Below are 1026955 nucleotides of genomic sequence, written 5' to 3' on the forward strand. Positions count from 1 at the left end.
GGGATGTGGACTCGATCAAAGTCTTATACAATTGCTTCACCACCGTTATTTCCTTCTCCGGAATTCTTTGTCGAGCATAACTATATTCCAAAAGGAAGTATTTTAAATGGTAAAGGTCGTGTGGAATATGATGTACATCAATCGGGGGGTTGACGTCCGCCGGTGATATTTCGTTGAGCAGGTGAGCAGTGAGACAATGTGGAGATTTTGTCCACACCTTATACATACTGCTTAGATAGAGCGCCTGTGTCTTCTTATAAACGTCAGTGAGGTTTAATCCGCCCTTCCGAGTAGGGAGCGTCAACGTAACAAATTTAACTTTGAAGATATTGCCTCTGGTCACGAAATGGCCAAGAGCGGACAGCATTCTATGCGCAATGCCACTGGGAAGAGGCAACGCTTTGGCTACATAGTTGATCTTCGAGACGATATAGGTGTTGACCAGTTCAACTTTTTGGAGACCATTCAGTTGCCTCATATTATGCTGTTGTACACATGCCCTAACCTTGTGAAGTAAATCTCTATAATTTACAGCAATGGTATTCTGTATCTTCCGGCGAAACTCAAGTCCTAAGCACTTTATGCTGGTAAGTTCCCGTAATCGGGCATGGTTGGGGAAATGTATTCCCCGTCCGACATTCATGATTCCAGATTTTTGCCAGTTCACCTTCGCCCCTGATGCCGCCGCATATCGTTGAAGTATTTCAAGTGAGGACCTCACTTCTTGCGCGTTCACGACAAGAAAGCCGACATCATCTGCGTACGCACGGCACACAATCTTCTGTCTATTGATTTCCAATCCCTGCAAACGTTCAGTTAGCGTAGCAAGCAGAGGTTCTATGGCGATGGCAAAGAGAGCCATCGACATCGGACAGCCTTGCCTCACCGAACACGCGATATCAATCGCACCACTGAGGCGACCATTAATTTGGATTCGCGAAGTACTATTACGGATCATATTGTCGATTACTTGCGTGAACTGGTGCGGAAATCCCAGTTCTCGCATGACGTGGAGAAGGAATCGGTGGCTCACTCTGTCGAATGCTTTTTCAAAGCCTATCATTAAGAGGGCGCATTTTAATTTGCAGGCCTCCGCTACGGCTATCACGTCTCTGTAATCCGTGAGCGTGTGGTAAATAGATCTATTTCTACACACACTCGTGTGATACTGTCCTGTGATTGTGGACTTGACATTTTTGAGCCGTTGGCTGAGGACACGGGCGAATAGTTTATAATCACTTTTTAACAACGTGAGAGGTCTCAAGTTTGTTGGGTTGTCACTGCACGGGGTCTTGGGCAGTAAAACCACAATTCCCTGTCGAAATTCCTGCGGAATAACGTTACATGGGTTCATGAGTTCGTTACATATTGCAAGTAGTTTCGATTTCATCTGCGGCCAGAAGGTTTGATATACTTCTGCAGGTAAGCCGTCCGAACCTGGAGATTTATTTTTCGGACTCCGTAGGATAATGTCTGTTAATTCATCTTCTGCCACCTCTGTAATAAGCTGATTTGCCTCTGTGGGGCCGAGTCTCCGTGATAAATTTGTCGTAAAATCCGCAAACACGGTATCATCTGTTATTTTATTGGACATCAGGTCTCGATAGTACTCTTCAATCGCACTCAAGATTGCACTTTGTTTAGTAACTATGGCACCGGTGCTGGTTCGGATCTGTGTAAGGATTTTCCGACGGCCTCGTCGACTTTCACGTAACATGTGATACATGGCAGCCTCTTCTTCTTGCACCGTCGTAGTAACTCGCGCCCGAACTTGGAAACCTTCCAACTGTTTCCGTTGCAGCGTTAAAATTTTTGCCTGAATTCTTTTGATCTGTGCAAAATTGCCGATATCGGTCGTGTCAAATTTATATAACACCCGAAGACACTGTAAGTAAAATTCCATCGTCCGTTTGTGCCACTGATTTTTCTGACGGGAGTAAAACATTAAAGTTTTCCTAATTTGAGGTTTGGCGCATTGGAGCCACCACTCGATCGCGGAGTTGTAGGAATTGAATTTACGTTCACAGACCGTCCAAGTGGACAGGAAGGCTTCTCGACATGCAGTATCTTGCAAATGTGCAATGTTGAACTTCCATAACCCTCGACTCAGGTAGGTTTCCTGTTGTTTCATGTTGACGGTACAGATATAGGCAGCATGGTCGGAAAATACAGTAGGCCATACTTCGGTGTGTAGCAGGTGTTGCTTTAAATTACACGATATGTAAATTCTATCTAACCTACTTGCCGAATGACTGGTAAAATGTGTAAAACCCACTGCCATTCCGTGCGTGGACGTCCAGGTGTCAGTTAAGCGGAGTTCTTGACTGATCTGTTCTAATTCAACACACCGATTGAAGTGCGGAGTTTGATCTATTTGACTAAGCACACAATTGAAATCTCCGCCAAAAATGACATCAGTGTGGTTGGTCCCGAAGAGGGGAAGGATCTCGTGAAGGAAAAATTCTGCACGGCGTTGCCTATTACTGGACCCAGAAGGTGCGTAAATATTAATCAGTCTGATGTTATTGAAAGTTACTGCTATCCCTCTGCCGGTCACAAGTTTTGCCTCACAATTGGCAATGATCCCTTCTTTTAAGAGTAATGCTGTTCCAAGATCGAAACCGTTGCCAGGGTTTATGAACGCGTTATACCCGGCTATGTGGTCTAACTCGATATCACTCACTTCCTGAAGCATTGCTATATCTATGTCAGCTGCGTATAACAAGTCTTGTAAGTTTTTCAGATTCAAATCGCTACGTATCTTATTGATATTGAGAGTCAGGATCTCGTAGGGCTGCAAGGTGGCCATTGATGTTCCGTACGAAAGGAGTAGACGTTAGGATACGTCAGCTAGCTGTGAATTGGAGGCGCTGACAGTTTCGGTCGTTTGAGTAGCCATGGCCACGTGGACTTTGCTTCCATCAAGTGCTGAGAGAGGGGGCAAGGAGCCAGTCGAGGGTGTTGGATCTTCCTGCATCTCTACATCATCTTCATTCGTTTCACACTCGTCTGCCCAATCAGGAGAGGAAAGGGTGCCTACTGGTTCAGTATCTGGTGGATTCGTATCCGGTGGCTCAGTGTGCTGAATCGGCATCTCATCTTGTCTGCTGTCGGACGTCGCGGGCGGTCCGACACGGTGTTGTCAGATCGTGGTGTGTTACGTGAACGCGAAGTCGAGGCGACAGCGTCAGCTGGTCCTTCTTTTAAATTCTGGCCGATTAATTTTGCCTTTCCCCGCAAGCTCGGTGCTGTATCTTCCGCACCTTGATGAGCCATCCTCCGTTTTTTATTTTTCTTCGGAGATCTATTACCGCGTATTACTGCGTCAGAGTTCGGCATCGTTTCAGTCACTTGTTCGGACATGGTAGCAGGAGCCAGGGACACCTCCGTTAACTCACCACCCTGTATGGGTTGTTCTACCACCATATCACTGGTCCTGTTAGTGTCATGGGTTTCAGCAACAACCATCCCGGCCGTGACTGGAGTGTCCGGTGATGCTACATTAACTGCGAGACTGGGGGTCCGGCAGGTGGATCACGAATCGGTTGTATTGCCGGCTCACCGCGAGCAACCGACACGTACGATGCCGGTAATGTTGACATTGCGGGAGGGCGAACACTCTCTCCGGTTTGAAGTTGAACTACACGACGTTGTAAACATTCCGCACGCACATGTCCCGTCGAGTTACATCTAGCACATGTCCTAGGTTGGCCATCATACATTTCGACTGCACGGTACCCACAAACCGTGACGTACGATGGAATATGTCGTTGCAAGTCTACTTTAAGCTGCCTGACGCCATTCAACACCGGATATTTATAAGCCGGAGACCAACGTTCAGCAAAGTTACTCAAAACTTTGCCATATGGCGATATCGCAACATTTATCTGATCGGCTGGTACCTCAAAGGGTAGTTCAAAAATGCGAATTGTTCGAAGTCCAAGCCCTGCGTGGGAAACAGTAACTACACCCACATTGCCATCACTATGCTTAAACTTCAAACCGGAACTGAAGGAGTCAACTATTTTGTCACAAAAATCGGCATCTCTCATCTTGATATAAACTATGCTAGACAAAATCGACAAATGTATACCAATAATCTGATCGATTCCAATTTTCATCACGTCTTCGAGGAAATCCTCGGTTTCGAAAGAGGTTGGTCGAGCAAATGAATTATCGAAAGTTAACTTCAAAGTATCTATCCTCATAGCTTGTGTCATCACTGATTCATCAACATCATTCCTCACACGCAAGAATACCCGCTGCTAGCGAGCGACTTACGCCGCAGAAGTAAACAAGCCAGCCACAGCGCTGAGCACAGACAACCGCACGCCACGGCCGCTGCAGGCAGACTGTCCATTAGGCCACACGGTCTCTGACGACGAAGTATAACTTGTATACGACTCATCTCGAAACGCTCACACCCCTGAGGATTTGTGTTTTCGTTCTACACAGCCGCTGTCCCTTGCTCTTTCCCACCCATTCGTTACATTCAACCTCTTACGAGACCGACCAAATATTGACTGGGAAACAAGACCACACACTTTGTGCATTCGGAATCGAAGGCAGGGCGTCCCTCACCGCATTTCCTACGATGGCCATTTGCTACTTCTGCAGAAGCTGCGGCGGCGGCGACGACGACGACAGCGACGACGACGACGACCGCGAGAGGCTCTGACATATTTGAGAAATACATTTATAAAATGTAATTCGGACTGCCTCGTCCCACCTTATGCTGTACTGCTTTGGCAAATGCTTTATCTGCGCCATTCACCTTAATAACATCTGAGAGAAATTCTAAATAAAACGCCTGTCGCTAATTGTACGTCATCACAGATACTGTTTGCTATACGGCCACGACGCGCAACTGATTTCCAAAATTCGTCTTCCTCCTGTGAGGATGGAACTCACGACCACTGGAATACTGAACAAGTGCTCTACCACTTTTTTTTTTCAAATCTAGCGTCCCGATGCGTCCAGAGTCAGCTGCTATGAAATAAAAGTATGCCCCAGGTGAGGCTCGAACTCACAACCCCGGCATTGCTCACGGCTATTGCCTTATAAGTACCGTGCGCTAACCAATTGCGCCACTTTTTTTTTTGTGAGAGCCAGGTATCCTAGCCACTTTTTTTTTTTCTTCATGCTCTACCTACTTTTTTTTTTGCCTTAACCACTAGGCCTCCTTTTTTTTACGCCTTAACCACTTTTTTCACATTTCTTTTTTTGGGCGCCTTAGACCGCTGTTTTTTCGTTTATGTTTATTATGTCCTTTTTAGGTTTTTCTTTATTCATATTTTTTTAACACTTTTTTTCGTTTTTCCTTTGTAATGACCCAGGGCAGGTAGGTGGAGGCGCGTTGGGCAGGGGTCGTATCCCGAGGCCTGGCCATGACGTCTCCTCCTCCCTGTACCGAAGCACAGTGTCACCAATACGTTGTAATTGTCTTTGGTTCGGAGTCTTATGATACTTATATGTGAACACGGGACTTATGAAGCGTTGTCTATCCAAACAGTTATTTTGCCTTCCTGCCAAGATTGTACCTAAGAACTAGCGAGAATGTCTTCCCTGTCATGAAGTTAGCTCAGTATGCCCCTATACCGGTTCCATTAATGATTCAGGCGCAGGAGCGATCAATAGAAATTGAAACTTAACCAACTCCCTGCTTTTCGAAAACAATAGTAAGCATATTCGCAAAGTCCAACTTAAGGTGTGGGAAATACTTTTGCGTCCAGTACTCATGAAGCATGTAACCAGTAAACGAAATAAAATCGGTAATACCATGATCATCAACCACTGCAAAAATGTAACGGCCAAGAAGCCACATAACGGTGTTGTTCTTGGACCGGGGATAAAAAACCGTGTCCGGCCAGCAGAGAATATCAGTCTTAAATGCCGATTCGGAGCTCCTGGTGAGTAAAGCCAACTGTCGGCGCAGCCAGTGCCACATGCGATGACGGTCAGCGCAGGTAAATCGGTGTTGGAGTGTATCAACACAACCACACGTTTGACAAAGCGGAGAGACACATAAACCTATACGATGAAGGCGTTCGTTCGTAGGAATCAGCTGATTAACTACCTTATACCATAGGGAGGCAACAGTTGCTGAATGAACGGGTAAGCTAATATTCGTCCATATGTTACGCCAATTAAAACTGGGATAATGCAAAACAATCGGGTTGGAAGAAGAAGACCGATGCCATTTGTCAAGCAGGGTTAGTGTAGTAATAACAGGACGACGTTGTAAGTGGAGATCTAGGTAACTAATCTCAATGTAGAAGTCCCGAACATGCCGTAGCTTCGCATTTAGAGGCCCAACGTTAATGGGCGGTGACAAGCTCGCAGGACGAACGCCATGGAATAATCGCGAAGTAACAGTCGGGGACTCAGAAAATAAAAGATGGAGGTTTCGCTTAACATAAAGGGCAGCAGCCTTGACACGGACATCGGTGAACGACAAGCCGACCTCAAGACGCGGCTTCGTAAGAACATCACAACGTAATTTAAAAATATGCCCCCGCCAAATATATCTGTTAATAAGCTGGACCATTTTTGCACCCTGCATTCGGGGAAGCGGAAACAGCTGAGCAACGTAATATACTTTACATAAAACATAAGTGTCTAATACACGCTTTTTTTGCAGTAGCGGTATCGAACGCCATGAGTGTTCTAATAAAACACCTTGCAGCTTGGAAATGGCCACTTGCCAATTTTTTGCAGCCATCCGAAGAGGACAACGTTCAAGATAGATACCTAAATGTGTATGGTGTTCAACAGCTGTAACCCACGGAACAACCACACGTTCAAAGCCCCGCAAATTCAGGAGCTTGCTTTTACGGGGATTGATACGAGAACCTGAGGCCGCAGAAAATTTATCGAGTTCATTTTCAACTGCGGCGCTTCTGTGGTGGAACGAAGCAAAACAACCAAATCATCAGCATAAGCTTTTGCCGTCTGGGTAACCCCAGAGATCGTAAGACCACGAAGTGTCGAGTTGAGACGTGTGAGGAGTGGTTGAAGGGAGAGAGCATAAAGGGTCATGGATAAAGGACTACCTTGCGGGAAGCCACGTTGAATATCAATGACCTTTGTTAGCTGACCATTAATGTCAATCTTAGCAGAAATGCCAGTCGTCATATTCTTAAGTACCAGCAGCGCCTGTTCATTAAAACCGAGCCGGCGCAGCAGAAGCTCTAAAAACGAATGGGACACACGATCAAAGGCCTTACTAAAATCAACAAATAAAAGCGCACAGGAAATATTGGTGACAGCGACAATCGACACGACATCACGATACCCCGCCAGAGACGTCAATATGGAGCGCCCTGGAAAGCAGCTTTGACAAGGAGGTATCACAGGTGTAAGCAAGAGGGATAGACGTGCATTAACAGCCCTAGCGGCCGCCTTATAGTCAAAATTTAAAAGGGTTAAAGGACGAAAGTCACTAGCTGTCTTCAAACCAGCAGATTTTGGTTTCAGGACAACCGTACGTCTCTTGAAATCGGCTGGAATTGTGCCACCATTCAAGATTTCATTCACAATATCCGTAAAAACAGGCCCTATAATAGGCCAAAAGCGAACAAAAAACTCCTTAGGTAGGCCATCAGGACCAGGAGATTTGTGAGATGCTGAACAAGCAATGAAAGCTGAAATTTCGTCTGCAGTAAAAGGAGCTAAAAATTTCGCATTATGGTCCTCTGTTAAAACTGATGGGATAGCAGTTAAAATCTCGTCAACATCAATCGGATCAGAATCAGCCGCAGTATATAACGTCTCATAGTAGCAGGTAAGTTCATGGGTTATTTGATTCTGTAAGGTAAGCCGGCGACCATCAGCTGCCATAAGGCCGTCAATCAATACACGTCGACGGTTCTTGTGGTGACGAAACAGATGGTACATAGAAGTCATTTCATGTGCTAACGTGGGCGGTGGTTTAGATTTAATCTTCAATCCTTCCATCTGAAGCCGCTTAATACTAAGAAGCTTGGCCTTAATTTTCCGAATCTCAGAAAGGTGGGCACATGTCATTGTAGAATTATCATAAAGTTCGCGAAGCACCGAATAGTAATACTCAAAAGTCAGTTTCAGATCTCGCGCTCTATTATAACTGTAGGACATTAAAGTGCGACGTAGTTTTGGCTTCACACAGTAGATCCACCAGTGAAGCTTAGACGTATAGTATCGCAGAGAACGTAAACAAATGTCCCACGCCGTCTGTATTAGAGGTTTAATGTCAGGGTCATCGAGCAAGGAGACATTTAATTTCCACAGCGGCCTATAAAGTTTAAGAGGTTGACGCTCCAAATTAATTATAACAGCAAGGGCACAATGATCCGTAAAACTGGCTGGAATAACATCTACATCTAAAACAGAATAAGGGGATCAGAAATATACAATCGGTCAAGTCGACTACTTGAGGTGGCAGTAAAAAATGTAAATTTTACTAAAGTGGGGTGTTTAACCTCCCACGCATCGCGTAGTCGTAATTGACGTACAAGAGAATGTAGCTCGAAACAATAATTAAAATGAGGGGATTGGTCTTTAGCTTGTAACACACTATTAAAATCGCCCCCCAATATCAAGGTCGCAGGATTTTTTCGTAAAAGGTAAATCAGATCCTCTTTATAAAAACGAGACCTTTCCTGCCGCTTGGTAGAACCAGAGCGGGCGTAAATGTTAACCAAGGACGTGTCAAATAACCGACAACCAATGCCTCGTCCCGAGTCTAAAAGCTCAATTTCGGTAACGGGGATACCGTCACGAATTAGGAAAGCGTACCTGCAGAAAACTCGGGTGCAAAATTTATAATAGTGCGAAAACCAGGAACAAACAGGTGTGCAACGGAGACTTCCTGCAGGAAAACAATATCAGCTGCAGAGTCATAAATAAACTGCTGCAGAGACGCTAACTTCAGAGCAGATTGAATGCCATTTATATTTAAGGTAATAAACGTGTACGCCTGCAACATCAACCAAAAAATGGGAAATGAACCCAAATTACACCACACTAGAAGCAACTACATCCATATCATCAACATCAGACATGGCAGAGGGTGATTGTCCAGAATCAACGGAATCAGAGTCGTCCTTCGCATGCTTATGTTTCTTCCGCACCGCGTGGAGATTGGGGGGCACTTTCACCCGACGACGTATCTGATGCACACCAGATTCAAGAGCAGGCGGAGTGGGGGGTTCGAGATCAGGCACGTCAACCAAAGCGTCCGAAGGATTAGCAGGGCGAGAGGAGTCAGAAGGAGGAGCCATCAAGGGGAAAACTGCATCAGGAACATCGGCACCGGTTTCAGAATGTGTAGGTATTGGAAGTGTAGGAGGTGGTAAGATAGGTTTGGAGTCTGCTGATGCGGAGCGCGCAGTTCTAGGAGCGGTTTTCCGACAAACAGCCGTCTCCACCGAAGTGTCGTCAACATGCTGTGATGCCTGTGGCGGGGGGGATGTCAACAACACCTCGACCGAATGTTGTGGCTCTTGCGCAGACGGCATGGCAGCAAGTTTGACGTCATCAGGCAAAGCAGGAGACACAGCGGGAACAGAATCCGAAACAGGCATGGGAGATTCTGGAATTCTCTCATCAGATTCGCAAACCGGCTGCGAAACAGCAGCTTCGTCATCAGTGCTACCGGTATCACTAGCACGACGGCGTTTGCTGTTGTAAACAGACGGAATCGGTATAGGAGCAGCCGATACGTCTGGGCGAGTGCGTAGCGGAGGAAAACCTGCATCAGGGGAGGGTGACACCTGTTGTGAAGAAGCTACTGCAGGAGGCAGATAGGAAACAGTGTAGGAAGCTGCTGGCACAAGATCGGCAACCATTAATTTGCGGCGCTGTGCTAGGCCATTTTTAAGCACAAATACCCGCTTAGGGCAATTAGCTCGAACATGACCATGTTCATTACATAGGAAACATGTACCAAGCTGCCCCAAATAAGTAAGATGTTCACGATAACCACATACAACCAGATGGGACGGTATATTAGACTTAATATGCATTTCAACTGATCTAACACCATTATAACATTGTAGCTTATGTTGTGCAGACCAACGTTCATTTCGAATTGACCGAACAGTACCATAAACAAGCAAAGATTCCTTAAGATAGCTGTTGTCAACATCAGGGGGTAAATTATAAACCCGAACTGTGGTATACGTAATTTCAGCATTTGAGACAGTAACACTGCTAACAGAACCATCCCTATGACGGAACGACACTTGCTCACCATGTTTAAGTAATATCTTATACAGCAAAACCGGGTTCAACAATTTCACAAAAAAGCAGTATAATTCTGTATCAAAATACGCCGTATGTACCTGGTCCGATGTAATGCCAATCGTGTCCACAATCCATTCGTGAATTTCCAACGATGTCGGTTGGACATTCCTGGTAGCCTTGTTAAACTGAAAACTGAGAGTACACTTCTGCGGAAACAACCGGGAAGCCATAACACTTAATTAATGCGGCAAAAGCCGCAATACAACGCAAGACACAAAACAAACACTAAGGCAAAGAAACAACGAAAAACAGAAGACAAAGAAACGTCACACACAGAAGGTAAATATTCACAACCCGAGGGTAGCGGCGGATCGAATACACAGCACGTCCGATCGCTGTCGCGTCTCAAGCGGAACTACCGACTGAGCTAGAAGGCTACTTCGGTGAATACCTGAGTGTAGCACGTCACACAGTACCACTGAGCTAAGAAGGCGGCAGCTTTGCATTTGCGAGATATCCCCGAATTCTCACTTCATCATACTGAATCTTGCAGCCCTCGACCAGATAATTGATTTGGCGCACTGCTGCTGCTGGGAGTTGATGTATGTCCTCACCTCGGTGACGGTTGAAACGATTTCGCCCCCGGGTGGGCTCGAACCACCAACCTCTCGGTTAACAGCCGAACGCGCTAGCCGGTTGCGCCACGGAGGCGTCGACTTTGGCTCACTTGTGCTCTCTATATCAACGCAATTCGTACACATTCTGCAGGAATCTCGCAGAATGGTAGCATCTGCTTATGCCTCTTCACATGGATAACGTGCATGCACACTGTAGCGACGCTCATAAACGAATGACATTATACTACAAAATGCATACAAACCACTGTTCTGCCTATGCATTCAGAAAACCTCCTAGGCCAGTAGAATACTTGTCATAGGTTGTAGAACATCCCTTTCATTCAGTGTACTGCCATGTGATAGATATTGCTCGAGGTAGCTCCGCACGTTGCAGGAAAGTTAAAAAAATGGATGCCTTCTGTGAGGTTCGAACTCACGACTCCTGGTTTACGAGACCAGTGCTCTACCACTGAGCTAAAAATGCGGCAGCTTTGAATTTGCGAGCCTTCCCCGAATTCTCGCTTCATCACACTGAATCTTGCAGCCCTCGACCAGATAATTGATTTGGCGCACTGCTGCTGCTGGGAGTGTCCACATTGGCGTTCTCCAAATCTCTCGACTGTTTCGCCCTTACGATCGGCGACAACCGTCAGGCCACCAAAAGTTTGCGGTCTGCAATTTCTTGTCCTAGTGCACAGCTTGTGGGATAACGTGGCTCGACTGCGAAATGCGCCTTTCGGCTCCTCTCTCTGGCTACAGTTTGCTGTTGTTCACAGTGGCACTGGCGTTGCCCATGGGGCTTCATGTAAGGCGACTGCACGTCGCTCGGCCAACAGCGGCCTACTGCAGACCGACACTTAAGAGACACAAAATACAAATCGACATCGAGAGACAGGCCCTGTCATATGGCACTCGCGACGTATACGCTGAAATTGAATGTAAATAAAACGTCTTTTGTAGTGGGCGTCGCTCCACTGCAGTGTCACACATGGCGAATAAATAGGAAAACAGTAGAACGTCTGTGTAGAGCCATGTTTTTACCTACAGTGCCACCTGCCTGAATGTGTATAAGCATCTGTGGCATCACTCCTTCGCAGCCAAATTGCCACACTAGCTGTGTATCTCTAACAAAGTTGATGTATGTCCTCACCTCGGTGACCGTTAAAACGATTTCGCCCCCGGGTGGGCTCGAACCACCAACCTTTCGTTTAAGAGCCGAACGCGCTAGCTGATTGCGCCACGGAGGCGTCGACTTTGCCTCACTTGTGCTTTCTATATCAACGCAATTCGTACACATTCTGCAGGAATCTTGCAGAATGGTAGCATCTGCTTATGCCTCTCCACATGGATAACGTGCATGCACACTGTAGCGACGCTCATAAACGAATGACATTATACTACAAAATGCATACAAACCACTGTTCTGCCTATGCATTCAGAAAACCTCCTAGGCCAGTAGAATACTTGTCATAGGTTGCAGAACATCCCTTTCATTCAGTGTACTGCCATGTGATAGATATTGCTCGAGGTAGCTCCGCACGTTGCAGGAAAGTTAAAAAAATGGATGCTTTCTGTGAGGTTCGAACTAACGACTCCTGGTTAACGAGACCAGTGCTCTGCCACTGAGCTAAAGAAGCGCGACCTACCGATGCGCTTGCGTACTTCGGCCTTAAGGTCGTCTGCATCATCAGACTTCAGCTGACAACACTTCATATTACCGGCTAATATTTGCAGCTATGGCGTCCCATTACTGCTTGGCTACACATCTGACACGTAATCGATGTGCTCTCCAAACAACAACACTTGCATTTCAGAACATGTCTTTCATACATGTCTACAAAATAACGTTTGTCCTTCAAATACAGTTTCCTTGCGACTGACAGAGACGTAGGCAAAGTTTACAGTTGCTATTTCCACTACATCACGTTAATCAGAAATACGGTAATTTACATCTGCAGCGGAACAAAATTCTGTTCCGCCCAGCGTGGGACTCGAACCCACGAACCTGGGATTAAGGGTCTCACGCTCTACCGACTTTTTTTTTTTTTATTCCTAAAGGTCCACGTAAACTTCAGTCCAGGTGTAGAGATAATTTTACATAAAGGCGGCAAAACCAGCTACAGTATAAAAGAAATCGGCTCACACAGGCGACCTTAGCCAACACCCTCCCTTTCAAATGTCAGGCTAAGCATATTTGCAAAATCTTTACGGAGTCCTGGCAAGCGCAATCGGTTCCAGTAAGCAGTAAGGATGTACTGCCGAAACGTTAGGTGTTCATCCTCTTCATGACAACTATTGACAAAATGTACGAAGTGTCCAAGCAACCACATAACGGTATTGAGCTTCGTTTGCGGATAAAAGGAAGAATCGGGCCGTACGATGATGTCAATGGTACAAGCGGTTTCGGCAGTCCTAGTGACAAAAGCCAGTTGTTTCCTGAGCCAAAGCCAATTAGCAGGGTGCCCACTGCAGGTGAATCGATGCTCAAGTGTGTCCAGGAGACCACACCGAGTGCAGTTGTCCGTGTCAGAAAGACCAATACGGTGCAGTCGTACGTTGGTGGGGACCAAACCATTAACTACACTACACCACGTGGACGCCACAGCCATTGAGTGGATCGGCAGACTAATATTCTTCCAGATGTTCCTCCAGGACACTGATGGAGACGCCAGTTCGATTGGATTGGGACCAGCCAGCCCCTCACAACGGGCAATCAAGCTCTTGGTCGTTGGCACCGGTCGTCGCAAGAAGACGTCACCGAGGTAACTAACCGCAATATAAAATTCCCGGACGTGTTTCAACTTAAAATTGAGGCGACCGACGTCGACAGGTGGAGCAGGGCTCTTCGGACGCAGAACAGTAAAAAGTCTGGATGTAATTGAAGTCACTTCTTGAGTATGAATTAGAGTCGTACGGCGGACGTACAAGGCAGATGCCTTGCGAGTAATGTCAGTGAGGCCCAAGCCTCCGGAGATACGCGGTTTCGTCATAACCACGTAACGCAACTTGAATAGATGACCCTTCCATATAAACCTGCTAGACAATTGGCGCAACCTTTTCGCCACCATAATGGGGAGTGGGAACAACTGAGCAACATAATAGGCTTTACATAACACGTACGTGTCTAAAATTCTGACTTTTTGCAAAATGGTAGCAGAGCGCTGCTCATGGACCATCAGAGCCCCCTGTATCTTCTCGGTGACAGATTTCCAATTAAGAGCCGCCATTTTTATGGGACACCGATCAATGCTAATCCCCAATGACGTATGGCGATCGACAAAAGTGGCCCAAGGGACATCAGCATCGCGAAACCCTCGAATATCAAGGAACTTACATTTACCCTGATTGAGACGCGCTCCAGAGACACAACAGTATGCATCAACTACCCCTTTCAACAATGTGATATCATCACGTTGACGGAGGAGAACAACGACATCGTCCGCGTACGCCTTAACAGTGAGCTTCCCACCAGAGAGGGTCATACCCTGAAGCTTGAAAGCAAGAGTCCGAAGCAGCGGTTCCAGGGACAATATGAATAGAGACATAGAGAGCGGACTACCCTGAGGTACCCCTCGGCGGATAGCAATGGGCGGCGTCAGCTGCCCATTGACTGACACTCGAGCAGTTATTCCCCTATACAAATTACCAAGACACCACGTGATGAAGCGTTAAAACCTATTGTATCTAAAACACGATTTAAAAACACATGACTGACGTGATCAAAAGCCTTGTAAAAATCGAGGAAAGCAAAGGCACAATGAACGTTTGTAACCGCCGCAACCGAGACAACATCCCGATATTCGGCTACTGGGGTCAGAATAGATCTACCAGGAAAACAACATTGATGTGCACCAATCACACCCCGAAGCAGTGAAGACAATCGACTATTGAGTGCTCTAGCAGCTGTCTTGTAATCAAAGTTCAGCAATGTGAGCGGACGAAGATTGGCAGTAGATAAACGACCAGTGGACTTCGGAATTAAAAGAATTTTCCCTACTTTAAAATCGGCTGGCACATCCATCCCCCTGACAATCTCATTTAAAATCTGCGTAAAAGTGCCACCCAAAAGAGGCCAAAAACGGAGATAAAATTCTTTAGGCAGGCCGTCTGGACCCGGCGATTTACCGGACGGAGAGCGAGCAATAAAATCGAAAACATCATCTACCTGGAACTCCCGGAGAAAGTCGCCGTTCGCGTCAGGCGTGATCGTCGCAGGAAGATCCTCAAGGACATCATCAGAAAGTGACGCACCAGAATCATCGGCAGAATAGAGACTAGCGTAATACTGATGAAGAGCACGCGTCATATCCTCCTGTGCAATAAGCTGTCGTCCATCATCCACCATAAGAGAAGAGATGAAGGTGCGACGACGTCGAGTCTGATGCCGCAGCAGGTGGTACAAAGAAGTCAGTTCACCTTCAACAAGAGAGTGAGGTTTCGACTTCACTCGCAGACCATCCAACTGTCGTCGTTTGAGGGTCAAGAGCTTTGCTTTAATACGACGAACATCATGGATCCGCAGAGGAGAAGGACCCGCCGCGTCATACAGTTCACGCAGGACAGAGTAGTAAAATTCATACGTGTTCTTAAAATCACGCGCCCTTGCGGCACAGTAAAAAATCAAAGACTGACGAATCTTGGGCTTGGCAAACGCAGTCCACCAAACGAGCAAGGAGGGGTAACGCGGGACAGAGCGAAGACATCGCTCCCACACGGCACTTACAACTTCATCAATGGCACTGTCGGCAAGGTGGGAAACATTTAACATCCACTGGGAACGATAAAGTTTTGCTGGTTGGTGACTAAGATTTACAGTTGCAGTAAAAGCGCAATGGTCAGAAAAACTAGTAGGAATAACATCGACAGAAAGAATGTTATCACATAAAAAATCAGAGAAGTAGAATCTGTCGAGTCTACTGCATGAGGACGCGGTAAAATACGTAAATTTCACCAGGGTTGGATATTTGTGTTCCCAAACATCACGCAGGTGCATCGTACGAACCAAGTCATGTAAATCTCGGCAATAATTAAAATTGGGGGACTGGTCTTCAGGGCGTAAAACACAATTAAAATCGCCTCCGAGCAGGAGACTCCGAGGACTCTTGCGCAAAAGATAAATAAGCTCTTCCTTATAAAAGCGCGATCGAGCCACAGTGCGACCCGAACCAGAGGGGGCATACAAAACAACTAGGCAGATATCAAAAAGACGACAACCAATCCCACGGCCAGAGTCAAGGAATTCAATGTCAGTAATAGGAATACCTTCTCGAAAGAAAAGAGCAGTTCCTGTTGAATTCTCCGGTGCGACATTAAAAACAGTTTGAAATCCAGGTAGAGAGAGATCAGAAAACAATACTTCCTGCAAAAATACTACGTCCGCACAGGAGTCGTAGAGAAACCGCCGCAAAGAGGCAATGCGAACGTCGGACTCAATACGGTTAACATTTAAGGTAAGAAAGGTGTATGCTTGAACCATGGAGAGAAAATCGAGTAAAGAAATCACCTACACCGACGCATCAACATCACAGTCCATAGCAGGGGAGACGGAGGCATCCGAGGGAAGGGGACTGCTACCCCCTTCCGCGGATCCCTTACGTTTCGGTTTTTTACGAACAGCATTGACGTTCGGCTGAACGCGCAACTTGCGTCGGCTGACGGGCAAGGAAGCGGCAGCCGCCGGTGACGTAGGAGGGTCAGGTTCTGTATCCGACACCACCCGCGCCGGTCCACAGTCAGGGTCCGGGGTCGCGGGGGAAACATCCGACGAAACGGACTGGTCTACACCAATACTAGCTTCCGGCAAACATGGACTACACGGAGGCGAAACGTGAGCAGGAAGCTCCGAAGCTGCTAAGTTGGAAGGAAGCGGAGCAGCTCCGCTGGCAGAGGTGTGGGGCAGCGAAGCAGGAAGTTGTTGCGGCTCAACTTGTTGTGACAACGAAGTCGGTCCGGAAGGCGGCGCAACAGGCCCGACCGACGAGCCGACTCGAGAGAAGCCGTGTCGGAAGCCGGAGGGGCGTCAGCAGCCGCTACCGGAACAGCTACTTCAGGGGAACAGGGAGCATCTACACTACTCTGTGGCTCGGAGGATGTCGGTCTCTCGGATTGGGGCATCTCGGGGAGATCCTCATCCGTACTATTTCCATCTTGTGCGCGACGCCGTTTATTATTCAAAAGCGGCACACCCACCTGAGGAACAGACGGAACAACATCAGATTTGGCACGCAAAGGAGGAAATTCTGTGTGAGGGGCGTGCAAAACCTGCGGCGGGGCGCTACTACCACTGGACTGTTCGACACCAAAAGCAGAACCACCGGCAACGAGGTCAGCGACCGTTAACTTGCGACGCTGTTCGAGAGAATTTTTTAACACAAAAACCCTCCGCGGACAGTTGGTACGCACGTGGCCACTCTCATTACACAAAAAAGAGGTGCCAACCTGACCACTATATGTTACATGGACACGATATCCACCGATCTGCAGGTGCGAGGGAATATTCTGCTTCACGTGCATTTCGACGGAACGAATACCACTGTAACACTGCAGACGATGTTGGCTGGACCAGCGTTCAAGGCGAATACTCTTAACATCACCATACTTGAGTAAACCCTCCTTAAGATACACATTATCCACCTCCGGCGGAAGGTTGTAAACACGAACACTGGTGTACGTAATGCAAGCATTTGAAAGCAGTACGGTACTGACAGAATCATCCCGATGCCGAAAGAGAACCTGATGACCAAATTTGGAAATAATTTTAACAACCTGAAGGGGGTCCATGAATTTAACAAAGAAAACATAGAGTTCTGTATCAAAATATGCAGTGTGCACCTGATCCGAATTAATGCCAAAGGTATCTACTAACCAATCATGAATCTCAAGGGAACTAGGTTGCACATGGCGGGTGGAATTGTCGAAAGCAAAACTAACTGTAGCCTGACGAGGAATAACCTGAGACGACATTTTCAACAACTACGCGGTCTAAACCGCTAAACAAAAACACTGAAATACACACAGAAAGTAACACAAGGAACGAAACAACGACGGAGAAAAACTTACAGAATGTACAACACTCCACGTAAACAAACGATATCCCACTATACGTAACGCTACGGCGGAGCGGAAGACTAGGCACGTCCACACTGCACGGCGTCTGAAGCGGAACAACCACTGAGCTAAAAAGGCGGCAGCTTTGAATTTGCGAGCCTTCCTCGAATTCTCACTTCATCACACTGAATCTTACAGCCCTCGACCAGATAATTGATTTGGCGCACTGCTGCTGCTGGGAGTGTCCACATTGCCGTTCTCCAAATCTCTCGACTGTTTCGCCCTTACGATCGGCGACGACCGTCAGGCCACCAAAAGTTTGCGGTCTGCAAGATCTTGACCTAGTGCACAGCTTGTGGGATAACGTGGCTCGACTGCGAAATGCGCCTTTCGGCTCCACTCTCTGGCTACAGTTTGCTGTTGTTCACAGTGGCACTGGCGTTGCCCATGGGGCTTCATGTAAGGCGACTGCACGTCGCTCGGCCAACAGCGGCCTACTGCAGACCGACATTTAAGAGACACAAAATACAAATCGACATCGAGAGACAGGCCCTGTCATATGGCACTCGCGACGTATACCCTGAAATTGAATGTAAATAAAACGTCTTTTGTAGTGGGCGTCGCTCCACTGCAGTGTCACCACATGGTGAATAAATATGAAAACAGTAGAATGTCTGTGTAGGGCCATGTTTTTACCTACTGTGCCACCTGCCTGAATGTGTAGAAGCATCTGTGGCATCACTCCTTCGCAGCCAAATTGCCACACTAGCTGTGTATCTCTAACAAAGTTGATGCATGTCCTCACGTCGGTGACGGTTAAAACGATTTCGCCCCCAGGGGGGTTCGAACCACCAATGTTCCGTTTAACAGCCGAACGCGCTAGCCGATTGCGCCACGGAGGCGTCGACTTTGGCTCACTTGTGCTCTCTATATCAACGCAATTCGTACACATTCTGCAGGAATCTCGCAGAATCGTAGCATCTGCTTATGCCTCTTCACATGGATAACGTGCATGCACACTGTAGCGACGCTCATAAACGAATGACATTGTACTACAAAATGCATACAAACCACTGTTCTGCCTATGCATTCAGAAAACCTCCTAGGCCAGTAGAATACTTGTCATAGGTTGTAGAACATCCCTTTCATTCAGTGTACTGCCATGTGATAGATATTGCTCGAGGTAGCTCCGCACGTTGCAGGAAAGTTAAAAAAATGGATGCCTTCTGTGAGGTTCGAACTCACGACTCCTGGTTTACGAAACCAGTGCTCTACCACTGAGCTAAGAAGGCGGCAGCTTTGAATTTGCGAGCTATCCCCGAATTCTCACTTCATCACACTGAATCTTGCAGCCCTCGACCAGATAATTGATTTGGCGCACTGCTGCTGCTGGGAGTGTCCACATTGGCGTTCTCCAAATCTCTCGACTGTTTCGCCCTTACGATCGGCGACGACCGTCAGGCCACCAAAAGTTTGCGGTCTGCAATTTCTTGTCCTAGTGCACAGCTTGTGGGATAACGTGGCACGACTGCGAAATGCGCCTTTCGGCTCCACTCTCTGGCTACAGTTTGCTGTTGTTCACAGTGGCACTGGCGTTGCCCATGGGGCTTCATGTAAGGCGACTGCACATCGCTCGGCCAACAGCGGCCTACTGCAGACCGACACTTAAGAGACACAAAATACAAATCGACATCGAGAGACAGGCCCTGTCATATGGCACTCGCGACGTATACGCTGAAATTGAACGTAAATAAAACGTCTTTTGTAGTGGGCGTCGCTCCACTGCAGTGTCACCACATGGTGAATAAATAGGAAAACAGTAGAACGACTGTGTAGGGCCATGTTTTTACCTACTGTGCCACCTGCCTGAATGTGTATAAGCATCTGTGGCATCACTCCCTCGCAGCCAAATTGCCACACTAGCTGTGCATCTCTAACAAAGTTGATGTATGTCCTCACCTCGGTGACGGTTAAAGCGATTTCGCCCCCCCCCCCCCCCCCCCGGGGGTTTCGAACCACCAACCTTCCGTTTAACAGCCCAACGCTCTAGCCGATTGCGCCACGGAGGCGTCGACTTTGGCTCACTTGTGCTCTCTAAATCAACGCAATTCGTACACATTCTGCAGGAATCTCGCAGAATCGTAGCATCTGCTTATGCCTCTTCACATGGATAACGTGCATGCACACTGTAGCGACGCTCATAAACGAATGACATTATACTACAAAATGCATACAAACCACTGTTCTGCCTATGCATTCAGAAAACCTCCTAGGCCAGTAGAATACTTGTCATAGGTTGAAGAACATCCCTTTTATTCAGTGTACTGCCGTGTGATAGATATTGCTCGAGGTAGCTCCGCACGTTGCAGGAAAGTTAAAAAAATGGATGCCTTCTGTGAGGTTCGAACTCATGACTCCTGGTTTACGAGACCAGTGCTCTACCACTTTTTTTTTTTATTAAGGCTTCTTGGGAATTAATAAATTGTCACTCTTGCTTCATACTGAAAAAAATTAAACAAAAATAGAAAGATTGTAACTGAGGAACACGTGCAAGAAGCTTCCACTGCATTGTGTGCAACAAAACCACCTTCCGATATTACCGAGATCCTGGAAAATCATCATAGATGAAAGTAGTTGCTGGAGATATAGGGTTCATCCAGCAGTAAGTGTGAAGCCGCAGTGCCGTTTCGGGGTTCTGTCCGAGGCCTTCACGGCTACCGTAGCGGCCCTGGGGCACACGAAGTCCCCACCGTACTTCACCCTCAACAGCGATCCCCTACTTTGGCCTGTGACTACATTTTTCGTAGACGAGGGCTATTAAGATGTTTATCCAATCCCTTGTCTCTGAAACAGAATGTGTAACATGTTACCAAAAGTTTTTTTGTGGTCCCTGCGCGTACATATCTGATAATATTTTGCTCGTTCGTATAATTCGTATTCTAAAACACGCTCATTGCCGTGTTCAGATATAACGTAATGTACATAATTGCCAAACAACCACAACACAGCATTGGTTTCCTGGACAGGGAAGAAAACACCATCGGGGAAGAGTAATTTTTCAACATTGATCTCAGTACTAACAGTTCTGGTTATAAAGGCTACCCGCCGTTGGAGTCCCCTCCATATTTCGGCGTATCCGCCACAGAGAAAGCGGTGGATCAATGTGTCAACTGCGTCACATCGGGTGCACACAATCGTGTCACTAAGACCAATGGAGTGCAACTTTTCGTTAGTGGAAACTACGTTATTAACAACTCGGTACCAGGTTGCCTGAATGTCGGAAGACAGTTCACGATTACTAATATTTTTCCAAATTCTTTTCCAGTCTTTGTCGGGATATCTGCACTCCATTTTGTTGACATGTTCTTTCGTTGTTAAGAGTTCCATTAATTTCCTGCAATTCCTTGATTGTGGATTCGTGACAATACTGTCCATGTAGCTAATCTCTAAAAAGAACTGGCGAATATATTTCAATTTATAATTAATTCCGCCTATATTTATGGGTGGACGTAAATTTTCTGGCTGTAGGAGTCGATACAGCCTGGCTGTAATACTATGTGGATGTTTTTCTATAATTTGTAGGGTCCTCTTTATATATAACGCCGTAGTCTTCCGCCATATATCTGTTAAACCTAGGCCACCTTCAGCGGAAGGTAACGTAACTGTACCGACTGCTACTCTAAAAATATTCCCTGTCCATATAAATCGGCAAATGATACTCATTATACGTTTGGCAATGGGTTTCGAAACTGGCAATATTTGACCTATATATATAGCTTTTGATAAAATGGACCAATTAATTATTCTGATTCGTTGTTTAATGTTCAGATGTCTGGTCTGATTGAGTATTGTGGCTCCTCTGATTGTATCCAGTACTTTCTTCCAATTGTAGGTCATGGTCTGAAGCGGACATCGGTAAAAGGTGACACCCAGAGCGGTGTGACGATCGACGGAGCGTGCCCATTCCAAACGGACATCTTGAAGACCTTTAAGATTTAAAAACGAACTCTTCACCTCGTTAACCCTAGCGCCTGTAGCTTCACAAAAGATCTGAATATTCGTAGTTAATTTCTCTAAATCTTCGTTACTACGAATAACCACTCCAACGTCATCAGCATATGCATTGGTGACGTTGTTAACGCCAGATATCGTGATGCCCTCAAGATCGACATCGAGTCTCCTTAGTAAAGGCTCCAGTGCAACAACATACAGGAGCATTGACAAAGGACTTCCCTGCGGGACGCCGTTGCGAATTTCAATGGGTGGAGTGAAATGCCCATTTACAGACACTTGTGTTTGGATGCCTTCAACAATGTTAATTAAAACTTGCACAAAATGTTGACTAAAACCCACATAGGTCAACGTTCTGAACAAAAATAAGTGGTTGACCCTGTCAAAAGCCTTTGAGAAGTCGATAAAGGCAAGGCCTCCTGGTGAGGATGACGTTGCAAAAATTGCAGAGACATCCCTATATTCACAAACAGTTTTAAAAATATTCCGCCCCGAGAGACAGGTTTGGTGGTCACCTATGATCTTCTCCATTAGAGGTCTCAGTCTTTCCTTCAGTACACGTGCAATTATTTTATAATCCGAGTTCATCAAACATATTGGTCTCAACTGATTGAGATCTTTAACTGTCGCGTTCCTTCCCTTTGGTATTAGCACAGTTACGCTGTCTTTGAACTCGCGTGGAACAGTAACACCTTGCAACACTTCATTTATCACTTCTGTGAATTGATTACCGATGAGAGGCCAAAATTTACAATAAAACTCTACAGGCAAGCCATCAGGCCCTGGGGACTTACGGGTAGGCGAATATTTAAGTATATCAAACACCTCCTCACATGTGATCGCAGTGGTAAGGGACACATTGTCCTCGTCATTGATAACGTTGTCGATACCTGTAGTTCGTAGCAAATCGTTCGCACAGTCTAGATTATACCGGGTATCAGTATATAACGTACGATAAAATCCATAAACTGCATTTAAAATGTCAGAGTGTTCCGTCAGCACCCGGTTATCGCCCACTCTAAGACAAGCAATAAACGCTCGTCTTCTATTTCTTTCATGTTCGAGTAAGTGGTACAGCGATGCGTTTTCGTCCTCCACCGTTGTCGGGACACGAGATTTAATTTTTAAACCCTCCAGCTGTTGTCGCTTGAGACTTATGAGGTGAGCCTTGATCTTCTTTATTTCAATGAAAACCTCATCAGTCATCTGCTGAGCTGATAGTTCCCTTAAGCATGTATAGTAAAATTCAACGGTATTGCGAGACCACATCGCTCGCTCCCTCCCATAAGCTATTAGGGATGATCTCAATTTCTTTTTAGCACATGAGGTCCACCACGCAAGGCGAGAGCTGTATTTATGGCGCATACGTAGAGCAGCCTGCCATACCTCCGCTACTGTTCTTGATAGGGCACCCTCGAACAACATATGGGTATTCAGCTTCCATAAGGGGCGACCCCAATACGTTCCTTGCTTCTGAAACCGAATGCTGCATTTCACTGCGAGATGGTCCGAAAAGGTAGTGGGAATTACTTCGATACTACTGATTTTATTTTCCAGGTTTGCTGTGACGTATATTCTGTCTATTCTGCTTTGCGAGCGACTACTGATGTACGTAAATTTGACTAACGTGGGGTATTTGCTTTCCCACACGTCTGTCCACTTCATGTTTGTCACCAAAGCCGCCAGTTCCCTGGAGAAGTTAAAATTTGGTCGCTGATCCTTTTTGTGAAGTACACAATTAAAGTCACCACCGATTAAAGCTTCCGCCGGATTCCCCTTAAGTAAATAGACCATATCGTTCTTAAAAAAATTAGCCCTATCATCTCTAGCGTTGTTACCAGAGGGGACATATACATTTAAAACAGTAGTAGTAAAAATTTTACAACTGATGCCCCTCCCATTTTCTAACAGACAGATATCCTTCACATCAATACCATCTTTGACAAGGATCGCAGTCCCACATGTGGCTTCCGGTGCAATATTTAAAATCTCTTGAAAACCTGGGACATAAAAGTTGTGGACATTAAATTCCTGTAGGAGGGCTATATCAGTATCCGACTGGTAAAGGAAATCTTTTAAAGAAGCGACTTTCGTTTCACTGCGAATCCGATTTATATTGATCGTGGTCACATTATATGTCAGTTCCGTTGGCATAGGTGCAGGTAAAAGAAATTGGCTAATGAAGTATACCCCATGCAGAGTCACGTCTGTACCATTCCATTCTGTCTGTCAGAAAGAAAAATAGACATTAAAAAAAAAATTAAATGCCACTAGCATGTGTCAGGTCCATCTCCATTCCGTGGTCGGTGCGATCTTCTTGGGCATCGGCCCAATCAAGTCCTTTTCCTGAGACAGTTCGGTCTAAATCCATAGTAGTGCCGGTCTGCAAACCTGCGACGCCAAGCGGTGCGCGAGGTTGTTGTTGAAGATCATCTGCATCGGCACGACTCATCTCCGCTTCAGTACACTCGTTAACTCGTGCTACTGGGCATTGTTCTCGTAGTCGTTCATTATCCCTTAAATGTTTTAACTTTTCCCGCAATGCAGGAGCTAAACTCTCTGCTGCTTTGTGTGCCAATCTCCTCTTCTTGCCTTTCTTCGAAGATCTCTTCGGCGATCTAGCAGGAGATGAAGTTTGCGACCTGTCAGGAGAAGTACCGGATGATACGTCTGACGTCGCCTGTTCCTTTTTTCGGACAAAAGTCTGCGTATCGCATTCCACAACGGCAGAAGGAGGCGCATCGTTTTCCAAGGCTCCCACTGGTAGCAACCCAGTCTCCAATTCTACACTATCGCTCGTTGTGGTTTCCTTGACGCAAGTGTCTTCTGTGGGCGCCAACGTGAAACCAGTGTCCAGATTGCTATCTTCGTTCATAGTTCCCGCAGAGTGGATGCCTGGAGCGTCCACTCCTCGGAAGCTAGTGGCAATATCCTCACGTTGGTGGGAATCCTGACGACGCAAGGAAACCTCCGTTGCGGGTATTTGGGGATCTTCGGCCGAGTCCGCGGAAGAACGAGCAACCACAGTGGGAGAGTTGGAAAAAGTTGGCGTCGGCATAGATTCGAGGGGCGCGGAGCTGATCGGCAGACCATCCGCAAATCTAGAGCTTGAAGCCGGAGTATCATCGACAACCGCCCGCGAGGCAGCAGGCTCCCCGCGCACAGGCGGCACCGACTCGCCTCGGCTGCGGAAGTCAGCAGCGGCAGCGTATGACAACTTCATACCAACAACAGGGCCGGAACTCGGCATCTCGTCACGCGGTAACTGCGGGACACGCCTCCGTGAACATTCTGCACGAATGTGTTCCGTGGAATTGCATAAAGCGCAAGTCCGCGGTTGCTCATCATAGATAATCAAAGCACGATACCCACAAATATTAAGATAAGAGGGGACATGCTTCTGTAATTCAATCTTAATTTGCCTTACGCCGTTCAAGACAGGAAACATATGAGCTTCAGACCACCTTTCTGCCACATTGGAAATAATTCTGCCATAAGGCCGAAGGGCAACATTAAGTTCTTCGGGCGGAATTTCAAAAGGGAGCTCAAACACTCTGATCGTACGAATCCCGTACCCAGCATGACTAACAGCAACGTCACTCACATTCCCATCAGAATGATTAAACTTCACGCTACCTCCGCAACGATCCACAATGGAACTACATAATTCTGGACTTTTCATCTTCAGATACACAGCATTTGTCACAAACGAGAGATAAACTCCGACAACATCATCACCGTTAATCAATACTTTTTCGATAAACCATGCTTTAATTTCAAATGCTTTAGGCCGAACGAAATTTCGATCGAAAGTAAACTTGATTGTGTCTTTCCTCAAATAATTCGACCTATTCATTCTAGAACTTCATGAATACAAGCGCAACACGAATAGCGGCTTAGCAGCACCACTAACCTCAAACGCAGCGACTCAGCCTGTGTTTACTACAGCCAGACGTCCAGCTCCGCCACACGTCCGTCCCGCTCGGAGGCTGACTCGCAACTGCCACTGAGCTAAGAAGGCGGCCGCTTTGAATTTGCGAGCTATCCCCGAATTCTCACTTCATCACAGTGAATCTTGCAGCCCTCGACCAGATAATTGATTTGGCGCACTGCTGCTGCTGGGAGTGTCCACATTGCCGTTCTCCAAATCTCTCGACTGTTTCGCCCTTACGATCGGAGACGACCGTCAGGCCACTAAAACTTTGCGGTCTGCAATTTCTTGTCCTAGTGCACAGCTTGTGGGATAACGTGGCTCGACTGCGAAATGCGCCTTTCGGCTCCACTCTCTGGCTACAGTTTGCTGTTGTTCACAGTGGCACTGGCGTTGCCCATGGGGCTTCATGTAAGGCGACTGCACATCGCTCGGCCAACAGCGGCCTACTGCAGACCGACACTTAAGAGACACAAAATACAAATCGACATCGAGAGACAGGCCCTGTCATATGGCACTCGCGACGTCTACGCTGAAATTGAATGTCAATAAAACGTCTTTTGTGGTGGGCGTCGCTCCACTGCAGTGTCACACATGGTGAATAAATAGGAAAACAGTAGAACGTCTGTGTAGGGCCATGTTTTTACCTACAGTGCCACCTGCCTGAATGTGTATAAGCATCTGTGGCATCACTCCTTCGCAGCCAAATTGCCACATTAGCTGTGTATCTCTAACAAAGTTGATATATGTCCTCACGTCGGTGACGGTTAAAATGATTTCGCCCCCGGGTGGGCTCGAACCACCAACCTTTCGGTTAACAGCCGAACGCGCTTGCCGATTGCGCCACGGAGGCGTCAACTTTGGCTCACTAGTGCTCTCTATATCAACGAAATTCCTACACATTCTGCAGGAATCTCGCAGAATCGTAGCATCTGCTTATGCCTCTTCACATGGATAACGTGCATGCACACTGTAGCGACGCTCATAAACGAATTGTACTACAAAATGCATACAAACCACTGTTCTGCCTATGCATTCAGAAAACCTCCTAGGCCAGTAGAATACTTGTCATAGGTTGTAGAACATCCCTTTCATTCAGTGTACTGCCATGTGATAGATATTGCTCGAGGTAGCTCCGCACGTTGCAGGAAAGTTAAAAAAATGGATGCCTTCTGTGAGGTTCGAACTCACGACTCCTGGATTACGAGACCAGCGCTCTACCACTGAGCTAAGAGGGCGGCAGCTTTGAATTTGCGAGCTATCCCCGAATTCTCACTTCATCACAGTGAATCTTGCAGCCCTCGACCAGATAATTGATTTGGCGCACTGCTGCTGCTGGGAGTGTCCACATTGCCGTTCTCCAAATCTCTCGACTGTTTCGCCCTTACGATCGGCGACGACCGTCAGGCCACCAAAAGTTTGCGGTCTGCAATTTCTTGTCCTAGTGCACAGCTTGTGGGATAACGTGGCACGACTGCGAAATGCGCCTTTCGGCTCCACTCTCTGGCTACAGTTTGCTGTTGTTCACAGTGGCACTGGCGTTGCCCATGGGGCTTCATGTAAGGCGACTGCACATCGCTCGGCCAACAGAGGCCTACTGCAGACCGACACTTAAGAGACACAAAATACAAATCGACATCGAGAGACAGGCCCTGTCATATGGCACTCGCGACGTCTACGCTGAAATTGAATGTAAATAAAACGTCTTTTGTAGTGGGCGTCGCTCCACTGCAGTGTCACACATGGTGAATAAATAGGAAAACAGTTGAACGTCTGTGTAGGGCCATGTTTTTACCTACAGTGCCACCTGCCTGAATGTGTATAAGCATCTGTGGCATCACTCCTTCGCAGCCAAATTGCCACACTAGCTGTGTATCTCTAACAAAATTGATATATGTCCTCACCTCGGTGACGGTTAAAACGATTTCGCCCCCGGGTGGGCTCCAACCACCAACCTTTCGGTTAACAGCCGAACGCGCTTGCCGATTGCGCCACGGAGGCGTCTACTTTGGCTCACTAGTGCTCTCTATATCAACGAAATTCCTACACATTCTGCAGGAATCTCGCAGAATGGTAGCATCTGCTTATGCCTCTTCACATGGATAACGTGCATGCACACTGTAGCGACGCTCATAAACGAATGACATTATACTACTAAATGCATACAAACCGCTGTTCTGCCTATGCATTCAGAAAACCTCCTAGGCCAGTAGAATACTTGTCATAGGTTGTAGAACATCCCTTTCATTCAGTGTACTGCCATGTGATAGATATTGCTCGAGGTAGCTCCGCACGTTGCAGGAAAGTTAAAAAAATGGATTCCTTCTGTGAGGTTCGAACTCACGACTCCTGGTTTACGAGACCAGTGCTCTACCACTGAGCTAAAAAGGCGGCAGCTTTGAATTTGCGAGCTATCCCCGAATTCTCACTTCATCACACTGAATCTTGCAGCCCTCGACCAGATAATTAATTTGGCGCACTGCTGCTGCTGCTGGGAGTGTCCACATTGCCGTTCTCCAAATCTCTCGACTGTTTCGCCCTTACGATCGGCGCCGACCGTCAGGCCACCAAAAGTTTGCGGTCTGCAATTTCTTGTCCTGGTGCACAGCTTGTGGGATAACGTGGCTCGACTGCGAAATGCGCCTTTCGGCTCCTCTCTCTGGCTACAGTTTGCTGTTGTTCACAGTGGCACTGGCGTTGCCCATGGGGCTTCATGTAGGGCGACTGCACGTCGCATGGCCAACAGCGGCCTACTGCAGACCGACACTTAAGAGACACAAAATACAAATCGACATCGAGAGACAGGCCCTGTCATATGGCACTCGCGACGTATACGCTGAAATTGAATGTAAATAAAACGTCTTTTGTAGTGGGCGTCGCTCCACTGCAGTGTCACACATGGTGAATAAATAGGAAAACAGTAGAACGTCTGTGTAGGGCCATGTTTTTACCTACAGTGCCACCTGCCTGAATGTGTATAAGCATCTGTGGCATCACTCCTTCGCAGCCAAATTGCCACACTAGCTGTGTATCTCTAACAAAGTTGACGTATGTCCTCACATCGGTGACGGTTAAAATGATTTCGCACCCAGGTGGGCTCGAACCACCAAACTTTCGGTTAACAGCCGAACGCGCTAGCCGATTGCGCCACGGAGGCGTTGACTTTGGCTCACTTTTGCTCTCTACATCAACGCAATTCGTACACATTCTGCAGGAATCTCGCAGAATGGTAGCATCTGCTTATGCCTCTTCACATGTATAACGTGCATGCACACTGTAGCGACGCTCATAAACGAATGACATTATACTACTAAATGCATACAAACCGCTGTTCTGCCTATGCATTCAGAAAACCTCCTAGGCCAGTAGAATACTTGTCATTAGTTGTAGAACATCCCTTTCATTCAGTGTACTGCCATGTGATAGATATTGATCGATGTAGCTCCGCACGTTGCAGGAAAGTTAAAAAAATGGATTCCTTCTGTGAGGTTCGAACTCACGACTCCTGGTTTACGAGACCAGTGCTCTACCACTGAGCTAAAAAGGCCGCAGCTTTGAATTTGCGAGCTATCCCCGAATTCTCACTTCATCACACTGAATCTTGCAGCCCTCGACCAGATAATTAATTTGGCGCACTGCTGCTGCTGGGAGTGTCCACATTGCCGTTCTCCAAATCTCTCGACTGTTTCGCCCTTACGATCGGCGACGACCGTCAGGCCACCAAAAGTTTGCGGTCTGCAATTTCTTGTCCTGGTGCACAGCTTGTGGGATAACGTGGCTCGACTGCGAAATGCGCCTTTCGGGTCCTCTCTCTGGCTACAGTTTGCTGTTGTTCACAGTGGCACTGGCGTTGCCCATGGGGCTTCATGTAGGGCGACTGCACGTCGCATGGCCAACAGCGGCCTACTGCAGACCGACACTTAAGAGACACAAAATACAAATCGACATCGAGAGACAGGCCCTGTCATATGGCACTCGCGACGTATACGCTGAAATTGAATGTAAATAAAACGTCTTTTGTAGTGGGCGTCGCTCCACTGCAGTGTCACACATGGTGAATAAATAGGAAAACAGTAGAACGTCTGTGTAGGGCCATGTTTTTACCTACAGTGCCACCTGCCTGAATGTGTATAAGCATCTGTGGCATCACTCCTTCGCAGCCAAATTGCCACACTAGCTGTGTATCTCTAAGAAAGTTGACGTATGTGCTCACCTCGGTGACGGTTAAAACGATTTCACCCTCGGGTGGGCTCGAACCACCAACCTTTCGGTTAACAGCCGAAAGCGCTAGCCGATTGCGCCACGGAGGCGTAGAATTTGGCTCACTATTGCTCTCAATATCAACGCAATTCGTACACATTCTGCAGGAATCTCGCAGAATGGTAGCATCTGCTTATGCCTCTTCACATGGATAACGTGCATGCACACTGTAGCGACGCTCATAAACGAATGACATTATACTACTAAATGCATACAAACCGCTGTTCTGCCTATGCATTCAGAAAACCTCCTAGGCCAGTAGAATACTTGTCATAGGTTGTAGAACATCCCTTTCATTCAGTGTACTGCCATGTGATAGATATTGCTCGAGGTAGCTCCGCACGTTGCAGGAAAGTTAAAAAAATGGATTCCTTCTGTGAGGTTCGAACTCACGACTCCTGGTTTACGAGACCAGTGCTCTACCACTGAGCTAAAAAGGCGGCAGCTTTGAATTTGCGAGCTATCCCCGAATTCTCACTTCATCACACTGAATCTTGCAGCCCTCGACCAGATAATTAATTTGGCGCACTGCTGCTGCTGCTGGGAGTGTCCACATTGCCGTTCTCCAAATCTCTCGACTGTTTCGCCCTTACGATCGGCGCCGACCGTCAGGCCACCAAAAGTTTGCGGTCTGCAATTTCTTGTCCTGGTGCACAGCTTGTGGGATAACGTGGCTCGACTGCGAAATGCGCCTTTCGGCTCCTCTCTCTGGCTACAGTTTGCTGTTGTTCACAGTGGCACTGGCGTTGCCCATGGGGCTTCATGTAGGGCGACTGCACGTCGCATGGCCAACAGCGGCCTACTGCAGACCGACACTTAAGAGACACAAAATACAAATCGACATCGAGAGACAGGCCCTGTCATATGGCACTCGCGACGTATACGCTGAAATTGAATGTAAATAAAACGTCTTTTGTAGTGGGCGTCGCTCCACTGCAGTGTCACACATGGTGAATAAATAGGAAAACAGTAGAACGTCTGTGTAGGGCCATGTTTTTACCTACAGTGCCACCTGCCTGAATGTGTATAAGCATCTGTGGCATCACTCCTTCGCAGCCAAATTGCCACACTAGCTGTGTATCTCTAACAAAGTTGACGTATGTCCTCACATCGGTGACGGTTAAAATGATTTCGCACCCAGGTGGGCTCGAACCACCAAACTTTCGGTTAACAGCCGAACGCGCTAGCCGATTGCGCCACGGAGGCGTTGACTTTGGCTCACTTTTGCTCTCTACATCAACGCAATTCGTACACATTCTGCAGGAATCTCGCAGAATGGTAGCATCTGCTTATGCCTCTTCACATGTATAACGTGCATGCACACTGTAGCGACGCTCATAAACGAATGACATTATACTACTAAATGCATACAAACCGCTGTTCTGCCTATGCATTCAGAAAACCTCCTAGGCCAGTAGAATACTTGTCATTAGTTGTAGAACATCCCTTTCATTCAGTGTACTGCCATGTGATAGATATTGATCGATGTAGCTCCGCACGTTGCAGGAAAGTTAAAAAAATGGATTCCTTCTGTGAGGTTCGAACTCACGACTCCTGGTTTACGAGACCAGTGCTCTACCACTGAGCTAAAAAGGCCGCAGCTTTGAATTTGCGAGCTATCCCCGAATTCTCACTTCATCACACTGAATCTTGCAGCCCTCGACCAGATAATTAATTTGGCGCACTGCTGCTGCTGGGAGTGTCCACATTGCCGTTCTCCAAATCTCTCGACTGTTTCGCCCTTACGATCGGCGACGACCGTCAGGCCACCAAAAGTTTGCGGTCTGCAATTTCTTGTCCTGGTGCACAGCTTGTGGGATAACGTGGCTCGACTGCGAAATGCGCCTTTCGGGTCCTCTCTCTGGCTACAGTTTGCTGTTGTTCACAGTGGCACTGGCGTTGCCCATGGGGCTTCATGTAGGGCGACTGCACGTCGCATGGCCAACAGCGGCCTACTGCAGACCGACACTTAAGAGACACAAAATACAAATCGACATCGAGAGACAGGCCCTGTCATATGGCACTCGCGACGTATACGCTGAAATTGAATGTAAATAAAACGTCTTTTGTAGTGGGCGTCGCTCCACTGCAGTGTCACACATGGTGAATAAATAGGAAAACAGTAGAACGTCTGTGTAGGGCCATGTTTTTACCTACAGTGCCACCTGCCTGAATGTGTATAAGCATCTGTGGCATCACTCCTTCGCAGCCAAATTGCCACACTAGCTGTGTATCTCTAACAAAGTTGACGTATGTCCTCACATCGGTGACGGTTAAAACGATTTCGCCCCCGGGTGGGCTCGAACCACCAACCTTTCGGTTAACAGCCGAACGCGCTAGCCGATTGCGCCACGAAGGCGTCGACTTTAGCTTACTTTTGCTCTCTATATCAACGCAATTCGTACACATTCTGCAGGAATCTCGCAGAATGGTCGCATCTGCTTATGCCTCTTCACATGTATAACGTGCATGCACACTGTAGCGACGCTCATAAACGAATGACATTATACTACTAAATGCATACAAACCACTGTTCTGCCTATGCATTCAGAAAACCTCCTAGGCCAGTAGAATACTTGTCATAGGTTGTAGAACATCCCTTTCATTCAGTGTACTGCCATGTGATAGATATTGCTCGAGGTAGCTCCGCACGTTGCAGGAAAGTTTAAAAAATGGATTCCTTCTGTGAGGCTGGAACTCACGACTTCTGGTTTACGAGACCAGTGCTCTACCACTGAGTCAGAAAGGCGGCAGCTTTGTATTTGCGAAATATCGCCGAATTCTCACTTCATCACACTGAATCTTGCAGCCCTCGACCAGATAATTGATTTGGCGCACTGCTGCTGCTGGGAGTGTCCACATTGCCGTTCTCCAAATCTCTCGACTGTTTCGCCCTTACGATCGGCGACGACCGTCAGGCCACCAAAAGTTTGCGGTCTGCAATTTCTTGTCCTGGTGCACAGCTTGTGGGATAACGTGGCTCGACTGCGAAATGCGCCTTTCGGCTCCACTCTCTGGCTACAGTTTGCGATTGTTCACAGTGGCACTGGCGTTGCCCATGGGGCTTCATGTAAGGCGACTGCACGTCACTCGGCCAACAGCCGCCTACTGCAGACCGACACTTAAGAGACATAAAATACAAATCGACATCGAGAGACAGGCCCTGTCATATGGCACTCGCGACGTATACGCTCAAATTGAATGTAAATAAAACGTCTTTTGTAGTGGGCGTCGCTCCACTGCAGTGTCACACATGGTGAATAAATAGGAAAACAGTAGAACGTCTATGTAGGGCCATGTTTTTACCTACAGTGCCACCTGCCTGAATGTGTATAAGCATCTGTGGCATCACTCCTTCGCAGCCAAATTGCCACACTAGCTGTGTATCTCTAACAAAGTTGACGTATGTCCTCACCTCGGTGACGGTTAAAACGATTTCGCCCCCAGGAGGGCTCGAACCACCAACCTTTCGGTTAACAGCCGAACGCGCTAGCCGATTACGCCACGGAGGCGTTGACTTTGGCTCACTTGTGCTCTCTATATCAACGCAATTCGTACACATTCTGCAGGAATCTCGCAGAATGGTAGCATCTGCTTATGCCTCTTCACATGTATAACGTGCATGCACACTGTAGCGACGCTCATAAACGAATGACATTATACTACTAAATGCATACAAACCGCTGTTCTGCCTATGCATTCAGAAAACCTCCTAGGCCAGTAGAATACTTGTCATAGGTTGTAGAACATCCCTTTCATTCAGTGTACTGCCATGTGATAGATATTGCTCGAGGTAGCTCCGCACGTTGCAGGAAAGTTAAAAAAATGGATTCTTTCTGTGGGGTTCGAACTCACGACTCCTGGTTTACGAGACCAGTGCTCTACCACTGAGCTAAAAAGGCGGCAGCTTTGAATTTACGAGCTATCCCCGAATTCTCACTTCATCACACTGAATCTTGCAGCCCTCGACCAGATAATTAATTTGGCGCACTGCTGCTGCTGGGAGTGTCCACATTGCCGTTCTCCAAATCTCTCGACTGTTTCGCCCTTACGATCGGCGCCGACCGTCAGGCCACCAAAAGTTTGCGGTCTGCAATTTCTTGTCCTGGTGCACAGCTTGTGGGATAACGTGGCTCGACTGCGAAATGCGCCTTTCGGCTCCTCTCTCTGGCTACAGTTTGCTGTTGTTCACAGTGGCACTGGCGTTACCCATGGGACTTCATGTAGGGCGACTGCACGTCGCACAGCCAACAGCGGCCTACTGCAGACCGACACTTAAGAGACACAAAATACAAATCGACATCGAGAGACAGGCCCTGTCATATGATACTCGCAACGTAAACGCTGAAATTGAATGTAAATAAAACGTCTTTTGTAGTATGGGTCGCTTCACTGCAGTGTCACACATGGTGAATAAATAGGAAAACAGTAGAACGTCTGTGTAGGGCCATGTTTTTACCTACAGTGCCACCTGCCTGAATGTGTATAAGCATCTGTGGCATCACTCCTTCGCAGCCAAATTGCCACACTAGCTGTGTATCTCTAACAAAGTTGACGTATGTCCTCACATCGGTGACGGTTAAAACGATTTCGCCCCCGGGTGGGCTCGAAACACCAACCTTTCGGTTAACAGCCGAACGCGCTAGCCGATTGCGCCACGGAGGCGTTGACTTTGGCTCACTTTTGCTCTCTATATCAACGCAATTCGTACACATTCTGCAGGAATCTCGCAGAATGGTAGCATCTGCTTATGCCTCTTCACATGTATAACGTGCATGCACACTGTAGCGACGCTCATAAACGAATGACATTATACTACTAAATGCATACAAACCGCTGTTCTGCCTATGCATTCAGAAAACCTCCTAGGCCAGTAGAATACTTGTCATTAGTTGTAGAACATCCCTTTCATTCAGTGTACTGCCATGTGATAGATATTGCTCGATGTAGCTCCGCATGTTGCAGGAAAGTTTAAAAAATGGATTCCTTCTGTGAGGCTGGAACTCACGACTTCTGGTTTACGAGACCAGTGCTCTACCACTGAGTCAGAAAGGCGGCAGCTTTGTATTTGCGAAATATCGCCGAATTCTCACTTCATCACACTGAATCTTGCAGCCCTCGACCAGATAATTGATTTGGCGCACTGCTGCTGCTGGGAGTGTCCACATTGCCGTTCTCCAAATCTCTCGACTGTTTCGCCCTTACGATCGGCGACGACCGTCAGGCCACCAAAAGTTTGCGGTCTGCAATTTCTTGTCCTGGTGCACAGCTTGTGGGATAACGTGGCTCGACTGCGAAATGCGCCTTTCGGCTCCACTCTCTGGCTACAGTTTGCGATTGTTCACAGTGGCACTGGCGTTGCCCATGGGGCTTCATGTAAGGCGACTGCACGTCACTCGGCCAACAGCCGCCTACTGCAGACCGACACTTAAGAGACATAAAATACAAATCGACATCGAGAGACAGGCCCTGTCATATGGCACTCGCGACGTATACGCTGAAATTGAATGTAAATAAAACGTCTTTTGTAGTGGGCGTCGCTCCACTGCAGTGTCACACATGGTGAATAAATAGGAAAACAGTAGAACGTCTATGTAGGGCCATGTTTTTACCTACAGTGCCACCTGCCTGAATGTGTATAAGCATCTGTGGCATCACTCCTTCGCAGCCAAATTGCCACACTAGCTGTGTATCTCTAACAAAGTTGACGTATGTCCTCACCTCGGTGACGGTTAAAACGATTTCGCCCCCAGGTGGGCTCGAACCACCAACCTTTCGGTTAACAGCCGAACGCGCTAGCCGATTGCGCCACGGAGGCGTTGACTTTGGCTCACTTGTGCTCTCTATATCAACGCAATTCGTACACATTCTGCAGGAATCTCGCAGAATGGTAGCATCTGCTTATGCCTCTTCACATGTATAACGTGCATGCACACTGTAGCGACGCTCATAAACGAATGACATTATACTACTAAATGCATACAAACCGCTGTTCTGCCTATGCATTCAGAAAACCTCCTAGGCCAGTAGAATACTTGTCATAGGTTGTAGAACATCCCTTTCATTCAGTGTACTGCCATGTGATAGATATTGCTCGAGGTAGCTCCGCACGTTGCAGGAAAGTTAAAAAAATGGATTCTTTCTGTGGGGTTCGAACTCACGACTCCTGGTTTACGAGACCAGTGCTCTACCACTGAGCTAAAAAGACGGCAGCTTTGAATTTACGAGCTATCCCCGAATTCTCACTTCATCACACTGAATCTTGCAGCCCTCGACCAGATAATTAATTTGGCGCACTGCTGCTGCTGGGAGTGTCCACATTGCCGTTCTCCAAATCTCTCGACTGTTTCGCCCTTACGATCGGCGCCGACCGTCAGGCCACCAAAAGTTTGCGGTCTGCAATTTCTTGTCCTGGTGCACAGCTTGTGGGATAACGTGGCTCGACTGCGAAATGCGCCTTTCGGCTCCTCTCTCTGGCTACAGTTTGCTGTTGTTCACAGTGGCACTGGCGTTGCCCATGGGACTTCATGTAGGGCGACTGCATGTCGCACAGCCAACAGCGGCCTACTGCAGACCGACACTTAAGAGACACAAAATACAAATCGACATCGAGAGACAGGCCCTGTCATATGATACTCGCGACGTAAACGCTGAAATTGAATGTAAATAAAACGTCTTTTGTAGTATGGGTCGCTTCACTGCAGTGTCACACATGGTGAATAAATAGGAAAACAGTAGAACGTCTGTGTAGGGCCATGTTTTTACCTACAGTGCCACCTGCCTGAATGTGTATAAGCATCTGTGGCATCACTCCTTCGCAGCCAAATTGCCACACTAGCTGTGTATCTCTAACAAAGTTGACGTATGTCCTCACATCGGTGACGGTTAAAACGATTTCGCCCCCGGGTGGGCTCGAAACACCAACCTTTCGGTTAACAGCCGAACGCGCTAGCCGATTGCGCCACGGAGGCGTTGACTTTGGCTCACTTTTGCTCTCTATATCAACGCAATTCGTACACATTCTGCAGGAATCTCGCAGAATGGTAGCATCTGCTTATGCCTCTTCACATGTATAACGTGCATGCACACTGTAGCGACGCTCATAAACGAATGACATTATACTACTAAATGCATACAAACCACTGTTCTGCCTATGCATTCAGAAAACCTCCTAGGCCAGTAGAATACTTGTCATAGGTTGTAGAACATCCCTTTCATTCAGTGTACTGCCATGTGATAGATATTGCTCGAGGTAGCTCCGCACGTTGCAGGAAAGTTAAAAAAATGGATTCCTTCTGTGAGGTTCGAACTCACGACTCCTGGTTTACGAGACCAGTGCTCTACCACTGAGCTAAAAAGGCGGCAGCTTTGAATTTGCGAGCTATTCCCGAATTCTCACTTCATCACACTGAATCTTGCAGCCCTCGACCAGATAATTAATTTGGCGCACTGCTGCTGCTGGGAGTGTCCACATTGCCGTTCTCCAAATCTCTCGACTGTTTCGCCCTTACGATCGGCGACGACCGTCAGGCCACCAAAAGTTTGCGGTCTGCAATTTCTTGTCCTGGTGCACAGCTTGTGGGATAACGTGGCTCGACTGCGAAATGCGCCTTTCGGCTCCACTCTCTGGCTACAGTTTGCTGTTGTTCACAGTGGCACTGGCGTTGCCCATGGGGCTTCATGTAAGGCGACTGCACGTCGCTCGGCCAACAGCGGCCTACTGCAGACTGACACTTAAGAGACATAAAATACAAATCGACATCGAGAGACAGGCCCTGTCATATGGCACTCGCGACGTATACGCTGAAATTGAATGTAAATAAAACGTCTTTTGTAGTGGGCGTCGCTCCACTGCAGTGTCACACATGGTGAATAAATAGGAAAACAGTAGAACGTCTGTGTAGGGCCATGTTTTTACCTACAGTGCCACCTGCCTGAATGTGTATAAGCATCTGTGGCATCACTCCTTCGCAGCCAAATTGCCACACTAGCTGTGTATCTCTAACAAAGTTGACGTATGTCCTCACATCGGTGACGGTTAAAACGATTTCGCCCCCGGGTGGGCTCGAACCACCAACCTTTCGGTTAACAGCCGAACGCGCTAGCCGATTGCGCCACGGAGGCGTTTACTTTGGCTTACTTTTGCTCTCTATATCAACGCAATTCGTACACATTCTGCAGGAATCTCGCAGAATGGTAGCATCTGCTTATGCCTCTTCACATGTATAACGTGCATGCACACTGTAGCGACGCTCATAAACGAATGACATTATACTACTAAATGCATACAAACCGCTGTTCTGCCTATGCATTCAGAAAACCTCCTAGGCCAGTAGAATACTTGTCATAGGTTGTAGAACATCCCTTTCATTCAGTGTACTGCCATGTGATAGATATTGCTCGAGGTAGCTCCGCACGTTGCAGGAAAGTTAAAAAAATGGATTCCTTCTGTGAGGTTCGAACTCACGACTCCTAGTTTACGAGACCAGTGCTCTACCACTGAGTCAGAAAGGCGGCAGCTTTGTATTTGCGAAATATCGCCGAATTCTCACTTCATCACACTGAATCTTGCAGCCCTCGACCAGATAATTGATTTGGCGCACTGCTGCTGCTGGGAGTGTCCACATTGCCGTTCTCCAAATCTCTCGACTGTTTCGCCCTTACGATCGGCGACGACCGTCAGGCCACCAAAAGTTTGTGGTCTGCAATTTCTTGTCCTGGTGCACAGCTTGTGGGATAACGTGGCTCGACTGCGAAATGCGCCTTTTGGCTCCACTCTCTGGCTACAGTTTGCTGTTGTTCACAGTGGCACTGGCGTTGCCCATGGGGCTTCATGTAAGGCGACTGCACGTCGCTCGGCCAACAGCGGCCGACTGCAGACCGACACTTAAGAGACCCAAAATACAAATCGACATCGAGAGACAGGCCCTTTCATATGGCACTCGCGACGTATACGCTCAAATTGAATGTAAATAAAACGTCTTTTGTAGTGGTCGTCGCTCCACTGCAGTGTCACACATGGTGAATAAATAGGAAAACAGTAGAACGTCTGTGTAGGGCCATGTTTTTACCTACAGTGCCACCTGCCTGAATGTGTATAAGCATCTGTGGCATCACTCCTTCGCAGCCAAATTGCCACACTAGCTGTGTATCTCTAACAAAGTTGACGTATGTCCTCACATCGGTGACGGTTAAAACGATTTTGCCCCCAGGTGGGCTCGAACCACCAACCTTTCGGTTAACAGCCGAACGCGCTAGCCGATTGCGCCACAGAGGCGTCGACTTTGGCTCACTTTTGCTCTCTATATCAACGCAATTCGTACACATTCTGCAGGAATCTCGCAGAATGGTAGCATCTGCTTATGCCTCTTCACATGTATAACGTGCATGCACACTGTAGCGACGCTCATAAACGAATGACATTATACTACTAAATGCATACAAACCACTGTTCTGCCTATGCATTCAGAAAACCTCCTAGGCCAGTAGAATACTTGTCATAGGTTGTAGAACATCCCTTTCATTCAGTGTACTGCCATGTGATAGATATTGCTCGAGGTAGCTCCGCACGTTGCAGGAAAGTTAAAAAAATGGATTCCTTCTGTGAGGTTCGAACTCACGACTCCTGGTTTACGAGACCCGTGCTCTACCACTGAGCTAAAAAGGCGGCAGCTGTGAATTTGCGTGCTATCCCCGAATTCTCACTTCATCACACTGAATCTTGCAGCCCTCGACCAGATAATTAATTTGGCGCACTGCTGCTGCTGGGAGTGTCCACATTGCCGTTCTCCAAATCTCTCGACTGTTTCGCCCTTACGATCGGCGACGACCGTCAGGCCACCAAAAGTTTGCGGTCTGCAATTTCTTGTCCTGGTGCACAGCTTGTGGGATAACGTGGCTCGACTGCGAAATGCGCCTTTCGGCTCCACTCTCTGGCTACAGTTTGCGATTGTTCACAGTGGCACTGGCGTTGCCCAAGGGGCGTCATGTAAGGCGACTGCACGTCGCTCGGCCAACAGCGGCCTACTGCAGACCGACACTTAAGAGACACAAAATACAAATCGACATCGAGAGACAGGCCCTGTCATATGGCACTCGCGACGTATACGCTGAAATTGAATGTCAATAAAACGTCTTTTGTAGTGGGCGTCGCTCCACTGCAGTGTCACACATGGTGAATAAATAGGAAAACAGTAGAACGTCTGTGTAGGGCCATGTTTTTACCTACAGTGCCACCTGCCTGAATGTGTATAAGCATCTGTGGCATCACTCCTTCGCAGCCAAATTGCCACACTAGCTGTGTATCTCTAACAAAGTTGACGTATGTCCTCACCTCGGTGACGGTTAAAACGATTGCGCCACCGGGTGCGCTCGAACCACCAACCTTTCGGTTAACAGCCGAAAGCGCTAGCCGATTGCGCCACAGAGGCGTCGACTTTGGCTCACTTTTGCTCTCTATATCAACGCAATTCGTACACATTCTGCAGGAATCTCGCAGAATGGTAGCATCTGCTTATGCCTCTTCACATGTATAACGTGCATGCACACTGTAGCGACGCTCATAAACGAATGACATTATACTACAAAATGCATACAAACCACTGTTCTGCCTATGCATTCAGAAAACCTCCTAGGCCAGTAGAATACTTGTCATAGGTTGTAGAACATCCCTTTCATTCAGTGTACTGCCATGTGATAGATATTGCTCGAGGTAGCTCCGCACGTTGCAGGAAAGTTAAAAAAATGGATTCCTTCTGTCAGGATCGAACTCACGACTCCTGGTTTACGAGACCAGTGCTCTACCACTGAGCTAAAAAGGCGGCAGCTTTGAATTTGCGAGCTATCCCCGAATTCTCACTTCATCACACTGAATCTTGCAGCCCTCGACCAGATAATTAATTTGGCGCACTGCTGCTGCTGGGAGTGTCCACATTGCCGTTCTCCAAATCTCTCGACTGTTTCGCCCTTACGATCGGCGACGACCGTCAGGCCACCAAAAGTTTGCTGTCTGCAATTTCTTGTCCTGGTGCACAGCTTGTGAGATAACGTGGCTCGACTGCGAAATGCGCCTTTCGGCTCCACTCTCTGGCTACAGTTTGCGATTGTTCACAGTGGCACTGGCGTTGCCCATGGGGCTTCATGTAAGGCGACTGCACGTCGCTCGGCCAACAGCGGCCTACTGCAGACCGACACTTAAGAGACACAAAATACAAATCAACATCGAGAGACAGGCCCTGTCATATGGCACTCGCGACGTATACGCTGAAATTGAATGTCAATAAAACGTCTTTTGTAGTGGGCGTCGCTCCACTGCAGTGTCACACATGGTGAATAAATAGGAAAACAGTAGAACGTCTGTGTAGGGCCATGTTTTTACCTACAGTGCCACCTGCCTGAATGTGTATAAGCATCTGTGGCATCACTCCTTCGCAGCCAAATTGCCACACTAGCTGTGTATCTCTAACAAAGTTGACGTATGTCCTCACCTCGGTGACGGTTAAAACGATTTCGCCACCGAGTGCGCTCGAACCACCAACCTTTCGGTTAACAGCCGAAAGCGCTAGCCGATTGCGCCACAGAGGCGTCGACTTTGGCTCACTTTTGCTCTTTATATCAAGGCAATTCGTACACATTCTGCAGGAATCTCGCAGAATGGTAGCATCTGCTTATGCCTCTTCACATGGATAACGTGCATGCACACTGTAGCGACGCTCATAAACGAATGACATTATACTACTAAATGCATACAAACCACTGTTCTGCCTATGCATTCAGAAAACCTCCTAGGCCAGTAGAATACTTGTCATAGGTTGTAGAACATCCCTTTCATTCAGTGTACTGCCATGTGATAGATATTGCTCGAGGTAGCTCCGCACGTTGCAGGAAAGTTAAAAAAATGGATTCCTTCTGTGAGGTTCGAACTCACGACTCCTGGTTTACGAGACCAGTGCTCTACCACTGAGCTAAAAAGGCGGCAGCTTTTAATTTGCGAGCTATCCCCGAATTCTCACTTCATCACACTGAATCTTGCAGCCCTCGACCAGATAATTAATTTGGCGCACTGCTGCTGCTGGGAGTGTCCACATTGTCGTTCTCCAAATCTCTCGACTGTTTCGCCCTTACGATCGGCGACGACCGTCAGGCCACGAAAAGTTTGCGGTCTGCAATTTCTTGTCCTGGTGCACAGGTTGTGGGATAACGTGGCTCGACTGCGAAATGCGCCTTTCGGCTCCACTCTCTGGCTACAGTTTGCGATTGTTCACAGTGGCACTGGCGTTGCCCATGGGGCGTCATGTAAGGCGACTGCACGTCGCTCGGCCAACAGCGGCCTACTGCAGACCGACACTTAAGAGACACAAAATACAAATCGACATCGAGAGACAGGCCCTGTCATATGGCACTCGCGACGTATAAGCTGAAATTGAATGTCAATAAAACGTCTTTTGTAGTGGGCGTCGCTCCACTGCAGTGTCACACATGGTGAATAAATAGGAAAACAGTAGAACGTCTGTGTAGGGCCATGTTTTTACCTACAGTGCCACCTGCCTGAATGTGTATAAGCATCTGTGGCATCACTCCTTCGCAGCCAAATTGCCACACTAGCTGTGTATCTCTAACAAAGTTGACGTATGTCCTCACCTCGGTGACGGTTAAAACGATTGCGCCACCGGGTGCGCTCGAACCACCAACCTTTCGGTTAACAGACGAAAGCGCTAGCCGATTGCGCCACAGAGGCGTTGACTTTGGCTCACTTTTGCTCTCTATGTCAACGCAATTCGTACACATTCTGCAGGAATCTCGCAGAATGGTAGCATCTGCTTATGCCTCTTCACATGTATAACGTGCATGCACACTGTAGATACGCTCATAAACGAATGACATTATACTACTAAATGCATACAAACCACTGTTCTGCCTATGCATTCAGAAAACCTCCTAGGCCAGTAGAATACTTGTCATAGGTTGTAGAACATCCCTTTCATTCAGTGTACTGCCATGTGATAGATATTGCTCGATGTAGCTCCGCACGTTGCAGGAAAGTTAAAAAAATGGATTCCTTCTGTGAGGTTCGAACTCACGACTCCTGGTTTACGAGACCAGTGCTCTACCACTGAGCTAAAAAAGCGGCAGCTTTGAATTTGCGAGCTATCCCCGAATTCTCACTTCATCACACTGAATCTTGCAGCCCTCGACCAGATAATTAATTTGGCGCACTGCTGCTGCTGGGAGTGTCCACATTGCCGTTCTCCAAATCTCTCGACTGTTTCGCCCTTACGATCGGCGACGACCGTCAGGCCACCAAAAGTTTGCGGTCTGCAATTTCTTGTCCTGGTGCACAGCTTGTGGGATAACGTGGCTCGACTGCGAAATGCGCCTTTCGGCTCCACTCTCTGGCTACAGTTTGCGATTGTTCACAGTGGCACTGGCGTTGCCCAAGGGGCGTCATGTAAGGCGACTGCACGTCGCTCGGCCAACAGCGGCCTACTGCAGACCGACACTTAAGAGACACAAAATACAAATCAACATCGAGAGACAGGCCCTGTCATATGGCACTCGCGACGTATACGCTGAAATTGAATGTCAATAAAACGTCTTTTGTAGTGGGCGTCGCTCCACTGCAGTGTCACACATGGTGAATAAATAGGAAAACAGTAGAACGTCTGTGTAGGGCCATGTTTTTACCTACAGTGCCACCTGCCTGAATGTGTATAAGCATCTGTGGCATCACTCCTTCGCAGCCAAATTGCCACACTAGCTGTGTATCTCTAACAAAGTTGACGTATGTCCTCACCTCGGTGACGGTTAAAACGATTGCGCCACCGGGTGCGCTCGAACCACCAACCTTTCGGTTAACAGCCGAAAGCGCTAGCCGATTGCGCCACAGAGGCGTCGACTTTGTTCACTTTTGCTCTCTATATCAACGCAATTCGTACACATTCTGCAGGAATCTCGCAGAATGGTAGCATATGCTTATGCCTCTTCACATGTATAACGTGCATGCACACTGTAGCGACGCTCATAAACGAATGACATTATACTACTAAATGCATACAAACCACTGTTCTGCCTATGCATTCAGAAAACCTCCTAGGCCAGTAGAATACTTGTCATAGGTTGTAGAACATCCCTTTCATTCAGTGTACTGCCATGTGATAGATATTGCTCGAGGTAGCTCCGCACGTTGCAGGAAAGTTAAAAAAATGGATTCCTTCTGTGAGGTTCGAACTCACGACTCCTGGTTTACGAGACCAGTGCTCTACCACTGAGCTAAAAAGGCGGCAGCTTTGAATTTGCGAGCTATCCCCGAATTCTCACTTCATCACACTGCATCTTGCAGCCCTCGACCAGATAATTAATTTGGCGCACTGCTGCTGCTGGGAGCGTCCACATTGCCGTTCTCCAAATCTCTCGACTGTTTCGCCCTTACGATCGGCGACGACCGTCGGGCCACCAAAAGTTTGCGGTCTGCAATTTCTTGTCCTGGTGCACAGCTTGTGGGATAACGTGGCTCGACTGGGAAATGCGCCTTTCGGCTCCACTCTCTGGCTACAGTTTGCTGTTGTTCACAGTGGCACTGGCGTTGCCCATGGGGCTGCATGTCGCTCGGCCAACAGCGGCCTACTGCAGACCGACACTTAAGAGACACAAAATACAAATCGACATCGAGAGACAGGCCCTTTCATATGGCACTCGCGACGTATACGCTGAAATTGAATGTAAATAAAACGTCTTTTGTAGTGGGCGTCGCTCCACTGCAGTGTCACACATGGTGAATAAATGGGAAAACAGTAGAACGTCTGTGTAGGGCCATGTTTTTACCTACAGTGCCACCTGCCTGAATGTCTATAAGCATCTGTGGCATCACTCCTTCGCAGCCAAATTGCCACACTAGCTGTGTATCTCTAACAAAGTTGACGTATGTCCTCACATCGGTGACGGTTAAAACGATTTCGCTCCCGGGTGAGCTCGAACCACCAACCCTCCGGTTAACAGCCGAACGCGCTAGCCGATTGCACCACGAAGGCGTCGACTTTAGCTCACTTTTGCTCTCTTTATCAACGCAATTCGTACACATTCTGCAGGAATCTCGCAGAATGGTAGCATCTGCTTATGCCTCTTCACATGGATAACGTGCATGCACACTGTAGCGACGCTCATAAACGAATGACATTATACTACTAAATGCATACAAACCACTGTTCTGCCTATGCATTCAGAAAACCTCCTAGGCCAGTAGAATACTTGTCATAGGTTGTAGAACATCCCTTTCATTCAGTGTACTGCCATGTGATAGATATTGCTCGAGGTAGCTCCGCACGTTGCAGGAAAGTTAAAAAAATTGATGCCTTCTGTGAGGTTCGAACTCACGACTCCTGGTTTACGAGACCAGTGCTCTACCATTGAGTCAGAAAGGCGGCAGCTTTGTATTTGCGAAATATCCCCGAATTGTCACTTCATCACACTGAATCTTGCAGCCCTCGACCAGATAATTGATTTGGCGCACTGCTGCTGCTGGGAGTGTCCACATTGCCGTTCTCCAAATCTCTCGACTGTTTCGCCCTTACGATCGGCGACGACCGTCAGGCCACCAAAAGTTTGCGGTCTGCAATTTCTTGTCCTAGTGCACAGCTTGTGGGATAACGTGGCTCGACTGCGAAATGCGCCTTTCGGCTCCACTCTCTGGCTACAGTTTGCTGTTGTTCACAGTGGCACTGCGGTTCCATGGGGCTGCACGTCGCTCGGCCAACAGCGGCCTACTGCAGACCGACACTTAAGAGACATAAAATACAAATCGACATCGAGAGACAGGCCCTGTCATATGGCACTCGCGACGTATACGCTGAAATTGAATGTCAATAAAACGTCTTTTGTAGTGGGCGTCGCTCCACTGCAGTGACACACATGGTGAATAAATAGGAAAACAGTAGAACGTCTGTGTAGGGCCATGTTTTTACCTACAGTGCCACCTGCCTGAATGTGTATAAGCATCTGTGGCATCACTCCTTCGCAGCCAAATTGCCACACTAGCTGTGTATCTCTAACAAAGTTGACGTATGTCCTCACCTCGGTGACGGTTAAAACGATTTCGCCCCCGGGTGGGCTCGAACCACCAAGCTTTCTGTTAACAGCCGAAAGCGCTAGCCGATTGCGCCACGGAGGCGTCGACTTTGGTTCACTTTTGCTCTCTATATCAACGCAATTCGTACACATTCTGCAGGAATCTCGCAGAATGGTAGCATCTGCTTATGCCTCTTCACATGTATAACGTGCATGCACACTGTAGCGACGCTCATAAACGAATGACATTATACTACTAAATGCATACAAACCACTGTTCTGCCTATGCATTCAGAAAACCTCCTAGGCCAGTAGAATACTTGTCATAGGTTGTAGAACATCCCTTTCATTCAGTGTACTGCCATGTGATAGATATAGCTCGAGGTAGCTCGCACGTTGCAGGAAAGTTAAAAAAATGGATTCCTTCTGTGAGGTTCGAACTCACGACTCCTGGTTTACGAGACCAGTGCTCTACCACTGAGCTAAAAAGGCGGCAGCTTTGAATTTGCGAGCTATCCTCGAAATCTTACTTCATCACACTGAATCTTGCAGCCCTCGACCAGATAATTAATTTGGCGCACTGCTGCTGCTGGGAGTGTCCACATTGCCGTTCTCCAAATCTCTCGACTGTTTCGCCCTTACAATCGGCGACGACCGTCAGGCCACCAAAAGTTTGCGGTCTGCAATTTCTTGTCCTGGTGCACAGCTTGTGGGATAACGTGGCTCGACTGCGAAATGCGCCTTTCGGCTCCACTCTCTGGCTACAGTTTGCGATTGTTCACAGTGGCACTGGCGTTGCCCATGGGGCTTTATGTATGGCGACTGCACGTCGCTTTTTTTTTTCTTTTTTTTCTTTCTTTTTTAGTGCTCTACCATCTTTTTTTTTTTTTTAGTCCGACGCCTTATCCATTTTTTTTTTTTTGTTTTTTTTATCTTTTTTTTTTGCACTAATTCCATAGCCTCCTTTCCTTCTTGAGATTAATAATAATAATAAAAAAATATGTTCCCTTCCATGGAAACAAATGAGACTTCCTTCTCAGTCATAAAATGAATGTATAAGAAAACAATTTATCTTTAACCCTGCGATACTGGCTTTCGGCTTCGGCTTCTTCTGTGCAATAAACAAAATAGCCTTCTTTGCCAGCAGAGGATAAGTGATTGTAATATGAAACTGTAAAATTGTACTTCTCCCCAAATGTTTTTGTTTAAGCGTCGTTTCGCTTAAATAAACGATTTTTGTTTATCTCGTTGGCTTGTCAACCAATGCCCAGTCGCTCGAATACAATTTTAAGCATATTGCCGTAGTTTTTCTTGTGGTCTTTATATTTCAGGGCGTTATAAAAAGCACACTTCAAGTACATGTAAAAATCAGTGGAATTGTCATTTCCCAGGTGATTAATTACGTAATTCACATAGTGTCCCATTAACCAATGGACCGAGTTGTTTTTTGCTGCTGGAAAATAGCAAGTCTGAGGCCTGAGGAATGTAACAGGGGGAAAATTTTCCACCGAAGATCTCGTAAGAAAAGCCAGTTGTTCCCTAATCCAATTACAGAGTTGTAGATTGCCACCGCACGTGAATCTGTGCACTAACGTGTCGATCAATTTACATTTGAGACATAGGTTCGTGTCGCTAACGCCGATTGCATGTAACCTTTCATTGGTGCTTACGGTCTCATTCACTGTTTTATACCACGCTGACTTGACGTCCGATGGTAGACCACGCATATTAATATTTTTCCATATGGCGTCCCAATCAGTGTGTGGGTATTTACTTTCCAATTTGTTTCTCCCCTCCATTTTCTTTCGATGGGACAGAATATCGCGGGCCGTGATCCGTCGTGAGTTGATGATGACACCGCCGAGATAGCTGAATTCCACAAAATATACACGAACGTACTGGAGCCGGTTATTTATTTTTTGCACATTCACCGGCGCCTGTAAACTGGCAGGCCTGACAACTTCAAATAATTTAGTTGTAATGCTATCAGCGTGGTCGCTAAGGATAGTGGCGGTCCTTTTTATAAAAAGCGCAGACGCCTTATTTCTGATGTCAACTAACCCCAAACCTCCATTCCTGGGATCTAAGGTCGCAGTTTTTGCGTCGACTCTGAATATATCCCCTCTCCAAAGATAGCTGGCAATGGTAGACATTATCTTTTTTCCAATCATTTTCGGTAGTGGGAAGATCTGTGCTATAAAGTAACTCCTGGAGAGAATGCAGTGGTTAATGAAAATCACCCTCTGAACTTGGTTCATGTTACGGTGGAGGTTTTCTCTTGTTGTTCCAAGAAGTTGTCCCGACGTATTTCTCCAATTGATAGCTGCCATTTTTAACGGACAAGGTGTCAGTGTTATTCCTAGTGCTTTGCATTGGGTGACCATTGTGGCCCAGGCTAAGGTGGTATGTTGAAAACCCCGCAGGTTTAGGAGTTTGCTTTTGTTTGCGTTGACACCTGCTCCGGAGACTCTACAGTACTTTTTAATTAGCGTTTCCAATTTCAAAATGTCGTCGGGATTTCGCAGGACGACTCCGACATCATCGGCATAGGCGTTTATGACTGTTCGGTGACCAGATAATGTGATGCCAGTTAGAGTGGCATGAACACTGCGGAGGAAAGGTTCTAATGAAAGCACGAATAGGAACATGGAGAGGGGGCTTCCTTGAGGAACGCCGCGCCTGATCTGAATCTGCTTTGTCCTCTGGCAGTTAACTGATATACAAGCGCTGATGCCTGTTGCAACATTTCTGATCACACTTACGACTCGCTCATTAAAACCTATTTTGTTCAGTGTGGCACTAAGGAATCTATGATCCACACGATCAAATGCTTTCTGGAAGTCAATAAACATGATAGCACATTTTATGGTGGTCACAGCAGTGATTGCAATTATATCTCTATATTCAGCTATGCTTTTGAAAATGCTCTTGGTAGGCACACAGGACTGGTATGGACTTACTATCTTTTTGGCCAACTGTGAGAGTCTGTTGTTTAAAATTCTGCCGATGATTTTATAATCGGAGTTTAACAGGGAGATAGGACGAAGGTTGTTGAGGTTTCTTTTTGCAGCATTTTTTGGGATTAGTACTATTGTGCTCTCTTTAAAAACAGTAGGTAAATGCTTTCCCTGAAGCACCTCGTTCGTCATTCGGGTAAACATGTCACCAATCAGTGGCCAGTATCGTTTATAAAATTCAACAGGCAAACCATCCGGTCCCGGCGATTTCCTCAGAGGAGATTTGCAAATGATTCTGTGGATATCTTCGTTAGTACACTCAACGAGAAGGTCTTCGTTTTCCTCGTCCGAGACCTGTGGAGCTATGGAACTAAGGAACTCATCGAAGGACTCTTCACATACCGGGTTGGCAGTGTATAGGTCTTCGTAATATTTGTGCACTGCATGGACGATGTCTCTCTGAGTCGTGAGTGTCTCGCCAGTTTCAGACTGAAGTCCATCAATGAAGGTGCGTCTCCTGTTTCTTTCGTGCTTCAGTAGATGGTACAAGGAAGCATGTTCATCCTCCACGACTGTCTTAGCCTTGGATTTTAATTTCAGACCCTCCATCTGCTGTCTTTTAAGACTGAGCAATTTGGCCTTAGTTTGCTTGATATCTGCCAGACGGACGTTTGAAGTGTTTGCCTGCTCATATAAATTTCGCAGCAATTCTATGGAATTTTTCAAGTCTTTCGATCGTTGTACACTATACTGGATGAGAACTTTTCTCAGTTTAGGCTTTGCCCTGTTGCACCACCAGTCTAGTACTGAGACGTGTCTATCTGCAGAGCGGAGGCACAATGCCCACGCTTCTGTCAAACTTTCTTCTAATCCGTCGTCCTGCATCAGTGACGTATTAAGGTGCCATGAACTTCTAAAACGGCGAGTGGGTTGCGCAGTAAGGTTGATGGAAGCTAGCACGGAGCTATGATCAGAAAAGTAAACTGGAATCGTCTCTGCTTTAATGAAGGAGCTAACTAGACTTTGCGATATGTAGAGTCTGTCGATCCTGCTACGTGAGTGAGGACCTAGGAATGTAAATGCCACAAATGTGGGATACATTATTTCCCAAGCATCTTTAAGCTGTGACGAAACGCTTCAGTTCATTGCAGTTATTAAAATTCGGAACCTGGTCTTTCTTATTCATCACACAATTAAAATCACCGCCTATTATAAGATCTTTTGGGTTTTTCCGTAATAAATAAATGATTTCTTCTTTATAGAACTGTGCTCTTTCCATTCTATTGGATGTGCCAGAAGGGGCATACAGATTGATAAGGGTAGAACCAAAGACTTTTATACCTATCGCTCTGCCGGAGTCCAACCTCTCGATATCCGAGACAGGAATCCCCTCCCTGACTAAAATTGCTGTACCGACGTTGGTGTCAAGTGAGACATTTAAAATCGCCAAATATCCAGGCACTGTAAGATTAGTCAGCACTACTTCCTGTAGGAAAGCAATGTCCGTCCCTGACTCATATAAATAATCCTTGAGCGCTGTAACTTTAGTCACGGATGTAATCCTGTTAATATTGATAGTCGTAATTGTATATGCCTGGGACATTTAGTTTGCATAAAAAGTAAATAAGTGATTAAAAAGATAACAAAATATTAATAAAAAAAAAGAAAAGAGATGTGCAGCTTCTAGAAGGGAGAAACGACTCCGCTTAAACAAACATCTAAAAGAATAGTCAGTATTTGAAGCTCGGTAAACACTTCATCTGGTTCCTCTGAAATATGACTAAGACAGTAGTACAATTAGAAATGAAACTGGTTCAACAAAATCCTTTTTTTTTTTCATCTTACAGCCTCATTTTGGTGCAGGATTCCGAACATCTCGGGTTTTAGTTTTACCGAGGGGCTTTGCATCACTAATGTCACTTGAAGGTACCTCCTTAGGTCTTTCCGTGATGATTTCATACAAGACGTTCTTGGCCGTCGCTTCCTCTTGTGCTGGTTGTTGTTTGCTTTGGTTACGGGAAGCTTTGAGAGTAGGTTGCGGTTTGAGTCGGCGTCTTCGGACATCTTGGTTCAACGCGCCGTCATTCGGATTGTCTATCTTTACCACCGTTGTGACCGAAGCTGCCTCAACAGCGTCCTTTTTACGAGTGCCATTTCCTTGGTCTTCCGTCACTAGCTCCAGAGCACTGACTGAGTCGGCGGTTTGTGGGTCTGTAAGTTCTTGAGTTGGGTTCCGCTCCGTCACCTCTTGTGCTTCGGAGTGCGCCTCTTCCGTCTCCGCGACAATCGTTACTGCGTCCCCTCCGTGGACCGTTTGTACCTGTTCAGCCGCCGACAGCGGCCGGGTTGCCTCAGCGGCTGTCGTCACGTCAATACATGTACTGTTTGTTTCCTCGAGCACATCCGCATTACACTGCTTCTGCTTGCGGGTGGAAGGCGAATTACGGGCGGACTCGCCGTCCGAGCCGTCATCGGTCGTTTCCAACGGTCGCTTCTTATTCTGGAGATCGCAATCGGGAACAGAAGGGTGTGATGTAATGACGCTCAGGGGAGGGAACTCCGTAGTAGTTATGGCGGGCACTGCAGAAGTACATGCACCACTGTCGTTAACCGAAAGAAGGGAAGTGCTATTTGGTAAGACATCGCTGAGGGTCAGTTTTTGACGCTGTGTTAGATTGTTCCGAAGAACAAAAACACGGCGCGGACAATCTTGTCGGAAATGACCTGTCTCATTGCAAATATTGCACGTGCGCTCCTGACCAGAATACACAACATGTGCTTTATGGCCTGCAACGGATATATGGGACGGAATGTTGGCTTTCACCTCCATTTCAACGGATCTAATGCCATTAAAACACTGTATCTTGTATAGCTTCGACCATCTTTCGTTATAGATAGATTTAACTTCGCCATATTTAGATAGAGCGTCCTTGATCAACTGATTATCAATTTCAATTGGAACATTCAAAATCCTGACATTGGTGTACATGATATCAGCTTTTCGTACAGAGACATTACTTTTTGAACCGTCTCGATGAACAAATTCGACGGAATTACCCCATTTTGCAAGCAACTTATCGACTGTCACTGAGTTCAGAAATTTAACAAAAACACAGTATTTTTCAGCATCTAATTGCGTGGTATGAACAGAGTCAGAATTTATACCGATTACCTCAGTCAGCCAATCGTGGATTTCCAGCGCAGTGGGTTGGACCGGCCGTGTTTCTTTCTCGAACGAGAAGACTAAAGTATTCTTCCTGACGGTGTCAGACATGGTCGTCGGTTCCGACGAAATTCCGGCAACAACCGAAGTTGCGGCGAAGCACGAAACGTGGAACGGACGAAAGCACTATAAAAACACTTATCAGAGACACCACTCAAAAAATAACAGCGAAAATGTACAGCTAACTTCACGTAAACACCAAACACCGGCGATAGCGCTAACGTACGCGGAGTAAACAACAAGCACGTCCGACCGCGGCGACGGCTAAAGCCAGAATATACGCTCGGCCAACAGCGGCCTACTGCAGACAGACACTTAAGAGACACAAAATACAAATCGACATCGAGAGACAGGCCCTGTCATATGGCACTCGCGACGTATACGCTGAAATTGAATGTAAATAAAACGTCTTTTGTAGTGGGCGTCGCTCCACTGCAGTGTCACACATGGTGAATAAATAGGAAAACAGTAGAACGTCTGTGTAGGGCCATGTTTTTACCTACAGTGCCACCTGCCTGAATGTGTATAAGCATCTGTGGCATCACTCCTTCGCAGCCAAATTGCCACACTAGCTGTGTATCTCTAACAAAGTTGACGTATGTCCTCACCTCGGTGACTGTTAAAACGATTTCGCCCCTGGGTGGGCTCGAACCACCAACCTTTCGGTTAACAGCCGCAAGCGCTAGCCGATTGCGCCACGGAGGCGTCGACTTTGGCTCACTTTTGCTCTCTATATCAACGCAATTCGTACACATTCTGCAGGAATCTCGCAGAATGGTAGCATCTGCTTATGCCTCTTCACATGTATAACGTGCATGCACACTGTAGCGACGCTCATAAACGAATGACATTATACTACTAAATGCATACAAACCACTGTTCTGCCTATGCATTCAGAAAACCTCCTAGGCCAGTAGAATACTTGTCATAGGTTGTAGAACATCCCTTTCATTCAGTGTACTGCCATGTGATAGATATTGCTCGAGGTAGCTCCGCACGTTGCAGGAAAGTTAAAAAAATGGATTCCTTCTGTGAGGTTCGAACTCACGACTCCTGGTTTACGAGACCAGTGCTCTACCACTGAGCTAAAAAGGCGGCAGCTTTGAATTTGGAGGCTATCCCCGAAATCTTACTTCATCACACTGAATCTTGCAGCCCTCGACCAGATAATTAATTTGGCGCACTGCTGCTGCTGGGAGTGTCCACATTGCCGTTCTCCAAATCTCTCGACTGTTTCGCCCTTACGATCGGCGACGACCGTCAGGCCACCAAAAGTTTGCGGTCTGCAATTTCTTGTCCTGGTGCACAGCTTGTGGGATAACGTGGCTCGACTGCGAAATGCGCCTTTCGGCTCCACTCTCTGGCTACAGTTCGCGATTGTTCACAGTGGCACTGGCGTTGCCCATGGGGCTTTATGTATGGCGACTGCACGTCGCTCGGCCAACAGCGGCCTACTGCAGACCGACACTTAAGAGACACAAAATACAAATCGACATCGAGAGACAGGCCCTGTCATATGGCACTCGTGACGTATACGCTGAAATTGAATGTAAATAAAACGTCTTTTGTAGTGGGCGTCGCTCCACTGCAGTGTCACACATGGTGAATAAATAGGAAAACAGTAGAACGTCTGTGTAGGGCCATGTTTTTACCTACAGTGCCACCTGCCTGAATGTGTATAAGCATCTGTGGCATCACTCCTTCGCAGACAAATTGCCACACTAGCTGTGTATCTCTAACGAAGTTGACGTATGTCCTCACCTCGGTGACTGTTAAAACGATTTCGCCCCCGGGTGGGCTCGAACCACCAACCTTTCGGTTAACAGTCGCAAGCGCTAGCCGATTGCGCCACGGAGGCGTCGACTTTGGCTCACTTTTGCTCTCTATATCAACGAAATTCGTACACATTCTGCAGGAATCTCGCAGAATGGTAGCATCTGCTTATGCCTCTTCACATGTATAACGTGCATGCACACTGTAGCGACGCTCATAAACGAATGACATTATACTACTAAATGCATACAAACCACTGTTCTGCCTATGCATTCAGAAAACCTCCTAGGCCAGTAGAATACTTGTCATAGGTTGTAGAACATCCCTTTCATTCAGTGTACTGCCATGTGATAGATATTGGTCGAGGTAGCTCCGCACGTTGCAGGAAAGTTAAAAACATGAATTCCTTCTGTGAGGTTCGAACTCACGGCTCCTGGTTTACGAGACCAGTGCTCTACCACTGAGTCAGAAAGGCGGCAGCTTTGTATTTGCGAAATATCCCCGAATTCTCACTTCATCACACTGAATCTTGCAGCCCTCGACCAGATAATTGATTTGGCGCACTGCTGCTGCTGGGAGTGTCCACATTGCCGTACTCCAAATCTCTCGACTGTTTCGCCCTTACGATCGGCGACGACCGTCAGGCCACCAAAAGTTTGCGGTCTGCAATTTCTTGTCCTAGTGCACAGCTTGTGGGATAACGTGGCTCGACTGCGAAATGCGCCTTTCGGCTCCACTCTCTGGCTACAGTTTGCTGTTGTTCACAGTGGCACTGGCGTTGCCATGGGGCTGCACGTCGCTCGGCCAACAGCGGCCTACTGCAGACCGACACTTACGAGACACAAAATACAAATCGACATCGAGAGACAGGCCCTGTCATATGGCACTCGCGACGTATACGCTGAAATTGAATGTAAATAAAACGTCTTTTGTAGTGGGCGTCGCTCCACTGCAGTGTCACACATGGTGAATAAATAGGAAAACAGTAGAACGTCTGTGTAGGGCCATGTTTTTACCTACAGTGCCACCTGCCTGAATGTGTATAAGCATCTGTGGCATCACTCCTTCGCAGCCAAATTGCCACACTAGCTGTGTATCTCTAACAAAGTTGACGTATGTCCTCACCTCGGTGACGGTTAAAACGATTTCGCCCCCGGGTGGGTTCGAACCACCAACCTTTCGGTTAACAGCCGAAAGCGCCAGCCGATTGCGCCACAGAGGCGTTATTTTCGCTCACTTTTGCTCTCTGTATCAACGCAATTCGTACACATTCTGCAGGAATCTCGCAGAATGGTAGCATCTGCTTATGCCTCTTCACATGTATAACGTGCATGCACACTGTAGCGACGCTCATAAACGAATGACATTATACTACTAAATGCATACAAACCACTGTTCTGCCTATGCATTCAGAAAACCTCCTAGGCCAGTAGAATACTTGTCATAGGTTGTAGAACATCCCTTTCATTCAGTGTACTGCCATGTGATAGATATTGCTCGAGGTAGCTCCGCACGTTGCAGGAAAGTTAAAAAAATTGATTCCTTCTGTGAGGTTCGAACTCACGACTCCTGGTTTACGAGACCAGTGCTCTACCACTGAGCTAAAAAGGCGGCAGCTTCGAATTTGCGAGCCTTCCCCGAATTCTCACTTCATCACACTGAATCTTGCAGCCCTCGACCAGATAATTAATTTGGCGCACTGCTGCTGCTGGGAGTGTCCACATTGCCGTTCTCCAAATCTCTCGACTGTTTCGCCCTTACGATCGGCGACGACCGTCAGGCCACGAAAAGTTTGCGGTCTGCAATTTCTTGTCCTGGTGCACAGCTTGTGGGATAACGTGGCTCGACTGCGAAATGCGCCTTTCGGCTCCACTCTCTGGCTACAGTTTGCGATTGTTCACAGTGGCACTGGCGTTACCCATGGGGCTTCATGTAAGGCGACTGCACGTCGCTCGGCCAACAGCGGCCTACTGCAGACCGACACTTAAGAGACACAAAATACAAATCGACATCGAGAGACAGGCCCTGTCATATGGCCTACTGCATCCTACTGCAGACCGACACTTAAGAGGCACAAAATACAAATCGACATCGAGAGACAGGCCCTGTCATATGGCACTCGCGACGTATACGCTGAAATTGAATGTAAATAAAACGTCTTTTGTAGTGGGCGTCGCTCCACTGCAGTGTCACACATGGTGAATAAATGGGAAAACAGTGTGTAGGTCCATGTTTTTACCTACAGTGCCACCTGCCTGAATGTGTATAAGCATCTGTGGCATCACTCCTTCGCAGCCAAATTGCCACACTAGCTGTGTATCTCTAACAAAGTTGACGTATGTCCTCACCTCGGTGACTGTTAAAACGATTTCGCCCCCGGGTGGGCTCGAACCACCAACCTTTCGGTTAACAGCCGAAAGCGCTAGCCGATTGCGCCACGGAGGCGTCGACTTTGGCTCACTTTTGCTCTCTATATCAACGAAATCCCCCCCCATGAACCATGGACCTTGCCGTTGGTGGGGAGGCTTGCGTGCCTCAGCGATACAGATGGCCGTACCGTAGGTGCAACCACAACGGAGGGGTATCTATTGAGAGGCCAGACAAACGTGTGGTTCCTGAAGAGGGGCAGCAGCCTTTTCAGTAGTTGCAGGGGCAACAGTCTGGATGATTGACTGATCTGGCCTTGCAACATTAACCAAAACGGCGTTGCTGTGCTGGTACTGCGAACGGCTGAAAGCAAGGGGAAACTACAGCCGTAATTTTTCCCGAGGACATGCAGCTTTACTGTATGATTAAATGATGATGGCATCCTCTTGGGTAAAATATTCCGGAGGTAAAATAGTCCCCCATTCGGATCTCCGGGCGGGGACTACTCAGGAGGATGTCGTTATCAGGAGAAAGAAAACTGGCGTTCTACGGATCGGAGCGTGGAATGTCAGATCCCTTAATCGGGCAGGTAGGTTAGAAAATTTAAAAAGGGAAATGGATAGGTTAAAGTTAGATATAGTGGGAATTAGTGAAGTTCGGTGGCAGGAGGAACAAGACTTCTGGTCAGGTGATTACAGGGTTATAAACACAAAATCAAATAGGGGTAATGCAGGAGTAGGTTTAATAATGAATAGGAAAATAGGAATGCGGGTAAGCTACTACAAACAGCATAGTGAACGCATTATTGTGGCCAAGATAGATACGAAGCCCACACCTACTACAGTAGTACAAGTTTATATGCCAACTAGCTCTGCAGATGACGAAGAAATTGAAGAAATGTACGATGAAATAAAAGAAATTATTCAGATAGTGAAGGGAGACGAAAATTTAATAGTAATGGGTGACTGGAATTCGAGTGTAGGGAAAGGGAGAGAAGGAAACATAGTAGGTGAATATGGATTGGGGCTAAGAAATGAAAGAGGAAGCCGCCTAGTAGAATTTTGTACAGAGCACAACTTAGTCATAGGTAACACTTGGTTTAAGAATCATGAAAGAAGGTTGTATACGTGGAAGAACCCTGGAGATACTAAAAGGTATCAGATAGATTATATAATGGTAAGACAGAGATTTAGGAACCAGGTTTTAAGTTGTAAGACATTTCCAGGGGCAGATGTGGACTCTGACCACAATCTATTGGTTATGACCTGTAGATTAAAACTGAAGAAACTGCAAAAATGTGGGAAATTAAGGAGATGGGACCTGGATAAACTGAAAGAACCAGAGGTTGTACAGAGTTTCAGGGAGAGCATAAGGGAACAATTGACAGGAATAGGGGAAAGAAATACAGTAGAAGAAGAATGGGTAGCTCTGAGGGATGAAGTAGTGAAGGCAGCAGAGGATAAAGTAGGTAAAAAGACGAGGGCTGCTAGAAATCCTTGGGTAACAGAAGAAATATTGAATTTAATTGATGAAAGGAGAAAATATAAAAATGCAGTAAATGAAGCAGGCAAAAAGGAATACAAACGTCTCAAAAATGAGATCGACAGGAAGTGCAAAATGGCTAAACAGGGATGGCTAGAGGATAAATGTAAGGATGTAGAGGCTTATCTCACTAGGGGTAAGATAGATACTGCCTACAGGAAAATTAAAGAGACCTTTGGAGAGAAGAGAACCACGTGTATGAATATCAAGAGCTCAGATGGCAACCCAGTTCTAAGCAAAGAAGGGAAGGCAGAAAGGTGGAAGGAGTATATAGAAGGTTTATACAAGGGTGATGTACTTGAGGACAGTATTATGGAAATGGAAGAGGATGTAGATGAAGACGAAATGGGTGATACGATATTGCGTGAAGAGTTTGACAGAGCACTGAAAGACCTGAGTCGAAACAAGGCCCCCGGAGTAGACAACATTCCATTAGAACTACTGACGGCCTTGGGAGAGCCAGTCATGACAAAACTCTACCAGCTGGTGAGCAAGATGTATGAGACAGGCCAAATACCCTCAGACTTCAAGAAGAATATAATAATTCCAATCCCAAAGAAAGCAGGTGCTGACAGATGTGAAAATTACCGAACTATCAGTTTAATAAGTCACAGCTGCAAAATACTAACGCGAATTCTTTACAGACGAATGGAAAAACTGGTAGATGCGGACCTCGGGGAGGATCAGTTTGGATTCCGTCGAAATGTTGGAACACGTGAGGCAATACTGACCTTACGACTTATCTTAGAAGGAAGATTAAGAAAAGGCAAACCTACGTTTCTAGCATTTGTAGACTTAGAGAAAGCTTTTGACAATGTTGACTGGAATACTCTTTTTCAAATTCTAAAGGTGGCAGGGGTAAAATGCAGGGAGCGAAAGGCTATTTACAATTTGTACAGAAACCAGATAGCAGTAATAAGAGTCGAGGGGCATGAAAGGGAAGCAGTGGTTGGGAAAGGAGTGAGACAGGGTTGTAGCCTCTCACCGATGTTATTCAATCTGTATATTGAGCAAGCAGTAAAGGAAACAAAAGAAAAATTTGGAGTAGGTATTAAAATTCATGGAGACGAAGTAAAAACTTTGAGGTTCGCCGATGACATTGTAATTCTGTCAGAGACGGCAAAGGACTTGGAAGAGCAGTTGAACGGAATGGACAGTGTCTTGAAAGGAGGATATAAGATGAACATCAACAAAAGCAAAACGAGGATAATGGAATGTAGTCAAATTAAATCGGGTGATGCTGAGGGAATTAGATTAGGAAATGAGACACTTAAAGTAGTAAAGGAGTTTTGCTATTTAGGAAGTAAAATAACTGATGATGGTCGAAGTAGAGAGGATATAAAATGTAGACTGGCAATGGCAAGGAAAGCGTTTCTGAAGAAGAGAAATTTGTTAACATCGAATATAGATTTAAGTGTCAGGAAGTCATTTCTGAAAATATTTGTTTGGAGTGTAGCCATGTATGGAAGTGAAACACGGACGATAACTAGTTTGGACAAGAAGAGAATAGAAGCTTTCGAAATGTGGTGCTACAGAAGAATACTGAAGATAAGGTGGATAGATCACGTAACTAATGAGGAGGTATTGAATAGGATTGGGGAGAAGAGAAGTTTGTGGCACAACTTGACTAGAAGAAGGGATCGGTTGGTAGGACATGTTTTGAGGCATCAAGGGATCACAAATTTAGCATTGGAGGGCAGTGTGGAGGGTAAAAATCGTAGAGGGAGACCGAGAGATGAGTACACTAAGCAGATTCAGAAGGATGTAGGTTGTAGTAGGTACTGGGAGATGAAGAAGCTTGCACAGGATAGAGTAGCATGGAGAGCTGCATCAAACCAGTCTCAGGACTGAAGACCACAACAACAACAACATCAACGAAATTCGTACACATTCTGCAGGAATCTCGCAGAATGGTAGCATCTGCTTATGCCTCTTCACATGTATAACGTGCATGCACACTGTAGCGACGCTCATAAACGAATGACATTATACTACTAAATGCATACAAACCACTGTTCTGCCTATGCATTCAGAAAACCTCCTAGGCCAGTAGAATACTTGTCATAGGTTGTAGAACATCCCTTTCATTCAGTGTACTGCCATGTGATAGATATTGCTCGAGGTAGCTCCGCACGTTGCAGGAAAGTTAAAAAAATGGATTCCTTCTGTGAGGTTCGAACTCACGACTCCTGGTTTACGAGACCAGTGCTCTACCACTGAGCTAAAAAGGCGGCGGCTTTGAACTTGCGAGCCTTCCCCGAATTCTCACTTCATCACACTGAATCTTGCAGCCCTCGACCAGATAATTAATTTGGCGCACTGCTGCTGCTGGGAGTGTCCACATTGCCGTTCTCCAAATCTCTCGACTGTTTCGCCCTTACGATCGGCGACGACCGTCAGGCCACGAAAAGTTTGCGGTCTGCAATTTCTTGTCCTGGTGCACAGCTTGTGGGATAACGTGGCTCGACTGCGAAATGCGCCTTTCGGCTCCACTCTCTGGCTACAGTTTGCGATTGTTCACAGTGGCACTGGCGTTACCCATGGGGCTTCATCTAAGGCGACTGCACGTCGCTCGGCCAACAGCGGCCTACTGCAGACCGACACTTAAGAGACACAAAATACAAATCGACATCGAGAGACAGGCCCTGTCATATGGCCTACTGCATCCTACTGCAGACCGACACTTAAGAGGCACAAAATACAAATCGACATCGAGAGACAGGCCCTGTCATATGGCACTCGCGACGTATACGCTGAAATTGAATGTAAATAAAACGTCTTTTGTAGTGGGCGTCGCTCCACTGCAGTGTCACACATGGTGAATAAATGGGAAAACAGTGTGTAGGTCCATGTTTTTACCTACAGTGCCACCTGCCTGAATGTGTATAAGCATCTGTGGCATCACTCCTTCGCAGCCAAATTGCCACACTAGCTGTGTATCTCTAACAAAGTTGACGTATGTCCTCACCTCGGTGACTGTTAAAACGATTTCGCCCCCGGGTGGGCTCGAACCACCAACCTTTCGGTTAACAGCCGAAAGCGCTAGCCGATTGCGCCACGGAGGCGTCGACTTTGGCTCACTTTTGCTCTCTATATCAACGAAATCCCCCCCCATGAACCATGGACCTTGCCGTTGGTGGGGAGGCTTGCGTGCCTCAGCGATACAGATGGCCGTACCGTAGGTGCAACCACAACGGAGGGGTATCTATTGAGAGGCCAGACAAACGTGTGGTTCCTGAAGAGGGGCAGCAGCCTTTTCAGTAGTTGCAGGGGCAACAGTCTGGATGATTGACTGATCTGGCCTTGCAACATTAACCAAAACGGCGTTGCTGTGCTGGTACTGCGAACGGCTGAAAGCAAGGGGAAACTACAGCCGTAATTTTTCCCGAGGACATGCAGCTTTACTGTATGATTAAATGATGATGGCATCCTCTTGGGTAAAATATTCCGGAGGTAAAATAGTCCCCCATTCGGATCTCCGGGCGGGGACTACTCAGGAGGATGTCGTTATCAGGAGAAAGAAAACTGGCGTTCTACGGATCGGAGCGTGGAATGTCAGATCCCTTAATCGGGCAGGTAGGTTAGAAAATTTAAAAAGGGAAATGGATAGGTTAAAGTTAGATATAGTGGGAATTAGTGAAGTTCGGTGGCAGGAGGAACAAGACTTCTGGTCAGGTGATTACAGGGTTATAAACACAAAATCAAATAGGGGTAATGCAGGAGTAGGTTTAATAATGAATAGGAAAATAGGAATGCGGGTAAGCTACTACAAACAGCATAGTGAACGCATTATTGTGGCCAAGATAGATACGAAGCCCACACCTACTACAGTAGTACAAGTTTATATGCCAACTAGCTCTGCAGATGACGAAGAAATTGAAGAAATGTACGATGAAATAAAAGAAATTATTCAGATAGTGAAGGGAGACGAAAATTTAATAGTAATGGGTGACTGGAATTCGAGTGTAGGGAAAGGGAGAGAAGGAAACATAGTAGGTGAATATGGATTGGGGCTAAGAAATGAAAGAGGAAGCCGCCTAGTAGAATTTTGTACAGAGCACAACTTAGTCATAGGTAACACTTGGTTTAAGAATCATGAAAGAAGGTTGTATACGTGGAAGAACCCTGGAGATACTAAAAGGTATCAGATAGATTATATAATGGTAAGACAGAGATTTAGGAACCAGGTTTTAAGTTGTAAGACATTTCCAGGGGCAGATGTGGACTCTGACCACAATCTATTGGTTATGACCTGCAGATTAAAACTGAAGAAACTGCAAAAATGTGGGAAATTAAGGAGATGGGACCTGGATAAACTGAAAGAACCAGAGGTTGTACAGAGTTTCAGGGAGAGCATAAGGGAACAATTGACAGGAATAGGGGAAAGAAATACAGTAGAAGAAGAATGGGTAGCTCTGAGGGATGAAGTAGTGAAGGCAGCAGAGGATAAAGTAGGTAAAAAGACGAGGGCTGCTAGAAATCCTTGGGTAACAGAAGAAATATTGAATTTAATTGATGAAAGGAGAAAATATAAAAATGCAGTAAATGAAGCAGGCAAAAAGGAATACAAACGTCTCAAAAATGAGATCGACAGGAAGTGCAAAATGGCTAAACAGGGATGGCTAGAGGATAAATGTAAGGATGTAGAGGCTTATCTCACTAGGGGTAAGATAGATACTGCCTACAGGAAAATTAAAGAGACCTTTGGAGAGAAGAGAACCACGTGTATGAATATCAAGAGCTCAGATGGCAACCCAGTTCTAAGCAAAGAAGGGAAGGCAGAAAGGTGGAAGGAGTATATAGAAGGTTTATACAAGGGTGATGTACTTGAGGACAGTATTATGGAAATGGAAGAGGATGTAGATGAAGACGAAATGGGTGATACGATATTGCGTGAAGAGTTTGACAGAGCACTGAAAGACCTGAGTCGAAACAAGGCCCCCGGAGTAGACAACATTCCATTAGAACTACTGACGGCCTTGGGAGAGCCAGTCATGACAAAACTCTACCAGCTGGTGAGCAAGATGTATGAGACAGGCCAAATACCCTCAGACTTCAAGAAGAATATAATAATTCCAATCCCAAAGAAAGCAGGTGCTGACAGATGTGAAAATTACCGAACTATCAGTTTAATAAGTCACAGCTGCAAAATACTAACGCGAATTCTTTACAGACGAATGGAAAAACTGGTAGATGCGGACCTCGGGGAGGATCAGTTTGGATTCCGTCGAAATGTTGGAACACGTGAGGCAATACTGACCTTACGACTTATCTTAGAAGGAAGATTAAGAAAAGGCAAACCTACGTTTCTAGCATTTGTAGACTTAGAGAAAGCTTTTGACAATGTTGACTGGAATACTCTTTTTCAAATTCTAAAGGTGGCAGGGGTAAAATACAGGGAGCGAAAGGCTATTTACAATTTGTACAGAAACCAGATAGCAGTAATAAGAGTCGAGGGGCATGAAAGGGAAGCAGTGGTTGGGAAAGGAGTGAGACAGGGTTGTAGCCTCTCACCGATGTTATTCAATCTGTATATTGAGCAAGCAGTAAAGGAAACAAAAGAAAAATTTGGAGTAGGTATTAAAATTCATGGAGACGAAGTAAAAACTTTGAGGTTCGCCGATGACATTGTAATTCTGTCAGAGACGGCAAAGGACTTGGAAGAGCAGTTGAACGGAATGGACAGTGTCTTGAAAGGAGGATATAAGATGAACATCAACAAAAGCAAAACGAGGATAATGGAATGTAGTCAAATTAAATCGGGTGATGCTGAGGGAATTAGATTAGGAAATGAGACACTTAAAGTAGTAAAGGAGTTTTGCTATTTAGGAAGTAAAATAACTGATGATGGTCGAAGTAGAGAGGATATAAAATGTAGACTGGCAATGGCAAGGAAAGCGTTTCTGAAGAAGAGAAATTTGTTAACATCGAATATAGATTTAAGTGTCAGGAAGTCATTTCTGAAAATATTTGTTTGGAGTGTAGCCATGTATGGAAGTGAAACACGGACGATAACTAGTTTGGACAAGAAGAGAATAGAAGCTTTCGAAATGTGGTGCTACAGAAGAATACTGAAGATAAGGTGGATAGATCACGTAACTAATGAGGAGGTATTGAATAGGATTGGGGAGAAGAGAAGTTTGTGGCACAACTTGACTAGAAGAAGGGATCGGTTGGTAGGACATGTTTTGAGGCATCAAGGGATCACAAATTTAGCATTGGAGGGCAGTGTGGAGGGTAAAAATCGTAGAGGGAGACCGAGAGATGAGTACACTAAGCAGATTCAGAAGGATGTAGGTTGTAGTAGGTACTGGGAGATGAAGAAGCTTGCACAGGATAGAGTAGCATGGAGAGCTGCATCAAACCAGTCTCAGGACTGAAGACCACAACAACAACAACATCAACGAAATTCGTACACATTCTGCAGGAATCTCGCAGAATGGTAGCATCTGCTTATGCCTCTTCACATGTATAACGTGCATGCACACTGTAGCGACGCTCATAAGCGAATGACATTATACTACTAAATGCATACAAACCACTGTTCTGCCTATGCATTCAGAAAACCTCCTAGGCCAGTAGAATACTTGTCATAGGTTGTAGAACATCCCTTTCATTCAGTGTACTGCCATGTGATAGATATTGCTCGAGGTAGCTCCGCACGTTGCAGGAAAGTTAAAAGAACGGATTCCTTCTGTGAGGTTCGAACTCACGACTCCTGGTTTACGAGACCAGTGCTCTACCACTGAGCTAAAAGGGCGGCAGCTTTGAATTTGCGAGCCTTCACCGAATTCTCACTTCATCACACTGAATCTTGCAGCCCTCGACCAGATAATTAATTTGGCGCACTGCTACTGCTGGGAGTGTCCACATTGCCGTTCTCCAAATCTCTCGACTGTTTCGCCCTTACGATCGGCGACGACCGTCAGGCCACGAAAAGTTTGCGGTCTGCAATTTCTTGTCCTGGTGCACAGCTTGTGGGATAACGTGGCTCGACTGCGAAATGCGCCTTTCGGCTCCACTCTCTGGCTACAGTTTGCGATTGTTCACAGTGGCACTGGCGTTACCCATGGGGCTTCATGTAAGGCGACTGCACGTCGCTCGGCCAACAGCGGCCTACTGCAGACCGACACTTAAGAGACACAAAATACAAATCGACATCGAGAGACAGGCCCTGTCATATGGCCTACTGCATCCTACTGCAGACCGACACTTAAGAGGCACAAAATACAAATCGACATCGAGAGACAGGCCCTGTCATATGGCACTCGCGACGTATACGCTGAAATTGAATGTAAATAAAACGTCTTTTGTAGTGGGCGTCGCTCCACTGCAGTGTCACACATGGTGAATAAATGGGAAAACAGTAGAACGTCTGTGTAGGTCCATGTTTTTACCTACAGTGCCACCTGCCTGAATGTGTATAAGCATCTGTGGCATCACTCCTTCGCAGCCAAATTGCCACACTAGCTGTGTATCTCTAACAAAGTTGACGTATGTCCTCACCTCGGTGACTGTTAAAACGATTTCGCCCCCGGGTGGGCTCGAACCACCAACCTTTCGATTAACAGCCGAAAGCGCTAGCCGATTGCGCTACGGAAGCGTCGACTTTGGCTCACTTTTGCTCTCTATATCAACGAAATCCCCCCCCATGAACCATGGACCTTGCCGTTGGTGGGGAGGCTTGCGTGCCTCAGCGATACAGATGGCCGTACCGTAGGTGCAACCACAACGGAGGGGTATCTATTGAGAGGCCAGACAAACGTGTGGTTCCTGAAGAGGGGCAGCAGCCTTTTCAGTAGTTGCAGGGGCAACAGTCTGGATGATTGACTGATCTGGCCTTGCAACATTAACCAAAACGGCGTTGCTGTGCTGGTACTGCGAACGGCTGAAAGCAAGGGGAAACTACAGCCGTAATTTTTCCCGAGGACATGCAGCTTTACTGTATGATTAAATGATGATGGCATCCTCTTGGGTAAAATATTCCGGAGGTAAAATAGTCTCCCATTCGGATCTCCGGGCAGGGACTACTCAGGAGGATGTCGTTATCAGGAGAAAGAAAACTGGCGTTCTACGGATCGGAGCGTGGAATGTCAGATCCCTTAATCGGGCAGGTAGGTTAGAAAATTTAAAAAGGGAAATGGATAGGTTAAAGTTAGATATAGTGGGAATTAGTGAAGTTCGGTGGCAGGAGGAACAAGACTTCTGGTCAGGTGATTACAGGGTTATAAACACAAAATCAAATAGGGGTAATGCAGGAGTAGGTTTAATAATGAATAGGAAAATAGGAATGCGGGTAAGCTACTACAAACAGCATAGTGAACGCATTATTGTGGCCAAGATAGATACGAAGCCCACACCTACTACAGTAGTACAAGTTTATATGCCAACTAGCTCTGCAGATGACGAAGAAATTGAAGAAATGTACGATGAAATAAAAGAAATTATTCAGATAGTGAAGGGAGACGAAAATTTAATAGTAATGGGTGACTGGAATTCGAGTGTAGGGAAAGGGAGAGAAGGAAACATAGTAGGTGAATATGGATTGGGGCTAAGAAATGAAAGAGGAAGCCGCCTAGTAGAATTTTGTACAGAGCACAACTTAGTCATAGGTAACACTTGGTTTAAGAATCATGAAAGAAGGTTGTATACGTGGAAGAACCCTGGAGATACTAAAAGGTATCAGATAGATTATATAATGGTAAGACAGAGATTTAGGAACCAGGTTTTAAGTTGTAAGACATTTCCAGGGGCAGATGTGGACTCTGACCACAATCTATTGGTTATGACCTGCAGATTAAAACTGAAGAAACTGCAAAAATGTGGGAAATTAAGGAGATGGGACCTGGATAAACTGAAAGAACCAGAGGTTGTACAGAGTTTCAGGGAGAGCATAAGGGAACAATTGACAGGAATAGGGGAAAGAAATACAGTAGAAGAAGAATGGGTAGCTCTGAGGGATGAAGTAGTGAAGGCAGCAGAGGATAAAGTAGGTAAAAAGACGAGGGCTGCTAGAAATCCTTGGGTAACAGAAGAAATATTGAATTTAATTGATGAAAGGAGAAAATATAAAAATGCAGTAAATGAAGCAGGCAAAAAGGAATACAAACGTCTCAAAAATGAGATCGACAGGAAGTGCAAAATGGCTAAACAGGGATGGCTAGAGGATAAATGTAAGGATGTAGAGGCTTATCTCACTAGGGGTAAGATAGATACTGCCTACAGGAAAATTAAAGAGACCTTTGGAGAGAAGAGAACCACGTGTATGAATATCAAGAGCTCAGATGGCAACCCAGTTCTAAGCAAAGAAGGGAAGGCAGAAAGGTGGAAGGAGTATATAGAAGGTTTATACAAGGGTGATGTACTTGAGGACAGTATTATGGAAATGGAAGAGGATGTAGATGAAGACGAAATGGGTGATACGATATTGCGTGAAGAGTTTGACAGAGCACTGAAAGACCTGAGTCGAAACAAGGCCCCCGGAGTAGACAACATTCCATTAGAACTACTGACGGCCTTGGGAGAGCCAGTCATGACAAAACTCTACCAGCTGGTGAGCAAGATGTATGAGACAGGCCAAATACCCTCAGACTTCAAGAAGAATATAATAATTCCAATCCCAAAGAAAGCAGGTGCTGACAGATGTGAAAATTACCGAACTATCAGTTTAATAAGTCACAGCTGCAAAATACTAACGCGAATTCTTTACAGACGAATGGAAAAACTGGTAGATGCGGACCTCGGGGAGGATCAGTTTGGATTCCGTCGAAATGTTGGAACACGTGAGGCAATACTGACCTTACGACTTATCTTAGAAGGAAGATTAAGAAAAGGCAAACCTACGTTTCTAGCATTTGTAGACTTAGAGAAAGCTTTTGACAATGTTGACTGGAATACTCTTTTTCAAATTCTAAAGGTGGCAGGGGTAAAATACAGGGAACGAAAGGCTATTTACAATTTGTACAGAAACCAGATAGCAGTAATAAGAGTCGAGGGGCATGAAAGGGAAGCAGTGGTTGGGAAAGGAGTGAGACAGGGTTGTAGCCTCTCACCGATGTTATTCAATCTGTATATTGAGCAAGCAGTAAAGGAAACAAAAGAAAAATTTGGAGTAGGTATTAAAATTCATGGAGACGAAGTAAAAACTTTGAGGTTCGCCGATGACATTGTAATTCTGTCAGAGACGGCAAAGGACTTGGAAGAGCAGTTGAACGGAATGGACAGTGTCTTGAAAGGAGGATATAAGATGAACATCAACAAAAGCAAAACGAGGATAATGGAATGTAGTCAAATTAAATCGGGTGATGCTGAGGGAATTAGATTAGGAAATGAGACACTTAAAGTAGTAAAGGAGTTTTGCTATTTAGGAAGTAAAATAACTGATGATGGTCGAAGTAGAGAGGATATAAAATGTAGACTGGCAATGGCAAGGAAAGCGTTTCTGAAGAAGAGAAATTTGTTAACATCGAATATAGATTTAAGTGTCAGGAAGTCATTTCTGAAAATATTTGTTTGGAGTGCAGCCATGTATGGAAGTGAAACATGGACGATAACTAGTTTGGACAAGAAGAGAATAGAAGCTTTCGAAATGTGGTGCTACAGAAGAATACTGAAGATAAGGTGGATAGATCACGTAACTAATGAGGAGGTATTGAATAGGATTGGGGAGAAGAGAAGTTTGTGGCACAACTTGACTAGAAGAAGGGATCGGTTGGTAGGACATGTTTTGAGGCATCAAGGGATCACAAATTTAGCATTGGAGGGCAGTGTGGAGGGTAAAAATCGTAGAGGGAGACCGAGAGATGAGTACACTAAGCAGATTCAGAAGGATGTAGGTTGTAGTAGGTACTGGGAGATGAAGAAGCTTGCACAGGATAGAGTAGCATGGAGAGCTGCATCAAACCAGTCTCAGGACTGAAGACCACAACAACAACAACATCAACGAAATTCGTACACATTCTGCAGGAATCTCGCAGAATGGTAGCATCTGCTTATGCCTCTTCACATGTATAACGTGCATGCACACTGTAGCGACGCTCATAAGCGAATGACATTATACTACTAAATGCATACAAACCACTGTTCTGCCTATGCATTCAGAAAACCTCCTAGGCCAGTAGAATACTTGTCATAGGTTGTAGAACATCCCTTTCATTCAGTGTACTGCCATGTGATAGATATTGCTCGAGGTAGCTCCGCACGTTGCAGGAAAGTTAAAAAAATGGATTCCTTCTGTGAGGTTCGAACTCACGACTCCTGGTTTACGAGACCAGTGCTCTACCACTGAGCTAAAAAGGCGGCAGCTTTGAATTTGCGAGCTATCCCCGAATTCTCACTTCATCACACTGAATCTTGCAGCCCTCGACCAGATAATTAATTTGGCGCACTGCTGCTGCTGGGAGTGTCCACATTGCCGTTCTCCAAATCTCTCGACTGTTTCGCCCTTACGATCGGCGACGACCGTCAGGCCACCAAAAGTTTGCGGTCTGCAATTTCTTGTCCTGGTGCACAGCTTGTGGGATAACGTGGCTCGACTGCGAAATGCGCCTTTCGGCTCCACTCTCTGGCTACAGTTTGCAATTGTTCACAGTGGCACTGGCGTTGCCCATGGGGCTTCATGTCATCTTCATCACACTGAATCTTGCAGCCCTCGACCAGATAATTAATTTGGCGCACTGCTGCTGCTGGGAGTGTCCACATTGCCGTTCTCCAAATCTCTCGACTGTTTCGCCCTTACGATCGGCGACGACCGTCAGGCTACCAAAAGTTTGCGGTCTGCAATTTCTTGTCCTGGTGCACAACTTGTGGGATAACGTGGCTCGACTGCGAAATGCGCCTTTCGGCTCCACTCTCTGGCTACAGTTTGCAATTGTTCACAGTGGCACTGGCGTTGCCCATGGGGCTTCATGTAATGCGACTGCACGTCGCTCGGCCAACAGCGGCCTACTGCAGACCGACACTTAAAAGACACAAAATACAAATCGACATCGAGAGACAGGCCCTGTCATATGGCCTACTGCATCCTACTGCAGACCGACACTTAAGAGGCACAAAATACAAATCGACATTGAGAGACAGGCCCTGTCATATGGCACTCGCGACGTATACGCTGAAATTGAATGTAAATAAAACGTCTTTTGTAGTGGGCGTCGCTCCACTGCAGTGTCACACATGGTGAATAAATGGGAAAACAGTAGAACGTCTGTGTAGGGCCATGTTTTTACCTACAGTGCCACCTGCCTGAATGTGTATAAGCATCTGTGGCATCACTCCTTCGCAGCCAAATTGCCACACTAGCTGTGTATCTCTAACAAAGTTGACGTATGTCCTCACATCGGTGACGGTTAAAACGATTTCGCCCCCGGGTGGACTCGAACCACCAACCTTTCGGTTAACAGCCGAACGCGCTAGCCGATTGCGCCACGGAGGCGTTGCTTTTGGCTCACTTTTGCTCTCTATATCAACGCAATTCGTACACATTCTGCAGGAATCTCGCAGAATGGTAGCATCTGCTTATGCCTCTTCACATGTATAACGTGCATGCACACTGTAGCGACGCTCATAAACGAATGACATTATACTACTAAATGCATACAAACCACTGTTCTGCCTATGCATTCAGAAAACCTCCTAGGCCAGTAGAATACTTGTCATAGGTTGTAGAACATCCCTTTCATTCAGTGTACTGCCATGTGATAGATATTGCTCGAGGTAGCTCCGCACGTTGCAGGAAAGTTAAAAAAATGGATTCCTTCTGTGAGGTTCGAACTCACGACTCCTGGTTTACGAGACCAGTGCTCCACCACTGAGCTAAAAAGGCGGCAGCTTTGAATTTGCGAGCTATCCCCGAAATCTCACTTCATCACACTGAATCTTGCAGCCCTCGACCAGATAAATAATTTGGCGCACTGCTGCTGCTGGGAGTGTCCACATTGCCGTTCTCCAAATCTCTCGACTGTTTCGCCCTTACGATCGGCGACGACCGTCAGGCCACCAAAAGTTTGCGGTCTGCAATTTCTTGTCCTGGTGCACAGCTTGTGGGATAACGTGGCTCGACTGCGAAATGCGCCTTTCGGCTCCACTCTCTGGCTACAGTTTGCGATTGTTCACAGTGGCACTGGCGTTGTCCATGGGGCTTCATGTAAGGCGACTGCACGTCGCTCGGCCAACAGCGGCCTACTGCAGACCGACACTTAAGAGACACAAAATACAAATCGACATTGAGAGACAGGCCCTGTCATATGGCACTCGCGACGTATACGCTGAAAATGAATGTAAATAAGACGTCTTTTGTAGTGGGCGTCGCTCCACTGCAGTGTCACACATGGTGAATAAATAGGAAAAAAGTAGAACGTTTGTGTAGGGCCATGTTTTTACCTACAGTGCCACCTGCCTGAATGTGTATAAGCATCTGTGGCATCACTCCTTCGCAGCCAAATTGCCACACTAGCTGTGTATCTCTAACAAAGTTGACGTATGTCCTCACCTCGGTGACGGTTAAAACGATTTCGCCCCCAAGTGGGCTCGAACCACCAACCTTTCGGTTAACAGCCGAACGCGCAAGCCGATTGCGCCACGGAGGTGTCGACTTTGGCTCACTTTTGCTCTCTATATCAACGCAATTCGTACACATTCTGCAGGAATCTCGCAGAATGGTAGCATCTGCTTATGCCTCTACACATGGATAACGTGCATGCACACTGTAGCGACGCTCATAAACGAATGACATTATACTACAAAATGCATACAAACCACTGTTCTGCCTATGCATTCAGAAAACCTCCTAGGCCAGTAGAATACTTGTCATAGGTTGTAGAACACCCCTTTCATTCAGTTTACTGCCATGTGATAGATATTGCTCGAGGTAGCTCCGCACGTTGCAGGAAAGTTAAAAAAATTGATGCCTTCTGTGAGGTTCGAACTCACGACTCCTGGTTTACGAGACCAGTGCTCTACCACTGAGCTAAAAAGGCGGCGGCTTTGAACTTGCGAGCCTTCCCCGAATTCTCACTTCATCACACTGAATCTTGCAGCCCTCGACCAGATAACTGATTTGGCGCACTGCTACTGCTGGGAGTGTCCACATTGCCGTTCTCCAAATCTCTCGACTGTTTCGCCCTTACGATCGGCGACGACCGTCAGGCCACCAAAAGTTTGCGGTCTGCAATTTCTTGTCCTGGTGCACAGCTTGTGGGATAACGTGGCTCGACTGCGCAATGCGCCTTTCGGCTCCACTCTCTGGCTACAGTTTGCTGTTTTTCACAGTGGCACTGGCGTTGCCCATGGGGCTTCATGTAAGGCGACTGCACGTCGCTCGGCCAACAGCGGCCTACTGCAGACCGACACTTAAGAGACACAAAATACAAATCGACATCGAGAGACAGGCCCTGTCATATGGCACTCGCGACGTATACGCTGAAATTGAATGTAAATAAAACGTCTTTTGTAGTGGGCGTCGCTCCACTGCAGTGTCACACATGGTGAATAAATACGAAAACAGTAGAACGTCTGTGTAGGGCCATGTTTTTACCTACAGTGCCACCTGCCTGAATGTGTATAAGCATCTGTGGCATCACTCCTTCGCAGCCAAATTGCCACACTAGCTGTGTATCTCTAACAAAGTTGACGTATGTCCTCACATCGGTGACGGTTAAAACGATTTCGCCCCTGGGTGGGCTCGAACCACCAACCTTTCGGTTAACAGCCGAACGCGCTAGCCGATTGCGCCACGGAGGTGTCGACTTCAGCTGACTTTTGCTCTCTATATCAACGCAATTCGTACACATTGTGCAGGAATCTCGCAGGATGGTAGCATCTGCTTATGCCTCTACACATGTATAACGTGCATGCACACTGTAGCGACGCTCATAAACGAATGACATTATACTACAAAATGCATACAAACCACTGTTCTGCCTATGCATTCAGAAAACCTCCTAGGCCAGTAGAATACTTGTCATAGGTTGTAGAACATCCCTTTCATTCAGTGTACTGCCATGTGATAGATATTGCTCGAGGTAGCTCCGCACGTTGCAGGAAAGTTAAAAAAATGGATTCCTTCTGTGAGGTTCGAACTCACGACTCCTGGTTTACGAGACCAGTGCTCTACCACTGAGCTAAAAAGGCGGCAGCTTTGAATTTGCGAGCTATCCCCGAATTCTCACTTCATCACACTGAATCTTGCAGCCCTCGACCAGATAATTAATTTGGCGCACTGCTGCTGCTGGGAGTGTCCACATTGCCGTTCTCCAAATCTCTCGACTGTTTCGCCCTTACGATCGGCGACGACCGTCAGGCCACCAAAAGTTTGCGGTCTGCAATTTCTTGTCCTGGTGCACAGCTTGTGGGATAACGTGGCTCGAATGCGAAATGCGCCTTTCGGCTCCACTCTCTGGCTACAGTTTGCTGTTGTTCACAGTGGCACTGGCGTTGCCCATGGGGCTTCATGTAAGGCGACTGCACGTCGCTCGGCCAACAGCGGCCTACTGCAGACCGACACTTAAGAGACACAAAATACAAATCAACATCGAGAGACAGGCCCTGTCATATGACACTCGCGACGTATACGCTGAAATTGAATGTAAATAAAACGTCTTTTGTAGTGGGCGTCGCTCCACTGCAGTGTCACACATGGTGAATAAACAGGAAAACAGTAGAACGCCTGTGTAGGGCCATGTTTTTACCTACAGTGCCACCTGCCTGAATGTCTATAAGCATCTGTGGCATCACTCCTTCGCAGCCAAATTGCCACACTAGCTGTGTATCTCTAACAAAGTTGACGTATGTCCTCACCTCGGTGACGGTTAAAACGATTTCGCCCCAGGGGGGGGGGCTCGAACCACCAACTTTTCGATTAACAGCCGAAAGCGCTAGCCGATTGCGCCACGGAGGCGTTGACTTTGGCTCACTTTTGCTCTCTATATCAACGCAATTCGTACACATTCTGCAGGAATCTCGCAGAATGGTAGCATCTGCTTATGCCTCTTCACATGTATAACGTGCATGCACACTGTAGCGACGCTCATAAACGAATGACATTGTACTACAAAATGCATACAAACCACTGTTCTGCCTATGCATTCAGAAAACCTCCTAGGCCAGTAGAATACTTGTCATAGGTTGTAGAACATCCCTTTCATTCAGTGTACTGCCATGTGATAGATATTGCTCGAGGTAGCTCCGCACGTTGCAGGAAAGTTAAAAAAAAGGATTCCTTCTGTGAGGTTCGAACTCACGACTCCTGGTTTACGAGACCAGTGCTCTACCACTGAGCTAAAAAGGCGGCAGCTTTGAATTTGCGAGCTATCCCCGAAATCTCACTTCATCACACTGAATCTTGCAGCCCTCGACCAGATAATTAATTTGGCGCACTGCTGCTGCTGGGAGTATCCACATTGCCGTTCTCCAAATCTCTCGACTGTTTCGCCCTTACGATCGGCGCCGACCGTCAGGCCACCAAAAGTTTGCGGTCTGCAATTTCTTGTCCTGGCGCACAGCTTGTGGGATAACGTGGCTCGACTGCGAAATGCGCCTTTCGGCTCCACTCTCTGGCTACAGTTTGCGATTGTTCACAGTGGCACTGGCGTTGCCCATGGGGCTTCATGTAACGCGACTGCACGTCGCTCGGCCAACAGCGGCCTACTGCAGACCGACACTTAAGAGACACAAAATACAAATCGACATCGAGAGACAGGCCCTGTCATATGGCACTCGCGACGTATACGCTCAAATTGAATGTAAATAAAACGTCTTTTGTAGTGGGCGTCGCTCCACTGCAGTGTCACACATGGTGAATAAATAGGAAAACAGTAGAACGTCTGTGTAGGACCATGTTTTTACCTACAGTGCCACCTGCCTGAATGTGTATAAGCATCTGTGGCATCACTCCTTCGCAGCCAAATTGCCACACTAGCTGTGTATCTCTAACAAAGTTGATGTATGTCCTCACCTCGGTGACGGTTAAAACGATTGCGCCACTGGGTGGGCTCGAATCACCAACCTTTCGGTTAACATCAGAAAGCGCTAGCCGATTCCGCCACGGAGGCGTCGACTTTGGCTCACTTTTGCTCTCAATATCAACGCAATTCGTACACATTGTGCAGGAATCTCGCAGAATGGTAGCATATGCTTATGCCTCTTCACATCGATAACGTGCATGCACACTGTAGCGACGCTCATAAACGAATGACATTATACTACAAAATGCATACAAACCACTGTTCTGCCTATGCATTCAGAAAACCTCCTAGGCCAGTAGAATACTTGTCATAGGTTGTAGAACATCCCTTTCATTCAGTGTACTGCCATGTGATAGATATTGCTCGAGGTAGCTCCGCACGTTGCAGGAAAGTTAAAAAAATGGATTCCTTCTGTGAGGTTCGAACTCAGGACTCCTGGTTTACGAGACCAGTGCTCTACCACTGAGCTAAAAAGGCGGCAGCTTTGAATTTGCGAGCTATCCCCGAATTCTCACTTCATCACACTGAATCTTGCAGCCCTCGACCAGATAATTAATTTGGCGCACTGCTGCTGCTGGGAGTGTCCACATTGCCGTTCTCCAAATCTCTCGACTGTTTCGCCCTTACGATCGGCGACGACCGTCAGGCCACCAAAAGTTTGCGGTCTGCAATTTCTTGTCCTGGCGCACAGCTTGTGGGATAAAGTGGCTCGACTGCGAAATGCGCCTTTCGGCTCCACTCTCTGGCTACAGTTTGCTGTTGTTCACAGTGGCACTGGCGTTGCCCATGGGGCTTCATGTAAGGCGACAGCATGTCGCTCGGCCAACAGCGGCCTACTGCAGACCGACACTTACGAGACACAAAATACAAATCGACATCGAGAGACAGGCCCTGTCATATGGCACTCGCGACGTATACGCCCAAATTGAATGTATATAAAACGTTTTTTATAGTGGGCGTCGCTCCACTGCAGTGTCACACATGGTGAATAAATAGGAAAACAGTAGAACGTCTGTGTAGGGCCATGTTTTTACCTACAGTGCCACCTGCCTGAATGTGTATAAGCATCTGTGGCATCACTCCTTCGCAGCCAAATTGCCACACTAGCTGCGTATCTCTAACATAGTTGACGTATGTCCTCACCTCGGTGACGGTTAAAACGATTTCGCCCCGGGGGGCGCTCGAACCACCAACCTTTCGGTTAACAGCCGAAAGCGCTAGCCGATTGCGCCACGGAGGCGTTGACTTTGGCTCACTTTTGCTCTCTATATCAACGCAATTCGTACACATTCTGCAGGAATCTCGCAGAATGGTAGCATCTGCTTATGCCTCTTCACATGTATAACGTGCATGCACACTGTAGCGACGCTCATAAACGAATGACATTATACTACAAAATGCATACAAACCACTGTTCTGCCTATGCATTCAGAAAACCTCCTAGGCCAGTAGAATACTTGTCATAGGTTGTAGAACATCCCTTACATTCAGTGTACTGCCATGTGATAGATATTGCTCGAGGTAGCTCCGCACGTTGCAGGAAAGTTAAAAAAATGGATTCCTTCTGTGAGGTTCGAACTCACGACTCCTGGTTTACGAGACCAGTGCTCTACCACTGAGCTAAAAAGGCGGCAGCTTTGAATTTGCGAGCTATCCCCGAAATCTCACTTCATCACACTGAATCTTGCAGCCCTCGACCAGATAATTAATTTGGCGCACTGCTGCTGCTGGGAGTGTCCACATTGCCGTTCTCCAAATCTCTCGACTGTTTCGCCCTTACGATCGGCGCCGACCGTCAGGCCACCAAAAGGTTGCGGTCTGCAATTTCTTGTCCTGGTGCACAGCTTGTGGGATAACGTGGCTCGACTGCGAAATGCGCCTTTCGGCTCCACTCTCTGGCTACAGTTTGCGATTGTTCACAGTGGCACTGGCGTTGCCCATGGGGCTTTATGTAAGGCGACTGCACGTCGCTCGGCCAACAGCGGCCTACTGCAGACCGACACTTAAGAGACACAAAATACAAATCGACATCGAGAGACAGGCCCTGTCATATGGCACTCGCGACGTATACGCTGAAATTGAATGTAAATAAAACGTCTTTTGTAGTGGGCGTCGCTCCACTGCAGTGTCACACATGGTGAATAAATACGAAAACAGTAGAACGTCTGTGTAGGACCATGTTTTTACCTACAGTGCCACCTGCCTGAATGTGTATAAGCATCTGTGGCATCACTCCTTCGCAGCCAAATTGCCACACTAGCTGTGTATCTCTAACAAAGTTGACGTATGTCCTCACCTCGGTGACTGTTAAAACGATTTCGCCCCCGGGTGGGCTCGAACCACCAAGCTTTCGGTTAACAGCCGAACGCGCTAGCCGATTGCGCCACGGAGGCGTCGACTTTGGCTCACTTTTGCTCTCTATATCAACGCAATTCGTACACATTCTGCAGGAATCTCGCAGAATGGTAGCATCTGCTTATGCCTCTTCACATGTATAACGTGCATGCACACTGTAGCGACGCTCATAAACGAATGACATTATACTACTAAATGCATACAAACCACTGTTCTGCCTATGCATTCAGAAAACCTCCTAGGCCAGTAGAATACTTGTCATAGGTTGTAGAACATCCCTTTCATTCAGTGTACTGCCATGTGATAGATATTGCTCGAGGTAGCTCCGCACGTTGCAGGAAAGTTAAAAAAATGGATTCCTTCTGTGAGGTTCGAACTCACGACTCCTGGTTTACGAGACCAGTGCTCTACCACTTTTTTTTTTTTTTTTTTTTTTTTTTTTTTTTTTTTTTTTTTTTTTTTTTTTGCGCTCTGCTTGACTCAGCTATCCTGTCCCTCTGCCAAGCATGGTGGTACAGCTGCAATGTGTGCGAGTGATTTGCGTGTCGTAATTACTGGCTTGGGGCTCCAATGGCGACTTCACCGACTCCCCACTGACGCACCGCTGACGCTAGTTTTCTGTCGTCTTAAACGATGGACATACTTCCAAGCAGCTGCGAGATCTTACGAGAAGACACGCTGCACCACTGCTTTTGCCGCACTCAAATGACTCAATTGCGATACTTAAAAAGAAATGAATGCTCGCTCTGTCCAACACTTTCAAGTACATGTGCGTACTCACGAACACGGCGACTGCGCGAGGAAATGACGGCGGTGCGCTCGTGGGCCTGCGACGGATTTCTGCATTACTAGCTTCCGTGCGAGATGAACCGATAGCCATAGGAAGCAGAGCCCGCCGCGAAATTCAGTATCTTTAAACATAAATTTTCGTCTTGCTGAGAGAGGTGGCACTGGTTTGCATTGGCATTCACCCATGCATGTCACATGTGCGCGAAACCTCCTGCTCGTTTGTACGCAAAATCGCACGCAGCCGGTAGGATCCGAACCTACGCTCCCAGAGGGAATCTGATTTCGAGTCAGACGCCTTAACCACTTTTTTTTTTTTTTTTTTTTTGACCAGTGCTCTACCACTGAGCTAGATTTTTTTTTTTTGCTTTTTTTCTGTTGGGCAATCATTGCATGGAGCTGTTACTAATTAAACGTCCTCTGAATGCTCTCTACGAACTCATCACGCTGGGCTCGTAACTGTCTATCGAAGAAAGCTGACACACGATGAAAATCAAATTGCAGCAGCTTTTACGTCTCATACGTTGAAGCAGAGGAGCTTCGTGTTTTGTCGACACTCACTTGCCAATTGGAATATTCACAAGCGTCTCGAATGCAATGTTTCCCACGTGTTTGCCCATTTCACGGTTCCGTTGGAGACGCTCATCGCGTGTTGACACAAAAACGAAACGCAGTCGGTAGGACTCGAACCTACGCTCCCAGAGGGAATCTGATTTCTAGTCAGACGCCTTAACCACTTTTTTTTTACCGGCTTTTTTTTTTAACCACTTTTGTTTCTCATTTTTTTAAAGCCAGGTATCCTAGCCACTTTTCCTTTAGTCTGGCGCCTTGGACCGCTTTTTATTGTTTTTTATAAGGATGCCTATCAGGAGGCGCATGACGGGGACAAAGAGGGCAGGGGTCAAAGAACTCGAGGCCTGGCCACGATGCCCCCACCATCACTCCCACCGAATTGCTCCTTCAGTGCATTTTAATTGTTATAGAAAAGCGGGTATAGTCGTGTATATTTTTCGCCTGCTCTCTTTATTGTGGTAAGGAGCACTGATTGTACGACATCTGGGGGTGAGATCCCATTGCAAAGCCGTCATTCGAGTTTTCAGTCAACAGACAGTCGAGTAAGAAACATGTGATTATACTGCAATATACAGCGAGCATTTATGAGACACTTATTGGGGGCAGACGTAACATGAATGGATAAAAGAAGAGGCATTTCCTTCATCTTGAACGTAGATTCATACTTCACTTCTTCATTACCCCTAAAATAGTACATTTAGTGTTAGACTGTGCGCTTTAACCAACACCTATTCGTTCGAATAAAATGATCAACATGTTTCCATACATTTTCCTGTGGTCTGCATATTGCTGAATGTTGCTGTACTCCATTTGCATAAAAAGCTTGAATTCCGTTTCGTCGTCACCACCTATTTTATTGATAATGTAATGGACAAACTGTCCCATTAACCAGTGTATTGCATTGTTTTTGGTTTTCGGGTAATATTTAGTTTCAGGTCTGAAAAGCACCATAGGAGTAATGGAATTGGGTGACGTTCGTTGCAGTAGTGCAAGACTTTTCCTGAGCCAATGCCAATTGTTGAGATTTCCAGCACACGTAAATCTATGAATCACAGTGTCAACTAGGATACATTTCTGACATAAGGGGGTTTCAGCTTTCCCAATTTTATAAAGCCGCTCGTTGGTGCTGACAATATTATTGACGGCTTTGTACCATGCCGTTACCACATCTGAATTGAGCCCGTTAAAACTAATATTCTCCCAAATTGCATCCCAGTTGTGACTCATATATTTCGTGGCAATTTTATTTTGTCCTTCATATTGTTGTCTTTGTCTCATGATATCTCTGGCTGTAATGTGCAGTGAAGTTCTGAGTTTCTCGTTAACATAGCTCAATTCTGTGTATAAGATCCTAACGTATCGCAGTCGGGGGTTAATTTTTTGTACGTCTGCCGGTGGTTGAAGGCTTTCTGGTTGGACACATTTAAACAATTGTGTAGTAATACTGCCGGGGTTGGCGTGAAATATGTTTAAAGACCTTTTTATGAAAAGCGCAGAAGCTTTATTGCGTATGTCCACCAGTCCGAGGCCTCCATTTCTAGGATGTAAAGTTGCAGTTCTTAGGTTAACCCTGAAGATTTCCCCCTTCCATAAGAAATTTGCAACCCTCGACATTATTTTCTGAGCTATCAACTTCGGCAAGGGAAAAACTTGTGCCATATAGAATGCCTTTGAGAGAATGCATAAGTTAATGAACCTGACCCTCTGAACCTGGTTCATAAGTCGTTGCGAGTTCTCAATAAGTCCCCCTTGAATCTTTGTTAAAACCTCTTTCCAATTGAGGGCTGTCATCCTCATTGGACATGCCGTCAGGATTGTCCCCAGGGTTTTATGTGTGGTAACTGACTTCGCCCAATCGATTTGTATCCGTTCAAGACCCCGCATTCCCAGGATTGTACTTTTATTTTCGTTTGTTGTCGCACCCGATGCGTGGCAGTAGTTTTGAAGAATGGCCCCTAGTCGAATTACATCATCTTGCCCTCTTATGACGACACCAACATCGTCAGCATAGGCTCTCACTACAGTTTTCCTACCAGTTATAGTTATGCCCTTTAACCTTTCATGAACACTTCTTAAAAAGGGCTCTAACGACACAACAACCAAAAACACAGATAGTGGACTTCCCTGTGGGATGCCGCGGTTTATTTGAATTTGCCGCGTCAGCTGACAGTTGACAGCTAATTTAGCGTTCAGACCAGTAGCAACGTTTTTTATAACATTAACTGTTTTGTGGACGAGTCCCATTTTTGTCAGTACCTCAAATAGGAAGCGGTGATTCACCGAGTCGAAAGCCTTAGTAAAATCTATAAAAAGTAAAGCACATTTGATATTAGAAACCGATGCTAAGGCGATGATGTCTCTATATTCAGAAATCGTATTAAAAATACTTCTATTTGCTGCACATGACTGATGTTGACTAATTAATTTGTCGGTAAGAGGGGAAAGTCTCTTTTTTAAAATCCTGCATACTATTTTGTAGTCAGAGTTTAAAAGTGAAATAGGGCGGTAATTGTTTAAACTTTTCGTCCCTTTGTTTTTCGGTAGAAGTACAATTTTGCTGTCTTTAAAATCTGCAGGTATCGTCTGCTCGTTAAAAATCTCATTGACAATGCATGTAAACGTGTCACCAATTAAAAACCAGAACTTTCTGTAAAATTCTACAGGGAGTCCGTCGGGTCCAGCAGATTTATTCATCGGGGACTTGGTTATTGTCTCACGAACCTCTTCGTTACTGACTTCAGAAAGGATTTCGTCGTTTTCAGAACTTGTCAACTGTGGGGATAAAACACTGAGAAACTCTTGCAGAGACCCCTCGTGAGGTGGGCTGGAGGAATATAATGCATAGTAGTACTGGTATACTGCATTTAGAATCTCCTTCTGTGACGTCAGTGTTGTCCCATTGGGGGTTTTAAGTTCACTAATAACAGTGCGTCGCCTATTCTTTGCATGCCGAAGCAGATGATATAAGGATGTTGTTTCATCATCTACCACCGACTTCGCCTTTGACTTCAGTTTTAAACCTTCCATCTGTTGTCGTTTAATGGCGAGTAATTTCGCTTTGGTGTGTCTGATGTCTTGTAATCTAATGGTTGACACGTTTGCCTGTTCATAGAGGTCTCGCAACAAACTGTAATAAAATTCCATACTGTTTTTTAACTCCCACGCTCTTTCTCTGCTGTATCTGATACACACTTTTCTCAGTCTCGGCTTTGCAACCTTAAGCCACCAGTCTAATACTGTGGGGTGCCTCTCGATCGATCGCAGACATAAGGTCCACGCATCCGATACCGCGTCTGCCAAATCTTGCTCTTTTAAGAGAGAGACATTTAGCTGCCACTGGTTCCTAAAAATCTGAATCGGCTGTGGAGCTAAATTAATGCACGCCTTCATACTGCAGTGGTCACTAAAATATACAGGTACGATTTCTGAATTTAGTAGACATCTTTCCAAGTTTTGGGAAACATAGATTCTGTCTATTCTACTGCGCGAAGTCTGTGTTATATACGTATATTCAACCTTCGTTGGATATTTTAGTTCCCATGCGTCCTTTAGTTTTAGGTCGATTACTAGGCGTTTAAGTTCTAAAGAACCGTTAAAATGTGGTAGTTGATCTTTACGATTTAACACGCAGTTAAAATCACCGCCCATTATAAAACTGTTTGGGTTTCGACGTAATAAATATATAAGTTCCTCTTTATAAAATGCTGCCCTGTCCTGTCTATTACTATTTCCTGAGGGCGCGTATAAGTTAATCAATGTGGTACCTAAAACGTTAATACTAATTGCCCTTCCAGATTCCAACCGCTCCACTTGAGATACGGGAATCCCTTCCCTGAGCAGAACCGCTGTTCCTGTATGTGTGTCACAAGATACGTTAACAATTGCGGTGTATCCTGGTATTACAAATTCCGTCGTTACAACCTCCTGTAGCAAAGCGATATCGGTTCCAGAGTCATACAAAAATTCCTTGAGAGCAGCTAGCTTTAATGAGGTTCGAATTTTATTTATATTGATCGTTGTGATAGAGTATGCTTGCATCCCTAACTTGCTATTGGCCACGGACAAAGTTGGTCAAAAAAAAAAAAAAAAAAAAAAAAAAAGTCTGTCCTACTTTTGGTATGCTGAAATCCGGTTTAGAACTACAGTCATTCAGAACTTGGTAGCAGTCCTAGTAACACGGTCGCTAAACGTTAGTTTGTCTGCCATTGTCATCCCGCGCCTTAGTACTTAGGGGCTGTTCTACATTGAGTGTGTCAGGAGGCTCATCTGGAGCACCTTCTCTGACAATTTCATATCGTATATTTTTCTGTGATTTTACGTCCGACTTGTCCGCTTTTTGTTTGGCTTGGGTGCGAGAAACAGTAAGATTCGGTTGTGGTTTTAGCGTACGGCGGTGGACGCCCTGAAAACCCTGACCTGATTTTGTTGTGGCAACACTCGACGCGGCCGCTTCAGCAGCAGTGTCTAGAGAGACCTGGTTTGTAAACACTGCCTGCTGTTTACATGCTACCTTCGGTTGATGTGACGCTTGCGACGGTGTTTGCTTATTTTCCGGTTCAGGAGTAAACACTTTCACTTGTTTACACTCTGGTGCCGGTTGCTGTGCTGTTGCGGTGTCGCGGTGTTGTTGTTCTACCGCTTCCGCGAACTTACCGTCGGTAAACAGCTGATTATCACTGTTTACAGCTGGGCAAGTTGACACTGCTTGGGGGACTTCTACTTTCTCGCTGTCGGCAGCTGCCGTTGCATTTTCTGGCAGTGAGCGAGATGTATCAGAAACTGCAATTAAATCTACTTGCATTTCGTCTTGGGGCACATGCAGATTTTCATCGCCAGCTTTCTGTTTACGTACAGCAGGAGATTGTCGGGAGGTGTCATCATCAGAATGATCATCTGTATGTTCAAGTGGTCGTTTCTTGGTTAGTACGTCTAACTCACGGGCAGAGGAATCACAATTGAAGCGTGGTACCAGGGGTGGAAAATCACTGCCTTCAACAGCAATAGTTCCAGTACTAAGTACAGGATCCGAACCCTCACCCTGTTTGGCCGTGTTATCGGTTGCCAAAACTTCGCTCAAGGTCATCTTGCGGCGTTGGACTAAATTTGTTTTTAGTACAAAGACACGACGGGGACAGTCCTGCCTTAAATGACCCGATTCATTGCATATATGGCACGTAGGGGTTTGACCAGTATAAATCACGTGTGCTTTATGCCCGTCAACAGTTATATGAGACGGGATATTCGTCTTTACTTCCATCTCTACCGAACGAATACCATTGAAGCTCTGAATTTTAAATTGCTTCGACCAACGTTCGTTAACTATATCCTTTACCTCACCATATTGAGACAGGGCAACCTTGATTTTCTCATTATCTATCTCGATAGGTAAATTTAACACCCGCACAGATCTATAAAGAGCATCAGCTCTCCTGATAGCCACTTTACTTGTAGAGCCGTCTCTGTGCAAAAATTCGACATGATACCCGAATTTTCCAATAATTTTATCGACCGAAACGGAATCCAAAAACTTTACGAAAACACAGTAGTTGTCAGTATCTAGCTGAGTGGTATGCACCATATCAGAATTTATGCCAAGTACCTGATCAAGCCAATCATGAATTTCCAGAGCAGTCGGCTGAACACGTCGTGTTTCCTTAGCGAAGGCAAAAACCAGCGTATTCTTCCTCACAGTTGTAGCCATGGTATGCAGTAATCAAGGGGAGATTCCGGTAATTACCGAAAACTCCACAAACAACAAATAATCGTCGGTAGAAAACACAAAAACAGAACAAAGGAGGCAGAAAAAACACGAGTTACACACGAAGAAAATCACAAAACTCAAAAACACCGAAACGCAAAGGTAAACACTGGCGAAACACTGACTACACGCAGCAACGGTGACACGTCCGTACGCGTCGGCAGCTAGAGCCAGAAACCTCTGAGCTAAGAAGGCGGCAGCTTTGAATTTGCGAGCTATCCCCGAATTCTCACTTCATCACACTGAATCTTGCAGCCCTCGACCAGATAATTGATTTGGCGCACTGCTGCTGCTGGGAGTGTCCACATTGCCGTTCTCCAAATCTCTCGACAGTTTCGCCCTTACGATCGGCGACGACCGTCAGGCCACCAAAAGTTTGCGGTCTGCAATTTCTTGTCCTAGTGCACAGCTTGTGGGATAACGTGGCTCGACTGCGAAATGCGCCTTTCGGCTCCACTCTCTGGCTACAGTTTGCTGTTGTTCGCAGTGGCACTGGCGTTGCCCATGGGGCTTCATGTAAGGCGACTGCACGTCGCTCGGCCAACAGCGGCCTACTGCAGACCCACACTTAAGAGACACAAAATACAAATCGACATCGAGAGACAGGCCCTGTCATATGGCACTCGCGACGTATACGCTAGAATTGAATGTAAACAAAACGTCTTTTGTAGTGGGCGTCGCTCCACTGCAGTGTCACACATGGTGAATAAATAGGAAAACAGTAGAACGTCTGTGTAGGGCCATGTTTCTACCTACAGTACCACCTGCCTGAATGTGTATAAGCATCTGTGGCATCACTCCTTCGCAGCCAAATTGCCAAACTAGCTGTGTATCTCTAACAAAGTTGATGTATGTCCTCACCTCGGTGACGGTTAAAACGATTTCGCCCCCGGGTGAGCTCGAACCACCAACCTTTCGGTTAACAGCCGAACGCGCTAGCCGATTGCGCCACGGAGGCGTTGACTTTGGCTCACTTTTGCTCTCTATATCAATGCAATTCGTACACATTCTGCAGGAATCTCGCAGAATGGTAGCATCTGCTTATGCCTCTTCACATGGATAACGTGCATGCACACTGTAGCGACGCTCATAAACGAATGACATTATACTACAAAATGCATACAAACCACTGTTCTGCCTATGCATTCAGAAAACCTCCTAGGCCAGTACAATACTTGACATAGGTTGTAGAACATCCCTTTCATTCAGTGTACTGCCATGTGATAGATATTGCTCGAGGTAGCTCCGCACGTTGCAGGAAAGTTAAAAAAATTGATGCCTTCTGTGAGGTTCGAACTCACGACTCCTGGTTTACGAGACCAGTGCTCTACCACTGAGCTAAGAAGGCGGCAGCTTTGAGTTTGCGAGCTATCCCCGAATTCTCACTTCATCACACTGAATCTTGCAGCCCTCGACCAGATAATTGATTTGGCGCACTGCTGCTGCTGGGAGTGTCTACATTGCCGTTCTCCAAATCTCTCGACTGTTTCGCCCTTACGATCGGCGACGACCGTCAGGCCACCAAAAGTTTGCGGTCTGCAATTTCTTGTCCTAGTGCACAGCTTGTGGGATAACGTGGCTCGACTGCGAAATGCGCCTTTCGGCTCCACTCTCTGGCTACAGTTTGCTGTTGTTCACAGTGGCACTGGCGTTGCCCATGGGGCTTCATGTAAGGCGACTGCACGTCGCTCGGCCAACAGCGGCCTACTGCAGACCGACACTTAAGAGACACAAAATACAAATCGACATCGAGAGACAGGCCCTGTCATATGGCACTCGCGACGTATACGCTCAAATTGAATGTAAATAAAACGTCTTTTGTAGTGGGCGTCGCTCCACTGCAGTGTCACACATGGTGAATAAATAGGAAAACAGTAGAACGTCTGTGTAGGGCCATGTTTTTACCTACAGTGCCACCTGCCTGAATGTGTATAAGCATCTGTGGCATCACTCCTTCGCAGCCAAATTGCCACACTAGCTGTGTATCTCTAACAAAGCTGATGTATGTCATCACCTCGGTGACGGTTAAAACGATTTCGCCTCCGGGTGGGCTCGAACCACCAACCTTTCGGTTAACAGCCGAACGCGCTAGCCGATTGCGCCACGGAGGCGTCGATTTTGGCTCACTTTTGCTCTCTATATCAACGCAATTCGTACACATTCTGCAGGAATCTCGCAGAATGGTAGCATCTGCTTATGCCTCTTCACATGGATAACGAGCATGCACACTGTAGCGACGCTCATAAACGAATTAAATTATACTACAAAATGCATACAAACCACTGTTCTGCCTATGCATTCAGAAAACCTCCTAGGCCAGTAGAATACTTGTCATAGGTTGAAGAACATCCCTTTCATTCAGTGTACTGCCATGTGATAGATATTTCTCGAGGTAGCTCCGCACGTTGCAGGAAAGTTATAAAAATGGGTGCCTTCTGTGAGGTTCGAACTCACGACTCCTGGTTTACGAGACCAGTGCTCTACCTCTGAGCTAAGAAGGCGGCAGCTTTGAATTTGCGAGCTATCCCCGAATTCTCACTTCATCACACTGAATCTTGCAGCCCTCGACCAGATAATTGATTTGGCGCACTGCTGCTGCTGGGAGTGTCCACATTGCCGTTCTCCAAATCTCTCGACTGTTTCGCCCTTACGATCGGCGACGACCGTCAGGCCACCAAAAGTTTGCGGTCTGCAATTTCTTGTCCTAGTGCACAGCTTGTGGGATAACGTGGCTCGACTGCGAAATGCGCCTTTCGGCTCCACTCTCTGGCTACAGTTTGCTGTTGTTCACAGTGGCACTGGCGTTGCCCATGGGGCTTCATGTAAGGCGACTGCACGTCGCTCGGCCAACAGCGGCCTACTGCAGACCGACACTTAAGAGACACAAAATACAAATCGACATCGAGAGACAGGCCCTGTCATATGGCACTCGCGACGTATACGCTAGAATTGAATGTAAACAAAACGTCTTTTGTAGTGGGCGTCGCTCCACTGCAGTGTCACACATGGTGAATAAATAGGAAAACAGTAGAACGTCTGTGTAGGGCCATGTTTCTACCTACAGTGCCACCTGCCTGAATGTGTATAAGCATCTGTGGCATCACTCCTTCGCAGCCAAATTGCCACTGCACGTCGCTCGGCCAACAGCGGCCTACTGCAGACCGACACTTAAGAGACACAAAATACAAATCGACATCGAGAGACAGGCCCTGTCATATGGCACTCGCGACGTATACGCTCAAATTGAATGTAAATAAAACGTCTTTTGTAGTGGGCGTCGCTCCACTGCAGTGTCACACATGGTGAATAAATAGGAAAACAGTAGAACGTCTGTATAGGGCCATGTTTTTACCTACAGTGCCACCTGCCTGAATGTGTATAAGCATCTGTGGCATCACTCCTTCGCAGCCAAATTGCCACAGTAGCTGTGTATCTCTAACAAAGTTGATGTATGTCCTTCGCTCGGCCAACAGCGGCCTACTGCAGACTGACACTTAAGAGACACAAAATACAAATCGACATCGAGAGACAGGCCCTGTCATATGGCACTCGCGACGTATACGCTCAAATTGAATGTAACTAAAACGTCTTCTGTAGTGGGCGTCGCTCCACTGCAGTGTCACATATGGTGAATAAATAGGAAAACAGTAGAACGTCTGTGTAGGGCCATGTTTTTACCTACAGTGCCACCTGCCTGAATGTGTATAAGCATCTGTGGCATCACTCCTTCGCAGCCAAATTGCCACACTAGCTGTGTATCTCTAACAAAGTTGACGTATGTCCTCACCTCGGTGACGGTTAAAACGATTTCGCCTCCGGGTGGGCTCGAACCACCAACCTTTCGGTTAACAGCCGAACGCGCTAGCCGATTGCGCCACGGAGGCGTCGATTTTGGCTCACTTTTGCTCTCTATATCAACGCAATTCGTACACATTCTGCAGGAATGTCGCAGAATGGTAGCATCTGCTTATGCCTCTTCACATGGATAACGTGCATGCACACTGTAGCGACGCTCATAAACGAATTAAATTATACTACGAAATGCATACAAACCACTGTTCTGCCTATGCATTCAGAAAACCTCCTAGGCCAGTAGAATACTTGTCATAGGTTGAAGAACATCCCTTTCATTCAGTGTACTGCCATGTGATAGATATTGCTCGAGGTAGCTCCGCACGTTGCAGGAAAGTTATAAAAATGGATGCCTTCTGTGAGGTTCGAACTCACGACTCCTGGTTTACGAGACCAGTGCTCTACCACTGAGCTAAGAAGGCGGCAGCTTTGAATTTGCGAGCTATCCCCGAATTCTCACTTCATCACACTGAATCTTGCAGCCCTCGACCAGATAATTGATTTGGCGCACTGCTGCTGCTGGGAGTGTCCACATTGCCGTCTCCAAATCTCTCGACTGTTTCGCCCTTACGATCGGCGACGACCGTCAGGCCACCAAAAGTTTGCGGTCTGCAATTTCTTGTCCTAGTGCACAGCTTGTGGGATAACGTGGCTCGACTGCGAAATGCGCCTTTCGGCTCCACTCTCTGGCTACAGTTTGCTGTTGTTCACAGTGGCACTGGCGTTGCCCATGGGGCTTCATGTAAGGCGACTGCACGTCGCTCGGCCAACAGCGGCCTACTGCAGACCGACACTTAAGAGACACAAAATACAAATCGACATCGAGAGACAGGCCCTGTCATATGGCACTCGCGACGTATACGCTCAAATTGAATGTAAATAAAACGTCTTTTGTAGTGGGCGTCGCTCCACTGCAGTGTCACACATGGTGAATAAACAGGAAAACATTAGAACGTCTGTATAGGGCCATGTTTTTACCTACAGTGCCACCTGCCTGAATGTGTATAAGCATCTGTGGCATCACTCCTTCGCAGCCAAATTACCACACTAGCTGTGTATCTCTAACAAAGTTGATGTATGTCCTTCGCTCGGCCAACAGCGGCCTACTGCAGACTGACACTTAAGAGACACAAAATACAAATCGACATCGAGAGACAGGCCCTGTCATATGGCACTCGCGACGTATACGCTCAAATTGAATGTAAATAAAACGTCTTTTGTAGTGGGCGTCGCTCCACTGCAGTGTCACACATGGTGAATAAATAGGAAAACAGTAGAACGTCTGTGTAGGGCCATGTTTTTACCTACAGTGCCACCTGCCTGAATGTGTATAAGCATCTGTGGCATCACTCCTTCGCAGCCAAATTGCCACACTAGCTGTGTATCTCTAACAAAGTTGATGTATGTCCTCACCTCGGTGACGGTTAAAACGATTTCGCCCCCGGGTGGGCTCGAACCACCATCCTTTCGGTTAACAGCCGAACGCGCTAGCCGATTGCGCCCCGGAGGCGTCGAATTTGGCTCACTTGTGCTCTCTATATCAACGCAATTCGTACACATTCTGCAGGAATCTCGCAGAATGGTAGCATCTGCTTATGCCTCTTCACATGGATAACGTGCATGCACACTGTAGCGACGCTCATAAACGAATGACATTATACTACAATATGCATACAAACCACTGTTCTGCCTATGCATTCAGAAAACCTCCTAGGCCAGTAGAATACTTGTCATAGGTTGAAGAACATCCCTTTCATTCAGTGTACTGCCATGTGATAGATATTGCTCGAGGTAGCTCCGCACGTTGCAGGAAAGTTAAAAAAATGGATGCCTTCTGTGAGGTTCGAACTCACGACTCCTGGTTTACGAGACCAGTGCTCTACCACTGAGCTAAGAAGGTGGCAGCTACGAATTTGCGAGCTATCCCCGAATTCTCACTTCATCACACTGAATCTTGCAGCCCTCGACCAGATAATTGATTTGGCGCACTGCTGCTGCTGGGAGTGTCCACATTGCCGTTCTCCAAATCTCTCGACTGTTTCGCCCTTACGATCGGCGACGACCGTCAGGCCACCAAAAGTTTGCGGTCTGCAATTTCTTGTCCTAGTGCACAGCTTGTGGGATAACGTGGCTCGACTGCGAAATGCGCCTTTCGGCTCCACTCTCTGGCTACAGTTTGCTGTTGTTCACAGTGGCACTGGCGTTGCCCATGGGGCTTCATGTAAGGCGACTGCACGTCGCTCGGCCAACAGCGGCCTACTGCAGACCGACACTTAAGAGACACAAAATACAAATCGACATCGAGAGACAGGCCCTGTCATATGGCACTCGCGACGTATACGCTCAAATTGAATGTAAATAAAACGTCTTTTGTAGTGGGCGTCGCTCCACTGCAGTGTCACACATGGTGAATAAATAGGAAAACAGTAGAACGTCTGTATAGGGCCATGTTTTTACCTACAGTGCCACCTGCCTGAATGTGTATAAGCATCTGTGGCATCACTCCTTCGCAGCCAAATTGCCACACTAGCTGTGTATCTCTAACAAAGTTGATGTATGTCCTTCGCTCGGCCAACAGCGGCCTACTGCAGACTGACACTTAAGAGACACAAAATACAAATCGACATCGAGAGACAGGCCCTGTCATATGGCACTCGCGACGTATACGCTCAAATTGAATGTAAATAAAACGTCTTTTGTAGTGGGCGTCGCTCCACTGCAGTGTCACACATGGTGAATAAATAGGAAAACAGTAGAACGTCTGTGTAGGGCCATGTTTTTACCTACAGTGCCACCTGCCTGAATGTGTATAAGCATCTGTGGCATCACTCCTTCGCAGCCAAATTGCCACACTAGCTGTGTATCTCTAACAAAGTTGATGTATGTCCTCACCTCGGTGACGGTTAAAACGATTTCGCCCCCGGGTGGGCTCGAACCACCAACCTTTCGGTTAACAGCCGAACGCGCTAGCCGATTGCGCCCCGGAGGCGTCGACTTTGGCTCACTTGTGCTCTCTATATCAACGCAATTCGTACACATTCTGCAGGAATCTCGCAGAATGGTAGCATCTGCTTATGCCTCTTCACATGGATAACGTGCATGCACACTGTAGCGACGCTCATAAACGAATGACATTATACTACAAAATGCATTCAAATCACTGTTCTGCCTATGCATTCAGAAAACCTCCTAGGCCAGTAGAATACTTGTCATAGGTTGAAGAACATCCCTTTCATTCAGTGTACTGCCATGTGATAGATATTGCTCGAGGTAGCTCCGCACGTTGCAGGAAAGTTATAAAAATGGATGCCTTCTGTGAGGTTCAAACTCACGACGACTGGTTTACGAGACCAGTGTTCTACCACTGAGCTAAGAAGGCGGCAGCTTTGAATTTGCGAGCTATCCCCGAATTCTCACTTCATCACACTGAATCTTGCAGCCCTCGACCAGATAATTGATTTGGCGCACTGCTGCTGCTGGGAGTGTCCACATTGCCGTTCTCCAAATCTCTCGACTGTTTCGCCCTTACGATCGGCGACGACCGTCAGGCCACCAAAAGTTTGCGGTCATCAATTCCTTGTCCTAGTGCACAGCTTGTGGGATAACGTGGCTCGACTGCGAAATGCGCATTTCGGCTCCACTCTCTAGCTACAGTTTGCTGTTGTTCACAGTGGCACTGGCGTTGCCCATGGGGCTTCATGTAAGGCGACTGCACGTCGCTCGGCCAACAGCGGCCTACTGCAGACCGACACTTAAGAGACACAAAATACAAATCGACATCGAGAGACAGGCCCTGTCATATGGCACTCGCGACGTATACACTCAAATTGAATGTAAATAAAACGTCTTTTGTAGTGGGCGTCGCTCCACTGCAGTGTCACACATGGTGAATAAATAGGAAAACAGTAGAACGTCTGTATAGGGCCATGTTTTTACCTACAGTGCCACCTGCCTGATTGTGTATAAGCATCTGTGGCATCACTCCTTCGCAGCCAAATTGCCACACTACCTGTGTATTTCTAACAAATTTGATGTATGTCCTTCGCTCGGCCAACAGCGGCCTACTGCAGACTGACACTTAAGAGACACAAAATACAAATCGACATCGAGAGACAGGCCCTGTCATATGGCACTCGCGACGTATACACTCAAATTGAATGTAAATAAAACGTCTTTTGTAGTGGGCGTCGCTCCACTGCAGTGTCACACATGGTGAATAAATAGGAAAACAGTAGAACGTCTGTATAGGGCCATGTTTTTACCTACAGTGCCACCTGCCTGATTGTGTATAAGCATCTGTGGCATCACTCCTTCGCAGCCAAATTGCCACACTACCTGTGTATTTCTAACAAATTTGATGTATGTCCTTCGCTCGGCCAACAGCGGCCTACTGCAGACTGACACTTAAGAGACACAAAATACAAATCGACATCGAGAGACAGGCCCTGTCATATGGCACTCGCGACGTATACGCTCAAATTGAATGTAAATAAAACGTCTTTTGTAGTGGGCGTCGCTCCACTGCAGTGTCACACATGGTGAATAAATAGGAAAACAGTAGAACGTCTGTGTAGGGCCATGTTTTTACCTACAGTGCCACCTGCCTGAATGTGTATAAGCATCTGTGGCATCACTCCTTCGCAGCCAAATTGCCACACTAGCTGTGTATCTCTAACAAAGTTGATGTATGTCCTCACCTCGGTGACGGTTAAAACGATTTCGCCCCCGGGTGGGCTCGAACCACCAAGCTTTCGGTTAACAGCCGAACGCGCTAGCCGATTGCGCCACGGAGGCGTTGATTTTGGCTCACTTATGCTCTCTATATCAACGCAATTCGTACCCATTCTGCAGGAATCTCGCAGAATGGTAGCATCTGCTTATGCCTCTTCACATGGATAACGTGCATGCACACTGTAGCGACGCTCATAAACGAATGACATTATACTACAAAATGCATACAAACTACTGTTCTGCCTATGCATTCAGAAAACCTCCTAGGCCAGTAGAATACTTGACATAGGTTGTAGAACATCCCTTTCATTCAGTGTACTGCCATGTGAAAGATATTGCTCGAGGTAGCTCCGCACGTTGCAGGAAAGTTAAAAAAATGGATGCCTTCTGTGAGGTTCGAACTCACGACTCCTGGTTTACGAGACCAGTGCTCTACCACTGAGCTAAGAAAGCGGCAGCTATGAACTTGCGAGCTATCCCCGAATTCTCATCACACTGAATCTTGCAGCCCTCGACCAGATAATTGATTTGGCGCACTGCTGCTGCTGGGAGTGTCCACATTGCCGTTCTCCAAATCTCTCGACTGTTTCGCCCTTACGATCGGCGACGACCGTGAGGCCACCAAAAGTTTGCGGTCTGCAATTTCTTGTCCTAGTGCACAGCTTGTGGGATAACGTGGCTCGACTGCGAAATGCGCCTTTCGGCTCCACTCTCTGGCTATAGTTTGCTGTTGTTCACAGTGGCACTGGCGTTGCCCATGGGGCTTCATGTAAGGCGACTGCACGTCGCTCGGCCAACAGCGGCCTACTGCAGACCGACACTTAAGAGACACAAAATACAAATCGACATCGAGAGACAGGCCCTGTCATATGGCACTCGCGACGTATACGCTCAAATTGAATGTAAATAAAACGTCTTTTGTAGTGGGCGTCGCTCCACTGCAGTGTCACACATGGTGAATAAATAGGAAAACAGTAGAACGTCTGTGTAGGGCCATGTTTTTACCTACAGTGCCACCTGCCTGAATGTGTATAAGCATCTGTGGCATCACTCCTTCGCAGCCAAATTGCCACACTAGCTGTGTATCTCTAACAAAGTTGACGTATGTCCTCACCTCGGTGACGGTTAAAACGATTTCGCCCCCGGGTAGGCTCGAACGACCAACCTTTCGGTTAACAGCCGAACGCGCTAGCTGATTGCGCCACGGAGGCGTCAATTTTGGCTCACTTTTGCTCTCTATATCAACGCAATTCGTACACATTCTGCAGGAATCTCGCAGAATGGTAGCATCTGCTTATGCCTCTTCACATGGATAACGTGCATGCACACTGTAGCGACGCTCATAAACGAATGACATTATACAACAAAATGCATACAAACCACTGTTCTGCCTATGCATTCAGAAAACCTCCTAGGCCAGTAGAATACTTGACATAGGTTGTAGAACATCCCTTTCATTCAGTGTACTGCCATGTGATAGATATTGCTCGAGGTAGCTCCGCACGTTGTAGGAAAGTTAAAAAAATGGATGCCTTCTGTGAGGTTCGAACTCACGACTCCTGGTTTACGAGACCAGTGCTCTACCACTGAGCTAAGAAGGCGGCAGCTATGAATTTGCGAGCTATCCCCGAATTCTCACTTCATCACACTGAATCTTGCAGCCCTCGACCAGATAATTGATTTGGCGCACTGCTGCTGCTGGGAGTGTCCACATTGCCGTTCTCCAAATCTCTCGACTGTTTCGCCCTTACGATCGGCGACGACCGTCAGGCCACCAAAAGTTTGCGGTCTGCAATTTCTTGTCCTAGTGCACAGCTTGTGGGATAACGTGGCTCGACTGCGAAATGCGCCTTTCGGCTCCACTCTCTGGCTACAGTTTGCTGTTGTTCACAGTGGCACTGGCGTTGCCCATAGGGCTTCATGTAAGGCGACTGCACGTCGCTCGGCCAACAGCGGCCTACTGCAGACCGACACTTAAGAGACACAAAATACAAATCGACATCGAGAGACAGGCCCTGTCATATGGCACTCGCGACGTATACGCTCAAATTGAATGTAAATAAAACGTCTTTTGTAGTGGGCGTCGCTCCACTGCAGTGTCACACATGGTGAATAAATAGGAAAACAGTAGAACGTCTGTGTAGGGCCATGTTTTTACCTACAGTGCCACCTGCCTGAATGTGTATAGGCATCTGTGGCATCACTCCTTCGCAGCCAAATTGCCACACTAGCTGTGTATCTCTAACAAAGTTGACGTATGTCCTCACCTCGGTGACGGTTAAAAAGATTTCGCCCCCGGGTAGGCTCGAACGACCAACCTTTCGGTTAACAGCCGAACGCGCTAGCCGATTGCGCCACGGAGGCGTCGATTTTGGCTTACTTTTGCTCTCTATATCAACGCAATTCGTACACATTCTGCAGGAATCTCGCAGAATGGTAGCATCTGCTTATGCCTCTTCACATGGATAACGTGCATGCACACTGTAGCGACGCTCATAAACGAATGACATTATACTACAAAATGCATACAAACCACTGTTCTGCCTATGCATTCAGAAAACCTCCTAGGCCAGTAGAATACTTGTCATAGGTTGAAGAACATCCCTTTCATTCAGTGTACTGCCATGTGATAGATATTGGTCGAGGTAGCTCCGCACGTTGCAGGAAAGTTAAAAAAATGGATGCCTTCTGTGAGGTTCGAACTCACGACTCCTGGTTTACGAGACCAGTGCTCTACCACTGAGCTAAGAAGGCGGCAGCTTTGAATTTGCGAGCTATCCCCGAATTCTCACTTCATCACACTGAATCTTGCAGCCCTCGACCAGATAATTGATTTGGCGCACTGCTGCTGCTGGGAGTGTCCACATTGCCGTTCTCCAAATCTCTCGACTGTTTCGCCCTTACGATCGGCGACGACCGTCAGGCCACCAAAAGTTTGCGGTCTGCAATTTCTTGTCCTAGTGCACAGCTTGTGGGATAACGTGGCTCGACTGCGAAATGCGCCTTTCGGCTCCACTCTCTGGCTACAGTTTGCTGTTGTTCACAGTGGCACTGGCGTTGCCCATGGGGCTTCATGTAAGGCGACTGCACGTCGCTCGGCCAACAGCGGCCTACTGCAGACCGACACTTAAGAGACACAAAATACAAATCGACATCGAGAGACAGGCCCTGTCATATGGCACTCGCGACGTATACGCTCAAATTGAATGTAAATAAAACGTCTTTTGTAGTGGGCGTCGCTCCACTGCAGTGTCACACATGGCGAATAAATAGGAAAACAGTAGAACGTCTGTGTAGGGCCATGTTTTTACCTACAGTGCCACCTGCCTGAATGTGTATAAGCATCTGTGGCATCACTCCTTCGCAGCCAAATTGCCACACTAGCTGTGTATCTCTAACAAAGTTGATGTATGTCCTCACCCCGGTGACGGTTAAAACGATTTCGCCCCCGGGTGGGCTCGAACCACCAACCTTTCAGTTAACAGCCGAACGCGCTAGCCGATTGCGCCACGGAGGCGTTGATTTTGGCTCACTTTTGCTCTCTATATCAACGCAATTCGTACCCATTCTGCAGGAATCTCGCAGAATGGTAGCATCTGCTTATGCCTCTTCACATGGATAACGTGCATGCACACTGTAGCGACGCTCATAAACGAATGACATTATACAACAAAATGCATACAAACCACTGTTCTGCCTATGCATTCAGAAAACCTCCTAGGCCAGTAGAATACTTGACATAGGTTGTAGAACATCCCTTTCATTCAGTGTACTGCCATGTGATAGATATTGCTCGAGGTAGCTCCGCACGTTGCAGGAAAGTTAAAAAAATGGATGCCTTCTGTGAGGTTCGAACTCACGACTCCTGGTTTACGAGACCAGTGCTCTACCACTGAGCTAAGAAGGCGGCAGCTATGAATTTGCGAGCTATCCCCGAATTCTCACTTCATCACACTGAATCTTGCAGCCCTCGACCAGATAATTGATTTGGCGCACTGCTGCTGCTGGGAGTGTCCACATTGCCGTTCTCCAAATCTCTCGACTGTTTCGCCCTTACGATCGGCGACGACCGTCAGGCCACCAAAAGTTTGCGGTCTGCAATTTCTTGTCCTAGTGCACAGCTTGTGGGATAACGTGGCTCGACTGCGAAATGCGCCTTTCGGCTCCACTCTCTGGCTACAGTTTGCTGTTGTTCACAGTGGCACTGGCGTTGCCCATAGGGCTTCATGTAAGGCGACTGCACGTCGCTCGGCCAACAGCGGCCTACTGCAGACCGACACTTAAGAGACACAAAATACAAATCGACATCGAGAGACAGGCCCTGTCATATGGCACTCGCGACGTATACGCTCAAATTGAATGTAAATAAAACGTCTTTTGTAGTGGGCGTCGCTCCACTGCAGTGTCACACATGGTGAATAAATAGGAAAACAGTAGAACGTCTGTGTATGGCCATGTTTTTACCTACAGTGCCACCTGCCTGAATGTGTATAAGCATCTGTGGCATCACTCCTTCGCAGCCAAATTGCCACACTAGCTGTGTATCTCTAACAAAGTTGACGTATGTCCTCACCTCGGTGACGGTTAAAACGATTTCGCCCCCGGGTAGGCTCGAACGACCAACCTTTCGGTTAACAGCCGAACGCGCTAGCCGATTGCGCCACGGAGGCGTCGATTTTGGCTCACTTTTGCTCTCTATATCAACGCAATTCGTACACATTCTGCAGGAATCTCGCAGAATGGTAGCATCTGCTTATGCCTCTTCACATGGATAACGTGCATGCACACTGTAGCGACGCTCATAAACGAATGACATTATACTACAAAATGCATACAAACCACTGTTCTGCCTATGCATTCAGAAAACCTCCTAGGCCAGTAGAATACTTGTCATAGGTTGAAGAACATCCCTTTCATTCAGTGTACTGCCATGTGATAGATATTGGTCGAGGTAGCTCCGCACGTTGCAGGAAAGTTAAAAAAATGGATGCCTTCTGTGAGGTTCGAACTCACGACTCCTGGTTTACGAGACCAGTGCTCTACCACTGAGCTAAGAAGGCGGCAGCTTTGAATTTGCGAGCTATCTCCGAATTCTCACTTCATCACACTGAATCTTGCAGCCCTCGACCAGATAATTGATTTGGCGCACTGCTGCTGCTGGGAGTGTCCACATTGCCGTTCTCCAAATCTCTCGACTGTTTCGCCCTTACGATCGGCGACGACCGTCAGGCCACCAAAAGTTTGCGGTCTGCAATTTCTTGTCCTAGTGCACAGCTTGTGGGATAACGTGGCTCGACTGCGAAATGCGCCTTTCGGCTCCACTCTCTGGCTACAGTTTGCTGTTGTTCACAGTGGCACTGGCGTTGCCCATGGGGCTTCATGTAAGGCGACTGCACGTCGCTCGGCCAACAGCGGCCTACTGCAGACCGACACTTAAGAGACACAAAATACAAATCGACATCGAGAGACAGGCCCTGTCATATGGCACTCGCGACGTATACGCTCAAATTGAATGTAAATAAAACGTCTTTTGTAGTGGGCGTCGCTCCACTGCAGTGTCACACATGGCGAATAAATAGGAAAACAGTAGAACGTCTGTGTAGGGCCATGTTTTTACCTACAGTGCCACCTGCCTGAATGTGTATAAGCATTTGTGGCATCACTCCTTCGCAGCCAAATTGCCACACTAGCTGTGTATCTCTAACAAAGTTGATGTATGTCCTCACCCCGGTGACGGTTAAAACGATTTCGCCCCCGGGTGGGCTCGAACCACCAACCTTTCAGTTAACAGCCGAACGCGCTAGCCGATTGCGCCACGGAGGCGTTGATTTTGGCTCACTTTTGCTCTCTATATCAACGCAATTCGTACACATTCTGCAGGAATCTCGCAGAATGGTAGCATCTGCTTATGCCTCTTCACATGGATAACGTGCATGCACACTGTAGCGACGCTCATAAACGAATGACATTATACTACAAAATGCATACAAACCACTGTTCTGCCTATGCATTCAGAAAACCTCCTAGGCCAGTAGAATACTTGACATAGGTTGTAGAACATCCCTTTCATTCAGTGTACTGCCATGTGATAGATATTGCTCGAGGTAGCTCCGCACGTTGCAGGAAAGTTAAAAAAATGGATGCCTTCTGTGAGGTTCGAACTCACGACTCCTGGTTTACGAGACCAGTGCTCTACCACTGAGCTAAGAAGGCGGCAGCTTTGAATTTGCGAGCTATCCCCCAATTCTCACTTCATCACACTGAATCTTGCAGCCCTCGACCAGATAATTGATTTGGCGCACTGCTGCTGCTGGGAGTGTCCACATTGCCGTTCTCCAAATCTCTCTACTGTTTCGCCCTTACGATCGGCGACGACCGTCAGGCCACCAAAAGTTTGCGGTGTGCAATTTCTTGTCCTAGTGCACAGCTTGTGGGATAACGTGGCTCGACTGCGAAATGCGCCTTTCGGCTCCACTCTCTGGCTACAGTTTGCTGTTGTTCACAGTGGCACTGGCGTTGCCCATGGGGCTTCATGTAAGGCGACTGCACGTCGCTCGGCCAACAGCGGCCTACTGCAGACCGACACTTAAGAGACACAAAATACAAATCGACATCGAGAGACAGGCCCTGTCATATGGCACTCGCGACGTATACGCTCAAATTGAATGTAAATAAAACGTCTTTTGTAGTGGGCGTCGCTCCACTGCAGTGTCACACATGGTGAATAAATAGGAAAACAGTAGAACGTCTGTGTATGGCCATGTTTTTACCTACAGTGCCACCTGCCTGAATGTGTATAAGCATCTGTGGCATCACTCCTTCGCAGCCAAATTGCCACACTAGCTGTGTATCTCTAACAAAGTTGACGTATGTCCTCACCTCGGTGACGGTTAAAACGATTTCGCCCCCGGGTGGGCTCGAACCACCAACCTTTCGGTTAACAGCCGAACGCGCTAGCCGATTGCGCCACGGAGGCGTTGACTATGGCTCACTTGTGCTCTCTATATCAACGCAATTCGTACACATTCTGCAGGAATCTCGCAGAATGGTAGCATCTGCTTATGCCTCTTCACATGGATAACGTGCATGCACACTGTAGCGACGCTCATAAACGAATGACATTATACAACAAAATGCATACAAACCACTGTTCTGCCTATGCATTCAGAAAACCTCCTAGGCCAGTAGAATACTTGTCATAGGTTGTAGAACATCCCTTTCATTCAGTGTACTGCCATGTGATAGATATTGCTCGAGGTAGCTCCGGACGTTGCAGGAAAGTTAAAAAAATGGATGCCTTCTGTGAGGTTCGAACTCACGACTCCTGGTTTACGAGACCAGTGCTCTACCACTGAGCTAAGAAGGCGGCAGCTTTGAATTTGCGAGCTATCCCCGAATTCTCACTTCATCACACTGAATCTTGCAGCCCTCGACCAGATAATTGATTTGGCGCACTGCTGCTGCTGGGAGTGTCCACATTGCCGTTCTCCAAATCTCTCGACTGTTTCGCCCTTACGATCGGCGACGACCGTCAGGCCACCAAAAGTTTGCGGTCTGCAATTTCTTGTCCTAGTGCACAGCTTGTGGGATAACGTGGCTCGACTGCGAAATGCGCCTTTCGGCTCCACTCTCTGGCTACAGTTTGCTGTTGTTCACAGTGGCACTGGCGTTGCCCATGGGGCTTCATGTAAGGCGACTGCACGTCGCTCGGCCAACAGCGGCCTACTGCAGACCGACACTTAAGAGACACAAAATACAAATCGACATCGAGAGACAGGCCCTGTCATATGGCACTCGCGACGTATACGCTCAAATTGAATGTAAATAAAACGTCTTTTGTAGCGGGCGTCGCTCCACTGCAGTGTCACACATGGTGAATAAATAGGAAAACAGTAGAACGTCTGTGTAGGGCCATGTTTTTACCTACAGTGCCACCTGCCTGAATGTGTATAAGCATCTGTGGCATCACTCCTTCGCAGCCAAATTGCCACACTAGCTGTGTATCTCTAACAAAGTTGACGTATGTCCTCACCTCGGTGACGGTTAAAACGATTTCGCCCCCGGGTAGGCTCGAACGACCAACCTTTCGGTTAACAGCCGAACGCGCTAGCTGATTGCGCCACGGAGGCGTCGATTTTGGCTCACTTTTGCTCTCTATATCAACGCAATTCGTACACATTCTGCAGGAATCTCGCAGAATGGTAGCATCTGCTTATGCCTCTTCACATGGATAACGTGCATGCACACTGTAGCGACGCTCATAAACGAATGACATTATACTACAAAATGCATACAAACCACTGTTCTGCCTATGCATTCAGAAAACCTCCTAGGCCAGTAGAATACTTGTCATAGGTTGAAGAACATCCCTTTCATTCAGTGTACTGCCATGTGATAGATATTGCTCGAGGTAGCTCCGCACGTTGCAGGGAAGTTAAAAAAATGGATGCCTTCTGTGAGGTTCGAACTCACGACTCCTGGTTTGTGAGACCAGTGCTCTACCACTGAGCTAAGAAGGCGGCAGCTTTGAATTTGCGAGCTATCCCCGAATTCTCACTTCATCACACTGAATCTTGCAGCCCTCGACCAGATAATTGATTTGGCGCACTGCTGCTGCTGGGAGTGTCCACATTGCCGTTCTCCAAATCTCTCGACTGTTTCGCCCTTACGATCGGCGACGACCGTCAGGCCACCAAAAGTTTGCGGTCTGCAATTTCTTGTCCTAGTGCACAGCTTGTGGGATAACGTGGCTCGACTGCGAAATGCGCCTTTCGGCTCCACTCTCTGGCTACAGTTTGCTGTTGTTCACAGTGGCACTGGCGTTGCCCATGGGGCTTCATGTAAGGCGACTGCACGTCGCTCGGCCAACAGCGGCCTACTGCAGACCGACACTTAAGAGACACAAAATACAAATCGACATCGAGAGACAGGCCCTGTCATATGGCACTCGCGACGTATACGCTAGAATTGAATGTAAATAAAACGTCTTTTGTAGTGGGCGTCGCTCCACTGCAGTGTCACACATGGTGAATAAATAGGAAAACAGTAGAACGTCTGTGTAGGGCCATGTTTTTACCTACAGTGCCACCTGCCTGAATGTGTATAAGCATCTGTGGCATCACTCCTTCGCAGCCAAATTGCCACACTAGCTGTGTATCTCTAACAAAGTTGATGTATGTCCTCACCTCGGTGACGGTTAAAACGATTTCGCCCCCGGGTGGGCTCGAACCACCAACCTTTCAGTTAACAGCCGAACGCGCTTGCCGATTGCGCCACGGAGGCGTTGATTTTGGCTCACTTGTGCTCTCTATATCAACGCAATTCGTACACATTCTGCAGGAATCTCGCAGAATGGTAGCATCTGCTTATGCCTCTTCACATGGATAACGTGCATGCACACTGTAGCGACGCTCATAAACGAATGACATTATACTACAAAATGCATACAAACCACTGTTCTGCCTATGCATTCAGAAAACCTCCTAGGCCAGTAGAATACTTGACATAGGTTGTAGAACATCCCTTTCATTCAGTGTACTGCCATGTGATAGATATTGCTCGAGGTAGCTCCGCACGTTGCAGGAAAGTTAAAAAAATGGATGCCTTCTGTGAGGTTCGAACTCACGACTCCTGGTTTACGAGACCAGTGCTCTACCACTTTTTTTTTTTTTTTTTTTTTTTACTATCCAAATATTGTATTTGAAGCATTTAACCGTTAATTATGATTTTCAGCATATTTCCAAATATCCTCCTGTAGTCACAATGTTGGCTTATTTTAAAGTGTTCAATTTCTATGTAAGAATAATAGTCTAGAAAAGTAGCATGCCTATTCTGCATAATAAAAGATGCTGTGTGGCCCATGATCCACGTTGTAGCGTTGTTTTTTGCTCGTGGATACCTCAGTTTTTGTGGCTGAGTGATCTCTAAAAGTTCTACACCACTGGGCGTCGTACGGTCTATCACTGACAATCGTTGACGAAGGAATGTTGTAATTTCTTCTGCATGTCCGCAAGTGAACCTATGAAGGAGCGTATCGACTCTTCCGCATGCGTCACAGTTGGGCGTTGGTTGAAGGCCTATTTTATGTAGCTTTTCATTCGTTGCTACTTTATCGTTGACTGTGAGATACCAGTCTGCTATGACGCGTGACGGTAACATGTCGTTGTGCACATTCCGCCATATTATACTCCAATGTATATGTGGATATTTTTCTTAGAGACGATTCCTGTGGTTTGTTGTCATGAGAAGGTCATAAAGCTTCCTGTTCGTCAGGCTTCCGGTATCGACGATGTTGTGTCGAATGTAGCTCATTTCCATGTAGTATAGTCGCACATGTCGGTAAGAAAGTGGAATGCCGGCGATATTAACGGGTGGGTCCAAGCTATGAGGTTTCCACCGCTGAATGAGGTTTCTGATGAGACTGGTCCTCCGGGTACGAAACTCCTTCCTGATGCGATTTAGGAGCAGGGTGACACATTTTTTGTGTACTTTAATGAGGTTAAGGCCACCTTTGGACGAAGGTAAGGTTAAGGTATCGAACTGAACTTTGAAAATATGCCCCCTAAAAATAAACCAACATAACGCTTGTTGTATACTCTTGGCTAGGTGGTTGGAGATGGGAAGAATTTGCGCCAAATAATTCATCTTGCTCGTAATGGCGATCTCGATGGTCTTAACTTTCTGTAGTATGTTCAAGTCACGGTCGGAGTGAAGCATCAAAGCAGCACGTAATTTATGAAGCATGTGTGACCAGTTCTTCGTCAGGAATTTGTCTGGTTTGGCTTCAAAAGTAACACCGAGGGTTGTGTGAGAATCCTTTACCTTGCACCAGGTAACATGGGATATGTCTCCGATACCGCCACCGATTTGCAAAACTGTGGTTTTAGTTCTATTGAGTATTGCTCCTGAAAGAAACGTGAATGTTTGTAGAAGAGTTGCTGCTGACAGAAGTTGTTGCGATGATGACACAGTTACGCATATATCGTCAGCATACGCAATGCATGGGATAGTGACAGACTCGACGCTAAGCCCGATCCCGCTATGCACTAAGTTGTTCAGGAGCGGCTCTACTGCAATGGCGTACAAAATCATTGAGAGAGGACATCCTTGGCGGATGGACTGCTCGATGGAAACTTCTTTTGTAAAATGGCCATTAATGAGAATCCGTGAAGAGGCGTTTGTAGTAAGTTTGCGAATTAATTCTATGAGATGAGGTCCAAATCCTAGTTTCTTCATGCTTTGAAAGAGGAAATCATGACGTACACGGTCATAAGCCTTCTCAAAATCTAGAAAGATCAGAGCGCCCTGTCCTTTAGTTTCAGCATATGAACAGATGATGTCCCTCAAATCGCAGGCAGCTGAGATTGCACTTCGACCTTGCACTGCACTGTACTGGTAACTGCCTAAAACCTTGTACATAACGGTTTGCATCCTTAGCTTAATCGATCTGGTGATGATTTTGAAGTCGGCATTCAGGAGTGTGATGGGTCGCATGTTTTCAACCTTCCTGCTGTTCCCTTTTTTCGGTAAGGGCAGGATGATACCTTCCGTAAATGCCTTGGGTATGACTTCCAGGTGCCAGAGTTCATTCGCTATCTCGAGGAGTGTCGGACCGAGGACGTTCCAGTATCGCTGGTAAAACTCAGCGCTGAGACCATCAGGTCCTGGTGATTTCCCTTTCTTTGCACTGTGAACCGCCAGTCGGATTTCGTCCTGTGTGAAAACAGATTCCAACTTTGCATTATCCTGTTGTGACAAGCGACAGCTCAAGGTCCTAAGAAAATCCTCACACGAGTGTTCATCAACGAGTTGCGTCTTGTAAAGTTGACTATAATAGTCGTAGACGTGCGAGATGATGTCACGTTGCTTCGTGATGGCATTCTCAGCGTCATCAACGACGGCTTCAATCAACATGGCTTTACACCGTTTCGTCGTTCTCAGGATGTGATACAGAGAGGCCCGTTCTTCGGCGGCAACGTCCTTAGGGTGGGCTCGCACGATGATGCCATGCATGCGTTGGCGTTGTATCGCTGTGATTTTCGCTTTATATCGTTTGATCTTTACGTCGATGTCTCGAGAAGGATTGTTAGTGCGACTGTACAGTTCTCTCAAACAGCGATAATAAAATTCAATAGTCTGTTTCTGCCAAAAGCTTTTTTGTCGGGCGTAGCTCATGACGGTCAGGCGTAATTTAGGCTTAGCACACTGAATCCACCACTGTAGAACGCTAGCGTAACGACGTCGGTGCCGCTGGAGCTGTTGCCACGTTAAGGTCACCTCCTCTTCAAGTTGGGCATCCTGCAGAAGGCTGACATTCAATTTCCAGTAGCCCTTCCCGCGGTAAATTGGCTGGCGGTGTAGGTTGAGGTAACACTGATATGCACAATGGTCGGAGATATTGACAGGAGCTATGTCACAGTTCACAGTGTGTCGCTGGAGGGCATCGGACACATAGATCCTATCAAGCCGACTGGCAGAATGACTGGTTACGAAGGTGTACGCTACCCGTTCACCGTGCAGTTGTTCCCATGTATCGTGAAGACGCATGCCATGAATTAAATGTTCAAGTTCGATACATCTGTTCGTGTTAGGAGTTTGGTCTCTGTCATTGAGCACACAATTGAAGTCACCACCAAGGATGAGATGTTCACGATAACCGCTAAGAAGAATGGGAACCTCGGTTTTATAAAATTCTGAACGATCTCTCTTATGAGTGCTACCTGAGGGGGCGTACACGTTAACAAACTGCACACCATTCACTCGAAGAGAAATGCCACGACCACTGGGCAGCCGCTGCACATCCGTAAAGGATATACCGTCGCGCAGAAGGATGGCAGTGCCTACAGCATCCTGAAGATTGATGTTATCTATAAGAACGTAACCGGGCACTTCTAAGGCTGTGACTACCTCCTGTAGGAGGGCAATGTCAACGCTGGTACCATACAAGAAATCATTTAGCGAACGGAGTTTCACCGCACTTTGAATTCTATTGACGTTAAGTGTGGTAATGTTGTAGGTTTGGCTGTCACCCATGATAGTTCAGAGGACAATGAGCTGTGATTTTCGCATCGTCCTTCTCTCCGGCTTTGAACCAAACTCGTTAGTAACGTTTGGAGTACGAAACGGAATGTCAAAACCAATAACGGACCAGGGAGGGGAAGGTCGCAGCGCGATGGTCATGCGCGAGAGCAGCTACTGCTGCATCTCTTCATTCTGCTGCCACCACGGCTCATTGCTGTCGGGGTGCTGCGCGGTGCGCGCGCCGCCCTGCCCGCCACCGCCGGCTGAGTCTGTCAACGTGGTCGCATCCGCCTGGCCACCACGCGGGGCTGCGACTGACGTCAGCGAGTTCCTGCGAGATCGCTGCTGCAGCTGCTCGCTGCTCTGCTCGCTCTTCCTCTTGGCCGTTACGGTGCTCTGATCCCTTTCAGCGCTCAGTAGTGCCTTCAGGTGTTTGGTTCGTTCACGAATGCGTTCTTGCCTCGCGGTGTCCTCGCAGCGCACGGGGCAAGAAGATTGAGGTTCAGTCTCGCTGCCACTTTCTGACATGTGCACGGGTCCTAAATCATTCGACTTTTCCTCTTTGCTACTATTCCCTTTGCTTCTCCTTCGGCGGCCTTTCTTCGTGTCTGCTACAGTCTCTACCGATAGGAGTGGTTCAGGCAAACTGATCTGCACCCGCTCCTGTATCTCACACGGCTTAGTTTCAGAGGTGGCTGGCGCATCGTTGGTATCCAGCGGTAACTGCCCCGGTGAAGATGACGGTGCTGAATCGACGTCCGTCCTACCGCGAATGTCTTTGGCACTGCATTCCACCTGAACTGGCACCTCCACCTCGCTGACATGTTCCGGCTGCCGGGGTGGTGGTACAGTCCCCGCGACCACCTCACTCAATAGTGGTACTAGCTTTTCACTACCGTCTGCAGGTCGTTCCCGTGGAAGTTGAAATGGACGTCTACGTGTACAGTTCATCCGCAGATGTTCAGTTGAATGGCAGATCGAACAGGTAGGAGGTTGACCAATGTAAGTTACCTGTGCACGACAGCCGCCAATGGCAACATACGAAGGTATATGCTTTTTCAAATCTACACGTACACTGCGCACCCCGCTGTTAACTTGGTAGCGATAGGCACTCGACCATTTTTCATTTGTAACTGACAAAACAGCGCCGTACAGTGACAGAGAACGTGCAATCAGATCATTAGGGCACTCAGGTGGCACATTAAATACCCTGACGGTTCTTACTCCGTATCCCGAAGGCACGATTTGGACATTACTAATACTGCCATCATTATGACGGAATGGTCTCACACCAACATGCTCCTCAGCGAATTTCTCGTAAGTGTCTCTCGAAATAAATTTGATAAATAACGAGTACTGCACAAAGTCCAACTGGAATGTGTCGACTATATCTTCAGGCAATTTCAAATCCTCAAAGATCCACTCATGAATTTCAAACGCCGTCGGTCGCAAGGCAGCGCGATCGAAAACACACTGAACGCTGTTCGCTCTGTTAATTGTCGACATCTTACTTACAACAGTTATACAGAAACAAACGTTAACAGCGCTCGCACACGCTGCTCAGCTCTCCACCTCAGCACTGCTCGCGACGTAAACACTGGCCCGCGCTACCGCCCGTCACCGCGCGATGTGCACTGGCCGAGTGCCGGAACACGACTGACCACTGAGCTAAGAAGGCGGCAGCTTTGAATTTGCGAGCCTTCCCCGAATTCTCACTTCATCACACTGAATCTTGCAGCCCTCGACCAGATAATTGATTTGGCGCACTGCTGCTGCTGGGAGTGTCCACATTGCCGTTCTCCAAATCTCTCGACTGTTTCGCCCTTACGATCGGCGACGACCGTCAGGCCACCAAAAGTTTGCGGTCTGCAATTTCTTGTCCTAGTGCACAGCTTGTGGGATAACGTGGCTCGACTGCGAAATGCGCCTTTCGGCTCCACTCTCTGGCTACAGTTTGCTGTTGTTCACAGTGGCACTGGCGTTGCCCATGGGGCTTCATGTAAGGCGACTGCACGTCGCTCGGCCAACAGCGGCCTACTGCAGACCGACACTTAAGAGACACAAAATACAAATCGACATCGAGAGACAGGCCCTGTCATATGGCACTCGCGACGTATACGCTCAAATTGAATGTAAATAAAACGTCTTTTGTAGTGGGCGTCGCTCCACTGCAGTGTCACACATGGTGAATAAATAGGAAAACAGTAGAACGTCTGTGTAGGGCCATGTTTTTACCTACAGTGCCACCTGCCTGAATGTGTATAAGCATCTGTGGCATCACTCCTTCGCAGCAAAATTGCCACACTAGCTGTGTATCTCTAACAAAGTTGACGTATGTCCTCACCTCGGTGACGGTTAAAACGATTTCGCCCCCGGGTGGGCTCGAAGCACCAACCTCTCGGTTAACAGCCGAACGCGCTAGCCGATTGCGCCACGGAGGCGTTGACTATGGCTCACTTGTGCTCTCTATATCAACGCAATTCGTACACATTCTGCAGGAATCTCGCAGAATGGTAGCATCTGCTTATGCCTCTTCACATGGATAACGTGCATGCACACTGTAGCGACGCTCATAAACGAATGACATTATACAACAAAATGCATACAAACCACTGTTCTGCCTATGCATTCAGAAAACCTCCTAGGCCAGTAGAATACTTGACATAGGTTGTAGAACATCCCTTTCATTCAGTGTACTGCCATGTGATAGATATTGGTCGAGGTAGCTCCGCACGTTGCAGGAAGGTTAAAAAAGTGGATGCTTTCTGTGAGGTTCGAACTCACGACTCCTGGTTTACGAGACCAGTGCTCTACCACTGAGCTAAGAAGGCGGCAGCTTTGAATTTGCGAGCTATCCCCGAATTCTCACTTCATCACACTGAATCTTGCAGCCCTCGACCAGATAATTGATTTGGCGCACTGCTGCTGCTGGGAGTGTCCACATTGCCGTTCTCCAAATCTCTCGACTGTTTCGCCCTTACGATCGGCGACGACCGTCAGGCCACCAAACGTTTGCGGTGTGCAATTTCTTGTCCTAGTGCACAGCTTGTGGGATAACGTGGCTCGACTGCGAAATGCGCCTTTCGGCTCCACTCTCTGGCTACAGTTTGCTGTTGTTCACAGTGGCACTGGCGTTGCCCATGGGGCTTCATGTAAGGCGACTGCACGTCGCTCGGCGAACAGCGGCCTACTGCAGACCGACACTTAAGAGACACAAAATACAAATCGACATCGAGAGACAGGCCCTGTCATATGGCACTCGCGACGTATACGCTCAAATTGAATGTAAATAAAACGTCTTTTGTAGTGGGCGTCGCTCCACTGCAGTGTCACACATGGTGAATAAATAGGAAAACAGTAGAACGTCTGTGTAGGGCCATGTTTTTACCTACAGTGCCACCTGCCTGAATGTGTATAAGCATCTGTGGCATCACTCCTTCGCAGCCAAATTGCCACACTAGCTGTGTATCTCTAACAAAGTTGACGTATGTCCTCACCTCGGTGACGGTTAAAACGATTTCGCCCCCGGGTGGGCTCGAACCACCAACCTCTCGGTTAACAGCCGAACGCGCTAGCCGATTGCGCCACGGAGGCGTTGACTATGGCTCACTTGTGCTCTCAATATCAATGCAATTCGTACACATTCTGCAGGAATCTCGCAGAATGGTAGCATCTGCTTATGCCTCTTCACATGGATAACGTGCATGCACACTGTAGCGACGCTCATAAACGAATGACATTATACAACAAAATGCATACAAACCACTGTTCTGCCTATGCATTCAGAAAACCTCCTAGGCCAGTAGAATACTTGACATAGGTTGTAGAACATCCCTTTCATTCAGTGTACTGCCATGTGATAGATATTGGTCGAGGTAGCTCCGCACGTTGCAGGAAAGTTAAAAAAAATGGATGCTTTCTGTGAGGTTCGAACTCACGACTCCTGGTTTACGAAACCAGTGCTCTACCACTGAGCTAAGAAGGCGGCAGCTTTGAATTTGCGAGCTATCCCCGAATTCTCACTTCATCACACTGAATCTTGCAGCCCTCGACCAGATAATTGATTTGGCGCACTGCTGCTGCTGGGAGTGTCCACATTGCCGTTCTCCAAATCTCTCGACTGTTTCGCCCTTACGATCGGCGACGACCGTCAGGCCACCAAACGTTTGCGGTGTGCAATTTCTTGTCCTAGTGCACAGCTTGTGGGATAACGTGACTCGCTGCGAAATGCGCCTTTCGGCTTCACTCTCTGGCTACAGTTTGCTGTTGTTCACAGTGGCACTGGCGTTGCCCATGGGGCTTCATGTAAGGCGACTGCACGTCGCTCGGCCAACAGCGGCCTACTGCAGACCGACACTTAAGAGACACAAAATACAAATCGACATCGAGAGACAGGCCCTGTCATATGGCACTCGCGACGTATACGCTCAAATTGAATGTAAATAAAACGTCTTTTGTAGTGGGCGTCGCTCCACTGCAGTGTCACACATGGGGAATAAATAGGAAAACAGTAGGACGTCTGTGTAGGGCCATGTTTTTACCTACAGTGCCACCTGCCTGAATGTGTATAAGCATCTGTGGCATCACTCCTTCGCAGCCAAATTGCCACACTAGCTGTGTATCTCTAACAAAGTTGACGTATGTCCTCACCTCGGTGACGGTTAAAACGATTTCGCCCCCGGGTGGGCTCGAACCACCAACCTTTCGGTAAACAGCCGAACGCGCTAGCCGATTGCGCCACGGAGGCGTCGATTTTGGCTCACTTTTGGTCTATATATCAACGCAATTCGTACACATTCTGCAGGAATCTCGCAGAATGGTAGCATCTGCTTATGCCTCTTCACATGGATAACGTGCATGCACACTGTAGCGACGCTCATAAACGAATGACATTATACTACAAAATGCATACAAACCACTGTTCTGCCTATGCATTCAGAAAACCTCCTAGGCCAGTAGAATACTTGTCATAGGTGGAAGAACATCCCTTTCATTCAGTGTACTGCCATGTGATAGATATTGCACGAGGTAGCTCCGCACGTTGCAGGAAAGTTAAAAAAATGGATACCTTCTGTGAGGTTCGAACTCACGACTCCTGGTTTACGAGACCAGTGCTCTACCGCTGAGCTAAGAAGGCGGCAGCTTTGAATTTGCGAGCTATCCCCGAATTCTCACTTCATCACACTGAATCTTGCAGCCCTCGACCAGATAATTGATTTGGCGCACTGCTGCTGCTGGGAGTGTCCACATTGCCGTTCTCCAAATCTCTCGACTGTTTCGCCCTTACGATCGGCGACGACCGTCAGGCCACCAAAAGTTTGCGGTCTGCAATTTCTTGTCCTAGTGCACAGCTTGTGGGATAACGTGGCTCGACTGCGAAATGCGCCTTTCGGCTCCACTCTCTGGCTACAGTTTGCTGTTGTTCACAGTGGCACTGGCGTTGCCCATGGGGCTTCATGTAAGGCGACTGCACGTCGCTCGGCCAACAGCGGCCTACTGCAGACCGACACTTAAGAGACACAAAATACAAATCGACATCGAGAGACAGGCCCTGTCATATGGCACTCGCGACGTATACGCTCAAATTGAATGTAAATAAAACGTCTTTTGTAGTGGGCGTCGCTCCACTGCAGTGTCACACATGGTGAATAAATAGGAAAACAGTAGAACGTCTGTGTAGGGCCATGTTTTTACCTACAGTGCCACCTGCCTGAATGTGTATAAGCATCTGTGGCATCACTCCTTCGCAGCCAAATTGCCACACTAGCTGTGTATCTCTAACAAAGTTGACGTATGTCCTCACCTCGGTGACGGTTAAAACGATTTCGCCCACGGGTGGGCTCGAACCACCAACCTTTCGGTTAACAGCCGAACGCGCTAGCCGATTGCGCCACGGAGGCGTTGACTTTGGCTTACTTTTGCTCTCTATATCAACGCAATTCGTACACATTCTGCAGGAATCTCGCAGAATGGTAGCATCTGCTTATGCCTCTTCACATGGATAACGTGCATGCACACTGTAGCGACGCTCATAAACGAATGACATTATACTACAAAATGCATACAAACCAATGTTCTGCCTATGCATTCAGAAAACCTCCTAGGCCAGTAGAATACTTGTCATAGGTTGAAGAACATCCCTTTCATTCAGTGTACTGCCATGTGATAGATATTGCTCGAGGTAGCTCCGCACGTTGCAGGAAAGTTAAAAAAATGGATGCCTTCTGTGAGGTTCGAACTCAGGACTCCTGGTTTACGAGACCAGTGCTCTACCACTGAGCTAAGAAGGCTGCAGCTTTGAATTTGCGAGCTATCCCCGAATTCTCACTTCATCACACTGAATCTTGCAGCCCTCGACCAGATAATTGATTTGGCGCACTGCTGCTGCTGGGAGTGTCCACATTGCCGTTCTCCAAATCTCTCGACTGTTTCGCCCATACGATCGGCGACGACCGTCAGGCCACCAAAAGTTTGCAGTCTGCAATTTCTTGTCCTAGTGCACAGCTTGTGGGATAACGTGGCTCCACTGCGAAATGCGCCTTTCGGCTCCACTCTCTGGCTACAGTTTGCTGTTGTTCACAGTGGCACTGGCGTTGCCCATGGGGCTTCATGTAAGGCGACTGCACGTCGCTCGGCCAACAGCGGCCTACTGCAGACCGACACTTAAGAGACACAAAATACAAATCTACATCGAGAGACAGGCCCTGTCATATGGCACTCGCGACGTATACGCTCAAATTGAATGTAAATAAAACGTCTTTTGTAGTGGGCGTCGCTCCACTGCAGTGTCACACATGGTGAATAAATAGGAAAACAGTAGAACGTCTGTGTAGGGCCATGTTTTTACCTACAGTGCCACCTGCCTGAATGTGTATAAGCATCTGTGGCATCACTCCTTCGCAGCCAAATTGCCACACTAGCTGTGTATCTCTAACAAAGTTGACGTATGTCCTCACCTCGGTGACGGTTAAAACGATTTCGCCCCCGGGTGGGCTCGAACCACCAACCTTTCGGTAAACAGCCGAACGCGCTAGCCGATTGCGCCACGGAGGCGTCGATTTCGGCGCACTTTTGCTCTCTATATCAACGCAATTCGTACACATTCTGCAGGAATCTCGCAGAATGGTAGCATCTGCTTATGCCTCTTCACATGGATAACGTGCATGCACACTGTAGCGACGCTCATAAACGAATGACATTATACTACAAAATGCATACAAACCACTGTTCTGCCTATGCATTCAGAAAACCCCCTAGGCCAGTAGAATACTTGTCATAGGTTGAAGAACATCCCTTTCATTCAGTGTACTGCCATGTGATAGATATTGCTCGAGGTAGCTCCGCACGTTGCAGGAAAGTTAAAAAAATGGATGCCTTCTGTGAGGTTCGAACTCACGACTCCTGGTTTACGAGACCAGTGCTCTACCGCTGAGCTATGAAGGCGGCAGCTTTGAATTTGCGAGCTATCCCCGAATTCTCACATCATCACACTGAATCTTGCAGCCCTCGACCAGATAATTGATTTGGCGCACTGCTGCTGCTGGGAGTGTCCACATTGCCGTTCTCCAAATCTCTCGACTGTTTCGCCCTTACGATCGGCGACGACCGTCAGGCCACCAAAAGTTTGCGGTCTGCAATTTCTTATCCTAGTGCACAGCTTGTGGGATAACGTGGCTCGACTGCGAAATGCGCCTTTCGGCTCCACTCTCTGGCTACAGTTTGCTGTTGTTCACAGTGGCACTGGCGTTGCCCATGGGGCTTCATGTAAGGCGACTGCACGTCGCTCGGCCAACAGCGGCCTACTGCAGACCGACACTTAAGAGACACAAAATACAAATCGACATCGAGAGACAGGCCCTGTCATATGGCACTCGCGACGTATACGCTGAACTTGAATGTAAATAACACGTCTTTTGTAGTGGGCGTCGCTCCACTGCAGTGTCACACATGGTGAATAAATAGGAAAACAGTAGAACGTCTGTGTAGGGCCATGTTTTTACCTACAGTGCCACCTGCCTGAATGTGTATAAGCATCTGTGGCATCACTCCTTCGCAGCCAAATTGCCACACTAGCTGTGTATCTCTCACAAAGTTGATGTATGTCCTCACCTCGGTGACGGTTAAAACGATTTCGCCCCCGGGTGGGCTCGAACCACCAACATTTCGGTTAACAGCCGAACGCGCTAGCCGATTGCGCCACGGAGGCGCTGACTTTGGCTCACTTGTGCTCTGTATATCAACACAATTCGTACACATTCTGCAGGAATCTCGCAGAATGGTAGCATCTGCTTATGCCTCTTCACATGGATAACGTGCATGCACACTGTAGCGACGCTCATAAATGAATGACATTATACTACAAAATGCATACAAACCACTGTTCTGCCTATGCATTCAGGAAACCTCCTAGGCCAGTAGAATACTTGACATAGGTTGTAGAACATCCCTTTCATTCAGTGTACTGCCATGTGATAGATATTGCTCGAGGTAGCTCCGCACGTTGCAGGAAAGTTAAAAAAATGGATGCCTTCTGTGAGGTTCGAACTCACGACTCCTGGTTTACGAGACCAGTGCTCTACCACTCTTTTTTTTTTTTTTTTTTTTTTTTTTTTTTTTTTTTTTTTTTTTTTTTTTTTTGGCCTCCCATCATCCCTTGTAGCCCATTCTTGCGCTCTCCATAATTCGCCTTCATCGGCGTCGGCTTCTCACGCCATGTACATAACCATAAACTGATGAGACAAGGTTAATCCCTTTATCGTGGAGAAACTAATGTAACCCTTCTTTGGCCTATTGATAATGTGAAAAAAGAATGAAGCCTTCAGTAGGTAGAAACAGAAGTAATGTTCAGTTTGTTTCCTTCTTCATCGCTGTTTTTTGTTGTCACACTTAAAGCAAATAGGCTTCCTTGACAAAGAAACGTCAGAGGGCATACCGAAACTGCCTCTTCTCTCTGAAAATGCTTAAAAAAAACAAACCATATTCGGTGAGAAGCAACTATTTATAATGGCTTCTTGAAAAATAAATTAATAAACGTTGAACTCAAAGAACGGCAATTCCGGTAAAAACTAAAATATTTTTTTTTTTCCACGATTGTAAAGTAAGTTAGTAGTGGTGAACACTCTCTTACGTTTGTCTTCTGTGTCCGCAGATATTTCTTGTTAATTCTATTACATCAAGGTCTTGATTAAAAAATTTGCGTATGTTTCTTTATATTTACTAGTCTTCAGTAACATGTGATGCTCAGTTAGCAGATAGATCCAAAAATCCTCTTGGCTTTTCTCTTCCTTCGTGAAGAGGTAATGTACCGTTGCCGCTTTCAGCCAATTGACTGCGTTGCGTTTCGTGTTAGGAAAGGGTACATCATCCGGTGTCAAAAATTCCGCAGGCGTTATAGCGTTAGGTGACGTTCGAAGGATGAGTGCCAGCTTTCGTCGGACATTCAGCCAGATATCTTTCACCTTGTCACACACGAAACGATGTTCTTCGTTATCAATTAAACTACACGTTGCACACAAAGGCGAATCCGCTAAGTGGATCGTATGAAGTTTCGAGTTTGTTGCAACTTTCCTATTTACAACAAAGTACCATGTTGCTTTCAGATGAGTAGCTAAGTTACGGTTATGAATATTTGCCCATATCACTTTCCAGTTAGAACATGGATAGTTTTGTTCTATTTTGTTGTTCTTCTTTTCTCCCATCAATTTGCCATATATTTCTTTTACGTTTGTCATGTCTTTTTCCGGAATTCTTGAATGTAGGTAGCTATATTCTATTAAAAACCATCGTAAATTGTAAAGTCCGCCCGGTATGTGCTGCACATGAATGGGTGGAGAGAGGTCATCTGGAGCTATTTCAGATAGCAAGTGCGCGGCGATACAGCTGCCGGATTGTCTCCATTGTTGAAACGTATTGGAGATGTACAGAGCCTGCGACTTTTTAGTAACATTCGTTAAGTTTAAGCCGCCATTATTAGTGGCGAGCGTCAGAGTGTCATACTGGATTTTAAATATGTGGCCACGGCTCACAAAATAGCCTATTGCTGACATAATTTGTCTGGCGATGCCGGCGGGTATTGGCAGTATCTGGGCGACATAATTGACTTTGGAAGTAATAGAGACGTTCGCTAAAGACACTCTCTGAATTTCATTTAACTGTCGAATACTATGTGTCCGTACACTAGCTCGTATGGTAGTTAGTACTTGTCTATAGTTGGCCGCAATAGTTTGACGTATATTTTTTCGGAAATCAATGCCGAGACACTTCAAGGCTGTTAGCTCACGTAACTGACCGTGTGTGCGCATGCCAATGCCACGTCCGATATTGAATATGCCGGACTTGGTGTTGTTTAACCTCGCGGCTGACGCTCGTTCGTATTTTTCTATTATGTGCATTGCCGTCTCGACTTCCGCTACATTCATAACGAGAAACCCAACATCGTCCGCATAAGCTTTACATATTATTTTGTTTCCTCGTATTTGCAATCCTTGTAACCGCTGAGTCAAGGTAGCGAGCAAAGGTTCGATGGCCATGGCAAAAAGTGCCATGGACAACGGACAACCTTGCCTGACGGAACATGCGATCTCGACTGGCCGACTAGGCTGTCCATTTATGATGATTCTGGAGGAGTTATTCGTTACCAAACGTCGTATGAGGTCAACGAATCTCGGCGGAAAACCCATTGCGCCTATCGTTTTCAGGAGGTATGAGTGGCTGATCCTGTCGAAGGCTTTATCGAAATCTAACGACACGATGGCACATTTTAGTCGACATACTTCTGCTATTGAAATTATGTCGCGGTAGTCGGACAGCGTCTGCTGAATTTTCCTACCCTTGCCCACGCTAGACTGATATGGGCCGGTGACGCTGGCCATTACATTTTTAAGTCTGTGGGCTAAGAGCCGCGAAAAAATTTTATAGTCACTGTTCAGCATAGTGATTGGTCTCAAATTTCCAATTTTCTTGCCAGCCGATTTTTTTGCGATTAACACTATCATACCTTCGCGAAAATCTTTCGGTATCTCCTTATTGAGGTTCAGAAGTTCATTACAGATGCATGTAATTCTATGTTTTATGTGTTCCCAGAAGACTTGATAAAATTCTGCTGGTATGCCGTCAGCTCCAGGGGATTTATTTTTTGCACTTTGATAGACAGCATAGTGTACATCGTCTTCGGTCGCCTCCGCTATTAGAGCTTCCACGTACGCGTTACCAACGCGTCCTTGCAGGTGGGTCAGTAAATCGTCCTGTGCTTTTTCGTCTACCTCTTTATGTGAAAACAAGTTGTCGAAATGGGTTAGTATTTCTGCTTTTATGTCGTTGTGCATTGTCAAGGTGGTTCCATTATCAGTTTTAAGCTCCGTCAGTATTTTGCGGAATCCTCGTTTAGTTTCACGAATCACATGATATACCGAAGTGGCTTCTTTTTGCGCCACAGTCTCTGCTCTTGACCTTATTTGGTATCCTTCAAGCTGTTGTCGCCTTAATGTCAGTATTTTTGCCTGGATTTTTTTAATTCTCCCATGGTTCCCAATAGCTGTAGCACCTTGCAGGTAGAGTTCTCGTAGACAATGAAAGTAAAATTCTATCGTTCTTTTCCGCCAAAAGCTCTTCTCCCGGGAGTAGTTGATGAAACATCTCCGGATCTGAAGTTTGGCGCATTTGAGCCACCAATCCAAAGTCGAGTGGTAAGAGATGAGTTTGGTCTCGCAGGCTCTCCAAGTGGTGAGAAAGGCTTCTCGACAGGCAGGATCTTTTAAGTGTGAAACATTAAGTATCCACGGCCCTTTATATCGACAGGTTCCTTGTCGTTCCAAATTTAATGTGCATATATATGCAGCGTGGTCTGAAAAAACGGTTGGCCAAACTTCAGACTGCAGGATGCGGTGTTTCAGATTGGGTGAGACATATATTCGATCCAACCGGCTCGCTGAATGATTAGTGAGGTGGGTAAAGCCGGGTGCCGCGCCGTGCTTTTGCTCCCACGAATCAGTTAAACGGAGATCGGTGACGATACGTTCCAGGTCCGGCGATTTGTTGTAGTTCGGAGTTTGGTCTTTGGCATGTATGACACTGTTAAAGTCGCCTCCAAGGATGGTATGGGTGCAGTGTACACCAAACAAAGGAACAATTCCCTCCTTAAAAAACTGTGCTCGTTGGCACCGATTGGTAGAACCAGATGGGGCATAGACATTAATAATCCTGGTGTTATAAAGCGTGCCGGCAATGCCTCTGCCGTTAGGCAGTTTTGTTACGTCTGTAATGACGACGCCCTCTTTGAAAAGAAATGCGGTACCCAAATCACATTCAATTCCAGGATTGACTATAGCATTATACCCCTGTATGAAGTCAAGTTCGATGTTTGTTACTTCTTGTAAAAACAAAATGTCCACATCAGCTGCATACAGAAAATCTTTTAAATTTTGTAAATTAAATGGGCTACAAATTTTATTGATGTTCAGCGTAGCGATCTTATATGCCTGCAACGGAACTACGTTAGCCAAGACGGGAGTGTAATTAGGAAAAACTCTGGCAACATATCATTTCGAAAAAACATTAAGAAATCTGACCCGAGAGACATGTGGACACAAGTCAGTAAAACCGTTCAGACTAGAAATATTCATGACTTGGGAAGGGATCAGTCGGCTTCTCCGTGTCTGGGACAGTATCCGTCGCGGCGATGACATTCAAGACGACGTCATCTCGTGGTGTGGCCATCGTGGTGACTGTAACGGTTCCTGTGGTGTCCATAATTGCGTCCTCCTTTGTAGTGTCGTCGACATCGTCTGCCCACGGATTCGACAGCCCTGTCATCGGTTCGTCATTAAGTGGTGCACTATATTCAGGTGTTTGCTGGTGATTTTTATCTTCGGTTCGGGTAACTGCTACGTCATCGGAGGGCAAACTGGCAGAACCTGAGGTACTATCCAAGGACACAGGGTCTTCGTTAGATGACTGCTGATTGCACTGCAAGTTCTCAGATACAGATTGACGTATTTTGCCCCCTATTTGCTTCGCCTGTTCACGCAGTTGTGGTGCAGTCTGCTCTGCACCTTGACGCGCGATCCTCCGTTTTTTAGATTTCTTCGGAGATGCGTCTCGTGGTGAACTTTGGACGGTACCTGAAGAAGCCTCAGGTTGCAAAGTAGCACTACTCGAAGTGACTGACGCCAGGTCTGATTTCATTGCACTTGACGGGCTGTGGTCAGTGCCTAAGGCAGCTGCAGGATTCGGAGGAGCACCACTAGAAACGGCTGGTTGCGAGTCCGTTTTCTGTGCACCTGATACGCTTTTGATACCTCCTAAAGAAGCTCCAGGATGCAGAGGAGCACTACCCGAAACGACTGAGGTCGCGTCCGTATCCATTGCCTCATTGGGCGATTCCACGGCGACAAGGGCAGGAGCAGATAAGTCTTCGCAGGAGGGTTGAGTGTCTACAGATGCTACACCTGAGTCGGTCGGTTGGTCGGTCGCTTGTGGGTCGGTATTCGTAGTAACTTCGGGGGGCGCAGTGGCACTTGCAAAACCGCGCGCTACGGCGACATATGTCACGGGCAGCGTTGACATAGCAGGGGGCCTGACGGCATCGCCGGCAGGCAGTTGCGCCACTCGCCTTTGAACACATTCTGCACGAACGTGGCCTGGTAAATTGCAGACAGCACACGTTTTCGGTTGGTCATCATACATCACAACAGCTCTATATCCGCAGACGTTTATAAACGACGGAATGTGCTTCTGCAATTCGACTTTTAATTGGCGCACACCATTCAAAACAGGGAATTTGTGTGCATCAGACCACCGTTCGGCAATATTACTCAAAACTTTCCCGTATGGAGCAATAACAGCATTTATCTGGTCACTTGTAATTTCAAAGGGAAGTTCAAAGACTCGCACGGTCCGAATACCTAGACCAGCATGGGCAATGGTAACCTCCCCAACATTTCTGTCAGCATGTTTAAATTTCAGAATGCCACCACAAGATCGAACTATCCTTTCACACAATTCCGGACTGGCAAGTTTCACGAAAACCACACTGTTCATAATCGAGCAATGTACGCCGATAATATCATCAAGTCCTATTTTAACATCATCCTCTAACCACTGTTCAACATCAAATGACCTCGGTCGGACAAAGTTGCGATCAAACGTGAATTTCAAAGTATCTTTTCGTTGCGGTTGCGACATCTCTTAATTCTTTTTCATGTCTACACAAATACTATAGACAGCGACGCGTTGCAGCAAGAGCAGAGACTTACCACGCGGAGCTAACGCCGCACAGCACACAGCACGGCACGTCCGACCTCCAGCGCAGCCGCTGGCTGAATTGCCACTGAGCTAAGAAGGCGGCAGCTTTGAATTTGCGAGCTATCCCCGAATTCTCACTTCATCACACTGAATCTTGCAGCCCTCGACCAGATAATTGATTTGGCGCACTGCTGATGCGGGGAGTGTCCACATTGCCGTTCTCCAAATCTCTCGACTGTTTCGCCCTTACGATCGGCGACGACCGTCAGGCCACCAAAAGTTTGCGGTCTGCAATTTCTTGTCCTAGTGCACAGCTTGTGGGATAACGTGGCTCGACTGCGAAATGCACCTTTCGGCTCCACTCTCTGGCTACAGTTTGCTGTTGTTCACAGTGGCACTGGCGTTGCCCATGGGGCTTCATGTAAGGTGACTGCACGTCGCTCGGCGAACAGCGGCCTACTGCAGACCGACACTTAAGAGACACAAAATACAAATCGACATCGAGAGACAGACCCTGTCATATGGCACTCGCGACGTATACGCTCAAATTGAATGTAAATAAAACGTATTTTGTAGTGGGCGTCGCTCCACTGCAGTGTCACACATGGGGAAAAAATAGGAAAACAGTAGAACGTCTGTGTAGGGCTTTGTTTTTACCTACAGTGCCACCTGCCTGAATGTGTATAAGCATCTGTGGCATCACTCTTTCGCAGCCAAATTGCCACACCAGCTGTGTATCTCTAACAAAGTTGATGTATGTCCTCACCTCGGTGACGGTTAAATCGATTTCGCCCCCGGGTGGGCTTGAACCACCAACCTTCCAGTTAACAGCCGAACGCGCTAGCCGATTGCGCCACGTAGGCGTTGACTTTGGCTGACTTGTGCTCTCTATATCAACGCAATTCGTACACATTCTGCAGGAATCTCGCAGAATGGTAGCATCTGCTTATGCCTCTTCACATGGATATCGTGCATGCACACTGTAGCGACGCTCATAAACGAATGACATTATACTACAAAATGCATACAAACCACTGTTCTGCCTATGCATTCAGAAAACCTCCTAGGCCAGTAGAATACTTGTCATAGGTTGTAGAACATCCCTTTCATTCAGTGTACTGCCATGTGATAGACACTGCTCGAGGTAGCTCCGCACGTTGCAGGAAAGTTAAAAAAATGGATGCCTTCTGTGAGTTTCGAACTCATGACCCGTGGTTTGCGAGACCAGTGCTCTACCACTGAGCTAAGAAGGCGGCAGCTTTGAATTTGCGAGCTATCCCCGAATTCTCACTTCATCACACTGAATCTTGCAGCCCTCGACCAGATAATTGATTTGGCGCACTGCTGATGCGGGGAGTGTCCACATTGCCGTTCTCCAAATCTCTCGACTGTTTCGCCCTTACGATCGGCGACGACCGTCAGGCCACCAAAAGTTTGCGGTCTGCAATTTCTTGTCCTAGGGCACAGCTTGTGGGATAACGTGGCTCGACTGCGAAATGCGCCTTTCGGGTCCTCTCTCTGGCTACAGTTTGCTGTTGTTCACAGTGGCACTGGCGTTGCCCATGGGGCTTCATGTAAGGCGACTGCACGTCGCTCGGCCAACAGCGGCCTACTGCAGACCGACACTTAAGAGACACAAAATACAAATCGACATCGAGAGACAGGCCCTGTCATATGGCACTCGCGACGTATACGCTCAAATTGAATGTAAATAAAACGTCTTTTGTAGTGGGCGTCGCTCCACTGCATTGTCACACATGGTGAATAAATAGGAAAACAGTAGAACATCTGTGTAGGGCCATGTTTTTACCTACAGTGCCACCTGCCTGAATGTGTATAAGCATCTGTGGCATCACTCCTTCGCAGCCAAATTGCCACTGCACGTCGATCGGCCAACAGCGGCCTACTGCAGACCGACACTTAAGAGACACAAAATACAAATCGACATCGAGAGACAGGCCCTGTCATATGGCACTCGCGACGTATACGCTCAAATTGAATGTAAATAAAACGTCTTTTGTAGTGGGCGTCGCTCCACTGCAGTGTCACACATGGTGAATAAATAGGAAAACAGTAGAACATCTGTGTAGGGCCATGTTTTTACCTACAGTGCCACCTGCCTGAATGTGTATAAGCATCTGTGGCATCACTCCTTCGCAGCCAAATTGCCACTGCACGTCGCTCGGCCAACAGCGGCCTACTGCAGACCGACACTTAAGAGACACAAAATACAAATCGACATCGAGAGACAGGCCCTGTCATATGGCACTCGCGACGTATACGCTGAAATTGAATGTAAATAAAACGTCTTTTGTAGTGGGCGTCGCTCCACTGCAGTGTCACACATGGTGAATAAATAGGAAAACAGTGGAACATCTGTGTAGGGCCATGTTTTTACCTACAGTGCCACCTGCCTGAATGTGTATAAGCATCTGTGGCATCACTCCTTCGCAGCCAAATTGCCACACCAGCTGTGTATCTCTAACAAAGTCAATGTATGTCCTCACCTCGGTGACGGTTAAAACGATTTCGCCCCCGGGTGGGCTTGAACCACCAACCTTCCGGTTAACAGCCAAACGCGTTAGCCGATTGCGCCACGGAGGCGTTGACTTTGTCTCACTTGTGCTCTCTATATCAACGCAATTCGTACACATTCTGCAGGAATCTCGCAGAAAGGTAGCATCTGCTTATGCCTCTTCACATGGATAACGTGCATGCACACTGTAGCGACGCTCATAAACGAAAGACATTATACTACAAAATGCATACAAACCACTGTTCTGCCTATGCATTCAGATAACCTCCTAGGCCAGTAGAATACTTGTCATAGGTTGTAGAACATCCCTTTCATTTAGTGTACTGCCATGTGATAGACATTGCTCGAGCTAGCTCCGCACGTTGCAGGAAAGTTAAAAAAATCGATGCCTTCTGTGAGGTTCGAACTCACGACTCCTGGTTTACGAGACCAGTGATGTACCACTGAGCTAAGAAGGCGGCAGCTCTGAATTTGCGAGCTATCCCCGAATTCTTACTTCATCACACTGAATCTTGCAGCCCTCGACCAGATAATTGATTTGGCGCACTGCTGCTGCTGGGAGTGTCCACATTGCCGTTCACCAAATCTCTCGACTGTTTCGCCCTTACGATCGGCGACGACCGTCAGGCCACCAAAAGTTTGCAGTCTGCAATTTCTTGTCCTAGTGCACAGCTTTTGGGATAACGTGGCTCGACTGCGAAATGCGCCTTTCGGCTCCACTCTCTGGCTACAGTTTGCTGTTGTTCACAGTGGCACTGACGTTGCCCATGGGGCTTCATGTAAGGCGACTTACTTCATCACACTGAATCTTGCAGCCCTCGACCAGATAATTGATTTGGCGCACTGCTGCTGCTGGGAGTGTCCACATTGCCGTTCACCAAATCTCTCGACTGTTTCGCCCTTACGATCGGCGACGACCGTCAGGCCACCAAAAGTTTGCAGTCTGCAATTTCTTGTCCTAGTGCACAGCTTTTGGGATAACGTGGCTCGACTGCGAAATGCGCCTTTCGGCTCCACTCTCTGGCTACAGTTTGCTGTTGTTCACAGTGGCACTGGCGTTGCCCATGGGGCTTCATGTAAGGCGACTGCACGTCGCTCGGCCAACAGCGGCCTACTGCAGACCGACACTTAAGAGACACAAAATACAAATCGACATCGAGAGACAGGCCCTGTCATATGGCACTCGCGACGTATACGCTCAAATTGAATGTAAATAAAACGTCTTTTGTAGTGGGCGTCGCTCCACTGCATTGTCACACATGGTGAATAAATAGGAAAACAGTAGAACATCTGTGTAGGGCCATGTTTTTACCTACAGTGCCACCTGCCTGAATGTGTATAAGCATCTGTGGCATCACTCCTTCGCAGCCAAATTGCCACTGCACGTCGATCGGCCAACAGCGGCCTACTGCAGACCGACACTTAAGAGACACAAAATACAAATCGACATCGAGAGACAGGCCCTGTCATATGGCACTCGCGGCGTATACGCTCAAATTGAATGTAAATAAAACGTCTTTTGTAGTGGGCGTCGCTCCACTGCAGTGTCACACATGGTGAATAAATAGGAAAACAGTAGAACATCTGTGTAGGGCCATGTTTTTACCTACAGTGCCACCTGCCTGAATGTGTATAAGCATCTGTGGCATCACTCCTTCGCAGCCAAATTGCCACTGCACGTCGCTCGGCCAACAGCGGCCTACTGCAGACCGACACTTAAGAGACACAAAATACAAATCGACATCGAGAGACAGGCCCTGTCATATGGCACTCGCGACGTATACGCTGAAATTGAATGTAAATGAAACGTCCTTTGTAGTGGGCGTCGCTCCACTGCAGTGTCACACATGGTGAATAAATAGGAAAACAGTAGAACATCTGTGTAGGGCCATGTTTTTACCTACAGTGCCACCTGCCTGAATGTGTATAAGCATCTGTGGCATCACTCCTTCGCAGCCAAATTGCCACACCAGCTGTGTATCTCTAACAAAGTCAATGTATGTCCTCACCTCGGTGACGGTTAAAACGATTTCGCCCCCGGGTGGGCTTGAACCACCAACCTTCCGGTTAACAGCCAAACGCGTTAGCCGATTGCGCCACGGAGGCGTTGACTTTGTCTCACTTGTGCTCTCTATATCAACGCAATTCGTACACATTCTGCAGGAATCTCGCAGAAAGGTAGCATCTGCTTATGCCTCTTCACATGGATAACGTGCATGCACACTGTAGCGACGCTCATAAACGAAAGACATTATACTACAAAATGCATACAAACCACTGTTCTGCCTATGCATTCAGATAACCTCCTAGGCCAGTAGAATACTTGTCATAGGTTGTAGAACATCCCTTTCATTTAGTGTACTGCCATGTGATAGACATTGCTCGAGCTAGCTCCGCACGTTGCAGGAAAGTTAAAAAAATCGATGCCTTCTGTGAGGTTCGAACTCACGACTCCTGGTTTACGAGACCAGTGATGTACCACTGAGCTAAGAAGGCGGCAGCTCTGAATTTGCGAGCTATCCCCGAATTCTTACTTCATCACACTGAATCTTGCAGCCCTCGACCAGATAATTGATTTGGCGCACTGCTGCTGCTGGGAGTGTCCACATTGCCGTTCACCAAATCTCTCGACTGTTTCGCCCTTACGATCGGCGACGACCGTCAGGCCACCAAAAGTTTGCAGTCTGCAATTTCTTGTCCTAGTGCACAGCTTTTGGGATAACGTGGCTCGACTGCGAAATGCGCCTTTCGGCTCCACTCTCTGGCTACAGTTTGCTGTTGTTCACAGTGGCACTGACGTTGCCCATGGGGCTTCATGTAAGGCGACTTACTTCATCACACTGAATCTTGCAGCCCTCGACCAGATAATTGATTTGGCGCACTGCTGCTGCTGGGAGTGTCCACATTGCCGTTCACCAAATCTCTCGACTGTTTCGCCCTTACGATCGGCGACGACCGTCAGGCCACCAAAAGTTTGCAGTCTGCAATTTCTTGTCCTAGTGCACAGCTTTTGGGATAACGTGGCTCGACTGCGAAATGCGCCTTTCGGCTCCACTCTCTGGCTACAGTTTGCTGTTGTTCACAGTGGCACTGGCGTTGCCCATGGGGCTTCATGTAAGGCGACTGCACGTCGCTCGGCCAACAGCGGCCTACTGCAGACCGACACTTAAGAGACACAAAATACAAATCGACATCGAGAGACAGGCCCTGTCATATGGCACTCGCGACGTATACGCTCAAATTGAATGTAAATAAAACGTCTTTTGTAGTGGGCGTCGCTCCACTGCATTGTCACACATGGTGAATAAATAGGAAAACAGTAGAACATCTGTGTAGGGCCATGTTTTTACCTACAGTGCCACCTGCCTGAATGTGTATAAGCATCTGTGGCATCACTCCTTCGCAGCCAAATTGCCACTGCACGTCGATCGGCCAACAGCGGCCTACTGCAGACCGACACTTAAGAGACACAAAATACAAATCGACATCGAGAGACAGGCCCTGTCATATGGCACTCGCGGCGTATACGCTCAAATTGAATGTAAATAAAACGTCTTTTGTAGTGGGCGTCGCTCCACTGCAGTGTCACACATGGTGAATAAATAGGAAAACAGTAGAACATCTGTGTAGGGCCATGTTTTTACCTACAGTGCCACCTGCCTGAATGTGTATAAGCATCTGTGGCATCACTCCTTCGCAGCCAAATTGCCACTGCACGTCGCTCGGCCAACAGCGGCCTACTGCAGACCGACACTTAAGAGACACAAAATACAAATCGACATCGAGAGACAGGCCCTGTCATATGGCACTCGCGACGTATACGCTGAAATTGAATGTAAATGAAACGTCCTTTGTAGTGGGCGTCGCTCCACTGCAGTGTCACACATGGTGAATAAATAGGAAAACAGTAGAACATCTGTGTAGGGCCATGTTTTTACCTACAGTGCCACCTGCCTGAATGTGTATAAGCATCTGTGGCATCACTCCTTCGCAGCCAAATTGCCACACCAGCTGTGTATCTCTAACAAAGTCAATGTATGTCCTCACCTCGGTGACGGTTAAAACGATTTCGCCCCCGGGTGGGCTTGAACCACCAACCTTCCGGTTAACAGCCAAACGCGTTAGCCGATTGCGCCACGGAGGCGTTGACTTTGTCTCACTTGTGCTCTCTATATCAACGCAATTCGTACACATTCTGCAGGAATCTCGCAGAAAGGTAGCATCTGCTTATGCCTCTTCACATGGATAACGTGCATGCACACTGTAGCGACGCTCATAAACGAAAGACATTATACTACAAAATGCATACAAACCACTGTTCTGCCTATGCATTCAGATAACCTCCTAGGCCAGTAGAATACTTGTCATAGGTTGTAGAACATCCCTTTCATTTAGTGTACTGCCATGTGATAGACATTGCTCGAGCTAGCTCCGCACGTTGCAGGAAAGTTAAAAAAATTGATGCCTTCTGTGAGGTTCGAACTCACGACTCGTGGTTTACGAGACCAGTGCTCTACCACTGAGTTAAGAAGGCGGCAGCTTTGTAATTGCGAGCTATCCCCGAATTCTCACTTCATCACACTGAATCTTGCAGCCCTCGACCAGATAATTGATTTGGCGCACTGCTGCTGCTGGGAGTGTCCACATTGCCGTTCTCCAAATCTCTCGACTGTTTCGCCCTTACGATCGGCGACGACCGTCAGGCCACCAAAAGTTTGCGGTCTGCAATTTCTTGTCCTAGTGCACAGCTTGTGGGACAACGTGGCTCGACTGCGAAATGCGCCTTTCGGCTCCACTCTCTGGCTACAATTTGCTGTTGTTCACAGTGGCACTGGCGTTGCCCATGGGGCTTCATGTAAGGCGACTGCACGTCGCTCGGCCAACAGCAGCCTACTGCAGACCGACACTTAAGAGACACAAAATACAAATCGACATCGAGAGACAGGCCCTGTCATATGGCACTCGCGACTTATACGCTCAAATTGAATGTAAATAAAACGTCTTTTGTAGTGGGCGTCGCTCCACTGCAGTGTCACACATGGGGAATAAATAGGAAAACAGTAGAACGTCTGTGTAGGGCCATGTTTTTACCTACAGTGCCACCTGCCTGAATGTGTATAAGCATCTGTGGCATCACTCCTTCGCAGCCAAATTGCCACACCAGCTGTGTATCTCTAACAAAGTTAATGTATGTCCTCACCTCGGTGACGGTTAAAACGATTTCGCCCCCGGGTGGGCTTGAACCACCAACCTTCTGGTTAACAGCCGAACGCGCTAGCCGATTGCGCCACGTAGGCGTTGACTTTGGCTGACTTGTGCTCTCTATATCAACGCAATTCGTACACATTCTGCAGGAATCTCGCAGAATGGTAGCATCTGCTTATGCCTCTTCACATGGATAACGTGCATGCACACTGTAGCGACGCTCATAAACGAATGACATTATACTACAAAATGCATACAAACCACTGTTCTGCCTATGCATTCAGAAAACCTCCTAGCCCAGTAGAATACTTGTCATAGGTTGTAGAACATCCCTTTCATTTAGTGTACTGCCATGTGATAGATATTGCTCGAGGTAGCTCCGCACGTTGCAGGAAAGTTAAAAAAATGGATGCCTTCTGTGAGTTTCGAACTCACGACCCGTGGTTTACGAGACCAGTGCTCTACCACTGAGCTAAGAAGGCGGCAGCTTTGAATTTGCGAGCTATCCCCGAATTCTCACTTCATCACACTGAATCTTGCAGCCCTCGACCAGATAATTGATTTGGCGCACTGCTGATGCGGGGAGTGTCCACATTGCCGTTCTCCAAATCTCTCGACTGTTTCGCCCTTACGATCGGCGACGACCGTCAGGCCACCAAAAGTTTGCGGTCTGCAATTTCTTGTCCTAGTGCACAGCTTGTGGGATAACGTGGCTCGACTGCGAAATGCGCCTTTCGGCTCCTCTCTCTGGCTACAGTTTGCTGTTGTTCACAGTGGCACTGGCGTTGCCCATGGGGCTTCATGTAAGGCGACTGCACGTCGCTCGGCCAACAGCGGCCTACTGCAGACCGACACTTAAGAGACACAAAATACAAATCGATATCGAGAGACAGGCCCTGTCATATGGCACTCGCGACGTATACACTCAAATTGAATGTAAATAAAACGTCTTTTGTAGTGGGCGTCGCTCCACTGCAGTGTCACACATGGTGAATAAATAGAAAAACAGTAGAACACCTGTGTAGGGCCATGTTTTTACCTACAGTGCCACCTGCCTGAATGTGTATAAGCATCTGTGGCATCACTCCTTCGCAGCCAAATTGCCACTGCACGTCGCTCGGCCAACAGCGGCCTACTAGAGACCGACACTTAAGAGACACAAAATACAAATCGACATCGAGAGACAGGCCCTGTCATATGGCACTCGCGACGTATACCCTCAAATTGAATGTAAATAAAACGTCTTTTGTAGTGGGCGTCGCTCCACTGCAGTGTCACACATGGGGAATAAATAGGAAAACAGTAGAACGTCTGTGTAGGGCCATGTTTTTACCTACAGTGCCACCTGCCTGAATGTGTATAAGCATCTGTGGCATCACTCCTTCGCAGCCAAATTGCCACACCAGCTGTGTATCTCTAACAAAGTTGATGTTTGTCCTCACCTCGGTGACGGTTAAAACGATTTCGCCCCCGAGTGGGCTTGAACCACCAACCTTCCGGTTAACAGCCGAACGCGTTAGACGATTGCGCCACGGAGGCATTGACTTTGGCTCACTTGTGCTCTCTATATCAACGCAATTCGTACACATTCTGAAGGAATCTCGCAGAAAGGTAGAATCTGCTTATGCCTCTTCACATGGATAACGTGCATGCACACTGTAGCGACGCTCATAAACGAAAGACATTATACTACAAAATGCATACAAACCACTGTTCTGCCTATGCATTCAGATAACCTCCTAGGCCAGTAGAATACTTGTCATAGGTTGTAGAACATCCCTTTCATTTAGTGTACTGCCATGTGATAGACATTGCTCGAGGTAGCTCCGCACGTTGCAGGAAAGTTAAAAAAATGGATGCCTTCTGTGAGGTTCGAACTCACGACTCGTGGTTTACGAGACCAGTGCTCTACCACTGAGTTAAGAAGGCGGCAGCTTTGTATTTGCGAGCTATCCCCGAATTCTCACTTCATCACACTGAATCTTGCAGCCCTCGACCAGATAATTGATTTGGCGCACTGCTGCTGCTGGGAGTGTCCACATTGCCGTTCTCCAAATCTCTCGACTGTTTCGCCCATACGATCGGCGACGACCGTCAGGCCACCAAAAGTTTGCGGTCTGCAATTTCTTGTCCTAGTGCACAGCTTGTGGGACAACGTGGCTCGACTGCGAAATGCGCCTTTCGGCTCCACTCTCTGGCTACAGTTTGCTGTTGTTCACAGTGGCACTGGCGTTGCCCATGGGGCTTCATGTAAGGCGACTGCACGTCGCTCGGCCAACAGCGGCCTACTGCAGACCGACACTTAAGAGACACAAAATACAAATCGACATCGAGAGACAGGCCCTGTCATATGGCACTCGCGACTTATACGCTCAAATTGAATGTAAATAAAACGTCTTTTGTTGTGGGCGTCGCTCCACTGCAGTGTCACACATGGGGAATAAATAGGAAAACAGTAGAACGTCTGTGTAGGGCCATGTTTTTACCTACAGTGCCACCTGCCTGAATGTGTATAAGCATCTGTGGCATCACTCCTTCGCAGCCAAATTGCCACACCAGCTGTGTATCTCTAACAAAGTTGATGTATGTCCTCACCTCGGTGACGGTTAAAACGATTTCGCCCCCGTGTGAGCTTGAACCACCAACCTTCCGGTTAACAGCCGAACGCGCTAGCCGATTGCGCCACGGAGGCGTTGACTTTGGCTGATTTGTGCTCTCTATATCAACGCAATTCGTACACATTCTGCAGGAATCTCGCAGAATGGTAGCATCTGCTTATGCCTCTTCACATGGATAACGTGCATGCACACTGTAGCGACGCTCATAAACGAATGACATTATACTACAAAATGCATACAAACCACTGTTCTGCCTATGCATTCAGAAAACCTCCTAGGCCAGTACAATACTTGTCATAGGTTGTAGAACATCCCTTTCATTCAGTGTACTGCCATGTGATAGACACTGCTCGAGGTAGCTCCGCACGTTGCAGGAAAGTTAAAAAAATTGATGCCTTCTGTGAGGTTCGAACTCACGACTCGTGGTTTACGAGACCAGTGCTCTACCACTGAGTTAAGAAGGCGGCAGCTTTGTATTTGCGAGCTATCCCCGAATTCTCACTTCATCACACTGAATCTTGCAGCCCTCGACCAGATAATTGATTTGGCGCACTGCTGCTGCTGGGAGTGTCCACATTGCCGTTCTCCAAATCTCTCGACTGTTTCGCCCATACGATCGGCGACGACCGTCAGGCCACCTAAAGTTTGCGGTCTGCAATTTCTTGTCCTAGTGCACAGCTTGTGGGACAACGTGGCTCGACTGCGAAATGCGCCTTTCGGCTCCACTCTCTGGCTACAGTTTGCTGTTGTTCACAGTGGCACTGGCGTTGCCCATGGGGCTTCATGTAAGGCGACTGCACGTCGCTCGGCCAACAGCGGCCTACTGCAGACCGACACTTAAGAGACACAAAATACAAATCGACATCGAGAGACAGGCCCTGTCATATGGCACTCGCGACGTATACGCTGAAATTGAATGTAAATAAAACGTCTTTTGTAGTGGGCGTCGCTCCACTGCAGTGTCACACATGGTGAATAAATAGAAAAACAGTAGAACACCTGTGTAGGGCCATGTTTTTACCTACAGTGCCACCTGCCTGAATGTGTATAAGCATCTGTGGCATCACTCCTTCGCAGCCAAATTGCCACTGCACGTCGCTCGGCCAACAGCGGCCTACTGCAGACCGACACTTAAGAGACACAAAATACAAATCGACATCGAGAGACAGGCCCTGTCATATGGCACTCGCGACTTATACGCTCAAATTGAATGTAAATAAAACGTCTTTTGTTGTGGGCGTCGCTCCACTGCAGTGTCACACATGGGGAATAAATAGGAAAACAGTAGAACGTCTGTGTAGGGCCATGTTTTTACCTACAGTGCCACCTGCCTGAATGTGTATAAGCATCTGTGGCATCACTCCTTCGCAGCCAAATTGCCACACCAGCTGTGTATCTCTAACAAAGTTGATGTATGTCCTCACCTCGGTGACGGTTAAAACGATTTCGCCCCCGTGTGAGCTTGAACCACCAACATTCCGGTTAACAGCCGAACGCGCTAGCCGATTGCGCCACGGAGGCGTTGACTTTGGCTGACTTGTGCTCTCTATATCAACGCAATTCGTACACATTCTGCAGGAATCTCGCAGAATGGTAGCATCTGCTTATGCCTCTTCACATGGATAACGTGCATGCACACTGTAGCGACGCTCATAAACGAATGACATTATACTACAAAATGCATACAAACCACTGTTCTGCCTATGCATTCAGAAAACCTCCTAGGCCAGTAGAATACTTGTCATAGGTTGTAGAACATCCCTTTCATTCAGTGTACTGCCATGTGATAGACACTGCTCGAGGTAGCTCCGCACGTTGCAGGAAAGTTAAAAAAATTGATGCCTTCTGTGAGGTTCGAACTCACGACTCGTGGTTTACGAGACCAGTGCTCTACCACTGAGTTAAAAAGGCGGCAGCTTTGTATTTGCGAGCTATCCCCGAATTCTCACTTCATCACACTGAATCTTGCAGCCCTCGACCAGATAATTGATTTGGCGCACTGCTGCTGCTGGGAGTGTCCACATTGCCGTTCTCCAAATCTCTCGACTGTTTCGCCCTTACGATCGGCGACGACCGGCAGGCCACCAAAAGTTTGCAGTCTGCAATTTCTTGTCCTAGTGCACAGCTTGTGGGATAACGTGGCTCGACTGCGAAATGCGCCTTTCGGCTCCACTCTCTGGCTACAGTTTGCTGTTGTTCACAGTGGCACTGGCGTTGCCCATGGGGCTCCATGTAAGGCGACTGCACGTCGCTCGGCCAACAGCGGCCTACTGCAGACCGACACTTAAGAGACACAAAATACAAGTCGACATCGAGAGACAGGCCCTGTCATATGGCACTCGCGACGTATACGCTCAAATTGAATGTAAATAAAACGTCTTTTGTAGTGGGCGTCGCTCCACTGCAGTGTCACACATGGTGAATAAATAGGAAAACAGTAGAACGTCTGTTTAGGGTCATGTTTTTACCTACAGTGCCACCTGCCTGAATGTGTATAAGCATCTGTGGCATCACTCCTTCGCAGCCAATTTGCCACACTAGCTGTGTATCTCTAACAAAGTTGACGTATGTCCTCACCTCGGTGATGGTTAAAACGATTTCCCCCCCCGGGTGGGCTTGAACCACCAACCTTTCGGTTAACAGCCGAACGCGCTAGCCGATTGCGCCACGGAGGCGTTGACTTTGGATGACTTGTGCTCTCTAAGTCAACGCAATTCGTACACATTCTGCAGGAAACTCGCAGAATGGTAGCATCTGCTTATGCCTCTTCACATGGATAACGTGCATGCACACTGTAGCGACGCTCATAAACGAATGACATTATACTACGAAATGCATACAAACCACTGTTCTGCCTATGCATTCAGAAAACCTCCTAGGCCAGTAGAATACTTGTCATAGATTGTAGAACATCCCTTTCATTCAGTGTACTGCCATGTGATAGACATTGCTCGAGGTAGCTCCGCACGTTGCAGGAAAGTTAAAAAAATGGATGCCTTCTGTGAGGTTCGAACTCACGACTCCTGGTTTACGAGGGCAGTGCTCTACCACTGAGCTAAGAAGGCGGCAGCTTTGAATTTGCGAGCTATCCCCGAATTCTCACTTCATCACACTGAATCTTGCAGCCCTCGACCAGATAATTGATTTGGCGCACTGCTGCTGCTAGGAGTGTCCACATTGCCGTTCTCCAAATCTCTCGACTGTTTCGCCCTTACGATCGGCGACGACCGTCAGGCCACCAAAAGTTTGCGGTCTGCAATTTCTTGTCCTAGTGCACAGCTTGTGGGATAACGTGGCTCGACTGCGAAATGCGCCTTTCGGCTCCTCTCTCTGGCTACAGTTTGCTGTTGTTCACAGTGGCACTGGCGTTGCCCATGGGGCTTCATGTAAGGCGACTGCACGTCGCTCGGCCAACAGCGGCCTACTGCAGACCGACACTTAAGAGACACAAAATACAAATCGACATCGAGAGACAGGCCCTGTCATATGGCACTCGCGACGTATACGCTGAAATTGAATGTAAATAAAACGTCTTTTGTAGTGGGCGTCGCTCCACTGCAGTGTCACACATGGTGAATAAATAGAAAAACAGTAGAACACCTGTGTAGGGCCATGTTTTTACCTACAGTGCCACCTGCCTGAATGTGTATAAGCATCTGTGGCATCACTCCTTCGCAGCCAAATTGCCACTGCACGTCGCTCGGCCAACAGCGGCCTACTGCAGACCGACACTTAAGAGACACAAAATACAAATCGACATCGAGAGACAGGCCCTGTCATATGGCACTCGCGACTTATACGCTCAAATTGAATGTAAATAAAACGTCTTTTGTTGTGGGCGTCGCTCCACTGCAGTGTCACACATGGGGAATAAATAGGAAAACAGTAGAACGTCTGTGTAGGGCCATGTTTTTACCTACAGTGCCACCTGCCTGAATGTGTATAAGCATCTGTGGCATCACTCCTTCGCAGCCAAATTGCCACACCAGCTGTGTATCTCTAACAAAGTTGATGTATGTCCTCACCTCGGTGACGGTTAAAACGATTTCGCCCCCGTGTGAGCTTGAACCACCAACCTTCCGGTTAACAGCCGAACGCGCTAGCCGATTGCGCCACGGAGGCGTTGACTTTGGCTGACTTGTGCTCTCTATATCAACGCAATTCGTACACATTCTGCAGGAATCTCGCAGAATGGTAGCATCTGCTTATGCCTCTTCACATGGATAACGTGCATGCACACTGTAGCGACGCTCATAAACGAATGACATTATACTACAAAATGCATACAAACCACTGTTCTGCCTATGCATTCAGAAAACCTCCTAGGCCAGTAGAATACTTGTCATAGGTTGTAGAACATCCCTTTCATTCAGTGTACTGCCATGTGATAGACACTGCTCGAGGTAGCTCCGCACGTTGCAGGAAAGTTAAAAAAATTGATGCCTTCTGTGAGGTTCGAACTCACGACTCGTGGTTTACGAGACCAGTGCTCTACCACTGAGTTAAAAAGGCGGCAGCTTTGTATTTGCGAGCTATCCCCGAATTCTCACTTCATCACACTGAATCTTGCAGCCCTCGACCAGATAATTGATTTGGCGCACTGCTGCTGCTGGGAGTGTCCACATTGCCGTTCTCCAAATCTCTCGACTGTTTCGCCCTTACGATCGGCGACGACCGGCAGGCCACCAAAAGTTTGCAGTCTGCAATTTCTTGTCCTAGTGCACAGCTTGTGGGATAACGTGGCTCGACTGCGAAATGCGCCTTTCGGCTCCACTCTCTGGCTACAGTTTGCTGTTGTTCACAGTGGCACTGGCGTTGCCCATGGGGCTCCATGTAAGGCGACTGCACGTCGCTCGGCCAACAGCGGCCTACTGCAGACCGACACTTAAGAGACACAAAATACAAGTCGACATCGAGAGACAGGCCCTGTCATATGGCACTCGCGACGTATACGCTCAAATTGAATGTAAATAAAACGTCTTTTGTAGTGGGCGTCGCTCCACTGCAGTGTCACACATGGTGAATAAATAGGAAAACAGTAGAACGTCTGTTTAGGGTCATGTTTTTACCTACAGTGCCACCTGCCTGAATGTGTATAAGCATCTGTGGCATCACTCCTTCGCAGCCAATTTGCCACACTAGCTGTGTATCTCTAACAAAGTTGACGTATGTCCTCACCTCGGTGATGGTTAAAACGATTTCCCCCCCCGGGTGGGCTTGAACCACCAACCTTTCGGTTAACAGCCGAACGCGCTAGCCGATTGCGCCACGGAGGCGTTGACTTTGGATGACTTGTGCTCTCTAAGTCAACGCAATTCGTACACATTCTGCAGGAAACTCGCAGAATGGTAGCATCTGCTTATGCCTCTTCACATGGATAACGTGCATGCACACTGTAGCGACGCTCATAAACGAATGACATTATACTACGAAATGCATACAAACCACTGTTCTGCCTATGCATTCAGAAAACCTCCTAGGCCAGTAGAATACTTGTCATAGATTGTAGAACATCCCTTTCATTCAGTGTACTGCCATGTGATAGACATTGCTCGAGGTAGCTCCGCACGTTGCAGGAAAGTTAAAAAAATGGATGCCTTCTGTGAGGTTCGAACTCACGACTCCTGGTTTACGAGGGCAGTGCTCTACCACTGAGCTAAGAAGGCGGCAGCTTTGAATTTGCGAGCTATCCCCGAATTCTCACTTCATCACACTGAATCTTGCAGCCCTCGACCAGATAATTGATTTGGCGCACTGCTGCTGCTAGGAGTGTCCACATTGCCGTTCTCCAAATCTCTCGACTGTTTCGCCCTTACGATCGGCGACGACCGTCAGGCCACCAAAAGTTTGCGGTCTGCAATTTCTTGTCCTAGTGCCCAGCTTGTGGGATAACGTGGCTCGACTGCGAAATGCGCCTTTCGGCTCCTCTCTCTGGCTACAGTTTGCTGTTGTTCACAGTGGCACTGGCGTTGCCCATGGGGCTTCATGTAAGGCGACTGCACGTCGCTCGGCCAACAGCGGCCTACTGCAGACCGACACTTAAGAGACACAAAATACAAATCGACATCGAGAGACAGGCCCTGTCATATGGCACTCGCGACGTATACGCTGAAATTGAATGTAAATAAAACGTCTTTTGTAGTGGGCGTCGCTCCACTGCAGTGTCACACATGGTGAATAAATAGAAAAACAGTAGAACACCTGTGTAGGGCCATGTTTTTACCTACAGTGCCACCTGCCTGAATGTGTATAAGCATCTGTGGCATCACTCCTTCGCAGCCAAATTGCCACTGCACGTCGCTCGGCCAACAGCGGCCTACTGCAGACCGACACTTAAGAGACACAAAATACAAATCGACATCGAGAGACAGGCCCTGTCATATGGCACTCGCGACTTATACGCTCAAATTGAATGTAAATAAAACGTATTTTGTAGTGGGCGTCGCTCCACTGCAGTGTCACACATGGTGAATAAATAGGAAAACAGTAGAACGTCTGTGTAGGGCCATGTTTTTACCTACAGTGCCACCTGCCTGAATGTGTATAAGCATCTGTGGCATCACTCCTTCGCAGCCAAATTGCCACACCAGCTGTGTATCTCTAACAAAGTTGATGTATGTCCTCACCTCGGTGACGGTTAAAACGATTTCGCCCCCGTGTGAGCTTGAACCACCAACCTTCCGGTTAACAGCCGAACGCGCTAGCCGATTGCGCCACGGAGGCGTTGACTTTGGCTGACTTGTGCTCTCTATATCAACGCAATTCGTACACATTCTGCAGGAATCTCGCAGAATGGTAGCATCTGCTTATGCCTCTTCACATGGATAACGTGCATGCACACTGTAGCGACGCTCATAAACGAATGACATTATACTACAAAATGCATACAAACCACTGTTCTGCCTATGCATTCAGAAAACCTCCTAGGCCAGTAGAATACTTGTCATAGGTTGTAGAACATCCCTTTCATTCAGTGTACTGCCATGTGATAGACACTGCTCGAGGTAGCTCCGCACGTTGCAGGAAAGTTAAAAAAATTGATGCCTTCTGTGAGGTTCGAACTCACGACTCGTGGTTTACGAGACCAGTGCTCTACCACTGAGTTAAAAAGGCGGCAGCTTTGTATTTGCGAGCTATCCCCGAATTCTCACTTCATCACACTGAATCTTGCAGCCCTCGACCAGATAATTGATTTGGCGCACTGCTGCTGCTGGGAGTGTCCACATTGCCGTTCTCCAAATCTCTCGACTGTTTCGCCCTTACGATCGGCGACGACCGGCAGGCCACCAAAAGTTTGCAGTCTGCAATTTCTTGTCCTAGTGCACAGCTTGTGGGATAACGTGGCTCGACTGCGAAATGCGCCTTTCGGCTCCACTCTCTGGCTACAGTTTGCTGTTGTTCACAGTGGCACTGGCGTTGCCCATGGGGCTCCATGTAAGGCGACTGCACGTCGCTCGGCCAACAGCGGCCTACTGCAGACCGACACTTAAGAGACACAAAATACAAGTCGACATCGAGAGACAGGCCCTGTCATATGGCACTCGCGACGTATACGCTCAAATTGAATGTAAATAAAACGTCTTTTGTAGTGGGCGTCGCTCCACTGCAGTGTCACACATGGTGAATAAATAGGAAAACAGTAGAACGTCTGTTTAGGGTCATGTTTTTACCTACAGTGCCACCTGCCTGAATGTGTATAAGCATCTGTGGCATCACTCCTTCGCAGCCAATTTGCCACACTAGCTGTGTATCTCTAACAAAGTTGACGTATGTCCTCACCTCGGTGATGGTTAAAACGATTTCCCCCCCCGGGTGGGCTTGAACCACCAACCTTTCGGTTAACAGCCGAACGCGCTAGCCGATTGCGCCACGGAGGCGTTGACTTTGGATGACTTGTGCTCTCTAAGTCAACGCAATTCGTACACATTCTGCAGGAAACTCGCAGAATGGTAGCATCTGCTTATGCCTCTTCACATGGATAACGTGCATGCACACTGTAGCGACGCTCATAAACGAATGACATTATACTACGAAATGCATACAAACCACTGTTCTGCCTATGCATTCAGAAAACCTCCTAGGCCAGTAGAATACTTGTCATAGATTGTAGAACATCCCTTTCATTCAGTGTACTGCCATGTGATAGACATTGCTCGAGGTAGCTCCGCACGTTGCAGGAAAGTTAAAAAAATGGATGCCTTCTGTGAGGTTCGAACTCACGACTCCTGGTTTACGAGGGCAGTGCTCTACCACTGAGCTAAGAAGGCGGCAGCTTTGAATTTGCGAGCTATCCCCGAATTCTCACTTCATCACACTGAATCTTGCAGCCCTCGACCAGATAATTGATTTGGCGCACTGCTGCTGCTAGGAGTGTCCACATTGCCGTTCTCCAAATCTCTCGACTGTTTCGCCCTTACGATCGGCGACGACCGTCAGGCCACCAAAAGTTTGCGGTCTGCAATTTCTTGTCCTAGTGCCCAGCTTGTGGGATAACGTGGCTCGACTGCGAAATGCGCCTTTCGGCTCCTCTCTCTGGCTACAGTTTGCTGTTGTTCACAGTGGCACTGGCGTTGCCCATGGGGCTTCATGTAAGGCGACTGCACGTCGCTCGGCCAACAGCGGCCTACTGCAGACCGACACTTAAGAGACACAAAATACAAATCGACATCGAGAGACAGGCCCTGTCATATGGCACTCGCGACGTATACGCTGAAATTGAATGTAAATAAAACGTCTTTTGTAGTGGGCGTCGCTCCACTGCAGTGTCACACATGGTGAATAAATAGAAAAACAGTAGAACACCTGTGTAGGGCCATGTTTTTACCTACAGTGCCACCTGCCTGAATGTGTATAAGCATCTGTGGCATCACTCCTTCGCAGCCAAATTGCCACTGCACGTCGCTCGGCCAACAGCGGCCTACTGCAGACCGACACTTAAGAGACACAAAATACAAATCGACATCGAGAGACAGGCCCTGTCATATGGCACTCGCGACTTATACGCTCAAATTGAATGTAAATAAAACGTATTTTGTAGTGGGCGTCGCTCCACTGCAGTGTCACACATGGTGAATAAATAGGAAAACAGTAGAACGTCTGTGTAGGGTCATGTTTTTACCTACAGTGCCACCTGCCTGAATGTGTATAAGCATCTGTGGCATCACTCCTTCGCAGCCAAATTGCCACACTAGCTGTGTATCTCTAACAAAGTTGATGTATGTCCTCACCTCGGTGACGGTTAAAACGATTTCGCCCCCGGGTGGGCTTGAACCACCAACCTTTCGGTTAACAGCCGAACGCGCTAGCCGACTGCGCCACGGAGGCGTTGACTTTGGCTGACTTGTGCTCTCTATATCAACGCAATTCGTACACATTCTGCAGGAATCTCGCAGAATGGTAGCATCTGCTTATGCCTCTTCACATGGATAACGTGCATGCACACTGTAGCGACGCTCATAAACGAATGACATTATACTACAAAATGCATACAAACCACTGTTCTGCCTATGCATTCAGAAAACCTCCTAGGCCAGTAGAATACTTGTCATAGATTGTAGAACATCCCTTTCATTCAGTCTACTGCCATGTGATAGACATTGCTCGAGGTAGCTCCGCACGTTGCAGGAAAGTTAAAAAAATGGATGCCTTCTGTGACGTTCGAACTCACGACTCCCGGTTTACGAGACCAGTGCTCTACCACTTTTTTTATTTTTTTTTTTTTTTTCATCTTTCTCCTGTGAGGATGGAACTTACGACCCCTGGTTTATTACACCAGTGCTCTACCACTCTTTTTTTTTCTTTTTTTTTTCTTTTTTGTTTGGGCCTCCCTTCTCCCCACACAGCCCATCCATTCGCTCTCCTTTTATGCCTTCTTCGGCGAGCTTCTATGCTATATCGACTGATTTTTTTTTTCAAATTTACTGTGACAGTTAGGGAAATGAAATGATGTTTGGCTTCTTCGCCATGTGAGGCTTCTCCTCCGTAGAACTGAAAATTGAAAAATTAAGGCTTCTTGGGATTTAATAAATTGTCACTCTTGCTTCATACTGAAAAAAATTAAACAAAAATAGAAAGATTGTAACTGAGGAACACGTGCAAGAAGCTTCCACTGCATTGTGTGCAACGAAATCACCTTCCGATATTACCGAGATCCTGGAAAATCATCATAGATGAAAGTAGTTGCTGGAGATATGGGGTTCATCCAGCAGTAAGTGTGAAGCCGCAGTGCCGTTTCGGGGTTCTGTCCGAGGCCTTCACGGCTACCGTAGCGGCCCTGGGGCACACGAAGTCCCCACCGTACTTCACCCTCAACAGCGATCCCCTACTTTGGCCTGTGACTACATTTTTCGTAGACGAGGGCTATTAAGATGTTTATCCAATCCCTTGTCTCTGAAACAGAATGTGTAACATGTTACCAAAAGTTTTTTTGTGGTCCCTGCGCGTACATATCTGATAATATTTTGCTCGTTCGTATAATTCGTATTCTAAAACACGGTCATTGCCGTGTTCAGATATAACGTAATGTACATAATTGCCAAACAACCACAACACAGCATTGGTTTTCTGGACAGGGAAGAAAACACCATCGGGGAAGAGTAATTTTTCAACATTGATCTCAGTACTAACAGTTCTGGTTATAAAGGCTACCCGCCGTTGGAGTCCCCTCCATATTTCGGCGTATCCGCCACAGAGAAAGCGGTGGATCAATGTGTCAACTGCGTCACATCGGGTGCACACAATCGTGTCACTAAGACCAATGGAGTGCAACTTTTCGTTAGTGGAAACTACGTTATTAACAACTCGGTACCAGGTTGCCTGAATGTCGGAAGACAGTTCACGATTACTAATATTTTTCCAAATTCTTTTCCAGTCTTTGTCGGGATGTCTGCACTCCATTTTGTTGACATGTTCTTTCGTTGTTAAGAGTTCCATTAATTTCCTGCAATTCCTTGATTGTGGATTCGTGACAATACTGTCCATGTAGCTAATCTCTAAAAAGAACTGGCGAATATATTTCAATTTATAATTAATTCCGCCTATATTTATGGGTGGACGTAAATTTTCTGGCTGTAGGAGTCGATACAGCCTGGCTGTAATACTATGTGGATGTTTTTCTATAATTTGTAGGGTCCTCTTTATATATAACGCCGTAGTCTTCCGCCATATATCTGTTAAACCTAGGCCACCTTCAGCGGAAGGTAACGTAACTGTACCGACTGCTACTCTAAAAATATTCCCTGTCCATATAAATCGGCAAATGATACTCATTATACGTTTGGCAATGGGTTTCGAAACTGGCAATATTTGACCTATATATATAGCTTTTGATAAAATGGACCAATTAATTATTCTGATTCGTTGTTTAATGTTCAGATGTCTGGTCTGATTGAGTATTGTGGCTCCTCTGATTGTATCCAGTACTTTCTTCCAATTGTAGGTCATGGTCTGAAGCGGACATCGGTAAAAGGTGACACCCAGAGCGGTGTGACGATCGACGGAGCGTGCCCATTCCAAACGGACATCTTGAAGACCTTTAAGATTTAAAAACGAACTCTTCACCTCGTTAACCCTAGCGCCTGTAGCTTCACAAAAGATCTGAATATTCGTAGTTAATTTCTCTAAATCTTCGTTACTACGAATAACCACTCCAACGTCATCAGCATATGCATTGGTGACGTTGTTAACGCCAGATATCGTGATGCCCTCAAGATCGACATCGAGTCTCCTTAGTAAAGGCTCCAGTGCAACAACATACAGGAGCATTGACAAAGGACTTCCCTGCGGGACGCCGTTGCGAATTTCAATGGGTGGAGTGAAATGCCCATTTACAGACACTTGTGTTTGGATGCCTTCAACAATGTTAATTAAAACTTGCACAAAATGTTGACTAAAACCCACATAGGTCAACGTTCTGAACAAAAATAAGTGGTTGACCCTGTCAAAAGCCTTTGTGAAGTCGATAAAGGCAAGGCCTCCTGGTGAGGATGACGTTGCAAAAATTGCAGAGACATCCCTATATTCACAAACAGTTTTAAAAAATATTCCGCCCCGAGAGACAGGTTTGGTGGTCACCTATGATCTTCTCCATTAGAGGTCTCAGTCTTTCCTTCAGTACACGTGCAATTATTTTATAATCCGAGTTCATCAAACATATTGGTCTCAATTGATTGAGATCTTTAACTGTCGCGTTCCTTCCCTTTGGTATTAGCACAGTTACGCTTTCTTTGAACTCGCGTGGAACAGTAACACCTTGCAACACTTCATTTATCACTTCTGTGAATTGATTACCGATGAGAGGCCAAAATTTACAATAAAACTCTACAGGCAAGCCATCAGGCCCTGGGGACTTACGGGTAGGCGAATATTTAAGTATATCAAACACCTCCTCACATGTGATCGCAGTGGTAAGGGACACATTGTCCTCGTCATTGATAACGTTGTCGATACCTGTAGTTCGTAGCAAATCGTTCGCACAGTCTAGATTATACCGGGTATCAGTATATAACGTACGATAAAATCCATAAACTGCATTTAAAATGTCAGAGTGTTCCGTCAGCACCCGGTTATCGCCCACTCTAAGACAAGCAATAAACGCTCGTCTTCTATTTCTTTCATGTTCGAGTAAGTGGTACAGCGATGCGTTTTCGTCCTCCACCGTTGTCGGGACACGAGATTTAATTTTTAAACCCTCCAGCTGTTGTCGCTTGAAACTTATGAGGTGAGCCTTGATCTTCTTTATTTCAATGAAAACCTCATCAGTCATCTGCAGAGCTGATAGTTCCCTTAAGCATGTATAGTAAAATTCAACGGTATTGCGAGACCACACCGCTCGCTCCCTCCCGTAAGCTATTAGGGATGATCTCAATTTCTTTTTAGCACATGAGGTCCACCACGCAAGGCGAGAGCTGTATTTATGGCGCATACGTAGAGCAGCCTGCCATACCTCCGCTACTGTTCTTGATAGGGCACCCTCGAACAACATATGGGTATTCAGCTTCCATAAGGGGCGACCCCAATACGTTCCTTGCTTCTGAAACCGAATGCTGCATTTCACTGCGAGATGGTCCGAAAAGGTAGTGGGAATTACTTCGATACTACTGATTTTATTTTCCAGGTTTGCTGTGACGTATATTCTGTCTATTCTGCTTTGCGAGCGACTACTGATGTACGTAAATTTGACTAACGTGGGGTATTTGCTTTCCCACACGTCTGTCCACTTCATGTTTGTCACCAAAGCCGCCAGTTCCCTGGAGAAGTTAAAATTTGGTCGCTGATCCTTTTTGTGAAGTACACAATTAAAGTCACCACCGATTAAAGCTTCCGCCGGATTCCCCTTAAGTAAATAGACCATATCGTTCTTAAAAAAATTAGCCCTATCATCTCTAGCGTTGTTACCAGAGGGGACATATACATTTAAAACAGTAGTAGTAAAAATTTTACAACTGATGCCCCTCCCATTTTCTAACAGACAGATATCCTTCACATCAATACCATCTTTGACAAGGATCGCAGTCCCACATGTGGCTTCCGGTGCAATATTTAAAATCTCTTGAAAACCTGGGACATAAAAGTTGTGGACATTAAATTCCTGTAGGAGGGCTATATCAGTATCCGACTGGTAAAGGAAATCTTTTAAAGAAGCGACTTTCGTTTCACTGCGAATCCGATTTATATTGATCGTGGTCACATTATATGTCAGTTCCGTTGGCATAGGTGCAGGTAAAAGAAATTGGCTAATGAAGTATGCCCCATGCAGAGTCACGTCTGTACCATTCCATTCTGTCTGTCAGAAAGAAAAATAGACATTAAAAAAAAAATTTAAATGCCACTAGCATGTGTCAGGTCCATCTCCATTCCGTGGTCGGTGCGATCTTCTTGGGCATCGGCCCAATCAAGTCCTTTTCCTGAGACAGTTCGGTCTAAATCCATAGTAGTGCCGGTCTGCAAACCTGCGACGCCAAGCGGTGCGCGAGGTTGTTGTTGAAGATCATCTGCATCGGCACGACTCATCTCCGCTTCAGTACACTCGTTAACTCGTGCTACTGGGCATTGTTCTCGTAGTCGTTCATTATCCCTTAAATGTTTTAACTTTTCCCGCAATGCAGGAGCTAAACTCTCTGCTGCTTTGTGTGCCAATCTCCTCTTCTTGCCTTTCTTCGAAGATCTCTTCGGCGATCTAGCAGGAGATGAAGTTTGCGACCTGTCAGGAGAAGTACCGGATGATACGTCTGACGTCGCCTGTTCCTTTTTTCGGACAAAAGTCCGCGTATCGCATTCCACAACGGCAGAAGGAGGCGCATCTTTTTCCATGGCTCCCACTGGTAGCAACCCAGTCTCCAATTCTACACTATCGCTCGTTGTGGTTTCCTTGACGCAAGTGTCTTCTGTGGGCGCCAACGTGAAACCAATGTCCAGATTGCTATCTTCGTTCATAGTTCCCGCAGAGTGGATGCCTGGAGCGTCCACTCCTCGGAAGCTAGTGGCAATATCCTCACGTTGGTGGGAATCCTGACGACGCAAGGAAACCTCCGTTGCGGGTATTTGGGGATCTTCGGCCGAGTCCGCGGAAGAACGAGCAACCACAGTGGGAGAGTTGGAAAAAGTTGGCGTCGGCATAGATTCGAGGGGCGCGGAGCTGATCGGCAGACCATCCGCAAATCTAGAGCTTGAAGCCGGAGTATCATCGACAACCGCCCGCGAGGCAGCAGGCTCCCCGCGCACAGGCGGCACCGACTCGCCTCGGCTGCGGAAGTCAGCAGCGGCAGCGTATGACAACTTCATACCAACAACAGGGCCGGAACTCGGCATCTCGTCACGCGGTAACTGCGGGACACGCCTCCGTGAACATTCTGCACGAATGTGTTCCGTGGAATTGCATAAAGCGTAAGTCCGCGGTTGCCCATCATAGATAATCAAAGCACGATACCCACAAATATTAAGATAAGAGGGGACATGCTTCTGTAATTCAATCTTAATTTGCCTTACGCCGTTCAAGACAGGAAACATATGAGCTTCAGACCACCTTTCTGCCACATTGGAAATAATTCTGCCATAAGGCCGAAGGGCAACATTAAGTTCTTCGGGCGGAATTTCAAAAGGGAGCTCAAACACTCTGATCGTACGAATCCCGTACCCAGCATGACTAACAGCAACGTCACTCACATTCCCATCAGAATGATTAAACTTCACGCTACCTCCGCAACGATCCACAATGGAACTACATAATTCTGGACTTTTCATCTTCAGATACACAGCATTTGTCACAAACGAGAGATAAACTCCGACAACATCATCACCGTTAATCAATACTTTTTCGATAAACCATGCTTTAATTTCAAATGCTTTAGGTCGAACGAAATTTCAATCGAAAGTAAACTTGATTGTGTATTTTTCAAATAATTCGACCTATTCATTCTAGAACTTCATGAATACAAGTGCAACACGAATAGCGGCTTATCAGCACCACTAACCTCAAACGCAGCGACTCAGCCTGTGTTTACTACAGCCAGACGTCCAGCTCCGCCACACGTCCGTCCCGCTCGGCGGCTGACTCGCAACTAACCACTGAGCTGCCACTGAGCTAAGAAGGCGGCAGCTTTGAATTTGCGAGCTATCCCCGAATTCTCACTTCATCACACTGAATCTTGCAGCCCTCGACCAGATAATTCATTTGGCGCACTGCTGCTGCTGGGAGTGTCCACATTGCCGTTCTCCAAATCTCTCGACTGTTTCGCCCTTACGATCGGCGACGACCGTCAGGCCACCAAAAGTTTGCGGTCTGCAATTTCTTGTCCTAGTGCACAGCTTGTGGGATAACGTGGCTCGACTGCGAAATGCGCCTTTCGGCTCCACTCTCTGGCTACAGTTTGCTGTTGTTCACAGTGGCACTGGCGTTGCCCATGCGGCTTCATGTAAGGCGACTGCACGTCGCTCGGCCAACAGCGGCCTACTGCAGACCGACACTTAAGAGACACAAAATACAAATCGACATCGAGAGACAGGCCCTGTCATATGGCACTCGCGACGTATACGCTCAAATTGAATGTAAATAAAACGTCTTTTGTAGTGGGCGTCGCTCCACTGCAGTGTCACACATGGTGAATAAATAGGAAAACAGTAGAACGTCTGTGTAGGGCCATGTTTTTACCTACAGTGCCACCTTCCTGAATGTGTATAAGCATCTGTGGCATCACTCCTTCGCAGCCAAAATGCCACACTAGCTGTGTATCTCTAACAAAGTTAATGTATGTCCTCACCTCGGTGACGGTTAAAACGATTTCGCCCCCGGGTGGGCTCGAACCACCAACCATTCGGTTAACAGCCGAACGCGCTAGCCGATTGCGCCACGGAGGCGTTGACTTTGGCTTACTTGTGCTCTCTATATCAACGCAATTCGTACACATTCTGCAGGAATCTCGCAGAATGGTAGCATCTGCTTATGCCTCTTCACATGGATAACGTGCATGCACACTGTAGCGACGCTCATAAACGAATGACATTATACTACAAAATGCATACAAACCACTGTTCTGCCTATGCATTCAGAAAACCTCCTAGGCCAGTAGAATACTTGTCATAGGTTGTAGAACATCCCTTTCATTCAGTGTACTGCCATGTGATAGATATTGCTCGAGGTAGCTCCGCACGTTGCAGGAAAGTTAAAAAAATGGATGCCTTCTGTGAGGTTCGAACTCACGACTCCTGGTTTACGACACCAAAGCTCTACCACTGAGCTAAGAAGGCGGCAGCTTTGAATTTGCGAGCTATCCCCGAATTCTCACTTCATCACACTGAATCTTGCAGCCCTCGACCAGATAATTGATTTGGCGCACTGCTGCTGCTGGGAGTGTCCACATTGCCGTTCTCCAAATCTCTCGACTGTTTCGCCCTTACGATCGGCGACGACCGTCAGGCCACCAAACGTTTGCGGTCTGCAATTTCTTGTCCTAGTGCACAGCTTGTGGGATAACGTGGCTCGACTGCGAAATGCGCCTTTCGGCTCCACTCTCTGGCTACAGTTTGCTGTTGTTCACAGTGGCACTGGCGTTGCCCATGGGGCTTCATGTAAGGCGACTGCACGTCGCTCGGCCAACAGCGGCCTACTGCAGACCGACACTTAAGAGACACAAAATACAAATCGACATCGAGAGACAGGCCCTGTCATATGGCACTCGCGACGTATACGCTGAAATTGAATGTAAATAAAACGTCTTCTGTAGTGGGCGTCGCTCCACTGCAGTGTCACACATGGTGAATAAATAGGAAAACAGTAGAACGTCTGTGTAGGGCCATGTTTTTACCTACAGTGCCACCTTCCTGAATGTGTATAAGCATCTGTGGCATCACTCCTTCGCAGCCAAATTGCCACACTAGTTGTGTATCTCTAACAAAGTTGATGTATGTCCTCACCTCGGTGACGGTTAAAACGATTGCGCCCCCGGGTGGGCTCGAACCACCAACCTTTCAGTTAACAGCCGAACGCGCTAGCCGATTGCGCCACGGAGGTGTGGACTTTGGCTTACTTATGCACTATATATCAACGCAAATCGTACACATTCTGCAGGAATCACGCAGAATGGTAGCATCTGCTTATGCCTCTTCACATGGATAACGTGCATGCACACTGTAGCGACGCTCATAAACGAATGACATTATACTACAAAATGCATACAAACCACTGTTCTGCCTATGCATTCAGAAAACCTCCTAGGCCAGTAGAATACTTGTCATAGGTTGTAGAACATCCCTTTCATTCAGTGTACTGCCATGTGATAGATATTGCTCGAGGTAGCTCCTCACGTTGCAGGAAAGTTAAAAAAATGGATGCCTTCTGTGAGGTTCGAACTCACGACTCCCGGTTTACGAGACCAGTGCTCTACCACTGAGCTAAGAAGGCGGCAGCTTTGAATTTGCGAGCTATCCCCGAATTCTCACTTCATCACACTAAATCTTGCAGCCTTCGACCAGATAATTGATTTGGCGCACTGCTGCTGCTGGGAGTGTCCACATTGCCGTTCTCCAAATCTCTTGACTGTTTCGCCCTTACGATCGGCGACGACCGTCAGGCCACCAAAAGTTTGCGGTCTGCAATTTCTTGTCCTAGTGCACAGCTTGTGGGATAACGTGGCTCGACTGCGAAATGCGCCTTTCGGCTCCACTCTCTGGCTACAGTTTGCTGTTGTTCACAGTGGCACTGGCGTTGCCCATGCGGCTTCATGTAAGGCGACTGCACGTCGCTCGGCCAACAGCGGCCTACTGCAGACCGACACTTAAGAGACACAAAATACAAATCGACATCGAGAGACAGGCCCTGTCATATGGCACTCGCGACGTATACGCTCAAATTGAATGTAAATAAAACGTCTTTTGTAGTGGGCGTCGCTCCACTGCAGTGTCACACATGGTGAATAAATAGGAAAACAGTAGAACGTCTGTGTAGGGCCATGTTTTTACCTACAGTGCCACCTTCCTGAATGTGTATAAGCATCTGTGGCATCACTCCTTCGCAGCCAAAATGCCACACTAGCTGTGTATCTCTAACAAAGTTAATGTATGTCCTCACCTCGGTGACGGTTAAAACGATTTCGCCCCCGGGTGGGCTCGAACCACCAACCATTCGGTTAACAGCCGAACGCGCTAGCCGATTGCGCCACGGAGGCGTTGACTTTGGCTTACTTGTGCTCTCTATATCAACGCAATTCGTACACATTCTGCAGGAATCTCGCAGAATGGTAGCATCTGCTTATGCCTCTTCACATGGATAACGTGCATGCACACTGTAGCGACGCTCATAAACGAATGACATTATACTACAAAATGCATACAAACCACTGTTCTGCCTATGCATTCAGAAAACCTCCTAGGCCAGTAGAATACTTGTCATAGGTTGTAGAACATCCCTTTCATTCAGTGTACTGCCATGTGATAGATATTGCTCGAGGTAGCTCCGCACGTTGCAGGAAAGTTAAAAAAATGGATGCCTTCTGTGAGGTTCGAACTCACGACTCCTGGTTTACGACACCAAAGCTCTACCACTGAGCTAAGAAGGCGGCAGCTTTGAATTTGCGAGCTATCCCCGAATTCTCACTTCATCACACTGAATCTTGCAGCCTTCGACCAGATAATTGATTTGGCGCACTGCTGCTGCTGGGAGTGTCCACATTGCCGTTCTCCAAATCTCTTGACTGTTTCGCCCTTACGATCGGCGACGACCGTCAGGCCACCAAAAGTTTGCGGTCTGCAATTTCTTGTCCTAGTGCACAGCTTGTGGGATAACGTGGCTCGACTGCGAAATGCGCCTTTCGGCTCCACTCTCTGGCTACAGTTTGCTGTTGTTCACAGTGGCACTGGCGTTGCCCATGCGGCTTCATGTAAGGCGACTGCACGTCGCTCGGCCAACAGCGGCCTACTGCAGACCGACACTTAAGAGACACAAAATACAAATCGACATCGAGAGACAGGCCCTGTCATATGGCACTCGCGACGTATACGCTCAAATTGAATGTAAATAAAACGTCTTTTGTAGTGGGCGTCGCTCCACTGCAGTGTCACACATGGTGAATAAATAGGAAAACAGTAGAACGTCTGTGTAGGGCCATGTTTTTACGTAGAGTGCCACCTTCCTGAATGTGTATAAGCATCTGTGGCATCACTCCTTCGCAGCCAAATTGCCACACTAGCTGTGTATCTCTAACAACGTTGATGTATGTCCTCACCTCGGTGACTGTTAAAACGTTTTCGCCCCCGGGTGGGCTCGAACCACCAACCTTTCGGTTGACAGCCGAACGCGCTAGCCGATTGCGCCACGGAGGTGTTGACTTTGGCTCCCTTGTGCTCTATATATCAACGCAATTCGTACACATTCTGCAGGAATCACGCAGAATGGTAGCATCTGCTTATGCCTCTTCACATGGATAACGTGCATGCACACTGTAGCGACGCTCAAAAACGAATGACATTATACTACAAAATGCATACAAACCACTGTTCTGCCTATGCATTCAGAAAACCTCCTAGGCCAGTAGAATACTTGTCATAGGTTGTAGAACATCTCTTTCATTCAGTGTACTGCCATGTGATAGATATTGCTCGAGGTAGCTCCGCACGTTGCAGGAAAGTTAAAAAAATGGATGCCTTCTGTGAGGTTCGAACTCACGACTCCCGGTTTACGAGACCAGTGCTCTACCACTGAGCTAAGAAGGCGGCAGCTTTGAATTTGCGAGCTATCCCCGAATTCTCACTTCATCACACTGAATCTTGCAGCCCTCGACCAGATAATTGATTTGGCGCACTGCTGCTGCTGGGAGTGTCCACATTGCCGTTCTCCAAATCTCTCGACTGTTTCGCCCTTACGATCGGCGACGACCTTCAGGCCACCAAAAGTTTGCGGTCTGCAATTTCTTGTCCTAGTGCACAGCTTGTGGGATAACGTGGCTCGACTGCGAAATGAGCCTTTCGGCTCCACTCTCTGGCTACAGTTTGCTGTTGTTCACAGTGGCACTGGCGTTGCCCATGGGGCTTCATGTAAGGCGACTGCACGTCGCTCGGCCAACAGCGGCCTACTGCAGACCGACACTTAAGAGACACAAAATACAAATCGACATCGAGAGACAGGCCCTGTCATATGGCACTCGCGACGTATACGCTGAAATTGAATGTAAATAAAACGTCTTTTGTAGTGGGCGTCGCTCCACTGCAGTGTCACACATAGTGAATAAATAGGAAAACAGTAGAACGTCTGTGTAGGGCCATGTTTTTACGTAGAGTGCAACCTTCCTGAATGTGTATAAGCATCTGTGGCATCAATCCTTCGCAGCCAAATTGCCACACTAGCTGTGTATCTCTAACAAAGTTGATGTATGTCCTCACCTCGGTGACGGTTAAAACGATTTCGCCCCCGGGTGGGCTCGAACCACCAACCTTTCGGTTGACAGCCGAAACGCGCTAGCCGATTGCGCCACGGAGGCGTTGACTTTGGCTCACTTGTGCTCTCTATATCAACGCAATTCGTACACATTCTGCAGGAATCACGCAGAATGGTAGCATCTGCTTATGCCTCTTCACATGGATAACGTGCATGCACACTGTAGCGACGCTCATAAACGAATGACATTATACTACAAAATGCATACAAACCACTGTTCTGCCTATGCATTCAGAAAACCTCCTAGGCCAGTAGAATACTTGTCATAGGTTGTAGAACATCCCTTTCATTCAGTGTACTGCCATGTGATAGATATTGCTCGAGGTAGCTCCGCACGTTGCAGGAAAGTTAAAAAAATGGATGCCTTCTGTGAGGTTCGAACTCACGACTCCTGGTTTACGACACCAAAGCTCTACCACTGAGCTAAGAAGGCGGCAGCTTTGAATTTGCGAGCTATCCCCAAATTCTCACTTCATCACACTGAATCTTGGAGCCCTCGACCAGATAATTGATTTGGCGCACTGCTGCTGCTGGGAGTGTCCACATTGCCGTTCTCCAAATCTCTTGACTGTTTCGCCCTTACGATCGGCGACGACCGTCAGGCCACCAAAAGTTTGCGGTCTGCAATTTCTTGTCCTAGTGCACAGCTTGTGGGATAACGTGGCTCGACTGCGAAATGCGCCTTTCGGCTCCACTCTCTGGCTACAGTTTGCTGTTGTTCACAGTGGCACTGGCGTTGCCCATGGGGCTTCATGTAAGGCGACTGCACGTCGCTCGGCCAACAGCGGCCTACTGCAGACCGACACTTAAGAGACACAAAATACAAATCGACATCGAGAGACAGGCCCTGTCATATGGCACTCGCGACGTATACGCTCAAATTGAATGTAAATAAAACGTCTTTTGTAGTGGGCGTCGCTCCACTGCAGTGTCACACATGGTGAATAAATAGGAAAACAGTAGAACGTCTGTGTAGGGCCATGTTTTTACGTAGAGTGCCACCTTCCTGAATGTGTATAAGCATCTGTGGCATCACTCCTTCGCAGCCAAATTGCCACACCAGCTGTGTATCTCTAACAAAGTTGATGTATGTCCTCACCTCGGTGACGGTTAAAACGATTTCGCCCCCGGGTGGGCTCGAACCACCAACCTTTCGGTTAACAGCCGAAACGCGCTAGCCGATTGCGCCACGGAGGCGTTGACTTTGGCTCACTTGTGCTCTCTATATCAACGCAATTCGTACACATTCTGCAGGAATCACGCAGAATGGTAGCATCTGCTTATGCCTCTTCACATGGATAACGTGCATGCACACTGTAGCGACGCTCATAAACGAATGACATTATACTACAAAATGCATACAAACCACTGTTCTGCCTATGCATTCAGAAAACCTCCTAGGCCAGTAGTATACTTGTCATAGGTTGTAGAACATCCCTTTCATTCAGTGTACTGCCATGTGATAGATATTGCTCGAGGTAGCTCCGCACGTTGCAGGAAAGTTAAAAAAATGGATGCCTTCTGTGAGGTTCGAACTCACGACTCCTGGTTTACGAGACCAGTGCTCTACCACTGAGCTACGAAGGCGGCAGCTTTGCATTTGCGAGCTATCCCCGAATTCTCACTTCATCACACTGAATCTTGCAGCCCTCGACCAGATAATTGAATTGGCGCACTGCTGCTGCTGGGAGTGTCCACATTGCCGTTCTCCAAATCTCTCGACTGTTTCGCCCTTACGATCGGCGACGACCGTCAGGCCACCAAAAGTTTGCGGTCTGCAATTTCTTGTCCTAGTGCACAGCTTGTGGGATAACGTGGCTCGACTGCGAAATGAGCCTTTCGGCTCCACTCTCTGGCTACAGTTTGCTGTTGTTCACAGTGGCACTGGCGTTGCCCATGGGGCTTCATGTAAGGCGACTGCACGTCGCTCGGCCAACAGCGGCCTACTGCAGACCGACACTTAAGAGACACAAAATACAAATCGACATCGAGAGACAGGCCCTGTCATATGGCACTCGCGACGTATACGCTCAAATTGAATGTAAATAAAACGTCTTTTGTAGTGGGCGTCGCTCCACTGCAGTGTCACACATGGTGAATAAATAGGAAAACAGTAGAACGTCTGTGTAGGGCCATGTTTTTACGTAGAGTGCCACCTTCCTGAATGTGTATAAGCATCTGTGGCATCAATCCTTCGCAGCCAAATTGCCACACCAGCTGTGTATCTCTAACAAAGTTGATGTATGTCCTCACCTCGGTGACGGTTAAAACGATTTGGCCCCCGGGTGGGCTCGAACCACCAACCTTTCGGTTAACAGCCGAAACGCGCTAGCCGATTGCGCCACGGAGGCGTTGACTTTGGCTCACTTGTGCTCTCTATATCAACGCAATTCGTACACATTCTGCAGGAATCACGCAGAATGGTAGCATCTGCTTATGCCTCTTCACATGGATAACGTGCATGCACACTGTAGCGACGCTCATAAACGAATACAAAATGCATACAAACCACTGTTCTGCCTATGCATTCAGAAAACCTCCTAGGCCAGTAGAATACTTGTCATAGGTTGTAGAACATCCCTTTAATTCAGTGTACTGCCATGTGATAGATATTGCTCGAGGTAGCTCCGCACGTTGCAGGAAAGTTAAAAAAATGGATGCCTTCTGTGAGGTTCGAACTCACGACTCCTGGTTTACGACACCAGTGCTCTACCACTTTTTTTTTTTTTTTTTTTTTTTTTTTTTTTTTTTTTTTTTTTTTTTTGGGCCTCCCATCACCCCTTTTAGCCCATCTTTGCGCTCTCCATAATTCGCCTTCATCGGCGTCGGCTTCTCACGCCATGTACATTACCATAAACTGATGAGACGAAGTTAATCCCTTTATTGTGGAGAAACTAATGTACCCCTTCTTTGGGCTTATTGATAATGTGAAAAAAGAATGAAGTCTTCAGTAGGTAGAAACAGAAGTTATGTTCAGTTTGTTTCCTTCTTCATCGCTGTTTTTTGTTGTCACACTTAAAGCAAATAGTCTTCCTTGACAAAGAAACGTCAGAGGGCATTTCGAAACTGCCTCTTCTCTCTGAAAATGCTTAAAAAACAAACCATATTCGGTGAGAAGCAACTATTTATAATGGCTTCTTGAAAAATAAATTAATAAACGTTGAACTCAAAGAACGGCAATTCCCGTAAAAACTAAAATAATTTTTTTTTTCACGATTGTTAAGTAAGTTAGTAGTGGTGAACACTCTCTTACGTTTGTCTTCTGTGTCCGCAGATATTTCTTGTTAATTCTTTTACATCAAGGTCTTGATTAAAAAATTTGCGTATGTTTCTTTATATTTACTAGTCTTCAGTAACATGTGATGCTCAGTTAGCAGAGAGATCCAAAAATCCTCTTGGCTTTTCTCTTCCTTCGTGAAGAGGTAATGGACCGTTGCCGCTTTCAGCCAATTGACTGCGTTGCGTTTCGTGTTAGGAAAGGGTACATCATCGGTGTCAAAAAGTCCGCAGGCGTTATAGCGTTAGGTGACGTTCGAAGGATGAGTGCCAGCTTTCGTCGGACATTCAGCCAGATATCTTTAACCTTGTCGCACACGAAACGATGTTCTTCGTTATCAATTAAACTACACGTTGCACACAAAGGCGAATCCGCTAAGTGGATCGAATGAAGTTTCGAGTTTGTTGCAACTTTCCTATTTACAACAAAGTACCATGTTGCTTTCAGATGAGTAGCTAAGTTACGGTTATGAATATTTGCCCATATCACTTTCCAGTTAGAACATGGATAGTTTTGTTCTATTTTGTTGTTGTTCTTTTCTCCCATCAATTTGCCATATATTTCTTTTACGTTTGTCATGTCTTTTTCCGGAATTCTTGAATGTAGGTAGCTATATTCTATTAAAAACCATCGTAAATGGTAAAGTCCGCTCGGTATGTGCTGCACATTAATGGGTGGAGAGAGGTCATCTGGAGCTATTTCAGATAGCAAGTGCGCGGCGATACAGCTGCCGGATTGTCTCCATTGTTGAAACGTATTGGAGATGTACAGAGCCTGCGACTTTTTAGTAACATTCGTTAAGTTTAAGCCGCCATTATTAGTGGCGAGCGTCAGAGTGTCATACTGGATTTTAAATATGTGGCCACGGCTCACAAAATAGCCTATTGCTGACATAATTTGTTTGGCGATGCCGGCGGGTATTGGCAGTATCTGGGCGACATAATTGACTTTGGAAGTAATAGAGACGTTCGCTAAAGACACTCTCTGAATTTCATTTAACTGTCGAATACTATGTGTCCGTACACTAGCTCGTATGGTAGTTAGTACTTGTCTATAGTTGGCCGCAATAGTTTGACGTATATTTTTTCGGAAATCAATGCCGAGACACTTCAAGGCTGTTAGCTCACGTAACTGACCGTGTGTGCGCATGCCAATGCCACATCCGATATTGAATATGCCGGACTTGGTTTTGTTTAACCTCGCGGCTGACGCTCGTTCGTATTTTTCTATTATGTGCATTGCCGTCTCGACTTCCGCTACATTCATAACGAGAAACCCAACATCGTCCGCATAAGCTTTACATATTATTCTGTTTCCTCGTATTTGCAATCCTTGTAACCGCTGAGTCAAGGTAGCGAGCAAAGGTTCGATGGCCATGGCAAAAAGTGCCATGGACAACGGACAACCTTGCCTGACGGAACATGCGATCTCGACTGGCCGGCTAGGCTGTCCATTTATGATGATTCTGGAGGAGTTATTCGTTACCAAACGTCGTATGAGGTCGACGAATCTCGGCGGAAAACCCATTGCGCCCATCGTTTTCAGGAGGTATGAGTGGCTGATCCTGTCGAAGGCTTTATCGAAATCTAACGACACGATGGCACATTTTAGTCGACATACTTCTGCTATTGAAATTATGTCGCGGTAGTCGGACAGCGTCTGCTGAATTTTCCTATCTTTGCCCACGCTAGACTGATATGGGCCGGTGACGCTGGCCATTACATTTTTAAGTCTGTGGGCTAAGAGCCGCGAAAAAATTTTATAGTCACTGTTCAGCAGAGTGATTGGTCTCAAATTTCCAATTTTCTTGCCAGCCGATTTTTTTGCGATTAACACTATCATACCTTCACGAAAGTCTTTCGGTATCTCCTTATTGAGGTTCAGAAGTTCATTACAGATGCATGTAATTCTATGTTTTATATGTTCCCAGAAGACTTGATAAAATTCTGCTGGTATGCCGTCAGCTCCAGGGGATTTATTTTTTGCACTTTGATAGACAGCATAGTGTACATCGTCTTCGGTCGCCTCCGCTATTAGAGCTTCCGCGTACGCGTTACCAACGCGTCCTTGCAGGTGGGTCAGTAAATCGTCCTGTGCTTTTTCGTCTACCTCTTTATGTGAAAACAAGTTGTCGAAATGGGTTAGTATTTCTGCTTTTATGTCGTTGTGCATTGTCAAGGTGGTTCCATTATCAGTTTTAAGCTCCGTCAGTATTTTGCGGAATCCTCGTTTAGTTTCACGAATCACATGATATATCGAAGTGGCTTCTTTTTGCGCCACAGTCTCTGCTCTTGACCTTATTTGGTATCCTTCAAGCTGTTGTCGCCTTAATGTCAGTATTTTTGCCTGGAATTTTTTAATTATCCCATGGTTCCCAATAGCTGTAGCACCTTGCAGGTAGAGTTCTCGGAGACAATGAAAGTAAAATTCTATCGTTCTTTTCCGCCAAAAACTCTTCTCCCGGGAGTAATTGATGAAACATCTCCGGATCTGAGGTTTGGCGCATTTGAGCCACCAATCCAAGGTCGAGTGGTAAGAGCTGAGTTTGGTCTCGCAGGCTCTCCAAGTGGTGAGAAAGGCTTCTCGACAGGCAGGATCTTTTAAGTGTGAAACATTAAGTTTCCATGGCCCTTTATATCGACAGGTTCCTTGTCGTTCCAAATTTAATGTGCATATATATGCAGCGTGGTCCGAAAAAACGGTTGGCCGAACTTCAGACTGCAGGATGCGGTGTTTCAGATTGGGCGAGACATATATTCGATCCAACCGGCTCGCTGAATGATTAGTGAGGTGGGTAAAGCCGGGTGCCGCGCCGTGCTTTTGCTCCCACGAATCAGTTAAACGGAGGTCGGTGACGATACGTTCCAGGTCCGGCGATTTGTTGTAGTTCGGAGTTTGGTCTTTGGCAAGTATGACACTGTTAAAGTCGCCTCCAAGGGTGGTATGGGTGCAGTGTACACCAAACAAAGGAACAATTCCCTCCTTAAAAAACTGTGCTCGTTGGCACCGATTGGTAGAACCAGATGGGGCATAGACATTAATAATCCTGGTGTTATAAAGCGTGCCGGCAATGCCTCTGCCGTTAGGCAGTTTTGTTACGTCTGTAATGACGACGCCCTCTTTGAAAAGAAATGCGGTACCCAAATCACATCCAATTCCAGGATTGACTATAGCATTATACCCCTGTATGAAGTCAAGTTCGATGTTTGTTACTTCTTGTAAAAACAAAATGTCCACATCAGCTGCATACAGGAAATCTTTTAAATTTTGTAAATTAAATGGGCTACAAATTTTATTGATGTTCAGCGTAGCGATCTTATAGGCCTGCAACGGAACTACGTTAGCCAAGACGGGAGTGTAATTAGGAAAAACTCTGGCAACATATCATTTCGAAAAAACATTAAGAAATCTGACCCGAGAGACATGTGGACACAAGTCAGTAAAACCGTTCAGACTAGAAATATTCATGACTTGGGAAGGGATCAGTCGGCTTCTCCGTGTCTGGGACAGTATCCGTCGCGGCGATGACATTCAAGACGACGTCATCGCGTGGTGTGGCCATCGTGGTGACTGTAACGGTTCCTGTGGTGTCCATAATTTCGTTCTCCTTTGTAGTGTCGTCGACATCGTCTGCCCACGGATTCGACAGCCCTGTCATCGGTTCGTCATTAAGTGGTGCACTATATTCAGGTGTTTGCTGGTGATTTTTATCTTCGGTTCGGGTAATTGCTACGTCATCGGAGGGCAAACTGGCAGAACCGGAGGTACTATCCAAGGACACAGGGTCTTCGTTAGATGACTGCTGATTGCACTGCAAGTTCTCAGATGCAGATTGACGTATTTTGCCCCCTATTTGCTTCGCCTGTTCACGCAGTTGTGGTGCAGTCTGCTCTGCACCTTGACGCGCGATCCTCCGTTTTTTAGATTTCTTGGTAGATGCGTCTCGTGGTGGACTTTGGACGGTACCTGAAGAAGCCTCAGGTTGCAAAGTAGCACTACTCGAAGTGACTGACGCCAGGTCTGATTTCATTGCACTTGACGGGCTGTGGTCAGTGCCTAAGGTAGCTGCAGGATTCGGAAGAGCACCACTAGAAACGGCTGGTTGCGAGTCCGTTTTCTGTGCACCTGATACGCTTTTGATACCTCCTAAAGAAGCTCCAGGATGCAGAGGAGCACTACCCGAAGCGACTGAGGTCGCGTCCGTATCCATTGCCTCATTGGGCGATTCCACGGCGACAAGGGCAGGAGCAGATATGTCTTCGCAGGAGGGTTGAGTGTCTACAGATGCTACACCTGAGTCGGTCGGTTGGTCGGTCGCTTGTGGGTCGGTATTCGTAGTAACTTCGGGGGGCGCAGTGGCACTTGCAAAACCGCGCGTTACGGCGACATATGTCACGGGCAGCGTTGACATAGCAGGGGGCCTGACGGCATCGCCGGCAGGCAGTTGCGCCACTCGCCTTTGAACACAGTCTGCACGAACGTGGCCTGGTAAATTGCAGACAGCACACGTTTTCGGTTGGTCATCATACATCACAACAGCTCTATATCCGCAGACGTTTATAAACGACGGAATGTGCTTCTGCAATTCGACTTTTAATTGGCGCACACCATTCAAAACAGGGAATTTGTGTGCAGCAGACCACCGTTCGGCAATATTACTCAAAACTTTCCCGTATGGAGCAATAACAGCATTTATTTGGTCACTTGTAATTTCAAAGGGAAGTTCAAAGACTCGCACGGTCCGAATACCTAGACCAGCATGGGCAACGGTAACCTCCCCAACATTTCCGTCAGCATGTTTAAATTTCAGAATGCCACCACAAGATCGAACTATCCTTTCACACAATTCTGGACTGGCAAGTTTCACGAAAACCACACTGTTCATAATCGAGAAATGTATGCCGATAATATCATCAAGTCCTATTTTAACATCATCCTCTAACCACTATTCAACATCAAATGACCTCGGTCGGACAAAGTTGCGATCAAACGTGAATTTCAAAGTATCTTTTCGTTGCGGTTGCGACATCTCTTAATTCTTTTTCATGTCTACACAAATACTATAGACAGCGACGCGTTGCAGCAAGAGCAGAGACTTACCACGCGGAGCTAACGCAGCACAGCACACAGCACGGCACGTCCGACCTCCAGCGCAGCCGCTGGCTGACGGCCACTGAGCTAAGAAGGCGGCAGCTTTGAATTTGCTAGCTATCCCCAAATTCTCACTTCATCACACTGAATCTTGCAGCCCTCGACCAGATAATTGATTTGGCGCACTGCTGCTGCTGGGAGTGTCCACATTGCCGCTCTCCAAATCTCTCGACTGTTTCGCCCTTACGATCGGCGACGACCGTCAGGCCACCAAAAGTTTGCGGTCTGCAATTTCTTGTCCTAGTGCACAGCTTGTGGGATAACGTGGCTCGACTGCGAAATGCGCCTTTCGGCTCCACTCTCTGGCTACAGTTTGCTGTTGTTCACAGTGGCACTGGCGTTGCCCATGGGGCTTCATGTAAGGCGACTGCACGTCGCTCGGCCAACAGCGGCCTACTGCAGACCGACACTTAAGAGACACAAAATACAAATCGACATCGAGAGACAGGCCCTGTCATATGGCACTCGCGACGTATACGCTCAAATTGAATGTAAATAAAACGTCTTTTGTAGTGGGCGTCGCTCCACTGCAGTGTCACACATGGTGAATAAATAGGAAAACAGTAGAACGTCTGTGTAGGGCCATGTTTTTACGTAGAGTGCCACCTTCCTGAATGTGTATAAGCATCTGTGGCATCAATCCTTCGCAGCCAAATTGCCACACTAGCTGTGTATCTCTAACAAAGTTGATGTATGTCCTCACCTCGGTGACGGTTAAAACGATTTCGCCCCCGGGTGGGCTCGAACCACCAACCTTTCGGTTAACAGCCGAAACGCGCTAGCCGATTGCGCCACGGAGGCGTTGACTTTGGCTCACTTGTGCTCTCTATATCAACGCAATTCGTACACATTCTGCAGGAATCACGCAGAATGGTAGCATCTGCTTATGCCTCTTCACATGGATAACGTGCATGCACACTGTAGCGACGCTCATAAACGAATGACATTATACTACAAAATGCATACAAACCACTGTTCTGCCTATGCATTCAGAAAACCTCCTAGGCCAGTAGAATACTTGTCATAGGTTGTAGAACATCCCTTTCATTCAGTGTACTGCCATGTGATAGATATTGCTCGAGGTAGCTCCGCACGTTGCAGGAAAGTTAAAAAAATGGATGCCTTCTGTGACGTTCGAACTCACGACTCCCGGTTTACGAGACCAGTGCTCTACCACTTTTTTTTTTTTCATCTTTCTCCTGTGAGGATGGAACTTACGACCCCTGGTTTATTACACCAGTGCTCTACCACTCTTTTTTTTTCTTTTTTTTTTCTTTTTTGTTTGGGCCTCCCTTCTCCCCACACAGCCCATCCATTCGCTCTCCTTTTATGCCTTCTTCGGCGAGCTTCTATGCTATATCGACTGATTTTTTTTTTCAAATTTACTGTGACAGTTAGGGAAATGAAATGATGTTTGGCTTCTTCGCCATGTGAGGCTTCTCCTCCGTAGAACTGAAAATTGAAAAATTAAGGCTTCTTGGGATTTAATAAATTGTCACTCTTGCTTCATACTGAAAAAAATTAAACAAAAATAGAAAGATTGTAACTGAGGAACACGTGCAAGAAGCTTCCACTGCATTGTGTGCAACGAAATCACCTTCCGATATTACCGAGATCCTGGAAAATCATCATAGATGAAAGTAGTTGCTGGAGATATGGGGTTCATCCAGCAGTAAGTGTGAAGCCGCAGTGCCGTTTCGGGGTTCTGTCCGAGGCCTTCACGGCTACCGTAGCGGCCCTGGGGCACACGAAGTCCCCACCGTACTTCACCCTCAACAGCGATCCCCTACTTTGGCCTGTGACTACATTTTTCGTAGACGAGGGCTATTAAGATGTTTATCCAATCCCTTGTCTCTGAAACAGAATGTGTAACATGTTACCAAAAGTTTTTTTGTGGTCCCTGCGCGTACATATCTGATAATATTTTGCTCGTTCGTATAATTCGTATTCTAAAACACGGTCATTGCCGTGTTCAGATATAACGTAATGTACATAATTGCCAAACAACCACAACACAGCATTGGTTTTCTGGACAGGGAAGAAAACACCATCGGGGAAGAGTAATTTTTCAACATTGATCTCAGTACTAACAGTTCTGGTTATAAAGGCTACCCGCCGTTGGAGTCCCCTCCATATTTCGGCGTATCCGCCACAGAGAAAGCGGTGGATCAATGTGTCAACTGCGTCACATCGGGTGCACACAATCGTGTCACTAAGACCAATAGAGTGCAACTTTTCGTTAGTGGAAACTACGTTATTAACAACTCGGTACCAGGTTGCCTGAATGTCGGAAGACAGTTCTCGATTACTAATATTTTTCCAAATTCTTTTCCAGTCTTTGTCGGGATATCTGCACTCCATTTTGTTGACATGTTCTTTCGTTGTTAAGAGTTCCATTAATTTCCTGCAATTCCTTGATTGTGGATTCGTGACAATACTGTCCATGTAGCTAATCTCTAAAAAGAACTGGCGAATATATTTCAATTTATAATTAATTCCGCCTATATTTATGGGTGGACGTAAATTTTCTGGCTGTAGGAGTCGATACAGCCTGGCTGTAATACTATGTGGATGTTTTTCTATAATTTGTAGGGTCCTCTTTATATATAACGCCGTAGTCTTCCGCCATATATCTGTTAAACCTAGGCCACCTTCAGCGGAAGGTAACGTAACTGTACCGACTGCTACTCTAAAAATATTCCCTGTCCATATAAATCGGCAAATGATACTCATTATACGTTTGGCAATGGGTTTCGAAACTGGCAATATTTGACCTATATATATAGCTTTTGATAAAATGGACCAATTAATTATTCTGATTCGTTGTTTAATGTTCAGATGTCTGGTCTGATTGAGTATTGTGGCTCCTCTGATTGTATCCAGTACTTTCTTCCAATTGTAGGTCATGGTCTGAAGCGGACATCGGTAAAAGGTGACACCCAGAGCGGTGTGACGATCGACGGAGCGTGCCCATTCCAAACGGACATCTTGAAGACCTTTAAGATTTAAAAACGAACTCTTCACCTCGTTAACCCTAGCGCCTGTAGCTTCACAAAAGATCTGAATATTCGTAGTTAATTTCTCTAAATCTTCGTTACTACGAATAACCACTCCAACGTCATCAGCATATGCATTGGTGACGTTGTTAACGCCAGATATCGTGATGCCCTCAAGATCGACATCGAGTCTCCTTAGTAAAGGCTCCAGTGCAACAACATACAGGAGCATTGACAAAGGACTTCCCTGCGGGACGCCGTTGCGAATTTCAATGGGTGGAGTGAAATGCCCATTTACAGACACTTGTGTTTGGATGCCTTCAACAATGTTAATTAAAACTTGCACAAAATGTTGACTAAAACCCACATAGGTCAACGTTCTGAACAAAAATAAGTGGTTGACCCTGTCAAAAGCCTTTGAGAAGTCGATAAAGGCAAGGCCTCCTGGTGAGGATGACGTTGCAAAAATTGCAGAGACATCCCTATATTCACAAACAGTTTTAAAAAATATTCCGCCCCGAGAGACAGGTTTGGTGGTCACCTATGATCTTCTCCATTAGAGGTCTCAGTCTTTCCTTCAGTACACGTGCAATTATTTTATAATCCGAGTTCATCAAACATATTGGTCTCAATTGATTGAGATCTTTAACTGTCGCGTTCCTTCCCTTTGGTATTAGCACAGTTACGCTTTCTTTGAACTCGCGTGGAACAGTAACACCTTGCAACACTTCATTTATCACTTCTGTGAATTGATTACCGATGAGAGGCCAAAATTTACAATAAAACTCTACAGGCAAGCCATCAGGCCCTGGGGACTTACGGGTAGGCGAATATTTAAGTATATCAAACACCTCCTCACATGTGATCGCAGTGGTAAGGGACACATTGTCCTCGTCATTGATAACGTTGTCGATACCTGTAGTTCGTAGCAAATCGTTCGCACAGTCTAGATTATACCGGGTATCAGTATATAACGTACGATAAAATCCATAAACTGCATTTAAAATGTCAGAGTGTTCCGTCAGCACCCGGTTATCGCCCACTCTAAGACAAGCAATAAACGCTCGTCTTCTATTTCTTTCATGTTCGAGTAAGTGGTACAGCGATGCGTTTTCGTCCTCCACCGTTGTCGGGACACGAGATTTAATTTTTAAACCCTCCAGCTGTTGTCGCTTGAGACTTATGAGGTGAGCCTTGATCTTCTTTATTTCAATGAAAACCTCATCAGTCATCTGCTGAGCTGATAGTTCCCTTAAGCATGTATAGTAAAATTCAACGGTATTGCGAGACCACATCGCTCGCTCCCTCCCGTAAGCTATTAGGGATGATCTCAATTTCTTTTTAGCACATGAAGTCCACCACGCAAGGCGAGAGCTGTATTTATGGCGCATACGTAGAGCAGCCTGCCATACCTCCGCTACTGTTCTTGATAGGGCACCCTCGAACAACATATGGGTATTCAGCTTCCATAAGGGGCGACCCCAATACGTTCCTTGCTTCTGAAACCGAATGCTGCATTTCACTGCGAGATGGTCCGAAAAGGTAGTGGGAATTACTTCGATACTACTGATTTTATTTTCCAGGTTTGCTGTGACGTATATTCTGTCTATTCTGCTTTGCGAGCGACTACTGATGTACGTAAATTTGACTAACGTGGGGTATTTGCTTTCCCACACGTCTGTCCACTTCATGTTTGTCACCAAAGCCGCCAGTTCCCTGGAGAAGTTAAAATTTGGTCGCTGATCCTTTTTGTGAAGTACACAATTAAAGTCACCACCGATTAAAGCTTCCGCCGGATTCCCCTTAAGTAAATAGACCATATCGTTCTTAAAAAAATTAGCCCTATCATCTCTAGCGTTGTTACCAGAGGGGACATATACATTTAAAACAGTAGTAGTAAAAATTTTACAACTGATGCCCCTCCCATTTTCTAACAGACAGATATCCTTCACATCAATACCATCTTTGACAAGGATCGCAGTCCCACATGTGGCTTCCGGTGCAATATTTAAAATCTCTTGAAAACCTGGGACATAAAAGTTGTGGACATTAAATTCCTGTAGGAGGGCTATATCAGTATCCGACTGGTAAAGGAAATCTTTTAAAGAAGCGACTTTTGTTTCACTGCGAATCCGATTTATATTGATCGTGGTCACATTATATGTCAGTTCCGTTGGCATAGGTGCAGGTAAAAGAAATTGGCTAATGAAGTATACCCCATGCAGAGTCACGTCTGTACCATTCCATTCTGTCTGTCGGAAAGAAAACAGACATTAAAAAAAAAAAAATTAAATGCCACTAGCATGTGTCAGGTCCATCTCCATTCCGTGGTCGGTGCGATCTTCTTGGGCATCGGCCCAATCAAGTCCTTTTCCTGAGACAGTTCGGTCTAAATCCATAGTAGTGCCGGTCTGCAAACCTGCGACGCCAAGCGGTGCGCGAGGTTGTTGTTGAAGATCATCTGCATCGGCACGACTCATCTCCGCTTCAGTACACTCGTTAACTCGTGCTACTGGGCATTGTTCTCGTAGTCGTTCATTATCCCTTAAATGTTTTAACTTTTCCCGCAATGCAGGAGCTAAACTCTCTGCTGCTTTGTGTGCCAATCTCCTCTTCTTGCCTTTCTTCGAAGATCTCTTCGGCGATCTAGCAGGAGATGAAGTTTGCGACCTGTCAGGAGAAGTACCGGATGATACGTCTGACGTCGCCTGTTCCTTTTTTCGGACAAAAGTCCGCGTATCGCATTCCACAACGGCAGAAGGAGGCACATCTTTTTCCATGGCTCCCACTGGTAGCAACCCAGTCTCCAATTCTACACTATCGCTCGTTGTGGTTTCCTTGACGCAAGTGTCTTCTGTGGGCGCCAACGTGAAACCAATGTCCACATTGCTATCTTCGTTCATAGTTCCCGCAGAGTGGATGCCTGGAGCGTCCACTCCTCGGAAGCTAGTGGCAATATCCTCACGTTGGTGGGAATCCTGACGACGCAAGGAAACCTCCGTTGCGGGTATTTGGGGATCTTCGGCCGAGTCCGCGGAAGAACGAGCAACCACAGTGGGAGAGTTGGAAAAAGTTGGCGTCGGCATAGATTCGAGGGGCGCGGAGCTGATCGGCAGACCATCCGCAAATCTAGAGCTTGAAGCCGGAGTATCATCGACAACCGCCCGCGAGGCAGCAGGCTCCCCGCGCACAGGCGGCACCGACTCGCCTCGGCTGCGGAAGTCAGCAGCGGCAGCGTATGACAACTTCATACCAACAACAGGACCGGAACTCGGCATCTCGTCACGCGGTAACTGCGGGACACGCCTCCGTGAACATTCTGCACGAATGTGTTCCGTGGAATTGCATAAAACGCAAGTCCGCGGTTGCCCATCATAGATAATCAAAGCACGATACCCACAAATATTAAGATAAGAGGGGACATGCTTCTGTAATTCAATCTTAATTTGCCTTACGCCGTTCAAGACAGGAAACATATGAGCTTCAGACCACCTTTCTGCCACATTGGAAATAATTCTGCCATAAGGCCGAAGGGCAACATTAAGTTCTTCGGGCGGAATTTCAAAAGGGAGCTCAAACACTCTGATCGTACGAATCCCGTACCCAGCATGACTAACAGCAACGTCACTCACATTCCCATCAGAATGATTAAACTTCACGCTACCTCCGCAACGATCCACAATGGAACTACATAATTCTGGACTTTTCATCGTCAGATACACAGCATTTGTCACAAACGAGAGATAAACTCCGACAACATCATCACCGTTAATCAATACTTTTTCGATAAACCATGCTTTAATTTCAAATGCTTTAGGTCGAACGAAATTTCGATCGAAAGTAAACTTGATTGTGTCTTTCCTCAAATAATTCGACCTATTCATTCTAGAACTTCATGAATACAAGTGCAACACGAATAGCGGCTTATCAGCACCACTAACCTCAAACGCAGCGACTCAGCCTGTGTTTACTACAGCCAGACGTCCAGCTCCGCCACACGTCCGTCCCGCTCGGCGGCTGACTCGCAACTAACCACTGAGCTGCCACTGAGCTAAGAAGGCGGCAGCTTTGAATTTGCGAGCTATCCCCGAATTCTCACTTCATCACACTGAATCTTGCAGCCCTCGACCAGATAATTCATTTGGCGCACTGCTGCTGCTGGGAGTGTCCACATTGCCGTTCTCCAAATCTCTCGACTGTTTCGCCCTTACGATCGGCGACGACCGTCAGGCCACCAAATGTTTGCGGTCTGCAATTTCTTGTCCTAGTGCACAGCTTGTGGGATAACGTGGCTCGACTGCGAAATGCGCCTTTCGGCTCCACTCTCTGGCTACAGTTTGCTGTTGTTCACAGTGGCACTGGCGTTGCCCATGGGGCTTCATGTAAGGCGACTGCACGTCGCTCGGCCAACAGCGGCCTACTGCAGACCGACACTTAAGAGACACAAAATACAAATCGACATCGAGAGACAGGCCCTGTCATATGGCACTCGCGACGTATACGCTCAAATTGAATGTAAATAAAACGTCTTTTGTAGTGGGCGTCGCTCCACTGCAGTGTCACACATGGTGAATAAATAGGAAAACAGTAGAACGTCTGTGTAGGGCCATGTTTTTACCTACAGTGCCACCTGCCTGAATGTGTATAAGCATCTGTGGCATCACTCCTTCGCAGCCAAATTGACACACTAGCTGTGTATCTCTAACAAAGTTGATGTATGTCCTCACCTCGGTGACGGTTAAAACGATTTCGCCCCCGGGTGGGCTCGAACCACCAACCTTTCGGTTAACAGCCGAACGCGCTAGCCGATTGCGCCACGGACGCGTTGACTTTGGCTCACTTGTGCTCCCTATATCAACGCAATTCGTACACATTCTGCATGAATCTCGCAGAATGGTAGCATCTGCTTATGCCTCTTCACATGGATAAAGTGCATGCACAGTGTAGCGACGCTCATAAACGAATGACATTACACTACAAAATGCATACAAACCACTGTTCTGCCTATGCATTCAGAAAACCTCCTAGGCCAGTAGAATACTTGTCATAGGTTGTAGAACATCCCTTTCATTCAGTGTACTGCCATGTGATAGATATTGCTCGAGGTAGCTCCGCACGTTGCAGGAAAGTTGAAAAAATGGATGCCTTCTGTGAGGTTCGAACTCACGACTCCTGGTTTACGAGACCAGTGCTCTACCACTGAGCTAAAAAGGCGGCAGCTTCGAATTTGCGAGCTATCCCCGAATTCTCACTTCATCACACTGAATCTTGCAGCCCTCGACAAGATAATTCATTTGGCGCACTGCTGCTGCTGGGAGTGTCCACATTGCCGTTCTCCAAATCTCTCGACTGTTTCGCCCTTACGATCGGCGACGACCGTCAGGCCACCAAAAGTTTGCGGTCTGCAATTTTTTGTCCTAGTGCACAGCTTGTGGGATAACGTGGCTCGACTGCGAAATGCGCCTTTCGGCTCCACTCTCTGGCTACAGTTTGCTGTTGTTCACAGTGGCACTGGCGTTGCCCATGGGGCTTCATGTAAGGCGACTGCACGTCGCTCGGCCAACAGCGGCCTACTGCAGACCGACACTTAAGAGACACAAAATACAAATCGACATCGTGAGACAGGCCCTGTCATATGGCACTCGCGACGTATACGCTCAAATTGAATGTAAATAAAACGTCTTTTGTAGTGGGCGTCGCTCCACTGCAGTGTCACACATGGTGAATAAATAGGAAAACAGTAGAACGTCTGTGTAGGGCCATGTTTTTACCTACAGTGCCACCTGCCTGAATGTGTATAAGCATCTGTGGCATCACTCCTTCGCAGCCAAATTGACACACTAGCTGTGTATCTCTAACAAAGTTGATGTATGTCCTCACCTCGGTGACGGTTAAAACGATTTCGCCCCCGGGTGGGCTCGAACCACCAACCTTTCGGTTAACAGCCGAACGCGCTAGCCGATTGCGCCACGGACGCGTTGACTTTGGCTTACTTGTGCTCCCTATATCAACGCAATTCGTACACATTCTGCATGAATCTCGCAGAATGGTAGCATCTGCTTATGCCTCTTCACATGGATAAAGTGCATGCACAGTGTAGCGACGCTCATAAACGAATGACATTACACTACAAAATGCATACAAACCACTGTTCTGCCTATGCATTCAGAAAACCTCCTAGGCCAGTAGAATACTTGTCATAGGTTGTAGAACATCCCTTTCATTCAGTGTACTGCCATGTGATAGATATTGCTCGAGGTAGCTCCGCACGTTGCAGGAAAGTTGAAAAAATGGATGCCTTCTGTGAGGTTCGAACTCACGACTCCTGGTTTACGAGACCAGTGCTCTACCACTGAGCTAAAAAGGCGGCAGCTTCGAATTTGCGAGCTATCCCCGAATTCTCACTTCATCACACTGAATCTTGCAGCCCTCGACAAGATAATTCATTTGGCGCACTGCTGCTGCTGGGAGTGTCCACATTGCCGTTCTCCAAATCTCTCGACTGTTTCGCCCTTACGATCGGCGACGACCGTCAGGCCACCAAAAGTTTGCGGTCTGCAATTTTTTGTCCTAGTGCACAGCTTGTGGGATAACGTGGCTCGACTGCGAAATGCGCCTTTCGGCTCCACTCTCTGGCTACAGTTTGCTGTTGTTCACAGTGGCACTGGCGTTGCCCATGGGGCTTCATGTAAGGCGACTGCACGTCGCTCGGCCAACAGCGGCCTACTGCAGACCGACACTTAAGAGACACAAAATACAAATCGACATCGTGAGACAGGCCCTGTCATATGGCACTCGCGACGTATACGCTCAAATTGAATGTAAATAAAACGTCTTTTGTAGTGGGCGTCGCTCCACTGCAGTGTCACACATGGTGAATAAATAGGAAAACAGTAGAACGTCTGTGTAGGGCCATGTTTTTACCTACAGTGCCACCTGCCTGAATGTGTATAAGCATCTGTGGCATCACTCCTTCGCAGCCAAATTGCCACATTAGCTGTGTATCTCTAACAAAGTTGATGTATGTCCTCACCTCGGTGACGGTTAAAACGATTTCGCCCCCGGGTGGGCTCGAACCACCAACCTTTCGGTTAACAGCCGAACGCGCTGGCCGATTGCGATACGGAGGCGTCGACTTTGGCTCACTTGTGCTCTCTATATCAACGCAATTCGTACACATTCTGCAGGAATCTCGCAGAATGGTAGCATCTGCTTATGCCTCTTCACATGGATAACGTGCATGCACACTGTAGCGACGCTCATAAACGAATGACATTATACTACAAAATGCATACAAACCACTGTTCTGCCTATGCATTCAGAAAACCTCCTAGGCCAGTAGAATACTTGTCATACGTTGTAGAACATCCCTTTCATTCAGTGTACTGCCATGTGATAGATATTGCTCGAGGTAGCTCCGCACGTTGCAGGAAAGTTAAAAAAATGGATGCCTTCTGTGAGGTTCGAACTCACGACTCCTGGTTTACGAGACCAGTGCTCTACCACTGAGCTAAGTATGCGGCAGCTTTGAATTTGCGAGCTATCCCCGAATTCTCACTTCATCACACTGAATCTTGCAGCCCTCGACCAGATAATTCATTTGGCGCACTGCTGCTGCTGGGAGTGTCCACATTGCCGTTCTCCAAATCTCTCGACTGTTTCGCCCTTACGATCGGCGACGACCGTCAGGCCACCAAAAGTTTGCGGTCTGCAATTTCTTGTCCTAGTGCACAGCTTGTGGGATAACGTGGCTCGACTGCGAAATGCGCCTTTCGGCTCCACTCTCTGGCTACAGTTTGCTGTTGTTCACAGTGGCACTGGCGTTGCCCATGGGGCTTCATGTAAGGCGACTGCACGTCGCTCGGCCAACAGCGGCCTACTGCAGACCGACACTTAAGAGACACAAAATACAAATCGACATCGAGAGACAGGCCCTGTCATATGGCACTCGCGACGTATACGCTCAAATTGAATGTAAATAAAACGTCTTTTGTAGTGGGCGTCGCTCCACTGCAGTGTCACACATGGTGAATAAATAGGAAAACAGTAGAACGTCTGTGTAGGGCCATGTTTTTACCTACAGTGCCACCTGCCTGAATGTGTATAAGCATCTGTGGCATCACTCCTTCGCAGCCAAATTGCCACACTAGCTGTGTATCTCTAACAAAGTTGATGTATGTCCTCACCTCGGTGACGGTTAAAACGATTTCGCCCCCGGGTGGGCTCGAACCACCAACCTTTCGGTTAACAGCCGAACGCGCTAGCCGATTGCGCCACGGACGCGTTGACTTTGGCTCACTTGTGCTCTCTATATCAACGCAATTCGTACACATTCTGCAGGAATCTCGCAGAATGGTAGCATCTGCTTATGCCTCTTCACATGGATAACGTGCATGCACACTGTAGCGACGCTCATAAACGAATGACATTACACTACAAAATGCATACAAACCACTGTTCTGCCTATGCATTCAGAAAACCTCCTAGGCCAGTAGAATACTTGTCATAGGTTGTAGAACATCCCTTTCATTCAGTGTACTGCCATGTGATAGATATTGCTCGAGGTAGCTCCGCACGTTGCAGGAAAGTTAAGAAAATAGATGCTTTCTGTGAGGTTCGAACTCACGACTCCTGGTTTACGAGACCAGTGCTCTACTACTTTTTTTTTTTTTTTTTTTTTTTTCCAAGACCCTGGGATTAAGAGTCTGACGCTCTACCGACTGAGCTAGCTTTTTTTTTTTTTTTTTTTTTTATCCTAGCCACTTTTCCTTTAGTCTGGCGCCTTGGACCGCTTTTTATTGTTTTTTATAAGGATGCATATCAGGAGGCGCATGACGGGGACAACGAGGGCAGGGGTCAAAGAACTCGAGGCCTGGCCACGATGCCCCCACCATCACTCCCACCGAATTGCTCCTTCAGTGCATTTTAATTGTTATAGAAAAGCGGGTATAGTCGTGTATATTTTTCGCCTGCTCTCTTTATTGTGGTAAGGAGCACTGATTGTACGACATCTGGGGGTGAGATCCCATTGCAAAGCCGTCATTCGAGTTTTCAGTCAACAGACATTCGATTAAGAAACATGTGATTATACTGCAATATACAGCGAGCATTTATGAGACACTTATTGGGGAGCAGACGTAACATGAATGGATAAAAGAAGAGGCATTTCCTTCATCTTGAACGTAGAGTCATACTTCACTTCTTCATTACCCCTAAAATAGTACATTTAGTGTTAGACTGTGCGCTTTAACCAACACCTATTCGTTCGAATAAAATGATCAACATGTTTCCATACATTTTCCTGTGGTCTGCATATTGCTGAATGTTGCTGTACTCCATTTGCATAAAAAGCTTGAATTCCGTTTCGTCGTCACCACCTATTTTATTGATAATGTAATGGACAAACTGTCCCATTAACCAGTGTATTGCATTATTTTTGGTTTTCGGGTAATATTTAGTTTCAGGTCTGAAAAGCACCATAGGAGTAATGGAATTGGGTGACGTTCGTTGCAGTAGTGCAAGACTTTTCCTGAGCCAATGCCAATTGTTGAGATTTCCAGCACACGTAAATCTATGAATCACAGTGTCAACTAGGTTACATTTCTGACATAAGGGGGTTTCAGCTTTCCCAATTTTATAAAGCCGCTCGTTGGTGCTGACAATATTATTGACGGCTTTGTACCATGCCGTTACCACATCTGAATTGAGCCCGTTAAAACTAATATTCTCCCAAATTGCATCCCAGTTGTGACTCATATATTTCGTGGCAATTTTATTTTGTCCTTCATATTGTTGTCTTTGTCTCATGATATCTCTGGCTGTAATGTGCAGTGAAGTTCTGAGTTTCTCGTTAACATAGCTCAATTCTGTGTATAAGATCCTAATGTATCGCAGTCGGGGGTTAATTTTTTGTACGTCTGCCGGTGGTTGAAGGCTTTCTGGTTGGACACATTTAAACAATTGTGTAGTAATACTGCCTGGGTTGGCGTGAAATATGTTTAAAGACCTTTTTATGAAAAGCGCAGAAGCTTTATTGCGTATGTCCACCAGTCCGAGGCCTCCATTTCTAGGATGTAAAGTCGCAGTTCTTAGGTTAACCCTGAAGATTTCCCCCTTCCATAAGAAATTTGCAACCCTCGACATTATTTTCTGAGCTATCAACTTCGGCAAGGGAAAAACTTGTGCCATATAGAATGCCTTTGAGAGAATGCATAAGTTAATGAACCTGACCCTCTGAACCTGGTTCATAAGTCGTTGTGAGTTCTCAATAAGTCCCCCTTGAATCTTTGTTAAAACCTCTTTCCAATTGAGGGCTGTCATCCTCATTGGACATGCCGTCAGGATTGTCCCCAGGGTTTTATGTGTGGTAACTGACTTCGCCCAATCGATTTGTATCCGTTCAAGACCCCGCATTCCCAGGATTGTACTTTTATTTTCGTTCGTTGTCGCACCCGATGCGCGGCGGTAGTTTTGAAGAATGGCCCCTAGTCGAATTACATCATCTTGCCCTCTTATGACGACACCAACATCGTCAGCATAGGCTCACACTACAGTTTTCCTGCCAGTTATAGTTATGCCCTTTAACCTTTCATGAACACTTCTTAAAAAGGGCTCTAACGACACAACAAACAAAAACATAGATAATGGACTTCCCTGTGGGATGCCACGGTTTATTTGAATTTGCCGCGTCAGCTGACAGTTGACAGCGAATTTAGCGTTCAGACCAGTAGCAACGTTTTTTATAACATTAACTGTTTTGTGGACGAGTCCCATTTTTGTCAGTACCTCAAATAGGAAGCGGTGATTCACCGAGTCGAAAGCCTTAGTAAAATCTATAAAAAGTAAAGCACATTTGATATTAGAAACCGATGCTAAGGCGATGATGTCTCTATATTCAGAAATCGTATTAAAAATACTTTTATTTGCTGCACATGACTGATGTTGACTAATTAATTTGTCGGTCAGAGGGGAAAGTCTCTTTTTTAAAATCCTGCATACTATTTTGTAGTCAGAGTTTAAAAGTGAAATAGGGCGGTAATTGTTTAAACTTTTCGTCCCTTTGTTTTTCGGTAGAAGTACAATTTTGCTATCTTTAAAATCTGCAGGTATCGTCTGCTCGTTAAAAATGTCATTGACAATGCATGTAAACGTGTCACCAATTAAAAACCAGAACTTTCTGTAAAATTCTACAGGGAGTCCGTCGGGTCCAGCAGATTTATTCATCGGGGACTTGGTTATTGTCTCACGAACCTCTTCGTTACTGACTTCAGAAAGGATTTCGTCGTTTTCAGAACTTGTCAACTGTGGGGATAAAACACTGAGAAACTCTTGCAGAGACCCCTCGTGAGGTGGGCTGGAGGAATATAATGCATAGTAGTACTGGTATACTGCATTTAGAATCTCCTTCTGAGACGTCAGTGTTGTCCCATTGGGGGTTTAAGTTCACTAATAACAGTGCGTCGCCTATTCTTTGCATGCCGAAGCAGATGATATAAGGATGTTGTTTCATCATCTACCACCGACTTCGCCTTTGACTTCAGTTATAAACCTTCCATCTGTTGTCGTTTAATGGCGAGTAATTTCGCTTTGGTGTGTCTGATGTCTTGTAATCTAATGGTTGACACGTTTGCCTGTTCATAGAGGTCTCGCAACAAACTGTAATAAAATTCCATACAGTTTTTTAACTCCCACGCTCTTTCTCTGCTGTATCTGATACACACTTTTCTCAGTCTCGGCTTTGCAACCTTAAGCCACCAGTCTAATACTGTGGGGTGCCTCTCGATCGATCGCAGACATAAGGTCCACGCATCCGATACCGCGTCTGCCAAATCTTGCTCTTTTAAGAGAGAGACATTTAGCTGCCACTGGTTCCTAAAAATCTGAATCGGCTGTGGAGCTAAATTAATGCACGCCTTCATACTGCAGTGGTCACTAAAATATACAGGTACGATTTCTGAATTTAGTAGACATCTTTCCAAGTTTTGGGAAACATAGATTCTGTCTATTCTACTGCGCGAAGTCTGTGTTATATACGTATATTCAACCTTCGTTGGATATTTTAGTTCCCATGCGTCCTTTAGTTTTAGGTCGATTACTAGGCGTTTAAGTTCTAAAGAACCGTTAAAATGTGGTAGTTGATCTTTACGATTTAACACGCAGTTAAAATCACCGCCCATTATAAAACTGTTTGGGTTTCGACGTAATAAATATATAAGTTCCTCTTTATAAAATGCTGCCCTGTCCTGTCTATTACTATTTCCTGAGGGCGCGTATAAGTTAATCAATGTGGTACCTAAAACGTTAATACTAATTGCCCTTCCAGATTCCAACCGCTCCACTTGAGATACGGGAATCCCTTCCCTGAGCAGAACCGCTGTTCCTGTATGTGTGTCACAAGATACGTTAACAATTGCGGTGTATCCTGGTATTACAAATTCCGTCGTTACAACCTCCTGTAGCAAAGCGATATCGGTTCCAGAGTCATACAAAAATTCCTTGAGAGCAGCTAGCTTTAATGAGGTTCGAATTTTATTTATATTGATCGTTGTGATAGAGTATGCTTGCATCCCTAACTTGCTATTGGCCACGGACAAAGTTGGTCAAAAAAAAAAAAAAAAAAAAAAAAAAAAAAAAAAAAAAAAAAAAGTCTGTCCTACTTTTGGTATGCTGAAATCCGGTTTAGAACTACAGTCATTCAGAACTTGGTAGCAGTCCTAGTAACACGGTCGCTAAACGTTAGTTTGTCTGCCATTGTCATCCCGCGCCTTAGTACTTAGGGGCTGTTCTACATTGAGTGTGTCAGGAGGCTCATCTGGAGCACCTTCTCTGACAATTTCATATCGTATATTTTTCTGTGATTTTACGTCCGACTTGTCCGCTTTTTGTTTGGCTTGGGTGCGAGAAACAGTAAGATTCGGTTGTGGTTTTAGCGTACGGCGGTGGACGCCCTGAAAACCCTGACCTGATTTTGTTGTGGCAACACTCGACGCGGCCGCTTCAGCAGCAGTGTCTAGAGAGACCTGGTTTGTAAACACTGCCTGCTGTTTACATGCTACCTTCGGTTGATGTGACGCTTGCGACGGTGTTTGCTTATTTTCCGGTTCAGGAGTAAACACTTTCACTTGTTTACACTCTGGTGCCGGTTGCTGTGCTGTTGCGGTGTCGCGGTGTTGTTGTTCTACCGCTTCCGCGAACTTACCGTCGGTAAACAGCTGATTATCACTGTTTACAGCTGGGCAAGTTGACACTGCTTGGGGGACTTCTACTTTCTCGCTGTCGGCAGCTGCCGTTGCATTTTCTGGCAGTGAGCGAGATGTATCAGAAACTGCAATTAAATCTACTTGCATTTCGTCTTGGGGCACATGCAGATTTTCATCGCCAGCTTTCTGTTTACGTACAGCAGGAGATTGTCGGGAGGTGTCATCATCAGAATGATCATCTGTATGTTCAAGTGGTCGTTTCTTGGTTAGTACGTCTAACTCACGGGCAGAGGAATCACAATTGAAGCGTGGTACCAGGGGTGGAAAATCACTGCCTTCAACAGCAATAGTTCCAGTACTAAGTACAGGATCCGAACCCTCACCCTGTTTGGCCGTGTTATCGGTTGCCAAAACTTCGCTCAAGGTCATCTTGCGGCGTTGGACTAAATTTGTTTTTAGTACAAAGACACGACGGGGACAGTCCTGCCTTAAATGACCCGATTCATTGCATATATGGCACGTAGGGGTTTGACCAGTATAAATCACGTGTGCTTTATGCCCGTCAACAGTTATATGAGACGGGATATTCGTCTTTACTTCCATCTCTACCGAACGAATACCATTGAAGCTCTGAATTTTAAATTGCTTCGACCAACGTTCGTTAACTATATCCTTTACCTCACCATATTGAGACAGGGCAACCTTGATTTTCTCATTATCTATCTCGATAGGTAAATTTAACACCCGCACAGATCTATAAAGAGCATCAGCTCTCCTGATAGCCACTTTACTTGTAGAGCCGTCTCTATGCAAAAATTCGACATGATACCCGAATTTTCCAATAATTTTATCGACCGAAACGGGATCCAAAAACTTTACGAAAACACAGTAGTTGTCAGTATCTAGCTGAGTGGTATGCACCATATCAGAATTTATGCCAAGTACCTGATCAAGCCAATCATGAATTTCCAGAGCAGTCGGCTGAACACGTCGTGTTTCCTTAGCGAAGGCAAAAACCAGCGTATTCTTCCTCACAGTTGTAGCCATGGTATGCAGTAATCAAGGGGAGATTCCGGTAATTACCGAAAACTCCACAAACAACAAATAATCGTCGGTAGAAAACACAAAAACAGAACAAAGGAGGCAGAAAAAACACGAGTTACACACGAAGAAAATCACAAAACTCAAAAACACCGAAACGCAAAGGTAAACACTGGCGAAACACTGACTACACGCAGCAACGGTGACACGTCCGTACGCGTCGGCAGCTAGAGCCAGAATGTGCTACTGAGCTAAGAAGGCGGCAGCTTTGAATTTGCGAGCTATCCCCGAATTCTCACATCATCACACTGAATCTTGCAGCCCTCGACCAGATAATTGATTTGGCGCACTGCTGCTGCTGGGAGTGTCCACATTGCCGTTCTCCAAATCTCTCGACTGTTTCGCCCTTACGATCGGCGACGACCGTCAGGCCACCAAAAGTTTGCGGTCTGCAATTTCTTGTCCTAGTGCACAGCTTGAGGGATAACGTGGCTCGACTGCGAAATGCGCCTTTCGGCTCCACTCTCTGGCTACAGTTTGCTGTTGTTCACAGTGGCACTGGCGTTGCCCATGGGGCTTCATGTAAGGCGACTGCACGTCGCTCGGCCAACAGCGGCCTACTGCAGACCGACACTTAAGAGACACAAAATACAAATCGACATCGAGAGACAGGCCCTGTCATATGGCACTCGCGACGTATACGCTCAAATTGAATGTAAATAAAACGTCTTTTGTAGTGGGCGTCGCTCCACTGCAGTGTCACACATGGTGAATAAATAGGAAAACAGTAGAACGTCTGTGTAGGGCCATGTTTTTACCTACAGTGCCACCTGCCTGAATGTGTATAAGCATCTGTGGCATCACTCCTTCGCAGCCAAATTGCCATACTAGCTGTGTATCTCTAACAAAGTTGATGTATGTCCTCACCTCGGTGACGGTTAAAACGATTTCGCCCCCGAGTTAGCGCGAACCACCAACCTTTCGGTTAACAGCCGAACGCGCTAGCCGATTGCGCCACGGAGGCTTTGAATTTGGCTCACTTGTGCTCTCTATATCAACGCAATTCGTACACATTCTGCAGGAATCTCGCAGAATGGTAGCATCTGCTTATGCCTCTTCACATGGATAACGTGCATGCACACTGAAGCGACGCTCATAAACGAATGACATTATACTACAAAATGCATACAAACCACTGTTCTGCCTATGCATTCAGAAAACCTCCTAGGCCAGTAGAATACTTGTCATAGGTTGTAGAACATCCCTTTCATTCAGTGTACTGCCATGTGATAGATATTGCTCGAGGTAGCTCCGCACGTTGCAGGAAAGTTAAGAAAATGGATGCTTTCTGTGAGGTTCGAACTCACGACTCCTGGTTTACGAGACCAGTGCTCTACCACTGAGCTAAGAAGGCGGCAGCTTTGAATTTGCGAGCTATCCCCGAATTCTCACATCATCACACTGAATCTTGCAGCCCTCGACCAGATAATTGATTTGGCGCACTGCTGCTTCTGGGAGTGTCCACATTGCCGTTCTCCAAATCTCTCGACTGTTTCGCCCTTACGATCGGCGACGACCGTCAGGCCACCAAAAGTTTGCGGTCTGCAATTTCTTGTCCTAGTGTACAGCTTGTGGGATAACGTGGCTCGACTGCGAAATGCGCCTTTCGGCTCCACTCTCTGGCTACAGTTTGCTGTTGTTCACAGTGGCACTGGCGTTGCCCATGCGGCTTCATGTAAGGCGACTGCACGTCGCTCGGCCAACAGCGGCCTACTGCAGACCGACACTTAAGAGACACAAAATACAAATCGACATCGAGAGACAGGCCCTGTCATATGGCACTCGCGACGTATACGCTCAAATTGAATGTAAATAAAACGTCTTTTGTAGTGGGCGTCGCTCCACTGCAGTGTCACACATGGTGAATAAATAGGAAAACAGTAGAACGTCTGTGTAGGGCCATGTTTTTACCTACAGTGCCACCTGCCTGAATGTGTATAAGCATCTGTGGCATCACTCCTTCGCAGCCAAATTGCCACACTAGCTGTGTATCTCTAACAAAGTTTATGTATGTCCTCACCTCGGTGACGGTTAAAACGATTTCGCACCCGGGTGGGCTCGAACCACCAACCTTTCGGTTAACAGCCGAACGCGCTAGCCGATTGCGCCACGGAGGCGTTGACTTTGGCTCACTTGTGCTCTCTATATCAACGCAATTCGTACACATTCTGCAGGAATCTCGCAGAATGGTAGCATCTGCTTATGCCTCTTCACATGGATAACGTGCATGCACACTGTAGCGACGCTCATAAGCGAATGACATTATACTACAAAATGCATACAAACCACTGTTCTGCCTATGCATTCAGAAAACCTCCTAGGCCAGTAGAATACTTGACATAGGTTGTAGAACATCCCTTTCATTCAGTGTACTGCCATGTGATAGATATTGCTCGAGGTAGCTCCGCACGATGCAGGAAAGTTAAAAAAATGGATGCCTTCTGTGAGGTTCGAACTCGCGACTGCTGGTTCACGAGACCAGTGCTCTACCACTGAGCTAAGAAGGCGGCAGCTTTGAATTTGCGAGCTATCCCCGAATTCTCACATCATCACACTGAATCATGCAGCCCTCGACCAGATAATTGATTTGGCGCACTGCTGCTGCTGGGAGTGTCCACATTGCCGTTCTCCAAATCTCTCGACTGTTTCGCCCTTACGATCGGCGACGACCGTCAGGCCACCAAAAGTTTGCGGTCTGCAATTTCTTGTCCTAGTGCACAGCTTGTGGGATAACGTGGCTCGACTGCGAAATGCGCCTTTCGGCTCCACTCTCTGGCTACAGTTTGCTGTTGTTCACAGTGGCACTGGCGTTGCCCATGGGGCTTCATGTAAGGCGACTGCACGTCGCTCGGCCAACAGCGGCCTACTGCAGACCGACACTTAAGAGACACAAAATACAAATCGACATCGAGAGACAGGCCCTGTCATATGGCACTCGCGACGTATACGCTCAAATTGAATGTAAATAAAACGTCTTTTGTAGTGGGCGTCGCTCCACTGCAGTGTCACACATGGTGAATAAATAGGAAAACAGTAGAACGTCTGTGTAGGGCCATGTTTTTACCTACAGTGCCACCTGCCTGAATGTGTATAAGCATCTGTGGCATCACTCCTTCGCAGCCAAATTGCCACACTAGCTGTGTATCTCTAACAAAGTTGATGTATGTCCTCACCTCGGTGACGGTTAAAACGATTTCGCTCCCGGGTGGGCTCAAACCACCAACCTTTCGGTTAAGAGCCGAACGTGCTAGCCGATTGTGCCACGGAGGCGTTGACTTTGGCTCACTTGTGCTCTCTATATCAATGCAATTCGTACACACTCGCAGAATGGTAGCATCTGCTTATGCCTCTTCACATGGATAACGTGCATGCACACTGTAGCGACGCTCATAAACGAATGACATTATACTACAAAATGCATACAAACCACTGTTCTGCCTATGCATTCAGAAAACCTCCTAGGCCAGTAGAATACTTGTCATAGGTTGTAGAACATCACTTTCATTCAGTGTACTGTCATGTGATAGATATTGCTCGAGGTAGCTTCGCACGTTGCAGGAAAGTTAAAAAAATGGATAACTTCTGTGAGGTTCGAACTCGCGACTCCTGGTTTACGAAACAAGTGCTCTACCACTGAGCTAAGAAGGCGGCAGCTTTGAATTTGCGAGCTATCCCCGAATTCTCACTTCATCACACTGAATCTTGCAGCCCTCGACCAGATAATTGATTTGGCGCACTGCTGCTGCTGGGAGTGTCCACATTGCCGTTCTCCAAATCTCTCGACTGTTTCGCCCTTACGATCGGCGACGACCGTCAGGCCACCAAAAGTTTGCGGTCTGCAATTTCTTGTCCTAGTGCACAGCTTGTGGGATAACGTGGCTCGACTGCGAAATGCGCCTTTCGGCTCCACTCTCTGGCTACAGTTTGCTGTTGTTCACAGTGGCACTGGCGTTGCCCATGGGGCTTCATGTAAGGCGACTGCACGTCGCTCGGCCAACAGCGGCCTACTGCAGACCGACACTTAAGAGACACAAAATACAAATCGACATCGAGAGACAGGCCCTGTCATATGGCACTCGCGACGTATACGCTCAAATTGAATGTAAATAAAACGTCTTTTGTAGTGGGCGTCTCTCCACTGCAGTGTCACACATGGTGAATAAATAGGAAAACAGTAGAACGTCTGTGTAGGGCCATGCTTTTACCTACAGTGCCACCTGCCTGAATGTGTATAAGCATCTGTGGCATCACTCCTTCGCAGCCAAATTGCCACACTAGCTGTGTATCTCTAACAAAGTTGATGTATGTCCTCACCTCGGTGACGGTTAAAACGATTTCGCCCCCGGGTGGGCTCGAACCAACAAACCTTTCGGTTAACATCCGAACGCGCTAGCCGATTGCGCCACGGAGGCGTTGACTTTGGCTCACTTGTGCTCTCTATATCAACGCAATTCGTACACATTCTGCAAGAATCTCGCAGAATGGTAGCATCTGCTTATGCCTCTTCACATGGATAACGTGCATGCACACTGTAGCGACGCTCATAAACGAATGACATTATACTACAAAATGCATACAAACCACTGTTCTGCCTATGCATTCAGAAAACCTCCTAGGCCAGTACAATACTTGTCATAGGTTGTAGAACATCCCTTTCATTCAGTGTACTGCCATGTGATAGATATTGCTCGAGGTAGCTCCGCACGTTGCAGGAAAGTTAAGAAAATAGATGCTTTCTGTGAGGTTCGAACTCACGACTCCTGGTTTACGAGACCAGTGCTCTACTACTGAGCTAAGAAGGCGGCAGCTTTGAATTTGCGAGCTATCCCCGAATTCTCACATCATCACACTGAATCTTGCAGCCCTCGACCAGATAATTGATTTGGCGCACTGCTGCTTCTGGGAGTGTCCACATTGCCGTTCTCCAAATCTCTCGACTGTTTCGCCCTTACGATCGGCGACGACCGTCAGGCCACCAAAAGTTTGCGGTCTGCAATTTCTTGTCCTAGTGCACAGCTTGTGGGATAACATGGCTCGACTGCGAAATGCGCCTTTCGGCTCCACTCTCTGGCTACAGTTTGCTGTTGTTCACAGTGGCACTGGCGTTGCCCATGGGGCTTCATGTAAGGCGACTGCACGTCGCTCGGCCAACAGCGGCCTACTGCAGACCGACACTTAAGAGACACAAAATACAAATCGACATCGAGAGACAGGCCCTGTCATATGGCACTCGCGACGTATACGCTCAAATTGAATGTAAATAAAACGTCTTTTGTAGTGGGCGTCGCTCCACTGCAGTGTCACACATGGTGAATAAATAGGAAAACAGTAGAACGTCTGTGTAGGGCCATGTTTTTACCTACAGTGCCACCTGCCTGAATGTGTATAAGCATCTGTGGCATAACTCCTTCGCAGCCAAATTGACACACTAGCTGTGTATCTCTAACAAAGTTGATGTATGTCCTCACCTCGGTGACGGTTAAAACGCTTTCGCCCCCGGGTGGGCTCGAACCAACAAACCTTTCGGTTAACATCCGAACGCGCTAGCCGATTGCGCCACGGAGGCGTTGACTTTGGCTCACTTGTGCTCTCTATATCAACGCAATTCGTACACATTCTGCAAGAATCTCGCAGAATGGTAGCATCTGCTTACGCCTCTTCACATGGATAACGTGCATGCACACTGTAGCGACGCTCATAAACGAATGACATTATACTACAAAATGCATACAAACCACTGTTCTGCCTATGCATTCAGAAATCCTCCTAGGCCAGTAGAATACTTGTCATAGGTTGTAGAACATCCCTTTCATTCAGTGTACTGCCATGTGATAGATATTGCTCGAGGTAGCTCCACACGTTGCAGGAAAGTTAAGAAAATAGATGCTTTCTGTGAGGTTCGAACTCACGACTCCTGGTTTACGAGACCAGTGCTCTACTACTGAGCTAAGAAGGCGGCAGCTTTTAATTTGCGAGCTATCCCCGAATTCTCACATCATCACACTGAATCTTGCAGCCCTCGACCAGATAATTGATTTGGCGCACTGCTGCTTCTGGGAGTGTCCACATTGCCGTTCTCCAAATCTCTCGACTGTTTCGCCCTTACGATCGGCGACGACCGTCAGGCCACCAAAAGTTTGCGGTCTGCAATTTCTTGTCCTAGTGCACAGCTTGTGGGATAACGTGGCTCGACTGCGAAATGCGCCTTTCGGCTCCACTCTCTGGCTACAGATTGCTGTTGTTCACAGTGGCACTGGCGTTGCCCATGGGGCTTCATGTAAGGCGACTGCACGTCGCTCGGCCAACAGCGGCCTACTGCAGACCGACACTTAAGAGACACAAAATACAAATCGACATCGAGAGACAGGCCCTGTCATATGGCACTCGCGACGTATACGCTCAAATTGAATGTAAATAAAACGTCTTTTGTAGTGGGCGTCGCTCCACTGCAGTGTCACACATGGTGAATAAATAGGAAAACAGTAGAACGTCTGTGTAGGGCCATGTTTTTACCTACAGTGCCACCTGCCTGAATGTGTATAAGCATCTGTGGCATCACTCCTTCGCAGCCAAATTGCCACACTAGCTGTGTATCTCTAACAAAGTTGATGTATGTCCTCACCTCGGTGACGGTTACAACGATTTCGCCCCCGGGTGGGCTCGAACCACCAACCTTTCGGTTAACAGCCGAACGCGCTAGCCGATTGCGCCACGGAGGCGTTGACTTTGGCTCACTTGTGCTCTCTATATCAACGCAATTCGTACACATTCTGCAGGAATCTCGCAGAATGGTAGCATCTGCTTATGCCTCTTCACATGGATAACGTGCATGCACACTGTAGCGACGCTCATAAACGAATGACATTATACTACAAAATGCATACAAACCACTGTTCTGCCTATGCATTCAGAAAACCTCCTAGGCCAGTAGAATACTTGACATAGGTTGTAGAACATCCCTTTCATTCAGTGTACTGCCATGTGATAGATATTGCTCGAGGTAGCTCCGCACGTTGCAGGAAAGTTAAAAAAAATGGATGCCTTCGGTGAGGTTCGAACTCACGACTCCTGGTTTACGAGACCAGTGCTCTACCACTGAGCTAAGAAGGCGGCAGCTTTGAATTTGCGAGCCTTCCCCGAATTCTCACTTCATCACACTGAATCTTGCAGCCCTCGACCAGATAATTGATTTGGCGCACTGCTGCTGCTGGGAGTGTCCACATTGCCGTTCTCCAAATCTCTCGACTGTTTCGCCCTTACGATCGGCGACGACCGTCAGGCCACCAAAAGTTTGCGGTCTGCAATTTCTTGTCCTAGTGCACAGCTTGTGGGATAACATGGCTCGACTGCGAAATGCGCCTTTCGGCTCCACTCTCTGGCTACAGTTTGCTGTTGTTCACAGTGGCACTGGCGTTGCCCATGGGGCTTCATGTAAGGCGACTGCACGTCGCTCGGCCAACAGCGGCCTACTGCAGACCGACACTTAAGAGAGACAAAATACAAATCGACATCGAGATACAGGCCCTGTCATATGGCACTCGCGACGTATACGCTCAAATTGAATGTAAATAAAACGTCTTTTGTAGTGGGCGTCGCTCCACTGCAGTGTCACACATGGTGAATAAATAGGAAAACAGTAGAACGTCTGTGTAGGGCCATGTTTTTACCTACAGTGCCACCTGCCTGAATGTGTATAAGCATCTGTGGCATCACTCCTTCGCAGCCAAATTGCCACACTAGCTGTGTATCTCTAACAAAGTTGATGTATGTCCTCACCTCGGTGACGGTTAAAACGATTTCGCCCCCGGGTGGGCTCGAACCACCAACCTTTCGGTTAACAGCCGAACGCGCTAGCCGATTGCGCCACGGAGGCGTTGACTTTGGCTCACTTGTGCTCTCTATATCAACGCAATTCGTACACATTCTGCAGGAATCTCGCAGAATGGTAGCATCTGCTTATGCCTCTTCACATGGATAACGTGCATGCACACTGTAGCGACGCTCATAAACGAATGACATTATACTACAAAATGCATACAAACCACTGTTCTGCCTATGCATTCAGAAAACCTCCTAGGCCAGTACAATACTTGTCATAGGTTGTAGAACATCCCTTTCATTCAGTGTACTGCCATGTGATAGATACTGCTCGAGGTAGCTCCGCACGTTGCAGGAAAGTTAAGAAAATGGATGCCTTCGGTGAGGTTCGAACTCACGACTCCTGGTTTACGAGACCAGTGCTCTACTACTGAGCTAAGAAGGCGGCAGCTTTGAATTTGCGAGCTATCCCCGAATTCTCACATCATCACACTGAATCTTGCAGCCCTCGACCAGATAATTGATTTGGCGCACTGCTGCTGCTGGGAGTGTCCACATTGCCGTTCTCTAAATCTCTCGACTGTTTCGCCCTTACGATCGGCGACGACCGTCAGGCCACCAAAAGTTTGCGGTCTGCAATTTCTTGTCCTAGTGCACAGCTTGTGGGATAACGTGGCTCGACTGCGAAATGCGCCTTTCGGCTCCACTCTCTGGCTACAGTTTGCTGTTGTTCACAGTGGCACTGGCGTTGCCCATGGGGCTTCATGTAAGGCGACTGCACGTCGCTCGGCCAACAGCGGCCTACTGCAGACCGACACTTAAGAGACACAAAATACAAATCGACATCGAGATACAGGCCCTGTCATATGGCACTCGCGACGTATACGCTCAAATTGAATGTAAATAAAATGTCTTTTGTAGTGGGCGTCGCTCCACTGCAGTGTCACACATGGTGAATAAATAGGAAAACAGTAGAACGTCTGTGTAGGGCCATGTTTTTACCTACAGTGCCACCTGCCTGAATGTGTATAAGCATCTGTGGCATCACTCCTTCGCAGCCAAATTGCCACACTAGCTGTGTATCTCTAACAAAGTTGATGTATGTCCTCACCTCGGTGACGGTTAAAACGATTTCGCCCCCGGGTGGGCTCGAACCACCAACCTTTCGGTTAACAGCCGAACGCGCTAGCCGATTGCGCCACGGAGGCGTTGACTTTGGCTCACTTGTGCTCTCTATATCAACGCAATTCGTACACATTCTGCAGGAATCTCGCAGAATGGTAGCATCTGCTTATGCCTCTTCACATGGATAACGTGCATGCACACTGTAGCGACGCTCATAAACGAATGACATTATACTACAAAATGCATACAAACCACTGTTCTGCCTATGCATTCAGAAAACCTCCTAGGCCAGTAGAATACTTGTCATAGGTTGTAGAACATCCCTTTCATTCAGTGTACTGCCATGTGATAGATATTGCTCGAGGTAGCTCCGCACGTTGCAGGAAAGTTAAAAAAATGGATTCCTTCTGTGATGTTCGAACTCACGACTCCTGGTTTACGATACCAGTGCTCTACTACTGAGCTAAGAAGGCGGCAGCTTTGAATTTGCGAGCCTTCCCCGAATTCTCACTTCATCACACTGAATCTTGCAGCCCTCGACCAGATAATTGATTTGGTGCACTGCTGCTGCTGGGAGTGTCCACATTGCCGTTCTCCAAATCTCTCGACTGTTTCGCCCTTACGATCGGCGACGACCGTCAGGCCACCAAAAGTTTGCGGTCTGCAATTTCTTTTCCTAGTGCACAGCTTGTGGGATAACGTGGCTCGACTGCGAAATGCGCCTTTCGGCTCCACTCTCTGGCTACAGTTTGCTGTTGTTCACAGTGGCACTGGCGTTGCCCATGGGGCTTCATGTAAGGCGACTACACGTCGCTCGGCCAACAGCGGCCTACTGCAGACCGACACTTAAGAGACACAAAATACAAATCGACATCGAGAGACAGGCCCTGTCATATGGCACTCGCGACGTATACGCTCAAATTGAATGTAAATAAAACGTCTTTTGTAGTGGGCGTCGCTCCACTGCAGTGTCACACATGGTGAATAAATAGGAAAACAGTAGAACGTCTGTGTAGGGCCATGTTTTTACCTACAGTGCCACCTGCCTGAATGTGTATAAGCATCTGTGGCATCACTCCTTCGCAGCCAAATTGCCACACTAGCTGTGTATCTCTAACAAAGTTGATGTATGTCCTCACCTCGGTGACGGTTAAAACGATTTCGCCCCCGGGTGGGCTCGAACCACCAACCTTTCGGTTAACACCCGAACGCGCTAGCCGATTGCGCCACGGAGGCGTTGACTTTGGCTCACTTGTGCTCTCTATATCAACGCAATTCGTACACATTCTGCAGGAATCTCGCAGAATGGTAGCATCTGCTTATGCCTCTTCACATGGATAACGTGCATGCACACTGTAGCGACGCTCATAAACGAATGACATTATACTACAAAATGCATACAAACCACTGTTCTGCCTATGCATTCAGAAAACCTCCTAGGCCAGTAGAATACTTGTCATACGTTGTAGAACATCCCTTTCATTCAGTGTACTGCCATGTGATAGATATTGCTCGAGGTAGCTCCGCACGTTGCAGGAAAGTTAAGAAAATGGATGCTTTCTGTGAGGTTCGAACTCACGACTCCTGGTTTACGAGACCAGTGCTCTACCACTGAGCTAAGAAGGCGGCAGCTTTGAATTTGCGAGCTATCCCCGAATTCTCACATCATCACACTGAATCTTGCAGCCCTCGACCAGATAATTGATTTGGCGCACTGCTGCTGCTGGGAGTGTCCACATTGCCGTTCTCCAAATCTCTCGACTGTTTCGCCCTTACGATCGGCGACGACCGTCAGGCCACCAAAAGTTTGCGGTCTGCAATTTCTTGTCCTAGTGCACAGCTTGTGGGATAACATGGCTCGACTGCGAAATGCGCCTTTCGGCTCCACTCTCTGGCTACAGTTTGCTGTTGTTCACAGTGGCACTGGCGTTGCCCATGGGGCTTCATGTAAGGCGACTGCACGTCGCTCGGCCAACAGCGGCCTACTGCAGACTGACACTTAAGAGACACAAAATACAAATCGACATCGAGAGACAGGCCCTGTCATATGGCACTCGTGACGTATACGCTCAAATTGAATGTAAATAAAACGTCTTTTGTAGTGGGCGTCGCTCCACTGCAGTGTCACACATGGTGAATAAATAGGAAAACAGTAGAACGTCTGTGTAGGGCCATGTTTTTACCTACAGTGCCACCTGCCTGAATGTGTATAAGCATCTGTGGCATCACTCCTTCGCAGCCAAATTGCCACACTAGCTGTGTATCTCTAACAAAGTTGATGTATGTCCTCACCTCGGTGACGGTTAAAACGATTTCTCCCCCGGGTGGGCTCGAACCACCAACCTTTCGGTTAACAGCCGAACGCGCTAGCCGATTGCGCCACGGAGGCGTTGACTTTGGCTCACTTTTGCTCTCTATATCAACGCAATTCGTACACATTCTGCAGGAATCTCGCAGAATGGTAGCATCTGCTTATGCCTCTTCACATGGATAACGTGCATGCACACTGTAGCGACGCTCATAAACGAATGACATTATACTACAAAATGCATACAAACCACTGTTCTGCCTATGCAGTCAGAAAACCTCCTAGGCCAGTAGAATACTTGACATAGGTTGTAGAACATCCCTTTCATTCAGTGTACTGCCATGTGATAGATATTGCTCGAGGTAGCTCCGCACGTTGCAGGAAAGTTAAAAAATGGATGCCTTCTGTGAGGTTCGAACTCACGACTCCTGGTTTACGAGACCAGTGCTCTACCACTGAGCTAAGAAGGCGGCAGCTTCAAATATGCGAGCCTTCCCCGAATTCTCACTTCATCATACTGAATCTTGCAGCCCTCGACCAGATAATTGATTTGGCGCACTGCTGCTGCTGGGAGTGTCCACATTGCCGTTCTCCAAATCTCTCGACTGTTTCGCCCTTACGATCGGCGACGACCGTCAGGCCACCAAAAGTTTGCGGTCTGCAATTTCTTGTCCTAGTGCACAGCTTGTGGGATAACGTGGCTCGACTGCGAAATGCGCCTTTCGGCTCCACTCTCTGGCTACAGTTTGCTGTTGTTCACAGTGGCACTGGCGTTGCCCATGGGGCTTCATGTAAGGCGACTGCACGTCGCTCGGCCAACAGCGGCCTACTGCAGACCGACACTTAAGAGACACAAAATACAAATCGACATCGAGAGACAGGCCCTGTCATATGGCACTCGCGACGTATACGCTCAAATTGAATGTAAATAAAACGTCTTTTGTAGTGGGCGTCGCTCCACTGCAGTGTCACACATGGTGAATAAATAGGAAAACAGTAGAACGTCTGTGTAGGGCCATGTTTTTACCTACAGTGCCACCTGCCTGAATGTGTATAAGCATCTGTGGCATCACTCCTTCGCATCCAAATTGCCACACTAGCTGTGTATCTATAACAAAGTTGATGTATGTCCTCACCTCGGTGACGGTTAAAACGATTTCGCCCCGGGTGGGCTCGAACCACCAACCTTTCGGTTAACAGCCGAACGCGCTAGCCGATTGCGCCACGAAGGCGTCGATTTTGGCTCACTTTTGCTCTCTATATCAACGCAATTCGTACACATTCTGCAGGAATCTCGCAGAATGGTAGCATCTGCTTATGCCTCTTCACATGGATAACGTGCATGCACACTGTAGCGACGCTCATAAACGAATGACATTATACTACAAAATGCATACAAACCACTGTTCTGCCTATGCATTCAGAAAACCTCCTAGGCCAGTAGAATACTTGACATAGGTTGTAGAACATCCCTTTCATTCAGTGTACTGCCATGTGATAGATATTGCTCGAGGTAGCTCCGCACGTTGCAGGAAAGTTAAAAAAATGGATGCCTTCTGTGAGGCTCGAACTCACGACTCCTGGTTTACGAGACCAGTGCTCTACCACTGATCTAAGAAGGCAGCAGCTTTGAATTTGCGCGCTATCCCCGAATTCTCACTTCATCACACTGAATCTTGCAGCCCTCGACCAGATAATTGATTTGGCGCACTGCTGCTGCTGGGAGTGTCCACATTGCCGTTCTCCAAATCTCTCGACTGTTTCGCCCTTACGATCGGCGACGACCGTCAGGCCACCAAAAGTTTGCGGTCTGCAATTTCTTGTCCTAGTGCACAGCTTGTGGGATAACGTGGCTCGACTGCGAAATGCGCCTTTCGGCTCCACTCTCTGGCTACAGTTTGCTGTTGTTCACAGTGGCACTGGCGTTGCCCATGGGGCTTCATGTAAGGCGACTGCACGTCGCTCGGCCAACAGCGGCCTACTGCAGACCAACACTTAAGAGACACAAAATACAAATCGACATCGAGAGACAGGCCCTGTCATATGGCACTCGCGACGTACACGCTGAAATTGAATGTAAATAAAACGTCTTTTGTAGTGGGCGTCGCTCCACTGCAGTGTCACACATGGTGAATAAATAGGAAAACAGTAGAACGTCTGTGTACGGCAATGTTTTTACCTACAGTGCCATATGCCTGAATGTGTATAAGCATCTGTGGCATCACTCCTTCGCAGCCAAATTGCCACACTAGCTGTGAATCTCTAACAAAGTTGACGTATGTCCTCACCTCGTTGTCGGTTAAAACGATTTAGCCCCTGGGTGGGCTCGAACCACCAACCTTTCGGTTAACAGCCGAACGCGCTAGCCGATTGCGCCACGGAGGCGTTGACTTTGGCTCACTTGTGCTCTCTATATCAACGCAATTCGTACACATTCTGCAGGAATCTCGCAGAATGGTAGCATCTGCTTATGCCTCTTCACATGGATAACGTGCATGCACACTGTAGCGACGCTCATAAACGAATGACATTATACTACAAAATGCATACAAACCACTGTTCTGCCTATGCATTCAGAAAACCTCCTAGGCCAGTAGAATACTTGACATAGGTTGTAGAACATCCCTTTCATTCAGTGTACTGCCATGTGATAGATATTGCTCGAGGTAGCTCCGCACGTTGCAGGAAAGTTGAAAAAATGGATGCCTTCTGTGAGGTTCGAACTCACGACTCCTGGTTTACGAGACCAGTGCTCTACCACTGATCTAAGAAGGCGGCAGCTTTGAATTTGCGAACTATCCCCGAATTCTCACTTCATCACACTGAATCTTGCAGCCCTCGACCAGATAACTGATTTGGCGCACTGCTGCTGCTGGGAGTGTCCACATTGCCGTTCTCCAAATCTCTCGACTGTTTCGCCCTTACGATCGGCGACGACCGTCAGGCCACCAAAAGTTTGCGGTCTGCAATTTCTTGTCCTAGTGCACAGCTTGTGGGATAAAGTGGCTCGACTGCGAAATGCGCCTTTCGGCTCCACTCTCTGGCTACAGTTTGCTGTTGTTCACAGTGGCACTGGCGTTGCCCATGGGGCTTCATGTAAGGCGACTGCACGTCGCTCGGCCAACAGCGGCCTACTGCAGACCGACACTTAAGAGACACAATATACAAATCGACATCGAGAGACAGGCCCTGTCATATGGCACTCGCGACGTATACGCTCAAATTGAATGTAAATAAAACGTCTTTTGTAGTGGGCGTCGCTCCACTGCAGTGTCACACATGGTGAATAAATAGGAAAACAGTAGAACGTCTGTGTAGGGCCATGTTTTTACCTACAGTGCCACCTGCCTGAATGTGTATAAGCATCTGTGGCATCACTCCTTCGCAGCCAAATTGCCACACTAGCTGTGAATCTCTAACAAAGTTGACGTATGTCCTCACCTCGTTGTCGGTTAAAACGATTTAGCCCCCGGGTGGGCTCGAACCACCAACCTTTCGGTTAACAGCCGAACGCGCTAGCCGATTGCGCCACGGAGGCGTTGACTTTGGCTCACTTGTGCTCTCTATATCAACGCAATTCGTACACATTCTGCAGGAATCTCGCAGAATGGTAGCATCTGCTTATGCCTCTTCACATGGATAACGTGCATGCACACTGTAGCGACGCTCATAAACGAATGACATTATACTACAAAATGCATACAAACCACTGTTCTGCCTATGCATTCAGAAAACCTCCTAGGCCAGTAGAATACTTGTCATAGGTTGAAGAACATCCCTTTCATTCAGTGTACTGCCATGTGATAGATATTTGTTGAGGTAGCTCCGCACGTTGCAGGAAAGTTAAAAAAATTGATGCCTTCTGTGAGGTTCGAACTCACGACTCCTGGTTTACGAGACCAGTGCTCTACCACTGAGCTAAGAAGGCGGCAGATTTGAATTTGCGAGCTATCCCCGAATTCTCACTTCATCACACTGAATCTTGCAGCCCTCGACCAGATAACTGATTTGGCGCACTGCTGCTGCTGGGAGTGTCCACATTGCCGTTCTCCAAATCTCTCGACTGTTTCGCCCTTACGATCGGCGACGACCGTCAGGCCACCAAAAGTTTGCGGTCTGCAATTTCTTGTCCTAGTGCACAGCTTGTGGGATAACGTGGCTCGACTGCGAAATGCGCCTTTCGGCTCCACTCTCTGGCTACAGTTTGCTGTTGTTCACAGTGGCACTGGCGTTGCCCATGGGGCTTCATGTAAGGCGACTGCACGTCGCTCGGCCAACAGCGGCCTACTGCAGACCGACACTTAAGAGACACAAAATACAAATCGACATCGAGAGACAGGCCCTGTCATATGGCACTCGCGACGTATACGCTCAAATTGAATGTAAATAAAACGTCTTTTGTAGTGGGCGTCGCTCCACTGCAGTGTCACACATGTTGAATAAATAGGAAAACAGTAGAACGTCTGTGTAGGGCCATGTTTTTACCTACAGTGCCACCTGCCTGAATGTGTATAAGCATCTGTGGCATCACTCCTTCGCAGCCAAATTGCCACACTAGCTGTGAATCTCTAACAAAGTTGACGTATGTCCTCACCTCGTTGTCGGTTAAAACGATTTCGCCCCCGGGTGTGCTCGAACCACCAACCTTTCGGTTAACAGCCAAACGCGCTAGCCGATTGCGCCACGGAGGCGTTGACTTTGGCTCACTTGTGCTCTCTATATCAACGCAATTCGTACACATTCTGCAGGAATCTCGCAGAATGGTAGCATCTGCTTATGCCTCTTCACATGGATAACGTGCATGCACACTGTAGCGACGCTCATAAACGAATGACATTATACTACAAAATGCATACAAACCACTGTTCTGCCTATGCATTCAGAAAACCTCCTAGGCCAGTAGAATACTTGACATAGGTTGTAGAACATCCCTTTCATTCAGTGTACTGCCATGTGATAGATATTGCTCGAGGTAGCTCCGCACGTTGCAGGAAAGTTGAAAAAATGGATGCCTCCTGTGAGGTTCGAACTCACGACTCCTGGTTTACGAGACCAGTGCTCTACCACTGATCTAAGAAGGCGGCAGCTTTGAATTTGCGAACTATCCCCGAATTCTCACTTCATCACACTGAATCTTGCAGCCCTCGACCAGATAACTGATTTGGCGCACTGCTGCTGCTGGGAGTGTCCACATTGCCGTTCTCCAAATCTCTCGACTGTTTCGCCCTTACGATCGGCGACGACCGTCAGGCCACCAAAAGTTTGCGGTCTGCAATTTCTTGTCCTAGTGCACAGCTTGTGGGATAACGTGGCTCGACTGCGAAATGCGCCTTTCGGCTCCACTCTCTGGCTACAGTTTGCTGTTGTTCACAGTGGCACTGGCGTTGCCCATGGGGCTTCATGTAAGGCGACTGCACGTCGCTCGGCCAACAGCGGCCTACTGCAGACCGACACTTAAGAGACACAAAATACAAATCGACATCGAGAGACAGGCCCTGTCATATGGCACTCGCGACGTATACGCTCAAATTGAATGTAAATAAAACGTCTTTTGTAGTGGGCGTCGCTCCACTGCAGTGTCACACATGGTGAATAAATAGGAAAACAGTAGAACGTCTGTGTAGGGCCATGTTTTTACCTACAGTGCCACCTGCCTGAATGTGTATAAGCATCTGTGGCATCACTCCTTCGCAGCCAAATTGCCACACTAGCTGTGTATCTCTAACAAAGTTGACGTATGTCCTCACCTCGGTGACGGTTAAAACGATTTGGCCCCCGGGTGGGCTCGAACCACCAACCTTTCGGTTAACAGCCGAACGCGCTAGCCGATTGCGCCACGGAGGAGTCGATTTTGGCTCACTTTTGCTCTCTATATCTACGCAATTCGTACACATTCTGCAGGAATCTCGCAGCATGGTAGCATCTGCTTATGCCTCTTCACATGGATAACGTGCATGCACACTGTAGCGACGCTCATAGACGAACGACATTATACTACAAAATGCATACAAACCACTGTTCTGCCTATGCATTCAGAAAACCTCCTAGGCCAGTAGAATACTTGTCATAGGTTGAAGAACATCCCTTTAATTCAGTGTACTGCCATGTGATAGATATTGCTCGAGGTAGCTCCGCACGTTGCAGGAAAGTTAAAAAAATGGATGCCTTCTCTGAGGTTCGAACTCACGACTCCTGGTTTACGAGACCAGTGCTCTACCACGGAGCTAAGAAGGCGGCAGCTTTGAATTTGCGAGCTATCCCCGAATTCTCACTTCATCACACTGAATCTTGCAGCCCTCGACCAGATAACTGATTTGGCGCACTGCTGCTGCTGGGAGTGTCCACATTGCCGTTCTCCAAATCTCTCGACTGTTTCGCCCTTACGATCGGCGACGACCGTCAGGCCACCAAAAGTTTGCGGTCTGCAATTTCTTGTCCTAGTGCACAGCTTGTGGGATAACGTGGCTCGACTGCGAAATGCGCCTTTCGGCTCCACTCTCTGGCTACAGTTTGCTGTTGTTCACAGTGGCACTGGCGTTGCCCATGGGGCTTCATGTAAGGCGACTGCACGTCGCTCGGCCAACAGCGGCCTACTGCAGACCGACACTTAAGAGACACAAAATACAAATCGACATCGAGAGACAGGCCCTGTCATATGGCACTCGCGACGTATACGCTCAAATTGAATGTAAATAAAACGTCTTTTGTAGTGGGCGTCGCTCCACTGCAGTGTCACACATGGTGAATAAATAGGAAAACAGTAGAACGTCTGTGTAGGGCCATGTTTTTACCTACAGTGCCACCTGCCTGAATGTGTATAAGCATCTGTGGCATCACTCCTTCGCAGCCAAATTGCCACACTAGCTGTGTATCTCTAACAAAGTTGACGTATGTCCTCACCTCGGTGACGGTTAAAACGATTTGGCCCCCGGGTGGGCTCGAACCACCAACCTTTCGGTTAACAGCCGAACGCGCTAGCCGATTGCGCCACGGAGGAGTCGATTTTGGCTCACTTTTGCTCTCTATATCTACGCAATTCGTACACATTCTGCAGGAATCTCGCAGCATGGTAGCATCTGCTTATGCCTCTTCACATGGATAACGTGCATGCACACTGTAGCGACGCTCATAGACGAACGACATTATACTACAAAATGCATACAAACCACTGTTCTGCCTATGCATTCAGAAAACCTCCTAGGCCAGTAGAATACTTGTCATAGGTTGAAGAACATCCCTTTAATTCAGTGTACTGCCATGTGATAGATATTGCTCGAGGTAGCTCCGCACGTTGCAGGAAAGTTAAAAAAATGGATGCCTTCTCTGAGGTTCGAACTCACGACTCCTGGTTTACGAGATCAGTGCTCTACCACGGAGCTAAGAAGGCGGCAGCTTTGAATTTGCGAGCTATCCCCGAATTCTCACTTCATCACACTGAATCTTGCAGCCCTCGACCAGATAATTGATTTGGCGCACTGCTGCTGCTGGGAGTGTCCACATTGCCGTTCTCCAAATCTCTCGACTGTTTCGCCTTACGATCGGCGACGACCGTCAGGCCACCAAAAGTTTGCGGTCTGCAATTTCTTGTCCTAGTGCACAGCTTGTGGGATAACGTGGCTCGACTGCGAAATGCGCCTTTCGGCTCCACTCTCTGGCTACAGTTTGCTGTTGTTCACAGTGGCACTGGCGTTGCCCATGGGGCTTCATGTAAGGCGACTGCACGTCGCTCGGCCAACAGCGGCCTACTGCAGACCGACACTTAAGAGACACAAAATACAAATCGACATCGAGAGACAGGCCCTGTCATATGGCACTCGCGACGTATACGCTCAAATTGAATGTAAATAAAACGTCTTTTGTAGTGGGCGTCGCTCCACTGCAGTGTCACACATGGTGAATAAATAGGAAAACAGTAGAACGTCTGTGTAGGGCCATGTTTTTACCTAAAGTGCCACCTGCCTGGATGTGTATAAGCAACTGTGGCATTACTCCTTCGCAGCCAAATTGTCACACTAGCTGTGTATCTCTAACAAAGTTGACGTATGTCCTCACCTCGGTGACGGTTAAAACATTTTCGCCCCCGGGTGGACTCGAACCACCAACCTTTCGGTTAACAGCCGAACGCGCTAGCCGATTGCGCCACGGAGGCGTTGACTTTGGCTCACTTGTGCTCTCTATATCAACGCAATTCGTACACATTCTGCAGGAATCTCGCAGAATGGTAGCATCTGCTTATGCCTCTTCACATGGATAACGTGCATTCACACTGTAGCGACGCTCATAAACGAATGACATTATACTACAAAATGCATACAAACCACTGTTCTGCCTATGCATTCAGAAAACCTCCTAGGCCAGTAGAATACTTGACATAGGTTGTAGAACATCCCTTTCATTCAGTGTACTGCCATGTGATAGATATTGCTCGAGGTAGCTCCGCACGTTGCAGGAAAGTTAAAAAAATGGATGCCTTCTGTGAGGTTCGAACTCACGACTCCTGGTTTACGAGACCAGTGCTCTACCACGGAGCTAAGAAGGCGGCAGCTTTGAATTTGCGAGCTATCCCCGAATTCTCACTTCATCACACTGAATCTTGCAGCCCTCGACCAGATAATTGATTTGGCACACTGCTGCTGCTGGGAGTGTCCACATTGCCGTTCTCCAAATCTCTCGACTGTTTCGCCCTTACGATCGGCGACGACCGCCAGGCCACCAAAAGTTTGCCGTCTGCAATTTCTTGTCCTAGTGCACAGCTTGTGGGATAACGTGGCTCGACTGCGAAATGCGCCTTTCGGCTCCACTCTCTGGCTACAGTTTGCTGTTGTTCACAGTGGCACTGGCGTTGCCCATGGGGCTTCATGTAAGGCGACTGCACGTCGCTCGGCCAAAAGCGGCCTACTGCAGACCGACACTTAAGAGACACAAAATACAAATCGACTTCGAGAGACAGGCCCTGTCATATGGCACTCGCGACGTATACGCTCAAATTGAATGTAAATAAAACGTCTTTTGTAGTGGGCGTCGCTCCACTGCAGTGTCACACATGGTGAATAAATAGGAAAACAGTAGAACGTCTGTGTAGGGCCATGTTTTTACCTACAGTGCCACCTGCCTGAATGTGTATAAGCATCTGTGGCATCACTCCTTCGCAGCCAAATTGCCACACTAGCTGTGTATCTCTAACAAAGTTGATGTATGTCCTCACCTCGGTGACGGTTAAAACGATTTCCCCCCCGGGTGGACTCGAACCACCAACCTTTCGGTTAACAGCCGAACGCGCTAGCCGATTGCGCCACGGAGGCGTTGACTTTGGATCACTTGTGCTCTCTATATCAACGCAATTCGTACACATTCTGCAGGAATCTCGCAGAATGGTAGCATCTGCTTATGCCTCTTCACATGGATAACGTGCATTCACACTGTAGCGACGCTCATAAACGAATGACATTATACTACAAAATGCATACAAACCACTGTTCTGCCTATGCATTCAGAAAACCTCCTAGGCCAGTAGAATACTTGACATAGGTTGTAGAACATCCCTTTCATTCAGTGTACTGCCATGTGATAGATATTGCTCGAGGTAGCTCCGCACGTTGCAGGAAAGTTAAAAAAATGGATGCCTTCTGTGAGGTTCGAACTCACGACTCCTGGTTCACGAGACCAGTGCTCTACCACGGAGCTAAGAAGGCGGCAGCTTTGAATTTGCGAGCTATCCCCGAATTCTCACTTCATCACACTGAATCTTGCAGCCCTCGACCAGATAATTGATTTGGCACACTGCTGCTGCTGGGAGTGTCCACATTGCCGTTCTCCAAATCTCTCGACTGTTTCGCCCTTACGATCGGCGACGACCGCCAGGCCACCAAAAGTTTGCCGTCTGCAATTTCTTGTCCTAGTGCACAGCTTGTGGGATAACGTGGCTCGACTGCGAAATGCGCCTTTCGGCTCCACTCTCTGGCTACAGTTTGCTGTTGTTCACAGTGGCACTGGCGTTGCCCATGGGGCTTCATGTAAGGCGACTGCACGTCGCTCGGCCAAAAGCGGCCTACTGCAGACCGACACTTAAGAGACACAAAATACAAATCGACTTCGAGAGACAGGCCCTGTCATATGGCACACGCGACGTATACGCTCAAATTGAATGTAAATAAAACGTCTTTTGTAGTGGGCGTCGCTCCACTGCAGTGTCACACATGGTGAATAAATAGGAAAACAGTAGAACGTCTGTGTAGGGCCATGTTTTTACCTACAGTGCCACCTGCCTGAATGTGTATAAGCATCTGTGGCATCACTCCTTCGCAGCCAAATTGCCACACTAGCTGTGTATCTCTAACAAAGTTGATGTATGTCCTCACCTCGGTGACGGTTAAAACGATTTCGCCCCCGGGTGGACTCGAACCACCAACCTTTCGGTTAACAGCCGAACGCGCTAGCCGATTGCGCCACGGAGGCGTCGATTTTGGCTCACTTTTGCTCTCTATATCAACGCAATTCGTACACATTCTGCAGGAATCTCGCAGAATGGTAGCATCTGCTTATGCCTCTTCACATTGATCACGTGCATGCACACTGTAGCGACGCTCATAAACGAATGACATTATACTACAAAATGCATACAAACCACTGTTCTGCCTATGCATTCAGAAAACCTCCTAGGCCAGTAGAATACTTGTCATAGGTTGAAGAACATCCCTTTCATTCAGTGTACTGCCATGTGATAGATATTGCTCGAGGTAGCTCCGCACGTTGCAGGAAAGTTAAAAAAATGGATGCCTTCTGTGAGGTTCGAACTCACGACTCCTGGTTTACGAGACCAGTGCTCTACCACTGAGCTAAGAAGGCGGCAGCTTTGAATTTGCGAGCTATCCCCGAATTCTCACTTCATCACACTGAATCTTGCAGCCCTCGACCAGATAATTGATTTGGCGCACTGCTGCTGCTGGGAGTGTCCACATTGCCGTTCTCCAAATCTCTCGACTGTTTCGCCCTTACGATCAGCGACGAACGTCAGGCCACCAAACGTTTGCGGTCTGCAATTTCTTGTCCTAGTGCACAGCTTGTGGAATAACGTGGCTCGACTGCGAAATGCGCCTTTCGGCTCCACTCTCTGGCTACAGTTTGCTGTTGTTCACAGTGGCACTGGCGTTGCCCATGGGGCTTCATGTAAGGCGACTGCACGTCGCTCGGCCAACAGCGGCCTACTGCAGACCGACACTTAAAAGACAGAAAATACAAATCGACATCGTGAGACAGGCCCTGTCATATGGCACTCGCGACGTATACGCTCAAATTGAATGTAAATAAAACGTCTTTTGTAGTGGGCGTCGCTCCACTGCAGTGTCACACATGGTGAATAAATAGGAAAACAGTAGAACGTCTGTGTAGGGCCATGTTTTTACCTACAGTGCCACCTGCCTGAATGTGTATAAGCATCTGTGGCATCACTCCTTCGCGGCCAAATTGCCACACTAGCTGTGTATCTCTAACAAAGTTGACGTATGTCCTCACCTCGGTGACGGTTAAAACATTTTCGCCCCCGGGTGGACTCGAACAACCAACCTTTCGGTTAACAGCCGAACGCGCTAGCCGATTGCGCCACGGAGGCGTCGACTTTGGCTCACTTTTGCTCTCTATATCAACGCAATTCGTACACATTCTGCAGTAATCTCGCAGCATGGTAGCATCTGCTTATGCCTCTTCACATGGATAACGTGCATGCACACTGTAGCGACGCTCATAGACGAACGACATTATACTACAAAACGCATACAAACCACTGTTCTGCCTATGCATTCAGAAAACCTCCTAGGCCAGTAGAATACTTGTCATAGGTTGAAGAACATCCCTTTCATTCAGTGTACTGCCATGTGATAGATATTGCTCGAGGTAGCTCCGCACGTTGCTGGAAAGTTAAAAAAATGGATGCCTTCTGTGAGGTTCGAACTCACAACTCCTGGTTTACGAGACCAGTGCTCTACCACGGAGCTAAGAAGGCGCAGCTTTGAATTTGCGAGCTATCCCCGAATTCTCACTTCATCACACTGAATCTTGCAGCCCTCGACCAGATAATTGATTTGGCGCACTGCTGCTGCTGGGAGTGTCCACATTGCCGTTCTCCAAATCTCTCGACTGTTTCGCCCTTACGATCGGCGACGACCGTCAGGCCACCAAAAGTTTGCGGTCTGCAATTTCTTGTCCTAGTGCACAGCTTGTGGGATAACGTGGCTCGACTGCGAAATGCGCCTTTCGGCTCCACTCTCTGGCTACAGTTTGCTGTTGTTCACAGTGGCACTGGCGTTGCCCATGGGGCTTCATGTAAGGCGACTGCACGTCGCTCAGCCAACAGCGGCCTACTGCAGACCGACACTTAAGAGACACAATATACAAATCGACATCGAGAGACAGGCCCTGTCATATGGCACTCGCGACGTATACGCTCAAATTGAATGTAAATAAAACGTCTTTTGTAGTGGGCGTCGCTCCACTGCAGTGTCACACATGGTGAATAAATAGGAAAACAGTAGAACGTCTGTGTAGGGCCATGTTTTTACCTAAAGTGCCACCTGCCTGGATGTGTATAAGCAACTGTGGCATCACTCCTTCGCAGCCAAATTGTCACACTAGCTGTGTATCTCTAACAAAGTTGACGTATGTCCTCACCTCGGTGACGGTTAAAACATTTTCGCCCCCGGGTGGACTCGAACCACCAACCTTTCGGTTAACAGCCGAACGCGCTAGCCGATTGCGCCACGGAGGCGTTGACTTTGGCTCACTTGTGCTCTCTATATCAACGCAATTCGTACACATTCTGCAGGAATCTCGCAGAATGGTAGCATCTGCTTATGCCTCTTCACATGGATAACGTGCATGCACACTGTAGCGACGCTCATAAACGAATGACATTATACTACAAAATGCATACAAACCACTGTTCTGCCTATGCATTCAGAAAACCTCCTAGGCCAGTAGAATACTTGACATAGGTTGTAGAACATCCCTTTCATTCAGTGTACTGCCATGTGATAGATATTGCTCGAGGTAGCTCCGCACGTTGCAGGAAAGTTAAAAAAATGGATGCCTTCTGTGAGGTTCGAACTCACGACTCCTGGTTTACGAGACCAGTGCTCTACCACGGAGCTAAGAAGGCGGCAGCTTTGAATTTGCGAGCTATCCCCGAATTCTCACTTCATCACACTGAATCTTGCAGCCCTCGACCAGATAATTGATTTGGCACACTGCTGCTGCTGGGAGTGTCCACATTGCCGTTCTCCAAATCTCTCGACTGTTTCGCCCTTACGATCGGCGACGACCGCCAGGCCACCAAAAGTTTGCGGCCTGCAATTTCTTGTCCTAGTGCACAGCTTGTGGGATAACGTGGCTCGACTGCGAAATGCGCCTTTCGGCTCCACTCTCTGGCTACAGTTTGCTGTTGTTCACAGTGGCACTGGCGTTGCCCATGGGGCTTCATGTAAGGCGACTGCACGTCGCTCGGCCAAAAGCGGCCTACTGCAGACCGACACTTAAGAGACACAAAATACAAATCGACTTCGAGAGACAGGCCCTGTCATATGGCACTCGCGACGTATACGCTCAAATTGAATGTAAATAAAACGTCTTTTGTAGTGGGCGTCGCTCCACTGCAGTGTCACACATGGTGAATAAATAGGAAAACAGTAGAACGTCTGTGTAGGGCCATGTTTTTACCTACAGTGCCACCTGCCTGAATGTGTATAAGCATCTGTGGCATCACTCCTTCGCAGCCAAATTGCCACACTAGCTGTGTATCTCTAACAAAGTTGATGTATGTCCTCACCTCGGTGACGGTTAAAACGATTTCGCCCCCGGGTGGACTCGAACCACCAACCTTTCGGTTAACAGCCGAACGCGCTAGCCGATTGCGCCACGGAGGCGTCGATTTTGGCTCACTTTTGCTCTCTATATCAACGCAATTCGTACACATTCTGCAGGAATCTCGCAGAATGGTAGCATCTGCTTATGCCTCTTCACATTGATCACGTGCATGCACACTGTAGCGACGCTCATAAACGAATGACATTATACTACAAAATGCATACAAACCACTGTTCTGCCTATGCATTCAGAAAACCTCCTAGGCCAGTAGAATACTTGTCATAGGTTGAAGAACATCCCTTTCATTCAGTGTACTGCCATGTGATAGATATTGCTCGAGGTAGCTCCGCACGTTGCAGGAAAGTTAAAAAAATGGATGCCTTCTGTGAGGTTCGAACTCACGACTCCTGGTTTACGAGACCAGTGCTCTACCACTGAGCTAAGAAGGCGGTAGCTTTGAATTTGCGAGCTATCCCCGAATTCTCACTTCATCACACTGAATCTTGCAGCCCTCGACCAGATAATTGATTTGGCGCACTGCTGCTGCTGGGAGTGTCCACATTGCCGTTCTCCAAATCTCTCGACTGTTTCGCCCTTACGATCAGCGACGAACGTCAGGCCACCAAACGTTTGCGGTCTGCAATTTCTTGTCCTAGTGCACAGCTTGTGGAATAACGTGGCTCGACTGCGAAATGCGCCTTTCGGCTCCACTCTCTGGCTACAGTTTGCTGTTGTTCACAGTGGCACTGGCGTTGCCCATGGGGCTTCATGTAAGGCGACTGCACGTCGCTCGGCCAACAGCGGCCTACTGCAGACCGACACTTAAAAGACAGAAAATACAAATCGACATCGTGAGACAGGCCCTGTCATATGGCACTCGCGACGTATACGCTCAAATTGAATGTAAATAAAACGTCTTTTGTAGTGGGCGTCGCTCCACTGCAGTGTCACACATGGTGAATAAATAGGAAAACAGTAGAACGTCTGTGTAGGGCCATGTTTTTACCTACAGTGCCACCTGCCTGAATGTGTATAAGCATCTGTGGCATCACTCCTTCGCGGCCAAATTGCCACACTAGCTGTGTATCTCTAACAAAGTTGACGTATGTCCTCACCTCGGTGACGGTTAAAACATTTTCGCCCCCGGGTGGACTCGAACCACCAACCTTTCGGTTAACAGCCGAACGCGCTAGCCGATTGCGCCACGGAGGCGTCGACTTTGGCTCACTTTTGCTCTCTATATCAACGCAATTCGTACACATTCTGCAGTAATCTCGCAGCATGGTAGCATCTGCTTATGCCTCTTCACATGGATAACGTGCATGCACACTGTAGCGACGCTCATAGACGAACGACATTATACTACAAAATGCATACAAACCACTGTTCTGCCTATGCATTCAGAAAACCTCCTAGGCCAGTAGAATACTTGTCATAGGTTGAAGAACATCCCTTTCATTCAGTGTACTGCCATGTGATAGATATTGCTCGAGGTAGCTCCGCACGTTGCTGGAAAGTTAAAAAAATGGATGCCTTCTGTGAGGTTCGAACTCACAACTCCTGGTTTACGAGACCAGTGCTCTACCACGGAGCTAAGAAGGCGCAGCTTTGAATTTGCGAGCTATCCCCGAATTCTCACTTCATCACACTGAATCTTGCAGCCCTCGACCAGATAATTGATTTGGCGCACTGCTGCTGCTGGGAGTGTCCACATTGCCGTTCTCCAAATCTCTCGACTGTTTCGCCCTTACGATCGGCGACGACCGTCAGGCCACCAAAAGTTTGCGGTCTGCAATTTCTTGTCCTAGTGCACAGCTTGTGGGATAACGTGGCTCGACTGCGAAATGCGCCTTTCGGCTCCACTCTCTGGCTACAGTTTGCTGTTGTTCACAGTGGCACTGGCGTTGCCCATGGGGCTTCATGTAAGGCGACTGCACGTCGCTCAGCCAACAGCGGCCTACTGCAGACCGACACTTAAGAGACACAATATACAAATCGACATCGAGAGACAGGCCCTGTCATATGGCACTCGCGACGTATACGCTCAAATTGAATGTAAATAAAACGTCTTTTGTAGTGGGCGTCGCTCCACTGCAGTGTCACACATGGTGAATAAATAGGAAAACAGTAGAACGTCTGTGTAGGGCCATGTTTTTACCTAAAGTGCCACCTGCCTGGATGTGTATAAGCAACTGTGGCATCACTCCTTCGCAGCCAAATTGTCACACTAGCTGTGTATCTCTAACAAAGTTGACGTATGTCCTCACCTCGGTGACGGTTAAAACATTTTCGCCCCCGGGTGGACTCGAACCACCAACCTTTCGGTTAACAGCCGAACGCGCTAGCCGATTGCGCCACGGAGGCGTTGACTTTGGCTCACTTGTGCTCTCTATATCAACGCAATTCGTACACATTCTGCAGGAATCTCGCAGAATGGTAGCATCTGCTTATGCCTCTTCACATGGATAACGTGCATGCACACTGTAGCGACGCTCATAAACGAATGACATTATACTACAAAATGCATACAAACCACTGTTCTGCCTATGCATTCAGAAAACCTCCTAGGCCAGTAGAATACTTGACATAGGTTGTAGAACATCCCTTTCATTCAGTGTACTGCCATGTGATAGATATTGCTCGAGGTAGCTCCGCACGTTGCAGGAAAGTTAAAAAAATGGATGCCTTCTGTGAGGTTCGAACTCACGACTCCTGGTTTACGAGACCAGTGCTCTACCACGGAGCTAAGAAGGCGGCAGCTTTGAATTTGCGAGCTATCCCCGAATTCTCACTTCATCACACTGAATCTTGCAGCCCTCGACCAGATAATTGATTTGGCACACTGCTGCTGCTGGGAGTGTCCACATTGCCGTTCTCCAAATCTCTCGACTGTTTCGCCCTTACGATCGGCGACGACCGCCAGGCCACCAAAAGTTTGCCGTCTGCAATTTCTTGTCCTAGTGCACAGCTTGTGGGATAACGTGGCTCGACTGCGAAATGCGCCTTTCGGCTCCACTCTCTGGCTACAGTTTGCTGTTGTTCACAGTGGCACTGGCGTTGCCCATGGGGCTTCATGTAAGGCGACTGCACGTCGCTCGGCCAAAAGCGGCCTACTGCAGACCGACACTTAAGAGACACAAAATACAAATCGACTTCGAGAGACAGGCCCTGTCATATGGCACTCGCGACGTATACGCTCAAATTGAATGTAAATAAAACGTCTTTTGTAGTGGGCGTCGCTCCACTGCAGTGTCACACATGGTGAATAAATAGGAAAACAGTAGAACGTCTGTGTAGGGCCATGTTTTTACCTACAGTGCCACCTGCCTGAATGTGTATAAGCATCTGTGGCATCACTCCTTCGCAGCCAAATTGCCACACTAGCTGTGTATCTCTAACAAAGTTGATGTATGTCCTCACCTCGGTGACGGTTAAAACGATTTCGCCCCCGGGTGGACTCGAACCACCAACCTTTCGGTTAACAGCCGAACGCGCTAGCCGATTGCGCCACGGAGGCGTCGATTTTGGCTCACTTTTGCTCTCTATATCAACGCAATTCGTACACATTCTGCAGGAATCTCGCAGAATGGTAGCATCTGCTTATGCCTGTTCACATGGATAACGTGCATGCACACTGTAGCGACGCTCATAAACGAATGACATTATACTACAAAATGCATACAAACCACTGTTCTGCCTATGCATTCAGAAAACCTCCTAGGCCAGTAGAATACTTGACATAGGTTGTAGAACATCCCTTTCATTCAGTGTACTGCCATGTGATAGATATTGCTCGAGGTAGCTCCGCACGTTGCAGGAAAGTTAAAAAAATGGATGCCTTCTGTGAGGTTCGAACTCACGACTCCTGGTTTACGAGACCAGTGCTCTACCACGGAGCTAAGAAGGCGGCAGCTTTGATTTTGCGAGCTATCCCCGAATTCTCACTTCATCACACTGAATCTTGCAGCCCTCGACCAGATAATTGATTTGGCGCACTGCTGCTGCTGGGAGTGTCCACATTGCCGTTCTCCAAATCTCTCGACTGTTTCGCCCTTACGATCGGCGACGACCGTCAGGCCACCAAAAGTTTGCGGTCTGCAATTTCTTGTCCTAGTGCACAGCTTGTGGGATAACGTGGCTCGACTGCGAAATGCGCCTTTCGGCTCCACTCTCTGGCTACAGTTTGCTGTTGTTCACAGTGGCACTGGCGTTGCCCATGGGGCTTCATGTAAGGCGACTGCACGTCGCTCGGCCAACAGCGGCCACTGCAGACCGACACTTAAGAGACACAAAATACAAATCGACATCGAGAGACAGGCCCTGTCATATGGCACTCGCGACGTATACGCTCAAATTGAATGTAAATAAAACGTCTTTCGTAGTGGGCGTCGCTCCACTGCAGTGTCACACATGGTGAATACATAGGAAAACAGTAGAACGTCTGTGTAGGGCCATGATTTTACCTACAGTGCCACCTGCCTGAATGTGTATAAGCATCTGTGGCATCACTCCTTCGCAGCCAAATTGCCACACTAGCTGTGTATCTCTAACAAAGTTGATGTATGTCCTCACCTCGGTGACGGTTAAAACGATTTCGCTCCCAGGTGGGCTCGAACCACCAACCTTCCGGTTAACAGCCGAACGCGCTAGCCGATTGCGCCACGGAGGCGTTGACTTTGGCTCACTTGTGCTCTCTATATCAACGCAATTCGTACACATTCTGCAGGAATCTCGCAGAATGGTAGCATCTGCTTATGCCTCTTCACATGGATAACGTGCATGCACACTGTAGCGACGCTCATAAACGAATGACATTATACTACAAAATGCATACAAACCACTGTTCTGCCTATGCATTCAGAAAACCTCCTAGGCCAGTAGAATACTTGACATAGGTTGTAGAACATCCCTTTCATTCAGTGTACTGCCATGTGATAGATATTGCTCGAGGTAGCTCCGCACGTTGCAGGAAAGTTAAAAAAATGGATGCCTTCTGTGAGGTTCGAACTCACGACTCCTGGTTTACGAGACCAGTGCTCTACCACAGAGCTAAGAAGGCGGCAGCTTTGAACTTGCGAGCTATCCCCGAATTCTCACTTCATCACACTGAATCTTGCAGCCCTCGACCAGATAATTGATTTGGCGCACTGCTGCTGCTGGGAGTGTCCACATTGCCGTTCTCCAAATCTCTCGACTGTTTCGCCCTTACGATCGGCGACGACCGTCAGGCCACCAAAAGTTTGCGGTCTGCAATTTCTTGTCCTAGTGCACAGCTTGTGGGATAACGTGGCTCGACTGCGAAATGCGCCTTTCGGCTCCACTCTCTGGCTACAGTTTGCTGTTGTTCACAGTGGCACTGGCGTTGCCCATGGGGCTTCATGTAAGGCGTCGCTCGGCCAACAGCGGCCTACTGCAGACCGACACTTAAGAGACACAAAATACAAATCGACATCGAGAGACAGGCCCTGTCATATGGCACTCGCGACGTATACGCTCAAATTGAATGTAAATAAAACGTCTTTTGTAGTGGGCGTCGCTCCACTTGTGGGGCGGCGAAGAAGTTGTCGAATGAGTTGTTTGAATGTTCATTTCACGTAACAGACTATTGCCGATGCAACATATGTGGGACGGCGAAGAAGTCGTTGTTTAATGTTGAATGAAAGTTGAACATTGCCACCTTAAATCACGCGAGCCTGGCAACTAATTTGGTGGCCAGTCAGAAAGCGAAGGGAAACTTACTGACCTTAGTTCCCAGTCTGCACGGCCACATTCCTGTACAGCCCAGCTAAACGAAAAATATCCATAGTTCTTCACGGGATTAGGGCTGCTTCAATAAAATTTAAAGTTCCAAACAAGATTTTATTATCTTAAAGGCTCACACAAATTACTCGAAACTTCTGAAAATGCTAAAGACATTAAATATTGTTAATTCAGCCAATCGTTTAATAGTTCAGAGGCGACTTCTACAGCAAGTTCCTCCCGAATAGTTCATTACTCTAACTAACGGTGCTCTATTAATAGTTCGCAATAATGTTAAAAAAAAAGATTAATTCTCGCCTTAAAAGTGGAGTTAGTCACCACTTTTTTTTTAAAAAAAAAACAAAAAAAAACCATCTTTATTATTAATAATACGACACAACATTAATTTAATTATACAACATCTTAATATATAAATAAGTATGATACAAAAGTCAAATACAAGAAACTATTCCCATACTATTAACCCACCACCTCAAATAATTAGTGGGTCCTTAATACAAACTACTAATTGGCAGTGTATTACTTGTACGGCACTAACTACGGGCATGATTAATAAGCTACTTGTTAGACTACCTTACATGACTAGCTAGTGTGATCTGCAGTGTTACAGTATGTGCCAGAAGTTATACATACAAACCTACTGTTGTTTAGCCTGCCCACCGAGCTAACCCCAGTGGGCGTGCCCCTGGCACTGGGCTGGCTACGACTTTTACTTCACTGCAGTCCCTACCTTGTTTGTATGTTAGTATTTCTAGTTCTTACTTAAGCTACTTTCTACTCAAAAAATAGTTGTGCGATAATTCCAATTCCGGGTAGTGCACCTGCCATCCTTGTCCGAAGACGCGGCGGATTCCAGCCATGAAATGGCTGGCCAGATCCGCGCCTGGCGGTAGTGCAGGTGCAGCTTGGTCAAGTTCGGTTTGGTACTTGATTAGTTCCTTGCCCTAATAAAGTCCCTCATGACTTTCATCGAGATCTCATTTGCCAGACTGTTGAGGACTTTGAATGTGTCGGCACGCCGCAGCAAGGTATATGTATCTTGGCTAGGAAGTTGCGCTCTAAGTTCACTTGCCACTCCATCATACAACGTGCAGTTGTAGATGACGTGTTCGGGAGTTCCTTCCGGAGCACCACAGTCACACGCTGGTGTCGCCTGTTTACCAAATCGGCAAAGGTATGCCGGATATGGCCCATGTCCTGTCATGAAGTGCAGCAGACCCCTACTTGGCTGAAAGTATCCCATTTTTAATCTTTCTGCAACATCTGGAAGTAACTCAAAAACTCGTCTCCCTGTTCCTTCCCCTTCCCACTGACTTTGCCATAGTTCCTCCCCCCTTCTCTTGATTGCGTATTTGTCCCCTACTTGCACACCCATGATTTCCCTAGTCTTTTCAATTTTCCCCTTTGTTACCCAATACCACGCTGCCTGCTCCCTAATTTTTATATCAAGGGGACATAATCCCATAATAACTAGCAACGCCCCCCCAGGAGTAGTTCTGTAAGCCCCAGCAGACCTTAGAAGCATACTTCGCTGCACCCTCCTCACGGCCATGGCAGGCGCCACCCTCGTGAGCCTGTGTGCCCAGACCCCGCTGGCATACCCTACTAAGGAAGTCAGAATACTATTATGATATAATTTTATAAGGTGGGGGGGTAAGTGAAATCTTTTGTGTCCTATGTTTATTAAGTTATTAAGGATTTCTATCGCGCGCTGTGCAATCATTTCTATGTGCGTCGCGTAATTCCATTTTTCGTCTATTACTACTCCAAGATACCTAGCTTCGCGTCGCCGGAGAACTGGGGCTCCCGCAATCCTGACAGTTGGATTTCTTATCAGACTGCCTTTTAGTAGAAGATATGTTGATTTGTGTGGTGCAATTTTCATTTTTGCCTCTCGGCACCATTCCTGGAGAATTTGCATTGACCTTTCCACTTTTGGCTCTAAGTCTTCTCGGCTACGGCCACCTACCAGCAGGAGGAGGTCGTCAGCGTAGGCTATCACGTCTAGCACATCTCTACATTGTTGTAACCTGACTAACAGGGGCTCTATGTTTACATCCCAAAAGAGTGGCCCCAGGACCGATCCCTGGGGGCACCCCTTCGTACAGGTCTTACTTACTCTCTCGCTAGGCGATGATAGCCAGACCTCCCTGTCCATGCAATAGCTCCTCAGACAGCCATACAGGGGCCCTGGACACTCCATCTCACGCAAACGCGAGAAGAGCGAGGGCCACCAGAGGTTGTCAAAGGCGCCACTGATGTCCACCATGATGCCTACGACATACTTGTGCGTGGATGAGCCACAGACCTCAGCCGCCAGGGCGATTGCGTCAGACGCTGATCGCCCCGGCCTAAAGCCGAACTGCCTGTCACTCATTCCACGCAGCATCCTATGTGCTGTCAGTCTGTCCGCCAGCAGCCTCTCCAGCAGCTTCCCCATGATGTCTAACAGGCATATAGGTCTATAGGATTTGGGATCCATGGGGTCCTTGTCCTTTCCTTTTTGTATGATCACTACATTTGCAGTCTTCCATACTCTCGGAAATTTCCCAGCTGTGAGACACTCATTGAAGAGCCGCGTTAGAGGAGCCACCAGCTGTGGGGCGAGGAACTGTACCACCTCCGCTACAATGCCGTCCGGTCCTGGCGCCTTCCCCTTCTTTAATGATTTGATATGTGCTGCGACTTCTGCTTCAGAGAAAGGGTACACTCTAGTATCATTGGTATATTCTAGAGAATCCTCCCTGCGGATTTGCCTTTGAGAGTCATCATCATCATGTTCATCATCGTCCGGTAGCAGAGTGCGCAGAAGAACTTCAGCAGTTTCCTTCCACGACTCTGTCAGTCACCACTTGCCACGCGGAATTATACTTCACACGGACGGCACAATAACAGTTTGTTACCGAAGTCTAAACGATCCAGGACGGTGTACAGTCCTCGCGATTTTCAATGTCCGTTTACATTGCTAAGTACGCGCATGTCACAGCCCGCTATGACGTCACCCGAGGCGAGGCGCGATCGGACGTTAAGCTCGCGTGGACTAGGTGTTGGTCTAATGCGGAGTGAGCTCACTACTGCCTCTGCCGCTCTTTTTATATAGCTCCGGCGCGTACCGCCAAGAGAGCATCTGTTCTTACCGTTCCTATGCAGATGCCTGCAGCCTCCAAATGATCGCTATCTCAGGCACATAATCTTAAATATCACATTTAATAATAGCTTTACAAACTTCTCAATTTTTGTATACATACATCTGAGCAGTACAGAAGCACGTAGAAAATCTCAGCCCGCTAAAATTAAAACTTTACTCTCTAGAATTTTTACAATGGAACTAACGGTAGATTGTTACCTCTGAACCATAGCTTTATCAAGACTTGTATCAGCTGTTAATTATGCTACAAGACTAAAACTTGGTGTAGCTTTGTTAATTGTCCTATCTGATCATTGGTCTTAAAGAATTTGTTTTATCATTAAAATTTAAAGTACTTAATCTATAATGCTTATGTACATTTTACTCACAAAAGTAGTTTTTACTAAATTACTAAAAAAACTAGAAGAGGTAACTGATTGTGGTATTTCCATTATTATTATTAGGGTGAACTGAAGCATCCTACCAATTTTCAATATTGTAGCTCTATTATTTCGCGCCTCTGATTTTTCCGAAAAACGCGGATTCTGGAGTCAATTTTAGTTTTATGGTTTTGGAAACCAGCACCACTAATTAATGACTTCTTACTGCACCTTCTCACCAAATTTTGGCTTCCTAGCGTCATTATTTAGCGCCTCCTATTTTTCTTTCAAAACGTGAATTTTACGTAAACTACTAATTTTATAACATTAAGATTTGTTACCTGAAACATTATTACATAGAACTATACTTTAACAAAGTTTTACACACAAATCTTAATTTTTACTTTTATGTTAAATGTAGTGCAATACTATATGCAGGCGCGTTACGATGACGTGACGCTACTAGCAGTGAACTAGGGTAAGTCCCGTGCACTCGCTCGCCTCTGTATCTTATACATGACACAGCGCTTGCTTTGCTTCATCACCCCCTTTTTAATTTTCGTGAAAATCTATTTTTTGAACAAAATTAAATTTCTAAAAGAACAAACAAGCGATGGATTACTTTAGTATACCTCTTTCAACTTAAGTTGCTTCTTCTTAGGAAATTCCTTATTACTACATACACAAAATAACCATACTCATATACACATAGAAAACCTAGTACAGAAGACATTCACAAATTATTTACATACATTTACATGGAAATATAAATTTTTCAATGGTTACAAAATAGTTATTTTTTTTTTTTAAATCAGTCTCTTCCTGAAAAAGAAAATACACACGACTTTTATCACTGCAACGCACTCACATTTTTCTTTTACTATAATACTCGGCACTGTGGTGGGTGTCCTATTGTAACACTCATTTAATTTCACTGATTGACAAAATTGTGGGAGGAAATTGTATTCACTGTGGTTTGCGTCTCTACTTCCAATCTCCCTACCAAATTGTTGTCAGTCATTCATGCAGCCTGCATGTCCCTGAGAAACAGACAACACAGTCTAAGTTTCTGTTTTCAACTTATATCTAAGGTAGGACAAAGTACATTTTATAGTTTACATTCTGGCACTATTTTACTAATTGTGAAGTTGTCAGAAAGACATTTAGCACTAAGTCGTATCTGATACAATAGCTCCTACTTTCTTCTTTCATAAATAATCTTTTAGGTTCCTAAATAGTGAAAATTCTTTTAGCAAATTAATATATTAAGATCTTGCTTCAACTTAGAAAATTGAGTAACCTTTTAGTTTTAATGTACTCTGGCTTAATTATCGTATGGATTAGTTCATCAAAGAAGTCATTTGCTGACCAGCACTTTGCTTTATTGTATGAATTACTAAAGAAATTAGTTATTTTCAGTATACCGATTCCAAATTTCTGCATTTTCCAATATTTGTGTGTTTCTGTTGTCTGTTTAACTATTTATTTGCCTCAAGCAAGATTTAGCGTTTTTCACCATTTCACGAGACGTGAGGGAATTATTCTTTAATCCTACATCATTTACTTCAATTTACTTACTTCACTTCTTCACCTTATTCATTTTCTCCCTTTTCTTCCAGATTCAAAATACTTCATTTCTCCACTTCTTTCTCCCTTTTCCTTTTGTCAGCCTATTGACGTCCTGTTTCTATATATTTGGTGCGATCCTCACACCACTTCCACACATCTCCATTTATTTAATTCTAAAACGCCATTGCTTGCCTCTATGAGCATTACCTTCTTACGCTGTTTTCCTTCAGACAACCTTATTTCTAGCAACATACTACCTTCTGCATAATCTCATGGATTATTCATATTCATACTGTACTTCGTATACTGCAAAGTGTCTCTCTTAGTTGTAGTTTCTAACCCTTTACAATTACATGAAATATTTTAATTTATTTATTTTAGCCATGTTTGCCTCTTATTGGTACTCAGACTTTTGTTTTGCCATTCACTAGGTAGATCCTTACTAAGAATACTTAAAACCTAATAGCATATATACAACATGAAGACATATGTGATTCTTACCTGTTATGATAGACCAGAAGAAGGGAATGAAACTTGAAAAGGAAATAAAGTTTCACCCAGCTGGGACTGCACGGTACGCCAAACCGTGTATCCGCCAAAGAGTGGCAGACTCCCTACAGTAATTAATTACTGTTAATTTTAAATTCCTTTAGATCCACAATATTTCTTAGACCTAGTTCTCTCTTACTCTTTGGATATTCCAAACGATAGGCATTTGCATGAGGTTTACTTACTATTCTAAATGGTCCATGATATACATGCATAAACTTTTTAGTTTCTGCAGAAATTTTCTTTGATTTTTCTTTTGTTTTGACCAGCACTAGCTCACCTCTGTATCTTTGTTCGTCAGCAATTTGCTTTGTTGATTGTACCTTTTCCTCTATTTCCTTTAGGATGTGTCTCTCTTCAACCTTAGCACTTTCCTCATTCTCACTGAAAACCAAATTTTCCTGCAAGTATCCTTTATTCTTTATTACTCTAATAGGCAGTTCCCAAGTTTCATTACTACCGCCTATATGACTTCCTATAAAAGACTCTCTTATCACTTTAGAGTCAGGTAAAGTTAAAATTAAGTTGTTCTGATCAAAATTGATCCTTCCCTGGTACTTTGATAAGAAATCAGTACCAATCAACATATCAACACTTAAGCCTAGCACAATCAAACAAGGATGATCTATTACTACGTCATTTATACCAATGGGTATCAAAGCTTCGTGTTGAACTGGTCTAGAGACTTTTCCAGTAGCACCTATAATCTTTAAGCCACTTACTTTCATAACTGTTAACTTCTCTTTATTGGGTATGGTGTCAAAAAATGTTTGTGATAAAGCTCTTGCTTCACTGCCACTGTCAAGCAGACAACGCACAGTGACTCCTGATATGTTTACTTTGATAACAGGGTGAGTTATTTTACATTGAACAGGTTGCTCACACACCTCGTCTAATAAATCTCGTTCTATGTTCTTCCAGCTAAAGTAATTCTGATCAGTTGCAATTACATTTACATTTACATCCTGGGGCTCATCATGCTCTATAATCTTAGCTGCTTTCTCTAACCTGTCCACTAACTTTAAATCGAAGCATCTGACGACTTTTTCTACTTTTGTTTGCTGCACATCAGCCAAACTATCCTCTACCTCTGAGCAACTGCGTCCCTGCGCAATATTGCTGTTCATAAGAATGTCGTCACCTTCAACCATTTGTGGCACGTTTACACAGCTACTAGATTCTTTCACCTTGTTACTATTTCTACCCCCTTCATTCATCATTTCCTCCTCTCTAAAATTTTGCAGTACTGATTCTACTTCTGCTACTTCTACTTCAGCTTTTAGATTGCCATTTTCATCGAAGATGTAAGCTTTTACTTCATCATTATTCCCATCAGACTCAAACCCATTATCTATTTCTTCCCCATTATCTACCTTGAGTTCCTGTTCTTCCTTGACCCATTTTTCTAGTGTATCCAAAATACTATCCACTATTTTGTGAGAGTGGCTTAACACATCACTGGTATTATCTGTATTTATTTCGTCATCCATGTTGTCTGTCTGTGTATGTTGGCTGATTGTCTGTGTTTCCGTTACTGGCTGTGTTACTGTTACCGCCTGGTGAGCGCCAGTTTCCTCATAGACGGGATTTAGTTTCCCACACGCGGCCTGTTGTGTTCATCTGTGACACCACTAGATATAGTAGCATCATGACTCCCTTCTTGTCTTAATGGCATAGTATTTACTTCTCCACTTTCGTCATAGTAGTTGTTACGACCCCCCATGAACCATGGACCTTGCCGTTGGTGGGGAGGCTTGCGTGCCTCAGCGATACAGATGGCCGTACGGTAGGTGCAACCACAACGGAGGGGTATCTGTTGAGAGGCCAGACAAACGTGTGGTTCTTGAAGAGGGGCAGCAGCCTTTTCAGTAGTTGCAGGGGCAACAGTCTGGATGATTGACTGATCTGGCCTTGCAATATTAACCAAAACGGCCTTGCTGTAATGGTACTGCGAACGGCTGAAAGCAAGGGGAAACTACAGCCGTAATTTTTCCCGAGGACATGCAGCTTTACTGTATGATTAAATGATGATGGCATCCTCTTGGGTAAAATATTCCGGAGGTAAAATAGTCCCCCATTCGGATCTCCGGGCGGGGACTACTCAGGAGGATGTCGTTATCAGGAGAAAGAAAACTGGCGTTCTACGGATCGGAGCGTGGAATGTCAGATCCCTTAATCGGGCAGGTAGGTTAGAAAATTTAAAAAGGGAAATGGATAGGTTAAAGTTAGATATAGTGGGAATTAGTGAAGTTCGGTGGCAGGAGGAACAAGACTTCTGGTCAGGTGACTACAGGGTTATAAACACAAAATCAAATAGGGGTAATGCAGGAGTAGGTTTAATAATGAATAGGAAAATAGGAATGCGGGTAAGCTACTACAAACAGCATAGTGAACGCATTATTGTGGCCAAGATAGATACGAAGCCCACACCTACTACAGTAGTACAAGTTTATATGCCAACTAGCTCTGCAGATGATGAAGAAATTGAAGAAATGTACGATGAAATAAAAGAAATTATTCAGATAGTGAAGGGAGACGAAAATTTAATAGTAATGGGTGACTGGAATTCGAGTGTAGGAAAAGGGAGAGAAGGAAACATAGTAGGTGAATATGGATTGGGGCTAAGAAATGAAAGAGGAAGCCGCCTAGTAGAATTTTGCACGGAGCACAACTTAATCATAGCTAACACTTGGTTTAAGAATCATGAAAGAAGGTTGTATACGTGGAAGAACCCTGGAGATACTAAAAGGTATCAGATAGATTATATAATGGTAAGACAGAGATTTAGGAACCAGGTTTTAAGTTGTAAGACATTTCCAGGGGCAGATGTGGACTCTGACCACAATCTATTGGTTATGACCTGTAGATTAAAACTGAAGAAACTGCAAAAATGTGGGAAATTAAGGAGATGGGACCTGGATAAACTGAAAGAACCAGAGGTTGTACAGAGTTTCAGAGAGAGCATAAGGGAACAATTGACAGGAATAGGGGAAAGAAGTACAGTAGAAGAAGAATGGGTAGCTCTGAGGGATGTAGTAGTGAAGGCAGCAGAGGATAAAGTAGGTACAAAGACGAGGGCTGCTAAAAATCCTTGGGTAACAGAAGAAATATTGAATTTAATTGATGAAAGGAGAAAATATAAAAATGCAGTAAATGAAGCAGGCAAAAAGGAATACAAACGTCTGAAAAATGAGATCGACAGGAAGTGCAAAATGGCTAAACAGGGATGGCTAGAGGACAAATGTAAGGATGTAGAAGCTTATCTCACTAGGGGTAAGATAGATACTGCCTACAGGAAAATTAAAGAGACCTTTGGAGAGAAGAGAACCACGTGTATGAATATCAAGAGCTCAGATGGCAGCCCAGTTCTAAGCAAAGAAGGGAAGGCAGAAAGGTGGAAGGAGTATATAGAAGGTTTATACAAGGGCGATGTACTTGAGGACAATATTATGGAAATAGAAGAGGATGTAGATGAAGACGAAATGGGAGATACGATACTGCGTGAAGAGTTTGACAGAGCACTGAAAGACCTGAGTCGAAACAAGGCCCCCGGAGTAGACAACATTCCATTAGAACTACTGACGGCCTTGGGAGAGCCAGTCATGACAAAACTCTACCAGCTGGTGAGCAAGATGTATCAGACAGGCGAAATACCCTCAGACTTCAAGAAGAATATAATAATTCCAATCCCAAAGAACGCAGGTGCTGACAGATGTGAAAATTACCGAACTATCAGTTTAATAAGCCACGGCTGCAAAATACTAACGCGAATTCTTTACAGACGAATGGAAAAACTGGTAGATGCAGACCTCGGGGAGGATCAGTTTGGATTCCGTCGAAATGTTGGAACACGTGAGGCAATACTGACCTTACGACTTATCTTAGAAGAAAGATTAAGAAAAGGCAAACCTACGTTTCTAGCATTTGTAGACTTAGAGAAAGCTTTTGACAATGTTGACTGGAATACTCTTTTTCAAATTCTAAAGGTGGCAGGGGTAAAATACAGGGAGCGAAAGGCTATTTATAATTTGTACAGAAACCAGATGGCAGTAATAAGAGTCGAGGGGCATGAAAGGGAAGCAGTGGTTGGGAAAGGAGTGAGACAGGGTTATAGCCTCTCCCCGATGTTATTCAATCTGTATACTGAGCAAGCAGTAAAGGAAACAAAAGAAAAATTTGGAGTAGGTATTAAAATTCATGGAGACGAAGTAAAAACTTTGAGGTTCGCCGATGACATTGTAATTCTGTCAGAGACGGCAAAGGACTTGGAAGAGCAGTTGAACGGAATGGACAGTGTCTTGAAAGGAGGATATAAGATGAACATTAACAAAAGCAAAACGAGGATAATGGAATGTAGTCAAATTAAATCGGGTGATGCTGAGGAAATTAGATTAGGAAATGAGACACTTAAAGTAGTAAAGGAGTTTTGCTATTTAGGAAGTAAAATAACTGATGATGGTCGAAGTAGAGAGGATATAAAATGTAGACTGGCAATGGCAAGGAAAGCGTTTCTGAAGAAGAGAAATTTGTTAACATCGAATATAGATTTATGTATCAGGAAGTCGTTTCTGAAAGTATTTGTTTGGAGTGTAGCCATGTATGGAAGTGAAACATGGACGATAACTAGTTTGGACAAGAAGAGAATAGAAGCTTTCGAAATGTGGTGCTACAGAAGAATACTGAAGATAAGGTGGATAGATCACGTATCTAATGAGGAGGTATTGAATAGGATTGGGGAGAAGAGAAGTTTGTGGCACAACTTGACTAGAAGAAGGGATCGGTTGGTAGGACATGTTTTGAGGCATCAAGGGATCACAAATTTAGCATTGGAGGGCAGCGTGGAGGGTAAAAATCGTAGAGGGAGACCGAGAGATGAGTACACTAAGCAGATTCAGAAGGATGTAGGTTGCAGTAGGTACTGGGAGATGAAGCAGCTTGCGCAGGATAGAGTAGCATGGAGAGCTGCATCAAACCAGTCTCAGGACTGAAGACAACAACAACAACAGTTGTTACGAAAGCGTGGTGAGTATCTACCCCCTCTTCCTCTGCCACGGCTTTGGTTTCGATAGTTTGTTTTGGTGTGCCTAACTTCCATATTTCTAACGTTCACGTTTCCATTATTTTGTACGTGATTGTTAGAAGATTTGTTATTCTGCTGCACCTGCTCCTCAGCAGCAGCTACTCTTTCCACTCTTTCCAGATATTCAATAAATTTGTCTATATTATCTCTAGGGGCGGAAATGATCCTCTTCTGCCAGTACCATGGCAGCTTACCTTCTAAACCCATAATGATCATATCTGGCTTCATCTTTTCTGTCAAATGTGACAGTCTTGAAACCCACTTCCTAGCGAAATCCTTTACTGATTCACGCCCTGGGAAAAACTTCTTACCACTCCAGAATTCCCTTAACACATCATTCTGTTTGTTATGTGACCAGTATTCGTTGAGAAATGCAGACTTAAATTCAGATAAAGTTTTACATTTGATCATTACATCCGCTGACCATCGCAAAGCATCACCTGACAAATGACTTCTTATAAATGAAATTTTTTCTCTTTCTGACCAAGTGTTGGGGAGAACATCCTCAAAGTCATTCCAAAATTCAAGAGGGTGAATGTACTTATCAGGATCAAAGCGCAAAAACTGTCGACACCCTATAAAAGCGGCGTCAACTGAAGTCACATGCTGTACAGTAGAATGACTAGAATTAACAGAGGTTACTCTATTTTCTAGGTTAGCAATGTTAGTATTTAATTCCTCTACTTGTGACTCTACTGCTTCTATCCTGGCAGAACATCTTTGTTCCACTGCACCACGAATTTCGGTACAGGTTTCTTTTACTTTCTCAATGTTTTTCTGACAAGTATCTACTTTAATTTGTACCTCTTTAACTTTGTCAGAGCAAAGTTTGGACTCGTTGCTCAATCTTTCGGACAACCTCACTTCCAAAAGTTCATCTGCCTCTTGATAATTTTTTTGAATTTGATCTATTTCACATTTGAAAGTACTATGCATTTTAGTTAACTGTTGCCCTACTTTTACTTGAATGTCATGATGAATAGCATCTATCTTATAATTCAAACTATTCCATTTTGATTGCAGTTCTTCTTTGAGTTCTTTATTACTATCCTCAATTTTAGCCTCAATTTTATTTTCCAACCCTTTATTACTATTTTCAATTTTAGCCTCAGTTTTATTTTGGTTTGATTCGAGTTTGGCAAACAGTATTTGCATCCAATCCGGAGCTTCTACCTTGATTCTTTGTATCTCTTGACTTGACTGAGCTGGAGATATATTGAGCTCAGTTTCACTACCTGACAAAGTTAGCAACTCTACTGGCTTCCTTTTGACTTCTATTTCACTTATTGATTGCATCCCTGCACTCTCATTTAAATTAAAGTCATAATTTACTGGTGACAAATTACGTTCTAGTTCAATATTTGAGGGATTAATGGAACCATCCTCATTAAACTCAATTCCTGATCCTGAGGATTCTTGGTCAGAGACCGGTTCCCTTCTGAAATGTACACTACTTTCCATATCTTTTAGTTTGTTAGCAGCAGTTAATAAATATTTTAAAAGTCTTTGACTTAACTTAAATGCTTGATTTCGACGAATGATGTCGTCGCGGTGTACCAGCAATCGTGATGCGACGCGTCGCGACGTATTGAAGGCAGCAGCAGCAGCTGTAGCGTCGAGTACCGCCGCAGGAATCGCCTACTGCAATAGCTCCAGGGGGGGGGGGGGGGGGGGCAGCAAGGCACCGTTGACCGCTCGGCGCAGCCGGCAGCTGTCTCGCAGATCAGCGCAGCTCCGCGATGACGCACCGTCTTCCTTTAGTCTCAGCGCCGTCGGCAGCCGGGATCCAGCATCGTCGCCTTCCTCACCATCGTCACTAACCAACGTACAGCGGTAGACACTTATTGTTTATACACTACACCCGCCTTTACTGGTAACACTGTTCCCACACTAGTTCAATTCAGTGTCCTGTTATTGCCTACCGAGTTCGTTAATTTATACCAATCGCTTTCACACATCGAGCACTTTTATTTGCTTTTAATTCAGTTTTCCCGGCCGATAAGCACCATATGTGGGGCGGCGAAGAAGTCGTCGAATGAGTTGTTTGAATGTTCATTTCACGTAACAGACTATTGCCGATGCAACATATGTGGGACGGCGAAGAAGTCGTTGTTTAATGTTGAATGAAAGTTGAACATTGCCACCTTAAATCACGCGAGCCTGGCAACTAATTTGGTGGCCAGTCAGAAAGCGAAGGGAAACTTACTGACCTTAGTTCCCAGTCTGCACGGCCACATTCCTGTACAGCCCAGCTAAACGAAAAATATCCATAGTTCTTCACGGGATTAGGGCTGCTTCAATAAAATTTAAAGTTCCAAACAAGATTTTATTATCTTAAAGGCTCACACAAATTACTCGAAACTTCTGAAAATGCTAAAGACATTAAATATTGTTAATTCAGCCAATCGTTTAATAGTTCAGAGGCGACTTCTACAGCAAGTTCCTCCCGAATAGTTCATTACTCTAACTAACGGTGCTCTATTAATAGTTCGCAATAATGTTAAAAAAAAAGATTAATGCTCGCCTTAAAAGTGGAGTTAGTCACCACTTGCCACGCGGAATTATACTTCACACGGACGGCACAATAACAGTTTGTTACCGAAGTCTAAACGATCCAGGACGGTGTACAGTCCTCGCGATTTTCAATGTCCGTTTACATTGCTAAGTACGCGCATGTCACAGCCCGCTATGACGTCACCCGAGGCGAGGCGCGATCGGACGTTAAGCTCGCGTGGACTAGGCGTTGGTCTAATGCGGAGTGAGCTCACTACTGCCTCTGCCGCTCTTTTTATATAGCTCCGGCGCGTACCGCCAAGAGAGCATCTGTTCTTACCGTTCCTATGCAGATGCCTGCAGCCTCCAAATGATCGCTATCTCAGGCACATAATCTTAAATATCACATTTAATAATAGCTTTACAAACTTCTCAATTTTTGTATACATACATCTGAGCAGTACAGAAGCACGTAGAAAATCTCAGCCCGCTAAAATTAAAACTTTACTCTCTAGAATTTTTAAAATGGAACTAACGGTAGATTGTTACCTCTGAACCATAGCTTTATCAAGACTTGTATCAGCTGTTAATTATGCTACAAGACTAAAACTTGGTGTAGCTTTGTTAATTGTCCTATCTGATCATTGGTCTTAAAGAATTTGTTTTATCATTAAAATTTAAAGTACTTAATCTATAATGCTTATGTACATTTTACTCACAAAAGTAGTTTTTACTAAATTACTAAAAAAACTAGAAGAGGTAACTGATTGTGGTATTTCCATTATTATTATTAGGGTGAACTGAAGCATCCTACCAATTTTCAATATTGTAGCTCTATTATTTCGCGCCTCTGATTTTTCCGAAAAACGCGGATTCTGGAGTCAATTTTAGTTTTATGGTTTTGGAAACCAGCACCACTAATTAATGACTTCTTACTGCACCTTCTCACCAAATTTTGGCTTCCTAGCGTCATTATTTAGCGCCTCCTATTTTTCTTTCAAAACGTGAATTTTACGTAAACTACTAATTTTATAACATTAAGATTTGTTACCTGAAACATTATTACATAGAACTATACTTTAACAAAGTTTTACACACAAATCTTAATTTTTACTTTTATGTTAAATGTAGTGCAATACTATATGCAGGCGCGTTACGATGACGTGACGCTACTAGCAGTGAACTAGGGTAAGTCCCGTGCACTCGCTCGCCTCTGTATCTTATACATGATACAGCGCTTGCTTTGCTTCACACTGCAGTGTCACACATGGTGAATAAATAGGAAAACAGTAGAACGTCTGTGTAGGGCCATGTTTTTACCTACAGTGCCACCTGCCTGAATGTGTATAAGCATCTGTGGCATCACTCCTTCGCAGCCAAATTGCCACACTAGCTGTGTATCTCTAACAAAGTTGACGTATGTCCTCACCTCGGTGACGGTTAAAACGATTTCGCCCCCGGGTGGGCTCGAACCACCAACCTTTCGGTTAACAGCCGAACGCGCTAGCCGATTGCGCCACAGAGGCGTCGATTTTTGCTCACTTTTGCTCTCTATATCAACGCAATTCGTACACATTCTGCAGGAATCTCGCAGAATGGTAGCATCTGCTTATGCCTCTTCACATGGATAACGTGCATGCACACTGTAGCGACGCTCATAAACGAATGACTTTATACTACAAAATGCATACAAACCACTGTTCTGCCTATGCATTCAGAAAACCTCCTAGGCCAGTAGAATACTTGACATAGGTTGTAGAACATCCCTTTCATTCAGTGTACTGCCATGTGATAGATATTGCTCGAGGTAGCTCCGCACGTAGCAGGAAAGTTAAAAAAATGGATGCCTTCTGTGAGGTTCGAACTCACGACTCCTGGTTTACGAGACCTTGCTCTACCACTGAGCTAAGAAGGCGGCAGCTTTGAATTTGCGAGCTATCCCCGAATTCTCACTTCATCACACTGAATCTTGCAGCCCTCGACCAGATAATTGATTTGGCGCACTGCTGCTGCTGGGAGTGTCCACATTGCCGTTCTCCAAATCTCTCGACTGTTTCGCCCTTACGATCGGCGACGACCGTCAGGCCACCAAAAGTTTGCGGTCTGCAATTTCTTGTCCTAGTGCACAGCTTGTGGGATAACGTGGCTCGACTGCGAAATGCGCCTTTCGGCTCCACTCTCTGGCTACAGTTTGCTGTTGTTCACAGTGGCACTGGCGTTGCCCATGGGGCTTCATGTAAGGCGACTGCACGTCGCTCGGCCAACAGCGGCCTACTGCAGACCGACACTTAAGAGACACAAAATACAAATCGACATCGAGAGACAGGCCCTGTCATATGGCACTCGCGACGTATACGCTCAAATTGAATGTAAATAAACCGTCTTTCGTAGTGGGCGTCGCTCCACTGCAGTGTCACACATGGTGAATACATAGGAAAACAGTAGAACGTCTGTGTAGGGCCATGTTTTTACCTACAGTGCCACCTGCCTGAATGTGTATAAGCATCTGTGGCATCACTCCTTCGCAGCCAAATTGCCACACTAGCTGTGTATCTCTAACAAAGTTGATGTATGTCCTCACCTCGGTGACGGTTAAAACGATTTCGCCCCCGGGTGGGCTAGAACCACCAACCTTCCGGTTAACAGCCGAACGCGCTAGCCAATTGCGCCACGGAGGCGTTGACTTTGGCTCACTTGTGCTCTCTATATCAACGCAATTCGTACACATTCTGCAGGAATCTCGCAGAATGGAAGCATCTGCTTATGCCTCTTCACATGGATAACGTGCATGCACACTATAGCGACACTCATAAACGAATGACATTATACTACAAAATGCATACAAACCACTGTTCTGCCTATGCATTCAGAAAACCTCCTAGGCCAGTAGAATACTTGACATAGGTTGTAGAACATCCCTTTCATTCAGTGTACTGCCATGTGATAGATATTGCTCGAGGTAGCTCCGCACGTTGCAGGAAAGTTAAAAAAATGGATGCCTTCTGTGAGGTTCGAACTCACGACTCCTGGTTTACGAGACCAGTGCTCTACCACGGAGCTAAGAAGGCGGCAGCTTTGAATTTGCGAGCTATCCCCGAATTCTCACTTCATCACACTGAATCTTGCAGCCCTCGACCAGATAATTGATTTGGCGCACTGCTGCTGCTGGGAGTGTCCACATTGCCGTTCTCCAAATCTCTCGACTGTTTCGCCCTTACGATCGGCGACGACCGTCAGGCCACCAAAAGTTTACGGTCTGCAATTTCTTGTCCTAGTGCACAGCTTATGGGATAACGTGGCTCGACTGCGAAATGCGCCTTTCGGCTCCACTCTCTGGCTACAGTTTGCTGTTGTTCACAGTGGCACTGGCGTTGCCCATGGGGCTTCATGTAAGGCGACTGCACGTCGCTCGGCCAACAGCGGCCTACTGCAGACCGACACTTAAGAGACACAAAATACAAATCGACATCGAGAGACAGGCCCTGTCATATGGCACTCGCGACGTATACGCTCAAATTGAATGTAAATAAAACGTCTTTCGTAGTGGGCGTCGCTCCACTGCAGTGTCACACATGGTGAATACATAGGAAAACAGTAGAACGTCTGTGTAGGGCCATGTTTTTACCTACAGTGCCACCTGCCTGAATGTGTATAAGCATCTGTGGCATCACTCCTTCGCAGCCAAATTGCCACACTAGCTGTGTATCTCTAACAAAGTTGACGTATGTCCTCACCTCGGTGACGGTTAAAACGATTGCGCCCCCGGGTGGGCTCGAACCACCAACCTTTCGGTTAACAGCCGAACGCGCTAGCCGATTGCGCCACGGAGGCGTCGATTTTGGCTCACTTTTGCTCTCTATATCAACGCAATTCGTACACATTCTGCAGGAATCTCGCAGAATGGTAGCATCTGCTTATGCCTCTTCACATGGATAACGTGCATGCACACTGTAGCGACGCTCATAAACGAATGACATTATACTACAAAATGCATACAAACCACTGTTCTGCCTATGCATTCAGAAAACCTCCTAGGCCAGTAGAATACTTGACATAGGTTGAAGAACATCCCTTTCATTCAGTGTACTGCCATGTGATAGATATTGCTCGAGGTAGCTCCGCACGTTGCAGGAAAGTTAAAAAAATGGATGCCTTCTGTGAGGTTCGAACTCACGACTCCTGGTTTACGAGACCAGTGTTCTACCACTGAGCTAATAAGGCGGCAGCTTTGAATTTGCGAGCTATCCCCGAATTCTCACTTCATCACACTGAATCTCTCAGCCCTCGACCAGATAATTGATTTGGCGCACTGCTGCTGCTGGGAGTGTCCACATTGCCGTTCTCCAAATCTCTCGACTGTTTCGCCCTTACGATCGGCGACGACCGTCAGGCCACCAAACGTTTGCGGTCTGCAATTCCTTGTCCTAGTGCACAGCTTGTGGGATAACGTTGCTCGACTGCGAAATGCGCCTTTCGGCTCCACTCTCTGGCTACAGTTTGCTGTTGTTCACAGTGGCACTGGCGTTGCCCATGGGGCTTCATGTAAGGCGACTGCACGTCGCTCGGCCAACAGCGGCCTACTGCAGACCGACACTTAAGAGACACAAAATACAAATCGACATCGAGAGACAGGCCCTGTCATATGGCACTCGCGACGTATACGCTCAAATTGAATGTAAATAAAACGTCTTTTGTAGTGGGCGTCGCTCCACTGCAGTGTCACACATGGTGAATACATAGGAAAACAGTAGAACGTCTGTGTAGGGCCATGTTTTAACCTACAGTGCCACCTGCCTGAATGTGTATAAGCATCTGTGGCATCACTCCTTCGCAGCCAAATTGCCACACTAGCTGTGTATCTCTAACAAAGTTGATGTATGTCCTCACCTCGGTGACGGTTAAAACGATTTCGCCCCCGGGTGGGCTCGAACCACCAACCTTCCGGTTAACAGCCGAACGCGCTAGCCAATTGCGCCACGGAGGCGTCGATTTTGGCTCACTTTTGCTCTCTATATCAACGCAATTCGTACACATTCTGCAGGAATCTCGCAGAATGGTAGCATCTGCTTATGCCTCTTCACATGGATAACGTGCATGCACACTGTAGCGACGCTCATAAACGAATGACATTATACTACAAAATGCATACAAACCACTGTTCTGCCTATGCATTCAGAAAACCTCCTAGGCCAGTAGAATACTTGTCATAGGTTGAAGAACATCCCTTTCATTCAGTGTACTGCCATGTGATAGATATTGCTCGAGGTAGCTCCGCACGTTGCAGGAAAGTTAAAAAAATGGATGTCTTCTGTGAGGTTCGAACTCACGACTCCTGGTTTACGAGACCAGTGTTCTACCACTGAGCTAATAAGGCGGCAGCTTTGAATTTGCGAGCTATCCCCGAATTCTCACTTCATCACACTGAATCTTGCAGCCCTCGACCAGATAATTGATTTGGCGCACTGCTGCTGCTGGGAGTGTCCACATTGCCGTTCTCCAAATCTCTCGACTGTTTCGCCCTTACGATCGGCGACGACCGTCAGGCCACCAAACGTTTGCGGTCTGCAATTTCTTGACCGAGTGCACAGCTTGTGGGATAACGTGGCTCGACTGCGAAATGCGCCTTTCGGCTCCACTCTCTGGCTACAGTTTGCTGTTGTTCACAGTGGCACTGGCGTTGCCCATGGGGCTTCATGTAAGGCGACTGCACGTCGCTCGGCCAACAGCGGCCTACTGCAGACCGACACTTAAGAGACACAAAATACAAATCGACATCGAGAGACAGGCCCTGTCATATGGCACTCGCGACGTATACGCTCAAATTGAATGTAAATAAAACGTCTTTTGTAGTGGGCGTCGCTCCACTGCAGTGTCACACATGGTGAATACATAGGAAAACAGTAGAACGTCTGTGTAGGGCCATGTTTTAACCTACAGTGCCACCTGCCTGAATGTGTATAAGCATCTGTGGCATCACTCCTTCGCAGCCAAATTGCCACACTAGCTGTGTATCTCTAACAAAGTTGATGTATGTCCTCACCTCGATGACGGTTAAAACGATTTCGCCCCCGGGTGGGCTCGAACCACCAACCTTCCGGTTAACAGCCGAACGCGCTAGCCAATTGCGCCACGGAGGCGTTGACTTTGGCTCACTTGTGCTCTCTATATCAACGCAATTCGTACACATTCTGCAGGAATCTCGCAGAATGGTAGCATCTGCTTATGCCTCTTCACATGGATAACGTGCATGCACACTGTAGCGACGCTCATAAACGAATGACATTATACTACAAAATGCATACAAACCACTGTTCTGCCTATGCATTCAGAAAACCTCCTAGGCCAGTAGAATACTTGACATAGGTTGTAGAACATCCCTTTCTTTCAGTGTACTGCCATGTGATAGATATTGCTCGAGGTAGCTCCGCACGTTGCAGGAAAGTTAAAAAAATGGTTGCCTTCTGTGAGGTTCGAACTCACGACTCCTGGTTTACGAGACCACTGCTCTACCACTGAGCTAAGAAGGCGGCAGCTTTGAACTTGCGAGCTATCCCCGAATTCTCACTTCATCACACTGAATCTTGCAGCCCTCGACCAGATAATTGATTTGGCGCACTGCTGCTGCTGGGAGTGTCCACATTGCCGTTCTCCAAATCTCTCGACTGTTTCGCCCTTACGATCGGCGACGACCGTCAGGCCACCAAAAGTTTGCGGTCTGCAATTTCTTGTCCTAGTGCACAGCTTGTGGGATAACGTGGCTCGACTGCGAAATGCGCCTTTCGGCTCCACTCTCTGGCTACAGTTTGCTGTTGTTCACAGTGGCACTGGCGTTGCCCATGGGGCTTCATGTAAGGCGACTGCACGTCGCTCGGCCAACAGCGGCCTACTGCAGACCGACACTTAAAAGACACAAAATACAAATCGACATCGAGAGACAGGCCCTGTCATATGGCACTCGCGACGTATACGCTCAAATTGAATGTAAATAAAACGTCTTTCGTAGTGGGCGTCGCTCCACTGCAGTGTCACACATGGTGAATACATAGGAAAACAGTAGAACGTCTGTGTAGGGCCATGTTTTTACCTACAGTGCCACCTGCCTGAATGTGTATAAGCATCTGTGGCATCACTCCTTCGCAGCCAAATTGCCACACTAGCTGTGTATCTCTAACAAAGTTGACGTATGTCCTCACCTCGGTGACGGTTAAAACGATTTCGCCCCCGGGTGGGCTCGAACCACCAACCTTTCGGTTAACAGCCGAACACGCTAGCCGATTGCGCCACGGAGGCGTGGATTTTGGCTCACTTTTGCTCTCTATATCAACGCAATTCGTACACATTCTGCAGGAATCTCGCAGAATGGTAGCATCTGCTTATGCCTCTTCACATGGATAACGTGCATGCACACTGTAGCGACGCTCATAAACGAATGACATTATACTACAAAATGCATACAAACCACTGTTCTGCCTATGCATTCAGAAAACCTCCTAGGCCAGTAGAATACTTGTCATAGGTTGAAGAACATCCCTTTCATTCAGTGTACTGCCATGTGATAGATATTGGTCGAGGTAGCTCCGCACGTTGCAGGAAAGTTAAAAAAATGGATGCCTTCTGTGAGGTTCGAACTCACGACTCCTGGTTTACGAGACCACTGCTCTACCACTGAGCTAAGAAGGCGGCAGCTTTGAACTTGCGAGCTATCCCCGAATTCTCACTTCATCACACTGAATCTTGCAGCCCTCGACCAGATAATTGATTTGGCGCACTGCTGCTGCTGGGAGTGTCCACATTGCCGTTCTCCAAATCTCTCGACTGTTTCGCCCTTACGATCGGCGACGACCGTCAGGCCACCAAAAGTTTGCGGTCTGCAATTTCTTGTCCTAGTGCACAGCTTGTGGGATAACGTGGCTCGACTGCGAAATGCGCCTTTCGGCTCCACTCTCTGGCTACAGTTTGCTGTTGTTCACAGTGGCACTGGCGTTGCCCATGGGGCTTCATGTAAGGCGACTGCACGTCGCTCGGCCAACAGCGGCCTACTGCAGACCGACACTTAAGAGACACAAAATACAAATCGACATCGAGAGACAGGCCCTGTCATATGGCACTCGCGACGTATACGCTCAAATTGAATGTAAATAAAACGTCTTTTGTAGTGGGAGTCGCTCCACTGCAGTGTCACACATGGTGAATAAATAGGAAAACAGTAGAACGTCTGTGTAGGGCCATGTTTTTACCTACAGTGCCACCTGCCTGAATGTGTATAAGCATCTGTGGCATCACTCCTTCGCAGCCAAATTGCCACACTAGCTGTGTATCTCTAACAAAGTTGACGTATGTCCTCACCTCGGTGACGGTTAAAACGATTTGGCCCCCGGGTGGGCTCGAACCACCAACCTTTCGGTTAACAGCCGAACGCGTTAGCCGATTGCGCCACGGAGGCGTCGATTTTGGCTAACTTTTGCTCTCTATATCAACGCAATTCGTACACATTCTGCAGGAATCTCGCAGAATGGTAGCATCTGCTTATGCCTCTTCACATGGATAACGTGCATGCACACTGTAGCGACGCTCATAAACGAATGACATTATACTACAAAATGCATACAAACCACTGTTCTGCCTATGCATTCAGAAAACCTCCTAGGCCAGTAGAATACTTGTCATAGGTTGAAGAACATCCCTTTCATTCAGTGTACTGCCATGTGATAGATATTGCTCGAGGTAGCTCCGCAAGTTGCAGGAAAGTTAAAAAAATGGATGCCTTCTGTGAGGTTCGAACTCACGACTCCTGGTTTACGAGACCAGTGTTCTACCACTGAGCTAAGAAGGCGGCAGCTTTGAATTTGCGAGCTATCCCCGAATTCTCACTTCATCACACTGAATCTTGCAGCCCTCGACCAGATAATTGATTTGGCGCACTGCTGCTGCTGGGAGTGTCCACATTGCCGTTCTCCAAATCTCTCGACTGTTTCGCCCTTACGATCGACGACGACCGTCAGGCCACCAAAAGTTTGCGGTCTGCAATTTCTTGTCCTAGTGCACAGCTTGTGGGATAACGTGGCTCGACTGCGAAATGCGCCTTTCGGCTCCACTCTCTGGCTACAGTTTGCTGTTGTTCACAGTGGCACTGGCGTTGCCCATGGGGCTTCATGTAAGGCGACTGCACGTCGCTCGGCCAACAGCGGCCTACTGCAGACCGACACTTAAGAGACACAAAATACAAATCGACATCGAGAGACAGGCCCTGTCATATGGCACTCGCGACGTATACGCTCAAATTGAATGTAAATAAAACGTCTTTCGTAGTGGGCGTCGCTCCACTGCAGTGTCACACATGGTGAATACATAGGAAAACAGTAGAACGTCTGTGTAGGGCCATGTTTTTACCTACAGTGCCACCTGCCTGAATGTGTATAAGCATCTGTGGCATCACTCCTTCGCAGCCAAATTGCCACACTAGCTGTGTATCTCTAACAAAGTTGACGTATGTCCTCACCTCGGTGACGGTTAAAACGATTTCGCCCCCGGGTGGGCTCGAACCACCAACCTTTCGGTTAACAGCCGAACGCGCTAGCCGATTGCGCCACGGATGCGTCGATTTTGGCTCACTTTTGCTCTCTATATCAACGCAATTCGTACACATTCTGCAGGAATCTCGCAGAATGGTAGCATCTGCTTATGCCTCTTCACATGGATAACGTGCATGCACACTGTAGCGACGCTCATAAACGAATGACATTATACTACAAAATGCATACAAACCACTGTTCTGCCTATGCATTCAGAAAACCTCCTAGGCCAGTAGAATACTTGTCATAGGTTGAAGAACATCCCTTTCATTCAGTGTACTGCCATGTGATAGATATTGCTCGAGGTAGCTCCGCACGTTGCAGTAAAGTTAAAAAAATGGATGCCTTCTGTGAGGTTCGAACTCACGACTCCTGGTTTACGAGACCAGTGCTCTACCACAGAGCTAAGAAGGCGGCAGCTTTGAATTTGCGAGCTATCCCCGAATTCTCACTTCATCACACTGAATCTTGCAGCCCTCGACCAGATAATTGATTTGGCGCACTGCTGCTGCTGGGAGTGTCCACACTGCCGTTCTCCAAATCTCTCGACTGTTTCGCCCTTACGATCGGCGACGACCGTCAGGCCACCAAAAGTTTGCGGTCTGCAATTTCTTGTCCTAGTGCACAGCTTGTGGGATAACGTGGCTCGACTGCGAAATGCGCCTTTCGGCTCCACTCTCTAGCTACAGTTTGCTGTTGTTCACAGTGGCACTGGCGTTGCCCATGGGGCTTCATGTAAGGCGACTGCACGTCGCTCGGCCAACAGCGGCCTACTGCAGACCGACACTTAAGAGACACAAAATACAAATCGACATCGAGAGACAGGCCCTGTCATATGGCACTCGCGACGTATACGCTGAAATTGAATGTAAATAAAACGTCTTTTGTAGTGGGCGTCGCTCCACTGCAGTGTCACACATGGTGAATAAATAGGAAAACAGTAGAACGTCTGTGTAGGGCCATGTTTTTACCTACAGTGCCACCTGCCTGAATGTGTATAAGCATCTGTGGCATCACTCCTTCGCAGCCAAATTGCCACACTAGCTGTGTATCTCTAACAAAGTTGACGTATGTCCTCACCTCGGTGACGGTTAAAACGATTTCGCCCCCGGGTGGGCTCGAACCACCAACCTTTCGGTTAACAGCCGAACGCGCTAGCCGATTGCGCCACGGAGGCGTCGATTTTGGCTCACTTGTGCTCTCCATATCAACGCAATTCGTACACATTCTGCAGGAAACTCGCAGAATGGTAGCATCTTCTTATGCCTCTTCACATGGATAACGTGCATGCACACTGTAGCGACGCTCATAAACGAATGACATTATACTACAAAATGCATACAAACCACTGTTCTGCCTATGCATTCAGAAAACCTCCTAGGCCAGTAGAATACTTGACATAGGTTGTAGAACATCCCTTTCATTCAGTGTACTGCCATGTGATAGATATTGCTCGAGGTAGCTCCGCACGTTGCAGGAAAGTTAAAAAAATGGATGCCTTCTGTGAGGTTCGAACTCACGACTCCTGGTTTACGAGACCAGTGCTCTACCACAGAGCTAAGAAGGCGGCAGCTTTGAATTTGCGAGCTATCCCCGAATTCTCACTTCATCACACTGAATCTTGCAGCCCTCGACCAGATAATTGATTTGGCGCGCTGCTGCTGCTGGGAGTGTCCACATTGCCGTTCTCCAAATCTCTCGACTGTTTCGCCCTTACGATCGGCGACGACCGTCAGGCCACCAAAAGTTTGCGGTCTGCAATTTCTTGTCCTAGTGCACAGCTTGTGGGATAACGTGGCTCGACTGCGAAATGCGCCTTTCGGCTCCACTCTCTGGCTACAGTTTGCTGTTGTTCACAGTGGCACTGGCGTTGCCCATGGGGCTTCATGTAAGGCGACTGCACGTCGCTCGGCCAACAGCGGCCTACTGCAGACCGACACTTAAGAGACACAAAATACAAATCGACATCGAGAGACAGGCCCTGTCATATGGCACTCGCGACGTATACGCTCAAATTGAATGTAAATAAAACGTCTTTCGTAGTGGGCGTCGCTCCACTGCAGTGTCACACATGGTGAATACATAGGAAAACAGTAGAACGTCTGTGTAGGGCCATGTTTTTACCTACAGTGCCACCTGCCTGAATGTGTATAAGCATCTGTGGCATCACTCCTTCGCAGCCAAATTGCCACACTAGCTGTGTATCTCTAACAAAGTTGAAGTATGTCCTCACCTCGGTTACGGTTAAAACGATTTCGCCCCCGGGTGGGCTCGAACCACCAACCTTTCGGTTAACAGCCGAACGCGCTAGCCGATTGCGCCACGGAGGCGTCGATTTTGGCTCACTTTTGCTCTCTATATCAACGCAATTCGTACACATTCTGCAGGAATCTCGCAGAATGGTAGCATCTGCTTATGCCTCTTCACATGGATAACGTGCATGCACACTGTAGCGACGCTCATAAACGAATGACATTATACTACAAAATGCATACAAACCACTGTTCTGCCTATGCATTCAGAAAACCTCCTAGGCCAGTAGAATACTTGTCATAGGTTGAAGAACATCCCTTTCATTCAGTGTACTGCCATGTGATAGATATTGGTCGAGGTAGCTCCGCACGTTGCAGGAAAGTTAAAAAAATGGATGCCTTCTGTGAGGTTCGAACTCACGACTCCTGGTTTACGAGACCAGCGCTCTACCACTGAGCTAAGAAGGCGGCAGCTTTGTATTTGCGAGCTATCCCCGAATTCTCACTTCATCACACTGAATCTTGCAGCCCTCGACCAGATAATTGATTTGGCGCACTGCTGCTGCTGGGAGTGTCCACACTGCCGTTCTCCAAATCTCTCGACTGTTTCGCCCTTACGATCGGCGACGACCGTCAGGCCACCAAAAGTTTGCGGTCTGCAATTTCTTGTCCTAGTGCACAGCTTGTGGGATAACGTGGCTCGACTGCGAAATGCGCCTTTCGGCTCCACTCTTTGGCTACAGTTTGCTGTTGTTCACAGTGGCACTGGCGTTGCCCATGGGGCTTCATGTAAGGCGACTGCACGTCGCTCGGCCAACAGCAGCCTACTGCAGACCGACACTTAAGAGACACAAAATACAAATCGACATCGAGAGACAGGCCCTGTCATATGGCACTCGCGACGTATACGCTGAAATTGAATGTAAATAAAACGTCTTTTGTAGTGGGCGTCGCTCCACTGCAGTGTCACACATGGTGAATAAATAGGAAAACAGTAGAACGTCTGTGTAGGGCCATGTTTTTACCTACAGTGCCACCTGCCTGAATGTGTATAAGCATCTGTGGCATCACTCCTTCGCAGCCAAATTGCCACACTAGCTGTGTATCTCTAACAAAGTTGACGTATGTCCTCACCTCGGTTACGGTTAAAACGATTTCGCCCCCGGGTGGGCTCGAACCACCAACCTTTCGGTTAACAGCCGAACGCGCTAGCCGATTGCGCCACGGAGGCGTCGATTTTGGCTCACTTTTGCTCTCTATATCAACGCAATTCGTACACATTCTGCAGGAATCTCGCAGAATGGTAGCATCTGCTTATGCCTCTTCACATGGATAACGTGCATGCACACTGTAGCGACGCTCATAAACGAATGACATTATACTACAAAATGCATACAAACCACTGTTCTGCCTATGCATTCAGAAAACCTCCTAGGCCAGTAGAATACTTGTCATAGGTTGAAGAACATCCCTTTCATTCAGTGTACTGCCATGTGATAGATATTGGTCGAGGTAGCTCCGCACGTTGCAGGAAAGTTAAAAAAATGGATGCCTTCTGTGAGGTTCGAACTCACGACTCCTGGTTTACGAGACCAGCGCTCTACCACTGAGCTAAGAAGGCGGCAGCTTTGTATTTGCGAGCTATCCCCGAATTCTCACTTCATCACACTGAATCTTGCAGCCCTCGACCAGATAATTGATTTGGCGCACTGCTGCTGCTGGGAGTGTCCACACTGCCGTTCTCCAAATCTCTCGACTGTTTCGCCCTTACGATCGGCGACGACCGTCAGGCCACCAAAAGTTTGCGGTCTGCAATTTCTTGTCCTAGTGCACAGCTTGTGGGATAACGTGGCTCGACTGCGAAATGCGCCTTTCGGCTCCACTCTTTGGCTACAGTTTGCTGTTGTTCACAGTGGCACTGGCGTTGCCCATGGGGCTTCATGTAAGGCGACTGCACGTCGCTCGGCCAACAGCAGCCTACTGCAGACCGACACTTAAGAGACACAAAATACAAATCGACATCGAGAGACAGGCCCTGTCATATGGCACTCGCGACGTATACGCTGAAATTGAATGTAAATAAAACGTCTTTTGTAGTGGGCGTCGCTCCACTGCAGTGTCACACATGGTGAATAAATAGGAAAACAGTAGAACGTCTGTGTAGGGCCATGTTTTTACCTACAGTGCCACCTGCCTGAATGTGTATAAGCATCTGTGGCATCACTCCTTCGCAGCCAAATTGCCACACTAGCTGTGTATCTCTAACAAAGTTGACGTATGTCCTCACCTCGGTGACGGTTAAAACGATTTCGCTCCCAGGTGGGCTCGAACCACCAACCTTCCGGTTAACAGCCGAACGCGCTAGCCGATTGCGCCACGTAGGCGTTGATTTTGGCTCACTTGTGCTCTCTATATCAACGCAATTCGTACACATTCTGCAGGAATCTCGCAGAATGGTAGCATCTGCTTATGCCTCTTCACATGGATAACGTGCATGCACACTGTAGCGACGCTCATAAACGAATGACATTATACTACAAAATGCATACAAACCACTGTTCTGCCTATGCATTCAGAAAACCTCCTAGGCCAGTAGAATACTTGACATAGATTGTAGAACATCCCTTTCATTCAGTGTACTGCCATGTGATAGATATTGCTCGAGGTAGCTCCGCACGTTGCAGGAAAGTTAAAAAAATGGATGCCTTCTGTGAGGTTCGAACTCACGACTCCTGGTTTACGAGACCAGTGCTCTACCACTGAGCTAAGAAGGCGGCAGCTTTGAACTTGCGAGCTATCCCCGAATTCTCACTTCATCACACTGAATCTTGCAGCCCTCGACCAGATAATTGATTTGGCGCACTGCTGCTGCTGGGAGTGTCCACATTGCCGTTCTCCAAATCTCTCGACCGTTTCGCCCTTACGATCGGCGACGACCGTCAGGCCACCAAAAGTTTGCGGTCTGCAATTTCTTGTCCTAGTGCACAGCTTGTGGGATAACGTGGCTCGACTGCGAAATGCGCCTTTCGGCTCCACTCTCTGGCTACAGTTTGCTGTTGTTCACAGTGGCACTGGCGTTGCCCATGGGGCTTCATGTAAGGCGACTGCACGTCGCTCGGCCAACAACGGCCTACTGCAGACCGACACTTAAAAGACACAAAATACAAATCGACATCGAGAGACAGGCCCTGTCATATGGCACTCGCGACGTATACGCTCAAATTGAACGTAAATAAAACGTCTTTTGTAGTGGGCGTCGCTCCACTGCAGTGTCACACATGGTGAATAAATAGGAAAGCAGTAGAACGTCTGTGTAGGGCCATGTTTTTACCTACAGTGCCACCTGCCTGAATGTGTATAAGCATCTGTGGCATCACTCCTTCGCAGCCAAATTGCCACACTAGCTGTGTATCTCTAACAAAGTTGACGTATGTCCTCACCTCGGTGACGGTTAAAACGATTTCGCCCCCGGGTGGGCTCGAACCACCAACCTTTCGGTTAACAGCCGAACGCGCTAGCCGATTGCGCCACGGAGGCGTCGATTTTGGCTCACTTTTGCTCTCTATATCAACGCAATTCGTACACATTCTGCAGGAATCTCGCAGAATGGTAGCATCTGCTTATGCCTCTTCACATGGATAACGTGCATGCACACTGTAGCGACGCTCATAAACGAATGACATTATACTACAAAATGCATACAAACCACTGTTCTGCCTATGCATTCGGAAAACCTCCTAGGCCAGTAGAATACTTGACATAGGTTGTAGAACATCCCTTTCTTTCAGTGTACTGCCATGTGATAGATATTGCTCGAGGTAGCTCCGCACGTTGCAGGAAAGTTAAAAAAATGGATGCCTTCTGTGAGGTTCGAACTCACGACTCCTGGTTTACGAGACCAGTGCTCTACCACTGAGCTAAGAAGGCGGCAGCTTTGAACTTGCGAGCTATCCCCGAATTCTCACTTCATCACACTGAATCTTGCAGCCCTCGACCAGATAATTGATTTGGCGCACTGCTGCTGCTGGGAGTGTCCACATTGCCGTTCTCCAAATCTCTCGACTGTTTCGCCCTTACGATCGGCGACGACCGTCAGGCCACCAAAAGTTTGCGGTCTGCAATTTCTTGTCCTAGTGCACAGCTTGTGGGATAACGTGGCTCGACTGCGAAATGCGCCTTTCGGCTCCACTCTCTGGCTACAGTTTGCTGTTGTTCACAGTGGCACTGGCGTTGCCCATGGGGCTTCATGTAAGGCGACTGCACGTCGCTCGGCCAACAGCGGCCTACTGCAGACCGACACTTAAGAGACACAAAATACAAATCGACATCGAGAGACAGGCCCTGTCATATGGCACTCGCGACGTATACGCTCAAATTGAATGTAAATAAAACGTCTTTTGTAGTGGGCGTCGCTCCACTGCAGTGTCACACATGGTGAATAAATAGGAAAACAGTAGAACGTCTGTGTAGGGCCATGTTTTTACCTACAGTGCCACCTGCCTGAATGTGTATAAGCATCTGTGGCATCACTCCTTCGCAGCCAAATTGCCACACTAGCTGTGTATCTCTAACAAAGTTGACGTATGTCCTCACCTCGGTGACGGTTAAAACGATTTCGCCCCCGGGTGGGCTCGAACCACCAACCTTTCGGTTAACAGCCGAACGCGCTAGCCGATTGCGCCACGGAGGCGTCGATTTTGGCTAACTTTTGCTCTCTATATCAACGCAATTCGTACACATTCTGCAGGAATCTCGCAGAATGGTAGCATCTGCTTATGCCTCTTCACATGGATAACGTGCATGCACACTGTAGCGACGCTCATAAACGAATGACATTATACTACAAAATGCATACAAACCACTGTTCTGCCTATGCATTCAGAAAACCTCCTAGGCCAGTAGAATACTTGTCATAGGTTGAAGAACATCCCTTTCATTCAGTGTACTGCCATGTGATAGATATTGCTCGAGGTAGCTCCGCACGTTGCAGGAAAGTTAAAAAAAATGGATGCCTTCTGTGAGGTTCGAACTCACGACTCCTGGTTTACGAGACCACTGCTCTACCACTGAGCTAAGAAGGCGGCAGCTTTGAACTTGCGAGCTATCCCCGAATTCTCACTTCATCACACTGAATCTTGCAGCCCTCGACCAGATAATTGATTTGGCGCACTGCTGCTGCTGGGAGTGTCCACATTGCCGTTCTCCAAATCTCTCGACTGTTTCGCCCTTACGATCGGCGACGACCGTCAGGCCACCAGAAGTTTGCGGTCTGCAATTTCTTGTCCTAGTGCACAGCTTGTGGGATAACGTGGCTCGACTGCGAAATGCGCCTTTCGGCTCCACTCTCTGGCTACAGTTTGCTGTTGTTCACAGTGGCACTGGCGTTGCCCATGGGGCTTCATGTAAGGCGACTGCACGTCGCTCGGCCAACAGCGGCCTACTGCAGACCGACACTTAAGAGACACAAAATACAAATCAACATCGAGAGACAGGCCCTGTCATATGGCACTCGCGACGTATACGCTCAAATTGAATGTAAATAAAACGTCTTTTGTAGTGGGAGTCGCTCCACTGCAGTGTCACACATGGTGAATAAATAGGAAAACAGTAGAACGTCTGTGTAGGGCCATGTTTTTACCTACAGTGCCACCTGCCTGAATGTGTATAAGCATCTGTGGCATCACTCCTTCGCAGCCAAATTGCCACACTAGCTGTGTATCTCTAACAAAGTTGACGTATGTCCTCACCTCGGTGACGGTTAAAACGATTTCGCCCCCGGGTGGGCTCGAACCACCAACCTTTCGGTTAACAGCCGAACGCGCTAGCCGATTGCGCCACGGAGGCGTCGATTTTGGCTAACTTTTGCTCTCTATATCAACGCAATTCGTACACATTCTGCAGGAATCTCGCAGAATGGTAGCATCTGCTTATGCCTCTTCACATGGATAACGTGCATGCACACTGTAGCGACGCTCATAAACGAATGACATTATACTACAAAATGCATACAAACCACTGTTCTGCCTATGCATTCAGAAAACCTCCTAGGCCAGTAGAATACTTGTCATAGGTTGAAGAACATCCCTTTCATTCAGTGTACTGCCATGTGATAGATATTGCTCGAGGTAGCTCCGCAAGTTGCAGGAAAGTTAAAAAAATGGATGCCTTCTGTGAGGTTCGAACTCACGACTCCTGGTTTACGAGACCAGTGTTCTACCACTGAGCTAAGAAGGCGGCAGCTTTGAATTTGCGAGCTATCCCCGAATTCTCACTTCATCACACTGAATCTTGCAGCCCTCGACCAGATAATTGATTTGGCGCACTGCTGCTGCTGGGAGTGTCCACATTGCCGTTCTCCAAATCTCTCGACTGTTTCGCCCTTACGATCGACGACGACCGTCAGGCCACCAAAAGTTTGCGGTCTGCAATTTCTTGTCCTAGTGCACAGCTTGTGGGATAACGTGGCTCGACTGCGAAATGCGCCTTTCGGCTCCACTCTCTGGCTACAGTTTGCTGTTGTTCACAGTGGCACTGGCGTTGCCCATGGGGCTTCATGTAAGGCGACTGCACGTCGCTCGGCCAACAGCGGCCTACTGCAGACCGACACTTAAGAGACACAAAATACAAATCGACATCGAGAGACAGGCCCTGTCATATGGCACTCGCGACGTATACGCTCAAATTGAATGTAAATAAAACGTCTTTCGTAGTGGGCGTCGCTCCACTGCAGTGTCACACATGGTGAATACATAGGAAAACAGTAGAACGTCTGTGTAGGGCCATGTTTTTACCTACAGTGCCACCTGCCTGAATGTGTATAAGCATCTGTGGCATCACTCCTTCGCAGCCAAATTGCCACACTAGCTGTGTATCTCTAACAAAGTTGACGTATGTCCTCACCTCGGTGACGGTTAAAACGATTTCGCCCCCGGGTGGGCTCGAACCACCAACCTTTCGGTTAACAGCCGAACGCGCTAGCCGATTGCGCCACGGATGCGTCGATTTTGGCTCACTTTTGCTCTCTATATAAACGCAATTCGTACACATTCTGCAGGAATCTCGCAGAATGGTAGCATCTGCTTATGCCTCTTCACATGGATAACGTGCATGCACACTGTAGCGACGCTCATAAACGAATGACATTATACTACAAAATGCATACAAACCACTGTTCTGCCTATGCATTCAGAAAACCTCCTAGGCCAGTAGAATACTTGTCATAGGTTGAAGAACATCCCTTTCATTCAGTGTACTGCCATGTGATAGATATTGGTCGAGGTAGCTCCGCACGTTGCAGGAAAGTTAAAAAAATGGATGCCTTCTGTGAGGTTCGAACTCACGACTCCTGGTTTACGAGACCAGCGCTCTACCACTGAGCTAAGAAGGCGGCAGCTTTGTATTTCCGAGCTATCCTCGAATTCTCACTTCATCACACTGAATCTTGCAGCCCTCGACCAGATAATTGATTTGGCGCACTGCTGCTGCTGGGAGTGTCCACATTGCCGTTCTCCAAATCTCTCGACTGTTTCGCCCTTACGATCGGCGACGACCGTCAGGCCACCAAAAGTTTGCGGTCTGCAATTTCTTGTCCTAGTGCACAGCTTGTGGGATAACGTGGCTCGACTGCGAAATGCGCCTTTCGGCTCCACTCTCTGGCTACAGTTTGCTGTTGTTCACAGTGGCACTGGCGTTGCCCATGGGGCTTCATGTAAGGCGACTGCACGTCGCTCGGCCAACAGCGGCCTACTGCAGACCGACACTTAAGAGACACAAAATACAAATCGACATCGAGAGACAGGCCCTGTCATATGGCACTCGCGACGTATACGCTCAAATTGAATGTAAATAAAACGTCTTTTGTAGTGGGCGTCGCTCCACTGCAGTGTCACACATGGTGAATAAATAGGAAAACAGTAGAACGTCTGTGTAGGGCCATGTTTTTACCTACAGTGCCACCTGCCTGAATGTGTATAAGCATCTGTGGCATCACTCCTTCGCAGCCAAATTGCCACACTAGCTGTGTATCTCTAACAAAGTTGACGTATGTCCTCACCTCGGTGACGGTTAAAACGATTTCGCCCCCGGGTGGGCTCGAACCACCAACCTTTCGGTTAACAGCCGAACGCGCTAGCCGATTGCGCCACGGAGGCGTCGATTTTGGCTAACTTTTGCTCTCTATATCAACGCAATTCGTACACATTCTGCAGGAATCTCGCAGAATGGTAGCATCTGCTTATGCCTCTTCACATGGATAACGTGCATGCACACTGTAGCGACGCTCATAAACGAATGACATTATACTACAAAATGCATACAAACCACTGTTCTGCCTATGCATTCAGAAAACCTCCTAGGCCAGTAGAATACTTGACATAGGTTGTAGAACATCCCTTTCTTTCAGTGTACTGCCATGTGATAGATATTGCTCGAGGTAGCTCCGAACGTTGCAGGAAAGTTAAAAAAATGGATGCCTTCTGTGAGGTTCGAACTCACGACTCCTGGTTTACGAGACCAGTGCTCTACCACTGAGCTAAGAAGGCGGCAGCTTTGAACTTGCGAGCTATCCCCGAATTCTCACTTCATCACACTGAATCTTGCAGCCCTCGACCAGATAATTGATTTGGCGCACTGCTGCTGCTGGGAGTGTCCACATTGCCGTTCTCCAAATCTCTCGACTGTTTCGCCCTTACGATCGGCGACGACCGTCAGGCCACCAAAAGTTTGCGGTCTGCAATTTCTTGTCCTAGTGCACAGCTTGTGGGATAACGTGGCTCGACTGCGAAATGCGCCTTTCGGCTCCACTCTCTGGCTACAGTTTGCTGTTGTTCACAGTGGCACTGGCGTTGCCCATGGGGCTTCATGTAAGGCGACTGCACGTCGCTCGGCCAACAGCGGCCTACTGCAGACCGACACTTAAGAGACACAAAATACAAATCGACATCGAGAGACAGGCCCTGTCATATGGCACTCGCGACGTATACGCTCAAATTGAATGTAAATAAAACGTCTTTTGTAGTGGGAGTCGCTCCACTGCAGTGTCACACATGGTGAATAAATAGGAAAACAGTAGAACGTCTGTGTAGGGCCATGTTTTTACCTACAGTGCCACCTGCCTGAATGTGTATAAGCATCTGTGGCATCACTCCTTCGCAGCCAAATTGCCACACTAGCTGTGTATCTCTAACAAAGTTGACGTATGTCCTCACCTCGGTGACGGTTAAAACGATTTCGCCCCCGGGTGGGCTCGAACCACCAACCTTTCGGTTAACAGCCGAACGCGCTAGCCGATTGCGCCACGGAGGCGTCGATTTTGGCTAACTTTTGCTCTCTATATCAACGCAATTCGTACACATTCTGCAGGAATCTCGCAGAATGGTAGCATCTGCTTATGCCTCTTCACATGGATAACGTGCATGCACACTGTAGCGACGCTCATAAACGAATGACATTATACTACAAAATGCATACAAACCACTGTTCTGCCTATGCATTCAGAAAACCTCCTAGGCCAGTAGAATACTTGTCATAGGTTGAAGAACATCCCTTTCATTCAGTGTACTGCCATGTGATAGATATTGCTCGAGGTAGCTCCGCAAGTTGCAGGAAAGTTAAAAAAATGGATGCCTTCTGTGAGGTTCGAACTCACGACTCCTGGTTTACGAGACCAGTGTTCTACCACTGAGCTAAGAAGGCGGCAGCTTTGAATTTGCGAGCTATCCCCGAATTCTCACTTCATCACACTGAATCTTGCAGCCCTCGACCAGATAATTGATTTGGCGCACTGCTGCTGCTGGGAGTGTCCACATTGCCGTTCTCCAAATCTCTCGACTGTTTCGCCCTTACGATCGACGACGACCGTCAGGCCACCAAAAGTTTGCGGTCTGCAATTTCTTGTCCTAGTGCACAGCTTGTGGGATAACGTGGCTCGACTGCGAAATGCGCCTTTCGGCTCCACTCTCTGGCTACAGTTTGCTGTTGTTCACAGTGGCACTGGCGTTGCCCATGGGGCTTCATGTAAGGCGACTGCACGTCGCTCGGCCAACAGCGGCCTACTGCAGACCGACACTTAAGAGACACAAAATACAAATCGACATCGAGAGACAGGCCCTGTCATATGGCACTCGCGACGTATACGCTCAAATTGAATGTAAATAAAACGTCTTTCGTAGTGGGCGTCGCTCCACTGCAGTGTCACACATGGTGAATACATAGGAAAACAGTAGAACGTCTGTGTAGGGCCATGTTTTTACCTACAGTGCCACCTGCCTGAATGTGTATAAGCATCTGTGGCATCACTCCTTCGCAGCCAAATTGCCACACTAGCTGTGTATCTCTAACAAAGTTGACGTATGTCCTCACCTCGGTGACGGTTAAAACGATTTCGCCCCCGGGTGGGCTCGAACCACCAACCTTTCGGTTAACAGCCGAACGCGCTAGCCGATTGCGCCACGGATGCGTCGATTTTGGCTCACTTTTGCTCTCTATATCAACGCAATTCGTACACATTCTGCAGGAATCTCGCAGAATGGTAGCATCTGCTTATGCCTCTTCACATGGATAACGTGCATGCACACTGTAGCGACGCTCATAAACGAATGACATTATACTACAAAATGCATACAAACCACTGTTCTGCCTATGCATTCAGAAAACCTCCTAGGCCAGTAGAATACTTGTCATAGGTTGAAGAACATCCCTTTCATTCAGTGTACTGCCATGTGATAGATATTGGTCGAGGTAGCTCCGCACGTTGCAGGAAAGTTAAAAAAATGGATGCCTTCTGTGAGGTTCGAACTCACGACTCCTGGTTTACGAGACCAGCGCTCTACCACTGAGCTAAGAAGGCGGCAGCTTTGTATTTCCGAGCTATCCTCGAATTCTCACTTCATCACACTGAATCTTGCAGCCCTCGACCAGATAATTGATTTGGCGCACTGCTGCTGCTGGGAGTGTCCACATTGCCGTTCTCCAAATCTCTCGACTGTTTCGCCCTTACGATCGGCGACGACCGTCAGGCCACCAAAAGTTTGCGGTCTGCAATTTCTTGTCCTAGTGCACAGCTTGTGGGATAACGTGGCTCGACTGCGAAATGCGCCTTTCGGCTCCACTCTCTGGCTACAGTTTGCTGTTGTTCACAGTGGCACTGGCGTTGCCCATGGGGCTTCATGTAAGGCGACTGCACGTCGCTCGGCCAACAGCGGCCTACTGCAGACCGACACTTAAGAGACACAAAATACAAATCGACATCGAGAGACAGGCCCTGTCATATGGCACTCGCGACGTATACGCTCAAATTGAATGTAAATAAAACGTCTTTTGTAGTGGGCGTCGCTCCACTGCAGTGTCACACATGGTGAATAAATAGGAAAACAGTAGAACGTCTGTGTAGGGCCATGTTTTTACCTACAGTGCCACCTGCCTGAATGTGTATAAGCATCTGTGGCATCACTCCTTCGCAGCCAAATTGCCACACTAGCTGTGTATCTCTAACAAAGTTGACGTATGTCCTCACCTCGGTGACGGTTAAAACGATTTCGCCCCCGGGTGGGCTCGAACCACCAACCTTTCGGTTAACAGCCGAACGCGTTAGCCGATTGCGCCACGGAGGCGTCGATTTTGGCTAACTTTTGCTCTCTATATCAACGCAATTCGTACACATTCTGCAGGAATCTCGCAGAATGGTAGCATCTGCTTATGCCTCTTCACATGGATAACGTGCATGCACACTGTAGCGACGCTCATAAACGAATGACATTATACTACAAAATGCATACAAACCACTGTTCTGCCTATGCATTCAGAAAACCTCCTAGGCCAGTAGAATACTTGACATAGGTTGTAGAACATCCCTTTCTTTCAGTGTACTGCCATGTGATAGATATTGCTCGAGGTAGCTCCGAACGTTGCAGGAAAGTTAAAAAAATGGATGCCTTCTGTGAGGTTCGAACTCACGACTCCTGGTTTACGAGACCAGTGCTCTACCACTGAGCTAAGAAGGCGGCAGCTTTGAACTTGCGAGCTATCCCCGAATTCTCACTTCATCACACTGAATCTTGCAGCCCTCGACCAGATAATTGATTTGGCGCACTGCTGCTGCTGGGAGTGTCCACATTGCCGTTCTCCAAATCTCTCGACTGTTTCGCCCTTACGATCGGCGACGACCGTCAGGCCACCAAAAGTTTGCGGTCTGCAATTTCTTGTCCTAGTGCACAGCTTGTGGGATAACGTGGCTCGACTGCGAAATGCGCCTTTCGGCTCCACTCTCTGGCTACAGTTTGCTGTTGTTCACAGTGGCACTGGCGTTGCCCATGCGGCTTCATGTAAGGCGACTGCACGTCGCTCGGCCAACAGCGGCCTACTGCAGACCGACACTTAAGAGACACAAAATACAAATCGACATCGAGAGACAGGCCCTGTCATATGGCACTCGCGACGTATACGCTCAAATTGAATGTAAATAAAACGTCTTTTGTAGTGGGCGTCGCTCCACTGCAGTGTCACACATGGTGAATAAATAGGAAAACAGTAGAACGTCTGTGTAGGGCCATGTTTTTACCTACAGTGCCACCTGCCTGAATGTGTATAAGCATCTGTGGCATCACTCCTTCGCAGCCAAATTGCCACACTAGCTGTGTATCTCTAACAAAGTTGACGTATGTCCTCACCTCGGTGACGGTTAAAACGATGTCGCCCCCGGGTGGGCTCGAACCACCAACCTTTCGGTTAACAGCCGAACGCGCTAGCCGATTGCGCCACGGAGGCGTCGATTTTGGCTAACTTTTGCTCTCTATATCAACGCAATTCGTACACATTCTGCAGGAATCTCGCAGAATGGTAGCATCTGCTTATGCCTCTTCACATGGATAACGTGCATGCACACTGTTGCGACGCTCATAAACGAATGACATTATACTACAAAATGCATACAAACCACTGTTCTGCCTATGCATTCAGAAAACCTCCTAGGCCAGTAGAATACTTGACATAGGTTGTAGAACATCCCTTTCTTTCAGTGTACTGCCATGTGATAGATATTGCTCGAGGTAGCTCCGAACGTTGCAGGAAAGTTAAAAAAATGGATGCCTTCTGTGAGGTTCGAACTCACGACTCCTGGTTTACGAGACCAGTGCTCTACCACTGAGCTAAGAAGGCGGCAGCTTTGAACTTGCGAGCTATCCCCGAATTCTCACTTCATCACACTGAATCTTGCAGCCCTCGACCAGATAATTGATTTGGCGCACTGCTGCTGCTGGGAGTGTCCACATTGCCGTTCTCCAAATCTCTCGACTGTTTCGCCCTTACGATCGGCGACGACCGTCAGGCCACCAAAAGTTTGCGGTCTGCAATTTCTTGTCCTAGTGCACAGCTTGTGGGATAACGTGGCTCGACTGCGAAATGCGCCTTTCGGCTCCACTCTCTGGCTACAGTTTGCTGTTGTTCACAGTGGCACTGGCGTTGCCCATGGGGCTTCATGTAAGGCGACTGCACGTCGCTCGGCCAACAGCGGCCTACTGCAGACCGACACTTAAGAGACACAAAATACAAATCGACATCGAGAGACAGGCCCTGTCATATGGCACTCGCGACGTATACGCTCAAATTGAATGTAAATAAAACGTCTTTCGTAGTGGGCGTCGCTCCACTGCAGTGTCACACATGGTGAATAAATAGGAAAACAGTAGAACGTCTGTGTAGGGCCATGTTTTTACCTACAGTGCCACCTGCCTGAATGTGTATAAGCATCTGTGGCATCACTCCTTCGCAGCCAAATTGCCACACTAGCTGTGTATCTCTAACAAAGTTGACGTATGTCCTCACCTCGGTGACGGTTAAAACGATTTCGCCCCCGGGTGGGCTCGAACCACCAACCTTTCGGTTAACAGCCGAACGCGCTAGCCGATTGCGCCACGGAGGCGTCGATTTTGTTTCACTTTTGCTCTCTATATCAATGCAATTCGTACACATTCTGCAGGAATCTCGCAGAATGGTAGCATCTGCTTATGCCTCTTCACATGGATAACGTGCATGCACACTGTAGCGATGCTCATAAACGAATGACATTATACTACAAAATGCATACAAACCACTGTTCTGCCTATGCATTCAGAAAACCTCCTAGGCCAGTAGAATACTTGTCATAGGTTGAAGAACATCCCTTTCATTCAGTGTACTGCCATGTGATAGATATTGGTCGAGGTAGCTCCGCACGTTGCAGGAAAGTTAAAAAAATGGATGCCTTCTGTTAGGTTCGAACTCACGACTCCTGGTTTACGAGACCAGCGCTCTACCACTGAGCTAAGAAGGCGGCAGCTTTGTATTTGCGAGTTATCCCCGAATTCTCACTTCATCACACTGAATCTTGCAGCCCTCTACCAGATAATTGATTTGGCGCACTGCTGCTGCTGGGAGTGTTCACACTGCCGTTCTCCAAATCTCACGACTGTTTCGCCCTTACGATCGGCGACGACCGTCAGGCCACCAAAAGTTTGCGGTCTGCAATTTCTTGTCCTAGTGCACAGCTTGTGGGATAACGTGGCTCGACTGCGAAATGCGCCTTTCGGCTCCACTCTCTGGCTACAGTTTGCTGTTGTTCACAGTGGCACTGGCGTTGCCCATGGGGCTTCATGTAAGGCGACTGCACGTCGCTCGGCCAACAGCGGCCTACTGCAGACCGACACTTAAGAGACACAAAATACAAATCGACATCGAGAGACAGGCCCTGTCATATGGCACTCGCGACGTATACGCTCAAATTGAATGTAAATAAAACGTCTTTTGTAGTGGGCGTCGCTCCACTGCAGTGTCACACATGGTGAATAAATAGGAAAACAGTAGAACGTCTGTGTAGGGCCATGTTTTTACCTACAGTGCCACCTGCCTGAATGTGTATAAGCATCTGTGGCATCACTCCTTCGCAGCCAAATTGCCACACTAGCTGTGTATCTCTAACAAAGTTGACGTATGTCCTCACCTCGGTGACGGTTAAAACGATTTCGCCCCCAGGTGGGCTCGAACCACCAACCTTTCGGTTAACAGCCGAACGCGCTAGCCGATTGCGCCACGGAGGCGTCGATTTTGGCTCACTTTTGCTCTCTATATCAACGCAATTCGTACACATTCTGCAGGAATCTCGCAGAATGGTAGCATCTGCTTATGCCTCTTCACATGGATAACGTGCATGCACACTGTAGCGACGCTCATAAACGAATGACATTATACTACAAAATGCATACAAACCACTGTTCTGCCTATGCATTCAGAAAACCTCCTAGGCCAGTAGAATACTTGTCATAGGTTGAAGAACATCCCTTTCATTCAGTGTACTGCCATGTGATAGATATTGGTCGAGGTAGCTCCGCACGTTGCAGGAAAGTTAAAAAAATGGATGCCTTCTGTGAGGTTCGAACTCACGACTCCTGGTTTACGAGACCAGCGTTCTACCACTGAGCTAAGAAGGCGGCAGCTTTGTATTTGCGAGCTATCCTCGAATTCTCACTTCATCACACTGAATCTTGCAGCCCTCGACCAGATAATTGATTTGGCGCACTGCTGCTGCTGGGAGTGTTCACACTGCCATTCGCCAAATCTCTCGACTGTTTCGCCCTTACGATCGGCGACGACCGTCAGGCCACCAAAAGTTTGCGGTCTGCAATTTCTTGTCCTAGTGCACAGCTTGTGGGATAACGTGGCTCGACTGCGAAATGCGCCTTTCGGCTCCACTCTCTGGCTACAGTTTGCTGTTGTTCACAGTGGCACTGGCGTTGCCCATGGGGCTTCATGTAAGGCGACTGCACGTCGCTCGGCCAACAGCGGCCTACTGCAGACCGACACTTAAGAGACACAAAATACAAATCGACATCGAGAGACAGGCCCTGTCATATGGCACTCGCGACGTATACGCTCAAATTGAATGTAAATAAAACGTCTTTCGTAGTGGGCGTCGCTCCACTGCAGTGTCACACATGGTGAATACATAGGAAAACAGTAGAACGTCTGTGTAGGGCCATGTTTTTACCTACAGTGCCACCTGCCTGAATGTGTATAAGCATCTGTGGCATCACTCCTTCGCAGCCAAATTGCCACACTAGCTGTGTATCTCTAACAAAGTTGACGTATGTCCTCACCTCGGTGACGGTTAAAACGATTTCGCCCCCAGGTGGGCTCGAACCACCAACCTTTCGGTTAACAGCCGAACGCGCTAGCCGATTGCGCCACGGAGGCGTCGATTTTGGCCCACTTTTGCTCTCTATATCAACGCAATTCGTACACATTCTGCAGGAATCTCGCAGAATGGTAGAATCTGCTTATGCCTCTTCACATGGATAACGTGCATGCACACTGTAGCGACGCTCATAAACGAATGACATTATACTACAAAATGCATACAAACCACTGTTCTGCCTATGCATTCAGAAAACCTCCTAGGCCAGTAGAATACTTGTCATAGGTTGAAGAACATCCCTTTCATTCAGTGTACTGCCATGTGATAGATATTGGTCGAGGTAGCTCCGCACGTTGCAGGAAAGTTAAAAAAATGGATGCCTTCTGTGAGGTTCGAACTCACGACTCCTGGTTTACAAGACCAGCGCTCTACCACTGAGCTAAGAAGGCGGCAGCTTTGTATTTGCGAGCTATCCTCGAATTCTCACTTCATCACACTGAATCTTGCAGCCCTCGACCAGATAATTGATTTGGCGCACTGCTGCTGCTGGGAGTGTTCACACTGCCGTTCTCCAAATCTCTCGACTGTTTCGCCCTTACGATCGGCGACGACCGTCAGGCCACCAAAAGTTTGCGGTCTGCAATTTCTTGTCCTAGTGCACAGCTTGTGGGATAACGTGGCTCGACTGCGAAATGCGCCTTTCGGCTCCACTCTCTGGCTACAGTTTGCTGTTGTTCACAGTGGCACTGGCGTTGCCCATGGGGCCTCATGTAAGGCGACTGCACGTCGCTCGGCCAACAGCGGCCTACTGGAGACCGACACTTAAGAGACACAAAATACAAATCGACATCGAGAGACAGGCCCTGTCATATGGCACTCGCGACGTATACGCTCAAATTGAACGTAAATAAAACGTCTTTTGTAGTGGGCGTCGCTCCACTGCAGTGTCACACATGGTGAATAAATAGGAAAACAGTAGAACGTCTGTGTAGGGCCATGTTTTTACCTACAGTGCAACCTGCCTGAATGTGTATAAGCATCTGTGGCATCACACCTTCGCAGCCAAATTGCCACACTAGCTGTGTATCTCTAACAAAGTTGACGTATGTCCTCACCTCGGTGACGGTTACAACGATTTCGCCCCCGGGTGGGCTCGAACCACCAACCTTTCGGTTAACAGCCGAACGCGCTAGCCGATTGCGCCACGGAGGCGTCGATTTTAGCTCACTTGTGCTCTCTATATCAACGCAATTCGTACACATTCTGCAGGAATCTCGCAGAATGGTAGCATCTGCTTATGCCTCTTCACATGGATAACGTGCATGCACACTGTAGCGACGCTCATAAACGAATGACATTATACTACAAAATGCATACAAACCACTGTTCTGCCTATGCATTCAGAAAACCTCCTAGGCCAGTAGAATACTTGACATAGGTTGTAGAACATCCCTTTCTTTCAGTGTACTGCCATGTGATAGATATTGCTCGAGGTAGCTCCGCACGTTGCAGGAAAGTTAAAAAAATGGATGCCTTCTGTGAGGTTCGAACTCACGACTCCTGGTTTACGAGACCAGTGCTCTACCACTGAGCTAAGAAGGCGGCAGCTTTGAACTTGCGAGCTATCCCCGAATTCTCACTTCATCACACTGAATCTTGCAGCCCTCGACCAGATAATTGATTTGGCGCACTGCTGCTGCTGGGAGTGTCCACATTGCCGTTCTCCAAATCTCTCGACTGTTTCGCCCTTACGATCGGCGACGACCGTCAGGCCACCAAAAGTTTGCGGTCTGCAATTTCTTGTCCTAGTGCACAGCTTGTGGGATAACGTGGCTCGACTGCGAAATGCGCCTTTCGGCTCCACTCTCTGGCTACAGTTTGCTGTTGTTCACAGTGGCACTGGCGTTGCCCATGGGGCTTCATGTAAGGCGACTGCACGTCGCTCGGCCAACAGCGGCCTACTGCAGACCGACACTTAAGAGACACAAAATACAAATCAACATCGAGAGACAGGCCCTGTCATATGGCACTCGCGACGTATACGCTCAAATTGAATGTAAATAAAACGTCTTTCGTAGTGGGCGTCGCTCCACTGCAGTGTCACACATGGTGAATAAATAGGAAAACAGTAGAACGTCTGTGTAGGGCCATGTTTTTACCTACAGTGCCACCTGCCTGAATGTGTATAAGCATCTGTGGCATCACTCCTTCGCAGCCAAATTGCCACACTAGCTGTGTATCTCTAACAAAGTTGACGTATGTCCTCACCTCGGTGACGGTTAAAACGATTTCGCCCCCGGGTGGGCTCGAACCGCCAACCATTCGGTTAACAGCCGAACGCGCTAGCCGATTGCGCCACAGAGGCGTCGATTTTTGCTCACTTTTGCTCTCTATATCAACGCAATTCGTACACATTCTGCAGGAATCTCGCAGAATGGTAGCATCTGCTTATGGGTCTTCACATGGATAACGTGCATGCACACTGTAGCGACGCTCATAAACGAATGACATTATACTACAAAATGCATATAAACCACTGTTCTGCCTATGCATTCAGAAAACCTCCTAGGATAGTAGAATACTTGTCATATGTTGAAGAACATCCCTTTCATTCAGTGTACTGCCATGTGATAGATATTGGTCGAGGTAGCTCCGCACGTTGCAGGAAAGTTAAAAAAATGGATGCCTTCTGTGAGGTTCGAACTCACGACTCCTGGTTTACGAGACCAGTGCTCTACCACTGAGCTAAGAAGGCGGCAGCTTTGAACTTGCGAGCTATCCCCGAATTCTCACTTCATCACACTGAATCTTGCAGCCCTCGACCAGATAATTGATTTGGCGCACTGCTGCTGCTGGGAGTGTCCACATTGCCGTTCTCCAAATCTCTCGACTGTTTCGCCCTTACGATCGGCGACGACCGTCAGGCCACCAAAAGTTTGCGGTCTGCAATTTCTTGTCCTAGTGCACAGCTTGTGGGATAACGTGGCTCGACTGCGAAATGCGCCTTTCGGCTCCACTCTCTGGCTACAGTTTGCTGTTGTTCACAGTGGCACTGGCGTTGCCCATGGGGCTTCATGTAAGGCGACTGCACGTCGCTCGGCCAACAGCGGCCTACTGCAGACCGACACTTAAGAGACACAAAATACAAATCGACATCGAGAGACAGGCCCTGTCATATGGCACTCGCGACGTATACGCTCAAATTGAATGTAAATAAAACGTCTTTTGTAGTGGGCGTCGCTCCACTGCAGTGTCACACATGGTGAATAAATAGGAAAACAGTAGAACGTCTGTGTAGGGCCATGTTTTTACCTACAGTGCCACCTGCCTGAATGTGTATAAGCATCTGTGGCATCACTCCTTCGCAGCCAAATTGCCACACTAGCTGTGTATCTCTAACAAAGTTGATGTATGTCCTCACCTCGGTACGGGTAAAACGATTTCGCCCCCGGGTGGGCTCGAACCACCAACCTTTCGGTTAACAGCCGAACGCGCTAGCCGATTGCGCCACGGAGGCGTCGATTTTGCTCTCTATATCAACGCAATTCGTACACATTCTGCAGGAATCTCGCAGAATGGTAGCATCTGCTTATGCCTCTTCACATGGATAACGTGCATGCACACTGTAGCGACGCTCATAAACGAATGACATTATACTACAAAATGCATACAAACCACTGTTCCGCCTATGCATTCAGAAAACCTCCTAGGCCAGTAGAATACTTGTCATAGGTTGAAGAACATCCCTTTCATTCAGTGTACTGCCATGTGATAGATATTGCTCGAGGTAGCTCCGCACGTTGCAGGAAAGTTAAAAAAATGGATGTCTTCTGTGAGGTTCGAACTCACGACTCCTGGTTTACGAGACCAGTGCTCTACCACTGAGCTAAGAAGGCGGCAGCTTTGAATTTGCGAGCTATCCCCGAATTCTCACTTCATCACACTGAATCTTGCAACCCTCAACCAGATAATTGATTTGGCGCACTGCTGCTGCTGGGAGTGTCCACATTGCCGTTCTCCAAATCTCTCGACTGTTTCGCCCTTACGATCGGCGACGACCGTCAGGACACCAAACGTTTGCGGTCTGCAATTTCTTGTCCTAGTGCACAGCTTGTGGGATAACGTGGCTCGACTGCGAAATGCGCCTTTCGGCTCCACTCTCTGGCTACAGTTTGCTGTTGTTCACAGTGGCACTGGCGTTGCCCATGGGGCTTCATGTAAGGCGACTGCACGTCGCTCGGCCAACAGCGGCCTACTGCAGACCGACACTTAAGAGACACAAAATACAAATCGACATCGAGAGACAGGCCCTGTCATATGGCACTCGCGACGTATACGCTCAAATTGAATGTAAATAAAACGTCTTTTGTAGTGGGCGTCGCTCCACTGCAGTGTCACACATGGTGAATAAATAGGAAAACAGTAGAACGTCTGTGTAGGGCCATGTTTTTACCTATAGTGCCACCTGCCTGAATGTGTATAAGCATCTGTGGCATCACTCCTTCGCAGCCAAATTGCCACACTAGCTGTGTATCTCTAACAAAGTTGACGTATGTCCTCACCTCGGTGACGGTTAAAACGACTTCGCCCCCGGGTGGGCTCGAACCACCAACCTTTCGGTTAACAGCCGAACGCGCTAGCCGATTGCGCCACGGAGGCGTCGATTTTGCTCTCTATATCAACGCAATTCGTACACATTCTGCAGGAATCTCGCAGAATGGTAGCATCTGCTTATGCCTCTTCACATGGATAACGTGCATGCACACTGTAGCGACGCTCATAAACGAATGACATTATACTACAAAATGCATACAAACCACTGTTCTGCCTATGCATTCAGAAAACCTCCTAGGCCAGTAGAATACTTGTCATAGGTTGAAGAACATCCCTTTCATTCAGTGTACTGCCATGTGATAGATAATGGTCGAGGTAGCTCCGCACGTTGCAGGAAAGTTAAAAAAATGGATGCCTTCTGTGAGGTTCGAACTCACGACTCCTGGTTTACGAGACCAGCGCTCTACCACTGAGCTAAGAAGGCGGCAGCTTTGTATTTGCGAGCTATCCCCGAATTCTCACTTCATCACACTGAATCTTGCAGCCCTCGACCAGATAATTGATTTGGCGCACTGCTGCTGCTGGGAGTGTCCACATTGCCGTTCTCCAAATCTCTCGACTGTTTCGCCCTTACGATCGGCGACGACCGTCAGGCCACCAAAAGTTTGCGGTCTGCAATTTCTTGTCCTAGTGCACAGCTTGTGGGATAACGTGGCTCGACTGCGAAATGCGCCTTTCGGCTCCACTCTCTGGCTACAGTTTGCTGTTGTTCACAGTGGCACTGGCGTTGCCCATGGGGCTTCATGTAAGGCGACTGCACGTCGCTCGGCCAACAGCGGCCTACTGCAGACCGACACTTAAGAGACACAAAATACAAATCGACATCGAGAGACAGGCCCTGTCATATGGCACTCGCGACGTATACGCTCAAATTGAATGTAAATAAAACGTCTTTTGTAGTGGGCGTCGCTCCACTGCAGTGTCACACATGGTGAATAAATAGGAAAACAGTAGAACGTCTGTGTAGGGCCATGTTTTTACCTACAGTGCCACCTGCCTGAATGTGTATAAGCATCTGTGGCATCACTCCTTCGCAGCCAAATTGCCACACTAGCTGTGTATCTCTAACAAAGTTGATGTATGTCCTCACCTCGGTACGGGTAAAACGACTTCGCCCCCGGGTGGGCTCGAACCACCAACCTTTCGGTTAACAGCCGAACGCGCTAGCCGATTGCGCCACGGAGGCGTCGATTTTGCTCTCTATATCAACGCAATTCGTACACATTCTGCAGGAATCTCGCAGAATGGTAGCATCTGCTTATGCCTCTTCACATGGATAACGTGCATGCACACTGTAGCGACGCTCATAAACGAATGACATTATACTACAAAATGCATACAAACCACTGTTCCGCCTATGCATTCAGAAAACCTCCTAGGCCAGTAGAATACTTGTCATAGGTTGAAGAACATCCCTTTCATTCAGTGTACTGCCATGTGATAGATATTGCTCGAGGTAGCTCCGCACGTTGCAGGAAAGTTAAAAAAATGGATGCCTTCTGTGAGGTTCGAACTCACGACTCCTGGTTTACGAGACCAGTGTTCTACCACTGAGCTAAGAAGGCGGCAGCTTTGTATTTGCGAGCTATAACCGAATTCTCACTTCATCACACTGAATCTTGCAGCCCTCGACCAGATAATTGATTTGGCGCACTGCTGCTGCTGGGAGTGTCCACATTGCCGTTCTCCAAATCTCTCGACTGTTTCGCCCTTACGATCGGCGACGACCGTCAGGCCACCAAACGTTTGCGGTCTGCAATTTCTTGTCCTAGTGCACAGCTTGTGGGATAACGTGGCTCGACTGCGAAATGCGCCTTTCGGCTCCACTCTCTGGCTACAGTTTGCTGTTGTTCACAGTGGCACTGGCGTTGCCCATGGGGCTTCATGTAAGGCGACTGCACGTCGCTCGGCCAACAGCGGCCTACTGCAGACCGACACTTAAGAGACACAAAATACAAATCGACATCGAGAGACAGGCCCTGTCATATGGCACTCGCGACGTATACGCTCAAATTGAATGTAAATAAAACGTCTTTTGTAGTGGGCGTCGCTCCACTGCAGTGTCACACATGGTGAATAAATAGGAAAACAGTAGAACGTCTGTGTAGGGCCATGTTTTTACCTATAGTGCCACCTGCCTGAATGTGTATAAGCGTCTGTGGCATCACTCCTTCGCAGCCAAATTGCCACACTAGCTGTGTATCTCTAACGAAGTTGACGTATGTCCTCACCTCGGTGACGGTTAAAACGACTTCGCCCCCGGGTGGGCTCGAACCACCAACCTTTCCGTTAACAGCCGAACGCGCTAGCCGATTGCGCCACGGAGGCGTCGATTTTGCTCTCTATATCAACGCAATTCGTACACATTCTGCAGGAATCTCGCAGAATGGTAGCATCTGCTTATGCCTCTTCACATGGATAACGTGCATGCACACTGTAGCGACGCTCATAAACGAATGACATTATACTACAAAATGCATACAAACCACTGTTCTGCCTATGCATTCAGAAAACCTCCTAGGCCAGTAGAATACTTGTCATAGGTTGAAGAACATCCCTTTCATTCAGTGTACTGCCATGTGATAGATAATGGTCGAGGTAGCTCCGCACGTTGCAGGAAAGTTAAAAAAATGGATGCCTTCTGTGAGGTTCGAACTCACGACTCCTGGTTTACGAGACCAGCGCTCTACCACTGAGCTAAGAAGGCGGCAGCTTTGTATTTGCGAGCTATCCCCGAATTCTCACTTCATCACACTGAATCTTGCAGCCCTCGACCAGATAATTGATTTGGCGCACTGCTGCTGCTGGGAGTGTCCACATTGCCGTTCTCCAAATCTCTCGACTGTTTCGCCCTTACGATCGGCGACGACCGTCAGGCCACCAAAAGTTTGCGGTCTGCAATTTCTTGTCCTAGTGCACAGCTTGTGGGATAACGTGGCTCGACTGCGAAATGCGCCTTTCGGCTCCACTCTCTGGCTACAGTTTGCTGTTGTTCACAGTGGCACTGGCGTTGCCCATGGGGCTTCATGTAAGGCGACTGCACGTCGCTCGGCCAACAGCGGCCTACTGCAGACCGACACTTAAGAGGCACAAAATACAAATCGACATCGAGAGACAGGCCCTGTCATATGGCACTCGCGACGTATACGCTCAAATTGAATGTAAATAAAACGTCTTTTGTAGTGGGCGTCGCTCCACTGCAGTGTCACACATGGTGAATAAATAGGAAAACAGTAGAACGTCTGTGTAGGGCCATGTTTTTACCTACAGTGCCACCTGCCTGAATGTGTATAAGCATCTGTGGCATCACTCCTTCGCAGCCAAATTGCCACACTAGCTGTGTATCTCTAACAAAGTTGATGTATGTCCTCACCTCGGTACGGGTAAAACGATTTCGCCCCCGGGTGGGCTCGAACCACCAACCTTTCGGTTAACAGCCGAACGCGCTAGCCGATTGCGCCACGGAGGCGTCGATTATGCTCTCTATATCAACGCAATTCGTACACATTCTGCAGGAATCTCGCAGAATGGTAGCATCTGCTTATGCCTCTTCACATGGATAACGTGCATGCACACTGTAGCGACGCTCATAAACGAATGACATTATACTACAAAATGCATACAAACCACTGTTCTGCCTATGCATTCAGAAAACCTCCTAGGCCAGTAGAATACTTGTCATAGGTTGAAGAACATCCCTTTCATTCAGTGTACTGCCATGTGATAGATATTGCTCGAGGTAGCTCCGCACGTTGCAGGAAAGTTAGAAAAATGGATGCCTTCTGTGAGGTTCGAACTCACGACTCCTGGTTTACGAGACCAGTGCTCTACCACTGAGCTAAGAAGGCGGCAGCTTTGAACTTGCGAGCTATCCCCGAATTCTCACTTCATCACACTGAATCTTGCAGCCCTCGACCAGATAATTGATTTGGCGCACTGCTGCTGCTGGGAGTGTCCACATTGCCGTTCTCCAAATCTCTCGACTGTTTCGCCCTTACGATCGGCGACGACCGTCAGGCCACCAAAAGTTTGCGGTCTGCAATTTCTTGTCCTAGTGCACAGCTTGTGGGATAACGTGGCTCGACTGCGAAATGCGCCTTTCGGCTCCACTCTCTGGCTACAGTTTGCTGTTGTTCACAGTGGCACTGGCGTTGCCCATGGGGCTTCATGTAAGGCGACTGCACGTCGCTCGGCCAACAGCGGCCTACTGCAGACCGACGCTTAAGAGACACAAAATACAAATCGACATCGAGAGACAGGCCCTGTCATATGGCACTCGCGACGTATACGCTCAAATTGAATGTAAATAAAACGTCTTTTGTAGTGGGCGTCGCTCCACTGCAGTGTCACACATGGTGAATAAATAGGAAAACAGTAGAACGTCTGTGTAGGGCCATGTTTTTACCTATAGTGCCACCTGCCTGAATGTGTATAAGCGTCTGTGGCATCACTCCTTCGCAGCCAAATTGCCACACTAGCTGTGTATCTCTAACGAAGTTGACGTATGTCCTCACCTCGGTGACGGTTAAAACGACTTCGCCCCCGGGTGGGCTCGAACCACCAACCTTTCCGTTAACAGCCGAACGCGCTAGCCGATTGCGCCACGGAGGCGTCGATTTTGCTCTCTATATCAACGCAATTCGTACACATTCTGCAGGAATCTCGCAGAATGGTAGCATCTGCTTATGCCTCTTCACATGGATAACGTGCATGCACACTGTAGCGACGCTCATAAACGAATGACATTATACTACAAAATGCATACAAACCACTGTTCTGCCTATGCATTCAGAAAACCTCCTAGGCCAGTAGAATACTTGTCATAGGTTGAAGAACATCCCTTTCATTCAGTGTACTGCCATGTGATAGATAATGGTCGAGGTAGCTCCGCACGTTGCAGGAAAGTTAAAAAAATGGATGCCTTCTGTGAGGTTCGAACTCACGACTCCTGGTTTACGAGACCAGCGCTCTACCACTGAGCTAAGAAGGCGGCAGCTTTGTATTTGCGAGCTATCCCCGAATTCTCACTTCATCACACTGAATCTTGCAGCCCTCGACCAGATAATTGATTTGGCGCACTGCTGCTGCTGGGAGTGTCCACATTGCCGTTCTCCAAATCTCTCGACTGTTTCGCCCTTACGATCGGCGACGACCGTCAGGCCACCAAAAGTTTGCGGTCTGCAATTTCTTGTCCTAGTGCACAGCTTGTGGGATAACGTGGCTCGACTGCGAAATGCGCCTTTCGGCTCCACTCTCTGGCTACAGTTTGCTGTTGTTCACAGTGGCACTGGCGTTGCCCATGGGGCTTCATGTAAGGCGACTGCACGTCGCTCGGCCAACAGCGGCCTACTGCAGACCGACACTTAAGAGGCACAAAATACAAATCGACATCGAGAGACAGGCCCTGTCATATGGCACTCGCGACGTATACGCTCAAATTGAATGTAAATAAAACGTCTTTTGTAGTGGGCGTCGCTCCACTGCAGTGTCACACATGGTGAATAAATAGGAAAACAGTAGAACGTCTGTGTAGGGCCATGTTTTTACCTACAGTGCCACCTGCCTGAATGTGTATAAGCATCTGTGGCATCACTCCTTCGCAGCCAAATTGCCACACTAGCTGTGTATCTCTAACAAAGTTGATGTATGTCCTCACCTCGGTACGGGTAAAACGATTTCGCCCCCGGGTGGGCTCGAACCACCAACCTTTCGGTTAACAGCCGAACGCGCTAGCCGATTGCGCCACGGAGGCGTCGATTATGCTCTCTATATCAACGCAATTCGTACACATTCTGCAGGAATCTCGCAGAATGGTAGCATCTGCTTATGCCTCTTCACATGGATAACGTGCATGCACACTGTAGCGACGCTCATAAACGAATGACATTATACTACAAAATGCATACAAACCACTGTTCTGCCTATGCATTCAGAAAACCTCCTAGGCCAGTAGAATACTTGTCATAGGTTGAAGAACATCCCTTTCATTCAGTGTACTGCCATGTGATAGATATTGCTCGAGGTAGCTCCGCACGTTGCAGGAAAGTTAGAAAAATGGATGCCTTCTGTGAGGTTCGAACTCACGACTCCTGGTTTACGAGACCAGTGCTCTACCACTGAGCTAAGAAGGCGGCAGCTTTGAACTTGCGAGCTATCCCCGAATTCTCACTTCATCACACTGAATCTTGCAGCCCTCGACCAGATAATTGATTTGGCGCACTGCTGCTGCTGGGAGTGTCCACATTGCCGTTCTCCAAATCTCTCGACTGTTTCGCCCTTACGATCGGCGACGACCGTCAGGCCACCAAAAGTTTGCGGTCTGCAATTTCTTGTCCTAGTGCACAGCTTGTGGGATAACGTGGCTCGACTGCGAAATGCGCCTTTCGGCTCCACTCTCTGGCTACAGTTTGCTGTTGTTCACAGTGGCACTGGCGTTGCCCATGGGGCTTCATGTAAGGCGACTGCACGTCGCTCGGCCAACAGCGGCCTACTGCAGACCGACGCTTAAGAGACACAAAATACAAATCGACATCGAGAGACAGGCCCTGTCATATGGCACTCGCGACGTATACGCTCAAATTGAATGTAAATAAAACGTCTTTTGTAGTGGGCGTCGCTCCACTGCAGTGTCACACATGGTGAATAAATAGGAAAACAGTAGAACGTCTGTGTAGGGCCATGTTTTTACCTATAGTGCCACCTGCCTGAATGTGTATAAGCGTCTGTGGCATCACTCCTTCGCAGCCAAATTGCCACACTAGCTGTGTATCTCTAACGAAGTTGACGTATGTCCTCACCTCGGTGACGGTTAAAACGACTTCGCCCCCGGGTGGGCTCGAACCACCAACCTTTCCGTTAACAGCCGAACGCGCTAGCCGATTGCGCCACGGAGGCGTCGATTTTGCTCTCTATATCAACGCAATTCGTACACATTCTGCAGGAATCTCGCAGAATGGTAGCATCTGCTTATGCCTCTTCACATGGATAACGTGCATGCACACTGTAGCGACGCTCATAAACGAATGACATTATACTACAAAATGCATACAAACCACTGTTCTGCCTATGCATTCAGAAAACCTCCTAGGCCAGTAGAATACTTGTCATAGGTTGAAGAACATCCCTTTCATTCAGTGTACTGCCATGTGATAGATAATGGTCGAGGTAGCTCCGCACGTTGCAGGAAAGTTAAAAAAATGGATGCCTTCTGTGAGGTTCGAACTCACGACTCCTGGTTTACGAGACCAGCGCTCTACCACTGAGCTAAGAAGGCGGCAGCTTTGTATTTGCGAGCTATCCCCGAATTCTCACTTCATCACACTGAATCTTGCAGCCCTCGACCAGATAATTGATTTGGCGCACTGCTGCTGCTGGGAGTGTCCACATTGCCGTTCTCCAAATATCTCGACTGTTTCGCCCTTACGATCGGCGACGACCGTCAGGCCACCAAAAGTTTGCGGTCTGCAATTTCTTGTCCTAGTGCACAGCTTGTGGGATAACGTGGCTCGACTGCGAAATGCGCCTTTCGGCTCCACTCTCTGGCTACAGTTTGCTGTTGTTCACAGTGGCACTGGCGTTGCCCATGGGGCTTCATGTAAGGCGACTGCACGTCGCTCGGCCAACAGCGGCCTACTGCAGACCGACACTTAAGAGGCACAAAATACAAATCGACATCGAGAGACAGGCCCTGTCATATGGCACTCGCGACGTATACGCTCAAATTGAATGTAAATAAAACGTCTTTTGTAGTGGGCGTCGCTCCACTGCAGTGTCACACATGGTGAATAAATAGGAAAACAGTAGAACGTCTGTGTAGGGCCATGTTTTTACCTACAGTGCCACCTGCCTGAATGTGTATAAGCATCTGTGGCATCACTCCTTCGCAGCCAAATTGCCACACTAGCTGTGTATCTCTAACAAAGTTGATGTATGTCCTCACCTCGGTACGGGTAAAACGATTTCGCCCCCGGGTGGGCTCGAACCACCAACCTTTCGGTTAACAGCCGAACGCGCTAGCCGATTGCGCCACGGAGGCGTCGATTATGCTCTCTATATCAACGCAATTCGTACACATTCTGCAGGAATCTCGCAGAATGGTAGCATCTGCTTATGCCTCTTCACATGGATAACGTGCATGCACACTGTAGCGACGCTCATAAACGAATGACATTATACTACAAAATGCATACAAACCACTGTTCTGCCTATGCATTCAGAAAACCTCCTAGGCCAGTAGAATACTTGTCATAGGTTGAAGAACATCCCTTTCATTCAGTGTACTGCCATGTGATAGATATTGCTCGAGGTAGCTCCGCACGTTGCAGGAAAGTTAGAAAAATGGATGCCTTCTGTGAGGTTCGAACTCACGACTCCTGGTTTACGAGACCAGTGCTCTACCACTGAGCTAAGAAGGCGGCAGCTTTGAACTTGCGAGCTATCCCCGAATTCTCACTTCATCACACTGAATCTTGCAGCCCTCGACCAGATAATTGATTTGGCGCACTGCTGCTGCTGGGAGTGTCCACATTGCCGTTCTCCAAATCTCTCGACTGTTTCGCCCTTACGATCGGCGACGACCGTCAGGCCACCAAAAGTTTGCGGTCTGCAATTTCTTGTCCTAGTGCACAGCTTGTGGGATAACGTGGCTCGACTGCGAAATGCGCCTTTCGGCTCCACTCTCTGGCTACAGTTTGCTGTTGTTCACAGTGGCACTGGCGTTGCCCATGGGGCTTCATGTAAGGCGACTGCACGTCGCTCGGCCAACAGCGGCCTACTGCAGACCGACACTTAAGAGACACAAAATACAAATCGACATCGAGAGACAGGCCCTGTCATATGGCACTCGCGACGTATACGCTCAAATTGAATGAAAATAAAACGTCTTTTGTAGTGGGCGTCGCTCCACTGCAGTGTCACACATAGTGATTAAATAGGAAAACAGTAGAACGTTTGTGTAGGGCCATGTTATTACCTACAGTGCCACCTGCCTGAATGTGTATAGGCATCTGTGGCATCACTCCTTCGCAGCCAAATTGCCACACTAGCTGTTTATCTCTAACAAAGTTGATGTATGTCCTCACCTCGGTGACGGTTAAAACGATTTCGCCCCCGGGTGGGCTCGAACCACCAACCTTCCGGTTAACAGCCGAACGCGCTAGCCGATTGCGCCACGGAGGCGTCGATTTTGTTCTCTATATCAACGCAATTCGTACACATTCTGCAGGAATCTCGCAGAATGGTAGCATCTGCTTATGCCTCTTCACATGGATAACGTGCATGCACACTGAAGCGACGCTCATAAACGAATGACATTATACTACAAAATGCATACAAACAACTGTTCTGCCTATGCATTCAGAAAACCTCCTAGGCCAGTAGAATACTTGTCATAGGTTGAAGAACATGCCTTTCATTCAGTGTACTGCCATGTGATAGATATTGCTCGAGGTAGCTCCGCACGTTGCAGGAAAGTTAGAAAAATGGATGCCTTCTGTGAGGTTCGAACTCACGACTCCTGGTTTACGAGACCAGTGCTCTACCACTGAGCTAAGAAGGCGGCAGCTTTGAACTTGCGAGCTATCCCCGAATTCTCACTTCATCACACTGAATCTTGCAGCCCTCGACCAGATAATTGATTTGGCGCACTGCTGCTGCTGGGAGTGTCCACATTGCCGTTCTCCAAATCTCTCGACTGTTTCGCCCTTACGATCGGCGACGACCGTCAGGCCACCAAAAGTTTGCGGTCTGCAATTTCTTGTCCTAGTGCACAGCTTGTGGGATAACGTGGCTCGACTGCGAAATGCGCCTTTCGGCTCCACTCTCTGGCTACAGTTTGCTGTTGTTCACAGTGGCACTGGCGTTGCCCATGGGGCTTCATGTAAGGCGACTGCACGTCGCTCGGCCAACAGCGGCCTACTGCAGACCGACACTTAAGAGACACAAAATACAAATCGACATCGAGAGACAGGCCCTGTCATATGGCACTCGCGACGTATACGCTCAAATTGAATGTAAATAAAACGTCTTTTGTAGTGGGCGTCGCTCCACTGCAGTGTCACACATGGTGAATAAATAGGAAAACAGTAGAACGTCTGTGTAGGGCCATGTTATTACCTACAGTGCCACCTGCCTGAATGTGTATAGGCATCTGTGGCATCACTCCTTCGCAGCCAAATTGCCACACTAGCTGTTTATCTCTAACAAAGTTGATGTATGTCCTCACCTCGGTGACGGTTAAAACGATTTCGCCCCCGGGTGGGCTCGAACCACCAACCTTCCGGTTAACAGCCGAACGCGCTAGCCGATTGCGCCACGGAGGCGTCGATTTTGTTCTCTATATCAACGCAATTCGTACACATTCTGCAGGAATCTCGCAGAATGGTAGCATCTGCTTATGCCTCTTCACATGGATAACGTGCATGCACACTGTAGCGACGCTCATAAACGAATGACATTATACTACAAAATGCATACAAACCACTGTTCTGCCTATGCATTCAGAAAACCTCCTAGGCCAGTAGAATACTTGTCATAGGTTGAAGAACATCCCTTTCATTCAGTGTACTGCCATGTGATAGATATTGCTCGAGGTAGCTCCGCACGTTGCAGGAAAGTTAGAAAAATGGATGCCTTCTGTGAGGTTCGAACTCACGACTCCTGGTTTACGAGACCAGTGCTCTACCACTGAGCTAAGAAGGCGGCAGCTTTGAACTTGCGAGCTATCCCCGAATTCTCACTTCATCACACTGAATCTTGTAGCCCTCGACCAGATAATTGATTTGGCGCACTGCTGCTGCTGGGAGTGTCCACATTGCCGTTCTCCAAATCTCTCGACTGTTTCGCCCTTACGATCGGCGACGACCGTCAGGCCACCAAAAGTTTGCGGTCTGCAATTTCTTGTCCTAGTGCACAGCTTGTGGGATAACGTGGCTCGACTGCGAAATGCGCCTTTCGGCTCCACTCTCTGGCTACAGTTTGCTGTTGTTCACAGTGGCACTGGCGTTGCCCATGGGGCTTCATGTAAGGCGACTGCACGTCGCTCGGCCAACAGCGGCGTACTGCAGACCGACACTTAAGAGACACAAAATACAAATCGACATCGAGAGACAGGCCCTGTCATGTGGCAGTCGCGACGTATACGCTCAAATTGAATGTAAATAAAACGTCTTTTGTAGTGGGCGTCGCTCCACTGCAGTGTCACACATAGTGATTAAATAGGAAAACAGTAGAACGTCTGTGTAGGGCCATGTTATTACCTTCAGTGCCACCTGCCTGAATGTGTATAGACATCTGTGGCATCACTCCTTCGCAGCCAAATTGCCACACTAGCTGTGTATCTCTAACAAAGTTGATGTATGTCCTCACCTCGGTGACGGTTAAAACGATTTCGCCCCCGGGTGGGCTCGAACCACCAACCTTTCGGTTAACAGCCTAACGCGCTAGCCGATTGCGCCACGGAGACGTCGATTTTGGCTAATTTTTGCTCTCTATATCAACGCAATTCGTACACATTCTGCAGGAATCTCGCAGAATGGTAGCATCTGCTTATGCCTCTTCACATGGATAACGTGCATGCACACTGTAGCGACGCTCATAAACGAATGACATTATATTACAAAATGCATACAAACCACTGTTCTGCCTATGCATTCAGAAAACCTCCTAGGCCAGTAGAATACTTGTCATAGGTTGAAGAACATCCCTTTCATTCAGTGTACTGCCATGTGATAGATATTGCTCGAGGTAGCTCCGCACGTTGCAGGAAAGTTAAAAAAATGGATGCCTTCTGTGAGGTTCGAACTCACGACTCCTGGTTTACGAGACCAGTGTTCTACCACTGAGCTAAGACGGCGGCAGCTTTGTGTTTGCGAGCTATCCCCGAATTCTCACTTCATCACACTGAATCTTGCAGCCCTCGACCAGATAATTGATTTGGCGCACTGCTGCTGCTGGGAGTGTCCACATTGCCGTTCTCCAAATCTCTCGACTGTTTCGCCCTTACGATCGGCGACGACCGTCAGGCCACCAAACGTTTGCGGTCTGCAATTTCTTGTCCTAGTGCACAGCTTGTGGGATAACGTGGCTCGACTGCGAAATGCGCCTTTCGGCTCCACTCTCTGGCTACAGTTTGCTGTTGTTCACAGTGGCACTGGCGTTGCCCATGGGGCTTCATGTAAGGCGACTGCACGTCGCTCGGCCAACAGCGGCCTACTGCAGACCGACACTTAAGAGACACAAAATACAAATCGACATCGAGAGACAGGCCCTGTCAAATGGCACTCGCGACGTATACGCTTAAATTGAATGTAAATAAAACGTCTTTTGTAGTGGGCGTCGCTCCACTGCAGTGTCACACATGGTGAATAAATAGGAAAACAGTAGAACGTCTGTGTAGGGACATGTTTTTACCTACAGTGCCACCTGCCTGAATGTGTATAAGCATCTGTGGCATCACTCCTTCGCAGCCAAATTGCCACACTAGCTGTGTATCTCTAACAAAGTTGACGTATGTCCTCACCTCGGTGACGGTTAAAACGATTTCGCCCCCGGGGTGGCTCGAACCACCAACCTCCCGGTTAACTGCCGAACGCGCTAGCCGATTGCGCCACGGAGGCGTCGACTTTGGCTCACGTGTGCAATCTATATCAACGCAATTCGTACACATTCTACAGGAATCTCGCAGAATGGTAGCATCTGCTTATGCCTCTTCACATGGACAACGTGCATGCACACTGAAGCGACGCTCATAAACGAATGACATTATACTACAAAATGCATACAAACAACTGTTCTGCCTATGCATTCAGAAAACCTCCTAGGCCAGTAGAATACTTGTCATAGGTTGTAGAACATCCCTTTCATTCAGTGTACTGCCATATGATAGATATTGCTCGAGGTAGCTCCGCACGTTGCAGGAAAGTTAAAAAAATGTATGCCTTCTGTGAGGTTCGAAATCACGACTCCTGGTTTACGAGACCAGTGCTCTACCACTGAGCTAAGAAGGCGGCAGATTTGAATTTGCGAGCTCTCCCCGAATTCTCACTTCATCACACTGAATCTTGCGGCCCTCGACCAGATAATTGATTTGGCGCACTGCTGCTGCTGGGAGTGTCCACATTGCCGTTCTCCAAATCTCTCGACTGTTTCGCCCTTACGATCGGCGACGACCGTCAGGCCACCAAAAGTTTGCGGTCTGCAATTTCTTGTCCTAGTGCACAGCTTGTGGGATAACGTGGCTCGACTGCGAAATGCGCCTTTCGGCTCCACTCTCTGGCTACAGTTTGCTGTTGTTCACAGTGGCACTGGCGTTGCCCATGGGGCTTCATGTAAGGCGACTGCACGTCGCTCGGCCAACAGCGGCCTACTGCAGACCGACACTTAAGAGACACAAAATACAAATCGACATCGAGAGACAGGCCCTCTCATATGGCAGTCGCGACGTATACGCTCAAATTGAATGTAAATAAAACGTCTTTTGTAGTGGGCGTCGCTCCACTGCAGTGTCACACATAGTGATTAAATAGGAAAACAGTAGAACGTCTGTGTAGGGCCATGTTATTACCTTCAGTGCCACCTGCCTGAATGTGTATAGACATCTGTGGCATCACTCCTTCGCAGCCAAATTGCCACACTAGCTGTTTATCTCTAACAAAGTTGATGTATGTCCTCACCTCGGTGACGGTTAAAACGATTTCGCCCCCGGGTGGGCTCGAACCACCAACCTTCCGGTTAACAGCCGAACGCGCTAGCCGATTGCGCCACGGAGGCGTCGATTTTGCTCTCTATATCAACGCAATTCGTACACATTCTGCAGGAATCTCGCAGAATGGTAGCATCTGCTTATGCCTCTTCACATGGATAACGTGCATGCACACTGTAGCGACGCTCATAAACGAATGACATTATACTACAAAATGCATACAAACCACTGTTCTGCCTATGCATTCAGAAAACCTCCTAGGCCAGTAGAATACTTGTCATAGGTTGAAGAACATCCCTTTCATTCAGTGTACTGCCATGTGATAGATATTGCTCGAGGTAGCTCCGCACGTTGCAGGAAAGTTAGAAAAATGGATGCCTTCTGTGAGGTTCGAACTCACGACTCCTGGTTTACGAGACCAGTGCTCTACCACTGAGCTAAGAAGGCGGCAGCTTTGAACTTGCGAGCTATCCCCGAATTCTCACTTCATCACACTGAATCTTGCAGCCCTCGACCAGATAATTGATTTGGCGCACTGCTGCTGCTGGGAGTGTCCACATTGCCGTTCTCCAAATCTCTCGACTGTTTCGCCCTTACGATCGGCGGCGACCGTCAGGCCACCAAACGTTTGCGGTCTGCAATTTCTTGTCCTAGTGCACAGCTTGTGGGATAACGTGGCTCGACTGCGAAATGCGCCTTTCGGCTCCACTCTCTGGCTACAGTTTGCTGTTGTTCACAGTGGCACTGGCGTTGCCCATGGGGCTTCATGTAAGGCGACTGCACGTCGCTCGGCCAACAGCGGCCTACTGCAGACCGACACTTAAGAGACACAAAATACAAATCGACATCGAGAGACAGGCCCTGTCATATGGCACTCGCGACGTATACGCTCAAATTGAATGTAAATAAAACGTCTTTTGTAGTGGGCGTCGCTCCACTGCAGTGTCACACATGGTGAATAAATAGGAAAACAGTAGAACGTCTGTGTAGGGCCATGTTTTTACCTACAGTGCCACCTGCCTGAATGTGTATAAGCATCTGTGGCATCACTCCTTCGCAGCCAAATTGCCACACTAGCTGTGTATCTCTAACAAAGTTGATGTATGTCCTCACCTCGGTGACGGTTAAAACGATTTCGCCCCCGGGTGGGCTCGAACCACCAACCTTTCGGTTAACAGCCGAACGCGCTAGCCGATTGCGCCACGGAGACGTCGATTTTGGCTAATTTTTGCTCTCTATATCAACGCAATTCGTACACATTCTGCAGGAATCTCGCAGAATGGTAGCATCTGCTTATGCCTCTTCACATGGATAACGTGCATGCACACTGTAGCGACGCTCATAAACGAATGACATTATACTACAAAATGCATACAAACCACTGTTCTGCCTATGCATTCAGAAAACCTCCTAGGCCAGTAGAATACTTGTCATAGGTTGAAGAACATCCCTTTCATTCAGTGTACTGCCATGTGATAGATATTGCTCGAGGTAGCTCCGCACGTTGCAGGAAAGTTAAAAAAATGGATGCCTTCTGTGAGGTTCGAACTCACGACTCCTGGTTTACCAGACCAGCGCTCTACCACTGAGCTAAGAAGGCGGCAGCTTTGAATTTGCGAGCTATCCCCGAATTCTCACTTCATCACACTGAATCTTGCAGCCCTCGACCAGATAATTGATTTGGCGCACTGCTGCTGCTGGGAGTGTCCACATTGCCGTTCTCCAAATCTCTCGACTGTTTCGCCCTTACGATCGGCGGCGACCGTCAGGCCACCAAACGTTTGCGGTCTGCAATTTCTTGTCCTAGTGCACAGCTTGTGGGATAACGTGGCTCGACTGCGAAATGCGCCTTTCGGCTCCACTCTCTGGCTACAGTTTGCTGTTGTTCACAGTGGCACTGGCGTTGCCCATGGGGCTTCATGTAAGGCGACTGCACGTCGCTCGGCCAACAGCGGCCTACTGCAGACCGACACTTAAGAGACACAAAATACAAATCGACATCGAGAGACAGGCCCTGTCATATGGCACTCGCGACGTATACGCTCAAATTGAATGTAAATAAAACGTCTTTTGTAGTGGGCGTCGCTCCACTGCAGTGTCACACATGGTGAATAAATAGGAAAACACTAGAACGTCTATGTAGGGCCATGTTTTTACCTACAGTGCCACCTGCCTGAATGTGTATAAGCATCTGTGGCATCACTCCTTCGCAGCCAAATTGCCACACTAGCTGTGTATCTCTAACAAAGTTGACGTATGTCCTCACCTCGGTGACGGTTAAAACGATTTCGCCCCCGGGTGGGCTCGACCCACCAACCTTTCGGTTAACAGCCGAACGCGCTACCCGATTGCGCCACGGAGGCGTCGATTTTGGCTCACTTGTGCTCTCCATATCAACGCAATTCGTACACATTCTGCAGGAATCTCGCAGAATGGTAGCATCTGCTTATGCCTCTTCACATGGATAACGTGCATGCACACTGTAGCGACGCTCATAAACGAATGACATTATACTACAAAATGCATACAAACCACTGTTCTGCCTATGCATTCAGAAAACCTCCTAGGCCAGTAGAATACTTGACATAGGTTGTAGAACATCCCTTTCATTCAGTGTACTGCCATGTGATAGATATTGCTCGAGGTAGCTCCGCACGTTGCAGGAAAGTTAAAAAAATGGATGCCTTCTGTGAGGTTCGAGCTCACGACTCCTGGTTTACGAGACCAGTGTTCTACCACTGAGCTAAGAAGGCGGCAGCTTTGTATTTGCGAGCTATCCCCGAATTCTCACTTCATCACACTGAATCTTGCAGCCCTCGACCAGATAATTGATTTGGCGCACTGCTGCTGCTGGGAGTGTCCACATTGCCGTTCTCCAAATCTCTCGACTGTTTCGCCCTTACGATCGGCGGCGACCGTCAGGCCACCAAACGTTTGCGGTCTGCAATTTCTTGTCCTAGTGCACAGCTTGTGGGATAACGTGGCTCGACTGCGAAATGCGCCTTTCGGCTCCACTCTCTGGCTACAGTTTGCTGTTGTTCACAGTGGCACTGGCGTTGCCCATGGGGCTTCATGTAAGGCGACTGCACGTCGCTCGGCCAACAGCGGCCTACTGCAGACCGACACTTAAGAGACACAAAATACAAATCGACATCGAGAGACAGGCCCTGTCAAATGGCACTCGCGACGTATACGCTCAAATTGAATGTAAATAAAACGTCTTTTGTAGTGGGCGTCGCTCCACTGCAGTGTCACACATGGTGAATAAATAGGAAAACAGTAGAACGTCTGTGTAGGGACATGTTTTTACCTACAGTGCCACCTGCCTGAATGTGTATAAGCATCTGTGGCATCACTCCTTCGCAGCCAAATTGCCACACTAGCTGTGTATCTCTAACAAAGTTGACGTATGTCCTCACCTCGGTGACGGTTAAAACGATTTCGCCCCCGGGTGGGCTCGAACCACCAACCTTTCGGTTAACAGCCGAACGCGCTAGCCGATTGCGCCACGGAGGCGTCGATTTTGGCTCACTTGTGCTCTCTATATCAACGCAATTCGTACACATTCTGCAGGAATCTCGCAGAATGGTAGCATCTGCTTATGCCTCTTCACATGGATAACGTGCATGCACACTGTAGCGACGCTCATAAACGAATGACATTATACTACAAAATGCATACAAACCACTGTTCTGCCTATGCATTCAGAAAACCTCCTAGGCCAGTAGAATACTTGACATAGGTTGTAGAACATCCCTTTCATTCAGTGTACTGCCATGTGATAGATATTGCTCGAGGTAGCTCCGCACGTTGCAGGAAAGTTAAAAAAATGGATGCCTTCTGTGAGGTTCGAACTCACGACTCCTGGTTTACCAGACCAGCGCTCTACCACTGAGCTAAGAAGGCGGCAGCTTTGAATTTGCGAGCTATCCCCGAATTCTCACTTCATCACACTGAATCTTGCAGCGCTCGACCAGATAATTGATTTGGCGCACTGCTGCTGCTGGGAGTGTCCACATTGCCGTTCTCCATATCTCTCGACTGTTTCGCCCTTACGATCGGCGACGACCGTCAGGCCACCAAAAGTTTGCGGTCTGCAATTTCTTGTCCTAGTGCACAGCTTGTGGGATAACGTGGCTCGACTGCGAAATGCGCCTTTCGGCTCCGCTCTCTGGCTACAGTTTGCTGTTGTTCACAGTGGCACTGGCGTTGCCCATGGGGCTTCATGTAAGGCGACTGCACGTCGCTCGGCCAACAGCGGCCTACTGCAGACCGATACTTAAGAGACACAAAATACAAATCGACATCGAGATACAGGCCCTGTCATATGGCACTCGCGACGTATACGCTCAAATTGAATGTAAATAAAACGTCTTTTGTAGTGGGCGTCGCTCCACTGCAGTGTCACTCATGGTGAATAAATAGGAAAACAGTAGAACGTCTGTGTAGGGCCATGTTTTTACCTACAGTGCCACCTGCCTGAATGTGTATAAGCATCTGTGGCATCACTCCTTCGCAGCCAAATTGCCACACTAGCTGTGTATCTCTAACAAAGTTGACGTATGTCCTCACCTCGGTGACGGTTAAAACGATTTCGCCCCCGGGTGGGCTCGAACCACCAACCTTTCGGTTTACAGCCGAACGAGCTAGCTGATTGCGCCACGGAGGCGTCGATTTTGGCTCACTTGTGCTCTCTATATCAACGCAATTCGTACACATTCTGCAGGAATCTCGCAGAATGGTAGCATCTGCTTAGGCCTCTTCACATGGATAACGTGCATGCACACTGTAGCGACGCTCATAAACGTATGACATTATACTACAAAATGCATACAAACCACTGTTCTGCCTATGCATTCAGAAAACCTCCTAGGCCAGTAGAATACTTGTCATAGGTTGAAGAACATCCCTTTCATTCAGTGTACTGCCATGTGATAGATATTGCTCGAGGTAGCTCCGCACGTTGCAGGAAAGTTGAAAAAATGGATGCCTTCTGTGAGGTTCGAACTCACGACTCCTGGTTTACGAGACCAGTGCTCTACCCCTGAGCTAAGAAGGCGGCAGCTTTGAATTTGCGAGCTATCCCCGAATTCTCACTTCATCACACTGAATCTTGCAGCCCTCGACCAGATAATTGATTTGGCGCACTGCTGCTGCTGGGAGTGTCCACATTGCCGTTCTCCAAATCTCTCGACTGTTTCGCCCTTACGATCGGCGGCGACCGTCAGGCCACCAAACGTTTGCGGTCTGCAATTTCTTGTCCTAGTGCACAGCTTGTGGGATAACGTGGCTCGACTGCGAAATGCGCCTTTCGGCTCCACTCTCTGGCTACAGTTTGCTGTTGTTCACAGTGGCACTGGCGTTGCCCATGGGGCTTCATGTAAGGCGACTGCACGTCGCTCGGCCAACAGCGGCCTACTGCAGACCGACACTTAAGAGACACAAAATACAAATCGACATCGAGAGACAGGCCCTGTCATATGGCACTCGCGACGTATACGCTCAAATTGAATGTAAATAAAACGTCTTTTGTAGTGGGCGTCGCTCCACTGCAGTGTCACACATAGTGATTAAATAGGAAAACAGTAGAACGTCTGTGTAGGGCCATGTTATTACCTACAGTGCCACCTGCCTGAATGTGTATAGGCATCTGTGGCATCACTCCTTCGCAGCCAAATTGCCACACTAGCTGTGTATCTCTAACAAAGTTGACGTATGTCCTCACCTCGGTGACGGTTAAAACGATTTCGCCCCCGGGTGGGCTCGAACCACCAACCTTTCGGTTAACAGCCGAACGCGCTACCCGATTGCGCCACGGAGGCGTCGATTTTGGCTCACTTGTGCTCTCCATATCAACGCAATTCGTACACATTCTGCAGGAATCTCGCAGAATGGTAGCATCTGCTTATGCCTCTTCACATGGATAACGTGCATGCACACTGTAGCGACGCTCATAAACGAATGACATTATACTACAAAATGCATACAAACCACTGTTCTGCCTATGCATTCAGAAAACCTCCTAGGCCAGTAGAATACTTGACATAGGTTGTAGAACATCCCTTTCATTCAGTGTACTGCCATGTGATAGATATTGCTCGAGGTAGCTCCGCACGTTGCAGGAAAGTTAAAAAAATGGATGCCTTCTGTGAGGTTCGAGCTCACGACTCCTGGTTTACGAGACCAGTGTTCTACCACTGAGCTAAGAAGGCGGCAGCTTTGTATTTGCGAGCTATCCCCGAATTCTCACTTCATCACACTGAATCTTGCAGCCCTCGACCAGATAATTGATTTGGCGCACTGCTGCTGCTGGGAGTGTCCACATTGCCGTTCTCCAAATCTCTCGACTGTTTCGCCCTTACGATCGGCGGCGACCGTCAGGCCACCAAACGTTTGCGGTCTGCAATTTCTTGTCCTAGTGCACAGCTTGTGGGATAACGTGGCTCGACTGCGAAATGCGCCTTTCGGCTCCACTCTCTGGCTACAGTTTGCTGTTGTTCACAGTGGCACTGGCGTTGCCCATGGGGCTTCATGTAAGGCGACTGCACGTCGCTCGGCCAACAGCGGCCTACTGCAGACCGACACTTAAGAGACACAAAGTACAAATCGACATCGAGAGACAGGCCCTGTCATATGGCACTCGCGACGTATACGCTCAAATTGAATGTAAATAAAACGTCTTTTGTAGTGGGCGTCGCTCCACTGCAGTGTCACACATGGTGAATAAATAGGAAAACAGTAGAACGTCTGTGTAGGGACATGTTTTTACCTACAGTGCCACCTGCCTGAATGTGTATAAGCATCTGTGGCATCACTCCTTCGCAGCCAAATTGCCACACTAGCTGTGTATCTCTAACAAAGTTGACGTATGTCCTCACCTCGGTGACGGTTAAAACGATTTCGCCCCCGGGTGGGCTCGAACCACCAACCTTTCGGTTAACAGCCGAACGCGCTAGCCGATTGCGCCACGGAGGCGTCGATTTTGCTCTCTATATCAACGCAATTCGTACACATTCTTCAGGAATTTCGCAGAATGGTAGCATCTGCTTATGCCTCTTCACATGGATAACGTGCATGCACAGTGTAGCGACGCTCATAAACGAATGACATTATACTACAAAATGCATACAAACCACTGTTCTGCCTATGCATTCAGAAAACCTCCTAGGCCAGTAGAATACTTGTCATAGGTTGAAGAACATCCCTTTCATTCAGTGTACTGCCATGTGACAGATATTGCTCGAGGTAGCTCCGCACGTTGCAGGAAAGTTAGAAAAATGGATGCCTTCTGTGAGGTTCGAACTCACGACTCCTGGTTTACGAGACCAGTGCTCTACCACTGAGCTAAGAAGGCGGCAGCTTTGAACTTGCGAGCTATCCCCGAACTCTCACTTCATCACACTGAATCTTGCAGCCCTCGACCAGATAATTGATTTGGCGCACTGCTGCTGCTGGGAGTGTCCACATTGCCGTTCTCCAAATCTCTCGACTTTTTCGCCCTTACGATCGGCGACGACCGTCAGGCCACCAAACGTTTGCGGTCTGCAATTTCTTGTCCTAGTGCACAGCTTGTGGGATAACGTGGCTCGACTGCGAAATGCGCCTTTCGGCTCCACTCTCTGGCTACAGTTTGCTGTTGTTCACAGTGGCATTGGCGTTGCCCATGGGGCTTCATGTAAGGCGACTGCACGTCGCTCGGCCAACAGCGGCCTACTGCAGACCGACACTTAAGAGACACAAAATACAAATCGACATCGAGAGACAGGCCCTGTCATATGGCACTCGCGACGTATACGCTCAAATTGAATGTAAATAAAACGTCTTTTGTAGTGGGCGTCGCTCCACTGCAGTGTCACACATGGTGAATAAATAGGAAAACAGTAGAACGTCTGTGTAGGGCCATGTTTTTACCTACAGTGCGACCTGCCTGAATGTGTATAAGCATCTGTGGCATCACTCCTTCGCAGCCAAATTGCCACACTAGCTGTGTATCTCTAACTAAGTTGATGTATGTCCTCACCTCGGTGACGGTTAAAACGATTTCGCCCCCGGGTGGGCTCGAACCACCAACCTTTCGGTTAACAGCCGAAGGCTCTAGCCAATTGCGCCGCGGAGGCGTTGACTTTGGCTCACTTGTGCTCTCTATATCAAAGCAATTCGTACACATTCTGCAGGAATCTCGCAGAATGGTAGCATCTGCTTATGCCTCTTCACATGGATAACGTGCATGCACACTGTAGCGACGCTCATAAACGAATGACATTATACTACAAAATGCATACAAACCACTGTTCTGCCAATGCATTCAGAAAACCTCCTAGGCCAGTAGAATACTTGACATAGGTTGTAGAACATCCCTTTCATTCAGTGTACTGCCATGTGATAGATATTGCTCGAGGTAGCTCCGCACGTTGCAGGAAAGTTAAAAAAATGGATGCCTTCTGTGAGGTTCGAACTTACGACACCTGGTTTACGAGACCAGCGCTCTACCACTGAGCTAAGAAGGCGGCAGCTTTGAATTTGCGAGCTATCCCCGAATTCTCACTTCATCACACTGAATCTTGCAGCGCTCGACCAGATAATTGATTTGGCGCACTGCTGCTGCTGGGAGTGTCCACATTTCCGTTCTCCAAATCTCTCGACTGTTTCGCCCTTACGATCGGCGACGACCGTCAGGCCACCAAACGTTTGCGGTCTGCAATTTCTTGTCCTAGTGCACAGCTAGTGGGATAACGTGGCACGACTGCGAAATGCGCCTTTCGGCTCCACTCTCTGGCTACAGTTTGCTGTTGTTCACAGTGGCACTGGCGTTGCCCATGGGGCTTCATGTAAGGCGACTGCACGTCGCTCGGCCAACAGCGGCCTACTGCAGACCGACACTTAAGAGACACAAAATACAAATCGACATCGAGAGACAGGCCCAGTCAAATGGCACTCGCGACGTATACGCTTAAATTGAATGTAAATAAAACGTCTTTTGTAGTGGGCGTCGCACTGAATCTTGCAGCGCTCGACCAGATATATGATTTGGCGCACTGCTGCTGCTGGGAGTGTCCACATTTCCGTTCTCCATATCTCTCGACTGTTTCGCCCTTACGATCGGCGACGACCGTCAGGCCACCAAAAGTTTGCGGTCTGCAATTTCTTGTCCTAGTGCACAGCTTGTGGGATAACGTGGCTCGACTGCGAAATGCGCCTTTCGGCTCCACTCTCTGGCTACAGTTTGCTGTTGTTCACAGTGGCACTGGCGTTGCCCATGGGGCTTCATGTAAGGCGACTGCACGTCGCTCGGCCAACAGCGGCCTACTGCAGACCGACGCTTAAGAGACACAAAATACAAATCGACATCGAGAGACAGGCCCTGTCATATGGCACTCGCGACGTATACGCTGAAATTGAATGTAAATAAAACGTCTTTTGTAGTGGGCGTCGCTCCACTGCAGTGTCACACATGGTGAATAAATAGGAAAACAGTAGAACGTCTGTGTAGGGCCATGTTTTTACCTACAGTGCCACCTGCCTGAATGTGTATAAGCATCTGTGGCATCACTCCTTCGCAGCCAAATTGCCACACTAGCTGTGTATCTCTAACAAAGTTGACGTAAGTCCTCACCTCGGTGACGGTTAAAACGATTTCGCCCCCGGGTGGGCTCGAACCACCAACCTTTCGGTTAACAGCCGAACGCGTTAGCCGATTGCGCCACGGAGGCGTCGATTTTGGCTCACTTGTGCTCTCCATATCAACGCAATTCGTACACATTCTGCAGGAATCTCGCAGAATGGTAGCATCTGCTTATGCCTCTTCACATGGATAACGTGCATGCACACTGTAGCGACGCTCATAAACGAATGACATTATACTACAAAATGCATACAAACCACTGTTCTGCCTATGCATTCAGAAAACCTCCTAGGCCAGTAGAATACTTGACATAGGTTGTAGAACATCCCTTTCATTCAGTGTACTGCCATGTGATAGATATTGCTCGAGGTAGCTCCGCACATTGCAGGAAAGTTAAAAAAATGGATGCCTTCTCTGAGGTTCGAACTCTTGATTCCTGGTTTACGAGACCAGTGCTCTACCACTGAGCTAAGAAGGCGGCAGCTTTGAACTTGCGAGCTATCCCCGAACTCTCACTTCATCACACTGAATCTTGCAGCCCTCGACCAGATAATTGATTTGGCGCACTGCTGCTGCTGGGAGTGTCCACATTGCCGTTCTCCAAATCTCTCGACTGTTTCGCTCTTACGATCGGCGACGACCGTCAGGCCACCAAACGTTTGCGGTCTGCAATTTCTTGTCCTAGTGCACAGCTAGTGGGATAACGTGGCACGACTGCGAAATGCGCCTTTCGGCTCCACTCTCTGGCTACAGTTTGCTGTTGTTCACAGTGGCACTGGCGTTGCCCATGGGGCTTCATGTAAGGCGACTGCACGTCGCTCGGCCAACAGCGGCCTACTGCAGACCGACACTTAAGAGACACAAAATACAAATCGACATCGAGAGACAGGCCCTGTCAAATGGCACTCGCGACGTATAGGCTTAAATTGAATGTAAATAAAACGTCTTTTGTAGTGGGCGTCGCACTGAATCTTGCAGCGCTCAACCAGATATATGATTTGGCGCACTGCTGCTGCTGGGAGTGTCCACATTTCCGTTCTCCATATCTCTCGACTGTTTCGCCCTTACGATCGGCGACGACCGTCAGGATACCAAAAGTTTGCGGTCTGCAATTTCTTGTCCTAGTGCACAGCTTGTGGGATAACGTGGCTCGACTGCGAAATGCGCCTTTCGGCTCCACTCTCTGGCTACAGTTTGCTGTTGTTCACAGTGGCACTGGCGTTGCCCATGGGGCTTCATGTAAGGCGACTGCACGTCGCTCGGCCAACAGCGGCCTACGGCAGACCGACGCTTAAGAGACACAAAATACAAATCGACATCGAGAGACAGGCCCTGTCATATGGCACTCGCGACGTATACGCTCACATTGAATGTAAATAAATCGTCTTTTGTAGTGGGCGTCGCTCCACTGCAGTGTCACACATGGTGAATAAATAGGAAAACAGTAGAACGTCTGTGTAGGGACATGTTTTTACCTACAGTGCCACCTGCCTGAATGTGTATAAGCATCTGTGGCATCACTCCTTCGCAGCCAAATTGCCACACTAGCTGTGTATCTCTAATTAAGTTGATGTATGTCCTCACCTCGGTGACGGTTAAAACGATTTCGCCCCCGGGTGGGCTCGAACCACCAACCTTTCGGTTAACAGCCGAAGGCTCTAGCCAAATGCGCCGCGGAGGCGTTGACTTTGGCTCACTTGTGCTCTCTATATCAAAGCAATTCGTACACATTCTGCAGGAATCTCGCAGAATGGTAGCATCTGCTTATGCCTCTTCACATGGATAACGTGCATGCACACTGTAGCGACGCTCATAAACGAATGACATTATACTACAAAATGCATACAAACCACTGTTCTGCCTATGCATTCAGAAAACCTCCTAGGCCAGTAGAATACTTGACATAGGTTGTAGAACATCCCTTTCATTCAGTGTACTGCCATGTGACAGATATTGCTCGAGGTAGCTCCGCACGTTGCAGGAAAGTTAAAAAAATGGATGCCTTCTGTGAGGTTCGAACTTACGACACCTGGTTTACGAGACCAGCGCTCTACCACTGAGCTAAGAAGGCGGCAGCTTTGGATTTGCGAGCTATCCCCGAATTGTCACTTCATCACATAGAATCTTGCAGCGCTCGACCAGATAATTGATTTGGCGCACTGCTGCTGCTGGGAGTGTCCACATTGCCGTTCTCCATATCTCTCGACTGTTTCGCCCTTACGATCGGCGACGACCGTCAGGCCACCAAAAGTTTGCGGTCTGCAATTTCTTGTCCTAGTGCACAGCTTGTGGGATAACGTGGCTCGACTGCGAAATGCGCCTTTCGGCTCCACTCTCTGGCTACAGTTTGCTGTTGTTCACAGTGGCACTGGCGTTGCCCATGGGGCTTCATGTAAGGCGACTGCACGTCGCTCGGCCAACAGCGGCCTACTGCAGACCGACGCTTAAGAGACACAAAATACAAATCGACATCGAGAGACAGGCCCTGTCATATGGCACTCGCGACGTATACGCTGAAATTGAATGTAAATAAAACGTCTTTTGTAGTGGGCGTCGCTCCACTGCAGTGTCACACATGGTGAATAAATAGGAAAACACTAGAACGTCTGTGTAGGGACATGTTTTTACCTACAGTGCCACCTGCCTGAATGTGTATAAGCATCTGTGGCATCACTCCTTCGCAGCCAAATTGCCACACTAGCTGTGTATCTCTAACTAAGTTGATGTATGTCCTCACCTCGGTGACGGTTAAAACGATTTCGCCCCCGGGTGGGCTCGAACCACCAACCTTTCGGTTAACAGCCGAAGGCTCTAGCCAAACGCGCCGCGGAGGCGTTGACTTTGGCTCACTTGTGCTCTCTATATCAAAGCAATTCGTACACATTCTGCAGGAATCTCGCAGAATGGTAGCATCTGCTTATGCCTCTTCACATGGATAACGTGCATGCACACTGTAGCGACGCTCATAAACGAATGACATTATACTACAAAATGCATACAAACCACTGTTCTGCCTATGCATTCAGAAAACCTCCTAGGCCAGTAGAATACTTGACATAGGTTGTAGAACATCCCTTTCATTCAGTGTACTGCCATGTGACAGATATTGCTCGAGGTAGCTCCGCACGTTGCAGGAAAGTTAAAAAAATGGATGCCTTCTGTGAGGTTCGAACTTACGACACCTGGTTTACGAGACCAGCGCTCTACCACTGAGCTAAGAAGGCGGCAGCTTTGAATTTGCGAGCTATCCCCGAATTGTCACTTCATCACACTGAATCTTGCAGCGCTCGACCAGATAATTGATTTGGCGCACTGCTGCTGCTGGGAGTGTCCACATTGCCGTTCTCCATATCCCTCGACTGTTTCGCCCTTACGATCGGCGACGACCGTCAGGCCACCAAAAGTTTGCGGTCTGCAATTTCTTGTCCTAGTGCACAGCTTGTGGGATAACGTGGCTCGACTGCGAAATGCGCCTTTCGGCTCCACTCTCTGGCTACAGTTTGCTGTTGTTCACAGTGGCACTGGCGTTGCCCATGGGGCTTCATGTAAGGCGACTGCACGTCGCTCGGCCAACAGCGGCCTACTGCAGACCGACACTTAAGAGACACAAAATACAAATCGACATCGAGAGACAGGCCCAGTCAAATGGCACTCGCGACGTATACGCTTAAATTGAATGTAAATAAAACGTCTTTTGTAGTGGGCGTCGCACTGAATCTTGCAGCGCTCGACCAGATAATTGATTTGGCGCACTGCTGCTGCTGGGAGTGTCCACATTTCCGTTCTCCATATCTCTCGACTGTTTCGCCCTTACGATCGGCGACGACCGTCAGGCCACCAATAGTTTGCGGTCTGCAATTTCTTGTCCTAGTGCACAGCTTGTGGGATAACGTGGCTCGACTGCGAAATGCGCCTTTCGGCTCCACTCTCTGGCTACAGTTTGCTGTTGTTCACAGTGGCACTGGCGTTGCCCATGGGGCTTCATGTAAGGCGACTGCACGTCGCTCGGCCAACAGCGGCCTACTGCAGACCGACGCTTAAGAGACACAAAATACAAATCGACATCGAGAGACAGGCCCTGTCATATGGCACTCGCGACGTATACGCTCAAATTGAATGTAAATAAAACGTCTTTTGTAGTGGGCATCGCTCCACTGCAGTGTCACACATGGTGAATAAATAGGAAAACACTAGAACGTCTGTGTAGGGCCATGTTTTTACCTACAGTGCCACCTGCCTGAATGTGTATAAGCATCTGTGGCATCACTCCTTCGCAGCCAAATTGCCACACTAGCTGTGTATCTCTAACAAAGTTGACGTATGTCCTCACCTCGGTGACGGTTAAAACGATTTCGCCCCCGAGTGGGCTCGAACCACCAACCTTTCGGTTAACAGCCGAACGCGCTAGCCGATTGCGCCACGGAGGCGTCGATTTTGGCTCACTTTTGCTCTCTATATCAACGCAATTCGTACACATTCTGCAGGAATCTCGCAGAATGGTAGCATCTGCTTATGCCTCTTCACATGGATAACGTGCATGCACACTGTAGCGACGCTCATAAACGAGTGACATTATACTACAAAATGCATTCAAACCACTGTTCTGCCTATGCATTCAGATAACCTCCTAGGTCAGTAGAATACTTGTCATAGGTTGAAGAACATCACTTTCATTCAGTGTACTGCCATGTGATAGATATTGCTCGATGTAGCTCCGCACGTTGCAGGAAAGTTAAAAAAATGGATGCCTTCTGTGAGGTTCGAACTCACGACGCCTGGTTTACGAGACCAGTGTTCTACCACTGAGCTAAGAAGGCGGCAGCTTTGAATTTGCGAGCTATCCCTGAATTCTCGCTTCATCACACTGAATCTTGCAGCCCTCGACCAGATAATTGATTTGGCGCACTGCTGCTGCTGGGAGTGTCCACATTGCCGTTCTCCATATCTCTCGACTGTTTCGCCCTTACGATCGGCGACGACCGTCAGGCCACCAAAAGTTTGCGGTCTGCAATTTCTTGTCCTAGTGCACAGCTTGTGGGATAACGTGGCTCGACTGCGAAATGCGCCTTTCGGCTCCACTCTCTGGCTACAGTTTGCTGTTGTTCACAGTGGCACTGGCGTTGCCCATGGGGCTTCATGTAAGGCGACTGCACGTCTCTCGGCCAACAGCGGCCTACTGCAGACCGACACTTAAGAGACACAAAATACAAATCGACATCGAGAGACAGGCCCTGTCATATGGCACTCGCGACGTATACGCTCAAATTGAATGTAAATAAAACGTCTTTTGTAGTGGGCGTCGCTCCACTGCAGTGTCACACATGGTGAATAAATAGGAAAACAGTAGAACGTCTGTGTAGGGCCATGTTTTTACCTACAGTGCCACCTGCCTGAATGTGTATAAGCATCTGTGGCATCACTCCTTCGCAGCCAAATTGCCACACTAGCTGTGTATCTCTAACAAAGTTGATGTATGTCCTCACCTCGGTGACGGTTAAAACGATTTCGCCCCCGGGTGGGCTCGAACCACCAACCTTTCGGTTAACTGCCGAACGCGCTAGCCGATTGCGCCACGGAGGCGTTGACTTTGGCTCACTTGTGCTCTCTATATCAACGCAATTCGTACACATTCTGCAGGAATCTCGCAGAATGGTAGCATCTGCTTATGCCTCTTCACATGGATAACGTGCATGCACACTGTAGCGACGCTCATAAGCGAATGACATTATACTACAAAATGCATACAAACCACTGTTCTGCCTATGCATTCAGAAAACCTCCTAGGCCAGTAGAATACTTGACATAGGTTGTAGAACATCCCTTTCATTCAGTGTACTGCCATGTGATAGGTATTGCTCGAGGTAGCTCCGCACGTTGCAGGAAAGTTAAAAAAACGGATGCCTTCTGTGAGGTTCGAACTCACGACTCCTGGTTTATAAGACCAGTGCTCTACCACTGAGCTAATAAGGCGGCAGCTTTGAACTTGCGTGCTATCCCCGAATTCTCACTTCATCACACTGAATCTTGCAGCGCTCGACCAGATAATTGATTTGGCGCACAGCTGCTGCTGTGAGTGTACACATTTCCGTTCTCCAAATCTCTCGACTGTTTCGCCCTTACGATCGGCGACGACCGTCAGGCCACCAAAAGTTTGCGGTCTGCAATTTCTTGTCCTAGTGCACAGCTTGTGGGATAACGTGGCTCGACTGCGAAATGCGCCTTTCGGCTCCACTCTCTGGCTACAGTTTGCTGTTGTTCACAGTGGCACTGGCGTTGCCCATGGGGCTTCATGTAAGGCGACTGCACGTCGCTCGGCCAACAGCGGCCTACTGCAGACCGACACTTAAGAGACACAAAATACAAATCGACATCGAGAGACAGGCCCTGTCATATGGCACTCGCGACGTATACGCTCAAATTGAATGTAAATAAAACGTCTTTTGTAGTGGGCGTCGCTCCACTGCAGTGTCACACATGGTGAATAAATAGGAAAACAGTAGAACGTCTGTGTAGGGCCATGTTTTTACCTACAGTGCCACCTGCCTGAATGTGTATAAGCATCTGTGGCATCACTCCTTCGCAGCCAAATTGCCACACTAGCTGTGTATCTCTAACAAAGTTGATGTATGTCCTCACCTCAGTGACGGTTAAAAGGATTTCGCCCCCGGGTGGGCTCGAACCACCAACCTTTCGGTTAACAGCCGAACACGCTAGCCGATTGCGCCGCGGCGGCGTCGATTTTGGCTCACTTTTGCTCTGTATATCAACGCAATTCGTACACATTCTGCAGGAATCTCGCAGAATGGTAGCATCTGCTTATGCCTCTTCACATGGATAACGTGCATGCACACTGTAGCGACGCTCATAAACGAATGACATTATACTACAAAATGCATACAAACCACTGTTCTGCCTATGCATTCAGAAAACCTCCTAGGCCAGTAGAATACTTGACATAGGTTGTAGAACATCCCTTTCATTCAGTGTACTGCCATGTGATAGATATTGCTCGAGGTAGCTCCGCACGTTGCAGGAAAGTTAAAAAAATGGATGCCTTCTGTGAGGTTCGAACTCATGACTCCTGGTTTACGAGACCAGTGCTCTACCACTGAGCTAAGAAGGCGACAGCTTTGAATTTGCGCGCTATCCCCGAATTCTCACTTCATCACACTGAATCTTGCAGCGCTCGACCAGATAATTGATTTGGCGCACTGCTGCTGCTGGGAGTGTCCACATTTCCGTTCTCCAAATCTCTCGACTGTTTCGCCCTTACGATCGGCGACGACCGTCAGGCCACCAAAAGTTTGCGGTCTGCAATTTCTTGTCCTAGTGCACAGCTTGTGGGATAACGTGGCTCGACTGCGAAATGCGCCTTTCGGCTCCACTCTCTGGCTACAGTTTGCTGTTGTTCACAGTGGCACTGGCGTTGCCCATGGGGCTTCATGTAAGGCGACTGCACGTCTCTCGGCCAACAGCGGCCTACTGCAGACCGACACTTAAGAGACACAAAATACAAATCGACATCGAGAGACAGGCCCTGTCATATGGCACTCGCGACGTATACGCTCAAATTGAATGTAAATAAAACGTCTTTTGTAGTGGGCGTCGCTCCACTGCAGTGTCACACATGGTGAATAAATAGGAAAACAGTAGAACGTCTGTGTAGGGCCATGTTTTTACCTACAGTGCCAACTGCCTGAATGTGTATAAGCATCTGTGGCATCACTCCTTCGCAGCCAAATTGCCACACTAGCTGTGTATCTCTGACAAGGTTGATGTATGTCCTCACCTCGGTGACGGTTAAAACGATTTCGCCCCCGGGTGGGCTCGAACCATCAACCTTTCGGTTAACAGCCGAACGCGCTAGCCGATTGCGCCACGGAGGCGTTGACTTTGGCTTACTTGTGCTCTCTATATCAACGCAATTCGTACACATTCTGCAGGAATCTCGCAGAATGGTAGCATCTGCTTATGCCTCTTCACATGGATAACGTGCATGCACACTGTAGCGACGCTCATAAACGAATGACATTATACTACAAAATGCATACAAACCACTGTTCTGCCTATGCATTCAGAAAACCTCCTAGGCCAGTAGAATACTTGACATAGGTTGTAGAACATCCCTTTCATTCAGTGTACTGCCATGTGATAGATATTGCTCGAGGTAGCTCCGCACGTTGCAGGAAAGTTAAAAAAATGGATGCCTTCTGTGAGGTTCGAACTCACGACTCCTGGTTTACGAGACCAGTGCTCTACCACTGAGCTAAGAAGGCGGCAGCTTTGAATTTGCGAGCTATCCCCGAATTCTCACTTCATCACACTGAATCTTGCAGCCCTCGACCAGATAATTGAATTGGCGCACTGCTGCTGCTGGGAGTGTCCACATTGCCGTTCTCCAAATCTCTCGACTGTTTCGCCCTTACGATCGGCGACGACCGTCAGGCCACCAAAAGTTTGCGGTCTGCAATTTCTTGTCCTAGTGCACAGCTTGTGGGATAACGTGGCTCGACTGCGAAATGCGCCTTTCGGCTCCACTCTCTGGCTACAGTTTGCTGTTGTTCACAGTGGCACTGGCGTTGCCCATGGGGCTTCATGTTAGGCGACTGCACGTCGCTCGGCCAACAGCGGCCTACTGCAGACCGACACTTAAGAGACACAAAATACAAATCGACATCGAGAGACAGGCCCTGTCATATGGCACTCGCGACGTATACGCTCAAATTGAATGTAAATAAAACGTCTTTTGTAGTGGGCGTCGCTCCACTGCAGTGTCACACATGGTGAATAAATAGGAAAACAGTAGAACGTCTGTGTAGGGCCATGTTTTTACCTACAGTGCCACCTGCCTGAATGTGTATAAGCATCTGTGGCATCACTCCTTTTTTTAATTTTGGGCCTCCCTTCTCCCCACACAGCCCATCCATTCGCTCTCCTTTTATGCCTTCTTCGGCGAGCTTCTATGCTATATCGACTGATTTTTTTTTTTTCAAATTTACTGTGACAGTAAGGAAATGAAATGATGTTTGGCTTCTTCGCCATGTGAGGCTTCTCCTCCGTAGAACTGAAAATTGAAAAATTAAGGCTTCTTGGGAATTAATAAATTGTCACTCTTGCTTCATACTGAAAAAAATTAAACAAATATAGAAAGATTGTAACTGAGGAACACGTGCAAGAAGCTTCCACTGCATTGTGTGCAACGAAACCACCTTCCGATATTACCGAGATCCTGGTAAATCATCATAGATGAAAGTAGTTGCTGGAGATATGGGGTTCATCCAGCAGTAAGTGTGAAGCCGCAGTGCCGTTTCGGGGTTCTGTCCGAGGCCTTCACGGCTACCGTAGCGGCCCTGGGGCACACGAAGTCCCCACCGTACTTCACCCTCAACAGCGATCCCCTACTTTGGCCTGTGACTACATTTTTCGTAGACGAGGGCTATTAAGATGTTTATCCAATCCCTTGTCTCTGAAACAGAATGTGTAACATGTTGCCAAAAGTTTTTTTGTGGTCCCTGCGCGTACATATCTGATAATATTTTGCTCGTTCGTATAATTCGTATTCTAAAACACGGTCATTGCCGTGTTCAGATATAACGTAATGTACATAATTGCCAAACAACCACAACACAGCATTGGTTTTCTGGACAGGGAAGAAAACACCATCGGGGAAGAGTAATTTTTCAACATTGATCTCAGTACTAACAGTTCTGGTTATAAAGGCTACCCGCCGTTGGAGTCCCCTCCATATTTCGGCGTATCCACCACAGAGAAAGCGGTGGATCAATGTGTCAACTGCGTCACATCGGGTGCACACAATCGTGTCACTAAGACCAATGGAGTGCAACTTTTCGTTAGTGGAAACTACGTTATTAACAACTCGGTACCAGGTTGCCTGAATGTCGGAAGACAGTTCTCGATTACTAATATTTTTCCAAATTCTTTTCCAGTCTTTGTCGGGATATCTGCACTCCATTTTGTTGACATGTTCTTTCGTTGTTAAGAGTTCCATTAATTTCCTGCAATTCCTTGATTGTGGATTCGTGACAATACTGTCCATGTAGCTAATCTCTAAAAAGAACTGGCGAATATATTTCAATTTATAATTAATTCCGCCTATATTTATGGGTGGACGTAAATTTTCTGGCTGTAGGAGTCGATACAGCCTGGCTGTAATACTATGTGGATGTTTTTCTATAATTTGTAGGGTCCTCTTTATATATAACGCCGTAGTCTTCCGCCATATATCTGTTAAACCTAGGCCACCTTCAGCGGAAGGTAACGTAACTGTACCGACTGCTACTCTAAAAATATTCCCTGTCCATATAAATCGGCAAATGATACTCATTATACGTTTGGCAATGGGTTTCGAAACTGGCAATATTTGACCTATATATATAGCTTTTGATAAAATGGACCAATTAATTATTCTGATTCGTTGTTTAATGTTCAGATGTCTGGTCTGATTGAGTATTGTGGCTCCTCTGATTGTATCCAGTACTTTCTTCCAATTGTAGGTCATGGTCTGAAGCGGACATCGGTAAAAGGTGACACCCAGAGCGGTGTGACGATCGACGGAGCGTGCCCATTCCAAACGGACATCTTGAAGACCTTTAAGATTTAAAAACGAACTCTTCACCTCGTTAACCCTAGCGCCTGTAGCTTCACAAAAGATCTGAATATTCGTAGTTAATTTCTCTAAATCTTCGTTACTACGAATAACCACTCCAACGTCATCAGCATATGCATTGGTGACGTTGTTAACGCCAGATATCGTGATGCCCTCAAGATCGACATCGAGTCTCCTTAGTAAAGGCTCCAGTGCAACAACATACAGGAGCATTGACAAAGGGCTTCCCTGCGGGACGCCGTTGCGAATTTCAATGGGTGGAGTGAAATGCCCATTTACAGACACTTGTGTTTGGATGCCTTCAACAATGTTAATTAAAACTTGCACAAAATGTTGACTAAAACCCACATAGGTCAACGTTCTGAACAAAAATAAGTGGTTGACCCTGTCAAAAGCCTTTGAGAAGTCGATAAAGGCAAGGCCTCCTGGTGAGGATGACGTTGCAAAAATTGCAGAGACATCCCTATATTCACAAACAGTTTTAAAAATATTCCGCCCCGAGAGACAGGTTTGGTGGTCACCTATGATCTTCTCCATTAGAGGTCTCAGTCTTTCCTTCAGTACACGTGCAATTATTTTATAATCCGAGTTCATCAAACATATTGGTCTCAATTGATTGAGATCTTTAACTGTCGCGTTCCTTCCCTTTGGTATTAGCACAGTTACGCTTTCTTTGAACTCGCGTGGAACAGTAACACCTTGCAACACTTCATTTATCACTTCTGTGAATTGATTACCGATGAGAGGCCAAAATTTACAATAAAACTCTACAGGCAAGCCATCAGGCCCTGGGGACTTACGGGTAGGCGAGTATTTAAGTATATCAAACACCTCCTCACATGTGATCGCAGTGGTAAGGGACACATTGTCCTCGTCATTGATAACGTTGTCGATACCTGTAGTTCGTAGCAAATCGTTCGCACAGTCTAGATTATACCGGGTATCAGTATATAACGTACGATAAAATCCATAAACTGCATTTAAAATGTCAGAGTGATCCGTCAGCACCCGGTTATCGCCCACTCTAAGACAAGCAATAAACGCTCGTCTTCTATTTCTTTCATGTTCGAGTAAGTGGTACAGCGATGCGTTTTCGTCCTCCACCGTTGTCGGGACACGAGATTTAATTTTTAAACCCTCCAGCTGTTGTCGCTTGAGACTTATGAGGTGAGCCTTGATCTTCTTTATTTCAATGAAAACCTCATCAGTCATCTGCTGAGCTGATAGTCCCTTAAGCATGTATAGTAAAATTCAACGGTATTGCGAGACCACATCGCTCGCTCCCTCCCGTAAGCTATTAGGGATGATCTCAATTTCTTTTTAGCACATGAGGTCCACCACGCAAGGCGAGAGCTGTATTTATGGCGCATACGTAGAGCAGCCTGCCATACCTCCGCTACTGTTCTTGATAGGGCACCCTCGAACAACATATGGGTATTCAGCTTCCATAAGGGGCGACCCCAATACGTTCCTTGCTTCTGAAAACGAATGCTGCATTTCACTGCGAGATGGTCCGAAAAGGTAGTGGGAATTACTTCGATACTACTGATTTTATTTTCCAGGTTTGCTGTGACGTATATTCTGTCTATTCTGCTTTGCGAGCGACTACTGATGTACGTAAATTTGACTAACGTGGGGTATTTGCTTTCCCACACGTCTGTCCACTTCATGTTTGTCACCAAAGCCGCCAGTTCCCTGGAGAAGTTAAAATTTGGTCGCTGATCCTTTTTGTGAAGTACACAATTAAAGTCACCACCGATTAAAGCTTCCGCCGGATTCCCCTTAAGTAAATAGACCATATCGTTCTTAAAAAAATTAGCCCTATCATCTCTAGCGTTGTTACCAGAGGGGACATATACATTTAAAACAGTAGTAGTAAAAATTTTACAACTGATGCCCCTCTCATTTTCTAACAGACAGATATCCTTCACATCAATACCATCTTTGACAAGGATCGCAGTCCCACATGTGGCTTCCGGTGCAATATTTAAAATCTCTTGAAAACCTGGGACATAAAAGTTGTGGACATTAAATTCCTGTAGGAGGGCTATATCAGTATCCGACTGGTAAAGGAAATCTTTTAAAGAAGCGACTTTCGTTTCACTGCGAATCCGATTTATATTGATCGTGGTCACATTATATGTCAGTTCCGTTGGCATAGGTGCAGGTAAAAGAAATTGGCTAATGAAGTATGCCCCATGCAGAGTCACGTCTGTACCATTCCATTCTGTCTGTCAGAAAGAAAAATAGACATTAAAAAAAAAAAATTTAAATGCCACTAGCATGTGTCAGGTCCATCTCCATTCCGTGGTCGGTGCGATCTTCTTGGGCATCGGCCCAATCAAGTCCTTTTCCTGAGACAGTTCGGTCTAAATCCATAGTAGTGCCGGTCTGCAAACCTGCGACGCCAAGCGGTGCGCGAGGTTGTTGGTGAAGATCATCTGCATCGGCACGACTCATCTCCGCTTCAGTACACTCGTTAACTCGTGCTACTGGGCATTGTTCTCGTAGTCGTTCATTATCCCTTAAATGTTTTAACTTTTCCCGCAATGCAGGAGCTAAACTCTCTGCTGCTTTGTGTGCCAATCTCCTCTTCTTGCCTTTCTTCGAAGATCTCTTCGGCGATCTAGCAGGAGATGAAGTTTGCGACCTGTCAGGAGAAGTACCGGATGATACGTCTGACGTCGCCTGTTCCTTTTTTCGGACAAAAGTCCGCGTATCGCATTCCACAACGGCAGAAGGAGGCGCATCTTTTTCCATGGCTCCCACTGGTAGCAACCCAGTCTCCAATTCTACACTATCGCTCGTTGTGGTTTCCTTGACGCAAGTGTCTTCTGTGGGCGCCAACGTGAAACCAATGTCCAGATTGCTATCTTCGTTCATAGTTCCCGCAGAGTGGATGCCTGGAGCGTCCACTCCTCGGAAGCTAGTGGCAATATCCTCACGTTGGTGGGAATCCTGACGACGCAAGGAAACCTCCGTTGCGGGTATTTGGGGATCTTCGGCCGAGTCCGCGGAAGAACGAGCAACCACAGTGGGAGAGTTGGAAAAAGTTGGCGTCGGCATAGATTCGAGGGGCGCGGAGCTGATCGGCAGACCATCCGCAAATCTAGAGCTTGAAGCCGGAGTATCATCGACAACCGCCCGCGAGGCAGCAGGCTCCCCGCGCACAGGCGGCACCGACTCGCCTCGGCTGCGGAAGTCAGCAGCGGCAGCGTATGACAACTTCATACCAACAACAGGGCCGGAACTCGGCATCTCGTCACGCGGTAACTGCGGGACACGCCTCCGTGAACATTCTGCACGAATGTGTTCCGTGGAATTGCATAAAGCGCAAGTCCGCGGTTGCCCATCATAGATAATCAAAGCACGATACCCACAAATATTAAGATAAGAGGGGACATGCTTCTGTAATTCAATCTTAATTTGCCTTACGCCGTTCAAGACAGGAAACATATGAGCTTCAGACCACCTTTCTGCCACATTGGAAATAATTCTGCCATAAGGCCGAAGGGCAACATTAAGTTCTTCGGGCGGAATTTCAAAAGGGAGCTCAAACACTCTGATCGTACGAATCCCGTACCCAGCATGACTAACAGCAACGTCACTCACATTCCCATCAGAATGATTAAACTTCACGCTACCTCCGCAACGATCCACAATGGAACTACATAATTCTGGACTTTTCATCTTCATATACACAGCATTTGTCACAAACGAGAGATAAACTCCGACAACATCATCACCGTTAATCAATACTTTTTCGATAAACCATGCTTTAATTTCAAATGCTTTAGGTCGAACGAAATTTCAATCGAAAGTAAACTTGATTGTGTCTTTCCTCAAATAATTCGACCTATTCATTCTAGAACTTCATGAATACAAGTGCAACACGAATAGCGGCTTAGCAGCACCACTAACCTCAAACGCAGCGACTCAGCCTGTGTTTACTACAGCCAGACGTCCAGCTCCGCCACACGTCCGTCCCGCTCGGCGGCTGACTCGCAACTACGAACTGAGCTAAGAAGGCGGCATCTTTGAATTTGCGAGCTATCCCCGAATTCTCACTTCATCACACTGAATCTTGCAGCCCTCGACCAGATAATTGATTTGGCGCACTGCTGCTGCTGGGAGTGTCCACATTGCCGTTCTCCAAATCTCTCGACTGTTTCGCCCTTACGATCGGCGACGACCGTCAGGCCACCAAAAGTTTGCGGTCTGCAATTTCTTGTCCTAGTGCACAGCTTGTGGGATAACGTGGCTCGACTGCGAAATGCGCCTTTCGGCTCCACTCTCTGGCTACAGTTTGCTGTTGTTCACAGTGGCACTGGCGTTGCCCATGGGGCTTCATGTAAGGCGACTGCACGTCGCTCGGCCAACAGCGGCCTACTGCAGACCGACACTTAAGAGACACAAAATACAAATCGACATCGAGAGACAGGCCCTGTCATATGGCACTCGCGACGTATACGCTCAAATTGAATGTAAATAAAACGTCTTTTGTAGTGGGCGTCGCTCCACTGCAGTGTCACACATGGTGAATAAATAGGAAATCAGTATAACGTCTGTGTAGGGCCATGTTTTTACCTACAGTGCCACCTGCCTGAATGAGTATAAGCATCTGTGGCATCACTCCTTCGCAGCCAAATTGCCACACTAGCTGTGTATCTCTAACAAAGTTGATGTATGTCCTCACCTCGGTGACGGTTAAAACGATTTCGCCCCCGGGTGGGCTCGAACCACCAACCTTTCGGTTAACAGCCGAACGCGCTAGCCGATTGCGCCACGGAGGCGTTGACTTTGGCTCACTTTTGCTCTCTATATCAACGCAATTCGTACACATTCTGCAGGAATCTCGCAGAATGGTAGCATCTGCTTATGCCTCTTCACATGGATAACGTGCATGCACACTGTGGCGACGCTCATAAACGAATGACATTATACTACAAAATGCATACAAACCACTGTTCTGCCTATGCATTCAGAAAACCTCCTAGGCCAGTAGACTACTTGACATAGGTTGTAGAACATCCCTTTCATTCAGTGTACTGCCATGTGATAGATATTGCTCGAGGTAGCTCCGCACGTTGCAGGAAAGTGAAAAAAATGGATGCCTTCTGTGTGGTTCGAACTCACGACTCCTGGTTTACCAGACCAGCGCTCTACCACTGAGCTAAGAAGGCGGCAGCTTTGAATTTGCGGGCTATCCCCGAATTCTCACTTCATCACACTGAATGTTGCAGCGCTCGACCAGATAATTGATTGGGCGCACTGCTGCTGCTGGGAGTGTCCACATTGCCGTTCTCCATATCTCTCGACTGTTTCGCCCTTACGATCGGCGACGACCGTCAGGCCACCAAACGTTTGCGGTCTGCAATTTCTTGTCCTAGTGCACAGCTTGTGGGATAACGTGGCTCGACTGCGAAATGCGCCTTTCGGCTCCACTCTCTGGCTACAGTTTGCTGTTGTTCACAGTGGCACTGGCGTTGCCCATGGGGCTTCATGTAAGGCGACTGCACGTCGCTCGGCCAACAGCGGCCTACTGCAGACCGACACTTAAGAGACACAAAATACAAATCGACATCGAGGGACAGGCCCTGTCATATGGCACTCGCGACGTATACGCTCAAATGGAATGTAAATGAAACGCCTTTTGTAGTGGGCGTCGCTCCACTGCAGTGTCACACATGGTGAATAAATAGGAAAACAGTAGAACGTCTGTGTAGGGCCATGTTTTTACCTACAGTGCCACCTGCCTGAATGTGTATAAGCATCTGTGGCATCACTCCTTCGCAGCCAAATTGCCACACTAGCTGTGTATCTCTAACAAAGTTGATGTATGTCCTCACCTCGGTGACGGTTAAAACGATTTCGCCCCCAGGTGGGCTCGAACCACCAACCTTTCGGTTAACAGCCGAACGCGCTAGCCGATTGCGCCACGGAGGCGTCGATTTTGCTCTCTATATCAACGCAATTCGTACACATTCTTCAGGAATTTCGCAGAATGGTAGCATCTGCTTATGCCTCTTCACATGGATAACGTGCATGCACAGTGTAGCGACGCTCATAAACGAATGACATTATACTACAAAATGCATACAAACCACTGTTCTGCCTATGCATTCAGAAAACCTCCTAGGCCAGTAGAATACTTGTCATAGGTTGAAGAACATCCCTTTCATTCAGTGTACTGCCATGTGACAGATATTGCTCGAGGTAGCTCCGCACGTTGCAGGAAAGTTAGAAAAATGGATGCCTTCTGTGAGGTTCGAACTCACGACTCCTGGTTTACGAGACCAGTGCTCTACCACTGAGCTAAGAAGGCGGCAGCTTTGAACTTGCGAGCTATCCCCGAACTCTCACTTCATCACACTGAATCTTGCAGCCCTCGACCAGATAATTGATTTGGCGCACTGCTGCTGCTGGGAGTGTCCACATTGCCGTTCTCCAAATCTCTCGACTTTTTCGCCCTTACGATCGGCGACGACCGTCAGGCCACCAAACGTTTGCGGTCTGCAATTTCTTGTCCTAGTGCACAGCTTGTGGGATAACGTGGCTCGACTGCGAAATGCGCCTTTCGGCTCCACTCTCTGGCTACAGTTTGCTGTTGTTCACAGTGGCATTGGCGTTGCCCATGGGGCTTCATGTAAGGCGACTGCACGTCGCTCGGCCAACAGCGGCCTACTGCAGACCGACACTTAAGAGACACAAAATACAAATCGACATCGAGAGACAGGCCCTGTCATATGGCACTCGCGACGTATACGCTCAAATTGAATGTAAATAAAACGTCTTTTGTAGTGGGCGTCGCTCCACTGCAGTGTCACACATGGTGAATAAATAGGAAAACAGTAGAACGTCTGTGTAGGGCCATGTTTTTACCTACAGTGCGACCTGCCTGAATGTGTATAAGCATCTGTGGCATCACTCCTTCGCAGCCAAATTGCCACACTAGCTGTGTATCTCTAACTAAGTTGATGTATGTCCTCACCTCGGTGACGGTTAAAACGATTTCGCCCCCGGGTGGGCTCGAACCACCAACCTTTCGGTTAACAGCCGAAGGCTCTAGCCAATTGCGCCGCGGAGGCGTTGACTTTGGCTCACTTGTGCTCTCTATATCAAAGCAATTCGTACACATTCTGCAGGAATCTCGCAGAATGGTAGCATCTGCTTATGCCTCTTCACATGGATAACGTGCATGCACACTGTAGCGACGCTCATAAACGAATGACATTATACTACAAAATGCATACAAACCACTGTTCTGCCAATGCATTCAGAAAACCTCCTAGGCCAGTAGAATACTTGACATAGGTTGTAGAACATCCCTTTCATTCAGTGTACTGCCATGTGATAGATATTGCTCGAGGTAGCTCCGCACGTTGCAGGAAAGTTAAAAAAATGGATGCCTTCTGTGAGGTTCGAACTTACGACACCTGGTTTACGAGACCAGCGCTCTACCACTGAGCTAAGAAGGCGGCAGCTTTGAATTTGCGAGCTATCCCCGAATTCTCACTTCATCACACTGAATCTTGCAGCGCTCGACCAGATAATTGATTTGGCGCACTGCTGCTGCTGGGAGTGTCCACATTTCCGTTCTCCAAATCTCTCGACTGTTTCGCCCTTACGATCGGCGACGACCGTCAGGCCACCAAACGTTTGCGGTCTGCAATTTCTTGTCCTAGTGCACAGCTAGTGGGATAACGTGGCACGACTGCGAAATGCGCCTTTCGGCTCCACTCTCTGGCTACAGTTTGCTGTTGTTCACAGTGGCACTGGCGTTGCCCATGGGGCTTCATGTAAGGCGACTGCACGTCGCTCGGCCAACAGCGGCCTACTGCAGACCGACACTTAAGAGACACAAAATACAAATCGACATCGAGAGACAGGCCCAGTCAAATGGCACTCGCGACGTATACGCTTAAATTGAATGTAAATAAAACGTCTTTTGTAGTGGGCGTCGCACTGAATCTTGCAGCGCTCGACCAGATATATGATTTGGCGCACTGCTGCTGCTGGGAGTGTCCACATTTCCGTTCTCCATATCTCTCGACTGTTTCGCCCTTACGATCGGCGACGACCGTCAGGCCACCAAAAGTTTGCGGTCTGCAATTTCTTGTCCTAGTGCACAGCTTGTGGGATAACGTGGCTCGACTGCGAAATGCGCCTTTCGGCTCCACTCTCTGGCTACAGTTTGCTGTTGTTCACAGTAGCACTGGCGTTGCCCATGGGGCTTCATGTAAGGCGACTGCACGTCGCTCGGCCAACAGCGGCCTACTGCAGACCGACGCTTAAGAGACACAAAATACAAATCGACATCGAGAGACAGGCCCTGTCATATGGCACTCGCGACGTATACGCTGAAATTGAATGTAAATAAAACGTCTTTTGTAGTGGGCGTCGCTCCACTGCAGTGTCACACATGGTGAATAAATAGGAAAACAGTAGAACGTCTGTGTAGGGCCATGTTTTTACCTACAGTGCCACCTGCCTGAATGTGTATAAGCATCTGTGGCATCACTCCTTCGCAGCCAAATTGCCACACTAGCTGTGTATCTCTAACAAAGTTGACGTAAGTCCTCACCTCGGTGACGGTTAAAACGATTTCGCCCCCGGGTGGGCTCGAACCACCAACCTTTCGGTTAACAGCCGAACGCGTTAGCCGATTGCGCCACGGAGGCGTCGATTTTGGCTCACTTGTGCTCTCCATATCAACGCAATTCGTACACATTCTGCAGGAATCTCGCAGAATGGTAGCATCTGCTTATGCCTCTTCACATGGATAACGTGCATGCACACTGTAGCGACGCTCATAAACGAATGACATTATACTACAAAATGCATACAAACCACTGTTCTGCCTATGCATTCAGAAAACCTCCTAGGCCAGTAGAATACTTGACATAGGTTGTAGAACATCCCTTTCATTCAGTGTACTGCCATGTGATAGATATTGCTCGAGGTAGCTCCGCACATTGCAGGAAAGTTAAAAAAATGGATGCCTTCTCTGAGGTTCGAACTCTTGATTCCTGGTTTACGAGACCAGTGCTCTACCACTGAGCTAAGAAGGCGGCAGCTTTGAACTTGCGAGCTATCCCCGAACTCTCACTTCATCACACTGAATCTTGCAGCCCTCGACCAGATAATTGATTTGGCGCACTGCTGCTGCTGGGAGTGTCCACATTGCCGTTCTCCAAATCTCTCGACTGTTTCGCTCTTACGATCGGCGACGACCGTCAGGCCACCAAACGTTTGCGGTCTGCAATTTCTTGTCCTAGTGCACAGCTAGTGGGATAACGTGGCACGACTGCGAAATGCGCCTTTCGGCTCCACTCTCTGGCTACAGTTTGCTGTTGTTCACAGTGGCACTGGCGTTGCCCATGGGGCTTCATGTAAGGCGACTGCACGTCGCTCGGCCAACAGCGGCCTACTGCAGACCGACACTTAAGAGACACAAAATACAAATCGACATCGAGAGACAGGCCCTGTCAAATGGCACTCGCGACGTATAGGCTTAAATTGAATGTAAATAAAACGTCTTTTGTAGTGGGCGTCGCACTGAATCTTGCAGCGCTCAACCAGATATATGATTTGGCGCACTGCTGCTGCTGGGAGTGTCCACATTTCCGTTCTCCATATCTCTCGACTGTTTCGCCCTTACGATCGGCGACGACCGTCAGGATACCAAAAGTTTGCGGTCTGCAATTTCTTGTCCTAGTGCACAGCTTGTGGGATAACGTGGCTCGACTGCGAAATGCGCCTTTCGGCTCCACTCTCTGGCTACAGTTTGCTGTTGTTCACAGTGGCACTGGCGTTGCCCATGGGGCTTCATGTAAGGCGACTGCACGTCGCTCGGCCAACAGCGGCCTACGGCAGACCGACGCTTAAGAGACACAAAATACAAATCGACATCGAGAGACAGGCCCTGTCATATGGCACTCGCGACGTATACGCTCACATTGAATGTAAATAAATCGTCTTTTGTAGTGGGCGTCGCTCCACTGCAGTGTCACACATGGTGAATAAATAGGAAAACAGTAGAACGTCTGTGTAGGGACATGTTTTTACCTACAGTGCCACCTGCCTGAATGTGTATAAGCATCTGTGGCATCACTCCTTCGCAGCCAAATTGCCACACTAGCTGTGTATCTCTAATTAAGTTGATGTATGTCCTCACCTCGGTGACGGTTAAAACGATTTCGCCCCCGGGTGGGCTCGAACCACCAACCTTTCGGTTAACAGCCGAAGGCTCTAGCCAAATGCGCCGCGGAGGCGTTGACTTTGGCTCACTTGTGCTCTCTATATCAAAGCAATTCGTACACATTCTGCAGGAATCTCGCAGAATGGTAGCATCTGCTTATGCCTCTTCACATGGATAACGTGCATGCACACTGTAGCGACGCTCATAAACGAATGACATTATACTACAAAATGCATACAAACCACTGTTCTGCCTATGCATTCAGAAAACCTCCTAGGCCAGTAGAATACTTGACATAGGTTGTAGAACATCCCTTTCATTCAGTGTACTGCCATGTGACAGATATTGCTCGAGGTAGCTCCGCACGTTGCAGGAAAGTTAAAAAAATGGATGCCTTCTGTGAGGTTCGAACTTACGACACCTGGTTTACGAGACCAGCGCTCTACCACTGAGCTAAGAAGGCGGCAGCTTTGGATTTGCGAGCTATCCCCGAATTGTCACTTCATCACATAGAATCTTGCAGCGCTCGACCAGATAATTGATTTGGCGCACTGCTGCTGCTGGGAGTGTCCACATTGCCGTTCTCCATATCTCTCGACTGTTTCGCCCTTACGATCGGCGACGACCGTCAGGCCACCAAAAGTTTGCGGTCTGCAATTTCTTGTCCTAGTGCACAGCTTGTGGGATAACGTGGCTCGACTGCGAAATGCGCCTTTCGGCTCCACTCTCTGGCTACAGTTTGCTGTTGTTCACAGTGGCACTGGCGTTGCCCATGGGGCTTCATGTAAGGCGACTGCACGTCGCTCGGCCAACAGCGGCCTACTGCAGACCGACGCTTAAGAGACACAAAATACAAATCGACATCGAGAGACAGGCCCTGTCATATGGCACTCGCGACGTATACGCTGAAATTGAATGTAAATAAAACGTCTTTTGTAGTGGGCGTCGCTCCACTGCAGTGTCACACATGGTGAATAAATAGGAAAACACTAGAACGTCTGTGTAGGGACATGTTTTTACCTACAGTGCCACCTGCCTGAATGTGTATAAGCATCTGTGGCATCACTCCTTCGCAGCCAAATTGCCACACTAGCTGTGTATCTCTAACTAAGTTGATGTATGTCCTCACCTCGGTGACGGTTAAAACGATTTCGCCCCCGGGTGGGCTCGAACCACCAACCTTTCGGTTAACAGCCGAAGGCTCTAGCCAAATGCGCCGCGGAGGCGTTGACTTTGGCTCACTTGTGCTCTCTATATCAAAGCAATTCGTACACATTCTGCAGGAATCTCGCAGAATGGTAGCATCTGCTTATGCCTCTTCACATGGATAACGTGCATGCACACTGTAGCGACGCTCATAAACGAATGACATTATACTACAAAATGCATACAAACCACTGTTCTGCCTATGCATTCAGAAAACCTCCTAGGCCAGTAGAATACTTGACATAGGTTGTAGAACATCCCTTTCATTCAGTGTACTGCCATGTGACAGATATTGCTCGAGGTAGCTCCGCACGTTGCAGGAAAGTTAAAAAAATGGATGCCTTCTGTGAGGTTCGAACTTACGACACCTGGTTTACGAGACCAGCGCTCTACCACTGAGCTAAGAAGGCGGCAGCTTTGAATTTGCGAGCTATCCCCGAATTCTCACTTCATCACACTGAATCTTGCAGCGCTCGACCAGATAATTGATTTGGCGCACTGCTGCTGCTGGGAGTGTCCACATTGCCGTTCTCCATATCCCTCGACTGTTTCGCCCTTACGATCGGCGACGACCGTCAGGCCACCAAAAGTTTGCGGTCTGCAATTTCTTGTCCTAGTGCACAGCTTGTGGGATAACGTGGCTCGACTGCGAAATGCGCCTTTCGGCTCCACTCTCTGGCTACAGTTTGCTGTTGTTCACAGTGGCACTGGCGTTGCCCATGGGGCTTCATGTAAGGCGACTGCACGTCGCTCGGCCAACAGCGGCCTACTGCAGACCGACACTTAAGAGACACAAAATACAAATCGACATCGAGAGACAGGCCCAGTCAAATGGCACTCGCGACGTATACGCTTAAATTGAATGTAAATAAAACGTCTTTTGTAGTGGGCGTCGCACTGAATCTTGCAGCGCTCGACCAGATAATTGATTTGGCGCACTGCTGCTGCTGGGAGTGTCCACATTTCCGTTCTCCATATCTCTCGACTGTTTCGCCCTTACGATCGGCGACGACCGTCAGGCCACCAATAGTTTGCGGTCTGCAATTTCTTGTCCTAGTGCACAGCTTGTGGGATAACGTGGCTCGACTGCGAAATGCGCCTTTCGGCTCCACTCTCTGGCTACAGTTTGCTGTTGTTCACAGTGGCACTGGCGTTGCCCATGGGGCTTCATGTAAGGCGACTGCACGTCGCTCGGCCAACAGCGGCCTACTGCAGACCGACGCTTAAGAGACACAAAATACAAATCGACATCGAGAGACAGGCCCTGTCATATGGCACTCGCGACGTATACGCTCAAATTGAATGTAAATAAAACGTCTTTTGTAGTGGGCATCGCTCCACTGCAGTGTCACACATGGTGAATAAATAGGAAAACACTAGAACGTCTGTGTAGGGCCATGTTTTTACCTACAGTGCCACCTGCCTGAATGTGTATAAGCATCTGTGGCATCACTCCTTCGCAGCCAAATTGCCACACTAGCTGTGTATCTCTAACAAAGTTGACGTATGTCCTCACCTCGGTGACGGTTAAAACGATTTCGCCCCCGAGTGGGCTCGAACCACCAACCTTTCGGTTAACAGCCGAACGCGCTAGCCGATTGCGCCACGGAGGCGTCGATTTTGGCTCACTTTTGCTCTCTATATCAACGCAATTCGTACACATTCTGCAGGAATCTCGCAGAATGGTAGCATCTGCTTATGCCTCTTCACATGGATAACGTGCATGCACACTGTAGCGACGCTCATAAACGAGTGACATTATACTACAAAATGCATTCAAACCACTGTTCTGCCTATGCATTCAGATAACCTCCTAGGTCAGTAGAATACTTGTCATAGGTTGAAGAACATCACTTTCATTCAGTGTACTGCCATGTGATAGATATTGCTCGATGTAGCTCCGCACGTTGCAGGAAAGTTAAAAAAATGGATGCCTTCTGTGAGGTTCGAACTCACGACGCCTGGTTTACGAGACCAGTGTTCTACCACTGAGCTAAGAAGGCGGCAGCTTTGAATTTGCGAGCTATCCCTGAATTCTCACTTCATCACACTGAATCTTGCAGCCCTCGACCAGATAATTGATTTGGCGCACTGCTGCTGCTGGGAGTGTCCACATTGCCGTTCTCCATATCTCTCGACTGTTTCGCCCTTACGATCGGCGACGACCGTCAGGCCACCAAAAGTTTGCGGTCTGCAATTTCTTGTCCTAGTGCACAGCTTGGGGGATAACGTGGCTCGACTGCGAAATGCGCCTTTCGGCTCCACTCTCTGGCTACAGTTTGCTGTTGTTCACAGTGGCACTGGCGTTGCCCATGGGGCTTCATGTAAGGCGACTGCACGTCGCTCGGCCAACAGCGGCCTACGGCAGACCGACGCTTAAGAGACACAAAATACAAATCGACATCGAGAGACAGGCCCTGTCATATGGCACTCGCGACGTATACGCTGAAATTGAATGTAAATAAAACGTCTTTTGTAGTGGGCGTCGCTCCACTGCAGTGTCACACATGGTGAATAAATAGGAAAACAGTAGAACGTCTGTGTAGGGCCATGTTTTTACCTACAGTGCCACCTGCCTGAATGTGTATAAGCATCTGTGGCATCACTCCTTCGCAGCCAAATTGCCACACTAGCTGTGTATCTCTAACAAAGTTGATGTATGTCCTCACCTCGGTGACGGTTAAAACGATTTCGCCCCCGGGTGGGCTCGAACCACCAACCTTTCGGTTAACTGCCGAACGCGCTAGCCGATTGCGCCACGGAGGCGTTGACTTTGGCTCACTTGTGCTCTCTATATCAACGCAATTCGTACACATTCTGCAGGAATCTCGCAGAATGGTAGCATCTGCTTATGCCTCTTCACATGGATAACGTGCATGCACACTGTAGCGACGCTCATAAGCGAATGACATTATACTACAAAATGCATACAAACCACTGTTCTGCCTATGCATTCAGAAAACCTCCTAGGCCAGTAGAATACTTGACATAGGTTGTAGAACATCCCTTTCATTCAGTGTACTGCCATGTGATAGGTATTGCTCGAGGTAGCTCCGCACGTTGCAGGAAAGTTAAAAAAACGGATGCCTTCTGTGAGGTTCGAACTCACGACTCCTGGTTTATAAGACCAGTGCTCTACCACTGAGCTAATAAGGCGGCAGCTTTGAACTTGCGTGCTATCCCCGAATTCTCACTTCATCACACTGAATCTTGCAGCGCTCGACCAGATAATTGATTTGGCGCACAGCTGCTGCTGTGAGTGTACACATTTCCGTTCTCCAAATCTCTCGACTGTTTCGCCCTTACGATCGGCGACGACCGTCAGGCCACCAAAAGTTTGCGGTCTGCAATTTCTTGTCCTAGTGCACAGCTTGTGGGATAACGTGGCTCGACTGCGAAATGCGCCTTTCGGCTCCACTCTCTGGCTACAGTTTGCTGTTGTTCACAGTGGCACTGGCGTTGCCCATGGGGCTTCATGTAAGGCGACTGCACGTCGCTCGGCCAACAGCGGCCTACTGCAGACCGACACTTAAGAGACACAAAATACAAATCGACATCGAGAGACAGGCCCTGTCATATGGCACTCGCGACGTATACGCTCAAATTGAATGTAAATAAAACGTCTTTTGTAGTGGGCGTCGCTCCACTGCAGTGTCACACATGGTGAATAAATAGGAAAACAGTAGAACGTCTGTGTAGGGCCATGTTTTTACCTACAGTGCCACCTGCCTGAATGTGTATAAGCATCTGTGGCATCACTCCTTCGCAGCCAAATTGCCACACTAGCTGTGTATCTCTAACAAAGTTGATGTATGTCCTCACCTCAGTGACGGTTAAAAGGATTTCGCCCCCGGGTGGGCTCGAACCACCAACCTTTCGGTTAACAGCCGAACACGCTAGCCGATTGCGCCGTGGCGGCGTCGATTTTGGCTCACTTTTGCTCTGTATATCAACGCAATTCGTACACATTCTGCAGGAATCTCGCAGAATGGTAGCATCTGCTTATGCCTCTTCACATGGATAACGTGCATGCACACTGTAGCGACGCTCATAAACGAATGACATTATACTACAAAATGCATACAAACCACTGTTCTGCCTATGCATTCAGAAAACCTCCTAGGCCAGTAGAATACTTGACATAGGTTGTAGAACATCCCTTTCATTCAGTGTACTGCCATGTGATAGATATTGCTCGAGGTAGCTCCGCACGTTGCAGGAAAGTTAAAAAAATGGATGCCTTCTGTGAGGTTCGAACTCATGACTCCTGGTTTACGAGACCAGTGCTCTACCACTGAGCTAAGAAGGCGACAGCTTTGAATTTGCGCGCTATCCCCGAATTCTCACTTCATCACACTGAATCTTGCAGCGCTCGACCAGATAATTGATTTGGCGCACTGCTGCTGCTGGGAGTGTCCACATTTCCGTTCTCCAAATCTCTCGACTGTTTCGCCCTTACGATCGGCGACGACCGTCAGGCCACCAAAAGTTTGCGGTCTGCAATTTCTTGTCCTAGTGCACAGCTTGTGGGATAACGTGGCTCGACTGCGAAATGCGCCTTTCGGCTCCACTCTCTGGGTACAGTTTGCTGTTGTTCACAGTGGCACTGGCGTTGCCCATGGGGCTTCATGTAAGGCGACTGCACGTCTCTCGGCCAACAGCGGCCTACTGCAGACCGACACTTAAGAGACACAAAATACAAATCGACATCGAGAGACAGGCCCTGTCATATGGCACTCGCGACGTATACGCTCAAATTGAATGTAAATAAAACGTCTTTTGTAGTGGGCGTCGCTCCACTGCAGTGTCACACATGGTGAATAAATAGGAAAACAGTAGAACGTCTGTGTAGGGCCATGTTTTTACCTACAGTGCCAACTGCCTGAATGTGTATAAGCATCTGTGGCATCACTCCTTCGCAGCCAAATTGCCACACTAGCTGTGTATCTCTGACAAGGTTGATGTATGTCCTCACCTCGGTGACGGTTAAAACGATTTCGCCCCCGGGTGGGCTCGAACCATCAACCTTTCGGTTAACAGCCGAACGCGCTAGCCGATTGCGCCACGGAGGCGTTGACTTTGGCTTACTTGTGCTCTCTATATCAACGCAATTCGTACACATTCTGCAGGAATCTCGCAGAATGGTAGCATCTGCTTATGCCTCTTCACATGGATAACGTGCATGCACACTGTAGCGACGCTCATAAACGAATGACATTATACTACAAAATGCATACAAACCACTGTTCTGCCTATGCATTCAGAAAACCTCCTAGGCCAGTAGAATACTTGACATAGGTTGTAGAACATCCCTTTCATTCAGTGTACTGCCATGTGATAGATATTGCTCGAGGTAGCTCCGCACGTTGCAGGAAAGTTAAAAAAATGGATGCCTTCTGTGAGGTTCGAACTCACGACTCCTGGTTTACGAGACCAGTGCTCTACCACTGAGCTAAGAAGGCGGCAGCTTTGAATTTGCGAGCTATCCCCGAATTCTCACTTCATCACACTGAATCTTGCAGCCCTCGACCAGATAATTGAATTGGCGCACTGCTGCTGCTGGGAGTGTCCACATTGCCGTTCTCCAAATCTCTCGACTGTTTCGCCCTTACGATCGGCGACGACCGTCAGGCCACCAAAAGTTTGCGGTCTGCAATTTCTTGTCCTAGTGCACAGCTTGTGGGATAACGTGGCTCGACTGCGAAATGCGCCTTTCGGCTCCACTCTCTGGCTACAGTTTGCTGTTGTTCACAGTGGCACTGGCGTTGCCCATGGGGCTTCATGTTAGGCGACTGCACGTCGCTCGGCCAACAGCGGCCTACTGCAGACCGACACTTAAGAGACACAAAATACAAATCGACATCGAGAGACAGGCCCTGTCATATGGCACTCGCGACGTATACGCTCAAATTGAATGTAAATAAAACGTCTTTTGTAGTGGGCGTCGCTCCACTGCAGTGTCACACATGGTGAATAAATAGGAAAACAGTAGAACGTCTGTGTAGGGCCATGTTTTTACCTACAGTGCCACCTGCCTGAATGTGTATAAGCATCTGTGGCATCACTCCTTTTTTTAATTTTGGGCCTCCCTTCTCCCCACACAGCCCATCCATTCGCTCTCCTTTTATGCCTTCTTCGGCGAGCTTCTATGCTATATCGACTGATTTTTTTTTTTTCAAATTTACTGTGACAGTAAGGAAATGAAATGATGTTTGGCTTCTTCGCCATGTGAGGCTTCTCCTCCGTAGAACTGAAAATTGAAAAATTAAGGCTTCTTGGGAATTAATAAATTGTCACTCTTGCTTCATACTGAAAAAAATTAAACAAATATAGAAAGATTGTAACTGAGGAACACGTGCAAGAAGCTTCCACTGCATTGTGTGCAACGAAACCACCTTCCGATATTACCGAGATCCTGGTAAATCATCATAGATGAAAGTAGTTGCTGGAGATATGGGGTTCATCCAGCAGTAAGTGTGAAGCCGCAGTGCCGTTTCGGGGTTCTGTCCGAGGCCTTCACGGCTACCGTAGCGGCCCTGGGGCACACGAAGTCCCCACCGTACTTCACCCTCAACAGCGATCCCCTACTTTGGCCTGTGACTACATTTTTCGTAGACGAGGGCTATTAAGATGTTTATCCAATCCCTTGTCTCTGAAACAGAATGTGTAACATGTTGCCAAAAGTTTTTTTGTGGTCCCTGCGCGTACATATCTGATAATATTTTGCTCGTTCGTATAATTCGTATTCTAAAACACGGTCATTGCCGTGTTCAGATATAACGTAATGTACATAATTGCCAAACAACCACAACACAGCATTGGTTTTCTGGACAGGGAAGAAAACACCATCGGGGAAGAGTAATTTTTCAACATTGATCTCAGTACTAACAGTTCTGGTTATAAAGGCTACCCGCCGTTGGAGTCCCCTCCATATTTCGGCGTATCCACCACAGAGAAAGCGGTGGATCAATGTGTCAACTGCGTCACATCGGGTGCACACAATCGTGTCACTAAGACCAATGGAGTGCAACTTTTCGTTAGTGGAAACTACGTTATTAACAACTCGGTACCAGGTTGCCTGAATGTCGGAAGACAGTTCTCGATTACTAATATTTTTCCAAATTCTTTTCCAGTCTTTGTCGGGATATCTGCACTCCATTTTGTTGACATGTTCTTTCGTTGTTAAGAGTTCCATTAATTTCCTGCAATTCCTTGATTGTGGATTCGTGACAATACTGTCCATGTAGCTAATCTCTAAAAAGAACTGGCGAATATATTTCAATTTATAATTAATTCCGCCTATATTTATGGGTGGACGTAAATTTTCTGGCTGTAGGAGTCGATACAGCCTGGCTGTAATACTATGTGGATGTTTTTCTATAATTTGTAGGGTCCTCTTTATATATAACGCCGTAGTCTTCCGCCATATATCTGTTAAACCTAGGCCACCTTCAGCGGAAGGTAACGTAACTGTACCGACTGCTACTCTAAAAATATTCCCTGTCCATATAAATCGGCAAATGATACTCATTATACGTTTGGCAATGGGTTTCGAAACTGGCAATATTTGACCTATATATATAGCTTTTGATAAAATGGACCAATTAATTATTCTGATTCGTTGTTTAATGTTCAGATGTCTGGTCTGATTGAGTATTGTGGCTCCTCTGATTGTATCCAGTACTTTCTTCCAATTGTAGGTCATGGTCTGAAGCGGACATCGGTAAAAGGTGACACCCAGAGCGGTGTGACGATCGACGGAGCGTGCCCATTCCAAACGGACATCTTGAAGACCTTTAAGATTTAAAAACGAACTCTTCACCTCGTTAACCCTAGCGCCTGTAGCTTCACAAAAGATCTGAATATTCGTAGTTAATTTCTCTAAATCTTCGTTACTACGAATAACCACTCCAACGTCATCAGCATATGCATTGGTGACGTTGTTAACGCCAGATATCGTGATGCCCTCAAGATCGACATCGAGTCTCCTTAGTAAAGGCTCCAGTGCAACAACATACAGGAGCATTGACAAAGGGCTTCCCTGCGGGACGCCGTTGCGAATTTCAATGGGTGGAGTGAAATGCCCATTTACAGACACTTGTGTTTGGATGCCTTCAACAATGTTAATTAAAACTTGCACAAAATGTTGACTAAAACCCACATAGGTCAACGTTCTGAACAAAAATAAGTGGTTGACCCTGTCAAAAGCCTTTGAGAAGTCGATAAAGGAAAGGCCTCCTGGTGAGGATGACGTTGCAAAAATTGCAGAGACATCCCTATATTCACAAACAGTTTTAAAAATATTCCGCCCCGAGAGACAGGTTTGGTGGTCACCTATGATCTTCTCCATTAGAGGTCTCAGTCTTTCCTTCAGTACACGTGCAATTATTTTATAATCCGAGTTCATCAAACATATTGGTCTCAATTGATTGAGATCTTTAACTGTCGCGTTCCTTCCCTTTGGTATTAGCACAGTTACGCTTTCTTTGAACTCGCGTGGAACAGTAACACCTTGCAACACTTCATTTATCACTTCTGTGAATTGATTACCGATGAGAGGCCAAAATTTACAATAAAACTCTACAGGCAAGCCATCAGGCCCTGGGGACTTACGGGTAGGCGAGTATTTAAGTATATCAAACACCTCCTCACATGTGATCGCAGTGGTAAGGGACACATTGTCCTCGTCATTGATAACGTTGTCGATACCTGTAGTTCGTAGCAAATCGTTCGCACAGTCTAGATTATACCGGGTATCAGTATATAACGTACGATAAAATCCATAAACTGCATTTAAAATGTCAGAGTGATCCGTCAGCACCCGGTTATCGCCCACTCTAAGACAAGCAATAAACGCTCGTCTTCTATTTCTTTCATGTTCGAGTAAGTGGTACAGCGATGCGTTTTCGTCCTCCACCGTTGTCGGGACACGAGATTTAATTTTTAAACCCTCCAGCTGTTGTCGCTTGAGACTTATGAGGTGAGCCTTGATCTTCTTTATTTCAATGAAAACCTCATCAGTCATCTGCTGAGCTGATAGTCCCTTAAGCATGTATAGTAAAATTCAACGGTATTGCGAGACCACATCGCTCGCTCCCTCCCGTAAGCTATTAGGGATGATCTCAATTTCTTTTTAGCACATGAGGTCCACCACGCAAGGCGAGAGCTGTATTTATGGCGCATACGTAGAGCAGCCTGCCATACCTCCGCTACTGTTCTTGATAGGGCACCCTCGAACAACATATGGGTATTCAGCTTCCATAAGGGGCGACCCCAATACGTTCCTTGCTTCTGAAAACGAATGCTGCATTTCACTGCGAGATGGTCCGAAAAGGTAGTGGGAATTACTTCGATACTACTGATTTTATTTTCCAGGTTTGCTGTGACGTATATTCTGTCTATTCTGCTTTGCGAGCGACTACTGATGTACGTAAATTTGACTAACGTGGGGTATTTGCTTTCCCACACGTCTGTCCACTTCATGTTTGTCACCAAAGCCGCCAGTTCCCTGGAGAAGTTAAAATTTGGTCGCTGATCCTTTTTGTGAAGTACACAATTAAAGTCACCACCGATTAAAGCTTCCGCCGGATTCCCCTTAAGTAAATAGACCATATCGTTCTTAAAAAAATTAGCCCTATCATCTCTAGCGTTGTTACCAGAGGGGACATATACATTTAAAACAGTAGTAGTAAAAATTTTACAACTGATGCCCCTCTCATTTTCTAACAGACAGATATCCTTCACATCAATACCATCTTTGACAAGGATCGCAGTCCCACATGTGGCTTCCGGTGCAATATTTAAAATCTCTTGAAAACCTGGGACATAAAAGTTGTGGACATTAAATTCCTGTAGGAGGGCTATATCAGTATCCGACTGGTAAAGGAAATCTTTTAAAGAAGCGACTTTCGTTTCACTGCGAATCCGATTTATATTGATCGTGGTCACATTATATGTCAGTTCCGTTGGCATAGGTGCAGGTAAAAGAAATTGGCTAATGAAGTATGCCCCATGCAGAGTCACGTCTGTACCATTCCATTCTGTCTGTCAGAAAGAAAAATAGACATTAAAAAAAAAAAATTTAAATGCCACTAGCATGTGTCAGGTCCATCTCCATTCCGTGGTCGGTGCGATCTTCTTGGGCATCGGCCCAATCAAGTCCTTTTCCTGAGACAGTTCGGTCTAAATCCATAGTAGTGCCGGTCTGCAAACCTGCGACGCCAAGCGGTGCGCGAGGTTGTTGGTGAAGATCATCTGCATCGGCACGACTCATCTCCGCTTCAGTACACTCGTTAACTCGTGCTACTGGGCATTGTTCTCGTAGTCGTTCATTATCCCTTAAATGTTTTAACTTTTCCCGCAATGCAGGAGCTAAACTCTCTGCTGCTTTGTGTGCCAATCTCCTCTTCTTGCCTTTCTTCGAAGATCTCTTCGGCGATCTAGCAGGAGATGAAGTTTGCGACCTGTCAGGAGAAGTACCGGATGATACGTCTGACGTCGCCTGTTCCTTTTTTCGGACAAAAGTCCGCGTATCGCATTCCACAACGGCAGAAGGAGGCGCATCTTTTTCCATGGCTCCCACTGGTAGCAACCCAGTCTCCAATTCTACACTATCGCTCGTTGTGGTTTCCTTGACGCAAGTGTCTTCTGTGGGCGCCAACGTGAAACCAATGTCCAGATTGCTATCTTCGTTCATAGTTCCCGCAGAGTGGATGCCTGGAGCGTCCACTCCTCGGAAGCTAGTGGCAATATCCTCACGTTGGTGGGAATCCTGACGACGCAAGGAAACCTCCGTTGCGGGTATTTGGGGATCTTCGGCCGAGTCCGCGGAAGAACGAGCAACCACAGTGGGAGAGTTGGAAAAAGTTGGCGTCGGCATAGATTCGAGGGGCGCGGAGCTGATCGGCAGACCATCCGCAAATCTAGAGCTTGAAGCCGGAGTATCATCGACAACCGCCCGCGAGGCAGCAGGCTCCCCGCGCACAGGCGGCACCGACTCGCCTCGGCTGCGGAAGTCAGCAGCGGCAGCGTATGACAACTTCATACCAACAACAGGGCCGGAACTCGGCATCTCGTCACGCGGTAACTGCGGGACACGCCTCCGTGAACATTCTGCACGAATGTGTTCCGTGGAATTGCATAAAGCGCAAGTCCGCGGTTGCCCATCATAGATAATCAAAGCACGATACCCACAAATATTAAGATAAGAGGGGACATGCTTCTGTAATTCAATCTTAATTTGCCTTACGCCGTTCAAGACAGGAAACATATGAGCTTCAGACCACCTTTCTGCCACATTGGAAATAATTCTGCCATAAGGCCGAAGGGCAACATTAAGTTCTTCGGGCGGAATTTCAAAAGGGAGCTCAAACACTCTGATCGTACGAATCCCGTACCCAGCATGACTAACAGCAACGTCACTCACATTCCCATCAGAATGATTAAACTTCACGCTACCTCCGCAACGATCCACAATGGAACTACATAATTCTGGACTTTTCATCTTCATATACACAGCATTTGTCACAAACGAGAGATAAACTCCGACAACATCATCACCGTTAATCAATACTTTTTCGATAAACCATGCTTTAATTTCAAATGCTTTAGGTCGAACGAAATTTCAATCGAAAGTAAACTTGATTGTGTCTTTCCTCAAATAATTCGACCTATTCATTCTAGAACTTCATGAATACAAGTGCAACACGAATAGCGGCTTAGCAGCACCACTAACCTCAAACGCAGCGACTCAGCCTGTGTTTACTACAGCCAGACGTCCAGCTCCGCCACACGTCCGTCCCGCTCGGCGGCTGACTCGCAACTACGAACTGAGCTAAGAAGGCGGCATCTTTGAATTTGCGAGCTATCCCCGAATTCTCACTTCATCACACTGAATCTTGCAGCCCTCGACCAGATAATTGATTTGGCGCACTGCTGCTGCTGGGAGTGTCCACATTGCCGTTCTCCAAATCTCTCGACTGTTTCGCCCTTACGATCGGCGACGACCGTCAGGCCACCAAAAGTTTGCGGTCTGCAATTTCTTGTCCTAGTGCACAGCTTGTGGGATAACGTGGCTCGACTGCGAAATGCGCCTTTCGGCTCCACTCTCTGGCTACAGTTTGCTGTTGTTCACAGTGGCACTGGCGTTGCCCATGGGGCTTCATGTAAGGCGACTGCACGTCGCTCGGCCAACAGCGGCCTACTGCAGACCGACACTTAAGAGACACAAAATACAAATCGACATCGAGAGACAGGCCCTGTCATATGGCACTCGCGACGTATACGCTCAAATTGAATGTAAATAAAACGTCTTTTGTAGTGGGCGTCGCTCCACTGCAGTGTCACACATGGTGAATAAATAGGAAATCAGTATAACGTCTGTGTAGGGCCATGTTTTTACCTACAGTGCCACCTGCCTGAATGAGTATAAGCATCTGTGGCATCACTCCTTCGCAGCCAAATTGCCACACTAGCTGTGTATCTCTAACAAAGTTGATGTATGTCCTCACCTCGGTGACGGTTAAAACGATTTCGCCCCCGGGTGGGCTCGAACCACCAACCTTTCGGTTAACAGCCGAACGCGCTAGCCGATTGCGCCACGGAGGCGTTGACTTTGGCTCACTTTTGCTCTCTATATCAACGCAATTCGTACACATTCTGCAGGAATCTCGCAGAATGGTAGCATCTGCTTATGCCTCTTCACATGGATAACGTGCATGCACACTGTGGCGACGCTCATAAACGAATGACATTATACTACAAAATGCATACAAACCACTGTTCTGCCTATGCATTCAGAAAACCTCCTAGGCCAGTAGACTACTTGACATAGGTTGTAGAACATCCCTTTCATTCAGTGTACTGCCATGTGATAGATATTGCTCGAGGTAGCTCCGCACGTTGCAGGAAAGTTAAAAAAATGGATGCCTTCTGTGAGGTTCGAACTCACGACTCCTGCCTTACGAGACCAGTGCTCTACCACTGAGCTAAGAAGGCGGCAGCTTTGAATTTGCGTGCTATCCCCGAATTCTCACTTCATCACACTAGCGACTGCACGTCGCTCGGCCAACAGCGGCCTACTGCAGACCGACACTTAAGAGACACAAAATACAAATCGACATCGAGAGACAGGCCCTGTCATATGGCACTCGCGACGTATACGCTCAAATTGAATGTAAATAAAACGTCTTTTGTAGTGGGCGTCGCTCCACTGCAGTGTCACACATGGTGAATAAATAGGAAATCAGTATAACGTCTGTGTAGGGCCATGTTTTTACCTACAGTGCCACCTGCCTGAATGAGTATAAGCATCTGTGGCATCACTCCTTCGCAGCCAAATTGCCACACTAGCTGTGTATCTCTAACAAAGTTGATGTATGTCCTCACCTCGGTGACGGTTAAAACGATTTCGCCCCCGGGTGGGCTCGAACCACCAACCTTTCGGTTAACAGCCGAACGCGCTAGCCGATTGCGCCACGGAGGCGTTGACTTTGGCTCACTTTTGCTCTCTATATCAACGCAATTCGTACACATTCTGCAGGAATCTCGCAGAATGGTAGCATCTGCTTATGCCTCTTCACATGGATAACGTGCATGCACACTGTAGCGACGCTCATAAACGAATGACATTATACTACAAAATGCATACAAACCACTGTTCTGCCTATGCATTCAGAAAACCTCCTAGGCCAGTAGACTACTTGACATAGGTTGTAGAACATCCCTTTCATTCAGTGTACTGCCATGTGATAGATATTGCTCGAGGTAGCTCCGCACGTTGCAGGAAAGTTAAAAAAATGGATGCCTTCTGTGAGGTTCGAACTCACGACTCCTGCTTTACGAGACCAGTGCTCTACCACTGAGCTAAGAAGGCGGCAGCTTTGAATTTGCGTGCTATCCCCGAATTCTCACTTCATCACACTGAATCTTGCAGCCCTCGACCAGATAATTGATTTGGCGCACTGCTGCTGCTGGGAGTGTCCACATTGCCGTTCTCCAAATCTCTCGACTGTTTCGCCCTTACGATCGGCGACGACCGTCAGGCCACCAAAAGTTTGCGGTCTGCAATTTCTTGTACTAGTGCACAGCTTGTGGGATAACGTGGCTCGACTGCGAAATGCGCCTTTCGGCTCCACTCTCTGGCTACAGTTTGCTGTTGTTCACAGTGGCACTGGCGTTGCCCATGGGGCTTCATGTAAGGCGACTGCACGTCGCTCGGCCAACAGCGGCCTACTGCAGACCGACACTTAAGAGACACAAAATACAAATCGACATCGAGAGACAGGCCCTGTCATATGGCACTCGCGACGTATACGCTCAAATTGAATGTAAATAAAACGTCTTTTGTAGTGGGCGTCGCTCCACTGCAGTGTCACACATGGTGAATAAATAGGAAAACAGTAGAACGTCTGTGTAGGGCCATGTTTTTACCTACAGTGCCACCTGCCTGAATGTGTATAAGCATCTGTGGCATCACTCCTTCGCAGCCAAATTGCCACACTAGCTGTGTATCCCTAACAAAGTTGATGTATGTCCTCACCTCGGTGACGGTTAAAACGATTTCGCCCCCAGGTGGGCTCGAACCACCAACCTTTCGGTTAACATCCGAACGCGCTAGCCGATTGCGCCACGGAGGCGTTGACTTTGGCTTACTTGTGCTCTCTATATCAACGCAATTCGTACACATTCTGCAGGAATCTCGCAGAATGGTAGCATCTGCTTATGCCTCTTCACATGGATAACGTGCATGCACACTGTAGCGACGCTCATAAACGAATGACATTATACTACAAAATGCATACAAACCACTGTTCTGCCTATGCATTCAGAAAACCTCCTAGGCCAGTAGAATACTTGACATAGGTTGTAGAACATCCCTTTCATTCAGTGTACTGGCATGTGATAGATATTGCTCGAGGTAGCTCCGCACGTTGCAGGAAAGTTAAAAAAATGGATGCCTTCGGTGAGGTTCGAACTCACGACTCCTGGTTTACGAGACCAGTGCTCTACCACTAAGCTAAGAAGGCGGCACCTTTGAATTTGCGAGCTATCCCCGAATTCTCACTTCATCACACTGAATCTTGCAGCCCTCGACCAGATAATTGATTTGGCGCACTGCTGCTGCTGGGAGTGTCCACATTGCCGTTCTCCAAATCTCTCGACTGTTTCGCCCTTACGATCGGCGACGACCGTCAGGCCACCAAAAGTTTGCGGTCTGCAATTTCTTGTCCTAGTGCACAGCTTGTGGGATAACGTGGCTCGACTGCGAAATGCGCCTTTCGGCTCCACTCTCTGGCTACAGTTTGCTGTTGTTCACAGTGGCACTGGCGTTGCCCATGGGGCTTCATGTAAGGCGACTGCACGTCGCTCGGCCAACAGCGGCCTACTGCAGACCGACACTTAAGAGACACAAAATACAAATCGACATCGAGAGACAGGCCCTGTCATATGGCACTCGCGACGTATACGCTCAAATTGAATGTAAATAAAACGTCTTTTGTAGTGGGCGTCGCTCCACTGCAGTGTCACACATGGTGAATAAATAGGAAAACAGTAGAACGTCTGTGTAGGGCCATGTTTTTACCTACAGTGCCACCTGCCTGAATGTGTATAAGCATCTGTGGCATCACTCCTTCGCAGCCAAATTGCCACACTAGCTGTGTATCTCTAACAAAGTTGACGTATGTCCTCACCTCGGTGACGGTTAAAACGATTTCGCCCCCGGGTGGGCTCGAACCACCAACCTTTCGGTTAACAGCCGAACGCGCTAGCCGATTGCGCCACGGAGGCGTTGACTTTGGCTCACTTTTGCTCTCTATATCAACGCAATTCGTACACATTCTGCAGGAATCTCGCAGAATGGTAGCATCTGCTTATGCCTCTTCACATGGATAACGTGCATGCACACTGTAGCGACGCTCATAAACGAATGACATTATACTACAAAATGCATACAAACCACTGTTCTGCCTATGCATTCAGAAAACCTCCTAGGCCAGTAGAATACTTGACATAGGTTGTAGAACATCCCTTTCATTCAGTGTACTGCCATGTGATAGATATTGCTCGAGGTAGCTCCGCACGTTGCAGGAAAGTTAAAAAAATGGATGCCTTCTGTGAGGTTCGAACTCACGACTCCTGGTTTACGAGACCAGTGCTCTACCACTGAGATAAGAAGGCGGCAGCTTTGAATTTGCGAGCTATCCCCGAATTCTCACTTCATCACACTGAATCTTGCAGCCCTCGACCAGATAATTGATTTGGCGCACTGCTGCTGCTGGGAGTGTCCACATTGCCGTTCTCCAAATCTCTCGACTGTTTCGCCCTTACGATCGGCGACGACCGTCAGGCCACCAAAAGTTTGCGGTCTGCAATTTCTTGTCCTAGTGCACAGCTTGTGGGATAACGTGGCTCGACTGCGAAATGCGCCTTTCGGCTCCACTCTCTGGCTACAGTTTGCTGTTGTTCACAGTGGCACTAGCGTTGCCCATGGGGCTTCATGTAAGGCGACTGCACGTCTCTCGGCCAACAGCGGCCTACTGCAGACCGACACTTAAGAGACACAAAATACAAATCGACATCGAGAGACAGGCCCTGTCATATGGCACTCGCGACGTATACGCTCAAATTGAATGTAAATAAAACGTCTTTTGTAGTGGGCGTCGCTCCACTGCAGTGTCACACATGGTGAATAAATAGGAAAACAGTAGAACGTCTGTGTAGGGCCATGTTTTTACCTACAGTGCCACCTGCCTGAATGTGTATAAGCATCTGTGGCATCACTCCTTCGCAGCCAAATTGCCACACTAGCTGTGTATCTCTAACAAAGTTGATGTATGTCCTCACCTCGGTGACGGTTAAAACGATTTCGCCCCCGGGTGGGCTCGAACCAACAACCTTTCGGTTAACAGCCGAACGCGCTAGCCGATTGCGCCACGGAGGCGTTGTCTTTGGCTCACTTGTGCTCTCTATATCAACGCAATTCGTACACATTCTGCAGGAATCTCGCAGAATGGTAGCATCTGCTTATGCCTCTTCACATGGATAACGTGCATGCACACTGTAGCGACGCTCATAAACGAATGACATTATACTACAAAATGCATACAAACCACTGTTCTGCCTATGCATTCAGAAAACCTCATAGGCCAGTAGAATACTTGACATAGGTTGTAGAACATCCCTTTCATTCAGTGTACTGGCATGTGATAGATATTGCTCGAGGTAGCTCCGCACGTTGCAGGAAAGTTAAAAAAATGGATGCCTTCTGTGAGGTTCGAACTCACGACTCCTGGTTTACGAGACCAGTGCTCTACCACTGAGCTAAGAAGGCGGCAGCTTTGAATTTGCGAGCTATCCCCGAATTCTCACTTCATCACACTGAATCTTGCAGCCCTCGACCAGATAATTGATTTGGCGCACTGCTGCTGCTGGGAGTGTCCACATTGCCGTTCTCCAAATCTCTCGACTGTTTCGCCCTTACGATCGGCGACGACCGTCAGGCCACCAAAAGTTTGCGGTCTGCAGTTTCTTGTCCTAGTGCACAGCTTGTGGGATAACGTGGCTCGACTGCGAAATGCGCCTTTCGGCTCCACTCTCTGGCTACAGTTTGCTGTTGTTCACAGTGGCACTGGCGTTGCCCATGGGGCTTCATGTAAGGCGACTGCACGTCGCTCGGCCAACAGCGGCCTACTGCAGACCGACACTTAAGAGACACAAAATACAAATCGACATCGACAGACAGGCCCTGTCATATGGCACTCGCGACGTATACGCTCAAATTGAATGTGCCACCTGCCTGAATGTGTATAAGCATCTGTGGCATCACTCCTTCGCAGCCAAATTGCCACACTAGCTGTGTATCTCTAACAAAGTTGATGTATGTCCTCACCTCGGTGACGGTTAAAACGATTTCGTGCCCGGGTGGGCTCGAACCACCAACCTTTCGGTTAACAGCCGAACGCGCTAGCCGATTGCGCCACGGAGGCGTCGATTTTGGCTCACTTTTGCTCTCTATATCAACGCAATTCGTACACATTGTGCAGGAATCTCGCCGAATTGTAGCATCTGCTTATGCCTCTTCACATGGATAACGTGCATGCACACTGTAGCGACGCTCATAAACGAATGACATTATATTACAAAATGCATACAAACCACTGTTCTGCCTATGCATTCAGAAAACCTCCTAGGCCAGTAGAATACTTGACATAGGTTGTAGAACATCCCTTTCATTCAGTGTACTGCATTTGTGATAGATATTGCTCGAGGTAGCTCCGCACGTCGCAGGAAAATTAAAAAAATGGATGCCTTCTGTGAGGTTCGAACTCACGACTTCTGGTTTACGAGACCAGTGCTCTACCACTGAGCTAAGAAGGCAGCAGCTTTGAATTTGCGATCTATCCCCGAATTCTCACTTAATCACACTGAATCTTGCAGCCCTCGACCAGATAATTGATTTGGCGCACTGCTGCTGCTGGGAGTGTCCACATTGCCGTTCTCCAATTCTCTCGACTGTTTCGCCCTTACGATCGGCGACGACCGTCAGGCCACCAAAAGTTTGCGGTCTGCAATTTCTTGTCCTAGTGCACAGCTTGTGGGATAACGTGGCTCGACTGCGAAATGCGCCTTTCGGCTCCACTCTCTGGCTACAGTTTGCTGTTGTTCACAGTGGCACTGGCGTTGCCCATGGGGCTTCATGTAAGGCGACTGCACGTCGCTCGGCCAACAGCGGCCTACTGCAGACCGACACTTAAGAGACACAAAATACAAATCGACATCGAGAGACAGGCCCTGTCATATGGCACTCGCGACGTATACGCTCAAATTGAATGTAAATAAAACGTCTTTTGTAGTGGGCGTCGCTCCACTGCAGTGTCACACATGGTGAATAAATAGGAAAACAGTAGAACGTCTGTGTAGGGCCATGTTTTTACCTACAGTACCACCTGCCTGAATGTGTATAAGCATCTGTGGCATCACTCCTTCGCAGCCAAATTGCCACACTAGCTGTGTATCTCTAACAAAGTTGATGTATGTCCTCACCTCGGTGACGGTTAAAACGATTTCGCCCCCGGGTGGGCTCGAACCACCAACCTTTCGGTTAACAGCCGAACGCGCTAGCCGATTGCGCCACGGAGGCGTTGACTTTGGCTCACTTTTGCTCTCTATATCAACGCAATTCGTACACATTCTGCAGGAATCTCGCAGAATGGTACCATCTGCTTATGCCTCTTCACATGGATATCGTGCATGCACACTGTAGCGACGCTCATAAACGAATGACATTATACTACAAAATGCATACAAACCACTGTTCTGCCTATGCATTCAGAAAACCTCCTAGGCCAGTAGAATACTTGACATAGGTTGTAGAACATCCCTTTCATTCAGTGTACTGGCATGTGATAGATATTGCTCGAGGTAGCTCCGCACGTTGCAGGAAAGTTAAAAAAATGGATGCCTTCTGTGAGGTTCGAACTCACGACTCCTGGTTTACGAGACCAGTGCTCTACCACTGAGCTAAGAAGGCGGCACCTTTGAATTTGCGAGCTATCCCCGAATTCTCACTTCATCACACTGAATCTTGCAGCCCTCGACCAGATAATTGATTTGGCGCACTGCTGCTGCTGGGAGTGTCCACATTGCCGTTCTCCAAATCTCTCGACTGTTTCGCCCTTACGATCGGCGACGACCGTCAGGCCACCAAAAGTTTGCGGTCTGCAATTTCTTGTCCTAGTGCACAGCTTGTGGGATAACGTGGCTCGACTGCGAAATGCGCCTTTCGGCTCCACTCTCTGGCTACAGTTTGCTGTTGTTCACAGTGGCACTGGCGTTGCCCATGGGGCTTCATGTAAGGCGACTGCACGTCGCTCGGCCAACAGCGGCCTACTGCAGACCGACACTTAAGAGACACAAAATACAAATCGACATCGAGAGACAGGCCCTGTCATATGGCACTCGCGACGTATACGCTCAAATTGAATGTGCCACCTGCCTGAATGTGTATAAGCATCTGTGGCATCACTCCTTCGCAGCCAAATTGCCACACTAGCTGTGTATCTCTAACAAAGTTGATGTATGTCCTCACCTCGGTGACGGTTAAAACGATTTCGCCCCCGGGTGGGCTCGAACCACCAACCTTTCGGTTAACAGCCGAACGCGCTAGCCGATTGCGCCACGGAGGCGTCGATTTTGGCTCACTTTTGCTCTCTATATCAACGCAATTCGTACACATTCTGCAGGAATCTCGCAGAATGGTAGCATCTGCTTATGCCTCTTCACATGGATAACGTGCATGCACACTGTAGCGACGCTCATAAACGAATGACATTATATTACAAAATGCATACAAACCACTGTTCTGCCTATGCATTCAGAAAACCTCCTAGGCCAGTAGAATACTTGACATAGGTTGTAGAACATCCCTTTCATTCAGTGTACTGCCATGTGATAGATATTGCTCGAGGTAGCTCCGCACGTTGCAGGAAAGTTAAAAAAATGGATGCCTTCTGTGAGGTTCGAACTCACGACTTCTGGTTTACGAGACCAGTGCTCTACCACTGAGCTAAGAAGGCAGCAGCTTTGAATTTGCGATCTATCCCCGAATTCTCACTTCATCACACTGAATCTTGCAGCCCTCGACCAGATAATTGATTTGGCGCACTGCTGCTGCTGGGAGTGTCCACATTGCCGTTCTCCAAATCTCTCGACTGTTTCGCCCTTACGATCGGCGACGACCGTCAGGCAACCAAAAGTTTGCGGTCTGCAATTTCTTGTCCTAGTGCACAGCTTGTGGGATAACGTGGCTCGACTGCGAAATGCGCCTTTCGGCTCCACTCTCTGGCTACAGTTTGCTGTTGTTCACAGTGGCACTGGCGTTGCCCATGGGGCTTCATGTAAGGGACTGCACGTCGCTCGGCCAACAGCGGCCTACTGCAGACCGACACTTAAGAGACACAAAATACAAATCGACATCAAGAGACAGGCCCTGTCATATGGCACTCGCGACGTATACGCTCAAATTGAATGTAAATAAAACGTCTTTTGTAGTGGGCGTCGCTCCACTGCAGTGTCACACATGGTGAATAAATAGGAAAACAGTAGAACGTCTGTGTAGGGCCATGTTTTTACCTACAGTGCCACCTGCCTGAATGTGTATAAGCATCTGTGGCATCACTCCTTCGCAGCCAAATTGCCACACTAGCTGTGTATCTCTAACAAAGTTGATGTATGTCCTCACCTCGGTGACGGTTAAAACGATTTCGCCCCCGTGTGGGCTCGAACCACCAACCTTTCGGTTAACAGCCGAACGCGCTAGCCGATTGCGCCACGGAGGCGTTGACTTTGGCTCACTTGTGCTCTCTATATCAACGCAATTCGTACACATTCTGCAGGAATCTCGCAGAATGGTAGCATCTGCTTATGCCTCTTCACATGGATAACGTGCATGCACACTGTAGCGACGCTCATAAACGAATGACATTATACTACAAAATGCATACAAACCACTGTTCTGCCTATGCATTCAGAAAACCTCCTAGGCCAGTAGAATACTTGACATAGGTTGTAGAACATCCCTTTCATTCAGTGTACTGCCATGTGATAGATATTGCTCGAGGTAGCTCCGCACGTTGCAGGAAAGTTAAAAAAATGGATGCCTTCTGTGAGGTTCGAACTCACGACTCCTGGTTTACGAGACCAGTGCTCTACCACTGAGCTAAGAAGGCGGCAGCTTTGAATTTGCGAGCTATCCCCGAATTCTCACTTCATCACACTGAATCTTGCAGCCCTCGACCAGATAATTGATTTGGCGCACTGCTGCTGCTGGGAGTGTCCACATTGCCGTTCTCCAAATCTCTCGACTGTTTCGCCCTTACGATCGGCGACGACCGTCAGGCCACCAAAAGTTTGCGGTCTGCAATTTCTTGTCCTAGTGCACAGCTTGTGGGATAACGTGGCTCGACTGCGAAATGCGCCTTTCGGCTCCACTCTCTGGCTACAGTTTGCTGTTGTTCACAGTGGCACTGGCGTTGCCCATGGGGCTTCATGTAAGGCGACTGCACGTCTCTCGGCCAACAGCGGCCTACTGCAGACCGACACTTAAGAGACACAAAATACAAATCGACATCGAGAGACAGGCCCTGTCATATGGCACTCGCGACGTATACGCTCAAATTGAATGTGCCACCTGCCTGAATGTGTATAAGCATCTGTGGCATCACTCCTTCGCAGCCAAATTGCCACACTAGCTGTGTATAACAAAGTTGATGTATGTCCTCACCTCGGTGACGGTTAAAACGATTTCGCCCCCAGGTGGGCTCGAACCACCAACCTTTCGGTTAACAGCCGAACGCGCTAGCCGATTGCGCCACGGAGGCGTCGATTTTGGCTCACTTTTGCTCTCTATATCAACGCAATTCGTACACATTCTGCAGGAATCTCGCAGAATGGTAGCATCTGCTTATGCCTCTTCACATGGATAACGTGCATGCACACTGTAGCGACGCTCATAAACGAATGACATTATATTACAAAATGCATACAAACCACTGTTCTGCCTATGCATTCAGAAAACCTCCTAGGCCAGTAGAATACTTGACATAGGTTGTAGAACATCCCTTTCATTCAGTGTACTGCCATGTGATAGATATTGCACGAGGTAGCTCCGCACGTCGCAGGAAAGTTAAAAAAATGGATGCCTTCTGTGAGGTTCGAACTCACGACTTCTGGTTTACGAGACCAGTGCTCTACCACTGAGCTAAGAAGGCAGCAGCTTTGAATTTGCGATCTATCCCCGAATTCTCACTTCATCACACTGAATCTTGCAGCCCTCGACCAGATAATTGATTTGGCGCACTGCTGCTGCTGGGAGTGTCCACATTGCCGTTCTCCAATTCTCTCGACTGTTTCGCCCTTACGATCGGCGACGACCGTCAGGCCACCAAAAGTTAGCGGTCTGCAATTTCTTGTCCTAGTGCACAGCTTGTGGGATAACGTGGCTCGACTGCGAAATGCGCCTTTCGGATCCACTCTCTGGCTACAGTTTGCTGTTGTTCACAGTGGCACTGGCGTTGCCCATGGGGCTTCATGTAAGGCGACTGCACGTCGCTCGGCCAACAGCGGCCTACTGCAGACCGACACTTAAGAGACACAAAATACAAATCGACATCGAGAGACAGGCCCTGTCATATGGCACTCGCGACGTATACGCTCAAATTGAATGTAAATAAAACGTCTTTTGTAGTGGGCGTCGCTCCACTGCAGTGTCACACATGGTGAATAAATAGGAAAACAGTAGAACGTCTGTGTAGGGCCATGTTTTTACCTACAGTGCCACCTGCCTGAATGTGTATAAGCATCTGTGGCATCACTCCTTCGCAGCCAAATTGCCACACTAGCTGTGTATCTCTAACAAAGTTGACGTATGTCCTCACCTCGGTGACGGTTAAAACGATTTCGCCCCCGTGTGGGCTCGAACCACCAACCTTTCGGTTAACAGCCGAACGCGCTAGCCGATTGCGCCACGGAGGCGTTGACTTTGGCTCACTTTTGCTCTCTATATCAACGCAATTCGTACACATTCTGCAGGAATCTCGCAGAATGGTAGCATCTGCTTATGCCTCTTCACATGGATAACGTGCATGCACACTGTAGCGACGCTCATAAACGAATGACATTATACTACAAAATGCATACAAACCACTGTTCTGCCTATGCATTCAGAAAACCTCCGAGGCCAGTAGAATACTTGACATAGGTTGTAGAACATCCCTTTCATTCAGTGTACTGGCATGTGATAGATATTGCTCGAGGTAGCTCCGCACGTTGCAGGAAAGTTAAAAAAATGGATGCATTCTGTGAGGTTCGAACTCACGACTCCTAGTTTACGAGACCAGTGCTCTACCACTGAGCTAAGAAGGCGGCACCTTTGACTTTGCGAGCTACCCCCGAATTCTCACTTCATCACACTGAATCTTGCAGCCCTCGACCAGATAATTGATTTGGCGCACTGCTGCTGCTGGGAGTGTCCACATTGCCGTTCTCCAAATCTCTCGACTGTTTCGCCCTTACGATCGGCGACGACCGTCAGGCCACCAAAAGTTTGCGGTCTGCAATTTCTTGTCCTAGTGCACAGCTTGTGGGATAACGTGGCTCGACTGCGAAATGCGCCTTTCGGCTCCACTCTCTGGCTACAGTTTGCTGTTGTTCACAGTGGAACTGGCGTTGCCCATGGGGCTTCATGTAAGGCGACTGCACGTCGCTCGGCCAACAGCGGCCTACTGCAGACCGACACTTAAGAGACACAAAATACAAATCGACATCGAGAGACAGGCCCTGTCATATGGCACTCGCGACGTATACGCTCAAATTGAATGTGCCACCTGCCTGAATGTGTATAAGCATCTGTGGCATCACTGCTTCGCAGCCAAATTGCCACACTAGCTGTGTATCTCTAACAAAGTTGATGTATGTCCTCATCTCGGTGACGGTTAAAACGATTTCGCCCCCAGGTGGGCTCGAACCACCAACCTTTCGGTTAACAGCCGAACGCGCTAGCCGATTGCGCCACGGAGGCGTCGTTTTTGGCTCACTTTTGCTCTCTATATCAACGCAATTCGTACACATTCTGCAGGAATCTCGCAGAATGGTAGCATCTGCTTATGCCTCTTCACATGGATAACGTGCATGCACACTGTAGCGACGCTCATAAACGAATGACATTATATTACAAAATGCATACAAACCACTGTTCTGCCTATGCATTCAGAAAACCTCCTAGGCCAGTAGAATACTTGACATAGGTTGTAGAACATCCCTTTCATTCAGTGTACTGCCATGTGATAGATATTGCTCGAGGTAGCTCCGCACGTTGCAGGAAAGTTAAAAAAATGGATGCCTTCTGTGAGGTTCGAACTCACGACATCTGGTTTACGAGACCAGTGCTCTACCACTGAGCTAAGAAGGCGGCAGCTTTGAATTTGCGATCTATCCCCGAATTCTCACTTCATCACACTGAATCTTGCAGCCCTCGACCAGATAATTGATTTGGCGCACTGCTGCTGCTGGGAGTGTCCACATTGCCGTTCTCCAATTCTCTCGACTGTTTCGCCCTTACGATCGGCGACGACCGTCAGGCCACCAAAAGTTTGCGGTCTGCAATTTCTTGTCCTAGTGCACAGCTTGTGGGATAACGTGGCTCGACTGCGAAATGCGCCTTTCGGCTCCACTCTCTGGCTACAGTTTGCTGTTGTTCACAGTGGCACTGGCGTTGCCCATGGGGCTTCATGTAAGGCGACTGCACGTCGCTCGGCCAACAGCGGCCTACTGCAGACCGACACTTAAGAGACACAAAATACAAATCGACATCGAGAGACAGGCCCTGTCATATGGCACTCGCGACGTATACGCTCAAATTGAATGTAAATAAAACGTCTTTTGTAGTGGGCGTCGCTCCACTGCAGTGTCACACATGGTGAATAAATAGGAAAACAGTAGAACGTCTGTGTAGGGCCATGTTTTTACCTACAGTGCCACCTGCCTGAATGTGTATAAGCATCTGTGGCATCACTCCTTCGCAGCCAAATTGCCACACTAGCTGTGTATCTCTAACAAAGTTGATGTATGTCCTCACCTCGGTGACGGTTAAAACGATTTCGCCCCCGGGTGGGCTCGAACCACCAACCTTTCGGTTAACAGCCGAACGCGCTAGCCGATTGCGCCACGGAGGCGTCGTTTTTGGCTCACTTTTGCTCTCTATATCAACGCAATTCGTACACATTCTGCAGGAATCTCGCAGAATGGTAGCATCTGCTTATGCCTCTTCACATGGATAACGTGCATGCACACTGTAGCGACGCTCATAAACGAATGACATTATATTATAAAATGCATACAAACCACTGTTCTGCCTATGCATTCAGAAAACCTCCTAGGCCAGTAGAATACTTGACATAGGTTGTAGAACTTCCCTTTCATTCAGTGTACTGCCATGTGATAGATATTGCTCGAGGTAGCTCCGCACATTGCAGGAAAGTTAAAAAAATGGATGCCTTCTGTGAGGTTCGAACTCACGACTTCTGGTTTACGAGACCAGTGCTCTACCACTGAGCTAAGAAGGCGGCAGCTTTGAATTAGCGAGCTATCCCCGAATTCTCACTTCATCACACTGAATCTTGCAGCCCTCGACCAGATAATTGATTTGGCGCACTGCTGCTGCTGGGAGTGTCCACATTGCCGTTCTCCAATTCTCTCGACTGTTTCGCCCTTACGATCGGCGACGACCGTCAGGCCACCAAAAGTTTGCGGTCTGCAATTTCTTGTCCTAGTGCACAGCTTGTGGGATAACGTGGCTCGACTGCGAAATGCGCCTTTCGGCTCCACTCTCTGGCTACAGTTTGCTGTTGTTCACAGTGGCACTGGCGTTGCCCATGGGGCTTCATGTAAGGCGACTGCACGTCGCTCGGCCAACAGCGGCCTACTGCAGACCGACACTTAAGAGACACAAAATACAAATCGACATCGAGAGACAGGCCCTGTCATATGGCACTCGCGACGTATACGCTCAAATTGAATGTGCCACCTGCCTGAATGTGTATAAGCATCTGTGGCATCACTCCTTCGCAGCCAAATTGCCACACTAGCTGTGTATCTCTAACAAAGTTGATGTATGTCCTCACCTCGGTGACGGTTAAAACGATTTCGCCCCCGGGTGGGCTCGAACCACCAACCTTTCGGTTAACAGCCGAACGCGCTAGCCGATTGCGCCACGGAGGCGTCGTTTTTGGCTCACTTTTGCTCTCTATATCAACGCAATTCGTACACATTCTGCAGGAATCTCGCAGAATGGTAGCATCTGCTTATGCCTCTTCACATGGATAACGTGCATGCACACTGTAGCGACGCTCATAAACGAATGACATTATATTACAAAATGCATACAAACCACTGTTCTGCCTATGCATTCAGAAAACCTCCTAGGCCAGTAGAATACTTGACATAGGTTGTAGAACTTCCCTTTCATTCAGTGTACTGCCATGTGATAGATATTGCTCGAGGTAGCTCCGCACGTTGCAGGAAAGTTAAAAAAATGGATGCCTTCTGTGAGGTTCGAACTCACGACTTCTGGTTTACGAGACCAGTGCTCTACCACTGAGCTAAGAAGGCGGCAGCTTTGAATTAGCGAGCTATCCCCGAATTCTCACTTCATCACACTGAATCTTGCAGCCCTCGACCAGATAATTGATTTGGCGCACTGCTGCTGCTGGGAGTGTCCACATTGCCGTTCTCCAATTCTCTCGACTGTTTCGCCCTTACGATCGGCGACGACCGTCAGGCCACCAAAAGTTTGCGGTCTGCAATTTCTTGTCCTAGTGCACAGCTTGTGGGATAACGTGGCTCGACTGCGAAATGCGCCTTTCGGCTCCACTCTCTGGCTACAGTTTGCTGTTGTTCACAGTGGCACTGGCGTTGCCCATGGGGCTTCATGTAAGGCGACTGCACGTCGCTCGGCCAACAGCGGCCTACTGCAGACCGACACTTAAGAGACACAAAATACAAATCGACATCGAGAGACAGGCCCTGTCATATGGCACTCGCGACGTATACGCTCAAATTGAATGTGCCACCTGCCTGAATGTGTATAAGCATCTGTGGCATCACTCCTTCGCAGCCAAATTGCCACACTAGCTGTGTATCTCTAACAAAGTTGATGTATGTCCTCACCTCGGTGACGGTTAAAACGATTTCGCCCCCGGGTGGGCTCGAACCACCAACCTTTCGGTTAACAGCCGAACGCGCTAGCCGATTGCGCCACGGAGGCGGTGACTTTGGCTCACTTGTGCTCTCTATATCAACGCAATTCGTACACATTCTGCAGGAATCTCGCAGAATGGTAGCATCTGCTTATGCCTCTTCACATGGATAACGTGCATGCACACTGTAGCGACGCTCATAAACGAATGACATTATACTACAAAATGCATACAAACCACTGTTCTGCCTATGCATTCAGAAAACCTCCTAGGCCAGTAGAATACTTGACATAGGTTGTAGAACATCCCTTTCATTCAGTGTACTGCCATGTGATAGATATTGCTCGAGGTAGCTCCGCACGTTGCAGAAAAGTTAAAAAAATGGATGCCTTCTGCGAGGTTCGAACTCACGATTCCTGGTTTACGAGACCAGTGCTCTACCACTGAGCTAAGAAGGCGGCACCTTTGAATTTGCGAGCTATCCCCGAATTCTCACTTCATCACACTGAATCTTGCAGCCCTCGACCAGATAATTGATTTGGCGCACTGCTGCTGCTGGGAGTGTCCACATTGCCGTTCTCCAAATCTCTCGACTGTTTCGCCCTTACGATCGGCGACGACCGTCAGGCCACCAAAAGTTTGCGGTCTGCAATTCCTTGTCCTAGTGCACAGCTTGTGGGATAACGTGGCTCGACTGCGAAATGCGCCTTTCGGCTCCACTCTCTGGCTACAGTTTGCTGTTGTTCACAGTGGCACTGGCGTTGCCCATGGGGCTTCATGTAAGGCGACTGAACGTCGCTCGGCCAACAGCGGCCTACTGCAGACCGACACTTAGGAGACACAAAACACAAATCGACATCGAGAGACAGGCCCTGTCATATGGCACTCGCGACGTATACGCTCAAATTGAATGTAAATAAAACGTCTTTTGTAGTGGGCGTCGCTCCACTGCAGTGTCACACATGGTGAATAAATAGGAAAACAGTAGAACGTCTGTGTAGGGCCATGTTTTTACCTACAGTGCCACCTGCCTGAATGTGTATAAGCATCTGTGGCATCACTCCTTCGCAGCCAAATTGCCACACTAGCTGTGTATCTCTAACAAAGTTGATGTATGTCCTCACCTCGGTGACGGTTAAAACGATTTCGCCCCCGTGTGGGCTCGAACCACCAACCTTTCGGTTAACAGCCGAACGCGCTAGCCGATTGCGCCACGGAGGCGTTGACTTTGGCTCACTTGTGCTCTCTATATCAACGCAATTCGTACACATTCTGCAGGAATCTCGCAGAATGGTAGCATCTGCTTATGCCTCTTCACATGGATAACGTGCATGCACACTGTAGCGACGCTCATAAACGAATGACATTATACTACAAAATGCATACAAACCACTGTTCTGCCTATGCATTCAGAAAACCTCCTAGGCCAGTAGAATACTTGACATAGGTTGTAGAACATCCCTTTCATTCAGTGTACTGCCATGTGATAGATATTGCTCGAGGTAGCTCCGCACGTTGCAGGAAAGTTAAAAAAATGGATGCCTTCTGTGAGGTTCGAACTCACGACTCCTGGTTTACGAGACCAGTGCTCTACCACTGAGCTAAGAAGGCGGCAGCTTTGAATTTGCGAGCTATCCCCGAATTCTCACTTCATCACACTGAATCTTGCAGCCCTCGACCAGATAATTGATTTGGCGCACTGCTGCTGCTGGGAGTGTCCACATTGCCGTTCTCCAAATCTCTCGACTGTTTCGCCCTTACGATCGGCGACGACCGTCAGGCCACCAAAAGTTTGCGGTCTGCAATTTCTTGTCCTAGTGCACAGCTTGTGGGATAACGTGGCTCGACTGCGAAATGCGCCTTTGGGCTCCACTCTCTGGCTACAGTTTGCTGTTGTTCACAGTGGCACTGGCGTTGCCCATGGGGCTTCATGTAAGGCGACTGAACGTCGCTCGGCCAACAGCGGCCTACTGCAGACCGACACTTAGGAGACACAAAATACAAATCGACATCGAGAGACAGGCCCTGTCATATGGCACTCGCGACGTATACGCTCAAATTGAATGTGCCACCTGCCTGAATGTGTATAAGCATCTGTGGCATCACTCCTTCGCAGCCAAATTGCCACACTAGCTGTGTATCTCTAACAAAGTTGATGTATGTCCTCACCTCGGTGACGGTTAAAACGATTTCGCCCCCGGGTGGGCTCGAACCACCAACCTTTCGGTTAACAGCCGAACGCGCTAGCCGATTGCGCCACGGAGGCGGTGACTTTGGCTCACTTGTGCTCTCTATATCAACGCAATTCGTACACATTCTGCAGGAATCTCGCAGAATGGTAGCATCTGCTTATGCCTCTTCACATGGATAACGTGCATGCACACTGTAGCGACGCTCATAAACGAATGACATTATACTACAAAATGCATACAAACCACTGTTCTGCCTATGCATTCAGAAAACCTCCTAGGCCAGTAGAATACTTGACATAGGTTGTAGAACATCCCTTTCATTCAGTGTACTGCCATGTGATAGATATTGCTCGAGGTAGCTCCGCACGTTGCAGAAAAGTTAAAAAAATGGATGCCTTCTGCGAGGTTCGAACTCACGACTCCTGGTTTACGAGACCAGTGCTCTACCACTGAGCTAAGAAGGCGGCAGCTTTGAATTTGCGAGCTATCCCCGAATTCTCACTTCATCACACTGAATCTTGCAGCCCTCGACCAGATAATTGATTTGGCGCACTGCTGCTGCTGGGAGTGTCCACATTGCCGTTCTCCAAATCTCTCGACTGTTTCGCCCTTACGATCGGCGACGACCGTCAGGCCACCAAAAGTTTGCGGTCTGCAATTCCTTGTCCTAGTGCACAGCTTGTGGGATAACGTGGCTCGACTGCGAAATGCGCCTTTCGGCTCCACTCTCTGGCTACAGTTTGCTGTTGTTCACAGTGGCACTGGCGTTGCCCATGGGGCTTCATGTAAGGCGACTGAACGTCGCTCGGCCAACAGCGGCCTACTGCAGACCGACACTTAGGAGACACAAAATACAAATCGACATCGAGAGACAGGCCCTGTCATATGGCACTCGCGACGTATACGCTCAAATTGAATGTAAATAAAACGTCTTTTGTAGTGGGCGTCGCTCCACTGCAGTGTCACACATGGTGAATAAATAGGAAAACAGTAGAACGTCTGTGTAGGGCCATGTTTTTACCTACAGTGCCACCTGCCTGAATGTGTATAAGCATCTGTGGCATCACTCCTTCGCAGCCAAATTGCCACACTAGCTGTGTATCTCTAACAAAGTTGATGTATGTCCTCACCTCGGTGACGGTTAAAACGATTTCGCCCCCGTGTGGGCTCGAACCACCAACCTTTCGGTTAACAGCCGAACACGCTAGCCGATTGCGCCACGGAGGCGTTGACTTTGGCTCACTTGTGCTCTCTATATCAACGCAATTCGTACACATTCTGCAGGAATCTCGCAGAATGGTAGCATCTGCTTATGCCTCTTCACATGGATAACGTGCATGCACACTGTAGCGACGCTCATAAACGAATGACATTATACTACAAAATGCATACAAACCACTGTTCTGCCTATGCATTCAGAAAACCTCCTAGGCCAGTAGAATACTTGACATAGGTTGTAGAACATCCCTTTCATTCAGTGTACTGCCATGTGATAGATATTGCTCGAGGTAGCTCCGCACGTTGCAGGAAAGTTAAAAAAATGGATGCCTTCTGTGAGGTTCGAACTCACGACTCCTGGTTTACGAGACCAGTGCTCTACCACTGAGCTAAGAAGGCGGCAGCTTTGAATTTGCGAGCTATCCCCGAATTCTCACTTCATCACACTGAATCTTGCAGCCCTCGACCAGATAATTGATTTGGCGCACTGCTGCTGCTGGGAGTGTCCACATTGCCGTTCTCCAAATCTCTCGACTGTTTCGCCCTTACGATCGGCGACGACCGTCAGGCCACCAAAAGTTTGCGGTCTGCAATTTCTTGTCCTAGTGCACAGCTTGTGGGATAACGTGGCTCGACTGCGAAATGCGCCTTTCGGCTCCACTCTCTGGCTACAGTTTGCTGTTGTTCACAGTGGCACTGGCGTTGCCCATGGGGCTTCATGTAAGGCGATTGCACGTCGCTCGGCCAACAGCGGCCTACTGCAGACCGACACTTAAGAGACACAAAATACAAATCGACATCGAGAGACAGGCCCTGTCATATGGCACTCGCGACGTATACGCTCAAATTGAATGTAAATAAAACGTCTTTTGTAGTGGGCGTCGCTCCACTGCAGTGTCACACATGGTGAATAAATAGGAAAACAGTAGAACGTCTGTGTAGGGCCATGTTTTTACCTACAGTGCCACCTGCCTGAATGTGTATAAGCATCTGTGGCATCACTCCTTCGCAGCCAAATTGCCACACTAGCTGTGTATCTCTAACAAAGTTGATGTATGTCCTCACCTCGGTGACGGTTAAAACGATTTCGCCCCCGTGTGGGCTCGAACCACCAACCTTTCGGTTAACAGCCGAACGCGCTAGCCGATTGCGCCACGGAGGCGTTGACTTTGGCTCACTTGTGCTCTCTATATCAACGCAATTCGTACACATTCTGCAGGAATCTCGCAGAATGGTAGCATCTGCTTATGCCTCTTCACATGGATAACGTGCATGCACACTGTAGCGACGCTCATAAACGAATGACATTATACTACAAAATGCATACAAACCACTGTTCTGCCTATGCATTCAGAAAACCTCCTAGGCCAGTAGAATACTTGACATAGGTTGTAGAACATCCCTTTCATTCAGTGTACTGCCATGTGATAGATATTGCTCGAGGTAGCTCCGCACGTTGCAGGAAAGTTAAAAAAATGGATGCCTTCTGTGAGGTTCGAACTCACGACTCCTGGTTTACGAGACCAGTGCTCTACCACTGAGCTAAGAAGGCGGCAGCTTTGAATTTGCGAGCTATCCCCGAATTCTAACTTCATCACACTGAATCTTGCAGCCCTCGACCAGATAATTGATTTGGCGCACTGCTGCTGCTGGGAGTGTCCACATTGCCGTTCTCCAAATCTCTCGACTGTTTCGCCCTTACGATCGGCGACGACCGTCAGGCCACCAAAAGTTTGCGGTCTGCAATTTCTTGTCCTAGTGCACAGCTTGTGGGATAAAGTGGCTCGACTGCGAAATGCGCCTTTCGGCTCCACTCTCTGGCTACAGTTTGCTGTTGTTCACAGTGGCACTGGCGTTGCCCATGGGGCTTCATGTAAGGCGACTGCACGTCGCTCGGCCAACAGCGGCCTACTGCAGACCGACACTTAAGAGACACAAAATACAAATCGACATCGAGAGACAGGCCCTGTCATATGGCACTCGCGACGTATACGCTCAAATTGAATGTGCCACCTGCCTGAATGTGTATAAGCATCTGTGGCATCACTCCTTCGCAGCCAAATTGCCACACTAGCTGTGTATCTCTAACAAAGTTGATGTATGTCCTCACCTCGGTGACGGTTAAAACGATTTCGCCCCCGGGTGGGCTCGAACCACCAACCTTTCGGTTAACAGCCGAACGCGCTAGCCGATTGCGCCACGGAGGCGTCGTTTTTGGCTCACTTTTGCTCTCTATATCAACGCAATTCGTACACATTCTGCAGGAATCTCGCAGAATGGTAGCATCTGCTTATGCCTCTTCACATGGATAACGTGCATGCACACTGTAGCGACGCTCATAAACGAATGACATTATATTATAAAATGCATACAAACCACTGTTCTGCCTATGCATTCAGAAAACCTCCTAGGCCAGTAGAATACTTGACATAGGTTGTAGAACTTCCCTTTCATTCAGTGTACTGCCATGTGATAGATATTGCTCGAGGTAGCTCCGCACATTGCAGGAAAGTTAAAAAAATGGATGCCTTCTGTGAGGTTCGAACTCACGACTTCTGGTTTACGAGACCAGTGCTCTACCACTGAGCTAAGAAGGCGGCAGCTTTGAATTAGCGAGCTATCCCCGAATTCTCACTTCATCACACTGAATCTTGCAGCCCTCGACCAGATAATTGATTTGGCGCACTGCTGCTGCTGGGAGTGTCCACATTGCCGTTCTCCAATTCTCTCGACTGTTTCGCCCTTACGATCGGCGACGACCGTCAGGCCACCAAAAGTTTGCGGTCTGCAATTTCTTGTCCTAGTGCACAGCTTGTGGGATAACGTGGCTCGACTGCGAAATGCGCCTTTCGGCTCCACTCTCTGGCTACAGTTTGCTGTTGTTCACAGTGGCACTGGCGTTGCCCATGGGGCTTCATGTAAGGCGACTGCACGTCGCTCGGCCAACAGCGGCCTACTGCAGACCGACACTTAAGAGACACAAAATACAAATCGACATCGAGAGACAGGCCCTGTCATATGGCACCCGCGACGTATACGCTCAAATTGAATGTGCCACCTGCCTGAATGTGTATAAGCATCTGTGGCATCACTCCTTCGCAGCCAAATTGCCACACTAGCTGTGTATCTCTAACAAAGTTGATGTATGTCCTCACCTCGGTGACGGTTAAAACGATTTCGCCCCGGGTCGGCTCGAACCACCAACCTTTCGGTTAACAGCCGAACGCGCTAGCCGATTGCGCCACGGAGGCGGTGACTTTGGCTCACTTGTGCTCTCTATATCAACGCAATTCGTACACATTCTGCAGGAATCTCGCAGAATGGTAGCATCTGCTTATGCCTCTTCACATGGATAACGTGCATGCACACTGTAGCGACGCTCATAAACGAATGACATTATACTACAAAATGCATACAAACCACTGTTCTGCCTATGCATTCAGAAAACCTCCTAGGCCAGTAGAATACTTGACATAGGTTGTAGAACATCCCTTTCATTCAGTGTACTGCCATGTGATAGATATTGCTCGAGGTAGCTCCGCACGTTGCAGAAAAGTTAAAAAAATGGATGCCTTCTGCGAGGTTCGAACTCACGACTCCTGGTTTACGAGACCAGTGCTCTACCACTGAGCTAAGAAGGCGGCAGCTTTGAATTTGCGAGCTATCCCCGAATTCTCACTTCATCACACTGAATCTTGCAGCCCTCGACCAGATAATTGATTTGGCGCACTGCTGCTGCTGGGAGTGTCCACATTGCCGTTCTCCAAATCTCTCGACTGTTTCGCCCTTACGATCGGCGACGACCGTCAGGCCACCAAAAGTTTGCGGTCTGCAATTCCTTGTCCTAGTGCACAGCTTGTGGGATAACGTGGCTCGACTGCGAAATGCGCCTTTCGGCTCCACTCTCTGGCTACAGTTTGCTGTTGTTCACAGTGGCACTGGCGTTGCCCATGGGGCTTCATGTAAGGAGACTGAACGTCGCTCGGCCAACAGCGGCCTACTGCAGACCGACACTTAGGAGACACAAAATACAAATCGACATCGAGAGACAGGCCCTGTCATATGGCACTCGCGACGTATACGCTCAAATTGAATGTAAATAAAACGTCTTTTGTAGTGGGCGTCGCTCCACTGCAGTGTCACACATGGTGAATAAATAGGAAAACAGTAGAACGTCTGTGTAGGGCCATGTTTTTACCTACAGTGCCACCTGCCTGAATGTGTATAAGCATCTGTGGCATCACTCCTTCGCAGCCAAATTGCCACACTACCTGTGTATCTCTAACAAAGTTGATGTATGTCCTCACCTCGGTGACGGTTAAAACGATTTCGCCCCCGTGTGGGCTCGAACCACCAACCTTTCGGTTAACAGCCGAACGCGCTAGCCGATTGCGCCACGGAGGCGTTGACTTTGGCTCACTTGTGCTCTCTATATCAACGCAATTCGTACACATTCTGCAGGAATCTCGCAGAATGGTAGCATCTGCTTATGCCTCTTCACATGGATAACGTGCATGCACACTGTAGCGACGCTCATAAACGAATGACATTATACTACAAAATGCATACAAACCACTGTTCTGCCTATGCATTCAGAAAACCTCCTAGGCCAGTAGAATACTTGACATAGGTTGTAGAACATCCCTTTCATTCAGTGTACTGCCATGTGATAGATATTGCTCGAGGTAGCTCCGCACGTTGCAGGAAAGTTAAAAAAATGGATGCCTTCTGTGAGGTTCGAACTCACGACTCCTGCTTTACGAGACCAGTGCTCTACCACTGAGCTAAGAAGGCGGCAGCTTTGAATTTGCGAGCTATCCCCGAATTCTCACTTCATCACACTGAATCTTGCAGCCCTCGACCAGATAATTGATTTGGCGCACTGCTGCTGCTGGGAGTGTCCACATTGCCGTTCTCCAAATCTCTCGACTGTTTCGCCCTTACGATCGGCGACGACCGTCAGGCCACCAAAAGTTTGCGGTCTGCAATTTCTTGTCCTAGTGCACAGCTTGTGGGATAACGTGGCTCGACTGCGAAATGCGCCTTTCGGCTCCACTCTCTGGCTACAGTTTGCTGTCGTTCACAGTGGCACTGGCGTTGCCCATGGGGCTTCATGTAAGGCGACTGCACGTCGCTCGGCCAACAGCGGCCTACTGCAGACCGACACTTAAGAGACACAAAATACAAATCGACATCGAGAGACAGGCCCTGTCATATGGCACTCGCGACGTATACGCTCAAATTGAATGTGCCACCTGCCTGAATGTGTATAAGCATCTGTGGCATCACTCCTTCGCAGCCAAATTGCCACACTAGCTGTGTATCTCTAACAAAGTTGATGTATGTCCTCACCTCGGTGACCGTTAAAACGATTTCGCCCCCAGGTGGGCTCGAACCACCAACCTTTCGGTTAACAGCCGAACGCGCTAGCCGATTGCGCTCACTTTTGCTCTCTATATCAACGCAATTCGTACACATTCTGCAGGAATCTCGCAGAATGGTAGCATCTGCTTATGCCTCTTCACATGGATAACGTGCATGCACACTGTAGCGACGCTCATAAACGAATGACATTATACTACAAAATGCATACAAACCACTGTTCTGCCTATGCATTCAGAAAACCTCCTAGGCCAGTAGAATACTTGACATAGGTTGTAGAACATCCCTTTCATTCAGTGTACTGCCATGTGATAGATATTGCTCGAGGTAGCTCCGCACGTTGCAGAAAAGTTAAAAAAATGGATGCCTTCTGCGAGGTTCGAACTCACGACTCCTGGTTTACGAGACCAGTGCTCTACCACTGAGCTAAGAAGGCGGCAGCTTTGAATTTGCGAGCTATCCCCGAATTCTCACTTCATCACACTGAATCTTGCAGCCCTCGACCAGATAATTGATTTGGCGCACTGCTGCTGCTGGGAGTGTCCACATTGCCGTTCTCCAAATCTCTCGACTGTTTCGCCCTTACGATCGGCGACGACCGTCAGGCCACCAAAAGTTTGCGGTCTGCAATTCCTTGTCCTAGTGCACAGCTTGTGGGATAACGTGGCTCGACTGCGAAATGCGCCTTTCGGCTCCACTCTCTGGCTACAGTTTGCTGTTGTTCACAGTGGCACTGGCGTTGCCCATGGGGCTTCATGTAAGGCGACTGAACGTCGCTCGGCCAACAGCGGCCTACTGCAGACCGACACTTAGGAGACACAAAATACAAATCGACATCGAGAGACAGGCCCTGTCATATGGCACTCGCGACGTATACGCTCAAATTGAATGTGCCACCTGCCTGAATGTGTATAAGCATCTGTGGCATCACTCCTTCGCAGCCAAATTGCCACACTAGCTGTGTATCTCTAACAAAGTTGATGTATGTCCTCACCTCGGTGACGGTTAAAACGATTTCGCCCCCGGGTGGGCTCGAACCACCAACCTTTCGGTTAACAGCCGAACGCGCTAGCCGATTGCGCCACGGAGGCGTCGTTTTTGGCTCACTTTTGCTCTCTATATCAACGCAATTCGTACACATTCTGCAGGAATCTCGCAGAATGGTAGCATCTGCTTATGCCTCTTCACATGGATAACGTGCATGCACACTGTAGCGACGCTCATAAACGAATGACATTATATTATAAAATGCATACAAACCACTGTTCTGCCTATGCATTCAGAAAACCTCCTAGGCCAGTAGAATACTTGACATAGGTTGTAGAACTTCCCTTTCATTCAGTGTACTGCCATGTGATAGATATTGCTCGAGGTAGCTCCGCACATTGCAGGAAAGTTAAAAAAATGGATGCCTTCTGTGAGGTTCGAACTCACGACTTCTGGTTTACGAGACCAGTGCTCTACCACTGAGCTAAGAAGGCGGCAGCTTTGAATTAGCGAGCTATCCCCGAATTCTCACTTCATCACACTGAATCTTGCAGCCCTCGACCAGATAATTGATTTGGCGCACTGCTGCTGCTGGGAGTGTCCACATTGCCGTTCTCCAATTCTCTCGACTGTTTCGCCCTTACGATCGGCGACGACCGTCAGGCCACCAAAAGTTTGCGGTCTGCAATTTCTTGTCCTAGTGCACAGCTTGTGGGATAACGTGGCTCGACTGCGAAATGCGCCTTTCGGCTCCACTCTCTGGCTACAGTTTGCTGTTGTTCACAGTGGCACTGGCGTTGCCCATGGGGCTTCATGTAAGGCGACTGCACGTCGCTCGGCCAACAGCGGCCTACTGCAGACCGACACTTAAGAGACACAAAATACAAATCGACATCGAGAGACAGGCCCTGTCATATGGCACTCGCGACGTATACGCTCAAATTGAATGTGCCACCTGCCTGAATGTGTATAAGCATCTGTGGCATCACTCCTTCGCAGCCAAATTGCCACACTAGCTGTGTATCTCTAACAAAGTTGATGTATGTCCTCACCTCGGTGACGGTTAAAACGATTTCGCCCCCGGGTCGGCTCGAACCACCAACCTTTCGGTTAACAGCCGAACGCGCTAGCCGATTGCGCCACGGAGGCGGTGACTTTGGCTCACTTGTGCTCTCTATATCAACGCAATTCGTACACATTCTGCAGGAATCTCGCAGAATGGTAGCATCTGCTTATGCCTCTTCACATGGATAACGTGCATGCACACTGTAGCGACGCTCATAAACGAATGACATTATACTACAAAATGCATACAAACCACTGTTCTGCCTATGCATTCAGAAAACCTCCTAGGCCAGTAGAATACTTGACATAGGTTGTAGAACATCCCTTTCATTCAGTGTACTGCCATGTGATAGATATTGCTCGAGGTAGCTCCGCACGTTGCAGAAAAGTTAAAAAAATGGATGCCTTCTGCGAGGTTCGAACTCACGACTCCTGGTTTACGAGACCAGTGCTCTACCACTGAGCTAAGAAGGCGGCAGCTTTGAATTTGCGAGCTATCCCCGAATTCTCACTTCATCACACTGAATCTTGCAGCCCTCGACCAGATAATTGATTTGGCGCACTGCTGCTGCTGGGAGTGTCCACATTGCCGTTCTCCAAATCTCTCGACTGTTTCGCCCTTACGATCGGCGACGACCGTCAGGCCACCAAAAGTTTGCGGTCTGCAATTCCTTGTCCTAGTGCACAGCTTGTGGGATAACGTGGCTCGACTGCGAAATGCGCCTTTCGGCTCCACTCTCTGGCTACAGTTTGCTGTTGTTCACAGTGGCACTGGCGTTGCCCATGGGGCTTCATGTAAGGAGACTGAACGTCGCTCGGCCAACAGCGGCCTACTGCAGACCGACACTTAGGAGACACAAAATACAAATCGACATCGAGAGACAGGCCCTGTCATATGGCACTCGCGACGTATACGCTCAAATTGAATGTAAATAAAACGTCTTTTGTAGTGGGCGTCGCTCCACTGCAGTGTCACACATGGTGAATAAATAGGAAAACAGTAGAACGTCTGTGTAGGGCCATGTTTTTACCTACAGTGCCACCTGCCTGAATGTGTATAAGCATCTGTGGCATCACTCCTTCGCAGCCAAATTGCCACACTACCTGTGTATCTCTAACAAAGTTGATGTATGTCCTCACCTCGGTGACGGTTAAAACGATTTCGCCCCCGTGTGGGCTCGAACCACCAACCTTTCGGTTAACAGCCGAACGCGCTAGCCGATTGCGCCACGGAGGCGTTGACTTTGGCTCACTTGTGCTCTCTATATCAACGCAATTCGTACACATTCTGCAGGAATCTCGCAGAATGGTAGCATCTGCTTATGCCTCTTCACATGGATAACGTGCATGCACACTGTAGCGACGCTCATAAACGAATGACATTATACTACAAAATGCATACAAACCACTGTTCTGCCTATGCATTCAGAAAACCTCCTAGGCCAGTAGAATACTTGACATAGGTTGTAGAACATCCCTTTCATTCAGTGTACTGCCATGTGATAGATATTGCTCGAGGTAGCTCCGCACGTTGCAGGAAAGTTAAAAAAATGGATGCCTTCTGTGAGGTTCGAACTCACGACTCCTGCTTTACGAGACCAGTGCTCTACCACTGAGCTAAGAAGGCGGCAGCTTTGAATTTGCGAGCTATCCCCGAATTCTCACTTCATCACACTGAATCTTGCAGCCCTCGACCAGATAATTGATTTGGCGCACTGCTGCTGCTGGGAGTGTCCACATTGCCGTTCTCCAAATCTCTCGACTGTTTCGCCCTTACGATCGGCGACGACCGTCAGGCCACCAAAAGTTTGCGGTCTGCAATTTCTTGTCCTAGTGCACAGCTTGTGGGATAACGTGGCTCGACTGCGAAATGCGCCTTTCGGCTCCACTCTCTGGCTACAGTTTGCTGTTGTTCACAGTGGCACTGGCGTTGCCCATGGGGCTTCATGTAAGGCGACTGCACGTCGCTCGGCCAACAGCGGCCTACTGCAGACCGACACTTAAGAGACACAAAATACAAATCGACATCGAGAGACAGGCCCTGTCATATGGCACTCGCGACGTATACGCTCAAATTGAATGTGCCACCTGCCTGAATGTGTATAAGCATCTGTGGCATCACTCCTTCGCAGCCAAATTGCCACACTAGCTGTGTATCTCTAACAAAGTTGATGTATGTCCTCACCTCGGTGACCGTTAAAACGATTTCGCCCCCGGGTGGGCTCGAACCACCAACCTTTCGGTTAACAGCCGAACGCGCTAGCCGATTGCGCTCACTTTTGCTCTCTATATCAACGCAATTCGTACACATTCTGCAGGAATCTCGCAGAATGGTAGCATCTGCTTATGCCTCTTCACATGGATAACGTGCATGCACACTGTAGCGACGCTCATAAACGAATGACATTATACTACAAAATGCATACAAACCACTGTTCTGCCTATGCATTCAGAAAACCTCCTAGGCCAGTAGAATACTTGACATAGGTTGTAGAACATCCCTTTCATTCAGTGTACTGCCATGTGATAGATATTGCTCGAGGTAGCTCCGCACGTTGCAGAAAAGTTAAAAAAATGGATGCCTTCTGCGAGGTTCGAACTCACGACTCCTGGTTTACGAGACCAGTGCTCTACCACTGAGCTAAGAAGGCGGCAGCTTTGAATTTGCGAGCTATCCCCGAATTCTCACTTCATCACACTGAATCTTGCAGCCCTCGACCAGATAATTGATTTGGCGCACTGCTGCTGCTGGGAGTGTCCACATTGCCGTTCTCCAAATCTCTCGACTGTTTCGCCCTTACGATCGGCGACGACCGTCAGGCCACCAAAAGTTTGCGGTCTGCAATTCCTTGTCCTAGTGCACAGCTTGTGGGATAACGTGGCTCGACTGCGAAATGCGCCTTTCGGCTCCACTCTCTGGCTACAGTTTGCTGTTGTTCACAGTGGCACTGGCGTTGCCCATGGGGCTTCATGTAAGGCGACTGAACGTCGCTCGGCCAACAGCGGCCTACTGCAGACCGACACTTAGGAGACACAAAATACAAATCGACATCGAGAGACAGGCCCTGTCATATGGCACTCGCGACGTATACGCTCAAATTGAATGTAAATAAAACGTCTTTTGTAGTGGGCGTCGCTCCACTGCAGTGTCACACATGGTGAATAAATAGGAAAACAGTAGAACGTCTGTGTAGGGCCATGTTTTTACCTACAGTGCCACCTGCCTGAATGTGTATAAGCATCTGTGGCATCACTCCTTCGCAGCCAAATTGCCACACTAGCTGTGTATCTCTAACAAAGTTGATGTATGTCCTCACCTCGGTGACGGTTAAAACGATTTCGCCCCCGGGTGGGCTCGAACCACCAACCTTTCGGTTAACAGCCGAACGCGCTAGCCGATTGCGTCACTCTTTTTTTTTTTTTTTTTTTTTTTTTTTTTTTTTTTTTTTTTTTCTCGAGGCCTGGCCGCGATGTCTCCACCCAGTCCTGTTGCTGAGGCGTGTCTTTATCATAGTTTTCAATAAGAAATTTTACATCTTGTGTACACGTAGATATATGCTGGTTTGCCTTCGAAATCCTGAACCAAAAGATGCTTCACTTGAAACAAAAAATTTATGTCATGCCGAGGCAATAGAGATTGAAGGTTATAGCTTTAGTGCTTTTTTTTTTTTTTTTTTTTTTTTTTTTTTTTCTCATCCACTGCTTCTCGGCAACCTAGCATACTTCTTTGTAATATATAATAAAGTTGTAGGAAGTAGTGGACCCTGAACCTGTATATTATTTTTTTAATTTCTGTTTAGTTTTTTTATTGTTATTATTATTATTTTTGTTTGTTTGTTATTTTTTTTATTGTAAAAGAAAAATCTTCATGGAATGTGAAGAAGGAATTTTATGTTAAGGCACTAATTCCATAGCCTCCATTCCTTCTTGAGATTAATAATAATAATAAAAAAGTATGTTCCCTTCCATGGAAACAAATGAGACTTCCTTCTCAGTCATAAAATGAATGTATAAGAAAACAATTTATCTTTAACCCTGCGATACTGGCTTTCGGCTTCGGCTTCTTCTGTGCAATAAACAAAATAGCCTTCTTTGCCAGCAGAGGATAAGTGATTGTAATATGAAACTGTAAAATTGTACTTCTCCCCAATTGTTTTTGTTTAAGCGTCGTTTCGCTTAAATAAACGATTTTTGTTTATCTCGTTGGCTTGTCAACCAATGCCCAGTCGCTCGAATACAATTTTAAGCATATTGCCGTAGTTTTTCTTGTGGTCTTTATATTTCAGGGCGTTATAAAAAGCACACTTCAAGTACATGTAAAAATCAGTGGAATTGTCATTTCCCAGGTGATTAATTACGTAATTCACATAGTGTCCCATTAACCAATGGACCGAGTTGTTTTTTGCTGCTGGAAAATAGCAAGTCTGAGGCCTGAGGAATGTAACAGGGGGAAAATTTTCCACCGAAGATCTCGTAAGAAAAGCCAGTTGTTCCCTAATCCAATTACAGAGTTGTAGATTGCCACCGCACGTGAATCTGTGCACTAACGTGTCGATCAATTTACATTTGAGACATAGGTTCGTGTCGCTAACGCCGATTGCATGTAACCTTTCATTGGTGCTTACGGTCTCATTCACTGTTTTATACCACGCTGACTTGACGTCCGATGGTAGACCACGCATATTAATATTTTTCCATATGGCGTCCCAATCAGTGTGTGGGTATTTACTTTCCAATTTGTTTCTCCCCTCCATTTTCTTTCGATGGCACAGAATATCGCGGGCCGTGATCCGTCGTGAGTTGATGATGACACCGCCGAGATAGCTGAATTCCACAAAATATACACGAACGTACTGGAGCCGGTTATTTATTTTTTGCACATTCACCGGCGCCTGTAAACTGGCAGGCCTGACAACTTCAAATAATTTAGTTGTAATGCTATCAGCGTGGTCGCTAAGGATAGTGGCGGTCCTTTTTATAAAAAGCGCCGACGCCTTATTTCTGATGTCAACTAACCCCAAACCTCCATTCCTGGGATCTAAGGTCGCAGTTTTTGCGTCGACTCTGAATATATCCCCTCTCCAAAGATAGCTGGCAACGGTAGACATTATCTTTTTTCCAATCATTTTCGGTAGTGGGAAGATCTGTGCTATAAAGTAACTCCTGGAGAGAATGCAGTGGTTAATGAAAATCACCCTCTGAACTTGGTTCATGTTACGGTGGAGGTTTTCTCTTGTGGTTCCAAGAAGTTGTCCCGACGTATTTCTCCAATTGATAGCTGCCATTTTTAACGGACAAGGTGTCAGTGTTATTCCTAGTGCTTTGCATTGGGTGACCATTGTGGCCCAGGCTAAGGTGGTATGTTGAAAACCCCGCAGGTTTAGGAGTTTGCTTTTGTTTGCGTTGACACCTGCTCCGGAGACTCTACAGTACTTTTTAATTAGCGTGTCCAATTTCAAAATGTCGTCGGGATTTCGCAGGACGACTCCGACATCATCGGCATAGGCGTTTATGACTGTTCGGTGACCAGATAATGTGATGCCAGTTAGAGTGGCATGAACACTGCGGAGGAAAGGTTCTAATGAAAGCACGAATAGGAACATGGAGAGGGGGCTTCCTTGAGGAACGCCGCGCCTGATCTGAATCTGCTTTGTCCTCTGGCAGTTAACTGATATACAAGCGCTGATGCCTGTTGCAACATTTCTGATCACACTTACGACTCGCTCATTAAAACCTATTTTGTTCAGTGTGGCACTAAGGAATCTATGATCCACACGATCAAATGCTTTCTGGAAGTCAATAAACATGATAGCACATTTTATGGTGGTCACAGCAGTGATTGCAATTATATCTCTATATTCAGCTATGCTTTTGAAAATGCTCTTGGTAGGCACACAGGACTGGTATGGACTTACTATCTTTTTGGCCAACTGTGAGAGTCTGTTGTTTAAAATTCTGCCGATGATTTTATAATCGGAGTTTAACAGGGAGATAGGACGAAAGTTGTTGAGGTTTCTTTTTGCAGCATTTTTTGGGATTAGTACTATTGTGCTCTCTTTAAAAACAGCAGGTAAATGCTTTCCCTGAAGCACCTCGTTCGTCATTCGGGTAAACATGTCACCAATCAGTGGCCAGTATCGTTTATAAAATTCAACAGGCAAACCATCCGGTCCCGGCGATTTCCTCAGAGGAGATTTGCAGATGATTCTGTGGATATCTTCGTTAGTACACTCAACGAGAAGGTCTTCGTTTTCCTCGTCCGAGACCTGTGGAGCTATGAAATTAAGGAACTCATCGAAGGACTCTTCACATACCGGGTTGGCAGTGTATAGGTCTTCGTAATATTTGTGCACTGCATTGACGATGTCTCTCTGAGTCGTGAGTGTCTCGCCAGTTTCAGACTGAAGTCCATCAATGAAGGTGCGTCTCCTGTTTCTTTCGTGCTTCAGTAGATGGTACAAGGAAGCATGTTCATCCTCCACGACTGTCTTAGCCTTGGATTTTAATTTCAGACCCTCCATCTGCTGTCTTTTAAGACTGAGCAATTTGGCCTTAGTTTGCTTGATATCTGCCAGACGGACGTTGGAAGTGTTTGCCTGCTCATATAAATTTCGCAGCATGGTATAATAAAATTCTATGGAATTTTTCAAGTCTTTCGATCGTTGTACACTATACTGGATGAGAACTTTTCTCAGTTTAGGCTTTGCCCTGTTGCACCACCAGTCTAGTACTGAGACGTGTCTATCTGCAGAGCGGAGGCACAATGCCCACGCTGCTGTCAAACTTTCTTCTAATCCGTCGTCCTGCATCAGTGACGTATTAAGGTGCCATGAACTTCTAAAACGGCGAGTGGGTTGCGCAGTAAGGTTGATGGAAGCTAGCACGGAACTATGATCAGAAAAGTAAACTGGAATCGTCTCTGCTTTAATGAAGGAGCTAACTAGACTTTGCGATATGTAGAGTCTGTCGATCCTGCTACGTGAGTGAGGACCTAGGAATGTAAATGCCACAAATGTGGGATACATTAGTTCCCAAGCATCTTTAAGCTGTAAAACAGTGACGAAACGCTTCAGTTCATTGCAGTTATTAAAATTCGGAAACTGGTCTTTCTTATTTATCACACAATTAAAATCACCGCCTATTATAAGATCTTTTGGGTTTTTCCGTAATAAATAAATGATTTCTTCTTTATAGAACTGTGCTCTTTCCATTCTATTGGATGTGCCAGAAGGGGCATACAGATTGATAAGGGTAGAACCAAAGACTTTTATACCTATCGCTCTGCCGGAGTCCAACCTCTCGATATCCGAGACAGGAATCCCCTCCCTGACTAAAATTGCTGTACCGACGTTGGTGTCAAGTGAGACATTTAAAATCGCCAAATATCCAGGCACTGTAAGATTAGTCAGCACTACTTCCTGTAGGAAAGCAATGTCCGTCCCTGACTCATATAAATAATCCTTGAGCGCTGTAACTTTAGTCACGGATGTAATCCTGTTAATATTGATAGTCGTAATTGTATATGCCTGGGACATTTAGTTTGCAAAAAAAGTAAATAAGTGGTTAAAAAGATAACAAAATATTAATAAAAAAAAAAAAGAAAAGAGATGTGCAGCTTCTAGAAGGGAGAAACGACTCCGCTTAAACAAACATCTAAAAGAATAGTCAGTATTTGAAGCTCGGTAAACACTTCATCTGGTTCCTCTGAAATATGACTAAGACAGTAGTAGAATTAGAAATGAAACTGGTTCAACAAAATCCTTTTTTTTTTTTTCATCTTACAGCCTCATTTTGGTGCAGGATTCCGAACATCTCGGGTTTTAGTTTTACCGAGGGGCTTTGCATCACTAATGTCACTTGAAGGTACCTCCTTAGGTCTTTCCGTGATGATTTCATACAAGACGTTCTTGGCCGTCGCTTCCTCTTGTGCTGGTTGTTGTTTGCTTTGGTTACGGGAAGCTTTGAGAGTAGGTTGCGGTTTGAGTCGGCGTCTTCGGACATCTTGGTTCAACGCGCCGTCATTCGGATTGTCTATCTTTACCACCGTTGTGACCGAAGCTGCCTCAACAGCGTCCTTTTTACGAGTGCCATTTCCTTGTTCTTCCGTCACTTGCTCCAGAGCACTGACTGAGTCGGCGGTTTGTGGGTCTGTAAGTTCTTGAGTTGGGTTCCGCTCCGTCACCTCTTGTGCTTCGGAGTGCGCTTCTTCCGTCTCCGCGACAATCGTTACTGCGTCCCCTCCGTGGACCGTTTGTACCTGTTCAGCCGCCGACAGCGGCCGGGTTGCCTCAGCGGCTGTCGTCACGTCAATACATGTACTGTTTGTTTCCTCGAGCACATCCGCATTACACTGCTTCTGCTTGCGGGTGGAAGGCGAATTACGGGCGGACTCGCCGTCCGAGCCGTCATCGGTCGTTTCCAACGGTCGCTTCTTAGTCTGGAGATCGCAATCGGGAACAGAAGGGTGTGATGTAATGACGCTCAGGGGAGGGAACTCCGTAGTAGTTATGGCGGGCACTGCAGAAGTACATGCACCACTGTCGTTAACCGAAAGAAGGGAAGTGCTATTTGGTAAGACATCGCTGAGGGTCAGTTTTTGACGCTGTGTTAGATTGTTCCGAAGAACAAAAACACGGCGCGGACAATCTTGTCGGAAATGACCTGTCTCATTGCAAATATTGCACGTGCGCTCCTGACCAGAATACACAACATGTGCTTTATGGCCTGCAACGGATATATGGGACGGAATGTTGGCTTTCACCTCCATTTCAACGGATCTAATGCCATTAAAACACTGTATCTTGTATAGCTTCGACCATCTTTCGTTATAGATAGATTTAACTTCGCCATATTTAGATAGAGCGTCCTTGATCAACTGATTATCAATTTCAATTGGAACATTCAAAATCCTGACATTGGTGTACATGATATCAGCTTTTCGTACAGAGACATTACTTTTTGAACCGTCTCGATGAACAAATTCGACGGAATTACCCCATTTTGCAAGCAACTTATCGACTGTCACTGAGTTCAGAAATTTAACAAAAACACAGTATTTTTCAGCATCTAATTGCGTGGTATGAACAGAGTCAGAATTTATACCGATTACCTCAGTCAGCCAATCGTGGATTTCCAGCGCAGTGGGTTGGACCGGCCGTGTTTCTTTCTCGAACGAGAAGACTAAAGTATTCTTCCTGACGGTGTCAGACATGGTCGTCGGTTCCGACGAAATTCCGGCAACAACCGAAATTGCGGCGAAGCACGAAACGTGGAACGGACGAAAGCACTATAAAAACACTTATCAGAGACACCACTCAAAAAATAACAGCGAAAATGTACAGCTAACTTCACGTAAACACCAAACACCGGCGATAGCGCTAACGTACGCGGAGTAAACAACAAGCACGTCCGACCGCGGCGACGGCTAAAGCCAGAATGCCACGGAGGCGTTGACTTTGGCTCACTTGTGCTCTCTATATCAACGCAATTCGTACACATTCTGCAGGAATCTCGCAGAATGGTAGCATCTGCTTATGCCTCTTCACATGGATAACGTGCATGCACACTGTAGCGACGCTCATAAACGAATGACATTATACTACAAAATGCATACAAACCACTGTTCTGCCTATGCATTCAGAAAACCTCCTAGGCCAGTAGAATACTTGACATAGGTTGTAGAACTTCCCTTTCATTCAGTGTACTGCCATGTGATAGATATTGCTCGAGGTAGCTCCGCACGTTGCAGGAAAGTTAAAAAAATGGATGCCTTCTGTGAGGTTCGAACTCACGACTTCTGGTTTACGAGACCAGTGCTCTACCACTGAGCTAAGAAGGCGGCAGCTTTGAATTTGCGAGCTATCCCCGAATTCTCACTTCATCACACTGAATCTTGCAGCCCTCGACCAGATAATTGATTTGGCGCACTGCTGCTGCTGGGAGTGTCCACATTGCCGTTCTCCAATTCTCTCGACTGTTTCGCCCTTACGATCGGCGACGACCGTCAGGCCACCAAAAGTTTGCGGTCTGCAATTTCTTGTCCTAGTGCACAGCTTGTGGGATAACGTGGCTCGACTGCGAAATGCGCCTTTCGGCTCCACTCTCTGGCTACAGTTTGCTGTTGTTCACAGTGGCACTGGCGTTGCCCATGGGGCTTCATGTAAGGCGACTGCACGTCGCTCGGCCAACAGCGGCCTACTGCAGACCGACACTTAAGAGACACAAAATACAAATCGACATTGAGAGACAGGCCCTGTCATATGGCACTCGCGACGTATACGCTCAAATTGAATGTGCCACCTGCCTGAATGTGTATAAGCATCTGTGGCATCACTCCTTCGCAGCCAAATTGCCACACTAGCTGTGTATCTCTAACAAAGTTGATGTATGTCCTCACCTCGGTGACGGTTAAAACGATATCGCCCCCGGGTGGGGTCGAACCACCAACTTTTCGGTTAACAGCCGAACGCGCTAGCCGATTGCGCCACGGAGGCGGTGACTTTGGCTCACTTGTGCTCTCTATATCAACGCAATTCGTACACATTCTGCAGGAATCTCGCAGAATGGTAGCATCTGCTTATGCCTCTTCACATGGATAACGTGCATGCACACTGTAGCGACGCTCATAAACGAATGACATTATACTACAAAATGCATACAAACCACTGTTCTGCCTATGCATTCAGAAAACCTCCTAGGCCAGTAGAATACTTGACATAGGTTGTAGAACATCCCTTTCATTCAGTGTACTGCCATGTGATAGATATTGCTCGAGGTAGCTCCGCACGTTGCAGAAAAGTTAAAAAAATGGATGCCTTCTGCGAGGTTCGAACTCACGCCTCCTGGTTTACGAGACCAGTGCTCTACCACTGAGCTAAGAAGGCGGCAGCTTTGAATTTGCGAGCTATCCCCGAATTCTCACTTCATCACACTGAATCTTGCAGCCCTCGACCAGATAATTGATTTGGCGCACTGCTGCTGCTGGGAGTGTCCACATTGCCGTTCTCCAAATCTCTCGACTGTTTCGCCCTTACGATCGGCGACGACCGTCAGGCCACCAAAAGTTTGCGGTCTGCAATTCCTTGTCCTAGTGCACAGCTTGTGGGATAACGTGGCTCGACTGCGAAATGCGCCTTTCGGCTCCACTCTCTGGCTACAGTTTGCTGTTGTTCACAGTGGCACTGGCGTTGCCCATGGGGCTTCATGTAAGGCGACTGCACGTCGCTCGGCCAACAGCGGCCTACTGCAGACCGACACTTAAGAGACACAAAATACAAATCGACATCGAGAGACAGGCCTTGTCATATGGCACTCGCGACGTATACGCTCAAATTGAATGTAAATAAAACGTCTTTTGTAGTGGGCGTCGCTCCACTGCAGTGTCACACATGGTGAATAAATAGGAAAACAGTAGAACGTCTGTGTAGGGCCATGTTTTTACCTACAGTGCCACCTGCCTGAATGTGTATAAGCATCTGTGGCATCACTCCTTCGCAGCCAAATTACCACACTAGCTGTGTATCTCTAACAAAGTTGATGTATGTCCTCACCTCGGTGACGATTAAAACGATTTCGCCCCCGGGTGGGCTCGAACCACCAACCTTTCTTTTAACAGCCGAACGCGCTAGCCGATTGCGCCACGGAGGCGTCGATTTTGGCACACTTTTGCTCTCTATATCAACGCAATTCGTACACATTCTGCAGGAATCTCGCAGAATGGTAGCATCTGCTTATGCCTCTTCACATGGATAACGTGCATGCACATTGTAGCGACGCTCATAAACGAATGACATTATACTACAAAATGCATACAAACCACTGTTCTGCCTATGCATTCAGAAAACCTCCTAGGCCAGTAGAATACTTGACATAGGTTGTAGAACATCCCTTTCATTCAGTGTACTGCCATGTGATAGATATTGCTCGAGGTAGCTCCGCACGTTGCAGGAAAGTTAAAAAAATGGATGCCTTCTGCGAGGTTCGAACTCACGACTCCTGGTTTACGAGACCAGTGCTCTACCACTGAGCTAAGAAGGCGGCAGCTTTGAATTTGCGAGCTATCCCCGAATTCTCACTTCATCACACTGAATCTTGCAGCCCTCGACCAGATAATTGATTTGGCGCACTGCTGCTGCTGGGAGTGTCCACATTGCCGTTCTCCAAATCTCTCGACTGTTTCGCCCTTACGATCGGCGACGACCGTCAGGCCACCAAAAGTTTGCGGTCTGCAATTCCTTGTCCTAGTGCACAGCTTGTGGGATAACGTGGCTCGACTGCGAAATGCGCCTTTCGGCTCCACTCTCTAGCTACAGTTTGCTGTTGTTCACAGTGGCACTGGCGTTGCCCATGGGGCTTCATGTAAGGCGACTGCACGTCGCTCGGCCAACAGCGGCCTACTGCAGACCGACACTTAAGAGACACAAAATACAAATCGACATCGAGAGACAGGCCCTGTTATATGGCACTCGCGACGTATACGCTCAAATTGAATGTAAATAAAACGTCTTTTGTAGTGGGCGTCGCTCCACTGCAGTGTCACACATGGTGAATAAATAGGAAAACAGTAGAACGTCTGTGTAGGGCCATGTTTTTACCTACAGTGCCACCTGCCTGAATGTGTATAAGCATCTGTGGCATCACTCCTTCGCAGCCAAATTGCCACACTAGCTGTGTATCTCTAACAAAGTTGATGTATGTCCTCACCTCGGTGACGATTAAAACGATTTCGCCCCCGGGTGGGCTCGAACCACCAACCTTTCTTTTAACAGCCGAACGCGCTAGCCGATTGCGCCACGGAGGCGTCGATTTTGGCACACTTTTGCTCTCTATATCAACGCAATTCGTACACATTCTGCAGGAATCTCGCAGAATGGTAGCATCTGCTTATGCCTCTTCACATGGATAACGTGCATGCACATTGTAGCGACGCTCATAAACGAATGACATTATACTACAAAATGCATACAAACCACTGTTCTGCCTATGCATTCAGAAAACCTCCTAGGCCAGTAGAATACTTGACATAGGTTGTAGAACATCCCTTTCATTCAGTGTACTGCCATGTGATAGATATTGCTCGAGGTAGCTCCGCACGTTGCAGGAAAGTTAAAAAAATGGATGCCTTCTGCGAGGTTCGAACTCACGACTCCTGGTTTACGAGACCAGTGCTCTACCACTGAGCTAAGAAGGCGGCAGCTTTGAATTTGCGAGCTATCCCCGAATTCTCACTTCATCACACTGAATCTTGCAGCCCTCGACCAGATAATTGATTTGGCGCACTGCTGCTGCTGGGAGTGTCCACATTGCCGTTCTCCAAATCTCTCGACTGTTTCGCCCTTACGATCGGCGACGACCGTCAGGCCACCAAAAGTTTGCGGTCTGCAATTCCTTGTCCTAGTGCACAGCTTGTGGGATAACGTGGCTCGACTGCGAAATGCGCCTTTCGGCTCCACTCTCTAGCTACAGTTTGCTGTTGTTCACAGTGGCACTGGCGTTGCCCATGGGGCTTCATGTAAGGCGACTGCACGTCGCTCGGCCAACAGCGGCCTACTGCAGACCGACACTTAAGAGACACAAAATACAAATCGACATCGAGAGACAGGCCCTGTCATATGGCACTCGCGACGTATACGCTCAAATTGAATGTGCCACCTGCCTGAATGTGTATAAGCATCTGTGGCATCACTCCTTCGCAGCCAAATTGCCACACTAGCTGTGTATCTCTAACAAAGTTGATGTATGTCCTCACCTCGGTGACGGTTAAAACGATATCGCCCCCGGGTGGGGTCGAACCACCAACTTTTCGGTTAACAGCCGAACGCGCTAGCCGATTGCGCCACGGAGGCGGTGACTTTGGCTCACTTGTGCTCTCTATATCAACGCAATTCGTACACATTCTGCAGGAATCTCGCAGAATGGTAGCATCTGCTTATGCCTCTTCACATGGATAACGTGCATGCACACTGTAGCGACGCTCATAAACGAATGACATTATACTACAAAATGCATACAAACCACTGTTCTGCCTATGCATTCAGAAAACCTCCTAGGCCAGTAGAATACTTGACATAGGTTGTAGAACATCCCTTTCATTCAGTGTACTGCCATGTGATAGATATTGCTCGAGGTAGCTCCGCACGTTGCAGGAAAGTTAAAAAAATGGATGCCTTCTGCGAGGTTCGAACTCACGACTCCTGGTTTACGAGACCAGTGCTCTACCACTGAGCTAAGAAGGCGGCAGCTTTGAATTTGCGAGCTATCCCCGAATTCTCACTTCATCACACTGAATCTTGCAGCCCTCGACCAGATAATTGATTTGGCGCACTGCTGCTGCTGGGAGTGTCCACATTGCCGTTCTCCAAATCTCTCGACTGTTTCGCCCTTACGATCGGCGACGACCGTCAGGCCACCAAAAGTTTGCGGTCTGCAATTCCTTGTCCTAGTGCACAGCTTGTGGGATAACGTGGCTCGACTGCGAAATGCGCCTTTCGGCTCCACTCTCTGGCTACAGTTTGCTGTTGTTCACAGTGGCACTGGCGTTGCCCATGGGGCTTCATGTAAGGCGACTGCACGTCGCTCGGCCAACAGCGGCCTACTGCAGACCGACACTTAAGAGACACAAAATACAAATCGACATCGAGAGACAGGCCTTGTCATATGGCACTCGCGACGTATACGCTCAAATTGAATGTAAATAAAACGTCTTTTGTAGTGGGCGTCGCTCCACTGCAGTGTCACACATGGTGAATAAATAGGAAAACAGTAGAACGTCTGTGTAGGGCCATGTTTTTACCTACAGTGCCACCTGCCTGAATGTGTATAAGCATCTGTGGCATCACTCCTTCGCAGCCAAATTGCCACACTAGCTGTGTATCTCTAACAAAGTTGATGTATGTCCTCACCTCGGTGACGATTAAAACGATTTCGCCCCCGGGTGGGCTCGAACCACCAACCTTTCTTTTAACAGCCGAACGCGCTAGCCGATTGCGCCACGGAGGCGTCGATTTTGGCACACTTTTGCTCTCTATATCAACGCAATTCGTACACATTCTGCAGGAATCTCGCAGAATGGTAGCATCTGCTTATGCCTCTTCACATGGATAACGTGCATGCACATTGTAGCGACGCTCATAAACGAATGACATTATACTACAAAATGCATACAAACCACTGTTCTGCCTATGCATTCAGAAAACCTCCTAGGCCAGTAGAATACTTGACATAGGTTGTAGAACATCCCTTTCATTCAGTGTACTGCCATGTGATAGATATTGCTCGAGGTAGCTCCGCACGTTGCAGGAAAGTTAAAAAAATGGATGCCTTCTGCGAGGTTCGAACTCACGACTCCTGGTTTACGAGACCAGTGCTCTACCACTGAGCTAAGAAGGCGGCAGCTTTGAATTTGCGAGCTATCCCCGAATTCTCACTTCATCACACTGAATCTTGCAGCCCTCGACCAGATAATTGATTTGGCGCACTGCTGCTGCTGGGAGTGTCCACATTGCCGTTCTCCAAATCTCTCGACTGTTTCGCCCTTACGATCGGCGACGACCGTCAGGCCACCAAAAGTTTGCGGTCTGCAATTCCTTGTCCTAGTGCACAGCTTGTGGGATAACGTGGCTCGACTGCGAAATGCGCCTTTCGGCTCCACTCTCTAGCTACAGTTTGCTGTTGTTCACAGTGGCACTGGCGTTGCCCATGGGGCTTCATGTAAGGCGACTGCACGTCGCTCGGCCAACAGCGGCCTACTGCAGACCGACACTTAAGAGACACAAAATACAAATCGACATCGAGAGACAGGCCCTGTTATATGGCACTCGCGACGTATACGCTCAAATTGAATGTAAATAAAACGTCTTTTGTAGTGGGCGTCGCTCCACTGCAGTGTCACACATGGTGAATAAATAGGAAAACAGTAGAACGTCTGTGTAGGGCCATGTTTTTACCTACAGTGCCACCTGCCTGAATGTGTATAAGCATCTGTGGCATCACTCCTTCGCAGCCAAATTGCCACACTAGCTGTGTATCTCTAACAAAGTTGATGTATGTCCTCACCTCGGTGACGATTAAAACGATTTCGCCCCCGGGTGGGCTCGAACCACCAACCTTTCTTTTAACAGCCGAACGCGCTAGCCGATTGCGCCACGGAGGCGTCGATTTTGGCACACTTTTGCTCTCTATATCAACGCAATTCGTACACATTCTGCAGGAATCTCGCAGAATGGTAGCATCTGCTTATGCCTCTTCACATGGATAACGTGCATGCACATTGTAGCGACGCTCATAAACGAATGACATTATACTACAAAATGCATACAAACCACTGTTCTGCCTATGCATTCAGAAAACCTCCTAGGCCAGTAGAATACTTGACATAGGTTGTAGAACATCCCTTTCATTCAGTGTACTGCCATGTGATAGATATTGCTCGAGGTAGCTCCGCACGTTGCAGGAAAGTTAAAAAAAATGGATGCCTTCTGCGAGGTTCGAACTCACGACTCCTGGTTTACGAGACCAGTGCTCTACCACTGAGCTAAGAAGGCGGCAGCTTTGAATTTGCGAGCTATCCCCGAATTCTCACTTCATCACACTGAATCTTGCAGCCCTCGACCAGATAATTGATTTGGCGCACTGCTGCTGCTGGGAGTGTCCACATTGCCGTTCTCCAAATCTCTCGACTGTTTCGCCCTTACGATCGGCGACGACCGTCAGGCCACCAAAAGTTTGCGGTCTGCAATTCCTTGTCCTAGTGCACAGCTTGTGGGATAACGTGGCTCGACTGCGAAATGCGCCTTTCGGCTCCACTCTCTAGCTACAGTTTGCTGTTGTTCACAGTGGCACTGGCGTTGCCCATGGGGCTTCATGTAAGGCGACTGCACGTCGCTCGGCCAACAGCGGCCTACTGCAGACCGACACTTAAGAGACACAAAATACAAATCGACATCGAGAGACAGGCCCTGTTATATGGCACTCGCGACGTATACGCTCAAATTGAATGTAAATAAAACGTCTTTTGTAGTGGGCGTCGCTCCACTGCAGTGTCACACATGGTGAATAAATAGGAAAACAGTAGAACGTCTGTGTAGGGCCATGTTTTTACCTACAGTGCCACCTGCCTGAATGTGTATAAGCATCTGTGGCATCACTCCTTCGCAGCCAAATTGCCACACTAGCTGTGTATCTCTAACAAAGTTGACGTATGTCCTCACCTCGGTGACGGTTAAAACGATTGCGCCCCCGGGTGGGCTCGACCCACCAACCTTTCGGTTAACAGCCGAACGCGCTAGCCAATTGCGCCACGGAGGCGTCGATTTTGGCTCACTTTTGCTCTCTATATCAACGCAATTCGTACACATTCTGCAGGAATCTCGCAGAATGGTAGCATCTGCTTATGCCTCTTCACATGGATAACGTGCATGCACATTGTAGCGACGCTCATAAACGAATGACATTATACTACAAAATGCATACAAACCACTGTTCTGCCTATGCATTCAGAAAACCTCCTAGGCCAGTAGAATACTTGACATAGGTTGTAGAACATCCCTTTCATTCAGTGTACTGCCATGTGATAGATATTGCTCGAGGTAGCTCCGCACGTTGCAGGAAAGTTAAAAAAATGGATGCCTTCTGCGAGGTTCGAACTCACGACTCCTGGTTTACGAGACCAGTGCTCTACCACTGAGCTAAGAAGGCGGCAGCTTTGAATTTGCGAGCTATCCCCGAATTCTCACTTCATCACACTGAATCTTGCAGCCCTCGACCAGATAATTGATTTGGCGCACTGCTGCTGCTGGGAGTGTCCACATTGCCGTTCTCCAAATCTCTCGACTGTTTCGCCCTTACGATCGGCGACGACCGTCAGGCCACCAAAAGTTTGCGGTCTGCAATTCCTTGTCCTAGTGCACAGCTTGTGGGATAACGTGGCTCGACTGCGAAATGCGCCTTTCGGCTCCACTCTCTAGCTACAGTTTGCTGTTGTTCACAGTGGCACTGGCGTTGCCCATGGGGCTTCATGTAAGGCGACTGCACGTCGCTCGGCCAACAGCGGCCTACTGCAGACCGACACTTAAGAGACACAAAATACAAATCGACATCGAGAGACAGGCCCTGTTATATGGCACTCGCGACGTATACGCTCAAATTGAATGTAAATAAAACGTCTTTTGTAGTGGGCGTCGCTCCACTGCAGTGTCACACATGGTGAATAAATAGGAAAACAGTAGAACGTCTGTGTAGGGCCATGTTTTTACCTACAGTGCCACCTGCCTGAATGTGTATAAGCATCTGTGGCATCACTCCTTCGCAGCCAAATTGCCACACTAGCTGTGTATCTCTAACAAAGTTGATGTATGTCCTCACCTCGGTGACGATTAAAACGATTTCGCCCCCGGGTGGGCTCGAACCACCAACCTTTCTTTTAACAGCCGAACGCGCTAGCCGATTGCGCCACGGAGGCGTCGATTTTGGCACACTTTTGCTCTCTATATCAACGCAATTCGTACACATTCTGCAGGAATCTCGCAGAATGGTAGCATCTGCTTATGCCTCTTCACATGGATAACGTGCATGCACATTGTAGCGACGCTCATAAACGAATGACATTATACTACAAAATGCATACAAACCACTGTTCTGCCTATGCATTCAGAAAACCTCCTAGGCCAGTAGAATACTTGACATAGGTTGTAGAACATCCCTTTCATTCAGTGTACTGCCATGTGATAGATATTGCTCGAGGTAGCTCCGCACGTTGCAGGAAAGTTAAAAAAATGGATGCCTTCTGCGAGGTTCGAACTCACGACTCCTGGTTTACGAGACCAGTGCTCTACCACTGAGCTAAGAAGGCGGCAGCTTTGAATTTGCGAGCTATCCCCGAATTCTCACTTCATCACACTGAATCTTGCAGCCCTCGACCAGATAATTGATTTGGCGCACTGCTGCTGCTGGGAGTGTCCACATTGCCGTTCTCCAAATCTCTCGACTGTTTCGCCCTTACGATCGGCGACGACCGTCAGGCCACCAAAAGTTTGCGGTCTGCAATTCCTTGTCCTAGTGCACAGCTTGTGGGATAACGTGGCTCGACTGCGAAATGCGCCTTTCGGCTCCACTCTCTAGCTACAGTTTGCTGTTGTTCACAGTGGCACTGGCGTTGCCCATGGGGCTTCATGTAAGGCGACTGCACGTCGCTCGGCCAACAGCGGCCTACTGCAGACCGACACTTAAGAGACACAAAATACAAATCGACATCGAGAGACAGGCCCTGTTATATGGCACTCGCGACGTATACGCTCAAATTGAATGTAAATAAAACGTCTTTTGTAGTGGGCGTCGCTCCACTGCAGTGTCACACATGGTGAATAAATAGGAAAACAGTAGAACGTCTGTGTAGGGCCATGTTTTTACCTACAGTGCCACCTGCCTGAATGTGTATAAGCATCTGTGGCATCACTCCTTCGCAGCCAAATTGCCACACTAGCTGTGTATCTCTAACAAAGTTGACGTATGTCCTCACCTCGGTGACGGTTAAAACGATTGCGCCCCCGGGTGGGCTCGACCCACCAACCTTTCGGTTAACAGCCGAACGCGCTAGCCAATTGCGCCACGGAGGCGTCGATTTTGGCTCACTTTTGCTCTCTATATCAACGCAATTCGTACACATTCTGCAGGAATCTCGCAGAATGGTAGCATCTGCTTATGCCTCTTCACATGGATAACGTGCATGCACACTGTAGCGACGCTCATAAACGAATGACATTATACTACAAAATGCATACAAACCACTGTTCTGCCTATGCATTCAGAAAACCTCCTAGGCCAGTAGAATACTTGACATAGGTTGTAGAACATCCCTTTCATTCAGTGTACTGCCATGTGATAGATATTGCTCGAGGTAGCTCCGCACGTTGCAGGAAAGTTAAAAAAATGGATGCCTTCTGCGAGGTTCGAACTCACGACTCCTGGTTTACGAGACCAGTGCTCTACCACTGAGCTAAGAAGGCGGCAGCTTTGAATTTGCGAGCTATCCCCGAATTCTCACTTCATCACACTGAATCTTGCAGCCCTCGACCAGATAATTGATTTGGCGCACTGCTGCTGCTGGGAGTGTCCACATTGCCGTTCTCCAAATCTCTCGACTGTTTCGCCCTTACGATCGGCGACGACCGTCAGGCCACCAAAAGTTTGCGGTCTGCAATTCCTTGTCCTAGTGCACAGCTTGTGGGATAACGTGGCTCGACTGCGAAATGCGCCTTTCGGCTCCACTCTCTAGCTACAGTTTGCTGTTGTTCACAGTGGCACTGGCGTTGCCCATGGGGCTTCATGTAAGGCGACTGCACGTCGCTCGGCCAACAGCGGCCTACTGCAGACCGACACTTAAGAGACACAAAATACAAATCGACATCGAGAGACAGGCCCTGTTATATGGCACTCGCGACGTATACGCTCAAATTGAATGTAAATAAAACGTCTTTTGTAGTGGGCGTCGCTCCACTGCAGTGTCACACATGGTGAATAAATAGGAAAACAGTAGAACGTCTGTGTAGGGCCATGTTTTTACCTACAGTGCCACCTGCCTGAATGTGTATAAGCATCTGTGGCATCACTCCTTCGCAGCCAAATTGCCACACTAGCTGTGTATCTCTAACAAAGTTGACGTATGTCCTCACCTCGGTGACGGTTAAAACGATTGCGCCCCCGGGTGGGCTCGACCCACCAACCTTTCGGTTAACAGCCGAACGCGCTAGCCAATTGCGCCACGGAGGCGACGATTTTGGCTCACTTTTGCTCTCTATATCAACGCAATTCGTACACATTCTGCAGGAATCTCGCAGAATGGTAGCATCTGCTTATGCCTCTTCACATGGATAACGTGCATGCACACTGTAGCGACGCTCATAAACGAATGACATTATACTACAAAATGCATACAAACCACTGTTCTGCCTATGCATTCAGAAAACCTCCTAGGCCAGTAGAATACTTGACATAGGTTGTAGAACATCCCTTTCATTCAGTGTACTGCCATGTGATAGATATTGCTCGAGGTAGCTCCGCACGTTGCAGGAAAGTTAAAAAAATGGATGCCTTCTGCGAGGTTCGAACTCACGACTCCTGGTTTACGAGACCAGTGCTCTACCACTGAGCTAAGAAGGCGGCAGCTTTGAATTTGCGAGCTATCCCCGAATTCTCACTTCATCACACTGAATCTTGCAGCCCTCGACCAGATAATTGATTTGGCGCACTGCTGCTGCTGGGAGTGTCCACATTGCCGTTCTCCAAATCTCTCGACTGTTTCGCCCTTACGATCGGCGACGACCGTCAGGCCACCAAAAGTTTGCGGTCTGCAATTCCTTGTCCTAGTGCACAGCTTGTGGGATAACGTGGCTCGACTGCGAAATGCGCCTTTCGGCTCCACTCTCTAGCTACAGTTTGCTGTTGTTCACAGTGGCACTGGCGTTGCCCATGGGGCTTCATGTAAGGCGACTGCACGTCGCTCGGCCAACAGCGGCCTACTGCAGACCGACACTTAAGAGACACAAAATACAAATCGACATCGAGAGACAGGCCCTGTCATATGGCACTCGCGACGTATACGCTCAAATTGAATGTGCCACCTGCCTGAATGTGTATAAGCATCTGTGGCATCACTCCTTCGCAGCCAAATTGCCACACTAGCTGTGTATCTCTAACAAAGTTGATGTATGTCCTCACCTCGGTGACGGTTAAAACGATATCGCCCCCGGGTGGGGTCGAACCACCAACTTTTCGGTTAACAGCCGAACGCGCTAGCCGATTGCGCCACGGAGGCGGTGACTTTGGCTCACTTGTGCTCTCTATATCAACGCAATTCGTACACATTCTGCAGGAATCTCGCAGAATGGTAGCATCTGCTTATGCCTCTTCACATGGATAACGTGCATGCACACTGTAGCGACGCTCATAAACGAATGACATTATACTACAAAATGCATACAAACCACTGTTCTGCCTATGCATTCAGAAAACCTCCTAGGCCAGTAGAATACTTGACATAGGTTGTAGAACATCCCTTTCATTCAGTGTACTGCCATGTGATAGATATTGCTCGAGGTAGCTCCGCACGTTGCAGGAAAGTTAAAAAAATGGATGCCTTCTGCGAGGTTCGAACTCACGACTCCTGGTTTACGAGACCAGTGCTCTACCACTGAGCTAAGAAGGCGGCAGCTTTGAATTTGCGAGCTATCCCCGAATTCTCACTTCATCACACTGAATCTTGCAGCCCTCGACCAGATAATTGATTTGGCGCACTGCTGCTGCTGGGAGTGTCCACATTGCCGTTCTCCAAATCTCTCGACTGTTTCGCCCTTACGATCGGCGACGACCGTCAGGCCACCAAAAGTTTGCGGTCTGCAATTCCTTGTCCTAGTGCACAGCTTGTGGGATAACGTGGCTCGACTGCGAAATGCGCCTTTCGGCTCCACTCTCTGGCTACAGTTTGCTGTTGTTCACAGTGGCACTGGCGTTGCCCATGGGGCTTCATGTAAGGCGACTGCACGTCGCTCGGCCAACAGCGGCCTACTGCAGACCGACACTTAAGAGACACAAAATACAAATCGACATCGAGAGACAGGCCTTGTCATATGGCACTCGCGACGTATACGCTCAAATTGAATGTAAATAAAACGTCTTTTGTAGTGGGCGTCGCTCCACTGCAGTGTCACACATGGTGAATAAATAGGAAAACAGTAGAACGTCTGTGTAGGGCCATGTTTTTACCTACAGTGCCACCTGCCTGAATGTGTATAAGCATCTGTGGCATCACTCCTTCGCAGCCAAATTGCCACACTAGCTGTGTATCTCTAACAAAGTTGATGTATGTCCTCACCTCGGTGACGATTAAAACGATTTCGCCCCCGGGTGGGCTCGAACCACCAACCTTTCTTTTAACAGCCGAACGCGCTAGCCGATTGCGCCACGGAGGCGTCGATTTTGGCACACTTTTGCTCTCTATATCAACGCAATTCGTACACATTCTGCAGGAATCTCGCAGAATGGTAGCATCTGCTTATGCCTCTTCACATGGATAACGTGCATGCACATTGTAGCGACGCTCATAAACGAATGACATTATACTACAAAATGCATACAAACCACTGTTCTGCCTATGCATTCAGAAAACCTCCTAGGCCAGTAGAATACTTGACATAGGTTGTAGAACATCCCTTTCATTCAGTGTACTGCCATGTGATAGATATTGCTCGAGGTAGCTCCGCACGTTGCAGGAAAGTTAAAAAAATGGATGCCTTCTGCGAGGTTCGAACTCACGACTCCTGGTTTACGAGACCAGTGCTCTACCACTGAGCTAAGAAGGCGGCAGCTTTGAATTTGCGAGCTATCCCCGAATTCTCACTTCATCACACTGAATCTTGCAGCCCTCGACCAGATAATTGATTTGGCGCACTGCTGCTGCTGGGAGTGTCCACATTGCCGTTCTCCAAATCTCTCGACTGTTTCGCCCTTACGATCGGCGACGACCGTCAGGCCACCAAAAGTTTGCGGTCTGCAATTCCTTGTCCTAGTGCACAGCTTGTGGGATAACGTGGCTCGACTGCGAAATGCGCCTTTCGGCTCCACTCTCTAGCTACAGTTTGCTGTTGTTCACAGTGGCACTGGCGTTGCCCATGGGGCTTCATGTAAGGCGACTGCACGTCGCTCGGCCAACAGCGGCCTACTGCAGACCGACACTTAAGAGACACAAAATACAAATCGACATCGAGAGACAGGCCCTGTTATATGGCACTCGCGACGTATACGCTCAAATTGAATGTAAATAAAACGTCTTTTGTAGTGGGCGTCGCTCCACTGCAGTGTCACACATGGTGAATAAATAGGAAAACAGTAGAACGTCTGTGTAGGGCCATGTTTTTACCTACAGTGCCACCTGCCTGAATGTGTATAAGCATCTGTGGCATCACTCCTTCGCAGCCAAATTGCCACACTAGCTGTGTATCTCTAACAAAGTTGACGTATGTCCTCACCTCGGTGACGGTTAAAACGATTGCGCCCCCGGGTGGGCTCGACCCACCAACCTTTCGGTTAACAGCCGAACGCGCTAGCCAATTGCGCCACGGAGGCGTCGATTTTGGCTCACTTTTGCTCTCTATATCAACGCAATTCGTACACATTCTGCAGGAATCTCGCAGAATGGTAGCATCTGCTTATGCCTCTTCACATGGATAACGTGCATGCACACTGTAGCGACGCTCATAAACGAATGACCTTATACTACAAAATGCATACAAACCACTGTTCTGCCTATGCATTCAGAAAACCTCCTAGGCCAGTAGAATACTTGACATAGGTTGTAGAACATCCCTTTCATTCAGTGTACTTCCATGTGATAGATATTGCTCGAGGTAGCTCCGCACGTTGCAGGAAAGTTAAAAAAATGGATGCCTTCTGCGAGGTTCGAACTCACGACTCCTGGTTTACGAGACCAGTGCTCTACCACTGAGCTAAGAAGGCGGCAGCTTTGAATTTGCGAGCTATCCCCGAATTCTCTTTTCATCACACTGAATCTAGCAGCCCTCTACCAGATAATTGATTTGGCGCACTGCTGCTGCTGGGAGTGTCCACATTGCCGTTCTCCAAATCTCTCGACTGTTTCGCCCTTACGATCGGCGACGACCGTCAGGCCACCAAAAGTTTGCGGTCTGCAATTCCTTGTCCTAGTGCACAGCTTGTGGGATAACGTGGCTCGACTGCGAAATGCGCCTTTCGGCTCCACTCTCTGGCTACAGTTTGCTGTTGTTCACAGTGGCACTGGCGTTGCCCATGGGGCTTCATGTAAGGCGACTGCACGTCGCTCGGCCAACAGCGGCCTACTGCAGACCGACACTTAAGAGACACAAAATACAAATCGACATCGAGAGACAGGCCCTGTCATATGGCACTCGCGACGTATACGCTCAAATTGAATGTAAATAAAACGTCTTTTGTAGTGGGCGTCGCTCCACTGCAGTGTCACACATGGTGAATAAATAGGAAAACAGTAGAACGTCTGTGTAGGGCCATGTTTTTACCTACAGTGCCACCTGCCTGAATGTGTATAAGCATCTGTGGCATCACTCCTTCGCAGCCAAATTGCCACACTAGCTGTGTATCTCTAACAAAGTTGATGTATGTCCTCACCTCGGTGACGGTTAAAACGATTTCGCCCCCGTGTGGGCTCGAACCACCAACGTTTCGGTTAACAGCCGAACGCGCTAGCCGATTGCGCCACGGAGGCGTCGATTTTGGCTCACTTTTGCTCTCTATATCAACGCAATTCGTACACATTCTGCAGGAATCTCGCAGAATGGTAGCATCTGCTTATGCCTCTTCACATGCATAACGTGCATGCACACTGTAGCGACGCTCATAAACGAATGACATTATACTACAAAATGCATACAAACCACTGTTCTGCCTATGCATTCAGAAAACCTCCTAGGCCAGTAGAATACTTGACATAGGTTGTAGAACATCCCTTTCATTCAGTGTACTGCCATGTGATAGGTATTGCTCGAGGTAGCTCCGCACGTTGCAGGAAAGTTAAAAAAATGGATGCCTTCTGTGAGGTTCGAACTCACGACTCCTGGTTTACGAGACCAGTGCTCTACCACTGAGCTAAGAAGGCGGCAGCTTTGAAATTGCGAGCTATCCCCGAATTCTCACTTCATCACACTGAATCTTGCAGCCCTCGACCAGATAATTGATTTGGCGCACTGCTGCTGCTGGGAGTGTCCACATTGCCGTTCTCCAAATCTCTCGACTGTTTCGCCCTTACGATCGGCGACGACCGTCAGGCCACCAAAAGTTTGCGGTCTGCAATTCCTTGTCCTAGTGCACAGCTTATGGGATAACGTGGCTCGACTGCGAAATGCGCCTTTCGGCTCCACTCTCTGGCTACAGTTTGCTGTTGTTCACAGTGGCACTGGCGTTGCCCATGGGGCTTCATGTAAGGCGACTGCACGTCGCTCGGCCAACAGCGGCCTACTGCAGACCGACAATTAAGAGACACAAAATACAAATCGACATCGAGAGACAGGCCCTGTCATATGGCACTCGCGACGTATACGCTCAAATTGAATGTAAATAAAACGTCTTTTGTAGTGGGCGTCGCTCCACTGCAGTGTCACACATGGTGAATAAATAGGAAAACAGTAGAACGTCTGTGTAGGGCCATGTTTTTACCTACAGTGCCACCTGCCTGAATGTGTATAAGCATCTGCGGCATCACTCCTTCGCAGCCAAATTGCCACACTAGCTGTGTATCTCTAACAAAGTTGATGTATGTCCTCACCTCGGTGACGCTTAAAACGATTTAACCCCCGGGTGTGCTCGAACCACCAACCTTTCGGTTAACAGCCGAACGCGCTAGCCGATTGCGCCACGGAGGTGTCGATTTTGGCTCACTTTTGCTCTCTATATCAACGCAATTCGTACACATTCTGCAGGAATCTCGCAGAATGGTAGCATCTGCTTATGCCTCTTCACATGGATAACGTGCATGCACACTGTAGCGACGCTCATAAACGAATGACATTATACTACAAAATGCATACAAACCACTGTTCTGCCTATGCATTCAGAAAACCTCCTAGGCCAGTAGAATACTTGACATAGGTTGTAGAACATCCCTTTCATTCAGTGTACTGCCATGTGATAGATATTGCTCGAGGTAGCTCCGCACGTTGCAGGAAAGTTAAAAAAATGGATGCCTTCTGTGAGGTTCGAACTCACGACTCCCGGTTTACGAGACCAGTGCTCTACCACTGAGCTAAGAAGGCGGCAGCTTTAAATTTGCGAGCTATCGCCGAATTCTCACTTCATCACACTGAATCTTGCAGCCCTCGACCAGATAATTGATTTGGCGCACTGCTGCTGCTGGGAGTGTCCACATTGCCGTTCTCCAAATCTCTCGACTGTTTCGCCCTTACGATCGGCGACGACCGTCAGGCCACCAAAAGTTTGCGGTCTGCAATTCCTTGTCCTAGTGCACAGCTTGTAGGATAACGTGGCTCGACTGCGAAATGCGCCTTTCGGCTCCACTCTCTAGCTACAGTTTGCTGTTGTTCACAGTGGCACTGGCGTTGCCCATGGGGCTTCATGTAAGGCGACTGCACGTCGCTCGGCCAACAGCGGCCTACTGCAGACCGACACTTAAGAGACACAAAATACAAATCGACATCGAGAGACAGGCCCTGTCATATGGCACTCGCGACGTATACGCTCAAATTGAATGTAAATAAAACGTCTTTTGTAGTGGGCGTCGCTCCACTGCAGTGTCACACATGGTGAATAAATAGGAAAACAGTAGAACGTCTGTGTAGGGCCATGTTTTTACCTACAGTGCCACCTGCCTGAATGTGTATAAGCATCTGTGGCATCACTCCTTCGCAGCCAAATTGCCACACTAGCTGTGTATCTATAACAAAGTTGATGTATGTCCTCACCTCGGTGACGGTTAAAACGATTTCGCCCCCGGGTTGGCTCGAACCACCAACCTTTCGATTAACAGCCGAACGCGCTGGCCGATTGCGCCACGGAGGCGTTGACTTTAGCTCACTTGTGCTCTCTATATCAACGCAATTCGTACACATTCTGCAGGAATCTCGCAGAATGGTAGCATCTGCTTATGCCTCTTCACATGGATAACGTGCATGCACACTGTAGCGACGCTCATAAACGAATGACATTATACTACAAAATGCATACAAACCACTGTTCTGCCTATGCATTCAGAAAACCTCCTAGGCCAGTAGAATACTTGACATAGGTTGTAGAACATCGCTTTCATTCAGTGTACTGCCATGTGATAGATATTGCTCGAGGTAGCTCCGCACGTTGCAGGAAAGTTAATAAAATGGATGCCTTCCGTGAGGTTCGAACTCACGACTCCTGGTTTACGAGACCAATGCTCTACCACTGAGCTAAGAAGGCGGCAGCTTTGAATTTGCAAGCTATCCCCGAATTCTCACTTCATCACACTGAATCTTGCAGCCCTCGACCAGATAATTGTTTTGGCGCACTGCTGCTGCTGGGAGTGTCCACATTGCCGTTCTCCAATTCTCTCGACTGTTTCGCCCTTACGATCGGCGACGACCGTCAGGCCACCAAAAGTTTGCGGTCTGCAATTTCTTGTCCTAGTGCACAGCTTGTGGGATAACGTGGCTCGACTGCGAAATGCGCCTTTCGGCTCCACTCTCTGGCTACAGTTTGCTGTTGTTCACAGTGGCACTGGCGTTGCCCATGGGGCTTCATGTAAGGCGACTGCACGTCGCTCGGCCAACAGCGGCCTACTGCAGACCGACACTTAAGAGACACAAAATACAAATCGACATCGAGAGACAGGCCCTGTCATATGGCACTCGCGACGTATACGCTCAAATTGAATGTAAATAAAACGTCTTTTGTAGTGGGCGTCGCTCCACTGCAGTGTCACACATGGTGAATAAATAGGAAAACAGTAGAACGTCTGTGTAGGGCCATGTTTTTACCTACAGTGCCACTTGCCTGAATGTGTATAAGCATCTGTGGCATCACTCCTTCGCAGCCAAATTGCCACACTAGCTGTGTATCTCTAACAAAGTTGATGTATGTCCTCACCTCGGTGACGGTTAAAACGATTTCGCCCCCGGGTTGGCTCGAACCACCAACCTTTCGGTTAACAGCCGAACGCGCTGGCCGATTGCGCCACGGAGGCGTTGACTTTAGCTCACTTGTGCTCTCTATATCAACGCAATTCGTACACATTCTGCAGGAATCTCGCAGAATGGTAGCATCTGCTTATGCCTCTTCACATGGATAACGTGCATGCACACTGTAGCGACGCTCATAAACGAATGACATTATACTACAAAATGCATACAAACCACTGTTCTGCCTATGCATTCAGAAAACCTCCTAGGCCAGTAGAATACTTGACATAGGTTGTAGAACATCGCTTTCATTCAGTGTACTGCCATGTGATAGATATTGCTCGAGGTAGCTCCGCACGTTGCAGGAAAGTTAAAAAAATGGATGCCTTCTGTGAGGTTCGAACTCACGACTCCTGGTTTACGAGACCAATGCTCTACCACTGAGCTAAGAAGGCGGCAGCTTTGAATTTGCAAGCTATCCCCGAATTCTCACTTCATCACACTGAATCTTGCAGCCCTCGACCAGATAATTGTTTTGGCGCACTGCTGCTGCTGGGAGTGTCCACATTGCCGTTCTCCAATTCTCTCGACTGTTTCGCCCTTACGATCGGCGACGACCGTCAGGCCACCAAAAGTTTGCGGTCTGCAATTTCTTGTCCTAGTGCACAGCTTGTGGGATAACGTGGCTCGACTGCGAAATGCGCCTTTCGGCTCCACTCTCTGGCTACAGTTTGCTGTTGTTCACAGTGGCACTGGCGTTGCCCATGGGGCTTCATGTAAGGCGACTGCACGTCGCTCGGCCAACAGCGGCCTACTGCAGACCGACACTTAAGAGACACAAAATACAAATCGACATCGAGAGACAGGCCCTGTCATATGGCACTCGCGACGTATACGCTCAAATTGAATGTAAATAAAACGTCTTTTGTAGTGGGCGTCGCTCCACTGCAGTGTCACACATGGTGAATAAATAGGAAAACAGTAGAACGTCTGTGTAGGGCCATGTTTTTACCTACAGTGCCACCTGCCTGAATGTGTATAAGCATCTGTGGCATCACTCCTTCGCAGCCAAATTGCCACACTAGCTGTGTATCTCTAACAAAGTTGACGTATGTCCTCACTTCGGTGACGGTTAAAACGATTGCGCCCCCGGGTGGGCTCGAACAACCAACCTTTCGGTTAACAGCCGAACGCGCTACCCAATTGCGCCACGGAGGCGTCGATTTTGGTTCACTTTTGCTCTCTATATCAACGCAATTCGTACACATTCTGCAGGAATCTCGCAGAATGGTAGCATCTGTTTATGCCTCTTCACATGGATAACGTGCATACACACTGTAGCGACGCTCATAAACGAATGACATTATACTACAAAATGCATACAAACCACTGTTCTGCCTATGCATTCAGAAAACCTCCTAGGCCAGTAGAATACTTGTCATAGGTTGAAGAACATCCCTTTCATTCGGTGTACTGCCATGTGATAGATATTGCTCGAGGTAGCTCCGCACGTTGCAGGAAAGTTAAAAAAATGGATGCCTTCTGTGAGGTTCGAACTCACGACTCCTGGTTTACGAGACCAGTTTTCTACCACTGAGCTAAGAAGGCGGCACCTTTGAATTTGCGAGCTATCCCCGAATTCTCACTTCATCACACTGAATCTTGCAGCCCTCGACCAGATAATTGATTTGGCGCACTGCTGCTGCTGGGAGTGTCCACATTGCCGTTCTCCAAATCTCTCGACTGTTTCGCCCTTACGATCGGCGACGACCGTCAGGCCACCAAAAGTTTGCGGTCTGCAATTCCTTGTCCTAGTGCACAGCTTGTGGGATAACGTGGCTCGACTGCGAAATGCGCCTTTCGGCTCCACTCTCTGGCTACAGTTTGCTGTTGTTCACAGTGGCACTGGCGTTGCCCATGGGGCTTCATGTAAGGCGACTGCACGTCGCTCGGCCAACAGCGGCCTACTGCAGACCGACACTTAAGAGACACAAAATACAAATCGACATCGAGAGACAGGCCCTGTCATATGGCACTCGCGACGTATACGCTCAAATTGAATGTAAATAAAACGTCTTTTGTAGTGGGCGTCGCTCCACTGCAGTGTCACACATGGTGAATAAATAGGAAAACAGTAGAACGTCTGTGTAGGGCCATGTTTTTACCTACAGTGCCACCTGCCTGAATGTGTATAAGCATCTGTGGCATCACTCCTTCGCAGCCAAATTGCCACACTAGCTGTGTATCTCTAACAAAGTTGATGTATGTCCTCACCTCGGTGACGGTTAAAACGATTTCGCCCCCGGGTGGGCTCGAACCACCAACCTTTCGGTTAACAGCCGAACGCGCTAGCCTTTTTTTTTTTTTTTTTTAAGTAGGGCCTCCTTCCTCCCCCTCAGCCCCGCCTTGCACTCGCCATAAATCGCTTTCGTCGGCGTCGGCTTCATCTGCCATGATTTCTGAATTACTTCTTCTTTTGAACTATTCCAAATTCCAAACCAAAGATACTGCAAAACCTAATGCATAGTCCCGCAATGGTGACAAAGTAGAATATTTTTCTTCTTTTTTTTGTGCGTGTGTTGTATTCCATTTTCAGAGATTTGTCCTGGGCGTTCACGGCTACCATAGCGGCGAGAGGGCCCACGAAGTCCCCACCGTACTTCACCCCAGGCAGCAATCCCCTACTTCTGGACTGCAACACTCTTTCTGTTGTTTGTTGTTCTTTTTAGTTCTTTCGTTGTGTTGTTGGTTTTTTTTATCAACTTTTATAATTGTTTATTTTTTATTATAATTTATTTATTTATTTATTTATTTTTAATAGAAAATGAAACAAGGAACTCTGGTCCTCTAGAAAAACAGAAGAAAATAAAATAGTCCTTGTCGTAACACTGTTCAGTATACGTCACTGTGACATTTGAAGAAGAAAAGAAAAAAACAAAGCAATGTAGAATGAAGGAAAGAAAAAAAATACTTCTTTCATCGAAGAACGACTTCTAAAAAATTCGCATATCGTTTCCTCTAATGTCTCGTCCGTGAAAGTATGTGAAGCTGTAATGCCAGGTAAAGACAGAACGCCGCCTCACTCTTGGGTTCTTGCGTCTGTAAATAATGAACATAATGACCCTTCAACCAATTGACAGAGTTCCGTTTGGTTGTCGGGTACGGCACTGAATCCGGATACAGGAAATCTTCAGGTTTAATACAAAGCTGGGAAGTCCTCATAATCGTAGCCAGTTTTCGGCGAATGCATGGCCAAACTGCTTGGACAGTGGTGCACAGAAAACGATGTTCATCAGTATCAGGCAAGTTGCACGTAAGGCACAAAGGTGAGTCAGCCAAATGTAGAGCATGAAGTCGTGAATTGGTACTTATTTTACGGTTCACGACCCTGTACCAAGAGGCTTTCACTGACGTTGGTAAATCACGGCTATGTATGTTTTTCCATATCACTGGCCAGCGATGATTGGGGTATTTGTGTTCGATGTTGTTCCTGTTCTTGGTTGCCTGTAGTTTATTATAAACTAACTTCACCACGGAAAGCTCATTTTCTGGGAGAGTTGACCGTACGTAACTGAACTCAATGAAAAAGCTCTTAAAGTGAGTCAGCGCAGGCGGAATATGTTGAACAGAGACGGGAGGCTGCAGGCAGGCCGGCGCTATTTCGGTTAACAAGTGAGCCGTTAGACTGTTCGGTAACGACCTCCACCGTTTGTAGGTGGTGCATACGTACAAAGCTCGTGACTTGGAACGAACATCTGTTAAATTTAAGCCTCCATCGGTCGTGGAGAGAGTGAGCGTATCGTACTTGACTTTAAAAATGTGTCCACGTGTGACAAAATGGCCTAGAGCGGACATCATACGCTTCGCTGTCTCCTGTGGCATGGGCAGTACTTGTGCAACGTAGTTAATCTTTGAGGTGAGGTAGACATTAGCGAAGGTGACTTTCTGCAGTTCATCAAGGCTCCTTAGGTAGTGGGTCTGCATGCAAGCACGCATACTTGCCAGGAGATTCCTATAGTTCACCGCAATTGTGTGCTGTATGTTGCTCCTGTACTCAATACCAAGGCATTTCATTTTAGAAAGTAGTTGCAACTGACCGTGATGGTGCAGCGAGATGCCGCGTCCTATGTTCATAATGCCAGATTTCCTGGCATTCAACTTCGCACCCGCAACAAGTTCGTAGTTTTTGACGATCTGAAGGGCTTCCTCGACTTCACCTTCGTCCATGACCAAAAATCCGACGTCATCCGCATATGCAGTACAAACAATCTTAATGCCGTGGATGGTTAATCCTTGTAGACGCTGTGTCAAGGTGACAAGCAAAGGCTCAATGGCAATGGCAAACAAGGCCATTGACATAGGGCATCCCTGTCGCACTGAATTAGTAATATTAATCGATGCGCTCAGCTGGCCATTCACCATGAGTCGAGTTACTCCTTTACGAAGGAGCTCATGTATAAGATTGATAAAACGTAGTGGAAATCCCATGGCATGCATCGTCCGGATGAGAAACTGATGGTTTACTCTGTCGAATGCCTTGGAAAAGTCAAGGGAAACTAGCGCACACCGTATCTTGCACGCATCTGCAATGGCTATGACATCTCTGTATTGAGACAAATTTTGGAAGATCGTCCTACCGACACCTACACTGGTCTGGTACTGACCAATGACAGTATTCATCAACATTTTCAATCTATTAGAAATAATACGTGCTAAAATTTTGTAGTCACTGTTCAGTAAAGTAAGCGGCCGAAAATCGTCAACAGAACTACACATTGGGCGTTTAGGGATTAAAACCACGATGCCTTCCACGAGAGCCTGAGGAACATTAAAATCAGGCCGTAAAATTTCATTAAACATACTCAACAACTTGGGCTTTAATTTGTCGCAAAAAGTAAGATAAAATTCGGCAGTGAGACCGTCGGGTCCCGGCGATTTATTTTTCGGACTTCGTGATAGCGCAGAATCCAATTCGTCTTCATCAATTTCTCGCATGAGAGTTTCGACTTCAGCAGCACCCAAAGTCCTTTGCAAGTTATTGAGTAATTCATCGTGAGTTCCATCGTCTGTATGTGTCGTTGCCAGCAGATCTGCCAGGTGATTGTGAAGTGCGTTCCGTATGTCTTGTTGCCGCGTGAGCGCAACGCCTTCACTCAACTGAAGACGAGTTATTAATCTCCGCCGCCCCCTCTTATTTTCACGAATGACGTGAAACATGGATGTCATTTCGTCGTCTATCACATTCTGGGGCCTGGACCTTATTTGAAAGCCTTCTGCCTGCTGCCGCTGAAGTTTTAATAATTTTGCCTTAATTTTTTTAATCTGCATAAAATTTTCAGGTACAGTCGCATCGGACTGGTAGAGCTCCCTGAGACAAGTAAAATAAAACTCAGACGTTTGCCGTTGCCACCAGGATTTGTCCCGAGCGTAGCGTTTAAACATTTTTGATAAAGTTGGTTTGGCATGTGTTATCCACCATTCAGTAACGGAGGCATACTGTGCAACCCGTCGTTCACATGCCTCCCATGTTTCGTTAAAGACACGGAGACAGTCAACATCGTTAAGGAGAGCATTGTTAAGTTTCCAGAAACCTCTGCCGCGAAATGTGCCTTGCTTGACCATGTTAACAGTACAAATATATGCGGCATGATCGGAAAAAATTGTGGGCCAAACTTCGGAATGGAGGACTTGAGTCTTCATACACGCCGATACATAGATTCTGTCTAGCCGGCTTGCAGAGTGGTTCGTGACATGAGTGAACCCAGGTGCCGCTCCGTGCGTATGCTCCCATGTGTCAATGAGGTTCATTTCTTGGACGATACGTTCTAGTTCTCCAGATTTGTTAAAATTAGGCGTCTGGTCTTTTGGACTTAAGACACAATTGAAGTCACCCGCAAAGATTATACGATCGTAGGTTCCCCTAAAAAGTGGGACTATGGCGCTTGTGAAGAACTCAGCCCTAGCACGCCTATTGCTACTGCCGGACGGGTCGTAAACATTGATTATGCGTGTCCGATGGAAAGTGACAGCGATCCCTCTATGATCAGGCAGTTTTTCTGCGTCGGTCGCTACAATCCCTTCTTTTAACAGAATCGCTGTCCCTAAATTCGCACCGCTCCCGGAATTGGAGAGAGTAGTATAACCAGTTATTCGGTCAAGTTCAATCGCAGCGACTTCTTGAAGTAACAGAATATCGATATCCGCTGCGTATACAAAATCTTGTAAATTGCGGAGCCGCCAGTACGACTGTATCTTATTGATGTTTAACGTGGCAATTTTATAGGCTTGGGGCTCGTTCATGGGAGAAGGCACATACTATTAATTAAACAGTCTTGGAAGGATGGCTTACGAAATTGAGGCCAAGCGCGTCAGTCGGAGTTCCTGTAGTTCCCGGTACGGTTGGTGTATGCTGCTCTGTGGGGGGTGCCGAAGATTCCGTCTCAATGGTCCGCATGACAGCCGCATCATTGCTCGCATCCAATACTTCCATTTCCTGTGCCCAATTCCCAGTGAGAGTGACCTCTGACAAAAGCGATCCTGCGTTTCCTTGAGCGTGGGTATCCGGCAAAACAACTCTACTCGAGGTATCACTATCTTCCACCCGTCGTGGATTCACAGGGGGAGACACTACAGGATCAATGTCCATTCGACCAGACGCAGGGAGACCAACTTCAGAGGGTTCAGAAGTGTTCTGACTCATTTGGCTGCTTATTCGTTTCGCTTTTTCGCGGAGCTGTGGGGCGAGCTGATTGGCTCCTTGATGTGCAAGTCTCCGCTTCTTTTTGGAAGGCTTCCTGTTAGGGTTCGCGGTATCATCAACATCCGAAGTGGACTGTTGACTCTGGGGTTGATCCGCCGGGAACACAGAGTCTGCTTCATCCTCAGTACCAGTGGCATCAACCACTGGGGAGTCATCCGTCGTTACCTCCACCTCTGAGTGTGGTAGCGGCGGTGCCGCGTCAGCACTCGGTTCTTTGAAGTTATCGGCCAAAACATCATTCAAACGAGGGGCATCTACAGGCGGGGTCGCGGGTGGAAGACCAGAAGCCGCGGCAGCGTATGTCAGTGACAGTGCCGTCGTCACAGGGGGGCTAGCGGCTTCACCGACAGGTAACTGCGTCACGCGTCTTTGTATACATTCAGAGCGCACGTGGCCGGGCGCACCACAGCCGGCACACGTTTTTGGCTGCCCATCATATATGACAATTCCGCGATGTCCACCTACGTAAATATATGAAGGTATGTGCTTCTGTAGATCGATCTTAACCTGCCTGACGCCGTTAAACACCGGAAATTTGTGGGCTTTGGACCAACGCTCCGCAAAATTGTTAATGACCCTCCCGTAAGGTGTTAATGCAGAATTTATTTGCGCGGCTGATATTTCAAACGGGAGTTCGAAAATACGTGCCGTTCGGATGCCCAGTCCAGCATGCGTAATGCTGACGTCACTGACGGTACCATCTCTATGTTTAAACTTCAGTACACCTCCACTCGACTCAACAATTCTATCACACATTTCAGAGGACGTAAATTTCACATAAACAACACTAGTCACGATAGAGAAATTTATCCCTACAATGTCATCAAAAGTAATCTTAGCTGTTTCCTCTAACCATGCTTCAACTTCAAACGAATTTGGTTTCGAAAAGTTAATATCAAAGGTAAACTTCAAGGTATCTTTCCTGTTAGTCGGATTCATAATTCCATATCAGATCCTACAGAACGGAACGAATACTAATAAGCAGACGCTGTAAGCACGCGACTCACCGCCTGACGTAAACACTTCCTGCCGCAGCGCGCTGGCCCTGGAGGTCCGCTCACCACCGCTGCCGCAGGCAGACTGTGTGCCGATTGCGCCACGGAGGCGTTGACTTTGGCTCACTTTTGCTCTCTATATCAACGCAATTCGTACACATTCTGCAGGAATCTCGCAGAATGGTAGCATCTGCTTATGCCTCTTCACATGGATAACGTGCATGCACACTGTAGCGACGCTCATAAACGAATGACATTATACTACAAAATGCATACAAACCACTGTTCTGCCTATGCATTCAGAAAACCTCCTAGGCCAGTAGAATACTTGTCATAGGTTGAAGAACATCCCTTTCATTCAGTGTACTGCCATGTGATAGATATTGCTCGAGGTAGCTCCGCACGTTGCAGGAAAGTTAAGAAAATAGATGCCTTCTGTGAGGTTCGAACTCACGACTCCTGGTTTACGAGACCAGTGCTCTACCACTGAGCTAATAAAGCGGCAGCTTTGAATTTGCGAGCTATCCCCGAATTCTCACTTCATCACACTGAATCTTGCAGCCCTCGACCAGATAATTGATTTGGCGCACTGCTGCTGCTGGGAGTGTCCACATTGCCGTTCTCCAAATCTCTCGACTGTTTCGCCCTTACGATCGGCGACGACCGTCAGGCCACCAAAAGTTTGCGGTCTGCAATTCCTTGTCCTAGTGCACAGCTTGTGGGACAACGTGGCTCGACTGCGAAATGCGCCTTTCGGCTCCACTCTCTGGCTACAGTTTGCTGTTGTTCACAGTGGCACTGGCGTTGCCCATGGGGCTTCATGTAAGGCGACTGCACGTCGCTCGGCCAACAGCGGCCTACTGCAGACCGACACTTAAGAGACACAAAATACAAATCGACATCGAGAGACAGGCCCTGTCATATGGCACTCGCGACGTATACGCTCAAATTGAATGTAAATAAAACGTCTTTTGTAGTGGGCGTCGCTCCACTGCAGTGTCACACATGGTGAATAAATAGGAAAACAGTAGAACGTCTGTGTAGGGCCATGTTTTTACCTACAGTGCCACCTGCCTGAATGTGTATAAGCATCTGTGGCATCACTCCTTCGCAGCCAAATTGCCACACTAGCTGTGTATCTCTAACAAAGTTGACGTACCTCCTCACCTCGGTGACGGTTAAAACGATTGCGCCCCCGGGTGGGCTCGAACCACCAACCTTTCGGTTAACAGCCGAACGCGCTAGCCAATTGCGCCACGGAGGCGTCGATTTTGGCTCACTTTTGCTCTCTATATCAACGCAATTCGTACACATTCTGCAGGAATCTCGCAGAATGGTAGCATCTGTTTATGCCTCTTCACATGGATAACGTGCATACACACTGTAGCGACGCTCATAAACGAATGACATTATACTACAAAATGCATACAAACCACTGTTCTGCCTATGCATTCAGAAAACCTCCTAGGCCAGTAGAATACTTGTCATAGGTTGAAGAACATCCCTTTCATTCAGTGTACTGCCATGTGATAGATATTGCTCGAGGTAGCTCCGCACGTTGCAGGAAAGTTAAGAAAATAGATGCCTTCTGTCAGGTTCGATCTCACGACTCCTGGTTTACGAGACCAGTGCTCTACCACTGAGCTAATAAAGCGGCAGCTTTGAATTTGCGAGCTATCCCCGAATTCTCACTTCATCACACTGCATCTTGCAGCCCTCGACCAGATAATTGATTTGGCGCACTGCTGCTGCTGGGAGTGTCCACATTTCCGTTCTCCAAATCTCTCGACTGTTTCGCCCTTACGATCGGCGACGACCGTCAGGCCACCAAACGTTTGCGGTCTGCAATTTCTTGTCCTAGTGCACAGCTAGTGGGATAACGTGGCACGACTGCGAAATGCGCCTTTCGGCTCCACTCTCTGGCTACAGTTTGCTGTTGTTCACAGTGGCACTGGCGTTGCCCATGGGGCTTCATGTAAGGCGACTGCACGTCGCTCGGCCAACAGCGGCCTACTGCAGACAGACACTTAAGAGACACAAAATACAAATCGACATCGAGAGACAGGCCCTGTCATATGGCACTCGCGACGTATACGCTGAAATTTGTATGTAAATAAAACGTCTTTTGTAGTGGGCGTCGCTCCACTGCAGTGTCACACATGGTGAATAAATAGGAAAACAGTAGAACGTCTGTGTAGGGCCATGTTTTTACCTACAGTGCCACCTGCCTGAATGTGTATAAGCATCTGTGGCATCACTCCTTCGCAGCCAAATTGCCACACTAGCTGTGTATCTCTAACAAAGTTGATGTATGTCCTCACCTCGGTGACGGTTAAAACGATTTCGCCCGCGGGTGGGCTCGAACCACCAACCTCTCGGTTAACAGCCGCACGCGCTAGCCGATTGCGCCACGGAGGCATCGATTTTGGCTCACTTGTGCTCTCTATATCAAAGCAATTCGTACACATTCTGCAGGAATCTCGCAGAATGGTAGCATCTGCTTATGCCTCTTCACATGGATAACGTGCATGCACACTGTAGCGACGCTCATAAACGAATGACATTATACTACAAAATGCATACAAACCACTGTTCTGCCTATGCATTCAGAAAACCTCCTAGGCCAGTAGAATACTTGTCATAGGTTGAAGAACATCCCTTTCATTCAGTGTACTGCCATGTGATAGAAATTGGTCGAGGTAGCTCCGCACGTTGCAGGAAAGTTAAAATAATGGATACCTTCTGTGAGGTTCGAACTCACGACTCCTGGTTTACGAGACCAGTGCTATACCACTGAGCTAAGAAGGCGGCAGCTTTGAATTTGCGAGCTATCCCCGAATTCTCACTTCATCACACTGAATCTTGCAGCCCTCGACCAGATAATTGATTTGGCGCACTGCTGCTGCTGGGAGTGTCCACATTGCCGTTCTCCAAATCTCTCGACTGTTTCGCCCTTACGATCGGCGACGACCGTCAGGCCACCAAACGTTTGCGGTCTGCAATTTCTTGTCCTAGTGCACAGCTTGTGGGATAACGTGGCTCGACTGCGAAATGCGCCTTTCGGCTCCACTCTCTGGCTACAGTTTGCTGTTGTTCACAGTGGCACTGGCGTTGCCCATGGGGCTTCATGCAAGGAGACTGCACGTCGCTCGGCCAACAGCGGCCTACTGCAGACCGACACTTAAGAGACACAAAATACAAATCGACATCGAGAGACAGGCCCTGTCAAATGGCACTCGCGACGTATACGCTCAAATTGAATGTAAATAAAACGTCTTTTGTAGTGGGCGTCGCTCCACTGCAGTGTCACACATGGTGAATAAATAGGAAAACAGTAGAACGTCTGTGTAGGGCCATGTTTTTACCTACAGTGCCACCTGCCTGAATGTGTATAAGCATCTGTGGCATCACTCCTTCGCAGCCAAATTGCCACACTAGCTGTGTATCTCTAACAAAGTTGACGTATGTCCTCACCTCGGTGACGGTTAAAACGATTTCGCCCCCAGGTGGGCTCGAACCACCAACCTTTCGGTTAACAGCCGAACGCGCTAGCCGATTGCGCCACGGAAGCGTCGATTTTGGCTCACTTTTGCTCTCTATATCAACGCAATTCGTACACATTCTGCAGGAATCTCGCAGAATGGTAGCATCTGCTTATGCCTCTTCACATGGATAACGTGCATGCACACTGTAGCGACGCTCATAAACGAATGACATTATACTACAAAATGCATACAAACCACTGTTCTGCCTATGCATTCAGAAAACCTCCTAGGCCAGTAGAATACTTGTCATAGGTTGAAGAACATCCCTTTCATTCAGTGTACTGCCATGTGATAGATATTGGTCGAGGTAGCTCCGCACGTTGCAGGAAAGTTAAAAAAATGGATGCCTTCTGTGAGGTTCGAACTCACGACTCCTGGTTAACGAGACCAGTGCTCTACCACTGAGCTAAGAAAGCGGCAGCTTTGAATTTGCGAGCTATCCCCGAATTCTCACTTCATCACACTGAAACTTGCAGCCCTCGACCAGATAATTGATTTGGCGCACTGCTGCTGCTGGGAGTGTCCACATTGCCGTTCTCCAAATCTCTCGACTGTTTCGCCCTTACGATCGGCGACGACCGTCAGGCCACCAAACGTTTGCGGTCTGCAATTTCTTGTCCTAGTGCACAGCTTGTGGGATAACGTGGCTCGACTGCGAAATGCGCCTTTCGGCTCCACTCTCTGGCTACAGTTTGCTGTTGTTCACAGTGGCACTGGCGTTGCCCATGGGGCTTCATGTAAGGCGACTGAACGTCGCTCGGCCAACAGCGGCCTACTGCAGACCGACACTTAGGAGACACAAAATACAAATCGACATCGAGAGACAGGCCCTGTCATATGGCACTCGCGACGTATACGCTGTAATTGAATGTAAATAAAACGTCTTTTGTAGTGGGCGTCGCTCCACTGCAGTGTCACACATGCTGAATAAATAGGAAAACAGTAGAACGTCTGTGTAGGGCCATGTTTTTACCTACAGTGCCACCTGCCTGAATGTGTATAAGCATCTGTGGCATCACTCCTTCGCAGCCAAATTGCCACACTAGCTGTGTATCTCTAACAAAGTTGATGTATGTCCTCACTTCGGTGACGGTTAAAACGATTTCGCCCCCGGGTGGGCTCGAACCACCAACCTTTCGGTCAACAGCCGAACGCGCTAGCCGATTGCGCCACGGGGTCGTCGACTTTGGCTCACTTTTGCTCTCTATATCAACGCAATTCGTACACATTCTGCAGGAATCTCGCAGAATGGTAGCATCTGCTTATGCCTCTTCACATGGATAACGTGCATGCACACTGTAGCGACGCTCATAAACGAATGACATTATACTACAAAATGCATATAAACCACTGTTCTGCCTATGCATTCAGAAAACCTCCTAGGCCAGTAGAATACTTGTCATAGGTTGAAGAACATCCCTTTCATTCAGTGTACTGCCATGTGATAGATATTGGTCGAGGTAGCTCCGCACGTTGCAGGAAAGTTAAAAAAATGGATGCCTTCTGTGAGGTTCGAAGTCACGACTCCTGGTTTACGAGACCAGTGCTATACCACTGAGCTAAGAAGGCGGCAGCTTTGAATTTGCGAGCTATCCTCGAATTCTCACTTCATCACACTGATTCTTGCAGCCCTCGACCAGATAATTGATTTGGCGCACTGCTGCTGCTGGGAGTGTCCACATTGCCGTTCTCCAAATCTCTCGACTGTTTCGCCCTTACGATCGGCGGCGACCGTCAGGCCACCAAACGTTTGCGGTCTGCAATTTCTTGTCCTAGTGCACAGCTTGTGGGATAACGTGGCTCGACTGCGAAATGCGCCTTTCGGCTCCACTCTCTGGCTACAGTTTGCTGTTGTTCACAGTGGCACTGGCGTTGCCCATGGGGCTTCATGTAAGGCGACGGCACGTCGCTCGGCCAACAGCGGCCTACGGCAGACCGACGCTTAAGAGACACAAAATACAAATCGACATCGAGAGACAGGCCCTGTCATATGGCACTCGCGACGTATACGCTCACATTGAATGTAAATAAATCGTCTTTTGTAGTGGGCGTCGCTCCACTGCAGTGTCACACATGGTGAATAAATAGGAAAACACTAGAACGTCTGTGTAGGGACATGTTTTTACCTACAGTGCCACCTGCCTGAATGTGTATAAGCATCTGTGGCATCACTCCTTCGCAGCCAAATTGCCACACTAGCTGTGTATCTCTAACTAAGTTGATGTATGTCCTCACCTCGGTGACGGTTAAAACGATTTCGCCCCCGGGTGGGCTCGACCCACCAACCTTTCGGTTAACAGCTGAAGGCTCTAGCCAATTGCGCCGCGGAGGCGTTGACTTTGGCTCACTTGTGCTCTCTATATCAAAGCAATTCGTACACATTCTGCAGGAATCTCGCAGAATGGTAGCATCTGCTTATGCCTCTTCACATGGATAACGTGCATGCACACTGTAGCGACGCTCATAAACGAATGACATTATACTACAAAATGCATACAAACCACTGTTCTGCCTATGCATTCAGAAAACCTCCTAGGCCAGTAGAATACTTGACATAGGTTGTAGAACATCCCTTTCATTCAGTGTACTGCCATGTGAGAGATATTGCTCGAGGTAGCTCCGCACGTTGCAGGAAAGTTAAAAAAATGGATGCCTTCTGTGAGGTTCGAACTTACGACACCTGGTTTACTAGACCAGCGCTCTACCACTGAGCTAAGAAGGCGGCAGCTTTGAATTTGCGAGCTATCCCCGAATTCTCACTTCATCACACTGAATCTTGCAGCGCTCGACCAGATAATTGATTTGGCGCACTGCTGCTGCTGGGAGTGTCCACATTGCCGTTCTCCATATCTCTCGACTGTTTCGCCCTTACGATTGGCGACGACCGTCAGGCCACCAAAAGTTTGCTGTCTGCAATTTCTTGTCCTAGTGCACAGCTTGTGGGATAACGTGGCTCGACTGCGAAATGCGCCTTTCGGCTCCACTCTCTGGCTACAGTTTGCTGTTGTTCACAGTGGCACTGGCGTTGCCCATGGGGCTTCATGTAAGGCGACTGCACGTCGCTCGGCCAACAGCGGCCTACTGCAGACCGACGCTTAAGAGACACAAAATACAAATCGACATCGAGAGACAGGCCCTGTCATATGGCACTCGCGACGTATACGCTGAAATTGAATGTAAATAAAACGTCTTTTGTAGTGGGCGTCGCTCCACTGCAGTGTCACACATGGTGAATAAATAGGAAAACACTAGAACGTCTGTGTAGGGCCATGTTTTTACCTACAGTGCCACCTGCCTGAATGTGTATAAGCATCTGTGGCATCACTCCTTCGCAGCCAAATTGCCACACTAGCTGTGTATCTCTAACAAAGTTGATGTATGTCCTCACCTCGGTGACGGTTAAAACGATTTCGCCCCTGGGTGGGCTCGAACCACCAACCTTTCGGTTAACAGCCGAAGGCTCTAGCCAATTGCGCCGCGGAGGCGTTGACTTTGGTTCACTTGTGCTCTCTATATCAAAGCAATTCGTACACATTCTGCAGGAATCTCGCAGAATGGTAGCATCTGCTTATGCCTCTTCACATGGATAACGTGCATGCACACTGTAGCGACGCTCATAAACGAATGACATTATACTACAAAATGCATACAAACCACTGTTCTGCCTATGCATTCAGAAAACCTCCTAGGCCAGTAGAATACTTGACATAGGTTGTAGAACATCCCTTTCATTCAGTGTACTGCCATGTGACAGATATTGCTCGAGGTAGCTCCGCACGTTGCAGGAAAGTTAAAAAAATGGATGCCTTCTGTGAAGTTCGAACTTACGACACCTGGTTTACGATAGCAGCGCTCTACCACTGAGCTAAGAAGGCGGCAGCTTTGAATTTGCGAGCTATCCCCGAATTGTCACTTCATCACACTGAATCTTGCAGCCCTCGACCAGATAATTGATTTGGCGCACTGCTGCTGCTGGGAGTGTCCACATTGCCGTTCTCCATATCCCTCGACTGTTTCGCCCTTACGATCGGCGACGACCGTCAGGCCACCAAAAGTTTGCGGTCTGCAATTTCTTGTCCTAGTGCACAGCTTGTGGGATAACGTGGCTCGACTGCGAAATGCGCCTTTCGGCTCCACTCTCTGGCTACAGTTTGCTGTTGTTCACAGTGGCACTGGCGTTGCCCATGGGGCTTCATGTAAGGCGACTGCACGTCGCTCGGCCAACAGCGGCCTACTGCAGACCGACACTTAGGAGACACAAAATACAAATCGACATCGAGAGACAGGCCCTGTCATATGGCACTCGCGACGTATACGCTGAAATTGAATGTAAATAAAACGTCTTTTGTAGTGGGTGTCGCTCCACTGCAGTGTTACACATGGTGAATAAATAGGAAAACAGTAGAACGTCTGTGTAGGGCCATGTTTTTACCTACAGTGCACCTGCCTGAATGTGTATAAGCATCTGTGGCATCACTCCTTCGCAGCCAAATTGCCACACTAGCTGTGTATCTCTAACAAAGTTGATGTATGTCCTCACCTCGGTGACGGTTAAAACGATTTCGCCCGCGGGTGGGCTCGAACCACCAACCTTTCGGTTAACAGCCGAAGGCTCTAGCCAATTGCGCCGCGGAGGCATTGACTTTGGCTCACTTGTGCTCTCTATATCAAAGCAATTCGTACACATTCTGCAGGAATCTCGCAGAATGGTAGCATCTGCTTATGCCTCTTCACATGGATAACGTGCATGCACACTGTAGCGACGCTCATAAACGAATGACATTATACTACAAAATGCATACAAACCACTGTTCTGCCTATGCATTCAGAAAACCTCCTAGGCCAGTAGAATACTTGACATAGGTTGTAGAACATCCCTTTCATTCAGTGTACTGCCATGTGACAGATATTGCTCGAGGTAGCTCCGCACGTTGCAGGAAAGTTAAAAAAATGGATGCCTTCTGTGAGGTTCGAACTTACGACACCTGGTTTACGAGACCAGCGCTCTACCACTGAGCTAAGAAGGCGGTAGCTTTGAATTTGCGAGCTATCCCCGAATTGTCACTTCATCACACTGAATCTTGCAGCGCTCGACCAGATAATTGATTTGGCGCACTGCTGCTGCTGGGAGTGTCCACATTGCCGCTCTCCAAATCTCTCGACTGTTTCGCCCTTACGATCGGCGACGATCGTCAGGCCACCAAAAGTTTGCGGTCTGCAATTTCTTGTCCTAGTGCACAGCTTGTGGGATAACGTGGCTCGACTGCGAAATGCGCCTTTCGGCTCCACTCTCTGGCTACAGTTTGCTGTTGTTCACAGTGGCACTGGCGTTGCCCATGGGGCTTCATGTAAGGCGACTGCACGTCGCTCGGCCAACAGCGGCCTACTGCAGACCGACACTTAAGAGACACAAAATACAAATCGACATCGAGAGACAGGCCCTGTCATATGGCACTCGCGACGTATACGCTCAAATTGAATGTAAATAAAACGTCTTTTGTAGTGGGCGTCGCTCCACTGCAGTGTCACACATGGTGAATAAATAGGAAAACAGTAGAACGTCTGTGTAGGGCCATGTTTTTACCTACAGTGCCACCTGCCTGAATGTGTATAAGCATCTGTGGCATCACTCCTTCGCAGCCAAATTGCCACACTAGCTGTGTATCTCTAACAAAGTTGATGTATGTCCTCACCTCGGTGACGGTTAAAACGATTTCGCCCCCGGGTGGGCTCGAACCACCAACCTTTCGGTTAACAGCCGAAGGCTCTAGCCAATTGCGCCGCGGAGGAGTTGACTTTGGCTCACTTGTGCTCTCTATATCAAAGCAATTCGTACACATTCTGCAGGAATCTCGCAGAATGGTAGCATCTGCTTATGCCTCTTCACATGGATAACGTGCATGCACACTGTAGCGACGCTCATAAACGAATGACATTATACTACAAAATGCATACAAACCACTGTTCTGCCTATGCATTCAGAAAACCTCCTAGGCCAGTAGAATACTTGACATAGGTTGTAGAACATCCCTTTCATTCAGTGTACTGCCATGTGAGAGATATTGCTCGAGGTAGCTCCGCACGTTGCAGGAAAGTTAAAAAAATTGATGCCTTCTGTGAGGTTGGAACTTACGACACCTGGTTTACGAGACCAGCGCTCTACCACTGAGCTAAGAAGGCGGCAGCTTTGAATTTGCGAGCTATCCCCGAATTGTCACTTCATCACACTGAATCTTGCAGCGCTCGACCAGATAATTGATTTGGCGCACTGCTGCTGCTGGGAGTGTCCACATTGCCGTTCTCCAAATCTCTCGACTGTTTCGCCCTTACGATCGGCGACGACCGTCAGGCCACCAAACGTTTGCGGTCTGCAATTTCTTGTCCTAGTGCACAGCTTGTGGGATAACGTGGCTCGACTGCGAAATGCGCCTTTCGGCTCCACTCTCTGGCTACAGTTTGCTGTTGTTCACAGTGGCACTGGCGTTGCCCATGGGGCTTCATGTAAGGCGACTGAACGTCGCTCGGCCAACAGCGGCCTACTGCAGACCGACACTTAGGAGACACAAAATACAAATCGATATCGAGAGACAGGCCCTGTCATATGGCACTCGCGACGTATACGCTCAAATTGAATGTAAATAAAACGTCTTTTGTAGTGGGCGTCGCTCCACTGCAGTGTTACACATGGTGAATAAATAGGAAAACAGTAGAACGTCTGTGTAGGGCCATGTTTTTACCTACAGTGCCACCTGCCTGAATGTGTATAAGCATCTGTGGCATCACTCCTTCGCAGCCAAATTGCCACACTAGCTGTGTATCTCTAACAAAGTTGATGTATGTCCTCACCTCGGTGACGGTTAAAACGATTTCGCCCCCGGGTGGGCTCGAACCACCAACCTTTCGGTTAACAGCCGTACGCGCTAGCCGATTGCGCCACGGAGGCGTCGATTTTGGCCAACTTTTGCTCTCTATATCAACGCAATTCGTACACATTCTGCAGTTATCTCGCAGAATGGTAGCATCTGCTTATGCCTCTTCACATGGATAACGTGCATGCACACTGTAGCGACGCTCATAAACGAATGACATTATACTACAAAATGCATATAAACCACTGTTCTGCCTATGCATTCAGAAAACCTCCTAGGCCAGTAGAATACTTGTCATAGGTTGAAGAACATCCCTTTCATTCAGTGTACTGCTATGTGATAGATATTGGTCGAGGTAGCTCCGCACATTGCAGGAAAGTTAAAAAAATGGATGCCTTCTGTGAGGTTCGAACTCACGACTCCTGGTTTACGAGACCAGTGCTCTACCACTGAGCTAAGAAGGTGGCAGCTTTGAATTTGCGAGCTATCCCCGAATTCTCACTTCATCACACTGAATCTTGCAGCCCTCGACCAGATAATTGATTTGGCGCACTGCTGCTGCTGGGAGTGTCCACATTGCCGTTCTCCAAATCTCTCGACTGTTTCGCCCTTACGATCGGCGACGACCGTCATGCCACCAAACGTTTGCGGTCTGCAATTTCTTGTCCTAGTGCACAGCTTGTGGGATAACGTGGCTCGACTGCGAAATGCGCCTTTCGGCTCCACTCTCTGGCTACAGTTTGCTGTTGTTCACAGTGGCACTGGCGTTGCCCATGGGGCTTCATGTAAGGCGACTGCACGTCGCTCGGCCAACAGCAGCCTACTGCAGACCGACACTTAAGAGACACAAAATACAAATCGACATCGAGAGACAGGCCCTGTCAAATGGCACTCGCGACGTATACGCTTAAATTGAATGTAAATAAAACGTCTTTTGTAGTGGGCGTCGCACTGAATCTTGCAGCGCTCGACCAGATAATTGATTTGGCGCACTGCTGCTGCTGGGAGTGTCCACATTTCCGTTCTCCATATCTCTCGACTGTTTCGCCCTTACGATCGGCGACGACCGTCAGGCCACCAATAGTTTGCGGTCTGCAATTTCTTGTCCTAGTGCACAGCTTGTGGGATAACGTGGCTCGACTGCGAAATGCGCCTTTCGGCTCCACTCTCTGGCTACAGTTTGCTGTTGTTCACAGTGGCACTGGCGTTGCCCATGGGGCTTCATGTAAGGCGACTGCACGTCGCTCGGCCAACAGCGGCCTACTGCAGACCGACGCTTAAGAGACACAAAATACAAATCGACATCGAGAGACAGGCCCTGTCATATGGCACTCGCGACGTATACGCTCAAATTGAATGTAAATAAAACGTCTTTTGTAGTGGGCGTCGCTCCACTGCAGTGTCACACATGGTGAATAAATAGGAAAACACTAGAACGTCTGTGTAGGGCCATGTTTTTACCTACAGCGCCACCTGCCTGAATGTGTATAAGCATCTGTGGCATCACTCCTTCGCAGCCAAATTGCCACACTAGCTGTGTATCTCTAACAAAGTTGACGTATGTCCTCACAACGGTGACGGTTAAAACGATTTCGCCCCCGAGTGAGCTCGAACCACCAACATTTCGGTTAACAGCCGAACGCGCTAGCCGATTGCGCCACGGAGGCGTCGATTTTGGCTCACTTTTGCTCTCTATATCAACGCAATTCGTACACATTCTGCAGGAATCTCGCAGAATGGTAGCATCTGCTTATGCCTCTTCACATGGATAACGTGCATGCACACTGTAGCGACGCTCATAAACGAGTGACATTATACTACAAAATGCATACAAACCACTGTTCTGCCTATGCATTCAGAAAACCTCCTAGGCCAGTAGAATACTTGTCATAGGTTGAAGAACATCACTTCCATTCAGTGTACTGCCATGTGATAGATATTGCTCGAGGTAGCTCCGCACGTTGCAGGAAAGTTAAAAAAATGGATGCCTTCTGTGAGGTTCGAACTCACGACGCCTGGTTTACGAGACCAGTGTTCTACCACTGAGCTAAGAAGGAGGCAGCTTTGAATTTGCGAGCTATCCCTGAATTCTCACTTCATCACACTGAATCTTGCAGCCCTCGACCAGATAATTGATTTGGCGCACTGCTGCTGCTGGGAGTGTCCACATTGCCGTTCTCCATATCTCTCGACTGTTTCGCCCTTACGATCGGCGACGACCGTCAGGCCACCAAAAGTTTGCGGTCTGCAATTTCTTGTCCTAGTGCACAGCTTGTGGGATAACGTGGCTCGACTGCGAAATGCGCCTTTCGGCTCCACTCTCTGGCTACAGTTTGCTGTTGTTCACAGTGGCACTGGCGTTGCCCATGGGGCTTCATGTAAGGCGACTGCACGTCGCTCGGCCAACAGCGGCCTACTGCAGACCGACACTTAAGAGACACAAAATACAAATCGACATCGAGAGACAGGCCCTGTCATATGGCACTCGCGACGTATACGATCAAATTGAATGTAAATAAAACGTCTTTTGTAGTGGGCGTCGCTCCACTGCAGTGTCACACATGGTGAATAAATAGGAAAACAGTAGAACGTCTGTGTAGGGACATGTTTTTACCTACAGTGCCACCTGCCTGAATGTGTATAAGCATCTGTGGCATCACTCCTTCGCAGCCAAATTGCCACACTAGCTGTGTATCTCTAACAAAGTTGATGTATGTCCTCACCTCGGTGACGGTTAAAACGATTTCGCCCCCGGGGTGGCTCGAACCACCAACCTTTCGGTTAACAGCCGAAGGCTCTAGCCAATTGCGCCGCGGAGGAGTTGACTTTGGCTCACTTGTGCTCTCTATATCAAAGCAATTCGTACACATTCTGCAGGAATCTCGCAGAATGGTAGCATCTGCTTATGCCTCTTCACATGGATAACGTGCATGCACACTGTAGCGACGCTCATAAACGAATGACATTATACTACAAAATGCATACAAACCACTGTTCTGCCTATGCATTCAGAAAACCTCCTAGGCCAGTAGAATACTTGACATAGGTTGTAGAACATCCCTTTCATTCAGTGTACTGCCATGTGAGAGATATTGCTCGAGGTAGCTCCGCACGTTGCAGGAAAGTTAAAAAAATTGATGCCTTCTGTGAGGTTGGAACTTACGACACCTGGTTTACGAGACCAGCGCTCTACCACTGAGCTAAGAAGGCGGCAGCTTTGAATTTGCGAGCTATCCCCGAATTGTCACTTCATCACACTGAATCTTGCAGCGCTCGACCAGATAATTGATTTGGCGCACTGCTGCTGCTGGGAGTGTCCACATTGCCGTTCTCCAAATCTCTCGACTGTTTCGCCCTTACGATCGGCGACGACCGTCAGGCCACCAAACGTTTGCGGTCTGCAATTTCTTGTCCTAGTGCACAGCTTGTGGGATAACGTGGCTCGACTGCGAAATGCGCCTTTCGGCTCCACTCTCTGGCTACAGTTTGCTGTTGTTCACAGTGGCACTGGCGTTGCCCATGGGGCTTCATGTAAGGCGACTGAACGTCTCTCGGCCAACAGCGGCCTACTGCAGACCGACACTTAGGAGACACAAAATACAAATCGATATCGAGAGACAGGCCCTGTCATATGGCACTCGCGACGTATACGCTCAAATTGAATGTAAATAAAACGTCTTTTGTAGTGGGCGTCGCTCCACTGCAGTGTTACACATGGTGAATAAATAGGAAAACAGTAGAACGTCTGTGTAGGGCCATGTTTTTACCTACAGTGCCACCTGCCTGAATGTGTATAAGCATCTGTGGCATCACTCCTTCGCAGCCAAATTGCCACACTAGCTGTGTATCTCTAACAAAGTTGATGTATGTCCTCACCTCGGTGACGGTTAAAACGATTTCGCCCCCGGGTGGGCTCGAACCACCAACCTTTCGGTTAACAGCCGTACGCGCTAGCCGATTGCGCCACGGAGGCGTCGATTTTGGCCAACTTTTGCTCTCTATATCAACGCAATTCGTACACATTCTGCAGTTATCTCGCAGAATGGTAGCATCTGCTTATGCCTCTTCACATGGATAACGTGCATGCACACTGTAGCGACGCTCATAAACGAATGACATTATACTACAAAATGCATATAAACCACTGTTCTGCCTATGCATTCAGAAAACCTCCTAGGCCAGTAGAATACTTGTCATAGGTTGAAGAACATCCCTTTCATTCAGTGTACTGCTATGTGATAGATATTGGTCGAGGTAGCTCCGCACATTGCAGGAAAGTTAAAAAAATGGATGCCTTCTGTGAGGTTCGAACTCACGACTCCTGGTTTACGAGACCAGTGCTCTACCACTGAGCTAAGAAGGTGGCAGCTTTGAATTTGCGAGCTATCCCCGAATTCTCACTTCATCACACTGAATCTTGCAGCCCTCGACCAGATAATTGATTTGGCGCACTGCTGCTGCTGGGAGTGTCCACATTGCCGTTCTCCAAATCTCTCGACTGTTTCGCCCTTACGATCGGCGACGACCGTCATGCCACCAAACGTTTGCGGTCTGCAATTTCTTGTCCTAGTGCACAGCTTGTGGGATAACGTGGCTCGACTGCGAAATGCGCCTTTCGGCTCCACTCTCTGGCTACAGTTTGCTGTTGTTCACAGTGGCACTGGCGTTGCCCATGGGGCTTCATGTAAGGCGACTGCACGTCGCTCGGCCAACAGCAGCCTACTGCAGACCGACACTTAAGAGACACAAAATACAAATCGACATCGAGAGACAGGCCCTGTCAAATGGCACTCGCGACGTATACGCTTAAATTGAATGTAAATAAAACGTCTTTTGTAGTGGGCGTCGCACTGAATCTTGCAGCGCTCGACCAGATAATTGATTTGGCGCACTGCTGCTGCTGGGAGTGTCCACATTTCCGTTCTCCATATCTCTCGACTGTTTCGCCCTTACGATCGGCGACGACCGTCAGGCCACCAATACTTTGCGGTCTGCAATTTCTTGTCCTAGTGCACAGCTTGTGGGATAACGTGGCTCGACTGCGAAATGCGCCTTTCGGCTCCACTCTCTGGCTACAGTTTGCTGTTGTTCACAGTGGCACTGGCGTTGCCCATGGGGCTTCATGTAAGGCGACTGCACGTCGCTCGGCCAACAGCGGCCTACTGCAGACCGACGCTTAAGAGACACAAAATACAAATCGACATCGAGAGACAGGCCCTGTCATATGGCACTCGCGACGTATACGCTCAAATTGAATGTAAATAAAACGTCTTTTGTAGTGGGCGTCGCTCCACTGCAGTGTCACACATGGTGAATAAATAGGAAAACACTAGAACGTCTGTGTAGGGCCATGTTTTTACCTACAGCGCCACCTGCCAGAATGTGTGTAAGCATCTGTGGCATCACTCCTTCGCAGCCAAATTGCCACACTAGCTGTGTATCTCTAACAAAGTTGACGTATGTCCTCACAACGGTGACGGTTAAAACGATTTCGCCCCCGAGTGAGCTCGAACCACCAACATTTCGGTTAACAGCCGAACGCGCTAGCCGATTGCGCCACGGAGGCGTCGATTTTGGCTCACTTTTGCTCTCTATATCAACGCAATTCGTACACATTCTGCAGGAATCTCGCAGAATGGTAGCATCTGCTTATGCCTCTTCACATGGATAACGTGCATGCACACTGTAGCGACGCTCATAAACGAGTGACATTATACTACAAAATGCATACAAACCACTGTTCTGCCTATGCATTCAGAAAACCTCCTAGGCCAGTAGAATACTTGTCATAGGTTGAAGAACATCACTTCCATTCAGTGTACTGCCATGTGATAGATATTGCTCGAGGTAGCTCCGCACGTTGCAGGAAAGTTAAAAAAATGGATGCCTTCTGTGAGGTTCGAACTCACGACGCCTGGTTTACGAGACCAGTGTTCTACCACTGAGCTAAGAAGGAGGCAGCTTTGAATTTGCGAGCTATCCCTGAATTCTCACTTCATCACACTGAATCTTGCAGCCCTCGACCAGATAATTGATTTGGCGCACTGCTGCTGCTGGGAGTGTCCACATTGCCGTTCTCCATATCTCTCGACTGTTTCGCCCTTACGATCGGCGACGACCGTCAGGCCACCAAAAGTTTGCGGTCTGCAATTTCTTGTCCTAGTGCACAGCTTGTGGGATAACGTGGCTCGACTGCGAAATGCGCCTTTCGGCTCCACTCTCTGGCTACAGTTTGCTGTTGTTCACAGTGGCACTGGCGTTGCCCATGGGGCTTCATGTAAGGCGACTGCACGTCGCTCGGCCAACAGCGGCCTACTGCAGACCGACACTTAAGAGACACAAAATACAAATCGACATCGAGAGACAGGCCCTGTCATATGGCACTCGCGACGTATACGATCAAATTGAATGTAAATAAAACGTCTTTTGTAGTGGGCGTCGCTCCACTGCAGTGTCACACATGGTGAATAAATAGGAAAACAGTAGAACGTCTGTGTAGGGCCATGTTTTTACCTACAGTGCCACCTGCCTGAATGTGTATAAGCATCTGTGGCATCACTCCTTCGCAGCCAAATTGCCACACTAGCTGTGTATCTCTAACAAAGTTGATGTATGTCCTCACCTCGGTGACGGTTAAAACGATTTCGCCCCCGGGGTGGCTCGAACCACCAACCTTTCGGTTAACAGCCGAACGCGCTAGCCGATTGCAGCCACGGTGGCGTCGATTTTGGCTCACTTATGCTCTATATATCAACGCAATTCGTTCACATTCTGCAGGAATCTTGCAGAATGGTAGCATCTGCTTATGCCTCTTCACATGGATAATGTGCATGCACACTGTAGCGACGCTCATAAACGAATGACATTATACTACAAAATGCATACAAACCACTGTTCTGCCTATGCATTCAGAAAACCTCCTAGGCCAGTAGAATACTTGACATAGGTTGTAGAACATCCCTTTCATTCAGTGTACTGCCATGTGATAGATATTGCTCGAGGTAGCTCCGCACGTTGCAGGAAAGTTAAAAAAATGGATGCTTTCTGTGAGGTTCGAACTCACGACTCCTGGTTTACGAGACCAGTGCTCTACCACTGAGCTAAGAAGGCGGCAGCTTTGAATTTGCGAGCTATCCCCGAATTCTCACTTCATCACACTGAATCTTGCAGCCCTCGACCAGATAATTGATTTGGCGCACTGCTGCTGCTGGGAGTGTCCACATTGCCGTTCTCCAAATCTCTCGACTGTTTCGCCCTTACGATCGGCGACGACCGTCAGGCCACCAAAAGTTTGCGGTCTGCAATTTCTTGTCCTAGTGCACAGCTTGTGGGATAACGTGGCTCGACTGCGAAATGCGCCTTTCGGCTCCACTCTCTGGCTACAGTTTGCTGTTGTTCACAGTGGCACTGGCGTTGCCCATGGGGCTTCATGTAAGGCGACTGCACGTCGCTCGGCCAACAGCGGCCTACTGCAGACCGACACTTAAGAGACACAAAATACAAATCGACATCGAGGGACAGGCCCTGTCATATGGCACTCGCGACGTATACGCTCAAATTGAATGTAAATAAAACGTCTTTTGTAGTGGGCGTCGCTCCACTGCAGTGTCACACATGGTGAATAAATAGGAAAACAGTAGAACGTCTGTGTAGGGCCATGTTTTTACCTACAGTGCCACCTGCCTGAATGTGTATAAGCATCTGTGGCATCACTCCTTCGCAGCCAAATTGCCACACTAGCTGTGTATCTCTAACAAAGTTGATGTATGTCCTCACCTCGGTGACGGTTAAAACGATTTCGCCCCCGGGGTGGCTCGAACCACCAACCTTTCGGTTAACAGCCGAACGCGCTAGCCGATTGCAGCCACGGTGGCGTCGATTTTGGCTCACTTATGCTCTATATATCAACGCAATTCGTTCACATTCTGCAGGAATCTTGCAGAATGGTAGCATCTGCTTATGCCTCTTCACATGGATAATGTGCATGCACACTGTAGCGACGCTCATAAACGAATGACATTATACTACAAAATGCATACAAACCACTGTTCTGCCTATGCATTCAGAAAACCTCCTAGGCCAGTAGAATACTTGACATAGGTTGTAGAACATCCCTTTCATTCAGTGTACTGCCATGTGATAGATATTGCTCGAGGTAGCTCCGCACGTTGCAGGAAAGTTAAAAAAATGGATGCATTCTGTGAGGTTCGAACTCACGACTCCTGGTTTACGAGACCAGTGCTCTACCACTAAGCTAAGAAGGCGGCAGCTTTGAATTTGCGAGCTATCCCCGAATTCTCACTTCATCACACTGAATCTTGCAGCCCTCGACCAGATAATTGATTTGGCGCACTGCTGCTGCTGGGAGTGTCCACATTGCCGTTCTCCAAATCTCTCGACTGTTTCGCCCTTACGATCGGCGACGACCGTCAGGCCACCAAAAGTTTGCGGTCTGCAATTTCTTGTCCTAGTGCACAGCTTGTGGGATAACGTGGCTCGACTGCGAAATGCGCCTTTCGGCTCCACTCTCTGGCTACAGTTTGCTGTTGTTCACAGTGGCACTGGCGTTGCCCATGGGGCTTCATGTAAGGCGACTGCACGTCGCTCGGCCAACAGCGGCCTACTGCAGACCGACACTTAAGAGACACAAAATACAAATCGACATCGAGGGACAGGCCCTGTCATATGGCACTCGCGACGTATACGCTGAAATTGAATGTAAATAAAACGTCTTTTGTAGTGGGCGTCGCTCCACTGCAGTGTCACACATGGTGAATAAATAGGAAAACAGTAGAACGTCTGTGTAGGGCCATGTTTTTACCTACAGTGCCACCTGCCTGAATGTGTATAAGCATCTGTGGCATCACTCCTTCGCAGCCAAATTGCCACACTAGCTGTGTATCTCTAACAAAGTTGATGTATGTCCTCACCTCGGTGACGGTTAAAACGATTTCGCCCCCGTGTGGGCTCGAACCACCAACCTTTCGGTTAACAGCCGAACGCGCTAGCCGATTGCGCCACGGAGGCGTTGACTTTGGCTCACTTGTGCTCTCTATATCAACGCAATTCGTACACATTCTGCAGGAATCTCGCAGAATGGTAGCATCTGCTTATGCCTCTTCACATGGATAACGTGCATGCACACTGTAGCGACGCTCATAAACGAATGACATTATACTACAAAACGCATACAAACCACTGTTCTGCCTATGCATTCAGAAAACCTCCTAGGCCAGTAGAATACTTGTCATAGGTTGTAGAACATCCCTTTCATTCAGTGTACTGCCATGTGATAGATATTGCTCGAGGTAGCTCCGCACGTTGCAGGAAAGTTAAAAAAAGGATGCCTTCTGTGAGGTTCGAACTCACGACTTCTGGTTTACGAGACCAGTGCTCTACCACTGAGCTAAAAAGGCGGCAGCTTTGAATTTGCGAGCTATCCCCGAATTCTCACATCATCGCACTGAATCTTGCAGCCCTCGACCAGATAATTGATTTGGCGCACTGCTGCTTCTGGGAGTGTCCACATTGCCGTTCTCCAAATCTCTCGACTGTTTCGCCCTTACGATCGGCGACGACCGTCAGGCCACCAAAAGTTTGCGGTCTGCAATTTCTTGTCCTAGTGCACAGCTTGTGGGATAACGTGGCTCGACTGCGAAATGCGCCTTTCGGCTCCACTCTCTGGCTACAGTTTGCTGTTGTTCACAGTGGCACTGGCGTTGCCCATGGGGCTTCATGTAAGGCGACTGCACGTCGCTCGGCCAACAGCGGCCTACTGCAGACCGACACTTAAGAGACACAAAATACAAATCGACATCGAGAGACAGGCCCTGTCATATGGCACTCGCGACGTATACGCTGAAATTGAATGTAAATAAAACGCCTTTTGTAGTGGGCGTCGCTCCACTGCAGTGTCACACATGGTGAATAAATAGAAAAACAATAGAACGTCCGTGTAGGGCCATGTTTTTACCTACAGTGCCGCCTGCCTGAATGTGTATAAGCATCTGTGGCATCACTCCTTCGCAGCCAAATTGCCACACTAGCTGTGTATCTCTAACAAAGTTGATGTATGTCCTCACCTCGGTGACGGTTAAAGCGATTTCGCCCCCAGGTGGGCTCGAACCACCAACCTTTCGGTTAACAGCCGAACGCGCTAGCCGATTGCGCCACGGAGGCCTAGACTTTGGCTCACATGTGCTCTCTGTATCAATGCAATTCGTACACATTCTGCAGAAATCTCGCAGAATGGTAGCATCTGCTTATGCCTCTTCACATGAATAACGTGCATGCACACTGTAGCGACGCTCATGAACGAATGACATTACACTACAAAATGCATACAAACCACTGTTCTGCCTATGCATTCAGAAAACCTCCTAGGCCAGTAGAATACTTGTCATAGGTTGTAGAACATCCCTTTCATTCAGTGTACTGCCATGTGATAGATATTTCTCGAGGTAGCTCCGCACGTTGCAGGAAAGTTAAATAAATGGATGCCTTCTGTGAGGTTCGGACTCACGACTCCTGTTTTTCGAGACCAGTCCTTTACCACTGAGCTAAGAAGGCGGCAGCTTTGAATTTGCGAGCTATCCCCGAATTCTCACATCATCGCACTGAATCTTGCAGCCCTCGACCAGATAATTGATTTGGCGCACTGCTGCTTCTGGGAGTGTCCACATTGCCGTTCTCCAAATCTCTCGACTGTTTCGCCCTTACGATCGGCGACGACCGTCAGGCCACCAAAAGTTTGCGGTCTGCAATTTCTTGTCCTAGTGCACAGCTTGTGGGATAACGTGGCTCGACTGCGAAATGCGCCTTTCGGCTCCACTCTCTGGCTACAGTTTGCTGTTGTTCACAGTGGCACTGGCGTTGCCCATGGGGCTTCATGTAAGGCGACTGCACGTCGCTCGGCCAACAGCGGCCTACTGCAGACCGACACTTAAGAGACACAAAATACAAATCGACATCGAGAGACAGGCCCTGTCATATGGCACTCGCGACGTATACGCTGAAATTGAATGTAAATAAAACGTCTTTTGTACTGGGCGTCGCTCCACTGCAGTGTCACACATGGTGAATATATAGGAAAACAGTAGAACGTCTGTGTAGGGCCATGTTTTTACCTACAGTGCCACCTGCCTGAATGTGTATAAGCATCTGTGGCATCACTCCTTCGCAGCCAAATTGCCACACTAGCTGTGTATCTCTAACAAAGTTGATGTATGTCCTTACCTCGGTGACGGTTAAAACGATTTCGCCCCCGGATGGGCTCGAACCACCAACCTTTCGGTTAACAGCCGAACGCGCTCGCCGATTGCGCCACGGAAGCGTTGACTTTGGCTCACTTGTGCTCTCTATATCAACGCAATTCGTACACATTCTGCAGGAATCTCGCAGAATGGTAGCATCTGCTTATGCCTCTTCACATGGATAACGTGCATGCACACTGTAGCGACGCTCATAAACGAATGACATTATACTACAAAATGCATACAAACCACTGTTCTGCCTATGCATTCAGAAAACCTCCTAGGCCAGTAGAATACTTGTCATAGGTTGTAGAACATCCCTTTCATTCAGTGTACTGCCATGTGATAGATATTGCTCGAGGTAGCTCCGCACGTTGCAGGAAAGTTAAATAAATGGATGCCTTCTGTGAGGTTCGAACTCACGACTCCTGTTTTACGAGACCAGTGCTCTACCACTGAGCTAAGAAGGCGGCAGCTTTGAATTTGCGAGCTATCCCCGAATTCTCACATCATCACACTGAATCTTGCAGCCCTCGACCAGATAATTGATTTGGCGCACTGCTGCTTCTGGGAGTGTCCACATTGCCGTTCTCCAAATCTCTCGACTGTTTCGCCCTTACGATCGGCGACGACCGTCAGGCCACCAAACGTTTGCGGTCTGCAATTTCTTGTCCTAGTGCACAGCTTGTGGGATAACGTGGCTCGACTGCGAAATGCGCCTTTCGGCTCCACTCTCTGGCTACAGTTTGCTGTTGTTCACAGTGGCACTGGCGTTGCCCATGGGGCTTCATGTAAGGCGACTGCACGTCTCTCGGCCAACAGCGGCCTACTGCAGACTGACACTTAAGAGACACAAAATACAAATCGACATCGAGAGACAGGCCCTGTCATATGGCACTCGCGACGTATACGTTGAAATTGAATGTAAATAAAACGTCTTTTGTAGTGGGCGTCGCTCCACTGCAGTGTCACACATGGTGAATAAATAGGAAAACAGTAGAACGTCTGTGTAGGGCCATGTTTTTACCTACAGTGCCACCTGCCTGAATGTGTATAAGCATCTGTGGCATCACTCCTTCGCAGCCAAATTGCCACACTAGCTGTGTATCTCTAACAAAGTTGATGTATGTCCTCACCTCGGTGACGGTTAAAACGATTTCGCCCCCAGGTGGGCTCGAACCACCAACCTTTCGGCTAACAGCCAAACGCGCTAGCCGATTGCGCCACGGAGGCGTTGACTTTGGTTCACTTGTGCTCTCTATATCAACGCAATTCGTACACATTCTGCAGGAATCTCGCAGAATGGTAGCATCTGCTTATGCCTCTTCACATGGATAACGTGCATGCACACTGTAGCGACGCTCATAAACGAATGACATTATACTACAAAATGCATACAAACCACTGTTCTGCCTATGCATTCAGAAAACCTCCTAGCCCAGTAGAATACTTGTCATAGGTTGTAGAACATCCCTTTCATTCAGTGTACTGCCATGTGATAGACACTGCTCGAGGTAGCTCCGCACGTTGCAGGAAAGTTAAAAAAATGGATGCCTTCTGTGAGTTTCGAACTCACGACCCGTGGTTTACGAGACCAGTGCTCTACCACTGAGCTAAGAAGGCGGCAGCTTTGAATTTGCGAGCTATCCCCGAATTCTCACTTCATCACACTGAATCTTGCAGCCCTCGACCAGATAATTGATTTGGCGCACTGCTGCTTCTGGGAGTGTCCACATTGCCGTTCTCCAAATCTCTCGACTGTTTCGCCCTTACGATCGGCGACGACCGTCAGGCCACCAAACGTTTGCGGTCTGCAATTTCTTGTCCTAGTGCACAGCTTGTGGGATAACGTGGCTCGACTGCGAAATGCGCCTTTCGGCTCCACTCTCTGGCTACAGTTTGCTGTTGTTCACAGTGGCACTGGCGTTGCACATGGGGCTTCATGTAAGGCGACTGCACGTCTCTCGGCCAACAGCGGCCTACTGCAGACCGACACTTAAGAGACACAAAATACAAATCGACATCGAGAGACAGGCCCTGTCATATGGCACTCGCGACGTATACGTTGAAATTGAATTGTAAATAAAACGTCTTTTGTAGTGGGCGTCGCTCCACTGCAGTGTCACACATGGTGAATAAATAGGAAAACAGTAGAACGTCTGTGTAGGGCCATGTTTTTACCTACAGTGCCACCTGCCTGAATGTGTATAAGCATCTGTGGCATCACTCCTTCGCAGCCAAATTGCCACACTAGCTGTGTATCTCTAACAAAGTTGATGTATGTCCTCACCTCGGTGACGGTTAAAACGATTTCGCCCCCGGGTGGGCTCGAACCACCAACCTTTCGGTTAACAGCCGAACGCGCTAGCCGATTGCGCCACGGAGGCGTTGACTTTGGCTTACTTGTGCTCTCTATATCAACGCAATTCGTACACATTCTGCAGGAATCTCGCAGAATGGTAGCATCTGCTTATGCCTCTTCACATGGATAACGTGCATGCACACTGTAGCGACGCTCATAAACGAATGACATTATACTACAAAATGCATACAAACCACTGTTCTGCCTATGCATTCAGAAAACCTCCTAGGCCAGTAGAATGCTTGTCATAGGTTGAAGAACATCCCTTTCATTCAGTGTACTGCCATGTGATAGATATTGCTCGAGGTAGCTCCGCACGTTGCAGGAAAGTTAAGAAAATGGATGCCTTCTGTGAGGTTCGAACTCACGACTCCTGTTTTACGAGACCAGTGCTCTACCACTGAGCTAAAAAGGCGGCAGCTTTGAATTTGCGAGCTATCCCCGAATTCTCACATCATCACACTGAATCTTGCAGCCCTCGACCAGATAATTGATTTGGCGCACTGCTGCTTCTGGGAGTGTCCACATTGCCGTTCTCCAAATCTCTCGACTGTTTCGCCCTTACGATCGGCGACGACCGTCAGGCCACCAAACGTTTGCGGTCTGCAATTTCTTGTCCTAGTGCACAGCTTGTGGGATAACGTGGCTCGACTGCGAAATGCGCCTTTCGGCTCCACTCTCTGGCTACAGTTTTCTGTTGATCACAGTGGCACTGGCGTTGCCCATGGGGCTTCATGTAAGGCGACTGCACGTCTCTCGGCCAACAGCGGATTACTGCAGACCGACACTTAAGAGACACAAAATACAAATCGACATCGAGAGACAGGCCATGTCATATGGCACTCGCGACGTATACGCTCAAATTGAATGTAAATAAAACATCTTTGGTAGTGGGCGTCACTCCACTGCAGTGTCACACATGGTGAATAAATAGGAAAACAGTAGAACATCTGTGTAGGGCCATGTTTTTACCTACAGTGCCACCTGCCTGAATGTGTATAAGCATCTGTGGCATCACTCCTTCGCAGCCAAATTGCCACACTAGCTGTGTATCTCTAACAAAGTTGATGTATGTCCTCACCTCGGTGACGGTTAAAACGATTTCGCCCCCGGGTGGGCTCGAACCACCAACCTTTCGGTTAACAGCCGAACGCGCTAGCCGATTGCGCCACGGAGGCGTTGACTTTGGCTCACTTGTGCTCTCTATATCAACGCAATTCGTACACATTCTGCAGGAATCTCGCAGAATGGTAGCATCTGCTTATGCCTCTTCACATGGATAACGTGCATGCACACTGTAGCGACGCTCATAAACGAATGACATTATACTACAAAATGCATACAAACCACTGTTCAGCCTATGCATTCAGAAAACCTCCTAGGCCAGTAGAATGCTTGTCATAGGTTGAAGAACATCCCTTTCATTCAGTGTACTGCCATGTGATAGATATTGCTCGAGGTAGCTCCGCACGTTGCAGGAAAGTTAAATAAATGGATGCCTTCTGTGAGGTTCGAACTCACGACTCCTGTTTTACGAGACCAGTGCTCTACCACTGAGCTAAGAAGGCGGCAGCTTTGAATTTGCGAGCTATCCCCGAATTCTCACATCATCACACTGAATCTTGCAGCCCTCGACCAGATAATTGATTTGGCGCACTGCTGCTTCTGGGAGTGTCCACATTGCCGTTCTCCAAATCTCTCGACTGTTTCGCCCTTACGATCGGCGACGACCGTCAGGCCACCAAACGTTTGCGGTCTGCAATTTCTTGTCCTAGTGCACAGCTTGTGGGATAACGTGGCTCGACTGCGAAATGCGCCTTTCGGCTCCACTCTCTGGCTACAGTTTGCTGTTGTTCACAGTGGCACTGGCGTTGCACATGGGGCTTCATGTAAGGCGACTGCACGTCTCTCGGCCAACAGCGGCCTACTGCAGACCGACACTTAAGAGACACAAAATACAAATCGACATCGAGAGACAGGCCCTGTCATATGGCACTCGCGACGTATACGTTGAAATTGAATGTAAATAAAACGTCTTTTGTAGTGGGCGTCGCTCCACTGCAGTGTCACACATGGTGAATAAATAGGAAAACAGTAGAACGTCTGTGTAGGGCCATGTTTTTACCTACAGTGCCACCTGCCTGAATGTGTATAAGCATCTGTGGCATCACTCCTTCGCAGCCAAATTGCCACACTAGCTGTGTATCTCTAACAAAGTTGATGTATGTCCTCACCTCGGTGACGGTTAAAACGATTTCGCCCCCGGGTGGGCTCGAACCACCAACCTTTCGGTTAACAGCCGAACGCGCTAGCCGATTGCGCCACGGAGGCGTTGACTTTGGCTCACTTGTGCTCTCTATATCAACGCAATTCGTACACATTCTGCAGGAATCTCGCAGAATGGTAGCATCTGCTTATGCCTCTTCACATGGATAACGTGCATGCACACTGTAGCGACGCTCATAAACGAATGACATTATACTACAAAATGCATACAAACCACTGTTCTGCCTATGCATTCAGAAAACCTCCTAGGCCAGTAGAATGCTTGTCATAGGTTGAAGAACATCCCTTTCATTCAGTGTACTGCCATGTGATAGATATTGCTCGAGGTAGCTCCGCACGTTGCAGGAAAGTTAAGAAAATGGATGCCTTCTGTGAGGTTCGAACTCACGACTCCTGTTTTACGAGACCAGTGCTCTACCACTGAGCTAAGAAGGCGGCAGCTTTGAATTTGCGAGCTATCCCCGAATTCTCACATCATCACACTGAATCTTCAGCCCTCGACCAGATAATTGATTTGGCGCACTGCTGCTTCTGGGAGTGTCCACATTGCCGTTCTCCAAATCTCTCGACTGTTTCGCCCTTACGATCGGCGACGACCGTCAGGCCACCAAAAGTTTGCGGTCTGCAATTTCTTGTCCTAGTGCACAGCTTGTGGGATAACGTGGCTCGACTGCGAAATGCGCCTTTCGGCTCCACTCTCTGGCTACAGTTTGCTGTTGTTCACAGTGGCACTGGCGTTGCCCATGGGGCTTCATGTAAGGCGACTGCACGTCGCTCGGCCAACAGCGGCCTACTGCAGACCGACACTTAAGAGACACAACATACAAATCGACATCGAGAGACAGGCCCTGTCATATGGCACTCGCGACGTATACGCTGAAATTGAATGTAAATAAAACGTCTTTTGTAGTGGGCGTCGCTCCACTGCAGTGTCACACATGGTGAATAAATAGAAAAACAGTAGAACACCTGTGTAGGGCCATGTTTTTACCTACAGTGCCACCTGACTGAATGTGTATAAGCATCTGTGGCATCACTCCTTCGCAGCCAAATTGCCACTGCACGTCGCTCGGCCAACAGCGGCCTACTGCAGACCGACACTTAAGAGACACAAAATACAAATCGACATCGAGAGACAGGCCCTGTCATATGGCACTCGCGACGTATACGCTCAAACTGAATGTAAATAAAACGTCTTTGGTAGTGGGCGTCACTCCACTGCAGTGTCACACATGGTGAATAAACAGGAAAACAGTAGAACATCTGTGTAGGGCCATGTTTTTACCTACAGTGCCACCTGCCTGAATGTGTATATGCATCTGTGGCATCACTCCTTCGCAGCCAAATTGCCACACTAGCTGTGTATCTCTAACAAAGTTGATGTATGTCCTCACCTCGGTGACGGTTAAAACGATTTCGCCCCCGGGTGGGCTCGAACCACCAACCTTTCGGTTAACAGCCGAACGCGCTAGCCGATTGCGCCACGGAGGCGTTGACTTTGGCTCACTTGTGCTCTCTATATCAACGCAATTCGTACACATTCTGCAGGAATCTCGCAGAATGGTAGCATCTGCTTATGCCTCTTCACATGGATAACGTGCATGCACACTGTAGCGACGCTCATAAACGAATGACATTATACTACAAAATGCATACAAACCACTGTTCTGCCTATGCATTCAGAAAACCTCCTAGGCCAGTAGAATGCTTGTCATAGGTTGAAGAACATCCCTTTCATTCAGTGTACTGCCATGTGATAGATATTGCTCGAGGTAGCTCCGCACGTTGCAGGAAAGTTAAATAAATGGATGCCTTCTGTGAGGTTCGAACTCACGACTCCTGTTTTACGAGACCAGTGCTCTACCACTGAGCTAAGAAGGCGGCAGCTTTGAATTTGCGAGCTATCCCCGAATTCTCACATCATCACACTGAATCTTGCAGCCCTCGACCAGATAATTGATTTGGCGCACTGCTGCTTCTGGGAGTGTCCACATTGCCGTTCTCCAAATCTCTCGACTGTTTCGCCCTTACGATCGGCGACGACCGTCAGGCCACCAAACGTTTGCGGTCTGCAATTTCTTGTCCTAGTGCACAGCTTGTGGGATAACGTGGCTCGACTGCGAAATGCGCCTTTCGGCTCCACTCTCTGGCTACAGTTTGCTGTTGTTCACAGTGGCACTGGCGTTGCACATGGGGCTTCATGTAAGGCGACTGCACGTCTCTCGGCCAACAGCGGCCTACTGCAGACCGACACTTAAGAGACACAAAATACAAATCGACATCGAGAGACAGGCCCTGTCATATGGCACTCGCCACGTATACGCTCAAACTGAATGTAAATAAAACGTCTTTGGTAGTGGGCGTCACTCCACTGCAGTGTCACACATGGTGAATAAACAGGAAAACAGTAGAACATCTGTGTAGGGCCATGTTTTTACCTACAGTGCCACCTGCCTGAATGTGTATAAGCATCTGTGGCATCACTCCTTCGCAGCCAAATTGCCACACTAGCTGTGTATCTCTAACAAAGTTGATGTATGTCCTCACCTCGGTGACGGTTAAAACGATTTTGCCCCCGGGTGGGCTCGAACCACCAACCTTTCGGTTAACAGCCGAACGCGCTAGCCGATTGCGCCACGGAGGCGTTGACTTTGGCTCACTTGTGCTCTCTATATCAACGCAATTCGTACACATTCTGCAGGAATCTCGCAGAATGGTAGCATCTGCTTATGCCTCTTCACATGGATAACGTGCATGCACACTGTAGCGACGCTCATAAACGAATGACATTATACTACAAAATGCATACAAACCACTGTTCTGCCTATGCATTCAGAAAACCTCCTAGGCCAGTAGAATGCTTGTCATAGGTTGAAGAACATCCCTTTCATTCAGTGTACTGCCATGTGATAGATATTGCTCGAGGTAGCTCCGCACGTTGCAGGAAAGTTAAGAAAATGGATGCCTTCTGTGAGGTTCGAACTCACGACTCCTGTTTTACGAGACCAGTGCTCTACCACTGAGCTAAGAAGGCGGCAGCTTTGAATTTGCGAGCTATCCCCGAATTCTCACATCATCACACTGAATCTTGCAGCCCTCGACCAGATAATTGATTTGGCGCACTGCTGCTTCTGGGAGTGTCCACATTGCCGTTCTCCAAATCTCTCGACTGTTTCGCCCTTACGATCGGCGACGACCGTCAGGCCACCAAAAGTTTGCGGTCTGCAATTTCTTGTCCTAGTGCACAGCTTGTGGGATAACGTGGCTCGACTGCGAAATGCGCCTTTCGGCTCCACTCTCTGGCTACAGTTTGCTGTTGTTCACAGTGGCACTGGCGTTGCCCATGGGGCTTCATGTAAGGCGACTGCACGTCGCTCGGCCAACAGCGGCCTACTGCAGACCGACACTTAAGAGACACAACATACAAATCGACATCGAGAGACAGGCCCTGTCATATGGCACTCGCGACGTATACGCTGAAATTGAATGTAAATAAAACGTCTTTTGTAGTGGGCGTCGCTCCACTGCAGTGTCACACATGGTGAATAAATAGAAAAACAGTAGAACACCTGTGTTGGGCCATGTTTTTACCTACAGTGCCACCTGACTGAATGTGTATAAGCATCTGTGGCATCACTCCTTCGCAGCCAAATTGCCACTGCACGTCGCTCGGCCAACAGCGGCCTACTGCAGACCGACACTTAAGAGACACAAAATACAAATCGACATCGAGAGACAGGCCCTGTCATATGGCACTCGCGACGTATACGCTCAAACTGAATGTAAATAAAACGTCTTTGGTAGTGGGCGTCACTCCACTGCAGTGTCACACATGGTGAATAAATAGGAAAACAGTAGAACATCTGTGTAGGGCCATGTTTTTACCTACAGTGCCACCTGCCTGAATGTGTATAAGCATCTGTGGCATCACTCCTTCGCAGCCAAATTGCCACACTAGCTGTGTATCTCTAACAAAGTTGATGTATGTCCTCACCTCGGTGACGGTTAAAACGATTTCGCCCCCGGGTGGGCTCGAACCGCCAACCTTTCGGTTAACAGCCGAACGCGCTAGCCGATTGCGCCACGGAGGCGTTGACTTTGGCTCACTTGTGCTCTCTATATCAACGCAATTCGTACACATTCTGCAGGAATCTCGCAGAATGGTAGCATCTGCTTATGCCTCTTCACATGGATAACGTGCATGCACACTGTAGCGACGCTCATAAACGAATGACATTATACTACAAAATGCATACAAACCACTGTTCTGCCTATGCATTCAGAAAAGCTCCTAGGCCAGTAGAATGCTTGTCATAGGTTGAAGAACATCCCTTTCATTCAGTGTACTGCCATGTGATAGATATTGCTCGAGGTAGCTCCGCACGTTGCAGGAAAGTTAAATAAATGGATGCCTTCTGTGAGGTTCGAACTCACGACTCCTGTTTTACGAGACCAGTGCTCTACCACTGAGCTAAGAAGGCGGCAGCTTTGAATTTGCGAGCTATCCCCGAATTCTCACATCATCACACTGAATCTTGCAGCCCTCGACCAGATAATTGATTTGGCGCACTGCTGCTTCTGGGAGTGTCCACATTGCCGTTCTCCAAATCTCTCGACTGTTTCGCCCTTACGATCGGCGACGACCGTCAGGCCACCAAACGTTTGCGGTCTGCAATTTCTTGTCCTAGTGCACAGCTTGTGGGATAACGTGGCTCGGCTGCGAAATGCGCCTTTCGGCTCCACTCTCTGGCTACAGTTTGCTGTTGTTCACAGTGGCACTGGCGTTGCCCATGGGGCTTCATGTAAGGCGACTGCACGTCTCTCGGCCAACAGCGGCCTACTGCAGACCGACACTTAAGAGACACAAAATACAAATCGACATCGAGAGACAGGCCCTGTCATATGGCACTCGCGACGTATACGCTCAAATTGAATGTAAATAAAACGTCTTTTGTAGTGGGCGTCGCTCCACTGCAGTGTCACACATGGTGAATAAATAGGAAAACAGTAGAACGTCTGTGTAGGGCCATGTTTTTACCTACAGTGCCACCTGCCTGAATGTGTATAAGCATCTGTGGCATCACTCCTTCGCAGCCAAATTGCCACACTAGCTGTGTATCTCTAACAAAGTTGATGTATGTCCTCACCTCGGTGACGGTTAAAACGATTTCGCCCCCGGGTGGGCTCGAACCACCAACCTTTCGGTTAACAGCCGAACGCGCTAGCCGATTGCGCCACGGAGGCGTTGACTTTGGCTCACTTGTGCTCTCTATATCAACGCAACTCGTACACATTCTGCAGGAATCTCGCAGAATGGTAGCATCTGCTTATGCCTCTTCACATGGATAACGTGCATGCACACTGTAGCGACGCTCATAAACGAATGACATTATACTACAAAATGCATACAAACCACTGTTCTGCCTATGCATTCAGAAAACCTCCTAGGCCAGTAGAATACTTGTCATAGGTTGTAGAACATCCCTTTCATTCAGTGTACTGCCATGTGATAGATATTGCTCGAGGTAGCTCCGCACGTTGCAGGAAAGATAAGAAAATGGATGCCTTCTGTGAGGTTCGAACTCACGACTCCTGTTTTACGAGACCAGTGCTCTACCACTGAGCTAAGAAGGCGGCAGCTTTGAATTTGCGAGCTATCCCCGAATTCTCACATCATCACACTGAATCTTGCAGCCCTCGACCAGATAATTGATTTGGCGCACTGCTGCTTCTGGGAGTGTCCACATTGCCGTTCTCCAAATCTCTCGACTGTTTCGCCCTTACGATCGGCGACGTCCGTCAGGCCACCAAACGTTTGCGGTCTGCAATTTCTTGTCCTAGTGCACAGCTTGTGGGATAACGTGGCTCGACTGCGAAATGCGCCTTTCGGCTCCACTCTCTGGCTACAGTTTGCTGTTGTTCACAGTGGCACTGGCGTTGCCCATGGGGCTTCATGTAAGGCGACTGCACGTCTCTCGGCCAACAGCGGCCTACTGCAGACCGACACTTAAGAGACACAAAATACAAATCGACATCGAGAGACAGGCCCTGTCATATGGCACTCGCGACGTATACGCTGAAATTGAATGTAAATAAAACGTCTTTTGTAGTGGGCGTCGCTCCACTGCAGTGTCACACATGGTGAATAAATAGGAAAACAGTAGAACGTCTGTGTAGGGCCATGTTTTTACCTACAGTGCCACCTGCCTGAATGTGTATAAGCATCTGTGGCGTCACTCCTTCGCAGCCAAATTGCCACACTAGCTGTGTATCTCTAACAAAGTTGATGTATGTCCTCACCTCGGTGACGGTTAAAACGATTTCGCCCCCGGGTGGGCTCGAACCACCAACCTTTCGGTTAACAGCCGAACGCGCTAGCCGATTGCGCCACGGAGGCGTTGACTTTGGCTCACTTGTGCTCTCTATATCAACGCAATTCGTACACATTCTGCAGGAATCTCGCAGAATGGTAGCATCTGCTTATGCCTCTTCACATGGATAACGTGCATGCACACTGTAGCGACGCTCATAAACGAATGACATTATACTACAAAATGCATACAAACCACTGTTCTGCCTATGCATTCAGAAAACCTCCTAGGCCAGTAGAATACTTGTCATAGGTTGTAGAACATCCCTTTCATTCAGTGTACTGCCATGTGATAGATATTGCTCGAGGTAGCTCCGCACGTTGCAGGAAAGTTAAGAAAATGGATGCCTTCTGTGAGGTTCGAACTCACGACTCCTGTTTCACGAGACCAGTGCTCTGCCACTGAGCTAAGAAGGCGGCAGCTTTGAATTTGCGAGCTATCCCCGAATTCTCACATCATTACACTGAATCTTCCAGCCCTCGACCAGATAATTGATTTGGCGCACTGCTGCTTCTGGGAGTGTCCACATTGCCGTTCTCCAAATCTCTCGACTGTTTCGCCCTTACGATCGGCGACGACCGTCAGGCCACCAAACGTTTGCGGTCTGCAATTTCTTGTCCTAGTGCACAGCTTGTGGGATAACGTGGCTCGACTGCGAAATGCGCCTTTCGGCTCCACTCTCTGGCTACAGTTTGCTGTTGTTCACAGTGGCACTGGCGTTGCCCATGGGGCTTCATGTAAGGCGACTGCACGTCTCTCGGCCAACAGCGGCCTACTGCAGACCGACACTTAAGAGACACAAAATACAAATCGACATCGAGAGACAGGCCCTGTCATATGGCACTCGCGACGTATACGCTGAAATTGAATGTAAATAAAACGTCTTTTGTAGTGGGCGTCGCACCACTGCAGTGTCACACATGGTGAATAAATAGGAAAACAGTAGAACGTCTGTGTAGGGCCATGTTTTTACCTACAGTGCCACCTGCCTGAATGTGTATAAGCATCTGTGGCATCACTCCTTCGCAGCCAAATTGCCACACTAGCTGTGTATCTCTAACAAAGTTGATGTATGTCCTCACCTCGGTGACGGTTAAAACGATTTCGCCCCCGGTTGGGCTCTAACCACCATCCTTTCGGTTAACAGCCGAACGCGCTAGCCGATTGCGCCACGGAGGCGTTGACTTTGGCTCACTTGTGCTCTCTATATCAACGCAATTCGTACACATTCTGCAGGAATCTCGCAGAATGGTAGCATCTGCTTATGCCTCTTCACATGGATAACGTGCATGCACACTGTAGCGACGCTCATAAACGAATGACATTATACTACAAAATGCATACAAACCACTGTTCTGCCTATGCATTCAGAAAACCTCCTAGGCCAGTAGAATACTTGTCATAGGTTGTAGAACATCCCTTTCATTCAGTGTACTGCCATGTGATAGATATTGCTCGAGGTAGCTCCGCACGTTGCAGGAAAGTTAAGAAAATGGATGCCTTCTGTGAGGTTCGAACTCACGACTCCTGTTTTACGAGACCAGTGCTCTACCACTGAGCTAAGAAGGCGGCAGCTTTGAATTTGCGAGCTATCCCCGAATTCTCACATCATCACACTGAATCTTGCAGCCCTCGACCAGATAATTGATTTGGCGCACTGCTGCTTCTGGGAGTGTCCACATTGCCGTTCTCCAAATCTCTCGACTGTTTCGCCCTTACGATCGGCGACGACCGTCAGGCCACCAAACGTTTGCGGTCTGCAATTTCTTGTCCTAGTGCACAGCTTGTGGGATAACGTGGCTCGACTGCGAAACGCGCCTTTCGGCTCCACTCTCTGGCTACAGTTTGCTGTTGTTCACAGTGGCACTGGCGTTGCCCATGGGGCTTCATGTAAGGCGACTGCACGTCTCTCGGCCAACAGCGGCCTACTGCAGACCGACACTTAAGAGACACAAAATACAAATCGACATCGAGAGACAGGCCCTGTCATATGGCACTCGCGACGTATACGCTGAAATTGAATGTAAATAAAACGTCTTTTGTAGTGGGCGTCGCTCCACTGCAGTGTCACACATGGTGAATAAATAGGAAAACAGTAGAACGTCTGTGTAGGGCCATGTTTTTACCTACAGTGCCACCTGCCTGAATGTGTATAAGCATCTGTGGCATCACTCCTTCGCAGCCAAATTGCCACACTAGCTGTGTATCTCTAACAAAGTTGATGTATTTCCTCACCTCGGTGACGGTTAAAACGATTTCGCCCCCGGGTGGGCTCTAACCACCATCCTTTCGGTTAACAGCCGAACGCGCTAGCCGATTGCGCCACGGAGGCGTTGACTTTGGCTCACTTGTGCTCTCTATATCAACGCAATTCGTACACATTCTGCAGGAATCTCGCAGAATGGTAGCATCTGCTTATGCCTCTTCACATGGATAACGTGCATGCACACTGTAGCGACGCTCATAAACGAATGACATTATACTACAAAATGCATACAAACCACTGTTCTGCCTATGCATTCAGAAAACCTCCTAGGCCAGTAGAATACTTGTCATAGGTTGTAGAACATCCCTTTCATTCAGTGTACTGCCATGTGATAGATATTGCTCGAGGTAGCTCCGCACGTTGCAGGAAAGTTAAGAAAATGGATGCCTTCTGTGAGGTTCGAACTCACGACTCCTGTTTCACGAGACCAGTGCTCTGCCACTGAGCTAAGAAGGCGGCAGCTTTGAATTTGCGAGCTATCCCCGAATTCTCACATCATTACACTGAATCTTCCAGCCCTCAACCAGATAATTGATTTGGCGCACTGCTGCTTCTGGGAGTGTCCACATTGCCGTTCTCCAAATCTCTCGACTGTTTCGCCCTTACGATCGGCGACGACCGTCAGGCCACCAAACGTTTGCGGTCTGCAATTTCTTGTCCTAGTGCACAGCTTGTGGGATAACGTGGCTCGACTGCGAAATGCGCCTTTCGGCTCCACTCTCTGGCTACAGTTTGCTGTTGTTCACAGTGGCACTGGCGTTGCCCATGGGGCTTCATGTAAGGCGACTGCACGTCTCTCGGCCAACAGCGGCCTACTGCAGACCGACACTTAAGAGACACAAAATACAAATCGACATCGAGAGACAGGCCCTGTCATATGGCACTCGCGACGTATACGCTGAAATTGAATGTAAATAAAACGTCTTTTGTAGTGGGCGTCGCACCACTGCAGTGTCACACATGGTGAATAAATAGGAAAACAGTAGAACGTCTGTGTAGGGCCATGTTTTTACCTACAGTGCCACCTGCCTGAATGTGTATAAGCATCTGTGGCATCACTCCTTCGCAGCCAAATTGCCACACTAGCTGTGTATCTCTAACAAAGTTGATGTATGTCCTCACCTCGGTGACGGTTAAAACGATTTCGCCCCCGGTTGGGCTCTAACCACCATCCTTTCGGTTAACAGCCGAACGCGCTAGCCGATTGCGCCACGGAGGCGTTGACTTTGGCTCACTTGTGCTCTCTATATCAACGCAATTCGTACACATTCTGCAGGAATCTCGCAGAATGGTAGCATCTGCTTATGCCTCTTCACATGGATAACGTGCATGCACACTGTAGCGACGCTCATAAACGAATGACATTATACTACAAAATGCATACAAACCACTGTTCTGCCTATGCATTCAGAAAACCTCCTAGGCCAGTAGAATACTTGTCATAGGTTGTAGAACATCCCTTTCATTCAGTGTACTGCCATGTGATAGATATTGCTCGAGGTAGCTCCGCACGTTGCAGGAAAGTTAAGAAAATGGATGCCTTCTGTGAGGTTCGAACTCACGACTCCTGTTTTACGAGACCAGTGCTCTACCACTGAGCTAAGAAGGCGGCAGCTTTGAATTTGCGAGCTATCCCCGAATTCTCACATCATCACACTGAATCTTGCAGCCCTCGACCAGATAATTGATTTGGCGCACTGCTGCTTCTGGGAGTGTCCACATTGCCGTTCTCCAAATCTCTCGACTGTTTCGCCCTTACGATCGGCGACGACCGTCAGGCCACCAAACGTTTGCGGTCTGCAATTTCTTGTCCTAGTGCACAGCTTGTGGGATAACGTGGCTCGACTGCGAAATGCGCCTTTCGGCTCCACTCTCTGGCTACAGTTTGCTGTTGTTCACAGTGGCACTGGCGTTGCCCATGGGGCTTCATGTAAGGCGACTGCACGTCTCTCGGCCAACAGCGGACTACTGCAGACCGACACTTAAGAGACACAAAATACAAATCGACATCGAGAGACAGGCCCTGTCATATGGCACTCGCGACGTATACGCTCAAACTGAATGTAAATAAAACGTCTTTGGTAGTGGGCGTCACTCCACTGCAGTGTCACACATGGTGAATAAACAGGAAAACAGTAGAACATCTGTGTAGGGCCATGTTTTTACCTACAGTGCCACCTGCCTGAATGTGTATAAGCATCTGTGGCATCACTCCTTCGCAGCCAAATTGCCACACTAGCTGTGTATCTCTAACAAAGTTGATGTATGTCCTCACCTCGGTGACGGTTAAAACGATTTTGCCCCCGGGTGGGCTCGAACCACCAACCTTTCGGTTAACAGCCGAACGCGCTAGCCGATTGCGCCACGGAGGCGTTGACTTTGGCTCACTTGTGCTCTCTATATCAACGCAATTCGTACACATTCTGCAGGAATCTCGCAGAATGGTAGCATCTGCTTATGCCTCTTCACATGGATAACGTGCATGCACACTGTAGCGACGCTCATAAACGAATGACATTATACTACAAAATGCATACAAACCACTGTTCTGCCTATGCATTCAGAAAACCTCCTAGGCCAGTAGAATGCTTGTCATAGGTTGAAGAACATCCCTTTCATTCAGTGTACTGCCATGTGATAGATATTGCTCGAGGTAGCTCCGCACGTTGCAGGAAAGTTAAGAAAATGGATGCCTTCTGTGAGGTTCGAACTCACGACTCCTGTTTTACGAGACCAGTGCTCTACCACTGAGCTAAGAAGGCGGCAGCTTTGAATTTGCGAGCTATCCCCGAATTCTCACATCATCACACTGAATCTTGCAGCCCTCGACCAGATAATTGATTTGGCGCACTGCTGCTTCTGGGAGTGTCCACATTGCCGTTCTCCAAATCTCTCGACTGTTTCGCCCTTACGATCGGCGACGACCGTCAGGCCACCAAAAGTTTGCGGTCTGCAATTTCTTGTCCTAGTGCACAGCTTGTGGGATAACGTGGCTCGACTGCGAAATGCGCCTTTCGGCTCCACTCTCTGGCTACAGTTTGCTGTTGTTCACAGTGGCACTGGCGTTGCCCATGGGGCTTCATGTAAGGCGACTGCACGTCGCTCGGCCAACAGCGGCCTACTGCAGACCGACACTTAAGAGACACAACATACAAATCGACATCGAGAGACAGGCCCTGTCATATGGCACTCGCGACGTATACGCTGAAATTGAATGTAAATAAAACGTCTTTTGTAGTGGGCGTCGCTCCACTGCAGTGTCACACATGGTGAATAAATAGAAAAACAGTAGAACACCTGTGTTGGGCCATGTTTCTACCTACAGTGCCACCTGACTGAATGTGTATAAGCATCTGTGGCATCACTCCTTCGCAGCCAAATTGCCACTGCACGTCGCTCGGCCAACAGCGGCCTACTGCAGACCGACACTTAAGAGACACAAAATACAAATCGACATCGAGAGACAGGCCCTGTCATATGGCACTCGCGACGTATACGCTCAAACTGAATGTAAATAAAACGTCTTTGGTAGTGGGCGTCACTCCACTGCAGTGTCACACATGGTGAATAAATAGGAAAACAGTAGAACATCTGTGTAGGGCCATGTTTTTACCTACAGTGCCACCTGCCTGAATGTGTATAAGCATCTGTGGCATCACTCCTTCGCAGCCAAATTGCCACACTAGCTGTGTATCTCTAACAAAGTTGATGTATGTCCTCACCTCGGTGACGGTTAAAACGATTTCGCCCCCGGGTGGGCTCGAACCGCCAACCTTTCGGTTAACAGCCGAACGCGCTAGCCGATTGCGCCACGGAGGCGTTGACTTTGGCTCACTTGTGCTCTCTATATCAACGCAATTCGTACACATTCTGCAGGAATCTCGCAGAATGGTAGCATCTGCTTATGCCTCTTCACATGGATAACGTGCATGCACACTGTAGCGACGCTCATAAACGAATGACATTATACTACAAAATGCATACAAACCACTGTTCTGCCTATGCATTCAGAAAAGCTCCTAGGCCAGTAGAATGCTTGTCATAGGTTGAAGAACATCCCTTTCATTCAGTGTACTGCCATGTGATAGATATTGCTCGAGGTAGCTCCGCACGTTGCAGGAAAGTTAAATAAATGGATGCCTTCTGTGAGGTTCGAACTCACGACTCCTGTTTTACGAGACCAGTGCTCTACCACTGAGCTAAGAAGGCGGCAGCTTTGAATTTGCGAGCTATCCCCGAATTCTCACATCATCACACTGAATCTTGCAGCCCTCGACCAGATAATTGATTTGGCGCACTGCTGCTTCTGGGAGTGTCCACATTGCCGTTCTCCAAATCTCTCGACTGTTTCGCCCTTACGATCGGCGACGACCGTCAGGCCACCAAACGTTTGCGGTCTGCAATTTCTTGTCCTAGTGCACAGCTTGTGGGATAACGTGGCTCGACTGCGAAATGCGCCTTTCGGCTCCACTCTCTGGCTACAGTTTGCTGTTGTTCACAGTGGCACTGGCGTTGCCCATGGGGCTTCATGTAAGGCGACTGCACGTCTCTCGGCCAACAGCGGCCTACTGCAGACCGACACTTAAGAGACACAAAATACAAATCGACATCGAGAGACAGGCCCTGTCATATGGCACTCGCGACGTATACGCTCAAATTGAATGTAAATAAAACGTCTTTTGTAGTGGGCGTCGCTCCACTGCAGTGTCACACATGGTGAATAAATAGGAAAACAGTAGAACGTCTGTGTAGGGCCATGTTTTTACCTACAGTGCCACCTGCCTGAATGTGTATAAGCATCTGTGGCATCACTCCTTCGCAGCCAAATTGCCACACTAGCTGTGTATCTCTAACAAAGTTGATGTATGTCCTCACCTCGGTGACGGTTAAAACGATTTCGCCCCCGGGTGGGCTCGAACCACCAACCTTTCGGTTAACAGCCGAACGCGCTAGCCGATTGCGCCACGGAGGCGTTGACTTTGGCTCACTTGTGCTCTCTATATCAACGCAATTCGTACACATTCTGCAGGAATCTCGCAGAATGGTAGCATCTGCTTATGCCTCTTCACATGGATAACGTGCATGCACACTGTAGCGACGCTCATAAACGAATGACATTATACTACAAAATGCATACAAACCACTGTTCTGCCTATGCATTCAGAAAACCTCCTAGGCCAGTAGAATACTTGTCATAGGTTGTAGAACATCCCTTTCATTCAGTGTACTGCCATGTGATAGATATTGCTCGAGGTAGCTCCGCACGTTGCAGGAAAGATAAGAAAATGGATGCCTTCTGTGAGGTTCGAACTCACGACTCCTGTTTTACGAGACCAGTGCTCTACCACTGAGCTAAGAAGGCGGCAGCTTTGAATTTGCGAGTTATCCCCGAATTCTCACATCATCACACTGAATCTTGCAGCCCTCGACCAGATAATTGATTTGGCGCACTGCTGCTTCTGGGAGTGTCCACATTGCCGTTCTCCAAATCTCTCGACTGTTTCGCCCTTACGATCGGCGACGTCCGTCAGGCCACCAAACGTTTGCGGTCTGCAATTTCTTGTCCTAGTGCACAGCTTGTGGGATAACGTGGCTCGACTGCGAAATGCGCCTTTCGGCTCCACTCTCTGGCTACAGTTTGCTGTTGTTCACAGTGGCACTGGCGTTGCCCATGGGGCTTCATGTAAGGCGACTGCACGTCTCTCGGCCAACAGCGGCCTACTGCAGACCGACACTTAAGAGACACAAAATACAAATCGACATCGAGAGACAGGCCCTGTCATATGGCACTCGCGACGTATACGCTGAAATTGAATGTAAATAAAACGTCTTTTGTAGTGGGCGTCGCTCCACTGCAGTGTCACACATGGTGAATAAATAGGAAAACAGTAGAACGTCTGTGTAGGGCCATGTTTTTACCTACAGTGCCACCTGCCTGAATGTGTATAAGCATCTGTGGCGTCACTCCTTCGCAGCCAAATTGCCACACTAGCTGTGTATCTCTAACAAAGTTGATGTATGTCCTCACCTCGGTGACGGTTAAAACGATTTCGCCCCCGGGTGGGCTCGAACCACCAACCTTTCGGTTAACAGCCGAACGCGCTAGCCGATTGCGCCACGGAGGCGTTGACTTTGGCTCACTTGTGCTCTCTATATCAACGCAATTCGTACACATTCTGCAGGAATCTCGCAGAATGGTAGCATCTGCTTATGCCTCTTCACATGGATAACGTGCATGCACACTGTAGCGACGCTCATAAACGAATGACATTATACTACAAAATGCATACAAACCACTGTTCTGCCTATGCATTCAGAAAACCTCCTAGGCCAGTAGAATACTTGTCATAGGTTGTAGAACATCCCTTTCATTCAGTGTACTGCCATGTGATAGATATTGCTCGAGGTAGCTCCGCACGTTGCAGGAAAGTTAAGAAAATGGATGCCTTCTGTGAGGTTCGAACTCACGACTCCTGTTTCACGAGACCAGTGCTCTGCCACTGAGCTAAGAAGGCGGCAGCTTTGAATTTGCGAGCTATCCCCGAATTCTCACATCATTACACTGAATCTTCCAGCCCTCGACCAGATAATTGATTTGGCGCACTGCTGCTTCTGGGAGTGTCCACATTGCCGTTCTCCAAATCTCTCGACTGTTTCGCCCTTACGATCGGCGACGACCGTCAGGCCACCAAACGTTTGCGGTCTGCAATTTCTTGTCCTAGTGCACAGCTTGTGGGATAACGTGGCTCGACTGCGAAATGCGCCTTTCGGCTCCACTCTCTGGCTACAGTTTGCTGTTGTTCACAGTGGCACTGGCGTTGCCCATGGGGCTTCATGTAAGGCGACTGCACGTCTCTCGGCCAACAGCGGCCTACTGCAGACCGACACTTAAGAGACACAAAATACAAATCGACATCGAGAGACAGGCCCTGTCATATGGCACTCGCGACGTATACGCTGAAATTGAATGTAAATAAAACGTCTTTTGTAGTGGGCGTCGCACCACTGCAGTGTCACACATGGTGAATAAATAGGAAAACAGTAGAACGTCTGTGTAGGGCCATGTTTTTACCTACAGTGCCACCTGCCTGAATGTGTATAAGCATCTGTGGCATCACTCCTTCGCAGCCAAATTGCCACACTAGCTGTGTATCTCTAACAAAGTTGATGTATGTCCTCACCTCGGTGACGGTTAAAACGATTTCGCCCCCGGTTGGGCTCTAACCACCATCCTTTCGGTTAACAGCCGAACGCGCTAGCCGATTGCGCCACGGAGGCGTTGACTTTGGCTCACTTTTGCTCTCTATATCAACGCAATTCGTACACATTCTGCAGGAATCTCGCAGAATGGTAGCATCTGCTTATGCCTCTTCACATGGATAACGTGCATGCACACTGTAGCGACGCTCATAAACGAATGACATTATACTACAAAATGCATACAAACCACTGTTCTGCCTATGCATTCAGAAAACCTCCTAGGCCAGTAGAATACTTGTCATGGGTTGTAGAACATCCCTTTCATTCAGTGTACTGCCATGTGATAGATATTGCTCGAGGTAGCTCCGCACGTTGCAGGAAAGTTAAGAAAATGGATGCCTTCTGTGAGGTTCGAACTCACGACTCCTGTTTTACGAGACCAGTGCTCTACCACTGAGCTAAGAAGGCGGCAGCTTTGAATTTGCGAGCTATCCCCGAATTCTCACATCATCACACTGAATCTTGCAGCCCTCGACCAGATAATTGATTTGGCGCACTGCTGCTTCTGGGAGTGTCCACATTGCCGTTCTCCAAATCTCTCGACTGTTTCGCCCTTACGATCGGCGACGACCGTCAGGCCACCAAACGTTTGCGGTCTGCAATTTCTTGTCCTAGTGCACAGCTTGTGGGATAACGTGGCTCGACTGCGAAACGCGCCTTTCGGCTCCACTCTCTGGCTACAGTTTGCTGTTGTTCACAGTGGCACTGGCGTTGCCCATGGGGCTTCATGTAAGGCGACTGCACGTCTCTCGGCCAACAGCGGCCTACTGCAGACCGACACTTAAGAGACACAAAATACAAATCGACATCGAGAGACAGGCCCTGTCATATGGCACTCGCGACGTATACGCTGAAATTGAATGTAAATAAAACGTCTTTTGTAGTGGGCGTCGCTCCACTGCAGTGTCACACATGGTGAATAAATAGGAAAACAGTAGAACGTCTGTGTAGGGCCATGTTTTTACCTACAGTGCCACCTGCCTGAATGTGTATAAGCATCTGTGGCATCACTCCTTCGCAGCCAAATTGCCACACTAGCTGTGTATCTCTAACAAAGTTGATGTATTTCCTCACCTCGGTGACGGTTAAAACGATTTCGCCCCCGGGTGGGCTCTAACCACCATCCTTTCGGTTAACAGCCGAACGCGCTAGCCGATTGCGCCACGGAGGCGTTGACTTTGGCTCACTTGTGCTCTCTATATCAACGCAATTCGTACACATTCTGCAGGAATCTCGCAGAATGGTAGCATCTGCTTATGCCTCTTCACATGGATAACGTGCATGCACACTGTAGCGACGCTCATAAACGAATGACATTATACTACAAAATGCATACAAACCACTGTTCTGCCTATGCATTCAGAAAACCTCCTAGGCCAGTAGAATACTTGTCATAGGTTGTAGAACATCCCTTTCATTCAGTGTACTGCCATGTGATAGATATTGCTCGAGGTAGCTCCGCACGTTGCAGGAAAGTTAAGAAAATGGATGCCTTCTGTGAGGTTCGAACTCACGACTCCTGTTTCACGAGACCAGTGCTCTGCCACTGAGCTAAGAAGGCGGCAGATTTGAATTTGCGAGCTATCCCCGAATTCTCACATCATTACACTGAATCTTCCAGCCCTCAACCAGATAATTGATTTGGCGCACTGCTGCTTCTGGGAGTGTCCACATTGCCGTTCTCCAAATCTCTCGACTGTTTCGCCCTTACGATCGGCGACGACCGTCAGGCCACCAAACGTTTGCGGTCTGCAATTTCTTGTCCTAGTGCACAGCTTGTGGGATAACGTGGCTCGACTGCGAAATGCGCCTTTCGGCTCCACTCTCTGGCTACAGTTTGCTGTTGTTCACAGTGGCACTGGCGTTGCCCATGGGGCTTCATGTAAGGCGACTGCACGTCTCTCGGCCAACAGCGGCCTACTGCAGACCGACACTTAAGAGACACAAAATACAAATCGACATCGAGAGACAGGCCCTGTCATATGGCACTCGCGACGTATACGCTGAAATTGAATGTAAATAAAACGTCTTTTGTAGTGGGCGTCGCACCACTGCAGTGTCACACATGGTGAATAAATAGGAAAACAGTAGAACGTCTGTGTAGGGCCATGTTTTTACCTACAGTGCCACCTGCCTGAATGTGTATAAGCATCTGTGGCATCACTCCTTCGCAGCCAAATTGCCACACTAGCTGTGTATCTCTAACAAAGTTGATGTATGTCCTTCCCTCGGCCAACAGCGGCCTACTGCAGACTGACACTTAAGAGACACAAAATACAAATCGACATCGAGAGACAGGCCCTGTCATATGGCACCGCGACGTGTACGCTTAAATTGAATGTAAATAAAACGTCTTTTGTAGTGGGCGTCGCTCCACTGCAGTGTCACACATGGTGAATAAATTGGAAAACAGTAGAACGTCTGTGTAGGGCCATGTTTTTACCTACAGTGCCACTCGCCTGAATGTGTATAAGCATCTGTTTCATCACTCCTTCGCAGCCAAATTGCCACACTAGCTGTGTATCTCTAACAAAGTTGATGTATGTCCTCACCTAGGTGACGGTTAAAACTATTTCGCCCCCGGGTGGGCTCGAACCACCAACCTTTCGGTTAACAGCCGAACGCGCTAGCCGATTGCGCCACGGTGGCGTCGATTTTGGCTCACTTTTGCTCTCTATATCAACGCAATTCGTACACATTCTGCAGGAATCTCGCAGAATGGTAGCATCTGCTTATGCCTCTTCACATGGATAACGTGCATGCACACTGTAGCGACGCTCATAAACGAATGACATTATACTACAAAATGCTTACAAACCACTGTTCTGCCTATGCATTCAGAAAACCTCCTAGGCCAGTAGAATACTTGACATAGGTTGTAGAACATCCCTTTCATTCAGTGTACTGCCATGTGATAGATATTGCTCGAGGTAGCTCCGCACGTTGCAGGAAAGTTAAAAAAATGGATGCCTTCTGTGAGGTTCGAACTCACGACTCTTGGTTTACGAGACCAGTGCTCTACCACTGAGCTAAGAAGGCGGCAGCTTAGAATTTGCGAGCTATCCCCGAATTCTCACTTCATCACACTGAATCTTGCAGCCCTCGACCAGATAATTGATTTGGCGCACTGCTGCTGCTGGGAGTGTCCACATTGCCGTTCTCCAAATCTCTCGACAGTTTCGCCCTTACGATCGGCGACGACCGTCAGGCCACCAAAAGTTTGCGGTCTGCAATTTCTTGTCCTAGTGCACAGCTTGTGGGATAACGTGGCTCGACTGCGAAATGCGCCTTTCGGCTCCACTCTCTGGCTACAGTTTGCTGTTGTTCACAGTGGCACTGGCGTTGCCCATGGGGCTTCATGTAAGGCGACTGCACGTCGCTCGGCCAACAGCGGCCTACTGCAGACCGACACTTAAGAGACACAAAATACAAATCGACATCGAGAGACAGGCCCTGTCATATGGCACCGCGACGTGTACGCTTAAATTGAATGTAAATAAAACGTCTCTTGTAGTGGGCGTCGCTCCACTGCAGTGTCACACATGGTGAATAAATAGGAAAACAGTAGAACGTCTGTGTAGGGCCATGTTTTTACCTACAGTGCCACTCGCCTGAATGTGTATAAGCATCTGTTTCAACACTCCTTCGCAGCCAAATTGCCACACTAGCTGTGTATCTCTAACAAAGTTGATGTATGTCCTCACCTCGGTGACGGTTAAAACGATTTCGCCCCCGGGTGGGCTCGAACCACCAACCTTTCGGTTAACAGCCGAACGCGCTAGCCGATTGCGCCACGGAGGCGTTGACTTTGGCTCACTTGTGCTCTCTATATCAACGCAATTCGTACACATTCTGCAGGAATCTCGCAGAATGGTAGCATCTGCTTATGCCTCTTCACATGGATAACGTGCATGCACACTGTAGCGACGCTCATAAACGAATGACATTATACTACAAAATGCATACAAACCACTGTTCTCCCTATGCATTCAGAAAACCTCCTAGGCCAGTACAATACTTGACATAGGTTGTAGAACATCCCTTTCATTCAGTGTACTGCCATGTGATAGATATTGCTCGAGGTAGCTCCGCACGTTGCAGGAAAGTTAAAAAAATGGATGCCTTCTGTGAGGTTCGAACTCACGACTCCTGGTTTACGAGACCAGTGCTCTACCACTGAGCTAAGAAGGCGGCACCTTTGAAATTGCGAGCTATCCCCGAATTCTCACTTCATCACACTGAATCTTGCAGCCCTCGACCAGATAATTGATTTGGCGCACTGCTGCTGCTGGGAGTGTCCACATTGCCATTCTCCAAATCTCTCGACTGTTTCGCCCTTACGATCGGCGACGACCGTCAGGCCACCAAAAGTTGGCGGTCTGCAATTTCTTGTCCTAGTGCACAGCTTGTGGGATAACGTGGCTCGACTGCGAAATGCGCCTTTCGGCTCCACTCTCTGGCTACAGTTTGCTGTTGTTCACAGTGGCACTGGCGTTGCCCATGGGGCTTCATGTAAGGCGACTGCACGTCGCTCGGCCAACAGCGGCCTACTGCAGACCGACACTTAAGAGACACAAAATACAAATCGACATCGAGAGACAGGCCCTGTCATATGGCACTCGCGACGTATACGCTCAAATTGAATGTAAATAAAACGTCTTTTGTAGTGGGCGTCGCTCCACTGCAGTGTCACACATGGTGAATAAATAGGAAAACAGTAGAACGTCTGTGTAGGGCCATGTTTTTACCTACAGTGCCACCTGCCTGAATGTGTATAAGCATCTGTGGCGTCACTCCTTCGCAGCCAAATTGCCACACTAGCTGTGTATCTCTAACAAAGTTGATGTATGTCCTCACCTCGGTGACGGTTAAAACGATTTCGCCCCCGGGTGGGCTCGAATCTCCAACCTTTCGGTTAACAGCCGAACGCGCTAGCCGATTGCGCCACGGAGGCGTTGACTTTGGCCCACTTGTGCTCTCTATATCAACGCAATTCGTACACATTCTGCAGGAATCTCGCAGAATGGTAGCATCTGCTTATGCCTCTTCACATGGATAACGTGCATGCACACTGTAGCGACGCTCATAAACGAATGACATTATACTACAAAATGCATACAAACCACTGTTCTCCCTATGCATTCAGAAAACCTCCTAGGCCAGTACAATACTTGACATACGTTGTAGAACATCCCTTTCATTCAGTGTACTGCCATGTGATAGATATTGCTCGAGGTAGCTCCGCACGTTGCAGGAAAGTTAAAAAAATGGATGCCTTCTGTGAGGTTCGAACTCACGACTCCTGGTTTACGAGACCAGTGCTCTACCACTGAGCTAAGAAGGCGGCACCTTTGAATTTGCGAGCTATCCCCGAATTCTCACTTCATCACACTGAATCTTGCAGCCCTCGACCAGATAATTGATTTGGCGCACTGCTGCTGCTGGGAGTGTCCACATTGCCATTCTCCAAATCTCTCGACTGTTTCGCCCTTACGATCGGCGACGACCGTCAGGCCACCAAAAGTTGGCGGTCTGCAATTTCTTGTCCTAGTGCACAGCTTGTGGGATAACGTGGCTCGACTGCGAAATGCGCCTTTCGGCTCCACTCTCTGGCTACAGTTTGCTGTTGTTCACAGTGGCACTGGCGTTGCCCATGGGGCTTCATGTAAGGCGACTGCACGTCGCTCGGCCAACAGCGGCCTACTGCAGACCGACACTTAAGAGACACAAAATACAAATCGACATCGAGAGACAGGCCCTGTCATATGGCACTCGCGACGTATACGCTCAAATTGAATGTAAATAAAACGTCTTTTGTAGTGGGCGTCGCTCCACTGCAGTGTCACACATGGTGAATAAATAGGAAAACAGTAGAACGTCTGTGTAGGGCCATGTTTTTACCTACAGTGCCAACTGCCTGAATGTGTATAAGCATCTGTGGCATCACTCCTTCGCAGCCAAATTGCCACACTAGCTGTGTATCTCTGACAAGGTTGATGTATGTCCTCACCTCGGTGACGGTTAAAACGATTTCGCCCCCGGGTGGGCTCGAATCTCCAACCTTTCGGTTAACAGCCGAACGCGCTAGCCGATTGCGCCACGGAGGCGTTGACTTTGGCCCACTTGTGCTCTCTATATCAACGCAATTCGTACACATTCTGCAGGAATCTCGCAGAATGGTAGCATCTGCTTATGCCTCTTCACATGGATAACGTGCATGCACACTGTAGCGACGCTCATAAACGAATGACATTATACTATAAAATGCATACAAACCACTGTTCTGCCTATGCATTCAGAAAACCTCCTAGGCCAGTAGAATACTTGACATAGGTTGTAGAACATCCCTTTCATTCAGTGTACTGCCATGTGATAGATATTGCTCGAGGTAGCTCCGCACGTTGCAGGAAAGTTAAAAAAATGGATGCCTTCTGTGAGGTTCGAACTCACGACTCTTGGTTTACGAGACCAGTGCTCTACCACTGAGCTAAGAAGGCGGCAGCTTAGAATTTGCGAGCTATCCCCGAATTCTCACTTCATCACACTGAATCTTGCAGCCCTCGACCAGATAATTGATTTGGCGCACTGCTGCTGCTGGGAGTGTCCACATTGCCGTTCTCCAAATCTCTCGACAGTTTCGCCCTTACGATCGGCGACGACCGTCAGGCCACCAAAAGTTTGCGGTCTGCAATTTCTTGTCCTAGTGCACAGCTTGTGGGATAACGTGGCTCGACTGCGAAATGCGCCTTTCGGCTCCACTCTCTGGCTACAGTTTGCTGTTGTTCACAGTGGCACTGGCGTTGCCCATGGGGCTTCATGTAAGGCGACTGCACGTCGCTCGGCCAACAGCGGCCTACTGCAGACCGACACTTAAGAGACACAAAATACAAATCGACATCGAGAGACAGGCCCTGTCATATGGCACCGCGACGTGTACGCTTAAATTGAATGTAAATAAAACGTCTCTTGTAGTGGGCGTCGCTCCACTGCAGTGTCACACATGGTGAATAAATAGGAAAACAGTAGAACGTCTGTGTAGGGCCATGTTTTTACCTACAGTGCCACTCGCCTGAATGTGTATAAGCATCTGTTTCATCACTCCTTCGCAGCCAAATTGCCACACTAGCTGTGTATCTCTAACAAAGTTGATGTATGTCCTCACCTCGGTGACGGTTAAAACGATTTCGCCCCCGGGTGGGCTCGAACCACCAACCTTTCGGTTAACAGCCGAACGCGCTAGCCGATTGCGCCACGGAGGCGTTGACTTTGGCTCACTTGTGCTCTCTATATCAACGCAATTCGTACACATTCTGCAGGAATCTCGCAGAATGGTAGCATCTGCTTATGCCTCTTCACATGGATAACGTGCATGCACACTGTAGCGACGCTCATAAACGAATGACATTATACTACAAAATGCATACAAACCACTGTTCTCCCTATGCATTCAGAAAACCTCCTAGGCCAGTACAATACTTGACATAGGTTGTAGAACATCCCTTTCATTCAGTGTACTGCCATGTGATAGATATTGCTCGAGGTAGCTCCGCACGTTGCAGGAAAGTTAAAAAAATGGATGCCTTCTGTGAGGTTCGAACTCACGACTCCTGGTTTACGAGACCAGTGCTATACCACTGAGCTAAGAAGGCGGCACCTTTGAATTTGCGAGCTATCCCCGAATTCTCACTTCATCACACTGAATCTTGCAGCCCTCGACCAGATAATTGATTTGGCGCACTGCTGCTGCTGGGAGTGTCCACATTGCCATTCTCCAAATCTCTCGACTGTTTCGCCCTTACGATCGGCGACGACCGTCAGGCCACCAAAAGTTGGCGGTCTGCAATTTCTTGTCCTAGTGCACAGCTTGTGGGATAACGTGGCTCGACTGCGAAATGCGCCTTTCGGCTCCACTCTCTGGCTACAGTTTGCTGTTGTTCACAGTGGCACTGGCGTTGCCCATGGGGCTTCATGTAAGGCGACTGCACGTCTCTCGGCCAACAGCGGCCTACTGCAGACCGACACTTAAGAGACACAAAATACAAATCGACATCGAGAGACAGGCCCTGTCATATGGCACTCGCGACGTATACGCTCAAATTGAATGTGCCACCTGCCTGAATGTGTATAAGCATCTGTGGCATCACTCCTTCGCAGCCAAATTGCCACACTAGCTGTGTATCCCTAACAAAGTTGATGTATGTCCTCACCTCGGTGACGGTTAAAACGATTTCGCCCCCGGGTTGGCTCGAACCACCAACCTTTCGGTTAAGATCCGAACGCGCTAGCCGATTGCGCCACGGAGGCGTTGACTTTGGCTTACTTGTGCTCTCTATATCAACGCAATTCGTACACATTCTGCAGGAATCTCGCAGAATGGTAGCATCTGCTTATGCCTCTTCACATGGATAACGTGCATGCACACTGTAGCGACGCTCATAAACGAATGACATTATACTACAAAATGCATACAAACCACTGTTCTGCCTATGCATTCAGAAAACCTCCTAGGCCAGTAGAATACTTGACATAGGTTGTAGAACATCCCTTTCATTCAGTGTACTGCCATGTGATAGATATTGCTCGAGGTAGCTCAGCACGTAGCAGGAAAGTTAAAAAAATGGATGCCATCGGTGAGGTTCGAACTCACGACTCCTGGTTTACGAGACCAGTGCTCTACCACTAAGCTAAGAAGGCGGCAGCTTTGAATTTTCGAGCTATCCCCGAATTCTCACTTCATCACACTGAATCTTGCAGCCCTCGACCAGATAATTGATTTGGCGCACTGCTGCTGCTGGGAGTGTCCACATTGCCGTTCTCCAAATCTCTCGACTGTTTCGCCCTTACGATCGGCGACGACCGTCAGGCCACCAAAATTTTGCGGTCTGCAATTTCTTGTCCTAGTGCACAGCTTGTGGGATAACGTGGCTCGACTGCGAAATGCGCCTTTCGGCTCCACTCTCTGGCTACAGTTTGCTGTTGTTCACAGTGGCACTGGCGTTGCCCATGGGGCTTCATGTAAGGCGACTGCACGTCGCTCGGCCAACAGCGGCCTACTGCAGACTGACACTTAAGAGACACAAAATACAAATCGACATCGAGGGACAGGCCCTGTCATATGGCACTCGCGACGTATACGCTCAAATTGAATGTAAATAAAACGTCTTTTGTAGTGGGCGTCGCTCCACTGCAGTGTCACACATGGTGAATAAATAGGAAAACAGTAGAACGTCTGTGTAGGGCCATGTTTTTACCTACAGTGCCACCTGCCTGAATGTGTATAAGCATCTGTGGCATCACTCCTTCGCAGCCAAATTGCCACACTAGCTGTGTATCTCTAACAAAGTTGATGTATGTCCTCACCTCGGTGACGGTTAAAACGATTTCGCCCCCGGGTGGGCTCGAACCACCAACCTTTCGGTTAACAGCCGAACGCGCTAGCCGATTGCGCCACGAAGGCGTTGTCTTTGGCTCACTTGTGCTCTCTATATCAACGCAATTCGTACACATTCTGCAGGAATCTCGCAGAATGGTAGCATCTGCTTATGCCTCTTCACATGGATAACGTGCATGCACACTGTAGCGACGCTCATAAACGAATGACATTATAGTACAAAATGCATACAAACCACTGTTCTGCCTATGCATTCAGAAAACCTCCTAGGCCAGTAGAATACTTGACATAGGTTGTAGAACATCCCTTTCATTCAGTGTACTGCCATGTGATAGATATTGCTCGAGGTAGCTCCGCACGTTGCAGGAAAGTTAAAAAAATGGCTGCCTTCTGTGAGGTTCGAACTCACGACTCCTGGTTTACGAGACCAGTGCTCTACCACTGAGCTAAGAAGGCGGCACCTTTGAATTTGCGAGCTATCCCCGAATTCTCACTTCATCACACTGAATCTTGCAGCCCTCGACCAGATAATTGATTTGGCGCACTGCTGCTGCTGGGAGTGTCCACATTGCCATTCTCCAAATCTCTCGACTGTTTCGCCCTTACGATCGGCGACGACCGTCAGGCCACCAAAAGTTGGCGGTCTGCAATTTCTTGTCCTAGTGCACAGCTTGTGGGATAACGTGGCTCGACTGCGAAATGCGCCTTTCGGCTCCACTCTCTGGCTACAGTTTGCTGTTGTTCACAGTGGCACTGGCGTTGCCCATGGAGCTTCATGTAAGGCGACTGCACGTCGCTCGGCCAACAGCGGCCTACTGCAGACCGACACTTAAGAGACACAAAATACAAATCGACATCGAGAGACAGGCCCTGTCATATGGCACTCGCGACGTATACGCTCAAATTGAATGTGCCACCTGCCTGAATGTGTATAAGCATCTGTGGCATCACTCCTTCGCAGCCAAATTGCCACACTACCTGTGTATCTCTAACAAAGTTGATGTATGTCCTCACCTCGGTGACGGTTAAAACGATTTCGCCCCCGGGTGGGCTCGAACCACCAACCTTTCAGTTAACAGCCGAACGCGCTAGCCGATTGCGCCACGGAGGCGTCGATTTTGGCTCACTTTTGCTCTCTATATCAACGCAATTCGTACACATTCTGCAGGAATCTCGCAGAATGGTAGCATCTGCTTATGCCTCTTCACATGGATAACGTGCATGCACACTGTAGCGACGCTCATAAACGAATGACATTATATTACAAAATGCATACAAACCACTGTTCTGCCTATGCATTCAGAAAACCTCCTAGGCCAGTAGAATACTTGACATAGGTTGTAGAACATCCCTTTCATTCAGTGTACTGGCATGTGATAGATATTGCTCGATGTAGCTCCGCACGTTGCAGGAAAGTTAAAAAAATGGATGCCTTCTGTGAGGTTCGAACTCACGACTTCTGGTTTACGAGACCAGTGCTCTACCACTGAGCTAAGAAGGCGGCAGCTTTGAATTTCCGATCTATCCCCGAATTCTCACTTCATCACACTGAATCTTGCAGCCCTCGACCAGATAATTGATTTGGCGCACTGCTGCTGCTGGGAGTGTCCACATTGCCGTTCTCCAATTCTCTCGACTGTTTCGCCCTTGCGATCGGCGACGACCGTCAGGCCACCAAACGTTTGCGGTCTGCAATTTCTTGTCCTAGTGCACAGCTTGTGGGATAACGTGGCTCGACTGCGAAATGCGCCTTTCGGCTCCACTCTCTGGCTACAGTTTGCTGTTGTTCACAGTGGCACTGGCGTTGCCCATGGGGCTTCATGTAAGGCGACTGCACGTCGCTCGGCCAACAGCGGCCTACTGCAGACCGACACTTAAGAGACACAAAATACAAATCGACATCGAGAGACAGGCCCTGTCATATGGCACTCGCGACGTATACGCTCAAATTGAATGTGCCACCTGCCTGAATGTGTATAAGCATCTGTGGCATCACTCCTTCGCAGCCAAATTGCCACACTAGCTGTGTATCTCTAACAAAGTTGATGTATGTCCTCACCTCGGTGACGGTTAAAACGATTTCGCCCCCGGGTGGGCTCGAACCACCAACCTTTCGGTTAACAGCCGAACGCGCTAGCCGATTGCGCCACGGAGGCGTCGATTTTGGCTCACTTTTGCTCTCTATATCAATGCAATTCGTACACATTCTGCAGGAATCTCGCAGAATGGTAGCATCTGCTTATGCCTCTTCACATGGATAACGTGCATGCACACTGTAGCGACGCTCATAAACGAATGACATTATATTACAAAATGCATACAAACCACTGTTCTGCCTATGCATTCAGAAAACCTCCTAGGCCAGTAGAATACTTGACATAGGTTGTAGAACATCCCTTTCATTCAGTGTACTGCCATGTGATAGATATTGCTCGAGGTAGCTCCGCACGTCGCAGGAAAGTTAAAAAAATGGATGCCTACTGTGAGGTTCGAACTCACGACTCCTGGTTTACGAGACCAGTGCTCTACCACTGAGCTAAGAAGGCGGCAGCTTTGAATTTGCGATCTATCCCCGAATTCTCACTTCATCACACTGAATCTTGCAGCCCTCGACCAGATAATTGATTTGGCGCACTGCTGCTGCTGGGAGTGTCCACATTGCCGTTCTCCAATTCTCTCGACTGTTTCGCCCTTACGATCGGCGACGACCGTCAGGCCACCAAAAGTTTGCGGTCTGCAATTTCTTGTCCTAGTGCACAGCTTGTGGGATAACGTGGCTCGACTGCGAAATGCGCCTTTCGGCTCCACTCTCTGGCTACAGTTTGCTGTTGTTCACAGTGGCACTGGCGTTGCCCATGGGGCTTCATGTAAGGCGACTGCACGTCGCTCGGCCAACAGCGGCCTACTGCAGACCGACACTTAAGAGACACAAAATACAAATCGACATCGACAGACAGGCCCTGTCATATGGCACTCGCGACGTATACGCTCAAATTGAATGTGCCACCTGCCTGAATGTGTATAAGCATCTGTGGCATCACTCCTTCGCAGCCAAATATCCACACTAGCTGTGTATCTCTAACAAAGTTGATGTATGTCCTCACCTCGGTGACGGTTAAAACGATTTCGCCCCCGGGTGGGCTCGAACCACCAACCTTTCGGTTAACAGCCGAACGCGCTAGCCGATTGCGCCACGGAGGCGTCGATTTTGGCTCACTTTTGCTCTCTATATCAACGCAATTCGTACACATTCTGCAGGAATCTCGCAGAATGGTAGCATCTGCTTATGCCTCTTCACATGGATAACGTGCATGCACACTGTAGCGACGCTCATAAACGAATGACATTATATTACAAAATGCATACAAACCACTGTTCTGCCTATGCATTCAGAAAACCTCCTAGGCCAGTAGAATACTTGACATAGGTTGTAGAACATCCCTTTCATTCAGTGTACTGCCATGTGATAGATATTGCTCGAGGTAGCTCAGCACGTAGCAGGAAAGTTAAAAAAATGGATGCCATCGGTGAGGTTCGAACTCACGACTCCTGGTTTACGAGACCAGTGCTCTACCACTAAGCTAAGAAGGCGGCAGCTTTGAATTTTCGAGCTATCCCCGAATTCTCACTTCATCACACTGAATCTTGCAGCCCTCGACCAGATAATTGATTTGGCGCACTGCTGCTGCTGGGAGTGTCCACATTGCCGTTCTCCAAATCTCTCGACTGTTTCGCCCTTACGATCGGCGACGACCGTCAGGCCACCAAAATTTTGCGGTCTGCAATTTCTTGTCCTAGTGCACAGCTTGTGGGATAACGTGGCTCGACTGCGAAATGCGCCTTTCGGCTCCACTCTCTGGCTACAGTTTGCTGTTGTTCACAGTGGCACTGGCGTTGCCCATGGGGCTTCATGTAAGGCGACTGCACGTCGCTCGGCCAACAGCGGCCTACTGCAGACCGACACTTAAGAGACACAAAATACAAATCGACATCGAGGGACAGGCCCTGACATATGGCACTCGCGACGTATACGCTCAAATTGAATGTAAATAAAACGTCTTTTGTAGTGGGCGTCGCTCCACTGCAGTGTCACACATGGTGAATAAATAGGAAAACAGTAGAACGTCTGTGTAGGGCCATGTTTTTACCTACAGTGCCACCTGCCTGAATGTGTATAAGCATCTGTGGCATCACTCCTTCGCAGCCAAATTGCCACACTAGCTGTGTATCTCTAACAAAGTTGATGTATGTCCTCACCTCGGTGACGGTTAAAACGATTTCGCCCCCGGGTGGGCTCGAACCACCAACCTTTCGATTAACAGCCGAACGCGCTAGCCGACTGCGCCACGGAGGCGTCGATTTAGGCTCACTTTTGCTCTCTATATCAATGCAATTCGTACACATTCTGCAGGAATCTCGCAGAATGGTAGCATCTGCTTATGCCTCTTCACATGGATAACGTGCATGCACACTGTAGCGACGCTCATAAACGAATGACATTATATTACAAAATGCATACAAACCACTGTTCTGCCTATGCATTCAGAAAACCTCCTAGGCCAGTAGAATACTTGACATAGGTTGTAGAACATCCCTTTCATTCAGTGTACTGCCATGTGATAGATATTGCTCGAGGTAGCTCCGCACGTTGCAGGAAAGTTAAAAAAAGGATGCCTTCTGTGAGGTTCGAACTCACGACTTCTGGTTTACGAGACCAGTGCTCTACCACTGAGCTAAGAAGGCGGCAGCTTTGAATTTGCGATCTATCCCCGAATTCTCACTTCATCACACTGAATCTTGCAGCCCTCGACCAGATAATTGATTTGGCGCACTGCTGCTGCTGGGAGTGTCCACATTGCCGTTCTCCAATTCTCTCGACTGTTTCGCCCTTACGATCGGCGACGACCGTCAGGCCACCAAAAGTTGGCGGTCTGCAATTTCTTGTCCTAGTGCACAGCTTGTGGGATAACGTGGCTCGACTGCGAAATGCGCCTTTCGGCTCCACTCTCTGGCTACAGTTTGCTGTTGTTCACAGTGGCACTGGCGTTGCCCATGGGGCTTCATGTAAGGCGACTGCACGTCGCTCGGCCAACAGCGGCCTACTGCAGACCGACACTTAAGAGACACAAAATACAAATCGACATCGAGGGACAGGCCCTGTCATATGGCACTCGCGACGTATACGCTCAAATTGAATGTAAATAAAACGTCTTTTGTAGTGGGCGTCGCTCCACTGCAGTGTCACACATGGTGAATAAATAGGAAAACAGTAGAACGTCTGTGTAGGGCCATGTTTTTACCTACAGTGCCACCTGCCTGAATGTGTATAAGCATCTGTGGCATCACTCCTTCGCAGCCAAATTGCCACACTAGCTGTGTATCTCTAACAAAGTTGATGTATGTCCTCACCTCGGTGACGGTTAAAACGATTTCGCCCCCGGGTGGGCTCGAACCACCAACCTTTCGGTTAACAGCCGAACGCGCTAGCCGATTGCGCCACGAAGGCGTTGTCTTTGGCTCACTTGTGCTCTCTATATCAACGCAATTCGTACACATTCTGCAGGAATCTCGCAGAATGGTAGCATCTGCTTATGCCTCTTCACATGGATAACGTGCATGCACACTGTAGCGACGCTCATAAACGAATGACATTATACTACAAAATGCATACAAACCACTGTTCTGCCTATGCATTCAGAAAACCTCCTAGGCCAGTAGAATACTTGACATAGGTTGTAGAACATCCCTTTCATTCAGTGTACTGGCATGTGATAGATATTGCTCGAGGTAGCTCCGCACGTTGCAGGAAAGTTAAAAAAATGGATGCCTTCTGTGAGGTTCGAACTCACGACACCTGGTTTACGAGACCAGTGCTCTACCACTGAGCTAAGAAGGCGGCACCTTTGAATTTGCGAGCTATCCCCGAATTCTCACTTCATCACACTGAATCTTGCAGCCCTCGACCAGATAATTGATTTGGCGCACTGCTGCTGCTGGGAGTGTCCACATTGCCGTTCTCCAAATCTCTCGACTGTTTCGCCCTTACGATCGGCGACGACCGTCAGGCCACCAAAAGTTGGCGGTCTGCAATTTCTTGTCCTAGTGCACAGCTTGTGGGATAACGTGGCTCGACTGCGAAATGCGCCTTTCGGCTCCACTCTCTGGCTACAGTTTGCTGTTGTTCACAGTGGCACTGGCGTTGCCCATGGAGCTTCATGTAAGGCGACTGCACGTCGCTCGGCCAACAGCGGCCTACTGCAGACCGACACTTAAGAGACAGAAAATACAAATCGACATCGAGAGACAGGCCCTGTCATATGGCACTCGCGACGTATACGCTCAAATTGAATGTGCCACCTGCCTGAATGTGTATAAGCATCTGTGGCATCACTCCTTCGCAGCCAAATTGCCACACTACCTGTGTATCACTAACAAAGTTGATGTATGTCCTCACCTCGGTGACGGTTAAAACGATTTCGCCCCCGGGTGGGCTCGAACCACCAACCTTTCAGTTAACAGCCGAACGCGCTAGCCGATTGCGCCACGGAGGCGTCGATTTTGGCTCACTTTTGCTCTCTATATCAACGCAATTCGTACACATTCTGCAGGAATCTCGCAGAATGGTAGCATCTGCTTATGCCTCTTCACATGGATAACGTGCATGCACACTGTAGCGACGCTCATAAACGAATGACATTATATTACAAAATGCATACAAACCACTGTTCTGCCTATGCATTCAGAAAACCTCCTAGGCCAGTAGAATACTTGACATAGGTTGTAGAACATCCCTTTCATTCAGTGTACTGGCATGTGATAGATATTGCTCGAGGTAGCTCCGCACGTTGCAGGAAAGTTAAAAAAATGGATGCCTTCTGTGAGGTTCGAACTCACGACTTCTGGTTTACGAGACCAGTGCTCTACCACTGAGCTAAGAAGGCGGCAGCTTTGAATTTGCGATCTATCCCCGAATTCTCACTTCATCACACTGAATCTTGCAGCCCTCGACCAGATAATTGATTTGGCGCACTGCTGCTGCTGGGAGTGTCCACATTGCCGTTCTCCAAATCTCTCGACTGTTTCGCCCTTGCGATCGGCGACGACCGTCAGGCCACCAAACGTTTGCGGTCTGCAATTTCTTGTCCTAGTGCACAGCTTGTGGGATAACGTGGCTCGACTGCGAAATGCGCCTTTCGGCTCCACTCTCTGGCTACAGTTTGCTGTTGTTCACAGTGGCACTGGCGTTGCCCATGGGGCTTCATGTAAGGCGACTGCACGTCGCTCGGCCAACAGCGGCCTACTGCAGACCGACACTTAAGAGACACAAAATACAAATCGACATCGACAGACAGGCCCTGTCATATGGCACTCGCGACGTATACGCTCAAATTGAATATGCCACCTGCCTGAATGTGTATAAGCATCTGTGGCATCACTCCTTCGCAGCCAAATTGCCACACTAGCTGTGTATCTCTAACAAAGTTGATGTATGTCCTCACCTCGGTGACGGTTAAAACGATTTCGCCCCCGGGTGGGCTCGAACCACCAACCTTTCGGTTAACAGCCGAACGCGCTAGCCGATTGCGCCACGGAGGCGTCGATTTGGCTCACTTTTGCTCTCTATATCAACGCAATTCGTACACATTCTGCAGGAATCTCGCAGAATGGTAGCATCTGCTTATGCCTCTTCACATGGATAACGTGCATGCACACTGTAGCGACGCTCATAAACGAATGACATTATATTACAAAATGCATACAAACCACTGTTCTGCCTATGCATTCAGAAAACCTCCTAGGCCAGTAGAATACTTGACATAGGTTGTAGAACATCCCTTTCATTCAGTGTACTGCCATGTGATAGATATTGCTCGAGGTAGCTCCGCACGTCGCAGGAAAGTTAAAAAAATGGATGCCTTCTGTGAGGTTCGAACTCACGACTCCTGGTTTACGAGACCAGTGCTCTACCACTGAGCTAAGAAGGCAGCAGCTTTGAATTTGCGATCTATCCCCGAATTCTCACTTCATCACACTGAATCTTGCAGCCCTCGACCAGATAATTGATTTGGCGCACTGCTGCTGCTGGGAGTGTCCACATTGCCGTTCTCCAATTCTCTCGACTGTTTCGCCCTTACGATCGGCGACGACCGTCAGGCCACCAAAAGTTTGCGGTCTGCAATTTCTTGTCCTAGTGCACAGCTTGTGGGATAACGTGGCTCGACTGCGAAATGCGCCTTTCGGCTCCACTCTCTGGCTACAGTTTGCTGTTGTTCACAGTGGCACTGGCGTTGCCCATGGGGCTTCATGTAAGGCGACTGCACGTCGCTCGGCCAACAGCGGCCTACTGCAGACCGACACTTAAGAGACACAAAATACAAATCGACATCGACAGACAGGCCCTGTCATATGGCACTCGCGACGTATACGCTCAAATTGAATGTGCCACCTGCCTGAATGTGTATAAGCATCTGTGGCATCACTCCTTCGCAGCCAAATTGCCACACTAGCTGTGTATCTCTAACAAAGTTGATGTATGTCCTCACCTCGGTGACGGTTAAAACGATTTCGCCCCCGGGTGGGCTCGAACCACCAACCTTTCGGTTAACAGCCGAACGCGCTAGCCGATTGCGCCACGGAGGCGTCGATTTTGGCTCACTTTTGCTCTCTATATCAACGCAATTCGTACACATTCTGCAGGAATCTCGCAGAATGGTAGCATCTGCTTATGCCTCTTCACATGGATAACGTGCATGCACACTGTAGCGACGCTCATAAACGAATGACATTATATTACAAAATGCATACAAACCACTGTTCTGCCTATGCATTCAGAAAACCTCCTAGGCCAGTAGAATACTTGACATAGGTTGTAGAACATCCCTTTCATTCAGTGTACTGCCATGTGATAGATATTGCTCGAGGTAGCTCCGCACGTTGCAGGAAAGTTAAAAAAATTGATGCCTTCTGTGAGGTTCGAACTCACGACTTCTGGTTTACGAGACCAGTGCTCTACCACTGAGCTAAGAAGGCAGCAGCTTTGAATTTGCGATCTATCACCGAATTCTCACTTCATCTCACTGAATCTTGCAGCCCTCGACCAGATAATTGATTTGGCGCACTGCTGCTGCTGGGAGTGTCCACATTGCCGTTCTCCAATTCTCTCGACTGTTTCGCCCTTACGATCGGCGACGACCGTCAGGCCACCAAAAGTTTGCGGTCTGCAATTTCTTGTCCTAGTGCACAGCTTGTGGGATAACGTGGCTCGACTGCGAAATGCGCCTTTCGGCTCCACTCTCTGGCTACAGTTTGCTGTTGTTCACAGTGGCACTGGCGTTGCCCATGGGGCTTCATGTAAGGCGACTGCACGTCGCTCGGCCAACAGCGGCCTACTGCAGACCGACACTTAAGAGACACAAAATACAAATCGACATCGACAGACAGGCCCTGTCATATGGCACTCGCGACGTATACGCTCAAATTGAATGTGCCACCTGCCTGAATGTGTATAAGCATCTGTGGCATCACTCCTTCGCAGCCAAATTGCCACACTAGCTGTGTATCTCTAACAAAGTTGATGTATGTCCTCACCTCGGTGACGGTTAAAACGATTTCGCCCCCGGGTGGGCTCGAACCACCAACCTTTCGGTTAACAGCCGAACGCGCTAGCCGATTGCGCCACGGAGGCGTCGATTTTGGCTCACTTTTGCTCTCTATATCAACGCAATTCGTACACATTCTGCAGGAATCTCGCAGAATGATAACATCTGCTTATGCCTCTTCACATGGATAACGTGCATGCACACTGTAGCGACGCTCATAAACGAATGACATTATATTACAAAATGCATACAAACCACTGTTCTGCCTATGCATTCAGAAAACCTCCTAGGCCAGTAGAATACTTGACATAGGTTGTAGAACATCCCTTTCATTCAGTGTACTGCCATGTGATAGATATTGCTCGAGGTAGCTCCGCACGTCGCAGGAAAGTTAAAAAAATGGGTGCCTTCTGTGAGGTTCGAACTCACGACTTCTGGTTTACGAGACCAGTGCTCTACCACTGAGCTAAGAAGGCAGCAGCTTTGAATTTGCGATCTATCCCCGAATTCTCACTTCATCACACTGAATCTTGCAGCCCTCGACCAGATAATTGATTTGGCGCACTGCTGCTGCTGGGAGTGTCCACATTGCCGTTCTCCAATTCTCTCGACTGTTTCGCCCTTACGATCGGCGACGACCGTCAGGCCACCAAAAGTTTGCGGTCTGCAATTTCTTGTCCTAGTGCACAGCTTGTGGGATAACGTGGCTCGACTGCGAAATGCGCCTTTCGGCTCCACTCTCTGGCTACAGTTTGCTGTTGTTCACAGTGGCACTGGCGTTGCCCATGGGGCTTCATGTAAGGCGACTGCACGTCGCTCGGCCAACAGCGGCCTACTGCAGACCGACACTTAAGAGACACAAAATACAAATCGACATCGAGAGACAGGCCCTGTCATATGGCACTCGCGACGTATACGCTCAAATTGAATGTAAATAAAACGTCTTTTGTAGTGGGCGTCGCTCCACTGCAGTGTCACACATGGTGAATAAATAGGAAAACAGTAGAACGTCTGTGTAGGGCCATGTTTTTACCTACAGTGCCACCTGCCTGAATGTGTATAAGCATCTGTGGCATCACTCCTTCGCAGCCAAATTGCCACACTAGCTGTGTATCTCTAACAAAGTTGATGTATGTCCTCACCTCGGTGACGGTTAAAACGATTTCGCCCCCGTGTGGGCTCGAACCACCAACCTTTCGGTTAACAGCCGAACGCGCTAGCCGATTGCGCCACGGAGGCGTTGACTTTGGCTCACTTTTGCTCTCTATATCAACGCAATTCGTACACATTCTGCAGGAATCTCGCAGAATGGTAGCATCTGCTTATGCCTCTTCACATGGATAACGTGCATGCACACTGTAGCGACGCTCATAAACGAATGACATTATACTACAAAATGCATACAAACCACTGTTCTGCCTATGCATTCAGAAAACCTCCTAGGCCAGTAGAATACTTGACATAGGTTGTAGAACATCCCTTTCATTCAGTGTACTGGCATGTGATAGATATTGCTCGAGGTAGCTCCGCACGTTGCAGGAAAGTTAAAAAAATTGATGCCTTCTGTGAGGTTCGAACTCACGACTCCTGGTTTACGAGACCAGTGCTCTACCACTGAGCTAAGAAGGCGGCACCTTTGAATTTGCGAGCTATCCCCGAATTCTCACTTCATCACACTGAATCTTGCAGCCCTCGACCAGATAATTGATTTGGCGCACTGCTGCTGCTGGGAGTGTCCACATTGCCGTTCTCCAAATCTCTCGACTGTTTCGCCCTTACGATCGGCGACGACCGTCAGGCCACCAAAAGTTTGCGGTCTGCAATTTCTTTTCCTAGTGCACAGCTTGTGGGATAACGTGGCTCGACTGCGAAATGCGCCTTTCGGCTCCACTCTCTGGCTACAGTTTGCTGTTGTTCACAGTGGCACTGGCGTTGCCCATGGGGCTTCATGTAAGGCGACTGCACGTCGCTCGGCCAACAGCGGCCTACTGCAGACCGACACTTAAGAGACACAAAATACAAATCGACATCGAGAGACAGGCCCTGTCATATGGCACTCGCGACGTATACGCTCAAATTGAATGTGCCACCTGCCTGAATGTGTATAAGCATCTGTGGCATCACTCCTTCGCAGCCAAATTGCCACACTAGCTGTGTATCTCTAACAAAGTTGATGTATGTCCTCACCTCGGTGACGGTTAAAACGATTTCGCCCCCGGGTGGGCTCGAGCCACCAACCTTTCGGTTAACAGCCGAACGCGCTAGCCGATTGCGCGACGGAGGCTTCGATTTTGGCTCACTTTTGCTCTCTATATCAACGCAATTCGTACACATTCTGCAGGAATCTCGCAGAATGGTAGCATCTGCTTATGCCTCTTCACATGGATAACGTGCATGCACACTGTAGCGACGCTCATAAACGAATGACATTATATTACAAAATGCATACAAACCACTGTTCTGCCTATGCATTCAGAAAACCTCCTAGGCCAGTAGAATACTTGACATAGGTTGTAGAACATCCCTTTCATTCAGTGTACTGCCATGTGATAGATATTGCTCGAGGTAGCTCCGCACGTTGCAGGAAAGTTAAAAAAATGGATGCCTTCTGTGAGGTTCGAACTCACGACTTCTGGTTTACGAGACCAGTGCTCTACCACTGAGCTAAGAAGGCAGCAGCTTTGAATTTGCGATCTATCCCCGAATTCTCACTTCATCACACTGAATCTTGCAGCCCTCGACCAGATAATTGATTTGGCGCACTGCTGCTGCTGGGAGTGTCCACATTGCCGTTCTCCAATTCTCTCGACTGTTTCGCCCTTACGATCGGCGACGACCGTCAGGCCACCAAAAGTTTGCGGTCTGCAATTTCTTGTCCTAGTGCACAGCTTGTGGGATAACGTGGCTCGACTGCGAAATGCGCCTTTCGGCTCCACTCTCTGGCTACAGTTTGCTGTTGTTCACAGTGGCACTGGCGTTGCCCATGGGGCTTCATGTAAGGCGACTGCACGTCGCTCGGCCAACAGCGGCCTACTGCAGACCGACACTTAAGAGACACAAAATACAAATCGACATCGAGAGACAGGCCCTGTCATATGGCACTCGCGACGTATACGCTCAAATTGAATGTAAATAAAACGTCTTTTGTAGTGGGCGTCGCTCCACTGCAGTGTCACACATGGTGAATAAATAGGAAAACAGTAGAACGTCTGTGTAGGGCCATGTTTTTACCTACAGTGCCACCTGCCTGAATGTGTATAAGCATCTGTGGCATCACTCCTTCGCAGCCAAATTGCCACACTAGCTGTGTATCTCTAACAAAGTTGATGTATGTCCTCACCTCGGTGACGGTTAAAACGATTTCGCCCCCGGGTGGGCTCGAACCACCAACCTTTCGGTTAACAGCCGAACGCGCTAGCCGATTGCGCCACGGAGGCGTTGACTTTGGCTCACTTGTGCTCTCTATATCAACGCAATTCGTACACATTCTGTAGGAATCTCGCAGAATGGTAGCATCTGCTTATGCCTCTTCACATGGATAACGTGCATGCACACTGTAGCGACGCTCATAAACGAATGACATTATACTACAAAATGCATACAAACCACTGTTCTGCCTATGCATTCAGAAAACCTCCTAGGCCAGTAGAGTACTTGACATAGGTTGTAGAACATCCCTTTCATTCAGTGTACTGCCATGTGATAGATATTGCTCGAGGTAGCTCCGCACGTTGCAGGAAAGTTAAAAAAATGGATGCCTTCTGTGAGGTTTGAACTCACGACTCCTGGTTTACGAGACCAGTGCTCTACCACTGAGCTAAGAAGGCGGCAGCTTTGAATTTGCGAGCTATCCCCGAATTCTCACTTCATCACACTGAATCTTGCAGCCCTCGACCAGATAATTGATTTGGCGCACTGCTGCTGCTGGGAGTGTCCACATTGCCGTTCTCCAAATCTCTCGACTGTTTCGCCCTTACGATCGGCGACGACCGTCAGGCCACCAAAAGTTTGCGGTCTGCAATTTCTTGTCCTAGTGCACAGCTTGTGGGATAACGTGGCTCGACTGCGAAATGCGCCTTTCGGCTCTACTCTCTGGCTACAGTTTGCTGTTGTTCACAGTGGCACTGGCGTTGCCCATGGGGCTTCATGTAAGGCGACTGCACGTCGCTCGGCCAACAGCGGCCTACTGCAGACCGACACTTAAGAGACACAAAATACAAATCGACATCGAGAGACAGGGCCTGTCATATGGCACTCGCGACGTATACGCTCAAATTGAATGTGCCACCTGCCTGAATGTGTATAAGCATCTGTGGCATCACTCCTTCGCAGCCAAATTGCCACACTAGCTGTGTATCTCTAACAAAGTTGATGTATGTCCTCACCTCGGTGACGGTTAAAACGATTTCGCCCCCGGGTGGGCTCGAACCACCAACCTTTCGGTTAACAGCCGAACGCGCTAGCCGATTGCGCCACGGAGGCGGTGACTTTGGCTCACTTGTGCTCTCTATATCAACGCAATTCGTACACATTCTGCAGGAATCTCGCAGAATGGTAGCATCTGCTTATGCCTCTTCACATGGATAACGTGCATGCACACTGTAGCGACGCTCATAAACGAATGACATTATACTACAAAATGCATACAAACCACTGTTCTGCCTATGCATTCAGAAAACCTCCTAGGCCAGTAGAATACTTGACATAGGTTGTAGAACATCCCTTTCATTCAGTGTACTGCCATGTGATAGATATTGCTCGAGGTAGCTCCGCACGTTGCAGAAAAGTTAAAAAAATGTATGCCTTCTGCGAGGTTCGAACTCACGACTCCTGGTTTACGAGACCAGTGCTCTACCACTGAGCTAAGAAGGCGGCAGCTTTGAATTTGCGAGCTATCCCCGAATTCTCACTTCATCACACTGAATCTTGCAGCCCTCGACCAGATAATTGATTTGGCGCACTGCTGCTGCTGGGAGTGTCCACATTGCCGTTCTCCAAATCTCTCGACTGTTTCGCCCTTACGATTGGCGACGACCGTCAGGCCACCAAAAGTTTGCTGTCTGCAATTTCTTGTCCTAGTGCACAGCTTGTGGGATAACGTGGCTCGACTGCGAAATGCGCCTTTCGGCTCCACTCTCTGGCTACAGTTTGCTGTTGTTCACAGTGGCACTGGCGTTGCCCATGGGGCTTCATGTAAGGCGACTGCACGTCGCTCGGCCAACAGCGGCCTACTGCAGACCGACACTTAAGAGACACAAAATACAAATCGACATCGAGAGACAGGCCCTGTTATATGGCACTCGCGACGTATACGCTCAAATTGAATGTAAATAAAACGTCTTTTGTAGTGGGCGTCGCTCCACTGCAGTGTCACACATGGTGAATAAATAGGAAAACAGTAGAACGTCTGTGTAGGGCCATGTTTTTACCTACAGTGCCACCTGCCTGAATGTGTATAAGCATCTGTGGCATCACTCCTTCGCAGCCAAATTGCCACACTAGCTGTGTATCTCTAACAAAGTTGACGTATGTCCTCACCTCGGTGACGGTTAAAACGATTGCGCCCCCGGGTGGGCTCGAACCACCAACCTTTCGGTTAACAGCCGAACGCGCTAGCCAATTGCGCCACGGAGGCGTCGATTTTGGCTCACTTTTGCTCTCTATATCAACGCAATTCGTACACATTCTGCAGGAATCTCGCAGAATGGTAGCATCTGCTTATGCCTCTTCACATGGATAACGTGCATGCACACTGTAGCGACGCTCATAAACGAATGACATTATACTACAAAATGCATACAAACCACTGTTCTGCCTATGCATTCAGAAAACCTCCTAGGCCAGTAGAATACTTGACATAGGTTGTAGAACATCCCTTTCATTCAGTGTACTGCCATGTGATAGATATTGCTCGAGGTAGCTCCGCACGTTGCAGGAAAGTTAAAAAAATGGATGCCTTCTGCGAGGTTCGAACTCACGACTCCTGGTTTACGAGACCAGTGCTCTACCACTGAGCTAAGAGGGCGGCAGCTTTGAATTTGCGAGCTATCCCCGGATTCTCACTTCATCACACTGAATCTAGCAGCCCTCGACCAGATAATTGATTTGGCGCACTGCTGCTGCTGGGAGTGTCCACATTGCCGTTCTCCAAATCTCTCGACTGTTTCGCCCTTACGATCGGCGACGACCGTCAGGCCACCAAAAGTTTGCGGTCTGCAATTCCTTGTCCTAGTGCACAGCTTGTGGGATAACGTGGCTCGACTGCGAAATGCGCCTTTCGGCTCCACTCTCTGGCTACAGTTTGCTGTTGTTCACAGTGGCACTGGCGTTGCCCATGGGGCTTCATGTAAGGCGACTGCACGTCGCTCGGCCAACAGCGGCCTACTGCAGACCGACACTTAAGAGACACAAAATACAAATCGACATCGAGAGACAGGCCCTGTCATATGGCACTCGCGACGTATACGCTCAAATTGAATGTAAATAAAACGTCTTTTGTAGTGGGCGTCGCTCCACTGCAGTGTCACACATGGTGAATAAATAGGAAAACAGTAGAACGTCTGTGTAGGGCCATGTTTTTACCTACAGTGCCACCTGCCTGAATGTGTATAAGCATCTGTGGCATCACTCCTTCGCAGCCAAATTGCCACACTAGCTGTGTATCTCTAACAAAGTTGACGTATGTCCTCACCTCGGTGACGGTTAAAACGATTGCGCCCCCAGGTGGGCTCGAACCACCAACCTTTCTTTTAACAGCCGAACGCGCTAGCCGATTGCGCGACGGAGGCGTCGATTTTGGCTCACTTTTGCTCTCTATATCAACGCAATTCGTACACATTCTGCAGGAATCTCGCAGAATGGTAGCATCTGCTTATGCCTCTTCACATGGATAACGTGCATGCACACTGTAGCGACGCTCATAAACGAATGACATTATACTACAAAATGCATACAAACCACTGTTCTGCCTATGCATTCAGAAAACCTCCTAGGCCAGTAGAATACTTGACATAGGTTGTAGAACATCCCTTTCATTCAGTGTACTGCCATGTGATAGATATTGCTCGAGGTAGCTCCGCACGTTGCAGGAAAGTTAAAAAAATGGATGCCTTCTGCGAGGTTCGAACTCACGACTCCTGGTTTACGAGACCAGTGCTCTACCACTGAGCTAAGAAGGCGGCAGCTTTGAATTTGCGAGCTATCCCCGGATTCTCACTTCATCACACTGAATCTAGCAGCCCTCGTCCAGATAATTGATTTGGCGCACTGCTGCTGCTGGGAGTGTCCACATTGCCGTTCTCCAAATCTCTCGACTGTTTCGCCCTTACGATCGGCGACGACCGTCAGGCCACCAAAAGTTTGCGGTCTGCAATTCCTTGTCCTAGTGCACAGCTTGTGGGATAACGTGGCTCGACTGCGAAATGCGCCTTTCGGCTCCACTCTCTGGCTACAGTTTGCTGTTGTTCACAGTGGCACTGGCGTTGCCCATGGGGCTTCATATAAGGCGACTGCACGTCGCTCGGCCAACAGCGGCCTACTGCAGACCGACACTTAAGAGACACAAAATACAAATCGACATCGAGAGACAGGCCCTGTCATATGGCACTCGCGACGTATACGCTCAAATTGAATGTGCCACCTGCCTGAATGTGTATAAGCATCTGTGGCATCACTCCTTCGCAGCCAAATTGCCACACTAGCTGTGTATCTCTAACAAAGTTGATGTATGTCCTCACCTCGGTGACGGTTAAAACGATTTCGCCCCCGGGTGGGCTCGAACCACCAACCTTTCGGTTAACAGCCGAACGCGCTAGCCGATTGCGCCACGGAGGCGGTGACTTTGGCTCACTTGTGCTCTCTATATCAACGCAATTCGTACACATTCTGCAGGAATCTCGCAGAATGGTAGCATCTGCTTATGCCTCTTCACATGGATAACGTGCATGCACACTGTAGCGACGCTCATAAACGAATGACATTATACTACAAAATGCATACAAACCACTGTTCTGCCTATGCATTCAGAAAACCTCCTAGGCCAGTAGAATACTTGACATAGGTTGTAGAACATCCCTTTCATTCAGTGTACTGCCATGTGATAGATATTGCTCGAGGTAGCTCCGCACGTTGCAGAAAAGTTAAAAAAATGGATGCCTTCTGCGAGGTTCGAACTCACGACTCCTGGTTTACAAGACCAGTGCTCTACCACTGAGCTAAGAAGGCGGCAGCTTTGAATTTGCGAGCTATCCCCGAATTCTAACTTCATCACACTGAATCTTGCAGCCCTCGACCAGATAATTGATTTGGCGCACTGCTGCTGCTGGGAGTGTCCACATTGCCGTTCTCCAAATCTCTCGACTGTTTCGCCCTTACGATCGGCGACGACCGTCAGGCCACCAAAAGTTTGCGGTCTGCAATTCCTTGTCCTAGTGCACAGCTTGTGGGATAACGTGGCTCGACTGCGAAATGCGCCTTTCGGCTCCACTCTCTGGCTACAGTTTGCTGTTGTTCACAGTGGCACTGGCGTTGCCCATGGGGCTTCATGTAAGGCGACTGCACGTCGCTCGGCCAACAGCGGCCTACTGCAGACCGACACTTAAGAGACACAAAATACAAATCGACATCGAGAGACAGGCCTTGTCATATGGCACTCGCGACGTATACGCTCAAATTGAATGTAAATAAAACGTCTTTTGTAGTGGGCGTCGCTCCACTGCAGTGTCACACATGGTGAATAAATAGGAAAACAGTAGAACGTCTGTGTAGGGCCATGTTTTTACCTACAGTGCCACCTGCCTGAATGTGTATAAGCATCTGTGGCATCACTCCTTCGCAGCCAAATTGCCACACTAGCTGTGTATCTCTAACAAAGTTGATGTATGTCCTCACCTCGGTGACGGTTAAAACGATTTCGCCCCCGGGTGGGCTCGAACCACCAACCTTTCTTTTAACAGCCGAACGCGCTAGCCGAATGCGCGACGGAGGCGTCGATTTTGGCTCACTTTTGCTCTCTATATCAACGCAATTCGTACACATTCTGCAGGAATCTCGCAGAATGGTAGCATCTGCTTATGCCTCTTCACATGGATAACGTGCATGCACACTGTAGCGACGCTCATAAACGAATGACATTATACTACAAAATGCATACAAACCACTGTTCTGCCTATGCATTCAGAAAACCTCCTAGGCCAGTAGAATACTTGACATAGGTTGTAGAACATCCCTTTCATTCAGTGTACTGCCATGTGATAGATATTGCTCGAGGTAGCTCCGCACGTTGCAGAAAAGTTAAAAAAATGGATGCCTTCTGCGAGGTTCGAACTCACGACTCCTGGTTTACGAGACCAGTGCTCTACCACTGAGCTAAGAAGGCGGCAGCTTTGAATTTGCGAGCTATCCCCGAATTCTCACTTCATCACACTGAATCTTGCAGCCCTCGACCAGATAATTGATTTGGCGCACTGCTGCTGCTGGGAGTGTCCACATTGCCGTTCTCCAAATCTCTCGACTGTTTCGCCCTTACGATCGGCGACGACCGTCAGGCCAGCAAAAGTTTGCAGTCTGCAATTTCTTGTCCTAGTGCACAGCTTTTGGGATAACGTGGCTCGACTGCGAAATGCGCCTTTCGGCTCCACTCTCTGGCTACAGTTTGCTGTTGTTCACAGTGGCACTGGCGTTGCCCATGGGGCTTCATGTAAGGCGACTGCACGTCGCTCGGCCAACAGCGGCCTACTGCAGACCGACACTTAAGAGACACAAAATACAAATCGACATCGAGAGACAGGCCCTGTCATATGGCACTCGCGACGTATACGCTGAAATTGAATGTAAATAAAACGTCTTTTGTAGTGGGCGCCGCTCCACTGCAGTGTCACACATGGTGAATAAATAGGAAAACAGTAGAACGTCTGTGTAGGGTCATATTTTTACCTACAGTGCCACCTGCCTGAATGTGTAAAAGCATCTGTGGCATCACTCCTTCGCAGCCAAATTGCCACACTAGCTGTGTATCTCTAACAAAGTTGACATATGTCCTCACCTCGGTGACGGTTAAAACGATTTCGCCCCCGGGTGGGCTTGAACCACCAACCTTTCGGTTAACAGCCGAACGCGCTAGCCGATTGCGCCACGGAGGCGTTGACTTTGGCTCACTTGTGCTCTCTATATCAACGCAATTCGTACACATTCTGCAGGAATCTCGCAGAATGGTAGCATCTGCTTATGCCTCTTCACATGGATAACGTGCATGCACACTGTAGCGACGCTCATAAACGAATGACATTATACTACAAAATGCATACAAACCACTGTTCTCCCTATGCATTCAGAAAACCTCCTAGGCCAGTACAATACTTGACATAGGTTGTAGAACATCCCTTTCATTCAGTGTACTGCCATGTGATAGACATTGCTCGAGGTAGCTCCGCACGTTGCAGGAAAGTTAAAAAAATGGATGCCTTCAGTGAGGTTCGAACTTACGACTCCTGGTTTACGAGACCAGTGCTCTACCACTGAGCTAAGAAGGCGGCAGCTTTGATTTTGCGAGCTATCCCCGAATTCTCACTTCATCACACTGAATCTTGCAGCCCTCGACCAGATAATTGATTTGGCGCACTGGTGCTGCTGGGAGTGTCCACATTGCCGTTCACCAAATCTCTCGACTGTTTCGCCCTTACGATCGGCGACGACCGTCAGGCCAGCAAAAGTTTGCAGTCTGCAATTTCTTGTCCTAGTGCACAGCTTGTGGGATAACGTGGCTCGACTGCGAAATGCGCCTTTCGGCTCCACTCTCTGGCTACAGTTTGCTGTTGTTCACAGTGGCACTGGCGTTGCCCATGGGGCTTCATGTAAGGCGACTGCACGTCGCTCGGACAACAGCGGCCTACTGCAGACCGACACTTAAGAGACACAAAATACAAATCGACATCGAGAGACAGGCCCTGTCATATGGCACTCGCGACGTATACGCTGAAATTGAATGTAAATAAAACGTCTTTTGTAGTGGGCGCCGCTCCACTGCAGTGTCACACATGGTGAATAAATAGGAAAACAGTAGAACGTCTGTGTAGGGTCATGTTTTTACCTACAGTGCCACCTGCCTGAATGTGTATAAGCATCTGTGGCATCACTCCTTCGCAGCCAAATTGCCACACTAGCTGTGTATCTCTAACAAAGTTGACGTATGTCCTCACCTCGGTGACGGTTAAAACGATTGCGCCCCCAGGTGGGCTCGAACCACCAACCTTTCTTTTAACAGCCGAACGCGCTAGCCGATTGCGCGACGGAGGCGTCGATTTTGGCTCACTTTTGCTCTCTATATCAACGCAATTCGTACACATTCTGCAGGAATCTCGCAGAATGGTAGCATCTGCTTATGCCTCTTCACATGGATAACGTGCATGCACACTGTAGCGACGCTCATAAACGAATGACATTATACTACAAAATGCATACAAACCACTGTTCTGCCTATGCATTCAGAAAACCTCCTAGGCCAGTAGAATACTTGACATAGGTTGTAGAACATCCCTTTCATTCAGTGTACTGCCATGTGATAGATATTGCTCGAGGTAGCTCCGCACGTTGCAGGAAAGTTAAAAAAATGGATGCCTTCTGCGAGGTTCGAACTCACGACTCCTGGTTTACGAGACCAGTGCTCTACCACTGAGCTAAGAAGGCGGCAGCTTTGAATTTGCGAGCTATCCCCGGATTCTCACTTCATCACACTGAATCTAGCAGCCCTCGACCAGATAATTGATTTGGCGCACTGCTGCTGCTGGGAGTGTCCACATTGCCGTTCTCCAAATCTCTCGACTGTTTCGCCCTTACGATCGGCGACGACCGTCAGGCCACCAAAAGTTTGCGGTCTGCAATTCCTTGTCCTAGTGCACAGCTTGTGGGATAACGTGGCTCGACTGCGAAATGCGCCTTTCGGCTGCACTCTCTGGCTACAGTTTGCTGTTGTTCACAGTGGCACTGGCGTTGCCCATGGGGCTTCATGTAAGGCGACTGCACGTCGCTCGGCCAACAGCGGCCTACTGCAGACCGACACTTAAGAGACACAAAATACAAATCGACATCGAGAGACAGGCCCTGTCATATGGCACTCGCGACGTATACGCTCAAATTGAATGTGCCACCTGCCTGAATGTGTATAAGCATCTGTGGCATCACTCCTTCGCAGCCAAATTGCCACACTAGCTGTGTATCTCTAACAAAGTTGATGTATGTCCTCACCTCGGTGACGGTTAAAACGATTTCGCCCCCGGGTGGGCTCGAACCACCAACCTTTCGGTTAACAGCCGAACGCGCTAGCCGATTGCGCCACGGAGGCGGTGACTTTGGCTCACTTGTGCTCTCTATATCAACGCAATTCGTACACATTCTGCAGGAATCTCGCAGAATGGTAGCATCTGCTTATGCCTCTTCACATGGATAACGTGCATGCACACTGTAGCGACGCTCATAAACGAATGACATTATACTACAAAATGCATACAAACCACTGTTCTGCCTATGCATTCAGAAAACCTCCTAGGCCAGTAGAATACTTGACATAGGTTGTAGAACATCCCTTTCATTCAGTGTACTGCCATGTGATAGATATTGCTCGAGGTAGCTCCGCACGTTGCAGAAAAGTTAAAAAAATGGATGCCTTCTGCGAGGTTCGAACTCACGACTCCTGGTTTACGAGACCAGTGCTCTACCACTGAGCTAAGAAGGCGGCAGCTTTGAATTTGCGAGCTATCCCCGAATTCTCACTTCATCACACTGAATCTTGCAGCCCTCGACCAGATAATTGATTTGGCGCACTGCTGCTGCTGGGAGTGTCCACATTGCCGTTCTCCAAATCTCTCGACTGTTTCGCCCTTACGATCGGCGACGACCGTCAGGCCACCAAAAGTTTGCGGTCTGCAATTCCTTGTCCTAGTGCACAGCTTGTGGGATAACGTGGCTCGACTGCGAAATGCGCCTTTCGGCTCCACTCTCTGGCTACAGTTTGCTGTTGTTCACAGTGGCACTGGCGTTGCCCATGGGGCTTCATGTAAGGCGACTGCACGTCGCTCGGCCAACAGCGGCCTACTGCAGACCGACACTTAAGAGACACAAAATACAAATCGACATCGAGAGACAGGCCTTGTCATATGGCACTCGCGACGTATACGCTCAAATTGAATGTAAATAAAACGTCTTTTGTAGTGGGCGTCGCTCCACTGCAGTGTCACACATGGTGAATAAATAGGAAAACAGTAGAACGTCTGTGTAGGGCCATGTTTTTACCTACAGTGCCACCTGCCTGAATGTGTATAAGCATCTGTGGCATCACTCCTTCGCAGCCAAATTGCCACACTAGCTGTGTATCTCTAACAAAGTTGATGTATGTCCTCACCTCGGTGACGGTTAAAACGATTTCGCCCCCGGGTGGGCTCGAACCACCAACCTTTCTTTTAACAGCCGAACGCGCTAGCCGAATGCGCGACGGAGGCGTCGATTTTGGCTCACTTTTGCTCTCTATATCAACGCAATTCGTACACATTCTGCAGGAATCTCGCAGAATGGTAGCATCTGCTTATGCCTCTTCACATGGATAACGTGCATGCACACTGTAGCGACGCTCATAAACGAATGACATTATACTACAAAATGCATACAAACCACTGTTCTGCCTATGCATTCAGAAAACCTCCTAGGCCAGTAGAATACTTGACATAGGTTGTAGAACATCCCTTTCATTCAGTGTACTGCCATGTGATAGATATTGCTCGAGGTAGCTCCGCACGTTGCAGAAAAGTTAAAAAAATGGATGCCTTCTGCGAGGTTCGAACTCACGACTCCTGGTTTACGAGACCAGTGCTCTACCACTGAGCTAAGAAGGCGGCAGCTTTGAATTTGCGAGCTATCCCCGAATTCTCACTTCATCACACTGAATCTTGCAGCCCTCGACCAGATAATTGATTTGGCGCACTGCTGCTGCTGGGAGTGTCCACATTGCCGTTCTCCAAATCTCTCGACTGTTTCGCCCTTACGATCGGCGACGACCGTCAGGCCACCAAAAGTTTGCAGTCTGCAATTTCTTGTCCTAGTGCACAGCTTTTGGGATAACGTGGCTCGACTGCGAAATGCGCCTTTCGGCTCCACTCTCTGGCTACAGTTTGCTGTTGTTCACAGTAGCACTGGCGTTGCCCATGGGGCTTCATGTAAGGCGACTGCACGTCGCTCGGCCAACAGCGGCCTACTGCAGACCGACACTTAAGAGACACAAAATACAAATCGACATCGAGAGACAGGCCCTGTCATATGGCACTCGCGACGTATACGCTGAAATTGAATGTAAATAAAACGTCTTTTGTAGTGGGCGCCGCTCCACTGCAGTGTCACACATGGTGAATAAATAGGAAAACAGTAGAACGTCTGTGTAGGGTCATATTTTTACCTACAGTGCCACCTGCCTGAATGTGTAAAAGCATCTGTGGCATCACTCCTTCGCAGCCAAATTGCCACACTAGCTGTGTATCTCTAACAAAGTTGACATATGTCCTCACCTCGGTGACGGTTAAAACGATTTCGCCCCCGGGTGGGCTTGAACCACCAACCTTTCGGTTAACAGCCGAACGCGCTAGCCGATTGCGCCACGGAGGCGTTGACTTTGGCTCACTTGTGCTCTCTATATCAACGCAATTCGTACACATTCTGCAGGAATCTCGCAGAATGGTAGCATCTGCTTATGCCTCTTCACATGGATAACGTGCATGCACACTGTAGCGACACTCATAAACGAATGACATTATACTACAAAATGCATACAAACCACTGTTCTGCCTATGCATTCAGAAAACCTCCTAGGCCAGTAGAATACTTGACATAGGTTGTAGAACATCCCTTTCATTCAGTGTACTGCCATGTGATAGACATTGCTCGAGGTAGCTCCGCACGTTGCAGGAAAGTTAAAAAAATGGATGCCTTCAGTGAGGTTCGAACTTACGACTCCTGGTTTACGAGACCAGTGCTCTACCACTGAGCTAAGAAGGCGGCAGCTTTGAATTTGCGAGCTATCCCCGAATTCTCACTTCATCACACTGAATCTTGCAGCCCTCGACCAGATAATTGATTTGGCGCACTGCTGCTGCTGGGAGTGTCCACATTGCCGTTCACCAAATCTCTCGACTGTTTCGCCCTTACGATCGGCGACGACCGTCAGGCCAGCAAAAGTTTGCAGTCTGCAATTTCTTGTCCTAGTGCACAGCTTGTGGGATAACGTGGCTCGACTGCGAAATGCGCCTTTCGGCTCCACTCTCTGGCTAGAGTTTGCTGTTGTTCACAGTGGCACTGGCGTTGCCCATGGGGCTTCATGTAAGGCGACTGCACGTCGCTCGGCCAACAGCGGCCTACTGCAGACCGACACTTAAGAGACAAAAAATACAAATCGACATCGAGAGACAGGCCCTGTCATATGGCACTCGCGACGTATACGCTGAAATTGAATGTAAATAAAACGTCTTTTGTAGTGGGCGCCGCTCCACTGCAGTGTCACACATGGTGAATAAATAGGAAAACAGTAGAACGTCTGTGTAGGGTCATGTTTTTACCTACAGTGCCACCTGCCTGAATGTGTATAAGCATCTGTGGCATCACTCCTTCGCAGCCAAATTGCCACACTAGCTGTGTATCTCTAACAAAGTTGACGTATGTCCTCACCTCGGTGACGGTTAAAACGATTTCGCCCCGGGTGGGCTTGAACCACCAAGCTTTCGGTTAACAGCCGAAAGCGTTAGCCGATTGCGCCGCGGAGGCGTTGTCTTTGGCTCACTTGTGCTCTCTATATCAACGCAATTCGTACACATTCTGCAGGAATCTCGCAGAATGGTAGCATCTGCTTATGCCCCTTCACATGGATAACGTGCATGCACACTGTAGCGACGCTCTTAAACGAATGACATTATACTACAAAATGCATACAAACCACTGTTCTGCCTATGCATTCAGAAAACCTCCTAGGCCAGTAGAATACTTGACATAGGTTGTAGAACATCCCTTTCATTCAGTGTACTGCCATGTGATAGATATTGCTCGAGGTAGCTCCGCACGTTGCAGGAAAGTTAAAAAAATGGATGCCTTATGTGAGGTTCGAACTCACGACTCCTGGTTTACGAGACCAGTGCTCTACCACTGAGCTAAGAAGGCGGCAGCTTTGAATTTGCGAGCTATCCCCGAATTCTCACTTCATCACACTGAATCTTGCAGCCCTCGACCAGATAATTGATTTGGCGCACTGCTGCTGCTGGGAGTGTCCACATTGCCGTTCACCAAATCTCTCGACTGTTTCGCCCTTACGATCGGCGACGACCGTCAGGCCACCAAAAGTTTGCAGTCTGCAATTTCTTGTCCTAGTGCACAGCTTGTGGGATAACGTGGCTCGACTGCGAAATGCGCCTTTCGGCTCCACTCTCTGGCTACAGTTTGCTGTTGTTCACAGTGGCACTGGCGTTGCCCATGGGGCTTCATGTAAGGCGACTGCACGTCGCTCGGCCAACAGCGGCCTACTGCAGACCGACACTTAAGAGACACAAAATACAAATCGACATCGAGAGACAGGCCCTGTCATATGGCACTCGCGACGTATACGCTGAAATTGAATGTAAATAAAACGTCTTTTGTAGTGGGCGCCGCTCCACTGCAGTGTCACACATGGTGAATAAATAGGAAAACAGTAGAACGTCTGTGTAGGGTCATGTTTTTACCTACAGTGCCACCTGGCTGAATGTGTATAAGCATCTGTGGCATCACTCCTTCGCAGCCAAATTGCCACACTAGCTGTGTATCTCTAACAAAGTTGACGTATGTCCTCACCTCGGTGACGGTTAAAACGATTTCGCCCCCGGGTGGGCTTGAACCACCAAGCTTTCGGTTAACAGCCGAAAGCGTTAGCCGATTGCGCCACGGAGGCGTTGTCTTTGGCTCACTTGTGCTCTCTATATCAACGCAATTCGTACACATTCTGCAGGAATCTCGCAGAATGGTAGCATCTGCTTATGCCTCTTCACATGGATAACGTGCATGCACACTGTAGCGACGCTCATAAACGAATGACATTATACTACAAAATGCATACAAACCACTGTTCTGCCTATGCATTCAGAAAACCTCCTAGGCCAGTAGAATACTTGTCATAGGTTGTAGAACATCCCTTTCATTCAGTGTACTGCCATGTGATAGATATTGCTCGAGGTAGCTCCGCACGTTGCAGGAAAGTTAAAAAAAAGGATGCCTTCTGTGAGGTTCGAACTCACGACTCCTGGTTTACGAGACCAGTGATGTACCACTGAGCTAAGAAGGCGGCAGCTTTGAATTTGCGAGCTATCCCCGAATTCTCACTTCATCACACTGAATCTTGCAGCCCTCGACCAGATAATTGATTTGGCGCACTGCTGCTGCTGGGAGTGTCCACATTGCCGTTCACCAAATCTCTCGACTGTTTCGCCCTTACGATCGGCGACGACCGTCAGGCCACCAAAAGTTTGCAGTCTGCAATTTCTTGTCCTAGTGCACAGCTTGTGGGATAACGTGGCTCGACTGCGAAATGCGCCTTTCGGCTCCACTCTCTGGCTACAGTTTGCTGTTGTTCACAGTGGCACTGGCGTTGCCCATGGGGCTTCATGTAAGGCGACTGCACGTCGCTCGGCCAACAGCGGCCTACTGCAGACCGACACTTAAGAGACACAAAATACAAATCGACATCGAGAGACAGGCCCTGTCATATGGCACTCGCGACGTATACGCTGAAATTGAATGTAAATAAAACGTCTTTTGTAGTGGGCGCCGCTCCACTGCAGTGTCACACATGGTGAATAAATAGGAAAACAGTAGAACGTCTGTGTAGGGTCATGTTTTTACCTACAGTGCCACCTGGCTGAATGTGTATAAGCATCTGTGGCATCACTCCTTCGCAGCCAAATTGCCACACTAGCTGTGTATCTCTAACAAAGTTGACGTATGTCCTCACCTCGGTGACGGTTAAAACGATTTCGCCCCCGGGTGGGCTTGAACCACCAAGCTTTCGGTTAACAGCCGAAAGCGTTAGCCGATTGCGCCACGGAGGCGTTGTCTTTGGCTCACTTGTGCTCTCTATATCAACGCAATTCGTACACATTCTGCAGGAATCTCGCAGAATGGTAGCTTCTGCTTATGCCTCTTCACATGGATAACGTGCATGCACACTGTAGCGACGCTCTTAAACGAATGACATTATACTACAAAATGCATACAAACCACTGTTCTGCCTATGCATTCAGAAAACCTCCTAGGCCAGTAGAATACTTGACATAGGTTGTAGAACATCCCTTTCATTCAGTGTACTGCCATGTGATAGATATTGCTCGAGGTAGCTCCGCACGTTGCAGGAAAGTTAAAAAAATGGATGCCTTCTGTGAGGTTCGAACTCACGACTCCTGGTTTACGAGACCAGTGCTCTACCACTGAGCTAAGAAGGCGGCAGCTTTGAATTTGCGAGCTATCCCCGAATTCTCACTTCATCACACTGAATCTTGCAGCCCTCGACCAGATAATTGATTTGGCGCACTGCTGCTGCTGGGAGTGTCCACATTGCCGTTCACCAAATCTCTCGACTGTTTCGCCCTTACGATCGGCGACGACCGTCAGGCCACCAAAAGTTTGCAGTCTGCAATTTCTTGTCCTAGTGCACAGCTTGTGGGATAACGTGGCTCGACTGCGAAATGCGCCTTTCGGCTCCACTCTCTGGCTACAGTTTGCTGTTGTTCACAGTGGCACTGGCGTTGCCCATGGGGCTTCATGTAAGGCGACTGCACGTCGCTCGGCCAACAGCGGCCTACTGCAGACCGACACTTAAGAGACACAAAATACAAATCGACATCGAGAGACAGGCCCTGTCATATGGCACTCGCGACGTATACGCTGAAATTGAATGTAAATAAAACGTCTTTTGTAGTGGGCGCCGCTCCACTGCAGTGTCACACATGGTGAATAAATAGGAAAACAGTAGAACGTCTGTGTAGGGTCATGTTTTTACCTACAGTGCCACCTGGCTGAATGTGTATAAGCATCTGTGGCATCACTCCTCCGCAGCCAAATTGCCACACTAGCTGTGTATCTCTAACAAAGTTGACGTATGTCCTCACCTCGGTGACGGTTAAAACGATTTCGCCCCCAGGTGGGCTTGAACCCCCAACCATTCGGTTAACAGCCGAACGCGCTAGCCGATTGAGCCACGGAGGCGTTGACTTTGGCTCACTTGTGCTCTCTATATCAACGCAATTCGTACACATTCTGCAGGAATCTCGCAGAATGGTAGCTTCTGCTTATGCCTCTTCACATGGATAACGTGCATGCACACTGTAGCGACGCTCATAAACGAATGACATTATACTACAAAATGCATACAAACCACTGTTCTGCCTATGCATTCAGAAAATCTCCTAGGCCAGTACAATACTTGACATAGGTTCTAGAACATCCCTTTCATTCAGTGTACTGCCATGTGATAGATATTGCTCGAGGTAGCTCCGCACGTTGCAGGAAAGTTAAAAAAATGGATGCCTTCTGTGAGGTTCGAACTCACGACTCCTGGTTTACGAGACCCGTGCTCTACCACTGAGCTAAGAAGGCGGCAGCTTTGAATTTGCGAGCTATCCCCGAATTCTCACTTCATCACACTGAATCTTGCAGCCCTCGACCAGATAATTGATTTGGCGCACTGCTGCTGCTGGGAGTGTCCACATTGCCGTTCACCAAATCTCTCGACTGTTTCGCCCTTACGATCGGCGACGACCGTCAGGCCACCAAAAGTTTGCAGTCTGCAATTTCTTGTCCTAGTGCACAGCTTGTGGGATAACGTGGCTCGACTGCGAAATGCGCCTTTCGGCTCCACTCTCTGGCTACAGTTTGCTGTTGTTCACAGTGGCACTGGCGTTGCCCATGGGGCTTCATGTAAGGCGACTGCACGTCGCTCGGCCAACAGCGGCCTACTGCAGACCGACACTTAAGAGACACAAAATACAAATCGACATCGAGAGACAGGCCCTGTCATATGGCACTCGCGACGTATACGCTGAAATTGAATGTAAATAAAACGTCTTTTGTAGTGGGCGCCGCTCCACTGCAGTGTCACACATGGTGAATAAATAGGAAAACAGTAGAACGTCTGTGTAGGGTCATGTTTTTACCTACAGTGCCACCTGGCTGAATGTGTATAAGCATCTGTGGCATCACTCCTTCGCAGCCAAATTGCCACACTAGCTGTGTATCTCTAACAAAGTTGACGTATGTCCTCACCTCGGTGACGGTTAAAACGATTTCGCCCCTGGGTGGGCTTGAACCACCAAGCTTTCGGTTAACAGCCGAAAGCGTTAGCCGATTGCGCCACGGAGGCGTTGTCTTCGGCTCACTTGTGCTCTCTATATCAAAGCAATTGGTACACATTCTGCAGGAATCTCGCAGAATGGTAGCATCTGCTTATGCCTCTTCACATGGATAACGTGCATGCACACTGTAGCGACGCTCTTAAACGAATGACATTATACTACAAAATGCATACAAACCACTGTTCTGCCTATGCATTCAGAAAACCTCCTAGGCCAGTAGAATACTTGACATAGGTTGTAGAACATCCCTTTCATTCAGTGTACTGCCATGTGATAGATATTGCTCGAGGTAGCTCCGCACGTTGCAGGAAAGTTAAAAAAATGGATGCCTTCTGTGAGGTTCGAACTCACGACTCCTGGTTTACGAGACCAGTGCTCTACCACTGAGCTAAGAAGGCGGCAGCTTTGAATTTGCGAGATATCCCCGAATTCTCACTTCATCACACTGAATCTTGCAGCCCTCGACCAGATAATTGATTTGGCGCACTGCTGCTGCTGGGAGTGTCCACATTGCCGTTCACCAAATCTCTCGACTGTTTCGCCCTTACGATCGGCGACGACCGTCAGGCCACCAAAAGTTTGCAGTCTGCAATTTCTTGTCCTAGTGCACAGCTTTTGGGATAACGTGGCTCGACTGCGAAATGCGCCTTTCGGCTCCACTCTCTGGCTACAGTTTGCTGTTGTTCACAGTGGCACTGGCGTTGCCCATGGGGCTTCATGTAAGGCGACTGCACGTCGCTCGGCCAACAGCGGCCTACTGCAGACCGACACTTAAGAGACACAAAATACAAATCGACATCGAGAGACAGGCCCTGTCATATGGCACTCGCGACGTATACGCTGAAATTGAATGTAAATAAAACGTCTTTTGTAGTGGGCGCCGCTCCACTGCAGTGTCACACATGGTGAATAAATAGGAAAACAGTAAAACGTCTGTGTAGGGTCATGTTTTTACCTACAGTGCCACCTGCCTGAATGTATATAAGCATCTGTGGCATCACTCCTTCGCAGCCAAATTGCCACACTAGCTGTGTATCTCTAACAAAGTTGACGTATGTCCTCACCTCGGTGACGGTTAAAACGATTTCGCCCCCGGGTGGGCTTGAACCACCAACCTTTCGGTTAACAGCCGAACGCGCTAGCCGATTGCGCCACGGAGGCGTTGACTTTGGCTCACTTGTGCTCTCCATATCAACGCAATTCGTACACATTCTGCAGGAATCTCGCAGAATGGTAGCATCTGCTTATGCCTCTTCACATGGATAACGTGCATGCACACTGTAGCGACGCTCATAAACGAATGACATTATACTACAAAATGCATACAAACCACTGTTCTGCCTATGCATTCAGAAAACCTCCTAGGCCAGTAGAATACTTGTCATAGGTTGTAGAACATCCCTTTCATTCAGTGTACTGCCATGTGATAGACATTGCTCGAGGTAGCTCCGCACGTTGCAGGAAAGTTAAAAAAATGGATGCCTTCTGTGAGGTTCGAACTCACGACTCCTGGTTTACGAGACCAGTGATGTACCACTGAGCTAAGAAGGCGGCAGCTTTGAATTTGCGAGCTATCCCCGAATTCTCACTTCATCACACTGAATCTTGCAGCCCTCGACCAGATAATTGATTTGGCGCACTGCTGCTGCTGGGAGTGTCCACATTGCCGTTCACCAAATCTCTCGACTGTTTCGCCCTTACGATCGGCGACGACCGTCAGGCCACCAAAAGTTTGCAGTCTGCAATTTCTTGTCCTAGTGCACAGCTTGTGGGATAACGTGGCTCGACTGCGAAATGCGCCTTTCGGCTCCTCTCTCTGGCTACAGTTTGCTGTTGTTCACAGTGGCACTGGCGTTGCCCATGGGGCTTCATGTAAGGCGACTGCACGTCGCTCGGCCAACAGCGGCCTACTGCAGACCGACACTTAAGAGACACAAAATACAAATCGACATCGAGAGACAGGCCCTGTCATATGGCACTCGCGACGTATACGCTGAAATTGAATGTAAATAAAACGTCTTTTGTAGTGGGCGCCGCTCCACTGCAGTGTCACACATGGTGAATAAATAGGAAAACAGTAGAACGTCTGTGTAGGGTCATGTTTTTACCTACAGTGCCACCTGCCTGAATGTGTATAAGCATCTGTGGCATCACTCCTTCGCAGCCAAATTGCCACACTAGCTGTGTATCTCTAACAAAGTTGACGTATGTCCTCACCTCGGTGACGGTTAAAACGATTTCGCCCCCGGGTGGGCTTGAACCACCAACCTTTCGGTTAACAGCCGAACGCGCTAGCCGATTGCGCCACGGAGGCGTTGACTTTGGCTCACTTGTGCTCTCTATATCAACGCAATTCGTACACATTCTGCAGGAATCTCGCAGAATGGTAGCATCTGCTTATGCCTCTTCACATGGATAACGTGCATGCACACTGTAGCGACGCTCATAAACGAATGACATTATACTACAAAATGCATACAAACCACTGTTCTGCCTATGCATTCAGAAAACCTCCTAGGCCAGTAGAATACTTGTCATAGGTTGTAGAACATCCCTTTCATTCAGTGTACTGCCATGTGATAGACATTGCTCGAGGTAGCTCCGCACGTTGCAGGAAAGTTAAAAAAATGGATGCCTTCTGTGAGGTTCGAACTCACGACTCCTGGTTTACGAGACCAGTGATGTACCACTGAGCTAAGAAGGCGGCAGCTTTGAATTTGCGAGCTATCCCCGAATTCTCACTTCATCACACTGAATCTTGCAGCCCTCGACCAGATAATTGATTTGGCGCACTGCTGCTGCTGGGAGTGTCCACATTGCCGTTCACCAAATCTCTCGACTGTTTCGCCCTTACGATCGGCGACGACCGTCAGGCCACCAAAAGTTTGCAGTCTGCAATTTCTTGTCCTAGTGCACAGCTTGTGGGATAACGTGGCTCGACTGCGAAATGCGCCTTTCGGCTCCACTCTCTGGCTACAGTTTGCTGTTGTTCACAGTGGCACTGGCGTTGCCCATGGGGCTTCATGTAAGGCGACTGCACGTCGCTCGGCCAACAGCGGCCTACTGCAGACCGACACTTAAGAGACACAAAATACAAATCGACATCGAGAGACAGGCCCTGTCATATGGCACTCGCGACGTATACGCTGAAATTGAATGTAAATAAAACGTCCTTTGTAGTGGGCGCCGCTCCACTGCAGTGTCACACATGGTGAATAAATAGGAAAACAGTAGAACGTCTGTGTAGGGTCATGTTTTTACCTACAGTGCCACCTGGCTGAATGTGTATAAGCATCTGTGGCATCACTCCTTCGCAGCCAAATTGCCACACTAGCTGTGTATCTCTAACAAAGTTGACGTATGTCCTCACCTCGGTGACGGTTAAAACGATTTCGCCCCCGGGTGGGCTTGAACCACCAACCTTTCGGTTAACAGCCGAACGCGCTAGCCGATTGCGCCACGGAGGCGTTGACTTTGGCTCACTTGTGCTCTCTATATCAACGCAATTCGTACACATTCTGCAGGAATCTCGCAGAATGGTAGCATCTGCTTATGCCTCTTCACATGGATAACGTGCATGCACACTGTAGCGACGCTCATAAACGAATGACATTATACTACAAAATGCATACAAACCACTGTTCTGCCTATGCATTCAGAAAACCTCCTAGGCCAGTAGAATATTTGTCATAGGTTGTAGAACATCCCTTTCATTCAGTGTACTGCCATGTGATAGACATTGCTCGAGGTAGCTCCGCACGTTGCAGGAAAGTTAAAAAAATGGATGTCTTCTGTGAGGTTCGAACTCACGACTCCTGGTTTACGAGACCAGTGATGTACCACTGAGCTAAGAAGGCGGCAGCTTCGAATTTGCGAGCTATCCCCGAATTCTCACTTCATCACACTGAATCTTGCAGCCCTCGACCAGATAATTGATTTGGCGCACTGCTGCTGCTGGGAGTGTCCACATTGCCGTTCACCAAATCTCTCGACTGTTTCGCCCTTACGATCGGCGACGACCGTCAGGCCACCAAAAGTTTGCAGTCTGCAATTTCTTGTCCTAGTGCACAGCTTTTGGGATAACGTGGCTCGACTGCGAAATGCGCCTTTCGGCTCCACTCTCTGGCTACAGTTTGCTGTTGTTCACAGTGGCACTGGCGTTGCCCATGGGGCGACTGCACGTCGCTCGGCCAACAGCGGCCTACTGCAGACCGACACTTAAGAGACACAAAATACAAATCGACATCGAGAGACAGGCCCTGTCATATGGCACTCGCAACGTATACGCTGAAATTGAATGTAAATAAAACGTCTTTTGTAGTGGGCGCCGCTCCACTGCAGTGTCACACATGGTGAATAAATAGGAAAACAGTAGAACGTCTGTGTAGGGTCATGTTTTTACCTACAGTGCCACCTGGCTGAATGTGTATAAGCATCTGTGGCATCACTCCTTCGCAGCCAAATTGCCACACTAGCTGTGTATCTCTAACAAAGTTGACGTATGTCCTCACCTCGGTGACGGTTAAAACGATTTCGCCCCCGGGTCGGCTTGAACCACCAACCTTTCGGTTAACAGCCGAACGCGCTAGCCGATTGCGCCACGGAGGCGTTGACTTTGGCTCACTTGTGCTCTCTATATCAACGCAATTCGTACACATTCTGCAGGAATCTCGCAGAATGGTAGCATCTGCTTATGCCTCTTCACATGGATAACGTGCATGCACACTGTAGCGACTCTCATAAACGAATGACATTATACTACAAAATGCATACAAACCACTATTCTGCCTATGCATTCAGAAAACCTCCTAGGCCAGTAGAATACTTGTCATAGGTTGTAGAACATCCCTTTCATTCAGTGTGCTGCCATGTGATAGACATTGCTCGAGGTAGCTCCGCACGTTGCAGGAAAGTTAAAAAAATGGATGCCTTCTGTGAGGTTCGAACTCACGACTCTTGGTTTACGAGACCAGTGCTCTACCACTGAGCTAAGAAGGCGGCAGCTTTGAATTTGCGAGCTATCCCCGAATTCTCACTTCATCACACTGAATCTTGCAGCCCTCGACCAGATAATTGATTTGGCGCACTGCTGCTGCTGGGAGTGTCCACATTGCCGTTCACCAAATCTCTCGACTGTTTCGCCCTTACGATCGGCGACGACCGTCAGGCCACCAAAAGTTTGCAGACTGCAATTTCTTGTCCTAGTGCACAGCTTTTGGGATAACGTGGCTCGACTGCGAAATGCGCCTTTCGGCTCCACTCTCTGGCTACAGTTTGCTGTTGTTCACAGTGGCACTGGCGTTGCCCATGGGGCTTCATGTAAGGCGACTGCACGTCGCTCGTCCAACAGCGGCCTACTGCAGACCGACACTTAAGAGACACAAAATACAAATCGACATCGAGAGACAGGCCCTGTCATATGGCACTCGCGACGTATACGCTGAAATTGAATGTAAATAAAACGTCTTTTGTAGTGGGCGCCGCTCCACTGCAGTGTCACACATGGTGAATAAATAGGAAAACAGTAGAACGTCTGTGTAGGGTCATGTTCTTACCTACAGTGCCACCTGCCTGAATGTGTATAAGCATCTGCGGCATCACTCCTTCGCAGCCAAATTGCCACACTAGCTGTGTATCTCTAACAAAGTTGACGTATGTCCTCACCTCGGTGACGGTTAAAACGATTTCGCCCCCGGGTGGGCTTGAACCACCAACCTTTCGGTTAACAGCCGAACGCGCTAGCCGATTGCGCCACGGAGGCGTTGACTTTGGCTCACTTGTGCTCTCTATATCAACGCAATTCGTACACATTCTGCAGGAATCTCGCAGAATGGTAGCATCTGCTTATGCCTCTTCACATGGATAACGTGCATGCACACTGTAGCGACGCTCATAAACGAATGACATTATACTACAAAATGCATACAAACCACTGTTCTGCCTATGCATTCAGAAAACCTCCTAGGCCAGTAGAATACTTGTCATAGGTTGTAGAACATCCCTTTCATTCAGTGTACTGCCATGTGATAGACATTGCTCGAGGTAGCTCCGCACGTTGCAGGAAAGTTAAAAAAATGGATGTCTTCTGTGAGGTTCGAACTCACGACTACTGGTTTACGAGACCAGTGATGTACCACTGAGCTAAGAAGGCGGCAGCTTCGAATTTGCGAGCTATCCCCGAATTCTCACTTCATCACACTGAATCTTGCAGCCCTCGACCAGATAATTGATTTGGCGCACTGCTGCTGCTGGGAGTGTCCACATTGCCGTTCACCAAATCTCTCGACTGTTTCGCCCTTACGATCGGCGACGACCGTCAGGCCACCAAAAGTTTGCAAGTCTGCAATTTCTTGTCCTAGTGCACAGCTTGTGGGATAACGTGGCTCGACTGCGAAATGCGCCTTTCGGCTCCACTCTCTGGCTACAGTTTGCTGTTGTTCACAGTGGCACTGGCGTTGCCCATGGGGCGACTGCACGTCGCTCGGCCAACAGCGGCCTACTGCAGACCGACACTTAAGAGACACAAAATACAAATCGACATCGAGAGACAGGCCCTGTCATATGGCACTCGCGACGTATACGCTGAAATTGAATGTAAATAAAACGTCTTTTGTAGTGGGCGCCGCTCCACTGCAGTGTCACACATGGTGAATAAATAGGAAAACAGTAGAACGTCTGTGTAGGGTCATGTTTTTACCTACAGTGCCACCTGGCTGAATGTGTATAAGCATCTGTGGCATCACTCCTTCGCAGCCAAATTGCCACACTAGCTGTGTATCTCTAACAAAGTTGACGTATGTCCTCACCTCGGTGACGGTTAAAACGATTTCGCCCCCGGGTCGGCTTGAACCACCAACCTTTCGGTTAACAGCCGAACGCGCTAGCCGATTGCGCCACGGAGGCGTTGACTTTGGCTCACTTGTGCTCTCTATATCAACGCAATTCGTACACATTCTGCAGGAATCTCGCAGAATGGTAGCATCTGCTTATGCCTCTTCACATGGATAACGTGCATGCACACTGTAGCGACGCTCATAAACGAATGACATTATACTACAAAATGCATACAAACCACTATTCTGCCTATGCATTCAGAAAACCTCCTAGGCCAGTAGAATACTTGTCATAGGTTGTAGAACATCCCTTTCATTCAGTGTGCTGCCATGTGATAGACATTGCTCGAGGTAGCTCCGCACGTTGCAGGAAAGTTAAAAAAATGGATGCCTTCTGTGAGGTTCGAACTCACGACTCCTGGTTTACGAGACCAGTGCTCTACCACTGAGCTAAGAAGGCGGCAGCTTTGAATTTGCGAGCTATCCCCGAATTCTCACTTCATCACACTGAATCTTGCAGCCCTCGACCAGATAATTGATTTGGCGCACTGCTGCTGCTGGGAGTGTCCACATTGCCGTTCACCAAATCTCTCGACTGTTTCGCCCTTACGATCGGCGACGACCGTCAGGCCACCAAAAGTTTGCAGACTGCAATTTCTTGTCCTAGTGCACAGCTTTTGGGATAACGTGGCTCGACTGCGAAATGCGCCTTTCGGCTCCACTCTCTGGCTACAGTTTGCTGTTGTTCACAGTGGCACTGGCGTTGCCCATGGGGCTTCATGTAAGGCGACTGCACGTCGCTCGTCCAACAGCGGCCTACTGCAGACCGACACTTAAGAGACACAAAATACAAATCGACATCGAGAGACAGGCCCTGTCATATGGCACTCGCGACGTATACGCTGAAATTGAATGTAAATAAAACGTCTTTTGTAGTGGGCGCCGCTCCACTGCAGTGTCACACATGGTGAATAAATAGGAAAACAGTAGAACGTCTGTGTAGGGTCATGTTCTTACCTACAGTGCCACCTGCCTGAATGTGTATAAGCATCTGCGGCATCACTCCTTCGCAGCCAAATTGCCACACTAGCTGTGTATCTCTAACAAAGTTGACGTATGTCCTCACCTCGGTGACGGTTAAAACGATTTCGTCCCCGGGTCGGCTTGAACCACCAACCTTTCGGTTAACAGCCGAACGCGCTAGCCGATTGCGCCACGGAGGCGTTGACTTTGGCTCACTTGTGCTCTCTATATCAACGCAATTCGTACACATTCTGCAGGAATCTCGCAGAATGGTAGCATCTGCTTATGCCTCTTCACATGGATAACGTGCATGCACACTGTAGCGACGCTCATAAACGAATGACATTATACTACAAAATGCATACAAACCACTGTTCTGCCTATGCATTCAGAAAACCTCCTAGGCCAGTAGAATACTTGACATAGGTTGTAGAACATCCCTTTCATTCAGTGTACTGCCATGTGATAGATATTGCTCGAGGTAGCTCCGCACGTTGCAGGAAAGTTAAAAAAATGGATGCCTTCTGTGAGGTTCGAACTCACGACTCCTGGTTTACGAAACCAGTGATGTACCACTGAGCTAAAAAGGCGGCAGCTTTGAATTTGCGAGCTATCCCCGAATTCTCACTTCATCACACTGAATCTTGCAGCCCTCGACCAGATAATTGATTTGGCGCACTGCTGCTGCTGGGAGTGTCCACATTGCCGTTCACCAAATCTCTCGACTGTTTCGCCCTTACGATCGGCGACGACCGTCAGGCCACCAAAAGTTTGCAGTCTGCAATTTCTTGTCCTAGTGCACAGCTTTTGGGATAACGTGGCTCGACTGCGAAATGCGCCTTTCGGCGCCACTCTCTGGCTACAGTTTGCTGTTGTTCACAGTGACACTGGCGTTGCCCATCGGGCTTCATGTAAGGCGACTGCACGTCGCTCGGCCAACAGCGGCCTACTGCAGACCGACACTTAAGAGACACAAAATACAAATCGACATCGAGAGACAGGCCCTGTCATATGGCACTCGCGACGTATACGCTGAAATTGAATGTAAATAAAACGTCTTTTGTAGTGGACGCCGCTCCACTGCTCCACTGCAGTGTCACACATGGTGAATAAATAGGAAAACAGTAGAACGTCTGTGTAGGGTCATGTTTTTACCTACAGTGCCACCTGCCTGAATGTGTATAAGCATCTGTGGCATCACTCCTTCGCAGCCAAATTGCCACACTAGCTGTGTATCTCTAACAAAGTTGACGTATGTCCTCACCTCGGTGACGGTTAAAACGATTTCATCCCCAGCTGGGCTAGAACCACCAACCTTTCGGTTATCAGCCGAACGCGCTAGCCGATTGCGCCTCGGAGGCGTTGACTTTGGCTCACTTGTGCTCTCTATATCAACGCAATTCGTACACATTCTGCAGGAATCTCGCAGAATGGTAGCATCTGCTTATACCTCTTCACATGGATAACGTGCATGCACACTGTAGCGACGCTCATAAACGAATGACATTATACTACAAAATGCATACAAACCACTGTTCTGCCTATGCATTCAGAAAACCTCCTAGGCCAGTAGAATACTTGTCATAGGTTGTAGAACATCCCTTTCATTCAGTGTACTGCCATGTGATAGACATTGCTCGAGGTAGCTCCGCACGTTGCAGGAAAGTTAAAAAAATGGATGCCTTCTGTGAGGTTCGAACTCACGACTCCTGGTTTACGAGACCAGTGCTCTACCACTGAGCTAAGAAGGCGGCAGCTTTGAATTTGCGAGCTATCCCCGAATTCTCACTTCATCACACTGAATCTTGCAGCCCTCGACCAGATAATTGATTTGGCGCACTGCTGCTGCTGGGAGTGTCCACATTGCCGTTCACCAAATCTCTCGACTGTTTCGCCGTTACGATCGGCGACGACCGTCAGGCCACCAAAAGTTTGCAGTCTGCAATTTCTTGTCCTAGTGCACAGCTTTTGGGATAACGTGGCTCGACTGCGAAATGCGCCTTTCGGCTCCACTCTCTGGCTACAGTTTGCTGTTGTTCACAGTGGCACTGGCGTTGCCCATGGGGCTTCATGTAAGGCGACTGCACGTCGCTCGGCCAACAGCGGCATACTGCAGACCGACACTTAAGAGACACAAAATACAAATCGACATCGAGAGACAGGCCCTGTCATATGGCACTCGCGACGTATACGCTGAAATTGAATGTAAATAAAACGTCTTTTGTAGTGGGCGCCGCTCCACTGCAGTGTCACACATGGTGAATAAATAGGAAAACTGTAGAACGTCTGTGTAGGGTCATGTTCTTACCTAAAGTGCCACCTGCCTGAATGTGTATAAGCATCTGCGGCATCACTCCTTCGCAGCCAAATTGCCACACTAGCTGTGTATCTCTAACAAAGTTGACGTATGTCCTCACCTCGGTGACGGTTAAAACGATTTCGCCCCCGGGTGGGCTTGAACCACCAACCTTTCGGTCAACAACCGAACGCGCTAGCCGATTGCGCCACGGAGGCGTTGACTTTGGCTCACTTGTGCTCTCTATATCAACGCAATTCGTACACATTCTGCAGGAATCTCGCAGAATGGTAACATCTGCTTATACCTCTTCACATGGATAACGTGCATGCACACTGTAGCGACGCTCATAAACGAATGACATTATACTACAAAATGCATACAAACCACTGTTCTGCCTATGCATTCAGAAAACCTCCTAGGCCAGTAGAATACTTGTCATAGGTTGTAGAACATCCCTTTCATTCAGTGTACTGCCATGTGATAGACATTGCTCGAGGTAGCTCCGCATGTTGCAGGAAAGTTAAAAAAATGGATGCCTTCTGTGAGGTTCGAACTCACGACTCCTGGTTTACGAAACCAGTGATGTACCACTGAGCTAAAAAGGCGGCAGCTTTGAATTTGCGAGCTATCCCCGAATTCTCACTTCATCACACTGAATCTTGCAGCCCTCGACCAGATAATTGATTTGGCGCACTGCTGCTGCTGGGAGTGTCCACATTGCCGTTCACCAAATCTCTCGACTGTTTCGCCCTTACGATCGGCGACGACCGTCAGGCCACCAAAAGTTTGCAGTCTGCAATTTCTTGTCCTAGTGCACAGCTTTTGGGATAACGTGGCTCGACTGCGAAATGCGCCTTTCGGCTCCACTCTCTGGCTACAGTTTGCTGTTGTTCACAGTGACACTGGCGTTGCCCATGGGGCTTCATGTAAGGCGACTGCACGTCGCTCGGCCAACAGCGGCCTACTGCAGACCGACACTTAAGAGACACAAAATACAAATCGACATCGAGAGACAGGCCCTGTCATATGGCACTCGCGACGTATACGCTGAAATTGAATGTAAATAAAACGTCTTTTGTAGTGGGCGCCGCTCCACTGCAGTGTCACACATGGTGAATAAATAGGAAAACAGTAGAACGTCTGTGTAGGACCATGTTTTTACCTACAGTGCCACCTGCCTGAATGTGTATAAGCATCTGTGGCATCACTCCTTCGCAGCCAAATTGCCACACTAGCTGTGTATCTCTAACAAAGTTGACGTATGTCCTCACCTCAGTGACTGTTAAAACGATTTCGCCCCCGAGTGGGCTTGAACCACCAACCTTTCGGTTAACAGCCGAACGCGCTAGCCGATTGCGCCACGGAGGAGTTGACTTTGGCTCACTTGTGCTCTCTATATCAACGCAATTCGTACACATTCTGCAGGAATCTCGCAGAATGGTAGCATCTGCTTATGCCTCTTCACATGGATAACGTGCATGCACACTGTAGCGACGCTCATAAACGAATGACATTATACGACAAAATTCATACAAACCACTGTTCTGCCTATGCATTCAGAAAACCTCCTAGGCCAGTAGAATACTTGTCATAGGTTGTAGAACATCCCTTTCATTCAGTGTACTGCCATGTGATAGACATTGCTCGAGGTAGCTCCGCACATTGCAGGAAAGTTAAAAAAATGGATGCCTTCTGTGAGGTTCGAACTCACGACTCCTGGTTTACGAGACCAGTGATGTACCACTGAGCTAAGAAGGCGGCAGCTTTGAATTTGCGAGCTATCCCCGAATTCTCACTTCATCACACTGAATCTTGCAGCCCTCGACCAGATAATTGATTTGGCGCACTGCTGCTGCTGGGAGTGTCCACATTGCCGTTCACCAAATCTCTCGACTGTTTCGCCCTTACGATAGGCGACGACCGTCAGGCCACCAAAAGTTTGCAGTCTGCAATTTCTTGTCCTAGTGCACAGCTTTTGGGATAACGTGGCTCGACTGCGAAATGCGCCTTTCGGCTCCACTCTCTGGCTACAGTTTGGTTCAAAATGGTTCAAATGGCTCTGAGCACTATGGGACTCAACTGCTGTGGTCATTAGTCCCCTAGAACTTAGAACTACTTAAACCTAACTAACCTAAGGACATCACACACTTCCATGCCCGAGGCAGGATTCGAACCTGCGACCGTAGCAGTCGCACGGTTCCGGACTGCGCGCCTAGAACCGTGAGACCTCCGCGGCCGGCGGCTACAGTTTGCTGTTGTTCACAGTGACACTGGCGTTGCCCATGGGGCTTCATGTAAGGCGACTGCACGTCGCTCGGCCAACAGCGGCCTACTGCAGACCGACACTTAAGAGACACAAAATACAAATCGACATCGAGAGACAGGCCCTGTCATATGGCACTCGCGACGTATACGCTGAAATTGAATGTAAATAAAACGTCTTTTGTAGTGGGCGCCGCTCCACTGCAGTGTCACACATGGTGAATAAATAGGAAAACAGTAGAACGTCTGTGTAGGGTCATGTTCTTACCTACAGTGCCACCTGCCTGAATGTGTATAAGTATCTGCGGCATCACTCCTTCGCAGCCAAATTGCCACACTAGCTGTGTATCTCTAACAAAGTTGACGTATGTCCTCACCTCGGTGACGGTTAAAACGAATTCGCCCCCGGGTGGGCTTGAACCACCAACCTTTCGGTTAACAGCCGAACGCGCTAGCCGATTGCGCCACGGAGGCGTTGACTTTGGCTCACTTGTGCTCTCTATATCAACGCAATTCGTACACATTCTGCAGGAATCACGCAGAATGGTAGCATCTGCTTATGCCTCTTCACATGGATAATGTGCATGCACACTGTAGCGACGCTCATAAACGAATGACATTATACTACTAAATGCATACAAACCACTGTTCTGCCTATGCATTCAGAAAACCTACTAGGCCAGTAGAATACTTGTCATAGGTTGTAGAACATCCCTTTCATTCAGTGTACTGCCATGTGATAGACATTGCTCGAGGTAGCTCCGCACGTTGCAGGAAAGTTAAAAAAATGGATGCCTTCTGTGAGGTTCGAACTCACGACTCCTGGTTTACGAGACCAGTGCTCTACCACTGAGCTAAGAAGGCGGCAGCTTTGAAATTGCGAGCTATCCCCGAATTCTCACTTCATCACACTGAATCTTGCAGCCCTCGACCAGATAATTGATTTGGCGCACTGCTGCTGCTGGGAGTGTCCACATTGCCGTTCACCAAATCTCTCGACTGTTTCGCCCTTACGATCGGCGACGACCGTCAGGCCACCAAAAGTTTGCAGTCTGCAATTTCTTGTCCTAGTGCACAGCTTGTGGGATAACGTGGGTTGACTGCGAAATGCGCCTTTCGGCTCCACTCTCTGGCTACAGTTTGCTGTTGTTCACAGTGGCACTGGCGTTGCCCATGGGGCTTCATGTAAGGCGACTGCACGTCGCTCGGCCAACAGCGGCCTACTGCAGACCGACACTTAAGAGACACAAAATACAAATCGACACCGAGAGACAGGCCCTGTCATATGGCACTCGCGACGTATACGCTGAAATTGAATGTAAATAAAACGTCTTTTGTAGTGGGCGCCGCTCCACTGCAGTGTCACACATGGTGAATAAATAGGAAAACAGTAGAACGTCTGTGTAGGGTCATGTTCTTACCTACAGTGCCACCTGCCTGAATGTGTATAAGCATCTGCGGCATCACTCCTTCGCAGCCAAATTGCCACACTAGCTGTGTATCTCTAACAAAGTTGACGTATGTCCTCACCTCGGTGACGGTTAAAACGATTTCGCCCCCGGGTCGGCTTGAACCACCAACCTTTCGGTTAACAGCCGAACGCGCTAGCCGATTGCGCCACGGAGGCGTTGGCTTTGGCTCACTTGTGCTCTCTATATCAACGCAATTCGTACACATTCTGCAGGAATCTCGCAGAATGGTAGCATCTGCTTATGCCTCTTCACATGGATAACGTGCATGCACACTGTAGCGACGCTCATAAACGAATGACATTATACTACAAAATGCATACAAACCACTGTTCTGCCTATGCATTCAGAAAACCTCCTAGGCCAGTAGAATACTTGTCATAGGTTGTAGAACATCCCTTTCATTCAGTGTACTGCCATGTGATAGACATTGCTCGAGGTAGCTCCGCACGTTGCAGGAAAGTTAAAAAAATGGATGCCTTCTGTGAGGTTCGAACTCACGACTCCTGGTTTACGAGACCCGTGCTCTACCACTGAGCTAAGAAGGCGGCAGCTTTGAATTTGCGAGCTATCCCCGAATTCTCACTTCATCACACTGAATCTTGCAGCCCTCGACCAGATAATTGATTTGGCGCACTGCTGCTGCTGGGAGTGTCCACATTGCCGTTCTCCAAATCTCTCGACTGTTTCGCCCTTACGATCGGCGACGACCGTCAGGCCACCAAAAGTTTGCAGTCTGCAATTTCTTGTCCTAGTGCACAGCTTTTGGGATAACGTGGCTCGACTGCGAAATGCGCCTTTCGGCTCCACTCTCTGGCTACAGTTTGCTGTTGTTCACAGTGGCACTGGCGTTGCCCATGGGGCTTCATGTAAGGCGACTGCACGTCGCTCGGCCAACAGCGGCCTACTGCAGACCGACACTTAAGAGACACAAAATACAAATCGACATCGAGAGACAGGCCCTGTCATATGGCACTCGCGACGTATACGCTGAAATTGAATGTAAATAAAACGTCTTTTGTAGTGGGCGCCGCTCCACTGCAGTGTCACACATGGTGAATAAATAGGAAAACAGTAGAACGTCTGTGTAGGGTCATGTTCTTACCTACAGTGCCACCTGCTTGAATGTGTATAACCATCTGCGGCATCACTCCTTCGCAGCCAAATTGCCACACTAGCTGTGTATCTCTAACAAAGTTGACGTATGTCCTCACCTCGGTGACGGTTAAATCGATTTCGCCCCCGGGTGGGCTTGAACCACCAACCTTTCGGTTAACAGCCGAACGCGCTAGCCGATTGCGCCACGGAGGCGTTGACTTTGGCTCACTTGTGCTCTGTATATCAACGCAATTCGTACACATTCTGCAGGAATCTCGCAGAATGGTAGCATCTGCTTATGCCTCTTCACATGGATAACGTGCATGCACACTGTAGCGACGCTCATAAACGAATGACATTATACTACAAAATGCATACAAACCACTGTTCTGCCTATGCATTCAGAAAACCTCCTAGGCCAGTAGAATACTTGTCATAGGTTGTAGAACATCCCTTTCATTCAGTGTACTGCCATGTGATAGACATTGCTCGAGGTAGCTCCGCACGTTGCAGGAAAGTTAAAAAAATGGATGCCTTCTGTGAGGTTCGAACTCACGACTCCTGGTTTACGAGACCCGTGCTCTACCACTGAGCTAAGAAGGCGGCAGCTTTGAATTTGCGAGCTATCCCCGAATTCTCACTTCATCACACTGAAATTTGCAGCCCTCGACCAGATAATTGATTTGGCGCACTGCTGCTGCTGGGAGTGTCCACATTGCCGTTCTCCAAATCTCTCGACTGTTTCGCCCTTACGATCGGCGACGACCGTCAGGCCACCAAAAGTTTGCAGTCTGCAATTTCTTGTCCTAGTGCACAGCTTTTGGGATAACGTGGCTCGACTGCGAAATGCGCCTTTCGGCTCCACTCTCTGGCTACAGTTTGCTGTTGTTCACAGTGGCACTGGCGTTGCCCATGGGGCTTCATGTAAGGCGACTGCACGTCGCTCGGCCAACAGCGGCCTACTGCAGACCGACACTTAAGAGACACAAAATACAAATCGACATCGAGAGACAGGCCCTGTCATATGGCACTCGCGACGTATACGCTGAAATTGAATGTAAATAAAACGTCTTTTGTAGTGGGCGCCGCTCCACTGCAGTGTCACACATGGTGAATAAATAGGAAAACAGTAGAACGTCTGTGTAGGGTCATGTTTTTACCTATAGTGCCACCTGGCTGAATGTGTATAAGCATCTGTGGCATCACTCCTTCGCAGCCAAATTGCCACACTAGCTGTGTATCTCTAACAAAGTTGACATATGTCCTCACCTCGGTGACGGTTAAAACGATTTCGCCCCCGGGTGGGCTTGAACCACCAACCTTTCAGTTAACAGCCGAACGCGCTAGCCGATTGCGCCACGGAGGCGTTGACTTTGGCTCACTTGTGCTCTCTATATCAACGCAATTCGTACACATTCTGAGGGAATCTGGCAGAATGGTAGCATCTGCTTATACCTCTTCACATGGATAACGTGCATGCACACTGTAGCGACGCTCATAAACGAATGACATTATACTACAAAATGCATACAAACCACTGTTCTGCCTATGTATTCAGAAAACCTCCTAGGCCAGTAGAATACTTGACATAGGTTGTAGAACATCCCTTTCATTCAGTGTACTGCCATGTGATAGATATTGCTCGAGGTAGCTCCGCACGTTGCAGGAAAGTTAAAAAAATGGATGCCTTCTGTGAGGTTCGAACTCACGACTCCTGGTTTACGAGACCCGTGCTCTACCACTGAGCTAAGAAGGCGGCAGCTTTGAATTTGCGAGCTATCCCCGAATTCTCACTTCATCACACTGAATCTTGCAGCCCTCGACCAGATAATTGATTTGGCGCACTGTTGCTGCTGGGAGTGTCCACATTGCCGTTCACCAAATCTCTCGACTGTTTCGCCCTTACGATCGGCGACGACCGTCAGGCCACCAAAAGTTTGCAGTCTGCAATTTCTTGTCCTAGTGCACAGCTTGTGGGATAACGTGGCTCGACTGCGAAATGCGCCTTTCGGCTCCACTCTCTGGCTACAGTTTGCTGTTGTTCACAGTGGCACTGGCGTTGCCCATGGGGCTTCATGTAAGGCGACTGCACGTCGCTCGGCCAACAGCGGCCTACTGCAGACCGACACTTAAGAGACACAAAATACAAATCGACATCGAGAGACAGGCCCTGTCATATGGCACTCGCGACGTATACGCTCAAATTGAATGTAAATAAAACGTCTTTTGTAGTGGGCGCCGCTCCACTGCAGTGTCACACATGGTGAATAAATAGGAAAACAGTAGAACGTCTGTGTAGGGTCATGTTCTTACCTACAGTGTCACCTGCCTGAATGTGTATAAGCATCTGCGGCATCACTCCTTCGCAGCCAAATTGCCACACTAGCTGTGTATCTCTAACAAAGTTGACGTATGTCCTCACCTCGGTGACGGTTAAAACGATTTCGCCCCCGGGTGGGCTTGAACCACCAACCTTTCGGTTAACAGCCCAACGCGCTAGCCGATTGCGCCACGGAGGCGTTGACTTTGGCTCACTTGTGCTCTCTATATCAACGCAATTCGTACACATTCTGAGGGAATCTCGCAGAATGGTAGCATCTGCCTATACCTCTTCACATGGATAACGTGCATGCACACTGTAGCGACGCTCATAAACGAATGACATTATACTACAAAATGCATACAAACCACTGTTCTGCCTATGCATTCAGAAAACCTCCTAGGCCAGTAGAATACTTGACATAGGTTGTAGAACATCCCTTTCATTCAGTGTACTGCCATGTGATAGATATTGCTCGAGGTAGCTCCGCACGTTGGAGGAAAGTTAAAAAAATGGATGCCTTCTGTGAGGTTCGAACTCACGACTCCTGGTTTACGAGACCCGTGCTCTACCACTGAGCTAAGAAGGCGGCAGCTTTGAATTTGCGAGCTATCCCCGAATTCTCACTTCATCACACTGAATCTTGCAGCCCTCGACCAGATAATTGATTTGGCGCACTGCTGCTGCTGGGAGTGTCCACATTGCTGTTCTCCAAATCTCTCAACTGTTTCGCCCTTACGATCGGCGACGACCGTCAGGCCACCAAAAGTTTGCAGTCTGCAATTTCTTGTCCTAGTGCACAGCTTTTGGGATAACGTGGCTCGACTGCGAAATGCGCCTTTCGGCTCCACTCTCTGGCTACAGTTTGCTGTTGTTCACAGTGGCACTGGCGTTGCCCATGGGGCTTCATGTAAGGCGACTGCACGTCGCTCGGCCAACAGCGGCCTACTGCAGACCGACACTTAAGAGACACAAAATACAAATCGACATCGAGAGACAGGCCCTGTCATATGGCACTCGCGACGTATACGCTGAAATTGAATGTAAATAAAACGTCTTTTGTAGTGGGCGCCGCTCCACTGCAGTGTCACACATGGTGAATAAATAGGAAAACAGTAGAACGTCTGTGTAGGACCATGTTTTTACCTACAGTGCCACCTGCCTGAATGTGTATAAGCATCTGTGGCATCACTCCTTCGCAGCCAAATTGCCACACTAGCTGCGTATCTCTAACAAAGTTGACGTATGTCCTCACCTCGGTGACGGTTAAAACGATTTCGCCCCCGGGTGGGCTTGAACCACCAACCTTTCGGTTAACAGCCGAATGCGCTAGCCGATTGCGCTACGGAGGCGTTGACTTTGGCTCACTTGTACTCTCTATATCAATGCAATTCGTACACATTCTGCAGGAATCTCGCAGAATGGTAGCATCTGCTTATGCCTCTTCACATGGATAACGTGCATGCACACTGTAGCGACGCTCATAAACGAATGACATTATACTACAAAATGCATACAAACCACTGTTCTGCCTATGCATTCAGAAAACCTCCTAGGCCAGTAGAATACTTGACATAGGTTGTAGAACATCCCTTTCATTCAGTGTACTGCCATGTGATAGACATTGCTCGAGGTAGCTCCGCACGTTGCAGGAAAGTTAAAAAAAATGGATGCCTTCTGTGAGGTTCGAACTCACGACTCCTGGTTTACGAGACCAGTGATGTACCACTGCGCTAAGAAGGCGGCAGCTCTGAATTTGCGAGCTATCCCCGAATTCTCACTTCATCACACTGAATCTTGCAGCCCTCGACCAGATAATTGATTTGGCGCACTGCTGCTGCTGGGAGTGTCCACATTGCCGTTCACCAAATCTCTCGACTGTTTCGCCCTTACGATCGGCGACGACCGTCAGGCCACCAAAAGTTTGCAGTCTGCAATTTCTTGTCCTAGTGCACAGCTTTTGGGATAACGTGGCTCGACTGCGAAATGCGCCTTTCGGCTCCACTCTCTGGCTACAGTTTGCTGTTGTTCACAGTGGCACTGGCGTTGCCCATGGGGTTCATGTAAGGCGACTGCACGTCGCTCGGCCAACAGCGGCGTACTGCAGACCGACACTTAAGAGACACAAAATACAAATCGACTTCGAGAGACAGGCCCTGTCATATGGCACTCGCGACGTATACGCTGAAATTGAATGTAAATAAAACGTCTTTTGTAGTGGGCGCCGCTCCACTGCAGTGTCACACATGGTGAATAAGTAGGAAAACAGTAGAACGTCTGTGTAGGGTCATGTTTTTACCTACAGTGCCACCTGCCTGAATGTGTATAAGCATCTGTGGCATCACTCCTTCGCAGCCAAATTGCCACACTAGCTGTGTATCTCTAACAAAGTTGACGTATGTCCTCACCTCGGTGACGGTTAAAACGATTTCGGCCCCGGGTGGGCTTGAACCACCAACCTTTCGGTTAACAGCCAAACGCGCTAGCCGATTGCGCCACGGAGGCGTTGACTTTGGCTCACTTGTGCTCTCTATATCAACGCAATTCGTACACATTCTGCAGGAATCTCGCAGAATGGTAGCATCTGCTTATGCCTCTTCACATGGATAACGTGCATGCACACTGTAGCGACGCTCATAAACGAATGACATTATACTACAAAATGCATACAAACCACTGTTCTGCCTATGCATTCAGAAAACCTCCTAGGCCAGTAGAATACTTGACATAGGTTGTAGAACATCCCTTTCATTCAGTGTACTGCCATGTGATAGATATTGCTCGAGGTAGCTCCGCACGTTGCAGGAAAGTTAAAAAAATGGATGCCTTCTGTGAGGTTCGAACTCACAACTCCTGGTTTACGACACCAGTGCTCTACCACTGAGCTAAGAAGGCGGCAGCTCTGAATTTGCGAGCTATCCCCGAATTCTCACTTCATCACACTGAATCTTGCAGCCCTCGACTAGATAATTGATTTGGCGCACTGCTGCTGCTGGGAGTGTCCACATTGCCGTTCACCAAATCTCTCGACTGTTTCGCCCTTACGATCGGCGACGACCGTCAGCCCACCAAAAGTTTGCAGTCTGCAATTTCTTGTCCTAGTGCACAGCTTTTGGGATAACGTGGCTCGACTGCGAAATGCGCCTTTCGGCTCCACTCTCTGGCTACAGTTTGCTGTTGTTCACAGTGGCACTGGCGTTGCCCATGGGGCTTCATGTAAGGCGACTGCACGTCGCTCGGCCAACAGCGGCCTACTGCAGACCGACACTTAAGAGACACAAAATACAAATCGACATCGAGAGACAGGCCCTGTCATATGGCACTCGCGACGTATACGCTGAAATTGAATGTAAATAAAACGTCTTTTGTAGTGGGCGCCGCTCCACTGCAGTGTCACACATGGTGAATAAATAGGAAAACAGTAGAACGTCTGTGTAGGACCATGTTTTTACCTACAGTGCCACCTGCCTGAATGTGTATAAGCATCTGTGGCATCACTCCTTCGCAGCCAAATTGCCACACTAGCTGCGTATCTCTAACAAAGTTGACGTATGTCCTCACCTCGGTGACGGTTAAAACGATTTCGCCCCCGGGTGGGCTTGAACCACCAACCTTTCGGTTAACAGCCGAATGCGCTAGCCGATTGCGCTACGGAGGCGTTGACTTTGGCTCACTTGTGCTCTCTATATCAATGCAATTCGTACACATTCTGCAGGAATCTCGCAGAATGGTAGCATCTGCTTATGCCTCTTCACATGGATAACGTGCATGCACACTGTAGCGACGCTCATAAACGAATGACATTATACTACAAAATGCATACAAACCACTGTTCTGCCTATGCATTCAGAAAACCTCCTAGGCCAGTAGAATACTTGACATAGGTTGTAGAACATCCCTTTCATTCAGTGTACTGCCATGTGATAGACATTGCTCGAGGTAGCTCCGCACGTTGCAGGAAAGTTAAAAAAAATGGATGCCTTCTGTGAGGTTCGAACTCACGACTCCTGATTTACGAGACCAGTGATGTACCACTGCGCTAAGAAGGCGGCAGCTCTGAATTTGCGAGCTATCCCCGAATTCTCACTTCATCACACTGAATCTTGCAGCCCTCGACCAGATAATTGATTTGGCGCACTGCTGCTGCTGGGAGTGTCCACATTGCCGTTCACCAAATCTCTCGACTGTTTCGCCCTTACGATCGGCGACGACCGTCAGGCCACCAAAAGTTTGCAGTCTGCAATTTCTTGTCCTAGTGCACAGCTTTTGGGATAACGTGGCTCGACTGCGAAATGCGCCTTTCGGCTCCACTCTCTGGCTAGAGTTTGCTGTTGTTCACAGTGGCACTGGCGTTGCCCATGGGGTTCATGTAAGGCGACTGCACGTCGCTCGGCCAACAGCGGCGTACTGCAGACCGACACTTAAGAGACACAAAATACAAATCGACTTCGAGAGACAGGCCCTGTCATATGGCACTCGCGACGTATACACTGAAATTGAATGTAAATAAAACGTCTTTTGTAGTGGGCGTCGCTCCACTGCAGTGTCGCACATGGTGAATAAGTAGGAAAACAGTAGAACGTCTGTGTAGGGTCATGTTTTTACCTACAGTGCCACCTGCCTGAATGTGTATAAGCATCTGTGGCATCACTCCTTCGCAGCCAAATTGCCACACTAGCTGTGTATCTCTAACAAAGTTGACGTGTGTCCTCACCTCGGTGACGGTTAAAACGATTTCGGCCCCGGGTGGGCTTGAACCACCAACCTTTCGGTTAACAGCCAAACGCGCTAGCCGATTGCGCCACGGAGGCGTTGACTTTGGCTCACTTGTGCTCTCTATATCAACGCAATTCGTACACATTCTGCAGGAATCTCGCAGAATGGTAGCATCTGCTTATGCCTCTTCACATGGATAACGTGCATGCACACTGTAGCGACGCTCATAAACGAATGACATTATACTACAAAATGCATACAAACCACTGTTCTGCCTATGCATTCAGAAAACCTCCTAGGCCAGTAGAATACTTGACATAGGTTGTAGAACATCCCTTTCATTCAGTGTACTGCCATGTGATAGATATTGCTCGAGGTAGCTCCGCACGTTGCAGGAAAGTTAAAAAAATGGATGCCTTCTGTGAGGTTCGAACTCACAACTCCTGGTTTACGAGACCAGTGCTCTACCACTGAGCTAAGAAGGCGGCAGCTCTGAATTTGCGAGCTATCCCCGAATTCTCACTTCATCACACTGAATCTTGCAGCCCTCGACTAGATAATTGATTTGGCGCACTGCTGCTGCTGGGAGTGTCCACATTGCCGTTCACCAAATCTCTCGACTGTTTCGCCCTTACGATCGGCGACGACCGTCAGCCCACCAAAAGTTTGCAGTCTGCAATTTCTTGTCCTAGTGCACAGCTTTTGGGATAACGTGGCTCGACTGCGAAATGCGCCTTTCGGTTCCACTCTCTGGCTACAGTTTGCTGTTGTTCACAGTGGCACTGGCGTTGCCCATGGGGCTTCATGTAAGGCGACTGCACGTCGCTCGGCCAACAGCGGCCTACTGCAGACCGACACTTAAGAGACACAAAATACAAATCGACATCGAGAGACAGGCCCTGTCATATGGCACTCGCGACGTATACGCTGAAATTGAATGTAAATAAAACGTCTTTTGTAGTGGGCGCCGCTCCACTGCAGTGTCACACATGGTGAATAAATAGGAAAACAGTAGAACGTCTGTGTAGGGTCATGTTTTTACCTACAGTGCCACCTGCCTGAATGTGTATAAGCATCTGTGGCATCACTCCTTCGCAGCCAAATTGCCACACTAGCTGTGTATCTCTAACAAAGTTGACGTATGTCCTCACCTCGGTGACGGTTAAAACGATTTCGGCCCCGGGTGGGCTTGAATCACCAACCTTTCGGTTAACAGCCGAACGCGCTAGCCGATTGCGCCACGGAGGCGTTGACTTTGGCTCACTTGTGCTCTCTATATCAACGCAATTCGTACACATTCTGCAGGAATCTCGCAGAATGGTAGCATCTGCTTATGCCTCTTCACATGGATAACGTGCATGCACACTGTAGCGACGCTCATAAACGAATGACATTATACTACAAAATGCATACAAACCACTGTTCTGCCTATGCATTCAGAAAACCTCCTAGGCCAGTAGAATACTTGTCATAGGTTGTAGAACATCCCTTTCATTCAGTGTACTGCCATGTGATAGACATTGCTCGAGGTAGCTCCGCACGTTGCAGGAAAGTTAAAAAAATGGATGCCTTCTGTGAGGTTCGAACTCACGACTCCTGGTTTACGAGACCAGTGATGTACCACTGAGCTAAGAAGGCGGCAGCTCTGAATTTGCGAGCTATCCCCGAATTCTCACTTCATCACACTGAATCTTGCAGCCCTCGACCAGATAATTGATTTGGCGCACTGCTGCTGCTGGGAGTGTCCACATTGCCGTTCACCAAATCTCTCGACTGTTTCGCCCTTACGATCGGCGACGACCGTCAGGCCACCAAAAGTTTGCAGTCTGCAATTTCTTGTCCTAGTGCACAGCTTGTGGGATAACGTGGCTCGACTGCGATATGCGCCTTTCGGCTCCACTCTCTGGCTACAGTTTGCTGTTGTTCACAGTGGCACTGGCGTTGCCCATGGGGCTTCATGTAAGGCGACTGCACGTCGCTCGGCCAACAGCGGCCTACTGCAGACCGACACTTAAGAGACACAAAATACAAATCGACATCGAGAGACAGGCCCTGTCATATGGCACTCGCGACGTATACGCTGAAATTGAATGTAAATAAAACGTCTTTTGTAGTGGGCGCCGCTCCACTGCAGTGTCACACATGGTGAATAAATAGGAAAACAGTAGAACGTCTGTGTAGGGTCATGTTTTTACCTACAGTGCAACCTGCCTGAATGTGTATAAGCATCTGTGGCATCACTCCTTCGCAGCCAAATTGCCACACTAGCTGTGTATCTCTAACAAAGGTGACGTATGTCCTCACCTCGGTGACGGTTAAAACGATTTCGCCCCCGGGTGGGCTTGAACCACCAACCTTTCGGTTAACAGCCGAACGCGCTAGCCGATTGCGCCACGGAGGCGTTGACTTTGGCTCACTTGTGCTCTCTATATCAACGCAATTCGTACACATTCTGCAGGAATCTCGCAGAATGGTAGCATCTGCTTATGCCTCTTCACATGGATAACGTGCATGCACAATGTAGCGACGCTCATAAACGAATGACATTATACTACAAAATGCATACAAACCACTGTTCTGCCTATGCATTCAGAAAACCTCCTAGGCCAGTAGAATACTTGTCATAGGTTGTAGAACATCCCTTTCATTCAGTGTACTGCCATGTGATAGACATTGCTCGAGGTAGCTCCGCACGTTGCAGGAAAGTTAAAAAAATGGATGCCTTCTGTGAGGTTCGAACTCACGACTCCTGGTTTACGAGACCAGTGATGTACCACTGAGCTAAGAAGGCGGCAGCTCTGAATTTGCGAGCTATCCCCGAATTCTCACTTCATCACACTGAATCTTGCAGCCCTCGACCAGATAATTGATTTGGCGCACTGCTGCTGCTGGGAGTGTCCACATTGCCGTTCACCAAATCTCTCGACTGTTTCGCCCTTACGATCGGCGACGACCGTCAGGCCACCAAAAGTTTGCAGTCTGCAATTTCTTGTCCTAGTGCACAGCTTTTGGGATAACGTAGGTCGACTGCGAAATGCGCCTTTCGGCTCCACTCTCTGGCTACAGTTTGCTGTTGTTCACAGTGGCACTGGCGTTGCCCATGGGGCTTCATGTAAGGCGACTGCACGTCGCTCGGCCAACAGCGGCCTACTGCAGACCGACACTTAAGAGACACAAAATACAAATCGACTTCGAGAGACAGGCCCTGTCATATGGCACTCGCGACGTATACGCTGAAATTGAATGTAAATAAAACGTCTTTTGTAGTGGGCGCCGCTCCACTGCAGTGTCACACATGGTGAATAAATAGGAAAACAGTAGAACGTCTGTGTAGGGTCATGTTTTTACCTACAGTGCCACCTGCCTGAATGTATATAAGCATCTGTGGCATCACTCCTTCGCAGCCAAATTGCCACACTAGCTGTGTATCTCTAACAAAGTTGACGTATGTCCTCACCTCGGTGACGGTTAAAACGATTTCGCCCCCGGGTGGGCTTGAACCACCAACCTTTCGGTTAACAGCCGAACGCGCTAGCCGATTGCGCCACGGAGGCGTTGACTTTGGCTCACTTGTGCTCTCTATATCAACGCAATTCGTACACATTCTGCAGGAATCTCGCAGAATGGTAGCATCTGCTTATGCCTCTTCACATGGATAACGTGCATGCACACTGTAGCGACGCTCATAAACGAATGACATTATACTACAAAATGCATACAAACCACTGTTCTGCCTATGCATTCAGAAAACCTCCTAGGCCAGTAGAATACTTGTCATAGGTTGTAGAACATCCCTTTCATTCAGTGTACTGCCATGTGATAGACATTGCTCGAGGTAGCTCCGCACGTTGCAGGAAAGTTAAAAAAATGGATGCCTTCTGTGAGGTTCGAACTCACGACTCCTGGTTTACGAGACCAGTGATGTACCACTGAGCTAAGAAGGCGGCAGCTCTGAATTTGCGAGCTATCCCCGAATTCTCACTTCATCACACTGAATCTTGCAGCCCTCGACCAGATAATTGATTTGGCGCACTGCTGCTGCTGGGAGTGTCCACATTGCCGTTCACCAAATCTCTCGACTGTTTCGCCCTTACGATCGGCGACGACCGTCAGCCCACCAAAAGTTTGCAGTCTGCAATTTCTTGTCCTAGTGCACAGCTTGTGGGATAACGTGGCTCGACTGCGAAATGCGCCTTTCGGCTCCACTCTCTGGCTACAGTTTGCTGTTGTTCACAGTGGCACTGGCGTTGCCCATGGGGCTTCATGTAAGGCGACTGCACGTCGCTCGGCCAACAGCGGCCTACTGCAGACCGACACTTAAGAGACACAAAATGCAAATCGACATCGAGAGACAGGCCCTGTCATATGGCACTCGCGACGTATACGCTGAAATTGAATGTAAATAAAACGTCTTTTGTAGTGGGCGCCGCTCCACTGCAGTGTCACACATGGTGAATAAATAGGAAAACAGTAGAACGTCTGTGTAGGGTCATGTTTTTACCTACAGTGCAACCTGCCTGAATGTGTATAAGCATCTGTGGCATCACTCCTTCGCAGCCAAATTGCCACACTAGCTGTGTATCTCTAACAAAGTTGACGTATGTCCTCACCTCGGTGACGGTTAAAACGATTTCGCCCCCGGGTGGGCTTGAACCACCAACCTCTCGGTTAACAGCCGAACGCGCTAGCCGATTGCGCCACGGAGGCGTTGACTTCGGCTCACTTGTGCTCTCTATATCAACGCAATTCGTACACATTCTGCAGGAATCTCGCAGAATGGTAGCATCTGCTTATGCCTCTTCACATGGATAACGTGCATGCACACTGTAGCGACGCTCATAAACGAATGACATTATACTACAAAATGCATACAAACCACTGTTCTGCCTATGCATTCAGAAAACCTCCTAGGCCAGTAGAATACTTGTCATAGGTTGTAGAACATCCCTTTCATTCAGTGTACTGCCATGTGATAGACATTGCTCGAGGTAGCTCCGCACGTTGCAGGAAAGTTAAAAAAATGGATGCCTTCTGTGAGGTTCGAACTCACGACTCCTGGTTTACGAGACCAGTGATGTACCACTGAGCTAAGAAGGCGGCAGCTATGAATTTGCGAGCTATCCCCGAATTCTCACTTCATCTCACTGAATCTTGCAGCCCTCGACCAGATAATTGATTTGGCGCACTGCTGCTGCTGGGAGTGTCCACATTGCCGTTCTCCAAATCTCTCGACTGTTTCGCCCTTACGATCGGCGACGACCGTCAGGCCACCAAAAGTTTGCAGTCTGCAATTTCTTGTCCTAGTGCACAGCTTTTGGGATAACGTGGGTCGACTGCGAAATGCGCCTTTCGGCTCCACTCTCTGGCTACAGTTTGCTGTTGTTCACAGTGGCACTGGCGTTGCCCATGGGGCTTCATGTAAGGCGACTGCACGTCGCTCGGCCAACAGCGGCCTACTGCAGACCGACACTTAAGAGACACAAAATACAAATCGACTTCGAGAGACAGGCCCTGTCATATGGCACTCGCGACGTATACGCTGAAATTGAATGTAAATAAAACGTCTTTTGTAGTGGGCGCCGCTCCACTGCAGTGTCACACATGGTGAATAAATAGGAAAACAGTAGAACGTCTGTGTAGGGTCATGTTTTTACCTACAGTGCCACCTGCCTGAATGTATATAAGCATCTGTGGCATCACTCCTTCGCAGCCAAATTGCCACACTAGCTGTGTATCTCTAACAAAGTTGACGTATGTCCTCACCTCGGTGACGGTTAAAACGATTTCGCCCCCGGGTGGGCTTGAACCACCAACCTTTCGGTTAACAGCCGAACGCGCTAGCCGATTGCGCCACGGAGGCGTTGACTTTGGCTCACTTGTGCTCTCTATATCAACGCAATTCGTACACATTCTGCAGGAATCTCGCAGAATGGTAGCATCTGCTTATGCCTCTTCACATGGATAACGTGCATGCACACTGTAGCGACGCTCATAAACGAATGACATTATACTACAAAATGCATACAAACCACTGTTCTGCCTATGCATTCAGAAAACCTCCTAGGCCAGTAGAATACTTGTCATAGGTTGTAGAACATCCCTTTCATTCAGTGTACTGCCATGTGATAGACATTGCTCGAGGTAGCTCCGCACGTTGCAGGAAAGTTAAAAAAATGGATGCCTTCTGTGAGGTTCGAACTCACGACTCCTGTTTCACGAGACCAGTGCTCTGCCACTGAGCTAAGAAGGCGGCACCTTTGAATTTGCGAGCTATCCCCGAATTCTCACTTCATCACACTGAATCTTGCAGCCCTCGACCAGATAATTGATTTGGCGCACTGTTGCTGCTGGGAGTGTCCACATTGCCGTTCACCAAATCTCTCGACTGTTTCGCCCTTACGATCGGCGACGACCGTCAGGCCACCAAAAGTTTGCAGTCTGCAATTTCTTGTCCTAGTGCACAGCTTTTGGGATAACGTGGCTCGACTGCGAAATGCGCCTTTCGGCTCCACTCTCTGGCTACAGTTTGGTGTTGTTCACAGTGGCACTGGCGTTGCCCATGGGGCTTCATGTAAGGCGACTGCACGTCGCTCGGCCAACAGCGGCCTACTGCAGACCGACACTTAAGAGACACAAAATACAAATCGACATCGAGAGACAGGCCCTGTCATATGGCACTCGCGACGTATACGCTGAAATTGAATGTAAATAAAACGTCTTTTGTAGTGGGCGCCGCTCCACTGCAGTGTCACACATGGTGAATAAATAGGAAAACAGTAGAACGTCTGTGTAGGGTCATGTTTTTACCTACAGTGCCACCTGCCTGAATGTGTATAAGCATCTGTGGCATCACTCCTTCGCAGCCAAATTGCCACACTAGCTGTGTATCTCTAACAAAGTTGACGTATGTCCTCACCTCGGTGACGGTTAAAACGATTTCGCCCCCGGGTGGGCTTGAACCACCAACCTTTCGGTTAACAGCCGAACGCGCTAGCCGATTGCGCCAAGGAGGCGTTGACTTTGGCTCACTTGTGCTCTCTATATCAACGCAATTCGTACACATTCTGCAGGAATCTCGCAGAATGGTAGCATCTGCTTATGCCTCTTCACATGGATAACGTGCATGCACACTGTAGCGACGCTCATAAACGAATGACATTATACTACAAAATGCATACAAACCACTGTTCTGCCTATGCATTCAGAAAACCTCCTAGGCCAGTAGAATACTTGTCATAGGTTGTAGAACATCCCTTTCATTCAGTGTACTGCCATGTGATAGACATTACTCGAGGTAGCTCCGCACGTTGCAGCAAAGTTAAAAAAATGGATGCCTTCTGTGAGGTTCGAACTCACGACTCCTGGTTTACGAGACCAGTGATGTACCACTGAGCTAAGAAGGCGGCAACTCTGAATTTGTGAGCTATCCCCGAATTCTCACTTCATCACACTGAATCTTGCAGCCCTCGACCAGATAATTGATTTGGCGCACTGCTGCTGCTGGGAGTGTCCACATTGCCGTTCACCAAATCTCTCGACTGTTTCGCCCTTACGATCGGTGACGACCGTGAGGCCACCAAAAGTTTGCAGTCTGCAATTTCTTGTCCTAGTGCACAGCTTTTGGGATAACGTGGGTCGACTGCGAAATGCGCCTTTCGGCTCCACTCTCTGGCTACAGTTTGCTGTTGTTCACAGTGGCACTGGCGTTGCCCATGGGGCTTCATGTAAGGCGACTGCACGTCGCTCGGCCAACAGTGGCCTACTGCAGACCGACACTTAAGAGACACAAAATACAAATCGACATCGAGAGACAGGCCCTGTCATATGGCACTCGCGACGTATACGCTGAAATTGAATGTAAATAAAACGTCTTTTGTAGTGGGCGCCGCTCCACTGCAGTGTCACACATGGTGAATAAATAGGAAAACAGTAGAACGTCTGTGTAGGGTCATGTTTTTACCTACAGTGCCACCTGCCTGAATGTGTATAAGCATCTGTGGCATCACTCCTTCGCAGCCAAATTGCCACACTAGCTGTGTATCTCTAACAAAGTTGACGTATGTCCTCACCTCGGTGACGGTTAAAACGATTTCGCCCCCGGGTGGGCTTGAACCACCAACCTTTCGGTTAACAGCCGAACGCGCTAGCCGATTGCGCCACGGAGGCGTTGACTTTGGCTCACTTGTGCTCTCTATATCAACGCAATTCGTACACATTCTGCAGGAATCTCGCAGAATGGTAGCATCTGCTTATGCCTCTTCACATGGATAACGTGCATGCACACTGTAGCGACGCTCATAAACGAATGACATTATACTACAAAATGCATACAAACCACTGTTCTGCCTATGCATTCAGAAAACCTCCTAGGCCAGTAGAATACTTGTCATAGGTTGTAGAACATCCCTTTCATTCAGTGTACTGCCATGTGATAGACATTACTCGAGGTAGCTCCGCACGTTGCAGCAAAGTTAAAAAAATGGATGCCTTCTGTGAGGTTCGAACTCACGACTCCTGGTTTACGAGACCAGTGATGTACCACTGAGCTAAGAAGGCGGCAACTCTGAATTTGTGAGCTATCCCCGAATTCTCACTTCATCACACTGAATCTTGCAGCCCTCGACCAGATAATTGATTTGGCGCACTGCTGCTGCTGGGAGTGTCCACATTGCCGTTCACCAAATCTCTCGACTGTTTCGCCCTTAGGATCGGTGACGACCGTCAGGCCACCAAAAGTTTGCAGTCTGCAATTTCTTGTCCTAGTGCACAGCTTTTGGGATAACGTGGCTCGACTGCGAAATGCGCCTTTCGGCTCCACTCTCTGGCTACAGTTTGCTGTTGTTCACAGTGGCACTGGCGTAGCCCATGGGGCTTCATGTAAGGCGACTGCACGTCGCTCGGCCAACAGTGGCCTACTGCAGACCGACACTTAAGAGACACAAAATACAAATCGACATCGAGAGACAGGCCCTGTCATATGGCACTCGCGACGTATACGCTGAAATTGAATGTAAATAAAACGTCTTTTGTAGTGGGCGCCGCTCCACTGCAGTGTCACACATGGTGAATAAATAGGAAAACAGTAGAACGTCTGTGTAGGGTGATGTTTTTACCTACAGTGCCACCTGCCTGAATGTGTATAAGCATCTGTGGCATCACTCCTTCGCAGCCAAATTGCCACACTAGCTGTGTATCTCTAACAAAGTTGACGTATGTCCTCACCTCGGTGACGGTTAAAACGATTTCGCCCCCGGGTGGGCTTGAACCACCAACCTTTCGGTTAACAGCCGAACGCGCTAGCCGATTGCGCCACGGAGGCGTTGACTTTGGCTCACTTGTGCTCTCTATATCAACGCAATTCGTACACATTCTGCAGGAATCTCGCAGAATGGTAGCATCTGCTTATGCCTCTTCACATGGATAACGTGCATGCACACTGTAGCGACGCTCATAAACGAATGACATTATACTACAAAATGCATACAAACCACGGTTCTGCCTATGCATTCAGAAAACCTCCTAGGCCAGTAGAATACTTGTCATAGGTTGTAGAACATCCCTTTCATTCAGTGTACTGCCATGTGATAGACATTACTCGAGGTAGCTCCGCACGTTGCAGCAAAGTTAAAAAAATGGATGCCTTCTGTGAGGTTCGAACTCACGACTCCTGGTTTACGAGACCAGTGATGTACCACTGAGCTAAGAAGGCGGCAGCTATGAATTTGCGAGCTATCCCCGAATTCTCACTTCATCTCACTGAATCTTGCAGCCCTCGACGAGATAATTGATTTGGCGCACTGCTGCTGCTGGGAGTGTCCACATTGCCGTTCACCAAATCTCTCGACTGTTTCGCCCTTACGATCGGCGACGACCGTCAGGCCACCAAAAGATTGCAGTCTGCAATTTCTTGTCCTAGTGCACAGCTTTTGGGATAACGTGGCTCGACTGCGAAATGCGCCTTTCGGCTCCACTCTCTGGCTACAGTTTGCTGTTGTTCACAGTGGCACTGGCGTTGCCCATGGGGCTTCATGTAAGGCGACTGCACGTCGCTCCGCCAACAGCGGCCTACTGCAGACCGACACTTAAGAGACACAAAATACAAATCGACATCGAGAGACAGGCCCTGTCATATGGCACTCGCGACGTATACGCTGAAATTGAATGTAAATAAAACGTCTTTTGTAGTGGGCGCCGCTCCACTGCAGTGTCACACATGGTGAATAAATAGGAAAACAGTAGAACGTCTGTGTAGGGTGATGTTTTTACCTACAGTGCCACCTGCCTGAATGTGTATAAGCATCTGTGGCATCACTCCTTCGCAGCCAAATTGCCACACTAGCTGTGTATCTCTAACAAAGTTGACGTATGTCCTCACCTCGGTGACGGTTAAAACGATTTCGCCCCCGGGTGGGCTTGAACCACCAACCTTTCGGTTAACAGCCGAACGCGCTAGCCGATTGCGCCAAGGAGGCGTTGACTTTGGCTCACTTGTGCTCTCTATATCAACGCAATTCGTACACATTCTGCAGGAATCTCGCAGAATGGTAGCATCTGCTTATGCCTCTTCACATGGATAACGTGCATGCACACTGTAGCGACGCTCATAAACGAATGACATTATACTACAAAATGCATACAAACCACTGTTCTGCCTATGCATTCAGAAAACCTCCTAGGCCAGTAGAATACTTGTCATAGGTTGTAGAACATCCCTTTCATTCAGTGTACTGCCATGTGATAGACATTGCTCGAGGTAGCTCCGCACGTTGCAGCAAAGTTAAAAAAATGGATGCCTTCTGTGAGGTTCGAACTCACGACTCCTGGTTTACGAGACCAGTGACGTACCACTGAGCTAAGAAGGCGGCAGCTCTGAATTTGCGAGCTATCCCCGAATTCTCACTTCATCACACTGAATCTTGCAGCCCTCGACCAGATAATTGATTTGGCGCACTGCTGCCGCTGGGAGTGTCCACATTGCCGTTCACCAAATCTCTCGACTGTTTCGCCCTTAGGATCGGTGACGACCGTCAGGCCACCAAAAGTTTGCAGTCTGCAATTTCTTGTCCTAGTGCACAGCTTTTGGGATAACGTGGGTCGACTGCGAAATGCGCCTTTCGGCTCCACTCTCTGGCTACAGTTTGCTGTTGTTCACAGTGTCACTGGCGTAGCCCATGGGGCTTCATGTAAGGCGACTGCACGTCGCTCGGCCAACAGTGGCCTACTGCAGACCGACACTTAAGAGACACAAAATACAAATCGACATCGAGAGACAGGCCCTGTCATATGGCACTCGCGACGTATACGCTGAAATTGAATGTAAATAAAACGTCTTTTGTAGTGGGCGCCGCTCCACTGCAGTGTCACACATGGTGAATAAATAGGAAAACAGTAGAACGTCTGTGTAGGGTCATGTTTTTACCTACAGTGCCACCTGCCTGAATGTGTATAAGCATCTGTGGCATCACTCCTTCGCAGCCAAATTGCCACACTAGCTGTGTATCTCTAACAAAGTTGACGTATGTCCTCACCTCGGTGACGGTTAAAACGATTTCGCCCCCGGGTGGGCTTGAACCACCAACCTTTCGGTTAACAGCCGAACGCGCTAGCCGATTGCGCCACGGAGGCGTTGACTTTGGCTCACTTGTGCTCTCTATATCAACGCAATTCGTACACATTCTGCAGGAATCTCGCAGAATGGTAGCATCTGCTTATGCCTCTTCACATGGATAACGTGCATGCACACTGTAGCGACGCTCATAAACGAATGACATTATACTACAAAATGCATACAAACCACGGTTCTGCCTATGCATTCAGAAAACCTCCTAGGCCAGTAGAATACTTGTCATAGGTTGTAGAACATCCCTTTCATTCAGTGTACTGCCATGTGATAGACATTACTCGAGGTAGCTCCGCACGTTGCAGCAAAGTTAAAAAAATGGATGCCTTCTGTGAGGTTCGAACTCACGACTCCTGGTTTACGAGACCAGTGATGTACCACTGAGCTAAGAAGGCGGCAGCTATGAATTTGCGAACTATCCCCGAATTCTCACTTCATCTCACTGAATCTTGCAGCCCTCGACCAGATAATTGATTTGGCGCACTGCTGCTGCTGGGAGTGTCCACATTGCCGTTCACCAAATCTCTCGACTGTTTCGCCCTTACGATCGGCGACGACCGTCAGGCCACCAAAAGATTGCAGTCTGCAATTTCTTGTCCTAGTGCACAGCTTTTGGGATAACGTGGGTCGACTGCGAAATGCGCCTTTCGGCTCCACTCTCTGGCTACAGTTTGCTGTTGTTCACAGTGGCACTGGCGTTGCCCATGGGGCTTCATGTAAGGCGACTGCACGTCGCTCGGCCAACAGCGGCCTACTGCAGACCGACACTTAAGAGACACAAAATACAAATCGACATCGAGAGACAGGCCCTGTCATATGGCACTCGCGACGTATACGCTGAAATTGAATGTAAATAAAACGTCTTTTGTAGTGGGCGCCGCTCCACTGCAGTGTCACACATGGTGAATAAATAGGAAAACAGTAGAACGTCTGTGTAGGGTCATGTTTTTACCTACAGTGCCACCTGCCTGAATGTGTATAAGCATCTGTGGCATCACTCCTTCGCAGCCAAATTGCCACACTAGCTGTGTATCTCTAACAAAGTTGACGTATGTCCTCACCTCGGTGACGGTTAAAACGATTTCGCCCCCGGGTGGGCTTGAACCACCAACCTTTCGGTTAACAGCCGAACGCGCTAGCCGATTGCGCCACGGAGGCGTTGACTTTGGCTCACTTGTGCTCTCTATATCAACGCAATTCGTACACATTCTGCAGGAATCTCGCAGAATGGTAGCATCTGCTTATGCCTCTTCACATGGATAACGTGCATGCACACTGTAGCGACGCTCATAAACGAATGACATTATACTACAAAATGCATACAAACCACTGTTCTGCCTATGCATTCAGAAAACCTCCTAGGCCAGTAGAATACTTGTCATAGGTTGTAGAACATCCCTTTCATTCAGTGTACTGCCATGTGATAGACATTACTCGAGGTAGCTCCGCACGTTGCAGCAAAGTTAAAAAAATGGATGCCTTCTGTGAGGTTCGAACTCACGACTCCTGGTTTACGAGACCAGTGATGTACCACTGAGCTAAGAAGGCGGCAACTCTGAATTTGTGAGCTATCCCCGAATTCTCACTTCATCACACTGAATCTTGCAGCCCTCGACCAGATAATTGATTTGGCGCACTGCTGCTGCTGGGAGTGTCCACATTGCCGTTCACCAAATCTCTCGACTGTTTCGCCCTTACGATCGGTGACGACCGTGAGGCCACCAAAAGTTTGCAGTCTGCAATTTCTTGTCCTAGTGCACAGCTTTTGGGATAACGTGGGTCGACTGCGAAATGCGCCTTTCGGCTCCACTCTCTGGCTACAGTTTGCTGTTGTTCACAGTGGCACTGGCGTTGCCCATGGGGCTTCATGTAAGGCGACTGCACGTCGCTCGGCCAACAGCGGCCTACTGCAGACCGACACTTAAGAGACACAAAATACAAATCGACATCGAGAGACAGGCCCTGTCATATGGCACTCGCGACGTATACGCTGAAATTGAATGTAAATAAAACGTCTTTTGTAGTGGGCGCCGCTCCACTGCAGTGTCACACATGGTGAATAAATAGGAAAACAGTAGAACGTCTGTGTAGGGTCATGTTTTTACCTACAGTGCCACCTGCCTGAATGTGTATAAGCATCTGTGGCATCACTCCTTCGCAGCCAAATTGCCACACTAGCTGTGTATCTCTAACAAAGTTGACGTATGTCCTCACCTCGGTGACCGTTAAAACGAATTCGTCCCCGGGTGGGCTTGAACCACCAACCTTTCGGTTAACAGCCGAACGCGCTAGGCGATTGCGCCACGGAGGCGTTGACTTTGGCTCACTTGTGCTCTCTATATCAACGCAATTCGTACACATTCTGATGGAATCTCGCAGAATGGTAGCATCTGCTTATGCCTCTTCACATGGATAACGTACATGCACACTGTAGCGACGCTCATAAACGAATGACATTATACTACAAAATGCATACAAACCACTGTTCTGCCTATGCATTCAGAAAACCTCCTAGGCCAGTAGAATACTTGTCATAGGTTGTAGAACATCCCTTTCATTCAGTGTACTGCCATGTGATAGACATTGCTCGAGGTAGCTCCGCACGTTGCAGCAAAGTTAAAAAAATGGATGCCTTCTGTGAGGTTCGAACTCACGACTCCTGGTTTACGAGACCAGTGATGTACCACTGAGCTAAGAAGGCGGCAACTCTGAATTTGTGAGCTATCCCCGAATTCTCACTTCATCACACTGAATCTTGCAGCCCTCGACCAGATAATTGATTTGGCGCACTGCTGCTGCTGGGAGTGTCCACATTGCCGTTCACCAAATCTCTCGACTGTTTCGCCCTTACGATCGGTGACGACCGTGAGGCCACCAAAAGTTTGCAGTCTGCAATTTCTTGTCCTAGTGCACAGCTTTTGGGATAACGTGGGTCGACTGCGAAATGCGCCTTTCGGCTCCACTCTCTGGCTACAGTTTGCTGTTGTTCACAGTGGCACTGGCGTTGCCCATGGGGCTTCATGTAAGGCGACTGCACGTCGCTCGGCCAACAGCGGCCTACTGCAGACCGACACTTAAGAGACACAAAATACAAATCGACATCGAGAGACAGGCCCTGTCATATGGCACTCGCGACGTATACGCTGAAATTGAATGTAAATAAAACGTCTTTTGTAGTGGGCGCCGCTCCACTGCAGTGTCACACATGGTGAATAAATAGGAAAACAGTAGAACGTCTGTGTAGGGTCATGTTTTTACCTACAGTGCCACCTGCCTGAATGTGTATAAGCATCTGTGGCATCACTCCTTCGCAGCCAAATTGCCACACTAGCTGTGTATCTCTAACAAAGTTGACGTATGTCCTCACCTCGGTGACCGTTAAAACGAATTCGTCCCCGGGTGGGCTTGAACCACCAACCTTTCGTTTAACAGCCGAACGCGCTAGCCGATTGCGCCACGGAGGCGTTGACTTTGGTTCACTTGTGCTCTCTATATCAACGCAATTCGTACACATTCTGATGGAATCTCGCAGAATGGTAGCATCTGCTTATGCCTCTTCACATGGATAACGTACATGCACACTGTAGCGACGCTCATAAACGAATGACATTATACTACAAAATGCATACAAACCACTGTTCTGCCTATGCATTCAGAAAACCTCCTAGGCCAGTAGAATACTTGTCATAGGTTGTAGAACATCCCTTTCATTCAGTGTACTGCCATGTGATAGACATTGCTCGAGGTAGCTCCGCACGTTGCAGCAAAGTTAAAAAAATGGATGCCTTCTGTGAGGTTCGAACTCACGACTCCTGGTTTACGAGACCAGTGACGTACCACTGAGCTAAGAAGGCGGCAGCTCTGAATTTGCGAGCTATCCCCGAATTCTCACTTCATCACACTGAATCTTGCAGCCCTCGACCAGATAATTGATTTGGCGCACTGCTGCTGCTGGGAGTGTCCACATTGCTGTTCACCAAATCTCTCGACTGTTTCGCCCTTAGGATCGGTGACGACCGTGAGGCCACCAAAAGTTTGCAGTCTGCAATTTCTTGTCCTAGTGCACAGCTTTTGGGATAACGTGGCTCGACTGCGAAATGCGCCTTTCGGCTCCACTCTCTGGCTACAGTTTGCTGTTGTTCACAGTGGCACTGGCGTAGCCCATGGGGCTTCATGTAAGGCGACTGCACGTCGCTCGGCCAACAGTGGCCTACTGCAGACCGACACTTAAGAGACACAAAATACAAGTCGACATCGAGAGACAGGCCCTGTCATATGGCACTCGCGACGTATACGCTGAAATTGAATGTAAATAAAACGTCTTTTGTAGTGGGCGCCGCTCCACTGCAGTGTCACACATGGTGAATAAATAGGAAAACAGTAGAACGTCTGTGTAGGGTCATGTTTTTACCTACAGTGCCACCTGCCTGAATGTGTATAAGCATCTGTGGCATCACTCCTTCGCAGCCAAATTGCCACACTAGCTGTGTATCTCTAACAAAGTTGACGTATGTCCTCACCTCGGTGACGGTTAAAACGATTTCGCCCCCGGGTGGGCTTGAACCACCAACCTTTCGGTTAACAGCCGAACGCGCTAGCCGATTGCGCCACGGAGGCGTTGACTTTGGCTCACTTGTGCTCTCTATATCAACGCAATTCGTACACATTCTGCAGGAATCTCGCAGAATGGTAGCATCTGCTTATGCCTCTTCACATGGATAACGTGCATGCACACTGTAGCGACGCTCATAAACGAATGACATTATACTACAAAATGCATACAAACCACTGTTCTGCCTATGCATTCAGAAAACCTCCTAGGCCAGTAGAATACTTGACATAGGTTGTAGAACATCCCTTTCATTCAGTGTACTGCCATGTGATAGATATCGCTCGAGGTAGCTCCGCACGTTGCAGGAAAGTTAAAAAAATGGATGCCTTCTGTGAGGTTCGAACTCACGACTCCTGGTTAACGAGACCAGTGCTCTACCACTTTTTTTTTTTTTTTTTTTTTTACATCTGCAGCGGAACAAAATCCCGTTCCGCCCAAGGTGGGGCTCGAACCCTCGACCTTGCGATTAAGAATATCATGCTCTACCGACTTTTTTATTTATTTTTTTTTCCATTTTTTTTTTTTTTTTTTATTTTTTTTTGGGCCTCCCATCACCCCTTTTAGCCCAGCCTTGCGCTCTCCATAGTTCGCCTTCATCGGCGTCGGCTTCTCACGCCATGTACATTACCATAAACTGATGAGACGAAGTTAATCCCTTTATCGTGGAGAAACTAATGTACCCCTTCTTTGGGCTTATTGATAACGTGAAAAAAGAATGAAGTCTTCAGTAGGTAGAAACAGAAGTTATGTTCAGTTTGTTTCCTTCTTCATCGCTGTTTTTTGTTGTCACACTTAAAGCAAATAGTCTTCCTTGACAAAGAAACGTCAGAGGGCATTTCGAAACTGCCTCTTCTCTCTGAAAATGCTTAAAAAACAAACCATATTCGGTGAGAAGCAACTATTTATAATGGCTTCTTGAAAAATAAATTAATAAACGTTGAACTCAAAGAACGGCAATTCCGGTAAAAACTAAAATAATTTTTTTTTTTTTTCACGATTGTTAAGTAAGTTAGTAGTGGTGAACACTCTCTTACGTTTGTCTTCTGTGTCCGCAGATATTTCTTGTTAATTCTTTTACATCAAGGTCTTGATTAAAAAATTTGCGTATGTTTCTTTATATTTACTAGTCTTCAGTAACATGTGATGCTCAGTTAGCAGAGAGATCCAAAAATCCTCTTGGCTTTTCTCTTCCTTCGTGAAGAGGTAATGGACCGTTGCCGCTTTCAGCCAATTGACTGCGTTGCGTTTCGTGTTAGGAAAGGGTACATCATCCGGTGTCAAAAAGTCCGCAGGCGTTATAGCGTTAGGTGACGTTCGAAGGATGAGTGCCAGCTTTCGTCGGACATTCAGCCAGATATCTTTAACCTTGTCGCACACGAAACGATGTTCTTCGTTATCAATTAAACTACACGTTGCACACAAAGGCGAATCCGCTAAGTGGATCGAATAAAGTTTCGAGTTTGTTGCAACTTTCCTATTTACAACAAAGTACCATGTTGCTTTCAGATGAGTAGCTAAGTTACGGTTATGAATATTTGCCCATATCACTTTCCAGTTAGAACATGGATAGTTTTGTTCTATTTTGTTGTTCTTCTTTTCTCCCATCAATTTGCCATATATTTCTTTTACGTTTGTCATGTCTTTTTCCGGAATTCTTGAATGTAGGTAGCTATATTCTATTAAAAACCATCGTAAATGGTAAAGTCCGCTCGGTATGTGCTGCACATTAATAGGCGGAGAGAGGTCATCTGGAGCTATTTCAGATAGCAAGTGCGCGGCGATGCAGCTGCCGGATTGTCTCCATTGTTGAAACGTATTGGAGATGTACAGAGCCTGCGACTTTTTAGTAACATTCGTTAAGTTTAAGCCGCCATTATTAGTGGCGAGCGTCAGAGTGTCATACTGGATTTTAAATATGTGGCCACGGCTCACAAAATAGCCTATTGCTGACATAATTTGTCTGGCGATGCCGGCGGGTATTGGCAGTATCTGGGCGACATAATTGACTTTGGAAGTAATAGAGACGTTCGCTAAAGACACTCTCTGAATTTCATTTAACTGTCGAATACTATGTGTCCGTACACTAGCTCGTATGGTAGTTAGTACTTGTCTATAGTTGGCCGCAATAGTTTGACGTATATTTTTTCGGAAATCAATGCCGAGACACTTCAAGGCTGTTAGCTCACGTAACTGACCGTGTGTGCGCATGCCAATGCCACGTCCGATATTGAATATGCCGGACTTGGTTTTGTTTAACCTCGCGGCTGACGCTCGTTCGTATTTTTCTATTATGTGCATTGCCGTCTCGACTTCCGCTACATTCATAACGAGAAACCCAACATCGTCCGCATAAGCTTTACATATTATTTTGTTTCCTCGTATTTGCAATCCTTGTAACCGCTGAGTCAAGGTAGCGAGCAAAGGTTCGATGGCCATGGCAAAAAGTGCCATGGACAACGGACAACCTTGCCTGACGGAACATGCGATCTCGACTGGCCGGCTAGGCTGTCCATTTATGATGATTCTGGAGGAGTTATTCGTTACCAAACGTCGTATGAGGTCGACGAATCTCGGCGGAAAACCCATTGCGCCCATCGTTTTCAGGAGGTAGGAGTGGCTGATCCTGTCGAAGGCTTTATCGAAATCTAACGACACGATGGCACATTTTAGTCGACATACTTCTGCTATTGAAATTATGTCGCGGTAGTCGGACAGCGTCTGCTGAATTTTCCTATCTTTGCCCACGCTAGACTGATATGGGCCGGTGACGCTGGCCATTACATTTTTAAGTCTGTGGGCTAAGAGCCGCGAAAAAATTTTATAGTCACTGTTCAGCAGAGTGATTGGTCTCAAATTTCCAATTTTTTTGCCAGCCGATTTTTTTGCGATTAACACTATCATACCTTCGCGAAAATCTTTCGGTATCTCCTTATTGAGGTTCAGAAGTTCATTACAGATGCATGTAATTCTATGTTTTATATGTTCCCAGAAGACTTGATAAAATTCTGCTGGTATGCCGTCAGCTCCAGGGGATTTATTTTTTGCACTTTGATAGACAGCATAGTGTACATCGTCTTCGGTCGCCTCCGCTATTAGAGCTTCCGCGTACGCGTTACCAACGCGTCCTTGCAGGCGGGTCAGTAAATCGTCCTGTGCTTTTTCGTCTACCTCTTTATGTGAAAACAAGTTGCCGAAATGGGTTAGTATTTCTGCTTTTATGTCGTTGTGCATTGTCAAGGTGGTTCCATTATCAGTTTTAAGCTCCGTCAGTATTTTGCGGAATCCTCGTTTAGTTTCACGAATCACATGATATATCGAAGTGGCTTCTTTTTGCGCCACAGTCTCTGCTCTTGACCTTATTTGGTATCCTTCAAGCTGTTGTCGCCTTAATGTCAGTATTTTTGCCTGGAATTTTTTAATTCTCCCATGGTTCCCAATAGCTGTAGCACCTTGCAGGTAGAGTTCTCGGAGACAATGAAAGTAAAATTCTATCGTTCTTTTCCGCCAAAAGCTCTTCTCCCGGGAGTAGTTGATGAAACATCTCCGGATCTGAGGTTTGGCGCATTTGAGCCACCAATCCAAGGTCGAGTGGTAAGAGCTGAGTTTGGTCTCGCAGGCTCTCCAAGTGGTGAGAAAGGCTTCTCGACAGGCAGGATCTTTTAAGTGTGAAACATTAAGTTTCCATGGCCCTTTATATCGACAGGTTCCTTGTCGTTCCAAATTTAATGTGCATATATATGCAGCGTGGTCCGAAAAAACGGTTGGCCAAACTTCAGACTGCAGGATGCGGTGTTTCAGATTGGGCGAGACATATATTCGATCCAACCGGCTCGCTGAATGATTAGTGAGGTGGGTAAAGCCGGGTGCCGCGCCGTGCTTTTGCTCCCACGAATCAGTTAAACGGAGCTCGGTGACGATACGTTCCAGGTCCGGCGATTTGTTGTAGTTCGGAGTTTGGTCTTTGGCATGTATGACACTGTTAAAGTCGCCTCCAAGGATGGTATGGGTGCAGTGTACACCAAACAAAGGAACAATTCCCTCCTTAAAAAACTGTGCTCGTTGGCACCGATTGGTAGAACCAGATGGGGCATAGACATTAATAATCCTGGTGTTATAAAGCGTGCCGGCAATGCCTCTGCCGTTAGGCAGTTTTGTTACGTCTGTAATGACGACGCCCTCTTTGAAAAGAAATGCGGTACCCAAATCACATCCAATTCCAGGATTGACTATAGCATTATACCCCTGTATGAAGTCAAGTTCGATGTTTGTTACTTCTTGTAAAAACAAAATGTCCACATCAGCTGCATACAGGAAATCTTTTAAATTTTGTAAATTAAATGGGCTACAAATTTTATTGATGTTCAGCGTAGCGATCTTATAGGCCTGCAACGGAACTACGTTAGCCAAGACGGGAGTGTAATTAGGAAAAACTCTGTCAACATATCATTTCGAAAAAACATTAAGAAATCTGACCCGAGAGACATGTGGACACAAGTCAGTAAAACCGTTCAGACTAGAAATATTCATGACTTGGGAAGGGATCAGTCGGCTTCTCCGTGTCTGGGACAGTATCCGTCGCGGCGATGACATTCAAGACGACGTCATCGCGTGGTGTGGCCATCGTGGTGACTGTAACGGTTCCTGTGGTGTCCATAATTTCGTCCTCCTTTGTAGTGTCGTCGACATCGTCTGCCATCGGATTCGACAGCCCTGTCATCGGTTCGTCATTAAGTGGTGCACTATATTCAGGTGTTTGCTGGTGATTTTTATCTTCGGTTCGGGTAATTGCTACGTCATCGGAGGGCAAACTGGCAGAACCGGAGGTACTATCCAAGGACACAGGGTCTTCGTTAGATGACTGCTAATTGCACTGCAAGTTCTCAGATGCAGATTGACGTATTTTGCCCCCTATTTGCTTCGCCTGTTCACGCAGTTGTGGTGCAGTCTGCTCTGCACCTTGACGCGCGATCCTCCGTTTTTTAGATTTCTTGGGAGATGCGTCTCGTGGTGGACTTTGGACGGTACCTGAAGAAGCCTCAGGTTGCAAAGTAGCACTACTCGAAGTGACTGACGCCAGGTCTGATTTCATTGCACTTGACGGGCTGTGGTCAGTGCCTAAGGCAGCTGCAGGATTCGGAAGAGCACCACTAGAAACGGCTGGTTGCGAGTCCGTTTTCTGTGCACCTGATACGCTTTTGATACCTCCTAAAGAAGCTCCAGGATGCAGAGGAGCACTACCCGAAGCGACTGAGGTCGCGTCCGTATCCATTGCCTCATTGGGCGATTCCACGGCGACAAGGGCAGGAGCAGATATGTCTTCGCAGGAGGGTTGAGTGTCTACAGATGCTACACCTGAGTCGGTCGGTTGGTCGGTCGCTTGTGGGTCGGTATTCGTAGTAACTTCGGGGGGCGCAGTGGCACTTGCAAAACCGCGCGCTACGGCGACATATGTCACGGGCAGCGTTGACATAGCAGGGGGCCTGACGGCATCGCCGGCAGGCAGTTGCGCCACTCGCCTTTGAACACAGTCTGCACGAACGTGCCTGGTAAATTGCAGACAGCACACGTTTTCGGTTGGTCATGATACATCACAACAGCTCTATATCCGCAGACGTTTATAAACGACGGAATGTGCTTCTGCAATTCGACTTTTAATTGGCGCACACCATTCAAAACAGGGAATTTGTGTGCAGCAGACCACCGTTCGGCAATATTACTCAAAACTTTCCCGTATGGAGCAATAACAGCATTTATCTGGTCACTTGTAATTTCAAAGGGAAGTTCAAAGACTCGCACGGGCCGAATACCTAGACCAGCATGGGCAACGGTAACCTCCCCAACATTTCCGTCAGCATGTTTAAATTTCACAATGCCACCACAAGATCGAACTATCCTTTCACACAATTCTGGACTGGCAAGTTTCACGAAAACCACACTGTTCATAATCGAGAAATGTATGCCGATAATATCATCAAGTCCTATTTTAACATCATCCTCTAACCACTGTTCAACATCAAATGACCTCGGTCGGACAAAGTTGCGATTAAACGTGAATTTCAAAGTATCTTTTCGTTGCGGTTGCGACATCTCTTAATTCTTTTTCATGTCTACACAAATACTATAGACAGCGACGCGTTGCAGCAAGAGCAGAGACTTACCACGCGGAGCTAACGCAGCACAGCACACAGCACGGCACGTCCGACCTCCAGCGCAGCCGCTGGCTGACTGTCCACTGAGCTAAGAAGGCGGCAGCTTTGAAATTGCGAGCTATCCCCGAATTCTCACTTCATCACACTGAATCTTGCAGCCCTCGACCAGATAATTGATTTGGCGCACTGCTGCTGCTGGGAGTGTCCACATTGCCGTTCACCAAATCTCTCGACTGTTTCGCCCTTACGATCGGCGACGACCGTCAGGCCACCAAAAGTTTGCAGTCTGCAATTTCTTGTCCTAGTGCACAGCTTTTGGGATAACGTGGCTCGACTGCGAATTGCGCCTTTCGGCTCCACTCTCTGGCTACAGTTTGCTGTTGTTCACAGTGGCACTGGCGTTGCCCATGGGGCTTCATGTAAGGCGACTGCACGTCGCTCGGCCAACAGCGGCCTACTGCAGACCGACACTTAAGAGACACAAAATACAAATCGACATCGAGAGACAGGCCCTGTCATATGGCACTCGCGACGTATACGCTGAAATTGAATGTAAATAAAACGTCTTTTGTAGTGGGCGCCGCTCCACTGCAGTGTCACACATGGTGAATAAGTAGGAAAACAGTAGAACGTCTGTGTAGGGTCATGTTTTTACCTACAGTGCCACCTGCCTGAATGTGTATAAGCATCTGTGGCATCACTCCTTCGCAGCCAAATTGCCACACTAGCTGTGTATCTCTAACAAAGTTGACGTATGTCCTCACCTCGGTGACGGTTAAAACGATGTCGCCCCCGGGTGGGCTTGAACCAACAACCTTTCGGTTAACAGCCGAACGCGCTAGCCGATTGCGCCACGGAGGCGTTGACTTTGGCTCACTTGTGCTCTGTATATCAACGCAATTCGTACACATTCTGCAGGAATCTCGCAGAATGGTAGCATCTGCTTATGCCTCTTCACATGGATAACGTGCATGCACACTGTAGCGACGCTCATAAACGAATGACATTATACTACAAAATGCATACAAACCACTGTTCTGCCTATGCATTCAGAAAACCTCCTAGGCCAGTAGAATACTTGTCATAGGATGTAGAACATCCCTTTCATTCAGTGTACTGCCATGTGATAGATATTGCTCGAGGTAGCTCCGCACGTTGCAGGAAAGTTAAAAAAATGCATGCCTTCTGTGAGGTTCGAACTCACGACTCCTGGTTTACGAGACCAGTGCTCTACCACTGAGCTAAGAAGGCGGCAGGTTTGAATTTGCGAGCTATCGCCGAATTCTCACTTCATCACACTGAATCTTGCAGCCCTCGACCAGATAATTGATTTGGCGCACTGCTGCTGCTGGGAGTGTCCACATTGCCGTTCACCAAATCTCTCGACTGTTTCGCCCTTACGATCGGCGACGACCGTCAGGCCACCAAAAGTTTGCAGTCTGCAATTTCTTGTCCTAGTGCACAGCTTGTGGGATAACGTGGCTCGACTGCGAAATGCGCCTTTCGGCTCCACTCTCTGGCTACAGTTTGCTGTTGTTCCCAGTGGCACTGGCGTTGCCCATGGGGCTTCATGTAAGGCGACTGCACGTCGCTCGGCCAACAGCGGCCTACTGCAGACCGACACTTAAGACACACAAAATACAAATCGACATCGAGAGACAGGCCCTGTCATATGGCACTCGCGACGTATACGCTGAAATTGAATGTAAATAAAACGTCTTTTGTAGTGGGCGCCGCTCCACTGCAGTTTCACACATGGTGAATAAATAGGAAAACAGTAGAACGTCTGTGTAGGGTCATGTTTTTACCTACAGTGCCACCTGCCTGAATGTGTATAAGCATCTGTGGCATCATTCCTTCGCAGCCAAATTGCCACACTAGCTGTGTATCTCTAACAAAGTTGACGTATGTCCTCACCTCGGTGACGGTTAAAACGATGTCGCCCCCGGGTGGGCTTGAACCACAAACCTTTCGGTTAACAGCCGAACGCGCTAGCCGATTGCGCCACGGAGGCGTTGACTTTGGCTCACTTGTGCTCTCTATATCAACGCAATTCGTACACATTCTGCAGGAATCTCGCAGAATGGTAGCATCTGCTTATGCCTCTTCACATGGATAACGTGCATGCACACTGTAGCGACGCTCATAAACGAATGACATTATACTACAAAATGCATACAAACCACTGTTCTGCCTATGCATTCAGAAAACCTCCTAGGCCAGTAGAATACTTGTCATAGGTTGTAGAACATCCCTTTCATTCAGTGTACTGCCATGTGATAGATATTGCTCGAGGTAGCTCCGCACGTTGCAGGAAAGTTAAAAAAATGGATGCCTTCTGTGAGGTTCGAACTCACGACTCCTGGTTTACGAGACCAGTGCTGTACCACTGAGCTAAGAAGGCGGCAGCTTTGAAATTGCGAGCTATCGCCGAATTCTCACTTCATCACACTGAATCTTGCAGCCCTCGACCAGATAATTGATTTGGCGCACTGCTGCTGCTGGGAGTGTCCACATTGCCGTTCACCAAATCTCTCGACTGTTTCGCCCTTACGATCGGCGACGACCGTCAGGCCACCAAAAGTTTGCAGTCTGCAATTTCTTGTCCTAGTGCACAGCTTTTGGGATAACGTGGCTCGACTGCGAAATGCGCTTTTCGGCTCCACTCTCTGGCTACAGTTTGCTGTTGTTCACAGTGGCACTGGCGTTGCCCATGGGGCTTCATGTAAGGCGACTGCACGTCGCTCGGCCAACAGCGGCCTACTGCAGACCGACACTTAAGAGACACAAAATACAAATCGACATCGAGAGACAGGCCCTGTCATATGGCACTCGCGACGTATACGCTGAAATTGAATGTAAATAAAACGTCTTTTGTAGTGGGCGCCGCTCCACTGCAGTGTCACACATGGTGAATAAATAGGAAAACAGTAGAACGTCTGTGTAGGGTCATGTTTTTACCTACAGTGCCACCTGGCTGAATGTGTATAAGCATCTGTGGCATCACTCCTTCGCAGCCAAATTGCCACACTAGCTGTGTATCTCTAACAAAGTTGACGTATGTCCTCACCTCGGTGACGGTTAAAACGATTTCGCCCCCGGGTGGGCTTGAACCACCAACCTTTCGGATAACAGCCGAACGCGCTAGCCGATTGCGCCACGGAGGCGTTGACTTTGGCTCACTTGTGCTCTCTATATCAATGCAATTCGTACACATTCTGCAGGAATCTCGCAGAATGGTAGCATCTGCTTATGCCTCTTCACATGGATAACGTGCATGCACACTGTAGCGACGCTCATAAACGAATGACATTATACTACAAAATGCATACAAACCACTGTTCTGCCTATGAATTCAGAAAACCTCCTAGGCCAGTAGAATACTTGACATAGGTTGTAGAACATCCCTTTCATTCAGTGTACTGCCATGTGATAGATATTGCTCGAGGTAGCTCCGCACGTTGCAGGAAAGTTAAAAAAATGGATGCCTTCTGTGAGGTTCGAACTCACGACTCCTGGTTTACGAGACCAGTGCTCTACCACTGAGCTAAGAAGGCGGCAGCCTTGAAATTGCGAGCTATCCCCGAATTCTTACTTCATCACACTGAATCTTGCAGCCCTCGACCAGATAATTGATTTGGCGCACTGCTGCTGCTGGGAGTGTCCACATTGCCGTTCACCAAATCTCTCGACTGTTTCGCCCTTACGATCGGCGACGACCGTCAGGCCACCAAAAGTTTGCAGTCTGCAATTTCTTGTCCTAGTGCACAGCTTTTGGGATAACGTGGCTCGACTGCGAAATGCGCCTTTCGGCTCCACTCTCTGGCTACAGTTTGCTGTTGTTCACAGTGGCACTGGCGTTGCCCATGGGGCTTCATGTAAGGCGACTGCACGTCGCTCGGCCAACAGCGGCCTACTGCAGACCGACACTTAAGAGACACAAAATACAAATCGACATCGAGAGACAGGCCCTGTCATATGGCACTCGCGACGTATACGCTGAAATTGAATGTAAATAAAACGTCTTTTGTAGTGGGCGCCGCTCCACTGCAGTGTCACACATGGTGAATAAATAGGAAATCAGTAGAACGTCTGTGTAGGGTCATGTTTTTACCTACAGTGCCACCTGCCTGAATGTGTATAAGCATCTGTGGCATCACTCCTTCGCAGCCAAATTGCCACACTAGCTGTGTATCTCTAACAAAGTTGACGTATGTCCTCACCTCGGTGACGGTTAAAACGATGTCGCCCCCGGGTGGGCTTGTACCAACAACCTTTCGGTTAACAGCCGAACGCGCTAGCCGATTGCGCCACGGAGGCGTTGACTTTGGCTCACTTGTGCTCTCTATATCAACGCAATTCGTACACATTCTGCAGGAATCTCGCAGAATGGTAGCATCTGCTTATGCCTCTTCACATGGATAACGTGCATGCACACTGTAGCGACGCTCATAAACGAATGACATTATACTACAAAATGCATACAAACCACTGTTCTGCCTATGCATTCAGAAAACCTCCTAGGCCAGTAGAATACTTGTCATAGGTTGTAGAACATCCCTTTCATTCAGTGTACTGCCATGTGATAGATATTGCTCGAGGTAGCTCCGCACGTTGCAGGAAAGTTAAAAAAATGCATGCCTTCTGTGAGGTTCGAACTCACGACTCCTGGTTTACGAGACCAGTGCTCTACCACTGAGCTAAGAAGGCGGCAGCTTTGAAATTGCGAGCTATCCCCGAATTCTCACTTCATCACACTGAATCTTGCAGCCCTCGACCAGATAATTGATTTGGCGCACTGTTGCTGCTGGGAGTGTCCACATTGCCGTTCACCAAATCTCTCGACTGTTTCGCCCTTACGATCGGCGACGACCGTCAGGCCACCAAAAGTTTGCAGTCTGCAATTTCTTGTCCTAGTGCACAGCTTTTGGGATAACGTGGCTCGACTGCGAAATGCGCCTTTCGGCTCCACTCTCTGGCTACAGTTTGCTGTTGTTCACAGTGGCACTGGCGTTGCCCATGGGGCTTCATGTAAGGCGACTGCACGTCGCTCGGCCAACAGCGGCCTACTGCAGACCGACACTTAAGAGACACAAAATACAAATCGACATCGAGAGACAGGCCCTGTCATATGGCACTCGCGACGTATACGCTGAAATTGAATGTAAATAAAACGTCTTTTGTAGTGGGCGCCGCTCCACTGCAGTGTCACACATGGTGAATAAATAGGAAAACAGTAGAACGTCTGTGTAGGGTCATGTTTTTACCTACAGTGCCACCTGGCTGAATGTGTATAAGCATCTGTGGCATCACTCCTTCGCAGCCAAATTGCCACACTAGCTGTGTATCTCTAACAAAGTTGACGTATGTCCTCACCTCGGTGACGGTTAAAACGATTTCGCCCCCGGGTGGGCTTGAACCACCAACCTTTCGGATAACAGCCGAACGCGCTAGCCGATTGCGCCACGGAGGCGTTGACTTTGGCTCACTTGTGCTCTCTATATCAACGCAATTCGTACACATTCTGCAGGAATCTCGCAGAATGGTAGCATCTGCTTATGCCTCTTCACATGGATAACGTGCATGCACACTGTAGCGACGCTCATAAACGAATGACATTATACTACAAAATGCATACAAACCACTGTTCTGCCTATGCATTCAGAAAACCTCCTAGGCCAGTAGAATACTTGACATAGGTTGTAGAACATCCCTTTCATTCAGTGTACTGCCATGTGATAGATATTGCTCGAGGTAGCTCCGCACGTTGCAGGAAAGTTAAAAAAATGGATGCCTTCTGTGAGGTTCGAACTCACGACTCCTGGTTTACGAGACCAGTGCTCTACCACTGAGCTAAGAAGGCGGCAGCCTTAAAATTGCGAGCTATCCCCGAATTCTTACTTCATCACACTGAATCTTGCAGCCCTCGACCAGATAATTGATTTGGCGCACTGCTGCTGCTGGGAGTGTCCACATTGCCGTTCACCAAATCTCTCGACTGTTTCGCCCTTACGATCGGCGACGACCGTCAGGCCACCAAAAGTTTGCAGTCTGCAATTTCTTGTCCTAGTGCACAGCTTTTGGGATAACGTGGCTCGACTGCGAAATGCGCCTTTCGGCTCCACTCTCTGGCTACAGTTTGCTGTTGTTCACAGTGGCACTGGCGTTGCCCATGGGGCTTCATGTAAGGCGACTGCACGTCGCTCGGCCAACAGCGGCCTACTGCAGACCGACACTTAAGAGACACAAAATACAAATCGACATCGAGAGACAGGCCCTGTCATATGGCACTCGCGACGTATACGCTGAAATTGAATGTAAATAAAACGTCTTTTGTAGTGGGCGCCGCTCCACTGCAGTGTCACACATGGTGAATAAATAGGAAAACAGTAGAACGTCTGTGTAGGGTCATGTTTTTACCTACAGTGCCACCTGCCTGAATGTGTATAAGCATCTGTGGCATCACTCCTTCGCAGCCAAATTGCCACACTAGCTGTGTATCTCTAACAAAGTTGACGTATGTCCTCACCTCGGTGACGGTTAAAACGATTTCGCCCCCGGGTGGGCTTGAACCACCAACCTTTCGGTTAACAGCCGAACGCGCTAGCCGATTGCGCCACGGAGGCGTTGACTTTGGCTCACTTGTGCTCTCTATATCAACGCAATTCGTACACATTCTGCAGGAATCTCGCAGAATGGTAGCATCTGCTTATGCCTCTTCACATGGATAACGTGCATGCACACTGTAGCGACGCTCATAAACGAATGACATTATACTACAAAATGCATACAAACCACTGTTCTGCCTATGCATTCAGAAAACCTCCTAGGCCAGTAGAATACTTGTCATAGGTTGTAGAACATCCCTTTCATTCAGTGTACTGCCATGTGATAGATATTGCTCGAGGTAGCTCCGCACGTTGCAGGAAAGTTAAATAAATGGATGCCTTCTGTGAGGTTCGAACTCACGACTCCTGTTTTACGAGACCAGTGCTCTACCACTGAGCTAAGAAGGCGGCAGCTTTGAATTTGCGAGCTATCCCCGAATTCTCACATCATCACACTGAATCTTGCAGCTCTCGACCAGATAATTGATTTGGCGCACTGCTGCTTCTGGGAGTGTCCACATTGCCGTTCTCCAAATCTCTCGACTGTTTCGCCCTTACGATCGGCGACGACCGTCAGGCCACCAAACGTTTCCGGTCTGCAATTTCTTGTCCTAGTGCACAGCTTGTGGGATAACGTGGCTCGACTGCGAAATGCGCCTTTCGGCTCCACTCTCTGGCTACAGTTTGCTGTTGTTCACAGTGGCACTGGCGTTGCCCATGGGGCTTCATGTAAGGCGACTGCACGTCGCTCGGCCAACAGCGGCCTACTGCAGACCGACACTTAAGAGACACAAAATACAAATCGACATCGAGAGACAGGCCCTGTCATATGGCACTCGCGACGTATACGCTCAAATTGAATGTAAATAAAACGTCTTTGGTAGTGGGCGTCACTCCACTGCAGTGTCACACATGGTGAATAAATAGGAAAACAGTAGAACATCTGTGTAGGGCCATGTTTTTACCTACAGTGCCACCTGCCTGAATGTGTATAAGCATCTGTGGCATCACTCCTTCGCAGCCAAATTGCCACACTAGCTGTGTATCTCTAACAAAGTTGATGTATGTCCTCACCTCGGTGACGGTTAAAACGATTTTGCCCCCGGGTGGGCTCGAACCACCAACCTTTCGGTTAACAGCCGAACGCGCTAGCCGATTGCGCCACGGAGGCGTTGACTTTGGCTCACTTGTGCTCTCTATATCAACGCAATTCGTACACATTCTGCAGGAATCTCGCAGAATGGTAGCATCTGCTTATGCCTCTTCACATGGATAACGTGCATGCACACTGTAGCGACGCTCATAAACGAATGACATTATACTACAAAATGCATATAAACCACTGTTCTGCCTATGCATTCAGAAAACCTCCTAGGCCAGTAGAATGCTTGTCATAGGTTGAAGAACATCCCTTTCATTCAGTGTACTGCCATGTGATAGATATTGCTCGAGGTAGCTCCGCACGTTGCAGGAAAGTTAAATAAATGGATGCCTTCTGTGAGGTTCGAACTCACGACTCCTGTTTTACGAGACCAGTGCTCTACCACTGAGCTAAGAAGGCGGCAGCTTTGAATTTGCGAGCTATCCCCGAATTCTCACATCATCACACTGAATCTTGCAGCCCTCGACCAGATAATTGATTTGGCGCACTGCTGCTTCTGGGAGTGTCCACATTGCCGTTCTCCAAATCTCTCGACTCTTTCGCCCTTACGATCGGCGACGACCGTCAGGCCACCAAACGTTTGCGGTCTGCAATTTCTTGTCCTAGTGCACAGCTTGTGGGATAACGTGGCTCGACTGCGAAATGCGCCTTTCGGCTCCACTCTCTGGCTACAGTTTGCTGTTGTTCACAGTGGCACTGGCGTTGCCCATGGGGCTTCATGTAAGGCGACTGCACGTCTCTCGGCCAACAGCGGCCTACTGCAGACCGACACTTAAGAGACACAAAATACAAATCGACATCGAGAGACAGGCCCTGTCATATGGCACTCGCGACGTATACGTTGAAATTGAATGTAAATAAAACGTCTTTTGTAGTGGGCGTCGCTCCACTGCAGTGTCACACATGGTGAATAAATAGGAAAACAGTAGAACGTCTGTGTAGGGCCATGTTTTTACCTACAGTGCCACCTGCCTGAATGTGTATAAGCATCTGTGGCATCACTCCTTCGCAGCCAAATTGCCACACTAGCTGTGTATCTCTAACAAAGTTGATGTATGTCCTCACCTCGGTGACGGTTAAAACGATTTCGCCCCCGGGTGGGCTCGAACCACCAACCTTTCGGCTAACAGCCAAACGCGCTAGCCGATTGCGCCACGGAGGCGTTGACTTTGGTTCACTTGTGCTCTCTATATCAACGCAATTCGTACACATTCTGCAGGAATCTCGCAGAATGGTAGCATCTGCTTATGCCTCTTCACATGGATAACGTGCATGCACACTGTAGCGACGCTCATAAACGAATGACATTATACTACAAAATGCATACAAACCACTGTTCTGCCTATGCATTCAGAAAACCTCCTAGCCCAGTAGAATACTTGTCATAGGTTGTAGAACATCCCTTTCATTCAGTGTACTGCCATGTGATAGACACTGCTCGAGGTAGCTCCGCACGTTGCAGGAAAGTTAAAAAAATGGATGCCTTCTGTGAGTTTCGAACTCACGACCCGTGGTTTACGAGACCAGTGCTCTACCACTGAGCTAAGAAGGCGGCAGCTTTGAATTTGCGAGCTATCCCCGAATTCTCACTTCATCACACTGAATCTTGCAGCCCTCGACCAGATAATTGATTTGGCGCACTGCTGCTTCTGGGAGTGTCCACATTGCCGTTCTCCAAATCTCTCGACTGTTTCGCCCTTACGATCGGCGACGAGCGTCAGGCCACCAAACGTTTGCGGTCTGCAATTTCTTGTCGTAGTGCACAGCTTGTGGGATAACGTGGCTCGACTGCGAAATGCGCCTTTCGGCTCCACTCTCTGGCTACAGTTTGCTGTTGTTCACAGTGGCACTGGCGTTGCACATGGGGCTTCATGTAAGGCGACTGCACGTCTCTCGGCCAACAGCGGCCTACTGCAGACCGACACTTAAGAGACACAAAATACAAATCGACATCGAGAGACAGGCCCTGTCATATGGCACTCGCGACGTATACGTTGAAATTGAATGTAAATAAAACGTCTTTTGTAGTGGGCGTCGCTCCACTGCAGTGTCACACATGGTGAATAAATAGGAAAACAGTAGAACGTCTGTGTAGGGCCATGTTTTTACCTACAGTGCCACCTGCCTGAATGTGTATAAGCATCTGTGGCATCACTCCTTCGCAGCCAAATTGCCACACTAGCTGTGTATCCCTAACAAAGTTGATGTATGTCCTCACCTCGGTGACGGTTAAAACGATTTTGCCCCCGGGTGGGCTTGAACCACCAACCTTTCGGTTAACAGCCGAACGCGCTAGCCGATTGCGCCACGGAGGCGTTGACTTTGGCTTACTTGTGCTCTCTATATCAACGCAATTCGTACACATTCTGCAGGAATCTCGCAGAATGGTAGCATCTGCTTATGCCTCTTCACATGGATAACGTGCATGCACACTGTAGCGACGCTCATAAACGAATGACATTATACTACAAAATGCATACAAACCACTGTTCTGCCTATGCATTCAGAAAACCTCCTAGGCCAGTAGAATGCTTGTCATAGGTTGAAGAACATCCCTTTCATTCAGTGTACTGCCATGTGATAGATATTGCTCGAGGTAGCTCCGCACGTTGCAGGAAAGTTAAGAAAATGGATGCCTTCTGTGAGGTTCGAACTCACGACTCCTGTTTTACGAGACCAGTGCTCTACCACTGAGCTAAAAAGGCGGCAGCTTTGAATTTGCGAGCTATCCCCGAATTCTCACATCATCACACTGAATCTTGCAGCCCTCGACCAGATAATTGATTTGGCGCACTGCTGCTTCTGGGAGTGTCCACATTGCCGTTCTCCAAATCTCTCGACTGTTTCGCCCTTACGATCGGCGACGACCGTCAGGCCACCAAACGTTTGCGGTCTGCAATTTCTTGTCCTAGTGCACAGCTTGTGGGATAACGTGGCTCGACTGCGAAATGCGCCTTTCGGCTCCACTCTCTGGCTACAGTTTTCTGTTGATCACAGTGGCACTGGCGTTGCCCATGGGGCTTCATGTAAGGCGACTGCACGTCTCTCGGCCAACAGCGGCCTACTGCAGACCGACACTTAAGAGACACAAAATACAAATCGACATCGAGAGACAGGCCATGTCATATGGCACTCGCGACGTATACGCTCAAATTGAATGTAAATAAAACATCTTTGGTAGTGGGCGTCACTCCACTGCAGTGTCACACATGGTGAATAAATAGGAAAACAGTAGAACATCTGTGTAGGGCCATGTTTTTACCTACAGTGCCACCTGCCTGAATGTGTATAAGCATCTGTGGCATCACTCCTTCGCAGCCAAATTGCCACACTAGCTGTGTATCTCTAACAAAGTTGATGTATGTCCTCACCTCGGTGACGGTTAAAACGATTTCGCCCCCGGGTGGGCTCGAACCACCAACCTTTCGGTTAACAGCCGAACGCGCTAGCCGATTGCGCCACGGAGGCGTTGACTTTGGCTCACTTGTGCTCTCTATATCAACGCAATTCGTACACATTCTGCAGGAATCTCGCAGAATGGTAGCATCTGCTTATGCCTCTTCACATGGATAACGTGCATGCACACTGTAGCGACGCTCATAAACGAATGACATTATACTACAAAATGCATACAAACCACTGTTCTGCCTATGCATTCAGAAAACCTCCTAGGCCAGTAGAATGCTTGTCATAGGTTGAAGAACATCCCTTTCATTCAGTGTACTGCCATGTGATAGATATTGCTCGAGGTAGCTCCGCACGTTGCAGGAAAGTTAAATAAATGGATGCCTTCTGTGAGGTTCGAACTCACGACTCCTGTTTTACGAGACCAGTGCTCTACCACTGAGCTAAGAAGGCGGCAGCTTTGAATTTGCGAGCTATCCCCGAATTCTCACATCATCACACTGAATCTTGCAGCCCTCGACCAGATAATTGATTTGGCGCACTGCTGCTTCTGGGAGTGTCCACATTGCCGTTCTCCAAATCTCTCGACTGTTTCGCCCTTACGATCGGCGACGACCGTCAGGCCACCAAACGTTTGCGGTCTGCAATTTCTTGTCCTAGTGCACAGCTTGTGGGATAACGTGGCTCGACTGCGAAATGCGCCTTTCGGCTCCACTCTCTGGCTACAGTTTGCTGTTGTTCACAGTGGCACTGGCGTTGCACATGGGGCTTCATGTAAGGCGACTGCACGTCTCTCGGCCAACAGCGGCCTACTGCAGACCGACACTTAAGAGACACAAAATACAAATCGACATCGAGAGACAGGCCCTGTCATATGGCACTCGCGACGTATACGTTGAAATTGAATGTAAATAAAACGTCTTTTGTAGTGGGCGTCGCTCCACTGCAGTGTCACACATGGTGAATAAATAGGAAAACAGTAGAACGTCTGTGTAGGGCCATGTTTTTACCTACAGTGCCACCTGCCTGAATGTGTATAAGCATCTGTGGCATCACTCCTTCGCAGCCAAATTGCCACACTAGCTGTGTATCTCTAACAAAGTTGATGTATGTCCTCACCTCGGTGACGGTTAAAACGATTTCGCCCCCGGGTGGGCTCGAACCACCAACCTTTCGGTTAACAGCCGAACGCGCTAGCCGATTGCGCCACGGAGGCGTTGACTTTGGCTCACTTGTGCTCTCTATATCAACGCAATTCGTACACATTCTGCAGGAATCTCGCAGAATGGTAGCATCTGCTTATGCCTCTTCACATGGATAACGTGCATGCACACTGTAGCGACGCTCATAAACGAATGACATTATACTACAAAATGCATACAAACCACTGTTCTGCCTATGCATTCAGAAAACCTCCTAGGCCAGTAGAATGCTTGTCATAGGTTGAAGAACATCCCTTTCATTCAGTGTACTGCCATGTGATAGATATTGCTCGAGGTAGCTCCGCACGTTGCAGGAAAGTTAAGAAAATGGATGCCTTCTGTGAGGTTCGAACTCACGACTCCTGTTTTACGAGACCAGTGCTCTACCACTGAGCTAAGAAGGCGGCAGCTTTGAATTTGCGAGCTATCCCCGAATTCTCACATCATCACACTGAATCTTCAGCCCTCGACCAGATAATTGATTTGGCGCACTGCTGCTTCTGGGAGTGTCCACATTGCCGTTCTCCAAATCTCTCGACTGTTTCGCCCTTACGATCGGCGACGACCGTCAGGCCACCAAAAGTTTGCGGTCTGCAATTTCTTGTCCTAGTGCACAGCTTGTGGGATAACGTGGCTCGACTGCGAAATGCGCCTTTCGGCTCCACTCTCTGGCTACAGTTTGCTGTTGTTCACAGTGGCACTGGCGTTGCCCATGGGGCTTCATGTAAGGCGACTGCACGTCGCTCGGCCAACAGCGGCCTACTGCAGACCGACACTTAAGAGACACAACATACAAATCGACATCGAGAGACAGGCCCTGTCATATGGCACTCGCGACGTATACGCTGAAATTGAATGTAAATAAAACGTCTTTTGTAGTGGGCGTCGCTCCACTGCAGTGTCACACATGGTGAATAAATAGAAAAACAGTAGAACACCTGTGTAGGGCCATGTTTTTACCTACAGTGCCACCTGACTGAATGTGTATAAGCATCTGTGGCATCACTCCTTCGCAGCCAAATTGCCACTGCACGTCGCTCGGCCAACAGCGGCCTACTGCAGACCGACACTTAAGAGACACAAAATACAAATCGACATCGAGAGACAGGCCCTGTCATATGGCACTCGCGACGTATACGCTCAAACTGAATGTAAATAAAACGTCTTTGGTAGTGGGCGTCACTCCACTGCAGTGTCACACATGGTGAATAAACAGGAAAACAGTAGAACATCTGTGTAGGGCCATGTTTTTACCTACAGTGCCACCTGCCTGAATGTGTATATGCATCTGTGGCATCACTCCTTCGCAGCCAAATTGCCACACTAGCTGTGTATCTCTAACAAAGTTGATGTATGTCCTCACCTCGGTGACGGTTAAAACGATTTCGCCCCCGGGTGGGCTCGAACCACCAACCTTTCGGTTAACAGCCGAACGCGCTAGCCGATTGCGCCACGGAGGCGTTGACTTTGGCTCACTTGTGCTCTCTATATCAACGCAATTCGTACACATTCTGCAGGAATCTCGCAGAATGGTAGCATCTGCTTATGCCTCTTCACATGGATAACGTGCATGCACACTGTAGCGACGCTCATAAACGAATGACATTATACTACAAAATGCATACAAACCACTGTTCTGCCTATGCATTCAGAAAACCTCCTAGGCCAGTAGAATGCTTGTCATAGGTTGAAGAACATCCCTTTCATTCAGTGTACTGCCATGTGATAGATATTGCTCGAGGTAGCTCCGCACGTTGCATGAAAGTTAAATAAATGGATGCCTTCTGTGAGGTTCGAACTCACGACTCCTGTTTTACGAGACCAGTGCTCTACCACTGAGCTAAGAAGGCGGCAGCTTTGAATTTGCGAGCTATCCCCGAATTCTCACATCATCACACTGAATCTTGCAGCCCTCGACCAGATAATTGATTTGGCGCACTGCTGCTTCTGGGAGTGTCCACATTGCCGTTCTCCAAATCTCTCGACTGTTTCGCCCTTACGATCGGCGACGACCGTCAGGCCACCAAACGTTTGCGGTCTGCAATTTCTTGTCCTAGTGCACAGCTTGTGGGATAACGTGGCTCGACTGCGAAATGCGCCTTTCGGCTCCACTCTCTGGCTACAGTTTGCTGTTGTTCACAGTGGCACTGGCGTTGCACATGGGGCTTCATGTAAGGCGACTGCACGTCTCTCGGCCAACAGCGGCCTACTGCAGACCGACACTTAAGAGACACAAAATACAAATCGACATCGAGAGACAGGCCCTGTCATATGGCACTCGCGACGTATACGCTCAAACTGAATGTAAATAAAACGTCTTTGGTAGTGGGCGTCACTCCACTGCAGTGTCACACATGGTGAATAAACAGGAAAACAGTAGAACATCTGTGTAGGGCCATGTTTTTACCTACAGTGCCACCTGCCTGAATGTGTATAAGCATCTGTGGCATCACTCCTTCGCAGCCAAATTGCCACACTAGCTGTGTATCTCTAACAAAGTTGATGTATGTCCTCACCTCGGTGACGGTTAAAACGATTTTGCCCCCGGGTGGGCTCGAACCACCAACCTTTCGGTTAACAGCCGAACGCGCTAGCCGATTGCGCCACGGAGGCGTTGACTTTGGCTCACTTGTGCTCTCTATATCAACGCAATTCGTACACATTCTGCAGGAATCTCGCAGAATGGTAGCATCTGCTTATGCCTCTTCACATGGATAACGTGCATGCACACTGTAGCGACGCTCATAAACGAATGACATTATACTACAAAATGCATACAAACCACTGTTCTGCCTATGCATTCAGAAAACCTCCTAGGCCAGTAGAATGCTTGTCATAGGTTGAAGAACATCCCTTTCATTCAGTGTACTGCCATGTGATAGATATTGCTCGAGGTAGCTCCGCACGTTGCAGGAAAGTTAAGAAAATGGATGCCTTCTGTGAGGTTCGAACTCACGACTCCTGTTTTACGAGACCAGTGCTCTACCACTGAGCTAAGAAGGCGGCAGCTTTGAATTTGCGAGCTATCCCCGAATTCTCACATCATCACACTGAATCTTGCAGCCCTCGACCAGATAATTGATTTGGCGCACTGCTGCTTCTGGGAGTGTCCACATTGCCGTTCTCCAAATCTCTCGACTGTTTCGCCCTTACGATCGGCGACGACCGTCAGGCCACCAAAAGTTTGCAGTCTGCAATTTCTTGTCCTAGTGCACAGCTTGTGGGATAACGTGGCTCGACTGCGAAATGCGCCTTTCGGCTCCACTCTCTGGCTACAGTTTGCTGTTGTTCACAGTGGCACTGGCGTTGCCCATGGGGCTTCATGTAAGGCGACTGCACGTCGCTCGGCCAACAGCGGCCTACTGCAGACCGACACTTAAGAGACACAACATACAAATCGACATCGAGAGACAGGCCCTGTCATATGGCACTCGCGACGTATACGCTGAAATTGAATGTAAATAAAACGTCTTTTGTAGTGGGCGTCGCTCCACTGCAGTGTCACACATGGTGAATAAATAGAAAAACAGTAGAACACCTGTGTTGGGCCATGTTTTTACCTACAGTGCCACCTGACTGAATGTGTATAACCATCTGTGGCATCACTCCTTCGCAGCCAAATTGCCACTGCACGTCGCTCGGCCAACAGCGGCCTACTGCAGACCGACACTTAAGAGACACAAAATACAAATCGACATCGAGAGACAGGCCCTGTCATATGGCACTCGCGACGTATACGCTCAAACTGAATGTAAATAAAACGTCTTTGGTAGTGGGCGTCACTCCACTGCAGTGTCACACATGGTGAATAAATAGGAAAACAGTAGAACATCTGTGTAGGGCCATGTTTTTACCTACAGTGCCACCTGCCTGAATGTGTATAAGCATCTGTGGCATCACTCCTTCGCAGCCAAATTGCCACACTAGCTGTGTATCTCTAACAAAGTTGATGTATGTCCTCACCTCGGTGACGGTTAAAACGATTTCGCCCCCGGGTGGACTCGAACCGCCAACCTTTCGGTTAACAGCCGAACGCGCTAGCCGATTGCGCCACGGAGGCGTTGACTTTGGCTCACTTGTGCTCTCTATATCAACGCAATTCGTACACATTCTGCAGGAATCTCGCAGAATGGTAGCATCTGCTTATGCCTCTTCACATGGATAACGTGCATGCACACTGTAGCGACGCTCATAAACGAATGACATTATACTACAAAATGCATACAAACCACTGTTCTGCCTATGCATTCAGAAAAGCTCCTAGGCCAGTAGAATGCTTGTCATAGGTTGAAGAACATCCCTTTCATTCAGTGTACTGCCATGTGATAGATATTGCTCGAGGTAGCTCCGCACGTTGCAGGAAAGTTAAATAAATGGATGCCTTCTGTGAGGTTCGAACTCACGACTCCTGTTTTACGAGACCAGTGCTCTACCACTGAGCTAAGAAGGCGGCAGCTTTGAATTTGCGAGCTATCCCCGAATTCTCACATCATCACACTGAATCTTGCAGCCCTCGACCAGATAATTGATTTGGCGCACTGCTGCTTCTGGGAGTGTCCACATTGCCGTTCTCCAAATCTCTCGACTGTTTCGCCCTTACGATCGGCGACGACCGTCAGGCCACCAAACGTTTGCGGTCTGCAATTTCTTGTCCTAGTGCACAGCTTGTGGGATAACGTGGCTCGACTGCGAAATGCGCCTTTCGGCTCCACTCTCTGGCTACAGTTTGCTGTTGTTCACAGTGGCACTGGCGTTGCCCATGGGGCTTCATGTAAGGCGACTGCACGTCTCTCGGCCAACAGCGGCCTACTGCAGACCGACACTTAAGAGACACAAAATACAAATCGACATCGAGAGACAGGCCCTGTCATATGGCACTCGCGACGTATACGCTCAAATTGAATGTAAATAAAACGTCTTTTGTAGTGGGCGTCGCTCCACTGCAGTGTCACACATGGTGAATAAATAGGAAAACAGTAGAACGTCTGTGTAGGGCCATGTTTTTACCTACAGTGCCACCTGCCTGAATGTGTATAAGCATCTGTGGCATCACTCCTTCGCAGCCAAATTGCCACACTAGCTGTGTATCTCTAACAAAGTTGATGTATGTCCTCACCTCGGTGACGGTTAAAACGATTTCGCCCCCGGGTGGGCTCGAACCACCAACCTTTCGGTTAACAGCCGAACGCGCTAGCCGATTGCGCCACGGAGGCGTTGACTTTGGCTCACTTGTGCTCTCTATATCAACGCAACTCGTACACATTCTGCAGGAATCTCGCAGAATGGTAGCATCTGCTTATGCCTCTTCACATGGATAACGTGCATGCACACTGTAGCGACGCTCATAAACGAATGACATTATACTACAAAATGCATACAAACCACTGTTCTGCCTATGCATTCAGAAAACCTCCTAGGCCAGTAGAATACTTGTCATAGGTTGTAGAACATCCCTTTCATTCAGTGTACTGCCATGTGATAGATATTGCTCGAGGTAGCTCCGCACGTTGCAGGAAAGATAAGAAAATGGATGCCTTCTGTGAGGTTCGAACTCACGACTCCTGTTTTACGAGACCAGTGCTCTACCAGTGAGCTAAGAAGGCGGCAGCTTTGAATTTGCGAGCTATCCCCGAATTCTCACATCATCACACTGAATCTTGCAGCCCTCGACCAGATAATTGATTTGGCGCACTGCTGCTTCTCGGAGTGTCCACATTGCCGTTCTCCAAATCTCTCGACTGTTTCGCCCTTACGATCGGCGACGACCGTCAGGCCACCAAACGTTTGCGGTCTGCAATTTCTTGTCCTAGTGCACAGCTTGTGGGATAACGTGGCTCGACTGCGAAATGCGCCTTTCGGCTCCACTCTCTGGCTACAGTTTGCTGTTGTTCACAGTGGCACTGGCGTTGCCCATGGGGCTTCATGTAAGGCGACTGCACGTCTCTCGGCCAACAGCGGCCTACTGCAGACCGACACTTAAGAGACACAAAATACAAATCGACATCGAGAGACAGGCCCTGTCATATGGCACTCGCGACGTATACGCTGAAATTGAATGTAAATAAAACGTCTTTTGTAGTGGGCGTCGCTCCACTGCAGTGTCACACATGGTGAATAAATAGGAAATCAGTAGAACGTCTGTGTAGGGCCATGTTTTTACCTACAGTGCCACCTGCCTGAATGTGTATAAGCATCTGTGGCGTCACTCCTTCGCAGCCAAATTGCCACACTAGCTGTGTATCTCTAACAAAGTTGATGTATGTCCTCACCTCGGTGACGGTTAAAACGATTTCGCCCCCGGGTGGGCTCGAACCACCAACCTTTCGGTTAACAGCCGAACGCGCTAGCCGATTGCGCCACGGAGGCGTTGACTTTGGCTCACTTGTGCTCTCTATATCAACGCAATTCGTACACATTCTGCAGGAATCTCGCAGAATGGTAGCATCTGCTTATGCCTCTTCACATGGATAACGTGCATGCACACTGTAGCGACGCTCATAAACGAATGACATTATACTACAAAATGCATACAAACCACTGTTCTGCCTATGCATTCAGAAAACCTCCTAGGCCAGTAGAATACTTGTCATAGGTTGTAGAACATCCCTTTCATTCAGTGTACTGCCATGTGATAGATATTGCTCGAGGTAGCTCCGCACGTTGCAGGAAAGTTAAGAAAATGGATGCCTTCTGTGAGGTTCGAACTCACGACTCCTGTTTTACGAGACCAGTGCTCTACCACTGAGCTAAGAAGGCGGCAGCTTTGAATTTGCGAGCTATCCCCGAATTCTCACATCATCACACTGAATCTTGCAGCCCTCGACCAGATAATTGATTTGGCGCACTGCTGCTTCTGGGAGTGTCCACATTGCCGTTCTCCAAATCTCTCGACTGTTTCGCCCTTACGATCGGCGACGACCGTCAGGCCACCAAACGTTTGCGGTCTGCAATTTCTTGTCCTAGTGCACAGCTTGTGGGATAACGTGGCTCGACTGCGAAATGCGCCTTTCGGCTCCACTCTCTGGCTACAGTTTGCTGTTGTTCACAGTGGCACTGGCGTTGCCCATGGGGCTTCATGTAAGGCGACTGCACGTCTCTCGGCCAACAGCGGCCTACTGCAGACCGACACTTAAGAGACACAAAATACAAATCGACATCGAGAGACAGGCCCTGTCATATGGCACTCGCGACGTATACGCTGAAATTGAATGTAAATAAAACGTCTTTTGTAGTGGGCGTCGCACCACTGCAGTGTCACACATGGTGAATAAATAGGAAAACAGTAGAACGTCTGTGTAGGGCCATGTTTTTACCTACAGTGCCACCTGCCTGAATGTGTATAAGCATCTGTGGCATCACTCCTTCGCAGCCAAATTGCCACACTAGCTGTGTATCTCTAACAAAGTTGATGTATGTCCTCACCTCGGTGACGGTTAAAACGATTTCGCCCCCGGTTGGGCTCTAACCACCATCCTTTCGGTTAACAGCCGAACGCGCTAGCCGATTGCGCCACGGAGGCGTTGACTTTGGCTCACTTGTGCTCTCTATATCAACGCAATTCGTACACATTCTGCAGGAATCTCGCAGAATGGTAGCATCTGCTTATGCCTCTTCACATGGATAACGTGCATGCACACTGTAGCGACGCTCATAAACGAATGACATTATACTACAAAATGCATACAAACCACTGTTCTGCCTATGCATTCAGAAAACCTCCTAGGCCAGTAGAATACTTGTCATAGGTTGTAGAACATCCCTTTCATTCAGTGTACTGCCATGTGATAGATATTGCTCGAGGTAGCTCCGCACGTTGCAGGAAAGTTAAGAAAATGGATGCCTTCTGTGAGGTTCGAACTCACGACTCCTGTTTTACGAGACCAGTGCTCTACCACTGAGCTAAGAAGGCGGCAGCTTTGAATTTGCGAGCTATCCCCGAATTCTCACATCATCACACTGAATCTTGCAGCCCTCGACCAGATAATTGATTTGGCGCACTGCTGCTTCTGGGAGTGTCCACATTGCCGTTCTCCAAATCTCTCGACTGTTTCGCCCTTACGATCGGCGACGACCGTCAGGCCACCAAACGTTTGCGGTCTGCAATTTCTTGTCCTAGTGCACAGCTTGTGGGATAACGTGGCTCGACTGCGAAACGCGCCTTTCGGCTCCACTCTCTGGCTACAGTTTGCTGTTGTTCACAGTGGCACTGGCGTTGCCCATGGGGCTTCATGTAAGGCGACTGCACGTCTCTCGGCCAACAGCGGCCTACTGCAGACCGACACTTAAGAGACACAAAATACAAATCGACATCGAGAGACAGGCCCTGTCATATGGCACTCGCGACGTATACGCTGAAATTGAATGTAAATAAAACGTCTTTTGTAGTGGGCGTCGCTCCACTGCAGTGTCACACATGGTGAATAAATAGGAAAACAGTAGAACGTCTGTGTAGGGCCATGTTTTTACCTACAGTGCCACCTGCCTGAATGTGTATAAGCATCTGTGGCATCACTCCTTCGCAGCCAAATTGCCACACTAGCTGTGTATCTCTAACAAAGTTGATGTATTTCCTCACCTCGGTGACGGTTAAAACGATTTCGCCCCCGGGTGGGCTCTAACCACCATCCTTTCGGTTAACAGCCGAACGCGCTAGCCAATTGCGCCACGGAGGCGTTGACTTTGGCTCACTTGTGCTCTCTATATCAACGCAATTCGTACACATTCTGCAGAAATCTCGCAGAATGGTAGCATCTGCTTATGCCTCTTCACATGGATAACGTGCATGCACACTGTAGCGACGCTCATAAACGAATGACATTATACTACAAAATGCATACAAACCACTGTTCTGCCTATGCATTCAGAAAACCTCCTAGGCCAGTAGAATACTTGTCATAGGTTGTAGAACATCCCTTTCATTCAGTGTACTGCCATGTGATAGATATTGCTCGAGGTAGCTCCGCACGTTGCAGGAAAGTTAAGAAAATGGATGCCTTCTGTGAGGTTCGAACTCACGACTCCTGTTTCACGAGACCAGTGCTCTGCCACTGAGCTAAGAAGGCGGCAGCTTTGAATTTGCGAGCTATCCCCGAATTCTCACATCATTACACTGAATCTTCCAGCCCTCAACCAGATAATTGATTTGGCGCACTGCTGCTTCTGGGAGTGTCCACATTGCCGTTCTCCAAATCTCTCGACTGTTTCGCCCTTACGATCGGCGACGACCGTCAGGCCACCAAACGTTTGCGGTCTGCAATTTCTTGTCCTAGTGCACAGCTTGTGGGATAACGTGGCTCGACTGCGAAATGCGCCTTTCGGCTCCACTCTCTGGCTACAGTTTGCTGTTGTTCACAGTGGCACTGGCGTTGCCCATGGGGCTTCATGTAAGGCGACTGCACGTCTCTCGGCCAACAGCGGCCTACTGCAGACCGACACTTAAGAGACACAAAATACAAATCGACATCGAGAGACAGGCCCTGTCATATGGCACTCGCGACGTATACGCTGAAATTGAATGTAAATAAAACGTCTTTTGTAGTGGGCGTCGCACCACTGCAGTGTCACACATGGTGAATAAATAGGAAAACAGTAGAACGTCTGTGTAGGGCCATGTTTTTACCTACAGTGCCACCTGCCTGAATGTGTATAAGCATCTGTGGCATCACTCCTTCGCAGCCAAATTGCCACACTAGCTGTGTATCTCTAACAAAGTTGATGTATGTCCTCACCTCGGTGACGGTTAAAACGATTTCGCCCCCGGTTGGGCTCTAACCACCATCCTTTCGGTTAACAGCCGAACGCGCTAGCCGATTGCGCCACGGAGGCGTTGACTTTGGCTCACTTGTGCTCTCTATATCAACGCAATTCGTACACATTCTGCAGGAATCTCGCAGAATGGTAGCATCTGCTTATGCCTCTTCACATGGATAACGTGCATGCACACTGTAGCGACGCTCATAAACGAATGACATTATACTACAAAATGCATACAAACCACTGTTCTGCCTATGCATTCAGAAAACCTCCTAGGCCAGTAGAATACTTGTCATAGGTTGTAGAACATCCCTTTCATTCAGTGTACTGCCATGTGATAGATATTGCTCGAGGTAGCTCCGCACGTTGCAGGAAAGTTAAGAAAATGGATGCCTTCTGTGAGGTTCGAACTCACGACTCCTGTTTTACGAGACCAGTGCTCTACCACTGAGCTAAGAAGGCGGCAGCTTTGAATTTGCGAGCTATCCCCGAATTCTCACATCATCACACTGAATCTTGCAGCCCTCGACCAGATAATTGATTTGGCGCACTGCTGCTTCTGGGAGTGTCCACATTGCCGTTCTCCAAATCTCTCGACTGTTTCGCCCTTACGATCGGCGACGACCGTCAGGCCACCAAACGTTTGCGGTCTGCAATTTCTTGTCCTAGTGCACAGCTTGTGGGATAACGTGGCTCGACTGCGAAATGCGCCTTTCGGCTCCACTCTCTGGCTACAGTTTGCTGTTGTTCACAGTGGCACTGGCGTTGCCCATGGGGCTTCATGTAAGGCGACTGCACGTCTCTCGGCCAACAGCGGCCTACTGCAGACCGACACTTAAGAGACACAAAATACAAATCGACATCGAGAGACAGGCCCTGTCATATGGCACTCGCGACGTATACGCTGAAATTGAATGTAAATAAAACGTCTTTTGTAGTGGGCGTCGCACCACTGCAGTGTCACACATGGTGAATAAATAGGAAAACAGTAGAACGTCTGTGTAGGGCCATGTTTTTGCCTACAGTGCCACCTGCCTGAATGTGTATAAGCATCTGTGGCATCACTCCTTCGCAGCCAAATTGCCACACTAGCTGTGTATCTCTAACAAAGTTGATGTATGTCCTTCGCTCGGCCAACAGCGGCCTACTGCAGACTGACACTTAAGAGACACAAAATACAAATCGACATCGAGAGACAGGCCCTGTCATATGGCACTCGCGACGTATACGCTCAAATTGAATGTAAATAAAACGTCTTTTGTAGTGGGCGTCGCTCCACTGCAGTGTCACACATGGTGAATAAATAGGAAAACAGTAGAACGTCTGTGTAGGGCCATGTTTTTACCTACAGTGCCACCTGCCTGAATGTGTATAAGCATCTGTGGCATCACTCCTTCGCAGCCAAATTGCCACACTAGCTGTGTATCTCTAACAAAGTTGATGTATGTCCTCACCTCGGTGACGGTTAAAACGATTTCGCCCCCGGGTGAGCTCGAACCACCAACCTTTCGGTTAACAGCCGAACGCGCTAGCCTATTGCGCCACGGAGGCGTCGATTTTGGCTCACTTGTGCTCTCTATATCAACGCAATTCGTACACATTCTGCAGGAATCTCGCAGAATGGTAGCATCTGCTTTTGCCTCTTCACATGGATAACGTGCATGCACACTGTAGCGACGCTCATAAACGAATGACATTATACTACAAAATGCATACAAACCACTGTTCTGCCTATGCATTCAGAAAACCTCCTAGGCCAGTAGAATACTTGACATAGGTTGTAGAACATCCCTTTCATTCAGTGTACTGCCATGTGATAGATATTGCTCGAGGTAGCTCCGCACGTTGCAGGAAAGTTAAAAAAATGGATGCCTTCTGTGAGGTTCGAACTCACGATTCCTGGTTTACGAGACCAGTGCTCTACCACTGAGCTAAGAATGCGGCAGCTTTGAATTTGCGAGCTATCCCCGAATTCTCACTTCATCACACTGAATCTTGCAGCCCTCGACCAGATAATTGATTTGGCGCACTGCTGCTGCTATGAGTGTCCACATTGCCGTTCTCCAAATCTCTCGACTGTTTCGCCCTTACGATCGGCGACGACCGTCAGGCCACCAAACGTTTGCGGTCTGCAATTTCTTGTCCTAGTGCACAGCTTGTGGGATAACGTGGCTCGACTGCGAAACGCGCCTTTCGGCTCCACTCTCTGGCTACAGTTTGCTGTTGTTCACAGTGGCACTGGCGTTGCCCATGGGGCTTCATGTAAGGCGACTGCACGTCTCTCGGCCAACAGCGGCCTACTGCAGACCGACACTTAAGAGACACAAAATACAAATCGACATCGAGAGACAGGCCCTGTCATATGGCACTCGCGACGTATACGCTGAAATTGAATGTAAATAAAACGTCTTTTGTAGTGGGCGTCGCTCCACTGCAGTGTCACACATGGTGAATAAATAGGAAAACAGTAGAACGTCTGTGTAGGGCCATGTTTTTACCTACAGTGCCACCTGCCTGAATGTGTATAAGCATCTGTGGCATCACTCCTTCGCAGCCAAATTGCCACACTAGCTGTGTATCTCTAACAAAGTTGATGTATTTCCTCACCTCGGTGACGGTTAAAACGATTTCGCCCCCGGGTGGGCTCTAACCACCATCCTTTCGGTTAACAGCCGAACGCGCTAGCCGATTGCGCCACGGAGGCGTTGACTTTGGCTCACTTGTGCTCTCTATATCAATGCAATTCGTACACATTCTGCAGGAACCTCGCAGAATGGTAGCATCTGCTTATGCCTCTTCACATGGATAACGTGCATGCACACTGTAGCGACGCTCATAAACGAATGACATTATACTACAAAATGCATACAAACCACTGTTCTGCCTATGCATTCAGAAAACCTCCTAGGCATGTAGAATACTTGTCATAGGTTGTAGAACATCCCTTTCATTCAGTGTACTGCCATGTGATAGATATTGCTCGAGGTAGCTCCGCACGTTGCAGGAAAGTTAAGAAAATGGATGCCTTCTGTGAGGTTCGAACTCACGACTCCTGTTTCACGAGACCAGTGCTCTGCCACTGAGCTAAGAAGGCGGCAGCTTTGAATTTGCGAGCTATCCCCGAATTCTCACATCATTACACTGAATCTTCCAGCCCTCGACCAGATAATTGATTTGGCGCACTGCTGCTTCTGGGAGTGTCCACATTGCCGTTCTCCAAATCTCTCGACTGTTTCGCCCTTACGATCGGCGACGACCGTCAGGCCACCAAACGTTTGCGGTCTGCAATTTCTTGTCCTAGTGCACAGCTTGTGGGATAACGTGGCTCGACTGCGAAATGCGCCTTTCGGCTCCACTCTCTGGCTACAGTTTGCTGTTGTTCACAGTGGCACTGGCGTTGCCCATGGGGCTTCATGTAAGGCGACTGCACGTCTCTCGGCCAACAGCGGCCTACTGCAGACCGACACTTAAGAGACACAAAATACAAATCGACATCGAGAGACAGGCCCTGTCATATGGCACTCGCGACGTATACGCTGAAATTGAATGTAAATAAAACGTCTTTTGTAGTGGGCGTCGCTCCACTGCAGTGTCACACATGGTGAATAAATAGGAAAACAGTAGAACGTCTGTGTAGGGCCATGTTTTTACCTACAGTGCCACCTGCCTGAATGTGTATAAGCATCTGTGGCATCACTCCTTCGCAGCCAAATTGCCACACTAGCTGTGTATCTCTAACAAAGTTGATGTATGTCCTCACCTCGGTGACGGTTAAAACGATTTCGCCCCCGGTTGGGCTCTAACCACCATCCTTTCGGTTAACAGCCGAACGCGCTAGCCGATTGCGCCACGGAGGCGTTGACTTTGGCTCACTTGTGCTCTCTATATCAACGCAATTCGTACACATTCTGCAGGAATCTCGCAGAATGGTAGCATCTGCTTATGCCTCTTCACATGGATAACGTGCATGCACACTGTAGCGACGCTCATAAACGAATGACATTATACTACAAAATGCATACAAACCACTGTTCTGCCTATGCATTCAGAAAACCTCCTAGGCCAGTAGAATACTTGTCATAGGTTGTAGAACATCCCTTTCATTCAGTGTACTGCCATGTGATAGATATTGCTCGAGGTAGCTCCGCACGTTGCAGGAAAGTTAAGAAAATGGATGCCTTCTGTGAGGTTCGAACTCACGACTCCTGTTTTACGAGACCAGTGCTCTACCACTGAGCTAAGAAGGCGGCAGCTTTGAATTTGCGAGCTATCCCCGAATTCTCACATCATCACACTGAATCTTGCAGCCCTCGACCAGATAATTGATTTGGCGCACTGCTGCTTCTGGGAGTGTCCACATTGCCGTTCTCCAAATCTCTCGACTGTTTCGCCCTTACGATCGGCGACGACCGTCAGGCCACCAAACGTTTGCGGTCTGCAATTTCTTGTCCTAGTGCACAGCTTGTGGGATAACGTGGCTCGACTGCGAAATGCGCCTTTCGGCTCCACTCTCTGGCTACAGTTTGCTGTTGTTCACAGTGGCACTGGCGTTGCCCATGGGGCTTCATGTAAGGCGACTGCACGTCTCTCGGCCAACAGCGGCCTACTGCAGACCGACACTTAAGAGACACAAAATACAAATCGACATCGAGAGACAGGCCCTGTCATATGGCACTCGCGACGTATACGCTGAAATTGAATGTAAATAAAACGTCTTTTGTAGTGGGCGTCGCACCACTGCAGTGTCACACATGGTGAATAAATAGGAAAACAGTAGGACGTCTGTGTAGGGCCATGTTTTTGCCTACAGTGCCACCTGCCTGAATGTGTATAAGCATCTGTGGCATCACTCCTTCGCAGCCAAATTGCCACACTAGCTGTGTATCTCTAACAAAGTTGATGTATGTCCTTCGCTCGGCCAACAGCGGCCTACTGCAGACTGACACTTAAGAGACACAAAATACAAATCGACATCGAGAGACAGGCCCTGTCATATGGCACTCGCGACGTATACGCTCAAATTGAATGTAAATAAAACGTCTTTTGTAGTGGGCGTCGCTCCACTGCAGTGTCACACATGGTGAATAAATAGGAAAACAGTAGAACGTCTGTGTAGGGCCATGTTTTTACCTACAGTGCCACCTGCCTGAATGTGTATAAGCATCTGTGGCATCACTCCTTCGCAGCCAAATTGCCACACTAGCTGTGTATCTCTAACAAAGTTGATGTATGTCCTCACCTCGGTGACGGTTAAAACGATTTCGCCCCCGGGTGGGCTCGAACCACCAACCTTTCGGTTAACAGCCGAACGCGCTAGCCGATTGCGCCACGGAGGCGTCGACTTTGGCTCACTTGTGCTCTCTATATCAACGCAATTCGTACACATTCTGCAGGAATCTCGCAGAATGGTAGCATCTGCTTATGCCTCTTCACATGGATAACGTGCATGCACACTGTAGCGACGCTCATAAACGAATGACATTATACTACAAAATGCATACAAACCACTGTTCTGCCTATGCATTCAGAAAACCTCCTAGGCCAGTAGAATACTTGACATAGGTTGTAGAACATCCCTTTCATTCAGTGTACTGCCATGTGATAGATATTGCTCGAGGTAGCTCCGCACGTTGCAGGAAAGTTAAAAAAATGGATGCCTTCTGTGAGGTTCGAACTCACGATTCCTGGTTTACGAGACCAGTGCTCTACCACTGAGCTAAGAATGCGGCAGCTTTGAATTTGCGAGCTATCCCCGAATTCACACTTCATCACACTGAATCTTGCAACCCTAGACCAGATAATTGATTTGGCGCACTGCTGCTGCTGGGAGTGTCCACATTGCCGTTCTCCAAATCTCTCGACTGTTTCGCCCTTACGATCGGCGACGACCGTCGGGCCACCAAAAGTTTGCGGTCTGCAATTTCTTGACCAGTGCACAGCTTGTGGGGTAACGTGGCTCGACTGCGAAATCCGCCTTTCGGCTCCACTCTCTGGCTACAGTTTGCTGTTGTTCACAGTGGCACTGGCGTTGCCCATGGGGCTTCATGTAAGGCGACTGCACGTCGCTCGGCCAACAGCGGCCTACTGCAGATCGACACTTAAGAGACACAAAATACAAATCGACATCGAGAGACAGGCCCTGTCATATGGCACTCGCGACGTATACGCTGAAATTGAATGTAAATAAAACGTCTTTTGTAGTGGGCGTCGCTCCACTGCAGTGTCACACATGGTGAATAAATAGGAAAACAGTAGAACGTCTGTATAGGGCCATGTTTTTGCCTACAGTGCCACCTGTCTGAATGTGTATAAGCATCTGTGGCATCACTCCTTCGCAGCCAAATTGCCACACTAGCTGTGTATCTCTAACAAAGTTGATGTATGTCCTTCGCTCGGCCAACAGCGGCCTACTGCAGACTGACACTTAAGAGACACAAAATACAAATCGACATCGAGAGACAGGCCCTGTCATATGGCACTCGCGACGTATACGCTCAAATTGAATGTAAATAAAACGTCTTTTGTAGTGGGCGTCGCTCCACTGCAGTGTCACACATGGTGAATAAATAGGAAAACAGTAGAACGTCTGTGTAGGGCCATGTTTTTACCTACAGTGCCACCTGCCTGAATGTGTATAAGCATCTGTGGCATCACTCCTTCGCAGCCAAATTGCCACACTAGCTGTGTATCTCTAACAAAGTTGATGTATGTCCTCACCTCGGTGACGGTTAAAACGATTTCGCCCCCGGGTGAGCTCGAACCACCAACCTTTCGGTTAACAGCCGAACGCGCTAGCCGATTGCGCCACGGAGGCGTCGATTTTGGCTCACTTATGCTCTCTATATCAACGCAATTCGTACACATTCTGCAGGAATCTCGCAGAATGGTAGCATCTGCTTTTGCCTCTTCACATGGATAACGTGCATGCACACTGTAGCGACGCTCATAAACGAATGACATTATACTACAAAATGCATACAAACCACTGTTCTGCCTATGCATTCAGAAAACCTCCTAGGCCAGTAGAATACTTGACATAGGTTGTAGAACATCCCTTTCATTCAGTGTACTGCCATGTGATAGATATTGCTCGAGGTAGCTCCGCACGTTGCAGGAAAGTTAAAAAAATGGATGCCTTCTGTGAGGTTCGAACTCACGATTCCTGGTTTACGAGACCAGTGCTCTACCACTGAGCTAAGAATGCGGCAGCTTTGAATTTGCGAGCTATCCCCGAATTCTCACTTCATCACACTGAATCTTGCAGCCCTCGACCAGATAATTGATTTGGCGCACTGCTGCTGCTGGGAGTGTCCACATTGCCGTTCTCCAAATCTCTCGACTGTTTCGCCCTTACGATCGGCGACGACCGTCAGGCCACCAAACGTTTGCGGTCTGCAATTTCTTGTCCTAGTGCACAGCTTGTGGGATAACGTGGCTCGACTGCGAAATGCGCCTTTCGGCTCCACTCTCTGGCTACAGTTTGCTGTTGTTCACAGTGGCACTGGCGTTGCCCATGGGGCTTCATGTAAGGCGACTGCACGTCGCTCGGCCAACAGCGGCCTACTGCAGACCGACACTTAAGAGACACAAAATACAAATCGACATCGAGAGACAGGCCCTGTCATATGGCACTCGCGACGTATACGCTCAAATTGAATGTAAATAAAACGTCTTTTGTAGTGGGCGTCGCTCCACTGCAGTGTCACACATGGTGAATAAATAGGAAAACAGTAGAACGTCTGTGTAGGGCCATGTTTTTACCTACAGTGCCACCTGCCTGAATGTGTATAAGCATCTGTGGCATCACTCCTTCGCAGCCAAATTGCCACACTAGCTGTGTATCTCTAACAAAGTTGATGTATGTCCTCACCTCGGTGACGGTTAAAACGATTTCGCCCCTGGGTGGGCTCGAACCAACAAACTTTCGGTTAACAGCCGAACGCGCTAGCCGATTGCGCCACGGGGGCGTTGTCTTTGGCTCACTTGTGCTCTCTATATCAACGCAATTCGTACACATTCTGCAGGAATCTCGCAGAATGGTAGCATCTGCTTATGCCTCTTCACATGGATAACGTGCATGCACACTGTAGCGACGCTCATAAATGAATGACATTATACTACAAAATGCATACAAACCACTGCTCTGCCTATGCATTCAGAAAACCTCCTAGGCCAGTAGAATACTTGACATAGGTTGTAGAACATCCCTTTCATTCAGTGTACTGCCATGTGATAGATATTGCTCGAGGTAGCTCCGCACGTTGCAGGAAAGTTAAAAAAATTGATGCCTTCTGTGAGGTTCGAACTCACGATTCCTGGTTTACGAGACCAGTGCTCTACCTCTGAGCTAAGAAGGCGGCAGCTTTGAATTTGCGAGCTATCCCCGAATTCTCACTTCATCACACTGAATCTTGCAGCCCTCGACGAGATAATTGATTTGGCGCACTGCTGCTGCTGGGAGTGTCCACATTGCCGTTCTCCAAATCTCTCGACTGTTTCGCCCTTACGATCGGCGACGACCGTCAGGCCACCAAACGTTTGCGGTCTGCAATTTCTTGTCCTAGTGCACAGCTTGTGGGATAACGTGGCTCGACTGCGAAATGCGCCTTTCGGCTCCACTCTCTGGCTACAGTTTGCTGTTGTTCACAGTGGCACTGGCGTTGCCCATGGGGCTTCATGTAAGACGACTGCACGTCGCTCGGCCAACAGCGGCCTACTGCAGACCGACACTTAAGAGACACAAAATACAAATCGACATCGAGAGACAGGCCCTGTCATATGGCACCGCGACGTGTACGCTTAAATTGAATGTAAATAAAACGTCTTTTGTAGTGGGCGTCGCTCCACTGCAGTGTCACACATGGTGAATAAATTGGAAAACAGTAGAACGTCTGTGTAGGGCCATGTTTTTACCTACAGTGCCACTCGCCTGAATGTGTATAAGCATCTGTTTCATCACTCCTTCGCAGCCAAATTGCCACACTAGCTGTGTATCTCTAACAAAGTTGATGTATGTCCTCACCTAGGTGACGGTTAAAACTATTTCGCCCCCGGGTGGGCTCGAACCACCAACCTTTCGGTTAACAGCCGAACGCGCTAGCCGATTGCGCCACGGTGGCGTCGATTTTGGCTCACTTTTGCTCTCTATATCAACGCAATTCGTACACATTCTGCAGGAATCTCGCAGAATGGTAGCATCTGCTTATGCCTCTTCACATGGATAACGTGCATGCACACTGTAGCGACGCTCATAAACGAATGACATTATACTACAAAATGCTTACAAACCACTGTTCTGCCTATGCATTCAGAAAACCTCCTAGGCCAGTAGAATACTTGACATAGGTTGTAGAACATCCCTTTCATTCAGTGTACTGCCATGTGATAGATATTGCTCGAGGTAGCTCCGCACGTTGCAGGAAAGTTAAAAAAATGGATGCCTTCTGTGGGGTTCGAACTCACGACTCTTGGTTTACGAGACCAGTGCTCTACCACTGAGCTAAGAAGGCGGCAGCTTTGAATTTGCGAGCTATCCCCGAATTCTCACTTCATCACACTGAATCTTGCAGCCCTCGACCAGATAATTGATTTGGCGCACTGCTGCTGCTGGGAGTGTCCACATTGCCGTTCTCCAAATCTCTCGACAGTTTCGCCCTTACGATCGGCGACGACCGTCAGGCCACCAAAAGTTTGCGGTCTGCAATTTCTTGTCCTAGTGCACAGCTTGTGGGATAACGTGGCTCGACTGCGAAATGCGCCTTTCGGCTCCACTCTCTGGCTACAGTTTGCTGTTGTTCACAGTGGCACTGGCGTTGCCCATGGGGCTTCATGTAAGGCGACTGCACGTCGCTCGGCCAACAGCGGCCTACTGCAGACCGACACTTAAGAGACACAAAATACAAATCGACATCGAGAGACAGGCCCTGTCATATGGCACCGCGACGTGTACGCTTAAATTGAATGTAAATAAAACGTCTCTTGTAGTGGGCGTCGCTCCACTGCAGTGTCACACATGGTGAATAAATAGGAAAACAGTAGAACGTCTGTGTAGGGCCATGTTTTTACCTACAGTGCCACTCGCCTGAATGTGTATAAGCATCTGTTTCATCACTCCTTCGCAGCCAAATTGCCACACTAGCTGTGTGTCTCTAACAAAGTTGATGTATGTCCTCACCTCGGTGACGGTTAAAACGATTTCGCCCCCGGGTGGGCTCGAACCACCAACCTTTCGGTTAACAGCCGAACGCGCTAGCCGATTGCGCCACGGAGGCGTTGACTTTGGCTCACTTGTGCTCTCTATATCAACGCAATTCGTACACATTCTGCAGGAATCTCGCAGAATGGTAGCATCTGCTTATGCCTCTTCACATGGATAACGTGCATGCACACTGTAGCGACGCTCATAAACGAATGACATTATACTACAAAATGCATACAAACCACTGTTCTCCCTATGCATTCAGAAAACCTCCTAGGCCAGTACAATACTTGACATAGGTTGTAGAACATCCCTTTCATTCAGTGTACTGCCATGTGATAGATATTGCTCGAGGTAGCTCCGCACGTTGCAGGAAAGTTAAAAAAATGGATGCCTTCTGTGAGGTTCGAACTCACGACTCTTGGTTTACGAGACCAGTGCTCTACCACTGAGCTAAGAAGGCGGCACCTTTGAATTTGCGAGCTATCCCCGAATTCTCACTTCATCACACTGAATCTTGCAGCCCTCGACCAGATAATTGATTTGGCGCACTGCTGCTGCTGGGAGTGTCCACATTGCCATTCTCCAAATCTCTCGACTGTTTCGCCCTTACGATCGGCGACGACCGTCAGGCCATCAAACGTTTGCGGTCTGCAATTTCTTGTCCTAGTGCACAGCTTGTGGGATAACGTGGCTCGACTGCGAAATGCGCCTTTCGGCTCCACTCTCTGGCTACAGTTTGCTGTTGTTCACAGTGGCACTGGCGTTGCCCATGGGGCTTCATGTAAGGCGACTGCACGTCGCTCGGCCAACAGCGGCCTACTGCAGACCGACACTTAAGAGACACAAAATACAAATCGACATCGAGAGACAGGCCCTGTCATATGGCACCGCGACGTGTACGCTTAAATTGAATGTAAATAAAACGTCTTTTGTAGTGGGCGTCGCTCCACTGCAGTGTCACACATGGTGAATAAATAGGAAAACAGTAGAACGTCTGTGTAGGGCCATGTTTTTACCTACAGTGCCACCTGCCTGAATGTGTATAAGCATCTGTGGCATCACTCCTTCGCAGCCAAATTGCCACACTAGCTGTGTATCTCTAACAAAGTTGATGTATGTCCTCACCTCGGTGACGGTTAAAACGATTTCGCCCCCAGGTGGGCTCGAACCACCAACCTTTCGGTTAACAGCCGAACGCGTTAGCCGATTGCGCCACGGAGGCGTTGACTTTGGCTCACTTGTGCTCTCTATATCAACGCAATTCGTACACATTCTGCAGGAATCTCGCAGAATGGTAGCATCTGCTTATGCCTCTTCACATGGATAACGTGCATGCACACTGTAGCGACGCTCATAAACGAATGACATTATACTACAAAATGCATACAAACCACTGTTCTCCCTATGCATTCAGAAAACCTCCTAGGCCAGTACAATACTTGACATAGGTTGTAGAACATCCCTTTCATTCAGTGTACTGCCATGTGATAGATATTGCTCGAGGTAGCTCCGCACGTTGCAGGAAAGTTAAAAAAATTGATGCCTTCTGTGAGGTTCGAACTCACGATTCCTGGTTTACGAGACCAGTGCTCTACCACTGAGCTAAGAAGGCGGCAGCTTTGAATTTGCGAGCTATCCCCGAATTCTCACTTCATCACACTGAATCTTGCAGCCCTCGACGAGATAATTGATTTGGCGCACTGCTGCTGCTGGGAGTGTCCACATTGCCGTTCTCCAAATCTCTCGACTGTTTCGCCCTTACGATCGGCGACGACCGTCAGGCCACCAAACGTTTGCGGTCTGCAATTTCTTGTCCTAGTGCACAGCTTGTGGGATAACGTGGCTCGACTGCGAAATGCGCCTTTCGGCTCCACTCTCTGGCTACAGTTTGCTGTTGTTCACAGTGGCACTGGCGTTGCCCATGGGGCTTCATGTAAGACGACTGCACGTCGCTCGGCCAACAGCGGCCTACTGCAGACCGACACTTAAGAGACACAAAATACAAATCGACATCGAGAGACAGGCCCTGTCATATGGCACCGCGACGTGTACGCTTAAATTGAATGTAAATAAAACGTCTTTTGTAGTGGGCGTCGCTCCACTGCAGTGTCACACATGGTGAATAAATTGGAAAACAGTAGAACGTCTGTGTAGGGCCATGTTTTTACCTACAGTGCCACTCGCCTGAATGTGTATAAGCATCTGTTTCATCACTCCTTCGCAGCCAAATTGCCACACTAGCTGTGTGTCTCTAACAAAGTTGATGTATGTCCTCACCTCGGTGACGGTTAAAACGATTTCGCCCCCGGGTGGGCTCGAACCACCAACCTTTCGGTTAACAGCCGAACGCGCTAGCCGATTGCGCCACGGTGGCGTCGATTTTGGCTCACTTTTGCTCTCTATATCAACGCAATTCGTACACATTCTGCAGGAATCTCGCAGAATGGTAGCATCTGCTTATGCCTCTTCACATGGATAACGTGCATGCACACTGTAGCGACGCTCATAAACGAATGACATTATACTACAAAATGCTTACAAACCACTGTTCTGCCTATGCATTCAGAAAACCTCCTAGGCCAGTAGAATACTTGACATAGGTTGTAGAACATCCCTTTCATTCAGTGTACTGCCATGTGATAGATATTGCTCGAGGTAGCTCCGCACGTTGCAGGAAAGTTAAAAAAATGGATGCCTTCTGTGAGGTTCGAACTCACGACTCTTGGTTTACGAGACCAGTGCTCTACCACTGAGCTAAGAAGGCGGCAGCTTAGAATTTGCGAGCTATCCCCGAATTCTCACTTCATCACACTGAATCTTGCAGCCCTCGACCAGATAATTGATTTGGCGCACTGCTGCTGCTGGGAGTGTCCACATTGCCGTTCTCCAAATCTCTCGACAGTTTCGCCCTTACGATCGGCGACGACCGTCAGGCCACCAAAAGTTTGCGGTCTGCAATTTCTTGTCCTAGTGCACAGCTTGTGGGATAACGTGGCTCGACTGCGAAATGCGCCTTTCGGCTCCACTCTCTGGCTACAGTTTGCTGTTGTTCACAGTGGCACTGGCGTTGCCCATGGGGCTTCATGTAAGGCGACTGCACGTCGCTCGGCCAACAGCGGCCTACTGCAGACCGACACTTAAGAGACACAAAATACAAATCGACATCGAGAGACAGGCCCTGTCATATGGCACCGCGACGTGTACGCTTAAATTGAATGTAAATAAAACGTCTCTTGTAGTGGGCGTCGCTCCACTGCAGTGTCACACATGGTGAATAAATAGGAAAACAGTAGAACGTCTGTGTAGGGCCATGTTTTTACCTACAGTGCCACTCGCCTGAATGTGTATAAGCATCTGTTTCATCACTCCTTCGCAGCCAAATTGCCACACTAGCTGTGTATCTCTAACAAAGTTGATGTATGTCCTCACCTCGGTGACGGTTAAAACGATTTCGCCCCCGGGTGGGCTCGAATCTCCAACCTTTCGGTTAACAGCCGAACGCGCTAGCCGATTGCGCCACGGAGGCGTTGACTTTGGCCCACTTGTGCTCTCTATATCAACGCAATTCGTACACATTCTGCAGGAATCTCGCAGAATGGTAGCATCTGCTTATGCCTCTTCACATGGATAACGTGCATGCACACTGTAGCGACGCTCATAAACGAATGACATTATACTACAAAATGCATACAAACCACTGTTCTCCCTATGCATTCAGAAAACATCCTAGGCCAGTACAATACTTGACATACGTTGTAGAACATCCCTTTCATTCAGTGTACTGCCATGTGATAGATATTGCTCGAGGTAGCTCCGCACGTTGCAGGAAAGTTAAAAAAATGGATGCCTTCTGTGAGGTTCGAACTCACGACTCCTGGTTTACGAGACCAGTGCTCTACCACTGAGCGAAGAAGGCGGCACCTTTGAATTTGCGAGCTATCCCCGAATTCTCACTTCATCACACTGAATCTTGCAGCCCTCGACCAGATAATTGATTTGGCGCACTGCTGCTGCTGGGAGTGTCCACATTGCCATTCTCCAAATCTCTCGACTGTTTCGCACTTACGATCGGCGACGACCGTCAGGCCACCAAAAGTTGGCGGTCTGCAATTTCTTGTCCTAGTGCACAGCTTGTGGGATAACGTGGCTCGACTGCGAAATGCGCCTTTCGGCTCCACTCTCTGGCTACAGTTTGCTGTTGTTCACAGTGGCACTGGCGTTGCCCATGGGGCTTCATGTAAGGCGACTGCACGTCGCTCGGCCAACAGCGGCCTACTGCAGACCGACACTTAAGAGACACAAAATACAAATCGACATCGAGAGACAGGCCCTGTCATATGGCACTCGCGACGTATACGCTCAAATTGAATGTAAATAAAACGTCTTTTGTAGTGGGCGTCGCTCCACTGCAGTGTCACACATGGTGAATAAATAGGAAAACAGTAGAACGTCTGTGTAGGGCCATGTTTTTACCTACAGTGCCAACTGCCTGAATGTGTATAAGCATCTGTGGCATCACTCCTTCGCAGCCAAATTGCCACACTAGCTGTGTATCTCTGACAAGGTTGATGTATGTCCTCACCTCGGTGACGGTTAAAACGATTTCGCCCCCGGGTGGGCTCGAATCTCCAACCTTTCGGTTAACAGCCGAACGCGCTAGCCGATTGCGCCACGGAGGCGTTGACTTTGGCCCACTTGTGCTCTCTATATCAACGCAATTCGTACACATTCTGCAGGAATCTCGCAGAATGGTAGCATCTGCTTATGCCTCTTCACATGGATAACGTGCATGCACACTGTAGCGACGCTCATAAACGAATGACATTATACTATAAAATGCATACAAACCACTGTTCTGCCTATGCATTCAGTAAACCTCCTAGGCCAGTAGAATACTTGACATAGGTTGTAGAACATCCCTTTCATTCAGTGTACTGCCATGTGATAGATATTGCTCGAGGTAGCTCCGCACGTTGCAGGAAAGTTAAAAAAATGGATGCCTTCTGTGAGGTTCGAACTCACGACTCTTGGTTTACGAGACCAGTGCTCTACCACTGAGCTAAGAAGGCGGCAGCTTAGAATTTGCGAGCTATCCCCGAATTCTCACTTCATCACACTGAATCTTGCAGCCCTCGACCAGATAATTGATTTGGCGCACTGCTGCTGCTGGGAGTGTCCACATTGCCGTTCTCCAAATCTCTCGACAGTTTCGCCCTTACGATCGGCGACGACCGTCAGGCCACCAAAAGTTTGCGGTCTGCAATTTCTTGTCCTAGTGCACAGCTTGTGGGATAACGTGGCTCGACTGCGAAATGCGCCTTTCGGCTCCACTCTCTGGCTACAGTTTGCTGTTGTTCACAGTGGCACTGGCGTTGCCCATGGGGCTTCATGTAAGGCGACTGCACGTCGCTCGGCCAACAGCGGCCTACTGCAGACCGACACTTAAGAGACACAAAATACAAATCGACATCGAGAGACAGGCCCTGTCATATGGCACCGCGACGTGTACGCTTAAATTGAATGTAAATAAAACGTCTCTTGTAGTGGGCGTCGCTCCACTGCAGTGTCACACATGGTGAATAAATAGGAAAACAGTAGAACGTCTGTGTAGGGCCATGTTTTTACCTACAGTGCCACTCGCCTGAATGTGTATAAGCATCTGTTTCATCACTCCTTCGCAGCCAAATTGCCACACTAGCTGTGTATCTCTAACAAAGTTGATGTATGTCCTCACCTCGGTGACGGTTAAAACGATTTCGCCCCCGGGTGGGCTCGAACCACCAACCTTTCGGTTAACAGCCGAACGCGCTAGCCGATTGCGCCACGGAGGCGTTGACTTTGGCTCACTTGTGCTCTCTATATCAACGCAATTCGTACACATTCTGCAGGAATCTCGCAGAATGGTAGCATCTGCTTATGCCTCTTCACATGGATAACGTGCATGCACACTGTAGCGACGCTCATAAACGAATGACATTATACTACAAAATGCATACAAACCACTGTTCTCCCTATGCATTCAGAAAACCTCCTAGGCCAGTACAATACTTGACATAGGTTGTAGAACATCCCTTTCATTCAGTGTACTGCCATGTGATAGATATTGCTCGAGGTAGCTCCGCACGTTGCAGGAAAGTTAAAAAAATGGATGCCTTCTGTGAGGTTCGAACTCACGACTCCTGGTTTACGAGACCAGTGCTCTACCACTGAGCTAAGAAGGCGGCACCTTTGAATTTGCGAGCTATCCCCGAATTCTCACTTCATCACACTGAATCTTGCAGCCCTCGACCAGATAATTGATTTGGCGCACTGCTGCTGCTGGGAGTGTCCACATTGCCATTCTCCAAATCTCTCGACTGTTTCGCCCTTACGATCGGCGACGACCGTCAGGCCACCAAAAGTTGGCGGTCTGCAATTTCTTGTCCTAGTGCACAGCTTGTGGGATAACGTGGCTCGACTGCGAAATGCGCCTTTCGGCTCCACTCTCTGGCTACAGTTTGCTGTTGTTCACAGTGGCACTGGCGTTGCCCATGGGGCTTCATGTAAGGCGACTGCACGTCTCTCGGCCAACAGCGGCCTACTGCAGACCGACACTTAAGAGACACAAAATACAAATCGACATCGACAGACAGGCCCTGTCATATGGCACTCGCGACGTATACGCTCAAATTGAATGTGCCACCTGCCTGAATGTGTATAAGCATCTGTGGCATCACTCCTTCGCAGCCAAATTGCCACACTAGCTGTGTATCTCTAACAAAGTTGATGTATGTCCTCACCTCGGTGACGGTTAAAACGATTTCGCCCCCGGGTTGGCTCGAACCACCAACCTTTCGGTTAAGATCCGAACGCGCTAGCCGATTGCGCCACGGAGGCGTTGACTTTGGCTTACTTGTGCTCTCTATATCAACGCAATTCGTACACATTCTGCAGGAATCTCGCAGAATGGTAGCATCTGCTTATGCCTCTTCACATGGATAACGTGCATGCACACTGTAGCGACGCTCATAAACGAATGACATTATACTACAAAATGCATACAAACCACTGTTCTGCCTATGCATTCAGAAAACCTCCTAGGCCAGTAGAATACTTGACATAGGTTGTAGAACATCCCTTTCATTCAGTGTACTGCCATGTGATAGATATTGCTCGAGGTAGCTCAGCACGTAGCAGGAAAGTTAAAAAAATGGATGCCATCGGTGAGGTTCGAACTCACGACTCCTGGTTTACGAGACCAGTGCTCTACCACTAAGCTAAGAAGGCGGCAGCTTTGAATTTTCGAGCTATCCCCGAATTCTCACTTCATCACACTGAATCTTGCAGCCCTCGACCAGATAATTGATTTGGCGCACTGCTGCTGCTGGGAGTGTCCACATTGCCGTTCTCCAAATCTCTCGACTGTTTCGCCCTTACGATCGGCGACGACCGTCAGGCCACCAAAATTTTGCGGTCTGCAATTTCTTGTCCTAGTGCACAGCTTGTGGGATAACGTGGCTCGACTGCGAAATGCGCCTTTCGGCTCCACTCTCTGGCTACAGTTTGCTGTTGTTCACAGTGGCACTGGCGTTGCCCATGGGGCTTCATGTAAGGCGACTGCACGTCGCTCGGCCAACAGCGGCCTACTGCAGACTGACACTTAAGAGACACAAAATACAAATCGACATCGAGGGACAGGCCCTGTCATATGGCACTCGCGACGTATACGCTCAAATTGAATGTAAATAAAACGTCTTTTGTAGTGGGCGTCGCTCCACTGCAGTGTCACACATGGTGAATAAATAGGAAAACAGTAGAACGTCTGTGTAGGGCCATGTTTTTACCTACAGTGCCACCTGCCTGAATGTGTATAAGCATCTGTGGCATCACTCCTTCGCAGCCAAATTGCCACACTAGCTGTGTATCTCTAACAAAGTTGATGTATGTCCTCACCTCGGTGACGGTTAAAACGATTTCGCCCCCGGGTGGGCTCGAACCACCAACCTTTCGATTAACAGCCGAACGCGCTAGCCGACTGCGCCACGGAGGCGTCGATTTAGGCTCACTTTTGCTCTCTATATCAATGCAATTCGTACACATTCTGCAGGAATCTCGCAGAATGGTAGCATCTGCTTATGCCTCTTCACATGGATAACGTGCATGCACACTGTAGCGACGCTCATAAACGAATGACATTATATTACAAAATGCATACAAACCACTGTTCTGCCTATGCATTCAGAAAACCTCCTAGGCCAGTAGAATACTTGACATAGGTTGTAGAACATCCCTTTCATTCAGTGTACTGCCATGTGATAGATATTGCTCGAGGTAGCTCCGCACGTTGCAGGAAAGTTAAAAAAAGGATGCCTTCTGTGAGGTTCGAACTCACGACTTCTGGTTTACGAGACCAGTGCTCTACCACTGAGCTAAGAAGGCGGCAGCTTTGAATTTGCGATCTATCCCCGAATTCTCACTTCATCACACTGAATCTTGCAGCCCTCGACCAGATAATTGATTTGGCGCACTGCTGCTGCTGGGAGTGTCCACATTGCCGTTCTCCAATTCTCTCGACTGTTTCGCCCTTACGATCGGCGACGACCGTCAGGCCACCAAAAGTTTGCGGTCTGCAATTTCTTGTCCTAGTGCACAGCTTGTGGGATAACGTGGCTCGACTGCGAAATGCGCCTTTCGGCTCCACTCTCTGGCTACAGTTTGCTGTTGTTCACAGTGGCACTGGCGTTGCCCATGGGGCTTCATGTAAGGCGACTGCACGTCGCTCGGCCAACAGCGGCCTACTGCAGACCGACACTTAAGAGACACAAAATACAAATCGACATCGAGGGACAGGCCCTGTCATATGGCACTCGCGACGTATACGCTCAAATTGAATGTAAATAAAACGTCTTTTGTAGTGGGCGTCGCTCCACTGCAGTGTCACACATGGTGAATAAATAGGAAAACAGTAGAACGTCTGTGTAGGGCCATGTTTTTACCTACAGTGCCACCTGCCTGAATGTGTATAAGCATCTGTGGCATCACTCCTTCGCAGCCAAATTGCCACACTAGCTGTGTATCTCTAACAAAGTTGATGTATGTCCTCACCTCGGTGACGGTTAAAACGATTTCGCCCCCGGGTGGGCTCGAACCACCAACCTTTCGGTTAACAGCCGAACGCGCTAGCCGATTGCGCCACGAAGGCGTTGTCTTTGGCTCACTTGTGCTCTCTATATCAACGCAATTCGTACACATTCTGCAGGAATCTCGCAGAATGGTAGCATCTGCTTATGCCTCTTCACATGGATAACGTGCATGCACACTGTAGCGACGCTCATAAACGAATGACATTATACTACAAAATGCATACAAACCACTGTTCTGCCTATGCATTCAGAAAACCTCCTAGGCCAGTACAATACTTGACATAGGTTGTAGAACATCCCTTTCATTCAGTGTACTGGCATGTGATAGATATTGCTCGAGGTAGCTCCGCACGTTGCAGGAAAGTTAAAAAAAAAGGATGCCTTCTGTGAGGTTCGAACTCACGACTCCTGGTTTACGAGACCAGTGCTCTACCACTGAGCTAAGAAGGCGGCACCTTTGAATTTGCGAGCTATCCCCGAATTCTCACTTCATCACACTGAATCTTGCAGCCCTCGACCAGATAATTGATTTGGCGCACTGCTGCTGCTGGGAGTGTCCACATTGCCATTCTCCAAATCTCTCGACTGTTTCGCCCTTACGATCGGCGACGACCGTCAGGCCACCAAAAGTTGGCGGTCTGCAATTTCTTGTCCTAGTGCACAGCTTGTGGGATAACGTGGCTCGACTGCGAAATGCGCCTTTCGGCTCCACTCTCTGGCTACAGTTTGCTGTTGTTCACAGTGGCACTGGCGTTGCCCATGGAACTTCATGTAAGGCGACTGCACGTCGCTCGGCCAACAGCGGCCTACTGCAGACCGACACTTAAGAGACACAAAATACAAATCGACATCGACAGACAGGCCCTGTCATATGGCACTCGCGACGTATACGCTCAAATTGAATGTGCCACCTGCCTGAATGTGTATAAGCATCTGTGGCGTCACTCCTTCGCAGCCAAATTGCCACACTACCTGTGTATCTCTAACAAAGTTGATGTATGTCCTCACCTCGGTGACGGTTAAAACGATTTCGCCCCCGGGTGGGCTCGAACCACCAACCTTTCAGTTAACAGCCGAACGCGCTAGCCGATTGCGCCACGGAGGCGTCGATTTTGGCTCACTTTTGCTCTCTATATCAACGCAATTCGTACACATTCTGCAGGAATCTCGCAGAATGGTAGCATCTGCTTATGCCTCTTCACATGGATAACGTGCATGCACACTGTAGCGACGCTCATAAACGAATGACATTATATTACAAAATGCATACAAACCACTGTTCTGCCTATGCATTCAGAAAACCTCCTAGGCCAGTAGAATACTTGACAAAGGTTGTAGAACATCCCTTTCATTCAGTGTACTGGCATGTGATAGATATTGCTCGATGTAGCTCCGCACGTTGCAGGAAAGTTAAAAAAATGGATGCCTTCTGTGAGGTTCGAACTCACGACTTCTGGTTTACGAGACCAGTGCTCTACCACTGAGCTAAGAAGGCAGCAGCTTTGAATTTGCGATCTATCCCCGAATTCTCACTTCATCACACTGAATCTTGCAGCCCTCGACCAGATAATTGATTTGGCGCACTGCTGCTGCTGGGAGTGTCCACATTGCCGTTCTCCAATTCTCTCGACTGTTTCGCCCTTGCGATCGGCGACGACCGTCAGGCCACCAAACGTTTGCGGTCTGCAATTTCTTGTCCTAGTGCACAGCTTGTGGGATAACGTGGCTCGACTGCGAAATGCGCCTTTCGGCTCCACTCTCTGGCTACAGTTTGCTGTTGTTCACAGTGGCACTGGCGTTGCCCATGGGGCTTCATGTAAGGCGACTGCACGTCGCTCGGCCAACAGCGGCCTACTGCAGACCGACACTTAAGAGACACAAAATACAAATCGACATCGAGAGACAGGCCCTGTCATATGGCACTCGCGACGTATACGCTCAAATTGAATGTGCCACCTGCCTGAATGTGTATAAGCATCTGTGGCATCACTCCTTCGCAGCCAAATTGCCACACTAGCTGTGTATCTCTAACAAAGTTGATGTATGTCCTCACCTCGGTGACGGTTAAAACGATTTCGCCCCCGGGTGGGCTCGAACCACCAACCTTTCGGTTAACAGCCGAACGCGCTAGCCGATTGCGCCACGGAGGCGTCGATTTTGGCTCACTTTTGCTCTCTATATCAATGCAATTCGTACACATTCTGCAGGAATCTCGCAGAATGGTAGCATCTGCTTATGCCTCTTCACATGGATAACGTGCATGCACACTGTAGCGACGCTCATAAACGAATGACATTATATTACAAAATGCATACAAACCACTGTTCTGCCTATGCATTCAGAAAACCTCCTAGGCCAGTAGAATACTTGACATAGGTTGTAGAACATCCCTTTCATTCAGTGTACTGCCATGTGATAGATATTGCTCGAGGTAGCTCCGCACGTCGCAGGAAAGTTAAAAAAATGGATGCCTACTGTGAGGTTCGAACTCACGACTCCTGGTTTACGAGACCAGTGCTCTACCACTGAGCTCAGAAGGCAGCAGCTTTGAATTTGCGATCTATCCCCGAATTCTCACTTCATCACACTGAATCTTGCAGCCCTCGACCAGATAATTGATTTGGCGCACTGCTGCTGCTGGGAGTGTCCACATTGCCGTTCTCCAATTCTCTCGACTGTTTCGCCCTTACGATCGGCGACGACCGTCAGGCCACCAAAAGTTTGCGGTCTGCAATTTCTTGTCCTAGTGCACAGCTTGTGGGATAACGTGGCTCGACTGCGAAATGCGCCTTTCGGCTCCACTCTCTGGCTACAGTTTGCTGTTGTTCACAGTGGCACTGGCGTTGCCCATGGGGCTTCATGTAAGGCGACTGCACGTCGCTCGGCCAACAGCGGCCTACTGCAGACCGACACTTAAGAGACACAAAATACAAATCGACATCGACAGACAGGCCCTGTCATATGGCACTCGCGACGTATACGCTCAAATTGAATGTGCCACCTGCCTGAATGTGTATAAGCATCTGTGGCATCACTCCTTCGCAGCCAAATTGCCACACTACCTGTGTATCTCTAACAAAGTTGATGTATGTCCTCACCTCGGTAACGGTTAAAACGATTTCGCCCTCGGGTGGGCTCGAACCACCAACCTTTCAGTTAACAGCCGAATGCGCTAGCCGATTGCGCCACGGAGGCGTCGATTTTGGCTCACTTTTGCTCTCTATATCAACGCAATTCGTACACATTCTGCAGGAATCTCGCAGAATGGTAGCATCTGCTTATGCCTCTTCACATGGATAACGTGCATGCACACTGTAGCGACGCTCATAAACGAATGACATTATATTACAAAATGCATACAAACCACTGTTCTGCCTATGCATTCAGAAAACCTCCTAGGCCAGTAGAATACTTGACATAGGTTGTAGAACATCCCTTTCATTCAGTGTACTGGCATGTGATAGATATTGCTCGAGGTAGCTCCGCACGTTGCAGGAAAGTTAAAAAAATGGATGCCTTCTGTGAGGTTCGAACTCACGACTTCTGGTTTACGAGACCAGTGCTCTACCACTGAGCTAAGAAGGCGGCAGCTTTGAATTTGCGATCTATCCCCGAATTCTCACTTCATCACACTGAATCTTGCAGCCCTCGACCAGATAATTGATTTGGCGCACTGCTGCTGCTGGGAGTGTCCACATTGCCGTTCTCCAAATCTCTCGACTGTTTCGCCCTTGCGATCGGCGACGACCGTCAGGCCACCAAACGTTTGCGGTCTGCAATTTCTTGTCCTAGTGCACAGCTTGTGGGATAACGTGGCTCGACTGCGAAATGCGCCTTTCGGCTCCACTCTCTGGCTACAGTTTGCTGTTGTTCACAGTGGCACTGGCGTTGCCCATGGGGCTTCATGTAAGGCGACTGCACGTCGCTCGGCCAACAGCGGCCTACTGCAGACCGACACTTAAGAGACACAAAATACAAATCGACATCGACAGACAGGCCCTGTCATATGGCACTCGCGACGTATACGCTCAAATTGAATGTGCCACCTGCCTGAATGTGTATAAGCATCTGTGGCATCACTCCTTCGCAGCCAAATTGCCACACTAGCTGTGTATCTCTAACAAAGTTGATGTATGTCCTCACCTCGGTGACGGTTAAAACGATTTCGCCCCCAGGTGGGCTCGAACCACCAACCTTTCGGTTAACAGCCGAACGCGCTAGCCGATTGCGCCACGGAGGCGTCGATTTTGGCTCACTTTTGCTCTCTATATCAACGCAATTCGTACACATTCTGCAGGAATCTCGCAGAATGGTAGCATCTGCTTATGCCTCTTCACATGGATAACGTGCATGCACACTGTAGCGACGCTCATAAACGAATGACATTATATTACAAAATGCATACAAACCACTGTTCTGCCTATGCATTCAGAAAACCTCCTAGGCCAGTAGAATACTTGACATAGGTTGTAGAACATCCCTTTCATTCAGTGTACTGCCATGTGATAGATATTGCTCGAGGTAGCTCCGCACGTCGCAGGAAAGTTAAAAAAATGGATGCCTTCTGTGAGGTTCGAACTCACGACTCCTGGTTTACGAGACCAGTGCTCTACCACTGAGCTAAGAAGGCAGCAGCTTTGATTTTGCGATCTATCCCCGAATTCTCACTTCATCACACTGAATCTTGCAGCCCTCGACCAGATAATTGATTTGGCGCACTGCTGCTGCTGGGAGTGTCCACATTGCCGTTCTCCAATTCTCTCGACTGTTTCGCCCGTACGATCGGCGACGACCGTCAGGCCACCAAAAGTTTGCGGTCTGCAATTTCTTGTCCTAGTGCACAGCTTGTGGGATAACGTGGCTCGACTGCGAAATGCGCCTTTCGGCTCCACTCTCTGGCTACAGTTTGCTGTTGTTCACAGTGGCACTGGCGTTGCCCATGGGGCTTCATGTAAGGCGACTGCACGTCGCTCGGCCAACAGCGGCCTACTGCAGACCGACACTTAAGAGACACAAAATACAAATCGACATCGACAGACAGGCCCTGTCATATGGCACTCGCGACGTATACGCTCAAATTGAATGTGCCACCTGCCTGAATGTGTATAAGCATCTGTGGCATCACTCCTTCGCAGCCAAATTGCCACACTAGCTGTGTATCTCTAACAAAGTTGATGTATGTCCTCACCTCGGTGACGGTTAAAACGATTTCGCCCCCGGGTGGGCTCGAACCACCAACCTTTCGGTTAACAGCCGAACGCGCTAGCCGATTGCGCCACGGAGGCGTCGATTTTGGCTCACTTTTGCTCTCTATATCAACGCAATTCGTACACATTCTGCAGGAATCTCGCAGAATGGTAGCATCTGCTTATGCCTCTTCACATGGATAACGTGCATGCACACTGTAGCGACGCTCATAAACGAATGACATTATATTACAAAATGCATACAAACCACTGTTCTGCCTATGCATTCAGAAAACCTCCTAGGCCAGTAGAATACTTGACATAGGTTGTAGAACATCCCTTTCATTCAGTGTACTGCCATGTGATAGATATTGCTCGAGGTAGCTCCGCACGTTGCAGGAAAGTTAAAAAAATGGATGCCTTCTGTGAGGTTCGAACTCACGACTTCTGGTTTACGAGACCAGTGCTCTACCACTGAGCTAAGAAGGCAGCAGCTTTGAATTTGCGATCTATCCCCGAATTCTCACTTCATCTCACTGAATCTTGCAGCCCTCGACCAGATAATTGATTTGGCGCACTGCTGCTGCTGGGAGTGTCCACATTGCCGTTCTCCAATTCTCTCGACTGTTTCGCCCTTACGATCGGCGACGACCGTCAGGCCACCAAAAGTTTGCGGTCTGCAATTTCTTGTCCTAGTGCACAGCTTGTGGGATAACGTGGCTCGACTGCGAAATGCGCCTTTCGGCTCCACTCTCTGGCTACAGTTTGCTGTTGTTCACAGTGGCACTGGCGTTGCCCATGGGGCTTCATGTAAGGCGACTGCACGTCGCTCGGCCAACAGCGGCCTACTGCAGACCGACACTTAAGAGACACAAAATACAAATCGACATCGACAGACAGGCCCTGTCATATGGCACTCGCGACGTATACGCTCAAATTGAATGTGCCACCTGCCTGAATGTGTATAAGCATCTGTGGCATCACTCCTTCGCAGCCAAATTGCCACACTAGCTGTGTATCTCTAACAAAGTTGATGTATGTCCTCACCTCGGTGACGGTTAAAACGATTTCGCCCCCGGGTGGGCTCGAACCACCAACCTTTCGGTTAACAGCCGAACGCGCTAGCCGATTGCGCCACGGAGGCGTCGATTTTGGCTCACTTTTGCTCTCTATATCAACGCAATTCGTACACATTCTGCAGGAATCTCGCAGAATGGTAGCATCTGCTTATGCCTCTTCACATGGATAACGTGCATGCACACTGTAGCGACGCTCATAAACGAATGACATTATATTACAAAATGCATACAAACCACTGTTCTGCCTATGCATTCAGAAAACCTCCTAGGCCAGTAGAATACTTGACATAGGTTGTAGAACATCCCTTTCATTCAGTGTACTGCCATGTGATAGATATTGCTCGAGGTAGCTCCGCACGTCGCAGGAAAGTTAAAAAAATGGATGCCTTCTGTGAGGTTCGAACTCACGACTTCTGGTTTACGAGACCAGTGCTCTACCACTGAGCTAAGAAGGCAGCAGCTTTGAATTTGCGATCTATCCCCGAATTCTCACTTCATCACACTGAATCTTGCAGCCCTCGACCAGATAATTGATTTGGCGCACTGCTGCTGCTGGGAGTGTCCACATTGCCGTTCTCCAATTCTCTCGACTGTTTCGCCCTTACGATCGGCGACGACCGTCAGGCCACCAAAAGTTTGCGGTCTGCAATTTCTTGTCCTAGTGCACAGCTTGTGGGATAACGTGGCTCGACTGCGAAATGCGCCTTTCGGCTCCACTCTCTGGCTACAGTTTGCTGTTGTTCACAGTGGCACTGGCGTTGCCCATGGGGCTTCATGTAAGGCGACTGCACGTCGCTCGGCCAACAGCGGCCTACTGCAGACCGACACTTAAGAGACACAAAATACAAATCGACATCGAGAGACAGGCCCTGTCATATGGCACTCGCGACGTATACGCTCAAATTGAATGTAAATAAAACGTCTTTTGTAGTGGGCGTCGCTCCACTGCAGTGTCACACATGGTGAATAAATAGGAAAACAGTAGAACGTCTGTGTAGGGCCATGTTTTTACCTACAGTGCCACCTGCCTGAATGTGTATAAGCATCTGTGGCATCACTCCTTCGCAGCCAAATTGCCACACTAGCTGTGTATCTCTAACAAAGTTGATGTATGTCCTCACCTCGGTGACGGTTAAAACGATTTCGCCCCCGTGTGGGCTCGAACCACCAACCTTTCGGTTAACAGCCGAACGCGCTAGCCGATTGCGCCACGGAGGCGTTGACTTTGGCTCACTTTTGCTCTCTATATCAACGCAATTCGTACACATTCTGCAGGAATCTCGCAGAATGGTAGCATCTGCTTATGCCTCTTCACATGGATAACGTGCATGCACACTGTAGCGACGCTCATAAACGAATGACATTATACTACAAAATGCATACAAACCACTGTTCTGCCTATGCATTCAGAAAACCTCCTAGGCCAGTAGAATACTTGACATAGGTTGTAGAACATCCCTTTCATTCAGTGTACTGCCATGTGATAGATATTGCTCGAGGTAGCTCCGCACGTTGCAGGAAAGTTAAAAAAATGGATGCCTTCTGTGAGGTTCGAACTCACGACTCCTGGTTTACGAGACCAGTGCTCTACCACTGAGCTAAGAAGGCGGCACCTTTGAATTTGCGAGCTATCATCGAATTCTCACTTCATCACACTGAATCTTGCAGCCCTCGACCAGATAATTGATTTGGCGCACTGCTGCTGCTGGGAGTGTCCACATTGCCGTTCTCCAAATCTCTCGACTGTTTCGCCCTTACGATCGGCGACGACCGTCAGGCCACCAAAAGTTTGCGGTCTGCAATTTCTTTTCCTAGTGCACAGCTTGTGGGATAACGTGGCTCGACTGCGAAATGCGCCTTTCGGCTCCACTCTCTGGCTACAGTTTGCTGTTGTTCACAGTGGCACTGGCGTTGCCCATGGGGCTTCATGTAAGGCGACTGCACGTCGCTCGGCCAACAGCGGCCTACTGCAGACCGACACTTAAGAGACACAAAATACAAATCGACATCGAGAGACAGGCCCTGTCATATGGCACTCGCGACGTATACGCTCAAATTGAATGTAAATAAAACGTCTTTTGTAGTGGGCGTCGCTCCACTGCAGTGTCACACATGGTGAATAAATAGGAAAACAGTAGAACGTCTGTGTAGGGCCATGTTTTTACCTACAGTGCCACCTGCCTGAATGTGTATAAGCATCTGTGGCATCACTCCTTCGCAGCCAAATTGCCACACTAGCTGTGTATCTCTAACAAAGTTGATGTATGTCCTCACCTCGGTGACGGTTAAAACGATTTCGCCCCCGTGTGGGCTCGAACCACCAACCTTTCGGTTAACAGCCGAACGCGCTAGCCGATTGCGCCACGGAGGCGTTGACTTTGGCTCACTTGTGCTCTCTATATCAACGCAATTCGTACACATTCTGTAGGAATCTCGCAGAATGGTAGCATCTGCTTATGCCTCTTCACATGGATAACGTGCATGCACACTGTAGCGACGCTCATAAACGAATGACATTATACTACAAAATGCATACAAACCACTGTTCTGCCTATGCATTCAGAAAACCTCCTAGGCCAGTAGAGTACTTGACATAAGTTGTAGAACATCCCTTTCATTCAGTGTACTGCCATGTGATAGATATTGCTCGAGGTAGCTCCGCACGTTGCAGGAAAGTTAAAAAAATGGATGCCTTCTGTGAGGTTCGAACTCACGACTCCTGGTTTACGAGACCAGTGCTCTACCACTGAGCTAAGAAGGCGGCAGCTTTGAATTTGCGAGCTATCCCCGAATTCTCACTTCATCACACTGAATCTTGCAGCCCTCGACCAGATAATTGATTTGGCGCACTGCTGCTGCTGGGAGTGTCCACATTGCCGTTCTCCAAATCTCTCGACTGTTTCGCCCTTACGATCGGCGACGACCGTCAGGCCACCAAAAGTTTGCGGTCTGCAATTTCTTGTCCTAGTGCACAGCTTGTGGGATAACGTGGCTCGACTGCGAAATGCGCCTTTCGGCTCCACTCTCTGGCTACAGTTTGCTGTTGTTCACAGTGGCACTGGCGTTGCCCATGGGGCTTCATGTAAGGCGACTGCACGTCGCTCGGCCAACAGCGGCCTACTGCAGACCGACACTTAAGAGACACAAAATACAAATCGACATCGACAGACAGGCCCTGTCATATGGCACTCGCGACGTATACGCTCAAATTGAATGTGCCACCTGCCTGAATGTGTATAAGCATCTGTGGCATCACTCCTTCGCAGCCAAATTGCCACACTAGCTGTGTATCTCTAACAAAGTTGATGTATGTCCTCACCTCGGTGACGGTTAAAACGATTTCGCCCCCGGGTGGGCTCGAACCACCAACCTTTCGGTTAACAGCCGAACGCGCTAGCCGATTGCGCCACGGAGGCGTCGATTTTGGCTCACTTTTGCTCTCTATATCAACGCAATTCGTACACATTCTGCAGGAATCTCGCAGAATGGTAGCATCTGCTTATGCCTCTTCACATGGATAACGTGCATGCACACTGTAGCGACGCTCATAAACGAATGACATTATATTACAAAATGCATACAAACCACTGTTCTGCCTATGCATTCAGAAAACCTCCTAGGCCAGTACAATACTTGACATAGGTTGTAGAACTTCCCTTTCATTCAGTGTACTGCCATGTGATAGATATTGCTCGAGGTAGCTCCGCACGTTGCAGGAAAGTTAAAAAAAATGGATGCCTTCTGTGAGGTTCGAACTCACGACTTCTGGTTTTCGAGACCAGTGCTCTACCACTGTGCTAAGAAGGCGGCAGCTTTGAATTTGCGATCTATCCCCGAATTCTCACTTCATCACACTGAATCTTGCAGCCCTCGACCAGATAATTGATTTGGCGCACTGCTGCTGCTGGGAGTGTCCACATTGCCGTTCTCCAATTCTCTCGACTGTTTCGCCCTTACGATCGGCGACGACCGTCAGGCCACCAAAAGTTTGCGGTCTGCAATTTCTTGTCCTAGTGCACAGCTTGTGGGATAACGTGGCTCGACTGCGAAATGCGCCTTTCGGCTCCACTCTCTGGCTACAGTTTGCTGTTGTTCACAGTGGCACTGGCGTTGCCCATGGGGCTTCATGTAAGGCGACTGCACGTCGCTCGGCCAACAGCGGCCTACTGCAGACCGACACTTAAGAGACACAAAATACAAATCGACATCGAGAGACAGGCCCTGTCATATGGCACTCGCGACGTATACGCTCAAATTGAATGTGCCACCTGCCTGAATGTGTATAAGCATCTGTGGCATCACTCCTTCGCAGCCAAATTGCCACACTAGCTGTGTATCTCTAACAAAGTTGATGTATGTCCTCACCTCGGTGACGGTTAAAACGATTTCGCCCCCGGGTGGGCTCGAACCACCAACCTTTCTTTTAACAGCCGAACGCGCTAGCCGATTGCGCGACGGAGGCGTCGATTTTGGCTCACTTTTGCTCTCTATATCAACGCAATTCGTACACATTCTGCAGGAATCTCGCAGAATGGTAGCATCTGCTTATGCCTCTTCACATGGATAACGTGCATGCACACTGTAGCGACGCTCATAAACGAATGACATTATACTACAAAATGCATACAAACCACTGTTCTGCCTATGCATTCAGAAAACCTCCTAGGCCAGTAGAATACTTGACATAGGTTGTAGAACATCCCTTTCATTCAGTGTACTGCCATGTGATAGATATTGCTCGAGGTAGCTCCGCACGTTGCAGGAAAGTTAAAAAAATGGATGCCTTCTGTGAGGTTCGAACTCACGACTCCTGGTTTACGAGACCAGTGCTCTACCACTGAGCTAAGAAGGCGGCAGCTTTGAATTTGCGAGCTATCCCCGGATTCTCACTTCATCACACTGAATCTAGCAGCCCTCGACCAGATAATTGATTTGGCGCACTGCTGCTGCTGGGAGTGTCCACATTGCCGTTCTCCAAATCTCTCGACTGTTTCGCCCTTACGATCGGCGACGACCGTCAGGCCACCAAAAGTTTGCGGTCTGCAATTCCTTGTCCTAGTGCACAGCTTGTGGGATAACGTGGCTCGACTGCGAAATGCGCCTTTCGGCTCCACTCTCTGGCTACAGTTTGCTGTTGTTCACAGTGGCACTGGCGTTGCCCATGGGGCTTCATGTAAGGCGACTGCACGTCGCTCGGCCAACAGCGGCCTACTGCAGACCGACACTTAAGAGACACAAAATACAAATCGACATCGAGAGACAGGCCCTGTCATATGGCACTCGCGACGTATACGCTCAAATTGAATGTGCCACCTGCCTGAATGTGTATAAGCATCTGTGGCATCACTCCTTCGCAGCCAAATTGCCACACTAGCTGTGTATCTCTAACAAAGTTGATGTATGTCCTCACCTCGGTGACGGTTAAAATGATTTCGCCCCCGGGTGGGCTCGAACCACCAACCTTTCGGTTAACAGCCGAACGCGCTAGCCGATTGCGCCACGGAGGCGGTGACTTTGGCTCACTTGTGCTCTCTATATCAACGCAATTCGTACACATTCTGCAGGAATCTCGCAGAATGGTAGCATCTGCTTATGCCTCTTCACATGGATAACGTGCATGCACACTGTAGCGACGCTCATAAACGAATGACATTATACTACAAAATGCATACAAACCACTGTTCTGCCTATGCATTCAGAAAACCTCCTAGGCCAGTAGAATACTTGACATAGGTTGTAGAACATCCCTTTCATTCAGTGTACTGCCATGTGATAGATATTGCTCGAGGTAGCTGCAATTTCTTGTCCTAGTGCACAGCTTGTGGGATAACGTGGCTCGACTGCGAAATGCGCCTTTCGGCTCCACTCTCTGGCTACAGTTTGCTGTTGTTCACAGTGGCACTGGCGTTGCCCATGGGGCTTCATGTAAGGCGACTGCACGTCGCTCGGCCAACAGCGGCCTACTGCAGACCGACACTTAAGAGACACAAAATACAAATCGACATCGAGAGACAGGCCCTGTCATATGGCACTCGCGACGTATACGCTCAAATTGAATGTGCCACCTGCCTGAATGTGTATAAGCATCTGTGGCATCACTCCTTCGCAGCCAAATTGCCACACTAGCTGTGTATCTCTAACAAAGTTGATGTATGTCCTCACCTCGGTGACGGTTAAAACGATTTCGCCCCCGGGTGGGCTCGAACCACCAACCTTTCTTTTAACAGCCGAACGCGCTAGCCGATTGCGCGACGGAGGCGTCGATTTTGGCTCACTTTTGCTCTCTATATCAACGCAATTCGTACACATTCTGCAGGAATCTCGCAGAATGGTAGCATCTGCTTATGCCTCTTCACATGGATAACGTGCATGCACACTGTAGCGACGCTCATAAACGAATGACATTATACTACAAAATGCATACAAACCACTGTTCTGCCTATGCATTCAGAAAACCTCCTAGGCCAGTAGAATACTTGACATAGGTTGTAGAACATCCCTTTCATTCAGTGTACTGCCATGTGATAGATATTGCTCGAGGTAGCTCCGCACGTTGCAGGAAAGTTAAAAAAATGGATGCCTTCTGTGAGGTTCGAACTCACGACTCCTGGTTTACGAGACCAGTGCTCTACCACTGAGCTAAGAAGGCGGCAGCTTTGAATTTGCAATTCTCTCGACTGTTTCGCCCTTACGATCGGCGACGACCGTCAGGCCACCAAAAGTTTGCGGTCTGCAATTTCTTGTCCTAGTGCACAGCTTGTGGGATAACGTGGCTCGACTGCGAAATGCGCCTTTCGGCTCCACTCTCTGGCTACAGTTTGCTGTTGTTCACAGTGGCACTGGCGTTGCCCATGGGGCTTCATGTAAGGCGACTGCACGTCGCTCGGCCAACAGCGGCCTACTGCAGACCGACACTTAAGAGACACAAAATACAAATCGACATCGAGAGACAGGCCCTGTCATATGGCACTCGCGACGTATACGCTCAAATTGAATGTGCCACCTGCCTGAATGTGTATAAGCATCTGTGGCATCACTCCTTCGCAGCCAAATTGCCACACTAGCTGTGTATCTCTAACAAAGTTGATGTATGTCCTCACCTCGGTGACGGTTAAAACGATTTCGCCCCCGGGTGGGCTCGAACCACCAACCTTTCTTTTAACAGCCGAACGCGCTAGCCGATTGCGCGACGGAGGCGTCGATTTTGGCTCACTTTTGCTCTCTATATCAACGCAATTCGTACACATTCTGCAGGAATCTCGCAGAATGGTAGCATCTGCTTATGCCTCTTCACATGGATAACGTGCATGCACACTGTAGCGACGCTCATAAACGAATGACATTATACTACAAAATGCATACAAACCACTGTTCTGCCTATGCATTCAGAAAACCTCCTAGGCCAGTAGAATACTTGACATAGGTTGTAGAACATCCCTTTCATTCAGTGTACTGCCATGTGATAGATATTGCTCGAGGTAGCTCCGCACGTTGCAGGAAAGTTAAAAAAATGGATGCCTTCTGTGAGGTTCGAACTCACGACTCCTGGTTTACGAGACCAGTGCTCTACCACTGAGCTAAGAAGGCGGCAGCTTTGAATTTGCGAGCTATCCCCGGATTCTCACTTCATCACACTGAATCTAGCAGCCCTCGACCAGATAATTGATTTGGCGCACTGCTGCTGCTGGGAGTGTCCACATTGCCGTTCTCCAAATCTCTCGACTGTTTCGCCCTTACGATCGGCGACGACCGTCAGGCCACCAAAAGTTTGCGGTCTGCAATTCCTTGTCCTAGTGCACAGCTTGTGGGATAACGTGGCTCGACTGCGAAATGCGCCTTTCGGCTCCACTCTCTGGCTACAGTTTGCTGTTGTTCACAGTGGCACTGGCGTTGCCCATGGGGCTTCATGTAAGGCGACTGCACGTCGCTCGGCCAACAGCGGCCTACTGCAGACCGACACTTAAGAGACACAAAATACAAATCGACATCGAGAGACAGGCCCTGTCATATGGCACTCGCGACGTATACGCTCAAATTGAATGTGCCACCTGCCTGAATGTGTATAAGCATCTGTGGCATCACTCCTTCGCAGCCAAATTGCCACACTAGCTGTGTATCTCTAACAAAGTTGATGTATGTCCTCACCTCGGTGACGGTTAAAATGATTTCGCCCCCGGGTGGGCTCGAACCACCAACCTTTCGGTTAACAGCCGAACGCGCTAGCCGATTGCGCCACGGAGGCGGTGACTTTGGCTCACTTGTGCTCTCTATATCAACGCAATTCGTACACATTCTGCAGGAATCTCGCAGAATGGTAGCATCTGCTTATGCCTCTTCACATGGATAACGTGCATGCACACTGTAGCGACGCTCATAAACGAATGACATTATACTACAAAATGCATACAAACCACTGTTCTGCCTATGCATTCAGAAAACCTCCTAGGCCAGTAGAATACTTGACATAGGTTGTAGAACATCCCTTTCATTCAGTGTACTGCCATGTGATAGATATTGCTCGAGGTAGCTCCGCACGTTGCAGAAAAGTTAAAAAAATGGATGCCTTCTGCGAGGTTCGAACTCACGACTCCTGGTTTACGAGACCAGTGCTCTACCACTGAGCTAAGAAGGCGGCAGCTTTGAATTTGCGAGCTATCCCCGAATTCTCACTTCATCACACTGAATCTTGCAGCCCTCGACCAGATAATTGATTTGGCGCACTGCTGCTGCTGGGAGTGTCCACATTGCCGTTCTCCAAATCTCTCGACTGTTTCGCCCTTACGATTGGCGACGACCGTCAGGCCACCAAAAGTTTGCTGTCTGCAATTTCTTGTCCTAGTGCACAGCTTGTGGGATAACGTGGCTCGACTGCGAAATGCGCCTTTCGGCTCCACTCTCTGGCTACAGTTTGCTGTTGTTCACAGTGGCACTGGCGTTGCCCATGGGGCTTCATGTAAGGCGACTGCACGTCGCTCGGCCAACAGCGGCCTACTGCAGACCGACACTTAAGAGACACAAAATACAAATCGACATCGAGAGACAGGCCCTGTTATATGGCACTCGCGACGTATACGCTCAAATTGAATGTAAATTAAACGTCTTTTGTAGTGGGCGTCGCTCCACTGCAGTGTCACACATGGTGAATAAATAGGAAAACAGTAGAACGTCTGTGTAGGGCCATGTTTTTACCTACAGTGCCACCTGCCTGAATGTGTATAAGCATCTGTGGCATCACTCCTTCGCAGCCAAATTGCCACACTAGCTGTGTATCTCTAACAAAGTTGACGTATGTCCTCACCTCGGTGACGGTTAAAACGATTGCGCCCCCGGGTGGGCTCGAACCACCAACCTTTCGGTTAACAGCCGAACGCGCTAGCCAATTGCGCCACGGAGGCGTCGATTTTGGCTCACTTTTGCTCTCTATATCAACGCAATTCGTACACATTCTGCAGGAATCTCGCAGAATGGTAGCATCTGCTTATGCCTCTTCACATGGATAACGTGCATGCACACTGTAGCGACGCTCATAAACGAATGACATTATACTACAAAATGCATACAAACCACTGTTCTGCCTATGCATTCAGAAAACCTCCTAGGCCAGTAGAATACTTGACATAGGTTGTAGAACATCCCTTTCATTCAGTGTACTGCCATGTGATAGATATTGCTCGAGGTAGCTCCGCACGTTGCAGGAAAGTTAAAAAAATGGATGCCTTCTGCGAGGTTCGAACTCACGACTCCTGGTTTACGAGACCAGTGCTCTACCACTGAGCTAAGAGGGCGGCAGCTTTGAATTTGCGAGCTATCCCCGGATTCTCACTTCATCACACTGAATCTAGCAGCCCTCGACCAGATAATTGATTTGGCGCACTGCTGCTGCTGGGAGTGTCCACATTGCCGTTCTCCAAATCTCTCGACTGTTTCGCCCTTACGATCGGCGACGACCGTCAGGCCACCAAAAGTTTGCGGTCTGCAATTCCTTGTCCTAGTGCACAGCTTGTGGGATAACGTGGCTCGACTGCGAAATGCGCCTTTAGGCTCCACTCTCTGGCTACAGTTTGCTGTTGTTCACAGTGGCACTGGCGTTGCCCATGGGGCTTCATGTAAGGCGACTGCACGTCGCTCGGCCAACAGCGGCCTACTGCAGACCGACACTTAAGAGACACAAAATACAAATCGACATCGAGAGACAGGCCTTGTCATATGGCACTCGCGACGTATACGCTCAAATTGAATGTAAATAAAACGTCTTTTGTAGTGGGCGTCGCTCCACTGCAGTGTCACACATGGTGAATAAATAGGAAAACAGTAGAACGTCTGTGTAGGGCCATGTTTTTACCTACAGTGCCACCTGCCTGAATGTGTATAAGCATCTGTGGCATCACTCCTTCGCAGCCAAATTGCCACACTAGCTGTGTATCTCTAACAAAGTTGATGTATGTCCTCACCTCGGTGACGGTTAAAACGATTTCGCCCCCGGGTGGGCTCGAACCACCAACCTTTCTTTTAACAGCCGAACGCGCTAGCCGATTGCGCGACGGAGGCGTCGATTTTGGCTCACTTTTGCTCTCTATATCAAGGCAATTCGTAGACATTCTGCAGGAATCTCGCAGAATGGTAGCATCTGCTTATGCCTCTTCACATGGATAACGTGCATGCACACTGTAGCGACGCTCATAAACGAATGACATTATACTACAAAATGCATACAAACCACTGTTCTGCCTATGCATTCAGAAAACCTCCTAGGCCAGTAGAATACTTGACATAGGTTGTAGAACATCCCTTTCATTCAGTGTACTGCCATGTGATAGATATTGCTCGAGGTAGCTCCGCACGTTGCAGGAAAGTTAAAAAAATGGATGCCTTCTGCGAGGTTCGAACTCACGACTCCGGGTTTACGAGACCAGTGCTCTACCACTGAGCTAAGAAGGCGGCAGCTTTGAATTTGCGAGCTATCCCCGAATTCTCACTTCATCACACTGAATCTAGCAGCCCTCGACCAGATAATTGATTTGGCGCATTGCTGCTGCTGGGAGTGTCCACATTGCCGTTCTCCAAATCTCTCGACTGTTTCGCCCTTACGATCGGCGACGACCGTCAGGCCACCAAAAGTTTGCGGTCTGCAATTCCTTGTCCTAGTGCACAGCTTGTGGGATAACGTGGCTCGACTGCGAAATGCGCCTTTCGGCTCCACTCTCTGGCTACAGTTTGCTGTTGTTCACAGTGGCACTGGCGTTGCCCATGGGGCTTCATGTAAGGCGACTGCACGTCGCTCGGCCAACAGCGGCCTACTGCAGACCGACACTTAAGAGACACAAAATACAAATCGATATCGAGAGACAGGCCCTGTTATATGGCACTCGCGACGTATACGCTGAAATTGAATGTAAATAAAACGTCTTTTGTAGTGGGCGTCGCTCCACTGCAGTGTCACACATGGTGAATAAATAGGAAAACAGTAGAACGTCTGTGTAGGGCCATGTTTTTACCTACAGTGCCACCTGCCTGAATGTGTATAAGCATCTGTGGCATCACTCCTTCGCAGCCAAATTGCCACACTATCTGTGTATCTCTAACAAAGTTGACGTGTGTCCTCACCTCGGTGACGGTTAAAACGATTGCGCCCCCGGGTGGGCTCGAACCACCAACCTTTCGGTTAACAGCCGAACGCGCTAGCCAATTGCGCCACGGAGGCGTCGATTTTGGCTCACTTTTGCTCTCTATATCAACGCAATTCGTACACATTCTGCAGGAATCTCGCAGAATGGTAGCATCTGCTTATGCCTCTTCACATGGATAACGTGCATGCACACTGTAGCGACGCTCATAAACGAATGACATTATACTACAAAATGCATACAAACCACTGTTCTGCCTATGCATTCAGAAAACCTCCTAGGCCAGTAGAATACTTGACATAGGTTGTAGAACATCCCTTTCATTCAGTGTACTGCCATGTGATAGATATTGCTCGAGGTAGCTCCGCACGTTGCAGGAAAGTTAAAAAAATGGATGCCTTCTGCGAGGTTCGAACTCACGACTCCTGGTTTACGAGACCAGTGCTCTACCACTGAGCTAAGAAGGCGGCAGCTTTGAATTTGCGAGCTATCCCCGGATTCTCACTTCATCACACTGAATCTAGCAGCCCTCGACCAGATAATTGATTTGGCGCACTGCTGCTGCTGGGAGTGTCCACATTGCCGTTCTCCAAATCTCTCGACTGTTTCGCCCTTACGATCGGCGACGACCGTGAGGCCACCAAAAGTTTGCGGTCTGCAATTCCTTGTCCTAGTGCACAGCTTGTGGGATAACGTGGCTCGACTGCGAAATGCGCCTTTCGGCTCCACTCTCTGGCTACAGTTTGCTGTTGTTCACAGTGGCACTGGCGTTGCCCATGGGGCTTCATGTAAGGCGACTGCACGTCGCTCGGCCAACAGCGGCCTACTGCAGACCGACACTTAAGAGACACAAAATACAAATCGACATCGAGAGACAGGCCCTGTCATATGGCACTCGCGACGTATACGCTCAAATTGAATGTAAATAAAACGTCTTTTGTAGTGGGCGTCGCTCCACTGCAGTGTCACACATGGTGAATAAATAGGAAAACAGTAGAACGTCTGTGTAGGGCCATGTTTTTACCTACAGTGCCACCTGCCTGAATGTGTATAAGCATCTGTGGCATCACTCCTTCGCAGCCAAATTGCCACACTAGCTGTGTATCTCTAACAAAGTTGACGTATATCCTCACCTCGGTGACGGTTAAAACGATTGCGCCCCCAGGTGGGCTCGAACCACCAACCTTTCTTTTAACAGCCGAACGCGCTAGCCGATTGCGCGACGGAGGCGTCGATTTTGGCTCACTTTTGCTCTCTATATCAACGCAATTCGTACACATTCTGCAGGAATCTCGCAGAATGGTAGCATCTGCTTATGCCTCTTCACATGGATAACGTGCATGCACACTGTAGCGACGCTCATAAACGAATGACATTATACTACAAAATGCATACAAACCACTGTTCTGCCTATGCATTCAGAAAACCTCCTAGGCCAGTAGAATACTTGACATAGGTTGTAGAACATCCCTTTCATTCAGTGTACTGCCATGTGATAGATATTGCTCGAGGTAGCTCCGCACGTTGCAGGAAAGTTAAAAAAATGGATGCCTTCTGCGAGGTTCGAACTCACGACTCCTGGTTTACGAGACCAGTGCTCTACCACTGAGCTAAGAAGGCGGCAGCTTTGAATTTGCGAGCTATCCCCGGATTCTCACTTCATCACACTGAATCTAGCAGCCCTCGACCAGATAATTGATTTGGCGCACTGCTGCTGCTGGGAGTGTCCACATTGCCGTTCTCCAAATCTCTCGACTGTTTCGCCCTTACGATCGGCGACGACCGTCAGGCCACCAAAAGTTTGCGGTCTGCAATTCCTTGTCCTAGTGCACAGCTTGTGGGATAACGTGGCTCGACTGCGAAATGCGCCTTTCGGCTCCACTCTCTGGCTACAGTTTGCTGTTGTTCACAGTGGCACTGGCGTTGCCCATGGGGCTTCATGTAAGGCGACTGCACGTCGCTCGGCCAACAGCGGCCTACTGCAGACCGACACTTAAGAGACACAAAATACAAATCGACATCGAGAGACAGGCCCTGTCATATGGCACTCGCGACGTATACGCTCAAATTGAATGTGCCACCTGCCTGAATGTGTATAAGCATCTGTGGCATCACTCCTTCGCAGCCAAATTGCCACACTAGCTGTGTATCTCTAACAAAGTTGATGTATGTCCTCACCTCGGTGACGGTTAAAACGATTTCGCCCCCGGGTGAGCTCGAACCACCAACCTTTCGGTTAACAGCCGAACGCGCTAGCCGATTGCGCCACGGAGGCGGTGACTTTGGCTCACTTGTGCTCTCTATATCAACGCAATTCGTACACATTCTGCAGGAATCTCGCAGAATGGTAGCATCTGCTTATGCCTCTTCACATGGATAACGTGCATGCACACTGTAGCGACGCTCATAAACGAATGACATTATACTACAAAATGCATACAAACCACTGTTCTGCCTATGCATTCAGAAAACCTCCTAGGCCAGTAGAATACTTGACATAGGTTGTAGAACATCCCTTTCATTCAGTGTACTGCCATGTGATAGATATTGCTCGAGGTAGCTCCGCACGTTGCAGAAAAGTTAAAAAAATGGATGCCTTCTGCGAGGTTCGAACTCACGACTCCTGGTTTACGAGACCAGTGCTCTACCACTGAGCTAAGAAGGCGGCAGCTTTGAATTTGCGAGCTATCCCCGAATTCTCACTTCATCACACTGAATCTTGCAGCCCTCGACCAGATAATTGATTTGGCGCACTGCTGCTGCTGGGAGTGTCCACATTGCCGTTCTCCAAATCTCTCGACTGTTTCGCCCTTACGATCGGCGACGACCGTCAGGCCACCAAAAGTTTGCGGTCTGCAATTCCTTGTCCTAGTGCACAGCTTGTGGGATAACGTGGCTCGACTGCGAAATGCGCCTTTCGGCTCCACTCTCTGGCTACAGTTTGCTGTTGTTCACAGTGGCACTGGCGTTGCCCATGGGGCTTCATGTAAGGCGACTGCACGTCGCTCGGCCAACAGCGGCCTACTGCAGACCGACACTTAAGAGACACAAAATACAAATCGACATCGAGAGACAGGCCTTGTCATATGGCACTCGCGACGTATACGCTCAAATTGAATGTAAATAAAACGTCTTTTGTAGTGGGCGTCGCTCCACTGCAGTGTCACACATGGTGAATAAATAGGAAAACAGTAGAACGTCTGTGTAGGGCCATGTTTTTACCTACAGTGCCACCTGCCTGAATGTGTATAAGCATCTGTGGCATCACTCCTTCGCAGCCAAATTGCCACACTAGCTGTGTATCTCTAACAAAGTTGATGTATGTCCTCACCTCGGTGACGGTTAAAACGATTTCGCCCCCGGGTGGGCTCGAACCACCAACCTTTCTTTTAACAGCCGAACGCGCTAGCCGAATGCGCGACGGAGGCGTCGATTTTGGCTCACTTTTGCTCTCTATATCAACGCAATTCGTACACATTCTGCAGGAATCTCGCAGAATGGTAGCATCTGCTTATGCCTCTTCACATGGATAACGTGCATGCACACTGTAGCGACGCTCATAAACGAATGACATTATACTACAAAATGCATACAAACCACTGTTCTGCCTATGCATTCAGAAAACCTCCTAGGCCAGTAGAATACTTGACATAGGTTGTAGAACATCCCTTTCATTCAGTGTACTGCCATGTGATAGATATTGCTCGAGGTAGCTCCGCACGTTGCAGAAAAGTTAAAAAAATGGATGCCTTCTGCGAGGTTCGAACTCACGACTCCTGGTTTACGAGACCAGTGCTCTACCACTGAGCTAAGAAGGCGGCAGCTTTGAATTTGCGAGCTATCCCCGAATTCTCACTTCATCACACTGAATCTTGCAGCCCTCGACCAGATAATTGATTTGGCGCACTGCTGCTGCTGGGAGTGTCCACATTGCCGTTCTCCAAATCTCTCGACTGTTTCGCCCTTACGATCGGCGACGACCGTCAGGCCACCAAAAGTTTGCAGTCTGCAATTTCTTGTCCTAGTGCACAGCTTTTGGGATAACGTGGCTCGACTGCGAAATGCGCCTTTCGGCTCCACTCTCTGGCTACAGTTTGCTGTTGTTCACAGTAGCACTGGCGTTGCCCATGGGGCTTCAAGTAAGGCGACTGCACGTCGCTCGGCCAACAGCGGCCTACTGCAGACCGACACTTAAGAGACACAAAATACAAATCGACATCGAGAGACAGGCCCTGTCATATGGCACTCGCGACGTATACGCTCAAATTGAATGTGCCACCTGCCTGAATGTGTATAAGCATCTGTGGCATCACTCCTTCGCAGCCAAATTGCCACACTAGCTGTGTATCTCTAACAAAGTTGATGTATGTCCTCACCTCGGTGACGGTTAAAACGATTTCGCCCCCGGGTGAGCTCGAACCACCAACCTTTCGGTTAACAGCCGAACGCGCTAGCCGATTGCGCCACGGAGGCGGTGACTTTGGCTCACTTGTGCTCTCTATATCAACGCAATTCGTACACATTCTGCAGGAATCTCGCAGAATGGTAGCATCTGCTTATGCCTCTTCACATGGATAACGTGCATGCACACTGTAGCGACGCTCATAAACGAATGACATTATACTACAAAATGCATACAAACCACTGTTCTGCCTATGCATTCAGAAAACCTCCTAGGCCAGTAGAATACTTGACATAGGTTGTAGAACATCCCTTTCATTCAGTGTACTGCCATGTGATAGATATTGCTCGAGGTAGCTCCGCACGTTGCAGAAAAGTTAAAAAAATGGATGCCTTCTGCGAGGTTCGAACTCACGACTCCTGGTTTACGAGACCAGTGCTCTACCACTGAGCTAAGAAGGCGGCAGCTTTGAATTTGCGAGCTATCCCCGAATTCTCACTTCATCACACTGAATCTTGCAGCCCTCGACCAGATAATTGATTTGGCGCACTGCTGCTGCTGGGAGTGTCCACATTGCCGTTCTCCAAATCTCTCGACTGTTTCGCCCTTACGATCGGCGACGACCGTCAGGCCACCAAAAGTTTGCGGTCTGCAATTCCTTGTCCTAGTGCACAGCTTGTGGGATAACGTGGCTCGACTGCGAAATGCGCCTTTCGGCTCCACTCTCTGGCTACAGTTTGCTGTTGTTCACAGTGGCACTGGCGTTGCCCATGGGGCTTCATGTAAGGCGACTGCACGTCGCTCGGCCAACAGCGGCCTACTGCAGACCGACACTTAAGAGACACAAAATACAAATCGACATCGAGAGACAGGCCTTGTCATATGGCACTCGCGACGTATACGCTCAAATTGAATGTAAATAAAACGTCTTTTGTAGTGGGCGTCGCTCCACTGCAGTGTCACACATGGTGAATAAATAGGAAAACAGTAGAACGTCTGTGTAGGGCCATGTTTTTACCTACAGTGCCACCTGCCTGAATGTGTATAAGCATCTGTGGCATCACTCCTTCGCAGCCAAATTGCCACACTAGCTGTGTATCTCTAACAAAGTTGATGTATGTCCTCACCTCGGTGACGGTTAAAACGATTTCGCCCCCGGGTGGGCTCGAACCACCAACCTTTCTTTTAACAGCCGAACGCGCTAGCCGAATGCGCGACGGAGGCGTCGATTTTGGCTCACTTTTGCTCTCTATATCAACGCAATTCGTACACATTCTGCAGGAATCTCGCAGAATGGTAGCATCTGCTTATGCCTCTTCACATGGATAACGTGCATGCACACTGTAGCGACGCTCATAAACGAATGACATTATACTACAAAATGCATACAAACCACTGTTCTGCCTATGCATTCAGAAAACCTCCTAGGCCAGTAGAATACTTGACATAGGTTGTAGAACATCCCTTTCATTCAGTGTACTGCCATGTGATAGATATTGCTCGAGGTAGCTCCGCACGTTGCAGAAAAGTTAAAAAAATGGATGCCTTCTGCGAGGTTCGAACTCACGACTCCTGGTTTACGAGACCAGTGCTCTACCACTGAGCTAAGAAGGCGGCAGCTTTGAATTTGCGAGCTATCCCCGAATTCTCACTTCATCACACTGAATCTTGCAGCCCTCGACCAGATAATTGATTTGGCGCACTGCTGCTGCTGGGAGTGTCCACATTGCCGTTCTCCAAATCTCTCGACTGTTTCGCCCTTACGATCGGCGACGACCGTCAGGCCACCAAAAGTTTGCAGTCTGCAATTTCTTGTCCTAGTGCACAGCTTTTGGGATAACGTGGCTCGACTGCGAAATGCGCCTTTCGGCTCCATTCTCTGGCTACAGTTTGCTGTTGTTCACAGTAGCACTGGCGTTGCCCATGGGGCTTCATGTAAGGCGACTGCACGTCGCTCGGCCAACAGCGGCCTACTGCAGACCGACACTTAAGAGACACAAAATACAAATCGACATCGAGAGACAGGCCCTGTCATATGGCACTCGCGACGTATACGCTGAAATTGAATGTAAATAAAACGTCTTTTGTAGTGGGCGCCGCTCCACTGCAGTGTCACACATGGTGAATAAATAGGAAAACAGTAGAACGTCTGTGTAGGGTCATATTTTTACCTACAGTGCCACCTGCCTGAATGTGTAAAAGCATCTGTGGCATCACTCCTTCGCAGCCAAATTGCCACACTAGCTGTGTATCTCTAACAAAGTTGACATATGTCCTCACCTCGGTGACGGTTAAAACGATTTCGCCCCCGGGTGGGCTTGAACCACCAACCTTTCGGTTAACAGCCGAACGCGCTAGCCGATTGCGCCACGGAGGCGTTGACTTTGGCTCACTTGTGCTCTCTATATCAACGCAATTCGTACACATTCTGCAGGAATCTCGCAGAATGGTAGCATCTGCTTATGCCTCTTCACATGGATAACGTGCATGCACACTGTAGCGACGCTCATAAACGAATGACATTATACTACAAAATGCATACAAACCACTGTTCTGCCTATGCATTCAGAAAACCTCCTAGGCCAGTAGAATACTTGACATAGGTTGTAGAACATCCCTTTCATTCAGTGTACTGCCATGTGATAGACATTGCTCGAGGTAGCTCCGCACGTTACAGGAAAGTTAAAAAAATGGATGCCTTCAGTGAGGTTCGAACTTACGACTCCTGGTTTACGAGACCAGTGCTCTACCACTGAGCTAAGAAGGCGGCAGCTTTGAATTTGCGAGCTATCCCCGAATTCTCACTTCATCACACTGAATCTTGCAGCCCTCGACCAGATAATTGATTTGGCGCACTGCTGCTGCTGGGAGTGTCCACATTGCCGTTCACCAAATCTCTCGACTGTTTCGCCCTTACGATCGGCGACGACCGTCAGGCCTGCAAAAGTTTGCAGTCTGCAATTTCTTGTCCTAGTGCACAGCTTGTGGGATAACGTGGCTCGACTGCGAAATGCGCCTTTCGGCTCCACTCTCTGGCTAGAGTTTGCTGTTGTTCACAGTGGCACTGGCGTTGCCCATGGGGCTTCATGTAAGGCGACTGCACGTCGCTCGGACAACAGCGGCCTACTGCAGACCGACACTTAAGAGACACAAAATACAAATCGACATCGAGAGACAGGCCCTGTCATATGGCACTCGCGACGTATACGCTGAAATTGAATGTAAATAAAACGTCTTTTGTAGTGGGCGCCGCTCCACTGCAGTGTCACACATGGTGAATAAATAGGAAAACAGTAGAACGTCTGTGTAGGGTCATGTTTTTACCTACAGTGCCACCTGCCTGAATGTGTATAAGCATCTGTGGCATCACTCCTTCGCAGCCAAATTGCCACACTAGCTGTGTATCTCTAACAAAGTTGACGTATGTCCTCACCTCGGTGACGGTTAAAACGATTGCGCCCCCAGGTGGGCTCGAACCACCAACCTTTCTTTTAACAGCCGAACGCGCTAGCCGATTGCGCGACGGAGGCGTCGATTTTGGCTCACTTTTGCTCTCTATATCAACGCAATTCGTACACATTCTGCAGGAATCTCGCAGAATGGTAGCATCTGCTTATGCCTCTTCACATGGATAACGTGCATGCACACTGTAGCGACGCTCATAAACGAATGACATTATACTACAAAATGCATACAAACCACTGTTCTGCCTATGCATTCAGAAAACCTCCTAGGCCAGTAGAATACTTGACATAGGTTGTAGAACATCCCTTTCATTCAGTGTACTGCCATGTGATAGATATTGCTCGAGGTAGCTCCGCACGTTGCAGGAAAGTTAAAAAAATGGATGCCTTCTGCGAGGTTCGAACTCACGACTCCTGGTTTACGAGACCAGTGCTCTACCACTGAGCTAAGAAGGCGGCAGCTTTGAATTTGCGAGCTATCCCCGGATTCTCACTTCATCACACTGAATCTAGCAGCCCTCGACCAGATAATTGATTTGGCGCACTGCTGCTGCTGGGAGTGTCCACATTGCCGTTCTCCAAATCTCTCGACTGTTTCGCCCTTACGATCGGCGACGACTGTCAGGCCACCAAAAGTTTGCGGTCTGCAATTCCTTGTCCTAGTGCACAGCTTGTGGGATAACGTGGCTCGACTGCGAAATGCGCCTTTCGGCTCCACTCTCTGGCTACAGTTTGCTGTTGTTCACAGTGGCACTGGCGTTGCCCATGGGGCTTCATGTAAGGCGACTGCACGTCGCTCGGCCAACAGCGGCCTACTGCAGACCGACACTTAAGAGACACAAAATACAAATCGACATCGAGAGACAGGCCCTGTCATATGGCACTCGCGACGTATACGCTCAAATTGAATGTGCCACCTGCCTGAATGTGTATAAGCATCTGTGGCATCACTCCTTCGCAGCCAAATTGCCACACTAGCTGTGTATCTCTAACAAAGTTGATGTATGTCCTCACCTCGGTGACGGTTAAAACGATTTCGCCCCCGGGTGGGCTCGAACCACCAACCTTTCGGTTAACAGCCGAACGCGCTAGCCGATTGCGCCACGGAGGCGGTGACTTTGGCTCACTTGTGCTCTCTATATCAACGCAATTCGTACACATTCTGCAGGAATCTCGCAGAATGGTAGCATCTGCTTATGCCTCTTCACATGGATAACGTGCATGCACACTGTAGCGACGCTCATAAACGAATGACATTATACTACAAAATGCATACAAACCACTGTTCTGCCTATGCATTCAGAAAACCTCCTAGGCCAGTAGAATACTTGACATAGGTTGTAGAACATCCCTTTCATTCAGTGTACTGCCATGTGATAGATATTGCTCGAGGTAGCTCCGCACGTTGCAGAAAAGTTAAAAAAATGGATGCCTTCTGCGAGGTTCGAACTCACGACTCCTGGTTTACGAGACCAGTGCTCTACCACTTTTTTTTTTTTTTTTTTTTTTTTTTTTTTTTTTTTTTTTTTTTTTTTTAGGGCCTCCTTCCTCCCCTTCAGCCCCGCCTTGCGCTCGCCATAAATCGCCTTCGTCGGCGTCGGCTTCATCTGCCATGATTTCTGAAGTACTTATTCTTCTGAACTATTCCGATTTCCAAACCAAAGATACTTCTAAACCTATTGCATAGTCCCGCAATGGTGACAAAGTAGAATATATATATATATTTTTTTTTTTTTTTTTAAATAGAAAATGAAAAAGGAACTCTGGTCCGCTAGAAAAACAGAAGAAAATAAAATAGTCCTTGTCGTAACACTGTTCAGTATACGTCACTGTGACATTTGAAGAAGAAAAGAGAAAAAACAAAGCAATGTAGAATGAAGGAAAGAAAAAAATACTTCTTTCATCGAAGAACGACTTCTAAAAAATTCGCATATCGTTTCCTGTAATGTCTCGTCTGTGAAAGTATGTGAAACTGTAATGCCAGGTAAAGACAGAACGCCGCCTCACTCTTGGGTTCTTGCGTCTGTAAATAATGAACATAATGACCCTTCAACCAATTGACAGAGTTCCGTTTGGTGTTCGGGTACGGCACTGAATCCGGATACAGGAAATCTTCAGGTTTAATACAAAGCTGGGAAGTCCTCATAATCGTAGCCAGTTTTCGGCGAATGCATGGCCAAACTGCTTGGACAGTGGTGCACAGAAAACGATGTTCATCAGTATCAGGCAAGTTGCACGTTAGGCACAAAGGTGAGTCAGCCAAATGTAGAGCATGAAGTCGTGAATTGGTACTTATTTTACGGTTCACGACCCTGTACCAAGAGGCTTTCACTGACGTTGGTAAATCACGGCTATGTATGTTTTTCCATATCACTGGCCAGCGATGATTGGGGTATTTGTGTTCGATGTTGTTCCTGTTCTTGGTTGCCAGTAGTTTATTATAAACTAACTTCACCACGGAAAGCTCATTTTCTGGGAGAGTTGACCGTACGTAACTGAACTCAATGAAAAAGCTCTTAAAGTGAGTCAGCGCAGGCGGAATATGTTGAACAGAGACAGGAGGCTGCAGGCAGGCCGGCGCTATTTCGGTTAACAAGTGAGCCGTTAGACTGTTCGGTAACGACCTCCACCGTTTGTAGGTGGTGCATACGTACAAAGCTCGTGACTTGGAACGAACATCTGTTAAATTTAAGCCTCCATCGGTCGTGGAGAGAGTGAGCGTATCGTACTTGACTTTAAAAATGTGTCCACGTGTGACAAAATGGCCTAGAGCGGACATCATACGCTTCGCTGTCTCCTGTGGCATGGGCAGTACTTGTGCAACGTAGTTAATCTTTGAGGTGAGGTAGACATTAGCGAAGGTGACTTTCTGCAGTTCATCAAGGCTTCTTAGGTAGTGGGTCTGCATGCAAGCACGCATACTTGCCAGGAGATTCCTATAGTTCACCGCAATTGTGTGCTGTATGTTGCTCCTGTACTCAATACCAAGGCATTTCATTTTAGAAATTAGTTGCAACTGACCGTGATGGTGCAGCGAGATGCCGCGTCCTATGTTCATAATGCCAGATTTCCTGGCATTCAACTTCGCACCCGCAACAAGTTCGTAGTTTTTGACGATCTGAAGGGCTTCCTCGACTTCACCTTCGTCCATGACCAAAAATCCGACGTCATCCGCATATGCAGTACAAACAATCTTAATGCCGTGGATGGTTAATCCTTGTAGACGCTGTGTCAAGGTGACAAGCAAAGGCTCAATGGCAATGGCAAACAAGGCCATCGACATAGGGCATCCCTGTCGCACTGAATTAGTAATATTAATTGATGCGCTCAGCTGGCCATTCACCATGAGTCGAGTTACTCCTTTACGAAGGAGCTCATGTATAAGATTGATAAAACGTAGTGGAAATCCCATGGCATGCATCGTCCGGATGAGAAACTGATGGTTTACTCTGTCGAATGCCTTTGAAAAGTCAAGGGAAACTAGCGCACACCGTATCTTACACGCATCTGCAATGGCTATAACGTCCCTGTATTGAGACAAATTTTGGAAGATCGTCCTACCGACACCTACACTGGTCTGGTACTGACCAATGACAGTATTCATCAACATTTTCAATCTATTAGAAATAATACGTGCTAAAATTTTGTAGTCACTGTTCAGTAAAGTAAGCGGCCGAAAATCGTCAACAGAACTGCACATTGGGCGTTTAGGGATTAAAACCACGATGCCTTCCACGAGAGCCTGAGGAACATTAAAATCTGGCCGTAAAATTTCATTAAACATACTCAACAACTTGGGCTTTAATTTGTCGCAGAAAGTAAGATAAAATTCGGCAGTGAGACCGTCGGGTCCCGGCGATTTATTTTTCGGACTTCGTGATAGCGCAGAATCCAATTCGTCTTCATCAATTTCTCGCATGAGAGTTTCGACTTCAGCAGCACCCAAAGTCCTTTGCAAGTTATTGAGTAATTCATCGTGAGTTCCATCGTCGGTATGTGTCGTTGTCAGGAGACCTGCCAAGTGATTGTGAAGTGCGTTCCGTATGTCTTGTTGCCGCGTGAGCGCAACGCCTTCACTCAACTGAAGACGAGTTATTAATCTCCGCCGCCCCCTCTTATTTTCACGAATGACGTGAAACATGGATGTCATTTCGTCGTCTATCACATTCTGGGGCCTGGACCTTATTTGAAAGCCTTCTGCCTGCTGCCGCTGAAGTTTTAATAATTTTGCCTTAATTTTTTTAATCTGCATAAAATTTTCAGGTACAGTCACATCGGACTGGTAAAGCTCCCTGAGACAAGTAAAATAAAACTCAGACGTTTGCCGTTGCCACCAGGATTTGTCCCGAGCGTAGCGTTTAAACATTTTTGATAAAGTTGGTTTGGCATGTGTTATCCACCATTCAGTAACGGAGGCATACTGTGCAACCCGTCGTTCACATGCCTCCCATGTTTCGTTAAAGACACGGTGACAGTCAACATCGTTAAGGAGAGCATTGTTAAGTTTCCAGAAACCTCTGCCGCGAAATGTGCCTTGCTTGACCATGTTAACAGTACAAATATATGCGGCATGATCGGAAAAAATTGTGGGCCAAACTTCGGATTGGAGGACTAGAGTCTTCATACACGCCGATACATAGATTCTGTCTAGCCGGCTTGCAGAGTGGTTCGTGACATGAGTGAACCCAGGTGCCGCTCCGTGCGTATGCTCCCATGTGTCAATGAGGTTCATTTCTTGGACGATACGTTCTAGTTCTCCAGATTTGTTAAAATTAGGCGTCTGGTCTTTTGGACTTAAGACACAATTGAAGTCACCCGCAAAAATTATACGATCGTAGGTTCCCCTAAAAAGTGGGACTATGGCGCTTGTGAAGAACTCAGCCCTAGCACGCCTATTGCTACTGCCGGACGGGGCGTAAACATTGATTATGCGTGTCCGATGGAAAGTGACAGCGATCCCTCTATGATCAGGCAGTTTTTCTACGTCGGTCGCTACAATCCCTTCTTTTAACAGAATCGCCGTCCCTAAATTCGCACCGCTCCCGGAATTGGAGAGAGTAGTATAACCAGTTATTCGGTCAAGTTCAATCCCAGCGACTTCTTGAAGTAACAGAATATCGATATCCGCTGCGTATACAAAATCTTGTAAATTACGGAGCCGCCAGCACGACTGTATCTTATTGATGTTTAACGTGGCAATTTTATAGGCTTGGGGCTCGTTCATGGGAGAAGGCACATACTATTAATTAAACAGTCTTAGAAGGATGGCTAACGAAATTGAGGCCAAGCGCGTCAGTCGGAGTTCCTGTAGTTCCCGGTACGGTTGGTGTATGCTGCTCTGTGGGGGGTGCCGAAGATTCCGTCTCAATGGTCCGCATGACAGCCGCATCATTGCTCGCATCCAATACTTCCATTTCCCGTGCCCAATTCCCAGTGAGAGTGGCCTCTGACAAAAGCGATCCTGCGTTTCCTTGAGCGTGGGTATCCGGCAAAACGACTCTACTCGAGGTATCACTATCTTCCACCCGTCGTGGATTCACAGGGGGAGACACTACAGGATCAATGTCCATTCGACCAGACGCAGGGAGACCAACTTCAGAGGGTTCAGAAGTGTTCTGACACATTTGGCTGCTTATTCGTTACGCTTTGTCGCGGAGCTGTGGGGCGAGCTGATTGGCTCCTTGATGTGCAAGTCTCCGCTTCTTTTTGGAAGGCTTCCTGTTAGGGTTCGCAGTATCATCAACATCCGAAGTGGACTGTTGACTCTGGGGTTGATCCGCCGGGAACACAGCGTCTGCTTCATCCTCAGTACCAGTGGCATCAACCACTGGGGAGTCATCCGTCGTTACCTCCATCTCTGAGTGTGGTAGCGGCGGTGCCGCGTCAGCACTCGGTTCTTTGACGTTATCGGCCAAAACATCGTTCAAACGAGGGGCATCTACAGGCGGGGTCGCGGGTGGAAGACCAGAAGCCGCGACAGCGTATGTCAGTGGCAGTGCCGTCGTCACAGGGGGGCTAGCGGCTTCACCGACAGGTATCTGCGTCACCCGTCTTTGTATACATTCAGAGCGCACGTGGCCGGGCGCACCACAGCCGGCACACGTTTTTGGCTGCCCATCATATATGACAATTCCGCGATGTCCACCTACGTAAATATATGAAGGTATGTGCTTCTGTATATCGATCTTAACCTGCCTGACGCCGTTAAGCACCGGAAATTTGTGGGCTTTGGACCAACGCTCCGCAAAATTGTTAATGACCCTCCCGTAAGGTGTCAATGCAGAATTTATTTGCGCGGCTGTTATTTCAAACGGGAGTTCGAAAATACGTGCCGTCCGGATGCCCAGTCCAGCATGCGTAATGCTGACGTCACTGACGGTACCATCGCTATGTTTAAACTTCAGTACACCTCCACTGGACTCTACAATTCTATCACACAGTTCAGAGGACGTTAATTTCACATAAACAACACTAGTCACGATAGAGAAATTTATCCCCACAATGTCATCAAAAGTAATCTTAGCTGTTTCCTCTAACCATGCTTCAACTTCAAACGAATTTGGTTTCGAAAAATTCCTATCAAAGGTAAACTTCAAGGTATCTTTCCTGTTAGTCGGATTCATAATTCCATATCAGATCCTACAGAACGGAACGAATACTAATAAGCAGACGCTGTAAGCACGCGACTCACCGCCTGACGTAAACACTTCCTGCCGCAGCGCGCTGGCCCTGGAGGTCCGCTCACCACCGCTGCCGCAGGCAGACTGACCACTGAGCTAAGAAGGCGGCAGCTTTGAATTTGCGAGCTATCCCCGAATTCTCACTTCATCACACTGAATCTTGCAGCCCTCGACCAGATAATTGATTTGGCGCACTGCTGCTGCTGGGAGTGTCCACATTGCCGTTCTCCAAATCTCTCGACTGTTTCGCCCTTACGATCGGCGACGACCGTCAGGCCACCAAAAGTTTGCGGTCTGCAATTCCTTGTCCTAGTGCACAGCTTGTGGGATAACGTGGCTCGACTGCGAAATGCGCCTTTCGGCTCCACTCTCTGGCTACAGTTTGCTGTTGTTCACAGTGGCACTGGCGTTGCCCATGGGGCTTCATGTAAGGCGACTGCACGTCGCTCGGCCAACAGCGGCCTACTGCAGACCGACACTTAAGAGACACAAAATACAAATCGACATCGAGAGACAGGCCTTGTCATATGGCACTCGCGACGTATACGCTCAAATTGAATGTAAATAAAACGTCTTTTGTAGTGGGCGTCGCTCCACTGCAGTGTCACACATGGTGAATAAATAGGAAAACAGTAGAACGTCTGTGTAGGGCCATGTTTTTACCTACAGTGCCACCTGCCTGAATGTGTATAAGCATCTGTGGCATCACTCCTTCGCAGCCAAATTGCCACACTAGCTGTGTATCTCTAACAAAGTTGATGTATGTCCTCACCTCGGTAACGGTTAAAACGATTTCGCCCCCGGGTGGCCTCGAACCACCAACCTTTCTTTTAACAGCCGAACGCGCTAGCCGAATGCGCGACGGAGGCGTCGATTTTGGCTCACTTTTGCTCTCTATATCAACGCAATTCGTACACATTCTGCAGGAATCTCGCAGAATGGTAGCATCTGCTTATACCTCTTCACGTGGATAACGTGCATGCACACTGTAGCGACGCTCATAAACGAATGACATTATACTACAAAATGCATACAAACCACTGTTCTGCCTATGCATTCAGAAAACCTCCTAGGCCAGTAGAATACTTGACATAGGTTGTAGAACATCCCTTTCATTCAGTGTACTGCCATGTGATAGATATTGCTCGAGGTAGCTCCGCACGTTGCAGAAAAGTTAAAAAAATGGATGCCTTCTGCGAGGTTCGAACTCACGACTCCTGGTTTACGAGACCAGTGCTCTACCACTGAGCTAAGAAGGCGGCAGCTTTGAATTTGCGAGCTATCCCCGAATTCTCACTTCATCACACTGAATCTTGCAGCCCTCGACCAGATAATTGATTTGGCGCACTGCTGCTGCTGGGAGTGTCCACATTGCCGTTCTCCAAATCTCTCGACTGTTTCGCCCTTACGATCGGCGACGACCGTCAGGCCACCAAAAGTTTGCAGTCTGCAATTTCTTGTCCTAGTGCACAGCTTTTGGGATAACGTGGCTCGACTGCGAAATGCGCCTTTCGGCTCCACTCTCTGGCTACAGTTTGCTGTTGTTCACAGTAGCACTGGCGTTGCCCATGGGGCTTCATGTAAGGCGACTGCACGTCGCTCGGCCAACAGCGGCCTACTGCAGACCGACACTTAAGAGACACAAAATACAAATCGACATCGAGAGACAGGCCCTGTCATATGGCACTCGCGACGTATACGCTCAAATTGAATGTAAATAAAACGTCTTTTGTAGTGGGCGCCGCTCCACTGCAGTGTCACACATGGTGAATAAATAGGAAAACAGTAGAACGTCTGTGTAGGGTCATGTTTTTACCTACAGTGCCACCTGCCTGAATGTGTATAAGCATCTGTGGCATCACTCCTTCGCAGCCAAATTGCCACACTAGCTGTGTATCTCTAACAAAGTTGACGTATGTCCTCACCTCGGTGACGGTTAAAACGATTTCGCCCCGGGTGGGCTTGAACCACCAAGCTTTCGGTTAACAGCCGAAAGCGTTAGCCGATTGCGCCGCGGAGGCGTTGTCTTTGGCTCACTTGTGCTCTCTATATCAACGCAATTCGTACACATTCTGCAGGAATCTCGCAGAATGGTAGCATCTGCTTATGCCCCTTCACATGGATAACGTGCATGCACACTGTAGCGACGCTCTTAAACGAATGACATTATACTACAAAATGCATACAAACCACTGTTCTGCCTATGCATTCAGAAAACCTCCTAGGCCAGTAGAATACTTGACATAGGTTGTAGAACATCCCTTTCATTCAGTGTACTGCCATGTGATAGATATTGCTCGAGGTAGCTCCGCACGTTGCAGGAAAGTTAAAAAAATGGATGCCTTCTGTGAGGTTCGAACTCACGACTCCTGGTTTACGAGACCAGTGATGTACCACTGAGCTAAGAAGGCGGCAGCTTTGAATTTGCGAGCTATCCCCGAATTCTCACTTCATCACACTGAATCTTGCAGCCCTCGACCAGATAATTGATTTGGCGCACTGCTGCTGCTGGGAGTGTCCACATTGCCGTTCACCAAATCTCTCGACTGTTTCGCCCTTACGATCGGCGACGACCGTCAGGCCACCAAAAGTTTGCAGTCTGCAATTTCTTGTCCTAGTGCACAGCTTGTGGGATAACGTGGCTCGACTGCGAAATGCGCCTTTCGGCTCCACTCTCTGGCTACAGTTTGCTGTTGTTCACAGTGGCACTGGCGTTGCCCATGGGGCTTCATGTAAGGCGACTGCACGTCGCTCGGCCAACAGCGGCCTACTGCAGACCGACACTTAAGAGACACAAAATACAAATCGACATCGAGAGACAGGCCCTGTCATATGGCACTCGCGACGTATACGCTGAAATTGAATGTAAATAAAACGTCTTTTGTAGTGGGCGCCGCTCCACTGCAGTGTCACACATGGTGAATAAATAGGAAAACAGTAGAACGTCTGTGTAGGGTCATGTTTTTACCTACAGTGCCACCTGGCTGAATGTGTATAAGCATCTGTGGCATCACTCCTCCGCAGCCAAATTGCCACACTAGCTGTGTATCTCTAACAAAGTTGACGTATGTCCTCACCTCGGTGACGGTTAAAACGATTTCGCCCCCAGGTGGGCTTGAACCCCCAACCATTCGGTTAACAGCCGAACGCGCTAGCCGATTGAGCCACGGAGGCGTTGACTTTGGCTCACTTGTGCTCTCTATATCAACGCAATTCGTACACATTCTGCAGGAATCTCGCAGAATGGTAGCTTCTGCTTATGCCTCTTCTCATGGATAACGTGCATGCACACTGTAGCGACGCTCATAAACGAATGACATTATACTACAAAATGCATACAAACCACTGTTCTGCCTATGCATTCAGAAAATCTCCTAGGCCAGTACAATACTTGACATAGGTTCTAGAACATCCCTTTCATTCAGTGTACTGCCATGTGATAGATATTGCTCGAGGTAGCTCCGCACGTTGCAGGAAAGTTAAAAAAATGGATGCCTTCTGTGAGGTTCGAACTCACGACTCCTGGTTTACGAGACCAGTGCTCTACCACTGAGCTAAGAAGGCGGCAGCTTTGAATTTGCGAGCTATCCCCGAATTCTCACTTCATCACACTGAATCTTGCAGCCCTCGACCAGATAATTGATTTGGCGCACTGCTGCTGCTGGGAGTGTCCACATTGCCGTTCACCAAATCTCTCGACTGTTTCGCCCTTACGATCGGCGACGACCGTCAGGCCACCAAAAGTTTGCAGTCTGCAATTTCTTGTCCTAGTGCACAGCTTGTGGGATAACGTGGCTCGACTGCGAAATGCGCCTTTCGGCTCCACTCTCTGGCTACAGTTTGCTGTTGTTCACAGTGGCACTGGCGTTGCCCATGGGGCTTCATGTAAGGCGACTGCACGTCGCTCGGCCAACAGCGGCCTACTGCAGACCGACACTTAAGAGACACAAAATACAAATCGACATCGAGAGACAGGCCCTGTCATATGGCACTCGCGACGTATACGCTGAAATTGAATGTAAATAAAACGTCTTTTGTAGTGGGCGCCGCTCCACTGCAGTGTCACACATGGTGAATAAATAGGAAAACAGTAGAACGTCTGTGTAGGGTCATGTTTTTACCTACAGTGCCACCTGGCTGAATGTGTATAAGCATCTGTGGCATCACTCCTTCGCAGCCAAATTGCCACACTAGCTGTGTATCTCTAACAAAGTTGACGTATGTCCTCACCTCGGTGACGGTTAAAACGATTTCGCCCCTGGGTGGGCTTGAACCACCAAGCTTTCGGTTAACAGCCGAAAGCGTTAGCCGATTGCGCCACGGAGGCGTTGTCTTTGGCTCACTTGTGCTCTCTATATCAACGCAATTGGTACACATTCTGCAGGAATCTCGCAGAATGGTAGCATCTGCTTATGCCTCTTCACATGGATAACGTGCATGCACACTGTAGCGACGCTCTTAAACGAATGACATTATACTACAAAATGCATACAAACCACTGTTCTGCCTATGCATTCAGAAAACCTCCTAGGCCAGTAGAATACTTGACATAGGTTGTAGAACATCCCTTTCATTCAGTGTACTGCCATGTGATAGATATTGCTCGAGGTAGCTCCGCACGTTGCAGGAAAGTTAAAAAAATGGATGCCTTCTGTGAGGTTCGAACTCACGACTCCTGGTTTACGAGACCAGTGCTCTACCACTGAGCTAAGAAGGCGGCAGCTTTGAATTTGCGAGATATCCCCGAATTCTCACTTCATCACACTGAATCTTGCAGCCCTCGACCAGATAATTGATTTGGCGCACTGCTGCTGCTGGGAGTGTCCACATTGCCGTTCACCAAATCTCTCGACTGTTTCGCCCTTACGATCGGCGACGACCGTCAGGCCACCAAAAGTTTGCAGTCTGCAATTTCTTGTCCTAGTGCACAGCTTTTGGGATAACGTGGCTCGACTGCGAAATGCGCCTTTCGGCTCCACTCTCTGGCTACAGTTTGCTGTTGTTCACAGTGGCACTGGCGTTGCCCATGGGGCTTCATGTAAGGCGACTGCACGTCGCTCGGCCAACAGCGGCCTACTGCAGACCGACACTTAAGAGACACAAAATACAAATCGACATCGAGAGACAGGCCCTGTCATATGGCACTCGCGACGTATACGCTGAAATTGAATGTAAATAAAACGTCTTTTGTAGTGGGCGCCGCTCCACTGCAGTGTCACACATGGTGAATAAATAGGAAAACAGTAAAACGTCTGTGTAGGGTCATGTTTTTACCTACAGTGCCACCTGCCTGAATGTATATAAGCATCTGTGGCATCACTCCTTCGCAGCCAAATTGCCACACTAGCTGTGTATCTCTAACAAAGTTGACGTATGTCCTCACCTCGGTGACGGTTAAAACGATTTCGCCCCCGGGTGGGCTTGAACCACCAACCTTTCGGTTAACAGCCGAACGCGCTAGCCGATTGCGCCACGGAGGCGTTGGCTTTGGCTCACATGTGCTCTCTATATCAACGCAATTCGTACACATTCTGCAGGAATCTCGCAGAATGGTAGCATCTGCTTATGCCTCTTCACATGGATAACGTGCATGCACACTGTAGCGACGCTCATAAACGAATGACATTATACTACAAAATGCATACAAACCACTGTTCTGCCTATGCATTCAGAAAACCTCCTAGGCCAGTAGAATACTTGTCATAGGTTGTAGAACATCCCTTTCATTCAGTGTACTGCCATGTGATAGACATTGCTCGAGTTAGCTCCGCACGTTGCAGGAAAGTTAAAAAAATGGATGCCTTCTGTGAGGTTCGAACTCACGACTCCTGGTTTACGAGACCAGTGATGTACCACTGAGCTAAGAAGGCGGCAGCTTTGAATTTGCGAGCTATCCCCGAATTCTCACTTCATCACACTGAATCTTGCAGCCCTCGACCAGATAATTGATTTGGCGCACTGCTGCTGCTGGGAGTGTCCACATTGCCGTTCACCAAATCTCTCGACTGTTTCGCCCTTACGATCGGCGACGACCGTCAGGCCACCAAAAGTTTGCAGTCTGCAATTTCTTGTCCTAGTGCACAGCTTGTGGGATAACGTGGCTCGACTGCGAAATGCGCCTTTCGGCTCCTCTCTCTGGCTACAGTTTGCTGTTGTTCACAGTGGCACTGGCGTTGCCCATGGGGCTTCATGTAAGGCGACTGCACGTCGCTCGGCCAACAGCGGCCTACTGCAGACCGACACTTAAGAGACACAAAATACAAATCGACATCGAGAGACAGGCCCTGTCATATGGCACTCGCGACGTATACGCTGAAATTGAATGTAAATAAAACGTCTTTTGTAGTGGGCGCCGCTCCACTGCAGTGTCACACATGGTGAATAAATAGGAAAACAGTAGAACGTCTGTGTAGGGTCATGTTTTTACCTACAGTGCCACCTGCCTGAATGTGTATAAGCATCTGTGGCATCACTCCTTCGCAGCCAAATTGCCACACTAGCTGTGTATCTCTAACAAAGTTGACGTATGTCCTCACCTCGGTGACGGTTAAAACGATTTCGCCCCCGGGTGGGCTTGAACCACCAACCTTTCGGTTAACAGCCGAACGCGCTAGCCGATTGCGCCACGGAGGCGTTGACTTTGGCTCACTTGTGCTCTCTATATCAACGCAATTCGTACACATTCTGCAGGAATCTCGCAGAATGGTAGCATCTGCTTATGCCTCTTCACATGGATAACGTGCATGCACACTGTAGCGACGCTCATAAACGAATGACATTATACTACAAAATGCATACAAACCACTGTTCTGCCTATGCATTCAGAAAACCTCCTAGGCCAGTAGAATACTTGTCATAGGTTGTAGAACATCCCTTTCATTCAGTGTACTGCCATGTGATAGACATTGCTCGAGGTAGCTCCGCACGTTGCAGGAAAGTTAAAAAAATGGATGCCTTCTGTGAGGTTCGAACTCACGACTCCTGGTTTACGAGACCAGTGATGTACCACTGAGCTAAGAAGGCGGCAGCTTTGAATTTGCGAGCTATCCCCGAATTCTCACTTCATCACACTGAATCTTGCAGCCCTCGACCAGATAATTGATTTGGCGCACTGCTGCTGCTGGGAGTGTCCACATTGCCGTTCACCAAATCTCTCGACTGTTTCGCCCTTACGATCGGCGACGACCGTCAGGCCACCAAAAGTTTGCAGTCTGCAATTTCTTGTCCTAGTGCACAGCTTGTGGGATAACGTGGCTCGACTGCGAAATGCGCCTTTCGGCTCCTCTCTCTGGCTACAGTTTGCTGTTGTTCACAGTGGCACTGGCGTTGCCCATGGGGCTTTATGTAAGGCGACTGCACGTCGCTCGGCCAACAGCGGCCTACTGCAGACCGACACTTAAGAGACACAAAATACAAATCGACATCGAGAGACAGGCCCTGTCATATGGCACTCGCGACGTATACGCTGAAATTGAATGTAAATAAAACGTCTTTTGTAGTGGGCGCCGCTCCACTGCAGTGTCACACATGGTGAATAAATAGGAAAACAGTAGAACGTCTGTGTAGGGTCATGTTTTTACCTACAGTGCCACCTGGCTGAATGTGTATAAGCATCTGTGGCATCACTCCTTCGCAGCCAAATTGCCACACTAGCTGTGTATCTCTAACAAAGTTGACGTATGTCCTCACCTCGGTGACGGTTAAAACGATTTCGCCCCCGGGTCGGCTTGAACCACCAACCTTTCGGTTAACAGCCGAACGCGCTAGCCGATTGCGCCACGGAGGCGTTGACTTTGGCTCACTTGTGCTCTCTATATCAACGCAATTCGTACACATTCTGCAGGAATCTCGCAGAATGGTAGCATCTGCTTATGCCTCTTCACATGGATAACGTGCATGCACACTGTAGCGACGCTCATAAACGAATGACATTATACTACAAAATGCATACAAACCACTATTCTGCCTATGCATTCAGAAAACCTCCTAGGCCAGTAGAATACTTGTCATAGGTTGTAGAACATCCCTTTCATTCAGTGTGCTGCCATGTGATAGACATTGCTCGAGGTAGCTCCGCACGTTGCAGGAAAGTTAAAAAAATGGATGTCTTCTGTGAGGTTCGAACTCACGACTCCTGGTTTACGAGACCAGTGATGTACCACTGAGCTAAGAAGGCGGCAGCTTCGAATTTGCGAGCTATCCCCGAATTCTCACTTCATCACACTGAATCTTGCAGCCCTCGACCAGATAATTGATTTGGCGCACTGCTGCTGCTGGGAGTGTCCACATTGCCGTTCACCAAATCTCTCGACTGTTTCGCCCTTACGATCAGCGACGACCGTCAGGCCACCAAAAGTTTGCAGTCTGCAATTTCTTGTCCTAGTGCACAGCTTGTGGGATAACGTGGCTCGACTGCGAAATGCGCCTTTCGGCTCCACTCTCTGGCTACAGTTTGCTGTTGTTCACAGTGGCACTGGCGTTGCCCATGGGGCGACTGCACGTCGCTCGGCCAACAGCGGCCTACTGCAGACCGACACTTAAGAGACACAAAATACAAATCGACATCGAGAGACAGGCCCTGTCATATGGCACTCGCGACGTATACGCTGAAATTGAATGTAAATAAAACGTCTTTTGTAGTGGGCGCCGCTCCACTGCAGTGTCACACATGGTGAATAAATAGGAAAACAGTAGAACGTCTGTGTAGGGTCATGTTTTTACCTACAGTGCCACCTGGCTGAATGTGTATAAGCATCTGTGGCATCACTCCTTCGCAGCCAAATTGCCACACTAGCTGTGTATCTCTAACAAAGTTGACGTATGTCCTCACCTCGGTGACGGTTAAAACGATTTCGCCCCCGGGTCGGCTTGAACCACCAACCTTTCGGTTAACAGCCGAACGCGCTAGCCGATTGCGCCACGGAGGCGTTGACTTTGGCTCACTTGTGCTCTGTATATCAACGCAATTCGTACACATTCTGCAGGAATCTCGCAGAATGGTAGCATCTGCTTATGCCTCTTCACATGGATAACGTGCATGCACACTGTAGCGACGCTCATAAACGAATGACATTATACTACAAAATGCATACAAACCACTATTCTGCCTATGCATTCAGAAAACCTCCTAGGCCAGTAGAATACTTGTCATAGGTTGTAGAACATCCCTTTCATTCAGTGTGCTGCCATGTGATAGACATTGCTCGAGGTAGCTCCGCACGTTGCAGGAAAGTTAAAAAAATGGATGCCTTCTGTGAGGTTCGAACTCACGACTCCTGGTTTACGAGACCAGTGCTCTACCACTGAGCTAAGAAGGCGGCAGCTTTGAATTTGCGAGCTATCCCCGAATTCTCACTTCATCACACTGAATCTTGCAGCCCTCGACCAGATAATTGATTTGGCGCACTGCTGCTGCTGGGAGTGTCCACATTGCCGTTCACCAAATCTCTCGACTGTTTCGCCCTTACGATCGGCGACGATCGTCAGGCCACCAAAAGTTTGCAGACTGCAATTTCTTGTCCTAGTGCACAGCTTTTGGGATAACGTGGCTCGACTGCGAAATGCGCCTTTCGGCTCCACTCTCTGGCTACAGTTTGCTGTTGTTCACAGTGGCACTGGCGTTGCCCATGGGGCTTCATGTAAGGCGACTGCACGTCGCTCGGCCAACAGCGGCCTACTGCAGACCGACACTTAAGAGACACAAAATACAAATCGACATCGAGAGACAGGCCCTGTCATATGGCACTCGCGACGTATACGCTGAAATTGAATGTAAATAAAACGTCTTTTGTAGTGGGCGCCGCTCCACTGCAGTGTCACACATGGTGAATAAATAGGAAAACAGTAGAACGTCTGTGTAGGGTCATGTTCTTACCTACAGTGCCACCTGCCTGAATGTGTATAAGCATCTGCGGCATCACTCCTTCGCAGCCAAATTGCCACACTAGCTGTGTATCTCTAACAAAGTTGACGTATGTCCTCACCTCGGTGACGGTTAAAACGATTTCGCCCCCGGGTCGGCTTGAACCACCAACCTTTCGGTTAACAGCCGAACGCGCTAGCCGATTGCGCCACGGGGGCGTTGACTTTGGCTCACTTGTGCTCTCTATATCAACGCAATTCGTACACATTCTGCAGGAATCTCGCAGAATGGTAGCATCTGCTTATGCCTCTTCACATGGATAACGTGCATGCACACTGTAGCGACGCTCATAAACGAATGACATTATACTACAAAATGCATACAAACCACTGTTCTGCCTATGCATTCAGAAAACCTCCTAGGCCAGTAGAATACTTGACATAGGTTGTAGAACATCCCTTTCATTCAGTGTACTGCCATGTGATAGATATTGCTCGAGGTAGCTCCGCACGTTGCAGGAAAGTTAAAAAAATGGATGCCTTCTGTGAGGTTCGAACTCACGACTCCTGGTTTACGAAACCAGTGATGTACCACTGAGCTAAAAAGGCGGCAGCTTTGAATTTGCGAGCTATCCCCGAATTCTCACTTCATCACACTGAATCTTGCAGCCCTCGACCAGATAATTGATTTGGCGCACTGCTGCTGCTGGGAGTGTCCACATTGCCGTTCACCAAATCTCTCGACTGTTTCGCCCTTACGATCGGCGACGACCGTCAGGCCACCAAAAGTTTGCAGTCTGCAATTTCTTGTCCTAGTGCACAGCTTTTGGGATAACGTGGCTCGACTGCGAAATGCGCCTTTCGGCGCCACTCTCTGGCTACAGTTTGCTGTTGTTCACAGTGACACTGGCGTTGCCCATCGGGCTTCATGTAAGGCGACTGCACGTCGCTCGGCCAACAGCGGCCTACTGCAGACCGACACTTAAGAGACACAAAATACAAATCGACATCGAGAGACAGGCCCTGTCATATGGCACTCGCGACGTATACGCTGAAATTGAATGTAAATAAAACGTCTTTTGTAGTGGACGCCGCTCCACTGCTCCACTGCAGTGTCACACATGGTGAATAAATAGGAAAACAGTAGAACGTCTGTGTAGGGTCATGTTTTTACCTACAGTGCCACCTGCCTGAATGTGTATAAGCATCTGTGGCATCACTCCTTCGCAGCCAAATTGCCACACTAGCTGTGTATCTCTAACAAAGTTGACGTATGTCCTCACCTCGGTGACGGTTAAAACGATTTCATCCCCAGCTGGGCTAGAACCACCAACCTTTCGGTTAACAGCCGAACGCGCTAGCCGATTGCGCCTCGGAGGCGTTGACTTTGGCTCACTTGTGCTCTCTATATCAACGCAATTCGTACACATTCTGCAGGAATCTCGCAGAATGGTAGCATCTGCTTATACCTCTTCACATGGATAACGTGCATGCACACTGTAGCGACGCTCATAAACGAATGACATTATACTACAAAATGCATACAAACCACTGTTCTGCCTATGCATTCAGAAAACCTCCTAGGCCAGTAGAATACTTGTCATAGGTTGTAGAACATCCCTTTCATTCAGTGTACTGCCATGTGATAGACATTGCTCGAGGTAGCTCCGCACGTTGCAGGAAAGTTAAAAAAATGGATGCCTTCTGTGAGGTTCGAACTCACGACTCCTGGTTTACGAGACCAGTGCTCTACCACTGAGCTAAGAAGGCGGCAGCTTTGAATTTGCGAGCTATCCCCGAATTCTCACTTCATCACACTGAATCTTGCAGCCCTCGACCAGATAATTGATTTGGCGCACTGCTGCTGCTGGGAGTGTCCACATTGCCGTTCACCAAATCTCTCGACTGTTTCGCTGTTACGATCGGCGACGACCGTCAGGCCACCAAAAGTTTGCAGTCTGCAATTTCTTGTCCTAGTGCACAGCTTTTGGGATAACGTGGCTCGACTGCGAAATGCGCCTTTCGGCTCCACTCTCTGGCTACAGTTTGCTGTTGTTCACAGTGGCACTGGCGTTGCCCATGGGGCTTCATGTAAGGCGACTGCACGTCGCTCGGCCAACAGCGGCATACTGCAGACCGACACTTAAGAGACACAAAATACAAATCGACATCGAGAGACAGGCCCTGTCATATGGCACTCGCGACGTATACGCTGAAATTGAATGTAAATAAAACGTCTTTTGTAGTGGGCGCCGCTCCACTGCAGTGTCACACATGGTGAATAAATAGGAAAACTGTAGAACGTCTGTGTAGGGTCATGTTCTTACCTAAAGTGCCACCTGCCTGAATGTGTATAAGCATCTGCGGCATCACTCCTTCGCAGCCAAATTGCCACACTAGCTGTGTATCTCTAACAAAGTTGACGTATGTCCTCACCTCGGTTAAAACGATTTCGCCCCCGGGTGGGCTTGAACCACCAACCTTTCGGTCAACAACCGAACGCGCTAGCCGATTGCGCCACGGAGGCGTTGACTTTGGCTCACTTGTGCTCTCTATATCAACGCAATTCGTACACATTCTGCAGGAATCTCGCAGAATGGTAGCATCTGCTTATGCCTATTCACATGGATAACGTGCATGCACACTGTAGCGACGCTCATAAACGAATGACATTATACTACAAAATGCATACAAACCACTATTCTGCCTATGCATTCAGAAAACCTCCTAGGCCAGTAGAATACTTGTCATAGGTTGTAGAACATCCCTTTCATTCAGTGTGCTGCCATGTGATAGACATTGCTCGAGGTAGCTCCGCACGTTGCAGGAAAGTTAAAAAAATGGATGTCTTCTGTGAGGTTCGAACTCACGACTCCTGGTTTACGAGACCAGTGATGTACCACTGAGCTAAGAAGGCGGCAGCTTCGAATTTGCGAGCTATCCCCGAATTCTCACTTCATCACACTGAATCTTGCAGCCCTCGACCAGATAATTGATTTGGCGCACTGCTGCTGCTGGGAGTGTCCACATTGCCGTTCACCAAATCTCTCGACTGTTTCGCCCTTACGATCAGCGACGACCGTCAGGCCACCAAAAGTTTGCAGTCTGCAATTTCTTGTCCTAGTGCACAGCTTGTGGGATAACGTGGCTCGACTGCGAAATGCGCCTTTCGGCTCCACTCTCTGGCTACAGTTTGCTGTTGTTCACAGTGGCACTGGCGTTGCCCATGGGGCGACTGCACGTCGCTCGGCCAACAGCGGCCTACTGCAGACCGACACTTAAGAGACACAAAATACAAATCGACATCGAGAGACAGGCCCTGTCATATGGCACTCGCGACGTATACGCTGAAATTGAATGTAAATAAAACGTCTTTTGTAGTGGGCGCCGCTCCACTGCAGTGTCACACATGGTGAATAAATAGGAAAACAGTAGAACGTCTGTGTAGGGTCATGTTTTTACCTACAGTGCCACCTGGCTGAATGTGTATAAGCATCTGTGGCATCACTCCTTCGCAGCCAAATTGCCACACTAGCTGTGTATCTCTAACAAAGTTGACGTATGTCCTCACCTCGGTGACGGTTAAAACGATTTCGCCCCCGGGTCGGCTTGAACCACCAACCTTTCGGTTAACAGCCGAACGCGCTAGCCGATTGCGCCACGGAGGCGTTGACTTTGGCTCACTTGTGCTCTGTATATCAACGCAATTCGTACACATTCTGCAGGAATCTCGCAGAATGGTAGCATCTGCTTATGCCTCTTCACATGGATAACGTGCATGCACACTGTAGCGACGCTCATAAACGAATGACATTATACTACAAAATGCATACAAACCACTATTCTGCCTATGCATTCAGAAAACCTCCTAGGCCAGTAGAATACTTGTCATAGGTTGTAGAACATCCCTTTCATTCAGTGTGCTGCCATGTGATAGACATTGCTCGAGGTAGCTCCGCACGTTGCAGGAAAGTTAAAAAAATGGATGCCTTCTGTGAGGTTCGAACTCACGACTCCTGGTTTACGAGACCAGTGCTCTACCACTGAGCTAAGAAGGCGGCAGCTTTGAATTTGCGAGCTATCCCCGAATTCTCACTTCATCACACTGAATCTTGCAGCCCTCGACCAGATAATTGATTTGGCGCACTGCTGCTGCTGGGAGTGTCCACATTGCCGTTCACCAAATCTCTCGACTGTTTCGCCCTTACGATCGGCGACGATCGTCAGGCCACCAAAAGTTTGCAGACTGCAATTTCTTGTCCTAGTGCACAGCTTTTGGGATAACGTGGCTCGACTGCGAAATGCGCCTTTCGGCTCCACTCTCTGGCTACAGTTTGCTGTTGTTCACAGTGGCACTGGCGTTGCCCATGGGGCTTCATGTAAGGCGACTGCACGTCGCTCGGCCAACAGCGGCCTACTGCAGACCGACACTTAAGAGACACAAAATACAAATCGACATCGAGAGACAGGCCCTGTCATATGGCACTCGCGACGTATACGCTGAAATTGAATGTAAATAAAACGTCTTTTGTAGTGGGCGCCGCTCCACTGCAGTGTCACACATGGTGAATAAATAGGAAAACAGTAGAACGTCTGTGTAGGGTCATGTTCTTACCTACAGTGCCACCTGCCTGAATGTGTATAAGCATCTGCGGCATCACTCCTTCGCAGCCAAATTGCCACACTAGCTGTGTATCTCTAACAAAGTTGACGTATGTCCTCACCTCGGTGACGGTTAAAACGATTTCGCCCCCGGGTCGGCTTGAACCACCAACCTTTCGGTTAACAGCCGAACGCGCTAGCCGATTGCGCCACGGGGGCGTTGACTTTGGCTCACTTGTGCTCTCTATATCAACGCAATTCGTACACATTCTGCAGGAATCTCGCAGAATGGTAGCATCTGCTTATGCCTCTTCACATGGATAACGTGCATGCACACTGTAGCGACGCTCATAAACGAATGACATTATACTACAAAATGCATACAAACCACTGTTCTGCCTATGCATTCAGAAAACCTCCTAGGCCAGTAGAATACTTGACATAGGTTGTAGAACATCCCTTTCATTCAGTGTACTGCCATGTGATAGATATTGCTCGAGGTAGCTCCGCACGTTGCAGGAAAGTTAAAAAAATGGATGCCTTCTGTGAGGTTCGAACTCACGACTCCTGGTTTACGAAACCAGTGATGTACCACTGAGCTAAAAAGGCGGCAGCTTTGAATTTGCGAGCTATCCCCGAATTCTCACTTCATCACACTGAATCTTGCAGCCCTCGACCAGATAATTGATTTGGCGCACTGCTGCTGCTGGGAGTGTCCACATTGCCGTTCACCAAATCTCTCGACTGTTTCGCCCTTACGATCGGCGACGACCGTCAGGCCACCAAAAGTTTGCAGTCTGCAATTTCTTGTCCTAGTGCACAGCTTTTGGGATAACGTGGCTCGACTGCGAAATGCGCCTTTCGGCGCCACTCTCTGGCTACAGTTTGCTGTTGTTCACAGTGACACTGGCGTTGCCCATCGGGCTTCATGTAAGGCGACTGCACGTCGCTCGGCCAACAGCGGCCTACTGCAGACCGACACTTAAGAGACACAAAATACAAATCGACATCGAGAGACAGGCCCTGTCATATGGCACTCGCGACGTATACGCTGAAATTGAATGTAAATAAAACGTCTTTTGTAGTGGACGCCGCTCCACTGCTCCACTGCAGTGTCACACATGGTGAATAAATAGGAAAACAGTAGAACGTCTGTGTAGGGTCATGTTTTTACCTACAGTGCCACCTGCCTGAATGTGTATAAGCATCTGTGGCATCACTCCTTCGCAGCCAAATTGCCACACTAGCTGTGTATCTCTAACAAAGTTGACGTATGTCCTCACCTCGGTGACGGTTAAAACGATTTCATCCCCAGCTGGGCTAGAACCACCAACCTTTCGGTTAACAGCCGAACGCGCTAGCCGATTGCGCCTCGGAGGCGTTGACTTTGGCTCACTTGTGCTCTCTATATCAACGCAATTCGTACACATTCTGCAGGAATCTCGCAGAATGGTAGCATCTGCTTATACCTCTTCACATGGATAACGTGCATGCACACTGTAGCGACGCTCATAAACGAATGACATTATACTACAAAATGCATACAAACCACTGTTCTGCCTATGCATTCAGAAAACCTCCTAGGCCAGTAGAATACTTGTCATAGGTTGTAGAACATCCCTTTCATTCAGTGTACTGCCATGTGATAGACATTGCTCGAGGTAGCTCCGCACGTTGCAGGAAAGTTAAAAAAATGGATGCCTTCTGTGAGGTTCGAACTCACGACTCCTGGTTTACGAGACCAGTGCTCTACCACTGAGCTAAGAAGGCGGCAGCTTTGAATTTGCGAGCTATCCCCGAATTCTCACTTCATCACACTGAATCTTGCAGCCCTCGACCAGATAATTGATTTGGCGCACTGCTGCTGCTGGGAGTGTCCACATTGCCGTTCACCAAATCTCTCGACTGTTTCGCTGTTACGATCGGCGACGACCGTCAGGCCACCAAAAGTTTGCAGTCTGCAATTTCTTGTCCTAGTGCACAGCTTTTGGGATAACGTGGCTCGACTGCGAAATGCGCCTTTCGGCTCCACTCTCTGGCTACAGTTTGCTGTTGTTCACAGTGGCACTGGCGTTGCCCATGGGGCTTCATGTAAGGCGACTGCACGTCGCTCGGCCAACAGCGGCATACTGCAGACCGACACTTAAGAGACACAAAATACAAATCGACATCGAGAGACAGGCCCTGTCATATGGCACTCGCGACGTATACGCTGAAATTGAATGTAAATAAAACGTCTTTTGTAGTGGGCGCCGCTCCACTGCAGTGTCACACATGGTGAATAAATAGGAAAACTGTAGAACGTCTGTGTAGGGTCATGTTCTTACCTAAAGTGCCACCTGCCTGAATGTGTATAAGCATCTGCGGCATCACTCCTTCGCAGCCAAATTGCCACACTAGCTGTGTATCTCTAACAAAGTTGACGTATGTCCTCACCTCGGTTAAAACGATTTCGCCCCAGGGTGGGCTTGAACCACCAACCTTTCGGTCAACAACCGAACGCGCTAGCCGATTGCGCCACGGAGGCGTTGACTTTGGCTCACTTGTGCTCTCTATATCAACGCAATTCGTACACATTCTGCAGGAATCTCGCAGAATGGTAGCATCTGCTTATGCCTATTCACATGGATAACGTGCATGCACACTGTAGCGACGCTCATAAACGAATGACATTATACTACAAAATGCATACAAACCACTGTTCTGCCTATGCATTCAGAAAACCTCCTAGGCCAGTAGAATACTTGTCATAGGTTGTAGAACATCCCTTTCATTCAGTGTACTGCCATGTGATAGACATTGCTCGAGGTAGCTCCGCATGTTGCAGGAAAGTTAAAAAAATGGATGCCTTCTGTGAGGTTCGAACTCACGACTCCTGGTTTACGAAACCAGTGATGTACCACTGAGCTAAAAAGGCGGCAGCTTTGAATTTGCGAGCTATCCCCGAATTCTCACTTCATCACACTGAATCTTGCAGCCCTCGACCAGATAATTGATTTGGCGCACTGCTGCTGCTGGGAGTGTCCACATTGCCGTTCACCAAATCTCTCGACTGTTTCGCCCTTACGATCGGCGACGACCGTCAGGCCACCAAAAGTTTGCAGTCTGCAATTTCTTGTCCTAGTGCACAGCTTTTGGGATAACGTGGCTCGACTGCGAAATGCGCCTTTCGGCTCCACTCTCTGGCTACAGTTTGCTGTTGTTCACAGTGACACTGGCGTTGCCCATGGGGCTTCATGTAAGGCGACTGCACGTCGCTCGGCCAACAGCGGCCTACTGCAGACCGACACTTAAGAGACACAAAATACAAATCGACATCGAGAGACAGGCCCTGTCATATGGCACTCGCGACGTATACGCTGAAATTGAATGTAAATAAAACGTCTTTTGTAGTGGGCGCCGCTCCACTGCAGTGTCACACATGGTGAATAAATAGGAAAACAGTAGAACGTCTGTGTAGGACCATGTTTTTACCTACAGTGCCACCTGCCTGAATGTGTATAAGCATCTGTGGCATCACTCCTTCGCAGCCAAATTGCCACACTAGCTGTGTATCTCTAACAAAGTTGACGTATGTCCTCACCTCAGTGACTGTTAAAACGATTTCGCCCCCGAGTGGGCTTGAACCACCAACCTTTCGGTTAACAGCCGAACGCGCTAGCCGATTGCGCCACGGAGGAGTTTGGCTTTGGCTCACTTGTGCTCTCTATATCAACGCAATTCGTACACATTCTGCAGGAATCTCGCAGAATGGTAGCATCTGCTTATGCCTCTTCACATGGATAACGTGCATGCACACTGTAGCGACGCTCATAAACGAATGACATTATACTACAAAATTCATACAAACCACTGTTCTGCCTATGCATTCAGAAAACCTCCTAGGCCAGTAGAATACTTGTCATAGGTTGTAGAACATCCCTTTCATTCAGTGTACTGCCATGTGATAGACATTGCTCGAGGTATCTCCGCACATTGCAGGAAAGTTAAAAAAATGGATGCCTTCTGTGAGGTTCGAACTCACGACTCCTGGTTTACGAAACCAGTGATGTACCACTGAGCTAAGAAGGCGGCAGCTCTGAATTTGCGAGCTATCCCCGAATTCTCACTTCATCACACTGAATCTTGCAGCCCTCGACCAGATAATTGATTTGGCGCACTGCTGCTGCTGGGAGTGTCCACATTGCCGTTCACCAAATCTCTCGACTGTTTCGCCCTTACGATAGGCGACGACCGTCAGGCCACCAAAAGTTTGCAGTCTGCAATTTCTTGTCCTAGTGCACAGCTTGTGGGATAACGTGGGTCGACTGCGAAATGCGCCTTTCGGCTCCACTCTCTGGCTACAGTTTGCTGTTGTTCACAGTGGCACTGGCGTTGCCCATGGGGCTTCATGTAAGGCGACTGCACGTCGCTCGGCCAACAGCGGCCTACTGCAGACCGACACTTAAGAGACACAAAATACAAATCGACACCGAGAGACAGGCCCTGTCATATGGCACTCGCGACGTATACGCTGAAATTGAATGTAAATAAAACGTCTTTTGTAGTGGGCGCCGCTCCACTGCAGTGTCACACATGGTGAATAAATAGGAAAACAGTAGAACGTCTGTGTAGGGTCATGTTCTTACCTACAGTGCCACCTGCCTGAATGTGTATAAGCATCTGCGGCATCACTCCTTCGCAGCCAAATTGCCACACTAGCTGTGTATCTCTAACAAAGTTGACGTATGTCCTCACCTCGGTGACGGTTAAAACGATTTCGCCCCCGGGTCGGCTTGAACCACCAACCTTTCGGTTAACAGCCGAACGCGCTAGCCGATTGCGCCACGGAGGCGTTGGCTTTGGCTCACTTGTGCTCTCTATATCAACGCAATTCGTACACATTCTGCAGGAATCTCGCAGAATGGTAGCATCTGCTTATGCCTCTTCACATGGATAACGTGCATGCACACTGTAGCGACGCTCATAAACGAATGACATTATACTACAAAATGCATACAAACCACTGTTCTGCCTATGCATTCAGAAAACCTCCTAGGCCAGTAGAATACTTGTCATAGGTTGTAGAACATCCCTTTCATTCAGTGTACTGCCATGTGATAGACATTGCTCGAGGTAGCTCCGCACGTTGCAGGAAAGTTAAAAAAATGGATGCCTTCTGTGAGGTTCGAACTCACGACTCCTGGTTTACGAGACCCGTGCTCTACCACTGAGCTAAGAAGGCGGCAGCTTTGAATTTGCGAGCTATCCCCGAATTCTCACTTCATCACACTGAATCTTGCAGCCCTCGACCAGATAATTGATTTGGCGCACTGCTGCTGCTGGGAGTGTCCACATTGCCGTTCTCCAAATCTCTCGACTGTTTCGCCCTTACGATCGGCGACGACCGTCAGGCCACCAAAAGTTTGCAGTCTGCAATTTCTTGTCCTAGTGCACAGCTTTTGGGATAACGTGGCTCGACTGCGAAATGCGCCTTTCGGCTCCACTCTCTGGCTACAGTTTGCTGTTGTTCACAGTGGCACTGGCGTTGCCCATGGGGCTTCATGTAAGGCGACTGCACGTCGCTCGGCCAACAGCGGCCTACTGCAGACCGACACTTAAGAGACACAAAATACAAATCGACATCGAGAGACAGGCCCTGTCATATGGCACTCGCGACGTATACGCTGAAATTGAATGTAAATAAAACGTCTTTTGTAGTGGGCGCCGCTCCACTGCAGTGTCACACATGGTGAATAAATAGGAAAACAGTAGAACGTCTGTGTAGGGTCATGTTCTTACCTACAGTGCCACCTGCCTGAATGTGTATAAGCATCTGCGGCATCACTCCTTCGCAGCCAAATTGCCACACTAGCTGTGTATCTCTAACAAAGTTGACGTATGTCCTCACCTCGGTGACGCTTAAAACGATTTCGCCCCCGGGAGGGCTTGAACCACCAACCTTTCGGTTAACAGCCGAACGCGCTAGCCGATTGCGCCACGGAGGCGTTGGCTTTGGCTCACTTGTGCTCTCTATATCAATGCAATTCGTACACATTCTGCAGGAATCTCGCAGAATGGTAGCATCTGCTTATGCCTCTTCACATGGATAACGTGCATGCACACTGTAGCGACGCTCATAAACGAATGACATTATACTACAAAATGCATACAAACCACTGTTCTGCCTATGCATTCAGAAAACCTCCTAGGCCAGTAGAATACTTGTCATAGGTTGTAGAACATCCCTTTCATTCAGTGTACTGCCATGTGATAGACATTGCTCGAGGTAGCTCCGCACGTTGCAGGAAAGTTAAAAAAATGGATGCCTTCTGTGAGGTTCGAACTCACGACTCCTGGTTTACGAGACCCGTGCTCTACCACTGAGCTAAGAAGGCGGCAGCTTTGAATTTGCGAGCTATCCCCGAATTCTCACTTCATCACACTGAATCTTGCAGCCCTCGACCAGATAATTGATTTGGCGCACTGCTGCTGCTGGGAGTGTCCACATTGCCGTTCTCCAAATCTCTCGACTGTTTCGCCCTTACGATCGGCGACGACCGTCAGGCCACCAAAAGTTTGCAGTCTGCAATTTCTTGTCCTAGTGCACAGCTTTTGGGATAACGTGGCTCGACTGCGAAATGCGCCTTTCGGCTCCACTCTCTGGCTACAGTTTGCTGTTGTTCACAGTGGCACTGGCGTTGCCCATGGGGCTTCATGTAAGGCGACTGCACGTCGCTCGGCCAACAGCGGCCTACTGCAGACCGACACTTAAGAGACACAAAATACAAATCGACATCGAGAGACAGGCCCTGTCATATGGCACTCGCGACGTATACGCTGAAATTGAATGTAAATAAAACGTCTTTTGTAGTGGGCGCCGCTCCACTGCAGTGTCACACATGGTGAATAAATAGGAAAACAGTAGAACGTCTGTGTAGGGTCATGTTCTTACCTACAGTGCCACCTGCCTGAATGTGTATAACCATCTGCGGCATCACTCCTTCGCAGCCAAATTGCCACACTAGCTGTGTATCTCTAACAAAGTTGACGTATGTCCTCACCTCGGTGACGGTTAAATCGATTTCGCCCCCGGGTGGGCTTGAACCACCAACCTTTCGGTTAACAGCCGAACGCGCTAGCCGATTGCGCCACGGAGGCGTTGACTTTGGCTCACTTGTGCTCTGTATATCAACGCAATTCGTACACATTCTGCAGGAATCTCGCAGAATGGTAGCATCTGCTTATGCCTCTTCACATGGATAACGTGCATGCACACTGTAGCGACGCTCATAAACGAATGACATTATACTACAAAATGCATACAAACCACTGTTCTGCCTATGCATTCAGAAAACCTCCTAGGCCAGTAGAATACTTGTCATAGGTTGTAGAACATCCCTTTCATTCAGTGTACTGCCATGTGATAGACATTGCTCGAGGTAGCTCCGCACGTTGCAGGAAAGTTAAAAAAATGGATGCCTTCTGTGAGGTTCGAACTCACGACTCCTGGTTTACGAGACCCGTGCTCTACCACTGAGCTAAGAAGGCGGCAGCTTTGAATTTGCGAGCTATCCCCGAATTCTCACTTCATCACACTGAATCTTGCAGCCCTCGACCAGATAATTGATTTGGCGCACTGCTGCTGCTGGGAGTGTCCACATTGCCGTTCTCCAAATCTCTCGACTGTTTCGCCCTTACGATCGGCGACGACCGTCAGGCCACCAAAAGTTTGCAGTCTGCAATTTCTTGTCCTAGTGCACAGCTTTTGGGATAACGTGGCTCGACTGCGAAATGCGCCTTTCGGCTCCACTCTCTGGCTACAGTTTGCTGTTGTTCACAGTGGCACTGGCGTTGCCCATGGGGCTTCATGTAAGGCGACTGCACGTCGCTCGGCCAACAGCGGCCTACTGCAGACCGACACTTAAGAGACACAAAATACAAATCGACATCGAGAGACAGGCCCTGTCATATGGCACTCGCGACGTATACGCTGAAATTGAATGTAAATAAAACGTCTTTTGTAGTGGGCGCCGCTCCACTGCAGTGTCACACATGGTGAATAAATAGGAAAACAGTAGAACGTCTGTGTAGGGTCATGTTTTTACCTATAGTGCCACCTGGCTGAATGTGTATAAGCATCTGTGGCATCACTCCTTCGCAGCCAAATTGCCACACTAGCTGTGTATCTCTAACAAAGTTGACATATGTCCTCACCTCGTTGACGGTTAAAACGATTTCGCCCCCGGGTGGGCTTGAACCACCAACCTTTCGGTTAACAGCCGAACGCGCTAGCCGATTGCGCCACGGAGGCGTTGACTTTGGCTCACTTGTGCTCTCTATATCAACGCAATTCGTACACATTCTGAGGGAATCTCGCAGAATGGTAGCATCTGCTTATACCTCTTCACATGGATAACGTGCATGCACACTGTAGCGACGCTCATAAACGAATGACATTATACTACAAAATGCATACAAACCACTGTTCTGCCTATGCATTCAGAAAACCTCCTAGGCCAGTAGAATACTTGTCATAGGTTGTAGAACATCCCTTTCATTCAGTGTACTGCCATGTGATAGATATTGCTCGAGGTAGCTCCGCACGTTGCAGGAAAGTTAAAAAAAAAGGATGCCTTCTGTGAGGTTCGAACTCACGACTCCTGGTTTACGAGACCAGTGATGTACCACTGAGCTAAGAAGGCGGCAGCTTTGAACTTGCGAGCTATCGCCGAATTCTCACTTCATCACACTGAATCTTGCAGCCCTCGACCAGATAATTGATTTGGCGCACTGCTGCTGCTGGGAGTGTCCACATTGCCGTTCACCAAATCTCTCGACTGTTTCGCCCTTGCGATCGGCGACGACCGTGAGGCCACCAAAAGTTTGCAGTCTGCAATTTCTTGTCCTAGTGCACAGCTTTTGGGATAACGTGGCTCGACTGCGAAATGCGCCTTTCGGCTCCACTCTCTGGCTACAGTTTGCTGTTGTTCACAGTGGCACTGGCGTTGCCCATGGGGCTTCATGTAAGGCGACTGCACGTCGCTCGGCCAACAGCGGCCTACTGCAGACCGACACTTAAGAGACACAAAATACAAATCGACATCGAGAGACAGGCCCTGTCATATGGCACTCGCGACGTATACGCTGAAATTGAATGTAAATAAAACGTCTTTTGTAGTGGGCGCCGCTCCACTGCAGTGTCACACATGGTGAATAAATAGGAAAACAGTAGAACGTCTGTGTAGGGTCATGTTCTTACCTACAGTGTCACCTGCCTGAATGTGTATAAGCATCTGCGGCATCACTCCTTCGCAGCCAAATTGCCACACTAGCTGTGTATCTCTAACAAAGTTGACGTATGTCCTCACCTCGGTGACGGTTAAAACGATTTCGCCCCCGGGTGGGCTTGAACCACCAACCTTTCGGTTAACAGCCGAACGCGCTAGCCGATTGCGCCACGGAGGCGTTGACTTTGGCTCACTTGTGCTCTCTATATCAACGCAATTCGTACACATTCTGAGGGAATCTCGCAGAATGGTAGCATCTGCCTATACCTCTTCACATGGATAACGTGCATGCACACTGTAGCGACGCTCATAAACGAATGACATTATACTACAAAATGCATACAAACCACTGTTCTGCCTATGCATTCAGAAAACCTCCTAGGCCAGTAGAATACTTGACATAGGTTGTAGAACATCCCTTTCATTCAGTGTACTGCCATGTGATAGATATTGCTCGAGGTAGCTCCGCACGTTGGAGGAAAGTTAAAAAAATGGATGCCTTCTGTGAGGTTCGAACTCACGACTCCTGGTTTACGAGACCCGTGCTCTACCACTGAGCTAAGAAGGCGGCAGCATTGAATTTGCGAGCTATCCCCGAATTCTCACTTCATCACACTGAATCTTGCAGCCCTCGACCAGATAATTGATTTGGCGCACTGCTGCTGCTGGGAGTGTCCACATTGCTGTTCTCCAAATCTCTCAACTGTTTCGCCCTTACGATCGGCGACGACCGTGAGGCCACCAAAAGTTTGCAGTCTGCAATTTCTTGTCCTAGTGCACAGCTTTTGGGATAACGTGGCTCGACTGCGAAATGCGCCTTTCGGCTCCACTCTCTGGCTACAGTTTGCTGTTGTTCACAGTGGCACTGGCGTTGCCCATGGGGCTTCATGTAAGGCGACTGCACGTCGCTCGGCCAACAGCGGCCTACTGCAGACCGACACTTAAGAGACACAAAATACAAATCGACATCGAGAGACAGGCCCTGTCATATGGCACTCGCGACGTATACGCTGAAATTGAATGTAAATAAAACGTCTTTTGTAGTGGGCGCCGCTCCACTGCAGTGTCACACATGGTGAATAAATAGGAAAACAGTAGAACGTCTGTGTAGGACCATGTTTTTACCTACAGTGCCACCTGCCTGAATGTGTATAAGCATCTGTGGCATCACTCCTTCGCAGCCAAATTGCCACACTAGCTGCGTATCTCTAACAAAGTTGACGTATGTCCTCACCTCGGTGACGGTTAAAACGATTTCGCCCCCGGGTGGGCTTGAACCACCAACCTTTCGGTTAACAGCCGAATGCGCTAGCCGATTGCGCTATGGAGGCGTTGACTTTCGCTCACTTGTCCTCTCTATATCAATGCAATTCGTACACATTCTGCAGGAATCTCGCAGAATGGTAGCATCTGCTTATGCCTCTTCACATGGATAACGTGCATGCACACTGTAGCGACGCTCATAAACGAATGACATTATACTACAAAATGCATACAAACCACTGTTCTGCCTATGCATTCAGAAAACCTCCTAGGCCAGTAGAATACTTGACATAGGTTGTAGAACATCCCTTTCATTCAGTGTACTGCCATGTGATAGACATTGCTCGAGGTAGCTCCGCACGTTGCAGGAAAGTTAAAAAAAATGGATGCCTTCTGTGAGGTTCGAACTCACGACTCCTGATTTACGAGACCAGTGATGTACCACTGCGCTAAGAAGGCGGCAGCTCTGAATTTGCGAGCTATCCCCGAATTCTCACTTCATCACACTGAATCTTGCAGCCCTCGACCAGATAATTGATTTGGCGCACTGCTGCTGCTGGGAGTGTCCACATTGCCGTTCACCAAATCTCTCGACTGTTTCGCCCTTACGATCGGCGACGACCGTCAGGCCACCAAAAGTTTGCAGTCTGCAATTTCTTGTCCTAGTGCACAGCTTGTGGGATAACGTGGCTCGACTGCGAAATGCGCCTTTCGGCTCCACTCTCTGGCTACAGTTTGCTGTTGTTCACAGTGGCACTGGCGTTGCCCATGGGGTTCATGTAAGGCGACTGCACGTCGCTCGGCCAACAGCGGCGTACTGCAGACCGACACTTAAGAGACACAAAATACAAATCGACTTCGAGAGACAGGCCCTGTCATATGGCACTCGCGACGTATACGCTGAAATTGAATGTAAATAAAACGTCTTTTGTAGTGGGCGTCGCTCCACTGCAGTGTCGCACATGGTGAATAAGTAGGAAAACAGTAGAACGTCTGTGTAGGGTCATGTTTTTACCTACAGTGCCACCTGCCTGAATGTGTATAAGCATCTGTGGCATCACTCCTTCGCAGCCAAATTGCCACACTAGCTGTGTATCTCTAACAAAGTTGACGTATGTCCTCACCTCGGTGACGGTTAAAACGATTTCGGCCCCGGGTGGGCTTGAACCACCAACCTTTCGGTTAACAGCCAAACGCGCTAGCCGATTGCGCCACGGAGGCGTTGACTTTGGCTCACTTGTGCTCTCTATATCAACGCAATTCGTACACATTCTGCAGGAATCTCGCAGAATGGTAGCATCTGCTTATGCCTCTTCACATGGATAACGTGCATGCACACTGTAGCGACGCTCATAAACGAATGACATTATACTACAAAATGCATACAAACCACTGTTCTGCCTATGCATTCAGAAAACCTCCTAGGCCAGTAGAATACTTGACATAGGTTGTAGAACATCCCTTTCATTCAGTGTACTGCCATGTGATAGATATTGCTCGAGGTAGCTCCGCACGTTGCAGGAAAGTTAAAAAAATGGATGCCTTCTGTGAGGTTCGAACTCACAACTCCTGGTTTACGAGACCAGTGCTCTACCACTGAGCTAAGAAGGCGGCAGCTCTGAGTTTGCGAGCTATCCCCGAATTCTCACTTCATCACACTGAATCTTGCAGCCCTCGACTAGATAATTGATTTGGCGCACTGCTGCTGCTGGGAGTGTCCACATTGCCGTTCACCAAATCTCTCGACTGTTTCGCCCTTACGATCGGCGACGACCGTCAGGCCACCAAAAGTTTGCAGTCTGCAATTTCTTGTCCTAGTGCACAGCTTTTGGGATAACGTGGCTCGACTGCGAAATGCGCCTTTCGGTTCCACTCTCTGGCTACAGTTTGCTGTTGTTCACAGTGGCACTGGCGTTGCCCATGGGGCTTCATGTAAGGCGACTGCACGTCGCTCGGCCAACAGCGGCCTACTGCAGACCGACACTTAAGAGACACAAAATACAAATCGACATCGAGAGACAGGCCCTGTCATATGGCACTCGCGACGTATACGCTGAAATTGAATGTAAATAAAACGTCTTTTGTAGTGGGCGCCGCTCCACTGCAGTGTCACACATGGTGAATAAATAGGAAAACAGTAGAACGTCTGTGTAGGGTCATGTTTTTACCTACAGTGCCACCTGCCTGAATGTGTATAAGCATCTGTGGCATCACTCCTTCGCAGCCAAATTGCCACACTAGCTGTGTATCTCTAACAAAGTTGACGTATGTCCTCACCTCGGTGACGGTTAAAACGATTTCGGCCCCGGGTGGGCTTGAATCACCAACCTTTCGGTTAACAGCCGAACGCGCTAGCCGATTGCGCCACGGAGGCGTTGACTTTGGCTCACTTGTGCTCTCTATATCAACGCAATTCGTACACATTCTGCAGGAATCTCGCAGAATGGTAGCATCTGCTTATGCCTCTTCACATGGATAACGTGCATGCACACTGTAGCGACGCTCATAAACGAATGACATTATACTACAAAATGCATACAAACCACTGTTCTGCCTATGCATTCAGAAAACCTCCTAGGCCAGTAGAATACTTGTCATAGGTTGTAGAACATCCCTTTCATTCAGTGTACTGCCATGTGATAGACATTGCTCGAGGTAGCTCCGCACGTTGCAGGAAAGTTAAAAAAATGGATGCCTTCTGTGAGGTTCGAACTCACGACTCCTGGTTTACGAGACCAGTGATGTACCACTGAGCTAAGAAGGCGGCAGCTCTGAATTTGCGAGCTATCCCCGAATTCTCACTTCATCACACTGAATCTTGCAGCCCTCGACCAGATAATTGATTTGGCGCACTGCTGCTGCTGGGAGTGTCCACATTGCCGTTCACCAAATCTCTCGACTGTTTCGCCCTTACGATCGGCGACGACCGTCAGGCCACCAAAAGTTTGCAGTCTGCAATTTCTTGTCCTAGTGCACAGCTTGTGGGATAACGTGGCTCGACTGCGATATGCGCCTTTCGGCTCCACTCTCTGGCTACAGTTTGCTGTTGTTCACAGTGGCACTGGCGTTGCCCATGGGGCTTCATGTAAGGCGACTGCACGTCGCTCGGCCAACAGCGGCCTACTGCAGACCGACACTTAAGAGACACAAAATACAAATCGACATCGAGAGACAGGCCCTGTCATATGGCACTCGCGACGTATACGCTGAAATTGAATGTAAATAAAACGTCTTTTGTAGTGGGCGCCGCTCCACTGCAGTGTCACACATGGTGAATAAATAGGAAAACAGTAGAACGTCTGTGTAGGGTCATGTTTTTACCTACAGTGCAACCTGCCTGAATGTGTATAAGCATCTGTGGCATCACTCCTTCGCAGCCAAATTGCCACACTAGCTGTGTATCTCTAACAAAGGTGACGTATGTCCTCACCTCGGTGACGGTTAAAACGATTTCGCCCCCGGGTGGGCTTGAACCACCAACCTTTCGGTTAACAGCCGAACGCGCTAGCCGATTGCGCCACGGAGGCGTTGACTTTGGCTCACTTGTGCTCTCTATATCAACGCAATTCGTACACATTCTGCAGGAATCTCGCAGAATGGTAGCATCTGCTTATGCCTCTTCACATGGATAACGTGCATGCACACTGTAGCGACGCTCATAAACGAATGACATTATACTACAAAATGCATACAAACCACTGTTCTGCCTATGCATTCAGAAAACCTCCTAGGCCAGTAGAATACTTGTCATAGGTTGTAGAACATCCCTTTCATTCAGTGTACTGCCATGTGATAGACATTGCTCGAGGTAGCTCCGCACGTTGCAGGAAAGTTAAAAAAATGGATGCCTTCTGTGAGGTTCGAACTCACGACTCCTGGTTTACGAGACCAGTGATGTACCACTGAGCTAAGAAGGCGGCAGCTCTGAATTTGCGAGCTATCCCCGAATTCTCACTTCATCACACTGAATCTTGCAGCCCTCGACCAGATAATTGATTTGGCGCACTGCTGCTGCTGGGAGTGTCCACATTGCCGTTCACCAAATCTCTCGACTGTTTCGCCCTTACGATCGGCGACGACCGTCAGGCCACCAAAAGTTTGCAGTCTGCAATTTCTTGTCCTAGTGCACAGCTTTTGGGATAACGTAGGTCGACTGCGAAATGCGCCTTTCGGCTCCACTCTCTGGCTACAGTTTGCTGTTGTTCACAGTGGCACTGGCGTTGCCCATGGGGCTTCATGTAAGGCGACTGCACGTCGCTCGGCCAACAGCGGCCTACTGCAGACCGACACTTAAGAGACACAAAATACAAATCGACTTCGAGAGACAGGCCCTGTCATATGGCACTCGCGACGTATACGCTGAAATTGAATGTAAATAAAACGTCTTTTGTAGTGGACGCCGCTCCACTGCAGTGTCACACATGGTGAATAAATAGGAAAACAGTAGAACGTCTGTGTAGGGTCATGTTTTTACCTACAGTGCCACCTGCCTGAATGTGTATAAGCATCTGTGGCATCACTCCTTCGCAGCCAAATTGCCACACTAGCTGTGTATCTCTAACAAAGTTGACGTATGTCCTCACCTCGGTGACGGTTAAAACGATTTCGCCCCCGGGTGGGCTTGAACCACCAACCTTTCGGTTAACAGCCGAACGCGCTAGCCGATTGCGCCAAGGAGGCGTTGACTTTGGCTCACTTGTGCTCTCTATATCAACGCAATTCGTACACATTCTGCAGGAATCTCGCAGAATGGTAGCATCTGCTTATGCCTCTTCACATGGATAACGTGCATGCACACTGTAGCGACGCTCATAAACGAATGACATTATACTACAAAATGCATACAAACCACTGTTCTGCCTATGCATTCAGAAAACCTCCTAGGCCAGTAGAATACTTGTCATAGGTTGTAGAACATCCCTTTCATTCAGTGTACTGCCATGTGATAGACATTGCTCGAGGTAGCTCCGCACGTTGCAGGAAAGTTAAAAAATGGATGCCTTCTGTGAGGTTCGAACTCACGACTCCTGGTTTACGAGACCAGTGATGTACCACTGAGCTAAGAAGGCGGCAGCTATGAATTTGCGAGCTATCCCCGAATTCTCACTTCATCTCACTGAATCTTGCAGCCCTCGACCAGATAATTGATTTGGCGCACTGCTGCTGCTGGGAGTGTCCACATTGCCGTTCACCAAATCTCTCGACTGTTTCGCCCTTACGATCGGCGACGACCGTCAGGCCACCAAAAGTTTGCAGTCTGCAATTTCTTGTCCTAGTGCACAGCTTGTGGGATAACGTGGCTCGACTGCGAAATGCGCCTTTCGGCTCCACTCTCTGGCTACAGTTTGCTGTTGTTCACAGTGGCACTGGCGTTGCCCATGGGGCTTCATGTAAGGCGACTGCACGTCGCTCGGCCAACAGCGGCCTACTGCAGACCGACACTTAAGAGACACAAAATACAAATCGACATCGAGAGACAGGCCCTGTCATATGGCACTCGCGACGTATACGCTGAAATTGAATGTAAATAAAACGTCTTTTGTAGTGGGCGCCGCTCCACTGCAGTGTCACACATGGTGAATAAATAGGAAAACAGTAGAACGTCTGTGTAGGGTCATGTTTTTACCTACAGTGCCACCTGCCTGAATGTGTATAAGCATCTGTGGCATCACTCCTTCGCAGCCAAATTGCCACACTAGCTGTGTATCTCTAACAAAGTTGACGTATGTCCTCACCTCGGTGACGGTTAAAACGATTTCGGCCCCGGGTGGGCTTGAACCACCAACCTTTCGGTTAACAGCCGAACGCGCTAGCCGATTGCGCCACGGAGGCGTTGACTTTGGCTCACTTGTGCTCTCTATATCAACGCAATTCGTACACATTCTGCAGGAATCTCGCAGAATGGTAGCATCTGCTTATGCCTCTTCACATGGATAACGTGCATGCACACTGTAGCGACGCTCATAAACGAATGACATTATACTACAAAATGCATACAAACCACTGTTCTGCCTATGCATTCAAAAAACCTCCTAGGCCAGTAGAATACTTGTCATAGGTTGTAGAACATCCCTTTCATTCAGTGTACTGCCATGTGATAGACATTACTCGAGGTAGCTCCGCACGTTGCAGCAAAGTTAAAAAAATGGATGCCTTCTGTGAGGTTCGAACTCACGACTCCTGGTTTACGAGACCAGTGATGTACCACTGAGTTAAGAAGGCGGCAGCTATGAGTTTGCGAGCTATCCCCAAATTCTCACTTCATCTCACTGAATCTTGCAGCCCTCGACCAGATAATTGATTTGGCGCACTGCTGCTGCTGGGAGTGTCCACATTGCCGTTCACCAAATCTCTCGACTGTTTCGCCCTTACGATCGGCGACGACCGTCAGGCCACCAAAAGTTTGCAGTCTGCAATTTCTTGTCCTAGTGCACAGCTTGTGGGATAACGTGGCTCGACTGCGAAATGCGCCTTTCGGCTCCACTCTCTGGCTACAGTTTGGTGTTGTTCACAGGGGCACTGGCGTTGCCCATGGGGCTTCATGTAAGGCGACTGCACGTCGCTCGGCCAACAGCGGCCTACTGCAGACCGACACTTAAGAGACACAAAATACAAATCGACATCGAGAGACAGGCCCTGTCATATGGCACTCGCGACGTATACGCTGAAATTGAATGTAAATAAAACGTCTTTTGTAGTGGGCGCCGCTCCACTGCAGTGTCACACATGGTGAATAAATAGGAAAACAGTAGAACGTCTGTGTAGGGTCATGTTTTTACCTACAGTGCCACCTGCCTGAATGTGTATAAGCATCTGTGGCATCACTCCTTCGCAGCCAAATTGCCACACTAGCTGTGTATCTCTAACAAAGTTGACGTATGTCCTCACCTCGGTGACCGTTAAAACGAATTCGCCCCCGGGTGGGCTTGAACCACCAACCTTTCGGTTAACAGCCGAACGCGCTAGCCGATTGCGCCAAGGAGGCGTTGACTTTGGCTCACTTGTGCTCTCTATATCAACGCAATTCGTACACATTCTGCAGGAATCTCGCAGAATGGTAGCATCTGCTTATGCCTCTTCACATGGATAACGTGCATGCACACTGTAGCGACGCTCATAAACGAATGACATTATACTACAAAATGCATACAAACCACTGTTCTGCCTATGCATTCAGAAAACCTCCTAGGCCAGTAGAATACTTGTCATAGGTTGTAGAACATCCCTTTCATTCAGTGTACTGCCATGTGATAGACATTACTCGAGGTAGCTCCGCACGTTGCAGCAAAGTTAAAAAAATGGATGCCTTCTGTGAGGTTCGAACTCACGACTCCTGGTTTACGAGACCAGTGATGTACCACTGAGCTAAGAAGGCGGCAACTCTGAATTTGTGAGCTATCCCCGAATTCTCACTTCATCACACTGAATCTTGCAGCCCTCGACCAGATAATTGATTTGGCGCACTGCTGCTGCTGGGAGTGTCCACATTGCCGTTCACCAAATCTCTCGACTGTTTCGCCCTTACGATCGGTGACGACCGTCAGGCCACCAAAAGTTTGCAGTCTGCAATTTCTTGTCCTAGTGCACAGCTTTTGGGATAACGTGGGTCGACTGCGAAATGCGCCTTTCGGCTCCACTCTCTGGCTACAGTTTGCTGTTGTTCACAGTGGCACTGGCGTTGCCCATGGGGCTTCATGTAAGGCGACTGCACGTCGCTCGGCCAACAGCGGCCTACTGCAGACCGACACTTAAGAGACACAAAATACAAATCGACATCGAGAGACAGGCCCTGTCATATGGCACTCGCGACGTATACGCTGAAATTGAATGTAAATAAAACGTCTTTTGTAGTGGGCGCCGCTCCACTGCAGTGTCACACATGGTGAATAAATAGGAAAACAGTAGAACGTCTGTGTAGGGTCATGTTTTTACCTACAGTGCCACCTGCCTGAATGTGTATAAGCATCTGTGGCATCACTCCTTCGCAGCCAAATTGCCACACTAGCTGTGTATCTCTAACAAAGTTGACGTATGTCCTCACCTCGGTGACGGTTAAAACGATTTCGGCCCCGGGTGGGCTTGAACCACCAACCTTTCGGTTAACAGCCGAACGCGCTAGCCGATTGCGCCACGGAGGCGTTGACTTTGGCTCACTTGTGCTCTCTATATCAACGCAATTCGTACACATTCTGCAGGAATCTCGCAGAATGGTAGCATCTGCTTATGCCTCTTCACATGGATAACGTGCATGCACACTGTAGCGACGCTCATAAACGAATGACATTATACTACAAAATGCATACAAACCACTGTTCTGCCTATGCATTCAGAAAACCTCCTAGGCCAGTAGAATACTTGTCATAGGTTGTAGAACATCCCTTTCATTCAGTGTACTGCCATGTGATAGACATTACTCGAGGTAGCTCCGCACGTTGCAGCAAAGTTAAAAAAATGGATGCCTTCTGTGAGGTTCGAACTCACGACTCCTGGTTTACGAGACCAGTGATGTACCACTGAGCTAAGAAGGCGGCAACTCTGAATTTGTGAGCTATCCCCGAATTCTCACTTCATCACACTGAATCTTGCAGCCCTCGACCAGATAATTGATTTGGCGCACTGCTGCTGCTGGGAGTGTCCACATTGCCGTTCACCAAATCTCTCGACTGTTTCGCCCTTAGGATCGGTGACGACCGTCAGGCCACCAAAAGTTTGCAGTCTGCAATTTCTTGTCCTAGTGCACAGCTTTTGGGATAACGTGGGTCGACTGCGAAATGCGCCTTTCGGCTCCACTCTCTGGCTACAGTTTGCTGTTGTTCACAGTGGCACTGGCGTAGCCCATGGGGCTTCATGTAAGGCGACTGCACGTCGCTCGGCCAACAGTGGCCTACTGCAGACCGACACTTAAGAGACACAAAATACAAATCGACATCGAGAGACAGGCCCTGTCATATGGCACTCGCGACGTATACGCTGAAATTGAATGTAAATAAAACGTCTTTTGTAGTGGGCGCCGCCCCACTGCAGTGTCACACATGGTGAATAAATAGGAAAACAGTAGAACGTCTGTGTAGGGTCATGTTTTTACCTACAGTGCCACCTGCCTGAATGTGTATAAGCATCTGTGGCATCACTCCTTCGCAGCCAAATTGCCACACTAGCTGTGTATCTCTAACAAAGTAGACGTATGTCCTCACCTCGGTGACGGTTAAAACGATTTCGCCCCCGGGTGGGCTTGAACCACCAACCTTTCGGTTAACAGCCGAACGCGCTAGCCGATTGCGCCACGGAGGCGTTGACTTTGGCTCACTTGTGCTCTCTATATCAACGCAATTCGTACACATTCTGCAGGAATCTCGCAGAATGGTAGCATCTGCTTATGCCTCTTCACATGGATAACGTGCATGCACACTGTAGCGACGCTCATAAACGAATGACATTATACTACAAAATGCATACAAACCACGGTTCTGCCTATGCATTCAGAAAACCTCCTAGGCCAGTAGAATACTTGTCATAGGTTGTAGAACATCCCTTTCATTCAGTGTACTGCCATGTGATAGACATTACTCGAGGTAGCTCCGCACGTTGCAGCAAAGTTAAAAAAATGGATGCCTTCTGTGAGGTTCGAACTCACGACTCCTGGTTTACGAGACCAGTGATGTACCACTGAGCTAAGAAGGCGGCAGCTATGAATTTGCGAGCTATCCCCGAATTCTCACTTCATCTCACTGAATCTTGCAGCCCTCGACCAGATAATTGATTTGGCGCACTGCTGCTGCTGGGAGTGTCCACATTGCCGTTCACCAAATCTCTCGACTGTTTCGCCCTTACGATCGGCGACGACCGTCAGGCCACCAAAAGATTGCAGTCTGCAATTTCTTGTCCTAGTGCACAGCTTTTGGGATAACGTGGCTCGACTGCGAAATGCGCCTTTCGGCTCCACTCTCTGGCTACAGTTTGCTGTTGTTCACAGTGGCACTGGCGTTGCCCATGGGGCTTCATGTAAGGCGACTGCACGTCGCTCGGCCAACAGCGGCCTACTGCAGACCGACACTTAAGAGACACAAAATACAAATCGACATCGAGAGACAGGCCCTGTCATATGGCACTCGCGACGTATACGCTGAAATTGAATGTAAATAAAACGTCTTTTGTAGTGGGCGCCGCTCCACTGCAGTGTCACACATGGTGAATAAATAGGAAAACAGTAGAACGTCTGTGTAGGGTCATGTTTTTACCTACAGTGCCACCTGCCTGAATGTGTATAAGCATCTGTGGCATCACTCCTTCGCAGCCAAATTGCCACACTAGCTGTGTATCTCTAACAAAGTTGACGTATGTCCTCACCTCGGTGACGGTTAAAACGATTTCGCCCCCGGGTGGGCTTGAACCACCAACCTTTCGGTTAACAGCCGAACGCGCTAGCCGATTGCGCCAAGGAGGCGTTGACTTTGGCTCACTTGTGCTCTCTATATCAACGCAATTCGTACACATTCTGCAGGAATCTCGCAGAATGGTAGCATCTGCTTATGCCTCTTCACATGGATAACGTGCATGCACACTGTAGCGACGCTCATAAACGAATGACATTATACTACAAAATGCATACAAACCACTGTTCTGCCTATGCATTCAGAAAACCTCCTAGGCCAGTAGAATACTTGTCATAGGTTGTAGAACATCCCTTTCATTCAGTGTACTGCCATGTGATAGACATTACTCGAGGTAGCTCCGCACGTTGCAGCAAAGTTAAAAAAATGGATGCCTTCTGTGAGGTTCGAACTCACGACTCCTGGTTTACGAGACCAGTGATGTACCACTGAGCTAAGAAGGCGGCAACTCTGAATTTGTGAGCTATCCCCGAATTCTCACTTCATCACACTGAATCTTGCAGCCCTCGACCAGATAATTGATTTGGCGCACTGTTGCTGCTGGGAGTGTCCACATTGCCGTTCACCAAATCTCTCGACTGTTTCGCCCTTACGATCGGCGACGACCGTCAGGCCACCAAAAGTTTGCAGTCTGCAATTTCTTGTCCTAGTGCACAGCTTTTGGGATAACGTGGCTCGACTGCGAAATGCGCCTTTCGGCTCCACTCTCTGGCTACAGTTTGCTGTTGTTCACAGTGGCACTGGCGTTGCCCATGGGGCTTCATGTAAGGCGACTGCACGTCGCTCGGCCAACAGCGGCCTACTGCAGACCGACACTTAAGAGACACAAAATACAAATCGACATCGAGAGACAGGCCCTGTCATATGGCACTCGCGACGTATACGCTGAAATTGAATGTAAATAAAACGTCTTTTGTAGTGGGCGCCGCTCCACTGCAGTGTCACACATGGTGAATAAATAGGAAAACAGTAGAACGTCTGTGTAGGGTCATGTTTTTACCTACAGTGCCACCTGGCTGAATGTGTATAAGCATCTGTGGCATCACTCCTTCGCAGCCAAATTGCCACACTAGCTGTGTATCTCTAACAAAGTTGACGTATGTCCTCACCTCGGTGACCGTTAAAACGAATTCGCCCCCGGGTGGGCTTGAACCACCAACCTTTCGGTTAACAGCCGAACGCGCTAGCCGATTGCGCCACGGAGGCGTTGACTTTGGCTCACTTGTGCTCTCTATATCAACGCAATTCGTACACATTCTGATGGAATCTCGCAGAATGGTAGCATCTGCTTATGCCTCTTCACATGGATAACGTACATGCACACTGTAGCGACGCTCATAAACGAATGACATTATACTACAAAATGCATACAAACCACTGTTCTGCCTATGCATTCAGAAAACCTCCTAGGCCAGTAGAATACTTGTCATAGGTTGTAGAACATCCCTTTCATTCAGTGTACTGCCATGTGATAGACATTGCTCGAGGTAGCTCCGCACGTTGCAGCAAAGTTAAAAAAATGGATGCCTTCTGTGAGGTTCGAACTCACGACTCCTGGTTTACGAGACCAGTGACGTACCACTGAGCTAAGAAGGCGGCAGCTCTGAATTTGCGATCTATCCCCGAATTCTCACTTCATCACACTGAATCTTGCAGCCCTCGACCAGATAATTGATTTGGCGCACTGCTGCTGCTGGGAGTGTCCACATTGCCGTTCACCAAATCTCTCGACTGTTTCGCCCTTAGGATCGGTGACGACCGTCAGGCCACCAAAAGTTTGCAGTCTGCAATTTCTTGTCCTAGTGCACAGCTTTTGGGATAACGTGGCTCGACTGCGAAATGCGCCTTTCGGCTCCACTCTCTGGCTACAGTTTGCTGTTGTTCACAGTGGCACTGGCGTAGCCCATGGGGCTTCATGTAAGGCGACTGCACGTCGCTCGGCCAACAGTGGCCTACTGCAGACCGACACTTAAGAGACACAAAATACAAATCGACATCGAGAGACAGGCCCTGTCATATGGCACTCGCGACGTATACGCTGAAATTGAATGTAAATAAAACGTCTTTTGTAGTGGGCGCCGCTCCACTGCAGTGTCACACATGGTGAATAAATAGGAAAACAGTAGAACGTCTGTGTAGGGTCATGTTTTTACCTACAGTGCCACCTGCCTGAATGTGTATAAGCATCTGTGGCATCACTCCTTCGCAGCCAAATTGCCACACTAGCTGTGTATCTCTAACAAAGTTGACGTATGTCCTCACCTCGGTGACGGTTAAAACGATTTCGCCCCCGGGTGGGCTTGAACCACCAACCTTTCGGTTAACAGCCGAATGCGCTAGCCGATTGCGCCACGGAGGCGTTGACTTTGGCTCACTTGTGCTCTCTATATCAACGCAATTCGTACACATTCTGCAGGAATCTCGCAGAATGGTAGCATCTGCTTATGCCTCTTCACATGGATAACGTGCATGCACACTGTAGCGACGCTCATAAACGAATGACATTATACTACAAAATGCATACAAACCACGGTTCTGCCTATGCATTCAGAAAACCTCCTAGGCCAGTAGAATACTTGTCATAGGTTGTAGAACATCCCTTTCATTCAGTGTACTGCCATGTGATAGACATTACTCGAGGTAGCTCCGCACGTTGCAGCAAAGTTAAAAAAATGGATGCCTTCTGTGAGGTTCGAACTCACGACTCCTGGTTTACGAGACCAGTGATGTACCACTGAGCTAAGAAGGCGGCAGCTTTGAAATTGCGAGCTATCCCCGAATTCTCACTTCATCACACTGAATCTTGCAGCCCTCGACCAGATAATTGATTTGGCGCACTGCTGCTGCTGGGAGTGTCCACATTGCCGTTCACCAAATCTCTCGACTGTTTCGCCCTTACGATCGGTGACGACCGTGAGGCCACCAAAAGTTTGCAGTCTGCAATTTCTTGTCCTAGTGCACAGCTTTTGGGATAACGTGGGTCGACTGCGAAATGCGCCTTTCGGCTCCACTCTCTGGCTACAGTTTGCTGTTGTTCACAGTGGCACTGGCGTTGCCCATGGGGCTTCATGTAAGGCGACTGCACGTCGCTCGGCCAACAGCGGCCTACTGCAGACCGACACTTAAGAGACACAAAATACAAATCGACATCGAGAGACAGGCCCTGTCATATGGCACTCGCGACGTATACGCTGAAATTGAATGTAAATAAAACGTCTTTTGTAGTGGGCGCCGCTCCACTGCAGTGTCACACATGGTGAATAAATAGGAAAACAGTAGAACGTCTGTGTAGGGTCATGTTTTTACCTACAGTGCCACCTGCCTGAATGTGTATAAGCATCTGTGGCATCACTCCTTCGCAGCCAAATTGCCACACTAGCTGTGTATCTCTAACAAAGTTGACGTATGTCCTCACCTCGGTGACCGTTAAAACGAATTCGTCCCCGGGTGGGCTTGAACCACCAACCTTTCGGTTAACAGCCGAACGCGCTAGCCGATTGCGCCACGGAGGCGTTGACTTTGGCTCACTTGTGCTCTCTATATCAACGCAATTCGTACACATTCTGATGGAATCTCGCAGAATGGTAGCATCTGCTTATGCCTCTTCACATGGATAACGTACATGCACACTGTAGCGACGCTCATAAACGAATGACATTATACTACAAAATGCATACAAACCACTGTTCTGCCTATGCATTCAGAAAACCTCCTAGGCCAGTAGAATACTTGTCATAGGTTGTAGAACATCCCTTTCATTCAGTGTACTGCCATGTGATAGACATTGCTCGAGGTAGCTCCGCACGTTGCAGCAAAGTTAAAAAAATGGATGCCTTCTGTGAGGTTCGAACTCACGACTCCTGGTTTACGAGACCAGTGACGTACCACTTTTTTTTTTTTTTTTTTTTTAGTGCTCTACCACTTTTTTTTTTTTTTTTTTTTTTTTTTCTTTTCTTCCGCTCTACCAACTTTTTTTTTTTTTTTTTTTTTTTTTTTTTTTTTTTTCTTTTTTTTTTTTTTTTTTTTTAGCGTGGGGCTCGAACCCTCGACCCTGGGATTAAGAATATCATGCTCTACCGACTTTTTTTTTTTTTTTTTTTTTTTTTTTTTTTTTTTTTTTTTTTTTTTTTTTTTTTATGTATCCTAGCCACTTTTTTTTTATTTTTTTTTATTTTTATTTTTTGTTTTTTTTTTGTTTTTTTTTTTTTTTAATGAAGTAGTGGCAGGCAGGCGGCGGCAAAGAGGGCAGGGGTCAAGAATCCTGAGGCCTGGCCTCGATGTCGCCCCCATACCAGTCACCCATTTGTATATGTGAAATTTTTTTAATTTTTTATTTTTTATTTATAATTTTGTTTGAACCACTTTTTTTTTTTCCTCTTTTTTTTTTTTTTTTTTATGAGGATCTACCAGAAGGGATCCATTCTTCCACCAGAACTCAATCCGTTTCTTCTAGGTGAGTGAGGCGTTAACGGCAAAAAAAAAAAAAAAAAATGATGACACTATCAACTATGTTAAGCAGTGTTCGAACTAAAGTACCTTTTCTGGTTAGGATTAATAAATAAATAAATAAGAAATAAGTGATTAAAAAGGAATCTTCTCCTTTGTTGGTGCAAAATATAAGAAAACGAAAAGTGTTTGTTTTTTTCTCTAGTGTTGTCTTCACATCTTTCGTCTGTTATTGTCCTCTGCTGCTCCTCAATGATGTAGCGAATAGTCGGTTTCGCCTTACTTCGAAAGAAGGTTAAACATGCATTCATGTCTCGTGGTATAGTTTCGGGCGTTCTTTAAATATTACGTTCCCCGTCATGGCAAGGCTGACGGGTCGAGTGTCGAATCGCATATCACACAATGGTCTTGCTTAAAAAGTTGGCAAAGGTCGCCTTGTAGTTACGTTCGCGTGCGATCATGCTGTGCTGCAGGGTCAGGTATAGAACGAAATCGTCTTTGTTCTTATCGCCAGTACTAAAAATATAGTGCACTGTGTGACCTATTATCCAGTTGACAGCATTCCGCTTTGTCCTGGGAAATGGGATTGCATCAGGGTTGAGAAAGTCAGCTGGCGTTATCGCAGATGGTGAGGTCCTCTTGATGCTCGACAGTTTCTGTCGGGCGTAACCCCATATATCTTTCGTGGTACCACAGACGAAACGGTGTTCTTCGCTGTCTATGAGATTACACGTGACACACATTGGCGAGTCCTGCAAATGAATTGCATGAAGCCTGGACTGCGTCGGGATTTTTCTATTGACGGCAGCGTACCACGTCGCCTTTACTTGCGAAGGTAAGTAGGGGCTGTGGATGTTTTGCCACGTCGCGTCCCAGTTGTAGTTTGGAAATTTTTGTTCGATAACATTCCGTGATTTAGTTGCCACAAAGGAGTTGTAGATTGCCTTAACTGTCGTCAAATTCTTTTCAGAGACTGTTGTATGGACATAACTATACTCTAAGAGAAAACTCTTGAAGTGGTAGAGCGCAGTCGGTATATGGTGCACATCAATTGGCGGTTGAAGATCAGTCGGTGCGATTTCATTCAGGACAAGAGCGGTCAGACTGGTCGGTGACTGTTTCCATAGCTTGTAAGTTTTGCAGAAATAAAGAGCTTTCGCTTTCTTGTGTACATCGATGAGACTGAGTCCGCCATCTCGCGTTGGGAGTGTCAAGGTGTCATATCGAACTTTAAAGATCTGGCCACGACATACAAAGTGTCCAAGCGCGGACAGCATGCATTTGGCTATATCGGTGGGGATGGGCAAAACTTGAGCCACATAATTGATTTTGGCAGTGATATAAATATTGGCCAATTCAACCTTTTGAAGCTCGTCCAATTTCCTGACGCTATGTAACTTCGCACAAGCACGAATTTTGTTGAGCAATTGCTGATAATTGGCGGCAATGGTGTGGCGGATGGTGTTCCGAAAATCGACACCGAGACACGTCATCCTAGTGATCTCTTTAAGCTGGCCATTACCGATCGCGCCTATGCCTTGCCCAACGTTCATGATCCCTGATTTCGTCCAATGCAGTTTCGCACCAGATGCCTTTTCATATTGTGAGATGATCAGGAGACCCCTCTCGACCTCATTGACATTCATAGCTAGGAAGGTAACATCATCAGCGTAAGCTCGGCACACTATCTTCTGCCCGTGTATGTGGAGTCCTTGTAAACGTTCCGTCAAGGTGACTAGCAGCGGTTCGATCGCAATGGCAAACAGCGCCATCGACATAGGGCAGCCCTGCCTAACAGAACTGTTTATCGGGACGGCGCGACTTGGCTGACCGTTAACGACAAGTTTGGATGTACTATTCCGTAACAATTTCTGTATGATGCTGATGAACTGCGGAGGAAAACCCAGAGTCTGCATTATCTGGAAAAGGTAAGGATGGTTCACTCTGTCGAAAGCCTGTGCGAAATCTAAAGTTACGATAGCACATCGGATTTTGCAAGCGTCCGCAACAGAAATCACATCTCGATAGTCTGATAATGTCTGATATATAGCTCTGTCCTTTCCAACACTCGTTTGATGTGATCCAATGACGGTATGCATCACAGTTTTCATTCTCGTTGCGAGAATGCGAGCAAAAATTTTGTAGTCGCTGTTGAGCAACGTAATGGGTCGCAAAGTTGCGACGGTGTTATTGCTCGTCCGTTTCGGGAGTAAGACCACAAGTCCTTCACTGAATGGCGGAGGAATGGGCATGTCCGGTTGGAGAAGTTCGTTGCAGAGCACCGTCAGCTTTGTCTTCAGTTGTGGCCAGAAGACTTGATAAAGTTCCACCGGGAGACCGTCACATCCGGGAGATTTGTTTTTTGGACTGTGGAACACCACATCTTCCAGTTCATCTTCCGTTACATCGGTGACGAGTTCGGCTACATCCGCAGGGCTAAGCCTGTGCGTTAAGCTGCTCCGGAACTCTGCAAGGGCTTCGTCGTCGGTAGGTTTATTGGACATCAAGTCAGTGTAATAAGTTTGAACGGCGTCTCTGATATCGTGTTGCCGAGTTAGAATCGTGCCGTCTTCGGATTGTAGTTCAGTTAAGATCTTTGTCCGTGCTCGTTTAGTTTCACGTATCAGGTGATAAATGGATGGCTGTTCGCCTTTTGCCATAGTCGAAACCCGACCTCTAATTTTGTAACCTTCCATCTGTTTTCGTTTCAAAAGTAATATTTTTGCTTGCAGTCTTTTAATGCGGGGGTAGTTGTCAATCACAGTGGCATCAAGAGTATATAAGTCTCGAAGACATTGATAATAAAACTCCATCGTTCTCTTAAACCACCAGTTCTTATTCCGGGAATATTGTATCATGGATTTACGAATTTTCGGTTTAGCGCATTCGAGCCACCATTGCAATGCCGAGCCGTACGTACTGAATTTGGCTTCACTTTCATTCCACGCTCGAGTGAAGGCTTCTCTGCATTCAGGATCGTCTAAATGTGCAACATTTAGTTTCCATAGTCCTTTGCCTCGGTAGGTTTCCTGTTTCCCCAAATTCAGCGTGCAAATATAAGCCGCATGGTCGGAGAAACTGGTTGGCCAGACCTCAGTTTGTAAAATTCGCTGTCTGAGAGTGTCCGATACGTAAATGCGGTCCAATCTACTCGCTGAATGATTCGTGACGTGAGTAAAACCAGGTGTTGTACCAAACTTGTGCTCCCACGTATCGACTAAACGTAAATCCTTGACGATCTGTTCTAATTCAATCGATTTATTGAAATGCGGCGTCTGATCTTTGGCGTTAAGTACACAGTTAAAATCTCCCGCCAATATTAGGTGGTCACATTGTGTTGCAAAAAGCGGAAGTATTTCTTCCTTGAAAAAGTCCGCTCGGCGTCGCCTATTAGTTGAGCCGGATGGTGCATACAGATTTAGGAGTCTAACATTATTGATAGTCACGCCAATTCCCCTACAACTTATGAGTCGTTCTACATTCTGGACGATAATTCCTTCTTTCGTGAGAATAGCGGTGCCTAAATCAGAACCGTGTCCCGGATTGGCCGTCACATTATAACCGGGAATGTGGTCCAAAGCAATGTCGGCGACCTCCTGAAGCAAGAGGATATCAATGTCGGCGGCGTATAAGAGGTCTACGATGTTGTCGAGTTTGAGGGAACTGCGGATTTTATTTATATTTAATGTACCAATTTTATACGCCTGCTGATCAGTCATTCACGCTCTTACGAGAGTAAGAAGGAATCGGCGCCGTTTTAAAAGAAGTCAGAGTCCTCTTCTTTGTTTGCCTGCCGTGGATCCAGTAACTTATCATCATGTGCCGGTTCTACTGCCGTAGAAGGCTGTTCGGGAAATCGGGAAGTGACTGGAATATCAGTTGCATCAGCGTCCATGTGTTCGACCTCTGGTTCCGCCGCCCAGTCTATAGTGCTGGGGTTCTTGGACGCAAGAGGATGATGTTGTCGTTGTTCTTTTAAACAATGATCAACATCGTCACTGCACATGGGAGACACCTGGCCGGTAGCATCGCGAGAGGGCTCAGTTAGCGTGATTGCACGATCTTCATCCCGCAGGTGTGCAGAAGTTAGCGCCCGTTGTCGGGAGGATTCTGGTGATTTTGCACTGACTTTGTCCATGATTTGCTGCACCTTTCCCCGCAACGACGCCGCCGCCTCTTCCGCACCCTGGCGGGCGATTCTGCGTTTCTTGTTCTTCCGCGGGGATTTAGCAGGTGGACAACGCTCATCGGAATCCGAGATTTCATGGTGGGGTTGTGGGGAACGACATTCAGCAGTCACAGTCCTGACCTGCGTCTCTGAGGAGGTGGAATTTTGTTCTGTTGACAGAGTCGGGGACTGCGCTACGGAATCAACCACGTCACTCACACTCAGGTGTTGCTCTTGTCGCTCAGAAATGTCAACAAGTTGCTCGGCCGTTGGAGGAAGGGTTGGTTGGGGGCGAATGTCTACTTCGGTATCCATGGGCAGTTGGTCGGTCGGTTGGTCGCGAGCCACCGAAGCGTAAGTGGTGGACAAAATAGTCATCTCCGCGGACTTCACCGGTTCACCTGTCGGCAGCTGCACAACACGTCTTTGAATACATTCAGAACGAATATGACCTGGAGAATTGCAAACTGCACACGTTCGTGGTTGACCATCATAAATGACGATACCTCGATAACCGCAAACGTTAATGTAAGACGGAATATGTCGTAATAAGTCCACCTTCAACTGCCTGACACCGTTCAAAACCGGATATTTGTGAGCACCGGACCATTTTTCTGCAAAATTACTGAGGACCTTCCCAAAGGGTGCAATAACAAGATTGATCGCATCTGTAGGAACTTCAAAGGGTAGCTCAAAAATTCGAATTGTTCGAATACCAAGTCCCACATGATCGACAGTAACTTCGCCAATATTTCCATCACTGTGTTTAAACTTAAGCTTACCACCGGTATTATTGACAACTCGTTCGCATAACTCAGGGTTTTTCAGCTTCAAGTACATCACACTACTCACAATTGACAAGTGAAAACCAACAGTATCTTCAAACGGAACTTGAACAACTTCCTCTAACCAATCCTCAATTTCGAAAGATTTAGGTCGAGCAAAACGTCGATCAAAGGTAAATTTCAGAGTGTCCTTTCTACTAAGTTGAGCCATTACTGCATTTTCGAACGTTGACAGAATATCTAACTACTGCGAAGCGCCGGCGAAAACGCACAGACTTACACAGCGGATGTAAACAAAGCCAGCCGCAGAGCGAAGCACAGCACGACGAACCGCTCGCCACCGCCGCTGCAGGCAGACTGCCACTGAGCTAAGAAGGCGGCAGCTCTGAATTTGCGAGCTATCCCCGAATTCTCACTTCATCACACTGAATCTTGCAGCCCTCGACCAGATAATTGATTTGGCGCACTGCTGCTGCTGGGAGTGTCCACATTGCCGTTCACCAAATCTCTCGACTGTTTCGCCCTTAGGATCGGTGACGACCGTCAGGCCACCAAAAGTTTGCAGTCTGCAATTTCTTGTCCTAGTGCACAGCTTTTGGGATAACGTGGCTCGACTGCGAAATGCGCCTTTCGGCTCCACTCTCTGGCTACAGTTTGCTGTTGTTCACAGTGGCACTGGCGTAGCCCATGGGGCTTCATGTAAGGCGACTGCACGTCGCTCGGCCAACAGTGGCCTACTGCAGACCGACACTTAAGAGACACAAAATACAAGTCGACATCGAGAGACAGGCCCTGTCATATGGCACTCGCGACGTATACGCTGAAATTGAATGTAAATAAAACGTCTTTTGTAGTGGGCGCCGCTCCACTGCAGTGTCACACATGGTGAATAAATAGGAAAACAGTAGAACGTCTGTGTAGGGTCATGTTTTTACCTACAGTGCCACCTGCCTGAATGTGTATAAGCATCTGTGGCATCACTCCTTCGCAGCCAAATTGCCACACTAGCTGTGTATCTCTAACAAAGTTGACGTATGTCCTCACCTCGGTGACGGTTAAAACGATTTCGCCCCCGGGTGGGCTTGAACCACCAACCTTTCGGTTAACAGCCGAACGCGCTAGCCGATTGCGCCACGGAGGCGTTTGCTTTGGCTCACTTGTGCTCTGTATATCAACGCAATTCGTACACATTCTGCAGGAATCTCGCAGAATGGTAGCATCTGCTTATGCCTCTTCACATGGATAACGTGCATGCACACTGTAGCGACGCTCATAAACGAATGACATTATACTACAAAATGCATACAAACCACTGTTCTGCCTATGCATTCAGAAAACCTCCTAGGCCAGTAGAATACTTGTCATAGGTTGTAGAACATCCCTTTCATTCAGTGTACTGCCATGTGATAGACATTACTCGAGGTAGCTCCGCACGTTGCAGCAAAGTTAAAAAACTGGATGCCTTCTCTGAGGTTCGAACTCACGACTCCTGGTTTACGAGACCAGTGATGTACCACTGAGCTAAGAAGGCGGCAGCTCTGAATTTGCGAGCTATCCCCGAATTCTCACTTCATCACACTGAATCTTGCAGCCCTCGACCAGATAATTGATTTGGCGCACTGCTGCTGCTGGGAGTGTCCACATTGCCGTTCACCAAATCTCTCGACTGTTTCGCCCTTACGATCGGCGACGACCGTCAGGCCACCAAAAGTTTGCAGTCTGCAATTTCTTGTCCTAGTGCACAGCTTTTGGGATAACGTGGCTCGACTGCGAAATGCGCCTTTCGGCTCCACTCTCTGGCTACAGTTTGCTGTTGTTCACAGTGGCACTGGCGTAGCCCATGGGGCTTCATGTAAGGCGACTGCACGTCGCTCGGCCAACAGTGGCCTACTGCAGACCGACACTTAAGAGACACAAAATACAAGTCGACATCGAGAGACAGGCCCTGTCATATGGCACTCGCGACGTATACGCTGAAATTGAATGTAAATAAAACGTCTTTTGTAGTGGGCGCCGCTCCACTGCAGTGTCACACATGGTGAATAAATAGGAAAACAGTAGAACGTCTGTGTAGGGTCATGTTTTTACCTACAGTGCCACCTGCCTGAATGTGTATAAGCATCTGTGGCATCACTCCTTCGCAGCCAAATTGCCACACTAGCTGTGTATCTCTAACAAAGTTGACGTATGTCCTCACCTCGGTGACGGTTAAAACGATTTCGCCCCCGGGTGGGCTTGAACCACCAACCTTTCGGTTAACAGCCGAACGCGCTAGCCGATTGCGCCACGGAGGCGTTGACTTTGGCTCACTTGTGCTCTCTATATCAACGCAATTCGTACACATTCTGCAGGAATCTCGCAGAATGGTAGCATCTGCTTATGCCTCTTCACATGGATAACGTGCATGCACACTGTAGCGACGCTCATAAACGAATGACATTATACTACAAAATGCATACAAACCACTGTTCTGCCTATGCATTCAGAAAACCTCCTAGGCCAGTAGAATACTTGTCATAGGTTGTAGAACATCCCTTTCATTCAGTGTACTGCCATGTGATAGACATTACTCGAGGTAGCTCCGCACGTTGCAGCAAAGTTAAAAAAATGGATGCCTTCTGTGAGGTTCGAACTCACGACTCCTGGTTTACGAGACCAGTGATGTACCACTGAGCTAAGAAGGCGGCAGCTTTGAAATTGCGAGCTATCCCCGAATTCTCACTTCATCACACTGAATCTTGCAGCCCTCGACCAGATAATTGATTTGGCGCACTGCTGCTGCTGGGAGTGTCCACATTGCCGTTCACCAAATCTCTCGACTGTTTCGCCCTTACGATCGGTGACGACCGTGAGGCCACCAAAAGTTTGCAGTCTGCAATTTCTTGTCCTAGTGCACAGCTTTTGGGATAACGTGGGTCGACTGCGAAATGCGCCTTTCGGCTCCACTCTCTGGCTACAGTTTGCTGTTGTTCACAGTGGCACTGGCGTTGCCCATGGGGCTTCATGTAAGGCGACTGCACGTCGCTCGGCCAACAGCGGCCTACTGCAGACCGACACTTAAGAGACACAAAATACAAATCGACATCGAGAGACAGGCCCTGTCATATGGCACTCGCGACGTATACGCTGAAATTGAATGTAAATAAAACGTCTTTTGTAGTGGGCGCCGCTCCACTGCAGTGTCACACATGGTGAATAAATAGGAAAACAGTAGAACGTCTGTGTAGGGTCATGTTTTTACCTACAGTGCCACCTGCCTGAATGTGTATAAGCATCTGTGGCATCACTCCTTCGCAGCCAAATTGCCACACTAGCTGTGTATCTCTAACAAAGTTGACGTATGTCCTCACCTCGGTGACCGTTAAAACGAATTCGTCCCCGGGTGGGCTTGAACCACCAACCTTTCGGTTAACAGCCGAACGCGCTAGCCGATTGCGCCACGGAGGCGTTGACTTTGGCTCACTTGTGCTCTCTATATCAACGCAATTCGTACACATTCTGATGGAATCTCGCAGAATGGTAGCATCTGCTTATGCCTCTTCACATGGATAACGTACATGCACACTGTAGCGACGCTCATAAACGAATGACATTATACTACAAAATGCATACAAACCACTGTTCTGCCTATGCATTCAGAAAACCTCCTAGGCCAGTAGAATACTTGTCATAGGTTGTAGAACATCCCTTTCATTCAGTGTACTGCCATGTGATAGACATTGCTCGAGGTAGCTCCGCACGTTGCAGCAAAGTTAAAAAAATGGATGCCTTCTGTGAGGTTCGAACTCACGACTCCTGGTTTACGAGACCAGTGACGTACCACTGAGCTAAGAAGGCGGCAGCTCTGAATTTGCGAGCTATCCCCGAATTCTCACTTCATCACACTGAATCTTGCAGCCCTCGACCAGATAATTGATTTGGCGCACTGCTGCTGCTGGGAGTGTCCACATTGCCGTTCACCAAATCTCTCGACTGTTTCGCCCTTAGGATCGGTGACGACCGTCAGGCCACCAAAAGTTTGCAGTCTGCAATTTCTTGTCCTAGTGCACAGCTTTTGGGATAACGTGGCTCGACTGCGAAATGCGCCTTTCGGCTCCACTCTCTGGCTACAGTTTGCTGTTGTTCACAGTGGCACTGGCGTAGCCCATGGGGCTTCATGTAAGGCGACTGCACGTCGCTCGGCCAACAGTGGCCTACTGCAGACCGACACTTAAGAGACACAAAATACAAGTCGACATCGAGAGACAGGCCCTGTCATATGGCACTCGCGACGTATACGCTGAAATTGAATGTAAATAAAACGTCTTTTGTAGTGGGCGCCGCTCCACTGCAGTGTCACACATGGTGAATAAATAGGAAAACAGTAGAACGTCTGTGTAGGGTCATGTTTTTACCTACAGTGCCACCTGCCTGAATGTGTATAAGCATCTGTGGCATCACTCCTTCGCAGCCAAATTGCCACACTAGCTGTGTATCTCTAACAAAGTTGACGTATGTCCTCACCTCGGTGACGGTTAAAACGATTTCGCCCCCGGGTGGGCTTGAACCACCAACCTTTCGGTTAACAGCCGAACGCGCTAGCCGATTGCGCCACGGAGGCGTTTGCTTTGGCTCACTTGTGCTCTGTATATCAACGCAATTCGTACACATTCTGCAGGAATCTCGCAGAATGGTAGCATCTGCTTATGCCTCTTCACATGGATAACGTGCATGCACACTGTAGCGACGCTCATAAACGAATGACATTATACTACAAAATGCATACAAACCACTGTTCTGCCTATGCATTCAGAAAACCTCCTAGGCCAGTAGAATACTTGTCATAGGTTGTAGAACATCCCTTTCATTCAGTGTACTGCCATGTGATAGACATTACTCGAGGTAGCTCCGCACGTTGCAGCAAAGTTAAAAAACTGGATGCCTTCTCTGAGGTTCGAACTCACGACTCCTGGTTTACGAGACCAGTGATGTACCACTGAGCTAAGAAGGCGGCAGCTCTGAATTTGCGAGCTATCCCCGAATTCTCACTTCATCACACTGAATCTTGCAGCCCTCGACCAGATAATTGATTTGGCGCACTGCTGCTGCTGGGAGTGTCCACATTGCCGTTCACCAAATCTCTCGACTGTTTCGCCCTTACGATCGGCGACGACCGTCAGGCCACCAAAAGTTTGCAGTCTGCAATTTCTTGTCCTAGTGCACAGCTTTTGGGATAACGTGGCTCGACTGCGAAATGCGCCTTTCGGCTCCACTCTCTGGCTACAGTTTGCTGTTGTTCACAGTGGCACTGGCGTAGCCCATGGGGCTTCATGTAAGGCGACTGCACGTCGCTCGGCCAACAGTGGCCTACTGCAGACCGACACTTAAGAGACACAAAATACAAGTCGACATCGAGAGACAGGCCCTGTCATATGGCACTCGCGACGTATACGCTGAAATTGAATGTAAATAAAACGTCTTTTGTAGTGGGCGCCGCTCCACTGCAGTGTCACACATGGTGAATAAATAGGAAAACAGTAGAACGTCTGTGTAGGGTCATGTTTTTACCTACAGTGCCACCTGCCTGAATGTGTATAAGCATCTGTGGCATCACTCCTTCGCAGCCAAATTGCCACACTAGCTGTGTATCTCTAACAAAGTTGACGTATGTCCTCACCTCGGTGACGGTTAAAACGATTTCGCCCCCGGGTGGGCTTGAACCACCAACCTTTCGGTTAACAGCCGAACGCGCTAGCCGATTGCGCCACGGAGGCGTTGACTTTGGCTCACTTGTGCTCTCTATATCAACGCAATTCGTACACATTCTGCAGGAATCTCGCAGAATGGTAGCATCTGCTTATGCCTCTTCACATGGATAACGTGCATGCACACTGTAGCGACGCTCATAAACGAATGACATTATACTACAAAATGCATACAAACCACTGTTCTGCCTATGCATTCAGAAAACCTCCTAGGCCAGTAGAATACTTGACATAGGTTGTAGAACATCCCTTTCATTCAGTGTACTGCCATGTGATAGATATCGCTCGAGGTAGCTCCGCACGTTGCAGGAAAGTTAAAAAAATGGATGCCTTCTGTGAGTTTCGAACTCACGACTCCTGGTTAACGAGACCAGTGCTCTACCACTTTTTTTTTTTTTTTTTTTTTTTACATCTGCAGCGGAACAAAATCCCGTTCCGCCCAAGGTGGGGCTCGAACCCTCGACCTTGCGATTAAGAATATCATGCTCTACCGACTTTTTTATTTATTTTTTTTTCCATTTTTTTTTTTTTTTTTTTTTTATTTTTTTTTGGGCCTCCCATCACCCCTTTTAGCCCAGCCTTGCGCTCTCCATAGTTCGCCTTCATCGGCGTCGGCTTCTCACGCCATGTACATTACCATAAACTGATGAGACGAAGTTAATCCCTTTATCGTGGAGAAACTAATGTACCCCTTCTTTGGGCTTATTGATAACGTGAAAAAAGAATGAAGTCTTCAGTAGGTAGAAACAGAAGTTATGTTCAGTTTGTTTCCTTCTTCATCGCTGTTTTTTGTTGTCACACTTAAAGCAAATAGTCTTCCTTGACAAAGAAACGTCAGAGGGCATTTCGAAACTGCCTCTTCTCTCTGAAAATGCTTAAAAAACAAACCATATTCGGTGAGAAGCAACTATTTATAATGGCTTCTTGAAAAATAAATTAATAAACGTTGAACTCAAAGAACGGCAATTCCGGTAAAAACTAAAATAATTTTTTTTTTTTCACGATTGTTAAGTAAGTTAGTAGTGGTGAACACTCTCTTACGTTTGTCTTCTGTGTCCGCAGATATTTCTTGTTAATTCTTTTACATCAAGGTCTTGATTAAAAAATTTGCGTATGTTTCTTTATATTTACTAGTCTTCAGTAACATGTGATGCTCAGTTAGCAGAGAGATCCAAAAATCCTCTTGGCTTTTCTCTTCCTTCGTGAAGAGGTAATGGACCGTTGCCGCTTTCAGCCAATTGACTGCGTTGCGTTTCGTGTTAGGAAAGGGTACATCATCCGGTGTCAAAAAGTCCGCAGGCGTTATAGCGTTAGGTGACGTTCGAAGGATGAGTGCCAGCTTTCGTCGGACATTCAGCCAGATATCTTTAACCTTGTCGCACACGAAACGATGTTCTTCGTTATCAATTAAACTACACGTTGCACACAAAGGCGAATCCGCTAAGTGGATCGAATAAAGTTTCGAGTTTGTTGCAACTTTCCTATTTACAACAAAGTACCATGTTGCTTTCAGATGAGTAGCTAAGTTACGGTTATGAATATTTGCCCATATCACTTTCCAGTTAGAACATGGATAGTTTTGTTCTATTTTGTTGTTCTTCTTTTCTCCCATCAATTTGCCATATATTTCTTTTACGTTTGTCATGTCTTTTTCCGGAATTCTTGAATGTAGGTAGCTATATTCTATTAAAAACCATCGTAAATGGTAAAGTCCGCTCGGTATGTGCTGCACATTAATAGGCGGAGAGAGGTCATCTGGAGCTATTTCAGATAGCAAGTGCGCGGCGATGCAGCTGCCGGATTGTCTCCATTGTTGAAACGTATTGGAGATGTACAGAGCCTGCGACTTTTTAGTAACATTCGTTAAGTTTAAGCCGCCATTATTAGTGGCGAGCGTCAGAGTGTCATACTGGATTTTAAATATGTGGCCACGGCTCACAAAATAGCCTATTGCTGACATAATTTGTCTGGCGATGCCGGCGGGTATTGGCAGTATCTGGGCGACATAATTGACTTTGGAAGTAATAGAGACGTTCGCTAAAGACACTCTCTGAATTTCATTTAACTGTCGAATACTATGTGTCCGTACACTAGCTCGTATGGTAGTTAGTACTTGTCTATAGTTGGCCGCAATAGTTTGACGTATATTTTTTCGGAAATCAATGCCGAGACACTTCAAGGCTGTTAGCTCACGTAACTGACCGTGTGTGCGCATGCCAATGCCACGTCCGATATTGAATATGCCGGACTTGGTGTTGTTTAACCTCGCGGCTGACGCTCGTTCGTATTTTTCTATTATGTGCATTGCCGTCTCGACTTCCGCTACATTCATAACGAGAAACCCAACATCGTCCGCATAAGCTTTACATATTATTTTGTTTCCTCGTATTTGCAATCCTTGTAACCGCTGAGTCAAGGTAGCGAGCAAAGGTTCGATGGCCATGGCAAAAAGTGCCATGGACAACGGACAACCTTGCCTGACGGAACATGCGATCTCGACTGGCCGGCTAGGCTGTCCATTTATGATGATTCTGGAGGAGTTATTCGTTACCAAACGTCGTATGAGGTCGACGAATCTCGGCGGAAAACCCATTGCGCCCATCGTTTTCAGGAGGTAGGAGTGGCTGATCCTGTCGAAGGCTTTATCGAAATCTAACGACACGATGGCACATTTTAGTCGACATACTTCTGCTATTGAAATTATGTCGCGGTAGTCGGACAGCGTCTGCTGAATTTTCCTATCTTTGCCCACGCTAGACTGATATGGGCCGGTGACGCTGGCCATTACATTTTTAAGTCTGTGGGCTAAGAGCCGCGAAAAAATTTTATAGTCACTGTTCAGCAGAGTGATTGGTCTCAAATTTCCAATTTTTTTGCCAGCCGATTTTTTTGCGATTAACACTATCATACCTTCACGAAAATCTTTCGGTATCTCCTTATTGAGGTTCAGAAGTTCATTACAGATGCATGTAATTCTATGTTTTATATGTTCCCAGAAGACTTGATAAAATTCTGCTGGTATGCCGTCAGCTCCAGGGGATTTATTTTTTGCACTTTGATAGACAGCATAGTGTACATCGTCTTCGGTCGCCTCCGCTATTAGAGCTTCCGCGTACGCGTTACCAACGCGTCCTTGCAGGCGGGTCAGTAAATCGTCCTGTGCTTTTTCGTCTACCTCTTTATGTGAAAACAAGTTGCCGAAATGGGTTAGTATTTCTGCTTTTATGTCGTTGTGCATTGTCAAGGTGGTTCCATTATCAGTTTTAAGCTCCGTCAGTATTTTGCGGAATCCTCGTTTAGTTTCACGAATCACATGATATATCGAAGTGGCTTCTTTTTGCGCCACAGTCTCTGCTCTTGACCTTATTTGGTATCCTTCAAGCTGTTGTCGCCTTAATGTCAGTATTTTTGCCTGGAATTTTTTAATTCTCCCATGGTTCCCAATAGCTGTAGCACCTTGCAGGTAGAGTTCTCGGAGACAATGAAAGTAAAATTCTATCGTTCTTTTCCGCCAAAAGCTCTTCTCCCGGGAGTAGTTGATGAAACATCTCCGGATCTGAGGTTTGGCGCATTTGAGCCACCAATCCAAGGTCGAGTGGTAAGAGCTGAGTTTGGTCTCGCAGGCTCTCCAAGTGGTGAGAAAGGCTTCTCGACAGGCAGGATCTTTTAAGTGTGAAACATTAAGTTTCCATGGCCCTTTATATCGACAGGTTCCTTGTCGTTCCAAATTTAATGTGCATATATATGCAGCGTGGTCCGAAAAAACGGTTGGCCAAACTTCAGACTGCAGGATGCGGTGTTTCAGATTGGGCGAGACATATATTCGATCCAACCGGCTCGCTGAATGATTAGTGAGGTGGGTAAAGCCGGGTGCCGCGCCGTGCTTTTGCTCCCACGAATCAGTTAAACGGAGCTCGGTGACGATACGTTCCAGGTCCGGCGATTTGTTGTAGTTCGGAGTTTGGTCTTTGGCATGTATGACACTGTTAAAGTCGCCTCCAAGGATGGTATGGGTGCAGTGTACACCAAACAAAGGAACAATTCCCTCCTTAAAAAACTGTGCTCGTTGGCACCGATTGGTAGAACCAGATGGGGCATAGACATTAATAATCCTGGTGTTATAAAGCGTGCCGGCAATGCCTCTGCCGTTAGGCAGTTTTGTTACGTCTGTAATGACGACGCCCTCTTTGAAAAGAAATGCGGTACCCAAATCACATCCAATTCCAGGATTGACTATAGCATTATACCCCTGTATGAAGTCAAGTTCGATGTTTGTTACTTCTTGTAAAAACAAAATGTCCACATCAGCTGCATACAGGAAATCTTTTAAATTTTGTAAATTAAATGGGCTACAAATTTTATTGATGTTCAGCGTAGCGATCTTATAGGCCTGCAACGGAACTACGTTAGCCAAGACGGGAGTGTAATTAGGAAAAACTCTGGCAACATATCATTTCGAAAAAACATTAAGAAATCTGACCCGAGAGACATGTGGACACAAGTCAGTAAAACCGTTCAGACTAGAAATATTCATGACTTGGGAAGGGATCAGTCGGCTTCTCCGTGTCTGGGACAGTATCCGTCGCGGCGATGACATTCAAGACGACGTCATCGCGTGGTGTGGCCATCGTGGTGACTGTAACGGTTCCTGTGGTGTCCATAATTTCGTCCTCCTTTGTAGTGTCGTCGACATCGTCTGCCATCGGATTCGACAGCCCTGTCATCGGTTCGTCATTAAGTGGTGCACTATATTCAGGTGTTTGCTGGTGATTTTTATCTTCGGTTCGGGTAATTGCTACGTCATCGGAGGGCAAACTGGCAGAACCGGAGGTACTATCCAAGGACACAGGGTCTTCGTTAGATGACTGCTAATTGCACTGCAAGTTCTCAGATGCAGATTGACGTATTTTGCCCCCTATTTGCTTCGCCTGTTCACGCAGTTGTGGTGCAGTCTGCTCTGCACCTTGACGCGCGATCCTCCGTTTTTTAGATTTCTTGGGAGATGCGTCTCGTGGTGGACTTTGGACGGTACCTGAAGAAGCCTCAGGTTGCAAAGTAGCACTACTCGAAGTGACTGACGCCAGGTCTGATTTCATTGCACTTGACGGGCTGTGGTCAGTGCCTAAGGCAGCTGCAGGATTCGGAAGAGCACCACTAGAAACGGCTGGTTGCGAGTCCGTTTTCTGTGCACCTGATACGCTTTTGATACCTCCTAAAGAAGCTCCAGGATGCAGAGGAGCACTACCCGAAGCGACTGAGGTCGCGTCCGTATCCATTGCCTCATTGGGCGATTCCACGGCGACAAGGGCAGGAGCAGATATGTCTTCGCAGGAGGGTTGAGTGTCTACAGATGCTACACCTGAGTCGGTCGGTTGGTCGGTCGCTTGTGGGTCGGTATTCGTAGTAACTTCGGGGGGCGCAGTGGCACTTGCAAAACCGCGCGTTACGGCGACATATGTCACGGGCAGCGTTGACATAGCAGGGGGCCTGACGGCATCGCCGGCAGGCAGTTGCGCCACTCGCCTTTGAACACAGTCTGCACGAACGTGCCTGGTAAATTGCAGACAGCACACGTTTTCGGTTGGTCATGATACATCACAACAGCTCTATATCCGCAGACGTTTATAAACGACGGAATGTGCTTCTGCAATTCGACTTTTAATTGGCGCACACCATTCAAAACAGGGAATTTGTGTGCAGCAGACCACCGTTCGGCAATATTACTCAAAACTTTCCCGTATGGAGCAATAACAGCATTTATCTGGTCACTTGTAATTTCAAAGGGAAGTTCAAAGACTCGCACGGGCCGAATACCTAGACCAGCATGGGCAACGGTAACCTCCCCAACATTTCCGTCAGCATGTTTAAATTTCACAATGCCACCACAAGATCGAACTATCCTTTCACACAATTCTGGACTGGCAAGTTTCACGAAAACCACACTGTTCATAATCGAGAAATGTATGCCGATAATATCATCAAGTCCTATTTTAACATCATCCTCTAACCACTGTTCAACATCAAATGACCTCGGTCGGACAAAGTTGCGATTAAACGTGAATTTCAAAGTATCTTTTCGTTGCGGTTGCGACATCTCTTAATTCTTTTTCATGTCTACACAAATACTATAGACAGCGACGCGTTGCAGCAAGAGCAGAGACTTACCACGCGGAGCTAACGCAGCACAGCACACAGCACGGCACGTCCGACCTCCAGCGCAGCCGCTGGCTGACTGTCCACTGAGCTAAGAAGGCGGCAGCTTTGAAATTGCGAGCTATCCCCGAATTCTCACTTCATCACACTGAATCTTGCAGCCCTCGACCAGATAATTGATTTGGCGCACTGCTGCTGCTGGGAGTGTCCACATTGCCGTTCACCAAATCTCTCGACTGTTTCGCCCTTACGATCGGCGACGACCGTCAGGCCACCAAAAGTTTGCAGTCTGCAATTTCTTGTCCTAGTGCACAGCTTTTGGGATAACGTGGCTCGACTGCGAATTGCGCCTTTCGGCTCCACTCTCTGGCTACAGTTTGCTGTTGTTCACAGTGGCACTGGCGTTGCCCATGGGGCTTCATGTAAGGCGACTGCACGTCGCTCGGCCAACAGCGGCCTACTGCAGACCGACACTTAAGAGACACAAAATACAAATCGACATCGAGAGACAGGCCCTGTCATATGGCACTCGCGACGTATACGCTGAAATTGAATGTAAATAAAACGTCTTTTGTAGTGGGCGCCGCTCCACTGCAGTGTCACACATGGTGAATAAATAGGAAAACAGTAGAACGTCTGTGTAGGGTCATGTTTTTACCTACAGTGCCACCTGCCTGAATGTGTATAAGCATCTGTGGCATCACTCCTTCGCAGCCAAATTGCCACACTAGCTATGTATCTCTAACAAAGTTGACGTATGTCCTCACCTCGGTGACGGTTAAAACGATGTCGCCCCCGGGTGGGCTTGAACCAACAACCTTTCGGTTAACAGCCGAACGCGCTAGCCGATTGCGCCACGGAGGCGTTGACTTTGGCTCACTTGTGCTCTGTATATCAACGCAATTCGTACACATTCTGCAGGAATCTCGCAGAATGGTAGCATCTGCTTATGCCTCTTCACATGGATAACGTGCATGCACACTGTAGCGACGCTCATAAACGAATGACATTATACTACAAAATGCATACAAACCACTGTTCTGCCTATGCATTCAGAAAACCTCCTAGGCCAGTAGAATACTTGTCATAGGATGTAGAACATCCCTTTCATTCAGTGTACTGCCATGTGATAGATATTGCTCGAGGTAGCTCCGCACGTTGCAGGAAAGTTAAAAAAATGCATGCCTTCTGTGAGGTTCGAACTCACGACTCCTGGTTTACGAGACCAGTGCTCTACCACTGAGCTAAGAAGGCGGCAGGTTTGAATTTGCGAGCTATCGCCGAATTCTCACTTCATCACACTGAATCTTGCAGCCCTCGACCAGATAATTGATTTGGCGCACTGCTGCTGCTGGGAGTGTCCACATTGCCGTTCACCAAATCTCTCGACTGTTTCGCCCTTACGATCGGCGACGACCGTCAGGCCACCAAAAGTTTGCAGTCTGCAATTTCTTGTCCTAGTGCACAGCTTGTGGGATAACGTGGCTCGACTGCGAAATGCGCCTTTCGGCTCCACTCTCTGGCTACAGTTTGCTGTTGTTCCCAGTGGCACTGGCGTTGCCCATGGGGCTTCATGTAAGGCGACTGCACGTCGCTCGGCCAACAGCGGCCTACTGCAGACCGACACTTAAGACACACAAAGTACAAATCGACATCGAGAGACAGGCCCTGTCATATGGCACTCGCGACGTATACGCTGAAATTGAATGTAAATAAAACGTCTTTTGTAGTGGGCGCCGCTCCACTGCAGTTTCACACATGGTGAATAAATAGGAAAACAGTAGAACGTCTGTGTAGGGTCATGTTTTTACCTACAGTGCCACCTGCCTGAATGTGTATAAGCATCTGTGGCATCATTCCTTCGCAGCCAAATTGCCACACTAGCTGTGTATCTCTAACAAAGTTGACGTATGTCCTCACCTCGGTGACGGTTAAAACGATGTCGCCCCCGGGTGGGCTTGAACCACCAACCTTTCGGTTAACAGCCGAACGCGCTAGCCGATTGCGCCACGGAGGCGTTGACTTTGGCTCACTTGTGCTCTCTATATCAACGCAATTCGTACACATTCTGCAGGAATCTCGCAGAATGGTAGCATCTGCTTATGCCTCTTCACATGGATAACGTGCATGCACACTGTAGCGACGCTCATAAACGAATGACATTATACTACAAAATGCATACAAACCACTGTTCTGCCTATGCATTCAGAAAACCTCCTAGGCCAGTAGAATACTTGTCATAGGTTGTAGAACATCCCTTTCATTCAGTGTACTGCCATGTGATAGATATTGCTCGAGGTAGCTCCGCACGTTGCAGGAAAGTTAAAAAAATGGATGCCTTCTGTGAGGTTCGAACTCACGACTCCTGGTTTACGAGACCAGTGCTGTACCACTGAGCTAAGAAGGCGGCAGCTTTGAAATTGCGAGCTATCGCCGAATTCTCACTTCATCACACTGAATCTTGCAGCCCTCGACCAGATAATTGATTTGGCGCACTGCTGCTGCTGGGAGTGTCCACATTGCCGTTCACCAAATCTCTCGACTGTTTCGCCCTTACGATCGGCGACGACCGTCAGGCCACCAAAAGTTTGCAGTCTGCAATTTCTTGTCCTAGTGCACAGCTTTTGGGATAACGTGGCTCGACTGCGAAATGCGCTTTTCGGCTCCACTCTCTGGCTACAGTTTGCTGTTGTTCACAGTGGCACTGGCGTTGCCCATGGGGCTTCATGTAAGGCGACTGCACGTCGCTCGGCCAACAGCGGCCTACTGCAGACCGACACTTAAGAGACACAACATACAAATCGACATCGAGAGACAGGCCCTGTCATATGGCACTCGCGACGTATACGCTGAAATTGAATGTAAATAAAACGTGTTTTGTAGTGGGCGCCGCTCCACTGCAGTGTCACACATGGTGAATAAATAGGAAAACAGTAGAACGTCTGTGTAGGGTCATGTTTTTACCTACAGTGCCACCTGGCTGAATGTGTATAAGCATCTGTGGCATCACTCCTTCGCAGCCAAATTGCCACACTAGCTGTGTATCTCTAACAAAGTTGACGTATGTCCTCACCTCGGTGACGGTTAAAACGATTTCGCCCCCGGGTGGGCTTGAACCACCAACCTTTCGGATAACAGCCGAACGCGCTAGCCGATTGCGCCACGGAGGCGTTGACTTTGGCTCACTTGTGCTCTCTATATCAACGCAATTCGTACACATTCTGCAGGAATCTCGCAGAATGGTAGCATCTGCTTATGCCTCTTCACATGGATAACGTGCATGCACACTGTAGCGACGCTCATAAACGAATGACATTATACTACAAAATGCATACAAACCACTGTTCTGCCTATGAATTCAGAAAACCTCCTAGGCCAGTAGAATACTTGACATAGGTTGTAGAACATCCCTTTCATTCAGTGTACTGCCATGTGATAGATATTGCTCGAGGTAGCTCCGCACGTTGCAGGAAAGTTAAAAAAATGGATGCCTTCTGTGAGGTTCGAACTCACGACTCCTGGTTTACGAGACCAGTGCTCTACCACTGAGCTAAGAAGGCGGCAGCCTTGAAATTGCGAGCTATCCCCGAATTCTTACTTCATCACACTGAATCTTGCAGCCCTCGACCAGATAATTGATTTGGCGCACTGCTGCTGCTGGGAGTGTCCACATTGCCGTTCACCAAATCTCTCGACTGTTTCGCCCTTACGATCGGCGACGACCGTCAGGCCACCAAAAGTTTGCAGTCTGCAATTTCTTGTCCTAGTGCACAGCTTTTGGGATAACGTGGCTCGACTGCGAAATGCGCTTTTCGGCTCCACTCTCTGGCTACAGTTTGCTGTTGTTCACAGTGGCACTGGCGTTGCCCATGGGGCTTCATGTAAGGCGACTGCACGTCGCTCGGCCAACAGCGGCCTACTGCAGACCGACACTTAAGAGACACAACATACAAATCGACATCGAGAGACAGGCCCTGTCATATGGCACTCGCGACGTATACGCTGAAATTGAATGTAAATAAAACGTGTTTTGTAGTGGGCGCCGCTCCACTGCAGTGTCACACATGGTGAATAAATAGGAAAACAGTAGAACGTCTGTGTAGGGTCATGTTTTTACCTACAGTGCCACCTGGCTGAATGTGTATAAGCATCTGTGGCATCACTCCTTCGCAGCCAAATTGCCACACTAGCTGTGTATCTCTAACAAAGTTGACGTATGTCCTCACCTCGGTGACGGTTAAAACGATTTCGCCCCCGGGTGGGCTTGAACCACCAACCTTTCGGATAACAGCCGAACGCGCTAGCCGATTGCGCCACGGAGGCGTTGACTTTGGCTCACTTGTGCTCTCTATATCAACGCAATTCGTACACATTCTGCAGGAATCTCGCAGAATGGTAGCATCTGCTTATGCCTCTTCACATGGATAACGTGCATGCACACTGTAGCGACGCTCATAAACGAATGACATTATACTACAAAATGCATACAAACCACTGTTCTGCCTATGAATTCAGAAAACCTCCTAGGCCAGTAGAATACTTGACATAGGTTGTAGAACATCCCTTTCATTCAGTGTACTGCCATGTGATAGATATTGCTCGAGGTAGCTCCGCACGTTGCAGGAAAGTTAAAAAAATGGATGCCTTCTGTGAGGTTCGAACTCACGACTCCTGGTTTACGAGACCAGTGCTCTACCACTGAGCTAAGAAGGCGGCAGCCTTGAAATTGCGAGCTATCCCCGAATTCTTACTTCATCACACTGAATCTTGCAGCCCTCGACCAGATAATTGATTTGGCGCACTGCTGCTGCTGGGAGTGTCCACATTGCCGTTCACCAAATCTCTCGACTGTTTCGCCCTTACGATCGGCGACGACCGTCAGGCCACCAAAAGTTTGCAGTCTGCAATTTCTTGTCCTAGTGCACAGCTTTTGGGATAACGTGGCTCGACTGCGAAATGCGCCTTTCGGCTCCACTCTCTGGCTACAGTTTGCTGTTGTTCACAGTGGCACTGGCGTTGCCCATGGGGCTTCATGTAAGGCGACTGCACGTCGCTCGGCCAACAGCGGCCTACTGCAGACCGACACTTAAGAGACACAAAATACAAATCGACATCGAGAGACAGGCCCTGTCATATGGCACTCGCGACGTATACGCTGAAATTGAATGTAAATAAAACGTCTTTTGTAGTGGGCGCCGCTCCACTGCAGTGTCACACATGGTGAATAAATAGGAAATCAGTAGAACGTCTGTGTAGGGTCATGTTTTTACCTACAGTGCCACCTGCCTGAATGTGTATAAGCATCTGTGGCATCACTCCTTCGCAGCCAAATTGCCACACTAGCTGTGTATCTCTAACAAAGTTGACGTATGTCCTCACCTCGGTGACGGTTAAAACGATGTCGCCCCCGGGTGGGCTTGAACCAACAACCTTTCGGTTAACAGCCGAACGCGCTAGCCGATTGCGCCACGGAGGCGTTGACTTTGGCTCACTTGTGCTCTCTATATCAACGCAATTCGTACACATTCTGCAGGAATCTCGCAGAATGGTAGCATCTGCTTATGCCTCTTCACATGGATAACGTGCATGCACACTGTAGCGACGCTCATAAACGAATGACATTATACTACAAAATGCATACAAACCACTGTTCTGCCTATGCATTCAGAAAACCTCCTAGGCCAGTAGAATACTTGTCATAGGTTGTAGAACATCCCTTTCATTCAGTGTACTGCCATGTGATAGATATTGCTCGAGGTAGCTCCGCACGTTGCAGGAAAGTTAAAAAAATGCATGCCTTCTGTGAGGTTCGAACTCACGACTCCTGGTTTACGAGACCAGTGCTCTACCACTGAGCTAAGAAGGCGGCAGCTTTGAAATTGCGAGCTATCCCCGAATTCTCACTTCATCACACTGAATCTTGCAGCCCTCGACCAGATAATTGATTTGGCGCACTGTTGCTGCTGGGAGTGTCCACATTGCCGTTCACCAAATCTCTCGACTGTTTCGCCCTTACGATCGGCGACGACCGTCAGGCCACCAAAAGTTTGCAGTCTGCAATTTCTTGTCCTAGTGCACAGCTTTTGGGATAACGTGGCTCGACTGCGAAATGCGCCTTTCGGCTCCACTCTCTGGCTACAGTTTGCTGTTGTTCACAGTGGCACTGGCGTTGCCCATGGGGCTTCATGTAAGGCGACTGCACGTCGCTCGGCCAACAGCGGCCTACTGCAGACCGACACTTAAGAGACACAAAATACAAATCGACATCGAGAGACAGGCCCTGTCATATGGCACTCGCGACGTATACGCTGAAATTGAATGTAAATAAAACGTCTTTTGTAGTGGGCGCCGCTCCACTGCAGTGTCACACATGGTGAATAAATAGGAAAACAGTAGAACGTCTGTGTAGGGTCATGTTTTTACCTACAGTGCCACCTGGCTGAATGTGTATAAGCATCTGTGGCATCACTCCTTCGCAGCCAAATTGCCACACTAGCTGTGTATCTCTAACAAAGTTGACGTATGTCCTCACCTCGGTGACGGTTAAAACGATTTCGCCCCCGGGTGGGCTTGAACCACCAACCTTTCGGATAACAGCCGAACGCGCTAGCCGATTGCGCCACGGAGGCGTTGACTTTGGCTCACTTGTGCTCTCTATATCAACGCAATTCGTACACATTCTGCAGGAATCTCGCAGAATGGTAGCATCTGCTTATGCCTCTTCACATGGATAACGTGCATGCACACTGTAGCGACGCTCATAAACGAATGACATTATACTACAAAATGCATACAAACCACTGTTCTGCCTATGAATTCAGAAAACCTCCTAGGCCAGTAGAATACTTGACATAGGTTGTAGAACATCCCTTTCATTCAGTGTACTGCCATGTGATAGATATTGCTCGAGGTAGCTCCGCACGTTGCAGGAAAGTTAAAAAAATGGATGCCTTCTGTGAGGTTCGAACTCACGACTCCTGGTTTACGAGACCAGTGCTCTACCACTGAGCTAAAAAGGCGGCAGCTTTGAAATTGCGAGCTATCCCCGAATTCTTACTTCATCACACTGAATCTTGCAGCCCTCGACCAGATAATTGATTTGGCGCACTGCTGCTGCTGGGAGTGTCCACATTGCCGTTCACCAAATCTCTCGACTGTTTCGCCCTTACGATCGGCGACGACCGTCAGGCCACCAAAAGTTTGCAGTCTGCAATTTCTTGTCCTAGTGCACAGCTTTTGGGATAACGTGGCTCGACTGCGAAATGCGCCTTTCGGCTCCACTCTCTGGCTACAGTTTGCTGTTGTTCACAGTGGCACTGGCGTTGCCCATGGGGCTTCATGTAAGGCGACTGCACGTCGCTCGGCCAACAGCGGCCTACTGCAGACCGACACTTAAGAGACACAAAATACAAATCGACATCGAGAGACAGGCCCTGTCATATGGCACTCGCGACGTATACGCTCAAATTGAATGTAAATAAAACGTCTTTTGTAGTGGGCGCCGCTCCACTGCAGTGTCACACATGGTGAATAAATAGGAAAACAGTAGAACGTCTGTGTAGGGTCATGTTTTTACCTACAGTGCCACCTGGCTGAATGTGTATAAGCATCTGTGGCATCACTCCTTCGCAGCCAAATTGCCACACTAGCTGTGTATCTCTAACAAAGTTGACGTATGTCCTCACCTCGGTGACGGTTAAAACGATTTCGCCCCCGGGTGGGCTTGAACCACCAACCTTTCAGTTAACAGCCGAACGCGCTAGCCGATTGCGCCACGGAGGCGTTGACTTTGGCTCACTTGTGCTCTCTATATCAACGCAATTCGTACACATTCTGCAGGAATCTCGCAGAATGGTAACATCTGCTTATGCCTCTTCACATGGATAACGTGCATGCACACTGTAGCGACGCTCATAAACGAATGACATTATACTACAAAATGCATACAAGCCACTGTTCTGCCTATGCATTCAGAAAACCTCCTAGGCCAGTAGAATACTTGTCATAGGTTGTAGAACATCCCTTTCATTCAGTGTACTGCCATGTGATAGACATTGCTCGAGGTAGCTCCGCACGTTGCAGGAAAGTTAAAAAAATGGATGCCTTCTGTGAGGTTCGAACTAACGACTCCTGGTTTACGAGACCAGTGATGTACCACTGAGCTAAGAAGGCGGCAGCTCTGAACTTGCGAGCTATCCCCGAATTCTCACTTCATCACACTGAATCTTGCAGCCCTCGACCAGATAATTGATTTGGCGCACTGCTGCTGCTGGGAGTGTCCACATTGCCGTTCACCAAATCTCTCGACTGTTTCGCCCTTACGATCGGCGACGACCGTCAGGCCACCAAAAGTTTGCAGTCTGCAATTTCTTGTCCTAGTGCACAGCTTTTGGGATAACGTGGCTCGACTGCGAAATGCGCCTTTCGGCTCCACTCTCTGGCTACAGTTTGCTGTTGTTCACAGTGGCACTGGCGTTGCCCATGGGGCTTCATGTAAGGCGACTGCACGTCGCTCGGCCAACAGCGGCCTACTGCAGACCGACACTTAAGAGACACAAAATACAAATCGACATCGAGAGACAGGCCCTGTCATATGGCACTCGCGACGTATACGCTGAAATTGAATGTAAATAAAACGTCTTTTGTAGTGGGCGCCGCTCCACTGCAGTGTCACACATGGTGAATAAATAGGAAAACAGTAGAACGTCTGTGTAGGGTCATGTTTTTACCTACAGTGCCACCTGGCTGAATGTGTATAAGCATCTGTGGCATCACTCCTTCGCAGCCAAATTGCCACACTAGCTGTGTATCTCTAACAAAGTTGACGTATGTCCTCACCTCGGTGACGGTTAAAACGATGTCGCCCCCGGGTGGGCTTGAACCACCAACCTTTCGGTTAACAGCCGAACGCGCTAGCCGATTGCGCCACGGAGGCGTTGACTTTGGCTCACTTGTGCTCTCTATATCAACGCAATTCGTACACATTCTGCAGGAATCTCGCAGAATGGTAGCATCTGCTTATGCCTCTTCACATGGATAACGTGCATGCACACTGTAGCGACGCTCATAAACGAATGACATTATACTACAAAATGCATACAAACCACTGTTCTGCCTATGCATTCAGAAAACCTCCTAGGCCAGTAGAATACTTGACATAGGTTGTAGAACATCCCTTTCATTCAGTGTACTGCCATGTGATAGATATTGCTCGAGGTAGCTCCGCACGTTGCAGGAAAGTTAAAAAAATGGATGCCTTCTGTGAGGTTCGAACTCACGACTCCTGGTTTACGAGACCAGTGCTCTACCACTGAGCTAAGAAGGTGGCAGCTTTGAAATTGCGAGCTATCGCCGAATTCTCACTTCATCACACTGAATCTTACAGCCCTCGACCAGATAATTGATTTGGCGCACTGCTGCTGCTGGGAGTGTCCACATTGCCGTTCACCAAATCTCTCGACTGTTTCGCCCTTACGATCGCCGACGACCGTCAGGCCACCAAAAGTTTGCAGTCTGCAATTTCTTGTCCTAGTGCACAGCTTTTGGGATAACGTGGCTCGACTGCGAAATGCGCCTTTCGGCTCCACTCTCTGGCTACAGTTTGCTGTTGTTCACAGTGGCACTGGCGTTGCCCATGGGGCTTCATGTAAGACGACTGCACGTCGCTCGGCCAACAGCGGCCTACTGCAGACCGACACTTAAGAGACACAAAATACAAATCGACATCGAGAGACAGGCCCTGTCATATGGCAATCGCGACGTATACGCTGAAATTGAATGTAAATAAAACGTCTTTTGTAGTGGGCGCCGCTCCACTGCAGTGTCACACATGGTGAATAAATAGGAAAACAGTAGAACGTCTGTGTAGGGTCATGTTTTTACCTACAGTGCCACCTGGCTGAATGTGTATAAGCATCTGTGGCATCACTCCTTCGCAGCCAAATTGCCACACTAGCTGTGTATCTCTAACAAAGTTGACGTATGTCCTCACCTCGGTGACGGTTAAAACGATGTCGCCCCCGGGTGGGCTTGAACCACCAACCTTTCGGTTAACAGCCGAACGCGCTAGCCGATTGCGCCACGGAGGCGTTGACTTTGGCTCACTTGTGCTCTCTATAACAACGCAATTCGTACACATTCTGCAGGAATCTCGCAGATGGTAGCATCTGCTTATGCCTCTTCACATGGATAACGTGCATGCACACTGTAGCGACGCTCATAAACGAATGACATTATACTACAAAATGCATACAAACCACTGTTCTGCCTATGCATTCAGAAAACCTCCTAGGCCAGTAGAATACTTGTCATAGGTTGTAGAACATCCCTTTCATTCAGTGTACTGCCATGTGATAGATATTGCTCGAGGTAGCTCCGCACGTTGCAGGAAAGTTAAAAAAATGGATGCCTTCTGTGAGGTTCGAACTCACGACTCCTGGTTTACGAGACCAGTGCTCTACCACTGAGCTAAGAAGGCGGCAGCCTTGAAATTGCGAGCTATCCCCGAATTCTTACTTCATCACACTGAATCTTGCAGCCCTCGACCAGATAATTGATTTGGCGCACTGCTGCTGCTGGGAGTGTCCACATTGCCGTTCACCAAATCTCTCGACTGTTTCGCCCTTACGATCGGCGACGACCGTCAGGCCACCAAAAGTTTGCAGTCTGCAATTTCTTGTCCTAGTGCACAGCTTTTGGGATAACGTGGCTCGACTGCGAAATGCGCCTTTCGGCTCCACTCTCTGGCTACAGTTTGCTGTTGTTCACAGTGGCACTGGCGTTGCCCATGGGGCTTCATGTAAGGCGACTGCACGTCGCTCGGCCAACAGCGGCCTACTGCAGACCGACACTTAAGAGACACAAAATACAAATCGACATCGAGAGACAGGCCCTGTCATATGGCACTCGCGACGTATACGCTGAAATTGAATGTAAATAAAACGTCTTTTGTAGTGGGCGCCGCTCCACTGCAGTGTCACACATGGTGAATAAATAGGAAAACAGTAGAACGTCTGTGTAGGGTCATGTTTTTACCTACAGTGCCACCTGCCTGAATGTGTATAAGCATCTGTGGCATCACTCCTTCGCAGCCAAATTGCCACACTAGCTGTGTATCTCTAACAAAGTTGACGTATGTCCTCACCTCGGTGACGGTTAAAACGATGTCGCCCCCGGGTGGGCTTGAACCACCAACCTTTCGGTTAACAGCCGAACGCGCTAGCCGATTGCGCCACGGAGGCGTTGACTTTGGGTCACTTGTGCTCTCTATATCAACGCAATTCGTACACATTCTGCAGGAATCTCGCAGAATGGTAACATCTGCTTATGCCTCTTCACATGGATAACGTGCATGCACACTGTAGCGACGCTCATAAACGAATGACATTATACTACAAAATGCATACAAACCACTGTTCTGCCTATGCATTCAGAAAACCTCCTAGGCCAGTAGAATACTTGTCATAGGTTGTAGAACATCCCTTTCATTCAGTGTACTGCCATGTGATAGACATTGCTCGAGGTAGCTCCGCACGTTGCAGGAAAGTTAAAAAAATGGATGCCTTCTGTGAGGTTCGAACTAACGACTCCTGGTTTACGAGACCAGTGATGTACCACTGAGCTAAGAAGGCGGCAGCTCTGAGTTTGCGAGCTATCCCCGAATTCTCACTTCATCACACTGAATCTTGCAGCCCTCGACCAGATAATTGATTTGGCGCACTGCTGCTGCTGGGAGTGTCCACATTGCCGTTCACCAAATCTCTCGACTGTTTCGCCCTTACGATCGGCGACGACCGTCAGGCCACCAAAAGTTTGCAGTCTGCAATTTCTTGTCCTAGTGCACAGCTTTTGGGATAACGTGGCTCGACTGCGAAATGCGCCTTTCGGCTCCACTCTCTGGCTACAGTTTGCTGTTGTTCACAGTGGCACTGGCGTTGCCCATGGGGCTTCATGTAAGGCGACTGCACGTCGCTCGGCCAACAGCGGCCTACTGCAGACCGACACTTAAGAGACACAAAATACAAATCGACATCGAGAGACAGGCCCTGTCATATGGCACTCGCGACGTATATGCTGAAATTGAATGTAAATAAAACGTCTTTTGTAGTGGGCGCCGCTCCACTGCAGTGTCACACATGGTGAATAAATAGGAAAACAGTAGAACGTCTGTGTAGGGTCATGTTTTTACCTACAGTGCCACCTGGCTGAATGTGTATAAGCATCTGTGGCATCACTCCTTCGCAGCCAAATTGCCACACTAGCTGTGTATCTCTAACAAAGTTGACGTATGTCCTCACCTCGGTGACGGTTAAAACGATTTCGCCCCCAGGTGGGCTTGAACCACCAACCTTTCGGTTAACAGCCGAACGCGCTAGCCGATTGCGCCACGGAGGCGTTGACTTTGGCTCACTTGTGCTCTCTATATCAACGCAATTCGTACACATTCTGCAGGAATCTCGCAGAATGGTAGCATCTGCTTATGCCTCTTCACATGGATAACGTGCATGCACACTGTAGCGACGCTCATAAACGAATGACATTATACTACAAAATGCATACAAACCACTGTTCTGCCTATGCATTCAGAAAACCTCCTAGGCCAGTAGAATACTTGACATAGGTTGTAGAACATCCCTTTCATTCAGTGTACTGCCATGTGATAGATATTGCTCGAGGTAGCTCCGCACGTTGCAGGAAAGTTAAAAAAATGGATGCCTTCTGTGAGGTTCGAACTCACGACTCCTGGTTTACGAGACCAGTGCTCTACCACTGAGCTAAGAAGACGGCAGCTTTGAAATTGCGAGCTATCGCCGAATTCTCACTTCATCACACTGAATCTTACAGCCCTCGACCAGATAATTGATTTGGCGCACTGCTGCTGCTGGGAGTGTCCACATTGCCGTTCACCAAATCTCTCGACTGTTTCGCCCTTACGATCGGCGACGACCGTCAGGCCACCAAAAGTTTGCAGTCTGCAATTTCTTGTCCTAGTGCACAGCTTTTGGGATAACGTGGCTCGACTGCGAAATGCGCCTTTCGGCTCCACTCTCTGGCTACAGTTTGCTGTTGTTCACAGTGGCACTGGCGTTGCCCATGGGGCTTCATGTAAGGCGACTGCACGTCGCTCGGCCAACAGCGGCCTACTGCAGACCGACACTTAAGAGACACAAAATACAAATCGACATCGAGAGACAGGCCCTGTCATATGGCACTCGCGACGTATACGCTGAAATTGAATGTAAATAAAACGTCTTTTGTAGTGGGCGCCGCTCCACTGCAGTGTCACACATGGTGAATAAATAGGAAAACAGTAGAACGTCTGTGTAGGGTCATGTTTTTACCTACAGTGCCACCTGGCTGAATGTGTATAAGCATCTGTGGCATCACTCCTTCGCAGCCAAATTGCCACACTAGCTGTGTATCTCTAACAAAGTTGACGTATGTCCTCACCTCGGTGACGGTGAAAACGATTTCGCCCCCGGGTCGGCTTGAACCACCAACCTTTCGGTTACCAGCCGGACGCGCTAGCCGATTGCGCCACGGAGGCGTTGACTTTGGCTCACTTGTGCTCTCTATATCAACGCAATTCGTACACATTCTGCAGGAATCTCGCAGAATGGTAGCATCTGCTTATGCCTCTTCACATGGATAACGTGCATGCACACTGTAGCGACGCTCATAAACGAATGATATTATACTACAAAATGCATACAAACCACTGTTCTGCCTATGCATTCAGAAAACCTCCTAGGCCAGTAGAATACTTGACATAGGTTGTAGAACATCCCTTTCATTCAGTGTACTGCCATGTGATAGATATTGCTCGAGGTAGCTCCGCACGTTGCAGGAAAGTTAAAAAAATGGATGCCTTCTGTGAGGTTCGAACTCACGACTCCTAGTTTACGAGACCAGTGCTCTACCACTGAGCTAAGAAGGCGGCATCTTTGAATTTGCGAGCTATCGCCGAATTCTCACTTCATCACACTGAATCTTGCAGCCCTCGACCAGATAATTGATTTGGCGCACTGCTGCTGCTGGGAGTGACCACATTGCCGTTCACCAAATCTCTCGACTGTTTCGCCCTTACGATCGGCGACGACCGTCAGGCCACCAAAAGTTTGCAGTCTGCAATTTCTTGTCCTAGTGCACAGCTTTTGGGATAACGTGGCTCGACTGCGAAATGCGCCTTTCGGCTCCACTCTCTGGCTACAGTTTGCTGTTGTTCACAGTGGCACTGGCGTTGCCCATGGGGCTTCATGTAAGGCGACTGCACGTCGCTCGGCCAACAGCGGCCTACTGCAGACCGACACTTAAGAGACACAACATACAAATCGACATCGAGAGACAGGCCCTGTCATATGGCACTCGCGACGTATACGCTGAAATTGAATGTAAATAAAACGTCTTTTGTAGTGGGCGCCGCTCCACTGCAGTGTCACACATGGTGAATAAATAGGAAAACAGTAGAACGTCTGTGTAGGGTCATGTTTTTACCTACAGTGCCACCTGGCTGAATGTGTATAAGCATCTGTGGCATCACTCCTTCGCAGCCAAATTGCCACACTAGCTGTGTATCTCTAACAAAGTTGACGTATGTCCTCACCTCGGTGATGGTTAAAACGGTTTCGCCCCCGGGTGGGCTTGAACCACCAACCTTTCGGTTAACAGCCGAACGCGCTAGCCGATTGCGCCACGGAAGCGTTGACTTTGGCTCACTTGTGCTCTCTATATCAACGCAATTCGTACACATTCTGCAGGAATCTCGCAGAATGGTAACATCTGCTTATGCCTCTTCACATGGATAACGTGCATGCACACTGTAGCGACGCTCATAAACGAATGACATTATACTACAAAATGCATACAAACCACTGTTCTGCCTATGCATTCAGAAAACCTCCTAGGCCAGTAGAATACTTGTCATAGGTTGTAGAACATCCCTTTCATTCAGTGTACTGCCATGTGATAGACATTGCTCGAGGTAACTCCGCACGTTGCAGGAAAGTTAAAAAAATGGATGCCTTCTGTGAGGTTCGAACTCACGACTCCTGGTTTACGAGACCAGAGATGTACCACTGAGCTAAGAAGGCGGCAGCTCTAAATTTGCGAGCTATCCCCGAATTCTCACTTCATCACACTGAATCTTGCAGCCCTCGACCAGATAATTGATTTGGCGCACTGCTGCTGCTGGGAGTGTCCACATTGCCGTTCACCAAATCTCTCGACTGTTTCGCCCTTACGATCGGCGACGACCGTCAGGCCACCAAAAGTTTGCAGTCTGCAATTTCTTGTCCTAGTGCACAGCTTTTGGGATAACGTGGCTCGACTGCGAAATGCGCCTTTCGGCTCCACTCTCTGGCTACAGTTTGCTGTTGTTCACAGTGGCACTGGCGTTGCCCATGGGGCTTCATGTAAGGCGACTGCACGTCGCTCGGCCAACAGCGGCCTACTGCAGACCGACACTTAAGAGACACAAAATACAAATCGACATCGAGAGACAGGCCCTGTCATATGGCACTCGCGACGTATACGCTGAAATTGAATGTAAATAAAACGTCTTTTGTAGTGGGCGCCGCTCCACTGCAGTGTCACACATGGTGAATAAATAGGAAAACAGTAGAACGTCTGTGTAGGGTCATGTTTTTACCTACAGTGCCACCTGCCTGAATGTGTATAAGCATCTGTGGCATCACTCCTTCGCAGCCAAATTGCCACACTAGCTGTGTATCTCTAACAAAGTTGACGTATGTCCTCACCTCGGTGACGGTTAAAACGATTTCGCCCCCGGGTGGGCTTGAACCACCAACCTTTCGGTTAACAGCCGAACGCGCTAGCCGATTGCGCCACGGAGGCGTTGTCTTTGGCTCACTTGTGCTCTCTATATCAACGCAATTCGTACACATTCTGCAGGAATCTCGCAGAATTGTAGCATCTGCTTATACCTCTTCACATGGATAACGTGCATGCACACTGTAGCGACGCTCATAAACGAATGACATTATACTACAAAATGCATACAAACCACTGTTCTGCCTATGCATTCAGAAAACCTCCTAGGCCAGTAGAATACTTGACATAGGTTGTAGAACATCCCTTTCATTCAGTGTACTGCCATGTGATAGATATTGCTCGAGGTAGCTCCGCACGTTGCAGGAAAGTTAAAAAAATGGATGCCTTCTGTGAGGTTCGAACTCACGACTCCTGGTTTACGAGACCAGTGATGTACCACTGAGCTAAGAAGGCGGCAGCTCTGAATTTGCGAGCTATCCCCGAATTCTCACTTCATCACACTGAATCTTGCAGCCCTCGACCAGATAATTGATTTGGCGCACTGCTGCTGCTGGGAGTGTCCACATTGCCGTTCACCAAATCTCTCGACTGTTTCGCCCTTACGATCGCCGACGACCGTCAGGCCACCAAAAGTTTGCAGTCTGCAATTTCTTGTCCTAGTGCACAGCTTTTGGGATAACGTGGCTCGACTGCGAAATGCGCCTTTCGGCTCCACTCTCTGGCTACAGTTTGCTGTTGTTCACAGTGGCACTGGCGTTGCCCATGGGGCTTCATGTAAGGCGACTGCACGTCGCTCGGCCAACAGCGGCCTACTGCAGACCGACACTTAAGAGACACAAAATACAAATCGACATCGAGAGACAGGCCCTGTCATATGGCACTCGCGACGTATACGCTGAAATTGAATGTAAATAAAACGTCTTTTGTAGTGGGCGCCGCTCCACTGCAGTGTCACACATGGTGAATAAATAGGAAAACAGTAGAACGTCTGTGTAGGGTCATGTTTTTACCTACAGTGCCACCTGCCTGAATGTGTATAAGCATCTGTGGCATCACTCCTTCGCAGCCAAATTGCCACACTAGCTGTGTATCTCTAACAAAGTTGACGTATGTCTTCACCTCGGTGACGGTTAAAACGATTTCGCCCCCGGGTGGGCTTGAACCACCAACCTTTCGGTTAACAGCCGAACGCGCTAGCCGATTGCGCCACGGAGGCGTTGACTTTGGCTCACTTGTGCTCTCTATATCAACGCAATTCGTACACATTCTGCAGGAATCTCGCAGAATGGTAGCATCTGCTTATACCTCTTCACATGGATAACGTGCATGCACACTGTAGCGACGCTCATAAACGAATGACATTATACTACAAAATGCATACAAACCACTGTTCTGCCTATGCATTCAGAAAACCTCCTAGGCCAGTAGAATACTTGACATAGGTTGTAGAACATCCCTTTCATTCAGTGTACTGCCATGTGATAGATATTGCTCGAGGTAGCTCCGCACATTGCAGGAAAGTTAAAAAAATGGATGCCTTCTGTGAGGTTCGAACTCACGACTCCTGGTTTACGAGACCAGTGCTCTACCACTGAGCTAAGAAGGCGGCAGCTTTGAAATTGCGAGCTATCCCCGAATTCTCACTTCATCACACTGAATCTTGCAGCCCTCGACCAGATAATTGATTTGGCGCACTGCTGCTGCTGGGAGTGTCCACATTGCCGTTCACCAAATCTCTCGACTGTTTCGCCCTTACGATCGGCGACGACCGTCAGGCCACCAAAAGTTTGCAGTCTGCAATTTCTTGTCCTAGTGCACAGCTTTTGGGATAACGTGGCTCGACTGCGAAATGCGCCTTTCGGCTCCACTCTCTGGCTACAGTTTGCTGTTGTTCACAGTGGCACTGGCGTTGCCCATGGGGCTTCATGTAAGGCGACTGCACGTCGCTCGGCCAACAGCGGCCTACTGCAGACCGACACTTAAGAGACACAAAATACAAATCGACATCGAGAGACAGGCCCTGTCATATGGCACTCGCGACGTATACGCTGAAATTGAATGTAAATAAAACGTCTTTTGTAGTGGGCGCCGCTCCACTGCAGTGTCACACATGGTGAATAAATAGGAAAACAGTAGAACGTCTGTGTAGGGTCATGTTTTTACCTACAGTGCCACCTGCCTGAATGTGTATAAGCATCTGTGGCATCACTCCTTCGCAGCCAAATTGCCACACTAGCTGTGTATCTCTAACAAAGTTGACGTATGTCCTCACCTCGGTGACGGTTAAAACGATGTCGCACCCGGGTGGGCTTGAACCACCAACTTTTCGGTTATCAGCCGAACGCGCTAGCCGATTGCGCCATGGAGGCGTTGACTTTGGCTCACTTGTGCTCTCTATATCAACGCAATTCGTACACATTCTGCAGGAACCTCGCAGAATGGTAGCATCTGCTTATGCCTCTTCACATGGATAACGTGCATGCACACTGTAGCGACGCTCATAAACGAATGACATTATACTACAAAATGCATACAAACCACTGTTCTGCCTATGCATTCAGAAAACCTCCTAGGCCAGTAGAATACTTGACATAGGTTGTAGAACATCCCTTTCATTCGGTGTACTGCCATGTGATAGATATTGCTCGAGGTAGCTCCGCACGTTGCAGGAAAGTTAAAAAAATGGATGCCTTCTGTGAGGTTCGAACTCACGACTCCTGGTTTACGAGACCAGTGCTCTACCACTGAGCTAAGAAGGCGGCAGCTTTGAAATTGCGAGGTATCCCCGAATTCTCACTTCATCACACTGAATCTTGCAGCCCTCGACCAGATAATTGATTTGGCGCACTGCTGCTGCTGGGAGTGTCCACATTGCCGTTCACCAAATCTCTCGACTGTTTCGCCCTTACGATCGGCGACGACCGTCAGGCCACCAAAAGTTTGCAGTCTGCAATTTCTTGTCCTAGTGCACAGCTTTTGGGATAACGTGGCTCGACTGCGAAATGCGCCTTTCGGCTCCACTCTCTGGCTACAGTTTGCTGTTGTTCACAGTGGCACTGGCGTTGCCCATGGGGCTTCATGTAAGGCGACTGCACGTCGCTCGGCCAACAGCGGCCTACTGCAGACCGACACTTAAGAGACACAAAATACAAATCGACATCGAGAGACAGGCCCTGTCATATGGCACTCGCGACGTATACGCTGAAATTGAATGTAAATAAAACGTCTTTTGTAGTGGGCGCCGCTCCACTGCAGTGTCACACATGGTGAATAAATAGGAAAACAGTAGAACGTCTGTGTAGGGTCATGTTTTTACCTACAGTGCCACCTGCCTGAATGTGTATAAGCATCTGTGGCATCACTCCTTCGCAGCCAAATTGCCACACTAGCTGTGTATCTCTAACAAAGTTGACGTATGTCTTCACCTCGGTGACGGTTAAAACGATGTCGCCCCCGGGTGGGCTTGAACCACCAACCTTTCGGTTAACAGCCGAACGCGCTAGCCGATTGCGCCACGGAGGCGTTGACTTTGGCTCACTTGTGCTCTCTATATCAACGCAATTCGTACACATTCTGCAGGAATCTCGCAGAATGGTAGCATCTGCTTATGCCTCTTCACATGGATAACGTGCATGCACACTGTAGCGACGCTCATAAACGAATGACATTATACTACAAAATGCATACAAACCACTGTTCTGCCTATGCATTCAGAAAACCTCCTAGGCCAGTAGAATACTTGACATAGGTTGTAGAACATCCCTTTCATTCAGTGTACTGCCATGTGATAGATATTGCTCGAGGTAGATCCGCACGTTGCAGGAAAGATAAAGAAATGGATGCCTTCTGTGAGGTTCGAACTCAGGAATCCTGGTTTACGAGACCAGTGCTCTACCACTGAGCTAAGAAGGCGGCAGCTTTGAAATTGCGAGCTATCCCCGAATTCTCACTTCATCACACTGAATCTTGCAGCCCTCGACCAGATAATTGATTTGGCGCACTGCTGCTGCTGGGAGTGTCCACATTGCCGTTCACCAAATCTCTCGACTGTTTCGCCCTTACGATCGGCGACGACCGTCAGGCCACCAAAAGTTTGCAGTCTGCAATTTCTTGTCCTAGTGCACAGCTTTTGGGATAACGTGGCTCGACTGCGAAATGCGCCTTTCGGCTCCACTCTCTGGCTACAGTTTGCTGTTGTTCACAGTGGCACTGGCGTTGCCCATGGGGCTTCATGTAAGGCGACTGCACGTCGCTCGGCCAACAGCGGCCTACTGCAGACCGACACTTAAGAGACACAAAATACAATTCGACATCGAGAGACAGGCCCTGTCATATGGCACTCGCGACGTATACGCTGAAATTGAATGTAAATAAAACGTCTTTTGTAGTGGGCGCCGCTCCACTGCAGTGTCACACATGGTGAATAAATAGGAAAACAGTAGAACGTCTGTGTAGGGTCATGTTTTTACCTACAGTGCCACCTGCCTGAATGTGTATAAGCATCTGTGGCATCACTCCTTCGCAGCCAAATTGCCACACTAGCTGTGTATCTCTAACAAAGTTGACGTATGTCCTCACCTCGGTGACGGTTAAAACGATGTCGCACCCGGGTGGGCTTGAACCACCAACTTTTCGGTTATCAGCCGAACGCGCTAGCCGATTGCGCCATGGAGGCGTTGACTTCCGCTCACTTGTGCTCTCTATATCAACGCAATTCGTACACATTCTGCAGGAACCTCGCAGAATGGTAGCATCTGCTTATGCCTCTTCACATGGATAACGTGCATGCACACTGTAGCGACGCTCATAAACGAATGACATTATACTACAAAATGCATACAAACCACTGTTCTGCCTATGCATTCAGAAAACCTCCTAGGCCAGTAGAATACTTGACATAGGTTGTAGAACATCCCTTTCATTCGGTGTACTGCCATGTGATAGATATTGCTCGAGGTAGCTCCGCACGTTGCAGGAAAGTTAAAAAAATGGATGCCTTCTGTGAGGTTCGAACTCACGACTCCTGGTTTACGAGACCAGTGCTCTACCACTGAGCTAAGAAGGCGGCAGCTTTGAAATTGCGAGGTATCCCCGAATTCTCACTTCATCACACTGAATCTTGCAGCCCTCGACCAGATAATTGATTTGGCGCACTGCTGCTGCTGGGAGTGTCCACATTGCCGTTCACCAAATCTCTCGACTGTTTCGCCCTTACGATCGGCGACGACCGTCAGGCCACCAAAAGTTTGCAGTCTGCAATTTCTTGTCCTAGTGCACAGCTTTTGGGATAACGTGGCTCGACTGCGAAATGCGCCTTTCGGCTCCACTCTCTGGCTACAGTTTGCTGTTGTTCACAGTGGCACTGGCGTTGCCCATGGGGCTTCATGTAAGGCGACTGCACGTCGCTCGGCCAACAGCGGCCTACTGCAGACCGACACTTAAGAGACACAAAATACAAATCGACATCGAGAGACAGGCCCTGTCATATGGCACTCGCGACGTATACACTGAAACTGAATGTAAATAAAACGTCTTTTGTAGTGGGCGCCGCTCCACTGCAGTGTCACACATGGTGAATAAATAGGAAAACAGTAGAACGTCTGTGTAGGGTCATGTTTTTACCTACAGTGCCACCTGCCTGAATGTGTATAAGCATCTGTGGCATCACTCCTTCGCAGCCAAATTGCCACACTAGCTGTGTATCTCTAACAAAGGTGACGTATGTCCTCACCTCGGTGACGGTTAAAACGATGTCGCCCCCGGGTGGGCTTGAACCACCAACCTTTCGGTTAACAGCCGAACGCGCTAACCGATTGCGCCACGGAGGCGTTGACTTTGGCTCACTTGTGCTCTCTATATCAACGCAATTCGTACACATTCTGCAGGAATCTCGCAGAATGGTAGCATCTGCTTATGCCTCTTCACATGGATAACGTGCATGCACACTGTAGCGACGCTCATAAACGAATGACATTATACTACAAAATGCATACAAACCACTGTTCTGCCTATGCATTCAGAAAACCTCCTAGGCCAGTAGAATACTTGACATAGGTTGTAGAACATCCCTTTCATTCAGTGTACTGCCATGTGATAGATATTGCTCGAGGTAGCTCCGCACGTTGCAGGAAAGTTAAAAAAATGGATGCCTTCTGTGAGGTTCGAACTCACGACTCCTGGTTTACGAGACCAGTGCTCTACCGCTGAGCTAAGAAGGCGGCAGCTTTGAAATTGCGAGCTATCCCTGAATTCTCACTTCATCACACTGAATCTTGCAGCCCTCGACCAGATAATTGATTTGGCGCACTGCTGCTGCTGGGAGTGTCCACATTGCCGTTCACCAAATCTCTCGACTGTTTCGCCCTTACGATCGGCGACGACCGTCAGGCCACCAAAAGTTTGCAGTCTGCAATTTCTTGTCCTAGTGCACAGCTTTTGGGATAACGTGGCTCGACTGCGAAATGCGCCTTTCGGCTCCACTCTCTGGCTACAGTTTGCTGTTGTTCACAGTGGCACTGGCGTTGCCCATGGGGCTTCATGTAAGGCGACTGCACGTCGCTCGGCCAACAGCGGCCTACTGCAGACCGACACTTAAGAGACACAAAATACAAATCGACATCGAGAGACAGGCCCTGTCATATGGCACTCGCGACGTATACGCTGAAATTGAATGTAAATAAAACGTCTTTTGTAGTGGGCGCCGCTCCACTGCAGTGTCACACATGGTGAATAAATAGGAAAACAGTAGAACGTCTGTGTAGGGTCATGTTTTTACCTACAGTGCCACCTGCCTGAATGTGTATAAGCATCTGTGGCATCACTCCTTCGCAGCCAAATTGCCACACTAGCTGTGTATCTCTAACAAAGTTGACGTATGTCCTCACCTCGGTGACGGTTAAAACGATGTCGCACCCGGGTGGGCTTGAACCACCAACTTTTCGGTTATCAGCCGAACGCGCTAGCCGATTGCGCCATGGAGGCGTTGACTTTGGCTCACTTGTGCTCTCTATATCAACGCAATTCGTACACATTCTGCAGGAACCTCGCAGAATGGTAGCATCTGCTTATGCCTCTTCACATGGATAACGTGCATGCACACTGTAGCGACGCTCATAAACGAATGACATTATACTACAAAATGCATACAAACCACTGTTCTGCCTATGCATTCAGAAAACCTCCTAGGCCAGTAGAATACTTGACATAGGTTGTAGAACATCCCTTTCATTCGGTGTACTGCCATGTGATAGATATTGCTCGAGGTAGCTCCGCACGTTGCAGGAAAGTTAAAAAAATGGATGCCTTCTGTGAGGTTCGAACTCACGACTCCTGGTTTACGAGACCAGTGCTCTACCACTGAGCTAAGAAGGCGGCAGCTTTGAAATTGCGAGGTATCCCCGAATTCTCACTTCATCACACTGAATCTTGCAGCCCTCGACCAGATAATTGATTTGGCGCACTGCTGCTGCTGGGAGTGTCCACATTGCCGTTCACCAAATCTCTCGACTGTTTCGCCCTTACGATCGGCGACGACCGTCAGGCCACCAAAAGTTTGCAGTCTGCAATTTCTTGTCCTAGTGCACAGCTTTTGGGATAACGTGGCTCGACTGCGAAATGCGCCTTTCGGCTCCACTCTCTGGCTACAGTTTGCTGTTGTTCACAGTGGCACTGGCGTTGCCCATGGGGCTTCATGTAAGGCGACTGCACGTCGCTCGGCCAACAGCGGCCTACTGCAGACCGACACTTAAGAGACACAAAATACAAATCGACATCGAGAGACAGGCCCTGTCATATGGCACTCGCGACGTATACGCTGAAATTGAATGTAAATAAAACGTCTTTTGTAGTGGGCGCCGCTCCACTGCAGTGTCACACATGGTGAATAAATAGGAAAACAGTAGAACGTCTGTGTAGGGTCATGTTTTTACCTACAGTGCCACCTGCCTGAATGTGTATAAGCATCTGTGGCATCACTCCTTCGCAGCCAAATTGCCACACTAGCTGTGTATCTCTAACAAAGTTGACGTATGGCTTCACCTCGGTGACGGTTAAAACGATGTCGCCCCCGGGTGGGCTTGAACCACCAACCTTTCGGTTAACAGCCGAACGCGCTAGCCGATTGCGCCACGGAGGCGTTGACTTTGGCTCACTTGTGCTCTCTATATCAACGCAATTCGTACACATTCTGCAGGAATCTCGCAGAATGGTAGCATCTGCTTATGCCTCTTCACATGGATAACGTGCATGCACACTGTAGCGACGCTCATAAACGAATGACATTATACTACAAAATGCATACAAACCACTGTTCTGCCTATGCATTCAGAAAACCTCCTAGGCCAGTAGAATACTTGACATAGGTTGTAGAACATCCCTTTCATTCAGTGTACTGCCATGTGATAGATATTGCTCGAGGTAGATCCGCACGTTGCAGGAAAGATAAAGAAATGGATGCCTTCTGTGAGGTTCGAACTCAGGAATCCTGGTTTACGAGACCAGTGCTCTACCACTGAGCTAAGAAGGCGGCAGCTTTGAAATTGCGAGCTATCCCCGAATTCTCACTTCATCACACTGAATCTTGCAGCCCTCGACCAGATAATTGATTTGGCGCACTGCTGCTGCTGGGAGTGTCCACATTGCCGTTCACCAAATCTCTCGACTGTTTCGCCCTTACGATCGGCGACGACCGTCAGGCCACCAAAAGTTTGCAGTCTGCAATTTCTTGTCCTAGTGCACAGCTTTTGGGATAACGTGGCTCGACTGCGAAATGCGCCTTTCGGCTCCACTCTCTGGCTACAGTTTGCTGTTGTTCACAGTGGCACTGGCGTTGCCCATGGGGCTTCATGTAAGGCGACTGCACGTCGCTCGGCCAACAGCGGCCTACTGCAGACCGACACTTAAGAGACACAAAATACAAATCGACATCGAGAGACAGGCCCTGTCATATGGCACTCGCGACGTATACGCTGAAATTGAATGTAAATAAAACGTCTTTTGTAGTGGGCGCCGCTCCACTGCAGTGTCACACATGGTGAATAAATAGGAAAACAGTAGAACGTCTGTGTAGGGTCATGTTTTTACCTACAGTGCCACCTGCCTGAATGTGTATAAGCATCTGTGGCATCACTCCTTCGCAGCCAAATTGCCACACTAGCTGTGTATCTCTAACAAAGTTGACGTATGTCCTCACCTCGGTGACGGTTAAAACGATGTCGCACCCGGGTGGGCTTGAACCACCAACTTTTCGGTTATCAGCCGAACGCGCTAGCCGATTGCGCCATGGAGGCGTTGACTTTCGCTCACTTGTGCTCTCTATATCAACGCAATTCGTACACATTCTGCAGGAACCTCGCAGAATGGTAGCATCTGCTTATGCCTCTTCACATGGATAACGTGCATGCACACTGTAGCGACGCTCATAAACGAATGACATTATACTACAAAATGCATACAAACCACTGTTCTGCCTATGCATTCAGAAAACCTCCTAGGCCAGTAGAATACTTGACATAGGTTGTAGAACATCCCTTTCATTCGGTGTACTGCCATGTGATAGATATTGCTCGAGGTAGCTCCGCACGTTGCAGGAAAGTTAAAAAAATGGATGCCTTCTGTGAGGTTCGAACTCACGACTCCTGGTTTACGAGACCAGTGCTCTACCACTGAGCTAAGAAGGCGGCAGCTTGAAATTGCGAGGTATCCCCGAATTCTCACTTCATCACACTGAATCTTGCAGCCCTCGACCAGATAATTGATTTGGCGCACTGCTGCTGCTGGGAGTGTCCACATTGCCGTTCACCAAATCTCTCGACTGTTTCGCCCTTACGATCGGCGACGACCGTCAGGCCACCAAAAGTTTGCAGTCTGCAATTTCTTGTCCTAGTGCACAGCTTTTGGGATAACGTGGCTCGACTGCGAAATGCGCCTTTCGGCTCCACTCTCTGGCTACAGTTTGCTGTTGTTCACAGTGGCACTGGCGTTGCCCATGGGGCTTCATGTAAGGCGACTGCACGTCGCTCGGCCAACAGCGGCCTACTGCAGACCGACACTTAAGAGACACAAAATACAAATCGACATCGAGAGACAGGCCCTGTCATATGGCACTCGCGACGTATACACTGAAACTGAATGTAAATAAAACGTCTTTTGTAGTGGGCGCCGCTCCACTGCAGTGTCACACATGGTGAATAAATAGGAAAACAGTAGAACGTCTGTGTAGGGTCATGTTTTTACCTACAGTGCCACCTGCCTGAATGTGTATAAGCATCTGTGGCATCACTCCTTCGCAGCCAAATTGCCACACTAGCTGTGTATCTCTAACAAAGGTGACGTATGTCCTCACCTCGGTGACGGTTAAAACGATGTCGCCCGCGGGTGGGCTTGAACCACCAACCTTTCGGTTAACAGCCGAACGCGCTAACCGATTGCGCCACGGAGGCGTTGACTTTGGCTCACTTGTGCTCTCTATATCAACGCAATTCGTACACATTCTGCAGGAATCTCGCAGAATGGTAGCATCTGCTTATGCCTCTTCACATGGATAACGTGCATGCACACTGTAGCGACGCTCATAAACGAATGACATTATACTACAAAATGCATACAAACCACTGTTCTGCCTATGCATTCAGAAAACCTCCTAGGCCAGTAGAATACTTGACATAGGTTGTAGAACATCCCTTTCATTCAGTGTACTGCCATGTGATAGATATTGCTCGAGGTAGCTCCGCACGTTGCAGGAAAGTTAAAAAAATGGATGCCTTCTGTGAGGTTCGAACTCACGACTCCTGGTTTACGAGACCAGTGCTCTACCGCTGAGCTAAGAAGGCGGCAGCTTTGAAATTGCGAGCTATCCCCGAATTCTCACTTCATCACACTGAATCTTGCAGCCCTCGACCAGATAATTGATTTGGCGCACTGCTGCTGCTGGGAGTGTCCACATTGCCGTTCACCAAATCTCTCGACTGTTTCGCCCTTACGATCGGCGACGACCGTCAGGCCACCAAAAGTTTGCAGTCTGCGATTTCTTGTCCTAGTGCACAGCTTTTGGGATAACGTGGCTCGACTGCGAAATGCGCCTTTCGGCTCCACTCTCTGGCTACAGTTTGCTGTTGTTCACAGTGGCACTGGCGTTGCCCATGGGGCTTCATGTAAGGCGACTGCACGTCGCTCGGCCAACAGCGGCCTACTGCAGACCGACACTTAAGAGACACAAAATACAAATCGACATCGAGAGACAGGCCCTGTCATATGGCACTCGCGACGTATACGCTGAAATTGAATGTAAATAAAACGTCTTTTGTAGTGGGCGCCGCTCCACTGCAGTGTCACACATGGTGAATAAATAGGAAAACAGTAGAACGTCTGTGTAGGGTCATGTTTTTACCTACAGTGCCACCTGCCTGAATGTGTATAAGCAACTGTGGCATCACTCCTTCGCAGCCAAATTGCCACACTAGCTGTGTATCTCTAACAAAGTTGACGTATGTCCTCACCTCGGTGACGGTTAAAACGATGTCGCACCCGGGTGGGCTTGAACCACCAACTTTTCGGTTATCAGCCGAACGCGCTAGCCGATTGCGCCATGGAGGCGTTGACTTTGGCTCACTTGTGCTCTCTATATCAACGCAATTCGTACACATTCTGCAGGAACCTCGCAGAATGGTAGCATCTGCTTATGCCTCTTCACATGGATAACGTGCATGCACACTGTAGCGACGCTCATAAACGAATGACATTATACTACAAAATGCATACAAACCACTGTTCTGCCTATGCATTCAGAAAACCTCCTAGGCCAGTAGAATACTTGACATAGGTTGTAGAACATCCCTTTCATTCAGTGTACTGCCATGTGATAGATATTGCTCGTGGTAGCTCCGCACGTTGCAGGAAAGTTAAAAAAATGGATGCCTTCTGTGAGGTTCGAACTCACGACTCCTGGTTTACGAGACCAGTGCTCTACCACTGAGCTAAGAAGGCGGCAGCTTTGAAATTGCGAGGTATCCCCGAATTCTCACTTCATCACACTGAATCTTGCAGCCCTCGACCAGATAATTGATTTGGCGCACTGCTGCTGCTGGGAGTGTCCACATTGCCGTTCACCAAATCTCTCGACTGTTTCGCCCTTACGATCGGCGACGACCGTCAGGCCACCAAAAGTTTGCAGTCTGCAATTTCTTGTCCTAGTGCACAGCTTTTGGGATAACGTGGCTCGACTGCGAAATGCGCCTTTCGGCTCCACTCTCTGGCTACAGTTTGCTGTTGTTCACAGTGGCACTGGCGTTGCCCATGGGGCTTCATGTAAGGCGACTGCACGTCGCTCGGCCAACAGCGGCCTACTGCAGACCGACACTTAAGAGACACAAAATACAAATCGACATCGAGAGACAGGCCCTGTCATATGGCACTCGCGACGTATACGCTGAAATTGAATGTAAATAAAACGTCTTTTGTAGTGGGCGCCGCTCCACTGCAGTGTCACACATGGTGAATAAATAGGAAAACAGTAGAACGTCTGTGTAGGGTCATGTTTTTACCTACAGTGCCACCTGCCTGAATGTGTATAAGCAACTGTGGCATCACTCCTTCGCAGCCAAATTGCCACACTAGCTGTGTATCTCTAACAAAGTTGACGTATGTCCTCACCTCGGTGACGGTTAAAACGATGTCGCACCCGGGTGGGCTTGAACCACCAACTTTTCGGTTATCAGCCGAACGCGCTAGCCGATTGCGCCATGGAGGCGTTGACTTTCGCTCACTTGTGCTCTCTATATCAACGCAATTCGTACACATTCTGCAGGAACCTCGCAGAATGGTAGCATCTGCTTATGCCTCTTCACATGGATAACGTGCATGCACACTGTAGCGACGCTCATAAACGAATGACATTATACTACAAAATGCATACAAACCACTGTTCTGCCTATGCATTCAGAAAACCTCCTAGGCCAGTAGAATACTTGACATAGGTTGTAGAACATCCCTTTCATTCGGTGTACTGCCATGTGATAGATATTGCTCGTGGTAGCTCCGCACGTTGCAGGAAAGTTAAAAAAATGGATGCCTTCTGTGAGGTTCGAACTCACGACTCCTGGTTTACGAGACCAGTGCTCTACCACTGAGCTAAGAAGGCGGCAGCTTTGAAATTGCGAGGTATCCCCGAATTCTCACTTCATCACACTGAATCTTGCAGCCCTCGACCAGATAATTGATTTGGCGCACTGCTGCTGCTGGGAGTGTCCACATTGCCGTTCACCAAATCTCTCGACTGTTTCGCCCTTACGATCGGCGACGACCGTCAGGCCACCAAAAGTTTGCAGTCTGCAATTTCTTGTCCTAGTGCACAGCTTTTGGGATAACGTGGCTCGACTGCGAAATGCGCCTTTCGGCTCCACTCTCTGGCTACAGTTTGCTGTTGTTCACAGTGGCACTGGCGTTGCCCATGGGGCTTCATGTAAGGCGACTGCACGTCGCTCGGCCAACAGCGGCCTACTGCAGACCGACACTTAAGAGACACAAAATACAAATCGACATCGAGAGACAGGCCCTGTCATATGGCACTCGCGACGTATACGCTGAAATTGAATGTAAATAAAACGTCTTTTGTAGTGGGCGCCGCTCCACTGCAGTGTCACACATGGTGAATAAATAGGAAAACAGTAGAACGTCTGTGTAGGGTCATGTTTTTACCTACAGTGCCACCTGCCTGAATGTGTATAAGCATCTGTGGCATCACTCCTTCGCAGCCAAATTGCCACACTAGCTGTGTATCTCTAACAAAGTTGACGTATGTCCTAACCTCGGTGACGGTTAAAACGATGTCGCACCCGGGTGTGTTTGAACCACCAACCTTTCGGTTAACAGCCGAACGCGCTAACCGATTGCGCCACAGAGGCGTTGACTTTGGCTCACTTGTGCTCTCTATATCAACGCAATTCGTACACATTCTGCAGGAATCTCGCAGAATGGTAGCATCTGCTTATGCCTCTTCACATGGATAACGTGCATGCACACTGTAGCGACGCTCATAAACGAATGACATTATACTACAAAATGCATACAAACCACTGTTCTGCCTATGCATTCAGAAAACCTCCTAGGCCAGTAGAATACTTGACATAGGTTGTAGAACATCCCTTTCATTCAGTGTACTGCCATGTGATAGATATTGCTCGAGGTAGATCCGCACGTTGCAGGAAAGTTAAAGAAATGGATGCCTTCTGTGAGGTTCGAACTCAGGAATCCTGGTTTACGAGACCAGTGCTCTACCACTGAGCTAAGAAGGCGGCAGCTTTGAAATTGCGAGCTATCCCCGAATTCTCACTTCATCACACTGAATCTTGCAGCCCTCGACCAGATAATTGATTTGGCGCACTGCTGCTGCTGGGAGTGTCCACATTGCCGTTCACCAAATCTCTCGACTGTTTCGCCCTTACGATCGGCGACGACCGTCAGGCCACCAAAAGTTTGCAGTCTGCAATTTCTTGTCCTAGTGCACAGCTTTTGGGATAACGTGGCTCGACTGCGAAATGCGCCTTTCGGCTCCACTCTCTGGCTACAGTTTGCTGTTGTTCACAGTGGCACTGGCGTTGCCCATGGGGCTTCATGTAAGGCGACTGCACGTCGCTCGGCCAACAGCGGCCTACTGCAGACCGACACTTAAGAGACACAAAATACAAATCGACATCGAGAGACAGGCCCTGTCATATGGCACTCGCGACGTATACGCTGAAATTGAATGTAAATAAAACGTCTTTTGTAGTGGGCGCCGCTCCACTGCAGTGTCACACATGGTGAATAAATAGGAAAACAGTAGAACGTCTGTGTAGGGTCATGTTTTTACCTACAGTGCCACCTGCCTGAATGTGTATAAGCATCTGTGGCATCACTCCTTCGCAGCCAAATTGCCACACTAGCTGTGTATCTCTAACAAAGTTGACGTAAGTCCTCACCTCGGTGACGGTTAAAACGATTTCGCCCCCGGGTGGGCTTGAACCACCAACCTTTCGGTTATCAGCCGAACGCGCTAGCCGATTGCGCCATGGAGGCGTTGACTTTGGCTCACTTGTGCTCTCTATATCAACGCAATTCGTACACATTCTGCAGGAACCTCGCAGAATGGTAGCATCTGCTTATGCCTCTTCACATGGATAACGTGCATGCACACTGTAGCGACGCTCATAAACGAATGACATTATACTACAAAATGCATACAAACCACTGTTCTGCCTATGCATTCAGAAAACCTCCTAGGCCAGTAGAATACTTGACATAGGTTGTAGAACATCCCTTTCATTCGGTGTACTGCCATGTGATAGATATTGCTCGAGGTAGCTCCGCACGTTGCAGGAAAGTTAAAAAAATTGATGCCTTCTGTGAGGTTCGAACTCACGACTCCTGGTTTACGAGACCAGTGCTCTACCACTGAGCTAAGAAGGCGGCAGCTTTGAAATTGCGAGCTATCCCCGAATTCTCACTTCATCACACTGAATCTTGCAGCCCTCGACCAGATAATTGATTTGGCGCACTGCTGCTGCTGGGAGTGTCCACATTGCCGTTCACCAAATCTCTCGACTGTTTCGCCCTTACGATCGGCGACGACCGTCAGGCCACCAAAAGTTTGCAGTCTGCAATTTCTTGTCCTAGTGCACAGCTTTTGGGATAACGTGGCTCGACTGCGAAATGCGCCTTTCGGCTCCACTCTCTGACTACAGTTTGCTGTTGTTCGCAGTGGCACTGGCGTTGCCCATGGGGCTTCATGTAAGGCGACTGCACGTCGCTCGGCCAACAGCGGCCTACTGCATACCGACACTTAAGAGACACAAAATACAAATCGACATCGAGAGACAGGCCCTGTCATATGGCATTCGCGACGTATACGCTGAAACTGAATGTAAATAAAACGTCTTTTGTAGTGGGCGCCGCTCCACTGCAGTGTCACACATGGTGAATAAATAGGAAAACAGTAGAACGTCTGAGTAGGGTCATGTTTTTACCTACAGTGCCACCTGCCTGAATGTGTATAAGCATCTGTGGCATCACTCCTTCGCAGCCAAATTGCCACACTAGCTGTGTATCTCTAACAAAGTTGACGTATGTCCTCACCTCGGTGACGGTTAAAACGATGTCGCCCCCGGGTGGGCTTGAACCACCAACCTTTCGGTTAACAGCCGAACGCGCTAACCGATTGCCCCACGGAGGCGTTGACTTAGGCTCACTTGTGCTCTCTATATCAACGCAATTCGTACACATTCTGCAGGAATCTCGCAGAATGGTAGCATCTGCTTATGCCTCTTCACATGGATAACGTGCATGCACACTGTAGCGACGCTCATAAACGAATGACATTATACTACAAAATGCATACAAACCACTGTTCTGCCTATGCATTCAGAAAACCTCCTAGGCCAGTAGAATACTTGACATAGGTTGTAGAACATCCCTTTCATTCAGTGTACTGCCATGTGATAGATATTGCTCGAGGTAGCTCCGCACGTTGCAGGAAAGTTAAAAAAATGGATGCCTTCTGTGAGGTTCGAACTCACGACTCCTGGTTTACGAGACCAGTGCTCTACCGCTGAGCTAAGAAGGCGGCAGCTTTGAAATTGCGAGCTATCCCCGAATTCTCACTTCATCACACTGAATCTTGCAGCCCTCGACCAGATAATTGATTTGGCGCACTGCTGCTGCTGGGAGTGTCCACATTGCCGTTCACCAAATCTCTCGACTGTTTCGCCCTTACGATCGGCGACGACCGTCAGGCCACCAAAAGTTTGCAGTCTGCAATTTCTTGTCCTAGTGCACAGCTTTTGGGATAACGTGGCTCGACTGCGAAATGCGCCTTTCGGCTCCACTCTCTGGCTACAGTTTGCTGTTGTTCACAGTGGCACTGGCGTTGCCCATGGGGCTTCGTGTAAGGCGACTGGACGTCGCTCGGCCAACAGCGGCCTACTGCATACCGACACTTAAGAGACACAAAATACAAATCGACATCGAGAGACAGGCCCTGTCATATGGCACTCGCGACGTATACGCTGAAATTGAATGTAAATAAAACGTCTTTTGTAGTGGGCGCCGCTCCACTGCAGTGTCACACATGGTGAATAAATAGGAAAACAGTAGAACGTCTGTGTAGGGTCATGTTTTTACCTACAGTGCCACCTGCCTGAATGTGTATAAGCATCTGTGGCATCACTCCTTCGCAGCCAAATTGCCACACTAGCTGTGTATCTCTAACAAAGTTGACGTAAGTCCTCACCTCGGTGACGGTTAAAACGATTTCGCCCCCGGGTGGGCTTGAACCACCAACCTTTCGGTTAACAGCCGAACGCGCTAACCGATTGCGCCACGGAGGCGTTGACTTTGGCTCACTTGTGCTCTCTATATCAACGCAATTCGTACACATTCTGCAGGAATCTCGCAGAATGGTAGCATCTGCTTATGCCTCTTCACATGGATAACGTGCATGCACACTGTAGCGACGCTCATAAACGAATGACATTATACTACAAAATGCATACAAACCACTGTTCTGCCTATGCATTCAGAAAACTTCCTAGGCCAGTAGAATACTTGACATAGGTTGTAGAACATCCCTTTCATTCAGTGTACTGCCATGTGATAGATATTGCTCGAGGTAGCTCCGCACGTTGCAGGAAAGTTAAAAAAATGGATGCCTTCTGTGAGGTTCGAACTCACGACTCCTGGTTTACGAGACCAGTGCTCTACCGCTGAGCTAAGAAGGCTGCAGCTTTGAAATTGCGAGCTATCCCTGAATTCTCACTTCATCACACTGAATCTTGCAGCCCTCGACCAGATAATTGATTTGGCGCACTGCTGCTGCTGGGAGTGTCCACATTGCCGTTCACCAAATCTCTCGACTGTTTCGCCCTTACGATCGGCGACGACCGTCAGGCCACCAAAAGTTTGCAGTCTGCAATTTCTTGTCCTAGTGCACAGCTTTTGGGATAACGTGGCTCGACTGCGAAATGCGCCTTTCGGCTCCACTCTCTGGCTACAGTTTGCTGTTGTTCACAGTGGCACTGGCGTTGCCCATGGGGCTTCGTGTAAGGCGACTGCACGTCGCTCGGCCAACAGCGGCCTACTGCAGACCGACACTTAAGAGACACAAAATACAAATCGACATCGAGAGACAGGCCCTGTCATATGGCACTCGCGACGTATACGCTGAAATTGAATGTAAATAAAACGTCTTTTGTAGTGGGCGCCGCTCCACTGCAGTGTCACACATGGTGAATAAATAGGAAAACAGTAGAACGTCTGTGTAGGGTCATGTTTTTACCTACAGTGCCACCTGCCTGAATGTGTATAAGCATCTGTGGCATCACTCCTTCGCAGCCAAATTGCCACACTAGCTGTGTATCTCTAACAAAGTTGACGTATGTCCTCACCTCAGTGACGGTTGAAAGGATGTCGCCCCCGGGTGGGCTTGAACCACCAACCTTTCGGTTAACAGCCGAACGCGCTAGCCGATTGCGCCACGGAGGCGTTGACTTTGGCTCACTTGTGCTCTCTATATCAACGCAATTCGTACACATTCTGCAGGAATCTCGCAGAATGGTAGCATCTGCTTATGCCTCTTCACATGGATAACGTGCATGCACACTGTAGCGACGCTCATAAACGAATGACATTATACTACAAAATGCATACAAACCACTGTTCTGCCTATGCATTCAGAAAACCTCCTAGGCCAGTAGAATACTTGACATAGGTTGTAGAACATCCCTTTCATTCAGTGTACTGCCATGTGATAGATATTGCTCGAGGTAGCTCCGCACGTTGCAGGAAAGTTACAAAAAATGGATGCCTTCTGTGAGGTTCGAACTCACGAATCCTGGTTTACGAGACCAGTGCTCTACCACTGAGCTAATAAGGCGGCAGCTTTGAAATTGCGAGCTATCCCCGAATTCTCACTTCATCACACTGAATCTTGCAGCCCTCGACCAGATAATTGATTTGGCGCACTGCTGCTGCTGGGAGTGTCCACATTGCCGTTCACCAAATCTCTCGACTGTTTCGCCCTTACGATCGGCGACGACCGTCAGGCCACCAAAAGTTTGCAGTCTGCAATTTCTTGTCCTAGTGCACAGCTTTTGGGATAACGTGGCTCGACTGCGAAATGCGCCTTTCGGCTCCACTCTCTGGCTACAGTTTGCTGTTGTTCACAGTGGCACTGGCGTTGCCCATGGGGCTTCATGTAAGGCGACTGCACGTCGCTCGGCCAACAGCGGCCTACTGCAGACCGACACTTAAGAGACACAAAATACAAATCGACATCGAGAGACAGGCCCTGTCATATGGCACTCGCGACGTATACGCTGAAATTGAATGTAAATAAAACGTCTTTTGTAGTGGGCGCCGCTCCACTGCAGTGTCACACATGGTGAATAAATAGGAAAACAGTAGAACGTCTGTGTAGGGTCATGTTTTTACCTACAGTGCCACCTGCCTGAATGTGTATAAGCATCTGTGGCATCACTCCTTCGCAGCCAAATTGCCACACTAGCTGTGTATCTCTAACAAAGTTGACGTATGTCCTAACCTCGGTGACGGTTAAAACGATGTCGCCCCCGGGTGGGTTTGAACCACCAACCTTTCGGTTAACAGCCGAACGCGCTAACCGATTGCGCCACGGAGGCGTTGACTTTGGCTCACTTGTGCTCTCTATATCAACGCAATTCGTACACATTCTGCAGGAATCTCGCAGAATGGTAGCATCTGCTTATGCCTCTTCACATGGATAACGTGCATGCACACTGTAGCGACGCTCATAAACGAATGACATTATACTACAAAATGCATACAAACCACTGTTCTGCCTATGCATTCAGAAAACCTCCTAGGCCAGTAGAATACTTGACATAGGTTGTAGAACATCCCTTTCATTCAGTGTACTGCCATGTGATAGATATTGCTCGAGGTAGCTCCACACGTTGCAGGAAAGTTAAAAAAATGGATGCCTTTTGTGAGGTTCGAACTCACGACTCCTGGTTTACGAGACCAGTGCTCTACCGCTGAGCTAAGAAGGCGGCAGCTTTGAAATTGCGAGCTATCCCTGAATTCTCACTTCATCACACTGAATCTTGCAGCCCTCGACCAGATAATTGATTTGGCGCACTGCTGCTGCTGGGAGTGTCCACATTGCCGTTCACCAAATCTCTCGACTGTTTCGCCCTTACGATCGGCGACGACCGTCAGGCCACCAAAAGTTTGCAGTCTGCAATTTCTTGTCCTAGTGCACAGCTTTTGGGATAACGTGGCTCGACTGCGAAATGCGCCTTTCGGCTCCACTCTCTGGCTACAGTTTGCTGTTGTTCACAGTGGCACTTGCGTTGCCCATGGGGCTTCGTGTAAGGCGACTGCACGTCGCTCGGCCAACAGCGGCCTACTGCATACCGACACTTAAGAGACACAAAATACAAATCGACATCGAGAGACAGGCCCTGTCATATGGCACTCGCGACGTATACGCTGAAACTGAATGTAAATAAAACGTCTTTTGTAGTGGGCGCCGCTCCACTGCAGTGTCACACATGGTGAATAAATAGGAAAACAGTAGAACGTCTGAGTAGGGTCATGTTTTTACCTACAGTGCCACCTGCCTGAATGTGTATAAGCATCTGTGGCATCACTCCTTCGCAGCCAAATTGCCACACTAGCTGTGTATCTCTAACAAAGTTGACGTATGTCCTCACCTCGGTGACGGTTAAAACGATGTCGCCCCCGGGTGGGCTTGAACCACCAACCTTTCGGTTAACAGCCGAACGCGCTAACCGATTGCGCCACGGAGGCGTTGACTTAGGCTCACTTGTGCTCTCTATATCAACGCAATTCGTACACATTCTGCAGGAATCTCGCAGAATGGTAGCATCTGCTTATGCCTCTTCACATGGATAACGTGCATGCACACTGTAGCGACGCTCATAAACGAATGACATTATACTACAAAATGCATACAAACCACTGTTCTGCCTATGCATTCAGAAAACCTCCTAGGCCAGTAGAATACTTGACATAGGTTGTAGAACATCCCTTTCATTCAGTGTACTGCCATGTGATAGATATTGCTCGAGGTAGATCCGCACGTTGCAGGAAAGTTAAAGAAATGGATGCCTTCTGTGAGGTTCGAACTCAGGAATCCTGGTTTACGAGACCAGTGCTCTACCACTGAGCTAAGAAGGCGGCAGCTTTGAAATTGCGAGCTATCGCCGAATTCTCACTTCATCACACTGAATCTTGCAGCCCTCGACCAGATAATTGATTTGGCGCACTGCTGCTGCTGGGAGTGTCCACATTGCCGTTCACCAAATCTCTCGACTGTTTCGCCCTTACGATCGGCGACGACCGTCAGGCCACCAAAAGTTTGCAGTCTGCAATTTCTTGTCCTAGTGCACAGCTTTTGGGATAACGTGGCTCGACTGCGAAATGCGCCTTTCGGCTCCACTCTCTGGCTACAGTTTGCTGTTGTTCACAGTGGCACTGGCGTTGCCCATGGGGCTTCATGTAAGGCGACTGCACGTCGCTCGGCCAACAGCGGCCTACTGCAGACCGACACTTAAGAGACACAAAATACAAATCGACATCGAGAGACAGGCCCTGTCATATGGCACTCGCGACGTATACGCTGAAATTGAATGTAAATAAAACGTCTTTTGTAGTGGGCGCCGCTCCACTGCAGTGTCACACATGGTGAATAAATAGGAAAACAGTAGAACGTCTGTGTAGGGTCATGTTTTTACCTACAGTGCCACCTGCCTGAATGTGTATAAGCATCTGTGGCATCACTCCTTCGCAGCCAAATTGCCACACTAGCTGTGTATCTCTAACAAAGTTGACGTAAGTCCTCACCTCGGTGACGGTTAAAACGATTTCGCCCCCGGGTGGGCTTGAACCACCAACCTTTCGGTTAACAGCCGAACGCGCTAACCGATTGCGCCACGGAGGCGTTGACTTTGGCTCACTTGTGCTCTCTATATCAACGCAATTCGTACACATTCTGCAGGAATCTCGCAGAATGGTAGCATCTGCTTATGCCTCTTCACATGGATAACGTGCATGCACACTGTAGCGACGCTCATAAACGAATGACATTATACTACAAAATGCATACAAACCACTGTTCTGCCTATGCATTCAGAAAACTTCCTAGGCCAGTAGAATACTTGACATAGGTTGTAGAACATCCCTTTCATTCAGTGTACTGCCATGTGATAGATATTGCTCGAGGTAGCTCCGCACGTTGCAGGAAAGTTAAAACAATGGATGCCTTCTGTGAGGTTCGAACTCACGACTCCTGGTTTACGAGACCAGTGCTCTACCGCTGAGCTAAGAAGGCTGCAGCTTTGAAATGGCGAGCTATCCCTGAATTCTCACTTCATCACACTGAATCTTGCAGCCCTCGACCAGATAATTGATTTGGCGCACTGCTGCTGCTGGGAGTGTCCACATTGCCGTTCACCAAATCTCTCGACTGTTTCGCCCTTACGATCGGCGACGACCGTCAGGCCACCAAAAGTTTGCAGTCTGCAATTTCTTGTCCTAGTGCACAGCTTTTGGGATAACGTGGCTCGACTGCGAAATGCGCCTTTCGGCTCCACTCTCTGGCTACAGTTTGCTGTTGTTCACAGTGGCACTGGCGTTGCCCATGGGGCTTCGTGTAAGGCGACTGCACGTCGCTCGGCCAACAGCGGCCTACTGCATACCGACACTTAAGAGACACAAAATACAAATCGACATCGAGAGACAGGCCCTGTCATATGGCACTCGCGACGTATACGCTGAAATTGAATGTAAATAAAACGTCTTTTGTAGTGGGCGCCGCTCCACTGCAGTGTCACACATGGTGAATAAATAGGAAAACAGTAGAACGTCTGTGTAGGGTCATGTTTTTACCTACAGTGCCACCTGCCTGAATGTGTATAAGCATCTGTGGCATCACTCCTTCGCAGCCAAATTGCCACACTAGCTGTGTATCTCTAACAAAGTTGACGTATGTCCTCACCTCAGTGACGGTTAAAACGATGTCGCCCCCGGGGTGGGCTTGAACCACCAACCTTTCGGTTAACAGCCGAACGCGCTAGCCGATTGCGCCACGGAGGCGTTGACTTTGGCTCACTTGTGCTCTCTATATCAACGCAATTCGTACACATTCTGCAGGAATCTCGCAGAATGGTAGCATCTGCTTATGCCTCTTCACATGGATAACGTGCATGCACACTGTAGCGACGCTCATAAACGAATGACATTATACTACAAAATGCATACAAACCACTGTTCTGCCTATGCATTCAGAAAACCTCCTAGGCCAGTAGAATACTTGACATAGGTTGTAGAACATCCCTTTCATTCAGTGTACTGCCATGTGATAGATATTGCTCGAGGTAGCTCCACACGTTGCAGGAAAGTTAAAAAAATGGATGCCTTTTGTGAGGTTCGAACTCACGACTCCTGGTTTACGAGACCAGTGCTCTACCGCTGAGCTAAGAAGGCGGCAGCTTTGAAATTGCGAGCTATCCCTGAATTCTCACTTCATCACACTGAATCTTGCAGCCCTCGACCAGATAATTGATTTGGCGCACTGCTGCTGCTGGGAGTGTCCACATTGCCGTTCACCAAATCTCTCGACTGTTTCGCCCTTACGATCGGCGACGACCGTCAGGCCACCAAAAGTTTGCAGTCTGCAATTTCTTGTCCTAGTGCACAGCTTTTGGGATAACGTGGCTCGACTGCGAAATGCGCCTTTCGGCTCCACTCTCTGGCTACAGTTTGCTGTTGTTCACAGTGGCACTGGCGTCCCATGGGGCTTCATGTAAGGCGACTGCACGTCGCTCGGCCAACAGCGGCCTACTGCAGACCGACACTTAAGAGACACAAAATACAAATCGACATCGAGAGACAGGCCCTGTCATATGGCACTCGCGACGTATACGCTGAAATTGAATGTAAATAAAACGTCTTTTGTAGTGGGCGCCGCTCCACTGCAGTGTCACACATGGTGAATAAATAGGAAAACAGTAGAACGTCTGTGTAGGGTCATGTTTTTACCTACAGTGCCACCTGCCTGAATGTGTATAAGCATCTGTGGCATCACTCCTTCGCAGCCAAATTGCCACACTAGCTGTGTATCTCTAACAAAGTTGACGTATGTCCTCACCTCGGTGACGGTTAAAACGATGTCGCACCCGGGTGGGCTTGAACCACCAACTTTTCGGTTATCAGCCGAACGCGCTAGCCGATTGCGCCATGGAGGCGTAGACTTTGGCTCACTTATGCTCTCTATATCAACGCAATTCGTACACATTCTGCAGGAACCTCGCAGAATGGTAGCATCTGCTTATGCCTCTTCACATGGATAACGTGCATGCACACTGTAGCGACGCTCATAAACGAATGACATTATACTACAAAATGCATACAAACCACTGTTCTGCCTATGCATTCAGAAAACCTCCTAGGCCAGTAGAATACTTGACATAGGTTGTAGAACATCCCTTTCATTCGGTGTACTGCCATGTGATAGATATTGCTCGAGGTAGCTCCGCACGTTGCAGGAAAGTTAAAAAAATGGATGCCTTCTGTGAGGTTCGAACTCACGACTCCTGGTTTACGAGACCAGTGCTCTACCACTGAGCTAAGAAGGCGGCAACTTTGAAGTTGCGAGCTATCCCCGAATTCTCACTTCATCACACTGAATCTTGCAGCCCTCGACCAGATAATTGATTTGGCGCACTGCTGCTGCTGGGAGTGTCCACATTGCCGTTCACCAAATCTCTCGACTGTTTCGCCCTTACGATCGGCGACGACCGTCAGGCCACCAAAAGTTTGCAGTCTGCAATTTCTTGTCCTAGTGCACAGCTTTTGGGATAACGTGGCTCGACTGCGAAATGCGCCTTTCGGCTCCACTCTCTGGCTACAGTTTGCTGTTGTTCACAGTGGCACTGGCGTTGCCCATGGGGCTTCATGTAAGGCGACTGCACGTCGCTCGGCCAACAGCGGCCTACTGCAGACCGACACTTAAGAGACACAAAATACAAATCGACATCGAGAGACAGGCCCTGTCAAATGGCACTCGCGACGTATACGCTGAAATTGAATGTAAATAAAACGTCTTTTGTAGTGGGCGCCGCTCCACTGCAGTGTCACACATGGTGAATAAATAGGAAAACAGTAGAACGTCTGTGTAGGGTCATGTTTTTACCTACAGTGCCACCTGCCTGAATGTGTATAAGCATCTGTGGCATCACTCCTTCGCAGCCAAATTGCCACACTAGCTGTGTATCTCTAACAAAGTTGACGTATGTCCTCACCACGGTGACGGTTAAAACGATGTCGCCCCCGGGTGGGCTTGAACCACCAACCTTTCGGTTAACAGCCGAACGCGCTAACCGATTGCGCCACGGAGGCGTTGACTTTGGCTCACTTGTGCTCTCTATATCAACGCAATTCGTACACATTCTGCAGGAATCTCGCAGAATGGTAGCATCTGCTTATGCCTCTTCACATGGATAACGTGCATGCACACTGTAGCGACGCTCATAAACGAATGACATTATACTACAAAATGCAAACAAACCACTGTTCTGCCTATGCATTCAGAAAACCTCCTAGGCCAGTAGAATACTTGACATAGGTTGTAGAACATCCCTTTCATTCAGTGTACTGCCATGTGATAGATATTGCTCGAGGTAGCTCCGCACGTTGCAGGAAAGTTAAAAAAATGGATGCCTTCTGTGAGGTTCGAACTCACGACTCCTGGTTTACGAGACCAGTGCTCTACCGCTGAGCTAAGAAGGCGGCAGCTTTGAAATTGCGAGCTATCCCTGAATTCTCACTTCATCACACTGAATCTTGCAGCCCTCGACCAGATAATTGATTTGGCGCACTGCTGCTGCTGGGAGTGTCCACATTGCCGTTCACCAAATCTCTCGACTGTTTCGCCCTTACGATCGGCGACGACCGTCAGGCCACCAAAAGTTTGCAGTCTGCAATTTCTTGTCCTAGTGCACAGCTTTTGGGATAACGTGGCTCGACTGCGAAATGCGCCTTTCGGCTCCACTCTCTGGCTACAGTTTGCTGTTGTTCACAGTGGCACTTGCGTTGCCCATGGGGCTTCGTGTAAGGCGACTGCACGTCGCTCGGCCAACAGCGGCCTACTGCATACCGACACTTAAGAGACACAAAATACAAATCGACATCGAGAGACAGGCCCTGTCATATGGCACTCGCGACGTATACGCTGAAATTGAATGTAAATAAAACGTCTTTTGTAGTGGGCGCCGCTCCACTGCAGTGTCACACATGGTGAATAAATAGGAAAACAGTAGAACGTCTGTGTAGGGTCATGTTTTTACCTACAGTGCCACCTGCTTGAATGTGTATAAGCATCTGTGGCATCACTCCTTCGCAGCCAAATTGCCACACTAGCTGTGTATCTCTAACAAAGTTGACGTATGTCCTCACCTCGGTGACGGTTAAAACGATGTCGCCCCCGGGTGGGCTTGAACCACCAACCTTTCGGTTAACAGCCGAACGCGCTAGCCGATTGCGCCACGGAGGCGTTGACTTTGGCTCACTTGTGCTCTCTATATCAACGCAATTCGTACACATTCTGCAGGAATCTCGCAGAATGGTAGCATCTGCTTATGCCTCTTCACATGGATAACGTGCATGCACACTGTAGCGACGCTCATAAACGAATGACATTATACTACAAAATGCATACAAACCACTGTTCTGCCTATGCATTCAGAAAACCTCCTAGGCCAGTAGAATACTTGACATAGGTTGTAGAACATCCCTTTCATTCAGTGTACTGCCATGTGATAGATATTGCTCGAGGTAGATCCGCACGTTGCAGGAAAGTTAAAAAAATGGATGCCTTCTGTGAGGTTCGAACTCACGAATCCTGGTTTACGAGACCAGTGCTCTACCACTGAGCTAAGAAGGCGGCAGCTTTGAAATTGCGAGCTATCCCCGAATTCTCACTTCATCACACTGAATCTTGCAGCCCTCGACCAGATAATTGATTTGGCGCACTGCTGCTGCTGGGAGTGTCCACATTGCCGTTCACCAAATCTCTCGACTGTTTCGCCCTTACGATCGGCGACGACCGTCAGGCCACCAAAAGTTTGCAGTCTGCAATTTCTTGTCCTAGTGCACAGCTTTTGGGATAACGTGGCTCGACTGCGAAATGCGCCTTTCGGCTCCACTCTCTGGCTACAGTTTGCTGTTGTTCACAGTGGCACTTGCGTTGCCCATGGGGCTTCATGTAAGGCGACTGCACGTCGCTCGGCCAACAGCGGCCTACTGCAGACCGACACTTAAGAGACACAAAATACAAATCGACATCGAGAGACAGGCCCTGTCATATGGCACTCGCGACGTATACGCTGAAATTGAATGTAAATAAAACGTCTTTTGTAGTGGGCGCCGCTCCACTGCAGTGTCACACATGGTGAATAAATAGGAAAACAGTAGAACATCTGTGTAGGGTCATGTTTTTACCTACAGTGCCACCTGCCTGAATGTGTATAAGCATCTGTGGCATCACTCCTTCGCAGCCAAATTGCCACACTAGCTGTGTATCTCTAACAAAGTTGACGTATGTCCTCACCTCGGTGACGGTTAAAACGATGTCGCCCCCGGGTGGGCTTGAACCACCAACCTTTCGGTTAACAGCCGAACGCGCTAACCGATTGCGCCACGGAGGCGTTGACTTTGGCTCACTTTTGCTCTCTATATCAACGCAATTCGTACACATTCTGCAGGAATCTCGCAGAATGGTAGCATCTGCTTATGCCTCTTCACATGGATAACGTGCATGCACACTGTAGCGACGCTCATAAACGAATGACATTATACTACAAAATGCATACAAACCACTGTTCTGCCTATGCATTCAGAAAACCTCCTAGGCCAGTAGAATACTTGACATAGGTTGTAGAACATCCCTTTCATTCAGTGTACTGCCATGTGATAGATATTGCTCGAGGTAGCTCCGCACGTTGCAGGAAAGTTAAAAAAATGGATGCCTTCTGTGAGGTTCGAACTCACGACTCCTGGTTTACGAGACCAGTGCTCTACCGCTGAGCTAAGAAGGCGGCAGCTTTGAAATTGCGAGCTATCCCTGAATTCTCACTTCATCACACTGAATCTTGCAGCCCTCGACCAGATAATTGATTTGGCGCACTGCTGCTGCTGCGAGTGTCCATATTGCCGTTCACCAAATCTCTCGACTGTTTCGCCCTTACGATCGGCGACGACCGTCAGGCCACCAAAAGTTTGCAGTCTGCAATTTCTTGTCCTAGTGCACAGCTTTTGGGATAACGTGGCTCGACTGCGAAATGCGCCTTTCGGCTCCACTCTCTGGCTACAGTTTGCTGTTGTTCACAGTGGCACTGGCGTTGCCCATGGGGCTTCGTGTAAGGCGACTGCACGTCGCTCGGCCAACAGCGGCCTACTGCAGACCGACACTTAAGAGACACAAAATACAAATCGACATCGAGAGACAGGCCCTGTCATATGGCACTCGCGACGTATACGCTGAAATTGAATGTAAATAAAACGTCTTTTGTAGTGGGCGCCGCTCCACTGCAGTGTCACACATGGTGAATAAATAGGAAAACAGTAGAACGTCTGTGTAGGGTCATGTTTTTACCTACAGTGCCACCTGCCTGAATGTGTATAAGCATCTGTGGCATCACTCCTTCGCAGCCAAATTGCCACACTAGCTGTGTATCTCTAACAAAGTTGACGTATGTCCTCACCTCGGTGACGGTTAAAACGATGTCGCCCCCAGGTGGGCTTGAACCACCAACCTTTCGGTTAACAGCCGAACGCGCTAGCCGATTGCGCCACGGAGGCGTTGACTTTGGCTCACTTGTGCTCTCTATATCAACGCAATTCGTACACATTCTGCAGGAACTTCGCAGAATGGTAGCATCTGCTTATGCCTCTTCACATGGATAACGTGCATGCACACTGTAGCGACGCTCATAAACGAATGACATTATACTACAAAATGCATACAAACCACTGTTCTGCCTATGCATTCAGAAAACCTCCTAGGCCAGTAGAATACGTGACATAGGTTGTAGAACATCCCTTTCATTCAGTGTACTGCCATGTGATAGATATTGCTCGAGGTAGATCCGCACGTTGCAGGAAAGTTAAAAAAATGGATGCCTTCTGTGAGGTTCGAACTCACGAATCCTGGTTTACGAGACCAGTGCTCTACCACTGAGCTAAGAAGGCGGCAGCTTTGAAATTGCGAGCTATCCCCGAATTCTCACTTCATCACACTGAATCTTGCAGCCCTCGACCAGATAATTGATTTGGCGCACTGCTGCTGCTGGGAGTGTCCACATTGCCGTTCACCAAATCTCTCGACTGTTTCGCCCTTACGATCGGCGACGACCGTCAGGCCACCAAAAGTTTGCAGTCTGCAATTTCTTGTCCTAGTGCACAGCTTTTGGGATAACGTGGCTCGACTGCGAAATGCGCCTTTCGGCTCCACTCTCTGGCTACAGTTTGCTGTTGTTCACAGTGGCACTGGCGTTGCCCATGGGGCTTCGTGTAAGGCGACTGCACGTCGCTCGGCCAACAGCGGCCTACTGCAGACCGACACTTAAGAGACACAAAATACAAATCGACATCGAGAGACAGGCCCTGTCATATGGCACTCGCGACGTATACGCTGAAATTGAATGTAAATAAAACGTCTTTTGTAGTGGGCGCCGCTCCACTGCAGTGTCACACATGGTGAATAAATAGGAAAACAGTAGAACGTCTGTGTAGGGTCATGTTTTTACCTACAGTGCCACCTGCCTGAATGTGTATAAGCATCTGTGGCATCACTCCTTCGCAGCCAAATTGCCACACTAGCTGTGTATCTCTAACAAAGTTGACGTATGTCCTCACCTCGGTGACGGTTAAAACGATGTCGCCCCCGGGTGGGCTTGAACCACCAACCTTTCGGTTAACAGCCGAACGCGCTAACCGATTGCGCCATGGAGGCGTTGACTTTGGCTCACTTGTGCTCTCTATATCAACGCAATTCGTACACATTCTGCAGGAATCTCGCAGAATGGTAGCATCTGCTTATGCCTCTTCACATGGATAACGTGCATGCACACTGTAGCGACGCTCATAAACGAATGACATTATACTACAAAATGCATACAAACCACTGTTCTGCCTATGCATTCAGAAAACCTCCTAGGCCAGTAGAATACTTGACATAGGTTGTAGAACATCCCTTTCATTCAGTGTACTGCCATGTGATAGATATTGCTCGAGGTAGATCCGCACGTTGCAGGAAAGTTAAAAAAATGGATGCCTTCTGTGAGGTTCGAACTCACGAATCCTGGTTTACGAGACCAGTGCTCTACCACTGAGCTAAGAAGGCGGCAGCTTTGAAATTGCGAGCTATCCCCGAATTCTCACTTCATCACACTGAATCTTGCAGCCCTCGACCAGATAATTGATTTGGCGCACTGCTGCTGCTGGGAGTGTCCACATTGCCGTTCACCAAATCTCTCGACTGTTTCGCCCTTACGATCGGCGACGACCGTCAGGCCACCAAAAGTTTGCAGTCTGCAATTTCTTGTCCTAGTGCACAGCTTTTGGGATAACGTGGCTCGACTGCGAAATGCGCCTTTCGGCTCCACTCTCTGGCTACAGTTTGCTGTTGTTCACAGTGGCACTTGCGTTGCCCATGGGGCTTCATGTAAGGCGACTGCACGTCGCTCGGCCAACAGCGGCCTACTGCAGACCGACACTTAAGAGACACAAAATACAAATCGACATCGAGAGACAGGCCCTGTCATATGGCACTCGCGACGTATACGCTGAAATTGAATGTAAATAAAACGTCTTTTGTAGTGGGCGCCGCTCCACTGCAGTGTCACACATGGTGAATAAATAGGAAAACAGTAGAACGTCTGTGTAGGGTCATGTTTTTACCTACAGTGCCACCTGCCTGAATGTGTATAAGCATCTGTGGCATCACTCCTTCGCAGCCAAATTGCCACACTAGCTGTGTATCTCTAACAAAGTTGACGTATGTCCTCACCTCGGTGACGGTTAAAACGATGTCGCCCCCGGGTGGGCTTGAACCACCAACCTTTCGGTTAACAGCCGAACGCGCTAACCGATTGCGCCACGGAGGCGTTGACTTTGGCTCACTTGTGCTCTCTATATCAACGCAATTCGTACACATTCTGCAGGAATCTCGCAGAATGGTAGCATCTGCTTATGCCTCTTCACATGGATAACGTGCATGCACACTGTAGCGACGCTCATAAACGAATGACATTATACTACAAAATGCATACAAACCACTGTTCTGCCTATGCATTCAGAAAACCTCCTAGGCCAGTAGAATACTTGACATAGGTTGTAGAACATCCCTTTCATTCAGTGTACTGCCATGTGATAGATATTGCTCGAGGTAGCTCCGCACGTTGCAGGAAAGTTAAAAAAATGGATGCCTTCTGTGAGGTTCGAACTCACGACTCCTGGTTTACGAGACCAGTGCTCTACCGCTGAGCTAAGAAGGCGGCAGCTTTGAAATTGCGAGCTATCCCTGAATTCTCACTTCATCACACTGAATCTTGCAGCCCTCGACCAGATAATTGATTTGGCGCACTGCTGCTGCTGCGAGTGTCCATATTGCCGTTCACCAAATCTCTCGACTGTTTCGCCCTTACGATCGGCGACGACCGTCAGGCCACCAAAAGTTTGCAGTCTGCAATTTCTTGTCCTAGTGCACAGCTTTTGGGATAACGTGGCTCGACTGCGAAATGCGCCTTTCGGCTCCACTCTCTGGCTACAGTTTGCTGTTGTTCACAGTGGCACTGGCGTTGCCCATGGGGCTTCGTGTAAGGCGACTGCACGTCGCTCGGCCAACAGCGGCCTACTGCAGACCGACACTTAAGAGACACAAAATACAAATCGACATCGAGAGACAGGCCCTGTCATATGGCACTCGCGACGTATACGCTGAAATTGAATGTAAATAAAACGTCTTTTGTAGTGGGCGCCGCTCCACTGCAGTGTCACACATGGTGAATAAATAGGAAAACAGTAGAACGTCTGTGTAGGGTCATGTTTTTACCTACAGTGCCACCTGCCTGAATGTGTATAAGCATCTGTGGCATCACTCCTTCGCAGCCAAATTGCCACACTAGCTGTGTATCTCTAACAAAGTTGACGTATGTCCTCACCTCGGTGACGGTTAAAACGATGTCGCCCCCGGGTGGGCTTGAACCACCAACCTTTCGGTTAACAGCCGAACGCGCTAGCCGATTGCGCCACGGAGGCGTTGACTTTGGCTCACTTGTGCTCTCTATATCAACGCAATTCGTACACATTCTGCAGGAACTTCGCAGAATGGTAGCATCTGCTTATGCCTCTTCACATGGATAACGTGCATGCACACTGTAGCGACGCTCATAAACGAATGACATTATACTACAAAATGCATACAAACCACTGTTCTGCATATGCATTCAGAAAACCTCCTAGGCCAGTAGAATACGTGACATAGGTTGTAGAACATCCCTTTCATTCAGTGTACTGCCATGTGATAGATATTGCTCGAGGTAGATCCGCACGTTGCAGGAAAGTTAAAAAAATGGATGCCTTCTGTGAGGTTCGAACTCACGAATCCTGGTTTACGAGACCAGTGCTCTACCACTGAGCTAAGAAGGCGGCAGCTTTGAAATTGCGAGCTATCCCCGAATTCTCACTTCATCACACTGAATCTTGCAGCCCTCGACCAGATAATTGATTTGGCGCACTGCTGCTGCTGGGAGTGTCCACATTGCCGTTCACCAAATCTCTCGACTGTTTCGCCCTTACGATCGGCGACGACCGTCAGGCCACCAAAAGTTTGCAGTCTGCAATTTCTTGTCCTAGTGCACAGCTTTTGGGATAACGTGGCTCGACTGCGAAATGCGCCTTTCGGCTCCACTCTCTGGCTACAGTTTGCTGTTGTTCACAGTGGCACTGGCGTTGCCCATGGGGCTTCGTGTAAGGCGACTGCACGTCGCTCGGCCAACAGCGGCCTACTGCAGACCGACACTTAAGAGACACAAAATACAAATCGACATCGAGAGACAGGCCCTGTCATATGGCACTCGCGACGTATACGCTGAAATTGAATGTAAATAAAACGTCTTTTGTAGTGGGCGCCGCTCCACTGCAGTGTCACACATGGTGAATAAATAGGAAAACAGTAGAACGTCTGTGTAGGGTCATGTTTTTACCTACAGTGCCACCTGCCTGAATGTGTATAAGCATCTGTGGCATCACTCCTTCGCAGCCAAATTGCCACACTAGCTGTGTATCTCTAACAAAGTTGACGTATGTCCTCACCTCGGTGACGGTTAAAACGATGTCGCCCCCGGGTGGGCTTGAACCACCAACCTTTCGGTTAACAGCCGAACGCGCTAACCGATTGCGCCACGGAGGCGTTGACTTTGGCTCACTTGTGCTCTCTATATCAACGCAATTCGTACACATTCTGCAGGAATCTCGCAGAATGGTAGCATCTGCTTATGCCTCTTCACATGGATAACGTGCATGCACTCTGTAGCGACGCTCATAAACGAATGACATTATACTACAAAATGCAAACAAACTACTGTTCTGCCTATGCATTCAGAAAACCTCCTAGGCCAGTAGAATACTTGACATAGGTTGTAGAACATCCCTTTCATTCAGTGTACTGCCATGTGATAGATATTGCTCGAGGTAGCTCCGCACGTTGCAGGAAAGTTAAAAAAATGGATGCCTTCTGTGAGGTTCGAACTCACGCCTCCTGGTTTACGAGACCAGTGCTCTACCGCTGAGCTAAGAAGGCGGCAGCTTTGAAATTGCGAGCTATCCCTGAATTCTCACTTCATCACACTGAATCTTGCAGCCCTTGACCAGATAATTGATTTGGCGCACTGCTGCTGCTGGGAGTGTCCACATTGCCGTTCACCAAATCTCTCGACTGTTTCGCCCTTACGATCGGCGACGACCGTCAGGCCACCAAAAGTTTGCCGTCTGCAATTTCTTGTCCTAGTGCACAGCTTTTGGGATAACGTGGCTCGACTGCGAAATGCGCCTTTCGGCTCCACTCTCTGGCTACAGTTTGCTGTTGTTCACAGTGGCACTTGCGTTGCCCATGGGGCTTCGTGTAAGGCGACTGCACGTCGCTCGGCCAACAGCGGCCTACTGCATACCGACACTTAAGAGACACAAAATACAAATCGACATCGAGAGACAGGCCCTGTCATATGGCACTCGCGACGTATACGCTGAAATTGAATGTAAATAAAACGTCTTTTGTAGTGGGCGCCGCTCCACTGCAGTGTCACACATGGTGAATAAATAGGAAAACAGTAGAACGTCTGTGTAGGGTCATGTTTTTACCTACAGTGCCACCTGCTTGAATGTGTATAAGCATCTGTGGCATCACTCCTTCGCAGCCAAATTGCCACACTAGCTGTGTATCTCTAACAAAGTTGACGTATGTCCTCACCTCGGTGATGGTTAAAACGATGTCGCCCCCGGGTGGGCTTGAACCACCAACCTTTCGGTTAACAGCCGAACGCGCTAGCCGATTGCGCCACGGAGGCGTTGACTTTGGCTCACTTGTGCTCTCTATATCAACGCAATTCGTACACATTCTGCAGGAATCTCGCAGAATGGTAGCATCTGCTTATGCCTCTTCACATGGATAACGTGCATGCACACTGTAGCGACGCTCATAAACGAATGACATTATACTACAAAATGCATACAAACCACTGTTCTGCCTATGCATTCAGAAAACCTCCTAGGCCAGTAGAATACTTGACATAGGTTGTAGAACATCCCTTTCATTCAGTGTACTGCCATGTGATAGATATTGCTCGAGTTAGATCCGCACGTTGCAGGAAAGTTAAAAAAATGGATGCCTTCTGTGGGGTTCGAACTCACGAATCCTGGTTTACGAGACCAGTGCTCTACCACTGAGCTAAGAAGGCGGCAGCTTTGAAATTGCGAGCTATCCCCGAATTCTCACTTCATCACACTGAATCTTGCAGCCCTCGACCAGATAATTGATTTGGCGCACTGCTGCTGCTGGGAGTGTCCACATTGCCGTTCACCAAATCTCTCGACTGTTTCGCCCTTACGATCGGCGACGACCGTCAGGCCACCAAAAGTTTGCAGTCTGCAATTTCTTGTCCTAGTGCACAGCTTTTGGGATAACGTGGCTCGACTGCGAAATGCGCCTTTCGGCTCCACTCTCTGGCTACAGTTTGCTGTTGTTCACAGTGGCACTGGCGTTGCCCATGGGGCTTCATGTAAGGCGACTGCACGTCGCTCGGCCAACAGCGGCCTACTGCAGACCGACACTTAAGAGACACAAAATACAAATCGACATCGAGAGACAGGCCCTGTCATATGGCACTCGCGACGTATACGCTGAAATTGAATGTAAATAAAACGTCTTTTGTAGTGGGCGCCGCTCCACTGCAGTGTCACACATGGTGAATAAATAGGAAAACAGTAGAACGTCTGTGTAGGGTCATGTTTTTACCTACAGTGCCACCTGCCTGAATGTGTATAAGCATCTGTGGCATCACTCCTTCGCAGCCAAATTGCCACACTAGCTGTGTATCTCTAACAAAGTTGACGTATGTCCTCACCTCGGTGACGGTTAAAACGATGTCGCCCCCGGGTGGGCTTGAACCACCAACCTTTCGGTTAACAGCCGAACGCGCTAACCGATTGCGCCACGGAGGCGTTGACTTTGGCTCACTTGTGCTCTCTATATCAACGCAATTCGTACACATTCTGCAGGAATCTCGCAGAATGGTAGCATCTGCTTATGCCTCTTCACATGGATAACGTGCATGCACACTGTAGCGACGCTCATAAACGAATGACATTATACTACAAAATGCATACAAACCACTGTTCTGCCTATGCATTCAGAAAACCTCCTAGGCCAGTAGAATACTTGACATAGGTTGTAGAACATCCCTTTCATTCAGTCTACTGCCATGTGATAGATATTGCTCGAGGTAGCTCCGCACGTTGCAGGAAAGTTAAAAAAATGGATGCCTTCTGTGAGGTTCGAACTCACGACTCCTGGTTTACGAGACCAGTGCTCTACCGCTGAGCTAAGAAGGCGGCAGCTTTGAAATTGCGAGCTATCCCTGAATTCTCACTTCATCACACTGAATCTTGCAGCCCTCGACCAGATAATTGATTTGGCGCACTGCTGCTGCTGCGAGTGTCCATATTGCCGTTCACCAAATCTCTCGACTGTTTCGCCCTTACGATCGGCGACGACCGTCAGGCCACCAAAAGTTTGCAGTCTGCAATTTCTTGTCCTAGTGCACAGCTTTTGGGATAACGTGGCTCGACTGCGAAATGCGCCTTTCGGCTCCACTCTCTGGCTACAGTTTGCTGTTGTTCACAGTGGCACTGGCGTTGCCCATGGGGCTTCGTGTAAGGCGACTGCACGTCGCTCGGCCAACAGCGGCCTACTGCAGACCGACACTTAAGAGACACAAAATACAAATCGACATCGAGAGACAGGCCCTGTCATATGGCACTCGCGACGTATACGCTGAAATTGAATGTAAATAAAACGTCTTTTGTAGTGGGCGCCGCTCCACTGCAGTGTCACACATGGTGAATAAATAGGAAAACAGTAGAACGTCTGTGTAGGGTCATGTTTTTACCTACAGTGCCACCTGCCTGAATGTGTATAAGCATCTGTGGCATCACTCCTTCGCAGCCAAATTGCCACACTAGCTGTGTATCTCTAACAAAGTTGACGTATGTCCTCACCTCGGTGACGGTTAAAACGATGTCGCCCCCGGGTGGGCTTGAACCACCAACCTTTCGGTTAACAGCCGAACGCGCTAACCGATTGCGCCACGGAGGCGTTGACTTTGGCTCACTTGTGCTCTCTATATCAACGCAATTCGTACACATTCTGCAGGAATCTCGCAGAATGGTAGCATCTGCTTATGCCTCTTCACATGGATAACGTGCATGCACACTGTAGCGACGCTCATAAACGAATGACATTATACTACAAAATGCATACAAACCACTGTTCTGCCTATGCATTCAGAAAACCTCCTAGGCCAGTAGAATACTTGACATAGGTTGTAGAACATCCCTTTCATTCAGTCTACTGCCATGTGATAGATATTGCTCGAGGTAGCTCCGCACGTTGCAGGAAAGTTAAAAAAATGGATGCCTTCTGTGAGGTTCGAACTCACGACTCCTGGTTTACGAGACCAGTGCTCTACCGCTGAGCTAAGAAGGCGGCAGCTTTGAAATTGCGAGCTATCCCTGAATTCTCACTTCATCACACTGAATCTTGCAGCCCTCGACCAGATAATTGATTTGGCGCACTGCTGCTGCTGCGAGTGTCCATATTGCCGTTCACCAAATCTCTCGACTGTTTCGCCCTTACGATCGGCGACGACCGTCAGGCCACCAAAAGTTTGCAGTCTGCAATTTCTTGTCCTAGTGCACAGCTTTTGGGATAACGTGGCTCGACTGCGAAATGCGCCTTTCGGCTCCACTCTCTGGCTACAGTTTGCTGTTGTTCACAGTGGCACTGGCGTTGCCCATGGGGCTTCGTGTAAGGCGACTGCACGTCGCTCGGCCAACAGCGGCCTACTGCAGACCGACACTTAAGAGACACAAAATACAAATCGACATCGAGAGACAGGCCCTGTCATATGGCACTCGCGACGTATACGCTGAAATTGAATGTAAATAAAACGTCTTTTGTAGTGGGCGCCGCTCCACTGCAGTGTCACACATGGTGAATAAATAGGAAAACAGTAGAACGTCTGTGTAGGGTCATGTTTTTACCTACAGTGCCACCTGCCTGAATGTGTATAAGCATCTGTGGCATCACTCCTTCGCAGCCAAATTGCCACACTAGCTGTGTATCTCTAACAAAGTTGACGTATGTCCTCACCTCGGTGACGGTTAAAACGATGTCGCCCCCGGGTGGGCTTGAACCACCAACCTTTCGGTTAACAGCCGAACGCGCTAGCCGATTGCGCCACGGAGGCGTTGACTTTGGCTCACTTGTGCTCTCTATATCAACGCAATTCGTACACATTCTGCAGGAACTTCGCAGAATGGTAGCATCTGCTTATGCCTCTTCACATGGATAACGTGCATGCACACTGTAGCGACGCTCATAAACGAATGACATTATACTACAAAATGCATACAAACCACTGTTCTGCCTATGCATTCAGAAAACCTCCTAGGCCAGTAGAATACGTGACATAGGTTGTAGAACATCCCTTTCATTCAGTGTACTGCCATGTGATAGATATTGCTCGAGGTAGATCCGCACGTTGCAGGAAAGTTAAAAAAATGGATGCCTTCTGTGAGGTTCGAACTCACGAATCCTGGTTTACGAGACCAGTGCTCTACCACTGAGCTAAGAAGGCGGCAGCTTTGAAATTGCGAGCTATCCCCGAATTCTCACTTCATCACACTGAATCTTGCAGCCCTCGACCAGATAATTGATTTGGCGCACTGCTGCTGCTGGGAGTGTCCACATTGCCGTTCACCAAATCTCTCGACTGTTTCGCCCTTACGATCGGCGACGACCGTCAGGCCACCAAAAGTTTGCAGTCTGCAATTTCTTGTCCTAGTGCACAGCTTTTGGGATAACGTGGCTCGACTGCGAAATGCGCCTTTCGGCTCCACTCTCTGGCTACAGTTTGCTGTTGTTCACAGTGGCACTGGCGTTGCCCATGGGGCTTCGTGTAAGGCGACTGCACGTCGCTCGGCCAACAGCGGCCTACTGCAGACCGACACTTAAGAGACACAAAATACAAATCGACATCGAGAGACAGGCCCTGTCATATGGCACTCGCGACGTATACGCTGAAATTGAATGTAAATAAAACGTCTTTTGTAGTGGGCGCCGCTCCACTGCAGTGTCACACATGGTGAATAAATAGGAAAACAGTAGAACGTCTGTGTAGGGTCATGTTTTTACCTACAGTGCCACCTGCCTGAATGTGTATAAGCATCTGTGGCATCACTCCTTCGCAGCCAAATTGCCACACTAGCTGTGTATCTCTAACAAAGTTGACGTATGTCCTCACCTCGGTGACGGTTAAAACGATGTCGCCCCCGGGTGGGCTTGAACCACCAACCTTTCGGTTAACAGCCGAACGCGCTAACCGATTGCGCCACGGAGGCGTTGACTTTGGCTTACTTGTGCTCTCTATATCAACGCAATTCGTACACATTCTGCAGGAATCTCGCAGAATGGTAGCATCTGCTTATGCCTCTTCACATGGATAACGTGCATGCACACTGTAGCGACGCTCATAAACGAATGACATTATACTACAAAATGCATACAAACCACTGTTCTGCCTATGCATTCAGAAAACCTCCTAGGCCAGTAGAATACTTGACATAGGTTGTAGAACATCCCTTTCATTCAGTGTACTGCCATGTGATAGATATTGCTCGAGGTAGCTCCGCACGTTGCAGGAAAGTTAAAAAAATGGATGCCTTCTGTGAGGTTCGAACTCACGACTCCTGGTTTACGAGACCAGTGCTCTACCGCTGAGCTAAGAAGGCGGCAGCTTTGAAATTGCGAGCTATCCCTGAATTCTCACTTCATCACACTGAATCTTGCAGCCCTCGACCAGATAATTGATTTGGCGCACTGCTGCTGCTGCGAGTGTCCATATTGCCGTTCACCAAATCTCTCGACTGTTTCGCCCTTACGATCGGCGACGACCGTCAGGCCACCAAAAGTTTGCAGTCTGCAATTTCTTGTCCTAGTGCACAGCTTTTGGGATAACGTGGCTCGACTGCGAAATGCGCCTTTCGGCTCCACTCTCTGGCTACAGTTTGCTGTTGTTCACAGTGGCACTGGCGTTGCCCATGGGGCTTCGTGTAAGGCGACTGCACGTCGCTCGGCCAACAGCGGCCTACTGCAGACCGACACTTAAGAGACACAAAATACAAATCGACATCGAGAGACAGGCCCTGTCATATGGCACTCGCGACGTATACGCTGAAATTGAATGTAAATAAAACGTCTTTTGTAGTGGGCGCCGCTCCACTGCAGTGTCACACATGGTGAATAAATAGGAAAACAGTAGAACGTCTGTGTAGGGTCATGTTTTTACCTACAGTGCCACCTGCCTGAATGTGTATAAGCATCTGTGGCATCACTCCTTCGCAGCCAAATTGCCACACTAGCTGTGTATCTCTAACAAAGTTGACGTATGTCCTCACCTCGGTGACGGTTAAAACGATGTCGCCCCCGGGTGGGCTTGAACCACCAACCTTTCGGTTTACAGCCGAACGCGCTAGCCGATTGCGCCACGGAGGCGTTGACTTTGGCTCACTTGTGCTCTCTATATCAACGCAATTCGTACACATTCTGCAGGAACTTCGCAGAATGGTAGCATCTGCTTATGCCTCTTCACATGGATAACGTGCATGCACACTGTAGCGACGCTCATAAACGAATGACATTATACTACAAAATGCATACAAACCACTGTTCTGCCTATGCATTCAGAAAACCTCCTAGGCCAGTAGAATACTTGACATAGGTTGTAGAACATCCCTTTCATTCAGTGTACTGCCATGTGATAGATATTGCTCGAGGTAGATCCGCACGTTGCAGGAAAGTTAAAAAAATGGATGCCTTCTGTGAGGTTCGAACTCACGAATCCTGGTTTACGAGACCAGTGCTCTACCACTGAGCTAAGAAGGCGGCAGCTTTGAAATTGCGAGCTATCCCCGAATTCTCACTTCATCACACTGAATCTTGCAGCCCTCGACCAGATAATTGATTTGGCGCACTGCTGCTGCTGGGAGTGTCCACATTGCCGTTCACCAAATCTCTCGACTGTTTCGCCCTTACGATCGGCGACGACCGTCAGGCCACCAAAAGTTTGCAGTCTGCAATTTCTTGTCCTAGTGCACAGCTTTTGGGATAACGTGGCTCGACTGCGAAATGCGCCTTTCGGCTCCACTCTCTGGCTACAGTTTGCTGTTGTTCACAGTGGCACTGGCGTTGCCCATGGGGCTTCGTGTAAGGCGACTGCACGTCGCTCGGCCAACAGCGGCCTACTGCAGACCGACACTTAAGAGACACAAAATACAAATCGACATCGAGAGACAGGCCCTGTCATATGGCACTCGCGACGTATACGCTGAAATTGAATGTAAATAAAACGTCTTTTGTAGTGGGCGCCGCTCCACTGCAGTGTCACACATGGTGAATAAATAGGAAAACAGTAGAACGTCTGTGTAGGGTCATGTTTTTACCTACAGTGCCACCTGCCTGAATGTGTATAAGCATCTGTGGCATCACTCCTTCGCAGCCAAATTGCCACACTAGCTGTGTATCTCTAACAAAGTTGACGTATGTCCTCACCTCGGTGACGGTTAAAACGATGTCGCCCCCGGGTGGGCTTGAACCACCAACCTTTCGGTTAACAGCCGAACGCGCTAACCGATTGCGCCACGGAGGCGTTGACTTTGGCTTACTTGTGCTCTCTATATCAACGCAATTCGTACACATTCTGCAGGAATCTCGCAGAATGGTAGCATCTGCTTATGCCTCTTCACATGGATAACGTGCATGCACACTGTAGCGACGCTCATAAACGAATGACATTATACTACAAAATGCATACAAACCACTGTTCTGCCTATGCATTCAGAAAACCTCCTAGGCCAGTAGAATACTTGACATAGGTTGTAGAACATCCCTTTCATTCAGTCTACTGCCATGTGATAGATATTGCTCGAGGTAGCTCCGCACGTTGCAGGAAAGTTAAAAAAATGGATGCCTTCTGTGAGGTTCGAACTCACGACTCCTGGTTTACGAGACCAGTGCTCTACCGCTGAGCTAAGAAGGCGGCAGCTTTGAAATTGCGAGCTATCCCTGAATTCTCACTTCATCACACTGAATCTTGCAGCCCTCGACCAGATAATTGATTTGGCGCACTGCTGCTGCTGCGAGTGTCCATATTGCCGTTCACCAAATCTCTCGACTGTTTCGCCCTTACGATCGGCGACGACCGTCAGGCCACCAAAAGTTTGCAGTCTGCAATTTCTTGTCCTAGTGCACAGCTTTTGGGATAACGTGGCTCGACTGCGAAATGCGCCTTTCGGCTCCACTCTCTGGCTACAGTTTGCTGTTGTTCACAGTGGCACTGGCGTTGCCCATGGGGCTTCGTGTAAGGCGACTGCACGTCGCTCGGCCAACAGCGGCCTACTGCAGACCGACACTTAAGAGACACAAAATACAAATCGACATCGAGAGACAGGCCCTGTCATATGGCACTCGCGACGTATACGCTGAAATTGAATGTAAATAAAACGTCTTTTGTAGTGGGCGCCGCTCCACTGCAGTGTCACACATGGTGAATAAATAGGAAAACAGTAGAACGTCTGTGTAGGGTCATGTTTTTACCTACAGTGCCACCTGCCTGAATGTGTATAAGCATCTGTGGCATCACTCCTTCGCAGCCAAATTGCCACACTAGCTGTGTATCTCTAACAAAGTTGACGTATGTCCTCACCTCGGTGACGGTTAAAACGATTTCGCCCCCGGGTGGGCTTGAACCACCAACCTTTCGGTTAACAGCCGAACGCGCTAGCCGATTGCGCCACGGAGGCGTTGACTTTGGCTCACTTGTGCTCTCTATATCAACGCAATTCGTACACATTCTGCAGGAACTTCGCAGAATGGTAGCATCTGCTTATGCCTCTTCACATGGATAACGTGCATGCACACTGTAGCGACGCTCATAAACGAATGACATTATACTACAAAATGCATACAAACCACTGTTCTGCCTATGCATTCAGAAAACCTCCTAGGCCAGTAGAATACGTGACATAGGTTGTAGAACATCCCTTTCATTCAGTGTACTGCCATGTGATAGATATTGCTCGAGGTAGATCCGCACGTTGCAGGAAAGTTAAAAAAATGGATGCCTTCTGTGAGGTTCGAACTCACGAATCCTGGTTTACGAGACCAGTGCTCTACCACTGAGCTAAGAAGGCGGCAGCTTTGAAATTGCGAGCTATCCCCGAATTCTCACTTCATCACACTGAATCTTGCAGCCCTCGACCAGATAATTGATTTGGCGCACTGCTGCTGCTGGGAGTGTCCACATTGCCGTTCACCAAATCTCTCGACTGTTTCGCCCTTACGATCGGCGACGACCGTCAGGCCACCAAAAGTTTGCAGTCTGCAATTTCTTGTCCTAGTGCACAGCTTTTGGGATAACGTGGCTCGACTGCGAAATGCGCCTTTCGGCTCCACTCTCTGGCTACAGTTTGCTGTTGTTCACAGTGGCACTGGCGTTGCCCATGGGGCTTCGTGTAAGGCGACTGCACGTCGCTCGGCCAACAGCGGCCTACTGCAGACCGACACTTAAGAGACACAAAATACAAATCGACATCGAGAGACAGGCCCTGTCATATGGCACTCGCGACGTATACGCTGAAATTGAATGTAAATAAAACGTCTTTTGTAGTGGGCGCCGCTCCACTGCAGTGTCACACATGGTGAATAAATAGGAAAACAGTAGAACGTCTGTGTAGGGTCATGTTTTTACCTACAGTGCCACCTGCCTGAATGTGTATAAGCATCTGTGGCATCACTCCTTCGCAGCCAAATTGCCACACTAGCTGTGTATCTCTAACAAAGTTGACGTATGTCCTCACCTCGGTGACGGTTAAAACGATTTCGCCCCTGGGTGGGCTTGAACCACCAACCTTTCGGTTAACAGCCGAACGCGCTAGCCAATTGCGCCACGGAGGCGTTGACTTTGGCTCACTTGTGCTCTCTATATCAACGCAATTCGTACACATTCTGCAGGAATCTCGCAGAATGGTAGCATCTGCTTATGCCTCTTCACATGGATAACGTGCATGCACACTGTAGCGACGCTCATAAACGAATGACATTATACTACAAAATGCATACAAACCACTGTTCTGCCTATGCATTCAGAAAACCTCCTAGGCCAGTAGAATACTTGACATAGGTTGTAGAACATCCCTTTCATTCAGTGTACTGCCATGTGATAGATATTGCTCGAGGTAGCTCCGCACGTTGCAGGAAAGTTAAAAAAATGGATACCTTCTGTGAGGTTCGAACTCACGACTCCTGGTTTACGAATCCAGTGCTCTACCGCTGAGCTAAGAAGGCGGCAGCTTTGAAATTGCGAGCTATCCCTGAATTCTCACTTCATCACACTGAATCTTGCAGCCCTCGACCAGATAATTGATTTGGCGCACTGCTGCTGCTGGGAGTGTCCACATTGCCGTTCACCAAATCTCTCGACTGTTTCGCCCTTACGATCGGCGACGACCGTCAGGCCACCAAAAGTTTGCAGTCTGCAATTTCTTGTCCTAGTGCACAGCTTTTGGGATAACGTGGCTCGACTGCGAAATGCGCCTTTCGGCTCCACTCTCTGACTACAGTTTGCTGTTGTTCACAGTGGCACTGGCGTTGCCCATGGGGCTTCGTGTAAGGCGACTGCACGTCGCTCGGCCAACAGCGGCCTACTGCAGACCGACACTTAAGAGACACAAAATACAAATCGACATCGAGAGACAGGCCCTGTCATATGGCACTCGCGACGTATACGCTGAAATTGAATGTAAATAAAACGTCTTTTGTAGTGGGCGCCGCTCCACTGCAGTGTCACACATGGTGAATAAATAGGAAAACAGTAGAACGTCTGTGTAGGGTCATGTTTTTACCTACAGTGCCACCTGCCTGAATGTGTATAAGCATCTGTGGCATCACTCCTTCGCAGCCAAATTGCCACACTAGCTGTGTATCTCTAACAAAGTTGACGTATGTCCTCACCTCGGTGACGGTTAAAACGATGTCGCCCCTGGGTGGGCTTGAACCACCAACCTTTCGGTTAACAGCCGAACGCGCTAGCCAATTGCGCCACGGAGGCGTTGACTTTGGCTCACTTGTGCTCTCTATATCAACGCAATTCGTACACATTCTGCAGGAATCTCGCAGAATGGTAGCATCTGCTTATGCCTCTTCACATGGATAACGTGCATGCACACTGTAGCGACGCTCATAAACGAATGACATTATACTACAAAATGCATACAAACCACTGTTCTGCCTATGCATTCAGAAAACCTCCTAGGCCAGTAGAATACTTGACATAGGTTGTAGAACATCCCTTTCATTCAGTGTACTGCCATGTGATAGATATTGCTCGAGGTAGCTCCGCACGTTGCAGGAAAGTTAAAAAAATGGATGCCTTCTGTGAGGTTCGAACTCACGACTCCTGGTTTACGAGACCAGTGCTCTACCGCTGAGCTAAGAAGGCGGCAGCTTTGAAATTGCGAGCTATCCCCGAATTCTCACTTCATCACACTGAATCTTGCAGCCCTCGACCAGATAATTGATTTGGCGCACTGCTGCTGCTGGGAGTGTCCACATTGCCGTTCACCAAATCTCTCGACTGTTTCGCCCTTACGATCGGCGACGACCGTCAGGCCACCAAAAGTTTGCAGTCTGCAATTTCTTGTCCTAGTGCACAGCTTTTGGGATAACGTGGCTCGACTGCGAAATGCGCCTTTCGGCTCCACTCTCTGGCTACAGTTTGCTGTTGTTCACAGTGGCACTGGCGTTGCCCATGGGGCTTCATGTAAGGCGACTGCACGTCGCTCGGCCAACAGCGGCCTACTGCAGACCGACACTTAAGAGACACAAAATACAAATCGACATCGAGAGACAGGCCCTGTCATATGGCACTCGCGACGTATACGCTGAAATTGAATGTAAATAAAACGTCTTTTGTAGTGGGCGCCGCTCCACTGCAGTGTCACACATGGTGAATAAATAGGAAAACAGTAGAACGTCTGTGTAGGGTCATGTTTTTACCTACAGTGCCACCTGCCTGAATGTGTATAAGCAACTGTGGCATCACTCCTTCGCAGCCAAATTGCCACACTAGCTGTGTATCTCTAACAAAGTTGACGTATGTCCTCACCTCGGTGACGGTTAAAACGATTTCGCTCCCGGGTGGGCTTGAACCACCAACCTTTCGGTTAACAGCCGAACGCGCTAGCCGATTGCGCCACGGAGGCGTTGACTTTGGCTCACTAATGCTCTCCATATCAACGCAATTCGTACACATTCTGCAGGAATCTCGCAGAATGGTAGCATCTGCTTATGCCTCTTCACATGGATAACGTGCATGCACACTGTAGCGACGCTCATAAACGAATGACATTATACTACAAAATGCATACAAACCACTGTTCTGCCTATGCATTCAGAAAACCTCCTAGGCCAGTAGAATACTTGTCATAGGTTGTAGAACATCCCTTTCATTCAGTGTACTGCCATGTGATAGACATTGCTCGAGGTAGCTCCGCACGTTGCAGGAAAGTTAAAAAAATGGATGCCTTCTGTGAGGTTCGATCTCACGACTCCTGGTTTACGAGACCAGTGCTCTACCACTGAGCTAAGAAGGCGGCAACTTTGAAGTTGCGAGCTATCCCCGAATTCTCACTTCATCACACTGAATCTTGCAGCCCTCGACCAGATAATTGATTTGGCGCACTGCTGCTGCTGGGAGTGTCCACATTGCCGTTCACCAAATCTCTCGACTGTTTCGCCCTTACGATCGGCGACGACCGTCAGGCCACCAAAAGTTTGCAGTCTGCAATTTCTTGTCCTAGTGCACAGCTTTTGGGATAACGTGGCTCGACTGCGAAATGCGCCTTTCGGCTCCACTCTCTGGCTACAGTTTGCTGTTGTTCACAGTGGCACTGGCGTTGCCCATGGGGCTTCATGTAAGGCGACTGCACGTCGCTCGGCCAACAGCGGCCTACTGCAGATCGACACTTAAGAGACACAAAATACAAATCGACATCGAGAGACAGGCCCTGTCATATGGCACTCGCGACGTATACGCTGAAATTGAATGTAAATAAAACGTCTTTTGTAGTGGGCGCCGCTCCACTGCAGTGTCACACATGGTGAATAAATAGGAAAACAGTAGAACGTCTGTGTAGGGTCATGTTTTTACCTACAGTGCCACCTGCCTGAATGTGTATAAGCATCTGTGGCATCACTCCTTCGCAGCCAAATTGCCACACTAGCTGTGTATCTCTAACAAAGTTGACGTATGTCCTCACCTCGGTGACGGTTAAAACGATGTCGCCCCCGGGTGGGCTTGAACCACCAACCTTTCGGTTAACAGCCGAACGCGCTAGCCGATTGCGCCACGGAGGCGTTGACTTTGGCTCACTTGTGCTCTCTATATCAACGCAATTCGTACACATTCTGCAGGAATCTCGCAGAATGGTAGCATCTGCTTATGCCTCTTCACATGGATAACGTGCATGCACACTGTAGCGACGCTCATAAACGAATGACATTATACTTCAAAATGCATACAAACCACTGTTCTGCCTATGCATTCAGTAAACCTCCTAGGCCAGTAGAATACTTGACATAGGTTGTAGAACATCCCTTTCATTCAGTGTACTGCCATGTGATAGATATTGCTCGAGGTAGCTCCGCACGTTGCAGGAAAGTTAAAAAAATGGATGCCTTCTGTGAGGTTCGAACTCACGACTCCTGGTTTACAAGACCAGTGCTCTACCACTGAGCTAAGAAGGCGGCAGCTTTGAATTTGCGAGCTATCGCCGAATTCTCACTTCATCACACTGAATCTTGCAGCCCTCGACCAGATAATTGATTTGGCGCACTGCTGCTGCTGGGAGTGTCCACATTGCCGTTCACCAAATCTCTCGACTGTTTCGCCCTTACGATCGGCGACGACCGTCAGGCCACCAAAAGTTTGCAGTCTGCAATTTCTTGTCCTAGTGCACAGCTTTTGGGATAACGTGGCTCGACTGCGAAATGCGCCTTTCGGCTCCACTCTCTGGCTACAGTTTGCTGTTGTTCACAGTGGCACTGGCGTTGCCCATGGGGCTTCATGTAAGGCGACTGCACGTCGCTCGGCCAACAGCGGCCTACTGCAGACCGACACTTAAGAGACACAAAATACAAATCGACATCGAGGGACAGGCCCTGTCATATGGCACTCGCGACGTATACGCTGAAATTGAATGTAAATAAAACGTCTTTTGTAGTGGGCGCCGCTCCACTGCAATGTCACACATGGTGAATAAATAGGAAAACAGTAGAACGTCTGTGTAGGGTCATGTTTTTACCTACAGTGCCACCTGCCTGAATGTGTATAAGCATCTGTGGCATCACTCCTTCGCAGCCAAATTGCCACACTAGCTGTGTATCTCTAACAAAGTTGACGTATGTCCTCACCTCGGTGACGGTTAAAACGATGTCGCCCCCGGGTGGGCTTGAACCACCAACCTTTCGGTTAACAGCCGAACGCGCTAACCGATTGCGCCACGGAGGCGTTGACTTTGGCTCACTTGAGCTCTCTATATCAACGCAATTCGTACACATTCTGCAGGAATCTCGCAGAATGGTAGCATCTGCTTATGCCTCTTCACATGGATAACGTGCATGCACACTGTAGCGACGCTCATAAACGAATGACATTATACTACAAAATGCATACAAACCACTGTTCTGCCTATGCATTCAGAAAACCTCCTAGGCCAGTAGAATACTTGACATAGGTTGTAGAACATCCCTTTCATTCAGTGTACTGCCATGTGATAGATATTGCTCGAGGTAGCTCCGCACGTTGCAGGAAAGTTAAAAAAATGGATGCCTTCTGTGAGGTTCGAACTCACGACTCCTGGTTTACGAGACCAGTGCTCTACCACTTTTTTTTTTTTTTTTTTTTTTTTTTTTTTTTTTTTCGTCTGATAAGACATAGGGACGCTGAAAGGCGAGCAGCAGATGCAGTGAAGTACCACACACATTTCTTCTGATTCCATCATCGTAAGAAGCAAACATGTCGACTCGATTCATGTAATATTGACTTCGCTTTCTCTAGAAAACCTTTGCTATATCGATGCCACGTGCAACTCGTGTGCAGAGAACGAGACACAAGAAGGAGTGAGCCTCTCTACCATGTGAGAGGCAGTATCTAGCAGATACACACGCTAAAACATTTGACTTGCGTTAGCTCATAAATTGCTACACGTAATTGTCTGCAAGCTAAAATGGACACATCTGCACTGCCCAGAGAGGCGACACTTGCACTCACACCTGGTGGACGGCAGTGAGACGAGGCGATGAGCTGTGGCTTCTGGGTGCGACTGTAGCGCTGCAGCCAATAATACTGCACATTGCCGGCGACCCACGTGTTTAGTAGTGACGCAACTGCTAGAATGCAGCTGAACGCCCATCTTTTGAGAGCTACAAAATTTCCGCAGTCGGCAGGACTCGAACCTACGCTCCCAGAGGGAATCTGATTTCAAGTCAGACGCCTTAACCACTTTTTTTTTTTTTTTTTTTTTTTATAACGCGAGGAGGACGTGAAACAGCATTTCGCAGGGTCCAAACTTGTCGTGATTTGTTCCGAAAAAATTACATTCCGGTACCGGGAATCGAACCCGGGCCTCCTGGGTGAAAGCCAGGTATCCTAGCCACTTTTTTTTTTTTTTTTTTTTTTTTTTTTTTTTTTTTTTTTTTTCTTTTTTTTTTTACCACTTTTTTTTTTTTTTTTTTTTTTTTTTCTTTCTAAAGACCCCTGGTTTATTAGACCAGTGCTCTACCACTTTTTTTTTTTTTTTTTTTTTTTTAATGAAGTAGTGGCAGGCAGGCGGCGGCAAAGAGGGCAGGGGTCAAGAATCCTGAGGCCTGGCCTCGATGTCGCCCCCATACCAGTCACCCATTTGTATATGTGAAATTTTTTTAATTTTTTTTATTTTTTATTTATAATTTTGTTTGAACCACTTTTTTTTTTTTTTTTTTTTTTTTTTTTTTTTTTTTTTTTTTTTTTTTTTTTTTCCTCTTTTTTTTTTTTTTTTTTTTTTATGAGGATCTTCCAGAAGGGATCCATTCTTCCACCAGAACTCAATCCATTTCTTCTAGGTGAGTGAGGCGTTAACGGCAAAAAAAAAAAAAAAAAAAAAAAAAAAAAAAAAAAAAAAAAAAAAAAAAAAATGATGACACTATCAACTATGTTAAGCAGTGTCGAACTAAAGTACCTTTTCTGGTTAGGATTAATAAATAAATAAATAAGAAATAAGTGATTAAAAAGGAATCTTCTCCTTTGTTGGTGCAAAATATAAGAAAACGAAAAGTGTTTGTTTTTTTTTCTCTAGTGTTGTCTTCACATCTTTCGTCTGTTATTGTCCTCTGCTGCTCCTCAATGATGTAGCGAATAGTCGGTTTCGCCTTACTTCGAAAGAAGGTTAAACATGCATTCATGTCTCGTGGTATAGTTTCGGGCGTTCTTTAAATATTACGTTCCCCGTCATGGCAAGACTGACGGGTCGAGTGTCGAATCGCATATCACACAATGGTCTTGCTTAAAAAGTTGGCAAAGGTCGCCTTGTAGTTACGTTCGCGTGCGATCATGCTGTGCTGCAGGGTCAGGTATAGAACGAAATCGTCTTTGTTCTTATCGCCAGTACTAAAAATATAGTGCACTGTGTGACCTATTATCCAGTTGACAGCATTCCGCTTTGTCCTGGGAAATGGGATTGCTTCAGGGTTGAGAAAGTCAGCTGGCGTTATCGCAGATGGTGAGGTCCTCTTGATGCTCGACAGTTTCTGTCGGGCGTAACCCCATATATCTTTCGTGGTACCACAGACGAAACGGTGTTCTTCGCTGTCTATGAGATTACACGTGACACACATTGGCGAGTCCTGCAAATGAATTGCATGAAGCCTGGACTGCGTCGGGATTTTTCTATTGACGGCAGCGTACCACGTCGCCTTTACTTGCGAAGGTAAGTAGGGGCTGTGGATGTTTTGCCACGTCGCGTCCCAGTTGTAGTTTGGAAATTTTTGTTCGATAACATTCCGTGATTTAGTTGCCACAAAGGAGTTGTAGATTGCCTTAACTGTCGTCAAATTCTTTTCAGAGACTGTTGTATGGACATAACTATACTCTAAGAGAAAACTCTTGAAGTGGTAGAGCGCAGTCGGTATATGGTGCACATCAATTGGCGGTTGAAGATCAGTCGGTGCGATTTCATTCAGGACAAGAGCGGTCAGACTGGTCGGTGACTGTTTCCATAGCTTGTAAGTTTTGCAGAAATAAAGAGCTTTCGCTTTTTTGTGTACATCGGTGAGACTGAGTCCGCCATCTCGCGTTGGGAGTGTCAAGGTGTCATATCGAACTTTAAAGATCTGGCCACGACATACAAAGTGTCCAAGCGCGGACAGCATGCATTTGGCTATATCGGTGGGGATGGGCAAAACTTGAGCCACATAATTGATTTTGGCAGTGATATAAATATTGGCCAATTCAACCTTTTGAAGCTCGTCCAATTTCCTGACGCTATGTAACTTCGCACAAGCACGAATTTTGTTGAGCAATTGCTTATAATTGGCGGCAATGGTGTGGCGGATGGTGTTCCGAAAATCGACACCGAGACACGTCATCCTAGTGATCTCTTTAAGCTGGCCATGACCGATCGCGCCTATGCCTTGCCCAACGTTCATAATCCCTGATTTCGTCCAATGCAGTTTCGCACCAGATGCCTTTTCATATTGTGAGATGATCAGGAGACCCCTCTCGACCTCATTGACATTCATAGCTAGGAAGGTAACATCATCAGCGTAAGCTCGGCACACTATCTTCTGCCCGTGTATGTGGAGTCCTTGTAAACGTTCCGTCAAGGTGACTAGCAGCGGTTCGATCGCAATGGCAAACAGCGCCATCGACATAGGGCAGCCCTGCCTAACAGAACTGTTTATCGGGACGGCGCGACTTGGCTGACCGTTAACGACAAGTTTGGATGTACTATTCCGTAACAATTTCTGTATGATGCTGATGAACTGCGGAGGAAAACCCAGAGTCTGCATTATCTGGAAAAGGTAAGGATGGTTCACTCTGTCGAAAGCCTGTGCGAAATCTAAAGTTACGATAGCACATCGGATTTTGCAAGCGTCCGCAACAGAAATCACATCTCGATAGTCTGATAATGTCTGATATATAGCTCTGTCCTTTCCAACACTCGTTTGATGTGATCCAATGACGGTATGCATCACAGTTTTCATTCTCGTTGCGAGAATGCGAGCGAAAATTTTGTAGTCGCTGTTGAGCAACGTAATGGGTCGCAAAGTTGCGACGGTGTTATTGCTCGTCCGTTTCGGGAGTAAGACCACAAGTCCTTCACTGAATGGCGGAGGAATGGGCATGTCCGGTTGGAGAAGTTCGTTGCAGAGCACCGTCAGCTTTGTCTTCAGTTGTGGCCAGAAGACTTGATAAAGTTCCACCGGGAGACCGTCACATCCGGGAGATTTGTTTTTTGGACTGTGGAACACCACATCTTCCAGTTCATCTTCCGTTACATCGGTGACGAGTTCGGCTACATCCGCAGGGCGAAGCCTGTGCGTTAAGCTGCTCCGGAACTCTGCAAGGGCTTCGTCGTCGGTAGGTTTATTGGACATCAAGTCAGTGTAATAAGTTTGAACGGCGTCTCTGATATCGTGTTGCCGAGTTAGAATCGTGCCGTCTTCGGATTGTAGTTCAGTTAAGATCTTTGTCCGTGCTCGTTTAGTTTCACGTATCAGGTGATAAATGGATGGCTGTTCGCCTTTTGCCATAGTCGAAACCCGACCTCTAATTTTGTAACCTTCCATCTGTTTTCGTTTCAAAAGTAATATTTTTGCTTGCAGTCTTTTAATGCGGGGGTAGTTGTCAATCACAGTGGCATCAAGAGTATATAAGTCTCGAAGACATTGATAATAAAACTCCATCGTTCTCTTAAACCACCAGTTCTTATTCCGGGAATATTGTATCATGGATTTACGAATTTTCGGTTTAGCGCATTCGAGCCACCATTGCAATGCCGAGCCGTACGTACTGAATTTGGCTTCACTTTCATTCCACGCTCGAGTGAAGGCTTCTCTGCATTCAGGATCGTCTAAATGTGCAACATTTAGTTTCCATAGTCCTTTGCCTCGGTAGGTTTCCTGTTTCCCCAAATTCAGCGTGCAAATATAAGCCGCATGGTCGGAGAAACTGGTTGGCCAGACCTCAGTTTGTAAAATTCGCTGTCTGAGAGTGTCCGATACGTAAATGCGGTCCAATCTACTCGCTGAATGATTCGTGACGTGAGTAAAACCAGGTGTTGTACCAAACTTGTGCTCCCACGTATCGACTAAACGTAAATCCTTGACGATCTGTTCTAATTCAATCGATTTATTGAAATGCGGCGTCTGATCTTTGGCGTTAAGTACACAGTTAAAATCTCCCGCCAATATTAGGTGGTCATATTGTGTTGCAAAAAGCGGAAGTATTTCTTCCTTGAAAAAGTCCGCTCGGCGTCGCCTATTAGTTGAGCCGGATGGTGCATACAGATTTAGGAGTCTAACATTATTGATAGTCACGCCAATTCCCCTACAACTTATGAGTCGTTCTACATTCTGGACGATAATTCCTTCTTTCGTGAGAATAGCGGTGCCTAAATCGGAACCGTGTCCCGGATTGGCCGTCACATTATAACCGGGAATGTGGTTCAAAGCAATGTCGGCGACCTCCTGAAGCAAGAGGATATCAATGTCGGCGGCGTATAAGAGGTCTACGATGTTGTCGAGTTTGAGGGAACTGCGGATTTTATTTATATTTAATGTACCAATTTTATACGCCTGCTGATCAGTCATTCACGCTCTTACGAGAGTAAGAAGGAATCGGCGCCGTTTTAAAAGAAGTCAGAGTCCTCTTCTTAGTTTGCCTGCCGTGGATCCTGTAACTTATCATCATGTGCCGGTTCTACTGCCGTAGAAGGCTGTTCGGGAAATCGGGAAGTGACTGGAATATCAGTTGCATCAGCGTCCATGTGTTCGACCTCTGGTTCCGCCGCCCAGTCTATAGTGCTGGGGTTCTTGGACGCAAGAGGATGATGTTGTCGTTGTTCTTTTAAACAATGATCAACATCGTCACTGCACATGGGAGACACCTGGCCGGTAGCATCGCGAGAGGGCTCAGTTAGCGTGATTGCACGATCTTCATCCCGCAGGTGTGCAGAAGTTAGCGCCTGTTGTCGGGAGGATTCTGGTGATTTTGCACTGACTTTGTCCATGATTTGCTGCACCTTTCCCCGCAACGACGCCGCCGCCTCTTCCGCACCCTGGCGGGCGATTCTGCGTTTCTTGTTCTTCCGCGGGGATTTAGCAGGTGGACAACGCTCATCGGAATCCGAGATTTCATGGTGGGGTTGTGGGGAACGACATTCAGCAGTCACAGTCCTGACCTGCGTCTCTGAGGAGGTGGAATTTTGTTCTGTTGACAGAGTCGGGGACTGCGCTACGGAATCAACCACGTCACTCACACTCAGGTGTTGCTTTTGTCGCTCAGAAATGTCAACAAGTTGCTCGGCCGTTGGAGGAAGGGTTGGTTGGGGGCGAATGTCTACTTCGGTATCCATGGGCAGTTGGTCGGTCGGTTGGTCGCGAGCCACCGAAGCGTAAGTGGTGGACAAAATAGTCATCTCCGCGGACTTCACCGGTTCACCTGTCGGCAGCTGCACAACACGTCTTTGAATACATTCAGAACGAATATGACCTGGCGAATTGCAAGCTGCACACGTTCGTGGTTGACCATCATAAATGACGATACCTCGATAACCGCAAACGTTAATGTAAGACGGAATATGTCGTAATAAGTCCACCTTCAACTGCCTGACACCGTTCAAAACCGGATATTTGTGAGCACCGGACCATTTTTCTGCAAAATTACTGAGGACCTTCCCAAAGGGTGCAATAACAAGATTGATCGCATCTGTAGGAACTTCAAAGGGTAGCTCAAAAATTCGAATTGTTCGAATACCAAGTCCCACGTGATCGACAGTAACTTCGCCAATATTTCCATCACTGTGTTTAAACTTAAGCTTACCACCGGTATTATTGACAACTCGTTCGCATAACTCAGGGTTTTTCAGCTTCAAGTACATCACACTACTCACAATTGACAAGTGAAAACCAACAGTATCTTCAAACGGAACTTGAACAACTTCCTCTAACCAATCCTCAATTTCGAAAGATTTAGGTCGAGCAAAACGTCGATCAAAGGTAAATTTCAGAGTGTCCTTTCTACTAAGTTGAGCCATTACTGCATTTTCGAACGTTGACAGAATATCTAACTACTGCGAAGCGCCGGCGAAAACGCACAGACTTACACAGCGGATGTAAACAAAGCCAGCCGCAGAGCGAAGCACAGCACGACGAACCGCTCGCCACCGCCGCTGCAGGCAGACTGCCACTGAGCTAAGAAGGCGGCAGCTTTGAATTTGCGAGCTATCGCCGAATTCTCACTTCATCACACTGAATCTTGCAGCCCTCGACCAGATAATTGATTTGGCGCACTGCTGCTGCTGGGAGTGTCCACATTGCCGTTCACCAAATCTCTCGACTGTTTCGCCCTTACGATCGGCGACGACCGTCAGGCCACCAAAAGTTTGCAGTCTGCAATTTCTTGTCCTAGTGCACAGCTTTTGGGATAACGTGGCTCGACTGCGAAATGCGCCTTTCGGCTCCACTCTCTGGCTACAGTTTGCTGTTGTTCACAGTGGCACTGGCGTTGCCCATGGGGCTTCATGTAAGGCGACTGCACGTCGCTCGGCCAACAGCGGCCTACTGCAGACCGACACTTAAGAGACACAAAATACAAATCGACATCGAGAGACAGGCCCTGTCATATGGCACTCGCGACGTATACGCTGAAATTGAATGTAAATAAAACGTCTTTTGTAGTGGGCGCCGCTCCACTGCAGTGTCACACATGGTGAATAAATAGGAAAACAGTAGAACGTCTGTGTAGGGTCATGTTTTTACCTACAGTGCCACCTGCCTGAATGTGTATAAGCATCTGTGCCATCACTCCTTCGCAGCCAAATTGCCACACTAGCTGTGTATCTCTAACAAAGTTGACGTATGTCCTCACCTCGGTGACGGTTAAAACGATGTCGCCCCCGGGTGGGCTTGAACCACCAACCTTTCGGTTAACAGCCGAACGCGCTAGCCGATTGCGCCACGGAGGCGTTGACTTTGGCTCACTTGTGCTCTCTATATCAACGCAATTCGTACACATTCTGCAGGAATCTCGCAGAATGGTAGCATCTGCTTATGCCTCTTCACATGGATAACGTGCATGCACACTGTAGCGACGCTCATAAACGAATGACATTATACTACAAAATGCATACAAACCACTGTTCTGCCTATGCATTCAGAAAACCTCCTAGGCCAGTAGAATACTTGACATAGGTTGTAGAACATCCCTTTCATTCAGTGTACTGCCATGTGATAGATATTGCTCGAGGTAGCTCCGCACGTTGCAGGAAAGTTAAAAAAATGGATGCCTTCTGCGAGGTTCGAACCCACGAATCCTGGTTTACGGGACCAGTGCTCTACCACTGAGCTAAGAAGGCGGCAGCTTTGAAATTGCGAGCTATCCCCGAATTCTCACTTCATCACACTGAATCTTGCAGCCCTCGACCAGATAATTGATTTGGCGCACTGCTGCTGCTGGGAGTGTCCACATTGCCGTTCACCAAATCTCTCGACTGTTTCGCCCTTACGATCGGCGACGACCGTCAGGCCACCAAAAGTTTGCAGTCTGCAATTTCTTGTCCTAGTGCACAGCTTTTGGGATAACGTGGCTCGACTGCGAAATGCGCCTTTCGGCTCCACTCTCTGGCTACAGTTTGCTGTTGTTCACAGTGGCACTGGCGTTGCCCATGGGGCTTCATGTAAGGCGACTGCACATCGCTCGGCCAACAGCGGCCTACTGCAGACCGACACTTAAGAGACACAAAATACAAATCGACATCGAGAGACAGGCCCTGTCATATGGCACTCGCGACGTATACGCTGAAATTGAATGTAAATAAAACGTCTTTTGTAGTGGGCGCCGCTCCACTGCAGTGTCACACATGGTGAATAAATAGGAAAACAGTAGAACGTCTGTGTAGGGTCATGTTTTTACCTACAGTGCCACCTGCCTGAATGTGTATAAGCATCTGTGGCATCACTACTTCGCAGCCAAATTGCCACACTAGCTGTGTATCTCTAACAAAGTTGACGAATGTCCTCACCTCGGTGACGGTTAAAACGATGTCGCCCCCGGGTGGGCTTGAACCACCAACCTTTCGGTTAACAGCCGAACGCGCTAGCCGATTGCGCCACGGAGGCGTTGACTTTGGCTCACTTGTGCTCTCTATATCAACGCAATTCGTACACATTCTGCAGGAATCTCGCAGAATGGTAGCATCTGCTTATGCCTCTTCACATGGATAACGTGCATGCACACTGTAGCGACGCTCATAAACGAATGACATTATACTACAAAATGCATACAAACCACTGTTCTGCCTATGCATTCAGAAAACCTCCTAGGCCAGTAGAATACTTGTCATAGGTTGTAGAACATCCCTTTCATTCAGTGTACTGCCATGTGATAGACATTGCTCGAGGTAGCTCCGCACGTTGCAGGAAAGTTAAAAAAATCGATGCCTTCTGTGAGGTTCGAACTCACGACTCCTGGTTTACGAGACCAGTGATGTACCACTGAGCTAAGAAGGCGGCAGCTCTGAATTTGCGAGCTATCGCCGAATTCTCACTTCATCACACTGAATCTTGCAGCCCTCGACCAGATAATTGATTTGGCGCACTGCTGCTGCTGGGAGTGTCCACATTGCCGTTCACCAAATCTCTCGACTGTTTCGCCCTTACGATCGGCGACGACCGTCAGGCCACCAAAAGTTTGCAGTCTGCAATTTCTTGTCCTAGTGCACAGCTTTTGGGATAACGTGGCTCGACTGCGAAATGCGCCTTTCGGCTCCACTCTCTGGCTACAGTTTGCTGTTGTTCACAGTGGCACTGGCGTTGCCCATGGGGCTTCATGTAAGGCGACTGCACGTCGCTCGGCCAACAGCGGCCTACTGCAGATCGACACTTAAGAGACACAAAATACAAATCGACATCGAGAGACAGGCCCTGTCATATGGCACTCGCGACGTATACGCTGAAATTGAATGTAAATAAAACGTCTTTTGTAGTGGGCGCCGCTCCACTGCAGTGTCACACATGGTGAATAAATAGGAAAACAGTAGAACGTCTGTGTAGGGTCATGTTTTTACCTACAGTGCCACCTGCCTGAATGTGTATAAGCATCTGTGGCATCACTCCTTCGCAGCCAAATTGCCACACTAGCTGTGTATCTCTAACAAAGTTGACGTATGTCCTCACCTCGGTGACGGTTAAAACGATGTCGCCCCCGGGTGGGCTTGAACCACCAACCTTTCGGTTAACAGCCGAACGCGCTAGCCGATTGCGCCACGGAGGCGTTGACTTTGGCTCACTTGTGCTCTCTATATCAACGCAATTCGTACACATTCTGCAGGAATCTCGCAGAATGGTAGCATCTGCTTATGCCTCTTCACATGGATAACGTGCATGCACACTGTAGCGACGCTCATAAACGAATGACATTATACTTCAAAATGCATACAAACCACTGTTCTGCCTATGCATTCAGTAAACCTCCTAGGCCAGTAGAATACTTGACATAGGTTGTAGAACATCCCTTTCATTCAGTGTACTGCCATGTGATAGATATTGCTCGAGGTAGCTCCGCACGTTGCAGGAAAGTTAAAAAAATGGATGCTTTCTGTGAGGTTCGAACTCACGACTCCTGGTTTACAAGACCAGTGCTCTACCACTGAGCTAAGAAGGCGGCAGCTTTGAATTTGCGAGCTATCGCCGAATTCTCACTTCATCACACTGAATCTTGCAGCCCTCGACCAGATAATTGATTTGGCGCACTGCTGCTGCTGGGAGTGTCCACATTGCCGTTCACCAAATCTCTCGACTGTTTCGCCCTTACGATCGGCGACGACCGTCAGGCCACCAAAAGTTTGCAGTCTGCAATTTCTTGTCCTAGTGCACAGCTTTTGGGATAACGTGGCTCGACTGCGAAATGCGCCTTTCGGCTCCACTCTCTGGCTACAGTTTGCTGTTGTTCACAGTGGCACTGGCGTTGCCCATGGGGCTTCATGTAAGGCGACTGCACGTCGCTCGGCCAACAGCGGCCTACTGCAGACCGACACTTAAGAGACACAAAATACAAATCGACATCGAGAGACAGGCCCTGTCATATGGCACTCGCGACGTATACGCTGAAATTGAATGTAAATAAAACGTCTTTTGTAGTGGGCGCCGCTCCACTGCAGTGTCACACATGGTGAATAAATAGGAAAACAGTAGAACGTCTGTGTAGGGTCATGTTTTTACCTACAGTGCCACCTGCCTGAATGTGTATAAGCATCTGTGGCATCACTCCTTCGCAGCCAAATTGCCACACTAGCTGTGTATCTCTAACAAAGTTGACGTATGTCCTCACCTCGGTGACGGTTAAAACGATTTCGCTCCCGGGTGGGCTTGAACCACCAACCTTTCGGTTAACAGCCGAACGCGCTAGCCGATTGCGCCACGGAGGCGTTGACTTTGGCTCACTAATGCTCTCCATATCAACGCAATTCGTACACATTCTGCAGGAATCTCGCAGAATGGTAGCATCTGCTTATGCCTCTTCACATGGATAACGTGCATGCACACTGTAGCGACGCTCATAAACGAATGACATTATACTACAAAATGCATACAAACCACTGTTCTGCCTATGCATTCAGAAAACCTCCTAGGCCAGTAGAATACTTGTCATAGGTTGTAGAACATCCCTTTCATTCAGTGTACTGCCATGTGATAGACATTGCTCGAGGTAGCTCCGCACGTTGCAGGAAAGTTAAAAAAATGGATGCCTTCTGTGAGGTTCGATCTCACGACTCCTGGTTTACGAGACCAGTGCTCTACCACTGAGCTAAGAAGGCGGCAACTTTGAAGTTGCGAGCTATCCCCGAATTCTCACTTCATCACACTGAATCTTGCAGCCCTCGACCAGATAATTGATTTGGCGCACTGCTGCTGCTGGGAGTGTCCACATTGCCGTTCACCAAATCTCTCGACTGTTTCGCCCTTACGATCGGCGACGACCGTCAGGCCACCAAAAGTTTGCAGTCTGCAATTTCTTGTCCTAGTGCACAGCTTTTGGGATAACGTGGCTCGACTGCGAAATGCGCCTTTCGGCTCCACTCTCTGGCTACAGTTTGCTGTTGTTCACAGTGGCACTGGCGTTGCCCATGGGGCTTCATGTAAGGCGACTGCACGTCGCTCGGCCAACAGCGGCCTACTGCAGATCGACACTTAAGAGACACAAAATACAAATCGACATCGAGAGACAGGCCCTGTCATATGGCACTCGCGACGTATACGCTGAAATTGAATGTAAATAAAACGTCTTTTGTAGTGGGCGCCGCTCCACTGCAGTGTCACACATGGTGAATAAATAGGAAAACAGTAGAACGTCTGTGTAGGGTCATGTTTTTACCTACAGTGCCACCTGCCTGAATGTGTATAAGCATCTGTGGCATCACTCCTTCGCAGCCAAATTGCCACACTAGCTGTGTATCTCTAACAAAGTTGACGTATGTCCTCACCTCGGTGACGGTTAAAACGATGTCGCCCCCGGGTGGGCTTGAACCACCAACCTTTCGGTTAACAGCCGAACGCGCTAGCCGATTGCGCCACGGAGGCGTTGACTTTGGCTCACTTGTGCTCTCTATATCAACGCAATTCGTACACATTCTGCAGGAATCTCGCAGAATGGTAGCATCTGCTTATGCCTCTTCACATGGATAACGTGCATGCACACTGTAGCGACGCTCATAAACGAATGACATTATACTTCAAAATGCATACAAACCACTGTTCTGCCTATGCATTCAGTAAACCTCCTAGGCCAGTAGAATACTTGACATAGGTTGTAGAACATCCCTTTCATTCAGTGTACTGCCATGTGATAGACATTGCTCGAGGTAGCTCCGCACGTTGCAGGAAAGTTAAAAAAATGGATGCCTTCTGTGAGGTTCGAACTCACGACTCCTGGTTTACAAGACCAGTGCTCTACCACTGAGCTAAGAAGGCGGCAGCTTTGAATTTGCGAGCTATCGCCGAATTCTCACTTCATCACACTGAATCTTGCAGCCCTCGACCAGATAATTGATTTGGCGCACTGCTGCTGCTGGGAGTGTCCACATTGCCGTTCACCAAATCTCTCGACTGTTTCGCCCTTACGATCGGCGACGACCGTCAGGCCACCAAAAGTTTGCAGTCTGCAATTTCTTGTCCTAGTGCACAGCTTTTGGGATAACGTGGCTCGACTGCGAAATGCGCCTTTCGGCTCCACTCTCTGGCTACAGTTTGCTGTTGTTCACAGTGGCACTGGCGTTGCCCATGGGGCTTCATGTAAGGCGACTGCACGTCGCTCGGCCAACAGCGGCCTACTGCAGACCGACACTTAAGAGACACAAAATACAAATCGACATCGAGGGACAGGCCCTGTCATATGGCACTCGCGACGTATACGCTGAAATTGAATGTAAATAAAACGTCTTTTGTAGTGGGCGCCGCTCCACTGCAATGTCACACATGGTGAATAAATAGGAAAACAGTAGAACGTCTGTGTAGGGTCATGTTTTTACCTACAGTGCCACCTGCCTGAATGTGTATAAGCATCTGTGGCATCACTCCTTCGCAGCCAAATTGCCACACTAGCTGTGTATCTCTAACAAAGTTGACGTATGTCCTCACCTCGGTGACGGTTAAAACGATGTCGCCCCCGGGTGGGCTTGAACCACCAACCTTTCGGTTAACAGCCGAACGCGCTAGCCGATTGCGCCACGGAGGCGTTGACTTTGGCTCACTTGTGCTCTCTATATCAACGCAATTCGTACACATTCTGCAGGAATCTCGCAGAATGGTAGCATCTGCTTATGCCTCTTCACATGGATAACGTGCATGCACACTGTAGCGACGCTCATAAACGAATGACATTATACTACAAAATGCATACAAACCACTGTTCTGCCTATGCATTCAGAAAACCTCCTAGGCCAGTAGAATACTTGACATAGGTTGTAGAACATCCCTTTCATTCAGTGTACTGCCATGTGATAGATATTGCTCGAGGTAGCTCCGCACGTTGCAGGAAAGTTAAAAAAATGGATGCCTTCTGTGAGGTTCGAACTCACGACTCCTGGTTTACGAGACCAGTGCTCTACCACTGAGCTAAGAAGGCGGCAGCTTTGAATTTGCGAGCTATCGCCGAATTCTCACTTCATCACACTGAATCTTGCAGCCCTCGACCAGATAATTGATTTGGCGCACTGCTGCTGCTGGGAGTGTCCACATTGCCGTTCACCAAATCTCTCGACTGTTTCGCCCTTACGATCGGCGACGACCGTCAGGCCACCAAAAGTTTGCAGTCTGCAATTTCTTGTCCTAGTGCACAGCTTTTGGGATAACGTGGCTCGACTGCGAAATGCGCCTTTCGGCTCCACTCTCTGGCTACAGTTTGCTGTTGTTCACAGTGGCACTGGCGTTGCCCATGGGGCTTCATGTAAGGCGACTGCACGTCGCTCGGCCAACAGCGGCCTACTGCAGACCGACACTTAAGAGACACAAAATACAAATCGACATCGAGAGACAGGCCCTGTCATATGGCACTCGCGACGTATACGCTGAAATTGAATGTAAATAAAACGTCTTTTGTAGTGGGCGCCGCTCCACTGCAGTGTCACACATGGTGAATAAATAGGAAAACAGTAGAACGTCTGTGTAGGGTCATGTTTTTACCTACAGTGCCACCTGCCTGAATGTGTATAAGCATCTGTGGCATCACTCCTTCGCAGCCAAATTGCCACACTAGCTGTGTATCTCTAACAAAGTTGACGAATGTCCTCACCTCGGTGACGGTTAAAACGATTTCGCCCCCGGGTGGGCTTGAACCACCAACCTTTCGGTTAACAGCCGAACGCGCTAGCCGATTGCGCCACGGAGGCGTTGACTTTGGCTAACTTGTGCTCTCTATATCAACGCAATTCGTACACATTCTGCAGGAATCTCGCAGAATGGTAGCATCTGCTTATGCCTCTTCACATGGATAACGTGCATGCACACTGTAGCGACGCTCATAAACGAATGACATTATACTACAAAATGCATACAAACCACTGTTCTGCCTATGCATTCAGAAAACCTCCTAGGCCAGTAGAATACTTGTCATAGGTTGTAGAACATCCCTTTCATTCAGTGTACTGCCATGTGATAGACATTGCTCGAGGTAGCTCCGCACGTTGCAGGAAAGTTAAAAAAATCGATGCCTTCTGTGAGGTTCGAACTCACGACTCCTGGTTTACGAGACCAGTGATGTACCACTGAGCTAAGAAGGCGGCAGCTCTGAATTTGCGAGCTATCCCCGAATTCTCACTTCATCACACTGAATCTTGCAGCCCTCGACCAGATAATTGATTTGGCGCACTGCTGCTGCTGGGAGTGTCCACATTGCCGTTCACCAAATCTCTCGACTGTTTCGCCCTTACGATCGGCGACGACCGTCAGGCCACCAAAAGTTTGCAGTCTGCAATTTCTTGTCCTAGTGCACAGCTTTTGGGATAACGTGGCTCGACTGCGAAATGCGCCTTTCGGCTCCACTCTCTGGCTACAGTTTGCTGTTGTTCACAGTGGCACTGGCGTTGCCCATGGGGCTTCATGTAAGGCGACTGCACGTCGCTCGGCCAACAGCGGCCTACTGCAGACCGACACTTAAGAGACACAAAATACAAATCGACATCGAGAGACAGGCCCTGTCATATGGCACTCGCGACGTATACGCTGAAATTGAATGTAAATAAAACGTCTTTTGTAGTGGGCGCCGCTCCACTGCAGTGTCACACATGGTGAATAAATAGGAAAACAGTAGAACGTCTGTGTAGGGTCATGTTTTTACCTACAGTGCCACCTGCCTGAATGTGTATAAGCATCTGTGCCATCACTCCTTCGCAGCCAAATTGCCACACTAGCTGTGTATCTCTAACAAAGTTGACGTATGTCCTCACCTCGGTGACGGTTAAAACGATGTCGCCCCCGGGTGGGCTTGAACCACCAACCTTTCGGTTAACAGCCGAACGCGCTAGCCGATTGCGCCACGGAGGCGTTGACTTTGGCTCACTTGTGCTCTCTATATCAACGCAATTCGTACACATTCTGCAGGAATCTCGCAGAATGGTAGCATCTGCTTATGCCTCTTCACATGGATAACGTGCATGCACACTGTAGCGACGCTCATAAACGAATGACATTATACTACAAAATGCATACAAACCACTGTTCTGCCTATGCATTCAGAAAACCTCCTAGGCCAGTAGAATACTTGACATAGGTTGTAGAACATCCCTTTCATTCAGTGTACTGCCATGTGATAGATATTGCTCGAGGTAGCTCCGCACGTTGCAGGAAAGTTAAAAAAATGGATGCCTTCTGCGAGGTTCGAACCCACGAATCCTGGTTTACGGGACCAGTGCTCTACCACTGAGCTAAGAAGGCGGCAGCTTTGAAATTGCGAGCTATCCCCGAATTCTCACTTCATCACACTGAATCTTGCAGCCCTCGACCAGATAATTGATTTGGCGCACTGCTGCTGCTGGGAGTGTCCACATTGCCGTTCACCAAATCTCTCGACTGTTTCGCCCTTACGATCGGCGACGACCGTCAGGCCACCAAAAGTTTGCAGTCTGCAATTTCTTGTCCTAGTGCACAGCTTTTGGGATAACGTGGCTCGACTGCGAAATGCGCCTTTCGGCTCCACTCTCTGGCTACAGTTTGCTGTTGTTCACAGTGGCACTGGCGTTGCCCATGGGGCTTCATGTAAGGCGACTGCACATCGCTCGGCCAACAGCGGCCTACTGCAGACCGACACTTAAGAGACACAAAATACAAATCGACATCGAGAGACAGGCCCTGTCATATGGCACTCGCGACGTATACGCTGAAATTGAATGTAAATAAAACGTCTTTTGTAGTGGGCGCCGCTCCACTGCAGTGTCACACATGGTGAATAAATAGGAAAACAGTAGAACGTCTGTGTAGGGTCATGTTTTTACCTACAGTGCCACCTGCCTGAATGTGTATAAGCATCTGTGGCATCACTACTTCGCAGCCAAATTGCCACACTAGCTGTGTATCTCTAACAAAGTTGACGAATGTCCTCACCTCGGTGACGGTTAAAACGATGTCGCCCCCGGGTGGGCTTGAACCACCAACCTTTCGGTTAACAGCCGAACGCGCTAGCCGATTGCGCCACGGAGGCGTTGACTTTGGCTCACTTGTGCTCTCTATATCAACGCAATTCGTACACATTCTGCAGGAATCTCGCAGAATGGTAGCATCTGCTTATGCCTCTTCACATGGATAACGTGCATGCACACTGTAGCGACGCTCATAAACGAATGACATTATACTACAAAATGCATACAAACCACTGTTCTGCCTATGCATTCAGAAAACCTCCTAGGCCAGTAGAATACTTGTCATAGGTTGTAGAACATCCCTTTCATTCAGTGTACTGCCATGTGATAGACATTGCTCGAGGTAGCTCCGCACGTTGCAGGAAAGTTAAAAAAATCGATGCCTTCTGTGAGGTTCGAACTCACGACTCCTGGTTTACGAGACCAGTGATGTACCACTGAGCTAAGAAGGCGGCAGCTCTGAATTTGCGAGCTATCCCCGAATTCTCACTTCATCACACTGAATCTTGCAGCCCTCGACCAGATAATTGATTTGGCGCACTGCTGCTGCTGGGAGTGTCCACATTGCCGTTCACCAAATCTCTCGACTGTTTCGCCCTTACGATCGGCGACGACCGTCAGGCCACCAAAAGTTTGCAGTCTGCAATTTCTTGTCCTAGTGCACAGCTTTTGGGATAACGTGGCTCGACTGCGAAATGCGCCTTTCGGCTCCACTCTCTGGCTACAGTTTGCTGTTGTTCACAGTGGCACTGGCGTTGCCCATGGGGCTTCATGTAAGGCGACTGCACGTCGCTCGGCCAACAGCGGCCTACTGCAGACCGACACTTAAGAGACACAAAATACAAATCGACATCGAGAGACAGGCCCTGTCATATGGCACTCGCGACGTATACGCTGAAATTGAATGTAAATAAAACGTCTTTTGTAGTGGGCGCCGCTCCACTGCAGTGTCACACATGGTGAATAAATAGGAAAACAGTAGAACGTCTGTGTAGGGTCATGTTTTTACCTACAGTGCCACCTGCCTGAATGTGTATAAGCATCTGTGCCATCACTCCTTCGCAGCCAAATTGCCACACTAGCTGTGTATCTCTAACAAAGTTGACGTATGTCCTCACCTCGGTGACGGTTAAAACGATGTCGCCCCCGGGTGGGCTTGAACCACCAACCTTTCGGTTAACAGCCGAACGCGCTAGCCGATTGCGCCACGGAGGCGTTGACTTTGGCTCACTTGTGCTCTCTATATCAACGCAATTCGTACACATTCTGCAGGAATCTCGCAGAATGGTAGCATCTGCTTATGCCTCTTCACATGGATAACGTGCATGCACACTGTAGCGACGCTCATAAACGAATGACATTATACTACAAAATGCATACAAACCACTGTTCTGCCTATGCATTCAGAAAACCTCCTAGGCCAGTAGAATACTTGACATAGGTTGTAGAACATCCCTTTCATTCAGTGTACTGCCATGTGATAGATATTGCTCGAGGTAGATCCGCACGTTGCAGGAAAGTTAAAAAAATGGATGCCTTCTGTGAGGTTCGAACTCACGAATCCTGGTTTACGAGACCAGTGCTCTACCACTGAGCTAAGAAGGCGGCAGCTTTGAAATTGCGAGCTATCGCCGAATTCTCACTTCATCACACTGAATCTTGCAGCCCTCGACCAGATAATTGATTTGGCGCACTGCTGCTGCTGGGAGTGTCCACATTGCCGTTCACCAAATCTCTCGACTGTTTCGCCCTTACGATCGGCGACGACCGTCAGGCCACCAAAAGTTTGCAGTCTGCAATTTCTTGTCCTAGTGCACAGCTTTTGGGATAACGTGGCTCGACTGCGAAATGCGCCTTTCGGCTCCACTCTCTGGCTACAGTTTGCTGTTGTTCACAGTGGCACTTGCGTTGCCCATGGGGCTTCATGTAAGGCGACTGCACGTCGCTCGGCCAACAGCGGCCTACTGCAGACCGACACTTAAGAGACACAAAATACAAATCGACATCGAGAGACAGGCCCTGTCATATGGCACTCGCGACGTATACGCTGAAATTGAATGTAAATAAAACGTCTTTTGTAGTGGGCGCCGCTCCACTGCAGTGTCACACATGGTGAATAAATAGGAAAACAGTAGAACGTCTGTGTAGGGTCATGTTTTTACCTACAGTGCCACCTGCCTGAATGTGTATAAGCATCTGTGGCATCACTCCTTCGCAGCCAAATTGCCACACTAGCTGTGTATCTCTAACAAAGTTGACGTATGTCCTCACCTCGGTGACGGTTAAAACGATGTCGCCCCCGGGTGGGCTTGAACCACCAACCTTTCGGTTAACAGCCGAACGCGCTAACCGATTGCGCCACGGAGGCGTTGACTTTGGCTCACTTGTGCTCTCTATATCAACGCAATTCGTACACATTCTGCAGGAATCTCGCAGAATGGTAGCATCTGCTTATGCCTCTTCACATGGATAACGTGCATGCACACTGTAGCGACGCTCATAAACGAATGACATTATACTACAAAATGCATACAAACCACTGTTCTGCCTATGCATTCAGAAAACCTCCTAGGCCAGTAGAATACTTGACATAGGTTGTAGAACATCCCTTTCATTCAGTGTACTGCCATGTGATAGATATTGCTCGAGGTAGCTCCGCACGTTGCAGGAAAGTTAAAAAAATGGATGCCTTCTGCGAGGTTCGAACCCACGAATCCTGGTTTACGGGACCAGTGCCCTACCACTGAGCTAAGAAGGCGGCAGCTTTGAAATTGCGAGCTATCCCCGAATTCTCACTTCATCACACTGAATCTTGCAGCCCTCGACCAGATAATTGATTTGGCGCACTGCTGCTGCTGCGAGTGTCCACATTGCCGTTCACCAAATCTCTCGACTGTTTCGCCCTTACGATCGGCGACGACCGTCAGGCCACCAAAAGTTTGCAGTCTGCAATTTCTTGTCCTAGTGCACAGCTTTTGGGATAACGTGGCTCGACTGCGAAATGCGCCTTTCGGCTCCACTCTCTGGCTACAGTTTGCTGTTGTTCACAGTGGCACTGGCGTTGCCCATGGGGCTTCATGTAAGGCGACTGCACGTCGCTCGGCCAACAGCGGCCTACTGCAGACCGACACTTAAGAGACACAAAATACAAATCGACATCGAGAGACAGGCCCTGTCATATGGCACTCGCGACGTATACGCTGAAATTGAATGTAAATAAAACGTCTTTTGTAGTGGGCGCCGCTCCACTGCAGTGTCACACATGGTGAATAAATAGGAAAACAGTAGAACGTCTGTGTAGGGTCATGTTTTTACCTACAGTGCCACCTGCCTGAATGTGTATAAGCATCTGTGGCATCACTCCTTCGCAGCCAAATTGCCACTCTAGCTGTGTATCTCTAACAAAGTTGACGTATGTCCTCACCTCGGTGACGGTTAAAACGATGTCGCCCCCGGGTGGGCTTGAACCACCAACCTTTCGGTTAACAGCCGAACGCGCTAGCCGATTGCGCCACGTAGGCGTTGACTTTGGCTCACTTGTGCTCTCTATATCAACGCAATTCGTACACATTCTGCAGGAATCTCGCAGAATGGTAGCATCTGCTTATGCCTCTTCACATGGATAACGTGCATGCACACTGTAGCGACGCTCATAAACGAATGACATTATACTACAAAATGCATACAAACCACTGTTCTGCCTATGCATTCAGAAAACCTCCTAGGCCAGTAGAATACTTGACATAGGTTGTAGAACATCCCTTTCATTCAGTGTACTGCCATGTGATAGATATTGCTCGAGGTAGCTCCGCACGTTGCAGGAAAGTTAAAAAAATGGAAGCCTTCTGTGAGGTTCGAACTCACGACTCCTGGTTTACGAGACCAGTGCTCTACCACTGAGCTAAGAAAGCGGCAGCTTTGAATTTGCGAGCTATCGCCGAATTCTCACTTCATCACACTGAATCTTGCAGCCCTCGACCAGATAATTGATTTGGCGCACTGCTGCTGCTGGGAGTGTCCACATTGCCGTTCACCAAATCTCTCGACTGTTTCGCCCTTACGATCGGCGACGACCGTCAGGCCACCAAAAGTTTGCAGTCTGCAATTTCTTGTCCTAGTGCACAGCTTTTGGGATAACGTGGCTCGACTGCGAAATGCGCCTTTCGGCTCCACTCTCTGGCTACAGTTTGCTGTTGTTCACAGTGGCACTGGCGTTGCCCATGGGGCTTCATGTAAGGCGACTGCACGTCGCTCGGCCAACAGCGGCCTACTGCAGACCGACACTTAAGAGACACAAAATACAAATCGACATCGAGAGACAGGCCCTGTCATATGGCACTCGCGACGTATACGCTGAAATTGAATGTAAATAAAACGTCTTTTGTAGTGGGCGCCGCTCCACTGCAGTGTCACACATGGTGAATAAATAGGAAAACAGTAGAACGTCTGTGTAGGGTCATGTTTTTACCTACAGTGCCACCTGCCTGAATGTGTATAAGCATCTGTGGCATCACTCCTTCGCAGCCAAATTGCCACACTAGCTGTGTATCTCTAACAAAGTTGACGTATGTCCTCACCTCGGTGACGGTTAAAACGATTTCGTTCCCGGGTGGGCTTGAACCACCAACATTTCGGTTAACAGCCGAACGCGCTAGCCGATTGCGCCACGGAGGCGTTGACTTCGGCTCACTTTGCTCTCTATATCAACGCAATTCGTACACATTCTGCAGGAATCTCGCAGAATGGTAGCATCTGCTTATGCCTCTTCACATGGATAACGTGCATGCACACTGTAGCGACGCTCATAAACGAATGACATTATACTACAAAATGCATACAAACCACTGTTCTGCCTATGCATTCAGAAAACCTCCTAGGCCAGTAGAATACTTGTCATAGGTTGTAGAACATCCCTTTCATTCAGTGTACTGCCATGTGATAGACATTGCTCGAGGTAGCTCCGCACGTTGCAGGAAAGTTAAAAAAATGGATGCCTTCTGTGAGGTTCGAACTCACGACTCCTGGTTTACGAGACCAGTGCTCTACCACTGAGCTAAGAAGGCGGCAGCTTTGAAATTGCGAGCTATCCCCGAATTCTCACTTCATCACACTGAATCTTGCAGCCCTCGACCAGATAATTGATTTGGCGCACTGCTGCTGCTGGGAGTGTCCACATTGCCGTTCACCAAATCTCTCGACTGTTTCGCCCTTACGATCGGCAACGACCGTCAGGCCACCAAAAGTTTGCAGTCTGCAATTTCTTGTCCTAGTGCACAGCTTTTGGGATAATGTGGCTCGACTGCGAAATGCGCCTTTCGGCTCCACTCTCTGGCTACAGTTTGCTGTTGTTCACAGTGGCACTGGCGTTGCCCATGGGGCTTCATGTAAGGCGACTGCACGTCGCTCGGCCAACAGCGGCCTACTGCAGATCGACACTTAAGAGACACAAAATACAAATCGACATCGAGAGACAGGCCCTGTCATATGGCACTCGCGACGTATACGCTGAAATTGAATGTAAATAAAACGTCTTTTGTAGTGGGCGCCGCTCCACTGCAGTGTCACACATGGTGAATAAATAGGAAAACAGTAGAACGTCTGTGTAGGGTCATGTTTTTACCTACAGTGCCACCTGCCTGAATGTGTATAAGCATCTGTGGCATCACTCCTTCGCAGCCAAATTGCCACTCTAGCTGTGTATCTCTAACAAAGTTGACGTATGTCCTCACCTCGGTGACGGTTAAAACGATGTCGCCCCCGGGTGGGCTTGAACCACCAACCTTTCGGTTAACAGCCGAACGCGCTAGCCGATTGCGCCACGTAGGCGTTGACTTTGGCTCACTTGTGCTCTCTATATCAACGCAATTCGTACACATTCTGCAGGAATCTCGCAGAATGGTAGCATCTGCTTATGCCTCTTCACATGGATAACGTGCATGCACACTGTAGCGACGCTCATAAACGAATGACATTATACTACAAAATGCATACAAACCACTGTTCTGCCTATGCATTCAGAAAACCTCCTAGGCCAGTAGAATACTTGACATAGGTTGTAGAACATCCCTTTCATTCAGTGTACTGCCATGTGATAGATATTGCTCGAGGTAGCTCCGCACGTTGCAGGAAAGTTAAAAAAATGGATGCCTTCTGTGAGGTTCGAACTCACGACTCCTGGTTTACGAGACCAGTGCTCTACCACTGAGCTAAGAAGGCGGCAGCTTTGAATTTGCGAGCTATCGCCGAATTCTCACTTCATCACACTGAATCTTGCAGCCCTCGACCAGATAATTGATTTGGCGCACTGCTGCTGCTGGGAGTGTCCACATTGCCGTTCACCAAATCTCTCGACTGTTTCGCCCTTACGATCGGCGACGACCGTCAGGCCACCAAAAGTTTGCAGTCTGCAATTTCTTGTCCTAGTGCACAGCTTTTGGGATAACGTGGCTCGACTGCGAAATGCGCCTTTCGGCTCCACTCTCTGGCTACAGTTTGCTGTTGTTCACAGTGGCACTGGCGTTGCCCATGGGGCTTCATGTAAGGCGACTGCACGTCGCTCGGCCAACAGCGGCCTACTGCAGACCGACACTTAAGAGACACAAAATACAAATCGACATCGAGAGACAGGCCCTGTCATATGGCACTCGCGACGTATACGCTGAAATTGAATGTAAATAAAACGTCTTTTGTAGTGGGCGCCGCTCCACTGCAGTGTCACACATGGTGAATAAATAGGAAAACAGTAGAACGTCTGTGTAGGGTCATGTTTTTACCTACAGTGCCACCTGCCTGAATGTGTATAAGCATCCGTGGCATCACTCCTTCGCAGCCAAATTGCCACACTAGCTGTGTATCTCTAACAAAGTTGACGTATGTCCTCACCTCGGTGACGGTTAAAACGATGTCGCCCCCGGGTGGGCTTGAACCACCAACATTTCGGTTAACAGCCGAACGCGCTAGCCGATTGCGCCACGGAGGCGTTGACTTTGGCTCACTTGTGCTCTCTATATCAACGCAATTCGTACACATTCTGCAGGAATCTCGCAGAATGGTAGCATCTGCTTATGCCTCTTCACATGGATAACGTGCATGCACACTGTAGCGACGCTCATAAACGAATGACATTATACTACAAAATGCATACAAACCACTGTTCTGCCTATGCATTCAGAAAACCTCCTAGGCCAGTAGAATACTTGTCATAGGTTGTAGAACATCCCTTTCATTCAGTGTACTGCCATGTGGTAGACATTGCTCGAGGTAGCTCCGCACGTTGCAGGAAAGTTAAAAAAATCGATGCCTTCTGTGAGGTTCGAACTCACGACTCCTGGTTTACGAGACCAGTGATGTACCACTGAGCTAAGAAGGCGGCAGCTCTGAATTTGCGAGCTATCCCCGAATTCTCACTTCATCACACTGAATCTTGCAGCCCTCGACCAGATAATTGATTTGGCGCACTGCTGCTGCTGGGAGTGTCCACATTGCCGTTCACCAAATCTCTCGACTGTTTCGCCCTTACGATCGGCGACGACCGTCAGGCCACCAAAAGTTTGCAGTCTGCAATTTCTTGTCCTAGTGCACAGCTTTTGGGATAACGTGGCTCGACTGCGAAATGCGCCTTTCGGCTCCACTCTCTGGCTACAGTTTGCTGTTGTTCACAGTGGCACTGGCGTTGCCCATGGGGCTTCATGTAAGGCGACTGCACGTCGCTCGGCCAACAGCGGCCTACTGCAGACCGACACTTAAGAGACACAAAATACAAATCGACATCGAGAGACAGGCCCTGTCATATGGCACTCGCGACGTATACGCTGAAATTGAATGTAAATAAAACGTCTTTTGTAGTGGGCGCCGCTCCACTGCAGTGTCACACATGGTGAATAAATAGGAAAACAGTAGAACGTCTGTGTAGGGTCATGTTTTTACCTACAAGCCACCTGCCTGAATGTGTATAAGCATCTGTGGCATCACTCCTTCGCAGCCAAATTGCCACACTAGCTGTGTATCTCTAACAAAGTTGACGTATGTCCTCACCTCGGTGACGGTTAAAACGATTTCGCCCCCGGGTGGGCTTGAACCACCAACCTTTCGGTTAACAGCCGAACGCGCTACCCAATTGCGCCACGGAGGCGTTGACTTTGGCTCACTTGTGCTCTCTATATCAACGCAATTCGTACACATTCTGCAGGAACTTCGCAGAATGGTAACATCTGCTTATGCCTCTTCACATGGATAACGTGCATGCACACTGTAGCGACGCTCATAAACGAATGACATTATACTACAAAATGCATACAAACCACTGTTCTGCCTATGCATTCAGAAAACCTCCTAGGCCAGTAGAATACTTGACATAGGTTGTAGAACATCCCTTTCATTCAGTGTACTGCCATGTGATAGATATTGCTCGAGGTAGCTCCGCACGTTGCAGGAAAGTTAAAAAAATCGATGCCTTCTGTGAGGTTCGAACTCACGACTCCTGGTTTACGAGACCAGTGCTCTACCACTGAGCTAAGAAGGCGGCAGCTTCGAATTTGCGAGCTATCGCCGAATTCTCACTTCATCACACTGAATCTTGCAGCCCTCGACCAGATAATTGATTTGGCGCACTGCTGCTGCTGGGAGTGTCCACATTGCCGTTCACCAAATCTCTCGACTGTTTCGCCCTTACGATCGGCGACGACCGTCAGGCCACCAAAAGTTTGCAGTCTGCAATTTCTTGTCCTAGTGCACAGCTTTTGGGATAATGTGGCTCGACTGCGAAATGCGCCTTTCGGCTCCACTCTCTGGCTACAGTTTGCTGTTGTTCACAGTGGCACTGGCGTTGCCCATGGGGCTTCATGTAAGGCGACTGCACGTCGCTCGGCCAACAGCGGCCTACTGCAGATCGACACTTAAGAGACACAAAATACAAATCGACATCGAGAGACAGGCCCTGTCATATGGCACTCGCGACGTATACGCTGAAATTGAATGTAAATAAAACGTCTTTTGTAGTGGGCGCCGCTCCACTGCAGTGTCACACATGGTGAATAAATAGGAAAACAGTAGAACGTCTGTGTAGGGTCATGTTTTTACCTACAGTGCCACCTGCCTGAATGTGTATAAGCATCTGTGGCATCACTCCTTCGCAGCCAAATTGCCACACTAGCTGTGTATCTCTAACAAAGTTGACGTATGTCCTCACCTCGGTGACGGTTAAAACGATGTCGCCCCCGGGTGGGCTTGAACCACCAACCTTCCGGTTAACAGCCGAACGCGCTAGCCGATTGCGCCACGGAGGCGTTGACTTTGGCTCACTTGTGCTCTCTATATCAACGCAATTCGTACACATTCTGCAGGAATCTCGCAGAATGGTAGCATCTGCTTATGCCTCTTCACATGGATAACGTGCATGCACACTGTAGCGACGCTCATAAACGAATGACATTATACTTCAAAATGCATACAAACCACTGTTCTGCCTATGCATTCAGAAAACCTCCTAGGCCAGTAGAATACTTGACATAGGTTGTAGAACATCCCTTTCATTCAGTGTACTGCCATGTGATAGATATTGCTCGAGGTAGCTCCGCACGTTGCAGGAAAGTTAAAAAAATCGATGCCTTCTGTGAGGTTCGAACTCACGACTCCTGGTTTACAAGACCAGTGCTCTACCACTGAGCTAAGAAGGCGGCAGCTTTGAATTTGCGAGCTATCGCCGAATTCTCACTTCATCACACTGAATCTTGCAGCCCTCGACCAGATAATTGATTTGGCGCACTGCTGCTGCTGGGAGTGTCCACATTGCCGTTCACCAAATCTCTCGACTGTTTCGCCCTTACGATCGGCGACGACCGTCAGGCCACCAAAAGTTTGCAGTCTGCAATTTCTTGTCCTAGTGCACAGCTTTTGGGATAACGTGGCTCGACTGCGAAATGCGCCTTTCGGCTCCACTCTCTGGCTACAGTTTGCTGTTGTTCACAGTGGCACTGGCGTTGCCCATGGGGCTTCATGTAAGGCGACTGCACGTCGCTCGGCCAACAGCGGCCTACTGCAGACCGGCACTTAAGAGACACAAAATACAAATCGACATCGAGAGACAGGCCCTGTCATATGGCACTCGCGACGTATACGCTGAAATTGAATGTAAATAAAACGTCTTTTGTAGTGGGCGCCGCTCCACTGCAGTGTCATACATGGTGAATAAATAGGAAAACAGTAGAACGTCTGTGTAGGGTCATGTTTTTACCTACAGTGCCACCTGCCTGAATGTGTATAAGCACCTGTGGCATCACTCCTTCGCAGCCAAATTGCCACACTAGCTGTGTATCTCTAACAAAGTTGACGAATTTCCTCACCTCGGTGACGGTTAAAACGATTTCGCCCCCGGGTGGGCTTGAACCACCAACCTTTCGGTTAACAGCCGAACGCGCTAGCCGATTGCGCCACGGAGGCGTTGACTTTGGCTCACTTGTGCTCTTTATATCAACGCAATTTGTACACATTCTGCAGGAATCTCGCAGAATGGTAGCATCTGCTTATGCCTCTTCACATGGATAACGTGCATGCACACTGTAGCGACGCTCATAAACGAATGACATTATACTACAAAATGCATACAAACCACTGCTCTGCCTATGCATTCAGAAAACCTCCTAGGCCAGTAGAATACTTGACATAGGTTGTAGAACATCCCTTTCATTCAGTGTACTGCCATGTGATAGATATTGCTCGAGGTAGCTCCGCACGTTGCAGGAAAGTTAAAAAAATGGACGCCTTCTGTGAGGTTCGAACTCACGACTCCTGGTTTACGAGACCAGTGCTCTACCACTGAGCTAAGAAGGCGGCAGCTTTGAAATTGCGAGCTATCGCCGAATTCTCACTTCATCACACTGAATCTTGCAGCCCTCGACCAGATAATTGATTTGGCGCACTGCTGCTGCTGGGAGTGTCCACATTGCCGTTCACCAAATCTCTCGACTGTTTCGCCCTTACGATCGGCGACGACCGTCAGGCCACCAAAAGTTTGCAGTCTGCAATTTCTTGTCCTAGTGCACAGCTTTTGGGATAACGTGGCTCGACTGCGAAATGCGCCTTTCGGCTCCACTCTCTGGCTACAGTTTGCTGTTGTTCACAGTGGCACTGGCGTTGCCCATGGGGCTTCATGTAAGGCGACTGCACGTCGCTCGGCCAACAGCGGCCTACTGCAGACCGACACTTAAGAGACACAAAATACAAATCGACATCGAGAGACAGGCCCTGTCATATGGCACTCGCGACGTATACGCTGAAATTGAATGTAAATAAAACGTCTTTTGTAGTGGGCGCCGCTCCACTGCAGTGTCACACATGGTGAATAAATAGGAAAACAGTAGAACTTCTGTGTAGGGTCATGTTTTTACCTACAGTGCCACCTGCCTGAATGTGTATAAGCATCTGTGGCATCACTCCATCGCAGCCAAATTGCCACACTAGCTGTGTATCTCTAACAAAGTTGACGTATGTCCTCACCTCGGTGACGGTTAAAACGATGTCGCCCCCGGGTGGGCTTGAACCACCAACCTTTCGGTTAACAGCCGAACGCGCTAGCCGATTGCGTCACGGAGGCGTTGACTTTGGCTCACTTGTGCTCTCTATATCAACGCAATTCGTACACATTCTGCAGGAATCTCGCAGAATGGTAGCATCTGCTTATGCCTCTTCACATGGATAACGTGCATGCACACTGTAGCGACGCTCATAAACGAATGACATTTTACTACAAAATGCATACAAACCACTGTTCTGCCTATGCATTCAGAAAACCTCCTAGGCCAGTAGAATACTTGACATAGGTTGTAGAACATCCCTTTCATTCAGTGTACTGCCATGTGATAGATATTGCTCGAGGTAGCTCCGCACGTTGCAGGAATGTTAAAAAAATGGATGCCTTCTGAGAGGTTCGAACTCACGACTCCTGGTTTACGAGACCAGTGCTCTACCGCTGAGCTAAGAAGGCGGCAGCTTTGAAGTTGCGAGGTATCCCCGAATTCTCACTTCATCACACTGAATCTTGCAGCCCTCGACCAGATAATTGATTTGGCGCACTGCTGCTGCTGGGAGTGTCCACATTGCCGTTCACCAAATCTCTCGACTGTTTCGCCCTTACGATCGGCGACGACCGTCAGGCCACCAAAAGTTTGCAGTCTGCAATTTCTTGTCCTAGTGCACAGCTTTTGGGATAACGTGGCTCGACTGCGAAATGCGCCTTTCGGCTCCACTCTCTGGCTACAGTTTGCTGTTGTTCACAGTGGCACTGGCGTTGCCCATGGGGCTTCATGTAAGGCGACTGCACGTCGCTCGGCCAACAGCGGCCTACTGCAGACCGACACTTAAGAGACACAAAATACAAATCGACATCGAGAGACAGGCCCTGTCATATGGCACTCGCAACGTATACGCTGAAATTGAATGTAAATAAAACGTCTTTTGTAGTGGGCGCCGCTCCACTGCAGTGTCACACATGGTGAATAAATAGGAAAACAGTAGAACGTCTGTGTAGGGTCATGTTTTTACCTACAGTGCCACCTGCCTGAATGTGTATAAGCATCTGTGGCATCACTCCTTCGCAGCCAAATTGCCACACTAGCTGTGTATCTCTAACAAAGTTGACGTATGTCCTCACCTCGGTGACGGTTAAAACGATGTCGCCCCCGGGTGGGCTTGAACCACCAACCTTTCGGTTAACAGCCGAACGCGCTAGCCGATTGCGCCACGGAGGCGTTGACTTTGGCTCACTTGTGCTCTCTATATCAACGCAATTCGTACACATTCTGCAGGAATCTCGAAGAATGGTAGCATCTGCTTATGCCTCTTCACATGGATAACGTGCATGCACACTGTAGCGACGCTCATAAACGAATGACATTATACTACAAAATGCATACAAACCACTGTTCTGCCTATGCATTCAGAAAACCTCCTAGGCCAGTAGAATACTTGACATAGGTTGTAGAACATCCCTTTCATTCAGTGTACTGCCATGTGATAGATATTGCTCGAGGTAGATCCGCACGTTGCATGAAAGTTAAAAAAATGGATGCCTTCTGTGAGGTTAGAACTCACGAATCCTGGTTTATGAGACCAGTGCTCTACCACTGATCTAAGAACGCGGCAGCTTTGAAATTGCGAGCTATCCCCGAATTCTCACTTCATCACACTGAATCTTGCAGCCCTCGACCAGATAATTGATTTGGCGCACTGCTGCTGCTGGGAGTGTCCACATTGCCGTTCACCAAATCTCTCGACTGTTTCGCCCTTACGATCGGCGACGACCGTCAGGCCACCAAAAGTTTGCAGTCTGCAATTTCTTGTCCTAGTGCACAGCTTTTGGGATAACGTGGCTCGACTGCGAAATGCGCCTTTCGGCTCCACTCTCTGGCTACAGTTTGCTGTTGTTCACAGTGGCACTGGCGTTGCCCATGGGGCTTCATGTAAGGCGACTGCACGTCGCTCGGCCAACAGCGGCCTACTGCAGACCGACACTTAAGAGACACAAAATACAAATCGACATCGAGAGACAGGCCCTGTCATATGGCACTCGCGACGTATACGCTGAAATTGAATGTAAATAAAACGTCTTTTGTAGTGGGCGCCGCTCCACTGCAGTGTCACACATGGTGAATAAATAGGAAAACAGTAGAACGTCTGTGTAGGGTCATGTTTTTACCTACAGTGCCACCTGCCTGAATGTGTATAAGCATCTGTGGCATCACTCCTTCGCAGCCAAATTGCCACACTAGCTGTGTATCTCTAACAAAGTTGACGTATGTCCTCACCTCGGTGACGGTCAAAACGATGTCGCCCCCGGGTGGGCTTGAACCACCAACCTTTCGGTTAACAGCCGAACGCGCTAACCGATTGCGCCACGGAGGCGTTGACTTTGGCTCACTTGTGCTCTCTATATCAACGCAATTCGTACACATTCTGCAGGAATCTCGCAGAATGGTAGCATCTGCTTATGCCTCTACACATGGATAACGTGCATGCACACTGTAGCGACGCTCATAAACGAATGACATTTTACTACAAAATGCATACAAACCACTGTTCTGCCTATGCATTCAGAAAACCTCCTAGGCCAGTAGAATACTTGACATAGGTTGTAGAACATCCCTTTCATTCAGTGTACTGCCATGTGATAGATATTGCTCGAGGTAGCTCCTCACGTTGCAGGAAAGTTAAAAAAATGGATGCCTTCTGTGAGGTTCGAACTCACGACTCCTGGTTTACGAGACCAGTGCTCTACCACTGAGCTAAGAAGGCGGCAGCTTTGAAATTGCGAGCTATCCCTGAATTCTCACTTCATCACACTGAATCTTGCAGCCCTCGACCAGATAATTGATTTGGCGCACTGCTGCTGCTGGGAGTGTCCACATTGCCGTTCACCAAATCTCTCGACTGTTTCGCCCTTACGATCGGCGACGACCGTCAGGCCACCAAAAGTTTGCAGTCTGCAATTTCTTGTCCTAGTGCACAGCTTTTGGGATAACGTGGCTCGACTGCGAAATGCGCCTTTCGGCTCCACTCTCTGGCTACAGTTTGCTGTTGTTCACAGTGGCACTGGCGTTGCCCATGGGGCTTCATGTAAGGCGACTGTACGTCGCTCGGCCAACAGCAGCCTACTGCAGACCGACACTTAAGAGACACAAAATACAAATCGACATCGAGAGACAGGCCCTGTCATATGGCACTCGCGACGTATACGCTGAAATTGAATGTAAATAAAACGTCTTTTGTAGTGGGCGCCGCTCCACTGCAGTGTCACACATGGTGAATAAATAGGAAAACAGTAGAACGTCTGTGTAGGGTCATGTTTTTACCTACAGTGCCACCTGCCTGAATGTGTATAAGCATCTGTGGCATCACTCCTTCGCAGCCAAATTGCCACACTAGCTGTGTATCTCTAACAAAGTTGACGTATGTCCTCACCTCGGTGACGGTTAAAACGATGTCGCCCCCGGGTGGGCTTGAACCACCAACCTTTCGGTTAACAGCCGAACGCGCTAGCCGATTGCGCCACGGAGGCGTTGACTTTGGCTCACTTGTGCTCTCTATATCAACGCAATTCGTACACATTCTGCAGGAAACTCGCAGAATGGTAGCATCTGCTTATGCCTCTTCACATGGATATCGTGCATGCACACTGTAGCGACGCTCATAAACGAATGACATTATACTACAAAATGCATACAAACCACTGTTCTGCCTATGCATTCAGAAAACCTCCTAGGCCAGTAGAATACTTGACATAGGTTGTAGAACATCCCTTTCATTCAGTGTACTGCCATGTGATAGATATTGCTCGAGGTAGCTCCGCACGTTGCAGGAAAGTTAAAAAAATGGATGCCTTCTGTGAGGTTCGAACTCACGACTCCTGGTTTACGAGACCAGTGATGTACCACTGAGCTAAGAAGGCGGCAGCTCTGAATTTGCGAACTATCCCCGAATTCTCACTTCATCACACTGAATCTTGCAGCCCTCGACCAGATAATTGATTTGGCGCACTGCTGCTGCTGGGAGTGTCCACATTGCCGTTCACCAAATCTCTCGACTGTTTCGCCCTTACGATCGGCGACGACCGTCAGGCCACCAAAAGTTTGCAGTCTGCAATTTCTTGTCCTAGTGCACAGCTTTTGGGATAACGTGGCTCGACTGCGAAATGCGCCTTTCGGCTCCACTCTCTGGCTACAGTTTGCTGTTGTTCACAGTGGCACTGGCGTTGCCCATGGGGCTTCATGTAAGGCGACTGCACGTCGCTCGGCCAACAGCGGCCTACTGCAGACCGACACTTAAGAGACACAAAATACAAATCGACATCGAGAGACAGGCCCTGTCATATGGCACTCGCGACGTATACGCTGAAATTGAATGTAAATAAAACGTCTTTTGTAGTGGGCGCCGCTCCACTGCAGTGTCACACATGGTGAATAAATAGGAAAACAGTAGAACGTCTGCGTAGGGTCATGTTTATACCTACAGTGCCACCTGCCTGAATGTGTATAAGCATCTGTGCCATCACTCCTTCGCAGCCAAATTGCCACACTAGCTGTGTATCTCTAACAAAGTTGACGTATGTCCTCACCTCGGTGACGGTTAAAACGACTTCGCCCCCAGGTGGGCTTGAACCACCAACCTTTCGGTTAACAGCCGAACGCGCTAGCCGATTGCGCCACAGAGGCGTTGACTTTGGCTCACTTGTGCTCTCTATATCAACGCAATTCGTACACATTCTGCAGGAATCTCGCAGAATGGTAGCATCTGCTTATGCCTCTTCACATGGATAACGTGCATGCACACTGTAGCGACGCTCATAAACGAATGACATTATACTACAAAATGCATACAAACCACTGTTCTGCCTATGCATTCAGAAAACCTCCTAGGCCAGTAGAATACTTGACATAGGTTGTAGAACATCCCTTTCATTCAGTGTACTGCCATGTGATAGATATTGCTCGAGGTAGCTCCGCACGTTGCAGGAAAGTTAAAAAAATGGAAGCCTTCTGTGAGGTTCGAACTCACGACTCCTGGTTTACGAGACCAGTGCTCTACCACTGAGCTAAGAAAGCGGCAGCTTTGAATTTGCGAGCTATCGCCGAATTCTCACTTCATCACACTGAATCTTGCAGCCCTCGACCAGATAATTGATTTGGCGCACTGCTGCTGCTGGGAGTGTCCACATTGCCGTTCACCAAATCTCTCGACTGTTTCGCCCTTACGATCGGCGACGACCGTCAGGCCACCAAAAGTTTGCAGTCTGCAATTTCTTGTCCTAGTGCACAGCTTTTGGGATAACGTGGCTCGACTGCGAAATGCGCCTTTCGGCTCCACTCTCTGGCTACAGTTTGCTGTTGTTCACAGTGGCACTGGCGTTGCCCATGGGGCTTCATGTAAGGCGACTGCACGTCGCTCGGCCAACAGCGGCCTACTGCAGACCGACACTTAAGAGACACAAAATACAAATCGACATCGAGAGACAGGCCCTGTCATATGGCACTCGCGACGTATACGCTGAAATTGAATGTAAATAAAACGTCTTTTGTAGTGGGCGCCGCTCCACTGCAGTGTCACACATGGTGAATAAATAGGAAAACAGTAGAACGTCTGTGTAGGGTCATGTTTTTACCTACAGTGCCACCTGCCTGAATGTGTATAAGCATCTGTGGCATCACTCCTTCGCAGCCAAATTGCCACACTAGCTGTGTATCTCTAACAAAGTTGACGTATGTCCTCACCTCGGTGACGGTTAAAACGATTTCGCCCCCGGGTGGGCTTGAACCACCAACCTTTCGGTTAACAGCCGAACGCGCTAGCCGATTGCGCCACGGAGGCGTTGACTTTGGCTCACTTGTGCTCTCTATATCAACGCAATTCGTACACATTCTGCAGGAAACTCGCAGAATGGTAACATCTGCTTATGCCTCTTCACATGGATAACGTGCATGCACACTGTAGCGACGCTCATAAACGAATGACATTATACTACAAAATGCATACAAACCACTGTTCTGCCTATGCATTCAGAAAACCTCCTAGGCCAGTAGAATACTTGACATAGGTTGTAGAACATCCCTTTCATTCAGTGTACTGCCATGTGATAGATATTGCTCGAGGTAGCTCCGCACGTTGCAGGAAAGTTAAAAAAATGGATGCCTTCTGTGAGGTTCGAACTCACGACTCCTGGTTTACGAGACCAGTGCTCTACCACTGAGCTAAGAAGGCGGCAGCTTTGTATTTGCGAGCTATCGCCGAATTCTCACTTCATCACACTGAATCTTGCAGCCCTCGACCAGATAATTGATTTGGCGCACTGCTGCTGCTGGGAGTGTCCACATTGCCGTTCACCAAATCTCTCGACTGTTTCGCCCTTACGATCGGCGACGACCGTCAGGCCACCAAAAGTTTGCAGTCTGCAATTTCTTGTCCTAGTGCACAGCTTTTGGGATAACGTGGCTCGACTGCGAAATGCGCCTTTCGGCTCCACTCTCTGGCTACAGTTTGCTGTTGTTCACAGTGGCACTGGCGTTGCCCATGGGGCTTCATGTAAGGCGACTGCACGTCGCTCGGCCAACAGCGGCCTACTGCAGACCGACACTTAAGAGACACAAAATACAAATCGACATCGAGAGACAGGCCCTGTCATATGGCACTCGCGACGTATACGCTGAAATTGAATGTAAATAAAACGTCTTTTGTAGTGGGCGCCGCTCCACTGCAGTGTCACACATGGTGAATAAATAGGAAAACAGTAGAACGTCTGTGTAGGGTCATGTTTTTACCTACAGTGCCACCTGCCTGAATGTGTATAAGCATCTGTGGCATCACTCCTTCGCAGCCAAATTGCCACTCTAGCTGTGTATCTCTAACAAAGTTGACGTATGTCCTCACCTCGGTGACGGTTAAAACGATGTCGCCCCCGGGTGGGCTTGAACCACCAACCTTTCGGTTAACAGCCGAACGCGCTAGCCGATTGCGCCACGTAGGCGTTGACTTTGGCTCACTTGTGCTCTCTATATCAACGCAATTCGTACACATTCTGCAGGAATCTCGCAGAATGGTAGCATCTGCTTATGCCTCTTCACATGGATAACGTGCATGCACACTGTAGCGACGCTCATAAACGAATGACATTTTACTACAAAATGCATACAAACCACTGTTCTGCCTATGCATTCAGAAAACCTCCTAGGCCAGTAGAATACTTGACATAGGTTGTAGAACATCCCTTTCATTCAGTGTACTGCCATGTGATAGATATTGCTCGAGGTAGCTCCGCACGTTGCAGGAAAGTTAAAAAAATGGATGCCTTCTGTGAGGTTCGAACTCACGACTCCTGGTTTACGAGACCAGTGCTCTACCACTGAGCTAAGAAGGCGGCAGCTTTGAATTTGCGAGCTATCGCCGAATTCTCACTTCATCACACTGAATCTTGCAGCCCTCGACCAGATAATTGATTTGGCGCACTGCTGCTGCTGGGAGTGTCCACATTGCCGTTCACCAAATCTCTCGACTGTTTCGCCCTTACGATCGGCGACGACCGTCAGGCCACCAAAAGTTTGCAGTCTGCAATTTCTTGTCCTAGTGCACAGCTTTTGGGATAACGTGGCTCGACTGCGAAATGCGCCTTTCGGCTCCACTCTCTGGCTACAGTTTGCTGTTGTTCACAGTGGCACTGGCGTTGCCCATGGGGCTTCATGTAAGGCGACTGCACGTCGCTCGGCCAACAGCGGCCTACTGCAGACCGACACTTAAGAGACACAAAATACAAATCGACATCGAGAGACAGGCCCTGTCATATGGCACTCGCGACGTATACGCTGAAATTGAATGTAAATAAAACGTCTTTTGTAGTGGGCGCCGCTCCACTGCAGTGTCACACATGGTGAATAAATAGGAAAACAGTAGAACGTCTGTGTAGGGTCATGTTTTTACCTACAGTGCCACCTGCCTGAATGTGTATAAGCATCTGTGGCATCACTCCTTCGCAGGCAAATTGCCACACTAGCTGTGTATCTCTAACAAAGTTGACGTATGTCCTCACCTCGGTGACGGTTAAAACGATTTCGCCCCCGGGTGGGCTTGAACCACCAACCTTTCGGTTAACAGCCGAACACGCTAGCCGATTGCGCCACGGAGGCGTTGACTTTGGCTCACTTGTGCTCTCTATATCAACGCAATTCGTACACATTCTGCAGGAATCTCGCAGAATGGTAACATCTGCTTATGCCTCTTCACATGGATAACGTGCATGCACACTGTAGCGACGCTCATAAACGAATGACATTATACTACAAAATGCATACAAACCACTGTTCTGCCTATGCATTCAGAAAACCTCCTAGGCCAGTAGAATACTTGTCATAGGTTGTAGAACATCCCTTTCATTCAGTGTACTGCCATGTGATAGACATTGCTCGAGGTAGCTCCGCACGTTGCAGGAAAGTTAAAAAAATGGATGCCTTCTGTGAGGTTCCAACTCACGACTCCTGGTTTACGAGACCAGTGCTCTACCACTGAGCTAAGAAGGCGGCAGCTTTGAATTTGCGAGCTATCGCCGAATTCTCACTTCATCACACTGAATCTTGCAGCCCTCGACCAGATAATTGATTTGGCGCACTGCTGCTGCTGGGAGTGTCCACATTGCCGTTCACCAAATCTCTCGACTGTTTCGCCCTTACGATCGGCGACGACCGTCAGGCCACCAAAAGTTTGCAGTCTGCAATTTCTTGTCCTAGTGCACAGCTTTTGGGATAACGTGGCTCGACTGCGAAATGCGCCTTTCGGCTCCACTCTCTGGCTACAGTTTGCTGTTGTTCACAGTGGCACTGGCGTTGCCCATGGGGCTTCATGTAAGGCGACTGCACGTCGCTCGGCCAACAGCGGCCTACTGCAGACCGACACTTAAGAGACACAAAATACAAATCGACATCGAGAGACAGGCCCTGTCATATGGCACTCGCGACGTATACGCTGAAATTGAATGTAAATAAAACGTCTTTTGTAGTGGGCGCCGCTCCACTGCAGTGTCACACATGGTGAATAAATAGGAAAACAGTAGAACGTCTGTGTAGGGTCATGTTTTTACCTACAGTGCCACCTGCCTGAATGTGTATAAGCATCTGTGGCATCACTCCATCGCAGCCAAATTGCCACACTAGCTGTGTATCTCTAACAAAGTTGACGTATGTCCTCACCTCGGTGACGGTTAAAACGATTTCGCCCCCGGGTGGGCTTGAACCAGCAACCTTTCGGTTAACAGCCGAACGCGCTAGCCGATTGCGCCACGGAGGCGTTGACTTTGGCTCACTTTTGCTCTCTATATCAACGCAATTCGTACACATTCTGCAGGAATCTCGCAGAATGGTAGCATCTGCTTATGCCTCTTCACATGGGTAACGTGCATGCACACTGTAGCGACGCTCATAAACGAATGACATTATACTACAAAATGCATACAAACCACTGTTCTGCCTATGCATTCAGAAAACCTCCTAGGCCAGTAGAATACTTGTCATAGGTTGTAGAACATCCCTCTCATTCAGTGTACTGCCATGTGATAGACATTGCTCGAGGTAGCTCCGCACGTTGCAGGAAAATTAAAAAAATGGATGCCTTCTGAGAGGTTCGAACTCACGACTCCTGGTTTACGAGACCAGTGATGTACCGCTGAGCTAAGAAGGCGGCAGCTCTGAATTTGCGAGCTATCCCCGAATTCTCCCTTCATCACACTGAATCTTGCAGCCCTCGACCAGATAATTGATTTGGCGCACTGCTGCTGCTGGGAGTGTCCACATTGCCGTTCACCAAATCTCTCGACTGTTTCGCCCTTACGATCGGCGACGACCGTCAGGCCACCAAAAGTTTGCAGTCTGCAATTTCTTGTCCTAGTGCACAGCTTTTGGGATAACGTGGCTCGACTGCGAAATGCGCCTTTCGGCTCCACTCTCTGGCTACAGTTTGCTGTTGTTCACAGTGGCACTGGCGTTGCCCATGGGGCTTCATGTAAGGCGACTGCACGTCGCTCGGCCAACAGCGGCCTACTGCAGACCGACACTTAAGAGACACAAAATACAAATCGACATCGAGAGACAGGCCCTGTCATATGGCACTCGCGACGTATACGCTGAAATTGAATGTAAATAAAACGTCTTTTGTAGTGGGCGCCGCTCCACTGCAGTGTCACACATGGTGAATAAATAGGAAAACAGTAGAACGTCTGTGTAGGGTCATGTTTTTACCTACAGTGCCACCTGCCTGAATGTGTATAAGCATCTGTGGCATCACTCCTTCGCAGCCAAATTGCCACACTAGCTGTGTATCTCTAACAAAGTTGACGTATGTCCTCACCTCGGTGACGGTTAAAACGATTTCGCCCCCGGGTGGGCTTGAACCACGAACCTTTCGGTTAACAGCCGAACGCGCTAGCCGATTGCGCCACGGAGGCGTTGACTTTGGCTCACTTGTGCTCTCTATATCAACGCAATTCGTACACATTCTGCAGGAATCTCGCAGAATGGTAGCATCTGCTTATGCCTCTTCACATGGATAACGTGCATGCACACTGTAGCGACGCTCATAAACGAATGACATTATACTACAAAATGCATACAAACCACTGTTCTGCCTATGCATTCAGAAAACCTCCTAGGCCAGTAGAATACTTGACATAGGTTGTAGAACATCCCTTTCATTCAGTGTACTGCCATGTGATAGATATTGCTCGAGGTAGCTCCGCACGTTGCAGGAAAGTTAAAAATATGGATGCCATCTGTGAGGTTCGAACTCACGACTCCTGGTTTACGAGACCAGTGCTCTACCGCTGAGCTAAGAAGGCGGCAGCTTTGAAGTTGCGAGCTATCGCCGAATTCTCACTTCATCACACTGAATCTTGCAGCCCTCGACCAGATAATTGATTTGGCGCACTGCTGCTGCTGGGAGTGTCCACATTGCCGTTCACCAAATCTCTCGACTGTTTCGCCCTTACGATCGGCGACGACCGTCAGGCCACCAAAAGTTTGCAGTCTGCAATTTCTTGTCCTAGTGCACAGCTTTTGGGATAACGTGGCTCGACTGCGAAATGCGCCTTTCGGCTCCACTCTCTGGCTACAGTTTGCTGTTGTTCACAGTGGCACTGGCGTTGCCCATGGGGCTTCATGTAAGGCGACTGCACGTCGCTCGGCCAACAGCGGCCTACTGCAGACCGACACTTAAGAGACACAAAATACAAATCGACATCGAGAGACAGGCCCTGTCATATGGCACTCGCGACGTATACGCTGAAATTGAATGTAAATAAAACGTCTTTTGTAGTGGGCGCCGCTCCACTGCAGTGTCACACATGGTGAATAAATAGGAAAACAGTAGAACGTCTGTGTAGGGTCATGTTTTTACCTACAGTGCCACCTGCCTGAATGTGTATAAGCATCTGTGGCATCACTCCATCGCAGCCAAATTGCCACACTAGCTGTGTATCTCTAACAAAGTTGACGTATGTCCTCACCTCGGTGACGGTTAAAACGATTTCGCCCCCGGGTGGGCTTGAACCAGCAACCTTTCGGTTAACAGCCGAACGCGCTAGCCGATTGCGCCACGGAGGCGTTGACTTTGGCTCACTTTTGCTCTCTATATCAACGCAATTCGTACACATTCTGCAGGAATCTCGCAGAATGGTAGCATCTGCTTATGCCTCTTCACATGGATAACGTGCATGCACACTGTAGCGACGCTCATAAACGAATGACATTATACTACAAAATGCATACAAACCACTGTTCTGCCTATGCATTCAGAAAACCTCCTAGGCCAGTAGAATACTTGTCATAGGTTGTAGAACATCCCTCTCATTCAGTGTACTGCCATGTGATAGACATTGCTCGAGGTAGCTCCGCACGTTGCAGGAAAATTAAAAAAATGGATGCCTTCTGAGAGGTTCGAACTCACGACTCCTGGTTTACGAGACCAGTGATGTACCGCTGAGCTAAGAAGGCGGCAGCTCTGAATTTGCGAGCTATCCCCGAATTCTCCCTTCATCACACTGAATCTTGCAGCCCTCGACCAGATAATTGATTTGGCGCACTGCTGCTGCTGGGAGTGTCCACATTGCCGTTCACCAAATCTCTCGACTGTTTCGCCCTTACGATCGGCGACGACCGTCAGGCCACCAAAAGTTTGCAGTCTGCAATTTCTTGTCCTAGTGCACAGCTTTTGGGATAACGTGGCTCGACTGCGAAATGCGCCTTTCGGCTCCACTCTCTGGCTACAGTTTGCTGTTGTTCACAGTGGCACTGGCGTTGCCCATGGGGCTTCATGTAAGGCGACTGCACGTCGCTCGGCCAACAGCGGCCTACTGCAGACCGACACTTAAGAGACACAAAATACAAATCGACATCGAGAGACAGGCCCTGTCATATGGCACTCGCGACGTATACGCTGAAATTGAATGTAAATAAAACGTCTTTTGTAGTGGGCGCCGCTCCACTGCAGTGTCACACATGGTGAATAAATAGGAAAACAGTAGAACGTCTGTGTAGGGTCATGTTTTTACCTACAGTGCCACCTGCCTGAATGTGTATAAGCATCTGTGGCATCACTCCTTCGCAGCCAAATTGCCACACTAGCTGTGTATCTCTAACAAAGTTGACGTATGTCCTCACCTCGGTGACGGTTAAAACGATTTCGCCCCCGGGTGGGCTTGAACCACGAACCTTTCGGTTAACAGCCGAACGCGCTAGCCGATTGCGCCACGGAGGCGTTGACTTTGGCTCACTTGTGCTCTCTATATCAACGCAATTCGTACACATTCTGCAGGAATCTCGCAGAATGGTAGCATCTGCTTATGCCTCTTCACATGGATAACGTGCATGCACACTGTAGCGACGCTCATAAACGAATGACATTATACTACAAAATGCATACAAACCACTGTTCTGCCTATGCATTCAGAAAACCTCCTAGGCCAGTAGAATACTTGACATAGGTTGTAGAACATCCCTTTCATTCAGTGTACTGCCATGTGATAGATATTGCTCGAGGTAGCTCCGCACGTTGCAGGAAAGTTAAAAAAATGGATGCCATCTGTGAGGTTCGAACTCACGACTCCTGGTTTACGAGACCAGTGCTCTACCGCTGAGCTAAGAAGGCGGCAGCTTTGAAATTGCGAGCTATCGCCGAATTCTCACTTCATCACACTGAATCTTGCAGCCCTCGACCAGATAATTGATTTGGCGCACTGCTGCTGCTGGGAGTGTCCACATTGCCGTTCACCAAATCTCTCGACTGTTTCGCCCTTACGATCGGCGACGACCGTCAGGCCACCAAAAGTTTGCAGTCTGCAATTTCTTGTCCTAGTGCACAGCTTTTGGGATAACGTGGCTCGACTGCGAAATGCGCCTTTCGGCTCCACTCTCTGGCTACAGTTTGCTGTTGTTCACAGTGGCACTGGCGTTGCCCATGGGGCTTCATGTAAGGCGACTGCACGTCGCTCGGCCAACAGCGGCCTACTGCAGACCGACACTTAAGAGACACAAAATACAAATCGACATCGAGAGACAGGCCCTGTCATATGGCACTCGCGACGTATACGCTGAAATTGAATGTAAATAAAACGTCTTTTGTAGTGGGCGCCGCTCCACTGCAGTGTCACACATGGTGAATAAATAGGAAAACAGTAGAACGTCTGTGTAGGGTCATGTTTTTACCTACAGTGCCACCTGCCTGAATGTGTATAAGCATCTGTGGCATCACTCCTTCGCAGCCAAATTGCCACACTAGCTGTGTATCTCTAACAAAGTTGACGTATGTCCTCACCTCGGTGACGGTTAAAACGATGTCGCCCCCGGGTGGGCTTGAACCACCAACCTTTCGGTTAACAGCCGAACGCGCAAGCCGATTGCGCCACGTAGGCGTTGACTTTGGCTCACTTGTGCTCTCTATATCAACGCAATTCGTACACATTCTGCAGGAATCTCGCAGAATGGTAGCATCTGCTTATGCCTCTTCACATGGATAACGTGCATGCACACTGTAGCGACGCTCATAAACGAATGACATTATACTACAAAATGCATACAAACCACTGTTATGCCTATGCATTCAGAAAACCTCCTAGGCCAGTAGAATACTTGTCATAGGTTGTAGAACATCCCTTTCATTTAGTGTACTGCCATGTGATAGACATTGCTCGAGGTAGCTCCGCACATTGCAGGAAAGTTAAAAAAATGGATGCCTTCTGTGAGGTTCCAACTCACGACTCCTGGTTTACTAGACCAGTGATGTACCACTGAGCTAAGAAGGCGGCAGCTCTGAATTTGCGAGCTATCCCCGAATTCTCACTTCATCACACTGAATCTTGCAGCCCTCGACCAGATAATTGATTTGGCGCACTGCTGCTGCTGGGAGTGTCCACATTGCCGTTCACCAAATCTCTCGACTGTTTCGCCCTTACGATCGGCGACGACCGTCAGGCCACCAAAAGTTTGCAGTCTGCAATTTCTTGTCCTAGTGCACAGCTTTTGGGATAACGTGGCTCGACTGCGAAATGCGCCTTTCGGCTCCACTCTCTGGCTACAGTTTGCTGTTGTTCACAGTGGCACTGGCGTTGCCCATGGGGCTTCATGTAAGGCGACTGCACGTCGCTCGGCCAACAGCGGCCTACTGCAGACCGACACTTAAGAGACACAAAATACAAATCGACATCGAGAGACAGGCCCTGTCATATGGCACTCGCGACGTATACGCTGAAATTGAATGTAAATAAAACGTCTTTTGTAGTGGGCGCCGCTCCATTGCAGTGTCACACATGGTGAATAAATAGGAAAACAGTAGAACGTCTGTGTAGGGTCATGTTTTTACCTACAGTGCCACCTGCCTGAATGTGTATAAGCATCTGTGGCATCACTCCTTCGCAGCCAAATTGCCACACTAGCTGTGTATCTCTAACAAAGTTGACGTATGTCCTCACCTCGGTGACGGTTAAAACGATGTCGCCCCCGGGTGGGCTTGAACCACCAACCTTTCGGTTAACAGCCGAACGCGCTAGCCGATTGCGCCACGGAGGGGTTGACTTTGGCTCACCTGTGCTCTCTATATCAACGCAATTCGTACACATTCTGCAGGAATCTCGCAGAATGGTAGCATCTGCTTATGCCTCTTCACATGGATAACGTGCATGCACACTGTAGCGACGCTCATAAACGAATGACATTATACTACAAAATGCATACAAACCACTGTTCTGCCTATGCATTCAGAAAACCTCCTAGGCCAGTAGAATACTTGACATAGGTTGTAGAACATCCCTTTCATTCAGTGTACTGCCATGTGATAGATATTGCTCGAGGTAGCTCCGCACGTTGCAGGAAAGTTAAAAAAATGGATGCCTTCTGTGAGGTTCGAACTCACGACTCCTGGTTTACGAGACCAGTGATGTACCACTGAGCTAAGAAGGCGGCAGCTTTGAAATTGCGAGCTATCGCCGAATTCTCACTTCATCATACTGAATCTTGCAGCCCTCGACCAGATAATTGATTTGGCGCACTGCTGCTGCTGGGAGTGTCAACATTGCCTTTCACCAAATCTCTCGACTGTTTCGCCCTTACGATCGGCGACGACCGTCAGGCCACCAAAAGTTTGCAGTCTGCAATTTCTTGTCCTAGTGCACAGCTTTTGGGATAACGTGGCTCGACTGCGAAATGCGCCTTTCGGCTCCACTCTCTGGCTACAGTTTGCTGTTGTTCACAGTGGCACTGGCGTTGCCCATGGGGCTTCATGTAAGGCGACTGCACGTCGCTCGGCCAACAGCGGCCTACTGCAGACCGACACTTAAGAGACACAAAATACAAATCGACATCGAGAGACAGGCCCTGTCATATGGCACTCGCGACGTATACGCTGAAATTGAATGTAAATAAAACGTCTTTTGTAGTGGGCGCCGCTCCACTGCAGTGTCACACATGGTGAATAAATAGGAAAACAGTAGAACTTCTGTGTAGGGTCATGTTTTTACCTACAGTGCCACCTGCCTGAATGTGTATAAGCATCTGTGGCATCACTCCATCGCAGCCAAATTGCCACACTAGCTGTGTATCTCTAACAAAGTTGACGTATGTCCTCACCTCGGTGACGGTTAAAACGATGTCGCCCCCGGGTGGGCTTGAACCACCAACCTTTCGGTTAACAGCCGAACGCGCTAGCCGATTGCGCCACGGAGGCGTTGACTTTTGCTCACTTGTGCTCTCTATATCAACGCAATTCGTACACATTCTGCAGGAATCTCGCAGAATGGTAGCATCTGCTTATGCCTCTTCACATGGATAACGTGCATGCACACTGTAGCGACGCTCATAAACGAATGACATTATACTACAAAATGCATACAAACCACTGTTCTGCCTATGCATTCAGAAAACCTCCTAGGCCAGTAGAATACTTGACATAGGTTGTAGAACATCCCTTTCATTCAGTGTACTGCCATGTGATAGATATTGCTCGAGGTAGCTCCGCACGTTGCAGGAAAGTTAAAAAAATGGATGCCTTCTGTGAGGTTCGAACTCATGACTCCTGGTTTACGAGACCAGTGCTCTACCACTGAGCTAAGAAGGCGGCAGCTTTGAAATTGCGAGCTATCGCCGAATTCTCACTTCATCACACTGAATCTTGCAGCCCTCGACCAGATAATTGATTTGGCGCACTGCTGCTGCTGGGAGTGTCCACATTGCCGGTCACCAAATCTCTCGACTGTTTCGCCCTTACGATCGGCGACGACCGTCAGGCCACCAAAAGTTTGCAGTCTGCAATTTCTTGTCCTAGTGCACAGCTTTTGGGATAACGTGGCTCGACTGCGAAATGCGCCTTTCGGCTCCACTCTCTGGCTACAGTTTGCTGTTGTTCACAGTGGCACTGGCGTTGCCCATGGGGCTTCATGTAAGGCGACTGCACGTCGCTCGGCCAACAGCGGCCTACTGCAGACCGACACTTAAGAGACACAAAATACAAATCGACATCGAGAGACAGGCCCTGTCATATGGCACTCGCGACGTATACGCTGAAATTGAATGTAAATAAAACGTCTTTTGTAGTGGGCGCCGCTCCACTGCAGTGTCACACATGGTGAATAAATAGGAAAACAGTAGAACTTCTGTGTAGGGTCATGTTTTTACCTACAGTGCCACCTGCTTGAATGTGTATAAGCATCTGTGGCATCACTCCATCGCAGCCAAATTGCCACACTAGCTGTGTATCTCTAACAAAGTTGACGTATGTCCTCACCTCGGTGACGGTTAAAACGATTTCGCCCCCGGGTGGGCTTGAACCACCAACCTTTCGGTTAACAGCCGAACGCGCTAGCCGATTGCGCCACGGAGGCGTTGACTTTGGCTCACTTGTGCTCTCTATATCAAAGCAATTCGTACACATTCTGCAGGAATCTCTCAGAATGGTAGCATCTGCTTATGCCTCTTCACATGGATAACGTGCATGCACACTGTAGCGACGCTCATAAACGAATGACATTATACTACAAAATGCATACAAACCACTGTTATGCCTATGCATTCAGAAAACCTCCTAGGCCAGTAGAATACTTGTCATAGGTTGTAGAACATCCCGTTCATTCAGTGTACTGCCATGTGATAGACATTGCTCGAGGTAGCTCCGCACGTTGCAGGAAAATTAAAAAAATGGATGCCTTCTGAGAGGTTCGAACTCACGACTCCTGGTTCACGAGACCAGTGATGTACCACTGAGCTAAGAAGGCGGCAGCTCTGAATTTGCGAGCTATCCCCGAATTCTCACTTCATCACACTGAATCTTGCAGCCCTCGACCAGATAATTGATTTGGCGCACTGCTGCTGCTGGGAGTGTCCACATTGCCGTTCACCAAATCTCTCGACTGTTTCGCCCTTACGATCGGCGACGACCGTCAGGCCACCAAAAGTTTGCAGTCTGCAATTTCTTGTCCTAGTGCACAGCTTTTGGGATAACGTGGCTCGACTGCGAAATGCGCCTTTCGGCTCCACTCTCTGGCTACAGTTTGCTGTTGTTCACAGTGGCACTGGCGTTGCCCATGGGGCTTCATGTAAGGCGACTGCACGTCGCTCGGCCAACAGCGGCCTACTGCAGACCGACACTTAAGAGACACAAAATACAAATCGACATCGAGAGACAGGCCCTGTCATATGGCACTCGCGACGTATACGCTGAAATTGAATGTAAATAAAACGTCTTTTGTAGTGGGCGCCGCTCCACTGCAGTGTCACACATGGTGAATAAATAGGAAAACAGTAGAACGTCTGTGTAGGGTCATGTTTATACCTACAGTGCCACCTGCCTGAATGTGTATAAGCATCTGTGGCATCACTCCTTCGCAGCCAAATTGCCACACTAGCTGTGTATCTCTAACAAAGTTGACGTATGTCCTCACCTCGGTGACGGTTAAAACGATTTCGCCCCCGGGTGGGCTTGAACCACCAACCTTTCGGTTAACAGCCGAACGCGCTAGCCGATTGCGCCACGGAGGCGTTGACTTTGGCTCACTTGTGCTCTCTATATCAACGCAATTCGTACACATTCTGCAGGAATCTCGCAGAATGGTAGCATCTGCTTATGCCTCTTCACATGGATAACGTGCATGCACACTGTAGCGACGCTCATAAACGAATGACATTATACTACAAAATGCATACAAACCACTGTTCTGCCTATGCATTCAGAAAACCTCCTAGGCCAGTAGAATACTTGACATAGGTTGTAGAACATCCCTTTCATTCAGTGTACTGCCATGTGATAGATATTGCTCGAGGTAGCTCCGCACGTTGCAGGAAAGTTAAAAAAATGGATGCCTTCTGTGAGGTTCGAACTCACGACTCCTGGTTTACGAGACCAGTGCTCTACCACTGAGCTAAGAAGGCGACAGCTTTGAAATTGCGAGCTATCGCCGAATTCTCACTTCATCACACTGAATCTTGCAGCCCTCGACCAGATAATTGATTTGGCGCACTGCTGCTGCTGGGAGTGTCCACATTGCCGTTCACCAAATCTCTCGACTGTTTCGCCCTTACGATCGGCGACGACCGTCAGGCCACCAAAAGTTTGCAGTCTGCAATTTCTTGTCCTAGTGCACAGCTTTTGGGATAACGTGGCTCGACTGCGAAATGCGCCTTTCGGCTCCACTCTCTGGCTACAGTTTGCTGTTGTTCACAGTGGCACTGGCGTTGCCCATGGGGCTTCATGTAAGGCGACTGCACGTCGCTCGGCCAACAGCGGCCTACTGCAGACCGACACTTAAGAGACACAAAATACAAATCGACATCGAGAGACAGGCCCTGTCATATGGCACTCGCGACGTATACGCTGAAATTGAATGTAAATAAAACGTCTTTTGTAGTGGGCGCCGCTCCACTGCAGTGTCACACATGGTGAATAAATAGGAAAACAGTAGAACTTCTGTGTAGGGTCATGTTTTTACCTACAGTGCCACCTGCCTGAATGTGTATAAGCATCTGTGGCATCACTCCATCGCAGCCAAATTGCCACACTAGCTGTGTATCTCTAACAAAGTTGACGTATGTCCTCACCTCGGTGACGGTTAAAACGACTTCGCCCCCGGGTGGGCTTGAACCACCAACCTTTCGGTTAACAGCCGAACGCGCTAGCCGATTGCGCCACGGAGGCGTTGACTTTGGCTCACTTTTGCTCTCTATATCAACGCAATTCGTACACATTCTGCAGGAATCTCGCAGAATGGTAGCATCTGCTTATGCCTCTTCACATGGATAACGTGCATGCACACTGTAGCGACGCTCATAAACGAATGACATTATACTACAAAATGCATACAAACCACTGTTCTGCCTATGCATTCAGAAAACCTCCTAGGCCAGTAGAATACTTGTCATAGGTTGTAGAACATCCCTCTCATTCAGTGTACTGCCATGTGATAGACATTGCTCGAGGTAGCTCCGCACGTTGCAGGAAAATTAAAAAAATGGATGCCTTCTGTGAGGTTCGAACTCACGACTCCTGGTTTACGAGACCAGTGATGTACCGCTGAGCTAAGAAGGCGGCAGCTCTGAATTTGCGAGCTATCCCCGAATTCTCCCTTCATCACACTGAATCTTGCAGCCCTCGACCAGATAATTGATTTGGCGCACTGCTGCTGCTGGGAGTGTCCACATTGCCGTTCACCAAATCTCTCGACTGTTTCGCCCTTACGATCGGCGACGACCGTCAGGCCACCAAAAGTTTGCAGTCTGCAATTTCTTGTCCTAGTGCACAGCTTTTGGGATAACGTGGCTCGACTGCGAAATGCGCCTTTCGGCTCCACTCTCTGGCTACAGTTTGCTGTTGTTCACAGTGGCACTGGCGTTGCCCATGGGGCTTCATGTAAGGCGACTGCACGTCGCTCGGCCAACAGCGGCCTACTGCAGACCGACACTTAAGAGACACAAAATACAAATCGACATCGAGAGACAGGCCCTGTCATATGGCACTCGAGACGTATACGCTGAAATTGAATGTAAATAAAACGTCTTTTGTAGTGGGCGCCGCTCCACTGCAGTGTCACACATGGTGAATAAATAGGAAAACAGTAGAACTTCTGTGTAGGGTCATGTTTTTACCTACAGTGCCACCTGCCTGAATGTGTATAAGCATCTGTGGCATCACTCCATCGCAGCCACATTGCCACACTAGCTGTGTATCTCTAACAAAGTTGACGTATGTCCTCACCTCGGTGACGGTTAAAACGATTTCGCCCCAGGGTGGGCTTGAACCACCAACCTTTCGGTTAACAGCCGAACGCGCTAGCCGATTGCGCCACGGAGGCGTTGACTTTGGCTCACTTTTGCTCTCTATATCAACGCAATTCGTACACATTCTGCAGGAATCTCGCAGAATGGTAGCATCTGCTTATGCCTCTTCACATGGATAACGTGCATGCACACTGTAGCGACGCTCATAAACGAATGACATTATACTACAAAATGCATACAAACCACTGTTCTGCCTATGCATTCAGAAAACCTCCTAGGCCAGTAGAATACTTGTCATAGGTTGTAGAACATCCCTCTCATTCAGTGTACTGCCATGTGATAGACATTGCTCGAGGTAGCTCCGCACGTTGCAGGAAAATTAAAAAAATGGATGCCTTCTGAGAGGTTCGAACTCACGACTCCTGGTTTACGAGACCAGTGATGTACCACTGAGCTAAGAAGGCGGCAGCTCTGAATTTGCGAGCTATCCCCGAATTCTCCCTTCATCACACTGAATCTTGCAGCCCTCGACCAGATAAATGATTTGGCGCACTGCTGCTGCTGGGAGTGTCCACATTGCCGTTCACCAAATCTCTCGACTGTTTCGCCCTTACGATCGGCGACGACCGTCAGGCCACCAAAAGTTTGCAGTCTGCAATTTCTTGTCCTAGTGCACAGCTTTTGGGATAACGTGGCTCGACTGCGAAATGCGCCTTTCGGCTCCACTCTCTGGCTACAGTTTGCTGTTGTTCACAGTAGCACTGGCGTTGCCCATGGGGCTTCATGTAAGGCGACTGCACGTCGCTCGGCCAACAGCGGCCTACTGCAGACCGACACTTAAGAGACACAAAATACAAATCGACATCGAGAGACAGGCCCTGTCATATGGCACTCGCGACGTATACGCTGAAATTGAATGTAAATAAAACGTCTTTTGTAGTGGGCGCCGCTCCACTGCAGTGTCACACATGGTGAATAAATAGGAAAACAGTAGAACTTCTGTGTAGGGTCATGTTTTTACCTACAGTGCCACCTGCCTGAATGTGTATAAGCATCTGTGGCATCACTCCATCGCAGCCAAATTGCCACACTAGCTGTGTATCTCTAACAAAGTTGACGTATGTCCTCACCTCGGTGACGGTTAAAACGATTTCGCCCCCGGGTGGGCTTGAACCACCAACCTTTCGGTTAACAGCCGAACGCGCTAGCCGATTGCGCCACGGAGGCGTTGACTTTGGCTCACTTTTGCTCTCTATATCAACGCAATTCGTACACATTCTGCAGGAATCTCGCAGAATGGTAGCATCTGCTTATGCCTCTTCACATGGATAACGTGCATGCACACTGTAGCGACGCTCATAAACGAATGACATTATACTACAAAATGCATACAAACCACTGTTCTGCCTATGCATTCAGAAAACCTCCTAGGCCAGTAGAATACTTGTCATAGGTTGTAGAACATCCCTCTCATTCAGTGTACTGCCATGTGATAGACATTGCTCGAGGTAGCTCCGCACGTTGCAGGAAAATTAAAAAAATGGATGCCTTCTGAGAGGTTCGAACTCACGACTCCTGGTTTACGAGACCAGTGATGTACCACTGAGCTAAGAAGGCGGCAGCTCTGAATTTGCGAGCTATCCCCGAATTCTCCCTTCATCACACTGAATCTTGCAGCCCTCGACCAGATAATTGATTTGGCGCACTGCTGCTGCTGGGAGTGTCCACATTGCCGTTCACCAAATCTCTCGACTGTTTCGCCCTTACGATCGGCGACGACCGTCAGGCCACCAAAAGTTTGCAGTCTGCAATTTCTTGTCCTAGTGCACAGCTTTTGGGATAACGTGGCTCGACTGCGAAATGCGCCTTTCGGCTCCACTCTCTGGCTACAGTTTGCTGTTGTTCACAGTAGCACTGGCGTTGCCCATGGGGCTTCATGTAAGGCGACTGCACGTCGCTCGGCCAACAGCGGCCTACTGCAGACCGACACTTAAGAGACACAAAATACAAATCGACATCGAGAGACAGGCCCTGTCATATGGCACTCGCGACGTATACGCTGAAATTGAATGTAAATAAAACGTCTTTTGTAGTGGGCGCCGCTCCACTGCAGTGTCACACATGGTGAATAAATAGGAAAACAGTAGAACTTCTGTGTAGGGTCATGTTTTTACCTACAGTGCCACCTGCTTGAATGTGTATAAGCATCTGTGGCATCACTCCATCGCAGCCAAATTGCCACACTAGCTGTGTATCTCTAACAAAGTTGACGTATGTCCTCACCTCGGTGACGGTTAAAACTATTTCGCCCCCGGGTGGGCTTGAACCACCAACCTTTCGGTTAACAGCCGAACGCGCTAGCCGATTGCGCCACGGAGGCGTTGACTTTGGCTCACTTGTGCTCTCTATATCAAAGCAATTCGTACACATTCTGCAGGAATCTCTCAGAATGGTAGCATCTGCTTATGCCTCTTCACATGGATAACGTGCATGCACACTGTAGCGACGCTCATAAACGAATGACATTATACTACAAAATGCATACAAACCACTGTTATGCCTATGCATTCAGAAAACCTCCTAGGCCAGTAGAATACTTGTCATAGGTTGTAGAACATCCCTTTCATTCAGTGTACTGCCATGTGATAGACATTGCTCGAGGTAGCTCCGCACGTTGCAGGAAAATTAAAAAAATGGATGCCTTCTGAGAGGTTCGAACTCACGACTCCTGGTTCACGAGACCAGTGATGTACCACTGAGCTAAGAAGGCGGCAGCTCTGAATTTGCGAGCTATCCCCGAATTCTCACTTCATCACACTGAATCTTGCAGCCCTCGACCAGATAATTGATTTGGCGCACTGCTGCTGCTGGGAGTGTCCACATTGCCGTTCACCAAATCTCTCGACTGTTTCGCCCTTACGATCGGCGACGACCGTCAGGCCACCAAAAGTTTGCAGTCTGCAATTTCTTGTCCTAGTGCACAGCTTTTGGGATAACGTGGCTCGACTGCGAAATGCGCCTTTCGGCTCCACTCTCTGGCTACAGTTTGCTGTTGTTCACAGTGGCACTGGCGTTGCCCATGGGGCTTCATGTAAGGCGACTGCACGTCGCTCGGCCAACAGCGGCCTACTGCAGACCGACACTTAAGAGACACAAAATACAAATCGACATCGAGAGACAGGCCCTGTCATATGGCACTCGCGACGTATACGCTGAAATTGAATGTAAATAAAACGTCTTTTGTAGTGGGCGCCGCTCCACTGCAGTGTCACACATGGTGAATAAATAGGAAAACAGTAGAACGTCTGTGTAGGGTCATGTTTATACCTACAGTGCCACCTGCCTGAATGTGTATAAGCATCTGTGGCATCACTCCTTCGCAGCCAAATTGCCACACTAGCTGTGTATCTCTAACAAAGTTGACGTATGTCCTCACCTCGGTGACGGTTAAAACGATTTCGCCCCCGGGTGGGCTTGAACCACCAACCTTTCGGTTAACAGCCGAACGCGCTAGCCGATTGCGCCACGGAGGCGTTGACTTTGGCTCACTTGTGCTCTCTATATCAACGCAATTCGTACACATTCTGCAGGAATCTCGCAGAATGGTAGCATCTGCTTATGCCTCTTCACATGGATAACGTGCATGCACACTGTAGCGACGCTCATAAACGAATGACATTATACTACAAAATGCATACAAACCACTGTTCTGCCTATGCATTCAGAAAACCTCCTAGGCCAGTAGAATACTTGACATAGGTTGTAGAACATCCCTTTCATTCAGTGTACTGCCATGTGATAGATATTGCTCGAGGTAGCTCCGCACGTTGCAGGAAAGTTAAAAAAATGGATGCCTTCTGTGAGGTTCGAACTCACGACTCCTGGTTTACGAGACCAGTGCTCTACCACTGAGCAAAGAAGGCGGCAGCTTTGAAATTGCGAGCTATCGCCGAATTCTCACTTCATCACACTGAATCTTGCAGCCCTCGACCAGATAATTGATTTGGCGCACTGCTGCTGCTGGGAGTGTCCACATTGCCGTTCACCAAATCTCTCGACTGTTTCGCCCTTACGATCGGCGACGACCGTCAGGCCACCAAAAGTTTGCAGTCTGCAATTTCTTGTCCTAGTGCACAGCTTTTGGGATAACGTGGCTCGACTGCGAAATGCGCCTTTCGGCTCCACTCTCTGGCTACAGTTTGCTGTTGTTCACAGTAGCACTGGCGTTGCCCATGGGGCTTCATGTAAGGCGACTGCACGTCGCTCGGCCAACAGCGGCCTACTGCAGACCGACACTTAAGAGACACAAAATACAAATCGACATCGAGAGACAGGCCCTGTCATATGGCACTCGCGACGTATACGCTGAAATTGAATGTAAATAAAACGTCTTTTGTAGTGGGCGCCGCTCCACTGCAGTGTCACACATGGTGAATAAATAGGAAAACAGTAGAACTTCTGTGTAGGGTCATGTTTTTACCTACAGTGCCACCTGCTTGAATGTGTATAAGCATCTGTGGCATCACTCCATCGCAGCCAAATTGCCACACTAGCTGTGTATCTCTAACAAAGTTGACGTATGTCCTCACCTCGGTGACGGTTAAAACTATTTCGCCCCCGGGTGGGCTTGAACCACCAACCTTTCGGTTAACAGCCGAACGCGCTAGCCGATTGCGCCACGGAGGCGTTGACTTTGGCTCACTTGTGCTCTCTATATCAAAGCAATTCGTACACATTCTGCAGGAATCTCTCAGAATGGTAGCATCTGCTTATGCCTCTTCACATGGATAACGTGCATGCACACTGTAGCGACGCTCATAAACGAATGACATTATACTACAAAATGCATACAAACCACTGTTATGCCTATGCATTCAGAAAACCTCCTAGGCCAGTAGAATACTTGTCATAGGTTGTAGAACATCCCTTTCATTCAGTGTACTGCCATGTGATAGACATTGCTCGAGGTAGCTCCGCACGTTGCAGGAAAATTAAAAAAATGGATGCCTTCTGAGAGGTTCGAACTCACGACTCCTGGTTCACGAGACCAGTGATGTACCACTGAGCTAAGAAGGCGGCAGCTCTGAATTTGCGAGCTATCCCCGAATTCTCACTTCATCACACTGAATCTTGCAGCCCTCGACCAGATAATTGATTTGGCGCACTGCTGCTGCTGGGAGTGTCCACATTGCCGTTCACCAAATCTCTCGACTGTTTCGCCCTTACGATCGGCGACGACCGTCAGGCCACCAAAAGTTTGCAGTCTGCAATTTCTTGTCCTAGTGCACAGCTTTTGGGATAACGTGGCTCGACTGCGAAATGCGCCTTTCGGCTCCACTCTCTGGCTACAGTTTGCTGTTGTTCACAGTGGCACTGGCGTTGCCCATGGGGCTTCATGTAAGGCGACTGCACGTCGCTCGGCCAACAGCGGCCTACTGCAGACCGACACTTAAGAGACACAAAATACAAATCGACATCGAGAGACAGGCCCTGTCATATGGCACTCGCGACGTATACGCTGAAATTGAATGTAAATAAAACGTCTTTTGTAGTGGGCGCCGCTCCACTGCAGTGTCACACATGGTGAATAAATAGGAAAACAGTAGAACGTCTGTGTAGGGTCATGTTTATACCTACAGTACCACCTGCCTGAATGTGTATAAGCATCTGTGGCATCACTCCTTCGCAGCCAAATTGCCACACTAGCTGTGTATCTCTAACAAAGTTGACGTATGTCCTCACCTCGGTGACGGTTAAAACGATTTCGCCCCCGGGTGGGCTTGAACCACCAACCTTTCGGTTAACAGCCGAACGCGCTAGCCGATTGCGCCACGGAGGCGTTGACTTTGGCTCACTTGTGCTCTCTATATCAACGCAATTCGTACACATTCTGCAGGAATCTCGCAGAATGGTAGCATCTGCTTATGCCTCTTCACATGGATAACGTGCATGCACACTGTAGCGACGCTCATAAACGAATGACATTATACTACAAAATGCATACAAACCACTGTTCTGCCTATGCATTCAGAAAACCTCCTAGGCCAGTAGAATACTTGACATAGGTTGTAGAACATCCCTTTCATTCAGTGTACTGCCATGTGATAGATATTGCTCGAGGTAGCTCCGCACGTTGCAGGAAAGTTAAAAAAATGGATGCCTTCTGTGAGGTTCGAACTCACGACTCCTGGTTTACGAGACCAGTGCTCTACCACTGAGCTAAGAAGGCGGCAGCTTTGAAATTGCGAGCTATCGCCGAATTCTCACTTCATCACACTGAATCTTGCAGCCCTCGACCAGATAATTGATTTGGCGCACTGCTGCTGCTGGGAGTGTCCACATTGCCGTTCACCAAATCTCTCGACTGTTTCGCCCTTACGATCGGCGACGACCGTCAGGCCACCAAAAGTTTGCAGTCTGCAATTTCTTGTCCTAGTGCACAGCTTTTGGGATAACGTGGCTCGACTGCGAAATGCGCCTTTCGGCTCCACTCTCTGGCTACAGTTTGCTGTTGTTCACAGTGGCACTGGCGTTGCCCATGGGGCTTCATGTAAGGCGACTGCACGTCGCTCGGCCAACAGCGGCCTACTGCAGACCGACACTTAAGAGACACAAAATACAAATCGACATCGAGAGACAGGCCCTGTCATATGGCACTCGCGACGTATACGCTGAAATTGAATGTAAATAAAACGTCTTTTGTAGTGGGCGCCGCTCCACTGCAGTGTCACACATGGTGAATAAATAGGAAAACAGTAGAACTTCTGTGTAGGGTCATGTTTTTACCTACAGTGCCACCTGCCTGAATGTGTATAAGCATCTGTGGCATCACTCCATCGCAGCCAAATTGCCACACTAGCTGTGTATCTCTAACAAAGTTGACGTATGTCCTCACCTCGGTGACGGTTAAAACGATTTCGCCCCCGGGTGGGCTTGAACCACCAACCTTTCGGTTAACAGCCGAACGCGCTAGCCGATTGCGCCACGGAGGCGTTGACTTTGGCTCACTTTTGCTCTCTATATCAACGCAATTCGTACACATTCTGCAGGAATCTCGCAGAATGGTAGCATCTGCTTATGCCTCTTCACATGGATAACGTGCATGCACACTGTAGCGACGCTCATAAACGAATGACATTATACTACAAAATGCATACAAACCACTGTTCTGCCTATGCATTCAGAAAACCTCCTAGGCCAGTAGAATACTTGTCATAGGTTGTAGAACATCCCTCTCATTCAGTGTACTGCCATGTGATAGACATTGCTCGAGGTAGCTCCGCACGTTGCAGGAAAATTAAAAAAATGGATGCCTTCTGTGAGGTTCGAACTCACGACTCCTGGTTTACGAGACCAGTGATGTACCGCTGAGCTAAGAAGGCGGCAGCTCTGAATTTGCGAGCTATCCCCGAATTCTCCCTTCATCACACTGAATCTTGCAGCCCTCGACCAGATAATTGATTTGGCGCACTGCTGCTGCTGGGAGTGTCCACATTGCCGTTCACCAAATCTGTCGACTGTTTCGCCCTTACGATCGGCGACGACCGTCAGGCCACCAAAAGTTTGCAGTCTGCAATTTCTTGTCCTAGTGCACAGCTTTTGGGATAACGTGGCTCGACTGCGAAATGCGCCTTTCGGCTCCACTCTCTGGCTACAGTTTGCTGTTGTTCACAGTGGCACTGGCGTTGCCCATGGGGCTTCATGTAAGGCGACTGCACGTCGCTCGGCCAACAGCGGCCTACTGCAGACCGACACTTAAGAGACACAAAATACAAATCGACATCGAGAGACAGGCCCTGTCATATGGCACTCGAGACGTATACGCTGAAATTGAATGTAAATAAAACGACTTTTGTAGTGGGCGCCGCTCCACTGCAGTGTCACACATGGTGAATAAATAGGAAAACAGTAGAACTTCTGTGTAGGGTCATGTTTTTACCTACAGTGCCACCTGCCTGAATGTGTATAAGCATCTGTGGCATCACTCCATCGCAGCCAAATTGCCACACTAGCTGTGTATCTCTAACAAAGTTGACGTATGTCCTCACCTCGGTGACGGTTAAAACGATTTCGCCCCCGGGTGGGCTTGAACCACCAACCTTTCGGTTAACAGCCGAACGCGCTAGCCGATTGCGCCACGGAGGCGTTGACTTTGGCTCACTTTTGCTCTCTATATCAACGCAATTCGTACACATTCTGCAGGAATCTCGCAGAATGGTAGCATCTGCTTATGCCTCTTCACATGGATAACGTGCATGCACACTGTAGCGACGCTCATAAACGAATGACATTATACTACAAAATGCATACAAACCACTGTTCTGCCTATGCATTCAGAAAACCTCCTAGGCCAGTAGAATACTTGTCATAGGTTGTAGAACATCCCTCTCATTCAGTGTACTGCCATGTGATAGACATTGCTCGAGGTAGCTCCGCACGTTGCAGGAAAATTAAAAAAATGGATGCCTTCTGAGAGGTTCGAACTCACGACTCCTGGTTTACGAGACCAGTGATGTACCACTGAGCTAAGAAGGCGGCAGCTCTGAATTTGCGAGCTATCCCCGAATTCTCCCTTCATCACACTGAATCTTGCAGCCCTCGACCAGATAATTGATTTGGCGCACTGCTGCTGCTGGGAGTGTCCACATTGCCGTTCACCAAATCTCTCGACTGTTTCGCCCTTACGATCGGCGACGACCGTCAGGCCACCAAAAGTTTGCAGTCTGCAATTTCTTGTCCTAGTGCACAGCTTTTGGGATAACGTGGCTCGACTGCGAAATGCGCCTTTCGGCTCCACTCTCTGGCTACAGTTTGCTGTTGTTCACAGTGGCACTGGCGTTGCCCATGGGGCTTCATGTAAGGCGACTGCACGTCGCTCGGCCAACAGCGGCCTACTGCAGACCGACACTTAAGAGACACAAAATACAAATCGACATCGAGAGACAGGCCCTGTCATATGGCACTCGCGACGTATACGCTGAAATTGAATGTAAATAAAACGTCTTTTGTAGTGGGCGCCGCTCCACTGCAGTGTCACACATGGTGAATAAATAGGAAAACAGTAGAACGTCTGTGTAGGGTCATGTTTATACCTACAGTGCCACCTGCCTGAATGTGTATAAGCATCTGTGGCATCACTCCTTCGCAGCCAAATTGCCACACTAGCTGTGTATCTCTAACAAAGTTGACGTATGTCCTCACCTCGGTGACGGTTAAAACGATTTCGCCCCCGGGTGGGCTTGAACCACCAACCTTTCGGTTAACAGCCGAACGCGCTAGCCGATTGCGCCACGGAGGCGTTGACTTTGGCTCACTTTTGCTCTCTATATCAACGCAATTCGTACACATTCTGCAGGAATCTCGCAGAATGGTAGCATCTGCTTATGCCTCTTCACATGGATAACGTGCATGCACACTGTAGCGACGCTCATAAACGAATGACATTATACTACAAAATGCATACAAACCACTGTTCTGCCTATGCATTCAGAAAACCTCCTAGGCCAGTAGAATACTTGTCATAGGTTGTAGAACATCCCTCTCATTCAGTGTACTGCCATGTGATAGACATTGCTCGAGGTAGCTCCGCACGTTGCAGGAAAATTAAAAAAATGGATGCCTTCTGAGAGGTTCGAACTCACGACTCCTGGTTTACGAGACCAGTGATGTACCACTGAGCTAAGAAGGCGGCAGCTCTGAATTTGCGAGCTATCCCCGAATTCTCCCTTCATCACACTGAATCTTGCAGCCCTCGACCAGATAATTGATTTGGCGCACTGCTGCTGCTGGGAGTGTCCACATTGCCGTTCACCAAATCTCTCGACTGTTTCGCCCTTACGATCGGCGACGACCGTCAGGCCACCAAAAGTTTGCAGTCTGCAATTTCTTGTCCTAGTGCACAGCTTTTGGGATAACGTGGCTCGACTGCGAAATGCGCCTTTCGGCTCCACTCTCTGGCTACAGTTTGCTGTTGTTCACAGTGGCACTGGCGTTGCCCATGGGGCTTCATGTAAGGCGACTGCACGTCGCTCGGCCAACAGCGGCCTACTGCAGACCGACACTTAAGAGACACAAAATACAAATCGACATCGAGAGACAGGCCCTGTCATATGGCACTCGCGACGTATACGCTGAAATTGAATGTAAATAAAACGTCTTTTGTAGTGGGCGCCGCTCCACTGCAGTGTCACACATGGTGAATAAATAGGAAAACAGTAGAACGTCTGTGTAGGGTCATGTTTATACCTACAGTGCCACCTGCCTGAATGTGTATAAGCATCTGTGGCATCACTCCTTCGCAGCCAAATTGCCACACTAGCTGTGTATCTCTAACAAAGTTGACGTATGTCCTCACCTCGGTGACGGTTAAAACGATGTCGCCCCCGGGTGGGCTTGAACCACCAACCTTTCGGTTAACAGCCGAACGCGCTAGCCGATTGCGCCACGGAGGCGTTGACTTTGGCTCACTTGTGCTCTCTATATCAACGCAATTCGTACACATTCTGCAGGAATCTCGCAGAATGGTAACATCTGCTTATGCCTCTTCACATGGATAACGTGCATGCACACTGTAGCGACGCTCATAAACGAATGACATTATACTACAAAATGCATACAAACCACTGTTCTGCCTATGCATTCAGAAAACCTCCTAGGCCAGTAGAATACTTGACATAGGTTGTAGAACATCCCTTTCATTCAGTGTACTGCCATGTGATAGATATTGCTCGAGGTAGCTCCGCACGTTGCAGGAAAGTTAAAAAAATGGATGCCATCTGTGAGGTTCGAACTCACGACTCCTGGTTTACGAGACCAGTGCTCTACCGCTGAGCTAAGAAGGCGGCAGCTTTGAAATTGCGAGCTATCGCCGAATTCTCACTTCATCACACTGAATCTTGCAGCCCTCGACCAGATAATTGATTTGGCGCACTGCTGCTGCTGGGAGTGTCCACATTGCCGTTCACCAAATCTCTCGACTGTTTCGCCCTTACGATCGGCGACGACCGTCAGGCCACCAAAAGTTTGCAGTCTGCAATTTCTTGTCCTAGTGCACAGCTTTTGGGATAACGTGGCTCGACTGCGAAATGCGCCTTTCGGCTCCACTCTCTGGCTACAGTTTGCTGTTGTTCACAGTGGCACTGGCGTTGCCCATGGGGCTTCATGTAAGGCGACTGCACGTCGCTCGGCCAACAGCGGCCTACTGCAGACCGACACTTAAGAGACACAAAATACAAATCGACATCGAGAGACAGGCCCTGTCATATGGCACTCGCGACGTATACGCTGAAATTGAATGTAAATAAAACGTCTTTTGTAGTGGGCGCCGCTCCACTGCAGTGTCACACATGGTGAATAAATAGGAAAACAGTAGAACGTCTGTGTAGGGTCATGTTTTTACCTACAGTGCCACCTGCCTGAATGTGTATAAGCATCTGTGGCATCACTCCTTCGCAGCCAAATTGCCACACTAGCTGTGTATCTCTAACAAAGTTGACGTATGTCCTCACCTCGGTGACGGTTAAAACGATGTCGCCCCCGGGTGGGCTTGAACCACCAACCTTTCGGTTAACAGCCGAACGCGCTAGCCGATTGCGCCACGGAGGCGTTGACTTTGGCTCACTTTTGCTCTCTATATCAACGCAATTCGTACACATTCTGCAGGAATCTCGCAGAATGGTAGCATCTGCTTATGCCTCTTCACATGGATAACGTGCATGCACACTGTAGCGACGCTCATAAACGAATGACATTATACTACAAAATGCATACAAACCACTGTTATGCCTATGCATTCAGAAAACCTCCTAGGCCAGTAGAATACTTGTCATAGGTTGTAGAACATCCCTTTCATTTAGTGTACTGCCATGTGATAGACATTGCTCGAGGTAGCTCCGCACATTGCAGGAAAGTTAAAAAAATGGATGCCTTCTGTGAGGTTCCAACTCACGACTCCTGGTTTACTAGACCAGTGATGTACCACTGAGCTAAGAAGGCGGCAGCTCTGAATTTGCGAGCTATCCCCGAATTCTCACTTCATCACACTGAATCTTGCAGCCCTCGACCAGATAATTGATTTGGCGCACTGCTGCTGCTGGGAGTGTCCACATTGCCGTTCACCAAATCTCTCGACTGTTTCGCCCTTACGATCGGCGACGACCGTCAGGCCACCAAAAGTTTGCAGTCTGCAATTTCTTGTCCTAGTGCACAGCTTTTGGGATAACGTGGCTCGACTGCGAAATGCGCCTTTCGGCTCCACTCTCTGGCCACAGTTTGCTGTTGTTCACAGTGGCACTGGCGTTGCCCATGGGGCTTCATGTAAGGCGACTGCACGTCGCTCGGCCAACAGCGGCCTACTGCAGACCGACACTTAAGAGACACAAAATACAAATCGACATCGAGAGACAGGCCCTGTCATATGGCACTCGCGACGTATACGCTGAAATTGAATGTAAATAAAACGTCTTTTGTAGTGAGCGGCGCTCCACTGCAGTGTCACACATGGTAAATAAATAGGAAAACAGTAGAACGTCTGTGTAGGGTCATGTTTTTACCTACAGTGCCACCTGCCTGAATGTGTATAAGCATCTGTGGCATCACTCCTTCGCAGCCAAATTGCCACACTAGCTGTGTATCTCTAACAAAGTTGACGTATGTCCTCACCTCGGTGACGGTTAAAACGATGTCGCCCCCGGGTGGGCTTGAACCACCAACCTTTCGGTTAACAGCCGAACGCGCTAGCCGATTGCGCCACGGAGGCGTTGACTTTGGCTCACTTGTGCTCTCTATATCAACGCAATTCGTACACATTCTGCAGGAATCTCGCAGAATGGTAACATCTGCTTATGCCTCTTCACATGGATAACGTGCATGCACACTGTAGCGACGCTCATAAACGAATGACATTATACTACAAAATGCATACAAACCACTGTTCTGCCTATGCATTCAGAAAACCTCCTAGGCCAGTAGAATACTTGACATAGGTTGTAGAACATCCCTTTCATTCAGTGTACTGCCATGTGATAGATATTGCTCGAGGTAGCTCCGCACGTTGCAGGAAAGTTAAAAAAATGGATGCCATCTGTGAGGTTCGAACTCACGACTCCTGGTTTACGAGACCAGTGCTCTACCGCTGAGCTAAGAAGGCGGCAGCTTTGAAATTGCGAGCTATCGCCGAATTCTCACTTCATCACACTGAATCTTGCAGCCCTCGACCAGATAATTGATTTGGCGCACTGCTGCTGCTGGGAGTGTCCACATTGCCGTTCACCAAATCTCTCGACTGTTTCGCCCTTACGATCGGCGACGACCGTCAGGCCACCAAAAGTTTGCAGTCTGCAATTTCTTGTCCTAGTGCACAGCTTTTGGGATAACGTGGCTCGACTGCGAAATGCGCCTTTCGGCTCCACTCTCTGGCTACAGTTTGCTGTTGTTCACAGTGGCACTGGCGTTGCCCATGGGGCTTCATGTAAGGCGACTGCACGTCGCTCGGCCAACAGCGGCCTACTGCAGACCGACACTTAAGAGACACAAAATACAAATCGACATCGAGAGACAGGCCCTGTCATATGGCACTCGCGACGTATACGCTGAAATTGAATGTAAATAAAACGTCTTTTGTAGTGGGCGCCGCTCCACTGCAGTGTCACACATGGTGAATAAATAGGAAAACAGTAGAACGTCTGTGTAGGGTCATGTTTTTACCTACAGTGCCACCTGCCTGAATGTGTATAAGCATCTGTGGCATCACTCCTTCGCAGCCAAATTGCCACACTAGCTGTGTATCTCTAACAAAGTTGACGTATGTCCTCACCTCGGTGACGGTTAAAACGATGTCGCCCCCGGGTGGGCTTGAACCACCAACCTTTCGGTTAACAGCCGAACGCGCTAGCCGATTGCGCCACGGAGGCGTTGACTTTGGCTCACTTGTGCTCTCTATATCAACGCAATTCGTACACATTCTGCAGGAATCTCGCAGAATGGTAGCATCTGCTTATGCCTCTTCACATGGATAACGTGCATGCACACTGTAGCGACGCTCATAAACGAATGACATTATACTACAAAATGCATACAAACCACTGTTCTGCCTATGCATTCAGAAAACCTCCTAGGCCAGTAGAATACTTGTCATAGGTTGTAGAACATCCCTTTCATTTAGTGTACTGCCATGTGATAGACATTGCTCGAGGTAGCTCCGCACATTGCAGGAAAGTTAAAAAAATGGATGCCTTCTGTGAGGTTCCAACTCACGACTCCTGGTTTACTAGACCAGTGATGTACCACTGAGCTAAGAAGGCGGCAGCTCTGAATTTGCGAGCTATCCCCGAATTCTCACTTCATCACACTGAATCTTGCAGCCCTCGACCAGATAATTGATTTGGCGCACTGCTGCTGCTGGGAGTGTCCACATTGCCGTTCACCAAATCTCTCGACTGTTTCGCCCTTACGATCGGCGACGACCGTCAGGCCACCAAAAGTTTGCAGTCTGCAATTTCTTGTCCTAGTGCACAGCTTTTGGGATAACGTGGCTCGACTGCGAAATGCGCCTTTCGGCTCCACTCTCTGGCCACAGTTTGCTGTTGTTCACAGTGGCACTGGCGTTGCCCATGGGGCTTCATGTAAGGCGACTGCACGTCGCTCGGCCAACAGCGGCCTACTGCAGACCGACACTTAAGAGACACAAAATACAAATCGACATCGAGAGACAGGCCCTGTCATATGGCACTCTCGACGTATACGCTGAAATTGAATGTAAATAAAACGTCTTTTGTAGTGGGCGCCGCTCCACTGCAGTGTCACACATGGTGAATAAATAGGAAAACAGTAGAACGTCTGTGTAGGGTCATGTTTTTACCTACAGTGCCACCTGGCTGAATGTGTATAAGCATCTGTGGCATCACTCCTTCGCAGCCAAATTGCCACACTAGCTGTGTATCTCTAACAAAGTTGACGTATGTCCTCACCTCGGTGACGGTTAAAACGATGTCGCCCCCGGGTGGGCTTGAACCACCAACCTTTCGGTTAACAGCCGAACGCGCTAGCCGATTGCGCCACGGAGGCGTTGACTTTGGCTCACTTGTGCTCTCTATATCAACGCAATTCGTACACATTCTGCAGGAATCTCGCAGAATGGTAGCATCTGCTTATGCCTCTTCACATGGATAACGTGCATGCACACTGTAGCGACGCTCATAAACGAATGACATTATACTACAAAATGCATACAAACCACTGTTCTGCCTATGCATTCAGAAAACCTCCTAGGCCAGTAGAATACTTGACATAGGTTGTAGAACATCCCTTTCATTCAGTGTACTGCCATGTGATAGATATTGCTCGAGGTAGCTCCGCACGTTGCAGGAAAGTTAAAAAAATGGATGCCTTCTGTGAGGTTCGAACTCACGACTCCTGGTTTACGAGACCAGTGCTCTACCGCTGAGCTAAGAAGGCGGCAGCTTTGAAATTGCGAGCTATCCCCGAATTCTCACTTCATCACACTGAATCTTGCAGCCCTCGACCAGATAATTGATTTGGCGCACTGCTGCTGCTGGGAGTGTCCACATTGCCGTTCACCAAATCTCTCGACTGTTTCGCCCTTACGATCGGCGACGACCGTCAGGCCACCAAAAGTTTGCAGTCTGCAATTTCTTGTCCTAGTGCACAGCTTTTGGGATAACGTGGCTCGACTGCGAAATGCGCCTTTCGGCTCCACTCTCTGGCTACAGTTTGCTGTTGTTCACAGTGGCACTGGCGTTGCCCATGGGGCTTCATGTAAGGCGACTGCACGTCGCTCGGCCAACAGCGGCCTACTGCAGACCGACACTTAAGAGACACAAAATACAAATCGACATCGAGAGACAGGCCCTGTCATATGGCACTCGCGACGTATACGCTGAAATTGAATGTAAATAAAACGTCTTTTGTAGTGGGCGCCGCTCCACTGCAGTGTCACACATGGTGAATAAATAGGAAAACAGTAGAACGTCTGTGTAGGGTCATGTTTTTACCTACAGTGCCACCTGCCTGAATGTGTATAAGCATCTGTGGCATCACTCCTTCGCAGCCAAATTGCCACACTAGCTGTGTATCTCTAACAAAGTTGACATATGTCCTCACCTCGGTGACGGTTAAAACGATGTCGCCCCCGGGTGGGTTTGAACCACCAACCTTTCGGTTAACAGCCGAACGCGCTAGCCGATTGCGCCACGGAGGCGTTGACTTTGGCTCACTTGTGCTCTCTATATCAACGCAATTCGTACACATTCTGCAGGAATCTCGCAGAATGGTAGCATCTGCTTATGCCTCTTCACATGGATAACGTGCATGCACACTGTAGCGACGCTCATAAACGAATGACATTATACTACAAAATGCATACAAACCACTGTTCTGCCTATGCATTCAGAAAACCTCCTAGGCCAGTAGAATACTTGACATAGGTTGTAGAACATCCCTTTCATTCAGTGTACTGCCATGTGATAGATATTGCTCGAGGTAGCTCCGCACGTTGCAGGAAAGTTAAAAAAATGGATGCCTTCTGTGAGGTTCGAACTCACGACTCCTGGTTTACGAGACCAGTGCTCTACCGCTGAGCTAAGAAGGCGGCAGCTTTGAAATTGCGAGCTATCCCCGAATTCTCACTTCATCACACTGAATCTTGCAGCCCTCGACCAGATAATTGATTTGGCGCACTGCTGCTGCTGGGAGTGTCCACATTGCCGTTCACCAAATCTCTCGACTGTTTCGCCCTTACGATCGGCGACGACCGTCAGGCCACCAAAAGTTTGCAGTCTGCAATTTCTTGTCCTAGTGCACAGCTTTTGGGATAACGTGGCTCGACTGCGAAATGCGCCTTTCGGCTCCACTCTCTGGCTACAGTTTGCTGTTGTTCACAGTGGCACTGGCGTTGCCCATGGGGCTTCATGTAAGGCGACTGCACGTCGCTCGGCCAACAGCGGCCTACTGCAGACCGACACTTAAGAGACACAAAATACAAATCGACATCGAGAGACAGGCCCTGTCATATGGCACTCGCGACGTATACGCTGAAATTGAATGTAAATAAAACGTCTTTTGTAGTGGGCGCCGCTCCACTGCAGTGTCACACATGGTGAATAAATAGGAAAACAGTAGAACGTCTGTGTAGGGTCATGTTTTTACCTACAGTGCCACCTGCCTGAATGTGTATAAGCATCTGTGGCATCACTCCTTCGCAGCCAAATTGCCACACTAGCTGTGTATCTCTAACAAAGTTGACATATGTCCTCACCTCGGTGACGGTTAAAACGATGTCGCCCCCGGGTGGGCTTGAACCACCAACCTTTCGGTTAACAGCCGAACGCGCTAGCCGATTGCGCCACGGAGGCGTTGACTTTGGCTCACTTGTGCTCTCTATATCAACGCAATTCGTACACATTCTGCAGGAATCTCGCAGAATGGTAGCATCTGCTTATGCCTCTTCACATGGATAACGTGCATGCACACTGTAGCGACGCTCATAAACGAATGACATTATACTACAAAATGCATACAAACCACTGTTCTGCCTATGCATTCAGAAAACCTCCTAGGCCAGTAGAATACTTGACATAGGTTGTAGAACATCCCTTTCATTCAGTGTACTGCCATGTGATAGATATTGCTCGAGGTAGCTCCGCACGTTGCAGGAAAGTTAAAAAAATGGATGCCTTCTGTGAGGTTCGAACTCACGACTCCTGGTTTACGAGACCAGTGCTCTACCACTGAGTTAAGAAGGCGGCAGCTTTGAATTTGCGAGCTATCGCCGAATTCTCACTTCATCACACTGAATCTTGCAGCCCTCGACCAGATAATTGATTTGGCGCACTGCTGCTGCTGGGAGTGTCCACATTGCCGTTCACCAAATCTCTCGACTGTTTCGCCCTTACGATCGGCGACGACCGTCAGGCCACCAAAAGTTTGCAGTCTGCAATTTCTTGTCCTAGTGCACAGCTTTTGGGATAACGTGGCTCGACTGCGAAATGCGCCTTTCGGCTCCACTCTCTGGCTACAGTTTGCTGTTGTTCACAGTGGCACTGGCGTTGCCCATGGGGCTTCATGTAAGGCGACTGCACGTCGCTCGGCCAACAGCGGCCTACTGCAGACCGACACTTAAGAGACACAAAATACAAATCGACATCGAGAGACAGGCCCTGTCATATGGCACTCGCGACGTATACGCTGAAATTGAATGTAAATAAAACGTCTTTTGTAGTGGGCGCCGCTCCACTGCAGTGTCACACATGGTGAATAAATAGGAAAACAGTACAACGTCTGTGTAGGGTCATGTTTTTACCTACAGTGCCACCTGCCTGAATGTGTATAAGCATCTGTGGCATCACTCCTTTTTTTTTTTTTTTTTTTTTTTTTTTTTTTTTTTTTTCTTGAGATTAATAATAATAATAAAAAAGTATGTTCCCTTCCATGGAAACAAATGAGACTTCCTTCTCAGTCATAAAATGAATGTATAAGAAAACAATTTATCTTTAACCCTGCGATACTGGCTTTCGGCTTCGGCTTCTTCTGTGCAATAAACAAAATAGCCTTCTTTGCCAGCAGAAGATAAGTGATTGTAATATGAAACTGTAAAAGTGTACTTCTCCCCAATTGTTTTTGTTTAAGCGTCGTTTCGCTTAAATAAACGATTTTTGTTTATCTCGTTGGCTTGTCAACCAATGCCCAGTCGCTCGAATACAATTTTAAGCATATTGCCGTAGTTTTTCTTGTGGTCTTTATATTTCAGGGCGTTATAAAAAGCACACTTCAAGTACATGTAAAAATCAGTGGAATTGTTATTTCCCAGGTGATTAATTACGTAATTCACATAGTGTCCCATTAACCAATGGACCGAGTTGTTTTTTGCTGCTGGAAAATAGCAAGTCTGAGGCCTGAGGAATGTAACAGGGGGAAAATTTTCCACCGAAGATCTCGTAAGAAAAGCCAGTTGTTCCCTAATCCAATTACAGAGTTGTAGATTGCCACCGCACGTGAATCTGTGCACTAACGTGTCGATCAATTTACATTTGAGACATAGGTTCGTGTCGCTAACGCCGATTGCATGTAACCTTTCATTGGTGCTTACGGTCTCATTCACTGTTTTATACCACGCTGACTTGACGTCCGATGGTAGACCACGCATATTAATATTTTTCCATATGGCGTCCCAATCAGTGTGTGGGTATTTACTTTCCAATTTGTTTCTCCCCTCCATTTTCTTTCGATGGGACAGAATATCGCGGGCCGTGATCCGTCGTGAGTTGATGATGACACCGCCGAGATAGCTGAATTCCACAAAATATACACGAACGTACTGGAGCCGGTTATTTATTTTTTGCACATTCACCGGCGCCTGTAAACTGGCAGGCCTGACAACTTCAAATAATTTAGTTGTAATGCTATCAGCGTGGTCGCTAAGGATAGTGGCGGTCCTTTTTATAAAAAGCGCAGACGCCTTATTTCTGATGTCAACTAACCCCAAACCTCCATTCCTGGGATCTAAGGTCGCAGTTTTTGCGTCGACTCTGAATATATCCCCTCTCCAAAGATAGCTGGCAATGGTAGACATTATCTTTTTTCCAATCATTTTCGGTAGTGGGAAGATCTGTGCTATAAAGTAACTCCTGGAGAGAATGCAGTGGTTAATGAAAATCACCCTCTGAACTTGGTTCAAGTTACGGTGGAGGTTTTCTCTTGTTGTTCCAAGAAGTTGTCCCGACGTATTTCTCCAATTGATAGCTGCCATTTTTAACGGACAAGGTGTCAGTGTTATTCCTAGTGCTTTGCATTGGGTGACCATTGTGGCCCAGGCTAAGGTGGTATGTTGAAAACCCCGCAGGTTTAGGAGTTTGCTTTTGTTTGCGTTGACACCTGCTCCGGAGACTCTACAATACTTTTTAATTAGCGTTTCCAATTTCAAAATGTCGTCGGGATTTCGCAGGACGACTCCGACATCATCGGCATAGGCGTTTATGACTGTTCGGTGACCAGATAATGTGATGCCAGTTAGAGTGGCATGAACACTGCGGAGGAAAGGTTCTAATGAAAGCACGAATAGGAACATGGAGAGGGGGCTTCCTTGAGGAACGCCGCGCCTGATCTGAATCTGCTTTGTCCTCTGGCAGTTAACTGATATACAAGCGCTGATGCCTGTTGCAACATTGCTGATCACACTTACGACTCGCTCATTAAAACCTATTTTGTTCAGTGTGGCACTAAGGAATCTATGATCCACACGATCAAATGCTTTCTGGAAGTCAATAAACATGATAGCACATTTTATGGTGGTCACAGCAGTGATGGCAATTATATCTCTATATTCAGCTATGCTTTTGAAAATGCTCTTGGTAGGCACACAGGACTGGTATGGACTTACTATCTTTTTGGCCAACTGAGAGAGTCTGTTGTTTAAAATTCTGCCGATGATTTTATAATCAGAGTTTAACAGGGAGATAGGACGAAAGTTGTTGAGGTTTCTTTTTGCAGCATTTTTTGGGATTAGTACTATTGTGCTCTCTTTAAAAACAGCAGGTAAATGCTTTCCCTGAAGCACCTCGTTCGTCATTCGGGTAAACATGTCACCAATCAGTGGCCAGTATCGTTTATAAAATTCAACAGGCAAACCATCCGGTCCCGGCGATTTCCTCAGAGGAGATTTGCAGATGATTCTGTGGATATCTTCGTTAGTACACTCAACGAGAAGGTCTTCGTTTTCCTCGTCCGAGACCTGTGGAGCTATGTAACTAAGGAACTCATCGAAGGACTCTTCACATACCGGGTTGGCAGTGTATAGGTCTTCGTAATATTTGTGCACTGCATTGACGATGTCTCTCTGAGTCGTGAGTGTCTCGCCAGTTTCAGACTGAAGTCCATCAATGAAGGTGCGTCTCCTGTTTCTTTCGTGCTTCAGTAGATGGTACAAGGAAGCATGTTCATCCTCCACGACTGTCTTAGCCTTGGATTTTAATTTCAGACCCTCCATCTGCTGTCTTTTAAGACTGAGCAATTTGGCCTTAGTTTGCTTGATATCTGCCAGACGGACGTTGGAAGTGTTTGCCTGCTCATATAAATTTCGCAGCATGGTATAATAAAATTCGATGGAATTTTTCAAGTCTTTCGATCGTTGTACACTATACTGGATGAGAACTTTTCTCAGTTTAGGCTTTGCCCTGTTGCACCACCAGTCTAGTACTGAGACGTGTCTATCTGCAGAGCGGAGGCACAATGCCCACGCTTCTGTCAAACTTTCTTCTAATCCGTCGTCCTGCATCAGTGACGTATTAAGGTGCCATGAACTTCTAAAACGGCGAGTGGGTTGCGCAGTAAGGTTGATGGAAGCTAGCACGGAGCTATGATCAGAAAAGTAAACTGGAATCGTCTCTGCTTTAATGAAGGAGCTAACTAGACTTTGCGATATGTAGAGTCTGTCGATCCTGCTACGTGAGTGAGGACCTAGGAATGTAAATGCCACAAAAGTGGGATACATTATTTCCCAAGCATCTTTAAGCTGTAAAACAGTGACGAAACGCTTCAGTTCACTGCAGTTATTAAAATTCGGAACCTGGTCTTTCTTATTTATCACACAATTAAAATCACCGCCTATTATAAGATCTTTTGGGTTTTTCCGTAATAAATAAATGATTTCTTCTTTATAGAACTGTGCTCTTTCCATTCTATTGGATGTGCCAGAAGGGGCATACAGATTGATAAGAGTAGAACCAAAGACTTTTATACCTATCGCTCTGCCGGAGTCCAACCTCTCGATATCCGAGACAGGAATCCCCTCCCTGACTAAAATTGCTGTACCGACGTTGGTGTCAAGTGAGACATTTAAAATCGCCAAATATCCAGGCACTGTAAGATTAGTCAGCACTACTTCCTGTAGGAAAGCAATGTCCGTCCCTGACTCATATAAATAATCCTTGAGCGCTGTAACTTTAGTCACGGATGTAATCCTGTTAATATTGATAGTCGTAATTGTATATGTCTGGGACATTTAGTTTGCATAAAAAGTAAATAAGTGATTAAAAAGATAACAAAATATTAATAAAAAAAAAGAAAAGAGATGTGCAGCTTCTAGAAGAGAGAAACGACTCCGCTTAAACAAACATCTAAAAGAATAGTCAGTATTTGAAGCTCGGTAAACACTTCATCTGGTTCCTCTGAAATATGACTAAGACAGTAGTACAATTAGAAATGAAACTGGTTCAACAAAATCCCTTTTTTTTTCATCTTACAGCCTCATTTTGGTGCAGGATTCCGAACATCTCGGGTTTTAGTTTTACCGAGGGGCTTTGCATCACTAATGTCACTTGAAGGTACCTCCTTAGGTCTTTCCGTGATGATTTCATACAAGACGTTCTTGGCCGTCGCTTCCTCTTGTGCTGGTTGTTGTTTGCTTTGGTTACGGGAAGCTTTGAGAGTAGGTAGCGGTTTGAGTCGGCGTCTTCGGACATCTTGGTTCAACGCGCCGTCATTCGGATTGTCTATCTTTACCACCGTTGTGACCAAAGCTGCCTCAACAGCGTCCTTTTTACGAGTGCCATTTCCTTGTTCTTCCGTCACTAGCTCCAGAGCACTGACTGAGTCGGCGGTTTGTGGGTCTGTAAGTTCTTGAGTTGGGTTCCGCTCCGTCACCTCTTGTGCTTCGGAGTGCGCCTCTTCCGTCTCCGCGACAATCGTTACTGCGTCCCCTCCGTGGACCGTTTGTACCTGTTCAGCCGCCGACAGCGGCCGGGTTGCCTCAGCGGCTGTCGTCACGTCAATACATGTACTGTTTGTTTCCTCGAGCACATCCGCATTACACTGCTTCTGCTTGCGGGTGGAAGGCGAATTACGGGCGGACTCGCCGTCCGAGCCGTCATCGGTCGTTTCCAACGGTCGCTTCTTATTCTGGAGATCGCAATCGGGAACAGAAGGGTGTGATGTAATGACGCTCAGGGGAGGGAACTCCGTAGTAGTTATGGCGGGCACTGCAGAAGTACATGCACCACTGTCGTTAACCGAAAGAAGGGAAGTGCTATTTGGTAAGACATCGCTGAGGGTCAGTTTTTGACGCTGTGTTAGATTGTTCCTAAGAACAAAAACACGGCGCGGACAATCTTGTCGGAAATGACCTGTCTCATTGCAAATATTGCACGTGCGCTCCTGACCAGAATACACAACATGTGCTTTATGGCCTGCAACGGATATATGGGACGGAATGTTGGCTTTCACCTCCATTTCAACGGATCTAATGCCATTAAAACACTGTATCTTGTATAGCTTCGACCATCTTTCGTTCTAGATAGATTTAACTTCGCCATATTTAGATAGAGCGTCCTTGATCAACTGATTATCAATTTCAATTGGAACATTCAAAATCCTGACATTGGTGTACATGATATCAGCTTTTCGTACAGAGACATTACTTTTTGAACCGTCTCGATGAACAAATTCGACGGAATTACCCCATTTTGCAAGCAACTTATCGACTGTCACTGAGTTCAGAAATTTAACAAAAACACAGTATTTTTCAGCATCTAATTGCGTGGTATGAACAGAGTCAGAATTAATACCGATTACCTCAGTCAGCCAATCGTGGATTTCCAGCGCAGTGGGTTGGACCGGCCGTGTTCCTTTCTCGAACGAGAAGACTAAAGTATTCTTCCTGACGGTGTCAGACATGGTCGTCGGTTCCGACGAAATTCCGGCAACAACCGAAATTGCGGCGAAGCACGAAACGTGGAACGGACGAAAGCACTATAAAAACACTTATCAGAGACACCACTCAAAAAATAACAGCGAAAATGTACAGCTAACTTCACGTAAACACCAAACACCGGCGATAGCGCTAACGTACGCGGAGTAAACAACAAGCACGTCCGACCGCGGCGACGGCTAAAGCCAGAATGATCCTTCGCAGCCAAATTGCCACACTAGCTGTGTATCTCTAACAAAGTTGACGTATGTCCTCACCTCGGTGACGGTTAAAACGATGTCGCCCCCGGGTGGGCTTGAACCACCAACCTTTCGGTTAACAGCCGAACGCGCTAGCCGATTGCGCCACGGAGGCGTTGACTTTGGCTCACTTGTGCTCTCTATATCAACGCAATTCGTACACATTCTGCAGGAATCTCGCAGAATGGTAGCATCTGCTTATGCCTCTTCACATGGATAACGTGCATGCACACTGTAGCGACGCTCATAAACGAATGACATTATACTACAAAATGCATACAAACCACTGTTCTGCCTATGCATTCAGAAAACCTCCTAGGCCAGTAGAATACTTGACATAGGTTGTAGAACATCCCTTTCATTCAGTGTACTGCCATGTGATAGATATTGCTCGAGGTAGCTCCGCACGTTGCAGGAAAGTTAAAAAAATGGATGCCTTCTGTGAGGTTCGAACTCACGACTCCTGGTTTACGAGACCAGTGCTCTACCACTGAGTTAAGAAGGCGGCAGCTTTGAATTTGCGAGCTATCGCCGAATTCTCACTTCATCACACTGAATCTTGCAGCCCTCGACCAGATAATTGATTTGGCGCACTGCTGCTGCTGGGAGTGTCCACATTGCCGTTCACCAAATCTCTCGACTGTTTCGCCCTTACGATCGGCGACGACCGTCAGGCCACCAAAAGTTTGCAGTCTGCAATTTCTTGTCCTAGTGCACAGCTTTTGGGATAACGTGGCTCGACTGCGAAATGCGCCTTTCGGCTCCACTCTCTGGCTACAGTTTGCTGTTGTTCACAGTGGCACTGGCGTTGCCCATGGGGCTTCATGTAAGGCGACTGCACGTCGCTCGGCCAACAGCGGCCTACTGCAGACCGACACTTAAGAGACACAAAATACAAATCGACATCGAGAGACAGGCCCTGTCATATGGCACTCGCGACGTATACGCTGAAATTGAATGTAAATAAAACGTCTTTTGTAGTGGGCGCCGCTCCACTGCAGTGTCACACATGGTGAATAAATAGGAAAACAGTAGAACGTCTGTGTAGGGTCATGTTTTTACCTACAGTGCCACCTGCCTGAATGTGTATAAGCATCTGTGGCATCACTCCTTCGCAGCCAAATTGCCACACTAGCTGTGTATCTCTAACAAAGTTGACATATGTCCTCACCTCGGTGACGGTTAAAACGATGTCGCCCCCGGGTGGGCTTGAACCACCAACCTTTCGGTTAACAGCCGAACGCGCTAGCCGATTGCGCCACGGAGGCGTTGACTTTTGCTCACTTGTGCTCTCTATATCAACGCAATTCGTACACATTCTGCAGGAATCTCGCAGAATGGTAGCATCTGCTTATGCCTCTTCACATGGATAACGTGCATGCACACTGTAGCGACGCTCATAAACGAATGACATTATACTACAAAATGCATACAAACCACTGTTCTGCCTATGCATTCAGAAAACCTCCTAGGCCAGTAGAATACTTGACATAGGTTGTAGAACATCCCTTTCATTCAGTGTACTGCCATGTGATAGATATTGCTCGAGGTAGCTCCGCACGTTGCAGGAAAGTTAAAAAAATGGATGCCTTCTGTGAGGTTCGAACTCACGACTCCTGGTTTACGAGACCAGTGCTCCACCACTGAGCTAAGAATGCGGCAGCTTTGAATTTGCGAGCTATCGCCGAATTCTCACTTCATCACACTGAATCTTGCAGCCCTCGACCAGATAATTGATTTGGCGCACTGCTGCTGCTGGGAGTGTCCACATTGCCGTTCACCAAATCTCTCGACTGTTTCGCCCTTACGATCGGCGACGACCGTCAGGCCACCAAAAGTTTGCAGTCTGCAATTTCTAGTCCTAGTGCACAGCTTTTGGGATAACGTGGCTCGACTGCGAAATGCGCCTTTCGGCTCCACTCTCTGGCTACAGTTTGCTGTTGTTCACAGTGGCACTGGCGTTGCCCATGGGGCTTCATGTAAGGCGACTGCACGTCGCTCGGCCAACAGCGGCCTACTGCAGACCGACACTTAAGAGACACAAAATACAAATCGACATCGAGAGACAGGCCCTGTCATATGGCACTCGCGACGTATACGCTGAAATTGAATGTAAATAAAACGTCTTTTGTAGTGGGCGCCGCTCCACTGCAGTGTCACACATGGTGAATAAATAGGAAAACAGTAGAACGTCTGTGTAGGGTCATGTTTTTACCTACAGTGCCACCTGCCTGAATGTGTATAAGCATCTGTGGCATCACTCCTTCGCAGCCAAATTGCCACACTAGCTGTGTATCTCTAACAAAGTTGACGTATGTCCTCACCTCGGTGACGGTTAAAACGATTTCGCCCCCGGGTGGGCTTGAACCACCAACCTTTCGGTTAACAGCCGAACGCGCTAGCCGATTGCGCCACGGAGGCGTTGACTTTGGCTCACTTGTGCTCTCTATATCAACGCAATTCGTACACATTCTGCAGGAATCTCGCAGAATGGTAGCATCTGCTTATGCCTCTTCACATGGATAACGTGCATGCACACTGTAGCGACGCTCATAAACGAATGACATTATACTACAAAATGCATACAAACTACTGTTCTGCCTATGCATTCAGAAAACCTCCTAGGCGAGTAGAATACTTGACATAGGTTGTAGAACATCCCTTTCATTCAGTGTACTGCCATGTGATAGATATTGCTCGAGGTAGCTCCGCACGTTGCAGGAAAGTTAAAAAAATGGATGCCTTCTGTGAGGTTCGAACTCACGACTCCTGGTTTACGAGACCAGTGCTCCACCACTGAGCTAAGAATGCGGCAGCTTTGAATTTGCGAGCTATCGCTGAATTCTCACTTCATCACACTGAATCTTGCAGCCCTCGACCAGATAATTGATTTGGCGCACTGCTGCTGCTGGGAGTGTCCACATTGCCGTTCACCAAATCTCTCGACTGTTTCGCCCTTACGATCGGCGACGACCGTCAGGCCACCAAAAGTTTGCAGTCTGCAATTTCTTGTCCTAGTGCACAGCTTTTGGGATAACGTGGCTCGACTGCGAAATATGCCTTTCGGCTCCACTCTCTGGCTACAGTTTGCTGTTGTTCACAGTGGCACTGGCGTTGCCCATGGGGCTTCATGTAAGGCGACTGCACGTCGCTCGGCCAACAGCGGCCTACTGCAGACCGACACTTAAGAGACACAAAATACAAATCGACATCGAGAGACAGGCCCTGTCATATGGCACTCGCGACGTATACGCTGAAATTGAATGTAAATAAAACGTCTTTTGTAGTGGGCGCCGCTCCACTGCAGTGTCACACATGGTGAATAAATAGGAAAACAGTAGAACGTCTGTGTAGGGTCATGTTTTTACCTACAGTGCCACCTGCCTGAATGTGTATAAGCATCTGTGGCATCACTCCTTCGCAGCCAAATTGCCACACTAGCTGTGTATCTCTAACAAAGTTGACGTATGTCCTCACCTCGGTGACGGTTAAAACGATTTTGCCTCCGGGTGGGCTTGAACCACCAACCTTTCGGTTAACAGCCCAACGCGCTAGCCGATTGCGCCACGGAGGCGTTGACTTTGGCTCACTTGTGCTCTCTATATCAACGCAATTCGTACACATTCTGCAGGAATCTCGCAGAATGGTAGCATCTGCTTATGCCTCTTCACATGGGTAACGTGCATGCACACTGTAGCGACGCTCATAAACGAATGACATTATACTACAAAATGCATACAAACCACTGTTCTGCCTATGCATTCAGAAAACCTCCTAGGCCAGTAGAATACTTGTCATAGGTTGTAGAACATCCCTTTCATTCAGTGTACTGCCATGTGATAGACATTGGTCGAGGTAGCTCCGCACGTTGCAGGAAAATTAAAAAAATGGATGTCTTCTGAGAGGTTCGAACTCACGACTCCTGGTTTACGAGACCAGTGATGTACCACTGAGCTAAGAAGGCGGCAGCTTTGAATTTGCGAGCTATCACCGAATTCTCACTTCATCACACTGAATCTTGCAGCCCTCGACCAGATAATTGATTTGGCGCACTGCTGCTGCTGGGAGTGCCCACATTGCCGTTCACCAAATCTCTCGACTGTTTCGCCCTTACGATCGGCGACGACCGTCAGGCCACCAAAAGTTTGCAGTCTGCAATTTCTTGTCCTAGTGCACAGCTTTTGGGATAACGTGGCTCGACTGCGAAATGCGCCTTTCGGCTCCACTCTCTGGCTACAGTTTGCTGTTGTTCACAGTGGCACTGGCGTTGCCCATGGGGCTTCATGTAAGGCGACTGCACGTCGCTCGGCCAACAGCGGCCTACTGCAGACCGACACTTAAGAGACACAAAATACAAATCGACATCGAGAGACAGGCCCTGTCATATGGCACTCGCGACGTATACGCTGAAATTGAATGTAAATAAAACGTCTTTTGTAGTGGGCGCCGCTCCACTGCAGTGTCACACATGGTGAATAAATAGGAAAACAGTAGAACGTCTGTGTAGGGTCATGTTTTTACCTACAGTGCCACCTGGCTGAATGTGTGTAAGCATCTGTGGCATCACTCCTTCGCAGCCAAATTGCCACACTAGCTGTGTATCTCTAACAAAGTTGACGTATGTCCTCACCTCGGTGACGGTTAAAACGATGTCGCCCCCGGGTGGGCTTGAACCACCAACCTTTCGGTTAACAGCCGAACGCGCTAGCCGATTGCGCCACGGAGGCGTTGACTTTAGCTCACTTGTGCTCTCTATATCAACGCAATTCGTACACATTCTGCAGGAATCTCGCAGAATGGTAGCATCTGCTTATGCCTCTTCACATGGATAACGTGCATGCACACTGTAGCGACGCTCATAAACGAATGACATTATACTACAAAATGCATACAAACCACTGTTCTGCCTATGCATTCAGAAAACCTCCTAGGCCAGTAGAATACTTGTCATAGGTTGTAGAACATCCCTTTCATTCAGTGTACTGCCATGTGATAGACATTGCTCGAGGTAGCTCCGCACGTTGCAGGAAAGTTAAAAAAATGGATGCCTTCTGAGAGGTTCGAACTCACGACTCCTGGTTTACGAGACCAGTGATGTACCACTGAGCTAAGAAGGCGGCAGCTCTGAATTCGAGAGCTATCCCCGAATTCTCACTTCATCACACTGAATCTTGCAGCCCTCGACCAGATAATTGATTTGGCGCACTGCTGCTGCTGGGAGTGTCCACATTGCCGTTCACCAAATCTCTCGACTGTTTCGCCCTTACGATCGGCGACGACCATCAGGCCACCAAAAGTTTGCAGTCTGCAATTTCTTGTCCTAGTGCACAGCTTTTGGGATAACGTGGCTCGACTGCGAAATGCGCCTTTCGGCTCCACTCTCTGGCTACAGTTTGCTGTTGTTCACAGTGGCACTGGCGTTGCCCATGGGGCTTCATGTAAGGCGACTGCACGTCGCTCGGCCAACAGCGGCCTACTGCAGACCGACACTTAAGAGACACAAAATACAAATCGACATCGAGAGACAGGCCCTGTCATATGGCACTCGCGACGTATACGCTGAAATTGAATGTAAATAAAACGTCTTTTGTAGTTGGCGCCGCTCCACTGCAGTGTCACACATGGTGAATAAATAGGAAAACAGTAGAACGTCTGTGTAGGGTCATGTTTTTACCTACAGTGCCACCTGCCTGAATGTGTGTAAGCATCTGTGGCATCACTCCTTCGCAGCCAAATTGCCACACTAGCTGTGTATCTCTAACAAAGTTGACGTATGTCCTCACCTCGGTGACGGTTAAAACGATTTCGCCCCCGGGTGGGCTTGAACCACCAACCTTTCGGTTAACAGCCGAACGCGCTAGCCGATTGCGCCACGGAGGCGTTGACTTTGGCTCACTTGTGCTCTCTATATCAACGCAATTCGTACACATTCTGCAGGAATCTCGCAGAATGGTAGCATCTGCTTATGCCTCTTCACATGGATAACGTGCATGCACACTGTAGCGACGCTCATAAACGAATGACATTATACTACAAAATGCATACAAACCACTGTTCTGCCTATGCATTCAGAAAACCTCCTAGGCCAGTAGAATACTTGACATAGGTTGTAGAACATCCCTTTCATTCAGTGTACTGCCATGTGATAGACATTGCTCGAGGTAGCTCCGCACGTTGCAGGAAAGTTAAAAAAAATGGATGCCTTCTGTGAGGTTCCAACTCACGACTCCTGGTTTACGAGACCAGTGATGTACCACTGAGCTAAGAAGGCGGCAGCTTTGAATTTGCGAGCTATCCCCGAATTCTCACTTCATCACACTGAATCTTGCAGCCCTCGACCAGATAATTGATTTGGCGCACTGCTGCTGCTGGGAGTGTCCACATTGCCGTTCACCAAATCTCTCGACTGTTTCGCCCTTACGATCGGCGACGACCGTCAGGCCACCAAAAGTTTGCAGTCTGCAATTTCTTGTCCTAGTGCACAGCTTTTGGGATAACGTGGCTCGACTGCGAAATGCGCCTTTCGGCTCCACTCTCTGGCTACAGTTTGCTGTTGTTCACAGTGGCACTGGCGTTGCCCATGGGGCTTCATGTAAGGCGACTGCACGTCGCTCGGCCAACAGCGGCCTACTGCAGACCGACACTTAAGAGACACAAAATACAAATCGACATCGAGAGACAGGCCCTGTCATATGGCACTCGCGACGTATACGCTGAAATTGAATGTAAATAAAACGTCTTTTGTAGTGGGCGCCGCTCCACTGCAGTGTCACACATGGTGAATAAATAGGAAAACAGTAGAACGTCTGTGTAGGGTCATGTTTTTACCTACAGTGCCACCTGCCTGAATGTGTATAAGCATCTGTGGCATCACTCCTTCGCAGCCAAATTGCCACACTAGCTGTGTATCTCTAACAAAGTTGACGTATGTCCTCACCTCGGTGACGGTTAAAACGATGTCGCCACCGGGTGGGCTTGAACCACCAACCTTTCGGTTAACAGCCGAACGCGCTAGCCGATTGCGCCACGGAGGCGTTGAATTTGGCTCACTTTAGCTCTGTATATCAACCCAATTCGTACACATTCTGCAGGAATCTCGCAGAATGGTAACATCTGCTTATGCCTCTTCACATGGATAACGTGCATGCACACTGTAGCGACGCTCATAAACGAATGACATTATACTACAAAATGCATACAAACCACTGTTCTGCCTATGCATTCAGAAAACCTCCTAGGCCAGTAGAATACTTGTCATAGGTTGTAGAACATCCCTTTCATTCAGTGTACTGCCATGTGATAGACATTGCTCGAGGTAGCTCCGCACGTTGCAGGAAAGTTAAAAAAATGGATGCCTTCTGAGAGGTTCGAACTCACGACTCCTGGTTTACGAGACCAGTGATGTACCACTGAGCTAAGAAGGCGGCAGCTCTGAATTCGAGAGCTATCCCCGAATTCTCACTTCATCACACTGAATCTTGCAGCCCTCGACCAGATAATTGATTTGGCGCACTGCTGCTGCTGGGAGTGTCCACATTGCCGTTCACCAAATCTCTCGACTGTTTCGCCCTTACGATCGGCGACGACCATCAGGCCACCAAAAGTTTGCAGTCTGCAATTTCTTGTCCTAGTGCACAGCTTTTGGGATAACGTGGCTCGACTGCGAAATGCGCCTTTCGGCTCCACTCTCTGGCTACAGTTTGCTGTTGTTCACAGTGGCACTGGCGTTGCCCATGGGGCTTCATGTAAGGCGACTGCACGTCGCTCGGCCAACAGCGGCCTACTGCAGACCGACACTTAAGAGACACAAAATACAAATCGACATCGAGAGACAGGCCCTGTCATATGGCACTCGCGACGTATACGCTGAAATTGAATGTAAATAAAACGTCTTTTGTAGTTGGCGCCGCTCCACTGCAGTGTCACACATGGTGAATAAATAGGAAAACAGTAGAACGTCTGTGTAGGGTCATGTTTTTACCTACAGTGCCACTTGCCTGAATGTGTGTAAGCATCTGTGGCATCACTCCTTCGCAGCCAAATTGCCACACTAGCTGTGTATCTCTAACAAAGTTGACGTATGTCCTCACCTCGGTGACGGTTAAAACGATTTCGCCCCCGGGTGGGCTTGAACCACCAACCTTTCGGTTAACAGCCGAAGGCGCTAGCCGATTGCGCCACGGAGGCGTTGACTTTGGCTCACTTGTGCTCTCTATATCAACGCAATTCGTACACATTCTGCAGGAATCTCGCAGAATGGTAGCATCTGCTTATGCCTCTTCACATGGATAACGTGCATGCACACTGTAGCGACGCTCATAAACGAATGACATTATACTACAAAATGCATACAAACCACTGTTCTGCCTATGCATTCAGAAAACCTCCTAGGCCAGTAGAATACTTGACATAGGTTGTAGAACATCCCTTTCATTCAGTGTACTGCCATGTGATAGACATTGCTCGAGGTAGCTCCGCACGTTGCAGGAAAGTTAAAAAAAATGGATGCCTTCTGTGAGGTTCCAACTCACGACTCCTGGTTTACGAGACCAGTGATGTACCACTGAGCTAAGAAGGCGGCAGCTTTGAATTTGCGAGCTATCCCCGAATTCTCACTTCATCACACTGAATCTTGCAGCCCTCGACCAGATAATTGATTTGGCGCACTGCTGCTGCTGGGAGTGTCCACATTGCCGTTCACCAAATCTCTCGACTGTTTCGCCCTTACGATCGGCGACGACCGTCAGGCCACCAAAAGTTTGCAGTCTGCAATTTCTTGTCCTAGTGCACAGCTTTTGGGATAACGTGGCTCGACTGCGAAATGCGCCTTTCGGCTCCACTCTCTGGCTACAGTTTGCTGTTGTTCACAGTGGCACTGGCGTTGCCCATGGGGCTTCATGTAAGGCGACTGCACGTCGCTCGGCCAACAGCGGCCTACTGCAGACCGACACTTAAGAGACACAAAATACAAATCGACATCGAGAGACAGGCCCTGTCATATGGCACTCGCGACGTATACGCTGAAATTGAATGTAAATAAAACGTCTTTTGTAGTGGGCGCCGCTCCACTGCAGTGTCACACATGGTGAATAAATAGGAAAACAGTAGAACGTCTGTGTAGGGTCATGTTTTTACCTACAGTGCCACCTGCCTGAATGTGTATAAGCATCTGTGGCATCACTCCTTCGCAGCCAAATTGCCACACTAGCTGTGTATCTCTAACAAAGTTGACGTATGTCCTCACCTCGGTGACGGTTAAAACGATGTCGCCACCGGGTGGGCTTGAACCACCAACCTTTCGGTTAACAGCCGAACGCGCTAGCCGATTGCGCCACGGAGGCGTTGAATTTGGCTCACTTTAGCTCTGTATATCAACCCAATTCGTACACATTCTGCAGGAATCTCGCAGAATGGTAACATCTGCTTATGCCTCTTCACATGGATAACGTGCATGCACACTGTAGCGACGCTCATAAACGAATGACATTATACTACAAAATGCATACAAACCACTGTTCTGCCTATGCATTCAGAAAACCTCCTAGGCCAGTAGAATACTTGTCATAGGTTGTAGAACATCCCTTTCATTCAGTGTACTGCCATGTGATAGACATTGCTCGAGGTAGCTCCGCACGTTGCAGGAAAGTTAAAAAAATGGATGCCTTCTGTGAGGTTCGAACTCACGACTCCTGGTTTACGAGACCAGTGATGTACCACTGAGCTAAGAAGGCGGCAGCTCTGAATTTGAGAGCTATCCCCGAATTCTCACTTCATCACACTGAATCTTGCAGCCCTCGACCAGATAATTGATTTGGCGCACTGCTGCTGCTGGGAGTGTCCACATTGCCGTTCACCAAATCTCTCGACTGTTTCGCCCTTACGATCGGCGACGACCGTCAGGCCACCAAAAGTTTGCAGTCTGCAATTTCTTGTCCTAGTGCACAGCTTTTGGGATAACGTGGCTCGACTGCGAAATGCGCCTTTCGGCTCCACTCTCTGGCTACAGTTTGCTGTTGTTCACAGTGGCACTGGCGTTGCCCATGGGGCTTCATGTAAGGCGACTGCACGTCGCTCGGCCAACAGCGGCCTACTGCAGACCGACACTTAAGAGACACAAAATACAAATCGACATCGAGAGACAGGCCCTGTCATATGGCACTCGCGACGTATACGCTGAAATTGAATGTAAATAAAACGTCTTTTGTAGTGGGCGCCGCTCCACTGCAGTGTCACACATGGTGAATAAATAGAAAAACAGTAGAACGTCTGTGTAGGGTCATGTTTTTACCTACAGTGCCACCTGCCTGAATGTGTATAAGCATCTGTGGCATCACTCCTTCGCAGCCAAATTGCCACACTAGCTGTGTATCTCTAACAAAGTTGACGTATGTCCTCACCTCGGTGACGGTTAAAACGATGTCGCCACCGGGTGGGCTTGAACCACCAACCTTTCGGTTAACAGCCGAACGCGCTAGCCGATTGCGCCACGGAGGCGTTGACTTTGGCTCATTTGTGCTCTCTATATCAACGCAATTCGTACACATTCTGCAGGAATCTCGCAGAATGGTAGCATCTGCTTATGCCTCTTCACATGGATAACGTGCATGCACACTGTAGCGACGCTCATAAACGAATGACATTATACTACAAAATGCATACAAACCACTGTTATGCCTATGCATTCAGAAAACCTCCTAGGCCAGTAGAATACTTGTCATAGGTTGTAGAACATCCCTTTCATTTAGTGTACTGCCATGTGATAGACATTGCTCGAGGTAGCTCCGCACATTGCAGGAAAGTTAAAAAAATGGATGCCTTCTGTGAGGTTCCAACTCACGACTCCTGGTTTACTAGACCAGTGATGTACCACTGAGCTAAGAAGGCGGCAGCTCTGAATTTGCGAGCTATCCCCGAATTCTCACTTCATCACACTGAATCTTGCAGCCCTCGACCAGATAATTGATTTGGCGCACTGCTGCTGCTGGGAGTGTCCACATTGCCGTTCACCAAATCTCTCGACTGTTTCGCCCTTACGATCGGCGACGACCGTCAGGCCTCCAAAAGTTTGCAGTCTGCAATTTCTTGTCCTAGTGCACAGCTTTTGGGATAACGTGGCTCGACTGCGAAATGCGCCTTTCGGCTCCACTCTCTGGCCACAGTTTGCTGTTGTTCACAGTGGCACTGGCGTTGCCCATGGGGCTTCATGTAAGGCGACTGCACGTCGCTCGGCCAACAGCGGCCTACTGCAGACCGACACTTAAGAGACACAAAATACAAATCGACATCGAGAGACAGGCCCTGTCATATGGCACTCGCGACGTATACGCTGAAATTGAATGTAAATAAAACGTCTTTTGTAGTGAGCGGCGCTCCACTGCAGTGTCACACATGGTGAATAAATAGGAAAACAGTAGAACGTCTGTGTAGGGTCATGTTTATACCTACAGTGCCACCTGCCTGAATGTGTATAAGCATCTGTGGCATCACTCCTTCGCAGCCAAATTGCCACACTAGCTGTGTATCTCTAACAAAGTTGACGTATGTCCTCACCTCGGTGACGGTTAAAACGATGTCGCCCCCGGGTGGGCTTGAACCACCAACCTTTCGGTTAACAGCCGAACGCGCTAGCCGATTGCGCCACGGAGGCGTTGACTTTGGCTCACTTGTGCTCTCTATATCAACGCAATTCGTACACATTCTGCAGGAATCTCGCAGAATGGTAGCATCTGCTTATGCCTCTTCACATGGATAACGTGCATGCACACTGTAGCGACGCTCATAAACGAATGACATTATACTACAAAATGCATACAAACCACTGTTCTGCCTATGCATTCAGAAAACCTCCTAGGCCAGTAGAATACTTGTCATAGGTTGTAGAACATCCCTTTCATTCAGTGTACTGCCATGTGATAGACATTGCTCGAGGTAGCTCCGCACGTTGCAGGAAAGTTAAAAAAATGTATGCCTTCTGAGAGGTTCGAACTCACGACTCCTGGTTTACGAGACCAGTGATGTACCACTGAGCTAAGAAGGCGGCAGCTCTGAATTTGAGAGCTATCCCCGAATTCTCACTTCATCACACTGAATCTTGCAGCCCTCGACCAGATAATTGATTTGGCGCACTGCTGCTGCTGGGAGTGTCCACATTGCCGTTCACTAAATCTCTCGACTGTTTCGCCCTTACGATCGGCGACGACCATCAGGCCACCAAAAGTTTGCAGTCTGCAATTTCTTGTCCTAGTGCACAGCTTTTGGGATAACGTGGCTCGACTGCGAAATGCGCCTTTCGGCTCCACTCTCTGGCTACAGTTTGCTGTTGTTCACAGTGGCACTGGCGTTGCCCATGGGGCTTCATGTAAGGCGACTGCACGTCGCTCGGCCAACAGCGGCCTACTGCAGACCGACACTTAAGAGACACAAAATACAAATCGACATCGAGAGACAGGCCCTGTCATATGGCACTCGCGACGTATACGCTGAAATTGAATGTAAATAAAACGTCTTTTGTAGTGGGCGCCGCTCCACTGCAGTGTCACACATGGTGAATAAATAGGAAAACAGTAGAACGTCTGTGTAGGGTCATGTTTTTACCTACAGTGCCACCTGCCTGAAAGTGTGTAAGCATCTGTGGCATCACTCCTTCGCAGCCAAATTGCCACACTAGCTGTGTATCTCTAACAAAGTTGACGTATGTCCTCACCTCGGTGACGGTTAAAACGATTTCGCCCCCGGGTGGGCTTGAACCACCAACCTTTCGGTTAACAGCCGAAGGCGCTAGCCGATTGCGCCACGGAGGCGTTGACTTTGGCTCACTTGTGCTCTCTATATCAACGCAATTCGTACACATTCTGCAGGAATCTCGCAGAATGGTAGCATCTGCTTATGCCTCTTCACATGGATAACGTGCATGCACACTGTAGCGACGCTCATAAACGAATGACATTATACTACAAAATGCATACAAACCACTGTTCTGCCTATGCATTCAGAAAACCTCCTAGGCCAGTAGAATACTTGACATAGGTTGTAGAACATCCCTTTCATTCAGTGTACTGCCATGTGATAGACATTGCTCGAGGTAGCTCCGCACGTTGCAGGAAAGTTAAAAAAATGGATGCCTTCTGTGAGGTTCCAACTCACGACTCCTGGTTTACGAGACCAGTGATGTACCACTGAGCTAAGAAGGCGGCAGCTTTGAATTTGCGAGCTATCCCCGAATTCTCACTTCATCACACTGTATCTTGCAGCCCTCGACCAGATAATTGATTTGGCGCACTGCTGCTGCTGGGAGTGTCCACATTGCCGTTCACCAAATCTCTCGACTGTTTCGCCCTTACGATCGGCGACGACCGTCAGGCCACCAAAAGTTTGCAGTCTGCAATTTCTTGTCCTAGTGCACAGCTTTTGGGATAACGTGGCTCGACTGCGAAATGCGCCTTTCGGCTCCACTCTCTGGCTACAGTTTGCTGTTGTTCACAGTGGCACTGGCGTTGCCCATGGGGCTTCATGTAAGGCGACTGCACGTCGCTCGGCCAACAGCGGCCTACTGCAGACCGACACTTAAGAGACACAAAATACAAATCGACATCGAGAGACAGGCCCTGTCATATGGCACTCGCGACGTATACGCTGAAATTGAATGTAAATAAAACGTCTTTTGTAGTGGGCGCCGCTCCACTGCAGTGTCACACATGGTGAATAAATAGGAAAACAGTAGAACGTCTGTGTAGGGTCATGTTTTTACCTACAGTGCCACCTGCCTGAATGTGTGTAAGCATCTGTGGCATCACTCCTTCGCAGCCAAATTGCCACACTAGCTGTGTATCTCTAACAAAGTTGACGTATGTCCTCACCTAGGTGACGGTTAAAACGATTTCGCCCCCGGGTGGGCTTGAACCACCAACCTTTCGGTTAACAGCCGAAGGCGCTAGCCGATTGCGCCACGGAGGCGTTGACTTTGGCTCACTTGTGCTCTCTATATCAACGCAATTCGTACACATTCTGCAGGAATCTCGCAGAATGGTAGCATCTGCTTATGCCTCTTCACATGGATAACGTGCATGCACACTGTAGCGACGCTCATAAACGAATGACATTATACTACAAAATGCTTACAAACCACTGTTCTGCCTATGCATTCAGAAAACCTCCTAGGCCAGTAGAATACTTGACATAGGTTGTAGAACATCCCTTTCATTCAGTGTACTGCCATGTGATAGACATTGCTCGAGGTAGCTCCGCACGTTGCAGGAAAGTTAAAAAAATGGATGCCTTCTGTGAGGTTCCAACTCACGACTCCTGGTTTACGAGACCAGTGATGTACCACTGAGCTAAGAAGGCGGCAGCTTTGAATTTGCGAGCTATCCCCGAATTCTCACTTCATCACACTGTATCTTGCAGCCCTCGACCAGATAATTGATTTGGCGCACTGCTGCTGCTGGGAGTGTCCACATTGCCGTTCACCAAATCTCTCGACTGTTTCGCCCTTACGATCGGCGACGACCGTCAGGCCACCAAAAGTTTGCAGTCTGCAATTTCTTGTCCTAGTGCACAGCTTTTGGGATAACGTGGCTCGACTGCGAAATGCGCCTTTCGGCTCCACTCTCTGGCTACAGTTTGCTGTTGTTCACAGTGGCACTGGCGTTGCCCATGGGGCTTCATGTAAGGCGACTGCACGTCGCTCGGCCAACAGCGGCCTACTGCAGACCGACACTTAAGAGACACAAAATACAAATCGACATCGAGAGACAGGCCCTGTCATATGGCACTCGCGACGTATACGCTGAAATTGAATGTAAATAAAACGTCTTTTGTAGTGGGCGCCGCTCCACTGCAGTGTCACACATGGTGAATAAATAGGAAAACAGTAGAACGTCTGTGTAGGGTCATGTTTTTACCTACAGTGCCACCTGCCTGAATGTGTATAAGCATCTGTGGCATCACTCCTTCGCAGCCAAATTGCCACACTAGCTGTGTATCTCTAACAAAGTTGACGTATGTCCTCACCTCGGTGACGGTTAAAACGATGTCGCCACCGGGTGGGCTTGAACCACCAACCTTTCGGTTAACAGCCAAACGCGCTAGCCGATTGCGCCACGGAGGCGTTGAATTTGGCTCACTTTAGCTCTGTATATCAACCCAATTCGTACACATTCTGCAGGAATCTCGCAGAATGGTAGCATCTGCTTATGCCTCTTCACATGGATAACGTGCATGCACACTGTAGCGACGCTCATAAACGAATGACATTATACTACAAAATGCATACAAACCACTGTTCTGCCTATGCATTCAGAAAACCTCCTAGGCCAGTAGAATACTTGTCATAGGTTGTAGAACATCCCTTTCATTCAGTGTACTGCCATGTGATAGACATTGCTCGAGGTAGCTCCGCACGTTGCAGGAAAGTTAAAAAAATGGATGCCTTCTGTGAGGTTCGAACTCACGACTCCTGGTTTACGAGACCAGTGATGTACCACTGAGCTAAGAAGGCGGCAGCTCTGAATTTGAGAGCTATCCCCGAATTCTCACTTCATCACACTGAATCTTGCAGCCCTCGACCAGATAATTGATTTGGCGCACTGCTGCTGCTGGGAGTGTCCACATTGCCGTTCACCAAATCTCTCGACTGTTTCGCCCTTACGATCGGCGACGACCGTCAGGCCACCAAAAGTTTGCAGTCTGCAATTTCTTGTCCTAGTGCACAGCTTTTGGGATAACGTGGCTCGACTGCGAAATGCGCCTTTCGGCTCCACTCTCTGGCTACAGTTTGCTGTTGTTCACAGTGGCACTGGCGTTGCCCATGGGGCTTCATGTAAGGCGACTGCACGTCGCTCGGCCAACAGCGGCCTACTGCAGACCGACACTTAAGAGACACAAAATACAAATCGACATCGAGAGACAGGCCCTGTCATATGGCACTCGCGACGTATACGCTGAAATTGAATGTAAATAAAACGTCTTTTGTAGTGGGCGCCGCTCCACTGCAGTGTCACACATGGTGAATAAATAGAAAAACAGTAGAACGTCTGTGTAGGGTCATGTTTTTACCTACAGTGCCACCTGCCTGAATGTGTATAAGCATCTGTGGCATCACTCCTTCGCAGCCAAATTGCCACACTAGCTGTGTATCTCTAACAAAGTTGACGTATGTCCTCACCTCGGTGACGGTTAAAACGATTTCGCCCCCGGGTGGGCTTGAACCACCAACCTTTCGGTTAACAGCGGAACCCGCTAGCCGATTGCGCCACGGAGGCGTTGACTTTAGCTCACTTGTGCTCTCTATATCAACGCAATTCGTACACATTCTGCAGGAATCTCGCAGAATGGTAGCATCTGCTTATGCCTCTTCACATGGATAACGTGCATGCACACTGTAGCGACGCTCATAAACGAATGACATTATACTACAAAATGCATACAAACCACTGTTCTGCCTATGCATTCAGAAAACCTCCTAGGCCAGTAGAATACTTGTCATAGGTTGTAGAACATCCCTTTCATTCAGTGTACTGCCATGTGATAGACATTGCTCGAGGTAGCTCCGCACGTTGCAGGAAAGTTAAAAAAATGGATGCCTTCTGTGAGGTTCGAACTCACGACTCCTGGTTTACGAGACCAGTGATGTACCACTGAGCTAAGAAGGCGGCAGCTCTGAATTTGCGAGCTATCCCCGAATTCTCACTTCATCACACTGAATCTTGCAGCCCTCGACCAGATAATTGATTTGGCGCACTGCTGCTGCTGGGAGTGTCCACATTGCCGTTCACCAAATCTCTCGACTGTTTCGCCCTTACGATCGGCGACGACCGTCAGGCCACCAAAAGTTTGCAGTCTGCAATTTCTTGTCCTAGTGCACAGCTTTTGGGATAACGTGGCTCGACTGCGAAATGCGCCTTTCGGCTCCACTCTCTGGCTACAGTTTGCTGTTGTTCACAGTGGCACTGGCGTTGCCCATGGGGCTTCATGTAAGGCGACTGCACGTCGCTCGGCCAACAGCGGCCTACTGCAGACCGACACTTAAGAGACACAAAATACAAATCGACATCGAGAGACAGGCCCTGTCATATGGCACTCGCGACGTATACGCTGAAATTGAATGTAAATAAAACGTCTTTTGTAGTGGACGCCGCTCCACTGCAGTGTCACACATGGTGAATAAATAGGAAAACAGTAGAACGTCTGTGTAGGGTCATGTTTTTACCTACAGTGCCACCTGCCTGAATGTGTATAAGCATCTGTGGCATCACTCCTTCGCAGCCAAATTGCCACACTAGCTGTGTATCTCTAACAAAGTTGACGTATGTCCTCACCTCGGTGACGGTTAAAACGATTTCGCCCCCGGGTGGGCTTGAACCACCAACCTTTCGGTTAACAGCGGAACCCGCTAGCCGATTGCGCCACGGAGGCGTTGACTTTAGCTCACTTGTGCTCTCTATATCAACGCAATTCGTACACATTCTGAAGGAATCTCGCAGAATGGTAGCATCTGCTTATGCCTCTTCACATGGATAACGTGCATGCACACTGTAGCGACGCTCATAAACGAATGACATTATACTACAAAATGCATACAAACCACTGTTCTGCCTATGCATTCAGAAAACCTCCTAGGCCAGTAGAATACTTGTCATAGGTTGTAGAACATCCCTTTCATTCAGTGTACTGCCATGTGATAGACATTGCTCGAGGTAGCTCCGCACGTTGCAGGAAAGTTAAAAAAATGGATGCCTTCTGTGAGGTTCGAACTCACGATGCCTGGTTTAGGAGACCAGTGATGTACCACTGAGCTAAGAAGGCGGCAGCTCTGAATTTGCGAGCTATCCCCGAATTCTCACTTCATCACACTGAATCTTGCAGCCCTCGACCAGATAATTGATTTGGCGCACTGCTGCTGCTGGGAGTGTCCACATTGCCGTTCACCAAATCTCTCGACTGTTTCGCCCTTACGATCGGCGACGACCGTCAGGCCACCAAAAGTTTGCAGTCTGCAATTTCTTGTCCTAGTGCACAGCTTTTGGGATAACGTGGCTCGACTGCGAAATGCGCCTTTCGGCTCCACTCTCTGGCTACAGTTTGCTGTTGTTCACAGTGGCACTGGCGTTGCCCATGGGGCTTCATGTAAGGCGACTGCACGTCGCTCGGCCAACAGCGGCCTACTGCAGACCGACACTTAAGAGACACAAAATACAAATCGACATCGAGAGACAGGCCCTGTCATATGGCACTCGCGACGTATACGCTGAAATTGAATGTAAATAAAACGTCTTTTGTAGTGGGCGCCGCTCCACTGCAGTGTCACACATGGTGAATAAATAGGAAAACAGTAGAACGTCTGTGTAGGGTCATGTTTTTACCTACAGTGCCACCTGCCTGAATGTGTATAAGCATCTGTGGCATCACTCCTTCGCAGCCAAATTGCCACACTAGCTGTGTATCTCTAACAAAGTTGACGTATGTCCTCACCTCGGTGACGGTTAAAACGATGTCGCCACCGGGTGGGCTTGAACCACCAACCTTTCGGTTAACAGCCGAACGCGCTAGCCGATTGCGCCACGGAGGCGTTGAATTTGGCTCACTTTAGCTCTGTATATCAACCCAATTCGTACACATTCTGCAGGAATCTCGCAGAATGGTAACATCTGCTTATGCCTCTTCACATGGATAACGTGCATGCACACTGTAGCGACGCTCATAAACGAATGACATTATACTACAAAATGCATACAAACCACTGTTCTGCCTATGCATTCAGAAAACCTCCTAGGCCAGTAGAATACTTGTCATAGGTTGTAGAACATCCCTTTCATTCAGTGTACTGCCATGTGATAGACATTGCTCGAGGTAGCTCCGCACGTTGCAGGAAAGTTAAAAAAATGGATGCCTTCTGTGAGGTTCGAACTCACGACTCCTGGTTTACGAGACCAGTGATGTACCACTGAGCTAAGAAGGCGGCAGCTCTGAATTTGCGAGCTATCCCCGAATTCTCACTTCATCACACTGAATCTTGCAGCCCTCGACCAGATAATTGATTTGGCGCACTGCTGCTGCTGGGAGTGTCCACATTGCCGTTCACCAAATCTCTCGACTGTTTCGCCCTTACGATCGGCGACGACCGTCAGGCCACCAAAAGTTTGCAGTCTGCAATTTCTTGTCCTAGTGCACAGCTTTTGGGATAACGTGGCTCGACTGCGAAATGCGCCTTTCGGCTCCACTCTCTGGCTACAGTTTGCTGTTGTTCACAGTGGCACTGGCGTTGCCCATGGGGCTTCATGTAAGGCGACTGCACGTCGCTCGGCCAACAGCGGCCTACTGCAGACCGACACTTAAGAGACACAAAATACAAATCGACATCGAGAGACAGGCCCTGTCATATGGCACTCGCGACGTATACGCTGAAATTGAATGTAAATAAAACGTCTTTTGTAGTGGGCGCCGCTCCACTGCAGTGTCACACATGGTGAATAAATAGAAAAACAGTAGAACGTCTGTGTAGGGTCATGTTTTTACCTACAGTGCCACCTGCCTGAATGTGTATAAGCATCTGTGGCATCACTCCTTCGCAGCCAAATTGCCACACTAGCTGTGTATCTCTAACAAAGTTGACGTATGTCCTCACCTCGGTGACGGTTAAAACGATGTCGCCACCGGGTGGGCTTGAACCACCAACCTTTCGGTTAACAGCGGAACCCGCTAGCCGATTGCGCCACGGAGGCGTTGACTTTAGCTCACTTGTGCTCTCTATATCAACGCAATTCGTACACATTCTGCAGGAATCTCGCAGAATGGTAGCATCTGCTTATGCCTCTTCACATGGATAACGTGCATGCACACTGTAGCGACGCTCATAAACGAATGACATTATACTACAAAATGCATACAAACCACTGTTCTGCCTATGCATTCAGAAAACCTCCTAGGCCAGTAGAATACTTGTCATAGGTTGTAGAACATCCCTTTCATTCAGTGTACTGCCATGTGATAGACATTGCTCGAGGTAGCTCCGCACGTTGCAGGAAAGTTAAAAAAATGGATGCCTTCTGTGAGGTTCGAACTCACGACTCCTGGTTTACGAGACCAGTGATGTACCACTGAGCTAAGAAGGCGGCAGCTCTGAATTTGCGAGCTATAACCGAATTCTCACTTCATCACACTGAATCTTGCAGCCCTCGACCAGATAATTGATTTGGCGCACTGCTGCTGCTGGGAGTGTCCACATTGCCGTTCACCAAATCTCTCGACTGTTTCGCCCTTACGATCGGCGACGACCGTCAGGCCACCAAAAGTTTGCAGTCTGCAATTTCTTGTCCTAGTGCACAGCTTTTGGGATAACGTGGCTCGACTGCGAAATGCGCCTTTCGGCTCCACTCTCTGGCTACAGTTTGCTGTTGTTCACAGTGGCACTGGCGTTGCCCATGGGGCTTCATGTAAGGCGACTGCACGTCGCTCGGCCAACAGCGGCCTACTGCAGACCGACACTTAAGAGACACAAAATACAAATCGACATCGAGAGACAGGCCCTGTCATATGGCACTCGCGACGTATACGCTGAAATTGAATGTAAATAAAACGTCTTTTGTAGTGGACGCCGCTCCACTGCAGTGTCACACATGGTGAATAAATAGGAAAACAGTAGAACGTCTGTGTAGGGTCATGTTTTTACCTACAGTGCCACCTGCCTGAATGTGTATAAGCATCTGTGGCATCACTCCTTCGCAGCCAAATTGCCACACTAGCTGTGTATCTCTAACAAAGTTGACGTATGTCCTCACCTCGGTGACGGTTAAAACGATTTCGCCCCCGGGTGGGCTTGAACCACCAACCTTTCGGTTAACAGCGGAACCCGCTAGCCGATTGCGCCACGGAGGCGTTGACTTTAGCTCACTTGTGCTCTCTATATCAACGCAATTCGTACACATTCTGCAGGAATCTCGCAGAATGGTAGCATCTGCTTATGCCTCTTCACATGGATAACGTGCATGCACACTGTAGCGACGCTCATAAACGAATGACATTATACTACAAAATGCATACAAACCACTGTTCTGCCTATGCATTCAGAAAACCTCCTAGGCCAGTAGAATACTTGTCATAGGTTGTAGAACATCCCTTTCATTCAGTGTACTGCCATGTGATAGACATTGCTCGAGGTAGCTCCGCACGTTGCAGGAAAGTTAAAAAAATGGATGCCTTCTGTGAGGTTCGAACTCACGATGCCTGGTTTAGGAGACCAGTGATGTACCACTGAGCTAAGAAGGCGGCAGCTCTGAATTTGCGAGCTATCCCCGAATTCTCACTTCATCACACTGAATCTTGCAGCCCTCGACCAGATAATTGATTTGGCGCACTGCTGCTGCTGGGAGTGTCCACATTGCCGTTCACCAAATCTCTCGACTGTTTCGCCCTTACGATCGGCGACGACCGTCAGGCCACCAAAAGTTTGCAGTCTGCAATTTCTTGTCCTAGTGCACAGCTTTTGGGATAACGTGGCTCGACTGCGAAATGCGCCTTTCGGCTCCACTCTCTGGCTACAGTTTGCTGTTGTTCACAGTGGCACTGGCGTTGCCCATGGGGCTTCATGTAAGGCGACTGCACGTCGCTCGGCCAACAGCGGCCTACTGCAGACCGACACTTACGAGACACAAAATACAAATCGACATCGAGAGACAGGCCCTGTCATATGGCACTCGCGACGTATACGCTGAAATTGAATGTAAATAAAACGTCTTTTGTAGTGGGCGCCGCTCCACTGCAGTGTCACACATGGTGAATAAATAGGAAAACAGTAGAACGTCTGTGTAGGGTCATGTTTTTACCTACAGTGCCACCTGCCTGAATGTGTATAAGCATCTGTGGCATCACTCCTTCGCAGCCAAATTGCCACACTAGCTGTGTATCTCTAACAAAGTTGACGTATGTCCTCACCTCGGTGACGGTTAAAACGATGTCGCCACCGGGTGGGCTTGAACCACCAACCTTTCGGTTAACAGCCAAACGCGCTAGCCGATTGCGCCACGGAGGCGTTGACTTTGGCTCACTTGTGCTCTCTATATCAACGCAATTCGTACACATTCTGCAGGAATCTCGCAGAATGGTAGCATCTGCTTATGCCTCTTCACATGGATAACGTGCATGCACACTGTAGCGACGCTCATAAACGAATGACATTATACTACAAAATGCATACAAACCACTGTTCTGCCTATGCATTCAGAAAACCTCCTAGGCCAGTAGAATACTTGTCATAGGTTGTAGAACATCCCTTTCATTCAGTGTACTGCCATGTGATAGATATTGCTCGAGGTAGCTCCGCACGTTGCAGGAAAGTAAAAAAAATTGATGCCTTCTGTGAGGTTCGAACTCACGACTCCTGGTTTACGAGACCAGCGATGTACCACTGAGCTAAGAAGGCGGCAGCTCTGAATTTGCGAGCTATCCCCGAATTCTCACTTCATCACACTGAATCTTGCAGCCCTCGACCAGATAATTGATTTGGCGCACTGCTGCTGCTGGGAGTGTCCACATTGCCGTTCACCAAATCTCTCGACTGTTTCGCCCTTACGATCGGCGACGACCGTCAGGCCACCAAAAGTTTGCAGTCTGCAATTTCTTGTCCTAGTGCACAGCTTTTGGGATAACGTGGCTCGACTGCGAAATGCGCCTTTCGGCTCCACTCTCTGGCTACAGTTTGCTGTTGTTCACAGTGGCACTGGCGTTGCCCATGGGGCTTCATGTAAGGCGACTGCACGTCGCTCGGCCAACAGCGGCCTACTGCAGACCGACACTTAAGAGACACAAAATACAAATCGACATCGAGAGACAGGCCCTGTCATATGGCACTCGCGACGTATACGCTGAAATTGAATGTAAATAAAACGTCTTTTGTAGTGGGCGCCGCTCCACTGCAGTGTCACACATGGTGAATAAATAGAAAAACAGTAGAACGTCTGTGTAGGGTCATGTTTTTACCTACAGTGCCACCTGCCTGAATGTGTATAAGCATCTGTGGCATCACTCCTTCGCAGCCAAATTGCCACACTAGCTGTGTATCTCTAACAAAGTTGACGTATGTCCTCACCTCGGTGACGGTTAAAACGATGTCGCCACCGGGTGGGCTTGAACCACCAACCTTTCGGTTAACAGCGGAACCCGCTAGCCGATTGCGCCACGGAGGCGTTGACTTTAGCTCACTTGTGCTCTCTATATCAACGCAATTCGTACACATTCTGCAGGAATCTCGCAGAATGGTAGCATCTGCTTATGCCTCTTCACATGGATAACGTGCATGCACACTGTAGCGACGCTCATAAACGAATGACATTATACTACAAAATGCATACAAACCACTGTTCTGCCTATGCATTCAGAAAACCTCCTAGGCCAGTAGAATACTTGTCATAGGTTGTAGAACATCCCTTTCATTCAGTGTACTGCCATGTGATAGACATTGCTCGAGGTAGCTCCGCACGTTGCAGGAAAGTTAAAAAAATGGATGCCTTCTGTGAGGTTCGAACTCACGACTCCTGGTTTACGAGACCAGTGATGTACCACTGAGCTAAGAAGGCGGCAGCTCTGAACTTGCGAGTTATCCCCGAATTCTCACTTCATCACACTGAATCTTGCAGCCCTCGACCAGATAATTGATTTGGCGCACTGCTGCTGCTGGGAGTGTCCACATTGCCGTTCACCAAATCTCTCGACTGTTTCGCCCTTACGATCGGCGACGACCGTCAGGCCACCAAAAGTTTGCAGTCTGCAATTTCTTGTCCTAGTGCACAGCTTTTGGGATAACGTGGCTCGACTGCGAAATGCGCCTTTCGGCTCCACTCTCTGGCTACAGTTTGCTGTTGTTCACAGTGGCACTGGCGTTGCCCATGGGGCTTCATGTAAGGCGACTGCACGTCGCTCGGCCAACAGCGGCCTACTGCAGACCGACACTTAAGAGACACAAAATACAAATCGACATCGAGAGACAGGCCCTGTCATATGGCACTCGCGACGTATACGCTGAAATTGAATGTAAATAAAACGTCTTTTGTAGTGGGCGCCGCTCCACTGCAGTGTCACACATGGTGAATAAATAGGAAAACAGTAGAACGTCTGTGTAGGGTCATGTTTTTACCTACAGTGCCACCTGCCTGAATGTGTATAAGCATCTGTGGCATCACTCCTTCGCAGCCAAATTGCCACACTAGCTGTGTATCTCTAACAAAGTTGACGTATGTCCTCACCTCGGTGACGGTTAAAACGATTTCGCCCCCGGGTGGGCTTGAACCACCAACCTTTCGGTTAACAGCGGAACCCGCTAGCCGATTGCGCCACGGAGGCGTTGACTTTGGCTCACTTGTGCTCTCTATATCAACGCAATTCGTACACATTCTGCAGGAATCTCGCAGAATGGTAGCATCTGCTTATGCCTCTTCACATGGATAACGTGCATGCACACTGTAGCGACGCTCATAAACGAATGACATTATACTACAAAATGCATACAAACCACTGTTCTGCCTATGCATTCAGAAAACCTCCTAGGCCAGTAGAATACTTGTCATAGGTTGTAGAACATCCCTTTCATTCAGTGTACTGCCATGTGATAGACATTGCTCGAGGTAGCTCCGCACGTTGCAGGAAAGTTAAAAAAAATGGATGCCTTCTGTGAGGTTCGAACTCACGACTCCTGGTTTACGAGACCAGTGATGTACCACTGAGCTAAGAAGGCGGCAGCTCTGAATTTGCGAGTTATCCCCGAATTCTCACTTCATCACACTGAATCTTGCAGCCCTCGACCAGATAATTGATTTGGCGCACTGCTGCTGCTGGGAGTGTCCACATTGCCGTTCACCAAATCTCTCGACTGTTTCGCCCTTACGATCGGCGACGACCGTCAGGCCACCAAAAGTTTGCAGTCTGCAATTTCTTGTCCTAGTGCACAGCTTTTGGGATAACGTGGCTCGACTGCGAAATGCGCCTTTCGGCTCCACTCTCTGGCTACAGTTTGCTGTTGTTCACAGTGGCACTGGCGTTGCCCATGGGGCTTCATGTAAGGCGACTGCACGTCGCTCGGCCAACAGCGGCCTACTGCAGACCGACACTTAAGAGACACAAAATACAAATCGACATCGAGAGACAGGCCCTGTCATATGGCACTCGCGACGTATACGCTGAAATTGAATGTAAATAAAACGTCTTTTGTAGTGGGCGCCGCTCCACTGCAGTGTCACACATGGTGAATAAATAGGAAAACAGTAGAACGTCTGTGTAGGGTCATGTTTTTACCTACAGTGCCACCTGCCTGAATGTGTATAAGCATCTGTGGCATCACTCCTTCGCAGCCAAATTGCCACACTAGCTGTGTATCTCTAACAAAGTTGACGTATGTCCTCACCTCGGTGACGGTTAAAACGATTTCGCCCCCGGGTGGGCTTGAACCACCAACCTTTCGGTTAACAGCGGAACCCGCTAGCCGATTGCGCCACGGAGGCGTTGACTTTAGCTCACTTGTGCTCTCTATATCAACGCAATTCGTACACATTCTGCAGGAATCTCGCAGAATGGTAGCATCTGCTTATGCCTCTTCACATGGATAACGTGCATGCACACTGTAGCGACGCTCATAAACGAATGACATTATACTACAAAATGCATACAAACCACTGTTCTGCCTATGCATTCAGAAAACCTCCTAGGCCAGTAGAATACTTGTCATAGGTTGTAGAACATCCCTTTCATTCAGTGTACTGCCATGTGATAGACATTGCTCGAGGTAGCTCCGCACGTTGCAGGAAAGTTAAAAAAATGGATGCCTTCTGTGAGGTTCGAACTCACGATGCCTGGTTTAGGAGACCAGTGATGTACCACTGAGCTAAGAAGGCGGCAGCTCTGAATTTGCGAGCTATCCCCGAATTCTCACTTCATCACACTGAATCTTGCAGCCCTCGACCAGATAATTGATTTGGCGCACTGCTGCTGCTGGGAGTGTCCACATTGCCGTTCACCAAATCTCTCGACTGTTTCGCCCTTACGATCGGCGACGACCGTCAGGCCACCAAAAGTTTGCAGTCTGCAATTTCTTGTCCTAGTGCACAGCTTTTGGGATAACGTGGCTCGACTGCGAAATGCGCCTTTCGGCTCCACTCTCTGGCTACAGTTTGCTGTTGTTCACAGTGGCACTGGCGTTGCCCATGGGGCTTCATGTAAGGCGACTGCACGTCGCTCGGCCAACAGCGGCCTACTGCAGACCGACACTTACGAGACACAAAATACAAATCGACATCGAGAGACAGGCCCTGTCATATGGCACTCGCGACGTATACGCTGAAATTGAATGTAAATAAAACGTCTTTTGTAGTGGGCGCCGCTCCACTGCAGTGTCACACATGGTGAATAAATAGGAAAACAGTAGAACGTCTGTGTAGGGTCATGTTTTTACCTACAGTGCCACCTGCCTGAATGTGTATAAGCATCTGTGGCATCACTCCTTCGCAGCCAAATTGCCACACTAGCTGTGTATCTCTAACAAAGTTGACGTATGTCCTCACCTCGGTGACGGTTAAAACGATGTCGCCACCGGGTGGGCTTGAACCACCAACCTTTCGGTTAACAGCCAAACGCGCTAGCCGATTGCGCCACGGAGGCGTTGACTTTGGCTCACTTGTGCTCTCTATATCAACGCAATTCGTACACATTCTGCAGGAATCTCGCAGAATGGTAGCATCTGCTTATGCCTCTTCACATGGATAACGTGCATGCACACTGTAGCGACGCTCATAAACGAATGACATTATACTACAAAATGCATACAAACCACTGTTCTGCCTATGCATTCAGAAAACCTCCTAGGGCAGTAGAATACTTGTCATAGGTTGTAGAACATCCCTTTCATTCAGTGTACTGCCATGTGATAGATATTGCTCGAGGTAGCTCCGCACGTTGCAGGAAAGTAAAAAAAATTGATGCCTTCTGTGAGGTTCGAACTCACGACTCCTGGTTTACGAGACCAGCGATGTACCACTGAGCTAAGAAGGCGGCAGCTCTGACTTTGCGAGCTATCCCCGAATTCTCACTTCATCACACTGAATCTTGCAGCCCTCGACCAGATAATTGATTTGGCGCACTGCTGCTGCTGGGAGTGTCCACATTGCCGTTCACCAAATCTCTCGACTGTTTCGCCCTTACGATCGGCGACGACCGTCAGGCCACCAAAAGTTTGCAGTCTGCAATTTCTTGTCCTAGTGCACAGCTTTTGGGATAACGTGGCTCGACTGCGAAATGCGCCTTTCGGCTCCACTCTCTGGCTACAGTTTGCTGTTGTTCACAGTGGCACTGGCGTTGCCCATGGGGCTTCATGTAAGGCGACTGCACGTCGCTCGGCCAACAGCGGCCTACTGCAGACCGACACTTAAGAGACACAAAATACAAATCGACATCGAGAGACAGGCCCTGTCATATGGCACTCGCGACGTATACGCTGAAATTGAATGTAAATAAAACGTCTTTTGTAGTGGGCGCCGCTCCACTGCAGTGTCACACATGGTGAATAAATAGAAAAACAGTAGAACGTCTGTGTAGGGTCATGTTTTTACCTACAGTGCCACCTGCCTGAATGTGTATAAGCATCTGTGGCATCACTCCTTCGCAGCCAAATTGCCACACTAGCTGTGTATCTCTAACAAAGTTGACGTATGTCCTCACCTCGGTGACGGTTAAAACGATTTCGCCCCCGGGTGGGCTTGAACCACCAACCTTTCGGTTAACAGCGGAACCCGCTAGCCGATTGCGCCTCGGAGGCGTTGACTTTAGCTCACTTGTGCTCTCTATATCAACGCAATTCGTACACATTCTGCAGGAATCTCGCAGAATGGTAGCATCTGCTTATGCCTCTTCACATGGATAACGTGCATGCACACTGTAGCGACGCTCATAAACGAATGACATTATACTACAAAATGCATACAAACCACTGTTCTGCCTATGCATTCAGAAAACCTCCTAGGCCAGTAGAATACTTGTCATAGGTTGTAGAACATCCCTTTCATTCAGTGTACTGCCATGTGATAGACATTGCTCGAGGTAGCTCCGCACGTTGCAGGAAAGTTAAAAAAATGGATGCCTTCTGTGAGGTTCGAACTCACGACTCCTGGTTTACGAGACCAGTGATGTACCACTGAGCTAAGAAGGCGGCAGCTCTGAATTTGCGAGTTATCCCCGAATTCTCACTTCATCACACTGAATCTTGCAGCCCTCGACCAGATAATTGATTTGGCGCACTGCTGCTGCTGGGAGTGTCCACATTGCCGTTCACCAAATCTCTCGACTGTTTCGCCCTTACGATCGGCGACGACCGTCAGGCCACCAAAAGTTTGCAGTCTGCAATTTCTTGTCCTAGTGCACAGCTTTTGGGATAACGTGGCTCGACTGCGAAATGCGCCTTTCGGCTCCACTCTCTGGCTACAGTTTGCTGTTGTTCACAGTGGCACTGGCGTTGCCCATGGGGCTTCATGTAAGGCGACTGCACGTCGCTCGGCCAACAGCGGCCTACTGCAGACCGACACTTAAGAGACACAAAATACAAATCGACATCGAGAGACAGGCCCTGTCATATGGCACTCGCGACGTATACGCTGAAATTGAATGTAAATAAAACGTCTTTTGTAGTGGGCGCCGCTCCACTGCAGTGTCACACATGGTGAATAAATAGGAAAACAGTAGAACGTCTGTGTAGGGTCATGTTTTTACCTACAGTGCCACCTGCCTGAATGTGTATAAGCATCTGTGGCATCACTCCTTCGCAGCCAAATTGCCACACTAGCTGTGTATCTCTAACAAAGTTGACGTATGTCCTCACCTCGGTGACGGTTAAAACGATTTCGCCCCCGGGTGGGCTCGAACCACCAACCTTTCGGTTAACAGCCGAACGCGCTAGCCGATTGCGCCACGGAGGCGTTGACTTTGGCTCACTTGTGCTCTCTATTTCAACGCAATTCGTACACATTCTGCAGGAATCTCGCAGAATGGTAGCATCTGCTTATGCCTCTTCACATGGATAACGTGCATGCACACTGTAGCGACGCTCATAAACGAATGACATTATACTACAAAATGCATACAAACCACTGTTCTGCCTATGCATTCAGAAAACCTCCTAGGCCAGTAGAATACTTGTCATAGGTTGTAGAACATCCCTTTCATTCAGTGTACTGCCATGTGATAGACATTGCTCGAGGTAGCTCCGCACGTTGCAGGAAAGTTAAAAAAATGGATGCCTTCCGTGAGGTTCGAACTCACGACTCTTGGTTTACGAGACCAGTGCTCTACCACTGAGCTAAGAAGGCGGCAGCTTTGATTTTGCGAGCTATCCCCGAATTCTCACTTCATCACACTGAATCTTGCAGCCCTCGACCAGATAATTGATTTGGCGCACTGCTGCTGCTGGGAGTGTCCACATTGCCGTTCTCCAAATCACTCGACTGTTTCGCCCTTACGATCGGCGACGACCGTCAGGCCACCAAACGTTTGCGGCCTGCAATTTCTTGTCCTAGTGCACAGCTTGTGGGATAACGTGGCTCGACTGCGAAATGCGCCTTTCGGCTCCACTCTCTGGCTACAGTTTGCTGTTGTTCACAGTGGCACTGGCGTTGCCCATGGGGCTTCATGTAAGGCGACTGCACGTCGCTCGGCCAACAGCGGCCTACTGCAGACCGACACTTAAGAGACACAAAATACAAATCGACATCGAGAGACAGGCCCTGTCATATGGCACTCGCGACGTATACGCTGAAATTGAATGTAAATAAAACGTCTTTTGTAGTGGGCGCCGCTCCACTGCAGTGTCACACATGGTGAATAAATAGGAAAACAGTAGAACGTCTGTGTAGGGTCATGTTTTTACCTACAGTGCCACCTGCCTGAATGTGTATAAGCATCTGTGGCATCACTCCTTCGCAGCCAAATTGCCACACTAGCTGTGTATCTCTAACAAAGTTGACGTATGTCCTCACCTCGGTGACGGTTAAAACGATTTCGCCCCCGGGTGGGCTCGAACCACCAACCTTTCGGTTAACAGCCGAACGCGCTAGCCGATTGCGCCACGGAGGCGTTGACTTTGGCTCACTTGTGCTCTCTATTTCAACGCAATTCGTACACATTCTGCAGGAATCTCGCAGAATGGTAGCATCTGCTTATGCCTCTTCACATGGATAACGTGCATGCACACTGTAGCGACGCTCATAAACGAATGACATTATACTACAAAATGCATACAAACCACTGTTCTGCCTATGCATTCAGAAAACCTCCTAGGCCAGTAGAATACTTGTCATAGGTTGTAGAACATCCCTTTCATTCAGTGTACTGCCATGTGATAGACATTGCTCGAGGTAGCTCCGCACGTTGCAGGAAAGTTAAAAAAATGGATGCCTTCCGTGAGGTTCGAACTCACGACTCTTGGTTTACGAGACCAGTGCTCTACCACTGAGCTAAGAAGGCGGCAGCTTTGATTTTGCGAGCTATCCCCGAATTCTCACTTCATCACACTGAATCTTGCAGCCCTCGACCAGATAATTGATTTGGCGCACTGCTGCTGCTGGGAGTGTCCACATTGCCGTTCTCCAAATCACTCGACTGTTTCGCCCTTACGATCGGCGACGACCGTCAGGCCACCAAACGTTTGCGGCCTGCAATTTCTTGTCCTAGTGCACAGCTTGTGGGATAACGTGGCTCGACTGCGAAATGCGCCTTTCGGCTCCACTCTCTGGCTACAGTTTGCTGTTGTTCACAGTGGCACTGGCGTTGCCCATGGGGCATCATGTAAGGCGACTGCACGTCGCTCGGCCAACAGCGGCCTACTGCAGACCGACACTTATGAGAGACAAATTACAAATCGACATCGAGAGACAGGCCCTGTCATATGGCACTCGCGACGTATACGCTCAAATGGAATGTAAATAAAACGTCTTTTGTAGTGGGCGTCGCTCCACTGCAGTGTCACACATGGTGAATAAATAGGAAAACAGTAGAACGTCTGTGTAGGGCCATGTTTTTACCTACAGTGCCACCTGCCTGAATGTGTATAAGCATCTGTGGCATCACTCCTTCGCAGCCAAATTGCCACACTAGCTGTGTATCTCTAACAAAGTTGATGTATGTCCTCACCTCGGTGACGGTTAAAACGATTTCGCCCCCGTGTGGGCTCGAACCACCAACCTTTCGGTTAACAGCCGAACGCGCTAGCCGATTGCGCCACGGAGGCGTTGACTTTGGCTCACTTTTGCTCTCTATATCAACGCAATTCGTACACATTCTGCAGGAATCTCGCAGAATGGTAGCATCTGCTTATGCCTCTTCACATGGATAACGTGCATGCACACTGTAGCGACGCTCATAAACGAATGACATTATACTACAAAATGCATACAAACCACTGTTCTGCCTATGCATTCAGAAAACCTCCTAGGCCAGTAGAATACTTGTCATAGGTTGTAGAACATCCCTTTCATTCAGTGTACTGCCATGTGATAGATATTGCTCGAGGTAGCTCCGCACGTTGCAGGAAAGTTAAAAAAATGGATGCCTTCTGTGAGGTTCGAACTCACGACTCCTGGTTTACGAGACCAGTGCTCTACCACTGAGCTAAGAAGGCGGCAGCTTTGAATTTGCGAGCTATCCCCGAACTCTCACTTCATCACACTGAATCTTGCAGCCCTCGACCAGATAATTGATTTGGCGCACTGCTGCTGCTGGGAGTGTCCACATTGCCGTTCTCCAAATCTCTCGACTGTTTCGCCCTTACGATCGGCGACGACCGTCAGGCCACCAAACGTTTGCGGCCTGCAATTTCTTGTCCTAGTGCACAGCTTGTGGGATAACGTGGCTCGACTGCGAAATGCGCCTTTCGGCTCCACTCTCTGGCTACAGTTTGCTGTTGTTCACAGTGGCACTGGCGTTGCCCATGGGGCTTCGTGTAAGGCGACTGCACGTCGCTCGGCCAACAGCGGCCTACTGCAGACCGACACTTAAGAGACACAAAATACAAATCGACATCGAGAGACAGGCCCTGTCATATGGCACTCGCGACGTATACGCTCAAATTGAATGTAAATAAAACGTCTTTTGTAGTGGGCGTCGCTCCACTGCAGTGTCACACATGGTGAATAAATAGGAAAACAGTAGAACGTCTGTGTAGGGCCATGTTTTTACCTACAGTGCCACCTGCCTGAATGTGTATAAGCATCTGTGGCATCACTCCTTCGCAGCCAAATTGCCACACTAGCTGTGTATCTCTAACAAAGTTGATGTATGTCCTCACCTCGGTGACGGTTAAAACGATTTCGCCCCCGGGTGGGCTCGAACCACCAACCTTTCGGTTAACAGCCGAACGCGCTAGCCGATTGCGCCACGGAGGCGTTGACTTTGGCTCACTTGCGCTCTCTATATCAACGCAATTCGTACACATTCTGCAGGAATCTCGCAGAATGGTAGCATCTGCTTATGCCTCTTCACATGGATAACGTGCATGCACACTGTAGCGACGCTCATAAACGAATGACATTATACTACAAAATGCATACAAACCACTGTTCTGCCTATGCATTCAGAAAACCTCCTAGGCCAGTAGAATACTTGTCATAGGTTGAAGAACATCCCTTTCATTCAGTGTACTGCCATGTGATAGATATTGCTCGAGGTAGCTCCGCACGTTGCAGGAAAGTTAAAAAAATGGATGCCTTCTGTGAGGTTCGAACTCACGACTCCTGGTTTACGAGACCAGTGCTCTACCACTGAGCTAAGAAGGCGGCAGCTTTGAATTTGCGAGCTATCCCCGAATTCTCACTTCATCACACTGAATCTTGCAGCCCTCGACCAGATAATTGATTTGGCGCACTGCTGCTGCTGGGAGTGTCCACATTGCCGTTCTCCAAATCTCTCCACTGTTTCGCCCTTACGATCGGCGACGACCGTCAGGCCACCAAACGTTTGCGGTCTGCAATTTCTTGTCCTAGTGCACAGCTTGTGGGATAACGTGGCTCGACTGCGAAATGCGCCTTTCGGCTCCACTCTCTGGCTACAGTTTGCTGTTGTTCACAGTGACACTGGCGTTGCCCATGGGGCTTCATGTAAGGCGACTGCACGTCGCTCGGCCAACAGCGGCCCACTGCAGACCGACACTTAAGAGACACAAAATACAAATCGACATCGACAGACAGGCCCTGTCATATGGCACTCGCGACGTATACGCTCAAATTGAATGTAAATAAAACGTCTTTTGTAGTGGGCGTCGCTCCACTGCAGTGTCACACATGGTGAATAAATAGGAAAACAGTAGAACGTCTGTGTAGGGCCATGTTTTTACCTACAGTGCCACCTGCCTGAATGTGTATAAGCATCTGTGGCATCACTCCTTCGCAGCCAAATTGCCACACTAGCTGTGGATCTCTAACAAAGTTGATGTATGTCCTCACCTCGGTGACGGTTAAAACGATTTCGCCCCCCGGTGGGCTCGAACCACCAACCTTTCGGTTAACAGCCGAACACGCTAGCCGATTGCGCCACGGAGGCGTTGACTTTGGCTCACTTGTGCTCTGTATATCAACGCAATTCGTACACATTCTGCAGGAATCTCGCAGAATGGTAGCATCTGCTTATGCCTCTTCACATGGATAACGTGCATGCACACTGTAGCGACGCTCATAAACGAATGACATTATACTACAAAATGCATACAAACCACTGTTCTGCCTATGCATTCAGAAAACCTCCTGACCAGTAGAATACTTGACATGGGTTGTAGAACATCCCTTTCATTCAGTGTACTGCCATGTGATAGATATTGCTCGAGGTAGCTCCGCACGTTGCAGGAAAGTTAAAAAAATGGATGCCTCCTGTGAGGTTCGAACTCACGACTCCTGGTTTACGAGACCAGTGCTCTACCACTGAGCTAAGAAGGCGGCAGCTTTGAATTTGCGAGCTATCCCCGAATTCTCACTTCATCACACTGAATCTTGCAGCCCTCGACCAGATAATTGATTTGGCGCACTGCTGCTGCTGGGAGTGTCCACATTGCCGTTCTCCAAATCTCTCCACTGTTTCGCCCTTACGATCGGCGACGACCGTCAGGCCACCAAACGTTTGCGGTCTGCAATTTCTTGTCCTAGTGCACAGCTTGTGGGATAACGTGGCTCGACTGCGAAATGCGCCTTTCGGCTCCACTCTCTGGCTACAGTTTGCTGTTGTTCACAGTGGCACTGGCGTTGCCCATGGGGCTTCATGTAAGGCGACTGCACGTCGCTCGGCCAACAGCGGCCTACTGCAGACCGACACTTAAGAGACACAAAATACAAATCGACATCGAGAGACAGGCCCTGTCATATGGCACTCGCGACGTATACGCTCAAATTGAATGTAAATAAAACGTCTTTTGTAGAGGGCGTCGCTCCACTGCAGTGTCACACATGGTGAATAAATAGGAAAACAGTAGAACGTCTGTGTAGGGCCATGTTTTTACCTACAGTGCCACCTGCCTGAATGTGTATAAGCATCTGTGGCATCACTCCTTCGCAGCCAAATTGCCACACTAGCTGTGTATCTCTAACAAAGTTGACGTATGTCCTCACCTCGGTGACGGTTAAAACGATTTCGCCCCGGGTGGGCTCGAACCACCAACCTTTCGGTTAACAGCCGAACGCGCTAGCCGATTGCGCCACGGAGGCGTTGACTTTGGCTCACTTGTGCTCTCTATATCAACGCAATTCGTACACATTCTGCAGGAATCTCGCAGAATGGTAGCATCTGCTTATGCCTCTTCACATGGATAACACGTGCATGCACACTGTAGCGACGCTCATAAACGAATGACATTATACTACAAATTGCATACAAACCACTGTTCTGCCTATGCATTCAGAAAACCTCCTAGGCCAGTAGAATACTTGTCATAGGTTGAAGAACATCCCTTTTATTCAGTGTACTGCCATGTGATAGATATTGCTCGAGGTAGCTCCGCACGTTGCAGGAAAGTTAAAAAAATGGATGCCTTCTGTGAGGTTCGAACTCACGACTCCTGGTTTACGAGACCAGTGCTCTACCACTGAGCTAAGAAGGCGGCAGCTTTGAATTTGCGAGCTATCCCCGAATTCTCACTTCATCACACTGAATCTTGCAGCCCTCGACCAGATAATTGATTTGGCGCACTGCTGCTGCTGGGAGTGTCCACATTGCCGTTCTCCAAATCTCTCGACTGTTTCGCCCTTACGATCGGCGACGACCGTCAGGCCACCAAACGTTTGCGGTCTGCAATTTCTTGTCCTAGTGCACAGCTTGTGGGATAACGTGGCTCGACTGCGAAATGCGCCTTTCGGCTCCACTCTCTGGCTACAGTTTGCTGTTGTTCACAGTAGCACTGGCGTTGCCCATGGGGCTTCATGTAAGGCGACTGCACGTCGCTCGGCCAACAGCGGCCTACTGCAGACCGACACTTAAGAGACACAAAATACAAATCGACATCGAGAGACAGGCCCTGTCATATGGCACTCGCGACGTATACGCTCAAATTGAATGTAAATAAAACGTCTTTTGTAGTGGGCGTCGCTCCACTGCAGTGTCACACATGGTGAATAAATAGGAAAACAGTAGAACGTCTGTGTAGGGCCATGTTTTTACCTACAGTGCCACCTGCCTGAATGTGTATAAGCATCTGTGGCATCACTCCTTCGCAGCCAAATTGCCACACTAGCTGTGTATCTCTAACAAAGTTGACGTATGTCCTCACCTCGGTGACGGTTAAAACGATTTCGCCCCCGGGTGGGCTCGAACCACCAACCTTTCGGTTAACAGCCGAACGCGCTAGCCGATTGCGCCACGGAGGCGTTGACTTTGGCTCACTTGTGCTCTCTATATCAACGCAATTCGTACACATTCTGCAGGAATCTCGCAGAATGGTAGCATCTGCTTATGCCTCTTCACATGGATAACGTGCATGCACACTGTAGCGACGCTCATAAACGAATGACATTATACTACAAAATGCATACAAACCACTGTTCTGCCTATGCATTCAGAAAACCTCCTAGGCCAGTAGAATACTTGACATGGGTTGTAGAACATCCCTTTCATTCAGTGTACTGCCATGTGATAGATATTGCTCGAGGTAGCTCCGCACGTTGCAGGAAAGTTAAAAAAATGGATGCCTTCTGTGAGGTTAGAACTCACGACTACTGGTTTACGAGACCAGTGCTCTACCACTGAGCTAAGAAGGGGGCATCTTTGAATATGCGAGCTATCCCCGAATTCTCACTTCATCACACTGAATCTTGCAGCCCTTGACCAGATAATTGATTTGGCGCACTGCTGCTGCTGGGAGTGTCCACATTGCCGTTCTCCAAATCTCTCGACTGTTTCGCCCTTACGATCGGCGACGACCGTCAGGCCACCAAACGTTTGCGGTCTGCAATTTCTTGTCCTAGTGCACAGCTTGTGGGATAACGTGGCTCGACTGCGAAATGCGCCTTTCGGCTCCACTCTCTGGCTACAGTTTGCTGTTGTTCACAGTGGCACTGGCGTTGCCCATGGGGCTTCATGTAAGGCGACTGCACGTCGCTCGGCCAACAGCGGCCTACTGCAGACTGACACTTAAGAGACACAAAATACAAATCGACATCGAGAGACAGGCCCTGTCATATGGCACTCGCGACGTATACGCTCAAATTGAATGTAAATAAAACGTCTTTTGTAGTGGGCGTCGCTCCACTGCAGTGTCACACATGGTGAATAAATAGGAAAACAGTAGAACGTCTGTGTAGGGCCATGTTTTTACCTACAGTGCCACCTGCCTGAATGTGTATAAGCATCTGTGGCATCACTCCTTCGCAGCCAAATTGCCACACTAGCTGTGTATCTCTAACAAAGTTGACGTATGTCCTCACCTCGGTGACGGTTAAAACGATTTCGCCCCCAGGTAGGCTCGAACCACCAACCTTTCGGTTAACAGCTGAACGCGCTAGCCGATTGCGCCACGGAGGCGTTGACTTTGCCTCACTTGTGCTCTCTATATCAACGCAATTCGTACACATTCTGCAGGAATCTCGCAGAATGGTAGCATCTGCTTATGCCTCTTCACATGGATAACGTGCATGCACACTGTAGCGACGCTCATAAACGAATGACATTATACTACAAAATGCATATAAACCACTGTTCTGCCTATGCATTCAGAAATCCTCCTAGGCCAGTAGAATACTTGTCATAGGTTGAAGAACATCCCTTTTATTCAGTGTACTGCCATGTGATAGATATTGCTCGAGGTAGCTCCGCACGTTGCAGGAAAGTTAAAAAAACGGATGCCTTCTGTGAGGTTCGAACTCACGACTCCTGGTTTACGAGACCAGTGCTCTACCACTGAGCTAAGAAGGCGGCAGCTTTGACTTTGTGAGCTATCCCCGAATTCTCACTTCATCACACTGAATCTTGCAGCCCTCGACCAGATAATTGATTTGGCGCACTGCTGCTGCTGGGAGTGTCCACATTGCCGTTCTCCAAATCTCTCGACTGTTTCGCCCTTACGATCGGCGACGACCGTCAGGCCACCAAACGTTTGCGGTCTGCAATTTCTTGTCCTAGTGCACAGCTTGTGGGATAACGTGGCTCGACTGCGAAATGCGCCTTTCGGCTCCACTCTCTGGCTACAGTTTGCTGTTGTTCACAGTGACACTGGCGTTGCCCATGGGGCTTCATGTAAGGCGACTGCACGTCGCTCGGCCAACAGCGGCCCACTGCAGACCGACACTTAAGAGACACAAAATACAAATCGACATCGACAGACAGGCCCTGTCATATGGCACTCGCGACGTATACGCTCAAATTGAATGTAAATAAAACGTCTTTTGTAGTGGGCTTCGCTCCACTGCAGTGTCACACATGGTGAATAAATAGGAAAACAGTAGAACGTCTGTGTAGGGCCATGTTTTTACCTACAGTGCCACCTGCCTGAATGTGTATAAGCATCTGTGGCATCACTCCTTCGCAGCCAAATTGCCACACTAGCTGTGGATCTCTAACAAAGTTGATGTATGTCCTCACCTCGGTGACGGTTAAAACGATTTCGCCCCCCGGTGGGCTCGAACCACCAACCTTTCGGTTAACAGCCGAACACGCTAGCCGATTGCGCCACGGAGGCGTTGACTTTGGCTCACTTGTGCTCTGTATATCAACGCAATTCGTACACATTCTGCAGGAATCTCGCAGAATGGTAGCATCTGCTTATGCCTCTTCACATGGATAACGTGCATGCACACTGTAGCGACGCTCATAAACGAATGACATTATACTACAAAATGCATACAAACCACTGTTCTGCCTATGCATTCAGAAAACCTCCTGACCAGTAGAATACTTGACATGGGTTGTAGAACATCCCTTTCATTCAGTGTACTGCCATGTGATAGATATTGCTCGAGGTAGCTCCGCACGTTGCAGGAAAGTTAAAAAAATGGATGCCTTCTGTGAGGTTCGAACTCACGACTCCTGGTTTACGAGACCAGTGCTCTACCACTGAGCTAAGAAGGCGGTAGCTTTGAATTTGCGAGCTATCCCCGAATTCTCACTTCATCACACTGAATCTTGCAGCCCTCGACCAGATAATTGATTTGGCGCACTGCTGCTGCTGGGAGTGTCCACATTGCCGTTCTCCAAATCTCTCCACTGTTTCGCCCTTACGATCGGCGACGACCGTCAGGCCACCAAACGTTTGCGGTCTGCAATTTCTTGTCCTAGTGCACAGCTTGTGGGATAACGTGGCTCGACTGCGAAATGCGCCTTTCGGCTCCACTCTCTGGCTACAGTTTGCTGTTGTTCACAGTGGCACTGGCGTTGCCCATGGGGCTTCATGTAAGGCGACTGCACGTCGCTCGGCCAACAGCGGCCTACTGCAGACCGACACTTAAGAGACACAAAATACAAATCGACATCGACAGACAGGCCCTGTCATATGGCACTCGCGACGTATACGCTCAAATTGAATGTAAATAAAACGTCTTTTGTAGTGGGCGTCGCTCCACTGCAGTGTCACACATGGTGAATAAATAGGAAAACAGTAGAACGTCTGTGTAGGGCCATGTTTTTACCTACAGTGCCACCTGCCTGAATGTGTATAAGCATCTGTGGCATCACTCCTTCGCAGCCAAATTGCCACACTAGCTGTGTATCTCTAACAAAGTTGACGTATGTCCTCACCTCGGTGACGGTTAAAACGATTTCGCCCCGGGTGGGCTCGAACCACCAACCTTTCGGTTAACAGCCGAACGCGCTAGCCGATTGCGCCACGGAGGCGTTGACTTTGGCTCACTTGTGCTCTCTATATCAACGCAATTCGTACACATTCTGCAGGAATCTCGCAGAATGGTAGCATCTGCTTATGCCTCTTCACATGGATAACACGTGCATGCACACTGTAGCGACGCTCATAAACGAATGACATTATACTACAAAATGCATACAAACCACTGTTCTGCCTATGCATTCAGAAAACCTCCTAGGCCAGTAGAATACTTGTCATAGGTTGAAGAACATCCCTTTTATTCAGTGTACTGCCATGTGATAGATATTGCTCGAGGTAGCTCCGCACGTTGCAGGAAAGTTAAAAAAATGGATGCCTTCTGTGAGGTTCGAACTCACGACTCCTGGTTTACGAGACCAGTGCTCTACCACTGAGCTAAGAAGGCGGCAGCTTTGAATTTTCGAGCTATCCCCGAATTCTCACTTCATCACACTGAATCTTGCAGCCCTCGACCAGATAATTGATTTGGCGCACTGCTGCTGCTGGGAGTGTCCACATTGCCGTTCTCCAAATCTCTCGACTGTTTCGCCCTTACGATCGGCGACGACCGTCAGGCCACCAAACGTTTGCGGTCTGCAATTTCTTGTCCTAGTGCACAGCTTGTGGGATAACGTGGCTCGACTGCGAAATGCGCCTTTCGGCTCCACTCTCTGGCTACAGTTTGCTGTTGTTCACAGTGGCACTGGCGTTGCCCATGGGGCTTCATGTAAGGCGACTGCACGTCGCTCGGCCAACAGCGGCCTACTGCAGACCGACACTTAAGAGACACAAAATACAAATCGACATCGAGAGACAGGCCCTGTCATATGGCACTCGCGACGTATACGCTCAAATTGAATGTAAATAAAACGTCTTTTGTAGTGGGCGTCGCTCCACTGCAGTGTCACACATGGTGAATAAATAGGAAAACAGTAGAACGTCTGTGTAGGGCCATGTTTTTACCTACAGTGCCACCTGCCTGAATGTGTATAAGCATCTGTGGCATCACTCCTTCGCAGCCAAATTGCCACACTAGCTGTGTATCTCTAACAAAGTTGACGTATGTCCTCACCTCGGTGACGGTTAAAACGATTTCGCCCCCGGGTGGGCTCGAACACCAACCTTTCGGTTAACAGCCGAACGCGCTAGCCGATTGCGCCACGGAGGCGTTGACTTTGGCTCACTTGTGCTCTCTATATCAACGCAATTCGTACACATTCTGCAGGAATCTCGCAGAATGGTAGCATCTGCTTATGCCTCTTCACATGGATAACGTGCATGCACACTGTAGCGACGCTCATAAACGAATGACATTATACTACAAAATGCATACAAACCACTGTTCTGCCTATGCATTCAGAAAACCTCCTAGGCCAGTAGAATACTTGACATGGGTTGTAGAACATCCCTTTCATTCAGTGTACTGCCATGTGATAGATATTGCTCGAGGTAGCTCCGCACGTTGCAGGAAAGTTAAAAAAATGGATGCCTTCTGTGAGGTTAGAACTCACGACTACTGGTTTACGAGACCAGTGCTCTACCACTGAGCTAAGAAGGGGGCATCTTTGAATATGCGAGCTATCCCCGAATTCTCACTTCATCACACTGAATCTTGCAGCCCTCGACCAGATAATTGATTTGGCGCACTGCTGCTGCTGGGAGTGTCCACATTGCCGTTCTCCAAATCTCTCGACTGTTTCGCCCTTACGATCGGCGACGACCGTCAGGCCACCAAACGTTTGCGGTCTGCAATTTCTTGTCCTAGTGCACAGCTTGTGGGATAACGTGGCTCGACTGCGAAATGCGCCTTTCGGCTCCACTCTCTGGCTACAGTTTGCTGTTGTTCACAGTGGCACTGGCGTTGCCCATGGGGCTTCATGTAAGGCGACTGCACGTCGCTCGGCCAACAGCGGCCTACTGCAGACTGACACTTAAGAGACACAAAATACAAATCGACATCGAGAGACAGGCCCTGTCATATGGCACTCGCGACGTATACGCTCAAATTGAATGTAAATAAAACGTCTTTTGTAGTGGGCGTCGCTCCACTGCAGTGTCACACATGGTGAATAAATAGGAAAACAGTACAACGTCTGTGTAGGGCCATGTTTTTACCTACAGTGCCACCTGCCTGAATGTGTATAAGCATCTGTGGCATCACTCCTTCGCAGCCAAATTGCCACACTAGCTGTGTATCTCTAACAAAGTTGATGTATGTCCTCACCTCGGTGACGGTTAAAACGATTTCGCCCCCAGGTAGGCTCGAACCACCAACCTTTCGGTTAACAGCTGAACGCGCTAGCTATACGCTCAAATTGAATGTAAATAAAACGTCTTTTGTAGTGGGCGTCGCTCCACTGCAGTGTCACACATGGTGAATAAATAGGAAAACAGTACAACGTCTGTGTAGGGCCATGTTTTTACCTACAGTGCCACCTGCCTGAATGTGTATAAGCATCTGTGGCATCACTCCTTCGCAGCCAAATTGCCACACTAGCTGTGTATCTCTAACAAAGTTGATGTATGTCCTCACCTCGGTGACGGTTAAAACGATTTCGCCCCCAGGTAGGCTCGAACCACCAACCTTTCGGTTAACAGCTGAACGCGCTAGCCGATTGCGCCACGGAGGCGTTGACTTTGGCTCACTTGTGCTCTCTATATCAACGCAATTCGTACACATTCTGCAGGAATCTCGCAGAATGGTAGCATCTGCTTATGCCTCTTCACATGGATAACGTGCATGCACACTGTAGCGACGCTCATAAACGAATGACATTATACTACAAAATGCATATAAACCACTGTTCTGCCTATGCATTCAGAAAACCTCCTAGGCCAGTAGAATACTTGTCATAGGTTGAAGAACATCCCTTTTATTCAGTGTACTGCCATGTGATAGATATTGCTCGAGGTAGCTCCGCACGTTGCAGGAAAGTTAAAAAAACGGATGCCTTCTGTGAGGTTCGAACTCACGACTCCTGGTTTACGAGACCAGTGCTCTACCACTGAGCTAAGAAGGCGGCAGCTTTGAATTTGTGAGCTATCCCCGAATTCTCACTTCATCACACTGAATCTTGCAGCCCTCGACCAGATAATTGATTTGGCGCACTGCTGCTGCTGGGAGTGTCCACATTGCCGTTCTCCAAATCTCTCGACTGTTTCGCCCTTACGATCGGCGACGACCGTCAGGCCACCAAAAGTTTGCGGTCTGCAATTTCTTGTCCTAGTGCACAGCTTGTGGGATAACGTGGCTCGACTGCGAAATGCGCCTTTCGGCTCCACTCTCTGGCTACAGTTTGCTGTTGTTCACAGTGGCACTGGCGTTGCCCATGGGGCTTCATGTAAGGCGACTGCACGTCGCTCGGCCAACAGCGGCCTACTGCAGACTGACACTTAAGAGACACAAAATACAAATCGACATCGAGAGACAGGCCCTGTCATATGGCACTCGCGACGTATACGCTCAAATTGAATGTAAATAAAACGTCTTTTGTAGTGGGCGTCGCTCCACTGCAGTGTCACACATGGTGAATAAATAGGAAAACAGTAGAACGTCTGTGTAGGGCCATGTTTTTACCTACAGTGCCACCTGCCTGAATGTGTATAAGCATCTGTGGCATCACTCCTTCGCAGCCAAATTGCCACACTAGCTGTGGATCTCTAACAAAGTTCATGTATGTCCTCACCTCGGTGACGGTTAAAACGATTTCGCCCCTGGGTGGGCTCGAACCACCAACCTTTCGGTTAACAGCCGAACACGCTAGCCGATTGCGCCACGGAGGCGTTGACTTTGGACCACTTGTGCTCTCTATATCAACGCAATTCGTACACATTCTGCAGGAATCTCGCAGAATGGTAGCATCTGCTTATGCCTCTTCACATGGATAACGTGCATGCACACTGTAGCGACGCTCATAAACGAATGACATTATACTACAAAATGCATACAAACCACTGTTCTGCCTATGCATTCAGAAAACCTCCTAGGCCAGTAGAATACTTGTCATAGGTTGAAGAACATCCCTTTTATTCAGTGTACTGCCATGTGATAGATATTGCTCGAGGTAGCTCCGCACGTTGCAGAAAAGTTAAAAAAATGGATGCCTTCTGTGAGGTTCGAACTCACGACTCCTGGTTTACGAGACCAGTGCTCTACCACTGAGCTAAGAAGGCGGCAGCTTTGAATTTGCGAGCTATCCCCGAATTCTCACTTCATCACACTGAATCTTGCAGCCCTCGACCAGATAATTGATTTGGCGCACTGCTGCTGCTGGGAGTGTCCACATTGCCGTTCTCCAAATCTCTCGACTGTTTCGCCCTTACGATCGGCGACGACCGTCAGGCCACCAAAAGTTTGCGGTCTGCAATTTCTTGTCCTAGTGCACAGCTTGTGGGATAACGTGGCTCGACTGCGAAATGCGCCTTTCGGCTCCACTCTCTGGCTACAGTTTGCTGTTGTTCACAGTGGCACTGGCGTTGCCCATGGGGCTTCATGTAAGGCGACTGCACGTCGCTCGGCCAACAGCGGCCTACTGCAGACTGACACTTAAGAGACACAAAATACAAATCGACATCGAGAGACAGGCCCTGTCATATGGCACTCGCGACGTATACGCTCAAATTGAATGTAAATAAAACGTCTTTTGTAGTGGGCGTCGCTCCACTGCAGTGTCACACATGGTGAATAAATAGGAAAACAGTAGAACGTCTGTGTAGGGCCATGTTTTTACCTACAGTGCCACCTGCCTGAATGTGTATAAGCATCTGTGGCATCACTCCTTCGCAGCCAAATTGCCACACTAGCTGTGGATCTCTAACAAAGTTCATGTATGTCCTCACCTCGGTGACGGTTAAAACGATTTCGCCCCTGGGTGGGCTCGAACCACCAACCTTTCGGTTAACAGCCGAACACGCTAGCCGATTGCGCCACGGAGGCGTTGACTTTGGACCACTTGTGCTCTCTATATCAACGCAATTCGTACACATTCTGCAGGAATCTCGCAGAATGGTAGCATCTGCTTATGCCTCTTCACATGGATAACGTGCATGCACACTGTAGCGACGCTCATAAACGAATGACATTATACTACAAAATGCATACAAACCACTGTTCTGCCTATGCATTCAGAAAACCTCCTAGGCCAGTAGAATACTTGTCATAGGTTGAAGAACATCCCTTTTATTCAGTGTACTGCCATGTGATAGATATTGCTCGAGGTAGCTCCGCACGTTGCAGAAAAGTTAAAAAAATGGATGCCTTCTGTGAGGTTCGAACTCACGATTCCTGGTTTACGAGACCAGTGCTCTACCACTGAGCTAAGAAGGCGGCAGCTTTGAATTTGCGAGCTATCCCCGAATTCTCACTTCATCACACTGAATCTTGCAGCCCTCGACCAGATAATTGATTTGGCGCACTGCTGCTGCTGGGAGTGTCCACATTGCCGTTCTCCAAATCTCTCGACTGTTTCGCCCTTACGATCGGCGACGACCGTCAGGCCACCAAAAGTTTGCGGTCTGCAATTTCTTGTCCTAGTGCACAGCTTGTGGGATAACGTGGCTCGACTGCGAAATGCGCCTTTCGGCTCCACTCTCTGGCTACAGTTTGCTGTTGTTCACAGTGGCACTGGCGTTGCCCATGGGGCTTCATGTAAGGCGACTGCACGTCGCTCGGCCAACAGCGGCCTACTGCAGACCGACACTTAAGAGACACAAAATACAAATCGACATCGAGAGACAGGCCCTGTCATATGGCACTCGCGACGTATACGCTCAAACTGAATGTAAATAAAACGTCTTTTGTAGTGGGTGTCGCTCCACTGCAGTGTCACACATGGTGAATAAATAGGAAAACAGTAGAACGTCTGTGTAGGGCCATGTTTTTACCTACAGTGCCACCTGCCTGAATGTGTATAAGCATCTGTGGCATCACTCCTTCGCAGCCAAATTGCCACAGTAGCTGTGTATCTCTAACAAAGTTGACGTATGTCCTCACCTCGGTGACGGTTAAAACGATTTCGCCCCCGGGTGGCCTCGATCCACCAACCTTTCGGTTAACAGCCGAACGCGCTAGCCGATTGCGCCACGGAGGCGTTGACTTTGGCTCACTTGTGCTCTCTATATCAACGCAATTCGTACACATTCTGCAGGAATCTCGCAGAATGGTAGCATCTGCTTATGCCTCTTCACATGGATAACGTGCATGCACACTGTAGCGATGCTCATAAACGAATGACATTATACTACAAAATGCATACAAACCACTGTTCTGCCTATGCATTCAGAAAACCTCCTAGGCCAGTAGAATACTTGACATAGGTTGTAGAACATCCCTTTCATTCAGTGTACTGCCATGTGATAGATATTGCTCGAGGTAGCTCCGCACGTTGCAGGAAAGTTAAAAAAATGGATGCCTTCTGTGAGGTTCGAACTCACGACTCCTGGTTTACGAGACCAGTGCTCTACCACTGAGCTAAGAAGGGGGCAGCTTTGAATTTGCGAGCTATCCCCGAATTCTCACTTCATCACACTGAATCTTGCAGCCCTCGACCAGATAATTGATTTGGCGCACTGCTGCTGCTGGGAGTGTCCACATTGCCGTTCTCCAAATCTCTCGACTGTTTCGCCCTTACGATCGGCGACGACCGTCAGGCCATCAAACGTTTGCGGTCTGCAATTTCTTGTCCTAGTGCACAGCTTGTGGGATAACGTGGCTCGACTGCGAAATGCGCCTTTCGGCTCCACTCCCTGGCTACAGTTTGCTGTTGTTCACAGTGGCACTGGCGTTGCCCATGGGGCTTCATGTAAGGCGACTGCACGTCGCTCGGCCAACAGCGGCCTACTGCAGACCGACACTTAAGAGACACAAAATACAAATCGACATCGAGAGACAGGCCATGTCATATGGCACTCGCGACGTATACGCTCAAATTGAATGTAAATAAAACGTCTTTTGTAGTGGGCGTCGCTCCACTGCAGTGTCACACATGGTGAATAAATAGGGAAACAGTAGAACGTCTGTGTAGGGCCATGTTTTTACCTACAGTGCCACCTGCCTGAATGTGTATAAGCATCTGTGGCATCACTCCTTCGCAGCCAAATTGCCACACTAGCTGTGTATCTCTAACAAAGTTTATGTATGTCCTCACCTCGGTGACGGTTATAACTATTTCGCCCCCGGGTGGGCTCGAACCACCAACCTTTCGGTTAACAGCCGAACGCGCTAGCCGATTGCGCCACGGAGGCGTTGACTTTGGCTCTCTTGTGCTCTCTATATCAACGCAATTCGTACACATTCTGCAGGAATCTCGCAGAATGGTAGCATCTGCTTATGCCTCTTCACATGGATAACGTGCATGCACACTGTAGCGACGCTCATAAACGAATGACATTATACTACAAAATGCATACAAACCACTGTTCTGCCTATGCATTCAGAAAACCTCCTAGGCCAGTAGAATACTTGTCATAGGTTGAAGAACATCCCTTTTATTCAGTGTACTGCCATGTGATAGATATTGCTCGAGGTAGCTCCGCACGTTGCAGAAAAGTTAAAAAAATGGATGCCTTCTGTGAGGTTCGAACTCACGACTCCTGGTTTACGAGACCAGTGCTCTACCACTGAGCTAAGAAGGCGGCAGCTTTGAATTTGCGAGCTATCCCCGAATTCTCACTTCATCACGCTGAATCTTGCAGCCCTCGACCAGATAATTGATTTGGCGCACTGCTGCTGCTGGGAGTGTCCACATTGCCGTTCTCCAAATCTCTCGACTGTTTCGCCCTTACGATCGGCGACGACCGTCAGGCCACCAAAAGTTTGCGGTCTGCAATTTCTTGTCCTAGTGCACAGCTTGTGGGATAACGTGGCTCGACTGCGAAATGCGCCTTTCGGCTCCACTCTCTGGCTACAGTTTGCTGTTGTTCACAGTGGCACTGGCGTTGCCCATGGGGCTTCATGTAAGGCGACTGCACGTCGCTCGGCCAACAGCGGCCTACTGCAGACCGACACTTAAGAGACACAAAATACAAATCGACATCGAGAGACAGGCCCTGTCATATGGCACTCGCGACGTATACGCTCAAACTGAATGTAAATAAAACGTCTTTTGTAGTGGGCGTCGCTCCACTGCAGTGTCACACATGGTGAATAAATAGGAAAACAGTAGAACGTCTGTGTAGGGCCATGTTTTTACCTACAGTGCCACCTGCCTGAATGTGTATAAGCATCTGTGGCATCACTCCTTCGCAGCCAAATTGCCACAGTAGCTGTGTATCTCTAACAAAGTTGACGTATGTCCTCACCTCGGTGACGGTTAAAACGATTTCGCCCCCGGGTGGGCTCGATCCACCAACCTTTCGGTTAACAGCCGAACGCGCTAGCCGATTGCGCCACGGAGGCGTTGACTTTGGCTCACTTGTGCTCTCTATATCAACGCAATTCGTACACATTCTGCAGGAATCTCGCAGAATGGTAGCATCTGCTTATGCCTCTTCACATGGATAACGTGCATGCACACTGTAGCGACGCTCATAAACGAATGACATTATACTACAAAATGCATACAAACCACTGTTCTGCCTATGCATTCAGAAAACCTCCTAGGCCAGTAGAATACTTGACATAGGTTGTAGAACATCCCTTTCATTCAGTGTACTGCCATGTGATAGATATTGCTCGAGGTAGCTCCGCACATTGCAGGAAAGTTAAATAAATGGATGCCTTCTGTGAGGTTCGAACTCACGACTCCTGGTTTACGAGACCAGTGCTCTACCACTGAGCTAAGAAGGCGGCAGCCTTGAATTTGCGAGTTATCCCCGATTTCTCACTTCATCACACTGAATCTTGCAGCCCTCGACCAGATAATTGATTTGGCGCACTGCTGCTGCTGGGAGTGTCCACATTGCCGTTCTCCAAATCTCTCGACTGTTTCGCCCTTACGATCGGCGACGACCGTCAGGCCACCAAAAGTTTGCGGTCTGCAATTTCTTGTCCTAGTGCACAGCTTGTGGGATAACGTGGCTCGACTGCGAAATGCGCCTTTCGGCTCCACTCTCTGGCTACAGTTTGCTGTTGTTCACAGTGGCACTGGCGTTGCCCATGGGGCTTCATGTAAGGCGACTGCACGTCGCTCGGCCAACAGCGGCCTACTGCAGACCGACACTTAAGAGACACAAAATACAAATCGACATCGAGAGACAGGCCCTGTCATATGGCACTCGCGACGTATACGCTCAAATTGAATGTAAATAAAACGTCTTTTGTAGTGGGCGTCGCTCCACTGCAGTGTCACACATGGTGAATAAATAGGAAAACAGTAGAACGTCTGTGTAGGGCCATGTTTTTACCTACAGTGCCACCTGCCTGAATGTGTATAAGCATCTGTGGCATCACTCCTTCGCAGGCAAATTGCCACACTAGCTGTGTATCTCTAACAAAGTTGATGTATGTCCTCACCTCGGTGACGGTTAAAACGATTTCGCCCCCGGGTGGGCTCGAACCACCAACCTTTCGGTTAACAGCCGAACGCGCTAGCCGATTGCGCCACGGAGGCGTTGACCTTGGCTCTCTTGTGCTCTGTATATCAACGCAATTCGTACACATTCTGCAGGAATCTCGCAGAATGGTAGCATCTGCTTATGCCTCTTCACATGGATAACGTGCATGCACACTGTAGCGACGCTCATAAACGAATGACATTATACTACAAAATGCATACAAACCACTGTTCTGCCTATGCATTCAGAAAACCTCCTAGACCAGTAGAATACTTGACATAGGTTGTAGAACATCCCTTTCATTCAGTGTACTGCCATGTGATAGATATTGCTCGAGGTAGCTCCGCACGTTGCAGGAATGTTAAATAAATGGATGCCTTCTGTGAGGTTCGAACTCACGACCCCTGGTTTACGAGACCAGTGCTCTACCACTGAGCTAAGAAGGCGGCAGCCTTGAATTTGCGAGCTATCCCCGAATTCTCACTTCATCACACTGAATCTTGCAGCCCTCGACCAGATAATTGATTTGGCGCACTGCTGCTGCTGGGAGTGTCCACATTGCCGTTCTCCAAATCTCTCGACTGTTTCGCCCTTACGATCGGCGACGACCGTCAGGCCACCAAAAGTTTGCGGTCTGCAATTTCTTGTCCTAGTGCACAGCTTGTGGGATAACGTGGCTCGACTGCGAAATGCGCCTTTCGGCTCCACTCTCTGGCTACAGTTTGCTGTTGTTCACAGTGGCACTGGCGTTGCCCATGGGGCTTCATGTAAGGCGACTGCACGTCGCTCGGCCAACAGCGGCCTACTGCAGACCGACACTTAAGAGACACAAAATACAAATCGACATCGAGAGACAGGCCCTGTCATATGGCACTCGCGACGTATACGCTCAAATGGAATGTAAATAAAACGTCTTTTGTAGTGGGCGTCGCTCCACTGCAGTGTCACACATGGTGAATAAATAGGAAAACAGTAGAACGTCTGTGTAGGGCCATGTTTTTACCTACAGTGCCACCTGCCTGAATGTGTATAAGCATCTGTGGCATCACTCCTTCGCAGCCAAATTGCCACACTAGCTGTGTATCTCTAACAAAGTTGACGTATGTCCTCACCTCGGTGACGGTTAAAACGATTTCGCCCCCGGGTGGGCTCGAACCACCAACCTTTCGGTTAACAGCCGAACGCGCTAGCCGATTGCGCCACGGAGGCGTTGACTTTGGCTCACTTGTGCTCTCTATATCAACGCAATTCGTACACATTCTGCAGGAATCTCGCAGAATGGTAGCATCTGCTTATGCCTCTTCACATGGATAACGTGCATGCACACTGTAGCGACGCTCATAAACGAATGACATTATACTACAAAATGCATACAAACCACTGTTCTGCCTATGCATTCAGAAAACCTCCTAGGCCAGTAGAATACTTGACATAGGTTGTAGAACATCCCTTTCATTCAGTGTACTGCCATGTGATAGATATTGCTCGAGGTAGCTCCGCACATTGCAGGAAAGTTAAATAAATGGATGCCTTCTGTGAGGTTCGAACTCACGACTCCTGGTTTACGAGACCAGTGCTCTACCACTGAGCTAAGAAGGCGGCAGCCTTGAATTTGCGAGCTATCCCCGATTTCTCACTTCATCACACTGAATCTTGCAGCCCTCGACCAGATAATTGATTTGGCGCACTGCTGCTGCTGGGAGTGTCCACATTGCCGTTCTCCAAATCTCTCGACTGTTTCGCCCTTACGATCGGCGACGACCGTCAGGCCATCAAACGTTTGCGGTCTGCAATTTCTTGTCCTAGTGCACAGCTTGTGGGATAACGTGGCTCGACTGCGAAATGCGCCTTTCGGCTCCACTCCCTGGCTACAGTTTGCTGTTGTTCACAGTGGCACTGGCGTTGCCCATGGGGCTTCATGTAAGGCGACTGCACGTCGCTCGGCCAACAGCGGCCTACTGCAGACCGACACTTAAGAGACACAAAATACAAATCGACATCGAGAGACAGGCCATGTCATATGGCACTCGCGACGTATACGCTCAAATTGAATGTAAATAAAACGTCTTTTGTAGTGGGCGTCGCTCCACTGCAGTGTCACACATGGTGAATAAATAGGGAAACAGTAGAACATCTGTGTAGGGTCATGTTTTTACCTACAGTGCCACCTGCCTGAATGTGAATAAGCATCTGTGGCATCACTCCTTCGCAGCCAAATTGCCACACTAGCTGTGTATCTCTAACAAAGTTTATGTATGTCCTCACCTCGGTGACGGTTATAACTATTTCGCCCCCGGGTGGGCTCGAACCACCAACCTTTCGGTTAACAGCCGAACGCGCTAGCCGATTGCGCCACGGAGGCGTTTACTTTGGCTCTCTTGTGCTCTCTATATCAACGCAATTCGTACACATTCTGCAGGAATCTCGCAGAATGGTAGCATCTGCTTATGCCTCTTCACATGGATAACGTGCATGCACACTGTAGCGACGCTCATAAACGAATGACATTATACTACAAAATGCATACAAACCACTGTTCTGCCTATGCATTCAGAAAACCTCCTAGGCCAGTAGAATACTTGTCATAGGTTGAAGAACATCCCTTTTATTCAGTGTACTGCCATGTGATAGATATTGCTCGAGGTAGCTCCGCACGTTGCAGAAAAGTTAAAAAAATGGATGCCTTCTGTGAGGTTCGAACTCACGACTCCTGGTTTACGAGACCAGTGCTCTACCACTGAGCTAAGAAGGCGGCAGCTTTGAATTTGCGAGCTATCCCCGAATTCTCACTTCATCACGCTGAATCTTGCAGCCCTCGACCAGATAATTGATTTGGCGCACTGCTGCTGCTGGGAGTGTCCACATTGCCGTTCTCCAAATCTCTCGACTGTTTCGCCCTTACGATCGGCGACGACCGTCAGGCCACCAAAAGTTTGCGGTCTGCAATTTCTTGTCCTAGTGCACAGCTTGTGGGATAACGTGGCTCGACTGCGAAATGCGCCTTTCGGCTCCACTCTCTGGCTACAGTTTGCTGTTGTTCACAGTGGCACTGGCGTTGCCCATGGGGCTTCATGTAAGGCGACTGCACGTCGCTCGGCCAACAGCGGCCTACTGCAGACCGACACTTAAGAGACACAAAATACAAATCGACATCGAGAGACAGGCCCTGTCATATGGCACTCGCGACGTATACGCTCAAACTGAATGTAAATAAAACGTCTTTTGTAGTGGGCGTCGCTCCACTGCAGTGTCACACATGGTGAATAAATAGGAAAACAGTAGAACGTCTGTGTAGGGCCATGTTTTTACCTACAGTGCCACCTGCCTGAATGTGTATAAGCATCTGTGGCATCACTCCTTCGCAGCCAAATTGCCACAGTAGCTGTGTATCTCTAACAAAGTTGACGTATGTCCTCACCTCGGTGACGGTTAAAACGATTTCGCCCCCGGGTGGGCTCGATCCACCAACCTTTCGGTTAACAGCCGAACGCGCTAGCCGATTGCGCCACGGAGGCGTTGACTTTGGCTCACTTGTGCTCTCTATATCAACGCAATTCGTACACATTCTGCAGGAATCTCGCAGAATGGTAGCATCTGCTTATGCCTCTTCACATGGATAACGTGCATGCACACTGTAGCGACGCTCATAAACGAATGACATTATACTACAAAATGCATACAAACCACTGTTCTGCCTATGCATTCAGAAAACCTCCTAGGCCAGTAGAATACTTGACATAGGTTGTAGAACATCCCTTTCATTCAGTGTACTGCCATGTGATAGATATTGCTCGAGGTAGATCCGCATGTTGCAGGAAAGTTAAAAAAATGAATGGCTTCTGTGAGGTTCGAACTCACGACTTCTGGTTTACGAGACCAGTGCTCTACCACTGAGCTAAGAAGGCGGCAGCTTTGAATTTGCGAGCTATCCCCGAATTCTCACTTCATCACGCTGAATCTTGCAGCCCTCGACCAGATAATTGATTTGGCGCACTGCTGCTGCTGGGAGTGTCCACATTGCCGTTCTCCAAATCTCTCGACTGTTTCGCCCTTACGATCGGCGACGACCGTCAGGCCACCAAACGTTTGCGGTCTGCAATTTCTTGTCCTAGTGCACAGCTTGTGGGATAACGTGGCTCGACTGCGAAATGCGCCTTTCGGCTCCACTCTCTGGCTACAGTTTGCTGTTGTTCACAGTGGCACTGGCGTTGCCCATGGGGCTTCATGTAAGGCGACTGCACGTCGCTCGGCCAACAGCGGCCTACTGCAGACCGACACTTAAGAGACACAAAATACAAATCGACATCGAGAGACAGGCCCTGTCATATGGCACTCGCGACGTATACGCTCAAATTGAATGTAAATAAAACGTCTTTTGTAGTGGGCGTCGCTCCACTGCAGTGTCACACATGGTGAATAAATAGGAAAACAGTAGAACGTCTGTGTAGGGCCACGTTTTTACCTACAGTGCCACCTGCCTGAATGTGTATAAGCATCTGTGGCATCACTCCTTCGCAGCCAAATTGCCACACTAGCTGTGTATCTCTAACAAAGTTTATGTATGTCCTCACCTCGGTGACGGTTAAAACGATTTCGCCCCCAGGTGGGCTCGAACCACCAACCTTTCGGTTAACAGCCGAACGCGCTAGCCGATTGCGCCACGGAGGCGTTGACTTTGGCTCACTTGTGCTCTCTATATCAACGCAATTCGTACACATTCTGCAGGAATCTCGCAGAATGGTAGCATCTGCTTATGCCTCTTCACATGGATAACGTGCATGCACACTGTAGCGACGCTCATAAACGAATGACATTATACTACAAAATGCATACAAACCACTGTTCTGCCTATGCATTCAGAAAACCTCCTAGGCCAGTAGAATACTTGACATAGGTTGTAGAACATCCCTTTCATTCAGTGTACTGCCATGTGATAGATATTGCTCGAGGTAGCTCCGCACGTTGCAGGAAAGTTAAATAAATGGATGCCTTCTGTGAGGTTCGAACTCACGACTCCTGGTTTACGAGACCAGTGCTCTACCACTGAGCTAAGAAGGCGGCAGCCTTGAATTTGCGAGCTATCCCCGAATTCTCACTTCATCACACTGAATCTTGCAGCCCTCGACCAGATAATTGATTTGGCGCACTGCTGCTGCTGGGAGTGTCCACATTGCCGTTCTCCAAATCTCTCGACTGTTTCGCCCTTACGATCGGCGACGACCGTCAGGCCACCAAAAGTTTGCGGTCTGCAATTTCTTGTCCTAGTGCACAGCTTGTGGGATAACGTGGCTCGACTGCGAAATGCGCCTTTCGGCTCCACTCTCTGGCTACAGTTTGCTGTTGTTCACAGTGGCACTGGCGTTGCCCATGGGGCTTCATGTAAGGCGACTGCACGTCGCTCGGCCAACAGCGGCCTACTGCAGACCGACACTTAAGAGACACAAAATACAAATCGACATCGAGAGACAGGCCCTGTCATATGGCACTCGCGACGTATACGCTCAAATTGAATGTAAATAAAACGTCTTTTGTAGTGGGCGTCGCTCCACTGCAGTGTCACACATGGTGAATAAATAGGAAAACAGTAGAACGTCTGTGTAGGGCCATGTTTTTACCTACAGTGCCACCTGCCTGAATGTGTATAAGCATCTGTGGCATCACTCCTTCGCAGCCAAATTGCCACACTAGCTGTGTATCTCTAACAAAGTTGACGTATGTCCTCACCTCGGTGACGGTTAAAACGATTTCGCCCCCGGGTGGGCTCTAACCACCAACCTTTCGGTTAACAGCCGAACGCGCTAGCCGATTGCGCCACGGAGGCGTTGACTTTGGCTCACTTGTGCTCTCTATATCAACGCAATTCGTACACATTCTGCAGGAATCTCGCAGAATGGTAGCATCTGCTTATGCCTCTTCACATGGATAACGTGCATGCACACTGTAGCGACGCTCATAAACGAATGACATTATACTACAAAATGCATACAAACCACTGTTCTGCCTATGCATTCAGAAAACCTCCTAGGCCAGTAGAATACTTGACATAGGTTGTAGAACATCCCTTTCATTCAGTGTACTGCCATGTGATAGATATTGCTCGAGGTAGCTCCGCACATTGCAGGAAAGTTAAATAAATGGATGCCTTCTGTGAGGTTCGAACTCACGACTCCTGGTTTACGAGACCAGTGCTCTACCACTGAGCTAAGAAGGCGGCAGCCTTGAATTTGCGAGCTATCCCCGAATTCTCACTTCATCACACTGAATCTTGCAGCCCTCGACCAGATAATTGATTTGGCGCACTGCTGCTGCTGGGAGTGTCCACATTGCCGTTCTCCAAATCTCTCGACTGTTTCGCCCTTACGATCGGCGACGACCGTCAGGCCACCAAAAGTTTGCGGTCTGCAATATCTTGTCCTAGTGCACAGCTTGTGGGATAACGTGGCTCGACTGCGAAATGCGCCTTTCGGCTCCACTCTCTGGCTACAGTTTGCTGTTGTTCACAGTGGCACTGGCGTTGCCCATGGGGCTTCATGTAAGGCGACTGCACGTCGCTCGGCCAACAGCGGCCTACTGCAGACCGACACTTAAGAGACACAAAATACAAATCGACATCGAGAGACAGGCCCTGTCATATGGCACTCGCGACGTATACGCTCAAATTGAATGTAAATAAAACGTCTTTTGTAGTGGGCGTCGCTCCACTACAGTGTCACACATGGTGAATAAATAGGAAAACAGTAGAACGTCTGTGTAGGGCCATGTTTTTACCTACAGTGCCACCTGCCTGAATGTGTATAAGCATCTGTGGCATCACTCCTTCGCAGCCAAATTGCCACACTAGCTGTGTATCTCTAACAAAGTTTATGTATGTCCTCACCTCGGTGACGGTTAAAACGATTTCGCCACCGGGTGGGCTCGAACCACCAACCTTTCGGTTAACAGCCGAACGCGCTAGCCGATTGCGCCACGGAGGCGTTGACTTTGGCTCACTTGTGCTCTCTATATCAACGCAATTCGTACACATTCTGCAGGAATCTCGCAGAATGGTAGCATCTGCTTATGCCTCTTCACATGGATAACGTGCATGCACACTGTAGCGACGCTCATAAACGAATGACATTATACTACAAAATGCATACAAACCACTGTTCTGCCTATGCATTCAGAAAACCTCCTAGGCCAGTAGAATACTTGACATAGGTTGAAGAACATCCCTTTCATTCAGTGTTCTGCCATGTGATAGATATTGCTCGAGGTAGCTCCGCATGTTGCAGGAAAGTTAAAAAAATGAATGCCTTCTGTGAGGTTCGAACTCACGACTCCTGGTTTACGAGACCAGTGCTCTACCACTGAGCTAAGAAGGCGGCAGCCTTAAATTTGCGAGCTATCCCCGAATTCTCACTTCATCACACTGAATCTTGCAGCCCTCGACCAGATAATTGATTTGGCGCACTGCTGCTGCTGGGAGTGTCCACATTGCCATTCTCCAAATCTCTCGACTGTTTCGCCCTTACGATCGGCGACGACCGTCAGGCCACCAAACGTTTGCGGTCTGCGATTTCTTGTCCTAGTGCACAGCTTGTGGGATAACGTGGCTCGACTGCGAAATGCGCCTTTCGGCTCCACTCTCTGGCTACAGTTTGCTGTTGTTCACAGTGGCACTGGCGTTGCCCATGGGGCTTCATGTAAGGCGACTGCACGTCGCTCGGCCAACAGCGGCCTACTGCAGACCGACACTTAAGAGACACAAAATACAAATCGACATCGAGAGACAGGCCCTGTCATATGGCACTCGCGACGTATACGCTCAAATTGAATGTAAATAAAACGTCTTTTGTAGTGGGCGTCGCTCCACTGCAGTGTCACACATGGTGAATAAATAGGAAAACAGTACAACGTCTGTGTAGGGCCATGTTTTTACCTACAGTGCCACCTGCCTGAATGTGTATAAGCATCTGTGGCATCACTCCTTCGCAGCCAAATTGCCACACTAGCTGTGTATCTCTAACAAAGTTTATGTATGTCCTCACCTCGGTGACGGTTAAAACGATTTCGCCCCCGGGTGGGCTCGAACCACCAACCTTTCGGTTAACAGCCGAACGCGCTAGCCGATTGCGCCACGGAGGCGTTGACTTTGGCTCTCTTGTGCACTGTATATCAACGCAATTCGTACACATTCTGCAGGAATCTCGCAGAATGGTAGCATCTGCTTATGCCTCTTCACATGGATAACGTGCATGCACACTGTAGCGACGCTCATAAACGAATGACATTATACTACAAAATGCATACAAACCACTGTTCTGCCTATGCATTCAGAAAACCTCCTAGGCCAGTAGAATACTTGACATAGGTTGTAGAACATCCCTTTCATTCAGTGTACTGCCATGTGATAGATATTGCTCGAGGTAGCTCCGCACGTTGCAGGAAAGTTAAATAAATGGATGCCTTCTGTGAGGTTCGAACTCACGACTCCTGGTTTACAAGAGCAGTGCTCTACCACTGAGCTAAGAAGGCGGCAGTATTGAATTGGCGAGCTATCCCCGAATTCTCACTTCATCACACTGAATCTTGCAGCCCTCGACCAGATAATTGATTTGGCGCACTGCTGCTGCTGGGAGTGTCCACATTGCCGTTCTCCAAATCTCTCGACTGTTTCGCCCTTACGATCGGCGACGACCGTCAGGCCACCAAAAGTTTGCGGTCTGCAATTTCTTGTCCTAGTGCACAGCTTGTGGGATAACGTGGCTCGACTGCGAAATGCGCCTTTCGGCTCCACTCTCTGGCTACAGTTTGCTGTTGTTCACAGTGGCACTGGCGTTGCCCATGGGGCTTCATGTAAGGCGACTGCACGTCGCTCGGCCAACAGCGGCCTACTGCAGACCGACACTTAAGAGACACAAAATACAAATCGACATCGAGAGACAGGCCCTGTCATATGGCACTCGGACGTATACGCTCAAATTGAATGTAAATAAAACGTCTTTTGTAGTGGGCGTCGCTCCACTGCAGTGTCACACATGGTGAATAAATAGGAAAACAGTACAACGTCTGTGTAGGGCCATGTTTTTACCTACAGTGCCACCTGCCTGAATGTGTATAAGCATCTGTGGCATCACTCCTTCGCAGCCAAATTGCCACACTAGCTGTGTATCTCTAACAAAGTTTATGTATGTCCTCACCTCGGTGACGGTTAAAACGATTTCGCCCCCGGGTGGGCTCGAACCACCAACCTTTCGGTTAACAGCCGAACGCGCTAGCCGATTGCGCCACGGAGGCGTTGACTTTGGCTCACTTGTGCTCTCTATATCAACGCAATTCGTACACATTCTGCAGGAATCTCGCAGAATGGTAGCATCTGCTTATGCCTCTTCACATGGATAACGTGCATTCACACTGTAGCGACGCTCATAAACGAATGACATTATACTACAAAATGCATACAAACCACTGTTCTGCCTATGCATTCAGAAAACCTCCTAGGCCTGTAGAATACTTGACATAGGTTGTAGAACATCCCTTTCATTCAGTGTACTGCCATGTGATAGATATTGCTCGAGGTAGCTCCGCACGTTGCAGGAAAGTTAAAAAAATGGATGCCTTCTGTGAGGTTCGAACTCACGACTCCTGGTTTACGAGACCAGTGCTCTACCACTGAGCTAAGAAGGCGGCAGCTTTGAATTTGCGAGCTTTCCCCGAATTCTCACTTCATCACACTGAATCTTGCAGCCCTCGACCAGATAATTGATTTGGCGCACTGCTGCTGCTGGGAGTGTCCACATTGCCGTTCTCCAAATCTCTCGACTGTTTCGCCCTTACGATCGGCGACGACCGTCAGGCCACCAAACGTTTGCGGTCTGCAATTTCTTGTCCTAGTGCACAGCTTGTGGGATAACGTGGCTCGACTGCGAAATGCGCCTTTCGGCTCCACTCTCTGGCTACAGTTTGCTGTTGTTCACAGTGGCACTGGCGTTGCCCATGGGGCTTCATGTAAGGCGACTGCACGTCGCTCGGCCAACAGGGCCTACTGCAGACCGACACTTAAGAGACACAAAATACAAATCGACATCGAGAGACAGGCCCTGTCATATGGCACTCGCGACGTATACGCTCAAATTGAATGTAAATAAAACGTCTTTTGTAGTGGGCGTCGCTCCACTGCAGTGTCACACATGGTGAATAAATAGGAAAACAGTAGAACGTCTGTGTAGGGCCATGTTTTTACCTACAGTGCCACCTGCCTGAAAGTGTATAAGCATCTGTGGCATCACTCCTTCGCAGCCAAATTGCCACACTAGCTGTGTATCTCTAACAAAGTTTATGTACGTCCTCACCTCGGTGACGGTTAAAACGATTTCGCCCCCAGGTGGGCTCGAACCACCAACCTTTCGGTTAACAGCCGAACGCGCTAGCCGATTGCGCCACGGAGGCGTTGACTTTAGCTCTCTTGTGCTCTCTATATCAACGCAATTCGTACACATTCTGCAGGAATCTCGCAGAATGGTAGCATCTGCTTATGCCTCTTCACATGGATAACGTGCATGCACACTGTAGCGACGCTCATAAACGAATGACATTATACTACAAAATGCATACAAACCACTGTTCTGCCTATGCATTCAGAAAACCTCCTAGGCCAGTAGAATACTTGACATAGGTTGTAGAACATCCCTTTCATTCAGTGTACTGCCATGTGATAGATATTGCTCGAGGTAGCTCCGCACGTTGCAGGAAAGTTAAATAAATGGATGCCTTCTGTGAGGTTCGAACTCACGACTCCTGGTTTACAAGAGCAGTGCTCTACCACTGAGCTAAGAAGGCGGCAGTATTGAATTGGCGAGCTATCCCCGAATTCTCACTTCATCACACTGAATCTTGCAGCCCTCGACCAGATAATTGATTTGGCGCACTGCTGCTGCTGGGAGTGTCCACATTGCCGTTCTCCAAATCTCTCGACTGTTTCGCCCTTACGATCGGCGACGACCGTCAGGCCACCAAACGTTTGCGGTCTGCAATTTCTTGTCCTAGTGCACAGCTTGTGGGATAACGTGGCTCGACTGCGAAATGCGCCTTTCGGCTCCACTCTCTGACTACAGTTTGCTGTTGTTCACAGTGGCACTGGCGTTGCCCATGGGGCTTCATGTAAGGCGACTGCACGTCGCTCGGCCAACAGCGGCCTACTGCAGACCGACACTTAAGAGACACAAAATACAAATCGACATCGAGAGACAGGCCCTGTCATATGGCACTCGCGACGTATACGCTCAAATTGAATGTAAATAAAACGTCTTTTGTAGTGGGCGTCGCTCCACTGCAGTGTCACACATGGTGAATAAATAGGAAAACAGTACAACGTCTGTGTAGGGCCATGTTTTTACCTACAGTGCCACCTGCCTGAATGTGTATAAGCATCTGTGGCATCACTCCTTCGCAGGCAAATTGCCACACTAGCTGTGTATCTCTAACAAAGTTGATGTATGTCCTCACCTCGGTGACGGTTAAAACGATTTCGCCCCCGGGTGGGCTCGAACCACCAACCTTTCGGTTAACAGCCGAACGCGCTAGCCGATTGCGCCACGGAGGCATTGACCTTGGCTCTCTTGTGCTCTGTATATCAAGGCAATTCGTACACATTCTGCAGGAATCTCGCAGAATGGTAGCATCTGCTTATGCCTCTTCACATGGATAACGTGCATGCACACTGTAGCGACGCTCATAAACGAATGACATTATACTACAAAATGCATACAAACCACTGTTCTGCCTATGCATTCAGAAAACCTCCTAGGCCAGTAGAATACTTGACATAGGTTGTAGAACATCCCTTTCATTCAGTGTACTGCCATGTGATAGATATTGCTCGAGGTAGCTCCGCACGTTGCAGGAAAGTTAAAAAAATGGATGCCTTCTGTGAGGTTCGAACTCACGACTCCTGGTTTACGAGACCAGTGCTCTACCACTGAGCTAAGAAGGCGGCAGCCTTGAATTTGCGAGCTATCCCCGAATTCTCACTTCATCACACTGAATCTTGCAGCCCTCGACCAGATAATTGATTTGGCGCACTGCTGCTGCTGGGAGTGTCCACATTGCCGTTCTCCAAATCTCTCGACTGTTTCGCCCTTACGATCGGCGACGACCGTCAGGCCACCAAAAGTTTGCGGTCTGCAATATCTTGTCCTAGTGCACAGCTTGTGGGATAACGTGGCTCGACTGCGAAATGCGCCTTTCGGCTCCACTCTCTGGCTACAGTTTGCTGTTGTTCACAGTGGCACTGGCGTTGCCCATGGGGCTTCATGTAAGGCGACTGCACGTCGCTCGGCCAACAGCGGCCTACTGCAGACCGACACTTAAGAGACACAAAATACAAATCGACATCGAGAGACAGGCCCTGTCATATGGCACTCGCGACGTATACGCTCAAATTGAATGTAAATAAAACGTCTTTTGTAGTGGGCGTCGCTCCACTACAGTGTCACACATGGTGAATAAATAGGAAAACAGTAGAACGTCTGTGTAGGGCCATGTTTTTACCTACAGTGCCACCTGCCTGAATGTGTATAAGCATCTGTGGCATCACTCCTTCGCAGCCAAATTGCCACACTAGCTGTGTATCTCTAACAAAGTTTATGTATGTCCTCACCTCGGTGACGGTTAAAACGATTTCGCCACCGGGTGGGCTCGAACCACCAACCTTTCGGTTAACAGCCGAACGCGCTAGCCGATTGCGCCACGGAGGCGTTGACTTTGGCTCACTTGTGCTCTCTATATCAACGCAATTCGTACACATTCTGCAGGAATCTCGCAGAATGGTAGCATCTGCTTATGCCTCTTCACATGGATAACGTGCATGCACACTGTAGCGACGCTCATAAACGAATGACATTATACTACAAAATGCATACAAACCACTGTTCTGCCTATGCATTCAGAAAACCTCCTAGGCCAGTAGAATACTTGACATAGGTTGAAGAACATCCCTTTCATTCAGTGTTCTGCCATGTGATAGATATTGCTCGAGGTAGCTCCGCATGTTGCAGGAAAGTTAAAAAAATGAATGCCTTCTGTGAGGTTCGAACTCACGACTCCTGGTTTACGAGACCAGTGCTCTACCACTGAGCTAAGAAGGCGGCAGCCTTGAATTTGCGAGCTATCCCCGAATTCTCACTTCATCACACTGAATCTTGCAGCCCTCGACCAGATAATTGATTTGGCGCACTGCTGCTGCTGGGAGTGTCCACATTGCCATTCTCCAAATCTCTCGACTGTTTCGCCCTTACGATCGGCGACGACCGTCAGGCCACCAAACGTTTGCGGTCTGCGATTTCTTGTCCTAGTGCACAGCTTGTGGGATAACGTGGCTCGACTGCGAAATGCGCCTTTCGGCTCCACTCTCTGGCTACAGTTTGCTGTTGTTCACAGTGGCACTGGCGTTGCCCATGGGGCTTCATGTAAGGCGACTGCACGTCGCTCGGCCAACAGCGGCCTACTGCAGACCGACACTTAAGAGACACAAAATACAAATCGACATCGAGAGACAGGCCCTGTCATATGGCACTCGCGACGTATACGCTCAAATTGAATGTAAATAAAACGTCTTTTGTAGTGGGCGTCGCTCCACTGCAGTGTCACACATGGTGAATAAATAGGAAAACAGTACAACGTCTGTGTAGGGCCATGTTTTTACCTACAGTGCCACCTGCCTGAATGTGTATAAGCATCTGTGGCATCACTCCTTCGCAGCCAAATTGCCACACTAGCTGTGTATCTCTAACAAAGTTTATGTATGTCCTCACCTCGGTGACGGTTAAAACGATTTCGCCCCCGGGTGGGCTCGAACCACCAACCTTTCGGTTAACAGCCGAACGCGCTAGCCGATTGCGCCACGGAGGCGTTGACTTTGGCTCTCTTGTGCACTGTATATCAACGCAATTCGTACACATTCTGCAGGAATCTCGCAGAATGGTAGCATCTGCTTATGCCTCTTCACATGGATAACGTGCATGCACACTGTAGCGACGCTCATAAACGAATGACATTATACTACAAAATGCATACAAACCACTGTTCTGCCTATGCATTCAGAAAACCTCCTAGGCCAGTAGAATACTTGACATAGGTTGTAGAACATCCCTTTCATTCAGTGTACTGCCATGTGATAGATATTGCTCGAGGTAGCTCCGCACGTTGCAGGAAAGTTAAATAAATGGATGCCTTCTGTGAGGTTCGAACTCACGACTCCTGGTTTACAAGAGCAGTGCTCTACCACTGAGCTAAGAAGGCGGCAGTATTGAATTGGCGAGCTATCCCCGAATTCTCACTTCATCACACTGAATCTTGCAGCCCTCGACCAGATAATTGATTTGGCGCACTGCTGCTGCTGGGAGTGTCCACATTGCCGTTCTCCAAATCTCTCGACTGTTTCGCCCTTACGATCGGCGACGACCGTCAGGCCACCAAACGTTTGCGGTCTGCAATTTCTTGTCCTAGTGCACAGCTTGTGGGATAACGTGGCTCGACTGCGAAATGCGCCTTTCGGCTCCACTCTCTGGCTACAGTTTGCTGTTGTTCACAGTGGCACTGGCGTTGCCCATGGGGCTTCATGTAAGGCGACTGCACGTCGCTCGGCCAACAGCGGCCTACTGCAGACCGACACTTAAGAGACACAAAATACAAATCGACATCGAGAGACAGGCCCTGTCATATGGCACTCGGACGTATACGCTCAAATTGAATGTAAATAAAACGTCTTTTGTAGTGGGCGTCGCTCCACTGCAGTGTCACACATGGTGAATAAATAGGAAAACAGTACAACGTCTGTGTAGGGCCATGTTTTTACCTACAGTGCCACCTGCCTGAATGTGTATAAGCATCTGTGGCATCACTCCTTCGCAGCCAAATTGCCACACTAGCTGTGTATCTCTAACAAAGTTTATGTATGTCCTCACCTCGGTGACGGTTAAAACGATTTCGCCCCCGGGTGGGCTCGAACCACCAACCTTTCGGTTAACAGCCGAACGCGCTAGCCGATTGCGCCACGGAGGCGTTGACTTTGGCTCTCTTGTGCACTGTATATCAACGCAATTCGTACACATTCTGCAGGAATCTCGCAGAATGGTAGCATCTGCTTATGCCTCTTCACATGGATAACGTGCATGCACACTGTAGCGACGCTCATAAACGAATGACATTATACTACAAAATGCATACAAACCACTGTTCTGCCTATGCATTCAGAAAACCTCCTAGGCCTGTAGAATACTTGACATAGGTTGTAGAACATCCCTTTCATTCAGTGTACTGCCATGTGATAGATATTGCTCGAGGTAGCTCCGCACGTTGCAGGAAAGTTAAAAAAATGGATGCCTTCTGTGAGGTTCGAACTCACGACTCCTGGTTTACGAGACCAGTGCTCTACCACTGAGCTAAGAAGGCGGCAGCTTTGAATTTGCGAGCTATCCCCGAATTCTCACTTCATCACACTGAATCTTGCAGCCCTCGACCAGATAATTGATTTGGCGCACTGCTGCTGCTGGGAGTGTCCACATTGCCGTTCTCCAAATCTCTCGACTGTTTCGCCCTTACGATCGGCGACGACCGTCAGGCCACCAAACGTTTGCGGTCTGCAATTTCTTGTCCTAGTGCACAGCTTGTGGGATAACGTGGCTCGACTGCGAAATGCGCCTTTCGGCTCCACTCTCTGGCTACAGTTTGCTGTTGTTCACAGTGGCACTGGCGTTGCCCATGGGGCTTCATGTAAGGCGACTGCACGTCGCTCGGCCAACAGGGCCTACTGCAGACCGACACTTAAGAGACACAAAATACAAATCGACATCGAGAGACAGGCCCTGTCATATGGCACTCGCGACGTATACGCTCAAATTGAATGTAAATAAAACGTCTTTTGTAGTGGGCGTCGCTCCACTGCAGTGTCACACATGGTGAATAAATAGGAAAACAGTAGAACGTCTGTGTAGGGCCATGTTTTTACCTACAGTGCCACCTGCCTGAAAGTGTATAAGCATCTGTGGCATCACTCCTTCGCAGCCAAATTGCCACACTAGCTGTGTATCTCTAACAAAGTTTATGTACGTCCTCACCTCGGTGACGGTTAAAACGATTTCGCCCCCAGGTGGGCTCGAACCACCAACCTTTCGGTTAACAGCCGAACGCGCTAGCCGATTGCGCCACGGAGGCGTTGACTTTAGCTCTCTTGTGCTCTCTATATCAACGCAATTCGTACACATTCTGCAGGAATCTCGCAGAATGGTAGCATCTGCTTATGCCTCTTCACATGGATAACGTGCATGCACACTGTAGCGACGCTCATAAACGAATGACATTATACTACAAAATGCATACAAACCACTGTTCTGCCTATGCATTCAGAAAACCTCCTAGGCCAGTAGAATACTTGACATAGGTTGTAGAACATCCCTTTCATTCAGTGTACTGCCATGTGATAGATATTGCTCGAGGTAGCTCCGCACGTTGCAGGAAAGTTAAATAAATGGATGCCTTCTGTGAGGTTCGAACTCACGACTCCTGGTTTACGAGACCAGTGCTCTACCACTGAGCTAAGAAGGCGGCAGCCCTGAATTTGCGAGCTATCCCCGAATTCTCACTTCATCACACTGAATCTTGCAGCCCTCGACCAGATAATTGATTTGGCGCACTGCTGCTGCTGGGAGTGTCCACATTGCCGTTCTCCAAATCTCTCGACTGTTTCGCCCTTACGATCGGCGACGACCGTCAGGCCACCAAAAGTTTGCGGTCTGCAATTTCTTGTCCTAGTGCACAGCTTGTGGGATAACGTGGCTCGACTGCGAAATGCGCCTTTCGGCTCCACTCTCTGGCTACAGTTTGCTGTTGTTCACAGTGGCACTGGCGTTGCCCATGGGGCTTCATGTAAGGCGACTGCACGTCGCTCAGCCAACAGCGGCCTACTGCAGACCGACACTTAAGAGACACAAAATACAAATCGACATCGAGAGACAGGCCCTGTCATATGGCACTCGCGACGTATACGCTCAAATTGAATGTAAATAAAACGTCTTTTGTAGTGGGCGTCGCTCCACTGCAGTGTCACACATGGTGAATAAATAGGAAAACAGTACAACGTCTGTGTAGGGCCATGTTTTTACCTACAGTGCCACCTGCCTGAATGTGTATAAGCATCTGTGGCATCACTCCTTCGCAGCCAAATTGCCACACTAGCTGTGTATCTCTAACAAAGTTTATGTATGTCCTCACCTCGGTGACGGTTAAAACGATTTCGCCCCCGGGTGGGCTCGAACCACCAACCTTTCGGTTAACAGCCGAACGCGCTAGCCGATTGCGCCACGGAGGCGTTGACATTGGCTCACTTGTGCTCTCTATATCAACGCAATTCGTACACATTCTGCAGGAATCTCGCAGAATGGTAGCATCTGCTTATGCCTCTTCACATGGATAACGTGCATGCACACTGTAGCGACGCTCATAAACGAATGACATTATACTACAAAATGCATACAAACCACTGTTCTGCCTATGCATTCAGAAAACCTCCTAGGCCAGTAGAATACTTGACATAGGTTGTAGAACATCCCTTTCATTCAGTGTACTGCCATGTGATAGATATTGCTCGAGGTAGCTCCGCACGTTGCAGGAAAGTTAAAAAAATGGATGCCTTCTGTGAGGTTCGAACTCACGACTCCTGGTTTACGAGACCAGTGCTCTACCACTGAGCTAAGAAGGCGGCAGTATTGAATTGGCGAGCTATCCCCGAATTCTCACTTCATCACACTGAATCTTGCAGCCCTCGACCAGATAACTGATTTGGCGCACTGCTGCTGCTGGGAGTGTCCACATTGCCGTTCTCCAAATCTCTCGACTGTTTCGCCCTTACGATCGGCGACGACCGTCAGGCCACCAAACGTTTGCGGTCTGCAATTTCTTGTCCTAGTGCACAGCTTGTGGGATAACGTGGCTCGACTGCGAAATGCGCCTTTCGGCTCCACTCTCTGGCTACAGTTTGCTGTTGTTCACAGTGGCACTGGCGTTGCCCATGGGGCTTCATGTAAGGCGACTGCACGTCGCTCGGCCAACAGCGGCCTACTGCAGACCGACACTTAAGAGACACAAAATACAAATCGACATCGAGAGACAGGCCCTGTCATATGGCACTCGGACGTATACGCTCAAATTGAATGTAAATAAAACGTCTTTTGTAGTGGGCGTCGCTCCACTGCAGTGTCACACATGGTGAATAAATAGGAAAACAGTAGAACGTCTGCGTAGGGCCATGTTTTTACCTACAGTGCCACCTGCCTGAATGTGTATAAGCATCTGTGGCATCACTCCTTCGCAGCCAAATTGCCACACTAGCTGTGTATCTCTAACAAAGTTTATGTATGTCCTCACCTCGGTGACGGTTAAAACGATTTCGCCCCCGGGTGGGCTCGAACCACCAACCTTTCGGTTAACAGCCGAACGCGCTAGCCGATTGCGCCACGGAGGCGTTGACTTTGGCTCTCTTGTGCACTGTATATCAACGCAATTCGTACACATTCTGCAGGAATCTCGCAGAATGGTAGCATCTGCTTATGCCTCTTCACATGGATAACGTGCATGCACACTGTAGCGACGCTCATAAACGAATGACATTATACTACAAAATGCATACAAACCACTGTTCTGCCTATGCATTCAGAAAACCTCCTAGGCCAGTAGAATACTTGACATAGGTTGTAGAACATCCCTTTCATTCAGTGTACTGCCATGTGATAGATATTGCTCGAGGTAGCTCCGCACGTTGCAGGAAAGTTAAATAAATGGATGCCTTCTGTGAGGTTCGAACTCACGACTCCTGGTTTACAAGAGCAGTGCTCTACCACTGAGCTAAGAAGGCGGCAGTATTGAATTGGCGAGCTATCCCCGAATTCTCACTTCATCACACTGAATCTTGCAGCCCTCGACCAGATAATTGATTTGGCGCACTGCTGCTGCTGGGAGTGTCCACATTGCCGTTCTCCAAATCTCTCGACTGTTTCGCCCTTACGATCGGCGACGACCGTCAGGCCACCAAAAGTTTGCGGTCTGCAATTTCTTGTCCTAGTGCACAGCTTGTGGGATAACGTGGCTCGACTGCGAAATGCGCCTTTCGGCTCCACTCTCTGGCTACAGTTTGCTGTTGTTCACAGTGGCACTGGCGTTGCCCATGGGGCTTCATGTAAGGCGACTGCACGTCGCTCGGCCAACAGCGGCCTACTGCAGACCGACACTTAAGAGACACAAAATACAAATCGACATCGAGAGACAGGCCCTGTCATATGGCACTCGGACGTATACGCTCAAATTGAATGTAAATAAAACGTCTTTTGTAGTGGGCGTCGCTCCACTGCAGTGTCACACATGGTGAATAAATAGGAAAACAGTACAACGTCTGTGTAGGGCCATGTTTTTACCTACAGTGCCACCTGCCTGAATGTGTATAAGCATCTGTGGCATCACTCCTTCGCAGCCAAATTGCCACACTAGCTGTGTATCTCTAACAAAGTTTATGTATGTCCTCACCTCGGTGACGGTTAAAACGATTTCGCCCCCAGGTGGGCTCGAACCACCAACCTTTCGGTTAACAGCCGAACGCGCTAGCCGATTGCGCCACGGAGGCGTTGACTTTGGCTCACTTGTGCTCTCTATATCAACGCAATTCGTACACATTCTGCAGGAATCTCGCAGAATGGTAGCATCTGCTTATGCCTCTTCACATGGATAACGTGCATTCACACTGTAGCGACGCTCATAAACGAATGACATTATACTACAAAATGCATACAAACCACTGTTCTGCCTATGCATTCAGAAAACCTCCTAGGCCAGTAGAATACTTGACATAGGTTGTAGAACATCCCTTTCATTCAGTGTACTGCCATGTGATAGATATTGCTCGAGGTAGCTCCGCACGTTGCAGGAAAGTTAAAAAAATGGATGCCTTCTGTGAGGTTCGAACTCACGACTCCTGGTTTACGAGACCAGTGCTCTACCACTGAGCTAAGAAGGCGGCAGCTTTGAATTTGCGAGCTATCCCCGAATTCTCACTTCATCACACTGAATCTTGCAGCCCTCGACCAGATAATTGATTTGGCGCACTGCTGCTGCTGGGAGTGTCCACATTGCCGTTCTCCAAATCTCTCGACTGTTTCGCCCTTACGATCGGCGACGACCGTCAGGCCACCAAACGTTTGCGGTCTGCAATTTCTTGTCCTAGTGCACAGCTTGTGGGATAACGTGGCTCGACTGCGAAATGCGCCTTTCGGCTCCACTCTCTGGCTACAGTTTGCTGTTGTTCACAGTGGCACTGGCGTTGCCCATGGGGCTTCATGTAAGGCGACTGCACGTCGCTCGGCCAACAGGGCCTACTGCAGACCGACACTTAAGAGACACAAAATACAAATCGACATCGAGAGACAGGCCCTGTCATATGGCACTCGCGACGTATACGCTCAAATTGAATGTAAATAAAACGTCTTTTGTAGTGGGCGTCGCTCCACTGCAGTGTCACACATGGTGAATAAATAGGAAAACAGTAGAACGTCTGTGTAGGGCCATGTTTTTACCTACAGTGCCACCTGCCTGAAAGTGTATAAGCATCTGTGGCATCACTCCTTCGCAGCCAAATTGCCACACTAGCTGTGTATCTCTAACAAAGTTTATGTACGTCCTCACCTCGGTGACGGTTAAAACGATTTCGCCCCCAGGTGGGCTCGAACCACCAACCTTTCGGTTAACAGCCGAACGCGCTAGCCGATTGCGCCACGGAGGCGTTGACTTTAGCTCTCTTGTGCTCTCTATATCAACGCAATTCGTACACATTCTGCAGGAATCTCGCAGAATGGTAGCATCTGCTTATGCCTCTTCACATGGATAACGTGCATGCACACTGTAGCGACGCTCATAAACGAATGACATTATACTACAAAATGCATACAAACCACTGTTCTGCCTATGCATTCAGAAAACCTCCTAGGCCAGTAGAATACTTGACATAGGTTGTAGAACATCCCTTTCATTCAGTGTACTGCCATGTGATAGATATTGCTCGAGGTAGCTCCGCACGTTGCAGGAAAGATAAATAAATGGATGCCTTCTGTGAGGTTCGAACTCACGACTCCTGGTTTACGAGACCAGTGCTCTACCACTGAGCTAAGAAGGCGGCAGCCCTGAATTTGCGAGCTATCCCCGAATTCTCACTTCATCACACTGAATCTTGCAGCCCTCGACCAGATAATTGATTTGGCGCACTGCTGCTGCTGGGAGTGTCCACATTGCCGTTCTCCAAATCTCTCGACTGTTTCGCCCTTACGATCGGCGACGACCGTCAGGCCACCAAAAGTTTGCGGTCTGCAATTTCTTGTCCTAGTGCACAGCTTGTGGGATAACGTGGCTCGACTGCGAAATGCGCCTTTCGGCTCCACTCTCTGGCTACAGTTTGCTGTTGTTCACAGTGGCACTGGCGTTGCCCATGGGGCTTCATGTAAGGCGACTGCACGTCGCTCGGCCAACAGCGGCCTACTGCAGACCGACACTTAAGAGACACAAAATACAAATCGACATCGAGAGACAGGCCCTGTCATATGGCACTCGCGACGTATACGCTCAAATTGAATGTAAATAAAACGTCTTTTGTAGTGGGCGTCGCTCCACTGCAGTGTCACACATGGTGAATAAATAGGAAAACAGTACAACGTCTGCGTAGGGCCATGTTTTTACCTACAGTGCCACCTGCCTGAATGTGTATAAGCATCTGTGGCATCACTCCTTCGCAGCCAAATTGCCACACTAGCTGTGTATCTCTAACAAAGTTTATGTATGTCCTCACCTCGGTGACGGTTAAAACGATTTCGCCCCCAGGTGGGCTCGAACCACCAACCTTTCGGTTAACAGCCGAACGCGCTAGCCGATTGCGCCACGGAGGCGTTGACTTTGGCTCACTTGTGCTCTCTATATCAACGCAATTCGTACACATTCTGCAGGAATCTCGCAGAATGGTAGCATCTGCTTATGCCTCTTCACATGGATAACGTGCATGCACACTGTAGCGACGCTCATAAACGAATGACATTATACTACAAAATGCATACAAACCACTGTTCTGCCTATGCATTCAGAAAACCTCCTAGGCCAGTAGAATACTTGACATAGGTTGTAGAACATCCCTTTCATTCAGTGTACTGCCATGTGATAGATATTGCTCGAGGTAGCTCCGCACGTTGCAGGAAAGTTAAAAAAATGGATGCCTTCTGTGAGGTTCGACCTCACGACTCCTGGTTTACGAGACCAGTGCTCTACCACTGAGCTAAGAAGGCGGCAGCTTTGAATTTGCGAGCTATCCCCGAATTCTCACTTCATCACACTGAATCTTGCAGCCCTCGACCAGATAATTGATTTGGCGCACTGCTGCTGCTGGGAGTGTCCACATTGCCGTTCTCCAAATCTCTCGACTGTTTCGCCCTTACGATCGGCGACGACCGTCAGGCCACCAAACGTTTGCGGTCTGCAATTTCTTGTCCTAGTGCACAGCTTGTGGGATAACGTGGCTCGACTGCGAAATGCGCCTTTCGGCTCCACTCTCTGGCTACAGTTTGCTGTTGTTCACAGTGGCACTGGCGTTGCCCATGGGGCTTCATGTAAGGCGACTGCACGTCGCTCGGCCAACAGCGGCCTACTGCAGACCGACACTTAAGAGACACAAAATACAAATCGACATCGAGAGACAGGCCCTGTCATATGGCACTCGGACGTATACGCTCAAATTGAATGTAAATAAAACGTCTTTTGTAGTGGGCGTCGCTCCACTGCAGTGTCACACATGGTGAATAAATAGGAAAACAGTAGAACGTCTGCGTAGGGCCATGTTTTTACCTACAGTGCCACCTGCCTGAATGTGTATAAGCATCTGTGGCATCACTCCTTCGCAGCCAAATTGCCACACTAGCTGTGTATCTCTAACAAAGTTTATGTATGTCCTCACCTCGGTGACGGTTAAAACGATTTCGCCCCCGGGTGGGCTCGAACCACCAACCTTTCGGTTAACAGCCGAACGCGCTAGCCGATTGCGCCACGGAGGCGTTGACTTTGGCTCACTTGTGCTCTGTATATCAACGCAATTCGTACACATTCTGCAGGAATCTCGCAGAATGGTAGCATCTGCTTATGCCTCTTCACATGGATAACGTGCATGCACACTGTAGCGACGCTCATAAACGAATGACATTATACTACAAAATGCATACAAACCACTGTTCTGCCTATGCATTCAGAAAACCTCCTAGGCCAGTAGAATACTTGACATAGGTTGTAGAACATCCCTTTCATTCAGTGTACTGCCATGTGATAGATATTGCTCGAGGTAGCTCCGCACGTTGCAGGAAAGTTAAAAAAATGGATGCCTTCTGTGAGGTTCGAACTCACGACTCCTGGTTTACGAGACCAGTGCTCTACCACTGAGCTAAGAAGGCGGCAGCTTTGAATTTGCGAGCTATCCCCGAATTCTCACTTCATCACACTGAATCTTGCAGCCCTCGACCAGATAATTGATTTGGCGCACTGCTGCTGCTGGGAGTGTCCACATTGCCGTTCTCCAAATCTCTCGACTGTTTCGCCCTTACGATCGGCGACGACCGTCAGGCCACCAAACGTTTGCGGTCTGCAATTTCTTGTCCTAGTGCACAGCTTGTGGGATAACGTGGCTCGACTGCGAAATGCGCCTTTCGGCTCCACTCTCTGGCTACAGTTTGCTGTTGTTCACAGTGGCACTGGCGTTGCCCATGGGGCTTCATGTAAGGCGACTGCACGTCGCTCGGCCAACAGCGGCCTACTGCAGACCGACACTTAAGAGACACAAAATACAAATCGACATCGAGAGACAGGCCCTGTCATATGGCACTCGCGACGTATACGCTCAAATTGAATGTAAATAAAACGTCTTTTGTAGTGGGCGTCGCTCCACTGCAGTGTCACACATGGTGAATAAATAGGAAAACAGTAGAACGTCTGTGTAGGGCCATGTTTTTACCTACAGTGCCACCTGCCTGAAAGTCTATAAGCATCTGTGGCATCACTCCTTCGCAGCCAAATTGCCACACTAGCTGTGTATCTCTAACAAAGTTTATGTACGTCCTCACCTCGGTGACGGTTAAAACGATTTCGCCCCCAGGTGGGCTCGAACCACCAACCTTTCGGTTAACAGCCGAACGCGCTAGCCGATTGCGCCACGGAGGCGTTGACTTTGGCTCTCTTGTGCTCTGTATATCAACGCAATTCGTACACATTCTGCAGGAATCTCGCAGAATGGTAGCATCTGCTTATGCCTCTTCACATGGATAACGTGCATGCACACTGTAGCGACGCTCATAAACGAATGACATTATACTACAAAATGCATACAAACCACTGTTCTGCCTATGCATTCAGAAAACCTCCTAGGCCAGTAGAATACTTGACATAGGTTGTAGAACATCCCTTTCATTCAGTGTACTGCCATGTGATAGATATTGCTCGAGGTAGCTCCGCACGTTGCAGGAAAGTTAAATAAATGGATGCCTTCTGTGAGGTTCGAACTCACTACTCGTGGTTTACGAGACCAGTGCTCTACGACTGAGCTAAGAAGGCGGCAGCCCTGAATTTGCGAGCTATCCCCGAATTCTCACTTCATCACACTGAATCTTGCAGCCCTCGACCAGATAATTGATTTGGCGCACTGCTGCTGCTGGGAGTGTCCACATTGCCGTTCTCCAAATCTCTCGACTGTTTCGCCCTTACGATCGGCGACGACCGTCAGGCCACCAAACGTTTGCGGTCTGCAATTTCTTGTCCTAGTGCACAGCTTGTGGGATAACGTGGCTCGACTGCGAAATGCGCCTTTCGGCTCCACTCTCTGGCTACAGTTTGCTGTTGTTCACAGTGGCACTGGCGTTGCCCATGGGGCTTCATGTAAGGCGACTGCACGTCGCTCGGCCAACAGCGGCCTACTGCAGACCGACACTTAAGAGACACAAAATACAAATCGACATCGAGAGACAGGCCCTGTCATATGGCACTCGCGACGTATACGCTCAAATTGAATGTAAATAAAACGTCTTTTGTAGTGGGCGTCGCTCCACTGCAGTGTCACACATGGTGAATAAATAGGAAAACAGTACAACGTCTGCGTAGGGCCATGTTTTTACCTACAGTGCCACCTGCCTGAATGTGTATAAGCATCTGTGGCATCACTCCTTCGCAGCCAAATTGCCACACTAGCTGTGTATCTCTAACAAAGTTTATGTATGTCCTCACCTCGGTGACGGTTAAAACGATTTCGCCCCCGGGTGGGCTCGAACCACCAACCTTTCGGTTAACAGCCGAACGTGCTAGCCGATTGCGCCACGGAGGCGTTGACTTTGGCTCACTTGTGCTCTCTATATCAACGCAATTCGTACACATTCTGCAGGAATCTCGCAGAATGGTAGCATCTGCTTATGCCTCTTCACATGGATAACGTGCATGCACACTGTAGCGACGCTCATAAACGAATGACATTATACTACAAAATGCATACAAACCACTGTTCTGCCTATGCATTCAGAAAACCTCCTAGGCCAGTAGAATACTTGACATAGGTTGTAGAACATCCCTTTCATTCAGTGTACTGCCATGTGATAGATATTGCTCGAGGTAGCTCCACACGTTGCAGGAAAGTTAAATAAATGGATGCCTTCTGTGAGGTTCGAACTCACGACTCCTGGTTTACGAGACCAGTGCTCTACCCCTGAGCTAAGAAGGCGGCAGCTTTGAATTTGCGAGCTATCCCCGAATTCTCACTTCATCACACTGAATCTTGCAGCCCTCGACCAGATAATTGATTTGGCGCACTGCTGCTGCTGGGAGTGTCCACATTGCCGTTCTCCAAATCTCTCGACTGTTTCGCCCTTACGATCGGCGACGACCGTCAGGCCACCAAAAGTTTGCGGTCTGCAATTTCTTGTCCTAGTGCACAGCTTGTGGGATAACGTGGCTCGACTGCGAAATGCGCCTTTCGGCTCCACTCTCTGGCTACAGTTTGCTGTTGTTCACAGTGGCACTGGCGTTGCCCATGGGGCTTCATGTAAGGCGACTGCACGTCGCTCGGCCAACAGCGGCCTACTGCAGACCGACACTTAAGAGACACAAAATACAAATCGACATCGAGAGACAGGCCCTGTCATATGGCACTCGCGACGTATACGCTCAAATTGAATGTAAATAAAACGTCTTTTGTAGTGGGCGTCGCTCCACTGCAGTGTCACACATGGTGAATAAATAGGAAAACAGTACAACGTCTGTGTAGGGCCATGTTTTTACCTACAGTGCCACCTGCCTGAATGTGTATAAGCATCTGTGGCATCACTCCTTCGCAGCCAAATTGCCACACTAGCTGTGTATCTCTAACAAAGTTTATGTATGTCCTCACCTCGGTGACGGTTAAAACGATTTCGCCCCCAGGTGGGCTCGAACCACCAACCATTCGGTTAACAGCCGAACGCGCTAGCCGATTGCGCCACGGAGGCGTTGACTTTGGCTCTCTTGTGCTCTGTATATCAACGCAATTCGTACACATTCTGCAGGAATCTCGCAGAATGGTAGCATCTGCTTATGCCTCTTAACATGGATAACGTGCATGCACACTGTAGCGACGCTCATAAACGAATGACATTATACTACAAAATGCATACAAACCACTGTTCTGCCTATGCATTCAGAAAACCTCCTAGGCCAGTAGAATACTTGACATAGGTTGTAGAACATCCCTTTCATTCAGTGTACTGCCATGTGATAGATATTGCTTGAGGTAGCTCCGCATGTTGCAGGAAAGTTAAAAAAATGAATGCCCTCTGTGAGGTTCGAACTCACGACTCCTGGTTTACGAGACCAGTGCTCTACGACTGAGCTAAGAAGGCGGCAGCTTTGAATTTGCGAGCTATCCCCGAATTCTCACTTCATCACACTGAATCTTGCAGCCCTCGACCAGATAATTGATTTGGCGCACTGCTGCTGCTGGGAGTGTCCACATTGCCGTTCTCCAAATCTCTCGACTGTTTCGCCCTTACGATCGGCGACGACCGTCAGGCCACCAAACGTTTGCGGTCTGCAATTTCTTGTCCTAGTGCACAGCTTGTGGGATAACGTGGCTCGACTGCGAAATGCGCCTTTCGGCTCCACTCTCTGGCTACAGTTTGCTGTTGTTCACAGTGGCACTGGCGTTGCCCATGGGGCTTCATGTAAGGCGACTGCACGTCGCTCGGCCAACAGCGGCCTACTGCAGACCGACACTTAAGAGACACAAAATACAAATCGACATCGAGAGACAGGCCCTGTCATATGGCACTCGCGACGTATACGCTCACATTGAATGTAAATAAAACGTCTTTTGTAGTGGGCGTCGCTCCACTGCAGTGTCACACATGGTGAATAAATAGGAAAACAGTACAACGTCTGTGTAGGGCCATGTTTTTACCTACAGTGCCACCTGCCTGAATGTGTATAAGCATCTGTGGCATCACTCCTTCGCAGCCAAATTGCCACACTAGCTGTGTATCTCTAACAAAGTTTATGTATGTCCTCACCTCGGTGACGGTTAAAACGATTTCGCCCCCAGGTGGGCTCGAACCACCAACCTTTCGGTTAACAGCCGAACGCGCTAGCCGATTGCGCCACGGAGGCGTTGACTTTTGCTCTCTTGTGCTCTGTATATCAACGCAATTCGTACACATTCTGCAGGAATCTCGCAGAATGGTAGCATCTGCTTATGCCTCTTCACATGGATAACGTGCATGCACACTGTAGCGACGCTCATAAACGAATGACATTATACTACAAAATGCATACAAACCACTGTTCTGCCTATGCATTCAGAAAACCTCCTAGGCCAGTAGAATACTTGACATAGGTTGTAGAACATCCCTTTCATTCAGTGTACTGCCATGTGATAGATATTGCTCGAGGTAGCTCCGCACGTTGCAGGAAAGTTAAATAAATGGATGCCTTCTGTGAGGTTCGAACTCACGACTCCTGGTTTACGAGACCAGTGCTCTACCACTGAGCTAAGAAGGCGGCAGCCTTGAATTGGCGAGCTATCCCCGAATTCTCACTTCATCACACTGAATCTTGCAGCCCTCGACCAGATAATTGATTTGGCGCACTGCTGCTGCTGGGAGTGTCCACATTGCCGTTCTCCAAATCTCTCGACTGTTTCGCCCTTACGATCGGCGACGACCGTCAGGCCACCAAAAGTTTGCGGTCTGCAATTTCTTGTCCTAGTGCACAGCTTGTGGGATAACGTGGCTCGACTGCGAAATGCGCCTTTCGGCTCCACTCTCTGGCTACAGTTTGCTGTTGTTCACAGTGGCACTGGCGTTGCCCATGGGGCTTCATGTAAGGCGACTGCACGTCGCTCGGCCAACAGCGGCCTACTGCAGACCGACACTTAAGAGACACAAAATACAAATCGACATCGAGAGACAGGCCCTGTCATATGGCACTCGCGACGTATACGCTCAAATTGAATGTAAATAAAACGTCTTTTGTAGTGGGCGTCGCTCCACTGCAGTGTCACACATGGTGAATAAATAGGAAAACAGTACAACGTCTGTGTAGGGCCATGTTTTTACCTACAGTGCCACCTGCCTGAATGTGTATAAGCATCTGTGGCATCACTCCTTCGCAGCCAAATTGCCACACTAGCTGTGTATCTCTAACAAAGTTGATGTATGTCCTCACCTCGGTGACGGTTAAAACGATTTCGCCCCCGGGTGGGCTCGAACCACCAACCTTTCGGTTAACAGCCGAACGCGCTAGCCGATTGCGCCACGGAGGCGTTGACTTTGGTTTACTTGTGCTCTCTATATCAACGCAATTCGTACACATTCTGCAGGAATCTCGCAGAATGGTAGCATCTGCTTATGCCTCTTCACATGGATAACGTGCATGCACACTGTAGCGACGCTCATAAACGAATGACATTATACTACAAAATGCATACAAACCACTGTTCTGCCTATGCATTCAGAAAACCTCCTAGGCCAGTAGAATACTTGACATAGGTTGTAGAACATCCCTTTCATTCAGTGTACTGCCATGTGATAGATATTGCTCGAGGTAGCTCCGCATGTTGCAGGAAAGTTAAAAAAATGAATGCCTTCTGTGAGGTTCGAACTCACGACTCCTGGTTTACGAGACCAGTGCTCTACGACTGAGCTAAGAAGGCGGCAGCTTTGAATTTGCGAGCTATCCCCGAATTCTCACTTCATCACACTGAATCTTGCAGCCCTCGACCAGATAATTGATTTGGCGCACTGCTGCTGCTGGGAGTGTCCACATTGCCGTTCTCCAAATCTCTCGACTGTTTCGCCCTTACGATCGGCGACGACCGTCAGGCCACCAAACGTTTGCGGTCTGCAATTTCTTGTCCTAGTGCACAGCTTGTGGGATAACGTGGCTCGACTGCGAAATGCGCCTTTCGGCTCCACTCTCTGGCTACAGTTTGCTGTTGTTCACAGTGGCACTGGCGTTGCCCATGGGGCTTCATGTAAGGCGACTGCACGTCGCTCGGCCAACAGCGGCCTACTGCAGACCGACACTTAAGAGACACAAAATACAAATCGACATCGAGAGACAGGCCCTGTCATATGGCACTCGCGACGTATACGCTCAAATTGAATGTAAATAAAACGTCTTTTGTAGTGGGCGTCGCTCCACTGCAGTGTCACACATGGTGAATAAATAGGAAAACAGTACAACGTCTGTGTAGGGCCATGTTTTTACCTACAGTGCCACCTGCCTGAATGTGTATAAGCATCTGTGGCATCACTCCTTCGCAGCCAAATTGCCACACTAGCTGTGTATCTCTAACAAAGTTTATGTATGTCCTCACCTCGGTGACGGTTAAAACGATTTCGCCCCCAGGTGGGCTCGAACCACCAACCATTCGGTTAACAGCCGAACGCGCTAGCCGATTGCGCCACGGAGGCGTTGACTTTGGCTCTCTTGTGCTCTGTATATCAACGCAATTCGTACACATTCTGCAGGAATCTCGCAGAATGGTAGCATCTGCTTATGCCTCTTAACATGGATAACGTGCATGCACACTGTAGCGACGCTCATAAACGAATGACATTATACTACAAAATGCATACAAACCACTGTTCTGCCTATGCATTCAGAAAACCTCCTAGGCCAGTAGAATACTTGACATAGGTTGTAGAACATCCCTTTCATTCAGTGTACTGCCATGTGATAGATATTGCTTGAGGTAGCTCCGCATGTTGCAGGAAAGTTAAAAAAATGAATGCCCTCTGTGAGGTTCGAACTCACGACTCCTGGTTTACGAGACCAGTGCTCTACGACTGAGCTAAGAAGGCGGCAGCTTTGAATTTGCGAGCTATCCCCGAATTCTCACTTCATCACACTGAATCTTGCAGCCCTCGACCAGATAATTGATTTGGCGCACTGCTGCTGCTGGGAGTGTCCACATTGCCGTTCTCCAAATCTCTCGACTGTTTCGCCCTTACGATCGGCGACGACCGTCAGGCCACCAAACGTTTGCGGTCTGCAATTTCTTGTCCTAGTGCACAGCTTGTGGGATAACGTGGCTCGACTGCGAAATGCGCCTTTCGGCTCCACTCTCTGGCTACAGTTTGCTGTTGTTCACAGTGGCACTGGCGTTGCCCATGGGGCTTCATGTAAGGCGACTGCACGTCGCTCGGCCAACAGCGGCCTACTGCAGACCGACACTTAAGAGACACAAAATACAAATCGACATCGAGAGACAGGCCCTGTCATATGGCACTCGCGACGTATACGCTCACATTGAATGTAAATAAAACGTCTTTTGTAGTGGGCGTCGCTCCACTGCAGTGTCACACATGGTGAATAAATAGGAAAACAGTACAACGTCTGTGTAGGGCCATGTTTTTACCTACAGTGCCACATGCCTGAATGTGTATAAGCATCTGTGGCATCACTCCTTCGCAGCCAAATTGCCACACTAGCTGTGTATCTCTAACAAAGTTTATGTATGTCCTCACCTCGGTGACGGTTAAAACGATTTCGCCCCCAGGTGGGCTCGAACCACCAACCTTTCGGTTAACAGTCGAACGCGCTAGCCGATTGCGCCACGGAGGCGTTGACTTTTGCTCTCTTGTGCTCTGTATATCAACGCAATTCGTACACATTCTGCAGGAATCTCGCAGAATGGTAGCATCTGCTTATGCCTCTTCACATGGATAACGTGCATGCACACTGTAGCGACGCTCATAAACGAATGACATTATACTACAAAATGCATACAAACCACTGTTCTGCCTATGCATTCAGAAAACCTCCTAGGCCAGTAGAATACTTGACATAGGTTGTAGAACATCCCTTTCATTCAGTGTACTGCCATGTGATAGATATTGCTCGAGGTAGCTCCGCACGTTGCAGGAAAGTTAAATAAATGGATGCCTTCTGTGAGGTTCGAACTCACGACTCCTGGTTTACGAGACCAGTGCTCTACCACTGAGCTAAGAAGGCGGCAGCCTTGAATTTGCGAGCTATCCCCGAATTCTCACTTCATCACACTGAATCTTGCAGCCCTCGACCAGATAATTGATTTGGCGCACTGCTGCTGCTGGGAGTGTCCACATTGCCGTTCTCCAAATCTCTCGACTGTTTCGCCCTTACGATCGGCGACGACCGTCAGGCCACCAAAAGTTTGCGGTCTGCAATTTCTTGTCCTAGTGCACAGCTTGTGGGATAACGTGGCTCGACTGCGAAATGCGCCTTTCGGCTCCACTCTCTGGCTACAGTTTGCTGTTGTTCACAGTGGCACTGGCGTTGCCCATGGGGCTTCATGTAAGGCGACTGCACGTCGCTCGGCCAACAGCGGCCTACTGCAGACCGACACTTAAGAGACACAAAATACAAATCGACATCGAGAGACAGGCCCTGTCATATGGCACTCGCGACGTATACGCTCAAATTGAATGTAAATAAAACGTCTTTTGTAGTGGGCGTCGCTCCACTGCAGTGTCACACATGGTGAATAAATAGGAAAACAGTACAACGTCTGTGTAGGGCCATGTTTTTACCTACAGTGCCACCTGCCTGAATGTGTATAAGCATCTGTGGCATCACTCCTTCGCAGCCAAATTGCCACACTAGCTGTGTATCTCTAACAAAGTTGATGTATGTCCTCACCTCGGTGACGGTTAAAACGATTTCGCCCCCGGGTGGGCTCGAACCACCAACCTTTCGGTTAACAGCCGAACGCGCTAGCCGATTGCGCCACGGAGGCGTTGACTTTGGCTTACTTGTGCTCTCTATATCAACGCAATTCGTACACATTCTGCAGGAATCTCGCAGAATGGTAGCATCTGCTTATGCCTCTTCACATGGATAACGTGCATGCACACTGTAGCGACGCTCATAAACGAATGACATTATACTACAAAATGCATACAAACCACTGTTCTGCCTATGCATTCAGAAAACCTCCTAGGCCAGTAGAATACTTGACATAGGTTGTAGAACATCCCTTTCATTCAGTGTACTGCCATGTGATAGATATTGCTCGAGGTAGCTCCGCATGTTGCAGGAAAGTTAAAAAAATGAATGCCTTCTGTGAGGTTCGAACTCACGACTCCTGGTTTACGAGACCAGTGCTCTACGACTGAGCTAAGAAGGCGGCAGCTTTGAATTTGCGAGCTATCCCCGAATTCTCACTTCATCACACTGAATCTTGCAGCCCTCGACCAGATAATTGATTTGGCGCACTGCTGCTGCTGGGAGTGTCCACATTGCCGTTCTCCAAATCTCTCGACTGTTTCGCCCTTACGATCGGCGACGACCGTCAGGCCACCAAACGTTTGCGGTCTGCAATTTCTTGTCCTAGTGCACAGCTTGTGGGATAACGTGGCTCGACTGCGAAATGCGCCTTTCGGCTCCACTCTCTGGCTACAGTTTGCTGTTGTTCACAGTGGCACTGGCGTTGCCCATGGGGCTTCATGTAAGGCGACTGCACGTCGCTCGGCCAACAGCGGCCTACTGCAGACCGACACTTAAGAGACACAAAATACAAATCGACATCGAGAGACAGGCCCTGTCATATGGCACTCGCGACGTATACGCTCAAATTGAATGTAAATAAAACGTCTTTTGTAGTGGGCGTCGCTCCACTGCAGTGTCACACATGGTGAATAAATAGGAAAACAGTACAACGTCTGTGTAGGGCCATGTTTTTACCTACAGTGCCACCTGCCTGAATGTGTATAAGCATCTGTGGCATCACTCCTTCGCAGCCAAATTGCCACACTAGCTGTGTATCTCTAACAAAGTTTATGTATGTCCTCACCTCGGTGACGGTTAAAACGATTTCGCCCCCAGGTGGGCTCGAACCACCAACCTTTCGGTTAACAGCCGAACGCGCTAGCCGATTGCGCCACGGAGGCGTTGACTTTGGCTCACTTGTGCTCTGTATATCAACGCAATTCGTACACATTCTGCAGGAATCTCGCAGAATGGTAGCATCTGCTTATGCCTCTTCACATGGATAACGTGCATGCACACTGTAGCGACGCTCATAAACGAATGACATTATACTACAAAATGCATACAAACCACTGTTCTGCCTATGCATTCAGAAAACCTCCTAGGCCAGTAGAATACTTGACATAGGTTGTAGAACATCCCTTTCATTCAGTGTACTGCCATGTGAGAGATATTGCTCGAGGTAGCTCCGCACGTTGCAGGAAAGTTAAATAAATGGATGCCTTCTGTGAGGTTCGAACTCACGACTCCTGGTTTACGAGACCAGTGCTCTACCACTGAGCTAAGAAGGCGGCAGCCTTAAATTGGCGAGCTATCCCCGAATTCTCACTTCATCACACTGAATCTTGCAGCCCTCGACCAGATAATTGATTTGGCGCACTGCTGCTGCTGGGAGTGTCCACATTTCCGTTCTCCAAATCTCTCGACTGTTTCGCCCTTACGATCGGCGACGACCGTCAGGCCACCAAAAGTTTGCGGTCTGCAATTTCTTGTCCTAGTGCACAGCTTGTGGGATAACGTGGCTCGACTGCGAAATGCGCCTTTCGGCTCCACTCTCTGGCTACAGTTTGCTGTTGTTCACAGTGGCACTGGCGTTGCCCATGGGGCTTCATGTAAGGCGACTGCACGTCGCTCGGCCAACAGCGGCCTACTGCAGACCGACACTTAAGAGACACAAAATACAAATCGACATCGAGAGACAGGCCCTGTCATATGGCACTCGCGACGTATACGCTCAAATTGAATTTAAATAAAACGTCTTTTGTAGTGGGCGTCGCTCCACTGCAATGTCACACATGGTGAATAAATAGGAAAACAGTACAACGTCTGTGTAGGGCCATGTTTTTACCTACAGTGCCACCTGCCTGAATGTGTATAAGCATCTGTGGCATCACTCCTTCGCAGCCAAATTGCCACACTAGCTGTGTATCTCTAACAAAGTTTATGTATGTCCTCACCTCGGTGACGGTTAAAACGATTTCGCCCCGGGTGGGCTCGAACCACCAACCATTCGGTTAACAGCCGAACGCGCTAGCCGATTGCGCCACGGAGGCGTTGACTTTGGCTCTCTTGTGCTCTCTATATCAACGCAATCCGTACACATTCTGCAGGAATCTCGCAGAATGGTAGCATCTGCTTATGCCTCTTCACATGGATAACGTGCATGCACACTGTAGCGACGCTCATAAACGAATGACATTATACTACAAAATGCATACAAACCACTGTTCTGCCTATGCATTCAGAAAACATCCTAGGCCAGTAGAATACTTGACATAGGTTGTAGAACATCCCTTTCATTCAGTGTACTGCCATGTGATAGATATTGCTCGAGGTAGCTCCGCACGTTGCAGGAAAGTTAAATAAATGGATCCCTTCTGTGAGGTTCGAACTCACGACTCCTGGTTTACGAGACCAGTGCTCTACCACTGAGCTGAGAAGGGGGCAGCTTTGAATTTGCGAGCTATCCCCGAATTCTCACTTCATCACACTGAATCTTGCAGCCCTCGACCAGATAATTGATTTGGCGCACTGCTGCTGCTGGGAGTGTCCACATTGCCGTTCTCCAAATCTCTCGACTGTTTCGCCCTTACGATCGGCGACGACCGTCAGGCCACCAAAAGTTTGCGGTCTGCAATTTCTTGTCCTAGTGCACAGCTTGTGGGATAACGTGGCTCGACTGCGAAATGCGCCTTTCGGCTCCACTCTCTGGCTACAGTTTGCTGTTGTTCACAGTGGCACTGGCGTTGCCCATGGGGCTTCATGTAAGGCGACTGCACGTCTCTCGGCCAACAGCGGCCTACTGCAGACCGACACTTAAGAGACACAAAATACAAATCGACATCGAGAGACAGGCCCTGTCATATGGCACTCGCGACGTATACGCTCAAATTGAATGTAAATAAAACGTCTTTTGTAGTGGGCGTCGCTCCACTGCAGTGTCACACATGGTGAATAAATAGGAAAACAGTAGAACGTCTGTGTAGGGCCATGTTTTTACCTACAGTGCCACCTGCACCTGCGACTGCACGTCTCTCGGCCAACAGCGGCCTACTGCAGACCGACACTTAAGAGACACAAAATACAAATCGACATCGAGAGACAGGCCCTGTCATATGGCACTCGCGACGTATACGCTCAAATTGAATGTAAATAAAACGTCTTTTGTAGTGGGCGTCGCTCCACTGCAGTGTCACACATGGTGAATAAATAGGAAAACAGTAGAACGTCTGTGTAGGGCCATGTTTTTACCTACAGTGCCACCTGCCTGAATGTGTATAAGCATCTGTGGCATCACTCCTTCGCAGCCAAATTGCCACTGCACGTCGCTCGGCCAACAGCGGCCTACTGCAGACCGACACTTAAGAGACACAAAATACAAATCGACATCGAGAGACAGGCCCTGTCATATGGCACTCGCGACGTATACGCTCAAATTGAATGTAAATAAAACGTCTTTTGTAGTGGGCGTCGCTCCACTGCAGTGTCACACATGGTGAATAAATAGGAAAACAGTAGAACGTCTGTGTAGGGCCAAGTTTTTACCTACAGTGCCACTTGCCTGAATGTGTATAATCATCTGTGGCATCACTCCTTCGCAGCCAAATTGCCACACCAGCTGTGTATCTCTAACAAAGTTGATGTATGTCCTCACCTCGGTGACGGTTAAAACGATTTCGCCCCGGGTGGGCTCGAACCACCAACCATTCGGTTAACAGCCGAACGCGCTAGCCGATTGCGCCACGGAGGCGTTGACTTTGGCTCTCTTGTGCTCTCTATATCAACGCAATCCGTACACATTCTGCAGGAATCTCGCAGAATGGTAGCATCTGCTTATGCCTCTTCACATGGATAACGTGCATGCACACTGTAGCGACGCTCATAAACGAATGACATTATACTACAAAATGCATACAAACCACTGTTCTGCCTATGCATTCAGAAAACCTCCTAGGCCAGTAGAATACTTGTCATAGGTTGTAGAACATCCCTTTCATTTAGTGTACTGCCATGTGATAGACATTGCTCGAGGTAGCTCCGCACGTTGCAGGAAAGTTAAAAAAATTGATGCCTTCTGTGAGGTTCGAACTCACTACTCGTGGTTTACGAGACCAGAGCTCTACCACTGAGCTAAGAAGGCGGCAGCTTTGTATTTGCGAGCTATCCCCGAATTCTCACTTCATCACACTGAATCTTGCAGCCCTCGACCAGATAATTGATTTGGCGCACTGCTGCTGCTGGGAGTGTCCACATTGCCGTTCTCCAAATCTCTCGACTGTTTCGCCCTTACGATCGGCGACGACCGTCAGGCCACCAAAAGTTTGCGGTCTGCAATTTCTTGTCCTAGTGCACAGCTTGTGGGATAACGTGGCTCGACTGCGAAATGCGCCTTTCGGCTCCTCTCTCTGGCTACAGTTTGCTGTTGTTCACAGTGGCACTGGCGTTGCCCATGGGGCTTCATGTAAGGCGACTGCACGTCGCTCGGCCAACAGCGGCCTACTGCAGACCGACACTTAAGAGACACAAAATACAAATCGACATCGACAGACAGGCCCTGTCATATGGCACTCGCGACGTATACGCTCAAATTGAATGTAAATAAAACGTCTTTTGTAGTGTGCGTCGCTCCACTGCAGTGTCACACATGGGGAATAAATAGGAAAACAGTAGAACGTCTGTGTAGGGCCATGTTTTTACCTACAGTGCCACCTGCCTGAATGTGTATAAGCATCTGTGGCATCACTCCTTCGCAGCCAAATTGCCACTGCACGTCGCTCGGCCAACAGCGGCCTACTGCAGACCGACACTTAAGAGACACAAAATACAAATCGACATCGACAGACAGGCCCTGTCATATGGCACTCGCGACGTATACGCTCAAATTGAATGTAAATAAAACGTCTTTTGTAGTGGGCGTCGCTCCACTGCAGTGTCACACATGGTGAATAAATAGGAAAACAGTAGAACGTCTGTGTAGGGCCATGTTTTTACCTACAGTGCCACCTGCCTGAATGTGTATAAGCATCTGTGGCATCACTCCTTCGCAGCCAAATTGCCACACCAGCTGTGTATCTCTAACAAAGTTGATGTATGTCATCACCTCGGTGACGGTTAAAACGATTTCGCCCCCGGGTGGGCTCGAACCACCAACCATTCGGTTAACAGCCGAACGCGCTGGCCGATTGCGCCACGGAGGCGTTGACTTTGGCTCTCTTGTGCTCTCTATATCAACGCAATCCGTACACATTCTGCAGGAATCTCGCAGAATGCTAGCATCTGCTTATGCCTCTTCACATGGATAACGTGCATGCACACTGTAGCGACGCTCATAAACGAATGACATTATACTACAAAATGCATACAAACCACTGTTCTGCCTATGCATTCAGAAAACCTCCTAGGCCAGTAGAATACTTGTCATAGGTTGTAGAACATCCCTTTCATTTAGTGTACTGCCATGTGATAGACATTGCTCGAGGTAGCTCCGCACGTTGCAGGAAAGTTAAAAAAATTGATGCCTTCTGTGAGGTTCGAACTCACTACTCGTGGTTTACGAGACCAGTGCTCTACCACTGAGCTAAGAAGGCGGCAGCTTTGTATTTGCGAACTATCCCCGAATTCTCACTTCACCACACTGAATCTTGCAGCCCTCGACCAGATAATTGATTTGGCGCACTGCTGCTGCTGGGAGTGTCCACATTGCCGTTCTCCAAATCTCTCGACTGTTTCGCCCTTACGATCGGCGACGACCGTCAGGCCACCAAAAGTTTGCGGTCTGCAATTTCTTGTCCTAGTGCACAGCTTGTGGGATAACGTGGCTCGACTGCGAAATGCGCCTTTCGGCTCCTCTCTCTGGCTACAGTTTGCTGTTGTTCACAGTGGCACTGGCGTTGCCCATGGGGCTTCATGTAAGGCGACTGCACGTCGCTCGGCCAACAGCGGCCTACTGCAGACCGACACTTAAGAGACACAAAATACAAATCGACATCGACAGACAGGCCCTGTCATATGGCACTCGCGACGTATACGCTCAAATTGAATGTAAATAAAACGTCTTTTGTAGTGGGCGTCGCTCCACTGCAGTGTCACACATGGTGAATAAATAGGAAAACAGTAGAACGTCTGTGTAGGGCCAAGTTTTTACCTACAGTGCCACTTGCCTGAATGTGTATAAGCATCTGTGGCATCACTCCTTCGCAGCCAAATTGCCACACCAGCTGTGTATCTCTAACAAAGTTGATGTATGTCCTCACCTCGGTGACGGTTAAAACGATTTCGCCCCGGGTGGGCTCGAACCACCAACCATTCGGTTAACAGCCGAACGCGCTAGCCGATTGCGCCACGGAGGCGTTGACTTTGGCTCTCTTGTGCTCTCTATATCAACGCAATCCGTACACATTCTGCAGGAATCTCGCAGAATGGTAGCATCTGCTTATGCCTCTTCACATGGATAACGTGCATGCACACTGCAGCGACGCTCATAAACGAATGACATTATACTACAAAATGCATACAAACCACTGTTCTGCCTATGCATTCAGAAAACCTCCTAGGCCAGTAGAATACTTGTCATAGGTTGTAGAACATCCCTTTCATTTAGTGTACTGCCATGTGATAGACATTGCTCGAGGTAGCTCCGCACGTTGCAGGAAAGTTAAAAAAATGGATGCCTTCTGTGAGGTTCGAACTCACTACTCGTGGTTTACGAGACCAGTGCTCTACCACTGAGCTAAGAAGGCGGCAGCTTTGTATTTGCGAGCTATCCCCGAATTCTCACTTCATCACACTGAATCTTGCAGCCCTCGACCAGATAATTGATTTGGCGCACTGCTGCTGCTGGGAGTGTCCACATTGCCGTTCTCCAAATCTCTCGACTGTTTCGCCCTTACCATCGGCGACGACCGTCAGGCCACCAAAAGTTTGCGGTCTGCAATTTCTTGTCCTAGTGCACAGCTTGTGGGATAACGTGGCTCGACTGCGAAATGCGCCTTTCGGCTCCTCTCTCTGGCTACAGTTTGCTGTTGTTCACAGTGGCACTGGCGTTGCCCATGGGGCTTCATGTAAGGCGACTGCACGTCGCTCGGCCAACAGCGGCCTACTGCAGACCGACACTTAAGAGACACAAAATACAAATCGACATCGACAGACAGGCCCTGTCATATGGCACTCGCGACGTATACGCTCAAATTGAATGTAAATAAAACGTCTTTTGTAGTGGGCGTCGCTCCACTGCAGTGTCACACATGGTGAATAAATAGGAAAACAGTAGAACGTCTGTGTAGGGCCAAGTTTTTACCTACAGTGCCACTTGCCTGAATGTGTATAAGCATCTGTGGCATCACTCCTTCGCAGCCAAATTGCCACACCAGCTGTGTATCTCTAACAAAGTTGATGTATGTCCTCACCTCGGTGACGGTTAAAACGATTTCGCCCCCGGGTGGGCTCGAACCACCAACCATTCGGATAACAGCCGAACGCGCTAGCCGATTGCGCCACGGAGGGGTTGACTTTGGCTCACTTGTGCTCTCTATATCAACGCAATTCGTACACATTCTGCAGGAATCTCGCAGAATGGTAGCATCTGCTTATGCCTCTTCACATGGATAACGTGCATGCACACTGTAGCGACGCTCATAAACGAATGACATTATACTACAAAATGCATACAAACCACTGTTCTGCCTATGCATTCAGAAAACCTCCTAGGCCAGTAGAATACTTGTCATAGATTGTAGAACATCCCTTTCATTCAGTGTACTGCCATGTGATAGACATTGCTCGAGGTAGCTCCGCACGTTGCAGGAAAGTTAAAAAAAATGGATGCCTTCTGTGAGGTTCGAACTCACGACTCCTGGTTTACGAGACCAGTGCTCTACCACACCTTTTTTTTTTTTTTTTTTTTTTTTTTTTTTTGGGCCTCCCATCACCCCTTGTAGCCCATCCTTGCGCTCTCCATAATTCGCCTTCATCGGCGTCGGCTTCTCACGCCATGTATATAACCATAAACTGATGAGACAAGGTTAATCCCTTTATCGTGGAGAAAGTAATGTAACCCTTCTTTGGGCTTATTGATAATGTGAAAAAAGAATGAAGTCTTCAGTAGGTAGAAACAGAAGTTATGTTCAGTTTGTTTCCTTCTTCATCGCTGTTTTTTGTTGTCACACTTAAAGCAAATAGGCTTCCTTGACAAAGAAACGTCAGAGGGCATTCCGAAACTGCCTCTTCTCTCTGAAAATGCTTAAAAAAAAACAAACCATATTCGGTGAGAAGCAACTATTTATAATGGCTTCTTGAAAAATAAATTAATAAACGTTGAACTCAAAGAACGGCAATTCCGGTAAAAACTAAAATATTTTTTTTTTTTTTCCACGATTGTAAAGTAAGTTAGTAGTGGTGAACACTCTCTTACGTTTGTCTTCTGTGTCCGCAGATATTTCTTGTTAATTCTATTACATCAAGGTCTTGATTAAAAAATTTGCGTATGTTTCTTTATATTTACTAGTCTTCAGTAACATGTGATGCTCAGTTAGCAGATAGATCCAAAAATCCTCTTGGCTTTTCTCTTCCTTCGTGAAGAGGTAATGTACCGTTGCCGCTTTCAGCCAATTGACTGCGTTGCGTTTCGTGTTAGGAAAGGGTACATCATCCGGTGTCAAAAAGTCCGCAGGCGTTATAGCGTTAGGTGACGTTCGAAGGATGAGTGCCAGCTTTCGTCGGACATTCAGCCAGATATCTTTAACCTTGTCGCACACGAAACGATGTTCTTCGTTATCAATTAAACTACACGTTGCACACAAAGGCGAATCCGCTAAGTGGATCGAATAAAGTTTCGAGTTTGTTGCAACTTTCCTATTTACAACAAAGTACCATGTTGCTTTCAGATGAGTAGCTAAGTTACGGTTATGAATATTTGCCCATATCACTTTCCAGTTAGAACATGGATAGTTTTGTTCTATTTTGTTGTTGTTCTTTTCTCCCATCAATTTGCCATATATTTCTTTTACGTTTGTCATGTCTTTTTCCGGAATTCTTGAATGTAGGTAGCTATATTCTATTAAAAACCATCGTAAATGGTAAAGTCCGCTCGGTATGTGCTGCACATTAATGGGTGGAGAGAGGTCATCTGGAGCTATTTCAGATAGCAAGTGCGCGGCGATACAGCTGCCGGATTGTCTCCATTGTTGAAACGTATTGGAGATGTACAGAGCCTGCGACTTTTTAGTAACATTCGTTAAGTTTAAGCCGCCATTATTAGTGGCGAGCGTCAGAGTGTCATACTGGATTTTAAATATGTGGCCACGGCTCACAAAATAGCCTATTGCTGACATAATTTGTCTGGCGATGCCGGCGGGTATTGGCAGTATCTGGGCGACATAATTGACTTTGGAAGTAATAGAGACGTTCGCTAAAGACACTCTCTGAATTTCATTTAACTGTCGAATACTATGTGTCCGTACACTAGCTCGTATGGTAGTTAGTACTTGTCTATAGTTGGCCGCAATAGTTTGACGTATATTTTTTCGGAAATCAATGCCGAGACACTTCAAGGCTGTTAGCTCACGTAACTGACCGTGTGTGCGCATGCCAATGCCACGTCCGATATTGAATATGCCGGACTTGGTGTTGTTTAACCTCGCGGCTGACGCTCGTTCGTATTTTTCTATTATGTGCATTGCCGTCTCGACTTCCGCTACATTCATAACGAGAAACCCAACATCGTCCGCATAAGCTTTACATATTATTCTGTTTCCTCGTATTTGCAATCCTTGTAACCGCTGAGTCAAGGTAGCGAGCAAAGGTTCGATGGCCATGGCAAAAATTGCCATGGACAACGGACAACCTTGTCTGACGGAACATGCGATGTCGACTGGCCGGCTAGACTGTCCATTTATGATGATTCTGGAGGAGTTATTCGTTACCAAACGTCGTATGAGGTCGACGAATCTCGACGGAAAACCCATTGCGCCTATCGTTTTCAGGAGGTAGGAGTGGCTGATCCTGTCGAAGGCTTTATCGAAATCTAAAGACACGATGGCACATTTTAGTCGACATACTTCTGCTATTGAAATTATGTCGCGGTAGTCGGACAGCGTCTGCTGAATTTTCCTACCCTTGCCCACGCTAGACTGATATGGGCCGGTGACGCTGGCCATTACATTTTTAAGTCTGTGGGCTAAGAGCCGCGAAAAAATTTTATAGTCACTGTTCAGCAGAGTGATTGGTCTCAAATTTCCAATTTTTTTGCCAGCCGATTTTTTTGCGATTAACACTATCATACCTTCACGAAAATCTTTCGGTATCTCCTTATTGAGGTTCAGAAGTTCATTACAGATGCATGTAATTCTATGTTTTATATGTTCCCAGAAGACTTGATAAAATTCTGCTGGTATGCCGTCAGCTCCAGGGGATTTATTTTTTGCACTTTGATAGACAGCATAGTGTACATCGTCTTCGGTCGCCTCCGCTATTAGAGCTTCCGCGTACGCGTTACCAACGCGTCCTTGCAGGTGGGTCAGTAAATCGTCCTGTGCTTTTTCGTCTACCTCTTTATGTGAAAACAAGTTGTCGAAATGGGTTAGTAATTCTGCTTTTATGTCGTTGTGCATTGTCAAGGTGGTTCCATTATCAGTTTTAAGCTCCGTCAGTATTTTGCGGAATCCTCGTTTAGTTTCACGAATCACATAATATACCGAAGTGGCTTCTTTTTGCGCCACAGTCTCTGCTCTTGACCTTATTTGGTATCCTTCAAGCTGTTGTCGCCTTAATGTCAGTATTTTTGCCTGGATTTTTTTAATTCTCCCATGGTTCCCAATAGCTGTAGCACCTTGCAGGTAGAGTTCTCGTAGACAATGAAAGTAAAATTCTATCGTTCTTTTCCGCCAAAAGCTCTTCTCCCGGGAGTAGTTGATGAAACATCTCCGGATCTGAAGTTTGGCGCATTTGAGCCACCAATCCAAAGTCGAGTGGTAAGAGATGAGTTTGGTCTCGCAGGCTCTCCAAGTGGTGAGAAAGGCTTCTCGACAGGCAGGATCTTTTAAGTGTGAAACATTAAGTTTCCACGGCCCTTTATATCGACAGGTTCCTTGTCGTTCCAAATTTAATGTGCATATATATGCAGCGTGGTCGGAAAAAACGGTTGCCCAAACTTCAGACTGCAGGATGCGGTGTTTCAGATTGGGCGAGACATATATTCGATCCAACCGGCTCGCTGAATGATTAGTGAGGTGGGTAAAGCCGGGTGCCGCGCCGTGCTTTTGCTCCCACGAATCAGTTAAACGGAGGTCGGTGACGATACGTTCCAGGTCCGGCGATTTGTTGTAGTTCGGAGTTTGGTCTTTGGCATGTATGACATTGTTAAAGTCGCCTCCAAGGATGGTATGGGTGCAGTGTACACCAAACAAAGGAACAATTCCCTCCTTAAAAAACTGTGCTCGTTGGCACCGATTGGTAGAACCAGATGGGGCATAGACATTAATAATCCTGGTGTTATAAAGCGTGCCGGCAATGCCTCTGCCGTTAGGCAGTTTTGTTACGTCTGTAATGACGACGCCCTCTTTGAAAAGAAATGCGGTACCCAAATCACATCCAATTCCAGGATTGACTATAGCATTATACCCCTGTATGAAGTCAAGTTTGATGTTTGTTACTTCTTGTAAAAACAAAATGTCCAAATCAGCTGCATACAGGAAATCTTTTAAATTTTGTAAATTAAATGGGCTACAAATTTGATTGATGTTCAGCGTAGCGATCTTATAGGCCTGCAACGGAACTACGTTAGCCAAGACGGGAGTGTAATTAGGAAAAACTCTGGCAACATATCATTTCGAAAAAACATTAAGAAATCTGACCCGAGAGACATGTGGACACAAGTCAGTAAAACCGTTCAGACTAGAAATATTCATGACTTGGGAAGGGATCAGTCGGCTTCTCCGTGTCTGGGACAGTATCCGTCGCGGCGATGACATTCAAGACGACGTCGTCTCGTGGTGTGGCCATCGTGGTGACTGTAACGGTTCCTGTGGTGTCCATAATTGCGTCCTCCTTTGTAGTGTCGTCGACATCGTCTGCCCACGGATTCGACAGCCCTGTCATCGGTTCGTCATTAAGTGGTGCACTATATTCAGGTGTTTGCTGGTGATTTTTATCTTCGGTTCGGGTAACTGCTACGTCATCGGAGGGCAAACTGGCAGAACCTGAGGTACTATCCAAGGACACAGGGTCTTCGTTAGATGACTGCTGATTGCACTGCAAGTTCTCAGATGCAGATTGACGTATTTTGCCCCCTATTTGCTTCGCCTGTTCACGCAGTTGTGGTGCAGTCTGCTCTGCACCTTGACGCGCGATCCTCCGTTTTTTAGATTTCTTGGGAGATGCGTCTCGTGGTGGACTTTGGACGGTACCTGAAGAAGCCTCAGGTTGCAAAGTAGCACTACTCGAAGTGACTGACGCCAGGTCTGATTTCATTGCACTTGACGGGCTGTGGTCAGTGCCTAAGGCAGCTGCAGGATTCGGAGGAGCACCACTAGAAACGGCTGGTTGTGAGTCCGTTTTCTGTGCACCTGATACGCTTTTGATACCTCCTAAAGAAGCTCCAGGATGCAGAGGAGCACTACCCGAAACGACTGAGGTCGCGTCCGTATCCATTGCCTCATTGGGCGATTCCACGGCGACAAGGGCAAGAGCAGATATGTCTTCGCAGGAGGGTTGAGTGTCTACAGATGCTATACCTGAGTCGGTCGGTTGGTCGGTCGCTTGTGGGTCGGTATTCGTAGTAACTTCGGGGGGCGCAGTGGCACTTGCAAAACCGCGCGCTACGGCGACATATGTCACGGGCAGCGTTGACATAGCAGGGGGCCTGACGGCATCGCCGGCAGGCAGTTGCGCCACTCGCCTTTGAACACATTCTGCACGAACGTGGCCTGGTAAATTGCAGACAGCACACGTTTTCGGTTGGTCATCATACATCACAACAGCTCTATATCCGCAGACGTTTATAAACGACGGAATGTGCTTCTGCAATTCTACTTTTAATTGGCGCACACCATTCAAAACAGGGAATTTGTGTGCAGCAGACCACCGTTCGGCAATATTACTCAAAACTTTCCCGTATGGAGCAATAACAGCATTTATCTGGTCACTTGTAATTTCAAAGGTAAGTTCAAAGACTCGCACGGTCCGAATACCTAGACCAGCATGGGCAACGGTAACCTCCCCAACATTTCTGTCAGCATGTTTAAATTTCAGAATGCCACCACAGGATCGAACTATCCTTTCACACAATTCCGCACTGGCAAGTTTCACGAAAACCACACTGTTCATAATCGAGCAATGTATGCCGATAATATCATCAAGTCCTATTTTAACATCATCCTCTAACCACTGTTCAACATCAAATGACCTCGGTCGGACAAAGTTGCGATCAAACGTGAATTTCAAAGTATCTTTTCGTTGCGGTTGCGACATCTCTTAATTCTTTTTCATGTCTACACAAATACTATAGACAGCGACGCGTTGCAGCAAGAGCAGAGACTTACCACGCGGAGCTAACGCCGCACAGCACACAGCACGGCACGTCCGACCTCCAGCGCAGCCGCTGGCTGAATTGCCACTGAGCTAAGAAGGCGGCAGCTTTGAATTTGCGAGCTATCCCCGAATTCTCACTTCATCACACTGAATCTTGCAGCCCTCGACCAGATAATTCATTTGGCGCACTGCTGCTGCTGGGAGTGTCCACATTGCCGTTCTCCAAGTCTCTCGACTGTTTCGCCCTTACGATCGGCGACGACCGTCAGGCCACCAAAAGTTTGCAGTCTGCAATTTCTTGTCCTAGTGCACAGCTTGTGGGATAACGTGGCTCGACTGCGAAATGCGCCTTTCGGCTCCACTCTCTGGCTACAGTTTGCTGTTGTTCACAGTGGCACTGGCGTTGCCCATGGGGCTTCATGTAAGGCGACTGCACGTCGCTCGGCCAACAGCGGCCTACTGCAGACCGACACTTAAGAGACACAAAATACAAATCGACATCGAGAGACAAGCCCTGTCATATGGCACTCGCGACTTATACGCTGAAACTGAATGTAAATAAAACGTCTTTTGTAGTGGGCGTCGCTCCACTGCAGTGTCACACATGGGGAATAAATAGGAAAACAGTAGAACGTCTGTGTAGGGCCATGTTTTTACCTACAGTGCCACCTGCCTGAATGTGTATAAGCATCTGTGGCATCACTCCTTCGCAGCCAAATTGCCACTGCACGTCGCTCGGCCAACAGCGGCCTACTGCAGACCGACACTTAAGAGACACAAAATACACAAAATACACTGCACGTCGCTCGGCCAACAGCGGCCTACTGCAGACCGACACTTAAGAGACACAAAATACAAATCGACATCGACAGACAGGCCCTGTCATATGGCACTCGCGACGTATACGCTCAAATTGAATGTAAATAAAACGTCTTTTGTAGTGGGCGTCGCTCCACTGCAGTGTCACACATGGTGAATAAATAGGAAAACAGTAGAACGTCTGTGTAGGGCCAAGTTTTTACCTACAGTGCCACCTGCCTGAATGTGTATAAGCATCTGTGGCATCACTCCTTCGCAGCCAAATTGCCACACCAGCTGTGTATCTCTAACAAAGTTGATGTATGTCCTCACCTCGGTGACGGTTAAAACGATTTCGCCCCCCGGTGGGCTCGAACCACCAACCATTCGGTTAACAGCCGAACGCGCTAGCCGATTGCGCCACGGAGGCGTTGACTTTGGCTCTCTTGTGCTCTCTATATCAACGCAATCCGTACACATTCTGCAGGAATCTCGCAGAATGGTAGCATCTGCTTATGCCTCTTCACATGGATAACGTGCATGCACACAGTAGCGACGCTCATAAACGAATGACATTATACTACAAAATGCATACAAACCACTGTTCTGCCTATGCATTCAGAAAACCTCCTAGGCCAGTAGAATACTTGTCATAGGTTGTAGAACATCCCTTTCATTTAGTGTACTGCCATGTGATAGACATTGCTCGAGGTAGCTCCGCACGTTGCAGTAAAGTTAAAAAAATTGATGCCTTCTGTGAGGTTCGAACTCACCACTCGTGGTTTACGAGACCAGTGCTCTACCACTGAGCTAAGAAGGCGGCAGCTTTGAATTTGCGAGCTATCCCCGAATTCTCACTTCATCACACTGAATCTTGCAGCCCTCGACCAGATAATTGATTTGGCGCACTGCTGCTATTGGGAGTGTCCACATTGCCGTTCTCCAAATCTCTCGACTGTTTCGCCCTTACGATCGGCGACGACCGTCAGGCCACCAAAAGTTTGCGGTCTGCAATTTCTTGTCCTAGTGCACAGCTTGTGGGATAACGTGGCTCGACTGCGAAATGCGCCTTTCGGCTCCTCTCTCTGGCTACAATTTGCTGTTGTTCACAGTGGCACTGGCGTTGCCCATGGGGCTTCATGTAAGGCGACTGCACGTCGCTCGGCCAACAGCGGCCTACTGCAGACCGACACTTAAGAGACACAAAATACAAATCGATATCGAGAGACAGGCCCTGTCATATGGCACTCGCGAAGTATACACTGAAATTGAATGTAAATAAAACGTCTTCTGTAGTGGGCGTCGCTCCACTGCAGTGTCACACATGGTGAATAAATAGGAAAACAGTAGAACATCTGTGTAGGGCCATGTTTTTACCTACAGTGCCACCTGCCTGAATGTGTATAAGCATCTGTGGCATCACTCCTTCGCAGCCAAATTGCCACTGCACGTCGCTCGGCCAACAGCGGCCTACTGCAGACCGACACTTAAGAGACACAAAATACAAATCGACATCGACAGACAGGCCCTGTCATATGGCACTCGCGACGTATACGCTCAAATTGAATGTAAATAAAACGTCTTTTGTAGTGGGCGTCGCTCCACTGCAGTGTCACACATGGTGAATAAATAGGAAAACAGTAGAACGTCTGTGTCGGGCCAAGTTTTTACCTACAGTGCCACCTGCCTGAATGTGTATAAGCATCTGTGGCATCACTCCTTCGCAGCCAAATTGCCACACCAGCTGTGTATCTCTAACAAAGTTGATGTATGTCCTCACCTCGGTGACGGTTAAAACGATTTCGCCCCCCGGTGGGCTCGAACCACCAACCATTCGGTTAACAGCCGAACGCGCTAGCCGATTGCGCCACGGAGGCGTTGACTTTGGCTCTCTTGTGCTCTCTATATCAACGCAATCCGTACACATTCTGCAGGAATCTCGCAGAATGGTAGCATCTGCTTATGCCTCTTCACATGGATAACGTGCATGCACACAGTAGCGACGCTCATAAACGAATGACATTATACTACAAAATGCATACAAACCACTGTTCTGCCTATGCATTCAGAAAACCTCCTAGGCCAGTAGAATACTTGTCATAGGTTGTAGAACATCCCTTTCATTTAGTGTACTGCCATGTGATAGACATTGCTCGAGGTAGCTCCGCACGTTGCAGTAAAGTTAAAAAAATTGATGCCTTCTGTGAGGTTCGAACTCACCACTCGTGGTTTACGAGACCAGTGCTCTACCACTGAGCTAAGAAGGCGGCAGCTTTGAATTTGCGAGCTATCCCCGAATTCTCACTTCATCACACTGAATCTTGCAGCCCTCGACCAGATAATTGATTTGGCGCACTGCTGCTATTGGGAGTGTCCACATTGCCGTTCTCCAAATCTCTCGACTGTTTCGCCCTTACGATCGGCGACGACCGTCAGGCCACCAAAAGTTTGCGGTCTGCAATTTCTTGTCCTAGTGCACAGCTTGTGGGATAACGTGGCTCGACTGCGAAATGCGCCTTTCGGCTCCTCTCTCTGGCTACAATTTGCTGTTGTTCACAGTGGCACTGGCGTTGCCCATGGGGCTTCATGTAAGGCGACTGCACGTCGCTCGGCCAACAGCGGCCTACTGCAGACCGACACTTAAGAGACACAAAATACAAATCGATATCGAGAGACAGGCCCTGTCATATGGCACTCGCGAAGTATACACTGAAATTGAATGTAAATAAAACGTCTTCTGTAGTGGGCGTCGCTCCACTGCAGTGTCACACATGGTGAATAAATAGGAAAACAGTAGAACATCTGTGTAGGGCCATGTTTTTACCTACAGTGCCACCTGCCTGAATGTGTATAAGCATCTGTGGCATCACTCCTTCGCAGCCAAATTGCCACTGCACGTCGCTCGGCCAACAGCGGCCTACTGCAGACCGACACTTAAGAGACACAAAATACAAATCGACATCGACAGACAGGCCCTGTCATATGGCACTCGCGACGTATACGCTCAAATTGAATGTAAATAAAACGTCTTATGTAGTGGGCGTCGCTCCACTGCAGTGTCACACATGGTGAATAAATAGGAAAACAGTAGAACGTCTGTGTAGGGCCAAGTTTTTACCTACAGTGCCACCTGCCTGAATGTGTATAAGCATCTGTGGCATCACTCCTTCGCAGCCAAATTGCCACACTAGCTGTGTATCTCTAACAAAGTTGACGTATGTCCTCACCTCGGTGACGGTTAAACGATTTCGCCCCCGAGTTGGCTTGAACCACCAACCTTTCGGTTAACAGCCGAACGCACTAGCCGATTGCGCCACGGAGGCGTTGACTTTGGCTCACTTATGCTCTCTATATCAACGCAATTCGTACACATTCTGCAGGAATCTCGCAGAATGGTAGCATCTGCTTATGCCTCTTCACATGGATAACGTGCATGCACACTGTAGCGACGCTCATAAACGAATGACATTATACTACAAAATGCATACAAACCACTGTTCTGCCTATGCATTCAGAAAACCTCCTAGACCACTAGAATACCTGTCATAGATTGTAGAACATCCCTTTCATTCAGTGTACTGCCATGTGATAGACATTGCTCGAGGTAGCTCCGCACGTTGCAGGAAAGTTAAAAAAATGGATGCCTTCTGTGAGGTTCGAACTCACGACTCCTGGTTTACGAGACCAGTGCTCTACCACTGAGCTAAGAAGGCGGCAGCTTTGAATTTGCGAGCTATCCCCGAATTCTCACTTCATCACACTGAATCTTGCAGCCCTCGACCAGATAATTGATTTGGCGCACTGCTGCTATTGGGAGTGTCCACATTGCTGTTCTCCAAATCTCTCGACTGTTTCGCCCTTACGATCTGCGACGACCGTCAGGCCACCAATAGTTTGCGGTCTGCAATTTCTTGTCCTAGTGCACAGCTTGTGGGATAACGTGGCTCGACTGCGAAATGCGCCTTTCGGCTCCTCTCTCTGGCTACAATTTGCTGTTGTTCACAGTGGCACTGGCGTTGCCCATGGGGCTTCATGTAAGGCGACTGCACGTCGCTCGGCCAACAGCGGTCTACTGCAGACCGACACTTAAGAGACACAAAATACAAATCGACATCGAGAGACAGGCCCTGTCATATGGCACTCGCGACGCATACACTGAAATTGAATGTAAATAAAACGTCTTTTGTAGTGGGCGTCGCTCCACTGCAGTGTCACACATGGTGAATAAATAGGAAAACAGTAGAACATCTGTGTAGGGCCATGTTTTTACCTACAGTGCCACCTGCCTGAATCTGTATAAGCATCTGTGGCATCACTCCTTCGCAGCCAAATTGCCACTGCACGTCGCTCGGCCAACAGCGGCCTACTGCAGACTGACACTTAAGAGACACAAAATACAAATCGACATCGACAGACAGGCCCTGTCATATGGCACTCGCGACGTATACGCTCAAATTGAATGTAAATAAAACGTCTTTTGTAGTGGGCGTCGCTCCACTGCTGTGTCACACATGGTGAATAAATAGGAAAACAGTAGAACGTCTGTGTAGGGTCATGTTTTTACCTACAGTGCCACCTGCCTGAATGTGTATAAGCATCTGTGGCATCACTCCTTCGCAGCCAAATTGCCACACTAGCTGTGTATCTCTAACAAAGTTGACGTATGTCCTCACCTCGGTGACGGTTAAAACGATTTCGCCCCCGGGTTGGCTTGAAACACCAGCCTTTCGGATAACAGCCGAACGCGCTAGCCGATTGCGCCACGGAGGCGTTGACTTTGGCTGACTTGTGCTCTGTATATCAAGGCAATTCGTACACATTCTGCAGGAATCTCGCAGAATGGTAGCATCTGCTTATGCCTCTTCACATGGATAACGTGCATGCACACTGTAGCGACGCTCATAAACGAATGACATTATACTACAAAATGCATACAAACCACTGTTCTGCCTATGCATTCAGAAAACCTCCTAGACCACTAGAATACTTGTCATAGATTGTAGAACATCCCTTTCATTCAGTGTACTGCCATGTGATAGACATTGCTCGAGGTAGCTCCGCACGTTGCAGGAAAGTTAAAAAAATTGATGCCTTCTGTGAGGTTCGAACTCACGACTCCTGGTTTACGAGACCAGTGCTCTACCACTGAGCTAAGAAGGCGGCAGCTTTGAATTTGCGAGCTATCCCAGAATTCTCACTTCATCACACTGAATCTTGCAGCCCTCGACCAGATAACTGATTTGGCGCACTGCTGCTATTGGGAGTGTCCACATTGCCGTTCTCCAAATCTCTCGACTGTTTCGCCCTTACGATCGGCGACGACCGTCAGGCCACCAAAAGTTTGCGGTCTGCAATTTCTTGTCCTAGTGCACAGCTTGTGGGATAACGTGGCTCGACTGCGAAATGCGCCTTTCGGCTCCTCTCTCTGGCTACAGTTTGCTGTTGTTCACAGTGGCACTGGCGTTGCCCATGGGGCTTCATGTAAGGCGACTGCACGTCGCTCGGCCAACAGCGGCCTACTGCAGACCGACACTTAAGAGACACAAAATACAAATCGACATCGACAGACAGGCCCTGTCATATGGCACTCGCGACGTATACGCTCAAATTGAATGTAAATAAAACGTCTTTTGTAGTGGGCGTCGCTCCACTGCAGTGTCACACATGGTGAATAAATAGGAAAACAGTAGAACATCTGTGTAGGGCCATGTTTTTACCTACAGTGCCACCTGCCTGAATATGTATAAGCATCTGTGGCATCACTCCTTCGCAGCCAAATTGCCACTGCACGTCGCTCGGCCAACAGCGGCCTACTGCAGACCGACACTTAAGAGACACAAAATACAAATCGACATCGACAGACAGGCCCTGTCATATGGCACTCGCGACGTATACGCTCAAATTGAATGTAAATAAAACGTCTTTTGTAGTGGGCGTCGCTCCACTGCTGTGTCACACATGGTGAATAAATAGGAAAACAGTACAACGTCTGTGTAGGGCCATGTTTTTACCTACAGTGCCACCTGCCTGAATGTGTATAAGCATCTGTGGCATCACTCCTTCGCAGCCAAATTGCCACACTAGCTGTGTATCTCTAACAAAGGTGACGTATGTCCTCACCTCGGTGACGGTTAAAACGATTTCGCCCCCGGGTTGGCTTGAACCACCAACCTTTCGATTAACAGCCGAAGGCGCTAGCCGATTGCGCCACGGAGGCGTTTTGGCTCACTTGTGCTCTGTATATCAAGGCAATTCGTACACATTCTGCAGGAATCTCGCAGAATGGTAGCATCTGCTTATGCCTCTTCACATGGATAACGTGCATGCACACTGTAGCGACGCTCATAAACGAATGACATTATACTACAAAATGCATACAAACCACTGTTCTGCCTATGCATTCAGAAAACCTCCTAGACCACTAGAATACTTGTCATAGATTGTAGAACATCCCTTTCATTCAGTGTACTGCCATGTGATAGACATTGCTCGAGGTAGCTCCGCACGTTGCAGGAAAGTTAAAAAAATGGATGCCTTCTGTGAGGTTCGAACTCACGACTCCTGGTTTACGAGACCAGTGCTCTACCACTGAGCTAAGAAGGCGGCAGCTTTGAATTTGCAAGCTATCCCCGAATTCTCACTTCATCACACTGAATCTTGCAGCCCTCGACCAGATAACTGATTTGGCGCACTGCTGCTATTGGGAGTGTCCACATTGCCGTTCTCCAAATCTCTCGACTGTTTCGCCCTTACGATCGGCGACGACCGTCAGGCCACCAAAAGTTTGCGGTCTGCAATTTCTTGTCCTAGTGCACAGCTTGTGGGATAACGTGGCTCGACTGCGAAATGCGCCTTTCGGCTCCTCTCTCTGGCTACAGTTTGCTGTTGTTCACAGTGGCACTGGCGTTGCCCATGGGGCTTCATGTAAGGCGACTGCACGTCGCTCGGCCAACAGCGGCCTACTGCAGACCGACACTTAAGAGACACAAAATACAAATCGACATCGACAGACAGGCCCTGTCATATGGCACTCGCGACGTATACGCTCAAATTGAATGTAAATAAAACGTCTTTTGTAGTGGGCGTCGCTCCACTGCAGTGTCACACATGGTGAATAAATAGGAAAACAGTAGAACATCTGTGTAGGGCCATGTTTTTACCTACAGTGCCACCTGCCTGAATGTGTATAAGCATCTGTGGCATCACTCCTTCGCAGCCAAATTGCCACTGCACGTCGCTCGGCCAACAGCGGCCTACTGCAGACCGACACTTAAGAGACACAAAATACAAATCGACATCGACAGACAGGCCCTGTCATATGGCACTCGCGACGTATACGCTCAAATTGAATGTAAATAAAACGTCTTTTGTAGTGGGCGTCGCTCCACTGCTGTGTCACACATGGTGAATAAATAGGAAAACAGTAGAACGTCTGTGTAGGGTCATGTTTTTACCTACAGTGCCACCTGCCTGAATGTGTATAAGCATCTGTGGCATCACTCCTTCGCAGCCAAATTGCCACTGCACGTCGCTCGGCCAACAGCGGCCTACTGCAGACCGACACTTAAGAGACACAAAATACAAATCGACATCGACAGACAGGCCCTGTCATATGGCACTCGCGAGGTATACGCTCAAATTGAATGTAAATAAAACGTCTTTTGTAGTGGGCGTTGCTCCACTGCAGTGTCACACATGGTGAATAAATAGGAAAACAGTAGAACATCTGTGTAGGGTCATGTTTTTACCTACAGTGCCACCTGCCTGAATGTGAATAAGCATCTGTGGCATCACTCCTTCGCAGCCAAATTGCCACACTAGCTGTGTATCTCTAACAAAGTTGACGTATGTCCTCACCTCGGTGACGGTTAAAACGATTTCGCCCCCGGGTTGGCTTGAAACACCAACCTTTCGGATAACAGCCGAACGCGCTAGCCGATTGCGCCACGGAGGCGTTGACTTTGGCTGACTTGTGCTCTCTATATCAACGCAATTCGTACACATTCTGCAGGAATCTCGCAGAATGGTAGCATCTGCTTATGCCTCTTCACATGGATAACGTGCATGCACACTGTAGCGACGCTCATAAACGAATGACATTATACTACAAAATGCATACAAACCACTGTTCTGCCTATGCATTCAGAAAACCTCCTAGACCACTAGAATACTTGTCATAGATTGTAGAACATCCCTTTCATTCAGTGTACTGCCATGTGATAGACATTGCTCGAGGTAGCTCCGCACGTTGCAGGAAAGTTAAAAAAATGGATGCCTTCTGTGAGGTTCGAACTCACGACTCCTGGTTTACGAGACCAGTGCTCTACCACTGAGCTAAAAAGGCGGCAGCTTTGAATTTGCAAGCTATCCCCGAATTCTCACTTCATCACACTGAATCTTGCAGCCCTCGACCAGATAACTGATTTGGCGCACTGCTGCTATTGGGAGTGTCCACATTGCCGTTCTCCAAATCTCTCGACTGTTTCGCCCTTACGATCGGCGACGACCGTCAGGCCACCAAAAGTTTGCGGTCTGCAATTTCTTGTCCTAGTGCACAGCTTGTGGGATAACGTGGCTCGACTGCGAAATGCGCCTTTCGGCTCCTCTCTCTGGCTACAGTTTGCTGTTGTTCACAGTGGCACTGGCGTTGCCCATGGGGCTTCATGTAAGGCGACTGCACGTCGCTCGGCCAACAGCGGCCTACTGCAGACCGACACTTAAGAGACACAAAATACAAATCGACATCGACAGACAGGCCCTGTCATATGGCACTCGCGACGTATACGCTCAAATTGAATGTAAATAAAACGTCTTTTGTAGTGGGCGTCGCTCCACTGCAGTGTCACACATGGTGAATAAATAGGAAAACAGTAGAACATCTGTGTAGGGCCATGTTTTTACCTACAGTGCCACCTGCCTGAATGTGTATAAGCATCTGTGGCATCACTCCTTCGCAGCCAAATTGCCACTGCACGTCGCTCGGCCAACAGCGGCCTACTGCAGACCGACACTTAAGAGACACAAAATACAAATCGACATCGACAGACAGGCCCTGTCATATGGCACTCGCGACGTATACGCTCAAATTGAATGTAAATAAAACGTCTTTTGTAGTGGGCGTCGCTCCACTGCTGTGTCACACATGGTGAATAAATAGGAAAACAGTAGAACGTCTGTGTAGGGTCATGTTTTTACCTACAGTGCCACCTGCCTGAATGTGTATAAGCATCTGTGGCATCACTCCTTCGCAGCCAAATTGCCACACTAGCTGTGTATCTCTAACAAAGGTGACGTATGTCCTCACCTCGGTGACGGTTAAAACGATTTCGCCCCCGGGTTGGCTTGAACCACCAACCTTTCGATTAACAGCCGAAGGCGCTAGCCGATTGCGCCACGGAGGCGTTTTGGCTCACTTGTGCTCTGTATATCAAGGCAATTCGTACACATTCTGCAGGAATCTCGCAGAATGGTAGCATCTGCTTATGCCTCTTCACATGGATAACGTGCATGCACACTGTAGCGACGCTCATAAACGAATGACATTATACTACAAAATGCATACAAACCACTGTTCTGCCTATGCATTCAGAAAACCTCCTAGGCCAGTAGAATACTTGTCATAGATTGTAGAACTTCCCTTTCATTCAGTGTACTGCCATGTGATAGACATTGCTCGAGGTAGCTCCGCACGTTGCAGGAAAGTTAAAAAAATGGATGCCTTCTGTGAGGTTCGAACTCACGACTCCTAGTTTACGAGACCAGTGCTCTACCACTGAGCTAAGAAGGCGGCAGCTTTGAATTTGCGAGCTATCCCCGAATTCTCACTTCATCACACTGAATCTTGCAGCCCTCGACCAGATAATTGATTTGGCGCACTGCTGCTGCTGGGAGTGTCCACATTGCCGTTCTCCAAATCTCTCGACTGTTTCGCCCTTACGATCGGCGACGACCGTCAGGCCACCAAAAGTTTGCGGTCTGCAATTTCTTGTCCTAGTGCACAGCTTGTGGGATAACGTGGCTCGACTGCGAAATGCGCCTTTCGGCTCCTCTCTCTGGCTACAGTTTGCTGTTGTTCACAGTGGCACTGGCGTTGCCCATGGGGCTTCATGTAAGGCGACTGCACGTCGCTCGGCCAACAGCGGCCTACTGCAGACCGACACTTAAGAGACACAAAATACAAATCGACATCGAGAGACAGGCCCTGTCATATGGCACTCGCGAGGTATACGCTCAAATTGAATGTAAATAAAACGTCTTTTGTAGTGGGCGTTGCTCCACTGCAGTGTCACACATGGTGAATAAATAGGAAAACAGTAGAACATCTGTGTAGGGCCATGTTTTTACCTACAGTGCCACCTGCCTGAATGTGTATAAGCATCTGTGGCATCACTCCTTCGCAGCCAAATTGCCACTGCACGTCGCTCGGCCAACAGCGGCCTACTGCAGACCGACACTTAAGAGACACAAAATACAAATCGACATCGACAGACAGGCCCTGTCATATGGCACTCGCGACGTATACGCTCAAATTGAATGTAAATAAAACGTCTTTTGTAGTGGGCGTCGCTCCACTGCTGTGTCACACATGGTGAATAAATAGGAAAACAGTAGAACGTCTGTGTAGGGTCATGTTTTTACCTACAGTGCCACCTGCCTGAATGTGTATAAGCATCTGTGGCATCACTCCTTCGCAGCCAAATTGCCACACTAGCTGTGTATCTCTAACAAAGTTGACGTATGTCCTCACCTCGGTGACGGTTAAAACGATTTCGCCCCCAGGTTGGCTTGAACCACCAACCTTTCGATTAACAGCCGAAGGCGCTAGCCGATTGCGCCACGGAGGCGTTGACTTTGGCACACTTGTGCTCTCTATATCAAGGCAATTCGTACACATTCTGCAGGAATCTCGCAGAATGGTAGCATCTGCTTATGCCTCTTCACATGGATAACGTGCATGCACACTGTAGCGACGCTCATAAACGAATGACATTATACTACAAAATGCATACAAACCACTGTTCTGCCTATGCATTCAGAAAACCTCCTAGACCACTAGAATACTTGTCATAGATTGTAGAACATCCCTTTCATTCAGTGTACTGCCATGTGATAGACATTGCTCGAGGTAGCTCCGCACGTTGCAGGAAAGTTAAAAAAATGGATGCCTTCTGTGAGGTTCGAACTCACGACTCCTGGTTTACGAGACCAGTGCTCTACCACTGAGCTAAGAAGGCGGCAGCTTTGAATTTGCGAGCTATCCCCGAATTCTCACTTCATCACACTGAATCTTGCAGCCCTCGACCAGATAACTGATTTGGCGCACTGCTGCTATTGGGAGTGTCCACATTGCCGTTCTCCAAATCTCTCGACTGTTTCGCCCTTACGATCGGCGACGACCGTCAGGCCACCAAAAGTTTGCGGTCTGCAATTTCTTGTCCTAGTGCACAGCTTGTGGGATAACGTGGCTCGACTGCGAAATGCGCCTTTCGGCTCCTCTCTCTGGCTACAGTTTGCTGTTGTTCACAGTGGCACTGGCGTTGCCCATGGGGCTTCATGTAAGGCGACTGCACGTCGCTCGGCCAACAGCGGCCTACTGCAGACCGACACTTAAGAGACACAAAATACAAATCGACATCGAGAGACAGGCCCTGTCATATGGCACTCGCGAGGTATACGCTCAAATTGAATGTAAATAAAACGTCTTTTGTAGTGGGCGTTGCTCCACTGCAGTGTCACACATGGTGAATAAATAGGAAAACAGTAGAACATCTGTGTAGGGCCATGTTTTTACCTACAGTGCCACCTGCCTGAATGTGTATAAGCATCTGTGGCATCACTCCTTCGCAGCCAAATTGCCACTGCACGTCGCTCGGCCAACAGCGGCCTACTGCAGACCGACACTTAAGAGACACAAAATACAAATCGACATCGACAGACAGGCCCTGTCATATGGCACTCGCGACGTATACGCTCAAATTGAATGTAAATAAAACGTCTTTTGTAGTGGGCGTCGCTCCACTGCTGTGTCACACATGGTGAATAAATAGGAAAACAGTAGAACGTCTGTGTAGGGTCATGTTTTTACCTACAGTGCCACCTGCCTGAATGTGTATAAGCATCTGTGGCATCACTCCTTCGCAGCCAAATTGCCACACTAGCTGTGTATCTCTAACAAAGTTGACGTATGTCCTCACCTCGGTGACGGTTAAAACGATTTCGCCCCCAGGTTGGCTTGAACCACCAACCTTTCGATTAACAGCCGAAGGCGCTAGCCGATTGCGCCACGGAGGCGTTGACTTTGGCACACTTGTGCTCTCTATATCAAGGCAATTCGTACACATTCTGCAGGAATCTCGCAGAATGGTAGCATCTGCTTATGCCTCTTCACATGGATAACGTGCATGCACACTGTAGCGACGCTCATAAACGAATGACATTATACTACAAAATGCATACAAACCACTGTTCTGCCTATGCATTCAGAAAACCTCCTAGACCACTAGAATACTTGTCATAGATTGTAGAACATCCCTTTCATTCAGTGTACTGCCATGTGATAGACATTGCTCGAGGTAGCTCCGCACGTTGCAGGAAAGTTAAAAAAATGGATGCCTTCTGTGAGGTTCGAACTCACGACTCCTGGTTTACGAGACCAGTGCTCTACCACTGAGCTAAGAAGGCGGCAGCTTTGAATTTGCGAGCTATCCCCGAATTCTCACTTCATCACACTGAATCTTGCAGCCCTCGACCAGATAACTGATTTGGCGCACTGCTGCTATTGGGAGTGTCCACATTGCCGTTCTCCAAATCTCTCGACTGTTTCGCCCTTACGATCGGCGACGACCGTCAGGCCACCAAAAGTTTGCGGTCTGCAATTTCTTGTCCTAGTGCACAGCTTGTGGGATAACGTGGCTCGACTGCGAAATGCGCCTTTCGGCTCCTCTCTCTGGCTACAGTTTGCTGTTGTTCACAGTGGCACTGGCGTTGCCCATGGGGCTTCATGTAAGGCGACTGCACGTCGCTCGGCCAACAGCGGCCTACTGCAGACCGACACTTAAGAGACACAAAATACAAATCGACATCGACAGACAGGCCCTGTCATATGGCACTCGCGACGTATACGCTCAAATTGAATGTAAATAAAACGTCTTTTGTAGTGGGCGTCGCTCCACTGCAGTGTCACACATGGTGAATAAATAGGAAAACAGTAGAACATCTGTGTAGGGCCATGTTTTTACCTACAGTGCCACCTGCCTGAATATGTATAAGCATCTGTGGCATCACTCCTTCGCAGCCAAATTGCCACTGCACGTCGCTCGGCCAACAGCGGCCTACTGCAGACCGACACTTAAGAGACACAAAATACAAATCGACATCGACAGACAGGCCCTGTCATATGGCACTCGCGACGTATACGCTCAAATTGAATGTAAATAAAACGTCTTTTGTAGTGGGCGTCGCTCCACTGCTGTGTCACACATGGTGAATAAATAGGAAAACAGTAGAACGTCTGTGTAGGGTCATGTTTTTACCTACAGTGCCACCTGCCTGAATGTGTATAAGCATCTGTGGCATCACTCCTTCGCAGCCAAATTGCCACACTAGCTGTGTATCTCTAACAAAGGTGACGTATGTCCTCACCTCGGTGACGGTTAAAACGATTTCGCCCCCGGGTTGGCTTGAACCACCAACCTTTCGATTAACAGCCGAAGGCGCTAGCCGATTGCGCCACGGAGGCGTTGACTTTGGCTCACTTGTGCTCTGTATATCAAGGCAATTCGTACACATTCTGCAGGAATCTCGCAGAATGGTAGCATCTGCTTATGCCTCTTCACATGGATAACGTGCATGCACACTGTAGCGACGCTCATAAACGAATGACATTATACTACAAAATGCATACAAACCACTGTTCTGCCTATGCATTCAGAAAACCTCCTAGGCCAGTAGAATACTTGTCATAGATTGTAGAACTTCCCTTTCATTCAGTGTACTGCCATGTGATAGACATTGCTCGAGGTAGCTCCGCACGTTGCAGGAAAGTTAAAAAAATGGATGCCTTCTGTGAGGTTCGAACTCACGACTCCTAGTTTACGAGACCAGTGCTCTACCACTGAGCTAAGAAGGCGGCAGCTTTGAATTTGCGAGCTATCCCCGAATTCTCACTTCATCACACTGAATCTTGCAGCCCTCGACCAGATAATTGATTTGGCGCACTGCTGCTGCTGGGAGTGTCCACATTGCCGTTCTCCAAATCTCTCGACTGTTTCGCCCTTACGATCGGCGACGACCGTCAGGCCACCAAAAGTTTGCGGTCTGCAATTTCTTGTCCTAGTGCACAGCTTGTGGGATAACGTGGCTCGACTGCGAAATGCGCCTTTCGGCTCCTCTCTCTGGCTACAGTTTGCTGTTGTTCACAGTGGCACTGGCGTTGCCCATGGGGCTTCATGTAAGGCGACTGCACGTCGCTCGGCCAACAGCGGCCTACTGCAGACCGACACTTAAGAGACACAAAATACAAATCGACATCGAGAGACAGGCCCTGTCATATGGCACTCGCGAGGTATACGCTCAAATTGAATGTAAATAAAACGTCTTTTGTAGTGGGCGTTGCTCCACTGCAGTGTCACACATGGTGAATAAATAGGAAAACAGTAGAACATCTGTGTAGGGTCATGTTTTTACCTACAGTGCCACCTGCCTGAATGTGAATAAGCATCTGTGGCATCACTCCTTCGCAGCCAAATTGCCACACTAGCTGTGTATCTCTAACAAAGTTGACGTATGTCCTCACCTCGGTGACGGTTAAAACGATTTCGCCCCCGGGTTGGCTTGAAACACCAACCTTTCGGATAACAGCCGAACGCGCTAGCCGATTGCGCCACGGAGGCGTTGACTTTGGCTGACTTGTGCTCTCTATATCAACGCAATTCGTACACATTCTGCAGGAATCTCGCAGAATGGTAGCATCTGCTTATGCCTCTTCACATGGATAACGTGCATGCACACTGTAGCGACGCTCATAAACGAATGACATTATACTACAAAATGCATACAAACCACTGTTCTGCCTATGCATTCAGAAAACCTCCTAGACCACTAGAATACTTGTCATAGATTGTAGAACATCCCTTTCATTCAGTGTACTGCCATGTGATAGACATTGCTCGAGGTAGCTCCGCACGTTGCAGGAAAGTTAAAAAAATGGATGCCTTCTGTGAGGTTCGAACTCACGACTCCTGGTTTACGAGACCAGTGCTCTACCACTGAGCTAAGAAGGCGGCAGCTTTGTATTTGCAAGCTATCCCCGAATTCTCACTTCATCACACTGAATCTTGCAGCCCTCGACCAGATAACTGATTTGGCGCACTGCTGCTATTGGGAGTGTCCACATTGCCGTTCTCCAAATCTCTCGACTGTTTCGCCCTTACGATCGGCGACGACCGTCAGGCCACCAAAAGTTTGCGGTCTGCAATTTCTTGTCCTAGTGCACAGCTTGTGGGATAACGTGGCTCGACTGCGAAATGCGCCTTTCGGCTCCTCTCTCTGGCTACAGTTTGCTGTTGTTCACAGTGGCACTGGCGTTGCCCATGGGGCTTCATGTAAGGCGACTGCACGTCGCTCGGCCAACAGCGGCCTACTGCAGACCGACACTTAAGAGACACAAAATACAAATCGACATCGACAGACAGGCCCTGTCATATGGCACTCGCGACGTATACGCTCAAATTGAATGTAAATAAAACGTCTTTTGTAGTGGGCGTCGCTCCACTGCAGTGTCACACATGGTGAATAAATAGGAAAACAGTAGAACATCTGTGTAGGGCCATGTTTTTACCTACAGTGCCACCTGCCTGAATGTGTATAAGCATCTGTGGCATCACTCCTTCGCAGCCAAATTGCCACTGCACGTCGCTCGGCCAACAGCGGCCTACTGCAGACCGACACTTAAGAGACACAAAATACAAATCGACATCGACAGACAGGCCCTGTCATATGGCACTCGCGACGTATACGCTCAAATTGAATGTAAATAAAACGTCTTTTGTAGTGGGCGTCGCTCCACTGCTGTGTCACACATGGTGAATAAATAGGAAAACAGTAGAACGTCTGTGTAGTTTCATGTTTTTACCTATAGTGCCACCTGCCTGAATGTGTATAAGCATCTGTGGCATCACTCCTTCGCAGCCAAATTGCCACACTAGCTGTGTATCTCTAACAAAGTTGACGTATGTCCTCACCTCGGTGACGGTTAAAACGATTTCGCCCCCAGGTTGGCTTGAACCACCAACCTTTCGATTAACAGCCGAAGGCGCTAGCCGATTGCGCCACGGAGGCGTTGACTTTGGCTCACTTGTGCTCTCTATATCAACGCAATTCGTACACATTCTGCAGGAATCTCGCAGAATGGTAGCATCTGCTTATGCCTCTTCACATGGATAACGTGCATGCACACTGTAGCGACGCTCATAAACGAATGACATTATACTACAAAATGCATACAAACCACTGTTCTGCCTATGCATTCAGAAAACCTCCTAGACCACTAGAATACTTGTCATAGATTGTAGAACATCCCTTTCATTCAGTGTACTGCCATGTGATAGACATTGCTCGAGGTAGCTCCGCACGTTGCAGGAAAGTTAAAAAAATGGATGCCTTCTGTGAGGTTCGAACTCACGACTCCTGGTTTACGAGACCAGTGCTCTACCACTGAGCTAAGAAGGCGGCAGCTTTGAATTTGCGAGCTATCCCCGAATTCTCACTTCATCACACTGAATCTTGCAGCCCTCGACCAGATAACTGATTTGGCGCACTGCTGCTATTGGGAGTGTCCACATTGCCGTTCTCCAAATCTCTCGACTGTTTCGCCCTTACGATCGGCGACGACCGTCAGGCCACCAAAAGTTTGCGGTCTGCAATTTCTTGTCCTAGTGCACAGCTTGTGGGATAACGTGGCTCGACTGCGAAATGCGCCTTTCGGCTCCTCTCTCTGGCTACAGTTTGCTGTTGTTCACAGTGGCACTGGCGTTGCCCATGGGGCTTCATGTAAGGCGACTGCACGTCGCTCGGCCAACAGCGGCCTACTGCAGACCGACACTTAAGAGACACAAAATACAAATCGACATCGACAGACAGGCCCTGTCATATGGCACTCGCGACGTATACGCTCAAATTGAATGTAAATAAAACGTCTTTTGTAGTGGGCGTCGCTCCACTGCAGTGTCACACATGGTGAATAAATAGGAAAACAGTAGAACATCTGTGTAGGGCCATGTTTTTACCTACAGTGCCACCTGCCTGAATGTGTATAAGCATCTGTGGCATCACTCCTTCGCAGCCAAATTGCCACTGCACGTCGCTCGGCCAACAGCGGCCTACTGCAGACCGACACTTAAGAGACACAAAATACAAATCGACATCGACAGACAGGCCCTGTCATATGGCACTCGCGACGTATACGCTCAAATTGAATGTAAATAAAACGTCTTTTGTAGTGGGCGTCGCTCCACTGCTGTGTCACACATGGTGAATAAATAGGAAAACAGTAGAACGTCTGTGTAGGGTCATGTTTTTACCTACAGTGCCACCTGCCTGAATGTGTATAAGCATCTGTGGCATCACTCCTTCGCAGCCAAATTGCCACACTAGCTGTGTATCTCTAACAAAGTTGACGTATGTCCTCACCTCGGTGACGGTTAAAACGATTTCGCCCCCAGGTTGGCTTGAACCACCAACCTTTCGATTAACAGCCGAAGGCGCTAGCCGATTGCGCCACGGAGGCGTTGACTTTGGCACACTTGTGCTCTCTATATCAAGGCAATTCGTACACATTCTGCAGGAATCTCGCAGAATGGTAGCATCTGCTTATGCCTCTTCACATGGATAACGTGCATGCACACTGTAGCGACGCTCATAAACGAATGACATTATACTACAAAATGCATACAAACCACTGTTCTGCCTATGCATTCAGAAAACCTCCTAGGCCAGTAGAATACTTGTCATAGATTGTAGAACTTCCCTTTCATTCAGTGTACTGCCATGTGATAGACATTGCTCGAGGTAGCTCCGCACGTTGCAGGAAAGTTAAAAAAATGGATGCCTTCTGTGAGGTTCGAACTCACGACTCCTGGTTTACGAGACCAGTGCTCTACCACTGAGCTAAGAAGGCGGCAGCTTTGAATTTGCGAGCTATCCCCGAATTCTCACTTCATCACACTGAATCTTGCAGCCCTCAACCAGATAATTGATTTGGCGCACTGCTGCTGCTGGGAGTGTCCACATTGCCGTTCTCCAAATCTCTCGACTGTTTCGCCCTTACGATCGGCGACGACCGTCAGGCCACCAAAAGTTTGCGGTCTGCAATTTCTTGTCCTAGTGCACAGCTTGTGGGATAACGTGGCTCGACTGCGAAATGCGCCTTTCGGCTCCTCTCTCTGGCTACAGTTTGCTGTTGTTCACAGTGGCACTGGCGTTGCCCATGGGGCTTCATGTAAGGCGACTGCACGTCGCGCGGCCAACAGCGGCCTACTGCAGACCGACACTTAAGAGACACAAAATACAAATCGACATCGACAGACAGGCCCTGTCATATGGCACTCGCGACGTATACGCTCAAATTGAATGTAAATAAAACGTCTTTTGTAGTGGGCGTCGCTCCACTGCAGTGTCACACATGGTGAATAAATAGGAAAACAGTAGAACATCTGTGTAGGGTCATGTTTTTACCTACAGTGCCACCTGCCTGAATGTGAATAAGCATCTGTGGCATCACTCCTTCGCAGCCAAATTGCCACACTAGCTGTGTATCTCTAACAAAGTTGACGTATGTCCTCACCTCGGTGACGGTTAAAACGATTTCGCCCCCCGGTTGGCTTGAAACACCAACCTTTCGGATAACAGCCGAACGCGCTAGCCGATTGCGCCACGGAGGCGTTGACTTTGGCTGACTTGTGCTCTCTATATCAACGCAATTCGTACACATTCTGCAGGAATCTCGCAGAATGGTAGCATCTGCTTATGCCTCTTCACATGGACAACGTGCATGCACACTGTAGCGACGCTCATAACCGAATGACATTATACTACAAAATGCATACAAACCACTGTTCTGCCTATGCATTCAGAAAACCTCCTAGACCACTAGAATACTTGTCATAGATTGTAGAACATCCCTTTCATTCAGTGTACTGCCATGTGATAGACATTGCTCGAGGTAGCTCCGCACGTTGCAGGAAAGTTAAAAAAATGGATGCCTTCTGTGAGGTTCGAACTCACGACTCCTGGTTTACGAGACCAGTGCTCTACCACTGAGCTAAGAAGGCGGCAGCTTTGAATTTGCGAGCTATCCCCGAATTCTCACTTCATCACACTGAATCTTGCAGCCCTCGACCAGATAACTGATTTGGCGCACTGCTGCTATTGGGAGTGTCCACATTGCCGTTCTCCAAATCTCTCGACTGTTTCGCCCTTACGATCGGCGACGACCGTCAGGCCACCAAAAGTTTGCGGTCTGCAATTTCTTGTCCTAGTGCACAGCTTGTGGGATAACGTGGCTCGACTGCGAAATGCGCCTTTCGGCTCCTCTCTCTGGCTACAGTTTGCTGTTGTTCACAGTGGCACTGGCGTTGCCCATGGGGCTTCATGTAAGGCGACTGCACGTCGCTCGGCCAACAGCGGCCTACTGCAGACCGACACTTAAGAGACACAAAATACAAATCGACATCGACAGACAGGCCCTGTCATATGGCACTCGCGACGTATACGCTCAAATTGAATGTAAATAAAACGTCTTTTGTAGTGGGCGTCGCTCCACTGCAGTGTCACACATGGTGAATAAATAGGAAAACAGTAGAACATCTGTGTAGGGCCATGTTTTTACCTACAGTGCCACCTGCCTGAATGTGTATAAGCATCTGTGGCATCACTCCTTCGCAGCCAAATTGCCACTGCACGTCGCTCGGCCAACAGCGGCCTACTGCAGACCGACACTTAAGAGACACAAAATACAAATCGACATCGACAGACAGGCCCTGTCATATGGCACTCGCGACGTATACGCTCAAATTGAATGTAAATAAAACGTCTTTTGTAGTGGGCGTCGCTCCACTGCTGTGTCACACATGGTGAATAAATAGGAAAACAGTAGAACATCTGTGTAGGGTCATGTTTTTACCTACAGTGCCACCTGCCTGAATGTGTATAAGCATCTGTGGCATCACTCCTTCGCAGCCAAATTGCCACACTAGCTGTGTATCTCTAACAAAGTTGACGTATGTCCTCACCTCGGTGACGGTTAAAACGATTTCGCCCCCAGGTTGGCTTGAACCACCAACCTTTCGATTAACAGCCGAAGGCGCTAGCCGATTGCGCCACGGAGGCGTTGACTTTGGCTCACTTGTGCTCTGTATATCAAGGCAATTCGTACACATTCTGCAGGAATCTCGCAGAATGGTAGCATCTGCTTATGCCTCTTCACATGGATAACGTGCATGCACACTGTAGCGACGCTCATAAACGAACGACATTATACTACAAAATGCATACAAACCACTGTTCTGCCTATGCATTCAGAAAACCTCCTAGGCCAGTAGAATACTTGTCATAGATTGTAGAACTTCCCCTTCATTCAGTGTACTGCCATGTGATAGACATTGCTCGAGGTAGCTCCGCACGTTGCAGGAAAGTTAAAAAAATGGATGCCTTCTGTGAGGTTCGAACTCACGACTCCTGGTTTACGAGACCAGTGCTCTACCACTGAGCTAAGAAGGCGGCAGCTTTGAATTTGCGAGCTATCCCCGAATTCTCACTTCATCACACTGAATCTTGCAGCCCTCGACCAGATAATTGATTTGGCGCACTGCTGCTGCTGGGAGTGTCCACATTGCCGTTCTCCAAATCTCTCGACTGTTTCGCCCTTACGATCGGCGACGACCGTCAGGCCACCAAAAGTTTGCGGTCTGCAATTTCTTGTCCTAGTGCACAGCTTGTGGGATAACGTGGCTCGACTGCGAAATGCGCCTTTCGGCTCCTCTCTCTGGCTACAGTTTGCTGTTGTTCACAGTGGCACTGGCGTTGCCCATGGGGCTTCATGTAAGGCGACTGCACGTCGCTCGGCCAACAGCGGCCTACTGCAGACCGACACTTAAGAGACACAAAATACAAATCGACATCGACAGACAAGCCCTGTCATATGGCACTCGCGACGTATACGCTCAAATTGAATGTAAATAAAACGTCTTTTGTAGTGGGCGTCGCTCCACTGCAGTGTCACACATGGTGAATAAATAGGAAAACAGTAGAACATCTGTGTAGGGTCATGTTTTTACCTACAGTGCCACCTGCCTGAATGTGAATAAGCATCTGTGGCATCACTCCTTCGCAGCCAAATTGCCACACTAGCTGTGTATCTCTAACAAAGTTGACGTATGTCCTCACCTCGGTGACGGTTAAAACGATTTCGCCCCCGGGTTGGCTTGAAACACCAACCTTTCGGATAACAGCCGAACGCGCTAGCCGATTGCGCCACGGAGGCGTTGACTTTGGCTGACTTGTGCTCTCTATATCAACGCAATTCGTACACATTCTGCAGGAATCTCGCAGAATGGTAGCATCTGCTTATGCCTCTTCACATGGATAACGTGCATGCACACTGTACCGACGCTCATAAACGAATGACATTATACTACAAAATGCATACAAACCACTGTTCTGCCTATGCATTCAGAAAACCTCCTAGACCACTAGAATACTTGTCATAGATTGTAGAACATCCCTTTCATTCAGTGTACTGCCATGTGATAGACATTGCTCGAGGTAGCTCCGCACGTTGCAGGAAAGTTAAAAAAATGGATGCCTTCTGTGAAGTTCGAACTCACGACTCCTGGTTTACGAGACCAGTGCTCTACCACTGAGCTAAGAAGGCGGCAGCTTTGAATTTGCGAGCTATCCCCGAATTCTCACTTCATCACACTGAATCTTGCAGCCCTCGACCAGATAACTGATTTGGCGCACTGCTGCTATTGGGAGTGTCCACATTGCCGTTCTCCAAATCTCTCGACTGTTTCGCCCTTACGATCGGCGACGACCGTCAGGCCACCAAAAGTTTGCGGTCTGCAATTTCTTGTCCTAGTGCACAGCTTGTGGGATAACGTGGCTCGACTGCGAAATGCGCCTTTCGGCTCCTCTCTCTGGCTACAGTTTGCTGTTGTTCACAGTGGCACTGGCGTTGCCCATGGGGCTTCATGTAAGGCGACTGCACGTCGCTCGGCCAACAGCGGCCTACTGCAGACCGACACTTAAGAGACACAAAATACAAATCGACATCGACAGACAGGCCCTGTCATATGGCACTCGCGACGTATACGCTCAAATTGAATGTAAATAAAACGTCTTTTGTAGTGGGCGTCGCTCCACTGCAGTGTCACACATGGTGAATAAATAGGAAAACAGTAGAACATCTGTGTAGGGCCATGTTTTTACCTACAGTGCCACCTGCCTGAATGTGTATAAGCATCTGTGGCATCACTCCTTCGCAGCCAAATTGCCACTGCACGTCGCTCGGCCAACAGCGGCCTACTGCAGACCGACACTTAAGAGACACAAAATACAAATCGACATCGACAGACAGGCCCTGTCATATGGCACTCGCGACGTATACGCTCAAATTGAATGTAAATAAAACGTCTTTTGTAGTGGGCGTCGCTCCACTGCTGTGTCACACATGGTGAATAAATAGGAAAACAGTAGAACGTCTGTGTAGGGTCATGTTTTTACCTACAGTGCCACCTGCCTGAATGTGTATAAGCATCTGTGGCATCACTCCTTCGCAGCCAAATTGCCACACTAGCTGTGTATCTCTAACAAAGTTGACGTATGTCCTCACCTCGGTGACGGTTAAAACGATTTCGCCCCCGGGTTGGCTTGAACCACCAACCTTTCGATTAACAGCCGAAGGCGCTAGCCGATTGCGCCACGGAGGCGTTGACTTTGGCTCACTTGTGCTCTCTATATCAACGCAATTCGTACACATTCTGCAGGAATCTCGCAGAATGGTAGCACCTGCTTATGCCTCTTCACATGGATAACGTGCATGCACACTGTAGCGACGCTCATAAACGAATGACATTATACTACAAAATGCATACAAACCACTGTTCTGCCTATGCATTCAGAAAACCTCCTAGGCCAGTAGAATACTTGTCATAGATTGTAGAACTTCCCTTTCATTCAGTGTACTGCCATGTGATAGACATTGCTCGAGGTAGCTCCGCACGTCGCAGGAAAGTTAAAAAAATGGATGCCTTCTGTGAGGTTCGAACGCACGACTCCTGGTTTACGAGACCAGTGCTCTACCACTGAGCTAAGAAGGCGGCAGCTTTGAATTTGCGAGCTATCCCCGAATTCTCACTTCATCACACTGAATCTTGCAGCCCTCGACCAGATAATTGATTTGGCGCACTGCTGCTGCTGGGAGTGTCCACATTGCCGTTCTCCAAATCTCTCGACTGTTTCGCCCTTACGATCGGCGACGACCGTCAGGCCACCAAAAGTTTGCGGTCTGCAATTTCTTGTCCTAGTGCACAGCTTGTGGGATAACGTGGCTCGACTGCGAAATGCGCCTTTCGGCTCCTCTCTCTGGCTACAGTTTGCTGTTGTTCACAGTGGCACTGGCGTTGCCCATGGGGCTTCATGTAAGGCGACTGCACGTCGCTCGGCCAACAGCGGCCTACTGCAGACCGACACTTAAGAGACACAAAATACAAATCGACATCGACAGACAGGCCCTGTCATATGGCACTCGCGACGTATACGCTCAAATTGAATGTAAATAAAACGTCTTTTGTAGTGGGCGTCGCTCCACTGCAGTGTCACACATGGTGAATAAATAGGAAAACAGTAGAACATCTGTGTAGGGTCATGTTTTTACCTACAGTGCCACCTGCCTGAATGTGAATAAGCATCTGTGGCATCACTCCTTCGCAGCCAAATTGCCACACTAGCTGTGTATCTCTAACAAAGTTGACGTATGTCCTCACCTCGGTGACGGTTAAAACGATTTCGCCCCCGGATTGGCTTGAAACACCAACCTTTCGGATAACAGCCGAACGCGCTAGCCGATTGCGCTACGGAGGCGTTGACTTTGGCTGACTTGTGCTCTCTATATCAACGCAATTCGTACACATTCTGCAGGAATCTCGCAGAATGGTAGCATCTGCTTATGCCTCTTCACATGGATAACGTGTATGCACACTGTAGCGACGCTCATAAACGAATGACATTATACTACAAAATGCATACAAACCACTGTTCTGCCTATGCATTCAGAAAACCTCCTAGACCACTAGAATACTTGTCATAGATTGTAGAACATCCCTTTCATTCAGTGTACTGCCATGTGATAGACATTGCTCGAGGTAGCTCCGCACGTTGCAGGAAAGTTAAAAAAATGGATGCCTTCTGTGAGGTTCGAACTCACGACTCCTGGTTTACGAGACCAGTGCTCTACCACTGAGCTAAGAAGGCGGCAGCTTTGAATTTGCGAGCTATCCCCGAATTCTCACTTCATCACACTGAATCTTGCAGCCCTCGACCAGATAACTGATTTGGCGCACTGCTGCTATTGGGAGTGTCCACATTGCCGTTCTCCAAATCTCTCGACTGTTTCGCCCTTACGATCGGCGACGACCGTCAGGCCACCAAAAGTTTGCGGTCTGCAATTTCTTGTCCTAGTGCACAGCTTGTGGGATAACGTGGCTCGACTGCGAAATGCGCCTTTCGGCTCCTCTCTCTGGCTACAATTTGCTGTTATTCACAGTGGCACTGGCGTTGCCCATGGGGCTTCATGTAAGGCGACTGCACGTCGCTCGGCCAACAGCGGCCTACTGCAGACCGACACTTAAGAGACACAAAATACAAATCGACATCGAGAGACAGGCCCTGTCATATGGCACTCGCGACGTATACGCTGAAATTGAATGTATTAATACGTCTGTTGTAGTGGGCGTCGCCTTACTGCTGTGTCACACATGGCGATTAAATAGGAAAACAGTAAAACGTCTGTGTAGGACCATGTTTTTACCTACAGTGTCACCTGGCTGAATGTGTATAAGCATCTGTGGCATCACTCCTTCACAGCCAAATTGCTACTTTAGCTGTGTATCTCTAACAAAGTTGACGTATGTCCTCACCTCGTTGTCGGTTAAAACGATTTCGCCCCCGGGTGGGCTCGAACCACCAACCTTTAGGTTAACAACCGAACGCCCTAGCCGATTGCGCCACGGGGGGAACATAGCTGACGTTGGAAGTGATGTATATATTGGCCAGTTGCACTTTTTGTATTACGTTTAAATTACGCAAGCTGAGGTTAACAACCGAACGCCCTAGCCGATTGCGCCACGGGGGGAACATAGCTGACGTTGGAAGTGATGTATATATTGGCCAGTTGCACTTTTTGTATTACGTTTAAATTACGCAAGCTGTGTTGTTTTATGCTTGCGACTGCACGTCGCTCGGCCAACAGCGGCCTACTGCAGACCGACACTTAAGAGACACAAAATACAAATCGACATCGAGAGACAGGCCCTGTCAAATGGCACTCGCGACGTATACGCTGAAATTGAATGTATTAATACGTCTGTTGTAGTGGGCGTCGCCTTACTGCTGTGTCACACATGGCGATTAAATAGGAAAACAGTAGAACGTCTGTGTAGGACCATGTTTTTACCTACAGTGTCACCTGGCTGAATGTGTATAAGCATCTGTGGCATCACTCCTTCACAGCCAAATTGCTACTCTAGCTGTGTATCTCTAACAAAGTTGACGTATGTCCTCACCTCGTTGTCGGTTAAAACGATTTCGCCCCCGGGTGGGCTCGAACCACCAACCTTTAGGTTAACAACCGAACGCCCTAGCCGATTGCGCCACGGGGGGAACATAGCTGACGTTGGAAGTGATGTATGTATTGGCCAGTTGCACTTTTTGTATTACGTTTAAATTACGCAAGCTGTGTTGTTTTATGCTTGCCCGTAATGTGGCAAGTAATTTTCGATAATTGAGAGCGGCCTTGCGGCGGATATTACTCGTATATTCTATTCCAATGCATTTTGATTTTTCCACAATGTTGATACTTCCAGCGGCTCTGATCTCTATACCCCGACCAAGATTCATAATACCAGATTTATTGCGGTTGAGTTTAGCTCCTGACGCCATTTCGTAGGGCGCCACAACTTCAAGTACTGTTTCCACCTCGCTTTCGTCAGTTACAAGTACCCCTACATCGTCCGCGTAGGCTTGACATATGATCTTCTGTCCGTGTATATGTAATCCACGGAGTTGCCGAGTCAGAGATACTAAGAGAGGTTCAAGCGCAATCGCGAAAAGCGTCATGGACATTGGGCAACCTTGTCTTACCGAACTCTGAATATTGATCGGGTGACTGAGTTGTCCGTTGACACTGATTCTTGACGTGCTATTCGTCAGTATGTTTTTCACGGAGGCTATAATTTTCTGGGGGAAGTGCATGGATGTCATACACCGGAGCAGGTACGAATGATTAACTTTATCAAAAGCTTTTTCAAAGTCAAGCGACATCAGAGAACAGCGAATGTTGCAGGCTTCCGATATCGCTATAATGTCTCTGTAGTCGCATAAGGTCTGAAATATCGTTCTGTCCTTTCCCACACTTGTCTGGTAGGCTCCTGTCACTGTACGAATAACAGAATTGAACCTTTGCATCATGATACGGGCGAAGATTTTATAATCACTATTGAGAAGTGTTATGGGTCGAAGATTCTCCACGGTTTTGCCTCCTGGTGTTTTGAGGACTAAGACCACTGTACCTTCACAGAATTCCTTTGGAAGGTCAGTGTCGGCATTTAGTATTTCATTTCATACGAGTGTCAATTTAGCAATTATTTGTTCGCGAAAAGTTTGATGAAATTCAGCGGGTAGCCCATCTGGTCCAGGTGATTTGTTCTTTGGGCTTTTCCAGATGGCATCTTCGACGTCTTCGTCCGTTATTCTCGCTGCGAGCACATCAGCTTCTTCTGGAGTGAGTCGCTCTGTCGTCCTAGCAGTGAGAGCTTGCTGCGCTGTTTCATCTGTCTGTGTATTGGCCAGCAATTCACTAAAGTGTCGATGGACCTCGTCTCGTATTGCAGCTTGATCTGTCAAGAGTCTCCCGTCTGAAGTTTTGAGTTCCGTCAGAATTTTCCGTTTTTGTCTTTTGTTCTCCTGGAGAATGTGGTACATCGATGTTGTTTCTTCTCGTGTACCGTTCTGCAAACGCGTTCGTATTTTACAGCCTTCGAGATGGTGTCTCTGCAGGTTGAGCAATTTTGCTTTTATTCTGTTGATTTGCCCATAATTTGTTACGACTGTAGCATCACGAACGCACAAGTCTCTCAGACAGCTGAAGTAAAAGTCTACTGTCCGCTTCCGCCAGGCGACTTTTTCACGGGAGTAAGTTTTCATTGTCTTTATTATTGCAGGCTTCGCGCAGTTTAGCCATCAATTCAGCGCCGTGCCGTACAAGTGGAACTTCCTTTCACATTCTGCCCAAGTGGTGTGGAAAGCAGCGTGACATCCAGGATCCGAAAGATGAGTAACTTTTAGCTTCCACTGACCTCTCGCCCTGTAAGTCCCTTGTTTCTCTAAATTTACCGTACATATGTACGCGATATGATCAGAGAAAATTGTGGGCCATAGCTCGGACTGTAAAACGTGTCTCCTTAAATTGGATGTTGCGTAAATCCTGTCGATACGACAAGCAGAATGGCTAGTGATGTAGGTGAAACCTAGCCTATCACCGTGTTTTAGTTCCCAAGTATCAAACAGTTGGAAGTCTCTGACGATGTCCTCCAGCTCCAGAGATTTGTAAAAATTTGGCGTCTCATCTTTGGGACTCAGCACACAATTAAAGTCACCCGCAAATATTATTTGTTCAAATCGCACCGCGAAAAGGGGCGCGATGTCCTCCTTGAAAAATTCGGCCCTGCGGCGCTTGTTTCCGGTTCCTGACGGGGCATATATGTTGATAAACCTGATGTTGTTTATCGTGACAGCGAGACCTCTACTGTTAGGCAGTTGCGCCACGTCTGTAAGTAGGATCCCCTCTTTAGTCATAATCGCTGTGCCGAGGCTATTGTCATTGCCAGGACTGATGACGGCGTTGTAGCCAGTGATGTCGTCCAAACGGATAGCCATAACTTCTTGAGGCATTAAGATGACAATATCAGCGGCGTACAGAAAATCTTGGAGATTTCTCGGATTGAGGGTGCTGCTAATTTTATTTATATTCAAGGTTGCAATTCTGTACGCCTGCAAGGACGTCATGTCGACTATACCATGTCAGGTGGGATACTGTTTGCCAAGGGAAGTGGATGCTTGCTCCACTTAGAAGAATTCGGCATCACCATCTGCTGCACAAGGGTCTTTGATGGTGGTTTGTTGCCGGGTGGACACATCCTGTCGATGGTCGGGTGCCGTCCGTCCTGAACGTTGTGCTATGTCAGCCATCTCTGCATCATGGCTTTGCTCCTCAATGTCATCCGCCCAGTCTCGCGTGCACGTAACTTCCCGCGTGTACGTGTTGGGTACAGGTGGAAGGTCCTTCAGACTGGCTGTACCGTCTTCAATGTGGATTCCACGGTCGGGGTCAGTGTCCTCATTTCGAGTCTTCTTTTTCGTTGTTTTATCTTCTAGAGGAATTGCCTGTGTCGTCTCCGCCAGTTCTTGACCTATTTGTTTCGCCTTTTCACGCAGAATTGGCGCGATTTCTGTTGCTCCCTGACGGGCTATTCGGCGTTTCTTCCGTTTCTTTGGTGAAACAGTTGTAGGCTGCTGGTCATTATCCTCCGACGTGGCAAACGTATCCTCTTTGTGTTGCCCGACTTCTTTGAGTGATTTGCACATGCCTTCTTCTCCCGTCTTAGCCTGGTCTTGTTCTCCACGCCTGTCAGTTTCCTCGTCTTGTGAGTGTGCTGGTCCTGTAGCTTCTGTGCTGCTAGTATCCATGGCTACGCTACCATCGGGAACGTCGGCATAAGCAACTACCGCCGTGTCGAAACACATGTCTGGGGCGACGTCACTGCGAAGTGCGGTGGCGTACATCACGGGTAGTGTGGCCATTTGACTAGGCGGGTCTCGCTCCCCAGTCGGCAGTTGCGTCACACGCCGTTGAACACACTGCGCGCGGACGTGTTGGGTCGAACCACAACCCGAGCAGGTTCTCGGCTGGCCATCGTAAATGATGATCGCTCTATATCCATCAATCCAGAGATACGACGGGATATGTTTCAGCATGTCAATCTTAACTTGCCCGACTCCATTTAATACTGGATACTTGTGCAAGCTAGACCATTTTTCGGCGACATTGCTGACAATGGCGCCATAGTCTCTCAGTTTGTTGTTTATCTGCTCGGGCTTTAATTCAAAGGGGAGCTCAAAGATTCGTACCGTTCGTATTCCCATTCCGGCACGCGAAACCGTGACCTGCCCTATGTGTCCGTCTGAATGTTTGAATTTTGCCACCCCACCACATGCTTCTACAATTTGGTCGCACTTATCAGAACTCGATAACTTAAGGAACACAGTCGGACTGACAATCGACAGGTGTATTCCAATCAACTCATCCACTTTGCTCTGAAAAGTTTCCTCGATAAATACATCAACTTCGTAAAATTTCGGTCGGGCGTAGTTCGGATCGAAAATCAACTTCAAAGTATCGCGTCGCGTTGTCTGATCCATTATGTCATTCTAGAAATGTGATCGTGAACTATTACTAACGCAGGAGGCGCGCACTCACCACACAGCGCCGGCAGCTCGCAGCGACGATGTAAACACCGCAACAGCCGCTCCGCACGTCCGCACAGCACGGCCGCTGGCGGCGGAATGTCCACTGAGCTAAGAAGGTGGCAGCTTTGAATTTGCGAGCTATCCCCGAATTGTCAATTCATCATACTGAATCTGGCAGCCCTCGACCAGATAATTGATTTGGCGCACTGCTGCTGCTGGGAGTGTCCACATTGCCGTTCTCCAAATCTCTCGACTGTTTCGCCCTTACGATCGGCGACGACCGTCAGGCCACCAAAAGTTTACGGTCTGCAATTTCTTGTCCTAGTGCACAGCTTGTGGGATAACGTGGCTCGACTGCGAAATGCGCCTTTCGGCTCCTCTCTCTGGCTACAGTTTGCTGTTGTTCACAGTGGCACTGGCGTTGCCCATGGGGCTTCATGTAAGGCGACTGCACGTCGCTCGGCCAACAGCGGCCTACTGCAGACCGACACTTAAGAGACACAAAATACAAATCGACATCGAGAGACAGGCCCTGTCATATGGCACTCGCGACGTATACGCTGAAATTGAATGTAAATAAAACGTCTTTTGTAGTGGGCGTCGCTCCACTGCAATGTCACACATGGCGAATAAATAGGAAAACAGTAGAACGTCTGTGTAGGGCCATGTTTTTACCTACAGTGCCACCTGCCTGAATGTGTATAAGCATCTGTGGCATCACTCCTTCGCAGGCAAATTGCCACACTAGCTGTGTATCTCTAACAAAGTTGACGTATGTCCTCACCTCGGTGACGGTTAAAACGATTTCGCCCCCAGGTGGGCTCGAACCACCAACCTTTCGGTTAACAGCCGAACGCCCTAGCCGATTGCGCCACGGAGGCGTTGACTTTGGCTCACATGTGCTCTCTATATCAAAGCAATTCGTACACATTCTGCAGGAATCTCGCAGAATGGTAGCATCTGCTTATGCCTCTTCACATGGATAACGTGCATGCACACTGTAGCGACGCTCATAAACGAATGACATTATACTAGAAAATGCATACAAACCACTGTTCTGCCTATGCATTCAGAAAACCTCCTAGGCCAGTAGAATACTTGTCATAGATTGTAGAACATCCGTTTCATTCAGTGTACTGCCATGTGATAGACATTTCTCGAGGTAGCTCCGCACGTTGCAGGAAAGTTAAAAAAATGGATGCCTTCTGTGAGGTTCGAACTCACGGCTCCTGGTTTACGAGACCAGTGCTCTACCACTGAGCTAAGAAGGCGGCAGCTTTGAATTTGCGAGCTATCCCCGAATTCTCACTTCATCACACTGAATCTTGCAGCCCTCGACCAGATAATTGATTTGGCGCACTGCTGCTGCTGGGAGTGTCCACATTGCCGTTCTCCAAATCTCTCGACTGTTTCGCCCTTACGATCGGCGACGACCGTCAGGCCAAAAAAAGTTTGCGGTCTGCAATTTCTTGTCCTAGTGCACAGCTTGTGGGATAACGTGGCTCGACTGCGAAATGCGCCTTTCGGCTCCTCTCTCTGGCTACAGTTTGCTGTTGTTCACAGTGGCACTGGCGTTGCCCATGGGGCTTCATGTAAGGCGACTGCACGTCTCTCGGCCAACAGCGGCCTACTGCAGACCGACACTTAAGAGACACAAAATACAAATCGACATCGAGAGACAGGCCCTGTCATATGGCACTCGCGACGTATACGCTGAAATTGAATGTATTAATACGTCTGTTGTAGTGGGCGTCGCCTTACTGCTGGTGTCTCACACATGGCGATTAAATAGGAAAACAGTAGAACGTCTGTGTAGGACCATGTTTTTACCTACAGTGTCACCTGGCTGAATGTGTATAAGCATCTGTGGCATCACTCCTTCGCAGCCAAATTGCTGCTCTAGCTGTGTATCTCTAACAAAGTTGACGTATGTCCTCACCTCGTTGTCGGTTAAAACGATTTCGCCCCCGGGTGGGCTCGAACCACCATCCTTTCGGTTAACAGCCGAACGCGCTAGCCCATTGCGCCACGGAGGCGTTGACTTTGGCTCACTTATGCTCTGTATATCAACGCAATTCGTACACATTCTGCAGGAATCTCGCAGAATGGTAAAATCTGCTTATGCCTCTTCACATGGATAACGTGCATGCACACTGTAGCGAGGCTCATAAGCGATTGACATCGCCAAGCGTGACATTATACTACAAAATGCATACAAACCACTGTTCTGCGTATGCATTCAGAAAACTTCTGGGGCCAGTAGAATACTTGTCATAGGTTGTAGAACGTCCCTTTCATTCAGTGTACTGCCATGTGTTATTTGCTGCTCGAGGTAGCTCCGCTCGTTGCAGGAAGGTTAAAAAGATGAATGCTTTTTGTGAGGTTCGAACTCACGACGCCTGGTTCACGAGACCAGTGCTCTACCACTGAGCTAATAAGGCGTCAGCTTTGCATTTGTGAGCTATCCCAGAATTTTCACTTCATCATACTGTATCTTGCAGCCCTCGACCAGATAATTGATTTGGCGCACTGCTGCTGCTGGGAGTGTCCACATTGCCGTTCTCCAAATCTCTCAACTGTTCCTCCTGTTTCACCAAAGAAACGGAAGAAACGTCGAATAGCCCGTCAGGGAGCAGAAGAAATCGCGCCAATTCTGCGTGAGAACGCGAAACAAATAAGCCAAGAACTGGCGGAGACGACACAGGCAACTCCTCCGGATGATCGAACAACAAAAAAGAAGACTCGAAATGAGGACACTGACCCCGACCGTGGAATCCACATTCAAGACGGTACAGCCAGTCTGAAGGACCTGCCACCTGCACCCAACACGTACACGCGGGAAGTTACGTGCACGCGAGACTGGGCGGATGACATGGAGGAGCAAAGCCATGATGCAGAGATGGCTGACATAGCACAACGTTCAGGACGGACGGCACCCGACCATCGACAGGATGTGTCCACCCGGCAATAAACCACCATCAAAGACGCTCGTGCAGCAGATGATGATGCCGACTTCTTCTAAGTGGAGCAAGCATCCACTTCCCTTGGCAAACAGTATCCCACCTGACACGGTATAGTCGACATGACGTCCTTGCAGGCGTACAGAATTGCAAACTTGAATATAAATAAAATTAGCAGCACCCTCAATCTGAGAAATCTCTAAGATTTTCTGTATGCCGCTGATATTGACATCTTAAAGCTGCAAGAAGTAACGGCTATCCGTTTCGACGACATCACTGGCTACAACGCCGTCATCAGTCCTGGCAATGACAATAGCCTCGGCACAGCGATTATGACTAAAGAGGGGATCCTACTTACAGACGTGGCGCAACTGCCTAACAGTAGAGGTCTCGCTGTCACGATAAACAACACCAGGTTTATTAACATATATGCCCCGTCAGGAACCGGAAACAAGCGCCGCAGGGCCGAATTTTTTAAGGAGGACATCGCCCCCTTTTCGTGGTGCGATCTGAACAAAAAATATTTGCGGGTGATTTTAATTGCGTGCTGAATCCCAAAGATCAGACGACAAATTTTAACAAATCTCTGGAGCTGGAGGACATCGTCAGAGACTTCCAACTGTTTGATACTTGGAAACTAAAACACAGTGATAGGCTAGGTTGCACCTATGTCACCAGCCATTCTGCCAGTGGTATCGACAGGATTTACGCAACATCCAATTTAAGGAGACACGTTTTACAGTCCGAGCTATGGCCCACGATTTTCTCTGATCATATCGCGTACATATGTACGGTAAATTTAGAGAAACAAGGCACATACAGGGCGAGAGGTCAGTGGAAGCTAAACGGTACTCATCTTTCGGATCCTGGATGTCACGCCGCCTTCCACACCACTTGGGCAGAATGTGAAAGGAAGTTCCACTTGTACGGCACGGCGCTGAATTGGTGGCTAAACTGCGCGAAGCCCGCAATAATAAAGACAATGAAAACTTACTCCCGTGAAAAAGTCGCCTGGCGGAAGCGGACAGTAGACTTTTACTTCAGCTGTCTGAGAGACTTGTGCGTTCGTGATGCTACAGTCATAACAAATTATGGGCAAATCAACAGAATAAAAGCGAAATTGCTCAACCTGCAGAGACACCGTCTCGAAGGCTTTAAAATACGAACGCGTTTGCAGAACGGGACACGAGAAGAAACAACATCGATGTACCACATTCTCCAAGAGAACAAAAGACAAAAACGGAAAATTCTGACGGAACTCAAAACTTCAGACGGGAGACTCTTGATAGATCAAGCTGCAATACGAGACGAGATCCATCGACACTTTAGTGAATTGCTGGCCAATACACAGACAGATGAAACAGCGCAGCAAGCTCTCACTGCTAGGACGACAGAGCGACTCACTCCAGAAGAAGCTGATGTGCTCGCAGCGAGAATAACGGACGAAGACGTCGAAGATGCCATCTCGAAAAGCCCAAAGAACAAATCACCTGGACCAGATGGGCTACCCGCTGATTTTATCAAACTTTTCGCGAACAAATAATTGCTAAATTGACACTCATATGAAATGAAATACTAAATGACGACACTGACCTTCCGAAGGAATTCTGTGAAGGTACATTGGTCTTAGTCCCCAAAACACCAGGAGGCAAAACCGTGGAGAATCTTCGACCCATAACACTTCTCAATAGTGATTATAAAATCTTCGCCCGTATCTTGATGCAAAGGTTCAATTCTGTTATTCGTACAGTGACAGGAGCCTACCAGACAAGTGTAGGAAAGGACAGAACGATATTTCAGACCATATGCGACTACAGAGACATTATAGCGATATCGGAAGCCTGCAACATACGCTGTGCTCTGATGTCGCTTGACTTTGAAAAAGCTTTTGATAAAGTTAATCATTCGTACCTGCTCCGGTGTATGACATCCATGCACTTCCCCCAGAAAATTATAGCCTCCGTGAAAAACATACTGACGAATAGCACGTCAAGAATCAGTGTCAACGGACAACTCAGTCACCCGATCAATATTCAGAGTTCGGTAAGACAAGGTTGCCCAATGTCCATGACGCTGTTCGCGATTGCGCTTGAACCTCTCTTAGTATCTCTGACTCGGCAACTCCGTGGATTACATATACACGGACAGAAGATCATATGTCAAGCCTACGCGGACGATGTAGGGGTACTTGTAACTGATGAAAGCGAGGTGGAAACAGTACTTGAAGTTGTGGCGACCTACGAAATGGCGTCAGGAGCTAAACTCAACCGCAATAAATCTGGTATTATTAATCTTGGTCGGGGTATAGAGATCAGAGCCGCTGGACGTATCAACACTGTGGAAAAAATCAAATACCTTGGAATAGAATATACGAGTAATATCCGCCGCACGGCCGCTCTCAATTATCGAAAATTACTTGCCACATTACGGGCAAGCATAAAACAACACAGCTTGCGTAATTTAAACGTAATACAAAAAGTGCAACTGGCCAATACATACATCACTTCCAAAGTCAACTATGTTGCTCAAGTGCTGCCTCTGCCACGAACCATTGCACACCAAATGCAAGCAGCGCTTGGTTATTTTGTCAGCAGAGGTCAGATATTTAAGGTTTCATATGATTCCTTGACGCTACCGACACGCAATGGAGGGCTACAACTGACAGACATCTACCTTAAAGCGCAAGCGCTATACGTTAGCAAAACTTATAAACAGTGGCAACGATCACCGCGGACCTTAGTGGCTCATCTCTTACGTGAAATCGCCCCAGTCAGCAGAGATCCACCAATCGATGTGCATCACATCTCCCACGAGCTGTACCACTATGAACATTTTCTGGTGGAATACAGCTATGTACGCCATAGAATACCGTAGAAGGACGTATATCGGGTTAAGGAGGTTTACAACACCTTGCTGGAAGGAAAATTGCGCAATCGAATAGAAAACAAGTTTCGACATTATAATTGAAAAAACATATGGGACAACATATCTGACCCCCCATCTACCATCCAATGTGCGATCGACGTGGTACCTCGCAGTCAATAGAAAAATCCCAACCAACTCCAAACTGCACGCGATACGTCTGGCACACACACCAAACTGTTCCAGCTGCAATGTCGTCGACACTGCAGAACATCGCTTCGTCTGTGAAGATGTGAAAGACGTGTGGAATCTCTTCAGGCAAAACTAGCACATGTGCTCCGTACGTCACCTAACACAATTTCACCGACACACGTCCTTCTGCCTGATGACGTGCCATATCCTAACACTAAAAGAAGGTCAGCCAACTGGCTCAAAGGACTGACAGTCCATTACATCTCAACGGCTATGACGAAAAGTGGAGCAGATTATTGGATGTACCTGATGACAGAACATCAAAAGCTCGAACGACATATGAAATACAAAGACAACTACGCAAATTTCTTGAACCGAACATTGTCTCACCGACAGAGCTGAAGAACGATCAAACGACATGTTGTTCAACCTCAGGATTCCTTTTTTTCTTTATGAAATTATCTATTAAGCTACTCATTCATTTTACGCCAACAAGGTGGCTATTTCGTTTACCCTTTGCCCTCGTGTCGCAGTACTAATAGGTTGCTGACACACCCATGAGACGCCATCAGGCTGAAGTATGCCTGGCTCTCCAAAAAAATCGTTCCCGCACAATGATGGAAGAATGTAGCGGAACTATTTCCTCTCCATAACCCCAAAAGAATGGATTATATTTACTTGTATACATTTACTTCGTCACTCACCTATCTCATATGGACCAAACATACCACAGAAGCTGGCCGAAGAAGGCACAAATGGCGAGCGGAAGGACGGGCTGTAGGGGAGGAAGGAGGCCCGATAAAAAAAAAAAAAAAAAAAAAAAAAAAAAAAAAAAGTGGTAGAGCACTGGTCTCGTAAACCAGTGGTCGTGAGTTCGAATCTCACAGGAGGCATCCATTTTTTTAACCTTCCTCCAACGAGCGGAGCTACCTCGAGCAGCATCTAACACATGGCAGTACACTGAATGAAAGGGACGTTCTACAACCTATGAAAAGTATTCTACTGGCCTCAGAGGTTTTCTGAATGCATAGGCAGAACAGTGGTTTGTATGCTTTTTGTAGTATAATGTCATGCTCTGCGATGTCATTCGTTTATGAGCCTCGCTACAGTGTCCATGCACGTTATCCATGTGAAGAGGCATAAGCAGATGCTACCATTCTGCGAGATTCCTGCAGAAGGCCTCCGTGGCTCATTCCGGCTCTAGCTGTCTGCGCGTTAGGACGTGTCCGCTGCTGCTCCGTGTCCGTTAGTGGTGACGCCGCGTCCTGAGTTGTAGTTTGTTGCTGTTTGTGAATTCTGTGTTTCTACGTGTCTGGCGTCATTGTGCAAAGTGGGTTTTCGTCCGTTATAACGGTTTTGTTTTGGAGGAATTTCGGTTGATTACCGGAATCTCCTCGTGATTGCAGAAAAATGGCTGGAATTGTACGGAATAATACCCTGGTTTTCTCTTTCGAGAAGGAAACGCGTGCAGTGTAACCTACGCCTTTGGAAATCCATGACTGGCTTACCGACGTAATTGGAGTACGTTCTGATTCTGTACATACCCAATAAGATGCTGACAAATACTGTGTCTTTGTAAAAAATTTTAATCCTGTGTTGAGAAACTGTTGTTTAGGTGGGGTAGTGTTGCTGAATTTATACACAGAGATGGGTCTAAAAGTAGTGTTTCAATTCAGAAAGCGGATATCAAGTATAAAACTGTAAGAGTGCTAAACGTTCCTATTGAAGTAGATAATCAGCTGATTAAAGAGGCACTTTCGAAATACGGTGAGATCCAGTCCATTGTCAACGAACGATGGTCTAAACTGTATTAATTGCAGTGTTTCAATGGAATACGATCAGTAGAAATGGAAGTTAAAGCCAATATACCATCTTTTATTTCTATTGCTGGTCATAAAGCGCATATCGTATATTCAGGGCAGGTCCAGACTTGTAATATTTGCAATGAAACGGGTCATTTCCGTCAAGACTGTCCCCGCCGTGTCTATGTCCTAAAAAATAGCCTAATGCAGCGTCAGCGACTTACGCTCAATGATGTTCTGCCTAACAATCATCAACCTCCCCCGGCCAGTAATAATGGAGTTAGTACTTCTGATGAAACTGCCGTAAATGTTGCCGATTTTCCTCCCTTGCATGTAATTACCGATCGCAGTTCTTCTACCCACGAATGTGATATGCACACTAAAAAGAGACGTTTAGACACGACTGAAGACTGTTCAGACGATGATACATCACAGTCCAACCGTAAACAAAAGCAATGCAATGAGCGTGCAGATGAGGGCGTAGACAGTGAACATGTGACAGTGACGCCAGCAGCGGAGGCCCTCCCGCCACCAGCTGCGGTTGCCACAGTGTTGGAAGACATGGACGCGAAAACACTGGCTCCGATCACGGCGACACAGGAGTCGAGGTCTGAGGAACAGCAAGCGATGGATCGGGCTCAGCCTTGCGCCTCTACAGACACACAGCACCCTATCCCCGTTGCACCGATAGATGTCGCGGAAGAAACTGAAACTGGAACTAGACTTTGCAAACAGGACTGTGTAGAGGCCACCTCTACACACTCGGCGCAAATGCGCATCACTCGCAGTCACACACTGCGACTGCAGAGGTTCAGAGACGCAGGATAAAACCCCAACCGAACCTCAAAGCATCTCGTCACGCCGATAAGCAAAAACTTGCGAAAGATGACGTGAAAGCCAAAAACGTATCATATGAAATAATAACTGAAGTATCCCCCGAGAAAAACTCAAAGAAACTTGATGGTGCAAAACCCCACTGTATAGATAAGTCTGACCCGGTAAAGAATCCGTTATTGCATTGACACAGCCAAGTCAAACTCGAGAAACGATACTGCTAAGTGCCACCATGTTCCTGCACAATTTCGGTGACAACGTAATTACCAATATGCCAACTTCGTAGGTAACTGTTTTTAATATAGTTTTTTTTCTTCTTTTTCTTTTATTACCTCCAGGAGTAATTGTTACTTTTCTCTGACAGTAGGTATCTTTTTTCCTTCTTTTCACAAGGAAGCTACATGTGCCAGGCATACACAATAACAACTATAAACATTAACAGGATTAAGTCAGAACGGAAGATTGCCGCTCTCAAGGATTTCCTTTACGAATCAGGAACTGACATTGCTTTGCTGCAAGAAGTCGCGATGCCTGACCTTAAAGTTGCAGGCTATGTAGAAATACTAAATATCTCACTCGAAACAAATGTGGGGACAGCGATTTTAATCCGGGAAGGGATTCCTGTAACTGATGTCGAGAGACTGGAATCGGGCAGAGCAATAGGAATTAAAGTTTTTGACGTTACTATTATTAACCTGTATGCCCCGTCGGGGACCTCCAATAGACCGGAAATGGCAAATTTTTTAGGGAAGAAATAATATATCTATTACGGAAAAACCCGCCAGAACTTTTAATTGGCCGCGATTTTAACTGTGTACTAAATAAAAAAGATCAGACTCCGAATTTTAATTGCTGTAACGAATTGAAGCGGCTAGTCACGGATCTGAAACTCAGAGATACTTGGGAAATTAAATATCCCACTGTTGTTGCATATACGTACATAGCTCCACAGTCCTGTAGCAGGATTGATAGGATATATGTGTCACAAGGAATGGCAAGATCATTAGTTAAAGTGGAGACAATTCCTGTATATTTCTCCGACCATTGCAGTATGCTGGCTTCCATCAATTTAAAGGCACAACCAACTCGCCGTTTAAGAAGTCAGTGGAAGCTAAACGCATCTTTGCTACAGGACAATGAGTTAACAGATGTTGTGAACGAAACTTGGGACATGTGCTTGCGCTCGGTAGATCGCCATGCGACTGTGACGGACTGGTGGTGCAACAGGGCCAAACCAAAACTGAGGAACGTTTTAATTCAGTACAGTCTTCAACGATCCCGAGAACTCAAGAACACCATAGAATTTTATTACGCCTTGTATGAACAGGTGAACACTTCCGGCATCCGTTTGGAAGACATTAAAAAAAACTAAGGCCAAATTACTCCACATTAAACGACAACAGCTGGAAGGACTAAAAGTAAAGTCAAAAGCCAAGACATTGTCGGAGGACGAATCTGCTTCCTTGTATCACCTATTGCGACACGCAAAACATAGGAGACGAACCTTTCTTGATGAGATCCAGACTCCGACCGGTCTAACCATTAGTTCTCAGCCAGAGATCGTTAACGATGTTTATAAATATTACCACAATCTATATTCAGCCGGTCAGTTATGCGAAGAATCCTCCGAAGAATTTTTTGGCGGCATAGTTCCACAGCTGTCAGAAGAGGAAAATGAAGGACTTCTTACTGAATTCACTGAAGAGGATCTCCACAAAACCGTCTGTAAGTCTCCTTTAAAAAAGTCACCAGGGCCGGATGGGTTGCCCGTTGAATTTTACCTACGATACTGGCCACTCATTGGAGCAAAGTTTACTCAAATGGCAAACGAGATTATCCAAGGAAAACCACTACCTGCTGCTATGAAAGAATGCACAATAGTACTAGTTCCAAAGACTACATCGAAGCGCAATCTACATAACTTTCGCCCTATTTTGTTGCTTAACTCCGACTATAAAATCATAGCTAGACTGTTAAATAACAGACTTTCACTTTTAGCTAAAAAAATAGTAAGTCAATATCAGTCATGTGTACCTGGCAGAACTATTTTCAAAAGTATTGCAGAATACAGGGATTTAATTGCCATCACTTTATAACAGTACCATCTGTCACTGCTGTACCATAACCTTAAAGCAGGTTGTGAAATAAAACAATATTATTAAAGCAATTATGGTATAACACAACAGAGCAGTGTTACCCTCTGGGAGGAATTTTGTTGTGTTGACCGTGTTGTACCTAACGGAGGTGGCTTATCGGAAATGAAAGTCAGAATTACGGAAATATTTGAACAGTAACAAACAAAATTTTGCCTATCTGCACTGTTTAAAAGGTAAAGAAAACGGTCGCCAGCCTAACTAGGCGAGAGAAAGAAAATAGTTATTAGTAACTTGAATGGATAAACACAACCTATACTTTGTCACACGCGAGTGCAGTGAACTCTTGACACACACATATGTGTACGGTAAGATTGAAACTAACAGTTAAAGCAGCACAAACTATTTGCAAAATTATAACAGATACCGAAACACACTATTACTTTCAGGGCTTACACAAACTGAATGGTCTTTATAACGTTATTATTACTATTAACTGCAGAATCATTAATTGGATATAGGTTAAGTCTCTCTCGGTTAAATACGTTACTATTTAAAATGAAAGTTAATTTGAATCCACTTAAAGATTGCTCCTCACTATCATTTGACTAAATGAATTAACGTTTCCTTAATTAGTGGTCATTCTGTTACTTGTTACCGAGCATTAACCCAATAGACAAACTGTGGATCCTGTTATATTATTAATAAGCACTTTTAATACACAGGTGAGACAAACACTTAGCAAACTTGAGTATATAACGTTCCACACTGCAGTTTTTCACTTTTACTACATTGAGACACAAAATTAACATATATGTAAGATACTGACTCACCTTCTGCGATTTATAACAGGCAGTAATGTGATCATTTACTAAGGAAAACTTGATAGGCCTCAGTCTTCACAACTTTTAATTTGAAGTTGGCAACAACACATTAATAAACAGTTTTATTAGGAAAATTACTTTCATTAACTTTCTTTTTTTATTATGTTCAAGAGGCATTAATTAGCAAAAACACTGGTCTTTAATGTTCTTTCAGTAGGGACACTCGGAAATCACTTTAGTTCAAACGGAGAGTAACCTGAGAGGTGTTATGATAAGGAGAAAAATCAAGGTAGGTACATAAGCTCAGTTATAAATTACCTTATATTTGAGCACACTAACACATCCATTTAGCTGATCCTTCACTGTACATTGCTATAGTGCTCCATTACAGTGATTGCGCAATGTGGCGATTGCATGTCGGTAGGTGGAATTACAGGTAGAATTGCTGGACTCAGTCATTTCTTGGTGGCGATGATAGATGCAAATTCCAGAATAGTTCCAGCTATTTATCCATCCATCCGAGGCATTGGAAAGTAGCAGAAAAAAACCTCTCTCGGAACCAGCACAATATGCAACATTTACATGGCAGTGCACAATTTGGTAGCTCGTCCCCGACTCGTAGCTCGTCCACTGACTGACTCTTGTTCCACCTTTTCTACCTAGGCCAACCACAATTTGCGCGCGCTACACATTTCCGTTCCCAAGGGGAACCACAACAACTTTTACATACAGAATAACGAAGAACCCTAAGTGAGGATCAGCAGTTTACATAACAGCAACCAAATGCATTGAATGAAACAGAACATTTGCACATACTGACATTTCTACAAAATTATTTACACAGAATTACAATTATATACAGTAAGTTTTGTTCCCTCCAAATGGGACACAGAATTTAAATGACAGATACACTGCTTTGCCTAGAGCCAAACCATGACATCAAAGTTTGTACAAAGAAAGGAGTATACAATTCTGTGTTATCTACTCACTCAAACACATTTACAGAAACTTAACGATGTAATATTAAATGAAACAAAAGCAAAATAAATCAGTACGGCATTAGAGTTATGGTGTTACAACTTCTGTGACGAACACCAAATGTGCCATTTGTTTTATCGATTTTCACAAAGCCTTCCATCATGTGGATCACAGGTTCCTTCTTACAACAATGAGAAAACTAGGCTTTGACGAATGAGTCCTCAGTGTGGTTACCAACGTTGCATTGGGAATCAGCTCAAGTATCTCTGTCAATTGCCAAAGAACTAAGCAGATCCAAATAGGGCGTGGCGTTCCTCAAGGCAGCCCGCTTTCCATGCTCCTAATTGTCTTTTCTTTAGAGCCGTTACTCCGCAGTCTTCACGCCAATCTAACAGGTATAACGTTAGCAGGGCACAAAACAGTCACAAATGCCTACACTGACGATGTAGGTGTCGTATTACGGAACGTCGATTACATTTCCAAATTAGAACTGCTCCTTAAAAAGTACTGCAGCGATTCGGGAGCTACCACCAATGCTAATAAGAGCAGATTTCTAAACCTGCGAGGTTTTCAACATGTAACTGTCACTTGGGCAACACCAGTCACTCAGTGCAAATCACTTGGAACGACTCTGACTATGTGTCCAATAAAAATGGTGGCCATAAATTGGAAAAATACATCCGGATACATTCAAGGAGCCACAAGAGAAAACCTGCACCAAACTTTAAATCAGTTTCAGAGAATTCATTTAATTAATAATTGCCTTTTATCAAAGGCTTATTATACGGCTCAACTCTTTCCACTCCTCACCATGATCGCTGGAAAGATAATGTCAATCGCCACTAACTACCTATGGCGAGGTGAAGTGTTCAGAGTGACTGCGAGAACAACTGCCCTAGATCTCAACAATGGAGGACTGGGATTAACTGATATTAAGAACAAGGCCTCTGCTCTCTTCCTCAAACGGACCACTAGTCTCCTCAACGAAAACGCTACAAGCATTACAACTAAGTTATTTGAAATCCTTAGATCTGCAAGTCTCCACACTCCAGTTGATGTGCAAAAAATCAATCCTCGTCTTCGTCATGTGCGTACATTTTTCATCGATCTGAGTTACATCAATAGCCAAATAACTAATTCGCGGCAGCTAACGGCCCGAGCAATCCTGTGTCTCAGAAAGAAGAATGAAGGGAAAAATAAAATAGAGGAAAAACATCCGCATTACGATTGGGCAACTATATGGAAGAATATTAACTTGCATGGTCTATCCTCCGACGTAAAAACATCATGGTACAAATCGGTCAACAATATAGTAAGTACCAACAAACGATTATACTCAATTGGGATTAGCCAAACGAACCTTTGTCTCAAATGTAATCTCGTCGACACAACAGTACACAGATTCACGTGTGCTGGCCATATGCAGACTTGGAAATGGTTGAGAGACCAATTGGCTTTCCTGACAAGATCATCCACAGACAATTTTCAGCCTCAGATACTTCTCCGGCCACAGATTCAGTATTTCCCTGCAACGAAAAATAGCTCTATTCATTGGTTAATGGGAAAATACGTTAGCTATGTCATTAATAACTTAGGAACAGACAATATCATTGATTTTCATATGTACATGAAAAATGAATATGCTAGAATAGTTAAATACCCAGGCCATAAAAAGACGTATGACAACATGCTCAAAATTGTCTTTGAGCGACTGGGAATCGGATAACAGAAATGAGCAAACAAAAGACACTGTTTTATTCAACAATAATCGGGGAAGCGCAGAACACTATATGATTCAGTTCATCTTTATATTTTAAGCACCATATTTAAGTAGCAACAAATGAAGGGAGTTTCAAAATTTATTTCCCACATTTATTAGGAGAAGAAATCCATTTATTTTACAATTATCCTCACCAGCAATTCAATTCCATTTTTTCAATTATAAAGCCTAGGCAAGATAGGCAATTTACAATTAAAAATTCAAAGCACGCAATAAATGGAAATTCCGCGGCATTGAGGCCAGGCCTCAGCTTTTTTGACCCCTGCCCTCATTGCCGACATTTATCTGACAATTAAAAAAAAAAAAAAAAAAAGTGGCGCAATCGGCTAGCGCGTTCGGTTGTTAACCGAAAGGTTGGTGGTTCGAGCCCACCTGGGGGCGAAATCGTTTTAACCGTCACCGAGGTGAGGACATACATAAACTTTGTTAGAGATACACAGCTAGTGTGGCAATTTGACTGTGTTTGGGTGATGCCACAGAGCCTTATACACATTCAGCCAAGTGACACTGTAGATAAAAACATTGCGCTACACAGACGTTCTACTGTTTTCCTATTTATTCGCCATGTGTGACACTGCAGTAGAGCAACGCCCACTACAAAAGACATATTATTTACATTCCATTTCATCGTATACATCGCGAGTGCCAAATGACAGGGCCTGTCTCTCGATGTTGATTTGTATTTGGTGTCTCTTAAGCGTCGGTCTGCGGTAGGCCGCTGTTGGCCGAGTGACGTGCAGTCATCTTACATGAAGCCCCATGGGCAACCCCAGTACCAATGTGGACAACTGCAAACATGTTACTGGCTTCTGTACCGATTCAAATCTTTATGAGTTCAATCGTGTTTCATTTGGGCTTTCCACCTGGGGTGCAATATTGTCTCATTTGTTAGATAATGTGCTTAGAGACATTAAATTTAAGTACCCCTACAACTACCTGGTGCAGCTTTGCAAGGTACAGCGCAAGTTTTGATGAATATTTGGTTCATCTTCATCAGGTGTTACTTCATTTTAGAGAGGCAGGTGTTATGGTCAAACCAGTTACAATCAAATTTGCTAGATTGGAGGTTTCCTTTTTGGGTCATTTAGTTTTGGTTGGTGGAATCAAAATAGATTAAAGGCAAATGGGTGATGTGTATAATTTCCATCACCTCAGAATAAGATGGATGTAGCCAGATTTATTGGCATGGCCAATTTTTTCTGAAACTTGTACCAAATTTTTCTCAGATATCTGCTCCCCTCATTAAGTTATGTAAGAAAGGAAAAGTTTTTGACTGGGGTGAAAGCCAACAAGCGTCCTTTAAAGCCATGCTTCAAACTCCGGTGTGGCCTCTGTACTTTCGAAATAATTTGAGTGGTGAAGACATCCTATAACCCATGCCTCAAGAGGATTACCACTTGCTGAATTAATATATTTGGTACATGAATGGAAAGTTCTCGCTGTTCTCTGTGCCCTAGTGAAGTTCAAATTTTATTTAGAACATACGGAGTTTCAGCCTGGAGCAGATGATAAGGCATTAAGCTGGGTTCTGGGACAACCCAGAAAAGTGAGAAGAATTGCTTGTTGAACTCTCCATATATCCACATTTAAGTTCGTAGTTAAGCACACTAAAGGCACTGACAATCAAGCAACCAATGCCTGTAGCAGAATGTTCGAAGAACATGACCATTCTGAGCCAGGGGATGTTAGTCATAACATCAGGTGTACAGGAGCCATACTCCATAGTTATTTGCTGATAATTAGCTTAAGCAAGATCAAAATCCAGTTACTTGACCTATTAAATGCTGCTTACAAAAGGGAGAGCAGGTTCATGATTATGTTTTTAGCATGTTCATTGTTTGTCACAAGGATAGCCAAGGCAAGAAATTAAAATTTTATCTCCCTAGTGAGTTAATACCTGCTGGGTTTCACTATTTTCATAACTTGATTATAGGGGGTCACTTGGGACTATGTACAACCCTTGTTAAGATTAGGGAACATGTTACCTGGCCTTCCTGGTATAAGGATGTTCGAGTTTGGTGGAGGAGTGCAAAAGCCTAATCCCAATTCTTGGAAGGGTTTTTTGAATTCTACTCACATAGGTAACCCCACGGACAAAAATTATACTGATTATGTAAGTCCCCTTCTTCATACTAGGAATGGGTATCATTACAATCTTGTGGTAGTAGATGTGTTTACCCATTTTACTTGGTCGATTCCTAGTTGAGGTGTCACTGCTGGCTTGACCATTCAACATATATCTAGGATATTCTCTGTTTTCAGTCTACCCAAGGGCTTGGTTAGTGACAATGCTCCCACATTTGTCTCAAAGGAGCTCTGAAGATTTTTTTTTTTTTTTTTTTTTTTTTTCAAAATGGTATTCACCATGTTGAAGCTACCCCTTATTATCCACAGGGATCGTTTCCCAAGAGGGTTAATAGGAACTTTAAATCAGTGCTTATCATCTTCCATGTTAAGGCCTAGATGAAGAGGGACAGTTCTATTTCATGGCTTAATTTTGCATTTAATACCATTCAGCATGTTGCTATTAAAGCCATCACAGCTGCTTTAATGTTGTCTTATCATGTTAACTCACCCTTGGCCAATTTAGGCCTCTTGATGAAAGTTTGCCCAACAAGATCAAATCGAGCATTATAGAAAGTAATTGGTGTAACCCATCAAAGGCAGTGTCTTAGATATAATCACAGCAGGCACCCCTGTATGATTAAAATTGGTGATAATGTATTTCTACGGAACTTTCCCATGGGCTGAGGAGGACAGCTAGAACCTTCTGATAAACTGTCCCTAATTCATGGACCCTTGTTGGATTCTTCAGTTATAGAGCTCAGTCAATTTACTATGTGCAACATTAAGATTGGCAAGTTATCTAGGATACATGTTAACCAGTTTAAGGAAAGTCATGAGGTTTAGCCCTAAATCACACTGGGTTGCATAATAGGAGCTGTTGTAGGGGAGGTTGATCTGTGGCAGCTTTCTTGCAATGTATCAGTATCTCTATTCTTATAATCTTTGAATAAAATGTCACCGTTCAAGCACAGTGCCCTCTTGTTTGGTGGCTCTGGACATGGTGGCAGATTTCTGAGCAGTATCAGCTGAGGACCAACGCTGTAACGAGCTTTCCATGGGGCCTCTTCATCATGGTGTTAGCTCTTGGCGGGTGACCAATATTGGGATCACGTTACCCCATGTAAGTTATTGAGTTCTGACATTCCTTGTGCTGTGATTTATCAGAAGGCTGTCAAGTGGTCAGGCAGTTTCACTGTCATTTTTGTGTCTCTTCCATTTGTTGGCTATGGATGCCCATGTCTCTATGGTATTCAAAGGGCAATGTGATTCTAATATCTGGTAGACATTTTAGACAGATTCAATGGCTGATGCCTTATTGTAATTTGTTTGATGTTTTAATCTTATGTATCTATGGTATCTGTGGATCTTTAGCAAGTGTAATACACCACGTTCCAGAAGGAAGCTTTTTTGGAAGGTTGGCGGTATGCATGTCTATGCGTAACTTGTTCTTGTCCACTTCCCATTAATTCTTCTGAGTTATAAAGTAAATGATTTGACATGAAATTTTCGATTGGAGCCACAGGAAGATGTTTAGTATTATCAGTTGTGATGGATATTTAATTGTTCACATCAGAATGTGTATTGGAGTTACTATTTCATTGGCCTATTTTTAATTTGCTTTCATTGTTCTGGTTTCCTTGAAGCTAATGTTAAAGGTCCATTCTGTCTGAGAAATTATATAAAGTGAAAGTTCCATTTAAGTGGCTCAGAAAAATTTTAGTCTGTTCCAGGATGTATTTGTCTCTCCAAACTGCTATGGACTAACGTGTGTATAGACGACCTTTGAATGTCATGCAGGTGTCCTTGTGGATACTTTAATGTTTTGCTAAGATGGAAAAATTTTATGATATTACTATTTTGTTGCTGAAATTTTTTTAAAGATATTTGTAACAGGTTTCTTAAATCTCTTGGCTAAAGTATTTAACAAAGCAGTTAAGTTGTCATGGTATTTGGTAAGAGCTTTGTTATAACAACAAGTGACCGACAAGTGGTGCATGGTAGATAATAGAGAAGAAAAGGAACCAGGCGGAGGTGGTGGTGGTTGAGGGGGGGGGGGGGGGGGGGAGGGGAGGCACTGGGCTGGAGGTATCACTAACAATGAACAGACAGGACAATGAACAAGTAGGGGACAACAGACACTTCGACTGACTAAGACACAACTCGACACAAGCAAGCAAGAACTGAGGTGATAAACATGACATGACAATAACAATGCAGGAACACTTCAAACAATGGCAGTATGTATCTCAACACATGGAACTGGGACACAGTACGGTCGAGATGCACACTCGAACTACAGCAATTACCAGACTGCCAGGGTAGCACCTAAATACGAGACCACGGAAAACACAATTTGCCACAGACTTCATGGGGTACAGAGAGTGCCACACGCACACGGTGAGGCTCATGACACAGGTGCATGCCGGAGCACAGAGACCCCTAGTGGGTGTCCAGGTCTATCCCCTCTGGTGCGCCTTCAACTTCTGTGGCTTCTCACACCAGTAGCTTAGATTAATTAATTCTACCCTAAGAGTTATTTATTTAATGCACAGCTGTGTTGGAATTCTGTCTAATTTAAATTAACTATTGTTAATAATCTTTGTACTCCATTGCTGGTATATATTACCCAAGATCAGGCCCCACTTACTCATGCCCTGTCAGTGTGCTTAGTTGGCTATTAAATTGACTATTGTTAATAATCTTTGTACTCCATTGCTGGTGTATGTTACCCAAGATCAGGCCCCACTTATTCATGCCCTGTCAGTGTGCTTAGTTGCCTATTTATATTGTTTGGAGTGCATACACTTGGTGCTGTCTGTCATTCACACTGTTTCCTCCAACCACAGCCACACTACTTAATGTTCCTGTTTAAGTTAAGTTTATACTTGGAATAATTCTTAATTTGTATCCGTTAGCTTGTAGCCCTCACCTTAAGCAAATTTCGATGTGAAGTGGCAACCCAGTATATACCTTAATCTGTTGAAATTTGGTTGGAAAATTTGTTAAGCCTTAAATTCATGTTTTTTCTGGGTTTAAAATGATCTTGCCTAGATGTTGGTGTTAAAGTGCTTTTCATTGTTTTAGGTACGGATTTAGTTTCTTTCTAATCAGTCAAGTTTTTACTCACATGTTATTTTCACCATTTGCTAACTAAGGCCTTTCTAACCTGTTCTGGCACTGTTGTTCAAATTTATGTCTGCCTTTATTACAGCTTTACCCTTATTACATGTGTGTCTTAGATAAGGCGTGTCTTGACTTAACAAATATTAAGTTATCTTGGGTTACACTTAACTTTAAATTTTCTGTGAATTATTTCTATTGGCATTGAATTTTAAATGAGACTCTCATTGCTTGGCCTTTAAATTAATTAAAAAACTAAAGCTTAATTGGCTGCATATATACATATATGGAGAAAAACCTATGTGTCACAGACTGGGAAAACCTTTTTTCCCATGACATGTAGACTGCCATGCAAAGCAGTCTAATGAAGCAGACCAAAAATACTCCAACACAACATGCTTATTGTGCTCGGCAGGCTACACATTGGGTACTGGAAAACATTTTCTAATCCCTAATGTGTAGGTTGTCTTGTACAGGAGGTCAATACTATTCCCAAGCAACTCACTTATGAAGGCAGCCTATACAGTGGGGGCTTAAAAACGTGCATGTCTGTATCTCCATAAATATTGGTGCTAGAGTATTAAAAGCCCCACTGTGTTGGTACTCTTGGGGTTAGGCTAAGAAGTTTGTGTCGTGTCAGATTGGACCTCTTTGGTCCAGAGCCTGGAAGGAGTTCTTACAAATAACACAGGTGAACGCGCGCGCGCGCGTGTGTGTGTGTGTGTGTGTGTGTGTGTGTGTGAGAGAGAGAGAGAGAGAGAGAGAGAGAGAGAGAGAGAGAGAGAGAGAGAGAGAGAGAGAGAGAGAGAGAGAGAGCGCATGCATATAGAACAAACTTCTTACTCTTCCTTTCACTGATAAGTGTTGAGCACCTGTAAGCTCCAAACACACACACACACACACACACACACACACACACACACACACACACACACACTCTCTCTCTCTCTCTCTCTCTCTCTCTCTCTCTCTCTCTCACACACACACACACCTCTTTTCCTTTGTCCATGTACATTATCTCCTGTCTCCAACTACATCTTCCCCTGACCTCCTTCTGTCTAAATCTTCCTTGGCCTCTCTGTCCATCTTCTTCTCTCTCTTCTTCCTTTTACACCTGCCTACTACTCTTTTACACTTTCCACCTCCCACCTACACCTCTCCCTCCTCTGCTTATGACCATCTCCTCATCCCCATAATCCTTTTCTCTGTTCATGTCCTCTGCTCCATCTCTCTCCATATCATCCTTATGTAGTGTATGTCTATCTCAGCCTCACCCTCTCCTCTGTCTGTCCACCTCACTCTCCTTCATCTCAAAATATCCAATTCCTCCCTCCTCTATGCTCAGTCATGGCTATCTCTAGATGTAGTACTTGCAGGACATGTCGATAATACTCACAGAACATTCCTGTCATGCAGGGCAGCCTACGTGTCACAGGTAGAAACACGTTTTTGCAGTATCTCCATTCCTATGGGAGCTAAGAGGGTCGGACAAACACCCCTCCCCCTGTGCCAATTCCCTTATTGCAAGCAATGAGGTTCTCAGGAAACCTTTTGTGAAGTTTGGAAGGTTGGAGATGAGGTACTGGCAGAAGTAAAGCTGTGAGGATGGGGTGTGAGTTGTACTTGGGTAGCTCAGATGGTTGAGCACTTGCCCATGAAAGGCATAGGTCCCCAATTCAAGTCTCAGTCCAGGCACACAGTTTTAATCTGCCAGTAAGTTTTATATAAGGATAGATTATTCGTAATACAATGTACAAGAGAGAAGGGCAAAATCTAAATCTGAATTTATTATATTTTCTTTTATGTTGTTTTGTATTTCTTCCTGATTAACATAAGAAGCTAGGGATATAGACACTGGGGAAAACATTTTTTTTTTTTTTTTTTCAGTTTTGTCATATGTACATAAATATTGAAGATTTGTGTAAATGGTGACAAATGACAGAAACCCAAATATGTGTTTTACAAAATGACATCCATAGGATGAGTACATTAGTTAATTACATGTGTTTGGTTTTTGAACAGTATACAGCATCAATTATTGCCAGTGTTGGTTTTGCTATGTGTGAGGTCAGATTTTATCTTTCACTCCAAATTAAGTTTCTTTGTTTTGTCCCACTATTCAGTCTAGTCCCAGAGCAAAACAGTGGACTACTGGGACAGTGACTTTAACCCCATGAGACATTTAATCATATTACATACAATAGTTCGGATAACAGTACTTTTACAACTAAGTCTGAATCTTAGCATTGAAAACTTTACACAAATAATACCTTCATTGGGTAAGGTTATTTACAGTTATTCAATAACTGAATAATATTTACATAGTAATGCTTCAATTGGATGACTCATAATACAGAAAAATTCATTTTCATTATGTGTTATGTGGGGAGAATGGATTCCTAAACCATCTTTTCCATACATTTTTTGCAGTAATGTTCTGTTTGTTTCATAAATGTTCAGTTTTTACAAAAGTTTCTGCATTGGTAATTTCTCATTGTTGCTGTCATGGTCTTCAGTCCAGAGACTGGTTTGATGAAGCTCTCCATGCCACTCTGTCCTGTGCAAGTTTCTTCATCCTCGAGTAACTACTGCAACCTACATCCTTATGAGTCTGCTTAGTGTATCCATCTCTTGGTCCCCTTCTACAATTTTTACCCTCCATGCTTCCCTCCAATACTAAACTGGTGATCCCTTGATGCCTCAGAACATGTCCTAGCAATCGATCCCTTCTTTTAGTCAAGTTGTGCCACAAATCCCTCTCCTTCCCAATTCTATTCAGTACCTCCTCATTAGTTACATGATCTTCCCATCTAATCTTCAGCATTCTTCTGTAGCACCACATTTCAAAAGCTCTACTCCCTTCTTCCCTAAACTATTTATTGTCCATGTTTACTTCCATACATGGCTATACTCTATAAATATATTTTCAGAAGAGACTTCCTGACACTTAAATCTATACACAATGTTAACAAATTTTTCTTTTTCAGAAATTCTTTCCTTGCCATAGTCAGTCTACATTTTATACCCTCTCTACTTTGACCATCATCAGTTATTTTGCTCCCCAAATAGCAAAACTCCTCATATCATTTGTTGTCAATGGAGGATGGTCTCAATGGTCCACCCAAGGGTATATCACTGTCCATCAGATGGGATGAACACATGAAACAATTGCACAGGTGTCAAAAAAGTAACAGTAATATTTATCTGCTGGGAAAACAGGACAACAATAAATTTCTAAATAGAGGGAAATGGTACCACTCTCATTAAAAACATCCTAACCCAAAACAAACTGAAATCATGAAGATTAGGAAGGAGCAGTCCACAATAAAACTTATTTCACAGTGATGAGTTCATAGTACATGTTCAACATAGAATTGCTCAAAATGAAGCAAAACTCAGTATTATAAAACCCCTGGCATATTTTTAACTCATCAGATGGATAGCAACTTCTGTTGTCCACGGTCTGTACTCAACTGCATTACCAGTAAATAATTATTCTGGTGGTTTCATATTCCCCAATCAGTTAAACACCATAAATGACATACGTGCTGACAGCACGGAAAATAGCTAAGTCATTGCAACTCTTGAAATTTTACATCACAAAAAATTCAAAAATTTATTAGTAGCCTATATAGTGATGATTGTCGTTTGGTTAACAACTGAAATTATTACTACAGTTATTTACACACACTATGCTCTGATGTGAGGCTGCCTTCCAGAGTAAAAATGTCCATTATGTATTATGATCAATAAGTACAGCAAACACAGCCCACCAAGTGACAAAAAGGCATAGCTAACTTACTAAATTCTACACATATATGCACATGTAGTACATGGCACATGTACATTAGTGAAAATCAGTACATCTAACTTCCTACACTAGAGATAAAACAACAGTTACACAGATTCTCTGTGCAGAAGAAACAATATATATTTACGTACATCTGCATTTATGTACATCTGCAAACACTACTGGAAGCACATGCTTAAATCTTGGTGAGGATATAATTCTTTGATTCTACTCATTCCAGGATAGATCTGTAAATAAGACCCAGCATGTGGAATGATCGCAGTCTCAAATGGACCTATATAAAACAAATGGCTTTTTTTTTTTTTTTAATTAAGGAGTGTGAACTTAGGATGGTTCCTAATGAGGACTGTCTACACTATATTAAATTTTTGTACTTTTAATAACTTTTTCTAAATATTTTTTTCTTTGGAGATCTTTGTCTGTCAGCATTATCCTGGTTTGCCCTATTTTTTCTTCCCACGAGATACCATTTCTAGGAAGTTTTTGGTGTGGATCAAGAATTATCTCAATATGCACCAAAATATGGGTAAATTTAGAAAAAAATGATTTGCCATGAAATAACTGTTAATAATGAACCCTTCAGAAAATTTTACATGACAATATATGATACTTAATGATTTGTTATTTTACCACCGAGATCCTAAGCCTGACAACTCGAGATTGTACATCATATCAGGTCATCAGGAAAGATTAAATGGTATACAGATAATACATAATGGCACTTTAGTTTCAAAAAATGTGCAACTTCTACTACGTTCTGAATATCAGGATAAGTGCAGCAGATCTTTAGGACTTGTTTGCTCTGTCAAAAGGCTAAACCACTCAATATGTGTTGGAAAGCGAGGGGCAAGGCTATATACTATTAAACCTAATGTGCCCTTGCCATTTGTAGCAACTGACCCCTTCCACGAGCACATTCCAGGCCACAATACATTTTCTCTAAGAATATAAACTGTGTGTACCCAACCCTCAACTGTGTGTGTGTGTGTGTGTGTGTGTGTGTGTGTGTGTGTGTGTGTGTGTGTGTGTGTGTGTGTGTGTGTGTGTGGTTCTTATGTTAACTGCTATACAGTGTACTTTGCACACTGTCACATATCCATCAGTTCAGTGGAAACATGTTTAAGGAATACAGCATTTATTAGTATTTTATTATTATTTCAAGTTGTTCAATAGACAATCTTTGTTATAGATGTTATGCATGCCTCTAGCAGAATTATATGTAGAGGTGACATTTGTTTGATGATTTTCCGATGTTTCGCCAGCATGACTGGCTGACTATCAAAGCTTCACCTTCCATTGCTGGTGGTGATGCTGAAGAACCGAAGACACAAGCCAACAGGCAGTTTGTCAACAATTGGCTATGAAGCCTTAACTATTATGTAATATGTAACAGTTTGCTAACTTTGTGAGATAAAGCATTTTTGTGTTACTATTTAAATTAAATGGTTTCCTTTGTTAATATTCACAATTTATAACTACCTTATAATAAACAAAAATGCTTTCATGATGGTTTTTTTGCTGACTTTTAGGTTCTCTTCCATTTACACTGTTTTTCTCTTCCTATGAAATAAATATAATTTATAAACCTGGTATTACCTCCAGTACAATCAATTTCATGGTCGTACTCCTTCTCACTTTGTGACTCATGCTTGCTATAGTCAATGGCCTCACCTTTTCATCAGAAATGTCTTCATCTCCATCTGAATGTTCCTGAACTGGGTTTCATATTGGATAGCTCATAAAGTTTGTCAGTTGTGTCCTTTGTACCTGACCTGAACAAAAAAAAAAAAACGTCTTTTGTACTTTATAGATCACATGCATACAAAACCAGATGCAAAACATTAGCTATGTTAGTGAAAATGGAAAAACTAAACAGGAGAAATTTTACTTAGATGACTAGGTGCGTGGTGTATTTTGTACATCAAATGTGACACTTTTAAACTTCTCACAGACACACTACTGATGTTCAACAAAAGGATAAAACCTATCAGTATGGTAGCCGAAGCAATAATAAAGGAATATTTGTTTTCCCAGACCCAGAAAAAAATTTAAACTAGCAAAAATTAAATGAAATTTGCATTTGGTGTAATTTATATGCCAGCATGCCTGTTAGGTGCTTAAGACTTCTATCACCAGGAGACTGGTCAATGATTACAATTTCAATAGTCCAATTAAAGTTACTTGAAAGTTGGTGTCTGTCACTTGCCACATTGGCTGCTGACCACTGCTCAGTTATAGGCGACACACAAATTCGGCAGTTCACTTCACAAATGCTGTTAATCTGTAATGTGGAACATTCCTGGAAGTTGCTGCCACAAGATATAACAGGAATGTGAAATCCTCTGTCAACAGCTGATGTTAAGTGACCAATTACTGAACTGCACCAGGCAACATGCTTTGTGTCCCTGAATTAAACTCATGTCCTAACCTAATCACCTCCTCATTATGTGCAATGTATCCAAGAAAACAGCAGGCAACACCATGTGGTAAAATTAAAATCACAATTACTTTGTTCACGGTGATTAAAGCTAACCTTTACGAGCAAACTCAAAACAGATATATTTTCATTTCAGCACTGAAAGTAAACAGTAATTTCTTGCTATCATTAGTTATCTGAAACTATCTTCACACTAGCTACATGAGCTGTTGCTTTGCCAACCAATGAGCAGTTCTGGTTGGCACATGTTTCCAGATTACAGGTGACACATGCAGATTCCAACCAGGAAAAGAACCATAGGAAGAAAAGTACGAGCAACTAAAAACAGTAAACACAATAATGAAAATAATGTGGCAAAATGTTAGAAATAAAAAAAAACACTTAAAACAATTGATTAAATAAAAATAATGATGAAAGTCTTTTGACTAGATTTAGAAATAAAAATGTTTCACTACATTTGTAAAGATTTGAACCTACGACTTTCTGTATAACAGGTTTATATGTAACCACTGTGCTACTACAGTACACTGCATTACGTTGTTATGTTTATGATTCTGGTGACCCAGTCATAATGATGAAGTGAAGCATTCAAAAATTCGGCGGCATGCAATGTTGTGCAGAGCTTATCTAATTTAAGCTGAACTCCATGATTATAACAACTGTATAAATGATCCGGAATTGTATCATGCATGGAAGGATCCAATAGTATTTGGTTAGTGCTGTGTGTGAAATGTATGTATTTTGTTAGTACTGTTGTGTGTGTGTCTCGTTTTTGGTATGGTTATCATGTGTGATGCAATTTGAAATAAAAGAGTCAGACCTAAGATTCAGGATCCAAACACCAAGAAAGGAAACTGGACAAGGAACTGGAACTGAACTGACCAATTGTTGTGGGAGCATAGCAATTGTGAACAGTTCAGATGTGATGATCAGTATTCTGGTTGGAGGAAACAAGCTCCAGCATTTGTGGTATCAGCTATCAAGTAATTTTAATCAGATTATTTGGCAAATCAGTCAGACAATGTGATCAACTTCATCAGTGTATGCTGGAGAGGCTTCTAACAAGAAAATTGTACAAGACAAATACTGACCTGAAGGTATCACCTTGGGGCAAATCTCATCTGTAGAACATTCAGGGAATTTACCAGGTTTGTAAATTATAGATTGCAGCGATCAGTCATCCTTTTTAAATTTTATTGTGCAGATCTAGATTTCAGCTAGAAACTAGCCATTCTGAATGCACTATTATTTTTGCTCAATGCATGTAATTGCCTGTTGGTCGGCTTCATCCACAGTTCCATGTTTTTTTCACTATTAGTAGGTCATCCACAAACAAGGTTACCCTATCAAGCAACTTTGGTTCCAGTACAGAGTCAAGTGGGGCAATAAATATACCCAAAATAACAGTCAAACCAAAGGGGGACACCTTAAACGGGTAGCTTTTGTCAGCGTAGATAAAAGCAGTATACTTACATGACACCTCAGATACAGGAATTTGTCAGTAAGAGGTACAAGGATACACAATTCCTTGGAATTTTTGTATTTGTTCCTCAATTTTTTTCTGTTTAGGTCTGGGCAGGTACAATGATTGTATTAATAGGTCTGACACAAATGACCTATTAAATATTTCCTTCCGGTTTGGCTACTGCTAGTAGCGAGCTACGGTATGGAATAATGCATGGCTCAATCTCATTCCATTCCAACATTCTTTGTATTTTTCTAGTGATGGTAGGTCTTTCCACACACAAAATGTAGCAAAAGATATGACAGATGGTTCTTGAGGGACAACACTGAGGTGCCATTTATGACCTTGGATTACACTGGAGCTCTCTTCAAACATTTCTAAATATCTTAACAACATGCTTGCATCTTATTTCAACATTCAACACTCACCTCTACACCATCATCTACGAATTGGCAATTCTCAGACAAAAGGTTGATTCTTGCATCCCTTTCCTGAAGAAACTCCATATCTAAAAACAGTCAATCACCAAAGATTCAACAACTAAGAATGTTCATGACTTACTACATTTCCCAACTTAAAAGATGTGAAGGCCTGCCATTTTACTTTAGGAGATCTGGCACCTATCATTCTTAGTATTTTGCTGTTGTTTAAGGTCAGTACTCCATACCCTCACAAACTCTTTTAAACAAGTCAGTGGAGACCACATTAACTGCAGCATTGTACCTAGTATCATTGGAGTCATAATGTTGCCTACATTTGCACTGACTGCTGACTGTGACACTGTAATCTGTTAATCATTACAATGAATTGCATCAGAATAAAGTTCATCTCTAATGTCATGCCTTTTGTCACGACATCTCAAATTTACCCATCTATCACTAACCCTACCCTACTCCACAATCATCACCTCAGTGTGTAATGAGGTCACAGTTAGCTTTCCTGCGCAGACTTGGAAGTGCGATTCCAATTGCCCATCATATTTCTGTAAAGAGCCTGAGTGCGTCACCTTTGATTAGTCTGATGACTTTGAGTTGTGCCACTGACTACGGCAGTTATTATTCACACAGACAGGGTTGTGCCTGTTATTATGATGTTTTTGATTATGCTTACTTGAGTAGTTATTATGATTATGGTGATTGCTATTGTTGTCATTGCACCATTCTCCTTCCCATTGCTCATTATGATTTTCTTCATTATTCAGTTCAGAACTGTTACTGTTGCTTTTATTAAATTTTACACTTTTTGTAGCAGCTTTAATGTCTTTATAAATCAGATCAATAGAAGTATTTACATGAATTCCTCAAGATTTGATTCTGGTACATTTATTACTTTTTCTCTTACATGTATAAGCAATTTTGTCCTTAATATTCAAAACACAACACACTGAGACATGCGGTTATTCCAGTATCTAGTTTTAGTGATGTATTTTTCTAAATATTTTCTCAAGCTACACTGACAGGCTCGAAATGGCTCAGGACTGAAAACCTGTTTGTGGAGCCATTCCTGTATTCCTGCCAAGCAGTACTTTGGTAGGAAAGGTTTTTCAAAGTTATCATATGTGTAGCAATACCCAACTGACTCTGTGACCCAGAGGCAGCATCTCTCTGAATGAAGCCACTCATAAAGTTAATATTCTGAGCACTTGACCATAGACATGGTAATGCACCTCAAAATGCTTGGATTAACTCAACTGGATGAATATTTCATTTATCAGACAAGAACACTTGGAACTGATCAAATTTTCTTCCTGTGGCACAGAAGTAACGAGAGGAATAATCCTCACATCACATAGTGAATCATGCAACAATTGGTCCAATAATTCATACTGTGCTCACTGCAGCCTGGTTGCAATTGGTTTGGAAGCATGGATATCTTTTAAACCTGTACAGCTGATTGGTTGTCATGCAATGTCTTTTACTTCAGCTAACTCTTTTTTTTTTCATATTTTATATTTGCTCATTTACAGCTTTACAACACAGTGACAAATCTTGATCTACTTTTTGTGTTATGTTTCACAACTCAGATCCACCTGACTGGTTAAACAATCCTGTTCAGACGTAGCCTCATTTATTAATTTGACAACTACTTTTTGAAATTTTATACCTATTACTTCATTGATTGGCACGTCCTTTTCAGATGTTCAAGGCTAATTAATTTGCTATTTTTTTCATTCATTTTTTTTCATTCATACACTGACTTTTCCTATTTGGCAGCAAAATACGAAAATTGACCAGAAAGTAATGCACTGCATTTTTTTTTTCTTCAACAATTCTGTATGAACATAATGAGAATTATACACACGAAAGAATGGCATTTTATTTACACACCCTATTTTTCCACATAATCTCCATCCTGTTCTATGCCCTACTTCCAGTGCAAACCAAGGGGATGTATGTCCTGTCAGTACAAATCCTTGTCCTAGGGACGGAGCCAGTGCTTCGCTGCGTGAATTACCTCCTCTTTGTCTTCAAAATGTCTTCTACGAATGGCATCCTTTAATGGCCCAAGCAAGTGGAAGCTTGCTGTAACATGTCAGGTGTGGCACCTATGGATGGTCTCCTCGATCGCTGCTAATCGTAGAGCTCTGCCGAACCACCTTCTGATGACCTCACCCTCTGTGTCCAGTGACTAATTGTACTTCTGTTGACAGCAGATGCTCCACAGTCTTTGCACAAGCGTTTGTGAATATGCCTCACAGAGCCTTTCTCTGCAAAGTGAAAGTCAATGATGGCACATTTTTCATAACATACATCACCTACAGACACAATTTTGAAACTGTCCTGTGGCTTGCGATCTGTCGGAAGTGACGGAAACTACACTCATATGACTTCAAATAATACACAAGAAACGTTTCACACCTGTAGTGTTGTTTTCAGCTGAGAAAAAAAGGTTTTGCATAACTTGTGGCCAACTCTCTCAGTTTACTTTATCTAGTAGCTGTCTAACAGTTTCATAGTACAGATCATGTTAATTTCATTTAATTGACTTTATGCTTAATTTCTCTTTGGCTTGTGGCAAACCTGCCCATGCTGACAATGCTAAAATTTCAGCATATAATTCTTTCAACACCAAATCCTGCTTTGCTGCAATTTCCAACACCAGAGATTCCTGTTTTTCTGAATTACCTGAAATTTCAGATGAGCTCCTGTTTTGTTTTAAAGCATGATGTTTTGCTTTCATGGATCAGTTGATACAGTTCCCAGAGCAGTAGAGTCTTCAACTGCAGGGTTCAATCTGACTTCAATAATCTGAGCAGCACACGTTTCGCTATTTTGACCATAGCATGAATTCGAACAAAATCTCAAAAATAAATCTGGCCTCACCGCTAATAGAGTTAATAAGAGCACTTTAACTATATTTAACAGCTGCTAACAATGGTACTTGCTTTGGAATAAGTTTGCAAAAATGAAACAATCTAGCAGCACCTGGCACTAATGTTGGTACTGTTCCCAGATTGACCTAAAAAAATTACAATGTTCACCTGCAATACAAATTTGCCTACAACTAGCGGACTGCATTTTGAGCTATTCTAAGAGAGCAACTTGGTAGCAAGCAGGAAAGTATAAGAACTCATAAATTTTTTCATAGTTACAGTTGAGCTCATTAATGAAAATTTCAATCTTAATTACTTTTTCCAGTTTATGTTCTCCACTCAGATTTAACATTACCATGACAATCATGACACTGAAAAAATACATTCAAAATTACTTACAAGATAAATCAATCACTTAAAACATCCATACTTCAGTATAAGTTAAAATCTGTCCTGTCACTGGGTGACAGTTATAATGTGCAAAGTATTTAAAACTGAAATAAGTGATTGAAAATTTGCTTTTCCTATCTGACAGCATGTGAAACTAATGAAAGTCATTCATGTCACAATGAAATTATCTTTGAAACAAGTCACAAAGTTGCAGGTTCAAATTATCGCCGAAAGAAAATGAGTGTTAACTGTTTCAGTTAACTGTACATCAGACAGAAAGACAAAAGCCTCGCACATTACTATATATTTCCTGAACACTAAGATCCCTTTGATGTTAGTCAAAAATATTCTTGAATAATGATTATTGGGAGCAATGATTCAGATGTATTCCTAAATAATCACACAGAATTTATGATGTCCAATTATAATAATTGTTTACTCACTGGAAATAATAGATATACCTTGTACAACGGCTTACCTGATGAACAGAAGGAAAAGAGTGGGAAGTGTAAAAGGGCCATTCACTTTATATAATATTAGTCTCAGTCCAGCGATCAAAAGGAAGAGCAATAACAATTGTAAATGAGTTGTGCTTAGAACTTGAGACTTTAATTAGCAGGAAGAAGCACATCAACATTCCTGAGGAATATCCTTACCTTTGGGTGAGCAGTACATCTGCCAGTAAAAATAATCTTCCTGCTACAACCATCTTGGCAGCTAAACTCATACAAAACTTTGAATATATTTTGCGTGGTTATCCAGGTACTGATATTAAAATCTTACACGTACAGTGTTTTCTCATTTAAAAAATAAATAGAAGTTTTAATATTTCCAGTTCATGATGACAGCAACATTTCACTGCCATTACTATAAACACGGCATGGCCATCACTTTTTATTTCCTTTTTTTTTTTTTCTCTTCCTTCTTGTATTCCTGAAAAGCATACGGTTTTGAGGGAAAAAATTATAACATTACAGTTTCGTAAACAATGAAAATATTTCTGGGCTCATATCCATTATCAGTCATGGCAAAAAATTCTTCTCCTGGTGTTTAACAGTTTCCCTGTCCACTGCCTCAGTTTCTACACCTAGATATTAGCAAGAGAGATTATGGATGTTTTTCTTTTTTAAGCAATTCTGTCAGCCCATCGGTGCACTGAAATCTTCATTTCTGAGCTTCGGGGCAATTTCACTAGCTTTGTCTCATGATTTATTTCCACTTATACTAATGGTTCCACTCTGCACTTTGTGAACCATTTTAGGAGGTACAATTCTATGTCCTTAAGGGGCCTACAAAAATTCATTTTAACTGTGCAGTTTACCACATGCAATGTCTTATCTCAACAATAAATTGTTTGGTAACTAAAGACAAATGCGCACTTCAGGTAAGTCATTCACCTTGTGTGAGACTCATCTTTTATGAAACTAATCTGCACATTTGCATTTGGCAGACATACAGTTCACACATTCTCGTTTCATTGTCGCCAGTGCACCTCATCCTATTGCATTGCCATCAGCAGCAAAATAAAGAAAGAAAAAACAAAGAACTTTTGCTTTTGGTTTTAATTGGAGGTTAATAGAATTTTACTGACTTTTGGGATACATAACAACAATCGTTTAAAACTGTTGCTGCATACAATGTTTTAACAATAAAACAAACTTCTGATGCCCATCATGACTCATGATAATGTAGTGAAGAAAATAAAACTGCCTTTCATTTGACATCTCAGGTTTTCTCAGCATGGTTGTTTAATGGTGTGCTTCCAGGTGTACAGTACTGTGCATACAACTGAAACAACAACTCAGCTTTATACCTGGAAGCACACCACTAACCTATGATCTGATTTTCAAAAATAATTAACTCTAGAATACCTAAGGCAAGTCTCCAAGACCCCTTATGTTACATTTTCTTTTTTATCAGCCATAAACATTTGTATTAAAATTTCATCAGTTAGTTATTCTTCTAGTATCTTGTTTTGCTCCTATAAATAATAATCACTAAAATTTTATATATTTTTAATAACTTAATTGACTTTTAAAAACACTCATGCACTAATACTGTGAGCCGAATCTCTCAGACTCCATTCATATTTTTATCATGTTTCTTTTTATTTATTTGCTTCATTTATAGTTCATTGATTACTGTGCATTTCTGTGTTGTAATGCCCCATTGTTGAATGAGACCTGGTAGCTACAAAATATATTAGCTGTTGGTCTCACAACATATCTGAAAGGAAATTGATAGACGAAGAATTTCTTCACCTACTGAAAAAATCTGATGATCCCAGCGATTTCTGTGACGATGATTCAGAATACATACCAAATGACGAACATAAATACAGGGAAAATGATCACAATCTCAGTGAAATAAGTGATGTGCATGACTTAGCAGATATTTCAAACCAAGAAGATGAAGATTGTATTGATAATATTGGAAGTATTGAAGGTGTATTTCCTGGAAAAAGTGGATTTTTATGGGATAAAATTCCACACGAGCAAACAAAAGTAAGGAAATGTAACAAAATCTCACATTGATACAGTCAAGTTCCCTTCTTTGAAAACTATTTTAATATCAACAGATGCGTTTGAACTATACATTAACTAACATGAACTATATCATTAAGAAAACTGTACAGTTAACAAACAAGAAGTTGAAAGCATATGTGAAGAGAACGATTGTGAGAACAGTTGGAGAAAATGTGATAGTGTAGAAATAAGAGCTGCGATTGGTCTTTTGAAAACACCTGGTTGTCTAAAATGCACTTTGTCTAATGAAACAGTACTGTGGAGCAAGAAGTGTGGTCCACCAATATTTAGAGCCACAATGGGTCTTCAGAGACTTAAAGACTTGTTATTGTTTTTGCAATTCAACGATAAAGCTGCAAGAAGTTTTCGAGAGAAAGGTGAACTTGTTGCACTCAGAAACATTTGGGAGTATATAAATCATAATCCTGGAAAATATTATCTATCAAATGAAAATCTGATGATAGATGAACAGTCTATTCATTCCTTGAAGGTGTACAGTTGAGCTGTATAAAAGTTCAAAATCTGATAAATTTGGAATAAAAATTTTCCGGACACGTGACTAAAAATTTCCGTCAACTGAATGGGCTGTCATATCTCGAAAAATAAGGAAACGAATGAAGTAAAAATGTTGGTTTCACTGTCGTCACTCATCTTAAACTATTTTGGTAGCTGCCGAAATATTATAATAGGTAATTTCTTCACGTCCATGGATCTGGCAGGTTTCTGACTATAGTTCAACAAAATGAAAGATTTGTACCTACAGAACGTTTGGCAAAGAAGAGCCAGGAGGAACATACTGCAGAATTTGATGTAGCTCATGATCGTACTCTATTGTCGTATGTTCCAAAAAACAATAAAAGCCTAGTGGTACTTTCTACAATGGATTGTACACCAAATGCAATTAGTGAAGATGCTTCTATGCCTGCTCTAATAAAGTACCATAATGAGATGAAAGGTCAGGTGGACTCATTCGATCAGATGGTGCATACTTATTCCTGCAAAAGAAAAACGAGATGTCCCCTGGCATTATTCATGAAGACAGTTGACATAAGTGGAGTTGCAGCATATGTGGTATTTCTTTTTGTATAAAAACATGACATATCATGTTAAAAAGATGAAATCAAGGCATCAGATTATTTTTTGCCAAATTTGTTAAAGGTTTAGTTCAACCACATATTGCAAAAAGGCCAAAACTAGCACTTCTTCATTGTATGAGAAATGCTGTGTATGAACCTCAAGAATCCACTGCAGTAGTAAAAGAAAAAACTCCAGCCAAGAAGCAACATTGTGACACGAAAAATTGTTTGCAGTAATTGCAATAGAAACCTATGTGGCAAATACTCAACCTCTGTAGTGAAGTGGAACAACTGCTCTGTGTGAAAACAAGAAAAAGAATAAAGTCTATCAAGATGACAAAAAAAAATTATAACAGATATAGGCTCTTTTCTTTTTCGGGGTTCTTCATACAGTGAAATTTAGAAAAATAAATAAAAATGTTGTTAATTAACCACATTCAATATTTTAATTGTTGTTGATAAAACCTTGCTAACATAGCATTTATTCATATTTTCACTGCTGTCTTAGTGAAAAAGAACATTACAAAGAAAAAACATCTACTAGTCTCGAAGACCAGCCTCTAGTGTCTGCCGTGATAAATAGCGTGTATATTCCAGTGTTAAAAGAAGCCACTTAGCTGCAAGCACACAACAACCTGTGGCTCTCTCTTTCTGTCATACATTGTTGTTCTATTGTCACAAACACTGCATAGCTTGCCAGAACTGAGGGAATCAAGAATGGAACTGAGGCGAAAACTGAAAGCACAGATAACTATACAGAGTTTGACTTGGACTCATAACAGCACAGCAAAACTGACAATGTGTAGGCCCATTTAGATGATGGGGCATGAATGTTCTTTCTCATCAAAGATGAAGGACAGAGTTTCAACATTCAGCATTTTTCTCTATATCACAAGAGGAAAACAGTGCCAAATCATATTGGTTTACCTTGCTGGAGAATTTAATATTCGGAGTGTCTTCAATATCATGAATAACTTTTAGCTTCATATTACTCTTAAGCTTTCTTTTATTCATTGACCATGAATAAACAAAACTTTCACAATGTAGAATTCTGAATGATAAACAACACAAAGTGATCAATTTATGTGATTTGCCTAACGGCAATTTTTCTGAGGTATTAGATGTCACCTACATGAGGAAATTGATACTTTAGTCCCTGCATAATATATTCTTGATGGCTTGATTCCTTGACTTTGATACATCTTCCCATATTTATACATTCTTCACTGAAAGAGAAACAAAGTGAATTCTTCTCAACACACCACCTTAGTTCTATAAAGGCACACAGATATATTATGCCCAAAAGTGTATCAGAGAGCTAAAAGTGACAGGCTTCTAATGCTAATGATTATAAAAATGTCACTATTTCACTGATGACATGTCTTGACGTGCAACCATCAACTTATCATTGAGTTCACTATTTGGAAGTCCTTCTTAATCATACACAAACAAACAATTATTGATTATCAATTACATAAGTTTTTTCTGAAAGCAGTTTAATGAAACTTATCTAAAATTAAAGAAACAGCCAAAAACTTTTGAACATGCCGTGAAATTCACCATAACTAAGCTCTGGACTGGAAACACTTTAATGTGGACTTTTTCTTAAAGTAAGGTAAGTTAAAAACAAAGTTCAGTAATTCTGTTATTGTGCCAATTTCATTGGGACAGATGGAGATATTCGTTAAAAGAGGGAATTCTTTAAAAGTGGGTTCATTAGAATAGTGGGTTCATTAGAATCGGGTTTCACTGTAAATCATAAAACAGTATATAAGTTTAAGAAATCCAGATTTATTGTATTAACAAAATATTCCAAATAACAATACAATAATGATCACTCTACTTGCTTCGATGTACACATCATGCATACTTCTACCTTTACTCATTGTAAAGTTGCTACTTCTCTCTGGTGGTAAAAGTATAAGTCACATAAAAGATGACAGTAAATTTCCTTATGTCCATTATTTAAAAAAGGAGACTGGTATGGAGTCCTGCTCCAAAACATAAATCCACAGCTTACTAAAAATTACTATAAGCTGTATATAAAACACAAATTTTCATTCCTGTCACTAGCAGTGCACTGTGCTTGTACACAGTTTTCATTCACACAATGAGATTGATACATAAAAAGAAACTGAAAGGAAAAGAGAAAGCCACAGACACGTGGCAAGTGACACCAAGAGTTGTAGCTTTCGTCGCATTACTTACTGACCAGTAAAATAACACGATGTGTTAGCACACTGTGAACCTCAGGAACAATGTTTACATTTACAATTAAATGCACAGAATATCGTAAAGTAAATTAGCCACTCACAGGTAACATGTGAACAAAATCATTTACAGCCTGTGTGAGACAGTAACTTTGCCACTGTCCTCCATTTAATATTCCATCTTTAGTTTACATGACAAGTATGGCATTTGGAAGCTATTTCAGAGTACAATACTAAATCCAGTCCTGTTGGTGAACAGTGCCCTTAACATATACCTCATGGAATATATGTACAGCAATTTTCTAATAATTATCATCATCAATAATTACAAAGTAACTCCTACTGCAGTTACATTTTGAATTCTGTATCTGAATACTATACCTCCAATTGCTTGTCGCTTATGTCCACTGTGCTGTGATATTATACTTACAATGGCATGTTGGACTAATGTACAATTGCTCTTCACAAAGACAGTTCAACACTAAAGCTTATTGATAGAGTATCTTACAAAATACACGATTTCAGAAAAATGTTGCATGTCAAATCAGGAAAGCCTGATACACAAGTGATCCCAAGCTTGTTATAAAATTATTCTCTCAACAGTTTCTGTGCCAGTTAAATCATACAGACAGTCTCTGAGGCCTGAGGCCTAGCCTGTCAATCACATGTTTAGGCATGCAGTAAGTTGGGTCTACTGGCTTTATTGATGGCTCACCAAGCAATGACAATGCCGCCAGCCCAAACAAGGTATGGAAAGGATCTGGAATGTCACCAGGACGATCACTGAAGCCTCCTGTTTCTGTGTCTTGGCATGCTAGAACAAATCTGGAAATAAAATCACTTTGTTATAATAATGCAAACTCAATGAAAAGAAAGGCAGACAATATTATGGTAAAGAAATATTACTGTATAATCAAATTTCAAAAGCCCATCAAATTAAACTCCAATGCATTTCATTTAGAGTATTCTTGAACAAAGTGCTGGAAAATTTTAAATTTTATTGTGTTTGACAGACAGGAAAGGGATGATTTTTCCCAAATGCATTGTAGAATGGAAGCACATACTTACATATGATCTTTTGAATTCAAATGCAATGAATCCCTTGTAGCATAATGGTAAGAAGTAAAAATTTTTAAATGCAGCTGGAGTGAATAACACTTAAAACACAACCTTACATGTGGGGCTGTACAACTAAAATTAATGAACATGCCCACTAGGTTATCATACTGGCTTAGAGAACTAACTGTGACGAAATCTCTTACATTCGTAGGGGAAGGGGAAGGGAAGGGGAAGGGGAAGGGGTATGTGGGTGGGGGGTGGATGAAGGAGCAGCATGACAACAGTACGTGGTGTTTCTTCTACAGGAAGAAATAGGAACTGGTTGGAGGAAGTTGACAAGTGGACAGGGACAAGTCACTCAAACGCCAGACTATGATCAAATGGGCATCTACCGTCTCTGCATCTGTGTATACTGCCATTGCACAACCAAAGTCTGTGATTACCTCTACTTAGTAACCTGTGTGCTTGCAACAGTCATACTGATGATCTCTGAAACAGCTAATGTTACCTTTACACGAGCAATGACCTACGTTCCGCGGCAAGAGGGACATGTAAAACGAAACACTGGCAGTGCACACCATAACCAGACATCACGAAGAGCGCATGTTCCCCATGATTCTAAAGTTCCTTCTTGAGTGTTTCCCATGATTAATGAGCTAGAGAAAATGAGTTGTAACATGGAAACAAAGCATTTCCAGACCAACGTTCATATGGCATAATTTTTATGTCCTCTCAAGAGGACGAAATCAGGAGAAAGAAAACTGGTGTTCTACGGATCGGAGTGTCGAATGTCAGATCCCTTAATCGGGCAGGTACGTTAGAAAATTAGTGAAGTTTGGTGGCAGGAGGAACAAGACTTTTGGTCAGGTGAACACAGGGTTATAAATATGAAATCAAATAGGGGTAATGCAGGAGTAGGTTTAATAATGAATAAAAAATAGGAGTGTGGGTAAGCTACTACCAACAGCATAGTGAACACATTATTGTGGCCAAGATAGACACGAAGCCCATGCCTACTACAGTAGTACAAGTTTATATGCCAACTAGCTCTCCAGATGATGAAGAAATTGATGAAATGTGCGAAGAGATAAAAGAAATTATTCAGGTAGTGAAGGGAGACAAAAATTTAATAGTCATGGGTGACTGGAATTTGAGAGTAGGAAAAGGGAGGGAAGGAAACATAGTGGGTGAATATGGATTGGGGCTAAGAAATGAAAGAGGAAGCCGTCTGGTAGAATTTTGCACAGAGCATAACTTAATCATAGCTAAAACTTGGTTCAAGAATCATAAAAGAAGGTTATATACATGGAAGAATCCTGGAGATACTAAAAGGTATCAGATAGATTATATAATGGTAAGACAGAGATTTAGGAACCAGGTTTTAAATTGTAAGACATTTCCAGGGGCAGATGTGGACTCTGACCACAATCTATTGGTTATGAACTGTAGATTAAAACTGAAGAAACTGCAAAAAGGTGTGAATTTAAGGAGATGGGACCTGGATAAACTGACTAAACCAGAGGTTGTACAGAGTTTCAAGGAGAGCATAAGTGGAACAATTGACAGGAATGGGGGAAAGAAATACAGTAGAAGAAGAATGCGTAGCTCTGAGGTATGAAGTAGTGAAGGCAGCAGAGGATCAAGTAGGTAAAAAGACGAGGGCTAGTAGAAATCCTTTGGTAACAGAAGAAATATTGAATTTAATTGATGAAAGGAGAAAATATAAAAACACAGTAAATGAGGCAGGCAAAAAGGAATACAAACATCTAAAAAATGAGACCGACAGGAAGTGCAAAATGGCTAAGCAGGGATGACTAGAAGACAAATGTAAGGATGTAGAGGCTTATCTCACAAGGGGTAAGATAAATACTGCCTAGAGGAAAATTAAAGAGACCTTTGGAGAAAAGAGAGCCACTTGTATGAATATCAAGAGCTCTGATGGAAACCTAGCTCTACGCAAAGAAAGAAAAGTAGAAAGGTGGAAAGAGTATATAGAGGGTCTATACAAGGGCATTGTAATTGAGGACAATATTATGCAAATGGAAGAGGATGTAAATGAAGATGAAATGGGAGATACGATACTGCGTGAAGAGCTTGACAGAGCACTGAAAGACCTGAGTCAAAACAAGGCCCCAGGAGTAGACAACATTCCATTAGAACTACTGGCGGCCCTGGGAAAGCCAGTCCTGACAAAACTCTACCATCTGGTGAGCAAGATGTAATACCCTCAGACTTCAAGAAGAATATAATAATTCCAATCCCAAAGAAAGCAGGTGTTGAAAGATGTGAAAATTACCGAACTATCAGTTTAATAAGTCACATCTGCAAAATACTAACACAAATTCTCTACAGACGAATGGAAAAACTGATAGAAGCCGACCTTGGCGAAGATCAGTTTGTATCCCGCAGTTATGTTGGAACATGTGAGCCAATACTGACCCTACAACTTATCTTAGAAAATAGATTAAGGAAAGGCAAACCCACATTACTAGCATTTGTAGACTTAGAGAAAGCTTTTGAAAATGTTGACTGGAATACTCTCTTTCAAATTCTAAAGGTGGCAGGGGTAAAATACAGGGAGCGAAAGGCTATTTACAATTTGTACAGAAACCAGATGGCAGTTACAAGAGTCGAGGGGCATGAAAGGGAAGCAGTGGTTGGGAAGGGAGTGAGACAGGGTTGTAGCCTGTCCCCGATGCTATTTAATCTGTATATTGAGCAAGCAGTAAAGGAAATAAAAGAAAAATTTGAAGTAGGTATTAAAGTCCATGGAAAAGAAATAAAAATGTTGAGGTTCACCGATGACATTGTAGTTCTGTCAGAGACAGCAAAGGACTTGGAAGAGATGTTGAACGGAAAGGACATTGTCATGAAAGGAGGCTATAAGATGAACATAAACAAAAGCAAAACGAGGATAATGGAATGTAGTCGAATTAAGTCGGGTGATGCTAAGGGAATTACATTAGGAAATGAGACACTTAAAGTAGTAAAGGAGTTTTGCTATTTGGGGAGCAAAATAACTGATGATGGTCGAAGTAGAGAGGATATAAAATGTAGACTGGCAATGGCAAGGAAAGCGTTTCTGAAGAAGAGAAATTTGTTACCATCGAGTATAGATTTAAGTGTCAGGAAGTCATTTCTGAAAGTATTTGTATGGAGTGTAGCCTTGTATGGAAGTGAAACTTGGACAATAAATAGTTAGGACAAGAAGAGAATAGAAGCTTTCGAAATGTGGTGATACAGAAGAATGCTGAAGATTATATGGGTAGGTCACATAACTAATGAGGAGGTATTGAATAGAATTGGGGAGAAGAGGAGTTTGTGGCACAACTTGACAAGAAAAAGGGACCGGTTGGTAGGACATGTTCTGAGGCATCAAGGGATCACAAATTTAGCATTGGAGGGCAGCGTGGAGGGTAAAAATCGTAGAGGGAGACCAAGAGATGAATACACTAAGCAGTAAGTACTGGGAGATGAAGAAGTTTGCACAGGATAGGTTAGCATGGAGTGCTGCATCAAACCAGTCTCAGGACTGAAGACAACAACAACAATAACAACATGTGTGAGGAATGTGTCCTGCAATTTGTGTCATACATTTTTGTTACACCCTATATACAATGAAGAGCAGTGGCCCTCTCATACAACCTCAAGGTGCACCAGATGCTTCCTTCAGTAGGTACAACACTTATCGCTGGCACATCAGTTGTCAGTTATATTGGTTCTTTCAATGCTAGTTTAACATGACTGTTGAAACTGTTCAAAATAACTGCTTTCTTAAGTGTTGATATTTGGTTCTGAATAAATGCAGAAAATGAACAAAGATTGAAAAATGTTGGCTCCTTGGTTTCAAGATACACAGAAACAAAATATTAAATTAAATAGGTTAATAAAACAAAACTCAGTCTACCTACAGTTTGCTGCTTTTCTCAAAAAATTGTAAGTGGCTCAATACGACAAAAAAAAAAAAAAAAAATCAGGTGTTTTCCTATTGATTCTATTTTGAAACTTTGCTCTCACAGGTTTCTTGTGGCTCCTCCCATATGTAATCTTTTAAAGCAAATGGAGCACTATACTTTCGCTGATGCTGTACTTCATATACTACTTCCAAACTAGGGTTGTGCCATTCTGTAATACATCAGATATCCAATAACGACAGTGAGAAATTACCATATAGGCTAGATGAGGCAAGTCTTTCACACTGTATGTACTTGTGTGCCATCCAATAGGCCATGCCACATGGTATCACGAACATTACTGTCTCAACAACACTGTACTCATTTTGAAACCTTGTGTTTTTTGCCTGTTTCTGTTGGCACAGTTATTAAAATAGCACTGATTACTCTTCTTATTTTCTATTATATCACAACATTTCAAAGCAATGGAAATTTTACAAATAAAAGTTACTTAAAAAAATAAGTTGTTTATTTAACAACCAAAAATGTTGGTACTGTTGCTATGGCCAATTGATATTTTGGTTATTTACCCAGCTGTTAGTAAAAAAAAATAAAACAAAAACAGCTGTTATAACAGAGGCCAAATAGATACCGAAAAATATGTGTTATTCAGAACTAAAATACCGGTATTGGTTTTAACTGGCCAGTTTTCCCCATCCCTAAACTTCACTTTTGATGATGTTTTCCTGATAAGAATAATGTACTAAGTTCTGTTTGCTATGAAGTCTTTAATCTAACCACATACCTGTTTCGATACTCCATAATCAAATATTTTACCAGGGAAAGGTGCTAAACTTTATGAATTTCTGGAAGTTGATAAACATGGCTTTAAGTTGAGCTCTGCTATCCCACTGTGTTCTGGACCTCATGAATACATAGAGCAAGAATGGTTTTACATAATCGGTACTTGGGGAAACCATGCTGATTCTTGCATTGGAGTTTATGGTCTCACAAAAGGTCACTATTAACACCATGAAATAGGTTCCATAATTCACAATAAATTGACATTACTGTGATAGATTAATAGTTCCACATTTTGTCTTGAGCCAATCATTACATTGGGTTGTTGCATAAGTTCTTGATGTTTTTCCTTCAATATTTGCAACAGCCTGCCAACAATGAGTTAACTTTTCTATTCTGCAACATTCAAGGAAGTTCCCAGAAGACTATTTGTTAGGGACCGGAAAAGGTAAATATCTGAAAACACAAGAACAAGTGAATAATGTGGGTGTGGAATGACTCCCCAACCAAACTTCCATATACTGTTTTTTGTCAGTCTAGCAGAATGCGGGCAGATGTTATTGTGGAGTAGCATCACTTCACAAAGACTTCCTGGGCATTGTTCTTGGACTGCATCTGCACGTTGCCACCGTTGTTGACAATAAATGCTAGCAGTGATGGTTACACCTCGAGAAAGCAATATGTAGTACACCACACCATCACTGTTTCATCAGATGCATAACATTATCTTTTGTGGATATGCACAGGTCTTTGTAAGGGGTGTTGCTGCTTTGTTTGGACTCAATAATTTCTTTCTTTTCCTTATGTTAGCATAAATACACGATTTCTCATCACCAGTAATGATGCACGATAGGAATGGCTGATATTGTTCATGAATCAAATTATGACAAACAAGCAGAGATTCACATTAGGTTAATTTTTGTGATTTTGGTTTAGAGTATGTGGAAATCATACACCCAACTTTTGAACTTTACCCATTGCATGGAAATGTCATAAAATGGTGGAATGATCACAGTTCATCATATTTGTCAGTTCTCGAGTACACTGACATGGATCATTGTGGATTAATACCTTTAAAAGATTGTCATCAAACCTCAAAGGTCTTCCTGAACGTGAAGAGTCGCGTATGTCAAAACAACCCTCTGTAAAAATGAGAAAATAATTTTCTTGCCATGCTCTGTCCAGTGGAATTGTCCCATACAAGGCACAAATGTTTCTGGCTGCCTTTACTGGTGTCATCTGTTTACTGACCTTAAACAGAAGATCAAGTTGGAAATGTTCTGATTTCTGCACTTGGCACTCCATTTCTTAGTGTCCACAGCTCCACTCACTATCTCCAGATGACAAAATGAAAACATGCAAACTCAAACAGCAACAGTGACATACAAATAAAAAATAACAATCGGCAAATAAACCTGTAGCACCTGGAATACTAACATGCAATGCAAAAGTGCTACAAACTTATGCATCAACATATCAGTTTTGAATGATCTGTACCTTTTATCCTATAATGGAGCATAATCCATTGCTTCCGTGACCTGTGGTAAACTGGTATAGGAAGGTGGGACCCTTCATTTGCTTATCTAACAGCACACCATCAGGTCCTATAGACTTTCCTCAATCAAGTAATTTCAGCAGTTTTTTCTATTATGTATTCCCATCATCGTCTCATTCATGTTATAGACAAGTATAGGAACTGTATTCTGATCTTCAGTGAAGCAAGTCTGGAGGACAGAATGGAATATTTCAGCCTTCACTTTTATACCTTTCATTTTGACAATGTCATGGTCAGTGAGAATTTGGACAGAGGACTTCATTTCATTAACTGATTTTATACAGAACTAAAACTTTTTAGGGTGTCCAGACTTCTCAATGGGGAATTTGAATGAATTCATTGAACACTTGCCACACAGCATTGCTTACACTGATTCTGACTTTTTTGAGCTTTTTGCCTGTCATCAAGTCTTCAGATGTGAATCCGCTTTTCAGCTTTCTCTGCTTACACAGTAGCTTACTAAAATAGTTATTGAGTTATGGTGCCTCCTTCCTACCCCTAACTACCCATAACACCAACTTGTTTAGTTTATGGAAAACAGTACATTTCAATTTGTGCCACATTCTCCTCCCCAAAGTTGAATATTTGGTATTAAACGCTCAGTTCTCACCATTTTCACAGCACACTTGTTAATTAGGACTACTTTCCTTTCTTAGCATTTTGTCAATTTGAGTGATACATGTGCTGTAAGAGCCTTGGAGTCACTGATACATATCCCCACACTACTGAACCTAAAATTTTGGCCCTGCTCATTGACAGCGGATCCGACATGTTTTCTTCAAGTATGGGCTATATAATTTTAAGAGAATGCACTTAGTAGAGCATCACAAGATTCTTCTTTATCACCACCCTTTTCTAATCCTTGTGTCTCCCATTCTACAGATCACATATTGAAACCTCCCCCTATTACTACTGAATGAGTAGAGAATTTACATGCAATGTTTCCAACACTTTCAATAGTGTGATACTTGGTATAGGTGGAAAATGAAAACATTAAATTACTATTTGAACAAAATTTGACATTTATCTTCACATAGATTATCTTTCATTTGGACTCTGTATTTATCTCATTACACATTATGGATCCTACATAGCAACAAATATTACAATGAAAAGCATTTTACCACCATTGGTGTCCAACTAATCCTTTTAGTAAATGTAACATTCTCAGTCTACTTTTTACTGCTCTTTATTTATGATTTCACCAATTCTCTGTTCAAAAACCTCATGTATATAGTACATATACACTGCTATCCCAGAAAATGCTTCTGCAATTAAGTGAATGATTGACCTATTATGGAGACTCAACATTCTACACCCAATAGCACACATTAATCATCACAGATTCGATGGGACCTTTGGTTTATGTCGTCCACCTAACTGCAACCCAGCTACAAATCATTAGCTGTTCTTTCATTCCTTGGACAATCACTTTGACTTTCTCGTACAATTTATCCAATAATGAGATATAATGTAGGCCTAATTATTCCCTTTTTCAGATGGTTCATAAGCTTCACACCTTGTGAATGCCTCCCTTCCTCCAAATAATAATAACAATAATAAATTCTTTTGAAGCTGAAAAAATATTTTAATTTCTTCTTTAGTTGCTTAACCATTGGTTTATGTTCTTCTTAAAAAGCTTCAAAGCAAATAGAGGACATAGAAATGGACAGCCCTAGCACTGAGAAGCAACTGAAACAGCTGTAAACAAATAAGTCTTGAGGTACAGGTGGAATCACAACACAGTTTTACAGAGAGTAATATTCAGCATTGGGCACTTACTTTGCTTTCACTTATTATGAAATTCTCACCCAGTGCAAAGTACCCAGCAACTGGGAGAAAAGTGCAGGTGCCTGCAATAGAGAAGAACAGTAAGAGAATGAACGCAGAAAATCACAGACTAGTATCCTTAAGATCAGTTTTCTGCAGAATTCTTGACCACTTTCTGAGTTCAAATACAATAAATTTCCTTGAGACAGAATAGCTTCTGTCTGCAAACCAGCACAGATTTAGAAACAGTCAATCCTTTGAACCACAGATGAAGGGCAACAGGCAGATTCCATATTCCAAAATTTCTGGAAAGTGTTTGACACAGTGCGCAACTGCAGACTGTTAATAGAAGTCCAAGTACATGGAACAGGTTCCAAAGTATGTGAATGGCTCAAAGACTTCTTAAGTAATAGAAAACAGTACATTGGTCTGGATTGCAAGCGTTCATTAGAGACAAGGGTATCATCAGGAGTGAAAGTGTGAAAGACCACTCTTATTCTCTGCAACTATTTACTGATGATGCTGTACAGTGCAGGAAATTGTCATTGTGCAATTGAAGGATATTATAGGATGGGTTAGATAGAATTAAGTCAGTGATGCTGAGGGAATTAGATTAGGAAATGAGACACTTAAAGTAGTAAAGGAGTTTTGCTATTTGGGGAGCAAAATAACTGATGATGGTCGAAGTAGAGAGGATATAAAATGTAGACTGGTAATGGCAAGGAAAGCGTTTCTGAAGAAGAGAAATTTGTTAACGTCGAGTATTGATTTAAGTGTGAGGAAGTCATTTCTGAAAGTATTTGTATGGAGTGTTGCCATGTATGGAAGTGAAACATGGATGATAAATAGTTTGGACAAGAAGAGAACAGAAGCTTTCGAAATGTGGTGCTACAGAAGAATGCTGAAGATTAGATGGGTAGACCACAGGAGAAGAGGAGTTTGTGGCACAACTTGACCAGAAGAAGGGATCGGTTGGTAGGACATGTTCTGAGGCATCAAGGGATCACCAATTTAGTATTGGAGGGCAGCGTGGAGGGTAAAAATCGTAGAGGGAGACCAATAGATGAATACACTAAGCAGATTCAGAAGGATGTAGGTTGCAGTAGGTACTGTGAGATGAAGAAGCTTGCACAGGATAGAGTAGCATGGAGAGCTGCATCAAACCAGTCTCAGGACTGAAGACCACCACAACAACAACAACAACAACAACAGATAGAATATCTATTTGGTCTGTTGAATGGTACCTTTCTCTAAATGTAGAAAAATGTACATGAATGTAGATGAGTAGGAAAAACAATCCTGTAATCTTCGAGTACAGTATTAGTGGCAGCCACTTGTCACAGTCATGTTGATTAAATATCTAATCTAGGCACAATGTACAAAGTGATATGAAATGGAATGGGCACATACGATTGGTAGTACTGAATGGTCAACTTCAATTAATTCTAGGAATAGGTAGCTCATATGCAAAGGTGACCATGTATAGGACACTGGTATGACCAATTCTTGAGTGGTGCTTGAGTGTTTTGGATCTTCACCAGGTCAGATTAAAGGAAGACATGAAAGCAAGTTATAGGTGTGCTGCTAGATTTGTTACTGCTAGGTTCAATCAACATGTAAACATTACAGAGATGTCTCTTAAACTCAAATGGGGGAAATCCCTGTAGGGGAGAAAATTTATAGAACCAGGTCTTTCAATGACTGCAGTACAATTCTACTCTTGCCTCTTTTGTGAGTGTAATAGGAGAGGGAATGACTCCCTGCCGCCGTTGCATAAGCAGCTGCCAGAGAAAGTCGTATTCTCCTAGCTCGCTCATTTGTTACATAGTTTAATTCTTAATTTCTTTGCGAGTTTTTGGTACTTGCATTGTTTAATTCCTAAATTTCGGGCGCATTATAGTATTTGAGAGTTGTAGAATCGCGATTTAGTACTTGAACTGTGTAAAATCGCGTGGTCTCCTTCCGCCGCCAAGCAGTGTGTCAGCATTGCGCAAGTAGCAGCATTACTGCATTTACCAGGCAATCTTGTATTTTAATAACAGTTTAAATTTTGTGTTGATTTGTTTGTGCTCTCTGTAGATTAATTCAGACGTATTTTGCACAACAGTTTTTAGCATGGATAGGGAGTGCAACTGCTGTGTTCGGATGCAGGCTGAGTTTGCATCCCTTCGCTCCCAGCTTCAGGCAGTGTTGGCTTCGGTCACACAGCTTGAGGCTGTTGCCAATGGGCATCACTGTAGGGGGTCCGGATGGGGGTTTGTCGGGGACGGCCAGCTCGTCCCACGCATCCCCCGATCGGACTACGACTGTGGCTGCCCGGGATACTGCCCACATTGAGGCTGATCCCTCAACTGTGGTAGAGTGGGAGGTTGTCTCGAAGTGTGGCAGGGGGCCAAAGACATTCCGGAGGGCTGAATGGAAGGCCTCTCCAGTTTGTCTGACAAACCGATTTCAGGCTCTGTCTCCGGCTGATACTGATGTTCGGCCACAGATGGCTGCTTGTCCTGTTCCAGAGGTTCTCCCTCAGTCTGCAAGATCCAATCAGTCACAGAGGGTGGGCTTACTGGTAGTTGGGAGCTCCAACGTCAGGCGCGTAATGGGGACCCTTAGGGATATGGCAGCAAGAGAGGGGAAGAAAATCAATGTGCACTCTGTGTGCATACCAGGGGGAGTCATTCTAGATGTGGAAAGGGTCCTTCCAGATGCCATGAAGGGTACAGGGTGCACCCATCTGAAGGTGGTCGCTCATGTCGGCACCAATGATGTGTGTGGCTATGGATCGGAGGAAATCCTCTCTGGCTTCCGGCGGCTACCTGATTTGGTGAAGACTGCCAGTCTCGTTAGTGGGATGAAAGCAGAGGTCACCATCTGCAGTATCATCGACAGGACTGACTGCGGACCTTTGGTACAGACCCGAATGGAGGGTCTGAATCAGAGGCTGAGACGGTTCTGCGACCGCGTGGGCTGCAGATTCCTCGACTTGCGCCATAGGGTGGTAGGGTTTCGGGTTCTGCTGGATAGGTCAGGAGTCCACTACATGCAGCAAGCGGCTACACGGATAGCAGGGGTTGTGTGGCGTGGACTGGGCGGTTTTTAGGTTAGATGGCCTCGGGCAAGTACAGAAAGGGCAACAGCCTCAAAGAGTACAGAGCAAAGTCACGACATGCAGGGACCAAGCAGCAATCGGTATTGTAATTTTAAACTGTCAAAGCTGCATTGGTAAAGTACCTGAACTTCAAGTGCTGATAGAAAGCACTGAAGCTGAAATCGATATAGGTACAGAATGCTGGCTGAAACCAGAGATAAATTCAGCCGAAATTTTTACAAAGGCACAGACGGTGTTTAGAAAGGATAGATTGCATGCAACCGGTGGTGGCGTGTTTGTCGCTGTTAGTAGTAGTTTATCCTGTAGTGAAGTTGAAGTGGATAGTTCCTGTGAATTATTATGGGTGGAGGTTGCACTCAACAACCGAGCTAGGTTAATAATTGGCTCTTTTTACCGACCTCCCTACTCAGCAGCATTAGTGGCAGAAAAACTGAGAGAAAATTTGGAATACATTGCACATAAATTTTCTCAGCATATTATAGTCTTAGGTCGAGATTTCAATTCACCAGATATAGACTGGGACACTCAGATATTTAGGACGGGTGGTAGGGACAGGGCATCGAGTGACATTATACTGAGTGCACTATCCGAAAATTATCTCGAGCAATTAAACAGAGAACTGACTCGTGGAAATAACATCTTGGACCTACTGATAACAAACAGACCTGAACTTTTCGACTCTGTAAGTGCAGAACAGGGAATCAGTGATCATAAGGCCGTTGCAGTATCCCTGAATATGGAAGTTAATAGGAATATAAAAAAAGGGAGGATGGTTTATCTATTTAGCAAGAGTAATAGAAGGCAGATTTCAGACTACCTAACAGATCAAAACGAAAATTTCTGTTCTGACACTGACGATGTTGAGTGTTTATGGAAAAAGTTTAAGGCAATTGTAAAATCCGTTTTAGACAGGTAAGTGCCGAGTAAAACTGTGAGGGATGGAAAAAACCCACCGTGGTTCAACAACAAAGTTAGGAAACTACTGCGAAAGCAAAGAGAGCTTCACTGCAAGTTTAAACGCAGCCAAAACCTCTCAGACAAACAGAAGCTAAATGATGTCAAAGTTAGCGTAAGGAGGGCTATGCGTGAAGCATTCAGTGAATTCGAAAGTAAAATTCTATGTACCGACTTGACAGAAAATCCTAGGAAGTTCTGGTCTTACGTTAAATCAGTAAGTGGCTCAAAACAGCATATCCAGACACTCCGGAATGATGATGGCATTGAAACAGAGGATGACATGCGTAAAACTGAAATACTAAACACCTTTTTCCAAAGCTGTTTCACAGAGGAAGACCGCACTGGAGTTCCTTCTCTAAATCCTCGCACAAACGAAAAAATGGCTGACATCGAAATAAGTGTCCAAGGAATAGAAAAGCAACTGGAATCACTCAACAGAGGAAAGTCCACTGGGCCTCACGGGATACCAATAGAAAAAAAGGATCCTTTATTGTATGATTATATGATAGCGGAACAAACAGTGATAGCAGTTACTTCTGTAAAATATCTGGGAGTATGCGTGCAGAACGATTTGAAGTGGAATGATCATATAAAATTAATTGTTGATAAGGCGGGTAACAGGTTGAGATTCACTGGGAGAGTCATTAGAAAATGTAGTCCATCAACAAAGGAGGTGGCTTACAAAACACTCGTTCAACCTATACCTGAGTATTGCTCATCAGTGTGGGATCCGTACCAAATTGGGTTGACGGAGGAGATAGAGAAGATCCAAAGAAGATCGGTACGTTTCGTCACAGGGTTATTTGGTAACCATGATAGCGTTACGGAGATGTTTGGCAAACTCAAGTGGCAGACTCTGCAAGAGAGGCGCTCTGCATTGCGGTGTAGCTTGCTCACCAGGTTTCGAGAGGGTGCGTTTCTGGATGAGGTATCGAATATATTCCTTCCCCCTACTTATACCTCCCGAGGAGATCACGATTGTAAAATTAGAGAGATTCGAGCATGCACGGAGGCTTTCAGACAGTTGTTCTTCCTGCAAACCATACGCGACTGGAACAGAAAAGGGAGGTAATGACAGTGGCATCTAAAGTGCCCTCCGCCACACACCGTTGGGTGGCTTGCGGAGTATAAATGTAGATGTAGATGTAGATGTAGTAGTGGTACAAGGTACACTCCACCATGCACAGCATGGTAACTTGCAGAGTAGAAACACAGATAGATACAGATGTAGAACTATGTAAAATATGCAAAGGCAATCACTTACCTACAGCGGACTGGTATGTGGTGCACAGAAACACTTAATAGGAAACAGTTAATACTAGGTTTCAAACTCTTGCTCTTTTTCTAGTACGAACACACACATTCACACACACATTCACACAGACACCCAAACATACACGTTCAGACTAACAGCGAGACAGTTACCATGATTGTGGACATTTGGGTGTCTATCTGACAATCCTACCTATTGCTCGTGTCATCTAAGAAGGCAGTGCAATTTCACTAGTCAACAGCAGTGCTAATTAAAAGTAAAAGAATAGGCTGGCTAGAGCATGTCCTAAGGATGTAGAACACAAGAATGACAATGAAAGTCTTCGAATGGGAACCACAAGGAAGAAGATTAAAAGGAAGACACCATAAGCAATCGTTCGATGACTTGGAAGGAAATATCAGAGCCCTACGAATCAGAGAACAGATAAGGAAAATAAACAAGAGGGCAGAATGGAAGGAAACTGTTAAGCGTGCAAAGACCGGCACACAGTTGTGAAGCTCCAAGAAGCAGAAGATTCTCTTCCCACTAAATGCATTTCACCAAGGACATTCCAGAGAGTAATATCCTATCAACAAAGAGGTCATTAGTTACAGAACTCGCATTCAGAATGGACAACAATGAGAAAGGAATAAGGTAATGTTCTTTTCAAACGTATCATACCAATATTTATCCTAAACAATCAAGGGATGGGTAAAAGGGGAAAATGAACCCTTCTCCTAAATGACGGTCTGGCATCTTAACCACTGTACTACATCACTTGGTTGGAATTTATGGAGTGCTTCTAAATATGAGAGGATTCATTAGATACTTCAATGACAATAATTTATTTTCAATTCAAAAAGGAAAAACACACACACTGTTGAGCCAGAACATTCTGAGCAGTTGCTTCGTATCATACTGACCCATCTTTGGAACTTAGTACAGTAATACTTCTGTATGGCTTGGGATTTAGCAATTCCTTGGTAGGCACTAACTGTTGATGCACAGGTCATAAATTTCCTGTAAATTACAACGTGGTGTTTGGTGGGTGAGGAGCTGGCATTCAATAGCATTCCAAATGTGTTCCACAGCATTCAGGTCTGGCAAATTTGGTAGTCAAGACATGACATGAATTGACTTTTATACTTCCCTATCCATGGGAGAATGGGTTTGGCCTTGTAAGATGAACTATTAGCCAGTTGGAAGATGCCATTACCTTTACAGAAGACACCATGCACAAAGGGACCTAGGTGATCTTCCATAGTGCCTTTGATTACTAACAAAGGTCCCATAGAAGCACAGATGAATGTTCCCTACAGCTCCATTTAGACTGCATCTTTGGAAAGGTGCACATTCCGAGCAGCCTTTCACCTGGACAATGGCTTATCTGGACACGATCACTGACCTTGATTAACAAGAAATACAATTCATCCAACCAGCTAACACATTTCCACTGATCTACTGTCCAATCTCAGTGATCCAGTGCCCACTACAATCTAAACTGATGATGATAATGAGTCAATATGGAAGCATGTAAAAGGGGTCACCTACTGCGGAGCCTCATTTTCAACAATGTTTGTTGCATGGTGTGCTTCAAAACACTTGTGCCTGCATCAGCACTGTACGGTGTCATCAGATCTGACACAGATTGTCACCTACCCTGTTTTACATAGCAGGCAATCCTACAACCTCAATATTCAGTGACGAGGTGTGGATGCCCAACACCTTGTCTCCTACTTGTGGTTTAACATTCATAAACCACTTTGCATAGATCCTCAACACAGTAGCATGTGAATAACAAATCAGCTTCATTGTTTCAAAGATGCTCATTCCCACATGCTGGCCATAACAATCTGCCATTTGTCAAAGTCACTGATCGCATGGATTTCTCTATTTGCACTCTATATCATCCCTAGAATAATTTTTCATTCATCTCTGCTCTGCTTAAACACTTCCTTACCATGTTATGTGCCTGGAATGACACCAGGCAGCATTCAGCTTGTGGTGGGCAGGGATCTTAATGTTCTGGCTCGTCTGTGTATCAATAACAGCAAATCTAGACTATCTTAAGCTTGGAGGCACTGTTCTACAAAAAGAATACATTCATTTGTGGTAAACCCAAATGCAAAAACTTTGGAGTATGAAATCAATAAAATTTTCTCCTAAATAAGCACTAGGACCCATTTAACAAAGTAAATGTCTGAGACACAGAAATGCACATACAACAATGAAGGCTTCCAATTTATGTTCGGAGTGTCCGTTACATATTCCCACTTCACGGAAGTAGACACATCTCTGCTTTCAGGCACTCTAAGTTAAATTTTACTGGCCATATTAAAGAATTCTGGGATGCACTCGGCCTTGTGATGCCAATTGAGGAGCTACTTGACCGAATAGTAGCGGCTTCGGTCAAGAATACCATCATAGAGACCAGGATAGCGGTGTGCCGACCCCACACCCCTCCTATCCGCATCCTCCTCTGAGGATGACACGGCTGTTGGAAGGGCCCGGTAGGCCACTTGTGGCCTGAACACAGAGTGCCTTTTATATTAAAGAATTCTTCGTCACTGATGGAAAGAACAAGAATGTCAAAAACGGAATAATGTGCAATGTTCTTATGTATGGTTCTGTCAATTTCATTAATGTTTTCATGACAATGGACAATATCACAGAAGAAAAATTTGTGAATGTATGAGGTGGAGTGTATTATGTGTCTATTCATCACAGATATATACAGTACAAACATTGTAACAGATTAAGGAGGGGATACTGTTACTCAGATTACTATAACCAGGTAGCCATAGAGTTACAAAAAAGATTATTTCATATTGTAATGAACACATTATAGAGTGGTCAAAACACGAACAACTGCAGATGACAGTATAAGAAATCTCTCAAACAGTGTTCCAATTTGTTAAATTTTAAAACACTAAAAAAGGACTACAGCAACTATTTCTTGGAGAGCAAAACCTATTGTCTTGAAAATGCAATACTGAAAAACATATACAAGGAAAATTATTTCCAAACAGCAACTAAAAATGAAATAAAGATGAAAATCATAGGGTAACAGAAGTGATGGTTTTTTTTTTCTGAAGCAGTGATTCTTTTATCTGGTATGAGTGGACTGGACAAAGTAGGACTAAGTGCAGCATTAAAGTCACCTGGGGCAGCAGGTCAAGAGGGACACATCAATAATAGATGAGATAAAAGAATAAAAAAACCTTACAGAACACTGCATGTTATGAGATTTGTGTTGACACAGCATTAGACAACTGTACCAACTGAATTTATCAGGTCCAAACGATCATTATGGTAGATTCAAATTTTTGTCTTCAAACAGATAAATAAATTGTCTTATCAAAAGGAAAATTCAACAGAGAAAACTATTAAATTGTAAACTGTAAGACAAAATTGCTGACCAATGCTTACCATCAGGAGGCAAGATATTTAGTACTGCCGACAGACGCATTTAAAAAGTGCACAACACTTCTAGCTTTTGGGAAGTGAAGTGGATTATGTTGGGGAAACTTAAAGAAAAAGGACAGATGAGAGACCCATCTGTCGTGATGAACACCTCTGTCTAATGTTGTCCTCACTAAAGGTGGTCCCTCTCATAGGAGAGTCTAAGTGACCTATCCTTCCTTATTAAACTTCCCAAACCTATCCTTCCTGAGGGATGAAACTATTGCCTGTGCTTATTGACGTTGCTAAATATTTTGTCTCTTAAAGGTAAATATTACATAAGTATTCTCTAACTTTCAAAGAAAGTTGCAAAATATGATGGTGGAGCATTATGAATATGTGATAAAAGTGCAAAAGAATAACCTGATAAGAGCATCCCGGTCTACCCAGTGGAGGCGGCCTAACATGCTCATTGATGAAAGGACCCACCAAGAGTAGCACACATCCGGTAGCTTTTCTGGACGCCCATTCAGACCTCCAGACGGTAGCTGACGCTCACAAAGCCACCAGCCCAGTAAGTCTGCATCGATTTTGTGCAGTTGACCTGCAAGAAAAGAAATAATTTAAATTTGCTGACATGTAATTCAAAATTAATTCATTTTTTTCTGTTCTGTATCTAATATTCATGTTTTAATCATTTTTTAAATTTAATCACTTTATGAAAATTTATTTGCATTGATGTTAAATACACTCCTGGAAATGGAAAAAAGAACACATTGACACCGGTGTGTCAGACCCACCATACTTGCTCCGGACACTGCGAGAGGGCTGTACAAGAATGATCACACGCACGGCACGGCGGACACACCAGGAACCGCGGTGTTGGCCGTCGAATGGCGCTAGCTGCGCAGCATTTGTGCACCGCCGCCGTCAGTGTCAGCCAGTTTGCCGTGGCATACGGAGCTCCATCGCAGTCTTTAACACTGGTAGCATGCCGCGACAGCATGGACGTGAACCATATGTGCAGTTGACGGACTTTGAGCGAGGGCGTATAGTGGGAATGTGGGAGGCCGGGTGGACGTACCGCCGAATTGCTCAACACGTGGGGCGTGAGGTCTCCGCAGTACATCGATGTTGTCGCCAGTGGTCGGCAGAAGGTGCACGGGCCCGTCGACCTGGGACCGGACCGCAGCGACGACAGATGCACGCCAAGGCCGTAGGATCCTACGCAGTTCCGTAGGGGACCGCACCGCCACTTCCCAGCAAATTAGGGACACTGTTGCTCCTGGGGTATCGGCGAGGACCATTCGCAACCGTCTCCATGAAGCTGGGCTACGGTCCCGCACACTGTTAGGCCGTCTTCCGCTCACGCCCCAACATCGTGCAGCCCGCCTCCAGTGGTGTCGCGACAGGTGTGAATGGAGGGACGAATGGAGACGTGTCGTCTTCAGCGATGAGAGTCGCTTCTGCCTTGGTGCCAATGATGGTCGTATGCGTGTTTGGCGCGTGCAGGTGAGCGCCACAATCAGGACTACATACGACCGAGGTACACAGGGCCAACACCCGGCATCATGGTGTAGGGAGCGATCTCCTACACTGGCCGTACACCTCTGGTGATCGTCGAGGGGACACTGAATAGTGCACGGTACATCCAAACCGTCATCGAGCCCATCGTTCTACCATTCCTAGACCGGCAAGGGAACTTGCTGTTCCAACAGGACAATGCACGTCCGCATGTATCCCGTGCCACCCAACGTGCTCTAGAAGGTGTAAGTCAACTACCCTGGCCAGCAAGATCTCCGGATCTGTCCCCCATTGAGCATGTTTGGGACTGGATGAAGCGTCGTCTCACGCAGTCTGCACGTCCAACACGAACGCTGGTCCAACTGAGGCACCAGGTGGAAATGGCATGACAAGCCGTTCTACAGGACTACATCCAGCATCTCTACGATTGTCTCCATGGGAGAATAGCAGCCTGCATTGCTGCGAAAGGTGGATATACACTGTACTAGTGCCGACATTGTGCTTGCTCTGTTGCCTGTGTCTATGTGCCTGTGGTTCTGTCAGTGTGACCATGTGATGTATCTGACCCCAGGAATGTGTCAATAAAGTTTCCCCTTCCTGGGACAATGAATTCTCGGTGTTCTTATTTCAATTTCGAGGAGTGTATATGTAACTGCACTGCCCAAAAGACAAGTGATGGAGGTGTCAGTCACCAAACAGGCAAAATTTGAATACAGGCTTCTAAATACTGATTTCACAAATGCTATACATTTTTTTGAAAAAATCTGATAAATAACACAAATTTAATATGTTCCACTGTGAACTATTTATTGCTTACGAATAGTTGTGTTAATAATGCACTGTCCTCAGTTACAATTATTAATTCTCCCACTAAGCACAATGCATTATAAAACAGCAACTCAATTCTGAAGGACTACATTTACTTTTCTTGGGCCTTGCATCCACTTCAGTCTGTCACCTATAGGTAAAAGAACAATACAGGTCTTAATTTTACGCAAAGAACATATCGGATGACATAAATACTTACACCTATTGTGACTGAAGAGAATGTATTATAACAAAAATATTCCTCACCTACAAGTTATAATCATGGGCAGCCCATGATGAAATGTCTGGTGATTATGTATGTTTTTGTTGTTGTAGTTGTGTCTTCAGTCCTGAGACTGGTTTGATGCAACTCTCCATGCTACTCTATCCTGCGCAAGCCTCTTTGTCTCCCAGTACTTACTGCAACCTACATACTTCTGAATCTGCTTAGTGTATTCATCTCTTGATCTCCCTCTACTATTTTTACCCTCCATGCTGTCTTCCAATGGTAAATTTGTGATCCCTTGATGCCTCAGAACATGTCCTACCAACCGGTCCCTTCTTCTGGTCAAGTTGTGCCACAAACTCCTCTTCTCCCCAATTCTATTCAATACCTCCTCGTTAATTATGTGATCTACCCATCTAATCTTCAGCATTATTCTGTAGCACCACATTTCGAAAGCTTCTATTCTCTTCTTGTCCAAACTATTTATCGTCCATGTTTCACTTCCATACGTGGCTACACTCCATACAAATACTTTCAGAAACGACTTCCTGACACTTAAATCTATACTCGATGTTAACAAATTTCTCTTCTTCAGAAACGCTTTCCTTGCCATTGCCAGTCTACATTTTATACCCTCTCTACTTCGACCATCATCAGTTATTTTGCTCCCCAAATAGCAAAACTCCTTTACTACTTTTAGTGTCTAATTTCCTAATGTAATTCCCTCAGCATCATCCGACTTAATTCGACTACATTCCATTATCCTCGTTTTGCTTTTGTTGATGTTCATCTTATATCCTCCTTTCAAGACAATGTCCATTCCGTTCAACTGCTCTTCCAAGTCCTTTGCTGTCTCTGACACTCCAAATTTTTCTGTTGTTTCCTTTGCTGCTTGCTCAATATACAGATTGAATAACATTGGGGAGAGGCTACAACCCTGTCTCACTCCCTTCCCAACAGCTGCTTCCCTTTCATGCCCCTCAACTCTTATTAACTGCCATCTGGTTTCTGTACAAATTCTAAATAGCCTTTCACTCCCTGTATTTTACCCCTGCCACCTTTAGAATTCGAAAGAGAGTATTCCAGTCATTTATTTATTTTACTGGCAGCTGCTTTGGTTTGTTGCCTTGGTTTCAATTTAAATAAACTCATTTTAAAAAGACATTCCAGTAAAATGAAAACTTGGCATTCTCTATGCGAATTTCAGTTGGATCGTGTTGCACTGTAGAACAGGATTATTAGGGAAATCATGAATGTAAAAGTGAGGAAAGGACCAATCTTGGTTCAGATCACTTACTGACCTGCGTAAAGTTTCTTCCACTGAATAAGAAAAAGCTGCCTCAAAGTAAAGTTATACGGATTGAACCCAAAAAGCTAAAATAAAACAAACCTAATTTTTAAGAGATGTTACAGAAAGAAAAACATAGACCTGGTAAGGTATCTGAAAAAATGTGACACATACCGCTAAAGAAGCAGGACCCTTACAAGGGACGTGTACACACTCATGATAAGACTGGAAACTGTGATAAGGCAGCCACTCAAAGAGCAATGGCCTATAAAAGATGACATAGTGACAAAAAAGCATTCACTGCAGAGTACAAAGAAGTACAGAAGCAGACTGCAAAAACCCTCCACAAAGCCAAAAGAGTCACAATCACGTAAGAAATTGAGAGCATTGAGTCAGAATTCAGAAGAAACAGTGGAAAGCATCAAGTAAACTCTTAACACAGACACATTCAAAAATAAAATTCATGGGAAAACTCTCCATAGGGTTTGTAATTAAAACTGTAGTTTGATGAGGTTGTGCACTGTTTCCAGTTCTCTTCAAGTTTGTATTACAATAGGTCATTCGAGAATGGGAAAAGAAATTAGCCAGGGAAGTGGTATCATCAAATAACAGTATTAGAGTTAATTACCTTGCCTTCACCAATGATGTGGCAATCTTGTAAACAAAAACAGAGACTGCTGTGGAACAGATAAACATGCTGAAAGAACAGGCAAAAAAAGATGGCTTCTAAATTTCTTTCAAGAAAATATAGTATGTAACCAATATCCAAATAGCACCTCATCACATAGCACAGAGTAAGGTAAATTAGACAAAGTGGACAGTTTCAGTCAGATACAGTGGTGAAATAGTGCAGAGGAAAACTAATGAAAAAGAAGCCAATGACAGCAGCCAAGAGAAGACGGCTGCTGCTTCTTATAGACACATGTCCTATACAACAAAAAGATAAACTCAAGAAAAACTGAACTTAGGCACTATAATACAGGCATCAAAACTGAATGTCAGTATGCAAGTGAATGCCTCAGAATGACGAAAGGCTGGGCTGCAAGAAGGCAAGAAGTTTGAACCCAAGATTCTTCACAAAACAATGGATCCTAGAATAAAAGACATTGCAGACATAAAAAAAGAGAGGAATTATACAGGGATAATGAATGGCCGATGGAGTCAATAACAAAGCAATGATTGAAGTTCTATGGACATTTGTTCAGGATTTACACAACATGACTAACAGAGCAGATTTTTAATGTGTCGTACAACGTAACTAGAGTCCCTGATAAATGACAAAGAAGTAAGGAAAGACGTCACAAGCACTTAAGTGAATGAGGAGGGCATCTATAAACCAAGTGCAAATCACTGATCTTGGTTGCTTAGGGATTTCCGTGATGAGCAAATTCAGGACAGCACTGGACAGCAGAAAGATGACACGTGGCCACAAAAATAATAGAACACTTTTGGGCTGCAAAAGTGTTCCAGAAATTAAATTAAATTAAATTCAATTCAAAATTAACAGCCTCAGTTGTGGAGTTACCTAGATTTACCTAGGTTTCAATTGGGATAACCCAACCTTCTTCAGAATTACACTTACTACTGTTTGTCCATAATGGACATTGTCAAACTAAAAATACAAATCTAGGTAACTCCACAACTGAGGCTGTTAATTTTGAATTTAATATTTATACAGTTGCTGACAGGGCCGCAAAATGCTTAAAGTATTGATGTTCCAGAAATGTCTTATAGTTACTTGATGTGGTATCTAATTGCTCTAAATGAGGTAAAAAAATCAATTTAATAAGGCTATCGTCAGATAACTAACTATTGCCAACAAAACAAGTTTGGATATGCAGATGTTATATATCAGATTCTGAATATATGTCATTTTACACGTAGTTCAATGTGCGGCTCTGTAGCTCAAAGTTAGTTACTACCAAAGACTAGATCACCCCGGAATTTCATTTATATCAACACAAATAAATGTACAGTTTTGATAATTTTCAGAAACTATCATTGTCCTGTGCATAATCTAATTTTTAGTAAATCGGCATTTGTGATTTAGTCACTGTAGCAGATATTGCAATTAACATTATGTTAACATCCAGTTTTCCTCGAAAGAGAAGTATATCTTATATATATTACCTCTATTTTGAGTTTGTTAATATCTATAATTACATCAAAAAGTTTTAAGAAACCAGCAATTTTTATCACAGGTTTTTCTGATTCCTTAATAGAAATCTTGTTTTGTGTATATGCTTCAATTCTTATAGGGAATTAGCAACTTTACAGCTCAAGACATTAAAAGATAATCAGCCAGCTTAATTTGAAGTTGTTTGTTCACTGTCCTATAACACATTGCACCAGCTAAAATGCAGCCCCACTGTGAATGCTGTTCTCAAATACAGAATGAGTTGATAGGTCAGCAGCTGGAAATTGCTCTGTCAAATGACTAGCAGCTGCTGCAAATTGTTGTGTTGGAAGAGCTCCCCAGTCATGTAGCTGTAGTACTATCTGCCCCTGTGGATCCTGTCTCCTCTGTAGAAACTACAGGATCTGCCATTACTTGTCCTCTTGACTGCAACTGGCATTTCAATGGCAGGGTCGGGCATCCTGTACAGGTTGGATGGGGCCAGGGAGGACTCAGGGTGTTGCACCAATCCCCCTAACCAAGTCTGAGTCACTATCTTTCACTGAAACAAACGGAGCCAGTGGGACTCACTTCAACTGTTTTGGGGAAACCTGTTTTGTCTGGTGTCAAAAAGAGGCAAACACAAAACAGTGGGGGTCTATTAACTGCCTTCCATTCAAATGTGTGGCAAATGATGGTATGCCTTAGGGAAATGGCAAGGGACAGGAAAGGACATCATGTTCACTCAGTGAGTATGCCTGTGGGGCTCATTCAACATGTTGAAGAGGCTATTTTGGCAGCCACTGAAGGAGCAAGGTGCAACCAACTGTAGATTGTGGTGCACGTTGGAACAAAATATGTCTGTCACGTGGGCTCTGAGGTCATACTTGGTTCAATCCAGTGACTGGCAGAGAGAGGACCAGCCTCGCTCATGGACTTTCAAAGAAGCTCACAATTTGCAGCATTGTCCCACGAATTGATCATGCCCCTTTGGTTCTAAGTTGAGTGGAAAGACTGAACTAGAGACTTCAAAGGTTTTGTGACAGTCAAGGCTCCAACTTCCTGGACTTTAGCCATAGGGTTGAGAAGTGTAGGGTCCCCTTAAATGGATCAGCTGTGCACTACACATCAAAAGCTGCTACTCACATAGCTGATTATGTGTGGAGTGCACACACAAGCTTTTTTAAATAGGTGACTCTCCATCCACTCCAGGTAATGATAGCTGTAGGAAACCCAGATATATCAGTGTAAGATCAAAAGAAATACCCAAAAAAGGTGAGAGAATTAAAGTCCTAATGGTTATCTGCCAAAGCATTCACAACAAAGTACCAGAGTTTGAAGCACTCCTGAAAAGCAGTGAAGCTCATACACCACTACATACAGAAAGCTGGTTGAAACCTGAAATTGATAGCAGTGAGAGGCTAGTTAACAGGAAAATGGAGGTAGTTCTGATGTCTCAGTAGACAAGAAACTCAAATCCTCTGAGATACAAACAGAAACTACACGTGAGATTATTTGGGCAAGACTTAGTATCAGGGGTGGGCCCAAAATGACAACTGGAGCCTTCTATCACTCACCAGATTCATCTCCTGATGTAACTGAAAATTTTATAGACAATAGAGACTATATAGAAAATAGAGACTTTAATCATCCAAAAATCCATTGGGAAAATTACAGTTTTGTTAGTGGTGGGCTCGATAAGACATCCCATCATACATTACTTAATGCCTTCTCTGAAAACTAATTGGAACAGATATTTTAGAACCCCACTCAGGATGGAAATGTATTGGATCAAATTGTAACAAATACACATGACCTCTTTGAGGATGTCCACATCAAAATTGGTATCATAGACCATGAATCGGTTTTGGCAACAATGATTACCAAAATACCAAAGACAACTAAACCATGCAGCAAGATATATGTTCAGTAAACTAGATAGAGAATCAGTAGTGTCATATCTCAATGATGAATTTGAAACTTTCAGCACAGAATGGGTGGGACCCTCCATGGTATGCAGTCACTATAAAGAAACTTCTAAAGAAAGAGAGATTACTGCACAATAGGTGTAAAACAAAGCATTGGGTTATAAATAGAGAGGTGCTGAATAATACACTTTTAGTTGCCGAGAGAGTAATGCCTGATGCCTTCAATGACTACTGTAGCAGAATATTTTCAAAAGATCTTTCACAAAACCCAGAGAAATTCTGATTATATGGAAAGGCTGTCAGTGGCACCCAAGTTAGTGTCCAGTTCCTTTCAAATGGGACAGGAACTGAAACTGAGGGTAGCAAAGCAAAACTAAAATGATTACCTCTCTTTTTAAATGTTTCTTTGCAAAGAAAAACACAGGAGAATTGCTCTCATTTAATCCTTGTACCACTAAAAAGAAGAGTCAAATAATTATTAGTGCCAGTGGTGTTGAGAAACAGCTAAAATTGTTAAAAGTTAACAAAGCGCCAGGGCACACTGGAATCCCTATCACACTCTACACTTAATTTGTGACCAAGTTTGCACCTCTTTTAACTATGATCTATCATGGATCCCTTGAACAAAAAACCATGCCCATATCTTGGAAAAATCACAGATCACATCTGTCTATTAGAATGGTAGTAAAAGAGATCCACAAAACTACCACCAAATATCACTACCACTGACTTGTTGTACAATCTTAGAACATATTCTAAGCTCAAACACAATGATATACCTCTGACAGAATGACCTGCTCCATGCTAACCAGCGTGGATTCTGAAAACATCGATCATGTGAAACCCAACTCACTTATATCAGGGTGCTTCAACTATTTTACTGTTCTCTTCAGTCTTACCATGGGTGTTAATTTTCTTATGGTTTACCATAACTTTTACTTTGACTAAGATCTTGCGTCTTTAATTGGAATTTTGTGGTTGTATCATATGGTCTATTATGGATCTTAAATTCCTTGCAGACTGCACCTAGGTATATTTATGTATTTCTTTGTGAGGAAAGTATTCATCCTGTATTTTTAACGAGTGTGTTCTACAAAAGTCTAACCAATCTTTCGGCACTTTCATTCTCTGTTCCTTCCCTATATCTTCTATGACCTTGCTGTTTTCTTGTCTTTTCTGCCCAGGGACTAAAGTCTCCCATAAGGTATATCTCTTCCCATGTATTATTGTCACTTACAATGTCCACTGAATCCTCATAAAAATCATCCTGAATTATGATATCAGTGTCATGAGTTTGTGTATACACACCAACTATTACTATCTTGTGATCATTCTTCTTCACTTCTAAGGACATAATCTGCTTGTTTAATTCTTTCCATTTCAATAGGCTACTCTTTATGCTATAAAAGCTGACAAATAAAAATCAGTAGTGTACCTCAAAAGTGCCAGTCATGGAGGACAAGTAAAATGAGATGGCACCAAGCAGTACCATCTGCCTTATGTAGGTCAAAAAGGATTGTAATGAGGTGGTAACACTTAGAAAGAGCCTGTCAGATTGCTGTTTCCAATGTACCCAGATGGTTGGTTGTGGATCGCCCCATACTGATAAGGAGACAAAAGGCCTTGCGATTTGAAAACTCAGCATAATCATTCGGCTACCATAATTTCATGCAGTTTGCAGAATATGTTGGTATGGATAATTAGCTGGAAACTATCAAATGAACATGGGATTATTGTCTGGTGTAAGCCAGACACTGAATCATCTGATTAACTGGATCAGAAAAACATGGGAGAACTGCCAAATATCAGTAATGTCCTGCCACGATATTTGGGAGAGTGGCTGTTGCCACGTCAACACAGATATGTGGTAGCACACATGGTGAAATTTTGTAAAGTGGGCACCCAGTCTCTACAAATTGGGTCATATGTATACTGGGAAGAAACTCACCCTGAAGCACTGGCATTTAAGGTGCCAAATCAGGGCTGGGAAATATGCCTTCACACTGCAGCAATAAAACAAGATTTTGATCTTCTCTGGAAGTGAATTCTACTCTGATGAGAATGAATGCACCACTGTTTACCTTGGCTAGGGGGAGGGGGGTTCAACATACAAGACATGTGAAGTAGATCAATCACCTCTTCAAGTATTTGTGTAGTTCTTAGTGTATCTGTAGCATTAGGTTGTGGTGAAAAATAAATTCACTTACCATTTTGAGTTTCTTATGGGGTGTGATAGTAATAGATGCATTACCAAGCTGTTTACAACAGAGTAATACCCAGGATTGGTTACAATTTGCCATCTCAATTAAGATGGAACCAATTTGTAATTTGCTATGGGAGGAGAGTTTGCAAAATATCTTTTCAATATTCGCCACAAAGAACATTAGTTTAATAGAGCAGAAGACCCTCCATCTGTTCATGTGCAAAAATTGAACTGCAAGGTGTAACTGCCTGCAATTTCCTGGTTTTGTTCGCCCCTCCCTGTCCAAGGCACAGACAAGGAATAAAAGTTCCTTGGTTCGAAATGATCAGCAATGAATTGCTGTCTGTCTGAAAGGACAGCCAGGCCCTCGCCACCTCTGGGTTGTGTTAGGGGAGGAGGCCAAACTGCAAGGTCAATGGTCTCATCGAATAAGGGAAGGATGGGTAAGGAAGTCAGCCATGCCCTTTTCAAAGGAACCATCCCTGCATTTGCCTGAAGGTATTTAGGGAAATCACAGAAAATATAAATCAGGATGGCCGGTCGCGGGACTGAACCGTCGTCCTCCCAAATGCAAGTCTAGTGTGCTAACCACTGTGCCACCTCACTCGGTGTACCACCTCTGGCTGATGACTGTGGTCATTTCACGATGCTGAATATCCACCAAAATGATGCTTACTCAAAATGAGGGCTCACCCCTATGGCCACCAGCCAGCAAGAGCAAAGGACACCTTATGTGATGGTCAGTGCCAGGAGGCTTGGTGCCCCAAAACAGACAGGCACCTAATCCTTGGCACACGCCGGGAAGCAACAGGTCGATCAAGAGGGCGATAATGTGTGATTAAGGGATTACCATGATATGAATACCTGAGGAGCTCCTGCATGGATTGACTACCATGCTTGGTATTGGACAACATTCCACATATGGCCAAAACTTTCGAAAAGGCAGAGGTAAATCCAGATGTGGGAATTGAAAGTAAGTTAACCAAAATATGTGGTGTAAAATAAAGAGAATGAACTGGAAGAAGTTTCAGCACAGGACAGGAAGAAGTATTGCAATGGCTTGAGGCCACATGCTCAGCATGTATGTACTCTCAAAAGAGTTGACTCCATTAGGCAGTGCAGGAAGGTATGTGTGGTGGAGAGAGTGGAGTGTAAGAAATTAATTGACAAAGCTGTGATAAACTTTATGTTGGTCAATCAGAACGGCAGAGCCTGGGGAAAGCTGAATATTTTGTGGATAACTTAAAACTGGTTGAAAATGCGTTTTGTGAATAATGACACACTGATCTAGAAGTTCTTATGATCAAAATATCAGTGTGACTTTTTAGCCCTTCCAGGCAACATTCTTTCTGCACTTTACCATGCATCTCATGCAACAAATTAACATAAGGAAGAAGGTAAAACTACCGGCCTTACCTGTAATTGACAGCATTCCCACGCAGCAATAGATAAGTCCTGCATGGCTTTCTGCACCAGGCCTAGAGCCAAAGCCACCATCAAAGTTCATACAAGAAATAACGAATTCTACAGCTTTTTCTTCATCAATGGCATCCAACCTTCCCTGGTATGAATATGTGAGCAATTAGTTTGCAATACTGGGAAGAAAATAAGGGAAGCTGAAACCAGTTGCTTGAAAATTAAGTTTCATTGTTCAATTGTTTAACTTTTTTTATGAATCTACGCAAGTTTATTAAGAGTACACTTTATTTTAATTATACACTTAAGAGTCAATGACTAAGATTTCAAGCCACTACAGTTTTTTAAATGTGACAGAAGACCGTTGAAAATTCACTACCAATATTTTCTTTACATGAACTTACAAGCAAAGACAAGCATGCTACAGCACAAAATGAGAATCTTGTATCCACCTCTCCCCATTTGTCTCCCCAAAAACTTCCATCAGGTTGTTGCAAGTTTTTCACATATTGTACTACTTTGTCCACATCAACAGTTTCCAGTGCATCGTACATTGTAAGTATCTGGAAATCAGTTACAAAAATTCCTTTTTAATATGGGGGCATTAAAAAGACAAAAAGATAAATAATTTTCATAAGGTTAAAAGGTAGTTATGGCAACAATTAAAGATTACCTCTCAAACTGCATCCACAAATAATATACACAATTGTGCCACTGTGCAATTTTGCCATGGCATTAACACTGTATGAAAATATAACAAAGCAAAAAAAGATGGGGCAGGGAAGGGGGGGGGGGGGGAGATTCCAGAAAGGTTGGTTGGTAAGGGGACTAAACATCAAGGCCCTTGGTCAAAAGGTAGTCACCTGGAGTTAGTGATGTCACAAAAAATTGGACTGAATTATGAAAGGACATAGCAGTGTAAAATAAAAGCACTGATAGCAATCTTGTTTCCACATCTGAAAAATAAGGGTTCATCTGTGATGAGGCAAACACTACTTGCATCCAACACCCCCACCTTCCTCCCCATAACCTGATTAAGGCTGAAGACAGCTACAGAGTAAAGTATGCCTTCTAGCTGGGAGATTTTTAATAGTAGAGGTGAGAAGGCTAAAAAAATACTGGACATCAGATGGACAGACAATCATTAATGAATTCACAGGGGTTAAAACTGTAACCACGAAAAATTCACACTGTCCAAAAAGCCATCTGTACATCAGATCAGCATCTACTGGACATGGTGGTTTCACAGTTCAAGTGAAGAACTTATTATCGACCCACTACTGCCCACTACAACCGGTACTTTCAATCACTCTTTCACTACAAGCATTTTCTTGAGGCCTGGAAATAGGGTCTAGTAAAGCCATTACCTCAAAAGGATGTAGCCGCAGCACCCTCTCATTATCAACCTATTTGCATTCTTTTTGCACTGTCCAAGGCTCAGAATATATAGTTCATGGCCATCTAACAAACTACCTAACTACAAATAACATACTAGACAAATACCAATTAGACTTCCATACATATCGTAGCACAACATCTGCCTTAGTAAAGGTAACAGCTGAGTAGAAGATGATCATGAATCCACCAGAGGCAACTATCAAGTGCTTCTTAGACTTAAGCACAGCCTTTGACACTGCTGACTATCACACTTTTCTTGACAATTTCAGCAGCCAAAATTTATTGCCAAGTGCAGTGTAATGGTTTTGCACATAACTGACGTCTCATCAGCAATGCATCACGTCCAGCAACCTGAAATCACAATGATGGCAGGTAGTACTGGACATGTACACTGATGACCTCTAGTTCTATGTATGTGCAAAACCAATAAACCAGAAGACAGCTATCGAGAATCTCAGTACTGACCTGTGTGCACTATCAAAATGGGTGCAGGATATATACTTAAAGTTCAACCCATCCAAAACCCAAGCAATATTGGTCGGTCATTCTCGGCTCATTAAGCCAACGGACTGAGAATCCCTAAACGAGACAAAAATCAACCTTTCCCCTTAAGCAGAATCTAGGAGTAATAACAGATGAAATATAAATTGGACAGAGCACATAAACTGCAATGTGCAAGAAGGCATGTCTCCATGCCCTCTTGATCTGAAAGAACAGCTTGTACAAACATTTATACTTTCAGTTACTGATAACAGTGACATTATCCTCCTGCAAGGCCTTTCTCAGGAAAGCTCACGGCACCTGGAACTAGTTATGAATGCCTGTGTTCATTATATTTGTGATATTTGACTCTTTGATCACATTTCACCATCATATGGAAAGCTATCCTGGCTGCCTGCAGGCAATTTCGGAGATTTCCATACCCTCTGTTTTCTCAACTATTTTATTAATGGATAACATCCTTCATATCTCTCCTTGACTTTAATGTTCTTGCCTGAACAACATGGCAGAAATACCTGCTCCCATCAGAGCAAAATCCTTTCTACCCCCAAAATCGTTCACCCACTTTCATGAAGTTATTCTCAGTAACTGGAGCCTGACTCTTGTGTACATTCCCACATTATATCTGAGGACTCAATAACCTCTCCAGCTTCAGAAGACAGTTAATGACATATTTAGTAAAGCAACAATAATGATTGCCATTGTCCCTGCATACTCTCATTGCCCTTGCACATCGCTCCTTCCAACCTGACCTTCCTCAATTCGCAGTATTCTTAGTCAATGCAGCCTCCTTAAATTTCCTTTCCCCAGACCTCACTAAATCAGAAAACATCTATTTTGAACACATACAAATTATTCTTATTTCTGCCACAATCAATGTTGTTGTTATTGTAATTATTGTTATTGTGAAACTCTGGTATGGTATAAAAGAGGGTCCAATGGCCCTAATCAAATCAAGTTAAACAAATACACAAACAGGTAAATAATAGGCCAGTAGGTGGGAGGGGCCAAGCGAGTGTTCCTGCATGTTCTGCATGTTACAGTAACCATTCCTCATGCAGTTGTTCCACCTAATTTTTCCACCAACTGCCTCAGTTCACATGTACACAGTGTGTAACAAATTAAAACTGTTTGCCGGACCAACACTCGAACTCGAGACCCTTGCCTTTCGCGGGCAAGTGCTCTACCAACTGAGCTACCCAAGCACGACTCACGCCCTGTCCTCACATCTTTACTTCTGCCAGTACCTTGCCTCCTACATCCCGAACTTTACAGGAGCTCTCCTGCAAACCTTGCAGAATTAGCACTCCTGAAAGAAGGGATATTGCGGAGACATGGCTTAGCCACAGCCTAAGGGATGTTTCCAGAATGAGATTTTCACTCTGCAGCGGAGTGTGCGCTGATATGAAATGTCCTGGCAGTTGGTAGAGCGCTTTCCCGCGAAAGGCAAGGGTTCAGAGTTCAAGTCTCGGTCCGGCACACAGTTTTAATCTGCCAGGATGTTTCATATCAGCACACACTCCACTGCAGAGTGAAAATCTCTTTCTGGAAACATCCCCTAGGCTGTGGCAAAGCCATGTCTCCGCAATATCCCTTCTTTCAGGAGTGCTAATTCTGCAAGGTTTGCAGGAGAGCTCCTGTAAAGTTCGGAAGGTAGGAGGCGAAGTACTGGCAGAAGTAAAGCTGTGAGGACGGGGCGTGAGTCGTGCTTGGGTAGCTCAGTTGGTAGAGAGCTTGCCCGCAAAAGGCAAGGGTCCCGAGTTCAAGTCTCGGTCTGGACACAGCTTTAATCTGCCAGGACGTTTCATATCAGCGCACACTCCGCTGCAGAGTGAAAACCTCATTCTGGAGTGTGTAACAACATTGGTTTACTGTGATTTTTGTTAAGGATGTACCTTACATCATTTCACAATGTACTTTACATCATTTCACAATGTACAGAACTTTGTGCTTGTTTAATGTTTCTGTATTCTTACAGTGAAAAGGCTCATTTCTGATGATGATATGTACACATCTTGTAGGATTTTAAAGTCTGACATACTTTGAACCCAAATATTTCTGCACTAAAACTTGATGATGGTCTTAAGGCTGAAACTGCAATTGTGGAGTAAACAATTTCCACAGTGAATGGCAAATACAATGTCATTTACAAAATTCCCATGACTGTGAACCCCAACCATGAGGAGATAATTAATTCTGCATATTCTTATTCATTACTTCGCCTTCAGCTTTAACTATTTCTATTGAAACACTGTCATTTTCAGATGCCTTTCCTTTTCTCAGACCTAAAAAAAGGAGTAAACCACATGAATAGCACCCAGTTTACACTATGCATCAATTTTGATGACTGCTCTATCCCAATGATGGGCCCAGGTATGTAAGTAGTCAGTGAGAGCTACAACACTGATCAAATCTGACTGAGCAGTGTTTGCAAAGGCTGGGAGATAGATTGAGACATCAGCTACAGGTGATGACTGGGCTGCATCACATGTTACCATTGATATTCAAGACATACTGATGATTGGGCAAAATGATATGGAACTACATAATACAATGTGAGTGTTAAAAACTATAGGTTCTCTTACAACAGTCTGGATAAGTCAATGCAAAGCTCAGAGAAAGACAAATGCTCACCACATTCAATATTATCATACCTAGAAGTGTTTTAGTGTTCAAACCAACCATCGGGTTTAGGACTGCTTTACTTTATTACTTTCACTTCTGATTATATGTCTGCTATTTCAAATGATCACTTCTCCTCAGTTTAAGACCACTACCACATAAATTTATGCCACACCATTGGATACATATCACATTTTTATTAGTAATGAGTGTAGCAAGGTTGGGACACACCAATCTAGGCCACTACCAACAGGGAAAAAACCTTGTCTTCAGAAAATCAAGTAGTACTAGTAAGCCAAGCCCATCAATAAACGAAGTAACCATGTTGAGTAAACTACTGTTTGATTTAACAAACTTACAAATTGTCAGGATGCCATGAACTGCTCATTTTTACTGAACTTTGCCAGACACTATAATTGAGGGAGTGGTGGTAATCAGCAATGCAAAATCTCGTAAATTACTTTGCAGTTGAGAGTTGGAAAAACTATGAAATTTAACTAACTTATTACTAATGCCATGAAGCTGTTATCAACAAGGAAGCAGATAATTCAACTGGAAAATTATTTTCCCATTCAGTTGGTGTAATCTGTTTCCCAGAACTTTAACAGAATGTAAATTATAGGTAACTTTAATTATTAGAACATTAACTGACTGAAGGAGACTTACTGTATGATATAAACATATCTCATTGAAAATAGAGTAAGGTTGTATGACAGAATCCTAATTAATGTTGTATTATTAACAAGTAGTAAACAGCCTTACAAGATTCAGTGATACCTCTGAGTCACTGACAGATCATGCTATTATAAACATACCACGGAACGTGAGGAATGTACAAGTTAAGAAGACTATAACACCAGGCCATTATTAATTGCTAATAGACATAAGAGGCAATACAGGACACAGTTATGACAGCACACACAGCTGAGGTTCCAGTCTCTGTTCATAAGGCCTGCACAGATAAATATTTAGAACAAGCATTATCTGAAGGGAAAAATATATATATATATATATGAACCTCAGGGGCATGTATTGTCCTACTCTACTCGTAATATATATCAATTACGTTCCAGACAATATAATACATCGAGAAAAAGTTATCTCTGCTGAAGAAGCAACATCGTAGTAACTAATAAGACACCAGAATTCCTAATAAAGAAAGAAAATTAAACTCTCCAGGATGTTTGACATTGAGCAGTGATTAGTAAATTAACATTGAACATAAAGAAAGCAAACAGCATGCATTTCAGCATATTCTGTTGCACTGAGCACAGCAAATGAAACTACAGATTGTATAACAAAGTTTTAAATGGTGAATACTGACAGTCGGTTAATACTGATGGACACACAAAGATACTGGCATCAAGAATGTCGTTGTCATGTTACTCTCTTCAATTTATAACAACCAATGTCTTGTGGTAACATACTATTTCTATGTACATTCAATCCTTATTTTTACTTTTTATTTTATTTTAAATATCTAGTTTCATGAGGCAAAACTGAGGAGGAAATTTGTCTTCACAGATTCTTTTCTGGGGATCAAAGGCACAAAACAAGGCAAAATGTCCCAACTGCAGAAAAGGACCGTAAGAATAGTAACCAAACATAGTAAATGGATTCTTCGTGGAGAACGGCTTAGAAAAATGGATATATTTACTGTACCAAGTGAGTATATCTACTTGTCTGTTGTACGCATCAAGGAAAGCATTAATAAGTATTTCAAGAACAGTTACATGCAAAATTATGGAACATGAACCAGCCTGGATTTAAATTTACCAAAGGAAAAATAAACAAATAACTCAAAATAGAATTTTCTCCCATGAAATAAAATTGTAAAATAAATTGGCCGAAGATATGAGAAAAATAACTAAAATGGATCTACTTAAAAAGACAGCTACAATATACTTTACAAGTAATCCATACTAAACAATTAGATTCTAAGAAGACTCAGGGTAGGAGTTAATAATAGAAAGAGAAACTACAACATCCTGTCATATTATTACACGTGACAAGAAAACTGTGTCAAGATCTATAGTGTGTGATACTAATGACATTCTCCTGAGGTCAGTCTGACATGCAGGGATGCTGACACATGGACATGGAGATGTACATGAGGCATAGTAGCATTTTTAGAGGAATGGAGGCAGTTTTCCAAATAGTCTGAATGGAATGCAAGGGAAATAACACCCTATCCAAGGCCTAGAGCCACCAGTGGTTTTTCACAGTCTGTACAGTGATTCTGTACAAAATAATGTTTTATACTACAGTGTTACTTCAAAGCTAACAAAATTGCCAGAGCAGTTTATTGTCCACAAGGTGGCCTCGCAACAGTACAATATGTAGAGTGGTGTCATGTCAATGTTGGATCATCTTTACTATGTGACACTTCTATGAGTTGCAGCCAAAGAAACCATTACCGAAGTGTTATTTATGTACACTGATTGAGCTACCACACGTTGCGCAACCGAACTGTCAGCTGGGTCCACTATCTGCCCAGTATCTGCATGACAGTTATCACCAACTGCCACTTGTATGCACAAGCCTGGATGTGGATATCCCAGGTCCAATACATCAGTACGACAGCGTATTCTGAGGAGGAGGAGGAGGAGGAGGAGGAGGAGGAGGAGTAAATTAGTGTTTTGTACTAATCACTGTACTATCCCAACTGGTGTGGTGTAATCAAAGCCGTGAGGCCTTGGCTGCTTGCTGACCACCATTTCAGCTCCAGCTGTGTCGAACATGGCATTGCATTAGCCCCAGCCTAGCCCACTGCTGCCTGCCATTCCAGAAGTGCACTGCAGTCTCACTTCTCTTGAGCCATAGTCTGACTGTACCCTTGGGACAGGTTGAACACCTGTTATCTGCAATGTGACTATGAATTTGGTGTTAAATAATGAGTATTCCGCAGCTGTTAGTCTTTTGCTGACTGGTTCCCACCTCCACACTGCATGGCAGAGCTGCTAAGCCACTCCAAGTTACAAGAAAAATGGCTCTTCACCATTCCAATGGTGGTCTTATCAATACAGCCATTACATTTATCTTGTGCAAATTGTGGATAATCAAAAGAACATTGTACTACATGGAGGTAAGGGGTGTGCAATTATTAAGACACTGATCTTATATTTGGGATGATGGAGACTGCTCTGTCTCGTCATCATGATCTCGATTTTCCTAAATCTTTTTAGGCAAATCCCAAAATGGTTTCTTCAGCAATTTCATGGTGATTAATTGTCCTAACCTCATAAAAACATACATACACTCCTGGAAATTGAAATAAGAACACCGTGAATTCATTGTCCCAGGAAGGGGAAACTTTATTGACACATTCCTGGGGTCAGATACATCACATGATCACACTGACAGAACCACAGGCACATAGACACAGGCAACAGAGCAAGCACAATGTCGGCACTAGTACAGTGTATATCCACCTTTCGCAGCAATGCAGGCTGCTATTCTCCCATGGAGACAATCTTAGAGATGCTGAATGTAGTCCTGTGGAACGGCTTGCCATGCCATTTCCACCTGGCGCCTCAGTTGGACCAGCGTTTGTGCTGGACGTGCAGACCGCATGAGACGACGCTTCATCCAGTCCCAAACATGCTCAATGGGGGACAGATCCGGAGATCTTGCTGGCCAGGGTAGTTGACTTACACCTTCTAGAGCACTTTGGGTGGCACGGGATACATGCGGACGTGCATTGTCCTGTTGGAACAGCAAGTTCCCTTGCCGGTCTAGGAATGGTAGAACGATGGGTTCGATGACGGTTTGGATGTACCGTGCACTATTCAGTGTCCCCTCGATGATCACCAGAGGTGTACGGCCAGTGTAGGAGATCGCTCCCCACACCATGATGCCGGGTGTTGGCCCTGTGTGCCTCGGTCGTATGCAGTCCTGATTGTGGCGCTCACCTGCACGGCGCCAAACACGCATACGACCATCACTGACACCAAGGCAGAAGCGACTCTCATCGCTGAAGACGACACGTCTCCATTCGTCCCTCCATTCACGCCTGTCGCGACACCACTGGAGGCGGGCTGCACGATGTTGGGGCGTGAGCGGAAGACGGCCTAACGGTGTGCGGGACCGTAGCCCAGCTCCATGGAGACGGTTGCGAATGGTCCTCGCCGATACCCCAAGAGCAACAGTGTCCCTAATTTGCTGGGAAGTGGCAGTGCGGTCCCCTACAGCACTGCGTAGGATCCTACGGTCTTGGCATGCATCCGTGCGTCGCTGCGGTCCGGTCCCAGGTCGACGGGCACGTGCACCTTCCGCCGAGCACTGGCAACAACATTGATGTACTGTGGAGACCTCACGCCCCACGTGTTGAGCAATTCGGCGGCACGTCCACCCGGCCTCCCGCATGCCCACTATACGCCCTCGCTCGAAGTCCGTCAACTGCACATACGGTTCACGTCCACGCTGTCGCGGCATTCTACCAGGGTTAAAGACTGCGATGGAGCTCCGTATGCCACGGCAAACTGGCTGACACTGACGGCGGCGGTGCACAAATACTGCGCAACTAGCGCCATTCGACGGCCAACACCGCGCTTCCTGGTGTGTCCGCTGTGCCGTGCGTGTGAGCATTCTTGTACAGCCCTCTCGCAGTGTCCGGAGCAAGTATGGTGGGTCTGACACACCGGTGTCAATGTGTTCTTTTTTCCATTTACAGGAGTGTATATAGTCTATGTTTGTGTATATTTGAGCTATTTATCATCACTGTATTATGATGACAAATCGTAAATTATTGAGAGATGATACCTGGATGAACAAATAAATAAAAAATAAATCTCCGTGGAAGTAATGTTGATAAATCCATCAAAAATGCTTGAAAACAGGAAACTGGTTCCTCATGTGGACACCCCATTCCTCAGTCCAGGGATGAGAAGCTTTCTGCCAAACTCTGAAGCTATTAGTTAAGTACTGCTTGTTCTAAGATAGGGAGGGGAGGGGAGGGGAGGGGAGGGGGAGGTAGGAAGATCAGTTTACTTCTGAATGTGAAAATGCCAGAGAGGAATAAGTCAAATGATAAGGAGTTGTCTAATGTTGTGGGGGAAAAGCTAAAACATATTATTGAGACACAAAATCGAGGTATTTCAGTAACTCAATTCAAACTTCTGGAAAAAATACGCAGATTGTCTGGAATTACAGAAAAGCAGGAAGTAAAGATTCATCTACTATAAGGCAAAGAAATGCAATTCTAAGAAAGGATGACAATGTTTTTTTTCAGAATCACATGAAGTTACCTTCCTTTTCAACCTGCACTATATGGATGTAGACAGAGATGACGTAAGGCTCACAGAGCAAAAATTAAATTTCCCTCCGTTGAAGTAAGAGAAAGTCTTTTTCTATTCCAAACAGATGAGTATGATGTGGCAAGAACAATAAATCTGTTAAAAGGTAAGAGGACAGAAGTATTAGAAGAGATGTTATCTTCATGCGTCATTTTACATTGTACTCAGTATGTAGCAGGCCCATTAACGGTTTCGATATATTATTTATCCTTCACAATTACAACTTGTTACGTAAGAAGCTAAAATTGGCCACATAATTCACAATTTTGTGGATAATAATAAATGTATGTACTATAGTGGAAGAAAAACCTTGAACCCACCACCCACCAAGTAAAACTACTGTTAGCACTAAAAATTGTTCTGTTTTTGTTCATTGAGGAAGGTGCTCTTACACTGTAGATAACTGTTTCCATCACTGAATTTGCTCTTATACTAAACCAGTCAACAACCACAGTCTGCTGTATTCCTTGGGCGCAGGGTAGCACGTTAGCAATGTTTCCACTATAGGCGATTGCACAATTAACTGTAACATCTGAATCCACACTTCCATTATTAACTGCACCAATGTAATTCCTGAAAAATGATTTCCTTCAGTAGTTACTGACCTCAACTGTCTTCTCTCCATCTGCTGAGTATGTTGTCCAGCTGGGACGGAAACACACTGATATGTGGCTGAATGTCTCATGAAGTTTCCCCCTGGTCTTCCTGGATACTTGGCTGCAGTATTGTCCAACAGGTTCCAGGCTAGCTCATACCTTGGAGCTGCTTGGGCTCCAACATTCTTAATGCCCAACAGCTATTATCCGCTGCATCTTTGTAGAACACACAGTCCCACAATGTCTCTTTAGATTTTGTACAGATACAGAGCATACGGACCACGACTGGTCATGTAATGTATCAGTTCACTTGACAGCTTAAGACATCAGAGAATAAATTCCACTTTCTCAGGGACAATGAAGTACCAGTTAAACTGTCCACAGATTGCTCGCCAATATCAGAAGCAAAGAATATAGAAAACCACGTTTGGGATGGAGACTGGGGAGGAGGTGGCAATTCACCGGAATTTGAGCTACTGTTGATAGGGCTCCACAACCACAATGTGAGGCTCACTCACTACATAAGATAAAACTAAGAGGTAATCTAGTATGACCAGAGTACTAATAACAAGGAGCGGTCATGCAAGTGTAATCTTGGCATGGAGGGCAGTGGTCCAGCAAGTACTGTTTCATCTCCGAGTGAGTAGTCGTCTTGTCTGCACCTGCAGATCTGTGCATAAAATCATCAGAGTGAATGTTGAGTAAGTAATCAATTTTCTACCAAAATGGTCAGACAGTTCATTCCCTGGGATACCCACATGGCATGGAGGTGGACAACTGAACATTGAGTACTGTCTGGATCAGAGAGAAGATTGTGAATAGCAGATATCACAGGGTAACAACAGTACCATCCATCAAAATCCTGGAGACTGCTCACTGAGTCCCTATAAATTAAAATGGGAGTCAATGGATATTTATTCAATAAAATACAGGGCTCTGTTGATGGCTTTCAGCTTCACACAAAAACAACAAATGTTGTTCCTGACCAGGGGTGAGATGTAAAATCGTATCTCCTCTTACCCATGGTTTCAGAGCAGTTAGTGTAAATGAAGATAGCATCCTGATACTACTGAAAAACTAAAAGGAACAGATGACAATAGATCATTGGTGTGACTGAAATTTATGTCCCTGAAATAGATTGTCTCTAATTCATGGACTGAGTATTAACGAAGGAGCTGTGCCTGGGAACACATGGTGAGCGTATTCTAAGGCGCATAGGCATAGGTGCCAGTAGATAGTCTAGAAGAGAATTCCAACTGGTAAACCCACCCGAGAGTGAACATCAGTGGGTTAACACCCCCGGTATGAAAAATAATTTGGCCAGTATGATAACAAGAAAATTGTTATATGGTAATTGTGCAAGTGAGAAAGTGTAGGTTGACCAGAACTGAAGAGGTAAGATTCTCACTTCAACAAGGAGACTTCTAGAGGAGTAGCCCAGAAGGTGCCTCTAACCACTCTTACTTCACGATGATGTACTAGGTAAATTAAGTTCAGGGCTGAACTGAAGATGCCACTGAGCAGTAAACCCAGCAACCAAAGTCCAGTTGGGACAAGGCCAAGACCCAGTAATTACACAGTAGAGTAGCGCATTCTGTCTGACAAGAGAGGTGGGCAAGGAACCAGAGTGCATTCAGCTTTTTCATGCAGCTGGTCTTAAGTTGACAAATATGGGGCAGCCATGTGATATTTTTACCAAAGAGGAGTCCCAAAAATCAGAACTGAGCAACAACATTGACGTGCTAAGTACCCAAGTTCTGCATCAGGATAAATTGTGGTATGACAACAGAGTTACATAGTTTATGTTTTCGTGGGACAAAACTGTCATCCGAGGGATAGGCTTCAACTGGAGCCCCTCTGGATGGCTCCTTGGAGATAGTGTTCCGCCACTGTTAGCTATACCAAATGCAGGAGTCAACGACACACAATGGGGTAGTTACTGGCCCAACGGAGGTCAGTAGCCCGTCCATGGTGGTGATGACGAATGTAACACTCAACATGGAGTCCTGAGAGATGTCTTTCCCTTGAACCTGTGGGGAGCTACATTCCAGCTCAACCCCAAAACCATTGTAAGAATAAAAACTGATGAATAAAAATTAATATGGAGTCTCAAAAGTAAACTGTGATGGAGACAAGCTGTGACATACGCCTGAAGTAGGTCAAAAGAGATTGCAGTAAAATGTTGGCATTTAGAAAAATCCTGCTGGAGAGTTGTCTTCAACCTAAGCAAGTGTTTCATTGAGGAGCATCCCTCCCAGAATTCATGCTGATAGGGGGGACAAAAGGTCCCAAGCATAATCTGTGGGCTACAATTCTTTCAAGCTGGTTGCAGAGAATTATAGTGAGGTGGTAGCCACTGATGGATGTTGGGTTTTTGTCTGATTTAAGGATTGCGATGATGACACTATCCTTCCACTGCAATAGGAAAACATGTTACAGCCAAACACAAGACACTAAGCATATGGAGTCTGTGATGTATTCTGTGATCAGAAGTTGGATCATCTAATCGTGAACTTAATCATGACCTGGAGCTGTATCTTGTAACGTGCCAACAGTTCTGAGTCAGTGAAAGGCTCACTATTTAATTCAGCATTATTTTGGCCTGAGCTGCCAGAGTTGGCAGTCGTGTGTGAGAAGTGTGCTGGCTTGTTTGTATCAGTGGTGCGTTTTCTCTTTTGCTGATGATGGTTGTGGCCAAAAGCACTGTGCAAACGTCTTAATTGTGTCTGCAAGCATCTTAACATGTCTTTTTTATGGTAAGTAGTAATCCATCTAATGAATATTTTCCTGCACTGCTGAGGTTGGTCGGTTTGAAAGAGGGGAGGAGGGAACAAACTGCTAGGTCATCGGCCCCTCATTCAGATTAAAATAATTTCACAAGGGTGGAAGTAAAATAATTGAGACACACAAAACACAGCTGGAAGAAAGGAGAAGACCACAAGAATGACAGAAGGGCAACAAACACTAAAATGGACAAAATCTGACTAGAAACCCACAGTGAGAGACAAGTAGACGAGATAAAAACAAGGGAGCAGATTACCATGGCTCGCTGACCATGAGAATAAGAAGGAGAAGCCAGCTACTCTGCAGCATATTAAAACCGCCACCCTAAAAGCACTAGGGTGAAGGACTCAAAGGGACAAAGGACACAAGCTAAAACTTAGGTCAAATGGTAAAACCCACCCTCATGAATAAAATGTAAAACTAAAGGTGCTGTTGAGGCATTGTCACCCAACACCAAAGGTAGGGTGCTGGGAAAGTTTAAAGTCTGCCGCGGAGCAGCTGAAAGTGGGCAGTCAAGCAAGAGGGGGCCAACCACCATTTGTAGGCCACAGCAACACCGAGGTGGGTCCTCGCAGCGGAGGAGGTAGCCATGTATGGCCAATGGAGAGCTGGCAGAGGACAACTGATTCCTTGTGAGAAGACCGCATGAAAGACTTCCAAACATTTGTAGTCTCCTTAATGACATGCAGTTTGTTGAGTTTACTGTTACACCATTCCCCCTCCCAAAGCCGAAAAACCCTGTGGCATAAGACAGAATGCAGGTCAGTTTCGGAGATGCCCACCTCCAGAAGTGGTTTCTGCATAGTCTGTTGGCAAGTTCGTAGCCTGGGGTTCCGATGTGTCCTGGGGTCCACACAAACACCACTGAACAATGGGACCATTCCAGAGCATAGATGGACTTCTGAAAGGACGCTACCAAAGGATGGCGAGGGTGGCACTGGTCGATAGCTTGTAGGCTGCTCAAGGAGTCACTACGCTCAAGAGCACGAGATGTGGCTGCCAGATCTGCAGTGAAAGCACTGCAGCCATCTGCAAGAAGTGCTGTTCAATATGTCCTCCATGAACATATGCAAAGCCTGTGTGACCATCAGCCATCGAGCTGTCAGTGTAAACCAATTCATGGCTTTAGTACATGTCGAGAATCGAGTGGAAGTGATAGTGGAGAGCCACAGGGTTAACGGAGTCCTTAGGCCCATGTGAAAGGTCCAGAAGAATCCGCAGCCTAGGTGTACACCATGGGGGTGTACGTCAATGGACCTTGAGGAGAGGTGGTAATGGGAAAGACTTCAGATCGCACAGAAGCGACTGGACGCAAACCACGAGCGTAAGCTGTGATTGGTTGGTTTAAAAGGGGGGAGGGACCAAACTGTGAGGTCATTGGTCCCGTGTTCCCAGTAGAACAATTACCCAAGGCAACGAAGAACGCAAAGACGACATATGTCACAATAACAGGAGAAAGGAAGAACCAGAAGAACAAAGGACAACAAACACTACAATGGCAAAACAGGACAAGAAAACCACAGAGAGAGGCAAGAAACAGCGAGAAGAAATTAAAAACAAGAAAGCAGATTACCATGGCTGGCTGAACATGAGAATAAAAACGAAGAAGCTAGCCACTCTGCTACACATTAAAACCTCCACCCTAAAGGCCCTAGCGTGGAGGACACAGAGGGACAAAGGACATGCACTACAACTCAGATCAAATGATAAAACCGACCCTGACGAATAAAACATAAAACTAAAGCTGTTGTTGAGGCATTGTTGCCCAACGCCGAAGATAGAATGCTGCTAAAGTTAAAAAGTCGACCACAGAGAGGCTAAAAGTGGGCAGTCCAGCAAGAGGTGGATGACTGTCATTTGGGAGCCACAGCGACATTGAGGTGGGTCCTTGCGATGGAGGAGGTAACCATATGTGAGCCACTTATGGCCAATGCGGAGCTGACCAGGGACAACTGATTCTCTGCAAGAAGCCTGTAGGGAAGACATTCACAGTCTCCTTAACGACAAACAGTTTGTTGTAATACTGTTATGCCACTCCGTCTCCCACAGGTGAAAAGACTTGTGGTGTAACACAGAGTGCAGGTCAGTTTCAGAGATGCCCATCTCCAGCAGTAGTTTCCGTGTAGCTTGTTTGGCCAGCCTGTCAACAAGTTTGTAGCCTGGGATTCTGACGGTCCACACAAACACCACTGAATGACTGGACTGTTCCAGGGCAGAGATGGACTCCTGGATATTTACTACCAAAGGATGGCGACAGTAGCACAGGTCGACAGCTTGTAAGCTGCTCAGGGAGTCAGGACACAGAAGAAACGACTTACCAGAAGAGAAACGGATGTACTGAAGTGCACAAGATATGGCCACAAGCTCTGCAGTGAACACACTGCAGCCAGCGGGCAAGGGATGCTGTTCAATATGGCCTCTGTGGACATAAGCAAAGCCAACATTACCATCAGCCATCGAGCTGTCAGTGTAAACAACTTCAGAGCGCCGGAACACGTCAAGAATTGAGAGGAAGTGACAGCGAAGAGTGGTGGGGTTAATGGAGTCCTTAGGGCCATGCAAAAGGTCCAGATGAAGCTTCGGCCAAGGTGTACACCATGGAGGTATAAATGAATGGACCTCAAATAGAGGAGGTAAAGGGAAGGACTCCAGTTCAGAGAGAAGGGATCGCACGCAAACCGCAATCGTGAGCCCTGACCTGGGCCGCCGATGCAGGAGATGAACTGCTGCAGGTGGGAAAAGGAGATGGTAATTCAGATGTTCAGGAGAACTACAAATGTGTGCAACATAACTAACAAGCAGTTGCGCATGTTGGATCCGCAATGGAGGGATTCTGGCCTCTACGAGGACACTGGTCATCGGACTCATTCTAAAACCTCCCGTCACTAGATGAAAGCCTCAGGGGTGCACTGGGTCAAGTAAATGCAATGCTGAGGGCACCGCTGAACTGTAAGCCAGACTCCCACAGTCAAGGTGAGATTGAACAAGAGCTCTGAGTAGAGCGATCTGCACACAGTTGGTGCTGCTCAGGCAGTGGAGAGCACTGAGGTGCTGCCACAAAACCCGCTTAAGCTGACAAAGGTGAGGTAGCCAAGTCAATCGGGCATTGAAAACCAGTGCTAACAATCAATACGTCTCCACTACAGTCAGTGGATCATCATTCAGATAAAGTTCAGGTTCCAGATGAATGGTACAATGCCAACAGACTTTGTGACTGAAAACTAGAAGCTGTGGGCTAGAGACCACGACTGCACCTTGTGAATAGCTCCCTGTAGGTGCCGCTCAGCATCTCCAGTCCTGGAGGAGCAATACGAAATGCAGAAGTCATCCGCATACAGAGAAGGGGAAACCGATGGCCCTACAGCTGCTGCTACTCCGTTAATGACCACTAAAAAGAGCGATACACTCAATACGGAGGGCTGCGGAATTGCCATTCTCCTGAATACGGTCAGAACTATGGGAGGCACCAACTTGGGCGCAGAAAGTATGAAACGACAGTAAGTTTTGGATAAAAATTGGGAGCAGGCCCCAGAGAGCACACTCATACAATGTGGAAAGGATATGATGTCACCAGGTCATGTTGTATGTTTTACGTAAGTCAAAAATGATGGTAACCAGTTGTTGGCATCTGGAAAAGGCTCTTCGGAGGGCAGACTCGAGGGATACTAAATTATCAGTGGTAGGGTAACCCCGGTGGAAGCCGCCCCGACATGGAGCCAGTAGGCTACATGACTCCAGGACCCAACCCAACCCAACCGCTGACACACCATATGTTTCAGCAGCTTACAGAGAACATTGGTGAGGCCGATGGGCAGATCCTTATCCACTTCAAGCAGATTTTTACTGGGTTTTAGCACCGGAATGATGATGCTCTCCTGCCACTGTGATGGAAAGACGCCACTGCACCAGATCTGGTTGAAGATGATGATGAGATATCACTTGTAGTCAGACGAGAGATGTTTAATCATCTGACTGTGGATCCGATCCGACCCAGGAGCTGTGTCAGGGCAATGTGCAAGGGCGCTGAGGAGCTCCCACTCCGTACATGGGGCGTTATAGGGTTCACTGTGGCTTGTAGTGAACGAGAGGGCTTTCCTTTCCATCCACAGTCTGAGGGTCTGAAAGGCTTGGGGGGTAGTTCTCTGAGGCAGAGGCTCGAGCATAGTGTTTAGCAAACTGCTCAGCATTCGTGTTTGTGTCAGTAAATTACAAGCTGTTCATGTTAATGTTAGGGATACCTATTGGGGCCTGGTACCCAGAAAGATGCCTGATCTTCATCCAGACTTGGGAAGGTGACATATGGCACCCAATGGTTGACACATACCTCTCCCAACACTCCTGTTTGTGTCGTTTTATAAGCTGGCGAAAGAGGACACGGAGCCGTTTCAAGGTTATTAGGTGCTCTAGGGAAGGGTGCTGCTTATGTCGCTGCAGAGCTTGCCAACACACTTTAATTGCCTCAGTGACTTCCAGCGACCACCAAGGGACTGCCTTCATCGGGGGCACCCTAAAGAACGAGGGATCACGTTTCCCACTGGAGAAATGATCATTGTAGTGACCTGCTCAATGACGACATCAATGACACCATGTGGAGGAGATTCAGCGGAGACAGCAGAGGTAAAGGCTTCCAAGTCTGCCTTGTTTGAGGCCCATATGGGCACGCATCTGTGGTCATGACGCCGGGGGAGTGACAGGAAGATGGGGAAGTGGTCACTACCACACAGGTTGTCAAGTGCTCTCCAATGGATAGATGGGAGAAGGCCAGGACTGCAAACTGAGAGATCAATGCCCGGATATGTGCCATGTGCCACACTGAAATGTTTGGGGCACCTGTATTTAAGAGACAGAGGTCGAGCTGTGACAGTAAACTTTTGACCTCCCTACCTTGGCCAGTAAATATGGCACTACCCCACAAGAGGTTACGCAAATTAAAATCTCCCGTAAGTAGGAAAGGTTTAGGGAGTTGATCAATCAGTGCAGCCAATACATTCTGGGGTACTGCACCATCTGGAGGAAGATATACATTGCAGACAGTTATTTCCTGCATTGTCCTTATCCTGACAGCCACAGCTTCAAGGGAGTTTGAAGGGGCACAGGTTCACTACATACCGAGTTTAGGAAAAAGACACAAACTCCACCTGACACACTATTATAGTTGCTATGGTTCCTGTAATATCCCTTATAGCCACGGAGGGCAGGGGTCCGGACTGCTGGGAACCCGGTTTCCTGGAGGGCATTGCAGACAGCATATGGCAACTGTTTAGCTTTACACCTGTGTTAAGCTTAACAGTTGCTGTAGCTCAGCCAGGCGGCAGAAAAAACCACCACAATTCCACTGGAGGATTACGTGATCGTGGGACTGGGAAGGCATGAAACACTCAAGGAGGCAGTCTACGCCTCAAGGTCACCTGTTGACACAAGATGAGTACTAGTGCAATTGACATCCATTGTGTCTGAGGGCCCAGCAACATCTACGTCCCCAGCGGATGCCAGAATCTCCACATCATCCTCAGACACAGAATCTGTAGGTAGTGGTGGTGCGGGTGCCACTGCAGTGCCTTGGTTCTTGGGGGTCTTTTTCTTTTTAGGTTTCTCTCACTGCTCCTTAAGTTTGTCCAGCTGGGAGGGCTTCACTGATTTAGTCTCAGGGGCTGCAGAGGACTGTGAAGCTCTATGACTTACATGTGGCTGCTTCAGCCACTGTTGGGTGTCAGCTTTGCCACTGCTAGGAACCTGGGAAGGGAGTGACCCAATGGATCCCTTCCTGGCGGGAGGAACCAAAGAAGACTTATACTTCTATGGTTGAGAAGTGGGGACTGACGTTCCCCATAGTTGGGGGGGGGGGGGGAGGGGGGAGGTGTTGCTCCTGAAGTAGATTGTGCAGGAGCAACAGGGAGGGAAGTGTCCTCCACCATCACGTGGGCAGGTGGAGTCTGACAGCTCTGAGAGCCAACTGTACAATGTTCAGGGTTATGAAGTCTAGAGAACAGGAGGTAACTTCAACTTCACTCTTAACTCATAAAAAGGTAGTCGGATAAGAAGAGGATGCTGACACTGTCACTAAGTGGGTCATGAGGTGTTTAGCAAGAACAGCTGCACAAGCAGAAATACCACCATGGGAGGAGATGATGTTGATCTTTGGAGGCCAGTAAACTACAGAATTTGGTCCACATCTGGGATGAAGAAATGTGCATTCCCAAGGAGGAGAGAGAGTACTCTGAGGGTTCCTTCTTACTGTGTTTAATTAGGTAGCAATTCACTGCACAGTGGTGGTGGTGGTGGTGGTTAGTGTTTAACGTCCGTCGACAACGAGGTCATTAGAGACGGAGCGCAAACTCGGTTTAGGGAAGGATTGGGAAGGAAATCGGCCGTGCCCTTTCAAGGGGACCATCCCGGCATTTGCCTGAAACGATTTAGGGAAATCACAGAAAACCTAAATCAGGATGGCCGGAGACGGGATTGAACCGTCGTCCTCCCGAATGCGAGTCCAGTGTGCTAACCACTGCGCCACCTCGCTCTGTCACTGCACAGTGCTGCATAAATGTGATGAGGGCAGTCTGTGTGTGATGCTTGAAACATTTAGGGCCCTTCAATGGTCCTAGCCTTGTGCATGCTCAAAACATGGCTGTCTGTGGAAAGATCCATTCATGCTATGCCCAACAGAAGAGTTTAGATCACACCACATAGCCACACCTTCTCCAGATCAGCTACATCCCACCCTCATAGTGGTGGCAAAGAGACTGAGGACCATGCTGTGTGCCCTGGCCATACACTTCCCAGAGGAGCCAAGCTATGGACTCTAGCTCAGCAGAGAAGGGCGGGGAGGCGGGGAGAGTATGTAAGAATGTGCCCAGCAGAAGAGAGAAATCAGACATCACAACTGTCTGAAGATTGTAACAAGTCATGTTTGCTGAAATACTGCATCATTTGGAAGATGCTACCCAGCTGAATATCTGAAATTGTTTATAAACCACCATACTCCAGGAAAACGTAAACTCATACATCAGTACATACATAATAAGAACTTTAAAAATTGGAGCAATTATGAAAGAGAAAGTAAGACTGGTGGATAAATATCGAGTATATGCAGACAGACTTTTTACAATAAGCTTCCAAACAGAATAACAAACATTAAAGTGTTGTCCGCCTTCAAGAATAAATCAAAGCAGTGCATGACTCCTGTTTGCCTAAATGCCCATATGAAATAGTCAAATTTAAATTCACAGTAACAGACAATCCCTGTATAGGATATCTCACAAGAATATTTACTGCTGCTGTTTTCTGTGTGCATTTTTTCCAGGTAAAATGATGGTTGTATCTGCTACCACTGATGGAAGAAATAGCGAGTTTAATGTGATGTCAAGTAGTGGTATGATATCTGTTGTTTTACTGCTTCCTATGATGTATGACATTCTGCTGCTTGCCACAAAAATTCCAATAACAAACGTAATATACACGCTGGCCCATAATTATGTGTATGTTGTTTCAGAGACTGCTAGCAACAGCACTTGAATGTAAAATTCAACATAAACAAGTTGCTCTCATACCTTTCGTTACAAGAATTCTAATCTCTGTTCTCCATGGCACTGGTTCACCAATGCACCATCCAACCTGATACATGCATGCAGAGGAGGAGCAACACTGTCACAAGCAGCACGACACCTGTACTAGTATCCTGTGGAACTCTTGTGTTACAGTTTCCTGTACTTTCGCCAAACTGCGCATGTAATGTTGACACACTTTGTCTTTTAGAACACTCCATTAGAAAAAGTCAGGTGGTGTCCAATTGGGAGAACGAGCTGACCACTTGACAGCCATGTAAGTCGACTGATTCAGCCACTCTCGCACTGGTATGGCACCACCTTGCTGTCACCGTAGGTCATTAATGTCTTATTGTGCAGACAGTAAAGGTCACCTTTGAGAGTTTGGCTTCCCAGGGAATGAGCTAACGGCTTCTAACACACGAGCTCTGTTACTATCAGTATGCATACACCAGGGCCTACCTGCTCCCTTCACATGCAAAACACTACCAGTAGCATCAAATTTATTGTTTATTCTTGAAACTGTTAACACAGAAGGGCCACTGTCTCCAAACTTGACTGCCTTCCTCCATCTTACCTCAACGTAACTGTTTGCTGCAGAATATACAATGCACACGCTGTTCCAGACAAAACAGTCCAACCATGCTGCCTGGCGTACACTAATGGTTGTACATCTAATGACCATTATCCCCTCTCCCAGGCTATATAGTGTCGTCCAAAATTACAAATACTGCAGCCAGTCAAACACCATTTACATAATTAGGGGCCACTGTGTACCATGGAGTGTGCATCAACTTTCGGTGAATCAATTCCTGACTGAGAAATGTGGTTATGATTAGTGGCACAAACAGCCTGAGTAGGTTTTTCCATACTTTCTCTAATTGGTAAAGCGGTGGTGGTTAGTGGTGGTTGTTAGTGTTTAATGTCCCGTCGACAACGAGGTCATTAGAGATGGAGCGCAAGCTCGGGTTAGGGAAGGATATCGGCCGTGCCCTTTCAAAGGAACCATCCCGGCATTTGCCTGAAGCGATTTAGGGAAATCACGGAAAACCTAAATCAGGATGGCCGGAGACAGGATTGAACCGTCGTCCTCCCGAATGCGAGTCCAAATTGGTAAAGCAAATGCTGATATGGTTTCTTTGAAGAAACCATGACAGACCTTTACTTTCACATGTTTGTAGTGTGTTCATTACCCCCTAGCTCTATGCTACTATACTTTTGGCACTCTAATATTGTTGATTCTTATTTTTTGTGGTCCTTGTTCTGTATGTATTTCAACACTCGCTGTGCACTCACAAGAATAGCATAGAATACTTTGTGAAATAAGAGATAATTGCTGTTTTGGTGACACCCATGATATAATAATTCTTTTTATTTTCTTTTATTTAAACAAATTACAAAGACAGATTTTACAACAAACCATTTCAACCGTATGCTACAATCATCTTTATATCAATATAAGAAGTCTGAAAAAACTGAAGCACAAGGACTAGGGCAGGACATGAGGAAATTCATGGTCAGGAGAAACCTAATAGTATCAAACATCAGCACTAATTTGAGAACAATTTTCTGAGAATGTACATTTGGAGCACAGGATTGTGTTGTTGTGAATCACAGATTGCAGGAGAACCAGCACACAAGACAACTGAACTGTTTGATGTGTGGTAATATAGGTTAGTAACAAAGAGATAGAGGGGCTGGCCAGTACTTACCTCAGCTCAGTACAGCCGATAGAAACACAAAAAAACAACCGAAAATTTAAGCTCCTAGCTTTCGGAATAAATGTTCCTTCATCAGGGAGGAGAGAGGGGAAAGAAAGGGAAGAAGGGAAAGTGGATTTAGTTACTCACAACCCAGGTTATGAAGCAACAGGGAAAGGAAAACAGGGAAGGTAGCAAGGATGGAGGCATGGTTGTCAGAGGGAAGCCAAAGATATTCTACTGCAGGTACTGTGCCAGCTTCAAACCAAAGAGGATGCATACAGAAGTAAAGAGGTGTATAGTATAAAGATGTAGGATGGAAAGATGCATGAATGGCTAAAGAGGAAAGGGAAAGAGGAGAAGACTGAAAAGTAAATGGGAGTGAGGTTGTTTAACGTAGGTTTAGTCCAGGGGGATGGCGGGATGAAAGGATGTGTTGGAGTGCAAGTTCCCATCTCCGCAGTTCAGAGGGACTGGTGTTGGGGGGGGAGAAGCCAAATGGCACATAGAGTGTAGCAGGTTCCTAGGTCCCTAGAATTATGCTGGAGGGCATGCTCCGCTACTGGGTATTGGACATCTCCTAGGCGGACAGTTCACCTGTGTCCGTTCATGCGCTCAGCCAGTTTAGTTGTTGTCATACCGATGTAAAAGGCTGTGCAGTGCAGGCATGTCAGCTGATAAATGACATGTGTAGTCTCACATGTGGCCCTGCCTTGAATTGTTTTCCTAGTAGCGGGGCTGGAGTAGGTGGTTGTGGGGGGATGCATGGGGCAGGTTTTGCAGCGGGGTCGGTTACAGGGGTAGGAACCGCTGGGTAGAGAAGGTAGTCTGGGAATATTGCAGGGTTTAACAAGGATGTTACGGAGGTTAGGGGGACGACGAAAGGCAACTCTGGGTGGTGTGGGGAGAATTTTGTCAAGGGATGATCTCATTTCAGGGGTTGACTTGAGAAAGTCATATCCCTGGCGGAGTAATTTATTGATGTATTCGAGGCCAGGATAATATTGGGTGACAAGGGGGATGCTTCTGTGTGGTCTGAGGGTAGGAATATTGTTGTTGGACGGGGAGGAATGTATTGCTCGGGAGATCTGTTTGTGGCCAAGGTCTGCTGGATAGTTGCGGGAGAGGAAAGCACTGGTCAGGTTATTGGTGTAATTGTTGAGGGATTCGTCACTGGAGCAGATACGTTTGCCACGAATACCTAGGCTGTAGGGAAGGGAGCGTTTGATGTGGAATGGATGGCAGCTATCAAAGTGAAGGTACTGTTGTTTGTTGGTGGGTTTGATATGGACAGAGGTGTGGATGTGAGCTTCAACAAGATGAAGGTCAACATCCAGGAAGGTGGCTTTGGTTTTGGAGAAGGACCAGGTGAAATTCAGATTCGAAAAGGAGTTGAGGTTATGGAGAAAATTAAGGAGTGTTTCTTCACCATGAGTCCAGACCACAAAGATGTCATCTATAAACCTATACCAGGCCAGGGGAAGCAGCTGTTGGGTCTTCAGGAAAGCCTCCTCCATGCGGCCCATGAAGAGGTTGGCATAGGATGGAGCCATCCTGGTTCCCATGGCAGTTCCCCTGATTTGTTTGTAGGTCTGGCCTTCAAAAGTGAAGTAATTATGGGTGAGGATGAAGTTGGTAAGTGTGATAAGGAACGAGGTTTTTGGAAGATCTTCGGGTGGGCGTTGGGAGAGGTAGTGCTCAAGGGCAGAGAGACCATGGGTGTGTGGGATGTTTGTGTAAAGGGATGTAGCATCTATGGTGACAAGAAAGGTTTCAGGTGGGAGAGGAGTGGGAATGGATTTGAGGCGTTCTAGGAAGTGGTTTGTGTCCTTGATGTAGGATGGGAGTCTGCAGGTGATAGGTTGGAGGTGTTGGTCTACCAGAGCTGAGATACGTTCTGTTGGGGCTTTGAAGCCTGCTACAATGGGACGGCCAGGATGGTTCTCTTTGTGGATTTTGGGTAATAGGTAGAAGGTAGGGGTACGTGGCTCAGGTGGAGTGAGTAAGTCTATGGAAGCCATTGTGAGGCCTTGTGAGGGACCTTGGATTTTTAGGATTTTCTGCAGCTCAGTCTGAATGGAGGGAATGGGATCCTGGGTAACAGCTTTGTAGGTTGAGGTGTCGGAGAGTTGACGCAGTCCTTCTGCCACATACTCCACACGGTCAAGTACCACAGTTGTGGAGCCTTTATCCGCCGGAAGGATTACAATAGAGCGGTCTGTTTTCAGCTGCTTAATGGCACGGGATTCAGCTGGGGTGATGTTGGGGGTTGTCGGAATGTTCTTCAAGAAGGACTGGGAGGCAACACTGGATGTGAGGAATTCCTGAAACGTCTGCAAGGGATGGTTTTGGGGGAGGGGAGGAGGATCCCTTTGAGAAGGCGGTCGGAACTGTTCTAAACAAGGTTCAACACTGGGTCTAGTATTTGGGGGCTGTGTTTGGGTGGTGAAGTGATATTTCCAGTTGAGGTTCCGGGTGAAAGAGAGGAGATCTTTAACCAGGGCAGTGTGGTTGAATTTAGGTGTGGGGCTAAAGGTTAAGCCTTTTGATAGAAAAGATGTGAGACTACACATGTCATTTATCAGCTGACATGCCTGCACTGCACAGCCTTTTACATCGGTATGACAACAACTAAACTGGCTGAGCGCATGAACGGACACAGACGAACTGTCCGCCTAGGAGATGTCCAATACCCAGTAGCGGAGCATGCCCTCCAGCATAATTCTAGGGACCTAGGAACCTGCTACACTCTATGTGCCATTTGGCTTCTCCCACCCAACACCAGTCCCTCTGAACTGCGGAGATGGGAACTTGCACTCCAACACATCCTTTCATCCCGCCATCCCCCTGGACTAAACCTACGTTAAACAACCTCACTCCCATTTACTTTTCAGTCTTCTCCTCTTTCCCTTTCCTCTTTAGCCATTCATGCATCTTTCCATCCTACATCTTTATACTATACACCTCTTTACTTCTGTATGCATCCTCTTTGGTTTGAAGCTGGCACAGTACCTGCAGTAGAATATCTTTGGCTTCCCTCTGACAACCATGCCTCCATCCTTGCTACCTTCCCTGTTTTCCTTTCCCTGTTGCTTCATAACCTGGGTTGTGAGTAACTAAATCCACTTTCCCTTCTTCCCTTTCTTTCCCCTCTCTCCTCCCTGATGAAGGAACATTTATTCCGAAAGCTAGGAGCTTAAATTTTCGGTTGTTTTTTTGTGTTTCTATCGGCTGTACTGAGCTGAGGTAAGTACTGGCCAGCCCCTCTATCTCTTTGTTAGTAATTGTTTCACATCTTTATATGAGATTTTCCATTAATTAGTAATATAGGTTAGTTACATTAAAAATTGAAGTAATCATTGAATAAAACAAACATTTTTTCTCTTTCTTAAATTTCAGTAATTAATCAATCTGTGTCAAATCAACAAAATTTTGAGTGAAAATTTACATTGACCTCTTAGATTTTGATGTAACTTGGAGTACCGTACCTAGTGTTCCTACATAGTTATGAATGAAAACCATACATTTTTTCCGTGATTTAATTAAAAATTTATTATGTCTTGAATCTTAAAATTGCTACACCTTGGAGTGTCAGGAAATAGATGAGATACAGACCTGGAAAATGTGTCATTTTAAAGCTCTTTAATATACTTCCATTTGGTATACAACATGATGTTTTTTTTTTTTCTTTCTAAGTTCAATAAATTTTAGTTTTCTAAACCAGACATACTTTTAAAATTGTGAATAATAACAAAATTGCCTTGCACTACACTCTTACACCTCTCAAAGTTTCTTTTGGGATCATCATGGGATCAGGTTATACAAGGAGTAAATCCACAACATTAAGCATTCCCGAATCACATCAGGTGAGACTGATGACGCCATACTGCGAAATGCATAACTAAATCACAAAATTTGTGGCATCCTGTGTGAACGGTAGCTCACAGTGTCACTACAGAATGTCACAATTTGTCCATGTGTACCTGTATTTGCCTTTCAGACACACGTTTTTTATAGCTCTGTTCAAAATATATGGGGTGAATTCAGGCATGAAATCACTTTTTTTTTTTTTTTTTTTTTTTTTTTTTAATTCTACATTCTTCCTATTTGATTTTAATAACTTTTAACACATACAAAGGAAATCCATCATTAGGAGAAAGTAACAAAGATTGAGGTAATTAATGCTTCTACAGATGTGCTCTCTCTCTCCATGCTGGGCACTGCTTTGGGTATACGGCTCGGCTGTGCAGAGAGACCATGTTCCGACTGCTGTGAAACACTTATGACCCAATTTTACAAGAACTACATGGCAAAAGAATTAGGTTTTCACCCATCTTACAATTTTATATCTTTGCTCCATAAATAACTAAATTTCTTTTTTTTTATTCCTCACAGTTACTGTGCCACATAAAACTGAGTAATGCAGTGGGCAAAATTTTGAAGAGTTTGCAGTGATAAAATTGCATTGCATAGATTTTGCACGTGGTTAATTTTAGCCAGTACAATGTAGCAAATAAAATCTAGACAAGATATCATAATTTTATTTAAAACTGACAGCAGAACGATATCTCACTTAATTCTCGAGATTTTGGTTTTTATATCCAACAGACATTTATGTGCGGTGAGGATCAGGAATCATGTTATCATAAAAAGGGTCATATTTCATATATGGTTCATACTGAAACAAAGTCTTTTGTGCAGGATACATGAAAAAACATACATTACACAATAAATGCCTGAAAAAATTTTTCCGCTAGATATGACAATAGGTCATCCACAGTAGGAGGAGGAGGAGATTAGTGTTTAACGTCCCGTCGACAACGAGGTCATTAGAGACGGAGCGCAAGCTCGGGTGAGGGAAGGATGGGGAAGGAAATCGGCCGTGCCCTTTCAAAGGAACCATCCCAGCATTTGCCTGAAGCAATTTAGGGAAATCACGGAAAACCTATCAGGATGGTCGGAGACGGGATTGAACCGTCGTCCTCCCGAATGCGTCCGCAGTAGGGTCCTGGTCAGCAAAACAGCACATGTTAACAAGATGGGAACACTGAGATGTGCATCTAGTTATATGATATAAACCACTCACTTTTCTATTTATGATAATTTTCATCAATATCATGAACAGCTCTACCTAAAAGTTCCAGGTTATAGCCACACTGCACTTTAGCATCTTTCTGGCTTTAAAAATTCTTGGCATTGTCGGAAATCACCCGACACAGTAGACACTTTTGTAAAAACAATAGTTATTTTATAATTTTACAAGAAAAACTTGTATAGCAATTGTCTCAATGCTTTAGGCTACTGATCTTATTGACAATCCCTGTTATAATATTTTTTGACTCGTTGCAACAATAGAAAGTTTCTACTTGCTAATACTGTGTGAACTTTCACCAATGAGACTGTTCCTCCTCAGACATTTACCCAGGTAAACATTCGACATAAAATAAAAGTTGCGGAATGCAACAAATACAACCTCAGGCTTAACCTTTAGTTGGTAACATGTGAAAAATTACAAAATCCTTCATCTTCTATGTTGGTCCATCATGACTTTATTGCAAAATAACGAAGTTCATTTATGAAACACACTAGAGAAACAGTACAAGAGTCACAATTAGCTGTGTAATGTGATTTTTCAGAGAAATACTCATATCTGATGCAGGATGACGTCCAGAGCTATCATTGGACACGTCAGCAAGCCACTCTTCACTCATTTGTTACGTACTACAAAGGAAAAACAGAAACAGAACATCTCAGTTATGTTATTATTTCACACTGCCTTGAACATAACACTGTGGCTGTCTAGTGCTTCCAGAAAAAGCTCACTGAATTCTCAAGAAAACACTTTGAACCTACAAAAATATACTACTTTTCTGATGGTGCTGCTGCTCAGTACGAAGAAAAACTATTTAAATATATGTTTTCATCAAGCTGATTTTGATATAGAGGCTGAATGGCAGCAACAGCTCATTGAAATGGGCGTTGAGATGGAGTTAGGAGCACATTCAAGAGGTTGGCAACACGAGAAAGTTCGCAACGTCCATATGACAATCAAATTCTCATACCTCAGCAGCTATTCAACTGGAAAGTGGAAAACCTCTCTGGAGTAAATTTTACATTTGTAACTCAGAATAAATACATAGAGACAGCCACATTTCTGAACAGTTGCTTCAGCAGAGCATTAACAATTCCAGGGACTCAAACATTTCATACATTCACTCCTGTAGTTCCAGATATGACAAAAATCTTTTTCAAGATATTCTTGTAGGTTCGAAGTTCATTACAACAGTTGACCAGTAGACCCCAAGAAACACTGTCGTTATCAGGTATAAATGGATAGATAAATACAGTGTATAAAATCAGGTGATGGCTTGCATACATTTTGGGGAAAGACGAAGAAGATGATGAACTAAAGATGACATTTCCTCATGCATGTGGTCCATCTCCTTCTATTGCACACACTGAGAAGCCTCATGTGTGGATTCATGTGATAGACGTTCTATGTAAGGTGAACCCAGAGACTCCAATAGGCCAAATATACACCTTGCCTGAAAATGACATGTTCAAAACCAACAGAGCCATTACAGTTAATTCCAATTTATAAGATATTGTGATGGATACAGCTAGAAGATGACAATTTTCAACTCCAGGGTGTAGCAATTTTTAATGAAAATTCGAAAATTCAAGGCTTAGTAAATTGTTAATTAAACTGCCTTCAACAACAGCATTAAGCTATTGTACCTGCATAAAGTTGTGTAGTTTCACTTTCAAGTGGGGGGGGGGGGGGGGGGGGGGCCTTCAGTGCCTTCTACAAGTAAGATAGCACCAAACTCAACAAATTCCATAAACACACAATAGTTATTTTATAATTTTACAAGAAAAACTTGTATAGCAATTGTCTCAATGCTTTAGGCTACTGATCTTATTGACAATCCCTGTTATAATATTTTTTGACTCATTGCAACAATAGAAAGTTTCTACTTGCTAATACTGTGTGAACTTTCACCAATGAGACTGTTCCTCCTCAGACATTTACCCAGGTAAACATTCGACATAAAATAAAAGTTGCAGAATGCAACAAATACATTGAATTGGAAATTTATTCTGAGAAAATACAAGGTTTTGTTGAAAACATCTTCAACAGCCTTAGCGTACCTATGAAACTATAAATGTACTCAGCAAGGATATCAAAGACAAAATTAGGTTAATCGCAGTGCGCACCGATGCATTTAAGAAACCATTCACCCCTTGCTCTAGATGCAAATGGGATATGAACAAAGCCCTAATAACTGGTACAGTGGGCAGAAACCTCTGCCATTCACTTCACTGTGGTTTGTATAGTATGCATGTAGATACTTCGACTATATGCCTACTCATTGGTTCCCTACCTCTGTAAGCAAAAGGCTCTAGCATTGGGACAATCTCACACCTGTAGCAACAGAGTACCCAAGTACCGGGTGGAAAATGTTACCAACAGTAATTTTTAACCCCCTGACTTCAGAAGTCAGAGTTTCAGCACCAAAATGGAGAGTATGAAAGTGGGATGTACAAATTTATGGTCACCAATTTTCTGTATGTAGGCATATTGCAGTTGTGTTTGTTAGTGATGTAGTAAATTGATCATTATTACAGCAGCATGAAAGAGTAAAAGAAATAGTTCATACTAGCACAGGAATGCAAAAGGGAGGGAGGAATTAGGGACATGAATATTTGATACCAGAATGAACAACATCTGAAGAAAAGTGCAAAGAATGTATTTTTTTTTTTTTTCCCAGCAGTTGCGATTTTGAATTTTTCCCTCATAGGTACTGATATATATGAATTAATTTTAAAAAATACTATGACAACAGTGTCACATAGGGGCAAACTGTAATTTTGTTTAACTTACAATTGGCATTGTTATCATCATCATCATCATCATATCTCTCTCTCTCTCTCCCACACACATTTTTATAGTAGCTTACCTGAACAGCACTTAATGTATAAAGCAAATGAGGGTCATGTCCAACACTTGCTGATATACCTCCAGATTCATCCTGGCACATTCTAATGAAATCCAAAATTTCTTGCTTATTCATTCTGTCTAAATTACCCATTAGCTCAATAGCAGTTAAACCCCAGTACATTCCAGACATTCGAAGGTACTCAGTCATACAGTACTCCTGCAAGTGAAAAACTACATCATATCATTTCATGCATATAACGCAGACTATTAACAATATTCACTACGCATGAAAACGATAGACGAAAAAGAAACACTAATTCTCACATCTACACATAAGTGGTTATTTATTTCATACAGACTTAGGTTCAGGCCGAGTTAACAACTGATAAATGGAAAAACGAAAGTTTTGGTAACTACTCAACTGATATTACGAAATACAGCTATTGTCTAGCATATTGCTGGAAAAGTGAATGATCATTTTTCACGATCACTTACATATTCGTCTTTATTCATTCCATAAGAAGCGATGTAATCTGAATGCTTCTGTAGCAGCAATTCTTTTGGATGACTGTCATTCAAAGCGACATCTTTCACAAGTGCAGCCTGCAGACGAAATTTTACCTGCGTAAGTGTACCAAACGAAAGACACCAGGACCAATTAAAACGAATTTTAACTCACCATGTCTTTTCGGCGCCGTTATGTCTGTGACAGTTTTATTTCAAATTACGAACACTCGCAAAAACTAACAAATTGCAAAAATATTAAAATTTTCCCTAACCTCAACAACATAATCACCCAACTACTACCCGAATGTAAACACTACCAAGTGCCAAAGTTAAAAAAGACGTACACTTCGACATGGGACATCTATCTTTGCTTTGGAAATTTGAAAATCTGTAAATATTTCTTTAATTTTTATTTACTCCTACGTACCGGCCATACCACGCTACATAATAACTTAATATGAAAAGCCGATGATTCTACCCTCGAACTTACGAAATTCTTTTAAAACTGTAGGACGGAAACCTTAGCTGATTTACTAAATTAGAAAATAAATACAAATCGTATTACACAACACAAAGAATAACTTCATTTAAAGAGCCAATAAAATTTATGTAAAATAAATGTATGCATTATCGTAGATGACCAGTATGTGTAGCATATTCATATTATAGTCTTTGGAAAAGTTGTTGCTGGTAGTAGTGTGCCGGGTTGTTTTTCCACGAAGACGAAGTTTGTGTCTGTTGTTGTCATATTAACAATAGTAGTTTTATTTGAGGATGGCTGATGTTCTGGACATAGATAACGCTGAAGAATTTGAAGTTGATGACGAAGGCGATCGTAAGTAATGTTTAATCCTTTTACAATGCGAGTAACATAGAGCTTTCATATCCATATGTGTTTGTTAGCTTTTGTATACTTGCGTATATATCCAATGTGTATTACGTTATGTTATTCCAGACCAATAAATTCGGATTCTAAAAAATAAAAAATTCATTGTACTATAATATTCACCACTCTCGCTCATTTGTGGATGACGCGTGGTAGTTGCCGTGTTGGTTTTCTCATGACCAAACACAGATGCCGTCCCACAGTCGATGTTACGCCTCCGTTTGTTTCGTCGTAGATGCATTCATTTTCGCACTTTGCCCTCTCATTATTGATGGTTAAGAAGGCTTACAGCGATTTTCCTCGGTATCTCATTTGGGGTGTTGTAACCCCGTCGATGCCCCGTTTATTACCATTCCTGTTACGCGACAGACATTTTGATTTTTGTCCATTATCAATCCATCTGTGTTTTGATCGTTGTTGGAGATTGAATTGCAAGGTAATCGATTTGCTATTTAAGTTTTCCACATTTATAATTCCGCCCAAAAAAACGCAAAATAAAAACCAACTACTCCAAAAATTATCATCGCACCACAACTATCGATACCACAAACCAATACCTAAAACAACAAAAATTGGAAGGTGACACTTCACTTGACCTATATAGGTCAACAGCAACTCCCAATACCAAAACACACATAGCGACGACGACACTGGAATCTGATACTTCCCTTGACCTATATAAGTCAACAACCGGTCACGATACCAAAACACACATAGCTAGGATGACAAATTGCAGTCGACCTCTTCTCATGACCTATGCAGCTCAAGTACAACCGATGATACCAAAAAATTTGAAATAGAGTACTTTTCCCTAAGATATATAAATTAACCACAAGTGCCGATACCAAAACATCAGCCACCAACAATGAATAAAAACCCCAACGAACATCATAACACGAAAAAACAACAGACTAAAAAAAAATGACTACTTACCTTAAAAAAAGCTCTGCAGTACTTCACACTAACCCCTAACTTGCATGTTCTGCTTGCATATGTCGCATTTCACTATCTCCGTCACAGGCCCAAAAAGTTGCAGGAGCTTAATGACCCAACATGTCGTCCCCCATTTAAGCCCGCAGATGCGCACTAGTACACTTAGAAGTCATATCCATACCTAACAAAAGAATGCCACGGGTCAAAGCCAACGGGTGGGACTGAACGCCTCCGTTGACCCAAATCTAGTTCACCTCGATCTCTACAGGAGAGGTATTTCACCTTAAATTTTAATGTAAAACAGTTGTTGTTGTTGTTGTTGTTGTTGTGGTTTTCAGTCCTGAGACTGGTTTGATGCAGCTCTCCATGCTACTCTATCCTGTGCAAGCTTCTTCATCTCCCAGTACCTACTGCAACCTACATCCTTCTGAATCTACTTACTGTATTCATCTCTTGGTCTCCCTCTACGATTTTTACCCTCCACGGTGCCCTCCAATACTAAATTGGTGATCCCTTGATGCCTCAAAACATGTCCTACCAACCGATACCTCCTTCTGGTCAAGTTGTGCCACAAACTTTTCTTCTCCACAATCCTATTCAATACTTCCTCATTAGTTATGTGATCTACCCATCTAATCTTCAGCATTCTTCTGTAGCAGCACATTTCAAAAGCTTCTATTCTCTTCTTGTCCAAACTATTTATCATCCATGTTTCACTTCCATACGTGGCTACACTCCATACAAATACTTTCAGAAACGACTTCCTGACACTTAAATCTATACTCGATGTCAACAAATTTCTCTTCTTCAGAAACGCTTTCCTTGCCATTGCCAGTCTACATTTTATATCCTCTCTACTTCGACCATCATCAGTTATTTTGCTCCCCAAATAGCAAAACTCCTTTACTACTTTAAGTGTCTTATTTCCTAATCTAATTCCCTCAGCATCACCCGACTTAATTCTACTACATACAATTATCCTCGTTTTGCTTTTGTTGGTGTTCATCTTATATCCTCCATTCATGACACTGTCCATTCCATTCCTGTGCTGTCTCTGACAGAATTATAAAGTCATCGGCAAAACTCAAAGTTTTTATTTCCTCTCCATGGATTTTAATACCTACTCCAAATTTTTTTTTGTTTCCTTTACTGCTTGCTCAATATACAGATTGAATAACATCGGGGAGAGACTACAACCCTGTCTCACTCCCTTCCCAACCACTGCTTCCCTTTCATGTCCCTCGACTCTTATAACTGCCATCTGGTTTCTGTACAAATTGTAAATAGCCTTTCGCTCCCTGTATTTTACCCCTGCCACCTTCAGAATTTGAAAGAGAGTATTCCAGTCAACATTGTCAAAAGCTTTCTCTAAGTCTACAAATGCTAGAAACGTAGGTTTGCCTTTCCTTAATCTTTCTTCTAAGTTAAGTCATAGGGTCAGTATTGCCTCATTTGTTCCAACATTTCTACGGAAGCCTAACTGATCTTCCCCGAGGTCAGCTTCTACTAATTTTTCCATTCGTCTGTAAAGAATTCGTGTTAGTATTTTGCATCTGTGACTTATTAAACTGATAGTTCGGTAATTTTCACATCTGTCAACACCTGCTTTCTTTGGGATTGGAATTATTATATTCTTCTTGAAGTCTGAGGGTATTTCGCCTGTTTTGTACATCTTGCTCACCAGATGGTAGAGTTTTGTAAGGACTGGCTCTCCCGAGGCCGTCAGTAGTTCCAATGGAATGTTGTCTTCTCCGGGGCCTTGTTTCGACTCAGGTCTTTCAGTGCTCTGTCAAACTCTACACGCAGTATCCTATCTCCCATTTCATCTTCATCTACATCCTCTTCCAATTCTATAATATTGTCCTCAAGTATATCGCCCTTGTATAGACCCTCTATATACTCCTTCCACCTTTCTGCTTTATCTTCTTTGCTTAGAACTGGGATTCCGTCCGAGCTCTTGATGTTCATACAAGTGGTTCTCCTATCTCCAAAGGTCTCTTTTAATTTTCCTGTAGGCAGTATCTATCTTACCCCTAGTGAGATAAGCGTCTACATCCTTACATTTGTCCTCTAGCCATCCCTGCTTAGCCATTTTGCACTTCCTGTCGATCTCATTTTTGAGACGTCTGTATTCCTTTTTGCCTGCTTCATTTACTGCATTTTTATATTTTCTCCTTTCATCAATTAAATTCAATATTTCTTCTGTCACCCAAGGATTTCTACTAGCCCTCGTCTTTTTACCTACTTGATCCTCTGCTGCCTTCACTACTTCATCCCTCAAAGCTACCCATTCTTCTTCCACTGTATTTCTTTCCCCCATTCCTGTCAATTGCTCCCTTATGCTCTCCCCGAAAATCTGTACAACCTCTGGTTTAGTCAGTTTATCCAGGTCCCATCTCCTTAAATTCACACCTTTTTGCAGTTTCTTCAGTTTTAATCTACAGGTCATAACCAATTGATTGTGGTCAGAGTCCACATCTGCCCCTGGAAATGTCTTACAATTTAAAACCTGGTTCCTAAGTCTCTGTCTTACCATTACATAATCTATCTGATACCTTTTAGTATCTCCAGGGTTCTTCCATGTATACAGCCTTCTTTTATGATTCTTGAACCAAGTGTTACCTATGATTAAGTTGTGCTCTGTGCAAAATTCTACCAGGCGGCTTCCTCTTTCATTTCTTTGCCCCAGTCCATATTCACCTACTACGTTTCCTTCTCTCCCTTTCCCTACTACCAAATTCCAGTCACCCATGACTATTAAATTTTCATCTCCCTTCACTATCTGAATAATTTCTTTTATTTGATCATACATTTCTTCAATTTCTTCGTCATCTGCAGAGCTAGTTGGCATATAAACTTGTACTACTGTAGTAGGTGTGGGCTTCGTTTCTATCTTTGCCACAATAATGCGTTCACTATGCTGTTTGTAGTAGCTTATCCGCATACCTATTTTCTTATTCATTATTAAAGCTACTCCTGCATTACCCCTATTTGATTTTGTGTTTATAACCCTGTAGTCACCTGACCAGAAGTCTTGTTCCTCCTGCCACCGAACTTCACTAATTCCCACTATATCTGACTTTAACCTGTCCATTTCCCTTTTTAAATTTTCTAACCTACCTGCCCGATTAAGGGATCTGACATTCCACGCTCCGATCCGTAGAACACCAGTTTTCTTTCTCCTGATAACGACATAAAACAGTATATTCCATAAAGCAGAATACCTGGTATGTCTTTAGCTTCAGTGTCATAAAAATTATACAGTTGTTCTTATCCATGTGTGTATTAGTAAGCTTCTCCTCTGTTCTTCTTAGCAAGTAGGTCTTAAAAGAGAAAAAAATAAACAATGCCACCCACTCATATTTCTTGAGTATAAGAGAGACAAGAGTTTGACTCATCAAACTTGCAGAAAGATGACACAGTTCTTCTTTTATCCTCTGCTATTGTTATTCATGTGGATCACAGCAAGGAAAAAGTACTGAAAATACTCACCAAGTAGTTTTGCACACTGATGAGTTACATTCTCCAAGTGTTGTCCTTGAAATACTTGTGGTCGCTTGTTTTCTAATCAGCTAGTTATAATCTTCATCATGTTGAGTACCACAGCTAACTAACACTAATATTAATGATCAATGAAAACCTCCATTGCTGCATAATTAGACATTACTGTTTTATACAGGTTTCATTTCTGGAACATTATTAGGTTGCCCAGTTGTGCCATTATCATGATATAAATTGTCTGTTTGTTATGTAGAAACAAAATCTGGGAACAATGATCACAGAAATTTTGCTGACTGACTGGCAGCAACCTGACGTTTCTTAGCAGACTTTTTCTAGTGTACACAACTTGCCATGCCTATTTACTAGGCTTCTGTTAGATGGTTGGCAGATTGTTTGTATTCATTGTTTTGAAAAAAAATTTGGCTGACACCTTTCTTTGGGTCCCAGTGTTATAATGTCAGTACTAAACCATGATACGGCACGTGTTTTCCGTTCTTGTCTACCATATAAGTCGTATTGGCCTACTTATTTACAAGCTTTCCTGTGATAACTGGGATATGAGCTACAGGTCCTCCAAATTTTCGTTTCAATTCCTCAGTAGTTCTTGGCTGTCTGCAGTAATAGTTGACATTTATTTTACCAACATATTTGTTGAATTAAAATATTTTCTCATCTTTTTGACATATTGTTTAACTCAAATAGACATTGATCCCTCACAATCTTTCTCTAATTTAGCTTGAAATTTGCATTTGGTATACTGCCAGGAGATATAGGAGAGTTTGCACTCATGAGTAGTGGGATTAGGGGTAGCTTAGTGTATAGCATACAATTTCATTATTAAATGGCAGCAGTGTATTATGGAAATGATTTTGAGATGCTAGCAGCAATCTGGAGGGGCATAAAAGGGGAACGGATTGTAGTGTACAGGTGGGGAGAAAGACGAACACTGTCTGGTGGAGTGTTCAGGGATCAGCCTGCCAACAGGTTCAGCGTCAGATCTTCAGCCAGCGTGGTGGGGGGGGGGGGGGGGGGAGGAACAAAAAAGGAGCGGGGAAAGACGGGTGGATGCATAGACAGAGGGTGGGAGATAAAAATGGGGAGGAGTTGATAGAACAGAGGTGGTGAAATACGTGTGGTTTAGGGTGTGGGGACAGTATGTTACCGTAGGTTGAGGCCAAGATAATTACAAGAGTGGAGAATGTGTTGTAAGGATAACACCCATATGTGTGGTTCAGAAAAGCTGTTGGTGGAGAGAAGGATCCAGATGACTCTGGTAGTGAAGCAACTATTAAATCAAGTGTCTTATGTTCAGCTGCAGTTTGGTGGTGGGCATTCATCCTTGTGGACAGCTGGTTGGTAGTCATACCAACATAAAAAGCTATGTAATGATTGCCACAGAGCTGATAAATGACATAGCTGCTTTCACAAGTCGTCTGGCCCCTGATGGGATAGGATAAACCTGTGACACTACTGCAGTAGGAAGTGCTGGGTGGATGGATTGGCCAAGAGATATGATCCTTGTGACAAGGGGTAGGAATTGGGTGTGGCATAGGCATGGACTGGGATGTTGTGGAGGTTGGGTGGGTGACAGAACACTGCTTGAGGAGGGGTGGGAAGTATCTCCGGTAGGATATCCCTCATTTCAGGGCACAATGATAGGTAATCGAAGCCCTGGCGAAGGATGTGATTCAGTTGTTCGAGTATCGGGTAGTACTGGGTGATAAAGGGTACACTTCTTTGTGGCTGGTTCTTCGGTGTAGTGGGGCTCTGAGGGGAAATGGCACAGGACTGTTTGCGGAGTAGGTGTGGGAGATAATGCTTCTCTGTGAAGACCTTGTTGAGACTTCAATCATACTGAGCAAGGGAATTTTAGTCACTGCAGATACACAGTTTCCGGGTGGCCAGGGTATATGGGAGGGATTTGTTGTTGTTGTGAAAGTGATGACAGCTGTCAAAATGCAGGTACTGTTGGTGGTTGGTGGGTTTAGTGGGGACAGTTGTGCTGATAAAGGCATCAGAGAGGAGGTGGTCTACATCTAGGAAGATGTCACACTGCGTTGAGGACCTGGTGAAATGTGAAATGGGAGAGGTGTTGAGGTTTTGAAGGAACAAAGATTGGGCGTCTTGGCCCTCTGTCCAGATCATGAAGATATCGATGAACCTGACCTAGACTATGGTTTGGTGTTTTGGGAGGTTAATAAGGTATCCTAGAGATGGGCCTTAAAAAGGTTGCCATGGGAGGATGCCAATTTGTTACCATACCTTCCCTTGGAATGAAAAGTAGTTGTGTGTTAGGATAAAGTTAGTAAGATGTGTGAGGAGTGGGGTAGTTGGTTTAGAGTTTGAAGGATGTTGGGAAAATCAGTATTCAGTAGCCTTCAATAGACTGTGGTCATACTGCTATTGAACACCACCTGCCCAGTCCACCCGTCCACCTATTGCAGTCCTGTCACAGGTTTATCCTATCCCATCAGGGGCCAGGCCACCTGTGAAAGCAGCTATGTCATTTATCAGCTCTGCTGCAATCATTGCACAGCTTTTTATAATGTTATGACCACCAACCAGATGTCCACAAGGATGAACAGCCACTGCCAAACTGTGGCCAAGAGCAGTGTAGACCACTGTGTGGCACAACATGGAGCTGAACATAACACACTTGATTTCAATGGTTGCTCACTACCAGAGCCATCTGGAGTCTTCTCTCCACCACCAGCTTTTCCGAACCATGCAGATGGGTGTTACCCTCACAACACATTCTCCACTCCTGTAATTATCCCGGCCTCAACCTACAGTCACATACTGACCACAAACTCTCAACCCAACATTTTCCACCCCCTCTATCCTATCATCTCCTCCCCATTCTCATCTCCCACCCTCTTTATTTGCAGCTCTCTCCCTATGCAGCCACCCATCTTTCCCCACCCATCTCCTTTTTTGTTACTTTTTTTCTCCACCTCACTGTCTCAAGACCTCCTGACACTGCACCTGTGGGCAGTCTAGTCCCTGCTTACTCCCCAGACAGTGTTTGTCTCTTTCCTGACCCACACTTTACTATCCCTTCCCCTTCTCCACCCCCTCCAGGCTGGTGCTTGCATCCAACATGATGTTGCATCCCGGTACGAGATGCTGGAGTTGGCGGTTTTGTGTGTGTGTGTGTGTGTGTGTGTGTGTGTGTGTGTGTTTTTTGTACCGACTAAGTCTGTTGGCGAAATCTTTATCTGAGTGTCTTTTAATTGTGCCTCTCTGCAACTTGACTTGTCTTCTTTATGGTGAGTAGCAATCTGTTTTTTCCTACATTGTCGTAGTTCTACGTGCAGTTTCCATTGTTGGAAAGGACTCTGAGTAACATAAAAAATAATTTGGAAGTCATGCTGTTGCAAGGCCATTCCGCCACCACTTTCAAATCTCAAATATTTGTTTTAAGGGGTCCAGGGCATACACATCTCACTCAGTGAAATAGGAACCCTACTCATGATGGATATATATTGGATCTAAAGGCAACAAATAAACCTGACCTCTTTGAGGATGTTCACATCGAAACTGCTATCAGTGACCACGATGTGATTATGGCAGCAATGATAACCAAAGTACAAAGGACAACTAAAACAAGCAGAAATATATGTATGTTCAGTAGACTAGATAAAAATAATTAGCTACGTCATATCTATCTCAATGAGTTACTTGAAACTTTCAGCACAGATCAAGAGAACGTATAGGAACTCTGGCTCAAGTTTAAAAGAATAGTTGATCATCCACTGGACAGATATTACCGAGTACAACAGTTCATAATGGGACAGAACCTCCACGGTAAAGAAACTTCTAAAGAAACAGAGATTACTCAATGATAGGTGTAAAACAAAGCGTAGCACTGTAGATAGAGAGATGCTGAATGAAACACGTTTGGTTGTCAAGAGAGCAATGTGTGATGCCTTCAGTGACTACCATAGTAGCATATTGTCAAATGACATTTCGCAAAGTCCAAAGAAATTCTGGACGTATGTATAAGCTGTTAGTTGCACCAAAGTTAGTGTTCAGTCCCTAGTGATTGATACAGGAACTGAAACTGAGGGTAGCAAAGCAAAATCTGAAATGCTTAACTCCATTTTTAATTGTTCCTTTACAAAGGATAACCCAGGAGACTTGCCCCAGTTTAATCCTCATACCAATGAAGAGATTAATGAAATAAGTAAGTCAGTGGTGTTGAGAAACAGCTGAAATCGTTAAAATTGAACAAAAGCTCCAGGCCCCAGTGGAATTCCTGTCAGATTCTGTACTGAGTTAGCCTCTCTTCTTGCTATAATCTTATCATAGATCCCTCCCCAATTGTTGGAAAAGGCACAGATCACACCCATCTACAAGGAGTTTAGTAGAAGTGATGCACAAAACTAGCATCTAATATCCTTGATATCGATTTGTTGTAGAGTCTTAGAATATATTCTGAGCTCAAAGATAATGAGGTATCTTGAACAGAATGATCTCTTCAGTGGAAACGAGCAAGGACTTCGAAAATATCAATCATTTGAAACCCAACTTGCACTTTTCTCAGATAACATACAGAAAACTTTGGATTAAGGCAGCCAGGTAGATGCAGTGTTTCTTAATTTCCAAAGGCATTTGACCTGGTATCACACCTGTGCTTATTGTCAAAAGTACAGTCATATGGGGAATCAAGTGAAATTTGTGACTGGATTTAGGACACTCGGGTTGGGAGGACACAGAAGGTTTTCTCTGATGGAAAGTCAGTGTCAAATGTAGAAGTAACTGAGGGTGTGTTGGGACCCTTGCTGCTCATGTTGTAGATTGCAGGCGATATTAATAATAAAGTCAGGCTTTTTTCAGATGATGGAGTTATCTATAATGACGTACTATCTGACAGAACTGCGTAAATATTCAGTCAGAGCTTGATAAGATTTCAACATGGCACAGAGATTGGCATCTTGCTCCAAATGTTGAGATATGTAAAATTTTGCACTTCACAAAACCAAAAACTGTAGTATCCTATGACTATATTATGAATGAGTCTTTGGTGGAATCAGCCAACTCATAGAAATGCCTGGGTTCAATGCTTTGTGGGGATATGAAATGGAATGCTCACATAGGTTCAGTTGCGGATGAAGCAGGTGGTAGACTTCAGTTTATTGGTAGCGTACTGGGGAAGTGAAATCAGTCTACAAAAGAGATTGCGTACAAATCACACGTGCAACCCATCTTTGAATATTGCTCAAGTGTGTGGGATCTGTACTAGATAGGACTAACAGGGGATAATGAAGTTATACAGAGAAGGGCAGCACAAATGGTCATGGGTTTTGTTTAATCCCTAGGAGAATGTCACAGAGATACTGAAGGAACTGAAATAGTAGACTCTTGAAGACAGACATAAACTATCCTGAGAAAGTCTATTAACAAAGTTTCAATGACCAGCTTTTAATGATTACCCTAGGGGATGTACTACAACCCTCTACACATCGCTCACAAGGGACCTCGATGATGGGATTAGAATAATTACTGTCTGCACAGAGTCATTCAGATAATCATTCTTCCCATGCTCCATACGTGAATGGAACAGGAAGAAACCCTAGTAGGTGGTACAATGGGAAGTACTGTCTGCCATCCACCCACAGTGGTTTGCAGATTATAGACATAGATGTAGATGAATGGGACAAATGACCATCTCCATGTCCTTGGAGAATGTCTCAAATATTTTGATGACTTTGGAAGGAATGGGATTTTGTATTGATTTTCCCACTTTACAGGTCACCTGCAGAATGATATAAGCAAACTACGAATGCACATATTAAGAGATTGGTTCTTGTACAATTAACCAGTGAAAGACAATAACACACATATTGGTCACTTAATTTCATCTCTCGTAAACACACACACACACACAGTTTTAACACCTCTCACCAGCACTAATATTGTGCCTTGTTGGAAAGTGTGATGCTACATCCTATGTGGTTTTTGTACCATCATCAGCCCTCCTCATTCATTTAGGCAACCTTTCCGCTGCTTCAAACATTCAGTGGCTGTGTTGTTAGGACCATGCTAATATCTGTGCCATGTCATGTATGATGATCAGACATGTACATGTGGGGCATAACTTCTATACATCATTGTTAGTTGATGCTTGTGGGTGGTTTGGCTGTTCACAAGTAGTTGTTGCCTAACACTGAATCAGTTCTGCACTGTGGTTCATACAACTGCCTCCCTCTGCGGGTTCGGGGGTTAGAATAGTCCCACGGTATTCCTGCCTGTCGTAAGAGGCGACTAAAAGGAGTCTCAAACTTTTCGGACTTATATGATGGTCCCCTGTTGGGTTTGACCTCCATCTCTCAAAATTTTCCGAAGAGCGAGCCGATTGGGGAAGGGCGCCCTACTTGGTACGTTGTGTCCATCTTGCAATCAGACCTTTCGCCAGCTTATACACCGTTGAACTGCAGTCCTGTCCGCTCTCTATCTCTTGGGCATGACTCTTTTTCTGCGTGCAGATAACACCTTGCACTGTGCAGTGCCTCTTTCTGCACCGACGGCGACCATGGACCACATGTTACCTAACATCCAGCACGGTAGCCAGTCCATTGTGGTGGGGCCGCCATGTACCCTGTTGGTTGTAGCCCCCTGACAACACAGGGATCGTTCTACTGATGCCTGCGCCGTTAACTCCCCACGTATGCCAAGGAGTAGATGCCTATCCTCCTGGGGTATCGGGACTCCCGGCAACGGCCATCCTGCCAGGTGGCTCTTGCCGTGGCTGGGTGGCGCCTGTGGGGAGGGCTCTTGGTCGGAGTAGGTGGCATCAGGGCGGATGACCCGCAATGAAGCGTGGTACATCGTCTCTCACTGGTGGCCAGCCGCCAGCAGTCTCTAAGCGTTCTCGGGCTCAGTTTAACGCTCAGAAGTACGATCCGAAAACGTGCCCCTCCCTGGCCACGCCGTGGGAGGAACGTAAGTCTCAGGATGGCAGTAGCAGTTATTCGCCCTGCTTCTTAGTTTGTACGAGGGCTGATGGGGAGTCTTTTCTCTCCACAACGCCTCAGTTCTTCGTCTAGCATTTAGAGGACAAGTTTGGGGAGGTGGAGGGCTTGTCAAAAATGCGCTCTGGGTCAGTCCTGATACAAACGGCATCCTCTGCCCAGTCACGACGGTTACTCGCTTGTGACAAGTTGGGGGATGTTGCCGTTACGAACACACTCCATAAGAGTTTAAATATGGTCCAGGGAGTTATTTACCATAGGGATCTTCTTTTGCAGTCTGATGAAGAGCTGCGTGCCAATTTAGAGCGTCGAGGTGTACATTTCGTCCGGTGTGTTCATCGGGGTCCGAAGGAAAATCAGATTGCTACCGGTGCCTTCATCTTGGCCTTCGAAGGGGATACCTTACCGGAAAAGGTCAAGGTGATGGTCTACCGATATGACGTTAAGCCCTATATCCCTCCCCCGATGCGATGCTTTAAGTGCTGGAAGTTCGGCCATATGTCTTCTCGCTACACTTCCAGCCTCACATGTCGAGATTGCGGACGCCCATCACATCCCAATACTCCATGTGCCCCGCCTCCCATCTGTGTCAACTGCAGGGAGCACCATTCACCTTGCTCGCCAGACTGCCAAATTTTCCAGAAAGAGCGTAAAATCATGGAATACAAGACTCTGGACCGACTAACCTATACTGAGGCCAAAAGGAAATACGACTGACTCCATCCTGTGAGAATGACATCTTCCTACGCTGCTGCTACAACACCTGTGCTAGCCCCATCTGTTTCTCAAACTGTGGCCGGATCGACGAGTAGTACAACTCCTCCTGCCCCCTCGCCACTGGGGGGCTCTACCCACCGGGTTGCTCCTACGCCACCTACCTCAGGAGCAACACCATCCCACCCATCGGGGACATCCATCCCCACTTTTAAGCCGGAGAAGTGTCCAACTTCTTCGGCTTCTCACGCTCGCAAGGGGTCCCTTGGGTCCCTCCCTTCCCAGGTTTCCGCCAGCGAGAAGGCTGACGACCGACAGTGGCGTAAGTGCCCGCAATCAGCTGGTTGTAGGGCTTCACGATCCTCCTCCGTCCCGAAGACGGAATCGGTGAAGCCCTCCCAGTCGGTGCGACCCAAGGAACGGCATGAGAAACCCAAGAAGAGCTCTCAGCCCAAGGAACTCGCGGTGGCAGCCATCCCACCGCAACCTTCCAGCTCTGCGTCTGAGGATGCGGTGGAGATTCTGGCGTCTGCTGAGGACCTCGATCTCGCCGGTCCATCAGACGCCATGGAAAGCACTATCACAGGTGCTAAATCGGAGGCAGCAGGTGACCCAGCGGCGTAATCTCCCTTCCCAGTCCTATCATGCCTTTCTCAGCCATGGACAACACCATCCTCCAGTGGAACTGCAGCGGTTTCTTCCACCATCTAGCTGAGCTCCACCAACTTATCACTGCCGCTATTGAGCCTCTCTCTAACGATGACATTGATGCAGTGGTTCAATCGGTCACCACCGGCATCGTTACTGCCGCCGAATCTGCCATTCCCTGTTCTTCTGGGTCCCCTCGGCGGCGGACTGTGCCTTGGTGGTCGCCTGAGATCGCTGAAGCGATTAAAGCTCGCCGGCGGGCACTCCAGCGTTACAAGCGACATCCCTCAATTGAACACCTTATCGCCTTCAAACGGCTGCGTGCGCGAGCCCGCCGCATTATTCGCCAACACAAGCAGGAGTGCTGGGAGCGGTATGTATCCACCATTGGCCTCCATGTCACTCCATCGCAGGTCTGGGCCAAGATTCGCCGCCTCTATGGCTATCGGACGCCTGTGAGCGTCCCTGCGCTCTCACTGAATGGAGCAGTTTGTACTGACCCCGACGTCACTGCAAACCGCTTGGCAGAGCACTTTGCTCTGAATTCCGCATCTGCCAACTACCCCTTGGGCTTCCGCTCCATTAAAGAGCGGATAGAACGTCGGAGTCTTTCTTTTCGCACCCACCATCCTGAATTGTACAATGTTCCATTCAGTGAGTGGGAATTCCACAGTGCCCTCACCACTTGTCCTGATACCGCTCCTGGCCCAGATAGCATCCACTCTCAGATGCTGAAACACCTTTCAGTGGACTGCCAGCGACACCTCCTCGACCTTTACAACCGCATTTGGGTCGAGGGTGAGTTTCCGTCGCAATGGCGGGAAAGTCTTGTTTTCCCCATTCTGAAACCGGGGAAGAACCCTTTGGAGATGGACAGCTACCGTCCCATTAGCCTCACCAACGTTCTTTGCAAGTTGCTTGAACGGATGGTGAGCCAGCGCTTGAATTGGGTACTGGAGTCTCGGGGCCTTCTGGCTCCGTCTCAGGGTGGGTTCCGTAAAGGCCGCTCCGCCGCCGACAATCTGGTGAGCCTGGAGTCGGCCATCCGTACTGCCTTTGCGCGCTGTCAGCATCTCGTCGCTGTCTTTTTCGACATGCGGAAGGCGTATGATACGACATGGCGTCATCTCATCCTTTCTACGCTTCATGGATGGGGCCTTCGGGGCCCTCTGCCCTTTCTATATCCACAATTTTCTGTCGTATCGTACCTTCCGGGTGCACGTCGCGGCCTCATATAGTTCCTTCCAAGTCCAGGAGAACGGTGTGCCACAGGGTTCTGTTCTAAGTGTCTGTCTGTTTTTAATAGCCATTAACGGGCTCGCTGCGGCCGTGGGAAATTCTGTCTCCGCTTCGCTGTATGCTGACGACTTCTGCCTTTACTACAGCTCTATTGGCATTGCAGCTGCTGAACGTCAGCTACAGGGCACAGTCCACAAGGCGCAGTCTTGGGCTGTAGCGCATGGTTTTCAGTTTTCGGCAGCCAAGACCTGCATTATGCATTTCTGCCGGCGACGCACTGTTCACCCGGAGCCGCGGCTTTATCTTGACGGCGAGCTTCTTTCAGTGGTGGAGTCACATAGGTTTTTGGGGGTGGTTTTTGATGCCCGGTTGTCTTGGCTGCCTCATATTCGGCAGCTTAAACAGGCGTGTTGGCGGCATCTAAACGCTATGCGATGCCTGAGCCACACTGGGTGGGGCGCCGACCGATCTACTCTACTACGGCTTTACCAGGTGTTGATCCAGTCCCGTCTGGACTATGGGAGTCTGGCTTATGGCTCAGCATCCCCATCTGCGTTGCGGCTGCTGGACCCAATCCTCCACAGTGGGATACGCCTTGCCACTGGTGCCTTCCGGACCAGCCCTGTGGACAGCATACTTGTGGAAGCAGGTGTCCCTCCACTGCGGTTACGACGCCAACAATTACTGGCTGCTTATTCTGCCCATGTTTTTAGCTCGCCCGGGCATCCAAATTATCGTGTCCTGTTCCCGCAGTCAGTTGTCCGTCTGCCAGAACGTCGGCCCCGGTCGGGTTGTCCGATCGCCGTACGCGTCAAACAGCTTCTCTACGGGCTTGAGTGTTTCCCTGTACCACCTCCTTTCCGGGCCCCTCTGCGTACACATCCATGGTGTGTGCCTCACCCTTGCCTTCGGCTCGACTTGGCACAGGGCCCGAAGGACTCAGTCCCTCCGGTGGCCTTCCGACGCCGCTTTCATTCCATCCTGGCCACATATCAGGGCTCTGGCGTTGTCTATACCGACGGTTCGATGGTTGCTGGTCGTGTCGGTTATGCGCTAACTCGAGGGGCCATTCTGAACAATGTTCGTTGCCGGCTGGCTGCAGTGTTTACACTGCTGAGCTGGTCGCCATCTTTCGTGCCCTAGAGTATATCCACTCCTGCTCAGGTGAATCCTTCGTTATCTGTAGCGATTCCCTGAGCGGTTTACGAGCTCTCGACCAGTGTTTCCCTCGTTCTCGTCTGATGATGGCTATCCAGGAGTCCCTGCATACTCTTGCCCGTTGCGGCAGATCTGTGGTCTTCGTTTGGACCTCGGGCCATGTTGGGATACCCGGAAATGAAACTGTTGACCGCCTGGCGAAAGAGGCCACTAGTGCACCATCTCTGGAGATTGGCCTCCCGGCGACTGATTTGCAGGCACTATTACGCTGCAAAGTTTTCGATTTATGGGACACTGATTGGCGCAACCTGCCTGTGCCAAACAAACTCTGCCGTATCAAGGAGACGACTACTGTGTGGCGGTCATCCATACGAGCCAACCGCAGGGAATCAGTCGTCCTTTGTTGGCTCCGCATTGGCCACACCCAACTCACGCACAGTTATTTACTGTGTCATGAGGATCCCCCTCTTTGTCGTTGTGGGGCGTCCTTGACGGTGGTCCATATTCTGTTGGAGTGCGCCCTTTTAACTGTGCTCAGGCAGACTTTGGCCCTGCCTGATACGCTCTCTGCGCTTTTATCTGACGACGCTTCCATAGCGGACATAGTTCTGCGTTTTATTCAGGCAGGGGGATTTTATCGCTTAATGTAAGTGTGTGTTTTTGTGTTGATTCTGGCCTATGGCCTACGATTTGTCTGGTTTTTTTTCTTTTTTCATGTGTTTCTCGGTGGTTGGCTTTTCCCTTTTTGTTTGTATGGTCGGCCAACCACCGTCACACTCTGTGTGATTTTAGTTTGTCTTGTCTGGTCTTTGTCTACGTTTCTCTTGTTCTGTGTCGTCCGTCTTATCGTCTGTTGATTGTTTTTATCCTCTGTGGGTGTTTTTAGTATATGGAAAAAGGGACCGATGACTGTAGCAGTCAGGTCCCTTTAACCCCCACAAACCAACCATACAACTGCTATTGTAATCTGCAGCAATGTGTCTACTGAAATATTGGGTATCAGGTGAATATTATGTTGTATGCGGCATCATGCATCTACAGCTACATCTACATCCTTGCTTTTTGAACCACAGTGAAGTGTATGGCAGAATGTACCAATTATTAGGGCTTCTCCCTGTTCCATTCAGGAAGAATGACTATTTAAATAGACCTGTGTGCTGTAATTGGCCTAATGATACCTATAGGAATGAATGATACACTGTGGGTTGTAGTATATCCTAGTATCATCAATTAAAGCTATTTCTTGAAACTTTACAAGCAGGCATTCTTGGGAAAGTTTGTGTCTAACTTAAGTGTCTGCCATTTCAGTTCCTTCAGTGTCTGACACTCTCCAATGTGTCAGACAAACCTGTGACCATTCGTGCTGTTATATGCAGATTACTGTAGATTAGGTTAATACTTGTTCCATAGATCATGAATATGACACTTCATTATGATGTGGAACTTTTCAGTTTAACAAAAGGTCTCTTTACAGGACATAATTCAGTCTTACTTTTAATAATTGTAAAGTTACTAACTTATATCTAAAAATTCACCTGTTGAGTAGATATTCCCATTAAGTGATTCTTGGCTACTTGTCAGAGTTTTTATGATATTTGCTATGTAACCAACATCATTGAATATCCCGTTATCCTATTTTGTATGGGTCCTACACACATAGGCAGTATTCTAGGCTAGGTCATTGAATGGTTTTTAAGTAATCTTCTGGGCAATGTATTTAGCCACTGGTTTGTAGAAAAGGACATTACAATGCAAGTGTGTAGTTTGTGGTGACATGGGGATGTCTGTGGGCTGCCTAAATCACTTCTGGCAAATGCAAGACAGGTTCCTTTAAATAGGATACAGATGATTTCCTTCCTATATCTGAGGTTGTACTCTGCCCTTAATGGCCGTGTCATTCATGTGCTCATGAATGTACTCTTGAGGAACTGATCTAGTTAATTGATTAATAGGAGTTTTGGAAAGCTAATTCAGTAATGTTTCACTTGAATCTCTTTCTGTTTTTCTGGTGATATAAGCATGCAACTACCTAATAAGTGCTGAGAAATGGAAATTTACCCCTGTTATTGTGGCATGCATGCCAGGCCTGACTCCAGATTTTACAGAATGTCTTACACTCCATGTGTATTGATTCATTCCTAATTATGTTTTTGTTGTACTGTATGTAGACATTTATTTGAAATATCCTTAAAAAGTTGTCACAGTACCAAGTGTGAGGCACCTGCTTTCTGGTTTTCTTATAACTGCCGAGCTTGGAGAACTGAGTGGGTACTTCTTCACTTTTTAGTGGTTGTCCAGTGTTGGATGTGAACATACAACACAATAGCACTACCACAGCGGCACTGGCTTGACAGTTTACTTGAGTGGTTAGTAATATATTGTGGCAGGAAACGTATGGAAGGTGATGATTGCTGGTTTCATTAAACTGTAGTGGAGCCATAAACTGCGAGGAAATTACAAAGAGTGTACTCATGAAAGATTGTCTAGTGTTTGACTAGCCCTGTGAGTGATAGAAGTGGATCCATTGAGTTCCATGATCCACAGAAGGTACATACATGAGAAAATGGGGGAGGGGGTGGGGGTTGGGACTGAGGAAACCAGCAGGGTGAGAAGAAAAACACATCTGTTGCCAAGGTAAGGAAACAAAATTAAGAACAAGAGAAAATGATCTAAGAAACAGTTTCAACAACAGTTTGACAAATAATAACTGCCACTGCAGTCAATCTAAAATCATGCAGACCTTGTGGTTTTGAAAATCAATAGGTTACTGTTCGCTTGCTGCTACTAGTTTTTGCCTGTCCATTGTTCAGTTAAATGCTCTTTTGTATGCTTAGAACCCAAGGAGCTAAAATGTACTTTAAGTGGATATAATTGAGAATGTGTGTACCAGCTGCTGCAGAGGCTTTTGTATCATAATTAGTTTATCACCACATCTAATCACAGTTGTGATGGACGTTGTTGTATCAAATTTGTATCAACCATTTCCAATGACACTCCAAGTTGATGAAATCGTATTGGTCCCAGAATACTATATTTATTACCAGTGCCAAGATTAAGTGTGGCACAAACAACCTATGTAATATTGCAATAGGATGTTTCTGTAGGTAAGTGATGAGCAAAAGCCCAGTAGACCTATCTTTTGTGATGTGAGTATAGGCCTAGTCACAGAATGCAAGCATTTTACATTCACAATAGCTGTTACTCAACATACTGACGAGGTCAATACGAAGATTAATATCACCTGAAGGCTACTTCTGTATCACACTCCATGACACCAAATGTTGGGAAATGATAGACGAGGCAGTGTGTCAACTAAGTGTCGTGGACAGTAGATGTTTCTAGATGAGTTTGTTTCAGTCTGACATAAAAGATGTGACATTTAGACAAAAAAAGATACTATTCCAAGTGTGAAAATTTATCATAGGAAATAAAACCCAAAGGTTTTCACTCAAGCATAAAAAAATTAGTGACACACATCACTGAATCCCCTGACATACGTTAGTCACTCATACAGAAGACTGTTGGAACAAATAATTTTGAACATTTAACTGCTTCTTTTAAAATAGTAATAGTAATAATAATAATAATAATAATAACAATAATAATATTGCATCGTCAGTCACTCAGCATATGTTTGTGAATAGAATAAGAACATCTTAATGTCACCGGTCACAGAATGGCTGTATTTTGGTTTTAGGTCATTATTAATCCAGTAAAAGAAACTCCAATTGTAAATGATACAAATAAGGTCTTTCTGCAAATGGGCTTGCTCTAAACTTTGAAAAAACACAGTACATCCAATTTTCTTCTGCAAAAAGTACAGTTCCTTCAATCAGTCAGTAGGCAGAGTACAGCATACTAAGTTTTTGGGTGTACATATAAATGAGAATCTTAATTGGAAAATTCATATTTTGCTTCTTCTAAAGTGACTAGGTTCAGCAACTTTTGCAATCACAATAATTGCCAATTTTGAGGATATAGAGATTAGTAAGCTAACATACCTTCATACTTTCACTCTCTGGTGTCATGCGGAATAATGTTTTGGGGTAACTCAACATTTAGACAAAAAGTATTCACTGCTCAAAAGAAAGTGGTTAGAATAATGTGTGGGCTTCATAGTTGCACATCTTCTAGGCATCTTTTTAAAAAATTGGGAATTATTACAACAGCCTCACAGTACATTTACTCACTAATGAAATTTGTTAACAACATGGACCAGTTTAATGATTATAATAAAAAAAAAGACTTACACTACCCTCTACTCAACCTATCTTTGGCACAGAAAGGGGTAAAATATGCTGCTATAAAAATTTTCAACAAATTACCAGATGAAATAAAATGTCTGACAGACAGCAGTAATAGCTTCAATAATAAATTGAAATCATTTCTCCTTGACAACTCCTCTACCATAGATGAATTCTTGAATTGGAATAAATAAATCTACAAATATAGTATACAAATTTTATGTCATTTAAGGGCATGGGGTAAATAATAGAAATATTAATCTTTAACTATATGCATTGCTTGTGCACTTGTCACGTTCCACATCATAACAACTACCATACTGTGCGGTTGATCAATGGAACATGCAACCAACTAACTAACTAGATTGTAATCAGAATCCTTATTTGTTACTATATTTTCCATGTCAAGGTTTTTGGTTAACCTTTGCTCAATATTATTTTCCAGTATATTTAAGCACATCATCCTTATCTGCAAAAACAATCCACTTCAATATTCAATATGTGTCTGTTCTGCCTTTTGTAGATTTAATCTGGCATGAAATAATACAGGGTGCCCGTTATTAAAGTTCTAGTTTGAAAATGCTGTATAAAGAGAATCACAGCTCAGAATGACATCAAATTTGAACAAAATATTATTGCCGCTGGAGGGAAACATCGTGGAAAAAAACAAAATTCAACAAACATTTTACCATTAGTAAAGTACCTGATGGAGTGTGAGAGGTAAAAATTGTAGGGGAATCCAGGGCTTGACTATGGTGAAAAGGTTAAAATAGGTGTAGATTGCAGTAGTTATGCAGAGTTGAAGTGGCTTGCACAGAATGGACTAATGTTGAGAGCTGCTTTAAACTAGTGTTAGGACTGAAGACCACAACAACAACAACAACAACAACAACATTAATAGTGATAACTAAAAATATTTAAAAACCTTCTGCATGAGAGCCCACTTGAGGTCCAGTTGGGCAAATCTTTGTGTGTTGCTGTTTTTCAAAGCTAACAGTGCTGGGCAAACCTTCTGCACATTTTCCATGAGAAACTCTTTCATGCCAAAACCCAAATATTCAGCAGTTGGTCTCAAAATCTGTTGTGAATGAGGTAATTGTGCGGAAGAAATAAAGTGAAACAAAATGACAGTTAGAGTGGCTTTTTAGGTTTCGTTGCATGATATGTCGTTTTCAACCATTCAGATAAAAAAAACTGTGGGCCCTGCAGCATTTCAGGGCAAATAGTAAAAAAATAAAGAGCTTTTCAAAATCCACTTTGTCTTGAGAGTTACTGGCTGTAATGCTACAACAAATACTGCAGGCGCACGCTCATGCACTACACTCCCCCTTCGCCCCCTCCACACACACACAAAACATCCAATACAATAGTTGAGAAAAAGCTAGGACTAAGGAAACTGGCCTGAAGCTTGAGAATCTGTATCTCCATTTTTATATGCTGGAATTACCGTACACAGTTCATGTTCATCAGTAAAATTTCCCTTAGATGTAGAGGTTGTCCCAGGAGAAATTGTCAGTACTCTGGGATAAGACAGGAATGATTCTTCGAAGCAAGAAAAGTTTAGTAAACATGGGCTCTAAAATGCATACCTTAAGAGCTGTGAGCACTTTTTCAGTGAAAGAGGTGTTTCACAATAACAAAGATGAACAAGTGCTCATAACCCTTTAGGTATACACTTTGGAGCCTATGTTTACTGGACTTTGTTGTTGTTTTGGCACATGCTGCCAGTGCTCAAAATACGGAGACTAAAGAGCTTGCAGTAGAAGAGCTGTGTTTCACATTATCAAAGACAAAGTAGTGCTCAAGGCTAACTTGAAAATCTAGGAAAAATTAACGGAGCACAATATGGTTTTAGGGAAAAGTATCAATTGTTAATGCCATAGAGTATGTAGTCAAATACCTCCTTCAAGTGTTTAAAGAGAGAGACTCTGCTCAAGTCCTTTTTATTTTTGTGATTGAAGCAAGTCCTTGGACTGTGTGGACCCTACAACACTTCAGAAAAAAATGAGAGATGACAGCTTTAAACTATTAAAACATACCTGCAAAACTTTGAGCAAGTTTTCTGTGTTTGCAAAGAAATACCTTGTACTATATGCCGACAGAACTTTCCTTTGCAGTAGTACTGACATAGGTAGCCTTAAAACATGTGTTAAAAAGACAATTGCTTTAGCATCTTATCGGTTTAAAGCAGATAGGTTTGTGCTGAATGAAAATAAAACCCTGCAGGCAGTTTTTACTCTAAAACATAAGGCATTGTCAGATGGTCCAAATTCTGTTAAGTTTTAGGAGACATGTTTAGATGGTAATTATCTTGGGGCCAACAGATAAAATATGTTGTTGGTATGTTATCTAGAGTAATGTAAGTGTTGAGATGATTTACTGCTATTTTTGATGTTTCCAAAGCATAATATCTTACAGTATTATTTTGTGGGAAAACTCCAGTTGTGTGCGTCACATGTTAGTACTCTAGAAGAAAGCTATTAGGACAATTATTGGTTCACATTATATAATATGTTTTAATTTATACAAAGAATAAGTTACCAGAAACAGTAAACAGAGAAAATGTACATTGTTGCAGTACAAAAGCAGTAGATGCATTTATATTCCATACCTCACACTGTCGTTGTCATTTAAGTGTTATGAACTCATGAAATTTAAATTATTTAATAAGCTTTTACAAACTGTAAGGGATCTACCTGAACAAGCATTCAGACAGACAGTCCATACTAGTTATTTGCTCACCCACTCTACAATATAAAAGAATCTATTAACTGTAATATAAAATTATGATGTTAATAGCTAATTGAAGTATCAGATGTAATGTACTGGGTATGTGATGTTCTCTATTGTTGCAATGGCATCGTGACAATGTTATGATGTGTTGTTGTTGTTGTTTTATGCAGAATAGAAAGAAATAATATCGGAGACCGAAGACAGAGCAGGATACAAGGAATCTGAGAGGCTTGATACTTCCATGTGACCTGTGGAGCAACTGTGAAACATGCTTGTATTTCACAGATATATCAAGCTGATTGCAGGGTGAATACTTTCCTTCCCCCTCTTTCATGCAGCTGAATTAATACAATAACAGAAAGAACTGAAGTGGAAACAATAGAGTGAATAAAGATAACTACTTACCATACAGCGGAGGCTTTGAGGAGTTGATGGGTACATAAACGAGATTATAGTCAAACTATTGAATCTGAATCCTTAAGAGGACACACACACACACACACACACACACACACACACACACACACACACACACACACACACACACACAAACGAACAAAATCCACTCAAATGACCACTGTCTCTTGCAGCTAAGGCCAGACCAGGGAGAACATTACACTCACTGTATTACAGAACGTCAACAATAAAGTACGTATGAACACAGTGGAAAATTCTTTATAGGCCACATACCTCTAAATCATGTTCAGTGCCACTCATTTGAATAGTTTTCAGCACATGGTTGTGGGCATGCCAATGAAATGTGTTGAGTTAGACCCTGCTGAATGAATGGCCTCATATAGCGACAAAGGCTACAATTTCAGGTTCATGTTAGGTACACTTTGATTAAAATTACTTTGGATTGGTGTTCCAATGAGTCAGTTGATAGAGGCTAGTTGTTGGCCAATCTTAGTTCTTCTTTGAGTGCAGCATGCTCGCTGTGTTGCTTGTTTTCTATTCAGTTTTATAAGGATACACTGAGTCTCTCAAATCTGTAAAAGTCTGAAAAACCTGTGTTCCTAGTTGGTATGCAGTGGTTCTGTCTCTGGTTTATTATTATTTCAGTGAAACACAGCTTATATTGTTCTATAGATAGGCAGCTAGATTGCCAGAAAGAAATATGAATTTAAAAGAAAGATCTGGAGGCAAACTCTGCAAGAATAAGTGTTGTTGCATTTAGAAACCTATATAGTCACACTGATAGTACCACCTGTCATCAAAAATGGAAGAACTGGTGCTACACTGATACAAATCCAGAATAGAGAAACACTGAAAAAGAACAGAAAACACACTACACTACACTGCTAAATGTATCCTACTTCAGTAATTTAAGGCTCATTGATTAATGGAAAGATGCTTTTACTTTGCCTTAATTATCCTTAAAGGGTAACATATAAATGATATAGTATATCTCACCTAGGATAAAATACTGATTCTCTGATTGCAGCTCTTCTTAATAAGAAAATTGGTCATTTAGAACAAGATACTGGTTAAGTGGGTCATAAGCAGAAGACAAATCCTCATCCACTGTATTGGATAAGATCCAAAGTGGGATATAGTTGTTTGTAGGCTTTCAACGAGGTCACTTAGAGTATTATTATTGCAACATCTGACGTACTCAACATGGTATTTCAGCCCCCAATGACAATAAGCACAGAGGTGTTACTTTATATTCAGGGATGCATTAAATTTCTCAGAAACTACCATTTCTGAATATCAATTTTTCCAGTTACTGCTACCCCCCTCATCAGCCCAACTATACAGATTTGTGATACAGTGAAACCCCTATTTTACACTTTTGTGTGATCCAGACTTACAAAAATGCAGAATTGAGGAAAATGTAGCAAAATCACATTTTTGGCATACATGATTAAAAATCGCAATCGTCTCCAATACTTTGTGGTAAATCTGTCTAAGTGAAGGAAATTAAATGTAAAATACAATGTTTATGCAATAATCGTGATAATTAATTTCATGAGTTCTTTAAAATATCTTAGATGTGGAACAACAAGTAAAAACTCGTCAAAAAATTGAAATTGGTATCTGGGTACAAGATAATCAAAGCTATTTTCTAACATGCTAAGACCACAAATTATATGATCAAAAGATGTGTTTGTGAGAGATCACTATTTGTACTCGCCCAAATAAAAAAATTTAAGCATTTTGAATTAAATCAGAAACATCTCAGCAGCTAAGCGGTTAAACCATAAGTATCTGCTTAGTGATGAACTTTGTCACCATTGCTGAAACTATTTAATGCTTTTCTTATGAGCCATATCTCATATGTTCACCACAGTTAAAGTGTTATTTTTATGCTTGATGAGAGAAACAGAGATGTGAAAAAAATGAGTTTACTTCCCCAGTTGACATTACAAGTTTATTAGCAGTTGGCTCAGTGAATTTCTGTTTACTATGTAAAACGTGAGAGATCTGAGGTGCTAGAGTTTCGTTTAATGCTGTCTGTCATTGCTGCCAATCTTTGCAGTGTACAGTGTGTGATTTAAAGTATATACAGTTTGGGTGGTTTTGTTGCAACTGTATCATGTCAGATTTGTACACAAAAGTCTTTAAAATGTGCTTTTGCAGAACCCTTGCTTTACTTCCTTGTGACATCTCTGTCGTACCACATCATCTACATCTACATGACTACTCTGCAATTCACATTTAAGTGCTTGGCAGAGGGTTCATCGAACCACAATCATACTATCTCTCTACTATTCCACTCCCGAACAGCGAGCGGGAAAAACGAACACCTAAACCTTTCTGTTCGAGCTCTGATTTCTCTTATTTTATTTTGATGATCATTCCTACCTATGTAGGTTGGGCTCAACAAAATATTTTCGCATTCGGAAGAGAAAGTTGGTGACTGAAATTTCGTAAAAAGGTCTCGCCGCGACGAAAAACGTCTATGCTTTAATGACTTCCATCCCAACTCGTGTATCATATCTGCCACACTCTCTCCCCTATAACGCGATAATACAAAACGAGCTGCCCTTTTTTGCACCCTTTCGATGTCCTCCGTCAATCCCACCTGGTAAGGATCCCACACCGCGCACTATATTCTAACAGAGGACGAACGAGTGTAGTGTAAGCTGTCTCTTTAGTGGACTTGTTGCATCTTCTAAGTGTCCTGCCAATGAAACGCAACCTTTGGCTCGCCTTCCCGACAATATTATCTATGTGGTCCTTCCAACTGAAGTTGTTCGTAATTTTAACACCCAGGTACTTAGTTGAATTGACAGCCTTGAGAATTGTACTATTTATCGAGTAATCGAATTCCAACGGATTTCTTTTGGAACTCATGTGGATCATCTCACACTTTTCGTTATTTAGCGTCAACTGCCACCTGACACACCATACAGCAATCTTTTCTAAATCGCTTTGCAACTGATACTGGTCTTCGGATGACCTTACTAGACGGTAAATTACAGCATCATCTGCGAACAGTCTAAGAGAACTGCTCAGATTGTCACCCAGGTCATTTATATAGATCAGGAACAGTAGAGGTCCCAGGACGCTTCCCTGGGGAACACCTGATATCTCTTCAGTTTCACTTGATGATTTGCCGTCTATTACTACGAACTGCGACCTTCCTGATAGGAAATCACGAATCCAGTCGCACAACTGAGACGATACCACATAGCTCCGCAGCTTGATTAGAAGTCGCTTATGAGGAACAGTGTCAAAAGCTTTCCGGAAATCTAGAAATACGGAATCAACTTGAGATCCCCTGTTGATAGCGGCCATTACTTCGTGCGAATAAAGAGCTAGCTGCGTTGCACAAGAGTGATGTTTTCTGAAGCCATGCTGATTACGTGTCAATAGATCGTTCCCTTCGAGGTGATTCATAATGTTTGAACACAGTATATGCTCCAAAACCCTACTGCAAACCGACGTCAATGATATAGGTCTGTAGTTAAATGGATTACTCCTACTACCCTTCTTGAACATTGGTGCGACCTGCGCATATTTCCAATCTGTAGGTATAGATCTATCGGTGAGCGAGCCGTTGTATATGAGTGCTAAGTAGGGAGCTATAGTATCAGCGTAATCTGAAAGGAACCTAATCGGTATACAATCTGGACCTGAAGACTTACCCGTATCAAGCGATTTGAGTTGCTTCGCAACCCCTAAGGTATCTACTTCTAAGAAACTCATGCTAGCAGATGTTCGTGTTTCAAATTCTGGAATATTCCATTCGTCTTCCCTGGTGAAGGAATTTCGGAAAACTGCGTTCAATAACTCCGCTTTAGCGGAACAGTCGTCGATAACAGTACCATCGGCACTGCGCAGCGAAGGTATTGACTGCGTCTTGCTGCTTGTGTACTTTACATATGACCAGAATTTCTTCAGATTTTCTACCAAATTTCGAGACAATGTTTCGTTGTGGAACCTATTAAAGGCATCTCGCATCAAAGTACGTGCCAAATTTCGCGCGTCTGTAAATTTTAGCCCATCTTTGGGATTTCGCGTTCTTCTGAACATCGCATGCTTTTTCCGTTGCCTCTGCAACAGCGTTCGGACCTTTTTTGTGTACCACGGGGGATCCGTTCCATCTCTTACCAATTTATGAGGTATGAATATCTCAATTGCTGTTGCTACTATATCTTTGAATTTGAGCCACATCTCGTCTACATTCGCATAATCAGTTCGGAAGGAATGGAAATTGTCTTTTAGGAAGGCTTCTAGTGGCACTTTATCCGCTTTTTTAAATAAAATTATTTTGCGTTTGTTTCTGATGGATTTGGAAGATATGGTATTGAGCCTCGCTACAATGACCTTGTGATCACTAATCCCTGTATCAGTCATGATGCTCTCTATCAGCTCTGGATTGTTTGTGGCTAAGAGGACAAGTGTGTTTTCGCAACCATTTACAATTCGCGTGGGTTCGTGGACTAACTGCTCGAAATAATTTTCGGAGAAAGCATTTAGGACAATCTCGGAAGACGTTTTCTGCCTACCACCGGTTTTGAACAAGTATTTTTGCCAACATACCAAGGGTAGGTTGAAGTCCCCACCAACTATAACCATATGAGTGGGGTATTTATTTGTTACGAGACTCAAACTTTCTCTGAAATGTTCCGCAACTGTATCATAGGAGTCTTGGGGTCGGTAGAAGGAGCCAATTATTAACTTAATTCGGCTGTTAAGTATAACCTCCACCCACACCAATTCGCACGGAGTATCTACTTCGACTTCACTACAAGATAAACCACTACTGACAGACACAAACACTCCACCACCAATTCTGCCTAATCTATCTTTCCTGAACACCGTCTGAGACTTCGTAAAAATTTCTGCAGAACTTATTTCAGGCTTTAGCCAGCTTTCTGTACCTATAACGATATCAGCTTCTGTGCTTTCTATTAGCGCTTGAAGCTCAGGGACTTTTCCAGCGCAACTACAACAGTTTACAACTATAATTCCGATTGTTCCTTGATCCAAGCACGTCCTGTAATTGCCAAGCACCCTTTGACATTGCAGCCCATCCCGCACTTTCCCGAGGCCTTCTAACCTAAAAAACCGCCCAGTCCACGCCACACAGCCTCCGCTACCCGTGTAGCTGCCAGCTGAGTGTAGTGAACTCCTGACCTATTCAGCAGAACCTGAAACCCCACCACCCTATGGCGCAAGTCAAGGAATCTGCAGCCAATACGGTCGCAAAACCGTCTGAGCCTCTGATTCAGACCCTCCACCCGGCTCTGCACCAAAGGTCCGCAGTCGATTCTGTCAACGATGCTGCAGATGGTGAGCTCTGCCTTCATCTCGTAAGCAAGACTGGCAGCCTTCACCAAATCAGATAGCTGCTGGAATCCAGAGAGAATTTCCTCAGATCCAAAGCGACACACGTCATTAGTGCCGACATGTGCCACCACCTGCAGCTGGCTGCACCCTGTGCTCTTCATGGCATCCGGAAGGACCCTTTCCACATCAGGAATGACTCCTCCCAGAATGCACACGGAGTGCACACTGGATTTCTTCCCCTCCTTAGCCGCGTGAAAAATATATTGTCAGCACTCATAAAATACTTTCACTCCTACCTGTACCCCCTTCATTGAAGAACCACTCCCCCTCTCCACACATCAAGTAGCTGAGCTCATTTTACATATGTTAGTGTTGTGTGATAGCTGCACAGACTATTGAGTGACTTTACGAGTCACCAGCCAATAAAAGTTCACTGGCCGGAAATGGTCAGTGTTTCCTCAATTATGATCGAGCATATTTTTTGAGACTCAGTGCTTGAATTTAAAAGTTTTGATGATTGATATTGTTGCCCAATACAGTACACTAGAATTACATCCAAGAAGATGAGACTGAGTTATATGTGGCACAAGAAAAGGTGGTGGCTGGTCCCCTTCGTAATGTATTGGCTGGGTTGGAAAACTTTGCGTTGACTGTCTTGTTTTTCTATTACCTCTGAAACCCAGCAGTAGTTGCATCATAATTGTGTGGTGAAGTTAAATGTTGGGTTACAAACAACCACCGTGGATTACATCAGCATTGCCTCTCTCTCGTCTCCCCTCTCCACAATGACCTAAAATATTTCTATAACCTCACCACCACCAGTGATGTGAATCATCTATCTTTTGTGCCACTTATAGCTCATTCAGTCACATCAAATGTCAATAATAAGAAAATTGTACAAGACCAAGTGATACATTGAGTAACAACTTAGAATTGAGGTAAACCTTACTTGGAATAAACGTAAAATTGGGGAATTTTCAGCATTGATCTAATGGGTTTTTCACTGGGGCTATGAATTTATGCTGTAGAATTGTGAAAAACATAAAACTGGAGAACTTAAAAACAAAATTCCACTCTATTATGATATCTGAAGACGATTGTTCAGTACAGGAACCTGAATAATTTACTGTGTCCGTTCCATAGCTGTGCAAATTGACAGATTAATTGAAAACATTGTGTTGGTGCTATATACATTGTCTACTTGGAAAAGGTCAACATTCGACATTAGCATATTATCTATCTATCAGTCTACACCTATATAAATTGAAGTCCCTGCTTTGGTTCTGTCTGTATGTTTGGGCTAATCTCAGGAACTATTGTAATGATTGTGATATGATTTAATAAGTATGACTGTTTATGAGATAAGTTTTCTGTATATAACTTACAAATATTTGCACACGTTGGCTGAACTATGATGAAAACTGCTGTGAAAATGATATCATTACCATCTAGCAGTGAATGGCAGAAGTCCTTGTTATTGTAATTGCTCGTGCAGTGCTCCGTAGCAGTGTTGCATGGCAGCAGGTGCTTGGTATCAATGTTATGTGGTAGAGGGTACTTTACATCTGTGTTAGATGGTGAAGGAAGGATGCTCCATAGTGATCTTGTGTGGTAGTGGATGCTTCTTACAAATTTTACTGTGGCGGAGGGTGCTCTATACTGATTTTGTGTGGTAGATGGTGCTTTGTATTATCAGTGTTGCGTACCAAAGGATGCTTTGTAGCTATGTTAGATTGCAGAGGGTGCTTGAGTGCCAGTGTTGAATGGCAAAGGGTGCTTCACACCAGTGTTGCGAGGCAGAGGCGCTTCATTTTGAAGTTGTTACAGATTTTCCATCTTATTGAAGTTACATGTCAGAGGGTGTTTAATAACGAATATAGTGAGGTAGGTTCATACAAATGTTCCATGACATAGAATGTTTTTTACCAAAATTACGCGGCTAATGTTGCTTTGTACCAATGTTGCATGTCAGAGTGTACTCCTTAGCGATGTTATGTTACAGTGGGTGCTTTGCACCAATGCTACATTGTGTAGGGTGCTTCTTACCAATTTTATGAGGCAGAGGGTGTTTTTATAATGGTGTTTCATGGCAGAAGTACTTTGAACAAGTTTTGCATGGCAGAGGGTGTTCCATACCAATGTTGCGTGACAGAGGGTGCCTTGTACCATGTTGTGAGATGGAGAGTGCACCATACTGATAGTGCGTGTTATTTAGGGTGCTTTGTACTAGTGTTGTGTGGCAAAGTGTGCTCTGTGGCTATGTGCACTAGAGGGTGCTTCATAACAATGTTTCATGGCAGAGGGTGATGTTGGATGGCAGATGGTACTTCGTGGCAACGTTAAATGTTGGAAAATGCAGGAAAAGGTCACACAGAAAATGTAGCTTGCACCAGGCTAACAATGATGTGTGGTGGCCAGAGAGTGACTGCAGCTGAGTGCTGTCATGGTCAGGTGGACCATTCCTTACTAGCACTGCACTTTGGTGGCTAGCAAGTGGCTGTAACTCACTGCAAACTGGCACTGCAGTTGGGCAGACCAATTGGCACGGTAGGTGGTAGCACCTGTCATTGCCATCAGATATCACTCCGATCGCCAGTTAAATTTGAAACACATACAGTTTGTGTCTCGTGAGAACTTTCCCGGCATGTGATGTTTAAATCGTTTCTTAAATGAAAAAATGATGATACTCAGTGGTCTGAATTTTTGTCATGACCCTATACAGTGGCCCATAATCAAAATTACTGCTATGACAGACAAGTTGTCTGACCACAGCAGGTCACTAGTATTGTTGTTTGTTGTTGTTGTCTTAAGTCCTGAGACTGGTTTGATGCAGCTCTCCATGCTACTCTATCCTGTGCAAGCTGCTTCATCTCCCAGTACCTACTGCAACCTACATCCTTCTGAATCTGCTTAGTGTACTCATCTCTCGGTCTCCCTCTACGATTTTTACCCTCCACGCTGCCCTCCAATGCTAAATTTGTGATCCCTTGATGCCTCAAAACATGTCCTACCAACCGATCCCTTCTTCTAGTCAAGTTGTGCCACAAACTTCTCTTCTCCCCAATCCTATTCAATACCTCCTTATTAGTTACGTGATCTATCCACCTTATCATCAGTATTCTTCTGTAGCACCACATTTCGAAAGCTTCTGTTCTCTTCTTGTCCAAACTAGTTATCGTCCATGTTTCACTTCCATGCATGGCTACACTCCAAACAAATACTTTCAGAAACGACTTCCTGATACATAAATCTATATTCGATGTTAACAAATTTCTCTTCTTCAGAAACGCTTTCCTTGCCATTGCCAGTCTACATTTTATATCCTCTCTACTTCGACCATCATCAGTTATTTTACTTCCTAAATAGCAAAACTCCTTTACTACTTTAAGTGTCTCATTTCCTAATCTAATTCCCTCAGCATCACCCGATTTAATTTGACTACATTCCATTATCCTCGTTTTGCTTTTGTTAATGTTCATCTTATATCCTCCTTTCAAGACACTGTCCATTCCGTTCAACTGCTCTTCCAAGTCCTTTGCTGTCTCTGACAGAATTACAATGTCATCGGCGAACCTCAAAGTTTTTACTTCGTCTCCATGAATTTTAATACCTACTCCAAATTTTTCTTTTGTTTCCTTTACTGATTGCTCAGTATACAGATTGAATAACATCGGGGAGAGGCTACAACCCTGTCTCACTCCTTTCCCAACCACTGCTTCCCTTTCATGCCCCTCGACTCTTATTACTGCCATCTGGTTTCTGTACAAATTATAAATAGCCTTTCGCTCCCTGTATTTTACCCCTGCCACCTTTAGAATTTGAAAGAGAGTATTCCAGTCAACAATGTCAAAAGCTTTCTCTAAGTCTACAAATGCTAGAAACGTAGGTTTGCCTTTCCTTAATCTTTCTTCTAAGATAAGTCGTAAGGTCAGTATTGCCTCACGTGTTCCAACATTTCGACGGAATCCAAACTGATCCTCCCTGAGGTCTGCATCTACCAGTTTTTCCATTCGTCTGTAAAGAATTCGCGTTAGTATTTTGCAGCCGTGGCTTATTAAACTGATAGTTCGGTAATTTTCACATCTGTCAGCACCTGCTTTGTTTGGGATTGGAATTATTATATTCTTCTTGAAGTCTGAGGGTATTTCGCCTGTCTCATACATCTTGCTCACCAGCTGGTAGAGTTTTGTCATGACTGGCTCTCCCAAGGCCGTCAGTAGTTCTAATGGAATGTTGTCTACTCCGGGGGCCTTGTTTCGACTCAGGTCTTTCAGTGCTCTGTCAAACTCTTCACGCAGTATCGTATCTCCCATTTCGTCTTCATCTACATCTTCTTCTATTTCCATAATATTGTCCTCAAGTACATCGCCCTTGTATAAACTTTCTATATACTCCTTCCACCTTTCTGCCTTCCCTTCTTTGCTTAGAACTGGGCTGCCATCTGAGCTCTTGATATTCATACACGTGGTTCTCTTATCTCCAAAGGTCTCTTTAATTTTTCTGTAGGCAGTATCTATCTTACCCCTAGTGAGATAAGCTTCTACATCCTTACATTTGTCCTCTAGCCATCCCTGTTTAGCCATTTTGCACTTCTTATCGATCTCATTTTTGAGACGTTTGTATTCCTTTTTGCCTGCTTCATTTACTCCATTTTTATATTTTCTCCTTTCATCAATTAAATTCAATATTTCTTCTGTTACCCAAGGATTTCTAGCAGCCCTCGTCTTTGTACCTACTTTATCCTCTGCTGCCTTCACTACTACATCCCTCAGAGCTACCCATTCTTCTTCTACTGTATTTCTTTCCCCTATTCCTGTCAATTGTTCCCTTATGCTCTCTTTGAAACTCTGTACAACCTCTGGTTCTTTCAGTTTATCCAGGTCCCATCTCCTTAATTTCCCACATTTTTGCAGTTTCTTCAGTTTTAATCTACAGGTCATAACCAATAGATTGTGGTCAGAGTCCACATCTGCCCCTGGAAATGTCTTACAACTTAAAACCTGGTTCCTAAATCTCTGTCTTACCATTATATAATCTATCTGATACCTTTTAGTATCTCCAGGGTTCTTCCACGTATACAACCTTCTTTCATGATTCTTAAACCAAGTGTTAGCTATCATTAAGTTATGCTCTGTGCAAAATTCTACTAGGCGGCTTCCTCTTTCATTTCTTATCCCCAATCCATATTCACCTACTATGTTTCCTTCTCTCCCTTTTCCTACACTCGAATTCCAGTCACCCATTACTATTAAATTTTCGTCTCCCTTCACTATCTGAATAATTTCTTTTATTTCATCGTACATTTCTTCAATTTCTTCATCATCTGCAGAGCTAGTTGGCATATAAACTTGTACTACTGTAGTAGGTGTGGGCTTCGTACCTATCTTGGCCACAATAATGCATTCACTATGCTGTTTGTAGTAGCTTACCCGCATTCCTATTTTCCTATTCATTATTAAACCTACTCCTGCATTACCACTATTTGATTTTGTGTTTATAACCCTGTAGTCACCTGACCAGAAGTCTTGTTCCTCCTGCCACCGAACTTCACTAATTCCCACTATATCTAACTTTAACCTATCCATTTCCCTTTTTAAATTTTCTAACCTACCTGCCCGATTAAGGGATCTGACATTCCACGCTCCGATCCGTAGAACGCCAGTTTTCTTTCTCCTGATAACGACATCCTCCTGAGTAGTCCCCGCCCGGAGATCCGAATGGGGGACTATTTTACCTCCGGAATATTTTACCCAAGAGGATGCCATCATCATTTAATCATACAGTAAAGCTGCATGTCCTCGGGAAAAATTACGGCTGTAGTTTCCCCTTGCTTTCAGCCGTTCGCAGTACCAGCACAGCAAGGCCGTTTTGGTTAATGTTGCAAGGCCAGATCAGTCAATCATCCAGACTGTTGCCCCTGCAACTACTGAAAAGGCTGCTGCCCCTCTTCAGGAACCACACGTTTGTCTGGCCTCTCAACAGATACCCCTCCGTTGTGGTTGCACCTACGGTACGGCCATCTGTATCGCTGAGGCACACAAGCCTCCCCACCAACGGCAAGGTCCATGGTTCATGGGGGGTCACTAGTATTAAATAAATAAATTTACGGCCCAGAGTGGAAAATCTTTTCATTGAAAGATGCGGAATTTGATGTAAACATGTAGGACAGGGAATTACAGATAACTCATAAGCAAAAGGGTGTCAACATTATTATTATTATTATTATTAGTAGTAGTAGTAGTAGTAGTAGTAGTATTCTTTCTTTTCTCAGACGTTATGTCTGGTCAAAAATGGAAAGTGATGCGGACCTTGATCAAGTGTGACTTCCTTTTAACTGTAGGGTATATGTCACATTGCATTTAGGAACTTTCAGGTAATTGAACATGTATCAATAATTACAGATTTCTGTAGTTGTATATATAAGTTTGGATGTAGCTGTATTGTGTTGATGTACTGGTGGATATTGTGTGGTATGTCTCCTGTAGTTGATAGTATAATTGATATAATGTCAACTTTATCCTGATGCCACATGTCCTTGACTTCCTCAGCCAGTTGGATGTATTTTTCAAATTTTTCTCCTGTTTTCTTCTGTATATTTGTTGTATTGGATATGGATATTTCAATTAGTTGTGTTAATTTCTTCTTTTTATTGGTGAGTATGATGTCAGGTTTGTTATGTGTTGTTGTTTTATCTGTTATAATGGTTCTGTTCCAGTATAATTTGTATTCATCATTCTCCAGTACATTTTATGTGGGGGCGTGTTGTTTTATAAGTTTATGTTGTAAGGCAAGCTGTTGATGTATAATTTTTGCTACATTGTCATGTGTTCTGGGGTATTCTGTATTTGCTAGTATTGCACATCCGCTTGTGATGTGATCTACTGTTTCTATTTGTTGTTTGTAAAGTCTGCATTTATCTGTTGTGGTATTGGGATCTTTAATTATTATTATCATTCAGTGGGATTTTATAGCATTACTGCAAAAAATGGGACAGAATAATATGAATATTTCCACAACAACCTGCCATTGCTGGAGCTTGTTTCCTTATTTATATGTAGCACCCAATATTATCTTTTATTTTCACATTTTTGCTATAAACACTTCATCATTTCTGCAATTGTATGTTGAAATTTCATGATAAACAAACTAGCCATACTTCTTTTAAACCAGATGACTCCAAAACATGAGTTATAGCATTACTAGTTACAAAAAATGTTGGCTACAAATTAGCAGAAACATTTAGTATTGTTTGATTCATTCACTTACACACTTTCGACTATCGCTCAAGTACAATGTTTTCTGCAAAATGTTTTTTTATAAAATCACATTCTAAATACAATTGAAAGACTCAAAAGTATAAATATTCAGGATGATTAGGTAATAACAACCCAAGTCTGCCTTCAGCTGTTGGAGACTGTGGTCATTGTGTGTGTGTGTGTGTGTGTGTGTGTGTGTGTGTGTGTGTGTGTGTGGTCTATTTTTGAGG

The 1026955-nt window shown here is 47.3% G+C and overlaps 4 protein-coding genes and 1158 non-coding genes across 1163 annotated transcripts in view; 1 reads left to right on the forward strand and 1161 right to left on the reverse strand.

Moving 5' to 3' along the window:
• Positions 1-10861: 10861 nt before the first annotated feature.
• Trnan-guu (transfer RNA asparagine (anticodon GUU)) lies at positions 10862-10935 on the reverse strand. Its single transcript has one exon. It is a non-coding gene; the product is annotated as a tRNA-Asn (tRNA).
• A 318-nt stretch (positions 10936-11253) lies between these two features.
• On the reverse strand, positions 11254-11325 carry Trnat-cgu (transfer RNA threonine (anticodon CGU)). The gene has a single exon. It is a non-coding gene; the product is annotated as a tRNA-Thr (tRNA).
• Positions 11326-12014: 689 nt separating this feature from the next.
• Positions 12015-12088, reverse strand: Trnak-cuu (transfer RNA lysine (anticodon CUU)). The gene has a single exon. It is a non-coding gene; the product is annotated as a tRNA-Lys (tRNA).
• Positions 12089-19108: 7020 nt separating this feature from the next.
• On the reverse strand, positions 19109-19180 carry Trnat-cgu (transfer RNA threonine (anticodon CGU)). Its single transcript has one exon. It is a non-coding gene; the product is annotated as a tRNA-Thr (tRNA).
• Positions 19181-26609: 7429 nt separating this feature from the next.
• On the reverse strand, positions 26610-26683 carry Trnan-guu (transfer RNA asparagine (anticodon GUU)). The gene has a single exon. It is a non-coding gene; the product is annotated as a tRNA-Asn (tRNA).
• A 313-nt stretch (positions 26684-26996) lies between these two features.
• Trnat-cgu (transfer RNA threonine (anticodon CGU)) lies at positions 26997-27068 on the reverse strand. Its single transcript has one exon. It is a non-coding gene; the product is annotated as a tRNA-Thr (tRNA).
• A 689-nt stretch (positions 27069-27757) lies between these two features.
• Positions 27758-27831, reverse strand: Trnan-guu (transfer RNA asparagine (anticodon GUU)). The gene has a single exon. It is a non-coding gene; the product is annotated as a tRNA-Asn (tRNA).
• A 318-nt stretch (positions 27832-28149) lies between these two features.
• Positions 28150-28221, reverse strand: Trnat-cgu (transfer RNA threonine (anticodon CGU)). The gene has a single exon. It is a non-coding gene; the product is annotated as a tRNA-Thr (tRNA).
• A 692-nt stretch (positions 28222-28913) lies between these two features.
• Trnan-guu (transfer RNA asparagine (anticodon GUU)) lies at positions 28914-28987 on the reverse strand. Its single transcript has one exon. It is a non-coding gene; the product is annotated as a tRNA-Asn (tRNA).
• Positions 28988-29305: 318 nt separating this feature from the next.
• Positions 29306-29377, reverse strand: Trnat-cgu (transfer RNA threonine (anticodon CGU)). Its single transcript has one exon. It is a non-coding gene; the product is annotated as a tRNA-Thr (tRNA).
• Positions 29378-30066: 689 nt separating this feature from the next.
• On the reverse strand, positions 30067-30140 carry Trnan-guu (transfer RNA asparagine (anticodon GUU)). Its single transcript has one exon. It is a non-coding gene; the product is annotated as a tRNA-Asn (tRNA).
• A 318-nt stretch (positions 30141-30458) lies between these two features.
• Positions 30459-30530, reverse strand: Trnat-cgu (transfer RNA threonine (anticodon CGU)). The gene has a single exon. It is a non-coding gene; the product is annotated as a tRNA-Thr (tRNA).
• A 692-nt stretch (positions 30531-31222) lies between these two features.
• Positions 31223-31296, reverse strand: Trnan-guu (transfer RNA asparagine (anticodon GUU)). The gene has a single exon. It is a non-coding gene; the product is annotated as a tRNA-Asn (tRNA).
• A 318-nt stretch (positions 31297-31614) lies between these two features.
• Positions 31615-31686, reverse strand: Trnat-cgu (transfer RNA threonine (anticodon CGU)). Its single transcript has one exon. It is a non-coding gene; the product is annotated as a tRNA-Thr (tRNA).
• Positions 31687-32375: 689 nt separating this feature from the next.
• Trnan-guu (transfer RNA asparagine (anticodon GUU)) lies at positions 32376-32449 on the reverse strand. The gene has a single exon. It is a non-coding gene; the product is annotated as a tRNA-Asn (tRNA).
• A 1079-nt stretch (positions 32450-33528) lies between these two features.
• On the reverse strand, positions 33529-33602 carry Trnan-guu (transfer RNA asparagine (anticodon GUU)). The gene has a single exon. It is a non-coding gene; the product is annotated as a tRNA-Asn (tRNA).
• Positions 33603-33920: 318 nt separating this feature from the next.
• Positions 33921-33992, reverse strand: Trnat-cgu (transfer RNA threonine (anticodon CGU)). The gene has a single exon. It is a non-coding gene; the product is annotated as a tRNA-Thr (tRNA).
• Positions 33993-34681: 689 nt separating this feature from the next.
• Positions 34682-34755, reverse strand: Trnan-guu (transfer RNA asparagine (anticodon GUU)). The gene has a single exon. It is a non-coding gene; the product is annotated as a tRNA-Asn (tRNA).
• A 1079-nt stretch (positions 34756-35834) lies between these two features.
• On the reverse strand, positions 35835-35908 carry Trnan-guu (transfer RNA asparagine (anticodon GUU)). The gene has a single exon. It is a non-coding gene; the product is annotated as a tRNA-Asn (tRNA).
• A 318-nt stretch (positions 35909-36226) lies between these two features.
• Trnat-cgu (transfer RNA threonine (anticodon CGU)) lies at positions 36227-36297 on the reverse strand. Its single transcript has one exon. It is a non-coding gene; the product is annotated as a tRNA-Thr (tRNA).
• A 690-nt stretch (positions 36298-36987) lies between these two features.
• On the reverse strand, positions 36988-37061 carry Trnan-guu (transfer RNA asparagine (anticodon GUU)). The gene has a single exon. It is a non-coding gene; the product is annotated as a tRNA-Asn (tRNA).
• A 318-nt stretch (positions 37062-37379) lies between these two features.
• Positions 37380-37451, reverse strand: Trnat-cgu (transfer RNA threonine (anticodon CGU)). Its single transcript has one exon. It is a non-coding gene; the product is annotated as a tRNA-Thr (tRNA).
• A 689-nt stretch (positions 37452-38140) lies between these two features.
• On the reverse strand, positions 38141-38214 carry Trnan-guu (transfer RNA asparagine (anticodon GUU)). The gene has a single exon. It is a non-coding gene; the product is annotated as a tRNA-Asn (tRNA).
• A 1079-nt stretch (positions 38215-39293) lies between these two features.
• Positions 39294-39367, reverse strand: Trnan-guu (transfer RNA asparagine (anticodon GUU)). Its single transcript has one exon. It is a non-coding gene; the product is annotated as a tRNA-Asn (tRNA).
• A 318-nt stretch (positions 39368-39685) lies between these two features.
• Positions 39686-39757, reverse strand: Trnat-cgu (transfer RNA threonine (anticodon CGU)). The gene has a single exon. It is a non-coding gene; the product is annotated as a tRNA-Thr (tRNA).
• Positions 39758-40446: 689 nt separating this feature from the next.
• Positions 40447-40520, reverse strand: Trnan-guu (transfer RNA asparagine (anticodon GUU)). Its single transcript has one exon. It is a non-coding gene; the product is annotated as a tRNA-Asn (tRNA).
• A 318-nt stretch (positions 40521-40838) lies between these two features.
• Trnat-cgu (transfer RNA threonine (anticodon CGU)) lies at positions 40839-40910 on the reverse strand. The gene has a single exon. It is a non-coding gene; the product is annotated as a tRNA-Thr (tRNA).
• A 689-nt stretch (positions 40911-41599) lies between these two features.
• Trnan-guu (transfer RNA asparagine (anticodon GUU)) lies at positions 41600-41673 on the reverse strand. Its single transcript has one exon. It is a non-coding gene; the product is annotated as a tRNA-Asn (tRNA).
• A 318-nt stretch (positions 41674-41991) lies between these two features.
• Trnat-cgu (transfer RNA threonine (anticodon CGU)) lies at positions 41992-42063 on the reverse strand. The gene has a single exon. It is a non-coding gene; the product is annotated as a tRNA-Thr (tRNA).
• A 1081-nt stretch (positions 42064-43144) lies between these two features.
• Trnat-cgu (transfer RNA threonine (anticodon CGU)) lies at positions 43145-43216 on the reverse strand. Its single transcript has one exon. It is a non-coding gene; the product is annotated as a tRNA-Thr (tRNA).
• Positions 43217-43905: 689 nt separating this feature from the next.
• Positions 43906-43979, reverse strand: Trnan-guu (transfer RNA asparagine (anticodon GUU)). Its single transcript has one exon. It is a non-coding gene; the product is annotated as a tRNA-Asn (tRNA).
• Positions 43980-44296: 317 nt separating this feature from the next.
• On the reverse strand, positions 44297-44368 carry Trnat-cgu (transfer RNA threonine (anticodon CGU)). The gene has a single exon. It is a non-coding gene; the product is annotated as a tRNA-Thr (tRNA).
• Positions 44369-45434: 1066 nt separating this feature from the next.
• Trnat-cgu (transfer RNA threonine (anticodon CGU)) lies at positions 45435-45506 on the reverse strand. Its single transcript has one exon. It is a non-coding gene; the product is annotated as a tRNA-Thr (tRNA).
• A 672-nt stretch (positions 45507-46178) lies between these two features.
• On the reverse strand, positions 46179-46252 carry Trnan-guu (transfer RNA asparagine (anticodon GUU)). Its single transcript has one exon. It is a non-coding gene; the product is annotated as a tRNA-Asn (tRNA).
• Positions 46253-46569: 317 nt separating this feature from the next.
• On the reverse strand, positions 46570-46641 carry Trnat-cgu (transfer RNA threonine (anticodon CGU)). The gene has a single exon. It is a non-coding gene; the product is annotated as a tRNA-Thr (tRNA).
• Positions 46642-52960: 6319 nt separating this feature from the next.
• Positions 52961-53034, reverse strand: Trnan-guu (transfer RNA asparagine (anticodon GUU)). The gene has a single exon. It is a non-coding gene; the product is annotated as a tRNA-Asn (tRNA).
• Positions 53035-53352: 318 nt separating this feature from the next.
• Positions 53353-53424, reverse strand: Trnat-cgu (transfer RNA threonine (anticodon CGU)). The gene has a single exon. It is a non-coding gene; the product is annotated as a tRNA-Thr (tRNA).
• A 689-nt stretch (positions 53425-54113) lies between these two features.
• On the reverse strand, positions 54114-54187 carry Trnan-guu (transfer RNA asparagine (anticodon GUU)). The gene has a single exon. It is a non-coding gene; the product is annotated as a tRNA-Asn (tRNA).
• Positions 54188-55250: 1063 nt separating this feature from the next.
• Positions 55251-55324, reverse strand: Trnan-guu (transfer RNA asparagine (anticodon GUU)). The gene has a single exon. It is a non-coding gene; the product is annotated as a tRNA-Asn (tRNA).
• Positions 55325-55641: 317 nt separating this feature from the next.
• On the reverse strand, positions 55642-55713 carry Trnat-cgu (transfer RNA threonine (anticodon CGU)). The gene has a single exon. It is a non-coding gene; the product is annotated as a tRNA-Thr (tRNA).
• Positions 55714-56473: 760 nt separating this feature from the next.
• On the reverse strand, positions 56474-56547 carry Trnan-guu (transfer RNA asparagine (anticodon GUU)). Its single transcript has one exon. It is a non-coding gene; the product is annotated as a tRNA-Asn (tRNA).
• Positions 56548-60170: 3623 nt separating this feature from the next.
• Positions 60171-60242, reverse strand: Trnat-cgu (transfer RNA threonine (anticodon CGU)). The gene has a single exon. It is a non-coding gene; the product is annotated as a tRNA-Thr (tRNA).
• Positions 60243-61002: 760 nt separating this feature from the next.
• Trnan-guu (transfer RNA asparagine (anticodon GUU)) lies at positions 61003-61076 on the reverse strand. Its single transcript has one exon. It is a non-coding gene; the product is annotated as a tRNA-Asn (tRNA).
• A 3623-nt stretch (positions 61077-64699) lies between these two features.
• Positions 64700-64771, reverse strand: Trnat-cgu (transfer RNA threonine (anticodon CGU)). The gene has a single exon. It is a non-coding gene; the product is annotated as a tRNA-Thr (tRNA).
• Positions 64772-65540: 769 nt separating this feature from the next.
• Trnan-guu (transfer RNA asparagine (anticodon GUU)) lies at positions 65541-65614 on the reverse strand. Its single transcript has one exon. It is a non-coding gene; the product is annotated as a tRNA-Asn (tRNA).
• A 3623-nt stretch (positions 65615-69237) lies between these two features.
• Trnat-cgu (transfer RNA threonine (anticodon CGU)) lies at positions 69238-69309 on the reverse strand. The gene has a single exon. It is a non-coding gene; the product is annotated as a tRNA-Thr (tRNA).
• A 1058-nt stretch (positions 69310-70367) lies between these two features.
• Trnan-guu (transfer RNA asparagine (anticodon GUU)) lies at positions 70368-70441 on the reverse strand. Its single transcript has one exon. It is a non-coding gene; the product is annotated as a tRNA-Asn (tRNA).
• Positions 70442-70759: 318 nt separating this feature from the next.
• Trnat-cgu (transfer RNA threonine (anticodon CGU)) lies at positions 70760-70831 on the reverse strand. Its single transcript has one exon. It is a non-coding gene; the product is annotated as a tRNA-Thr (tRNA).
• Positions 70832-71520: 689 nt separating this feature from the next.
• On the reverse strand, positions 71521-71594 carry Trnan-guu (transfer RNA asparagine (anticodon GUU)). Its single transcript has one exon. It is a non-coding gene; the product is annotated as a tRNA-Asn (tRNA).
• A 318-nt stretch (positions 71595-71912) lies between these two features.
• Positions 71913-71984, reverse strand: Trnat-cgu (transfer RNA threonine (anticodon CGU)). Its single transcript has one exon. It is a non-coding gene; the product is annotated as a tRNA-Thr (tRNA).
• A 689-nt stretch (positions 71985-72673) lies between these two features.
• Trnan-guu (transfer RNA asparagine (anticodon GUU)) lies at positions 72674-72747 on the reverse strand. The gene has a single exon. It is a non-coding gene; the product is annotated as a tRNA-Asn (tRNA).
• A 318-nt stretch (positions 72748-73065) lies between these two features.
• Trnat-cgu (transfer RNA threonine (anticodon CGU)) lies at positions 73066-73137 on the reverse strand. The gene has a single exon. It is a non-coding gene; the product is annotated as a tRNA-Thr (tRNA).
• Positions 73138-74221: 1084 nt separating this feature from the next.
• On the reverse strand, positions 74222-74293 carry Trnat-cgu (transfer RNA threonine (anticodon CGU)). The gene has a single exon. It is a non-coding gene; the product is annotated as a tRNA-Thr (tRNA).
• Positions 74294-75374: 1081 nt separating this feature from the next.
• On the reverse strand, positions 75375-75446 carry Trnat-cgu (transfer RNA threonine (anticodon CGU)). Its single transcript has one exon. It is a non-coding gene; the product is annotated as a tRNA-Thr (tRNA).
• Positions 75447-76527: 1081 nt separating this feature from the next.
• Trnat-cgu (transfer RNA threonine (anticodon CGU)) lies at positions 76528-76599 on the reverse strand. The gene has a single exon. It is a non-coding gene; the product is annotated as a tRNA-Thr (tRNA).
• A 689-nt stretch (positions 76600-77288) lies between these two features.
• Trnan-guu (transfer RNA asparagine (anticodon GUU)) lies at positions 77289-77362 on the reverse strand. Its single transcript has one exon. It is a non-coding gene; the product is annotated as a tRNA-Asn (tRNA).
• A 7963-nt stretch (positions 77363-85325) lies between these two features.
• Trnan-guu (transfer RNA asparagine (anticodon GUU)) lies at positions 85326-85399 on the reverse strand. Its single transcript has one exon. It is a non-coding gene; the product is annotated as a tRNA-Asn (tRNA).
• Positions 85400-85717: 318 nt separating this feature from the next.
• Trnat-cgu (transfer RNA threonine (anticodon CGU)) lies at positions 85718-85789 on the reverse strand. The gene has a single exon. It is a non-coding gene; the product is annotated as a tRNA-Thr (tRNA).
• Positions 85790-86478: 689 nt separating this feature from the next.
• Trnan-guu (transfer RNA asparagine (anticodon GUU)) lies at positions 86479-86552 on the reverse strand. Its single transcript has one exon. It is a non-coding gene; the product is annotated as a tRNA-Asn (tRNA).
• A 318-nt stretch (positions 86553-86870) lies between these two features.
• On the reverse strand, positions 86871-86942 carry Trnat-cgu (transfer RNA threonine (anticodon CGU)). Its single transcript has one exon. It is a non-coding gene; the product is annotated as a tRNA-Thr (tRNA).
• A 1309-nt stretch (positions 86943-88251) lies between these two features.
• Trnan-guu (transfer RNA asparagine (anticodon GUU)) lies at positions 88252-88325 on the reverse strand. The gene has a single exon. It is a non-coding gene; the product is annotated as a tRNA-Asn (tRNA).
• Positions 88326-88643: 318 nt separating this feature from the next.
• Positions 88644-88715, reverse strand: Trnat-cgu (transfer RNA threonine (anticodon CGU)). The gene has a single exon. It is a non-coding gene; the product is annotated as a tRNA-Thr (tRNA).
• Positions 88716-89729: 1014 nt separating this feature from the next.
• Trnan-guu (transfer RNA asparagine (anticodon GUU)) lies at positions 89730-89803 on the reverse strand. Its single transcript has one exon. It is a non-coding gene; the product is annotated as a tRNA-Asn (tRNA).
• A 318-nt stretch (positions 89804-90121) lies between these two features.
• Trnat-cgu (transfer RNA threonine (anticodon CGU)) lies at positions 90122-90193 on the reverse strand. Its single transcript has one exon. It is a non-coding gene; the product is annotated as a tRNA-Thr (tRNA).
• Positions 90194-91208: 1015 nt separating this feature from the next.
• Trnan-guu (transfer RNA asparagine (anticodon GUU)) lies at positions 91209-91282 on the reverse strand. The gene has a single exon. It is a non-coding gene; the product is annotated as a tRNA-Asn (tRNA).
• Positions 91283-91600: 318 nt separating this feature from the next.
• Positions 91601-91672, reverse strand: Trnat-cgu (transfer RNA threonine (anticodon CGU)). The gene has a single exon. It is a non-coding gene; the product is annotated as a tRNA-Thr (tRNA).
• A 1341-nt stretch (positions 91673-93013) lies between these two features.
• Positions 93014-93087, reverse strand: Trnan-guu (transfer RNA asparagine (anticodon GUU)). The gene has a single exon. It is a non-coding gene; the product is annotated as a tRNA-Asn (tRNA).
• Positions 93088-93405: 318 nt separating this feature from the next.
• Positions 93406-93477, reverse strand: Trnat-cgu (transfer RNA threonine (anticodon CGU)). The gene has a single exon. It is a non-coding gene; the product is annotated as a tRNA-Thr (tRNA).
• Positions 93478-94161: 684 nt separating this feature from the next.
• Trnan-guu (transfer RNA asparagine (anticodon GUU)) lies at positions 94162-94235 on the reverse strand. The gene has a single exon. It is a non-coding gene; the product is annotated as a tRNA-Asn (tRNA).
• Positions 94236-94553: 318 nt separating this feature from the next.
• Positions 94554-94625, reverse strand: Trnat-cgu (transfer RNA threonine (anticodon CGU)). Its single transcript has one exon. It is a non-coding gene; the product is annotated as a tRNA-Thr (tRNA).
• A 689-nt stretch (positions 94626-95314) lies between these two features.
• Positions 95315-95388, reverse strand: Trnan-guu (transfer RNA asparagine (anticodon GUU)). Its single transcript has one exon. It is a non-coding gene; the product is annotated as a tRNA-Asn (tRNA).
• A 318-nt stretch (positions 95389-95706) lies between these two features.
• On the reverse strand, positions 95707-95778 carry Trnat-cgu (transfer RNA threonine (anticodon CGU)). The gene has a single exon. It is a non-coding gene; the product is annotated as a tRNA-Thr (tRNA).
• Positions 95779-96467: 689 nt separating this feature from the next.
• Positions 96468-96541, reverse strand: Trnan-guu (transfer RNA asparagine (anticodon GUU)). Its single transcript has one exon. It is a non-coding gene; the product is annotated as a tRNA-Asn (tRNA).
• A 318-nt stretch (positions 96542-96859) lies between these two features.
• Positions 96860-96931, reverse strand: Trnat-cgu (transfer RNA threonine (anticodon CGU)). Its single transcript has one exon. It is a non-coding gene; the product is annotated as a tRNA-Thr (tRNA).
• Positions 96932-97620: 689 nt separating this feature from the next.
• Trnan-guu (transfer RNA asparagine (anticodon GUU)) lies at positions 97621-97694 on the reverse strand. The gene has a single exon. It is a non-coding gene; the product is annotated as a tRNA-Asn (tRNA).
• Positions 97695-98012: 318 nt separating this feature from the next.
• Trnat-cgu (transfer RNA threonine (anticodon CGU)) lies at positions 98013-98084 on the reverse strand. Its single transcript has one exon. It is a non-coding gene; the product is annotated as a tRNA-Thr (tRNA).
• A 689-nt stretch (positions 98085-98773) lies between these two features.
• Positions 98774-98847, reverse strand: Trnan-guu (transfer RNA asparagine (anticodon GUU)). The gene has a single exon. It is a non-coding gene; the product is annotated as a tRNA-Asn (tRNA).
• Positions 98848-99165: 318 nt separating this feature from the next.
• On the reverse strand, positions 99166-99237 carry Trnat-cgu (transfer RNA threonine (anticodon CGU)). The gene has a single exon. It is a non-coding gene; the product is annotated as a tRNA-Thr (tRNA).
• Positions 99238-99926: 689 nt separating this feature from the next.
• Trnan-guu (transfer RNA asparagine (anticodon GUU)) lies at positions 99927-100000 on the reverse strand. The gene has a single exon. It is a non-coding gene; the product is annotated as a tRNA-Asn (tRNA).
• A 318-nt stretch (positions 100001-100318) lies between these two features.
• On the reverse strand, positions 100319-100390 carry Trnat-cgu (transfer RNA threonine (anticodon CGU)). The gene has a single exon. It is a non-coding gene; the product is annotated as a tRNA-Thr (tRNA).
• Positions 100391-101079: 689 nt separating this feature from the next.
• Trnan-guu (transfer RNA asparagine (anticodon GUU)) lies at positions 101080-101153 on the reverse strand. The gene has a single exon. It is a non-coding gene; the product is annotated as a tRNA-Asn (tRNA).
• A 318-nt stretch (positions 101154-101471) lies between these two features.
• Positions 101472-101543, reverse strand: Trnav-cac (transfer RNA valine (anticodon CAC)). The gene has a single exon. It is a non-coding gene; the product is annotated as a tRNA-Val (tRNA).
• Positions 101544-102232: 689 nt separating this feature from the next.
• Trnan-guu (transfer RNA asparagine (anticodon GUU)) lies at positions 102233-102306 on the reverse strand. The gene has a single exon. It is a non-coding gene; the product is annotated as a tRNA-Asn (tRNA).
• Positions 102307-108411: 6105 nt separating this feature from the next.
• On the reverse strand, positions 108412-108485 carry Trnan-guu (transfer RNA asparagine (anticodon GUU)). The gene has a single exon. It is a non-coding gene; the product is annotated as a tRNA-Asn (tRNA).
• A 318-nt stretch (positions 108486-108803) lies between these two features.
• On the reverse strand, positions 108804-108875 carry Trnat-cgu (transfer RNA threonine (anticodon CGU)). Its single transcript has one exon. It is a non-coding gene; the product is annotated as a tRNA-Thr (tRNA).
• A 689-nt stretch (positions 108876-109564) lies between these two features.
• Trnan-guu (transfer RNA asparagine (anticodon GUU)) lies at positions 109565-109638 on the reverse strand. Its single transcript has one exon. It is a non-coding gene; the product is annotated as a tRNA-Asn (tRNA).
• A 319-nt stretch (positions 109639-109957) lies between these two features.
• Positions 109958-110029, reverse strand: Trnat-cgu (transfer RNA threonine (anticodon CGU)). The gene has a single exon. It is a non-coding gene; the product is annotated as a tRNA-Thr (tRNA).
• Positions 110030-110717: 688 nt separating this feature from the next.
• Positions 110718-110791, reverse strand: Trnan-guu (transfer RNA asparagine (anticodon GUU)). The gene has a single exon. It is a non-coding gene; the product is annotated as a tRNA-Asn (tRNA).
• A 318-nt stretch (positions 110792-111109) lies between these two features.
• On the reverse strand, positions 111110-111181 carry Trnat-cgu (transfer RNA threonine (anticodon CGU)). The gene has a single exon. It is a non-coding gene; the product is annotated as a tRNA-Thr (tRNA).
• Positions 111182-111870: 689 nt separating this feature from the next.
• Positions 111871-111944, reverse strand: Trnan-guu (transfer RNA asparagine (anticodon GUU)). The gene has a single exon. It is a non-coding gene; the product is annotated as a tRNA-Asn (tRNA).
• Positions 111945-112262: 318 nt separating this feature from the next.
• On the reverse strand, positions 112263-112334 carry Trnat-cgu (transfer RNA threonine (anticodon CGU)). Its single transcript has one exon. It is a non-coding gene; the product is annotated as a tRNA-Thr (tRNA).
• Positions 112335-113023: 689 nt separating this feature from the next.
• Positions 113024-113097, reverse strand: Trnan-guu (transfer RNA asparagine (anticodon GUU)). The gene has a single exon. It is a non-coding gene; the product is annotated as a tRNA-Asn (tRNA).
• Positions 113098-113415: 318 nt separating this feature from the next.
• On the reverse strand, positions 113416-113487 carry Trnat-cgu (transfer RNA threonine (anticodon CGU)). Its single transcript has one exon. It is a non-coding gene; the product is annotated as a tRNA-Thr (tRNA).
• A 689-nt stretch (positions 113488-114176) lies between these two features.
• Trnan-guu (transfer RNA asparagine (anticodon GUU)) lies at positions 114177-114250 on the reverse strand. Its single transcript has one exon. It is a non-coding gene; the product is annotated as a tRNA-Asn (tRNA).
• A 6824-nt stretch (positions 114251-121074) lies between these two features.
• Positions 121075-121148, reverse strand: Trnan-guu (transfer RNA asparagine (anticodon GUU)). Its single transcript has one exon. It is a non-coding gene; the product is annotated as a tRNA-Asn (tRNA).
• A 318-nt stretch (positions 121149-121466) lies between these two features.
• On the reverse strand, positions 121467-121538 carry Trnaa-cgc (transfer RNA alanine (anticodon CGC)). The gene has a single exon. It is a non-coding gene; the product is annotated as a tRNA-Ala (tRNA).
• Positions 121539-122815: 1277 nt separating this feature from the next.
• Positions 122816-122889, reverse strand: Trnan-guu (transfer RNA asparagine (anticodon GUU)). The gene has a single exon. It is a non-coding gene; the product is annotated as a tRNA-Asn (tRNA).
• Positions 122890-123207: 318 nt separating this feature from the next.
• On the reverse strand, positions 123208-123279 carry Trnat-cgu (transfer RNA threonine (anticodon CGU)). Its single transcript has one exon. It is a non-coding gene; the product is annotated as a tRNA-Thr (tRNA).
• A 1574-nt stretch (positions 123280-124853) lies between these two features.
• On the reverse strand, positions 124854-124927 carry Trnan-guu (transfer RNA asparagine (anticodon GUU)). The gene has a single exon. It is a non-coding gene; the product is annotated as a tRNA-Asn (tRNA).
• Positions 124928-125245: 318 nt separating this feature from the next.
• Trnat-cgu (transfer RNA threonine (anticodon CGU)) lies at positions 125246-125317 on the reverse strand. Its single transcript has one exon. It is a non-coding gene; the product is annotated as a tRNA-Thr (tRNA).
• A 1574-nt stretch (positions 125318-126891) lies between these two features.
• Positions 126892-126965, reverse strand: Trnan-guu (transfer RNA asparagine (anticodon GUU)). Its single transcript has one exon. It is a non-coding gene; the product is annotated as a tRNA-Asn (tRNA).
• A 318-nt stretch (positions 126966-127283) lies between these two features.
• Trnat-cgu (transfer RNA threonine (anticodon CGU)) lies at positions 127284-127355 on the reverse strand. The gene has a single exon. It is a non-coding gene; the product is annotated as a tRNA-Thr (tRNA).
• Positions 127356-128044: 689 nt separating this feature from the next.
• Trnan-guu (transfer RNA asparagine (anticodon GUU)) lies at positions 128045-128118 on the reverse strand. The gene has a single exon. It is a non-coding gene; the product is annotated as a tRNA-Asn (tRNA).
• Positions 128119-128436: 318 nt separating this feature from the next.
• On the reverse strand, positions 128437-128508 carry Trnat-cgu (transfer RNA threonine (anticodon CGU)). Its single transcript has one exon. It is a non-coding gene; the product is annotated as a tRNA-Thr (tRNA).
• A 983-nt stretch (positions 128509-129491) lies between these two features.
• On the reverse strand, positions 129492-129565 carry Trnan-guu (transfer RNA asparagine (anticodon GUU)). The gene has a single exon. It is a non-coding gene; the product is annotated as a tRNA-Asn (tRNA).
• Positions 129566-129883: 318 nt separating this feature from the next.
• Positions 129884-129955, reverse strand: Trnat-cgu (transfer RNA threonine (anticodon CGU)). Its single transcript has one exon. It is a non-coding gene; the product is annotated as a tRNA-Thr (tRNA).
• A 689-nt stretch (positions 129956-130644) lies between these two features.
• Trnan-guu (transfer RNA asparagine (anticodon GUU)) lies at positions 130645-130718 on the reverse strand. Its single transcript has one exon. It is a non-coding gene; the product is annotated as a tRNA-Asn (tRNA).
• A 318-nt stretch (positions 130719-131036) lies between these two features.
• Positions 131037-131108, reverse strand: Trnat-cgu (transfer RNA threonine (anticodon CGU)). Its single transcript has one exon. It is a non-coding gene; the product is annotated as a tRNA-Thr (tRNA).
• Positions 131109-132483: 1375 nt separating this feature from the next.
• On the reverse strand, positions 132484-132555 carry Trnat-cgu (transfer RNA threonine (anticodon CGU)). The gene has a single exon. It is a non-coding gene; the product is annotated as a tRNA-Thr (tRNA).
• Positions 132556-133245: 690 nt separating this feature from the next.
• Positions 133246-133319, reverse strand: Trnan-guu (transfer RNA asparagine (anticodon GUU)). Its single transcript has one exon. It is a non-coding gene; the product is annotated as a tRNA-Asn (tRNA).
• A 318-nt stretch (positions 133320-133637) lies between these two features.
• On the reverse strand, positions 133638-133709 carry Trnat-cgu (transfer RNA threonine (anticodon CGU)). Its single transcript has one exon. It is a non-coding gene; the product is annotated as a tRNA-Thr (tRNA).
• Positions 133710-134692: 983 nt separating this feature from the next.
• Trnan-guu (transfer RNA asparagine (anticodon GUU)) lies at positions 134693-134766 on the reverse strand. Its single transcript has one exon. It is a non-coding gene; the product is annotated as a tRNA-Asn (tRNA).
• A 318-nt stretch (positions 134767-135084) lies between these two features.
• Trnat-cgu (transfer RNA threonine (anticodon CGU)) lies at positions 135085-135156 on the reverse strand. The gene has a single exon. It is a non-coding gene; the product is annotated as a tRNA-Thr (tRNA).
• A 690-nt stretch (positions 135157-135846) lies between these two features.
• Positions 135847-135920, reverse strand: Trnan-guu (transfer RNA asparagine (anticodon GUU)). The gene has a single exon. It is a non-coding gene; the product is annotated as a tRNA-Asn (tRNA).
• A 318-nt stretch (positions 135921-136238) lies between these two features.
• On the reverse strand, positions 136239-136310 carry Trnat-cgu (transfer RNA threonine (anticodon CGU)). Its single transcript has one exon. It is a non-coding gene; the product is annotated as a tRNA-Thr (tRNA).
• Positions 136311-137293: 983 nt separating this feature from the next.
• Trnan-guu (transfer RNA asparagine (anticodon GUU)) lies at positions 137294-137367 on the reverse strand. The gene has a single exon. It is a non-coding gene; the product is annotated as a tRNA-Asn (tRNA).
• A 318-nt stretch (positions 137368-137685) lies between these two features.
• Trnat-cgu (transfer RNA threonine (anticodon CGU)) lies at positions 137686-137757 on the reverse strand. The gene has a single exon. It is a non-coding gene; the product is annotated as a tRNA-Thr (tRNA).
• A 690-nt stretch (positions 137758-138447) lies between these two features.
• Trnan-guu (transfer RNA asparagine (anticodon GUU)) lies at positions 138448-138521 on the reverse strand. The gene has a single exon. It is a non-coding gene; the product is annotated as a tRNA-Asn (tRNA).
• A 318-nt stretch (positions 138522-138839) lies between these two features.
• On the reverse strand, positions 138840-138911 carry Trnat-cgu (transfer RNA threonine (anticodon CGU)). Its single transcript has one exon. It is a non-coding gene; the product is annotated as a tRNA-Thr (tRNA).
• Positions 138912-139894: 983 nt separating this feature from the next.
• Trnan-guu (transfer RNA asparagine (anticodon GUU)) lies at positions 139895-139968 on the reverse strand. The gene has a single exon. It is a non-coding gene; the product is annotated as a tRNA-Asn (tRNA).
• Positions 139969-146923: 6955 nt separating this feature from the next.
• Positions 146924-146997, reverse strand: Trnan-guu (transfer RNA asparagine (anticodon GUU)). Its single transcript has one exon. It is a non-coding gene; the product is annotated as a tRNA-Asn (tRNA).
• Positions 146998-147315: 318 nt separating this feature from the next.
• On the reverse strand, positions 147316-147387 carry Trnat-cgu (transfer RNA threonine (anticodon CGU)). Its single transcript has one exon. It is a non-coding gene; the product is annotated as a tRNA-Thr (tRNA).
• A 689-nt stretch (positions 147388-148076) lies between these two features.
• On the reverse strand, positions 148077-148150 carry Trnan-guu (transfer RNA asparagine (anticodon GUU)). The gene has a single exon. It is a non-coding gene; the product is annotated as a tRNA-Asn (tRNA).
• Positions 148151-148468: 318 nt separating this feature from the next.
• On the reverse strand, positions 148469-148540 carry Trnat-cgu (transfer RNA threonine (anticodon CGU)). The gene has a single exon. It is a non-coding gene; the product is annotated as a tRNA-Thr (tRNA).
• Positions 148541-149229: 689 nt separating this feature from the next.
• Positions 149230-149303, reverse strand: Trnan-guu (transfer RNA asparagine (anticodon GUU)). The gene has a single exon. It is a non-coding gene; the product is annotated as a tRNA-Asn (tRNA).
• A 318-nt stretch (positions 149304-149621) lies between these two features.
• On the reverse strand, positions 149622-149693 carry Trnat-cgu (transfer RNA threonine (anticodon CGU)). The gene has a single exon. It is a non-coding gene; the product is annotated as a tRNA-Thr (tRNA).
• A 689-nt stretch (positions 149694-150382) lies between these two features.
• On the reverse strand, positions 150383-150456 carry Trnad-guc (transfer RNA aspartic acid (anticodon GUC)). The gene has a single exon. It is a non-coding gene; the product is annotated as a tRNA-Asp (tRNA).
• Positions 150457-150774: 318 nt separating this feature from the next.
• On the reverse strand, positions 150775-150846 carry Trnat-cgu (transfer RNA threonine (anticodon CGU)). Its single transcript has one exon. It is a non-coding gene; the product is annotated as a tRNA-Thr (tRNA).
• Positions 150847-151535: 689 nt separating this feature from the next.
• Positions 151536-151610, reverse strand: Trnad-guc (transfer RNA aspartic acid (anticodon GUC)). The gene has a single exon. It is a non-coding gene; the product is annotated as a tRNA-Asp (tRNA).
• Positions 151611-151928: 318 nt separating this feature from the next.
• Positions 151929-152000, reverse strand: Trnat-cgu (transfer RNA threonine (anticodon CGU)). The gene has a single exon. It is a non-coding gene; the product is annotated as a tRNA-Thr (tRNA).
• A 689-nt stretch (positions 152001-152689) lies between these two features.
• On the reverse strand, positions 152690-152764 carry Trnan-guu (transfer RNA asparagine (anticodon GUU)). Its single transcript has one exon. It is a non-coding gene; the product is annotated as a tRNA-Asn (tRNA).
• Positions 152765-153082: 318 nt separating this feature from the next.
• Trnat-cgu (transfer RNA threonine (anticodon CGU)) lies at positions 153083-153154 on the reverse strand. Its single transcript has one exon. It is a non-coding gene; the product is annotated as a tRNA-Thr (tRNA).
• A 689-nt stretch (positions 153155-153843) lies between these two features.
• Trnan-guu (transfer RNA asparagine (anticodon GUU)) lies at positions 153844-153918 on the reverse strand. Its single transcript has one exon. It is a non-coding gene; the product is annotated as a tRNA-Asn (tRNA).
• Positions 153919-160721: 6803 nt separating this feature from the next.
• Trnan-guu (transfer RNA asparagine (anticodon GUU)) lies at positions 160722-160796 on the reverse strand. The gene has a single exon. It is a non-coding gene; the product is annotated as a tRNA-Asn (tRNA).
• A 6945-nt stretch (positions 160797-167741) lies between these two features.
• Trnan-guu (transfer RNA asparagine (anticodon GUU)) lies at positions 167742-167815 on the reverse strand. Its single transcript has one exon. It is a non-coding gene; the product is annotated as a tRNA-Asn (tRNA).
• A 318-nt stretch (positions 167816-168133) lies between these two features.
• On the reverse strand, positions 168134-168205 carry Trnat-cgu (transfer RNA threonine (anticodon CGU)). The gene has a single exon. It is a non-coding gene; the product is annotated as a tRNA-Thr (tRNA).
• Positions 168206-168894: 689 nt separating this feature from the next.
• On the reverse strand, positions 168895-168968 carry Trnan-guu (transfer RNA asparagine (anticodon GUU)). The gene has a single exon. It is a non-coding gene; the product is annotated as a tRNA-Asn (tRNA).
• A 318-nt stretch (positions 168969-169286) lies between these two features.
• Positions 169287-169358, reverse strand: Trnat-cgu (transfer RNA threonine (anticodon CGU)). Its single transcript has one exon. It is a non-coding gene; the product is annotated as a tRNA-Thr (tRNA).
• A 689-nt stretch (positions 169359-170047) lies between these two features.
• Positions 170048-170121, reverse strand: Trnan-guu (transfer RNA asparagine (anticodon GUU)). Its single transcript has one exon. It is a non-coding gene; the product is annotated as a tRNA-Asn (tRNA).
• A 318-nt stretch (positions 170122-170439) lies between these two features.
• On the reverse strand, positions 170440-170511 carry Trnat-cgu (transfer RNA threonine (anticodon CGU)). The gene has a single exon. It is a non-coding gene; the product is annotated as a tRNA-Thr (tRNA).
• Positions 170512-171200: 689 nt separating this feature from the next.
• On the reverse strand, positions 171201-171274 carry Trnan-guu (transfer RNA asparagine (anticodon GUU)). The gene has a single exon. It is a non-coding gene; the product is annotated as a tRNA-Asn (tRNA).
• Positions 171275-178573: 7299 nt separating this feature from the next.
• Positions 178574-178645, reverse strand: Trnat-cgu (transfer RNA threonine (anticodon CGU)). Its single transcript has one exon. It is a non-coding gene; the product is annotated as a tRNA-Thr (tRNA).
• Positions 178646-179334: 689 nt separating this feature from the next.
• On the reverse strand, positions 179335-179408 carry Trnan-guu (transfer RNA asparagine (anticodon GUU)). The gene has a single exon. It is a non-coding gene; the product is annotated as a tRNA-Asn (tRNA).
• A 318-nt stretch (positions 179409-179726) lies between these two features.
• On the reverse strand, positions 179727-179798 carry Trnat-cgu (transfer RNA threonine (anticodon CGU)). The gene has a single exon. It is a non-coding gene; the product is annotated as a tRNA-Thr (tRNA).
• A 1830-nt stretch (positions 179799-181628) lies between these two features.
• On the reverse strand, positions 181629-181703 carry Trnan-guu (transfer RNA asparagine (anticodon GUU)). Its single transcript has one exon. It is a non-coding gene; the product is annotated as a tRNA-Asn (tRNA).
• Positions 181704-182021: 318 nt separating this feature from the next.
• Positions 182022-182093, reverse strand: Trnat-cgu (transfer RNA threonine (anticodon CGU)). The gene has a single exon. It is a non-coding gene; the product is annotated as a tRNA-Thr (tRNA).
• Positions 182094-182782: 689 nt separating this feature from the next.
• Trnan-guu (transfer RNA asparagine (anticodon GUU)) lies at positions 182783-182857 on the reverse strand. Its single transcript has one exon. It is a non-coding gene; the product is annotated as a tRNA-Asn (tRNA).
• A 318-nt stretch (positions 182858-183175) lies between these two features.
• On the reverse strand, positions 183176-183247 carry Trnat-cgu (transfer RNA threonine (anticodon CGU)). The gene has a single exon. It is a non-coding gene; the product is annotated as a tRNA-Thr (tRNA).
• Positions 183248-183936: 689 nt separating this feature from the next.
• Positions 183937-184010, reverse strand: Trnan-guu (transfer RNA asparagine (anticodon GUU)). The gene has a single exon. It is a non-coding gene; the product is annotated as a tRNA-Asn (tRNA).
• A 319-nt stretch (positions 184011-184329) lies between these two features.
• Trnat-cgu (transfer RNA threonine (anticodon CGU)) lies at positions 184330-184401 on the reverse strand. Its single transcript has one exon. It is a non-coding gene; the product is annotated as a tRNA-Thr (tRNA).
• A 689-nt stretch (positions 184402-185090) lies between these two features.
• Trnan-guu (transfer RNA asparagine (anticodon GUU)) lies at positions 185091-185164 on the reverse strand. The gene has a single exon. It is a non-coding gene; the product is annotated as a tRNA-Asn (tRNA).
• A 318-nt stretch (positions 185165-185482) lies between these two features.
• Trnat-cgu (transfer RNA threonine (anticodon CGU)) lies at positions 185483-185554 on the reverse strand. The gene has a single exon. It is a non-coding gene; the product is annotated as a tRNA-Thr (tRNA).
• Positions 185555-186243: 689 nt separating this feature from the next.
• On the reverse strand, positions 186244-186317 carry Trnan-guu (transfer RNA asparagine (anticodon GUU)). The gene has a single exon. It is a non-coding gene; the product is annotated as a tRNA-Asn (tRNA).
• A 1079-nt stretch (positions 186318-187396) lies between these two features.
• Trnan-guu (transfer RNA asparagine (anticodon GUU)) lies at positions 187397-187470 on the reverse strand. The gene has a single exon. It is a non-coding gene; the product is annotated as a tRNA-Asn (tRNA).
• A 318-nt stretch (positions 187471-187788) lies between these two features.
• On the reverse strand, positions 187789-187860 carry Trnat-cgu (transfer RNA threonine (anticodon CGU)). The gene has a single exon. It is a non-coding gene; the product is annotated as a tRNA-Thr (tRNA).
• A 689-nt stretch (positions 187861-188549) lies between these two features.
• Positions 188550-188623, reverse strand: Trnan-guu (transfer RNA asparagine (anticodon GUU)). Its single transcript has one exon. It is a non-coding gene; the product is annotated as a tRNA-Asn (tRNA).
• Positions 188624-188940: 317 nt separating this feature from the next.
• Positions 188941-189012, reverse strand: Trnat-cgu (transfer RNA threonine (anticodon CGU)). The gene has a single exon. It is a non-coding gene; the product is annotated as a tRNA-Thr (tRNA).
• Positions 189013-189700: 688 nt separating this feature from the next.
• On the reverse strand, positions 189701-189775 carry Trnan-guu (transfer RNA asparagine (anticodon GUU)). Its single transcript has one exon. It is a non-coding gene; the product is annotated as a tRNA-Asn (tRNA).
• Positions 189776-190092: 317 nt separating this feature from the next.
• On the reverse strand, positions 190093-190164 carry Trnat-cgu (transfer RNA threonine (anticodon CGU)). Its single transcript has one exon. It is a non-coding gene; the product is annotated as a tRNA-Thr (tRNA).
• A 689-nt stretch (positions 190165-190853) lies between these two features.
• Positions 190854-190927, reverse strand: Trnan-guu (transfer RNA asparagine (anticodon GUU)). The gene has a single exon. It is a non-coding gene; the product is annotated as a tRNA-Asn (tRNA).
• A 318-nt stretch (positions 190928-191245) lies between these two features.
• Positions 191246-191317, reverse strand: Trnat-cgu (transfer RNA threonine (anticodon CGU)). The gene has a single exon. It is a non-coding gene; the product is annotated as a tRNA-Thr (tRNA).
• Positions 191318-192006: 689 nt separating this feature from the next.
• Trnan-guu (transfer RNA asparagine (anticodon GUU)) lies at positions 192007-192080 on the reverse strand. The gene has a single exon. It is a non-coding gene; the product is annotated as a tRNA-Asn (tRNA).
• A 318-nt stretch (positions 192081-192398) lies between these two features.
• Positions 192399-192470, reverse strand: Trnat-cgu (transfer RNA threonine (anticodon CGU)). Its single transcript has one exon. It is a non-coding gene; the product is annotated as a tRNA-Thr (tRNA).
• Positions 192471-193159: 689 nt separating this feature from the next.
• Positions 193160-193233, reverse strand: Trnan-guu (transfer RNA asparagine (anticodon GUU)). Its single transcript has one exon. It is a non-coding gene; the product is annotated as a tRNA-Asn (tRNA).
• Positions 193234-193551: 318 nt separating this feature from the next.
• Trnat-cgu (transfer RNA threonine (anticodon CGU)) lies at positions 193552-193623 on the reverse strand. Its single transcript has one exon. It is a non-coding gene; the product is annotated as a tRNA-Thr (tRNA).
• Positions 193624-194310: 687 nt separating this feature from the next.
• On the reverse strand, positions 194311-194386 carry Trnan-guu (transfer RNA asparagine (anticodon GUU)). The gene has a single exon. It is a non-coding gene; the product is annotated as a tRNA-Asn (tRNA).
• A 318-nt stretch (positions 194387-194704) lies between these two features.
• Positions 194705-194776, reverse strand: Trnat-cgu (transfer RNA threonine (anticodon CGU)). The gene has a single exon. It is a non-coding gene; the product is annotated as a tRNA-Thr (tRNA).
• A 687-nt stretch (positions 194777-195463) lies between these two features.
• On the reverse strand, positions 195464-195539 carry Trnan-guu (transfer RNA asparagine (anticodon GUU)). The gene has a single exon. It is a non-coding gene; the product is annotated as a tRNA-Asn (tRNA).
• A 318-nt stretch (positions 195540-195857) lies between these two features.
• On the reverse strand, positions 195858-195929 carry Trnat-cgu (transfer RNA threonine (anticodon CGU)). Its single transcript has one exon. It is a non-coding gene; the product is annotated as a tRNA-Thr (tRNA).
• A 688-nt stretch (positions 195930-196617) lies between these two features.
• Trnan-guu (transfer RNA asparagine (anticodon GUU)) lies at positions 196618-196691 on the reverse strand. The gene has a single exon. It is a non-coding gene; the product is annotated as a tRNA-Asn (tRNA).
• Positions 196692-197009: 318 nt separating this feature from the next.
• On the reverse strand, positions 197010-197081 carry Trnat-cgu (transfer RNA threonine (anticodon CGU)). The gene has a single exon. It is a non-coding gene; the product is annotated as a tRNA-Thr (tRNA).
• Positions 197082-197770: 689 nt separating this feature from the next.
• Positions 197771-197844, reverse strand: Trnan-guu (transfer RNA asparagine (anticodon GUU)). The gene has a single exon. It is a non-coding gene; the product is annotated as a tRNA-Asn (tRNA).
• Positions 197845-198162: 318 nt separating this feature from the next.
• Trnat-cgu (transfer RNA threonine (anticodon CGU)) lies at positions 198163-198234 on the reverse strand. Its single transcript has one exon. It is a non-coding gene; the product is annotated as a tRNA-Thr (tRNA).
• Positions 198235-198923: 689 nt separating this feature from the next.
• Positions 198924-198997, reverse strand: Trnan-guu (transfer RNA asparagine (anticodon GUU)). The gene has a single exon. It is a non-coding gene; the product is annotated as a tRNA-Asn (tRNA).
• A 318-nt stretch (positions 198998-199315) lies between these two features.
• Trnat-cgu (transfer RNA threonine (anticodon CGU)) lies at positions 199316-199387 on the reverse strand. Its single transcript has one exon. It is a non-coding gene; the product is annotated as a tRNA-Thr (tRNA).
• Positions 199388-200076: 689 nt separating this feature from the next.
• On the reverse strand, positions 200077-200150 carry Trnan-guu (transfer RNA asparagine (anticodon GUU)). The gene has a single exon. It is a non-coding gene; the product is annotated as a tRNA-Asn (tRNA).
• Positions 200151-200468: 318 nt separating this feature from the next.
• Positions 200469-200540, reverse strand: Trnat-cgu (transfer RNA threonine (anticodon CGU)). Its single transcript has one exon. It is a non-coding gene; the product is annotated as a tRNA-Thr (tRNA).
• Positions 200541-201228: 688 nt separating this feature from the next.
• Positions 201229-201302, reverse strand: Trnan-guu (transfer RNA asparagine (anticodon GUU)). The gene has a single exon. It is a non-coding gene; the product is annotated as a tRNA-Asn (tRNA).
• A 318-nt stretch (positions 201303-201620) lies between these two features.
• On the reverse strand, positions 201621-201692 carry Trnat-cgu (transfer RNA threonine (anticodon CGU)). Its single transcript has one exon. It is a non-coding gene; the product is annotated as a tRNA-Thr (tRNA).
• Positions 201693-202381: 689 nt separating this feature from the next.
• Trnan-guu (transfer RNA asparagine (anticodon GUU)) lies at positions 202382-202455 on the reverse strand. Its single transcript has one exon. It is a non-coding gene; the product is annotated as a tRNA-Asn (tRNA).
• A 318-nt stretch (positions 202456-202773) lies between these two features.
• Trnat-cgu (transfer RNA threonine (anticodon CGU)) lies at positions 202774-202845 on the reverse strand. The gene has a single exon. It is a non-coding gene; the product is annotated as a tRNA-Thr (tRNA).
• Positions 202846-203534: 689 nt separating this feature from the next.
• Positions 203535-203608, reverse strand: Trnan-guu (transfer RNA asparagine (anticodon GUU)). Its single transcript has one exon. It is a non-coding gene; the product is annotated as a tRNA-Asn (tRNA).
• A 318-nt stretch (positions 203609-203926) lies between these two features.
• Positions 203927-203998, reverse strand: Trnat-cgu (transfer RNA threonine (anticodon CGU)). The gene has a single exon. It is a non-coding gene; the product is annotated as a tRNA-Thr (tRNA).
• Positions 203999-204686: 688 nt separating this feature from the next.
• Positions 204687-204760, reverse strand: Trnan-guu (transfer RNA asparagine (anticodon GUU)). Its single transcript has one exon. It is a non-coding gene; the product is annotated as a tRNA-Asn (tRNA).
• Positions 204761-205078: 318 nt separating this feature from the next.
• On the reverse strand, positions 205079-205150 carry Trnat-cgu (transfer RNA threonine (anticodon CGU)). The gene has a single exon. It is a non-coding gene; the product is annotated as a tRNA-Thr (tRNA).
• A 689-nt stretch (positions 205151-205839) lies between these two features.
• Positions 205840-205913, reverse strand: Trnan-guu (transfer RNA asparagine (anticodon GUU)). The gene has a single exon. It is a non-coding gene; the product is annotated as a tRNA-Asn (tRNA).
• A 318-nt stretch (positions 205914-206231) lies between these two features.
• Trnat-cgu (transfer RNA threonine (anticodon CGU)) lies at positions 206232-206303 on the reverse strand. Its single transcript has one exon. It is a non-coding gene; the product is annotated as a tRNA-Thr (tRNA).
• Positions 206304-206991: 688 nt separating this feature from the next.
• Trnan-guu (transfer RNA asparagine (anticodon GUU)) lies at positions 206992-207065 on the reverse strand. Its single transcript has one exon. It is a non-coding gene; the product is annotated as a tRNA-Asn (tRNA).
• A 318-nt stretch (positions 207066-207383) lies between these two features.
• Positions 207384-207455, reverse strand: Trnat-cgu (transfer RNA threonine (anticodon CGU)). Its single transcript has one exon. It is a non-coding gene; the product is annotated as a tRNA-Thr (tRNA).
• Positions 207456-222806: 15351 nt separating this feature from the next.
• On the reverse strand, positions 222807-222880 carry Trnan-guu (transfer RNA asparagine (anticodon GUU)). Its single transcript has one exon. It is a non-coding gene; the product is annotated as a tRNA-Asn (tRNA).
• A 318-nt stretch (positions 222881-223198) lies between these two features.
• Positions 223199-223269, reverse strand: Trnat-cgu (transfer RNA threonine (anticodon CGU)). Its single transcript has one exon. It is a non-coding gene; the product is annotated as a tRNA-Thr (tRNA).
• A 689-nt stretch (positions 223270-223958) lies between these two features.
• On the reverse strand, positions 223959-224032 carry Trnan-guu (transfer RNA asparagine (anticodon GUU)). The gene has a single exon. It is a non-coding gene; the product is annotated as a tRNA-Asn (tRNA).
• Positions 224033-224350: 318 nt separating this feature from the next.
• On the reverse strand, positions 224351-224422 carry Trnat-cgu (transfer RNA threonine (anticodon CGU)). Its single transcript has one exon. It is a non-coding gene; the product is annotated as a tRNA-Thr (tRNA).
• A 689-nt stretch (positions 224423-225111) lies between these two features.
• Trnan-guu (transfer RNA asparagine (anticodon GUU)) lies at positions 225112-225185 on the reverse strand. The gene has a single exon. It is a non-coding gene; the product is annotated as a tRNA-Asn (tRNA).
• Positions 225186-225503: 318 nt separating this feature from the next.
• Trnat-cgu (transfer RNA threonine (anticodon CGU)) lies at positions 225504-225575 on the reverse strand. Its single transcript has one exon. It is a non-coding gene; the product is annotated as a tRNA-Thr (tRNA).
• A 689-nt stretch (positions 225576-226264) lies between these two features.
• Positions 226265-226338, reverse strand: Trnan-guu (transfer RNA asparagine (anticodon GUU)). The gene has a single exon. It is a non-coding gene; the product is annotated as a tRNA-Asn (tRNA).
• Positions 226339-226656: 318 nt separating this feature from the next.
• Positions 226657-226728, reverse strand: Trnat-cgu (transfer RNA threonine (anticodon CGU)). Its single transcript has one exon. It is a non-coding gene; the product is annotated as a tRNA-Thr (tRNA).
• Positions 226729-227417: 689 nt separating this feature from the next.
• Trnan-guu (transfer RNA asparagine (anticodon GUU)) lies at positions 227418-227491 on the reverse strand. The gene has a single exon. It is a non-coding gene; the product is annotated as a tRNA-Asn (tRNA).
• Positions 227492-227809: 318 nt separating this feature from the next.
• Positions 227810-227881, reverse strand: Trnat-cgu (transfer RNA threonine (anticodon CGU)). The gene has a single exon. It is a non-coding gene; the product is annotated as a tRNA-Thr (tRNA).
• Positions 227882-228570: 689 nt separating this feature from the next.
• On the reverse strand, positions 228571-228644 carry Trnan-guu (transfer RNA asparagine (anticodon GUU)). Its single transcript has one exon. It is a non-coding gene; the product is annotated as a tRNA-Asn (tRNA).
• Positions 228645-228962: 318 nt separating this feature from the next.
• Positions 228963-229034, reverse strand: Trnat-cgu (transfer RNA threonine (anticodon CGU)). Its single transcript has one exon. It is a non-coding gene; the product is annotated as a tRNA-Thr (tRNA).
• A 689-nt stretch (positions 229035-229723) lies between these two features.
• Positions 229724-229797, reverse strand: Trnan-guu (transfer RNA asparagine (anticodon GUU)). The gene has a single exon. It is a non-coding gene; the product is annotated as a tRNA-Asn (tRNA).
• Positions 229798-230115: 318 nt separating this feature from the next.
• On the reverse strand, positions 230116-230187 carry Trnat-cgu (transfer RNA threonine (anticodon CGU)). Its single transcript has one exon. It is a non-coding gene; the product is annotated as a tRNA-Thr (tRNA).
• Positions 230188-230876: 689 nt separating this feature from the next.
• On the reverse strand, positions 230877-230950 carry Trnan-guu (transfer RNA asparagine (anticodon GUU)). Its single transcript has one exon. It is a non-coding gene; the product is annotated as a tRNA-Asn (tRNA).
• Positions 230951-231268: 318 nt separating this feature from the next.
• On the reverse strand, positions 231269-231340 carry Trnat-cgu (transfer RNA threonine (anticodon CGU)). Its single transcript has one exon. It is a non-coding gene; the product is annotated as a tRNA-Thr (tRNA).
• A 689-nt stretch (positions 231341-232029) lies between these two features.
• On the reverse strand, positions 232030-232103 carry Trnan-guu (transfer RNA asparagine (anticodon GUU)). The gene has a single exon. It is a non-coding gene; the product is annotated as a tRNA-Asn (tRNA).
• A 318-nt stretch (positions 232104-232421) lies between these two features.
• Positions 232422-232493, reverse strand: Trnat-cgu (transfer RNA threonine (anticodon CGU)). The gene has a single exon. It is a non-coding gene; the product is annotated as a tRNA-Thr (tRNA).
• A 689-nt stretch (positions 232494-233182) lies between these two features.
• Positions 233183-233256, reverse strand: Trnan-guu (transfer RNA asparagine (anticodon GUU)). Its single transcript has one exon. It is a non-coding gene; the product is annotated as a tRNA-Asn (tRNA).
• A 318-nt stretch (positions 233257-233574) lies between these two features.
• On the reverse strand, positions 233575-233646 carry Trnat-cgu (transfer RNA threonine (anticodon CGU)). The gene has a single exon. It is a non-coding gene; the product is annotated as a tRNA-Thr (tRNA).
• A 689-nt stretch (positions 233647-234335) lies between these two features.
• Positions 234336-234409, reverse strand: Trnan-guu (transfer RNA asparagine (anticodon GUU)). The gene has a single exon. It is a non-coding gene; the product is annotated as a tRNA-Asn (tRNA).
• Positions 234410-234727: 318 nt separating this feature from the next.
• Trnat-cgu (transfer RNA threonine (anticodon CGU)) lies at positions 234728-234799 on the reverse strand. Its single transcript has one exon. It is a non-coding gene; the product is annotated as a tRNA-Thr (tRNA).
• Positions 234800-235488: 689 nt separating this feature from the next.
• Positions 235489-235562, reverse strand: Trnan-guu (transfer RNA asparagine (anticodon GUU)). Its single transcript has one exon. It is a non-coding gene; the product is annotated as a tRNA-Asn (tRNA).
• A 318-nt stretch (positions 235563-235880) lies between these two features.
• Trnat-cgu (transfer RNA threonine (anticodon CGU)) lies at positions 235881-235952 on the reverse strand. Its single transcript has one exon. It is a non-coding gene; the product is annotated as a tRNA-Thr (tRNA).
• Positions 235953-236641: 689 nt separating this feature from the next.
• Positions 236642-236715, reverse strand: Trnan-guu (transfer RNA asparagine (anticodon GUU)). Its single transcript has one exon. It is a non-coding gene; the product is annotated as a tRNA-Asn (tRNA).
• A 318-nt stretch (positions 236716-237033) lies between these two features.
• Positions 237034-237105, reverse strand: Trnat-cgu (transfer RNA threonine (anticodon CGU)). Its single transcript has one exon. It is a non-coding gene; the product is annotated as a tRNA-Thr (tRNA).
• Positions 237106-237794: 689 nt separating this feature from the next.
• Positions 237795-237868, reverse strand: Trnan-guu (transfer RNA asparagine (anticodon GUU)). The gene has a single exon. It is a non-coding gene; the product is annotated as a tRNA-Asn (tRNA).
• Positions 237869-238187: 319 nt separating this feature from the next.
• On the reverse strand, positions 238188-238259 carry Trnat-cgu (transfer RNA threonine (anticodon CGU)). Its single transcript has one exon. It is a non-coding gene; the product is annotated as a tRNA-Thr (tRNA).
• A 689-nt stretch (positions 238260-238948) lies between these two features.
• Trnan-guu (transfer RNA asparagine (anticodon GUU)) lies at positions 238949-239022 on the reverse strand. Its single transcript has one exon. It is a non-coding gene; the product is annotated as a tRNA-Asn (tRNA).
• Positions 239023-239340: 318 nt separating this feature from the next.
• On the reverse strand, positions 239341-239412 carry Trnat-cgu (transfer RNA threonine (anticodon CGU)). Its single transcript has one exon. It is a non-coding gene; the product is annotated as a tRNA-Thr (tRNA).
• A 689-nt stretch (positions 239413-240101) lies between these two features.
• On the reverse strand, positions 240102-240175 carry Trnan-guu (transfer RNA asparagine (anticodon GUU)). Its single transcript has one exon. It is a non-coding gene; the product is annotated as a tRNA-Asn (tRNA).
• Positions 240176-240493: 318 nt separating this feature from the next.
• Trnat-cgu (transfer RNA threonine (anticodon CGU)) lies at positions 240494-240565 on the reverse strand. Its single transcript has one exon. It is a non-coding gene; the product is annotated as a tRNA-Thr (tRNA).
• A 689-nt stretch (positions 240566-241254) lies between these two features.
• Positions 241255-241328, reverse strand: Trnan-guu (transfer RNA asparagine (anticodon GUU)). The gene has a single exon. It is a non-coding gene; the product is annotated as a tRNA-Asn (tRNA).
• Positions 241329-241646: 318 nt separating this feature from the next.
• Trnat-cgu (transfer RNA threonine (anticodon CGU)) lies at positions 241647-241718 on the reverse strand. Its single transcript has one exon. It is a non-coding gene; the product is annotated as a tRNA-Thr (tRNA).
• A 689-nt stretch (positions 241719-242407) lies between these two features.
• On the reverse strand, positions 242408-242481 carry Trnan-guu (transfer RNA asparagine (anticodon GUU)). The gene has a single exon. It is a non-coding gene; the product is annotated as a tRNA-Asn (tRNA).
• Positions 242482-242799: 318 nt separating this feature from the next.
• Trnat-cgu (transfer RNA threonine (anticodon CGU)) lies at positions 242800-242871 on the reverse strand. The gene has a single exon. It is a non-coding gene; the product is annotated as a tRNA-Thr (tRNA).
• A 689-nt stretch (positions 242872-243560) lies between these two features.
• On the reverse strand, positions 243561-243634 carry Trnan-guu (transfer RNA asparagine (anticodon GUU)). The gene has a single exon. It is a non-coding gene; the product is annotated as a tRNA-Asn (tRNA).
• A 318-nt stretch (positions 243635-243952) lies between these two features.
• Trnat-cgu (transfer RNA threonine (anticodon CGU)) lies at positions 243953-244024 on the reverse strand. Its single transcript has one exon. It is a non-coding gene; the product is annotated as a tRNA-Thr (tRNA).
• Positions 244025-244713: 689 nt separating this feature from the next.
• Positions 244714-244787, reverse strand: Trnan-guu (transfer RNA asparagine (anticodon GUU)). Its single transcript has one exon. It is a non-coding gene; the product is annotated as a tRNA-Asn (tRNA).
• A 318-nt stretch (positions 244788-245105) lies between these two features.
• Trnat-cgu (transfer RNA threonine (anticodon CGU)) lies at positions 245106-245177 on the reverse strand. The gene has a single exon. It is a non-coding gene; the product is annotated as a tRNA-Thr (tRNA).
• Positions 245178-245866: 689 nt separating this feature from the next.
• Positions 245867-245940, reverse strand: Trnan-guu (transfer RNA asparagine (anticodon GUU)). The gene has a single exon. It is a non-coding gene; the product is annotated as a tRNA-Asn (tRNA).
• A 318-nt stretch (positions 245941-246258) lies between these two features.
• On the reverse strand, positions 246259-246330 carry Trnat-cgu (transfer RNA threonine (anticodon CGU)). Its single transcript has one exon. It is a non-coding gene; the product is annotated as a tRNA-Thr (tRNA).
• Positions 246331-247019: 689 nt separating this feature from the next.
• On the reverse strand, positions 247020-247093 carry Trnan-guu (transfer RNA asparagine (anticodon GUU)). The gene has a single exon. It is a non-coding gene; the product is annotated as a tRNA-Asn (tRNA).
• Positions 247094-247411: 318 nt separating this feature from the next.
• Trnat-cgu (transfer RNA threonine (anticodon CGU)) lies at positions 247412-247483 on the reverse strand. The gene has a single exon. It is a non-coding gene; the product is annotated as a tRNA-Thr (tRNA).
• Positions 247484-248172: 689 nt separating this feature from the next.
• Trnan-guu (transfer RNA asparagine (anticodon GUU)) lies at positions 248173-248246 on the reverse strand. The gene has a single exon. It is a non-coding gene; the product is annotated as a tRNA-Asn (tRNA).
• Positions 248247-248564: 318 nt separating this feature from the next.
• Positions 248565-248636, reverse strand: Trnat-cgu (transfer RNA threonine (anticodon CGU)). Its single transcript has one exon. It is a non-coding gene; the product is annotated as a tRNA-Thr (tRNA).
• A 689-nt stretch (positions 248637-249325) lies between these two features.
• Positions 249326-249399, reverse strand: Trnan-guu (transfer RNA asparagine (anticodon GUU)). The gene has a single exon. It is a non-coding gene; the product is annotated as a tRNA-Asn (tRNA).
• Positions 249400-249717: 318 nt separating this feature from the next.
• Trnat-ugu (transfer RNA threonine (anticodon UGU)) lies at positions 249718-249789 on the reverse strand. Its single transcript has one exon. It is a non-coding gene; the product is annotated as a tRNA-Thr (tRNA).
• Positions 249790-250478: 689 nt separating this feature from the next.
• Trnan-guu (transfer RNA asparagine (anticodon GUU)) lies at positions 250479-250552 on the reverse strand. Its single transcript has one exon. It is a non-coding gene; the product is annotated as a tRNA-Asn (tRNA).
• A 318-nt stretch (positions 250553-250870) lies between these two features.
• Trnat-cgu (transfer RNA threonine (anticodon CGU)) lies at positions 250871-250942 on the reverse strand. The gene has a single exon. It is a non-coding gene; the product is annotated as a tRNA-Thr (tRNA).
• A 689-nt stretch (positions 250943-251631) lies between these two features.
• Trnan-guu (transfer RNA asparagine (anticodon GUU)) lies at positions 251632-251705 on the reverse strand. The gene has a single exon. It is a non-coding gene; the product is annotated as a tRNA-Asn (tRNA).
• A 318-nt stretch (positions 251706-252023) lies between these two features.
• Trnat-cgu (transfer RNA threonine (anticodon CGU)) lies at positions 252024-252095 on the reverse strand. The gene has a single exon. It is a non-coding gene; the product is annotated as a tRNA-Thr (tRNA).
• Positions 252096-252783: 688 nt separating this feature from the next.
• Trnan-guu (transfer RNA asparagine (anticodon GUU)) lies at positions 252784-252857 on the reverse strand. The gene has a single exon. It is a non-coding gene; the product is annotated as a tRNA-Asn (tRNA).
• A 307-nt stretch (positions 252858-253164) lies between these two features.
• Positions 253165-253236, reverse strand: Trnat-cgu (transfer RNA threonine (anticodon CGU)). Its single transcript has one exon. It is a non-coding gene; the product is annotated as a tRNA-Thr (tRNA).
• Positions 253237-253925: 689 nt separating this feature from the next.
• Trnan-guu (transfer RNA asparagine (anticodon GUU)) lies at positions 253926-253999 on the reverse strand. The gene has a single exon. It is a non-coding gene; the product is annotated as a tRNA-Asn (tRNA).
• A 307-nt stretch (positions 254000-254306) lies between these two features.
• Positions 254307-254378, reverse strand: Trnat-cgu (transfer RNA threonine (anticodon CGU)). Its single transcript has one exon. It is a non-coding gene; the product is annotated as a tRNA-Thr (tRNA).
• Positions 254379-255066: 688 nt separating this feature from the next.
• Positions 255067-255140, reverse strand: Trnan-guu (transfer RNA asparagine (anticodon GUU)). Its single transcript has one exon. It is a non-coding gene; the product is annotated as a tRNA-Asn (tRNA).
• Positions 255141-255447: 307 nt separating this feature from the next.
• On the reverse strand, positions 255448-255519 carry Trnat-cgu (transfer RNA threonine (anticodon CGU)). The gene has a single exon. It is a non-coding gene; the product is annotated as a tRNA-Thr (tRNA).
• Positions 255520-256208: 689 nt separating this feature from the next.
• On the reverse strand, positions 256209-256282 carry Trnan-guu (transfer RNA asparagine (anticodon GUU)). Its single transcript has one exon. It is a non-coding gene; the product is annotated as a tRNA-Asn (tRNA).
• A 307-nt stretch (positions 256283-256589) lies between these two features.
• Trnat-cgu (transfer RNA threonine (anticodon CGU)) lies at positions 256590-256661 on the reverse strand. The gene has a single exon. It is a non-coding gene; the product is annotated as a tRNA-Thr (tRNA).
• A 688-nt stretch (positions 256662-257349) lies between these two features.
• Positions 257350-257423, reverse strand: Trnan-guu (transfer RNA asparagine (anticodon GUU)). The gene has a single exon. It is a non-coding gene; the product is annotated as a tRNA-Asn (tRNA).
• Positions 257424-257730: 307 nt separating this feature from the next.
• Positions 257731-257802, reverse strand: Trnat-cgu (transfer RNA threonine (anticodon CGU)). The gene has a single exon. It is a non-coding gene; the product is annotated as a tRNA-Thr (tRNA).
• Positions 257803-258491: 689 nt separating this feature from the next.
• Positions 258492-258565, reverse strand: Trnan-guu (transfer RNA asparagine (anticodon GUU)). Its single transcript has one exon. It is a non-coding gene; the product is annotated as a tRNA-Asn (tRNA).
• Positions 258566-258872: 307 nt separating this feature from the next.
• On the reverse strand, positions 258873-258944 carry Trnat-cgu (transfer RNA threonine (anticodon CGU)). The gene has a single exon. It is a non-coding gene; the product is annotated as a tRNA-Thr (tRNA).
• Positions 258945-259632: 688 nt separating this feature from the next.
• Positions 259633-259706, reverse strand: Trnan-guu (transfer RNA asparagine (anticodon GUU)). Its single transcript has one exon. It is a non-coding gene; the product is annotated as a tRNA-Asn (tRNA).
• A 307-nt stretch (positions 259707-260013) lies between these two features.
• Positions 260014-260085, reverse strand: Trnat-cgu (transfer RNA threonine (anticodon CGU)). Its single transcript has one exon. It is a non-coding gene; the product is annotated as a tRNA-Thr (tRNA).
• A 689-nt stretch (positions 260086-260774) lies between these two features.
• Trnan-guu (transfer RNA asparagine (anticodon GUU)) lies at positions 260775-260848 on the reverse strand. The gene has a single exon. It is a non-coding gene; the product is annotated as a tRNA-Asn (tRNA).
• Positions 260849-261155: 307 nt separating this feature from the next.
• Positions 261156-261227, reverse strand: Trnat-cgu (transfer RNA threonine (anticodon CGU)). The gene has a single exon. It is a non-coding gene; the product is annotated as a tRNA-Thr (tRNA).
• Positions 261228-261915: 688 nt separating this feature from the next.
• Positions 261916-261989, reverse strand: Trnan-guu (transfer RNA asparagine (anticodon GUU)). The gene has a single exon. It is a non-coding gene; the product is annotated as a tRNA-Asn (tRNA).
• Positions 261990-262296: 307 nt separating this feature from the next.
• Trnat-cgu (transfer RNA threonine (anticodon CGU)) lies at positions 262297-262368 on the reverse strand. The gene has a single exon. It is a non-coding gene; the product is annotated as a tRNA-Thr (tRNA).
• Positions 262369-263057: 689 nt separating this feature from the next.
• Trnan-guu (transfer RNA asparagine (anticodon GUU)) lies at positions 263058-263131 on the reverse strand. The gene has a single exon. It is a non-coding gene; the product is annotated as a tRNA-Asn (tRNA).
• A 307-nt stretch (positions 263132-263438) lies between these two features.
• Trnat-cgu (transfer RNA threonine (anticodon CGU)) lies at positions 263439-263510 on the reverse strand. The gene has a single exon. It is a non-coding gene; the product is annotated as a tRNA-Thr (tRNA).
• A 689-nt stretch (positions 263511-264199) lies between these two features.
• On the reverse strand, positions 264200-264273 carry Trnan-guu (transfer RNA asparagine (anticodon GUU)). Its single transcript has one exon. It is a non-coding gene; the product is annotated as a tRNA-Asn (tRNA).
• Positions 264274-264580: 307 nt separating this feature from the next.
• Trnat-cgu (transfer RNA threonine (anticodon CGU)) lies at positions 264581-264652 on the reverse strand. The gene has a single exon. It is a non-coding gene; the product is annotated as a tRNA-Thr (tRNA).
• A 689-nt stretch (positions 264653-265341) lies between these two features.
• Trnan-guu (transfer RNA asparagine (anticodon GUU)) lies at positions 265342-265415 on the reverse strand. Its single transcript has one exon. It is a non-coding gene; the product is annotated as a tRNA-Asn (tRNA).
• A 318-nt stretch (positions 265416-265733) lies between these two features.
• Trnat-cgu (transfer RNA threonine (anticodon CGU)) lies at positions 265734-265805 on the reverse strand. Its single transcript has one exon. It is a non-coding gene; the product is annotated as a tRNA-Thr (tRNA).
• A 1081-nt stretch (positions 265806-266886) lies between these two features.
• On the reverse strand, positions 266887-266958 carry Trnat-cgu (transfer RNA threonine (anticodon CGU)). The gene has a single exon. It is a non-coding gene; the product is annotated as a tRNA-Thr (tRNA).
• A 689-nt stretch (positions 266959-267647) lies between these two features.
• Positions 267648-267721, reverse strand: Trnan-guu (transfer RNA asparagine (anticodon GUU)). The gene has a single exon. It is a non-coding gene; the product is annotated as a tRNA-Asn (tRNA).
• Positions 267722-268028: 307 nt separating this feature from the next.
• Positions 268029-268100, reverse strand: Trnat-cgu (transfer RNA threonine (anticodon CGU)). The gene has a single exon. It is a non-coding gene; the product is annotated as a tRNA-Thr (tRNA).
• A 689-nt stretch (positions 268101-268789) lies between these two features.
• Positions 268790-268863, reverse strand: Trnan-guu (transfer RNA asparagine (anticodon GUU)). Its single transcript has one exon. It is a non-coding gene; the product is annotated as a tRNA-Asn (tRNA).
• A 318-nt stretch (positions 268864-269181) lies between these two features.
• Positions 269182-269253, reverse strand: Trnat-ggu (transfer RNA threonine (anticodon GGU)). Its single transcript has one exon. It is a non-coding gene; the product is annotated as a tRNA-Thr (tRNA).
• A 689-nt stretch (positions 269254-269942) lies between these two features.
• Positions 269943-270016, reverse strand: Trnan-guu (transfer RNA asparagine (anticodon GUU)). The gene has a single exon. It is a non-coding gene; the product is annotated as a tRNA-Asn (tRNA).
• Positions 270017-270334: 318 nt separating this feature from the next.
• On the reverse strand, positions 270335-270406 carry Trnat-cgu (transfer RNA threonine (anticodon CGU)). The gene has a single exon. It is a non-coding gene; the product is annotated as a tRNA-Thr (tRNA).
• A 689-nt stretch (positions 270407-271095) lies between these two features.
• Positions 271096-271169, reverse strand: Trnan-guu (transfer RNA asparagine (anticodon GUU)). Its single transcript has one exon. It is a non-coding gene; the product is annotated as a tRNA-Asn (tRNA).
• Positions 271170-271487: 318 nt separating this feature from the next.
• Positions 271488-271559, reverse strand: Trnat-ggu (transfer RNA threonine (anticodon GGU)). Its single transcript has one exon. It is a non-coding gene; the product is annotated as a tRNA-Thr (tRNA).
• A 689-nt stretch (positions 271560-272248) lies between these two features.
• Trnay-gua (transfer RNA tyrosine (anticodon GUA)) lies at positions 272249-272322 on the reverse strand. The gene has a single exon. It is a non-coding gene; the product is annotated as a tRNA-Tyr (tRNA).
• A 318-nt stretch (positions 272323-272640) lies between these two features.
• On the reverse strand, positions 272641-272712 carry Trnat-cgu (transfer RNA threonine (anticodon CGU)). Its single transcript has one exon. It is a non-coding gene; the product is annotated as a tRNA-Thr (tRNA).
• Positions 272713-273401: 689 nt separating this feature from the next.
• Positions 273402-273475, reverse strand: Trnan-guu (transfer RNA asparagine (anticodon GUU)). Its single transcript has one exon. It is a non-coding gene; the product is annotated as a tRNA-Asn (tRNA).
• Positions 273476-273793: 318 nt separating this feature from the next.
• On the reverse strand, positions 273794-273865 carry Trnat-cgu (transfer RNA threonine (anticodon CGU)). The gene has a single exon. It is a non-coding gene; the product is annotated as a tRNA-Thr (tRNA).
• A 689-nt stretch (positions 273866-274554) lies between these two features.
• Trnan-guu (transfer RNA asparagine (anticodon GUU)) lies at positions 274555-274628 on the reverse strand. Its single transcript has one exon. It is a non-coding gene; the product is annotated as a tRNA-Asn (tRNA).
• A 307-nt stretch (positions 274629-274935) lies between these two features.
• Trnat-cgu (transfer RNA threonine (anticodon CGU)) lies at positions 274936-275007 on the reverse strand. Its single transcript has one exon. It is a non-coding gene; the product is annotated as a tRNA-Thr (tRNA).
• Positions 275008-275696: 689 nt separating this feature from the next.
• Trnan-guu (transfer RNA asparagine (anticodon GUU)) lies at positions 275697-275770 on the reverse strand. The gene has a single exon. It is a non-coding gene; the product is annotated as a tRNA-Asn (tRNA).
• Positions 275771-276088: 318 nt separating this feature from the next.
• Trnat-cgu (transfer RNA threonine (anticodon CGU)) lies at positions 276089-276160 on the reverse strand. Its single transcript has one exon. It is a non-coding gene; the product is annotated as a tRNA-Thr (tRNA).
• A 1129-nt stretch (positions 276161-277289) lies between these two features.
• Trnan-guu (transfer RNA asparagine (anticodon GUU)) lies at positions 277290-277363 on the reverse strand. Its single transcript has one exon. It is a non-coding gene; the product is annotated as a tRNA-Asn (tRNA).
• Positions 277364-277681: 318 nt separating this feature from the next.
• Trnat-cgu (transfer RNA threonine (anticodon CGU)) lies at positions 277682-277753 on the reverse strand. The gene has a single exon. It is a non-coding gene; the product is annotated as a tRNA-Thr (tRNA).
• A 1521-nt stretch (positions 277754-279274) lies between these two features.
• On the reverse strand, positions 279275-279346 carry Trnat-cgu (transfer RNA threonine (anticodon CGU)). Its single transcript has one exon. It is a non-coding gene; the product is annotated as a tRNA-Thr (tRNA).
• A 1081-nt stretch (positions 279347-280427) lies between these two features.
• On the reverse strand, positions 280428-280499 carry Trnat-cgu (transfer RNA threonine (anticodon CGU)). The gene has a single exon. It is a non-coding gene; the product is annotated as a tRNA-Thr (tRNA).
• A 1129-nt stretch (positions 280500-281628) lies between these two features.
• On the reverse strand, positions 281629-281702 carry Trnan-guu (transfer RNA asparagine (anticodon GUU)). Its single transcript has one exon. It is a non-coding gene; the product is annotated as a tRNA-Asn (tRNA).
• Positions 281703-282020: 318 nt separating this feature from the next.
• Positions 282021-282092, reverse strand: Trnat-cgu (transfer RNA threonine (anticodon CGU)). Its single transcript has one exon. It is a non-coding gene; the product is annotated as a tRNA-Thr (tRNA).
• A 689-nt stretch (positions 282093-282781) lies between these two features.
• Positions 282782-282855, reverse strand: Trnan-guu (transfer RNA asparagine (anticodon GUU)). Its single transcript has one exon. It is a non-coding gene; the product is annotated as a tRNA-Asn (tRNA).
• Positions 282856-283173: 318 nt separating this feature from the next.
• On the reverse strand, positions 283174-283245 carry Trnai-uau (transfer RNA isoleucine (anticodon UAU)). The gene has a single exon. It is a non-coding gene; the product is annotated as a tRNA-Ile (tRNA).
• Positions 283246-283934: 689 nt separating this feature from the next.
• Positions 283935-284008, reverse strand: Trnan-guu (transfer RNA asparagine (anticodon GUU)). Its single transcript has one exon. It is a non-coding gene; the product is annotated as a tRNA-Asn (tRNA).
• Positions 284009-284326: 318 nt separating this feature from the next.
• Trnat-cgu (transfer RNA threonine (anticodon CGU)) lies at positions 284327-284398 on the reverse strand. The gene has a single exon. It is a non-coding gene; the product is annotated as a tRNA-Thr (tRNA).
• Positions 284399-285087: 689 nt separating this feature from the next.
• Trnan-guu (transfer RNA asparagine (anticodon GUU)) lies at positions 285088-285161 on the reverse strand. Its single transcript has one exon. It is a non-coding gene; the product is annotated as a tRNA-Asn (tRNA).
• A 318-nt stretch (positions 285162-285479) lies between these two features.
• Positions 285480-285551, reverse strand: Trnat-cgu (transfer RNA threonine (anticodon CGU)). The gene has a single exon. It is a non-coding gene; the product is annotated as a tRNA-Thr (tRNA).
• A 4202-nt stretch (positions 285552-289753) lies between these two features.
• Positions 289754-295433, reverse strand: LOC126272114 (uncharacterized). The gene is made up of 2 exons (XM_049974710.1): positions 295364-295433; positions 289754-291910 (listed from the first exon to the last, which is right to left on the reverse strand). The coding sequence occupies exon 2, from the start codon at positions 291596-291598 to the stop codon at positions 290171-290173; it is 1428 nt and encodes a 475-aa protein (XP_049830667.1). The 5' UTR covers positions 291599-291910; positions 295364-295433; the 3' UTR covers positions 289754-290170.
• Trnan-guu (transfer RNA asparagine (anticodon GUU)) lies at positions 292622-292695 on the reverse strand. The gene has a single exon. It is a non-coding gene; the product is annotated as a tRNA-Asn (tRNA).
• On the reverse strand, positions 293014-293085 carry Trnat-ggu (transfer RNA threonine (anticodon GGU)). The gene has a single exon. It is a non-coding gene; the product is annotated as a tRNA-Thr (tRNA).
• On the reverse strand, positions 293775-293848 carry Trnan-guu (transfer RNA asparagine (anticodon GUU)). Its single transcript has one exon. It is a non-coding gene; the product is annotated as a tRNA-Asn (tRNA).
• Trnat-cgu (transfer RNA threonine (anticodon CGU)) lies at positions 294156-294227 on the reverse strand. Its single transcript has one exon. It is a non-coding gene; the product is annotated as a tRNA-Thr (tRNA).
• Positions 294917-294990, reverse strand: Trnan-guu (transfer RNA asparagine (anticodon GUU)). The gene has a single exon. It is a non-coding gene; the product is annotated as a tRNA-Asn (tRNA).
• On the reverse strand, positions 295309-295380 carry Trnat-cgu (transfer RNA threonine (anticodon CGU)). The gene has a single exon. It is a non-coding gene; the product is annotated as a tRNA-Thr (tRNA).
• A 1076-nt stretch (positions 295434-296509) lies between the features above and the next one.
• On the reverse strand, positions 296510-296583 carry Trnan-guu (transfer RNA asparagine (anticodon GUU)). The gene has a single exon. It is a non-coding gene; the product is annotated as a tRNA-Asn (tRNA).
• A 318-nt stretch (positions 296584-296901) lies between these two features.
• Trnat-cgu (transfer RNA threonine (anticodon CGU)) lies at positions 296902-296973 on the reverse strand. Its single transcript has one exon. It is a non-coding gene; the product is annotated as a tRNA-Thr (tRNA).
• Positions 296974-298494: 1521 nt separating this feature from the next.
• On the reverse strand, positions 298495-298566 carry Trnat-cgu (transfer RNA threonine (anticodon CGU)). The gene has a single exon. It is a non-coding gene; the product is annotated as a tRNA-Thr (tRNA).
• A 1081-nt stretch (positions 298567-299647) lies between these two features.
• Trnat-cgu (transfer RNA threonine (anticodon CGU)) lies at positions 299648-299719 on the reverse strand. Its single transcript has one exon. It is a non-coding gene; the product is annotated as a tRNA-Thr (tRNA).
• A 1129-nt stretch (positions 299720-300848) lies between these two features.
• Trnan-guu (transfer RNA asparagine (anticodon GUU)) lies at positions 300849-300922 on the reverse strand. Its single transcript has one exon. It is a non-coding gene; the product is annotated as a tRNA-Asn (tRNA).
• Positions 300923-301240: 318 nt separating this feature from the next.
• On the reverse strand, positions 301241-301312 carry Trnat-cgu (transfer RNA threonine (anticodon CGU)). The gene has a single exon. It is a non-coding gene; the product is annotated as a tRNA-Thr (tRNA).
• A 689-nt stretch (positions 301313-302001) lies between these two features.
• Trnan-guu (transfer RNA asparagine (anticodon GUU)) lies at positions 302002-302075 on the reverse strand. The gene has a single exon. It is a non-coding gene; the product is annotated as a tRNA-Asn (tRNA).
• A 318-nt stretch (positions 302076-302393) lies between these two features.
• On the reverse strand, positions 302394-302465 carry Trnai-uau (transfer RNA isoleucine (anticodon UAU)). The gene has a single exon. It is a non-coding gene; the product is annotated as a tRNA-Ile (tRNA).
• A 689-nt stretch (positions 302466-303154) lies between these two features.
• Trnan-guu (transfer RNA asparagine (anticodon GUU)) lies at positions 303155-303228 on the reverse strand. The gene has a single exon. It is a non-coding gene; the product is annotated as a tRNA-Asn (tRNA).
• Positions 303229-303546: 318 nt separating this feature from the next.
• Positions 303547-303618, reverse strand: Trnat-cgu (transfer RNA threonine (anticodon CGU)). The gene has a single exon. It is a non-coding gene; the product is annotated as a tRNA-Thr (tRNA).
• Positions 303619-304307: 689 nt separating this feature from the next.
• On the reverse strand, positions 304308-304381 carry Trnan-guu (transfer RNA asparagine (anticodon GUU)). Its single transcript has one exon. It is a non-coding gene; the product is annotated as a tRNA-Asn (tRNA).
• A 318-nt stretch (positions 304382-304699) lies between these two features.
• Trnat-cgu (transfer RNA threonine (anticodon CGU)) lies at positions 304700-304771 on the reverse strand. The gene has a single exon. It is a non-coding gene; the product is annotated as a tRNA-Thr (tRNA).
• A 4202-nt stretch (positions 304772-308973) lies between these two features.
• On the reverse strand, positions 308974-316694 carry LOC126272115 (uncharacterized). Its single transcript, XM_049974712.1, has 2 exons — positions 316625-316694; positions 308974-311130 (listed from the first exon to the last, which is right to left on the reverse strand). Exon 2 carries the CDS (start codon positions 310816-310818, stop codon positions 309391-309393), a length of 1428 nt encoding a protein of 475 aa, XP_049830669.1. The 5' UTR covers positions 310819-311130; positions 316625-316694; the 3' UTR covers positions 308974-309390.
• Trnan-guu (transfer RNA asparagine (anticodon GUU)) lies at positions 311842-311915 on the reverse strand. Its single transcript has one exon. It is a non-coding gene; the product is annotated as a tRNA-Asn (tRNA).
• Trnat-cgu (transfer RNA threonine (anticodon CGU)) lies at positions 312234-312305 on the reverse strand. Its single transcript has one exon. It is a non-coding gene; the product is annotated as a tRNA-Thr (tRNA).
• Trnan-guu (transfer RNA asparagine (anticodon GUU)) lies at positions 312719-312792 on the reverse strand. Its single transcript has one exon. It is a non-coding gene; the product is annotated as a tRNA-Asn (tRNA).
• Trnat-cgu (transfer RNA threonine (anticodon CGU)) lies at positions 313111-313182 on the reverse strand. Its single transcript has one exon. It is a non-coding gene; the product is annotated as a tRNA-Thr (tRNA).
• Positions 313872-313945, reverse strand: Trnan-guu (transfer RNA asparagine (anticodon GUU)). The gene has a single exon. It is a non-coding gene; the product is annotated as a tRNA-Asn (tRNA).
• Trnat-cgu (transfer RNA threonine (anticodon CGU)) lies at positions 314264-314335 on the reverse strand. Its single transcript has one exon. It is a non-coding gene; the product is annotated as a tRNA-Thr (tRNA).
• Trnan-guu (transfer RNA asparagine (anticodon GUU)) lies at positions 315025-315098 on the reverse strand. Its single transcript has one exon. It is a non-coding gene; the product is annotated as a tRNA-Asn (tRNA).
• On the reverse strand, positions 315417-315488 carry Trnat-cgu (transfer RNA threonine (anticodon CGU)). The gene has a single exon. It is a non-coding gene; the product is annotated as a tRNA-Thr (tRNA).
• On the reverse strand, positions 316178-316251 carry Trnan-guu (transfer RNA asparagine (anticodon GUU)). The gene has a single exon. It is a non-coding gene; the product is annotated as a tRNA-Asn (tRNA).
• Trnat-cgu (transfer RNA threonine (anticodon CGU)) lies at positions 316570-316641 on the reverse strand. Its single transcript has one exon. It is a non-coding gene; the product is annotated as a tRNA-Thr (tRNA).
• Positions 316695-317222: 528 nt separating the features above from the next.
• Trnan-guu (transfer RNA asparagine (anticodon GUU)) lies at positions 317223-317296 on the reverse strand. The gene has a single exon. It is a non-coding gene; the product is annotated as a tRNA-Asn (tRNA).
• Positions 317297-317615: 319 nt separating this feature from the next.
• On the reverse strand, positions 317616-317687 carry Trnat-cgu (transfer RNA threonine (anticodon CGU)). Its single transcript has one exon. It is a non-coding gene; the product is annotated as a tRNA-Thr (tRNA).
• A 689-nt stretch (positions 317688-318376) lies between these two features.
• Trnan-guu (transfer RNA asparagine (anticodon GUU)) lies at positions 318377-318450 on the reverse strand. The gene has a single exon. It is a non-coding gene; the product is annotated as a tRNA-Asn (tRNA).
• Positions 318451-318768: 318 nt separating this feature from the next.
• On the reverse strand, positions 318769-318840 carry Trnat-cgu (transfer RNA threonine (anticodon CGU)). Its single transcript has one exon. It is a non-coding gene; the product is annotated as a tRNA-Thr (tRNA).
• A 581-nt stretch (positions 318841-319421) lies between these two features.
• Trnan-guu (transfer RNA asparagine (anticodon GUU)) lies at positions 319422-319495 on the reverse strand. Its single transcript has one exon. It is a non-coding gene; the product is annotated as a tRNA-Asn (tRNA).
• Positions 319496-319813: 318 nt separating this feature from the next.
• Positions 319814-319885, reverse strand: Trnat-cgu (transfer RNA threonine (anticodon CGU)). Its single transcript has one exon. It is a non-coding gene; the product is annotated as a tRNA-Thr (tRNA).
• Positions 319886-320573: 688 nt separating this feature from the next.
• On the reverse strand, positions 320574-320647 carry Trnan-guu (transfer RNA asparagine (anticodon GUU)). Its single transcript has one exon. It is a non-coding gene; the product is annotated as a tRNA-Asn (tRNA).
• A 318-nt stretch (positions 320648-320965) lies between these two features.
• Trnat-cgu (transfer RNA threonine (anticodon CGU)) lies at positions 320966-321037 on the reverse strand. Its single transcript has one exon. It is a non-coding gene; the product is annotated as a tRNA-Thr (tRNA).
• A 577-nt stretch (positions 321038-321614) lies between these two features.
• Trnan-guu (transfer RNA asparagine (anticodon GUU)) lies at positions 321615-321688 on the reverse strand. The gene has a single exon. It is a non-coding gene; the product is annotated as a tRNA-Asn (tRNA).
• Positions 321689-322006: 318 nt separating this feature from the next.
• On the reverse strand, positions 322007-322078 carry Trnat-cgu (transfer RNA threonine (anticodon CGU)). The gene has a single exon. It is a non-coding gene; the product is annotated as a tRNA-Thr (tRNA).
• Positions 322079-322767: 689 nt separating this feature from the next.
• Trnan-guu (transfer RNA asparagine (anticodon GUU)) lies at positions 322768-322841 on the reverse strand. The gene has a single exon. It is a non-coding gene; the product is annotated as a tRNA-Asn (tRNA).
• A 318-nt stretch (positions 322842-323159) lies between these two features.
• On the reverse strand, positions 323160-323231 carry Trnat-cgu (transfer RNA threonine (anticodon CGU)). The gene has a single exon. It is a non-coding gene; the product is annotated as a tRNA-Thr (tRNA).
• Positions 323232-323812: 581 nt separating this feature from the next.
• On the reverse strand, positions 323813-323886 carry Trnan-guu (transfer RNA asparagine (anticodon GUU)). Its single transcript has one exon. It is a non-coding gene; the product is annotated as a tRNA-Asn (tRNA).
• Positions 323887-324204: 318 nt separating this feature from the next.
• On the reverse strand, positions 324205-324276 carry Trnat-cgu (transfer RNA threonine (anticodon CGU)). The gene has a single exon. It is a non-coding gene; the product is annotated as a tRNA-Thr (tRNA).
• A 689-nt stretch (positions 324277-324965) lies between these two features.
• Positions 324966-325039, reverse strand: Trnan-guu (transfer RNA asparagine (anticodon GUU)). Its single transcript has one exon. It is a non-coding gene; the product is annotated as a tRNA-Asn (tRNA).
• Positions 325040-325357: 318 nt separating this feature from the next.
• On the reverse strand, positions 325358-325429 carry Trnat-cgu (transfer RNA threonine (anticodon CGU)). The gene has a single exon. It is a non-coding gene; the product is annotated as a tRNA-Thr (tRNA).
• A 581-nt stretch (positions 325430-326010) lies between these two features.
• On the reverse strand, positions 326011-326084 carry Trnan-guu (transfer RNA asparagine (anticodon GUU)). The gene has a single exon. It is a non-coding gene; the product is annotated as a tRNA-Asn (tRNA).
• A 318-nt stretch (positions 326085-326402) lies between these two features.
• Trnat-cgu (transfer RNA threonine (anticodon CGU)) lies at positions 326403-326474 on the reverse strand. The gene has a single exon. It is a non-coding gene; the product is annotated as a tRNA-Thr (tRNA).
• A 581-nt stretch (positions 326475-327055) lies between these two features.
• Trnan-guu (transfer RNA asparagine (anticodon GUU)) lies at positions 327056-327129 on the reverse strand. The gene has a single exon. It is a non-coding gene; the product is annotated as a tRNA-Asn (tRNA).
• A 318-nt stretch (positions 327130-327447) lies between these two features.
• On the reverse strand, positions 327448-327519 carry Trnat-cgu (transfer RNA threonine (anticodon CGU)). Its single transcript has one exon. It is a non-coding gene; the product is annotated as a tRNA-Thr (tRNA).
• Positions 327520-328208: 689 nt separating this feature from the next.
• Trnan-guu (transfer RNA asparagine (anticodon GUU)) lies at positions 328209-328282 on the reverse strand. The gene has a single exon. It is a non-coding gene; the product is annotated as a tRNA-Asn (tRNA).
• A 318-nt stretch (positions 328283-328600) lies between these two features.
• On the reverse strand, positions 328601-328672 carry Trnat-cgu (transfer RNA threonine (anticodon CGU)). The gene has a single exon. It is a non-coding gene; the product is annotated as a tRNA-Thr (tRNA).
• Positions 328673-329253: 581 nt separating this feature from the next.
• Positions 329254-329327, reverse strand: Trnan-guu (transfer RNA asparagine (anticodon GUU)). Its single transcript has one exon. It is a non-coding gene; the product is annotated as a tRNA-Asn (tRNA).
• Positions 329328-329645: 318 nt separating this feature from the next.
• On the reverse strand, positions 329646-329717 carry Trnat-cgu (transfer RNA threonine (anticodon CGU)). Its single transcript has one exon. It is a non-coding gene; the product is annotated as a tRNA-Thr (tRNA).
• A 689-nt stretch (positions 329718-330406) lies between these two features.
• Positions 330407-330480, reverse strand: Trnan-guu (transfer RNA asparagine (anticodon GUU)). Its single transcript has one exon. It is a non-coding gene; the product is annotated as a tRNA-Asn (tRNA).
• Positions 330481-330798: 318 nt separating this feature from the next.
• On the reverse strand, positions 330799-330870 carry Trnat-cgu (transfer RNA threonine (anticodon CGU)). Its single transcript has one exon. It is a non-coding gene; the product is annotated as a tRNA-Thr (tRNA).
• Positions 330871-331559: 689 nt separating this feature from the next.
• Positions 331560-331633, reverse strand: Trnan-guu (transfer RNA asparagine (anticodon GUU)). Its single transcript has one exon. It is a non-coding gene; the product is annotated as a tRNA-Asn (tRNA).
• A 318-nt stretch (positions 331634-331951) lies between these two features.
• On the reverse strand, positions 331952-332023 carry Trnat-cgu (transfer RNA threonine (anticodon CGU)). The gene has a single exon. It is a non-coding gene; the product is annotated as a tRNA-Thr (tRNA).
• Positions 332024-332604: 581 nt separating this feature from the next.
• Positions 332605-332678, reverse strand: Trnan-guu (transfer RNA asparagine (anticodon GUU)). The gene has a single exon. It is a non-coding gene; the product is annotated as a tRNA-Asn (tRNA).
• Positions 332679-332996: 318 nt separating this feature from the next.
• Positions 332997-333068, reverse strand: Trnat-cgu (transfer RNA threonine (anticodon CGU)). Its single transcript has one exon. It is a non-coding gene; the product is annotated as a tRNA-Thr (tRNA).
• Positions 333069-333648: 580 nt separating this feature from the next.
• On the reverse strand, positions 333649-333723 carry Trnan-guu (transfer RNA asparagine (anticodon GUU)). The gene has a single exon. It is a non-coding gene; the product is annotated as a tRNA-Asn (tRNA).
• Positions 333724-334040: 317 nt separating this feature from the next.
• On the reverse strand, positions 334041-334112 carry Trnat-cgu (transfer RNA threonine (anticodon CGU)). The gene has a single exon. It is a non-coding gene; the product is annotated as a tRNA-Thr (tRNA).
• Positions 334113-334801: 689 nt separating this feature from the next.
• Positions 334802-334875, reverse strand: Trnan-guu (transfer RNA asparagine (anticodon GUU)). The gene has a single exon. It is a non-coding gene; the product is annotated as a tRNA-Asn (tRNA).
• Positions 334876-335193: 318 nt separating this feature from the next.
• On the reverse strand, positions 335194-335265 carry Trnat-cgu (transfer RNA threonine (anticodon CGU)). Its single transcript has one exon. It is a non-coding gene; the product is annotated as a tRNA-Thr (tRNA).
• A 952-nt stretch (positions 335266-336217) lies between these two features.
• On the reverse strand, positions 336218-336289 carry Trnat-cgu (transfer RNA threonine (anticodon CGU)). Its single transcript has one exon. It is a non-coding gene; the product is annotated as a tRNA-Thr (tRNA).
• Positions 336290-336870: 581 nt separating this feature from the next.
• Trnan-guu (transfer RNA asparagine (anticodon GUU)) lies at positions 336871-336944 on the reverse strand. Its single transcript has one exon. It is a non-coding gene; the product is annotated as a tRNA-Asn (tRNA).
• Positions 336945-337262: 318 nt separating this feature from the next.
• Positions 337263-337334, reverse strand: Trnat-cgu (transfer RNA threonine (anticodon CGU)). The gene has a single exon. It is a non-coding gene; the product is annotated as a tRNA-Thr (tRNA).
• A 581-nt stretch (positions 337335-337915) lies between these two features.
• On the reverse strand, positions 337916-337989 carry Trnan-guu (transfer RNA asparagine (anticodon GUU)). Its single transcript has one exon. It is a non-coding gene; the product is annotated as a tRNA-Asn (tRNA).
• Positions 337990-338307: 318 nt separating this feature from the next.
• Trnat-cgu (transfer RNA threonine (anticodon CGU)) lies at positions 338308-338379 on the reverse strand. Its single transcript has one exon. It is a non-coding gene; the product is annotated as a tRNA-Thr (tRNA).
• Positions 338380-339068: 689 nt separating this feature from the next.
• Positions 339069-339142, reverse strand: Trnan-guu (transfer RNA asparagine (anticodon GUU)). The gene has a single exon. It is a non-coding gene; the product is annotated as a tRNA-Asn (tRNA).
• A 318-nt stretch (positions 339143-339460) lies between these two features.
• On the reverse strand, positions 339461-339532 carry Trnat-cgu (transfer RNA threonine (anticodon CGU)). Its single transcript has one exon. It is a non-coding gene; the product is annotated as a tRNA-Thr (tRNA).
• A 952-nt stretch (positions 339533-340484) lies between these two features.
• Trnat-cgu (transfer RNA threonine (anticodon CGU)) lies at positions 340485-340556 on the reverse strand. Its single transcript has one exon. It is a non-coding gene; the product is annotated as a tRNA-Thr (tRNA).
• Positions 340557-347671: 7115 nt separating this feature from the next.
• Trnat-cgu (transfer RNA threonine (anticodon CGU)) lies at positions 347672-347743 on the reverse strand. The gene has a single exon. It is a non-coding gene; the product is annotated as a tRNA-Thr (tRNA).
• A 581-nt stretch (positions 347744-348324) lies between these two features.
• Positions 348325-348398, reverse strand: Trnan-guu (transfer RNA asparagine (anticodon GUU)). The gene has a single exon. It is a non-coding gene; the product is annotated as a tRNA-Asn (tRNA).
• A 318-nt stretch (positions 348399-348716) lies between these two features.
• Positions 348717-348788, reverse strand: Trnat-cgu (transfer RNA threonine (anticodon CGU)). Its single transcript has one exon. It is a non-coding gene; the product is annotated as a tRNA-Thr (tRNA).
• A 689-nt stretch (positions 348789-349477) lies between these two features.
• Trnan-guu (transfer RNA asparagine (anticodon GUU)) lies at positions 349478-349551 on the reverse strand. The gene has a single exon. It is a non-coding gene; the product is annotated as a tRNA-Asn (tRNA).
• Positions 349552-349869: 318 nt separating this feature from the next.
• On the reverse strand, positions 349870-349941 carry Trnat-cgu (transfer RNA threonine (anticodon CGU)). Its single transcript has one exon. It is a non-coding gene; the product is annotated as a tRNA-Thr (tRNA).
• A 689-nt stretch (positions 349942-350630) lies between these two features.
• On the reverse strand, positions 350631-350704 carry Trnan-guu (transfer RNA asparagine (anticodon GUU)). The gene has a single exon. It is a non-coding gene; the product is annotated as a tRNA-Asn (tRNA).
• A 318-nt stretch (positions 350705-351022) lies between these two features.
• Trnat-cgu (transfer RNA threonine (anticodon CGU)) lies at positions 351023-351094 on the reverse strand. The gene has a single exon. It is a non-coding gene; the product is annotated as a tRNA-Thr (tRNA).
• A 581-nt stretch (positions 351095-351675) lies between these two features.
• Positions 351676-351749, reverse strand: Trnan-guu (transfer RNA asparagine (anticodon GUU)). The gene has a single exon. It is a non-coding gene; the product is annotated as a tRNA-Asn (tRNA).
• A 318-nt stretch (positions 351750-352067) lies between these two features.
• Positions 352068-352139, reverse strand: Trnat-cgu (transfer RNA threonine (anticodon CGU)). Its single transcript has one exon. It is a non-coding gene; the product is annotated as a tRNA-Thr (tRNA).
• A 689-nt stretch (positions 352140-352828) lies between these two features.
• Positions 352829-352902, reverse strand: Trnan-guu (transfer RNA asparagine (anticodon GUU)). Its single transcript has one exon. It is a non-coding gene; the product is annotated as a tRNA-Asn (tRNA).
• Positions 352903-353220: 318 nt separating this feature from the next.
• On the reverse strand, positions 353221-353292 carry Trnat-cgu (transfer RNA threonine (anticodon CGU)). Its single transcript has one exon. It is a non-coding gene; the product is annotated as a tRNA-Thr (tRNA).
• Positions 353293-353981: 689 nt separating this feature from the next.
• Trnan-guu (transfer RNA asparagine (anticodon GUU)) lies at positions 353982-354055 on the reverse strand. The gene has a single exon. It is a non-coding gene; the product is annotated as a tRNA-Asn (tRNA).
• Positions 354056-354374: 319 nt separating this feature from the next.
• Trnat-cgu (transfer RNA threonine (anticodon CGU)) lies at positions 354375-354446 on the reverse strand. Its single transcript has one exon. It is a non-coding gene; the product is annotated as a tRNA-Thr (tRNA).
• Positions 354447-355135: 689 nt separating this feature from the next.
• Trnan-guu (transfer RNA asparagine (anticodon GUU)) lies at positions 355136-355209 on the reverse strand. Its single transcript has one exon. It is a non-coding gene; the product is annotated as a tRNA-Asn (tRNA).
• Positions 355210-355527: 318 nt separating this feature from the next.
• Positions 355528-355599, reverse strand: Trnat-cgu (transfer RNA threonine (anticodon CGU)). The gene has a single exon. It is a non-coding gene; the product is annotated as a tRNA-Thr (tRNA).
• Positions 355600-356288: 689 nt separating this feature from the next.
• On the reverse strand, positions 356289-356362 carry Trnan-guu (transfer RNA asparagine (anticodon GUU)). The gene has a single exon. It is a non-coding gene; the product is annotated as a tRNA-Asn (tRNA).
• A 318-nt stretch (positions 356363-356680) lies between these two features.
• Trnat-cgu (transfer RNA threonine (anticodon CGU)) lies at positions 356681-356752 on the reverse strand. The gene has a single exon. It is a non-coding gene; the product is annotated as a tRNA-Thr (tRNA).
• Positions 356753-357441: 689 nt separating this feature from the next.
• Positions 357442-357515, reverse strand: Trnan-guu (transfer RNA asparagine (anticodon GUU)). The gene has a single exon. It is a non-coding gene; the product is annotated as a tRNA-Asn (tRNA).
• A 318-nt stretch (positions 357516-357833) lies between these two features.
• Positions 357834-357905, reverse strand: Trnat-cgu (transfer RNA threonine (anticodon CGU)). The gene has a single exon. It is a non-coding gene; the product is annotated as a tRNA-Thr (tRNA).
• Positions 357906-358594: 689 nt separating this feature from the next.
• On the reverse strand, positions 358595-358668 carry Trnan-guu (transfer RNA asparagine (anticodon GUU)). Its single transcript has one exon. It is a non-coding gene; the product is annotated as a tRNA-Asn (tRNA).
• Positions 358669-358986: 318 nt separating this feature from the next.
• Positions 358987-359058, reverse strand: Trnat-cgu (transfer RNA threonine (anticodon CGU)). The gene has a single exon. It is a non-coding gene; the product is annotated as a tRNA-Thr (tRNA).
• A 581-nt stretch (positions 359059-359639) lies between these two features.
• Trnan-guu (transfer RNA asparagine (anticodon GUU)) lies at positions 359640-359713 on the reverse strand. Its single transcript has one exon. It is a non-coding gene; the product is annotated as a tRNA-Asn (tRNA).
• A 318-nt stretch (positions 359714-360031) lies between these two features.
• On the reverse strand, positions 360032-360103 carry Trnat-cgu (transfer RNA threonine (anticodon CGU)). The gene has a single exon. It is a non-coding gene; the product is annotated as a tRNA-Thr (tRNA).
• A 689-nt stretch (positions 360104-360792) lies between these two features.
• Positions 360793-360866, reverse strand: Trnan-guu (transfer RNA asparagine (anticodon GUU)). Its single transcript has one exon. It is a non-coding gene; the product is annotated as a tRNA-Asn (tRNA).
• Positions 360867-361184: 318 nt separating this feature from the next.
• On the reverse strand, positions 361185-361256 carry Trnat-cgu (transfer RNA threonine (anticodon CGU)). Its single transcript has one exon. It is a non-coding gene; the product is annotated as a tRNA-Thr (tRNA).
• A 689-nt stretch (positions 361257-361945) lies between these two features.
• On the reverse strand, positions 361946-362019 carry Trnan-guu (transfer RNA asparagine (anticodon GUU)). Its single transcript has one exon. It is a non-coding gene; the product is annotated as a tRNA-Asn (tRNA).
• Positions 362020-362337: 318 nt separating this feature from the next.
• On the reverse strand, positions 362338-362409 carry Trnat-cgu (transfer RNA threonine (anticodon CGU)). The gene has a single exon. It is a non-coding gene; the product is annotated as a tRNA-Thr (tRNA).
• Positions 362410-363098: 689 nt separating this feature from the next.
• Trnan-guu (transfer RNA asparagine (anticodon GUU)) lies at positions 363099-363172 on the reverse strand. Its single transcript has one exon. It is a non-coding gene; the product is annotated as a tRNA-Asn (tRNA).
• A 318-nt stretch (positions 363173-363490) lies between these two features.
• On the reverse strand, positions 363491-363562 carry Trnat-cgu (transfer RNA threonine (anticodon CGU)). Its single transcript has one exon. It is a non-coding gene; the product is annotated as a tRNA-Thr (tRNA).
• A 689-nt stretch (positions 363563-364251) lies between these two features.
• On the reverse strand, positions 364252-364325 carry Trnan-guu (transfer RNA asparagine (anticodon GUU)). The gene has a single exon. It is a non-coding gene; the product is annotated as a tRNA-Asn (tRNA).
• A 318-nt stretch (positions 364326-364643) lies between these two features.
• On the reverse strand, positions 364644-364715 carry Trnat-cgu (transfer RNA threonine (anticodon CGU)). Its single transcript has one exon. It is a non-coding gene; the product is annotated as a tRNA-Thr (tRNA).
• Positions 364716-365404: 689 nt separating this feature from the next.
• Trnan-guu (transfer RNA asparagine (anticodon GUU)) lies at positions 365405-365478 on the reverse strand. The gene has a single exon. It is a non-coding gene; the product is annotated as a tRNA-Asn (tRNA).
• A 318-nt stretch (positions 365479-365796) lies between these two features.
• Positions 365797-365868, reverse strand: Trnat-cgu (transfer RNA threonine (anticodon CGU)). Its single transcript has one exon. It is a non-coding gene; the product is annotated as a tRNA-Thr (tRNA).
• A 689-nt stretch (positions 365869-366557) lies between these two features.
• On the reverse strand, positions 366558-366631 carry Trnan-guu (transfer RNA asparagine (anticodon GUU)). The gene has a single exon. It is a non-coding gene; the product is annotated as a tRNA-Asn (tRNA).
• Positions 366632-366949: 318 nt separating this feature from the next.
• On the reverse strand, positions 366950-367021 carry Trnat-cgu (transfer RNA threonine (anticodon CGU)). Its single transcript has one exon. It is a non-coding gene; the product is annotated as a tRNA-Thr (tRNA).
• A 689-nt stretch (positions 367022-367710) lies between these two features.
• Positions 367711-367784, reverse strand: Trnan-guu (transfer RNA asparagine (anticodon GUU)). The gene has a single exon. It is a non-coding gene; the product is annotated as a tRNA-Asn (tRNA).
• A 318-nt stretch (positions 367785-368102) lies between these two features.
• Positions 368103-368174, reverse strand: Trnat-cgu (transfer RNA threonine (anticodon CGU)). Its single transcript has one exon. It is a non-coding gene; the product is annotated as a tRNA-Thr (tRNA).
• A 6576-nt stretch (positions 368175-374750) lies between these two features.
• Trnat-cgu (transfer RNA threonine (anticodon CGU)) lies at positions 374751-374822 on the reverse strand. The gene has a single exon. It is a non-coding gene; the product is annotated as a tRNA-Thr (tRNA).
• Positions 374823-375511: 689 nt separating this feature from the next.
• Trnan-guu (transfer RNA asparagine (anticodon GUU)) lies at positions 375512-375585 on the reverse strand. The gene has a single exon. It is a non-coding gene; the product is annotated as a tRNA-Asn (tRNA).
• Positions 375586-376665: 1080 nt separating this feature from the next.
• Trnan-guu (transfer RNA asparagine (anticodon GUU)) lies at positions 376666-376739 on the reverse strand. Its single transcript has one exon. It is a non-coding gene; the product is annotated as a tRNA-Asn (tRNA).
• Positions 376740-377057: 318 nt separating this feature from the next.
• Positions 377058-377129, reverse strand: Trnat-cgu (transfer RNA threonine (anticodon CGU)). Its single transcript has one exon. It is a non-coding gene; the product is annotated as a tRNA-Thr (tRNA).
• Positions 377130-377818: 689 nt separating this feature from the next.
• Trnan-guu (transfer RNA asparagine (anticodon GUU)) lies at positions 377819-377892 on the reverse strand. The gene has a single exon. It is a non-coding gene; the product is annotated as a tRNA-Asn (tRNA).
• Positions 377893-378210: 318 nt separating this feature from the next.
• On the reverse strand, positions 378211-378282 carry Trnat-cgu (transfer RNA threonine (anticodon CGU)). The gene has a single exon. It is a non-coding gene; the product is annotated as a tRNA-Thr (tRNA).
• A 689-nt stretch (positions 378283-378971) lies between these two features.
• On the reverse strand, positions 378972-379045 carry Trnan-guu (transfer RNA asparagine (anticodon GUU)). Its single transcript has one exon. It is a non-coding gene; the product is annotated as a tRNA-Asn (tRNA).
• Positions 379046-379363: 318 nt separating this feature from the next.
• Trnat-cgu (transfer RNA threonine (anticodon CGU)) lies at positions 379364-379435 on the reverse strand. The gene has a single exon. It is a non-coding gene; the product is annotated as a tRNA-Thr (tRNA).
• A 1081-nt stretch (positions 379436-380516) lies between these two features.
• Trnat-agu (transfer RNA threonine (anticodon AGU)) lies at positions 380517-380588 on the reverse strand. Its single transcript has one exon. It is a non-coding gene; the product is annotated as a tRNA-Thr (tRNA).
• Positions 380589-382821: 2233 nt separating this feature from the next.
• Trnat-cgu (transfer RNA threonine (anticodon CGU)) lies at positions 382822-382893 on the reverse strand. Its single transcript has one exon. It is a non-coding gene; the product is annotated as a tRNA-Thr (tRNA).
• Positions 382894-383974: 1081 nt separating this feature from the next.
• On the reverse strand, positions 383975-384046 carry Trnat-cgu (transfer RNA threonine (anticodon CGU)). Its single transcript has one exon. It is a non-coding gene; the product is annotated as a tRNA-Thr (tRNA).
• Positions 384047-384735: 689 nt separating this feature from the next.
• Positions 384736-384809, reverse strand: Trnan-guu (transfer RNA asparagine (anticodon GUU)). Its single transcript has one exon. It is a non-coding gene; the product is annotated as a tRNA-Asn (tRNA).
• A 318-nt stretch (positions 384810-385127) lies between these two features.
• On the reverse strand, positions 385128-385199 carry Trnat-cgu (transfer RNA threonine (anticodon CGU)). The gene has a single exon. It is a non-coding gene; the product is annotated as a tRNA-Thr (tRNA).
• A 1129-nt stretch (positions 385200-386328) lies between these two features.
• Positions 386329-386402, reverse strand: Trnan-guu (transfer RNA asparagine (anticodon GUU)). The gene has a single exon. It is a non-coding gene; the product is annotated as a tRNA-Asn (tRNA).
• Positions 386403-386720: 318 nt separating this feature from the next.
• On the reverse strand, positions 386721-386795 carry Trnat-cgu (transfer RNA threonine (anticodon CGU)). The gene has a single exon. It is a non-coding gene; the product is annotated as a tRNA-Thr (tRNA).
• A 1078-nt stretch (positions 386796-387873) lies between these two features.
• Trnat-cgu (transfer RNA threonine (anticodon CGU)) lies at positions 387874-387945 on the reverse strand. The gene has a single exon. It is a non-coding gene; the product is annotated as a tRNA-Thr (tRNA).
• Positions 387946-388634: 689 nt separating this feature from the next.
• Trnan-guu (transfer RNA asparagine (anticodon GUU)) lies at positions 388635-388708 on the reverse strand. The gene has a single exon. It is a non-coding gene; the product is annotated as a tRNA-Asn (tRNA).
• Positions 388709-389026: 318 nt separating this feature from the next.
• Positions 389027-389098, reverse strand: Trnat-cgu (transfer RNA threonine (anticodon CGU)). Its single transcript has one exon. It is a non-coding gene; the product is annotated as a tRNA-Thr (tRNA).
• Positions 389099-390227: 1129 nt separating this feature from the next.
• Positions 390228-390301, reverse strand: Trnan-guu (transfer RNA asparagine (anticodon GUU)). The gene has a single exon. It is a non-coding gene; the product is annotated as a tRNA-Asn (tRNA).
• A 318-nt stretch (positions 390302-390619) lies between these two features.
• Trnat-cgu (transfer RNA threonine (anticodon CGU)) lies at positions 390620-390694 on the reverse strand. Its single transcript has one exon. It is a non-coding gene; the product is annotated as a tRNA-Thr (tRNA).
• A 1079-nt stretch (positions 390695-391773) lies between these two features.
• Trnat-cgu (transfer RNA threonine (anticodon CGU)) lies at positions 391774-391845 on the reverse strand. Its single transcript has one exon. It is a non-coding gene; the product is annotated as a tRNA-Thr (tRNA).
• A 1082-nt stretch (positions 391846-392927) lies between these two features.
• Trnat-cgu (transfer RNA threonine (anticodon CGU)) lies at positions 392928-392999 on the reverse strand. Its single transcript has one exon. It is a non-coding gene; the product is annotated as a tRNA-Thr (tRNA).
• Positions 393000-393688: 689 nt separating this feature from the next.
• Positions 393689-393762, reverse strand: Trnan-guu (transfer RNA asparagine (anticodon GUU)). The gene has a single exon. It is a non-coding gene; the product is annotated as a tRNA-Asn (tRNA).
• A 317-nt stretch (positions 393763-394079) lies between these two features.
• Trnat-cgu (transfer RNA threonine (anticodon CGU)) lies at positions 394080-394151 on the reverse strand. The gene has a single exon. It is a non-coding gene; the product is annotated as a tRNA-Thr (tRNA).
• Positions 394152-394840: 689 nt separating this feature from the next.
• On the reverse strand, positions 394841-394914 carry Trnan-guu (transfer RNA asparagine (anticodon GUU)). The gene has a single exon. It is a non-coding gene; the product is annotated as a tRNA-Asn (tRNA).
• Positions 394915-395993: 1079 nt separating this feature from the next.
• Positions 395994-396067, reverse strand: Trnan-guu (transfer RNA asparagine (anticodon GUU)). Its single transcript has one exon. It is a non-coding gene; the product is annotated as a tRNA-Asn (tRNA).
• A 318-nt stretch (positions 396068-396385) lies between these two features.
• Positions 396386-396457, reverse strand: Trnat-cgu (transfer RNA threonine (anticodon CGU)). Its single transcript has one exon. It is a non-coding gene; the product is annotated as a tRNA-Thr (tRNA).
• Positions 396458-397146: 689 nt separating this feature from the next.
• On the reverse strand, positions 397147-397220 carry Trnan-guu (transfer RNA asparagine (anticodon GUU)). Its single transcript has one exon. It is a non-coding gene; the product is annotated as a tRNA-Asn (tRNA).
• A 318-nt stretch (positions 397221-397538) lies between these two features.
• Trnat-cgu (transfer RNA threonine (anticodon CGU)) lies at positions 397539-397610 on the reverse strand. Its single transcript has one exon. It is a non-coding gene; the product is annotated as a tRNA-Thr (tRNA).
• Positions 397611-398300: 690 nt separating this feature from the next.
• Positions 398301-398374, reverse strand: Trnan-guu (transfer RNA asparagine (anticodon GUU)). The gene has a single exon. It is a non-coding gene; the product is annotated as a tRNA-Asn (tRNA).
• A 318-nt stretch (positions 398375-398692) lies between these two features.
• Positions 398693-398764, reverse strand: Trnat-cgu (transfer RNA threonine (anticodon CGU)). Its single transcript has one exon. It is a non-coding gene; the product is annotated as a tRNA-Thr (tRNA).
• Positions 398765-399453: 689 nt separating this feature from the next.
• Positions 399454-399527, reverse strand: Trnan-guu (transfer RNA asparagine (anticodon GUU)). Its single transcript has one exon. It is a non-coding gene; the product is annotated as a tRNA-Asn (tRNA).
• A 318-nt stretch (positions 399528-399845) lies between these two features.
• Trnat-cgu (transfer RNA threonine (anticodon CGU)) lies at positions 399846-399917 on the reverse strand. Its single transcript has one exon. It is a non-coding gene; the product is annotated as a tRNA-Thr (tRNA).
• Positions 399918-400606: 689 nt separating this feature from the next.
• On the reverse strand, positions 400607-400680 carry Trnan-guu (transfer RNA asparagine (anticodon GUU)). Its single transcript has one exon. It is a non-coding gene; the product is annotated as a tRNA-Asn (tRNA).
• Positions 400681-400998: 318 nt separating this feature from the next.
• Trnat-cgu (transfer RNA threonine (anticodon CGU)) lies at positions 400999-401070 on the reverse strand. Its single transcript has one exon. It is a non-coding gene; the product is annotated as a tRNA-Thr (tRNA).
• A 982-nt stretch (positions 401071-402052) lies between these two features.
• Trnan-guu (transfer RNA asparagine (anticodon GUU)) lies at positions 402053-402126 on the reverse strand. The gene has a single exon. It is a non-coding gene; the product is annotated as a tRNA-Asn (tRNA).
• Positions 402127-402444: 318 nt separating this feature from the next.
• Trnat-cgu (transfer RNA threonine (anticodon CGU)) lies at positions 402445-402516 on the reverse strand. Its single transcript has one exon. It is a non-coding gene; the product is annotated as a tRNA-Thr (tRNA).
• A 689-nt stretch (positions 402517-403205) lies between these two features.
• Trnan-guu (transfer RNA asparagine (anticodon GUU)) lies at positions 403206-403279 on the reverse strand. The gene has a single exon. It is a non-coding gene; the product is annotated as a tRNA-Asn (tRNA).
• Positions 403280-403597: 318 nt separating this feature from the next.
• Trnat-cgu (transfer RNA threonine (anticodon CGU)) lies at positions 403598-403669 on the reverse strand. The gene has a single exon. It is a non-coding gene; the product is annotated as a tRNA-Thr (tRNA).
• A 983-nt stretch (positions 403670-404652) lies between these two features.
• Trnan-guu (transfer RNA asparagine (anticodon GUU)) lies at positions 404653-404726 on the reverse strand. The gene has a single exon. It is a non-coding gene; the product is annotated as a tRNA-Asn (tRNA).
• Positions 404727-405044: 318 nt separating this feature from the next.
• Positions 405045-405116, reverse strand: Trnat-cgu (transfer RNA threonine (anticodon CGU)). Its single transcript has one exon. It is a non-coding gene; the product is annotated as a tRNA-Thr (tRNA).
• Positions 405117-405805: 689 nt separating this feature from the next.
• Trnan-guu (transfer RNA asparagine (anticodon GUU)) lies at positions 405806-405879 on the reverse strand. The gene has a single exon. It is a non-coding gene; the product is annotated as a tRNA-Asn (tRNA).
• A 318-nt stretch (positions 405880-406197) lies between these two features.
• Positions 406198-406269, reverse strand: Trnat-cgu (transfer RNA threonine (anticodon CGU)). The gene has a single exon. It is a non-coding gene; the product is annotated as a tRNA-Thr (tRNA).
• Positions 406270-406958: 689 nt separating this feature from the next.
• Trnan-guu (transfer RNA asparagine (anticodon GUU)) lies at positions 406959-407032 on the reverse strand. Its single transcript has one exon. It is a non-coding gene; the product is annotated as a tRNA-Asn (tRNA).
• Positions 407033-407350: 318 nt separating this feature from the next.
• Trnat-cgu (transfer RNA threonine (anticodon CGU)) lies at positions 407351-407422 on the reverse strand. The gene has a single exon. It is a non-coding gene; the product is annotated as a tRNA-Thr (tRNA).
• Positions 407423-408111: 689 nt separating this feature from the next.
• Trnan-guu (transfer RNA asparagine (anticodon GUU)) lies at positions 408112-408185 on the reverse strand. Its single transcript has one exon. It is a non-coding gene; the product is annotated as a tRNA-Asn (tRNA).
• Positions 408186-408503: 318 nt separating this feature from the next.
• Trnat-cgu (transfer RNA threonine (anticodon CGU)) lies at positions 408504-408575 on the reverse strand. Its single transcript has one exon. It is a non-coding gene; the product is annotated as a tRNA-Thr (tRNA).
• Positions 408576-409264: 689 nt separating this feature from the next.
• Trnan-guu (transfer RNA asparagine (anticodon GUU)) lies at positions 409265-409338 on the reverse strand. The gene has a single exon. It is a non-coding gene; the product is annotated as a tRNA-Asn (tRNA).
• Positions 409339-409656: 318 nt separating this feature from the next.
• Trnat-cgu (transfer RNA threonine (anticodon CGU)) lies at positions 409657-409728 on the reverse strand. Its single transcript has one exon. It is a non-coding gene; the product is annotated as a tRNA-Thr (tRNA).
• Positions 409729-410417: 689 nt separating this feature from the next.
• Trnan-guu (transfer RNA asparagine (anticodon GUU)) lies at positions 410418-410491 on the reverse strand. Its single transcript has one exon. It is a non-coding gene; the product is annotated as a tRNA-Asn (tRNA).
• A 318-nt stretch (positions 410492-410809) lies between these two features.
• Trnat-cgu (transfer RNA threonine (anticodon CGU)) lies at positions 410810-410881 on the reverse strand. Its single transcript has one exon. It is a non-coding gene; the product is annotated as a tRNA-Thr (tRNA).
• A 689-nt stretch (positions 410882-411570) lies between these two features.
• Trnan-guu (transfer RNA asparagine (anticodon GUU)) lies at positions 411571-411644 on the reverse strand. The gene has a single exon. It is a non-coding gene; the product is annotated as a tRNA-Asn (tRNA).
• A 318-nt stretch (positions 411645-411962) lies between these two features.
• On the reverse strand, positions 411963-412034 carry Trnat-cgu (transfer RNA threonine (anticodon CGU)). The gene has a single exon. It is a non-coding gene; the product is annotated as a tRNA-Thr (tRNA).
• A 983-nt stretch (positions 412035-413017) lies between these two features.
• Trnan-guu (transfer RNA asparagine (anticodon GUU)) lies at positions 413018-413091 on the reverse strand. The gene has a single exon. It is a non-coding gene; the product is annotated as a tRNA-Asn (tRNA).
• A 318-nt stretch (positions 413092-413409) lies between these two features.
• Trnat-cgu (transfer RNA threonine (anticodon CGU)) lies at positions 413410-413481 on the reverse strand. Its single transcript has one exon. It is a non-coding gene; the product is annotated as a tRNA-Thr (tRNA).
• Positions 413482-414170: 689 nt separating this feature from the next.
• On the reverse strand, positions 414171-414244 carry Trnan-guu (transfer RNA asparagine (anticodon GUU)). Its single transcript has one exon. It is a non-coding gene; the product is annotated as a tRNA-Asn (tRNA).
• Positions 414245-414562: 318 nt separating this feature from the next.
• Trnat-cgu (transfer RNA threonine (anticodon CGU)) lies at positions 414563-414634 on the reverse strand. Its single transcript has one exon. It is a non-coding gene; the product is annotated as a tRNA-Thr (tRNA).
• Positions 414635-415323: 689 nt separating this feature from the next.
• Positions 415324-415397, reverse strand: Trnan-guu (transfer RNA asparagine (anticodon GUU)). Its single transcript has one exon. It is a non-coding gene; the product is annotated as a tRNA-Asn (tRNA).
• A 318-nt stretch (positions 415398-415715) lies between these two features.
• Positions 415716-415787, reverse strand: Trnat-cgu (transfer RNA threonine (anticodon CGU)). The gene has a single exon. It is a non-coding gene; the product is annotated as a tRNA-Thr (tRNA).
• Positions 415788-416476: 689 nt separating this feature from the next.
• Trnan-guu (transfer RNA asparagine (anticodon GUU)) lies at positions 416477-416550 on the reverse strand. Its single transcript has one exon. It is a non-coding gene; the product is annotated as a tRNA-Asn (tRNA).
• A 318-nt stretch (positions 416551-416868) lies between these two features.
• On the reverse strand, positions 416869-416940 carry Trnat-cgu (transfer RNA threonine (anticodon CGU)). The gene has a single exon. It is a non-coding gene; the product is annotated as a tRNA-Thr (tRNA).
• A 689-nt stretch (positions 416941-417629) lies between these two features.
• Trnan-guu (transfer RNA asparagine (anticodon GUU)) lies at positions 417630-417703 on the reverse strand. Its single transcript has one exon. It is a non-coding gene; the product is annotated as a tRNA-Asn (tRNA).
• A 318-nt stretch (positions 417704-418021) lies between these two features.
• Positions 418022-418093, reverse strand: Trnat-cgu (transfer RNA threonine (anticodon CGU)). Its single transcript has one exon. It is a non-coding gene; the product is annotated as a tRNA-Thr (tRNA).
• A 1014-nt stretch (positions 418094-419107) lies between these two features.
• Trnan-guu (transfer RNA asparagine (anticodon GUU)) lies at positions 419108-419181 on the reverse strand. Its single transcript has one exon. It is a non-coding gene; the product is annotated as a tRNA-Asn (tRNA).
• A 318-nt stretch (positions 419182-419499) lies between these two features.
• On the reverse strand, positions 419500-419571 carry Trnat-cgu (transfer RNA threonine (anticodon CGU)). The gene has a single exon. It is a non-coding gene; the product is annotated as a tRNA-Thr (tRNA).
• Positions 419572-420259: 688 nt separating this feature from the next.
• Positions 420260-420333, reverse strand: Trnan-guu (transfer RNA asparagine (anticodon GUU)). The gene has a single exon. It is a non-coding gene; the product is annotated as a tRNA-Asn (tRNA).
• A 318-nt stretch (positions 420334-420651) lies between these two features.
• Trnat-cgu (transfer RNA threonine (anticodon CGU)) lies at positions 420652-420723 on the reverse strand. The gene has a single exon. It is a non-coding gene; the product is annotated as a tRNA-Thr (tRNA).
• A 689-nt stretch (positions 420724-421412) lies between these two features.
• Positions 421413-421486, reverse strand: Trnan-guu (transfer RNA asparagine (anticodon GUU)). Its single transcript has one exon. It is a non-coding gene; the product is annotated as a tRNA-Asn (tRNA).
• Positions 421487-421804: 318 nt separating this feature from the next.
• On the reverse strand, positions 421805-421876 carry Trnat-cgu (transfer RNA threonine (anticodon CGU)). Its single transcript has one exon. It is a non-coding gene; the product is annotated as a tRNA-Thr (tRNA).
• A 689-nt stretch (positions 421877-422565) lies between these two features.
• On the reverse strand, positions 422566-422639 carry Trnan-guu (transfer RNA asparagine (anticodon GUU)). The gene has a single exon. It is a non-coding gene; the product is annotated as a tRNA-Asn (tRNA).
• A 318-nt stretch (positions 422640-422957) lies between these two features.
• Trnat-cgu (transfer RNA threonine (anticodon CGU)) lies at positions 422958-423029 on the reverse strand. Its single transcript has one exon. It is a non-coding gene; the product is annotated as a tRNA-Thr (tRNA).
• A 688-nt stretch (positions 423030-423717) lies between these two features.
• On the reverse strand, positions 423718-423791 carry Trnan-guu (transfer RNA asparagine (anticodon GUU)). Its single transcript has one exon. It is a non-coding gene; the product is annotated as a tRNA-Asn (tRNA).
• A 318-nt stretch (positions 423792-424109) lies between these two features.
• On the reverse strand, positions 424110-424181 carry Trnat-cgu (transfer RNA threonine (anticodon CGU)). The gene has a single exon. It is a non-coding gene; the product is annotated as a tRNA-Thr (tRNA).
• A 581-nt stretch (positions 424182-424762) lies between these two features.
• Trnak-cuu (transfer RNA lysine (anticodon CUU)) lies at positions 424763-424836 on the reverse strand. Its single transcript has one exon. It is a non-coding gene; the product is annotated as a tRNA-Lys (tRNA).
• A 318-nt stretch (positions 424837-425154) lies between these two features.
• Positions 425155-425226, reverse strand: Trnat-cgu (transfer RNA threonine (anticodon CGU)). The gene has a single exon. It is a non-coding gene; the product is annotated as a tRNA-Thr (tRNA).
• A 689-nt stretch (positions 425227-425915) lies between these two features.
• Trnan-guu (transfer RNA asparagine (anticodon GUU)) lies at positions 425916-425989 on the reverse strand. Its single transcript has one exon. It is a non-coding gene; the product is annotated as a tRNA-Asn (tRNA).
• Positions 425990-426307: 318 nt separating this feature from the next.
• On the reverse strand, positions 426308-426379 carry Trnat-cgu (transfer RNA threonine (anticodon CGU)). The gene has a single exon. It is a non-coding gene; the product is annotated as a tRNA-Thr (tRNA).
• A 581-nt stretch (positions 426380-426960) lies between these two features.
• On the reverse strand, positions 426961-427034 carry Trnan-guu (transfer RNA asparagine (anticodon GUU)). The gene has a single exon. It is a non-coding gene; the product is annotated as a tRNA-Asn (tRNA).
• Positions 427035-427352: 318 nt separating this feature from the next.
• On the reverse strand, positions 427353-427424 carry Trnat-cgu (transfer RNA threonine (anticodon CGU)). The gene has a single exon. It is a non-coding gene; the product is annotated as a tRNA-Thr (tRNA).
• A 581-nt stretch (positions 427425-428005) lies between these two features.
• On the reverse strand, positions 428006-428079 carry Trnan-guu (transfer RNA asparagine (anticodon GUU)). The gene has a single exon. It is a non-coding gene; the product is annotated as a tRNA-Asn (tRNA).
• Positions 428080-428397: 318 nt separating this feature from the next.
• Trnat-cgu (transfer RNA threonine (anticodon CGU)) lies at positions 428398-428469 on the reverse strand. Its single transcript has one exon. It is a non-coding gene; the product is annotated as a tRNA-Thr (tRNA).
• Positions 428470-429050: 581 nt separating this feature from the next.
• Positions 429051-429124, reverse strand: Trnan-guu (transfer RNA asparagine (anticodon GUU)). The gene has a single exon. It is a non-coding gene; the product is annotated as a tRNA-Asn (tRNA).
• Positions 429125-429442: 318 nt separating this feature from the next.
• Positions 429443-429514, reverse strand: Trnat-cgu (transfer RNA threonine (anticodon CGU)). Its single transcript has one exon. It is a non-coding gene; the product is annotated as a tRNA-Thr (tRNA).
• A 689-nt stretch (positions 429515-430203) lies between these two features.
• Positions 430204-430277, reverse strand: Trnan-guu (transfer RNA asparagine (anticodon GUU)). Its single transcript has one exon. It is a non-coding gene; the product is annotated as a tRNA-Asn (tRNA).
• Positions 430278-430594: 317 nt separating this feature from the next.
• Positions 430595-430666, reverse strand: Trnat-cgu (transfer RNA threonine (anticodon CGU)). Its single transcript has one exon. It is a non-coding gene; the product is annotated as a tRNA-Thr (tRNA).
• A 689-nt stretch (positions 430667-431355) lies between these two features.
• On the reverse strand, positions 431356-431429 carry Trnan-guu (transfer RNA asparagine (anticodon GUU)). Its single transcript has one exon. It is a non-coding gene; the product is annotated as a tRNA-Asn (tRNA).
• Positions 431430-431747: 318 nt separating this feature from the next.
• Positions 431748-431819, reverse strand: Trnat-cgu (transfer RNA threonine (anticodon CGU)). The gene has a single exon. It is a non-coding gene; the product is annotated as a tRNA-Thr (tRNA).
• Positions 431820-432400: 581 nt separating this feature from the next.
• On the reverse strand, positions 432401-432474 carry Trnan-guu (transfer RNA asparagine (anticodon GUU)). Its single transcript has one exon. It is a non-coding gene; the product is annotated as a tRNA-Asn (tRNA).
• A 318-nt stretch (positions 432475-432792) lies between these two features.
• On the reverse strand, positions 432793-432864 carry Trnat-cgu (transfer RNA threonine (anticodon CGU)). Its single transcript has one exon. It is a non-coding gene; the product is annotated as a tRNA-Thr (tRNA).
• Positions 432865-433445: 581 nt separating this feature from the next.
• Positions 433446-433519, reverse strand: Trnan-guu (transfer RNA asparagine (anticodon GUU)). Its single transcript has one exon. It is a non-coding gene; the product is annotated as a tRNA-Asn (tRNA).
• A 317-nt stretch (positions 433520-433836) lies between these two features.
• Trnat-cgu (transfer RNA threonine (anticodon CGU)) lies at positions 433837-433908 on the reverse strand. The gene has a single exon. It is a non-coding gene; the product is annotated as a tRNA-Thr (tRNA).
• A 581-nt stretch (positions 433909-434489) lies between these two features.
• Positions 434490-434563, reverse strand: Trnan-guu (transfer RNA asparagine (anticodon GUU)). Its single transcript has one exon. It is a non-coding gene; the product is annotated as a tRNA-Asn (tRNA).
• Positions 434564-434881: 318 nt separating this feature from the next.
• On the reverse strand, positions 434882-434953 carry Trnat-cgu (transfer RNA threonine (anticodon CGU)). The gene has a single exon. It is a non-coding gene; the product is annotated as a tRNA-Thr (tRNA).
• A 581-nt stretch (positions 434954-435534) lies between these two features.
• Trnan-guu (transfer RNA asparagine (anticodon GUU)) lies at positions 435535-435608 on the reverse strand. Its single transcript has one exon. It is a non-coding gene; the product is annotated as a tRNA-Asn (tRNA).
• Positions 435609-435926: 318 nt separating this feature from the next.
• On the reverse strand, positions 435927-435998 carry Trnat-cgu (transfer RNA threonine (anticodon CGU)). Its single transcript has one exon. It is a non-coding gene; the product is annotated as a tRNA-Thr (tRNA).
• A 689-nt stretch (positions 435999-436687) lies between these two features.
• On the reverse strand, positions 436688-436761 carry Trnan-guu (transfer RNA asparagine (anticodon GUU)). The gene has a single exon. It is a non-coding gene; the product is annotated as a tRNA-Asn (tRNA).
• A 318-nt stretch (positions 436762-437079) lies between these two features.
• Trnat-cgu (transfer RNA threonine (anticodon CGU)) lies at positions 437080-437151 on the reverse strand. The gene has a single exon. It is a non-coding gene; the product is annotated as a tRNA-Thr (tRNA).
• A 581-nt stretch (positions 437152-437732) lies between these two features.
• Positions 437733-437806, reverse strand: Trnan-guu (transfer RNA asparagine (anticodon GUU)). The gene has a single exon. It is a non-coding gene; the product is annotated as a tRNA-Asn (tRNA).
• A 318-nt stretch (positions 437807-438124) lies between these two features.
• Trnat-cgu (transfer RNA threonine (anticodon CGU)) lies at positions 438125-438196 on the reverse strand. Its single transcript has one exon. It is a non-coding gene; the product is annotated as a tRNA-Thr (tRNA).
• A 689-nt stretch (positions 438197-438885) lies between these two features.
• On the reverse strand, positions 438886-438959 carry Trnan-guu (transfer RNA asparagine (anticodon GUU)). The gene has a single exon. It is a non-coding gene; the product is annotated as a tRNA-Asn (tRNA).
• A 318-nt stretch (positions 438960-439277) lies between these two features.
• On the reverse strand, positions 439278-439349 carry Trnat-cgu (transfer RNA threonine (anticodon CGU)). Its single transcript has one exon. It is a non-coding gene; the product is annotated as a tRNA-Thr (tRNA).
• Positions 439350-439930: 581 nt separating this feature from the next.
• On the reverse strand, positions 439931-440004 carry Trnan-guu (transfer RNA asparagine (anticodon GUU)). Its single transcript has one exon. It is a non-coding gene; the product is annotated as a tRNA-Asn (tRNA).
• A 318-nt stretch (positions 440005-440322) lies between these two features.
• On the reverse strand, positions 440323-440394 carry Trnat-cgu (transfer RNA threonine (anticodon CGU)). The gene has a single exon. It is a non-coding gene; the product is annotated as a tRNA-Thr (tRNA).
• Positions 440395-441083: 689 nt separating this feature from the next.
• On the reverse strand, positions 441084-441157 carry Trnan-guu (transfer RNA asparagine (anticodon GUU)). Its single transcript has one exon. It is a non-coding gene; the product is annotated as a tRNA-Asn (tRNA).
• Positions 441158-441475: 318 nt separating this feature from the next.
• Trnat-cgu (transfer RNA threonine (anticodon CGU)) lies at positions 441476-441547 on the reverse strand. Its single transcript has one exon. It is a non-coding gene; the product is annotated as a tRNA-Thr (tRNA).
• A 1081-nt stretch (positions 441548-442628) lies between these two features.
• On the reverse strand, positions 442629-442700 carry Trnat-cgu (transfer RNA threonine (anticodon CGU)). Its single transcript has one exon. It is a non-coding gene; the product is annotated as a tRNA-Thr (tRNA).
• Positions 442701-443281: 581 nt separating this feature from the next.
• On the reverse strand, positions 443282-443355 carry Trnan-guu (transfer RNA asparagine (anticodon GUU)). The gene has a single exon. It is a non-coding gene; the product is annotated as a tRNA-Asn (tRNA).
• A 318-nt stretch (positions 443356-443673) lies between these two features.
• Positions 443674-443745, reverse strand: Trnat-ugu (transfer RNA threonine (anticodon UGU)). Its single transcript has one exon. It is a non-coding gene; the product is annotated as a tRNA-Thr (tRNA).
• A 1081-nt stretch (positions 443746-444826) lies between these two features.
• Trnat-cgu (transfer RNA threonine (anticodon CGU)) lies at positions 444827-444898 on the reverse strand. Its single transcript has one exon. It is a non-coding gene; the product is annotated as a tRNA-Thr (tRNA).
• Positions 444899-445587: 689 nt separating this feature from the next.
• Trnan-guu (transfer RNA asparagine (anticodon GUU)) lies at positions 445588-445661 on the reverse strand. The gene has a single exon. It is a non-coding gene; the product is annotated as a tRNA-Asn (tRNA).
• Positions 445662-445979: 318 nt separating this feature from the next.
• Trnat-cgu (transfer RNA threonine (anticodon CGU)) lies at positions 445980-446051 on the reverse strand. Its single transcript has one exon. It is a non-coding gene; the product is annotated as a tRNA-Thr (tRNA).
• Positions 446052-447132: 1081 nt separating this feature from the next.
• Positions 447133-447204, reverse strand: Trnat-cgu (transfer RNA threonine (anticodon CGU)). The gene has a single exon. It is a non-coding gene; the product is annotated as a tRNA-Thr (tRNA).
• A 581-nt stretch (positions 447205-447785) lies between these two features.
• Trnan-guu (transfer RNA asparagine (anticodon GUU)) lies at positions 447786-447859 on the reverse strand. The gene has a single exon. It is a non-coding gene; the product is annotated as a tRNA-Asn (tRNA).
• Positions 447860-448177: 318 nt separating this feature from the next.
• Trnat-cgu (transfer RNA threonine (anticodon CGU)) lies at positions 448178-448249 on the reverse strand. Its single transcript has one exon. It is a non-coding gene; the product is annotated as a tRNA-Thr (tRNA).
• Positions 448250-449330: 1081 nt separating this feature from the next.
• On the reverse strand, positions 449331-449402 carry Trnat-cgu (transfer RNA threonine (anticodon CGU)). Its single transcript has one exon. It is a non-coding gene; the product is annotated as a tRNA-Thr (tRNA).
• A 689-nt stretch (positions 449403-450091) lies between these two features.
• Trnan-guu (transfer RNA asparagine (anticodon GUU)) lies at positions 450092-450165 on the reverse strand. Its single transcript has one exon. It is a non-coding gene; the product is annotated as a tRNA-Asn (tRNA).
• Positions 450166-450483: 318 nt separating this feature from the next.
• Trnat-cgu (transfer RNA threonine (anticodon CGU)) lies at positions 450484-450555 on the reverse strand. Its single transcript has one exon. It is a non-coding gene; the product is annotated as a tRNA-Thr (tRNA).
• A 1080-nt stretch (positions 450556-451635) lies between these two features.
• Positions 451636-451707, reverse strand: Trnat-cgu (transfer RNA threonine (anticodon CGU)). Its single transcript has one exon. It is a non-coding gene; the product is annotated as a tRNA-Thr (tRNA).
• A 689-nt stretch (positions 451708-452396) lies between these two features.
• Positions 452397-452470, reverse strand: Trnan-guu (transfer RNA asparagine (anticodon GUU)). The gene has a single exon. It is a non-coding gene; the product is annotated as a tRNA-Asn (tRNA).
• Positions 452471-452788: 318 nt separating this feature from the next.
• Trnat-cgu (transfer RNA threonine (anticodon CGU)) lies at positions 452789-452860 on the reverse strand. The gene has a single exon. It is a non-coding gene; the product is annotated as a tRNA-Thr (tRNA).
• A 689-nt stretch (positions 452861-453549) lies between these two features.
• On the reverse strand, positions 453550-453623 carry Trnan-guu (transfer RNA asparagine (anticodon GUU)). The gene has a single exon. It is a non-coding gene; the product is annotated as a tRNA-Asn (tRNA).
• Positions 453624-453941: 318 nt separating this feature from the next.
• On the reverse strand, positions 453942-454013 carry Trnat-cgu (transfer RNA threonine (anticodon CGU)). Its single transcript has one exon. It is a non-coding gene; the product is annotated as a tRNA-Thr (tRNA).
• A 689-nt stretch (positions 454014-454702) lies between these two features.
• Positions 454703-454776, reverse strand: Trnan-guu (transfer RNA asparagine (anticodon GUU)). Its single transcript has one exon. It is a non-coding gene; the product is annotated as a tRNA-Asn (tRNA).
• A 318-nt stretch (positions 454777-455094) lies between these two features.
• On the reverse strand, positions 455095-455166 carry Trnat-cgu (transfer RNA threonine (anticodon CGU)). Its single transcript has one exon. It is a non-coding gene; the product is annotated as a tRNA-Thr (tRNA).
• Positions 455167-455855: 689 nt separating this feature from the next.
• On the reverse strand, positions 455856-455929 carry Trnan-guu (transfer RNA asparagine (anticodon GUU)). Its single transcript has one exon. It is a non-coding gene; the product is annotated as a tRNA-Asn (tRNA).
• Positions 455930-456247: 318 nt separating this feature from the next.
• Trnat-cgu (transfer RNA threonine (anticodon CGU)) lies at positions 456248-456319 on the reverse strand. The gene has a single exon. It is a non-coding gene; the product is annotated as a tRNA-Thr (tRNA).
• A 689-nt stretch (positions 456320-457008) lies between these two features.
• On the reverse strand, positions 457009-457082 carry Trnan-guu (transfer RNA asparagine (anticodon GUU)). The gene has a single exon. It is a non-coding gene; the product is annotated as a tRNA-Asn (tRNA).
• Positions 457083-457400: 318 nt separating this feature from the next.
• Positions 457401-457472, reverse strand: Trnat-cgu (transfer RNA threonine (anticodon CGU)). Its single transcript has one exon. It is a non-coding gene; the product is annotated as a tRNA-Thr (tRNA).
• A 689-nt stretch (positions 457473-458161) lies between these two features.
• On the reverse strand, positions 458162-458235 carry Trnan-guu (transfer RNA asparagine (anticodon GUU)). Its single transcript has one exon. It is a non-coding gene; the product is annotated as a tRNA-Asn (tRNA).
• Positions 458236-458553: 318 nt separating this feature from the next.
• Trnat-cgu (transfer RNA threonine (anticodon CGU)) lies at positions 458554-458625 on the reverse strand. Its single transcript has one exon. It is a non-coding gene; the product is annotated as a tRNA-Thr (tRNA).
• Positions 458626-459314: 689 nt separating this feature from the next.
• Positions 459315-459388, reverse strand: Trnan-guu (transfer RNA asparagine (anticodon GUU)). Its single transcript has one exon. It is a non-coding gene; the product is annotated as a tRNA-Asn (tRNA).
• A 318-nt stretch (positions 459389-459706) lies between these two features.
• Trnat-cgu (transfer RNA threonine (anticodon CGU)) lies at positions 459707-459778 on the reverse strand. The gene has a single exon. It is a non-coding gene; the product is annotated as a tRNA-Thr (tRNA).
• A 677-nt stretch (positions 459779-460455) lies between these two features.
• Trnan-guu (transfer RNA asparagine (anticodon GUU)) lies at positions 460456-460529 on the reverse strand. The gene has a single exon. It is a non-coding gene; the product is annotated as a tRNA-Asn (tRNA).
• Positions 460530-460847: 318 nt separating this feature from the next.
• Trnat-cgu (transfer RNA threonine (anticodon CGU)) lies at positions 460848-460919 on the reverse strand. Its single transcript has one exon. It is a non-coding gene; the product is annotated as a tRNA-Thr (tRNA).
• Positions 460920-461608: 689 nt separating this feature from the next.
• Trnan-guu (transfer RNA asparagine (anticodon GUU)) lies at positions 461609-461682 on the reverse strand. Its single transcript has one exon. It is a non-coding gene; the product is annotated as a tRNA-Asn (tRNA).
• Positions 461683-462000: 318 nt separating this feature from the next.
• On the reverse strand, positions 462001-462072 carry Trnat-cgu (transfer RNA threonine (anticodon CGU)). Its single transcript has one exon. It is a non-coding gene; the product is annotated as a tRNA-Thr (tRNA).
• A 678-nt stretch (positions 462073-462750) lies between these two features.
• On the reverse strand, positions 462751-462824 carry Trnan-guu (transfer RNA asparagine (anticodon GUU)). The gene has a single exon. It is a non-coding gene; the product is annotated as a tRNA-Asn (tRNA).
• A 318-nt stretch (positions 462825-463142) lies between these two features.
• Trnat-cgu (transfer RNA threonine (anticodon CGU)) lies at positions 463143-463214 on the reverse strand. Its single transcript has one exon. It is a non-coding gene; the product is annotated as a tRNA-Thr (tRNA).
• Positions 463215-463903: 689 nt separating this feature from the next.
• On the reverse strand, positions 463904-463977 carry Trnan-guu (transfer RNA asparagine (anticodon GUU)). The gene has a single exon. It is a non-coding gene; the product is annotated as a tRNA-Asn (tRNA).
• A 318-nt stretch (positions 463978-464295) lies between these two features.
• On the reverse strand, positions 464296-464367 carry Trnat-cgu (transfer RNA threonine (anticodon CGU)). The gene has a single exon. It is a non-coding gene; the product is annotated as a tRNA-Thr (tRNA).
• A 1089-nt stretch (positions 464368-465456) lies between these two features.
• Positions 465457-465528, reverse strand: Trnat-cgu (transfer RNA threonine (anticodon CGU)). Its single transcript has one exon. It is a non-coding gene; the product is annotated as a tRNA-Thr (tRNA).
• Positions 465529-466217: 689 nt separating this feature from the next.
• On the reverse strand, positions 466218-466291 carry Trnan-guu (transfer RNA asparagine (anticodon GUU)). The gene has a single exon. It is a non-coding gene; the product is annotated as a tRNA-Asn (tRNA).
• Positions 466292-466609: 318 nt separating this feature from the next.
• Trnat-cgu (transfer RNA threonine (anticodon CGU)) lies at positions 466610-466681 on the reverse strand. The gene has a single exon. It is a non-coding gene; the product is annotated as a tRNA-Thr (tRNA).
• Positions 466682-467370: 689 nt separating this feature from the next.
• Trnan-guu (transfer RNA asparagine (anticodon GUU)) lies at positions 467371-467444 on the reverse strand. The gene has a single exon. It is a non-coding gene; the product is annotated as a tRNA-Asn (tRNA).
• A 318-nt stretch (positions 467445-467762) lies between these two features.
• On the reverse strand, positions 467763-467834 carry Trnat-cgu (transfer RNA threonine (anticodon CGU)). Its single transcript has one exon. It is a non-coding gene; the product is annotated as a tRNA-Thr (tRNA).
• A 904-nt stretch (positions 467835-468738) lies between these two features.
• On the reverse strand, positions 468739-468812 carry Trnan-guu (transfer RNA asparagine (anticodon GUU)). Its single transcript has one exon. It is a non-coding gene; the product is annotated as a tRNA-Asn (tRNA).
• Positions 468813-469130: 318 nt separating this feature from the next.
• On the reverse strand, positions 469131-469202 carry Trnat-cgu (transfer RNA threonine (anticodon CGU)). Its single transcript has one exon. It is a non-coding gene; the product is annotated as a tRNA-Thr (tRNA).
• Positions 469203-469891: 689 nt separating this feature from the next.
• Trnan-guu (transfer RNA asparagine (anticodon GUU)) lies at positions 469892-469965 on the reverse strand. The gene has a single exon. It is a non-coding gene; the product is annotated as a tRNA-Asn (tRNA).
• Positions 469966-470283: 318 nt separating this feature from the next.
• Positions 470284-470355, reverse strand: Trnat-cgu (transfer RNA threonine (anticodon CGU)). The gene has a single exon. It is a non-coding gene; the product is annotated as a tRNA-Thr (tRNA).
• A 689-nt stretch (positions 470356-471044) lies between these two features.
• Positions 471045-471118, reverse strand: Trnan-guu (transfer RNA asparagine (anticodon GUU)). Its single transcript has one exon. It is a non-coding gene; the product is annotated as a tRNA-Asn (tRNA).
• Positions 471119-471436: 318 nt separating this feature from the next.
• Positions 471437-471508, reverse strand: Trnat-cgu (transfer RNA threonine (anticodon CGU)). The gene has a single exon. It is a non-coding gene; the product is annotated as a tRNA-Thr (tRNA).
• Positions 471509-472197: 689 nt separating this feature from the next.
• Positions 472198-472271, reverse strand: Trnan-guu (transfer RNA asparagine (anticodon GUU)). Its single transcript has one exon. It is a non-coding gene; the product is annotated as a tRNA-Asn (tRNA).
• Positions 472272-472589: 318 nt separating this feature from the next.
• Trnat-cgu (transfer RNA threonine (anticodon CGU)) lies at positions 472590-472661 on the reverse strand. The gene has a single exon. It is a non-coding gene; the product is annotated as a tRNA-Thr (tRNA).
• A 689-nt stretch (positions 472662-473350) lies between these two features.
• Trnan-guu (transfer RNA asparagine (anticodon GUU)) lies at positions 473351-473424 on the reverse strand. Its single transcript has one exon. It is a non-coding gene; the product is annotated as a tRNA-Asn (tRNA).
• Positions 473425-473742: 318 nt separating this feature from the next.
• On the reverse strand, positions 473743-473814 carry Trnat-cgu (transfer RNA threonine (anticodon CGU)). The gene has a single exon. It is a non-coding gene; the product is annotated as a tRNA-Thr (tRNA).
• Positions 473815-474503: 689 nt separating this feature from the next.
• On the reverse strand, positions 474504-474577 carry Trnan-guu (transfer RNA asparagine (anticodon GUU)). The gene has a single exon. It is a non-coding gene; the product is annotated as a tRNA-Asn (tRNA).
• Positions 474578-475656: 1079 nt separating this feature from the next.
• Trnan-guu (transfer RNA asparagine (anticodon GUU)) lies at positions 475657-475730 on the reverse strand. The gene has a single exon. It is a non-coding gene; the product is annotated as a tRNA-Asn (tRNA).
• A 318-nt stretch (positions 475731-476048) lies between these two features.
• Trnat-cgu (transfer RNA threonine (anticodon CGU)) lies at positions 476049-476120 on the reverse strand. The gene has a single exon. It is a non-coding gene; the product is annotated as a tRNA-Thr (tRNA).
• A 689-nt stretch (positions 476121-476809) lies between these two features.
• Trnan-guu (transfer RNA asparagine (anticodon GUU)) lies at positions 476810-476883 on the reverse strand. Its single transcript has one exon. It is a non-coding gene; the product is annotated as a tRNA-Asn (tRNA).
• A 1079-nt stretch (positions 476884-477962) lies between these two features.
• Positions 477963-478036, reverse strand: Trnan-guu (transfer RNA asparagine (anticodon GUU)). The gene has a single exon. It is a non-coding gene; the product is annotated as a tRNA-Asn (tRNA).
• A 318-nt stretch (positions 478037-478354) lies between these two features.
• On the reverse strand, positions 478355-478426 carry Trnat-cgu (transfer RNA threonine (anticodon CGU)). The gene has a single exon. It is a non-coding gene; the product is annotated as a tRNA-Thr (tRNA).
• A 689-nt stretch (positions 478427-479115) lies between these two features.
• Positions 479116-479189, reverse strand: Trnan-guu (transfer RNA asparagine (anticodon GUU)). Its single transcript has one exon. It is a non-coding gene; the product is annotated as a tRNA-Asn (tRNA).
• Positions 479190-479507: 318 nt separating this feature from the next.
• Positions 479508-479579, reverse strand: Trnat-cgu (transfer RNA threonine (anticodon CGU)). Its single transcript has one exon. It is a non-coding gene; the product is annotated as a tRNA-Thr (tRNA).
• A 689-nt stretch (positions 479580-480268) lies between these two features.
• Positions 480269-480342, reverse strand: Trnan-guu (transfer RNA asparagine (anticodon GUU)). The gene has a single exon. It is a non-coding gene; the product is annotated as a tRNA-Asn (tRNA).
• A 318-nt stretch (positions 480343-480660) lies between these two features.
• Trnat-cgu (transfer RNA threonine (anticodon CGU)) lies at positions 480661-480732 on the reverse strand. The gene has a single exon. It is a non-coding gene; the product is annotated as a tRNA-Thr (tRNA).
• Positions 480733-481421: 689 nt separating this feature from the next.
• On the reverse strand, positions 481422-481495 carry Trnan-guu (transfer RNA asparagine (anticodon GUU)). The gene has a single exon. It is a non-coding gene; the product is annotated as a tRNA-Asn (tRNA).
• A 318-nt stretch (positions 481496-481813) lies between these two features.
• Trnat-cgu (transfer RNA threonine (anticodon CGU)) lies at positions 481814-481885 on the reverse strand. The gene has a single exon. It is a non-coding gene; the product is annotated as a tRNA-Thr (tRNA).
• Positions 481886-482574: 689 nt separating this feature from the next.
• Trnan-guu (transfer RNA asparagine (anticodon GUU)) lies at positions 482575-482648 on the reverse strand. The gene has a single exon. It is a non-coding gene; the product is annotated as a tRNA-Asn (tRNA).
• Positions 482649-482966: 318 nt separating this feature from the next.
• Positions 482967-483038, reverse strand: Trnat-cgu (transfer RNA threonine (anticodon CGU)). The gene has a single exon. It is a non-coding gene; the product is annotated as a tRNA-Thr (tRNA).
• Positions 483039-483727: 689 nt separating this feature from the next.
• Trnan-guu (transfer RNA asparagine (anticodon GUU)) lies at positions 483728-483801 on the reverse strand. The gene has a single exon. It is a non-coding gene; the product is annotated as a tRNA-Asn (tRNA).
• Positions 483802-484119: 318 nt separating this feature from the next.
• On the reverse strand, positions 484120-484191 carry Trnat-cgu (transfer RNA threonine (anticodon CGU)). Its single transcript has one exon. It is a non-coding gene; the product is annotated as a tRNA-Thr (tRNA).
• Positions 484192-484880: 689 nt separating this feature from the next.
• Positions 484881-484954, reverse strand: Trnan-guu (transfer RNA asparagine (anticodon GUU)). Its single transcript has one exon. It is a non-coding gene; the product is annotated as a tRNA-Asn (tRNA).
• A 318-nt stretch (positions 484955-485272) lies between these two features.
• On the reverse strand, positions 485273-485344 carry Trnat-cgu (transfer RNA threonine (anticodon CGU)). The gene has a single exon. It is a non-coding gene; the product is annotated as a tRNA-Thr (tRNA).
• Positions 485345-486033: 689 nt separating this feature from the next.
• Trnan-guu (transfer RNA asparagine (anticodon GUU)) lies at positions 486034-486107 on the reverse strand. The gene has a single exon. It is a non-coding gene; the product is annotated as a tRNA-Asn (tRNA).
• A 318-nt stretch (positions 486108-486425) lies between these two features.
• Positions 486426-486497, reverse strand: Trnat-cgu (transfer RNA threonine (anticodon CGU)). The gene has a single exon. It is a non-coding gene; the product is annotated as a tRNA-Thr (tRNA).
• Positions 486498-487186: 689 nt separating this feature from the next.
• Trnan-guu (transfer RNA asparagine (anticodon GUU)) lies at positions 487187-487260 on the reverse strand. The gene has a single exon. It is a non-coding gene; the product is annotated as a tRNA-Asn (tRNA).
• Positions 487261-487578: 318 nt separating this feature from the next.
• Positions 487579-487650, reverse strand: Trnat-cgu (transfer RNA threonine (anticodon CGU)). Its single transcript has one exon. It is a non-coding gene; the product is annotated as a tRNA-Thr (tRNA).
• A 689-nt stretch (positions 487651-488339) lies between these two features.
• Trnan-guu (transfer RNA asparagine (anticodon GUU)) lies at positions 488340-488413 on the reverse strand. The gene has a single exon. It is a non-coding gene; the product is annotated as a tRNA-Asn (tRNA).
• A 318-nt stretch (positions 488414-488731) lies between these two features.
• Positions 488732-488803, reverse strand: Trnat-cgu (transfer RNA threonine (anticodon CGU)). Its single transcript has one exon. It is a non-coding gene; the product is annotated as a tRNA-Thr (tRNA).
• Positions 488804-489492: 689 nt separating this feature from the next.
• Trnan-guu (transfer RNA asparagine (anticodon GUU)) lies at positions 489493-489566 on the reverse strand. The gene has a single exon. It is a non-coding gene; the product is annotated as a tRNA-Asn (tRNA).
• A 318-nt stretch (positions 489567-489884) lies between these two features.
• Positions 489885-489956, reverse strand: Trnat-cgu (transfer RNA threonine (anticodon CGU)). Its single transcript has one exon. It is a non-coding gene; the product is annotated as a tRNA-Thr (tRNA).
• A 689-nt stretch (positions 489957-490645) lies between these two features.
• Positions 490646-490719, reverse strand: Trnan-guu (transfer RNA asparagine (anticodon GUU)). Its single transcript has one exon. It is a non-coding gene; the product is annotated as a tRNA-Asn (tRNA).
• Positions 490720-491037: 318 nt separating this feature from the next.
• Positions 491038-491109, reverse strand: Trnat-cgu (transfer RNA threonine (anticodon CGU)). Its single transcript has one exon. It is a non-coding gene; the product is annotated as a tRNA-Thr (tRNA).
• A 689-nt stretch (positions 491110-491798) lies between these two features.
• Trnan-guu (transfer RNA asparagine (anticodon GUU)) lies at positions 491799-491872 on the reverse strand. Its single transcript has one exon. It is a non-coding gene; the product is annotated as a tRNA-Asn (tRNA).
• Positions 491873-492190: 318 nt separating this feature from the next.
• On the reverse strand, positions 492191-492262 carry Trnat-cgu (transfer RNA threonine (anticodon CGU)). The gene has a single exon. It is a non-coding gene; the product is annotated as a tRNA-Thr (tRNA).
• Positions 492263-492951: 689 nt separating this feature from the next.
• Positions 492952-493025, reverse strand: Trnan-guu (transfer RNA asparagine (anticodon GUU)). Its single transcript has one exon. It is a non-coding gene; the product is annotated as a tRNA-Asn (tRNA).
• A 318-nt stretch (positions 493026-493343) lies between these two features.
• On the reverse strand, positions 493344-493415 carry Trnat-cgu (transfer RNA threonine (anticodon CGU)). Its single transcript has one exon. It is a non-coding gene; the product is annotated as a tRNA-Thr (tRNA).
• A 689-nt stretch (positions 493416-494104) lies between these two features.
• On the reverse strand, positions 494105-494178 carry Trnan-guu (transfer RNA asparagine (anticodon GUU)). The gene has a single exon. It is a non-coding gene; the product is annotated as a tRNA-Asn (tRNA).
• Positions 494179-501109: 6931 nt separating this feature from the next.
• Positions 501110-501183, reverse strand: Trnan-guu (transfer RNA asparagine (anticodon GUU)). Its single transcript has one exon. It is a non-coding gene; the product is annotated as a tRNA-Asn (tRNA).
• Positions 501184-501501: 318 nt separating this feature from the next.
• On the reverse strand, positions 501502-501573 carry Trnat-cgu (transfer RNA threonine (anticodon CGU)). The gene has a single exon. It is a non-coding gene; the product is annotated as a tRNA-Thr (tRNA).
• A 689-nt stretch (positions 501574-502262) lies between these two features.
• On the reverse strand, positions 502263-502336 carry Trnan-guu (transfer RNA asparagine (anticodon GUU)). The gene has a single exon. It is a non-coding gene; the product is annotated as a tRNA-Asn (tRNA).
• Positions 502337-502654: 318 nt separating this feature from the next.
• Positions 502655-502726, reverse strand: Trnat-cgu (transfer RNA threonine (anticodon CGU)). Its single transcript has one exon. It is a non-coding gene; the product is annotated as a tRNA-Thr (tRNA).
• Positions 502727-503415: 689 nt separating this feature from the next.
• Trnan-guu (transfer RNA asparagine (anticodon GUU)) lies at positions 503416-503489 on the reverse strand. Its single transcript has one exon. It is a non-coding gene; the product is annotated as a tRNA-Asn (tRNA).
• Positions 503490-503807: 318 nt separating this feature from the next.
• On the reverse strand, positions 503808-503879 carry Trnat-cgu (transfer RNA threonine (anticodon CGU)). Its single transcript has one exon. It is a non-coding gene; the product is annotated as a tRNA-Thr (tRNA).
• Positions 503880-504568: 689 nt separating this feature from the next.
• Positions 504569-504642, reverse strand: Trnan-guu (transfer RNA asparagine (anticodon GUU)). Its single transcript has one exon. It is a non-coding gene; the product is annotated as a tRNA-Asn (tRNA).
• A 318-nt stretch (positions 504643-504960) lies between these two features.
• Positions 504961-505032, reverse strand: Trnat-cgu (transfer RNA threonine (anticodon CGU)). Its single transcript has one exon. It is a non-coding gene; the product is annotated as a tRNA-Thr (tRNA).
• Positions 505033-505721: 689 nt separating this feature from the next.
• On the reverse strand, positions 505722-505795 carry Trnan-guu (transfer RNA asparagine (anticodon GUU)). Its single transcript has one exon. It is a non-coding gene; the product is annotated as a tRNA-Asn (tRNA).
• A 318-nt stretch (positions 505796-506113) lies between these two features.
• Positions 506114-506185, reverse strand: Trnat-cgu (transfer RNA threonine (anticodon CGU)). The gene has a single exon. It is a non-coding gene; the product is annotated as a tRNA-Thr (tRNA).
• A 689-nt stretch (positions 506186-506874) lies between these two features.
• Positions 506875-506948, reverse strand: Trnan-guu (transfer RNA asparagine (anticodon GUU)). The gene has a single exon. It is a non-coding gene; the product is annotated as a tRNA-Asn (tRNA).
• Positions 506949-507266: 318 nt separating this feature from the next.
• On the reverse strand, positions 507267-507338 carry Trnat-cgu (transfer RNA threonine (anticodon CGU)). Its single transcript has one exon. It is a non-coding gene; the product is annotated as a tRNA-Thr (tRNA).
• Positions 507339-508027: 689 nt separating this feature from the next.
• Trnan-guu (transfer RNA asparagine (anticodon GUU)) lies at positions 508028-508101 on the reverse strand. Its single transcript has one exon. It is a non-coding gene; the product is annotated as a tRNA-Asn (tRNA).
• Positions 508102-508419: 318 nt separating this feature from the next.
• On the reverse strand, positions 508420-508491 carry Trnat-cgu (transfer RNA threonine (anticodon CGU)). The gene has a single exon. It is a non-coding gene; the product is annotated as a tRNA-Thr (tRNA).
• A 689-nt stretch (positions 508492-509180) lies between these two features.
• On the reverse strand, positions 509181-509254 carry Trnan-guu (transfer RNA asparagine (anticodon GUU)). Its single transcript has one exon. It is a non-coding gene; the product is annotated as a tRNA-Asn (tRNA).
• Positions 509255-509572: 318 nt separating this feature from the next.
• Trnat-cgu (transfer RNA threonine (anticodon CGU)) lies at positions 509573-509644 on the reverse strand. Its single transcript has one exon. It is a non-coding gene; the product is annotated as a tRNA-Thr (tRNA).
• A 689-nt stretch (positions 509645-510333) lies between these two features.
• On the reverse strand, positions 510334-510407 carry Trnan-guu (transfer RNA asparagine (anticodon GUU)). Its single transcript has one exon. It is a non-coding gene; the product is annotated as a tRNA-Asn (tRNA).
• A 318-nt stretch (positions 510408-510725) lies between these two features.
• On the reverse strand, positions 510726-510797 carry Trnat-cgu (transfer RNA threonine (anticodon CGU)). Its single transcript has one exon. It is a non-coding gene; the product is annotated as a tRNA-Thr (tRNA).
• A 689-nt stretch (positions 510798-511486) lies between these two features.
• Trnan-guu (transfer RNA asparagine (anticodon GUU)) lies at positions 511487-511560 on the reverse strand. Its single transcript has one exon. It is a non-coding gene; the product is annotated as a tRNA-Asn (tRNA).
• A 318-nt stretch (positions 511561-511878) lies between these two features.
• Trnat-cgu (transfer RNA threonine (anticodon CGU)) lies at positions 511879-511950 on the reverse strand. The gene has a single exon. It is a non-coding gene; the product is annotated as a tRNA-Thr (tRNA).
• A 689-nt stretch (positions 511951-512639) lies between these two features.
• Trnan-guu (transfer RNA asparagine (anticodon GUU)) lies at positions 512640-512713 on the reverse strand. The gene has a single exon. It is a non-coding gene; the product is annotated as a tRNA-Asn (tRNA).
• A 318-nt stretch (positions 512714-513031) lies between these two features.
• Positions 513032-513103, reverse strand: Trnat-cgu (transfer RNA threonine (anticodon CGU)). The gene has a single exon. It is a non-coding gene; the product is annotated as a tRNA-Thr (tRNA).
• Positions 513104-514085: 982 nt separating this feature from the next.
• Positions 514086-514159, reverse strand: Trnan-guu (transfer RNA asparagine (anticodon GUU)). The gene has a single exon. It is a non-coding gene; the product is annotated as a tRNA-Asn (tRNA).
• A 318-nt stretch (positions 514160-514477) lies between these two features.
• Trnat-cgu (transfer RNA threonine (anticodon CGU)) lies at positions 514478-514549 on the reverse strand. Its single transcript has one exon. It is a non-coding gene; the product is annotated as a tRNA-Thr (tRNA).
• Positions 514550-515238: 689 nt separating this feature from the next.
• On the reverse strand, positions 515239-515312 carry Trnan-guu (transfer RNA asparagine (anticodon GUU)). Its single transcript has one exon. It is a non-coding gene; the product is annotated as a tRNA-Asn (tRNA).
• Positions 515313-515630: 318 nt separating this feature from the next.
• Trnat-cgu (transfer RNA threonine (anticodon CGU)) lies at positions 515631-515702 on the reverse strand. Its single transcript has one exon. It is a non-coding gene; the product is annotated as a tRNA-Thr (tRNA).
• Positions 515703-516685: 983 nt separating this feature from the next.
• Positions 516686-516759, reverse strand: Trnan-guu (transfer RNA asparagine (anticodon GUU)). The gene has a single exon. It is a non-coding gene; the product is annotated as a tRNA-Asn (tRNA).
• A 318-nt stretch (positions 516760-517077) lies between these two features.
• On the reverse strand, positions 517078-517149 carry Trnat-cgu (transfer RNA threonine (anticodon CGU)). Its single transcript has one exon. It is a non-coding gene; the product is annotated as a tRNA-Thr (tRNA).
• A 689-nt stretch (positions 517150-517838) lies between these two features.
• Positions 517839-517912, reverse strand: Trnan-guu (transfer RNA asparagine (anticodon GUU)). Its single transcript has one exon. It is a non-coding gene; the product is annotated as a tRNA-Asn (tRNA).
• Positions 517913-518230: 318 nt separating this feature from the next.
• Positions 518231-518302, reverse strand: Trnat-cgu (transfer RNA threonine (anticodon CGU)). The gene has a single exon. It is a non-coding gene; the product is annotated as a tRNA-Thr (tRNA).
• Positions 518303-518991: 689 nt separating this feature from the next.
• Trnan-guu (transfer RNA asparagine (anticodon GUU)) lies at positions 518992-519065 on the reverse strand. Its single transcript has one exon. It is a non-coding gene; the product is annotated as a tRNA-Asn (tRNA).
• A 318-nt stretch (positions 519066-519383) lies between these two features.
• Positions 519384-519455, reverse strand: Trnat-cgu (transfer RNA threonine (anticodon CGU)). The gene has a single exon. It is a non-coding gene; the product is annotated as a tRNA-Thr (tRNA).
• A 689-nt stretch (positions 519456-520144) lies between these two features.
• Positions 520145-520218, reverse strand: Trnan-guu (transfer RNA asparagine (anticodon GUU)). Its single transcript has one exon. It is a non-coding gene; the product is annotated as a tRNA-Asn (tRNA).
• A 318-nt stretch (positions 520219-520536) lies between these two features.
• Trnat-cgu (transfer RNA threonine (anticodon CGU)) lies at positions 520537-520608 on the reverse strand. Its single transcript has one exon. It is a non-coding gene; the product is annotated as a tRNA-Thr (tRNA).
• A 689-nt stretch (positions 520609-521297) lies between these two features.
• Positions 521298-521371, reverse strand: Trnan-guu (transfer RNA asparagine (anticodon GUU)). The gene has a single exon. It is a non-coding gene; the product is annotated as a tRNA-Asn (tRNA).
• A 318-nt stretch (positions 521372-521689) lies between these two features.
• Trnat-cgu (transfer RNA threonine (anticodon CGU)) lies at positions 521690-521761 on the reverse strand. The gene has a single exon. It is a non-coding gene; the product is annotated as a tRNA-Thr (tRNA).
• A 689-nt stretch (positions 521762-522450) lies between these two features.
• On the reverse strand, positions 522451-522524 carry Trnan-guu (transfer RNA asparagine (anticodon GUU)). Its single transcript has one exon. It is a non-coding gene; the product is annotated as a tRNA-Asn (tRNA).
• Positions 522525-522842: 318 nt separating this feature from the next.
• On the reverse strand, positions 522843-522914 carry Trnat-cgu (transfer RNA threonine (anticodon CGU)). Its single transcript has one exon. It is a non-coding gene; the product is annotated as a tRNA-Thr (tRNA).
• Positions 522915-523929: 1015 nt separating this feature from the next.
• Trnan-guu (transfer RNA asparagine (anticodon GUU)) lies at positions 523930-524003 on the reverse strand. Its single transcript has one exon. It is a non-coding gene; the product is annotated as a tRNA-Asn (tRNA).
• A 318-nt stretch (positions 524004-524321) lies between these two features.
• Positions 524322-524393, reverse strand: Trnat-cgu (transfer RNA threonine (anticodon CGU)). The gene has a single exon. It is a non-coding gene; the product is annotated as a tRNA-Thr (tRNA).
• Positions 524394-525082: 689 nt separating this feature from the next.
• On the reverse strand, positions 525083-525156 carry Trnan-guu (transfer RNA asparagine (anticodon GUU)). The gene has a single exon. It is a non-coding gene; the product is annotated as a tRNA-Asn (tRNA).
• A 318-nt stretch (positions 525157-525474) lies between these two features.
• Trnat-cgu (transfer RNA threonine (anticodon CGU)) lies at positions 525475-525546 on the reverse strand. Its single transcript has one exon. It is a non-coding gene; the product is annotated as a tRNA-Thr (tRNA).
• Positions 525547-526235: 689 nt separating this feature from the next.
• Positions 526236-526309, reverse strand: Trnan-guu (transfer RNA asparagine (anticodon GUU)). The gene has a single exon. It is a non-coding gene; the product is annotated as a tRNA-Asn (tRNA).
• A 318-nt stretch (positions 526310-526627) lies between these two features.
• Trnat-cgu (transfer RNA threonine (anticodon CGU)) lies at positions 526628-526699 on the reverse strand. The gene has a single exon. It is a non-coding gene; the product is annotated as a tRNA-Thr (tRNA).
• Positions 526700-527714: 1015 nt separating this feature from the next.
• Positions 527715-527788, reverse strand: Trnan-guu (transfer RNA asparagine (anticodon GUU)). Its single transcript has one exon. It is a non-coding gene; the product is annotated as a tRNA-Asn (tRNA).
• Positions 527789-528106: 318 nt separating this feature from the next.
• Trnat-cgu (transfer RNA threonine (anticodon CGU)) lies at positions 528107-528178 on the reverse strand. Its single transcript has one exon. It is a non-coding gene; the product is annotated as a tRNA-Thr (tRNA).
• Positions 528179-529192: 1014 nt separating this feature from the next.
• Trnan-guu (transfer RNA asparagine (anticodon GUU)) lies at positions 529193-529266 on the reverse strand. The gene has a single exon. It is a non-coding gene; the product is annotated as a tRNA-Asn (tRNA).
• A 318-nt stretch (positions 529267-529584) lies between these two features.
• Positions 529585-529656, reverse strand: Trnat-cgu (transfer RNA threonine (anticodon CGU)). Its single transcript has one exon. It is a non-coding gene; the product is annotated as a tRNA-Thr (tRNA).
• Positions 529657-530345: 689 nt separating this feature from the next.
• On the reverse strand, positions 530346-530419 carry Trnan-guu (transfer RNA asparagine (anticodon GUU)). Its single transcript has one exon. It is a non-coding gene; the product is annotated as a tRNA-Asn (tRNA).
• A 318-nt stretch (positions 530420-530737) lies between these two features.
• Positions 530738-530809, reverse strand: Trnat-cgu (transfer RNA threonine (anticodon CGU)). The gene has a single exon. It is a non-coding gene; the product is annotated as a tRNA-Thr (tRNA).
• Positions 530810-531497: 688 nt separating this feature from the next.
• On the reverse strand, positions 531498-531571 carry Trnan-guu (transfer RNA asparagine (anticodon GUU)). The gene has a single exon. It is a non-coding gene; the product is annotated as a tRNA-Asn (tRNA).
• A 318-nt stretch (positions 531572-531889) lies between these two features.
• Trnat-cgu (transfer RNA threonine (anticodon CGU)) lies at positions 531890-531961 on the reverse strand. Its single transcript has one exon. It is a non-coding gene; the product is annotated as a tRNA-Thr (tRNA).
• Positions 531962-532649: 688 nt separating this feature from the next.
• Positions 532650-532723, reverse strand: Trnan-guu (transfer RNA asparagine (anticodon GUU)). The gene has a single exon. It is a non-coding gene; the product is annotated as a tRNA-Asn (tRNA).
• Positions 532724-533041: 318 nt separating this feature from the next.
• Trnat-cgu (transfer RNA threonine (anticodon CGU)) lies at positions 533042-533113 on the reverse strand. Its single transcript has one exon. It is a non-coding gene; the product is annotated as a tRNA-Thr (tRNA).
• Positions 533114-533801: 688 nt separating this feature from the next.
• Positions 533802-533875, reverse strand: Trnan-guu (transfer RNA asparagine (anticodon GUU)). Its single transcript has one exon. It is a non-coding gene; the product is annotated as a tRNA-Asn (tRNA).
• Positions 533876-534193: 318 nt separating this feature from the next.
• Trnat-cgu (transfer RNA threonine (anticodon CGU)) lies at positions 534194-534265 on the reverse strand. The gene has a single exon. It is a non-coding gene; the product is annotated as a tRNA-Thr (tRNA).
• Positions 534266-534953: 688 nt separating this feature from the next.
• On the reverse strand, positions 534954-535027 carry Trnan-guu (transfer RNA asparagine (anticodon GUU)). The gene has a single exon. It is a non-coding gene; the product is annotated as a tRNA-Asn (tRNA).
• Positions 535028-535345: 318 nt separating this feature from the next.
• Trnat-cgu (transfer RNA threonine (anticodon CGU)) lies at positions 535346-535417 on the reverse strand. Its single transcript has one exon. It is a non-coding gene; the product is annotated as a tRNA-Thr (tRNA).
• A 688-nt stretch (positions 535418-536105) lies between these two features.
• Trnan-guu (transfer RNA asparagine (anticodon GUU)) lies at positions 536106-536179 on the reverse strand. The gene has a single exon. It is a non-coding gene; the product is annotated as a tRNA-Asn (tRNA).
• A 318-nt stretch (positions 536180-536497) lies between these two features.
• On the reverse strand, positions 536498-536569 carry Trnat-cgu (transfer RNA threonine (anticodon CGU)). Its single transcript has one exon. It is a non-coding gene; the product is annotated as a tRNA-Thr (tRNA).
• Positions 536570-537258: 689 nt separating this feature from the next.
• Positions 537259-537332, reverse strand: Trnan-guu (transfer RNA asparagine (anticodon GUU)). The gene has a single exon. It is a non-coding gene; the product is annotated as a tRNA-Asn (tRNA).
• A 318-nt stretch (positions 537333-537650) lies between these two features.
• Positions 537651-537722, reverse strand: Trnat-cgu (transfer RNA threonine (anticodon CGU)). The gene has a single exon. It is a non-coding gene; the product is annotated as a tRNA-Thr (tRNA).
• Positions 537723-538410: 688 nt separating this feature from the next.
• Trnan-guu (transfer RNA asparagine (anticodon GUU)) lies at positions 538411-538484 on the reverse strand. The gene has a single exon. It is a non-coding gene; the product is annotated as a tRNA-Asn (tRNA).
• Positions 538485-538802: 318 nt separating this feature from the next.
• On the reverse strand, positions 538803-538874 carry Trnat-cgu (transfer RNA threonine (anticodon CGU)). The gene has a single exon. It is a non-coding gene; the product is annotated as a tRNA-Thr (tRNA).
• A 581-nt stretch (positions 538875-539455) lies between these two features.
• Positions 539456-539529, reverse strand: Trnak-cuu (transfer RNA lysine (anticodon CUU)). Its single transcript has one exon. It is a non-coding gene; the product is annotated as a tRNA-Lys (tRNA).
• Positions 539530-539847: 318 nt separating this feature from the next.
• Trnat-cgu (transfer RNA threonine (anticodon CGU)) lies at positions 539848-539919 on the reverse strand. The gene has a single exon. It is a non-coding gene; the product is annotated as a tRNA-Thr (tRNA).
• Positions 539920-540608: 689 nt separating this feature from the next.
• Trnan-guu (transfer RNA asparagine (anticodon GUU)) lies at positions 540609-540682 on the reverse strand. Its single transcript has one exon. It is a non-coding gene; the product is annotated as a tRNA-Asn (tRNA).
• A 317-nt stretch (positions 540683-540999) lies between these two features.
• Trnat-cgu (transfer RNA threonine (anticodon CGU)) lies at positions 541000-541071 on the reverse strand. Its single transcript has one exon. It is a non-coding gene; the product is annotated as a tRNA-Thr (tRNA).
• Positions 541072-541760: 689 nt separating this feature from the next.
• Positions 541761-541834, reverse strand: Trnan-guu (transfer RNA asparagine (anticodon GUU)). The gene has a single exon. It is a non-coding gene; the product is annotated as a tRNA-Asn (tRNA).
• Positions 541835-542153: 319 nt separating this feature from the next.
• Trnat-cgu (transfer RNA threonine (anticodon CGU)) lies at positions 542154-542225 on the reverse strand. The gene has a single exon. It is a non-coding gene; the product is annotated as a tRNA-Thr (tRNA).
• A 581-nt stretch (positions 542226-542806) lies between these two features.
• Positions 542807-542880, reverse strand: Trnan-guu (transfer RNA asparagine (anticodon GUU)). Its single transcript has one exon. It is a non-coding gene; the product is annotated as a tRNA-Asn (tRNA).
• Positions 542881-543198: 318 nt separating this feature from the next.
• On the reverse strand, positions 543199-543270 carry Trnat-cgu (transfer RNA threonine (anticodon CGU)). Its single transcript has one exon. It is a non-coding gene; the product is annotated as a tRNA-Thr (tRNA).
• Positions 543271-543851: 581 nt separating this feature from the next.
• On the reverse strand, positions 543852-543925 carry Trnan-guu (transfer RNA asparagine (anticodon GUU)). Its single transcript has one exon. It is a non-coding gene; the product is annotated as a tRNA-Asn (tRNA).
• A 318-nt stretch (positions 543926-544243) lies between these two features.
• On the reverse strand, positions 544244-544315 carry Trnat-cgu (transfer RNA threonine (anticodon CGU)). Its single transcript has one exon. It is a non-coding gene; the product is annotated as a tRNA-Thr (tRNA).
• A 581-nt stretch (positions 544316-544896) lies between these two features.
• On the reverse strand, positions 544897-544970 carry Trnan-guu (transfer RNA asparagine (anticodon GUU)). The gene has a single exon. It is a non-coding gene; the product is annotated as a tRNA-Asn (tRNA).
• Positions 544971-545288: 318 nt separating this feature from the next.
• Positions 545289-545360, reverse strand: Trnat-cgu (transfer RNA threonine (anticodon CGU)). Its single transcript has one exon. It is a non-coding gene; the product is annotated as a tRNA-Thr (tRNA).
• A 581-nt stretch (positions 545361-545941) lies between these two features.
• Positions 545942-546015, reverse strand: Trnan-guu (transfer RNA asparagine (anticodon GUU)). The gene has a single exon. It is a non-coding gene; the product is annotated as a tRNA-Asn (tRNA).
• Positions 546016-546333: 318 nt separating this feature from the next.
• On the reverse strand, positions 546334-546405 carry Trnat-cgu (transfer RNA threonine (anticodon CGU)). Its single transcript has one exon. It is a non-coding gene; the product is annotated as a tRNA-Thr (tRNA).
• A 581-nt stretch (positions 546406-546986) lies between these two features.
• Trnan-guu (transfer RNA asparagine (anticodon GUU)) lies at positions 546987-547060 on the reverse strand. The gene has a single exon. It is a non-coding gene; the product is annotated as a tRNA-Asn (tRNA).
• A 318-nt stretch (positions 547061-547378) lies between these two features.
• Positions 547379-547450, reverse strand: Trnat-cgu (transfer RNA threonine (anticodon CGU)). The gene has a single exon. It is a non-coding gene; the product is annotated as a tRNA-Thr (tRNA).
• Positions 547451-548031: 581 nt separating this feature from the next.
• Trnan-guu (transfer RNA asparagine (anticodon GUU)) lies at positions 548032-548105 on the reverse strand. The gene has a single exon. It is a non-coding gene; the product is annotated as a tRNA-Asn (tRNA).
• A 318-nt stretch (positions 548106-548423) lies between these two features.
• On the reverse strand, positions 548424-548495 carry Trnat-cgu (transfer RNA threonine (anticodon CGU)). The gene has a single exon. It is a non-coding gene; the product is annotated as a tRNA-Thr (tRNA).
• Positions 548496-549184: 689 nt separating this feature from the next.
• Trnan-guu (transfer RNA asparagine (anticodon GUU)) lies at positions 549185-549258 on the reverse strand. Its single transcript has one exon. It is a non-coding gene; the product is annotated as a tRNA-Asn (tRNA).
• Positions 549259-549576: 318 nt separating this feature from the next.
• Positions 549577-549648, reverse strand: Trnat-cgu (transfer RNA threonine (anticodon CGU)). The gene has a single exon. It is a non-coding gene; the product is annotated as a tRNA-Thr (tRNA).
• Positions 549649-550337: 689 nt separating this feature from the next.
• Positions 550338-550411, reverse strand: Trnan-guu (transfer RNA asparagine (anticodon GUU)). Its single transcript has one exon. It is a non-coding gene; the product is annotated as a tRNA-Asn (tRNA).
• A 318-nt stretch (positions 550412-550729) lies between these two features.
• On the reverse strand, positions 550730-550801 carry Trnat-cgu (transfer RNA threonine (anticodon CGU)). Its single transcript has one exon. It is a non-coding gene; the product is annotated as a tRNA-Thr (tRNA).
• Positions 550802-551382: 581 nt separating this feature from the next.
• On the reverse strand, positions 551383-551456 carry Trnan-guu (transfer RNA asparagine (anticodon GUU)). Its single transcript has one exon. It is a non-coding gene; the product is annotated as a tRNA-Asn (tRNA).
• Positions 551457-551775: 319 nt separating this feature from the next.
• Trnas-cga (transfer RNA serine (anticodon CGA)) lies at positions 551776-551847 on the reverse strand. The gene has a single exon. It is a non-coding gene; the product is annotated as a tRNA-Ser (tRNA).
• Positions 551848-552820: 973 nt separating this feature from the next.
• On the reverse strand, positions 552821-552892 carry Trnat-cgu (transfer RNA threonine (anticodon CGU)). The gene has a single exon. It is a non-coding gene; the product is annotated as a tRNA-Thr (tRNA).
• Positions 552893-553473: 581 nt separating this feature from the next.
• On the reverse strand, positions 553474-553547 carry Trnan-guu (transfer RNA asparagine (anticodon GUU)). Its single transcript has one exon. It is a non-coding gene; the product is annotated as a tRNA-Asn (tRNA).
• A 1070-nt stretch (positions 553548-554617) lies between these two features.
• Positions 554618-554689, reverse strand: Trnat-cgu (transfer RNA threonine (anticodon CGU)). The gene has a single exon. It is a non-coding gene; the product is annotated as a tRNA-Thr (tRNA).
• Positions 554690-555555: 866 nt separating this feature from the next.
• Trnat-cgu (transfer RNA threonine (anticodon CGU)) lies at positions 555556-555627 on the reverse strand. The gene has a single exon. It is a non-coding gene; the product is annotated as a tRNA-Thr (tRNA).
• A 581-nt stretch (positions 555628-556208) lies between these two features.
• On the reverse strand, positions 556209-556282 carry Trnan-guu (transfer RNA asparagine (anticodon GUU)). The gene has a single exon. It is a non-coding gene; the product is annotated as a tRNA-Asn (tRNA).
• Positions 556283-556600: 318 nt separating this feature from the next.
• On the reverse strand, positions 556601-556672 carry Trnat-cgu (transfer RNA threonine (anticodon CGU)). The gene has a single exon. It is a non-coding gene; the product is annotated as a tRNA-Thr (tRNA).
• Positions 556673-557361: 689 nt separating this feature from the next.
• Positions 557362-557435, reverse strand: Trnan-guu (transfer RNA asparagine (anticodon GUU)). Its single transcript has one exon. It is a non-coding gene; the product is annotated as a tRNA-Asn (tRNA).
• Positions 557436-557753: 318 nt separating this feature from the next.
• Trnat-cgu (transfer RNA threonine (anticodon CGU)) lies at positions 557754-557825 on the reverse strand. Its single transcript has one exon. It is a non-coding gene; the product is annotated as a tRNA-Thr (tRNA).
• A 1081-nt stretch (positions 557826-558906) lies between these two features.
• On the reverse strand, positions 558907-558978 carry Trnat-cgu (transfer RNA threonine (anticodon CGU)). The gene has a single exon. It is a non-coding gene; the product is annotated as a tRNA-Thr (tRNA).
• Positions 558979-559667: 689 nt separating this feature from the next.
• Positions 559668-559741, reverse strand: Trnan-guu (transfer RNA asparagine (anticodon GUU)). Its single transcript has one exon. It is a non-coding gene; the product is annotated as a tRNA-Asn (tRNA).
• Positions 559742-560059: 318 nt separating this feature from the next.
• Trnat-cgu (transfer RNA threonine (anticodon CGU)) lies at positions 560060-560131 on the reverse strand. The gene has a single exon. It is a non-coding gene; the product is annotated as a tRNA-Thr (tRNA).
• Positions 560132-561212: 1081 nt separating this feature from the next.
• Trnat-cgu (transfer RNA threonine (anticodon CGU)) lies at positions 561213-561284 on the reverse strand. The gene has a single exon. It is a non-coding gene; the product is annotated as a tRNA-Thr (tRNA).
• A 581-nt stretch (positions 561285-561865) lies between these two features.
• Trnan-guu (transfer RNA asparagine (anticodon GUU)) lies at positions 561866-561939 on the reverse strand. The gene has a single exon. It is a non-coding gene; the product is annotated as a tRNA-Asn (tRNA).
• Positions 561940-562257: 318 nt separating this feature from the next.
• Trnat-cgu (transfer RNA threonine (anticodon CGU)) lies at positions 562258-562329 on the reverse strand. The gene has a single exon. It is a non-coding gene; the product is annotated as a tRNA-Thr (tRNA).
• A 1081-nt stretch (positions 562330-563410) lies between these two features.
• Positions 563411-563482, reverse strand: Trnat-cgu (transfer RNA threonine (anticodon CGU)). Its single transcript has one exon. It is a non-coding gene; the product is annotated as a tRNA-Thr (tRNA).
• Positions 563483-564063: 581 nt separating this feature from the next.
• Positions 564064-564137, reverse strand: Trnan-guu (transfer RNA asparagine (anticodon GUU)). Its single transcript has one exon. It is a non-coding gene; the product is annotated as a tRNA-Asn (tRNA).
• A 318-nt stretch (positions 564138-564455) lies between these two features.
• Positions 564456-564527, reverse strand: Trnat-cgu (transfer RNA threonine (anticodon CGU)). Its single transcript has one exon. It is a non-coding gene; the product is annotated as a tRNA-Thr (tRNA).
• A 1081-nt stretch (positions 564528-565608) lies between these two features.
• Positions 565609-565680, reverse strand: Trnat-cgu (transfer RNA threonine (anticodon CGU)). Its single transcript has one exon. It is a non-coding gene; the product is annotated as a tRNA-Thr (tRNA).
• Positions 565681-566369: 689 nt separating this feature from the next.
• Trnan-guu (transfer RNA asparagine (anticodon GUU)) lies at positions 566370-566443 on the reverse strand. The gene has a single exon. It is a non-coding gene; the product is annotated as a tRNA-Asn (tRNA).
• Positions 566444-566761: 318 nt separating this feature from the next.
• Trnat-cgu (transfer RNA threonine (anticodon CGU)) lies at positions 566762-566833 on the reverse strand. The gene has a single exon. It is a non-coding gene; the product is annotated as a tRNA-Thr (tRNA).
• Positions 566834-567914: 1081 nt separating this feature from the next.
• Positions 567915-567986, reverse strand: Trnat-cgu (transfer RNA threonine (anticodon CGU)). Its single transcript has one exon. It is a non-coding gene; the product is annotated as a tRNA-Thr (tRNA).
• A 581-nt stretch (positions 567987-568567) lies between these two features.
• Trnan-guu (transfer RNA asparagine (anticodon GUU)) lies at positions 568568-568641 on the reverse strand. Its single transcript has one exon. It is a non-coding gene; the product is annotated as a tRNA-Asn (tRNA).
• A 6756-nt stretch (positions 568642-575397) lies between these two features.
• On the reverse strand, positions 575398-575469 carry Trnat-cgu (transfer RNA threonine (anticodon CGU)). Its single transcript has one exon. It is a non-coding gene; the product is annotated as a tRNA-Thr (tRNA).
• Positions 575470-576549: 1080 nt separating this feature from the next.
• On the reverse strand, positions 576550-576621 carry Trnat-cgu (transfer RNA threonine (anticodon CGU)). The gene has a single exon. It is a non-coding gene; the product is annotated as a tRNA-Thr (tRNA).
• Positions 576622-577310: 689 nt separating this feature from the next.
• On the reverse strand, positions 577311-577384 carry Trnan-guu (transfer RNA asparagine (anticodon GUU)). The gene has a single exon. It is a non-coding gene; the product is annotated as a tRNA-Asn (tRNA).
• Positions 577385-577702: 318 nt separating this feature from the next.
• Positions 577703-577774, reverse strand: Trnat-cgu (transfer RNA threonine (anticodon CGU)). The gene has a single exon. It is a non-coding gene; the product is annotated as a tRNA-Thr (tRNA).
• A 689-nt stretch (positions 577775-578463) lies between these two features.
• On the reverse strand, positions 578464-578537 carry Trnan-guu (transfer RNA asparagine (anticodon GUU)). The gene has a single exon. It is a non-coding gene; the product is annotated as a tRNA-Asn (tRNA).
• Positions 578538-578855: 318 nt separating this feature from the next.
• Positions 578856-578927, reverse strand: Trnat-cgu (transfer RNA threonine (anticodon CGU)). Its single transcript has one exon. It is a non-coding gene; the product is annotated as a tRNA-Thr (tRNA).
• A 689-nt stretch (positions 578928-579616) lies between these two features.
• Positions 579617-579690, reverse strand: Trnan-guu (transfer RNA asparagine (anticodon GUU)). Its single transcript has one exon. It is a non-coding gene; the product is annotated as a tRNA-Asn (tRNA).
• Positions 579691-580008: 318 nt separating this feature from the next.
• Trnat-cgu (transfer RNA threonine (anticodon CGU)) lies at positions 580009-580080 on the reverse strand. Its single transcript has one exon. It is a non-coding gene; the product is annotated as a tRNA-Thr (tRNA).
• Positions 580081-580769: 689 nt separating this feature from the next.
• Trnan-guu (transfer RNA asparagine (anticodon GUU)) lies at positions 580770-580843 on the reverse strand. Its single transcript has one exon. It is a non-coding gene; the product is annotated as a tRNA-Asn (tRNA).
• A 318-nt stretch (positions 580844-581161) lies between these two features.
• Positions 581162-581233, reverse strand: Trnat-cgu (transfer RNA threonine (anticodon CGU)). The gene has a single exon. It is a non-coding gene; the product is annotated as a tRNA-Thr (tRNA).
• A 689-nt stretch (positions 581234-581922) lies between these two features.
• Trnan-guu (transfer RNA asparagine (anticodon GUU)) lies at positions 581923-581996 on the reverse strand. Its single transcript has one exon. It is a non-coding gene; the product is annotated as a tRNA-Asn (tRNA).
• Positions 581997-582314: 318 nt separating this feature from the next.
• Trnat-cgu (transfer RNA threonine (anticodon CGU)) lies at positions 582315-582386 on the reverse strand. Its single transcript has one exon. It is a non-coding gene; the product is annotated as a tRNA-Thr (tRNA).
• Positions 582387-583063: 677 nt separating this feature from the next.
• On the reverse strand, positions 583064-583137 carry Trnan-guu (transfer RNA asparagine (anticodon GUU)). The gene has a single exon. It is a non-coding gene; the product is annotated as a tRNA-Asn (tRNA).
• A 318-nt stretch (positions 583138-583455) lies between these two features.
• Positions 583456-583527, reverse strand: Trnat-cgu (transfer RNA threonine (anticodon CGU)). Its single transcript has one exon. It is a non-coding gene; the product is annotated as a tRNA-Thr (tRNA).
• Positions 583528-584216: 689 nt separating this feature from the next.
• Positions 584217-584290, reverse strand: Trnan-guu (transfer RNA asparagine (anticodon GUU)). The gene has a single exon. It is a non-coding gene; the product is annotated as a tRNA-Asn (tRNA).
• A 318-nt stretch (positions 584291-584608) lies between these two features.
• Positions 584609-584680, reverse strand: Trnat-cgu (transfer RNA threonine (anticodon CGU)). Its single transcript has one exon. It is a non-coding gene; the product is annotated as a tRNA-Thr (tRNA).
• Positions 584681-585769: 1089 nt separating this feature from the next.
• On the reverse strand, positions 585770-585841 carry Trnat-cgu (transfer RNA threonine (anticodon CGU)). Its single transcript has one exon. It is a non-coding gene; the product is annotated as a tRNA-Thr (tRNA).
• A 683-nt stretch (positions 585842-586524) lies between these two features.
• On the reverse strand, positions 586525-586598 carry Trnan-guu (transfer RNA asparagine (anticodon GUU)). Its single transcript has one exon. It is a non-coding gene; the product is annotated as a tRNA-Asn (tRNA).
• A 318-nt stretch (positions 586599-586916) lies between these two features.
• Positions 586917-586988, reverse strand: Trnat-cgu (transfer RNA threonine (anticodon CGU)). The gene has a single exon. It is a non-coding gene; the product is annotated as a tRNA-Thr (tRNA).
• Positions 586989-587665: 677 nt separating this feature from the next.
• On the reverse strand, positions 587666-587739 carry Trnan-guu (transfer RNA asparagine (anticodon GUU)). The gene has a single exon. It is a non-coding gene; the product is annotated as a tRNA-Asn (tRNA).
• Positions 587740-588057: 318 nt separating this feature from the next.
• Positions 588058-588129, reverse strand: Trnat-cgu (transfer RNA threonine (anticodon CGU)). The gene has a single exon. It is a non-coding gene; the product is annotated as a tRNA-Thr (tRNA).
• Positions 588130-588818: 689 nt separating this feature from the next.
• Trnan-guu (transfer RNA asparagine (anticodon GUU)) lies at positions 588819-588892 on the reverse strand. Its single transcript has one exon. It is a non-coding gene; the product is annotated as a tRNA-Asn (tRNA).
• Positions 588893-589210: 318 nt separating this feature from the next.
• Trnat-cgu (transfer RNA threonine (anticodon CGU)) lies at positions 589211-589282 on the reverse strand. The gene has a single exon. It is a non-coding gene; the product is annotated as a tRNA-Thr (tRNA).
• Positions 589283-590371: 1089 nt separating this feature from the next.
• Trnat-cgu (transfer RNA threonine (anticodon CGU)) lies at positions 590372-590443 on the reverse strand. Its single transcript has one exon. It is a non-coding gene; the product is annotated as a tRNA-Thr (tRNA).
• A 683-nt stretch (positions 590444-591126) lies between these two features.
• Positions 591127-591200, reverse strand: Trnan-guu (transfer RNA asparagine (anticodon GUU)). The gene has a single exon. It is a non-coding gene; the product is annotated as a tRNA-Asn (tRNA).
• Positions 591201-591518: 318 nt separating this feature from the next.
• Positions 591519-591590, reverse strand: Trnat-cgu (transfer RNA threonine (anticodon CGU)). The gene has a single exon. It is a non-coding gene; the product is annotated as a tRNA-Thr (tRNA).
• Positions 591591-592279: 689 nt separating this feature from the next.
• Trnan-guu (transfer RNA asparagine (anticodon GUU)) lies at positions 592280-592353 on the reverse strand. Its single transcript has one exon. It is a non-coding gene; the product is annotated as a tRNA-Asn (tRNA).
• A 319-nt stretch (positions 592354-592672) lies between these two features.
• Trnat-cgu (transfer RNA threonine (anticodon CGU)) lies at positions 592673-592744 on the reverse strand. The gene has a single exon. It is a non-coding gene; the product is annotated as a tRNA-Thr (tRNA).
• A 689-nt stretch (positions 592745-593433) lies between these two features.
• Positions 593434-593507, reverse strand: Trnan-guu (transfer RNA asparagine (anticodon GUU)). Its single transcript has one exon. It is a non-coding gene; the product is annotated as a tRNA-Asn (tRNA).
• A 318-nt stretch (positions 593508-593825) lies between these two features.
• Trnat-cgu (transfer RNA threonine (anticodon CGU)) lies at positions 593826-593897 on the reverse strand. Its single transcript has one exon. It is a non-coding gene; the product is annotated as a tRNA-Thr (tRNA).
• A 689-nt stretch (positions 593898-594586) lies between these two features.
• Positions 594587-594660, reverse strand: Trnan-guu (transfer RNA asparagine (anticodon GUU)). The gene has a single exon. It is a non-coding gene; the product is annotated as a tRNA-Asn (tRNA).
• Positions 594661-594978: 318 nt separating this feature from the next.
• Positions 594979-595050, reverse strand: Trnat-cgu (transfer RNA threonine (anticodon CGU)). The gene has a single exon. It is a non-coding gene; the product is annotated as a tRNA-Thr (tRNA).
• A 689-nt stretch (positions 595051-595739) lies between these two features.
• Positions 595740-595813, reverse strand: Trnan-guu (transfer RNA asparagine (anticodon GUU)). Its single transcript has one exon. It is a non-coding gene; the product is annotated as a tRNA-Asn (tRNA).
• Positions 595814-596131: 318 nt separating this feature from the next.
• Positions 596132-596203, reverse strand: Trnat-cgu (transfer RNA threonine (anticodon CGU)). Its single transcript has one exon. It is a non-coding gene; the product is annotated as a tRNA-Thr (tRNA).
• Positions 596204-596892: 689 nt separating this feature from the next.
• Positions 596893-596966, reverse strand: Trnan-guu (transfer RNA asparagine (anticodon GUU)). The gene has a single exon. It is a non-coding gene; the product is annotated as a tRNA-Asn (tRNA).
• A 319-nt stretch (positions 596967-597285) lies between these two features.
• Trnat-cgu (transfer RNA threonine (anticodon CGU)) lies at positions 597286-597357 on the reverse strand. The gene has a single exon. It is a non-coding gene; the product is annotated as a tRNA-Thr (tRNA).
• Positions 597358-598046: 689 nt separating this feature from the next.
• Positions 598047-598120, reverse strand: Trnan-guu (transfer RNA asparagine (anticodon GUU)). The gene has a single exon. It is a non-coding gene; the product is annotated as a tRNA-Asn (tRNA).
• A 318-nt stretch (positions 598121-598438) lies between these two features.
• On the reverse strand, positions 598439-598510 carry Trnat-cgu (transfer RNA threonine (anticodon CGU)). Its single transcript has one exon. It is a non-coding gene; the product is annotated as a tRNA-Thr (tRNA).
• A 689-nt stretch (positions 598511-599199) lies between these two features.
• Positions 599200-599273, reverse strand: Trnan-guu (transfer RNA asparagine (anticodon GUU)). The gene has a single exon. It is a non-coding gene; the product is annotated as a tRNA-Asn (tRNA).
• A 1079-nt stretch (positions 599274-600352) lies between these two features.
• Trnan-guu (transfer RNA asparagine (anticodon GUU)) lies at positions 600353-600426 on the reverse strand. Its single transcript has one exon. It is a non-coding gene; the product is annotated as a tRNA-Asn (tRNA).
• Positions 600427-600744: 318 nt separating this feature from the next.
• On the reverse strand, positions 600745-600816 carry Trnat-cgu (transfer RNA threonine (anticodon CGU)). Its single transcript has one exon. It is a non-coding gene; the product is annotated as a tRNA-Thr (tRNA).
• Positions 600817-601505: 689 nt separating this feature from the next.
• On the reverse strand, positions 601506-601579 carry Trnan-guu (transfer RNA asparagine (anticodon GUU)). The gene has a single exon. It is a non-coding gene; the product is annotated as a tRNA-Asn (tRNA).
• A 318-nt stretch (positions 601580-601897) lies between these two features.
• Positions 601898-601969, reverse strand: Trnat-cgu (transfer RNA threonine (anticodon CGU)). Its single transcript has one exon. It is a non-coding gene; the product is annotated as a tRNA-Thr (tRNA).
• Positions 601970-602658: 689 nt separating this feature from the next.
• Trnan-guu (transfer RNA asparagine (anticodon GUU)) lies at positions 602659-602732 on the reverse strand. The gene has a single exon. It is a non-coding gene; the product is annotated as a tRNA-Asn (tRNA).
• Positions 602733-603050: 318 nt separating this feature from the next.
• Trnat-cgu (transfer RNA threonine (anticodon CGU)) lies at positions 603051-603122 on the reverse strand. Its single transcript has one exon. It is a non-coding gene; the product is annotated as a tRNA-Thr (tRNA).
• Positions 603123-603811: 689 nt separating this feature from the next.
• Positions 603812-603885, reverse strand: Trnan-guu (transfer RNA asparagine (anticodon GUU)). Its single transcript has one exon. It is a non-coding gene; the product is annotated as a tRNA-Asn (tRNA).
• A 317-nt stretch (positions 603886-604202) lies between these two features.
• Positions 604203-604274, reverse strand: Trnat-cgu (transfer RNA threonine (anticodon CGU)). The gene has a single exon. It is a non-coding gene; the product is annotated as a tRNA-Thr (tRNA).
• Positions 604275-604963: 689 nt separating this feature from the next.
• Trnan-guu (transfer RNA asparagine (anticodon GUU)) lies at positions 604964-605037 on the reverse strand. Its single transcript has one exon. It is a non-coding gene; the product is annotated as a tRNA-Asn (tRNA).
• A 1079-nt stretch (positions 605038-606116) lies between these two features.
• Trnan-guu (transfer RNA asparagine (anticodon GUU)) lies at positions 606117-606190 on the reverse strand. Its single transcript has one exon. It is a non-coding gene; the product is annotated as a tRNA-Asn (tRNA).
• Positions 606191-606508: 318 nt separating this feature from the next.
• Positions 606509-606580, reverse strand: Trnat-cgu (transfer RNA threonine (anticodon CGU)). Its single transcript has one exon. It is a non-coding gene; the product is annotated as a tRNA-Thr (tRNA).
• A 689-nt stretch (positions 606581-607269) lies between these two features.
• On the reverse strand, positions 607270-607343 carry Trnan-guu (transfer RNA asparagine (anticodon GUU)). Its single transcript has one exon. It is a non-coding gene; the product is annotated as a tRNA-Asn (tRNA).
• A 318-nt stretch (positions 607344-607661) lies between these two features.
• Positions 607662-607733, reverse strand: Trnat-cgu (transfer RNA threonine (anticodon CGU)). The gene has a single exon. It is a non-coding gene; the product is annotated as a tRNA-Thr (tRNA).
• A 689-nt stretch (positions 607734-608422) lies between these two features.
• Trnan-guu (transfer RNA asparagine (anticodon GUU)) lies at positions 608423-608496 on the reverse strand. Its single transcript has one exon. It is a non-coding gene; the product is annotated as a tRNA-Asn (tRNA).
• A 318-nt stretch (positions 608497-608814) lies between these two features.
• Trnat-cgu (transfer RNA threonine (anticodon CGU)) lies at positions 608815-608886 on the reverse strand. The gene has a single exon. It is a non-coding gene; the product is annotated as a tRNA-Thr (tRNA).
• Positions 608887-609575: 689 nt separating this feature from the next.
• Positions 609576-609649, reverse strand: Trnan-guu (transfer RNA asparagine (anticodon GUU)). The gene has a single exon. It is a non-coding gene; the product is annotated as a tRNA-Asn (tRNA).
• Positions 609650-609967: 318 nt separating this feature from the next.
• On the reverse strand, positions 609968-610039 carry Trnat-cgu (transfer RNA threonine (anticodon CGU)). The gene has a single exon. It is a non-coding gene; the product is annotated as a tRNA-Thr (tRNA).
• Positions 610040-610728: 689 nt separating this feature from the next.
• Positions 610729-610802, reverse strand: Trnan-guu (transfer RNA asparagine (anticodon GUU)). Its single transcript has one exon. It is a non-coding gene; the product is annotated as a tRNA-Asn (tRNA).
• A 318-nt stretch (positions 610803-611120) lies between these two features.
• On the reverse strand, positions 611121-611192 carry Trnat-cgu (transfer RNA threonine (anticodon CGU)). The gene has a single exon. It is a non-coding gene; the product is annotated as a tRNA-Thr (tRNA).
• A 689-nt stretch (positions 611193-611881) lies between these two features.
• Positions 611882-611955, reverse strand: Trnan-guu (transfer RNA asparagine (anticodon GUU)). Its single transcript has one exon. It is a non-coding gene; the product is annotated as a tRNA-Asn (tRNA).
• A 318-nt stretch (positions 611956-612273) lies between these two features.
• Trnat-cgu (transfer RNA threonine (anticodon CGU)) lies at positions 612274-612345 on the reverse strand. Its single transcript has one exon. It is a non-coding gene; the product is annotated as a tRNA-Thr (tRNA).
• A 689-nt stretch (positions 612346-613034) lies between these two features.
• Positions 613035-613108, reverse strand: Trnan-guu (transfer RNA asparagine (anticodon GUU)). Its single transcript has one exon. It is a non-coding gene; the product is annotated as a tRNA-Asn (tRNA).
• A 6954-nt stretch (positions 613109-620062) lies between these two features.
• Positions 620063-620136, reverse strand: Trnan-guu (transfer RNA asparagine (anticodon GUU)). The gene has a single exon. It is a non-coding gene; the product is annotated as a tRNA-Asn (tRNA).
• Positions 620137-620454: 318 nt separating this feature from the next.
• Trnat-cgu (transfer RNA threonine (anticodon CGU)) lies at positions 620455-620526 on the reverse strand. Its single transcript has one exon. It is a non-coding gene; the product is annotated as a tRNA-Thr (tRNA).
• A 689-nt stretch (positions 620527-621215) lies between these two features.
• Positions 621216-621289, reverse strand: Trnan-guu (transfer RNA asparagine (anticodon GUU)). The gene has a single exon. It is a non-coding gene; the product is annotated as a tRNA-Asn (tRNA).
• Positions 621290-621607: 318 nt separating this feature from the next.
• Trnat-cgu (transfer RNA threonine (anticodon CGU)) lies at positions 621608-621679 on the reverse strand. The gene has a single exon. It is a non-coding gene; the product is annotated as a tRNA-Thr (tRNA).
• A 689-nt stretch (positions 621680-622368) lies between these two features.
• On the reverse strand, positions 622369-622442 carry Trnan-guu (transfer RNA asparagine (anticodon GUU)). The gene has a single exon. It is a non-coding gene; the product is annotated as a tRNA-Asn (tRNA).
• Positions 622443-622760: 318 nt separating this feature from the next.
• Trnat-cgu (transfer RNA threonine (anticodon CGU)) lies at positions 622761-622832 on the reverse strand. The gene has a single exon. It is a non-coding gene; the product is annotated as a tRNA-Thr (tRNA).
• A 689-nt stretch (positions 622833-623521) lies between these two features.
• On the reverse strand, positions 623522-623595 carry Trnan-guu (transfer RNA asparagine (anticodon GUU)). The gene has a single exon. It is a non-coding gene; the product is annotated as a tRNA-Asn (tRNA).
• A 318-nt stretch (positions 623596-623913) lies between these two features.
• Trnat-cgu (transfer RNA threonine (anticodon CGU)) lies at positions 623914-623985 on the reverse strand. Its single transcript has one exon. It is a non-coding gene; the product is annotated as a tRNA-Thr (tRNA).
• Positions 623986-624674: 689 nt separating this feature from the next.
• On the reverse strand, positions 624675-624748 carry Trnan-guu (transfer RNA asparagine (anticodon GUU)). Its single transcript has one exon. It is a non-coding gene; the product is annotated as a tRNA-Asn (tRNA).
• Positions 624749-631682: 6934 nt separating this feature from the next.
• Positions 631683-631756, reverse strand: Trnan-guu (transfer RNA asparagine (anticodon GUU)). Its single transcript has one exon. It is a non-coding gene; the product is annotated as a tRNA-Asn (tRNA).
• Positions 631757-632074: 318 nt separating this feature from the next.
• On the reverse strand, positions 632075-632146 carry Trnat-cgu (transfer RNA threonine (anticodon CGU)). Its single transcript has one exon. It is a non-coding gene; the product is annotated as a tRNA-Thr (tRNA).
• Positions 632147-632835: 689 nt separating this feature from the next.
• Positions 632836-632909, reverse strand: Trnan-guu (transfer RNA asparagine (anticodon GUU)). Its single transcript has one exon. It is a non-coding gene; the product is annotated as a tRNA-Asn (tRNA).
• A 318-nt stretch (positions 632910-633227) lies between these two features.
• Trnat-cgu (transfer RNA threonine (anticodon CGU)) lies at positions 633228-633299 on the reverse strand. The gene has a single exon. It is a non-coding gene; the product is annotated as a tRNA-Thr (tRNA).
• A 689-nt stretch (positions 633300-633988) lies between these two features.
• Trnan-guu (transfer RNA asparagine (anticodon GUU)) lies at positions 633989-634062 on the reverse strand. Its single transcript has one exon. It is a non-coding gene; the product is annotated as a tRNA-Asn (tRNA).
• A 318-nt stretch (positions 634063-634380) lies between these two features.
• Trnat-cgu (transfer RNA threonine (anticodon CGU)) lies at positions 634381-634452 on the reverse strand. The gene has a single exon. It is a non-coding gene; the product is annotated as a tRNA-Thr (tRNA).
• A 689-nt stretch (positions 634453-635141) lies between these two features.
• On the reverse strand, positions 635142-635215 carry Trnan-guu (transfer RNA asparagine (anticodon GUU)). The gene has a single exon. It is a non-coding gene; the product is annotated as a tRNA-Asn (tRNA).
• A 318-nt stretch (positions 635216-635533) lies between these two features.
• Positions 635534-635605, reverse strand: Trnat-cgu (transfer RNA threonine (anticodon CGU)). The gene has a single exon. It is a non-coding gene; the product is annotated as a tRNA-Thr (tRNA).
• A 689-nt stretch (positions 635606-636294) lies between these two features.
• On the reverse strand, positions 636295-636368 carry Trnan-guu (transfer RNA asparagine (anticodon GUU)). The gene has a single exon. It is a non-coding gene; the product is annotated as a tRNA-Asn (tRNA).
• A 318-nt stretch (positions 636369-636686) lies between these two features.
• On the reverse strand, positions 636687-636758 carry Trnat-cgu (transfer RNA threonine (anticodon CGU)). Its single transcript has one exon. It is a non-coding gene; the product is annotated as a tRNA-Thr (tRNA).
• Positions 636759-637447: 689 nt separating this feature from the next.
• Positions 637448-637521, reverse strand: Trnan-guu (transfer RNA asparagine (anticodon GUU)). Its single transcript has one exon. It is a non-coding gene; the product is annotated as a tRNA-Asn (tRNA).
• Positions 637522-637839: 318 nt separating this feature from the next.
• On the reverse strand, positions 637840-637911 carry Trnat-cgu (transfer RNA threonine (anticodon CGU)). The gene has a single exon. It is a non-coding gene; the product is annotated as a tRNA-Thr (tRNA).
• Positions 637912-638600: 689 nt separating this feature from the next.
• Trnan-guu (transfer RNA asparagine (anticodon GUU)) lies at positions 638601-638674 on the reverse strand. Its single transcript has one exon. It is a non-coding gene; the product is annotated as a tRNA-Asn (tRNA).
• A 1079-nt stretch (positions 638675-639753) lies between these two features.
• On the reverse strand, positions 639754-639827 carry Trnan-guu (transfer RNA asparagine (anticodon GUU)). The gene has a single exon. It is a non-coding gene; the product is annotated as a tRNA-Asn (tRNA).
• Positions 639828-640145: 318 nt separating this feature from the next.
• Positions 640146-640217, reverse strand: Trnat-cgu (transfer RNA threonine (anticodon CGU)). The gene has a single exon. It is a non-coding gene; the product is annotated as a tRNA-Thr (tRNA).
• A 689-nt stretch (positions 640218-640906) lies between these two features.
• Positions 640907-640980, reverse strand: Trnan-guu (transfer RNA asparagine (anticodon GUU)). Its single transcript has one exon. It is a non-coding gene; the product is annotated as a tRNA-Asn (tRNA).
• Positions 640981-641297: 317 nt separating this feature from the next.
• Positions 641298-641369, reverse strand: Trnat-cgu (transfer RNA threonine (anticodon CGU)). Its single transcript has one exon. It is a non-coding gene; the product is annotated as a tRNA-Thr (tRNA).
• Positions 641370-642058: 689 nt separating this feature from the next.
• On the reverse strand, positions 642059-642132 carry Trnan-guu (transfer RNA asparagine (anticodon GUU)). The gene has a single exon. It is a non-coding gene; the product is annotated as a tRNA-Asn (tRNA).
• A 1079-nt stretch (positions 642133-643211) lies between these two features.
• On the reverse strand, positions 643212-643285 carry Trnan-guu (transfer RNA asparagine (anticodon GUU)). The gene has a single exon. It is a non-coding gene; the product is annotated as a tRNA-Asn (tRNA).
• Positions 643286-643603: 318 nt separating this feature from the next.
• Trnat-cgu (transfer RNA threonine (anticodon CGU)) lies at positions 643604-643675 on the reverse strand. Its single transcript has one exon. It is a non-coding gene; the product is annotated as a tRNA-Thr (tRNA).
• A 689-nt stretch (positions 643676-644364) lies between these two features.
• Trnat-ggu (transfer RNA threonine (anticodon GGU)) lies at positions 644365-644438 on the reverse strand. Its single transcript has one exon. It is a non-coding gene; the product is annotated as a tRNA-Thr (tRNA).
• Positions 644439-644756: 318 nt separating this feature from the next.
• On the reverse strand, positions 644757-644828 carry Trnat-cgu (transfer RNA threonine (anticodon CGU)). The gene has a single exon. It is a non-coding gene; the product is annotated as a tRNA-Thr (tRNA).
• Positions 644829-645517: 689 nt separating this feature from the next.
• Positions 645518-645591, reverse strand: Trnan-guu (transfer RNA asparagine (anticodon GUU)). The gene has a single exon. It is a non-coding gene; the product is annotated as a tRNA-Asn (tRNA).
• Positions 645592-645909: 318 nt separating this feature from the next.
• Positions 645910-645981, reverse strand: Trnat-cgu (transfer RNA threonine (anticodon CGU)). The gene has a single exon. It is a non-coding gene; the product is annotated as a tRNA-Thr (tRNA).
• A 689-nt stretch (positions 645982-646670) lies between these two features.
• On the reverse strand, positions 646671-646744 carry Trnan-guu (transfer RNA asparagine (anticodon GUU)). The gene has a single exon. It is a non-coding gene; the product is annotated as a tRNA-Asn (tRNA).
• Positions 646745-647062: 318 nt separating this feature from the next.
• Positions 647063-647134, reverse strand: Trnat-cgu (transfer RNA threonine (anticodon CGU)). The gene has a single exon. It is a non-coding gene; the product is annotated as a tRNA-Thr (tRNA).
• Positions 647135-647823: 689 nt separating this feature from the next.
• Positions 647824-647897, reverse strand: Trnan-guu (transfer RNA asparagine (anticodon GUU)). Its single transcript has one exon. It is a non-coding gene; the product is annotated as a tRNA-Asn (tRNA).
• Positions 647898-648215: 318 nt separating this feature from the next.
• On the reverse strand, positions 648216-648287 carry Trnat-cgu (transfer RNA threonine (anticodon CGU)). Its single transcript has one exon. It is a non-coding gene; the product is annotated as a tRNA-Thr (tRNA).
• Positions 648288-648976: 689 nt separating this feature from the next.
• Positions 648977-649050, reverse strand: Trnai-gau (transfer RNA isoleucine (anticodon GAU)). The gene has a single exon. It is a non-coding gene; the product is annotated as a tRNA-Ile (tRNA).
• A 318-nt stretch (positions 649051-649368) lies between these two features.
• Trnat-cgu (transfer RNA threonine (anticodon CGU)) lies at positions 649369-649440 on the reverse strand. Its single transcript has one exon. It is a non-coding gene; the product is annotated as a tRNA-Thr (tRNA).
• A 689-nt stretch (positions 649441-650129) lies between these two features.
• Positions 650130-650203, reverse strand: Trnan-guu (transfer RNA asparagine (anticodon GUU)). The gene has a single exon. It is a non-coding gene; the product is annotated as a tRNA-Asn (tRNA).
• A 318-nt stretch (positions 650204-650521) lies between these two features.
• Positions 650522-650593, reverse strand: Trnat-cgu (transfer RNA threonine (anticodon CGU)). Its single transcript has one exon. It is a non-coding gene; the product is annotated as a tRNA-Thr (tRNA).
• A 689-nt stretch (positions 650594-651282) lies between these two features.
• On the reverse strand, positions 651283-651356 carry Trnai-gau (transfer RNA isoleucine (anticodon GAU)). Its single transcript has one exon. It is a non-coding gene; the product is annotated as a tRNA-Ile (tRNA).
• Positions 651357-651674: 318 nt separating this feature from the next.
• Trnat-cgu (transfer RNA threonine (anticodon CGU)) lies at positions 651675-651746 on the reverse strand. The gene has a single exon. It is a non-coding gene; the product is annotated as a tRNA-Thr (tRNA).
• Positions 651747-652435: 689 nt separating this feature from the next.
• Trnan-guu (transfer RNA asparagine (anticodon GUU)) lies at positions 652436-652509 on the reverse strand. The gene has a single exon. It is a non-coding gene; the product is annotated as a tRNA-Asn (tRNA).
• A 318-nt stretch (positions 652510-652827) lies between these two features.
• Positions 652828-652899, reverse strand: Trnat-cgu (transfer RNA threonine (anticodon CGU)). Its single transcript has one exon. It is a non-coding gene; the product is annotated as a tRNA-Thr (tRNA).
• Positions 652900-653588: 689 nt separating this feature from the next.
• On the reverse strand, positions 653589-653662 carry Trnai-gau (transfer RNA isoleucine (anticodon GAU)). Its single transcript has one exon. It is a non-coding gene; the product is annotated as a tRNA-Ile (tRNA).
• Positions 653663-653980: 318 nt separating this feature from the next.
• Trnat-cgu (transfer RNA threonine (anticodon CGU)) lies at positions 653981-654052 on the reverse strand. Its single transcript has one exon. It is a non-coding gene; the product is annotated as a tRNA-Thr (tRNA).
• Positions 654053-654741: 689 nt separating this feature from the next.
• On the reverse strand, positions 654742-654815 carry Trnan-guu (transfer RNA asparagine (anticodon GUU)). Its single transcript has one exon. It is a non-coding gene; the product is annotated as a tRNA-Asn (tRNA).
• Positions 654816-655133: 318 nt separating this feature from the next.
• On the reverse strand, positions 655134-655205 carry Trnat-cgu (transfer RNA threonine (anticodon CGU)). Its single transcript has one exon. It is a non-coding gene; the product is annotated as a tRNA-Thr (tRNA).
• Positions 655206-655894: 689 nt separating this feature from the next.
• On the reverse strand, positions 655895-655968 carry Trnai-gau (transfer RNA isoleucine (anticodon GAU)). Its single transcript has one exon. It is a non-coding gene; the product is annotated as a tRNA-Ile (tRNA).
• Positions 655969-656286: 318 nt separating this feature from the next.
• Trnat-cgu (transfer RNA threonine (anticodon CGU)) lies at positions 656287-656358 on the reverse strand. The gene has a single exon. It is a non-coding gene; the product is annotated as a tRNA-Thr (tRNA).
• Positions 656359-657046: 688 nt separating this feature from the next.
• On the reverse strand, positions 657047-657120 carry Trnan-guu (transfer RNA asparagine (anticodon GUU)). Its single transcript has one exon. It is a non-coding gene; the product is annotated as a tRNA-Asn (tRNA).
• Positions 657121-657438: 318 nt separating this feature from the next.
• Positions 657439-657510, reverse strand: Trnat-cgu (transfer RNA threonine (anticodon CGU)). The gene has a single exon. It is a non-coding gene; the product is annotated as a tRNA-Thr (tRNA).
• A 689-nt stretch (positions 657511-658199) lies between these two features.
• Positions 658200-658273, reverse strand: Trnai-gau (transfer RNA isoleucine (anticodon GAU)). The gene has a single exon. It is a non-coding gene; the product is annotated as a tRNA-Ile (tRNA).
• A 318-nt stretch (positions 658274-658591) lies between these two features.
• On the reverse strand, positions 658592-658663 carry Trnat-cgu (transfer RNA threonine (anticodon CGU)). The gene has a single exon. It is a non-coding gene; the product is annotated as a tRNA-Thr (tRNA).
• Positions 658664-659352: 689 nt separating this feature from the next.
• Positions 659353-659426, reverse strand: Trnai-gau (transfer RNA isoleucine (anticodon GAU)). Its single transcript has one exon. It is a non-coding gene; the product is annotated as a tRNA-Ile (tRNA).
• A 318-nt stretch (positions 659427-659744) lies between these two features.
• Trnat-cgu (transfer RNA threonine (anticodon CGU)) lies at positions 659745-659816 on the reverse strand. Its single transcript has one exon. It is a non-coding gene; the product is annotated as a tRNA-Thr (tRNA).
• A 689-nt stretch (positions 659817-660505) lies between these two features.
• On the reverse strand, positions 660506-660579 carry Trnan-guu (transfer RNA asparagine (anticodon GUU)). Its single transcript has one exon. It is a non-coding gene; the product is annotated as a tRNA-Asn (tRNA).
• Positions 660580-660897: 318 nt separating this feature from the next.
• Positions 660898-660969, reverse strand: Trnat-cgu (transfer RNA threonine (anticodon CGU)). The gene has a single exon. It is a non-coding gene; the product is annotated as a tRNA-Thr (tRNA).
• A 689-nt stretch (positions 660970-661658) lies between these two features.
• On the reverse strand, positions 661659-661732 carry Trnai-gau (transfer RNA isoleucine (anticodon GAU)). The gene has a single exon. It is a non-coding gene; the product is annotated as a tRNA-Ile (tRNA).
• A 318-nt stretch (positions 661733-662050) lies between these two features.
• On the reverse strand, positions 662051-662122 carry Trnat-cgu (transfer RNA threonine (anticodon CGU)). The gene has a single exon. It is a non-coding gene; the product is annotated as a tRNA-Thr (tRNA).
• A 689-nt stretch (positions 662123-662811) lies between these two features.
• Trnan-guu (transfer RNA asparagine (anticodon GUU)) lies at positions 662812-662885 on the reverse strand. Its single transcript has one exon. It is a non-coding gene; the product is annotated as a tRNA-Asn (tRNA).
• Positions 662886-663203: 318 nt separating this feature from the next.
• Trnat-cgu (transfer RNA threonine (anticodon CGU)) lies at positions 663204-663275 on the reverse strand. The gene has a single exon. It is a non-coding gene; the product is annotated as a tRNA-Thr (tRNA).
• Positions 663276-663964: 689 nt separating this feature from the next.
• Trnan-guu (transfer RNA asparagine (anticodon GUU)) lies at positions 663965-664038 on the reverse strand. The gene has a single exon. It is a non-coding gene; the product is annotated as a tRNA-Asn (tRNA).
• Positions 664039-664356: 318 nt separating this feature from the next.
• On the reverse strand, positions 664357-664428 carry Trnat-cgu (transfer RNA threonine (anticodon CGU)). The gene has a single exon. It is a non-coding gene; the product is annotated as a tRNA-Thr (tRNA).
• A 689-nt stretch (positions 664429-665117) lies between these two features.
• Positions 665118-665191, reverse strand: Trnan-guu (transfer RNA asparagine (anticodon GUU)). The gene has a single exon. It is a non-coding gene; the product is annotated as a tRNA-Asn (tRNA).
• A 319-nt stretch (positions 665192-665510) lies between these two features.
• Positions 665511-665582, reverse strand: Trnat-cgu (transfer RNA threonine (anticodon CGU)). Its single transcript has one exon. It is a non-coding gene; the product is annotated as a tRNA-Thr (tRNA).
• A 689-nt stretch (positions 665583-666271) lies between these two features.
• Positions 666272-666345, reverse strand: Trnan-guu (transfer RNA asparagine (anticodon GUU)). Its single transcript has one exon. It is a non-coding gene; the product is annotated as a tRNA-Asn (tRNA).
• Positions 666346-666663: 318 nt separating this feature from the next.
• Positions 666664-666735, reverse strand: Trnat-cgu (transfer RNA threonine (anticodon CGU)). Its single transcript has one exon. It is a non-coding gene; the product is annotated as a tRNA-Thr (tRNA).
• A 689-nt stretch (positions 666736-667424) lies between these two features.
• On the reverse strand, positions 667425-667498 carry Trnan-guu (transfer RNA asparagine (anticodon GUU)). Its single transcript has one exon. It is a non-coding gene; the product is annotated as a tRNA-Asn (tRNA).
• Positions 667499-667816: 318 nt separating this feature from the next.
• Trnat-cgu (transfer RNA threonine (anticodon CGU)) lies at positions 667817-667888 on the reverse strand. The gene has a single exon. It is a non-coding gene; the product is annotated as a tRNA-Thr (tRNA).
• A 689-nt stretch (positions 667889-668577) lies between these two features.
• Positions 668578-668651, reverse strand: Trnan-guu (transfer RNA asparagine (anticodon GUU)). The gene has a single exon. It is a non-coding gene; the product is annotated as a tRNA-Asn (tRNA).
• Positions 668652-668969: 318 nt separating this feature from the next.
• On the reverse strand, positions 668970-669041 carry Trnat-cgu (transfer RNA threonine (anticodon CGU)). The gene has a single exon. It is a non-coding gene; the product is annotated as a tRNA-Thr (tRNA).
• Positions 669042-669730: 689 nt separating this feature from the next.
• On the reverse strand, positions 669731-669805 carry Trnan-guu (transfer RNA asparagine (anticodon GUU)). The gene has a single exon. It is a non-coding gene; the product is annotated as a tRNA-Asn (tRNA).
• A 318-nt stretch (positions 669806-670123) lies between these two features.
• Trnat-cgu (transfer RNA threonine (anticodon CGU)) lies at positions 670124-670195 on the reverse strand. Its single transcript has one exon. It is a non-coding gene; the product is annotated as a tRNA-Thr (tRNA).
• Positions 670196-670882: 687 nt separating this feature from the next.
• Positions 670883-670956, reverse strand: Trnai-gau (transfer RNA isoleucine (anticodon GAU)). Its single transcript has one exon. It is a non-coding gene; the product is annotated as a tRNA-Ile (tRNA).
• Positions 670957-671274: 318 nt separating this feature from the next.
• Trnat-cgu (transfer RNA threonine (anticodon CGU)) lies at positions 671275-671346 on the reverse strand. Its single transcript has one exon. It is a non-coding gene; the product is annotated as a tRNA-Thr (tRNA).
• Positions 671347-672035: 689 nt separating this feature from the next.
• Trnan-guu (transfer RNA asparagine (anticodon GUU)) lies at positions 672036-672109 on the reverse strand. Its single transcript has one exon. It is a non-coding gene; the product is annotated as a tRNA-Asn (tRNA).
• Positions 672110-672427: 318 nt separating this feature from the next.
• On the reverse strand, positions 672428-672499 carry Trnat-cgu (transfer RNA threonine (anticodon CGU)). The gene has a single exon. It is a non-coding gene; the product is annotated as a tRNA-Thr (tRNA).
• Positions 672500-673188: 689 nt separating this feature from the next.
• Trnan-guu (transfer RNA asparagine (anticodon GUU)) lies at positions 673189-673262 on the reverse strand. Its single transcript has one exon. It is a non-coding gene; the product is annotated as a tRNA-Asn (tRNA).
• A 318-nt stretch (positions 673263-673580) lies between these two features.
• Positions 673581-673652, reverse strand: Trnat-cgu (transfer RNA threonine (anticodon CGU)). Its single transcript has one exon. It is a non-coding gene; the product is annotated as a tRNA-Thr (tRNA).
• A 689-nt stretch (positions 673653-674341) lies between these two features.
• Trnan-guu (transfer RNA asparagine (anticodon GUU)) lies at positions 674342-674415 on the reverse strand. The gene has a single exon. It is a non-coding gene; the product is annotated as a tRNA-Asn (tRNA).
• A 318-nt stretch (positions 674416-674733) lies between these two features.
• Trnat-cgu (transfer RNA threonine (anticodon CGU)) lies at positions 674734-674805 on the reverse strand. The gene has a single exon. It is a non-coding gene; the product is annotated as a tRNA-Thr (tRNA).
• Positions 674806-675494: 689 nt separating this feature from the next.
• Trnan-guu (transfer RNA asparagine (anticodon GUU)) lies at positions 675495-675568 on the reverse strand. Its single transcript has one exon. It is a non-coding gene; the product is annotated as a tRNA-Asn (tRNA).
• A 318-nt stretch (positions 675569-675886) lies between these two features.
• Positions 675887-675958, reverse strand: Trnat-cgu (transfer RNA threonine (anticodon CGU)). Its single transcript has one exon. It is a non-coding gene; the product is annotated as a tRNA-Thr (tRNA).
• A 689-nt stretch (positions 675959-676647) lies between these two features.
• Positions 676648-676721, reverse strand: Trnan-guu (transfer RNA asparagine (anticodon GUU)). The gene has a single exon. It is a non-coding gene; the product is annotated as a tRNA-Asn (tRNA).
• Positions 676722-677039: 318 nt separating this feature from the next.
• Positions 677040-677111, reverse strand: Trnat-cgu (transfer RNA threonine (anticodon CGU)). Its single transcript has one exon. It is a non-coding gene; the product is annotated as a tRNA-Thr (tRNA).
• A 689-nt stretch (positions 677112-677800) lies between these two features.
• Trnan-guu (transfer RNA asparagine (anticodon GUU)) lies at positions 677801-677874 on the reverse strand. Its single transcript has one exon. It is a non-coding gene; the product is annotated as a tRNA-Asn (tRNA).
• A 318-nt stretch (positions 677875-678192) lies between these two features.
• Positions 678193-678264, reverse strand: Trnat-cgu (transfer RNA threonine (anticodon CGU)). The gene has a single exon. It is a non-coding gene; the product is annotated as a tRNA-Thr (tRNA).
• A 689-nt stretch (positions 678265-678953) lies between these two features.
• Positions 678954-679027, reverse strand: Trnan-guu (transfer RNA asparagine (anticodon GUU)). The gene has a single exon. It is a non-coding gene; the product is annotated as a tRNA-Asn (tRNA).
• Positions 679028-679345: 318 nt separating this feature from the next.
• On the reverse strand, positions 679346-679417 carry Trnat-cgu (transfer RNA threonine (anticodon CGU)). The gene has a single exon. It is a non-coding gene; the product is annotated as a tRNA-Thr (tRNA).
• A 689-nt stretch (positions 679418-680106) lies between these two features.
• Trnan-guu (transfer RNA asparagine (anticodon GUU)) lies at positions 680107-680180 on the reverse strand. The gene has a single exon. It is a non-coding gene; the product is annotated as a tRNA-Asn (tRNA).
• Positions 680181-680498: 318 nt separating this feature from the next.
• On the reverse strand, positions 680499-680570 carry Trnat-cgu (transfer RNA threonine (anticodon CGU)). The gene has a single exon. It is a non-coding gene; the product is annotated as a tRNA-Thr (tRNA).
• Positions 680571-681259: 689 nt separating this feature from the next.
• Positions 681260-681333, reverse strand: Trnan-guu (transfer RNA asparagine (anticodon GUU)). Its single transcript has one exon. It is a non-coding gene; the product is annotated as a tRNA-Asn (tRNA).
• Positions 681334-681651: 318 nt separating this feature from the next.
• Positions 681652-681723, reverse strand: Trnat-cgu (transfer RNA threonine (anticodon CGU)). The gene has a single exon. It is a non-coding gene; the product is annotated as a tRNA-Thr (tRNA).
• Positions 681724-682412: 689 nt separating this feature from the next.
• On the reverse strand, positions 682413-682486 carry Trnan-guu (transfer RNA asparagine (anticodon GUU)). Its single transcript has one exon. It is a non-coding gene; the product is annotated as a tRNA-Asn (tRNA).
• A 318-nt stretch (positions 682487-682804) lies between these two features.
• Trnat-cgu (transfer RNA threonine (anticodon CGU)) lies at positions 682805-682876 on the reverse strand. The gene has a single exon. It is a non-coding gene; the product is annotated as a tRNA-Thr (tRNA).
• A 689-nt stretch (positions 682877-683565) lies between these two features.
• Trnan-guu (transfer RNA asparagine (anticodon GUU)) lies at positions 683566-683639 on the reverse strand. The gene has a single exon. It is a non-coding gene; the product is annotated as a tRNA-Asn (tRNA).
• Positions 683640-683957: 318 nt separating this feature from the next.
• Trnat-cgu (transfer RNA threonine (anticodon CGU)) lies at positions 683958-684029 on the reverse strand. Its single transcript has one exon. It is a non-coding gene; the product is annotated as a tRNA-Thr (tRNA).
• Positions 684030-684718: 689 nt separating this feature from the next.
• Trnan-guu (transfer RNA asparagine (anticodon GUU)) lies at positions 684719-684792 on the reverse strand. The gene has a single exon. It is a non-coding gene; the product is annotated as a tRNA-Asn (tRNA).
• Positions 684793-685110: 318 nt separating this feature from the next.
• On the reverse strand, positions 685111-685182 carry Trnat-cgu (transfer RNA threonine (anticodon CGU)). Its single transcript has one exon. It is a non-coding gene; the product is annotated as a tRNA-Thr (tRNA).
• A 689-nt stretch (positions 685183-685871) lies between these two features.
• Positions 685872-685945, reverse strand: Trnan-guu (transfer RNA asparagine (anticodon GUU)). Its single transcript has one exon. It is a non-coding gene; the product is annotated as a tRNA-Asn (tRNA).
• A 318-nt stretch (positions 685946-686263) lies between these two features.
• On the reverse strand, positions 686264-686335 carry Trnat-cgu (transfer RNA threonine (anticodon CGU)). The gene has a single exon. It is a non-coding gene; the product is annotated as a tRNA-Thr (tRNA).
• Positions 686336-687024: 689 nt separating this feature from the next.
• On the reverse strand, positions 687025-687098 carry Trnay-gua (transfer RNA tyrosine (anticodon GUA)). The gene has a single exon. It is a non-coding gene; the product is annotated as a tRNA-Tyr (tRNA).
• A 318-nt stretch (positions 687099-687416) lies between these two features.
• Positions 687417-687488, reverse strand: Trnat-cgu (transfer RNA threonine (anticodon CGU)). Its single transcript has one exon. It is a non-coding gene; the product is annotated as a tRNA-Thr (tRNA).
• Positions 687489-688177: 689 nt separating this feature from the next.
• Positions 688178-688251, reverse strand: Trnan-guu (transfer RNA asparagine (anticodon GUU)). Its single transcript has one exon. It is a non-coding gene; the product is annotated as a tRNA-Asn (tRNA).
• A 318-nt stretch (positions 688252-688569) lies between these two features.
• On the reverse strand, positions 688570-688641 carry Trnat-cgu (transfer RNA threonine (anticodon CGU)). Its single transcript has one exon. It is a non-coding gene; the product is annotated as a tRNA-Thr (tRNA).
• A 689-nt stretch (positions 688642-689330) lies between these two features.
• Positions 689331-689404, reverse strand: Trnan-guu (transfer RNA asparagine (anticodon GUU)). Its single transcript has one exon. It is a non-coding gene; the product is annotated as a tRNA-Asn (tRNA).
• Positions 689405-689722: 318 nt separating this feature from the next.
• On the reverse strand, positions 689723-689794 carry Trnat-cgu (transfer RNA threonine (anticodon CGU)). Its single transcript has one exon. It is a non-coding gene; the product is annotated as a tRNA-Thr (tRNA).
• A 689-nt stretch (positions 689795-690483) lies between these two features.
• On the reverse strand, positions 690484-690557 carry Trnan-guu (transfer RNA asparagine (anticodon GUU)). Its single transcript has one exon. It is a non-coding gene; the product is annotated as a tRNA-Asn (tRNA).
• A 318-nt stretch (positions 690558-690875) lies between these two features.
• Positions 690876-690947, reverse strand: Trnat-cgu (transfer RNA threonine (anticodon CGU)). The gene has a single exon. It is a non-coding gene; the product is annotated as a tRNA-Thr (tRNA).
• A 689-nt stretch (positions 690948-691636) lies between these two features.
• On the reverse strand, positions 691637-691710 carry Trnan-guu (transfer RNA asparagine (anticodon GUU)). The gene has a single exon. It is a non-coding gene; the product is annotated as a tRNA-Asn (tRNA).
• Positions 691711-692028: 318 nt separating this feature from the next.
• Positions 692029-692100, reverse strand: Trnat-cgu (transfer RNA threonine (anticodon CGU)). The gene has a single exon. It is a non-coding gene; the product is annotated as a tRNA-Thr (tRNA).
• Positions 692101-692789: 689 nt separating this feature from the next.
• On the reverse strand, positions 692790-692863 carry Trnan-guu (transfer RNA asparagine (anticodon GUU)). The gene has a single exon. It is a non-coding gene; the product is annotated as a tRNA-Asn (tRNA).
• Positions 692864-693181: 318 nt separating this feature from the next.
• Positions 693182-693253, reverse strand: Trnat-cgu (transfer RNA threonine (anticodon CGU)). Its single transcript has one exon. It is a non-coding gene; the product is annotated as a tRNA-Thr (tRNA).
• Positions 693254-693942: 689 nt separating this feature from the next.
• On the reverse strand, positions 693943-694016 carry Trnan-guu (transfer RNA asparagine (anticodon GUU)). The gene has a single exon. It is a non-coding gene; the product is annotated as a tRNA-Asn (tRNA).
• Positions 694017-694334: 318 nt separating this feature from the next.
• On the reverse strand, positions 694335-694406 carry Trnat-ugu (transfer RNA threonine (anticodon UGU)). Its single transcript has one exon. It is a non-coding gene; the product is annotated as a tRNA-Thr (tRNA).
• A 689-nt stretch (positions 694407-695095) lies between these two features.
• On the reverse strand, positions 695096-695169 carry Trnan-guu (transfer RNA asparagine (anticodon GUU)). The gene has a single exon. It is a non-coding gene; the product is annotated as a tRNA-Asn (tRNA).
• Positions 695170-702809: 7640 nt separating this feature from the next.
• Trnan-guu (transfer RNA asparagine (anticodon GUU)) lies at positions 702810-702883 on the reverse strand. The gene has a single exon. It is a non-coding gene; the product is annotated as a tRNA-Asn (tRNA).
• A 318-nt stretch (positions 702884-703201) lies between these two features.
• On the reverse strand, positions 703202-703273 carry Trnat-cgu (transfer RNA threonine (anticodon CGU)). Its single transcript has one exon. It is a non-coding gene; the product is annotated as a tRNA-Thr (tRNA).
• A 689-nt stretch (positions 703274-703962) lies between these two features.
• Positions 703963-704036, reverse strand: Trnan-guu (transfer RNA asparagine (anticodon GUU)). The gene has a single exon. It is a non-coding gene; the product is annotated as a tRNA-Asn (tRNA).
• Positions 704037-704354: 318 nt separating this feature from the next.
• Positions 704355-704426, reverse strand: Trnat-cgu (transfer RNA threonine (anticodon CGU)). The gene has a single exon. It is a non-coding gene; the product is annotated as a tRNA-Thr (tRNA).
• A 689-nt stretch (positions 704427-705115) lies between these two features.
• On the reverse strand, positions 705116-705189 carry Trnan-guu (transfer RNA asparagine (anticodon GUU)). The gene has a single exon. It is a non-coding gene; the product is annotated as a tRNA-Asn (tRNA).
• A 318-nt stretch (positions 705190-705507) lies between these two features.
• On the reverse strand, positions 705508-705579 carry Trnat-ugu (transfer RNA threonine (anticodon UGU)). The gene has a single exon. It is a non-coding gene; the product is annotated as a tRNA-Thr (tRNA).
• A 689-nt stretch (positions 705580-706268) lies between these two features.
• On the reverse strand, positions 706269-706342 carry Trnan-guu (transfer RNA asparagine (anticodon GUU)). Its single transcript has one exon. It is a non-coding gene; the product is annotated as a tRNA-Asn (tRNA).
• A 318-nt stretch (positions 706343-706660) lies between these two features.
• On the reverse strand, positions 706661-706732 carry Trnat-cgu (transfer RNA threonine (anticodon CGU)). The gene has a single exon. It is a non-coding gene; the product is annotated as a tRNA-Thr (tRNA).
• Positions 706733-707421: 689 nt separating this feature from the next.
• Positions 707422-707495, reverse strand: Trnan-guu (transfer RNA asparagine (anticodon GUU)). The gene has a single exon. It is a non-coding gene; the product is annotated as a tRNA-Asn (tRNA).
• A 318-nt stretch (positions 707496-707813) lies between these two features.
• Trnat-ugu (transfer RNA threonine (anticodon UGU)) lies at positions 707814-707885 on the reverse strand. Its single transcript has one exon. It is a non-coding gene; the product is annotated as a tRNA-Thr (tRNA).
• A 689-nt stretch (positions 707886-708574) lies between these two features.
• Positions 708575-708648, reverse strand: Trnan-guu (transfer RNA asparagine (anticodon GUU)). Its single transcript has one exon. It is a non-coding gene; the product is annotated as a tRNA-Asn (tRNA).
• Positions 708649-708966: 318 nt separating this feature from the next.
• Trnat-cgu (transfer RNA threonine (anticodon CGU)) lies at positions 708967-709038 on the reverse strand. The gene has a single exon. It is a non-coding gene; the product is annotated as a tRNA-Thr (tRNA).
• Positions 709039-709727: 689 nt separating this feature from the next.
• Trnan-guu (transfer RNA asparagine (anticodon GUU)) lies at positions 709728-709801 on the reverse strand. The gene has a single exon. It is a non-coding gene; the product is annotated as a tRNA-Asn (tRNA).
• Positions 709802-710119: 318 nt separating this feature from the next.
• On the reverse strand, positions 710120-710191 carry Trnat-cgu (transfer RNA threonine (anticodon CGU)). Its single transcript has one exon. It is a non-coding gene; the product is annotated as a tRNA-Thr (tRNA).
• A 689-nt stretch (positions 710192-710880) lies between these two features.
• On the reverse strand, positions 710881-710954 carry Trnan-guu (transfer RNA asparagine (anticodon GUU)). Its single transcript has one exon. It is a non-coding gene; the product is annotated as a tRNA-Asn (tRNA).
• A 318-nt stretch (positions 710955-711272) lies between these two features.
• Positions 711273-711344, reverse strand: Trnat-cgu (transfer RNA threonine (anticodon CGU)). The gene has a single exon. It is a non-coding gene; the product is annotated as a tRNA-Thr (tRNA).
• Positions 711345-712033: 689 nt separating this feature from the next.
• On the reverse strand, positions 712034-712107 carry Trnan-guu (transfer RNA asparagine (anticodon GUU)). Its single transcript has one exon. It is a non-coding gene; the product is annotated as a tRNA-Asn (tRNA).
• A 318-nt stretch (positions 712108-712425) lies between these two features.
• Positions 712426-712497, reverse strand: Trnat-cgu (transfer RNA threonine (anticodon CGU)). Its single transcript has one exon. It is a non-coding gene; the product is annotated as a tRNA-Thr (tRNA).
• A 689-nt stretch (positions 712498-713186) lies between these two features.
• Trnan-guu (transfer RNA asparagine (anticodon GUU)) lies at positions 713187-713260 on the reverse strand. The gene has a single exon. It is a non-coding gene; the product is annotated as a tRNA-Asn (tRNA).
• A 318-nt stretch (positions 713261-713578) lies between these two features.
• Positions 713579-713650, reverse strand: Trnat-cgu (transfer RNA threonine (anticodon CGU)). Its single transcript has one exon. It is a non-coding gene; the product is annotated as a tRNA-Thr (tRNA).
• A 689-nt stretch (positions 713651-714339) lies between these two features.
• Trnan-guu (transfer RNA asparagine (anticodon GUU)) lies at positions 714340-714413 on the reverse strand. The gene has a single exon. It is a non-coding gene; the product is annotated as a tRNA-Asn (tRNA).
• Positions 714414-714731: 318 nt separating this feature from the next.
• On the reverse strand, positions 714732-714803 carry Trnat-cgu (transfer RNA threonine (anticodon CGU)). Its single transcript has one exon. It is a non-coding gene; the product is annotated as a tRNA-Thr (tRNA).
• A 689-nt stretch (positions 714804-715492) lies between these two features.
• On the reverse strand, positions 715493-715566 carry Trnan-guu (transfer RNA asparagine (anticodon GUU)). The gene has a single exon. It is a non-coding gene; the product is annotated as a tRNA-Asn (tRNA).
• A 318-nt stretch (positions 715567-715884) lies between these two features.
• On the reverse strand, positions 715885-715956 carry Trnat-cgu (transfer RNA threonine (anticodon CGU)). Its single transcript has one exon. It is a non-coding gene; the product is annotated as a tRNA-Thr (tRNA).
• A 689-nt stretch (positions 715957-716645) lies between these two features.
• Trnan-guu (transfer RNA asparagine (anticodon GUU)) lies at positions 716646-716719 on the reverse strand. The gene has a single exon. It is a non-coding gene; the product is annotated as a tRNA-Asn (tRNA).
• Positions 716720-717036: 317 nt separating this feature from the next.
• On the reverse strand, positions 717037-717108 carry Trnat-cgu (transfer RNA threonine (anticodon CGU)). Its single transcript has one exon. It is a non-coding gene; the product is annotated as a tRNA-Thr (tRNA).
• A 689-nt stretch (positions 717109-717797) lies between these two features.
• Trnan-guu (transfer RNA asparagine (anticodon GUU)) lies at positions 717798-717871 on the reverse strand. Its single transcript has one exon. It is a non-coding gene; the product is annotated as a tRNA-Asn (tRNA).
• A 318-nt stretch (positions 717872-718189) lies between these two features.
• Trnat-cgu (transfer RNA threonine (anticodon CGU)) lies at positions 718190-718261 on the reverse strand. The gene has a single exon. It is a non-coding gene; the product is annotated as a tRNA-Thr (tRNA).
• A 689-nt stretch (positions 718262-718950) lies between these two features.
• On the reverse strand, positions 718951-719024 carry Trnan-guu (transfer RNA asparagine (anticodon GUU)). The gene has a single exon. It is a non-coding gene; the product is annotated as a tRNA-Asn (tRNA).
• A 318-nt stretch (positions 719025-719342) lies between these two features.
• Trnat-cgu (transfer RNA threonine (anticodon CGU)) lies at positions 719343-719414 on the reverse strand. Its single transcript has one exon. It is a non-coding gene; the product is annotated as a tRNA-Thr (tRNA).
• Positions 719415-720102: 688 nt separating this feature from the next.
• On the reverse strand, positions 720103-720176 carry Trnan-guu (transfer RNA asparagine (anticodon GUU)). The gene has a single exon. It is a non-coding gene; the product is annotated as a tRNA-Asn (tRNA).
• A 318-nt stretch (positions 720177-720494) lies between these two features.
• Trnat-cgu (transfer RNA threonine (anticodon CGU)) lies at positions 720495-720566 on the reverse strand. The gene has a single exon. It is a non-coding gene; the product is annotated as a tRNA-Thr (tRNA).
• Positions 720567-721255: 689 nt separating this feature from the next.
• Positions 721256-721329, reverse strand: Trnan-guu (transfer RNA asparagine (anticodon GUU)). Its single transcript has one exon. It is a non-coding gene; the product is annotated as a tRNA-Asn (tRNA).
• Positions 721330-721647: 318 nt separating this feature from the next.
• Trnat-ugu (transfer RNA threonine (anticodon UGU)) lies at positions 721648-721719 on the reverse strand. The gene has a single exon. It is a non-coding gene; the product is annotated as a tRNA-Thr (tRNA).
• A 689-nt stretch (positions 721720-722408) lies between these two features.
• Positions 722409-722482, reverse strand: Trnan-guu (transfer RNA asparagine (anticodon GUU)). Its single transcript has one exon. It is a non-coding gene; the product is annotated as a tRNA-Asn (tRNA).
• Positions 722483-722800: 318 nt separating this feature from the next.
• Trnat-cgu (transfer RNA threonine (anticodon CGU)) lies at positions 722801-722872 on the reverse strand. The gene has a single exon. It is a non-coding gene; the product is annotated as a tRNA-Thr (tRNA).
• A 689-nt stretch (positions 722873-723561) lies between these two features.
• Positions 723562-723635, reverse strand: Trnan-guu (transfer RNA asparagine (anticodon GUU)). Its single transcript has one exon. It is a non-coding gene; the product is annotated as a tRNA-Asn (tRNA).
• Positions 723636-723953: 318 nt separating this feature from the next.
• On the reverse strand, positions 723954-724025 carry Trnat-cgu (transfer RNA threonine (anticodon CGU)). Its single transcript has one exon. It is a non-coding gene; the product is annotated as a tRNA-Thr (tRNA).
• Positions 724026-724714: 689 nt separating this feature from the next.
• On the reverse strand, positions 724715-724788 carry Trnan-guu (transfer RNA asparagine (anticodon GUU)). The gene has a single exon. It is a non-coding gene; the product is annotated as a tRNA-Asn (tRNA).
• Positions 724789-725867: 1079 nt separating this feature from the next.
• On the reverse strand, positions 725868-725941 carry Trnan-guu (transfer RNA asparagine (anticodon GUU)). The gene has a single exon. It is a non-coding gene; the product is annotated as a tRNA-Asn (tRNA).
• A 318-nt stretch (positions 725942-726259) lies between these two features.
• Trnat-cgu (transfer RNA threonine (anticodon CGU)) lies at positions 726260-726331 on the reverse strand. Its single transcript has one exon. It is a non-coding gene; the product is annotated as a tRNA-Thr (tRNA).
• Positions 726332-727020: 689 nt separating this feature from the next.
• Trnan-guu (transfer RNA asparagine (anticodon GUU)) lies at positions 727021-727094 on the reverse strand. The gene has a single exon. It is a non-coding gene; the product is annotated as a tRNA-Asn (tRNA).
• Positions 727095-727412: 318 nt separating this feature from the next.
• On the reverse strand, positions 727413-727484 carry Trnat-cgu (transfer RNA threonine (anticodon CGU)). Its single transcript has one exon. It is a non-coding gene; the product is annotated as a tRNA-Thr (tRNA).
• A 689-nt stretch (positions 727485-728173) lies between these two features.
• Positions 728174-728247, reverse strand: Trnan-guu (transfer RNA asparagine (anticodon GUU)). The gene has a single exon. It is a non-coding gene; the product is annotated as a tRNA-Asn (tRNA).
• Positions 728248-728565: 318 nt separating this feature from the next.
• Trnat-cgu (transfer RNA threonine (anticodon CGU)) lies at positions 728566-728637 on the reverse strand. The gene has a single exon. It is a non-coding gene; the product is annotated as a tRNA-Thr (tRNA).
• A 689-nt stretch (positions 728638-729326) lies between these two features.
• On the reverse strand, positions 729327-729400 carry Trnan-guu (transfer RNA asparagine (anticodon GUU)). Its single transcript has one exon. It is a non-coding gene; the product is annotated as a tRNA-Asn (tRNA).
• A 318-nt stretch (positions 729401-729718) lies between these two features.
• Trnat-cgu (transfer RNA threonine (anticodon CGU)) lies at positions 729719-729790 on the reverse strand. The gene has a single exon. It is a non-coding gene; the product is annotated as a tRNA-Thr (tRNA).
• A 689-nt stretch (positions 729791-730479) lies between these two features.
• On the reverse strand, positions 730480-730553 carry Trnan-guu (transfer RNA asparagine (anticodon GUU)). Its single transcript has one exon. It is a non-coding gene; the product is annotated as a tRNA-Asn (tRNA).
• A 318-nt stretch (positions 730554-730871) lies between these two features.
• Trnat-cgu (transfer RNA threonine (anticodon CGU)) lies at positions 730872-730943 on the reverse strand. The gene has a single exon. It is a non-coding gene; the product is annotated as a tRNA-Thr (tRNA).
• Positions 730944-731632: 689 nt separating this feature from the next.
• Trnan-guu (transfer RNA asparagine (anticodon GUU)) lies at positions 731633-731706 on the reverse strand. The gene has a single exon. It is a non-coding gene; the product is annotated as a tRNA-Asn (tRNA).
• Positions 731707-732024: 318 nt separating this feature from the next.
• Positions 732025-732096, reverse strand: Trnat-cgu (transfer RNA threonine (anticodon CGU)). The gene has a single exon. It is a non-coding gene; the product is annotated as a tRNA-Thr (tRNA).
• A 689-nt stretch (positions 732097-732785) lies between these two features.
• On the reverse strand, positions 732786-732859 carry Trnan-guu (transfer RNA asparagine (anticodon GUU)). The gene has a single exon. It is a non-coding gene; the product is annotated as a tRNA-Asn (tRNA).
• Positions 732860-733938: 1079 nt separating this feature from the next.
• Positions 733939-734012, reverse strand: Trnan-guu (transfer RNA asparagine (anticodon GUU)). Its single transcript has one exon. It is a non-coding gene; the product is annotated as a tRNA-Asn (tRNA).
• Positions 734013-734330: 318 nt separating this feature from the next.
• Trnat-cgu (transfer RNA threonine (anticodon CGU)) lies at positions 734331-734402 on the reverse strand. The gene has a single exon. It is a non-coding gene; the product is annotated as a tRNA-Thr (tRNA).
• A 689-nt stretch (positions 734403-735091) lies between these two features.
• Positions 735092-735165, reverse strand: Trnan-guu (transfer RNA asparagine (anticodon GUU)). Its single transcript has one exon. It is a non-coding gene; the product is annotated as a tRNA-Asn (tRNA).
• A 1079-nt stretch (positions 735166-736244) lies between these two features.
• Trnan-guu (transfer RNA asparagine (anticodon GUU)) lies at positions 736245-736318 on the reverse strand. Its single transcript has one exon. It is a non-coding gene; the product is annotated as a tRNA-Asn (tRNA).
• Positions 736319-736636: 318 nt separating this feature from the next.
• Trnat-cgu (transfer RNA threonine (anticodon CGU)) lies at positions 736637-736708 on the reverse strand. The gene has a single exon. It is a non-coding gene; the product is annotated as a tRNA-Thr (tRNA).
• A 689-nt stretch (positions 736709-737397) lies between these two features.
• Positions 737398-737471, reverse strand: Trnan-guu (transfer RNA asparagine (anticodon GUU)). The gene has a single exon. It is a non-coding gene; the product is annotated as a tRNA-Asn (tRNA).
• Positions 737472-738550: 1079 nt separating this feature from the next.
• On the reverse strand, positions 738551-738624 carry Trnan-guu (transfer RNA asparagine (anticodon GUU)). The gene has a single exon. It is a non-coding gene; the product is annotated as a tRNA-Asn (tRNA).
• Positions 738625-738942: 318 nt separating this feature from the next.
• Positions 738943-739014, reverse strand: Trnat-cgu (transfer RNA threonine (anticodon CGU)). Its single transcript has one exon. It is a non-coding gene; the product is annotated as a tRNA-Thr (tRNA).
• A 689-nt stretch (positions 739015-739703) lies between these two features.
• Trnan-guu (transfer RNA asparagine (anticodon GUU)) lies at positions 739704-739777 on the reverse strand. Its single transcript has one exon. It is a non-coding gene; the product is annotated as a tRNA-Asn (tRNA).
• A 318-nt stretch (positions 739778-740095) lies between these two features.
• Positions 740096-740167, reverse strand: Trnat-cgu (transfer RNA threonine (anticodon CGU)). The gene has a single exon. It is a non-coding gene; the product is annotated as a tRNA-Thr (tRNA).
• A 689-nt stretch (positions 740168-740856) lies between these two features.
• Trnan-guu (transfer RNA asparagine (anticodon GUU)) lies at positions 740857-740930 on the reverse strand. The gene has a single exon. It is a non-coding gene; the product is annotated as a tRNA-Asn (tRNA).
• A 318-nt stretch (positions 740931-741248) lies between these two features.
• Positions 741249-741320, reverse strand: Trnat-cgu (transfer RNA threonine (anticodon CGU)). Its single transcript has one exon. It is a non-coding gene; the product is annotated as a tRNA-Thr (tRNA).
• A 689-nt stretch (positions 741321-742009) lies between these two features.
• On the reverse strand, positions 742010-742083 carry Trnan-guu (transfer RNA asparagine (anticodon GUU)). Its single transcript has one exon. It is a non-coding gene; the product is annotated as a tRNA-Asn (tRNA).
• A 318-nt stretch (positions 742084-742401) lies between these two features.
• Trnat-cgu (transfer RNA threonine (anticodon CGU)) lies at positions 742402-742473 on the reverse strand. The gene has a single exon. It is a non-coding gene; the product is annotated as a tRNA-Thr (tRNA).
• A 689-nt stretch (positions 742474-743162) lies between these two features.
• On the reverse strand, positions 743163-743236 carry Trnan-guu (transfer RNA asparagine (anticodon GUU)). The gene has a single exon. It is a non-coding gene; the product is annotated as a tRNA-Asn (tRNA).
• A 318-nt stretch (positions 743237-743554) lies between these two features.
• Positions 743555-743626, reverse strand: Trnat-cgu (transfer RNA threonine (anticodon CGU)). Its single transcript has one exon. It is a non-coding gene; the product is annotated as a tRNA-Thr (tRNA).
• A 689-nt stretch (positions 743627-744315) lies between these two features.
• On the reverse strand, positions 744316-744389 carry Trnan-guu (transfer RNA asparagine (anticodon GUU)). Its single transcript has one exon. It is a non-coding gene; the product is annotated as a tRNA-Asn (tRNA).
• A 318-nt stretch (positions 744390-744707) lies between these two features.
• Positions 744708-744779, reverse strand: Trnat-cgu (transfer RNA threonine (anticodon CGU)). Its single transcript has one exon. It is a non-coding gene; the product is annotated as a tRNA-Thr (tRNA).
• Positions 744780-745468: 689 nt separating this feature from the next.
• Positions 745469-745542, reverse strand: Trnan-guu (transfer RNA asparagine (anticodon GUU)). The gene has a single exon. It is a non-coding gene; the product is annotated as a tRNA-Asn (tRNA).
• A 318-nt stretch (positions 745543-745860) lies between these two features.
• On the reverse strand, positions 745861-745932 carry Trnat-cgu (transfer RNA threonine (anticodon CGU)). Its single transcript has one exon. It is a non-coding gene; the product is annotated as a tRNA-Thr (tRNA).
• A 689-nt stretch (positions 745933-746621) lies between these two features.
• On the reverse strand, positions 746622-746695 carry Trnan-guu (transfer RNA asparagine (anticodon GUU)). Its single transcript has one exon. It is a non-coding gene; the product is annotated as a tRNA-Asn (tRNA).
• Positions 746696-747013: 318 nt separating this feature from the next.
• On the reverse strand, positions 747014-747085 carry Trnat-cgu (transfer RNA threonine (anticodon CGU)). Its single transcript has one exon. It is a non-coding gene; the product is annotated as a tRNA-Thr (tRNA).
• A 689-nt stretch (positions 747086-747774) lies between these two features.
• Positions 747775-747848, reverse strand: Trnan-guu (transfer RNA asparagine (anticodon GUU)). The gene has a single exon. It is a non-coding gene; the product is annotated as a tRNA-Asn (tRNA).
• A 318-nt stretch (positions 747849-748166) lies between these two features.
• On the reverse strand, positions 748167-748238 carry Trnat-cgu (transfer RNA threonine (anticodon CGU)). The gene has a single exon. It is a non-coding gene; the product is annotated as a tRNA-Thr (tRNA).
• Positions 748239-748927: 689 nt separating this feature from the next.
• Trnan-guu (transfer RNA asparagine (anticodon GUU)) lies at positions 748928-749001 on the reverse strand. The gene has a single exon. It is a non-coding gene; the product is annotated as a tRNA-Asn (tRNA).
• Positions 749002-749319: 318 nt separating this feature from the next.
• Trnat-cgu (transfer RNA threonine (anticodon CGU)) lies at positions 749320-749391 on the reverse strand. The gene has a single exon. It is a non-coding gene; the product is annotated as a tRNA-Thr (tRNA).
• Positions 749392-750080: 689 nt separating this feature from the next.
• Trnan-guu (transfer RNA asparagine (anticodon GUU)) lies at positions 750081-750154 on the reverse strand. The gene has a single exon. It is a non-coding gene; the product is annotated as a tRNA-Asn (tRNA).
• Positions 750155-750472: 318 nt separating this feature from the next.
• Trnat-cgu (transfer RNA threonine (anticodon CGU)) lies at positions 750473-750544 on the reverse strand. Its single transcript has one exon. It is a non-coding gene; the product is annotated as a tRNA-Thr (tRNA).
• Positions 750545-751233: 689 nt separating this feature from the next.
• Trnan-guu (transfer RNA asparagine (anticodon GUU)) lies at positions 751234-751307 on the reverse strand. The gene has a single exon. It is a non-coding gene; the product is annotated as a tRNA-Asn (tRNA).
• A 318-nt stretch (positions 751308-751625) lies between these two features.
• Trnat-cgu (transfer RNA threonine (anticodon CGU)) lies at positions 751626-751697 on the reverse strand. Its single transcript has one exon. It is a non-coding gene; the product is annotated as a tRNA-Thr (tRNA).
• A 689-nt stretch (positions 751698-752386) lies between these two features.
• Positions 752387-752460, reverse strand: Trnan-guu (transfer RNA asparagine (anticodon GUU)). Its single transcript has one exon. It is a non-coding gene; the product is annotated as a tRNA-Asn (tRNA).
• Positions 752461-752778: 318 nt separating this feature from the next.
• On the reverse strand, positions 752779-752850 carry Trnat-cgu (transfer RNA threonine (anticodon CGU)). The gene has a single exon. It is a non-coding gene; the product is annotated as a tRNA-Thr (tRNA).
• A 689-nt stretch (positions 752851-753539) lies between these two features.
• Trnan-guu (transfer RNA asparagine (anticodon GUU)) lies at positions 753540-753613 on the reverse strand. Its single transcript has one exon. It is a non-coding gene; the product is annotated as a tRNA-Asn (tRNA).
• A 318-nt stretch (positions 753614-753931) lies between these two features.
• Positions 753932-754003, reverse strand: Trnat-cgu (transfer RNA threonine (anticodon CGU)). Its single transcript has one exon. It is a non-coding gene; the product is annotated as a tRNA-Thr (tRNA).
• A 689-nt stretch (positions 754004-754692) lies between these two features.
• Positions 754693-754766, reverse strand: Trnan-guu (transfer RNA asparagine (anticodon GUU)). The gene has a single exon. It is a non-coding gene; the product is annotated as a tRNA-Asn (tRNA).
• A 318-nt stretch (positions 754767-755084) lies between these two features.
• On the reverse strand, positions 755085-755156 carry Trnat-cgu (transfer RNA threonine (anticodon CGU)). The gene has a single exon. It is a non-coding gene; the product is annotated as a tRNA-Thr (tRNA).
• A 689-nt stretch (positions 755157-755845) lies between these two features.
• On the reverse strand, positions 755846-755919 carry Trnan-guu (transfer RNA asparagine (anticodon GUU)). Its single transcript has one exon. It is a non-coding gene; the product is annotated as a tRNA-Asn (tRNA).
• A 1079-nt stretch (positions 755920-756998) lies between these two features.
• Trnan-guu (transfer RNA asparagine (anticodon GUU)) lies at positions 756999-757072 on the reverse strand. The gene has a single exon. It is a non-coding gene; the product is annotated as a tRNA-Asn (tRNA).
• Positions 757073-757390: 318 nt separating this feature from the next.
• On the reverse strand, positions 757391-757462 carry Trnat-cgu (transfer RNA threonine (anticodon CGU)). Its single transcript has one exon. It is a non-coding gene; the product is annotated as a tRNA-Thr (tRNA).
• Positions 757463-758151: 689 nt separating this feature from the next.
• On the reverse strand, positions 758152-758225 carry Trnan-guu (transfer RNA asparagine (anticodon GUU)). The gene has a single exon. It is a non-coding gene; the product is annotated as a tRNA-Asn (tRNA).
• A 1079-nt stretch (positions 758226-759304) lies between these two features.
• Positions 759305-759378, reverse strand: Trnan-guu (transfer RNA asparagine (anticodon GUU)). The gene has a single exon. It is a non-coding gene; the product is annotated as a tRNA-Asn (tRNA).
• Positions 759379-759696: 318 nt separating this feature from the next.
• Trnat-cgu (transfer RNA threonine (anticodon CGU)) lies at positions 759697-759768 on the reverse strand. Its single transcript has one exon. It is a non-coding gene; the product is annotated as a tRNA-Thr (tRNA).
• A 689-nt stretch (positions 759769-760457) lies between these two features.
• Trnan-guu (transfer RNA asparagine (anticodon GUU)) lies at positions 760458-760531 on the reverse strand. The gene has a single exon. It is a non-coding gene; the product is annotated as a tRNA-Asn (tRNA).
• A 318-nt stretch (positions 760532-760849) lies between these two features.
• Positions 760850-760921, reverse strand: Trnat-cgu (transfer RNA threonine (anticodon CGU)). The gene has a single exon. It is a non-coding gene; the product is annotated as a tRNA-Thr (tRNA).
• Positions 760922-761610: 689 nt separating this feature from the next.
• On the reverse strand, positions 761611-761684 carry Trnan-guu (transfer RNA asparagine (anticodon GUU)). Its single transcript has one exon. It is a non-coding gene; the product is annotated as a tRNA-Asn (tRNA).
• Positions 761685-762002: 318 nt separating this feature from the next.
• On the reverse strand, positions 762003-762074 carry Trnat-cgu (transfer RNA threonine (anticodon CGU)). The gene has a single exon. It is a non-coding gene; the product is annotated as a tRNA-Thr (tRNA).
• A 6237-nt stretch (positions 762075-768311) lies between these two features.
• Trnan-guu (transfer RNA asparagine (anticodon GUU)) lies at positions 768312-768385 on the reverse strand. Its single transcript has one exon. It is a non-coding gene; the product is annotated as a tRNA-Asn (tRNA).
• Positions 768386-768703: 318 nt separating this feature from the next.
• On the reverse strand, positions 768704-768775 carry Trnat-cgu (transfer RNA threonine (anticodon CGU)). The gene has a single exon. It is a non-coding gene; the product is annotated as a tRNA-Thr (tRNA).
• A 689-nt stretch (positions 768776-769464) lies between these two features.
• On the reverse strand, positions 769465-769538 carry Trnan-guu (transfer RNA asparagine (anticodon GUU)). Its single transcript has one exon. It is a non-coding gene; the product is annotated as a tRNA-Asn (tRNA).
• Positions 769539-769856: 318 nt separating this feature from the next.
• Trnat-cgu (transfer RNA threonine (anticodon CGU)) lies at positions 769857-769928 on the reverse strand. Its single transcript has one exon. It is a non-coding gene; the product is annotated as a tRNA-Thr (tRNA).
• Positions 769929-770617: 689 nt separating this feature from the next.
• Trnan-guu (transfer RNA asparagine (anticodon GUU)) lies at positions 770618-770691 on the reverse strand. The gene has a single exon. It is a non-coding gene; the product is annotated as a tRNA-Asn (tRNA).
• Positions 770692-771009: 318 nt separating this feature from the next.
• On the reverse strand, positions 771010-771081 carry Trnat-cgu (transfer RNA threonine (anticodon CGU)). The gene has a single exon. It is a non-coding gene; the product is annotated as a tRNA-Thr (tRNA).
• A 689-nt stretch (positions 771082-771770) lies between these two features.
• Trnan-guu (transfer RNA asparagine (anticodon GUU)) lies at positions 771771-771844 on the reverse strand. The gene has a single exon. It is a non-coding gene; the product is annotated as a tRNA-Asn (tRNA).
• A 1079-nt stretch (positions 771845-772923) lies between these two features.
• Positions 772924-772997, reverse strand: Trnan-guu (transfer RNA asparagine (anticodon GUU)). Its single transcript has one exon. It is a non-coding gene; the product is annotated as a tRNA-Asn (tRNA).
• Positions 772998-773315: 318 nt separating this feature from the next.
• On the reverse strand, positions 773316-773387 carry Trnat-cgu (transfer RNA threonine (anticodon CGU)). Its single transcript has one exon. It is a non-coding gene; the product is annotated as a tRNA-Thr (tRNA).
• Positions 773388-774076: 689 nt separating this feature from the next.
• Positions 774077-774150, reverse strand: Trnan-guu (transfer RNA asparagine (anticodon GUU)). The gene has a single exon. It is a non-coding gene; the product is annotated as a tRNA-Asn (tRNA).
• Positions 774151-775230: 1080 nt separating this feature from the next.
• Positions 775231-775304, reverse strand: Trnan-guu (transfer RNA asparagine (anticodon GUU)). The gene has a single exon. It is a non-coding gene; the product is annotated as a tRNA-Asn (tRNA).
• A 318-nt stretch (positions 775305-775622) lies between these two features.
• On the reverse strand, positions 775623-775694 carry Trnat-cgu (transfer RNA threonine (anticodon CGU)). Its single transcript has one exon. It is a non-coding gene; the product is annotated as a tRNA-Thr (tRNA).
• A 689-nt stretch (positions 775695-776383) lies between these two features.
• Trnan-guu (transfer RNA asparagine (anticodon GUU)) lies at positions 776384-776457 on the reverse strand. The gene has a single exon. It is a non-coding gene; the product is annotated as a tRNA-Asn (tRNA).
• A 1080-nt stretch (positions 776458-777537) lies between these two features.
• Trnan-guu (transfer RNA asparagine (anticodon GUU)) lies at positions 777538-777611 on the reverse strand. The gene has a single exon. It is a non-coding gene; the product is annotated as a tRNA-Asn (tRNA).
• Positions 777612-777929: 318 nt separating this feature from the next.
• On the reverse strand, positions 777930-778001 carry Trnat-cgu (transfer RNA threonine (anticodon CGU)). The gene has a single exon. It is a non-coding gene; the product is annotated as a tRNA-Thr (tRNA).
• Positions 778002-778690: 689 nt separating this feature from the next.
• Positions 778691-778764, reverse strand: Trnan-guu (transfer RNA asparagine (anticodon GUU)). Its single transcript has one exon. It is a non-coding gene; the product is annotated as a tRNA-Asn (tRNA).
• A 1079-nt stretch (positions 778765-779843) lies between these two features.
• Positions 779844-779917, reverse strand: Trnan-guu (transfer RNA asparagine (anticodon GUU)). Its single transcript has one exon. It is a non-coding gene; the product is annotated as a tRNA-Asn (tRNA).
• A 318-nt stretch (positions 779918-780235) lies between these two features.
• On the reverse strand, positions 780236-780307 carry Trnat-cgu (transfer RNA threonine (anticodon CGU)). The gene has a single exon. It is a non-coding gene; the product is annotated as a tRNA-Thr (tRNA).
• A 689-nt stretch (positions 780308-780996) lies between these two features.
• Positions 780997-781070, reverse strand: Trnan-guu (transfer RNA asparagine (anticodon GUU)). Its single transcript has one exon. It is a non-coding gene; the product is annotated as a tRNA-Asn (tRNA).
• A 1079-nt stretch (positions 781071-782149) lies between these two features.
• On the reverse strand, positions 782150-782223 carry Trnan-guu (transfer RNA asparagine (anticodon GUU)). The gene has a single exon. It is a non-coding gene; the product is annotated as a tRNA-Asn (tRNA).
• A 1079-nt stretch (positions 782224-783302) lies between these two features.
• Trnan-guu (transfer RNA asparagine (anticodon GUU)) lies at positions 783303-783376 on the reverse strand. The gene has a single exon. It is a non-coding gene; the product is annotated as a tRNA-Asn (tRNA).
• Positions 783377-783694: 318 nt separating this feature from the next.
• On the reverse strand, positions 783695-783766 carry Trnat-cgu (transfer RNA threonine (anticodon CGU)). Its single transcript has one exon. It is a non-coding gene; the product is annotated as a tRNA-Thr (tRNA).
• Positions 783767-784455: 689 nt separating this feature from the next.
• Trnan-guu (transfer RNA asparagine (anticodon GUU)) lies at positions 784456-784529 on the reverse strand. Its single transcript has one exon. It is a non-coding gene; the product is annotated as a tRNA-Asn (tRNA).
• Positions 784530-784847: 318 nt separating this feature from the next.
• Positions 784848-784919, reverse strand: Trnat-cgu (transfer RNA threonine (anticodon CGU)). The gene has a single exon. It is a non-coding gene; the product is annotated as a tRNA-Thr (tRNA).
• A 689-nt stretch (positions 784920-785608) lies between these two features.
• On the reverse strand, positions 785609-785682 carry Trnan-guu (transfer RNA asparagine (anticodon GUU)). Its single transcript has one exon. It is a non-coding gene; the product is annotated as a tRNA-Asn (tRNA).
• A 318-nt stretch (positions 785683-786000) lies between these two features.
• Trnar-ccu (transfer RNA arginine (anticodon CCU)) lies at positions 786001-786072 on the reverse strand. Its single transcript has one exon. It is a non-coding gene; the product is annotated as a tRNA-Arg (tRNA).
• A 689-nt stretch (positions 786073-786761) lies between these two features.
• Positions 786762-786835, reverse strand: Trnan-guu (transfer RNA asparagine (anticodon GUU)). Its single transcript has one exon. It is a non-coding gene; the product is annotated as a tRNA-Asn (tRNA).
• A 318-nt stretch (positions 786836-787153) lies between these two features.
• On the reverse strand, positions 787154-787225 carry Trnat-cgu (transfer RNA threonine (anticodon CGU)). The gene has a single exon. It is a non-coding gene; the product is annotated as a tRNA-Thr (tRNA).
• A 1081-nt stretch (positions 787226-788306) lies between these two features.
• On the reverse strand, positions 788307-788378 carry Trnat-cgu (transfer RNA threonine (anticodon CGU)). The gene has a single exon. It is a non-coding gene; the product is annotated as a tRNA-Thr (tRNA).
• Positions 788379-789067: 689 nt separating this feature from the next.
• Trnan-guu (transfer RNA asparagine (anticodon GUU)) lies at positions 789068-789141 on the reverse strand. The gene has a single exon. It is a non-coding gene; the product is annotated as a tRNA-Asn (tRNA).
• A 318-nt stretch (positions 789142-789459) lies between these two features.
• On the reverse strand, positions 789460-789531 carry Trnar-ccu (transfer RNA arginine (anticodon CCU)). The gene has a single exon. It is a non-coding gene; the product is annotated as a tRNA-Arg (tRNA).
• A 689-nt stretch (positions 789532-790220) lies between these two features.
• Positions 790221-790294, reverse strand: Trnan-guu (transfer RNA asparagine (anticodon GUU)). The gene has a single exon. It is a non-coding gene; the product is annotated as a tRNA-Asn (tRNA).
• A 318-nt stretch (positions 790295-790612) lies between these two features.
• Positions 790613-790684, reverse strand: Trnat-cgu (transfer RNA threonine (anticodon CGU)). Its single transcript has one exon. It is a non-coding gene; the product is annotated as a tRNA-Thr (tRNA).
• A 1081-nt stretch (positions 790685-791765) lies between these two features.
• Positions 791766-791837, reverse strand: Trnat-cgu (transfer RNA threonine (anticodon CGU)). Its single transcript has one exon. It is a non-coding gene; the product is annotated as a tRNA-Thr (tRNA).
• Positions 791838-792526: 689 nt separating this feature from the next.
• Trnan-guu (transfer RNA asparagine (anticodon GUU)) lies at positions 792527-792600 on the reverse strand. Its single transcript has one exon. It is a non-coding gene; the product is annotated as a tRNA-Asn (tRNA).
• A 319-nt stretch (positions 792601-792919) lies between these two features.
• Positions 792920-792991, reverse strand: Trnat-cgu (transfer RNA threonine (anticodon CGU)). The gene has a single exon. It is a non-coding gene; the product is annotated as a tRNA-Thr (tRNA).
• A 689-nt stretch (positions 792992-793680) lies between these two features.
• Trnan-guu (transfer RNA asparagine (anticodon GUU)) lies at positions 793681-793754 on the reverse strand. Its single transcript has one exon. It is a non-coding gene; the product is annotated as a tRNA-Asn (tRNA).
• A 318-nt stretch (positions 793755-794072) lies between these two features.
• Trnar-ccu (transfer RNA arginine (anticodon CCU)) lies at positions 794073-794144 on the reverse strand. The gene has a single exon. It is a non-coding gene; the product is annotated as a tRNA-Arg (tRNA).
• Positions 794145-794833: 689 nt separating this feature from the next.
• Trnan-guu (transfer RNA asparagine (anticodon GUU)) lies at positions 794834-794907 on the reverse strand. The gene has a single exon. It is a non-coding gene; the product is annotated as a tRNA-Asn (tRNA).
• A 318-nt stretch (positions 794908-795225) lies between these two features.
• On the reverse strand, positions 795226-795297 carry Trnat-cgu (transfer RNA threonine (anticodon CGU)). The gene has a single exon. It is a non-coding gene; the product is annotated as a tRNA-Thr (tRNA).
• A 1081-nt stretch (positions 795298-796378) lies between these two features.
• Positions 796379-796450, reverse strand: Trnat-cgu (transfer RNA threonine (anticodon CGU)). The gene has a single exon. It is a non-coding gene; the product is annotated as a tRNA-Thr (tRNA).
• Positions 796451-797139: 689 nt separating this feature from the next.
• Positions 797140-797213, reverse strand: Trnan-guu (transfer RNA asparagine (anticodon GUU)). Its single transcript has one exon. It is a non-coding gene; the product is annotated as a tRNA-Asn (tRNA).
• A 318-nt stretch (positions 797214-797531) lies between these two features.
• Positions 797532-797603, reverse strand: Trnat-cgu (transfer RNA threonine (anticodon CGU)). The gene has a single exon. It is a non-coding gene; the product is annotated as a tRNA-Thr (tRNA).
• A 689-nt stretch (positions 797604-798292) lies between these two features.
• On the reverse strand, positions 798293-798366 carry Trnan-guu (transfer RNA asparagine (anticodon GUU)). Its single transcript has one exon. It is a non-coding gene; the product is annotated as a tRNA-Asn (tRNA).
• A 318-nt stretch (positions 798367-798684) lies between these two features.
• Trnat-cgu (transfer RNA threonine (anticodon CGU)) lies at positions 798685-798756 on the reverse strand. The gene has a single exon. It is a non-coding gene; the product is annotated as a tRNA-Thr (tRNA).
• A 689-nt stretch (positions 798757-799445) lies between these two features.
• On the reverse strand, positions 799446-799519 carry Trnan-guu (transfer RNA asparagine (anticodon GUU)). The gene has a single exon. It is a non-coding gene; the product is annotated as a tRNA-Asn (tRNA).
• Positions 799520-799837: 318 nt separating this feature from the next.
• Trnat-cgu (transfer RNA threonine (anticodon CGU)) lies at positions 799838-799909 on the reverse strand. The gene has a single exon. It is a non-coding gene; the product is annotated as a tRNA-Thr (tRNA).
• Positions 799910-800598: 689 nt separating this feature from the next.
• Positions 800599-800672, reverse strand: Trnan-guu (transfer RNA asparagine (anticodon GUU)). The gene has a single exon. It is a non-coding gene; the product is annotated as a tRNA-Asn (tRNA).
• A 318-nt stretch (positions 800673-800990) lies between these two features.
• Trnat-cgu (transfer RNA threonine (anticodon CGU)) lies at positions 800991-801062 on the reverse strand. The gene has a single exon. It is a non-coding gene; the product is annotated as a tRNA-Thr (tRNA).
• Positions 801063-801751: 689 nt separating this feature from the next.
• On the reverse strand, positions 801752-801825 carry Trnan-guu (transfer RNA asparagine (anticodon GUU)). The gene has a single exon. It is a non-coding gene; the product is annotated as a tRNA-Asn (tRNA).
• A 317-nt stretch (positions 801826-802142) lies between these two features.
• On the reverse strand, positions 802143-802214 carry Trnat-cgu (transfer RNA threonine (anticodon CGU)). Its single transcript has one exon. It is a non-coding gene; the product is annotated as a tRNA-Thr (tRNA).
• Positions 802215-802902: 688 nt separating this feature from the next.
• On the reverse strand, positions 802903-802977 carry Trnan-guu (transfer RNA asparagine (anticodon GUU)). The gene has a single exon. It is a non-coding gene; the product is annotated as a tRNA-Asn (tRNA).
• A 319-nt stretch (positions 802978-803296) lies between these two features.
• Positions 803297-803368, reverse strand: Trnat-cgu (transfer RNA threonine (anticodon CGU)). The gene has a single exon. It is a non-coding gene; the product is annotated as a tRNA-Thr (tRNA).
• A 689-nt stretch (positions 803369-804057) lies between these two features.
• Positions 804058-804131, reverse strand: Trnan-guu (transfer RNA asparagine (anticodon GUU)). The gene has a single exon. It is a non-coding gene; the product is annotated as a tRNA-Asn (tRNA).
• A 318-nt stretch (positions 804132-804449) lies between these two features.
• On the reverse strand, positions 804450-804524 carry Trnat-cgu (transfer RNA threonine (anticodon CGU)). Its single transcript has one exon. It is a non-coding gene; the product is annotated as a tRNA-Thr (tRNA).
• A 686-nt stretch (positions 804525-805210) lies between these two features.
• Trnan-guu (transfer RNA asparagine (anticodon GUU)) lies at positions 805211-805284 on the reverse strand. Its single transcript has one exon. It is a non-coding gene; the product is annotated as a tRNA-Asn (tRNA).
• A 318-nt stretch (positions 805285-805602) lies between these two features.
• Trnat-cgu (transfer RNA threonine (anticodon CGU)) lies at positions 805603-805674 on the reverse strand. The gene has a single exon. It is a non-coding gene; the product is annotated as a tRNA-Thr (tRNA).
• Positions 805675-806363: 689 nt separating this feature from the next.
• On the reverse strand, positions 806364-806437 carry Trnan-guu (transfer RNA asparagine (anticodon GUU)). The gene has a single exon. It is a non-coding gene; the product is annotated as a tRNA-Asn (tRNA).
• A 317-nt stretch (positions 806438-806754) lies between these two features.
• On the reverse strand, positions 806755-806826 carry Trnat-cgu (transfer RNA threonine (anticodon CGU)). Its single transcript has one exon. It is a non-coding gene; the product is annotated as a tRNA-Thr (tRNA).
• A 688-nt stretch (positions 806827-807514) lies between these two features.
• Trnan-guu (transfer RNA asparagine (anticodon GUU)) lies at positions 807515-807589 on the reverse strand. The gene has a single exon. It is a non-coding gene; the product is annotated as a tRNA-Asn (tRNA).
• A 319-nt stretch (positions 807590-807908) lies between these two features.
• Positions 807909-807980, reverse strand: Trnat-cgu (transfer RNA threonine (anticodon CGU)). Its single transcript has one exon. It is a non-coding gene; the product is annotated as a tRNA-Thr (tRNA).
• Positions 807981-808669: 689 nt separating this feature from the next.
• On the reverse strand, positions 808670-808742 carry Trnan-guu (transfer RNA asparagine (anticodon GUU)). The gene has a single exon. It is a non-coding gene; the product is annotated as a tRNA-Asn (tRNA).
• Positions 808743-809060: 318 nt separating this feature from the next.
• On the reverse strand, positions 809061-809135 carry Trnat-cgu (transfer RNA threonine (anticodon CGU)). Its single transcript has one exon. It is a non-coding gene; the product is annotated as a tRNA-Thr (tRNA).
• Positions 809136-810130: 995 nt separating this feature from the next.
• Trnan-guu (transfer RNA asparagine (anticodon GUU)) lies at positions 810131-810204 on the reverse strand. Its single transcript has one exon. It is a non-coding gene; the product is annotated as a tRNA-Asn (tRNA).
• A 318-nt stretch (positions 810205-810522) lies between these two features.
• Positions 810523-810594, reverse strand: Trnat-cgu (transfer RNA threonine (anticodon CGU)). The gene has a single exon. It is a non-coding gene; the product is annotated as a tRNA-Thr (tRNA).
• Positions 810595-811283: 689 nt separating this feature from the next.
• Trnan-guu (transfer RNA asparagine (anticodon GUU)) lies at positions 811284-811357 on the reverse strand. The gene has a single exon. It is a non-coding gene; the product is annotated as a tRNA-Asn (tRNA).
• Positions 811358-811675: 318 nt separating this feature from the next.
• Trnat-cgu (transfer RNA threonine (anticodon CGU)) lies at positions 811676-811747 on the reverse strand. Its single transcript has one exon. It is a non-coding gene; the product is annotated as a tRNA-Thr (tRNA).
• A 689-nt stretch (positions 811748-812436) lies between these two features.
• On the reverse strand, positions 812437-812510 carry Trnan-guu (transfer RNA asparagine (anticodon GUU)). The gene has a single exon. It is a non-coding gene; the product is annotated as a tRNA-Asn (tRNA).
• A 318-nt stretch (positions 812511-812828) lies between these two features.
• Positions 812829-812900, reverse strand: Trnat-cgu (transfer RNA threonine (anticodon CGU)). The gene has a single exon. It is a non-coding gene; the product is annotated as a tRNA-Thr (tRNA).
• Positions 812901-813589: 689 nt separating this feature from the next.
• Positions 813590-813663, reverse strand: Trnan-guu (transfer RNA asparagine (anticodon GUU)). The gene has a single exon. It is a non-coding gene; the product is annotated as a tRNA-Asn (tRNA).
• Positions 813664-813981: 318 nt separating this feature from the next.
• On the reverse strand, positions 813982-814056 carry Trnat-cgu (transfer RNA threonine (anticodon CGU)). Its single transcript has one exon. It is a non-coding gene; the product is annotated as a tRNA-Thr (tRNA).
• A 686-nt stretch (positions 814057-814742) lies between these two features.
• On the reverse strand, positions 814743-814816 carry Trnan-guu (transfer RNA asparagine (anticodon GUU)). Its single transcript has one exon. It is a non-coding gene; the product is annotated as a tRNA-Asn (tRNA).
• A 318-nt stretch (positions 814817-815134) lies between these two features.
• Trnat-cgu (transfer RNA threonine (anticodon CGU)) lies at positions 815135-815206 on the reverse strand. Its single transcript has one exon. It is a non-coding gene; the product is annotated as a tRNA-Thr (tRNA).
• Positions 815207-815895: 689 nt separating this feature from the next.
• On the reverse strand, positions 815896-815969 carry Trnan-guu (transfer RNA asparagine (anticodon GUU)). Its single transcript has one exon. It is a non-coding gene; the product is annotated as a tRNA-Asn (tRNA).
• A 318-nt stretch (positions 815970-816287) lies between these two features.
• Trnat-cgu (transfer RNA threonine (anticodon CGU)) lies at positions 816288-816359 on the reverse strand. The gene has a single exon. It is a non-coding gene; the product is annotated as a tRNA-Thr (tRNA).
• A 689-nt stretch (positions 816360-817048) lies between these two features.
• Positions 817049-817122, reverse strand: Trnan-guu (transfer RNA asparagine (anticodon GUU)). Its single transcript has one exon. It is a non-coding gene; the product is annotated as a tRNA-Asn (tRNA).
• A 318-nt stretch (positions 817123-817440) lies between these two features.
• Positions 817441-817512, reverse strand: Trnat-cgu (transfer RNA threonine (anticodon CGU)). The gene has a single exon. It is a non-coding gene; the product is annotated as a tRNA-Thr (tRNA).
• Positions 817513-818201: 689 nt separating this feature from the next.
• Trnan-guu (transfer RNA asparagine (anticodon GUU)) lies at positions 818202-818275 on the reverse strand. Its single transcript has one exon. It is a non-coding gene; the product is annotated as a tRNA-Asn (tRNA).
• A 318-nt stretch (positions 818276-818593) lies between these two features.
• On the reverse strand, positions 818594-818665 carry Trnat-cgu (transfer RNA threonine (anticodon CGU)). The gene has a single exon. It is a non-coding gene; the product is annotated as a tRNA-Thr (tRNA).
• Positions 818666-819354: 689 nt separating this feature from the next.
• Trnan-guu (transfer RNA asparagine (anticodon GUU)) lies at positions 819355-819428 on the reverse strand. The gene has a single exon. It is a non-coding gene; the product is annotated as a tRNA-Asn (tRNA).
• A 318-nt stretch (positions 819429-819746) lies between these two features.
• Trnat-cgu (transfer RNA threonine (anticodon CGU)) lies at positions 819747-819818 on the reverse strand. The gene has a single exon. It is a non-coding gene; the product is annotated as a tRNA-Thr (tRNA).
• A 689-nt stretch (positions 819819-820507) lies between these two features.
• Positions 820508-820581, reverse strand: Trnan-guu (transfer RNA asparagine (anticodon GUU)). Its single transcript has one exon. It is a non-coding gene; the product is annotated as a tRNA-Asn (tRNA).
• Positions 820582-820899: 318 nt separating this feature from the next.
• Positions 820900-820971, reverse strand: Trnat-cgu (transfer RNA threonine (anticodon CGU)). Its single transcript has one exon. It is a non-coding gene; the product is annotated as a tRNA-Thr (tRNA).
• A 689-nt stretch (positions 820972-821660) lies between these two features.
• Positions 821661-821734, reverse strand: Trnan-guu (transfer RNA asparagine (anticodon GUU)). Its single transcript has one exon. It is a non-coding gene; the product is annotated as a tRNA-Asn (tRNA).
• A 318-nt stretch (positions 821735-822052) lies between these two features.
• Trnat-cgu (transfer RNA threonine (anticodon CGU)) lies at positions 822053-822124 on the reverse strand. Its single transcript has one exon. It is a non-coding gene; the product is annotated as a tRNA-Thr (tRNA).
• Positions 822125-822813: 689 nt separating this feature from the next.
• On the reverse strand, positions 822814-822887 carry Trnan-guu (transfer RNA asparagine (anticodon GUU)). Its single transcript has one exon. It is a non-coding gene; the product is annotated as a tRNA-Asn (tRNA).
• A 318-nt stretch (positions 822888-823205) lies between these two features.
• Positions 823206-823277, reverse strand: Trnat-cgu (transfer RNA threonine (anticodon CGU)). Its single transcript has one exon. It is a non-coding gene; the product is annotated as a tRNA-Thr (tRNA).
• Positions 823278-823966: 689 nt separating this feature from the next.
• Trnan-guu (transfer RNA asparagine (anticodon GUU)) lies at positions 823967-824040 on the reverse strand. The gene has a single exon. It is a non-coding gene; the product is annotated as a tRNA-Asn (tRNA).
• Positions 824041-824358: 318 nt separating this feature from the next.
• Trnat-cgu (transfer RNA threonine (anticodon CGU)) lies at positions 824359-824430 on the reverse strand. Its single transcript has one exon. It is a non-coding gene; the product is annotated as a tRNA-Thr (tRNA).
• Positions 824431-825119: 689 nt separating this feature from the next.
• Positions 825120-825193, reverse strand: Trnan-guu (transfer RNA asparagine (anticodon GUU)). The gene has a single exon. It is a non-coding gene; the product is annotated as a tRNA-Asn (tRNA).
• Positions 825194-825511: 318 nt separating this feature from the next.
• Positions 825512-825583, reverse strand: Trnat-ugu (transfer RNA threonine (anticodon UGU)). The gene has a single exon. It is a non-coding gene; the product is annotated as a tRNA-Thr (tRNA).
• Positions 825584-826271: 688 nt separating this feature from the next.
• Trnan-guu (transfer RNA asparagine (anticodon GUU)) lies at positions 826272-826345 on the reverse strand. Its single transcript has one exon. It is a non-coding gene; the product is annotated as a tRNA-Asn (tRNA).
• Positions 826346-826663: 318 nt separating this feature from the next.
• Trnat-cgu (transfer RNA threonine (anticodon CGU)) lies at positions 826664-826735 on the reverse strand. The gene has a single exon. It is a non-coding gene; the product is annotated as a tRNA-Thr (tRNA).
• A 688-nt stretch (positions 826736-827423) lies between these two features.
• Positions 827424-827497, reverse strand: Trnan-guu (transfer RNA asparagine (anticodon GUU)). The gene has a single exon. It is a non-coding gene; the product is annotated as a tRNA-Asn (tRNA).
• A 318-nt stretch (positions 827498-827815) lies between these two features.
• On the reverse strand, positions 827816-827887 carry Trnat-ugu (transfer RNA threonine (anticodon UGU)). The gene has a single exon. It is a non-coding gene; the product is annotated as a tRNA-Thr (tRNA).
• Positions 827888-828576: 689 nt separating this feature from the next.
• Trnan-guu (transfer RNA asparagine (anticodon GUU)) lies at positions 828577-828650 on the reverse strand. The gene has a single exon. It is a non-coding gene; the product is annotated as a tRNA-Asn (tRNA).
• A 318-nt stretch (positions 828651-828968) lies between these two features.
• On the reverse strand, positions 828969-829040 carry Trnat-cgu (transfer RNA threonine (anticodon CGU)). Its single transcript has one exon. It is a non-coding gene; the product is annotated as a tRNA-Thr (tRNA).
• Positions 829041-829729: 689 nt separating this feature from the next.
• Positions 829730-829803, reverse strand: Trnan-guu (transfer RNA asparagine (anticodon GUU)). Its single transcript has one exon. It is a non-coding gene; the product is annotated as a tRNA-Asn (tRNA).
• A 318-nt stretch (positions 829804-830121) lies between these two features.
• On the reverse strand, positions 830122-830193 carry Trnat-cgu (transfer RNA threonine (anticodon CGU)). The gene has a single exon. It is a non-coding gene; the product is annotated as a tRNA-Thr (tRNA).
• A 689-nt stretch (positions 830194-830882) lies between these two features.
• Positions 830883-830956, reverse strand: Trnan-guu (transfer RNA asparagine (anticodon GUU)). Its single transcript has one exon. It is a non-coding gene; the product is annotated as a tRNA-Asn (tRNA).
• Positions 830957-831274: 318 nt separating this feature from the next.
• Positions 831275-831346, reverse strand: Trnat-ugu (transfer RNA threonine (anticodon UGU)). The gene has a single exon. It is a non-coding gene; the product is annotated as a tRNA-Thr (tRNA).
• Positions 831347-832034: 688 nt separating this feature from the next.
• On the reverse strand, positions 832035-832108 carry Trnan-guu (transfer RNA asparagine (anticodon GUU)). The gene has a single exon. It is a non-coding gene; the product is annotated as a tRNA-Asn (tRNA).
• Positions 832109-832426: 318 nt separating this feature from the next.
• Trnat-cgu (transfer RNA threonine (anticodon CGU)) lies at positions 832427-832498 on the reverse strand. The gene has a single exon. It is a non-coding gene; the product is annotated as a tRNA-Thr (tRNA).
• A 688-nt stretch (positions 832499-833186) lies between these two features.
• On the reverse strand, positions 833187-833260 carry Trnan-guu (transfer RNA asparagine (anticodon GUU)). Its single transcript has one exon. It is a non-coding gene; the product is annotated as a tRNA-Asn (tRNA).
• Positions 833261-833578: 318 nt separating this feature from the next.
• Trnat-cgu (transfer RNA threonine (anticodon CGU)) lies at positions 833579-833650 on the reverse strand. The gene has a single exon. It is a non-coding gene; the product is annotated as a tRNA-Thr (tRNA).
• A 689-nt stretch (positions 833651-834339) lies between these two features.
• Trnan-guu (transfer RNA asparagine (anticodon GUU)) lies at positions 834340-834413 on the reverse strand. The gene has a single exon. It is a non-coding gene; the product is annotated as a tRNA-Asn (tRNA).
• Positions 834414-834731: 318 nt separating this feature from the next.
• Trnat-cgu (transfer RNA threonine (anticodon CGU)) lies at positions 834732-834803 on the reverse strand. Its single transcript has one exon. It is a non-coding gene; the product is annotated as a tRNA-Thr (tRNA).
• A 688-nt stretch (positions 834804-835491) lies between these two features.
• On the reverse strand, positions 835492-835565 carry Trnan-guu (transfer RNA asparagine (anticodon GUU)). The gene has a single exon. It is a non-coding gene; the product is annotated as a tRNA-Asn (tRNA).
• Positions 835566-835883: 318 nt separating this feature from the next.
• On the reverse strand, positions 835884-835955 carry Trnat-ugu (transfer RNA threonine (anticodon UGU)). Its single transcript has one exon. It is a non-coding gene; the product is annotated as a tRNA-Thr (tRNA).
• Positions 835956-836643: 688 nt separating this feature from the next.
• Positions 836644-836717, reverse strand: Trnan-guu (transfer RNA asparagine (anticodon GUU)). The gene has a single exon. It is a non-coding gene; the product is annotated as a tRNA-Asn (tRNA).
• A 318-nt stretch (positions 836718-837035) lies between these two features.
• Trnat-cgu (transfer RNA threonine (anticodon CGU)) lies at positions 837036-837107 on the reverse strand. The gene has a single exon. It is a non-coding gene; the product is annotated as a tRNA-Thr (tRNA).
• Positions 837108-837795: 688 nt separating this feature from the next.
• On the reverse strand, positions 837796-837869 carry Trnan-guu (transfer RNA asparagine (anticodon GUU)). Its single transcript has one exon. It is a non-coding gene; the product is annotated as a tRNA-Asn (tRNA).
• A 318-nt stretch (positions 837870-838187) lies between these two features.
• On the reverse strand, positions 838188-838259 carry Trnat-cgu (transfer RNA threonine (anticodon CGU)). Its single transcript has one exon. It is a non-coding gene; the product is annotated as a tRNA-Thr (tRNA).
• A 689-nt stretch (positions 838260-838948) lies between these two features.
• Trnan-guu (transfer RNA asparagine (anticodon GUU)) lies at positions 838949-839022 on the reverse strand. Its single transcript has one exon. It is a non-coding gene; the product is annotated as a tRNA-Asn (tRNA).
• A 318-nt stretch (positions 839023-839340) lies between these two features.
• Positions 839341-839412, reverse strand: Trnat-cgu (transfer RNA threonine (anticodon CGU)). The gene has a single exon. It is a non-coding gene; the product is annotated as a tRNA-Thr (tRNA).
• A 688-nt stretch (positions 839413-840100) lies between these two features.
• Trnan-guu (transfer RNA asparagine (anticodon GUU)) lies at positions 840101-840174 on the reverse strand. The gene has a single exon. It is a non-coding gene; the product is annotated as a tRNA-Asn (tRNA).
• A 318-nt stretch (positions 840175-840492) lies between these two features.
• On the reverse strand, positions 840493-840564 carry Trnat-cgu (transfer RNA threonine (anticodon CGU)). The gene has a single exon. It is a non-coding gene; the product is annotated as a tRNA-Thr (tRNA).
• A 689-nt stretch (positions 840565-841253) lies between these two features.
• Positions 841254-841327, reverse strand: Trnan-guu (transfer RNA asparagine (anticodon GUU)). Its single transcript has one exon. It is a non-coding gene; the product is annotated as a tRNA-Asn (tRNA).
• Positions 841328-841645: 318 nt separating this feature from the next.
• On the reverse strand, positions 841646-841717 carry Trnat-cgu (transfer RNA threonine (anticodon CGU)). The gene has a single exon. It is a non-coding gene; the product is annotated as a tRNA-Thr (tRNA).
• A 689-nt stretch (positions 841718-842406) lies between these two features.
• On the reverse strand, positions 842407-842480 carry Trnan-guu (transfer RNA asparagine (anticodon GUU)). The gene has a single exon. It is a non-coding gene; the product is annotated as a tRNA-Asn (tRNA).
• Positions 842481-842798: 318 nt separating this feature from the next.
• Positions 842799-842870, reverse strand: Trnat-cgu (transfer RNA threonine (anticodon CGU)). The gene has a single exon. It is a non-coding gene; the product is annotated as a tRNA-Thr (tRNA).
• Positions 842871-843559: 689 nt separating this feature from the next.
• On the reverse strand, positions 843560-843633 carry Trnan-guu (transfer RNA asparagine (anticodon GUU)). Its single transcript has one exon. It is a non-coding gene; the product is annotated as a tRNA-Asn (tRNA).
• A 318-nt stretch (positions 843634-843951) lies between these two features.
• Positions 843952-844023, reverse strand: Trnat-cgu (transfer RNA threonine (anticodon CGU)). Its single transcript has one exon. It is a non-coding gene; the product is annotated as a tRNA-Thr (tRNA).
• A 689-nt stretch (positions 844024-844712) lies between these two features.
• Positions 844713-844786, reverse strand: Trnan-guu (transfer RNA asparagine (anticodon GUU)). The gene has a single exon. It is a non-coding gene; the product is annotated as a tRNA-Asn (tRNA).
• A 318-nt stretch (positions 844787-845104) lies between these two features.
• Trnat-cgu (transfer RNA threonine (anticodon CGU)) lies at positions 845105-845176 on the reverse strand. Its single transcript has one exon. It is a non-coding gene; the product is annotated as a tRNA-Thr (tRNA).
• Positions 845177-845865: 689 nt separating this feature from the next.
• On the reverse strand, positions 845866-845939 carry Trnan-guu (transfer RNA asparagine (anticodon GUU)). The gene has a single exon. It is a non-coding gene; the product is annotated as a tRNA-Asn (tRNA).
• A 318-nt stretch (positions 845940-846257) lies between these two features.
• Trnat-cgu (transfer RNA threonine (anticodon CGU)) lies at positions 846258-846329 on the reverse strand. Its single transcript has one exon. It is a non-coding gene; the product is annotated as a tRNA-Thr (tRNA).
• A 689-nt stretch (positions 846330-847018) lies between these two features.
• Trnan-guu (transfer RNA asparagine (anticodon GUU)) lies at positions 847019-847092 on the reverse strand. Its single transcript has one exon. It is a non-coding gene; the product is annotated as a tRNA-Asn (tRNA).
• Positions 847093-847410: 318 nt separating this feature from the next.
• On the reverse strand, positions 847411-847482 carry Trnat-cgu (transfer RNA threonine (anticodon CGU)). Its single transcript has one exon. It is a non-coding gene; the product is annotated as a tRNA-Thr (tRNA).
• Positions 847483-848171: 689 nt separating this feature from the next.
• Positions 848172-848245, reverse strand: Trnan-guu (transfer RNA asparagine (anticodon GUU)). The gene has a single exon. It is a non-coding gene; the product is annotated as a tRNA-Asn (tRNA).
• A 318-nt stretch (positions 848246-848563) lies between these two features.
• On the reverse strand, positions 848564-848635 carry Trnat-cgu (transfer RNA threonine (anticodon CGU)). Its single transcript has one exon. It is a non-coding gene; the product is annotated as a tRNA-Thr (tRNA).
• Positions 848636-849324: 689 nt separating this feature from the next.
• Positions 849325-849398, reverse strand: Trnan-guu (transfer RNA asparagine (anticodon GUU)). Its single transcript has one exon. It is a non-coding gene; the product is annotated as a tRNA-Asn (tRNA).
• A 318-nt stretch (positions 849399-849716) lies between these two features.
• On the reverse strand, positions 849717-849788 carry Trnat-cgu (transfer RNA threonine (anticodon CGU)). The gene has a single exon. It is a non-coding gene; the product is annotated as a tRNA-Thr (tRNA).
• A 689-nt stretch (positions 849789-850477) lies between these two features.
• Positions 850478-850551, reverse strand: Trnan-guu (transfer RNA asparagine (anticodon GUU)). The gene has a single exon. It is a non-coding gene; the product is annotated as a tRNA-Asn (tRNA).
• Positions 850552-850869: 318 nt separating this feature from the next.
• Trnat-cgu (transfer RNA threonine (anticodon CGU)) lies at positions 850870-850941 on the reverse strand. The gene has a single exon. It is a non-coding gene; the product is annotated as a tRNA-Thr (tRNA).
• Positions 850942-851629: 688 nt separating this feature from the next.
• Positions 851630-851704, reverse strand: Trnan-guu (transfer RNA asparagine (anticodon GUU)). Its single transcript has one exon. It is a non-coding gene; the product is annotated as a tRNA-Asn (tRNA).
• Positions 851705-852021: 317 nt separating this feature from the next.
• On the reverse strand, positions 852022-852093 carry Trnat-cgu (transfer RNA threonine (anticodon CGU)). The gene has a single exon. It is a non-coding gene; the product is annotated as a tRNA-Thr (tRNA).
• Positions 852094-853326: 1233 nt separating this feature from the next.
• Trnan-guu (transfer RNA asparagine (anticodon GUU)) lies at positions 853327-853401 on the reverse strand. The gene has a single exon. It is a non-coding gene; the product is annotated as a tRNA-Asn (tRNA).
• Positions 853402-853718: 317 nt separating this feature from the next.
• Trnat-cgu (transfer RNA threonine (anticodon CGU)) lies at positions 853719-853790 on the reverse strand. Its single transcript has one exon. It is a non-coding gene; the product is annotated as a tRNA-Thr (tRNA).
• Positions 853791-854773: 983 nt separating this feature from the next.
• On the reverse strand, positions 854774-854847 carry Trnan-guu (transfer RNA asparagine (anticodon GUU)). The gene has a single exon. It is a non-coding gene; the product is annotated as a tRNA-Asn (tRNA).
• Positions 854848-855165: 318 nt separating this feature from the next.
• Positions 855166-855237, reverse strand: Trnat-cgu (transfer RNA threonine (anticodon CGU)). The gene has a single exon. It is a non-coding gene; the product is annotated as a tRNA-Thr (tRNA).
• A 688-nt stretch (positions 855238-855925) lies between these two features.
• Trnan-guu (transfer RNA asparagine (anticodon GUU)) lies at positions 855926-856000 on the reverse strand. The gene has a single exon. It is a non-coding gene; the product is annotated as a tRNA-Asn (tRNA).
• Positions 856001-856317: 317 nt separating this feature from the next.
• Trnat-cgu (transfer RNA threonine (anticodon CGU)) lies at positions 856318-856389 on the reverse strand. Its single transcript has one exon. It is a non-coding gene; the product is annotated as a tRNA-Thr (tRNA).
• Positions 856390-857078: 689 nt separating this feature from the next.
• Trnan-guu (transfer RNA asparagine (anticodon GUU)) lies at positions 857079-857152 on the reverse strand. Its single transcript has one exon. It is a non-coding gene; the product is annotated as a tRNA-Asn (tRNA).
• A 7175-nt stretch (positions 857153-864327) lies between these two features.
• Positions 864328-864401, reverse strand: Trnan-guu (transfer RNA asparagine (anticodon GUU)). Its single transcript has one exon. It is a non-coding gene; the product is annotated as a tRNA-Asn (tRNA).
• A 318-nt stretch (positions 864402-864719) lies between these two features.
• On the reverse strand, positions 864720-864791 carry Trnat-cgu (transfer RNA threonine (anticodon CGU)). The gene has a single exon. It is a non-coding gene; the product is annotated as a tRNA-Thr (tRNA).
• A 983-nt stretch (positions 864792-865774) lies between these two features.
• On the reverse strand, positions 865775-865848 carry Trnan-guu (transfer RNA asparagine (anticodon GUU)). Its single transcript has one exon. It is a non-coding gene; the product is annotated as a tRNA-Asn (tRNA).
• Positions 865849-866166: 318 nt separating this feature from the next.
• Trnat-cgu (transfer RNA threonine (anticodon CGU)) lies at positions 866167-866238 on the reverse strand. The gene has a single exon. It is a non-coding gene; the product is annotated as a tRNA-Thr (tRNA).
• A 982-nt stretch (positions 866239-867220) lies between these two features.
• Positions 867221-867294, reverse strand: Trnan-guu (transfer RNA asparagine (anticodon GUU)). The gene has a single exon. It is a non-coding gene; the product is annotated as a tRNA-Asn (tRNA).
• A 318-nt stretch (positions 867295-867612) lies between these two features.
• Positions 867613-867684, reverse strand: Trnat-cgu (transfer RNA threonine (anticodon CGU)). The gene has a single exon. It is a non-coding gene; the product is annotated as a tRNA-Thr (tRNA).
• A 983-nt stretch (positions 867685-868667) lies between these two features.
• Positions 868668-868741, reverse strand: Trnan-guu (transfer RNA asparagine (anticodon GUU)). Its single transcript has one exon. It is a non-coding gene; the product is annotated as a tRNA-Asn (tRNA).
• A 318-nt stretch (positions 868742-869059) lies between these two features.
• Positions 869060-869131, reverse strand: Trnat-cgu (transfer RNA threonine (anticodon CGU)). Its single transcript has one exon. It is a non-coding gene; the product is annotated as a tRNA-Thr (tRNA).
• A 983-nt stretch (positions 869132-870114) lies between these two features.
• Trnan-guu (transfer RNA asparagine (anticodon GUU)) lies at positions 870115-870188 on the reverse strand. The gene has a single exon. It is a non-coding gene; the product is annotated as a tRNA-Asn (tRNA).
• A 314-nt stretch (positions 870189-870502) lies between these two features.
• Trnat-cgu (transfer RNA threonine (anticodon CGU)) lies at positions 870503-870574 on the reverse strand. Its single transcript has one exon. It is a non-coding gene; the product is annotated as a tRNA-Thr (tRNA).
• A 1277-nt stretch (positions 870575-871851) lies between these two features.
• Positions 871852-871925, reverse strand: Trnan-guu (transfer RNA asparagine (anticodon GUU)). The gene has a single exon. It is a non-coding gene; the product is annotated as a tRNA-Asn (tRNA).
• Positions 871926-872243: 318 nt separating this feature from the next.
• Positions 872244-872315, reverse strand: Trnat-cgu (transfer RNA threonine (anticodon CGU)). The gene has a single exon. It is a non-coding gene; the product is annotated as a tRNA-Thr (tRNA).
• Positions 872316-873298: 983 nt separating this feature from the next.
• Trnan-guu (transfer RNA asparagine (anticodon GUU)) lies at positions 873299-873372 on the reverse strand. Its single transcript has one exon. It is a non-coding gene; the product is annotated as a tRNA-Asn (tRNA).
• Positions 873373-873686: 314 nt separating this feature from the next.
• Trnat-cgu (transfer RNA threonine (anticodon CGU)) lies at positions 873687-873758 on the reverse strand. The gene has a single exon. It is a non-coding gene; the product is annotated as a tRNA-Thr (tRNA).
• A 983-nt stretch (positions 873759-874741) lies between these two features.
• On the reverse strand, positions 874742-874815 carry Trnan-guu (transfer RNA asparagine (anticodon GUU)). The gene has a single exon. It is a non-coding gene; the product is annotated as a tRNA-Asn (tRNA).
• A 318-nt stretch (positions 874816-875133) lies between these two features.
• Positions 875134-875205, reverse strand: Trnat-cgu (transfer RNA threonine (anticodon CGU)). The gene has a single exon. It is a non-coding gene; the product is annotated as a tRNA-Thr (tRNA).
• Positions 875206-876188: 983 nt separating this feature from the next.
• On the reverse strand, positions 876189-876262 carry Trnan-guu (transfer RNA asparagine (anticodon GUU)). Its single transcript has one exon. It is a non-coding gene; the product is annotated as a tRNA-Asn (tRNA).
• A 318-nt stretch (positions 876263-876580) lies between these two features.
• On the reverse strand, positions 876581-876652 carry Trnat-cgu (transfer RNA threonine (anticodon CGU)). Its single transcript has one exon. It is a non-coding gene; the product is annotated as a tRNA-Thr (tRNA).
• Positions 876653-877635: 983 nt separating this feature from the next.
• Trnan-guu (transfer RNA asparagine (anticodon GUU)) lies at positions 877636-877709 on the reverse strand. Its single transcript has one exon. It is a non-coding gene; the product is annotated as a tRNA-Asn (tRNA).
• Positions 877710-878027: 318 nt separating this feature from the next.
• On the reverse strand, positions 878028-878099 carry Trnat-cgu (transfer RNA threonine (anticodon CGU)). The gene has a single exon. It is a non-coding gene; the product is annotated as a tRNA-Thr (tRNA).
• A 689-nt stretch (positions 878100-878788) lies between these two features.
• On the reverse strand, positions 878789-878862 carry Trnan-guu (transfer RNA asparagine (anticodon GUU)). Its single transcript has one exon. It is a non-coding gene; the product is annotated as a tRNA-Asn (tRNA).
• A 318-nt stretch (positions 878863-879180) lies between these two features.
• On the reverse strand, positions 879181-879252 carry Trnat-cgu (transfer RNA threonine (anticodon CGU)). The gene has a single exon. It is a non-coding gene; the product is annotated as a tRNA-Thr (tRNA).
• Positions 879253-880235: 983 nt separating this feature from the next.
• On the reverse strand, positions 880236-880309 carry Trnan-guu (transfer RNA asparagine (anticodon GUU)). The gene has a single exon. It is a non-coding gene; the product is annotated as a tRNA-Asn (tRNA).
• Positions 880310-880627: 318 nt separating this feature from the next.
• On the reverse strand, positions 880628-880699 carry Trnat-cgu (transfer RNA threonine (anticodon CGU)). The gene has a single exon. It is a non-coding gene; the product is annotated as a tRNA-Thr (tRNA).
• A 983-nt stretch (positions 880700-881682) lies between these two features.
• Trnan-guu (transfer RNA asparagine (anticodon GUU)) lies at positions 881683-881756 on the reverse strand. The gene has a single exon. It is a non-coding gene; the product is annotated as a tRNA-Asn (tRNA).
• Positions 881757-882074: 318 nt separating this feature from the next.
• On the reverse strand, positions 882075-882146 carry Trnat-cgu (transfer RNA threonine (anticodon CGU)). The gene has a single exon. It is a non-coding gene; the product is annotated as a tRNA-Thr (tRNA).
• Positions 882147-883227: 1081 nt separating this feature from the next.
• Positions 883228-883299, reverse strand: Trnat-cgu (transfer RNA threonine (anticodon CGU)). The gene has a single exon. It is a non-coding gene; the product is annotated as a tRNA-Thr (tRNA).
• A 983-nt stretch (positions 883300-884282) lies between these two features.
• Trnan-guu (transfer RNA asparagine (anticodon GUU)) lies at positions 884283-884356 on the reverse strand. Its single transcript has one exon. It is a non-coding gene; the product is annotated as a tRNA-Asn (tRNA).
• A 318-nt stretch (positions 884357-884674) lies between these two features.
• On the reverse strand, positions 884675-884746 carry Trnat-cgu (transfer RNA threonine (anticodon CGU)). Its single transcript has one exon. It is a non-coding gene; the product is annotated as a tRNA-Thr (tRNA).
• Positions 884747-885435: 689 nt separating this feature from the next.
• Positions 885436-885509, reverse strand: Trnan-guu (transfer RNA asparagine (anticodon GUU)). Its single transcript has one exon. It is a non-coding gene; the product is annotated as a tRNA-Asn (tRNA).
• Positions 885510-885827: 318 nt separating this feature from the next.
• Trnat-cgu (transfer RNA threonine (anticodon CGU)) lies at positions 885828-885899 on the reverse strand. The gene has a single exon. It is a non-coding gene; the product is annotated as a tRNA-Thr (tRNA).
• Positions 885900-886882: 983 nt separating this feature from the next.
• Positions 886883-886956, reverse strand: Trnan-guu (transfer RNA asparagine (anticodon GUU)). Its single transcript has one exon. It is a non-coding gene; the product is annotated as a tRNA-Asn (tRNA).
• A 318-nt stretch (positions 886957-887274) lies between these two features.
• Positions 887275-887346, reverse strand: Trnat-cgu (transfer RNA threonine (anticodon CGU)). Its single transcript has one exon. It is a non-coding gene; the product is annotated as a tRNA-Thr (tRNA).
• A 1081-nt stretch (positions 887347-888427) lies between these two features.
• Trnat-cgu (transfer RNA threonine (anticodon CGU)) lies at positions 888428-888499 on the reverse strand. Its single transcript has one exon. It is a non-coding gene; the product is annotated as a tRNA-Thr (tRNA).
• Positions 888500-894577: 6078 nt separating this feature from the next.
• On the reverse strand, positions 894578-894651 carry Trnan-guu (transfer RNA asparagine (anticodon GUU)). Its single transcript has one exon. It is a non-coding gene; the product is annotated as a tRNA-Asn (tRNA).
• Positions 894652-894969: 318 nt separating this feature from the next.
• Positions 894970-895041, reverse strand: Trnat-cgu (transfer RNA threonine (anticodon CGU)). Its single transcript has one exon. It is a non-coding gene; the product is annotated as a tRNA-Thr (tRNA).
• Positions 895042-895732: 691 nt separating this feature from the next.
• Positions 895733-895806, reverse strand: Trnan-guu (transfer RNA asparagine (anticodon GUU)). The gene has a single exon. It is a non-coding gene; the product is annotated as a tRNA-Asn (tRNA).
• Positions 895807-896139: 333 nt separating this feature from the next.
• Positions 896140-896211, reverse strand: Trnat-cgu (transfer RNA threonine (anticodon CGU)). The gene has a single exon. It is a non-coding gene; the product is annotated as a tRNA-Thr (tRNA).
• A 33859-nt stretch (positions 896212-930070) lies between these two features.
• Positions 930071-991281, reverse strand: LOC126272247 (geranylgeranyl transferase type-2 subunit beta). 2 transcript variants are annotated; one of them, XM_049974958.1, is made up of 7 exons: positions 990870-991281; positions 990686-990793; positions 990210-990407; positions 960217-960375; positions 959813-959957; positions 948728-948908; positions 930071-931334 (listed from the first exon to the last, which is right to left on the reverse strand). In XM_049974958.1, exons 1-7 carry the CDS (start codon positions 990870-990872, stop codon positions 931130-931132), a joined length of 999 nt encoding a protein of 332 aa, XP_049830915.1. In that variant the 5' UTR covers positions 990873-991281; the 3' UTR covers positions 930071-931129. The 2 variants fall into 2 exon arrangements, with proteins under 2 accessions (XP_049830915.1, XP_049830916.1); XM_049974959.1 differs by having other exon boundaries at positions 960265-960375; positions 990870-991226.
• A 74-nt stretch (positions 991282-991355) lies between these two features.
• The window catches only part of LOC126272248 (RNA-binding protein 8A), a 66714-nt gene continuing 31114 nt past the window's right edge, over positions 991356-1026955 (forward strand). The window contains exon 1 of the mRNA XM_049974960.1: positions 991356-991532. Coding sequence (XP_049830917.1) covers positions 991472-991532 — 61 coding nt within the window. The 5' untranslated portion in view covers positions 991356-991471. The remainder of the gene's footprint in view (positions 991533-1026955) is intronic.

This window comes from Schistocerca gregaria, chromosome 5 (genome assembly GCF_023897955.1).
Source record: "Schistocerca gregaria isolate iqSchGreg1 chromosome 5, iqSchGreg1.2, whole genome shotgun sequence".
Taxonomy (NCBI): domain Eukaryota; kingdom Metazoa; phylum Arthropoda; class Insecta; order Orthoptera; family Acrididae; genus Schistocerca; species Schistocerca gregaria.

Bases quoted from the DNA above. Each gene is read 5' to 3' on its own strand.
- LOC126272247 (XM_049974958.1), bottom strand. The intron at 959,958-960,216 runs GTAAGTTCATGT...TATTCATACCAG, and splicing joins TAGCATGCTTGTCTTTGCTT to GGAAGGTTGGATGCCATTGA. The intron at 948,909-959,812 runs GTAAGGCCGGTA...CTTTTCTTGCAG, and splicing joins GGGAATGCTGTCAATTACAG to GTCAACTGCACAAAATCGAT.
- LOC126272115 (XM_049974712.1), bottom strand. From the start codon at position 310,818: ATGAAGATGAAAAGTCCAGAATTATGTAGTTCCATTGTGGATCGTTGC.
- LOC126272114 (XM_049974710.1), bottom strand. From the start codon at position 291,598: ATGAAGATGAAAAGTCCAGAATTATGTAGTTCCATTGTGGATCGTTGC.